The sequence below is a fragment of the Halichoerus grypus genome, chromosome 2 (assembly GCF_964656455.1).
Source record: "Halichoerus grypus chromosome 2, mHalGry1.hap1.1, whole genome shotgun sequence".
NCBI classification, from domain to species: domain Eukaryota; kingdom Metazoa; phylum Chordata; class Mammalia; order Carnivora; family Phocidae; genus Halichoerus; species Halichoerus grypus.
The window spans coordinates 8,546,783-9,700,215 of record NC_135713.1 but is presented as its reverse complement, the minus strand read 5'-3'; the positions used below and the strand labels follow the sequence as shown (position 1 = coordinate 9,700,215).

The 1,153,433-nt window shown below is 39.6% G+C and overlaps 1 protein-coding gene across 5 annotated transcripts; it reads left to right on the top strand.

The window, feature by feature from the left end:
• The first annotated feature begins 234,777 nt into the window (after positions 1-234,777).
• Positions 234,778-1,127,502, top strand: CTNND2 (catenin delta 2). 5 transcript variants are annotated; one of them, XM_078066561.1, is made up of 23 exons: positions 234,778-235,077; positions 382,940-383,076; positions 565,416-565,528; positions 721,576-721,610; positions 722,002-722,118; positions 737,895-738,067; positions 751,587-752,151; positions 775,023-775,217; positions 786,869-787,124; positions 883,241-883,373; positions 914,891-915,104; positions 958,618-958,801; positions 993,599-993,716; positions 998,712-998,897; positions 1,012,963-1,013,136; positions 1,025,763-1,025,837; positions 1,026,921-1,027,071; positions 1,079,533-1,079,743; positions 1,085,741-1,085,825; positions 1,110,165-1,110,291; positions 1,113,326-1,113,457; positions 1,119,706-1,119,779; positions 1,126,262-1,127,502. In XM_078066561.1, exons 1-23 carry the CDS (start codon positions 235,041-235,043, stop codon positions 1,126,520-1,126,522), a joined length of 3,753 nt encoding a protein of 1,250 aa, XP_077922687.1. In that variant the 5' UTR covers positions 234,778-235,040; the 3' UTR covers positions 1,126,523-1,127,502. The 5 variants fall into 5 exon arrangements, with proteins under 5 accessions (XP_077922687.1, XP_077922690.1, XP_077922688.1 ...); XM_078066562.1 differs by lacking the exon at positions 234,778-235,077 and adding an exon at positions 235,155-235,287; XM_078066563.1 differs by lacking the exon at positions 234,778-235,077 and adding an exon at positions 235,460-235,727.
• The last annotated feature ends 25,931 nt before the right edge of the window (positions 1,127,503-1,153,433 follow it).

The window sequence follows — 1,153,433 nt, the reverse complement described above, 5'->3', positions numbered from 1 at the left end:
ATGTGCACTTGAGAAGAATGTGCATCTTAATATTGTTGTTATGTAAATGTCAATTAGGTTGAGATGTCTGAGAGTGCTGTTCAGGTCTTCTACTCCCTTAAGCATTATCTATCTACTTGTTTTATGATTAGCTAAGAATGGAGTGTTGGAGGCTCCGAATACAAATTGTAGGTTTGATTATTTACCTTTTCAGTTCAGATTTATGTATTTTGAGGCTATTTTGTTAGGTGCATACATATTATGATTGTATGCCTTCCTGGTAAATTGGCCTGATTGATATTATGGAATGTCCCTACTATTTCTAACAACATTCCTCGCTCTGAAGTCTACTTTGTCAGATATATTCTCCACTTTCTTTTGACTAGTGTTTGCATATTATTGTACTTACCTATTTCTTTTTATTTAAAATAGGCTTTTTCACAATTAGTTTGTGATTTTCTTTATCTAATCTGACAACTCCTACCTTTTAATTAAAATTTTTAAACCTTTTAATATAATGTGACTATTGATAGGGTTGGATTTCATCTATGATCTTACTAGTTGCTTTCTATTTATCATATCTCACCTTGGTGCTGCCCTTTTTCTGCATTCTTTTGGGTTTGTAATTTTTAGTATTTAATTTTATCTCTACTTTTAGCTTATTATTTATACCTCCTTTTATTTTTAATGATGCTCTCTTCTTTATAGTATGTAACTTAGTAAAATCTATTTTCTAAAAATACTGAAACATTTTACATAGAGTATAAGAATCTTAAAATAGTATACTTCCAATCCCTTCCTCTTATTCTTCTGCTATTGTCATGCATTTACTTTTATGTTATAAATTTCACAATGCATCGTTACTATTTTTTTGTTCTAAATAGTCATTTTTAAAGCAGTTAAATTTTTTTAAATATCTACTTTAAATTTTGTTCTTTCAAAATCTCTTTATTTCTTTCTGTAGATCCAACTATTCCTCATACCTTCTGCTTGAAAAATTTCTTTTAAAATTTCCTGTAGTGCAGGTCTGCTGGCAATGAATGTCTCAGTTTTTATTTGCCAGAAAACATTTTTAATTTGCCTTCAGTTTTGAAATATATTGAAAAGGAAAAAGAATAAAGAAAGATAAAGAAATTGAAATCTATATTAACAGCTTTTGTTTTTATCACCTAGCACCTTATGTCACTCTATTAACTCAAGGTTTTTAGAATTTCTGACAACAATTCTGCTGTCATTATTGTCTCATTCTTCTATACAAAATGTCTTTTTTTCCTCTGACTACCTTTAAAATTTTATTTTTCTTCTTGTTTTCAACAGTTTTACAATGTCATATTTAGGTTTTATTTGTTGCTTCTTCTTAAGCTTTTTATGTCTTTCATTTAATGTCTTTCATTACATTTGGAAAATCCTCAATGATTTCTTCAAATATTTATCCCATCCTATTCTCTCTCTCTCTCTTATCCTTCTGTGACTCCAAATGTGTGTATATTCCCCCACTTTACATTGTCCAACCACTCTTGGATATCCTACTTTCTTATTATATTTTTAATTGATTATATTTTAATTATTTGTCTCTTTGTATTTTAATTTGACATTTCAATTGATATATCTTCAAGATCACAGATTCTTTACTCAACTGCATAACTATGTAGAGTTTTCAGATGAGCCCATCAAAGGAATTTCTCATAGATGATACTGTTTCTAACATTTTGTCACTTCCCTTTGTCAGTTTCTTATCACTTCCATTTCTGTGCTAAAATTCCCCATCTGTTCATGTCTATTGTTTACCTTTTCTACTAGATATTTAGCATATGAATCATAGATATTTTAATTCCTGATTGACAGTTCCAACATCTGAGTCTGGTTCTGATGGCTATATCTCTTGAAAATGCTTTTCTTTTTCCTTTGCTTTTTTCTGCCTTGTAATTTTTGATGGATTGCTTTTTCCCCAATAATTGAACTTTTGTTTCAGTTGTGTTTGCCAATTAAAGTACTCTTGACAACATAATTCTGAAGCAGCTAGCTCCCTTTCAGCTCATTCCTGGCTAAGGCTGGCACACGTGTTGTTTTAGACAAGCCATGGCCAACTGAACACATTAAGTGAGGTATTTTATTAATACCCAGAACAAGTTTCCTGCTATTGGCCTAAGACCTCACATGTCCTGCCTTTCATTTTCTTAACAGTCTGCATATATGTGCGGACACTGTAAAAACAGCCCCTCAGCTATATAAAAACATCTTATTATTTTGTACCATAATATCACAATCTTCTTTAACTCAGTAAGTCACTTGCTTAGATATTCTGCATAAAATCTAAATATACAAATGGAAACTACAACAAAACAGGAGTGAACATTGTACAATATGACATAAAACACAAATATTTTTGCATATTTACCTATCAAAGTATGTTTCTTAGCCCAAACAATAATTTCATTTAAAGTATCTTGTCATTCTAATAATTACAGGATAATATAATAAGAGACATACTTTTAGGTAAGTTTTTCTAAATAATTTTACCTTATGGATCCATTTTCAAAAGGCTTTACTTTGTGTGAATTTTCAAAACAAGAAAAGAATGAACTAGTTTTCATCAAATCAAATTATGTAATTTGTTATTAAAGTTCCTTAAGCTTTGAAAAAGTGATTAAGACATACTTCTCATGATAATGTTGATCCATAGTGGTGATAGCACAGAATAAAATAAATTATGACTACTATATAGGAATTTTCATTCACAGAAGTTATATTTTTAAGTGACACTTATTCAATTGTTCATATGGTTGGTTTCTTATTCATTAAGCTATTATTTCAAAATAGGCAAAGTACTTCTTATTACTTGAAGGTATGCACAGGCAGATAGACAAATGCAGATAGTCAAATGTAGGCAATAAAATGCATACATACACACATGCATACCTGTGCATGCACACACACACAGGCACAGACACACAAATTTTCATTTAAATAATCCAAGATATAACATGATCATGGTTGTGACCATAAACACTTGATTTAGTTTGAGTCCTGCCTTTACTGCAATTGTCTTTAACCCATAGGTTCCTCAATAAAAGAAAGGTGATAATATCACATGGTTCATAGGTTATGATGATTGTTAGATGGTATAATCCATTTAAATTGTTTGGCAATTTGTAAATCTTTGTGCAGTCCCTGAAACCATCATTAATACTAGTTTTTCTAAACGTCATTACAACTATCCATTGGAAATCACATATGTAGCAGCCTCTATGTTAGCCTCTGGATGCAAATTTGAATATCATTTCCAACCTTCAGGTCGACCACAGTCTACTAAATGAAGTGACTATGTCTTGCCAACAATAGAGAGGAAGTGGGTATTTCTTTCTTCTCTGGGGAGCAAGATAGTGGAGCCCTGGGAAGATAGCAAGGAAATTGTAGCTTAGAAATCTACCTGGATTGAGTAGATAACATTGACCGTGAGCATTTTGACAATTCAGGGAAGGAAATTTCCTTTGGAGCTAATATTTATAATAGTTAAGATTTTATCCCACCAGCCAAACAGTTGTTTTGAAGAGTTTTGAGCAGGTTATCTAAATAATCATATTTGAACTTCAGGAAAATAGTTTTGACAGCAGTATGCTTCAAAGATGTGAGGCATTTGATTAGTCAGAAAAGACCATGCCTAGTCAGAAGTTTGAATGGAAAGGCAGGATCAGGGAAGTGGCAATGGAAATGGTGAAGAGGAACTTGAACCAAGAGTTTAGGACAAAAATACCTATGTTTTGTAAACAACTAGGAATCAATGTAAGAAAATTAGATGTCTGGATTGACTCTAAGTTTTCTCCATAGAATAATTAAGTGGATGGTGGTTTTACCCACTAAATAAATGTTATAGTATGTTGGAGAGGAAAATTAAAAGTTTGGTTTACAAATGCTGAATTTGGGGAAGCTATGTCACGTCCTCATAGAAATGCTCAGTAAGCAAGAGAAAGTACAAGATTTGAGACTCAGATCCATGCAGTTATCAGCAATTTTTTTAGATCAACAATAAGATCTGTAAATACAATAGGCATAATCCCAAAGAAATATGAAAATATAGGTAAAAATATAATTATTCATGGCAGATATTTTGGTTGCCTCCAAAATATCCGTTGCTCATCAGGTGATCAGTCCAAGCCAGACCGAGTTTCCTAGTTCCTCTTGACAGTGTAGATCAGAAATGAGCATGTGACTGATTCCGATGCTGAGGTGTGAGGGGGAATGTGATGGTGGGATTCATGGGGAAGCATGTCTTAATGCTAAGAACAAGACATAGTAAGAAACAGTCTTTCTCTTCTGTCTCTGGGATATGAGCCTCAAAATGCTATAGCTATCTTGCTATAAGGTCGAGAATAGTCAGCATGAAAAATATCAGATTTGAAAAAGAGAAAGAATCTGTTTCCACCAACATAGGGGTCATTTTGGATTTCTTCTGATGGGGGGTAACAAGTATCTTTACTGTGCAAGTCATTTTGATTTGGAGCTTCTGTCACTTGAAGTTGAAATCTTAATTACTGATTGTGATGGTTAATTTTATGTGTTAACTTGACTAGACTGATGACAAGATGTTTTTTCAAACACTTGTCTAGATGTTTCTGTAAAGATTTTTTTTAATGTGATTAACATTTACAATTAGTTTAAACAAAGCAGATTATCCTCCATAATGCCTGTGTGCCTCACCCCATCAGCAAAGGCCTCAGAGCAAAGACTTAAGATTTCCCGAAGAAGGAATTCTGCCTTCAACTATAACAAAGAAATTCTGCCACAGTTTCCAGCCTCCAGACTCAAGACTGCAACACCACCTATTATATAAATCTCCAACCTGACAGTAAACCTACAGATTTTGGTCTTGCCTGTCAACACAATCTTATGAGCCAGATCCTTAAAATAAATCTCTTAATATATATGGGTTCTACTAGTTCTGTTATTTTGGACAAATCTGACAAACACACTGATGCAGTAGTTCTATTTTATAATTGGCAAGATTATTTACAAATAATAGAGAATAATGATAATTAATAGATAATCAAAATAATCACATAAAATCTATTATCTGGTTCTTTCTTCTACGAAATAACCTATGTTAGGCATGGTCCAGAGAACAAACAGATTTAAATAATCTTAATCCTAGATTTATTTTATTAAATACCTATATACTTATTCATTTGAAACATTCATTTAGCATTTTCAAAAGTACTCAGTGAATATTTATGTGACTATTTTTATTTTTTTATTTTTTAAAGATTTTATTTATTTATTTGAGAGAGAGAGAGAAACCACATGAGAGAGGGGAGGGTCAGAGGGTGAAGCAGACTCCCTGCCAAGCAGGGAGCCCGATGCGGGACTCGATCCAGGGACTCCAGGATCATGACCTAAGCCGAAGGTAGTCGCTTAACCAACTGAGCCACCCAGGCGCCTATGACTATTTTTAACTTAAATTGAATAAGGTCTATTTTGCTTAACCTCATTTATTTTGAGTTCTCTGGATCTGGGTAAATTTAACATTTGTTCTTTTATAATGGCAGAATTATCTTACCTACTTTTGTTTAGTACAAAAGAGTTTTCTCACAGTAGAATTAAAACAATGAGAATATGTATCAAATTATGAGATAATATAATCTTAAACTCACAAATAAATTTTTATTATCTCTTGTTGTCAAGGAAACCACTTTGTATGCCCTTGGGTTGAATTACTAAAAAAGTAAGTTTTTTTAATGCAAATGCTTATTCCTATTTCACTTTGTATGCTGCATTAAATTAATCTTTATAATTTATATTTGATGAAGCTATTTTAAAGTGTTTGCCAATAAAACACATGAAAAATAGAACACAAATCAAACAACTATGGCCATGATACAGGCATTATTATGAGAAAAAAAATCTATTACTCATCAATTGAAAGATGTGTGACAATAATTATATATGCCTGGTAAGAAAAATACTATCTATCTTCCATTTGTCTGACTGATCTCAGTCTGAAAGAGCATTATGTATATATTGAAAGGTATTAGTAACCAAAATCCTCAAAAAAGAGATGACTACACTGCAGGCATTCTCAACATCCTTCAATAATGTTTCATGGCAAAGTTAAATAAAAATATATTGAACAAATTTTACTTTTTAAATGAAAGTATATGGACGTAATGGAAGCACATGTTTAAATGCTGCTGTGGAAAGCCGCAACATTTTGATTGCCTTCATCTTAAATTTCAACATTTTAAAATTTTGGAAGTGTATTTATTCATTAAATGTATGTTTGTAGTCTAATCTATGCTGAGAATGATGCTAAATGGTAGAGCAATGTAGAAACATACAAGTGTCAGCCTTCTGATCTGATCGGTGGGGAGCCTGACAAAGAGCACTGGGAACCTGGGATTGAATGAGGAGCACGCAGACATATGCAAACACTGCCACTTCTTAATAAAACCACCAAACAAAATGAAAATTGGACTATTGTCCTGGCAATGTAGGGCAAGAAACTGGGTGGCAAGAAACACTGTGGATAATGTGTCACTGGTGAGAAATAATGGTGAAGTCACCGAGTCCGTATGGACCCACATCCGCAAATGCACACCCTCACACCCAGAGAGGCACCCTCAAACATACACATTGAGATTTCCGGGCATCAAGCAGCCATTTGGGTTTTTAATATTCACCTCAATTAATTTTGTCCTGTGGTGCATATGAAGTGCTCTAAACCAGAGACAGTTTATAATTATTTATTTAAAAAGTGACCACATGATTCCCCATCCCCCAATTCTTATCCTGGGTCAGCATATTAAAAAGCCCATCTAATGTCCCATGCATATAAAACTTGATGTCTGTGTCATAAACAAGGAATGAAGAAAAAAGTGAATTTTCTCGGCTTACAGAGGGGAGGGAGGCAACAGCTCCTCCTGAAGATGGCTCCTTGGAAATTAACAGGCCTGGGTTCTTACTCCAACTCTTTAGTTATTTATAAATGAACCTCCCCGCCAGCCAGATAAATTATGTGTCTCGAGGCACAGATGTCTCCAGTGCCCCTGTCATCATTCCTTCTTGAAAGATGGAGTTGTGCAAATTTCTCTGTATAGTTCTCACAATCTACAGAGTTGTAAATTAATTTTAATTTGCTTACTCCTTCGCCCAGGATGCCAAGTTTCATCAAAATTAGTTCAGAAGCGCTGTGAATTGTGTAAGACTGTTGAATCACAGACCTGTACCTCTGAAACAAATAATACATTATATGTTTTTTAAAAAAAAGAAGATAGTAGGAAGGGAAAAATGAGGGGGGTGGAATCGGAGGGGGAGACAAACCATGAGAGACTAAGGACTCTGAGAAACAAACTGAGGGTTCTAGAGGGGAGGGGGGTGGGAGGATGGGTTAGCCTGGTGATGGGTATTAAAGAGGGCACATATTGGGGTGCCTAGGTGGCTCAGTCGTTGAGCGTCTGCCTTCAGCTCAGGTCATGATCCCAGGGTCCTGGGATCGAGCCCCGCAGCAGGCTCCCTGCTCTGCGGGAAGCCTGCTTCTCCCTCTCCCACTCCCCCTGCTTGTGTTCCCTCTCTTGCTGTGTCTCTCTCTGTCGAATAAATAAGGAAAATCTTTTAAAAAAAACAAAAAATAAATAAAGAGGGCACATATTGAATGGAGCACTGGGTATTATACGCAAACAATGAATCATGGAACACTACATCAAAAACTAATGATGTAATGTATGGTGAGTAACATAACAATAAAATAAAATTTTAAAATATTAGTTCAGAAAACCCTATCAAAACATAAAGATTTTTTTCTCTATTATCCCACAACAATGAAACAGCATAATTACACACTGTAATATAAACTGTAGAGAACAGTATTGCAGTGCTAGGATAGAAATTAAATGGGTAGCGTACTTCTAAATGGTCAAAAGAAGCATGTCTGAGGAGGTAAATTTTAAACTAATACACGAAAGTGAAAGGGAGCAGACGGTGGGCCATTAAGCAGAATTAATAGCAAATGAGAGAATTCCTGAGGAAGGAGAGGGTTTGGTATATATAAAATTTAAAATAATGGTATTAGTAATAATTAAAATCATTGTAAATGAGATGAGGGGAAATAGCTAAGTTTCATTCTGCAAGGTTTTCAGACAATGATAAGATGTATTTTATTTTATGTATAGTATACAGATATTTAATATTTATTGGTTTCAGAAATGGCCATAATATCACCCTTCATGTCAGGCATCACCTTGCTTTGTACATGGTGTTGTTCACTTAACAAAAATTCATAATTTTGATGTTGCCAAATCATTCAATGATTATCATTGTATTTAATGCTTGAATGACTTGACTAAAAAATTCTTCCCTATTTGAAGTAATATAGATTGTCTCTCACATTATTTTTCTTATGTTTATATTGCATACCTTTCACATTTAAATCATTAATATTTTGAGGTATGTTTGTATAGGTGGTGTGAGATAGGGACATAATTTTCTCCATGCAATTAGCTGAATATCCTAATAACACCACTTATTACTAGATTCATGAAGCACTTCAAGAATTTGTGAACTCCTTAAATCAATCTCTCTTCTTTATTTTTTAATTCTCATATCAGTACCATATTACCGTCATTACCATGACTTGGTAATATGTGCTAATATCTGGTAAGGTAAACTTTGTCCTTTGGGAATATTAACATCTTTATGATATTATATGTCTATAATTACTCAGATACTATTTTATGCCCTTGTACTAAGGATTTCTAGTTGGCTCACTCCACCTCCTTCATAACATAACAACTTTTTTGTCTGGGCATATTGCTTCTCAAATAAAAGCCTATATTTTCTAACTTTCCTAGCAAGTAGGAGAATTTCTGAACACAATGATGTTAATAAAATGCTGTGTTCGTGTCCTTCTATTTTCTTCCCTTCTGACTGAAATATGACTGTGATATCTAGAGCTCCAACAGTCACCTTGTTGAAATAGTACTGAAATTCAATATGCTGCAAAATTTATGAGAAATAGATTTTTGACAACTCTCCTGGTTTCTGTTCTAGTGATTTCCTTAATTTTTCTATCTCTTCTTATGTAAACTTTATTTATGTTTATCTATTTAATTTGTGGTATCAAATTTATTTGTAGGTTCGAGCCAATTGTTTCTGATAATTGTTTCAATTTGTTCTGTATTTATAACTCCTTTATAAAGAAATTTTATTGCATAACTTCTGTATATAATAAACATAAAGAAAAAGTTTTTTAATGAAAATTTTATGACATTTTTCCAAAGTTTTGAATTGTTTGAAGAAAAATTATTACAAAACTATCTAAGGCAAAAATAATATTTGACTTTCAGAACACACTATAATCCCTTTCATGATATTCTGTATTTATTGATTTTGTCACTCTTTTATTTTTTTTGAGTATAGTTGACACACAATGTTACTTTGATTATTCTCCTTTATCATAATTCTATACTTCTTCTTTATTAATTCCTCAGAACATCTAAATGTCTATCTCTTCCATTCATTTTCCTTAAGAACCATTATTTCCTTATGAATAAAAATTCTTCTGCTACTTTAGAATTAATTTATGCTTTAGTATTTATTAACTCCTGTAACTATTTTTCCTATATTTATCTTTTTATTTTACTATATTTTTAAATAAAAGGCATTATTTATTTACTTTCTTTTTTTCATGTTAATAAAAGTAAGACTAACAATTTCCTCTGAGTACCACTTTCATTGCATTTTTCAGGCTTAAGTATAAAGTACTCTACTTGTCTTCTACATTTTAAAAATTTATAAATGAAATATAAAAGATTTTATATGGTGATAACTTCTATGAAGAAAAACAAGCCATAAAGAGGACATAGAAAATAGTTAGGAATCAAAACTTTAGTTGGAATTATCGGTAAAGCCCATTAAGATGTGGCATTTCAGCAAGAACTTAAAGGAGATAAGGGAGCAAGGCATATGGATATTTTAGTAAAGAACATCACTGGCAAAAGAGACAGCTAGTGCAAAGACCCTGAGGTAGGAACATTCCTGGACAGTTTGAGAAACACAGTACAGGTCATTGCTTTGTCAATATTGACTATTAACAGGAACCCTTTGTTTTTTACTTTGATAGAGATGAGAAACTATTTCTGACACACTGTGATAAACATTTTTAAAAGGAAAACTCTAGACTCTAGCTATTGTGTTGAGAATCCACTGGGTCAGCATTGGGAGTAGGACCATGAAGAGATTGATGAGAATGTCTTGGATTAGGCTGGTAGTGGTAAATGCAGTGAGAAGTGGCCTGAATTAGATACATTTTGAAGTATGAGTAAAATGGGATATAAAAGAGCAGAAGAGAGACACAGTTAAAATTTGGGAGAATCAACAGCCCATAGTCCCCCTGGTGGTGAAAAATTTGTGAGAGGGTTGGAAAGAAAGAGTGAAGATTGGAACAGATGCTTGAAATTAAGAAAATGAAAGGTTCGTTGTTATAGATGATGACAAAATGTGGTCTATGCCCTGAGAATGAGTTGCTGGGTGTGGAGGGTACAATCATTCAAGAAACTGGGAGTACAGGGTTTCGGGAGGTTCATCTACCCATAAACTGAAATTACCAAACAATTAAGTCTAAAGTTTCGCAGGAGAGAGGAGATGATTGGGTGATAAAATCCTCACCAAATAGGGGCGCCTGGGTGGCTCAGTGGGTTAAGCATCTGCCTTCAGCTCAGGTCATGATCCCAGAGTCCTGGGATTGAGCCCTGCATCCAGCTCTCTGCTCAACGAGGAGCCTTCTCCCTCTCCCTCTGCCTGCCCCTCTGCCTGCCCCTCTGCCTGCCGCTCTGCCTGCTTGTTTTCTCTCTCTCTTTGTCAAATAAATGAATAAGATCTTTTAAAAAATCCTCATCAAATAAAGATGATTTAACTAAGTATTAGGAGGAGACTGTAACAGGTGGGTAATTCAGTGATACACCCGATGACATGAGACTCAAAGCTGGGAATGGAGTTCAGAAGGAAGGAAGTGAGAGACATTAGGAAGAGGCCAGGATATCCACCTACCTCCAGGTCAATTAGTCGGACGTATGGAAGAGAAAACAGCCCTCACTGGAGGGGACTGAAGAGAAAGCAACGGCTCTGGCAAAGAGCCCACTTCTAGTTAAAACAAAAAGTCAAAGAGAAGCAGTTGAGAACAGAGTGTGTGTTGCTGATGAACAGTCAGTTCCAGAGGATGCCTGAGAAGGTCTCAGGAGCCAGGAAAAGATAAACTAAGGAAAATGAGGAAGGGAAGTGTTGAGGCATAGGGAAGTTGGAATGCAGGAAATGAAAGCTGACCTAGGGCCCTGGGCTTATCACGGTGACACCCATGTGACTAATCTTCAAGGTCTTGCTATGGCAGAGGAGATGGCAGTGGTGACCTTTGAAGGAGAGAGTGCAGTGGGGACTTGTCAGGAGCACCCCGAGCTCCAAAGCCTCCTTTTCCTTCCTGCCAAAAATGTAAAGCTGGAAAAGAGCTTATTTAGAGCAAGTAGATCTAGAGTTCCCTCCCAAGGGCTCGTCCCTGCCCCTACAGCATGGGCAGCAACACCCGGAAACAAGTTAGAAATGTAAATCCTTAAGTTCCAAACCAGACTTACTAAATCGAAAGCCCTGGTGTGCAACACAGTCATCTGTGTTTTGATAAGTACTACAGATGACCCAGAAGTTCTGGGCTTTCCCCTACTTGATTTATCCGCATGGTGATCTGGAGGCCAGTGTTCATGGCAGATGAACCTGATTCTAGGAGCTGTGCTCTAACCAATGCACAGTATTTCCTCATAATAGCTTAGTTTGTTATATAATATTTTAAAGAATTTCAGTGATATTGCCATAGAAGGAATAATTTATAGATATAATCGAAACTCATCCAGAAGATTAAAAACTAAAACTATTAAGACTATTAATTCTGTTGAATTTAATTTCCTAAATAAAATGAAAATACATTTGTTGAAACAATTATATGTATATCCTCCCAAAATAAAAGTGATATCTCTTCAGATATATGGAGACTTGAAATTGAAAATTAAACCATATTTCTAGAATAATGAAAATATCAATATATAGCATCTTATAAGGAAAAGTCAAAGAGAACTGCAGGTTACTGAAGCTGAATAGGAATCTTTTCACAAAATTCAACAAAATTTGATAGAAACATTTGTTAATAACCCAAAAGTTTTTTCTTTGTTTTTTTTTTTTTTACTGTGGATGTATCTTTTTATTTATTTTATCTTATTTTATTTTTTATTATGTTATGTTAATCACCATACATTACATCATTAGTTTTTGATGTAGTGTTCCATGATTCGTTGTTTGCGCATAACACCCAGTGCTCCATGCAGAACGTGCTCTCCCCAATACCCACCACCAGGCTAACCCATCCCCCCACCCCCCTCCCCTCTAGAACCCTCAGTTTGTTTCTCAATGTTGCATTCAATTTAAATAGCATATACAGTTTACACTGCATATTTGATACAATGAAGTGGTTAAATACAGATGTTTAACCCATCTGTTATAACAGAAAAAAAATCCTTTTAAAATTGTGATTGAAAAGATAATTAATAAATGGATAAAATGGAAATGGAGTCATTACTATTAATTTATGTTTGACTCCACATGAAAAATTGGCAGACTTCAGATCTCATTAGTATTATTGAGACTGTTAAAACAGAAAAAATCAGTTTTTCATAAAATATTAGCAGACAAGCTCACTTAATAAAGAAGCAGGCTAGATTAATCAATTCATTTATTCAACAAATTCATTCAGCTACCCAGTCTGCTGTATTAGCGCTGGGCTTATACAAAGCTGGTGTTTCTGCACTTCAGACACTCACACCCCAAACACAGTGGCTCTGTGAGACATTCCTCTCCATTCATCCATCCACAAGAAAAGTTCCACCTTCCTTAGTGTGACGTCTTGATAATTAGGATTTATGTCTTTGGGCTTTCAATATTTTCAGTCCCATTATGATTTGCCTATTTTGTACTATGATATTGTGATTTATAAGAAATATATATTTAATCTTCCTCCCCGTTCCTGACAGAACTCCTAAAACACTTGGAATTTCCTAAGTGATTTCTTAAGTGATGAGAGCCATAAAGGCATCTTTTTCTATGTTAATGAGATGACTGTTGGAAAGCCCCTTGGTAGCCTTAGGATGAGAGCTGGTTGTTACGGAGAACCAGCCATGTGATTAGAAGGTTGGAACTTTCAATCCCACCCTCTGATCTCCAGGGAGTGGGGAGGGACTGCTGGTTGAATCAGTTGCCAATGGTCAATGATTTAATCAGTTATGTCTGTGTAATGAAACCTCCATAAAAACCCAAAAGGATAAGGTTCAGAAAGCATCCAGAATGGTGAACACGTGGAGATTGGGAAGAGTGGCCTGCCCCGAGAAGGCATGAAAGCTGCACGCCCTTTCCCCATACCTTGCCCCATGCATTTCTTCCATCTGGCTATTCCTGAGGTATAGCCTTTGATAATAGACTGGTAATCTACTAAGCAAAATATTTCTTTGAGTTCTGCAAGCTGCTCTTGCAAATTAATCCAACCTGGGGAGAGGATCTTAAGAACCCTTGATTTAGCCAGTCAGAAGCACAGATCATAACCCAGGTTTGCAATTGGTGTCTGAATGGGGGGGAGGGGCAGTCTTATAGGACTGAACCCTTAACCTGTAAGATCTAATGCTATCTCCCCATAGAGTGTCAGGACTCAGTTGAATTATAAGACACCCAGCTGGTTTGTTGCAGAGCATTGCTTATTGATGGTATGGGAAGACTCCCCCCACCCCACCCCCACACACAGAGAGACATTGAAATTCTATCCAGGAACCCAATTATGAACATATTTCTGAAAGAAGGCATACCTTAACTCTTTGTTGGTAATTAACACCTGATAGTTTAGCAAAGGATCAACAAGAACCTGTAAAGTGAGGCATTTCTAGAATACTGTAGCAGGTATTATGCTCCCACAAAGACTAATGTAAAGGGGAAATACATATGTGAAGTAATCGTTTCTGTGACCTACATTTGGATAAAGCCCACCCTGTTGGAATATATGGCAGAAAACTTAACCCAAAGAAATGTGGCCTTTAAAATTTAAAGACCCAACAGCCTACTTCTCATCTTCAATGTAGCCAAGATTATATCTAAAGCTAAGTCCAGTTTTCATCTACAATAAGTATAATGTTGGCTGAAATGAATGGGTTTTAGCAGGAGAATTAAAATGTCTTTGTTACTGTAAAACTCATAAGAACACATTATATGAAAATAGTTAAAGCATTTGATGAATAATACCAACAATTTCAATGGCTGGATATATAATAAAAGAGATTCCATTTAGGCAAAACACTCTTATAAATACTTCATGGAACTAATATATTCTTACAAAGGTAAAGCTAAGAAATTTGTAAGAAAAAGGTGTAACGAAAGTTCCAATCAGGGGCTCCTGGGTGGCTCAGTCAGTTAAGCATCTGCCTTTGGCTCAGGTCATGATCTCAGGGTCCTGGGTAGGGATCCCTGCTCAGCAGAGAGTCTGCTTCTCCCTCTGTCTCCTCTTCCCTGCCACTCCCCTCCAGTTGTGCACGTGCACACATGTACATGCCCTCTCTCTAATAAATAAAATCTAAAAAAAAGAAAGAAAAAGATATCAAATCAGATTATAAAAATAAGCCAAAATAAATAGAAGTCTTTCTAATACGACTGAAGAAGTATGTGGGGCTAGAAGAAGACCATACTGAAAAATTCAGAAATATCTAAAAAAAAAGTGATTAAACCCATAATAGACAACAAATGGTCGGATTGATGAATTTGTTGATTGCTTCAAACTAACTGGAGGTTTTCACTTATATTTGCTTAAATTGGAGCCATAATCAAAATGCTTAACTTCTCCATGCCTGACATGAGTTTGGCTCCAGGTGTAACTCAGCGGTAGATCACGATAATCCCTTAAACAATAAACCCTGAATTACTGACTTCCACTCATGCTTCCTAGGGCAACTCTCTTAAGCTTATTGATCCACAAGTTCTTAATTTTTTTAAAGTAATATTAATAAAAATACGTTTTCTTATGGGTATTGAAGAAAATAATGAGTTTTAAATGTTTTTATATTACATAAAACAATAAACATATATAATGATTATAAATAAGGTGTTAAGAAAATACTCCACTCCCCAAATCAAACAGCCTAAATCCAAATCTCTCTTCTCAAACTCCAAAAAAAAGCACACAGAGGGAAAAAAAAAATTCCCATCTAGCAAAACAAATCAAAACAAAATCTCTAATCAAGACCAATAGCATAAGCAGGAGACAGAGAATATTCCAAACTTCAAATAATGTGTAAATAGGAAATAAACACCAAAATTCAGCAAGTCCATTCAGAAGCAACAGAGTCAAGGAGGTACTTTGTGGAAAACACAGCAAGAGACCTACAGGTGATAAAACACATCAAGTCACCTCAAGAAATAGAAAAGTCCCATGTGAGGTGTAGAAAATCCGCAAACAGTCATGAGACCTGGTGGACCAGAGTGAGTAATGCCAGTGGATGACAGCAAGACTACACCAAGACCCTCCGAGCCTCCTTCTGACGGCATTCCTACGGCTCTTATCTTTATTACACTCCATCCGATAGCCAACATCCGTACTGCTCCTTCAGAGGCCTTTCATCAGGCCTATGGAGCCCTCTGCAACGGCAGACAGAGAGCTGGAGGTGGCCCTTAACTGAGGATTACAGGGTGTGGAGCGTGAAAGCCCAGCTTCACTGCTGGTGATCAAGACAATTCTAAGGGTCTATGCAACTCTGCCAGATAGCACAAGCTCACTCGGTTCCTTCTCTTTTTCATTTTGCTTTTTAACTTCCTTGCCAGTTTCCTTTGGGAGCATTTTGATTTTTTTTTCCCCCTGGGGAATCCAAGCCAAAAAAACTAGCCTCTGGGAAACTGAAAGAAGGAGACCTGAAATTGCATGAATTCACAGGAGAAAGTAGAGCTTCTGAGGACAGATGGGAATAGCCTGAAATAAGAGGTGTTCTTTGGAGCCTTGATGCTGAAGACAAAGAAAGACTAAGGAATAAGTCAGGGTCTTATAGAAACAATAAAGAATGATGACCCATAGACATACTAACATGTCTGCCTTCCTCAATGACCACAATCAATTTAACAAAACTATCCTTGACTCTATCAATGCTATTAACAGATTCAGGTGTCAGCCTGTTCAGGATGACCCAAGCTGCAGAAAGCTACCCCATCAAAGGTAATGTTCCTTCTCAAGATGGCTCACATCCAAGACTTTTTGGAGCCAGAGTATGAAGACCTGGCCATCTGCCCTAAATGGATAATTTTGAAAGGCCACTGTAGCTCCAGATCATCCCACAGGGACAGCCAAAGCTGTACCCCTGCTCTATTTCTCCCTCTCCCCTCCCCCACTACTGCCTTCTTCCATTACCTGCCACAGGTGTTGATCCTAAGGGCACCCCTTATTAAGGGTCAAATTCTATTTCAGTCTGTTGCTAAGGCACCTAACCTGCGACATAAACCAATCCAAATCTTCAGCATCCACTGCACACCACTGCAATTTGTGATACAAGAGGAAAAAATCACTTACACAAATCTACTGTAAGAAGAAAACAGAATAAGACAGGTTCTAGCTCATGAAAATTCTCTCCTACAAAACATTCATGAGGCAGAAGAAAATTGTAACCAAAAAAAAATCCTTGAACAATTATTTGCATATGTTATAATCCCTGTGTCAGAACAACAAAAACAGAGGACAGAGGAAGAAAAGGGAACATGCAAATTAAGAATTGTGTATAATGAAAGAAGAAATTTGAAATAACTCAAAATAATCTTAGAAAGAAAAATTACAAGGGTCAGCGAAAAAAGCCATGACAGTAGTCAAGATACAGAGAATGAAATAAGGGGATATAAAGAACAAGAAAATAAAGTAAGAAGTAAAAAGAAGCACTGCTTGATCTGAAGGTAAAAGCAGAGCTATATTTTATGCATAGAATTCATAAAGAAAAAAAATCCAAAACAAGAAGCAAATATATATTTTAAAATTATCTAGGGGTGCCTGGATGGCTCAGTTAAGCGTCTGCCTTTGGCTCGGGTCATGATCCCAGTGTCCTGGGATCGAGCCCCACTTAGGGCTCCCTGCTCAGCAGAGAGCCTGCTTCTCCCTCTCCCTCTGCTTGCCTCTCTGCCTACTTATGATTCTCTCTCTCTCTCTCTCTCTCTGTCAGAATAAATAAATAAAATCTTTAAAAAAATTATCTAAGAAAATTTTCTAGAAATAAAGATTTGGATTTCATGCAGGAAGAGTCCATGGTATATCTGGGGAAATTAACCTGGAATGGTCATTTCAGTGATATATCTTACTGTAGTAAAATGATCAGACTTTAATAAAGAAACAAGCAAGCAAAAAAAAAAAAATCCCAAGAATTCCAGGAAAATAATAGTAAGGCATTTACAAAAGAAAAAAAAAAAAAGAATTCAAGAAGAAGGAAGAGGAAGAGAAAACAAAAATCAACTTGGCATCAGATGTTTTGAGAGCAATATAGAACACAGGAATGAAAAGCAGATTTATAGGAAACAGAAAAATGAATAGTGTGAGCCAAGGACTTAATATTCAACAAAGCTGTCCGAGTATCCAGACCTTAGAAGAAGAGTTTAAATATGCAGTAACTCAGGGATTACTGTATTCTTGAACCTCTCTTTTTAAAACTGTCTAGAAAACAAGCTTCGCCACCCAAGGTTGGTGGGAAAATCTCTGGCAAAAGGACTGACAGGAAAGCAATGCGTTTATCAAATGGTAGATCTAGGACTAATACAAGGTGGGGACAGAGTGGAAAAATAATAATTAAATACTCTGTGGTCCAACTAAAAATTATGAAAAATGAGTATAAAGTTTAGGGAAAATGGAAAGTGGGGTAATCCCATTGACTGTATCAGAGCTAACAATCTGAGTAGAAAAATATCAGGTAAAACTGAAAAATAAAGTGTACGAAACAAATTAAGACTGGACCTTGCATTACATAAGGTCTTAGTATAATGGTAACACTAGCAGGCACCTGGGTGGCACAGTCAGTTAAGCTGCGGACTCTTCGTTTCATCTCAGGTTGTGATAGCAAGGTCGTAAGATCAAGCCCCATGTCCGGCTCCACTCTGGGCGCGGGAGTCTGCTTAGGTCTCTCTCTCCCTCTCCCTCTGCTCCTACCCCCTACCCCTGTACTCACTCTCTCTCTCTCTCTCTCAAAATAAATAAATAAATAAATCTTTAAGGTAACACTAGAATAACATGAAATCTTTCTGAATTAAAAAAAATGGAAAAAGAAATAAGAAGAGAACAATATGGGGAAATAGATGCAGAACATGTGCATATATAAAATAGAAAATAATATGACTGGTTTTAGACTAAAGACATCAGTTATGTCATCAATGTAAGTTGGCTTTACTCACCTATTAGAAGAAACTAGCATGTTGTTATTAACAGTGAATAGAAAGACCAATTGAGAAAATTCCATATGAATATGTATATGAATAGTGGCATCTCAAATCAATAAAAGAAGATGAATTTCTCAATAAATCGTACATGGGCAACTGGACAGCCAACAGAGAAAGATAAATTTGAATCCATACTTCATGTCATAATAAAGAAGTCACCCAAAATAGATTAATAATCTAATTGTAAAATGAAGTGCAACACTTTTGAGCATACCTTTTTAGTATGGCTTCAATTTTGAATGATGTTGTTTTACATATTCATAAAACAAAATCAAATTAGAGCAAAGAGGGGATATGATGTAATATAACCATTAACAGAAAAACTTAATTGTATATAAAATTGAAAAACAAAGAAAAAAATTAACCTTTTTAACCCAATGATCTGATTACACAACATCAGTTGGATATTTTCTAATTACAAAAGGAACTCCAAAGGAAACTTGTAATATACTTAAAATGCATTATTGTTAGTAATAATGGTTTCATAATTCCTAAATCTATTTTTATGCATTGAATGCATTATAATATAGAAAAAAATTGGTAAACACATTGATATTTGTGGTAACCATGTGATTGTTGTGTGAAAAATATGATATAAATGTGGATGGAGGAGAGAAATATCCATGGATTATTGAACTGGCTGCAAAGTTATTAGAACAAAGTTTAAAAATTCTTTGTATAATTTTTCTAGTTCATGTCTATTGAAATGACCTAGAAGCAATGACAAGCCAGGAGCAATTAGCATACCTGGTGCCCAGCTACTGGGCTATGATAGCATTCGCCAATAAAAGCACAAAAGGTTCTTTAGAGAAATCACCTGTTCCAGGTATAGGGAAAAAAACATGCAAAGTGTGCTTGAAATAACTTGTTATGCTGGAAAATAAGGAAGTGCACAAAAACTGATACAGGCATTTCAAAAGGGCACAAGAACCAGCTTTATGGGGCTCCCACTGACAAATATGGGAAATTTTGAGGATCTGAAAGAATAATGATAGTAATAGTTATAACACATTTTTTAAAAAACTTTTTTTTAAAAAAGTGCCTAATTATCATAAAAATTAAAAAGAGAAAAGAAAATAAACTTTTTTTTTTTCCGGAAAGATACCACATTATAAATGCAGAACATCCAAGTAATAATTGGTTGAAGCAAGGAATCAGGAATAAATACTAAATCATCCAATAAACTGTGGTTGGGAAGCAGAATAAGGAGACGGACTCAAAGTATCATCCCGTAGATGATTTATTACAAAGAGAAAATGATACTTTAACAATGAAGAAAGTCCGGCTGCCTGGGTGGCTCAGTGGTTAAGCGTCTGCCTTCCGCTCGGGTCACGATCCCAGAGTCCTGGGATCAAGCCCCGCATTGGGCTCCCTGCTCGGCCGGAGGCCTGCTTCTCCCTCTCCCACTCCCCCTGCTTGTGTTCCTGCTCTCGCTGTGTCTCTCTCTGTCAAATTAATAAATAAAATCTTAAAAAAAAAAAAAGAAGAAGAGAGTCAACTGATCCAACTTAACATCGCCAATGATGGTACAAACTCCCATTGTGTGAACGGGATCATGAGGAAACAGGCAAATCCGATTGCCCAACTACTGACCTCAGTTCTCCAATTTACCAATACTATGAAAGAAAAAGAATTATCCTAGATTAAAGGTAGTTAAAGAAATATGAAAACATATACAGTGTATGACCTTTAATTGGATTCTGTATTAAAAATGCTATAAATCTTTTTTTGGGGAAATTGAGCAAACATGAATATGTTATCAACACTAAATTCCTTGAATGTGATCATTGTACTGTGATTATAACAGAGAATATCCTTGCTCTTAAAAAATTCGTAGTAAAGTATTTAGGGGTAGAGTATCATTATGTCTCCAACAAATGGTTCACCAGACAAAAATATGATTATTTTCTAGAAAGATTTTTAAACATGGCAAAATGTAAGTAATTGTGGTAACAAAGTTTTCATGGATGTTCATTAAATTATTCATTTAACTGTTTACATTTGAAATCTTCAACATAAGCTGTAGGGGAAAGAAGCATACTTGAATTTTTACCAGGGCTGAAAAAATATCTCAGGACAATGTTCCTAGGCTGCTTAATAAAACCAACTGGAAACTAGAATATATACATATACATGTGTATATATATATATATACACATATATGTTATATTATATATATATATACACATATCAAAATTTTCAAAATAATAGCTGTAAGATTCTTGATTGGTTATAAAGAAAAAATTAAGAGAAATAATTTGGAAACTCATTAAAATGATGGCCTTTAAATGTAGGGAATTTATTTTTGAGTTTGCACTTAAGAAATCACAACATATAAGAGGACAAGCATAGGGGTGCTTGGGTGGCTCAGTCGGTTAAAGGCCTTTTGCTCAGGTCATGATCCTGGGGTCCTAAGATTGAGTCATTGGTCAGGCTCCCTGCTTTTTCCTCTCCTTCTGCCCCTCCCGTGTTCTTTATCTCTGTCTCCCTCTCCTCTGCTCTCTCTCTCTCCCTCTCTCTCTCAAATAAATAAATAAAACCTTAAAAAAAAAGACAAGCATAGAGGTAAATATTACTATATTTTTTAAATTTTATTTTATTATGTTATGTTAATCACCATACATATTTTAAAGTTAACTGAAAACACAGGTTTCTGTCAAAAAAGAAATATGCCCAGCAAAGAAAACTACCTTGTATAATACTGAAAGCAAAGCTCCTCAAATCATGGCTTCACTGAAATGTTGATGGGATGTGGCAGTGACTCTCCTGGGGACCCAACTTTCCTCTCTTGCCAGCACCATCACCATGACAACCTCGATTACATGGACTTGTCAGCTAATTGATACTCCACTGGGCTTTAACATTTTCTTCCATGTTCTCCTCCCAGAACATCACAAACTACTTTTGCTCTTTAAAGAGCACTCCACTAGAAGGCCTGGACTCCACTGGAACTCAGGCTAAGCGTCCTATACACCAACAACTTTGGGTCCACTTCCCCAGTCTCAACGGCTTAGCCATTGACCTGTGGATCTATCTTTTATCAGTGTTTGAATAAAGAATACATTGGATACTGCCAGAAAAAGGGCTCACAATTTCTATAACTTTATTATATATTATTATATATTATTATATATAATAAAGTTATAGAAATTGTAAAAATATATATATATTACTTCTCTTAATTTTTTTCTTTATAACCAATCAAGAATCTTACAGCTATTATTTTGAAAATTTTGATATGTGTATATATATAATATAATATATAATATATATGTATATATATATACACATGTATATGTATATATTCTAGTTTCCAGTTGGTTTTATATATAATAAAATTTCTATAACTTTATTTATAACTTATTAACTTTACTGTGCATGAACACCTTCCCTGCTTCAAACTTCATTAGAAAAAAATTACAAAATTCGTTACTGGAATGATATTCCCTTTTTGCTGTTGATCATGTTTTCATGCAATTTTTACAAGAACATTTTCTAAACTGCTTCCAGTTTCTAATACCACTTTTTAATGTGCACTATCCAAAAAATATATATTAGTTTACATTTGTTGAAATATTAGTAAGTACTTAAATGTTTTGTACCTGCCATTTCCTATAGATTATTTTTTTTGTCCTACATCACCTTACTGGGATTTATTATAAGTCCTACTAGACTATAAAGTCCAGGAGGTCAGGGGCCTTATCTTTCTTAGTCACCACTGAAAGCCTAGCAAGTAGTTGCGCAACAATTCAGGGTTGCCAGATGTGATGGGCTGAATCATAACCCCTCCAAAAATGTCCATGTCCTTAATTCCCAGAACCAGTGAATATGTTACCTTACATGGCAAAGGAAATTTACAGACCAGATTAAGGATCTGGGGGTGGGGAGACAATCCTGGATTATCCCATTGGGTGCTACATAACCACAAGTGCTCTCATAAAGAAGAATTGGGAAGGCCAGACACAGAGATCCGGACATGCCATGCTGCTCTCTTTGGAGGAAGAAGCCAAGAAGGCAGGTGGCCTCTTGAAGCCGGAAAAGATAGGAAATGGATTTTCCCCAAGAAACTCTAGAAAAATCAGTCCTACTGACACCTTAACTGTAGTACAGTGAGACTGATTTTAAATTTCTGACTTCAAGGGCGCCTGGGTGGCTCAGTTGGTTAAGCGACTGCCTTCGGCTCAGGTCATGATCCTGGAGTCCCAGGATCGAGTCCCACATCGGGCTCCCTGCTCGGCAGGGAGTCTGCTTCTCCCTCTGACCCTCCCCCCTCTCATGTGCTCTCTCTCTCTCTCTCATTCTCTCTGTCTCAAATAAATAAATAAAATCTTAAAAAAAAAATAAAAATAAATAAATAAATAAATAAATAAATAAATTTCTGACTTCAAGAACTTTAAGAGAATAAATTTGTATTGTTTTCAGCCACTAAAATTGTGGTAGCAATAACGAATACATCAGTCAATAATTTTTGGATTTTACTGTTGTAAACTCAAGTTTTATACTTTGAGGTAATTCTTCTTAGATCATATATAAGTACAATCAGGATACAAAATGAAAATTTTCTGACAATAAGCCCTATGCTATTTTTATGAATAAATAAAAATATTTTTTTTTTGCTAAATGATGACAGGCACTCCCACAAGAAGTTGTATGAATACTGTCCTATATGTTTGGAACTAAAATATTTTTTCTGCATTATTTTATTCATTTTAAGTAAAATAGAGGCCAGCAAATAAATGAATTTTAGGACGTTTCAATGATTAATATGCATTTCTGGGGTGAGTGTGGTAAATCAAAATATTACCTATGTAACGTACTGGTACCACTTTCCAGTTTACTTGCTAATTCATGCAGAATGTTTTCAGAAAAACATCATTAAAATGATGGAATGAATGTTAAAACTGTATTCATATATTAAATAGCCATTTTGAAATAAGTTTTAGATCATCCTATTTATAATCATTTAGCATAAATTCAACTTTCTCAATAATTTCCATAATGTAATGCATCAATTTTTGTGTTTAATGTTAAAATTAAATTGTATATTATTTCAGCATCCACATCCTAAAAATGCAAAGATTCTTTTAAATCAGGTTTACTAAAGTATAATTTATATACAACAAATCACACCTTTTAAAACTGCGCTGTTTGCTGAGTTTTGACACATGTACACTGTCGGGGATTTATGACCACAATGAAAATACAGAACATTTACACCTCCCCAAAAGGTTCTTTTATGCTGCTTTTCAATGAAAGCTGTCCCACCCCCCACCCCTAACAACACTGATCTGATTATTGTCACCCAAGTTTTGATTTTCATAGAATTTTATATAAATTATATATAGATTTCAAAAAGTTTTATATAAATTTATATATATTATACAGTATGTAGTCTTTTTGTGTCTGGCTTTTTTCACTTAAAACAGTTTTGAGATTCATCCATGCTTTTGTGTTTCAGTAGCACATTCTTTTTATTTCACTGTTGAATTTGATGGTATGAATATACCAGGATTTGTTTATCCATTCACTAGTTAATGGACACGGGTACTCTGGAGTTTGGGGCCACTATAGATAAAACTTCTATGAACATTCACATACCTCTCTGTGTGAACATACATTTTCATTTCTCTTGGATAAATACCTTAGGGTGGAATTGATAAGTTATATGTTAAGTATATGTTTAAATTTATAAGAAACTTTCAAACTGCTTTCCAAATTGAAACATTTTGCACTTCTATCTGGAATATAGGAGAGTTAGTTTCTCCCTATCTTGGCAACACTTGGAATTGTCAGGGGTTTTAATATTAGCCATTCTTGTGAGTGTCTCCATTTTCTTAATGAAAAACACTTCCTAATTTTTAAAAAGTTTTTAAGTCTAATTTTCCTGTCCCTTCCTGAGTATATTATCATGGCACTCAAAATCCTGATTTCCTAACTAAAACTTCTGGGCCATCTTGAGATGGACTTCATTTAATCATATTTTCAGTCAAGAATGCTACCAATTTCCTGGTCCTTTTTATGTTAGAAACTTTTGGATCTGTGTTTTGAACAAAACATTGTATTTCAGCGGAAAATTAAGCATTGTTTAGAAGACACTCCCCAGGCTATCTGATTTCAGTTTTACATGATTGAGCTATTCTATAACTCTGTTAAGTTGTGGCTAATTCTATCCTAACTGGTGAAAGTTCAATTGACTTCCCTCCTCACCATAGGAAAAAAAAAAAAAAAAAAAACAGCTTTGCCTCCGTTTGAACACTAATTTCAATATTCCTGAACTGAATACTCAATATTCCTGAATATTCTTTAAACAGGGTAGGACATCTATCTGGTCACTTTCTAGATAAGTGAATAGAATAAAATCTTACACAAGTGTTCATTTTATATATATATACGTGCGTGTGTGTGTGTGTGTGTGTGTGTATGAGGCTTATAATTTCCCTTTTTATTTTTGAAATTTATCTTCGATAGTGTCCTAGATATTTTGAATTTTTAGATGTAGAAACTCTGAAATCTATTATTCTCTATAAGTAATGCCTTTTTTGTTTTAGCAGCCAATTAACTTGGTTGATGACAAAATGAAAATTGTTTTGGGAGGCGGTAGTTCTATTCTTGGTTCAGATCTCTTGTCCCTGAGTTTCTCTGAGTCTGCTCCTCTCAGGCATGCTTTAGGGATCAGCCAAAGAAGTCTGAGACCCCTTCTCCGGCCCTTTCAGAACAAATACAAGATGTTATAAGGATCTTGACCTATATACAATGTGGCTGAATTACCAACTCCTAAATGTGGTTCTTGAGGCCAGAAAGACTGTGGTCTTTTCACCACCCCACACTCCCCAGCTGCATGTGAGCTCATTGCTCCTGGAGTAGGAACAATGGAGAACTAATACCATACAACTCCTCTCCAAATCAGTATTCCACACCTGCCTGCTCTTCATTCCCCAGTGCCTTCAGGCAGCTGCTTATTATATTATGTCCAGATTTTATCATTGCTCTCTGTGGCAACAGCAGTCCACTTGGACCTGACTCAGTCACTACGGGAAGTGTAATTCTGAATATACGAAGGTTTTGAACAAACGGTGGATTTGTTACACAAATGAACACTGTTCTTAATAATGTATCAACATGGTGGGGTCCCATATGCTTCATAATATTGGATACATGCACATATGAATGAAACATATATATTTAACAGGTGATCTATTTTCCCCACATTTTAGATATAGCCTAATATTTGGATAAGAGTGTAATCTCTATAATATATAAAATTAAATGTTTTCTATATTTCTTGGAATTGACAGTAGTATAAAGTACAGTGTCTTAAGAAATAAAGTAGACAAAAATTTGAACTTTCTTTTTTAAGTTGCACTCTATTCTGTCTTATTAAAAGAAGTAAGAGAGAGAGTAAACTTATCATGATGAGCACTGAATAATGTATGGGAAGTGTTGAATCACTATACCGTACACCTGAAACAAATATAACAATGTATGTTAACTATACTGGAATTAAGATAAAAAACCTAATAAATTTTTTTAAAAAGAGAGAGAAGAAGGAAAGAAGGAAGGGAGGAAGGAAGGAAGGAAGGAAGGGAGGGAGAGATGAAGGGAGGAAGGGAGGGAGGAGGGAAAGAGGGAAGGAGAGAGGGAAAGAAAGGAAATGAGCCAGTGATAACAGTGATTAAGAATAGTTGCAAATGAAAACCCCAATATAAAAGTAGAATCGAATTTTCATGAGCTGCTCCTCTATCTTCATGTGCTTTTGTTATTACCCTTTCCAAAATGCTCATCTTTACCTGTGAGTACATCTTCTATTACCCTTTCTTATAATGGCTTTGCATTTGTCCCCTCAGTGGGATGCTGCTCTCATAACTCTCAACTCCTCATTTCCATGATGTAACAAAACAATCTGTTGCTATGGCAATGATCAGCATCTTGCAGCATGAGCCACTGTGATTACAGGTCTCTAGTGCTAGACTCTTCTTCTTTCAATCAATTTGTAAAGACCGCTTTTGTTCTTCCACACACTCCAAATTCAGCTCTTAATGTGCTTTGATTAATGTTTCAAAGTTTAACCAGTGTAGTGATGTGTTAAGTGGCAGTGCTTTATCTGCATTTTCATATAACTGCATTGTTCAGCCCATGTGAATATTTCACTGAATCACAGTAAACTAGGTATAACTGACATTTAAAAAATACACAAATCAGCATTGAAATAGCAAATACATATATTTTAGAATTTGTTTACATGAGACCTAGGAAGTAGGACTCAAATCTTTAACATATATTGAATTGTAAGGGAAAACTTTTTATTTCAATGTCTTGATTATTAAATATGGATTATGACTCTAAATTATTGTATGTTAGAGGACAGGGAGACTGTTTCTACCATATAGAGTAAGTCATCTTAAGCATGATACTACCAAAGTATTACCTTGTGTTTTTCAGATAAATTTTAACTATCTAGCTTGCAAGGTTAAATATGTATATAAAATTAAAGGCATAAATTCTGCTCAAATTTTACCTTCATTGCTAAGTATGTCCATAAGTAAAAAACCCCTTCTCTTGAGTGTGTGTGTATATATATATATTTTTTAATGTAAAGATCTGTGTGCATTTTTTTCATTCCAGTTAGATCAAACTGAAAGTCCAAATAACAATGAATTTTTATTTCATAAAAATAATAAAAATGCATGGCAAATTATATTGAAAGTAAATTATCATATAATAAACATACTATGAATTTTCTAATTAGTCAAATTTTATTTTTTAATTTCATATAATATTTAAATCAGTATTTTTGCAACAAGGCAAATAACTTAGGAAATGCATATTTGTTAACCTCTACCAGATACACAAGAGGTCTTACTTTCCAAGTTTGAAGAATAAATTAATAGCCACTGATGTGAAACATCGCCCAAGTGCCCATAACTGTCCTACCTCTGATTCAGTCTTGGATCCAATTAAATATCTCCTGGTAATTTGGGTTGCCATTAAAAGCCTACACTTTGGGGCCCCTGGGTGGCTCAGTTGCTAAGCTTCTGCCTTCGGCTCAGGTCATGATTCCAGGTCCTGGGATCGAGCCCCACATTGGGCTCCCCGCTCAGCGGGAAGCCTACTTCTCCCTCTCCCACTCCCCCTGCTTGTGTTCCCTCTCTCGCTGTGTCTCTCTCTGTCAAATAAATAAATAAAATCTTTAAAAAAAAAAAAAAGCCTACACTTTATTATGCTGAATCAAATTCTTTCTTTTCCCAGAACAAAGATATTCAAGCTTAAATGCTATTTAAAATTCACTAGATAAGAAAACCAATTTTGTGGACTGTCACCCAGTACTATACAGCTATATTTACTTTTATAATTAATAACATATAAACATATAAGTTATACAGTTTCAAAAATCATAAGCATTATAAATTAATCTATACCAATTTATCAACCCCCAAATTTATTCATTATCAAGTAAATCTAAACTAAACTGTAAACTATATTCAGACTAAGCTTTATTCGGAAAGGAAGACTATAAATTTCAGTGAGTGAAAATGTACTCATAGATGACACGATACTACCAAGTAATGTGATTTTTAAGTAACAAAGCATTGATTATCACAACTTTATAAGTTTACATTAAAAATATATACTTGGCATGCTTATCTCCTCCTTTTCATACCTGTTCTTACACCTTAGTCATATCTAGTACTATACCCCGTACACCCAGTGCAATTCACTCTCTCAAGTTGCCCTGTTTTCAAAACTCACTCTCTGAAAAGAATTTGTCAAACTAATTTAACCCCGAGAGTGAACTATTAATAATCTTAATCATTATCAGATATTTCTCTAGGAAAAGCTGATCTTACTTGACAGTAAAGAGTTTCTGAGTCTGCCCATAACCGGAGCCAGCAGGTAAAATGGGTCAATTTCCTGGCAGCCATGTTCACACCTTTGAATAAATCTCTGCCTCTGGTAAGACACATGCCAGAATCAGCGTCCTATGTGGCAGGAGTGTAACAGTAATTGTTGTGTATAATGATGTTATATTAAAAGATCTTATAGGACCTGAATGAATCAAACAAAGATGACATTATGTTCCTTCTGGTTCTAGCAGTTTACTTACAAGTACCTATGGAAATATATTTCAGAACAAGGCAGCGTATATTTCAGTGCCAAAACACTGAAAATGATTTTGAGTAGAGCAAGAACTTTAAACAATAGAGCTAAAACCTAAAGGAAAACATACAACTTCAGTTGGAATTTTAAAAGGAGGTAGTTTGAGATTAATACAAATGCTTTCATATGGAGAATGAAAGCACAGGAGTCAAAGACCTCTACCATGAGGCATAACTTGAAGTTAGTGATGATGAGGAAAGGTAAGCCAACTAACTCAATGTGCCAACCAACTGTATTCAATTGTGCAAATATAATTTAAAATATCTATTTTGGGGGAGGCTGGGTGGCTCAGTCGGTTAAACATCTGCCTTCAGCTCAGGTCATGACCCCAGAGTGCTGGAATGGAGTCTCACATCAAGTTCTTTGCTCAACAGGGAGCCTGCTTCTCCCTCTGCCCCTCCCCCCACTCCTGCTTTTTCTCTCTCTCTCTCTTTCTGACAAATAAATAAATAAAAGAAAAGAAAATAATAGTTTAAAATGTATTGACAATTTAAATAAAAATTGTATCTTATCTATATTATATTTCTATTTTTCAAACTTGAAATGTTATTAAGCAAAATTTCTAAAGTAAATGTTTAGCTTTCTTACAACTGGCTTCTATCTGTTTCCTAAGTGACTGAATTTAAGTAAATACTAAACATTATAGCACACTTACTAGAAACACACAAGCCAATAAATTCTAGTCACTTTATTTAAATTCTGAAGTTGCATATAAAAGATTAAATGTTTCCCATGGTTGTTTTCTAATTATTATTCTTAAAAAAACTGAATAAAGACAGGTTTAGAATAGTATGAGTTGATTTTGCTTTGTTCTCTATTACCTTGAGTGAAAATTATTAAATTACTCATTTTTATTTTTAATATATCTGAGCCAATATTTTATACCATTGATCTGTACCATTATCACACCCCTCCTATGTAGATTCCTAAAACTGGGTATGAAAAACACTGCAGTAGGGTAAGGAAAGAAAAAATTAGAACATCTGTTTATGATTATCTCATCCTCTAGAAATTTCTCATCTTGTATTTTATATAGAAGTGTGAATGTGTGTTATTTAAATCACATATGACTGTAATAGTACACGTAAAGAAGTTATAAATAGATAAGTTATACTTCTTACTATGGGTAAAAAAAAAACTGCAATTGATAGACGGGTACTTTCAAAGAGTCAGAGAGTCCAAAGACTTCATGCATAAGCATGTTCGAAGGCAGAATTAAGAATTGAAATACTGGTCTTGGGATACCTGGGTGGCTCAGTCGTTTAGACAGCTGCCTTCAGCTCAAGTCACGATCCCAGCATCCTGGGATCGAGTCCCGCATCGGGCTCTCTGCTCAGCAGGGAGTCTGCTTCTCCCTCTCCCTCTGCCTCTCCCCCACTTGTGCGCTCCAGTACTCTCTCTCTCTCACTCTCTCTCTGACAAATAAATAAATAAAATCTTTTTTAAAAAAATGAAATACTGGTCCTGTATTGTATCATGTTAGCTTTTCAATGTTTGGCAATTTTTCCTTTAAATAGATTTAACACTGGATACAACAATAAACCTGGACAGAAAGCTAGGAAAACTTCACATGTAAATCACCTATTTACCTTTAAAATGGACCCTAAATGAGCCTCGACAGTATAAACTTGAGAACACAATACATTGTATAAATTCAGCTCATGTCAAATAAAGGAATCAAACAAGGATATGAAGTACAGTGTTAGAAGTCCAGTTCACAGGAGGAAATGCTTCTTTGGAAGTCCTTCCAAAAGCAAATATCACTTGGTTGGCAGAACGTATTATTTAAGAGGAAATTCTATGAATATGAAAATTTGTGACTTGTACAGTATGTAATCTAATAACACCTAAAATAAGATTACAACTTGCTTTCTTTGGGGTAAATACCTAGTAGTGCAATTGCTGAGTCATAGGGTAGCTCTATTTTTAACATCTTGAGGAACCTCCATACTGTACCAACTTGCATTCCCACCAACAGTGTAAGAGGGTTCCCCTCTCTCTGCATCCTCGCCAACATTTATTGTTTCCTGTCTTGTTAATTTTAGCCACTCTGACCAGTGTGAAGTGCTATCTCATTGTGATTTTTATTTACATATATATATATATATACACATAGACACACGCACAATGGAATATTACTCAGCCATCAGAAAAGATGAATACTTAACATTTACATGGACATGGTTGGAACTGGAGGGTGTTATGCTGAGCGAAATAAGTCAATCAGAGAAAGACAATTATCATATGGTTTCACTCATATGTGGAATATAAGAAACAGCACAGAGGATCATAGGGGAAGGGAGGAAAAACTGAGTGGGAAGTCATTAGAGAGGGAGAAAAACCATGAGAGACTTGTAACTATAGGAAACAAACTGAGGGTTGCTGGAGGGAAGGTGGGTGGGGGATGGGGTAACTGGGTGAGGGCACATGATGTGATGAGCACTGGGTGTTATACGCAACTGATGAATTACTGAACTCTGCATCTGAAACTAATGATGTTCTATATGTTGGCTAATTGAATTTAAATTTTTTTAAAAAAGGCCTTTTACACCCATATTTTCAAAAGATTCTCCAAATTTAGAGAGTGATCAAAAAGGTTATTTGATTATATTTACAGCTATCAATTCAAAGAGGAAACAGTGGACCAAAATATCTCCTAGGCCATCCTACAAATGATTGGGAAAAGGCCAATGTTCAGGGGTAAATAGAAGACAAGGTTAAATTGAATACTCAGAAAAAAGGCTTTTGTTAATGTACATTACATTAATAAATAACATAAATTATGATTTAAAAAAGAAATAATATCACACTGATTTTTTTAATCATAGGGTAAATGTTCAAGAAATTCCATTTTATTTGGAAATAGAAATATCCAAAGATACATTGTTCCCTTTCTCAAAAGAAAAATTGTTATCAACTGTTGGAACCTGATAGAAAATAGAAAAAGGAAAGCAAAAAACAAAAACAAAAACAAAAACTCTCTCCTTTGATTCGAGCAAGTAGCAAGTCAAAATGCATCTAAAAGAAAAAAGAATCTTTTTTTGCTGTTTAAAATAAAAACTGAAAGTGAAGTAGGCAAGTGAAGACGTTTTTATGAGGAATAAATATGCATCTGATAGCTCAAAAAGGTGAAAATGAAAATGCAATCAGTTCTCTAATGAATTAATAGGTACAGCTGGGACTCTCATGTTACTTTATATGAAATAGCTAATGAGCAGAAGAGAAGTTGCCAAAAACAGGGCAGTCAGCACATTCCAGAAACTCACTTGCTTTTTAAAAGGCATTATAAATAGCACATGGCTGTTTCTTCAAAATCAACATATTTTCCTTTTCCTTCTACATTTAGAAGAAATTGTTAGGGTTTTATTTTTTTTTCTATCTAGAGAAATAATGGTAACACAGAAAGCTTAAAACTACACATTTTATACATCATATTTGCACATGTTTTTACTTTTCTTAATTTGTATTGCTTTTAAAGAGCTCTTTTGTCCATCCCAGGAGAATGACACTTCTAAGACCCACTTCATTAACAAATGTGGGAGTCACACTCAGATGTTGGCAGGATCTGATAAGTAATTTAAGAGAGCAGAGTTCATTCTCTGGCATACAGGGAGTAGGTTCCCCATTGAAGAGTAACTCTTCTTGGCTTCAGTTGTTTGCAGACATGTGGGAATAAAGACATGATATTGCTTGATTATTGAGTTTTCAAAGTGTTATCCAACTGTTTACTTAGCACCTTCTGACTTTTAAATGTTGACCCCTAAGTCAAACAATTTCAAATATTAGGAAGCCTTAGTAAAATATGTGTTGTGGCAGATGACTTGAATTAGTTATAAGGCTAGTACTATAGTACTTCCTTAGTGGCAAATCCTGAGCTAATCCCTGGTTCCTTAGCTGAGTGACTCCTAAGTGATAGACTCATGACCATAACTAGACCAAACACACTCTCTGCTATGAATTTGAAATATAATAAAACTTACTCTTTTGGGGGTGGGGGTGTGTAACAAATCATCTTATAAGGCAGCAACAAAAATATTAAGGTTCAATAACTCTAGGGGAGCATTGATTTCTAACCCTCTTCAAACTTTTTAGGTGACTCCAGTAGTTCTTCTCATAAATATAGTTTCATTATTTTCCCCCTTGGATAGCCAGAGTTGAGTTTGTTGCTTGAATGGAAAACAAAACAAAACACAACAGATCAACAAGAAAACCTTAATTAAGATGAAAATCAATCTTTTTCTTTTCATCCAACTCCTTCCCTCTACTCAAATGGTTTTCAACTGGGTTTCTAGGGGTGTTTAGATGGAAGGATCAATATTTTTGGTTGTCAATGTAATTAGGGGAGGCAGGTGCCATTGATATTCAGTGTTTTAGGGGGTGGGGTTTGCAGAGAAATCCCAAGAATGATAGATATCCTGAAACAAGAGGCCCAGTTCTATACATAAAGATTTGTATCTTTCAAACACCAAAAGAAATACTGCTTCAATTTTTTCTAGAAGATTCCAAGAGGTGTGCCATGATGCGCCTAAACTCAATCATGTTATTTGAATCCAAGATGTCAACTTGAAGCTTTTCATTTGTCTTCACAAACTTGCCCTTGTTTTCAAGTGTTTACAATATGCAAGAAGTTAATATTAAGTACCCTGGAATACTTTCCTTAGAAGGAAAAATAAAACATAGATAGTCTCAAGAATCTTATACCCAGAGTTTATGCTGTCTCCCTTATTGCCTGCCAGCTCATACAGAACGAAATCCTCTATATCACCTCTTTCTCTCTTATGTCATCACTTAAGAGAACCATGAAACTTTTCTCACTGTTCACTACCATTTATTTCTGAAGTCCCCACTAAAAGAAAATCGAAATTTCCCCCCAAATGGCCTCCACCTGCGATTTAAGTAGGTAGTTAATAATTTTTACTGCTAAAAGAGCATAAAAACCATCTCCATTAGAGAAAGTATTTAATACATGTACATATAGAAATTTATATATATGTATATATATTTATACACACACACACACATTTTGGTTCAGAGCTTGTTGGAAGCCTTGAAGAGTGTGCAGAATTTGTGAGAAGTGTCTTATAAATGTTTAGTAGTTTGCATTGTGTGAACTCATTGATAAAGCTAAGTAAACCAAGAATCATTTGCTCTTCTTTCTTATTCAAATTAAGCTGCTTTCTTCAAATCTACCAATCCCATCTTCTGTAGCAGGCCTGGTGAACACGTTTATTGAACATCTGCCATATGCCTGAAAACACCTTTGAATTACAGGAGCTATTGGTCATCAATAGAACCATAGCGCTATGATAGTCACAAATGCACTGATGATGGAATATTTTTAGCACGGTTTTAAGAGGTGGGGAGAATATTTTAGGAGAGCAGACCTTGATGTTATCAAATATTTTGTAATTTTGGGGGGCACCTGGGTGGCTCAGTCGGTTAAGCATCTGCCTTCAGCTCAGGTCATGATCCCAGGGTCCTAGGATCTAGACCCGTGTTGGGCTCCCTGCTCAGCAGGGAGTCTGCTTCTTTTCCCTCTGCCTCTTCCTCTCCCCTCCCCCACTTATGCTCTCTCTCTAGCCCTCTCAAATAAATAGAGTCTTTAAAATATATATATTTTTTAATATTTCTATTCTTTATTACCATTGTACCGTGAATACTTGTTTATTTAGAAAATTGCAACTTTCCTAGATTGTGAGCTGCGCAGGGCAATCAGCTTATACCTCCGTGTCTAGGCAACTTGCTTAGCACATAGTAAGTACTTAATAAATGCTTATGAATGAACATATGGAAAATAATCCTAAATTATTATTTTAATCAACTTTCTTTATAATTCAATGACTTCCCAGGTTTTCATTTTTTTCTTTCTAATTTTTATTTAAATTCTATTTAGTTAACATACAGTGCAATATTGATTTCAGGAGTAAAATTCAGTGATTCATCACTTATATACAACACTCAATGCCCATCATATCAAGTGCTCTCCTTAATACCCATCACCCATCTAGCCCATCCCCCACCTACCTGCATCACCCGTTGGTTTATTCTCTGTCTTTAAGAGTCTCTTAATGGTTTGTTTCCCTCTCTCTTTTTTATTTCCCCCTCCTGTATGTTCATCTGTTTTGTTTCTTAAATTCCACATATGAGTGAAATCATATGGTATTTGTCTTTGTCTGATTCACTTATTTCACTTAGCATAATATTCTCTAGCTCCATCCAAGATTTCATTCTTTTGATGGCTGAGTAATATTTCATTGTATATATATACCACATCTTTATCCGTTCAGCAGTCAATGAACGTTTGGGCTCTCTTCATAGTTTGGCTATTGTTGATAATGCTGCTATAAACATCAGGGTGCATGTACCCCTTCAAATCTGTATTTTTGTATCCTTTGGATAAATACCTAGTAGTGCAATTGCTGGATTGTAGGGTAATTCTATTTTTAACCTTTTGCAGAACCTCCATACTGTTTTCCAGAGTGGCTGCACCAGTTTGCAATCCCACCAACAATGCAAGAGGATTCCCCTTTCTCTGCATCCTTGCCTGCATCTGTTACTTCTTCTTTTTTTTTTTTTAATCTTAGCTATTCTGAAAGATGTGAGGTGGTATCTCATTGTGATTTTGATTTGTATTTCTCTGATGATGCGTGATGTTGAGCATTTTTCATGTGTCTGTTAGCCATTTGGATGTCTTCTTTGGAAAAGTGTGTATTCATGTCTGCTGCCCGTGTCTTAACCAGATTATTTGCTTTTTGGATGTTAAGTTTGATAAGTTCTTTATAAATTTTGGATACTAACCCTTTAATAGATACATCATTTGCAAATATCTTCTCCCATTCTATTGGTATTTAGTTTTGTTGATTGTTTTATCTTGATGATGACTTCCCAAGATTTTCTACTATACTTGGAGCACTGGGTAGATGACTATGTCTGGCAACTGTATCTTTCACAGAAAGAAAAGAACACAGGAGAGAAAGGAAGAGAAGAGAAGAGAAGAGAAGAGAAGAGAAGAGAAGAGAAGAGAAGAGAGAAGAGAAAGAGGGCAGAGAGAAACCTGACTTCCCATTCTTTAATTAGTTAATTTAATTAATTGAAGTAGTTCTGTAAGACTGTGCCTAGGGCACTCATGACATCTCATTCCTTAGCTTAGCAAAATTGACAGCCAGAACTAGGCTGTGATGAATGCATGGAGGGAAATTCATTTCTTAAAGACAGGATGATTTGTTGCACTTGATGTAAAATTCTTTAAAAAATTCTAAAATTTCTAAGCGAAAACCTGAGGTAAGCCCAGAATTATGGGAACACAGTTTACAGGAGATTCCTACACTTTTAACCAGAATCCAAAACATGATGTGCCCACTTGGAATATGGGTTACCATTTGTTACCAAAGATTATCTGTAGTACAAGGCACTGCTAAGCAGTGGGAAGCAGCAGGTAGTTTGGAGACAGATAAAATTAGACTGCTTCCTGACTTTGTCACTTACAATGTACAGAAAATCTTCTTAATGTTGCAGAGCTTAGTTTACACATTTTTAAATATACTAATGATTATAACATCTATCTCAAGTGATTTCTATACGGAAAGACTGAAAAGCGCTTTGCCAGGTGGCTGACATACAACAGGTGTTCAAATACATTAATTCTCTTCCCCCATTGAAGTCAGGACAGAATCTGCGTATCCACTTGCTGTACGTTTTTTTAATTCAACAAAACTCTTGAGGACCACTCTGACAGGTATTATGGGAGATAAAGGGATGAAACAGATAATGGCTGTGGCCTTCAAGAACCTTAACAATTTGGGATGAGAACCAATTGCAGCATCTATAACTTAGAGAGAAGGTGAGCCATAATGAGTTCAATGCTAAGGTTCAGGAGGCTGATGGAGAGTGAGATTAATCTAAGCTAGTTGAGTCTCCAAAGGTTTCTCTGAGAATATGTAGGGCATATGTAGCCTAAAGCTTTGCATCTTATATTAAGGTTTCCCTGGCAAGTGCAATCACTAGGGAAATTTCCCCTTTTTACTTTATTGTTTCATGTGTGGTAGACTTAACTCACTTATTGGACCAAAAAAAAAAAAAAAAAAATCCTGAAGTTACTGACTTCATCACAGTGGCAAGGCTAGTATTGATTTCCACCATGGTGTCATAAGTGGGGAGAAAAACAAGCAAATAGGTTTGGAATAAAAGACCAGAGATATGTAATCTTGTTCATCGTCAGGATGTTTTTTAATCTATATCATGTGCTCATCTCACCAATTCCAACAGTTGGTAGGACGAGTGAACAGGGTAGTATCTATAGGATAGCATCCTAACTGTCAACTGTCAAACACCATAAAAATGAAAGTTATTTTTATTATGAGTAGAGCTCTACTAGTAACTGTTGATGGATTAAAACTTGTAATTACACTGCTTAGAAAAGGATTTTCCATTCTCTAAGTGAATCACTGAGATGTTTCATCGAGGGCATCTGAATGAATTTTTAACTCCCTGTTTAAAATCAGTCAACCATACAACTCATATATCCAAACAATTCCTAGAGTTTATTGGACATAATAATATTCTCATATTAGTGTTGATAATATCTCAACGTTTGCTGTAGTAAAATGATGCAAAACTTTGGTAGAATAATAATGGCAATCATATCTTAAACTCTGTAGGAAACTAAGCTGAAAATTTTGAGAATACAGGTTTTCACACTATCACAGTTAACTATTTCAGATTTTAGGACAATGGTCTTGCAAATAAACAAAATTACAATTTTTTTCCTATCATCCCCTTATTTCCCTTAAGAAGTACTGTACCTGCTAGTTCCTTTGGTTAGAAAATTAAGAATGTCTACATTTAAAAAATAATCTAATTTACTAATTGAATTTTCTTTGATTTCACATTTTTACTTTACTTAGAAAGACAAAGTCTACTTGAACAAGTGTACTTGGAATCCAGGTTTATCACTGCTAGACTATATTCTCTGGGAAATTTATACAATTACTCTGATTTCAGCTGCTTTATCTTAAAAATGAAGCTTAGCCATTTTTGTAGGAAATTTTCAAGGGTCAATGATACTGTATATTTTAAACCATATTTTAAGTGTTCATTCAAAGGTATTATTTATATTTGGGACACCAAATTTTCAAGCTCCTTAAAAATCTGTGTTCACATACAATTTCATATTAATACTGGTAGAGAAAAATTACTTATGCCTGTATTTCAATTTGCAAATTATGAAATATTTCTTCATTAAAACAAGACCTACCACAAAAGCCATATTTATAAACAGTAAAATTAGGTTTCTAAGTATATTTTTGAATTCCCAACTCTGTGCCAAAATGAGCCTCTGCTAACTCATGACTATTAATTTAAAAATAATTCATATTTGCACTATTTCAGACTACTTTCACAGGTATGTTCAACTTCTAAAATCTCAGAGGAAGTACCAAGGCTAAATAAGCTAAATGGATGGCTAAATAAGAAAGAAGTAAAAGCCTCCTTTAGGAATGCAGAGACCCTGGCTATCTTCTCAATTCTATCCTCCGCTCTGACTCAGTCAACTGAAAACTTCAAGGTGACAGCCACCCACCCTCTCCCAGAAAGCTCCTTTACTTTATAAACGTGAGCTGGATGAACTAGATGATCTCTACATTTTGACAGAGCTCAAAAACTTATTTCTTTAATTAACCAAGAAGGAACGACAATAAGGAAATGAGCCTTTATATATAATTCAGTAGTAACAATTCCCAAACATTCAAAATAAATTAATATAAAAATAATCAGTGAATTTTTGGAGCCCAATATTACACAGATAATTTTAAAAATCTGAATCAATAATATTCACTTGAAAATACTATCAATCATTTTAATTTAAAATAATTTTAATTTAAAATAAATCAATCTTCCTTTTTTTTTTTTGGAACCCTTCCACAGGATATGAAGTAAAGGATTGGAATTCACTTAATCTGTGCCTAGCCAAAATTTTTACATCTTTCAAAGCTGCTTCACTTCTATATAACCAATGGTTTCCCACGTAAAATTCTATGTAGATCATCATTTAACAATTCATAGCATACTTCCTTGTATTTATCTCTAACAGCCTTCTTTAAATATTGTGATGATAAGAAAAACCACTGAGATGAGAAAGTTGAAGCTGAAATTACGTACATTGCTCATAATCAAAGAAAAATATGAGAATTTATTAGTAGAGAGTGACAAGTGTTAACTCTTGTAAGGATGGCTTTAAAATGTAAATATATGAAGCTGCATCTGTGATTCCTTTCTTTCATGTCATTAAATACAGGATGTAGAAAATAACACTGTATAGACGCTAGAGAAAAATCATGTCACAGAGTCTGTGCCCTTGAAAAGTTTTTCTCACATGCTATAAATTTTGTTTTTGGCATTGTCTAAGTGCAATAAGCTTTGTTTGTTAAATGAGTTTATTTCCTGTTATTTCTGCACCTATTTAAATTATACAAATAAAAAATCAAAACAGTCTAAATATTTTTTTAAAAGCAAGAAAACAGGGGTCCCTGTGTGGCTCAGTCAGTTAAGCGTCTGACTCTTGATTTCAGCTCAGGTCATGATCTCAGGGTCCTGGGATCAAGCCCCCCCCCCCCCCCACCGTCAGACTCAGCAGGGAGTCCGCTTGAGGATTTCCTCTGTCCCTCTCCCCCTCCCCCTGCTCTCGCTCTCCCTCTCTCAAAAAAATAAATCTTTAAAAGAAAAAATAAGAAAACAATATGCACAAAGAAGGAAACCACATCTTATATCCTAATAACAGAAAAGATGTAAGTCATGAAGTAAACTCCCTATTACTTAATATTCTATTAATCTGTACTTATAAAATAATTTCTGTAACCAACAACATTGATCCCAAGTTATTGTGAGATCTTCAAAGATTTTTAAATAAAATCAGACCAGTAGGTTTTATTTGGGTTATTTTGTATGTTTGTGAATTAAGTATTTATTAAGGTCCTACTCCGTGCTCAGGAATTCTACCCACACGCCGCTGTCCACAGATCCCTACTCTCCAGATCCACATTACTGTACCAGCCTCCCTGCCTCCTTGCCTACGGATTCCGTTAGAACACAGCGATCTTCACAAAATCCAAAACTGATCATTCAGATTTTCTGATACCAAGATAAAATAAAATATTCTCAACATTTCATGCAAACCCTTTTCCCCAGACTACTTAACTGACTTCATTTCTTCACATGCACACCCGAAGCTCCAGTATTAGCTACATATTATTTCCTTAGCTAGCTACATACACTAGCTATGTATTATTTCCTTAAGACAAAATTCATTCTCACCCTTTGGCCTCTATACCTATACTTTGTAGTAAGGAAGTAACTATGATTTTCTCTATTATTAAGATGTGTTGTTTTTTGGCTTTTGTTTTAATCATGAAGTCTGTTGGATTCTGCCTCATGTCTTTTCTGCATCAGTGGAGGTGATCCTGTATTTTCCTCCTTAGGCTCTATCAACACAGTAGATTATACTTTTAGATTTCCTAATATTGAAACCACCCTTGTATCCTTGGAGTAAATTCCTCCTGGTCCCAATGTTTTCTATTTTAAATGAACTGTTTGCTTGTGTTTTTACACAAGATTTCTGCATTAATATTTATAATTAAGATCAGCTTGTAGCTTTTCTGTTCAGTGTAAATTTAGCTGGGATTAAGGATCCAAGTTACTCTAGTTTCATAATATCAAATTTAGATATTTTCCTTCTTAGTTCTTTACTCTGGGACAATTTACATTGCATTATAATTATTTGCTCTTTGCTAGATTTGCTTCATGAATTCGTTTGGACCTGGAACGTTTTTTTTTTTCCTGAGCCTGGAACTTTTTATGGGGGAACTCTGTAACTACTTCCTCTCTATTATGCATTAACTTCTTTCTTTATTTCTCCCACAAAAGTAGTTGATTTCTTTCTGGGATTTGAATTTTAAATTTTCTTAACTGTTATTTTGTCTATTTTGTTGATTTTCTTCAAACAACTAGTTTATGGATTTATTAGCTCCACTGTTTTTTCTATTTTCCAATTTGTTAAATGACGGAAATTTGCTAGGATAGTAGAACTTAAATGTTCTAAAAAATGTGAGGTGACAGATATGTTAATTAGCTCTCCAGACAGGGAGGTGGGGGGGGAGTTTTTCACAATAATTAGGTATACACTAAATACTTTACAGTTTTGTCATTTATTTCATTGAAGCTGAAAGAAATTGTTTTACTTTTATCAATTCCTTTAATCTGATTTATTTTTTATTTACTTCAGTACTCATTTCCTGACCCTTTGATCTGAGTGTGTTATTCAATAATTTTCATGCTTAAAATTTTATTAACATAAGCATCTGTTGCTATACCTTTTCTTGAGAAAGTGTTTTAACTGTGTTTCATGGATTTGGGGGGGGGGTGTCATTCCACTATTTATTTTTATTTAAAATCCTTAGTTTTGTACTTTGTATCCTCTTCAACCCAAACTTGATTATATATTGTTTTTTTTTTTAAGACTTTATGTGTGTGTTGGGTGTGTGTGTGCTTGCACATGTGGTTTCTATAGCAGATTATTATAAATGTTCCATATGTCATTTAAAAAAGTATATTTATATTATTGGGGTTCAAATTATATGTAACTATATATATAATATATAAATACATATTATAATATTATATACTATGTATATTCTTCCTACATCCTATGCTACCACCATGATTCATGCCACATTAGTCACCACCTGGATTTCTGTAATTATATCTTAAGAGTTCTCCCTCCTCTTCCTTTACCTACCTATCGTATTTTCTTAACACAACAGCAGAATGCTCCCTTTAAGATACCAGTGAAATGGGACCCTCCTTCCTCTCAGAGTAAAAGTCTGCTTTGTAAGGGTGTCTCTGACCTCCCTCTTAGCAAGCTGCCTCCATCCACTGGTGACCTGGATGTTCACTGAAAACTACTATTGTATTCCTAATTTAGGGCTAGTTCCCTTGCCTAAAATATTCTGCACCCAGGTACTCACGTGGTTAAAGTCCTCTGCTCCTTCAAATTTTTGTTCGAATATGACTTTCTCAATGAGGCATACTCAAATCACCAGATTCAAGTGCCATGTTCACCTTCCTGTGCCCACTGCACTCACATCCCACCTGCGTTCTTCCACCTTCCCTTTCTCAATCTTTTCACTGAATAACACACCCAACTGTTTACATATTTATTTATTACAAAATTATTATTTATTATAATACTTATTAGATATATTATAATATTGCATACTATCAATTATAATTATACTATCACTTATGTATTATAATTATTGTTCTTTGCTTGTTGATTCTATTCACTCCAAGCTGCTAAAATTCAAGCTCTTTAAGAGTGGGGGTTTGTGTTTGGCTCACTGATATATCATGATCTACAGGATCATGCTGGGCACATAATTGACACTTAGGAAAACTTTGCTGAATAAACAAAATGCAATGAATTTCATAGGCAAGTACATTGTTAAATAAATATCCATTTAAAAGTAAATCAGTGCTATCTGTTATCAGATATGAATATAAAGATATCAATTCACCTTCTTGAATGAAAAGGAAATGTAGTGTTTCCTTTGAATCTCCTACTTGATAAAACAGGATTTTCTTCCTCTACTTTCTTCATTGAAGAACAGATTATTGGAATATAATCCGTGTCCAATTTACCTCTACCAAGTGAATTTAAGCCTCTAGTAGGCATAAAGTAAGGTTGTAAGTGATAATCCTTACATAGGCAAAGGATTTTTGCAGGTTTGAAAATTTTTTTTAAATCTGAAAATTTTCTGATCTGTTTCGGTATTTGTCAATTGCTACTATTTGGCATGCGATAGAATATTTCATATTTTTAGAGAAAAAAATTTGTAAACAACTTGTGAGCACTGAGTGAAAGTTTTCTAATAATAGAAAAACATACACAAGGGAGTCCGACTTTCAAGACAACTGGCTCTCAAAGAGGTAAAGCAGTTTTTATAGCTCAAACTATTGTATAGTCAACAACTTCAGTCAATTTAAATGTAAGATGCTTTTGTCTTAAAAGGCCAATCTCAAAATTCAGGGCTTTGGGAATGCTCTAATTTTTCTGGCCTTCAAGAAGTTCTTATAGTGATTGTTTATATCAGATTTTGAGGAATGTAAGCTCTTTTTGACCTACTTTTTATTCTCCTCCCATCAAAATGTGTGATAAGGCTAAGGGCAAGAGAGTAGATTTACAATCCCAGCACCTTGTGGCCATCCACGAAAGCATGGAATTGATAAAATAATGATTTTTCTTTTTCAGAAACATCAGTTTGATAACCTTTTCTATTTTGCCTATATTATTCATAGAGGGAAAACTGATGGTGTTGATTAATATATAATGCTATCCTGCAGTAGGGTTTAAAGCTAGAAAATACTAAATAAGGAGGCTTTTTAAAGCACTTCAAGTTATTTACTCACCATATTTCTCATGGGAAGCATAACTTCATTTCCTTTTCTTGTCATTCACTCCAAGCCTGGAAACCAGAATTACCTGCAAGGCTGGATTTTGTAAGCCCCAGAGTAGCAACAGACCTGTTGAAGAGGAAGAGTTTGGAGACATCATCTCTGTGTACAAAACATAGCCTTTACTTTTTAATTTTGGAATGTTGCATCTAAACAAATGGCATTCTCCTTGAATTATTATTACTTCTCTGGCATGGCCATGATTGAAAATTTGGTTTCTGTTTACATTATCCTACTAATTTTTTGGCATAAAATTATAGAACTCAAAAATCACTTAGATCAATTGTTTTTCAAACAAGAATTATCATGTCATATTTTCAAAAGAATCACCTTCTTTAGTTATTCTTTTTTACTTATTTATAATACATCCATGATTTCCCATAAAGGTTTTTTTTTTTTTCATGAATTCTGAGAGATCTATTAGAAGCCACCCCTCAAAAGTTGTATCATTCCAATTTTCTCAAATAAGTCCTCTTAAATTGATAGCTAGACTAAAAAGAAAGGTTTTCTCACAGTCCCACCAGAACAAAGAACATTAAACAATATCACCAACATTTCAAAGCAAATCAATATAGTTAAACTTTCCTTCGGTTCCATCCAGACCTACATAACTGATTCTTGTTCTTCTGATCTTGAGTCAGCCGCTCACCTCCTGAAATCATCTACGTCAGCAATAAACCTGGAAATCCTGACTCAGTCCCCATATGTGAGGTGTCTGCTCCAGAGGTGGTGTGCCATCTGGTGCTGGGAGCCTGAGCCTCTGGCCCGATTTCCTATTCCCTGTATCACCTGTCCAGAGCGCTTGCTACAACCTTTTTTGCCAACATTCTGAGAAACTGGTCTTATTTGTTGTTTCTCCCAGGAGATTAAGCTTTTGCTTTGCAACTTGTAGCAGGAGCTTTTAAGCAATAACAAGAGAATAATGCTGACAACGTACTGAGAGATACGACACGATCAGAATGGAGGAAGATAAAATTCCCTAGTGGGGCATGAAATACAACTATATCACATGGACTCAGTTAATGGTTACTCTCAGGGTCAAGAAGACATCATGACCAGTGAGGGCATTTGCAAATCTCCTGGACTTTCCAACCTATCCTATGAAACATGTGTTAAGATTTTCAACATTGACAATTACATTTTACTCCTAGAAACAGAATTTCCTTAAAAATCAGTTTGTTAACAAATAACTGTGCTAGAGTTTCCACATGATCTGTGATTAGAATATATTTATATCAATTGCAAACATAATATATATGACATGTTTGTATTAAAATTACGGTCTTGATAAAAATATTTTTCATTGCCTTATTGGGCTATTTAAAAATATAGAGTGGCTCAGTCAGTTAGGTGTCTGACTTGGGCTCAGGTCATGATCTCAGGGTCCTGGGATCCACCCCAGCTTTGGGTTCCCCATTCACTCTGCTTCTCCCTCTCCCTCTGCCCCTCCCCTTACTCGTGCTCTCTGTCTCTCTCTCAAATACATAAATAAAATCTTTTTAAAAAATAAAATAAAATATAAGATACAAATGTTTTTCTCACCTACTTATTTTACTATTCCTTACATTACATGTTAATGCCTCACATTACAAATTACTAGAGTGAGCCTTTGGTGCTCCCCACAGCTACTTTTAATTTGGGGCCTGATTTTAGAAGACAATACCAAAAAATAATTATCAGAGAAGACTTATTATTACATCAGTAAATGAGTATAAGCCATAGGTACCTCAGGACAAGAAACAGTTGCCATCTCATTTATACAATTAATCTGTTAGACAATATTCTTTAAATGAAGAAAACCAACCATTACAAATTTTATTTTTCGTAGAAGTCAGAACTTTTGTTAAAAGCAATTCAAGAACATGATAAAATTAACATCAAAAGCACCATAAGTTAACAGGTTCTCAGGAAATGAGAGTTTTCTGCTGAGAACATCTGTTTTCTGGGCGGGACACACTCATATTTGCTGTGCTGTTTAAGAACAATTTTCTTCCAAGTTAGTGTTTGATTCCTCTCCCTTATTTATAAGGTACTTTGATTAATAATGACAATATACATATGCACGTTCTTAAAATACATAAATACGCATGTAATAAAATATAGCATTAGCGGGGGCGCCTGGCTGGCTCAATCACCTAAGCGTCTGCCTTCAGCTTGGGTCATGATCTCAGAGTCCTAGGATCCAGCGCCCATAGGGTTCCTGCTCAGCAGGGAGCCTGCTTCTCCCTCTCCTTCTGCCCCTCCCCCCATTTGTGCTCTCTCTCGATCGCTCTTTCAAATAAATAAAATCTTAAAAAAAAAAAAACATACCATTAGCTTTAGTATAGTAATTTTAAGCGTATTATAAGTAACTCATATACCACAATGAATTTACCATCTTATTCATAATTTACTGTTTTTATATAGACAAGAAAAAATAAGCAAAACACTGCTTTGGGACTAATTACTTTGGTTTTCTCTACCGATTTCAACCTCCCTTAGAAAGTACCAAATAATTAGAGTTTAACAATTTAAAACAATCCAAAATGTTGGAAACTACATTATCTTGCGTTATCTCGGAGTAACACAATCACCGTTGATAAAAGGGTTGTCAGAGAGATAACACTTACCAGTCTCGCCTGGTGACTGAATTCCTCCCAAGGCCGCTGCCCAGATGAAGACGGAAGGTCAAGCGTCTTATTCGGGAGGTGGAGGAAAGGGGAGCAGAGGGAGAAGGAGGGATACATGTTGGAGGAGGTCATCGAGAGGCCGTGACCACCGGCTGACCCACGTGGGTCTGGACAGTCGGGGGCTCCTCGCCCGCTCGCCGTCCTGGGAATGTACCCCTGCGCACCGCTCCCACAGTGGGAGCCGTTTTCAAGGATGCAGCCTTGAGAGAGCAGCGCGGGGTTGAGACCGTCTGGTCGGGTGTGGATTCAAAACTCTCTTCTGAGCTTTCCGGGAGAAATCTTCCGTGGGCTGGGGGAGGAGAGACCAGAGGAAAGAGGCAGGCCACTCCAAGGTGGAAGGGGGCAGTTTTAATAAGCAAAGGAAACTTACAAATGAGCTTGCCTTGGGGGGTGGAGCAGCGAGACAACCAGATCCACACACCTGCCCGCCAAATCTTAAAAGTTGAAGGGTTTACTGGGTGCCACACGTATACCAAGCGGGTGTTCTCCACACCACAGCACTCCCCTCAAGGCTGTGTTCTCCGAGCAGTCAGAGCAGGAAAGGCGAGCAGAACCCACGTTCCAGAGATGGGGGTGGGGAGAGGAGCCTCCAGGGCCGGGTCCAGCTCACAGCTTGCTCTGTGGTCACGTCTGTCCCCCGACATGCTGCATGTGACTGAACTCTGGTCCAGCTTCTGTATAAATTTTTAAGATTCTGGCTGGTGGCTGCAGAGATCGACTTGTCTTACCGCGAACGGACACAAGCCTCGTAAGTAAATTCCCTTGCCTGTTCAACCTGCCACCTACTAGTCCGGGGTGGCCTCCCTCTGTCTTCCCTGTCTCCCTGCCCTCTGGGTACTGGGCGGTTTCAGATTTCTCCTGGGAACTCCCAAGACTGTGAGCCAACAAAAGAGGGAAGGGAAGGCAATTAATAAACTGCTTGATCAAGCCAGGTATCACTCTGGATCAATGGAGCTTAAATTCTGCGTACTAATTTCTGCGGTCAGTGGAGAGCAGGTACCTCTGTGTTATTACCCCCAAAGAGTATTTAGTCATATCTAGTAAGTGAATTCCATGTGGCTGATCTTGGTGGGACCTCCAAGTTTCCTGTAAGAAGAAGAAGAAAAAAAAAAAGAATTTAATAACAATATGTTAAATTTCTACTTGCAATAATAAGGGATAAGAGTGAGTCCAATTTAAAGAACAGCTAGCTTCCAGAATAGAAAAGGAAGGCATTATCTATAATACAGATTGTTGTATGGCAATTGAAATTTTTGACTGGATAATGCTGGTGTCATTAAAAACCAAACCGTTTTATCGTGGTATATTTCAAAATGCACAGCTTTTAAGATGCTCCCCTTACTCAGACTTTCAGAAAACTCTCTTGTTACTTGTGACTTACTATATCAGAATGCAAAGCTTTTAGAAATGTGTCTTCTGAGTTACAAGATATGCTAATAGTGTCCAAATGGCTAGGGCAAAGGAAAATATATTAATTTTGTTTTATTATTTTCTTAATGATGACAATATTTTCAAATAAGAAAATATAATAATTGACATGTAATAAAAATACATGCTCTAATCCTCTGTCACAACATATTTTTTTTAATTTAAATATATGAGAGATCAACATTTGGGTCAATATTTAATGCTGAAGTGGCAATATCCATGAAAATAACTTATTTGGGTGATTACAGATGAAGAAATAACATTTTATAAAAGATCTACTTTGCTTGTTACTAAATTAGGTCATGCATGAACACTGAGAAATATTGGTAAATAACTGTTCTTTTGTCCCCTAGATAATAAATGTATTTTGCAATTACAATAGTAAACTGGATTTAAGATAAATTAAAATGCTAACAAAACAGAAAAATAAAGCAAAACTGTACTCAGGAAAAATCTAGAAAACATGCATCCTAAGCCACAAAAGAATATTTAAATTCTGGGTTTCACACACAGTGATTCCCAAGGTTCCATATTATTTGCCAAGTCCTCAGATGGTCTCAACAATTTTACTACACATAGATTTCCTAACTGTAAGCAGTAAAAAAGAGATTAACTCCGATGTCAGGCCTGCTCTTGTTTTGGTAAATTAATATTTATTGGAACGCATCCATACCCATTCACTAATGTTTGCTTATGACTTCTTTTGTGCTAAAATGGCAATTTTGAGTAGTTGTGATAAAGACTGGATGCCCAAAAACCTAAAATATTTCCCATGTGGCCCATTACAGAAAAAGCTTTCTGATTCCTGTTCTATGTTAATGATAACAATTTTAAAGCTGGTATAAACCATAGTAGGGCTGATAGAGAATGTCTGAGAAATACTCATCCTCAGCTATGTATTTAGTTATCTATTTATTTATTTACTTTTCTTCTCTGAAGGCCCAACAATATTACTTTATTTATATGCTGAGAGTTATTTTGTATATAAGCCAAACTCTTAATTTTAATACCAGCTGTTGTTCCAATGAGCTATCTTGGTTATATATGAAAGGACTTCTAAATTTTAATATAAATGTATTAACTAGCTATTGCTGTGTAATAAACCCCCTGAAAACTCAGTGGTATTCAGCCATAAGCATAATCATTACTCACGAGTCTGAACGTCAGCTGGCCGTTGTAGATTGGGCTAAATCTGTGGATGTTTGGTGGGCTTTTCCACGTGTTTGCAGGTCAGCTGGGGGATGTAAGCAAGGACGACCCCACCTTCTCCTGAGTCTGGGCTCTCTTCCTCCAGCTTCTCGTTTGGCAGAGATCCCAGAGGCAGCAGAAACATGAAAAGCCTCTTGATACCTTAGTTCAGAAGTGAGGGTGAATTAGAGAATCGGAAAACTTTTGCAATCAGTCTACCATATGTTATACATGTTAAAAATTAAAACTAAAAGAGTTTTTGTAACACTTTTTTGGGGGTGCAAAAAAAGTGTACAAAGTACAAGGATGCAAAGAGTGTTAGGGAAGCTGGGCCATTTTTGTAATCAATCTATTTCCAATCTCATAAATTACAACTGAATAATTTTTTTACATCACCTTTTTTCTGGAGTAAGTGAATGCTTCACTTTTCTTCATGACCCTTTTTACTTTGAAATACTATGGTATTTTTGCAACAATGTGGATGGAACTAGAGTGTATTACACTAGGTGAAATAAGTCAGGCAGAGAAAGACAAACACCACATGTGATTTCACTCTTACGTGGAATTTAAGAAACAAAACAGATGAACATAGGGGATAGGAAAGAAAAATGAAATAAGATAAAAACAGAGAGGGAAGCAAACCAGACTCTTAGCTATAGAGAACAAACTGAGGGTCCCTGGAGGGACGTGGGTGGGGAATGGGCTAGATGGGGGATGGGCATTGAAGAGGGCCCTTGTGATGAGCACTGGGTGTTGTATGTAACTCATGAATCACTACATTCTACTCCTGAAACCAACAGTACACTATATGTGAACTAAGTTGAATTTAAATAAAATCTTGGAAGAAAAATAAATAAATAAAATGAAATACTATGGTATTCTTGGAAAATTTAAAACAAATGTTTAGGTTATTTGTTAATGGTTCTAATTCATGGATTTTTTTTCCTTCTGTGATTTGATAGGCAAGGTTTTATGCCACAGGTGAAACCCTTTTTAGAATTTAAGATGCAGATAAAATTTGTCAAGAGCATAGCTTTCTGTACCTTCAACCAAAATCTATCTCTTTAGCATGGTTAGGAAGCGGGGTATTTCTAAAACATGCAGGTTATTGGGTTCTAGTCCTAGAGTTTTGATTTATTAGGTCTGAAATGGAATCCTGCTTTTGCTTAGGAATTATGACTATAGAAGTCTGATATGTTTGGGTACCTCACCTAGTTAAGAATAAAACTATATTCAGGAAACATAACACATATTAGAGCACTTGCTGGTTATACTCTGCTTCATATAAGCTATTTAAAATCAGGGTCAGTGGAGTCAACCAAAAAATTTCAACCACAGAAATCATGGAGGTATCTATAGAAACCACAGCAATTTATTTTGGAACACTGCCTCTTTAATTAATACAGCGTTGATATTAAGCAATCAGACTAATCACTAGGTGGCAGTGCAGAAGGTAGTATTTTCATCCAGAGAAAGCTAGTGCAAAGGGCCAGAGCTCAGTGGGCAATGGATAAACAGAAAGGGAATTTTCCCTAAATAATAGGACAATGGAATATGACAGCATTAGCAACTAAAATTTGAATATCATTTTATATTTTGTAAAAAAAATTATCTCCTCATTTGATCCTCAAAACAACAGAAATGAAACAGTGGACATTGTATTTTTACATTATAGACGAGGACTCTAAGATCATAGTGGTGCTAGAAATGCTTGCCTAAGGTTACACAGGAGTAAAAATATGCTCAAGACATGCTCATCTTCAGACTCTGGCTGAATTATATTATGCCTGTAGTAAAAACCATAAATGAACACCTAACCAAAGTCATATTTATGTATTTAGGTACAGCAAAGGTGAACACAATCCAGAGCAACTTTGGGGCATCTCAGTAAGAGGGACTTGGAACGGCATTCATAGGAAATTTGGGCCTATGCTGGATAATTCTAAGCAGAGTGGTTTAAGGAAGCAGGGGCCAGTCCTGGACTAGAGCTGTCAAAAATGAGAAACAGTGTTACAGTAATAATAACACAAATGTTAATGCAATCAATTATGTGTTATAGAATTAATTATATTAATACATATAAACAAATTATAAATACAACTATATAATATAAATAAATGTATGATTATATAAATAAAATTATGTTTATTATTATATATTTTAATGCATATTATATTCTATATATAATGTACACTATATAAAAATGTGTTACTAGTATATAATATATATTATATGTATTATATAATATAAAATTAGTATCATGTGATTAATTATTACTATATTATTAATGTATAAATTTTAATAATATTTATCTAGGATGCTGAAGGAATAAAGTGGGTCCAGCAAGGTCATTGGTAACAAAGCAAACATCATTCACATCAGACAAAAGAAGGAGATATTTGGGCATCTCTGTGGTTATGTAATGACCTTATTTTTATCTTGTTCCATATACTCACAGAGTCATCTCTGTCTGCCTTGTTGATACTCTGTGTCTGTGCTAGCTTGGGGAATATAAAGATTTAGTTGCCATTTAATGTAAGCTGAGTAGTTCTTCCAGATTCTTGATGGGTAAAGTACTTAAAGACTTTATTATTTCCAATAATAAAGGAATGCAAGAATATAACCATTTTTACATGATAACAAAATACATTGGTTAGCAGGACTTGATCAGATAATTATTTTGAGGAAGAAAAATTCTGTGTACTACCTTTTTTTTTATTATTCAAGTATAATTAACATACAGTGTTACATTAGTTTCAGGTGTACAATATAGTGAGTGATTCAGCAGTTCTATACATTACTTGGTGCTCATCACAGTAAGTGTACTCTTTAATCCCCATCACCTATTTCACCCTTCCCCCACCCACCGCCCCTCTGGCAACCGTGAGTTTGTTCTCTATATATAAGCGTCTGTATTTTGTTTGTCTCTTTTTCCTCTTTGTTTCTTAAATTCCACATATGAGTGAATCATACAGTATTTATCTTTCTCTGACTTATTTCACTTAGCATTATACCTTTTGGATCCATCCATGTTGTTTGCCAATGGTAAGATTTCATTCTTTTTTATGACTGAGTAATATTCCATTTCCATATATCACATCTTCTTTACCCATTCTTCTATGGATGCACAGTTGGGTAGCTTCCATAGCTTCGCTGTTGTAAATAATGCTGCAATAAACACGGGGGTCCATGTTTCTATTGAACTGTGTCTATTTTTGTGCCATATACTATCTATCTTTAATTAAAGAATAATATTTCATATAGTCAGACCAAAATTTAACTTACTTTAATTATAACAAGGCAGGATTTGGGGGGTTTTTCTGTTTTGTTTTTTATTGAAGCACATAATCAAAGGAGAAGCAAAGATGTCAAGGCCTGGATACTAGAAATAAGTAAATAAATCATTCATTCACTAAATTAGCCCAAGGCTCTGCAGGGACATCAAAAATTCACATAAATTGTGAAATGGAGAGTTTTTAAAAGGATGTTGCTAATGTTTATTTAATCATCAAATACATAGCAATGTGACAGATAAAATTCAGAAAATCAGGAGCTTAAAATTAATGAACTAATCTAAGGCAAACAACATATGACAATATATTTCTTAAGTTTAAAATTAACCAGATATGTTTCTTAACATAAGTCTTCATGTGTAGAGAAAATTTTCTCACACTGAACATGATCAAAAACAATTATTATTTATAAGGACAAATAAGAAAGTTGGCAAACATACAAGAGAACTTCAGCTTACAAAGAAGAAATTAAAAGATCACCCACAAACAATCCTCATTCTTTATACAATTCAATATAATATTAGAAAGTTTGGAAAATTCTAATGTAATATTCAGATGTAAGATATTTTACTATCTCACATCTCTGAAAGCTATGTTTTACTTTTTGATATCCTTTGTCTCACTCAGAGTTTCACACATGCTTTTTGACTTCTCTAAATAAAAACATTATAATGCATCAAATTAATCAAATAAAATAATTGAATCACTCAGAGCTCTAATTACTTTGATTAGACCCTTAAATTACAAGGTAGCTTTTCATTATCTAACCAATTAATGTCACCTGTGTACAAAAACAAATAAATATGAAAGGACATTTTAGTAAGTTCATTTCACTAAATGTATTATTATATATTTATTAAATGATAATTAGAAATTTTCCTAAGAAAACAACATTATATTTAAAGACTAAAATTTTTGTGGAAAATAACTTTCTGGGGCACCTGTGTGACTCAGTCGGTTAAGCGTCTGTCTTTGGCTCAGGTCATGATCTCAGGGTCCTGGGATCGAGCCCCGTATCTGGCTCCCTGCTAATTGAGAGGCCTGCTTCTCCCTCTCCCTCTGCCTGACACTTCCCCTGCTTGTGCTCTCTCTCTCGCAAATAAATAAATAAAATCTTTAAAAAAAATAATAACTTTCTTACTCTCTTTGGCCCTGTTACATATTTGCTGACATTTGAAGAATCCACATTTTAAAATAGTAACACCTAAGATACAAACAAATTCTTAGAAGGCCAACATTTATTTATTTTAAGGAAAATAATATTGAAACATACCGAAACAAATGTTGATGGTTTACATTACAGGATATTTGGACTTATATACAGGAATAAAATTTATAAGATGTGTCCTATAGAAAATAGAGTGGCCTGATCTTATATATCATCATAATATGAAATGCTTTTCAATTAAAAAATATCAGTCTCTACACTTTTACCAAAGAAAATATGAAAGTTGCAACTAATAAAGAGCGGCTTACAGCCCTCGCTTCATATAAGATCCACCTGTATTAAGACTAACCCCCCTTCCCACAAAAAAAAAAAAAAAAAATTGTTCCCCGGTGAATTCTCTCTCTTCCCAATTAATTCTGAAGAATGGTAATGTATGTTATTTCTGATTTCCTGGAATTGACAATGATGGATTAGCAACTCAGTTCTACGGCATCACTTAGTCCATATTCTAAGTTCAAAGGATCAGCTGATGTGGTATTTGGCAAGCTGTCTAGGGGCTTGTGATACCTGTCATTTCAAGCAGGACCAGTGATAAAAATCCCACTTCACCCTCCTCACCTCTCCAACCTCTGCTTCAATTGAGTGTGGTTCAACCTTACTCTTTTCTCCTCTACTTTTTGGGGTGTTACATGCTATATTTTTTTTTACTTACTCCACCTATTTAATACACATATTTTTAAAATTTAACTTAAATCAAATTATGGCTTTATCCACCACTTGTTTTTATTCAGTCAATATTAGCTGGGTTTTAGTCTCATTTTTACAAATGTTTTTGTTTACCCTTCCTCCTTTTTGTTGGAAACCATCCATTTTCCCTCCTGTCTGTGGAGGGTAGTTAGTGGTAAATTCTGTTCTGTTATTTAAAAGTATCTTTATCAGCCTTCTTTCCTAAAAGATCTTTTGTCAGGACTAGACTTCTAGATTAACAGATATTTTTCTCTAATTCAATAGAGATGTAATTCTATTATGTTCTACCTTCCCTGTTGCAATTAAGAGGCTATTAGTCTTTCCTTACTCTGAAAATGACCACCACTCCAAACTTATCCACCACTTTAAAATTTTCTCCTTTGCTTTGCTTTGCTGTTCTACAACTTCTCTGGGAAGTGTCTAGGCTGATATATATATATATATAATTTGTGTTGTTCTGAAGGCTTAGCTTTTTCATTCTCTAGATTATCTAAATCATTCTGGATCTACAGGAATCAAGATCACCCTGCTGAATTCTTATTCACCTTATCAGCTCCACCACATTAAGCAAACTTTAAATGCTATCACTGTCATATATAGTGCAATTGACCATAAAGTCAGAATTCAAAGTTTCTAGAGTGTGGCAGAAACCCTCTGAGTGAAAGTTAGATCTGGCCCTTCCTTTCTTCCCAGAGATTCTACTTTCACTGTGTTTTGGATCTGAAAATTTCTCATTTTCATCTCCATTCATCAATACACTCTTCTTCCTTAGGTGTATCTTATCTTACATATTGTTTTAATTTGCAAGGTCACTGAAAATATCCAATACAACAATGCATAGAAAATTGAGAAATAGGAGACCCAACTTTTTTATAAAGAGGGTTATGAAGGAGGAGGAAGATAAGGACTACCTTATTTGAGAAGGTAGAGTTTGCAATGTCTTTTAGCCTCCCTTCCCCTTTTCTCTTATTCCCTTCCATGCACGGGGGGGGGGGGGCGGGCAGGGCAGGATGCTGTGTTACACTTTTTCTCTTTCATTCAAGGTCCTGACTTAAGATTTCTTATGTAGGATAACAACGATTCAGAACAAAACCAACAAGAAGGAATATTCAATTCACATCATAAGTAGAGTGCCTTGTTTTCAATTCCCCCTTCCCAAAATACAACCCTAGGAGAAGTCTAGGGAAAGGAATCCTGTGTGTGAGACACATGAATCCACATTCCCACATTTACTGCAGTATCAACTCAAATAGTGACATTACAATCTCTCCAAACCATTAGCCACAGAGGCACCTTTGAATTAAAAATGAGATTGAATAGAAATGTATTAAAATTGAATCAGAAGTGAACTGGAATCTCCTAATAATTAAAATAACTAAAACTGTGGGATGAACTGAGCTGTTGCTTCCTATCATTTGCTTTCTCAAAGTTCATTTCACATTCCTGTGTTAAATCTTTGGTTTGACTTGGATTAGGTGCCTATCCCATGGTCAAGGTGCAGTGAGCATTGACACTGATTCTCCTAGCAGGAATACATGATGTGGGGAAGGGGTATTTCAGTAACCGGATCACAAAAGACAAAAGGGAAAGAGATCATGGGCAGACAGGAGCACTCCCTGACCATGACAGATCACATTGAATTTAAGATGTTACTGGAACAGAGAAAAGGATAGTAAACTTTGTCTGATAGATAGATAGATAGATAGATAGATAGATAGATAGATAGATGATAGATAGATAGATAGATAGATAGATAGATAGATATAGATAGATAGATGATAGATAGATAAATAGATGATAGATAATAGATATAGATAGATCGATAATAGATAGATGATAGATGACAGAGAGAGATGATAGATGGATAGATGATAGATAGATAGATAGATAGATAGATAATCTAGGTATACCTAGATATATATACACAGCATGGGGGAAAAATGTAGCTGTACCCAAAAGGGAATCCAAGATATTAGGGATTAATATTTAAATATGAAAGTAACTTGGACAAAATTGTGAATAGACTAGTTTGAAAAAAAATCAAAGGTCTAGACTTTACATGAGGTGTTAAATTTGTGATGAGTGCGTTAAACAAAAGAAACAACTGCATTTTTGTGGATAAAAAATGCAAAAATTAATAACATCTTAGCCATGGGTTGTCTTCTTACTTTCTTTAAAATCACATAAGCAATGCCAAATCTGAATAACTATATTATACACAGGCATATATACAGATGTGTGTTTTTGCGTTCTTAAGTTAGATTTACACATTTCCTATAATAAAATATAACTTTCTCAAAAGCAAAGAAATTATTTATCCTGAATAAATATCTCAATGCTATGTCTATTAATAAATAAATAAATTGGTTGATTAATTAACAGATTAAATTGTGTAGGGCTCTGATTTGACCTTTTTAAGCAGGTATGATCAGTGTTCCAGAAAACCAGTCACTGGCGAATAATAGAAAATGGAATGGAGTATTTTGTGGCCCATTGTATTTTGTTTATTTTATTTGTTGTCTCTTTGCCATTCTTCTAAGGCGGAATTGCAAAGCTCTCTCCTAATGTCAGCCAACATCAGGCATTTTGCCAGACAGGCAAAGAAGTGGAGGTAATATCATAAAGGGTAATGACTAAATTTATTTTAGAGCCTCTGCTTCTATAGCTTTGGAAAGAAAGTGATTCATAGCTGAGAAATCAGAATAATGCAATCAAAAATCCCTGTGGTACCATTCTTGACCTTTAAAGCCAACACACATCTGCAGAATGGAAAACTGAACAGGAAGCATGCTTTCAAACACTTGCCTAGTGGTGCTTGGTGGTTCACCGGTTAGACAATGTTCCTTATCAATATTTCAGTCTGATGGAGCACGTGCCCTTTGTAACCAAAGGTCATATCAAGAACTGGAAAATAGAGTGGCTTGAAGAAAGTCAACCCCAGTAGTACTAATCCTAGCTACCAAAGAATATTAAAAAAAAAAAACAAATATTTTTGAGAAATAGTTCAGAAAACATATTTCTCATGGTGGACTTAAAACTCAGAAGCTTCAAAAGCTATCATGTATCCGTTGTTTAATTGCAAGAACAGAAAGACATTCATGCTGATACATGTACGGAAGTTTATTTCGTTAACACATATAGATGATCTTACAAATATTTGTGAAACTAGAAAACATGCTCATCCGAGGTACATGCATCTGGAATTGGAAAGTTAGAGACCAAAGCCATGCTTTCATTTCTACTTCTCACTGGATTATCTAATGTACTCTCCTAATTCTCTCCAAATACAAACTTCATAATGAGTTTTGCCTTTGCTTATCCCCAGTGGCTCCAGCAAGCCGTCTCGTCCACTCTGGCTTTCTATCTAAATGACCCCTCAACACTTAGCAATATCTAATTAGCCTATACTCTTAAGGTTTCTAGTCCAAATCCTTACAAAATCAGAAAGATTCACTATATGCCATATAGATTAGGTTCCTTGGGTCAAAACTCCACTCCTGTTATGCTATTAAAGGAGTTACACACTACCAAAAAAAAAAAAAAGAGGCAAGAAAAGATGGTTGCATCTTCAGTTGGCCGCAGAGTATCTACAAAGGGATTAAAGATAGGGAAGCAAGCTTCTTTACTAAAATTAGTAACGTATATTTAATATATTAGGTTTACCAGCCTAAACCAATTGAGCTAATTTATTTTTCAGATAATGAGGGGTTATATTGTGATCTACAAGGTAAATAATCTGAAAATATGTATGCATGAAGTATACTCCCTGGCTTTTTTGGTTTTTTAAGGGTTATGAAAAAGAAAAGGGAAAAAGTGGAAAATGGCCCAATCACTTTCCTAGAGTTCCTAGTCAAATTAGCAAATCCTTGGGAGAAAAGAAAAGCATGGTGGATGTATGGTGGGATAGGAAAAGACATGCTTTCTGGATGTAGATATGAATCTGTGAATCCACAAGACGTTCAAAAGCAGCGTTTGAATGTCTCACAGATTAACAGATTTTAACAATTCTCCCAAATTAAGTCCATATCTCTCTACCATCTGCCCCCCACAAACTTTCTAACTTCTACCTCAGCGTGACTGCTGGCTACACTGATGTATTTACTGGTCACTGTATGTAGCATGCCCTTCATGCCAACCTGGCTTGGAACATTCTGCCCTTCCCCTTCTATGTGATGAACTACTGCTCATCTCTTCAACTGGAGATCAAGCTTTGCTGTCTATTGGAAACACTCCCTGACTCCCACAGAAGGCCTAGATGTTTCTTCACCCATGATTGCTACACTGCATTTTACAAAGCACTTAGAAAACAATGATATACTCTTTTTTCTTCTGTCTTTATGTCTCCCTATAAAATATTTAAAAGTCATTGGATAATTTGCAACTGGCTACAAGAACCAAAAATAATGAAAATATTAAAATAATGGTTTAGGTCTTCATCATTACCAAAGGTTACTCTCTTTCTAAAAATCCCTCCTCAGTTCCTGAACAATTTATAACCAATTAAATAAATAGAGCATACAATATGTGCCAGATTGATACCAAGAAAATGGCCCCCATTCTTTTTTCTTAAGTCTTTATTTAAATTCTAGTTAACATATAATATAATATTGGAAAATGGCCCCAATTCTTCAACCTTACCCATGCCTTCTCACTCTTTGCAACCTAACTTTGGAATTTGTCCCTTTGAAACTGGACTGACTTGTGACTTGCCTTAGCCCTTAGGTGCTCACTCTACCGTGTCTGGAAGCTCTGCCCAGAAGGAGAAACGAGCTCAGGCTAAACTTCTGGAGCATAAAGAGCCATGTGTTACTGCACAAAGTGCAGTAGGCCCAGATTGGGTCTTCCCGGGCCTGTCAGCTCCCACAAATCCAGCCATGGATGCATGACCAACCCAACCCAATCATAAAACCATCAAATGAAAGTAGGCACGTGGGATATACTGTTTATTGTTGGGGGCCACTAAATTTGGGGGTGATTTATTACTCAGCAACAGTTAACTGACACAAAACCATACAGAATTTTAAAACGAAAAGAAAAATATCCCCTTACCTTAGAATAGGGAACAAATGCAGCAAAGATCAAAATTGTAAATATTTAAATATTTTATATAGAATAACAGATAAAAGAATCAATATAAACCGGTATCTAAACTAGGTTAAAAATCATATATTCTTTTTTATGGGGATATTTTTGTCATATTATTTTGTGAAAAACAGTTATCACTACATCAGGGTTTTGTAGTCACATAAAAATAATTAAATGTCATAATAAAAGTACTTTATTCGTAAGAACATGAACACTTATATCAATATCCCATTTTTTTATATTGCTATCCAGAATCCAATTTTCTTGTAAAGTTATATTTAGACTCACAAAAATGATTGAAAATGTATTTTCCTCATTTGATTGCCATTACTAAAAGTGAGAACTAAAACATTAGCATCATTCTGCTACTTCATTCTATCTTTTCTTTTTAATCTCTTGAATGAATGGCTTATTCAGATCAATATCCATGATTTATAAAGCTATTTCATTATCTGTAGTATTATTTGAAGATTAATAATCCTTCTATTAAAATACTAGTATCTAGAAATAAAGGTGTGGAAAAATCAGTTTGTCTTAGACATAAATGTCACCACACATAGCTAAAAACAGTTCCATTTGGATCATGTTTTCTATCTCACAGACTATAAAAGTCAAATTTACTTTTACTGCATGGGGACCTCAATATTAATTTGATTAATTCCCTGCATAAGTCTTTTGTTTTTTAAATATATCATAATGTGTCTTTTCTTCTTTTTCCTAAAGAGAAGGCAGAGATTCAAGGGCCTTGGCAAAGTTTTTTAAGATTGGAAAATTTTAAAAGTATAAGGATTTCAAACTAGGTATTTCTGTTTAATAATATATATGTCGTAGATAGAATTTGGAAAACTCAAAACCATGTATGAAAGAAAAAGATGTGTAACTATAGAAAATTTTACACTGCATTTAAGTTATTCTTTTTTTTATTTTTTTAAATTTTTTGTTATGTTGTTAGCCACCATTTAGTACCTCATTAGTTTTTGATGTAGCATTCAATGATTCATTAGTTGCGTAAAACACCCAGTGCTTATCACCACTTGTGCCCTCCTTAATACCCATCACCCAGTTACCCCATCCCCCCACCCCCTCCCTTCTGTAACCCTCAGTTTGGTTCCCAGAGTCCAGAGTTTCTCATGGTTTGTCTCGCTCTCTAATTTCTTCCCATTCAGTTTTCCCTCCCTTCCCCTGTGGTCCTCCACACTATTCCTTATGTTCCACATATGAGTGAAACCATATGATAATTGTTTTTCTCTGCTTGACTTAATTCACTTAGCATAATCCCCTCCAGTCCCACCCATGTTGATGTAAAAGTGGGGTATTTATCCTTTCTGATGGCTGAGTAATATTCCACTGTATATATGAACCACATCTTCTTTATCCATTCATCTGTTGAAGGGCATCTCAGCTCCTTCCGCAGTTTGGCTATTGTGGACATTGCTGCTATGAACATTGGGGTGCAGGTACCCCTTCTTTTCACTACATCTGTATCTTTGGGGTAAATACCTAGTAGTACAATTGCTGGGTCATAGGGTAGCTCTATTTTTAACATCTTGAGGAACCTCCATATGGTTTTCCAAAGTGGCTGTACCATCTTGCATTCCCACCAACAGTGTAAGAGGGTTGTCCTTTCTCCACAACCTCTCCAACATTTGTTGTCTCTTGCCTTCTGAATTTTTGCCATTCTAACTGGTGTAAGGTGGTATCTCAATGTGGTTTTGATTTGTATTTCCCTGATGGCTAATGATGGTGAACATTTTTTCATGTGTCTGTTAGCCATTTGTATGTCTTCTTTTGAGAAGTGTCTGCTCATGTTTTCTGCCCATTTATTGACTGGATTATTTGTTTTTTGGGTGTTGAGTTTGAGAAGTTCTTTATAGATCTTGGATACCAGCCCTTTATCTGTAATGTCATTTGCAAATAATCTTCTCCCATTCCGTGGATTGCCTCTTAGCTTTGTTGACTCTTTCCGTTGCTGTGCAGAAGTTTTTTATCTTGATGAAGTCCCTATAGTTCATTTTGCTTTTGTTTCCCTTGCCTTTGGAGACATGTCTTGAAAGAAGTCGTTGTAGCCAATCTTGAAGAGGTTACTGCCTAAGTTATTTTTTTTTAAGATTTTATTCATTTATTTGAGAGAGGGAGTGAGTGGGAGCAGGGGCAGGGGCACGGGGGAGGGAGAAGGAGAGGGAGAGAATCTCGAGTGGACTCAGAGCTCGATGAGGGGCTCGATCTCATGACCCTGAGATCATGACCTGAGCTGAAGCCAAGAGTCGGATGCTTAACCAACTGAGCCACCCATGTGCCCCCTCATTTAAGTTATTCTTAAGGCTTCAATCACAGACTGCAATGATATCACTTATCTGTGCGATCTAAAAAAGCTGAACTCATAGAAACAGAGTGGAATGGTGGTTACCAGGGGCTGGGGGGAGGAGGAAGTGGGGAGATGTTGTTTAAGAATACAAACTTGCAACTAGTAGATAAATAAGTTCTGGAGATCTAATGCACAGCTTGGTGATTATAATCAATAATACTGTATTATAAATTTCGAAGTCACTAAGAGACCAGATCTTAATGGTTTTCACCAGAAAAAAAGAAATGATAATTATGTGATGTGATGGAGATGTTTGTTAATGCTAAGGTAGTAATCATATTGCAATACATAAATATATCATATCAACACCTTGTACACCTTAAACTTACACAGTGTTTTATGTCAATTATATCTCAATTTTAAAAATTGTCAGTCCAGCTCTGATCTCTTTACAGAGCTTTAAACCCAAGTATCTAATTATCCACCAGACATGTCAATTTGAATACACTACAGATCAAACAAACCAAACCTTCCTCTTCTCCACAAGCCTTATTCTGTGACCAACATCATGATTCTTTGTTCAAACCACAAACCTGGGCAGTAGCCTTGATTCTTGTTTTCATCAGAGTCTACCTTCTCTGTTTGAAGTCCTGCTATGTCTATTTCTTAAATACTTCTCAAACTTGTTTGATTCACAATTTCATTAATCCAATTTAGGCTAAAATCATATCAACCAAAACTCAAGCCACAATTCTCCAAATGGCCACTGGACTTTTATTATTGATAAATCTGAATCCCATCATTTGCTGATCAGGGGATTAAGTGTCTTAACAAAATCCACAAAGTCCTGCATGTTCCGGGTCCTGATAAACTCTTAACTCTCTGGGCACAGTGTACTGAGCTGCTTGCAAGTTCCATAATTCTCTCTCCCCTTGGAGATCTTGAAAATTCAATTTCTTCCTCGTGGAACACTCTCACATAGCCCTCCTTTCCTTGCATAAATCCACCTTGTTTCCAGACACCTTGCCCTCCAGGAAGATTGGAGATGGACCCTCACGTTGTCCCCAGAGCCTCCTGTTTTTCTCCCATCACATCCCCACTCTATTGCTTCCTTACCTGTGTCTCCAGTTAGGTCCAAGAGACTACAACTTCTTCTCATCCAGCCTGGTAATATCTCTAATGCTCAGCATTAAAGCCAGCTCCTGGCTCAGAATGAAAGAAAAAAAAAACCAAATTGAATAAATCAAATAATGAATTAAAAACTTATAATAATTTAAGTGGATAACCCTGATTTGTTCACCACTTATCCCATTTCCAAGGTGGATTTGTGAAATTGAGTATTTTTCTTAAAAACCTTACAAGATTAAGTACTGAATCAACTGAGAAGGGAGATTGCTATAGTAAGTAGAAAGAATGCTGAATTAAGTCAGGATAGAGGAGACCCAGTTTTGAAATATATTTACACCTGTGAAACCATAACTGCAATCAAGGTGGTGAACATGCCCAAAACTTGCCAAATTGTACACTTAAAGTAGTGTAGTTCAGTGTATGTCATTTACACTTCAGTAAGCTTTTTTTTTTTTTTTAATGAGTAGCATTAAATTGGTCAAGGGAAAACAGTGACAATATAGGAGCTTTAAACATAACGCCTTAACATGTAACATGTGCATTCATTCACAGATGGTAGCTTTTGCTGTAGGGCAAAGGAGAGATAATCATATGATAGCAGCCTAACAGGAGAGTTGAATTATTAAAAATACCACTCACCTGGATTGGTTACATGGTATGCTTCTTTCCACCATAGACTCTTCCATCCATCTTCTCCTGTAAAACATCATATAAACACAGAGAGAAGACACTTCACATTTTCTTTGCTACCAGTGAATAAGTTGTAAGCCACTCCATGTGGTCATTTTTGCATTCTGTTAAAATTGATTAAAAATAAGGAAATAGTAAAATTCACATTAGACTTTTGGAACTGGAGAGTACCTTACAGAATTTGGTTCATATTCCTAATATTGCAGATGAGCAATCTGAGATCCAGAAAATTGTCTGAGCTCTAAAAGGCCACATAGTGGGCACTTGGAAATAGCATTCATATCACCCATTTAAAAATCCCCCAGTAGAGGGGCACCTGGCTGGCTCAGTCAGTAGCGAATGCCACTCTTGACCTTGGGGTTTTACGTTTGAGCCCCATGTTGGGTATAGAGATTACTTAAAGAAATAAAATCTTTCAAAAAAACAAATTCCCCAGTAGAACACATTGCCAGAGGTCTTTTTTTTTTTCTGAGTAGTTTTTTGATACAATTTATTATTTAATCAAATTCTGTATCAGTCATCTTCTCCAAAAAAGAATACAAATAATATATCACCTGAGGAACTTCATTCCATCCACTTAGGCAAAAATTAAGGCTACTCCTCACTGCGTACATCCATTTTCACCACTGCCTTACAGTTTCTTTCAGGCCCACCAAAAGAATTATCCTGCTGAACTTTTCTTCTTCTCTAAATGTCTAAATTATTATATTTACATGGTAGGTGATTGGCCAAAATAAATCTACGTAATGAAATTTTGGATTCAGAGAAGTCTATCTGAGAAATCTACATTTTTACTGAAACATTTAGAGAAAAGCAGCCACAGAGGACCATCTCAGTATTATATTTCCTGTCAGCACTCTGAAAGATTACTTATTACCAACTACTTATTTTAGGCCTGAGCACTGAGATTATGGTTCGTTTAAAGATAAAACGTTTACAGTGGCTCACCATAAAGTTGCAATATATAAGCTTTCCATCGCTAGGCAATATTCTTCTATGGTAGTAGAATATCTGCCCGCAAAAAAAGTTTTTGCATTAATCATTGCCTTGACTCTTTCATTTTTACGAGCACTAAGCTACGTTTTGTAGGACTGAAAGGCATCTCAAAGAATGAAAATGCAGTTGACTGCTTTGCTGACTGATCTTGTTTCCTTGTTTATAAAATCATAAAAATAAGTCATTTTTTTTTCTTTCCTTTTTTTTGGGGGGAGGGGTGGTGGTTATTGTTGTAGTGATTATTGCTTTGGCCAGGTAGGGAGAAAAGATGGACAAAGAGAAAACATGAAAGATTGTTTTTCTTTTTCCAGTTACCCGGAGAGATGCATAAGGCATTCCATAAAGTATTTATGCTATGATTCTAATGAAATTACAGCCCTAGATAAAGTGACTAATTGTCAGAGTTGTCTTTTACACAAAGCAGCTATTGTATTAATAGCTTTTAATTATATTATTATGGCTACTATCTTTCAATTAAGTTATGCAAAAAATACAACAATGGGAGTTTAGCAATATTTAGAAGGATACAATGTGGTTTCTGTTACCCACTAGAAATGACCACTCATAGTACCCTTCCACATCTGAGCATCCCACTCAAAACGTGAAGATTTGATTCAGCTCAGACAATGATTCATGAATTCACACAATCTGCTTGTTTCCATTAAGCCCAAAACTGGTCTGTTTTAGTTCTGATAGGGCTTAAAACGGTAACTCGCATATAGCCAAATTACATAGCATGCCCTTACCAAACACACACTTCCCATTAATCAGGATTCTACTTGAACACCATAAACAAAACTAGCTAGACTGCTCATGGGACATTTGTGTATATATTACCTGAGTGTAGCTCAGCAAATTTTCACAAAGCAAACACACCCATGAATCCAGCACCCAGATCCCAGACCGAGAACAGACATCACAATTCCAGATACATACCTCCCCTTTTGGGCATGACTCGCACCCACCGGGCAACCACTAGCCTGACTTCTAAGACTCTTGTAAGCATTGTGTGATCTTGACTTATTCGTGAATGGAATCGTTCCATTTTTGGAATGTTCACTATTCAATGGAATGTTCACTTTTGTGTTTAGCTCCTTTTGCTCAACATTAGGTTGATGATATTTATTTATCTTGGTGTGGGTAGTTGCAGTACATTCTCATTGCTAATTAGTATTTTAATTGGGCAGGCTTTCTAAGAGTTGAAAATCAATGTAGTTTTTATATAATCAATATATTTTGTTCTATATGAGTATATTATGTGACAATGCAGATGTATCTGCCAATTGGCAAGTTTTTAAAATAAAAATAAAAATTTATTATGTTTTCCCCTAGGTACCACTCTTTTCTTACAATGTTTTTCCTTTGTCTTTTGATTAGCTAGAGAGAATTATAGACGAAAATGTAGCTTGAGAGAAAAAATAGGAAATATCTGTTAATCATCCTCCACAGTAAATGTTAAAATTGCTATATACAAAATAATTACTTTTCAAGTTTATAACATTCCCTGGTTTGCATTATGTCTACTCTCTTCAATGTAAGGAGGTTTTACATCTTATATTTGCATCATGCTTGAGAATAAAGCATTTTTATATATTTTTTTCATTTATATTCCACAGAACTCTGTTAGAAAGGGCAGTTATCTCTTAAGTACCTCTTATGTCTTGTACAACACTAACTATGGTGTGATATTTTTTAAAAGAAAACATCAACAACCACAGAATAATATTATCATGGTTATTGTGCTTCAAGAAAATAGTTTGGGAGCTGAATATGACCAAGGCTCCTGGAAGTGCAGGGTAAGAGGAGAAAGCACTCACATTGGGAGAAAGCAACAGTTCTGTTTTCATAATACCTTTAATTCCCTTTCTCCATTTTGAAAGTGTCATTTTCACCTACCAGCTTTTCTTATCCCCTCTCTTCTCACCAAAGTAGGACTTTGAGGTTGAATTTGAACTTGATGTGAGTAGAAGAGGACCTATCAAGTTAGAAAGCTGTAGAGGGCACCTGGGTGGCTCAGTTGGTTAAGCGACTGCCTTCGGCTCAGGTCATGATTTGGAGTCCCTGGATCGAGTCCCGCATCAGGCTCCCTGCTTGTCAGGGAGTCTGCTTCTCCCCCTGACCCTCCCCCCTCTCATGTGCTTTCTCTCTCTCTCATTCTCTCTCTCTCAAATAAATAAATAAAATCTTTAAAATAAATAAATAAATAAAATAAAATAAAATAAAATAAAAAGAAAGCTGTAGAAAACACCCAGAGATAAATTTTTCAAAGGTAAATATCTCTTAGCTGGTAGCGAAGAGCCACATCCTCATCTGGGAGGGCTAGTCCTGGCCCCATACAGATCCACAGAGGCAGGAAGTCCTTAGAAGAGTGAGCTCTCAAAGCAGTTGGTTGGGTTGTCGACATGTAAGAGTCTGAAGACAAGTAGTATGTTTTAGCCATGACAAATGGGAATCATGAATCCTTCTATAGGCTGTTCGAAGTTTGTGAGAAGAGAGGACCAAGAGGGAGAACGTCAGGACCAACATCCTAAAGGACATCATGCAGGGAAACATGGATATGATGTATATAACAGGCAAATGTCACCCAGTCACTGACTATTACAATGAACAAAGCAGGGACACAACCACAAGGTAAAATCAGCTGCAGGTGGATGGATATTCAGAATTTCAGCATTAGAAATTCTGATTTTAACCTGAATTATTTAGCTCTTATTCTAGGATTCCTTGTACTTCTGCCGGCTGGGGATATAGTTGGCCTTGGGTCTGCATACCACTGATGCAAGGCTTACAGCATTTGACAGTCAGTGTTGGAGAGTACGAGCTTAGCATAACATCACTCAACTGTTCTTTCCCTACCTTCCTCTTCATAAAACTGAAAGGTTGAGTAAGAATATCTCTAAGGTATTTTGGTCGGCAATTCTCAATTTTTTCATCTTTTTATCATTTTCTCACATAATCTTTTTAGAGGTTAGCACTTCTTAAGGTCATCTCCACCATATGATTCTGAAAAGTCAGACTCATTGAAATAGCAGAATTAATCTGGCCATAAAAATAGACAGAGGTCACCATAGTATCTAAGGCCAAAAGGAAAAAGCAGGGGAGCCTGTGATGAGAAAATTCTGCTCGACCTCACCTTTCTATTTCCTTTGGCTTTGGCTTTTATTGGATGCTATATTTCTGGAGGAACCATTCCCATTTGCTGCAGGTAAATGGTTGTGTTCTGAATTTATTGAGACAGGCAGCAGAAGGTCAAGGTATAGGCCAAGGGTAACTAAAACAGGGAAAGAGAACATTTGAGAATGATGTAGACAAATGCAAACTTCATGGATTAGTCATGTGTTGGCTGGAAAGTGGTAAGCATTTGCAGAAAAATATAACAGGCCTGATTTTAAACAGAACAAAGGAAAACGCTGAGCCCATTTATTTTTTTCATTTCCTCCATTCCCGAAATTGTCCTGGGTCGCGACAAATAATTCTGACAAATGAAAGTCCTTAAAATTATAAAGCATTGCCTATGGAATTTTTGTATTAGTCATATACTTAACTAGTTTTTAAGAGGAAAAAAGCCTGTAATTTTTACATAATACAAATTCAGTCTCTGGATTTTTAGGAAACATGTAGGTAGCTGTTCCAACCAGATGATACCTTTTTTTTTTCCCCTAATGTAAATGGTCAAAGATATCTTACATTCAAAAAAAAAGAAGAAGAAGACAGCAGGAAGGGAAGAATGAAGGGGGGGAAATCAGAGGGGGAGACGAACCATGAGAGACTATGGACTCTGAGAAACAAACTGAGGCTTCTGGAGGGGAGCGGGGTGGGGGGATGGGTTAGCCTGGTGATGGGTATTAAAGAGGGCACGTTCTGCATGGAGCACTGGGTGTTATATGCAAACAATGAATCATGGAACACTACATCAAAAACTAATGATGTAATGTATGGTGATTAACATAACAAAATAATTTTAAAAAAGAAAGAAAAAATAAAAATAAAAACCATCTGAATGGGTTTAACTGAGCACAGATGTTCTTATGAAAAATAAATAAAAAGGAAATGAGAAGCTGTAAACCAACCATATCTTATACTGTTTCCTTTACAACAAATAGATTCTGTTATCACAGATTAAATAGTTTAGGAATGTTTTCCTTCTTAATAAATATTAAAAGCACTAATTTAGAATCCTCTTTTAATATAGCCCTATCTAGGACTTGTAACTATTTCTCCTAGGTTCCAAGTTGGTCAAAACAAGAAGTCTAATAAATAGCTTTTAGTTAATAGCCAAATAAACTTCCGAATATGAGTTCAGAATTTAAGTGAGATGCTCTTACAAATGTATATATAAGTATTTAACCTGGTCATTACCTGCTAAAAGAATGCAGTTCATATGTGTGTGTAAAGCAAGGGGATACTGTTGAAGAAAAGCAAAGTTTTCTTTAATTAAACTTTTTTATTTTGAGATAACTATGATTCACATGCAATGGTAAATACTAATACAGAGACATCTCATGTACCCTTTACCAGCTTCTTCCAATAGTAACATCTGGCGAAACTAAAATATAATTATCACAACCATTATGCTGACATTGATGCAATCCACAGATCTTGTTCAAATTTTCATTGTATTTGTGTTTGTGTGTATTTAGTTCTGGTCAGTTTTATCACACATGTAGGTTTGTGTATCTATCACCACAGTCAAGATACAGAATACTTCCATCATCATATGGATCCCTCATGTTGCTCTTTTATAACTGCAAATCATTTTTCATCCCCCAAATGACAGGAGTCAAAATGAAAATGAAAGAAAAAGATTTTAAGGAAATTGAAAAAGATAAGAAAATATGAATGGGATTAATAAGACACAAAAGAAGATAACAAGAAAGAAACACAGATAATGAATGCCTTGGCCTGGTTTTCGCCCAGAGAGCAGAGCCTGGAACAAAAACTCATATATAAGGCATTCATTTTGGGAATTGATACCAAGGAATCAAATAAGATATTGGGAAGACTAAGACATAGAAGGTGGAAAAGTTAATTTAGTTGTCTGTCTTTGGAGCTGATCACCACTGAGTCTGGTGGAGTTTGATCCTGCTGGGACACATTGAGGAATGATGTAGAATGCACCCTAGAATTCACTAACAATGGAACAGAAAGGTGAGCCCTCCACTGGCCAAAGTCTGGTTCATAGGGCATTACCTCCTTCATACTTCAAGATACTCACATGGGTCAGAGCCAAGCTGGATCCTATGGAGAGCCCACGCTGCAGCATCTCAGAAGGTCCAGGACAGACCCTTATTGACACATGGTACAGCTGATGAAGATGCAGTAGAGTTATCTTTGTGAAGCCGGTTGATAGAGTGAAGGATGCAGTATATGGTGGACTGAGCAGAAGTGGGGTAGCACACAAGAAGTGTCTGACATCCTGAGTTTCATGGATGAAACAAGAGAACCACTGCTTAGTTATAAGCAAACTCCTCTCAGATGAGGTGCCTGATCAAACTTTTATTGCTTACCATCAAGGGCCTCGGGAAGGCTCCAATAAATTCCTTTGAACTGTCTTCCTTAAGCAATTGTTCCAGTGGACTTTACTATAGATTCTCCTTTCTGGAAAGACATCAAAATGAAATGATTAGAAGTGAATAAGTATGAAGCTCTGTTTTGTTCAGTAGTTTGTAAAATGCTTTTAAAAAGACCAATAGATTTTTAACGGAGGACAAAGAAGATAGAATTGATTTCAAAATCTTCTTGAAGTCAGACTAAATTATTGGTCTCCTCTGTCACTGAATAATTTAAATTATTTAGCTTTATGTCTTTGCCTAACAAACAACTATAATGAGACCCCAAATATACAATTATTATTAAACTAAATGAAATCAAATTTAAGATTATCAAGTGGCTGGTTGGTTGGGCATGAATTTTAAGGCCCCGTAGGACAAATATCCCACAGTGTAAACTAAAACTATGCTGAATTAATTACTTTGGCGGTGGTTGGGATGTAGAGGGGTTGTTTGTGCTAAGGTCAGACAGGGTAACTGACTGAGGGTTTAGCTTGATATATTCAATCAGTTAGTTCTGGCCCTTGAAGTCAGTTAAAGTATCAGACTATTTTTGAACATAATATAATTTCAAAGCCTTCAGAGTGAAAATACTACCAGACTGAAGTTTCTCTGTACTATTTTCATGCTCTGATCATAAGTTCTTCCTTATTTCCAAGTAGTATGAATAGACCGATAAGTAGGTGACCATATAACTTTTCATTGCCCTGGATCCTTTAGAGGGTAAAAAGGGAACCATATCTAGTTTTTCTAAGTAAACAACTGTTAATTGGGACTATTTTGGGTACACTAAATGTGTGGTCATCCTATTTACAAAGGCTCTGTGAGAATCTTTAAAAGCAGCTCTCTTGTTTGTTTTTTCTAAGCCATAAGAGAAGCAATAATCATAATAGTGACCATTATCAACAATGGTATTAATGGTTGAAAACTAGGAGATGCTGAGTTAGATGTTGAGTTGACAGAGGCTGGTAACAAATAATTAAAAATAAAAGTAAAATGAACATGATTTACCTGGGTAATATTGAATATTCATAAGGTTCTTGGGAACCTCAAAGAAACTGCAAGACTGCCTCACTGGAACCTTCTCTCATTCAAACCAAAGTAACCTGAGTGTCAAGTACTCAGACAAAGCAAGGACCTAAGAGCCAATGAGTCAAAAAAATTGAGAGACCTTGGGATTCCTGAAGAAGTGAAAAGCTATAGCATTATGCTTTCTGACCCGGGATCCTTCTGATCACCAGAACCTTAGACAGCAGGGTTCAGAGACCAAAGAACTCACAGTTCAGGATCAAATAACTAGGGTGCTGAACTAGAGCACTGCTCAAGGAACACAGTCTTGCTCCAGGCTAAGACATGTGAGTTTCCTGAACAGCCCACTAATTTGGTGCTTTTTTATTATTACTATGGGGCGGGGGGGGGGGGGGGGGGAACAAAAGCAAAACAAAAAAACACATAACATGAGATTTACTCTCTTAACAAAATTTTAAGTGTCCAGTACAGTATTGTTAACTATAAGCACAATGTTATATATCATATCTCTAGAACTTTCTTACCTTGCATGACTGAAACTCCATTACCACTGAATAGCACCTCCCCATTATTCTTCCTCACAACCCCCAAGAACCACTATTTTTATTTTGTTTCATTTTATTTTCTGTTACTTTAGATACCCTATTTATAGACTGTTTCAAAAATATTGTTCAATGGTTGTTTAGAATGAAAACTGAATGAATAATTGAAGAAGGACAAAGAAAGAGGAACCTCTTGTTCTCTGCCTGTCTCGCTGTGGTAGACTGAATAACCAACCCCCAAGTGTCTTAAACCCACAACCTGTGAATATGTTCTTTTACATGGCAAAAGGCACTTAGCAGCCCTCTCTCTAAGTGAAAGATTTTAAGATTATCCTGAATTATTCAGACCGGCTCAGTGTAATCACAATAGAATTAGATTATAAGAGAGAAGCAAGAGTGGCAGGCAGAGAACATGATGTAACAATGGGAGGGAAGATGTGGTAACAGAACAAAGGTTGGAATGAGTCCATTGCTGGCCTCTAGAAATTGGAAAAGGCAAGGAAGTAGATTGTCCTCCAGACATAATGCAGCCCTGCCAACCAATTTTAAACGTCTGATGTCCAGAACAAGATACCAAATCTGTGGGACGCCTGGGTGGCCCAGTCGTTAAGTGGCTGCCTTCGGCTCAGGTCATGATCCCAGGGTCCTGGGATCGAGTCCTGCATCAGGCTCCCCACTCAGCAGGAGCCTGCTTCTCCCTCTGCCTGTTGCTGCCCTGCTTGTGCTCTCTCTCTCTTTCTATCTCTCTCTCTCTAACAAATAAATAAATAAAATCTTAAAAAAAAAAAGAGATACCAAATCTGTGTTATTTGAAGTCATCCAGTGTGTGGTCATTTGTTACAGCAACATGAACGGCAGCAAACTAATATAGAGACTGGCCCCAAGTTTGAAAACCTCACTCAACAAAACTAAGCATCTGCAGTTACGAGGATTCACCTCTTGAAAAGGTGCTATAGCATCTTCACCTCACCTGAGCCCTCTGGTCTTACCAGGTGAGATCCGGTGAGACTACTGACCTCTCTACATTATCAAGGTCGACACCATTAAATGTACAGACTTCTCATGAAAAGAGTGATGTCAAACACATTTTGTATTTCTCCCAACATTTCCAGTGATATTTTAGAGCCCAGTTATGCTTTCATGTCCCCAGAAAACAGCCAATGCCAGGTTGATCTGACCCTTAATCTTCCAGGGTTGGAAAATTGTAGGGTAGCCTACACTGCCAGCCAGAGTATTTTTTTTCTCTTTTTTCTAGTTTATGACATATGATCCGAAGCAGAAGCAGATTTCTCAAAAGTCAAGGATAGAGGTTCTTTATTATCATCACCCTCCTCCTCTCCTAAATAGGGTAATCATTGCAGAGGTCACTAGACAGGGTCAAAACAGAACCAGAGGGGAACTCAAACGCCATCTCAATGAGGCTTCTGCCAATAATCTTATTTCTAAATTTCAACTCCTGCATCCCTTGCCTTGTTTTACTTTTTCTGTTTCCCTTAGCACATATTACCTTCCAACTCACTATGTATTTTTTTCATTTATTGTGTTTATTGTGTATTTTCCATCTTCTCATGCTAGAATGCAATGCACTGGGTCAAGATGTTTATCAAGGATCATTGACATACCCAAAAGACCTATACAGTAGTCTTTATAATGACTGTTCTGTTTCATCTCTGGGTATAACACCTGAAGGTAACTTGGGATTGTTAACCATTTTGGGTGAGGGTAACCATTTTGGAATGCGAGAGGTTTCTTTTCTTTTTTTTTTTTTTTAAAGATTTTATTTATTTGACAGAGAGAGCACAAGCAGAGGGAGACAGAGGGAGAAGCAGGCTCCCTGCTGAGCAAGGAGCCCCATGTGGGACTCGATCCCAGGACTCTGGGATCATGACCCGGGCCGAAGGCAGCCGCTTAACGGACTGAGCCACCCAGGTGTCCCTGCGAGAGGTTTCTATTGCCAGTGAAAATTATTGTCATAGCATGCAAATGTAAGAACGTTACATAGTTACATTATTATTCATGACCTTGGTTTGTTTATTTATTTATTTATTTATTTATTTATTTATTTCACTGGCAATAGAAACCTCTCGCATTCCAAAGTTTGAGAAATACTTAGAATAACTGAAATGAAATATTAGCAGTGTACACTGGCATTTGCAAAGCACTCCTTGGCATTTTGCTGCATCCAAATTTTATAGGAGAAATTGACTGGGAACTTTAAGTGAACCAATTTTAAAGTGATAAATCATTTTTTTCCCCGAAGTGAAGTATGTACATGGGAGTATGAGATCAGTATCCCAGTGCTCACTGCAGTAGTAACTTTAGAGTAACTAAACTGTTACAGTAATTTCTGAAGCTAAAGAGACTTACCTTTCTCCTTGCAATACTTGATATACTCTTACTTGATATACCAGCATCAAATGCTGTCTTGATTCTACTCCAGAGGTGGCTGTATTTCAATCTGTGAACTGTTTAGCAGTCTTTGGTTGACTACATATATGATCTGGAGGATTGTTTATTGCATACATTCATTTTTTAGTAGTCTCCACTACGATTGGCTGTTCAAGTAATACTTCTATTGGAGTCAATGATTTCATATCTTCTCTTTCTTGGTCCTTTTTGTAACATGGCTACAGCATGACTTAGTATTCCAAGAAAACATTTCGTTTCCCAAGGGATTTCCTGTTTCCTCCTACTTACGTGGCAACCATATTCAAAACAAACATTTCATCAAGACTCTGACACCTTGCCAATTTAGGTCAGGACAGGCATTCATGTTTTAATCAACAAAATTTAAAAGAGAAAGAAAAAGAAAGAAAGAAAGAAAGAAAGAAAGAAAGAAAGAAAGAAAGAAAGAAAGAAAGAAAGAGAAAGAAAGAAAATGAAAGAAAGAGGCTTAACCTGCCCCAGAGATTTGTTGTATATCTACTTTTTTAAAACACAACTTCTTAAAGAGTTTATTTATTTGTTTATTTGAGAGAGAGACAGAGAGAGCACGAGCAGAGGGTGGGGCAAAGGGAGTGGGAAAGAGACAAGCAGACTCCCTGCTGAGCATGGAGCCTGATGCAGGGCTCAATCCCAGGGCCCTGAGATCATGACCTGAGCCAAAGGCAGACACTTAACTTACTGAGCCACCCAGGCACCCTTAAAACACAACTTTCAGTTACTCCAGAATTACAGGTTATAGGAGAAATATATTAGTCTAATAACTACCATAATGATATTTTTTTCAATGGAGTTGCAATTTGTACAGTGTTTTCAGTGCTAATATCGATGAAAGAAATTAATTTTCTGTTCATGACCATGAAATATGACAATTCAGAAGGTGTATTGATGGCATAATTGTTTCTCTAAAATTAAAAAGTTATCTACCTCATTAAATCTAATGAATCAGTATAAATGAATATTTCCACATATAATTATAATAGAAAGGACAAAGAAAGAGAGTAAAAAAAATAAAGAAATGATGGTATTTTACCTACCTCCACATCTACCTTCCTTTTCTTACCCTACATTCTTTTATTGTTTTGTATTATTTCTTTTTTTTATGGTGTTTACCATAATACTGGATTTGCTTCATTAAAGTTTTTTGTGATTCTCTGTCTCTTCTGTGTGTGTTCTTCTGGTGAGTGTTAAGGAGACAGAGAGACAAGAGGGATTTGACCTAGATATGGAATGCTCAGTTTCAAAGAACAGGGCCAGTAGGAGGGAATACTCCCATGTCTCATGATTTGAGAGCAGATTTGAAAGTGACAGGAGTGCAAGGAAGTTTTATGGTACTCAAAAATAACCATTTTTGCTTATTGTGTGAAATTTTCTTGTTCTTTTTTTTTTTTTTATGTTATGTTACTCGCCATACAATACATCATTAGTTTTTGATGTAGTGATCCACGATCCATTGTTTTCGTATAACACCCAGTGCTCCATGCAGTACATGCTCTCCTTAATACCCATCACCAGGCTAACCCATCCCCCCTCCCCCCTCCCCTCTAAAACCCTGTTTGTTTCTCAGAGTCCATAGTCTCTCATGATTCATCTCTCCCTCCAATTCCCCTCCCCTCATTTTTCCCTCCCTTCTCCTAGTGTCCTCCATGCTATTCCTTATGTTCCACAAATAAGTGAAACCATATGATAATTGACTTTCTCTGCTTGGCTTATTTCACTTAGCATAATCTCCTCCAGTCCCATCCATGTTGATGTAAAAGTTGGGTATTCATCCTTTCTGATGGCTGAGTAATATTCCATTGTATATATGGACCACATCTTCTTTATCCATTCATCTGTTGAAGGGCATCTCGGCTCTTTCCACAGTTTGGCTATTGCGGACACTGCTGCTATGAACACTGGGGTGCATATGGCCCTTCTTTTCACTACATCTGTGTCTTTAGGATAAATACCCAGGAGTGCAATTGCTGGGTCATAGGGTAGCTCTATTTTTAAATTTTTGGGGAACCTCCACACTGTTTTCCAAAGTGGCTGTACCAACTTGCATTCCCACCAACAGTTCTTGTTCTATTTGATAGTGTGATTGAACCTACTTCAACGACCTAAAATGTACATCAGATGCATTGGTACAGATCCTGTCAGGCTCTCCAAAACATCATCTGGTGAGAGTGTCAAAGGAGCAAAATAACTGTGTTCCCAAGAACAACTAAATATTGTCCCTGAGCGGGGAAGGTGATGTAATTTCTGCAATGTGAGTGAGGGGAATGTAGCAATGCCGGTATGCCTCAGAGTCGCCTTGGGCACTGACATAAACTGAGGAGAATATTAATTTGATGTTGGCCTTGTCCAGTTTATTTGCATTTTGCTAAACCACCAAGTAGGAATATCAGATAAACTAGTATATGCATGGGAATGGGTATCAGATGAAAGCTTCTGCTGGGAATACACCTATTCATGGTCTTCAAAGTAATAAAAGTGCATGATTTAATAGAGGTATTCCTTTCCACGTATCTTGTGTTGAAGCTTGTAATTCATCTTAGTACATCAACACATTTTTCTAAGACTCAACTTTTTTCATTTTGACATCTTTGAAATTATATGATTTGTACATACACACACACACACACATATATGCAGTACATCTTCTTTTCCATGTCATAGTAAAATCAAGGAAATATAGTCGTATCTTTTATATTTCAAGTTGATACAGCTTTAAATCCCCATTTTAAAAAAATTAGCTCCCCAAACTAAATATTTGAGGATAAGTTTTTTAGGTGACAAAGACCTTCCCATTGTCCATACTTTATGGCATGTAGAATTCAAAAATTGCAAGCAAAAGGTAGAAATGTTGCCTAGGCAAGAAACAGACTGAGTCACTGAAATAGATTCCACCCCTCTCTCTCTCTCTTTTTCAGAGGCTCAAAGCTATTGTGACACCTCTCTAACTGAAATAGTTCCAAGCAAGGTCAAAAGGCTGGGAATTCATTTACAAGTGGTTTTGAGAGAGTGAGGAGGCTGGAGGACAAAGGAAATGTTTTTTACTACACTCAAGTTTCTAGCTTTAGTCACTGGGTGAATGATGCCATTAAATGATATAGAGAATGACAGAGGAGCCAAATGAGAAATTGAGAATGGAGGGTAATTCAACCTGAAAATTTCAAATTCAAATGAAAGATGAAAGTTGATATTTATGATAAACTGCTGTAGAGTTAGATCTAGAAAGTAGCAGATAATTTTTGACCCTCTATCCTTTTGAAGAAGCATGCAGTTAAGAGTTCACAAGTGCTTTTAGAACAAATTTTAGAAATATGTACATATCCTTTAGTTATACACTATGATTACATTTTTTAAAGATTTATTTGAGAGAGAGAGGGCGAGCATGAGTGGTGGGGGGTGGGCAGAGGGAGAGGGAGAGAATCTCAAGCAGACTCCCTGCTGAGCACAGAGCCCCATGGGGGGCTTGATCTCACCACCCTGAGATCATGACCTGAACCAAAATCAAGAGTCAGACACCCAATAGACTGAGCCACCCAGGTGCCCTGACTATGATTACATTTTTAAATTTTTTGTATTTTAAAAAAATTTTTAAGCAGGTTCCATGTCCAATGTGAGGCTCAAATTCACAACCCTGAGATCAAGAGTCACATGCTCTACCAACTGAGCCAGCCAGGCGCCCCTACAATTATATTTTTATCAATAAAATCATGTCTTAAGGGCTAGATCTGTACTACCCAGTATTTTGAAATTTCTTAATCTTTACATTTTAGATGTGTGCTTCAAATCTGATAAGGCTGTCCTTCAGTTAAGAGAATCTGTTCCATTTGCATTTAACTAAATTCTTATTTGGCCATGAATTCACCTTTCTTCCTCCTCATTTTGCCTTTCTCTTCTGTTCTCTGTTTTTTCTTTGACTTCTCTTGTTTTGATCATTTTTCATTATTCTCTTTTACTCTCCTGTTAGCCTGGTAGATTTACAAACTTTGAAAGATTGCAAGATTCTTTTATTATGCTTTTTAATGATTACCCAGAAATTATAACATACATCCTTGACTTACCAAAGTTTAATTTATGACTTCCAGAGCAGGGAGTGACCTTTAACCTCTTTTATTTTTTTAAAGATTTATTTATTTGAGAGCGAGAGAACATATGCACAAGGAGGGGGAGGGGCTAAGGGAGAAGGAGAGAGAATTTCAAGCAGACTCTGCGCTGAGCATGGAGCCCAAAGCGAGGCTCAGTATCATGACCCTGAGACCATGACCTGAGCTGAAACCAAGAGTCAGATGCCTAATCAACTGAGCCACCCAGGTGCCCCAGTGATTTTTAACCTCCTTAATTCCATTTGTCCTTGTCCTGATTTATAGTCTATCTTTGTTGTGTGGTTGAATCCTCTTTATTTTTATCCCCACAAGTCATTGTCAACTAGTTTTTAATAGACAATATTCATTTATATTTACTGATGTATTTGTCATTCCAACGCTCTTCTTTAAAACTTTCATCTTCAACCTTTTGTTGGTTATTATTTTTCTTCCCTCTTAAAAAAAATGTAGTTCTTTAATGTAGTTGTGCTTAATGACAAATCCTATTCAATTTTGTTTTCCTGAAAACGTCCCTTTTTTAATTTTCACTTTTCAAATGATATTTTGATAGGTTTAGAATTCTCAACTGGCAGATATCTGCTTTCCATCCTTTGAAGATGTCATTCTGTTGTCTTCTAACTTCCCCTGCTTCTGGAAGGAAGTCCGTGTGGTCTTCCTGTTGTGCCTTTGAAGTTACTGTGCCTTTTTTCTCTAGCTTCTTTTAAGAGTTCTTAAAGCAGACATATTTTACACATCTTGAGTACATGCTTTCTGGTTAATAATTAATTTGGGGGAGAGTAAAACAAAGCCTTTTAGTTGATTCTTAGCAATAATCTTTCCTGTTTCAGTAAATGAGAGAGATCAACCTACGGTCATGATATACCCTTGACATACCAGGCTGGTTTCTAACAGCACTGTTCACTGTTTTCCCTGGTCACCAGACCATATGTATTTTCTATTCTTTTTTTAATCTTATTTACAAAAGGAATTTATGCAGAATTGTTATATAATTATTCATATCAACATTATTTCATTATATCATTATTTATATCATCAATTATTATAACTATTCAAGGCTTCTCTTCAAATGAGATGTACTGAACATTTTCTCAAATAATACTGGTCAAATAAATCAAAATGTGTGCTTTTTTTCACTGTGTTTATTACAAATTCTGGTCATTTTTATAATTAAATTATTTTTAATTAAATATGAACCATCCACATGTGCCTTCTAGGTAATTATAACCAAAGTCTCTGATTATAAAACAATTCACATATGAAATATCCAACTTGCTGCAGGGCATTCATTACCAACTATTTGAGAAGAAAAGAACAGGATTTTGAGTGTGTACATGATCTGGCTTTCCTCTGTATCCTCTGTGTGCTTTATTATATAGGTGAGCACTTACTTGTATGTGGTATTTACTAGTTTCTCATAAACATTTAAAAGGTTTTCTGAGAATTCTGCCATGAACTTTAGCTTTCCTAATGTAAAGGACATGTAGGAGCCAGGTTAAACTGTCAGTATATAGTATAGTCACTTCAACATGTATTTGACTTAAATATAGAGAGAAGATGTTTATTAAAGATTATTTATTAATACATTTATGTAATGTATATATGTTGGTCAAATATAAAGAAAATAATCAGATGTATAGAAGCACAGGCCTACAGGGTTGACTCAAATGTAAATTATAAAGACCCACCTTTTACTACATCTATATTCAATGCTAGACCTTCCTCTATAATGAATAAGGCCCAATAAGCAAGTATTAAATTGATGTATAACAATAACAATATCATCTTATACTTAATACCTGCATCTAAAAATTTTTTCTTCTAAATCCTTAGCTCCTAATGTCTGGAAGTCTCTGACTATTGCCAGCTTTATGACATCTTCCAGAATTTCCCTAAGAGCAACTACTTTCTAACCATTGATTTCACTTCAATAACTAGAATTATCATATTTGGCACATCAGTCCCCAGCTGAGAGCTGTCCACACTGATTTTTCTTGTAGCTTTCCTTTTTAAATAGCTTTCTCTCTTACCAGCTCTATCACTGGAGGGCCATATTCTAAACTGATATAACCTAAATGGTTCTTCCATCTATTCTTAGTTTACCACTTATACTGTAGCTTTTTTTTATAGATTATCAACTTTTCATTTGGGTAAGACAAAGTTCTACCACAATACAGGTGCATAATGCTTGACAGAATAGGTATTTAGGGCTCAGAGAATGGAAGGACTCTTTCCAGATCTAAAGACCATGTACCCTATGCCCTAAATATTAGTTTTAGGTGAGCATAAAAAAATCTCCAAAATTGTTTCCCTGACCAGGGGAATTCTTCATCCATATAGTAACTGCAAACTTTTAGAGTACGGATTATTCATTATTTTAAAATAACCTAATTTTTTCCCCGTCCTTGCTCAGTTTTTAGATATGGCATGCCTGGTTTAATTAAATAATTAAATTATATTAATCTCAATAACATTTTTGGGTTTGGACATCAGTTTAGAAGCATGAACTATCCAGTGTTTTTTAGTTTAGTTGCTAAGAATTTCTAGCAATATTATAGGAAGGCAAAGGAAATCACTGACATGCACATTTCTCAAAGAACAGAGCCTTATTGTTCGTTAACATTTAACTCAGCAAAATGCTGGTACTTCAATTATGTAAAAAATCATTGATCAAGAAATGATGAATTGGAGTCAAAAACGTAAGTGTGTGCAGTCGCTATTAAGCAGTTACTGAGTATCTTATCTAAATGTTAAGGGCTTTTTTTGTATAATCATTACAAATTTAGAAAGTTTACTGGTGGACCTGAAGAACAGTTCCATTAAAAGAAATAAAGACTTCACAGAATCCATTGGATGTATCTGACCGGAATTTTGTTAAAGAAACAGTATCATCTTCAGCCTCTCCCCACTAGACGCCAGTAGTGTCTCTTCCCCAAGTTGTGACAAACAAAATGTCTCCAGACATTTGCAAATGTCTCCTGGAAGGCAACACCATCCCGGACTGGGAAGCACTGCTTTTAGATAAAAGTCAAGAAAAGTTTCCTAACTTCCTAGCCTGTGATTATCTAATATGAAGATATTTGATATAGTGTAGGTTCAACTAACGCCTATGTCTGCATTTTAAAAGAGGAAATTTACCATAAGGAGTGTCCTTCCTGCCTGGACCAGTTCCTACTCCAACAATTATCACCTACCAGGAGCACCAATTGATCTTTCTCCAGTGGTCATCAGCCCTCTGCTCTACATCACATCCAGGTGTTACTTATTCTGCACACTTCAAAAGACATCTCCCTTAAAGCTCATTCATCTCCCTGAACACTTCTTATTCCATATGCCACCTTCAGATATTTCTGCAATATTCAGAGTGTTTTCTCCCTTATTCCTGAGTTTATACCTGTCAGGCAAGATTCAGCAAAACTGTGAACAAATGTGTTATCATCTTAGCTGGACTGTAATTTATTTGAAGACAGTGACCATTTAGCATTCAGTAATATGTCTTTCAGTGCATAGCACATCTATTAGGAAATTGTTTCTCTAATAAACAAATTAAAGAGAAGCATTTCAGAGAGTGTAATAAAACCCTGCAATGACTTCGTGCATTCCCAGTACTCCATAAGTTACAGTCCTAAACTTACCTCCTGTTGTAATTCAAGACCAATCCCTGGCGATGAGTAGGCTTAAACTCCCCTCAGGGCTGCTCTTGCAATTTCACCAGGATATCCCTTCTCCCAGGTTGATGCAGTCTGGAGCTGGGCTCCCTGGCTTAGTCTGCAGGAGTTCAGCTACCACCAACCACATGGACTTGCCAGATGCCTTTATGAAGGATAGAAACTGAACAACCATGGTCTGAGACTTTCTACACTCTATATAGTGGCCAAGGAGAACCATATCATGTCATATTTATCTTCGTCATCCCTTTTCAAAAATTGTGCTACTTGATTGAAACTATATACCATTCACATTCTTCTAAATATTCCACTTTGATGGGAAAAAAGTCCCACTTAGAAGCATTACATAGTCATAATGACTTAAAAGAGATTTTAATTTTGCATTATTTATTAAATAATATTTTCTCATGTCATAATACATCAAAATTCACTTTATTTTTAGGTTACAAAACCATGTTAGCTCAAGATCTGATCTGCAAATTGATTCAAAACAATATCAAACTCAGGGCACCTTGGTGGATCAGTTGATTAAGCATCTGACTTTGGCTTGGGTCATGATCCCAGGATCCCGGGATTGAGCCCCACATCAGGTTCCCTGCTCAACGAAGAACCTGCTTCTCCCTCTCCCTCTGCTGCTCCCCGCTCTTGTGCTCTTTCTCTCTCTGTCAAATAAATAAATAAAACTTTTAAAAAACAATATCAAACTCATCTTTTACCTTTGATTACTTGTTTTGGTATAAGCCAAAAGATGTCATAATCTTCTGGAATTCCATGAGATTAGAAAGAATAAAATGCATAATATATATCCTGTATAATATCCATGAAGCCTTAAAATCTGGGTTTTAAAACATATTTGAAAATTAAAATGACATCGGTTTGAATAAATATGAACTCACTTTCTGTTTCAAAAGTTCCAGTTAGTAATTTAATTGACTGCAGCTGAATTTTATGACACAGCACACAACAATCTTAAGGGTGTTAAAGGTGTTCCTGTTTTGATCTACTTTGACAATCGAAAGTGTCAGCTCTAAGAATAATCACCATTTCAATTGTGAAAAGCAATGCTCCAAAGGATCATCCATTGTGACTTCATATTCACTTTACATGTAGATTTGTATTTATTTTGACTATGTAATAGTTCGGAAATCTGGTACTTTCAAATGGCTCTTCTGAAAATATGCAAGTCTTGACAAGTATCTGCAAAAGCCTATACTGTGTGACTCTTGTAATAGCCCTTTAATGTTCCTCTTAGCAGAAATGTTCCTCTTAGTATAAAAAATATTTGGATCAGTTGGTAATTTGAGAACTTATAATTTCCTACACTTAAATAATTTAATAATTTGAAAGTTCACTCCTAATTACCATAACTTGTCCAATAACTGGCACTTTTCATGAAATGAGCTAAAGGCTCAGTGCCATTCCTGAGTCACCAGCTATGATGACGAATTCTTAGTGAGGCTCTTGGGTCCTGAAGGATATTGGTAAATGCAACTGGGAAGGGAGAATTTGATTAGAAGGCAACTGAGTCACCTCTTTCAATCAGCAAGCCTGGATCACATATGAACACCACATGACTTCTCACCTTTGTAATTTAAGAGCTGAGTAGGCTAGGCCATCTGGCTGTGCCTCCTTTTTTGGAAGACTGCTCCACCCATGTACCTTTATGTGGTTAGAGCTTCCTAAGAATAGGAAATCCCTACCAGGCCCTACCTTTCTCTATTACCAAGGAAAGACACAGAACAGCAAAGAAGAGAGTTACTATGGACATCAATGCCCTTCTCCAATTGGGTTTATATAAACCCCACACTCCTCTCAAAAAAAAAAAAAAAAGTCCTGAGCAGAGACGTGCCCCCATGCCCCAACTTGGAGGTGAGGACTGGGAGCACTGCTGAGGGGCGCACCACCCAGGACACTGCAGTTTTGGCAGCATAGATAGAAATGGAGATAGTGTGGCCTGGAGAGCTCATTGAAGAACAGACTGCGATCTCTCTGTTCTGAGGCAGAGGGTTGGAAACAGTCTCTTCTGCTCTGACTCTCGGAAGATACATGGAAAGCCACCAGGGAAAGCCACCAGAGAACAAAAGTCCCAAAAAACTGGTTTTCACTGAGCCCATCCCCCCCGCGGGGGGGGTGGGGGGGCGCACAGGGCAACTCGCCCAAACATAGTTGCCTGAGTAACAGCACAGCAGGCCCCTTCCCCAGAAGACAGGCTGGGAGAACAAGAGGACAACAACCCTAAGGTCCCTACAAAACAGATGCATCTTGCTTGGGTTGTGGTCAATAATTTGGACTCTGTACATTTCCTCAACCACCCCTCAACAGAATGACTAGGAGGAGGAACCCCCAAAATAGGAAAGACTCAGGAGACTGTGACTACTGCCACAGATTTACAAATGGATACAGATATAACCAAGATGTCGGAAATGGAATTCAGGGTAGCAGTTGTGAAGACGATAGGTAGAATGGAGAAATCGATTAATGGCAACATAGAGTCTCTAAGGGCAGAAATGAACGCTGAACTGGTAAACTTAAAAATGCTATCAATGAGATCCAATCTAATCTAGATAATCTAACAGCTAGGGTAAGTGAGGCAGAAGAACGAATTAGTGATCTAGAATACCAATTGATAGAAAAGAAGGATAAAGAGGAATCCAGGGAGAAACAACTCAAAATCCATGAAAACAGAATCAGAGAAATAAGTGACACCATGAAACAGTTGCAATGTCAGAATTATTGGGATCCCTGAGAGGGTGGAGAGAGAGAGAGAGGACTAGAAGATATATTTGAGGAAATCCTAGATGAGAACTTCCTTAATCTGGTGAATGAAACAAACATTCGTGCCCTAAAAGCAGAGAGGACCCTTCCCAAGATCAAGGAAAGCAGGTGATAGGTATTAAGGAGGGCACATACTGCATGGAGCACCGGGTGTTATACTAAAACAATGAATCATGGATCACTACATCAAAAACTAATGATGTATTGTATAGTGACTAACATAGCATAATAAAATAAAATAAAATTTAAAAAAAATAAATAAAGGTATATCTCATTTAAGGATGCATGCTTTAATCCATTCTGATAATTGTTTTCTTTTTATTTAGATTACTTGGTTATTTGCATTTATTAGAATTATTAATTTTATTTTAAATTAAATTTGTTAAATCATATAAGAGTTATTTGTGAAAGTAACAATCTATCTAGAAATCGGTTTCAGGTAAATAACATCAAAACAGAAAAAAAGAGGAGGGTGTGGAGACTATAAGAATATATCTCATATTAAGTTTCTGATCTCATTCAGTGGATAGCTATTTTGAGTAAATCCAAGACAGTTTAAAAATGTGATGTGCCTATGTGTCTTAATATGTTGTGTATTCATATGTAACAAATAATGGAGGGATTATTTACTAAATAGTATTTAAACAACAAGCCTTCTATCTTGAAAAATCTATTATAAAGGAATACCTCAAAACTCCCCAAAATTATTTTCAGGTGGATTAAAGATTTCTATGTATAAATGGATGTTCCAAAAAATATTAGGTGAAATTATAGAATGATAAGATTGTGATTATTTGTTGTGGGAGGTTTTTATAAACATGGAAATCAACAACACATTTATATTTGAATTAAAGCTGATCTCTAAAATACCAAAAAAATTAAAAGATAGACTAAAACAAAGAGTAATGTATGCTACAGAAAAAATAATGAATGCTACAAAAATTAACATGTAAGATTTGAATAATCATATGATTATGTGTTATGTAATTATTATATATTAATATAAAATAAAAATAATAAGTTAGCATGTCTTAATATTGTCAAATATTAAAATTCTAAGAATGTCAAGTATCTGTAAGGATGTTTGGAAATATTTTTAGACATTGCAAAAGCACCAGAACGTAAGGAAAAATAACTATTTTTGAGGCCAATTTAACAGTGCAAAATTAAAAATCACATGATTTGTAACCCAGCAAAATTGATTTCCAGATATTTACCCCAGTAAAAATGTGTACACATACATGAGAAGACACATACTAAGATTCTTACAACAGATTTATATATAAGTGGAAGCCACTCACATAGTCATGAATAAGAGACTTCTAAATACACTGTTAATTCCATATTGTGAACTATTTTGACAGGATTTTAAAAGAGCATACAATCATGAAATATTTTCAAGACCTGGTGTGGTAGGAATGGGAAGAGGTGGGTAAATACAAATTGCAAAGAGTATGGTCCCATTTCAATAACAAAAGAATTACTACTTTCATTAAGCCACAAAGATACAGAATAGATAGATGAATGAGAGCACAAGCCAACAGCAATCCCAAATTGGACAGGCATGTATGGCATTGGTTAAGGGGTACAGACAGTGGAACTAAATTGTTCTAAGTTTCTTTTTATTTCTTTTTAAGTTTTTATTTAAATTCCAGTTAATTTAACATACAGTGTAATATTACTTTCTGGTGTGCAATTTAGTGATTCAACACTTCCATTCAATACCCGGTGCTTATTACAAGTGCCTCCCTTAATCCCCATCACCTATTTAACCCCCTGCCTACCTCCCCCTGGTAACCATCAGTTTGTTCTCTAGAGTTAAGAGTCTGTTTCTTGGTTTACCCCTCTCTCTTTTTCTTTCCCCCTTTGTTCATTTGTTTTGTTTCTCAAATTCTACATATGAGTGAAATCATATGGTATTTGTCTTTATCTGACTCTGTGTGTGTGTATATATATATATGTACATCTTTTTTATTCATTCATCAGTCAATAGACAATTGGGCTGCTTCCATAATTTGGCTATTGTAGATAAGGCTGCTATAAATAGGGTGCATGTATCCCTTTGAATTAGTATTTTTGTATTCTTTGGGTAAATAGTAGTAAAATTGCTGGATCATAGGGTAGTTCTATTTTTAACTTTTGAGGAAACTTCATACTGTTTTCAACAGTGGCTGCACCAGTTTGCATTCCTACCAACAGTGTAAGAGGGTTTCCCTTTCTCTGCATCTTCACCAACATCTGTTGGTTCCAAATTTCCTTTTAAATATAATTAGTTATGTTTTATTTGTCTAAAAGGTAATAATTACTTCATATATTGAATGGGGATTCGGATATTTTAATAATAAGCAGAACAGAACGTTTTTATTAAGAAATTACTATTTGGCAGGCTCTTTCTACGTACTTTAGATGATTCGCCTTACTTCAGAACAACCTTACTGAGTAGCTGCTTTGAGTGTCCTTACTGTGCAGTTAAAGAAAAGGAAGGAGACAGATGATAAACCAATTTCCCAGGGTCATGTTGCTGGTCAGTGACAGAGCCTGGACTCCGAATTAGGCAGCCAGTATCCAGAATTCTGTTCTTACCCTCTAGAGTCTACCATGTAGCACATTAAGACTGTGATATGGGTAACCATTAAGTTTAGCTCATCTTCACAAATTAAGGGCCATAATAGCAACAAATTATTAAGGAATAATGATTAGCTGACCACTGAATGAGAGTAATTTTTTAGGTACATTTTCCTGAGTTGATGAATATGATGGAGCAATTTCACTTGCAAACTGTGCAGAACATAATTTTTCAGTTAAATTGAGCAAGCATTTTCACACATTATGTACTGATAGTTTTCAAAAATAAACAATTTATTTCTACTCTTCATGAAACTTGCATTATGATAGACTTTCCATATGCATATACTCAGCAATTAATAATCAATATTTAATATTTTTAGTTGACTGTTATGGTTGACTGGAGCCCCTAAAAAGATAGGTTGAAATTCTATCCCCTAGTACCCCAGAATGTGAACTTGCTTGGGAAAAGAGTCCTTGCAGATATAATTAACTAAGTTACGATGAGTTCACACTGGAGTAGAGTGAGCCCTTAATCCAGTGTGACTGGTGTCCTTATAAGAGGGAAATTCGAAAACACATACATAGAGAGAAAGAGAGCTAGAGAACTACACTATGTGAAGACACACACAGAAAAGATCATGTGAAGACAGAAGCAGGATTGAAGTCATATTGCCACAAACCAAGGAATACCTGAGACTACAGAAGCTAGAAGATTCGAGGTAAGAGCCTTCCCTAGAGACTATGGAGGGAGGGTGGCCCAGCCAACACCTTGAGTTTGGACTTCCAGCTTCCAGAACTGTGAAAGAATAAATTTTTTTTTAATTTTAAACCACTCAGTGAGTGATACTTTATGAGAGCCCCAGGAACGTAATATACCACTCCAAATAATTCATTACTGACCTAATAGTTAAAATATTCCTTCTTTAAAAATCAGATTTCCAGAATAATATTGGAAAATGTAATTTCTTGACTGAATCAACAAATTGTAACTTGTTAAAGGAATTCCTTTGTAGGATAGAATCAACACATAAAATACAATCTTTAGCTCTTAATTGTAGAGAAATTATGTCAGGCAAATTATAGTCTGATGCATGACCACTTGCAAGTCAGTCCAAAAAGACTGTACTAAGTGGTCAAAGATGGTATGCATTGCGTTTCCCCCTCAGGAGTAGTAATGGCTGACCACATACTAGTCCTTCTGGTTCCTACAGGGATTAGGGCCATTTTTTAGGCTTCCTGTGAACCTACAAGGACATAAATGATTGAAAATGGATAGTAGAAAACCAACAGCTCCTCATCTCCACTTCATACTGTAACTAATTCTATGTACTTTGAAGTATTGAGGAACATTAGTGTACATTGTAGCAGCCCAAATGTACACTAAATTTTTAGTGTAATTTTAGGAAAAATTTAGTGTACATTTGGGCTGCTACAATGATGATATTTATGAGAAAAATTTCTTTTTGTTCAATTAATGCACTTAAAAACATCAGAAACTTCAATATCTTCTCCCTTGGAAATGTACAGTAGAGATAGTAACTTAAGTTTTTCTAAGGACAGAGTCACATGAAAAATTCAAAGGTTCCTATATAGAGATCATTCCTAAGGCTAAACCAAAATATTTCACTTAGATCTCAAACTAGTGGTTTTGGCATTCCCAATCCACAGCAGCACCTAAATAATACACTGATATAAAGCTTTTCAACAGCTGGGCCAATATCTTTAAATAGTTCCACAATTTGTTGTACATACTACATACCAAAGTTGTATATTATTATCTTATTGTCTGTACAAAAGTATTATTGATTTGCAATATATTAACTTGGACATACGAATGGCATTCTAGCCTTTTTTAAAAGATTAAAAACTGTTTTAAATATACACCAAAAGAAATAAATTGTCTAAAATTATAACCTTTGTAAAAGGAACTGACCAAAATTAACTGAAATGCACTATGTAGCCTTGCATTTCCACGAGAATGCACTTAATGGGCTCATGATCAGGGATTTATAAGTAGGAAAATACTATCTGACTGAAAATTTTACTTAATACAATCATGTGAAAAGATGAATAGTACATTGTAATTTTAGATAATGATGATTTGAGGAAAAAAATACCAAGACAAATGGAATTTTTTAAATGGATGATCATTATATCATTTTATAACATTCAACTGTAGGAATGTGTTTGGTGTTTACATTCCTAGTTAGATATTCTTAGACTTTAATTTATTGAAAGTCAAATAGCTGGTGGATAATAAGTAAGGACTAGAAGTAATATCTTCAGAGTTTTAAGTGATTGTGTTTAATTTTGTAGATGAGAATCTCACTTTAGATAAAGAAATATTATATCAAAAATACCAAGCCTTATGTTAATGATTTATTGATGTATAGAAATTCTGCTAGATTTTGAACAAGATAATTAACTAAACTGAGACTTAGAAAACAAAACTATTTCTTTAGTTTTGTTGGCAGATAATCTGTGTGTGTGTGTGTGAGAGAGAGAGAGAGAGAGACAGAGGCAGGAACAGAAACAGACAAAGAGAGAATTATATATTGCCTGCTCTTTTTAACTACTCAACTAAAAAATTAATGTAGGTTTATAATTTCCTTGAAAAGCGATTAGCCAAGTTGATGTGTGAATGGATAATGCAATGTACAAAGACAATACTGTGTTCTGGGAGACCACCTGGGAGTTCGGTATAGTTCCATACAGACTAAAGATGGTGACTTGAACCAAGATGCTGATGGAGATGTCAATAAGTGAGAAGTAGTGAAACACATTTGGGAGGAAGAGTCAAAAGACACTGGTAATCAATGGAAGAGATAAAAGGATCAAGAATGACTTCTCATTTCTGGCAGGTGCAACCAGAAGGACAGTGATGTCATCCACTGAAATGAAGAACACAGAAAACTTGAATCGCCAATTATTACATGTATAGTTCTTGACATTCCCTTATAATAAAAAAATGCAAATGAACAGGAAAATGAGTTATCCATCACTACCAACATGCAACATCAAACCTCTTGGTGGTGGTGGTGAGGGGAAGGGGACAGCAATATACAGATGGTGAAAATATTCATTGATAAAACCTCCTCAGGGAGCAATTTGACAACACTTATAAAGCTGAAGATACCAACACCCGCGGGACTAAGCAATCTAGCAGTGTGTCCTAAAGAAACATTCACACATTTGCCAAGGAGACACATCCAAGCATCTTCACTGCAGCACTGTTTATTGTAACAATGCAGGGAAACTGCATCATCCTTCTCAGGAATTATAGTCACTATAATTTTTTTTCAAACAATGGAATATTTCTATAGCAGCAAAAAGAAACTGGACCAAGATGTATTAACATGGATAAATAACTAAAATGTGAGGTTAAGTTTAAAAGTTGCAAAAGGATATATATATATATTATAGAACTGCTTCTGTAAGTTTTAAAAACATGAAACAATACTATATATTGTTTTTATGGTGGTACAAATTACAAAAGGATATCTAGGAGTTATTAGCACCATTTTATGATAGTAATTACCACTAGGGAAGAAAGGTATGGGGAGCTTTATACATGCAATACAAAACATATCAAGGAATTCAAAATAATAACTTCTGGTGGGTGGAATCATGAGTGTATTTTATTTCCTTCATTACCCTTTCTGTAGTTTTTGTATTTTAATGATAATTTTAATAATTAATAAAAGTATTCACTAAAAATTAATTGAAACTATTTTTATTAGATCATAAGTATCACCATCCTTTATACTCAAGTCATTGAATATGGTGTTTTCAAAAATGCAGCATATATTGTTTCAATAGGCATACATACTTTGGCACCGTTATATGCAAGGGCAAGTAATTATTAGCTTATCAATATTAACAAGTTATTCACTCAAACATAATCTGAAAGCCAGAGAAAATCAGCCATATTGCAGGCAAAGCAGGTGGTCTGCAGTTAGACTGGAGTCTTCACTCACCTTCCATAGGGGGTCTTCAAATAAAAACAAAGTTTTTGTGCAATGATTATTTATTTAGTACCATGCAATCTCTTACTTTTATGTCATTTCCTCCCCATTTGGGTTTTCTCACCACCCCCCACCATGCCCCCATAAATGTTGCTTTGGAGATGTGGCTGGTGGAGGAAATACACTTAGGAAAGAAAAGACTCTTATTAACTGCAAATTGTTTTGCCCTAGAAACCTAGAATCCTAAAACGGGCTCTGAGTCACACCTGCAAATAAGAAAGTCAAAGTGTATGTATGCATAAGTACTGAGGTGTGAGTATTGAAGGTAGATCAAGAACACTTGACCTGCCACTCTGCTGAATAGCAAATACTACGGGAAATCCCAGACTAAGTTGGAAATATTTTTTAATGACTGAATGCTATGTTAAGGTTTTCTTTGTAGAAATATATGCCTATAACACTTGTAAAATTACAGACCTTCCAAAATCATCATAGCTCATGTCACGTGTGTAATTCGAGAACCTTTTTACTTTGTGTTTTGCCTCCAAAAATCTTTGAATTTTTGAAAATGAGATCAATATAAGTGCCTATGAAATAAATCTTCATAATTTATGCTTTTTTGGATAATTTCTAAGCAAATAAATTCTGCTCTAGGGTAGACATAGTGATAAATTTCATTGTCCCAGAGAATATTGGTAATTTAAGTTCTCTGCACTCTGAAGTTCTTTATTGATTTTACTTAACTCTGAAGATCCAATTTAAAATGAAATCTTCTTTGCTTCCAACAGAGATACAGAAAGAATTTTGGAGTAAAGGAATCATGGTAGTACATACCCAAATATTATTTCATTTTCATTTGTCATTTATTTTTTTTAAAGATTTTATTTATTTATTTGAGAGAGAGAATGAGAGAGAGAGAGCATGAGAGGGGGAGGGTCAGAGGGAGAAACAGTCAGGAGCCCGATGTGGGACTCGATCCGAGGACTCCAGGATCATGACCTGAGCCGAAGGCAGTTGCTTAACCAACTGAGCTACCCAGGCGCCCGTCATTTATTTATTAATTCTCTTATCTATTCTTTTTTTTTAAATTTTATTATGTTATGTTAGTAACCATACAATACATCATTAGTTTTTGATGTGGTGATCCACGATCCATTGTTTTCGTATAACACCCAGTGCTCCATGAAGTATGTGCCCTCCTTAATACCCATCACCGGGTTAACCAATCCCCCCTCCCCTCCCCTCTAAAACCCTGTTTGTTTCTCAGAGTCCATAGTCTCTCATGGTTCATCTCTCCCTCCGATTCCCACCCCCCCTTTATTTTTCCCTTCCTTCTCTTATCTATTCTTTGTTTTGTTTTGGGCAGGAACCGAGCCCAGGTGCCATTTTAAGGATTTTGGAAGAATTAGAACTAACCTGGGGGAACCCATTCTGTCCCTGAGTTTCAATCCTGATTTCTCTGAGCTTCAGTAACTCTCGAGAAGACGGAAGATCTAAGAAAAGTGAGTACATTTGAGGTGCTTTTGGGACTAAAGTTATTTCTAAGTGAGAAGGAAGGTCCTTATTGATTCCTCTTTATACTGAAATTTATCCTTTGAATTTGGAACCACACTTTTCCCCCACAATGCATCTTATTTGGTTATTTAACAGAGACCATACAGGCCCTGTTCTAAGTGCCTTACATAGAAAAACAAATTTGGTTATCACTTTGGTGAGATAGGTACCAAAAACGTGAAGAGCAGAAAGATGGGTAATCACCCCCCAGGTTATACAGCAAGTTAAAATGAAGTCCAAGCAGTTGACCCTTAGAACTCATGTCCATGCTGCTTGTGTTGCTAAAAGAGAGGTAGGATCTGCCTTGAGCCTTTGGTGCACAGCATTGTCTACCCTATTGGAATTATTGGAACGACCTAAAAATTAAAGTACCCTCCACATTTTACAAATTTTTAAATTTTACTTAATTTCATCTCATTTATAAAAAGGACTTTTTCTTATTTGTTAAGAATATGGTAATCTTCCTCCCTGTCTTTCTGGGCTAATAACACTATCAGCTTTGCCTGCCTTCCTCCTATCCTTCTTCATGATCGGAGCATGGGAAATAATGATGCCTGTCTCTCTACAAGGTGTTCAGAATTACTCACTTTACATCTATTCCTGCTATGCAGTATTAGTTCTATTCATTTTATTTCTCTGCTAGTCAAGTCTCCCTGCATCTATCATGGCTCACTCTTGTTTAAAGAATTTTAAATACTAATGCTTGTTTCCTTCTCACTTCAGAAAAATGATTGATTTTTTTGGCAAAAGCCTATAACACATCTAGCCTCACCTTCTGTTGCTATTCTTAGTGCTGATCCTGGTGAAGACAATAACTGTATGAAAAACGCTTTTCTTTGAGAACCCTTCTCCCTGACCCAAACCCTGCTCCACCGAAAATGCAATAATCTGAACATGGTCTTTTTTTTTTTCTCACCATCCCAACTTACTCATCTGTTGTCTGACCCTTCCAGACCACTCACTTTTTAACATGCTCTCAAACTAATCCAAGAAACCAATCTCATGAATATGTATAAACAGTCATAAAACTTACACCCCTTCTAACCTAAATAGGCCCTCCCTCTGACTTTTCTTGTTTCTCATAATGATGTCATAACATCCAAAGTTAAAGAATTCTGAGCCACTTTGAGGCATTGTTCCTTTCTCTTGATGTATATTTAATTGCTACTTCACAAAGTATGCACTTAAAATCTATCTCTATCCTATTTCCAGATTTTATTGTGTCTCTACTGTATTATTATAATGGTTTTTAACGAACTTATTCGACAACCTCCTATCCTTATCCGATCATTTAATATTTTAACAAAGATTTTCAACACCAGCTCCATGCTTACAGCCAAACAAAATTCTGGTAAGACAAAGTCATATAATACATTGTTCCTCTCCTTTATGAAGTGTGATAGCTTTACTTTGTGTATGTGTGTGTTCATTTTTCAATCCCTCTCATCATAACCATGTTCATATTCCTAAAACAGATTTGATTATTATATCTCCCTACTTAAAATGCTAACTCACACATATACCATCAATTGATCTTTGACAACAGTGCCAAGAATACACAATGGGGAAAGGATAATGTCTTCAATAGTGTTGGAAATAAAATTGGACCCCATCTTATACCATACAAAAATCAACTCAAAATGTATTAAAGACTTCAGTGTAAGACATTAAAGCATAAAACTCCTAGAAGAAAACATGGGAGAAAAATACCTTGACATTGGACTTGGCAATTATTTTTTGGACTTGACAACAAAAGCACAAAAAAGCAAAAATAGACAAGAAAGACTATATCAAACTAAAAAGTATCTGCACAGTACGGGGAATAATCAATAGAGTGAAAAGCAAACTATGGAATTAGAAAAGATATTCACAAACCATATGTCCAATTAAGAGTTAATGTCCAAAATATATAAGAAACTCATAAAACTCAATAGACACACACACACAAAAACTGATCTAAAAATGAGCAAAAGAGGGGCACCTGGGTGGCTCAGTCAGTTAAGTGACCGACTTGATTTCAACTCAAGTCATGATGTCAGGGTCCTGGAATCGAGCCCATGACGTGCTGAGCACTCAGCAAGGAGTCTGCTTGAGAGTCTCTCTCTCCCTCTCCCTCAGCTACTCCCCCCCAACTCTCTCTCTAAAATAAATAAATAATTTTTTAAATGAGCAAAAGATATGAATAGTTTTACAAAAGCTATAAAGTGGTCAACAGGTATATGAAAAGGTGCTCAACATCACTCATCATCAAGGAAATGCAAATCAAAATCATAATGAGATATCATCTCACCTGATGAAATGACTATTATCAAAAAGTCAAAAGATAACAAGTGTTGGCAAGGATGTGGAAAGAAGGGAACTCTTACATACTGTTGGTAGGAATGTAAACGGGCACAGTCATCATCAAAAACAGAATGGAGTTTTCTCAAAAAATTAAAAATGGAACTGCCATATGATCCAGCAATCCCACTTCTGGGTATATATTCAAAGGAAATGAAACCATTATCTCAAAAAGAGCTACACTCCCATGTCCACTGCAGCATTATTCACAGTAGCCAAGACATAGAACAACCTAAGTGTCCATCAAAGGATGAATGGATAAAGAAAATGTGGTATATATAATATAGCATTACTATGTACGTACAAATATGTATATGATAATATTATTCTGCCATTTGCAACAACGTGGATGAACCTGGAGGATATTGTGCTAAGTAGAATAAGCCAGACACTGAAAGAAAAAAAAAAACAAAACTGCATGATCTCACTTATATGTAGAATCTAAAAAAAAAAAGGTTGAGCTCATTGTAACAGAAAGTAGATAGAATGGTAGTTACCAGGAGTTGGAGATGGTAGAATTTTGGAGATGTTGCTCAAAGGGTACAAACTTTTAGTTGTAAGATGAATAAGTTCTGGAGACCTAATGCTGAGCATGGTGACAATAGCTAATAATACTGTACAGTATCCTTGAAATTTGCTAAAAGAATAAATCTCAAGTGTTCTCATCACACACACACAAAAGATAACTATGTGAGGTGATGGGTATGTTAATTAGCTTGATTGTAGTAATCACTTCACAATGTATATGTATATCAAAACACACTATGCAACCTAAATATATGCAATTTTTTTAATCACAAATTTTTGTTATAGTTTTTGCAGGGTTATGGGGTGGAGGCAGAAGAGTAGAGAGGAGATGAACCAGGCCCCTTCCCAGTGCTGGGGTCCACACTCAAGTGGCTAGGGCTGGCAAAAATATACCAAAAGGTAGAACCAAGTTTATGATTGTTAACATCTTGGAATGAATATTCTAATTATGACATGTATTTGCAATTAAAGTGACTACTGGACTTTTAATTACCAAAGAAGGAACAGGCAAGAGAGAGTGCCTACATGAGTTTTTCATTCTTTGGAAGGAGAAGATTTTGCTCCCAAATAAAAAATAATAAAGGTTCACTTTGATTGCCTGTCTTATCAGGATTGTTCAATATGCTACTTATATTCATCTCGTGGGCCTCCGTGGGCCTACCAGCCACATGGTTTAGTCATCTTCCGACAGGTCACACCCAAACAGTCCCACGTAAGGAGCCCCACGCTCAGATAATAGGTGCCAGAAGAGGTGAACTGTGTGAAATCTTCTAGACTGCAGCTTTGTCTTTCTTATCTACCCCCACGTGCTGAATGCAAAATCCAAGGTTTTGAAGTGGTGCCATGTACTACTTTCCTCTCCTTTCTCTCAGTAAAAAGCTTTTATTTTGGAACAACTCAAAGAGGAAAAAAATAAAACAGACCCACAATCTAAAGATACAGTTTTAAGAGTCCTATTGTAAATGACACCAGACACAGTTGCTTTGTGCTCTGTGCGTGAGGGAAGAAACGTTCAGTTTAGAGAAGAAGAAAATAGAGGAAGGAGACCTGTTTAGCTTTTCAGAGACCTGATTCCATCAGGAACAAGGAACACACAGGGGCAGAATTGCTCGCCGCCTCGGTGAAGGACCCACCTTGAATTGCCCCCTCGTTAATGTTTCCATGTGACACCATGTGGAAAAGTTACCAGTGCTTATCTTTTATGGTCTCCTTTATCATTGACATGCAATTCCCTCTAAAGGCTCATCTCTCTTTCCTTTCAGGCTCTCTGGCCCTCTGCCCAACATGCCTCTTAAAATTCTGTGAATGTAGATTTGCATTATGTGTATAAAATACCAAGAAAAAAAATTATGCTTGACTTGAAATGCTCATGTAATCAGAAATAAAATCTAATACATAATTCTAAGAGGAAATGTATGTCAGAGTTTCTGGCATGTTTTTGTGGATATGATGCCAGTTTCTCATATATACTTTTATAGACAACCATCCCCACCTCTATCTCCCACCCCCTGCATGCATGCACAAGCACACACACACATGCACAAATGTACACACGTGTACACACAAAACTTGCTTGGATTTTACCTAGGGACTAAAAGCCCTAAGGATTACACAGCATATACCAGGTAACTTACTATGGATCTTCCATTTCTGGATTGTGTGTGGGATAAATCCAAGGCTCTCCATAACCCCATGGAGGACACTCATGGGTCATTCAGAAGTTACATACATGTTTTTTTATGATCATAATTGTAAGTCATTTATATAGACACACCCATTTTTAAAAATTTCCTCCTATTTCCTGTGTAATTTTTTTAAAGATTTTATTTATTTATTTGACAGAGAGAGAGAGAGATCGCGAAAGCAGGAACACAAGCAGGGGGAGTGGGAGAGGGAGAAGCAGGCTTCCCGCGGAGCAGGGAGCCCAACGTGGGGCTCGATCCCAGGACCCTGGGATCATGACCTGAACCGAAGGCAGACGCTTAACGACTGAGCCACCCAGGCGCCCCTCCTGTGTAATTTTTTAAAAAATATTTACCACCTCTTTGAGAATAGCCAACTGGCTGAATAATTTAAAAGAAAGACACTATTAACCATGTTTCTGAGAATAACAGGCCAGCTGAATTTTTTTTTTCTTGGTTGCAGAACCAAATGAGCAATTTCTTGCTGATTCAAACCATCCTTACATAGCAAGCATCAGGGACTGGAGGTAACAGCTTTTTAAATTAATTTGACCATAAAATCCACAGAATCTCTACAACTGAGAAGCTTCATACAGCCCAATCTTTTGGGGGGAAAACTGAAGTTCAGAGCCTGTAAATTATCAGTTCAAATGGAATTGAATCTAGCATATCTGACCCTCTTTTCCAAAACTAGTTAACAATGTTCCTAAAACAAGATTAGGTACACATTGAGATTGATTCACACACATTGCTATGCTCTGCATAATTATTAAATTGTTTTTACAAAGATGTTTTTGATGTATATACACACTTTGAGCCAGTGAATCTAGGAACTAAAGTGTTGAAACAATAGTTTTCTACAAGTGAAATCAGAGATTTCCTGTGCCATCTGCTAGGGTAGCTTGGGGTTTACAAGGATTGTACCTTTTTTCAACTTACTGAAATTTACCCAGTTGAATATGGAGAGTGAAATGTCAAGCAGACTTTTAAAAAGGAGACATCTTTTCTCTGAAGTTTTAAATTTTCTATCTTCAAAACAATGTTATAATGCCAAATGTCTTAATTATATAAATGTTACTAAAATAATTTTATCTGTATGAAGTCACTTAGAAAATAAACTGTTTAAAAGCCTGGTGAATTGTTTACATTAGAGGTAGATAGAAAAATATTAGTTATTGCTTTGTGATAATTACAAAGGAAATGAATGCAAGTTAAAAAAAATTAAGCACACTAAAAAGAAGCACTAAGCCAAAAATAAATCATCAATATAGATAAAATGTAGATACATGGATAGAGACAAGTGCTCCATACATGTTTGATCAATTATGTCCTGGCTTAGAGAGACATGTAAACTTCTAATGGGGAAGGGGTTTAAAAGGATATTGTGCTAGAATCCTGTAGATTTTGTAACAGATTACCACAAACTCGGTGGCTTAAAACAAAACAAATTTATTCTCTTACAATTCTCCAGGCCAGGAGTCTGAAATCCATCTCACTGGAGTAAAGTCAGGGTCTCAATAAGCCTGGTTTTGTCTAGAGGTTCTAGAGGTGATTCTGTTCCTTGCCTCTTCCATTTCCAGAGGTTGCCCACGTTCCTTGGCTCCTGGCTGCATGACAATCTCCGTTGTAATTGTCCCACTGCCTTCTCCTCCGCTGTGGCCAAGCAGGTCTCCCTCTGTCTCTCTCTTTTAAGAGCACTTGAGGGTTGCCTTTAGGGTCTGCTTACACAAGTCAGGATAACCATCCCATCTCAAGATACTTAATCTCATCTACAAAATCGCTTTTGTCACATAAAGTAACGTTTATAGGTTCCAAGGGTTAGGATGTGGATATCTTTGGGGTTATTATTTAGTCTACCATGGAAATGCTTGGGTTATTCCTGATGAACGGTTTAGAAAATGCAGTTAGAATTCCCTAAAATCTCTAAGCTAGTAGGGAGCTGAAGCCTCTCTGTCCCCAGCAGTCCTCAATAGCATTGGTAATGTTGGAAAATGTTTCCTCAAGTTTATGTCAATAATTTATTGAACCTGTACCATCGCTAGAAACAACTTTTGTCTAGAAAATAGTGGGTTTTTTTAACTGTGAATCTTTTCCTAGACAAGCCCTTGGGAGGGACTTTTAAACTACATTAAGAGGATGCTAACATTGATCTTTGAAGCTATTCATTAGTGAACTCATTATTGGCATATAACTATCCCCTTATTGAAACAATAAACCCTAAATGCTGGGCAAAAGTAGCCGTATGTTATATAACAAGGACTGAGAGATTAACTAAGCTTTTGGATAAATAGATCAATGGCAGAAGACTGATTACTCAAGTTTGTTTTTTTTTTAATTAAAGCATCAACTTATTATAATACTTGGTTGTATGGATGGGTGAAAGATAAAGACGCTTATATACTTTAAAGTAAAATATTTGAATAGCTAGTAAATTATGTATCAAATTAAGATTTTGATAACTGTAAATGATTACTCCAGGAGAACGACTTTCATTTCAGTAGTAGTTATTTTGCCTAAATTTGCAATACTTCTTTCTCACATAGGCTTCAACGAGACACACTGGGCTTTTCCCCAGGGAGACAAGAGGTTCATTCATATACAGATATAGACCCTGCATTAAGTACTTTTCAAAGCTCTCCGTGCAGGGTCTCATCATACACCTGCAAAACAGCTGTGTGTGGTCAGACTGGAGGCTGCTCAACTAAGCACTCATCTTTGATGACTCTAGTAGCCAAAACCCCAGAGAAGAATACCTTTTACCATGAGGTAAAACCCTCTATTGATTAAGCAGAGTGGCATTATTTCTCATGTTATCCTTACGCCATGTTAATTTGGAGGTGAATCCCTCCAAAGTGTTCAAGTCAATCATTTCTGTGCCTTTGCAGTGTGAAACATGTGGTTCTATCAACACTAATAAAATAAAAATAGCCTTCAATTATATAATCAAAGATAAACTCTCAGATCACTTAAAAGTAAAAAAAAAAAAAATATTAAGGATAATAAACACAGTTTTTACAATTAACAAGTCCTCCAAGCACACTACTTTATCAAATCTTGCAGATGAGACATTAATTTGGAGACAAACTCTGGTAAGTCATTTTCTTGTCTGCATCTGTATTATTAAACATTTAGTTTTAATTAATTGCAAATAACCAGAATATTCCAAATTACAACAGAATAATGTGAAATTCATATCATAGCAAAGGTACTACTATGGTCTTAGTGCTCAAAACAACCATTACCAAAAAAACAGTAATATGACAAGCTGTGCTTTAAAAGATCCCATTGTCCCAGTTTAACAAATGAAATATTGAATAATCTTGAAATAAAATGTATACATCAGAAATAATTATAAACTACTACAGTGTTGTAAGTAGGTTTATACCATACTTATGGCTTTCCCTCGGTGAATCACCACAAAGAACAATTAAATTCCACACTTTATTAAAGTTTGATTTGTTGCACCTTAATTTAGGAAAAGGAAACTAGGGCATTTTTTTTTCTCAAAATCAACAACTTCAAAATTAAGCCGAATTTAAGCTTCTATTTCCTACTAATGTTGATGAACATTGCAAATGTATGTCAAGACCTATCCTGATCTAATTTCTGTCCCGAAGAGCCTAGTATAACCTTCCTTTTATCCTACAGAAATTAGGGTTCCCATGGTTCTTGAGAGCATTAAATTAATTGTTGGTAAAGTACTTAGAAGATAAAAAGCCCATAAGTGCTAACTATTAATTCGTATTTCTATTATAGGTATGACCTTGAAAGAAGAAAATTGTAACTCACACAATTAAATATTAGCTATACTTAGCAGCTATAAATACATCTCAGTGAAGTATCAGATTTTAGATTGAACAAAGATAAAATATGTTATCTAAGTATATTCCATCTTTAGCTTGAGAAGAAGCAAACTATCCTATATGTATGATACACATATATCGTATGTGTATATACATACACATAATTTCAGCCATGATAATTAATATTCTCTTGATTATTTAAAGACAGAACTATACCTAACCAACTTGTAATAACAATGGGGAAAAGATATAATTTGCTTCAAATATAAACATTCACGAAGTGATCTCTGTAGAGATATTATTTCATAGTTTTTTAATAATGGACCTCAAATTCTATTGGATCCCTATCTGAGAGGATGGAGGAGACATAATTTTAGTCAATTAATAGTCTTCCCATCTGATCAAAGTTCTGGAATAGCTAACAACGGTGAGGCAGGCTGTGTGTGATACATTTTCCCTTTTCTAGCCCATCTCCATTGACACCGTTTGTTATCATTTGATCTCTGGGTGCTTCTTTTGAGCATGCTTGTGGCCACTGCATGTTTCTTATTCTCAACAACAGGACACAGAGCTTCCCTGCTCTAGGAATCACCAAAACCTCTTTTATCCATCTACTGTTTCTAACAATCACATGAGATTGCTGTTCTGAGAAAATGAAGAAACGTTAAGAAACACAGCAAAAAAATAGCAAAAAATCCTAAATACCAGCAATCCCAAATTTATATTTGTTCAAATTTTATTATATCATCTTTTCTTTTTTTTAATATTTTATTTATTTATTTGAGAGAGAGAGAGAGCACAAGCAGGGGGAGCAGCAGAGCGAGGGGGAGAAGCAGGCTTCCCGCTGAGCAGGGAGCCCAATGCAGGGCTCAATCCCAGGACCCTGAGATCATTACCTGAGCCGAAGGCAGACTCTTAACCGAGTGAGCCACCCAGGCGCCCCATCATCTTTTCTAATGAAGAAAATCTCTTTAAATTTTTTTTTATAGAAAACATTACAGTAAAAGTTGAAATCACTTTATCCCCAATTGCCAGTTTGATTTTGCTTCCCGCTTTGCAGATGCAAAATCCCTAAGTCCAGGTTTATATGCTTACACACAGAGAATTATAAAAATAAAAAATATATTTATTTTTTTTTTACATTATATCAATGCTATCCTGCTATTTGCATCATTCTGCAACTTACCTGTTTTTAAGAAAGATATGTCCTGGATTATAAACATTCATCCATGTTAACGACTATGCAATCTTTCCTCATATTAATATAACACTATTTACATATCTGTATCTTTTTCCATATTAACAACCATTTAGCCTATTATCATCTTTGTTGTTATTACAAACAATTTTATAATTAATGCCAACACAGAAGTGCTATTTGGTTTAATTCAAATATATCAAACTTTTCCTTTAAAGTTTATGTTTTATATGCTGTGTTTAGGAAATTTTTTCAAGCCTAAGATAAAAAAATTATTCTTCTGTAGTTTCTTTGAGATATTTAAAATGTTAGATATCTTTTCAGTTGGGACTTTTTTGTGTGTAAATGGGTAAGGTAGAAATTTTGTTTACTTTTTTCCATGTACACAGCAAATTTTTCTAGTACTTACTGCTGGACAGGTGATCCTTTCCCACTGATTAGTAGAACTGCCTGTGTCATATGTGAAGTTCACGTACAAACATGGATTTTTTTCTATAGTTTATTTTAGTTGATTCATTTCTTTTCTTTTCCTTTTTTTTTTTCTTTTGGTGCAAAAAGGTGGTTTTATTAAAACAAGGGGACAGGACCCGGGGCAGAAAGAGAAAGAGCTGCTGACTGGTTGATTCATTTCTATATCTTTTCTGACTCTACTCTATTTCAGCCTTTCCAGATTTTCAATATGCCTTGAAATCTGAACTGACAAGCTCCACGCCTCTCCACATGCCTATATTCCGGAAGATTTCCAACAAATCTTAGAATTAATTTTTGAAGTCCCACCAAATGTTCCATTGTGATTTGCCTAAAAACTGCATCTATTTATAGACTCATCCATAAAAAATTTACATCCTTAAAATGGTGCCTCTTTCCACCTTCTTTAAAAACCTTGAATAATGATGTATTTTCAGCATAATGCACACGCACATATGTTTTACACATATTTCGAGAGACCATGTAGTTTTTGTTGCTTCTGAGAATAGGCTTGAAAAGAAAAACATTATTGCATTTTCTAAGTGGTTACTTCTGGGATAAAAATATTAACGATTTTTGTTTGCTCTCCTGTTTCCACATACTTATTGAAGTTTCTTATTGTTAGTATTTTGTACATTTTCTTGATTTTTATGATTTTTTTATTTTATATCACTTATAATTCCATTTTAATCTTTTAATGACTTTATTGTATTGTCTAATATCTTGTATCTTCTTCTGACTTTATTATATTGCTTAATATTTCCAATAATAAGGTTACATAATGGCTTAAAGTATAATAATGTTACATTAAAATATTATTATTAAGTAATAACAATATACTGTTATTGACCTGTCCCTGACCTTAATGGAAATGTTTGTGTTTTTCTGTAGAGTTATTAACAACTCTTTTACGAAAATGAATTAATTTATGCCCACATAGTCTTATCCTATAGGACACTTTCACCTTGAGATTACTGTGCCAATATTTTTTGAAAATTATTAGAATTATTTACATCTCTTTTCCTGTTTATTTTATATATACATATGCCTGTAGTTAGTGGTTCACATTATACATCTTAGGTAATAAACTGCTAATCCAAAACTCTAAGTACTTTACATTTTTGCATTCATTTTATAGATATCTAAAATTAAGTGTTAATCCTACTCAAAATGCATATCAATATCCCTTAATACATTTCACTTATTTAGTTCATTTGTACCTTTTCCCAGAAGTGTTGTGCTTTTAGACTTTTTTTCCAGATCATGTGAGACTTAATGAGCAAACAAATATCCTGCCTGTCTAATATTCTGTGCTAAAATCAGATGTTTTTTCAGATGACCTAGTTATAGAACTACAGTGATAATAAATAGATAAAAGGAGCTTTTTGAGTCTTAAAAACTTAGTCTATCAAGCCTCTCAATTCAATGCTTCAAGAATGGAAATGTGACACCTTTTGAATTTTATTTATTCTTTCCATAAATACATAAGCAATTTATTAAAATATATTCATGTGGAATTGCATTTTAAAAACACAATGTATAGGAGTTCATAAAAGTGACACACATTTCAATGTTGAACAATGAATAACTAGCCAAGATGTATTTTATTTTGTGTTGTAAAACATCAGTGTCTTAAATATTTAAATTGCTTTTGAGATGCTTCAGTGGTCTTGAGAATATCATCTACCATTCTAAACCAATAGATCTCTAGGGAATAAAATTTTATTCATAATTTTCCTTTGGATATAAACATGATGATAGTGACCAAAATAAGATTTCTATATAAGTAAATTTAGATTGTAATTCACTTCCAAGATTTTTAAATAATGACGTTAAAATGGAAATGAATACTATGCTAAAAAGGGTTTTCTGCTCCTACTTATAAAGCAATGGTTAAATTAGTGGTCAAGATAAGTTATGCAGTTATCTGAATTTATAATATGTAGCAAAAAAATCTGTATTATTTAATTATTGCCTAAATAATAAAGTTCAAATTCCATTGGTCTGTCCAAATCTGTTTTTCCATCTTTATTTGCTTTTCCCTTTTATAGATTTAGCAAACCTACAATCAATTATAATATTAATCATCCTAAGACAATTCCTTAGAACTTCCTGCTTGTGTTTATTTAATCCCAGTCTTTCCTCCACCAAAAATACTTTTCTCCTTCCCAATATTTGCCAGACAGACTTTACCCAAATGTCCTACGACCTCTGAAAATCCATAGCATTTGTGAATACTTACAAACCACCTTTATTAGAGTTACTTCCTTGTTCACTACTTGAGGTCAGATTTTAGTAAATAGCAGATATATTTTTCTGTTTTCAAGAAAATAGTAATGTCACTTAAGAGCTGTCCCCCAACCCCAAGATATTCATGCTCCTTTCACTTCCATCATTAGAGCCCATCCACTCTGTGCCACCTCCCTGGATTCTCATGGACTCCCTGGACATTGTCCATCTCCACACCCTCCCTGGCATTTCCTGAGGGCCCCCAGATCCATACGTTGGCCTGGTTGTTGCAGAGTTCTCCCCTAATGTTCCCCAGAGGGAAACAAACATAACCACCCTACCTGCGAGTGTACCACCCTTCTCCCATATAATTACCTCTGCCAGTGGTACCACTGTTTTTAGTAGCCAAAGCCCAAAACTTGGAAGTCATTCTGAAGTCTTCACCTTCCTAACCTTTTTATTCGCTTAACCAACAAAACCTCTGGATTTGCTTTCTTATCTAATTATGTCACATCTCTATATGTGTATTCTTTCTTCATCACTATTGCCACTGCTGAGCTCAGGACCACAGTGTGGTTCTTAGGTGATCATGGGAGGAGTGCTTGGGTGACGCAGTTGGTTGAGCCTTTGACTCTTGGTTTCGGCTCAGGTTGTGATCTCAGTTTGTGCTGAGATTGAGCCCTGGGTCAGGCTCCAGGCTTAGCACAGAGTCTGTTTAAGACTCTTTCACCCTCTCCCCCTTCCCCTGTATTCTCTCTCTCTCTCTCTCCCCTAAATAAATAAATCTTTAGATGACCATGGGAGGATCTTCCCTTCATTTAAATCTCCACTTCCCTCCACTCCAATCCATCTTGCAAACTTCTTTCACTTCAATTTCCAAGACGCCAACCTGTCACTTAAGAGACATGCTTCAAACTACCTGTCATCTCTCTACTGACCTCAGAAAATGCTTAACCTCTATTACGAATATCTCTTTGTAAGCTGACTTCTTGGTTTTGCTAAGTACTTTCTCAAACACACTCATGAGTAAACTGTAATTTTCTCAACATCTTTTAAAAATATGCTTCAGTAGATTTTAGAGTCTAAGTAAAAAGTCATGGTTCCCTTTGAAGAGTATGGAGTAAAGATCACCAGTGTTGCTAATTAAGGACAATTCTTCATATATTATATGTCACAAAGAAGTATAGTTAATAAGGTTGGAATTATTTCACCAATAATTAACAACTCTAATCATGACTTTCAGATAAGTAGATGATCCCCTCCTACTTCCTCAAGTCGGGAGACAGAGGGATGACCTTTCTGGGTCCGTACAAACTGAAAAAATGACTAAAGTTTTTACAGTTCCACACCTGACATGACTACTGTGAGCATTGGGGCCTGGAAAACTTTCAAGCAACTGTGACTTGTCAAGAGATCTGATGCTAGGAAAATCTCATTAATGATTTCATTTAAGTTCTGATTTTGTTCACTGTACTTCTAAGAGTAAGTCACCAGTATAATTTACTGGACAACTATACAAATGTGCTTAGACCAGACATAAAATAAGAATATGGGGCAACTTTCACAATTCCGTTAGTGTGGGGTTAGTTGATTTCATTTCATTCTTGCTGAAAATCTTTCAGTAAAGTCATTTATTTATTGAGGTCATTCCTCTTTTATCAGCATATACAATAGCATTTATCTTTCTACTCCCTGGAAAACTGGGATGTACAACCACATGATTTAAGCCATTTTCAAAATGATAAAGTTACATGCCAAAAAGTATGTAGAAGAGAGAGAAGAGATATTATAATCCTAAGATAATAATGAAAATATATTTATTTATCCTTCTCCCGTCTGCAGTGAAAACTATAAGGGAATGAAAAAGAGGGAAACTTGTAACCAAAACTACAATATCCATGTAGAAAATCTGCCAAAGTCACTGAAAATATGGGCAAGAGACGGAGGACAAAGGAAGGGTCCCTGGTCTAGAGAATCCAATAGATTCTCAGAGAAAAAGGCTCTCTGGTAGCTGGCCCAATCTGAAGGACAAAAGCAAAGATCTTTTGTTTGAAACAGGATGTGGATACAGAGAATGCTGTGGTTGCTACCCAGTTGAATAGCCTGGCATGTTTAGGGACAGCAAGAGCACAGAAATCTCTGGGCAAGACAACTTTGCAAGACACAGGGCAAGGAGGCCCCCAAGTGGTGGTGCACAGCACTGCACTTCTAATCTTGGTTTGCTGGGATTTATCAAAGATAAAACACCCTGCATTTGTCCACTCAGTACATAATTTATTTGAATGTGTGTCATGTGCCAAGCGTTAGCCTTCTGGGGGACATGAATGAACACAACAGACAAATATCTCTGTCTCTCTGATCTCCCCTCCTCCCCCTCCCCTACACACACACACACACACACACACACGTTCTTATTTTACTGGGTTTTAGTGAAAGGCATGGAATCTTCCTACAAACATTTCTGTACACTATTGCTCTTTAAATATCTGTTCCAATAAGAACTCCTCTCATTCAAATACAAATAAGGAAACAAGAAAGAGAAGAGTTGCTCTATAAATATGCTGTAAAGGGGAAAAAATGATAATGAACAGGAAAACAAAACCAAGACACATTTTAGGGGGAAAACATACACTTTTCTCATGGGGTCAAAAAGAGTGATTAATCAATTCCTCATGGAGTCAAAAAATATAGTAAAGATGATCTCTGTAAACAGAGCTCAAAACAAAGGCTCAAAAATACAGTCTTAAAGTTGCTTATTTAATTATTTAGGGATTTTCTGTGGCTCAGCAATGCTCTTGCACCACCTCTTCCTCCTGTTTGCAACTTAGACATTTCATACTTTCTCGGTTCCTCTAGGATAGAGGCACTTGGTGAGGTGGGGACACTTTTCTGCCTGCTAGCAGCTTTAGTTCAAGGTTAGGAGGTAGAGACATTTAATATACTGACCAAAATGTGACTAGGGAATAACTTGTGAATTTCAATTCATTCTACTCTCATATCTCATTATCTTGGATGATTAGAGTTAGCTGTGTTTTTGTGATCAGGGAGAGATTTTCACGGTGTTGTTGGTAAAGTTATGATAAAGCAGAAGATAGACACTAATAGAATATGAAATTTAGTACATACTACAACATTATGTTGTCCTTTACATATATTTTTAAATATGCCAATAGTGTTTAACTCTCTGTATTAAAATATTATTTCCGGGCGCCTGGGTGGCTCAGTTGGTTGAGCAACTGCCTTCGGCTCAGGTCATGATCCTGGAGACCCATGATCCTGGAGACCCATCGGGCTCCCTGCTCAGCGGGGAGTCTGCTTCTCCCTCTGACCCTCCCCCCTCTCATGTGCTCTCTCTCAAATAAATAAATAAAATCTTTAAAAAAAAAATATTATTTCCAAAAAATGAAGAGTTGGGAATAACAAATTATTCATTGAAAGATACAGAAAAGTGACCTACTATTTATTCAACATCCATTAAACAAATTTTGCTTAGGTCCTCCTAGATGCCAATTACTCTTCTTCTTTTTTTTTTTTTTTTTTTTTAGATTTTATTTATTTGACAGAGAGAGACACAGCGAGAGAGGGAACACAAGCAGGGGGAGTGGGAGAGGGAGAGGCAGGCTTCCCGCTGAGCAGGGAGCCCAACATGGGGCTCGATCCCAGGACCCTGGGATCATGACCCGAGCTGAAGGCAGACGCCCAACGACTGAGCCACCCAGGCGCCCTGCCAATTACTCTTCTAAGAATGGATATAGCCATCAATAAAAGACAAAGTCTCTTCATAGAGTTGGCGTTCTGATGGAGACGAGATATATACCATACATAGTGTGTGTGTATATATAGTGAGTCCTCTCCCAGAAGTTGGCATTTGAATGAAGAGCAGAAATTCTGAGTAAGATGAGGAAAAGACAGAGTTAATGTTATCTGCATCATGACCACAATTTAAGTAGTTTTTAAAAAATTTAGAGAATCCTAAAATATTAATCAATATTAAGAGAACATGAGGTGGTGGTAAATAATCAAATATTTAATAAAATATATTGTACAGAATTAGCTCTTTGCACAACGAAATGGGTTTCCTATAGTTTCCTATAGCTATATAAAAATATGCAAAGCCAGAAAATACCTGTTTATGAGATATTTTCTTTTATAAAGTATTAATTGGGGAAAAAATGAAGAAGTGGTCAAATTACACAGGTTATATTCCATTTCCATGGGGAGAATTAGGAGAACTTAAAGACTTAAAAAGACAAATGAACATATCAAATCTGGATGTAGCACACACTCATAATGCCTGTTAGAATAAAACCCAAGACAAGTAACCATTGCTTGTAGGTGAACTATGATTTCTACTTAGAGAAACACAGCTGACAGTCATGGAATGCTTAATATGTCCTAGGTAATACGCATGTTACAGGTACCATCTCCTCAACCTTCTCAAACCTTAAATTTGGGTAATTATCTTATCCACAATTTTACATGATAAAATTGAGGATTAATTAGGATTTGTAACTTGCTCATGGGAAAATAGCTATTAAGTAGAGGAATAGAGATATTGGTCCCAGAAAGTCTGACCCAAGACCCACTTACCCTTCCTAAAATATTGCCTAGAGGTAATGTGGTTTTATATCCCAGTAAACATCAGCCACCCCAACATTATTAATAGTGCCCTGCTTCACTCTCAAAATTGTGACCAATTTGGACAATATATAATATGTTTTCCATAACTAGAGGTCTTTTTCCAGATGCATAGATTAATAAAGAACATGTGCCCCATGGGCGCTGGGACTTTGTCTTAATCATTGAGAAATACAACATGCCTAGAACCATGCCTTCTGTACAATAACAGCAACAACCAAAAACTGGTTCAATTAACAAGTAATGTCCTTAAAATTATCCTCAAATTAGAGTTAATGATAAAGTAAATTAAAATTTAGCATAAACTCATGGTTTTACGCTCAACCATAATTCAGTCAGAACAATTTTGGGTGTATGTACTTGCGTGTGTGGGTACATATGTGTTTGTTCCTATATTTGTGTGTGTGTTTGTGTTTCTTTTTGTGGAACAGAAGGCATTCAATAAGAACTTGGTGTAATACTCTTTCTTAGTATGGTTGATACAGGATTATGTTTTAAATCATCTGGAGTATTAGATCTATTTTAGTCCAGTCGTTGTAATTATATTTTCTATCAGCTGAAATTTTGGTTAATACTGTTTGGCAATGACTTTGAGAATCAAGAGTACTGCCCTTTTGTGTGACCAACTGTGTTTAAATTTCTTAACATGGAATTAATCATGAATAACAATGGAATAATAAGTTCTAAAAGCTCTTCAAAGAATTGTTTCAGGGGGTGCCTGGGTGGCGGAGTGGCCAACTCTCAGTTTCAACTCTGGTCATGATCTCAAGGTCCTGAGAGGGAGCCCACGTAGGGCTCTATGCTCAGCAGGAGTTTGCTTAAAAGATTCAGTCTCCCTCTGACCCTCCTCCCTCAAATAAATAAATATTTTTTTAATTGTTTTAGACAAGAAAGGAATTATTTTCTTTATATCTAGAATCAATACTTTGTGTTCTATTACAATGCTTTATAAAACTAAAAGATTTTTTAGTTCTTTGTTCATTTTGTACATCATAATAATGAAAACATTCATAAGAGCTGGAGGCACTAAGAAAAGTAGCAGAAATTGTTAAATGTGAAAAAGATGAATAAAATTTCAGAATCAAACCAAATTTTAAGAATTATGCTTCTTAAAACTGGTGGTATTGCTTATACTCAACAAATCTGTTTTCGACCACATAAGATAGTCTGAAATTTTTACACTCAGAAATATTACTCTCAGGGCAACTAGCTTTTAATTAAATGCAACAAAATGACTTTAGCCACATCTTCCCCTCTGAGAATTGACATCTACAGTGGTGTCAACTACCTTAAGGAAGCCCATTTAAAGTTTATGGGTTTTTTTCCTCTCAAAAGAAATAATCAATCAATCAACCAACCAACAAACAAACAGCTTTTCCCTTTCTGAGTGACATAATTTTTTTTCCTGTATGGATTTAGAGAGAGAACCAAGTGTAGGTCGAGCCCAGAAATTGGCCTGACTTGTTCAAAAACACCTAGAGACTCAGGCAGGAGACCTTTCTTCTATACAATTTGACTTTATTCTATATTCAAAAGGTAGTGTCAACATCTTCTTCCAGCTCCCACCAACCAACCTGGTGCATATAATGTGGAGTGACGGATGGCAAACAAACTAAGTAGGCAGACAGAACCCAGAGTGAAAGAGCTCCCCGCGGCACACAGGGTAACCCTCAGAACATGCAGGTGACAGGTGTACCTCCAGCAGCACGTGCCAGCATGAGAACATAGCCAGAATGGGTGGCATGGATTAGACCATCAAGCCAGGCAGAAAGACACTCGGTGAGAGAATCCAGAGTGCTGGGTCCAAGATGAGGAAGCCAGTAAAAGATCAAGTTTAGCCTAAGAAAAATAGGTGAATGGCTTTAATCCATACTTGGGAATGACTGAGAGCAGGGACAATATCTTAGTCATTCCTGTCTCATCCACATTTCCTGCTATAAATTTGTAAGACCAACTAAACAGAGGTTAGGAAAGTTATGAACACTGGTTCCAGGCTAGGGAAAATGTATTACCTTCCTTAGTCTTGTACATTTTTCCTAGCGTGCAAGAGTGAGAGTCAGAGATTCAACCTACTACCAGTAAGGCAATTGATAATTGAAACTTTACAGTTTTTTGGTTTGTTTATAGTATGTTTCTCCCCCAGTCCTCCTATGGATGGAAAACCTACATTCAGTGACATGCAAAAATCTCAATTGTTTATTCATTGCATTTTGATAAACCTGTGTAACTGAACTATATACCAGGATATAGAGTATTAGCAACACATCCCCCTTCCAAATTAATCCCAGCCCTCACCCACCTCCAGAGGCCACCACTGTTCTAGTTTCTTTTTTACATCATAGCTTAGTTTTTGCCTGTTCTAGAACTGCAACATGAATGCAGTGTGATATAATATATCCTTTTGTTTCTTTTTCTCACCAAAATATTATATAGATCCATCCAAGTTGTAGCATGTATTAGAAATCCATTCTTTAAAAAAAAAAAATCCATTCTTTTTTATGTCTGAGTAGCATTCCATTGTATGAATATACCAGTTTCTTTATCCATTCTCCTATGGATGGATAACTGAGATGTTTCTAGTTTTTGTTTATTATGAAAAATGTTACCATAGACTTTATTATACAAAATCTTTTGGGAATTTGTTTTAATTTCTCTTCTGTAAAAATCAAAGAAGATGGGTACATCTTTTTTATTTGTAAGAAACTGCCAGATATTTTCCAAAGAGATTGTGCCATTTTCATCCCAACCAATAATGTATGAGATTTCCAGTTATACCTCAATCTAGACAACATTTGGTTTTGTCAGTCTTTTGAATTTAAGTAAATCTGGTGCATATCAAATCTTAGTTTTAATTTTTAGTTCCCTGATGACTAATGATTTAGAGCATGTTTTCATGTGTATTTTTTCCCCATTCATAGATTGTCTTTTATAACACATTTGTGAAAATATATTGCCTATTTTACTGATTTTTTTTACTCATTTTTGTTGGGTTGTAGAGTTCTTTATAAATCTGGATATCAGTCACCTGTCACAAATATGATTTTCATTGTTCTCTGTGGCTTGCCTATTTCTTTCCCTAACAGTGTCTTTTGCTAAGCAGATAATATTTATGAAGTCTAGTTTATTATTTTAAAACTTCCTGGTTTTAGCTTGTATGTTTAGGTTTATGAACAATCCTGTATGGTTATTATTTTTGTATTATAAATTTGTGTGTTTTTGTGTATTGTGTAAGGCAGGATGTGATGTTCATTTTCTCTGTATAGATAGAGATCCAGCAAAATTTGATTAATAGATTTCTCATCACCCCCCCTCTCCATTGAATTGTTTTGGCATTTTTATATTTTTTTAAATGGTCTTAAAAATTTGGGTTTATTTCTGAGTTCTGTTTTCTGATTCACTTATTTGTCAGTTGTTATACCAGTAAAACAGTCTTTATTAATTTAACTTTGAAGTAAGTATGAGGTCAGATAGTGAAAATCTTTCAAAACTACTCTTTTTTTTCTCCAAAGATTGTTTTGGATATTTAGGTCCTTGCATTCTTATATTAACTTGATAATTACCTTGTCTATATCTTTAAAAAAGAAAAAAGGCAGCATCCTGATGCTAGTGTAATGATTCAGATCACATTGAATCCATCAAATTGTGAACAACTGGTAATTTAACAATACTAATTCTTCCAATCTCTGAGCATAGTTTATCTTTTTTTTTTTTTTTTTTTTTGGTCTTCTTAAAATCCTTAGTAATGTTATATTGCTTTAATTGCAGAGGTCTTGCACTTATTGTCAAATTTATTCCTTAAATATTTTATGGTTTTGATACTGTTATATTTGAATTTATTTAATTTTATTCTCTAATTTTTTTGCTGCTAGTTTATAAAAGTTTTTTTTTGTATACTAGTCTTCTATGCTGCAGCCTTATTAAGTTAACTTACTAGTTCTAATAATTATTCTGCATATTTCTTAGAAATGTTTATATAAACAATTGTGTCATATGCAGATGAACACAGTTTTACTTCTTCTTTTCCATCATTCTAACTTTTATGTCTCTTATTTGACTTATCGCAATGGCGAAGAGCCCAGTACAATATTGAACACAAGGGGTGAGAAGGAGCATTTGCTTTGTGCCTAATCCTAAGGGCATGTGGTAAATATTAATGATATTAGATGTTGGAATTTTTGTTGATGCTCTTTATTAGATTCAGGAAGTTTTCTCCTATTCCTAGAATTCTTATCATTTTATCATGGACAGGTACAAATTTTTTTTCTTTTTTTTTCTTTTTTTTTTTTAAAGATTTTATTTATTTATTTAACAGAGAGAGACACAGTGAGAGAGGGAACACAAGCAGGGGGAGTGGGAGAGGGAGAAGCAAGCTTCCTGCAGAGCAGGAAGCCCGATGCGGGGCTCGATCCCAGCACCCTGGGATCATGACCTGAGCCGAAGGCAGACACTTAACGACTGAGCCACCCAGGCGCCCCTACAAATTTTCTTTCAAATGCTTTTGTACATTTATGGAAATGATATTATGGTTTCTCTTTTTTGTTCTCTTACCAAGTAAGTTGCATTGATCAAATTTCAAATATTAAGTCAATCTTACATTCCTGTGATAAACCATACTTGCTTGGTCATGATGTGTTAACTTCTTTTACATATTGCTGAGTTCAATTGGCTAATATTATGCTAAGTAATTTTCAATCTATCATCTATTTCCTCCTTTAATCCATTCAATTTTAGCACACATTTTTTGCAAGCTCTTTTATTAAGCACTTATATTATACATCCATGATTGCTATTGAGAATTGATTCTTTTATCACTATCCATCCATCTTTTCATTTTGTTCATTTACATTAAATGGACACCTTCTATGTATCAGGCACTGTGTTGGTGGCTGAAACAAAAATAAAAAGTAAAAGTCAGTCTTTCTCTCAAATAGTCCACAGTGTAGTTGTGGAGGAAAACAGCCAACTAACAATCAAAATTTGGTGCAACGAGTCCTATATTTTAAATTATACATCATCTAATATGAGATCACAAAGAAAAATGGAGCTTTACAGAGGAATTGGCACTTGAATGATCTGTAAGTTTCATCTTGGTATGTGCATGCACAATAACACTTTTGTAGACATTTCACTGTGTCACTCTGCCTGATGAGGGTAGTTACATAAATTTTGAGTAAAGATATTTTATCACTGGAATAATCCAATTTACTGATATTAAAAAGATTACTGTATTGCCTTAAATTCTTTTATGGACACAAACATATTTATCTGATTACACCATTCTTAAAAAAAATATATCCACCTATAACCACCATAGTGTAGCTAATTAACAGAGAAAGCAATTACAAATGTAGCTGCCCCTCCTTTAGATTGGGACCTTCTAACTAAATTGATACCCACCATAGATACCCCTCTTGCAGAACAGAGCTCTGATTCAGTTGGGAGTTGTAATCTTGTGAGTTTGCCAGTTGCAGCGCCCCCTGCAGGACTCGCACTTGCAGAGGTGGTACAGATGTTTTCACCAGGTAGCAGAAGTGCTACCCTCGGCCCATAGATATCACTGTAACTTATCAAGTAAATGAAATATTATATGAAAGAGTCTCTCCCACCATCAATAAAAGAGAACGCAAACTTGATTTCCATATCAGGAACCCAAGAGAGATGGTGTCTACCTTTTCATGTGGGTTTCAATTTATGTCTAACCGACTACAGAAGTAAAGTTTCATTGCTGGAAAAAGAAACTGATGATTATCATGTTGAGAATTCGTGCCTGTCTACAAGCAGTTATAAATGAGGCAGTAATATAATGAGTCTGTCACCTAAAATCATCCATCACCTGTCTCATCGTTAAGATAGCTTAATTTCCATAATCGCTAAATTGCATAACCACTTCTCAATGCATAATTATTAAATAGAGTTAAGCACTGTGTAGGCAAAGTGTCTGGATCATCAGTTCCAGGCACTGCGAAGCCTTAAAAGATGAAGCCAATGGCTGTGTCACTCAGGCAGCAGCGTGTTTCTAGAAGGAATTAGTAAACTGAATGGCAAGAATGATATCCATGTTTTATAGGTTGTATGGTCTTCTGTAAGCTCCAAATTGGTACATTTTGGTTGTTTTACACATCACTTCCTCCTTCTGTAACCATTAAAACCCACTGAACTAATCATTCAGCAAATCCCTGGGAATCCACAGCTCTTGCCTGGATGAAAATTTATGTAAACTTTTCTTTCAGAAGTTAAATAAATAAGAAACCAACACATCTTTGAAATTTTAGGGAGTATATGAATATGATTATTAAAATAGATTTGTGATATTACTACGCTCAAAATATATACTGCATCGTAAAATAAGCAATTTACTTAAAAGTAATGTGGTCCATTTCCTTTTATCATGGGATCACAAAAGTTCCTAAGACTTTAAAAATATGTTGTTAAGACATGACAGTTTATAACCGTTACTTCGCAGGACACCTCTAGGTTCTTACATTTCTAATCAAGACTCATTTCTCACCAACTTTTGATGATTTAGAAGGAAGAAAAAATTATTTTTCCTCTTGATTTATTCTGCCTGTCTAATATACAATCCTAACTCTGAATTTTTATGGGGCTTTTTCCAAACATCCATTGGTACAGTGGATGGTGAACTCGTTTTTGGACTAATAAATTTTTCCTGTGAGTTTATACAAAATTATTGGGTTCTAGAGATTTCCATTTCATAAAATACTGAAACACAATGTTCTGTATAACAATTGGAGGGGAAGTATTATGGGAGGTGGTTTAAATTAAATACATCAGCTAAGGAATGTCATAAAATTCATGTTCTTCCTCAGTGTTGTGTGAAACTTCTTACATAGCGGTAGATAACATCTGGATGTACCAACGCTAATTAAGCAAACACAGCAGGAAAGTATCTCCTTATTGCTAATCCACCTGACACCTGCAAATTCCTCGTTAAACCATACATACCAATGAGAAGAATTAGCAAAGCCTACCACTACCCTTCATGGCCAAACATAACAAATCTAATAATGTGTTTAAATCTAGACTCTCAACTACCTTGCTTTACTTTTTTTTTCTATTTTCTAAATTTTTAATGTACAAAAATACACACACACAGTTTGCGTACTACTTTTATCATGTAACTGTTAAATTTAGTATGTAACTTTTGATTCGAATGTACACTATTTTAGGCTTTGATTTTTAATAAAGTCAGAAATAAGGCCAATTATTTTTCCCTTTAGGGATGTGTTACTTCTTTCCCAAGAAAAATAGTCCAGAAAGGGACCCACATATCTCTTATACTTGAGAAATATTTCTTGGTGAAAAAAAAGGTGTTTTATCAACAAATAAAGCTTGGTACATTTCATTCTTTTATCTAACTTGAATAGTTACATAGTAACAGATTAATTTCCCTGAGAATTGCTGCAGTAAAGACTCTTGTCTTCTTTGATGATGACCCTTTTTTCCTACTGAAATACCTATTAGAAGAATTAACTCTTGTGCAACATATCCTAGAATATTCACTGGTTTCAATTTCATTTAGTATTTGCAAAAAAGAATCTCAGGTAGGGGCACCTAGGTGGCACAGTCGATTAAGTGGTTTCCAGTTGGGTTGTGATCTTGTGGTCCTGAGATCTAGCCTGGGGTCAGGCTCCATGCTCAGTGGGGAGTCTGCTTGAGATTTTCTCTCCTTCTCCCTCTGCCCCTCCCCCAGTTGTGTGCATTCTCTCTCTCTCTCAAATAAATAAATAAATCTTAGAAGAAGAAGAAGAAAAAAAGAAGAAGAATCATCTCGGATAGTAAAGCTAAATAGCCCCGCATGATACCAAGGTCCTGTCCATTTGAAGGGCTGGCATGCCTAGCACAAAATGCTGAGAACTCATGAAATGCCCACCATCTGGCAACTGCAAAACTGGTATGACAGGTATGAATCCAAACAGGCCATATCTTTCAACCCCTAAAACCTCCTTAAAAAAAAAAATGCAAATTCCCTTTATGCAAATGTAATGCTAAGTGAGTGTCTTTCTTCTTTTTTCTTCCAAGTTTGTATTTAAATTCCAGTTAATTAACATACAGTGTAATATTAATTTCATGTGTAGGATTGAGTGATTCATCACTTACATACAACACCCAGTGCTCATCACAAGTGCCCTTCTTAATATGCATAACCATACAGTCAAGTAGAAGAGCAAATCTATCAGGACTACTAGAATGTTATAATTTCCCTGGCTTTGATAGGTTGTAAAACTAAAGAGGTGTCCTTCCAGGCTATGTACTTTATTCTACAGATGACAGAATAATCTGTCTTTATCACTCTTAAAAGTTGCACCATCCTTTGTGTCATGCAATGTCAGCACTTCCTTTGATGAAGCATGCAACCAAAGATTAACATCTAACTTAATTTTATTTTTTAAATTTTTAATTGATCATTTCCACATGATAGTTGTACTGGGTATAATATACCCAGTATACCATTCAATCCATTTTGACACATTAATAAACTCATAAAAATCCTACTCCTATAAAGAGTTCTTTTATGCTGTCCCCAAGACCACCCCCCAGGTTTAGTTTCTTGCTAGGAGGATCCCAGGACTCAGTATGTTGTACTCATAGCAGTGATTTATTACAGTAAAAAGATACAAAGCAAAAATCAGCAAAGAGAAAAGGCTCCTGACTAGAGGAAACCAGGCACAAGTTTTCGAGAATCCTCGACCAGTGGAGTCACACAGGCCAAGTTTCATTACCTGGGTAGAGAATTGTGACAGCACATGTGGAATGCTGTCTCACAAGGAAACCCAGTGGAGATTCAGTGCCCATAGTTTTTCCTGGGGTTGATCATGTAGACACAATCTGCCTAGGATGTATGAAAATTTCAGCCTCTAAAAAAGCAGTCATTCAGCATAAACCAATTATGGTTTGCACAAATAGCTTAGGCCAGTGAACCATTCCTAACAGAGAACGATGGGAACCATCCTGAAATGCAAATTCCTGGATGCCAGTCAAGGGCCAACCTTGCAGGCAGGCATTGCAAAAGATCAGAGTTTCAGGCCTGCTATGATAACTCTCCCCTGCATGTGTGTCCATTGCTAGTCAGTCCTTTAAGAAACCACAGATCTACTTTCCACCAAAACAAATTAGTTTTGCTTATTCTATAAATTCATATAAATGAGATCACATAGAATAACAAAATGTCATTTAACATTTAATTTTTATGCGTAATTCATAGCTCTAAAAATTTTGGGGTTTGATTTCATCTGCATTTTATATTGCAACATTTAAATCTCAGGAACCACGGCCATCAGCAGCTCCAGGCTCACCTTCACACAGCCTGGATTCCAGAAAGAAAGTCTTCCAGTCAGGTGCCCATTTGAAAATCTCAGGCCTCTTAGTTCATTTGACCTGCTATAACAAAACATTGCAGGTTGTGTGGCTGATAACAGAAATTTATTTCTTACAGTTCTGGAGGCTAGAAGTCTAAGATGAAGATGCCAGTATGGTTATATTCTGGTGAAAGACCCTCTTCTGGGTTGCAGACTGAAAGCTGTAGACCTCTCATTATGTACTCACATGATGGAAGTGGCTGGAGACTCTTTTGGCGTCTCTTCTTTAGAGGCACTTAATCCCATTTATGACAGCTCCACCCTCTTGACCTAAATCATGTCCCGAAGGCCCCACCTCCTAATAACATCATCTTGGGGTATACAAATTTCAACATATGAATTTGAGAGGGACACAAACATTGAGATAATAGCACCAATGAAGAATCTTGACTGGCCTAGACTGAATGATGGCTCACTTCTGACCAAGGCCTGGAGCGAAGAAGGCTGGTTCGGCTTGCATTCAGAGCTATAGTAGAGGTTATCAAGGAAGAGTGGCTTTCAGGAAGGGCAGGATCCAGCCCTTGGGAGAGGGATGACATTGAGGTAGAAAACATGGTAATTTGGTGGTAATATGTTTCCAATGTGGTAATATGTTTAGTATTTTTAGATGGCTATAAATTTTAAATTCCAAACCAAAGATATTTTGATTTACTTAACAACATTATCACTCTACTAGGGACCTGGGACACTACCAAAATGAACAGGAGGAAAATTCTGTTCTCACATCGTCTGTTGTCTAGACTGGCAGTTACAGCCAGCCCTGTGACAGTTCAGCAGATTATCTAAAGTGGACAAAAGGCATTCTGCTGAAAACAATTACATATTTCATTTTAAAATCAAAAATGTTTTCCCCATTATATTTTCATTTTCCTTAACTTCTTGATAAGGAAATTTATCTGACAATTATTTAGTCAGAAAGCTAAATGCCAGGGTTCAAACCTCAATCCACCATTACTAGTCTGCCTATCCAGGCAGGTAAGAGATTGAATAGAGGGTACTTGGTAGCCAAAACAGAAAATAGACTTCATAACTCATTTATCAATTACAATTTTTAAATTCTGATCCTAATAGTGTTATTCTAATTGAATTGTATTCATGGATTAGAAGATGCAGTATTGTTAAGATATTAATATTTTCCCAAGCTGACCTATATATTTGTTTTAATTCCTATCAGAATTCCCACAACATAGATGATAGATAGATAGATAGATAGATAGATAATAGATAGATGATAGATAGATAGATAGATAGATAGATAGATAGATAATAGATAGATGATAGATAGATAGATAGATAGATAGATAGATAGATAGATAGATAGATGATAGATAGATGACAGATAGATGATAGATAGATAGAGGTGATATAGATATAGATATGGATATAGGTATAGAGATTTAGATATTTTACAAACTAGCTTTAAATTTTATTTTGAAAGGCAAGTGAACTAAAATAGCCTAAATAAATTTTGAAAAAAGAATAAAATTGTCCTGATTTCAAAACTTACTAAAACAGTAAAGCAATAAGGTATACTAATGAGGGAAAAATATACATATTGATCAATATAACTAAATAGAATATCCAAAAATAGACCCACACATTGATTTTTGGCCGAGATCAAGACCAATTCAATGGAGAAAGAATAGTGTTCTCAACATGGTGCTGACACAAGTATCCATATGACAAAAGAATGAACATTGATTCTTACCTCATATATTATACAAAAATTAACAAAATTATTTGGTAGACCTAATGTAAAACCTTAAACTATAATGCTTTTAAAACAAAACACAGAAGAACATCTATCATGGGTAGGCAAATATTTCTTAGATATACAAAAACCACAATTGATAATAATAAAATTGATACATTTATTAAAAAATGATGACACTAAAAGAAAGTGTACAGAGAAGCCATGATTGGAGAAAATATTAGCAACCCAAAAAGAACTTGTACTAAGAATATATAAAGAACCCTCAAAAGTCAATAATCAAAAAATAAGCTATCCAATAAGAAATGGGTGAAAGCACATGAAAACATGTTCAACAGCATTAGTTACTAGGGAAGTGCAAATTAAAACCACAATGAAAAAAAAAAACACAATGCAATACCAAAATACATCAGTAGAATGGCTTAAAAGAACACTAGAAAAAATTTTGATTTGATGGAAATATTTTATATCTTGATTATGGTGTGGCTCCATGACTGTCAAAATTCTGTTAAAACAAAAAAAATTAAACCAAAAAGGCTAAATTGTACTGAATCTCAATAATACCTTCGTTAAAAAAAAAATTATGACTGAAAAACAATAGTCATTCACAGATGAAATTGAAAACTAAACATTTTATTTGGCTTTTTGAAGTATGTTCTCCAATTTGATGCCCCAAATTGTAAATGTTTAGAAAATTGAATAAATATGGTATAATTATCACATGTGAGTAAGAATTATCTTATGTAAGCCTATGGATGGATAGATGATTATTGATAGATAAGATATGGTTATGGGGATACATATTCATCTTCAACATGTTTTTTTCTCATAAACTTTTTAAAATAGTGATGGTTAAGCCAAAGTAATCACTAACAAGTTATAGTCATCTGAACTAAGCTAAGTAATAAAAACTCTAATAAAAGACATAACTCTAATTTAAAACAAAACAAAATGAATATAATCTAATGCTGTTACCCTGAGCCATTTAAGGAAGTGAATGACTTCTCAATATTTTAGTAACTACAAGAGTATTGGATTTAAATAAAGTGCTTTGGCATATCATGAAAAGTACATGTATTAAAACACAACATTTCCTATAGGTTACTAATAATCTGGCCTCTATTTTTTTTTTGCAAAAGTTTTTATGTGCATTTCAGGTTATGTATGGTTTTTTCTTGCTTCTAATTTTAAGAACAAACCTATATTTTTGCTTTACATTTGATCTTTACGTTTTACAGAAAAGCACAATGAAACACAGAAAGTTTTACCAAGATTGACAATTTTCAGTAATGGGGCAAGGATTTGGAACTGGCAGTCTGAATCTACAGTCCTCCCTCTTAAAGACTGTAGAATGCCATGAAGAGAAATTCACTGTGAATTTTGTGGTAGATATATTTATTTATCCATCTGTGAAATGCTGTTTGATATTTGACCTTCTGGGACTAGAGCTCAAGGCCATACATATCAAATCACACCCATTAAGGATACACTGGGGATAGTTAATGAGAAAACATCTCAAGGAGTTATTTTACCAAGTGGTCGAGAAGGTGAAGGAGACAATTCAAGAATGAAATGCATCTCCAAGAACCTGGCATATGAGGAAGCAATCAGTCTTGGAGTCCGACTGGAAACACAGAAACCTTGCTGTGGAAGTCAAGCAAAACTCATGCAAAGCAAGAAGTCCGACTATGCCAGGTCTCCTTGGGCTTCCCTATGTCTAGTTAGTAAGACGATGCACTGTAAGATATACATATCTTACATATACTTATATATACTAGAAGAATCATTTTTATCACAACTACTCTTATAAAATATTTTACATTGAGCAAAATAATGCAGATCTTCTTACCTCTATTTAATGGTGAAGAAATGGAAACTCACTTGCTGGCCAAGTATATAAATTCCAGAAGCAGTTCAATGTTTGAACTTTCCATGAAGTGTTCTTTCCCCTTTACCAGATTGCTTCTTGTTTGAAAAATTCTAGAAACACGGATAGCTAATCCTTAATGTGGAATTAATTTCTTGTTAAGGTATCTGTGCTGCCACATTTAATTAACTTCGTGTATGACAAGCAAGGAGTGGTAAAATCTTGGAGTGCTGATACTTGTACTTTTTAACTTAGCTGAAGCTTTTTAGGGCCTTAGATTGATGGCCTGCAGGATGCGGTTGGTATCCCTGGAGTCAAGGGCTAACATTGAGATTGTGATGATACCAAAGCAGCTTAAATAACCCAGAGTCTAAATTATAAATTCTTTTTTTAAGATACCTGCTTTGATTTTTCATTTACCAGGAAATTTCATAGAACATCAGTGGTTTATCTCCCAATTACACGTATGTATGTATTTATAGTTAATCAAATGTATTCAATGAAATATATAGGTTTTATAGGTGATTGTATGTATACCGTGATACATGCAATGTTCCCACTTCTCACCAAACCTGCTCCACTCAGCCTTCAGTATCTTGTTTAATGGAACTTGTTGGGAATTTTTCCAATAGCTTGGTTTGTTAACTCCAATTTCCCACACCCCAAACATCAGCATGATCTGCCTTCAAAATATGTCCTCCTCTGATCACTTGTCACACCTTGCCAGGCAAGTCCACCCTGGGCCGAGGTCCTTTGTCTCTCACAAGGCCTACCCTAGCAGCCTCCCTCCTTCTTCCCTTTTATCCCCGTTTGGCTCACTGTAGTCCAATCTCCATGCAACCACCAAAGGGACATTCTAAATTGTACATTATATATATTTTTTTAAAGATTTTATTTATTTATTTGAGAGAGAGAGAGAGCACATGAGAGGGGGGAGGGTCAGAGGGAGAAGCAGACCCCCCGCTGAGCAGGGAGCCCGATGCGGGACTCGATCCCGGGACTCCAGGATCATGACCTGAGCCGAAGGCAGTCGCCTAACCAGCTGAGCCACCCAGGCGCCCCTAAATTGTACATTATATTTTGTATGTGCAATCTTCCCACTTGTAACTCTTGAAAGGCTTTCCATTACATGCAACATTATATTTGAAATAAAATCCAACTACATACCCATGGCCAACAAAGTCCCACAACATCTATCCCTGCTAGCCCTTCAATTCTATCTTCTATGCCTCTTGACCTTTCTCAAGATAAATCAACAGGGCATCCCCATCCCCACCTCAAGGCATTTACAGTTGCTGCAATTTCTGTAACATACCCTTCCCCCCACATCTCCCCAGAGCTGAAATATTTCTTACCCTTCAAGTCTGATCAGAAGTTCCCTGTACAGATAGCTTGTCCATAACCAACTAATGAAAAAACATACTCTTCCAACTTCCATGTGATCACATCCTGTTACCCTTCTTCATTTTCCTTATGGCAATTATTATTGCCTGAAATGACATTATTTATTTTCACATTTATTTACTGTCTTTCCACTAGATAGGAGGTTCCAAGATGGCAGTGACTCATTTGCCCTGTTCCTTAGGAAATACTCAAGGCTTTGAACAATACTTGGATTCTCCAAGGGGCTTACAGTGGACGCCAGTAGTGGTCTGCCCATCCTCTCCTCTGGCAAGTGCATCCATCCCCCGGCTGAAGTGAGTGTTGGCCGAGAGTAGTTGTTTTCTCTGAGGCATTCCCTCACTCTCACCTGAGGGCTACAAATGCCCTACCACGTGTAGATCTTGGCCAGTGATCACTGACAGAGTACCAAAGTCCGTCCACCTTGCACCAACCAAAGTAGGATGATGAATACTTTATAGTCAATTTGTGCTTAGCAGCTTCTCCCTAGGATTCAAGCCAGTCCCCAGCTGAGACCCCCTTCTTCCCTAGCTCCCCTGTTGAGGGCACTCCCTCAATAAACCACTCAAAGCAGAATCAGTATCTCAAGCCCTGCTTCTAGGGAAGCTTAACTGAAGCAGCGTTCAGTAAATATCTTGTGATTGAATGGCTATGGACATATTGCCAAGCAAGCCAAGTTAATGAGGGCAGTAGATTTGGAGGCTCCTGTGGACCTGAAAAAAGTCTTGAACATGAAATGTTTTTATATTGGTTTGACTCAACTTTTCTAAAAGCCTCAAAAAGCAACATCTATTTTTTAAAAAGAAGAAAAGAAAGAACAAAAGAAAAAAACAACTTTCCTAGTCACATATTCTTGAGAAACACTTCATGCTCCCACAAAATGCCTAGGGATTGGTATTAGCATATTAAAGGACCTAAAAAAAAACTTTAAGCCCCTATAAAATATTCCATACACTAATTCCTGGAAACTGTGAATATGCTATTATTAGATGGGGAGGAGGATTGGAGTTGCAGATGGAATTAAGATTGCTAATCAGCCGATCATAACATAAAGGGATTATCCTGGATTATCCAGGGGCACCCAATGTAATTACAAAAGTTCTTTAAAGTCAAAGAGGAAAGCAGAAGAGCTCAAGGTCAGTCAAGATGTCTGCTATTCTGCTGGCTTCGAAGACGGGGGGAGGTGCCAAGAACAGTGTAGGTGGCCTCTGGAAGCTTGAAATTGCGGAGAGTGGATTCTCCCTGGGGCCTCCAGAAAGAAGACAGTCCAGCTGATACCTTGATTTTTAGCCAGTGAGACCCACTCTGGAATTGTGACCTCCAGAAATGTAAGATAATAACTTCGCATTATTTTAAACCACTTCTGCAATAATCTGTTACAACAGCAACATAGAATTGATATATGCAGCAAATAAGCTAGTTAACTTTTTTTGAATTCAATGTTATGTTCATCAAATATATCGGAGGAAGAACCATATTTTCCTTAAATACCTGCTAATATTTCTTGATTTCTTATTAAATGTACATTTTAAAAATATAAATGTTACTATTATTATATCTAAATTAAACTCAATTTTCTGAAATGCAGAAAAGTCATTTTACAAGATAAGTCAGTCTTGTAAACTGTTCACAAATTATATCATACAGAGAGAAAAATCATAATTAAATATTAAAAGGTACATGGCACCAACCTTGGTTTGTTGCAAATAATGAAAATATATTTTCTGTTATTTTTTTCTATAATGGTTGTGTCATTTTGTAGATCTGGAGTCACTCCTTTAGAATAAATATTTATTTTTAAATGATAGAAAATAATCTCATTCACCATGTAAAATACAGTGAGGACCTTTAAACAAGTAGTATCAGTGTATTAGCTTCTAAAGCCTTTGGAATGAAGGGGAAGTCTAAGTAGCCATCTCCCAAAACATCCAATACTTTGTCACAAAAAATTTTTTCAACAGTTGATGAATAAAGTCAGTTATATCTTCTGTGTCCTAGAATGTTTACCATTTCAGAGATTCTTTATTCTCATCTTTTGGCCTTGAAAATATACCCAAAAAAAGGAAGGAGAAGAAGGAAAGGAGGAAGGAGAAGAATGAAAGAAGGAAGGAAGGAAGGAAGGAAGGAAGGAAGGAAGGAAGGAAGGAAGGAAGGAAGGGAGGGAGGGAGGGAGGGAGGAAAGGAGGAAGGGAGGAAGGGAAGAAAGAAGAAAAGAAAGAAAGAAAGAAAGAAAGAAAGAAAGAAAGAAAGAAAGAAAGAAAGAAAGAAAGAAAGAAAGAAAGAAAGAAAGAAAGAAAGAAAAGAAAGAAAGAAAGAAAGAAAGAAAGAAAGAAAGAAGAAAGAAAGAAAGAAGAAAGAAAGAAAGAAAGAGAAAGAAAGAAAGAAAGAAAGAAGAAAGAAAAAGAAAGAAAGAAAGAAAGAAGAAAGAAAAAGAAAGAAAGAAAGAAAATGTCCTTGATCTTCAAACTACCCTCTTTCTCCACCACCACTGACATTCTTGAAAAGGTGTCTTATGTTCACTAACCACCTTCCATCCATTGTGATCTGGCATTTACTCGCCCTCCTCTTCTGACTCCCCTCCTGCCACTACCACCAGCGATTCAGATTCCAAGTTAGGGGATGTCCACGTAGCATTTGACACGGATCAGCAGGGCTCCGGGCAGACGTGGGAGATGTGTTTTGGGTATAACCCCTTGTGTGGACAGAGAGGTCCTGAGTGGCACGAAGCAGTGTGAAAGCTAACATGTTTAAGAGTGTAGATCTGCTGTGGCAAAGTTTTGGTGGAAATGGAAACCATTTTAATAGACTAGATCTATAGTCTCAGTGAATGTTTGTAGACAGATTACTAAACTTTGTATGTTTTCAGGCAAACAGTTATACATAGGGAATTACGTCTCTTACATAATTAAATCTTAAAAAATTACTCTAATTTTTCTAAGTTAAGGACTTCTATAGCAAGTAATTCTTTTGAAGCTGAGCTTATTGTTTGTGACTCTCAGTTCAGGCTCAAAAATTGTATAGTAAGATGTGTAATAAACTTCCAAATTCTTTACAGAACTCAAAGCACATGTTATTGTATAAGTTCTTCCTTAAAACTGAATCAGGTACTAAGGTACCCATAGAGATGTTCAATTTATGAAATAATACATTAGGTAGAAAGGGGTGTTAATTCAAAAACAAAATTACTATGATTTGATAAAATTCATTGATCTCTGGGCTTTATAATTGTATGCCCTCTAAATAAATGAGAATGTGCAGAATATCCTAATTAAAGCACATGTACACTTGCACAATTATAAAAAATTTAAAGGAAACTGTGGCTTTATTCCATTTATTACTCTTTCAATCAATTTTTCTTCGTGAATTAGCCAAATACTAACTACTAACTAATAAAGTTAGAAAATTTATATATACTTCCAATTTCAAAAGAAAAGCTAAATGCTCAAAGGTGTCAAAATTATTGATGTTATAGAACAAATGATCTTCTAAGAGACTAAGGCACAGCCGGTCATGTAATTTGTCACATCCTTGCTCAAAATTAAAAGCCACATCTTTGACACGTTGTACCTTTGCCCAATTGACATTTTCAAAACAAGCTGCGCAGTTAAAATGTCCAAGCAATCACTCTATATCACTAAATGCTTTATTATTTTCTTAATCTGAGGTTTTTATTCTTCAGAGAAGGAAATCTGGTTAGTGTAAAATAGTTAACATTCTTGATAAAAAAAAAATTACTGAATACCTGCATTTTATTACCGGGAAAAATAAAGCAGGTTCTATTTTAGCATATAAAAGTTTTAACTTTTAGGACATTTTAATTTTATAAATGGACACACAAAAATAACTATTTCAAACATACTGAAATATAGTTCCTTCTTTATTTGTGTGAAAATGTGATAAACTGGAATGATTCCATTTTCTATGGTTTGAATGACAAAGTACATTTGTGGAAGTAGCCGAATGAAAATGAGACATCTAAATGGTTAACAGATTTAATAATAATGAAGTTGTAAATATCAGTATTCCAAGTTTACATCTGTGTTTTCTTATTCTTTTATAAGTAGCTGCTACTTGATTAAACATCCTTTAAACAGGCAATGTCATTTATAAAAATCTAACTTCTGCTCCCCCCCAAAAAAAAGCATTTTAGAAAAGAGATGGTAAAGCAGAAGAAATATTTAAACCATACCAAAGGAAAATGAGATTCCAACCATAAATTGGAAAGTATAAAAGTTTATAATCTAAGGACTCATAAAGAAAATGTGAAAGTGTTTTTGTTCTGCAAGTTACTGAACTTTGCAATTGTATTCCTGCTGAGCAGAAGGTAAATTGACCTAAATTTTATAGACTCTCCAATTCTGTGTAGTAGAGATTGGCTTGGAAAAAATAGAGTTGGAGAATTATCGTTCAATTGCTTGGGGAACACAGCTTCAATTGGTATATTTGATTTATTAATATTGATTTTTGTATCAACTTCACAAATCCACATGTTTATTTTCCACTTTGAAATAAATTATCCCTTCTTTTGAGGGGGGATAGATTTTTACTTGAAGTTTTGCTGATGAACTGGTATCAAGAAAATATTGAGCTAATATTTTATGAAATCTACAATGCAAAGCCTTAGAGAGAAGAAAACGAAAGAAAAGAGTAATTTCCTATCAGGAAGGATGAGCTCTGGGCAGGTAGAGAGGGACTTCTCGGGAGAACTGAGTGCCAGGAAACTTAGTGGGGCAGCAGAGAGGACAGCTTTCAATTCTGCTGAGTGCTGGGATCAGAAGTGACTGATGGCAAAGCAAGAGAAGCATAGACCATTGTGCAGGTGATGAGAGAAAGATGTATAAATTAAGACCCTGTGGCAGAAGAGTAGGAAATAGTACAGATACCACTGTCCAGAGTGAACCTGCTGGACTTTCCAAGTAGATACAATACTGCTGTAGGAGGAGTGTCAGAAAACCATACACCCCTGCACCCAGCCCTATATCTACTCTGGCTTCTCACAGGTTCCTTGGTCTCCAGGTCCCCCATACTCAACCTACTTTCCTCCCAAAGTCCCATCTGTGGGGTCTAGAACCCGAGTCAGCAGTGATATCTATCCTTCGGAACAATGTACACAGTTAAGTCACTTGAAGATAAAAGGAGGACAATAAAAAACTTATGTCTTTTCCTATTCCTCCATCCTGCTTTGACAATAGCAAAGGAATCCTCTTTCCAAGAGACCACCTTTCTGGTTTCAAGTTGCAGTCAGGCTGAAAATGCCATCAAGATGACTCATTACATCCTGTGAGTAAATATCACCACAAAAGCCTTGCAGCCATAAGTCCGGTTCCCAGGCCTCCGCTGGCCAAGAAGAAATCATCTATGGATTACATAATCAACCAGCAAAATGTCCAAAGTTTCAACACGACATGACCAAGAGGATAACTGTGCAATTTACCAAGAAACAAGAAGCAAAAAGAAGGAATGGGAACAGAAGAGAAGGGAAGGACATGACCACTGCGTCCTTGGTGCAGACTCCTGGTGCAGAAAGGTAGGGCGTCGTAGCCAGGTTCTGTGCAAATGAGCCTCAGGGTGAAAGCTTCTCTTTCACCCAAAGCAGCTTAAATATGCCTTGTATCAGGAGGAAGATAGCCGTATGTTAGTGTGTGACAAAGAAGTCTTATTCTTTAGATTTCCCAGGACATAAAATGAAATCTTAGGTTCTTGGTTCTTAGAAATCTTTTATTTTTGGTGGGAGTGGGGGGGATTGATGTGAGGTCTGAATTTGAAATAAATAAGGCTAATAATTTTTTTAAAGATTTTATTTATTTCTTTGAGAGAGAGACACAGAGAAAGCGTGAGCAGTGGAGTGGGGGAGGAGCAGAGGGAGAGGGAGAAGCAGACTCCCCACTGAGCGGGGAGCCTAACATGGGGCTCGATCCCAATCTGGGACTCTAGGATCATGACCTGAGCCAAAGGCAGAAGCTTAACTGACTGAGCCACCTAGGCGCCCCAAGGATAATAATTTTTAAAAAGAAAATTAAATTGATTACCATATTACTATTCGAATAAATATAATTTATTATTATTCTATATGAGGTCTTTATAGTCGACCTTAAAATTCATGTTTTCCAGTATCTGTTCAATTCCATATTTAACATTACTTCAACTTAATTGTACTTCATAAGTTTACAAAAAAGTTCTTTTTTTAAGTATTAATAGTGAACAAGAGGTTGGTATTTCCAGATTCTCTATTTGGCATTGTACAATTTCAATCATAGTGAGAGTCAGGGACTCATCAGTACTGGGAATTCAAAACTCCTGAGATATACGGAATAGAATCTTGACACGGGAGGAGAGTATCAATAAAAATTCAGGTGTTTGGTATGACTAGCCAAAGTTACAAAACAAGTTTTATTAATTAGAACCTTAAGTGATGTTGTAAAGAAAACTTGGGGAAGCATTCTTCATCACTTATATTTAGTTAATAATGCAATAAGCTGTTCCTGACACCAGAGATATCTGCCACAAACAAGGGCCTAGTAAGCCAATTAATGCTAAATTCTCACCAATGGTAAGGCCGCGTGCTGTACCACTATTGAAGATGATGTCACTACAGCCAATCTATATAGCGTATATCATTTGCTAGTTGCTGGTCTAAGCACTTAACATGAATTCACAATGATATCATGAAGTAGGGCATAATCACATCCCCTTTTATCACATGAGAAACAGAAGTTTGGGAAATTTAATTTGCTTGCCAGGAGTCACATAGTTACTACGTTTGCAGGACTGGATTCCAGACTGTCTGGCTTCTGAGTCCAAGCTACTGCACGAGGCTCTAGCTGGTAAGACCCTAACACATCATGTCTTATTGTGCCTACACTATTTTTTTTTCCAAAATATGAAAAGAATTCTATCTTTTATTCATATAACAAATTAAAATACAAATTAAAATTTTGGAGGAGATTATTTTAATGGTATCGCTCAATAATGATATTTTTCTTCTGAGAATTGATATGATTAATTTTAAGAGTTTTAGATGATAATTCACATAAATAGAATTTAAACTTACAGTTAAATCTTACAGATTACAAGTTTATTCATAAGACTTCTTGTTAGTACTGAAACAATATTCCTTTTCTCCTCTAAATCAGCACATTATAATGGCAGTTGTAGAGATTCATTTATTTAAGAATATTACTGAATATTCCTTATGTACTAAGATAATTTCTAGGAATATTCAGCCAGATATGAACAATGAATATTTAAATACACAGATGGAGAAGAAAGAATTTACTGAGAACTTGGGGAAAAAATAAATATATCAATACATTGCAATTCATATACCGCTTGCTAAAAAAATTACACAAATATATTTGAGCTTGGGTTCACTCTCATTTGTCAATGACAACAGAAAGCCATGCAAAGAGAATTCAAAATGCAGGAGTTTAAAGCAGCATCTCTTTGCCCTCCACTGAGTGATACTTTCCACGACAATGTAACTCTGTTTAAAAAGATGTTCCTCCGACTAATTATGTGTAATGAGTGCCTTGTAAAATTCATGAATTCTTTCAAAAAAAAAATGAAAAATGAATATTTTCATCAAATAGTAACTGGAAAGAATATCAATCTCTAACACAGAATTACTACACGTCTATAAAGCCCCTTATGGCATGTTCTTTTCTTGTTGGTTAGTTGGTTGTTTTTCTTACTACTACTGTGGTTCATTCCACCAAGAGTTTGAACTAAACAGTGACAATAAAGACAAAGAGTTACATCCAAAGCATTTGCTGCAGTGAATGCTGCCATTTAAAAGTAAATAAATAAGATTAAAAAAAAAAACAAGTTTCTGGGCCTCTGATTTTTCATCCTATGCCCCAACTATGAAAGAATAAGGCAGCAAAGAGCATGGGAACTGTTCTTGAATGGGAACAAAATAACTTTTGTCCTGGTTACACTTCTAAATCACTTTCACTTGAATAATTTACTTCTAAATTAAACATCACAAAATCAATGTTTCTTCATCATTTCTCTGGAGTGTACTGGATCCCAAAGCTATTACAAGTATTTTTGAAACAAAAACAGAAGAGAAAGGAAAAAAGAACCACCGGGGAAAACTACAAAACATCAGTGATTGGATGGTGTTGACAACCCACAAGGCAAATCTCTCAATGAGACTTTTCATATTCATGAACTTATTTCACAGGGTGTCAGGAAAAGTAGAAAAACAATCACCCACGTGAATAAAAAATTACATGTTATAAGTACCAAGAAAGAACAATGTATAAATGTTCATAAAAGGGGGGCCTGCCTGTGTTCAGGAAGGATTCCCTCTGAAAGGGGGGTCAGATGGGAGAGGGGAAGGATGAGGGTGTTGCTTTGTGCTCTACCCAATGACCAACAGCGATGCCAGGCACGTGGACACATTTCCCCAGATGTACCACAGCATTGCCGCGGGTAATGCGCCTCAGGGTGCTAGGGGTGTGACTTCAGCTTTTAAGGCTGTGAACATTTTCACACTTACTAGATTTTTGCCACATTATTTTCCAAAGCGCATATTCTCATTTACATTTACATTTCCACAATCATTTCTATGGTCTCCATCCTCACTGATACTTGAAATTATTCAATTTTTAATTTATTGCCAATCCGATAAGCATAAAATGGTATTTTTTGATGGTTTTTGCATCTCCCTGACTACCTGTGCATTTGAGAATCTCTCATGTGTTCATTGGCCATTCTCATAGTCTCTCCTTTAAATTTCCTGTTCATTTATTTCTCCTGGTTTTCTATCAAGCTACTTGAATATGTTTATTTATATTTAGATCATTCTACTTTATGAATATTGTTTATTGCATTGATGTTTTGCAAATATAGTTTCTAATCATGGCTTTGCTTCTTATATTTCAGTTTTGAATTACCTGAAATGAGTTTGGCGAATATAGCAAAAACATCCAGTTTCATTTTTTTACATATGGATTACTAATTGCCCTAGCACTCTTTACTTAATAATCCGTTCTTTCCCACCTGATCTGTGTGGGAAATCCAAACCTTGTCCTGTATCAAATTCTTTATGTGTGTGCCCTTTTAGCATCTTTATTATATTTCTCTGTTCAGTTTGCCCAGTACCGAACTGTCTTAATTATGAAATTTTATGTCTTTATACCTAGATGACTTCCTTCAATGTCTTCCTCTTTCCTTCCTTCCTTCTTTTTTCCTTGGAGGAGTTTAAAAAGAATTGTAGTTTTAAAATATCACTATGACTGCCTAGGGAGGGCCAAGAGTAAATCTGAGGAAACCATTAAGAAAACCAGTCAGGTGAGGGGGGAAGGTGTCTGGCACGAAGGAGGTGGTAATGGAGACCAGGGGAGATGAATGGATGTAATAGATACTTAGGAGGTAAGATGAAGGTGATGGTTGATTGGCTATGTTTGATGAGGGAAAGAAATGGATGATGGATGACCTCAATACTCTTGCTTGAAGAAATACACGAATGAGAGTGCCATGCCTGGAGACAGAGAATACCAAAAAATGGTAAAGAAGATCTGTTACTTATTCAGGAACTAGCAAATCTGTGACTCAGCCAGCATTAGGCTAGGGTTTAACCCACCAGAAAAGAACCATAGTTGTTAGCTAAGATTCACTTATGTTTCCTAATTGTCCCTGCACTTGATATACTTGCTGTTAAAAAAGATAGAATTGTTAGCAGATGGGTAGTCCTTGAATACAAGAGGTTGACAGATAAACTGTCATGGTGTATATTCTGGTACTATCTCTTAATTATTAAAATGGTTTTTATTTTGAAAAAAATGTATTCTCTCCACAAGATACGAATTTCAGATTCGTCCTAGCTAGATTTTATCTTCTAGGGACACTTTCCACCCTATTATTCTATTTATTGACATTCGAGGAAATCAAGAATTATGCCATGTTAGAACAGGAAGGAATTTAAAGATAGTTATCTCCTCCACCTCCAGCATGGCAAGGGAAGCAGTTGGGACTTAGACATTAAGAGTTTAGGCTCTGGGCGCCTGGGTGGCTCAGTTGGTTAAGCGTCTGCCTTTGGCTCAGGTCATGATCCCAGGGGCCTGGGATCGAGCCCCACATAGGACTCCCTGCTCAGTGCAGAGCCTGCTTCTCCCTTTCCCTCTGCCATTCCCTGCGCTTGTGCCCTCTGGCTCTATGTCCCTGTCAAATAAATAAATAAAATCTTAAAAAAAAGAGAGAGAGAGTTTAAGCTCTAAGCTAGACTGCCCAGGTTCAATCCTCTCCTAAGGCTTATATGATTTGGCAAGTTATTTAACGCTCTTTGTCTCAGGTTTCTCAAATTGTAGTGGTAATTTATCATTTCCTAATATAATCGTGATTGTGATAAAACGTGTTTACATATGTGACCGTCTGAATTGCGCCTGGCACATAGTAAGTGGTCAATAATATTGGCTGCTTTCTCATTAAGCTTACTTCCATACAAGAGATACATGGAATCTCAAATAACTGCCAATGGCCCGGTATCCCACAGCCAGCCAACCCTTCAGACACAGTGTTACAACCTAACAAAGTGGCATGTGTTTTTTTGCTATCTTGAATGTTCTGAAATATAATGCTCACCATATCTCTTCCCAGTTTGATCCAAATCACTTTTTTAATTACCTGATGTAACTAATCATATTTTGCAATTGTTATTTAATATTGCTTAGAGTTTATGAGCGCACTGATATTGGTATTTTGGACTGAAGCAATTAACAAAATCTGGGACAGTGTTAATTTCTAAAACCCCTGCCCTACACTGTAATGGAATAAGGAGAAAAAGAGAAGAAATACGATTCACAGACACTCATCAATATCTTACAGAAAGTATACCTGAAAGCAAACAACAGTCTATCACCATCTAAATATAAGCTGATCACAGATATAACTAAAATATGAAGAAAATAAAGTTATAAATAAATTACTTCCTACCTGCCTCCCAAGCACCAGCTCAAATAAAAAATCCTTGAAATAAGTGCCAAACTGACTTTAATTTCATTATCACTTAACTAGTTTATAACACAATATACGAGTTGTCTCTCATATGCTTAAGATCCAAAAGGATCTAAGGTCAAATCTGGGACTTCTCACATTCAAATCAAAGAACACATTTATTTAAATCAAGAAAGAACATGAAGTTAAAATGCCTATAGGAAAAAATCAGAGATTCTCCTACTCTATGATAATATTCTTCAACTCCTTCAGCTTAAAAAAAAAAGTATCAGGGTATGAAATTTGTATTCTTTTCACATATTCTCTACAAAGCTGCTCTTAAGTAATTAGAAATCCATTAATAACATCAGATATTTCTTTACCCAGTAGAGGGCAGTGCTACATATGGAACACAATGTATTACTAGGTTCTTCCAAAGTTTGTGAATGAATGACCCCTTTGACTCCTGTGCCTGGAATAACTTTATTTTGCTTCTTAAACCGTAAAATCAAATCCAAAGGAAATAAGTGGCAATACAGATATGGAGAAGTAAAGTGCACATAGCTAAGCAATAACTACAGAGCTTTAGCAACACCGTTAACACTACCTTATTGTTTATATGAGTTATAGAGTGGGTCAAATAATGGGTGAAATAGAAATGTACATGACAGCCAGAAACTAGACAGATTTTCAGAATTAATATTCAATAGCATTAGAAAACATATAAATTATCTTTTATTTTCCTCCAGCTGTCTAATTAGGATAAGTATGACATCATAATTTTGTATGATGTAAATTATACCTATTGAAGTTTTTGCGCCAGTTGAATCCTCACAGTGAATAAGTCAATCTTTTGAATCAAAAAATTCCCAATTCGTAATCTAGTTTTACTTCAATATATCTTATGATGACAACAATATCCTAGAATCAAAAACTGAAATAATAGCTCCTAATAAAACCTCCTTCTCAAAGATACTGAAATAATAAAAAAAAAATCTTCTTCAGCAGTTAAGCACCTTATGAGGAGCTGTAATATACATGTAGGATCCTTAGGGAAAAACAGCATCTACTCTTTTCTACTACATATAATTTCATCTGTTTCTACTCCATGTGCTTACCAAACCAGCTCCTAAAAATTGTTATGCAGATTTGTCAATTATACAACTTGGACACATCATCTTGAATAGACTGTCCACTTTCAAACATTTCCACGATACTTCTTAATTGAATCATTCCTTTAAAATCTGTTTGATTTTTTTATTTGTAAATATAATTATTGAAAAGACTCAATTCTGGATGTTCAATCTTTAGACTACCCTCTTTTCAGACTTTAGATTGAGGGAAAAGGAATTATGTCTTCTTTATCTTGTAAAGTACTTAGAAATAAATATTTGGTGATGATGATGATGTTGAAGCTTTCACGGGATTTCTTCTCTAGTCCATTATTTAAATCTTGACTAAGAGGATTTAAAAATACCTGAATATGAGTTAAACCCTTCCAGCTAGGTTACATTGCAATACCTACCCCACTGAAGTGCTTGGTAGGAAGCAGAAATTGATAATTTGACAGAAAATTACTATTCAGAATAGTTACTCTAAAAAAAAAAAAAAAAAAAAAACTGTCTACAGAAATCTCCTGGAACCAACTCTAAATTATTTTATATTTAATCATTTGACCTGAAAAATGTGAAACCAAATTATTCCAGTATCATAAAAAATGTATTGGTATAAACTATTCAGTGAGGAAAATGAAGTTAATGCGAATAAGGGCAAACTATTTTATGATTCACTGTGAAATGATCTTAGTTGATTTCTAGGCTCTACCACACGCTCAGCCGGGTTAACCTCGGCCTTCATATCAGTTAATTGGTAGCAACGGTACCTTCCTTAGAAGGTTGCTGCTAGCACCTCAGGCAAATGTATGGAAGGCATCTATCTTAATGACCAAGCTGTGTTTGTTACCTAGTAAATGCTAATGACTCTTATTAGCTCTGCAAATCACTTTGTATTTGATATTGGGCAAATTATTGACTTCTTTGAATCTCTTCTTCATCCCTCAAATTGGAATTATAATACCCACCTATCCTACCAGGGAGTGTTGTTAATTTGAAATGAGATAATAAATGTGTAAGTGTGAAAACACTTTGCAAGTGATAAAGTGCTATATAAATATTAGGATATATAATTAATTGGGAATATACACGAGAATTAAAACTGGCATAAGGAAAGCTCTTTTGCACACTCCTATCAACTGGGGAAATTGTTTAGAAAGATCATTGTGAATGAAAAGTTTTCATTAAATTGTAGAGAGCAGATCATTTACAGCACCATTATAATTTTTGTTTTGTGGAAATCATGTTTATATGTTTCAGAGTTCTGCCTAAATACTGATGGATTGATTTAGTGGGTCAGAACAAACATGGTTGACTATATGCTTAAAGTACAAAACTCCCAAGATACACTTACATTTACCTTTTTAAGGTAAATTTTAGTTTCTAAAAAAGTGAGATCTCACTCAAGGAAAATTTTGTTACTGCCTATTTAATGATAAGAAAACTCTGCCGGGGCACCTGGGTGGCTCAGTCAGTTAAGCGTCCGACTCTTGATCTTGGCTCAGGTCTTGATCTCACAGTCATGAGTTCGAGCCCCACGTTGGGCTCCACACTGAACATGAAGCCTACTAAAAAAAAGAAACCTCTGGCCAATATTACAAGAACTTATATTCAGAATTACTTTATATATCTGTTACTTGGGAGTTCCTTAAGGAATTAAGGATACGGATGCCTTAAACCTATAATCTCTGAAAAAAAGCAATACAAATGTTGAAAAGCCAATCTTATATCCCTCTGGAGGGTCATTAAACAACAAGCATCATCAAGAGCTAAGTCCTTCCTGAGGGCACCCTAAGAAAAAAAAATGTTGAATAGCCTTTAAACCCATTTCAGAATCTCTTTCCCCAGAGAACCATGGCTTCCCTGTGTCCTCCAAATGCCCATTCAGGTCTGTCTTCCTCAGAGGAGAGGAAAATACTATTTTTATGCTTAAACAAAAAATATTAGTAGTTGTGAGGATATTGGTAATACCTAATTCATCTATCTACTGATTTTTCTATTTATTTATTAAATCTAGGATCCCCCAACCTCCTAAACACACACACACACACACACACACACACACACACACACACACACACACACATACTGACCACACTGACATTTAGGTAGATGACAGATAGATGGATGGATGGATGGATAGATAGATAGATATTTGAAACTTGTGGAATTGCCAAGCCTATGGCTATAGCTATCTTCTAAGAGGTAGTGAGTTGTCCCTCTAATGGTCCATATTTATAAGAACAAACAAGGTATGAGACAGATATATTGTCTAATCTGATGAGCAGATGCCCCAACCAAGGGTAACTATAGTGACCTGTTTGAATTGTTCTTTCAGTAGATATATGAGTGGACACCAGCTCCCACAATAAGTCCAACTGCCTAATAAATCGCTCAGAGCATCATAACTTAATACACACATATCTTATAGTTTTCTCTCTTTTATACCTATAAATTACTTCTCCCTCCACTTCCTAAAACACACCATGCTACTTGTTACCACAGGCTTTTTGCGTATTCTTCTTGCTCAGTCTGAGATGGAATATCCCTGCATCCAGGTCAGACTCTTTTTGAATGAACTGTCATTGAACTAAGACCTTTCCCTTAAGAGTACTTATCTGTAAATGTGTATCATATACCTATTATGTCTATCAATGTGTCTTTCCCACTAGACTGGAAGCCAAATATTACAAAGGCTTATTAAGCATTCACAGTATATTTTTAGCATATTTTAAAGGAATGTGAACTAAGAAGCCCTTGTTACTCAAAAAGTGCTTCTACTAATCAAATCATAATTAAAACCTTATAATTCTACTTAATTTTGATGATATGCCTTTATTCTTCAGAAACAGTGTTTCTATAGTTATGCTTACATTTTTCATTTGGTAGGTATCCAAATACAGCTCATTGCAAGTTATATATCATATAAGCTAAAAATAATATCTGGGTATTTGTTTCAGAATAGACGGAATTCTAAACTAATGTGATAAATGGCGTTGCCCCAACTGCACCCATAACAATTCCATTTTGATTAAAGAGTCAGCTCCAAGACTAGACAGAGTCTAAAATGTCTATCTTAATGCACTTTAAATTTGTGATATTCATAATTTCAGGAATGGGAGTATCTTTGACTCTGTGTACTTTAATCAACAGATATAATGGTGAATTCTAAAACATTTTTTTCCATTTTATTTATTTGAGCAGCATTTGAATGGTGCAAAGTTAAAATAGGAGCCATGGGGGAAAGAAAAATTATTTAGGACACAGCCCTCATGTCCAGTGGTCTTCTAGTCCAGTGAGGGAGAATGCCATGGTGTACATTCTTTTCCTTTTTGAAAATTCATTTATACCCCCTTGAAACCCGCATAGATATTGTTGCTATGCCAAATAAGAGTAGAAAATCGTTATTACTTAGCTAAGAATTCAATAACATTGCAATTACATTATTAATGGTCAGGATTAAATTATTTTTTTTCAATATGTTCCTTTCTAGTACAACCATGTCTTCAGTTAGAACCATAGAAAATAATTTCTCAATGGTGAGGATTAGATTCTAAAGAATATCAAAAAGAGCAATAAAAAGTGTCCAAAAATTTCATTCATTGACCTATCCTATTAAACATTGTTTTTCAAGTAAATCTTCCCAGCCAGCCACAACTAGTTCCTCGTCTGCAAGAGGAACAAATATCATGGCACCCTGAAACACACCATCAAATAGGTCAAAACTAGGACCAAGATATGGTTACTCATTTTTACCAATTCCTTGGGGTGACAGTGGGAAAAGGTGGGAATGGTGTTAAGTAATCACAGGCAAAGATGACGAGCTCTACCACAGTTTGCTGATTGTGACAATCTGTCTAAAAGGGAGAATATTTTACTTTTGGTTAGAGATGGGTTGGCAAGAACTCAACTCTGAACTTGCAGCTCCATGGATACTCATTAATTTTAATTGAATGAATCGGATGTCCAGTCTAGATACAATTTTTTAAACCCAATTAATAAGGTACTTAAGGTGTTGGCAAAAGTCACTGCAAGGCTTCCAGCTATAATTTTAAGAATTTGAAAGATGGGCAAGATGCCTAGAAATTATAAAGTAGTCAATGCAGGAATTCTAGTCAAAAAGGGGGTGGGGGAAGGTGACACCCTATGCCTTAGAAAGCTCAACTTATTTATATACTTGTGCACAAGAAATTTGAATTAAAAAATGTCAATTTTAAAACACCTGGATGAGAGCAGAGTACTAGGGAACAAACAACACTGCCTAAGAAAGAAAAACATATGTCAGATTCATCTTATTTCTCACCCTGGATAGGAGCCAAAATTAACCTCTTATTCTAGGATCTTTTCAAGTATTATCTGACTTGTCAAGAATATCCTTATCTTTTCTTCCTTTGGCAAAATTTTAATATTTTGTCATCTACACCAACCCATTATTTATGTTTAATCATGCCTCTCCAGGATAAATTTTATTGAAAGTTTGATGTTATATACTGCAGCATGTCTGTTTATAACTTACATTACACTATATGGTAATGCTACATGTTACACTATCTAAAATCAATAGGAGCGTTTGGGTGGCTCAGTCGGTTAAGCGTCCAACTCTTGATTTCGGCTCAGGTCATGGTCTCAGGGTGGTGAGAGTGAGCCCCCCCCAACCATGGACTCCCCCCTCGAGATTCTCTCTCCCTCTGCCTCTCCCTGCTGTTCGCATGTGTGCATGCACGCATGTTCTCTCTTGCTCTCTCTCTCTAAAAAAATAAAATAAAATAAATATAATTCACATCCATTTATTATTCAGTTTGATCTGTGCAACATTGTTGGTTACAGAGCAACGTTGGTTTTGCTAAAGTCTATTTTAAGGAAGAGCCATTTCTCTGGCTGCAATGGTGGGGCTAAGATGAAGCTAGCTAGCAGAAGGTCGGGGAAGGAGGAGGAGCAGGGATTGCAGCTTGGTTCAAAAGGATTCAGAGCTAAGTCGTGCTCTGCCAGGTACTGATCCAGGGCAGGCAATGAAGGTATGACTGGGGAGAAGCCTGAAAGAAGAGGGCATCAATGTGGGCTGAGGAAGTTGACGCGCTATATCAAGTCCAATAGGGCACCAAGAGGCAGCGAGGGCAGAATGAGTCCAGCCACGGAGACTGGCAGTAGGTTAGGGTGTGAGGCACGAAAGAGGTCAGAGCGGACATGAGGGACAAAGGCTGTGAATAACAGGAGGGTGTAAAAGGACTATTTTGCCTTCCCGGCTTTAGGGACAGTATGAGTGCTTTCTGAGACTCTCAGAGGATAGACAGAAACTGAGACCAACAAAATGAAAATGTTCATTCTTAACTTATGGAGTATACATATATTATATCAATATGTATTATGTTATTACAATAGGTTTCATATGTTCTAAATATAAATATTGATCTATACATAGAAATATAGACAGAACCTGCTACACACATAGTAATGTGCTAGATTCTGATAATCTTCAAATAAAAGCCCCATTTCAAGTGTATATGTCTGAAATTGAATCTAATTAGAATCCGTTTGAGAATCAAAGCAAGGCAGTGGGTAATGAGCTCAGCCCTCCCCCAGAGCCAGCCTAACCAGAAGAAGAGAGCATATTAAGTGGAGACACAGGAGTCTCCAAGACCCAGGAGCAGGGAGACAGCTCCACCTCTGGAAGAGATGCTTTCTGCTTTTCCTCCCCTCAACTCAGCTCATCTCAGCTCCATTTATTTTATCTCCTTCATCAGGCTTGCTTCCCCCCCCTCCACCGCCCCCGCCATATGGAAGAGAGAAACAAATGTTCTCTATGCTGTCAAACTTGCAGATGTAGACAAACTACATGCCAAAGGAAAATGCTCTGTTCTGAGGGGTTCAGTCCAGTCAACTCTGCAAAGGGGTGGGTTCGGGGCATGAAGCCTCTGCCTGTGGCCTTTGGTATATTGGAGGAGGAGAGACTTTAATAAAAACTAGAAGTGTCAAGTTTTTTAAGTGATGTTTTTTATATAGGCTTCACATGGGATAAATTTTGCTCAGACGTCTGATGTGTCTGGATTATGAAGTCACATATATACATGAAGGGGTCAAATGCTGCTTAGAAACATGTGGTAACTGGGTGGGCTTCGTCAAATGCCAGAGTAGCAAGGAGACAACTGCAGACTTGTAGTATCACTAGAACTATGGATGTCTCTCCCTGGTGGGGTTTGTTGTTGTTGTTGTTGTTTCCTGAAGGGTAGGCACCTGGTCACTGGTGTTTATGAAAGGATGGGGCTGGAGGACCGGTGGGCTCTCCTCTTCACCCCAATTCCTTCCTCCTCCAGGCACAGTGTTCTTCCTGACCCCTGTACCTTGCAGTCGCCAGTCCTGAGCTTTGTGGGGTTCCAGAGGGATTAGCACTGGTGTTGACCCTTTCCCACCCCCCAACCAGCTATCTCCACTCTGCTTTCTAAGTGCCCATTTATCCGCACACTTTCCTGCTGCCAAAAGGAGCATCACATGGCTCCTTCACCGCTGTTCCATTCCCATCCCTCCTTTTGGCATCGTGAGATTATACCCAGTTTCTCCCTCCCTGTCATTGTAACAGCACGCAGGTAGTAACCAAGGGTCTCTAGGGTCAACCTCCCATTGGGTGACTCACTAGAAGAACTAGGACGGTCACAGGACACTTGCCCTATGTACTCACAGTGTGCTTTAGTGCTGTAAAAAAAGAATTCTTCAGCAAAGGAAAAGGAGTAGGAGGGAGGAAGCCATCAAGAGGATGTGACCACCAGTTGACCTATAGTTGACCTCCCTGGAATGCACGTTCTGTCCACGTTTCCCAGAGCTGGAGCCATTTCAAGGAAGCAGTTTTGAGAGACTAAGGTGTTGTTGAGACCATCCGAACAAAATCCATGACTGAACCTAGTTAAAGGGTTTATGTAAATGGTTAAGTTTCTGGCAGGCAGGTGTGGAGATCTACTTATCTTGCAGCCACCCAAGACAAGCCTCATGTGTTAAGTTCCTTTGCTTCTTAAAACTGCGACCTACCCATCTGTAGTGGTCCACCTCTTTCTTCAGTCTCTCCTTGTCCTCCATGGACAGGGACTAATTTCTGCTTTCACCCAGGGAGCTCCCGAGGTTTGTGAACCAACAGAAATGCCAAAGAGTTTAGAGAAATCCATACACAGGATCCCCATGCTCTCTCCCTTCCAGCCTGAATGGGGTCACGCTAAGCCTGTTTTCTCCAGCAGTGAAAATGCAACAACACATATGCATTGTTTCTGCCTAAGAGAGCCAGTTTAAGAATCAGAATGCAGAGACTTTTCCTGGGTGCTGGTGGTATAGGCACCCTCTGCCCATGAGTTCACCATAAATCGCATTGTTGATACAAACAAACCAGACACAGCAAAACGGACTTATAGTTAGGGACAGAGAGACCAATCTGAGAGCCAAGTTCCCAGGTGCCAACCAAAGGTCAGTCCTACAAGCAGGACCTCTTAAAGTTCAATCCTACTATGTTAACACTTTCCTGCAAAGGTGATAAAGGAGATAAACCTATGTAAGGAAATATTATTAACAAAACTAAAGGCCCTTTTGATCTAGAAAGCCACTCAAAAGGGAGGTTTATACTACACTGAGCTCATACTAAAACCCATGTTGTAGTTAATAAATAATGTTGAAAATCAGAGAAGTCAGTAATTATTTTTTCTGTGGTCAACTGGGTTAAATCTCAGGTTTTTATTTGGATTTTAAAGCATGGGTGGAGGATAAATGAATTTAAGTAAGCATAAAACGGCATAAACTAGCATGTGATGTTCTGCATAAATGTACATTATAAGGCAAAAAATAAAATCATCCATTACTCTAGAAATGGAATCACATTTGGAAGCATATGGAGGTAAGAATTTATGGGTACAATAGGGGACAATGTTGAACAATAAATTTTGGCATTCTGCTCTAAGAGAGTTATGAAGACTTTTTTTTTTTTTTCAGGAGAGAGACATAATGGAATTGATACAGTGTAGAGAAATGGATCTCTCTAGGATCCTATTATGGTTCTGTTTGGTGACTCTGGCCTTGTTATGAACATGGGCAGCCATCTGAGCTGAGGCTGTGAGAATTAAAGTATTATTCTGACTACAAGGCTAGAATTAAAGTATGCATTAAGATAGCAGACTGATGTTGGGAGGAAAGGAAAAGGTTAAAGGTCAAAAAGAGAGTTTTAAAGGATGAAAGTCAGAAACAGATCCAGATTTTCGTTTCCTGACTGCACAATGAAAGAGAGCTGCTGATGGTTATTTGGAGCAGCAAAACTTATATACCTGAGATAGATAGATAGATGATAGATAGATAGATAGATAGATAGATAGATAGATAGATAGATGATAGATTAGATAGACAGATATACATACCTACACATATATACACTGAGTATTATCTGTAATAGAACATTCTCACAATGAATGGGTCTCACACAGACATAGCGAGGGGAATAATGTGCTTCCCACAGACCATTCAGTAAGATCTATATAGTACCATTTCCTGCAGCGGCACTTCATGAGGATCAATGGAAAACTGCCCCAGTGCATCTGCAATTTTCCAAATGGCTCCTGGATGCAATACTCAGGGATCTAACTTAATTAAAAATGAAATCTTGAGGGAGAGAGTCAGCGTGGTCATCCACAGTCATTCATAATTACCACTTCTTTGAAATCATCCTTTGAGAAGGCTAAACAGAGATATTTCTGGGTTGTGTTCTTTGGTGAAGAATTAGAATGTAAGTGAAGCAATGTGACCACTGATAGTTAACTCTATTTTATTTATTTTACATAATGTTATTTTTTTATTTTATTATGTTGTGTTAATCATCATACATTACATCATTAGTTTTTGATGTAGTGTTCCATGATTCAGTGTTTGCATATAACACCCAGCACCCCATTCAATACGTGCCCTCTTTAATACCCATCACCAGGCTAACCCGTCCCCCCACCCCCCTCCCCTGTAGAACCCTCAGTTTGTTTTCAGAGTCCATAGTCTCTCATGGTTCATCTCCCCCTCCAATTTCCCCCCCTTCACTCTTCCCCTCCTGCTATCTTCTTCTTCTTCTTCTTTTTTTAACATATAATGTATTATTTGTTTCAGAGGTACAGGTCTATGATTCAACAGTCTTGCACAATTCACAGCGCTCACCATAGCACATACCCTCCCCAATGTCTATCACCCAGCCACCCCATCCCTCCCACCCCTACATAATTTTAAATGATTTTTATATTATAATATTTTTAAAAATTTATCCAAGACAACATGATTACTTCCCTTGAAAGTGGGATCCATATTTTTCTCTACCAGTGTTACAAATCATTCCTTCCTTATCGTTCTCTTCTGGGTGTATCCGTATGCAGATGTGGCTTGTGGTCAAAACCATACGAGCCACAGGCAATTGGGCGGGGAGTGGGCTCCTGGCAAGAAAGTACTGTCCACGAATGGTAATGTGACCCGTTTGACACAGTTAAGCTAAGATCATGTTATTCTCTATCTTGAGAATGTGAACCCAAGAGGAAGAAAATTTGGTGGGAAGGACTTCAGCAAATAGGTCATGGGTCTTTGAAAATGGGGCAGACTTCATGGAGCAATGGGCACAGGAAAGTGGGGACCAGGTAAAAATCCGGACATAACTAGTCAGGAGACACAGACAAAAAGAAGCAGATGCACAGAGAAAGGGAGAAGTCATAAGTAAAAGAGATGGAGTTAAAAATTACTAATCTATGAGCTGCCTGGAGTCCTGCCTCTGCGAGCACATCTTCGTAGGACTTACCCCAGAGTCAGAGAGGTGTTTGTGCATTGTTGGAGCGCCAGAGAAGAACCATTGTTTGAGATCGTCTGGGCATAAGGGAAGAAAATAGAGCAGACATGCAAAGAAAGACAAACAGAAGCAAAACTGAAACAAACCATCGGTGCCTTACTGATGAGAGAAAGCATCCAAGAGTCCACAGGTCCCAGGTCTCAGAGCCAGCGATGCTCTCCTTACTCTCTTTATGGCTATGACTTCAATTCCTATGGAATCCTTGCAATAATCCCCCTCCTCATTTTTCTTGAGCTAGCTCAAGAGGATCGCTCCTCTTGTGGGGGAAAAAAAGACAACATTCATTAGCATTGTTTTACTCAAGATAAATAAAAATAGAACTGTGTATTATATTTCCTTGTGAAAATATATTATGTAAATAATCCTAGCTGTTACTTACCCTGCTTCTCTATCAAATGCTATCTCACTTAAACTTTAAAAAAAACCCTTTTCACAAAGACAAAAGTGAGACCTTAGTTGTTATTATTACTATAATCAAAATTCACCTAAAACAAACGCTCTTGAGGAGATCAAAGAGATGGCATATAGTTGAAGGTAAAATAACTAAAGGAATAAAGTAGGAAATTATAATTTAGTCCCAAATATGAGTTAAATTAATTTAAACCAAACCTTAATAAATTGTGATACATAAAAGAATTGCCCTAGCTTGGCTTTGTTTTGTGAAATTTAAATATAGAAAGCAAAATCAAAACATATTTCATGTTATGATGGGCTTATATATACTAATACACAATTTTCAGAATTCAAAGCACAAATCTTTTATTCCAGCTACTGACTGTTTAGCTGGTTAAGTCTTTGGTTGTAACATATTTGTGTATGAATGTACTTGGAGATGCATTAAACAAATTCCGGGAACAAATAAATCACTTAAGCATCTTAACACATAGTAAACATATTAGTTTTAATCTTAAAAAAATACTCACTGATTACCTGTTATGTATCAGGCCTTTGTGCAATGCAATATAATAGCTTTTATGAGTCCATTTTACTTGTTTGCCTGAGTTACAATAAGAGCAACAAAAATGAACAGATAAAGGAGAATTTGTGAACATATGAAGATGAGGGAATTTGCAAACCCATTTGCAAAGTCCCTACAGGGCATATATTTTTGAAATCCAAATTGTTCTGCTCCATGGGTTATTTTCATGTAGACAGCAAAGTGGGGAAAACATAAAATGTCTGTGGGTAGAGAGAGACTCAGTCTTGCACTGGCTCACAGGCTTGGCCAATATCCCTGCTCTTTCTCCAGACTTTTCAGCATCTTTCTATTTGATCACAAAAGGGTTTGATGGCATTCTCAGCTGTTAATCCAAAGAGAAGTTGTTCAGGCTGATGTCCAAATGTTTAATATGTTAACTAGATCTAGAAGATCTAAGGGAACTTTGGCAGCCAGAATAATTTTTTCCCCCACTGAAAATTCAGACCTTTAATAACAAATTGGAGACAATAAAAACACAAACATCATTATTGAGGTCTCATTTAAGCCACTATTTTCAACTTCTTTCACCTTGAAATTGAGGCCAGCTCTAAAATTGAGCAGTAAAATTAGTGGTTTGACCTCCCTGTTCTTTCTTTCCACTTGGCACTACATGGTATAATACTGGAGATTATTGAAAGGACACAGTTTGTGGGCAAGGGAGGAAAGTGAAGGAGAACAGCAGTTCTTTTATATTCTTTAAACTTGATAATTAGGCCAAAAATATAGGGACCATACTCAAGCAATATTTCATTACAGGGTAAATTGGGAAATTAAATGTATCATTCCAACATGATTTTCAGTTATGAATTTTTAAAAATTCATGTGTATTACACTAAACTGGTCACTAGGAACATACTAAATTAGAGTTTGATATTATTAAGATATGTCAAAAATTAAAGCAAAAATAAGATATATCCCATCTCTTTTCATCTAGAGTGATATTTGAATGTTGGTCAAATCAACTAGTCTGCTACTTTAAAGGAATTGGGGCGATTTCTACCAAGTGGAAGTGGATAAAAAAGACGGTAAAAAAATAAAAATAAAATACAATAAAAAGATGTAAGGTTTTCTGAGTGTCTAATGCAAACCAGGAATCTCAAGAGGGGTTTTTCCAAATGAGGTCTAATGATTTGTATACATATTTTATTGGGAATAATTATCCTCATTTAAAGATGAGTGAAGTGAAGCACAGAAAAACTAAGACTTGCTCTAGAGCACACAAGAAGAAAGAGGCTAGGCCTTTCTGAAATTGATATTCAGGCACATCTAGGCCAACAAACCAGTTATTTTAAAGCTGCCAACTTTAAGGCAAAGAGCAGCTGTGTTTTAACTCATCGTTACCAGAGAAACAACTTTGACATTCGAGGATCTTTGAAATTGACTTCTGTTACTAAAATATTGATTGGGAAAGTGGAAATCGGGAGCTACAGGATCTCACCTACAACTTTGATAAAAAGCTAAGATATTTCTTGAAACACAAATGCATTAAATATGTTTAAATCCATGAGTTCATTATGGTAGGCGAAATATGCATTGGATATCTTTAAAGTATATTAAGAAACTAACTAATTAATGCCAGAATTGATAGATAAAGGAAAGGAGTTAATTTATTTTTCTATATTTTTTCCTTTCCTATATGAATTGTACCTAAGATAACCAAATAGTTGATATGAGGAATTTTCTTATTATGGAAGTATAATAAGATAATAAGTATTGATAGAATTAGGATATCACTGGGACGCCTAGGCGGTTCAGTCAGTTAAGCGTCTGCCTTTGCCTCAGGTCATGATCCCAGGGTCCTGGGATCGAGTCCCACATCAGGCTCCCTGCTCCTGCTCGTGCTCTCTCTCTCTCTCTCGCTCTCCCCCCTTCTTTCAAATAAATGAATAAAATCTTTGAAAAAAAAATTAGGATATCACCATTCAGTAACCCAGAATTAATTAAAAGATTATATCAGTTATCTATTATGATGTAATACATCTTCCCACAACACAGTAATTTAAAAGAACGGTCAAGTGTTAGTTCACAATTCTTTGAATATAAGTACACAACCAGGCAGATCTGCTGTTTTCTCCTGGATCACATGTATGGAATCAGTCAAATAGACTGGTATAGAGGGCCTCACTCACACATCTATCAGTCAATACTGGTTAAGCTATCATCTCAGTCTCTCTCTCTACTCATCATCTCTCATACTTAGAGAGGTTACCCTGAACTTCTTCAGCCAGTGGTTATAAGGCACAAAAGGGCAAGAATGGAAGGCTTCTCTTGAGTCCTAGGCTTCGAACTCCCAAATTCATGTCCACTGAATTATGTCAGTCAAAGCAAGTCACAACACCAGAGTTATGAGCAGGGGAGTGAATGCCATCTTTTAATGGGAGGAGTGGAAAAGTCCATTGCAAAGAGAGCAGGGCTCATGGGGATAATTTGTGACCATTTTTTGAAATCTACCAAATAGTTCAAGACAATGATCACTACATACAACTAACATCTCAAAAAATGAAACAAATGAACATTATGAACCTCCTAATCAGTACCCCTCCCAAAAAAAAAAAAAAGAAATCAAAATCTGATCAAGCCTCTAAATCTAACTACTAATCTTGAACAGGAAATTCAGGGTACAGAATAACAAGCTACACAAAATCACAGGCAAATCCAGATTGTGGTAAAGTTTATAGCACAATCTGGTTTCTTCCAACCAATAAAGTATGGGTAAAATAAAAATAAAATTAAAAAGGCAAAGATTGGAAAAGGAAAAACAAAAGTGTTTTATTTGCAGATAAAATGACTCCCTACATAGAAAATTCAAGAGAATCTATCTACAGAGTATAATGAATCATGGTGACTGGGTAGACTATCAAGGGAAAAATAGTTTTTCTCTACAAAATAACAAATAGAGAGACTAATTAAGATTGCCCTTTTACTATACCAACAAAAATAGAGTGTTCTTAAGAAGAAATCAAATGGAAGTTGACCAAGGATTCTGTATACTAACTTTAGAAAAGCCAAATAAGAGGAGCTCTTTATGTAGATTGAGATTATTTTTTAAAGATTTATTTATTTATTTATTTGAGAGAGAGAGAGAGCAAAGGGGAGTGGCAAAGAGAGAGAATCTTCAAGCAGACTCCCCACTGAGCATGGAGCCTGATGATGTGGGGCTCCATCTCACAACCCATGAGATCATGACCTGAGCCAAAACCAAGACTGGGACACTTCATTCTTTTTCATGTGGATATCCAGTTGCCCCAATAACATTTGTTGAAAAACTGACTGAGCTATCCAGGTGCACCTAGATTGATTTTTTAAAAACAAGACTCAAATAGGTTAACCATTCTGATTGGTGGATTGAAAGCAATTTCAACTCAAGTCTGAACTTTGAGTCTTGTTTTTAAAAAATCAATCTAGGTGCACCTGGGTAGCTCAGTCAGTTTTTCAACAAATATTATTGGGGCAACTGGATATCCACATGAAAAAGAATGAAGCTGGACCCCTTTCTCACACCATTCTCACAAATTAACACAAAATGGGTCATCAGTCTATAAGAGCTAAAATGATAAAAAAATTTTAAAAGAAATCATAACAATCAATCTTTGTGACCCTGGCTTAGGCAAGGCTTCTTAGATATGCCACAAAAATTTAAATTATACTTCTTCAAAATTAAAAATATTTTGTGTACCAATGCATATCATCATGAAAGTGAAAAAATAACCATATAATAGGAAAATATATTTGCAAATCATATATCATTAACCTTAAACACATATTCAGAATATATAAAGAACTTCTACAACTCAACAATAAAAAATAAATAACCGAGTTGTTGGGTTTTTTTTTTTAAATGGCTGAAAGAGTTGAATAGACTTTTCTCCAAAAAGAATCTACAAATCCTAATGAGCACAGAAAAAATATGCTCAGCCTCTTTCATCACTAAAGAAATGTAAATTAAAACACCCTTGAGAGTGGCTAAAATCAAAAGACAGACAATAATAAATGGTAATAAGACAAGGAGAAATTAGAATGCTTATCATTGCTGATGGCGGTATAAAAGGGGTGTAAAGTTGCCTTGGGAACTAATTTGGTAATTTCTCAATATGTTAAGCATAGAGTTATCATATGATCCAGCAATCCCACTCCCAGGTATATACCCGAGAACTTAACATATGTATCCATGCAAAAACATGCATACAACTGTTCATAACAGCATTACTGGTAATAGACAGAAAGTGGGAAAACCCAAATGTCCCTTAACTGATGAATGGATAAATAAAATGTGGTATATCCACACACTTGGGTATTATTTGACAATAAAAAGAATGAGTACCACTACATGGACAACATGTGCGAACCTTGAAAACACTAGGCTATATGAAAGAAGCCAGGCACAAAAGACTACATGTTATATGATTCCTTTTATATGACATGTCCTGAGAAGGCAAATCTGTATTTTTTTTAAGTTTTTTGTTTTGGTTTTGGTTTTTAGTAATCTCTATACCCAACATGGGGCTCAAACTCACGACTCCAGATCAAGGGTCCCATGCTCTACTGACTGAGCCAGCCAAATGCCCCAAGGCAAATCTTGAGAGACAGAATATAGATTAGGAGTTTTGAGGAACTAGGGGTAGTGGAGATGAACAGTGACTGCTAGTGAATAGGAAATTTCTTTTGGGGTGTTGAAAATGTTCTGAAATCAGAGAGTGCTGATGATTACCCAAGTCTGTGAATATAGAAAAAAAAAAAAACCAACCCATCAAATTGTACATTTTTAAAAACTGAATTTTATGGTATGTGTAGCATATTCCCACAAAGCTATTATTAAAAAAAAAAAACTAAAATCTGCCTGCGACATCAAGGTTACTTTCAATTTAATATCGTTTTGAAGAGTAAATAAAAAATGCTTAAAGCTATATAAATTTTTCAAAGGCAACTTGAAGATATGCTAATTTCTTAGAAAGTAGAATAAATAACATATTATCATTGCAGAATTTTTAGACCCTGAGTGGGCTTCCTTATCTTTTCATTTACTGAATTGTCCACTTTAGAATTAGCACTCATTGAACTGAGATAAATTGTCTATTTTTGCAGATGAATGAACCAAAGTCAAGTGAAAGAAATTGGAACTTTTAAATGATGTCCAAACTTTAAATTATAAAATGATATTACCCATTTTAAAGAAATATCATTTCATTTTCTTCTCATCTTGGTCCACATTCAGACTACTGAAAAGCCTAACAAATCAAGGAAATATACTAATGATATACATTTCAACAGACAGAAAAGGGAGAAAATTCTCCGTGCTGATTATAAAATGCTAATTGTAACATTCATCCTTTATAATTATACAAACTTCTAGTTTTTGTTTATTAAACTTGGACAGATTCTTCTCACTTTGATTTATTAGAATGTTTTATGCAAGGATGCACTTATTGCAATTTTTTTAACTAGAATAATGGAGAAGTTTAAAATAGATTTCCACTTTGTCTTTTTAAGTTGTAAATAAAACTCAAAGAACAAGTTGTAAATAAAACTCAACACAGGATAACAGGATTGCTGGAACTAAATGAGCAAAGGATTAAGTGGATTGGGGTTGTCTTTGGGATGATTTATCAGTTTACTTAGAAATAACTGGGCTATTTTACATGTGAGTGCACTATATAAAAATCATGAATTATAAAGCTATATAAACTGAAATGACTGTTAAGGTTAACTTCATTTAAATTCACTTCTGAAATCATCATTTTCATAGTTGTTTAATTTGTGTCTATATTTAAACAAAGGTAGTGATGCTCCCACCATGTTTTGTTGACTGGATATTTTTTAAAATAATTCTTAATTGGTGAATGTTACAATGAATAGAATTTCTTTCTTTTTCTTTTTCTTTCTTTCTTTCTTTTTTGTTTTTTATTCCTATTTATTTGTCGTGTCAAGCCTCAAGGGTCCATTGATAGTCTGAATTTTTTATTTAAAGCACCTACCTAGTGCATACATTACATTTGACTAACGTCTTGCCTTGGATCAAAATAAAAATTTCCATCTTTATTTTGTTTTGGTTGGATAAAATATTTTAGGTTCACACTTTCTTCCCCTCAGAATTTTAAACATTATTATTTTTTTCACACCAGAAATTGCTGAGTGGAAACCCTTTTATGATGAAAAACAAAACACAAGGAAAACAAAAATATCTTCTTGAAATGAGAAACTTCCCTGCTGATTAAAAAAAGACTTCAGTATATATTATACTAATACTAGCAAAGGAACAGCAGGGTAAGGATAAATTTAATAAAAGATATGCAAGAACTCTATGGAGAAGATATCAAAACTTTATATAATGACATTAAAGAAAGCCCAAGTAAACAGAAAGTGAATTTCTCAAATCGCTCCATCCTTGCATAAAACAAAAAGTGGTTTGGAATTCCGAATGCTCTGGCTGATTCTTCTTCTACTGACATTTTGCTCAGCTGATCATGACAAGTTGTTTACTCCAGGATGAAGGAGATTAAACACATGGAGTCTGATAGAAGGTACAGACTCGGTCAAGCCTGCACACAGTAGGACTTTCTTAAATTAACTGTAAAATGAGTTCCGAAAGCTCAAGCCGTCCCATACTCTGGATTATTTAAAGAGCCGGTGCATCTGCTACGTGCCCCCTTCTCCAGCAGGCTGCCTTAGGGCCCTGGCATGTCATAGACCTATCATATATGCAGTTGTGATCTCTGAGTCCTGTCCAGCAGAGGGTCCACTGAGGGCAAGAACCCTTTTACCAATCAGTCTTTTTTTAATGTGACTAGCAAAGAATGGGCGCTCAATACATAGATGTACAAAAATGTATTGGATTTGAGCCTTGACTTCACAACTACATTTGAGAGTTCATTACCAAATATGCAAAATCAAAATTTTCTCATTTATGAAATAGGGTCCATGATCCTGCTCTCCCTAGTCTCCAGCGCGGTTTAGGGAATCCAATGAGACCACGTGTGAAGGTGAACTAGACTACAAATCACTCCGCACGGCAGAGGCAGGGCAGTACCATAATCTTTGTACTTTATATACTTCGTTTTACAATGGTATCAGTATTGATTTTATTAACATCATATACTCCAGCAATTAAAACTTACATAAACATATGACTAGTTTCGTATAAATGATTCTTTTAAACACAAATTACTTCTAAACTTTTTTAAATGTCGTGTATGTTCTGATTCCCTTATATTGGGATTTCCCAAGGGTGACACTGACATTTAGAAAATTATATAGTCAGAGGCACCTGGGAGGAGCAGTCATTCAAACTTCCGACTCTTGGTTTCGGCTCAGGTCATGATCTCCGGGTGGTGATCTCTGGTCATGAGATTAAGCCCTGCATCAGGGGTCGAGCTCTGCACTCAGCATGGAGTCGGCTTGGGATTCTTTCTCCCTCTGCCTCTGCTGCTCGTGTTCGCTCTCTCTCAATCTCTCTCTCTCTCAAATATATAAATAAACCTTTTTAAAAAAATTATATAGTCATATGTTCAATAAATATTCACAAAAATAAATTATTAAAAGATAGAATAGCAGGAGTGAAGGGCCATTGATGAAATAGGTTGAGTTTTGCCTTCTGTATTTTGTAATTCATAAGTTATTATATAAAGAGAACCAGATGTTTGTGTTGGTTGCAAGTCACGAAATTTCACTGCTTCAAAGGAATTTGAAACACTAGCTTAGGAGAAATTAATATCTTTATTTCCATTAGCCACTAACTAAAATATGTAATTTTCTTCAATGATTAATAAGAGCACCAAACCACAGTGGTAAGAGTAATACTTATGAGGGCTGCAAATAGAAATCACAGGTATTGTCATTTCCTACTATGGACTTCAGACATCTCAAAATGGCAATACTTTGAAATTATAGCAGTTATTAAACCTCATGTTAGGCCTTGATATTTGATGTGTTACAATGGAGCACATGTATTAGTACACAGCAGACTGTTATGATAGTTTGAGCCTGGTATTTATAATTGCTCAGTTTGTAATTTTATGAATTTTATATACATTATTTTGAGAAAGGTCCATAGGTTCATAAACTTGTCAAAGGAGCCTATTACACATATTATTTTAAAGATGATTAAGAACCCCTGCCTTTGAGGGTATCTAATCATACTTCCCATCCTCTGTGACCTTCCCCTTGAAAGGGGCGACCAGCAGCATCCACATGGGCTGGGAACTTAAAAATGCAGATACTCCAGGCCTACTCCAAAAATCTTTAATCAGAATCTGCATTTCAACAATATCCTTTGGCTATCTGGACATTTTTCCGTGTATTATTCCATAATATTAACAAGACTCCTTTGGGACTTACATACTTTTGGCACCTATATACTTTTCATGACATTATCTAAACAGCCAAACATCTCAAGAGAGATAGAAAGAGGGGGGAGAGAGACCCATTCTATTACCCATAACCAATACATTTTCTAAGTTTAATTAGACAGAGACACTACTTTTCTAAAGTAATTATTCATTATATTAAATCCATGGATGAACTCATCTATCTAGGTTCCAAGAGGCTTTTATGACTCTGGAATTGCCAAAAAAATAAATACATCTTCTTCTTTTTAGTCCCATTTTGGAAGTTTAAAATCCTTGAAAATATGTTTATCCTGGAGGAAGGGAAGAAGGAAGAAGAAGCAAGTCACTAGGGAACATTGATGCATTTGATTAGCAATAGCGTCTATATTTAAAACTTGTGAAATGAGAAATAAGACAGAAAAGAGATTGCTAAGGAAAAACTGAAATTGGTGAATTATTTACCATCCAGTTCTGAAATTTCAGCAGGTATTTTAATATAAAAAATTATTTTAAAGTGTTCTTAGAAGTAGTAGAAGTATTTGCATGATTTTTCAACGAAATCCAAAATGATACTGAACTTTTGGAATGCAAAGTTCATAAAGTAAATGATGCAATATCTTTCTTTGAAAATTTTGACTCAGTAATTTCCTGCCAAAAACCTTTTTTAGCAGTACTGCCTTCCAAGAATATAAATAAAATGATTAAGCACAGAATACCTTTAAAATATGAGATAAGGCAACATGCTTATGTAATGATACTTTTGGAAATAAAATTAAACGTGAATTTTTATTATTCTTTTGCTGCAATAGGTATTGACTATGACTTCAAAATTCTGAGTAGCTCATGAAGAAATGAGTCGGTAAGCAAACATTGACGCAGCAACTTTCAGTTTTTTAGATTCCATGGATTAAAGTTATTCAGTCAATTACTTTTTTAAAAAAGCAAAGCACAGGTGCCCCTGGGGTGGCTCAGTCGGATATATCTGCTTTCGGCTCAGGTCATGATCTCAGGGTCCTGGGATCAAGCCCCACATCAGGCTTCCTGCTCGGCAGGGAGTCTGCTTCTCCCTGTCTCTCTGCCCCTCCACCTGCTTGTGCTCTGTCTCTCTCTCTCTCTCGTATAAATATATGAAATCTTAAAAAAAAAAAAAAAGCAAAACACACACACATGCACACACACAAGCACCCACTATTTAATCAGTAGATGTAAGTAAAGACTTTTTTTCCAACTGCAAATGCACCATTAGAAAAGAGCATAGTTTTATTATTTTTTTTAATAATGACTAACATGTATTAAGTGTTTCCTGGGAGCCAGACACGGTTTTGTGAATGTCATTTAGTCCTAATAATAACTCTGTGACATGGGCACTAGTATTTCAGCCATTTTACAGATGAAGAAGGCAGAGGTCGAAGAGGTTCTAACCCACAGAGTCAGAGAGCGACAGAGTATGAACCCGGGGGCTGTTATTTGAGAGCCTGAGACTTACCCCACATGCTTCTTTGTTCCCATGGGAAGAAGTCCTGTGTGTCCAGATGCTTGCCTGGCACCCAGGGCCATCAATCACACCATCACACCATCACACCATCATCAGCCCTCTGGATCCTGGGCCTCCCTTGTGCCTGCCTTGAGCTTCCCAGGAGTCAGAGTTGTGGGAAATTTCCTCTCTGCATTCTCACTGGTGTGCTAGTCCTCCAGAGACTGAGTCTGCTACTCACCTGAAAGAAAGAATTCTGTCACCATGCAACCTAGAGAGAGGGAAAAAGAAGGAAATTGAACACCACGGGGTACTGGCTGGCTATTAAGGCATGTCGTAAGAATCCTTTGGAACAATTCTTAATTGGTTTTTTACTGAAGTGGAGAATGAAGTTCTATGAATTCTACTCCTGAAACCAATATTGCACTGTATGGTAACTAACTAGAATGTAAATGAAAATTTGAAAAGAAAGAAAAACAATGAATTTAAATACCTGCTGATTTTTAAAAATCCTTAAAATCCACAAACCACTTTTGGGCCGGCAAAGACCTTTGGTTCTGACTTGAGGGGTCAAGTCATTCTTTTCTCTTTCAGGAAATCCCTTAATGACTTGGCACCACCATCTGTGAAATGGGGAAATAATCTGATTCTGTCCTCCCCCCAAGGGAAACCCCTGGAGAAAAACCCTGGAGAATTTCACATCCTTATCTTCAAGTATAATGGCCTGGGGCACTTCACAGAACTTCATTCTCCACTCCTGAGAGCATAGCTTTAAAAGAAAATTTTTCCTGAGAGAGCAATAATTTACCAGATCAGAAACTAAGAGTAACTTTTCCATCATAAGAAAAACTGAAAAATACAGGTAAAAATGATGAAAGATACTCATTTGGACATAGAAATATGTATGCATTGCCAATTTCAATTACCATCAGAACAGCTGAATAAGTGGACATAAACAATGAGTGAATTTAACTGCAGTTCTTCCCGGGGACAGAACTCAAAATTCAGAGTCATAGGAAGTCAGCTCATCTTGAACCAGAAACACTTGGACACTGGACAAGGATACAAAAATCACTAATCTTTGAGAAGCAAGAGTTTGCCCAACTATTAAGAGTAACTGCAATGACGGCTTCTTTCCTATCTCACAGCAGGAGTTCCCCACATGCCCGTGGGTAGGGAAAGTTTCCACTGTAGTCTGCCATCTTGGATTTCTCTCTGGATCCCTGCCCCTATCTTCTGAGCAAATGAATTTATATCTGTTGATAATCAATTATGTTGCAATAATCTTTGAATGTTTTCTATGTTTTCAAGATTTTGAAACTTACCAGGACACATGACAAGTAACATTTGTGCTTATGCTAGGACATATGCCATTCAAACTTTCCATCAAGGAAGAACTTCTTTCCATTGATGCTGTTTTGTCAAAGCTGACAGCCACTTCAAGGATGGCCTCAGCTGCAGAATCACCTAGTCCAAGATTTTGACTTTTGTGGGCTGGTCCCTGTCTGAAGACTTATGAGACAGGGCTATATAGGCTGGACTATTTCATCCAACGTGGAAGAACTCCCCAGGCCATTGTAGCCTCAGAGACACCTGTAAGACTGACCAAGATTTTACCAGTCTCCACAGCACCTTTACCTCTCCCTCTGTCCAACCCTGCTTCCTTCCCTTGTTGTAGGTGATGTTGAACGTAGAGGAACTCCCTAATAAGCATCTTGCCCCCTTGCCAACTTCTTGGTTTAAGAACCCTCTGGGAACCCTACCTGAGACACTGCTGCTTAGAAAACCTAAGCAGGCAAGGATGGTGTTTTGGTCTTTTGGTCTTTTTTGTTGTTGTTGTTGTTGCTTTGAGTTTTTGGTTTGTGTTTTGTTTTGTTTTGTTTTCATTTATTTCCTTCCTCCTAGTAAATCCCCTCTAACAGTCTATTTTAAAAATATTCCAGTTAGTTGTCAATTTAGTTGATGGTTAAGCATTTCCCAGGAGTGCACTTTAATGAGGAGATTTTTGAGATGATATTGCCTTGACAACCCAAAGGAATGAAGCAAAAATAATAGAAAAAAAAAAGAGGTAGGGGCTAATATTTTGATCCAGGCAACTTCTTCATATCAACTTTATTGTGTCATTAAGGAACATATAAACACCAGGAATACCAATGCTCAGGAGGTCTCTGACCTCAAAATTAATTTATGGAACCAACCAAGAGGAACATAATAGAATGCACAGGAATACACCAAATGAATCTCTACATTCAAGGATCTACTTATCTTATTCCCTAAATATTTGGAAGGAATTACACCTAAAACCAGTCATTCACTAAAAACTTTACCACCCTAACCTCTTTCTAAAACATGCTCATGAGGATATTCCATTGTTTGTTTGGAAATTTGACTGGATCACGGATGAGAGAATGCTTGCTGACTTCTATCATTCTCATCAACAGCCTTCCCAGAACTGTCATCAGTAATGACAGAAATTCCACCAAGGGGGGAGTTACATGATTCCATAATCTGGCCTGTACCAAATGCCACTTTTATACTTTACAAAAATCATATAAAAGTTACTTGAAGTGAAAATGATTTTGTATTTTTTTAAGAGCTTTGTAAATATTTCCAATATGTCTAAATTTTCTTTAAATTCAAATATCTTAAATTCTCCTTAACATCCTAACAGATCTTTTCAAATCCAATCCTGGGTAATCATGGATCAAGCATAAAAAGCAAACAAACCCAAAACTACTGTTTTGTTTTGATTATTAATTTATGAATTCAAGGCTATAGAGTGGAGGGAAATTCAATTTATTTCTGGCACTGTTTGTTCTTCTTCTGAACAAGAACCCCCTCCTCTTAAACCATTTCTTTCATCTTTTTATTTTTCCTTCTGTTTTCTCCTCCTTGTCCTTTTTGCTTCTTTCTTACCAGGCCACCGGTACCGGGGAGTTTGTGGTGTAGCAGAGCAGTTAAAATTTTTTTTTTCATAACCCAGTATTTTCTTACACAGGTTGTGAACAAAAACACGTGCCTGCCTTTCTTTCCATGCCCCAATTAACTACATATATTGTAAGTTCCTAATTCAATTAATCAGTGCACAAGTGGATCCTAAGTATGGGAAGAATCCCCAAAGATTTGCCTAACACTAGCTTCACAAACAAGGCCTATTACATATTTCTTTGAAAAGGCCACTGGAAAACATAAAGAACCATAACTGGTAAATATATTTGAAGTTATTTGTTATCATGGTAGCATGAAAGAAAAAAAAAAAATCACCCTTTGGGAGGCCTGGGTGGCTCAGTCGGTTAAGCGTCTGCCTTTGGCTCAGGTCATGATCCCAGGGTCCTGGGATCCAGCCCCGCTTTGGACTCCTTGCTCAGCGGGGAGCTTGCTTCTCCCTCTGCCTGCCACTCCCCCTGCTTATGTTGTGCTCTCTCTCTCTGACAAATGAATAAATATAATCTTCTTTAAAAAAAATCACCCTTTACTGAGGCTAACTTACAGTTCACAGGGTTGTATTTGCAGCCTTTCTATAACCTATGATAAAATTCAAATATAGCAAATTCAGAGAAACTTTTCAACCATCTGACACCAGAAACATGTATATTATATTTCCAGGAATATAATTAGTTTTATATGGTATTTTATTTATTTATTGAGAATTCATGGACAATATTTAGTAATGAATTTAAATAACTTTGGGGATGTTAATAAAGTATGCAAAAGTAGCCGTGGAATATTTCATCATACATTCGTGTGTGTACTTATGTATACTTTAGGTTTGTATCTTTAAGTAACATAGTTTAAACACCAGAAGTATTTAGGACTTGATCTGTTATTTCAAACTGATATCTACCTAATTATTTTTACTAACAGCAAATCATTTACTTTAGCATAGAGTCAGCCCCAATGTGTTATAAACTATCATAGAAATATGCTTCCTTTTTTAATATTTATTTTAAGTAATATCTCTACCCAACATGGGGCAAAATATGCTTTCTTTTATTTAAGATTTTATTTATTTATTTATTTATTTATTTATTTATTTATCTATCTATCTATCTATTTAGACGGGGGAGGAGCAGAGGGGGAGGGAAAGAGAGAATCTCAAGCAGACTCGGCACAGAACTCAAAGCTCAACATGGGGCTCAATCCCATGACCCAAGATCATGGCCTGAGTCAATATCAAGAGCGGGTCACTCAATTGACTGAGCCACCCAGGCACCCCAAACTATGCATCCTTTTTAGATAAAAATTACTCTTGAGAACAATTAATATGTCAGACACTCCTGAATAGCATAATGAAAAAAGGCCAAGGTTAGAAAGCCAAGGATTTTATATGTAAACTCTCAACCTTAAAAATGTCTCTTCCTTTTAACCCTTTTTTTTTCCTACAGGCTCAAATATCCTCATCAGTACAATTTAAAATTTTTAAATGCATTAAATGAGCACTAAGTTCCCTTGGTTGCTTCCAAAAATGTCATTATTCCAGTGCATCATTTTAACCTATTTTAGGATATTCTAAATATCTTTGTTTTGCAGATCTATAAATAAAATATGTAAAGTAGACAGTTGGTATTCAGTGTGTTACATGATATCCATGCTCTTCCATGAAACACACCCTGACTATCTGGAATAAAATGTTTTTTCTTATTATAAAAAATAGCGATGTTTCTTTTATTTTTATATTGAAAAGAATGTGTGATCAAGCAATAAAAATTTATTACATTTAACCACTTAATTTTTCATGCAATAACTGTTAAAACACTGAGCTTCTTATACTGGTTAACACGTGAGTCAAAAGATTTTTTTGTAAAGTTCTTTGGTATTCTTGAAAAAAAATAAGTGACGTATATATATAACTGAAGCCACTTAACTTTCAAAAATATGTCTAACAGATGTTTTCAAAGAACGCATGCTATAAGCATTTTTCAATGTAAAAAAACTGAAATATTTGCTTTCATGTGGCAAAAAAGAAGAAATTCATTAAATTATTCCACATAATAACATTTTTACTTGAAATGTCAAAATTCCAAAGAGCAAGACAGATTTTATTTCCCCTATGGTTATTTTATTTGCAGCTGATAGACTAAAAATAATAAGTTGGACATACGTAGCATCAGGAAAGCATGTTATATATCATTAATATAGTATTCTTAGTGAATTTAGAGATGGAATTATATTAATTTCACTTGGTTCTTAAAGTTGGTTCTACTAATAGAATATTTGTTGTTGAAGAAGTGAGTCTTATCTACTCCCAAGGTAAAAAAAAAAAAGTGTGTGGAAAAATTAATCCAAAAAGTATTGAAGACATTTTTGAGGTTTTATTTTGGAAACAGAAACAATATCAAGCTGATTTGTATACAAACCCAATAAAATCCAATGATAAATAACCAGCAGGTTGAACAAGCAAAATGACTGATATAATCATGAAACACGTTTTTTTATTGTTTTGTTTACTTTATGTCTTCCGCTGCCCATTTACAATGTATATATTGCATGTAGTTTCCCTCTGCTCAAGGATAAAAACGTGGCTGGGCCCCATGGCTATTATGTTCATAGTTTGAAGAAGAGTTCATTCTATGCTCACTTTCAGTCATTAATATAGTCTATTCGGTAACTAGAAGGATCATTCCAACATATTAATAAGCACAGTGATAAAGGAAGGGTTTAGTCCTCTCCCACCCACCTCAGAAATCAGCCAGCTTCAGGCTGAAAATCTTGGGCAAGGGAAGGAAGTGGTCCATACTTGAAATCCTCCCCTTTTTCCTCTCCTCCTTCTTACACCCTCCCTCAGCTTTGTTCACCCTCAGCTTGGTCCTCAGTGGTCTAGTCAGACCCCTGAAGATCTCTCGACTTGGATGGTTACACCTTTAACCAAGTGACCATATCTCTATTCCAGGGGCTGTCTAGAATATTCCACATGCTCTATAGTTTTATATAATCCTGTAAAATCCTCTACAAAGCCTTCAACCTGAGTGGGTGGCCAGAGTTCTCTGTCCACTATCCTTTCAGGAAACTATTTTACAAAATCTTAGACATCACTATATAGCTTATATTACTTCAGTTAGTCCCATAAAAAGCTACCCCAATGGGTTTGAGGAGAGGGAAATACAAGAAACAGGAGAGTAGAACTCATGGCATGGCTTCCTCTGAAGATCTCCTTATAAAATCCCCACTGTCCACCATTTAAAATTATATACACATACAGAGAGAGAGAAAGAGACATGGATATATTATTATGTACTAAGTTTATTATTATGTAACTATTATTATACACTAAATTTAAGTTGTATATATATATATACACACACACTAAGTACAGGTGTTCAAGTGTCCTGGGACACTTTTTTTTTTTTTTTTTTAAGATTTTATTTATTTATTTGAGAGAGAGAGCACAAGAGGGGAGAGCGGGAGAGGGAGAAGCAGACTCCCTGCTGAGCAGGGAGCCCGATGCGGGACTCGATCCCGGGACTCCAGGATCATGACCTGAGCCGAAGGCAGTCGCTTAACCAACTGAGCCACCCAGGCGCCCTAGGACACTTTTTTATATAAAATCCCCCCCATGGTGATTTGTATCTCATACACTTTGGAGTCTAATATATTTCTCATTTATTTATTTTTTTTATTATGTTATCTTAATCACCATACATTACATCATCAGTTTTTGATGTAGGGTTCCATGATTCATTGTTTGCGTATAACACCCAGTTCTCCATTCAATACGTGCCCTCTTTAATACCCATCACCAGGCTAATCCATCCCCCCACCCCCCTCCCCTCTAGAACCCTCAGTTTGTTTCTCAGAGTCCATAGTCTCTCATGGTTCATCTCCCCCTCCGATTTCCCCCCTTCATTTTTCCCTTCCTGCTATCTTCTTCTTTTTTTTTTTTTTTTTAACATTTAACCCTAGCCAAAACTAAAGGAAGGAGACCACTTCTAACACACTGTATCAGTCACCTATTACTATAGTAAAGCTGCATTAAAAACCACCAGAAAACTCTACAGCTTAATATAATCATGTTCCCATTTGTGTGTACAGGCTGTCTGGGGTTGGGCTGATTTTTGGCCTGGGCTCCTCAGGGCTTGGCTGTAAACTCCAGGTAGACGCCCAGTCTGTTCCATGTGCCTCTCTCATCCTCTTGGGACCAGCAGACCAGCTGGGGCCTGTTCTTGGTATGACAACAGCAAAAGTTCAGGAAAGCCAGCCCAAATACTCAAAGCACATTCCAAGTCCTTGCTCATGCAATGTTTTCTAGCATTAAATTGGCCAAAAGAAGTCTGCAACAGAGAAATATCTCCACCTCTAATAGGAGGGACATCAAAGTCACATGGAAAAAAGACACAGGGAAGAATGAAGTATTGTGGACGACAATTCAACCTATCAGGAGTCTCTGAAAGTTGTGATTGAGTCTGAATTGTCAACTAGGTGTTCTATGTCATTTCAGCAATATTCACGGCTGCTGTCTTCAGAGAAGAAGATCAGCTGTAGAAATTGAGGTACTCTATTACTATCTTCAGTTTCCCATGATGCCGTCATTAGAGCAAACGAAAACGTTCTGCTCTAGAAATTACTCTGCTTTGTTTTCATCTTGAATTCTATTTCCTTCCTTTCTCTTAAATGTTACTCTTTACATGATGCACTGAAGGTAGCATGTCCCTGAGAACTTGTGTTCAAATTTAATAAATTCCTCTGTTAAAGTAATGTTCTACCTTGCAATGCAAGAATATAGCATCTCTCAAATTCCAAATTTAATTAAAATTACTGTTGCTTGCATATAATTATTTTTTAGCCTCTAACCACTCATTACGATCCATTCAGGATACTATATGTGTTTCCTACAAACCTTTTGTTTTTCTTGTACCTCTTACCCATATTTAACTATGTACTATTTTAAGTCCTAGACTCAATCATTATGTTACCTCATGGCAATAATTTGGACCATCCTTTTTTTCAATTCAATTTTTAGGTGGAAATTAAAAATTCATAAAGTGTGGAGAAACTACACACTTCATCCTAGTTCCATAGGTATTTTGCAAATGTTTACTTATATAACTGTTTAATTTGAAATAATTGTAGACTTACAAAATTTGCAAAAATAGTACAGAGATTTCCTACATACCCTTTATTCAGATTCTTCTCATGCAACGGCTTACATTCATAGTAGAGTTTTTAAAAGAAGCAAACATTGATGCATTATTTTTTTTAATATTTATTTATTTATTTCAGAGAGAGCACATGCACAGGGGGATCATGTGGTAAAGATAGCGTCTCCCAGTTCCACAGTAAAATTAATATTTTTTCCTTTCCGTCTCCATTCACTGGAAATGGGTCACTAATCCAGTCCATACTCAAAGGGAGAGTAATTAAGCTCCACCTCCTGGAAGGAGGAATATCAAAATATCTGTGACATGTATTAAAACCATCACAGAGGCTCCTGGGTGGCTCAGTCGGTTAAGCATCCAACTCTTGGTCTCAGCTCAGGTCATGATCTCAGGGTCATGAGATCAAGCCCCACACTGGGTTACATGCTCAGCTGGGAATCTGCCTGAGGATTCTCTCTTTCCCACTCCCTCTGCCTGTCCTCCCCTCCCCACTCTCAAATAAATAAAGTCTTTTTAAAAAATCACAGTAAACAATAAAGATTTGGGGGAAGATACTCTGAGACTATACAAATATTCTATTTCTCCTTAAAAGTTAGCTTAAAGATTTTAGCATTCATCAGTAGATCTTGCCTGCTGCAACTGCTATTGTAATGTTCTCATGATGATTTTTATTTCCCCTATTCCTTCTACATTCATTGAATAGAAGTCTTTTGTAAGGAAGACTTGTTACTTCTCTCTTGTTTATTTCTTTATTCACTCAATCATTAATTTATGTCAGTACCAACTCATGAATATTTATTTCATTTTTGGGGTTAAAATCCAAATACTATCATTATGTAATTTGTCACTTACCTTGTTCCACATTTAGTCATTGACAGCTTTTTCAGGTTTCTTCTTATGTCCTTTGGACGTGCCCATTCTATTTTCTCTTTCCTTACTTTTTTTTCTTTTTTAAAAAAAACACTTTCTTACTTTCTGGTACCACAAGACACTCCAGGCTCATTTTGTATTTTCCCTGACTCAACCCCATTTCTCCCAGAAGCTCTTCTCTCTTGAATCTAAGAATGGTCTTTAGAAACCAAAATCAGTGGACTCATTGTTAAGCATGCTTAATTTTATATAGAATAATCATTTTCACAGAATCATGACATTTCATTAATTTTATAGCCTGCCCATTTTTCTTTTCCGTTTCTTTCTCTTTGTCTCTGTGTTACTCATTCTTCAATATTCTTCTTTGATGTGTGATACCAGAGCACACTAATACATCTTGTTAAAATAAAATAAAATGGAGACCAGGCTTGAAAATCTTCCAAGCAGGCAAAACCATTTAAGCTATGTAAGCAAAACTATAATTTATTTCATGAACATAAACAAAACTTAGGTCATTTCTTATAAATGCCTATGGTAAACATAAAAGAAACTTGAGTCATTTTCCTAAGAAGATACACGATAATCAATTTTAACCAATGTCCTGCCATCTGGACACACCTATTGTAATAAAATCATTGTAAAGGCTCAATAACTTCCTCATTTTCACTTTATGAGATATCCTGTAATGTCATACCTTTGAGTGTCAACTCAATTTTGGATTTGATGACCCCCAGTTTGTGAACTGTTCTTTTATGTGCAATAAACCTTAGAAAATACAATGTTACTGATCTGGTTTTAATTTGTATTGTTTCTAGATCTTTGACAACCTTACTTTTGGATTTACTTTTATTTCTTCTGTCTAAAAATTCTGTACATTCTGAAGGACTCGTCCCTATATACGTGTCTGCTTTTTTCTCCTTAGTACCTATCTTAGAAAGCTTAGCATAATCCACCTCCAATGTTGATCTCCTCCTATTCCCAAATTGCCTATCAACTGATTCCTCTTTTCATGCCTAAGTTGGTTCAAATGTAACTTTTCCATATCCATCCTCATATGTCTTCAATAATACTCCATTTTATTATCACTAGGATTGCCATGGTGATACAAAGGAGGGCTATCAGACAGTTTGAAAGAGGGATTTGCAAAGGATTTTTCTTTCCCCTCCCCTTCCTTTATATTCTTGGATGATGTCAGCTATCAATAAGAGAATAATAAATCTGCCTACAGCTGGATGAAAGTCTTTTCTCTATAACCTGAGCCTTCAAGAAAGCCATAAATATTAGAAAGAGACAAAATCCTGGAATTGTTTCACATATAAATGTCACATTAGTTAAGATATAGGTTCAAATACCACTTTAACAAAAAACCCAAGTTAACAATGGCTTAAACTAGATAGAAATTTATCCGTCTCTCACGTAAATTTGAGATCCAGGAGACAGAAGTTCTTCTTCATCAGGTCATCAAACAACCCTGGTTCCATTCAACCTAGGGATGCTCGGCTATCTTTAGGGTCGTCCACATGATTTTAGGTTGCTCAGCACTCCAGAGGGCAAAGGAGAGGGCAGTCTTTCCCTTCAAAAAGCACAACCATGTCTCTTCTTCCTCACCTAGAATCTTCCAGAAATACCAAAACCTCTATTTTGTCTGTGACATGTCTCCTCTCTTCCATACTCACTCGGGTTCCCCTCTCCCTAACTCTCAAAACCTCATTCATGAGTAATTTTAATATGCTATAAATCACACTCCCTGCATGTAGGAATTTCCTAGCATATTCACTAGTGAGTTCTAATCTTCTGCAGGACAAATTGATATGTAATATTAACCTGCACTACATATTTCAAAGGATGTGAATCTTGTGAAATTATAGAAAAACTATAACTCCGCATATGTTTTGCTCTCTCAATAAATTTTACCAAAACTTAGGAATTGTCTTGATTCCACCAAATCATTAAAATATTACTATAGAATGTGATTGTTTCATATATTATTAATAACAAATTCCTTGTGATGTGTCTTCGGGTCATCATCATGTTGAAAGTCCCCCTGTGTTCACAATGAAACATTACTGTTGACTTTATCTCTCTATACAAAACGGATCAATTGTTTCTCATTGTCTGGGCCTTGGAACTAAACTCTCATCTGGTTTTCATACTTTTGGGTTTAGAACTTGGTTACTAGCTAAAAATTCTATATGGATATTCACTCAACCACTTCTTCCAGCCTATAACAGTTATTTTCTAAGTCTGAACTTTTCTTTGGACTGCATTGTTTGCTCACTGGCAGAGGGGTATGCAAAATTGGACCCATGGAATGTCATACTTGTTTTTTTTAGCAGCCATCCTACTTCTAATTTCCCATGTCAGTCCACCAACAAAAAAAATGCATGCTTCCCTACTGAACCAAGAACACATAGCCCTTTAATAAGTCCCAGGTTTTTTTTTCCATTGATCCTAGAAATTTTTGTTTACTTGCTTTCCTAATTTTGTTTTTCCTGTATTCTGAATTGCCAATGGCCTTACCTTCCTCTCCAAAATATGTCTTCCTGCTTAAGGTAGCATATGAAATAGGAAGATAATGGTAATGTTTTTCCACCTATCCATTGGCTATTGCCATCTTCATATTAATAGTCAGAAAGATTTTCCCCTAAAAATGCTTTCTATTTTTCTATATTTTGATGTACATTATGAGTCAAGGTATCATACAACAGGAATTAGATTTATGTAAAGATAATCCAGTGGAAAACATGGCTTACTTCTTACTTATTATCCATTGTGGAATTTTGAGCATTCAGCATTATCCAGTCCCCAGTTGGATTAAACTAGAAATCACATTCATCGTCAATTTATTTCAAAACAAAAACATTTATTTATATCTTTATCTTAGCATTTTCTTTTTAAGTTTTACTTTCAATATTATTTTTTCATAAGCATTACTATGTCCTTAAACACCTGCATACATATCAATTTGATTTTATTTCCCCAAATAAGTAACAGAAGGTTTGAACCAGAAGGTCCATATATACATACATTCACACTCTCTGCCTGTCACCTCTTGCTACTTCCCAAAGCTTAGCTGGAGCTGCTCCACTGTGGTTGCACTACCAAGCTTGTCATGTGTCATTTTTCAGTTGCCTTTCATAATATGGCACCATTTTCTGTATTAACACTTAACTGTCAAGGTATAATGCAATATAATCAGACTCCTCCAACGTAAAACTCTCACTTCCACATCCAGTTTACATCAGCAGTGTCAGATGTGGGGCCTGATGCTTGGTCTGGAGAAGAAGAAGGAAAGAGGGAAATAAACATGAAAATTAGACATCCTGTGTCCAGCCATAGAATTAATGTACTTGTATTCTGAAGCACATTTGGAAAAATACAATTATCTGTTAACTCTTTCCAGGATCCCTCTGTCCATAGTCACAGTCCAGGGGAGTTATCTGCAAAATGGAGGACTTAGATCAATCATCTGATGGTAATTTAAAGATGTTATTTTTCTCATTGGAGTCTGCAAAGCTTATATAATTGGTGCATATAATTACATAAGTCTACAATCACCATCAATTTACCCTCCTTTCAAAGCCATAAACACCCTTATATTATCATGCTTGGGTGGGAGATGCAACATCATTTGGAAGAGCATTATAAGAAAGGTAGAATAAATCAGCTTGCCTCTGTAATATCTGCTTGTTGTCTTGGAAATTTCTCCCTAACTTCATGCGATCTCCTAGCATTTAATGACCTTCACTACAAGCATCAAGGTCTTTCCAGGAATGTGGCACCAAATTTTTTAATCATCCCCATATCTAAAATTATCAGACCTAATCAATATTAAGGCTGCATAGATCCTACACAAAATCATGGGGAGAGTACAAACACTATGAGAAAATAAGAATATAGGAAAAGCCACTATCACACATATTAGATAAAGAAATACAAATGATGTTCCATTCTAATGGTTTAAAATCCTAGGAATCTTATAAGTTTAAACTTCTAAGGCTAAGAAAGGGCTTTCAGAAAAATGCCACAATCCAATTAAACCATTGAATACTGACTATTCTCAGAAATAGTATAAGCCAATAATCTCACCAGGAGGAAATGATACAGAGGTGAAAACCAATGGATGGTTTTCAGAGATTAGTAAAGTCAACTGGCAACACTTTAGCATATATATTAAAGTTTCATCTTACTCTTGATTGAGAGAAAGAACAGATTTGGGGTTTTGTGGGACTTTTTTTTCCAAAATAAAAACTCAGTGTTAGACATAGGAAAGAGAAAAAGTAGCCTCTGGAGAAGAGAAGTATAAAAATATAAAAAGGGGAGGGTTTGGTGGAAGCTTGTAAAAATGAATAGAGCAATGAAGCTAAGCAATAACACAGAAAGATGGTAAATTTTGATATATCATATTTTGGCCAGCAATGGAAGTTGGCTTACTGGGGAAGAGACAAAGATGGCCCTGGGGAGTAATAGAAGCAAAGAAGCGGAGAAAGAAAATATGCTGTGTATAGTCTCATAGTTTGGAATCTGAGTTTAATTTTTAAAAAGTCAGGTTTCCTAAGACAGAGATGTACAGAAGCAAATAAAATTTTCCAACATACCATTGAGTATATCTGAAACTCTGCTACTTTTGTTTTTTTATTAAATCTGATCTTGAGTTAGATATTTAATTCTAGATTTCACTACACAATACAAATTTTTAAATCAAAAACACTCCCCTCAGCATTTTCTGGAAGAATTAGAAAATGTATATAAAGGCACTGTGTGGCTATTCTTATTAATTGAATGTGAATGAATCTGAAGAGAAATTCATGACTGTGCTATTCAATCACTCTGGTTCAGCATTGTCAAGAAATAAAATTTGTGGACTTTCTTAATACAGAATAACCATTCTTGATGTTCAGATTGCCAGTTGTCAATAGCTACACACAGTTCAGATTGCCAATTGTCAATAGCTACACACAGTAAGTGTACCTACCACTGCTTTTGCAATTCCTACATTCCTCACTTTTTTTCAGCTGCAAGCCCCACCTCCACCCTAAATATATTTTTTTATCTTTTCTTCTCTGCTGACAACTACAATTGCACCCAGTTGCATGTCCTATTTCAGGCTTGAACATCCAGCCCTTGCTTGATATTTTGCGCTGACAATAAAGGCCAGCCACTGTGTAGGGGAGCATGTGATAAATATTTAGTCCAATTTAGATAGTAGGACAAAGACTAGCATTCCTATACCACCTGCCACCATATAAACAGAATTTCCTTTACAGAATGATGTTTTTTAAATGTTCATTGTCCATGTGAACTTCAAATCATCATACAAATTATTAGTTGGGGTTTCATAATATTGAAAGTCAAATGTCATAATCTACATTTATATCTAGCTATACACCGTGAGTATTATTCCATTGTGTAGTAACTTTATTTCTGTATCACTTGTGTTCATTATCTATTGTTACATAGCAAATTACCATAAAATTCAGCAGCCTAAATCAACACGTATTTCTTATATCACAGTTCTTGTGAGTCAGGAATCTGGACACAGGTTTTCTGGGTGCCACTGACTCCATTTTTCATTAACCTGCAGTTCAGGGGTCAGCCAAGGCTGCAGTCTCATCTGAAGACTCAACTGGAGGAGGATCCACTTCGGATCTCAGTCACATTGTTGTGGGCAACATTCATTATCTTTTGGGTTTTGGACTAAATGTCTTCGTTTGTCACAGGCTATTGGCTGGAGGTCTCCCTTGTGGTCTGTGGAGTACTACATAGGGAAGCTAACAACTGGCAATTGCCTTCCATCAGAGTGAGCAAACATGAAAGAGAGGATGTTCAAAATGTCTCTTTATAACTTAACCTCAGAAGTAACACTCTTTTTTTCCCCCATATTCTAATTGTTACTAGTGAGTCACTAGGTCTAACTCACACTTGAGGGAAGGAGATTACACAAACACATGATGATCAAGAAATGGAGATCTCTGGGGGCCATCTTAGGGGTTGCCTACCACATCACAGTTAAGCACTGATTCCCGACTCCATGTGATAGACAAAAACTGAAATGACCCCAATGACTCTGGCCCGTGTGACCTCCTCCCCTTTGAGTATGGATACGATATGATGAGGTACCAATCCTGTGACTACATTCCATGAGAGATTTGAATATAAAGAGGGAGATTATTGGCATGGACCTCTCAATCACATGAGCCCTTTTATTTATTTATTTTTAAAGATTTTATTTATTTATTTGACAGAGAGAGACACAGCGAGAGAGGGAATACAAGCAGGGAGAATGGGAGAGGGAGAAGCAGGCTTCCCGCGGAGCAGGGAGCCCCATGCGGGGCTCGATCCCAGGACCCTGGGATCATGACCTGAGCCGAAGGCAGATGCTTAACAACTGAGCCACCCAGGCGCCCCTCACATGAGCCCTTTTAAAGCAGAGTTTTCTCCATTGGGTGGGAGAAGAGGAAGTGAGAGAGAGTAGAAGTTTGGGAGAGACTCAAAGCAGAGGGGAATTACTTATTGTTGACTTTGAAGATGAAGGGGTCACATAGAAAGGGGGAGAGAGTAGCTTCTAAGAACTGCAAGGAGCCCCAGGCTCACAGCCAGCAAGAAAGCAAGGATCTCAATCTTCTTGCCACAAAGAAATGCATTCCTCCAACAACCAGAATGAACTTTAAAGCAGATATTCTCCAGAGCCTCCCAATGAGAACTTAACTCTGCCAACATTTTGATTTTAACCTTGAGATAGCCACAGAGCAGAGAACCAACTCACATTGTGCCAGACTTCTGACTTGCAGACAATGAGATGATAAATGGGTGTTGCTTTAAGCCATCTCGTTTGTGGTGATTTGTTATGCAGCGACAGAAATTAATCTATCCACATAACGAACCTTACCTCCTATGGCAAGTTCTCCCTGAAGATTCTTGGGTGTTAAAATAATCTTATACAAATATAAGCATCTGTGTAGTAATGTTGTCCTTTTGGATGTTTTAACAGTAAGTATAACTGTTATACACACACACACATATATATACATACACATGAATATATATGTGTGTACCCATATATGACAATATACTACAAATTATACAAATATATATATATATAATTTTTTAAATTTATCTCTGAGGATTGCTTGTTCATTTATCGCAGCTTGGCCATTCCCCCAAGTTCACAGCTAATAATCTAAATTAGTATTTCTCTAACTTCTGTGGGCGATTGACACAAAATCAAAAATGTTTTCATAATGATACAAAGACTTTACTTGCTTTCATCACTCTCATTCTCTCACAAGTGGAGTTTTCCCAAAGCTACATAAGGTGTGATGTCACAACAGACTGAATGTAGAGACAGCCTTCACCATTCAGGTGTCTTCTATTACGTCAGGCATTAAAGAGATTTCCAAAATGGAAACAAACAAACAAACAACAAAAAAAAACCAAAATGAAAATAATGCCACTCTTCTTGCTGTTATTTTTCATTTTGAAAAATATAGTTCTTTTCTATAAAAATATTGTTTATCTTAACAATATTTACTATCATTATTTTTGTAACAGGTTACTACTATTTTTAAACAATTTACTATTATTATTTAACTTTTTTAATTAAAAAAATTTTTTCTAATTTTTTATTTATTTATTTGAGAGACAGAGAACACGAGTGGTGGGAGAGGGGCAGAGAGATAGGAAGAGAGATAGGAAGAGGGAGAAGCAGATTCTCCACTGAGCAGGAATTCCCAAAGTGGGGCTTGATCTCAGGTCCTTGGGATCATGAGCAGAGCCAAAGGCAGACACTTAGACAGAGCCACTCAGGTGCCCCCCGTAATTTAAATTTTTAAATGAATTAATACATACTGATTTTGATGTTTCCTCAATATTAATTCTTTATATGGTAAATATTGATAGCTATAACCCATTTAAATGAAAGCTCTTTGGGCTTTCCACAATTTTTAAAAGGGTAAAGAAATGCTGATACAAAACATTTGAAAACTCCTAATCTACACCTTTCCTTTTCGTGGGTGATTTAACAGTTCACTGAGTGGATGAGCCACATTTTATATCATGAAATGTTTAAGTTGCATTTGTGCAGCATGTCCCCAATGAGGCAGAGGGGATATAGCTCCATACGGACCAAGAAAAAAATAAAAACTATTCAAAGTATTAAACAATGTATTTATAAATGTATGAGGTCAATTGGGCAAAAAAAGAAACTAATGCACTTATAATTTTTAGACAATACTCAAATATACCACATTAGTATTTTGATAAATCTAGGTTATTTTATGTAGGAAGGATTGGCAAGAAATTCTAGAAAAGTATTTGAGGATTTTTGAAAGACAATTTAAGGTGGAAGTCTACATTATTGTCAATTGCTTATTCTCTTATTTCATCAACCTAAATATCTTTTCTATCTCTTTGCATATTATTCTGCAAAATGTACCCATACTTGTCTTTATATCAGTTATATTTTAAGAGAAATATATTTTAGACAGAAGGTTTTGGATGATGTTCAAAAAATAACATTTTTGCAAAGTTGCTTTGACAAATAATTAAATTTGAAATGTGTATTTAAGTTTCAGATGGGCAACTGCTGCCTAGCAGGTTTTTTTAAGCCAATAAAACACAAGTAAATTGTACAGATGACAGATCTGAAAGTTCATAACTTTTTTCATCTAGCAGTCTATTGCAGATACAAGGAAAAATGGTTGACATTTCTTTGAACAGTGGTAAGTTTTTCAGAACATGAGATTTTCAATTATTTTTTCAAACTAAAATTCCACTTTTAAAGTTGAAAAAAGGTATCAACAAGGTGTTTCCTGAAAGTTTGAGTATATGAATTAGCTGCTCAAATCTAAGTTATCCATGAGCCAAACTTACATAACCCCCAAATAATGCTAGATTCCCAAATCGACTTTTATATCAAATTACCCTTATCAAGGAAGATTATCCCCTTCTCCATTGCTGAGGAAATGTGGAGATGTTGTTCAAGGAATATAAAGTTTATGTTACGGAAGATGAGTAACTTCTAAATGCCTGCTGTACAACATTGTGCTTTTGGTAACAACACAGAACTTCACACTTAAAAATTTGTTGAGGGTAGATCTCATGTTTATCTTATGCCATTAAAATATATATATATTTTTTTTAAATCAAGGCTACAGAAAAACTTTTCTTTTTTTCTGTAAAGCAACCAAAGCATTTCTTTAAGAGTGTTAGGGATTGCAATCCAAATGACACAAAATTGACCAAAATCGAAATTGAGCTCTGAATTGTGAGTAGGGAGTACAGGCTTATAAGGGCAAAATCCACAGGTTACATAAGTTGTTTTGAAAGAATTATGTTTGGTGCTGGCAGAGTTTAAACTGATTATCTAATACACCATTGGCTACAGAGAAACTATTTTAAACATACAAGAATATACAGAATTCAGGGCGCCTGGGTGGCTCAGTCAGTTAAGCGACTGCCTTCGGCTCAGGTCATGATCCCAGGGTCCTGGGATCGAGCCCCGCATCGGACTCCCTGCTCTGCGGGGAGCCTGCTTCTCCCTCTCCCACTACCCCCTGCTTGTGTTCCCTCTCTCGCTGTGTCTCTCTCTGTCAAATAAATAAATAAAATCTTTAAAAAAAAAAAAAAGAATATACAGAATTCTACACCCATGAGTCCCTCTTGAGGAATCCACTAGATAATGAGCTTCATCCAACCGTGATATAACAAAGAAACTTCAGCAAAAGGCCTAATAGTGAGCAACTTAATTTATATGTATATAAGATTAAAACAATGTGGTATAATGGTGGGAAACTAGCATACCGTAGTAGCACGTTCTGACAAAGTAATAATAACAGAACCAAAAATGAGAGCAGAAACAAGAAAGAAAGAGGCAATAAAAAATATGGTAATTGATTGTTGTACAAGAAATAGTGTTAAAGAATGTCATTAGGGGCACCTGGGTGGCTCAGTCGTTAAGCGTCTGCCTTCGGCTCAGGTCATGATCCCAGCGTCCTGGGATCGGGCCTTGCATCGGGCTCCCTGCTCGGCGGGAAGCCTGCTTCTCCCTCTCCCACTCCCCCTGCTTGTGTTCCCTCTCTCGCTGTGTCTCTCTCTGTCAAATAAATAAATAAAATCTTTAATAAAAAAAAAAAAGAATGTCATTAAATGCTATTAACCCAAGTAGTAAAACAGTAAAAAGCAAATAATTCACATCTCATAGAGACAGAAACACAGCAAATATAACATAAGACCCATCTACTGACACTACGTTCTTCAGGATTCCTGGACCCAATGCCAGTGCAGGGGGAAGGACTTGTCCCACACAGCACCAAGCAATTCTTAGACACCTGTAGAGTGTCTGAGAATTAAACCCTTCTGATGCTATCTGTTCAGAGAATTCTGATGCTCTCTGTTCAGAGACAGCCTCAGATCCCACAGGTTAAGGGCTCAGTCCTACCAGACTGTGCTCTTCTCCCACCAGACCCCAGCTTCAGACACCAGTCACACACCCCTGGTTGTTACCCGTGCTTCTGACCTACTGGCTACAGACTGGAAGTTGGAGTTTCCGAAGGCCTCTTCCTTAGGTTCTTTTAATTTGCCAGCACAGCTCACTCAGGGAAACATTTACTAACATTTACCAGTTTATTAAGAAATATGGTAAAGGATATGAATCAAGAGCCAGATGAAGAGATACATAGGGAGAGGTATGGGGAAAGGGCAAGGAGCTTTCATGCCCTCACCAGGGTGCCACTCTATCCAGGCTTCTCAGGTTCACCAACCTGAGGCTCTCCAAACCCAGTCCTTTGGGGTTTTTATGAAGGCTTCAGTTCTTAGGCATGATTGACTAAATCCTTGACCATTGGCTGATTCAATCCCCAGTTCCTCTTCCCTTCCCAAAGGTCATGGGTTGGGGCTGAAAGTCCCAAGCCTCTAATCACATGGTTGGTCCTCCTGGCAACCAGTCTCTACCCTTGGGAGGGGGGGGTCCAACAGTCAGCTTCATCAGTAACAAGACACCCATAAAACTTTTATGGCTCTGAAGCCATTTCAGAAACTATGAATGAAGACAAAGTATATATGAGAAATATGTTTTGGTCATAAGGATGACCAAATATATATTTCTTATAAATCATTATATCATAACATATAATTATAAAACATAATGACACAGCTGATATCATATATACACATCATATAAAGAAATATAAAGGGGATTAATTCATCTATAAAATAAAAAAATTTCAACTTTGCTTACAAAGGAAGACCTAACTATACGTGCTGTAAACACGTATAAAACAAAATCGTTCAGAAGGGAGTACAAAAGGTCATTATCTTACTCAATGGGGAAACAGTAAAGGTATTTCCACTAAGATCAAGAACAAGGCAAGAGTGCCTGTTATCACTACTACTACCCAACATTTTGCGAAGATATTAACCATCACAGACAAGAGAAATCCATTAGAAGCATAAGAATCAACAATGAGAAATAGAAGCTTCTATTCACTGTTTTAGAGTTAAAACTCAAGAGCAGACAACTCTAGAGAAGAAAAGATACAACTAAAAGAAAAAAATTTAATAAGGTAGCAGTTTATAAAAATTAACATATAGAAAATCGCTAGAAATTTTACATATAAACAATAGCCAGTTAGGAGATGCAAAGGTAGAGTTAACCCCACTGACAAAACCAAAAGGGAAAATCAAAGTTAAGAAGAAATGTACAAAGCATATATAAGGAAAACTTTGACACATATGAACAAGGATAAAAGCTGACTTTAGAAGACTGTGGGTAGTTCTTGGATTGGATGTTTCAACATAATAAGGACATTAGTACTTTCTAAATTTCACACAATTCTGATAAAAATACTGCCATTTGACAAATGCTGAAGTAATATTTGTTGCGGACAACAACAATGGATGCTAACATTAGTTGAGTTAAAGTATTATGAGAGTGGGGATATTTACATAGTCTCAAAGTATTGCCCCACAGATCTTTACTAATCAGAAAGAAAAAAAACAATTTTGTCAGAGTGGTTAAACTTGACAGACACCACCAAGCAATGAAAGGTAATCAGTAATAAGATAGTGACGTTGTGTTCCCCCTGATATCATGCCATGAGAAGGGTACATACCACTTTGTGGCATTCGTGCCAAAAATGCCTCATCTGAATTTAATTATAAGAAAATATCAGACAAGGGCACCTGGGTGGCTCAGTTGGTTAAGCGACTGCCTTCGGCTCAGGTCATGATCCTGGAGTCCCGGGATCGAGTCCCACATCGGGCTCCCTGCTCAACAGGGAGTCTGCTTCTCTCTCTGACCCTCCCCCCTCTCATGCTCTCTCTCTCTATCTCATTCTCTCTCTCAAATAAATAAATAAAATCTTTAAAAAAAAAAAAAGAAAATATCAGACAAATAGGAATGGAGAGACATCCCACAATTAACCAATACTCTACAAATGTGTCAAGATCACGAAAAACAAAGAAAGTGAAGAATAGTTGACATTGAGAGACACTAAGGAGACAGGACAAGTAAATGCAAGACAGGATCCTTGATAAGAATCTGGACCAGTGAATGGATATAAGTGAATCAATGGTGGAAACTTAAATAAATCTATAGAGGAGTTAGAAACACTACATCAAGGTTAACTTCCTAGTGTTATTAATTGTACTACGGTCAGGTAAGGTTTTTAACATTTGGGAAAACTGGGCGAAGGGTATAAGGAAAGTCTTTGTAACTTTTTAGTAAGCGTGAAATTATTTCAAAATAAGGAAGTTTGCAAATGACCTTATTTTGAAAAAAATGTATGATAAGGCTACAACAAATACATGTGGAACTAGGTAAGAGAAGAACAATGAAATGGAAACAAACTCAAACACAAATGGAAATTGAGAATATGAGGAAAATGCTATTCAAATCAGTGGGGAAAGATTATTTCGTGGTGTTTGGAAAATGCACACTTGCTGTTTAGAAAGGACAAAAACAGATCAGTGACTACAGGATTTAGACTTATAAAATTAACCGTAATTATAAAAAGTATTTATAAACGTGAGGTGGAGAAAGTCTTTCAGAGCAGGACAGAAAATTAAAAATAAAAACAGAAAATATGGAAAACAATCAACAAGAAATGAAAGACTACAAGAAAAAGAATTAGCAGCCAGATAGAAGACAAATACGAGTACAGGCTATGAACAGGTAGATCACGGAAGAATTAAGCGGCAAATCAATTTATGAAACGATGCATGGCTAAATAAATGCAAATCAAACTAACAGTGAAACGCTGGTTTTAAGAATCAACCTGGCCAAGGTTAAAAGAGATCATAAATCACAGCGTGCTTGAGGTGTTGGGAAACAGGTACTCCCTTATAGAGCTGATTAATTTGTCAACAGGGGTGACCATTTTGGAGGACAATTTAACATTAGCTAGCAGAATTATAACAGCACATACTCGTTCTTTCAAGAGTTTCCCTGCTAGAAACTTTTTGTCTATTCTCAACAGTACCCTAAGGATGTTTATTTCCCAAGAGCAGAAATTCCGTGAGCAGAGGGATTCTGTTTTTCCCCTGCCAAGGTCCTAGAAGAGCCTGGCACATACTTTTTTGTTGAATCAATGAATCAATCAATCGTAGCATTGCTTGTATAGCAAAAGCTAAAAACAAGCGTTGAATAAATCATCTATGATACTTCATGTAACATCATACAAAGGTTTTGCTTTGTTCTTTAATGAGAAAGATCTGTATGACTGATCTCCTAGATCTTCAAGTTAAAGGCAGAGCAGTATATTAACTATTTATTGAAAAAGCTTTATGCAATAGTGCGCCATCAATTACATTTCTTTTTATTGTTTCTGCAACCTCTAATGCGGGCTGTCTTCCCCCGTCTTGGATTAAAAACTCAAACAGGTCTTCATAGCTTCTCCAGCCACTCACAGATGATGAAAAGGCCTCAGGTCCTTTGCGGACAAGCCACACTGTTGTTTCTGAATTAAAACCCCACTCCAAAGTCAAACTGAGCTCATTCCACAGTTTTTCCATTTGCAACTCCCTCCCTCTTCTGTCTGGAAGGCTTGGGAGTCCATGCAGCAGAGGAGGAAGGGCAAGTACCCTTCCCCCTCGCCAAAGCCCCCAAGCCTGCTCGTTCCCCTTTCCTCTCCACCTCCCTTAGGGCGCCTGTGCCTTCCTCCTTGCTGGAGCCGCCAGGAGGGAAGCAGGAGGGGCGAGGGGCAGGCGCAGGTGCAAGCCCAGGCTATGCCTGAACTTGGCAGACGCCTGGCTGCTCTCCTCTCTTGTCTTCTTGGAGCTTCCCTCGTGCTTGCCTGCACATGCGCAGGACCAGCTACCGCGCAGAGGCCCCCCCCCCACCCACCCTTGGGTACTCCTTCCCCTGGCAGGGACTCCTACCTCTGGAAAAGCGCTTCTCCTGAAACATCTCCTCCCGCTCCTCACCTCCACCTGGGGGTCCAAAAGGGTCCATTACTTACTCCTGTTTGTCAAAGAGACTAATGAGACGCCTCATTGAATTAAATTTCCATATGCTGATAAAGTGCAAGAATGAAGAAGTTTATTTGGGGCGTTTCAAACCATCTGACATTAAAAGTGGTGTAATGGGACTTGCTGTGTACTGCTGAAATACAGGAAGTCTCACTTAGATAAGTTCCTTTGAAGCCATTTTCAGGTTCAGTCAGGTTAGAACAATTGTTAAATATAACGTGTTTAGACAGTGCTGGCATTTGGGGCGAAAATCCATTTAATAATAAAAAAACTGGAGAAATGCTGTACTTCAGCTATCCATTTATATTCTAAAACACAGGTTTTGCTTTTTAAATTAATAATAAGCACCATGCTTTATATAGCTTTATATTTTTATACATGGTATTTTGATAAGGGTTTTATAAAAATAAACACAAGCACATTTTATAATGCCAAACATTGAAATTTGGCATCCTGTCTGGTGGATATAGCTACAGACAGGAGTGTAGGATGGTATATGTTAAAAAAAAAAAAAACTATTTTCAGCAGCACTGCAATAACAAACAAACAAAAAAAATGTCTGCATCTCTTCCTTCTGGACAATCCCAGCCTAGACTTAACTCTGATAGACTGTGTCTGCTCACCTGGTGACAGGTATGTAAGACTAAGTAGAGATTTAAAATTTACTTACACTTAAAATTGTCTTTCATTTATAGAACATTCTTAACAACTAAGGGACAGATTCAATTAATTAATAAAAGGACTGAATTTAGCAGCCTAAAACCACATAGACCTAAAGTCTTTAGCTAAAGAGTCAAAATATTAAACAAAGTTAAGTAATTTACAGATATTTTTTAAATTTTATACTATTTTACTATAAATTTCAAAATTTATGCAATGAATAACTATTTCTTTATTCTAAGGATAACATTTTCAAAGATTTATTTGATAGCTAATGTATAAGGAATAATGAAGTGGGCATAAGACTAACACTCATGCACCTTGAAGAAAAATATTACTAGGTAAAAACAGTAAAACCATTGCAAAGTATTTTCCTCATATTATGTTCTTATTGATATAATACTAACTTTCAAAAATTTTTTAAAGTAATCTCTACACCCAATGTGGGACTTGAACTTACAACCCCGAGATCAAGAGTTGCATGTTCTATGGACTGAGCCAGCCAGGAGCCCCTAAAACCAACTTTTAATTTTAATCAGCTCTAGTGTTTTAATGTAAAATATTCTTCCTACATAAATGTAATATGGAACTCCTATTTCTAGCAATGTGTCTGTCAGGTGACATATCCACAAAATCCTTTCCAGAAAAACCCTGTCCTGAAATGCAGGATGCTATGTTCAAACATGATTTTAACTGCAGAGCTAAGGAAGTAGAAGAAACTATCATGTACAAAAAATGTGTAGGAATTAGAAACAAGAAGTGAGAAACTGAGGGTGCTATTACTATAGTCATTCTGTGACTTTATAATTAAAAGGCTGGAACTCAGGTGCCTCCTAATGTAGGTGACATATCTTTGGGCATGCAAAATGAGGGCTTGGAATTGGAACCCCACAAAGGTTGTTGTCTTAAGGAACCGTACCCTCAGTGAAAGGATGGGTTATAGGAAGAAAAAGAAGTCAACCTTCCAGAAAAGGAGATAAGACTTTTTTTTTTTTTTTACCTCTAGGTAGAAAAATGAAATAGAATCTTTGAGATTTCCTTGCCATACGCAAGCTCTCGCATCCGTCTCAACACTCGATGCAGGTTGCAATGCCCTTTGTGCTTGGAAAGCCAAAGAGTCCTCTTGGAGGAACACATTCTAGTGTGGCCATATGGGGTTCCCATAGATGAAACTCCAGTGCAAGTAAGATCACAATTAAAAAAAAAAAAAATTAAATGCAAAATGAAATAAGCCGTTACAGAGGATGAATAGAAACAATAAAGAACAGAATTAGATATCTCCCCACCAAAACTTCTGATGAAGTTTTCAGATATTAAATATAGAGTAAATTTGGAAAATGTTTTCAAAAATAAAAGTGGAAAATGTTTTTTAAAAATACTATCTTACTGGAGTTGTGAAAAATTGAGCAAATGTTTCCTATGACCCATAAGTCATTCCAGCACCAACTCTAAGGTTGAAAGTCCAAATTCTCATCTGAATATCATCAAAATCAGGGACACCTGGCTGGCTCAGTCAGTAGAGTTTGCAACTCTTGATCTCAGGGTCGTGAGTTCAAGCCCCACCTTGGGCATGGAGCTTGCTTAAAAATAAATATCTAAATCAGATATGGGTGAGACCCCAGGTGTTATTCATCTCGAGGCAAAATTACTCTCCATTTGTGAACCTATAAAAACAGACAAGTTAGGTGCTTCCGAACACAGAGGTGGGATTGACCTTCCCATTCCAAAAGGGAGAAATATGAAAGAAGGAAGGGACTGTGGGTTCTAAGCAAGTCCAAAATCTAGCAAAGCAAACTCCATTAGATCTTAAGGCTCAAGAATAAACCTGTTTGGTTCAGTGCCTGTCTTATAGGCCCTCTGAGGTGGCAGCAACCCCCCATGGCTCTATGTAGCCACCCAGACCCTTCACCTTAACAATGTGCCTCGCTGTGTCTCTCTGTGAGGGCCTTGCCCCTGAGGCACTGGGTGGAGACCTGCTGGCTCCCTGTATCCCAAAACCAGAGAGGCAGTCCCACCCTTTCAAACCAAAAAGGCACCAGCCCTCCCCACAGGGCCTGTGCTGGGAATAGCCTGATAATCCGTGAACCCACTTAGGCATTGTTCTTCCATTTTCCCAAAGAATAGTGCATTTCACAACTAAGTAGATTTGGTCCTGTCTTATAGAATCCAAGAAGCCCAACAGCCTGCCTTCATTTTGTCCCAACTGCTCTGTGCCTTTAAATCAAAGGGACAGTGTCTCTGCGGGTATAATCCCATCTCTATTTCTGGCTTCTGCTGAGAACAACATAAAAATAAGGAGGGATAAAAGTTCAGAAGAAATACATTTAAAACTTGGAAGTACCCATTAACACCACTTCTATTCAGGACTGTTCTTAAGATGCAAAGAAATGGAATTAGAGGGGAAAATGGAATGAAATAAAAGTGAGAAAAATGAAACTGGAGCAACAAATTACCATTATTTGCAGGTGCTTGACTGTAAAACTGTCTACACAGAAAATGCAAGAGTTTCTAAAAATAATAAGATAGCTGAGCAAGGTTGTTGGTTAAAAGTTAATATACTAAAAGTAATAGCAGATTCATAACCTGCAAGAAAAATTAGGAAAGTATAATTTAATTTTTTAGAACAAATATAGAGATAATTTTTGAAGATTTATTTTGAAAGAGAGGGAGAAAGAGGGTGCAAGTGGGGGGAGGAGGAAAGGGAGAGGGAGAGAAAGAATCCTAAGCAGAGTCCCTGCTGAGCATGGAGCCCGATTCGGGGGTTCAATCTCATGACCCTGAGATAATGGCTTGAGCTAAAATCAAGAGTTGGACACTTAACCAACATAGCCACCCAGGTGCCCCTAAAAATAATTTTTAAATGCCACTTACAACAGCAATAAAACATAAATTAACTATGTGTAAACATAACAAAAGATTTGCATACATTTTATGGAGATAAATGACACATTTTAAAAGTATTAACTTGAGGGGCACCTGGGTGGCTCAGTCAACTGAGCTTCTCATTCTTGGTTTCCACTCAGGTCATGATCTCAGGGTCCTGGAATTGAGCCCTGCATCAGGCTCTGCCCTCAGTGAGGAGTCGGCTTGAGGATTCTCTCTCTCACTCTCCCTCTGCCCTTATCCCCCCCAACTCCTGTGCAAGCATGCTCTCTCTCTCATGAATAAATAAATCTTTCAAAAAATAAAAGTACTAACTTTAAAGTTTGCCATATGCAGATTGGAATACTAATATCTGTTAAGATATCAACCAAGTACAAATCAATTCATAATTATAAACAACCTTCTGAAATAATTAGGATATGGATAATATTTTTATGGCCTTTACATAGGAAATGTTTTTTTTTAAAGAAGACACAGGCAAAATATGAATAATAACAATAAAATTAAAAACATCTTTGCCTAAAAAGATGTCTTTAAAAATGTAAAAATATAGTCTGCTTGTAAGAGTGCCTGACTCCGGGCTCCCAAACAGACAAGGTTTGGCCATCCTCTGCCGACATAATCCAAAGGCAGAGAAATGAGCGGTGGTGAAACAAGAAAGGAATTTATCTCAGTAAGGCCAACACTAACAAACAACATCAGGAAGATGGCCCGAGTGTGGAAAATAATTGCAGGTTTATATAAGGAAAATGTGGAGCAAAAGTGGGTGGGTCGGTGCAGGTAGGCAGAGAAGGTTAAATGGATCATTGTCTTGGAGTCAATCACAGATGGAGTCTTGCTGGCTCTGGGCAATCCTTGTTGCTTGAGGGATAGTTTTGGTTGTCATCAGGGGATGCTTTGCCCTCAGGGTCTTCTACCTGAGCTGAGGCACCAGCTAGAAAGGACAACCCAACTAGAAAGTTCCAGGTCAAAATGGAGGCCGCCAAAGTCCTCTTTCAAAAAGGGAACTTTCAGACTAAGATATTTTTAATGTGTACTTCAACAAATAATTTATTTCTCAAAATAATAAAGAACTCCTAAAAAGAGAACAATAAACAATCCAATAGAAAAAAAATAGACAAAATAGAATAGTCGATTCACAGGGAGGAAATCCAAATGACTGATAAATATTTGAAAAGTTATTCCACCCCTCAGTAACCAAAGACAAGTCCAAACTAGAGAAACATAATAATTTAATGCTAAATAGATCGCCAAAGATTCCATGTGTTAGTGAGGATATAAGCAATCAGATCTCTATGTCAACTGCTGGGAGTATTAATTGGTACATGATCTTTGAGGGCCAATTTGACAATATCCAGAAATTTTAAAATGCTCATACACAATAACCTCAGAAATTCTGGACATTGGTATGTCCTAAAGAATCTCTCAGTCATGTGAACCAGTGACACATATACAAATGCTCATAACAGTTTCGCTTGTCTTTGGAAAATATCAGAAACAATATTAGTGCTCATCAGCAGGCGAATAGGTAATAAAATGTGACATATTCTTGCAAAATAGTAACATATGCTGAAAGTTAATATATTACAGCCACATGCACTCACATTAATAAATATAATGTGAGAGGATGAACGGTAGTATACAGAAAAAATTTATAAAGCTTTAATATATGCAAAAAATAAATGTATATATGAAAAACTAACACCAAATGTAGGATCTGGTTATCTGCAAGGAGAGAGAAGAGCTTCAACTGTCCCTTAATGTTTAATTCTCAAGTTGGGCCTGAAGTATTTCAAATTATAACTCAACATGAGTAAAGATAATACAACCTACACAAAATTAAAATTTAATTGACGATTACACTTCTTTTTTTTTTTTAAAGATTTTATTCATTTATTTGACAGAGACATAGCGAGAGAGGGAACACAAACGGGGAGTGGGAGAGGGAGAAGCAGGCTCCCCGCCGAGCAGGGAGCCGATGCTGGGCTCGATCCCAGGACCCCGGGATCATGACCTGAGCCAAAGGCAGACGTTTAATGACTGAGCCACTCAGGGGCCCCAGATGATTGCACTTCTTTCTAAATATATAGAATACATGCAAGAATTTAAAGTTATTTGAAAGAGATAATCTTAAGTTGTAACTTTATCTTCAGATGTAAAAATGTTGTAGAAGTCACCAAAATTTTAATCATTATTATTGTTTTCTTCCAACAGAAGTCATGATCTCTCATCTCTTTTCCACGGATATTCAGGTATCAAAACAGCAAAATGACTTCACTGTGAACAGTATTGAACATGACTGAAATCAGGCTCTACTCTCGCTTCCTGGAAAGTAAATAAAATGCCCCATGATTTTGATAATTGCAAAATGAGAATTATACTTTCCTGGAAACCAATAAATGATTACAAATTAGAGCCATTTTTGTATGCAAAATAATATAATTGGGTATAATTTTTATAAATTTAAATTAACATCTATGAATTATGTAAATACGGATTATTTACACACTGGTTAAATTTGAAGTTTAAAGTAATATGTGAGAGAAAAACCTTTAAGGTATTAAATAAAATGACATAATATTCACCTGAAAGTCCATTTATGGCTTTTCAGCCAAACATGGTAAATAGAAAGCTGTTGCTTTAAAATCAATAAAACAGGGCACCTGTGTGGCTCAGTCGGTGAAGCATCTGCCTTCCGCTCAGGTCATGATCCCAGGGTCCTGGGATCGAGTTCCCTGCCAGGCTCCCTGCTCAGCAGGGGTCTGCTTCTCCCTCCCCCTTTCTCTCTGCCCCTCCCCCCAGCTAATGCTCTCTCATGCTCTCTCCCCTCTTCCTCTTCTTGTGCGCGTTCTCTCTCTAAAACAAAAAGTTAGAAACAGAACTCAACTAAACCTGAGAAAAATGTAAGGAGTGAATTAGTAAAGATTAAAGCAGAAAGTGGTAGAAAAATAAAAATTTTTTAATAAGAACAATACAAAATTCCAATGGTTATTTCTTTGAAATCAAACAATAAAAGAGAACAGATGATAACCCATCAAAAATTTTTCCAGAAGAAGAACAAACATAAATTCACATATTATAGTCAGATTCATGTATAAACATGAATTCAGGAAACATAAATTAAAATCAGGAAGTTCTATTTATATTTTATTTTTAAAAAATTATATAAACAAGTTAAAGTTTATTCCAGGAAGGCAGAGGTAGCTAAACATTTAGCAATCTATTAATGCAATTCATCATAGCACATTAAATAGAAAAAACTCATGAAAATAATCATAGTAAATCCCCCATAAGAGGTGGGGAAATTACTTGGAAAGACTCAACACACATTTATGAGAAGCTGCAAACTAAGAAACTTCCTTATGACAATGAGTATATTCATCAGAATCTATAGCCAACACCGTATTTAATGGGAAAATGTTGGAAACATCTATTCTGAAGTCAGGAACAAAACAATGGTGACCACTCTGGCCAATAGTATAAACGTGAGAAGACAATAAAGGCTATCCTGTACAATAACATTTTAAAATTGATAAAATATTGAAGACTGGAAAGAAACAAATAAAACCATCATTAAGAGAAAATATGTTTATTTAGGAGAGTATTAGAGGCAAACTGAATCAATCCTATGTGTCAACAGTGCTGCTGGTTACAAGATCGATGTGTAACAATAGGTAACGTTTGATGAGTCAACTGTAACGATTACAAAATTTATTTAATAAAATAAAAATCTCATCCCTAGAGCCACATAAAATAGAAGGTACTTAAGTGTACATCTTAATAAATGATGAATAAAACTCCGATGGAAGAAATTATGAAGTCCATATACAAATACAGTTGAATTTGACATCAAAATTTGTACTATTCTGTGATCTTAGAAAATGTCTATTTTTAAAAATCACACTGCACCTCCTTGAGCAAGTTTGTAATGTAGCTTTTTGCTGCTGGTATCAAAACATTTCAATTGTGTTTGCTCTTAGAAAATCAAGTATGTGCTAAGATTGAAAAAAGTAGTACTCCAAACGTAACAGGTTAGATTTTGTCTAATTATAGTTAATATACAAATTTAAATACGAAGTATGTTATTTAATTTATAAATGGCATGGCTAAAGGACCTTAAGAGCAGCTCAGAGGCACCTGGGTGGCTCAGTTGGTTAAGTGTTTGACTTCTGCTCGGGTCATGATCTTGGGGTCCTGGGATCAACCCCCAAGTCATGGGGCTCCCTGCTCAGCTGCGACTCTGCTTCTCTCTCTCCTTCAGCCCTTCTCCCACCCCTGCTCGTGCTCTCTCACACTCTCTCTCTCTCAAATAAATGAATAAAATCTTAAAAAAAAAAAAAAGCAGCCCGAAGACTGCAAAATGTTTTCTGCTGACAAGTAAGCCCACAGGCACTAATTTCATTTGTCTTTCAGACTCTGTTCCAGCATATTCCATGATCAGACTGACATCTTTCATGATGTTGGGTTTATCTCCAGCGTACAAGTAGTGTGTCCATAATTCTTTACTCCTTGTTTTAATGTTTTTTCTTTGTTTGTTCTTTTTTATTTTTTAACGAAACTCCAGAACCATAGATTTTCCCAGGTTATGCCTGCTGTGGGCTTGGCTACTGCTCTGCAGGGCTTCACAAACTTCTCTCTAAAAAAACAAAACAAAACAACAACAACAATAACAACATCAAAAAAAAAAAAAAACAACTCTCTCCAAACTGAATTCCACACGTAATGAGCAAAACTTCACCCATCCTAAAAGTACTTAGGCTTTAGATACGATTTTCGCAGAAAATATATACAGTGGTTTTATACACTGGTTTAAAAGCACAGCGTCCAGGGCGCCTGGGTAGCTCAGTCGTTAAGCGTCTGCCTTCGGCTCAGGTCATGATCCCAGGGTCCTGGGATCGAGCCCCACATCGGGCTCCCTGCTTGGCGGGAAGTCTGCTTCTCCCTCTCCCATTCTCCCTGCTTGTGTTCCCTCTCTCGCTGTTAAAAAATAAAAAAAATAAAAAAATAAAAAAAAAAAGCACAGGGTCCAAAGGTAGCCAGTTTGGAGGGGACAAGACTTCAGATGGGTCATTTCACTCCAGGTCAACAAATTTTTGTGGAGTGCTTCCTGAAGGAAAAAAGAAATTCTTCACCTCTGCTGAGTGTCATTTTAAAATACATTACCTTAGAGTTACCACTGATTTTTGTTCATTTAATTATTTGTTTAAATATTGATATGTTCACATTTCATTGAAACCAAGGTGTGCTTATTTGTAAAAGGAGATTTTGCTACAGAAAGAACTTGTGCGTACAGACCTGTGACTTTTTTTTAAGTAAGCTTTATGCCCAACATGGGGCTTGAATTTATGACCCAGAGATCAAGAGTCACATGCTCTACCAACTGAGCCAGCCAGGTGCCCCTGAACTGTGATATTCTTAAGTCAGAAGTCAACCTGGACTAAAATCATGCATTATGGAATTAAAATATCTAAAGTCAAGTCAATTCCAGTATTACCATTCATATTTTCCCCGCTCTGGATAATTAAGATATTTAGAGCACTGAGTTCAGCTACCGGAAGCTTTGGAGAGGATGAAGGACAGGTAAAATCCCATGAGGCTCCTTCACAAATGGGACTTGCTGAGGTCTGCAAACCATTCCCCTAGGAGATCCTTCCTGAGAAAACTGCTCCTCAGTTCGCTCTTCCTGCTATCCCTTGCAAAATTTTTCATCCAAATAAAGAGAAATAAATGCTCTAGTTGACCGGCTAATCCTAAACAATAAGGAACAATAGAAACTGAAATAAATGAACTATAAAGACAAAAACAACAGTAATATGTATGTGGTTTCAGACCACTGACATCTCCAGTTTTCAACAGTCCATTAAATGTTTTAATGAAAATAAGGAACCTTGGGCGCCTGGGTGGCTCAGTTGGTTAAGCAACTGCCTTCGGCTCAGGTCATGATCCTGGAGTCCCGGGATCGAGTCCCGCATCGGGCTCCCTGCTCAGCGGGGAGTCTGCTTCTCCCTCTGACCCTCCTCCCTCTCATGCTCTCTGTCTCTCATTCTCTCTCTCTCAAATAAATAAATAAAATCTTTAAAAAAAAAAAAAAGAAAAGAAGGAACCTTTTCATTGGAAATGGGGTTTCTACAGTTTTATATACTTGCAGTTCTGTCAAAAACAAAATTCATGATTTTAGACTAAAATCTAATATAAATTAGAGAACAAAGTTTGTATGGATATACATTTATTTACATATATGAATACTAATGCAGCTCTTTACGCCAAGGGATCATGAACATTTAATGTGTGGTAAGCCAGGGATTTTCAAATTATTTAAAACCAATTTTGAACATCTTTGAATAGTCTTTGTAGTTAGAGTGTTTTTCTTATTGTTTGTAGAAGAGAACAAATTCACTCTTCACCATTATGGCATCTAAATTTTTTAACAAAGAGGTCTCTCAAACACTAACTCTTTTAAAAAATGTTCAGAATGGTGAATACTCAAAATACTCCAAAAAAAATTGGGATAATTGACTTATATTTACATAAATGACTTTTTAAGATTCCTTTGACATCTTCCCCTGATAATGCCTTAATGTGCTTCCACCCTAAATAATATATTGATGTCGACTTGTATAAGAGTTCCTTAGTTTCAAATGTTCTTGCTTAAAATTTACAAATGATATAATGGCTTTACTAATTCTTTTTATGTTCAGTTTTCCTAATCATGTAAATATTATTTTTTTAATTGAAGTATAATTGACATATAACATTGTATTAGTTTTAGGTGTACAACATGATTCATTATTTGTATATATTGTGGAATGATCACCATAAGTCTAGTTAACACCAATACCATACATAGTTACAAAATTTTTTTTCTTGTGATGACAACTTTTAAGATTTGCTCTCTTAGCAACTTTCAAATATGCGATACGGTATTAACTATAGTTATCATTGTGTACATTAGCTTCCCATGACTTATTTATTTTATAACTGGAAGTTTGTACCTTTTGACCCCCTTGACCCTTTTCACCCATCACCCACTCCCACCTCTGGCAACCTCTAATTTGTTCTCTGTATCTATGAGCTTGGTTTTTTGTTTGTTTATTTGGGGGGTTTTGTTCTTGTTGTATAGATTCCACATATAAGTGAGATCATACGGTATTTGTCTTTCTCTGTCTGACTTATTTCTCTTAGCATAGTGCCCTTAAGGTCCATCCATGTCATCGCAAATGGCAAGACTTCATTCTTTTTTATGCCTGGAAAGTATCCCATTGTATATCTATCACATCTTTATTCATTCATCCATCAATGGACAGTTAGGTTGCTTCCGTATTTTGGCTATTATTATAAATAATGCTGTAATGAACATAAGGGAGCATATATCTTTTTGAACTGGTGTTTTTGTTTTCTTTGGATAATACCCAGCAGTGGAATTGCTGGATCATAAGGTAGTTCTATTTTTAATTTTTTTTTTAAGATTTTATGTATTTATTTATGTATTTATTTATTTAGAGACTGTGAGCAGGGAGAGGGGCAAAGGCAGAGGGATTGGGAGAGAGAGAATCTCAAGCCAACTCATGCTGAGCACAGAGACCAATGTGAGGCTCGATCTCACAACTCTGAGATCAGGACCTGAGCGGCAACCAAGAGTCAGATGCTTAACTGACTGAGCCACCCAGGCACCCCCTATTTTTAATTTTTTGAGAAACCATACAGTTTTCCATAGTGGCCGCACCAATTTCCCACCAACAGTTCACACGTATTTCCTTTGCTACACATCCCCGCCAACACTTACTTCTTATCTTTTTGATGATAGCAATTCTGATAGGTGTGAGGTAATATCTCACTGCAATTTTGATTTGCCTTCCCTGATGATCACTGATATTGAGCATCTTTTCAGGTTATCTGTTGGCCAGCTATAGGTCTGCTTTGGAAAAGTGTCTACTCAGATCCTGAATATTATTTTTGAAGCTGTGAAAAATAAAACTTCTTAAATAATGTATTATCTTTTCACAGATAACCTGTAATAAGTGCACATAAAATGTGCATGCTTAACACATAGATTTGGCTGACTTATATTTACTCTATTGGTTTTATAGTCCTCTGATTTGATTTTTAATTTAGAGATAATTTTGGTTTTCTCAAAAAAAGAAAGAAATGAACAATATTCTCTTGAGATCATCTGATACCTATGATCTATTGTATTTTATTTGGTATGTGTGACCTTTTTATTACAGCAGCAGGAAAATACTGTATAGCATTTTCATGAATCATAAATCTAAAAAATCAGAACAGTCATATGCCAGAAATAGTGACACTGCCCTCCAATGTAGCACAAGCCAATGGAGTTGGCTGTGGTGTGGAAACATCACAATGGTATGGAACTCATTCAAAAGGACGCTTATAGGTATCTGGAATATTAATTTAAAACTATTACAATCAGATTGAAGATATATTAAAAAGCAATGGAATACTATATCTCTTGGTGATTCTGAAGCAGATGAATCTTGTGAAAATTCGGGGAAGAATTTTCACAGAATCTTCACATGAAGAATGTGAAAAAAAAGTTTCATTCACATTATCTTAAAAAATGGTGCTTTATCTCAGTAATCTGTTATTTTACGGACCATTTATGAATCCTTTCATGTCTGTGCAGAATTATAGTAATATAAACCTGGGATTTTTAAAAGCTAGACTACTAAAGCCATAACGTCAGCAAAGACATTAACAATTCTAATTTTAAAAGATAATATTCTGTAACTTGGTCAAATTAAAATGGTGTAATAAAACCTAAGGACAGGTATTCTTATTTAAATGAGAGTGGTTTTTTGCATAACAACAGTATAGAGTCCAGTATATATTCCTGTACCCTTAGGAGTAAACATATATGATTCTGATGGATAAGCTGAGATGGAAATTGAGAAATATAAAATAAATAGAATATAAGCTCTGTGAAGAGAGGGTTATTCATATCTCTTAAAATGTGGAGTAATGGCATGTTTTGATGATATTCAGGACAAGATACTTTTAATAAGTAGACATCTCTATTAAAAAATGGCAAAAATGTGTTAACAGAATATCTATCAAACATTCTAAAATGATAACAACTATTTTACTTTGGTTAGCAACCTGGAACAAAGTGACATGTTCCACCATATCCTAACAGGATACTGGTGGTCAGATTCCAAAGAACACACTTCGGATTCATATCTGTACTGCCCAATTGTTTGGGGTACACAGTCTTTATGTGACTGGCCAGCAACTATGAAAATCAATTCAAAAACAAAAATCAATTTTTTGAAATACAGAAAGGAGCGCCTTCCAAAACATATGCTGCTTCAGTGATTGTGAGTTAATTGATCTTTTTTTTTTCACTGTGAAAAACCAACCTAAATCCATGCTTTTCTCTAAGAATGCTATAATGAGAAGTGTTCTTCTCTCTTCGTAAGTACATATTTTAAGCCAATCTCTGGGGGAAAAAAAAAATTTAAGTGTAAAACCTCCATCAGTTCAAGTATATAGTTAATTTTCTCGATGATTTCATTCAAATCTAAACCTTAGAAATATTCTTCTCACAAGGTATTTTTTACGGCGAAGTTTCAGAGAAAAAATTGGGGGAGAAAAAAACTATCCACAAGAGCATAAAACTTAGATTTTCAGTGTTTTCCCTCATGCTTCTTTTGTGGAAAGGAATGAAATAGAGGTGGTAGAGTGTTGTTTTTCTATTGAGAGCTTGGGTGTGAGATTTATATATTTGTTTCCTTTCTTTGAGCAGTAGCAATAGAAGGAAAGCTATCAGAAAAACTCTTTGTGCAGGGTTTCTTGGGAGAGAATTTAATCTGAGTACCAGATAACGTCAGGCTTGCAAATGTCTGACATCACTGCCCCAGGCTCCTTTTAAGTAATCTCCTCTTCCCATTTCAATGAAATTTGGCACACAGCCCTACACGCCCCTTATTATGAAAAGGGGGGAGGGGGTAAGCAAAAAGCATTTTCCCACCTAATTAGATGCCAAAGGTGAAATCACCAAAATAAAGCAAATCCGGACTCCCATGCAGAAAAAAGTGACATATTTTACAGGTAAATGTTGTGATATTTAGACTCCCATTCTTAATAAAATTAACACGGGACTCGCAAATCATGGATTGGGATTGGGATTGTTTACTTTTCTGTGAATTATCTAAATTCTGTGAATTTTCCCTTATAAAAATGTGTGACCATTAGCAGTATTGGAATTTTATCTTTAATAATATTTGCAGGAAAAAAATATTTAAATACCCTGATCTCTTAAGAAGGAGGAAATAACACAATGGAAATGGATCCAGAGCCATATATAAATATACATGAATGACTTTCAGAAATGACTCTAACTAAATGTTTCTGACGTTTTAAATAGGGCCCTTAAACAGAAAATGTTCTTTACCTGCAAAGACAAGAATTTCTCTGATATTTGTTGTAAAACATTTTTTAATGGTTTATTTCAACAGCGGGTTGAAGTTTCCTACGAAACACCCTTTCAGCTAATGATGTAACCTAGTTAATTATTTGCTACCAGCTTTGATTGTTTATTAAGACACATATTAAAAGGGTTTCTGGACCCAATTTCAACACGTCTCCCCACACCAATAAGCGGTTCATGGACACCAGCTGGGTGTCCTACAATTTAAGTCAGTTCTGACACTCTCTACCCAGAGATGGCATCAAACCCCACAGGTGAAGAAGGGCTCATTCCTGCCAACTGCCCCCTCCTGGGCCACTTGGGATTCCCAAACTCTGCTTCTGACAGAATGGCTACGGATTGGAGGTTCCCAAGACACCCTCTCCGAGGTCAACTTATTTGCTAGAGCTGCTCACAGAACTCAAAGAAACATTTTACTTACTAGATTACTGGTTTATTATAAAAGGCTAGAATTCAAGAACAGTCAGCTGGAAGAGATGCACAGGGCAAGGTCTGGGGAAAGGGCATGCAGCTCCCATGACCTTTCTGAACACCCACTCCCCTCTGAGCTCCACGTGTTCACCAACCTGGAAGCTCTCCAAACTCGTTCTTTTTTATGGAGATTTCATTACATAGATATGACTGTTTAAATTGATTGATTAACTGGAGGTGATTGATTCAACTTCCAGCCCCTCTCCCCTCCCCAGATGTCAGGGGGTTGGGACTGGTGACCACTTGGTTGGTTCTCCAGGCAACCAGTCCCCCATCCTTAGGGGCAGAAGTCACCTCATTAACATATCAAAAGACACACTTAACTGCTCTCAACCCTTAGGAGATTCTAAGGGTTTTGGGAGATCTCCTCTTCCAAGGAGATGCCGCAGTTTTGGGAACTGTGAGCCAGGGACTCTGGACAAAGACCAAATATATATTTCTGATAAATCACAATATCCCATGTATATATATTCACACATAAACACCACAGATGTTGCCCTTAAAATAATCTAAAACCATCATTTTATTGATAGGAAAACTGAAGCATAAGAGACACTAAGTTATTTGAACTTGCATCCAGATAACTACTAACAGAGACTGAAATACAATAAAGTTCTAGTACAACGTTTACTTTATCTTTCCATGTTAAAATGTGGTCTACCAGTGCAATACTTGCTATTTTGGTAAGTGTCAATTGATAAGCATCAGTGAGAATAATCAAAATAATTTGTTTTATGCTGTTTACCTTTTGTAAGGTAAACTATATCACAAACATCCTTGAAATGACAATGTAGATTGTCTAATGTCAGAGATGGAAAAAATAAGACAGGGAAAAATTGCAGGAAAAGGAAAGCAAATAACTAAGGATTCAAGTAAGAATTACAACTTAAATCTCCTGAAAAGAAATTTAATTCTGAGCTTTCTATAAAATAGTGTCACTGTCTATAAAATTATTTTTTTAATATTGCCACTGTGCAAGAAACTCATTTGCCAGATTTGCTTTCCATGGATCATACCATTGTTTTATTAAGGCTTCATACAATAATAGATGCAAGGACCATTAAAAAAAACATTGCTTCTGTCTCATTAATTTGTTTGATAACTCCTTTTATGCATACCAGACTACGTGACCTTTCTTTAAAATGAAATTTTAAGTGCACGAACCATACTGACCCCTTTCACAAATACTGGCATGACATTAATGGAATTAATGGGATTGTTCCGTGGTATTATTATCATGGTTCCAGAGTATTCATACAGCAGCACATTAAGACAAGAGGTTACAGAGATCTAAAAATAATAGTCAGCAATCAGTACAAAACCATATCTAGATTCCCAGGTATAACACTGCAATATCTTCTGAATCCAATTCCTGAAGGGATAGGACACATTTACAGCAATTAAACCACACTCTCTTTTATCTCATGAAAGGGTGAAAATCTATTTTCGCAATCAGCTGCAATTATTGGTCCATTATCCTATTTTCCCTCTGAGGATTGTTCATGATCTTGGACCTTTAAACACATGAGCTCCCAACACTTCAGCCTTAGGGGAATAGCCATCCCAGGGTAAAGACAGCTCAGTAATGGCCAGTCGTGAAATAAAGATAGAGCTCTCAAGATGGGTTGCCTCGGAATATTCAAGCAAATATGTAAAATTAATAAAACCATTCTGAAAATGCACACCATAAAATATGAGCAAACATGGACTAAGTATATCAATAGAAGCGGTATTCCGGAAAGTCATGAGAGAAACAGTAAGAATTAAGATTTGATAATCCAAGCACAGAAAATACAAGGAGTGCCTACTATGTGCAAAGCACTATTGTGTACAGGTGCTTCAGTAGCCTCAAAGTTAAAAGCAGGACTCTGCCCGCCAAGAGATTTAGTGAGGAGGTCCGACAGGTAATGACTTCAAGGTGAGATGTGATTAACGTCCTGTAAGTGGGGCAAACCATGCTGGACGGTTACAGCCACTTAAATCACTCCTGGCTGGAGTGACCAGGGAACATTTAATAAAAAAAGGAACATTTCATCTGACTTTTATCTTTTCTGGGGGAATCTCAAAGATATCTGGACGAGTAAAATTTATGCCAATGCATTTTCTGATCCAGGGCAGGGTGGAAAGGCATCCCTAAGACTTGTACACCTCTCTGTTCCAGGCTATTATGAAAAAGTATTGAAACATTAATCTTAAGAAGGTTTCATAGCTACAATTCTCAAGCCAGTAGGTGTATGGTGGTAAATAACATGGTATCCTTTGGTGGACAGAGGCCAAAAGATTGTTCTGTCCTCCTGATAGGCTATATTACTTGACCCACCTTGGGACAAAGGTGAGAATGATTGCTTAGAACCATTTCTTACCTCTAGGAAGAGTAACTACATTTTCATAAAATAAATTGAGCCATCTGGGTAAATGCTGTCTGGGTTCATGTGAGTCATTGCTATTTCCACATTTCCTGAAATGTAATCCCACTGGTTAAAAATTCCCAAGATGGAAAAACAATCCCAGATATCACAGCTATACATTTTGTTTTTACCCAAGAGCTTCCTCTCCAGATATTGATCCAACTGGCTTCTCAGGTCTCCCTTGAGCCAATAACGTTCAAAATCATTAGAGGGCACAGTAACAATGGTTTACAGCACACACGAGAAAGCAAGCATTGTTAGGAAGGCTAAAACTTCTCTTATTTTCATGGTAATACCAAGCTTGCCCATTTGTTTTACCAAGGAATATTCTGGTTAATCAAAGGTTTAGTTAAAGAACACTTTGCAACATTAACTTCTTACTAAAATAAAGAAAAAAGAAGATGGGGCCAATCTTGCTTATGTATTTTGTTTATACCAAAGTAAAACACAGATCTCATCAGAAAGACTCTAACGTGATAACTTAAAAGCTCTTTCTTACAATACTCTCCACAATAAATAAGTTTTTACTCCATTCCTGAACTTAGGTCAGGAATAAACATGTTTCAGATTCTGCTTTAGTCTCTTTCCATCACTGCAGAGTTAGTTATTTTTATAACTTTAGTTACTAATGTTTATCACATGTAGTGCAAAATATTTTGATTTAAATCACATGTTCAAATTATTGCACCACTTAATTTATACTTTATTCTCCACAGTTTATTACGGGGTTTTTTTTTTTCTATACTCATTTCAGTACTTTAGAGGGAAACAATGCAAGGGGGAAGAAATAAGGGATTTATTCAATGATAATCAAGATTTTCTATTACCTTACTAGAGTAACATGCTCATTATGACTGAACATCAAAAATTTTCCTAAAGTTTCTTCCTCTCACTATCATTATGTTTTTCCTTTTTTCCTGTGTAGAGATTCCTATCATTCATTCAGGATTCATCTCAAATTCAAACTCTGTTCAGTATCTTTATAGAAATTAACTACTCTGAAAAAAAAGAAATTAACTACTATGATACCAGAACATATAATTTTGCCACAATCATAACATGTATCAAAGTTTAATTTGCCACTATAACTGCATTTTTAATTATTTCTACATATCTACTAATGTTTATTGACTCAATTATTCATTTTGTATTGTTTAACAAATACCACTCATTATTCCAAATTCTATAAAGAAGAAAAGATGAGTCAGAAATGGATATGGTACTATAAATCTTTCTGTTCAACAAGAAAGATTGGACATGTGCATAGGTATCTTTCATGTGGAGCTGAGCATTTAGATTAACAAGGGAGGCCCAGGTTAAGAGTTATAGGAGCTAATAAACAGGAGAAGGAAGTATGAATAGTACAGCATACCACAGAGCTAGGAAGTTTGAGTTTTACTCTGAAAAATAAAAGGAATAAGTGAAGGTTTTCAACAAAAGAGTTAAATGATCAGATCTAGTGTTAAGGAAAGTTTACCTGCTGGCAACGGTCACATTGAATCAGATTGAGAACCACTGGGATGTGGGAGAATGCTTTCCTACCTGAAATTGAGTGAGAACTTAAATTAGGGAAGTGTCATGTCAGAGAAAGTAAAGAAGAAGAAACAGATTTAAGATAATTTTAAACATAGGCTTAGTTGCACCCAGGCACTGACTGATGGTGGGTATGGGAGGTAGGGGTAGGAATCCATGGTGCCCCCATGTTTTGGGAACTGAATAACTAAAAGATTTGGAAAAGGAATCAGACATACAACAAAAGAAACTTGGAAAAGATGGCAATTTCAGATGGAACACTGAAGAATGAAGGTCAGTAAGACATGCATTCAAATTTTAGGATACATGAACACATTTCCATCACAATGGATAAGCAAGAATTTAAAATTTATGTAGAGAGATATGAAACTATGCTATAAGGAGACTTTGAATGAGATATATAGAAAAAAAGACAAAGTAGACCAAAGATACCCTTCCTGTTAAGGGGAATTATTACAAGGGAGTTTTTTTTTTTTTAATGTATTTATTTATTTGAGAGAGAGAGCATGAGAGGGGGGAGAGTCAGAGGGAGAAGCTGACTCCCTGCTGGGGATTGATGCTGGGACTCGATCCTGGGACTCCAGGATCATGACCTGAGCTGAAAGCAGTCACTTAACCAACTGAGCCACCCAGGCGCCCCCTACAAGGGAATTTATAGCAAGTTATGATTATCCCTGGGCTGAACTCCTGGATATCAAGGATGCATAGTATTGACTTTTGAGAGGTCTTTATAGGCCAGACTTTCCAAACATATTTATGATATGTGATTATTCCTCAATCTGTGCCAAGAATTTTATGTATGTTGTTACAGGGCAAATTAAGAGAAGTCGATACATGCTTCAGAAGTTTCTACTCCAATATTTCCTTATTTCTTGGCAACAAAGCTTCTTTCTTTGCAACGTAATATCTTTGTGATAACTTTACTCATAATGATGATTGAGAGGCTAATTATACAAATGAACATGGCCCGACCATGTATGACAATAGAACTCTGAGTCACAAACTCAGCAGAAATCAGCTCAGAAAGCCAAACACCAACTCCTGCAGCATTAGACCCAGAAAGAGCAGACCTTGGTCACTGACTATCAGCTTTCTTATTCTTGTGCTTGCTTCCAGCTTGGGACCAACTAGAGAAAGCCAGATGTGTTCCCCAGCCAATCATAAGAGATGCCCCACTTCTGGTCAACCTGCCTCCAGCTTCCGCATACCAACCATCTTCCATTAGAGCATACCATTTTTCATTATAAATCTTTCCCACTCCCCTGCCTGCCCTTGAGTTTCTGCCAAATCCAAGTGATGGTGGCTGATTCTCTTTGCTCCAGCAAGCTCTGAATAAATAGCTTCTGTTTTTTGTTTTTTATTTTTTTCATTTGGGTGGACTTCATTTATTTCTGGGGTTTTCCTGGAGAAATGATCTGAACTGCCTATCCTTGGCCCCCAGCCTTCAAACAGGTGTAGGACCCATAGAATCCCTTTGTGTCTTGCTGTTCATGGCTTATCAAGTCTGCACCAACATGGTAAGCCAGCACCAGGTCTGAAATCTGCTCTCTTTGTGTTGAGCTCTTCAACTATTCTCAGCATACTTGCATATATTATAACAGAAGGAATACTAGAATAAAGATTGTCCTACCAGTAGAAAAAAAAGAAAGAAAAAAAGAAAAGAGAGAAGATATTGATTTGTTCAATCAGGGGCATCAACAATATTGTTATCCCACACTTTCTAGTGGTATCTAACCTAAATATCATCAATTTCTTTTGAGCCACTTATTTCGTTGTAGTGGATTGAGCCTTTTTCAATGTGCCTATGTATCAGTACCGTGAAGACCTTTTTGGCTTCACCGGGCAAGGATAACAATATGCCTGGATAATTATGTTCCATGGATTCACTAAAGGCCCCTCTTATTTTTCCCAGGTCCACAATCAAGACATAAGAGATTTAAATTTCCTTTGTGATTCAGTTCTGGTACAGTATGTAGACGGTCTCCCACTATGTTGGAAGAAAAAAAGAAGCCTATAAAAAGGATGCCATTTACTTGGTCTCAGCCTTAAATGAAAAAGGAAATAAAGTTGCAAAAGATAAATCACAATTTCACCAATTTTACAGTCCATTATTCAGGTGATGACCTATCTATGGAGAAAAAAAAAACCCATTCAGTTTTGATAGAATAAAGACTAGTCACACTTCTTCAACTCTTACATAAGGACAAGTGGGAGGATTTTTAGGCTGATCTGGATATTGCAGACGACGGGAGCCAATGGTTTTCTGCGGCTGCAATACCTCTGTATGAATTGACTAAGTCCTCAGTAAGAGAACCTCTGCTTTGGGACCCAAATATGAACAGGTCTTCTAGAACCCGAAGAAGTTTCTTCAAAGATTTCCTAACTACAAAACACTTTTTTTGTCTATCTGTGCGTGACTGATTTGGACAAGCTTTTTTGCCCTTTGGTGGCTTATGGGAACCATCAAAAACTCATCACTTACTATAGCTTTACCTTTAACTCAGTTGTGAAGGCTTATCCTTCTCGTCTTAGGGGAATAGCTGCCAATGAAAAATGTGCTCATAATTCTTTTGAACTAGTTCTAGGTTCCATACTTCATCCCATGGTTGTCAGACAACTGACTGAGAACACACAACACTTTTCAGCTTGCTGATTAGCTCTATAAGATTGTGTTACTTTCTACTTCTCACATGGCTATTCACCCAGATGATACCGTGAATCCTGCCCCTGCTTAAAGAAGATGAACCTGAGGATTATTTTATATCAGTTAGGGAACTTTTTTTCCTCAATCAGGTGTGTTAGAGATTCCCATTGGGAACCCTGACCTAATATTATTTGTTGATGGATCATACCTCAAAATTGAAACTGAAGGTAATCAAGCAGGATACGCTATCTCTAACTTAAGCTGTCCTTTAGAATACAGACCTCTACCTGAGGTAGAAGCAGCCCAGATGGCAGAACTTACTACACTCGCTAGAGCTTCTCAACTAGCCAAAGTCTGGAGAGTCCACATACATACTGATAGCAAGTATGCTTTTGGAAACAAAAGGCTTTCTCCTTTTTTTCCTAGTTTTGTCATATGGTCATAATACTGATCTGTTGCATTCTATCCAGAAGCTTAAGTTCTTCTGTGTGGTTGCTCTCTCAACAGGTGATCACCATGATGATATAACAACAAAAAGGTCAAGCAAATCTCAAAATACAGTTGACTAATCAGACAACTGCACAGCCCACAAGCAGGAAAGATCTAGATCTTTAGCCTACCCTGAACTGTCCAACTGCTTGCAAGCTGAAGAAAGTAACCTAAAGGGGAGGGCTGAGATTTGAATATACAAATAAATATTTGATTATACCAACAGACAGTAACTGTTCCCTATATAACACTAGCACTCAGACCCACAACCTCTGTAGCTACCAGCCCAGGAAGCAGAACCATTCCCTCTGAAGCACTTAGCCCAGAATAGTCAGGATGTGTTCAATACCTGCCAGCTTCCTTACTGTTTCCCCCCATTTCTAACTCAGAGTCAATCACTTCTAGTTAGCTGCCCTCCAGCTTCACCATGCCCACACCTCTAATCAGAACACTCCTGAAGCCTCCCCCTATTTCTCTACAGCTTTCCCACGTCCATCCCCAACTCTGAGTCTCCACCAAAGGCAGCATATGTATCATGGGCCAGGTACCATTTTATGCACTGAATTAGTCTAGACCCTCTGAGAAGCAGGTGACAGAATGGGATTATACATGTAGGAGATTTAGTAGGAAAAACACCTATGCAGGAATATAGCAAGAGAGCTGGAGCAGGCTGGGAGAGTTCTCAGACAATGTCAGCAGCCTGGCCCCTGTGAAGGAAGGCAAGAAGCCAGAAAGGCAGGAAGGAAGGATGCAAAGGAAGGAGGATGGGAGGGAGGAAATGAGGGACAGAGGACTTAGAATATGCCAAGCCTGTAGTTCTAGGAAACTCAGTCTTGAAACAGTGGCCTTCCCTATTCCTGCCAGGAGGAACCCCCCTGTGGGAAGTGTAGCCTCAGAGTGAATGCATTTTGGATTTCAGAGTGCAGCTGCTTGGGCCTGTGGCCAATAATGCTCCACAAGTCAGGAAATCCAAGTGGTTTGTTATGGGCTGAATCGTGTCCTGACAAAATTCATGTTGAATTTCCAATTCCCAGAACTTTAAATGTAACCATGTTTGGAGACAGCACCTTTAAAAAGGTAATTAAATTGGGATGAGGCCAATAGGATGAGGCCCTAATCCCTGGTGTCCTTATACTGGTGTCCTTATAAGAAAAAGAAGAGACACTTGGGGATGTGCATGCAGAGGAACAATAATGTTGGGACACAGGGAGAAGGCAAACATCTGCAAACAAGGAGAGCCACAGGAGAAACGCAGCTTGTTGACACCTTGGTCTTAGACTTCCAGTCTCCAAAACTGTGAGAAATAAATTTCTGTAGTCTGCTGTGGGACACAGAACGCCACAACGACCACTGGCACATGTTCACTCAGACTCCGAGATCTCTGAGGTCGACAGTCTAAGCCCCTCAGACTGTGCTATTTTGTTATGGCATCCCTAGAAAACTAGCACCAGGTGCATTTTCAGGATCACCATAAAATGTGGGTGTGTGTCAAGAAACAACAAGTGTTGGCGAGGAGGTGGAGAACAGGAGCCCTCATGCACTGTTGGTGGGAATGCAAACTGGAGCAGCCACTGTGGGAAACAATATGGAGGCTCCTCAAAAAGTTAAAAATAGAACTACCCTACAATCCAGTAATCGAACTACTAGGTATTTACCCTCAAAATACAAAAACACTAATTCAAGGGTGACACATGCACCCATATGTTTATTGCAGAATTATTTACAATAGCCAAATTATGGAAGCATGTCCATTGATAGATGAATCAAGATTTGGTATATATATATATATAAAATGGAATATTGGAATGGAATATTATTCAGCCATAAAAAAGAATGAAATCCTGCCATTTGCAACTACATGGATGGAGCTAGAGAAAAGCAAAACAAGTCAGAGAAAGACAAATACCATATGATTTCACTCATATGTGGAATTTAAGAAACAAAACAAATGAGCAAAAGAAAAAGAGAGAGAGAGAGAAAGAAACCAAGAAACAGACCCTTAACCCTAGAGAACACACTGATGGTCACCAGAGGGGAGGTGGGTGGGGGGTGGGGGAATAGGTGATGGGGATGAAGGAGTGCACTTTCCGTGATGAGCACCGGGGGACGTATGGGAGTGTGGAATCACTATATTGTACCCCTGAAGCTAATATAACACTGTATGTTAACTATACTGGAATTAAAATAAAAAACTTAATTAAGGAAAAGAAAGGGAAAAAATGTGTGTGTGGATGTGTGCGAGTCTGTGGATGTGTGAATGTATGTGTGTGTAGATATTCATTTCATCCTCACAAGCCCCTATGGATAGTTACTATTATTATCCTCCTTTTCTGAGGCGAAGATAGCTTAAATTTGTCCCACTTCATGCTGCTCATAACTGGTGAGAAGATTTGCACCCAAACAGTCTGGCTCCAGAGTCCTCTCAAGCATATGGTACTGCGCTTAATGTCACAGCGCTAGATCTCCAAATCCCAGCATTCCTCCTCCATATATTTTATGCTCTGTATAACCAACTGTAGGTATTCTTATTTTTCCGCAATTAATTGTTTTGGAAAAATTTAGGATATAAATAACAAATAGACGATTCTTTTTTAAAACTATTTTCAACTTTTTAATTATGTGAAAAACAGGTAATATTAAAACTAAATTATTTGATTTAGCAATCCAATTTGGTTCAAGTTCATGCTAATCTGCGTACACATGAAGGTCTTGATTTATTGCATCACCAGTGTATATCGGTTCTATGCATCTTTTTGCATGTTATTCAAAAAGTCTATATTCTGTTCAGATCCCTCACATTTAATAATATACAAATAATATAAAATTTATAATGGTATGTATTTATATATATTTATTTTAATACCTTGTAAAATGCATTAAAATAAATTTGTATAATTTATGTATAACACACAATATAAAATTAGATATAATTTATCATATACAGGTAATATAAAAATTAATGTCGCATTAATTTCCTTTGCTTCAATCATGTTTCTCTTACTAGGAGCTAAAGCAGCTAGTGGTTTGACCTCTTTGTACTTCTCCAGCATTTATTCTAATCGTAGATCTTAGGCTTTTATAAGATGCTGTAGCAAAAAGACACTACACTGGAGCGCAGGACCCCAAAGTTTCTCACTAACTACCTTCTTTTTCAAAAAAAATTTTAAAAGATTTTATTTATTTATTTGAGAGAGAGAGCACGAGCAGGGCAAGGGGTGGGGGCAGAGGGAGAAGCAGATTCCCCGCTGAGCTGGATCCCAGAATCTCAGGATCATGACCTGAGCAGACACTTAACTGACTGAGCCCCTCAGGCGCCCCTAAGTACCTTCTTGTCTCTGGGAAAATTCCATCCTTCTCTAGGCCTCTATTTTTTTTTCATCTGTAAAATGAAGAACTGGGCATAAAGGGCCCTTAAGACAACACAAATAATGGGCCTAAACCAAAACAACACCTTCCCAACGATGCTACCCGCACATTTTTCTACGAGCTTTCTATCACTTGGCAACCTGTAATTCTCGCTGCTGACCCATTCATAAGGCTTTTGTAACCTACACAACCATCTTGGTTTAAACGGGAAAAGATGAGCTCTTTACCAAGGATTTCAAAAGAGCAGGGGCTTCAATCAGCACAGGAAGCTGGAACAAAGGAAAAATAACTCTCAGGTGAATATTTCCTAATTAGGTATGAAAAATAAGGGGGAGTCAGACAATTTCTGCCAAAAAAAAAAAACCTAGCATAATGATATTTGAAAATTATTGTCTCTATAGTAATAAACTAACTTTAAATATGGATTTATAACATAATTATCATGTTGATATTCAAATTTTATTTATCAAAATAAACTTGTGCCTTGCTAGTGACCCAGTGGGCATTATTAATGGTGTAAATTTTTACCATTCATTTTTCACTGGTATTAAAGATTGCAGAAACCTCTTCTGAAAGGTACTGTGTCACTTAGTGCTCATTTTTAGTTATTGTGACTACTTTACCAATGTATATTGGAACCATAAAACTGCATAAAACCTAAAAATAAATTTCATGTGAAAAAAAATCCATTTAAAAACTGTCATAGTTTCATAAACCTTGGTTTTGAGTATCCATGTTAGTAATAAAAGTCTGTGTCAAATATTTCCTTTGCTTTTAGTAATCACATTTGCAATAGAATTAAGAGCAAGAGTACAATACTAACTCATTTACGATTTGTTCCAAGTGTTCCTGTTGATTGCGTTTCTTTCCGTGGTAATTTATACTATACCGTGGTAAAATAAAAAGATACTAAAATTCAGCAGCTTTTCTTTTCCTGGTTGGATTATTTTTCAACTAACCCAAAGCATAATTAAATCCATTTAAAAAATATTTCTTTACACAAAAATTTTAAATCATTAAATGTGATCTAATTTTCATTTTATATCAAGTTCAAATATATGAATGCAAAGCAAAGTATGATCTTCCAGATTTTCACCAAGTTTTGATCATCTGGAAGTCCTTATTCCTAAGCTAATTTATATATGGATGGGATATAAAAGGTGATAAACACATTAGGATCTGGTAAATATTTCCTTGAGAATGACACAATAATGTTATTGATAATTTTTGTACAACTTAACGTGCACTTAATATAAAGCACCGTTTAAAGCATTCCGGTCATGGAATCCCCCTAGCATGATGTGATGAGGTAAGACTATTGCTATTCTCTAAAAAATGAGGACACTAACGTCCAGTAAGAATTTTTTTAGTAAGTTGCCTGTGGTCATGTAGCTGGTCTACATAGCTGAGCCCAGATTTCGGCCTGGGTAATAGTAGAATTAAAGGTAAACTTGATGTCTCTATTATGAAGCATATTTATCTGTATAATTTAATTTGAGTCTCACAAAAACATGTAAGTTAGATGAGGTATTACAAAAATCAGGAATGTTAGGTGCAGTTTGAATAAGTTTGTTACCCACAGGTATTAAAAGGCTCATTGACAATTGGAACATCTGTCATCTCTTAGATTAGTTCATTCTAGTTTATTTTAGGTTTAAAAGGAAAGATCCTGATGAAATGGGATTAGGAAAACTGGCATATGTACTCGTTTCAACATTTGCTTAATGATTCCAGTGACCTTGAGGCTTTCAGGTCTCCGAAACTCATTTAATTTCTACAGGGCGCCTGGGTGGCTCAGTTGGTTGAATGTCTGCCTTAGGCCCAGGGCATGATCCCGAGATTCTGGGATCCAGCTCAGCGGGGAGTCTGCTTCTCCTTCTGCCCCTTCCTCGGCTCGTATTCTCTCCCTCTCTCAAATAAATGAATAAAAGTCTTTATAAAAAAATAAATAACACACATGGATGTTTTCTTTTTATTTTTTATTGTTATGTTAATCACCATACATTACATTGTTAGTCTTTGATGTAGTGTTCCATGATTCATTTTTTGCGTATAACACCCAGTGCTCCATTCAATAGGTGCCCTCTTTAATACCCATCACCAGGCTGTTTTCTAAAGTTACTTTCCAGTTGCAAACACTTTTTATTTGTATTAAAATTGTAAGCTATCTTTATAAATAGTAACAAAGTCACAAGATATTTTCTGATTACGCCAATGAAGCAAGTAATTTAATTTTTCTTTGAATTATTGAATATTAACGCATGTTGTTTGCTTTAAATAGCACCTGTTACAGAAGAAACACAAAATATAATTTAATTGCAATATTAAATTCCTACAAGTGTGCTCTGACGCTTTCGATTTCAACATAAACACCTCCTGACATGGGAACAGAATCTTTCTTTTAATTATAAGTTGCCCATTTGCTCTCCCCTCAGTTCTGGAGAATCATTAACCATAGTGTAATCGTAGCTTATAGAAATAATTTTGAAATTTTAGTTTGTAATTCCATCATTATAATTGTTGATATAAAGCCACAATCGTTTCCAATTTTTGTAACACAGCTTCTTTCTATGCCACTTTTCATTCTGTTTCTCAGAGACCTATGTTAGAAATTCCTAACTGCCTCTCGCTAGGGAGAGGGTGTTGTCCATGGGGAAACAGCTGGAGCAGAGATCAAGGCTGCACTTGGGGGGATCTGGATCTCTATCTTAAGAATGTTCAAGAAGGGGCACCTGGGTGGCTCAGTTGTTAAGCGTCTGCCTTCGGCTCAGGTCATGATCCCAGGGTCCTGGGATCCAGCCCCACTTCGGGTTCCCTGCTCCGCGGGAAGCCTGCTTCTCCCTCTCCCGCTCTCCCTGCTTGTGTTCCCTCTCTCACTGTCTCTCTGTCGAATAAATAAATAAAATCTTTAAAAAAAAAAAAGAATGTTCAAGAAGATGCTCTTTGGGAAATTCAGACATAGTAAGGAAGGGGTAATTTAGGGGAATAGATACCAATCCTTAAGACCTTAATACATATCTTTTTAAGATTTATTTATTTATTTTAGAGAGAAGGGGGGTAGAGAGGGGCAGAGGGAAAGAATCCCTAGCAGACTGCCCGCGGAGCCCAGAGCCTGATGTGGGGCTCAATCCTGTGACCCTGAGGTCATGAGCTGAGCCAAAATCAGGAGTTGGAAGCTTAACGGACTGACCCACCCAGGTGCCCCATACTATCTTTGTTAACAGCTTTATTGAGATAGAATTGACAAACTATAAAATATATCCGTTAAAGTATACAATTCAAAGGTTTTCAATATATAACAGAAATGTAATCACCTCAAAAAGAAACCTGGTAGCAGTCACTTTGCATTGCCCTTCCCTACACCCAAGTTCCCACTTTAGGCAGCCGCTACGTTCTTTCTTTCTGGATTTGCCTATTTTTTCCATTTTAAATAAATGGAATCATACAACATGTGGTCTTTCATGTCTGGCTTGTTTCACCTAACATGTTTTTGTGATTCATCCATGTTGTAACATGTACCAGCACTTCATTCCCTTTTATTGCTGAATAATATTCTGTTGTATGTATAGACTATATTTTGTTTGTCAGTTGATGGGCATTGGGTATTTCCACTTTTTAATTATTATGAGAAATGCTACTATGAGTATTTCTACACAGGTTTTTGTGGTGACACATATTTTCATTTCTCTTGGATACCCAAGACTTGGTCTCCTTTCCGAGAGTCCTAGGCCTCTGGATTGAGTTGGTAGATCATATGGTAACTCTGTTATTACATATTGCATGCAAGAAATGTGTGAGTGTGTATGTCTCTGTATGAGTGTATACACCATGTATGGGGGAGTGGTACCTGTGGGTGTAATGGGTTGTTTTATGAGATAACAGGAATAGAAGAGAAATCAATGGAAATTAAATATAAATAGAGTATAAATATATGTTAACAACAAATGTGTTTATCTGATGTTTCTTCACACCCAAAATAGACTTACAGGCATGGCATTGATAGTTTGTGATATTTTTTTAAAAATATTAAGTTAAAAGCACAATTCCTAAACTTTAGTCACCTAAACAATATCTCAACTTTCCACTTACTCTTCATTTTAATGAAAATAACAACTTTGTGATTTTGAAGTCTTTCTTATTTTTTTATGCTATATGTGTGTTTGGTATTAATCAACAATTACACCATTGTTTTCTTCAGCCAGCTCACAGTCCATTCCTGCTCACGTGCTTCGGTGGTTGAGGAAGACCAGCCTGCCAACTGGCTGTGGAAGCTGAACTGGAATAATATCGGAGTCCATTAGCTCCAGAGAAGGCCTGGCATAGCAAAGCTTGAGGGAAGGAGGACACACCTCACCTCAGAGCTTGCCTGTCAGTGGTTGCCAAGCCTCACTTAGAGAATATTGTCTGCTGAGGACAAGGAATACTTGGAGACTGGAAAGTGGTTAGATTGTGGATGAGGAGTTAGTTAAGTTGCATTAATATGTTAATAAGTTCACCACATCAGACAGCAGGTCAATAAATAAATTATATAACAATCCCATTCAATTTAAATTTTCAGCAACGATAGGCAGGTTTTTAAATGATATGTTACTTTAAATCCTTTCACTTACCTATTAGGTGAAAATGCAAATCCAAGTCACTGATGCTTTTAACTTAGCTTCCTCTCTCTTGCTGTGTTCTGCAAAACTCCATTTCTGTTCACCACCCACTTTGACTCTATTTTCCTACTTCAACCCCCAATTCATATTTTCCTGGTTATTGTTACATAATATAGGAACGGAATTCATGAATTCTAAGTATGAGAAAATTTGACTTGAAAAACAGGGACTGATATTTGCCCCATAAGTGAGAGATTATTGGTCCAATTGCTCAGTTATTCTGATTAGTCTGAAAGAAACCTGTATTAGTCTGCTCTGGGCTGCCATAACAAAATCCCATAGGTTGGGTGCTTAAACAACAGGAACATATTTTCTTAAATTCTGGAGGCTGGGAGTCCCAGATCATGGTCCAGAGATGTTGGTTTCTGGTGAAAGCTCTTTTCCTGGCTTATAGACAGCTGCCTTCTTGCTGTGTTCTCTCCTGGCCTTTCTACTAGTCAGCTATGCGTATGCACCTATGAGAGAGAGAGGGAGAGAGAGAGAGATATTGGCGAGAACTCTCTAGTGTCTCCTCCACTTATAAGGACATGGATCAGTTCAAGATCCTCACCCATGACCTCATCTAATCTTAGTTACCTCCCTAAGACCCTATCTCTAACTACCATCACATGGGGTTAGGGCCTCAACATATGTACGAAGGGGGCACAGTTCAGTCCATAACAAAACCCAAGAAGTTTGGGGTCATTATATGTAAACCAAAGTCGTGAATTTTCACTTTTATTGATCACATAACATCAGGACTATATATAGTAGCCGTCTACACATTCTAACTGTGCTGATTATCTAATTAATGAGATTTTCACACATGTTGATACAGTAGTATTCATAAACCCACATCAGCATTTACTGGTAATCTAATTTTTAAAACCAAGATTTTGGGGCGCCTGGGTGGCTCAGTTGTTAAGCGTCTGCCTTCGGCTCAGGTCATGATCACAGGGTCCTGGGATCGAGCCCCACATCGGGCTCCCTGCTTGGCGGGAAGCCTGCTTCTCCCTCTCCCACTCCCCCGCTTGTGTTCCCTCTCTCACTGTGTCTCTCTCTGTCAAATAAATAAATAAAAATCTTTTTTGAGTCATCTCTACACCCACTGTGGGGCTCGAACTCACGACCCTGAGGTCAAGAGTCACATTCTCTACCAACTGAACCAGCCAGGCGCCCCATAAATAAATAAAAATCTTAAAGATAAAATAAAATAATATAAAGCCAAGATTTTATGCATAGCTCAATGACAATAAACTGATTTCTAACAGATCATACGATAGAATTGAAAAAAATCTCCTTTTGCATATTTTGGATTCCACATCACATATGCTTGAGTAGGTTTAAGAGGGAGAGTATTGGGACTACATCAAACTAAAAAGCTTCTTAACAGCAAAAGAAACAATCAACAAAATGAAAAAGCAACCTACAGAATGGGAGAAAGTATTTGTAAGCCATCTATCTGACAATATTCAAAATACATTAAGGAATTCATACAACTCAATAGTAAAAACAAATAACTCAATTGAAAAATGAACAAAAGACCTGAATAGACATTTTTCCAAAGAAGATGTATAAAAGGTATGTGAGAAGGTACTTAATGTCACTAATTATCAAGCAAATGCAAATCAAAACCACCCTGAGATATTACCTCACACCTGTTAGAATGGCTAGTGTCAAAAAGACAAGTAATAACAAGTGTTGGTGAAGCTGTGGAGAAAAGGGAACCCTGTGCACTGTTAGTGGGAATGTAATTTGGTGCAGCTGCTGTGGAAAACAGTATGGAGGCTCCTCAAAAAATTAAAAATGGAAATACCATATGACCCAGCAATCCCACTCTAGGTATACATGCAAAAGAAAGAATATCAGGATCTCAAAGAGATATCTGCACTCTCATGTTCATTGCAGTATTATGCACCAAGATATGGAATAGCCAAGATATGGAAACAACCTGTGTCCAAGGATGGGCAAATGGATAAAGAAAATGTATATACATACAGTGGAATACTATTCAGCCATAAAAAGAAGGAAATCCTGCCATTTGTGACCATATGGATGAACCTGGAGAACATTATGCTGAGTGAAATCAGCCAGACACAGAAAGGCAAATATTGCATTATGTCACTTATATGTGGACTCCAGAAGAGTCAAACTCATAGAACCAGAGAATAGAATGGTGGTTGGCAGGGGCTAAGGGGTAAGGAAATGGGGAGATATTGGTCAAAGGGCATAAACTTTCAGTGATAAGATAAATAAGTTCTGGGGATCTAATGTGGAGCACATTATGTATAGTTAATATTGTATATTTGAAATTTCCTAAGAGAGTAGATCTTAAGTGTTCTCACCAAACACACAAAGAAAAGTAACTATGTGAGTTGGTAGATGAATTGATTAACTTGATCATAATAATCAGCTCATAATGTATACATACTAAATCATCATGCTGTTCACCTTAAATACATACAATTTTTATTTGTCAATATCTCAAGAAAGCTGGAATAAATAAATAAGACAAAGATGGTATTTCCATGAGTATCAGTAATTTTGAATTTTTTAAAATAATGTTAGTCCTGTAAGGTTGCTATTGATGAAGTTATCAATAATGTCCACTGTTATTCCATATTTTTATGTATGAAGTATATACATTTTTAGTTGTTTTGTACATTGCTTATTGTTCAGAATTGTAATCAATGTGTTCTTATCTTGCTTTTTAAATGATGAGCAATGATGGGGCACCTGGGTGGCTCAGTGGATTAAGTGTCTGTCTTCAGCTCAGGTCATGATCTCAGGGTCCTGAGATCCAGCGTCGGGCTCCCTGCTCAGAGGGGAGCCTGCTTCTCCCTCTCCCTCTGCCCCTCCCTCTGTGCTCTCTCTCTCACAAATGAATAAATAAAGTCTTTAAAAAAATAAATGATGGGCAATGAAAATGACCGTTCGAAGTTTTTGTGTCTTGTGGAAAACATAGTATTTGCAAAGATAAATCATATCTGGTATGGAGAAAATGTCTACTCAATTGCTGCTTGATAATCAAGACAAACTGGCTTTCATGAAGCTGTCACCAATATTCAGAAATATCTGTTTACGCATGCATTTTCTTTTTTTTCAGCAAATTTAGACCACTTACTATTTACAGAACTTCTGGTGATATTTTGGTTTCTGAATATGATGTGGATGCATGAAATTTTAGGCTGAAATTTGTACTATTAACAGCAAATCATTATTATTTTTCATAATAACCTTCTACTGTTATGACCACATTTTAAATTTTTGCATAATCTTTTTGACTGATGGCAGCTTTTATTCAACAAGTGACCTCTCTCACTCAATAGTGGATCTATGTCAATAATGGGATATATGTCAGTATTGGTGTGGTATTCTTAAAGCATACTTGCGTTTACCTAATTTTTTAAAATAAAAATAAATTATAATCAAAGCATAACCTTGGGTCTGAGGTTTCTTCCTAACTTTTGACCTTGGACAAATAACTTGTCTTCTTTAGGTTTCAGATGCAAAATAATGGAGTTTACCCAAATGATTTATAATATCCTTTTTAGGTAAGACATTCTAGGATCATCATGTGAAATTAAAAACTAATTTTCTTCAGGCAACAAACATTTTAATCAGATTGATAAAAAAAAAAACTCTGTTTAATGGTATTCCTGACAAAAAAGTGATTTTTAATTCAACCCCTCTTCCCTTTCAAAAAAATTCATGAACACAATCACTTAACCACACATACATATATTGAATTTAATAAAAATGCCAGTCTAAAACAAAAAAAGAGTAAGTTGTGATCCGAAACGCCCTTGCAATATCTGTCTTGTCTCCTATGGTGTGAACAGGAATTGGGGAGGGGTAAAGTTCCAAGGGCTCCCCTGTTAGCAGCCTTAGGTAAGAGGCTTGGAGTGCCTTTGGATAGTTTTCTTGTCTGGCAACTTCAGGTATTTTTATGTGAGTATATCTTTACATGGGATTTTGCCTAAATGCAGTGGCAAAATGGATGGTAGTATTTCTCTCATGGAGCTGTTGCCAGGATCCCACGAGAAACGTGCTTAAAACAGTACAGGGTCAGGCACACAGCAAATGCACACTGAAGTGGGCTCTTTCGTCGCTACTTTCCAAAATGGCCACAAAAATAATTGATTCTATCCCACAGCTCTTGTTAGGGTGGGACAGGCACTCCTCCCACAGGCAAGGGCCAAGAGTGGTCTGTTTCCTCTCGCTAAAATTTCTTCCGACTCCCCAGACCTTCGGAAGACACGGGAAGTGACGCCACTTCCCTTTTGAGATAAGGTCATTCCAGAGCACAGCCCCTCCCCGCCCTCACGCATGCGCATGCGCACCCTCTCACCCTTCCAGGCTCACCCTCAGAGAACCGGCCGCCATCTTGTGAGGAAACCCAAACCACACAGAGGGACCCGGTGGAGATGTCCCAGCTGTCCGCGCCGCCCACAGCCAGTGTCAAACCTGAGTGAATAAGCCTCAGATCCTCCCGGCCACGCCTATACTTCTTCCGTCAGAGACTTCACGCCTGGAGGGCAGATGAGCCTTCTCCTGAGTCCCCTTCACCTCCTCACCTGCAGAAACTGTAACAGGTCAGTAAAGGATTACTGTGGTTTTAAGCCACAAAATATTGTGACAAGTAGTTATACAGAAAAAGAGAAGTGATACAACCTATTTTATTTTCTAAAGTGATAAAACTTTTAAGTGGACGATTCCTTAGCCCCCCAACACCGCTGCTGCTTGATGAATGTCGACTGATTTGAATTAGAACGTTTTCATTCCCCAAGCGGGGATCAGAGCGTCCTCCATGCACCGTGACCCGATAGACCTCTGGCTCTAATGGTGGGGCCCCAAAGGGGGCGTGAACACCGGCACCGTACAGTAAGACAGCTAAAGTGGAAATATAAACCTCTTATAGTTTTTGTCAAAGGTCAGTGGAAACACATTTTATAAAAATCATATTATTATTTCTATGTGAATTGTAATTGGTGCAAAAAATACTCTAGTATATTTGGTTCATTTCTTCTATTTTTTTGGGGGGGGGGCATCCTCACTGAGCCTGAGCCATTACCACTGTAACCACCTGCGATCACACGTGACATAGTGGGATCCACTTTGTAGCAAAGGAGGTGCACGAATAGGGCCATTTTCATGGGATTGGCCAGACTTACCGCACCCCTCACCCCAGAGCTGACTGGTCGGATGACGGATGGAGCGGGACGGAGGGGGTGCGTCCCAAGGATGGATGCTATTCTCCCGGGACATGGTCTAGGCTTGAGTCAGAGGCTTTTATATGCTGCTGCGTCCCTGGGAAGAAGAAGACATGGGTCGGGAATCAAGGGTAAAAACAGGGTAGGCTCGCTTACGAATTGCACTCTCTGTCCCCGTGATGCTGGGCTCTTCAGGCGTAGAAAGCCTGGTCCCCAGAGGGAACACTTCCACCAAGAGCCACAGCCAGCTGTCACTGTCTCCAGGCTCTTTGGGGACGAAGGGAAATGTATTCATTTCCTCACTTTGCCATGGCAAATTACCGAATACCTGGTGGCTTTAACACCACAGAAAAATAACTCTCGTAATTCTGGAATCTAGAAGTGTGATCAAGGTGTCTGCAGGGCCGAGCTTCCCCTGAAGGCTCTAGGGAACGGTCTTCCTGGCCTCCTCCAGCTTCTGAGGGCTCCACGCAATGCTCAGCTTGCAGCTGCCTCTCGCAGACTCTCTCCTCCCGCGGCCTTCTCCCTTGTGCGTGTCTGGGTGTCCTTTCCTCTTAAAAGGGCAACAGCCATTGGATTTAGGACCCACCCTAACCCGGTCTGACCTCACCTTAAGTTCATTGCTTACAATTGCAAAGACTCTATGTCCAAATAAAGTCTCATTCTGAACTTCCAGATGATGTGAATGCTTGGGGGGGACACTGTTCACCCACTGCAAGGAGTCACTATTGTGGCAGGGACCACTGACTTTGATGGCTAGGAGAGTTAGCAGATGTGTTGCACACTGAAACTAGGAGTAACATAATAAATATTAGAAAATACCGAAGTATGTAAGCTCTAGTGTTATTACTATGTTGTGAATATTGATATTTTTTCGAATATATTTAACTCCTATTTTTTTCTAATAAGATATAATTTACACTCAGTAAAATTAATTTGGGGGGTACAGATCTATGAGTTTGCACACAGTCATTTGGGAAAATTTGTTAGGTCAAAGAAAAATCTAACTTCCAGGATTATATAGGAGCACAACTCTGTCCTAAATCATCTTGGTAACCCATATGGTGTTTACTCTGGCGGCACATAATATTTCAAGGCAGGAGGCTCATATTTCATATCGGTGAAGACTGCAAAAGCCATTTTCCAAATTACAGAGAATCGGTGTTAAAAACTGCATCCTCACATGGGGTCAGGCTTCCAGATAATACTGTCTCCAAGATAAGGGATACCGTTGCAATTCCCCTCCTGCATTAGCAGAACGATGAGTTTGGATGTCATAAATACACTCCCCTTTGCTCACAAACGGGAACTTTGTCAACAAGTTGCCTGACCCCAATATCTTCAAAATAATGTGTTTACGCTCTGGTACTTGTCCTGTTAGCGATGTGCCCACAGTCTTCAATGTAGGCTGGAAACAAAACCCCTTCCAAAGCAAAGCACTAGAACCAACTCACCTATGAGTTAGTCTTAGAGGCAGTTAGTCTTATAAGCAGCCACTCTGCTTAGCCAAGGTCTAAGCAGTATTTCTTTGCTCTATGATTATTTATAGGGGCCAGATATGAGTAAGGTTTAAAGAGTGAAGTTTCAGGATGCCTGGGTGGCTCAGTCGGTTAAGCATCTGCCTTTGGCTCAGGTCATGATCCTGCGGTCCTGGGATGAGTCCCACATCGGGCTCCTTGCTCAGCAGGGAGCCTGCTTCTCCCTCTGCCCCTCACCCTGCTCGTGCTCTCTCTCTCTTTCTCTCTCTCTCTGACAAATAAATAAATAAAATCTTTAAAAAAAAATTAAAGAGTGAAGTTTCTTTAAAACAATTTTGTAGAAAAAAGTGTGAGGAGAGTGTTACTAGAGAATGCATAGGCTTTTTTTTTCCTCTTTCAACTCTGAAAACCCAGAGTTTTATTTTTCAAGCCCAGAAGAGAAAGGAAACAAGACAATACAAAAGAACAAGGTCATGTTTCAAAGTCCTGCTCGCCATGAAGTAGAAAATCTACCACTCACGTGCCTAATTACCCTGAGTATTGTACCCTTCCTCCCAACAACGTCATAAGGCATTAATGCAACACAGTACACAAATTCCTCATTACCCTCACTCAGCAAGTATAGGTAGACAGTGTATTATTGCATTCAGGGACTTTTCTGATTTCCAGGAACACAAACATAAGTACATGGACATATTACTAAGAATATTAAATGTATATATTTAAAAATTAGTTAACATTTTTAATTTTTAAAATTAACAAAGTAAACAGGATTTTCCTGAAGAAAGCAAGAAGCATTTTGCCAAGAAAAAAAGAAATAGAACTTAGTTCTGGATCCTAAGGAAATGGGAGTATTGGCCCGGACAACCAAATTGGGGGGCAGATGGAGTTAAGGAAGGGTATTCTATACAAAGAGAAATGATGACAAAGGACAGCAGAAATTGTGACCCTGTAATGCAAAATCTTTTTTTTTTTTTTAAGGTTTCATTTATTTATTTGACAGAGAGAGAGTACAAGCAAAGGGAGCAGAGGCAGAGGTAGAAGCAGGCTCCCCACTGATCAGGGAGCCCGATGCAGGACTCGATCCCAGGACCCTGAGATCATGACCCGAGCCGAAGGCAGACGCTTAACCAACTGAGCCACCCAGGTGCCCCTGTGATGCAAAATCTGATAGAAAAATCTTATACAGAGCATCATACTTTATGGCAAAAAATTAGAAGTATTGAAATTCAGTGCAGAGAGATTCAAAAAGATGTATACGCATTCAAAAGGGAAGACACCAAACTGTGATTATTTGTTAACAATACAATTGACTACTTAGAAAGTCCAAAGGAGAGATCCACAAGCAACTATTAGAACTAATTAGAGAATTTAGGCAGGCTGCTCTTTCATGCTGTTACTGTGTGATCTGTGGTTGTTGGTAACGTTCTCTTTTCTAATTTGGATCGTCCTTTAGTTCAGTATCTTCCCTCAGCACTTTACCTGATCGCTAAAAGCTCAATTTTCCCCTATAGAGTTCTATCTATTTGGATATCACCATTACTCTAATTTTCTGTACATCATGTAACCATTTGTGGGATTTATGAATCCATTTTTCTCTTACATAAAAGTGAAATCACGATGCTCCAAATTATAAAGATATGTGCGTCATTACTTGACTTTCCCAACAGTTTCTACTTTGTCTCTTGTGCCAAATAGCATTTGTTAATGGGGTTCTCACTAGGAACCATTGCTCCGCAAATTCTGCATTTCACAGCAGATGGAGAAGGAAACACACTGAGTCAAGATTCAGCTTGACAGAACTGAAGCAGGTATCCACTTCCCATTGGGCAGTGCTGTCCCACTCCCAACAGAATCTATTCTAAATCCCATGGGTTTACCAGAATGTTTCAATTGGGTGAATGAAGGATGGGCTTCAAAATAATCCGTATGGGGAACATTCTTCCATAAAAAAGTCACATCCAGTTCATCATCCAGAGATGCCTTGCCTTGTTTCAGGGGTCCCAAACTGTGCTGTGCATGATGTTCAGAATCCTTTGTTCTTTCTTTAGGGTTTAGTGACCAATGACAGAGAGAACATAATTAGATCTCTGTACAGTATATTCTGATATACTGTATTAGTTTCCTAGGGCTGCCATCACTAACTACTACAGACTGGGTGACGTAACAGCAGATATGTATTTTCTCATAGTTCTGGAGGCTGGAAGTCTGAGATCAAGATGTCAGCAAGGTTGTATTCTTCTGAGACCTCTCTCCCTGGCTTGTAGATGGTCTTCTTCTCCCTGTGTCTTCACATGGTGTCTTCCCTTTGTGTATGTCTGTGTTCTAATCTCCTCCTCTTATAAGGACACCAGTCATATTGGATTGGGGCCCACCTTAATGACCTCAGTTTAACTTTAATTACCTCTTTAAAGATCCTATGTCCAAATGTAGCCACATTCTGAAGGGCTGGGTTTAGGACTTCAACATATGAATTTGTAAGGTTGGGGGGTGCAGCACAATTCAGTCCATACCATACACCAAACAAGCATCTCCCAAAAGTCTTGTATTGTACATGTACTTGTCATAGACTGTCATCATGTTGACTGATTGCTACACATTCTGTACACTTCATTTTCCAATCTTCTGGATGTTTCCAGGTATGTTTTGCTCACGATCTCTGGAAGAGAATGAACAGTGACTACTTATTAGACTAATCCCAACCTATTCCCAAGGTATAATGAATATATCATAAGTATTTTGCATTGAAGATGGTCCTCAATGACCACTCATCACTGTCCATCCAGATTAGCTAAACTGAATTTGTCTTCAAGTTTCAAAGTTTGGTGTTTTGGAGGCATTTTAATTCAGATGAATCACCACGTGAATTTGTTATGTTTTTATACTTACATTTATTTATCCTGACCAGAAATGAAAGGAATGAAATGAACACGGTCTTAGTGCTGGTTTCCCATGACTGCAGGCGAAGCAGGATTGGCTGATATCACCTGCACACGCAGCAACTTCAAAGTTATGAAACTCGGAACATACATCGGCAGGTATCCTACCACATCTCTCCAGAAAGAGAGAGAGAGAGAGAATCCGGCTTTAGAGTGTAAGTAGTCTCTAGGGAGAAGAGGAGAAATTCTCTAACTTGGAATGTAAGCAAATGGCTGTGGGACAATACAAAATCTCTAACTTCCAAATCATGTTTTCCATTCAACCATCCTTTACACCAGGTTGCCAGTAACTTTTGTTCAGAAGGCCTTGATTATGCAGAAATATGTAGATTATTGGAGAATTGTTTCCCAGTGGTAATGCTTCCCCATGTTACCATCAGCCACAGAGAATGATTGGAAATACCATAAGGTCCCAAAGGAGCATCACCTTACTGAACCCACAGCAGGATTCCAGCACTTTTGCTGCCTCTTCTACTTTTGACCACAATTTAGTCAGTTTAGTTTATGTTGTTTTCCCACAGAAGGAAGAGTTTTAAGCTCTAATCTATTGCTACAATACAAGGAATAGATGAAACATGGCCACTGTCTCAGTCAGCTTGGGCTATGGTAACAAATTACTGTAGTTTCGAGAGCTTAAAAATAAGCATTTATTTTCACATTTCTTTAGGCTGGAAGTCCAGGAACAGGGTGCCAGCATGTTCATGTTCCTGGTGAGTGTCCTTCACACTGTGTCCTCACATGGCAGAAAGAGAGCTAGCTAGCTCCCTGGATGCTTCTTATGAGGACACTGAACCCATTCAGAAGGGTAAAATCTGAAACTTGCCCCCATACACAGAAGGCAGGGAAAAACCAAAGGAAAAGGCAGACCACTCCAGAAGGTGGGTGACAGGTTTAACAAGCAAAGGAACTTCCATATGATGCCTTTCTCAGGGGCCGCAAGACAAAGTAGATCTCCACACTTGCCCACCAGAATCTTAAAAGTTTATGTAGAGGCCTCAGCTGTGTTTGGTTATGTATTCAGTACATATGGTCATAACAACATGGCTCTCTCCAGGATGCATCTTTGAAACAGCTCTTAGTGTGGGAACGATGGGCAGAGCTTATATTCCAAGACAGGGGAGAAGATGAGGAGCCTCTAATTGCTCAGTCCAGCTCATGGGTCAACCATTGGCCACGTCCTCTCAATGACCTCCCCCTTTCCATGACCTAAATAGCATTCCTTATTTCACCCCTGGCTGCCACAGTGGCTTTCTTGCCACTTTTTTTTTTTTTTTAAAGATTTTATTTATTTATTTGAGAGAGCGAGAGAGAGCGTGCAGAGAGCACTCTGGTAGCAGGAGAGGGAGTAGCAGGAGAGGGAGGAGGTAGCAGGAGAGGGAGAAGTGGACTCCCTGCTGAGCAGGGAGCCCAACACAGGGCTCAATCCCACAACCCTGTGTTCATGACCTGAGCCAAAGGCAGATACTTAACTGACTGAGCCACCCAGGCGCCCCTTGCCATTCTTTACATTTGCTATGAGCCCTCTTCCTTAAGGCTTTACTGTTGCTGTGCTCTCTGCTTCGAGGCAGATACACGTATCCTGATACAAAGCTTTTTCTCTGACTGTATTTAAATCTGAATTCAAATGTCACCTACTAAGAGAAGTGTCTCCTGAATTCTCCTTCAAAAGCAGGACTCTTTTCATCTTTAGCACCATTTCCTTCTCTATTTTTCCTCAGAGACCTTAGCACTTACAAACTGGTGATACCGTATGGAAAAACGAATTTTCTGTGTTAACTGTCTTTCTCTCTCGCCAAAATATCCGTTCTATGAGGGAACTAATATTAGTTTCTCAGTTTCTAGAACATGGCCTGTCACTGAATTGGCGTTTAGTAACTGTCTGACGAGCTGATGAATGAATGAGTGAATTAATGATCCAAGGAAGTGAAATTGGAGAGTAATGGCTGAGAGACAACTAAGCCCCCTGAATGTCACTGCAAGCAATCAGTGGGTGGTAGCCAACTTGAACAAACCCAGAATTAGTAAAAGAGGGCCTTATTTAGAATCACAGAGGCAAACACACTAAAAATAGATGAAGGAACTATACCGTTTGGTATATTAGGCACACCAAATCAAAATTTAAAATCTAGGCTCAAAAACTTTTTAATGAATTAAGGAAATTAAAATTCCGACAAAATTTTATGCAGAAATACAAAGTTTCTAAGGAAAAGGCATATTAATGATCTCTTGTTAAATTTTGCTGAAGGCTTTAAAAGATTTTAGCTTTAAATAAAGTGGGCTGAATTATGGGGCGCCTGGGTGGCTCAGTCAGTTGGGCATCTGAGTTTTGATTTAGGCTCAGGTCATGACCTCAGAATCTTGGGATTGAGCCCTGCGTTGGGCGCCGTGCTCAGCGCAGAATCTGCTTGGGATTCTCTCTCCCTCTGCCCTGCCCCCCACTTGTGCTCTCTCTAAATAAATAAATACATAGATAAATAAAATCTTAAAAAAATAAAAAAGTAGCCTGAATTAAGTAAGCACAAGCACAATTTGTTGAATATTCCTGTTTTAGAACAATAGCTACCATTGATTTATTTATTAAAGTTGATAAAACTTAAGTTTTTTCCAAGAATTTAGTATACTGATAGTTAAGCAATGCTGATAAACAAAAGTAATTTATGCTTAATGAAGAAGAATCAAATCAGTTGAAAGAGTGAGAATTACAAAACTTAGTGTATACATGTCAACCTGAAAAGTCTCTTAAAAATTGGTATAAATTAATGACTTTTAATAATAATATTAAAACTAATTTAAAAATAATGAAATAGGGTTTAATTGTGTTAAGCTGGAAATTTCAGAGGAGTACACAGAATTATGAGAGGGTGACAATTAATGAGAAGCAAAGTCACCAACGAGCTTGGATTTTAGGTGGCAGCCAGGGATGGCAGTGCCAGGAGTCACCACCAAGATGACCCTACATAGGGTTCCGGGTGGTGTCAGAGGTCTGATGGGCACAGCAGGCTGTAACTGGTGCTTAATTTTTATATCCAGTGATATGAGGATGAAGTTAGCTTTCCAGGAAGGTGGGGCATTAGATTAGCTGGAGTCACTGACATTCCTCTCTGAAGAGACTAGCGACAGCTTCCAATAGTTAGGAAATCTGACCTTCTCTTCATGGCACTGGAAGGAAATTTCACTATACAGATCGAATGGGGTAGGAAGCAACTGGTTCCACGAACACCTATACTCTAAGAATAGGGGCAGTGAGTGTAGCCCTCGTGCAGGGGATCACTGTGCATGATCTGTGGCCTTCCAAGCAAGAACTTGTTCTTGCTATTGTTTTAACTTAAGGAAAGGACTTCACATTTGTCTTCACTGAATTTCACTTTGTTAATTTTAGAACACCGTGTTCATGATCCGAAATAGGTTTTGAGAGTCTCAGCTTTACCTCCTAGTTCTTTGACTTTCTTTCCTTGCACAGCCAACCTGATATTATGCTTTCTATGCCTTCATTTAAATTTGTCAGCTTCAAGTATCAAGCAAGGCAAGGCCACTTACAAGTCACTAAGAAGCCTCTTTTCAGGTTGACATCTATACACTAAACAACCCTACAAATCCATTCCACGGCAAAATCAAACTGCTCAGCATCTTGCATACTTTTTTTGTCTGGAAGTGGTTTGCAAAACATTTTATTCTATGTCCTGTAAAAAGAAAGGTAGAAAAAGTCCTAAGGAAGCTTCCTGATCTCTACTAGTGCAAGGATTCTGTTACAAAAGGAGATAAGGATCTTGATTTTGCGTGTGTGCGCGTGCGCGTCTGCACGTGCACGCACGGGCACGGAGCATGAAAATGAAGGCACTCAGGCCAATAGAGAGAAGCTCTTGCTTGGAGATGGCTAAAAGGTCAGAGGTCAGGGTCATTCAGTACGGGCAGGGGGCACCGCCTCCTGAGATACCCGATACTATCATGGCATCTTAATGCATTAACATTTATATTATCACTGAGTTCTCAAAGAAAGGTTTAACTGTGTTTCCCATGCTCTGCTTAATAAAAAGAAAATAGGTCTTTCAAACATTTTGCATAACATAGGTGAAGTTTGGAATGTTTTTCAGAATCTTGACATATATTGCAAACTAACCACTAAGTATGTTATAAAATGCGGTTCATTCACATTTCTCCATTCTAAACTGCACTGAATAGTAAGTGAAGAAGACTTAGCAAACTTGATAGGGGAATATTGGCCTTGCAAAGCCGTTTTAATAGTTTTGTATATCGTTATAAAATTCATTTTTATGATTAAATTTTTCATATTTTATGTATTTACATATTTATATTTATATATAGGTATTATAAAGATTGCATAACCACACACATAATCAATGATTTTAAGATTAGATCAATATATAACTTATTCATAAGTTAAGAAGAATAAAGTAATAAATATGTATCTACCCACCAACCAGCGTAGAGACTGTGACCTGAGAAAAGGCCCCAGGAGCTCCTTGGGTAAACCAGTAGGCACCACCAGGATCCTCTTATTCCTGGTGGTACACACTGACTTTCTTAGGGCACCCTGTAATCAATTTCCATGTATGCTTTTTTCCCTAAAATTTATATCCCCCATAACATGACTATGATACAAGAAGAGATTTTCCTTCTCTATGCCCTTTCCAAATTTCCCCCTTCACCAACCTTACAACAAAAGGCATATCACTCATTCAATTCTTTTTATCATCATGAAATGTCCCCCTTTATCTCAGCAAATTCTCTTTCTTTTAAAGTTTTCTTTTAATCTGATATTAATATAGACACTCCAGCATTCTTTTATTTACCTTTGGCATGATAGATCTCTTTCCATCCTTTAATTTTGATCTATTTGTGTCTTTGTATTTAGTCTCCAGTAGGCTAAATACCTAATGTGGTTTTTTAAAATTATATTCTGAAAATTTTAGATAATATTTTACGGAGACACTGAGTTACATTATTTTTCCTCAAAAAGAATTGAGCTTTATGTTGGCAGACAGTAAAGCACCGAAGGAATACACTGATCTGTGAGGCCTTGTTTTAGGCTTTCTTTAAAGAAAGCTTTTACAGTCCCCCCCCCCTCCCCCCCCAGTATTTCTAGGTTGTAGCAGTCAACCCTAAAGTGTGGCTAGCTTTTTGTATTAGTTTGCTAGGGCTGCCGCAGAGAATCCCACAGACTGGGTGGCTTAAACAACAGAAAATTTTTTTCCTCACTGTTCTGGAGGCTGGAAGTCCAAGATCAAGGTGTCAGAAGGGTAGGTTTCTCTGACGTCTCTCTCCTGGTTTGCAGGTGGCCACCTTTTCACATGTCCTCACATCACCTTTTCTCTGTGTGCACATGTGCCCGGTGACTCTTTCTCTTCTCGTAAGGACACCAGTCCTATTGGATTAGGGCTCCATCCCTATGACCTCATTTAACCTTAAGGATTCCTTTAAAGTTTCTATCTTTAAATACAGTCACACTGAGGGTTAGAATTTCAACATACGAATTTTGGTGGAACACAATTCAGTCTACACAATCTGGCCAGATGGCCTTTTTGAGATCTCCACTCAATCTTTGACTTGTTCATAAAGATTCTCCACCCTGGCTGGGCCTGACTGCCAAACTCTCCATAGCACTGAGGACATGCCAAGATTGCTCAGCTACCTGCCTCCCAGTAGTCATTCTCTGCCTTGTTTCTGGGTGTCGTGGTGGAGACCCAAGGGGGATCTCTATATAAACTTCTGGATTTCCCTCTCTGTGGCTCCTTCTTCTCCAGTACCTTCTTTCCTAAATCCCAGTCACCGTAGTAACCCCAAACTCTACTCTTTTCCTTCTCTGTCTAGTAAAACTACTGTTCTTTCTTGCATTCTACATAAATGCACCATATCCCAGAAAATGTTCCCAGGGAGAAAGCCTACATAAAATTAAGCATCCTTTGTGTGCCCGCTCTCTCTCCAAGGATAGTAGCCTTACATTGGATGCTGTCCAATGGCTGCAACTTGTGTTTCCTTTATTTTGTACATGGCATAATAGATTTATAGATATTTTAAAAATTGTTTTAGTTGTTTGTCACAGGTTTTGATATATATGTTGTTTATCATTTATGTGAAAATAATTCAACTTTCTTAAGTAGATTTATTTTGAAATATAGTATAGATTAAGCTCCTAACAAGATGAATTTTCTATTTTCTATTTCTTTTAGTTATTAATTATTGTTATTATTATTTTTTAGAGATGGAGAGAGGGAGAGGATGGGGGAGGGGCAAAGGGAGAAAAGAGAATCTTAAGCAGGCTCCATGCCCAGGGTGGAGTCCACTGAGGGGCTCAATACCACAACCCTGAGATCATTACCTGAGCCGAAACCAAAAGTCAGACATTTAACCGACTGAGCCACCCAGGCGCCCCGAGTTTTTCATTTCTGATTTAATTCCACTGTTGTCTGAGAATTTACTCTGAATGACTCCAATCATTTCAAACTCGCTATGGCTTGCTTTATAATCCAGCATATGGTTGGCTATGTCAAATGTTACCTGGACACTCAATATTTTGTTAAGTATATGCTAATTCCAATATCTGGATTACCTGTGGGTTTATTTCTATTACATATTTGTTGGTTAGCTATTGGTCATTTGTTCCTATCTCTGCATAACAAATTTTATGTTGGACCCTGCACATTAAAAAATTGTGGAAGTTTGCCCGAAAGGGTTCACTTTTTCCTGTTAGGTACATAGATGACCTGGTCATCTCTAATCCAATCAAGGACTTAGCTGAATTGAATTGAGGCCATAGAACTGACAAATATCCATCCACCTCTGTTTTCCCAGGCTCTTAGGGAACAAGCTTCTAGGGATTTTAACTGAGAACCTGATGGGTTTCCCAAGGCCTCTACTCGGGAAGGTCTTGAATACAAATGCTTTTCTTCTCTGTACAGCAAGACTGTTACAATTATATTCTGATTTTTGGAGGCTTTTTGCTTAGCTTTTTAGCCCTGTGCAGCTTCAGAAATTAGCAAAAGGTTGAAAGGAAAACCATCCATGTGTCAGACTCAGTTCTCTGCTCCTCCCTTCTCACTGGGGTATTGCTCAAGTTTCAATTTGAAGCCCTGTGAGACCAACCAAACCTCCACTGGCATCTGTGTCTCAAACAGTGGGCCTCTGCCCAGGAAAAGAATCAAAACTCAGCCTCCTTCACTGCATCCCAAATTGGCAAAGGTTCCCAGGGAAAGAAGAGATACACATCAGTGCAAGGTCCACATCCTCTTCTGTCTGGAATCTTGGCTCCTTTAGTCCTTTTTGCTTCAGCAGGTTTCTGATACTTTAGAGAAATATTTCTGTTTTTTGTTCAAGAATTCTAATTAGTTTTAGCAGAAGCTTTGGGCTGCCACAAGCTATTCCATTCTACCCAGAAGTAGGAGTCTGGTCTATTTTTCAATTGAGATGTTTGTAATGTCAAACAATTTGAGAAAACAATCTTCATTAAGCCTTTATTTATCATGGGAGAAATTATATAATAACAGCCAAAATGTATAAAATGGAAAATTGGCTATATAAAGAATGATCTAACCTTAGAAAAGGACGTGTAGTCAAGAAAAATAGAATGGGAAAAATCACAGAAATACAATTTTTAACTGAATAAGGGGATGTACATTTGTGGATTATAATTAAACCAAACTGGGTTCTGGGTGATGAGATCATATTTTTTTCATCATTTTCTGTGTTTTCTAATTTATTTATGATTGAGAATTTGTTACTTTTACAATATGCAAAACTAAATGTTCATCCAAATATTTACACAAACATAATGTTCAATTATTTGGAAGATTCCTTTCTTTTTTTTTTAAGATTTTTAAATTTATTTATTTGATAGAGAGAGAGACAGCAAGAGAGGAAATACAAGCAGGGGGAGTGGGAGAGGGAGAAGCAGGCTTCCTGCTGAGCAGGGAGCCGGCTGCGGATGTGGGGCTTGCAGGGCTCCAATGGGGGCTCCATGTGGGCTCCATGCGGGGCTCCATGCGGGGCTCCATGAGGGGCTCCATGAGAGGCTCCATGAGGGACTCCATGAAGAGCTCGATACCAGGACCCTGGCATCATGACCTGAGTCGAAGGCAGACGCTTAATGACTGGGCCACCCAGGTACCCCTATTTGGGAGATTCCTTAAGAAGTCTTCATTCTTGACACTATTGAAAAGATGAAAATGAAATGAATGTGATTGCAAGAAACACAAAATATAGCTGGTCACGTACATGGAAAAAAACCAGAGGTTATAGGAGTTATTTGGTAACATTATTATCAACAGATAAATGAAACGGATAAATTGTAGGAACAGCCATACAAGGTAAACAGCATACTTTATGAAACAGTACGCTCTACAAAGCATGTGAAGAAATATACCATCATGAAATACAACAGATAGGAAAGGCATTTGACATGGTGTGGATGCTATGCATCTGTGAATTCCCAAAAACTCAGTGAGAACAGTAATCACAACAGTGTGATTTTGTACACACAAGTGTACAAAATGAAGATCAGTGTAAACTCTCGTCATTAGTCTGTAAGATATAATTATTTGCATATGAAAGTAATTTGTTGATGCTTCTTAGGAATAAATGAATATGAAAAGTATTCATCGGCAATGTGGTATTGCTTCCGAGTCTTGATGACTGAATAAGATATGTGCAATCAGATAATACGAGTGCTTTGGTATAGCAAGAGAGCTAAGACAGCAGAAGTAAGAGGTCATTTTAATGTCATCACTAATATTAACCATAAGTTGTGAATTGCTCACTATGTGCCAGGCATGGTGCCATTCTTTTTTTTTTTTTAACCATAGATTGATTCACGATTTCTCACAACAGTCTGAGAGGAAAGATTTTGCTTATTTTATAGGTAAGAAAATGGGAAATTTAAGAATTTTATTTATTTTTTAAAATATTTTATTTATTTGAGGTTGAGAGAGTGAGAGAGAGAGAGCATGAGTGGGCAGAGAGGGGGAGAGGGAGAAGCAGGCTCCCCGCTGAGCAGGGAGCCCAATGTGGGACTATCCCAGGACCCTGGGATCATGACTTGAGCCAAAGGCAGACCCTCAACTGACTGAGCCACCCGGGCACGTTGGAAATTTAAGAATTTTAATAAACAAATTGATTTCAGAATGTGCACTCTATACAACCTTGAGAGGAACATTAGACTGAGGGGAAATGAGTTATTCACTTTTGGAGATAGTATAAAAGTCAGTCAGTTATGTAGGGAGGACTCAAAGCTCTGAAATGACTTCATTTATCAGTCAGAGATGATACAAGTCTCATATCATTCATTGATTTATCTTCCAGTATAGGTGGTTTTAGAGCATAATCCTGTACTCATTTCAATAAAAAATTTAATTTTCATAAAATATATGTTGTGAGGGAAATAAAGTAACACAGCTATAGTAAGCAGAGGGGAGCGATTACAGACAACTTAAGAATAAGAGATTGTGTTCGGCTGCATGTAATAGAAGCCAGCTACTAAGGCTTGACCAAATACAGGTTAATTTTTATCTCATAATAAGCTGTTGGTGCAGCGGTTCCAGGAAACTCTCAGTATCGTGGGCTCCTTCTAAGGTTCAGCCGCCTTTGATCTGTGGCCCTTATTCTCATGGACAATTCCTATTTGCCATGTGGCAGGTTCAAGTCCAGCCTGCAGTGTGCATTTCAGAGTATAGGAAGAAGGAAGGAGCAAGCAAGAGTGGGGAGCACCCCTTTCACAAAAGCAAACCATTCTCTGAAGCCTTCGTCAGACCCTCAGGTTTGACAGATTGCACATAGCAGCAAGAGAGGCTGGGAAGTGAGTGTTTTATCGCTGGTCACGTGCTGCTTTGGACAAAATTTGGATCTGGTACAAAAGGAAGATAGGGAGGATAGACATTGTAATGGCAATCAGCAGTGATTTGGGCTTTAATCAAAAACATTTCAGCTTAATCAGAAGAGTGAATTGAGAAAGTAATGGATAAATGAATCTGAAAAGCCAAATCAAAGTTCTAAAGCAAAACAACACAATAAGCTGGTGATGTGGACAAATATTTAGAATTAAGGGAAGAAGCTCAATCTGAGTTTGTAAGAGTGAGGAAAAAATCAGCATTAATTTGTAGATTCATCCTATGTGTGCAGACAGATTTTGAGACCTGTCTATGTGATTAATTATTATTTTTTACAGGCTGATTCTAAAGACTCGGTGATGGGATCCACACTTTTGTTAATAAACCCAGTTTTTCTTCTTGGAGCTACAGTATGAGTGATCATAATATATGCTAGTGATTTTCTTAAGTGAATCATTTAGGAACTTCATTCTTTTTTTTTTTTTAAAGATTTATTTATTTATTTATTTGACAGAGAGAGGGAGACAGTGAGAGAGGGAACACAAGCAGGGGGAGTGGGAGAGGGAGAAGCAGACTTCCCGCTGAACAGGGAGCCTGATGCGGGGCTCGATCCCAGGACCCTGGGACCATGACCTGAGCCGAAGGCAGATGTTTAACGACTGAGCCACCCAGGCGACCCTAGGTACTTCATTCTTAAACCTACTGAAACCCAATGCCCCAATTTTATAACAACTATGTACTGTCTACTTTGGTATCCTCAGAAGAGGTTTAACTGGTTTTAAGGAACTATACTACACCCAACCTAAATATAAGGAAGAAATAAGAGGAAATTTATTTACAATAGAAGATTATGTTTTTCTTCTTGGCCACAACTAGGCTAGGAAAGCTAACCTTGCCCCTGTAGGTATCATCACTGTGATGGTAATGGCTATAGCAGTAGACTGATACAGGAGTGTTCTTTAGGTGAGTTGTTGCTCTGAATTTTGTGAGCAAGCCTTGGTCAATTTCTGATCAAAACAATGTTAAATCTTTCTGTAATTTATATCTTCTTGGCATTCCCATGCAAAAATGCTTCTTGTAAACATGTAAAATGGAGTAATGTTGCAGGCTTACATACTTCTGAATAGGTTCTTAACACCTGTGGATGACTGTGGCGCCTTCGGTCATCATGAAGGATACAGGCAATTCTTCCTCCTGGAGGATTGTCTCATATTGCATAATGTTTAGAATGCATGGCTCGTGGCCACAAAATGTTAATGGCAATAAAAAAAATACCTTTTCACGCATTTCTAAAATATTTCCTAAGGAGGCAGTAATGATTCCCTTAAGAGTCATCAACCTAGATGTTTGGTGTAAAAACTGAAATTTTGTTGATGAATTTAATACTAAATCAGCTCTGCCTTAAAATTTATCTAGAAAGACTGGATGCATTTGATAAGAACGCCCCTGTTCCATTCTTTGGAATCTCATTTTATGCAGTTGCTTCTTCCTATTCCTGTCTATAGGCCTCGAGCCAGTCAATCTGGGGAGTCAGTTTCTTCATTCACTAGAAGAAACTCACTAAGCCTATAAACATTGCTGATAAGTTAAATCACAGCATAAAGTTTATTTCTCCTTGCTGCTAATATTTGTTATCAAGATTCTGTTCCCTGCTCCATCATTTGATGTCTTCTTTCTGTACATGCAATTTGTCAATGCCTGTTGGCTTAGACTTCTGACCCACTGTCCAGTTCTGATCAATAATGTTTGACCTTCTCTATGCCTGACCGATCTACATTGAATTTAGATGTTTTGGTACCAGCTTATGATTTTTGATACGGGTAGGGGCCTTCGCTGGACACCTCACTGGTCCCCAACTCCTTCTTTCGGTCTGACTCCTGCTTCCATTGTATCTCCAAGAACTCCAGCTCTCACCAAACACACACTCTCTGTCCCTCTCCTTGCTCTGCTTCTGAATTTAGGGCCTATCCCCTCACCACGCTACCTCTGTTCTGGCATAAAAAACAAAATCCCTTGAAGAGGCAAAAAACAATGAGAAAATATTGAGGAGAAGGAATTGAACAGAAGACTCATCAATGCCCGAAAGCAAATAGACAGTCAGGAAGAAATAACAATATTTGGGTGTGGTTACCTCCTCAGTGTGCTAACTCTTCTCTTGTCCCATGACCCCAAATTATAAACTCTCCGAGGACAGGGATCTGTCATTTTGTCTATTCTGCTATTGAGTCTCCAAATTTTGCCCCGTGTCTGAACCACAGTAGACATTCAAACATCTGCTGGTGAATGAATAAATGAGTAATATCATCATGAGTGGCAGCAGTAGTAAAAAGCAGTTCGTGTGCAAGTGGGAAGTTGCCAATCAAGTCGTGAAATGACCCACACGTTGATCTTAACTAAGATGGTTAAATCAAATCAGTTAACTACTTCGAAAGCTTTTAAAAACAGAGTACCGTTGTCCAGTAACAAATGCATATCTTTCATGATCAGCAACAAGCAGTGTTTACTAGCCCCCGAAATATGTATATATAATGTATACAATGACATTACTTCTTTAAAAAATTTTTTTTTTATTTTTAAAGATTTTATTTATTTATTTGTCAGAGAGAGAGATAGCAGGAGCAGGGTGAGAGGCAGGCAGAGGGAGAAGCAGGCTTCCCACTGAGCAAGGAGCCCTTGCAAGACTCGATCCCAAGACCCTAGAATCATGACCTGAGCCGAAGGCAGACGCTCAACCAACTGAGCCACTAAGGCACCCCACAATGACATTACTTCTAAAGAAATTCTAAAGAATTTGATTTAAAATTTAAATTGTACATTTTAAAAGAGTGTCATTACTTTCCCTATTTAAATGCTGGACAGCAACAACAATCACTCACATAGTTTAATTTCCCAACTTAAGAAATTTCCATTTGTTTATCAATGGGTAATTCACTTAAAAAAATACAGGAATATTATCTTTCTATTTGAACCTCAGCAACAAAATATAGTGCTATATTTAAATTGCTTTGAATCAAACATTTCACTCTCCTAAAATTGGCATATTTTGAACTATAAAATATAATATGTGCATTTATAAAAATATTTTGAATTATGTGGTTTCATGCTCAAAAATTAAGCAAAAGTTCCATATAAAAACATATTTGTATCGGGGCGCCTGGGTGGCTCAGTTGGTTAAGCGACTGCCTTCAGCTCAGGTCATGATCCTGGAGTCCCGGGATGGAGTCCCACATCAGGCTCCCTGCTTGGCGGGGAGTCTGCTTCTCCCTCTGACCCTCCCCTCCTCATGCTCTCTCTCTCTCATTCTCTCTCTCTCAAATAAATAAATAAAATCTTTAAAAAAAAAAAAAAAAAAAAAACATATTTGTATCAAATTTTGATAAGTGGTTCGAAAAATCAAGAGATACGGCACTTAGTATTTAGTTATGATTTCTGTATCCTATAACTCTGAAAAAACACAATAGAGATTTCTCATTTAGTGTTGAGTGCTATAATTTGAAAATAATCTAATAATTTTCTGGTTTCCTAGTGAATTAGGGAATTCAGAATGTTCCTTTGTATGGGAACTTTCAGAAGCAGGAGGCAAAAGATGGCAGCAGTGAGTCGTTCCAAGATCTAACACTACACATGATCATTTTACTTTGTATTTCAGTATCATCTAATTGTGCATTTAATAATATCTTAAGTTACGAATTATTTTAGACGAATAGAAATCATAAATGTTCCAATGAAATTGAGCCCAGAGCAAATCAAAGTAGTTCGGGGCATCACTGCCCTTCTTACACACCCACCTCACCCACGCTCTACAGAAGTTTATCGGGACTGCCTGTGGGTCATTTCCAAGGATAACAGCTAGTGAAAAGGGTTTGCCATTCCTCATTACAAAAATAACTCTAAGAAGGGGCACCTGGGTGGCTCAGTCGTTAAGCGTCTGCCTTCGGCTCAAGTCATGATCCCAGGGTCCTGGGATCGAGCCCCGCATCGAGCCCCGCATTGGGCTCCCTGCTCAGCGGGAAGCCTGCTTCTCCCTCTCCCACTCCCCCTGCTTGTGTTCCCTCTCTAGCTGTCTCTCTCTCTGTCAAATAAACAAAAATAACTCTAAGAAACTTCAGAAAATTATTTTCTTAGATCTATATAGGCATAAGAGGCACATATATTTCCCATGGATAATAACAATGCACGTACTTTAAATTTAATCCAAAGTGTAACTAACCTCCCCTTAACACCTCCCCCCCACCTTGACTTCCTGAATTAAAAGATGTGAAGAGGAAGAAAAGGACAGGTGAAAAAAAACCAAAAACTGAAAAAACAACAACCCTTCCCCCTCCGAAAATCTGACCAAGGCTAAGGTGAGACCAGAGCATCCTTTAAAATATAATGTGGCCTAATGGATACAGGGCTGCTAATTTGTCTTGCACCAAGTACTCCACAGGAATTGAACTGCCTTTCTGAGGACTAAAATAAAAAAAATATAGTTTAGCACGCACTGAAAAATGGCCCTGCAGCGTCTTCTCTCACAGGGATCAGGAGTATTTAATATGGAGCTGGCTTCAGAACTTGAAGCCAGGCTGGAGCACTACTTTTGGAGGTGACACCAAGCCGTATATGCACCTCCAGCCCTGTGGTAGGAGGATTAATTTGCACTGTTGTCAGAAGTCCTTGTCTTAATACACTGCTCCTTGCGTTTATTTCTACCTATTTAACCTGTCTAAAACTTTTTTTCCTTTGCTTTTACTTCAAATGATAGTTTAACATACTCCAAAGTATAACAGAATAGTCCCGGATAAATATCCCAGTCATTTGACTTTCTTGGATAATCACTTCCGACACAAAAGAGAAGCACTTTGTCAGGGAGAATCATAAGCCCCCAAATCCCTCTGATTAAAATTTCCTGTATTCTTTCATGTTTATCTGTGTCTCAGGAACCAGTTCTGGGGAGGGGTGGATTGGAGATCGAAGCCTCAGACAGTCTGGGATCTGCAGGGTCAGGGATAGTGAGCTGGGGCATGATCAGGAGGAGCATTTGCCCCTGGCCCCGGGCAGGCTGCACTCCCCCTGCCCATGTCTTCTGAATGCAGAAGGGGAGAGCCTCCTCACGATTTCTGAAACAGAGGGACACGGGTGAAGGCCCAGAGGACTTCCTTGGCACAGGACATGGGCCTTGTTTTCTAATAATTCTTTCACCGTTCACTACGTGATTCTACTTGCTTTATTTCACAGCAAGAGAGGCATAGAGAAGTCTCAATGGAGTCAATGAGCTGTCAACCATGAGGTGATGCAGAAAACCAATCTGAAAGTAGAGACAGCAATGCAGGATCTAGAGGAAGACTGTGCGGAAGGAGCAGGTGGAGGTTTCCATTTTAGCCTGGGAAAGGCGGAGGAGGAGGAAGAGAAGGTGCAGAAGTGCGCAAGTAGGAAGACAGGAGATGGGGCGCAAGAGGAGTTGAACTTGTCATGGAAATCTAGTCAAGTTCCAGAGTGGACAGAGGTCCTTCTCGCAGGAAGTTTACATACATTCCAGATTCAAAACCAGAGGGATTTTAAGAAAAAAGTCTCTCCATCTGCTGAAAACCTGTTTAATCCAAGTACTGGAGGTGACCAAAACTGGACTGGCGCTGTGGGGAAGATCGCAGATGGGTGTCCTGCCTTCCCTGCTCTAGAACAACAGGATTTCAGAACATGCACTTCCACCCAGTAGCATGCACATTCAGCCTGCCCCCTGCCCCCAACTCACACCCAAGCTATTCTAGAACCCCCTCCACCCCGGCCCCTTTGTTTGCAGGCTGACATCTGTACCCCCCCCCCCCCCCCCAGTAAACTGTCAGCTTCTTGCACGTGAACGAAGGAACCGGCCCAACCCCGGGTTCCAGGCCTTCCCCGTGTCCCTTCCAGCTTTCGCCTGGTTGCGAGCATCCACCCATCTCGAGGCCAGGCGGTGCGTTCGCCAGGATGCTCGGCCCTCTCCCAACCCGCCGCCTCCTCCCCTCTCCCCTGCTGCTGCTGCTGCCGCGAAAACCAGGAGAAGTGGAATGCGCACGGCGAAGCGCCGCGCGGTCGCGGCGGCACTGGGCATGCTCGGCACCCAGGGCAGGTTTGGGCGGCGGGGCGGACGCTTCCTCACTAGCCGGGCGCCCGAGCCGGCCGCTGAGGCATAGGTGGAGGCTGAGGCTGCCGCGCGCCGCGGGAGGAGCCTCGCCCTCGGCGGCGGCGGCGGCGGCGGCGGCGGCCGCGGCGGCACAGGTGGCGCGGGCCGCGCGCTGGGCGCAGCACGGGAGCGCTCGGCGCCGGGCGCCGCGGCGGCCCCAGGCTCGCGCCCGCGGCGGCAGCCGGCCGAGCGGAGCGGCGGGCGCAGCGGCGGCGGCGGCGGCGGCGGCGCCCGGAGCCCCGAGGAGCCTGGAGGAGCCCGGAGCCCGCGGAGCCCGCGGAGCCGGGCAGGGGGCGCTGCGCTCGCCGCGCTCGGAGGGGCCGCCGGGCCGGGCGCCGCGCACTCGCGTCGGGAGCCGCCTTTCCCCCGCGGCGCTCGCCAGTGCTCCCCGCCAGCATCGCCTGTCCCGCGGCCGCGCTCAGACAACAAAAGCGGAAGATGCCGCAGTTGGGCAAGGTCAGGACCTTGCCCTGAAGCCGGGCGGCGGCGCGCACGCCTTTTCCCGGACTGAGGAGCTGTCGCTGGTGGCGGGTGCATGTTTTCCAGGAAGCAGTCGGGCGCCGCGCCGTTGGGTGAGTTGCTTTCGCTGGGCTGCTGGGGCCAGGCGCATCCTCCTACTCGGCGCCGTCCTCCTCCTCGCCCTCCTCCTCTCGCCGCCGGTGGGGGTTGGTCCTCGCTCCCCGCCGGCTGACGGCTGCTGCGCGGTCCTGCCGGCCGGGGGAGGACCGCGATCGCGTCCGGTCCCGTCTCGGAAGACAGCTCCGCTTGGAATGGGGACCGGGGTTAGTGCCTTTCTTGGAGCGGTTAGCAAGTGGCTTCTTGGCGTGCTCCCCCTCCCTGCCACCCCTCTCCCCCGGAGGAGGCGTATATAGGGCAACACCAACAATACTGCTCCCCGCCACCTTCAAGAACATACCCGTTGCCTTCATGACGTCCCTAATATACGGAGAAGACGGGGTGGGGGTGGGGAGGACTTCCCTCTAGTCTTTTGCCCTTATGTTCAATGTCATTACGATGTTTGGCTAGAACAAAATGGAAATACTTAGTCATATGCGTCCATGGCCGTTTCTTCGGTCTCCCGCTGCTTGCCAGACCCAGAGCCCCTTTGGTCTATATTTAGCGGTTTCACAGGAAGCCTTTCCAGCTCGATTCACAGGTTTCGGGGGCTTCTGCGTCCTGACAATAGAGAGCGAGGCTCTGGAAAGCGCCGCCTGAAACCCAGGTTTGGAACGGTGTGCATGTGTGTGGGAGATTGCGATGCGATATTTGGGTGATCGGTAATTAATGGCTGAAAGCAAAGCTGCTTTTCTTTTTCGCCTACCTTCCTCATATTCTGGTGTGTAATGTGTTTTCATCGATTGCTGCTCAGCTGGTTTGAGCCACTACGTTCAGAATTAAGTCACTGAAGAGGTGGTGCAGCCTCCCTGGTCGTGTGGTAGGAAAACAGTCTTAGGGATTTTTGGGGGGTGTGTATGTGTGTGTGTGTATGTGTGTGTATGTTTCCAACAAAGAACAGCTACTTCCAAAATGCCTAAAGTTGTGTTGAGATGTAAATGGAGGGGAAGGGAAGGGTGTGGAAATACAGAAAAAGAGGGGCAGCTTGTGGTTCCAAGATGTTTTGTTCCTCTTGTGTGCTTTGGTTGAACTGATCTGATTTGCTTTGGCCCTGAAAGGTGTTGTTAACATGCATGCCTAATGTTATCAAGCAAATACGTTGGTGTAGAAAAGGGATATGTTATAGGTATACTCTCAGGCCTGACATACATAGATTTTCACTTTTCGGAACTATGTGACCAGTATTTAAGATGCTTGCAATTTTCTGCAACGACTTCCATGAAAATAGGGAGGTGGTCAAACTACCCAAGAGTTCTCTCATTGTGCATCTTTCCATCAGTAGCTCAGCGTCCGGTGGTAGTCCAGTTCATCTTTTTGCAGTTAGTAATTCACTTACCGGATTAAAAGGCTTTCAAGCTGCACCGCTTCTAAAATCCCATGGAGAAGTGTTTGATATGACTCATGTAGAATTACAGGGATGAACCTGTGCATGATTTGGGGGCCTCATTCTGGGAGAATGAGCAGGCATCCTCAAATAGGGACTGGATGCTTTAAACTGCCCTAAATTCTTTGCCACCTGCAGAATCCATTTTTAGTGTTTCGGGGGAAATGTTAAGTGGCATCCTTACTGCTCTGTGGGTCACAGGATCTCAGGACTTGAATGAAGATGCTTGCATTTGGAGTTAGATGGTGAAATTTGGGAGACCTGTAATTATACAACTAACAAGTTTCAGCGTTGCAGGAAGACTAGCAAGCTCCATAGGGCTTGAGGTAACTGAACAGTGTGATTAGCTCTACCTATATTGTGTTAGTTTCACCTTATTCATATTTAGAAAACTTTCCAAGAGCGCTTTGAACACACTGTTGTGCTCACTGCATTGTTTTAATATAAAATTTCTTCAAAAAGAAGCACTAAGTGAGGTAGACCTTTCTTTCTCTTTTTTCCTTTTGAGTCTACTGTTCAGTTTTAAACATGACACTTAAAGGACTAGTAGATATTGTTCCGTGCTTATGTATGTGCGCAGAGAGCAGCCGAAGAGCATGAACAAAACTACATGTGTTGTATATGGGAGTTTTATGTTATATTGTGGATTGAAAATGATAGTACCTGATTGAATGGCAATTGTAGTAAGTACAGGAGGTTTGTGCTCTAATAAAATTGTCATAATCTTGCGGAAAGGAGTTATTTAATTTGGTGAATGTTTGTGTAGTTGTACAACCTAATCATTATAGATGTCACTAATGTTTTCATTGTTTGTAATAAAAGTCATGCACTGTCAAATTACAATATTTCCATCAACTTCACATTTTCCATAGTAGAGCACAAGCCAATCTTTCTCCCAGTGAAATGGCTCATCAGGGAGAAAATGAAATTCAAATGAAATTAGTTGGAAAATGCAATTTATAGTTTTGTTAAATAATTTCTAAGGATAATGTCACTTTCATAATGACCTTTAAAATTAAAAATGAAGTTATCATATTCTCAAATATAGAATTACTTTTGACATATAGTTGAAAATGCAGTGCTCTCCTGAAAATATTATAGAACTTGTTACTTCCCATGGTGCTTTATCGAAGTTCTCTTTTATATGGTATGCATTTATGTGAGATTTGGTGAGTTTTGTAGAGTAATTCCATCAGGTTGTCCTTATGTAAGAAAACAGTAAAACTACATTTAAAATCATTTATTGTAATTTGTCCATAAAGTCAGCTATACTTTGTGTGGACCAGTGTATCTGGTTGTAACAAGCCAGTTGGACTAAAGTGGGAACTGTTGCATTGTGAACTGCCAAAAATGTTTGTTTTTTTTCCTTTTTCTTTTCCTCATGACTATCCACAGAAGATTTGAACACCCATTTATGATTGTCTCTGTGGGAACATTATTTTTACTTCTGTGGTGGGGAGTCAGTGATGCTAGTATAGTCTTCATGAAAGATTTTTTTTAAATAGAGATTTTTATTTTTAGAAGATGCCACGTAGTTGAGAGTATTTCAACTGGACCACTGGATTCAGAGAATGAATTACCTCTGAATGACCATTCAGAGCATGAATACCAAGAGAACTCAGGCAGATATTTTTAAATACAGTATTGCCACGGAAAGTGTGGCACGAGGGGTCTTTGCTGGCCGACTCAGAGGTCAGAAATACATTTTTAAGCCAAATTCTTCAGTTGGCTTCCATGATGGTTTTCATCATCCGTATTCCAGAGGTGTTCTCAGGACTTTGATGGCTTTGTGCTAAGTGTTATGTGGATGTGGGTGAAAAGTTAATTTGAGTTAACTTGTTGCTGGCTTCAAGTTTATCTGATTATATGCCAAAACCACAGCTTTTTGTATTAATATAAAATATTAAATGTGTCATAGATAAATAGTTTCTATCACATTGTCTGCCAGTCTTACCCACTGATTAATACACTGCCTGGTTGGGTTTCATGAATCTAGTTGTGTTCACAAACAGTGTGTACTCTCTAACACAGGAAGCTCACAGAAAGATTTTATCATACTGTGCTTTTAGTCCATTAACAATGTTAAGACTCATAGCAAAAATGTGTAGTGATGACACTTCAGTTGTTTATCTTTTGATCACATAGCTGTTAAGTATGATCTCAAGCTCCATATCACGGTTAATTGATTTGTAGGAAATGTCTTAGCTATATTAGGATATTGAAGTTATACTCTATATCAGTTTTTGACAAATTGCAAACAGTACTTCCTAGAAGCTTTTCATCTTAGACACATATTCACGTGTATCTCTTGGTGAGGTTCCTGAAAAGTTATCTGTAAAATGAATTACATCTATTGAAACTTACTATTCCATTAATTGTCATTTCATGTCAGAAATATATTTCTAGAGGAAAAAGTTGGGCTCCGACCTACAATGAATATATATAATATATATAATATACATATATGTGTGAGTGTGTATAATACATATCCTATATATTATATATAAAATACATATCTAAAATAATGAAATATGTTTATATTATAGTGTAATGCTGTTTGGGATTCTGCTTTGCATAGGTGCAGACAGAGATGTGGAGAGAGTGCTGGCTTTGTGTGGATCCCAGCTTTGTCTCTTTTTATCTGTGTCCTTGGCCATTTATGTGATACTTAGACTTCAGCTCAATTATTTTTTTTCGGCTGTAAAATGGGTACAAAAGGAAAGGACAGAATATCTGAAGAGATTGATTTCAGGATAAAGTAAATAAGAGCATAAGTAGCTTGTAAATTATAAGCATTTGCACAAACACAGGAGATATGTATCTGCATATTAGGAGGGATACTTATGCTTCATTTATGTATTATTCAATGTTATATAGGCCTCTATCCTCTCTAACAAAAGCTATTAAATGGATATATTCTCTCCCTATTTCTATTGTAATATTACTTTATTATGTGGATTTGCATATAAAGTATGTCAAGTTTTCTAGTCTACAACATACCAGTCCTTTACATATTAAAATATAAATTAGTTAAGCAAAAAGGGAAGTAAATTATATCTCCCAGCACCATTATTTAAAAAAAAGATTCTAGGGGCGCCTGGGTGGCTCAGTCGGTTGAGTGTCTGCCTTCGGCTCAGGTCATGATCCCACGGTCCTGGGATGGAGCCCCACATTGGGCTCCCTACTCAGCATGGAGTCTTCTTCTCCCTCCCCCTCTGCCTCTCCCCTGGCTTGTTCTCTCCCTCTCTCTCTTGCTCACTCTCTCCCAAATAAATAAATAAAATCTTAAAAAAAATAAAAAAAGATTCCAATCACAGTCAGAAATTATAAAACTTTGATATTCTCAATTAGTGTTATATTTTTCACCCAATTAATATCAAATTTTCTACAAGATTCATACAAGAAATATTATAGACAGTTGAAGAAACATGACCTCCCTTTCTATGAGGTCACATTTTAAACATATGCTCTGTTGGGAACCACAGGGCATGAATCCCATCATAATATCATTGTAACAAAAAAGAAAGAAACCTTAAAATAAGGCTAAATTTATTATGTAAAGAGAAGACCCACTCCCCCCATTAAAATCAGCTTTTTGAAATAAAAGTGTGTACACTGGTACCTTTTTGACAATAAATGGTAATTTTCACTTGTTACCTCACTCTGAGTACCTTCAGTAAAGTGCCCAGGTCCTCTGGGTTTGATCATGCCCAGCTCTTATGAAGGATAACCATGATCTTTAGCAACATAATTTTTACAAAAATAATGTTTGGATATATCTTAGAATTTGTTACAGAATATGACCTGTGTAACAAGAGACTAATTTATCTTAAGTCAGAAAAACATTTTGACAATAAATACGGTTATTTGTATTCAAATTTATGTGTTGTTATGGGAACTGCCAATTATAAGTTACCAGAGTAAAATACGTGTTATAATAAAAGACCTTTCTGTTTTTTTGGCTCAGAGTAAGTGGTGAGCCAATTATGTTTGGTTAAATAAATACAGATGTCAGAATTTCTGCAAATTTTACATGATAATATATTACTAAATGGGATGCTTAATTTGTAGCATTAGATGATGAAGAATAGATAAAATTTAATTTTATCATTGAAATTCGCTAATACATTTATCCTGCATAGGTAAGGGCTGGAGTTTTCTCATTAATAACATTTTTTTTTTTTTTTTGCTTAATAGATGTGATTATCACTGTCTTTAGAAAGTTGATACAGTAGGTATATATTAAGAAAATGCATTTTGTATACATGTTTTATGTAGATTATTCTTTTGGTTCTTACAATGCTTATTGTAATCTTCTTTCCTTTAAATATGCAACAACATAAATCACAAAAAAGGCATACATTTATGTTAAATTATAAAATGTGCTGAAATGTGGATTTTTGGTGTCCTTAGGAAACCCAATAAATATCATCCCAGAACCCTTACAGTTTCCGAAAAAAGTTGGTATTTTGAAAGAAAAAGAAGTAAAGGAGTAGCCACCATGGGTGAAATAATCAGTTTTGGTTAGACGTACCTTGATGTGATGCCAGATGACATCCTAGGACCTTGGCCTTCTCCCTTCCTCTCTCCCCGCAGGGACAGAGCTGTCTCTGAGCCCTAGAGCCTAGTCTTGCCTCTCTGCAGGCAGGAAGATCTCTAGAGGAAGAAGGAAGGAACTAGCCAAGATGCTTCCTTCATTTTTCAGAAACAGAGAAAGTGAAGGGTTGGAGAGAGACCAGAGTGTCACATGAATTAAGTTCCCTTTACCTGGAAAAATATCAGAAGTAGGCAAGAAGTGTTCCTCATTGACGTGGTTTATAAAGAATTCAGGTTGTAGAATTCTGGATATAATAGTTTCCACAATATTTTGCTTAGAAGTTGAGCTTTTTAAATATTTTATGGTATTTTGACACTATATCAGGAATTATCAGGGGAGTGTCTAATGCCCTGGCTGATCTATAGAGAGTATGGTCCATGAAATTCAGCTGATTTATGTATTGCCAACTTTAAAATACCTCATTCTTCGTGTGCCCTCCCTACTCTCCACGTTAGACTTTGACATCCAATAATTGGATGGCCTTGTAAGTGGTGAGGATTGGGCATAAAAGGGACAGTGTCAAAATCTGATTTCCCAAACCATATATAAATAATAATCCATGTGAGCTCTTATCTACAGCACTTTCTACCCCAGTGTAGATAATTAGAGTTTGGTTGGCATTTAATGTTTTAACTTTTAATAGGAGCAAAAATGGACACCATCAAGAAAGAAGAATAAAGTGAATTTCTAAGTAAATGTGATGTTTTATTTGACTCCGAGCATGACTACTCAACCTTAAAAAAGCTCACTTCTTAAAATAAATTTTATTCTTCTCTCTCAAATATTTTGTTTGGACTCTCAAACATTAGAGTAACCTAGCAGTCATTACCTTCAGAAATGCAATAATTTAATTTCCAGGAAGAGCAACTTCTTTGGCAGCAAACCAAGTCTCCCAAATACAAAAAAGCCAAAATTCAGTCTCCTATCTCTAATGCAGTCCTTGCTGGTACTGACTCTGTTTTTGTGTGTGTGTGTGTGTGTGTGTGTGTGTGTGTGTTTTGAGTCACTGGATAAGGAGGTAGAAAAGAGCTTCAGAAAAGCAGAAAGGTGAAATGGGCATCATCTGAAAAGTCTCAGAGACAGTAGAAATCATGTCATGTCTACCCAGGTCATGGAAGGTGGTGCAGGAATCATGGGGCTTGTAGTGTGTGGATCAGACTGTTTGGTTAGAGTTGGGTTGCAAAAGAGTAATAAATATATTTAGGTGCATAAATATATTACGACACCTCTATCCAAAGGAACATTATACAGTTAGGAGTTATCTCTTCCAAAAAAGTGGGAAGTGTTCATGATACTGGAGGTTAAGAAGGTTAAGCAGAAAACTATATTGAATATGATACCCTGCGCACATACCCATACACACACACATACAAACATAAGAACATAGTGTTAATGACAAGGTTTCAAGTGTTTTGCTCTTTGTATATTATCTGCTCACCAAATACATAATTGTTTGGTATGTGTTACATCATTACACAGAAAAAAAGCATGCCTTTAAATTTTGAAAAGAATATTATATTTTTGCTTTGGGATAAATTTCATTAATTAGCTGAATGCCTGACTGCAATTAACATACATCCTTTGACTGTATATTACATATATCCTGTTCAGTGCTACAACTAGGGTTTCTCTGTTTTTAACTTTAAGAGATGTGTATTTTTTTAAAAGATTTTATTTATTTATTTGACAGAGAGAGACACACCGAGAGAGGGAACACAAGCAGGGTGAGTGGGAGAGGGAGAAGCAAGCTTTCCACGGAGCTGAGAGCCCGATGTGGGGCTCGATCCCAGGACCCTGGGACCATGACCTGAGCCAAAGGCAGATGCTTAATGACTGAGCCACCCAGGTGCCCCTAAATTTAAGAGATGTATTGAGTCGGTTTAGCAAGTTGGTATCTTCTTGAGAACTGTGCAGTGTATTAGTGAAATATTTTCTATTTTTTTGAAAAATGTTTTATTCTTTTTTTTGTTTTCAAAAGTAATGCATGATCATTAAAAATTTGAAAATACAGGAATGATGAAAGGACGCTAAAGTTCATGCATGATCTCAAGTCACAGAAGTGACTATGTTTAGTAGAAATGCTAATCCATATACATTTTTAAATTTAGAAGATTCCTCATATTCTGTTTTGTTACTGTTTAAAATGTAAAGTGGCTTTTTTCATATAATTTGTATTCATTTTTAGTGTCTGTTTTCCATACCTTTATGTAACATCATTTACTTAAATAACTTCCTATTTTGGGAGATTGATGGCATTTTCATTTTTTGGTGGGATATATGATGCTGTGATTAAAGCTAAATAGTTTTCATCAGCTATTTTCTGTAGATTACTTCATAGAACTGGATGTTTTCAAGGCTGTTGATATATGTTGTCAATTTGTCCTGCAGAAAGGTTATATAATTTACATTTCCTTCGGCGATAGAGGAGTGTGCCAATTTCTCCATGATTTCAACAACTGGGTATTATAATTAAAAAAAAAAAAAAAGACAAAACCCAAGCAACACATTCCAATTAGGGGGAAAATTGTGTTTTCCTGTGATTTAATTTTCTTCTCTGTGAATATGGCTGAGGTTAAATATTACATAAGTTTATGATGCACTCGTAATTCTTTTGTAAATTATCTTTTTGTATCTTCTGCATATTTCTCAACTGGTTTATGCCTCATTTCTTATTGATTTATATTATTTGTCTAAGGTAGTTGTATTACCCTTTGCCATGTTTTATCAGTTTATTCCTCATTTTATTCTTATTTTAAAAACATAATTCTAAAGCTTATAGTTAAACGTATTCCTTTTTCCTGGGGGGAGGGGGTCCTCTTTAAGGGCACATTCTCTTGTTTCCTGATTTTTGTGTCTCAGTAGTAAATATGGCAATGGAACAGATGGTGGAGGGAGTATGTAATAGTCGTATCCTGACTTGATTGAGTTCATACCTCAACTTTTCCATTTTTTTTTTTCTTTTAGCAAGTGGATAAGTTACTATTGAGTGTCAATATTGATAATGGAGAGATAATTCCTGTGTTTTCAGGTTGTTTTGAAGGCAGATAAAGAGACTGTGGATCTCGGGTGCCTGGGTGGCTCAGTCAGTTAAGCCTCCAGCTCTTGGTTTCGGCCCAGGTCGTGATCTCAGGGTTGTGAGATCGAGCCCCACGTCGGGCTCCGTGCTTAGCATGGAGTCTGCTTGAGATTCTTTCCCTCTCCCTCCACCTCTGCCCCTTCCCCCACTTGCACACGCGCACGCTCTTTCTCTCTAAAATAAATAAATAAAATCTTAAAAAAAAAAGAGACTATGGACCGCACCTACACGGCAGAGAACTTAGTATTGTGAACCTCAAACACCTTAGCTATTTCTACTGTTAAATAATAAATATGACATATCTTTTTCTCTGATTCTGGCATTTGCTTTCTCCTCATGAAGCATAATTACACACCTGCACAGGCTCAGGGACCTACGTGTGACAGGCCAGGTGTTTGCTCTGTGTATGGTGGAAGCTCTGTGTATGTGCTATAGTCATTCTCCATGTGGCCTTGCTGAAGTATGTTTCAACTTGTTTGGGAAGAGTAAGTTAGGATGTCATTCTTAGGCAAATATATGATTTTCTATTTCACAGATCCAATATAGATACATATATATATTTCTTTTTTAAAAAGATTATGTAGTTTAGAACGAGAGGGACAGGAGATAGAGAGAGGGTGGGGGGACAGAGGGAGAAGAGAGAATTCTCAAGCAGACTCCCCACTGAGCGTAGAGCTCCATGCGGGGCTCGATCCCAGGACACTGAGATCATGACCTGAGTCAGATGTTTAACCGACTGAGCCACCCAGGCGCCCCCATACATATATTTCTATATCATATCCTATGTGTACCCCCTAGGTACATCATGTACCTTTCTCTCTGGTCACATAGGACCATGCATCTTTCCACCCCCACTCCATATTGGTCCTCTGTCTCTTTATCATTGATCCTCAAATCCTAGGACAATAATTGGTACCTAGTAAATACTCCATTAATCATTATGGGCCATACGTACATTCTTGTTTTCATTGTCAAAACTGGTTCATGAGCTAGGGTTTGTTTGGTTGCTTTTGGTACATTTTGGGTACTGGGTACTGTGGCATTCTGGAGGGAACGCTGAATTAGGATTCTGAATCCTGGGATCCAGATCATGAAATCATTTGCTTTCTCTTGTGACCTTGCACCTGGACCTATTTTGTCATTTGCTCGTTAGGATCAATCAACATTTACAATATTTTTGTGAATGTGATATGATAATAAAAGTAAAAATGCTTTGGGAATCATTATCATAACAAGCATTTAAGTGTAAAATAGATTCCCTGAAATTTGTGGTGTGCCTTAAAAGCAGGGTATTTTTTTTTTGGATAAGCTGGAGTCAAAAAGATTTTCTTGTCTATAAAACTAAATCTCTGACCCATTATTAATATGGTTATGAAATGCTCAATCCTCTAATGGTTGTAAAGATACTGCTACATTCCATGCCATCGGGTATCACTTAGAGGAGGATTTCTCTTTTATCCATCACTGGAAGTAATTCCTATTATTTCCTTATACCACTTCAAAAATTGTGTCATACCAAATTGGCTCAAAAAAAGTTCTACTTCTTTCTTTTTGCACAGACATGTGCTGCTTAAAAGAGTAGTAAAAATGAAGCCCTATTGTTCCCCAGGGATTGAAGTCTGTAGAAATGTCCCCGGAATATTATTTTTTCTCCTGGTGGGCTGCCGAGTCTGGCGCCTGGAAGGCTTTATCAGAACAGTTTTAGAAGTGTGAACTGTAGCTGGCTTCCATTTTTTGAGCATATTTCCTTAAATACTTTGAACAAAATTTCAGAGAATTCTTATCACTCTAACTGTAGGCTGCCAATAGGAAGAAATCATGTGTAAAGTTATGAAAAAAGCTTTAATTTGTTCCCTATTCTCCAAACTTTTGAAGGAAGTGCAGAAGGGAACTTCGTATCCCCTCAATGAATGTGTTACTTGGTGAGGAGTAAAGTTTTAGGGACTCAAGCAGAGATGCTAATCATGGTTTTGCTTGTACTTACAGCAACTTCAGAGACAGTTGTATTTTTTTTTTTAATTTAGCTTAGGGCAGGTTGTGTGATGAATTGTACAGTGATTCTATGTTTCTAACTGTAGCAGTTGAGAAGTTCATGGGCTGCTCGTAGCTAGTACATATGAACCCCCTGAACGAAACAGAGTGTAAGAGGATTTTGGGGCAAGAGGAAACTGACTTAGGTGACATCCGTCCTTCATGCACACATATGGACGGTGGAGACAGAAGACTGTTCTGGTGACTTCTCATAGAGGGGTAAGGGCTAAGTAACGCCTGAGAGGAAGTGTAGAAATTTTAAGAAGTGAGAGGGAGCAGGAAGCTTAAACGAGTTTTGGCAACAGGAGTTTTTGACGCATTGGCCAACTGGTCATTGATGAATCCACTCAGTCAACACACTGGGCTGAGTATGAATTTTGAAGAAGCAATATGTTTTAAAGAGTCACAAGATCAGGCTGCTCCAGGGCTGGATGGTCTGTCCCCCTCTGAGTGGTTGAGCCATTTTCTCCAGTTGAGGGGTACCTACATCTATCCTCTTCAAACTTGGATTTCAAGCTCAGGTTGCCACGCCCCTTGTTTCCTGTCACTTCTCTGAAATCCTTCCCTCATGTCCTGTGTGCCAACTCGGTAAAATGCATTCTGTAATTGCAACGAAGACTCAAGATCTTTCACTACCGAACATAAATACCTTACATTTACACGGTGTAATAATACGAGTCTATGTTGCTTCCTGGTGGCTTGTCAGAATGTGCATTTTCTACCAGTGTTTATACCTCTAGAACGGCAGGTGAGAGAGCTGCAGGTGGAGAGAGCAGGGTGACAGCCTGATGAAGTGCTATCTTGAGTTGAACAGGGTGTGGGAGGAAGTATAAGCAAAGCTATTCCTTTGAGCTTTATAGCATGTTAGTCATTACAAGGGCTTCCCCGTATTTTATCTTTTTAAAGCGCGGCTGAGAATTTTGAAAACAATGTAACAGATTTTAGAACCAATAGTAGATTTTGTCATTTTTGCTTATTCTCAGAAGCTCCTTAGGTGATATCCATCTGAGTTTCAATATACATGCTGTTCCTTGCTGTTATTCATTATGGGAGCTGGTTGAGATTTGGCGGATTCAGGATTTGGTGGCTAGAGGAATTTTTTTTCTTTTTTTTTAGCTTTGACCCGAAGAAGATGCTTTTGAACTCCGTTATTTTCAGTTTCTCTCACTGTCCTTTATGCTTACACAGCTGTGTTTGGTGCCCTTGCTTTTTTTCTTCTTACTTTTTACAACGAATCGCTTTGTGGACTATGAGGGATCATTTTGTTTCCTATTTGGTGTACCTGATTAGTTTTCAATATGCATGCCCATGATTTACATTAAAAAGCTGCCTGTATACCATTTCTGCTTCCTAGTTTTCCTGTAAGCAGAGCATTGTTACCCATGTGTTTACCGCTCACGAATCTTTGAAGATCGGTGTCATGAGGCGTTTGGGAAGAGGTTGGATTGCTTGCCTCTACATCCATTACGAGGTAGAACAGTGCAGGTAGGGGGGTCGTCTATATGCAGATGGTGTCCAGAACTTTGCAGTGATTCTCACAGCACCTGGAAAACGTGGCCATCATCATGGTAAGAAGCTAAGCTGCACGTGCATATGAAGCTAAAAAATACAGATGCAGTGTGAGATTTCAGGTGTTGTGGTATGGTATTATAGAGAATATTGTGATGTCAGAATTTGTGAAGCTGCTTGTGGTTCCTCAGGAGAAAATGGTAGAACATTTTGGTGACGGGTCTATAGGCGGCTCTGTAGCACTGAGTAGGTGATGGGGTGCCATACGCAGTGGCCACAAATATTACCTAAATCAAATGTAAGGACATGCCATGTTCCCCTCCGTCATAGAAGTTAGGGAAGACGTCCAATGGCTTGTCTGTTGTGATGGTGGAAGAACTTCACTAAATGAAAACACTACACGGGGCGGTCTTCGCTCGGGTTGCCATAACAAAATACCATGAGCTGGGGGGCTTAAATGACAGACATTTATTTCTCACAGTTCTGGAGGCTGGGAGTCCAAGATCCAGATGCCCGCTGCTTCGGTTCCTGTGAGAGCCCTCTTCCTAGCTTGTAGACAGCTGCAGTCTTTCCGTGTCTTCAGATGGCATTTCCTTGTGCGTGTATCTCTCTCTCTTCCTCTTCCCAGAAGATCTCCAGTCCCTTCAGGAGGACCTCCTCTCATGACCTAATCTAAGCCTAATTACCTCCAAAGCCCCAGCTCCAAATATCATCACATTAAAAGAGTAGGGCTTCCACATATGCATTTTGTGGGGACCCAAACTTTCCATCCATAACAGAGACCACAGGGTAAAACCAGCAAGATCCCAATGCCCAGAAAGGCCCACCTCTGGTGGCAGATTTGGGGTGTTTGATATTGAAGTAGTCCCTAAATGAATGGGAATCACTGATAATCTGGGTCATTATTTAAGGTGTTTTAAATGATTTTTTTAGTTCACTTTAAGTGTTTTTCTTTGATTTATAAATTATAGAATGTGACACACAGAACAGTATGCTAGACAGAATACCTGGGTACAAATTTCCATATTTATTAACATATGGTATTCCAAAAGTCTTTTGTATAATATTTTAAAAAATTACATGGATGGTCCTCACCTTGGTTGAACCTTTCACTTCTTATCAATTCACTCTTAAAAATGCTGATCCCAGCCCCCATCACCTCTCACCAAGATTTCTGTAGCAGGCTTCTGGCTGGGCACCCTGCCTATCCTGTGCTTCTCAGTTCATCACCATGGGCACCCGGGTGGCTCATTCAGTTGGGCGTCTGCCTTTGGCTCAGGTCATGATCCGGGGATTGAGCCCTGCGTCAGGCTCCCTGCTCAGCGGGAAGCCTGCTTCTCCCTTTTCCTACCCCCTCTTCTGCTCTCTCTCACTCTCAAATAAATAAATAAAATCTTTCAGAAAAATAAATGAAGTTCGTCCCCACAGCAGCTGGAGAGCTCCCTCTGTATCTACTCATATCTTGCCTTTGCTTAGAACCCTGGCAATGACACACAGAAAAAAATTCAACTCCTTCCTGTCTTATCTCACCGACATCCTCTCCCACTGGTTTATTTGACAGCAGCCACTTTGGCTATCTCTCTGTCTCTCGTACACATCTCGCTAAAGTTGATCCTTTCTCAAGTTTCTCACCTAATACTGACCCTGTTTTATTTTCTTCCCAGCATGTAAGAGAACTGGAAATCTTCTCATTTATTTATCGGTTTGCAAGTGTATTTTCCTGTCTTCCCCCATTAGAATGCAGCCTCTTTGAAGGTTGGTCATTAAAAAGACTTAAAAATTCATCCTATACCGATGTACTAAAAGTACGAACTCACCAGGATTAATGCCTACCTGGCTTCAAGTAGATATCTTATGTAGGATAATGTTTAATATGCAATAATCATTGAATCATATTATAGATATATGTTGAAACGGGAAGACAAGATAGAAGACAGATCATCTATCACTGAATGAATGTCAGAGACCAGTATGATGATTAGTTAGGAAGAGCTGATGCGTTTCCATGTGTGGATCTAATATAATGCTTTCACCTACCAGGTCAGCTGTCATGTGATTTCCTGGCATTCTCAAGTATAGCAGGCTGTTTTTCAAAGGCAGATTATCTCCTAGTAAATGGAACATAAATATGCCAGGAATTTTGTGGCACGAGAACATTAAACTTACTTTTAGAACAAAAAAATAGAACTGTACAAAGTTTACTTTTTCACGGAACAATATTCATCATCTTAAATCAAGCAGAGAATATGAAACATGGGGCAATGTTGATTTAGAGGAGAACTTTCAGGATATTTGTTTGTTAAAGATATTATCTTAAGAGAAAATATTGATGAACGTAGGCAAAAATAGGAAAAATGATCATATATGATTATCAGAAGTAGATTTATTTTCTCAAGGGGAATTTATATTACATTCCCCATTATATTTAAATTGAAGATACCATCTATGATTTGGAATATTGTCAACCGAAAGAAAAGTAAATTATTTTAAATTATGACAACATTATCTAAATGTTACTCTTGGCATAAGCCTTGAATGATATATGTTGGAAATTTTGTGACTTGTTTAATAAAGGATATATGTTAGTGTGTCAGGGATATGAATTTTTTAAGCTGCTACATATTAAAATATCAGAAGCCAATTTATGTGATTTCAAGAGTGATATTTTCATAATTGCATATTTACTTTTATTTCATCTCATACAGGAAATGTCTGTAACTTAGAGTTAATATTAACAGAAATATCAGTTTTTGCTTTTATAAACTTTCATATCTCACATTTGGACTCTGCTATCACAAAATCCCCTTTTAATTTAATTTAGCTCTGCCTTTAGTCAAATTATGTCTTTGAAAAATACAAATCCTCCACATAGAAAATTAGCTTAAAGTTATTAAACTAGTGTCATTAGATTGAGGAGTTTCCTCTTAACTAACAGGAGTATTTTAAAGTTTTTTTTTTTTTTATGTTTAAATTGTTGCTACCTACTTAAGCAAAAATATGGATTAAATTGTTTCTTACTGTATTGGCTACATACGTCTGCACCTTTTGAATCTGTAGCTTTTGAATCTGTATGTAAATCATGTCTGAAAGTAATTGACACAGTTTTGTCTTGGAGAGCAGTTTGGGGGTTTGTAACCAAAAAGGTGTCATCTGAGTGCGTGCCCAGATGGTGGTCTCATCAGGAGCTCAGTGGAAGCGGCATTCTGGCTCCTTCTCACATGTTTACCTGTTGACATTCAGCATGCTAATAATTTCAGCTTTTGGTTTTGAGTCTTATTCAAGGAGAGAAATGGTACCTTCATCTGACTGTTTACCAAGGGTAGTACATGCCTTGAGAAGGTTTTTATTTATGAATCATTCTGGGAAATCCAGGCCTACATTGCTATATCCTTGGGAGTATTAGGTAGAACCATGTGAAATTGCTGACATGCAACTTTCTTTGACCTACAAAAATGGCAATTTTTTAAACCTAATCATTAATCTCATTAAGTGAGGAGCTAATTAATAATTGCTAAATAACATGTATACTTTTTTCCTCTGCCATCCACCATTTAGTAGGTTAATAACAAATAAGAGATTCAAATTCTCTTGTGTTTTCAAGTACTAAGGGAGATGTGCCAACTCTTGGGTCATGGGGGAAACCACTGATTGGATTAAAGTTGGCAGGGCTGGAAAGAATTAACTTAAATCCCTGAGAAACTTACAGAACTGTCAGCTGGTGTGTTTGGCCCTGGGGAGTGGGATGCAGGCTGTCACTTTCTGCCATAGACAGTTAACTGTTATCTTCATCAGTGATTCTATCTCTTCTGGGTTTTTTTTCTTGTTCTTGTTGTTTTTACTTCTGTTGTTGTTGGGGTTTAGCCTAGCTCTAAGCTTGTAATTTTGGTTTTTAAGCTATATAGGATTTATTTATTTATTTAAAGGACAACATAGATTAATGTTCTAATATTTTCATGAGACTCTTTTCTAAGTTTCAGTGATTTTTTGTTCTTGAACTTTAAAATGTCATGTGATCATTCTAAATTATGTTAGAATTCATATAAAAATGCCATTGATTTATATAATTGAAGCTCCTGAATCTTGTCCAAATGTTTACTTCAAACTGGATATGCTGGTAATACTAAAGTGAGGGTATTAAAATATAATTTAGTTTCCAAGAATATAAGTAAGCAATTTATAAAAATTGTCAATTAAAAAAATCCATCTTATACCCTTGATATGATGGCTTGAAAATGGTGCTTGACTTTTGTGACTTCTTCCCCAAAACCTGTAGTCCCAGTCTAATCATGTGAAAAAACATCAGGCAAGTCCCAAATGAAGGACATTGTACAAAATATCTAGTTCAGTATTCCTTAGAACTTTCAAAGTCATCAAAAACAGAGAAAATCTGAGACATGGTCAGAGCCTAGAGGAGCCCAAGGAGACATTAAGACTAAGTTCGGTATGGTGTCCTGGATGGGATCCTGGAATAGTAAAAGGACATTAGGGAAAAATTTAGTAAATCTGAATAAAGTATGGGCTTTTGTTAATAATAATGTATCAATACTGGCTCATTAGTTGTAACAAATATACTAATGTAAGATGTTCATAATAGGGGAAATCAGGTGTGGATGTATTCTCTCTACCATCTTCACAATTTTTATGTAAACCTAAAATGATCCTAAAACATAATGGTTGTTTTTCAGATCTAATTTTTAACACTGTAAGTTTTTAAAATACCTGCTCAAAGATTTCAGTAAAGGAAAGGATGATTTGTTTGATTTTAATAGGCTTGGATGGTGTCCTAATATCTTGAAATTGTTATTCAAATTGATTTATTAACTATTAAATAGTAAATCAGCATAAAATATTTTTATCATCTATGTTGTGGATTTATGGTTAAGGTGAGGGAAGAGAGGGAGTTTATCAAAATTACAGAAAAAATAAAAAAGAAGACTTTATTTGATGATGGCTTACAGTCATAAGATATGGGTAACACAAAATTGGCAAAATGTCTCAATATATTTTGTTTAGTTTATGGCTTTTATAGAAGCTAAGGGCACTGACATCATTTGTTTTGAAAATATTTTAACAAATATTTGAAGATATTTTAACAAATATTTTAACAGGGAATCTTTGCTTCCTTCCACTTAGAAAACCAGAAACAAATGTAATTAGTATTCATTTTATGAATTGTCTTACTGTTAACTTTAATGCCTTGTTCCTGGTCCTCTTATACAACCTACACAATCCCCAGGATGTTCCTATGTACCTAGAGTTAGAGTTGCCAGATTTACCAAGTGAAAATACAGGATGCCTAGTAAAATACAAATTGCAGATAATTGGTAGTTTTGTTTTGTTTTGTTTTCAGTGTAAGTATGTCCTAAATATTGCATGGGACACACTTACACTAAAAAAAAAAAATGTTGTTTTTCTGCAATTCGGATTCAACTGGACCTACCCAGGCAGAATCTGTTGGGCATGATAAGACCTGCAATTCTCTTGATTTAATAATATTAACAATAATAATTATTATAGTTCTTGAGCCTTTAATAGATGTTTCAGACTCCCAACACTTTCCTTGTGATAGAAGACCTTCTTTCGGGTTTACTAATTCTTCAACGTTGCTATCTGTTTTTTTTTTTTTTTTTTTTTTTGAGAGAGCGAGCAAGAGAGATTGCATACGTGAGTTGGGGGGAGGGGCAGAGAGAGAGGGAGAAAAAGAATCCTAAGCAGGCTCCATGCTCAGCGCAGAGCCTGACATGGGGCTGGATATCATGAACCTGAGATCATGACCTGAGCTGAAGTCAAGAGTTGGATGCTTAACTGACTGAGCCACCCAGGCATCCCTCAATGTTACTATCTTAAATCCACTTTCTTGTGCTAAGCCTTTTAGTCCTAAGCTCAACCCAAAGTGAACTCTTACAGAACTTTTGTTTTTCATTCATTATGGAATATTTCATATTTTGTCTTTTATAGTAATCACCTGCTAACTTGTCAGACCATGACCTTGAAGAGAGAATCTGTCATAATTCCCTGGGCACCTCATACAAATGGGCATAATGTATTAAAATTTTTATGATTGAATAAGGAGATTGTGTATTCATTAGGATAAACTCAGTTATGCTGCTTTAACAGACCGCACCCAAATTTCAGCAGCTTAAAAAGAGTAAAAGTTGGTACATCTTCAGCATGGGTTGGTGAAAGGTGAGAATGGAGGCTTGGATAATCCTAGGCACTCTGGGACCCAGGCCAATGGATCAGCATCTTAGTGAATTCTTCCATGACCATAGAGGTAAGGAAAGGGTAGTAGAAAATTGAGTCAGCTGTCACTCAGTCCTATATAATCAGGCAGAGTGAATTATGTGGACATGCTCAAGTTTCAGTGCTGAGGGAAGCCAGTCCTACCATATGCCCTGAGGACAGGGAGAATTGGGATACTGGTGAACAGCCCTAAATACAGCATAGAAAAAAAATTTTGGCAGAGTCTTTGAAGGAGAGTTGGACAGCTTAGAAATACTTTAATTTTAGGAGTTATCCATGAGCCTACAGCTTTTTATTGGTAAATTTTGCTTCAGAATTCTTGTACATAAAATAAAAACAGGAATTTGTATAAAAGTAAGAAAAAAATAAATGTCAAAGTCTCATTAATGGCACAGAATAGGGCGTGAGTCATGATTGGGAATAAATATTATGATAATGTGCTCAAATGAAATGGTAGCACACTCCAAAGTGGCCTTGCAGTTTTTCAATATTTCCGTGAAAATTAACTTTTCTGGAAATGCTGTTCCCAGATGTTTAGAGAAGCCAGATCAAACTTTTCCTGTATATACATACATATGCACATGCACACATATATATGTATGTATATGCAAATGTATGTATATATAGTTTTTTAAAAATAAACTTGCAGACCTGATTTTTACATTTCATTTTGGTGGGAACATCAGAGACACTTGCCAGTTTTAAATGTCTCTCTGTCTCATCTGCGTTTGTTTTCTGTTGTGTACTGCCGCCCTGTCATTTCCCGGGGCGCCCCTGTCCTTGCTGGCACGTCTGTCTGTCCCGAGGACCCCTGCAGTGGGCGGTGGGGCGGTCAGGTTCCGCCTGCTCCACTCGGCTCGCGTCTGGCACTCCCCTCCGTGCAGCAGCGTCTCCATGGAAACCGCAGGCTGCGGGGCGCGCAGCTCGGCGGTGCGGGGCGGGCTGGAGCTGGCAGAGGCAATCAAAGAGCAGGGAGGCCTTGAAGAGCCCTGGAAAAAGCTTCCAGTGTAATTGCAGAGACAGGACCGAAAAATGTTATTAATTTGAGACATCCAGGCTCGTGGCGAAACTCCCAGGGGGCCCCGTCTCTGCTCACACCTTGCAGAAGTGTGCGCCGCGTGCACTGGCTTCGGGCCCCTTGGGCAGGTGTTCTCTGTTGGGTTCTGAGGAAATTTGAGGAGGGCCGAGGGAGGCTCAGTGCTGGGCAGCGGCTCACATGGAGCAGACTGCCATGGCTTTTAAGAACTAATAATTTGGGAAAGATGTAGACACCGAATGTCCTGGTCAGTGGTTTTCAGGCTACAGACTTCAGCTCAGGGTTCTGCAAATAAGTTCTAGCCACTTTTGCAGGTTTACAAGCGTGGGAGGTTTCTGGTGGAATTGTACTATTTGAGATCTGGGTGGTAGAACACTGACAAACATTTGCTTCTTCTGTCTTCTCGAAGCATCGCTCTACCCTGAAGATGGGAGGTAAACAGAAGTACAAATTCCTTCTGTTTCTTGGGTTGCAATGAATCCTGCCCTACTTGGACCTGACCTTTTCTCCAGGGAGCTCATCCCCAGGACAAATGAGCAACCTTTTACAAGAAATACACATAGTGGTGTGGAGAGAGAACACAGAAGACAGGAAATTCTTAAGGGAAGAGAACTGAGGAAAATATGTAATATTTATAATAGTTTTTTATAACTCTTATACCAAGTTTATTAATATGCATTGATGTAGTTTTTCAAGTATAAAATGAAAAGCAATTCAGAAAAAATAAAATGGCATTTTTGAGTGTCTCTTATTACTTCCAAAATGTCTGTTCCTTTGTGTGTGCCTCTGTGTGTGTGTGTAATATTGTTAAGCTCTTCTGTAAGGCGCTTTTAAAAGAAGAAAGCTTGGATAGAAGATAATTTTTTTCAGTACTTCTTTTCTTTTTCTTTTTTTTTTAAAGATTTTATTTATTTCTTTGTCAGAGAGAGAGAGAGTGGCAGGCAGAGGGAGAAGCAGGCTCCCCATTGAGCAAGGAGCCTGAGGCAGGACTCAATCCTAGGACCCTGGGATCATGACCCCAGCTGAAAGCAGATGCTTAACCAACTGATCCACCCAGGCGTCCCCAGTATTTCTTTTCTTATATGCAAGATTCATTTATGTGATTCCACCATATGGAAAGACTCAGAAGTTTACATGCGGCTCTTTGGTGCTTACATATTTTTAGTTATTAGGTGGATTTATATGTCGTTTTATTCTAATTTGATGTTTGTAATTTGAAATTGTATTTTTCTTGCCTTTTCCTATAGCACCTTTTCCCAAATGCAAGAAAGCATTAGTCCTTCTCATTTGCTTCTCTAATGTCTTTGTCTTAAAGACCAGTGATGCTCTCAAGAGAATATGATGGTAATAATGAGGAAGAAGATCATCATTATTATTATTGAAAGTGAGGATTTTTTCCCCAAACCTTTTATTTTCCAGCTGTGGATTGGGCAGTAATATGAAATAAAAGCTTCTTAATAATAGATACTTTAAACATTGGAAATTATTTACAAACATATTCAAATATTGGTGATACAGTTTAAAAACTATCTTTTGAAATCTTTTACAAATTAAATATGGTTTATTTCTTAGATGCGTGATTTATAATGATAATTCAAAATTATTTTCAAACTTTAACTTTGAGACATCATAATACATTTTGGAAAATGTAACTGAATGCCAATTAAAACAGCAAATAGCAAAATTCAAACAGTGTAGCTAGTGTAGGACATGCATTTAATGCATATATTAGAAAAGAAGAATAATTGATAATTAATGAGCTAAGCATTCATCTTAAGAAATTAGGAAAGAAAAGGCAACGAATAAAATGAAAGAAAGCAGATACAAGCCAGCTATTATAAAAATGCATACTACAGTCATTTCCTCAGTATGCTTTAGTGTTAGGAATCTGTTTTATCAGTCACACACCGCTTACCTATTTACAACAGAGGCGATTTAATATAGGAGAATGGTTACATAGTTGAGAGAAAAGCCAAGAAGTCAAAGGAGGCAGGGAAGTAACTCAGAGACTTAGCCTCAAGGAGCATGACTCCCATTAGCACAACCAGGGACTGTGCGGTCCCTCTCCCCTACCAGGAGACACTTAGCAATCTTTGGAGACATTCTGATTATCAATCCCTGGGTGGGAGGTGCTAGTGGCATCTAGTATATAAAGGCCAGGGATGCTGCTAAACATTCTGTGATGCACAAGACAGCCCATGTAACAAAGAACTGCCTGGCCCCAGATGGCCAGTAGTCCTGAGATTGAGAAACAGTGGCCTTGAGAGATAGGAGAAGGCAGTGCCAGCAGGATCCAAGGCCTGGATTTCCCAGAGGGAGAGGACCATCCAGCAGGACGTAGAGCCATGGAGGGGATGTAGCTGCTGTCAGAGAGGCTGCTGGAGGCAAGAGGAAGGAAGAGTGATACTCTGTTTCTTGCCTCCTTCCTTCCATCCAGCCTCTTGGCAGGGCCTCCCAGTGGCTGAACTCAGCCAAAAGCCTGCTGTTCCAGGTGCACAGAACACTGCCTGCAGGGCAAGCCCATGATGCTGGGCAGAATCAGGAAGGTGGAGCGGTGATTCCGAGGGCACAGGGGAGGTGCCAGCCAGCAATTCCTGTAATTCCCAGTATTGACAGATGGAGGAGAGACCAGTGATCATTTCAATCAGTGTTTAAAAAATACCACATTTCCAAAATAGGCCGTAATTAATGCTTTGTAGTAAACTAAGAATTAGGGAATTTCTTAACCTAAATAATACTGAAATATCCTAGGTCTGTAGTATCATTTTCATCACAAAAACTAAAGAATATTTGCTCTCACCACTTCTGAGACCTCAGCTATCACAATAAGACAAGAAAAGACAAAAGAAGCAAGAGATTAGAAAAGAAGAGGAAACATTTAAAAGTTATTTGCAGATAATATGAATGTTTACATGCAAATTCCAAAGGATTCTGAGGATTAACTATCAAAACTACAAAGATATTTCAGCAAGTTTTCTGGGTGAAATATCAGCATGTTAAGTATAGCTTATTTCTTTCATGCTTGATTTATAGCGATAATTCAGATTACTTTTAAAAGTTAACTTTGAGACACCATAGTAAACTTAAGACAGTGTTTGTAACTCAGTACCAATTAAAATGGAAAAAGTGTGAAATAAAACAATGCTAGCTTTGAACGCTTGTTCAATCCATAGCATTATTGAATGCTCATGAATGTATGGTCTGTTTTTCAGATCACTTTTTATCCAAATCAGGCTTTTGGACTATTTCTCTCAGCTTTACTTCCCATGCAAAGTTATCTTTCTATTTTGTTTAAATCTTTATATGCATTTTAACATGTATATGTATGTATGTATTTACACACACACATGCACACATAGTTTGTTGAAGGAATATAATTATATTGATTTTAGCCCTTTGATTAAGTATTAACCTTTTAGACTTTTAAATGGATTCTTCCCTATGAAATGCATTTGTAATCCAAGCTACCTTGTTGAAAGATTATGTATGCAATCTATAAATTCATAAATCCATATATTTATAAATATATCATTATACATGTGACATAGTCTTTCTATTCTTTCAGGGGAATAGAAATAACAAACTCTTGCCTATCTTGTCTTCTATTTCTTTATGTGAATAGCACCAAGTTAAGTATTTTATGTAACGTTATTCATGATATGGCTGTTATAAAATTGGAGAATTTATATACTTTAAGATTTGGTCTGTTTAATTTTTTATCAAGTATGATCCCTTAAGACCATTGTGGAAGCGAAAACATACCTGACGGAGAGCCAGCATTTGGCTTTGATGATCTTGATTACTTTCTTGCTAATGTTCATGGATTGGAAACTCAATGTGCTAGTGATTCTAGTAAAACCCAGAGTCTGTTCAATTTGCTAATCCCAAGTGCTGAGGCGCTATGGCAGCATTTTTTCTCTGCGAAGCCTTGAGGATTTTTGATTGAGTTATGTATTCTTAGAGCAAGTGCCCTTGCACAAGCTCAATAGTGAATTTAGGGGGTTAGGAAGTGAAAATTGAGGCTTCAGGGTAAAGGGTATATTTGTGAAGTTGGAGCACTGGATACGACAGGAGGCTAAAAGCTGGTGTCTATCGAGTGCCTATCAGTAGAACATAGGTTTCTATCAGAATGATTTCACAATGTGGAAATCTTTGTTCCTAAATGGGTAAAGACTTAGCAGCTCTATAGGAAAGTTATTTCCAAATTACCAAAATGAAAGATAAAGCCATGAATAGTGTAAGAGGTTAAAAATATTTTGTTTTCCACTTATGCAAACCCCTTTGGGATTTGATAATTTATAATTTTTTCAAACTTGTTTGGAAGTATCTACTTAATCACCACTACATACATACTTTTTCATATCTAACTTAAAAGGTGTCTGGGTTATACTTTACTTTGCAAATTAATGATGGGATTTACCTTTGATTTAGTACAGGTTATCTGGGTGAGAGATTGTAGTGCTAATTTCCTAAAGTAAATGTTATTACACTTCACTGGCTCAGTGACATTTGATATTAATACCATGTTTTCATGCATTATGGAGGTTATGATAAGTTTCTCACAAAGAGGTCATAAGAATGAGAGAATTTTATCATTAAAGGTTGCTGTTTTAACTTAGAAATAGGATAGGGCTTTAGTGTATGGTTAATTAATTCCAAAATTTGCTCCCCTCCCCTTTCCTCTTAAAGCAAGTCTATAAAAGTGCTTAACATTCTATTCAGCACTGACTAGCAGAGCTTGAAAATCTGTGTCAGTCATGATATGACTGTCATGAAAATGGAGAATTTATACATTTGTACACAAAAGGACAATTTAACCAAACTTGTGATCCTTTTCCCACAAGTAGGGAAAAAATAACTGAAGTTGTTCTCTTTGGGACCCTGATTTCGTCAGCAAAAATGAAAATGCAAGAAATCTGCTTTTTATATTTAGAAGAAAATAGCACTGTCAAATGAAATGAGAAATGTGGGATCTTTTATGTAGTTCTTACACCTTGGCTATGAAAGTGTTTCCCTGCAAAGAGAAGAGTCTTGTGTCATCACAAAATGCTGGGGAGTGCAGAGGGAAGGTAGGATGTAAGATAACCAACCTGGGTTAACAGTATGCACCTTGAATGTTAGCAAACACGAAGCTGATAGCTTGTAAAAAAACACACGAGATAGAGAAAAGAAAATAATTTTCATATACATCAGAATTTAGTCTGCTTCTCCCTCTCCCTCTGCCTGCTGCCCCCCCCCCCGCTTGTGCTCTCTCTGTGTGAAATAAATAAAATCTTAAAAAAAAAAAAAGAATTTAAAACAATTAATGCATTAAATTCTTGTTTAAGAACTTAGTCTGAATAACAAATATAAGACTAGTTATCAAATTTAAGACTAGCCATCAAGTTTAAGACTAGTTACTATTACCTGAATATTAAATTTAACCTGAATATAAAATTTAAGACCAGTTACTGTTACCATAGGTTTTTCCCCACATATAACACACACACTCAAAAATAATAAAACACCTTCATGTTCTTCAATCTAATTAGTGAAGTATTTCTCTAGAAATCTGCAAATAAGTAGCTTTAAAATAGGAAGAATATCTTAAGGCGGTGTTAGTTTTCCCATCTCTTCTGTTCCCCTGGAGGGGGTAATAGTACATGTTCTCCGGGCGCCTGGGTGGCTCAGTCGTTAAGCGTCTGCCTTCGGCTCAGGTCATGATCCCAGGGTCCTGGGATCGAGCCCCGCATCGGGCTCCCTGCTCAGCGGGAGGCCTGCTTCTCTCTCTCCCACTTACCCTGCTGTGTTCTCTCTCTGGCTGTCTCTCTCTGTCAAATAAATAAATAAAATCTTTAAAAAAAAAAAAAAAAAAGTACATGTTCTCCTATGGGCGCTCTATTGCCTGTAGTTCTTCCTTTCCACCAGTGGAGGCGTCTCACCTGCTGGTTCTTCTAGGGGTGGAACAAGTTTTGTTGAAGGTAAATACTCCACACGAGGCTGCTGTCAAACTGCTCAGGTTCTCCTTCTCCTCACTTTCCTCTTGGGCAGGTGTCACGGGGGTAGCCTCTGTTCCCGATCCTTGCCCAATTGCTGGAAGTTGTGGAGGGGCTGGCTGTGGCCTCCGGTCTAAGGTGACCGTTCAGCTCTGGCAGCAGTAAAGCAGGGGGCTATATTTTTAATTCTATCCAGTCTTTCTTAATTGGTTCAGAATGGGGAGTTGACTTATATGCAACATGTTTATATTGATTTTAACTTTGTGATAAATTAGTAAGTTCATATATAGTGAGTAAAATCTCCGGTGACCCAATTTGCCTTGAAAGATAAATATATAGGGGTTAGTGAGAGGAAGCCTCAGCCCCCACCAGGATGCATCTCTGTCCATGCTTGGCAGTGGGAGCAGACACACTACAGCTCACCTCCTGCTAGCTGCTGGTTTGTTTGGTTTGGAAAAGATGGCCACTTTTTAGAGTAACTGTTTCCATCTTAAAGTGTCAATTTAGGGCATTTCAGGCAGTATCATGAGATTGATTAGCTTTTAATAGTTGTGCATGAGTGTCCTCAGCTTTAAACACTGTAAACATCTTGGAACTACCTTTTGCTTTTTTGGTTATTGCCTAGGAGTTTTGGACAGATATGTGAGACTGTTGAATAACTATTTCGGAATGAATAGGTTTCGGCAGAAATACCCAGAAATTATCAAATCAGACTGTGCTACTATTACTTTATCCACCCTCCCCCAAAATGTTTAATCATTTCTCCTTCCCAATAATAGAATGGGAATTTTCAAGTGAAAACTCTTACTTAGCTTAATTGTCTTTTATTTTTAGCTAATCTTACTGCTCAAAATGAATTGTGAAGAGTTGCTTCATTTTAAATTACTAAGATGTTAACAGCATCACAAGGAGGGACCACATAGTCTGTGGAGATCATGTAGACACACAAGTAAAGCCTCTAGAGGGTGCCAGAAAGTCTGTCTTTGGTACAGTTTATAAGATAAACTGTCAAATTAAGTTTCTAAGGATTTCACCATCTTTTTCTTTCTTGTAAAGAAATACAGTTAGTTGTAAATCTGATAGTCCTGAAAGAAACGAAACAGTAAACTGAAAGAAGGGAATCCATGAAATGAGACCATATTGAATTCATTTTGTGTAGGTTTGCTTCAAAGTGATAAAGGGAATGAGCTATTTGGAGGTTTTGAATGTAAATGTCACAGTCATGAAACCAACACTACAATCAAATGACTAACTTAGTCTAGTCCTACTACCTTATAGTGTCACATCCACTTTACTCACGGGTTTGAGAATAAAGGCTATTATTCGGCCATAAAACTTTAAGAGGTATTTGTTTGACATTGACACGCTTAGTTAATTGTTTCAAATTCCTGTGGTCTTAACTCTGCTTGTTTATTACATGCAATATTAATATTTGTGATACAAAGTGAAGAACATGGTTAATGTTAAAATATTTCTTTCCCCCAAGTTTTCAAATATTCTTTTCTTTCTTGGCAAGAACACTGTGAGTGTGGCATTGAATGTTCCGTTTCTGGCTACCCAACATTTTCATTTTAATATTGGCTACAAATAATCCGTGGGAACTTAGGCATCACATTCAACTTTTGGGGGGCCTCACATTCCTTTTCTCTAAAATGGTGCTGTTGACTGCCTCTAACATTAAGTGCTATTTACAATCTTTATTTTATTATTAGAAATGTAGGACTTTTGATGTGCCAGGCATTATTTGTAGTCATTTACATAACTAATTCCTTGAATCCCCCTAACAACCTCTGAGGTAGACACTTTTTTATCCATCATACAGTTGGAGAACCTGGGACACAAGCTATAGAAACACGAGAGGTGGTGTTTTAGTTTGAGCTACTATAACAAACTACCACAGACTGTGTGGCTTAAGCAACAGACATTTATTTATCACAGTTCTGGAGGCTGGGAAGTTTAAGATCAAGGTGCCAGTAGATCCAGTGCCTGATGAGAGCCAGTTTCCTGGTTCATAGATGGTTGTCTTTTTGTTGTGTCCTCACATGGCAGAAGGGCTGAGGGAGCTCTCTGGGGTTTCTTTATAAGCCCCCTCTATGAGGCCTCCACCTGCATGGCCTGATCACCTCCCAAAGGTCCTACCTCCACATACCATTGTACTGAGGGTTAGGATTTCAGCAGATGCATTTTGGGGCGGGGGGATGCAAACTTACAGTGCATTGTCAGTGACTTAGATGGAAACCGAATTCTTGAGTTCATTTCCCACTAATTGATGTTAGGGAGCTCTGCCTTGACCAGTCAATAGTAAATTTTACCTCTGTACCTGACTCGGAATTTGTGGGTTTTCCCTCTTGGCACCAGCTTCCATTTTCCCGCCAATTCTTGCACGAGCATGTCCTGGGGCCAGCTCTGCAGGACTGGATTGAGTCAGCACAGGGGGAGGTAGCAACAAGGCAGGGAAAAACATCCTCTGCTCCTCACAGAGATGTGGAGGTGACAGATTTTTCTTGCTCTGCCTTGAAAAAGCAAGCTTAGCACACTTCATGCATTTTTAGCACTTCCTTTTTACAGGGAATTGAGCTCCTGGAACTTTTTGTTTATCATCAAGTTTATTGAAGTCAGGGACCTTTGCAAAAACATCTTCTTGGTCGGCAGCTCTGGGTCTCCAGTATTTCTGCCTGCACAGGGAGGTCATGAGTACTGCTGTCTTTCCATCTTCACAGAGAGAAATGAGCACCGAGGAGGGTTGGCTTTCACATGGAGCAGGGGTCTCCATTTCAGCACTGTTGTTACCATTGTGCGGGCTGTCTTGGGCGCTATAGGATGCTGGGCAGCGGCTCTGGCCTCCACCCACTAGATGCCACTAGTACCCTACCCTGCCATTGTGACGAGCAGTAATATCTTTAGAGCTTGCTACATGTCTCCTGGGGTGGAGGCAACACCCACGGAAGAGAACCAAGATGTAGATTAATGGGGCTTCCAGTGGACAAACCCCCCTTGGCCCTCCCAATGAGGCTATTACAGGGGTGCAGCAGATTCTACCATGGCCACCTTCCTAGTACAGTCACCCCGTGTGTATTTGCCAGGTGGTGATTGTGGCCCATCAGGGTCTCCCCAGTGTTCTCACAGTGCAGGCATCTTGAGGTTTTCATCCCCAAAAGGATTAGCTGCTCTGCCAGAGAATTAAACCAATTTCCTGCTTCCTTTTTTTCTCATTTTGTTCCTCAAACGTCAGTGCCCCTCTTCAGGCACTAGAAAAAGGGAATATGCTTGTATTTGGCCCAAATTGCTTCATCTCTTTGCCCTCTGGTGCACCTCTTGGGCAAGATACTTTTTAAAAATACTCTTCTGTTGTAAAATACATATAATATAAAATCTACCTTTTTGAGTATTTTCTTTTTTTAGTATTTTTAAATGTATAGTTAAGTGGCATCATGTATATTCACAGTGTTGTAGGACTATCATAACTATCCGTTTCCAGAACTTTTCATCCTTCTAAGTACAAGTTATGGACCCATGAAACAGTAACTCCCTCTGCCCTCCCCCTCCCTCTCTCTCCCTGCCAGCCGAGGGCACTCATCATTCAACTTTCTATCTCTGTGAATTTGGCTATTCTGGAACCATACAGTGCTTGTCCTATTGGGTCTGACTTATTTCATTTCACATGATGCATTCCAGGTTCATCCATGCTGTGGCATGCATCAGAAATCCATCCCTTTTTGTAGGTGAATAATAATAGTCCGTTGCATATATAGACCATATTTTGTTTGTACATTCATCTGTTGATGGACACTTGGATTGTTTGCACCTGTTGGCTGTTGGGAATAGTGCTGCTATGAACATGGGTGTATCTTCTTGAGTCCTTGCTTTTAGTCACTTTGGGTATTGCCAGGAGTGGAGTTGATGGATCATAGAGCAATTTTAACTTTCTGAGGAACTGCTGTGCTGTTTGACATAGTAGCTGTACCATTTTACAGTCCCATCAGCATCAGATGAGAGTTACAATCCTCACCAACACTTACTGCCCATTTTTTAAAATTATAGCAATCCTAATGGATATGATGTGTTACCTCATTGTGGTTTTGATTTGCATCTCCCTAAACAACAGCATGGTAAGCCTTGACATGAGTCATACTTTCCATTTTATGGTGAAAACTGAACTAAAATAGGGGTCATCCTAAGCATTTCTCATGAATGTGAGGGTGGCGGGATTTTCAAATGGAGGAACCCCATAAAGCTGGAAATCCTGTGAGAATGGAGGCAGCCCTTATGATATCGATGAGAAGAAAAGGGTAATAATGGTGAAGTGACTCACGAGAGGTCACATGTGATCTTGAGTCTCAGAGCCAGTCCCCACCTCGGGACTGTGTCCATGCTGCTCCTCCTTCTGCAGAGCTGGTGTTTCTGGGTCGATTGAAGATGGCACCGAGGCCCCGCTTATGGCGCCCATTCCACGATGGTTGAAAGGGGTAGATCATGAAACAAGAAATTTTAGATGTCCAGCACTGCATAGATTCAACCATTGTTTTTAATATATTTTTATAGTTTATACAGAGTAGCTTATCTTCTGTAGCCACAATATAGGTTGGCATTTTAATAGGTATATTGACTGATTTGTGAAAGTTCGTGTCTTAGGATCATAGCTCTGCTTCTGATTTGCTGGGTGATTCGGGGGTCTGTGTCTGAATCTTTGAGACCTGCACAGGCACTGTGGTTGAATGAATGCATACATGAGGAGTCTTTCTGTCTGTCACTAAGGGCAAAAGTGATTGGTTTTTCAAGTTATTCTCAGCTTTTATACAAAGTAATTATCAGTGTGAAAATTGTGCATCTAGATGGTAACCTTTGGTAACCTTCATATTTCTGCCAGTGTGACGGAGCATCCTGTTAATGCAACAGAATTGGCATCTCCCTGGAGGAGAGAGAGAAAATCTTTTTTTTTTAAAGATTTGTTTATTTATTTGAGAGAGAGAGTGAGAGCATGGGGGGGGGGCGAGGGAGAGGGAGAGAGAGAATCTCAGGCAGACTCCCCACTGAGTGTGGAGCTCAATGCAGGGATTGATCTCATGACCCTGAGATCATGACCTGAGCCAAAATAAAGAGTCACTCAATTGATTGAGCCACCAGGCATCCCTGAGAGAGAGAAAATCTTAAACAACTCATTAAAGTTCTGATTGGCTGATTATAATAATCTGAGATGTTCTTCTTCATCTGTAATGTTTTCTGTGATTTTTTATTTTCTTTCCCCAAATAAAAACAAAAACAGCAATTATTTCTTGCCTCAAATAATTATTGGACTTTTTCCTGAAATCAGTACAAAGTCTGAGCAAAGGGCAATTTTCCTGGCTAGAATCAACATGATATAAAATTAGCACTGCAGTCTCTAGCAAGTTCATTCTCCTCCAGAATAACTCAACTTGTTGAAACTACCCCTGCCTTCACCATATATTTTTGCATGAGCCAACCAGCTGGATATTCTAGGCAAGGTCATTATGCCTTGGCAGTCCAGAAGGCATTAAAAAGAGAGCTTGAATCAGAATCATGTGGTATTACATACAGACTTGTGATATTAAAATGAAGCTGGGTAGAGAAAATATAATGCCATATCATCCATTTGTCACGATGATAGATGCACTTGCAGATATACAGAAAAATTGTTACAGCTTATCTACTGCTCCTGATAAGGTGTCAGGGAGGCAGAGACTCGGAGTGAGTTCATGATGACTGGAATCATGTATTGATCGGGACCACACAGAATAGCACGCAGTTATTGATCATTCTAAAGATTCTAAGAGAGGCCTAATGGCACATGATTTCTCTCTCTCCCTGTGCATTTTTCATGAGTGGTAGTATAACTTGCTATTAGGCCAGCACAGGAAATATTATTCCATTGTGGCAAAAGCTTTTCTGTTTGTCCACAGGGAAAATGCGTAGAATGTCCATGATAAATACGTACTTAGCACTTAGGATGTGCCAAGCACTGTGCTGGACACTTATATATAAAATCTCCTTAAATTCTCCCAGTGGGTCTCTGAGATGCTTTTGCTTTTTAATTTCCTGTGTCATAGAGGTCAGCTAGGGCCTCCTCGCTTTCATATATGATTAACTTTGGCCCGTATCCCCATTTGTGTGGCCATCGAGACACAGGCATCTTCTACGGTACAGTCTCTACTATTCTGGGTTGGTCACCGGCTCAGGTCTCGCTGTAAGCCAAGCCCTGTGTCTCGTGTGCTGAATCAGTTATAGCCGACTGTTAGTTTTCTGTTGCTCTTGTAGCAAATTACCATAACTTCAGTGGCTTAAAGCAACACAAAGTCGTTCTCTTACAGTTCCGGAGGTTAGAAGTCCAACGTGGGTCTCCCTGGGCTAAAACGAAGGTGTCAGCAGGGCTTTGTTTCTTTCTGGAGGCTCTAGGGGAGAATCTATTTCTTGCTTCTTCTGGCTTTTCGAGGCCGCCCACATTCCTTGGCTCGTGGCCTCTTGTTCCAGCTTCAGAGCCAGCGACAGCAGGCCAAGTCCTCACATCACTGACCTTCGACTTCCCTTCCTGCTTCTTTGTTCCTTTTTCAGGACCCTGGTGATCACTTTGAAATGATCCAGGATAATCTCCCTATTTCAGGGTCAGCTGATTAACAATCTTAAATCTGTCTTCAACTTTAAGTCTTTTTTTTTTTATGTGACATAAAATATTCACAGGTTCCAGGGATTAGGATGTAGACATCTCTAAGGGATATTGTACTGTCCCCCACAGTGATTTAACCTGAAAGTGAAACTCTTAAGTCCTTTGCTGGCCTCTATTAATAAGCCATTTATCTTAATTATAATTATCAGGAGTTTATTTAGTTTGTTGAGGGCTAAAGAAGTTGATGATTGTACTCCCTCTCTTCCTCTTTCTCTCTTTTCCCTTTCTGGTTTTATTGATAAATTACCCTCCTTTTTCAAACCAGGTAGTTCTTCCCATCTCAGCTCCTGGAAATCTCCTTAGCCTAGTAGCAGATGACCTACAAAAGAAAAGAAAGAAAAGAAAAGAAAGTATAAACTAAAATAAAATAAAGTATAAAATAAAATAAAATAAAAATAAAGGAAGTTCAGAACACTAGAGAATCTGTCCTGACAGAAACATTATGAATATGCTTTTTCCCATCTCCTATTCATCCGTTTTTCAGATTAACAACAACAACTGGGACTGGACAGATTAGTGATGCACCATAGACCAATGGTTTTGAACTGGGGATGATTTTGCCCACAGGGCATACTCAGTACTGACTGGAGACATTTTGCTTGTCACTACTAGGAGGGGGGGTGGTGGTGTTACCGGCATCTGGTTTGTAGAGTCTAGGGATGCTACTTGATCCTTCCACCCACAGGAGAGCCGCTACAACAAAGAGTTACCTGATCCATACAGTTAGCGGCCCTGTGGTTGAGGAACTCTGCTGGAGACTGTTATGGCTACACGGGGGATCTGGGGAGGACCCCTGAGTGCCTGTCCCCACTCTGCCAGGCAGCCATGGTTCCAGAGAAGAAAGGTGACACTTTGTAGAAACTTCTAACTTTTCTTAGTTGCAAGATTATTGCATCTGTTTGAAATGAATCATGTTTGGGGGATTTGGAAATATCCAGAATGCAATGTTTTGTCTATGTTTGGTGTGGCTTCCAGATTTCTTGGTAGTATGATGATGATTTCTATGAAATAGCTGCAATAGACATTTCTTAGAAGAGCAGCATCAATTTTCTGCCTTTAAAGTTAAATGACTATTTGTCTCTCTGAATTAAGCCATCTTTCCTTGAATTAGAGGTCAGTGAAGGCCCTTGCTGGTGGTTGCCCTGGGTCAGCTCTTGGAGCCATACCTCTCATGTGGGAGGAGTGTCTTTCTGTGAATGATGAAGACAAATGAAGTCAAGAAATAATTAGGAAGCAGAAATGCTGACCTGAGCATTGCAATAAAAAAGAGCCAATATTCACGATCCATTTATAGTGAACCTAAAGAGAAGGCCCAAAGCAAGGAAAGAACTGAAAAATGTTTTAGGTGGACCTTAAAGTAAACCTTAGGTAAGTGGATTTTAGCCTTAGGTATACTTCTGCAGATCTCAAATGTCTTTCATACCTATTTCGAAGTGAATGTTGAAGGGAAGTCTGAAATTTAGAGTGTAAAACCATCTCTTAGTCTCAGAAAAGCATAAATCTATCTTTCATTGTGTATTATCTTTTATATGATATGCTGCCTTCAAAAATGTGATTTTGATATTCTCACATTCAGTTTGGACAGAAGTGGTGCTTGGATAGAAGAAGCAACGTATGGACAGAGATGACAATTGTATGCTGATTATGTACTTACAGCACATTAGTATTTACCTCGCGATTGTTAGGTTGAACTTCCAGTGCTCAGATCTTGTTATTTTTGTAAAAATCGGCACTAAAATGAAAGATCCTCTCTCCCCTCCTGCTTTCTCCATGTAACACATGCACAAGCACCTATTGTCCTAATAATTGAATTTACTGCTGGAAGTTATTAATAATTTCATTGTCCTAGTAGCATCCTTCCATGTCATGTTCTTACCAATCAAAAATAATTGGTGTGGAAGCTAGGGAAGCTATTGTGTGTGGGGTCCCGTTGAGATATAACTGGCCCCCTAATTTGATTTATGCCCTTTGAGTAAAATCCTTTGAGATCTATAACCCTCAAGTTGTGAAAGAGAATATTTTTCAAGATATATCATTTATGCTAGGAAACAGCAATTGTTTGGCAATCAAGAGTTTTATTGAATATCTCTTTGCATAACAGTGTGCTGGGTACTTTGGAGAATGTGTGTGAACATCAATATATGATTTATTCTCTTTAAGAGAAAGCTTTCAGCTCTATTAGGAAGACATGATTTAAACATGAACATTTTCATATAAGTTCAAGGGTTAAATGAAATATGAGAAAATAGATGTGATCAGGTCGCATTGCTGAAATGGGGAGTCTGAGCTGTCTCATGGACTCTCAAAGTCTCACTAATCTTTATGCTTTATCTTAGCCCTAATCTTTCTATCAAATGGATACAGAAGACCTTTTATTCTTACCTTATGCATATTCACTCTGTGTCATTGATATTTCATTTTGATATTTAATACTGCCCTTGCTTGTATCACCTTATATTTATTCAAAAATGGGTTAACAGTAAGAAGAAAGGAGTTTGAGAATCATCAGGAAGCAAAAAAATGGAAGAGTTGGTTACATGTCAAAGGAAATAGGTTAAAGTATAAACAAGATACAGCGTTCTAATGATCATGATAAAACGAAAACTCCTTTCTGAGGGAAGGGTGGGGAGTAAGAAAGAAGAGGAGGAGGCAGTAAAATGATTATTTTTTTAGTGACTCTTCAAAATGTCAACTAATTAGGATTTTAAGGTAACATGCTAAAACTTCTCTTTTGTAGTGGGGGGAAATCAGAGGGGGAGACGAACCATTAGAGACTATGGACTCTGAGAAACAAACAGGGTTCTAGAGGGGAGGGGGTGGGAGGATGGGTTAGCCTGGTGATGGGTATTAAAGAGGGCACGTATTGAATGGAGCACTGGGTGTTATACGCAAACAATGAATCATGGAACACTACATCAAAAACTAATGATGTAATGTATGGTGATTAACATAACATAATAAAAAAATTATGTAAAAAAATGGGTTGCAAAACAAAAAAATTTTTTTTTAAAGATTTATTTATTTGAGAGAGAGAGAAGGAGAGAGATAGAGAGTGCACAAGTGGGGAGAGGAGCAGAGGGAGAGGGTCAAGCAGACTCCCCACTGAGCAGGGAGGCCAATGGGGCCCATCCCAGGATCCTGAGATCATGACCTGAGCTGAAGTCAGATGCTTAACCGACTGAGCCACCCAGGCAGCCCTCTTTTGTACTAATGTTAAGAAATTTCTTCAGTTTCCTAATGCCCTACTTTACCAATGTGCTATCGGGGTGAGCTCTTTGAAGAGATGGAATATAAGTTTATTTCAAAACCACAGTGCCTTCAAAGTAGGAAAAGGTCACGTTAGTGAATACTTGGACAAATTCCATTATTTGAAAGGAAACCTCTCCAAAATGTAACCAACGGTCCTTAAAATACCATGGCAAACATGAATTACCTTAGCAAATATGAAGTACCTTCATATTTACTGGTTTATATTGACTAAAATAGAACAGGCTTTGAGAAAAGTTTTGTAATGATTAGTCCATAGTTCTGTGATATAAATGTGGATATTTGGTTATATCAGTGGTTGGGAGAAATCTTAATTTTTATTTTCTGTTTAATCCCATTTCACCTAATTGTAGAAAGTGATAAATGTTATGAAAAAACATAGAACAAGGTCAAAGGTTTTTGGGTATTAAAAGATAGGGTGCATTATATGAAATTCTAAATAAGGTAGTCAAAGTAGGCTGCATTGTGAAGGTATCATTTGACCTGAAGTTTCAGGAAGGTGGGGAGATGGCCTTGTGGATATCAGGGTGAATGAAAATCAGGAGACAGTTGATGAGGTCCCTAGGCGCGAGAATGCCTAATGTACTCAAAGAATAACAAGGAGGCCAATTGTGGCTACAGACCAGAAAGACAAATCGTAGTAAGTGTAGTCATGACATCAGACTGGCAATGGGAGAACCCATCCAGCAATTTTATAGACCACCATGAGTGCACTTTGGCTTCCACTGTGCCGAGTTTTGAGAAGAGAAGTGACATGATTCAATTCACATTTTGAAAAGATTCTCTGATTGCCCTGCAAAATTGTGGAAGCAGGGAGCTCAGGTAGGAGGCTCTTGTGGGATCCAGACAAGAGATATTGGTGTGGACAATGGTGTAGAGATGGGGAGAGAAGTGATCATATTTGGGATATGTTCTGAAGGTCAAAGTACTTGCTGGTCCATTGGACAGGGGTGTAAGAAACAGAGGGATTAAAGATGACACAGCAACTGGAAGGATAGATGGAGTTGCCATGCAGTGAGAGGGGAGAGAGTGAAATTGGCAGGGAGAAGGTCAGTAGATCACTTTTGTTATGTTACTATGTTGTGTAATGACATGTTATGTGGTAGCAGTTTATCAGACATAGAGGTGGAGGTGTCCAGTAGGGAGTAGATTATAGAAGTCTGGACTGGAGCATGGAGGTCTAAGGGGGAACATAAAATGAAGCATGAGAGCATATAGTTGGTAATCATATTTTGTAGATATGGAAGTGGACTGCATGTGTGTTGTAAGTGTGTGTATGTGTGAGTGTGGTTTTCCATTCAAGTAGTTTTCTATGGTTTACAGCTTAGACGGCAGTAACAGTAAGAATGTTCCAGTACCTTTTAGAATACTGTTCTTAAACAATGCTAGTTAGGTTGTGCTTTGCAATAGAGAGGTTTCTGAAGAATCTTTATTCTTTAGCAACAAAAAGAAACCTCACATTTTGTGGAGAGAAAAATTCTACTGTGGTAGTAAAATATAAATGACAATTTAGGCAGACTCGTTGCCATGTCCTGTGCTTAAATACTTACAGAGATGTCATGTTTTGTGTGAGATCTTGGATTAGTGGGGATTTGCCAATCTTCTTCAAGAACCATACATTTAAATGTCACATCATAGTAGCTGAGGTCACTGCTTGAACTAAAATAAATTAAAAGTTCTAATTGGTTTCTAAACTACTTGGTTTAGTTTTTTATACATGTGTTATAAAATAAATTATAGCACTTGTTACAAAAATAAATAACCAAGCAACGTCTGGTTTCCATAAGATGTAATTGTTACAAGCAGTGAAGTTATGGGTATGTTTTTTGCTTTTCCCTATTTTGTAACTAGATCACATCTTATGTGCATTATGGAATTTTAGATGCAATTACCAAAAATCCAGTAAGATGCTAGAACAGTAAAATTTACAGATGAGCTTAAAAGTACTTAGCTCTAATAGGGAATTAGTTATAAACCTCTCTGTTTAACATTACTGATCATGTATCTTTTGAAATGTTACCAAGTATGATATTAAAACCATAGCATTCACAGTTGAGCTCTAAAATGTACTAAAAAGGGAGTTATCCAACAAATGTGATTACAGAATTGACTAGCGGTGAAAATATTAGTAAATCTGTAAAAAGTAGTTTCATAGCAGGAAGTGGGAGTGCTCTTTTGCTTAGATTATGTAACACTTCTTACCAGAAGAATTGAACATGAGATTAAAATAGTTGTATAGCCAGTAAGTCTTGGTTACAAACCATTCTTATTTTAAAAAAATCTTTGTGTGTTATTACAGATACACCGTCTATACATTCATATTCACTAAGGATTCAAAAGCATCACCATGCTCTATGATACTTAATGAAATCGCCTGCTAGTTAATTCCACTGTGAGTGAGCAAGTATAATAGAGTAAGAACACTGCTTTTAAAAAAAATAAGCTTTAGAGCCAGAATTGGTTGCAAGAGGTAGCAATTTTTTTTTATTCTCAGTACTTCTGCAATTTCTATTTTCATGGGAAATTGAAGTGGAAATGCTGAGATGCTGATAGAATCGTTGTTGCATTCAGGCATTTCCTGGCAGATTAGAAACCCAGGACATACAAAGCAGAGTCCAGGTTTTGAACTTCAAATTTACTGTCCAGTAAAATTGTTGAGTTTTTATGTCTTTTACTGTAGCAGAATCTGATTGAACCATAAATATTTTTAGAGACTTACCCTGGTTGATTGTGATTTTATGATGAACCAAATGTAAGGTTGACATTTGTGTAAACATAGAGCAACAGTTCAAGCTAGATTGGTTTTTTTTCCCTTATTGTGATAGTTCCTTGTATATATGACGAATAAAGGACTTGGGGAAAATCCATTTGTCTATTTCTGGTAGTCTCTACACTGTGCTTACACTGTGGTAAGAGTAGGTACTGAAGACAGAGTGCTTAATACAAAACACATATGCCACCTGCCCTTGTGGTGCTTGGTAGGGGGAGGCAGATGGTTGATGAGAAAAAGGCTGAGTGGGGAAAGAAGCAGGATGCACATAATCATCAAGGGATGGAAAGTTCTGGAGAGAGCGTGTACAAAGACTCTAAGAGAAAACTTGGACCCTTCGCTCGAATGGAAGAAGGCCGGCCAGTGAGAAGCAGGAAGGTGACCGACAGAGCCCTCCAGGGCCGTGTAGAGATTCAGGGGGCCCGGGTTGTGCCAGACCCTGTTTTCTCCTAAGAACTGGGAATTTACCCTTCCTGCAGTATCTTCATGATTGCTGGGTCTGGTGATGGAAGGAAGGATGTCTTAATTACTATGGGCATTGTTGTTGTTTAGTATATCTTGTTCTGTTTTTTCCAGACCTCTCGCCATCTGGAGGTCTGCACATGGATCTTAGCTGGTGTGGAGTTGGTGTGAGTTGCAGGACCGGGCATGATGTGTGAAGTGTGACACCTGTGACCCCGAAATGAACTGTGTCATATCATTGCAGGACAGAGAAGTCAGCGGTTAAAGGAGAAGGAAGATTCCTTACAGGGAAGGAGTTCGGGCCGTGTCTCCACAGACAGTCCTGAAGGAGACGCTATTGCGGTGGATCTGAGTCTGAGTCTAGGGTCAGGTTGGATTCCCAGCCTGTTAGCTTTGCAACCTTGGGGACACCCTTCACTGTGGAACATCACAGAGCCTACTTCATTAGGTCTTTCTAATAAATGAGATAATATGTGTAAAGCACTTAACCCTGCGGTGGCATACCTAAGCTGATTGAAATTATTAGCTCTTTTTGTTGCTCCTACTACTTTTATTAGTTGATTAAGTTGGTAACAAGAAGGGTGGAGAGAATAATTAATGCCTTGGAGCTAAGAATCTGCATCCATGAAAAATAGATCAGTAAGCAGGATTCACGATTCATGTAGAGCAATATGAGTCGATAAGATTAGAAAAATAGGACAAATATTGATATTTTATTGCTTATAACCTAGCACTTGCAGACAGCAATTCTGGGTTTATTCACTCAACAAACACTTCATGTTCTCAGTGTCACCCAACCCTCCACCCCCTTACCCCCCTCCAGAAAAATAGGACAAAAATTGATATTTTATTGCTTTATAACCTTACACTTGCAGACAGCAATTCTGGGTTTATTCACTCAACAAACACTTCATGTTCTCAGTGTCACCCAACCCTCAGCCCCCTTACCCCCCTCCTATCAATTGGACATTTAACTGTCTGTAAAACTGTGGGGATTTCCTTATGTATATCTATAATGACATCCTTATAAGGAGGTATTCAATAGAACCAACCATGCCACCTGTTTATATATTGTTATTAGAGTTGAGAGTTGTTTTCATAAATGTCTAACAAGGCCTTTGAGGGATGCATTGGTAGCTAAGAAGGTCAAATTAAACATGAAGGCAAGTGTGAGAAACAAGCATGGGCAAATCTAGTATAAAGCTGAGTTTGAGCCACGTTGTCTGTGATTTCGTTCCATCACAGTCATTTGGAGGGAATCAGTCCAGCCACCAAGTACATGCTGTAAGGAGTCCCAGACTTGCTGTGGGCCCCTAATAAAGGTGTTCCCAAAGAACCTGCAATGTGCAAATTTCCAGCAGGAGAGCTCTCTCTCCTTTTCACCACTGTGCTGACCACCTTGTCAGCCTTTTGTGGATCCTGGTTGGAAGGTTTGTGTTGAAATCATAATATGTTACATTGTGTGTTCCTCCTTTTCCTATATGCTCATGTAGTATCTCAAAACACCTAAGAGGGCAGACAGGCATAATTTCTCTTACATGGAGATGGTATTTTTTTCATTAATAGCACAGGTAGTGATTAAATACACACATTTGTAGCTTAGCTCAAATTTATTGAATATGACACTAAGTAGGTTAACCCATACTTAATGTATATTAGCTCTTCTGCTCATTGACCCCAAAGATCAAAGATACCCTTATGAGTCAAGAGCTTTTTACATTATTCTGGGTCCAGATCACAAGATTTGCATTATTCATTAGAACATAAGTATAAAACTTGTTGGCAGAGGGTAGTCAGATCATATTATTCTCCCTGGCAATTCTGTGTACTAGGAAGAGCATCTTCACCATGGCCGGCAAGGACACGGCCCCTTTGACAGCTGGGCTCCAGCCACACTCGGCATTTCCTTGTTTCTCACACAGACCAGGTGTACCTCAGTGCTTTTGAATGTGTCACACATTCCCCCACAAACAGCTTTGACCAAATCGTATACCTGGATATGGTTGGCCCGTCCTTATCATCTTGGACTTTATGCCATTGGAAGGCTCATTTCTGTATCTGTTTTCTTGTATGAAATTTCATCATATGAGAGTAGAGAACATTGACATGAAAACCGATGCTTTTTATATTTAGAATGAGCTTTAACATTTGGGAATTTAGCCCTGATGTCCGTAGTATGGGAGTGTTTTTTTAAGTATAACTCTCAAATGAAGAATGTGGAATTTTAAAAATGCACATTCTCACATCAGTGAATTGGACATCGATGCATCTTTACTCACTGACTGATCTCAAGTCTATAAGCAGATTGTTTGGGAATTTGATAAATTTGAGAATAAATAGTCTCACATAATATGAAAGGGATTTCCATCATCATGTTTCCATTTTGGTTTGACCTTCTAAAGTACTGTGAATTCAGGTTTGTTCCTTGTGCCAGTAACTTACTTTATAAAGCTCAGATGTCCTGCAGTCCAGACATACCTTCTGGATATGTTACATGTAGCTCAGCTTCAGCCACATTATCAGTAAATGCATCACGTCCCATGCCACATACGAGTTAAAGGAAGATATATTTTGGGGTGTGCTTCTTTGAGCCTGGGACTCTATTTGACTCATGCAGTAATTCATTCTGCAGATCTAGTCACTGCTGCTCTTTTATGCTCTCTCCTAACTGTGCTTTGCAATTTTTACTCCCATCTCATGCTCCTCCCCTCTCTTCTCCGTACGGGTTGCCTGCTCTTCCGGTCTCTCTTTGGCCTCTTTCCTCTCTGAGACTCAAATTGCTGCTAACTATCATCCAGAGCCAGGTTTGGTGGATGTAGAGAAACCCAGCCTTTCTCAAAACCCCAATGACTGTCCAGAGAAGGTAATAAAGACCAATTCCTCCTGGCGACACTCAAGTCCCCATTACGTGTCCAGCCTCCTCCCCACCAACATCCCTTGTTACCTCCTTTTCTGCCACCATACCTGACCAGCTGCGGCTATCATCATTCCGTGTGCACTTATCTTCCAGAACGGGGCTCACTTTTTCCTGATTTGTCACGGCAGGAGCTACCTTCGGCTTTGCATTTTTCTTAGCCTTCCCGGGTCTGAATACCTCATGATATTACAAACTCCCAGGGGTCAAGGTCAGTCCATGTGTTAACCTTTCTATCTCTCCTGGTTTACAGCATGGTGGCTGACACATAGTTATTGCTGGGTAGATCCTTGTGAGTTGAAGATCTCGTGTGCTGCGAAGCCAAATACTATTTCTCAGTGAACACCGTGTTCACTCAGGGTTTTCTAAAGATATTTTCTTGCAACCAAACACTATCAATTCATCACTTAACTAAAGCATTGAAGAGTCAAGTTCGATTCTCCATCAATATCTTTTCTCTCTTGGGAGTTGGTGGCTAAAGGCAGGGGTTCTCCAACTTTGGCTCATGCCTCCAGCATCTGGGGGCTTGTAATTCAGATTGCTGGGTCCCAGACCCACAGTTTCTGATTCAGTTGGTCGGGGCTGGGGCCCAAGAATGTGTATATCTGACACATTACCAGGTGGTGGGTATTTCCGTGCTGAAGCAACTGAGTCAGAGAATGCTCGCTCAATGGAAAACCTCAATGTTTGAGTGAAACATTGGCATTGAGTTGTTTACATTTCATAGACCCCTTTGCCTTTAGGTTTTATCTTTCCACCTAACAAGAGAAGGTGCTTCCCCACTGCCTCTCCACTGGCCTTCGTGTAATTGGCAAGGAAAATGCTTTAATCTACTGGATGCATATATTGAACTGAGTTTTGTTTGTTTGCCTCTGCTTGGTTGCCCAAAAGAAGTGCTGGTGAGCACAGGTTGTCTTAGTGCCCCACAGGTAGTGGCTCATTTAATTCTCACAGTAAACCTAGAGATTGTCTTCATTTTTCTGATGCGAGGCGGTTAGGCAGGTGGTGTGAGGCCATATACACAGTGAAGGTGGGCGGACCAGGGGTTGAACCCAGGAGGTCTGGCTCCATGGCCCGGGCACTTCACCACTGTCCTCTGGTCTCTCTCTAGGTAAAAAAAAAAATGCTGCTCTTGTCCTGGTTTCAACATGGGACTTGATGCCTTCTCCACAAATCCCTTTGGCATCTCCAGTTAGTCCCTGGTTTAAGATTGCCTTCTGGGCATCAGAGGATTTTTACACTCGAATGGGAAAACCTTAGTAACCATCACTCTTTAAGGACCTGTGTCTTAATCAGATTTATTTTGGTCTGTGAGTACAGCTGCACATTACAATCACAGTATATTTTTATCATTTGCTTTATAAAAAAAGTGACAGCACACAGCCAATAGCCCAGTTCAGAAGGGAATAGTGGGTCCTCTTATCATATGATGTTGCACTTCTGATTTTATAGTCTTACATGCATCATCATATTTGGTGTTAAGCGTAAAAGCAACAACAAGAAGTCATGAGACATTATCCTGATTTTACAGAGAAGGAACTGAGTCTCAGGGAGGTTGAAGAAATTCAACACCAAATTGCAAGACTGGGATCCAGGCTCAGCTCTGGGCTTTTAATTCTCAGTTTAGTATTGATTTCACTACATATTAAGAATTTATATTAAATTGAATTTATGTTAAATTTTGCAAATTTTAGGTGAGGTTTTGCAAGTATTGAGTATAATATTTAGGTTAGATTTTTGAGTATTCACTTATTCAACAAGTGTTTACTGAGCTTGTTTGAGCTAGGCATTCTTCTAGGTGCATAGAATATATTAGCAAACAAAACACAGAGACAGCTGTTACTGTGGTGTTTATACCATGTTGGTAGGAGACAGTAATAAGCAGTGAACATAAATGAGTAAATTTATTGTATTTTAGAAGCTGACAAGTGCTATAGAAAATAAAAGTAAAGCAAGGCAGGGAAGAAAAGAGAGCAGGAAGAGGTTGTCATTGAAATTTTACATTGGGTAGTTAGGCAGAGGAGCAGTTAAGCAAGAAGAAGAGGAGGTGAGGGCCCATGGACCTGGCTGGGAGAAGACTGGTCCAGGTGCAGAGAGCCATAGGCGGGACAAGGGGCCACGTATGGGAGTGGGCTTCAGGAATGGCAGGAAGGACGATATGGCCATGGGGAGAATAACAGCGAGATACTTTTGAGAACTGATGCTCACACAGATTTTCTAGGGCCCCATATGCCATTGAAGATGTTGAGCTAAGGATGGGCATGATGTGACGTAGACCTAGTCTGGTTCTCTATTAAAAATAGACTGTAGGGATATACAGTGGAGACCGTATCAAGCCAAGTGAGTGATGATGTGCACTCAGGCTGAGGAACGAGACCAGTAGAGGTGTGAGAGGGGATAAGCTGGATATACCTGGGAGATTGAGACAAGTGAATTACCTGATGGACTGTGTGTGAGGTGGGAGAGAAAAAGCTCAGTCAAGAGTGATTCCCAAGACTTTTGACCTGAACAATTGTGGAGGATGGAGTTGGCACCGAATGAGAAACAGAAGAATGTGGGTGGAGCAGGCTTGAGAGGTAGTTAAGCTTAAGAGATCAGTCTTGAGTTCCCTTTGGATGCCTCTTGGCATCCAAATGTCAGTGTTGCAAAGACAGGGGGTGGGGGGATATGTGTGGGGTCCTGGCTGAGTATGTTGACTTGAGATTCTTCAGCATCTGTTGCTATTTAAAGCCCCCAGGATGAGATCTCCAAGGAAGTGAGTGTAATAGAGAAGAGGATGTAGGACCACCGAGCCCTGATACAGGTGTTATTAGGGGGTCAGGGAGAAGAGGTAATTAATGCCAATGAAGTAGGAGGAAAACCAGCAGAGTATGATGTCCATGAAGCCAGACAAGAAGATTAGTCAAGACTTTGGTGGTAAAGAAACCTGAAAATGCTGTAAAGGCAGTACTGAGTATTGCCATGAGTTTAGCAAAGGGATGGTCACGGGAGGAAGAACTGCATGGGGTATCTCCCGTAAAATGGGAAAATCTGGGAGACGTTGGGGAACAAGTGGATACTTCAAGAAGTTGACTCAGTTCTCAATTTTGAGATGCTTTAAGTTTCCTAGGTTGGAAATTGATTTGATGATGTTCAATAGGAAAACAAGTTCAAAAAGAAAAAGGTTCAAAAAGAAAAAAAGAAAGACATTGCAAGAAAGATGTAGAGAAACAGATGAGACAAAGGGAAAAGAAAGGAGAGACATGGCAGGGACTCTCAGAGAGATCACGGGGACCGTCATCCGTGAGAGACAGACACATGATCAAATCAGTTTCCTGTTCATTTCCAGCTGTCTCTTTTCTTTCTGATGAGTAATTAATTGGGTCTTCTGTGAACAAATAATCACAATACGTGTTTTGTAGCCCTCCATTACATTTCTTAGCTGCCTGTGTTTCAGAGGTATCCCATGAGCTGTTTCCAGAGAGGGTCAGTGCAATTCCAAGATCTAGGAAAGAAAGTTTTCAAACTCCATTTAAGCAAAAATTTTGAAGGTTTTAATTTAAATATATAGTATCTTTTCACTAACTGTACATTTTGAACTCGATCATGTTTGTGTCACCCCAGGGTATGTGGAGTTTCTCCCGTAGCTTCTCTGAGCTGAGATACTGTCAGAGGCTCCTTCAGGACAGGGAGCTCTCAGCCCTTTTCTCTGCACGATGCTGCATACCTGGAAATGCCCCATGTTTACTCAAAGAAGTTTCTCACGTGGGCTTCTCAGTTCTCTATTGATTCTTGTTATTGTTCTTTATTGCATTAGACCATCACTTAGTGTCAAGGGAGGAAAATAGTGGTTCAGAATTGTACGGATCAAGTGTTGTCTGTCCTGTTCAACAAGGATTCCATTATGGTTTTTTTTCCTAACTTGAAGAATACACTTTTCTTTTGAATGCCTTTTGGACTTTTATAATTATAATCACCTTTGATTATAATGAGTGGCTTTACAGGGAGCATATTGAGGTTAGTTGCTGGGTGACATTCTTGGGCTGAGCCTGGGAGTCATTGCCCTTGGTGGGCACTGCAAAATATGTAGTTAATGACGGAAAGCTAATGAGTCAAAGAGGTAAAGGAAAGGGGGACTAACAACAACGAATAACATTGGATACAGTTAAGGAGAGAGCAGGGTCAAGGTATGCAAGCTAATTCGTAATGTGGAGAGGGAGAACACCAGAGATGGGGAGGGAAAGAAAGCTGATGGCTAACTTGAGGTGGGAGAAGACATGCTATGACGGTCTGACTAGGAATCATACTCACTCAAAATATTTACTTGTCCTTTCTCGAAATCATGGAATGTGTTCAGCTGCCCTCTGTCCTAAGCAATTACATACCACTGATTAAAATATAAATAGCTTGTTCTGGTTAGGCTTTTGGGTATGAAGACTTAGATTTTTGAGATTACTTTTATGATCAGCACTCTATGAAACATACTGTGTTTACCAAAATCACAAATGGAGTTGTCCACTGCCAAAATGAAGACTTGGCAGCAACATGTAGGCCAAGCAAACTCCCAGAAATATAAACACTATTGCTGGTTGATTCAGTACTACAAGCAGAATACAGCCCTTCTGTGAGAAGGTCCTGGTTAGACTATGTTGAATGACTTTAAAAGTGGGATCACCACATAGGCTCCGTGTTGATTAACAAGGCAGCAGAAAGTGAACTGCTCCTGTTGACTGTGGATGGATGAAGCCAGTTACCATCAGGCTCCAGAGGACAGTTAGGAAATTCCTTTAAGAAATAACTAGAGCTGAGGAAACAGAGCACCATTTCTTTCAATCATGTAAAGACTTTTCTTCTCCTGAAAGGTAGAGTTTAAGCCAGGATCTTTCTGGTGGCATTTAAATATTGTAATAAATCTGCTCCATGATGAACCACGTGTACAGATATTTGTTATATTTTATCCTTAAAGGTGTACATTGTCATTGGTAAATGTATTAGGGTTCTCCTGAGAAACAACACACACACACACACACACACACACACACAGAATTGACCCTTGAACATCATGGGGGTTGGGGCACCAACCTGCTTGCAGTCAAAAATTCTCATAGTATGAAGATGTAGGTGGTAATTTATTTTCCTAAACAGCATCATCAAACACACTGTACTGATGCTGTGAATTTGAATTATATTTATTGTGGTTTATTTTATAATTTTAAAATTTATATCTGTAATTGCTGTAAATTTAGGAACAGTTAGACTAGTTGTATATTGTCTGTGTTTAGGGAAGTTTACAGTACATGTATTTAAAATTGGAGGTCCTTTTTTCTTTTTCTTTTTTAAAGACATACCATTTTAGACGATGTCATGTTTTTTTCTCACATTGAACCTAACAGAGTTTGAACACAAGGGAGAAGTTTGGTGAATATTTTACCATTCATTTTTGACCAAAAGAAATTAAAGGTAGAAAGGACAGAGGCAAAATTTTGCCTTGTACAGGATGAAATCTGTGAAAATTATGTGTAGAAGTATAGAAAAGTTCTTATCACTAGAAGAATCTTAAATTCTCTTTGGTATCTTAAAATATATTAAAGATAAGCATTAAATAACAGAATTCTTCACAATGGCCCAATTTTAATATAATTAATATTGTTATTGAAAGTTGTTTTTTAATATATCACTTGTAATGTAGAAGTAATTCATTGAGGCAGGTATCTATGGATATGTTGGCATAGTTATGCTTTTCATTTAAAACCTTCAGTAACTGTTTCCACATTGTTGATTTCTGATTACCCTTTAAAGACACAGCAACTTTGCCTTCTGCACAGCATGAGGCAGAAATTTGATAAATCCTTCTTTGAAATGTTAAAAAATTTTTTGTCATTGTACTTGTATTTTTTCTCAAGCTGACAACATATGGCGTATTTCTAATTTTTCTACTAGGATTTCTTTTTTAGTGACTGACATACTTGATTTAAAAAAAAATCACAAAATTCTTCCAGTAAAAATGGTAAAAGAAATAGTTGCTTTTTATATAAACCTATTTCCAGTTCAGTTCTTAGCATTTTATTAAGCATGTTCACCTATCTGCCACTGTATTTTTAATTATACTTCTCTGTATTAGCCATTCATTCATTCATTAAAGAAATCATTATGGTTTATGGCCATAATGTTGCTAGGCTGTTTTTTAGGTACTGGGGAATGTGTCAGTGTACAAAATGAAGTTTCTTTTTTCAGAAGGCTTTATGTTCTAGATGTTCTCATTTAATTTAGTTGATCATCTGTTTATGCTTATCTAAATACAGACTAGATGCAATACTTAGGGATCTAAACATTAAATATAGAGATAAACACCCCTTAAATTTTTCTTGCCTTTCATATTCTATTGAATTTATTCATATTTAGATTTTTCCATATTTAAAGTGTCAAGTCATAGGTTGTGTTGGTTACTGTATTAGTTTGTGTTAGTATTATAGGGTTGCTGTAACAATTATACAGACTGGGTGCTTAAATAACAAATTTATTATCTCACACTTCTGGAGGCTAGAAGTCTGAGGTCCCGGTGTCCTTCTGAGGGCTGTGAGAGAGAATCTGTTCCACACCTCTTCTAACTGCTGTGGTTGCTGGCAATCTTTGGCTTTCCTTTGCTTCTACTACATCACCCCCATAGCTGCCTTCACTGTCACGTGACGTTCTCTGCGTATGCATGCCTTTTCTAATGGTGTTCCTTTTTGAAGGACACCAGTCACATTGCATTAGAGGCTCACCCTACTCCAGTGTGACCTCGTCTTAACTAATTACATCTGCAGTGACCCTATTTCCATATAAGGTCACATTCTGAGGTACTGAAGGTTAAGATATCAACATGGGAATTTGCAGGGGGAGGGGACGCAATTTGGTCCCTAACAGTCACCATGGAGTGGATGAGAACTTTTTATTTATCGAACTGATATTTATTATGTACCTACTAAATTGTAGCATTGTGCCAAAGATAAGCGATGGCAGCAGTTATCTTTTTTTAAAGACATGTTAAGGCCCTGATTTTATAAAGCAGACTGGCAGGTCTTAATTACAGTGGTAGGAAGACCAGTTGTCGACGACCCTGGTTATTTCACGTACTAAAAGTTGGGACAGAAAGCTGGTTTCCATCTCGGAACTGCTCTCCCAACACAGCACTGACTCCTTTGCAAATCCTTAGCCATCAAACCATTGGAGAGTCAGGTCTTTGCCATGCCCCATTAGGTGACCCAGTTCTGGGCACATTCCAGCTCTGGTTTGCCAAGGCAGTAGCTCCCTGGGCACTCAGGTATAGGATAGCTCATCTCACCTGCCTGTCTGCAATGCAAATTGTGACATGCAAGTTGGACACTTGCCATGCAGCTTGAGTGAGACACTAGTAAGACTTACCATACATGAGGTTTAGTGGTGAAAAAGTAGCTTCCTACGTGAATATAATGATTAATAAGAAAACGGACTTAGCTCTTGGGATTTTTTTTTTTTTTTTTTTTTTAAAGAACCATCAATGCATCAAAAGGCTGGCAACAAGATAAACATGGGATCTCTGAAATCGCTGGGATTAAAGTAAACAACAGGTGCTCCATGAATCCATCAGTTCTATAATTAAAAACAAAGTGATACAGACATTCTGGGTTACGCTGCTTTATGCTAAAACAGATTTCCCAATTTTCAGAATGAGTGAAATAATTGTAGCTGGGAGATTGCTTTCATTTTAATGGGAATCTGCAAATGCAAATCCTAATTTGCTTCAGGAGTTGCGTTATTAGACTTTAAAATCTGGCAAGGAATGTTGTGCACGTGTGTGTGTGTGTGTGTGTGTGTGTGTGTGTCTGTGTATGTGTGTGTTTCAATCTATCCATTCCTTAGGAGGATTCATAATGCTTTCAAGAGAGATGGCTTTATAAATTTTAAAAAGTCTTTGGGGAACTGTTACACATCCTTCTTAGAAATATGTATTAAAAATATTTTTACAGGGATGTTCTTAAATATCACCCAGGTTTTATTTGGATAAATGTGGGTTTTCTCTGGTTAAATAGGTAGTCTTATTTTTTCCCTCTCCATTTACATAGAAATATGGAAAGTTAGAGCCAGGAGGAGAATGCAGTACAACATCAATGCCCTGTTTAGGCTCTGAGCCAATGGAAATCTCAATAATTTGACCATGATGAGAGCTAGGACTCAGATGGAGTTCTCTAGATTCTAAATTGAAATGAGACAGCAGTGTGTGAACCTCTTTGGGTTATAGGTATTTCATAATTTGAAGATAGATCAAACTACTCTTCAGATTCTGTGTCAGATCAAATAATATATTCTTTTTTTTTTTGCCTTCAAAAACCTGGTTCTATTAAAATCAACCAAACGACCCTTGAAAAAATTTACTTTTTGAGATTTCATTGATCCACATAGGGTCAGAGTTCATCTCTTAGGACTACAAATAATCATTTAGCATTTGTAATGGGTATCCAGAAGATGAACTACTTAGAACTAGTGAAATGTGAACCCAAATTTCATCACTTTACATTGGAATCAAGATCAGGTAGTTATTTTCTTTGCTATTATCCGCAATATCATAATGGTGAGATAGATATTTTTTGCTAAACTCTGTTGTCAGTCTTGATTATATGTTGTTGGGATCAGTACTATGGACACAGAGAAGCTTCACTTATTTATTTTTTCCTTCTGCCATACTGATGCAGCCTGGCTGGATACATTGACAGTCTCAACATGGCAATATTTGTTCTAATAGATGATGTGTAATTTGTCCATGAGGACATTTAGCAAGGGTAAGTGGCATCTTCAGGAAAGTGTTCATCTGCAATCAAGGATGTCAGTTCTTCTGCTCATGTTATTGCCTGGACTTCCACCCCACCAATCATTCTCTAAAGACAAAATAAAATGAACTGCTGTATTCTCTGGAGAAAAAGAGAGTGTATTGGGAACTGCTCATGAGACAATGTTTTTTGATAGGTAGTTAGGTGTTCTTGTTTCTTTTTCATCACCGTATTTTCAGATTATTTTGTAAGACAAGAAATACAACCTTTTCATGACTCTCAGATTCAGTGATGAATGCATGGGAGTGATAGCATTCCCTACTGGGCATTTCGGAAAACGCGGAGAAGATTCTTTGCCTGCCCTTGATCATGTAACAACATTAAGGCCTGGTTGTAATCCTTGGTTTCAGACTGAGCCAAGTTAGTATTTCTCTCATACAGTGGGGCTCCACATTTTTATAAGGACTACCTGCCTACTCTGGTTGTCTCTAAAGAAGTACTGTCCAGTAGAAATAAAATGGGAGCCACACGGGCAATTTAAAATTTTTCTAGTAGCCATGTTAAAAAATGCAAATAGAAACAGGAGAAATTAATTTTGGATTTGAATTAAACCAACACATCCAACGTATTATTTCAATATATTAAATATAAACAACTATTAAAGAGATACTTCACAATCTTAAGCTGAGTGAGATAAGTCAGACAGAGAAAAACAAATACTGTATGATCTCACTTATATGTGGGATCTGGGGAAAAAAAAAACAACAACAAACCAAACCACCCAAAACCAAGCTTGTGGATACAGAGAACAGATTGATGGCTGCTAGAATGGGGGATCAGAGGTGGGTAAAATGAGTGAAGGGAGTCAAAAGGTATAAGCTTCCAGTTATAAGTAGGTCATGGGATATAAAAAAAAGAAGAAATATTGTGTCTATTGCATAAGAGTATTTACTATTTGAACACCCTTCTTAGATTAAAAAGAAGAGAGCAGACCTTGCTTTTAGAGGGGAAAGATTCATAAGGGAATGCAGCATGGTGATAGACTGATATCTCGGTTCCACTGGAATCAGAGAGTCTTTGGATTGGCCAGTGGCGTAAACTTTTCACTGTAAGGCTTACTTCTGAATAAAAGGTCTCCGAGTCATAGAACCGCAGTGTTCGAAGGTCCATTCAATGCCATTCTAGGCCAATCCCTAATTTTACAGATCAGGAAACTTGGACATGAAGAAGGTATATGATTTGTCCAGGGAAAGCAGGCCAGTTTTAAGTCAAGCTGTAATGTGTAATGTCACCTCTGCTGAAATGTCACCAATCCAACGAGGCCTCTCCTGCCAGGGTCTCTACTCAACTTGTCTTCCTTCATTTCCTTTTTTAACCACTGTGACTTGACTTTGCTATTTGTTCCATCTACCTCAACCTCTAGCATGGAAGCTCCAAGAGGACAGGCACTTGTCGTTTTATTTCTTTTGTCCTGGAGCCTGCCACACGGTGTCTGGTCAGAAAATATTTTTACTGATTTAATCAATTCAAGGCTGAAATCCAGTGATCCATATTCCAGGTTTAATTGGCGTCTTCACTACAGTACCTTCTGGGGCTGGTGGGTGGGGGTGTGCAGTGTCTCATTAGTTTCTTCTTATTTTGTCTGGGATGAATTAATACTAATCTGGGTGTCAGATGTCCTATAAGGCTGATGGTCATGCTGAAACTTGGTAAGGAAGTGGCACAAGAAGAAAGGGGTTTCTAAAATGAACTGTCAAGAAATGAGAGGGTGAAGGTTGCGTGTTGGAAGGTTGTTGCTCCTTTTCTTTCATTGTTGATTGTTGTAGGAGCTGAAATGATTCTGTGAGCATTTGTAGAAAATTGGGTGATGTCTGGAGTAGATTTCTGAGATCTGAAGTTGAGAGGCTGTCGTTGGCCTTATGGGCTTGTAGTGAGAATTCAATGAAATCATGTATTTCAGGCACTCAGGATGGTGCTTAAAATAAGGTTGGTTATATTAATACCATTAACATGAAAATATCTTAAATATTTCCCTAGGACAGTGAACACATTTTTAAAGTTTGTCAGTGGCTGCCTGTTGGGATAGGTATGCACATTTAAAAAGCAAAGTTTCTAAATCATTTTAATCTGTAACACATGGACAAACAGACAGTTTTTGGGTGTTTCTTGTTTTAAAGTTGAATATATTTTTTACTGACATTACTTCCTGTTAAACCTATCATTTCCCTTGTGCCCACCTTTTACTGAAAATTAACCTCAGGATACTACCTCTGAAGACTCTTTACCCAAAACAGCATGGCTTTCTATGCACAGGCACCATGACTCTTAAATAAGACGAAGTGACACAGAATTGTTTTTTTTTTTTTTTTTAAGATTTTATTTATTTATTTGACAGAGAGAGAGAGAGACAGTGAGAGAGGGAGCACAAGCAGGGGGAGTGGGAGAGGGAGAAGCAGGCTTCCCGCTGAGCAGAGAGCCCGATGTGGGGCTCGATCCCAGGACCCTGGGATCATGACCTGAGCCGAAGGCAGACGCTCAACGACTGAGCCACCCAGGTGCCCCGACACAGAATTGTTTTGATGGGTCCAGTTTGCAATATTTGAATCCAAATGTTCAAGTCTTTAAAACTGAGTCCAAATTAGAGAATCATCTGCCCACTTAATGTTTGTTTCATTGAAAAATATCAAGCATATAGAGCATATTTATTGTTTTGATTATTCAAGTCAGTAGGCCTCACATTTCTCTAGATGCAGTCCATAGATAAGAAAACCATCCAGTAACCTGAGATAATTAATTTCGAGGGACACCTATCCTTTCACAATGCATTTTAAAAATGATCTTGAACACATGGTAGTAAACAATGAATACTTCATAAAGAAATATTATTTATGATTTTTAAGCAATTTTGTTGAGAGGTTTTTGTATTCATCCAGTTGGTGTTTAGGAAAGACATGCATTGTGTATCTCTGAGTTGTTGGTTTTTTTGTCTGTTTTTTTTAGGTTGTTTAGAGTTCTGTTTGTCTCAGCAGATAACTTACATGTAGTTATTTTTTTCCTACTAATCAAAAATATTACAGTAACTTTTATAACTTTTTTAAGAATAAAGATAAGAGATTTTTCAGTGATTAATTTTCCCAGTAGAGATTATTTAAAGTGGAAGACTTGACCTTAGTGTTCAGAGAATGATAACTTATATTTAAAATTCCTCTTTCCCAAATGTCCATCGACTGATGAATGGGTAAAGATGTGGTATATATACAGAGTGGAATATTACTCAACCATCAAAAAAGAATGAAATCTTGCCATTTGCAATGACATGGATGGAGCTAGAGTGTATTATGCTAAGTGAAACAAGTCAGTCAGAGAAAGACAAATACCATATGATTTCACTCATATGTGGAATTTAAGAAACAAATGAACAGATGAATACAGGGGAAGGGGGAAAAAAGAGAGGAAGGCAAACCATAAGAGACTCTTCACTATAGAGAATAAACTGAGGGTTGCTGGAGGGTAGATGGGTGGGGCATGGGCTTAGATGGGTGATGGACGTTAAGGAGGGCATTTGTGATGAGCACTGGGTGTTACGTAAGTGTTAAGTCACTAAATTCTACTCCTGAAACCAATATTACACTGTATGTTAACGTACCAGAATTTAACTAAAAACTTGAAATAAACAAACATAAATAAATAAGATTCCTCTCTTTGTGGCAGTTTTAAAACATATCCACAAATTTAGTTATTTTTTTCTTGAATAGAGACTGGCTTTAGTGACTCAATTCTAACAAATATGTTGTAGCAGAATCATCACTACCTAGGCTAGATCATAAAGAGTTTTCCATAGGCTCTCTGTGTTTCTTTGTCTCTCTTTCTTTCTCTTTCTGTCCCTGGAGACACCCACCTTTGGAGCCTTGAGCCTGCATGTTAGAAATCTGACTAGCCTGAAGACACCATCTTGGAGAGACCTCATGAACAGGCCACATATATCAAGAGAGGTGCCCCAGGAGTCCAGATGTTCCAGCTCCCAGCTGTCTGTGTCTTCCCATCCTAGGCATCAGATTTGTAAGAGGCTTCTAGACACAGTCACTCAGGATCTGACTGCAACCCCCTCTAAGAACCTGAATGAACTCCACCTAGTTGAGCCCAAGTAACCCTTGGAGCCATGATAGATAGTAATAATTTAAAGAATCATCATTGATTTATATCACTTAGTCTGAAGTAGTTTGTGACACAGAAATAGACAACTCTGGAACACTGTTTCCTGAAAGGTTCTCATGAGGAACCTGAGTTTGGTGACTACAAGTCAAGAAATCCAAAACTGGAATGTGGTCTATGCCCCACCCTTCCATGCTCTTAACAGACCACATTGACTTTTGGAAGGAAAGACTTCACTTCTCCGGGTGATTAGGTACTAGATCACCATGATATTTCTTCTTCTTTTATACTTTTATATGTTAATATTCTGGACTGAGTTAAATCAGATCTTTTAATATTGTATCATACTAATACCTTATTTCTATAATATTAATTGAATTGTAACTTTCAACTTTGAGTTAGAGTAGGATTTTCTTATTTTTAAATGTTTAATTTTAAGATGCCCTATTCAGTGCTAATATGACAGAAAAGATGCCAGCAAACATTTTTAAAATACAGATTTTAAAGCACAATCCCATATCAAAGACATTAAAGGGTGAAAAAGTATACTTCAGAAATGGATGCAATATAATATTTAATATTGATACTCTCTTTCTAGCAAAGAATATTAAAAATAAACAAAATTTCAAGATAGGCTCAGGAAGTGGGGCATGAGTTGGGTCAGTCTGTTCCAGGGCCTGATTTTTATTCTACAACATAGGACTTAAGTAGTCATTTACTCTGAACTTTCTGAGGTAGCTGAGTCATAGTACCCCAGATCCATCGCAGGCTCTTTCAAATGTCCCCATGTATCAGAATCTTAGCTGGAAGAGCTGATAAATCATAAAAAAAGGCAGATGTTCATGTAAAGGGCCTGGGTCTCTGCATTTTCACCGAATCCCCCTGCTGACTCTGATACACACCTGTTTGAGAACCAGTATTCTCGGACAGGTTTTCCTTCACACCTGGCAGAGAAAATGTTAAATAAATGTGCCTGCTGTTGTCAAAATCCTGCAAGGACAGCTAGGGGAATCTAAAAATGTGGAGCTGGCAGAAAAGGAATCCCAAGAAGCATGAGTGAATCCCAGGAATTATGATGTTGGTGGAAGCAAAGGCCTGAGTTGCGGAGAAGCTCGAGGCTCCTCCGTGGGGAGAGGAGGATGTAGGAGATCTGAGGCTCCATCTGGGGTGGTGGGAAGTGCAGGTTCACTGCGAAGGGAACATGAGGATACAAGGGTGCGGAAGCACAAGGAACATGAGTGGTGGTCTCAGGGCAGAAGCTGTGTGTAAAACCGATGGTCCCTCTGTGAGGGACCCGGGTCAGGAAGAGAAGGGGGTGCCTGGAGGTAGCCCTGGGGGCTGAAGGCGGTGAGAGCCGGTCACAGACGGGGGCCATTGTAATGCACAAGAGCGGAGGGCCTGGAATTATGACTAAGAGCAAAAGTCTATACATCTGACGGTTTTCAGAATTGATTTCTTCTCGGAATATGACCCGAAATGCCAGTAACCAACTGGACTCTGAGGATATTCGTGACCAGAAATTGTGTACATTATTTTCTCACACTAGAACTTGTTCTTGAGTCTTTGAGCTGAAAAAACAGATTCAAGGAAAAATGAAAATTCTTTGAGAAAAGTGGAAAAGCTTCCTACTTCTTGTCCAAAGGATCTGATTGGTGCCCCAAAGATCCTTGTACTCAAAAAAAAGCTGAGGAAACAGGGCAGATCCAGTCACATAAAACCCAGCAGGGAGGTCGGCGGCGTAACTGTTGGGCTCTGCATTGAGATTCCAGATTGCCCCCTCTTCTAGTGACCAGTCTTCCCTCCCTTCTCATCTGCTGGTTAACACAAAACATAAATAACCTAGTTTGCTAAAAATTCCATACAAGCGCTAATGTCATGAGGTGTTATCAGTTTCGTTCCTCAAATATTGATCACTGGAAAAAATGTCCCTGCTGCATATTTACAATTTAAAAAGCATTTTGGAAAGAAGCCGGTCTTAAAAGGTTACCCATTGTTTGGCTCCATTTCTGTGGTATTTATGAGAGGCTAAAACTGTGACAGAAAACCGGTCAGCGGGCACCAGTGGTTACAGGTGAGAGAGAAGGGGGTTCGACAAAGGGACGAGGGCATTTATTGGGTGGTGAGTATGTTCTTTGTCTTTATTGTGGGTGGTGGTGGCTACACAAACTTATACATGTGTTAGAATTTGTAGAACTGTACATAAAAAGTTAATTTTTACTGTTAATTTAAAAAAATGTGAAACCTAAAAGGGAGACGGTAGACTAATGGCAAAAGTTACACAAAAACTTATGCTACAGAGGGGATCAGGGTTCCTCGGGGGAAACCCACAACAGTGAATTTCCAGACTTCTCTGGACTTACAAAAACAGTGTATCATATGTGTGTGTGTGTGTGTGTGTGTAGAATATTTACGTATGTATATGCATGTATGTATGTACACATATGTGTATATGTATTTATAGTTGAATTACAGTTGATAAAAAGGTATGTGACTTCTGAAAGTGAAAATTGTACAATCAGTATCATCTAAAGAAACATCTCATTTAACACTTCTGACAGGATCACCTGCTCTACTAATAGATACAGTTCATATGTTGTTTTCTAAGAATGAATCTGTGGCGTGAAATGCGCTGTATTCCATGGTCAACAAGGAGTAAGTGCCTCAGATATTCTAGCAACTGGTTTTGATTTTACTTCTACGTAAGTCCATAAGCTATTCTTCACTGGTGTCTATCTTAAATATTAGATTAACTTAATTTAATTTAAATGAGCCCCTATTAGATATTCTGTCAAAACAATTGGCTGCAAATGAATTCTTTTAAACAGGTAAATTGATTTATCTTCCAGGGGTGGTGTTGTCTTTTTATTATTATCAATTACTGATATTAAATTGCCATTTATTATGTTTAGTGTGCACTGTGTATTGAGCAGATTCTGTGAGTGGGACAGCCTCGCTGGAGGGCAAGGAAGTTCGGTGGTGGGGGCGTGAAGGATGAGTGGGACACTGTGCATAGGGTAGGGTAAGCCCAGAGCCCAGCCCAGAGAAGGCGCTCAGTACATTCTTGTTCTTCTTCCTCTCCTCATCCATCTATGCTAAAATGCCCGTTAGCTCTGTTTCCTACGAGGGAGCTCACCTGAAAAGGGGGCAAGTTGAAAGACCTGTGAAATGAGGAGATTTGGGAGGTCCTGCCACCTGTATTTGTAGTTCTGGTTCCCAGGGTGGGAGTCAGAATTTCTTTCTCTGTGATGTAATGAGAGGTCCCTCACAGTGGTATCCAACCCAAGGCTGTGGGGTACAGGGGTTCATGTATTCCAGTTTGACTTAGGCCTTTCCAGTCACTGGTTGTCTTATATTCAGAAATCAACACTGGACAGTTACTTATTTGGGCTTCTCATGGTATCCAGGGGAGAAAAATGAGAAGGCACAGGAAAAATCAGTAGATACTGGGGCTCGCAGGTGTTGTAGGTAAAAGTAAACATGGGTGACATGGGAGGGAGAGAAGCGGAGGGAGAAATCATGGTGTTATTTTGTAAAGCATTTATTTTCAAATGCATAGGTTTACTAAGGGGGCTGTCTTAATATTTTTGCAAGCATTTTGGTGGTGCAAATATTAAGATTGTTAGTTTTTTGTCACTGTGCCTTATTTTATTCCCCAAAGTCGCTCTTTTTCTTAGATTTTACCTCAGGCTACTCCCTGGCTGCTCCAAGAGCAAACTATGCCCTTCCCTCCTCCAGGCGTCTCTGTCTCTCCCACAGATATTTAGTTTGTGCTGCCGAAGTCCTTTTGATCTGTCATGTAATTAATATTTTTTAAAACTCAAGTGTGTTTCAGGATACATTGAGGATGTGGTGTATAACCTACATACAATAAAACTCTTATTTTCAGGTTTAAATCCAGTGAGGTTTGACAAATGTGTACAGCCTCTACCCAAAGTTGGATATGAAACAGTTATTCCACAAAGCTCTGTCTTGCCCCATTGGAGTCATCCCCCCTTTCCATCCCCAACCCCTGGCGACCTCATCTGATTTCTGTTCCTGTAATTTTGCCTTTTTCAAAGTGTCAGGGAAGAGATTCATACTATGTACATATAACCTTTCATGTCAGGCTTCTTTCACTCAGCTTAGTGTATTTGAGTTCTGTTGTGTTGTATCTTGCACCAAGCAAGTTCTTTTGTGTTGTATCTTGCAATACAAAATTGCTGCATAGAATTCTTTATGGATGTCGTCAATAGTTTGTCTACTCACTCACTAGTTAATGGACTTGCACATTGTTTCCAGTTATTAACTATAATGAATACATTTGCTATAAACTTTTGCATGCAGATATCAGACATATGGTTTCGTTTCTTGAGTAGATAGATGCCAAGGAGTGGGATTTTTGGGTCACATGCTTGAGTGTGTTTTAATTTTTTTTAAAAAAATCACCAAACTCTTCCAGAATTGCTGTGCACTTTTCCATTCCCACCACCAGTGTATGAGGATTCCCATTTCTTCTCGTCCTCGTCAGCACTCTGTAGTTTCAATTTATTTCTATTTTATGCATTTTAGTAGGTAGGTAGTGGGATTTCACTCTCGGTTTACTTTGCATTTCCCTAATAGCTACTGATGTTGCCCTCAGCATTGATTGCTTCTTTGGTCAAATGTCCATTCACATCTTTTTGCCAGCTTTTTAGTTGTATTGTTCTGCTTTCCAGCAGTAAGAGCTTCTAACTCCTGGATACAAGTCTCTTATCAGTTATGTATTTTGGAAATATCTTCTTGTTCTTCATGTTCTTAACAGTATATCTCAGAATGGGACATTTATATTTTAATGAAGTTCTGTTTTTTTACTTTTTCTCTTTGCTCACTCATAACTTTTGTGTCGTTTGTTTGAAATCTTTGCCTAGCTCAGGGCTCTAAAGGCTTTCTCTTATATTTTCTTCTAGGATTTTCACACATTAAGTTTAAGTTTGTGATCCTTTTAAGTCGATGTTTTATGTATGGTGTGAGATTCTTTTCATGCTTGTGTTTAACAGTCTGTCCGGTTTCAGTATCAGGTGTCAAGAAGACACCCTGTCTCCAGTGCGTTATGTTGGCACATTTGTCAAAAAGCAATTGACCCACATATGCGAGTGGTCATATTTCTGAATTCTCTTCTACTCATTCATTCTCTGTTTCTGTTATTATGTCAAAAAGACATGGCCCTGATTATTCTAGCCTCACCTGAGTTCTTGAATGAGATAGTGTAAGTCCTCCACCTTTACTCTTCTTTTTCAACTTTTTTTTAAAATTAATCTTGGTCCTTCTGTTTACCATGCAAAATTTAGTGTCAGCCTTTCAGTTTCTACAGCCGTGATTGCAGACATTTTGATTAGGATTGCATTGAATTTAAAGATTAATTTGAGACATATAATATTGTGTCTTCCAATCCATGAAAAAAATACACCTTTTAAAAAATTTCCCACATCATTGCTTTATAATTTTCACTGCATAAATCTTGAAATTATTTTGACATTTATCCCTACATATTTCATATACTTTGATATTATAAATGGGATTTTTAATTTCAATTTCCAATTGTTCATTGTAAATATATATATATATATATATTTTTTTTTTTTCTATATTAAGCAGAGTCCTGCTGTTTTCACTTACTAGTTCTAGTAAGCTTTACGTAGTTTCTTTGGGAATAGGTACATAACCAGTGATGTTGTCTGTGAATAATTACTGTTTCAATTTCTGTCTTTTGAAACAATGTATCCTTTATTTATTTTTCTTCTTTATTTTACTGGCTAGACTCTCCAGGACAATGTTAAATAAAAGTGGTGAGAGGGTACATTCTTACTGTACATTCACTCTCAGGGGAAATCATCAAGTCTTTATTTTTTTTTTAAGATTTATTTATTTATTTATTTGACAGAGAGAGATAGCGAGAGCAGGAACACAAGCAGGGGGAGTGGGAGAGGGTGAAGCAAGTTTCCCGCCAAGCAGGGAGCCTGATGGGCTCGATCCTAGGGCCCTGGGATCATGACCTGAGCTGAAGGCAGATGCTTAATGACTGAGCCACCCAGGTGCCCCATCAAGTCTTTAATTATTAAGAGTGATTTTAGCTATAAGCTTTTTTCTAGATCTTTGTCAGATTGAGATTGTTCCCCTCTATTCTTAGTCTGCAAAAATTTTATTATGATGTTGAATTTGGTCAAGTGCTTTTTTATCATCGGCTTCCTGCTGATGGTAGGATGGAGGGTTACATTGTCTATGACCAACTTCCAACTCCCAATTCACCAGATGAATCAGAAAGGGAAGAATGTGTGAGAATTTAGGAAATTTTGTGTGCTGACACGTTTGTCACGAAGGACATTCCAGATTTATGAGGCATTTGAGACACTAAATGGTCTGGGTCAATACTGCCTTAATGAGAACACTTGTGCATTCTCACAATTGTTTCCTTTCCCTCTCCATTTTGGTGACCAGTAATACTACTGTAAATTTGTGTGTTTTTTGGCAGTTCACAGGGTATTAATATGTTGGAATACTATGTAAATTTAAAGAAGTCATAAACAGCATTTATTACGTTGGTATATCATACTGGTCTCATTGCTGTTCCTTCACAGTTACGCGGTTTTCTGTCTCCCTTCTCACCTCCCACAGTCTGGCATCCTCTAACCATTACCTCACAGCAGCACTATGCTTCGTCCCCATCTCTTAAAAAAAAAAAAAGAAACACTTTTTGTTTCTAGGACTGCCACCCACCACCCCTCCATCCAACCTGGAGTGAAAGCATTTGCTGACCTTCCTGCAATGCTTTTGCTTCCTGTGTGAAAAGTCTGGGGATGAGGGATGTGTTGAATGCATATCGATTGAATTTTTAACTGTGGTACTAAGGACATTTATGGAGTGATTTCCCATTGGTAGAACAGTACTTATGGATAACTCATTTCCGTTCAAGTCTGGATGGATCCTGAGAGACCTGGTGACAAGAGCGTCTGTCTAATAATATTTTTTATTTAAAAAATTATCATTTATGAATATGTTTTCTGAAATTCCAAATATAAATGTATTCTAAAATTCTCTGTCTATATATAATTGTGACATTATACAAAATATGTAAGACTGTTAAAACTTACAAGGAGATGTATTTATCACCTGAGCATTCCTTTTTCCCTGTGTCTAAGGGCAGTGTAACTTCTTCCTTGAAGTTACACAGCTTCTTTCCCTTCCTTATCTGTTCCGAACTCTCCACCAAGCTAACCTGACATATTTTATATTTCTCTGATGCAGCAGCTTTAAACACCTTTCATGTACTTCTCTATCAACAAAACCAGTGTTTTAAAAATTTATCATTTTAAGCATTATTTAAACCATTTAGTCCTACTTGCTGTACTTCGAGATAATAATTATAACTCACCAATTAATTGTCTATAACAGGCAGATAGTCAAGCAATACAAACAAAAAACTCACTAGTGCCTTTCTGTCAGTGTGTCAAGTAGAGGGACTCTACATTTAGCTTGTTTTGCTGAGTATCCAGGTTGGAATAGGAATGCTTGATGGCTTAGTAATTTTCTTTTTGATGATACCAAAATTTATTTAAATTGCCAGTACTGTTTTTATTATTTTGCTATTGATGTTATTGTGAAAGTGCTTAAGAGTGCAAAACTGTCCTTATTCCACTTTGTTTAACTTTATTCTCATGCGTGTATCCATACTAATGAAGAGATCTGTGATGAGGATGCTGGTGACAGATCATAGCTATGTAATCTTTGGAATTTAGTATTTAGAAGTGCCTCACACAGTGCCTTACACTTTTCACGTAAGCATTTCCCTGGACGTCATTCATAATTTCTACCAAAGATTTAATTTTTGAAGTGCCATCGTATAATATGGCACTAAACTAGTACCAAATAGCCTAGAAGCCCTTTATATTTTATTATGAATTATGCCTTCATCCAAATTTATCACTGGTATGAGAATACTATTCTACCTTATGAAATTAAATATATAACTTTAATTTGGTTAATGAAAATGAGCCATATAACAGCTAAAAAAATTCAGTGGTTTTATAATGACTGGTATTTATACTTCCATTTTTATTCTCTTCAGATATGAAAATATCCTCAGTGATTAATAATTTGGGTAGGCTACTAGTGTGTTTCAGTAACCATGGCTGAAATGCTTTAGAAGTAAGCTAAAAAATAAATAATGAGATATGTTCTTTGAAAATATTTGAGAACCAAATTGAGTCAGTAAAATTCCTGACTGACTGTAATAATCCTCCTAATGTAACTCAGCCCAAACTCAAAAACACAGTAATTGGGGAAAATTGCATGCTTCATTAGTGGTTTTCCTTAATTTGATCTTTTCATCTTCCTTTTGCAGGGCACTAAGCATCAAAGTTTGAAATCGTCACCATGTGTAGCTCTTTAATCCTTCTCGTATTAATTAATGTTTTACTTTTGAACATAATCCCCATTAATTTAGTTCAATATATATTTGAATTGTTGATAAAAGTATTAAAATTATGCTTAGGATATGGATTCAGGGAAATTAGAATTAAATATAATTATCAGTAGTTAGAATAATTGACTTGTTTTAACAGCAGTATTGCATGTATCATTATCTATTGTTTTATAACAAAAAATGCAAAACTTAGCAGCTTACAGCAATATACATTCATCATCTTATGGTTTCCGTGGGTAAGGAACTGGGCATGGCTTAGATGGGCCCTCTGTTTCATAGTCTTTCACAAGACCTGAATCATGATCTGCAGTTTCATCTGAAGGGTTTATTGGGGAAGGATGCACATCCATTCTCAATCATTAGTTCTTCGTAGCATTGAGATCCTTGCAAGTGTCAGATTGAGGTCTTCATATCCTTGTTGGCTTTTGGCTAGTGACTTCCCTCAGTCCCTTAACATGTTGGCCTCTCCAGAATGGCAGCTTGCTTCATCACCGTGTGCAAGCAAAGAAGCAGTAGAGAGTCTACGAGCAATATAAATTCACAATCTTTAGCCTATTCATGGAAATGATATCCAATCCATGTTGTCTGTTGTTGGTTAGAGGAAAGTTACTCATAGGGCAGGAATTACACAAGACCATGAATACCAAGGCGTGGCGCCCACCTACTATATTGAAATTAATCATTTGTTACACAAACCAGGTATTATTTGAATCTTTTGTTAGACTGAAATTCTTTATCCTAGAATTAAGTTGATTTGAAGAATTTGAAAATCAAACACTGTTCATCATTTTTTTTATCATGTCACCAGAATTTGTTCTCAAATTTCTTCTCAATTCAAATTGTACCATAATTTATGACATCCTTCCAAAACATAGTGTTAGAAATACAGATCTAGACAGTTATTAGGAACTTAATGGAAGAGGTATAACATAGAGGTCAAGGTATGACTTTATTCATATTCTCTTTCTGCCAGTTACCACACATCTCTGAGACTCATTTCTTCTCTTTCAAATGGAGTTAACAGTGCCATCCTATTTACTAGTTTTTAAAGTTTACATAAAATAATAAATATAAAGCACTTAATGTAGTACTGGTTCACATTAGGTGCTACATGAATGGGCTTTATCAGTAATATGTATATCATTACTTAAAGAATGAGGAATCCTTCCTATTGAGGAAAACTATTAGCTCACCCTTAGTAAACTCAATTTGTTGTTTTCTTATTTTGGGTCACATGGTTTATTTAAAGTTGTATTTGAGTGAAATAGAATTTAAATGACTATTAGCTACTGAACTGTGGTCTACAAAGGAGCCATATTTTATGGAGAAGCTTCCATAGATCAATCACTGTGGTCATATATTTAAATTTAATATTGTTAAGATGTCCACACTATCCAAAGTGATCTACAGTTTCAGTGCAATCCCTATAAGTATCCCAGTTGCATTTTTTGCAAACACAGAAAAAAATCCTGAAATTTCTGTGGGATCACAAAAGACTCTGAACAGCCAGAGGAATCTTGAGAAGTAAGGCAAAAGAGGGAGGCATCCCATTACCTGATTTCAAACTATATTACAAAACTATAGTAAGTAGAACAGTATGGTGCTGGCATAGAAAAGATGAATAGACCAATGGGACAAAACAGACAGCCCAGAAATAAACTCACACTTAAAAAGTCAACTAATCTTTGACAAAAGTATCAAGAACACCCAATGGGGAAAGGAAGTCTCTTCAATAAAAGGTGTTGGGAAAACTGGATATCTGCATGCAAAAGAATGAATTGGACCTCGTCTGACACCCTATGCAAAGATCAACTCAAATGGATTAAAGACTTGAATTTAAGACCTGAAACCGTAAAACTCTTAGAAGAAAACATAGGGAGGAAGCTTTTTGACATTGACTTGACAATGACTTTTTGTATGTGACACAGAATCACATGCAACACAAGCAAAAATAAACAAGTGGGACTATATCACTCTAAAAAATTTTGTACATCAAAGGAAACCATTAACAAAATGAAAGGGCAACCATATATCTAATAGGGGGCTAATAGCCAAAATATATAAGGAGCTCATCAACTCGATAGCAAAATAAACAAACAAACAAAAAACCCACAAAAAACCAAACCTGATTAAAAAATGGTGAAGCCCCTGAATATACATTTTTGCCACAGGTCCATGAAAAGATGCTTGAAATCACTAATTATCAGAGGAATGCAAATCAAAACCACAATGTATCCCATCTGTTAAGATTACACCTCTTATTATCAAAAAGTCAAAAGGAAATGGGTGTTGGTGAGGATGCGGAGAAGGGAAACCTCTGTTCACAGTTGCTGGGATTGTGATTTGGCACAGCCACTATGGGAAGCAGTATGAGGGGGTTCTCAAAAAACTAAAAATAAAACTACCATATGATCTAGCTCTTCCATTTCTGGTTACATAGGCAAAGGAAATGAAATCAGTACCTTGAAGAGATATCTTCACTAGCGTGTTCATTGCAACATTATTCACAATAACTAAGTTATGGAAACAGCAAGTGTCCATCAACAGATGAATAAAGAAGATGTGGAAAAAAATGTATATACGCACATGATTGAATATTATTAAGTCTTAAAAAATACGGAAGTCTTGCCATTTGTAGGAACATGGATGAACCTAGAGGACATTATACTAAGTGAAAGAATCCAGGCACAGAAAATAAAATACTGTATGATCTCACTTATACGTGGAATCTAAAAAAGTTGAACTCAAAGAAACTGAGAATAGAACTGTGGTTACCCAAGGCTGGCTGGCAGGAGGGAGAGATGCAGAGATGCTGGTCAGAGGCTATCAACCTTCAGTTACAAGAGGAATAAGTTCTGGAGATGTATGTATATAGTATGGTGACTATAGTTAATAAAAATATATACTTGAAATTTGCAAGTAGATCTTATGTGTTTTCACCACACACACAAAAAGAGGCATATATAGAAAAAGAGACGGTTTAATTCAGACATAATCTTTGTCTGAATTTCTTACTGTTAATGGAGACAAAGTGAAATAATAAAGTAACTTACAATAAAGAAAAAGTAAGTTGTGGATGTTAAGTACACTTATTCACTATATATTTAAATACTTGTCAACTAGTGTTTAATGCTAGTTGCATACCATCAAGTAGAACTTAGTATTTCTTTATGGTTCTTTCTTAGGTAAAAGTTACATAAAATGACATGAATAAACAAGTGTCCCATTCAGTAAGTTCTCTCTCTCTCTCTCTCTTTTTTTTTTTTTTAAGATTTTTACGTAATCTCTACACCCAACTGGGGCTTGAACCCACAACCCCGAGATCAAGAGTCTCAAATGCTCCACTGATTGAGCCAGCCAGGTGCCCCCAACTCAATAAGTTCCTACAAATGAATTTTAGGCCTTTAGTTTGTATGTTACATATATTTTTTTAAATCAGTATGAAAATAATAGGGAACAGTATTTTGACAACTGACCAAAATTCACAAAAAATCTCATATGACTTAAAGGTATAGATAGAGATTTTATTTTTATAATATGTGGAAAACATTGTGAGAGAATATCACAGACATTAGTATTTTGCCCAATAAATGGTGGTTTATTTGTGAATTGTAAATCCCTCTGAAAGCTTAATTTACCATGGAGGATAATTTCTGTTACTGTGGTAATCCTGGGGCTGTCAGACTATTGCCAAATAGCTCATGAATGAACTGAACCTGGCATTTAGTGCGAGTTCAGAGAGTGAGCATCTTTTAAAACCCACCTCATACAATGCCTTGAAGTTTTGAGTAATTTCCTCAGCTTATTTAATAAAAATACGGCAACTATCTTAGTGAATGCCCCATTCACAGAAGACTTTATATCAAAGTAGCACATTGATTTAGAGGCCATGTAAAAAAAATCCAAGTGGGAGTAATTCTGTAAATTGAGAAGGTAAATCCTGTGGGTAGGTTAGATGGTCAAGAGAATTTCATTTGAATATCTGAAAGCCTTTATGAGCACATCTTAGTTGGGACTGTTGTCCTTTTATATTAATTTACCATGGCGTTTTGTAAATACAGGCTATGCTATTAATTTTGGGACAGAACAAATGTCATTTGGGTAATATTTTACAAGTATAAAAGTAATGCATTTTAATTTCTTTAAATTTTTTTATTGGGGGGAAGGGCAGAGGGAGAGAGAGAATGTTAAGCATGCAGGGCTCAGTCTCACTACCCATGAGATCACAACATGAGGTGAAATCAAAAGTCAAACGCTTAACTGACTGAGCCACCCAGACTCCCCAGTGCATTTTAATTTCTACCTGCAGACTTGCTCCATTCCACTATTCTCCTTCTGTTTGGGCATTAAGATTTATAGTTCTAGGGAAAGAGATATTAGATATTACCCAGAATGGAGAGTCAGTTTTGGCTTTCAAGTTGACTTCCTTGATCTTTTAGCATGACAGAGTCATGAATGTCATGGGATGCATAGACATAAAAGAATTTTCCGTGTCTTTAATCCCCTGTGACATATCAATAACCAGGACAGGCAGGTTAGACTGTAGGGTTTCATGTCTGAGTCTGGATCAGATGAGAAACGGGAGCTCACATTTTCTGCCTTGGTGGGTGTAGGAAAGAGGCGAGGCAAAAGTAGGGGGAGCAGGCCACCAGACATGTGGTCCTGTGTCCCCTCTTCCAACCAGAAGTTCTGAAGGAAGGAGACATATTAGATAAATGTAGGACATTTAGCAATAAGAGAAGCACTAGCTTTTCATGTTACCAAGTAAGAACAGTCTCATCAAAGTAAATTGTGAGGCTCTTTTCAGAGTGCAGGCTTGTTTATAGCTCTCCCATGTCACCGTGAGATCCCCATAGCAGGGCATAAGTCAGAAGCTGCCATGACAGGGCCCAGGAGCCTGTTGAGACTTTTGCTAGACAGTTTGCCAAAGGTGTTGCCAAGACCAGGCAAAGGGGCCAGGTGATCGAGGAGCCAACAAAGATTGCTTTGGTCTGGATTCATCCAAACCTCAAGAGGATTGAGAACACCTGTTGATTTACCTGAGTCTGTAGGGAAGGGAATTGACCCTTCCTAACCGGAGACTGAGAAGAGACTGTGAAGTTTCCCCAGTCTCCAGCTTCTGTAGCAAAACCTGACAGAATGCCGAAGGAGAGCACCAGCAACCCTCCAGCTCTTCATCTGGTGAATAGCCCAGAGCAGGAACCATCAGAGCATTTGGAGAGTCCGTATCCCTGTCCTTGCACCCAGGTCACATACCAATCGGGCACCATCTTGGGAAGGAACAGGGGAAGACCAGACCCCGATATACTGAGTATTGATTATAAGCATACAGGTAAAGACTGCATTCGAGTATTTAAATTATTTAATCTGGCTAGAGTCACCTCATTATAGTAAAATTTAATTTCCCACCAACTGATGGCTTCAGCTCAGGAAAATAAAAATAGTTATGGAGAAATAGGAGATATACATGTTTTTAGGCTGGCATATGTGAGTACATCTGAGACCTCACTCTAGTATTTTTCTTTGTCATTTTGGTAGTTAAATTATTCAAAGTATATTTATTGTAATGTGATAAAAACTGTAGCCAGTAGGTTACATGGATATACCAAAAGTCTGTAAGAAACAAGGAAAATCCTTTTGAATTCTTTTTTTTAAAGGATTTATTTATTTTAGAGAGAGAGCATGAGCGGGGGGAGGGATGGGGGGGAGAGAGAGAGAAGCAGACTCCCCACTGGGCACGGAGCCCAGTGCAGGGCTTGATGTCAGGATCCTGAGGTCATGACCTGAGCTGAAATCAGGAGTCGGGCGCTTAACTGACTGAGCCCCCCGGCGCCCCTCCTTTTGAATTCTTTGCTTCACTTCTCCCCACTCCTCGGTAAGTCTTCAGAAAGACTCTGATGGGGAAGAAAGTAGTAAAAACTTGCTAATTGCTGCCTCGGAGCTACAGAACCCTGAACGCTCTGGATCCCCTAGAACTCAGGTAATTCCCCAAAAGTACCAGCAAAGAAAATTACTTGAGGTTCTGCAGTTCTTTTTCTTCCGTTAAGAAAATGAAGACAGGTTTTGGTTTCTTTAAAATTCTGTATTCCCTTTTTTTCTCTCATATTCACAAAGCCTGGTTTAACACTATTAGATAAATATTTATTGAACTCCTGCCGTACAGACATTGTTTGAAGTAGGATCTCGGAGTAATGCCCAGCCCTAGCCCACAAGCAACCAACTGTCTAGGAGGCAAGAAAAAACTTAAGCTCCTTTATAAGCCTCTGCACAGGTTCTAAAAAGAAAAATAGGTCTTGGAAACAAATTGTATCTCCTTCCCTCTGCTAATCACCTCCTCATCTACAGTTACCTGCTGAGGAGAGAAAACACGCTGTACCAAATCTCTGGCATCTTCATTTATGTGTTGACTCTGTGTGTACTCACAGTTAAGGCTTTGTTTTAGCTGGCATATGAGCTTTCCCTTTCTGATGTGCATGACACACATACACAGACCCCCCCCCCCCGCACACACATGCATACACACACACACACACACTCTTGGTACACTCTTATTTTGTTAAACTTCCTTATTCTGGTACGTTCTTGCCACTTCAACCCAACAGGACTTTGAGGTTAAGAATGCAGACGCTGCAGCCAGCTGGCTTGGTTCGCATGAGATCCCCCCACTTTCTAGCTGTGGGAACCAAACACTGGCTCGTGGGACTCAGACACAGTTGAAGGAATTAATAAATTTAGTTTGTGAATTAATGAATTCATAGGCATCCCTGTATTAATGCTAAAGCCCTTGCAATCATGTCTAGACACATCATAATCAATACATTTCCTTATTTCCGTCTATCCATCTTTCCCTCCTTTTCATGATTGTTAATTGATTTCCATGTTGTTTAATTAGTCAGCATGTGTTTAAGAACCATGATCACCTATGAAATTCATGATGCTCCTATCCTCTGAAAGGAAACATCATGTACGGTTTTGATACTGGATGGAGGAGAAGTGGAAAAAAGAAAGTCCCATAATATTTATCTTTCTTTAATCAAATTTTGCAACTTTCCTGAGATTTTTTTGAATGAAGTTATAGTATAGCTTCTTCCCAAGCATTAATTTTCTTATTTTATAGTAGTGTTTTTAAGTGTAAAGGATGTGTTTCCACTGTTATGCTACACTTAAGACCCTAGCCCTGTTCGAGAGGAATCGTGGTACCCAATGTAGGGAATGGCCCATATCCGCATGGTTAGAGCAGGTGCCCCTCTGAAGCCTCTGTCCTCCAGCACGTCCTGTGGAATCCCCTGACCTCTCTGTGGAGACATAGCATGGACATTCCCAGTCCCGTTCAGATAGAGAAGCTGTCAGATTTTATTTTTTTATTTAAAAAATGTTTTTAAAGATTTTATTTATTTATTTGACAGAGAAAGCAAGAGAGCACAAGCAGGGGGAGCGGCAGAGGGAGAGGGAGAAGCAGGCTCCCCACTGAGCAGGGAAACTGATGTGGGGCTCAATCCCAGGATCCCAGGCTCCATCCCATGACCTGAGCCGAAGGCAGGTGCTTAACTGACTGAGCCACGCAGGCGCCCCAGAAGCTGTCTGATTCTAATAACCGCACACAATTTTCATGTTTTAAGTCCAGCTTGATTCTGAATATCTGTCATAGCTACAGGTCAGATCTCCCCGCTGCCCTGACCAATGGGATGGGGTTGGCTGTCCGCTGTCTCCTTCTCACTCTCTGTGCTCTTGGCTTCTGCAGTGCTGGGCCCCTGGGAGAAGGCCTTAGGGGCAGAGTAGTTGTATTAATACTGGCCAGCTCCAGCCCTCTGGTATGGCAGGCATCCCAAAGGCTAGTTCTGCATGAACCCCTGGCCCCTGTAGTTTTCACGGGTGACACACTCATGAGCTCCTGGGATTCTCTCCTCTCACTATGCTGCGTCTGTGCACAAAAGACCCCTGGGCACATCTTATTTCTGTAGTCTCCTTGCCTCTGCACTCAGCCTGTGGGGCAAGATGCCACCAAAAGGCTCAGGCTCAGTTAACTTTTGTTTTCTTCAGGAAGCTCATGGGAACTTCACACTTACTTTTCTCACCAAAGAAAGGATGAACAGACTTAATCTATTCTTGCCCTCTCTCCTTACCCTGCCCATGATGGGTGTTCCACGCTGTATATGTTTTCAGATTTCTGCAGACACAAGGCATATGCCAGCCCCCAGGTGCATGTGTGGCCCCCAGGCCCAGGGACACCTGCCAGGCCCACAGAGCATCTGTACGCGAGTCCTAGGGTGGACTGCTGGGCTCATGCAGCTTAGTGGCCAGCAGTGGGCAAGGCGAAGCGTGGAGACCCCATCAGTGGTATGAGGAGTAGGAGGGGAGACTTCCTCTCTGCTCTCCCAAAGTTAGAACACCCTGTCCCTTAGCTAGTCTTGGAGGAGGCTGATGGCAGCTCTTTTCAGCTACTCTCCTTAGAAAAGCTGCTCTGGGCTTTTGCTGAAATGCCCAGAGAGTATTAACAAATTGCTGGCACAAGCCCCGTTACCTGAATGGCATACTTGATTTGGTTTTAATTAACATTTCATGTTAATTTTAATTCATTGGTACAGAAACTTCACATTTTTTCTATGGTTTTGAATTAATTTAAATTTCATTTTCATTTTCATTTCATTCATGGCAATGTTCATGTCATTTCTACATCTGGCTGTATATCACTCCTTAGTGATATCTGTCCTCTCTTAATGAACTTCATTTTGTAGGGATTTGGGTTTTTATATATAACTCACAGGCATAATTCCTTTAGCAAGTAGGATCCTGGCATCCACAAAATTCTCATTAATGACAATCCTACAAAATGAGAGAAGAGCTTAAAAATAAGTTCTCAAATAATGTTTACTTTTTATAATATAAATCTGCCCTGGTCAATTATAGCTTAGCTCCAGTTGATCATAATAGTAGAAGCACCAACTTACTCATCTTGTTAGAAATCTTAAGTATAAATCTACATTGTAATCTCACAACCAGATTATAGTAATATTGCTGCTATACTTCTGTTTGGTATTTTACTTTATTTTGATCAAGTGGAGAACATTCTCTTTATATTTGGGCTGCATTGCAGAGTCCTTTTTAGAATGAGACCTCGGGATTTCTAGCAAGATCCTTGAGACCTCGGGATTTCTAGCAAGATCCTTGACATTTGTCCATTAAAACTACAGCTTGGATATGATTCAAAGTAGCTTAGCCTCAACCAGCAGTAGCTCATCATCTGCTGTGTAGCTTCCTCTTTTCACCTGGCTGAGTGCCATGTCCTTTGCTTTTCCACACGTACTATGCAGTTCTCCATCCCATGAACCTACGGTACTGTCACCGTAAGATAAATTTTAGACAGTTCTGCCTTCCTGTCATAGAACTGTTTAAATTAGCCATCCATTATAGTGTTAATACATCCATCAGTGATATCCCACCCACGTGGACTTGAACTACCATCATCTCCCACATCTTTTAATTAAATGCGTGTCCACTGGGAACTCAGTGTTCTGCAAGATGTCTTCCCTCTTATATATGAGATTTCTGGTTGCTCTCTGCAGGTACACAATAATGCATTCTGTTTCAAAGTATAGACGCATTTTATACACATTTTAAAATTGTCATTGGCATGATTTTAAGTGTTTTAGGTAGCACCTAACTGAACTTTGAAATAGTTGACTTTCATCTGTGTTAAAATGACATAAGCCGGAATCATAGATATACAAAATAAATAAAATACATAGATGATGAAAAAAATTTGGGTACATAGCAAGCATAAATAAAAAAAAATCCAAAAATTGTAACAGTAGCATAATTCTATTAGCAATTTTATGGTAGCTGTAATAGATTATACTTCTCAAATAATTATTCAAATTATTATGGGATTTACCTGGAGCAATGAATAAGTGTGCCCATCAGTGACTTGTGGGAAAGCATGCAAATTAGAACTTCATTTTAAAGCCTTGTTAACATTTTGACTTAAATGTTTGTTCTAAAACAGATGTGGACTATTCTAAAGAGTGGATGCTGACATAAAATGAGGTATATGTATCACCAAAAATATCAGTTGCTAGGGAAGTATTTGGATATGCATGTCAGTTCATACAAGACCCAGTTAACAGCAGAAATAGTTGAATATACTTCTGTAACAAGTGGTGGGGGATGAGAATTATTCAGACTATTAAAATGATAAAGAGGATACTTCAGATTGTGAAGACATTCCAGGGTTAGGGTGGCTAAGGCAGAGCTATGCTATTTCATTTTATTCTAGAAGAATGTAGTACAAATGAGATTCTAAAAAAAGCCCAATTATAAGGCTTTATCAAGATGTACATCTGAGTGTGTGTGTACCTTTTTTTTTTTTTTTTTTTTTTGTAGTGGGGAGATGGCAGTTCAGGTTGCTTTGGCCCTATAAAGCAGGAAAAACTCCACTCAGAATTAAGTAATCCTAGGAATTTATTGTTTGACATATCTGAAAAGTCTACTGGTGTAGGTTTCAAGCGTGGTTTGATCAGGGCTCCATAAACGTGTCTATGTGATTGCCTTCACTTTTCCTCTTATAAGAGGGAGCTTGATTCCAGGCACCTCCCATTATCATAAAACAAAGGCTACCACAGTTCTGAATGTCACATTTCCAAATCTGTCTACTGGAGAAAGGAACCTTCTTTTTCTTGATCACCAAACAAAAGTACCCTGCTTTGCTTTTATTTTTCGATCTTAAGTTTTGCCCACATGCGAGTTGTTCACTGAGGTCAGTGAAATGACCTGCTTGGGTTAGCTTAGACCTGGGTTACTGACCAGTTAATTACCCCAGTTTTGTCACAGTGTGGTGATCAAGTCAATTCAACACAAAAGCCATGGCCACTGAAAAATGGACTAGGAAAGGAATAAATGCTGGAGAGAACCCTACAGTGTCTGCTCTTGGGGAGAACGTGAAATAGGAAACTGGAAAGATAAATGCGGGTCATGTCAGCCTCAGGATAGGTTCCAGGCTTGCAGTTATGGAAGGAAAGAAGGGATTTGGTCTGTTTCCAAATTGACCTCTAAACTAAAGAATATGTTTTTCACAGAATTAAGAAATGTTCTGATAGAACCTAAGAATAGAAATTGGGCTGGAATTGCAAGGATTGCAAATACAGAGTAATGATAATGACGTGCAGTTCTAATTAATGTAATTAATTTGATTCCTGCCCCTCAGGTGCCTTCTCATCTTTATTCAGATGCTGGTGATCTCAGGGAGGACATCTTGCTCCACTCCATTTAAGAGAGCAGCGTCTCACTCAGCAATTCCAATTCACTTTCTCTGCTTGGTTTCTCCTATACAGCTGGACAGCTCTCCTGTACTAGTTTATTTCAGTGTTTAGTGTTCCTTTCTCTCTTGTAGAAGATATGCTCCACAGAGGATAGGGATATTGGACTGTTTTGAACATTTGATTGTAATAGTGCTTCCATTTAGTAGGTGTCTAATAAATACATCAAGTATAGATATATGACCACGTAGTGTTTTATTATGTTGCAGTAGCACTTCAAGTTTATGAGGATGACCATTTTGCTGAAGAGTTTTAAAGAAGATAATGGAAAGGAAAGCACCCACATATCTTTCTGAGGATGCCATGTCTGATGCTGTTCCTCATCTAAGACACTACCAACTTCTTCTGTTCATCCAAGGACAGGATGTTAGTTGACTCTGGCAGCTATAACAAAATACCATAGACTGGGGGGCTTAAACCAGAGAAATTTATTTTGTCCAAGTTCTGGAGGCTGGAAGTCCAAGATCAAGGTTCTGGTCAACTCAGTTCCTGGTGAGGACTCTCTTCCTGACTTGCCCATGGCCACCTTCTTGCTGTGTCCTCACATAGCCTTTCCTCCATGCATGGGAGCAGAGAGAGAGAGAGAAGGGGGAGAGAGAGAGAGTGCAAGTGAGCACATGTGAGCTGGCTGTCTGGTATGTCTTCCATTAAGGACACTGATCCTATCAGACCAGGGCTCCATTCTTTGGACCTCATTTAATCTTAATTATTTCTTTCTTTCCTCCGAATACAGCCACCCTGGGTTAGGGATCAACATACAAATTTGGGATGGAGAGTTGGGAGGCACAAACAGTCCATAACAGACAGCTTACCTGTAGATCCAGTGTCTAGAAAGAAACTGGGCTATCAAGCCTTAAATTATATGTGATTTTACTAATCAAACCCTCTCATTATTCAAATGGGAGAATTCACGAATACTTATTCCCCTTTATCTTTAAATGCCAAAATGAAAATAGATCAGAAGCTTAATTGACTTTTTAGCACTTAAGCAATGCATAATATAAAACTAGGACTCACTTGGACCCTGTCCCACAAATTGAAATTGGGTGGATCTAGTGTTTAAAAGCACAAAATGGAAGCATTTGCCACCTTACATTCTTGACTTAGCAAAGAGAACTTCTGATAGCCTATTACATTTATTTGTGTTAATATATCATCTTATTTCATGACAGTCTTTTTTTAAAAAAAAAAAATCTAGTGTAGGATCAGTCAGTTCTGCTACATATGTGCAATCAGGATGGCAATGAAATAGCCAAATCCTATCAGCAATTATACCGACCCATTAAACCTAGCATTGGAGATAGCATTGTAAGTTCTCCAAGTAGTATTTAACTACCTTCTCTGTAGTTAACACTATCTACTCAGTTGTCAGTTAAGCAGCCTTGTTGTGCGGTGGAGTGAGCAATGCATGTGGAGGTGGAAGGCCAAGGTCAGATTTTAGCTCAGCTGTCAACTGTGTACGGAAGTTCATACATGTGGTTCAGTTTCCTCCATTTCTCAGACCCCAAGGGTGCCTGGTTCCTAGGAAATCCAGCAAGTATTTGTTGGCTGACTGTAAAATCCTCATATATTTCTAGTAATGTTTTTTAAATGCAAACTCTTCACTTTTAAGATGATTTCTTATGGCTTTTAAGGTATAATGAGTACATCTAACTCAACATAAACTGTGGTAAAGCTCAGATGATCCATACAAAATAGAGTGCTATTTGGATACAGATCTAAGAGCCATTTTTACCACTGCATGTCACAAAGTATGTCTTTCTTTAAAAATAGGTCCTGAAGTATGGACTCCAGGTGTTGGCTAATTTTACCCTAGGATTTTAGGCTCACATTTAAAGTGGAATGACAAAACTTAATTAGCTGATTTAAGAGGTTTATGGCTTTTCATTTTAATCAATAGCATACCTGTATACACACATACACCCACATGCACACACCAGTAATTTGGTTGCTCTCCAAATTACAATCATGCCTTATAACAAGCATTAGGAACAAAGCTGTTTTTCACATTAATGATTTTTCTGACACAACACAATTGATATAATTGCAAATTATATTTTAGAGTAAATGAAAAAATGCTCATTTTTAATTTAGAAATCAACATTTGTTAAAAGTAGCAATCCACATTTAAAAATTTAATGCCATGCACATTTAATTTTCAAAACATCGCTTCAGGCAGTGGCTGGACATTTCTCACAATTTATCAGATTGCTTTTCAAAATTAAGCTAAAAATTAATTTACTATAGTAAATCCTTGAAAAAATTATGAATATCATCCCAAACTCCACAACCATCCTTAATGAGGTCCTTTCTTATTTTTCATCATCAGTGTCATACTTATTCTTAATTGCTTTTTAAGCTTATGTCATAATCTTAGCAATTTAGCTAAATTAACATGATAGCTCAGATGGCAGCCTTAGCAGATGCTCAGGAAATGTACACAATACCATTTAAAACTAGTGTGCTGGATACTAGATATGGATTTTCTGTATAAAGCATAGTATATTATATGCAAATATTTCACGTAGTAAAGAATATGAAGTTCCACTTGGGTACATATGGTGTTACATTCAGTTCTTATATTTAGGATGCTAAGTTTCTCTGGACACATGATTTTCTCAATACTTAAAAAGTAGGGTACTGTCAGGTTCCATGCTTTTGCTTCAGAGACTGATACTTTCTTTGATTGATTTCCTGCATCATTAATGCCAGCGTTTATGGCTGATACTGTTTAAGTTCTACCCTTCCATTGAGAACTAGTCAAGTTCTTCCCCCGCTGATGACAGTGATTTCCCTCATACCCTGCACTCTTCAACCATTATTGATTGCACCATGCATACATTTGACAAAAGATGCCATTAATTGTTTACAGTTGTTTTTAGTTGTCCCCAACTAAATTGTGAGCCTTCTTCAACGAGATGTGACCCGTTCCTGTATGTTGGTATAGAAGAGAGTCTCCTTTACCCTTGTGTACACCTGGTGATAAGTCAATATTTGGTGATGACGACAAAATGTCACTCTAAGTTGGAGACCTGAGTCTACCCTGCCTCAGTTACTTGTGCCTCCTTTCTTTGGAATAAGATATGCATTTCTATCATGGCTTGCTCTTTGTCATTTGTTAGATTTATGCTGTAGCGGTATCCAAAGGAGTTGAGTCAATTCAGAGTTAGGTAATGAAATTAGGAGCATGTTCCTTGATTTTTTGAAATAATCTTCTCAGTATAAAGTCTTAAGAAAAGATGACTAAATTTTTTTTTTTATGTTATGTTAGTCACCATACAGTACATCATTAGTTTTTGATGTAGTGTTCCATGATTCATTGTTTGCGTATAACACCCAGTGCTCCATGCAGTACGTGCCCTCCTTAATACCTATCACCAGGCTAACCCATCCCCCCACCCCCCTCCCCTCTAAAACCCTCAGTTAGTTTCTCGGAGTCCATAGTCTGTCATGGTTTGTCTCCCCCTCTGATTTTCCCCCATTAATTTTTCCCTTCCTTCTCCTAATGTCCTCCATGCTATTCCTTATGTTCCACAAACAAATGAAACCATATGATAATTGACTATCTCTGCTTGACTTATTTCACTTAGCATAATCCCCTCCAGTTCCATCCATGTCGATGTAAATGGTGTGTATTCATCCTTTCTGATGGCTGAGTAATATTCCATTGTATATATGGACCACATCTTCTTTATCCATTTGCACAATAGCCAAACTGTGGAAAGAGCCGAGATGCCCTTCAAAAGATGGCTAAGTTTGAATCCTGCCAGTTTACTGTGTGATACACATATACTTCTAGAATTCAGACTGTCCTGAAAATTCATCTTTTATGTTTGATTGTGTTACATATGGGTTTCCATCACTTTGAAAGTGATGTGATTCCGTGGGATGTTAGAATAAGGAGATAGCCCATTTAGAATTCAGTTGTGGTAAAAGGCTTAAAATAAGGTTGCCATAGTTAAAAACCTGATCATGGAAACATCCAGATTTCCCGTCTTACCACCGAAAGTTTGTGCTTTCACAGTTTGCATAAACATTTAGAAATTAGCTCAGTTCTCAACCTGTATCATTCCCAGGGAGTTAAATTCTGGGAATCCTCCTTCCGTGAAAACCACCGATTGAAGTGTTCCCAAGCAGTCTCTGTGGTGATAATGCCGACAACCTTCCCTTCTTATTGGACTTGGGCCATTAGTGGCTCAAGTTAATTCCCTTTGAATCTTTTTGGATGTTTTATTGGTGATAGTTATCAATGCTCTCCTTCCCACTTTCAACGTCTTTTGTAATAATACATATGATGCAATTTGTAGCCACTGAGCTTCTGGTCACGTAAGTGTGACGAAAATACGCTTTGTATTTCAGTACGAATCAGTTCTGCTGAAATGTTTGTAAACCGTGGTCCAATGGATCCATGTTCTGAAGGGTTGGAATAAATAACTGAGGAAGGGTGAAATCATTTAGAGAAATCTCAGGATCAGAGTTGGCATGTGTAGGTGATCATTCAAGGACCAACTGGTCTGATGAGTGCAAGTTCTCAGTACCTTCCCTGTGATCTGGAGACGCACCAGGCTCTGAAAACCAAAGGTTCTTTCATGGGCTCATGGAAAAGTCATCAGGGACAACATCTCATGTGGACTGATGCACAGTTAAATATAGCCATTGTTTATCCCACTTAAGTGAATGCTCACATTTTGGCTCAGAAATATCAACAGGTTTGGTTATGAGTACTACTCCAGACCTTGCTGGGAGTGGTAGATAAAAATGGTAGATGCATGTTTCTAAAGGCAAAAGCAAATAACATGGTAACACATCCAATTCTAAGGATACAGATAACCAGCAAGGGAGCCTGTAAAAGATGGAGGTTAATAATTGGTTCTCCTAAGAAAACGATGGGGTCATGATCAGGTGTACAAAATGTCACTGTGGTTAGGGAAATGCAGAGATGTTCGTTCCTGTTGCTAACTGCAGGAAATGGCTGTGATTTAGATTTTCCTTAGTGTTAATGCCTTTAATAGAGGGATGAAAGAAACCAGTGCAGGGTGGTGGACAGACCAGCGAGGAGGGGAAAATATTAAGGAAGAACATGCCTAATTATAAAAGAAATCAACTTCTTGTAGCTCTGGAAAGCGCCACACAACAGTTGGCACGAAACTGTTTGAAGGCCCAGAGCTGCAGAAAAGTCCTGAGAGGATCCCGATTCTAAATTAAAGAATTCCCAGTGAAAGTTAGGGTTAGTTTAAGCAGTGATTGATCTTAGTACTTATTGCTCAGCATTGTTATTGCCTGTTTATAACTCTGTGCCCCGCTGGACCGTAAACTCTGAGCGTAGCAGTTTCCATCTCTGTTGTTGAGGGAGGGGTTCTCAGCTCCTGGCACATGGCCTGCCAGGTGGTGGGTGTTCAGGAAATGCTTGGAAATAAGTGAATGAAATATGTTAAGTTATGCTCTGGTAACTGTAAGTCTGCACATTATGTTTTAAATCTATGATGTTTAATGCGGTGCAGTAGAGAGGAGAAGGGAGAAAAGTGGCCACGTGTTTCTAGAATCCCTTTGGACAGAGAGGTGGGATTTATTTTCAGACTGCAGTGCTTATGCTGTCCCATCTAAATTCTAATATGGCATGGTACCCCACATCTGATGCGAATTTCTGCTGTAAGGAGCCACTATTACTAATGGAATATTTCCTATTTTTCTTTTGTACCAAAGTGAAACATAAGGGTTAGAACCACTGTAGAAAGCAGCATATAACCTACTCAGACACAGCCATGAATAATACAAGTTAATTTATAGGCTTAGCAGTTCTAATAATAATGGCTGTGTTAATATGTATTTGATAGGAAAAACATGGCATGGATTCCCTTTTGGTTAAGTAAGCCCATGGGAATATGCAGACAATACCAGTATGCCTTTGTTCCTGGGTCTTGATGCATGCCAGTTGCAGACTGAGTCCCAAGGGGATACATAAAATGTTGTACATTTGGCTTTGCACACGCAGATCTATAATGATCACATGGTTGACAATTCTAAAGCTGTATTAGAGATTAAGTCTGCGCTTTCCTGGGTTTCCAATCAATTCTCCATGTAGATTATAACTCTGAACCGTATGCTGTATGTCCTCATTCGTCTGGACTTGGTAACCTCAGTACCGTATTTGTTGAAGTAATACTGGGCAACACTGATGGCAGTCAATTTTTTTGGAGCACTTCTTTATTTTCTGGCACTACAAGATGCTCCAGCCTCATCTTCTCCTGTCCCTCCTGCAGTCCTTAGAATCAGCCATGTCACCAGAGAACTCCCCCTACCCCGTTCCTTTCATTGGAGAATGGTGTGTGCTCAGTGCTCCTGGGGTACCCTTGTTTTAGGCCCTTTCTGCTGACTGGACAAGGAAGTATATGTGTGTATACTGAGTATATATACCTATCTGTAAGTGCTTCCATGTGTAACAGTCTGTATCTGTATGAAACTATACATTAGCTCCCTCTTTGTCTACAACTCTACTCCCTAAACACACGGATAATTCTACTTCCCTTGCTTATGTGTAACTTCCCACTCCAAATATGAGAAATCCTCCAAACCATCTGCCATCCATTTACTTAATTGTTCAATTACAGTTTACATTTACAGCAGGAGCAGAATTGTTAGCCCGTAGCCCTGTGGAAAACAACAGCTAGATTACAGCGCTTCCGGACAGTTGATTTTCCCGTTAGTCCTGCAGTCTCCACTCACTTCCAGCGTTACTCAGGTCACCATGTCTTTACCCTGCTGCCTTCAGTGGGACTACTCCACATCTGTAATAGCGGTCGATTGCTTTGTCATGTTCTGCATTCCACTCTTAGATTCCCCGATCTCCTCAGTGAGTTTTAAACTTTGCAGATGCTAAGCATCCCTCTTGTGCTGTAAAGTTCTGTGGGTTTTTAGAAATGAATATGATCACATCTCTGCCATCACAGTTTCCTAGAGAAAGTGCTTTAAAATATCCCCTCTGTTGCACTGTGTAGCCCTGTTTTCCTTCCTCAGCATCCTTGGCAACCACTGATTTCTTTACCATCCCTATAGTTTTCCTTTTACGAATATCATATACAGATCTTCCTCAACTTATGATGGGGTCACATCCTGATAAACCCATCATAAGTTCAAAATATCCTCAGCTGAAAATACATTTAACATGCCTAACCTACTGAACACCACAGCTTAGCCTGTTCTACCTTAAACGTGCTCGGAATACTTCCATTACCCTACAGTTGGGCAAGAGCATTGAACTCAAAGCCTGTATTATAACAAAATTTTGACTAGCCATGTAATTTACTGAATATTCTACTGAAAGTGAAAAGGCGAATGTTTGGTTGGGTGCAGATGGTTGTCAGTATATCAGTTGTTGGCCCTCATGATCACTTGAGTGGCTCACCGCCACTGCCCAGCATCGTGTTAGCTTGGGAAACGATCAAAATTCCAAATTCAAAGTTTGGTTCCTCCTGAATCCGTATTGCTTTTGCACCATAGTAAAGTGTAAAAATTGTTAAGTCAAACCATCATAAGTTGGGACCGTCAGTGTTTAGAATCAAAGTACGAAACCTTTTCAGACTGGCTTTTTTCCTGTAACAATAGGCATTTAAGATTCATCCATCTTGGGTGCCTGGGTGGCTCAGTCGTTAAGCGTCTGCCTTTGGCTCAGATCATGATCCCAGGGTCCTGGGATCGAGCCCCGCATCGGGCTCCCTGCTCCGTGGGAAGCCTGCTTCTCCCTCCCCCACTCCCCCTGCTTGTGTTCCCTCTCTCGCTGTGTCTCTCTCTGTCAAATAAATAAATAAAATCTTAAAAAAAAAAAAAAAAAGATTCATCCATTTCTTTTCATGGCATTGTAGCTCATTTCTTTTTATTGCTGAATAATAGTTCATTCTGTGGATACTCCAGTTTGTTTATTCATTCACCTACTGAAGGAAACTTCGGTTGCTTCCAGTTTTGGTAACAATGAATGAGGCTGCTATAAACATTCACATGCAGCTTTACTGAGATACGCTGACATGTAACCGCTTATAAATTTAGTGTATACAATGTGATGATTGGACGTGTTCTGAACATTCACATGCAGGTTTCCCCCCAGCTCTACTGAGATACAGTTGACATGTAACATCGTATGAATTTAATGTATACAGTGTGATGATTGGATGTGTTTTCAGATCCTTTGGGTAGGTGACTAGGAGCGTAATTGCTGGGTAGTATAGGAAGACTGTGTGTAGCTGCCAAATTATCTTCCAAAGTGGCTGAATTTTTTACATTCCCATCAGCAATGAACAAGAGTTAGGTTGTTCTAGATCTCTAAAAGCAATTGCTTTTATTAATTTTTAGGCCATTCTAATAGAAGTATAGTCACATCTCATTTTTGTTTTAATTTGTAATGTATTTTTTAAAAGGAGCTATGGCTTTTACTTGAAATAGCATCTATCCCTGAATCAGAGTCTTGGTCAGTCTTACCCCGGAAAGTATGAAGACTTTGAAAAAGTGGAGAGCTCATGAGAATCTTCAGCATAAAAATTAGCGGTAAAAATTTGATAAGATTTTTTTTTATGGGCTGGATTGGAGCAGAAAAAAAAATGTGTAAGAAAAATATAGCAGGATCAAATATGAGGAAGGGTGGACACTGGCCATAAAATGTTGAATTCTAGGAGAACTGGTATAAGATTGTATGAGCCCTGGGATCTCTGTAACAGGAACAGGATGGGAATGGGAAATAAACTCATCTCGTATTGGAAGGACACTGGACAATGACAGCCAGCGACAAGCTGTGGGAGTCACATGCAACAGAAAAGGGTTATTTCCATAATGTTTCACTAGCCTTCATGTGGGTGTCTCTTTCTCTCACCCTTCAGCCACTGAGTCACCAAGAAGTCCTGCTGAGCCCACCTCTGAAATATCATTTAGCACCCAGTCAGTAACTGGATGATGGCAACAGCCTGTTTACTCAGTCTTGTACTTTTTAGGTCCTTTCCCCCATTGGAACCAAAATAACCTTTCAAAAACACAAAATCATGTTGCTCAGTGGCTCTTCAATCTGTGAATGTTGAGATGTCTTAATTTGACTAAAAGCCTTGTGTGAACTCATAGCCTTCTATTATAAACCTTTTGTATATTAGAATTCCATCTTCCTTCTCTTTATGTTCTAAGTATCTTGAACTGTGTCAAGGTACCTTGTATTTGGTGCTTCAGAGCAAATCAGGGCCACTATACTATAAGTTTTTGAGAGCAAAGAATGCATTTAATATGTAATTGCCCATGCTAAGGACTCAAACAAAGATTGCTAGTTGAATGAATACATATTTGATAAAGTGATATTCATTATAATACAATTAATAATAAAAAGCAAAATCATCCAAATAACCAATCATAGGAAGTTGTTAAATAAGTTAGGATAGAGCCATATAGTGGACTACTGTGTACTGTTAAAATCACGTTGGGGTTGTACCCAACCTGGTAAAGTGTATCACTTTAACAAACAATAAATAAAGCTATTTATATGGTATTCCGGTATCAGACACATATGGATGTAGAGATGAGTTTGGAAAAAAAGTGTTAAAACATCAACACATTCACATCTCATGAGGATCAGGATTATTTTCCTTTTTGTGCTTTTTCTGTATTTTCCAAATATTCTATAATCAATCATGGAATTGTTTATTTTTTCAAAATTTGTTATAAAATATATTTTTATTATTTAGAACACTAGGTTCAGCTCAGAATAACTGATTATTGTTTGGTGATTTGATATCATAAGATTGCTTTTAACTTTGACAATAGGAGAGTGCTAGTTTAGAATAAAAGTTTCACTTCTAAATATACAATACAGTTAAGGGTATATAAGCAGATGTGAAAACCAAAAAAGCCAAAAAAAATTGCTGCCTATGGAGATAACCCAATTATATACTTGGAATGTGTCAGCCATTCTCATTTCAAATGCTTTTAGATACAATGTCCCCCCAGAAGCCTTGCAAAAATGGAAACTATAATTGCTGAATTATCGTAGGTACAGCTAGCACTGAATTTAGACATCCCTGTACCTGCTCAAATTAGGTTTTTCACAAGTGAGCAAAAGCCCGGGTTTTGTTATTAAACACAGAGCCAAAAACAGATGTGAGATTTAAAAGAGATCCAAAAGCAACTGTATCATCAATTCAATGCTTTGTACTTAGTAAATGCAGTTATCGCTGTTCTTCACCCTACGTGAGCAAGAGTTTGCTCATTATTACATTTGTTCTGTATTGGCTCAGAAAATAAAACCACTGTGCACACTTACACAAAAGCTCCATGCTTAACTGGTACCTATCAGCTACCAAGACATTTTGCCAGTGTGCTGTTTAACTCAGGGAACAACAACAATGAAAGAATGTGTTCACTTTGGGAGATAAAATAGTAAAAGATAATTATGGAAGAACACCCTTGAAAGTGTCTAAACCATATATTATTCCTGTAGGAAATTAGCTTCTTAAGTACCTTCTTTCTTTTTAGCACTGGTAGATACAAAGAACACTCTCATGAAAAACAGTCACAAAACACTGTTCTTTCTCATTAGGTAATTAGTGTATTACTACTACTCGTCAACAACTGTATTTTCTGAGAGTCAGGAAAGTACAAGAAGGGAATTCCAAAATGTGTTTTATGATTTATAAATACTATACAGCGGATACTGCTTTATCTTTGAGCTATAAATATAATACTCAATTTTAAATAAGAACGATCAGGCTTCCTATTAGCTGAAGGTATTATGACAATGCTATTCCTGCTGTTTCTGCCTGATTATCTCAGTGTATTCCATTTTTTATCAATCATTTCATATATCGAAGAAGAGTCATGTGAAAATACTGTTATAAAAGCTTCTTTAGGTGACTGAAGGATATGCCATTTTCTCCACTGTAACCCAGAAACACAGCACAGTGTCTGGAACACAGTAGGACCATAGCAAAAATGTCTGATGCGTGGATGAATAAACTGAGGAAATTATGCTGGTCAGTTTTTTCTTATTGTATTAATTAGATCATCAGGCTCAATAACATCCTTAATGTATACTATGTGATTCTGTGATTACAATACTTACTGTGTCCTATCTAGATTGAATTTTGAAGTGTATGTCTCCAGGTGTTTTATGTCATTAAGATTTTGAACCACACAGATAGTATCCAATATTAGGAGCCCAGATATCTTTATGTCATACCACACTGATTCATCTTTGCCTTCAGCTCTGCTCAAGAATTCCATATTTGCTATTAGGTGGCTACATAGGGAGAGCCCAAACTGATACTCTGTAATGTGAGTCATTATTTGAAGATTTAAATTCCATTCAACATTCACTTAGCATCTATTATGTATCAGGCATTTCTCACCTACTTTATATCATTAAGTCATCTCAATAGCCAATAAGGCTGATATTATTACTCAAATTTTGGGGAACATATTACTGAGGATAAGAGAAATGAATTCAGTTGACTTACTAAGTAGCTGAGTGTACAGCCACTCCGAGATTCTTTAATATTAAACTCTACCACCCTGGTCTATCCCTCTTGGAAATAATTTAAGATGGAGTTTAGGGTAGTAAAATATGTATGTAGTGTTTTTTTTTTTTTTTAAGATTTTATTTATTCATTTGAGACACAGAGATACAGAGGAGAGAGAGAGCATGAGCAGTGGGAGAGGCAGAGGGAGAGGAAGAAGCAGACTCCCCGCTGAGTCAGGAGCCCGATGTGGGACTCGATCCCAGGACCCTGGGATCATGACCTGAGCCGAAGGCAGATGCTTAACCATCTGAGCCACCCAGGCGCCCTGTATGTAGTGTTTTGATATGAGTCTGAATCCCTGCTTTGCTGTTCATTCTATGACTGTGAGTGAATTACATAAACTTTCTCAGCCTCATTTTCTTCATCTGCAAACCATACCTTGACTGGCACAATTTAAGTGTCACATAAGTAGTGTTTGTTACTATCTATACTGTTAGGACATTGTTTCATGATAAAGTATCACTAGCACATAAACAACATCATCAGTGTTGTTTATTATCATGTCATAAACATAAACAACATGATCCTGGGGTCCTGGGATCGAGCCCCGTGTGGGGCTCCCCGCTCAGTGGGGAGCCTGCTTCTCCCTCTCCCTCTGTGCTCCCCCTGCTGTGCTCGCTCACTCTTTCTCTCTCTCTCTCTCTGTCAAATAAATAAAATCTTAAAAAAAAAAAGAAATTAAAGATAGAAACACAGAATGGGAAGCAAAATCAGTGAAGTAGAAGATAAAGTCATGATACCCCTGGAAAATATGGGGAAACATTAAAAAGATAGAACAAGTATGTGACAGATAGTGTAGGATCTGAAGGAAAAAGCACAGAAGTCTAAACTGGATATACTGGTTTCCGAAGTGACAGACATATGTCACATACTACATTGCTAAATATTTTCAAGGTGAAAAGAGGAATTGAGTTTTCAATTGGAGGGACATTATAGAGTCCTAAGGAAAAAAAATAAAAACACAAACCAGTACAAAGAGAATTTTTCAAACATTTTTCAAACATTTAAATTTACAAACATTAGGAGAACATTAGTATATGGTATGAATTGAAAAGTGTGCAGTGTGCATAAATCAGCTATTTTGATTGTTTTCCTAAGTAACTGAAAGGTGTGATATACATATTATTAATATATATGTATTATGTATTTCCCTAAGTGATGCATACATATATAAGTATTAGTATATATAAATATGTATACATAAATACATATTTACATATATATACATTCCAATATTATTTTACTGATGTTATAAAAATGAAAAATTTACCTAAATGTTTCTCCAGAGATTCAGGACCACTCTTATTCTTGAGTGGAAGGCGGTGATGTTGCTGTGGAAATAGAGGAATGATGACAATTAGTGATCTAGGCTGCTTTTACAAAGACACCATTCATTATATAAGCATCTGGGGGAATAAGTGAAATACTTAACAATGAAACAAACCCATAATTTAGCAGTATCTTAAATGTTAATGCTCAATAGTAAGTCCGTCTCATCATAAGAAAAAAAAAGGTGAATATTCAGCGTGCTACGGATTGAATGTTTGTGTCCTCCCCGAATGCCTGTGTTGGAACCCTGTTTCCCCAGGGTGATGGTATTTGGAGGTGGGGCGTGGGGCCTTTGGGTGGGGGTTGGCATTAGATGGAGTCTTGGGACGGAGCCCTCATGAAAGGGATTGGTGCCTTTGTAAGAGTCGTGAGAGATCTTGCAGCTCTTTGCTCTCCACCATGTGAGGAAACAGCAAAACACAGAAGCCAGGAAGCAGGCTTTCTCCGGACATTGGATCTGCTGGCACCTGGTTCTGGGACTTGAAGCCTCCAGAACCGTGAGATGTAAATGTTCGTTTAAGCCACTGTGTGGCATTTCATTACAGCTGCGGGCACGGACCAGGACAGTCACTAGAAGGGATTCGATAGTGGCATAAAACAAGCACACGACTTCTTCTGCGTGATCCACTATAGAGTCATGTGCTGACTTAGTAGAGGTGTTATCTGTGAAGGAAGGAAAGACAGCTCGTTCACAGTGACTCAGATGTGAAGTAATTGGTAATAAGCTTTAATCCAGTGGGACATGTGATTTACTTTAAGAAAACTAAGACATTCTATTTGAAAATACGTGTATTCTTTTTTTTGTTTTGTTTTTCTGGTGATCATACTATTTGTACTTGTACACAGGTATACTGTACTCTTATTATGTGTCTTGGAGAAAAGCTACAACGTTGTGCTTTAGGAAATATTTCCTGACTGCATGAATGATGGCTCTGAAGCAAGATCCATCTCTCCTGTGGATGACATTTCTGTTCCAAACTGCATGGGTTCATTCATCTCTGAATTCCTTGGAACACATTTACTTGTAGCATGCATTTAGCTAATTCAAGAAACTAGTTGTTATAGTTACTATTAAAGTATCCTCCTTAATAATAATGATAAAATTATAAGTACCTCTGTTTAGGAAAGTGAAACATAATGGAGATCTCACATATTTAAATCTTAAAATATGAATTGTGTTGAAACCTAGACTTGCTTTTTAGGGAAGAATTGCATCTTTACTGTGAATGTGATCACCTTGAAATGTGCAATAATAGTTTCAATGTGAATAGTTCTAAGTTCCTTAGGGAACAGTGATAAAAGTAAAATGCATGAGGGGAAGCTAACAAACTCAGATTTGAGTGCTGCTATTAATATTTTAGGAGAAAGTTTGTTTTCAGTGGTTTAATAGTATATCAGTTTTAAAAAACTTTTTTGAAGATAAGCTTATTTTTCTGTCAATGCATTTCGAAAATGTAAGCAAGTTTGAAAATGTGTTGTCTAACATTTCAGAAATATCTGCCATAAATTGAAGACTACTTGTGTTGGATTTTATTTAAGAAAAGTATGTTTTTATTTATGTTTTCTTTTTTTAAGATTTTTAAAATTTTAATTCCAGTCTAGTTAACATATAGTGTTATACTACTTTTAGGTGTACAATATAGTGATTCCGCGGTTTCATATATTACTTAGTGCTCATCATGATAAGTGTACTTTTTTTTAAAGATGTTTTTATTATTTTAGAGAGAGAGTGGGTGCGTGAGAGGGAGGGGCAGAGGGAGAGAGAGAAACCTGAAGCAGACTCCCCAGTGAGCCTGGAGCCTGATGGGGGGGCTCCATCCCAGGGCCCTGAGATCATGACCTGAGCTGAAACCAAGAGTCAGACACTTAACCGACTGCACCACCCAGGTGCCCTGTGATAAGTGTACTCTTAACCCCCTTCACCTATTTCACCCATCCCCCCACCCACCTCCCTTCTGGTAACTATCTGATTGTTCTCTGTATTTAAGAGTCTATTTTTTGGTTTGTCTCTCTCTTTTTTTCTTTTGTTCGTTTTCTTTCTTAAATTCCACATATGAGTAAGATCAAATGGTATTTGTCTTTCTCTGACTGGCTTATTTCACTTAGCATTATACTCTCTAGATCCATCTATGTTGTTGGAAACAGCAAGTTTCATTCTTTTTTATGGCTGAATAATGTTCCTTTGGGTGTGTGTGTATATATACACACAGACACACACACACACACACACAAATTTACCACATCTTAATCCATTAATCTATGGATGGACACTTGGACTGCTTCCATTGTTTGGCTATTGTTGATAATCCTTCAGTAAACCAAGGGGTGCATCTATCTCTTCTAATTAGTGCTTTCTATTTCTTTGGGTAAATACCCAGTAGTGCAATTACTGGATCATACGGTAGTTCTATTTTTAATTTTTTGAGGAACCTCCATGTTGTCTTCCACAGTGGCTGCACCAGTTTGCATTCCCACCAGTAATGTAAGAGGGTTCCTTTTTCTCCACATCCTCGCCATCACTTGTTGTTTCTTGAGTGTTTGATTCTAGTCATTCTGACAGGTGTGATGTGATATTTCATTGTGGTTTTGATTTGTATTTCCCTGATGATGAGTGATGTTGAACATCTTTTCACGTGTCTGTTGTCCATCTGGATGTCTTCTTTGGAGACATATCTGTTCATGTCTTTTGCCCATTTTTCATTGGATTATATATTTTTTAGGTGTTGAGTTGTATAACTTCTTTATATATTTTAGATACTAACCCCTTATAGGATATGTCATTTGTAAATATCTTCTCCCATTCAGGAGGTTGTCTTTTAGCTTTGCTGGTTGTTTCCTTTGCTGTGCAGAAGCTTTTTATTTTGATGTAGTCTCAATAGTGTATTTTATTTTATTTTTTAAAGACTTTATTTATTTGAGAGAGAGAGATAGAGAGAGAAGGTGTGAGCAGAGGGAGGGGAAGAGGTGGAGGGAGGGAGAATCCCAAACTGATTCCACACTGAGTGCAGAGCCTGATGTGGGCATGACCCTGAGATCAGGACCTGAGCTGAAACCAAGAGTCAGACGCTTAACCAACTGAGCCACCCAGGCACCCCACCCAATAGTTTATTTTTGCTTTTGTTTCCCTTGCCTCAGGAATCATATCTAGAAAGATGTTGCTACTGCCAACGTCAGAGAAATTACTGCCTGTTTTCTCTTCTAGGATTTTTATGGTTTTAGGTCTCACATTTAGGACTTTAATCCATTTTGAGTTTATTTTTGCATATGTGCCAGAAAGGAGTCCAGTTTCATTCTTTTGCATGTAGCTGTCCGGTTTTCCCAGCACCATTTGTTGAAGAAACTGTCTTTTTCCCATTGCAACTTTTTGCCTCCTATGTCAAAGATTAATTGACCATATAACTGTGAGTTTATTTCTGGGCATTCTCTTCTGTTCCATTGATCTACGTGTCTGTTTATGTGCTAGTACCATACTGTTTTGATGACGACAGTTTTGTAATATAACTTGAAGTCTGGAATTGTGATACCTCCAGCTTTGCTTTTCTTTTTCAAGGTTTCTTTGACTATTCAGGCAGGGTCTTTTGTGATTCTGTACAAATAATTTTAAATTGTTTGTTCTAGTTCTGTGAAAACTGCTATTGGTCTTTTGATAGGGATCGCATTAAATCTGTAGATTGCTTTGGATAGTATAGACATTTTAACAATATTTGTTCTCCCAATCCATGAGCATGGAATGTCATATATATTTTTAATTTGATCTCTTCCTCTGAGCTATTCTCTAGAATCCTATACTTTAAAATAAATAGCTTATCCACATTCTTCTGGGTAAGTAATTTATATGCTAGCCTGCTCATTTGCCATTTGAATCTCCATTCAAATTTCTTTTTCCCATATTTGTCAGTGATATTCTAATTAGTGCCCATATTTAAGATGAATTGTTTCATGAAAATATTGAATCATAAGCATAATTTCTTATTTAATATTTTAGGATAATATATTTCATAGTTTATATTAGCTAGTAATGCTCCCTTGTAATGGTTTTACATTATTATTCAAATTTACAAATAAATGGGAGTACATTAAAGATTTTACAAATGAGTAAATTGAGGTTTATAGAGGTTAACTTACTCAACACTCAGCAAGGAAAAAATATTGGAAATGCAAGAACCAACCAGGTATTTCTGATTTTTGAGACAGCATTCTTGTCTATGAATGAAACTGCCTGTTACCGCCTTTAAATTCTGCAGATTAAAATAGCAATTATTTATACTGTCAGAGGTATGAATATATTCTGTGATTTATACTATATTTTATATGCTGCAATGAATGTATTCAGTATGTTTTTTTTTTAATATTTTATTTATTTATTTGACAGAGACACAGCGAGAGAGGGAACACAAGCTAGGGGGAGTGGGAGAGGGAGAAGCAGGCTTCCCGCCGAGCAGGGAGCCCGATGCGGGGCTCGATCCCAGGACCCTGGGATCATGACCTGAGCCAAAGGCAGACGCTTAACGACTGAGCCACCCAGGCGCCCCTGTATTCAGTATGTTTTAATGCAAAACCTTTCAAAGCAAAACTTTTCTGCTGTATACTTATTGCAGAAAGATGTTTGCAACCATACAAACCCTCTGTATTTGTAGAAAATGTAATTAAAACAGGTGGTTGCTGGAGTGGGGGAGGTGGGAGGGATGGGGTGGCTGGGTGGTAGACATTGGGGAGGGTATGTGCTATGGTGAGCGCTGCGAATTGTGCAAGACTGTTGAATCACAGATCTGTACCTCTGAAACAAATAATGCAACATATGTTAAGAAAAAAAAAGGGGCGCCTGGGTGGCTCAGTCGTTAAGCGTCTGCCTTCGGCTCAAGTCATGATCCCAGGGTCCTGGGATCCAGCCCTGCATCGGGCTCCCTGCTCAGTGGGAAGCCTGCTTCTCCCTCTCCCACTCTCCCTGCTTGTTTCCTCTCTCGCTGTGTCTCTCTCTGTCAAATAAATAAAATCTTAAAAAAAAAAAAAAAAAGAAGATAGCAGGAGGGGAAGAATGAAGGGGGGGGAAATTGGAGGGGGAGATGAACCATGAGAGATGATGGACTCTGAAAAACAAACTGAGGGTTCTAGAGGGGAGGGGGGGTGGGAGGATGGGTTAGCCCAGTGATGGTTATTAAAGAGGGCACGTTCTGCATGGAGCACTGGGTGTTATGCACAAACAATGAATCATGGAACACTACATCAAAAACTAATGGTGTAACGTATGGTGATTAACACAACAATAAAAAATTAAAAAAAAGAATTAAAAAAACAGGTGGTGTGAGTTTACACACACACACACACACACACACACACACACACCAGAGACAAGTGGTTTTCACAGGAACAGAAGGATTCTAACATACAAGAAAATAAAGAAAATAGTTCCCAGTAAAAGAAAATAGCATTTAAAATATTTAAAAGAAATAAGTTAATATCTGCATTATTTTCTGGAAGCTCTACTGGAGAATGTGGTTCCCTGCCTTTTCTAGCTCCTAGATGCTGCCCACATTTTCAATGGCTTCTCATTGCTCTTGGATAAAATTGCATCCACTTCAAGCATGGTAAATCTTACTTCCAGACTTTCATTCTTTCCCTGTGGTTTGTGTCCTCACCTGTTAGTTTGGTGACTGTTGTTCTGTTCAGCGTTCGGCTTAAATGTCACTTCCTCCAGAGACCTTCTTTGACTCTCTAAATAAAGATGGCCTTCGCATTCATTACTTCTGTCTAATTTCCCAGAATGGTGGGCATTAGGTTTATGTGGGCACTCCTGGATCACAGCCCGTAGGACATTGTCTAGCACAGTAGGATCACTCTGTCTTTGCTTCAAAATTGAATGAGTTATTGAAATAATAAGTGAACATTTAGTCTCCTTGAAGGGTATTTGTTTTTTTTTTTTTTCACCCAGTTGAATGAGTTTGTCAAAAGGGAGAAGTCAAAAGATACGTGAGCAAATATGAGACTGCTGAAATATATGAAATATCATGTGTGGAAAGAGAATAATAGTGAATTTGTTTTCTCTGGGGCTAAAGACATGAGTTTTCCTGCATTGAGCCTACTAATAATGAATACAGATGTTTAAGCCATTACACATGCAAAAGGGCACCCAAGTAGATATTCTTTACCCAGAAAGACTTAGGGGCCACGTAGATGGGGGAAACCCACCTGCTTGGGTCCTAACATTTATTTCCTTTCCTGTCAATCATGCATACACTGGAGAAAGATGGGATAAAATCTAATTTTGTAAAGGACTGGTGTTTATAATTCTTGCTCTCCCTACTGGTTTTCAATTTATCATCTTCAATCCTGTTGAAAAATCAGCATCCCTTGTGGACAAAGATGTTTAAGTACTTGCTTCCATACTGTAATTAATTCTAAATACTTTTAAGCTATTCTGAATAGAGATGAGTCTACAGATGACAAAGCAAACCAAAGAGAGAAATACATCCTCACACAGCAAGACTCGAGTCCTCTGGCATACTGTCATTGATCTAGGCTCCTCTGATCTGTTTTAGCATGTAACATCTCTGTGCACAGTTTAGTACCTAATTACTCCGTGCCTTGTACCCATAGCTGTTGTATTTCTGGTTCACAACCTTTTTTTTTTTTTTCCTGTTTAGCTCAGTTACTCAAATCTCAACAGACTGATTAAAAAATATATAAATCCAATGGATGTATTAAAATACAGTGAGAAGTGATAGTGCTTAATAACTTTGAGGACTTTATTTGGCTTGTTTGCTCATTCCTATTTGAGAAGGAAAACTCTTTGGGAAACAGAATTAATATTGAAAATTTGGCTCTGAATACAGACGAGTAGGGTCTCAGGTGGACTCGTGAAAGCACAGTCTCCCAAAGATGGGATTGCCTGGGGTGTTGACCTGCAGTGGGAGAATAGGCTTCCCTGTGGTCCGCCAGTGACAGTGGAGGATCTAAAACAATAAGCTTCACACCTTTTTATCATATTTCTGATCTGTCAATTTAGAGTAAGTATTGGAGTTAAGGTGAAACTAATACTATTTCAATGAAAACTTCCTCATGGGAAGTAAAATCTAGGAATAACCCTAGTACTTGAAAAAAAAGATTTGCAAGTAATTTTATAGGAATGTGGAGCCAATGGGATTAGCTGATGGATTGAACACTCTTGGTTTGCTAGGCCACTGGAACAAAGTACCACATACTAGGTGACTTCAAACAACAGACATTTCTTTTCCTTTCTTTTTTTTTATATATTTTATTTATTTGACAGAGAGAGAGCACAAATAGGCAGAGTTGCAGACAGAGGGAGAGGGAGAAGCAGGCCCCTCGCAGAGCAGGGAGCCCGACATGGGGCTGAATCCCAGGACGCTGGGATCATGACTGAGCCAAAGGCAGACGCTTAACCAACTGAGCCACCCAGGTGCCCCAACAGACATTTATTTTCTCACAGTTTTGGAAGCTAGACATCTAAAATCAAGGTGTAACCAGGGCTGTGCTCCCTCTGAAGTATCTGGGAAGGATCTGTTCCAGGCTTCTCTCCCAGCTTCTGGTAGTTCCTTGGCTGATGGCAGAATTATTCCAGTGTTCACATGGCATTGTTCCTGTGTGAGTGTGTGTGTGTGTGAGTGTGTGTCTGTGTCTGTGTCCACTTTCCCCTTTTTGTAAGGACCCCAGTTACATTGGATTGGAGGCTCACGCTACTCCAGTATGACCTCATCTTAACTAATTACATCTACACTTGACCCTGTGTCCAGATAAGGCTGCATTTTGAGATATTGGGGGTGAGAAACTCAACATCTGAATTTTGGAGAGGGATACGATTTAACCCATAACCAGTTAACAGTGTGTGAAATAAGAGTCAAGAGTGAGTCTGGGCTTTTCGGACTAGGCAACTAGAAGAATGGAATTTGCCATTCATGTGAAAGGAGAGACGGAGAAGAGCAGGTGGATGGGCAAAATCAGATGTGGGGCCTCGTAAAGATAGATTTTGATGAGTCCTTGTGAAGAGTGTATGTTCAGAGTGAGGATCAAGGGTCCCCTACCCCAATGAACAAGAAATCACAAAATTGTTGTCTCATTCTCTATCTCTGGAAATTTGTATCAGTAAATCACTGTGTGGAAAAAAATATATTGATTGCATAAAATAATTTTTAACTATCCAAAGCATTTATAATTTTTCTTAAAATGCATCATGCGTTAATCATGATATGTGTTAAAGAGTTCTGAAAATGCGGACTTTTTTCCCCCCTAAGTAAATGTAGCTTGTGCATTTTACCCCTGAGTTAGTTTATCATTTCAAGTCTTGGTTGGCAAGAGTGAATGGGATCTGGCCAGGAAGCTTTCCTTAGGGAATGAGGAAATGGAAGCACAAAAGGAGCATTGTGCACTGCTAGAATATTCTTCTCTTAAGAGGACATTGCTGTTTTATTGGTGGAAGTAACCATGGAATTTGATAATTAAAAGAAAGAATAAGCAAAATTCCAGGCGACAAGAAGTGAGAATTTTATAAAAAGCCATGTCAAGCATGAATAATATCTTGAATACTCAATTCATTGGCCTTGATATGCTTCCTCTTAGACCCCTGCTATAATTATATTTAAATTTCTGAAAGCTTTCACGCTTGTACAAAAATATACAGGGAAGAAGTGTCGCAGGACTTTTTCTCTCAGAGTCGCATACCATGTGATAATAAAATATTCATGTTTTCATTGAGTTAACTGCTATTTTTGAATTATTTGAAAATGGAAAGCAAAATACATGTCAGAACTAATTTGATAGTGCCAGGTTTCTGCTAATAATCATTAATAATGGATTTTTTAATAGATACACATTTAGACAATTAAAAAATCTGTGCATATATGTTTTAAAGAAAATTGAATGTTGGTTTAAATCGATCGGCATTGTCCTACAATTTTTGAGGGTAGAACAGTGCAATAATTATTATCTGTTCTTCCTAACTATGCAATTAGAGCATTGAGTTTGGCAGGAGTTCTCTTACTTAAATTGATTATCATTGGAGAATAAAAACTTTGAGACTGCATGGTCCGGAGAAAACTGATGGTGAGAAATTCTGGTTTCATTCCCAGATTTAGAATTGCTCCATCATATGACTCGGAGAGCAAGTCAATTAATTCTATTTGTAGAACGTTAAATGCAGTCACCCACTTTCTTGGCATGCTGTGTACATCTTTGATCCCGTTTGACCAGAGTGAAACCAGCATGACTGCATTTTGCTTCTCTAGAGTGATCAGATATACTAATGATCAGTTTAGTTTTCATCATCGATTATAAAATAGGGAGTGATGAGGAAGATGAAATTCTGAAGGTTGAGATTGGCACTATCCAAGAAATTCCAGATCGGAAACTTTGGCAGTAATGAATTGATAGGACAAATGAGAATTTGGGAGTCTCAGTGCCCACGAGATGCTTTTTCATGTACCATGTTTGTGGCAAAGTTATATTGGAGATTATGATCTGTTTAAGGTTACTGTGCCCCGGGAAGTTGTGTTTCTTTGGCAATGTTTGTTAAACACATCATCAAATATATTCTACCCGTTAAAATTGTTCCTGTTACCCAGTGAATTAATAAGCATCTGATATAATTTTAGTTACTCTGGACTACAGTTCGCCATTATGGCATAAATGGTTGTATTCTCTGCCCCCTTCTAGCCATTTCCCCTTTTGTTCTGTTTGATGCACCGTTCAGATCATGTTCCTATTTTTGCCCTAGCTCAGCTCACATTTGACTTAAAATCAACATTTTCTTGCTGTTGGTGCTGTGCGATCTTCTTCTTGGTTTATTCCATTGACAGACTGAATCTCCAGGTCATTCCCTGATTCTGATCCACAAGACACCCCTGGGGTACCATTACAAAGTAACTGCAGCTATGTGGCTTTAAACAACGGAAGTTTATTATCTTAAAGTTCTGCAGCCTGGAAGTCTATAAATAGGTTTTGGCAAAGGCTCCCTCGGAAGTTCTAAAGAAGGATCCTTTCTTGTCTCTTGCAGCTTCTGGTAGCCCCAAGTCTTCCTTGGCCATAGACGCATCACTCTATTCTCCGCCTCTGTCATCACCTGGTGTTCTCTCTGTGTGCTGTGGTGTTCACATCACCTTTTCTCTTTTTATAAAGACACCAGTCATATTGGATTAAGAGCCCCCCTTACTCCATTGTGTCCTCATCTTAGCTAATTATATCTGCAAATAACCTATTTCTAAATAAGGCCACATTCACAAGTACTGGAAGGGACAAGTTCGCAACATATGCTTTGCGGGGTGTACAGTTCAACCCAGAACAGTTGCTTACTTTGGCTGTGGGTTCTACCACATGGTTTTCATTCCCTCCACTGCCCTAGGATCTGAATCTGTTTTCTGGCACCACTTTATTCTCATAAGACTACCAGGAAGCTTTCTTTGATGAGTGATATTTGTGCATTTCCTGTGTCAACCCTATGCATCACTCGACATGCAAAGATCAAGACTGACATATTCAAAGAAAAATGTCTGTTTATGTCTACATTCATCAAAAAACCAAGATCGACATTATTTATAGAAAACCTTGTATATATCAGATACTCTGTGAGCATTAACTATTCAGCCCTTATAGCATCATGCAGAATAAGTATAGCCATCCACTTTACGGAGAATATGGATCTCAATTCACATAGTAATAGACCACATCAGATCTGACTCAAAAAATGATGCTCATTCTGCAACTTTGACATTGCCATTCAAACCAGAGGGCTTCAGGACTGCCTATTAAAATGTTCTTTGAACAGGCAGTGATAAGCATATGGTGGGCACTAAGTGGGTGAAACATAATCTGGGTGGGGGAGAATGAGAAGGCCGGCAAGCCAGTGACAATGTAACTTGAGTTGGTTAACCAAAGAAAGATTATTTTTAAAAAAATTAATTTTATATAAGCAATATGGGACCCCGATACCCACACCAGAAATGGAAAACAGTAATTATAGCTCAGCTTCACTTTTAAGCATTGGAGCAAAAATCCTAAATAAAATTCAATCATACAAGTATAAAATAATCATACAAAAGTGAGTTTTATTTCAGATATGCAAGGATGGCTTAACATTAAAAAACTAAAGAAACCTAGTATATTAATATTAATCATAAGAAAATCTTATGGCCGCCTCCCCAGATGCCTAAAATATACTTGAAAAAGTTACCCAATCATAATTAAAAGACAATTCTCTTACAGCTTTCAGTTATGGAATGAACAAGTTACAGGAATAAAAGGCACAGCATAGTTAATATAGTCAATGATACTGTACAAGCATTGTATGACGACAGATGGTAGCTATACTTGGGGTGGGTATAGCATACCATACAGAGATGTCAAATCACTATGTTATACACCTGAAACCAGTGTAACATTGTGTGTCATCTATGCTTAAATAAAAAAAATTACAAATGAATACAAATTCCTAAAACAAAAATCTCTTAGCAGAACATAAGAGGGACAGACATTCTTTAATTTCTCAAGGAGTTACCGGTAAGAAATATCATATTTAGGAGTGTAATATTAAAAACACTTCCAGTAAAATCAGAAATTTTATACCTTATTTCACCTGTAATATTCAAAATTATACTTGAGATATTAGGCAATCCTAAACATAGGGGACAAAAGAGGGGGAGAAACAAGAGATATGCCAGTATTTGTAGACTTCACAATTATACACCCAAAATACACAAGGGAATAACTGACAAGCTGTTATAACTCATAGAACGAGTCCATTAAGATATCCAGATCCAATCTCAAAACACAAAAATCCATAGCTTTCCTGTATACCAGCCATAAATGACTAGAAAATATGAAAAGAAATGCAGTCCCATCTATAAAAGCAATAAAATGATAAAGATACATTGAGTAAAATTCTCACACAAAAATATGCAAAATATTTTGGGAGAAAAATACTAAATTTTATACAAGCTCAAAATGACCAGAGGGAAAAGAGACATGTATTGAGCTCATGAATGCGAAGGCTCACTATTGAAGCCTTGTGTATGAAGGAAAGAATGCCTCCCAATATATACATTTAATGCTCTTCCATTCAAAAACTTCAATAAGATTTTTCAGGAGTGGCAAAAAATTGATTCAGAAAATCACATGTAAATATGAATAGACAAAACAATGCAAGACAATTACCAAGATCATTATAATAATGATAAGACAGCATGCACAAGCACTATGCTGTTTTTTTAACATAAATTACCTTAAAATAATAATATAAGGACTAGAAATAGACTCATATATGTATAAGAATTTCATATTTGCGAGGGATAGACAAGAGATTTTTCAGTTAGTGCTATTGTGTGAGTGTTATATCATTGGCTGTCTATATGGAAAAATGAAGTAAAATTACATTTCTGTCTGCACACCATAAACAAATTCTGAGTTGAATAAAGGTCTAGATGTTTTAAGAGTCTAAAAATTAAGTAAAGTTATGGAAATGTTTATTAATTTTGTATATTTAATGTCTTTATGGACAACAAAATAAAGTTTGAGAAATTTGATCATATTAGTCCTTGAATCTTCTGGAGAAAAAAGTCTTCATAGCTAAGGTTAAAAATCAAGGAATGGGGCGTGTGGGTGGTTCAGTTGATTAAACATCCAACTCTTGATTTTGGCTCAGGTCATGATCTCAGGGTTGTGGGATCAAGCCCCACATCAGGCTCCACGCTCAAGGGGGGAGTCTGTTGGAGATTCTCTTTCTCTCCTTCTGCCCCTCTCCCTGCTCGTGTGCACTCGTGTACTCTCTCTCTCTTTCTCTCTCTCTAAAATAAATAAACCTTGAAAAAAAGTCAAGGGATATGCAAATTAAAGCAACAGTTAAGATACCACTTTACATGTGTTAGAATGGCCAAAATTCAAAATATTGTAACCCCAAGTTGTGATGAAGATGTAGAACAGGAACTCTCTTTTATTGCTGATGGGAATACAAAATGGTACAGCCACTTTGGAAGAAAGTTTGGTGGTTTCTTACCAAACGTAATATGCTCTACCCATACTATCCAACAACTGTGCTCCTTGATGTTTACACAAAGGAGTTGAAAATTTATATCCACACAAAAACCTGCACACAGTTGTTTGTAGCAGTTTCATTCATAATTGCCAAAACTTGGAAACAACCAAGATGTCATTCAGTAGGTGAATGGATAAACTGTGGTCCATCCAGACAATGGATCATTATTCAGCACTAAAAAGAAATAGCTATTGAGCCATGAAAAGACATGGGATAAGTGTAAATGCATATCGCTAAGTGAAAGAAGCCAATCTGAAAAGGCAACATGCTGTATGATTCCAACTTATGATGTTATGGAAAAGGCAAACTATGGGGACAGTAAAAAGATCAGTGATTGCCACTGATAAGTGGAGCATTGAGGACTCAGAGGGCAGTGAAAATACTCTGTATGATATCATAATAATGGGTACATATAATTACAGATTGGTCCAAACCCAGTGAACGTATAGCACCAAGAGTGAACTGTAAGGTCAACTGTGGAGTTTGGGTGATTATGATGTGTCAATCTAAATTCAGCCATTGTAACCAATGTACTACTTTGGTGGGGGATGTTGATAATGGGGGATATGCTTGTATAGGCAGGGAGTATATGAGATATCTATACCTTTCTCTTCACTTTTTACTATGAACCTAAAACTACTCTTAAGAAAGTAAAATTTTGGTAGAAAAAAAGCTAATGGAAATACACACTTATAAAAGCAACAAATAAATACCATGAATATGTAAAAAACTCCCATGCATGAATTTTCAAAAGTACTAATAAAACATCATAAAATGTGAAGAGGAAAGGAAAAGAAAACACAAATGGACAGTATACACAAGAAGAGATGTTCAACCTTGCTTATATTCATAAAGTACAAATTAGAAGGATATACAGTTTTCCAGGCATCGAATTGGCCTTATGATATAAAGATTAGCTGTAAGTGTGGGAACTCTGGGACTCAAAGTGCAGAATAGCCATTTGGGAGGGTACTTTCGCAATATTATTTTAAATTTGACATTCGCGGGAGTGCCTGGGTGGTGCAGTCGGTTGAGCGTGGGACTCTTGATTTCAGCTCAGGTCTTGATCTCAGGGTAGTGAGATTGAGCCCTGGGTTGGGCTTCACACTAAGTGTGGAGTCTGCTTATGACTCCCTCTCCCTCTCCTTCTCCCCCTCCCCTCCCCACTCTCTCTTTCTCTCTTTCTAAAATAAATAAATAAATCTTTAAGAAAAATAAATTTGACATTTGCTTTGCTCATCCTCCAGCAATTTCCTAGATCAAGGATTCTAAAAATGTATCTCCACTCTGATAGCATCATTTTCACCTGGGACTATGTTAGAAATGCAGTGTTTCTGGCTTTTAGTGGGTCTTCCAGGTGATCCAAATGCCAAAATTTGACAACTGTTATGACCATCATTGGGAAATAAGGGATGACAGAACCATGTGATGTAACACTATGCTACAATTAAGAAAATATGAGATAGATCTATATGCCTTGACACACCAAGATATATTGTTGTCAACAAAGCAAGCTACAGAGCAGGACATGGAGGTCAGCCATTTATGTAAGTGGTTCAGATAAGACTTGAGTCTTACCTGAAATGATTCCATTTGTTACAAAGGAAAAAGTATTACATATGATATATGCACATTAAAATGAACAACTACAAAGGCCTTACTGAGAATGACCAGCCAGTGTAGACCAAAGAGAACCATCATTGCCAAGAGGGCCATGTCTGGCATGATTTCCAAATTGGGGTATGCCCATGCCATAAAGTACATGTTGGGCTTTTGGAGGTTATATTAGCTATACTGCTTAAATGTGCAGTTTGGCACCCCAAAACCAGAAAAAAATAGAACTTTATTAGTTTTAATTATGGATTGACACAGGGGCCTTTGCTTGTTCTATATATCAGATGGCCTATGAAATTGGTAGTGCACATATAAAGGGAAGGAGTTGGAATTTTATAATGCAGCAATGTGCCTCAGTGATTGTTCATTGCCTTTGATTTATTCAGTTTAAATGGTGTCATAGAGCATGTTCTTTTAATATTATTGAAACTTGATGATACTTTGTAATGGCTACTGAGGTTAAAAAAATTATTTCAGACAAATGTGAACAGGTTAAACTATCACTAATGGAAAAAGTTGCAAACTTCAAATTTATGGAATAAAAAGGTTTCAAATTTTCCTCAATTTTCCTGTGATGACAGGTGGCTCTCCACAGTATGCTACGTGTTTGAAAACATATTTGAAAAGAAAACACATTTTAAAAAGTAGATAAAATTTGCCTTTAAAAGTGAAGAGCAAGTTAACTGCCTTTATAAATGAATTATGCTCTAGAAAGAGCATTTTGAATGTTTGAAAGAGCTTCGAATGTGTGATTAATCATTACGTGATTTTGTTGCTAAAATCATGTAAGCCGTTGTATACTTTTTTCCATATTTACTTACTTAAATCCTGAAAAATCAGCGTTCTAAACATTTTTGATTACTCAAACAATTTTATTGGAATTTGGACCCATTTGCTTCAAAATATTAGCATGAAACAACTGGACAACTGGATGATGACAGGAGTGGAAATAAAAATTCCTACCTCAAATTCAGCAAAATATTCCTTAATAATAATTAACTTTGGTCAATTACAAATGCTTTATCAAACATGTGCAAAAGGGAGCATCCCATCTCTTACTGCTGCATGGTTTCCTCCTTTGCTGTTCAGCTCTTTATCTGTTACCCTCTTTGAAGGCTAAGCCCTATAATTCTGTATTTAGTCATCCAAAAGCTGCCTTTTCCTCTCCTTGCCTATCCTACTCATGCATCTATCATTTTGGATGACTTTATGGAAGTTGTAGAAAGGGCATCGCTGTCCTGTGCGTAAGTCTAGTTCAAGGAGCTGACTCACAACAACCATGGTCACCTCTTAGGACTCTAGAACATCTTGTATCCTGTGCATTTGCTATAGGATGCAATAATCATTTTTCATGAAGCTTATTATTTCATTCAAATTTTCAACATACACAAATACCTAAGATGAACAAAATATAATTCCCTCAAAAACTGGTGAACTAGGGAGAAAACAGTTAACACAAAAGAGTAAACAAGTGATGGGGAGAGCCTGGGACCATATGGCTTACCTGACCAGCCAGGAGGAGAAAGGAATTAAGGAACGTTTTCAGCAGAAGTAGTATTGGCCAGGAGGAAAGAGAGGACATTCTAGGAATAAGCAAAGGCAGGAAAATGTAAAACAGTACAGTTTTGAGGGAAAATTACTACAGTTTGCTTTGCTATGTTAGAAAGCCTATAAGCAGCTGATGAAGCCTCTTGTTTTTAGGAAACTTTTTTATTACTGAATTATAAATTTATAGTTCTCAGCCCTGGCTATGCATCAAAATTATCTGGGACCCAACCCCAAGACTACTGAATCAGTACTTCAGGTTGGGAGCTCAGGCACTAGATTTTTTTTTTTTTTTTTTTTTTTTTACAAGATCAGTTACTTCTGAGGGGTTGAGAAATTTGTGTATAAAGTGTCTGTATTTAATGTTTTGATGTTGCAAGGCCTTCCTACAGTGATGTTTATCTATTTCAGTAGGTACCTGCTGCACTGAAGGCAGTACTCTTGTAGATTTGAGCAGAGTACTAAGGGTTCTTAGCACTGTCTTGAGCATAAAGTTATAGGCTAATTTAATGTGGAGGAATAACATTAATAACAAGATTGTGGAAATTCTGAATACCATGCTAAGCTATTTAAACTTTAAATTGGTTAAAAAGGTGGCTGATGGTTGAGCAAAACCAACTACAGCTAAAAATTAGATGTGGCCCATGGAACATTCTCCATGATAGATCACATGGTAGGTCAGAAAACACGTCTCAATAAACTCAAAAATGTTGAAATCATATCAAACATCTTTTCTAACCACAATGTTATGAAACTAAAAATCAATTACATGAAGAAAACTGGAAAAACCACAAATGCATGGATATTAAACAACATGCTACTGAACAACAACTGGGTTATTGAAGAAATCAAAAGAGAAATTAACAACAACAAAAAAATACCCAGAGATAAGTGAAAACAGAAATCCAACATAGTGGAATCTATGGGATGCAGCAAAAGCGGTTCTAAGAGCAATATAGGCCTACCTCCAGAATTAATAAAAATCTCAAAAAGTCTAACTTTACACTTAAAGGAACTAAAAAAAGAAGAAAAAAAATGAAGCTTAAAGTTACTAGAAGGAAGGAAATAATAAAGATCAGAGTGGAAATAAATGAAATCAGGACTAAAAAGACAATAGAAAAAGATCAGCAAGACCAAGAGCTCATTTTTTGAAAAGATAAACAAAATTGACAAACTTTTAGCTAGATTCACCAAAGAAAAGAGAGAAGGTTCAAGTTAATAAAATCAGAAAAGAAAGAAAAGTTACAACTGACACCACAGAAATACAAAGGATTTTAAAACGCTAATAGGAAAAATTATATGTCAACAATTGGACAATCTAGAAGAAATGGATAAATTGTACAAATGTACAATCTGTACAAGACTGAATCATGAAGAAATAGAAAGTCTGAATAGACTGATTACTACTAAGGAGATTGAATCAGCAATCAAAAACCTCCCAACAAACAAAAGTCCAGGACCAGATGGCTTCATTGGTGAATTCTACCAAACATACAAAGAAGATTTAACACCTGTACTCAAACTATTCCAAAAAATGGAAGAAGAGGGAATGCTTCTAAACTCATCTCATGAGTCCAGTTTTAACCTTTATACCAAAACCAGACAAAAACACTACACAAAAAGAAAGAAAATTATAGGCCAATATCCTTGATTAGCATAGATGTAAAAATCCTCAACAAAGTATTAGCAAACCGAATTCACCAATACATTAAAAGGATTGTATACACTGTGATCAAGTGGGATTTATATCAGGGATAGAAGGATGGTTTATTTCTGCATATCAATCATTGTAATACACCACATTAACAAAATGAAAGATAAAAATCATATGATCATCTCAATAGATGCAGAAAAAGCATTTGACAAAATTCAAAATCCATTTATGATAAAAATGCTCAACAAAATAGGTATAAAGAGAAGGTACCCTCAACATAATGAAAGCCATATATGACAAACCCACAGCTAATATCATACTCAAGGGTGAAAAGCTGAAAGTTTTCCTCTAAGATCAGGAATAAGACAAGGATGCCCACTCTCTTCACTTTTTTTTTTTCTGTTGGAAGTCTTAGGCACAACAATTAGGCAAGAAAAAGAAATAAAAGACATTCACATTGGAAAGGAGGAGGTAAACTGTCACTATTTACAGATGACATGTTACTATGTATAGAAAACCCTGAAGACCACCACAAACACTGTTAGAACTAATAAATGAATTCAGTAAAGTTGCAGGATACAAAATTAATATACAAAAGTCTGTTGTGTTCCTATACACTAGTAACAAAATATTTAGAGAAATCAAGGAAACAATACCATATTCAGTTGCATCAAAAAGAATAAAATATCTAGGATAAATTTAACCAAGAAGGTGAAAGACTTGTACACTGAAAACTGAGACATTGATGAAAGTAATTGAAGAAGACACAAATAAATGGAAAGATATTCCTTGCTCATGGATAGGAAAATTAATACTGTTAAGATGTCTATGCTACCCAAAGAAATCTACAGATTCAGAGGAATCCCTATCAAACTTCCAAGGGCATTTTTCACAGAATAGAACAAATGAATCTAAAATTTGCATGAAACCACAAAGATCCCAAATAGACAAAGCTATCTTGAGAAAGAACAAAGTTAGAGGAACCATGCTCTCAGATTTCAAACTATGCTACAAAGCTGTAGTAATCAAAACAGTATGGTATTGGCATAAATACAGACACATTGATCAATGGAACAGAATAGAAAGGCTAGAAATAAACCCACATGTAGGTGCTCGATTAGTTGTGATAAAGAAGCCAAGAATACACAATGGGGAGAAAAAGTCTCTTCAATAAATGGTGCTGAAAAAATTGGGCAGCTACAAGGAAAAGAATGAAACTGGACCACTATCTTACACCACCTACAAAAATTAACTTAAAATTGATTAAAGACTTGAGTGTAAGACCTGAAATGATAAAACTCCTAGAAGAAAGCTTAGGCTGTAAACTTGTTTTGTTTTGCATCTGACTCCAAAGGCAAGGGCAACAAAAGCAAAAATAAACAAATGGAAGTACATCAAACTAAAAAGCTTCTCATAGTGAAAGAAATCAACAAAATGAAAAGGCAACGTACAGTGGTGGGTTCCTTTCTGGGTTTTCTATCCTGTTCCATTGATCTATGTGTCTATTTTTGTGCCAGTGCCATACTGTTTTGATCACTAGAGCTCTCTAATAAATCTTGAAGTCCAGAATTGTGATGCCTCCAGCTTCGCTTTTCTTTTTCAAGGTTGCTTTGGCTATTCTTTTGTAGTTCCATACAAATTTTAGGATTATTTGTTCTAGCTCTAGCTGAAAAATGTTCTTGGTATTTTGGTAGGGATTGCCTTAACTGTGCAGATTGCTTTGAGTAGTATAGACATTTTGATAATACTTGTTCTTCCAATCCATGAGGATGGAATATTTTTCCAGTTCTTTGTGTTATCTTCAGTTTTTTTCATCAGTGTTTTATAGTCAATCTTCAATAAAACAGGAAAGAATAACCAATGGGAAAAAGACAGTATCTTCAACAAATGGTGTTGGGAAAACTGGACAGCAACATGCAAAAGAATGAAACTGGACCACGTTCTTATACCAAACACAAAAATAAATTCAAAAAGGATTAACGACCTAAATTTGAGACAAAATCATAAAAATCTTAGAGGAGAACACAGACAAGGATAGTAACCTCTTTAACATCTCTGTAGCAACTTCTTTCTAGATAGGTCTCCTGAGGCAAAGGAAACAACAACAAAAACAAACTATTGGGATTTCATCAAAATAAAAAGCTTCTACACAGCAAAGAAAGCAATCAACAAAACTAAAAGGCATCCTAGGGAATGGGAGAAGATATTTGCAAATGACATATGTGATAAAGGGTTAATATCCAAAATATATAAAGAATTTATAAAATTCAACACTCAAAAAATGAATAATCCAGTTAAAAATGGGCAGAAGACATGAACAGACATTTCTCCAAAGAAGACATCCAGATGGCCAACAGACATGTGAAAAGATATCCAACATCACTCATTATCAGGGAAATACAGCTCAAATCTACAGTGAGATATCACCTCACACCTATCAGAATGGCTAAAGTCAACAACACAAGAAACAACAGGTGTTGGTGAGGATGTGGAAAAAGAAACCCTCTTGCACTGTTAGTGGGAATACAAACTGGGGCAGCCGCTCTGGAAAACAGTATGGAGGTTCCTCAAAAAGTTAAAAATAGATCTACGCTATGACCTAGCAATTCACTACTAGGTATTTACCCAAAGAATACAAAAATACTAATTCAGAGGGATGAATGCACCCCAATGTATATAGCCATATTATTTACAATAGCCAAATTATGGAACTAGCCCAAGTGCCTATCAACTGATGAATGGATAAGGAATATGCAGTATATATACATAATGGAATATTACTCAGCCACAAAAAAAGAATGAAATCTTGCCATTTGCAATGACATGGATGGAGCTAGAGTAAGCAAAATAAGGCAGTCAGAGAAAGACAAACACCATATGATTTCACTCGTATGTGGAATTTAAGAAACAAAGGTATAAAAGAACAGAGTGGAGGCAAACCAAGGAACAGACTCTTAACTATAGCGAGCAAACTGATGGTTACTAAAGGGGAGGTGGATAAAGGGATGGGTAAAATAAGTGATTAAGTATTGCATTTGCTGTGATAAGCATCAGGTATTGTATGGAAGTATTGAATCACTATGTTGTACACCTGAAACTACTATTACACTGTATGTTAAGTAACTTCTATTTAAATAAAAACTTAAAATAAGAAAGAAAAGGCAACTAACTGAATAGAAGAAGACATTTGTAAGTTATATGTCCATAGGGGGTTAATATTCAAAATATATAAGGAATACTTACCACTCAAGGAAAAGACAAACAATTTGATTAAACAATGAGTGGAGGATCTGAATAGACATTTTTCCAGTGAACTAATACAGATAGCCAATAGGCACATGAAAAGGTGCTCAACATCCCTAATCATCAGGAAAATGTAAATCAGAACCACAAAGGGATCACCTAATACCTGTCAGAGGGGCTATTATCAAAAAGATAAGTTATAACAAGTGTTGGTGAGGATGTGGAGAAAAGGGAATCCTTGTGTACTGTTGGTAAAAATGTAAGTTGGTGTAGCCACTATGGAAAACAGTATGGAGGCTCCTCGTTCACTTAATTCTACTCCCGAAAGTAATTTACACTGTATGTTAACTAACTGGAATTTAAATAAAACTTTAAAGAAAAACAAAAAAAATCCCACCTAAAAATAGAACTATTGTATGATCCAGTAATTCCACTTGTGGGTATCTATTTAGAAAAACAAAAATGGTAATTCAAAAAGACTTATGCACCCCTATGGTCATTGCAATATTATTTATATTAGCTGAGATATAGAAACAAAGTGTTCATGGATGGATGAATGGATAAAGAAGAGGTGGTATATATACAGTGGAATATTACTCAGCCATCAAAAAGAATGAAATCTTTTTGCAATAACATGGTTGGATCTAGAGGGTATTATGCTAAGTGAAATAAGTCAGAGAAAGACAAATATCACATGATTTCACTTGTATTTGGAATATAAAAAACAAAACAAAGAAAACCCAGACTCAGAGATAAAGAGAGCCGATTATTGACAGCCAGAGCAGAGGTGAACAGGGAAGTGGGGGGGATGGGTACAGCAAGAAGTACAAACTTCTAGTTATAAAATAAATAATCCAAGGGGATGTAATGTATAGCATGGGAAATATAATCAATAATATTGTATTAACTTTATGTGGTGACAGATGGTAACTAGACTTACTGAGTTGATCATTTCACAATGTATACAAAGGTCAAGTACACCTGGAACTAATGTCATATTGTATGTCAACTATACTTCAATTAAAAAAAAGTTAGATGTGGCGATCAGGTAATGACTGCAGCTTTGAAATCTTCTGAAAAATACTTTTAAATATGGTTTGAACAAGAGAAGTATCACTGCATTTTCAGCATATCTTCTTCAAAAGCAGTGAACTTGAAGTTGTACATGTGAGTATCTGCTGTGTATTTCTTGGGAAATCAGAGCCCTGTCAATACATATTAATTCTTTACAGTTCAATGTAAAGGTACATTGAAGATTGAACACATTCTCAGTAGGAATGGGAAGTGGAAATATTCCCCCAACAAAATACAACTGCATTTTAGGATTCGCTTTCACCTTTTTTACTGAAACTCAAAAGATCACTGCAAAAAATAATCTTCCTCGAAATAATATTTCCTAACTCATCTTAAAACTAGAGGCCCTGTTGTTCAGGCATGCATACACATGGTTGCACACACACATGCACACACACACTGATGAGAACCCTTTATTAAGTGATTGGAATTTGTACTAAATCCAGTGATTTCTAATATAAACAGTCAAAAATTTTAAACGGAGTTTCAATAATCCTTTCTCTTAATTAAAAATCTTAAAATGCTCCAAATCCAGGCTACTAAGAAATAAAAAGTAAACGTCACAAATGCTCTGCATAATTAGACCGATTATAGATGAGATTAGAAATATCATAATTGGGGAACCTATTTCTTAGTGTGGCTCTGGTGGCTAAATGGTGGCATATAAATGAGTCCTTAGAAAAGTGGCTGAAATAAATGAGTAAATAGTGTTTAATAAATCATGAATTGTGGTTATTAGTATTGTTGCACTTATTTTACTTATGATTTGTGTTCATCCTCAGATCTTTTTCTGAGTTGGTATTATAGATGGAAACATTTAGCATGTCTTCATTATGGACAGACTTTTTAATCTAGGTATGCATATGCATAACAGTTATGCTTAGTTCTGTTTAACCAGATCAGTATGCAAAGATACTGTTTTCTAAGTTAAGAAAAAAAAATTAGTATTAATAAAGCCTTACAGTTTTAAAAAATTTCAAGGTCTTTAATAACTTGCCTATTGTTCCATAGTCCAAAAGTCCTATATCTGGCCCATGGGATCATTCCATCCATAACATTCCACAAACTGATACCTGATTTCAGCTCTGGAGGACATCTACATTGTTGCTCTGATGGGACTTTATTGTCTAAGCTATTTTGCATCTTTGTGGCAGCCAACTACGAGGAGGGTGAAGATTTTCTTCCTCTGGCATTTTCATGATCTGACTTCTGGCTCCTGATTTTATTCTAATACTTAGAAAAAGTATTAGAGACAATGACACTCTTGTGCAATAATAAACTAAATATGTGGGTAAACCCTAAAAATATCCCTGAGAATCGCAAGCTCAGCATATTAGTTAGCACACTGTGAGAACTTTGGACAAATGAAGATAAATGTTTATGCACAAAAGTTATTAAGGAAAATATGTCTGACTTAGAAGGAGAGAGATTTTGAGGAGGAGTTCTTCATTTTTTACTTTAGTCCAAAATAAACTAACTTTCCGTAATGGTACTAGGATAGTATTATTTTCATTTATTAAGCACTTAAAATTCAAGTTATTTTTACATGATTTTTTAATGTTACATGCTTTCCATGTCTGTTATTTTTCCATTGTCTCTGACTTCCATGAACATTTGTTTGATGTCCTGTATGTTTCTGAGGGGGTCAGTTCTTTTTTTAAAGTGTTTCTTTTATTTTCAGTTAGTTAATATACAGTATTATATTTGTTTCAGGGTACAATATAGTGATTCAACACTTAATGCATCACCTGGTGTTCATTATATGACAAGTGTGCTCCTTAATCCTGATCACCCATTTCACCCATCCCCACCCACCTCCTCTTTGGTAACCATCAGTTTGTTTGCTATAGTTTAGAGTCTGTTCCTTGGTTTGCCTCCATTCTGTTCTTTTAACCCTTTGTTTCTTAAATTCCACATATGAGTGAAATCATATGGTGTTTGTCTTTCTCTGACTGCCTTATTTTGCTTACTCTAGCTCCATCCATGTCATTGCACATGGCAAGATTTCATTCTTTTTTTTGTGGCTGAGTAATACTCCATTGGGTGTATGTGTGTGTGTGTGTGTGTGTGTACACACACACACACACACATATATATATATATATATATATATATATATATATATATATACACACACACACACATACACCGCATCTTCCTTTATCCATTTATCAGTTGATGGGCACTTGGGCTATTTCCATAATTTGGCTATTGTAGATAATGTGGCTATATACATCGGAGTGCATGCATCCCTTTGAATTAGTATTTTTGTATTCTTTGGATAAATACCTAGTAGTGCAATTGCTGGGTTGTAGGGTAGCTCTATTTTTAACTTTTTGAGGAACTTCCATACTGTTTTCCAGAGCGGCTGCCCCAGTTTGTATTCCCACTAACAGTGCAAGAGGGTTTCTGTTTCTCCACATCCTTGCCAACAGCTGTTGTTTCTTGTGTTGTTGACTTTAGCCATTCTGACAGGTGTGAGGTGATACCTCATTGTAGTTTTGAGTTATATTTCCCTGATGATGAGTCGTTGGATATCTTTTCACATGTCTGTTGGCCATCTGGATGTCTTCTTTGGAGAAATGTCTGTTCATGTCTTCTGCCCATTGTCAGCTCTTGTCATCATTTTGCCATAGGTTATGCCATTTTCAACAAGGCAATAATAAATATTACAGTATCAACTCCATATTTGTCCACTGATCCCCAGAGAAAGTCTGCCTGTTCCCCAGTGATTTCTGTAATTCTGACACAACTGACGTTTGAGAACTAGAATAAAAATGTTGGATGCAGGATCCTTTTGCTGTAGAGGATGACTGTTGTTTTTTCTTACCATGCATCGAGTTCTGTGTTTCAGGCAGAGTCCCTTATACATGTGAGAGAAGCCTGTCCTTCCTCAGATTTTGTGGTTACTCCTGTGTCAGATTCAGCAGTGAAGCTTTGACCCAACCCTGGCCAATGAACCAACTCCATTCCTGGTCTCAGAACTTGATCCAGGGCTGGAAACATGAACCAAGTTAATCTCATTAACTGAAGAGAAGCAAATGAATGGGAAATACAAATATAAACATTGCATCTCACAGATTCAGTGTTTTGAACATTGATGTGTGAAATGCCAAGGTAAACTTGACTCAAGAAGTGTTTTGTGATCAATAGTCAATGAACTGATTATCTAGTTATGGGCAAAATGCCATCTTTGGATTAATGATAGATGGCTATTGTTAAAGTAATTGTGTACAAAGGCCCTGTTTATTGAAGAGAAAGGTGATTCATGTGTAGCTGAGAGGCAAATTCACATGCCAAGAGATGTTTCTTGACATTTTGCTCATGTGAAGGTCAATTATGGTAATTTATTTAAATAATTCATTGAGTATATTAAAACGAAGTAATTGAAAGTGAAGATGTGCTTATACAGTTAAGTTTTTGAAACAAAATTATAGCAAACCTATATATGTCGTGAGTGTTACATATTTATTGAGACTTACTTAATGAAGAGGAATGCTTTTTAACAAATAATCATCCCTGGATTATCCTTTTTGACATTGTAGATTTTATATACTGTTTTTATTGGGAGCACCAATAGCTAGTAATATAACTTACCTAATTTTTTATTATGGAATGCCTTCTAGTTCTCAGTTACTCAGTTATTTTGATCATTATCATTAAGAACTTATAACTACAGAATGTTAAAAAATAAAAAATTTCTATCATCTGGTATTCAAGATTATGCCCCCCACTTTTTAAAGGAACATGCAATTTTTATTTTATTTATTTATTTATTTATTTATTTATTTATTTATTTGTTTGTTTGTTTATTTTTTTGCTACATGATTACTTTGGGAGCATCTCCCTGGGATAAAGCATCATGTCATAGCTATAATCAGGTATATTTTGTGAGGAAATCCCAGATTAGTCACTCATCAGCTGTTAGTGAGGTTGAGTATATTAACTAATCTTTCTAAGTCACTGTTTTCCCATCTATGAAATGATTGGGATTTTTGATATTACATTTCTGATTCTGTGGATAAAAATAATACATGAATAAGCCTATCACATAGTGTATGTTCAAATTATGCTAGCTGTTTTAGAGTCTCATAGACTGCATCTGTTACTTTTCCCCAACTCTGTTTCTGCAGAAACATCTGCATGCTCAGCAGAGGCTTATGATTGGAATTAAATGAACAGGAAATATTCTCTAAAATACATTGTCGGTAGAATAGAAGGTGACAATTTGGAGTCTCAGTGTTTTCAACCGCCTTTTTCTTTCTAACTGGCTGACGAGGGGGACGTTTTCCCTCTGTGCTCTGCTCTGCATCTTCATGACCACAGCAAAAACCAAGATTTGGGTGCCCTTCCCACTGCCCAGGTATATTTGCTTCCTAAGGTGGCTCTAACAAATTACCACAAACTCAGTGGCTTAAAGCAATAGAAATGTATTGTCTCTCAGTTCTGTAGGCTAGAAGTCCTAAATGAACATGTCAGAAGGGCCAGGCATTCTCTCTTCAAAGGCTCTGGGGGAGACTCTTTCCTTGACCCTTCCTGCTTCAGTTGCTTGCCAGTCATCCTTGGCTTCTGGCGGAATACTGCAGTCTCTGCCTCCATCATCGCATGACTTTCTTCTCTCTATGTGGGTCTGTTTCCGAACTTTCCTCTAATTAAGGACACCAGTCATTGGATTAGCTCACACCCCAATCCAATATGACTTCATCTAAACTTGATTATATATGCAAAGACCTGGGGCACCTGGGTGGTTCAGTCGGTTAAGTGTCCGATTCTTGATTTTGGCTCAGGTCGTGATCTCAGGGTCATGAGATCGAGCCCAACATAGGGGTCCGTGCTCAGTGGGGAGTCTGCTTGAGATTCTCTCCCTCTCTCTCTGCCCCTCCCCTGCATTCTCTCTCTCTCAAAATAAATAAATGGATCTTTAAAAGGATATATGCAAAGCCCCTATTTACAGATGTCATATTCATAGGTTCTAGGTTGATATAACTTTTGGGGGCTACTGCTCAAGACAGTACACCAAGGCTTCAGACACATGCTCCATCCCTAGTCCCTTCTGGAAACGAGGGATTCTCACATGAGAACAACACATAGCCTTCTTGACATTCTGTAGGAACAGAAAAGGCCAAGCTCTACTTGTGATATTATCCATATCAACTTATTAGGTAAAATATCACAAGCTGTAAATCTTCCATGGGGCAATATTCTCCACGAGAGAGTGATATCAAATAGGAAGAGAACTGGGGAGAATGCAATGCAGGGACACTCATAACAGGTATCGAGTGCTCACTGGTATTATGACCTAAACCCTCCTGTGTAATCTATCTCATCTCATCTCAGGATAGTACTTGGTGTTCTGTCAATTTTACAGATGAGGAGACGGATGTTTAAGTTACATGACTTCTCCAAAGTCCTATAGCTAATACATGGCACAGGAAAATTTTATGTTCAATTTTCTCCAAAGCAAATGTCCAAGTTCCTTCCTGTTTGCCAAAGATTTAGGATATATATTTTTTTCCTCTTTTAATTGTCCACTGAATTTCTATCATCTTTTCTTATGTGAAGTCAAAATGGTGGAATAATTTCTGAAAAGACAATGTGGTGAAAATGACATTTTTCTCCACCCTTTAAAGTGGTATTTGGTACTCAAACGTGTCCTCTCCATCCTCTTTCTTTTGCTGTCTTTGATATAAGCCCTTTCTGACTACTGCCCATCAGTCAGACAAGCTGTGCATTTTAAAGGACAGAAGGCAAGCTAGAATGGATTTGGATGTAAGAAGTGAGGTGCTGGGCGGGGCGCCTGGGTGGCTCAGTCGGTTGAGCGTCTGCCTTCGGCTCAGGTCATGATCTCAGGGTCCTGGGATCCAGCCCCGCATCGGGCCCCCTGCTCCGTGGGGAGCCTGCTTCTCCTTCTCCCTCTGCTGCTCCCCCTGCTCATGCTCTCTCTCTCTCTTGCTCACTCTTTCAAATAAATAAATGAAATCTTAAAAAAAAAGTTAAAAAAAAAAAGTGAGGTGCTGATGATTGTGTTTCCAGATAAACACTGTTGTAGTCAGAAAAGCACCAGCATTTGAAGTTCGTTGTCAGGGACTGTCTCTTCTGTATTCAGAAAAAGAGTGAAAGGTAGCACAAAATGGACTAGTATTCTACAGCTGAAAAAATACATTCCTTCAATCAAGACAGATACATATGATTTCCATTTTGCAAGTGACAATACAAGTGATTACTCATCAATATGGCCAGCGTATAAACCAGTGATTCAGGCAAAAGCCAGCATTGTTTTGTTCTCTATCTACAAAGGAGCAAATTGATTTAGACTTAAAATATATTCCAATGAACCGTTCTGTGTATTTATTGAATAATAAATGACCCAGTATCATTAAGGTTTATTCAGTTGTTTGCTTTGTTTTAAACTAATACTTAAATTTCCTTCTGCTCAATAGTTTTGATAACCAGTTTCAATCCTGCAGATTAATGTACTGTCTCTTCTTACTTGACAACATATTCGGTATTTTATCTCCTTTAACAAATTGTTTGGAACAGCAAAAGCAAAACTGAAAAGATAATGCCTATGGATGAACCCTATTGTTCATTCTCATAGTATTAAAAAAAGAATTTAGGGGCACCTAGGTGGCTCAGTTGGTTAAGCGGCTGCCTTCGGCTCAGGTCGTGATCCGAGGACCCTGAGATCGAGCCCCGTGTCAGGCTCCCTGCTAGGCGGGAAGCCCACTTCTCCCTCTCCCACTCCCCCCTCTCCCACTCCCCCTGCTTGTGTTCCCTTTCTCACTGTCTCACTCTCTGTCAAATAAATAAATAAAATCTTAAAAAAAAAAAAGAATTTAATGGCTTCTACATAATGATTTCCTTTTAAAATTGATTGGGTATAAATTTGCATGTTTTTCTTCTGGTCCTCATATGTGAAAACTAGCTGTAAAGCAAAACAAAATTGTCAGAGCTCTGTCCTTAAACAGCATCTGGGGCTAAGGCTAAGCTTGGTGTAACTAATTCTGCATTGCAATAGTTTTTAAATCACATGGCTATGTTATTCCTTAGATAACAATTAACTGTTTTGAGTAATACTGTAGTGCACAAAATAGGAAACCAAAAAAGAACTGAATTTTACTGATTGAAAAAAATCATTATATTTGTGTGGACTTACAGACATATTTTTTTTTTTTTTTTTATTTGACAGAGAGAGACACAGCGAGAGAGGGAACACAAGCAGGGGGAGTGGGAGAGGGAGGAAGCAGGCTTCCCACAGAGCAGGGAGCCCGATGCGGGGCTCGATCCCAGGACCCTGGGATCATGACCTGAGCCGAAGGCAGACGCTTAACGACTGAGCCACTCAGGCGCCCCAACTTACAGACATATTTAAATGTACATGTGGATGCATTGTTTTTCCTGTTACATTCTACAGTGAGTGCGTGAACTCTAGCAGATTATTGAGAGAAAGGGGGTGGTGTTCAGTGGCCGATTTCATGGTGGGCAGTCACTGTTCACAGAAGCTCCCTCTGGGATACTCTGAATCCAACTTGGCACTCACGCCAGAGAGTCCCATAGAGCATGAGGACTTGGGTCATCTTATAATAAGCTCGTTGAAGCAAGGATGCATCTTCCTTAACTGGCCCACTACCTAATTTATTTCAGATTCTGTAACCGTGGCAAATTTGAGTTATGATAAATCATTCTGAGAATGTCTATTGAAAGAGGTAGAAGATGAATTCATGACACCTATTTTGCCCCCTTGAACCATATCCTAATAAAATATTTTAAAATTCTGCTGCAGATTTCTAGGTGCTCCGATTCCTGATTTAACAGAACTTTGCTGTTATCTCTTGGGTTTGTGTGACATTTTCATTTAACCAAAGGGTTCAGTGGCCAAAAGATCAGACAACTATATCTGCTCTTCTGAAATTAAAAGGAATTTACCATCGTTTAAAAGAAAAGGACGGCTTGTGTGTTTAATCTGTATTTTACTCTTTAAGGCAAATATCTTTACCATGTAGTTTATATATCTCTTTGAGAATTTTACATAAGTTTGAGACTTCTTAGTAAAATTTACAAGCGCATAGGTATTATTATATTATTATAATATTATTATTATTATTAATTCTACCACCAGAAAACCAAGACAAAAAGCCCTACCACTTGACTTTATATTCTTTATCAAAATGAATTCAATAGAGATATAATTTAAAAATAAAACTTTAGAAATAGTTAAGAGAATATTGGAAAATCAAAGGGAGAAATCACAAAAAGAGTCAAAGGTTGAATAAAGATTAAAAAATTAAAAAAAATATTTTATTTGTTTTATTTCAAATTTCTGGGGCAACCCTCTTTGGTCCCCTTCCTCCTCCAGAGCTTTGTACTATCACTTTGCTATTGCTCAATAAACCTTGCTTTGCTGCCCACCCCCCCCCCAAAAAAAACACAACCAGTCGAACAAACTTCAAATTTCTTTTTTTAATTTTTTATTGTTATGTTAATCACCATACATTACATCATTAGTTTTTGATGTAGTGTTCCATGATTCATTGTTTGTGCATAACACCCAGTGCTCCATGCAGAACGTGCCCTCTTTAATACCCATCACCAGGCTAACCCATCCTCCCACCCCCCTCCCCTCTAGAACCCTCAGTTTGTTTTTCAGAGTCCATCATCTCTCATGGTTCATCTCCCCCTCTGATTTCCCCCCCTTCATTCTTCCCCTCCTGCTATCTTCTTTTTGTTCTTATATTGCATTATTTGTTTCAGAGGTACAGATCTGTGATTCAACAGTCTTGCACAATTCACAGTGCTCACCATAGCACGTACCCTCCCCAATGTCTATCACCCAGCCACCCCGTCCCTCCCACCCCACCCCCCACTCCAGCAACCCTCAGTTTGTTTCCTGAGATTAAGAATTCCTCATATCAGTGAGGTCATATGATACATGTCTTTCTCTGATTGACTTATTTCGCTCAGCATAACACCCTCCAGTTCCATCCACATCATTGCAAATGGCAAGATCTCATTCCTTTTGATGGCTGCATAATATTCCATTGTATATATATACCACCTCTTCTTTCTCCATTCATCTGTCGATAGACATCTTGGCTCTTTCCACCGTTTGGCTATTGTGGACATTGCTGCTATAAACATCAGGGTGCACGTACCCCTTTGGATCCCTACAGTTGTATCTCTGGGGTAAATACCTAGTAGTGCAATTGCTGGATCGTATGGTAGCTCTATTTTCAACTTTTTGAGGAACCTCCATACTGTTTTCCAGAGTGGTTGCACCAGCTCGCATTCCCACCAACACTGTAGGAGGGTTCCCCTTTCTCCGCATCCCTGCCAACATCTGTTTTTTCCTGACTTGTTAATTTTAGCCATTCTGACTGGTGTAAGGTGGTATCTCATTGAGGTTTTGATTTGGATTTCCCTGATGCTGAGCAATGTTGAGCACTTTTTCATATGTCTGTTGGCCATTTGGATGTCTTCTTTGGAAAAATGTCTGTTCATGTCTTCTGCCCATTTTTTGATTGGATTATTTGTTCTTTGGGTGTTGAGTTTGATAAGGTCTTTATAGATTTTGGATACTAGCCCTTTATCTGATATGTCATTTGCAAATATCTTCTCCCATTCTGTTGGTTGTCTTTTGGTTTTGTTGACTGTTTCTTTTGCTGTGCAAAAGCTTTTTATTTTGATGAAGTCCCAATAGTTCATTTTTGCCCTTGCTTCCCTTGTCTTTGGCGATGTTTCTAGGAAGAAGTTGCTGCAGCTGAGGTCGAAGAGGTTGCTGCCTGTGTTCTCCTTTAGGATTTTGATGGACTCCTGTCTCACATTGAGGTCTTTCAACCATTTGGAGTCTATTTTTGTGTGTGGTGTAAGGAAATGGTCCAGTTTCATTCTTCTGCATGTGACTGTCCAATTTTCCCAACACCATTTGTTGAAGAGACTGTCTTTTTTCCATTGGACATTCTTTCCTGCTTTGTCAAAGATTAGTTGACTATAGAGTTGAGGGTCCATTTCTGGGCTCTCTCTTCTATTCTGTTGATCTGTGTGTCTGGTTTTGTGCCAGTACCATACTGTCTTGATGATGACAGCTTTGTAATAGAGCTGGAAGTCCGGAATTGTGATGTCGCCAGCTCTGCTTTTCTTTTTCAACATTCCTCTGGCTATTCGGGGTCTTTTCTGGTTCCATACAAATTTTAGGATTATTTGTTCCATTTCTTTGAAAAAAGTGGGTGGTATTTTGATGGGGATTGCATTGAATGTGTAGATTGCTCTAGGTAGCATTGACATCTTCACAATATTTGTTCTTCCAATCCATGAGCATGGAACGTTTTTCCATTTTTTTGTGTCTTCCTCAATTTCTTTCATGAGTATTTTATAGTTTTCTGAGTACAGATCCTTTGCCTCTTTGGTTAGATTTATTCCTAGGTATCTTATTGTTTTGGGTGCAATCGTAAATGGGATCGACTCCTTAATTTCTCTTTCTTCTGTCTTGTTGTTGGTGTATAGGAATGCCACTGATTTCTGTGCATTGATTTTATATCCTGCCACTTTACTGAATTCCTGTATGAGTTCTAGCAGTTTTGGGGTGGAGTCTTTTGGGTTTTCCACATAAAGTATCATATCATCTGCAAAGAGTGAGAGTTTGACTTCTTCTTTGCCGATTTGGATGCCTTTTATTTCTTTTTGTTGTCTGATTGCTGTGGCTAGGACTTCTAATACTATGTTGAATAGCAGTGGTGATAGTGGACATCCCTGCCGTGTTCCTAACCTTAAGGGGAAAGCTCTCAGTTTTTCCCCATTGAGAATGATATTCACTGTAGGTTTTTCATAGATGGCTTTTATGATATTGAGGTATGTACCCTCTATCCCTATACTCTGAAGAGTTTTGATCAAGAAAGGATGCTGTACTTTGTCAAATGCTTTTTCTGCATCTATTGAGAGGATCATATGATTCTTGTTCTTTCTTTTGTTAATGTATTGTATCACATTGATTGATTTGCGGATGTTGAACCAACCTTGGAGCCCAGGGATAAATCCCACTTGGTCGTGGTGAATAATCCTTTTAATGTACTGTTGGATCCTATTGGCTAGTGTTTTGGTGAGAATTTTTGCATCCATGTTCATCAAGGATATTGGTCTGTAATTCTCCTTTTTGATGGGGTCTTTGGTTTTGGGATCAAGGTAATGGTGGCCTCATAAAACGAGTTTGGAAGTTTTCCTTCCATTTCTATTTTGTGGAACAGTTTCAGAAGAATAGGTATTAATTCTTCTTTAAATGTTTGGTAGAATTCCCCTGGGAAGCCATCTGGCCCTGGGCTTTTGTTTGTTGGGAGATTTTTGATGACTGCTTCAATTTCCTTAGTGGTTATAGGTCTGTTCAGGTTTTCTGTTTCTTCCTGGTTCAGTTTTGGTAGTTTATACATCTCTAGGAATGCATCCATTTCTTCCAGGTTGTCCGATTTGCTGGCATATAGTTGCTCATAATATGTTCTTATAATTGTTTATATTTCTTTGGTGTTGGTTGTGATCTCTCCTCTTTCATTCATGGTGTTGTTGATCTGGGTCATTTCTCTTTTCTTTTTGGTAAGTCTGGCTGGGGACTTATCAATCTTGTTAATTCTTTCAAAGAACCAGCTCTTAGTTTCGTTGATCTGTTCTACTGTTCTTTTGGTTTCTCTTCCATTGATTTCTGCTCTGATCTTTATTATTTCTCTTCTCCTGCTGGGTTTAGGCTTTATTTGCTGTTCTATCTCCAGCTCCTTTAGGTGTAGGGTTAGGTTGTGTACTTGAGCCCTTTCTTGTTTCTTGAGAAAGGCTTGTATTGCTATATACTTTCCTCTTAGGACTGCCTTTGCTGCATCCCAAAGATTTTGAATAGTTGTGTTTTCATTTTCATTGGTTTCCATGAATTTTTTAAATTTCCTGGTTGACGCATTCATTCTTTAGTAGGATGCTCTTTAGCCTCCATGTATTTGAGTTCTTTCCGACTTTCCTCTTGTGATTGAGTTCTAGTTTCAAAGCATTGTGGTCTTAAAATAGGCAGGGAATGATCCCAATCTTGGTACTGGTTGAGACCTGATTTGTGACCTAGGATGTGATCTATTCTGGAGAATGTTCCATGAGCACTAGAGAAGAATGTGTATTCCGTTGCTTTGGGATGGAATGTTCTGAATATGTCTGTGAAGTCCATTTGGTCCAGTGTGTCATTTAAAGTCTTTATTTCCTTGTTGATCTTTTGCTTAGATGATCTGTCCATTTCAGTGAGGGGGGTGTTTAAGTCCCCCACTATTATTGTATTGTTGTCAATGTGTTTCTTTGCTTTTGTTATTAATTGCCTTATATAATTGGCTGCTCCCATGTTAGGGGCATAGATATTTACAATTGTTAGATCTTCTTGTTGGATAGACCCTTTAAGTAGGATATAGTGTCCTTCCTCATCTCTTATTACAGTCTTTGGTTTAAAATCTAATTTGTCTGATATAAGGATTGCCACCCCAGCTTTCTTTTGGTGTCCATTAGCATGGTAAATGGTTTTCCACCCCCTCACTTTCAATCTGGGGGTGTCTTTGCATCTAAAATGAGTCTCTTCTAGACAGCATATCAATGGGTCTTGTTTTTTAATCCAATCTGATAGCCTGTGTCTTTTGATTGGGGCATTTAGCCCATTTATATTCAGGGTAACTATTGAAAGATAGGAATTTAATGCCATTGTATTGCCTGTAAGGTGACTGTTACTGTATATTATCTGTGTTCCTTTCTGGTCTATGTTGCTTTTAGGCTCTCTCTTTGCTTAGAGGACCCCTTTTAATATTTCTTGTAGGGCTGGTTTTGTTTTTGCAAATTCCTTTAGTGTTTGTTTGTCCTGGAAGCTTTTTATCTCTTCTTCTGTTTTCAATGACAGCCTGGCTGGATATAGTATTCTTGGCTGCATATTTTTCTCATTTAGTCCTCTGAATATATCATGCCAGTCCTTTCTGGCCTGCCAGGTCTCTGTGGATAGGTCTGTTGCCATTCTAATGTTTCTACCATTGTAGGTTACAAATCCCTTCTCCCGACCTGCTTTCAGGATTTTCTCTTTGTCTCTGAGACTTGTAAGTTTTACTATTAGATGTCAGGGTGTTGACCTATTTTTATTGATTTTGAGAGGAATTCTCTGTGCCTCCTGGATTTCGATGCCTTGGCTTCCTTCCCCAAATTAGGGAAGTTCTCTGCTATAATTTGCTCCAATATACCTTCTGCCCCTCTCTCTCTTTCTTCTTCTTCTGGGATCCCAATTATTCTAATGTTGTTTCGTCTTATGGTATCGTTTATCTCTCGAATTCTGCCCTCGTGATCCAGTAGTTGTTTATCTCTCTTTTTCTCAGCTTCTTTATTTTCCATCATTTGGTCTTCTATATCATTGATTCTCTCTTCTGCCTCATTTATCTTAGCAGTTAGCGCCCCATTTTTGATTGCACCTCATTAATAGCCTTTTTGATTTCGACTTGGTTAGATTTTAGTTCTTTTATTTCTCCAGAAACGGTTTCTCTAATAACATCCATGCTTTTTTCAAGCCCAGCTAGTATCTTCAAGGTCATGATTCTGAACTCTAGATCCGACATCATACTAATTTCCATATCGAGTAGGTCCCTGGCAGTCGGTACTACGTCTTGTTCTTTTTGTTGAGGTGATTTTTTCCGTTTTGTCATTTTGTCCAGAGGAGAATAGATGAATGAGAGAACAAAATGCTAAGAGGGTAACAACGTCCCCAGAAAATATACTCTAAACAAATCAGAAAAGACCTGAAGCTGGGGGAAAAAGAAAGGGAAAGAAAGAAAAAAGAAAAAGAAAAAAAAAGAAAAAGATAAAAACAAACAAAAGCAGAACAAAACAAAAAAACAGAATATGATCAAATATGATCAGGCTGGTGCATAGATCAGTGCCACACACTAGATTTTGGGTGTATTTTGGTCTGTTAGAAGAAAGTGCCTCCCAAAATTTTAAAGAGAGAAAAACTTATAAATGTACAAAAATAAGGGTTGATATGATGAAGGGATGGAATATGACTGTAAAGTTGAAAATTATAAAAAATTTTATAAAAGGACTTGATAAGAAGTTGTTTCAAAAGAGAAAGAAGAGGATTTAAAAAAAAAAAGGAAGAGAATGTGATCAGGCAGGAGAGTAGAACAAAGCCATACACTAGAGATTTAGGGTATATTTTGATCTGTTAGAAGAAACTATATCTCAAAATTTTAAAGAGAGAACAACTTATATATATATGCCAAAAATAAGTGTAACTAATATGAAGGGATAGAATATGACTCTAAAAATAAAAAATAAAAATGTTTTTTAAAAAAGGGATTGATAAGATGTTGGTTGAAAAAGGGAAAAAGAAAAATTCAAAAAAAAAAACAGTTAAAAAAAACTAACTTTGAAAGACTAAAGAATCATGGTAAAAAAGCCATGGATTCTATTTGCAGTATTCCCCCATAGCTGGAGTTCTGCTGTTCTCATTGATCGGTAAACTTGGTCTTGGCTGGCTGTTCTCGCTGACCTTCTGGGGGAGGGGCCTTTTGCCGTGGTTCCCAAATGTCTTTGCCGGAGGCGGAATTGCCCCGCCCTTGCCAGTCCGGGCTAAGTAATCTGCTCGGGTTTGCTCTCGGGAGCTTTTGTTCCCTGCAAGCTTTCAGTACAGCTTTGGAGGAGGAGGATGAAAATGGCGCCTCCCAATCTCCGCCCGGGAGGAGCCGAGAACTCGGGGCCCCACTCCTCAGTGCGCCCCCAGAGAAAAGCCGTCAGTCACTCTCGTCTCCCTGGTCTCCATCCGCACTCCATGCTAACCCAGCCTGTGACCGAGCATTTCTATCTCTGGCACCCGACCCCGTGTGGAGTCTCCAAACCCAGCAGATCCCTGCAGTGCGCTCCCGCGCCGCTCCTCCCGTGGGAGGAAGGGGTTTCTCCCAGGATCTGCCACGTGTTGGGTCCCTGCTGGAGGAGCAGTGGCCCGACTGTGCCGCGGATCACGGTTTATGGCAACCCCGAGCTGAGAGCCCGCGCCTGGGCTCCGTCTCTGCAGCCGGCTTCCCCGCTCCGATCCCTGGGAGCTCTGCCGCACTCAGGCACCCCCGGTCTTTCTGTGACCCCGAGGGTCCTGAGACCACACTGTCCCACGAGGGTTCCAACCCCCGCTTAGCCACTGGAGCGACGTCCCTCAGCGGAGCCGACTTCTAGAAGTTCCAATTTTGTGCCCCGCGGCTCTATCACTTGCCAGAAGCGGCCAACGGAGGCCCCTCCCCCACCATCTATCCTCCCAAATATCGCCTCGGATTCACTTCTCCGCACGTCCTCCCTTCCAGAAAGTGGTCGCTTTTCTGTTCAGAGAGTTGTTGCTATTCTTTTCTTCGATCTCCTGTTGAGTTTGTAGGTGTTCAGAATGGTTTGATCCCTATCCAGCTGAATTCCTGAGAGGAGACGAAATCCAGGTCTCCTACTCCTCCGCCATCTTGCTCCGCCCCCCAAACTTCAAATTTCTAAATAGCAAAATCATTGTGGAATGTACTGTCTATGACAGATAAGAAAAAAATAACTTGATACATAACTAGGCTAGTTAGAAAGTTCATCTTTCTCCAATATAAGGAACAATGTATAAAAAAATGACTGTCATGGTGGTAGAAAAATGTGAAAGATCATGAATGTGCACATTATAAAATAAGAAATAAAAATGTTCAAAAAAATGTTCATTTGGCCTAATAATTAAAGCATAATATTACCATTTGTTCTCCAGATCAGCAGACTTCACCAAAAAACCCTGGGACCCAGCATGGCATTCTGATAGGCCTCCGGAGCCCATAAATCGAACAACCTGCCTAGAGTGAAATTTTGCAATATGTTTCAAAAGCCCTGAAATGGCACATAGCTTGAGGCAGTAATCTGATCTCAAAGAATTTATTTAAGAAAGTGGACGAGAAAGCAAAGGTTTTTGTAGCACCCTCTTTTAATAGTGGAAAATTGGAGACAACTTAAATATTCAATAAAGCAGATGGAGTAGGTAATTATAATACGTCAGCCAATTAGATATATGATTGAGTCATTGCAATGGCACTGCTTCAAATGATTACTAATATAGAAGGTGGTCAGGAAGAGATACTAATTGAAGACTGCATGTTACAATGTAACTATAGAATTTTGTGTGTAGTTGTAAACAATATCAGATATATATATCTACATATTAATATTGGTTTTCTTTAAATGGTTTTAAATATTTTAACTCTACTCTTTTTTAAATTACATTGCTGATTTTTATTTTCTGTTTTCTGTTGTCCTGCGCTAATGAGATTGTTTTTAAAATTTAATTTTAAATTTAATTCAAATTCTAAAAAATAATGCTAAAGATGTGGATGTGTGAAAATGTAGTTATTTCCAAGATGAAAAGAAGTTGAAGACCCCTTTCCTTTTTATATTGTAAAGCTTTTAATTACATATATATGTGATTTCATATATATATATATGAAATATAAAAAATATGTATATAATGTATATATAGTGATTTTATGAGCATATTAGTAGGGCTATTTGATTAGAATCCAGCTTATACATGTTTAAGAAAAGAACAAGTTCTTGTTTTGTTTTATGAGGAGACAGCTGGGTCTCCCATTATCCAAGAGGAGGAATGTGACTTTCTCAGGAAACAAACTTGTCACCTCTCTGCTCCTTTGTGGGCACTTGCCGTGTTCTCTCTCTGTCTCTTTCTTATTCTTTCTCTCTCTCTCTCTCTCTGTCTCTGTCTCTCCTCATCTTTCTCTCCATCTCTCTGCCTGTCTGGTCTACATGATGGGAAATTCAAGCACTCAGGACTCTCAGGCTCCACAGTCTACAGTTTCCAATGGCTACGGCCGTTGGAGAAGATCGGGTAACCCCCCGGGCACCAAATCCACAGTGCCAGGTCAGGCTGTGTGTGCGGCAGCATGGGTCAGGTGTCCATGGCCAGACAGTTGGCTCTGGGGAGGGGATGCAGCATGGTCCAAGAAGAACATGTCAATTCCCTCCCACTCCCTGTGGATCACCGTGCACACACGAGTAGTTCCTTGATTACTGGGAAATATTCAACCACATTAAAAATGTGCATCCACTGTATCCAGCAGTCTTTTTGGTATTTATTTGTTTTTTGCAGAACACCTGACAAACTAAATCTGAATCTTCACTAGGATTTCAAGATCCTTAATATTCTAATTATGTTTTATTTCGTGTAGTATTAGTTCAGTACCGAGCATTTAAATTAAGATTAGAGTAGTAAGTTGCACTCAAATTCCACAAATACTAGTTCTGTGTTTTGAAAAATATGGAGACCAGGACTCAGTGCATCCATGTCTCCCTAAGTCTGGATGCTGGTGAAGGACCCTGTAGCACCGGGCAGGCTCTGTTTCTTTTTGCCTAACACGGGACTGTGGCTTCTGCTCTCCAAAGACTTCGCCAACTCAGAAAGGGTAGGGTGTTCTGAACAATTTAACCTGTGGTGGTAGTTTACTTGAACAGTTCTTGCAGGCTGATTACATTCTTTAAAGTTTTTAGCTATTTAGAATTTCATGATTTTCCCCTGAGTTCTAGCAGAATATAGTCCTAAAAATATACAGAAAGTTATTAAACCTGGAATTAGACTGCCAACATATTTTCAAATCTAATGTTTAATTTCATAATTGGGAAATGATACATCTGCCTGGAGAAAATCAGTGGGGCTGGAAAACAAATTATGTGTCGACAGTGTTGGTACAGAGAAATTATACATATTTATGAACGGCCAAATCATCTTATTACTGGAATTTGAAAATATAATTATCAATCATTTATGAGGTAATGATTTCAACTGAATGCCTTATCCTGGGGCATGTATTTACTTGTGTGTGAATTGACACATATATACTATTTGTGTGCAGTATCTCTAGGTACCATCTCATTTAATATTTAAATTTTTATTAATAGAATTCAGATTCTAGGGAATTACATATCTACTTCAGTGCTACAGCAAATAGATACTATGTGATATGATTAGTAAAATAAATTTCCACTTTAAGTTTCAGAAGAATGCTATGCTTCACAGTATTTTAATATTTATGTGTAATGTACACTTTAAGTACACTGTGTGATTTGTTCAGAGACCATATTAAACTGAGATCCTTTAAGGATTTAGTTTTGCCGTCATAAATGTGAAAGGACCATCTTCTGTTGATATGTTGTTATTGTAGTTCATTATAAATATAAGTGTGTTATCCATGTCATTTTATTTTCACACTATTGGGATCGGATGACATCAGCCTTCAGAAAGATACTCTGTAGGCACCACCACTGCCCCCCCACAAAGTTGCCGTGGAGACAGCCTCACTGCAGTTTGTGTGTCTGGGTTTTTGAAGCAAGGTGCAAGGTAGGTGGTTCCTTCAGGGACCCAGGCCTGGATCCCTGAGGAAACTCCAGAATTTATAAATCTGATTTTCTGGTGTGTTGCCTAGAATTCTACATTTTTACCAAGGTCCCCTGTGATTCTGCTGCATATGGACCTTTGTGACGCACTGACTTTATTCAGAGGGGAAATGCATCCATTGTGTAATGTATGAATGTGTAATGTATGAAAGTGAAAGCACCAAAAATGCTCATTCTTCCCCTTTAAGAGAAATTGACTTTATTATATTAGCTGAGAGAGCGCTTTCCTGCAGAAACATAAATCTGGGCAGAATAACTCCCTGCAACATTCTATCACTGAATTCTCTGAATTTTGGAAAGACAGAGAAAGGACGCAGGCAGGATCCCAAAGATCTCCATCAACTGGAGATAGTGTGTGTTTGCAAGATGCAGGGTGGTGCGTGCTGCTGCGAACTCTAAATGCTTAGTCAGGCAGTCAGGATTTTGGGTCTAGCTTAGTCACGCATTGGTTATATGAACTTTGGAAATTCTTAAGACCCCAGATCCCTGGCTCTTTACTAACATTCTGGTTGAGAAGGGGGGTTCTGGGTTGGCCCTTACTGCCCATGATTTAGTAGAGTACACGCATAATATGGTACAGTTGTTGTTAGAAAGGCAATAGACTAAGAGACCACAGAAAACCTAGTTTGTTTAGTTTTGTGGAGCTTCGTGCAAGAGTTTTTTCATGCTTCATATTGTAATTAGAAAAAAAATTGGTATGACAAGTCATGTCAACCTCCATTTTGGGTTATTGGTAGAAACGAAGGAATCTGTAATTTCAACCTAGAATTTTTGTAATTTAGTTAAGAATTTAGTGAAACATTATTGGAATCTTCTTCTAATTGACCAATAAAACTATGGGTTGTTATGCATAATATCTGTATCTGTTGTATGTTTTTCTCTTTTCTTAATTAGACAAATATTATCCAGAGAACGTACAATGAAGTAGGTGGGGGCACGGCAACAACGATTGTGTCAACAGAACACACAGTGTGGTTGTCAGATGTCTGCCAAGTAAGCTTGCTTCACTCTGCCTTCGGCACCTACCAAAGTGATCGTCAGTGCCTGGGCACTGGGAAACTAGTGCAGACTCAGGGAGAGTTGTACTTCATGGCAAGCTGCCTTGATTTGCATCCTCTAGGAATCCATTTTCAGTATTACATAAAGAGAGGCTAAAAACATCTTGGAGGTTTACCAAAAGACAGTAAGATAAAAACGGGCATTCATCTGACTCACTCTGCAGTGGGGATATAATTCTTATTTGTGGCTCACTTCTAAATCGTCCCTTGAGTGTAGCATATACTCAGTAGTCTTTTGTCTTAGAGGCAGAGGTGCTCAGGCACAAGCTCTGCATTTCTGGAAGCAGAATTGGAGAAATTCATTGGGTATCTATGAACAGAAAGAGACACAGCACACACACACTCTCACACCTGCAGTCTTATGGCATCTTAGGAATTAACGGACATTGTGTAGCCAGTGGTTTTCCTGCCATCAAAGTAGTTTTGAAATAGTGGTGGTATTGGGGCTGCCATATACAGCTGCACAGGATGCACACTGTACAACTCTAGGGGATGCTATTCATCTACATCTGTGCTTCTCAGATACGCTTCTGGTCTTGTTACAATGCTGATATCATTTGGTTTCACATGATAGCTGGTGCTGCAGGAGTACTGACTACATGTGTAGTGAGCACCCAGATAACAATGTGGGTGATAACCGCCAGAATTGTATGGCAGGGCAGCCCTAGGGCTGAGCTAGTCTTGTAGTGAGACACCACACTCCTGGCCACAACTGCATGCTAGAGAGATGGGTCAGTTGCTTGGTCTTCTCACTACTGGTACATACTACTATGAACATTTCTGACTAACAAATGTTGCCCTAAAATACAGGGTAGGTTTGAGATTTTATGTTACCATACTTTAAAAAGCGAGGAGAGAAGAAGTAGAACTTATAGCACGTCAGTCCATGGGTGACAGGACTAAAGAGCTTTCCTCCATGACTTGTAGGGGGCTCCCAACAGCATCCTGGTCTGAACTGAGGGTCAATTAAATGGCCCCCAGGCTTCCCACTCTGAACATCAAGGAGCTCTGAGCCACTACTACTACTACCGTTTTAACTTGCATTATTATCCCTAGGTAATGCTTTCCAGTCTTTCTCCCTATGGGATGTGCATTCCTTAGCCAGCCAGTCACATACTGAATACAGAAATACCTGTAAATAATTTATTTAAGTGTAATGGAAAAATAAAAATCATGTATAAGTTGAGTTCTCATGACAGGAGTGAAATAGTCAAAATGCCTGGTATATATGCTGTGGGATCTCCCACAACTGAATCTTCTAGTGCTAGCTTCATGGTGCATCTTTCTGAAGATCCAAGCCTTTGTTTCTGTCTTCTATGATGACTCTAGTTATCAAGGAATCGTGTAAGATCCACCATGTATAGTGGATCTATTCTGATATAGTGAATAGATAACACTTTACTATTTGAGTAATTGTTTTTAATTGAAATATTTTAATTTTATTAAATTGTTTATATTATTATTTAAATCACTATCTGACCCTAAGTGGTTTCAACTCATTTTGAAAGAACCCATGTCCATCAAATGGGCTTCTTGGTGTTGATTCCTGCAATCTCCCATCTTTCGTCTTCTCTCCATCTCTCCATCTCTTTCAAACCCCTTGTACACACAGAAGACTCCAACAGTCTCATAACTGGGCTCTGCCACAGTCTTACACCTTTTGTCAGTATAATCTTTAGGCTGCCTTTAGCATACAGTTTTCAGAATATTAGAATCTGACCTCGAAGGTCATTACCCCATGTATATAAGATCCTCTAAGTCATCGCCAGGTTCTTTACGATATCTACAGAGTGCAAGCTCAAAATTGTGGACCCTAGACCCTCTATGGCCTGGACTCTCCTTTCTTTCCAGTCATATCTTCTAAGATTCTTCTCTTTGGGCCTTCACTCTTCTGACTGCTTTGGCAGCTTGGAAACTTGCTGTATGTATGACTGCCCCACACCAGCATGCATGCTCCCCATGACTGGAGCTCCCTCCTCCCACCCTCCCGCAGCCTGACTTCTGCCTGTCCTGCAGGACTCAGCGTCATGTTCCCCAGGTTTGCTCTTGACCTTGCCATCCTGCCTAGCCCAGTCAGAATATTTGTCTCACTGCAGCCCCTGTCTCTTTATTCAGCTGCCACCACTTAGGACCATAGAACTCCAAGATCTTTTGATTTTGCTTCTCTGCCTGCTAGTCCCTGTGCTCCGTGCATAAAATATGGACTTCATGAACACTGGCTGCATGAGTAAATTAAAGGAAGGAAAGAAGGAAGAAAGAGAATGAAATAAGGAAGGAAAGTAGGAAGGGAGGAAAGAAGGAAGAGAGGGAGGAAGGAGGGCCTTACCTGAAGAGAGATTTAGTGACTCACTTCTCGGGATGAATCTTACAATATTCACAGTGACCAAAAGAATCTTGACAAGCTTACAGTCTTGGTTTGTGCCAGTTAGATGATATTCCTTGCTTTTTATCAGGACATATTTTTCCTTAGTATGAATATAACTTCTATTTATGTGAATTGGATCTGCAATGTTGGCTACTAGATTGTAAGCACTTTGTTACAAACTGCTTTTCTAGCTGACTTCTTGACCCTCAGTGCCTAGCACAGTGTCTGGCCCTTGGAAAATAAATTCGCGGTAGCACGGTCAACCGGTGGTATTGCTACAAGCAGGTTAGGTAACTGACTGAATGAAATGTATCAGCTAAGATCATTGATTGCAAGTCAAAGAACCACTGATTTACTTTAAGGAGGAAGATGCATTTGTTGGAACTCTATGAGATGCTCCTAAAAGAAAAGGAAACATCCAAAAACCAGGGTTTAAGAAGGTCAGGATCCAGGGGAACTCAGGAATATAAACACCAGGGACTAGTACACAGTGACTTTGGAGTGACCTCAGTGACAGCATAAAATTCAACTGCTTTCTATCCTTGGTTCTACCCCGACAGGAGCCCATTAGATTAGAGACATTCCCACAATTGGCCAGAAAATCATGTGGTATGTTAGTTTCCTATGGTTGCTGTAACAAATTACCACAAATTTCATGGCTGAAACCAACACAAATTTAATATTGTTATTCTGGAGGTCAGGAGTCTAAAATGGAGGTGTTGATAGAGCTCCATTGTTTCTGGAGGCTCGTAGAGGAGAATCCATTTCCTTGCCTTTTCTACTTCTAGAAGCTACCCATATCCCATGCCTTGTGACCCCCTTCCATCCTCAAAGCCAGCAATCACATCATTCCATCTTTTTCTATTGTCACATCTCTTCTTTGACTCTCACTTTCCTGCCTCCTTCTTCCATTAATAAGGATCCTTGTGATTATATTGGGCTCACCAAGGTAATGCAGGAGAATCTGCCCAATCAAGGGCAGTTAAGTGGCAACCTGACATCCATCTGCACGGATCCCCTTTGCCATGTAATGTAGCATACTCACAAGTTCAGGGGAATTGGAACGTGGACCACTTTGTGGGCCATTATTTCGCTTACCATGGGTGGGAACCCTTGATTGTGAACCCAGGAAATTTCATGCAATCTAAGATGGATAATTCCCTCCAGGAAAATCAAAGTTCAGTTAACAAAAGCAGAGAGAAGGGCTGAAGAGACAAAGACAACAGATTTTCATTGCACAAGTTGAAGATCATAGGGTTTATTTTTAGCACCAAAAGTAACATTCTAAAGATGTTTCTTCTTGCAGTGAGGATGTTTGAAGTTAGGTGAGTAAATTTGCCATTATGAAATGTTTGAAATAGCATTCAAGTAAGTCATTGCCCTCTTCTTTATTACTCACTTTGGAAGCTTTTGTAATGCCAATTTGGCCAAGTTTGGCAGGCAATTAAAGCTAAGTCAGCATTTCTTCTGTTTCTTCTACAAAAAAGTTACCCTAGTCATTTGACCCATAGATCGTTGGGACATTAATAAGCCAAATAACTGGTACAGAACGGCCACCATCCAACAATGAAATGGTCTAAAGAATTTTTAATCAGTTTACTTGTTTTCATAGGATTGCCTTGGCTTGAGTAATTGGGCAGAACATAATAGCTGTAGAAAGTGTGTTTCTCTCATTTCTGTTGCCTTTTATGAACTTTTACTAACAGCCAGTAGAAAGGGCTTCTGTACCCTAGGTTAAGAACAGTTGTCCAGGCATAATTCAGTTGATGAATTCTCTTCCTTTTGCAAATTCAGATGTGTGATTTCAGATTCCCAGATAAGCAGGAGAAAACATGACATGGCAAGGTTTGGAGTTCGCTGGCCCTGCAGAAGATGTACTTCCTCAGTGGAGTTGCTCCTGGTCATTCCAAGACTGATGAACTCGTCATTTCTGATACCCTACATTAAACTCACAAGGTCATTGCAAAGTACAGGAATAAAAGCAAGCAAAGGAGAAATATGTTTGAACACTGTCATTTATCTTAAAGCAAGCTGTCATTTGGAAATAGTAATGCACCTTTATTTCATCTTCCATTTACTTTTTGAAATAATTCTTTTTTGGGTCATTTCATGTCTTGGATAAGCAAGTGTTTCATATTATGCTTATGAGGGTTGTATCATGCCGGGTGCTTCCTTTTGGTTCATTGTGCAAGAGTGGAAGATTGGGAGCTTGCTCTGGACATTACAGTATGTATCTAATAGCCAAAACTTATGGTTTCATTCTCTGCTCTATTAAAGTCTCAGGGTCTGACCTTGAAAATGTTACTTAATTCCTATATGCCTCATTACTCTCCCATTTATAAAATGTCTCTGCACAGAGTCCTTGCTCTGCCTTGGGCTGCTTCCTTAAGGGCTGCCCCATGCCTCCGTACTTTTTGCTGCATGCCAAGAGGAACATGTAGAATGGATGTCCTTACTCCAGAGGGCTCTAAAATTGAGGAAGTGAAATTGAGATTTCACTGAGCTATCCCAATAAAGACATGTATACCTTTTTTCATTTTTAAAGGTGCAGTTTATCTTCCACGTAACAACAAAAAAAATTAAACATAGGAGAAGTCACATATGCAAGCAGATAACACCGTTTTTCCTGTTATTGGGTTCACCAGTACCACGTAACTCTCTTTTTGATTCAGTCCCTCGATTTTTCATTTCCCACATTTTTCTAATCATGATAGAGTCCAGTTTTCCAAATTTGCCTATGATGTCAAGTCATGTAGTCAATTTAAATTTTAAATTGGAGGGTTTCTTGGTGACCAGTATCAGCTACATCTTTTTTGGGGGGGTGGGGTGTATAAAACTGTGTCTTTTGGAGACCTTGGTTTTAGATTCTGTGCATGTTTAAATGGCAGCTTGATGAGGTAAAGCAGCGTCTTGTATTCAGAAGAGGCTCATCATCTATTCTGAGGTTGTTTGTTCCTAAATCATTGTATCATGACTCTAATAACTTGACTTTATGTATCTGTATGGTATGATACAAATTCAAATATATAAAATTAAAATTCCATACTTTATTTTCAGTTTTCTCTAGTTACCTATATAGTGATTAAAGCATGACTTGGTATTGTATAATCTTAAAAATAAAATCTACAAATTAATTTTTTTAAAGATTTTATTTATTTATTTGTCAGAAAGAGAGAGTGAGCACAAGCAGGGGGAGTGGCAGGCGGAAGGAGAGGGAGATGCAGGGTCCCCGCTGAGCAGGGAGTCCGATGCAGGGCTCGATCCCAGGACCCTGGGATCATGACCTGAGTCGAAGGCAGACGCCCAACCGACTGAGCCACCCAGGCATCCCTACAAATTAATTTTTGATTGTTCTTCACCTTGTTTTGTTCAATTCATTCAATATATCAATGGATCTTCAATCCTGTGTTCAAAGTTCAGAGAGTTTTTTTTAAACAGTTAATTGAGAGACATTTTTTCTCAATTGTGCAAATTATATGTGTGGTACACAGAAATTAGATAATGATTTTCCAATAAGATGATGTGTAGATTTGTTATTCTAAATTGAAATTCAGTCACTTGTATAATTTAAATTTAGCATCGTGCTTAGAGTACTTACTGTTTCATAAAAGCAGTCTATCAGTCTGCATTGCCTCATGCGGATGCCATGAACAGACATAAAGTCACAAGGGAACAGAGGCGGAACCCATGCGAAACAAAAGGTTCTTTCAACCCGACATCGTTTTCTTTGGTGGAATTCCTGACATCAACAAGTCTCAGTAGCCACTTGTTTCTTAATTAAGTTAATAAATGACTAATTGATCCAGTAAGTAAATGATTCCAGGCAAAGCAAATGCTCATACAATGTAAAGACCAACTAAGTAATCACATAACAGACAGGATGGGTTAAGAATGATCAATTTACTTACTACTCACTCATTCATTCATTCATCCATTCATTTACTCATTCAACAAATAAGTACTGAGACACTGCTTGGTAAAAACTCTTTTAATCAACAGATTGAAAACAGTCAGTAAAGAGAATTCATTTAAAATAGGGAATCATTTTAAAAAAACTATTTAAAACTGTATTCATTTGGTTTCAATTTAATTGTACCAGTGTTCATTAGCCTTATAGAACCTGGGTCATTGATTTAAATATGGGTCTGCTCATCAGAGTGCCAAGAAAACATTCTTTTAGAGCCCTTCCCAACCCTAGTCTCTCCTCCTTGCATCCTCTATGATTTCCTCTTTCCATTTCTTTAAAGTGAGTAAGGAATCTAAGACATCTGTGAAGCATTTTGAAGAAATAAATCTTCTATGTGTTTATAATTTTTCCCTAGCCCTTTATAATCATCTCATCCATAATTAATTCCATAGCTTTTTAAAATGGGTTACCATGGGGCGCCTGGGTGGCTCAGTCAGTTAAGCGTCTGCCTTCGGCTCAGGTCATGATCTTGGGGTCCTGGGATCGAGCCCCACATCAGGTTCTGCTTGTCCTTTTCCCTCTGCCTCTCCCCGCTGCTCATGTACATGCTCTCTCTTTCTCTCTCTCAAATAAATAAATCTTTTTAAAAAAAATGCATTACCATAAAGGAGTTTCACTGAAGTGTTAAAGAAACAAAAATTTATTCTTGATGCAATTATATCTCCTTGGTTTACATATGTTTAACTCAAGAATAAATCATGTTAAACTGGAATGAATGGATTTGGAGACAACAAAACTAGCTTCTGGTGAGGGCAGGAGGGCCCCAGTCACAAGGAGGGCCTTATGGAGTGGACAGGTGACCATAGGTGCAGTGGGAGCCAGTCAGGTAGGGTTACAAAATGGAGCCACTTAAAATAGCTTCTAGGATGCATGCTGGTCATTGTGATAGGCACTGGGACACCAACATAGCCTTCTGAAGACATTCTTACTTAAGAACTTCCCTCTTTACAACAAAGATCCACATTTTATTAGTGTCTTTATTTTTTTATTGAGGTATAATTAACATTCAGTGTTACATTAGTTTCAGGTATACAACATAATGGTTCAACGATTCTATCCATTACTCTGTGCTTACCCCCATAAAAATAGTCGTATCTGTTACCAAACAAGGTTATTACAATCTTCTTGATTGTATTCTCTATGCTGTACCTTTCATTTCTGTGACTTATTTATGTTGTAACTGGAAGTTTGTACCTCTTAATTCCTTTATCTGTTTCACCCATCCCCCCACCCACCGCCCCTCTGGCAACCACCAGTTTGTTCTCCGTATTTGAGTGGTTTTTTTTTTTTTTTTTGTCTCTTTTTTCTTTGTTCATTTGTTTCTTAAATTTTACATATGAGTGAAATCATATGGCATTTATGTTTCTCTGAATGACTTATTTCACTTAGCATTATACCCTCTAGGTCCATCCATGTTGTTGCAAATGGCAAGATTTCACTCTTTTTTATGGCTGAATAATATTCCATTGTGTATATTTACCACATAAAGATCGACATTTTAGATCCAACTTCTATATTCATTATTTTCCCCATGACTCCTCTTCCTATTTATCTTTTGCATCCAATACTCAATGCCTAGTACTGAGGCTGGCCCACACTTTGGTCAGTGATTTTTATTTATTTATTTATTTATTTATTTATTTATTAGATAGCGAGCGAGAGAGAAACAGCATGAGAGAGGAGAGGGTCAGAGGGAGAAGCAGGCTGCCCGCTGAGCCGGGAGCCCGATGTGGGACTCGATCCCAGGACCCTGGGATCATGACCTGAGCCGAAGGCAGTCGCTTAACCAACTGAGCCACCCAGGCGCCCACTTTGGTCAGTGATTTATTTTTAAATTAATGAATTATTTTGCAAAATAGTATTGGTATTAAAAGATATTCTATAGATTAGCAGCACATAATGATTGAGAACCATAGGCTGTGTGGCTTTAAACAATAGTTCTTCCCTTGTTACTTAGGGGAGGTTCACCTCTCTGGACCTCAGTTTCATTATCTGCAAAATGGGGATAATAATAGAAGTGCAGCACAAAGTTGTTGTATTGTGTTAGTAATGGTGAAGAGCTTAGAAGATTACATAGTCAGTACACAATTAATATTATTATATTGTCTTGTAAAAAATATTTGTTCAATTGTAACTTAAATTTATAAATATACCACCATAGCTAATACCTAATTTGTTACAACCATATATTCATAGATAGTACTCTTTTCTATACCGGTGAGGACTGGTATGACACCGCTCTTCATTTTTTATTGTTTTTTCATCTAAGAAATACTTGATTGTAGGAAAGGTAAATATAAGAGAACATTTAAGGTTTTTCTAACCGAAATTTATATACTTAAACAGTGTTTAGATAATTGGGATTTTTATCAAATATCATGTTGTATTATTTTCTTAAGAGCCTTGAACATTTGTATAAAAAGGATTCAATCTCAAGTGATTTTTACTGTGCTTTTAATAATCCCTATAGGTTGCTAAGGTTTTTTTGGTTGGTTGGTTGGTTGGGTTTTTTTTGTTTAATTTTGTTCTTAAATACTTTATTTATTTATTTATTTATTTATTTATTTATTTATTTATTTAGGGAGCAAGCAGGGGGAGGGGCAGAAGGAGGGAGAAAGACAGAATCTCAAGCAGACTCTGCACTGAGCATGGAGCCCAACAGGGGGCTCGATCTCAGGACCCTGTGATCATGACTTGAGCTGAAACCAAGAGTTGGTGGCTTAACTGACTGAGCCACCCAGGCGCCTCACTAAGGTTTTTACATTAGATAGATCTTTAAACCTTTTTTTCCCCTTTAAAAAAATAATATCCTTAATTGAAATTTCATCTTTTAGAAATTACAAAAGTTTGTCAACAAAATAGAGACATAAAAAAGTAGATATAATCCAGTTTACTTTTGGACCTCTCTCTCCAGAAAGATCAATAACAACAGCAAAATGTTGACGCATAAAAAGTACAAGCTTCCTACCTAATTGGCAGAAATTTCATTTTTTTGTCTGGACACAAAGCCACAATTTCTTTTTATAGGAGTTATGCTTATTTTCTTTAAATTTATTTATATATTTGAACTCTTATAATTGGCTCATTTTATAACTAAATATTAAAATATTTGACCTCTCATTAAGGAACAACTTGTGTATTAGAGAGTAGTACCTGCCGATTGTGGGAGATGTAAATATTTAGAAAAAGGAGAAAGAAGAAAGTGGGAGGTGGGAAGCCCAATGCTGGAAAGAGACTTTTTCTCAAACATAGAATAATTTAATTATTTAATTGTGAAAGAAATTATTTTAAAAAATAAAGTAGAAACATGATAGAAATGGACTTGAAAATGATAAATATTATTGTTTCTAGATCAGGAATATGATATCATTATAAATAGACCTATTTACTCATCTGAGATTTAAAATATGATATGATTGTATAGAATAACTGGAAACATAGAGAAGTTTCTTTTCAGACAGCTTTGCTGAAAATTGCCTTTGGAGATCAGAATAAGCTTGATCTCCTAGAGGATGATGGACTTCATAACATAGGAAAAAGATGTTGGCATCATGATGACTTAGAAAAATGGCGCTCTCTCGTTAAGATCTCAAAAGTAATTAGTATCTTAGTGACAAAGCCTAAGGATTTACGTAAAATTACCAAAAAAAAAAAAAATCTTTCCTGAAACTCATGAGTGTTGTTTTGTAATCAGATTTGCAATGTAAAAGAACTATTACATTCAAACACTGAGAATCCTGAGGTCTAATCAAAATAATGTATGATAAAATGTCAGATATTTGGGTGAAAATCCTTGACCACTGTTGACTTCTGTCTTCTGAGACTGGATTTGCTATTTTTATTTTTTCCAAGTCTCATTGTTGTCCACTTGTTAAAATGAAGTTATTAATAATTACTTTTTCTATTTGATGGATCAGAAGATTTTTATTTACAATTGCAGTAAAATGAATAAAGTGCTATAAGGGAAGCATAACACCCACTTGGCAAGTCATAGAGTGAAAAATGACTTGTGTTTCTCTGTGGTTGGAATCAATTTCTTGTCTGATGGATTCTTTCTTTTTTTTGAAGATTTTATTTATTTATTTGAGAGAGAGAGCAAGCGAGAGACAGCATGAGCAGGGGGGAGAGGCAGAGGGAGAGGGAGAAGCAGGATCTCCACTGAGCAGAGAGCCAGATGTGGGGCTCAAGGACCATGACCTGAGCCGAAAGCAGATGCTTAACCGACTGAGCCACCCAGGCGCCCCTGTCTGATGGATTCCATGGTTTAAAGTGTCATTTGATGGACAGAGGAACTGAGTGCACATTTTTCCAAAGAAGACATACAGATGGCCAACAGGTGCATGAAAAGGTGCCAGCATCACTAGTCATCAGGGAAATGCAAATCAAAACCTCACGTTATTAGAACGGCCATCATCAAAGAGACAAGAGATAACAAGTGTCGGCAAAGATGTGAAGAAAAGTGGACCTTTATGCGCTGTTGGTGGGAATGTAAATTGGTGCAGCCACTATGGAAAGCATTATGGAAGTTTTTCAAAAGATTAAAAACAGAACTATCATATGACCCAGCAATTCCACTTCTGAGTATATATTGAAAGAAAATGAAAGTAGGATCTTGAAGAGATATCACTCCCACATTCACTGCAGCATAACTCACAGTAGCCAAGGTCTGGAAACAACATAAGTGTCCATCAACAGACACTTGGATGAGTGCATAGAGAAAATGTGTGTGTGTGTGTGTGTGTGTGTATAAAATATTATTCAGCCATGAGATAGAAGGGAATCCTGCCATTTATGACAACATGGATAAACCTTATGTTAAGTGAAATAGGTCAGACAGAGAAAGACATATACGATATGATATCACCTATATGGGGAATCGAAAAATTCTTAACTCACAGAAACTAGTAAACAGAAAACAGATTGGCAAAAAACAGAGCTAGGGATTGATAGTCACATTTGCATAATATCTAGTCATTCATCTATTTAAAATTATTTATTGATCACATACCAACATATTTGAACTCCCAATGTGTATTTAATAAATATATATTCCAAAAAATAAGAGAGGTCCTTTGCTATGTAACCTCCTTCACAAGTACAGTGAAAGCTCTTTACACATACGATTTAGATATATTCTGTAAGCAAAGCTTTACTTTTTTCTTGAAGTGTGTGTTGTAGTAAGCTAATTATATCACTTTAAACTTCAAAATTTCTTATGTGTGCATAGAAATGTCAACATATCCTGATAACTATCAAAAATTTTTATGGCTCTATTCAGTTTTTGTTTTATGTATTTTTTCCTATAAAGCTAGTAGAGAGATTTATTTAAAAGATTTCTAAGTCTGTGCTAGCAACTGAAGTTGTGTAGGAGTAGCTGAAACTCTGTTCTAGAATTAAATTTAAAACACTGATGGACAGGTTCCCTGCTTCGATGGATTAAACATGTTTTCTAAGGAGTGCAGATGCTTACAGTGTAAGATTTTGTCCTTGACTGCCCATTGATAGTAATTCTGGGGAAAAAAATGTGTGGTTGAGGTCTATCTTGAGAAATTGTCAAGTGGCAGATACATATTTGGAATCAATATGAAGGGCAAATTGCCATAATTTGAATGGACACTTTCAAGTACGAGGAAGTGAGAACATGTTACAGGCCAGTGTGCGGCTAGCATTTGGGGAATTTCTGTTTAATAGATTGTGACAATCAGCGTTGGTCGTTCACAATTGTGGCCTAGCTTTAGAGCGTGATTTTTTTGGGGGGGTACCAGATTTTTATCATGTCACTCTGTGATTAAGTAGAAGAACGTAAAATGGAAACCTGCATATTTGTTTCAAGTATTGTTAGGGGGAATGTTTGCGGAGGCATGCTTTTTCACTTGCAGGCTTAGAGGCTGTTATTCAGCATCTTGCAAAGACACAAGGTCGGAGATGGTTACGAGGCTTTCGAAGCTGTGAGAAGGGGGGACTCCAGTGCCTGGGCATTTGGCAGTGACAGCGTGTTCTGGGCAGTCACTGTGTGTGACCAGCACTGCATTGGGAGCGGTGCTAAGCATGCTTCTTTGAAGTCTCAGCCAAAAGAATAGTCAGTCTACTGCTGAGCCTCTTTATTATTGAATGTTTTAGAACTTTTCCTCCTATTCGGGGAGAGCCAACATTTAAGGTATTGTGCCTGTTTCAGTTTCTCTTCAGCTTACTGTTAACTGTGATGGGTCTGTAATTATAGAATCTCGGACTTTATTTCTCTGGCATAAGGAGAAATATCCCTCCAGCTTAGCAGAGCCATGAAATCGGCTGCTGAAAACAGCCCTTGTCGTGTCTGGGGAGCTAGGATGGTTATTGATTTCAGAAGTGGGTCACTGTTTTTTAGTGATGATGAGCCCGAAACTTTATATTGTTTTTGTCATCGTTTTGTCATTAATTTCATCCAGATATGTTCCTGTTGTAAAAGTAGACAGAGGTAGGATGAATAGAAATATGTATGGGTTGGCTACTTTAATATTATATGTTACCCACAAGTCATTAATTTGAATATTTCTATTTTCATCGTCCCACACCTGCATTTCTTCTTCTCCGCAGTCTCTTTAAACAATTCGACAATATCAAACCCTTCCCGCTCCCCGTTACCTTTGTAACGTGAACCTTCCTCAGGCGGTGCATTTATCACGATGAGCTGTAATGATCATACGTCTTCCGGGATTGTAAAAATCTTCCAATGTTTTTGAAATTGGGATGCTTCTTAATGTGACTGTTGCTCCCCCATTTTCTTTAAGCCATTTGGGATGGATTTTCTGTCACTTGCAGATGAAAGCGTGATTAAGTCCCAACAGCAGAGCGGCTACCCCCAATGCCCTCCCTCTGGTGTTTCCAGGCTCGCCCCTGATGTTCCCTGAATACCAGCCCCAGTGCTGCCTTTCCTGCCCTTCTCACCTTACTTTATAGATTTATTCTGATTCTTTTCTCCCTGCCAGTGACCCTCTGCCTTTCCAAAGTCGACCGGTCGAGCCGCTGTCTTCTCTCAGCTTTTCTCTTCACTCAGGTTTGGGCACCCTGATGGCGGTTGAGGAATCTGTGAGATCCCACCCTTAGCATCTTACCCATCAGGATCGGACCTTAGCTCTAGGTGGCCAAGTACTCTACCTTGTTTCACCTCCAGGTTGTAAGCGTGGCTGGGGCGGGGCAGGGGGGGCATCTACTCCCCGTCCTCTGCTGGCTCCTTTTCCAAAAGTACCAGCCTTTCTCTGGTTTCTCTTCAGATCACATAAATCTTTCGCCTTTCAGTACTTCTTAAAGATCAATACATGGTTGACATAATGTCACATATAACATCATAATGGCATCAGTGAAAGTGCCTGAGATCATGCTTTAGGAGACAGGACTGTGAGACACCAAGAGAAGACCCTCTCCTGTCCTCACTGACCTCATTTTGTTGTAACTCGGCTGCTCATACGTCTGTCCCGAGCATGAGCTGCCGCTGTACCCTCTTGCTCTGTAGTCTCTACAGAAGCTTCCTCTGGACTTTCAGACACAATTTGTGTCACTACGAATAATATTCAGGTGGGCCTTAAGTCTGTGGTGATGTTTAGGTTGGTCCCATCCTCCTCGATGATTAAGGGCTCACGCAATAGCATGAAGTGGATTTCCTGACTCGCCAAGTTACGTTCAACTTTCTACAGTTCCCACTTCTCTGAACACACAGGTAGAACAATCATCCCCTTGTGTTCGACATGTGGCTCTAACACTCAGATCCCACGTCTCTCTACCCACTCATCATATCTTCCTCCACAGCCACAAGTGACCTCGTGTCTCTGACTCTGCAAATAGCATCCCATTGGCCTCACCGCCAAACTACCGGATAAAATTGGACACGTGGCTACCTCCTGGCTTTGCCTTGCAGTTGCAGATGCTGGATATGGCTCAATACTTCTTCCTTGCATGGTGCTTTCCATAAATACTGCCAGATTCTGTTCGTAAGTTGTGAGTTGCAAGCGTCAAGTCCCAGAAGTTTCAGATCCTGCCTGATTGATGCCTCTACCCAAGAAGCCAGCAACCCAAGGGTCTACCTTCCCCGGCATTCGACCATGGCCAAGCCATACAGTAGTCCTCATAAGGTTTCAAAAAAGCAGCTTTCTTGAGTTGAAATTAAAAGGTGTCATAACAAATACGATTCAGAGAAATGCTCCTAATGCAAAGCCCATTTTACTTAATGTTACATGCTCTACTAAGCGACCATTATTGATTTTACACTAACAGTTCATACATTACTTCAACAAGTATTTATTAACTGGCTGCCTATATATTAGATAGTGAGCTAGATGTGGGGAATTGAACATAGACCGAGACAGATTGAGTTTTAGCTCTAACTATATTGAGTTTTGACAGCTATTAATTATTATATTCTGTATATTATTAGGACAAGCTGTAATTTTAAATTTCTCTTTAAAAGGAAGAAACAAGGATGGATATACTTTTATATGTGAAGAGTGCATCTGGGAGACAACAATGCTGTGCCTATTTCTCTGCCTATTATGTTGGGTTTTGATATTCATGACATCTTAGTTGCAAATACAGAATTGCAGTTTTGGTGCAGAGTGATTATACAAATGACGTGTTCACTATTGTTTTTCGTGTCACTAATTTATACGAATCTACACATTCTCTGCAACCTAATATTAATAATATTCTTATGCTCCATTTTACATGATCCTAATCTTACACATATCACCTGTGGAATGAGTGGAGGGTTATAAAAATTCCATATGTTCAATTATATTCAATGTTAAAACATCAAATTGGATACATAAATGTGTGTGTATGTGTGTATCTATATCTATATATATATATGTATATACATATGTATATATAGGAGTATTCTAATGGCCAGTTTCTTTACTCACTTGGGTGCAACCATAATGGAAAATTATGAAAGTGATGCCTAATGATGAGGTAAAGCTAAAAGTCAGTCTATTGCACTAATATGTTTGTATTTTAGGACATAAGATCAAGAACAGGGAGGGGCACTGTCTTGAAAAGGGTGGATACATGAGGGAAGGAAACAACTTTAAATGCGGCCACACACACGTGGGGTTTCTTAGTTTGGTGTGAGAGTCAAGGAAGTTAATGTCTGAGAGACTTAAGTTGAAGCCATTGGCTAAAGCTAAAGGAAGATGAGAAGAGTTCTAGAAGTTTCTAGCAACTCTAAAGTAAAAGATAAGAAGGGACCTGCCTAAAGAAAAGGAAAAAAGGGAATAAAGATGTGATAAGCAGTGTTTAGAAGTCATCAATCTTTACATTGCCTAATTCATATCAGAGTGTAGTTTCTGACTTGAGCTGATCTCAGCTGCCGAGATATTAACAGCAAAGAAGAGTCACAGATAGATGTGTTTTGTTGTAAGTTTGCATGTCAAGTCATCTTCCATTACCTGAAATATGTTTTACCTACAGTGTCAACATTTTGGCTAATGGCTAGTCACTTAACCTGAACCCTGGAATAATCTAGACTCTTCCTCTCTTTGCCTCACTACCACATGCAACCTATCAGTAATCCTGACAGTTCTCCCTTCAAAATATGTTTATAATCTGATCCCTTCTCACAACCTACTGCCAAGGAATAAAGCTACAGATGAAAGATCACATCAAGGAATAGACTGTTGGGTATAGATCAATGGAACTTTCTGCAATGATGAAAATTTTCTACATTTTTTACGATACAGTACAGTAGCCACTGGCCACATGTGGGCATTGAGCAAATTGAAATGTGAATAGTGCAACTAATAAACTGACTTTTTAATGTTATTGAGATGTAAATAGCCATATGTTGCTAGAAGCTACCATATTAGACAGTGCAAGTCTAGCTAATGAAATATTTATTGAGTCCCACAGTATGCAGGGGATTTGGAGATCCTGGAATTGGAAGTAGGTGGGACCTGCTAACCTGGGAGAAGAAAGGAACAGGTCTCTGTGACAACACAGTGTGAAGGCCTGGACGTGACGGAATGAGAAGACAGTTGAAAGGATAAGAGGGTTACAGATTGAGGGTGGGAAGTTCTAGAGGAGCAAATACCTCATCACAGCCAAAGAAGCTTATCACTGAATCAGAGAGGAGGAAATCAAAGTAATGGTGGCATGAGAATGCTAGGTGGGTCATTGAATTGGATGATTGTGTGACACCAGAGTCCATCAGTTAATTTTTTGAAGATGGCCATCTCTGCTGTCAAAGTCTGTTGGTTTGCACACTGGCCTCCATACTCAGAGGGCAGGGAGAGACTGAAGAAAGAAGCAGACCACTCTAGATTGGTAGGTGGCAGGTTGAATAAGCAAGTGAACTTATTTACAAGACTCATCTTGGGTGGTTACAGGTCAAGTAGATTTCCGCAGCCACTGGCCAGAATCTTAAAAGTTTATATAGGCCTGGGCGCCTGGGTGGCTCAGCCGTTAAGCGTCTGCCTTTGGCTCAGGTCGTGATCCCAGGGTCCTGGGATCGAGTCCCACATCAGGCTCCCTGCTCAGCGGGAAGCCTGCTTCTCTCTCTCCCACTCCCCCTGCTTGTGTTCCCCCTCTTGCGATCTCTCTCTCTCTCTCAAATAAATAAATAAAATCTTTAAAAAAATTACACAGGAAATAGAAGGAAATTTTTAAAAATGGGTGTGTCTATATAAATGACTTGCAATTATGATCATAAAAAAACATGTATGTAACTTCTGAATGACCCATGTCCTTGTGTAGAGTCCCCTTTGGAAGCCACCGATATAGATACAGGTGGAGATGCAGGGTCGGGGAGGGGGTGACTTTGCACCCAAGACTGCCATTTCCTTTCTTCTTGCTTTCTGCCCTTGTCCTCTCCCCTGCCCCATCTCTCAAACCTTTCCTAATTGCAAGGGCTTGGCTTTCAGGCTCTGTTACCTGGGCACAACATTTGTTAATCTGTTGATCTAAATCCTTACAATTATGAGGCTCGATCAAATACTGCATATGAAAGCAAGTGGAATACGAAACTGTACTTTATTCTTGTCTTCCCAACCCCACCACCGTAATTATTTAAATCACTTTCTTTCATCCTGTTGATATCCATCACCTAAAATACCTTCTGTTTTTTAGCCACGGTTGCATTTTGCTGTACTATGTTTAATTTGATCTTTACTCTTTGCTCATATCCTGCTTTCTAATATTATTTTCCCCAACCCTCCTATAAATTCTGTTTGTAACAGATTTATCTTTCCAATGCTATTCTCATCCTCATTGGTAATATTATTAAAAAATATTTAAAAAATGAAGACAAATCAAAACTAAGTTGGAATGTCCAGTGAGAAAATTAGATGACCAATCTTTTCATATACTTTAAGGACAATTCTATAATAGAACGCTTTTCAGTTAGCATAGCCCTAAATTATTAACTATTAACAAATGTATCACAGTGCTGGGGTTCCTATGGAAATTATGTTGCTTACTGTAAAACCCAGACTGCCCAGTTACAGTATAATAGGAAATACTTTTTAACATTCACATAACACTGGTTCCTGGAAGGACATGTAATATGATAGCTTTAGGCAAGAAAACAACCTTTATTTACTCCCAAACTTTTATTTGAATAACGATTTTGTAGGGCCCTGGTAAAAATTGTCCTCAGTTAATTACTATTTCCTCTGCTGATAAGCATCGCTAGGTAATATATGGAAAAAGTACTTTGATCTTACTGGTCTTACTTGTTTGAGAAAGATAATAGGAAGAAGTAACTTTCAGGATGCTGTTTTTAAGCTGTACCTGTCTGTCCATTTATGAATTGGGCTGAGGTAAAATGGTAGTTCAACTGGCTTCTTTTTTTTTTTTTTTAAGATTTTATTTATTTGACAGAGAGAGACACAGCGAGAGAAGGAACACAAGCAGGGGGAGTGGGAGAGGGAGAAGCAGGCTTCCCACAGAGCAGGGAGCCCGATGCGGGGCTCGATCCCAGGACCCTGGGATCATGACCTGAGCCGAAGGCAACGCTTAACGACTGAGCCACCCAGGCACCACCTCAACTGGCTTTTTTTTTTAGACTCAGTACTTCTTCATTTCTTTACTCTTTCTTATTATCTTACTTGCCTTTTACTTCTTATTATCTCTTATTCCACTTACCTCAAATACAAAACACAGAGTTGTGAGTATATCCTGGAATTTGGTTGGGCTGATAGAGGAGAAACCATTCCATTTACTTGTATTGTTTCCTGTTCTATAATGACGTCGTGTGCTTTCTCTGTAGTTCATAATTTTCATTTTTTCGAAAGGGTACTGCTTAAAGTTGCCTGATAGTTATGTCTGGGTGCAGTGGCCACATCCTATCGCATTAAGCATGTCCTTTTGCATTGCAGGAGCTATGCCTGTCCCAGACCAGCCTTCGTCAACCTCAGAGAAGACCAGCTCCCTGAGCCCTGGCCTGACCACCTCCAATGGGGATGGCTCCGAAACGGAAACCACCTCCGCCATCCTTGCCTCGGTCAAAGAACAGGTAGAAACATTTCCACTTTTGTGACCTACTTATGGGAACATATTAGAAATTGTTCTTTCAGATGAGCAAGGATGACTCAGTGATGTTGGAAGAAAATCATGATTTTCTAGCAGAATGTTGGTATTTATTATAAAAATATTAAAATGGGATTGTAATTGCTTTTGACTTTATGTTTTTGTTCATGATTTAGACAGTTTTCCTTGAAAAAATATTCCATCCCGGGGGGAAAAAGCACTTTATAGTCAAAATTCCCTACTGGTGAAGTTTTGGTAGATTTGGTGATGGACCTGACATTTAATACTGTTATATGCATGAGGCCAAATAATTGGTCTTTAGGAAATATAAAGTCTAAAAACAAAAGAAAAAAAGAAAATATAAAGTCTAATCAACAATCAAAATAAATCCACAGGTATAAAAAATTAGTATGGTGACAGCAGATGAATACTGTGTTGGGTCAAGTGAAATTGGTCTTTCTAGTGTTTCTGAGATGGATCTGGAAGAATGCATTTTAGAATTTTCCCTATAAAATGAATTAAAATGTGAATGATTCTTCCTCCAACATTACTTTGCCTTATAAATGGCTAAGTAAGTAAAATCTGAAGTCTTAGATTAAAAAAAAATTATTAAAAGTCATGTTTCTTATTAATAAAAGGTGGTAAATAATCAAAGAAAGCTGGAAAATCAAGATTTTTTCCACTTTTAGCATGTGCCAGAATATTAATCATAATTTTTAAAAAAATGAGAAAGCGTCCTGTGTGTGGGTTATATGACTCGGGGGATGCTGAATAAGCAATAGCAGTGGTCAAGCTATCAATAGAGTCGCTGAGGAAAGATCCATTGACAGAAGGGATCAATGATGCTATCAGTCAAACGTGTGTCACCACGGCAGGAAGTGTGGTGCTAAGTAGGTACACAAAGGAAAGTTGAATAGATTAATTGGATAATCTGGTTTGTGAAAATGGTCAGTAAGCAGGGAACAGGCTATATTGCTGGATTAGTTTGCTTTCAAAAGCCCACTCCTGAGAGTTTGCTGATTATTTTTGAGGGGAAATAGAAGGAGCAAAGATTCGTGCCATACTCAGGCTACTGCTTTGTTAAAGTTGGTTTATGTCATGGTTTCTTATTCATGTATCTAGAAGTCTTGCTGGGCCACTAACTTTAGAGTATGGACAAAATATAAAACAGAGGAATAAATTTAACAAGAAAATGACAAGACCTGTCTGACGAAAACTATAACATTTTTTCACAAGACATAAAGTAATTAAGAATAAATGACAAGGGGTACTATGATCCTGTATAGAAAAGCTTGGTTATCACAATAATATTACTCTTTCCCAAATTAAGATATAAACTTTAGGCTGTTGTAATAAGATCTTGTAGCTGATTATTTCTTTGGCAAACTGGGTCAAACTATTTTAAAGATCATATGGGAAGCATAAATACATGAGTTACAAGGAAATTTTAATAGAGAGATTTTATCTTACCAAACATTCTCATCACTGTAGTGTCCAATTGGTCCAAAATGGAAAGAATGCTCTCTCTGTAGGACATAACTGAGAGTTCAGAATCATAAGGACATATTCAACATAAAATAGTAGAAAAAATAGGCCAAGAGAAAATATGTGCCAAAATATGACAAAGTGTTGATATAATTAATATATTAATGCTTCCTAATGTTGATGAGAAAAAAAGAAAAATGAAATAACAGAATAGAAAACTAGGCAAAAATGTAAACAGTAGTTCACAGAAGAAAAATGCAAAAAACCAATGACTATATGGAAATGTTTTCCACTCTACTGTACTAATCAGGGTTATAAAATTCAAGATGAAAATATGATTTTCTTTAATCTACCAAATAGACAAACATTAAAAAATTATATATATTATAGTCTAGCTAAGGTTAAGGTTTGAGGAAATGCACATTCTTTGTCACTCCATATGAGAATGTGCAATGCTGTAATCTTTGTTTAAAATGATATGTTGCTATGAATTGGCATTTACAGTGTTTAGAACCCTTTGATTAGTCATGCTTAGACATATGTAGTATATAAATGGGTGATCTAGACCATAAGATTTTATGTATATGGGTGTTTATTGCAAAATTATCTGGGATAATAAAAAAGTGGAACAATATTGATTGATGAAGAATTGAAAAAAGATACATCTTTCATATAAAACTATATCCTTCTTATGTAGTTATTAATAAAAATGAGTTAGAACTATATATTACACCTTTGAAAAATACATGAGGATTTTAAAAATTAAATGTCATAGCATTGCATTATCCTGTTTTTAAAAGACAATAATAAATATTTTGTGTTGTTTACAATGTTTATGAACATCTAGAAAATGTAGGAGGAAATAAATCAAACTATTAACATTGGGTACTGTACATGTGTACAATTAGATGGAGGTAGGAGTAGGCAGAGAATATAGAGGATAAGGAAGACAACCCAAAATGGGAGAAAGAACTGGGAGACTGGAATAGATACCAGTTGGATTTGGATAATAGGAAATACCACTTGAGCTGAGATAGTGATGTCTGTAGTTGAGAGAGTGGATAAGCTGCTTATAGCAAAAAATACATTACTGTAAATAAAATGGCCTCCCCAAATCCTTGATGAGAATTTAAAAAAACTTACTGTGAAGAGTTTTTTCTAATAATCAAAATAAGTCCATTGTCCATTTTTGGATGGCAAAGGTGAGATTGTTTGTGGCCGGTAACTAATGTGAGCAGGCATGAAAGTCTGTCCTGGAAGGCGACTAGAGCAGCTTGAAGCCCCTGCATTAGAGGCTCAGGCATCAGGTCCTGTGGCATCTGCCCATGTGAAGGCAGAATCAGCAAGCAGCAAGGTCCCTGGACTTGCTTGGGGTAGCCTGCTGCAGACAAGCAATTTTTTCCTTCCCTGGGGATTTTTGTCCTAAACTATTCTTAAGGTTTCCATCATCTCTTTTCCTGAGGTCTAGACTATTATCTATGGAGCTAAAGCTAAGTTAAATATATTTGAAAAAAAAAAATTAGCTGAGATGAAAGAAAGGCAACTTTAAAAGTTAATTTTTTATGATTTTTAATAATTATGTACATAATATATTTATAAATTTTTTCACTTGAATATTGCTTGCCTGGTCCTCTTTAGGTGCTAATGAGAAGTAGCTTTTTTTTTTTTTTGACTAAAAATTCTATTTATTAAGTTAGAGAAATTTAAGAAAGAAATTTTATGGCATCACTCTTATGTGCTACCTTAATCCTGTCTCCTTGGACACCAGTTCTGTGGGAGAGAAGTCATTCTTTATCAGAGGAGGCATATATTCTGAGCTAACTGCCAAGTAATAGGTTGCATAATTTATTTACTCATTCATTAAATGTATTCAGCACTTCATATACGCAACGTATAATAAAGGGTAATAAAGGAAGTACATGTATAAAGAAAAGTCAGCTTGACAGTTTATTGAAATAAATTGTTATGACTAAGAACATAAGTTTTTAAGCAGGCAGCTAACATTGCATAGAAATCAATTCTGGTGTATAACCATAGAATGAACTTAAGTCGTGACAAGCCCTAAGTCGTGAAACATGTCTGCATGACATGTATGGCGTGACTGAGATATTTGTAAACTGAGTCATAGAGTCCTTAAACCCAGCAGCCATGGATTGCTCAATGAAAAGGTGTTCATTGATTTTTTTTTCTGCTAATTTCCCATCTTGATTGCTTTTTAACTTGTGAATTTTACACTTTTATATCAACAGAAATAGAACCATGATTTATGTTATACTCTATTGGTAATTTTCTGTATTTCAGACATATCTGTCTTATTTCCAAGTTACCAAGTTTTTCTATGGGGCGTTAAGAGAGAAGAACCTAATTCCTTTTTCCTCTCCTGTGAGTGTCCTTCACCAGAAGAGGAGGGGAGGATGGAGGTCGGGTGTGTGATGACTCTGGTCACATGACTTGGATAAATAACTAAGAGGGGTGATTGATAACTATTCATTACAAACAGCAGCCCATAAGGTGGGTTAGGTGGTAAGAACTTAAAGGGGTAAGAACGGTGAAGGGATTCTATTTTAAGGATGGGAGATACCCCTATGATGATGGCAATGACCCATAGAAAGAGAAGTTAATGATGTTCTAGAGAGGGGGAATAATTTCAGGGAGAAAAGTCACTGGGTAGATGAGAGTGAATGGGATCCTATCAGTGGAGAGAGTGGCTTTTGGAAAAAAGACAGTTCATCCATGAGAATGGGAGAGAGGCAAAGTACATGGTCTCAGGTCCACTGATGGCTTGGTGTTGGAAACTCTTCCCCTCTCATGAGATGGGCACCAATTTGAATTGGACCTGTTAGGAGTCTATGGTGAGCTGGGCTGAGCAGAGGTGGAGGGGGGAGGCACTGAAGGTGAGGGATGCAAGACAGTCGTTATAATGATGGATCTTGGAATCGAAATTGAGTGGAAGTGGGTGAAAGAAAAATTGGTGGGGACAGTGCATTCTCAGTGATTGTGTATTGATAGTGATGGCTTGGAAGCTTTGTGCTTAAAATACAGAATTTAAAAGTAATTATTGTTAATGTTGAGACCTAGGTTATGACTCTGGGAGATGAGATCAAAATGTGAAAAGAGAGAGAAACCTTGTTGACTCTGTGAAAGGTGGTGGCGAGTGATGGTGATGCCAGAACAGTGGTGATGAGCAGTGACAGCACTCCAGTTGCCCTAGGTGGGGAGGGGACCCGATGTTGCCACATGCCTGTGAGAAGCACGCTGATGTTGGCTTGTGGGTGTATGAGAGTAGTCCTCCTGATCTTCACCTGTGTGTTTTCATTGTTTTTAATTGTTACAATGTTGGTCTATACTTTTAGACAGGAATTTACATTCTCTCACATTATGTAACCTTTGTCTTTGTATTTTTGTCTTAAACCAACATAGTGCTACTTTGCTCTTAAGAACACCATGACTTTCCTAAAAATATATTTGTTTCACAATAATATTTCTTTCCCTTAAGTTGACCATTGTTTGATTTGATCATCATATATTTCCAAAGTTGGCATCTAAACAATCTTCTTATATAAGCTAGAAAAATTACAGGGCATTTAAAAAAACCTTCAGAGCTCATATAGTTTACTGATGTTTATAAATTATTGTGGCCCAGATAAATGTGTTTTTTTGGTAATAATTCTACCAGCAAAGTACATTTATTTATTTTTATTTAAATTCAATTAGCCAACATATAGGACATCATTAGTTTCAGATGTAGAAGTCAATAATTCATCAGTTGCATACAACACCCAATGATCATCACATCACATGCTCTTCTAAAGCTCATCACCCAATAACCCCATCCCCCCACCCACCTCCCCTCCAGCAATCCTCAGTTTGTTTCCTATAGTTAAGAGTCTCTCATGGTTTGTCTCCCTCTGTGATTACTTCCCATTCCGTTTTCCCTCTCTTCCTCTATGGTCCTCTGTGCTGTTTCTTATATTCCACATATGAGTGAAACCATATGAAATTTGTCTTTTTCTGATTGACTTATTTTGCTCAGCATAATACTCTCCATCCACATCGATATAAATGGTAAGTATTCATCCTTTCTGATGGCTGAGTAATATTCCATTGTGTGTTTGTGTATATATTATATATATATATATATATATATATACCACATTTTCTTTATTCATTCATCTGTCGATGGACATCTTGGCTCTTTCCATAGTTTGGCTGTTGTGGACATTGCTGTTATAAACACTGGGGTGCACATGTCCCTTTGGATCATTACATTTGTATCTTTGGGGTAAATACCTAGTAGTGCAATTGCTGAGTTGTAGGGTAGCTCTGTTTTTAACTTCTTGAGGAACCTCCATACTGTTTTCCAGAGTGACTGTACCAGCTTGCATTCCCATCAACAGTGTAGGAGGGTTCCCCTTTCTCCACATCTTTGTCAACATTTGTTGTTTCCTGACTTGTTAATTTTAGCCATTCTGACTGGTGTGAGGTGGTATCTTATTGTAGTTTTGATTTGTATTTCCCTGATGTTGAGTGTTTTTTTATGTGTCTGTTGGCCATTTGAAGTCTTCTTTGGAGAAATGTCTGTTCATATCTTCTGCCCATTTCTCGACTGGATTATTTGTTTTTGGGTGTTGAGTTTTTTATAGATCTTGGATACTAACCCTTTATCTGATATGTCATTTGCAAATATCGTCTCCCATTCCGTAGGTTGCCTTTTAGTTTTGTTGGCTGTTTCCTTTGCTGTGCAGAAGCTTTTTATCTTGATGGAGTCCCTATAGTTCATTTTTGCTTTTGTCTCCCTTGCCTTTGGAGATGTGTGTAGCAAGAGATTGCTGAGGCTGAGGTCAAAGAGGTTGCCGCCTACGTTCTCCTCTAGGATTTTGATGGATTCCTGTCTCACATTTAGGTCTTTCATCAATTTTGAGTTTATCTTTGTGTATGGCATAAGGAAATGGTCCAGTTTCATTCTTCTGCATGTGGCTGTCCAATTTTCCCAGCACCACTTGTTGAAGAGGCTGTCCTTTTTCTATTGGATATTCTTTCCTGCTTTGTCAAAGATTAGTTGACCAGAGAGCTTAGGGTCCATTTCCAGGTTTCTCTATTCTGTTCCATTGATGTATTTTGTCTGTTTTTGTGCCAGTACCATGCTGTCTTGATGATCACAGCTTTGTAATATAGCTTGAAGTCCGGCATTGTGATGCCACCATCTTTGGTTTTCTTTTTCAATATTCCTCTGGCTATTCGGGTCTTTTCTGGTTCCATACAAATTTTAGGATTGTTTGTTCCAGCTCTGTGAAAAATGTCGATGGTATTTTGATAGGGATTGCTTTGAACGTGTAGATTGCTCTGGGCAGCATAGACATTTTAACAATGTTTATTCTTCCAATCCACGAGCGTGCAATGTTTTTCCATCTCTTTGTGTCTTCCTCAATTTCTTTCCTAAGTGTTTTGTAGTTTTTAGAGTACAGATCCTTTACCTCATTGGTTAAGTTTATTCCTAGGTATCTTATGGGTTTTGGTGTAATTGTAAATAGGATCGAGTCCTTAATTTCTCTTTTCTTCTGTCTCATTATTAGTGTATAGAAATGCCACTGATTTCTGTGTGTTGATTTTATATCCTGCCACGTTGCTGAACTGCTGTATGAGTTCTAGCAATTTGGGGGTGGAGTCTTGGAATTTCCACATAAAGTATCATGTCATCTGCGAAGAGAGAGAGTTTGACTTCTTCTTTGCCAATTTGAATGCCTTTTATTTCTTTTTGTTGTCTGATTGCTGAGGCTAGGACTTCTAGTACTATGTTGAACAACAGTGGTGAGAGTGGGCATCCCTGCCGTGTTCCTGATCTTAGGGGAAAAGCTTTCAGTTTTTCCCCATTGAGAATGATATTTGCTGTGGGCTTTTCATAGATGGCTTTCATGATATTGAAGTATGTTCCCTCTCTCCCTACACTATGAAGAGTTTTAATCAAGAAAGGATGCTGTATTTTGTCAAATGCTTTTTCTGCATCAATTGAGAGAATCATATGGTTCTTGTCCTTTCTTTTATTAGAGTGATATATCACATTGATTGATTTGTGGATGTTGAACCACCCTTGCAGCCCAGGAATAAATCCCACTTGGTTGTGGTGAATAATCCTTTTAATGTACTGTTGGATCCTATTTGCTAGTATCTTGGTGAGAATTTTTGCATCCATGTTCATCAGCGATATTGGTCTGTAATTCTCCTTTTTAGTGAGGTCTTTGTCTGGTTTTGGGATCAAAGTAATGCTGTCCTCGTAGAATAAGTTGGGAAGTTTTCCTTCCATTTCTGTTTTTTGAAACAGCTTCCAAAGAATAGATATTAGTTCTTCTTTAAATGTTTGGTAAAATTCCCCTGGGAAGTCATCCGGCCCTGGACTCTTGTTGGGAGATTTTTGATTACTGCTTCAATTTCCTTGCTGGTTATGGGTCTGTTCAGGTTTTCTGTTTCTTCCTGTTTCATTTTGGGTAGTTTATAAATTTCTAGGAATGCATCCATTTCTTCCAGATTGCCTAATTTGTTGGCATATAGTTGCTCATAATATGTTCTTAAAATTGTTTGTATTTCCTTGGTATTGGTCATGATCTCTCCTCTTTCATCATGATTTTTTAATTTGTGTCCACAAAGTACATTTAATAGTGAGTACATTAAATAGAAATTTCTAAGTATATAACAGTATATGCAAATGTGTCATTTCATTGTATTTATTCAGTAGTGTTTATCAAATGCCAACTATGTGCATAGAACTGTGTTTCCCTGTATGATAGATACACAGATTTGAAGTTTGCCTTCGACTATTTAGCAATGAATTTAAAAATATAAAACAAACTTATATAAAAAGGTATAAAATATTTTAAAAAATGTAGACAAATTTTTAAGAAAACTCTTTAGTCAATTTGCTTAAAAACTCAAAGTGCTATATATTGATAAAAACATTTCTTAAGTTGACAGTATTTATAGCCCTAGACACTCTATTGTTACACTAACTTCTCTTGTTCTCTACGTTCCACAAGGATTGCAGTCAGGTTCTTGATTTTAGAGGAATTTTTTAGTACCATTATTTAAACTATCAATGATTTCTCGGTAGTAAAATAGAAGTTTTCTTGCTTTTAATCACTTTTGTTATTATCCTTAATGGAGGAAAATGGAGTAAAGGCATTTCTGAGCTCCCACTCTGGGTAAAACTACTGCACAGAGTACTTTACATATGTTATATCATATGAAAGCATTAAGAAAGCATTTTAAAAAATTCATCTTACATAAAATCTAAAGAAATCTTGATAGTTTACATCAACTCATGGTAAAGATAGCATACCTTTATTTTTATGTAGCTTCTACATTTATAATTTTTAAATTGCATTAGCTCTGTATAAAAAAATATGATTGGGAAGGAGCACATTATAAAATGCTCCTTTAATTAGTCTTCTTCCAGTGTCACATGTCATTGCCACGTCTTTCAACATTATTAGTGTCACTGTAATGTGCAACAGTAGTTTCTGATAACACAATGTGGATAATGACCTATAACTATTAATCACTTTCCAAACTGTGTCTTGGAAAAGGATTTCATGAAAGTAATGACAAAATTATCAGCCATAAAAAAGAGGAAATTAAAACACCTTTAGGAAAGGTCAAGAAGATAGGGAAGGATTATCTGCAAAGACTAGTGAACTTTATATTCATTTAGCCAGAGAAAAAAGAATTATATTTATCATAGTGCCACAGCTGAACTCTTTCCATATATTAAAATTAAAATGAGAATTGCTTGATGATTTTTGAATTTATTTCTTGAAATAAATTCTTGAATTTCTTTTTTTTTTTCATGAAAAAAAGCATGTATTTTTTTCCCTAGTTTTCATTGTTAGAACATGAACTATGGTAGGAACTGTGGCGGCCTTTTTCAAGAGGTGGACTGAGATACGAAGATGCACGCTAGGAGTCTGTAGACCTGGGTCCTGGTAGAAGGTGTGGTTTGTGGTTTGGAACAAGGAAGGGCAGATCTCGGAGTCAACAAGGATCAGAAAGTCTTGTGGATATCCCATACACAGACAGGGTGCAGATAGACTGACCAAAATGGGTGTTTAGACTTGCAGCAAGGCAAAGAAAGAAACCAAGTGGTGTGTGTAGAACGGTGGAACTCCAACTAGGAAGGGAAGGGAGTGGTCAGTAGGCAGCAGACTGATGGAACCTGCTGGGTTTGAAGCTGGCCTGTTTCTTTGTGGATTCTGGATCTTTTGCACCATAAAAGTGGTGGTTGAAGCTAGAGATAGAGGAGCAACAAGGGTCCTAAACCACTTGTGGAAGATCTTGGAATTAGTGCTAGGAGTTCTAGTGATAAGTGAAGAATTCTGGAAGTGTGGATGGATTCTATCCCTCCCTTCCTCCCCTCACCCTCTGTGCTCCTTTATGTGTATTCTGTTCTTGCCTATAAGTTATTTTGAATTTTTTCCTAAAACTTAATGTTTTTCCTAAAATTTGACTTTGTAACTCTTCCCAAGACACATGTATACTTATCCACATTTTTAATCACCCCAAACTCTATTCCAAGAATTAATTCACTTGGATGCTGTCTGCACTCTTCCCTTTGAAGCTATTAGGAGTTGGATTTTCTAGGCACTGGAGCAAGGCTATGATGGGAAAAATAAAAATGGACTTACCTTTTATATACTGAATTAGAAGATAAGCTTTTAATATGTGGGGTTTTGTAACATGACATTAGAGTACATTTCTAATGCCTCTTTTATATTTAGCATTAGAATTCATTGCTAAATATTCATATATGGGGGTGCCTGGGTGGCTCAGTGGTTAAGTATCTGCCTTCGGCTCAGGTCATGATCCCAGGGTCCTGGGATCCAGCCCAGCGGTGGGCTCCCTGCTCAGGAGGAAGCCTGCTTCTCCCTCTCCCACTCCCCCTGCTTGTGTTCCCTCTCTCGCTTTGTCTTTCTCTGTCAAATAAATAAATAAAATCTTTAAAAAATATATTCATATATGAAATCACATTTCTTTTAAATATGATATTAAATATTATATTTATATTATATATTATATTATTATACATAATATTAAATATGTTATTAAAGTATTTTTTAAAATATATTTTAAAAATTTTTATGAATTTTCCATTTAAAATAATTCATGCACATTGTGAAAAAGTTTAAAAACTCAGTAAGGAATGAAGATAAAAATTTTATTTGAAAATAATACGGCAGCTAAAGGTTGTTGCATATATTTGGAAAGAGTTCTTTCTAATATTTTTATATGAATATATAATTATTTGTACAAAATCTTTCTTTTCCTTTATAAGTATTTTATACTGCTTTGTACACTTAATATTATATCAAGAGTATTTTTTCATATGACTATTATATTAAAACCTTTTTTTAATGGCTATATATGTAGATACACTGTGAGTCATTTTGTATTCTAATTTTATTGAACTTTTCCATCTTTGTTGATCTTTTAGGTTGATTCAGTTTTCTCAGAATGAAACAAAAATGACATGTCATACTTCCTTGTACATAAATCATTGGGTCTACTTTGACAGAAGTTGCCTGGAGCAAAGTTTTCAGAAAGAGTTTAAAGACCCTCACAAACTCACTGGGAAAATATGTCATAATTAGTTACTGATAAGAGCCACGGGCAGGACATACAAAGCAGGAGCTCCAGGGGTATAATAGCGCCATTGCCCAGGGTTTGCACAGAGTAGGAAATTAACAAGTAGAATATTCTAGAGGGAATAAATGGGGGACACATGTTCAGTATTCAAAACAACTGAACCAAATATGGTAGAGATAATGAAGATTAACATATGAAATATGATAGGACAAAGGAAGCATTATTAAATAGTATCTCAAAATAACAAAAATGGTTTTAAAAAGGTTAGATATTAAATTTCCTTAAAATGTACATATTTTTATAAAATATACATGACCTATTTCTATAAACTATTTAAAACTTATTTCATCAGATACACAATTAAATAATGACTTTTTCTCTAGTAATTATTTTGTTCAACATCTTCTGTTTATGACCAAAGAAACTCAAACTTTAAAAAAACAGTTTACTTACCTAAAGCCATATAAGAAATTGCCATGGAAGTGAAATGAGAAAATTAACTTGTTTTATTCTGAATCCAGTGCTCTTTTCACTAAACTACACTCTCCCATAATTTAGGTATAATAGGTTTCAATATATTGTCTAATATTTTTCCCAAGAGAAACGTTTCTCTATGAACAAGGTTTGCTGAGGCCAAGTCAAATGATGCGCCGCCTGTGTAGCTCCTCTTTAACTATAGGAAAAGAGAGACAGATGAGTTCATATCAATTTGATCTGCAATTTAATTTTGAATCTGACGGAATCATTAATGAGACTCTAAACAAAAAGAATTCCAGGAACTTGCACACTTCATTGTTCGTTAATGTCTGTAAAGGAAATGTGGTAGGAAAGGGGCACTGTGAGCTGACTGCCACAATATTGTTTTCATGGGATGTTCTGTTTCTGAGAGTCAGTGGTGTGGCTGGAAGTGGTCTCCAGCATGCATCAGTGACCCAGGCAAACACGCCCTCGGCAGCCCATCAATCCTGTTCAAGCTGCCGTCACTCATGGCTGTCATTAAAAGAATGTTCAAGCTCATGGCCTGGGCTCTAATGAGTTGACTGTATGGCCTGCTGCTGTAAAAAAAAGTAAAGATCAGCATCTTCCTCTTTGACTAATGTCAAGTTCTGACTTTCCATTCTGCTCAGGGTCTCCAGAAGTAGCTGGCCCAACTTGCCTAATTACTAGGAGACAGAAGGACTCAATGTTAACAAGACCAAAACAAACAAACAAAAGTCCCTTTGGACAGGTCATCCTTAGCATTTAGTAGCCAATACTAAGTAGCTGCATTGACCATCTCAGTAGATTGAGTTGTCTGGGGGTGCATTTTGCAGCTTACACATCCTGGAAGGTCTGCTAGATGAAGAAGTTTTATGTTCAAAACTGAAACTTAGAATTATGTAAAATTCAATCCAAGATTCTTTCATAATTGTAGGCAAGTCTGTTCTATTTTGGGAAGTAGAACTCTGAGGTGTCAAACAAGGGTGTTTAACTCTTTGAGTTGACTCAAAGCTTTTAGGGTACACTTGGAACCCTGTAGGTCAACACTCATACCCACCACCTCTACCCGGACAAAAGATCAGCTTTGTACTGAGCCCACCCATTAGCTAATAGAGACACTTTAAATAAATGATACCACATACTCTAAATACTTGTCAGAGACCTGCAATTACCTGCTGTAGACCTCCTGTCAAAAGCTAGAGGCAATTTATTCTTAAAATTAATAATCTAGAGTGTAAATTCTTTCTATTTTGGGATCTCTGCCCATATCAGGAACAGCATGTCAGCGCTCCCTGAGAACGCCTTCCAAAACATTTGGCTTTAATAATACTGCAGTAATATGATGACTCTGCCTTTATGGAGACCCAAGATAAGAAATTACCATCCTGGGAGCTTTTCTGGATTGTGTGGAAACCTGATACTGGAAACCCTTCTCACACTGTTGTCACTTGATTTAATGGAAATGAAATATTTTAGTCTACATGCATACTCCTACTGTAATAATAATGATGATAATAATAACATTAATAATTACTAAAATTTGCAGTTCTTTTTTCTGAAAAACACCTAATTAATTAATTTATGGAATAGGTTTGTGGCTGGGTCTCTCCTCCTTACTGTTGCCTTGCTGGCCCTCAGAACAGTGCCAGACATAGAGGATGAGTCCAAAGTATTTGTGTTGAGGGTATGAGTTCACTGATGAACTTACTGTGTTTTTCTGTTCCATTTCAGCTGAAAAGTGAATGCTTTGCTTTATCATCATGAGGGCTTTAGTTGTATGGTACGAAGGTCTCATCTCCATTGTTGCATTGATCATATTCTTTTACCTTTCTTTTCATGGTCATGTTGGATCTGTGTCTCCCCCTTCGAACTACCATTTCAGAATTAGCCATATACTTAGATGAATCTCAGGTTCCCAAACTGCAATTTCCTCTATGAACAACCCAAATTGAAACTCATTTAATCAAGTGGGATGACATATATTCAATTTAAGATGAGGGATATTCACTTAAACATATCCTTCATTAATAAAATATATAAGCAGGTGTCTTTTTGTCTTTAACTGGAGTGTGTGCCTTATTTTAGCCAAAAACAAAACAAAACACTCCCTATTAGTGCATGAATCTGCAACTTCACATATAAAAAACACATAAATATCCAATTCCTTTTGTTTATATGCAGCTATCCCAAATTTATCATTTTAAAAAAATATTTCTTCCAATGATTTTTTTTCTTTTTCTTTCAATGATTTTTAATTGCTCTTTGAAAACATACTTTTCCCCAGAGTTTAGAGCAGTTCAACTCTGTGCTTATTATTATTCGCTTATCTTGTTTTCCTTTGTGTTTGGGAGATTTTTCACATATTTGTACTTGGTGAAACTTTTAATATTGTAATATTAAAAATCTAATTATTACGGATTTTGAAGTTTTTCTGTAGTTGCTGTTCATTTGTATGTTTGTTTAATGGTGGTATGCCATATGTGTTTTATATTTGTGGGCTTGTTTTTGCTGTTGTTGGCTTTTTTTACATATTAGCATAAGATATATCTTGAGCATACTTATGTGGAAGTTTCTGGACACATAGAGAGCTTACTTCTCCATAACTGTATAAAAGAATAATTCCAGCCTTATCTACAGGTTACAGGAAATAGAGTCTTCATATAAAAATGTTGTGAGGATTTCTGTTGAATCATTATAAGTGCTATTGTAGCAAATCCTGTATTATGTCCCAAGCTCATTTGAGGGTTTATTTAGCAACATTTTCTTAGGAGAAAGCTCTACAAAGTGAAGATGGTGTCTTAAAACAGCCAGTTAATGAAAGTTATTCCACTAAAACATAAAATCTAAGTATACTTTCATGTCAACACAGGAAGTGAACAGGTGGTTTTTTTATGCTTTTTAAAAAATATTTTTTTAATTTATTTATTTTAGAGAAAGAGTGCATGTGAGCAGGGGGAGGAGCGGGGCGGGGGCGGGGGAATCTCAAGCAGACTCTGCACTGAGTGCAGAGCCCCACGCAGGGCTTGATCCCAGGACATCAAGATCCAGACCTGAGCTGAAATTAAGCATCCGTCACTCACACGACTGAGCCACCCAGGCACCCTTGAACAAGTTATTTTTGTTAGCCATATGGACCCAAAATAAATGTTGCTGCATGGTGGATTGAAACAGCTGAATTTTGGCAATATGTTTACCCAAATATTCACTGTGGCAGGTTGTTTTTTTAAAAAGATTTATTTATTTGAGAGAGAGAGAGAATGGGACAGAGGGGCAGAGAGAGGGGGAGAGAATCCTCAAGCAGACTCCTCTCTGAGCATGGAGCCAGACATGGGGCTTGATCCCAGGACCCTGAGATCATGACCTGAGCCAAAACAAGTATCAGATGCTTATCCCACTGAGCCACCCAGGCACCCCTGTGGCAGATTGGTTTGTGGGGAAAAGTGGCTACAATGTTATTTCCCATCTCATGACCTTCTTTGTTCTGATGTGAGTGTGACACCTCCCTGTTAATAGGTGGGTTCTGTGATTCCTTCTCCCTCACTTTAAGTGGGCCTGTGCCTGTGAGGGAAGTGACACCATGTGACTTTTGAGAGTTGGGCATGACAGGCAGTGTATTTTCTCTCTGGTTCTCTTGCCATACTCATTCTTAGAAACCAGCCACATGAAGTAAACCTTTAGGTGGTTACATGGAGAGACGCTCAGTCCATGGGCACATCTGAACTCCCCGCTGACACCAGTATCCACTTGCCAGTTGAGCCATTGGCAGTCCCCAGTCAGGTGGCCCCAAATGATGCCATATCGGGCGAAGACAGTCGGTTCTCACCGATGTTTAGAGATTAATGACCAAGATAATGATTGTTGTTTCCAGGTGGTTTGCTATACAACAGTGGGTAACTGACTCATGCTCATAAAAGCTCAGTTGTCTGAGACCATCCCCATACCTTAATCTACTTCGAAGTCTTGTGATTCTAGACATCCTGAAGTTACTCTTAAAAAATCAGCTTATTGAAATATAATTCATGTGCTGTACACTTCACCCATTTCAGTGGCTTTCAGTATATTCAGAGTTGCACAGCCATGTCCACAACCTAATTTTGATACACTTTTGTCCCCTCAGAAATAAATCCTGTGCCCTTTAACAGTCATTCCCCATTTCCCCCAAACCTCACAGCCCTGGTAGACAACTAATCTACTTTCTGTCTCTATAGGTTTTTCTATTTCTGATCATTTCACATAAACAAAATCATAAATCTATGGTCTTTTGTGAATGACTTCTTTCACTTATCAAGTTTCAGGTTTCATCCATGTTGCAGTATACATCATCATTTCATTACTTTTTATTTCCAAATGATATCCCATTGTATGGATGTATCTCATTTCATTTAACCATTCATCTGTTGGTGGCCTTTGAGGTTGTTTCTGCTTTTTGGTTATTGAGAATAATGTTGCTATGACTAGTTGTATCTATTTTTGCATGTTTTTTATTTCTCCTGGGTGAATACCTAGGAATGGAAATGCTAGGTCATATGATAACTCTAGGCTCAGCATTCTAAGGAACTGCCAAACTATTTTGTAAAGAGGCTGCACCTGTTAGGGTTTCAGTATTTTCACATCCTTGTTCTTGTCTTTTTTATTCCAGTTATCCTTGTGGGCTGAGGTAACTTTTTGAAATGAACTGCTAGGCCAGAGCCTAATGACACATGCCAAACCATTCTATAGCAGATTGAGAATAAATTTAAAAATATTTAAATATTATATTTAAAAATATTTAGCAGTGTGTTTATGCAATAGACAAAGTAAGCTCCTAAACACAAGTTGTTGTAAGCCCCAGCATTCCTGGGGCAGCATACCAAGGCCTGTGAAGGGCCTAGAAGCCAAGTTGTGTGAGTGCCAGGTGGAAGAGCCATTGCTGTTTGGTTTGCGGACTGTAGTGGTAGGGGAGGGTGGGAAGGAGGATGGGAAGAGTGGCCTTGAGTTTTAGAGAAGGAGAAAACTTCTATTTGATAGGTATTATTCAACTGAGAAGAGAATAGTATAAAGGATCAAAATTTGGGGGTGGCAGGTTTCAGTTTTGTGTCAGAGATGATTCTTAGTTGCAAACTTAGGCAATGTTAAGCTGAACAGGAATAACTCAATGACTTAAGTAACTCTTGAAATATTTGAATGCTCCAAAGCATCAGGCTTGGGGTTCATATTGCTAAGGCTAATGACCAATTTTGTTGTAAGTCTACCTTGGGGATGGGTTCAAAAGTTGGACATTTTCAAACATGGAAGAAATGTTCTCAATGATGCTGGCAAATGACAAATTTTGGAAAGTACCAAAAAGTACAACTAATTACTTCTTTGGTCTCTTCAGGAAATTCAGGAACAATGATCATTGGCAGACCTTTTGACCAGTGGGTGGCAGCACAGAAATGTACATGGCTGCCCGTAAATGGACTGGTATCTGATGCCTGCAGCCTTGGATGGGCCTGGGGGGGCTTTTGCTGCCAGCTTCATTCATTGCCTTTCCATAGGATGCCCTAAATATATTATTCTTTTTCTGACTACGATATGAAACTAAGATATGGCAGTCCTGGGATACTAGGATATGAAAAAGTTGGAAAGGCTATGTACTGTTAACATTACCTTACAACAATAAAAAAATAAATAAAAATCAGAGCTGCCCAAAAATTCAAAGAAAGAAATAGTGAATCTTTAGTCATTAGAATTAAGGATAATCTGAATGACTGTCAGGGACTCACATTGGATAAAAAGTTTAACTAAATGAACTCAAGTCTCCTCCAAATGTTAAATATCTTTGAAGTTTGACGTTCAACTTGTTAGTAAATAAATTCTATTATTAATATTCCATCACTAAAGATAAATATTGCAAATTATTTTTTAATATTGGCATAGTTTAAATATATGCGTATTTTTTATACCTGCTAAGAGTCCTTTCTCAGTTGTCTGAGATGTTAATAGTTTCTAAATATTTGGTGTCTTTCAACATACTATTATTATGTAGCATTAGAAACTATTGCCTTCATAATGAGTCCAGTTAAAGACTTGAGCTAAGATATTTGATGAACCTTTGATAATTTTGGGAAAAGGCAGTAGGCGTTACTAGACTGAAAATGTTTCTTCCAGTTTCAAGGACAAGTTAAATTTTCAGAGCTTCTGCCATGGCACAGAGTAAACTAGTAGTGGCTTCTGAAGGTAAAGTGTGTCATCTTGTTTTAAGGATTTATTCATAAGTGGATATGGGATTTGGGCCAATATTTGGTATGCTGGGAAAAGTGATATGTTTGGCATCAGTAGATTTGATTCAGATTCCTCTAGCATTTTCTTATTGAATACCCTTGGTTAGGTATGTAATGTCTCTCCAAAACTAAGTTTGATTATCTACTAAAATGAAGATAATTATATATCAAAGTTATGATGGAATGTATACAAATTATAACATAAATTATATAAATATGTTAGTTGATAAATTTATTATCCCATGGAAATCTATGCTACTTTATTAGTTTATATCAGCCTGATGAATTGATCTTCACCAGTCTTTCTTTGACAATTAAACATATATACAATCTCGAACTTTGGATGAAAATACGTGAAACCCAAAGGTAAAGCTGGGGTTTTCTGTGGTTACTTATGAACTTGTCATAGAAGAGAATACTTGGCTGAGGAAAAACAATAACAAGCCTTTAGAGTTTTACTTATTGCCAGATTATTACATGTGTTGTTGTATAAATGTAATGCTGAAGAGAGTGTGAGAGGTGTTTTGAAGCTCCTGATTACACTTAATTATATTAAATTTCAGCTTTTAGGAGAACATTTTTCACTGTCACTTTTCTTTATAATTAAACTCTTTATAAAGTAATAAAAAAGCAAATGGGTCTAGAACCCTTGATAATCAAGTCATTTGTATTGCTGTGTTTTAAAATCTTCTGAAACCACAGGCATGTAGGCATGCCCCAGCACAGGTCAATGTCTGATATCAAGGACTCTGGGTAAAATCAAAGAAAGCAAGTTGTGTTTCTCATTTTGGTCTGCTCCTGAGTCAATTTTTGTAATTGAGAGAATAGAGAGGTCTTTCCTATAGAAGTAGGTGCTTAGAGCCAAAGATGACTAGAAGAACATTAGGCCCCAGGGTTTGCATAAATCTTGGGCCAGGTGGGATTCTCACAAAATGAAATAGGATACTCCAGGTAGTCCTAATTAAAATTGAAGGACATTAGCCTCTATTTGAATTATGTTATGGAAAGTGCTTCTGTGTCCCTTTGATGTATCCTCCTTTTGTATACTATAGGAAGGGCCTTCCATAATGCCTGGAATATGGAAGCTACTTTTTGTGCAGTGGTTATAATTTTAAAAATGAAATTATTTTGTCAATTAATCATATGACTAACAATAGTAATAAATTTCATTCTTAACCACCAAAGTTGATTTGATTGTGTAAAATCCATTCCAGGAGTTCTGATGTTTTATTGCTCTTAGACTATTTTATGTAAGTGAAATGAGCCCACCCATTTTATTCAAATTTTTGGAATATTTAAGAAAGTGTTCATAGTTTAATGAAACTTACTTGCCTTTTCCAAAAATCTCTATTTGATAACAAAATTCCTACTGTCAAGACTCCAGTACTTTCCAATTTCATAACTGGTGGTGATTCAACTTTAGGTGGAATGAATGAATGACTGGATAGTTTAATAGCAATGGTTTAGAATTATATGTAGAGAGAAAATAATAAGATGGAATTTAATATATTTAGATAGAGTCAAAAATTGCAACCTCATGATGTGAATATTTCAGTAGCAATAATCCCTCACATTTAATTGTAAAATACTTTAACCCAAGTAAATTATCTTCTTTATTCATACTAATGTGATATGTCTGGGTATTTGCTTGAATTTTACCTTTTTATACTGTGTACATAAAGGAATGAGTGAGAAATTGCATTTTCACCTTGTTAACTTCCCTCGTTTATGATTTCATTATTTAAACTAATTAGCTATGTACATGACTAAATTGCTATTCTTTTTGTTCCTTAGGATTTACATTTTTTTAAGTATTATGACTTTATAATGATGCAGTGTCACTTCAGGCCTTGTATAAAGGAATCTAGAAGTATACTACAGGAGATAAGACACCGTGGGGGTCCTGCCAGGCTCACCCTAAGCGCCCACTCTGCGTACAGTCCCAGATACCCAATGTTTATGCTGTCATGGAGGATTGATGGCCTTGGAGTGGTGACTTGAATAGATGTGGACACATCAGCACCTTTCCCCGGGTCTTTTTGTCCCAGCAATACATATTGAGTAGAGTCTGATGGTCTAGTCGAGGAAATTTGGGTAATTGGTGGCCTTGTTTTCTGACCTGTGAAGAAAGCCAGAATGCTTGATTGAATTTCTTGAAAAATTCAGTGAGGAATTTCAGGATCATTCCAATAAATCACTTTTTTTTTTTTTTTTTTTTTGGTCATTGTTTTTTGCATAAACTCATTCAGCTTGAGTTTCTGTCACTTACAACCAAATGAATCCTGGCTAAATCATGTATTCAGGAATGTATTTGGGAATTGATGGGTAAACTTTTTAAAAGCAGGTTTAGTTTTTTTTTTCTCCCTATTATGCCATATATAACATGGTTTTAAAAGACTATTTATGAGTTGAAACATTCCAGAATGTTGACTTCTGGCAACACCTCTAAGAACTGAATTCCTAGTAAAGAGCAGAATGGAGAAATCTGCTGTCCACATGCAGCTGTGATTTGGACAACCCTCTATAGTTGGTTAAAGGACCTTTTCCTTAGGTGAAAAGACACGATCAGGAGAGTTCTTGAATTAGCTATTTAAGTCAGCTACTTGTGAATAGTTGTAAAAAAGTCATCACAAGGAGCCAGTCAAGGTTTACTCACAGGAAACTGTTACAGTATGTCTTGTTTTTTGTTTATTTTTCTTTTTTAAAAAAAGTAGATTGCCATACAGAGGAGAGCAGTGACAGTCTGAAGATGTATTGCTTCATGATGTCAATAAAGCCTTTGGCAGTCTCTTGTGATATTCTTATGTAAAATGAGGAAAGGAGGAGTCTGTGCATAGTAATAAACTGTTGCCCAGAGAGTATTGGACATTAAACTGGGCCCTTTCTTTTTGTTTAAAAAAAAAAAAAATCAGTCTGCCTGGACTTAGAGCAGTGGAGGGAAATTCAATCTAAGACAGAAATTTTGTCTCCCAAAAGCTTAAGATATTTTATTTTTACATAGCTACCATTGTTGCTCCTAATCGTGATAGTGGTAATAGTAATAGCTAAGACTTACATGCCATGATTAATACTAGTGAGTTTTTATTCTTTGTCTTCCTGAATCCTTACAATTTACATGTGAGGAAGATTATATTATCCACATGTTAAGAGGAAGATGAGACCATGAGTGATTTCGCAACTTGCTCAGGGTCTATTATATTTCAGAGAGGGATTCAAACTAAATTGCCTTGCCGTTGAAGCAGGTTCATTTCCATACTGCCCTATAAATGTGCATAAATGAAGTCAGCAATCAAGGCAACAAATGTTATGCTTTGTCACTTGCCTGAGTAAGATATTAGAGATTCTGAGAGAGAGAAATTTAGGCAAGGATCTTTGGAAAAATTCAGAGGTTTTCATTAAAAAACGTCATTATTCCTAAGATAAAAAACATTTAAAGACTTGTTGACGCATTTGTTTCTTTGTCTGGCAGATTGATTCCAGTCCATTTTTGCTGGGGTTTCCCTTTCTCAAATTCTATCAATTTTTGCTCCACAAAGAACACTCCTCCAGTCAAATCCATTCACTTTGTTTTCGGATGCAGTCACAAGAGAAATCTTTCAAGTTCTCCTTAAAAATAAATTAAGCCATCACTCACAGCAAACATGACCTCCCCACATGAGGAAATTAAATATAGAGGGTAATTTGCAATTAAGCTAATATTTAACTTGCTGTCAGAGCTACAGCCTTGTTTCAGACTAAAGTATTTGAGTGGGTGTAACTCAGAATCCCCACGGTGCCCCTGGGTCTCCTCTGCCCTACCTCCAGGAGAGCAGGTCGAGATGGCAAGGTTCAGTGTTAATGATTGAGTTCATTAAACCATTTATTTCAGTCATAAAATCCATCTAAATTTTCTTGTAATTTGTACTTTAAGAAAGATGCGGAATCGTACCTCTATGTTAAATTGCATTTCTCCCCATGGAAATGGAGCTGATTTTTAAATACTCCAATGATACTGAGGTTGTTGGTATAGAAGTTTCATCTTCCTAATGGAAGTGCCAGGAGATGAACTGCTTCGTGTATGTGCACATTTGCATTTCTTACACATTGAGATGTGAAATATCTCCCCAAAGAATAAATAATTTGAAAGCCAACTTTTTTAGTAAACAGTAGTAATAATAATAATAACAACAACAACTGGTGTTAGTGAAATTGCTCATTCTAGTTCATTTCTCTCATCATAAAATAAGAAAATAAAATACTAACTATGTTTACTCTTTCTGTCTGGTCATAGCCAGTATTATTTTTCATAGATATAAATATCTGAAGTTCTCATTTGTCTCCTCTGTCCAGTTAGCAACACTATGCACACACCATTTTTGTAACAAATGGGATAATCACTTTATTTATCTTCAGTATGATTCTTAAGCTCATATAGAATAATTTATTATCCAGAAATAACCCTACTTTCATACGCTGCTGTTTACTACCATTTCCCCAGTTTTCCCAGATAATTAATAAAAAAATTGATCTTATACAAACTTTCCTTCTCAAAGTAGTATTTTTGGTTTTTTTTAAGCCCGTTTTAAGCCATCAAGTATGATATTGTGGAAAGTTCCTAAATTCCAATTTCCAGAATGAATGACTGTTTAGTGTTATTTTATTCTGTTTGCTGTATGCAAAAGCAATCCTTATATCCCAAATTTATAAAAATATTATTTAAATTATACCCATTTACTCAGCATCATTGGAAAATGAGTTTCATATAAATAAGAGAATACATTTATTTAGAGTTTGACCTTTATTCATACTATAATATTTTTATTTAAATTATCTTTATAAAGTTTTATTTTTTTTTAAGATAGGGCTTGGTGGGGCAGAGGGAGAAGGAGAGAGAGAATCCCAAGCAGGCTCCATTCTCAGTGCGGACCCCAACATGGGGCTCGATCTCATGACCCTCAGATCATGACCTGAGCTGACATCAAGAGTCAGACGCTTTAACTGACTGAGCCACCCAGGCGCCCCTATGAAGTTATTTTTTTCTTAACATTGCTCTGTCCTTTAGCAAATTAAGAACAAACACTAAAAACGTTTCAATGTTTTCTTGATGTCTTGGTGTTGTTATTGGGAGTGCTAAATTTATTGAGTTTCATCCATAATTATAGAAACAGGGCTATGAAACTTTGGAGAGATGGGCCTGTATCTCAGGAAAATCTCTGAGTGTTGCTTTGTTGAAAAATTCCTGAACACTTTTTTTTTTTTAATTATCTACCATTTTGCCATATATAAAACATTTAGCCATGTGAGCTCCAGGTCCCTGAAACTTTCTGAAGTGGTAATTGCAGAATAAAAGGTCAAAGCAATTTCTTCCCAGGTGATGTAATAAAATTGATAGTTTGTATGCATGTAGTTCTTTACAGTTTACTGATGACTTCTGCAAACATTGATTTGATCTTGCACTACATGATATGGTTGGCAGGGGATATTTAGCTCATCTCACTCTACAGGTAAAGAAACTGGAGAAGCACAGGGCTTAAGCGTCTTCTCCAACAGTGCAGCAAATATAAGCTCTAGATCCAAGACGAGAAGTCAGTGTTTGAATTCCTAGTAATAATAATATTCACTAAAAATCATGGAGGGCTTACCCTGAGTCAGGTACCTGTGCCACACACATTGTCTTAGTCCTCTCCACAAGGAAGCATCTACAATCATAATGCCCACCTGACACAGGAATAAACTGAGGTTTAATGAGATAACTGGCCTAATGCCTTGTGGCTAGTATGTGGCAAAGCATGAATGCTTAAGATGTAAAGGTTATCCTTCATTCTTCCCCTCGGGGAAATCGGAGTGGGAGACGAACCATGAGAGACGATGGACTCTGAAAAACAAACTGAGGGTTCTAGAGGGGAGGAGGGTGGGAGGATGGGTTAGCCTGGTGATGGGTATTAAAGAGGGCACGTTCTGCATGGAGCACTGGGTGTTACGCACAAACAATGAATCATGGAACACTACATCTAAAACTAATGATGTAATGTATGCTGATTAACATAACAATAAAAAATTAAAAAAAAAAGATGTAAAGATTATCTATAACTGAAAGTGTAAAATATATTTTGTTACATTATTTAACTTCTCTATGCTTCAGTTTCCTTATCTGTTAGAGTTAATAATACTGCCCACCCCTTAGGGTTGTGAGAATTTTGAAGTTAATATATGAAAAGAGCTTAAAGTAGTACATGATATATAATAAACACAAAATAAATATTAGCTTTTTTTTAAAGAGTTTATTTATGTATTTATTTGAGAGAGAGAGAGAGAGAAAGCATGAGGGAAGGGGAAAGGCAGAGGAAAAGGGAGAAGCAGGCTCCCCACTGAGCAGGGAGTCTGATGTGGGGCTTGATCCCAGGACCCTGGGATCATGACCTCAGCCAAAGGCAGATGCTGAACCAACTGAGCCACCCAGGTGCCCCAATATTAGCTATTATTTTTATGTGCTATTAGCCGATATAGCTGATTAGCAGATATAAGAATATCTGCTTATTTTTTTTATTTAAAAGGCAATAGTGAAGCCTGAACATTTATGTAATATTGCTTGGTATGAAACCAACTGAAACTGAAAGATACACTTCCAAATGTAAGTTTCATGTAATGAAAGTATCCTACAAGTTAAAATTAGGACTTTGCCAATGAAACTAAAGCCAGTGTCATCAAAATAGGACTAGTCACTGGTAAGAAGAATGTGAATCTCAATGATACCCTTTCAGAACTAAGTCAGTAAGAAAGACTTTGGAAGATAAAGAGTACTATCTGTACAGATAATGTGGAATAGCAGGTGAGTAAAGCTTGTTTTCCTTCACAGGTTTGTTTAAAGTTAAGAGACAAGGAATGAGATTGCACTGTGTTTTGTTTTTCCATGACAAAGAATAAGAGTAATTTAGCACAACTTTAATGCAAATACTTGGCTCAACCCTGACCTTCTCTTATCCCACTGATGGAGCTACTCTGGTAGTCCGTGCTGAATTTCACCGGTAGTTGCTGAAGGAGGGAGCAGGGTGAGGCATCTAGTGAAAAAACTAGATGCATAGAGTTAAAGTTTATGATTGATCTTCATCAGTTCCTCTTTCCCAGATCTGCTCTCAAAGAATTCTATTTATAAGTCAACGAAGGAGAAAGTGTAAACACCTTTCATGTTGTTTTTTGCTATATGTGAGATCACTTCGTAGGAAAACTCTTCTAGGCTCTTTCACAAATATTTAACCATCAACTCCATTTTTAAAATAACGTCCAAGAAGTATTTAGCTTTTCTCATGGACATAGTCCTGGCTTCATATCTCAGAGCTGGAGAATAAATTCCTTAGAATGGTTGAAGACGCTACCCAGTTAATATTAGACTTAACCTCTATAATCTCTGCAGATTTATTGGGCTAGGATTTTGAGAACATCAACTGAGGAGCTTTGTAAGAAACATGCTAAATGAGATCATTTATATCACGTAGGAAAAAGGATAGCAAGTTAAGCCTCCAGTAGGGTCTTGAGAAAATTTATTTTTTTAATTCAACCATATATAGATTCACCCAATCAACAAACATGTATTGAACTATTATATGCCCAAACTGGAAAGATGAATGAATAATTGTGCCTCTTTAGAGAAGTTTAAATAGTAGAGCAGCAAAGAATGTAATGACTGACAACACCGTGGGATGAAAAACTCTGAGAAATGGGTTCTATGACAGTATAGAAAGGGGATTGTGAGACCTAGTCTGGGTGGGTGGGGACGAGAGAGTGCCGCCATGGAATCTGGGTCTTGAAGATACAGTAGAAGCAGAAAGTAAATGTAGATGAGGAACAAAGCAGCCCACATACCTCCCTAAATTGTTTCCCCTCTAGTCACCATACAGATCATAAAGATTGGGGTTTCTTTTCTATGGGTTTGCTAAAATCAAAGAAATAATCCTAACAATAGTATTTGAGAGAAGGTTTATTACTTTTACCTGTAAGTGAACCTGTTAGAAACGTAAAGCCATACGTGTCCCCGAAGGATAATGTCCCCTTAAAGTAGCCTCGGTCGACAATGAAAGTTTCCTCAAATAACCCTCTCTTCTTGTCATTGTCTAGTCATTAGGGTTGCAGTGTCTGGCCTCCAAAAGAGAGGCAGTGAAGTGAGCTCACAGACCGGCGATCTAAGGATAAAATCTGTAGCCCCCGGAGAGCAAGCAGTCCCTCTGAAGTTGCCAGCAGGAAGGGTGGGGAGTTTGCTCTTAGCATCAGGGAAATTCTGGGACAGGCGATGCCCCCATGGGCCTGCATGGTGTCCCAGTGGGCATGGGTACCAGGGAGATATACTTACCCAGGGGTGGACGGCTTGGGGTCATCACTCATCCATTTTTGTATCTTAGTTTTCTGGGCCATCCTCTCTGTCACTCCAACTAGAAAATTGGGCCACTTCCCTAGTAATAGAGAAAGAAAGTGAGTTCAAACAGAAGGAATTTTTATGTTGTTTTGTAGACAGTGAAAACTCATGTTTAGAAGTGGTGATGGTGGTGATGGTGGCAGTCATTGGTTTTAAAGCAGGAGATGCTATAATCAGATTATCCTTTAGGAAAACAAGGACCCCAGCAGCTTTGTTGAGAATCATATCAAGAGGTTAAGAGCTTTCATGAAGCTCCAGGAGAGAGAAAATGAGAGCCTAACCCAAGAAGGTGGCCCAGGGAATGGAGAGGGATATGGGAGAGCTGAAGGCATCAGGATTTCGTCACTGGTTGGATGTGGACAGTCACAGATAGGAGTTAGGGCATCCTTCTAGATTAAACCTTCATGTGACTTAGGAAATGGAGACAAAGCAAAGCAGTTCGAGACCCAAATTAATTGTTCCTGGATCTGTAAAATCTCCCCAAGGAATAATCATCTCTCCTTTGCCTACACCTCTCTTGGGACCCTTAGCACTTTCTAACTGGTATTATAATTATCTGTGTATCTTTTCCTCCTAACTAAAGTGAAAGATCCTTATGGGTTTAGCTTGATCCCTAAAATGAAAATGTTTTTATATTCCATATATCATATATAGCACAGAATACATAGCACTCATGGATTTTGAGTGAAACACTACAGGCATTTTCGTAAATAACCTCTTGGTAATAACCTACCAATATGTTTTTTTGGTATCTCCACTTATTTTTATTGAAATGAGCATTTTTTTTTTTATTTTTAAAATATATTTAGATGACAGTTTCATTATAGGATGTTTTAACTAACAAAACATGAGTTTAAATATTAAAATATTACTCTTTACATAATCTTTCTATATTGAAAAGAGCCCATCTTACCCTTACATTATTTGCATTTGTTTTACATAACCTGAATACTTTGTCTGCCATTTCAAACATGATGGAAGCAACTCTCTCTATGCTGTGTTTTTGCTTTCTGCATAACTTTTAACTTTGTACATTGTTTCTGCAGTGCACCACCGTATGTTCTTAATAAGCAGGAAAAAAATAAATTAGAATCACTCAGAAAGTGCTTGGCATTATTGTGTACAATTTTAGAAGACCGTATTAGTTCATCATCTTATTTTATCTGACGTTTTTACAAGTGTCTTAGATCAGAGGGAAGAGAGGCTTTTACATGATTAAATTATACTAAGAAACACACACAGTATGTCACAGTGTAGTTGAGAATTTTCCCAGAATCAGTAATCATTGACTAAGAGATAATTCACATCTCTATATAACTGGGCCCTGGAGTTATCTCTAACTGCTAATGTCCTTAAAGAGTAATGACTATAAAAGCACTTTGAACTTGTAAAGTCTCTGCCAGACACTGCAGATGGGCTAAGTGCAACCACCTTCTCCCTTCCCCGCTTCTGCTATAAAAACAGGAAAGCTGAATTTTATCTTCCAGGCTCTTCTGTAGCCAGGTGTGCCCTGAGGCACAGATCTGACAAAGAAAAGCAGAAACCTACTAAGTTTTTTGAGACAGTTCTTGCTTTCCTGAAAATGGCTGATGCCCTGCCCTTCCCCATCATCCCCACCTCAAATGTGGACCAGTGCCTTGAACTACGATAGCAGCTCCTGGTCCTTAGCTGGCCAGCAACAGGCACAGGATGGGGAAGCCTTGAGAAAGGTGGAGCCTGGGTCTTGAGCATCCTTGAACCACACCACAGAAGTCCTGGACCATATTCCTCCAGACTCATCATGCAAGAAAAATAAACCTCTAGCTTTTAGACATCGTTACTCAGATTGTATGGATGGACACATCCTAGCAAATACAACAGTATGTGAATAAGAGTCATGTGAATGTGGTAGTTATTAGAAATACTCAAATCTCTGTAATGTGTGGAGAGAGCCACAATTAAACCCTTGCAGCAGGATGTGATCTTTTCCTAAAGCCTTTCACTGTGGGAGACTTTTCTGCCTCCTTTGGTAATGTTTAATGGCTTTCTTTCCTTAATAAGTGGAGGCACATTTTATATTATTCTAAAAATGAAATACAGCTGATTATGTTCCACTTGCTGTTTTCACATTTTACAACTGATAAATCTACGCAGTTATTCCTTAGGTTAAACAAAAAAATCATCTTTTAAAATGTATTTTTAATCATGTTAATTTATTTCCTCTGGACGTATAGGAGTTATTATTTAGTGTCATAATTAATGTCCTACTAGCAAAATACAGAAGTTTAGAGTTTGAAAGTTCTTAGAAATATTTATTTCTGTCTTTTTACTCTTCCCCCCCCTCCTTAACAGTTTATTTACTTCAAAGTACCTATGATTGTCTACTTCTCTTTTCTTAGGGCGTCAAGGCCAAAGTGATCATAGGTGAATCATTTAATCACGTGATGACTCATTTTCAATAAGAAATTAATTCATATTATAGAGATGTTGAGGATCCAGGAATTCTAGCTCTGAATTTAGAAATATTATATTATATTAAAACTCTAACTCCCTTTTATTCATGTAGATCTGTTAATATAAAATATAAACAATAAATTGTGATGTTGTAGGAAAGGGGAAAAATTATTTTCTTTAATTATTTTGTACCAACATTTACAACTTCCATGCTTAGCAAAAGCAGTAGGTAAGTTTTGTAATAAGCTTCGCAGTTTACAAAGTTCTTTCCCATAAATTGACTCCTTATGTCCTCACATTAGCCTTATATCCATTTTCCAAATTAAAAACTGACTCAGGGGTGCCTGGGTGGCTCAGTCGATTAAGTGTCTGCCTTCAGCTCAGGTCATGATCCCAGGGTCCTGGGATCGAGCCCTGCCTCGGGGTCCCTGCTCAGCGGGGAGTCTCCTTCTCCCTCTCCCCCTCCCTCTCCTCATGCTCTCTCTCTCTCGCTTGCTCGCTCACTCTCAAAAAATAAATAAATAAATAAAATCTTTAAAATAAAATAAAATAAAAACTGTGACTCAAATATGTTAAATGATTTGCCCAAAAACAAATCACAGAACTCATAACTGAGAGACTGAAATTCAGATTCCAATATCTGTACCTTTTTTTAACAGTGTTACTGACTATGCTCACTGTGTTTTACGCTAGATCTTAGGCATTATATATCTTATACCTGAAAATTTGTGTTCTTTTACCAACCTCTCTTTCCCCCACCTCCAAGCCTCTGGTAACTTTTCCACTCTCTGTTTCTATGAGTTAGAAGGTTTTTTTGTTTTTGTTTTTGTTTTTTTAATTCCACATATAAGTGTTACCATGCAGTATTTGTCTTTCTCTATCTGGCTTATTTCATGTAACATAATGCCCTGAAGGTCCATGGTGTTGCAAATGGCAGGATTTCCTTATTTCTCATGACTGAATGACATTCCATTGTGTGCGTGTCCATGGATGGACACTGTCAACCCCGTAGTTCCACCCTTTAGCATATGCCTTCAACAGAGATGAGCTTCAAGTTGTTTTTCCACGATGGAGATGAACTTGCTGATCTGGCCAGTTTTCTTGCCAAAGCTCCCCGGTAACAACAGCTTATATCAGAGCTTGGGAGCTACCACAGGGCTGAGGCTCTGGGGCTCTCCTGCAGGTGCACAGAGAAATGTCGGGAGCATCTGCTGCCTGTGATATAGGTCCACTGGCACCTGCTAACACTTGCAGAGCGTCTAGGGCAACACCTGGAGCACCAGGCCACCTGCAATCAGGCCTTACAAGTTTGGCTAAAGGCTGGTGGTATATTCATTTCCTAATTCCTGTCCTGCACAGGCCCAGGACTTTGTCAGTCCAGCCAGCTCACAGGGTTGGCTTCAGCGCCAACAAGAGTACAACACTTGCCCTCCAACGAGGTCCCGGGGTGCAGATGCCATGGCCCAGGCCCCTCGCTGCGTAGAGACAGACTTGCGTAGAGCACAAGAAAGCCATGAGCTCCTTACTTTTAAGATGTAGAAATAGAGGCTCCAGGAGATTAATGAGAGTCAAACAGTGAGAGTTGTCTACAATGATGGCATTTGAAGACCTTTGTGGCTTTTAGGAAGCTTTTCTTCTATTTCTTTTCTTCCTCCTTCTTCTTCTTCTGATTCATTTTTTGTTTGTTTGTTTTGTTTTGTTTTTGGTTAGGGAGGTCCCTTTTCAATTCATAGACTTTGTAATCCTAAATTGTTGCTAATCTAAAATATTGGCTTATAAAATGAGATTCCATCATAGAATGAGTGGGAAGAGAACATTAACACTTCTATTTATATTTAGGTTTAATCTTAAAAATAATTGAACTTCTACCATTTAGTACATACAGTGGCAGTCACTTGTCCTTGGTTCCTGGTTTGGGGCAGTGACCCACATTTGAGGTGGACATAAAGAAAGGAGAAAGGGATATCCTGCTGGACTACAGAGACTGGAAAGGTAAAAATACATTTTCTAGATTATTTTTCATTTAAACTTTGAATTTGTTTGAGATTTTTACCAGTTGTATTGCTTACTTGAGATTAAGAAGGCAGAAATGAGATGGGGGCTATCCTTCTGCCTCTGTGTGGGGATGGGGAGATTTTCTGCAGGACATCATTAGGTTTATGTACATCAAGAGGAGGAAGAGTCTAGCAGGCTTGATCTGTTTCTGAAGTTATGAGTTGTCACTGGTGACAGTGATGGGATGCCTACTTTTCACCTTCTTATTATAGCAGCATATCCCTGGTGAGCAAGTTCAGAAATAAAAAGAAACTAGTTATCAATCCATGCAACAACTGGATGAATCTCAAAAGCATTATGGTACATGAAAGAAGACAGACATACGAGGCTACATAATATATAATTCCACTTATAAGGCATTCACAGAAAGAGAAAACTATGGACAAAAATCATATTATCGGATATTTAGCGGTCAGGGAAGGGGACAGATGACAAAAGGGCAGGAAGGTACTCTTCAGAGGAATAAAAGTATTCTATATCTTGATTGTGGTGGTACTTTAAAACTCTAGACACTTGTTGAAAATTTTTAAATTTTATACCTAAGAAGGGTGAATTTTGTCAAAAATTTTTCAGTTTTCTACTAAGAAGGGTGAATTTTACTGAATGTAAATTTTACCTCAGTAAACATGAGTTTTAAAAAATGTTTGGAGAACACAGGTCTTGAGAAATCCTTCTCATCCCTATTCCCTACCTGTCCATGTTTCATCACCATGAATCAAGTCACACTAATGGACATGGTTTTAAGGTTTCATTTTTATTTTGTTTTTGATCACACACATGATTTCAAGTTTATGTGGGTCAGAATTCCAGACATTGCTTAGCTGGGTCCTCTGCTCAGGATTCCATATGGCTGCAATCAGAGTATGGGCTGAGTTGGGCTCCCATCTGAAGGCTCAACTGAGGAAGAACCTGCTTTTATGTTCAGTCACGTTATTAGCGGAATTAATTTCCTTGCACCTCTGAGTCTGAGGGCCCAGGCTACTTATTCCTTGCACCTCTGAGTCTGAGGGCCCAGGCTGCTTACTGGTTAGAGGCTGGAGGCTGCTTTCAGCTCTTAGAGCCCACCTATGGTTCCTTGAGATTTCACACAGTCCCTAGCCATGTGGGCTGTCCCACTGCAGCTGCTTATCTCATCAAGCCAGCCAGGAGTCTCTCAAGTGAATCTGTTAGCAAGATAGACTCTTAAATAATATAGTATAAACACAGTGGGACATGCCTTTACTTTGCCGTATTCTGTTGGCCAGAAACAAGTCACAGGTCCTGCCCATGCTCAACAGGGAGGATTACACAAAAGTGTGGACACCAGGAGACAGACATCATGGTGGGTACCCTAAAGTCTGTTCATTACAGTCAGGGGGAGAATAGAGAGGAGTTCACTGGTTACCCTAGTGGATCAGTTCTGGGCATGGTGGAAGTGGTTGGGAAATGGGGGAAGTTGGGAGTGGGAGCTGGGTCAGGAGCAGGGAAGGGCTGAGCACATGAGGATGAGGGTTTAGCAGGGGATGGATAGGGTCAAGGTTCAAGTTTGACATCACATTTCAGTATTTTCCTGGAGAGATGTCTACTCTCTCTTCTCAAGACAACCTCAACTCAGATTTTTTTTTTTTTAAATGGTATTTTAAGAGAATCAAGATGCACCTAGATAAATAAAAAAGTAAAGAGTAGAAGTTTCACATTTCTTCTTCTAGCTCACAACTCAGATATGTACTGGTTAGATTTTCAGATGTCTCATCCCAAATATTACTGTATTTATATGCCTACATATGCATATATTTTTTCACAAATGGGATCTGGTTGCATATGGTTTTGCAGCTTATTGAATTATTTCTCTCCTCTGCCTTTTGGTTTTTCCATTTTGTATTGCCTCATTTTTTCTTCTTCTAATAATTCTTCTTCTTCACATAAGGTCTGGCCCATGATTAGCTCACGAATGGCACTGGGTGGTGGAGGTAGTGTTGGCTAGTACACCGCTCAGATACATGCTCCATATACAGTCTGTGGCATTCTTGAATGGAAGGCTAAGGAATCGTCCATCCTGGCAGAGGGGCAGTGTGGTATTTGCTTCTTGTAGGCATTGATTGGCTATTTGGGGACGATTTATTCCTATATCATTGACAAATGCCAGCTCTTCAAATGCTTGCAGCTATTTTCTCTCTTCTCTCCTCTGGCTTCATCTCCAGACAATTTCTCTAGTTTACTTGCAGAAAATGGATCATTCAGTGATACACTGAGGATTCTCTCACTTAATTCCAGAGAGATCTGCCTTTTGCTGAGCTCTGGAGAGAAACACGTTGGCTTTGTGTATCCTCTGTTGAGGTTCATTAGGTTTGCATTTTTATGAAATTTTCCCTTTTTGTTATATGTGGTTATATTAATTGTTTCCCTTCATTTTCAGCAGGTTTCACAGAAAAGGGGCCAAGTAAATAAATATACTTTTCTTAGGCAGCTTTCCCCCTTTTCCTAACTCTGAGCCTCAACTTAAACCACAACAGCAATATCATAATCAGGCTGGACAGAAGGTCGCTAAAGGAAGAAGCTGAATGTATATTCATTTCAGTGTGAGCCTAGGTGCATTTGGGTTAAAGGTTAGGATGCATCCATGAGAGCTGATATAAGTGGACTCCTCTAGGAGCAGCACATTCAGTTATAAACCTAAGTGACCTCCACTAATGTTTGCTGTCATCTGGGAACCAGAATTTGAGGTGTGTCCCTGATGCTCGGGGCCTGGGTCCGGGATCCCTCTGTGTGACTGAGGTGCCTTCAACTCCCTACCGTGTGAGAACGCAGAGGCACTCACTCATATTTCCCTCAGGCCCATGTTAAAGTTAACCATCCGCTACTCTTTGTGATCTGTCTCTTGACCTAAGTGAAAAATGGTATGTTCAGTTCTCATTAGGTAGGCATCTGTACTCTGAGAAGACTTCTTAATTAATCTTCATGAAGTGAATGTCAGCCAAGGCCATGTATGGAATTGTTCTGAAGTGTGAGCTGTCTTCACACCTTTGTAGGTGGTCCTTTGAGGTCAAGTCCGAACAAGATTGATAAGGAGAGTGCTGTTGAGGCTTCTGAGATAATTAATTTCAAAGGAGTTTGACTACATCTAGTCTTCTAGTCTTTGCTATTAAAACAGCATGTTCAAATTTCTGATTCAATAGTCATTTCCTTTCTTCTTTTATATCTTCCCCATGAAAGATGCAAAATTGTAGGATTGTGGTCTAGGGATGCCTTGAGATGAAGAGTCCAGTACATGTACTAAGACACTATATTGTCTTTTAAGATTCCATGACAGCCCCTCAGACAAGATATGATTCTTTTAATTTTCTCCCTTGAGAATAATATTCCTTTGCTGCTTCTTAACTATTCCAGTTACTAATTGGTTCTGAACAAAGACACTTGGTTCTGATGATCATCATATATTTTGTATATTTATTCAAAATTTTGATTCTTTGGCAAATATACAAGATATCCAGATAAATAATTGAGTCCAATCTTTTAAAAAATTACCTGTATCAGACCTGAAAGACTGAACATCATATTGATTGATTGATTCACTACTCCTATGAAATTATCTGTCTGCTCCCTGAGGGTAGAGATGAAGTTTTATTCCACTCTAAATCCTTGAGACAACTAGAGCAATACATCGAGTATAGCATTTGCTCAATAAACATTAGAATGAGAGCTAATCTATTATTTCAAGATACACTTGATACACTTGATGTTGGTAGGAGATGTCACTCTACAGTTAGTGCCTCTGGGTTACACTCTCACTCCACAAAACCCATTTAAGGGCAAGATGGGAGTGTGTTGCTCTCAGGAAAAAGCATGGTTCAGGTACCTTGTGGATTTCCTGATTGTAAAGACACTGTTTTCCTGATGGAAAAATGCACCAAATAAATCAAACTTCTATGGTTGCCATCTCCTGATTCAAAGTTACCAAAACTGTAGCCTGTATCTATCTATCTATCTATCTATCTATCTATCTATCTATCTATCTATCTATAGATATAGATATACTTTGTTTGGACCATGTTAAGATTTAAAAAAAAATCAGTTGCCAACTACCTATTTTGTATTTCTTTTGAAAATACAAAAAGGTTTGAAAATATGAAAAAAGGTTCACACTACATTCTTCTTGGAAAGGATTGACTAGAGTTTTGTAGCTCTTACCACTTTGGATAGAGCTTGCAGATTTTATGTAATTCCAGTTCCAGCCCAGCCCACTGTGCTGGCGTGCATTACCTAACCGAACCTGTAGGAATTTGCCGTTTTGGTTCCTGAATGCTTTATCCTAGAATTTCCCTGTGCAGGTTTCTCCTATTGCCATGTTTTGGGGGTAACATTGAAGCATCTGTGTGTCAGGGAAACTGGTTACTAAAGTCGACATGATCATGTACCCAGGCTCTTCTCCAAGTTAAGTAGGGAACTTGGTTCTCTGGCCCAGTGTGGGGTCCTGAAATCAGCACTGGTTTGCATTTGCAGAGATTAGATCAAGGAGATACGGAAGAAACATCCCAGGAAAAGGGGGACTTGGTACCTCTGAGCAGAGAGAGAAACTGAGTTAACAACCTCATTGTTTTGGAAGAGTGCTGAACGGAAGGTCCCCCATATAAAGGGATTGTATTCACATCTAGGCAAAAAAGCCAGACAAGGCCTTCCACTCAGATTTCCATCCCCAAGAGCCAATGTAAACAGTCCCTGACCTTTGGAAACTGGTTGAAGGATGATGACATCCTATCGTTATCTTTGCAATTGTGTGTGGAAGGAGGAAGAGAAGAAGGGCAATATGGATGGGTCAGTAGCACTAAATGATGTGGAAGAAGAGCAGAAGTGGGTCAAGGAGAATGACTGGTCTTAACATGTGGCATTTTGTTGGCAGGAAACACAATAAAACAAGCACTAAGTACTTCCGTCATGTGTTCCATGTAACATTGGGGCTGTGGATTGGGGGAAGCTGGCATCTATATGTAGGCTTGATACTGATTTTAAACAGTGTCCACCAAAACAGGGAAATCAACTAGGAACTACAGTCAGATATCAGGGGATTGAGAGCTATATTAGTTATCCCTTACCACAGTAACCCTGTGTAACAATGACCACAAAACCTCAGTGATATACAAGAAGCATTTATTGTCTATAGCACTGAGGTAGTTAGCTCAGTTCTACTGACTGGGATGGTACTCAGGCACATGTCTGGGTGCAGCTGGATGTCACCCAGGGCACCTGGGCACCCAGGTTCTACTCACTGTGTTTTATTATTCCACAGGCTAGTCCTTGTTTATACTCATAGCAGCATTGAGGCTCGAGAGAGGACAAACCCAACCATGGAAGTGCTTCTCAAGCCTTGGCTTGTGTCATGTTTGCCGTTACTAGTTATGTGGCCAAGCCCAGAGACCCAGTGGGAGGGCACTGTAAAATTAATTCGCATTAAACTCTTGTGGAGTTAAGCCATTAAAATTTTTAAGGTATTTTTACTGCAGCATAACCCAGATAAAATCATTAAATATTTTCTCAGCATTATTTTTGTATCACGGATGAAAAATTATACAGATGACAAATACTTATGGTCATATATGTACACAATTACATTTAAACTTATCAATAATAATTCTGTATTTCCTAGTATAGTTTCAACAGTTGAACTCAAAGTTAAATAAACATAAATATCCAATACATAGAAATTCTTTGAGATGTTTATATAATCACTTTGTGCAAGATGTCTATTGACTGATTTTGATATTATCATTAGGCTGTCAATAAAGTTCAGTTTGGATTTATCTGTACTTCATAAACTTTTATCTTGTGCATTCAGCTATCAGTTCCCTGCATCTATCCAGCAGACTGGTTGAAATGCAGTCTTTGTCGCTGATATCCATTGATGATAGAATTCTTTACATGGAAGGTTCCTAGATGTTGGCTTCATCCTGAGGGCTCCTCTTAGGAGATTTCCTCACGGGATCTTAGGTCCTGTTAAAAGAATGGAAACTCAGAAAGTCTGCTATACCTTCACATAAAGAGAAGAAATCTTTACCTGTGGCCCATGATTTTTTTAAAAGCCCCCTTTCAGACTTTTGACAATTCAGTTAGACACCACAGAAGATTATCCGATGCAGAATGGTCTCAGGTCCTCACAGAATATTTAACCAAAATGAACATTTGTTTAATAAAACAACTGCCATTTGGTAATGTATATCAGTGAAACAAAGATCTTTTTAGAGTAATGCTGAATTTGCAGATTCTATTTTCACCAACTTCTTAAGTATTCTCTAGGGAGAATACGTTTACAACGCAGTCCTGATCCTCTCATTTCAAGTAGATCACTTGTTTTAAAAAGACCTTTCTCTCTCTTTAGCTCAGTTGTTCAACTGGACTCTCATTTCGGGTCTTCTTTTCTTCATCTTTCTGGCACTGTTGCATTTTCTAGAAATTCCTGAGATCTGAGAATAATCTTCAACTCAGCTAATACCTCTGTTGACCTTTGGCCCCAGTGAGTGGATAGGTAACAGAAAAAAGAATGCCAGTCCAAGAGGATGCCACAAAATACAACTGTAGAGTGCATACTGAAAGCTCACAAATGTGCATCACTGTGTGGTGGATTTTCACCATGGGTTGTCTTCCAGTTACACTTAATAAACCAAAAAGAAGTTTGGCTCTTTATGTCATTCATCCCATAGCAGTAATCCCCTAAAGGTCAGGAGACATACTTTTAATAAGTAAATCTTTGAATCAAAACAACTTTCAGTACATATTTTTTTTTAAAGATTTTATTTATTTATTTGAGAGAGGGAGAGTGAGAGAGAACACGAGAGGGGAGAGGGTCAGAGGGAGAAGCAGACTCCCCACTGAGCGGGGAGCCCGATGTGGGACTCGATCCTGGGACTCCAGGATCATGACCTGAGCTGAAGGCAGTTGCTTAACCAACTGAGCCACCCAGGCGCCCAACTTTCAGTACATATTGATAAGATGTTACACACACACACACACACACACACACACACACACACACACACACACATTTTAAAACCCAACACATAAGTGATTTGGATTTGGACAAAGCCTCCAGGATCAGTAAAAATGGAGTTTCTACAAAGCACTCAACTCTCTCTGCTATAAAAGAATGAGGCTGTACCAAAACGGGAAACCACTCTGTAGAATTTGATTAAATTTACAGTCTGGTGTATTGTACTCATTTCATGCTCACCCTTACATTTTCTAACTTTGGGAAGAACTAATTAAAATTTTGCTTAAGCAAATATTTTCATTTTGGAAAGAAGCTCATGGACTATACATATGTCCGTGTGGCAAGAATTTAAAGAGATAGCAATAAGAGGAAGAGGAAGTGTCCAAAGTATTTTTTGGAGACTCCTCTTTCTCTTTTTGTCCTTTAAATATTCCTTTCATCTTGGCCCTTTTCTGTCCCTCTCATTGTATCTTTGAGGAGTGATAACCCTTCCCCATTTTCACTTACATTGCTGAAAATTTGCAAAAGTTTGGCCCTATACTCTCTTCAATGACTTAGACTTTTTCACTCAACTGCTCATGTCCCAAGAACATCCTAAACTTAGCACACCTGCAACTAATTTCATTTCTCCCTTGCCCCCAACCTCCTCTTGTCGTCCTCACTGTAAGTCCTTAGATGACTCAGACATCCTCCCGATTCTCAAGCAGAAGGCCCAGGGCCATGGCGCCCTTGTTCCTGGCACACAGCCAGTTAGTTACTGATTCTTCTTCTTACTTCTTTAACATCTGCTCCCCTCCATCCCTACCTCCACTTAGTTCATACTTCTGTGACTCCTTACTCTCCACTTTGTTTTTCAGTGGCCTCTTGGCCTCTACTGTCATTTGTTCTAACCTATCCATAGAATGACAATGATATTTCTGAAATATAAACCTGACCCTGTTGTCTCAGTGCTTAATATTATGACTGAGTGGAACAATCTGTTCCACAGATACTCATTTAACAAATACATTAATTAGTGGCAACTTTAAAAAGGTTGCTCTCTTTTTAAAAGAATAATTATATACCTCTAAATTATGAGTGGGTCAAAGAAGAAAGCTCAAGAGAAATTTTAAAATATTTTTAAAATTTTATTTTATTTTTTAAATGAAAATGAAGACAATGTACTGTACTTTATGGGATGCAGTGAAAGCAGTGCTTAGAGGGAAATTTATAGCATTGTCTGCATCTATTATGCATATATGTATATTATGCATGTAATGATCTAATATCAGTAATCTAAGTTTTTAAATTAGGAAGATATAAAAAGAAGAGCAAAATAAATCAAAGTAGAAGTAAAATAAAAATAAGATCAGAACAGAAATCAATGAAATTAAAAACAGGAAATCAATAGAGAAAATCAGTGAACCAAAAACTAGTTCTTTGAAAGACCAATACAATTGATAAGCCTCTAGTCAGGCTAAGATAAAAAGTGAGAGGACATGAATTACTAATAACAGAAAGGAAAGAAGGGACATCACTATAGATCCCATGGAAATTGAAAGGATTATAAAGAAATACTATGAACAACTTGATGCCTGCAAATTTGATAACCTGGTTGAAATGACACACAATCTGCTAAAACTCACACAAGAAGAGAAAGGTGATCTGAATAGGCATATATCTATTAAAGAATTCAATCAATAACTAAGAACATTCCAAAACAGAAAGTGCCAGGCCTGTAAGGTTCACCAGTGAATTCCACCAAACACTTAAGGAAGAATTTATAGTAATTCTCTATAATCTCTTCCAGAGGATAGAACCAGATGGAATACTTTGTAAATCATTCTGTTAGGCCAGCATTACATAAATGCCATAACCAGACAAAGACATTCCAAGAAAACTACAGACCAGTATCTCTCATGAGCATAGGTGCAAAAATCCTCAACAAATATTAGCAAATTGCATCCCAAAAGTGTATAAAGAATTATACACCATGACCAAGTATGCAAAGTCGGTTCAATATTTAAAAATTAATTAATATAATTCATCATGTCAACAGGCTAAAAAAGAAGTTGCATGATAATATCAATATATGCAAGAAAGTGACAAAATCCAAAATCCATCCATGGTAAGAACTATGAGTAAATTAGGAATAGAAGAGAACTTTCTCAAATTGATAAAGACTGTCTACAAAAAAATATCTGCAGCTCACATTATACTTAATGGTAAGAAATTTGAAGTTTCCCAAGGTAACTTGAAGCTTCCTTGTTCCTCATGGAAGGATGTCCTGGTCACCACGCAGTTTCACTATCATGTTGGAAGTTCTTGCTAATGCAATAAGTCAAGAAAAGGAAATACAAGGAATACAGATTGGGAAGGAAAAGACAGAGCTGTCTTTATTCAGGGATGACATGATTATATGGAAAATCCAAAGGAGTCTACAAAAACGTTCTGAAACTAATAAGTGATTACAGCAACGTTGCAGTGTTCAAAATTTGCTATATAAAAAGTTAGTTGCTTTCCTATACACTGACAATAAGCATGTGGACTTTGATATTGAAAACACAATACCATTTACATTAGTGTCTGGGAAAAATAAAATACTTGGGTATAAATCTAAGAAAATATGTACACGATCTCTATGAGGAAAAATACAAACTGATGAACAAAATCAGAGAATAACTAAATAAATGGAGAGATATTACATGTTTATGGATAGCAAAACTCAGTATCATTAAGATGTCAATTCTTCCCAAATTGATGTGTAGATTCAGTGCATTCCCCATCAAAATCCCAGAAGTTATTTTGTGGATATCAGTGACCTGATTCTAAAGTTTGTATGGAGAGGCAAAAGATAAGAATGGCCAACACACTTAGACTACCACTCCTTGACTTCAAGACATACTGTAAAACAATCAAGAGGGTGTGGTATTGGTGAAAAAATAGACAAATAGACAAATAGACAGATCAATGGAACAGAATAGAGAGTCCAGAAATACACCCTCATAAATATAGTCAATTGATCCTTGGCAAAGGAGTAAAGGCATCACCGTGGAGCAAAGACAAATGGCGCTGGAACAATTGGACATGCAAAAAGATGAATCTAGACACAAACCTTACACCCTTCAAAAGAGTAGCTTAAAACGGATTATAGACCTAAATATAAAATGCAAAACTGTAAAACTCCTAGAAGATAACATAGGAGAGCCTAGATGACCTTGGATATACAATGGCTTTCTAGATACAAAACCAAAGACATGATCCATGAAAGAAATAATTGATCAGGTGGACTTCATTAAAACTTAAAACTTCTGCTCTGCAAAGGACAGTATCAAAAGAATTTGAAGACAAACCACGACTGGGAGAAAATATTTGTAGAAGACACATCCAATAAAGGACTGTTATCTAAAATAAATAAAGAACTCTTAAAACTCAACAGTAAGAGAACAAATAATCCACTTAAAAATGCACCAAAGACCTTAACAGACACCTGTTTTTCATACAAAGAAAATATGTAAATGGCAAGTAAGCATATGAAAAGATGCTGCACATCATATATCATCAGGGAAATGCAAATTAAATTAATGAGATACCACTACCCCCCAGTTAGAATGCCCCAGTTCTGGAACTCTGACAAAGCTGACAAGGATATGAAACAACAGGAGCTCTCAGATATTGTCAGTGGGAATGCAAAATGGTACTGCCACTGGTATTTATCCAAAGGAGTTGAAAACTTAAGTCCTTACAAAAACTGCTCATGGATGTTTCTAGCAGCTTTAGTCATAATTGCCAAACTTGGAAGCAACCAAGCTGTCCTTTGGTAGGTGAATGGACAAATGGACCGTGATTCATCCAGACGATGGAATCTCATTTAGCACTGAAAAAGAACTGACTTATCAAGACTTGCAAAGACATGGAGGAAACTTTAATATTGCTAAGTGAAAGAAGCCAATCTGAAAGGCTACATAAAGTATGACTGAACTATGTAACATTCTGGAAAAAGTAAAACTAGGTGGACAATAAAAAGATCAGTGGTTTTCTGGGGGCACAGGTCAAGGAGAGTTAACTAGTCAGAGCACAGAGGCTGTTCAGGGTAATGAAAAATACTCTGTATGATAACATTATAATGGATACTGTTTTCCCAAAACCTATAGAATGTACAATCCCAAGGGTGAACTATATAGTGTAAACTATGGAGTTTGAGTGATTATGATGTGTCAATATAGGTCCACTTCTGGCAGAAAAAAATGTTCCATTTTGGTGAGTGATGTTGATAATGAAGGAGGCTATGCATGTATGGGGGCAAGGGGGTTATGGTAAATCTATGGACCTCTCTACTTTGTTGTAAGTCTAAAACTACTCTCAAAAAATAAAGTCTTAAAAAATAAAAAGAATAATTAGCTAGCTAGCAAGATACAGTTATGTGCATGCATATTATATATATATACACACACAGACATATATATTAGTTAACTAAACCATAAATTGTAATTGATATAAATTATGCTTGAATAATTATAACATTTATAGTTTAGAATAAATGATAGACTATATTTATAAATTCTCTAAAACTTGTTTTCCAAAAAAAATTTGCATAATAGATTATATTTGACAGTTCTTATTTTAAGCTTTATTGTGATATAGCTCCATTGTTTTTGTGATGTTTTAAATGAACTTATGTCTGGCTCAGTAGGATAAGAAAGAGAAATTTGTTCATATTAAAATCCTGTTCCTTATTCATTTCCCGAGCTCCGTGGAGGGAGAGAGGTGTAACCTCAAGACAAAAAGGAAGTGTGTAATTTAGTTTAGAATAATGCATTACTTTTATATGAGAAATACAATTATTTATCCTCAGCATCAAGTAGATTTCATGGAGGGTTAGGTTGTGGAGCATTGCTTGGGAGGTTTTAAACTGTTTCTTAAATATGCTCTGGTGCTTTCTTTCTTTCCAACCTCAGCATTTACCCTGGTTTAAACTCTTGTTTCTGATCTTCAGCAACCCCTGGCTCACCTCACCTTTTACATTCTCATCCCCAACCCTCATTATCAATTTCAATGTAGCAACCAGAGGCATTTTAAAAATAAAATCTGACCTGTATGTCTCTTGCTTTCAACCCTGCGGTGACTTTCTATTGTCTTAGAATAAAAGGCGAGCTCCTAACCGTGGCTTTCCATGTTTCAGGCATATCAGCTTCCTTTCTGTTCCAGGAAAAGAGAAGTGTCCTTCCAGACTCAGGCTGTCAGAAGATCTCTGTTTGGAATGCTTGCCTTTTTGTCATGGATGATTGCCTCCCATCCCTCGGGCTTCAGTTTAAATTACGCCTGCTGGGGGGCGCCTGGGTGGCTCAGTCAGTTGGGTGTCTGCCGTTGACTTGGGTCAGGATCCCAGGGTTCTGGGATCGAGCCCCAAGTCAGGCTCCCTGCTTGGTGGGGAGCCTGCTTCTCCCTCTCCCTCTGCCTGCAGCTACCCCCTGCTTGAGCTCTTTCTCTCTCTCTGGATCTGAAATAAATAAAATCTTTGGGAAATAAATAAATTAATTAATTAATTAACCCTGCTGGGACAGGCCTTCCCTGGCAGCCCAGCCAGTCACCCCCACTCCCCACCCCAAAATTACTCCACTACACTTGGAAAGTGCGGAAATGAAGAGCACAGACTCTGGCTTCAAATTACCTGTGTTAAAACCCAAACTACCACTTTAAGGTTGTATTACATCAAGAGATTCTGTAATCTCTCTGTCCTTCAGTTTCCTCACTTGAAAGGAGGGGATCATATCAGAGATAACTCATCTGATAAGGCTGAGGTTTTGAACGGGTTGAGATATGTCATGTACCGAGGGCAGTTCCTGGCACATAGACATCCTTGTTAGTGATTATTACAGTACATTGTCACTATCTTATAAAATAGGAAAGAATTCTTAATGCATTTTTAATTGCTTACTTTTTATTCCCTCTTCTCTAAGAATAAGGCAGGGACCATATCTGCCTTTTTTCCACTACTGCGTTCCCAGCTATTCCTGGCACGTAGGAGAACATCAGCAAGTATTTATCGAAGAACTGCGAATTGGGATCAGACTTTTGCAAATTAAATTAAACCATATTGCTGAGGCTCAATCTTTTTTTTTTTTTTTTTTTTGTAATGGTAGGCGGTGGAATGGCAGCCACTAATGGTTAGAACTGGGTGAGAGCGCTTTCCTGACAACCTCTATATTAAAGTGAGAGCAGTTCTCAGAACAAATTCTCCCATGCCTGCAGACGTTCATAAGGAAAACACTGATCCTCAAGCAAGTACAAGTATAGACAGTATCCAACTGTCTATGAGATCAGATAGAATCTCTTCAGGCAGGGCTGATCTTTAGCTAAAATGCACTGATACAACCATACTGATTGTTAAATACTAGTCCTTCCTGCTGGTTGGTGTATAATTCCTGTCCAGAGTCCCAGAGTGCCTCTGACCTCCTTTAGGATCTGCAGGAGCTCCAACTGAATGCCCCCCCCAAAAGGTTAAAAGCTGGCTCTGAATACCACTAATTTATCCATGAAAACTCATTCGCATTCAAATTATTGAAAATAGCTCCTGTTAATCAGATATAAGGATATAAGGATAGCTCAAATTCCGGAGGGAGGGGCTTCTCACTGGAAAGGGAGTTGACCAGTCCTGGAGCCTGAGATCCTCATTAAGGCATTTGACTAAATTTGCATGAATCTGCAAACCATAGCCCATGGGCCAGGCCTAGCTACTGCCTGTTTTCTTTCCTATGGCCTGTGGGTGAAGAATGCTTTTTTACATTTTTAAGTGGTGGGGGGAAAAAAAACAACCAATATTCTGTGACATGAAAATTTTATAAAATTCAAATTTTAGCATCTGTCAAAGTTTTGTTGGAACACAGAACGTTCATGTTTGTGCACTATGTATCTCACCTTTGTCATTGCCATGGTGGAGGTGAGTCGTTGGGATGGAGACATTGTGATCCAGGAATCCAAAAATACCTACTGTTGTCCCTTTACAGAGTTTGTTGATCCTGGCTTAACCTAACAAATGGGCTATCCATGCTCAATAATTTAATATAAACTATAGATATCTATAAGAAGTATAAAAATACTAGGGGCGCCTGGGTAGGTCAGTCAGTTAAGTGTCTGACTCTTGATTTCAGCTCAGGTCATGATCTCAGGGTCCTGGGATCAAGCCCCGTATTGCGCACCGCCCCCCATCAGCCCAGCGGGGAGTCTGCTTGTCTCCCTCTCCCCCTGCTCCAGAGGCTCTCTCTCTCTCTCTCTCTCTCTCAAATAAATAAATAAATCTTAAAACAAGTATAAAAATACTTGTAATGTTGCAAAAGTTTAAATGATTCAGCCATTTTTGGTAATATGAACTGTTTTAGAAGACTGTTCAGTGACACTGGACAGTATTCACGTATTAAATGTTTAAAAACAATGCAAAACTATATAATGTGATCACAGTTTTAATATTTTTAATATTTGATACATGTACATAAGTTTATTATGAGAAAGAAATGGAGCAGATTAAGGGCTTATAGAAAACGGTATTACTTCTCTGTATTTATTGCCTAAATACACCTATATTTATTCTAAATAAGCTTGCATCAGTTTTAAAATAACAAGACTGCATAATAATATAGAACATCAGACTGATTTCAAAGCTAAGCAAAAGGAAGTTTGCATGGTCTTCTTCATTAGTGAAGTAAACATGAATGTGCCATAGTTAGGGAATGAAAATATTCCAGTTATTCTCAAGAGATGGGAAAGCATTGTTATATAAATAGGACAATGTCTCTTAATCGCTTGTTACTTATCCCTTCCATCATAAAAGAAGAAAAGAGAAGTGGTGGGTAGTCTGTCCCTAGTTCTTACTCTTGAGTGCCTAAGGAATGAGAAGTCCTAAACCAATACACATGACACAGTGCTATCAAGACAAAGAAATCTCTTCCCCTAGTTGCTTGCCACTGAACAATAGCTTGGGTAGATTATGAAAGGGTATTAATTTCCTCTAAGGCCAGTTGCTAGACAGTTCTCTTGAACAATAAGCAATGTGACAGGATTTGACAGAATTGGCATCTTTAATAACATACTACTTAAGCCAACTGTGTGCAATCTCTTCTTTTGGGCTGCCTCTTCCTGATCTGACCTTTTTATGATTATAACCTCCTATAGTCCCTGATTGGAGCTAGTGATTTTCTATCAACTTTCTATTTACTCAACCTCATCTAATATATTTCAGTTTCTTCTAACTGTTCCTCAACCCAGTAATGTTCATTTAAGGCCAGGCCTTTGTAGAGGCCTTTGTAGCATCTTTCAAAATGACGTGCTGTGTACAGTATCTTTTGGATGACTGCTCCACCAAATATATTTAAGGTGGTAAGAAAAGTTGTGAGGTTCTTAGTCCTGTTGTGTATTTAGTTTCCACTGGACTGAAAATCCCCAAAAATGTGCTCATTTTCCTATTCGGCAAGCAGTGATTTGGAAAAACAGTATTCAGGATCCTGTTGAACAAAGGGAGGGGAGAAAGGGGGCAGAGATACAAAATTAGAAATTGTAATCCTTACAGGAGTATCTTACACTTCCTGTTAGATATATGGTCAGTCCTCATTACTTGCAGATTCCGTATTTGTGAATTTGTCTGCGTGCGAAAGTTTATTTGCAACTCCCAAATCAGTATTCACGTGTCTTTTGCAGTCATTCATGGGACTTGCTGCAAAGTGGCAGATGATTTTAGCTTCCTGACATGCGCATTCCCAGCTGAGGTCAAACAAGGCAACCCACTATTTTCTTGTCCCAGCTTTCCTACTGTAAACAAGGGTCCTTTTTGCACTCTATTTAGTGCACTTTTTTTCACTTTTGTGCTTTCTTGTGTGTGATTTTGCTGCTTCAGATGGTCCCGAGGCATAGTGTTGAAGTGCTGTCTAGTGTTCCTAGGTACGAGAAGGCTCTCCTGTGCCTCATGGAGAAAATACGTGTGTTAGAAAAGTTTCAGTCAGGCCTGACTTACGGTGCTACTGGCCGTGAATTCAATGTTAATGAATTGACCAGACATATTAAATAAGGTGTCTTTAAACAGAAACACACATAAAGTTATATATATTGATAGGTTGATGAAAATGTGTGGCCCGAGGCTCACAGGTACCGCACCCTTTCCTTCTCTAGGAGTAATGCTTCATGTTTCCCTAATTTAGCCTTCGTGTTGACTTTGTAGAACATAGCTAGTAGTAAGCATCTACTGTGTTTTGTTTAGGCTGGCACTTAAGTTTAGAGAAAATTCTTAGAGTAATTATTGATAATAATAGTCATTCATTCAACAGATATTTACTGAGAACTTTTCTGTGCTAAATGTTTAGCACTGGGGCGCCTGGGTGGCTCAGTCATTAAGCGTCTGCCTTCGGCTCAGGTCATGATCCCGGGGTCCTGGGATTGAGCCCCGCATCGGGCTCCCTGCTCAGCAGGAAGCCTGCTTCTCCCTCTCCCTTTCCCCCTGCTTGTGATCCCTCTCTCGCTGTGTCTCTCTCTGTCAAATAAATAAATAAAATCTTTAAATGTTCAGAACTGATCAAAAGACACAAATATTCCTGCCCTCAGGGAACTTGCATTACAGTTCACGTTTATTGATTTCTAAAGGCCTGTGCAATTCATGTGAATCATGTAATCCCTTTAGCAATACTATAAAGTGGGTATTTTAAGCTCCATCTTAAAGAAATGGAGCTGTAATTCAAATAATTTTAAATAAGTTGCCCAAGATAAAAGAGCGTATCTCCTCAAACAGGGTTTTAAACCCAAGCTGACTTGATCTGCAGTCTCCATTCTTAAATACTATGCTACTGTCATCATTTATTTTTAAATTAACACGGTATGCTGAGAATATAGTTATAGAAAACCCACATGACTACTGAAAATTTACGTTTCACGCATTAAATTCTACAGAATAGCACTTTTTCAGATTCAGTAATTCAGGTGAATATTACATCATGATACTAATTTTGTTTTGCCTTTGGTAGATTCTTTGTCAGCTTGTTCTTCTTTGGAAATTGGAAGTAACTTTTAAAAATGTTCTTGGTTTCTGGCCTCTTGTTGAGTTTGCATGTAGCAGTAGGTGAAAATGGGCAAGCCAGACATTTTTAGGATTAAACTTTAAAGAGGGAGAGAGATTTTTTACTAAAGTTTTAGGGCAGTATGAAGAAAGGATTTTATCAAGTATCTCACAGTTACATTCTGAAAATCTTGTTTAAACATCTGCCTAGTTTTCCAGATTTCACTAATAGCATTTGTCATCTCAGCTTCATTTTCTTTGGTCCCCAACATCTCCCAGCCCCCTCTGGAACCATTCCATATCCTTGGGACCCTCCTCAGTCCTTATGGCCTCTTTCCAACATTTCGTTTGTTGGCTCCCTGGTATGACAGTTTAGACAGAGAGATTTCAGCAGAGCTGATGTGTGTGGCAGTAATCTCATCGTGCCTCTGGCTGGTTTCATTTTAAACCACTATCCTTTACCAGTATTCTTCCAGTTCGGGTTTTACACTTTTAAGATTTTGTTTGTTTATTTGGGAGAGAGAGAGAGCGAGAGAGAGCGCGTGAGTTGGGGGAGGAACAGAGGAAGAGGGAGAGAGAATCTCAAGCAGACTCCCCACTGAGTGTGGAGCCCAGTGTGGGGCTCAATCCCATGACCCTGAGATTGTGACCTGAGCTGAAACCAAGAGTTGGACGCTTAACCAACTGAGCCAACCAGGTGCCCTTCAGGTTTTATACTCTTAAGATGGCTTAGGAATTGCATTTCCTTATTTTAAAAATAATTAAAACTTTGGTGGAAATTTTAGAAAAAAAGGTAAAGTAAGAGGGGGGAAGTTAAAATCTCCAGTAATTACATGTTCAATATTAGACAAAATTAAAATTCAAAAATATATTGCAGTCATGTTTCCAAATCATTAAATATTCATCTGCTAAAACATGGTGAAGCGGAAAAATATACTTATACAGTATTTTTTTGAGATATTAGGTAGAGTGAACATTTTTTTAGCCAAAGTTTCACCATACACTTTTTTTTAAAATTATTATTAGCTACATAAACTTTAGATTGTGGAGAACCACCTTAAAGTAAATGTTAACAAAGAGTGTGGAAAAGGGCACTGAGAACATTTAAAAAATGCAGTTGCATGATTGGGAACCAAAATATTTCTTACCTTTTTCATTATATGCTTCAAGTTTCCTTCAAAAACAATACAACTTGTATCTGAACTGCCTATCTTTAAGATGAAAGCCACTTTTCAAAATATTGATGCTTCTGTTGAGGGTTTGTGTGTCTGGGGAAACTATAATACTTTTCAAAACTCACACTAAAGACCACATTCTGTGATGTGTTAGCTAAACATATCATTTCTTTGCTGATATTTACTTTATGCACATTCCTTTGTTCTTATCTTGTGGAGACTCCATATCCCATGGATTATAAAAATATATATATAACAAAACAATGCAGCTGTTGTCATGGTCAGAATCCTTCAGGTTAGTAAGCTGCGATTGTTCTATGTGGAGTTATTAATTTCATATTAACCCATAGTGCCTAGAACAGTGTTTTATGTACAATTATAATCAAGTGTAGTGTTTTGGAAAGGGAGTATAGAATTGAAGACACAGGTTTCTTAAGGCAGAGCCCCTGTTGCTGGAGTGAGTGAGTTATTTGTGCTTTTATACTTGGTTCCACTGCTCTATGTTACTGTAAAAATGAAGCAGCATGGAGGACCATGGAATTTCCCATAAATGTGCTTCCTTATTCATTTGTAACCTTGTTTGACAGATTCTTTTTTGAACATTGAGTTGTACTTTTAAGCTGCTGTGTCGCTGTGTAAATATTTGTCAACAGTTACACAATTTGGAGCTGCCACATTGGATTCTGTTCTCTTCCAGCTCACTCCTGACACGGGTTTTTATTTCCCCACCAAAGTACAATTTTCCTTGACTTTGTCATTTTCATTTAAGTCATTCTACAATGGCAGCAATTTGAAAATTGCCCAGCTTGGAACGATAATCTTTTAAAACTTATACTCAGGTTACGAGTTTCCCCCCTGAGGTGTGAGTGGTGCTAAATATTTTCACAATTTTGTGTAGGAAGGAAGTAAAATGGAGATTCGTTCATGTTGTTCATTTGCTATCCTAGACTTAAGCCAGGGATTGTAACGCTGCTGTGACAAAGGAACTTCGCTATATTACAGTATACACTGTTGGAAAGAGACGATAGGGTCACTCATCCTCATAGCAAGTTGGAGGAAATACATTTCCTTTCTTTAGCTTTCCAGATAATTTGATGTAACTGTTCCCTTATTTCTTTATGATCACAAACTCTTACAGCTTCTCCTCATCAAATGTTACAATATCACCATAATAAAAATGTAGGAATAGTATTGCTGAATAATATACTTGTTAGACTATGTTGGTAATACAGTTATTATTAGCTACATGCAATTGTGGCACATTATATGCAGGGAAAAAAGTAAGTCTCACTGTTTTCTACAATGACATTCACAAACTGATGTATTTACTCAAAGGTAACATTAAGATATGAGTGAAGAATGGAGTATATTTCTGGTTTTAGGTGTTGATAGTTATTTAGATGGTAGAAAAAATCTTTAATATATATTTTATAATAAACTAAAAACAGTAAAATATCACATAATTTTTAAAAAAGATTTTTTTAATTTATTTAAGGGGAGAGAGGTGGAGGGGGAGGGAGAGGGACAAGCAGACTCCCTGCTGAGCACGGAGCCCACTAGGGGCTCTGATCCCAGGACCCCAAGATCAGGACCTGAACTGAAATCAAGAGTCAGATATTTAACTGACTGAGCCACCCAGGTGCCCCAAATATCACATAATTTTAAGACAACACCATCCACAAATATACAGGGAGAGAGATTTTTTATTAACTCTTACCTTCATAGAACACTTCATTGTTTTTAAGATTCTACCCTATAATTCATCCTGTAACAAATCTTTAGCATAGACGTTGTCATCCCCACTTTACAGATAAATAGGCATGTTCCAGGATCTCATAGGTGGTAGATACAGAGTCTCTCCCGGATCTGAGCACAATGTTCATTAGCCTTTGATGGGTGCAACAGCTGCTTCGCATTATATACCACAGATGGTCCTGCTATGGATGCATCACAAGTTGATGAAAATACAATATAATAAAACAGGGTTTGGAGAATAGACACCACTGGTAAGAACTTTGGTGTAAATACTGTTCTTTCGAGTTGTCTTGGCAGCTCCTAGCAGCACCTCTTGTTTTGTGGTCCTCACTGTCTCCTTCAAAAAAGGAGTGCCTCCATCTGTGATTAGTGAGTGCAGGATGGACTTCCTTCCTGGTGATGGTCACACACCCCCGCCCCCACCCCCAGGACAAGTCTTGCTTCATCAGCTCAGTCTGTTGTCAGGGTTTTTGTGCCTCACCTCAGCTCGGTTCTGCTGTGATGCTCTGCCATGCTCTCCGTGGCAGAGCTCTCCGGGAATAGCTGTGCTGTTCCATATGAGCAGCAGGGCCCCTTCACAGGTCAGGGCTTCCTGAATTACAGGACTGAGCCTGCCATTGGCTGCATGTTTTGGGGAGGGCCTCAATTTTATTATGTGGAAAACGGAGATACTTAAATCAGAAAAGCACGGGGTTATTTTTGAAACAGATTTAAATAATACGTGCAAGAATTTTGAAAATTATAAAACGAAATAATTTTAGCAAAGTAGTCTTGTGTCTCTGAACCTCATTGCTGATGGAGCTGAAAATTCAAACATGATGACGGAAGACAAACGGGAGACATATGCTTATTTTCCATCTCCGTCTTTGGAATCTTATGTAGTATAACCACCTCACTATGGCATCGACACTTTTCATGGGTCTTCTGAAAGTGTGTTGCTTATGTTTCATTTCTTTCTTGAAAGTTAATTCATTCTTTGTTGAGCTCTCCCTACATGCTTGTGCACACCCCACAAATCACTGGGGATACTGAGATGAGTAAGTGGGCCTTGTGCAGCTGCGGGGGTGGGAGGGCTACTGTAGTAAGTGCCAAGGTGGAGGTACCAGGTGCCCCATGAGAGCAGAGACAGCGGGCTTCCCTCCCAGCCTGGAAGATGGGGCTAAAATTTCCCAGAATGATTAAGCGATAATATCTGGCAGTGGAGTAAAAATGGCATCCATAACATGGCCCTCAGACCACAGCCTCTCTCTCTGAGTTCATTCTGACACCCAGGCACGCTGGGCTTCAGCCTCACTGGTGTGCCTGCTACCCCCCAAACTTGCCAGCCACATTCCACCTTTGCTTTGCTCTCTTCTCTGCCTGAATGCTCTTCCCCAGACGTCCATGTGGCTTACCTTCTTGTCTCCTTCATGTCTCTGATCAAAGGCCACTTTCTCCATAAGGTCTTCCCTGCCTGCTCTGCTTAAAATAACACTCCTGGCTAGCCCTACTTTAGTTTTCTTCATGGGAGTTTTTACTTCCAGACTATCTGGAAGTAAAATATCTATCTTTACTAGAATATGTGCTTTGTGGGCCCCCCCAACCCTGTTAACAGAGTTCACAGAATGAAGTATAATATATTCTTAGCTCTTCAGAATAGGGACCTGCAATATTACCGGTGCATGAGCCGAGCATGGTGTGGACAGCTTTATGTGCATTCTCTCATTTGATCCTTAGAGCTGAGCTGTGAGCTAGGTCTAATTACCTCTTTCATGTTGCAGCAGAAAGCACGGCTCTCAGAGGCACAGTAGCTTGCCCACGCCTCAGCTGGTGAGTGGTAGAAGTAGGTTTTGAAGCTTAGTAGACTGCTGCTAAAGCCCGTATGCTGAATCTTTACCCTTGAATCTAGAAAGGAAAGAGAATATGGCATATTTGGGGCGCTGCTGCAGCTCCCTGTGATCGGGGTGGTGAGTGGGTAGGTGGTGCCAGGAATTGAGACTGGTGAAGCGGCAGGAGGCCCTTTGTTGGCTGCGTGATGCAGTCTGGTTTTTACATGTGACAGTTATTGAAGGATGCTAAGCAGAGGGTGATGTGATCAGACTTGTGTTTTAGGAAGATCACTCCGGCTGGCTACAGAATGGAGAATAAATCAGTGTTACATTTGGGAAGCCAATTGCGAGGTTATCAGAGTAGCCTAGGCAAAAAAAAAAAAAAAATGACAAAAAAACTTAAGCAGGTGAATGGCAGTGGAAATGGAGTGAGAGGTTGGAAGGCAAAATGGACTGCAGTGTGTAAAGTTAAGTATGGAGGGCAGGTGGGAGAGAGTCTTGGATGGCACATTTCCAGGACAGATAGGAGATGAGGGGAGCCACTTTCTTACCCTCTGGACTAAGTTTTCTGCTTTCTTTATATTAAAAAATAATGTATATTACTAGATTATATATAGTTATGTATGTTATTACGTAATATTAAATATTGTGTATATATATGTATGTGTGTGTATATCTATATATCTGTATCATCTATATCTATATATTTTTATCTATATATATATTACTTCCAATAATAAACCATGTTGTGAAGTCTATGAGTGTGCTAACATTTTGGAATGTATCACCCTCACACAATTCACTAGCTACAGCTGCCTCTTGAGGAGGAGCCAGAGATACGAGCTCTGCGAATCCTGTCTGGAGCTCGCAAATGCTCCTGGGAGAGCCCTTTGAATATGGCACACATAAAAATAAATATAGTTTATTCATTAGTGATGATATCATCATTATTATTATATATTTAATAGCACACCCCCCTCCTCTGCCACCTGTCTGTGAACGGCTCACCCCTCCCAAAGACTGTTTTCCTAATTCTGCCTGGAAAAGAAAAATCTCTGAATGTAAAGGCACACTGTTGACAATAACCAATGCAGTGGTCTGCTGTTGGTAGGTTCTTTTGCCTTGCCTGGCAAAGTTACCCATGGTCTCTTATTACATACTTTATATTTTACAGAAGAATTTTCCAAAGTGCAATCCTTCACGTAATTAAAAAAAAAATTAAGCTTGTTTCCACAAGGGATGTAAAAGTTAAGGGAACTTCTTTTTAGGGAGGGGGGCGATTTAATGATAAACACTTCTGATCTTCAGTGCTTCATCTCATCTTCAAACTAGGGAAAATAACCCCAGTGAAGGTTTGATGTGTGGGAATTACATGAGATAATGTTTATAGAGTTTCTCGGAACAGAGATCAATAATCTTGCAAGTGTTCTTCAAATAGCAGTTAGTAGTAATAGGATTGATATCATCATTAAAATGATTATTGTATTATTTACTGATGTAATTTAACCTAGAAAAACCTTTCAGGGTCTACATGCAAAGCTTGCTGTCTTCAGAGTTTCTATATTAGGAAGTAAAAGTTTGAGTTTAAGAATATGATCTTTATTCTGTTTTAGACCCACAGAATGGCACTTCTATTAGGTTCCATCACTAATAAGATGACGGCAATAAGTTACACACATTAGTCTAATGATGGTTTCATGAGAGTGATCAGCCGGTCATCAGTTAATAGGGAAGAGGGAGTGGGGGGGAGTGGATCATTTTCTGTTCCTCCTTGTTGAACTGTAGATAGTAGCAAGCATTTTAAGAAAGGAAATTCAAGGGGTTTCAGAAATGGGGAACATCTTCCTGTCTGTAAGGCAGTTCAATAAGCAGATGATTCACATAAAAATCTTGAAAAGCCCAGGTAAGGTGCCTTACCAGAGTGATGCTCCGAGCACACAGTAATGAGAGGGACAACCAATGGATCATGTTAAGAGTACTACAGTAAAAAAGTACTATGGTACTGTCATTCTCTGCAACATCACCTTTTTATAGCACACCTTGATTGTATTTTATCTGGACATTTATGATAAGCCTAACACATTGTTCCTTCTTTTTTGTCTTTATGTAGTTTGTTGGGTTGCCTACTGGAGTAGGCAACTTCTCTAGTCTTCATTTGTCCTTTGGTTCCCTCATCCCATTTAGCAAAATCAAAACTGTGAATGTATAAAAAAGTTGTTAGGCACTCCTCCTGATATGCTTGGTCGGTATAGTAATCATTAACTGTGGTTTTGAAAGCCATCTTGACCTTTTCGGGGGGAAGATCCTTCTACCTGTCTAAGCATTCAAGTTCTGTTGACATCATGCACAGACTCTAAGATAACAACTTCTCTCCGAAAGTGTGGTTGCCATGAAAAGTGCTTCTCTCCCTGGGATGTATTCCTTAGTGTGCTGAACACAGGTAGATGTGAAACAATCAAAGAAACAAACACAAAAACAAAGGCAATATTCCTTTGCCTGTTCTTTTTCCCAGAGGTGGCACAGCTGCAGAGACCCTTTAAACAGCCTGTCTTTCTCTTCCCTGGAATCATGCAGTCCTGGCCCTTTGACTGTCACAACATGTGAGACCCCCTGAGAGCGCAGAGTTTATTTCCCCCAAACCCTTCATGTTACACTTGAGGAAACGGAAGCAGATGCAGCAAGTAGTGATTGGGGCTTTGACCGAGAGTCACTCCGAGTCTGTCGCTCAGGCACCATGACGGAAATACGCTGTCATGCTGCCAGGAGCTCTGTACATTGTTTCTCCGTGGGGTCTCACCAGAGATTTCTGGTTTACCCTCGGTGATTGCAAGCTTTTTGAAGGAGAGAGATGGGAAGCTCACTGCAGCTCGTTAGGGAGATCTGTCTTTTGCACACTTCCACTTCCTGGCACATACTTACCCTCAGTGAAAAATACATGCTCATTCTCCCTTTGAGCACTCTATAAAGAATAGCCTTGTAGAAAAGAAAAGAAGAATACTAATTATTGGCACAGTATCATGCAAATGCAAAGTGCTCTTCAATAATTTGAGGACCGCTAACTTAGGTTGTGCTGTGAACCATTAAAAAGAGAAACATGGGTTTTGGAAAAAAAATATCATTTTCTTTATACTGGATTTTAAATATTCTATTGATTTTATGATGGATTATAAATCAAGGTTTAAATCGGTGACCAAGGAGAAAGTAAATCTCTGGAGTACATGAAGCCAGTTCATGTTCTACTGTTTGATAAATGGTTCGTACAGTGCTCATAATATTTAAAATTGTTTCAGTATATTTTTTATCATCTCTTTAGAGTTCACATTTTTTGAAGATTTTATTTAATAGAGAGAAAGAGCAGGGGGAAGGACAGAGGGTGAGGGAGAAGCAGGGAGTCCAATGGGGGGCTCGATCCCAGGACCCTGAGATCATGACCTGAGCCAAAGGCAGACACTTAACGGACTGAGCCATCCAGGCGCCCTAGAGTTCACATTTTGACATGAAAACTTGATATTCTGTTTAATACATCGCATTTAAAAGAATTTTTAAGTATCTTGAATCTCCGTTATTTATCTGTGGATTTCTAAGTGATACACAGTAAAGGTTAAGTAAGGTATGTTAGAATCTAGTTAGATGACCCATAAGCACATGACAAGTTAGCATTGCGAACTGAACCGTAAGACATTATAGGGTGACATTATAAATTAAAGCATGATTGACAAATAAATGATGTGGGAATGTGTTTTAAATTGTGTTGTGGGGCTGTGTATTCTGGTTTGAGAAATTTATTAGTACTCCTTACTTAATCATTACGTTTTCCACACATTTTCTTTTCTTTTTTTTTTTTTAAGATTTTATTTATTTATTTGATAGAGAGACAGCAAGAGAGGGAACACAAGCAGGGAGAGTGGGAGAGGGAGAAGCAGGCTTCCCACTAAGCAGGGAGCCCAATGCAGTGTTTGATCCCAGGACCCCAGGATCATGACCTGAGCTGAAAGGCAGACGCTTAACGACTGAGCCACCCAGGTGCCCCCACACATTTTCTTTGTAAATTTTAATTCCCCCTCCCTTTCTTTTCTTTCTCATTTATAGGTGTTTATTTCTGTGATATTTCAAGTTGGGGGAGTTATGCTAGTGGTTATTTTTTTTTTTTTTAAAGATTTTATTTATTTATTTGAGAGAGAGAGAATGAGAGAGAGCACATGAGAGGGGGGAGGGTCAGAGGGAGAAGCAGACTCCCTGCCAAGCAGGGAGCCCGATGTGGGACTCGATCCAGGGACTCCAGGATCATGACCTGAGCCGAAGGCAGTTGCTTAACCAACTGAGCCACCCAGGCGCCCTGCTAGTGGTTATTTTTAAATCACGTTCTGAACATCGGACTATCTGTCGACATACTGAGTTTCATAGTCTGGGTATTTGTTGCATTTCTATCCAAGAACAAGGACCCTTTGTCTTATCTGCACTTCCCACAGTTGTGGTGCATTTTAGCTGTTCAGTAAATTTAGTGATGCCACTGAGTACAGGAACTGTCTCCTTATACTGTTCGCCTTCTGTTTATTGTGAAATGTGTTAGGATTTACATAACACCAAATTTGTTGACCTTAATAAATATAGCAAAAGGATTATTGAGAAAGAAATTGAAGGAGGACGCTTATTTTTTCTGTGACTCTTACACACACATGAAAATCCTTCCACTATACATCCCGTGGGACCTTTTTACTTTGAAGATGTCCACCATCCAGAGTAGACATCCCCACATTTTTATGGGTATATCCAGATGTCATTGTTATCATATGCAAATGGTTCTGAGTCAGTTGTGTTTGGATCATCCATAGAATATTGCATGTCGGGGTGCAAGGGCAGCCTTAACACCTGGGCTTGTCTCTGTCGTCTTTCCCCCATCTGTTGGTTCTAATAAATATTGTCCCCAGCCTGGTAGAAGAACTCAGGGCTTCAGGTGCGGAGAATAACTTTCATAGGAAGATCTGACTGTCTAGGAAGAGAATACAAAACTGCCATACACTAAGCCAGAGTGCAGCCTCTGTGTTTCTTCTCCACGGAAAGCAGAGATAATTCAGATGCGACACGACTTTGTGCTATGACTCAATGGCAGGAAGTCACAGCGAGGCCCATGTGCTATTCCCAGGTACCTGGGGGAGAACAGGCAGAGTACTTACCTGTACAGAAGGATAGCAAGCTGTTTCAGTTTCAGTCATTTCAGATGTAGACAGCTTGTCTGTTTCCTACTAAATTGTGATAATTACTTCAAACGGTGGCCATGGGAATGCTGCTGAGAGAAACTAACCCCTTCCTGATAGGTCAGTAGATTTTCATAACAGGTAATTAGTACCCTTGCAGGTAGCTGGCAAGATTGGCCTTTCTGATGAGCGTAAGCTGACTTGTTTTAAGAAATTATGCATCGAATTATAACATGTATCTACGTGGAATGGTCAATGGTAATTACCTTGTGATAAATGACTCTATAATTATGATTACTGTGTAGTAATGAAAAAATGTTGGCTCTACAAATAAATTAGTCTTATGCTTTCTGTTGCATTTATTCTTCCTTCATTAACTCTCCCTGTTGGAAATGGAAAGAGAATGTTTTGTTTCCTGAAGAGCCAGGGTGGCTTAGGGAGTTCTTTAGCAGGTGCCAGGTAGAAGCACCTTGGAACAGGTGGCAAGATCAGGTTTGTTTAAGAAACCGAAGCGGTACTGTATGATCTGACTTCTGTGTGGAATCTTAGAAAGCCAAACTCACAGAAACAGAGGCTACGGTGGTGGTTGCCAGGGGCTGTGGGGTGGGGGGAAAGGGGAGCTGTTGATCCAAAGGCACAAACGTCCAACTTTAAGATGAATAAGTTCTGGGGATCTACAGCATAGTAATTATAGTTAATAATACTGTACTATGTATTTGAAAGGTGCTAAGAGAGTGGATCTTAAATGTTCTCATCACAAAAAAGAAATGGTAATTAGGTGATGGGATGCAGATGTGAGCTTAAGCTATGAAGGTAATCATTTTGCAATACATACATGTATCCGGTCAACACATTGTACACCTTAAAGTTGCACCATGTCATAAGTCAATTATTTCTCAGAAAAGTTAGGGGGAGAGGGAAAGTAGCCAAGCCAAGAAAGAAAAAGGCCACCCAAAAAGCAGGACTCCTATCTCAGTGCTTTTGATGCAAGATTTTGACTTAAAAAAATTAAAAAGTAAAGTTTTAATTAAGGTCTGAAGTCTGCAATGACTTAGATTCATTCATTTGAATACTTTTTGAGTGTCAGCCGTGGACTTGGTTCCATTCTCATCTTACTTCATCTGCAGACTCTCTTCTATGCTATCGAACACTCCATCCTTCTTGAAATACTTTTCCTTGTTGAGTACAAGTAATTCTTTTTCTCTGAGTTTCCTCTTACCCCTCTGGCTCTTCTCTCTGTTTCCTTGGCCAGCTTATTCTTCCCTACCCAACTTCTAGATGTGGAATGAATGCACAAGGCTCAGCTGGAGCCTTTGCTTGCACCTCATCCTGCCCTTCCAAGATGAGCGCATTCATATCTGTCGCTGACATCTCTCAATTGCATCAACAGCCCAGCCTTCCCTACTTCCTTTAAATCGTTACTGATTTCACAGGCACCTTGAACTCAACATGTCCAAAACTGAACATGTGGTTTTCTCTCCAAAACCTGGTCCTCCTTGAGCATTGGCCTTGTTAGTGAACGGTCTCTCTACCTCCCCACTTGCAAAAGCTAAAACGATGGGAGTCATTCTTGGAACCTTCTCTTTCCTTGCTCCGCATGGCCAATGGTAAGCGAGTCTGTTGGTTTTTGCTTATGGCATCTCTTGAATATGCTCACACTTACCACCTCCATAGCCACCACGCTCATCTGTGCCACCATTTTGTCCTGTCCTCCTGGAGTTTGACTTCCCTCCCTGTTGGACATCCCCACATCCACTCCTGCTCTCTTCTTCATTTTCCTCATAGGAGTTCTAGTACTTTGGTTGTTTGAAGTGCACGTTGTACCTGTTTTAAGACAGGGTCTCTTAACCTCAGCACTATTGACATTCAAGCCAGACAACTCTGCTGTGCTGTCCTATACAATGTAGGGTGTTCACATCATCCCTGGTCTCTACCCACGAGAATGGGGCCAATGGCACACCATGCCTACAGTTGTGACGATCCAAAATGTCTCCATTCCACCAAATGCCCTAGGGCTGGGAGGAACAGTGTAGGAGGAATTGTAAAATCACCGTAGTTGAAAACCACTGCTCCTAGGGATAAAGAGCAAAAAACCTAAGCACAACCTTAGGTTCTTACATAATGTAATCACTGCTTTGGCGCCTCAAACTTACTTCCTGCTACCCCCTCACTTTTCCCGCTCTGGCCTCCTCACTGTTGCATGGCACACCATGGTGTTTACATCTTGGAATGTTTTCCTAGGCTGTTTCCTTTGTCTGGACCCTTCTCCCTCCCTCTCCCACCCCCATTCTCTTTGCCCTAGTAATTCCCATGTTTCCTTCGTATCACTTCAAACACTGCTTCCCCCCTCCAAAATAAACTTTCTCTAACCTCCAGAATAAGTCCTGTACCCTTCATTGCACTTCACAGGGAATTGTGTTTTCTACAAATTGAAGATTCGTGGAAGGCAGCCCTGTGTCTAGCAAGTCTGCTGATGCCATCTTTCTAACAGCATTTGCTCACTTCATGTCTCTGCATCACATTTTGGTAATCCTTGTGATTTTTCACACCTTTTTATTATTACTGTATTTGTTATGGTGATCTGTGATCAGCAGTTAGAATGCACTGGAAGCTCAAATGATGGTTAGCAGTTTTTAGCAATAAAGGATTTTTTATTTAAGGTACATTTTGGGGGGATACCTGAGTGGCTCAGTCAGTTAAGCATCTGCCTTCAGTTCAGGTCATGATCCCGGGGTCCTGGGATTGAGTCCCACATCGGGCTCCCTGCTCAGTGGGGAGCCTGCTTCTCCCTCTGCTTGCCACTCTCCCTGCTTGTGCTCACTCTCTCTCTGACAAAAAAATAAATAAAATCTTTTTTTAAAAAGACGTAATGGTATTGCACAGTTAATAGACTAGAGTATAGTATAAACATAACTTTTAACCAAAAAATTCATTTGTCTCGCTTTATTGCAATATTTGCTTTATTGTGGTGGTCTGGAACCAAACCCATGATATCTCCAAGGTATGCATATACTTGGATTATACTCTTTTATGAACCCTGTAATTGTACTTAAGAACATTCATCACACTGTAATTAAATTGTTAATATATAGTTGTTAAATTTCTACCTCCCTCACTGGAATGCAAGATCTATGAGGGCAGGGCCTGGTCTTTCCTGTTTCACCAGTGCCCAGAACACCATGTGTTAGAAATATTATGGAGTAGAATTCAACATTCAACGTTACCAAGCGTGGTAGGCTGAATAACCCCCCTCCCCCCCCAGGGTATTCTCATCCTCAGAACCGTGAATATTACTTTATATGGTCAAAGAACCTTTACAGATGTGATTAAGGATCTTGAGATAGGCGATTATCCTAGATTATCTGGATTATCAGAGAATGTGTTTATAAGGGGGAGGCAGGGGAGATCTGAAAGAAGGCGGCAGTGTGCTGACCGAAGTAACGCACTACACTGCTGGACAGAGAGAGAGAGGAAGGGCCATGAGCCAAGGAATGCAGGTGACCTTTAGCAACAAGAAAGGCAAGGAGATAGAGCCTCCTCTAGAGCCTTGAGGACGCAGCCCTGCTGGTACTTTGACATTAGCTCATTGAAACTGATTTTGGGCTAACAACCTCCAGCAGTTTGAGTATGTTAAGCCACTATGGTAATTTATGACAGCGGCAATAGCAGATAATGCATCAAGCAAGGCAAAATTTCTAGCCGTGATGTGATCTATAGAGAGAAGACAGTTTTTGGCATCAAAGACCTCATAATCTAAAAGTAAAAAATATGCATAATTATAGGACAAGATAAATGGGTCATAATTGAGGCACAAAGAATGTGCTGTTCTGGTGCAAAGGAAGGAATAGTGATATCCTGTTACATCAAAAAAGGCTTATTAGAATGTTTGCCATTTAAAGGGGGCATAGAAGGACGCATGGTGTTTGGATGCAGAGATGATTTGAGCTAAATTCAGGCAACAGAAAGAGCTCGCACGGGGGGGGGGAAGGATGACAGAAAATATGAAATGCATTTGGGAAAAGGCCTAGTTTACCCTGAGTGTTGAATGCACTGGAATTAATTGAAATTAACCCAGTGATCTGAGTTTGGTAAGGTAGGCTGGGACAGATGACTGACAGCTAGGTAGTTATTCACATTGTTCGGTAGCCCATGAAAAATCACCCAGGTTTTTGACCAGGGAATGAGATTCTAGAGCTTTGCTTTGAAAGCAGACTTCGATGCATTGTATATTTGCACTTGTTTAGAGAGAGGTTGGAGGCAGAAAACCAGTGTAGGTATTTTATCTATCTCTAGGTTAGAGATAACTAGACCACGAAGAAGGGTGGTAGCAGAGGGAATAAAAACCAAAGGAACATCTTAGAGATATTTTGGAAGTAAGAGCCATAACAGTGTAATGAAAGGTTGGGAGTCCAAGGAGATAGTATGTCAGGGTCTTGAACAGATCTGGGTGCAGAAAGTAGAGAGGCTGATGAGTGTGGGAAAAAAAGGGATCATCAGATTAGCCCCTTTGATTGCAGCCGATAACACAATTATTTTAGAGTCTAGACCTACAACTTTTGGTTGTTGTTAAAGTTATTAGCACCCGAGAGAGGGAGATCTCACCTGGATGAGAAGTCCCTGACTTCACTGCAGACTTTTTACAGAGATCCCTGCTAATAATACAATCCAGCGTAATGGACCTAACGATGGTATGAAAATGAGACTGCAATTCATTACAGTCCTTTAATTGTGACAAGAATGGGAAGCGACATCAGTTTTAATTCCTGTGTTTCTGGCTTCATAAGGCTTAGCACCAGGCCTGGCCCATACTAGGTACTGAATAAATACTGTCTAAGTTGACTGAAAAAATAATTTGTCTGTTGTAGAAATAAAGTGTCCATGCAGCCTTTTTGTATGGTTCTGTTGGGATGGTTGATTCCAGTCTTCAGGGGTGCAGCGGTGACTCATGAGTAGCCAGTTCAGGATCTCATCTCCCTGACCACAGGGTTTAGTTCCTGGATGGGCATCATCCTGGGAAAGGCCAGTCAGACCCCTCCATGGAGTGTGATATAAGGATGCTGAAGAACCAGCATCCCTCTGCCATAGATGAGATGTTTGTATACTCTGCAAAATTCGTATGTTGAAACCTCATCCTCAGTGTGACAGTATTTGGATGGGGAGCCTTTGGGAGGTGCGTGGGCCATGAGATGGAGCCCTCATGAATGGGATTAGTGACCCTAGAAGAGTCTCCACAGGGATCCCTCGCCCCTTCCTTCATGTGAGGACCCAGTGAGAAGGTGCCCGCCATGAAACAGGAAGAAGGCTCTCACCAGAGCTTGACCGTGCCCACATCTTGATCTTGGACATACTGGACTCCAGAACTATGAGAAATGAATTTGGGTTGTTTATAAACCACCCAGTCTCTTCCTCTGGGATCTCAAACTTTCAGAATGATGTAATCCCAGAAGCATCAGTGAACGTCTTGCCACTGTGTGGAGTATATATGGAATAGATGTATCTGTCAGTGTGACCAAGCACAGGCCAGTCAAGAGAAGAAATAGTAGGCAGGGATTGTGGGGAAGGAGGATCACACCCACATTTCTTCTTTGCTCCTGGAGCCAGCCGTGCCAGTAACTTCCCATTTACATGAGCCAGTAAATTTTACTTTATTCTTGGGACACCTGGGTGGTTCAGTCGGTTAAGCTTCTGCCTTTGGCTCACTCAGGTCATGATCCCGGGGTCCTGGGATCGAGTCCCATATGGGGCTCCTTGCTCAGTGGGGAGCCTCCTTCTCCCTCTACCTCTTTCCCCTCCTTGTACTCTGGCAAATAAATAAATAAAATCTCTCTCTGGCAAATAAATAAATAAAATCTTAAATTTTTTTTACTTTCTTCTTTAAATTGAGCTATAACTTGCCACAGTCTTTGAAATAGTGTTACTTTTTACCAAAGAAGAGCCTTCACTATTTTCATGATCTGCATGGTTTGCATTATTTTAGCCGGGTTAATTTGTGGGGCAGTTGCTAAGGACACGAAAGCTCATGTTAAACGTAATCCTCGGGGCGCCTGGGTGGCTCAGTCATTAAGCATCTGCCTTCGGCTCAGGTCATGGTCCCAGGGTCTTGGGTTCGAGCCCCACATCGGGCTCCTTGCTCAGCAGGGAGCCTGCTTCTCCCTCTCCCACTCCCCCTGCTTGTGTTCCCTCTCTCTCTCTCTGTCAAATAAATAAAATCTTTAAAAATAAATAAATAAATAAACATAATCCACTTGCTCATATCAGTGGTCAGTAGTGCCAGAGGGCTTTGCCTTAATAATATTTAATTTCCTAACCAGGGCTGATGATTGTTACAGCATTAACAAATCTTCCTTATTTCATTTGAAGTCTTTCAAAGCCTCCACCATATGCATTGTGGACTCCTGAGCTGTCCAGATGAAGGATTGCTGGTTGGGGAGTTTTATTTTAACTCAGCTCAGCAGAGTTCCATAAGCTCTTGCCAATTCTATTATTATAAAATACAGTTGTGAGGTTCTGAAGTCACCACTCAGAAAACCCAGTCTCCTCTTGATAGATAATGGATTTGTTAAGCTGCAGCTATTTGATTAGTAAGTGAATGCACATTCCTGCCAGAGTAGGAGGGAACTCCAAGCTGGCCTACAGAGGATTGATCTGATACATTGATTTTCTAAAATATCTATCCAGATTATTTTCCTGATAGTGAAGGGAATTCTGACATTACAGATTTGCTCAAGTAATGTGTGTTTATTGTCAAAGTTCTGATGTGATATTTGTTATTCTCCAAGGGTCTGTGGTACAGTGGATGTTTTTCCTGCTCTGATGAAGAAATCTTTCCTCTCTTTTTAGCTTAATACTTATTTCTGGGATGTTGGACCAGAGTAATATTTTGAAAGGGTAGAAAATAAGGACAGAAATCCATTTTGAAAATCAGTAAGACCCCTGCAGTGTCCTGCTCAAAGCTTCCTGGTTCAGATTAACTTGACCTTTGCCCCAGATCTGGACTTCTTGTTAGAAAGGTCAGTAATGTCATTGGACGAGCACCTGTGAAATTTACATGTTTTGTGAGGAAACTACACCTGTGATCCAAATAGAATTTACTTGTATGTTCTCTTTCACGTTCGTGAACAGCAACAGAAGGAAAAAGAAAAAGGAAAAAAAAACCCACAACCAAGCTTGAATACATGGGTTTGCATAAGACCAAATGTACATTTTTTAATTGCCCACATTTCTTAAATACATTATTATACATATCAGAGTTCTAAACATTTCTACTCAAAACCATTTCCTTTTCTGCCTCTTGACGTGTCTTTGTATTAACCTCTGCTTCTTGGGAGTGCAATCGGTATATCGTCTGTGGGATGTTTCTCTACTGGAAAACCACTGCAAGCCAAAAAGTAAGCACAGAATCAGTTAGACAAGGTGGTAGAGAAACAAAGATCGGTTTGCAGTGGAAGCAACTAATTGAGCACCAAGTTTTGAATAATCTTTTAGAGCGGAAGAGATAATTTTGAGAAAGTGAAATGTCTGGTAAACTTAGTATCATTTGCTGGTTATATATTAATTTACACAAAAGGGAACCAGATTCAGTATTAATCAGAGTAGTACATTTCATAAGAAACGTTTTGGGATTAAGAATCAGAAGGCAAGAAGAGCAGAATAGTAGAAAATCAGTAGAAAACTATTGATAGACAATCTTGAGAACATAAAATACAATGTATCTGTACCAAAGAAGAATGGCTCAAGAGCCTTCTAATGCTAAGATGAAAGTTCTATGAAGGAATGATAAAATACGGCACAGATTCATTTGGGACTAAATGATTTTTCAGGTACTAAAAAATCACAGCTAGCTCGGAGAGACTTGAAAGATGTGGATCTTGTTTTTTTTTCACTTTTGTGAGCGGTGCAGGACTATTTGGACAGTTTAGTATTCTAATTGCTGTCCTAAAACTTCAGAGATTTACATCACTCATAAATACTCATCCATTTCCAGTCTGTGGCTCCTCACTGTTGATCTAATCACAGCATTTCTTCCTGTTCTCCTCCTGAACTCCTGTCCCCCATAAATTAGGCTCTAAAACCTCAGGATTGATGTTGCTGAGGATGGGCAAAGCGTTTATTTCACTGCCGTATTTTATGACTCTCTAAGGATTCCCCACCTCTTTTCTCAGTAACTGCGATGCACTTGAGAGCAACACAGCCATGGTGACAATATTAAGCCATGATGTACACTTCCTTGCCACATCTAATAAAGCCTGTCTCTTTAGAAAGCAAGATGCTATATAAAGCTGTCTTTATACCTGAAAGGTGATAAAGAAAAAAAGGGAAAATTATATGGAAGCACTTGAAAAATGTTATGTATATGTAAGACTTCCATTCTTTTAAAAAAAATTCATATTTAGTGGATTTACGAGTATTTCATTCACAGGGAGAAGTTTGGGTTGTTGCTGCTTCAACAAGCTCTTAAAAATCCATCTCATTAAAAATCTTTTCAGGGTCACCTATGATTTGGACTGACATGCAAAATGCAAGGGAGGAAGGAAGAAAAAGAATACAAAGATACACAAATTGGAGGGGGTATGATTACCCAGAGGGGAGAGAGAAAGATGGGGCTCTGGAGGACCAAGGACTGGTATCTCCACTTGGGCTCCGACCGCTGGTTTCCCTCCCTTCTGTCTGTCCCACTCCCTTGGATTCCAAATGTCTGTACTTGCCTGGCGAACACAGGCTCTGTTTAGATCCGTCTCTCTTGGGCATGCCAGTGGATGCTTCCAAAATGGAATAACAAAATTAAAACAGGGGCCGGGGTGGGTACTGTGAAAAGTTTCTATCCTGCTACACTTCATTTTACCTGATTGGTTTATTTCCTATTTCAAGTAGGAGTATGGCAGATCGAGTGCTCCTCCTCCTCCTCCTTTTTTTAGTAAATGCTATATTTCCTTCAGTTCTCTGTCATACAGAATAGTTCCATCTGCAATCTGACTCTGAATATTTGAATCAACTCAAAAATTCTGCTTTCCTTACAAAGAACTTAATGAGACTTGACCCATGTTGTATCAAATAGACCCTTTTTAAAAAACTCACTGTAATTTTGAAAGCTAATGGATTGTTTCATTAAGAAAGACAAGCTCTAGATATTATTTCACCTTAAAATCTACTGGTGTACCTTATATTTGGTATTCAAAGGACACTCAAAGAGTCAACACCCAGACTAACCAAATTGTATAGTTGTTTGGGACTTAAAGAGTTACTTACTCGTTTTAATTTACAGATGACTTTTTCTGGTAATTGGATGCTCTTCTCTGTTTCCCAAACCTCTGAAGTAAATATGGATTCATTTTTTTTAATGGGAATGAATATGCTCAGGTCTGGTCAGTATGGTTTAAATTGAATTGTTCTTCCCCAGATCTTGAACTTATTCAATCATAATTATGGCCTGGGGGAGATACATGAATCTAAAACCTCACCCCTGAGCCAACACCCAGGACACTTCACTTTCTCTTTCTGTGGTTCTGATTTAGGATTTGTGTTGATCAATGATAGAGCCTCCAACTAACATCAAATTTTACATACACACACACACATACATATATATGTTTATACATACACATATATGTATACATACACATATACACATATATTTTTTTTTCGTTTTGTATCCCATTATCTCTTTATCTGAAGTTATGAATAATGTCCTGCCTAAAGTATCACTTCACTTTTAATGTAAACATCAGCTAAATTCCTAATATTGAATAAGTAAATCAGCATGATAATATCAACTTGAATTCTTGATGCTTCTGGCTGGAGGCTATTACAAAACTTCCAGAACAATAAAACACAGCCCTTCAGAATCAGATTTTAAAGTATGAGAAAAGAAAGATTAGACTCAATTCCCAAATGTAAAGCAACAGCATCCCAAGTTAATTTTAACTCATAAAAATGAAAGCATCTGCATAATTATTTACTGTAATTTGAAATAAGTCTTTGCTCAACGTTTGAAGCAGCTTTAAAAAAAAAAAAGACTGCAAAGCCACAAACATGCATTTGTAATAGAGAGGCATTTATATCTGTATCTCTATATATAGTGAGAACTATATCTATAAACAGAGAGATAAATATATATCAAGAGCGATAACTGCAGACAGTAAAGATCAGCAGCAAGTAGCTTATACTCTCCTGCGGCTTCCTACTTCAGTGGGAAAATCAGATTGGTCCTACCTATGGACTGCCTAAGTTCAGACTTTCTGGAAAATTTGGAAGGGGTGAAGTGTTCTCAAAACAGAAGTCCCACACTTCCTGATTGTAGATTGTATAACCTGTGATATAATCAACTGAAACGTTAGAAGAGATTCAGCTTCCTTTGCATCTCAGATTCGTGGACTTCATATCAGTTTCATAGAAATCCAATTCTCTCAGTTTGAAGGGAAGAAGAATTCATTTACTTTACATTACAAAAGAGTAGTTAGGACTCTTCAGTGCTTTCCTTCTTTTGTAAGGCAGGAGCAGGCCTTGCAACAGTCTGTCTCTGCTGCTCAGATGCAAAAGAGGACAATTTCAATAATGAGGCACAATTAGCTCCATTTTATGATTGCGTTACAGTGCACTTTTATTTTTACCCAAACATATTCCTCCAACTTAATCTGGGAAAAACTCTGTTTATTTTGTAATCTCTGACTATTGAAATAATTCCACTTAGGAAAATTCTTTATAAAACTTCCTCTCCAGAGGGTAGAAGGGTATGGTGATCTTTCTAGGCAAAAGCAGTTCCTAGTCTTTTGTCTTTTTCTTAAAGTACTTGTTCCATTCTTGGCCTTTTAAGGTTTGTCTTTCCCTCTGGGCTGATAAAAGCCCACTGATTCAGGATGTTCCTTCTAGAAAGACATAGCCCTAGACCAGGGTGCATAGTTTATTTAGCCAATGTAGTGAGGGTCAGATTTCAGTCTCTCATTACCTCTTCTTCCATTTGCTTTTTTGGCAGTGCACGAACTGTGCAGCTGGACCTGGAGGCTATAATTTTATCTCAGGTTACAATTTGTGTACATGCCTTTATCTCCCTAAACCTTAGGTTTGAGACTTACCTCTCATCTTTCATCTCCATCCTTCTATAGTACAAATTCAGTGTTTGAAGTAAATTTAATAATCATATGGTCACTGTAGGGGCACCTGGGTGGCTCAGTCAGTTAGGCGGCTGCCTTCGGCTCAGGTCATGGTCCCAGGGTCCTGGGATCGAGCCCCGCATCGGGCTCCCTGCTCGGCAGGAACCCTGCTTCTCCCTCTCCCACTCCCCCTGCTTGTGTTCCCTCTCTTGCTGTGTCTCTCTCTGTCAGATAAATAAATAAAATATTTAAAAAAAAAAATCATATGGTCACTGCATACAGGTTTGGTGAAGAGCTCAGATCTTTGGAAACTGTTTATATTTCTTTGCTGATAATACGTGAGATTTCTAAGTGGTGATTAAGAAAATATGCTGCATTTTCTTTTTTTTTGGTTTTATTTATTTATTTATTTATTTATTTATTTATTTATTTTCTTCTGATGTATTTCAGCTGTTAAATCTTCAGCATGACATTGTATTTGTGAAGCAGGGGGGTTACTGGTCCATTTGGAAGGAGAAAGCAAAGGGATTCAGCCAAGGTTAGACAGTGAGGTTGAGGGGATTGACCTCCAGGAGTCCTCTTGTCACTTAGCTGGTCTCCAAATACACTTTTTACTCAGTTCTCAATTTTGCATCAGTATTAAGATAGAGAAAAGAAGTTGATACTTTTCATTTAACATAGGTGCAGTTACGTTAATCTTTCATTATGGAATGTTAAAAGTATCCCGGTAATAGCCATGTAATAACACATATAGCATTAAAATATAAAACCAAATTACAACTCCTGAAAAGGAAGAAAGCCCTTAAATCACGTAGTCTACTTTCCCCTCAAGCAAAATACCTAAAGACAGCAAAATGGTGTTTGTTGAAGTATAATAAGAATTACACACAGGTCTCAGGAGTTCTGTGTTTATTAATTGACTGGCTGTATGCTATGCAGAGCAATCTGCAACCTGTATCATAATTCTTTAATATAGCTGTCATTAATCCCAATTCCAGCAATGAAGCAACTCGGAATGGCTTGCTCACCATCTCATAGCTGCTATGGGGTGAAGCTGAGATTCACCGGCTAAGATCCCAGCCAGTTCATGTCCTCATTATCATCTCTTTGAGCCACATAATTTCACTCTTGAGCCCTGGACTAAGAGACAGTATGCACAGTCAGAAATACAAACTCAGTGATGACGTTAGTTATTCGGAGGAAATCTGGTTGGGGTCCTTACTTTCCAGTTCACCCTCACACTCATCATCTAAAGAGGGCCGGTACCTTGCGTATTAGAAAACCAGGTGACATCAAATATAAACATCTCAGTGATTTCTCAACCATGGGAACCATTCCTTTAACTGGGGTTTTTCCTTTAAAGCAATGATTTCACAATGCAGTTAATTTGCTTTCAGTCCACAGTTACATATTTAATCCTACAGTGAAGAGCGACTTCATAATTCATTCCCTGAACAAGATCTTTTGGAGCAGTTCATTCTGTCGAGAATGGGAAACTAAGTTGTCAATTCCAGTTTTGCCCAATAAGTATCCATGGAGGGAAATAGCAAGTCAAATGAATTAGAGCTGATTATTTGGTTGAAAATTATCTCAGCCATCTGAGACCCAGGAAATGAGCAAATGTTTTTCAGTGATAATTTTTGTTAATTCATTCATGAGTTTATGTTAGGAAATTTAAGGCAAGATATCTATTTTTATTTTTTAAACATTTCCTTAACACAATCAGTCATGAGAGTTCTTTTTTAATTTTTCTCAAAGTATGACAAAGAAGTGATCTTTTTTTCAAACACTGTTTTGATAATGATACGTACATAAGTATTTGATAGACATATGACATTTTGAGCAAGGATATTAATGTTAAGCAACCGATTTCTATTATTAAGGAAGAACATTTTCATTGGCAACTTCAACTGAGGCCAGATCTCAATGAATTTCAAGACTAAACCTTTTTAATTAACTACTCTGTCACTTTGAGATATGTTGGCAGCTAATGGAATTTGAAGAAGGAATGGCATCTGGTCTTGAGATGGTTTCTACCATCTTGGCTCACTAAGAAATGCTTCTTTGGAATGCTGCCAATCAGATCCTTTCTACCATCATTAAAATTAATTCCACAAACTAATATAATTCAAGGACATAATAACTTATTTAATGTTATTAGCCATGAATATACTGGTAAATAAAGAGTATTTTTAAATATTATTATGCTACATATCTAATATCTTATAATTATTTTCTTATTCTTCCTTGGTTAAATTCTGACTCCTTTTCTGGATTATTTTATTAGAAATAAACTTTGATTTATACAGAGTCTTTGAATTGAATATACATATTTTAAGACGTGCAAGTTTAAAACTTGGCTTTATTAGCCTCCCATTTCTAAATATGGCACTAGAATGTAATATTTTAGGATGGTAATTAAGAAGAATTTTTATCCTGTGTTAATTGAAAATACATTTATACATACACACATGTACTATTAATTCATGGTATTAGGAGCATATCTTATTTCAATAGTTTTTCTGACTGTCATTGTAAAGAAAAAGACCATTTTATTTTCAAGGAATAGATATCTTTTCTTCTAGTAATATCTTCACCCTACCTGTTAAGCAACTCACTTGTTAATTTGATTCTATTTTCCATTGCATACATTGACAGGTTGTATATATTAAAATATCAGTTGCAAATGGGAATGGAAATGCAATTTCAAGTTTGATGTTTTCTCCTTACTGGGAAAATGTGATTCTCTTTTCATTATAGATTAATCTACAGACAGAGAACATTAGGGTAGTTGAGAACATTAGGATAATCTAATTTTTTTTAAAGTTTATATTTCAAATCAATTATGTAGACACATTTTCTATAATGTCATGATCATTCTATTTCCAGAAAGTCCAAATGCATGGAAGGCCATCTGCAATGACTTGAGGGGTGCTGTGTTTGAGTCTTGCCTTAATTAAGAACCAAATTTGAGGGATTTTTTTTTTTTAATGAAAATCTTAAAAATAGCTAAGTACCATTTGGTGCCATCCTCACTCCTATAACTCCCTTTAACACATGCCTTAATAAAATCTTGACGTAATGTTCCAGTGTTTTCCTTCTCAAGTGAGTCTAGACTGGAAATATTTTGGCTAATTTATTTGTTTGGTGATGGCTTTTATCTAAGCAATTGTCTAGTAATCATGTTTAGGCCTGTAGGATGAATTAAAATAAAAGCCTTAATTTGCTTTTCTTATTATCTACATCAGTTAGAAGGACTTATATTTCACTCTGAACTTATTTCTGTCTCCAGAAGGTAATAAGAAAAGAACAAGTGTTTTTTTGTTTTGTTTTGGGTTTTTTTGCATCTCTGAACTAGAAATCTAAAATTCTTTCTTATTTGGTCTTTCTAATCAGAAGGAAGTAATTGCTGTCTAAAGTGAGGGGAAACAGCTTTCTTTCCATTTTTAGTATCCATAATCACTGACTTTCTTAATGGCCTGGCAAAGAAAAGTTTGCTGGCAAATTTAGATATGTACTTTTATAAAACTCTCCTGTTTGCATATTTTTCACAAACATAAAAATAATTTTGAAGTGGGAGGTGGTCCAAGATGGTCACACAGGAAGACCCTGAACTCCCTCCCCTCCACCCATGGACACACCAAATTTACAGCTACATATGGAATAGTTCCCACTGAAAAATAACTTAAAACTAGCTGAACAGCTTCCACAACAAGGGATAAAAAAGCCCACATGGAGACAGGTAGGAGAGACAGGGATGTGGTCTTGCTAAAAACCCCACCCCCATGCAGTGACACACAATAGGGAGGGATGTCATGAATCCTGAACTTCTCCTTAAGGAATGAAGGGTTTATGCCCCACACTAGGCACCCCATCACTTGAGATCTGCATGGGAGAGATGAGGCCCCCCCAAAACATCTGGCTTTGGAAACCAATGGGGGGCTCACACCAGGAATTCTCAGGGGCTGTGGGGATCTGAAGTATTCCTTTTTAGGGGTGTTCATATGGACTCATTTATCTCAGGACCCAGCACAAAGGCAGCAGTTTGAGAGATGACTGGATTATATGTGAAGGAGAATCATTTGCTGATCTGAAAGCATCTATGTGAGGGGCAGGGAGCCTCTGGGACTTGCTTCGGAGACAGAGATGTTGATGAGTGCCATTTTTGCACTCTCCCTTTACCTTTCTAGCACAGGTGGTTGGGCATAGACAGAAACTTGCTAAAGCAATGGGCATGCCCCTCCCCCAACACTCTTCTACATGGCCAAAGCTGAGGGAGTACCCCACCTCTAATGTGCATCATGAGCTTTGCTAGGACAGGATTCAGGTTTACCACACATCCAGATGCTACAGAGGCAATTTAATGAACCATAGGCAGGGAAGTGCCATCTTGTGCTCTACCTTGGCCTCACCACAGCTCACTGGTAATTTCCAGAAAGAAGTTTATACACTTGTCCAAAGCCCTGATTCTTGCTGCTGTCTCCCATCTCTCAGGCAACGCATTCAGATCTGGTTTGGAGGTCTGCAGGGTCTACAATTGTGGTTCTACAGGACTGTATATAATTACATACATTAAAAGCTGTCGCCGAAGGATCTGGCTTCCAATCAGCCTGAAACTAGGTGCTGACTGAGGTCACTCCCTTCAGAACACTGACAGGTCCTGGCACACCCTCAGCAATTGGGGCCTATCAGGCATAAATCAGTCTACCTAGGAGAATCCCAAAGGTTTGAGAGACAATCAAGAACTAGAGCAAGGTTGAACAATAAGGTTCATCTCCTACACAAGGCCATTTCTTCAGGACTGGGAAAGGTAGCCGTTTCACCTAATACATAGAAGCAAACACAGAGAGTCAGGCAAAATGAGGAAGCAAAGGAATATGTTCCAAATGAAAGAATAAGACAAAACTTCATAAAAAGACCTAATGAAACAGAGATAAGTAATTTACTTGACAAAGAGTTCAAGATAATGGCCAAAAGGTACTCAGTGAACTCAAGAGAAGAATGGATGAAAATAGGGATAACTGCAGCAAAGACATAAAAACTGCAAGAAGGTACCAAACAGAAGTCACAGAGGTGAGGAGTACAATAGCTACACTGAAAAATACACTAGTGAGGTTTAACAGCTGACTAGATAAAGCAGAATAGATCAATGATCTGGAAGACAAGGCAGTGGAACTCACCCAAACAAAACAGCAAAAAGAAAAAAGTAATTGTAAAAAGTGAAGATAGCTTAAGATACCTAGGAGAACAGACCAGCAGAATAACATTCTCATTATAGATGTCCCAGAAGGAGAAGAGAAGAAGGTGACAGGTAACTTATTTGAAGAAATAATGGTTGAAAACATTCTCAACCTGGAGAAGGAAACAGACATCCAGGTCCAGGAAGCACAAAAGAGTTCTAAATAAAATGAACCCAAAGAGATCCACATTAAGATACATTATGATTAAAATGTCAAAATTTAAATATGAAGATAGAATCTTGAAAAAAGCAGGAAGAGAAAAACAATTTGTTATGTATAAAGGGAAACCCCTTAAGATTATCAGTTGACTTTTCAGCAGAAACTTTGCAGACCAAAAAGGAGTAGCATGATACAGTCAAAGTTCTAAAAGGAAAAAAAGGAAAAACAAACAAACAAAAAACTTCCAAACAAGATACTCGACCTGGCAAAGCTGTTATTCAGAATTGAATGAGAGTTAAAGACAATTATCATATGGTTTCACTCATATGTGGAATATAAGAAGCAGTGCAGAGGACCATAAGGGAAAGGAGGGAAAACTGAATGGGAAGAAATCAGAGAGGGAGACAAACCATGAGAGACTCTTAACTATAGGAAACACACTGAGGGTTGCTGGAGGGGAGGTGGGTGGGGGGGATGGGGTAATTGGGTGATGAGCATTAAGGAGGGCACGTGATGTGATGAGCACTAGGTGTTATATGCAACTGATAATTTATTGAACACTACATCTGAAACTAATGATGTACTATCAGCTGACTAATTGAATTTAAATTAAAAAAAAAAAAAGAATTTTCCAGATAAGCAAAATCAAAAGGAGTTCATCACCACTAAACTGGCCTTACAGGAAATGTTAAAGGGACTTCTTTAAGCAGAAAAGAAAAGGTACTAACTAATAACAAGGAAACATGTAAAAGTAATATCTTACTGGTAAAGGTGAATGTATAGTAGAGGTGGTAGATGAACCACTTCTAAAAACTAGTATAAAGGTTAAAAGGCAAAAGTAGTAAAATTAGCTACAATATTAGTTAAGTGATACACAAAATAAGAAGTTGTGAAATATGACATTAAAAAACACACGGGGGAAGGGAGTAAAAAAAGTGGAGTTTTTAGAATTTATTCAAATTTAAGGTATTATCAGCTTAAACTCTTCTATTTTATATATGTATATAGGCTGTTAACATCTAAACCTCATGGTAACCACAAAGCAGAAACTTATAGGAGATACACAAAAGATAATGGGAAATGGAACTAAGCATAACATTAATAAAGAAAGTCATCAATCCACAAGGGAAGAGAACAAGAGAAAAAGAAAAGAGCAGAGAGGAATTACAAAAACAATCAGGAAATAATGAACAAAATGGCAATAAGTACAAACCTATCAATAACTACTTTAAATATAAGTGGACTATATCCTCCAATAAAAAGAGAGTGACTAAATGGATAAAAAACAAGATCCATCTATATGTTGCCTACAAGTGACACAGTTCAGATCTAAGGACACGCACAGACTGTAGGTGAAGGGATAGAAAAAGTTATTCCATGCAAATGGAAACAAGGAAAACTGGTATAGCTATACTTATGTCAAATAAAATAGACTTTTAAAGGCTGCAATAAAAGACAAAGAAGCACATAATGATAAGTGGGTCAATCCAACAAGAGGATATGACATTTGTAAATATTTATGCACACAACATAGGAGTACCTATGTTGACATATTTCAAGTCATTGAATTTTTGTATCGTACTTTAAAAGCAAAGGCAACAGAAGCAAAAATAAACAATTGGGACTACATCAAACTATAATAGCTTCTGCCCAGCAAAGTAAATCATCATCAAAATGATAAGGCAGTCTTCTGAATGGGAGAAAATATTTGCAAATCATATATCTGATAAGGGATTGATATCTAATATGTATCAAGAACTCTTAACAACTCAATAGCAAACAAACAAACAAAAATTCCCCCAAAGCCCAATTTAAAAATAGAGGGTCTAAATAGGTATTTTCCAAAGAAGACATACATATGGCCAACAGGCACAGAAGATGCTTAACATCATAATCAAAAGCAAGTCAAAACCACAATGAGATATCACCTCACACCTCTAGAATGGCTTTTATCAAGTGTTGGAGATGATGTGGAGAAAAGGGAACTCTCGTACACTGTTGGTGGAAATATAAATTGGTGCAGCCATTATGGAAAACAATATGGAGATTTCTTGAAAAATTAAAAATAGGTCTACCATATGATCCACTTCTGGATATTTACCTGAAAATAACAACAATTACCAGAAACACTAATTGAAATGATATATGCACCCCTATGTCCTTTGTAGCATTGTTTACAATAGGTAACATATGGAAACAACCTAAGTGCCCGTCAGTGGATGAATGGATAAAGATAAGGTACATTCAGAGTGGGATACTACCCAGCCATAAAACAGATGAAATCTCTCCATTTGCAACAACATGGATGGACCTTGAGGGAATAATGCTAAATGAAATATGGAAATCAAATGCCATATGATTTCACTTATATGTGGAATCTAAAAAACAAATGAACAAATGAAATAAAACTCATAGATACAGAGAATAGTTTGTGGCTATATGGTGACGGATGGTAACTAGACTTGTTATGGTGTTCACTTTGCAGTTTATACAAATATTAAATTGTGTTTTGTACCTGAAACTAATAAAATGTTGTATACCAATTTTGCCTCAAAGAAAATAATTTTGAGATGATTTAATCATGTTTTAAGAAAAGAAATTTTGAGTAATACAAACTTTTGAAGAGATCACGTTAAAGTCACAACATTCAAAAAAGTTGACATTTCAAGAAATACCCAGTCCATGGACTCCCCCAAAGAACTGGTGCCTTCATTTAACAAATCAGGAACTAAATCTCTGAGGGGTCCTAGCGGTTCTACTTGTGCTATTTTCTTTAGTACACACTTTGGCAAAATCTTACCTCTTTTTGAACTTCAGAGCTTCAACTCTCAAATGAGTGATCTCTAAGATGTCTTCCAAGTAATACTTAGGATTTATGTGGCAAAATAGAGGGTTTCCTTGCCTTCATCTAGTACTCTTTTTAAATCTAGAAGCTCCTGCCCATTTTTTACTCTTTGCTATAATTATAATCAATTTTTAAAAACATGAATGATTTCCTAATAGCTTCTTAAATAACTGCTTTCTTTTGATTTGGGGGGGAAAATCCCAAGTTCATAGACTTGTATTTCGATCCCTAAGAGTTTATATTTCAGGTAAGATAGACTGATTTCTTTCTATGTTTTCCTCTTAAATTTTATATATTCTATGGTAAAAGTTATCATTGTTAGCAAATAAAATTTATTGAAATAATTCCTTAATCCAGGGGTTGATTATACATGTACTTCTGCTTCTGGCCATGAAGAAGTAATTGATATGAAAGGGACACTTATGGCATAAGCACCTGTAACACTGAACAAGTATATGAGGCGGTAGTTTTCAGGCTTTGCACAGCAGGTTGTGCAGGACTTGATTCCTGAGAAGGAAGAAGCATATGAGGTGAGACTCCTGTTTGTCCCAGCTTTCTGCCTAGGAGTGGTTTTTCCAAAACTGCCAGAAGGGGAGAATGTGGACATCTCTGTGAGTTAAGAAGCAGATGTCAGAGTTTATGCTGCTGGAATTTGAACAGCCGGGTATCAGGGAAGAGGAAAATCTAAAATTTGCATGTGATGGCCCCTTATGCAGAGGATGAGACTCCAAAAGGCTCTAAATAGAACAGCTGCTGTGACATTCAGAGCTGAATGGAGATATCTGAGGTCATGTGGTACTGAGTGATGCTGGAGTCCTGGTCCATCCAGAAGGAAACAGCTGTGCTGAGCACCTGGGGCATTCCATCGAGACCTCACAAAAGCCACATTTGGAAGTAAGAATCACAGCCGAGAGTCAATCTGATGACCTAGTCTTAAGGAGAGAAACAGAATGTATTGACACTATTAAATCATAAAATCAGGCCTGACCCTGGGTGTTTTCCAACCCCAACTACCAATTCTCTGACTCTCTGGATACCAGTTGGGTGTTCGATAATTCAGTTGTGACACTAACAACCCAGAGTTAACATAGACCCCACAAATTAAAGACTCAGTCCAACAAGTCTGCTCTTTACTTCAGATGCCAGTCACAAGCCCTAGGAGCCACCTGTACTGCTGGCCAACCAGCTATAAATTCGGGGTTCCCACAACCCCCTTCTCAGGTCTCATAATTTGCTAGAATGATGCACAAAAATCAGGAAAGTGCTTTATTTACTGTTACTGGTTTATTACAAAGACTACAACTCAGAAACAGCAAAATGGAAGAGATGTGTAGGGCAAGGTATGAGAGGAGGTGTGAAGGGCTTTCATGCCCTCTCGGCCTGCATCACCTTCCCAGCACCTCAATGTGTTCACCACCCCAGAAGCTTTCTGAACCCCATCATTTAGGGCTTCACAGGGTTTTGTTGACGTTTCATTGCATAGGCATCATTGACTAAATCATTGGCTACTGTTGATTAACTCAATCTTCGGCACCTCTCCCCTGCTCCATTCCCCCCACCCCCACAGAGGGGACTGGGGATACGATTCCAAGCTCCTAATCAAGGTTTAGTCTTTCTGGTAACCAGGCAGCCTCCTGAAGGTATCTAGGAGCTGTCCATGGGTTGCTTCCTTAGAACAGTAGACACTTCTATCACCCTTATCACTCAAGAAGTTCTAAGGGTTTTAGGAGCTCTGTGCCAGGAACCACCTGGAGAGAATCAAGATGTTCTGATTGTAATTCAACTATCTGTTGGTGGACACAACATATTTATTGGGACACAACATAACTCACACTTCCTACAATGAATCATCACAAAAGAGAAAAATATAGAAATATGGAAAATTAAATCCAACCTTTTTAAGAATTATATTAAGTGTAAATGGACTATATATTCCATTTTAAGGGTAGAAATTGTCATATTGGGTAAAAACAAGTCTAACTTGCATGCTGTCTACAAGAGCTGTGCTTGAACTATAATGTCAGAGACATTTTGAAAAAAAAAAAACTGAAAAAGATATAATGCAAACAGTAAGCATAAAAAAGCTGGTGTCAGATCAGTAATTTAAATAATTGACTAATTGTTGACAAAGTAGATTTTGAAGAAATAAGAATTAATAGAGATAAAGGATGTCTTTACATAGATGCAGAAAGATTTAACAATCTTAATGTGTATACACACAATAACAGAACTTCAAAATACATGAAACAAAAACTGATAGAACTAAAAGGAGAAATACAAAATATAGTTGCAGATTTCAATACCCCTTTCTTAGTAACTAATACAAGTAAATGAGAACTCAGTATGCATCTTGAAGGTTTGAATAATGCATGTGGTTTTGTTGTAAAGGCAGTATATCAACGGAACACAATGAAGTTGAGAAATCCACTCTACCTTCATAGTCAATTGATTTTCAAAAAAGACACCAAGGTATTTTGATGATGACAGGAAAATCTGTGATAGATGGAGGAGGAAAAATCAGGTATTTGTATAGGAAAAAAATTGACTTGACCATACCTTACACAACACACAAAAATTAACTCAAGATGAATAATAGAATGAAATGAAAAAGCTAATAGTATAAGGTTTCTGTAGCTTTTCTATGATTTTCCTAACAGTGTCTTTTAATATGCATATTTAAAAACATTAATACAATCTAAGGGTGTCTGGATGGCTCAGTCAGTTAAGTACCCGGCTGGTGATTTTGGCTCAGGTCATGATCTCAGGCTCATGAAATCAGCCTGGTGTAGGGCTCTGCACTGGGCATGGACCCTGGGTGTAGAGCATGCTTAATATTCTCTCTCCCCCTCTCCCTCTGCTGTTCCCCCCAACTCACACTCTCTCGCACTCTCTCTCAAAAAAAAAAATAATCTAAATTGGCTTTTTAAGAATTTATATCTTAGAGCTCTTCTGTTCTCTGTAAGAAATCCTTTCCTATGATAAGATTGTTCTCTTATGATAAGGATAATACAGCAACTGGATTTTCAAAGATTACAAGTTAGAGTCTAAATGGTATAACCATTTTGAAGAAATTTTGGTAGTTTGTAATAAACGTAACCTTACATCTACCATATGGCCCAGCGATTCTACTCCTAGATATTTACCCAAGAGAAATAGAGACATAGGACTAAAAAGATAGTGGCACCAGCATGTCGTAGTAACTTTATAATAATAACCCCTGGCTGAAAATAATGAAAATACCTGTGATAGATAAGCACATTTTGGTAGAGCCATAGAATGGAGTATTGCCCATCAATTAAAAATACACACTTCTGAAACATACAACAACATGAATGTATCTCAAAAAAATCATTCTACTGAGCAAAAGATCCTGGACACAATTTATTTATGATTCCATTGTATAAAGTTTGAAAGCAAACACAACTATATTATAGTGACAGAAATTAGATAGTGTTTGAGGGTTGTATGCAAAGGGGCATGAGGATACTTCTAGAGATGATAGAAATGTTCTTTATTTTGATTCAAGTGAATTACCTGGTTGTATGTATTTAACAACTGATCAAATTGTATACTTAAGATATGTGCATTTCACTTTAGGGAAATTTTATCTCAGATTTTCAAAAAGAAATCTACTTTAATAAATTCAGTTTGACCTGGAAAAAACAAAGAAATGAGAAAAAGTACCTTTTAACTCCCCTTCTCTGCATTTTTGTCCTGTTCTTTTTAATTTATTTTCTCCCATTTAAATTTGACCAGTCTTCCAAGCCCACCTCAGCTGGCCTCTCTGGGAATTACCCTAGATCTAGATGTGTGCGTTCATATAACTATCAGAAATTATTGTGCCTTACAGCTATTTGTGTAAGTGATATATTTGCAGATGTAAATGTACACTACTTAAGGCACATAATATACCTGTTCATTCAAGAGAAAATAATTAAACCAGGCATTGCACTCAGAGTTGTAGACTTTGAGAAGTAAAGATACGGTCTTAGTCTTTAAGGCTGTTTTCATTCTGAATGATTCTGTTCAGTGAATGAATCTATTATTAGAATTTAGTCCTCAACATTCATTTGACAAATATAGAAATATTACCTACTTATACTCAATAAAGTGTTCCTAGGCATTAAGAATAACAAAGAACTTTTACAACTCAACACCAAAAAACCCAAACAATTTGATTAAAAAATGGGCAGAAGAGCTGAATAGACGTTTTTCCAAAGAAGACATACAGATGGCCAACATGCACATGAAAAGATGTTCAACATCACTAATCATCAGGGAAATGCAAATTAAAACCACAATGAGTTATCACCTTACACCTGTCAGAATGGTTAAAATCAAAAAGACAAGAAACAACAAGTGTTGGCAAGGATGTGGAGAAAAAGGTACCCTCGTGCAATGTTTGTGAAAATGTAGATTGGTGCAGCCACTGTGAAAAACAGTATGGAGGTTCCTCAAAGAATTAAAAATAGAAATATCATGTGATCGAATAATTCCACTACTGGGTAATTACCAAAAGAAAATGAAAACATTAATTCAAAAAGATATATGCATCTCTGTGTTTATTGCAGCATTATTTACAATAGCTATCATATGGAAGCCATCCAAGTGTCCATCAATAGATAAATATATATCACATCTTTATCCATTCATCTATTGATGAATTATAATGGAATTATAATGGAGGGTTATGCAGCCAAAAAAGGGTTGAGATCTTGTTATTTGTGATAACATGGGGGGGCCTAGAGGGTATTATGCTAAGTGAAATAAGTCAGATAGTGAAAGACAAATACAATATGATTTCACTTGTACGTGGAATCTAAAAAACAAAACGGATAAGGAAACAAAAAGCAGAATCAGACCTATAAATACAGAGAACAAATTGATGGTTGCTGGAGGGGAAGGAGGTTGGGGATGGGTAAAATGGATGACAGAGATACAGGCTTTCACTTACGGAATAAAAGGTACATTATAGAGAGTATAGTCAATGATATAGTCACAGTGCTGTATGGTGACAGATAGCAGCTACACTTGTGGTGAGCATAGTATAGAGATGTTGAATCACTATGCTGTACACCTGACTCGTGTAACATAGTGCATCAACTATACTCAAAAAATTTCAAAAAAAGAGTAACAATGATGTCTAATAAAATATAGCTCATGACTTTAAGGCACTCACAATTAATCTTCAAGTCAAACAACTGAATAAGCAACTTACAAAAATACAGACAAGTATCAAATGCTCATAAGATTAAAAGAAGCAGAATGGAAAAATGTCCTGCTTGGGGGTGGATGGGTGGGGGGGGGGCTTTAAGCTGAGACCTTATACCCTTAATGGCCTTAAAATATTGCTGAGATTCCATTGTTTTTGACATGTAGAAATGACAGTTGCATATGGTTCAAGCTAATACCTGTGAGGGAAAGTCTTTTTGGCAAGATTATATATGGAAAGACCCCAAGGAAAACAAAAGTGTGATGCATTCAAGAAATGGAAAATTTAGTTCAGTTCCAGTAAGGCTAAACCATGGGGTGAGAGCAGAAACTGGAATAAAATACAGAGTCAAAACCAATGAGGAGAAACAAATGTTAGAGAAGGAAAGAGATAGAAAAGCCCTGAAACTTCAAGCCCCAACATAAGATCTGATGGCCATAACCAAAGCTTCATTTGGCCTTCACATGTCTTAAGCTTGATATTTTGGAGACACGACTACACCCATTTGGGGAGAATCCCCTGAACAGGCATCACAAGTCCTTGTTCCCATGTTCCCTAATCTAGTTCACGTTCCAGTCCTGGAGGTATTACTGGCTGGTGCTCTTGCAGTAATATACATGCTAACACTTAAAAGCTACAATGCACTAGCAAATATGAGAATTGTGCCTGGATATCTATAGTCCACACCTAGCTTCTTCTGCGGGAATTAAGGATCCATTCTAATACCTTGTACTATATTAAGAATATTTGAAAAAAAAAAATAGCCTACCATTTGTGCACTATCTACTGAAGTGAATTTTTAATACTTTTTAATAAAATGTTAAATGATTCCTAAATGCTCATCATTTTATAATATCTAATTTATGATAGATCTCTAAGTTCTTTTTGCTTATCCTTTATAAACTAAATAAAAATGTGATTTGTTTTTATTACATAAAACCTCAGTTTATAAAATTTCAATTTCTATACTTGTTTTTTGAAACACTTACCATCCAATAATGCCAAATGTCAGGAAATGTTTTCATATGGTGCAGTGTAAATTTTTAATTCACTAATTTGTCACTTCCTCCCATCAGCAATCTGCCGTCATTTATGGAGAGTTTTACAAGCTAAGTGCATGGAGCCAGAGGGCTTAAGTGACTTCAAGACATTGACTGTAATGTTTTTAGGACCTTGACAAAGATGAAGGATGTCAGGATTTTTCAGTTTAGTCAGTTTCCCACCGAATACAGCAATACAGGATAGAATAGGGAGACAGGAAATAAGGGCTCTCCAATAATGGATTCTGGGTTTTTGCTGGTTGTCAGCAAGTTGACTTGACTCCTTCTGATGCAGCCTAGAATGGCAGATAAACTCAGAATGCACCATCATCATCAAGCTACCGTAATATCCGTGATGTTCAGACAAGCTTTTCTTAATGCATATTTATTTGTTTCTTCTTTTTGCTATTTGTCTTGACCTTCACTTCCAGTCATTATATTCTTTGTCATCCGTGGAAGGTTAGTTGGACCAATTTCATGTAGTGAAGACATGTGTCAATGTGAACACCTGAACCTATACATACAAGATATTTTAAGTAAATATGTGTTATTTTCACTTGATGAAAAGATATAAGTTCCACGATCTTTATAAAACTTGAAGAGGAAGTTTACTATAATTTGTGGTTATAGACCAGAAAATAAATGTTGCATAATGAATAGATAAAAGATGGATAATAATTTTTTGAAGAAATAAAAATTTTAGGGGCACCTGGGTGGCTCAGATGGTTAATCATCTGCCTTTGGCTCAGGTCATGATCCTGGGGTCCTGGGATTGAGCCCTACATCGGGTTCCTGGCTCAGCAGGGAGCCTGCTTCTTCCTTTCCCTCTGCCTCTCCCCCTGCTCATGCTCTCTCTCTCTCTCTGTATCTCTGTGTCTCAAATGAATAAATAAAATCTTAAAATAAAAGTTTAAAAAAAATAAAAATTTTATTTTAGTAATAAAATTAAACATTCTCCTGGATGACGATGATTTTCACCTACTTCAAAGATAATTATAAACATCTATATGACAAAAACCATAGAGTTACTAAGAAACAACCCAGGTTTTTATGTCACTTAAAATACAAAGCATTAAATTTGAGTATTTGAATTTTATGTGCAAGAGGCTTATCAAAACGACTTCTAAAATATTTTGATTAGTATGGCAATGAAAATAAAGGCATTTAAAATGTGCTTGTGAAAAATATACTAATCTGAAAAATGGCTTTTTGTATTGTCAGTCTCTGGACTAATTATCACTGTGTGTGACTAAATGTCAGAATCACAAACCCTATTTAAACTATTGCCAAAATCTGAGATATTTTAAAATTAAGACACACCATTATTTTCTGTACCACTAAGAGAGACAGGATGAAAAGAAGAAAGAAGGAAGGAAGAAGAAAAGAAAAGGAAGGAAAGAAGGGAAATAGGGAAGTTGGATAGGAGGGAGATGGAGAGGGAGGAAAGGAGAGAGAAAGAGAAAAAGAGAAAGAAGAAAAAAAGAAAAAGAAAGAAAGAAAGGGAAAGAAAGAAAAAATTGAAAGAAAGAAAAGAGGAAGGGAGGGAGGGAGGAAGGAAGACTAAGACACAAAGATTTTTTGTTACTTAATTTTTTTTCACTTTGTATCTATTGGAAAAGCTGTTTTAGAGTCATCTAGATGTACATTTTTCATTATCATGTTGTGCACTCTTAAAAAATGGAAGGTATTATTGCACATTCTTAAAAAATGAAAGTCCAAGTTCAGTAAGTTGGTTAAGTATTCCCAAAACTTTTTCCCAGTCTTTCTCTTCTGACTCACTTTTCATGGTGTGTCATCAGCATCTGTTTTCCATGCACTACCATCCTCAGTGACACAGAAGTGGTGAGGGCTCAGAATCTTTTTAAGAAGTGTTTCACAGTTGCCCTGTGATTGTCTTTTGAGCTGTTGTGACACATTCTGCAAGTTTTATTTTCTTGATCTCACCAGACTATGTCACTGGAAGGTTTTCAGACAACAGCCAGAACTGCTATTCCTTCCTCAAAGTACTTCAAGAGCACTTTGAGTGAAACAGAGGGGCCACTTTCCCACATGTGCTGGACTTGAGAATAGTACCATGACCACCATCTGCCTAAAAGGGATTGTAAGAAGCTGCTGGCTCTAAGATTCATTCTGATTTCAGAGATGTTAAAATGTGAAAAAGTGTGTATCTCAGAATCATTGGAATGAACTACTTTCTCGTTCTTCTTTTTGTCACTATGATTATATATTTAAATTCAGAGATGATGGTAGTTTATCTTAGGAGGCTCTGCTTTCAAGTTCATCTGGGTAGGAGAGAGATGGAAGGCTTTTCCATGTGTAGGTTTCCACAGTTCATGGGTCAGTAGGAGTAAAAATTACCCTTTGAAATGGGGAGCTGGTGGCTTTGCTGGCCATGATAGCATGATGTAGGTTTAGAAAAACCTCTGTGGTGACTGAGATGGGGAATCCAGAAAACAAAACACCTTTAACAAATACTCTGAAGACCAAAACTGGGGTTGTGTAGTGGCTCTCCTCCATATTAGTATGCAATATTTCTCTGGCAGTGCTCAGCATAGAGTATGGAAGCAGAGATGCTGTAGGGTTGACTAATCAAAGGTTTTCACCAGCAAGTGTAGAAGGAAAGTCTAAAGTCCCACACTCCTCTTACTTTCTTGAATGTTTTATAATGTTATTGTAAAGGGTAATATTGCAAACAGAATTATGGAAAGAGCAGAGACATAAAGCTACTTATTGATTATTTTTCTGTATAACATATGTATGATTAAAACTGAACAAGCATACATAAATGTGGATTACAAAGATCCGGATTCATCATGCTTGAGATGTTGGTCTTCTGACTGCAGTACTCTCCTGCCAATTTGTAGGTGTTTGTCTTTTCTGTAATTGTACCTAAATTCTACAATCCTGAGAATATTTGGAATGGAATGATTCAGAGCTACTTTAAAAAGCTAAAATGATTTTTAAAAATCTAAATCAAAGAGCAACGTCCTGCAGGTACAACCTTTACAATGCTGCTACAAAAACAAGTCAAAGATCATTGATTCAGTACCTCCCATATTAAAAACCAAATGAGTGTGTGTCATCATTGAAAGAAAAAAACAAAACCCAGAAACTTAGAAGCCTTGGAGCCACATTAGCAGCCATTTCAATTACTGAAACCACAAGTGTGTGTAATGTTTACGTCCTGGGTAACCATACGTGAAATGTATGAAAGCGACTTAGGGTTGCTTCTAGTGCATTCGGATTGATCTCATTTGATTCCTACACCCTGAATGAAAATAATCAAAGGATATAGCAGAGCTTTCTGCCATTTGAATTGTGATTTATTTCAATAAAAAATATGTGACCTTGAGCTGAACAATGCATGTCTTTCTTAAAAAATACTGATTAGTATAATTTATTATGGAATGCTTTTAAGTGAACTTGGGAGGATTAATCATGACAGAGATAAGAGGCATAAACCCTTCCTCCCACTTCTCCTTTTATTCACAAATACAAGTTGTGCATCCATAGTGTGGCCAACAGAGCCCTACTGGGTGATAATATAGCTGTCTTCTGAATTGAATGGGTTAGAGCCCTATTTTGCAGGATGTGTGTGTGTGGGGGGGGGCTGTCGTACTCTTTCAAAATAAAAGGTCCAGGGAATGATAATGAGTAACTGAATGAATGTAAGACTCTCAGTACCTAGTGTTTCCTTAACAGGTTAGACAGGACCCACCTGAAAAAAAAATAGCAGAAGTTCTCTTACTAGAGGCATCCCCACTGAAGTGGAACGTAAGACAGGTATAGGTATGTCTAAGGCAGAATCTAGTTAAAATTGTTCAGGAAGTGCCAGCCAAAACATTTTTTAAAAAAGAACATAAAATGATAAATTTTGGATATTGAGAAACAGAATCTAGATTTATTTTGATGAGCTTCCTAAATAACCTAGGATAATTAACTGATTTATCACTTTTCAACAGGATAGCAAAGTAATATACAAAAACCAATGAATGCTTTCCTGTACACTAGCAATAACAAAATACAAATGGAATGAGAAAAGTTCCCAGTCACAAATGTCAATGGTATATGAAGAGGTAAAATATACTTTATCTGTGATTTGAGTAATAGTTGAGAGCTTAGTGATCAAAAGTCATGGTTTCTGGAGCCAAGAAAGTATAGTAAAAATATCAGCTTTGCCACTCATCAGCTATATGATATGAAGTCACTTAATTTAAAAAGACATTGCTGTGCCTTTATTCCCTCTCTGTGAAATGAAAATGGTAATAATAAAGCTAATGCCATAGGGTCATGGTGACAATTAAATTCACTAATATTTGTAAAGCATTCAAATAGGTGCCTACAATGTGGTAAGTACTCTATAAATATTAGTTATATTAACTGTATAAAACTTTAAGGAAGAACATAAATAATTGAACAAAGAATAATCATAGTACCGAATAGGAAGACTTAGTATTCAACACTGTCAGTTCTCCCCAAATAAATATGTCAGTTTAATCTAAACCTGAGCCCAATTTCTACAAGAAAGGAAGTGATGCACTGTAGTCATACAGGGTACATATTTTAGAATCAGGTGACCTGGGTTCCTTATTTAATGGTTCCACTTTTCATTCTTCTAATCTATAAAGCAAATGTAATAATAAAGTATACCTCATATGATTAAATTTGATTATCTGTGTCAATAAAGCCTTTATACGGTGCCTGACTCATAAAAAGCAAGCCATAAGTAATAGTGAGCTGTTGTTACCAGTATGTTTGGGAAATACAGATTTTACTAAAAAAATAATTGCACAAGAGTAGCAAAGTAGTTTTTTTTTTTTTAATAAGAGGAAGTGGGGAGAGGGGAGATTATTTTCCTAGATATGAAAATGTGTTAGCCTTCCACAGTAATTAGAACTGTATGGCACAGGTTAAATAATGAAAAGGTGAATGGGACTGAAGATAAAAACAGAAGACAGTGATTAATACACAGAGTGTTACTTTATATCAGTACTCCTGTAAGCATTTACATGTAAATTAACCCCAAAAGTAGTGACTATTGTTACCCCTGAGTTAGAGGCACAGGAAGTTAAGTGACGTGTCCAAGGTGTATTGAGTATCAGAGTGGGATTAGACCTGGGAATCTGGTTCTGGAATCCACACTCCTCTCTGAGGCATTAGGAGATTTTACTATTTAGTTGAGTTGAAATTTTTAATCGTTGGAGAATATTTGAAGAGTTCAATAATTAGTGCTAGGATAACTGACCAATTGGGATATATATATATATATCCCAATATATGATAATTGTATAAGAAAGTATGTGTATGTGTGTATATATATATACATATATATGTATGTATATATACATACATATATATGTAACTATATATGTGTTGGATATAACTATATATATAAAATGTAGCTATATATAGAGAGAATTAACTGTATATATACAATTTGACTGTATATAGAATGTAGCTATATGTAGAATGTAACTATATATAGTTGTATATAGTTTTATATATATAGTTAGATTCTAGGAGCATAAATTCCAGATCAATAAATGATTTCAAAATGCTTAAATACATCTAAATAAACTTGGGGGGTGATAATCATGGGGAAGACTTTTCAAAGTGTGGCAAGGTATTAAACGGAACCAAGATGGATCTGCAGATTCCTTTTCTCTGAAAAATGGATGGGTCAGTGGCTTCATTGGCATCAATTAGCAAGAGTTGATAACCTTGGAGAAAGTGACTTTTGAGGAAGATGTTTGAGCAACCATCCCTAAAAAGTGACAGCTGAGACATGGAGATTAACAGGGCAGCTCAAAACAACCCAGCTTTGGTGGCCTATATTTAGAGAGAGAACCCAGGCAGAATTTAATTCCATTCTGTTCAGTTCATCTCAGTGATACACACACCTGTGTGCACTGTGCAGTGTTGTAAATACAGAGGTGGAAAAAATTAGTGTTTTCTTTGTCCTCATGGGGCCAGTTTACAGTCAACTGAGAAAGATGGAAAATTGTATAAAAAAGTATAATACAGTGTGCTAAGTGTTAGAAGTCCAGGGTGCTGTAGGATAAGAAGGCACTTAATCTAGATTTTGCACTTGTAGAAGGCTTCCCGTAGAAAACAGTATCTAGGATAAGATCTTAAAGTTAAGTAAGAGGGGCACCTGGGTGGCTCAGTTGGTTAAGCATCTGACTCTTGGTTTCAGCTCAGGTCCTGATCTCAGGGTCCTGAAATCAAGCTCCGTGTCAGGCTCTGAACTCAGCATGGAGTCTGCCTGAGAGTCTCTCTCCCACTCCCTTCGTTCCTCCTGCTTATGCTCTCTCTCTCTCTAAAATAAATCTTAAAAAAAAAAAAGTTAAGATATAGCCAAGAACTGTGTCTCTTTGTGAGCAGAACTCTATTTTATCCAAGTGCTGAAGATAGAGACCTGGATTTCTAAGGAAATAGGAAAATAAACAATTAGATATATGGGCTGAGAATCAGGAGCAAGATCTTGGCTGGATGTGTGAAACTGAAGTATCATCAAGTAAGCAAACAGTGATGGAAAACATGAAAAAAGATTGTCAAGGGACAGAGTGTAGAGTTAGCACAGGTCCTACTGCAGCATCCTGGGGATTACCAACAGTTATGGGTGTTAAAACATAAAATTCAACTGAGAAAATTTTAAAGATCTTATTGGCTTTATTCAACAATTCATGAATTGGGCAGCATCCTACCTAAAAGATAGGAAGGAGCTCTGATGAGCTGTACAAAATGGAAGACTTTTATAGGCAGTAGGAAGGGGGACAAGGAAGTTACTAGCACAGAGTGGATTGTTTCAGGCAAGGTCACCTTGCTTTGGGCAAGCACAGGGATCTGTCAGGTGGATTACCTTACTGGTGCTAACCAGAACATTCCAGACTGACTGATTAAGCTTACATTTCTGGGACAGACTGAAACTTCAGTTAAGTTAGATGTTAAGTCTTGGTTTGGTGAGGTGGGCTTAGCACAAGTAACTCCATTTTAGGTCTGCTGTTTCTTTTTTAATATGGAACAGAGAGACCCAGACAGTGATGTGAGAAAAGGGGAAAATCATACTAGGAGAATACTGGGAGAGTGGGTGTCATGGAAACCAGTGGAAGAGGATCTCACTTGTACAGGGCAGGTGACATGTGATCATCACTGACAAACAGATGGCTGGTGTGAAGGCCCTGTCAGCAGAGTGGTTTACAAGAGAGCCAGACCACAGCGGCCAGAGCAGTTGGTGGGCTGGGTGACGAGGGACGTAGAAGGACGGTAGGAGGAGTTGGGGTTGGTGCAGCATGCCTTCTCAGAATAGTAATCCGTGCAGTTGGGCTATTTTTCCAGCAGAAATCATGTTGTTGGAACTCATATGTGAAGTAGGCAGATAGCCTAATTGGATTTTTTTGCCAGACTAGTAATAAAAGGAAAATTGACAAAGGAGTTGGGGGTACTTGAGAAAAGCCAGCTGAGTTTTTTTAATACAGCCTGGGGTCCAGCTAAGGAAGGACAAGTGTGAAAAGCACTAGAGTTTGCTGGATGAGCAGAAAAGGGGACGGGACAGGGACTGCAGTCATGGATCAAATGCACCATAAGTACAAGAAAAATTTTATTAGACAGAATGTACTGGTGGTCCTGGATGAGTAGAAGGTGAAAGGGAACAGAACACAGAAGAGGGGAAGGTTTTTTGTGAGAATTCTCTTGAGAGCTGGTGGCCTGCGCACACTCTGCGGCTTCATTGTCCTGGAAATATTATGAGGCGTATTGGGAGAGAAGAGGAGGAGCCTGCCCCACGTACTTGAGGACTGAAGATTCCCCAAGTGTCAGCAGTTTCGTGAGCGCTGAGGGCCAGCCCCCTGGAGCAGTTTGCACTTTTAGCAGTTGGGGGTTGTGACTGCAGTAGGAGGCCAGGCAGCTTTGGGAGACTCACTGTCCTCATACGTCCTCAAGATGGCTGCATAAGAAGGCTCGGGCCTCTCACATGCCCAGGAAGCAGGAGATAGGGAAGAGGCTTCTTCCTTAGCAGAATAGGAACAAAAAGACAAATTGAACAAAAATATTGTAAAATATTGAATAAACAATATTGGGTCCTAAGAAGTGGAAAACTAGGAATTTCCATGCATTTTTTGTAGAATGTTAATTGAAGAGAATTTGAAAGTATGAATCAGAATTTTTTTTTTTAAATAATATTTTATTTATTTATTTGAAAGAGAGACAGCAAGAGCGAGAGACGGAACACAAGCAGGGGGAGCAGGAGAGGGAGAAGCAGGCTTCCCTCCGAGCAGGGAGCCTGATGTGGGGCTTGATCCCAGGACCCTGGGATCATGACCTGAGCCGAAGGCAGCCACTTAATGACTGAGCCACCCAGGCGCCCCATGAATCAGAATTTTTTAATAAATGTTATGAGTAGAGCCATCGATGGGAACTTAGTCTAAGGAAATGCTCAGGCAAGAGGACAATGTCACCTACTGAAGAAGGTGTGTTTCAGCGTCTATCACAGTGAGATGGTGAAAGGCTCTAGCTCTAGAAACTGAGCCTTCTGAATTTGGATCTCAGCTTTGCTATTATTCTTTTTTTTTTTTTTTTTCAGCTTTGCTATTATTTTTGATGACTTTGGGCAATTTCTTCAAATCTCATTTTGATGATCTGTAAAATGGGTGGACTGATAATGATTACTTAGAAAGTTCTGAGGGGGGTTGTGATGATACAGGTAAAGCTGAACACAGAAGCTGGATATAACATGGTAAGTGCTCCGTACACTGTATTCATGCTAAAAAGGTAAGAGGGAGAGGATAGGAAAGTAGAAAAACAAACATAAGGTCAAGGATGGGAGGAGAGTAAGATTAATCACAGCCAACTGGTGAAATAAAATAGAGTATATCTCTACAATGGAATACTGTGCAGCCATTAAGAGTTTCATTCTGTATTTATGCACATTGACAAGAACAACTGTGGAAGATAGACTCTCTCCCCCATAATTTCAGTTTTTTTATCATATAAACACTGCTTTTATTTTGAAAATGCAGTCCAACAGTACTAATTTTTTTCTTTGTATTTGTTTGTTTCTTTATCCTTTTAAATCAATTTACTGATGTATAGTTTACACACAGTAAAACGACATATTTTTTATGTTATTTCTTTACTTTTTTTAAAATTGAGTTATAATTGACACACAGCATTATGTTAGTTTCAGGTGTGCAATGTAATGATTTGATGTTTGTATATATTGCAAAATGATCACCACAATAAGCCTAGTTAACATCCATCACCACACATAGTTATAATTTTTTTTTCTTGTGATGAGAACTTTTAAGATCTACTTTCTTTGCAACTTTCAAATATGCAATAGAGTATTATTAACTATGGTCACCATGCTGTACATGACATTCCCAGGACTTATTTATTTTATAACTGGAAATTTGTACCTTCGCATGCATATGAGCAGGGGAGAGGGGTGGGTAGGGGTGGAGGGAGAGGGAGAAGCAGACTCCCAGCTGAGCAGGGACTCAGACTCAGTGCTCCATCCCAGGACCCTGAGATCATGACCTGAGCTGAAGGCAGATGCTTAACCGACTGAGCCATCCAGGCGCCCCTGGAAATTTGTACCTTTTGACTCCCATTTTGCCCACCGCCCCCACACCCCTGCCTCTGACAAGAACCAGTCTGTCCTCTGTATCTATGAGCTTGTTTTTTTTAGATACCACGTATAAGGAGATCATACTATTATTGTCTTTCTCTGTCTGACTTATTTCACCTAGCATAATGCCCTCAAGTTCCACTCCTGTTGTTGGCAAATAGCAAGATTTCATTCTTTTTCATAGTTGAATTATATTTCATTGTGTATATGTGTGTTTTGGAATATATATTTCAATATTATATAGAATATCATTTACATATTCCATTATACATATATTCATGTTATATATGTATACCTGTATGATATGTGATATATATGATATGACACGTATATGATGTTATGTGTATATACACACACATTCACATACATATACACACACATATCACATTTTCTTTATCCATTCATCCACCAATGGACATTTAGGTTGTTTCCATGTCTTGACTATTGTAAATAATGAATGAAATGAAATGGGGGGGTGCTTTATCTTTTCTACTTAGTGTTTTCATTTTCTTTGGATAAATATCTAGAAGTAGGTTTGCTGGATCATATGATAGTTCTACTTTTAATTTTTTGAGCAGTGTCCATACTGTTTTCCATCATAGTTGCACCAATTTATATTCCAACCAATAGTGTGAGAGGGTTCCCTTTTCTCTACATCCTTGCCAATGCTTATCTCTTGTGATACTAGCCATCCAAACAGGTGATAGCTCATTGTGGTTTTGACTTATATTTGACTTACATTTCCCTGATGATTAATGAACATCTTTTTCATTAGTTGAACATCTTTTCATGTGTCTGTTCTTTGAATGTATCTTCTTTGGAAATGTCTGTTCAGATCTTCTTCCCATTTTTAAATCAGATTGTTTTTTGCTATTGAATTATATGAGTCCCTTATATATTTTAGGTATTAATCTCTTGTTAGACTTACGGTTTGCAAATATTTTCTCTCATTCAGGAGGATGCTTTTTCAGTTTGTTGATTTCCTCCTTTGCTGTGCAGAAGATTCTTAGTTTGATGATGTAGTCCCCCTTGTTTGTTTTTGCTTTTGGTATAAAATTAAAAAAAAAAATCATCACCAAGATTGATGTTAGGAGCTCACCTTTTTACAAAAAAAAAATTATTTTATAAAACAAGTCTTACAAAAGCAGATAATAAAACTAAATAAATAGTATGATACCATTTTTTTTAAGTTTTTATTTAAATTCTAGTTTGTTAACATACAGTGTAATATTAGTTTCAGGTGTACAATATAGTGAGTCAACACTTCCATACAACACCTGGTGCTGATCTCAAGTGCCCTCCTTAATCCCCATCACCTATTTCCCCCATCTCCCCTGCCCAACTCCCCCTGTAACTATCAGTTTGTTTTCTATAGTTAAGAGTCTGTTTCTTGCTTTATTTCTCTCTCTTTTTCTCTTATTTTTTCCCCTTTGCTTGTTTGTTTTGTTTCTTAAATTCCACATATGAGTGAAATCATATGGTAGTTGTCTTTTTCTGACTGACATACCATTTTTAATTTGAAAATTATTAATTTTTATGAGATATTAAATATAAATACAAATGAAGTCCACTGTGTTTTCTCAGGTGATATAATGGTTATTTTCCTTTTAATATTGTTTATTTTTCTGAATATTTTACACTAAGAAGGTAATACTTAGATGATCAGTAAGCTCAAGAAGTTTTTATTTTCCTTTTTTTAAAGGAAAGAACTAAAAGTGCACAAATAATACAGAAAATGTGTCTGAAAGTGTTATTAACTCTTAATTATTGCACCAAAAGAGAGTTCCATTTTGCTTAAAGGCTATAATGATTATTGACATGTTCAAATATCTAAGTAAATGGTTAATGTATGGATTAATTTATCATAAATAACTACAGAAAATGATTTTAATGTCTTTTAAAAAGTGCTTTGACAGTGAACAAAATTTCTGGTATAATAGTTTTGTGTTATATAGCCTGTTTTGTATTCCGTTGGGTCGTAATATGATAAATATGTGGAAGAAATCATTATAACTTAAAGTTTCTATATCAGAAAAAATAGTTTGCTACTTGATGGTTCAAAAACACATCTACTAGGTTTCTGCCATCAAACAAATTACTTCTCTCATGTCTGTGTTCAAAAAAGTATCCATTCAAATGTGTTTAATACTTATTCTCAGTTTGATTATAGGCGACGAGCATCAATTGTCTAATTTTAGGCATGAAAGGGCAAAGTCATCGATCGTATGATGGACAATCATGATGGCTTTCCTCTGTCATTATGCTTTTGTAAAACCAGAATTAAAAAAAAAATACATTGCTGGGTATCATTCACACGATTTGATTGTTACTGTAGTTAGAAATAACAATTACAGTTGTTTGCCTAAAACCGTTCTAGCTACTGAATGCAAGGAAACAGATCCGTTTATTGCCATAAATACAGATCAGGTGACAGTGTGGTCCCAGTGTCCTGCGTCTGGCACGAGGACTCCTATCAGGCTCCCAGTGTCTGTTATCTGTGCTGTTTCCACTTTTTTTTTATTGATCCATTTATTGATTCAGCTATTAATGAAACTTTCCCACTGTGGCCAAAAGTAATGAAGTCGACCTCCAGACTAAAGTGATTTTATTGTACTTCGTGCGCTGAATATTTGGGAAAGGAAATCAAGGGCTTGCTCCCAGTCATTGGCCTACCTGGTGTATTTGACAACTGGAATGGGTCATTTTTTTAACATTCCCTTCTCTTTGCAAAAAGTTATCTTCAATAATAATTATGAAATCAAATGGATATAATGACCTAAGAAGAAGAAATGGAAATGAAATTTTCTTTGTACTTTGTATGTAGTTCAGGCTTATAGAAACAAATATTACAGTAGAAAAAGGAAGTAAACAATAGCGCAATATTTCTTAGTACATTAGAACAATTTTGGGAAAAAATTAGAGGGGCATCTCGGTGGCTCCCTTGGTTAAGCATCCAACTCTTGATCTCAGCTCAGGTCTTAATCTCAGGGTCGTGAGTTCAAGCCCCAGTTTAAGACCACGCAGCATGTGGAACCTACTTAAAAAATAATAATAATAATAATATAAAATAAAAAGGTGCTCCATCAAAAATAAAATACTTTTTGGTATATCACAGTAATAAGCAATATTACAGTTTAATAAGAAGTTACAATATGTAAGAATAACAATTTAAGGGGCACCTGGGTGGCACAGTCGGTTAAGCGGCTGACTCCTGGTTTCTGCTCGGGTCGTGATCTCAAGATCCTGAGATCGAGCTCAGCGCGGAGTCTGCCTGAGATTCTCTCTCCCTCTCCCTCTCCCCCTCCCACTTACGCTCCCTCTCTCTCTCTCACCCTCTCTTACACCTTGTGGTTTGCAATCTGCTTTGCTCTTTTAAATTTGAATTACAAATAAAATAACAAAGTGTCTCCAAATGTAACTCAAGCTTGGTTTCTTTGCCATTACCGTAACTGTACCGTTCTGACAGGAGCTGAAGTCAGGACTCTCTGGTTCCGTAAGGTATTGGACATATAGCCTTCACCCAACGCAAGTTCTGACCGTCTGGACCCTTACAAAATTCCTCTTGAAGTGAAAGCATGTGGCTGAGTCCGCAGGTTTCAAGGGTTGACCGTATGGCAGGAAGTACATAGATTATATATGGTGAAAATTTTACAATTATTTAGAACTTAGACCAACAGAAAATTTAGGGGTTGTGTTCAATCTGTGATGTTACGTAGAGTTGCTGGCACATGGTGTAAAAGAAAAGCAGACTGAATTATTCCAGTTATCTTATCATTAATTTCCCCACGGACAAAGCACACCCTTATTGCCTGTGCCCAAGTGCTCTGCCCCAAGTGCCCCAATCAAGGGCACCCTGCTTCCTCCCTCCTTTAAGACCTGGCCGTGGCAACTGGCCTCCTGTCACCTCTTGGCCTTCACCTCCCAGCCCCTCCTCCTCACTCACTGTAGCACCTGCCCTGTACACGCAAGCGCAGACCAGTTTTGTTCTAATTCAGGGCCTCTGCACTGCTCCTTGCTCTTCCTGGAAAGCACATCCCTCAGAAACCCAGAGAGCTGGCTCCCTCACCTCTTCCAACTCTTTGCTCTGCGTCACCTTCCCAAGGACACCTACTTGGACCATCCTGCTTATATGTGCAACCTCACCGTCTCTCACGCTCTACTATTCTTGTTTAAAATGCATGATTGGCAGCTTCCAAGAGAATATATCATTTGCTGATTTATTACAGTAATCATTACTTATTTTCTGTCTCCTGCTACTAGACTCTAAGTTCCGTGAGGGCAGGGAGTTTTGTATGTTTTCTTCGCTGATATAGTCCAAACATCTGGGCAGGATTGACACATAGTGCTCAATCAGTATTTTTTTTTAAAGATTTTATTTATTCATTTGAGAGAGAGAGACAAACAGAGAGCGCACAAGCAGGGGGAGGGGCAGAGGGAGGAGAAACAGACCCCCTGCTGAGCTGGGAGCCTGACTCAGGGCTCCATCCCAGGACCTGGGGATCATGACCTGAGCCGAAAGCAGACACTTAACTGACTGAGCCACCCAGGCGTCGCTTAATAAGTATTTGTTGAATGGCTGCACCTAAATGTTTTACTCTGTGGCACTGGGCTACAATGTTGCTTCCACAACTTTGTGTCTTTTTTCACTGTTAAGAAACCATTTCTCTGATTTTACGCGTCAAGCCCGACAGGTACAATTTAATATTCACTGAGAGCAGCAAACAACAGTTATTGCCTGAAGCCTTATGGGAGAAAGATGTGATCATGTTATACAGCATCAGGAAGAGGCTTTGGGGAATGTCATGGAATCAATGAACAGCATTATCATTTTTAAACACATAAATTGTTTCATATTACCTAAATGAATTCTTCCGATAGTCTTGTGAGCAAGGCAAAAATAAAGATTTCCTTTTACTCTAGTTCTGACAAGGAGACAGATGCTGAAAGAGATTAAGTGCCTTTCTGATGGGAGGGACATGGGCTCTGACAGAAGAACGGACAATGTAGTGCTCTTTTCCTTGTTTCTAGATCAGTGAAGTTTTCCAGTGTATGCATTTAACTCTCGTATTACAAACATTAGAGCAAAATGTCGGAGAGAACTAAAATGCACCTATCTGATGATTCTGTGCTGTTAGGGAAACAAAACTATAATTTCACATGGGATCACGAGAGGTGATCACCTTTGCCAAAACTCTGTACTCGGGGTGGCCTTGAGAACATGCGTGGCAACCTTTGGGAAAGCCTCTCCCCAACACCTTGAACTCACCATTATGAGTTCATAGTGAACCCTTGATTTTTTTTTAACTTTTGTTTTTGTTTTTTGTTGTTGTTCTTGAATGGACACTACACTCAGTAAAATGTGGCTCTGGCGTTTATGCCTCCACTGATCAGCAGAGTTGATTGGTTTACCCCTCCATTGATCAGCAGAATTGATTCTTTAATCATACCATTGATTGGCAGAGGTGATTGGGCTCATTATTCCTTCAGAAGCTCTGTCCAAGAGAGTGTCTTTGATAAACTGAAATGACTGTTTTTTACCCAATGATCTCTGAATAGCTAGACAGCCTTAAAAAGATAAATATTGGGGCACCTGGGTGGCTCCATTGGTTAAGTGCCTGCCTTTGGCTCAGGTCATAATCCTGGGACCCTGGGATCGAGCCCCGCATCGGGCTCCCTGCTCAGCGGGGAGCCTGCTTCTCCCTCTGCCCTTCTTCCTCTCTTCCCCTCATTCGCACTCTCTCAAATAAATTAATAAAATCTTTAAAAAAATGTACATATTAAATATAACAATAGTAACTGCTGGCAGAATGGTGCCGTATTATGAACAAAACCCTGTGCTCTGTTTTTCACGTGTCACATGCCTGGTGTCACCTTCTTCACAAGTGTTTGAAGAGGAAGGCACAGCTCTTTCCAGCATGGTCATGGGGGTGGGAGGCCTGGGGAATTTGCAGGCCTTACTAAGGAAGGGAGGCTGAACCCAGATATGCATGACTCCAAATCCTGTCTCTTCACTGTTAATCACACTTAGAAAACTGCATCTCTTTCCTTGATAATGTAACACTGTATCTATCTCTAGGTATCTACACTTAAGGATTGTCTAAGTGTTATGTAATCTGTGCTTCTCAAATTTGACGGTCTACTGAATCACCTGGCCACCTTGGTATAGATTGATGGGGCTCAGGTTTCTAACAAGCTCCTGGAGGAGGCCAAAGCTGCCAGAGACAACAGTCTGAATAGCAAGAATTTAGATGAAGGTTCTGCCCTATTGATATTTTAGACAGAATAATTCTTTGTTGTGCTTGGTGTGGTGTGCATTATAGGATGTCCAGAAGCATTATTGGCTTCTGACCATTTGATGACCTTATGGCTAGAGAGCGCCTCCTCACTCCAGTCTCGGCAACCAAAAATGTCCCTAGACATTGCATATGTCTCCAGGAGGCAGAATCGCCTTTCTTGAAAACCAGTGATTAAAATGGTTTATATTGAGACGTTCTGTCTCTTTGGTTTTGCACGTATCCCCTTCTCACTTCTGGCCAAAACCAGGATATTTAAATTGTCATAGGTCAGGGAAATTTTTCCTTTTTCTTATAAAGCAAGGGGAAACTAGCCTTTTCCAAAGTTGGAGTAGTGGGAGCCCATGCTTCTGTTCAGTTAGAAGGGAGAGTTGGTGCGCCCTTGTCGACTTTTTCCAGGGAGCATATTTATGATTCAAAGGGACTTTCAAGAACCAGAGAACATAATGAGCACCAGATAATTTAAGGGCTTGTGTAGAGCTAAGGAGGAGAATTAAGACACCCAGTCTATTACTGGAGTAGCAGTGATTTCTTAGACTAATGCTTAGTGCTTCTGGCTAATTTTTTTAAGTGAAAGTAAAATTAAGGCATAAGAGAAGATGAGCAAACATAAAAGAAAATTCCTAAAGTAAGTTTTGCTAGCTTTCTGAAGAGCTGAGTTTTCTAGTGAAAGAGCCCTGGGCAGAATGTTTGGGAACAGATCACTCAGTCTGGGGGACATGTGCATTATAGCTCCGCAGAGAAGAACCTGCTCCAGCCAGACCTGGACGTGAGCCAGTAATCTCCCGGATGGGCAGCTAGCAACAGGGAACCTGCACCCCCTCATCTGGCTCAACTAATCTAAAGTTCTAAGAAGGTTTTAACAAAACAAATAAATCTGCAAGTAATTCATCTGAAAAAAAAAGAGGCCATTATCTTTTCTCATTAAATTCAAAGACTTTGGAGACCAGTTCTTTACATTAGATTTTACATTTGACTTGTTATAAGGTATTACTTTTCTTGAGCAGATTAAACCTGTATCCAAGTTACGTTACTTCTCTGAGTCCCAATGGTCTTACCTATAAAGTCAGGCTATAGATGGGATGATCTGTAGGTGTCCCCCAGTTTTAAGATAACGGGTTTCAGCAATTCTTTAATAGGTTTTGAATGGAGGAAGGAGAAACCCAGGCGGGTGTGAAAACTAAATCATAAATAACAATTTTTAAAAATATATGTGTGTAGATATTACAAGCAGTTATTATTTGGTGACTAGATTGACCGGCTGGTTTTTAAGGTATATCATTTTTTTATGTTGTTAAAATATAAAAGTCATGATAATTTTCAAAATAAGGATTGAGACTCAGTGAGTTAGAAATTGGTACTGCTGAATACTTTGTGTATGCCCGTGTCCTTCTCAGTAACATTGTTCTGAGGCGAACGAGGTGGAATTGTATACCAAGATATTTTGATAAATAAGAAGCAATTCAAATAGGAGCAACTTGTCGTATAAAATTTTGCAGGAAAAGTCATTGGGAGAGTATTAAGTGTGAGGTATTGGTTTGCATATTCTCAAGATGAAGATATTTCTCGAGTTTGAGCAGAAGCCAACCTCTCCACTACTTTGGGCATTTGTAGTCATTTTTCCCAAGAGGCTGTTACCAAGATGGTCTTTTAGTACAGCTCTTTACTCATGAGTTACATGTTCTGTTAAAATGGTTCACTGACAAGAACTCTGTTTAATATACTTTATATTAGTTATTTAAATAAAACTCAGTGGGCATTTAGAAATAGATTTAGGTGCGCCTGGGTGGCTTAGTCGGTTGAGTGTCCAACTCTTGATTTCGGCTCAGGTCATGATCTCAGGGTCCTGGGATTGAGCCCACCTCCGGCTCCATGCTCAGTGGGGACTCTGCTTCTCTCTTTCTCTCTCTTGCTCTCTCTCCCTCTCTCAAATAAATAAATCTTTAATAAAAACAAAAAAGAAGGGATGCCTGGATGGCTCCATTAAGTGTTTGCCTTCAGCTCAGGTCATGATCCCAGGGTGCTGGGATCGAGTCCCACATCGGGCTCCCTGCTCAGCGGGGAGTCTGCTTCTCCCTCTCCCTCTGCCTGCTCTCCCTGCTTGTGCTTCTCTCTTTCTCTGACAAGTAAATAAATAAAATCTTAAAAAAAAATAAAAAATATATAAAAATAAAAAAAAGAAATAGGCAAAATTAACTAAATATTTTCGAAGGTCATGATTGCATTTTGAAGGTGTTATTTCTTTTTTAAAGCTTTACAGCCACTAAATGAAATGGCTATCTTACTGTTCTGAAATTGTTACTTATTTGAGGTAATAATTCCTTTTTTGTGCTGGTCACCCTCTTTCCCCCATGGTTTTCTGGATCATGATATTATTTATTCCTACAACAATCCACCTGTACCTTGGAACCCAGAGAAATAAATTCTAAATGCAGAAAAGCCCACGTGAAGAATTGCCTCCAACTTCCAAATGGAAGGTCATTGCTTGATATTTATGTGGTCTCTGGTGCTCTTTCTTCATGCTCCATTCAACACCAGCACACACGTCTTAAGCTTACTCTCTGCGCATATTGAGAAATAGATCTGCTCCAAATGGTTGCACTCCAGCTGGTTGCCAAGATGACACACTTTATAATGTTTCAGAAGTGTCTTCCAGACTCGAACATTGGACCTGATTTTCTTTGATTAACAGTGTTCCACTTTTTCAGGCAGTAGAGGTAGCTTGCCAAGTTGTACCCGAAGACGGAAAATAATCAAGAGGGAGTAGAAATACTCAACTGAAAGTTGCCCGCACTGTCTTAAAGGCCTGCTATTGGTGCATATTTGTGATTGGTACAACTTCTCCCACCTCAAGACTATATTCGTTTTTTTAGTAAAAGCTTATTTCTGTAATTACCGAGGACTTCAAGTCTCTGCTATAAACCAGGATCTGGATGGATGTAGCAAAGCACTGTCCTCCTTCCCAAAATTTATCCCAGAATAGGATGAAGGGGGAGACAAAGCTTATGTTTTCTGTAGAAGGATCCTGGGGCAAGAATAGATTTGATATTGACAGCAGTTACAGCTATAAAATATTCTTTTTTTTTTTCAAGTATGCCCCACACCCAATGTGGGGCTTGAACTCACGACCTTGAGATGAAGAGTCATGTGCTCTACCAACTGAATCAGCCAGGCGCCCCAGCTATAAAATATTCCATAGCCACCTTATAAAAAGGTTGATTTTGTGGGTGTCTGTGTGTCTCTGTGTGTGTGTATGTGGTATTTAATTTCTACTGGACGTATAATATACATGCTAAGTAAGTTATTTTGAAAGAATTATCTGTAGTATTCATTTAAGAGGCAGATTTTTCTCATTCTTCTTTCATCCCCTCGAAAACTCCACCAAAGTGACAGCAGTGTCACGAATGAGTGGGGATTCAGCTCCTAATGCTGAAAGAGCTTCAGCACATGAGGATTTGAACCCATTCCTAGAAGACTACAAACTAATGGGAGAGCTTTGATTTATGATATCACCTAGAGGGAAGAGAAAGTCATATCCCATGCTGAACGAAGCTGGCATGGAGGGGCAGCGTGGGGTGAGGCCTAATCGGTTGGCAGGACCCAGAGAGGCTTCAGTCCCAGGTGGTGTGTCTACAAGGCCAGACCAACAGTTGGCCTAAAATCATGTGGTTAAAAAAAAAAAACAGCCAATCTACATTGTGAGAAAAAGAGTACCCTCTTTCCTGTGAGGGATGCAAGGGCCCAATTTCCTATAGCACAGTCGTAAAAACAAAACAATCAACGGTAGAAGCAACAGGTGCATATGGAGTTTGGAGCTGTGGCTGGGCAGTTGTGGCAATTCTGAAAAGGAATCCGGAGCAATTTGGAAAGCCATGGAAGTTAATCATAGAAATGTCTTATCTCCAACATGCCTTCAGAAATTATGAATTCCTCTCTTTTCTGATCACAACTGATCTCCTAAAGCTGCCATGAAATTATTTCAGAAAATAATAAACACAATTCCTGGTGAGCTTTACTTCTCTCCTCCATATCCTAACTCCCTCAAGCTTCCTACTCCCTAGATCCCCTCAGCTGAGGAGAAGACCCTACAACTCCAGCTTCTTACTTTTCGGTCTAGTCATCACCCTCTTAGTGACGGTGCCATCTTCTCTCTAAAGATAACATTTAACCACACTACCCCCCCACACACACACACACTCCTTTTTGTTACATATTCTTTTGAATCTTGCTTCATAACCTATTTTCCTTCTCAAAGTTTTAATAACTGTCTACCCCCTTCCATATTTTTTGCCTAAAAGCATGCCCAAATCATTCCATCCATTTTAAATGTACAAGGGAAAAAAAATCTTTGCTTATTTTTTTTTCCTTTTTCAAACTGTCCCTTCCTTGCTGTCACCACCACATGTCTTGAAAGGATGCTGGGTATTCTTCGCCTCTAATTCCTCATATCCTCTTGATCTTTTAACCTGTTGGCTCTGTCTTCTGCCCACAATACGACATTAAAATTACTCAAAAGGCTCATGATCTCCAGACTGCCAAAATAATAGCCTCTTTTTGTTTCTTGACTATTGACCGGTTGAAAGCATCTGATACTGTGGGCTGCACACTTAGGAAAGTTCTTTTCACCCTGGGTTTCCTAGCATCATTGCTTTTATCCTCCCTTTCCCAAGATTCCTCTTACTTCCATCATTGGCCCATTTTCTTCCAGTTTTCCCTTAAATATTAAATACCCTGTAATTCCACCCTGAACCTTCTTGTCACTTGTCACATACTTATGGGGCCATTTCATCTTATCCTGTGTTCAACTACCACCTACTTAAAACAGTAAAATATTCAACTTTACTGATCTTTCAAACTTCGGTATGGGATTGCATAGAAACAGCAACCTATTGAGAACTCAGATTCTCTTGTGAGGGATCCCTGGTTGGTCATCTCTCCTCCTTCCAGAGAAAGAGTTAAGAGTAGAAGCGCACAGATAGTGCACAGGATTGGGACTGAGAAGAAACGTAGGAACCTGTGCATGCCCTTCACATCTCCATGGAGCCAAAGGGAAAGATGCTTCTCTGGTTTCTGCTCCCCAATGTCCTGAAATGTGAATTCACAAGACAATCAATTGTGAAGTTTCTGAGTGCTTTCAAGAAGGGGGGGCAGCCCACCTGCTCTGTGGCCGTGGGTGTGTGAGCCCGTGGTCCTTCTCTAGTTCCACTGAGGCTAAAAGAGCACATTGGAAAAATATGCACCCAGATTTTTTTAGAAAAGGTAAAATTGTCTCCTTCTGGCAAATGTATGGCTTCTTGAAGGTAGAGAAGCTTGATCCTTTTGATCCCAAAAGTTAGGAAGGGAAGCATGGAAGCTGTGTGGGACAGAAGCACGAGCCTGATTCTATCAGCTGGATATTGGACTAAGAACATAGCTGATTTCACAAGGCACTCCCAGTGCCCGGCACCATGTCCCTTATGAGCTCTCAGCATCCACCAACTTGCACGAGAAGACGTTTCTCAAGTTACTGGCTGTGCCATGATGACCAGCACAAACGGGATAGCCATCTTTCCACTATCATGGTGAAATTGTTCACGTGCTTTACAAATAATTACCCACTTTCAATGACAGCCTCATAAAGAAACATCTTTCTCTTGCCCTATGCCTGTTTAAGAAGATGGACTACAGGGGCACCTGGGTGACTCAGTCAGTTAGGCGTCCAACTCTTGATTTCCGCTCAGGTCATGATCTCAGGATCCTGAGATTGAGCCCCGCATCCAGCTCCGCACTGGGCATGGAGCCTGCTTAAGATTCTCTCTCTTCCTCTCCCTCGGCCCCTTCCCCCACTCACACTTGCTCGTGAGCCCGCTCTCTCTCTCAAATAAATAAATAAATAAATAAATCTTAAAAAAAAAATTGACTACAGCTCTGTCTACTGAAAGTCACAGAGCCTCAAAGCTAGCCCTCATTAAATGAAGGAAATTATTTGATTCCCAATGAAGATTTTTAAAAAACGGACAGAACATTAATGGAGAGAACTTAAGCTGAAAAACACTGTTTTTAATAAGCTAACATAATTAGACAGTTATGCAATCAGACTAAAATTCTTTAAGAAAGTCTCTAGCTAACAGAAGTGTGTTTTATAAGGAATTCCAGTGCTAACCATAAATGTGCAGGTTTGTTTCTGGACTTACTGCTCTATATTTCTATCAAGTTAGTCTATCTACTACTGTAGGTGGGATAATGAAGTCTTCAACTAATATTGCTGACTTTTCTGTCTACCTTCAATTCTGTGTTTTTCCTTTGTGTCTTTTGGGGGCTCTTCTGTTAGCTACATGTATTTTTGGAAATTTTATTATCTTCCAGATGGATTGACCCTTTCTCATTAAAAATGTCCCACTTTATCTCTAGTAACCTTTATTGTGGAAAGCCTGTTTTGTCTGATAATAGAATAGCCTCTCCAGGTTCTCTTTTTTCCCTGTTTGCACAGTATACCTTTTTCCTGTCCCGTTGCTTTCAATCTCTTTCTATCTTTCAATCAAAAGGGTGTCCCTCTCGGCAGCATATAGTTGGATCTTGTTTTTATTTTCTCCAGTATGACCATCTTTGCCTTTTGATTGGATTTTACTTCATATATATTCAGTTTGTTGTAGTTGAATTGATGTCTGCTGTGTTTTTTGTTTTGGTTTGTTTTGTTATCATGTCTTTTTTCATCCTCCTGTTCATCTTTCCCACTTCCTCATGCATTAAATGAATATTTCCTAGTGTAATATTTTAATTCCTGTAGTGATTTTCTTACTACTTATTTATGTATTTATTTTTAAAGATTTTATTTATTTATTTGAGAAAGAGCCAGAGAGAAAGAGCACAGGAGCAGGGATGTGGGGGAGAGAGAGAAGCAGACTCCCCACTGAGCAGAGAGCCTGGCCTGGGGCTCCGTCCCAGGACCCCTGGGATCACGACCTGAGCTGAAGGCAGACGCTTAACCGACTGAGCAACCCAGGCGTCCCTTTACTATTTTTTTTTAAGTTATTTTCTTAGTGATTGCTATGGAGTCCAAATGTACATATTAACGTATGAGATTTATACTGACTTAATTCCAGTGAGTTGTAGAAAAGCTATTCTTATATAGCTCATTTCCCTCTTCCTATTTTTTGTGCTGATATTGTTAATATGTTATATCTATCTACATTCTACCACCAAACCAACAGTATGTTATACATATACTTTATACAATTTATGTCTTTAGAAGAAAAGAGAGAATGAATAAGCTTACAGAATTTGTCATATTAATCTTCTTTTAACAATTTCTGGTTCTCTTTATTTGTTTCTGAGTATTCAGTATACCATCTAGTGTCATTTCTTACTATAATAATGCTTTCCTCCATCTTCTTCCTTTGTGCTGTTTTTGTCAAATAGACTATATATGCTGTATTAGCAATATTGCAATGATATACATACTGTTTTATGCAGTTGCTTTTAAAGCCAATTAAAAGAAGAAAGGGGAAGAAATAAGCATTTACACTTTTATAAGTACATAATTACCTTGACTGGTGCTCTTTATTTTTTTCATTTTGATTTGAATTAATGTCCAGTGTCACCTACTTTCATCCTGAAGAATTTTCCTTAGTGTTTCTTGCAAGGTGGGTGTGCTGACAACCACTATCTCAGTGTTTGTTTATCTGAGCATGTATTTATTTCACTTTCAACTTTGAAAGATGGTTTTGCTGAATATAAGGTACTTGGCTGTGAGTTCATTTTTCTTTCCATACTTGGAATATTTCATCTCACTGCTTTCTTGCCTCCATTGTTTCAGGTGAGAACTCAACTGTTAATTTTGTTGGTGTTGCCTTATAAATAGGGAGTTATTTTTCTCTTGCTGTTTTCAAGACTTCTCACTGTCTTTCTCTTTTAACATTACAGCTATGATGTGTCTGGGTGTGAATCTCTTTGGGTTTACCCTACTTGTTTATTGAGCTTCTTGGATTTGTAGATTTAATGTTTTCCATTGAATTTGAAAAAGTTTAAAATGATTATTTGTTTGATATTTTTTTCTATTTCAAATTTTATCTCTCCTGTCCTTCTGTTACTCCCTTTACATGTATGATGGAAAACACAATGGTGTTCCCCATTTCTCTGAGTCTCTGTTCATGTTTCTCCATTCCTTCTTCTCCCAAATCTTGGGTTGTGTCATTTTTATTGGTCTGTCTTCAAGTTTACTGTATCTTGCTTCTGCCAGCTCCGCTCTACCATGGATCCCCTCTAGTGAATCTTTGATCTCAGTGACTCTACTTTTCAACTCATGAATTTACATTTGGTCCTTTTTGATCATTTCCATCTTTTGATATTCTGTGTTTGATTAGTCATTAGTCATACATTCCTTTTATTCTTTAAGCACGGTTTCCTTTAGTTCTTTGAACACATTTGTACCAGCTGCTTTGAAGTCTTCGCAAAATCTACCATCTGGACTCCTTCAGCTGCAGTTTTCCAATGGTCCTTTGTATGGGTCCCTGTTTCTTTGTATGTCTCATAACTTTTCTGTTGAAAACTTGACATTTTAAGTAATATATTTCAGTTGTTCTGGACACTGCTCCCTCCCCCCTCCACGCCACCCCCACACACCTAGATTTGTTGTTTCTTTTGTTTCCTTGTTTATTTCTTTCTACAGAAAATTTCTTTCCTTCTAAAGAAACTTGGCTGGATTATTTCGGTGAAGTTTGTTTTCCCTATTTAGCATCTGATGTTGTTCTTCAGAGGCTGCATCCTTAGGATGTGCACATTTCACCCTCACATTGTGGTCGACTTTCTTTGATCTCCCTAGACTTTGAGATTTGCTCCAACCCCAGGAAGTGTCTTCAGAGCTGTCTCTTTCCTGAATTCTCTCTGGCAAACTTCAAGCTAGTCTACCACTTCATTTATTGCTGTCCTGGAACTGCCAGCCTTCTCTTAATTGCTCACCACCAGGATCTTCATTGTTTTCAGTAAACCTTTAGGCTTGAACTTCCCCATGCTCTGTTTCAAATATAGTCATTCCCTTTAGGAAGAACACTGGAGTTCTCTTGTTCTTACACATGTCTCTCCCTTTGTGCAGAACATTTGCACCAAAGCTCTGGAGGTGGGGGCCAGGAGAGTGGACCCCTTCTGGAGTGATACTGCTACTCTATGACAGGGGCACTAAGCTGGGATGGTAATTCTTGGTCCTCTCAGTCTGCCTCTCCCAGTATGGAACCTCCTCCTCTACAAGTGAGCTGGGTCAAGGCCAGTGAGAGCCAAACATTGGCAGTTTGCTCCAGCTGGGATGGAGCTTCCACCCTACAAACTGAACTGGGTGAAGGAAGACTGCCCCAGACACCTTGGTCACAGTTGCCTGAGATAGAGCTTCTGCAAGATACAGGTGCAGGATGACTAACGCTGATATTTCGCTCTTCCTAAGAAGAAACTATAGCCTTGGACTTGGAGGTGATGAGAGAGGGAGCCTGTCTTTTTGCCCCAGGCATTTGGAGTAGAGCTTCCATCACACTTATCTGCAAGGAAGGGACTGTGCTATGGTTCAGATGCTGCAGATTCTCTTTTTACCAAGATTTAGTCAATGATCTTGAGTAAATGTTTCTCCATTTGTGATATGCCCTTAAGACAATTTCCAGAGACTTTAAATGATTATTGATTTTTAAAAATCATTCTCACTAGTTATGTTTGTTTCACTGGGGAAGGGGCTCCTGGAGTTCTTCATTTCTCCATTCTTGGAAGTACTTATCTACCACAGTCCAGTTTTAGAATCTCCGTTACCCTAAAAAGTTCCCTCATGCCCTTTTCCAGTTAACTCCTCTTCCCAACCTCAGTTTTAGGGAATCACCAATCTGCTTTCTGACTCTATAACTTTGCCTTTCCTAAACAGTTCATAAAAATGGCTTCATACCATATGTAATCTTTTGCCTCTGGCTTCTATCATTTGTCATAATCCTTTTGAAAGTCATCCAAGTTTGAGCATGTATCAGTAGTTCATTCCTTTTAATTGCTGACTAGTATTCCATTGTAAGGTATTCCACATTTTGTTTACCCATTTGCCCGTTAATGAACATTTATATTATTTCCAGTTTTTGTTTATTATGAATAATGCTTCTGTGAACATTTGCATGCACATCTTTGTGTAGACATAAATTTTCATTTTTCATAGATATGTTCGTAGAAATGTAATTTCTGGGTATGGTGAGTTTGTGTTTAATTTTTAAGAAACTGCCAAACTGTTTTCCAAAATGACTGTATCATTCTGCATTCCCACAAGCAATGTATGAATGTTATAGTTTTTCCACATCCCAGACAACATTTGTTATTATCTGTCTTTATCGCAGCCATTCTGGGGTGTATGTAATGTTGCCTCATTTTAAAATTGTGATAATGAAATGGTTACTTTAATGCCCCAAAGTAAAATCTTTTACATTTTTGAAAATTACAATAGGTATCTTCTACAGTATACGAAGAAACTAAATTTGGTCTAACAGGGAAATTGGCATAATTATAAGTTACCACTATGATCTTAAGTGATATTACATATAGTATCATCTAAATAACAATATGTACTAAAAATGATGTAACATTCTCTTCAAGATCACATAAAGAGATATCTCAATTAAATTTTCTATAATGTTTAGATATAGGAGAGTATCTTTTTACCCTTACATAAAATTGATTCTTAAGAACATATTTGGGCAATACCATGTTAGAAATACCATTTTTGCTTGATGAAGTATGTCTACTCCTTTAACTCATATTTTATTAAATGGCTCATCCTCAGTCTTAAAGCATGTAATATTAGTAGGTATTAATTTAACTTAAAATTTTGTTGTCCTGTATTGGTTTTCCTTTTAATTTTTAGGTAACCTACTTGGGAATGAAAGTTGTTTTTCTGTAACTTCAGTTGGTCTACATACGATCTTTTGTTTGAGACAGGCATGAAGGTGAATGCGTGAGGAAAGCCTGCCTTCTAAGAAATTTGTCTAGAAAAAGAGACAGAGAAATTACCCTTTTTTTCACTAAAATTTCTATTTGGGTGATTTTTATAGGTTCATAAAAATTTTAAAGCTTAAATAGACCTTCAACATCGTCTTGTCCATTCCTTTTTTTTTTAGAGATGAGAAAACTGTGACTTGGCATCAGATTTTAGTTGTAAGAAACCTTGAACCTTATAAAACTTGCTCTTATATTAAAAATAAATGTTTATGCTTTAGTGTAAACGTGGTGAACAGAGTCTTTATCCATGGTAATATGTGGATGTCTTTGTGGTAACCTAATAATGTGTTCCTTCATCTAGTTAAAATATCATCAAGAATTTAATGTTTCCATTTGATGTTGTAAAATATAGACTGGAATGTTTTAAAATTAAGTATCTTATCTTCAATATATAATTAAAATAGTAAGGCCTCTCTTTACCATATAATAAGATCAATTTCATAGTAATAAATCCATGTCTACTTGTTCAGAAAAATACCAACAGATCTCTGCTGCAGAGGATTCCAGAAAGATCTCCATGAATATATGTGACTTTGATATGTGATCAAAGTAGAATAACTGCAAGGAAACTTGGCTTACTATGAGTAGAACATATAAAGTAGTATAACTTGCAAGGAAATTTGGCTTACTATGAGTAGAATATATAAAACTTCTGATGTTTTAAAGACTAATTGTGAGAGAAAATCCTATAAAATTATAGAAGAAAATGATGTCAGGATAGGAAATTATTTCCTGAACAACTTTTTTTTAAAAAAAGCAAAAATTGTTAGAGAAACAGTAGACATTATAAGACTGCATCAGAATTAATATTTATTTTTTTAAGACTGATTTATTTATTTTTAGAGAGAGAGCATGCAAGTAGGGGGAAGGAATCTATCAAGCAGACTCCCTGCTGAACTAGGAGCCCCTTGTGGAGCCCGATGTGGGGCACGATCCCACAGCCCATGAGATCATGACCTGAGCCAAAACCAAGAGTCAGATGCTTAACCAACTGAGCCACCCGGGCACCCACAGAATTAGTATTTCTATTCAGTGAAGGACATTGTGGAAAGGTTAAGAGATGTATGAGATAGGTGACTGGGAGAACACATTATTAATTACCAGAAGAGAATTAATATATAGAATATATATAAGGAGGGGCGCCTGGGTGGCTCAGTCGTTAAGCATCTGCCTTCGGCTCAGGTCATGATCCCGGGGTCCTGGGATCGAGCCCCACATCGGGCTCCCTGCTCAGCTGGAAGCCTGCTTCTTCCTCTCCCACTCCCCCTGCTTGTGTTCCCTCTCATGCTGTCTCTCTCTCTCTCTCTCTCTCTCCCTGTCAATTAAATAAATAAATAAAATCTTTAAAACAAAAAAAGAATATATATAAGGAAATGATATAAATAAAATTTTATTTATTTTTAAAGATTTTATTGATTTATTTGAGAGAGATCAGGAGACAGGGCAGAGAGCATAAGCGGGGAGGGGGTAGAGAGGGGCAGAGGGAGAGAGAGAGGCAGACACCCCACTGAGCAAGGAATCTGATGCGGGGCTTGATCCCAGGACCTGAGGATCCTGACCTGAGCCAAAGGCAGACGCTTAACCAACTGAGCCACCCAGGTGCCCCTGAATAAAATTTTAGGTGGAAGGGTTCTATTCTAGTAGAAAAATGGACAAAGCGAGTCACAGACAAGTTGCAGAAGTAGAAACTGGAAATCCTTGTTAGTAATTTGTGCATGTAATTTAAGAAAAAGATTACCAGTCAATTTTGCAAAAGTCAGATGCTACCAAGTGCCATCAGGAGTTTGGGAAACAGATTCTCACCTGTAGTCCTGGCCGTTGGGTGTGCTGGTCAGTCCCGCCCAGAAGCCAGAGGTATGAACCAGATGCCATGCAGTCTGCATGTCACCAATGTCCTGCACCCCACCCTCAAGTACATTACCAGGGACATTCTCCTGGCTCACAAGGAGACATGCAACAGGCACCCATACAGCAGAGTTTGGAGAGATCCCTGGGAAAGGATTAGGCAAGGGTGATACATGGAGAGCTCTGCATGAGCCCAGAGTCATGAATTAAATCTCTGTACAAGCACAGGGACTCAGAAGCATACTGTTGGGTGACAAAAGGGAAACAATTAGAATTAAAAGACACAATATATCTTTTTTAAAGTTACACATATAAGTAGATAACCACATGGAGAATGGATTAGGAGAACTATATTAAATATCCTTCTGTGAGTTACTGTGAGGGAACAAGGATCGAACTGAGATGAAGGGGAGGATAACCAGAGCAGACACACACACAAACAAAAGCAAACATACAAAAAAGAGCAACCTTCCATAGACCAACAGGAAGAGTGTAACTGGGGGGAAATCACACAGATGCAGTTCCATTTTTTCTTCTATAAAAAAATGAGGTTAACTCTCGATTAATTTTAAGTAGCTTTTTTCAACAGTTCTATTAAGGCATTGCATATCATAGCCTGCTTGATTTGGGGACCAACCGTATATTAAAACGTATATTAGAAAGTATATATTACAAGCTGAGTGTGTGTTCAGATATAAACAATGTGTGCCTACAAATACACCATAAAATGGATAACGCCGTAAATGAGTAAAAACAACCAGTAATTCCTTGGTGCTTGGTCACAATGTTATGATCTCTCCTAATTGCTGCTAGTTTTTACTCGATAAGTTCAAACTGTTCTGTTTTAGAGGTAGAAATACTTATATAATTTCTAAACAAATACCATTATCACTGTTAGTGATGTGAGCACCCTCGAGAATTTTAACAAGATGCAGGAGGTTTCTGAACCACCTGTGGAGAACAGCTGTTAGATTGTGCACCCAACAGATCTGGCCCATCTTCTTCTGTGTCTTTATTGGCTTCAGGCTTATTGACTCTCCTTGAATTTTTCGCTTTTCCAGGTTAGGCAGTGGATGTATAATGTTCAGTAATCCAAACAAATGATACGCATTTTTCAAAAATATTGACATTGAGTTTTCAAATCATAGTTTCAGCATTTTCATTTATTCTGCTAACTAGGTGGTTGATGGCTACAGAATTGTGGATACTTAGAGTGGGAAAGGAACTTTGGGCTCACCTGGTCAAATTGCCAGCCTGGTCCAGCCCCTGAACTCGCATCATCCACCCTCCAAATGAATATTCTCATGTGTAGAGGAATTTCCCATCTGTCTGTTTCTGGACACTTGCAATTGCTAAATAGTTTTTCCCACCAGCTCTTATTTCATCTTCTGGAGCCATGCAAAAAAGTAAAAGCCCAATTTGCAAATGACAGGTTTCTGAACATTTCAAGATGGTGGTTGTGTCCTCTCAAGTCTTCTTGAAAGTTGTAATCACTCTTTCTTTTTGGGCTCTTTACCACCCTAAAGATGTAATTTGAACAATCATAATTTTATAAGAAGTAGAAAAAGTGGGGCAACTGGATGGCTCAGGTGTTTAAGCGTCTGACTCTTGATTTAGGCTCAGGTCAGGATCTCAGGGTTGTAAAATCAAGCCCCACATTGGAGCATCAAGCCCAGCAGGGAGTCTGCTTGGGATTCTCTCTCTATCTCTCCCTGTGCCCCTCTCCCCTCTCTAAAGTACAAAAAGTGATAAAGAATAACCAACCTCCTTAACCTGGATATAGCACATCTATTAATGCAGCATCAAGTCTTACTAATATTTTGGGGGGCCTAGCCACACCTAGCCCTCTTTGAGAACCAATACAGCATTTTGGTCAAGTGCATGGGCTCTATGCCCAGAGAGCCAAGGGGCTCACACTATGTCATTTTACATATTATTTGTGTTACCTTGGGCAGGTTACTTAAGCCCTCCCAGTTCCCAGTGCCACATCTTTTAATTGCAGATTCTGATATTGCTACATTATGCTCTGTTGTGAGATTTGAGCTAAGTGATACTGGTAAATTGCTTAGCCCTACAGCTGATGCAGATCAACTGCTCAATGAATTAATTAATTGTGGTCTTCTCTTCATGTTATGATATTAAGCTTCAGTGTCTTGATCCTGGGCTGTAAAATATTTTTATCTAAAACTATGCTTTTCTATTTATCCTGATTAAATTTCATCTTTTAGGATTCAACTCATTGTTACAACATGGTGAAAACTCATTGATTTCTTCTGTCATCCAAGTAATACCCACCCCTATTGAAATCAGAAACTAAATAAGGAAGTCAGTTGGATGCTGTAAGCTAACTCCCTGTCATTTGAAATTGTAAATATTTCCATGTTCTCATTAAGTATCTACCTATATGTACTGTTACCCAGAGTAAGCTTTCTTCATTTTTGTCTTCAGGACTTCATCTACAGCTCTCTTCAAGTATTTATTGATACTTTAATGCAGGCCAAACATTATGTCATCTTATGGCATAGTAGAGGAGGCTGGTGTTCAAACAAATTGTTAAAAGCCCCGTGATTCACACATAAGAGAAGGGCACAGTGGAGAACATCTGTTCCATGGAACCACAGAACAGCTGCAGGTGGCTCTACCTGTATTAACTGGGGTCTGCTTTGCAGCGTTGGCGGCATCTGGATAGGTCTTGAAGAATGATTAGAAGTGATGAGAGTTAGAAAGGCATTCCAGGATGCTACGAATAGTCTTCACAGATGCTTGACTAATGTCCAGAAGCATTGTTTTCACACAGTTCCCTAGTTCTTCCAGAGCTAATAAATCTATCAAAAAGACAAAAGATCTGCCTTATGGGACTTGCTCTTCATGCCCCAGTTTTGGAGCCTAGCAATCGCCAGTAATTTTTCAAATGCTTTCCAAACACCTCTGCAAATTAACCCAAATTTTATTCACTGTCTCTCCTCTACCTGGCAGCTAAAAATAGATGAAACAGGTTCCTAGCTTAGCAGAAATAGTGAAAGAGCCTGCAACACACCAAATAAGGAGAAAGAACAATTGGGCACAGTTTTTTAAAACTTAGAGTAAAGCACCAATGGATTCTTCAGTGGTGTGTATGTGTGTGTAAATTTCGTACTTCTCCTTTCCTATTTGCGTGAAAAGCTTCCTGTGGAATCCAGAGCAAATGAGAAGCGTGCACCAGTGTGTTTCTGTGGGTGGGTACATGATGTCATAGCCTCGCGTATCTGAGGTGGTGTTAATCTTGCTGCCTTTGCCACTCTGAGGAGAGAACATTAATTACACAGTGGCAGCCGCCAGAGACAAAGTCAGAGAGTCTAACAAAACTGAAAACATTCCGAGACCCAACCACTTAACAACTTGTTAAGTGACTTAAACACCCTGACTCTTCAATTTGTGTTGGCTGATGGAATATAATTTTGTAATTAGCAATGTGTACGTTCCTAATATGATGGTGTTTTATATCATCTCAATGAATTATGTAAATGACTTACCTGTAAGCTTACATTTTAGTTATTACCTCATTACTAAATATCACACATGCTATAGTGTTCACTTTTAAGACAATGCAATTAAAAACTTTAAATGAGGTGATCAGGAGGCCACAGCAAGCAATCAGCCTGAAATATGCAATCAAGTGGAGTAAGAGGTAAACACTGCTGAGTGTTTGGGGGAGGGTAGACAAGTTCGTATTGCCGTATAACAAAGGACGTGGGTGGAAGAACTATCCCTTTGCTGTGCTTGTAATGGGAAGCTCCATAACCATTCTTGGATTTTAACTGGGTTGCATTTCCATGATGGACTCAAGGTCTATTTCGTATTAGGCATCTGATATACTAGTACTTTGTACTCAGTCTTTTAAAGAGACTGATAATATTCTATACTGGTTAGCAGAATATTTAAAAAATTAGATCCTTTGGCTTCACACATTGTTCTGTATTACTAGATTTTGGTTTTGCACTCATATTTTTTTCTGACTTCTGACATCTGTGACTTGCATTGGGGGTGAGTCTAGCTGATTCCTAGCTGGTCAGCATAGTCACATTCATCTCTTTCCATGCTATACCAAGATTATAAATCTGGGGCTAATTGCTTCAAGGAGACTGGTTCCTAGTCTGCTAGTACTTTTATTCTTTCCTTGTATTCTCTATTGCTGAAAGAAGCTGCTTTGACTTTTCATATTGCTCTCCTTTCTTTGGCAGTAGCAGAATTTTAATGATCATGTCAGTGTTCACACAAATGACAGTGTTTTACTCAGAATGTATTTAGCTACATTCCTTGTACTCCTCTGGAATGTATATTTGGAGTGAAAAGAATATGTTTGTAATTTTAATTAAGGTTTAAAAATTAATTTATAGTCTGTATCTAAACTGTTAGCAAACACTCGATTAAAATTTTTTGTTGGCTTTATGGAGGTATAATTTATGCATCATAAAACTGCCCAATTTTAAGAATATAATTCCACGAGTTTTTAACTCAAGTATTCAGTCCTGTAACCACCACCCCAAGCTGGATAGGAAACCTTGCCATCACTCTTAAAAGTTTCCTTGTGCCCCTTGGTGGCAGAAGTCCCCTCTGCCTTCACCCTCTCACCCCTGGCAACCATTGATCTGTTTTCTGTCACTCTGCTTGTGTCTTTCCTGGAATTCCATATACATGGATTCATAGAGTATTTGGTCTTTTGTTTCTGATTTCTTTTAGCATAATACATCTATGTTACTGAAGTGTATCAGTGTTGTATTCTTTTTCTTTTTTGGGCTGGGGGTAGTATTTTATTTTATTTGTTTATCCAATCACCAGGTATGTCCATTTTTTGTGAATTATGAATAATGAAGCTGTTAATTAACATTTAAGTACAAGTTTTCATCCCCTTGGGTAGATACCCAGAAGTAGAGTGGCTGAGCCATATGCTAGGTGTATTTTTTTTTTTTTTTAATCCACCAAACTGACTTCTAAAGTGACTCTCCCTTCTTGCTTTCCTCTAGCACTCTGGGAGCTTCCGTTGCTCCAAGTCCTCACCAACACTGGGTCTTATCAGACTTTTCCATTTTTAGCAATTCTAGAGATTTGTTATGGTATCTCACTGTGGTTTTAATTGTATTTTTTGAGTGACTAAATATGTTGTGAATCTTTTAATATTCATATTTATTATCTGTATATTTTATTTTTCAAAGTATTCATTCAAATCATTTGCCCATCTTTTTAATCAAGTTGTTTTAATATTATTATTGAGTCTTAAGAGTTCTTTATATATTTTGGAGACAAGTCCTATATTAGATGTGTGTTCCAGTCTGTGGCTCCCCTCTTCAATTTTGTAAATGTTTTTTGAAGAGCAAAAGTTTGTAATTTTGATGAATTTCAATATATGCTTACTTTTATTGTATATTTTATGTATATATGTCATTTTAATTTTTTAAGATTTTTATTTATTTATGAGAGAGAAAGAGAGAGAGAGAGAGCAGAAGAGCAGGAGAGGGACAAGCGGACTCCACACTGAGCACAGAGCCTAATGTGGGGCTTGATCTCAGGACCCTGAGATCATGACCTGAGCCAAAACCAAGAGTCAGACATTTAACAGACTGACCCACCCAGGCGCCCCTGTATATGTCATTTTAAAGAAATCTTTGTCTAACCCATAGTCACAAAGATTTTCTCATATTTTCCTGTAGATGCTTTATAGTTTTTGGTTTTACATTAACTCTATGATTCATTTCAAATTAACTTTTAAATGGTGTGAAATAAGGTAGAGATTTATTATTTTCCTTTTTTTAATTTTTGAATATGGTTACTTAGTTGTTCCAGCACCATTTGTTAGAAACAGTATCCTTTCCCCATTGAACGAGATTGACCTCTTTGTTGAGAATCAATTGACTGTGTGTATGTGGTCTTTTAAGTTTTACGCTAACATGTTTTCCCCCAATCATTTTTTTTTTAATTTTTTAGTTTTATTTATTTATTTATTTTAATTTAAACTCAATTAGCCAATATATAGTATATCATTAGTTTTTGATGTAGAGTTCAGTGATTCATCAGTTGCGTATAACACCCAGTGCTCATCACATCACGTGCCCTCCTTAATGCCCATCCCCCAGTTACCCCATCCCCCCACCCATCTCCCTTTCCCCAACCCTCAGTTCGTTTCCCCAGAGTCAAGAGTCTCTCATGATTTGTCTTCCCCAATCATTCTAACAAAGTTGGTAGAATGAATTTTTGAGACCAAAGTCCCTTCCCTATGAAGACTAAAAGCAACATACAAAGGATAAACTGATTCATAGCTGTTTTGTAAAATGTCACTGATTAAATATTTTTATCTCCTTTTATGTTCTAACAGTTTCAGCCATGTGTCCATTTCTCTGCATGCCACATACAATCCATTTTTGCTGAAGTTTACTGTAATTTTGGTTTTTCATTGTTGCTGTTGGTATTGCTGGATTTTTTTGTTTTTGTTTTATAGTTGGATGCGTCTAAAATATAAACCGTAAGTTGTAGTAGTTTGTGCAGCTTCAAGTATAGCACCTGGCATATAGTAGACTCTAGATAAATATCTGTTGAATGAGTGCACAGTTGATAGGTACAATTTTAGTTACATCCCCACATTTCACTTTGGAACTTTTTTGGTAAAAATTTGGGACACCCAAACAAAATTCGGGGGAGGCAGAAGAGCTGTCATGAAATTCTCATCATTAATTTTCCTTAACTGGAAAAGAATCATTATGCTTTATTTTCTTTTTCTAACATTATAAACCAAAATCACAAAAAAACACTTTTTAAAAAATATTCTTCATAAATAATTTTTTTCTAGATATTGCTGTTCCATTCAAGTCTCCTTTTAGTTTTGTATTTGAAATTAAATCTGTTTAAGAAAATCACATCTGAAAATAAACCTCTTTAACAAAATACAACCTACACAGTATATTTTGACTAATTATTGTCAATGAATAAAATGACACCATTGTCACCAGCTGTTAAAAGGAATTCCATGTTGTCTTATGGGAATGAAAACAGCAGGATTATTCAATATTTTTACTCTTCCCTAGAGAAACATTTTACATTTGTGCCTTTTCCTTCTCAATAAGCCAGTTGATGTGAGCTATTTCTTTAGAATAAACTAGATAACCAGGAGCTCCCATATTGCTGAATGTTCAGTCTTGGTAAAGACATAACCTTTTCCTTATCTTAAGAATTGTTAACAATGTATTCTTCCATGCCATTCCTACCTAATTGATCACAACATTATATTCCAAGTACATATGCTTTTTGTTATTCCTTATTATATTTTCTTTCAGTCTCCTGAGCTCCAGGGTGGTTTTTTTTTTTAATTCATTCTTAATTTCAATTCTGATTTGAAATCTCATCCATATTATCCCTGTGCACATGGTACACACATGCATGCACACACGCACGCGCACACGCACACACACACACAAGTATACACGATTTTGTAGCACAAGAACTAACTCATCCAGTTCTCAACTGGTGGAAGTAGGCAATATATTCTCCCTTTCTTGTCTTTATTTATTTTTTTTTTTTTAAAGAAATGAAATCTTTTTTTTGTTTTTTTAAGTTTTTTTTTTTTTTTTTAAAGATTTTATTTATTTATTTGACAGAGAGAGACACATCGAGAAAGGGAACACAAGCAGGGGTCCCTTTCTTGTCTTTAAATGCTAACTCCTCCAAATACTTTCTAGAATAAATCATCTTCTTATTCTGGTTCACAGTGACTTAATGACTTTCTCCCTAAAGTTATTCAAATGTGTAATTTTAAAACTGTATTTCATTGTTAATCTGTTTCTCCCAATAAAATGTAAGCTTCCTGAAGATAGGGACCATTTGTCTTTCCTGCTTTGTTATCCCCATGATACAGAATTTTTCCAAACACATATAGAGGTTTAATAAGCATTAATAATAGAATTAAAAACAAAGACGTGTAAACTTTCCGAATGTTAGCATCTTTGTCTGCAAAAAGAAAAGAATGATAGAGCCATTCTGAGGATCCAAGGGGATCTTACCTATAGCCCTCAGCACCGTATCTAACACATAGCAAATACTCAATGCATGTAAGGTCACATGTCTTTTTCACTTCTTTACTTCTATAATGAAATAAAAATAATCCAGTGCAAATTCATGAATGTATGCTTCCCCTAATTTGATTATTTCCCCTATAACATTAAAGAGCAGTCTGCCCGGAGGTCAAAAGTCTCATTCACTGTATGGAGGAAGGAATATTTCCACTGGAAAATTTTCAGAGACCAACAGGGCAATTTAAATTTTCTTATTCTCATTCAGTGGGAGCAATTTGCCAGTAAATATTCTCCTTATGATGCCGAAAAATAAACCTGTCATTTTGTTAATGTTACTTCGAAGGACATAATTGCAGTAGACTAAAAGTATCAACAATGAGGAAAAAAAGGTTTTAAGAAAGTGGAAATCTTACAGGTTTTGCAGTAGAATGTCTGTTTTAATCATTCTGAAGCTAATGTGAAAGGTATCAATGTTATTTACTAGTTCGTTTTTATCCCTTTAGAGTTTTTTTTTTCTCCCTTGATAATAACTGTCTCAACTCTGTTTTGAACGATAGGGTATAAATAAATGCTTAAGAAGATACTGTTGTATGAAGGTGGGAAAGCTTTCAGAGCCATCCTTTTGTGGAAACACTTTTGCCTCTGTCAAGGCTATGTTTTTCTAGAAAGCACTGGAAAGAGCCATAGCAATATTCTCATTTTAGCCATTTTAACTGCAGGGTCAATTCAATCAATTGTGCCATTTAGAACGATTAGAATAAAACCATATCAACAGAAACTGTTCAGTTTATGAGCTGTCATGAATACAACTGACATCTCTATTTTAGACAAGGACTCTTTTCAAGAAAACAGGCAAGTCTATCTTATCATTGTGTTAACTACAAAATTTGTTAGATGTATTTGCTTTCTGTTGATGTTTTATATTAAGCTGGCTAGTCTTTTATCCCCAATCAATGATATAGTCATCATGTTTTATGTTGGTAAATCTGTAAGAAGACACAGGTGTTCTTTTCTCTTTTCACTAAGTGAGCATGATGATGTAAACCCAGTATTTGAGACCACGTTACTCCTGTTTAAAGACTATTGGATTTTAAAGTATCCCTTTGAAAATTTGAATTTAGTTTTATTTTAAAATGATGTTGAATATTTCATTTTAAAAAGAGTATATTTTGTTTGTAGATTATATGTGCAAGCCACAAAGGCGGTGGGATAAGGGATGGGAAGGTGCGTAAAGGTGGTTATGGAACAAGCCAGCTGTGGCAGGCAGAACTTCAGATACATATAATCAACTTGAAATTTTTATGTAAGAGATTTTTTCCACTGCCAAAATAGGATTACCAGTAGCTATCCACCAATGTGTGTGTGTATGCATCCGTGTGTCTATATATATATGTGTGTGTGTGTGTGTGTCTCTCTATATGTATATCACAAAATTATTTTCTAAGAAGTACAAATATGGTAGTCTGAAATCTGATATTTATTTTACATAATCTCTTTACTATCAATTTGACATGTTTGCATATAGTAGATTAGCTTAGAAAGTTACCTGACCGTATGTGTGTATGCATGTGTGTATGTACGCATACATGCAGACACACATGCACAGGGACTGGAATAAATGACAGTTAACCTGGACCTAGAGCTGGCCTTGACCCCTGGTATGTGGTAGTATCAGGTGGACCAAATATTGGCTAACAGTCATGTTTTCAGTAGCCATAAACAGCTACATTGGGGCCATAATGGGATTAATATGGCTGGAGCCCCAAATGCAGGCTTTTGGTATCAGGAAATATGAGCAGGTGGGTATCAGAGCCACCAGGCTGTATATCATCTGATATTAGGAAAAGCAACTTCAGGATCCAGATTCAGAGGGTCCGGGATGTTGCAGGTTACAAACAAGGGACTTATCAGCAAGATACTAAGACATGGGCCCAGTGACCTATTGTTTTAAAGTGTAGGTTTTATTATTATTCAGGTATGATGAGTTCAACAGATCAGGAGTTGCTTGTCATTGAAAAGATACTTACTGACACTTTGGATAGTTTTGTGGAGTAGGGCGTGTTCCATACCATGAAGGGCCTTGCAGGTAAAGGCCAGGATCTGTCAGGAGGCAGATGGAGCAGCAGATAAATGTGGGCAAAAGCCTTTGTTGTGGTTTCTGTGGTAAGGACCAGGGAGTCAGTGTATGCAGGTTTAGGATTGGCTAGCTCCTAGAATAATGTCAGTGGGCTTTGGGGTTCAGGGGCTGTCCCAAATTGTCTGGTTTTCGGCTCTGGGGTAATTAAGTCAAAGGACTTTGGGACATGAGTGAGAGAACCTAATAGAGGAGATGGTGGGGTGTGTGGACTCAGGACTAGTTAATTTTCATATGAAAGGCACATTCCAGGGAGAGTCATTGACTATCTCTAGGAATTGGCTAGCCCTGGGAGAGGCATCTCTCCAAGGTCTGAAAGGCGCCAAGATGTCAAAGCATCAGAATTACAGAAAATAAAAAGACCCGATTAATCCACTTGTGATACATAATGCTCTCGGGAAGAATAACAATAATAACATAGAAGATACTATTTTCAAAGATTTTATTTGAGATTTATGAGATTAAAAAAATCTAGAAATGCAAAATACCATGATTAAACTTCTTGTTGTTTTTGACATTAAGATGCATTTGATACATTATTTTAAACATTTCTTGAAAACGTATTTAGAAACAAATATAAAGCTCCATGTTTGGCCTCAAATTCAAATTAATATAAACCAAAAATGAATTATGCCACCAAATAGAGTGCACCAACAAGAAATGAGTCATGCCTTGTAAGACAGTACAGAAATGTAAGACATTGGGAAGGGTAGAATGATGATAACTTCAAAATTCAAATATAAGATGAGTCATGTGATTTCTCTTCTGTGAAATACCCAAATCACCACCTATTTGGATGCCCATTCCTTGAGTACCAACAGATGGCACCAGTAGTTAATGGAGAAGGATTCTGATTCTCACTAAGGGAAAGAATTAGAAGTTCCCAGCTATTTGTGCAGCATTAACAAATGTGGATATTCTGAACAGTGTCCTTTTTTATATACCTGCTTAAGCCAAAATGCTTACACCCTCTGTTTGGAATGTTTCCCTAAACTTCTCTGCCATCATGGAAACAAGTTCAGAAATTTAAAATATATTAATTATGACCCACATTGAGAGTGCAGACAGGTTCTGATCAGAGACTCTTGTGCATGAGATTAAAAAAGGCTAAATAATGAAGTTCCCACCAGGACCACAAATCAGCTATAGTTTCGGACCACACACAGGGCAGGCAAAGGCAGGAAAATACACTGAGAATATATTTTGAATTGTTTTCGTTTTTCAGATTAAGTTTGTAGTGCTTATCAATACAAGCCATACCCAAGAAAACCCCTGAAAGAAAATACTGGCTTTTTAAAAATGCTTGTCTATTAATTTTGCCAAATTCTTACTTGGATTTAAACATCTCCTGAAGTTACATAATTTACAAAGAAGTTGGAAGGAAGCGTAATTTCCAGTTAATCAATAATATGTTTCCTAGAACTGATTTTATTTTTAGCGGAAAAAAATAGCATTTGATTAGTAAAATAATGTACTGATAAAAGGAGGGTGCAAATGATGCCAAATATGTGTGGAGGCTCATCCAGTTCCTGAAAGGATGTTTGGATGATAGTTGTAATGCTCCTTTTAGCTAGAATAGGCTAGAATAATTTGATTATTAAGAAAACTACCTGTTGTAAATTGTGCCACTGATCAAAATTTTTTTCTTGTTAACATCTCAGATGGTCAGAATATGGGAAAAGTGAGAGGTTTAAGTAGTATTTCTACCAAATTACATGTATTATTACTTAAGGCCAAAATCTATGAGGGTTGTGTGTGAATGTAGATATATGGTGAATGCTGCATTGTGAACATATTGCCCAGAAACAATTAGCAGTATACTGTTAACGAGGTATTAAGGAGAGAAGTGACTAAAAGCTTCCTATTTTGAATCTAAACATAACCTAAACTAACATGAGGCTATGTATCATGTTATTAATAATGGTAAATGTGAGTGAGTGCACATATCTTTGTGGAAACTTTAATGTGTTGATTCTGGGTTCTTCTCCTTGACCCCATTGTATATGTATAGTAGTATCTTTATATTCAACAATTCTTAATTCAGAAACACATCTAGGTCCCAAGGTTTTGTATAAGGGATTGTTGAGCTGTAATTGGTGGAGAGCATGCTTTACCATTTTTCAAATGATATGAAATGAACATCATAACTTAAGTACCTGGTGTGGTCAGATATGAATGAGACAAAGAAAACCTGATAGGCTTAATTAGAGAGGGGCAGGAAAGAAGATGGAGATATAGAGTAAGTTGTAAAAGTCCTAAATATGTGCAAAACAAAGGAGAAAAACCTTTAGCAGACTTAGAAGGAGATATATTAGCCATCATTTTACAGTCTGTTACTATTATATAAGTTCCACTAACATCAGTTTTCCCATCCATAAAATGGGGACAGTCACATCTACTGTACCAGTGTGAGTTGTTTCTAGGTGCCAAGGGATAGAAACCTTTGTCTGGGGGCGCCTGGGTGGCTCAGTTGGTTAAGCGACTGCCTTCAGCTCAGGTCACGATCCTGGAGTCCCGGGATCGAGTCCCACATCAGGCTCCCTGCTCGGCGGGAAGTCTGCTTCTCCCTCTGACCCTCCCCCCTCATGCTCTCTCTCTCAAATAAATAAATAAAATCTTTAAAAAAAAAAAAAAAAGAAACCTTTGTCTGGGATAATAAGTTAATGGTTCTATACCTCACCTCCCTTTCTAGGAAATTTACAGTGTCCATCAGCATATTCATGATTTTGAGAATCATATAATGAAAACCTTTGTTTAACTTTGGGCCAATATGTACCAGAATTATTTCCCCATACTACTTGTGGAAATACTATTCCCTAGCAGACAGTTTGGGAAATGGCTCACATTCCTCAGCCAGCACACAGAACTAAGGTCAAGAGTCATATTTTATTCTTATTCATATATTAATGTGCTCCTGGTCTAAAAAAAGAAAACAACAACAACAACAAAAACAGCTGAGCATAACATAGCTGCACCATAAATATTTGTTGAGTGATCACATGAAAAATATTCTTATCAAAGTATACATTTCAGTATCCATACCCCATAAATGATGAATGAATGATGGATAAGCTAAGAAATGGAAGCATAGACAGCAAAAGATGAATCAAGTTTAGGGCCTGTGATATAAAGCATCTTGTGGGTGTTAGATGAGATGAGAATGAATCCAGCTAGTGAGAAATGCCCAGGAATGTCTCTGCAGGGGTGAGAAATAATGAAGATGGTGTCACTAGAGGTAAATGAAGGGTCATATTTGACAGACCCTCTTGAGCTTGGAAATAAATGTAGGAGGCAAATGATCGAGAAGAGTCAAAGCTAACATCACGGTTTTTAGCCTGGGTGACAAGAAGAATGTAATGTTATGAACCAAGATTGTGAAGCTAAAAATAGGAGCATTTGTGTAAGGAAGAAACACGTTGTTATGAACATGATTTTTAGTAACCCCTTGGTTATCCATGGAGGTGTAGTAGATGATTGGAAATATATTCCTGGGATTTTATAGAAAATTGGGGACAAGAAATGATCAGAAGCCTGATACACATAGATATGATTTATGATGCTTTGGGAACAGAAAAAATAATGGAAAAAAATGTGTGAAGAAGAATCAGTTTTTGTAGGCAGCACCCAGAAGAATGCCTGTGTTTAAAGGGATGTTAGAAGGTGTAAGAAGATTGGCAAAAAGAAATAGCGTAGAGGTAGAAATTAGGATAGTATTAACATCAAGGCCAAGGTGTATAAAGTGTGTCTAGAAGGATGAGTCATCAACAGTCAGGTACTGCAGACATGAAATTAAGTGTCTAAGAAGACAGCCACACTTGGGAATTAGGTAACCATTGGTCACGTTCGACAAAGGGTTTCTCTAGAGTAGAAACTTTTGGCAGTGGACTAAGATAAGGATGGATGAGAGGAATAGAAGGAAATATTTTGAGATGCTTGGCAAAAGTTGTAGTGGAAAGTGTTTTGACCAAAAAACAAAACAAAACAAAACAAAAAAACCCCACCACATTAAAGGTAACTGTAATAAGTGAGCGTTTTTGTAGGGAGAGAAGGGTCCAATGGTGAGAATGTGATTAGAAAAGAAAGAAAAGATAGGGTTAACTCAGTAAGCCAGGCCCTAGAGGAGGCCAGCAGAGATGTGAGCACAATCCAGAGAGAGGGAGGAAAAAGTTTGGGCTGTAAGAGGAAAGGAAGGAAGCTGTCCGAAGACCCCAATGGATTTAGAAATGCAGGGAAGTAAGAAATTGTTGCTGAGTTGATCATCTGTTGAAAGTAGAGGTGAGTTTGGAGAGGATAGGGGTTGGGGAGGCAGTTAGACCTCTAAGAGACTGGAGGTGTTCCTCAAACCCTTCAGAAAGAGTCCCACCTCAGGGTCTTTGCTAGGCTGGACTAGGTACCTAAGAAGCTCCTCCCGGAGATATCCGCAAGGTTGTCTCTCCTCCAGGACGTTGATACCTCTGCCCATCAACTGCATGGCTCTCCATCATAGGACAGGAGGTCAGTGATCTCATGATTGGCTTGTACAGCTATTGTAGTACCAGATGTATTTATTTAAAATGAGCTTATATGACCTACTAAAAAGAAAACCAACTAGCAGTCAGAACATACGTTTTCCAGTTACTGCCCTGTCCCCGACTCATGTGATTTTTTTGTATTTGTTAATTTCTCTGGGTCTCAGTTTTCCTCATTTACTCCAGTTTGGAATTTTCAAAATATATTTCTGAGAATTATCTTTGTCATTTCTAATTTCAGTATTTAATTTAAAAATTTATGGTCATGGAGCATCTGGGTGGCTCGGTCAGTTAAGTGTCTGCCTTTAGCTCAGGTCGTGATCCCAGGGTCTTGGGATAGAGCCCTGCATTGGGCTCCCTGCTCAGTGGGGAGTCTGCTTCTCCCTCTGCCTCTCCCCCTGCACGTGCTCTCTTTCTCTCTCTCAAATAAATAAATAAAATCTTAAAAAAAATTTATAGTCATGCTAAAGTGCCTGTTTGATGAATGACCTTACATTATTTTTAAGAATAGAGAGTATTTTAAATATTAATCCAATTAGGACTAGAAAATGCTTTCCATTGAGTGTGTACTTGTTTCTTTTTAAGTGACTTAAGACACATAATGATAAATATTGTCCTTCAGTGTTTACTAGCTGCTATTATTGTTCCAGTTAAATAAATATATATCCAAACTATTTAGTATTTAAATATAACAAATATAGTTATGCTGTAAGAAATAGATTTGATCTCTTCTACATGTGTTTAATGAACATGAACATTAAATCTATTTGAATTCTTGTTCAGATCCTACTGTATTGTAGTAAATGATGTAAGTACTGAGAGAAGTACATACACGTGGCATTGCCCATTCCAATTGCTTGTATATAGTTATACTCATAACGTTCTCACAAGGACCCTATGAGCCAGGTATCATTATCCTCCCTCTAGAGATGAGGAAATGGAGGACAGAGAGGTTACAGAATTTTCCAAGGTCACACTGATATTAGTGCCAGACATGTTCTGGCTCCTTCATCTGAACTTTCAACCCCATGTTACCGCCACCCCACAAAATAATGAAACACAGATTTAGATACCTGTGTGCTGTGTCCTGCTGTACTTCATTGAATTCACTTCCCTTAGAATAGTCCATGATGTAACAGTACCACAAATCCCTCCAGTTTCTCTTGATGAGCATTTGGGTTGTTTCTGGGTTTTTGCTATTATGAACAGTACTACCAAGAAGAGTCTTGTATATGTCTCTGGCTTTACATTTTTCCAAGAATTTTTCTTCATTATATGTGAGAGTCAGAGTTCATCTTAAGAAGTTAATGCCTAATTGTTTTCCAGAGTGGCTGTGTAAATCGTATTCCCATCAGCAACAGAAGAGCTTCTGTTGATTCAATGTTCTGCATCACTTGGGTTTCTTAATCTTGATAGACTGAAGTGGAAATCATTCGTTGGGAAAAAAGGGAAATGGTATTTGGTACAGAGGAAAAATAGAGCTTTAGCATCAACAGAATTTTCTGTTTGAAATCTTGGTCCTTCAGACTCACCGGAAGTCATAGCTCCTGCACAATTTTTAACCTTTCCGAACATCATTATGTACTTTTGTAAATTAAAGATATTTTATTTAATCTGTTAAACATAGTCACTGCATAATAGGCAATCAGTATAAATTCACTAAAAATGTGAGTGGCATGCAAACAATCAGAAGGATAATTGTACACACAGTATGAAGGAATTTACCTTCAAAGTAATTACCATGTCCTCTACAACAAACATATGGGAAAAAGGTACATCATCAAGCAAGAAATGATCTAAACTTTTTATCGATGTAGTCAAACTTTTTCAGCTGGCACACATTTTGTTTTTGTCTCCATAAATTCATGTGTATTTAAAGTACAGCCTGGTGAGCCACTGTAGATGCAAAGATGAACAAGACTTGAAGGAATTGATAAATCTAGTAAAGTGGAAATGGGGATCCTGTTGGTGAGTCAGAGAAAGAGATGGGGCAGCAAAATTGTTGATACCCTGGGTAGTTGATATAAAGACAGATGGCATTGATTGTTGTGGAAACACAGATTAAGGTCTAACCTAATCCCCTCACCCTCCCCAGGCTGTGGAGGATAGGGGATGCTGGTGGGAAAGAGGTGACATGAACTAAGACTTCAGAGCTTGGTTCCTTGGGCTATGAACATATGGTTATCTCTGGGAAATGTGTGCATGCTAGTATCGAATTCAGTTCTGAAGCAATACACTTCCTGAAGCAGAAAGATCAAATTAATACATAAAAATTAAGTTAAGAACATGTCAGTTATGGGATTTTTGAATGCCCAGATTGGATCTCAGGTTCATCTAGCTACTTAGCTTCTAGCAGTCTTTTCTCTTCTGGATTCTGGATACCATGGTGGTCTTCATGATATTTTCTTATCATTTTGAAGGAAGCATCAGGGTTTGCTTACATTTTTCATAGATGTCATTAAGAAATTTTAATAAGAAGGACTTTAAAAAGATTAATTTAAGCTCCAAAAAATGACATAGACATACACACACATGTGAATGTCTACACAATTGTGGGAAAGAAGCAAGTCGATCCATAATTTCATCCCTTGTATGAGCTACTTTACACAGGATAATTGCTTTGTGAATGCCATGTTGACATTTAAATAAAAACAACTCCAAAGCAAAATGGATTTTGATTAAGAAAACTTGACATTGGTAAAAATTTATTAGCAAATGTAACAAAAAGCAGGTTGGTACCACACTCCACATGTATCTCATTGACACCATCATGGAGTTCAGAGGGGAAAAGATGTGCTTCGGAAACTGATGCCAAACCCAGGACAGAAATTCTGTGACTGTGTTAAATATGGGACTTAATGCAAGTTTTTGTTAATTGACCCTTAGAGAATGCTGGAAGTTTTTTATATTTGTTTTTGTTTTTAGAAATAGGAAGAACCTTAGTCTTATTAAGCATTATAACTTCTTTAAAGCCATGCTTTCTATGAACAGTTGCCCTTTACATTCAAATTTACTATATAACATGTACCTTGAAGAAATAGAAATGTGCGTAGCTGGGATTCAGCATATCTTGGCATAAATCTGCTTGTTTAGGTCATTATTAGTTTAAATATATTTTAGGGGTACTGAATTGTTCAATATAATTTTTTAGATGATTAACTATTCCTTCTGGAAATTTTTGGTTTCTGTAATGACAAAACTTCCAATTCAGAAGGATTGAGTAATAATATACTGAAAGATAAGATTTATATTCAAACAAAAAGTTTTACTTTCAAGTGTCCATTTTATAAAATCACATCTCTTAATGCCCAAGGTCAACACTATTCAAGTGATAGAACAGAGTGCCCACTCTCTGGGATTCGGGATTTCCTACCATGAGTGTTCTTATGTACACATTGTTAGAGGTAAGCTCTGTATCTCCACCTTTTGTGAATTTCCCTTATAGTCTAGGCTGAAAGAATGCCTCGTATTGGGACCTATGTCAATAGAAATAAAAAGGATGTTTTTCTTTTCTTTTTTTTTTTTTAAAGATTTATTTATTTATTTGACAGAGAGAGATAGTGAGAGCAGGAGCACAAGCAGGGGGAGTGGGAGAGGGAGAAGCAGGCTTCCCGCCAAGCAGGGAGCCTGATGCGGGGCTCCATCCCAGGACGCTGGGATCATGACCTGAGCCGAAGACAGACGCTTAACCAACTGAGCCACCCAGGTGCCCCAAGGATGTTTTTCTTTTAATGTCAGATATTCCTTGATCACTTATTTGTATTAAGAACACAACTAGGAGTAAGATACAATCCTTGCCCTCAAAGAGCTCCAAGTCTGGAGGGGACTGGGAGTTAGAGACAAATGTTTATCATACAATGGAGTGAGAATTGCGATGGAACATCTGCCGTGTGAGCATGAGGTGATCCCTTTCCTTGGGAGGACCAAGGAAGTCTCCTTATGGCAGCTCACCCTTGGACTAGACAAGAGCTAACGTTTGCCAAACTGTCAAGGGGAGTGGCTTAAGGGGTTCTAGTTGAAGAAACTGACCCTGTGGAGGATTGCAAGGCAGGACTGGGTGTTCTTGTGAGTGATGTGTCATCATGGAGACACGCTAGGTACTCAGGGTCTGGGCACAGGACAGGGCAAAGGAAGAGAAGAGCTGGTTGAGATGTCCACCTCATCTGTTCTGGGTTTGAGAACACTTTTATCTTTGTATCCTGATACACACTGTATAGAGTGGAGGTGCTGTGGGATCGTTGGGTGTAACAGTCAAGAAGGAATTCTTGAGATGTTTTACGGTGCAGCTTAGTTAAGTTTAAGTGGCACAAGGACAAGACCCACAGTCAGAGCTGCACTTGTGCTGTATGAAGCTGGTGGTTCTGTACTCAGCGCTCAAGCAGGAGGTAATGGGTGGGGAGTATTCGATCATAAATGTTTTTTTTTCAAATTTCTACTCACAAAACTACTTTCACAAGATTTCTCTGGTGTTTATCATTCAGCTTGATACTAACTATGGGTGAGATGTACAAGCCCTTTAAGAATGTGGCCATCAGCACATATTTGATCCTCTTGGAAATTATGCAGGCTAAGGTCAGCCTTCTGGGCTGAAGGTGAACATTTTTCTGCTTCTGTCCCTCATCAGAAATACATAGACCCCATGATGAAGTGCAGGCTAACAATGTTAGTCCTAAATCTTGCTTAAAATGAAACTTTGAAGGTAGTAGAATTGACCGATTTGGTTGTTAGAGAGGATTTTTCTACCAGCTTAGACCCTAGATTTGTATCCTAACTCTCAGGTTCAAATTCTAGTCTGCCTCTAATCTATTTGCCTTAAATGTCTTGTTTTAGCAGACAGGAGCTTCCTTTGATAGCGTGCAATAGCGTTTTCCCTAAACATGTGTGCAGCTAAAGCTCAACAGGGCAACAGTATAGCCAGATCTATACTGTGTCATTCATATTAACAATGTGAATGTATCATACTTCTTTTACATATATAGAACTCTGGGTGATCAACATATTTTTGGTCTGATTGATTCAGGCAGCATTTAGGATAGTAATATTCTATTGCTCAAAAGTTACGGACCATTAGCTGGAACCTGAAGGGTTTGCCTTAATAAGCAGAGGAAGGAAAGTGTCTTATTGGGGGATAGGTGCCCTGGGCTGAGAGTAAAAAATCAAGATAGCCCCCTGGCATTAAGATTTAGTGGTTTATAAACCCAGGAAACTCAACTTCTTTAGGCGTGTTTCTCTTCTCTGAAATGGAGAGGCTATTGAAATCCCAAGCACTTCATGGGGTTATCACACCCAATGATCACCAGCTTATCTTTTAAAGTAGTTTGGAATGTTCAGCTATTCTTGTAAGTAAAATTTTCAACTCATCTTTTCAACTAAACAGTTTGAAATCTTTAGTATTTTAACATATACTATACAAAACAAGATGAAGTTTTTGCATGTCATTTCCTTAAAATGTTTGTTCTTCCCAACCTAAACAGGGCATTGGGTTTTTGCTTAGGATCCACCTATGAAGGCCATTACTTTCCACGGGCTGGTTGGGCATTACTCAGCTCCCCTCCAGTGGAATGGACTAGCAACTTTGGTGCGTGCGTTTAGAGGGAACTCAGTGTATGGCGAGCTAACATAGGACTTTGTGTCCAGAACTAGCCATAAAACTCTTTTTCCATCAGCACTTCTATTGTTATCATAAATCAACATAACAAATACTAGGACTAAAACCAAATTGCTGTCAAATAAATCAGTTCTAAATTTCTCCTCATGTTTAAAGGAGGTCATTGTGTAGGTTATAAGATTCTCAAAGTGATTTTGTTAGGAAGAAATTATAATTGATAAAAGGTTAGTAAGAGTCTGGCCAAATGTAGGAAGTTTATTATGACTGGGTTGTGAGGTCAAGATCCTAACCCTACGGGTAAGGGTGGGGGTCTTTCAGTTCAACCCTCCCCTTGGGAGTTGACTTCAAATTTAAGGACACCTGGGTCCAGGCCAGGTTTTGTCTAGACACATCTTCCCAGGATTCAAACACAGTGAGACCCACAGACAAGGCATTTTTTCCTCTCATTTCACTGGTCATTGTGGGGCATTATCTCTCTCTACTGGATCAAAAAATAAGTTTTGAAATCTTGTCCATTATTGGTATTATAAAATAGACTGTCATTCTCCCAGAAGTTTGAGAGATGTCATTCTCCCATTAGGATGTCAGTGAGGGATTCATAATTCTCACTCAGGTAAAACTGTCATAGTGACAGAGGGTCAACTGAGATCCACTGATTTGGAAAGAAATTCATCTCTTAAAGAGCACACACAAGAAAACAAAAATAGCTGTAACCTTAGGCCATCTGTTCAAAATATCCAGAATATTCATCAAAAAGGAAAACCCCTTCATATTTTGTGGAAAGTGAATGAAACTAAACTATAATGACTTATGGGGGGAAACAGACAATAAACATGCAGGCAAAAACAACCACCAAAGATAAAAAATAAGTAATACATATGATTTCAGGTCATGGTCTGTGGTATGAAGAAAATCAAACACATGGGGCAATGAAATGAAGAGTGAGCAGGGAACAGCTAGTCAAGATTAGCTGAGGAGAGCCTTCTCTGGATAAGCAACATCTGTGCTAAGGCTCAGAGGAAGAGCAGAGAGCAACCAGGTGAGGGCCTGGGGAAAGAATGGTCCAGGCTAATGGTTTGGCTTCAGGGGTCTGAGGAAGAACAAGGCCACATGTTTGGAGCTTAGTAAAAAGGGGGAAGAGTGGAAGCAGATTAAGTCAGGAAAGTAGACAGGGATCAAATCCAGGTTCTCTATGAATGAGATGATGATGATGATGATGATTTCATGGGAAGACCATTTGAAAATTTTAAGCAAAGGATTGAAATGATATGATTAAAAATTGGAAAAACTCTGGCTGCTCTGGAAAATAAGATTCTGGAGTCAGTGGGGGAGGGGCAAGAAGGGAAAGAGGGAAACCAAGAGAGATGCTGTTGCAGAAATGCAGACTACAGATGATGGACTGGGTGGCATCAGTAGGGAGGTTGTGAAGTGGAGGGGTTCAGGATATAGATTACAGGAAAAGACAACCAACAAAAACTCACAGGCGTATTTTTGTGGAGTATAGGGAAAAGAGACTGTTCTGGAATCTCTTCTATGTTTTTCTCCCCAGGGATTGGATTGATGACGGTCCCATTTACAGAGATGAGGAAAGGTTGGGAGTGATGGGATGGGAATAATGGGAGAAATAAAAAAGTTCTCTTTTGGGCGTGTGAACTTAGAGAAGTCTGGTGAATGAATACCCAGTGGAAATGGGAAGTAGGCGGTTGACTAGATGTGTCTAGAGCTCAGTGGGGAGGGCAGAGCTGGAGATGAAAGCATTGGGAATCATCAGCATATAGATGATGTTTAATGCCTTGGGCCTGGGTGCGATAACACTGTATTAATTTGCTCTTTCCAGTCATGTTGTTTTCTGGGTTTTTATGAATCATAGTTTTTCAGAATTTACCCGGGACTCTTCATAGCTTCCATTGCTCTGGGTAGGTTCACGTTTTATTTAGCATAATGCATTAAGCTGGCAGCTTCTATTTCTAGGTTTGTTGCAAATTGTTGATAAAATTCACAGTGCTATATTTTCTGAGTATTTTCCCCTGGGTTCTTTTTTTATGGTTGTTAATGAGCTTGAGAATTTCTTATAATGCATAGTGTCAACTTTAAGCGCATTCCTTGCATGGGACCTCATTATGTATAAATTTCTGCTTATAACAGAAGGCATGCTCCTTTTAAAGTTGGAGGAGGTTTGGTACCTGCTATGTTCATAGACATTCAGCCCAAGTTTTGAGTTTCTTCCACTTGGGACGTTGACAGTTTGACATTTTTAACAGGTCTAAGTTAAATAAAACAGTATTTGAATAAAGACAAAAAATATCATGGAGAAGTGGGTTCATAACTAAGACTTTTGAGCACCTTTCTTCCCATAATTTTTCACGGAGGATTAATATTCAAATACTCGTAATTTGTGGCAATTGAATCGCGATCAATTTTGATATCTAATAAAAGAAACTAACTTCTAAGTGAATTTCTGTGTGTTTGTTGGTTTTTAAAAAATGGAATAATTAAAATTATATGATTGCTGTTGCAATTATTATACTAGGTCATTTCTCCTTGACATATTTTCATCTATTTTATTTAAAAAAAAAGGGTGGTAAAATATTATATATGTCAAATATGGAAACCATACTGCTCAAAATATATCTGTACGGTTGGCTGGGATCAACTTCACAATATTATGTGTGTGAATTAGTTAGGGCTGCTATAACAAAGGACCACAAACTGGGTAGCTTAAACAATAGAAATTTATTGTTGCTCTGTTCTGGAGGCTAAAAGTTGGCAATCAAGGTATTGGTTCCTTCTGAGGCTGTGAGAGAGAACATATTCTGTGCTCTCCCCTGGCTCCTGGTGTTTTGCCAGAAGTCTTTGGTGTTCCCTGGCTTGTGCAAGCATCATCCTGATCTCTGCCTTGGATCTTCAGTGATGTTCTCCTGCTGTGCATGTCTCTGTCCAAATTTCCCCTTTTTATAAGGACCACAGTCATTTTGGATTAGGGACCACCATACTGGCTTCATTTTAACTCATTCATATCTGTAAAGATCCTATCTCCAATTACGGTCACATCCATATGTTTGGGATTAGGATGCCAGTGTATCTTTTTGCGGGGGGGGGGGGATAAAATTCCACCTGTAAAATATGTAACCTTCTTTCCTTCCTAACTTTCCTAATTTTCCTTAGACATTGTTAATGAACAAATCCTGAAGATGTTCTGACTCTCTCTATGTATATCCCTAGGGCGCACGTGTAGCCCCATTTATAGGTTTATGATACATTTATGAAGCCAGTTTATATCTCTGACCCTGACCACTTCTCTGAGCTCCAAATTTGTATTTCTACCTGCTTTCTTGTCACCTCCAACTGGATGAATGATAGATACCTCAAGCTTAAGATGTTCAAAACAAAATTTTTGTTTTCTATCCCCTTCCTCAATTGCTCTTACGTCATTCTTTTCCAACTCAGTAAATGATCCCTGCATTCCCCTTCTCTGTCCGAAGAGCTGAGTCATCCTTACATGTCCCTTTTCTTTATTCCCATCTAATATCTGTTCCATTGCTATATTCGTTTCATAATGCTGCTGTGACAAATTACCACAACTTACTAGCTTAAAACAATGCAAATTTATTTATGTCACTGTCTCAGAAGTCCGACATAGGTCTCATTGGGCTAAAATCAAGGTGTCAACAGGGCTGCATTCTGGAGGTCCTGGGGGAGAATCTGCTTCCCAGTTTATTTGTGTTGTTGGATAAATTAAGTTCCACATAGTAGGTAGGGTTGAGGTTTCCATTTCTTTGCTGGCTGGTGGCTGCCCGTCATTCTCAGCATCTGGGGCCCACTAGTATTCCTTGGCTCAGGCTCTCTTCCTCCATCCTCAAAGTCAGCAACGGTGCCTTTGAAACTCCCTGACTTCCTTTTGTGCTGCCTCTCTTGCTTCTTCTGCCTTATCTCTCAGACTCAATCCAGAGAAAATTCTGGGCTTTTAAGGGCTCAACGTGATTAAGTTGAGCCAAGCTGGATAATCCAGAATAGTCTGTGTATTTTTAGGTCAACTCCTGCATAACCTTAAGTCCCTCTTCAGAGTTCCTCCAAAATAGAATTTAGCTAAAGGTTGGATTGAATAATCAGGGCACAGGAATTGGAGGCCGGGGCGGTGGGGGGGAGGGTATCTACCATCTGTCACTACCATGTCACTACCTGTCACCACCACATGTCCTGTTAGCTCTACTTCAGGACATTTTTGCTTTTCTTCCTCCACCGCTGCCACCATATTCCCAGCTACCATGACTGTTCCTGGATTGTTACCACATTGTCCTCACTCCATACCCACATGATTTATATGGATCATGGTTTATCAGATCCAAACAGGATTATTTCTTTATAGCTTGTGGTGTTCAAGATAGTTTCACCTTAAATTTAGCATAATATATTAGTGTAATATATTAAATCTTTTTAGCATATTGTATTAAATCTTTTTAAAGAAATACCTATCAGATGAGGTCACTTACATCCCTCCAATGGCTTTCTTTGGAATCAAATGCAAACCTTAAAATAGTCTTACAAGTCCCTGTTTATTCATATGAAGGCCTGATCACTTCGTCGGACAATTTCATTTTCTTCATAGCACTTATCATCGCAAGAAGCCATCTTTTTCATTTATTGTGGATGTTAATAGTCTGTGACTCTTCATTAGAATGTAAGACCCAGTCTGTTTTCTTTAGCATTGAATCTTCAGCTCCTAGAATACATTGACATTGTGATCATTCTAAATGTTTCTGTTCCTGTACAATTTAAATTGCTTTCTTATGTATACATATATTCCATAGCATGTGCCTGTCCGTTCTGAAGGTGTCACTATGCTTGGTACCCTCTTCTGTGAACAGCGAAAAGAACTCCTCCTGATGAGATCTTCCTCTGGACACCATGAGTAATATATTAGACAAGCCCTCAACCCCCCAAAACTTGTAGCTTTAATCTCATTGTATTTCTATAACCTTTGAACTACAGTGAACAAATCTTATTCTAGTTTTATAAATAAAGGAATGTCATTTAAGACAAATTGAGTAACCTGAGGAAACCTCGTGCTTAACTAGAACTCTGAACCATTGATCCAGATTCCTTTCTGAATCATGCCAGCATTGGGATTTATCCCAGCTTCCTTGAAGCGCAGATAAATAATTTATTCAACAGTTTTTTCCAAAAGTGAATATATATCATTTTCGTGTTCCTGTTTAATGTTTCTCTTTGTCACTTTTATGGCCATCAGACATTAAATTATACAACTGATAATGTGAGGCCATGTGACAGAAAACTTTTCCAGGGCAATAAGGAAGGGAGGTTGGAAAGAGGAAATGATGTGCTAAAGGGTTCGGAGTCGGCATTTAAGGCTCCTCATTCTTTTCTCTACTTCACCAGAATCCTAAGAGGAAACAGGGATTCATTCCTTTCTCCTTGGGACCCAAACCCAACTGTAGCTCCTACACTTTCCATTATACATTTCCTAATCCCTGGAGGAACGAATGTAGGACTCCAAGCTAAAAAGCTGACAAAAATGCTCATGAAAATCTCCCTGTCATTCTTCTGCGGGTATACATGGGATTATAAATGCCTCACTTCATTTCCTGCTTGATGTGATAATACTAAGTGACTATTTTAATCAGGTACTTTCTTGGATTTGGGACATGAATGTTTAATTGGGGTACAGGGAATATTAAAGCATTGTACCCATCTGGAGAAGGTTAGCCCCAGGTTTTCTAGGGGAGAGAGGAGGAACTAAGATTTTGGAAAGCCAGAGAACATCAGAGCAAGGGACAGGAGAATAAATACTGTGTGCCAAAGAGGGGAAGAAGCTTGCAAAACTGGGGCTAACAAGATGCAAGGGAAGACTCAAAGCTTGAGAGCAGACTTGTGCTCAGGCCCGTGCTCCACCATATCCCAGCCAGATCACTCCCATTCCCGAACCTCTCTCATCTTGAGGAGAGGAAAATAGCATTTAGTTGCAGTGGTGAAAGTAGTTGTTGATACAGGTAAAGAATTTTTCAGGGTCTCTAGGTCATGGTTACCGTCCAACTCATGGTAACAACGGGACAGTTTGTAGTTTTTCCAGGCTGACGGGATGGCCGTGAAGACCTGGGACACAAGTCGCTGCAGCTGAATATGCTCCATACATGAAGTACTGCCTTCCTTTCAAAACCCGACCCAGCATAGATCACATTTTAGCAGCTGACTTCAGTGGTAAAAGGAGAACCAGCCTATGAGTGTGAATGCTCGCCAGACAAGCGATAGTGAATTTCTGTGTTCTCATTTCTACCCTCTATGTGAAATAGTAAGTTAGCAAATAACTTTAAAGTTTCAGGATATGATTTAATACTGTACATTTATCAGTTACAAAGGAAAATGCTAATCGGTCTGTCAGGCCATGACTAAGTGCTTACTCTGTGCACATCACTCTAGTAATAAGTAAATTGATTTGTTTAAAAGAAATAAAATTGTACTTCTGGAAGAAGCAGGAAGAGATACCAGATAGATACTGAGTGTTTCCACAGTAATGGCAGACTGTAAGCTAGGTGAGGGTGGGGGTATGTCTGTCTATTTTAAGACCTCTCAGAATCAAGTGCTCAGAACAAAATAGCCATTTAATAACTGTTCATTAAATGAATGAATGAAGAATGAATGAATGGTAAAATAAGATGGCTCAAATTAATTGTTGGACTATGTAATAGACTTCTCTGCAGTATTTATCTGTCATATGTTCAACCTCTGTCCGTCTACGTTGCCTTTTACTTTTAGGGAACATCATCTTCCTGGGTTTTACATTTTACGTTACAATCACATGATAATCAAGACAAATGCAGCACCTCTGTAATTAGCCATTTACTTTGGACTCCTCTGGGGCCTGCAGTCCTTCCCAGCAGGTATGTGGCGGGATAATCTTGGTTACTTAAGTCCACAGCTGGGTTTTTCAGGAGTCCTAGTGCTGCACGTGAAGTCCTGACAGTAACACCAAGAAGGGAGAGTAAAAACTGAAACCTACCAGCTACTGTAACCATAATATTTCAAATTGTATGCGGGTGAACAAATCATGTTTGTTTCCTGGCTTGTTCTTTTTAAATGTATATACTTTGACTCTATTTTGGAAACTAGATTTGACAACTTTCATGTTGCAAAAGTAGGCAGCCACCTTATTAATATGTTAAATGCAGGTGAAAATATGTTCAATACGTTTATGACACTATGGCATTTATGCATATTTATATGCTGATGGTGAGTTCGTGTTAGGTTTTGGAGATAAAGGCATATAGGGTCAACAGTTTGTTCGGTAGTTATTAAGATGGCTGTTGTGAAGTATGTACCTCTTTGAAATGCTTCTTTACTCGGAAATAAGGTAGAGAATGACCCAAGAAGCATCTTTACTTTTAAATTAACAAATGAGTGATTTGTATTTATCAAAATATTTTTGTATTTATCAAAATACTTTTTGTATTTATAATTTGTATTTATCAAAATATTTTAAAAAGTCATCTCACTGTGTTGTGATGTACTGGGTGTGTCCCCTCATTGATTTTAGGCTGCCGCTGGCACAGGAGAATTCTAGAAGGATTGCTTCAATCTACCAGTATACATTAATTTTATTAGCTTGAAAAATGAAAAGCTGTATGCTAGATTGTTGATTTTGTTGTTGTTGTTGTTGGTATTTAAAGAGAAAGTGAAACCGTCTCTTGGTTTCTGTCTTTTTCAAACCTGAATATTGTAAGGTTACTCCATTAGTGCCCCCGCCGGCTCAGCACGTCCATCTGGACAGACACTGGATGAGGCGCTCTGGTCTCCATGGCCAGAGGGCAATGCCCTCGTTTCTTGCTGTGACTGCCAAGGAGGTGTTTGAATCGTGCTATCTAATGTCATCGTGTTTATTATGCATACTGACACAGTCCACGGGGAACTTGCCTGAAAAGAAATCCTCATTCGTGTTGCTTTGGATTCTCAAATCTTCCCAAATGACAGGAATCATAGAGTTACTCTTGGTGCCAACAATGACAAACAAACAAACAAACAAACAAAAAAACTCTAATATATCTCTACCTACACTTTCCTAATTATGATAATATTAATATTGAAGTGGTGATGTAAGGTATTGTTATGAGCCATTTGCATTGTTAAAATTAAATTATAATGGCATATTTTATAATAATAAAATAAATCAAAAAAGAAATTCTATCATTAATTTCCAGAGGAAGAGAAATTGAATCTCATGGTACTTTATATCCCTTTATTATTAAGGGAACTTAATTATTACACCCTTAGAGGAAAGTTCCTGCCTGCCTAAGCCTTAGGAACAAAGGATAGTTTGGAAGAGGTGGGTCACTGTTTGCCATTGGCAAAATCTTCTAGAGAGTCGGGGGTAGGGGAGAAGGGAGGTGAAGGGGTTCAGGAGAATGTTTTGAAACATAGCACTATCTAAGTGCTTTCTTTACCTAAGTATATTTTAATATGTGCCTGAGCACCTTTTTGTAATTAGCTTGGTAATTTAACTTCCCAAATAAGAACTTTGATATAAATTAGCTTTCTGTTATTAAATTCACAATATCTTTCTGGTTTTAGATATTAATATCTAATTGAAAGATTATTAAGATCAAAAGTGATAATCTATATAAAACCATTTTGTAGAATATAAGGCAATAGATGTTTATGTGGTTATCATTATGATATATTTTCTCATTTAGGAAAGTATGAGTTATTAAAATCTTAATGAGTTGTGAGAAGTGAACAAACAAATATTAACAATTAAATCTAATAAAATAATTTCAATAACCTTACAATGACTAAGGGTTTTCAAACAGATCAAATTAGAATTTGGAGATCTACATTTTATTTTTTAATGAGCTGAATTAAGTTTGTTCCAATTATTTATGGCTTATTATGATGCCTCTTCCTTTCAGAGACATTTTCTGCAGGAGAAAATAAAATTTGTCTCTAGCAATATACTATTTTCCATAGTAGCGTAAGAAAGATTCTGTGCAAAAAGTTGAGGAGTGGAATCTGATAATGACAATTAGGTCACAAAAAAAAAAAAAAAGGAGAAAATTATCGCTATGGAAAAAAGAAGCAAAATATTTGCAATACTAGGGTTTCCTATAGTTCTCAAGTAGTGTGTTGCTCAACATTACCTGCATATGAAATGTATGTGTACATGTTCTTGTTCACCCATCTATCCATATAGATACATAGTTACATCTTCCTCATTCTTTCACGTCAGAGATGAGATAACCTACAATATCTCTACATACTGTATTACTAGAAATGTCCTCACTGCTTTACACAAGTTGAATTGTAGTATTTGTTGGATTTAGAATTCTTTACGTTCTTTTCATTTACTTCAGCTGTTTGCAAGCTCTCGGTCTCACCAGGAGACAGACGTTCGTGATGCCTTCACAATGTTTTCCGAGTGCGTTTTCATCACGGATGCTCTCATTACCTTCGACTTCTGTGCTATTACTGCTGAGTTAATTGCTGACATTTCCTTCCAGATCAAACCTTTCATTACCAACATCATTGTCTGGAAATGTTCTGCCCAATAATTTTGAAATACAATTTCCTGTTCTCATCTTCATTTTAAAAGATATGCACATGTATTGCTTCAATTGTCGACGTATTTTTTCAAGTTAGAAAAATAAAACACACAGTGTACTTAATGTATCTGTAGAAAATATTCAGTACTATTATACATGCTTAGATTTTTTTTATACTTTCAGGGTGCCTCAAACATTGCTTAAAATTTAGGTGGCGGCAAATGCTTTTCACATACTGATTTAAATCTCACACACGCGTGTGCGTGCACACACACACACACACACAATAGTGTGCCCGCATGCTGATATTTTAATGTAGATAGTAATCCTCTAAAGAGATAAATACTCAGTGATTGTCTTGGACATCCAGCAATGCCAGTGAGGAAAATAGAGATGGGAGATAGAAAACTGGAAGTTTGAGTCACATATTTCAATCACAAGTCTTTTTTTCCAGATTCATATTTACATCTGTGCTTCAGAATTGGATAACAAAAATTTATGGTCCCAGTATTTGAGATTTCCTGAAAGTAGGTTACAGTAATGCATTTTTGAGCTACCTCTTAACTTTAGAATTCGGTAGCATGTACTTCAAGTATCAATTGATGGTAATAGAATGTCATCAGAATATCAGAAGAAATTTGTACCTCTGAGGTTCCCCCGGTATACAGTGAGTTTCAATAAATTGGATAGCCATCCCCAGGTGTCATTTCTCATCACCAAAATAATAAACCCTGTGCCCTATGAACCCTAATGGAAAGTCTAAATTATATTTCTTTGTTTTAAAAAAATATTTTATTTATTTATTTGAGAGAGAGGAGAGGGAGCACAAGTGGGGGGTGGGGAGGCAGAGGGAAAGGGAGAAGCAGACTCCCCGCTGAGCAGGGAGCCCAAAGCAGGAACCCTGAGATCATGACTTGAGCCAAAGGCAGAGGCTTAACCAACTGAGCCACCCAGGCGCCCCTAAACTATATTTCATTAATCCCTTTTCCATTGCCCAGATTCATCACTGAATTGCACTCCCAGGCATAAATCTCACCTTTGGTACACATTGTCCTCATAGATAAGTAGAATTTCCAACCATTTTGGATTTTAGGAACTAGTGGAAATGAAACAAAAAGCAAAAAAAAAAAAAAAAAAAAATCCTTTGCCAGGCATGCATATCACATTTGGGGAAAAAAGGCTGTATTTTGTAATAACTACTTTTGGCAAGTTCAAGATTTCATGTATCAGGGATAATGAAAAATCCAAAAATGTCATTAAATTTGTATATTTAAACATGTTGACACCTACAGAAAAGTTCTAGAAGAAGCAAAATTCCCCAAGATCTATTAGAAATAAAATGTCTGCTTGAGGAAGACCTTGTTATGAAAGTTAACTTTTCTTTTTTATTTTTTTTTTAAAGATTTTATTTATTTATTTGACAGAGAGAGAGAGACAGCGAGAGAGGGAACACAAGCAGGGGGAGTGGGAGAGGGAGAAGCAGGCTTCCTGCTGAGCAGGGAGCCTGATGCGGGGCTCAATCCCAGGACCCTGAGATCATGACCTGAGCCGAAGGCAGACGCTTAACCAACTGAGCCACCCAGGCGCCCCTAACTTTTCTTTCTTAATGTTTATTGCTATCAGTTTTCTAGTAAATATCACTGTGTCCTCATGATCTACTAAAGCAGATTGTTCCATACATTTTTGTTGTTGTTATAGGCGCATACTTACTTTTGATGTTTATGAGCCAGTCCTTAATGAGTATTAACTTGCACTTATTAGTAAAATGTTTTGGGTGAGTCCTGTACTTTTCATAAATTATCATGGTGACTGAAGATAGTTTCTTTAGCTCTTGGTCTTCAATTCATATGTTAAAAGTCTGTAAGCAATAGAAGATTCCTCTCTCCTCTCAACGTGTAAACCTTCCTATAGGAGTCTTATTGAAGGGGGAAATGATATGTGTTTCCTTTTATTTAAGGAAGTACAATTAATTCATTCAAATGTAAGCAGATAAAGAATTTTTTTAAAAAGATTTATTTATTTATTTTTAGAGAGAGAGAGAGAGAGTTGGGAGGAGGGGCAGAGGGAGAGAGAGAATCCCAAGCAGACCCCAGGCTGAGCACAGAGCCCGATGCGGGGCTTGATCTCACAACTCTGAGATCATCACCTGAGCTGAAATCAAGGGTCAGATGCTTAACCGGCTGAACCACCCAGGCGCCCCAAGCAGATAAAGGATTTTTAAATGTCTGTTTATAATATCAACCTTAATGACCTTTAAAATGATAGGCAAAACCATAGTTGGTGAAGGATTACTTAGTAGGTAGACTAGACTGGGGGCAGCTCTGGGGTGCTGGCTCCCCTAGGAACCTGGCTGAATTTTAGGAAACTGGTGTTCCTCATCAGAACTTCCTTCCTTGGTAGGGAGTAGGGGGGTGGATGATCTGATTCTTCATTGCTATGCAAATCCCATAAAAACATGATGGTGCTATGGCTTTTACACGTGACTCCAGAAGACAAACTTAAAACCTTGTAAAGGATTTTAGGGATCTCTAGTGGTTAAGAACAGAAGTTCTTTTTTTTTTTTTTTTAGCTTTATTTATTCATTTGAGAGAGAGAGAGAGAGAGTGTGTGAGCAGGGAGAGAGGCAGAGGGAGAGAGAGACCGAGAAGCAGACTTCCCACAGAGCATGGAGCCCCACGCAAGGCTAGATCCCAGGACCCTGAGATCATGACCTGAGCCGAAATCAAGAGTCAGACACTTAACCGACTGAGCCACCCAGGTGCCCTAAGAAGTTCTGAAGTTAAACTGCTTACGTGCAAATTGCAGGTTCTATTACTTAAAAGCTGTGTGATTTGGGGCACATTACTTAGTCTCTCTGAATCTCTCTCGTCTTTAAAATCAGATAGTAACCTGCTCCATTTGGCTGCGTGCAGTAACAATGGCAAAATTCCACTCTATGCTTAAGCTGATGTTTATCCAGCTCTTCCTTTACCACATGAGCGTATGGGCAAAGGCAGTTTCGGGGGTGTTGAAGGTGAGTTCTTGTCATCCAGTGGCGAGTTACCTACCCAGTAAGCTGGCAGCTCTTCTTGTCCTCCTCATTAATATTTTTTAAGATTCCACAGTCCAGCTGTGGATTGATAGAAGAATATTTTTGGAGGCCAAATTTTGAACTTAGACCAAGAACGAGAGAACATAACGTAAGTCGACAGAGCGAGGTGAGCCTCAATTTGTCATCCAGTCCACTGGATGACATAAGAAGTTTTTGAAAATGCCGGGGAATCATTTCATGCTAGATGGGCTACCGTTATGAAGAGAGCAGCCTCGGAATTTAGGAACTTTAAAGAACCATAAGCAAAACTTAACAGGCATCCTAACAAACACTTATTTCAAAAAAATGCCGTATCCATTCTAGAACCAGCTGAAGTTGTAGAATACGGTCAAGGCCTCCATTTTTTGGATCCCAGTATTTGGGCAACACTCAGAAGTAGAGACGGATTCAAAACATCTCGTAGAAAAGTCTTCAAAATTCTCAAAAGGCAGTGTATTATTTCAACAAATGATAAGGCACTGATCCTATTGTGATTTGCATGTTTAATAATACAATGTTACAATATCTGCAAGCAAAGTCCTTTCAGCAAAGATCAGTCTGGACTTGTGTAGGCCAGCTTCCTACCCTGCTCCACACACCTCCAACGCCACCATAGGACAAACAGCGAATTTAGAGGTTGTTCTTAGGTAATCATGAAGAAATGGAACATAAAATATACTATAATTCATGAAAGATTGCTGACCAAATATTTTAAATGCTGCTCTCAGTTAAAACAAAACAAAACAAAACAACAACAACAAAAAATGCTGAGAAGCAAACGAAAAGCACAACGAGGACACTATCATCCTAGAATTATAGGAATACTCATCATGTTGAGCCTGTTTGTCCATGTGTAATCACTGTCTCCATGACAGGGCACCACTCACTCACCTTTGTATCTTAACTTTCCAAGATACAAGTTAAATCTTAAGTTAGAGAACCCAGAATGTTCCAGGCTACATGTAAGAAAGTGTGCTAATACCCAAGGAGAATATGTCCTACAGGGAATAATTATACCAAAATATTTACATAATTCTGATTTGATATATTGAAATGTATAGTTTCCAAGAATTTACTCATTTGTTTTAAATGTACCTCTCCAATTTCTTTGAACCTTAGTATTTTTTTTTTTTGGCAAAGAAATACTTTTAAAGTATTCTCTTTGGGTAATGTCTTAGCCAAACACATTGTGGGAAGAACTTAAAATGCTTAGTCATGTGCGTTTTCTTGTTGGTATTCCTTAGGCACCTCAGCCTAGGGCAATGACGTAATACCCAAGTCGGCCCAAGAAACAGGGCCCACTCTGTTTTGACAGAGTATTATTCATGATCACCACTTTACATAAATGTTAGAGAATATCGAATAAAGACAGAAGCTAATTATGCAAAAAATCGTAACAAATGCTACTCTTAATACTGGGAGATTAAGATACAATACTCTTAGTAGTCAGATAAATTGAGTTATTTCTTAGAAGAGGATGTCTTAAATATGTGCTTGAGATATGGTAAAGAGTAAAACATGATAGACGTCCATTCTGCCATAAAGAAACTCTTCTTTGTAATTTAAAATGTTGCATTCTGCCAAAGTGTGTGTGTGTGTGTGTCAGAGAAAGCGAGAGACCCCTTTAAAAATGGGAACTCTGCATTTAAAAATGAGAATTCTGTGTTTGTTATTATTAATATTACTTGGAAAGTGCATATATTCATAGTAAAACTGGTACATTGTGGCATTTTAGGAGTATTCTATAGAACAGATGTGTTTCTCCCTCTAATTAATTAATGTATTAAAAAATTGTGTTCTAAATTCATTCTCTTGGAGTCATTGCAATTGTGCATTCGGTAGCTGGGGATTCCTGTCTCCAAGCTTTGTTTATGCCAAAAATGTAAATTCACATGAATTTAATGGATTGATAGTTGGACAGCATTAGGAATGCCAAGGGGCTTGCTGAACTTTACCGGATGGTCAACTGCGCATCCTATTTGAGAAACCAAGAGTGCTTTGAATATAGTGAAATTAATTTCATGCCAGGGTAGAGCGCTGCCCCTGAAAATCCTCTGGTCTTCTTAATCCCTCATTGCATGAGCTCTAACTTAAGGCAGAGAGTGAAGGAAGGCATGTGATTTGCCCAATGTAAAAGGTCCCAAATAAGAGGGTTATATGCCAGTAGGGCAAATAATCACTACAATATATTTTATTAAGCAGATTTAGTATATATAGCCCACGTTCCTAGTTACAGAGTTCAAATTTACACTGATTCTTGATCATGAGCTAGTGTATGATGTCATCCATTTCCAGCCTCCAGTACCCAGTGTCCTACTTCGGAGTGTGTCCGACACTAGGTAGCCAGAAGCAGCAGGCTGCATGGGGTTTCAATTTTATCCAAGTAGCCGTCACTACCAGGGCCCTGGGCAAAAGTCCAGCATTGTTTGTTTGACTTACTTCCTCTGTCTTTTCTCTTCTTTCCCCTAACGCGTCCTGCAATCCATTCTGGCCATGGGCAGCAGAGATAACTGCGGACTACAAATGAAAAAAAGCTGAGCTGGCCCTAAAAATATTACTCCTTGCAACTATTTAATTGCAGAAGAATCTTTGTGCTAAAGCCTCACCATGCCCCTTGAAAGGCAGACTCAGTAATTTGGCTGTCAATCATTTGTAATTTTACACCTTAAGTGTCTGGAGGGATAATAAATAGAATTACAGAGTTTTGTACTGGAATGCTGATTCTGAGAAAATAAAAAGCCGAAATTTCAGGAAATAATCCAGTCTTTTTAAAAAAAAACTCTCCTAAAGATAGTTTTATTAAAAGTATAAAACTATTCATATTACACTTACTTGAAAATCACTACAAAATCTGTCACTTGTTTATAATGTTAAAGCTTTCCTATATTAGTTAGTGCTACTTATTCTTTTATCTTGCTGTCAGTGTTAGTAGGCAAAAGTGGCCAGAACATTAAAATTCTTGGAGTATTTTAATGCAGTTTCTTTCTTTTTGGCCCAAGAAATTAGATCGTTTGTGTAGAAGGGCACAACATAGTGAATTATTTTAAAACTGATGATGCCGCATCAGTGATTCCTTCTTCATTCTTTAGTTCTACTTTTATTTTGTAAGACTTAAAAACTTTTTATTTTCATTTAAAAGAAATTGGTAAGAATATTGCTGGAAACCTCTGGGGTCGAAATGGTATTTTTTTTTTTTTTGTAGAAACTCAAGAACATTAGTAGGTAAATAATGTTCCTGTTTTCATTCATGCCTGATATCTAGGATTGAAAATAATTTAGGACTTTATTTTTTAAGAATAATATACATTCAGAAAAGTACATGCATCATGAAGTACAACTTGCTCAAGATCATGTCTGTAAGACTCAGCTGTACACTGTGTTTGGTTATTGGTTTGTTTATTTTTTTTGCTGAGTAGTATCTCATTGTGCACAGATACCATACTACATTTATTCTTGTTCTGGGGCATGTCAGTAGTGTCCATTTGGGGCTGATATGAATATTGCTGGTACGAGCATCATAGCAGATGTCTCTGGTGTAGTTATGTGCACCTTTCTGTTGAGTGTATACCTAGGAGTAGAATTTCTGAGACATAGAGGATGCACATGAAGAGCGGTAGAAGAGATTGAAAAACATCAAATTAGTTTTACCGTCTTACAGTTCCACTCACAGTCTGTGAAAGTTCTGATAATACCTGATATTTGTCAGTATTTGGCATTTTGTCTCCTCTCTTTTTTACTTTAACCATTCTAATGAGTGTGTATTGGCATTCCATGGAGATCTCAGATTTGCATATCCCTTATGAGTAATAAAGCCGATCATCTTTTCATTTGTTTATTGCCTGTGTGGATAGCCTCTTCTGTGAAGTGCTTGTTTACATATTTTGACCTTGTTAATATTGGGTTGCCTATCATATGCTGCGTTTTGGATTTTTGTTGATGATATAGATATATAGATGTAGATATATACACAGACACACATAAAGAATGAGAATATTTTTTCCTACTAGTGCCCCTTCCCTTTCTCGATGGCGTCTTGATAAGCAGGGTTTCCCAATTTTACGATGGCCCAATTTATGCCTTTTTAATTCCTCTTATGGTTAGCACTTTTTCATCCTGCTTAAGAAAGCCTTGGTTCCTTTAAGACCATGCATGTGTTCCATATTTTACTGTCAAAGCTTTACTGTTTAGTCTTTCACATCTAGACTGATGCTGCATATGGCATTGATTTTTGTATATTTTTTGAGATGGAGTCAAGGTGCATTTTTTACCAGATATATACTCTGGTGAAAGCACCATCTTCCCACTGTGTGGCAGTTCCACGGTTCTCATAAATTAGATATAAGTGTGATTTGGTGTCATAATTCTCTCCTGATCTACGTTCTACTGGATTCTTCTTATATGGATGCCCTATGGTCTTAACTACTACTGCTCTGTAATGTGCCCTCTTATCTGTAGGTTCAGTCTCTAGCTTTGTTTCTTTCCTTCAAAACCACTTGCTCTTCTTGGCCCTTTGCATTTTCATGTAAACTTTAGAATCCACTATCCATTATCTCAGCCCCTCCCAGCCCAGAAAAAACCAGCATGCCCAGGTTTGGATTAGAATACTATTAAACCTATTGATTAATCCAAGGAGGTTGAAATCTTTACAATATTAAATCTGCCAACCATAGCATGGTGTATTTCTGTAATACCATCATTTGGGTCTGCTTTAATTTCAATAGTGTCATGTAGTGTTTAGTGAGGAGGTCTTATATCACCTTCACATGGATTTATTCCTAGGTATTGGATGTTTTTCTATGTTATTTGTAAATGTTATTGTTGTTTTAATTTCTTTATTGCTGATACCAGAAAGAAAATTGATGTTTTTGTACATTGGCTTTTTGTTTTTACTTTATTGCTGAAGACCTCCAGTGCAATGGTAAATAAAAGTGATGATAGTAGTGAATAACATCTCTAAGAAGTTTTCAATATTTAACTCTGATTGTAATTTTTAGGTAGGTTTTTTTTTTTTCATTATCAAATTGAAGGAATTCCTCTCGATGCCTAGTTTGCAAAGATTGCTTTTTAAATTATGAATACTGTTGAATTTTGTGAAAGACACATATTTAGGCCTTCTTAGGATTTAGTTTAAACTATTTATTATGGATATTCCACAATGTTCAGTTTATTCTATTTCTTTTCTGGAAACAGTAAAATCAACCAAAAATGCAATAAATTAGTAATATAGTTCCAATTACAATAATAATAGGAACAGAATTGGCCACAAACTCATATCTATCACTTTTCAGGTATCATACATTGTATAAATTTCATTTAAAAAAAAAGCTCAGTTAGTTAAGCATCTGCCTTCGGCTCAGGTCATGATCCCAGGGTCCCGGGATCCTTGCTCAGTGGAGAGCCTGTTTCTCCCTCTGCCTGCTGCTACCTCCCTGCTTGTGCTCTCTCTCTCTCTCTCTCTCTCTGAAAAATAAATAAAATCTTTAAAAATAAATAAAATTTAAAAAAGAAGAAGGAAAGATGGAAATATGGAAGAGTGGGAGGGAAGAAGAGGAGGGAAGAAGCGACGGCCATGACTCAGACCTTCCCTGGAACACTGAGCTCTGAAGACATGAGGGGACACAGAGACACAGGAAGCCCTGTGGAGGACAAACTCCCAACAAGAGAGAATCATGTTGAAATGGGAGATGTTACAAGCACGGCATCTTTAACCTTCGCTTCACTCATACTCCACACCCCGCTCCTCCTCAATCTGTAATTAAGCAAAAGCCAAGCCAAGGAGCCGTTGCCGGAATTCCCAAGGAAATAATAAACTGAAGGGTTTAAATATAAGACAGTGGATTGACACTATCGCAAAAAAGTAGAAAACAAAGAAATCAGAAAGAGAAGAAAGTAACATAACAGTAATATACAAAACGCAGAGAAAATGTAACTTCAGGAAAATTAAATTACCCCCAAGTAATATAAGAGAACATTAGCCATAATATTGTTTATAGCCTGAATAAAGTTAGAATCATGAAAAAAAAATGAAATCAAAGAAATGATAAGACAAAGAAGTCAAGAAAGGAATAATAAGAGTAGACAACACTGATGGAAAAATAGGAAGAAGTAAAGCCATTGCTTAAATGAAACCACATTAAAGCCATGAAGAAGCATCAATATTGCAGAAATAAACAGGACTGGTATGAGGAAATAAAACAGAAGAGAGGGGGAAAAAAAGACAACAAAAGCAACAAAAAAAGAAGGTGATGGATATGGAAGAGAGAAAACTGGGAACTAACGTGTGGGTGGTTGTTGTTCTTGCCCGGAGAACTCTTTTCTTAAAAGAGAGTAATGTTAACCTGCTTTTTAATTCTCTTCTTCAGTTTTCAGTGTCAGAAGGTATCTGAATGATATATTCACAAAAATTGTATAACTGTCCACGTAGAGCCATGAGTTGTGCTAGTCAGGGTGCGTCCTTATGGAAAATGAAGGTCAACGGTGCTTCTGGAGGCACCAGGAACACCCAGTTTTGGGAGAGCAATGCCCCCAGGAGGCATGGATATTTGCCTATGCTGCAGGTAACAGAAAATCTTATCAAATATGCACTGACAGAAAATACGGGCATCCATGAGCCATTCTTGCAAACTGTGTTAAAGACAACATTGAGTCAATCAGGACTTAGATCAAGGTGCATGATTTAGGTCTAGACATACAACTATATTAAATGAGATTGGTGTGGGGAGGGTATGGGATAAGAACTACCCCTTATAAAAGTAGGTACTGTTTGAACTTTTAATAAGAAGTTTATCCTGTTTTAAAAATAATCAAAACCTAGGTTTTAAAAGTCACCTTGTTTAGTTCTTATTTGAGCTAACACCAAGGACAATCCTTTTCAAACGAGGACTCCCAGTGTTTCCTTTCAGCATCATCAAGTATTATCCTAACAATTATAGTTGTATATTGTTTTAGAATTGAAGAAAGTACTTCAGTAGGATAACCTCTTGTTAATACAGTACCTCATTACATCGGGGTGCTATCTCTGTTTTAAATAACTTGCCCTAGATCATCTAATTATAAAATGTGGACCTAGGGTCCATTGGACACACAGCTGATAAAAATGGCTTTAAAATACATGGAAATTGTGGCTAAAGTAGAATCAAGGGAAAGACTCAAAAGAGTTTTTTGAGGTAGTGTAATGGCTGGGAATGGGTAGGGGTGGATGTTAGCATATAAAATTTAGCTTTAAAGTCAGCATCTGGACAAGTTCTCTTTTCTGTAAGCCTTTGGGTTTGCTAGAGTTTGCCATATTTTGTATTTCTTATGAATTGCAATCTCCTTTCAAAAATAAAATAATTTGAATAAGCTTATGTTTTCCAAACTGTCCCTTTTGAAATAAAAACTAGACCAGCTTTGAGTCTGAACTCTAAGCAATCTCGAATCTATGTCTTGCCTTTGAATTCACCAAGGAAACAAAGTCTAGATTCAGTCTGAGACTAATTTTATGATTCTGTGGGTTTTTCTTTATTTTTTCTTTAATGTTGAGGTACGCAGATAGCTAAGGATCCAGATACAGATTTAGGGCAAAGGAATGGAAGATCAGAAAACTAGAATTTGCTAGGCAGGCTAGTGGGAGGGTCCTTTTGTGATGAAATGTTGCATAAATAATGCCGATGGGGGTCTAAATTCACCGTTGCCATGGAGACCTTTGTGCCTGGCTGAACTCAATTCTTTTCTCTTTTAAGACGGCTACAACTAGGCTTGTGGTGTCTCTGATGCGTCTTGCTTGGCTTTCTCTTCAACAGTTTGTGAGTGAAAGAAGAAATTAAACTATGATAATTCGGCATCCTGACTTTTTCGAGACCAGTCTTCTACTCCCTTCGTGATTTTTGAGCTCCTCTGGGGTTCCTTTTAGCCCTGGTTCTGGGAGGGAGGAGCAGGTGGGGGAGCGCCTGGAACCCCAGCACGGCTTCCCAGGAAGGAGGGAAAAGTAACCCCTCATCTTTGTGACTAGTCCACTTGTTGGCCTGGACTACAGTTTTGAAGTATTTGAGGACCATTTGTTTCCCAAGGTAAAAGAGAAAAAAAAAGTGAAAACGGAACGTGTTTTTTTTTTAAATGCTTTCATTCTTGATGTTGTTTGTGTGATGATTTTTAGCTAGCGTTTTAAAACTGCAGGTTGAGAGTTATGTGTGGAAAACACGGGTGGAATTTATCTCTGGCCTCACGGTTGCCAGTCAGTTTATTCAGTGTATTAATGTTGAAATCGTAAAAGCCAAATTATCTAATTCAACAGAATGCAGTTGTAAGGATCCATGTGCTGTTTTTCTATCAGCTAACCATTATAACTGCTTAATAATTGTTTTTAGTAAAACCTGGTGTGTCATAGATACATCCTTTAGATTTCATGAAAGTACCTGTTTATAATTGAGAATTAAGTAATTAAAAGTTGACTTGGAAATTGTGGGCCTCTTTATTTTTCCCCCTTTGGCACACAATTAAATGGAGAACCTCACTCAGAAATAAATTAGTCATTGAGAGTAAAGGAGTAAAAATCACCCAGCCAGTGTTACTATGTAAAGTAACTAAAAATTCAGTGTATTGGATAGTCTAACTTGTTGCATTGCATTCCCTGTCTTAACAGAGTATTTGATTCTCAGTGATGAGCTTTATATTATAAGAACTGGAATACAATAATTGCATGTTTTGATCATTCTAAATGGTGTAAATGGGATGCACAAATCCCGTAATTATAGAAAACCTTTACCATACAAGTATTTCCAGATTGCTTTTATTCACACAACTCACTGAGAGAATTATTGACCAAAATTTACAATGACTTCGTAGATTTCACTCTTCTGCCGCTAGAATTTGTGTACTCAACAGGTGAAAGAAACAAATGGATTTCAGAAAGCTGGGGGATTTAACAGGTGACAGTCTGTGGGAATTGTACGTTAGATTGCTATATATTTATGAGATATGCATACACTGTAGAATTGTGAGTAAAGTAAAATGGAATGAGGACTCAGAAAGTCTTTAGGTTTTTATCTTTAGTGTTTTCAAATGGATGGTAAGAGTAACAGAATGATTTCCAACTTAATTGTGACAATCACAAGATAGAATTTCTACTTGATTAATACTATTTGAAATTTGAATTAATTTGTAACTCAGATGCTGAGGGCAAATAATGACCAAGTTGACATAAAGAATTATTTTTATCAGGAGCATGTTATGACATGTGTTTTAATATTTTAATTGACTCGCATGGGTATGATTTATTTTAAAGAAGCTAACAAAGACTTGAATATACTCTGGGGGTGCCTCTTAGTAAATATTTCAATTAATTAAAGTTAAAAGTGTATTTTGATCATATTAAAGCTAAGAAATCTTTTCATTTTTAAGTGATGGATGCAAACCTCAAAGATACCCATTGAGAATAGCTACTAAAGAAAATTTTGACCTTTGAAAGTGTTTTCCATGCCTTGATCATTATTTAGTAACACTGCCTAAATGTAAAGGTAATTGACCTTGAAGCTTCACTTGGGCAATACAGTACCTAGGCACTCACACTTTGTGGAACATCGATGTCATGGATTCAAGAGACATTAAGTCTTCAAACTATAGGGCACAGTATATGCATGTGACCCAAATAGTTTTTAAACAAATAACAAGTTAACTAACTCCATGGTGTGATTGCCCATTATCTCACATTGCTGAATATAAATGAATATAAATATTTCATTTCATATAAATGAGTATAAATATTTCATATCAGAAGAAAATTTAAACTATTTTTAAATTTGTTTTTTAATCCAAGTATTTATATGATGTGAATCCATCTGACAACATACTAAATTGGGTCCTTCAGAGGCCATCCTAAAGCATATAAGCAGAGATCAAACGAAATGTGATTTAAAAGAAATATGCATTTTGAGGATATTCAAAGGCCAAGTTGCAAAAACTTTCCTGGACTATTTTATTCATAAGTTTTATGCACATGATTAAGAAAAGAATAGTTTTAATTGTGAAAAAATTTATATATATACACATTCCCGGACAATTCCAGGATGGGCCCAACTCAGGATTATATTGATAGGTTACAAAATTACAGCTAATACATTTGACCAAAATTTCCAGTTCAAATGGTTTAGGAACAAGGCTTTGTGTTTGTGTTTCTACAAGAAGCTTATTAACATGTGAATTCTGATTTAGAGCTCTTTTGTAATTCTTCTATCTTGCTGTACCTTATATTCAGCAAATCCTTGTTGAGACCCTCCTTTGTACTAAATATTTTATGCCATGTACCAGAATGGAAAGAGGTATTCCCTGGAGTCTCCATGAACTAAAAAATCTAGTGGGGATGCAGATGTGAGAACTCCTAACTGTAACGCAGTAAAATACCTGCTTTAATGGAGTCATGGTCAAGGAGAGCATGCCACAGCACTGTACTTTATACAGTGCCTTAAAATATGGTAATTCATCCTCCCAGCCTGAGATGAAGAAAGGTTAAGTGACTTGCATGATGTAACTGTTAAAGAATGACTGTAAGGATAATTTCTAAATAGTAGCCAGAGAATTCCTTTGAAAACAGAAATGCCATCATGTCACTACTCTATGTAGAGTCAAAGTCAAAGGCCATGCAGTTGCTGAAGCCCCTTGGTGAAGTGCCCCCTACCAGTCCTGTCTCTCCCACATTTCCTAAGTCTTCCCTCTTGCTCACTTTGCTCCAGCATAGAAGATGCTTTGCTTTTTGTAGAAAATGCTCCCAGCACGTGGCCTTTGCATTTGGCATTTTTCTCTGCTGAAAGCAGTGCAGCAGTCCCCCAGCCCAAATCCAGCCCAGATACACACACACTACCTCCCCCTTGTGTCCCTCTGGCAGAGGTCACCTTGTCAATGAGTCCAGTCTTGATAACCATACTTAAATGGCCTCCCCATCTTCTTTTCCTGCATTATTTTTCTCCAATGCCTTTACCACAGGTGATGCTCTAAGTAATCCACTGGTCCATCTTGTTCAATGTCCATTTTCTCCATTGGAATGTAAACTCTATGAGGCAGGGATTTTTGTCTATTTTATTTTTATTGATGCATTCCCAGCCCCTAGACCCATGCTTGCCTTACTTATTGAATGAAAAAATGAAAAACTAAATATAGTTTCCCTGGTGCCAAATATACAGTGTTCTACTTTGTTGTTGTTTTTGCTGATTGTAAAAATAAAGTAGAAAATATTCGAATTTATCACTGGCAACCCATTATTCTAGTATAAGTGTGAAAGAAAGAGGTCAAATACAGATGGTGGGTTCATAATTGCTTATGTACTAACACTCAGCCAAGTATCACAGAATAGGGGTTGAGAATTTCCCTTCTAATGCATGGTCAGTGGCATCAGGTGGATTCGTAGTGAGAAAGCCCAGGGTGTTCTCCCATCTTCCCGCCCTCTAGCTGTGGAAACTTGACCAGGGCCTTCAGCTCCAGTAGCCATTTGTTGCTTCCACTATAAACATTGTGGCTACTACTATAGTACTCCAGCTGTCTCTAAGGTTCTGTGATTTATCTGCATATTCTCCAAAGTATTTTTATAAGGAACACACGAAGAATTATACACAATCTCTAAAATATTATATCGTATATTTCTTTGTGTTTGTAATGTTCATCAACATGAGAAAAAAGATCCAGTGGCCTGGATTATTTATGTGATCATATTCAGTCAGCAGTTCTGTTAAATAAAGTTTTACTCAAAAACAGAATACATTTTCAGGATCCTAAGAATTACCAGTCGATATTAGTCCATGGTGGTATCTCGTATGGTGGCCATAACTAACGGTGGCTCATCTGGACAGCATCACAACTAGTGAGTATAGGTTTGCCGTTTTTGCGTCCAATCATTTGCCTCTGTCCCATCAAGTTGTTCCTACATTTGACAAGTTTAATTAAACTTAGCACTTGTGGTTTTAAAAATAAACTTTGCGAGCTCTAAGAATTTAATAAACGCTACAGTGCGGCTAATTACATAGTAACCTTCAAATATTTTTTAAAAATGTGAGAGTTACTTCCTCGAGGAATAAAAGTGTTGAGTTAGTCTGTGGCTTCCAATAGTACTGGCTCATTTTTAAAGAAGAAAAGCTAATTACAAGCATTGGTCAACTGTCTCCTTGTTTCTGTAGGAGGCAAATAGATCGTTAGAACCTTTCTGTTTCCTTAGGCCTCAGCTGCTGGTTGCATGTAGGATGTAACATTTGGCTCCATCGTCCTCCAATGAGAGTAATTCCAAATAGGATTATTTGTTGCATGGCTTGGACATTATTCACACATCCCTTCTTTGTGAATTTCAGCTGCTTCAGTTGTTTAATGCCCTCATGCTCTTCTGAATCAGTTTCTGGTAACTTCCATCAGCATTAGTGAAGTTTCTGTGAGACATACCATATTCAGCGTTGAAATGGAAGGGCAGTCAGATGTGGGTGTTAGGGTTGGGGCCTGACTGCACCCACATTATCAGGCAGCACTTCTGCCAGAAAATAGAAACCATCAATATGGAGGTGAGATAACGAAGATTTATAGACGGACACTTTGAGTGAGCTGTGGGGCTGTGTCTACATATGTAGGCCCATAGGTTGTTGGGCCATTTGGTTGTTGGCCCTCATGCTGCTGTGAACTGGACATTAGTTTGTGGACTCTGGCATATTCTGGCATATATTTGGCAAATGTAATGCACAAATATTGGCCAAATGTCATACATTTCCCTTTTAGGGACTTACCTAATCTCTAGGTATAGGATATATTTTTTTTTTCTAGGTATAGGATATTAAATAGGAACATTGAATTCTTTCATTTAAAAATGTATAAACCTGGGGCACCTGGATAGCTCAGTCAGTTAAACATCCGACTCTTGATTTCAGCTTAGGTCGTGATCTCAGGGTCGTGGGATTGAGCCCTACACGGGGCTCCATGCTCAGCAGGGAGTCTGTTTGAGATTCTCTCTCCCTCTCTCTCTTCCCCTCCCCCTGCTCACGAGCTCTCTCTCTCAATAAATAAATAAATATTTTTAAAAATGAGAATAAAAATTTATAAACCTAGGGTACCTGGGGGCCTCAGTTGGTTGAGGGTCTGACTCTTAGTTTTGGTTCAGGTCATGATCTCAGAGTCCTGAGATCAAGCCTACGTCGGGCTCTGCACTCAGTGGAAAGTCTGCTTGAGGATTCTCTCCCTCTTCCTCTGCCCCTCCCCTCACTCATGCTCTCTCTCTCGCTCTCTCTCTCTCAAATAAATAAATAAATCTTTAAAAAATAAAAAAATTAAAATTTTTAACCTGGACCTTTTATTTGTTACTGTTCTGAAATAATCACTGATGTACTTATTGAGCACAGCTAGTACTTCCTTACAACATCTCATTAAATCCTCACAAAGGCCCTATATGTTAGATATTGTCCCTGGACTATAGGTGAGAAACATTAAGTGGAGTAATTATTTCATTATGTGGTATGTCTGAGATCACAGAAAAAAACTGTGCAGATTTTGAACCCATATCTGCTTAACACTGCAGCTTCCTCCCCTTTAGCCTTAGTCCAATGGCAGTGTTCAGTTTAACCATCTCACTTAGATTCTGGAGAACCTGTGTAGATTTTTGCCTGTTTGTATTGCATATCCTTGTTTTTCTTTACTATTCACCTCTAGCCAGGGTGCTCCAAACTGTTCTCCCTTTTACTGTAAACAGATGGACCTGCTAATCAGCAGTTCCTATTTAGAATCCTGCAGGACCCAGAGCTCAGGGATTAGTAATGGAGTGCTAGGAGTACCTCTATCAGAATCAGCATGAGCACGTGTTATAAATGCAGCTTCCTGACTCACAGTCTCAGAGGCTGGGTTGCACATCTGCAATTCTAAGAGGGCCCCTAGAAGACTGCTGGACCCAGGGGCATTTGAGAACCCCCTGTCTGATCTTACAGATGCAGAAACTGATTGTGAGTGAGGGGGGTGCGAAGACAAGTTCAAGGTAGAGCCGAGCATTCTCTGCCCAGAATTGGGGGCAGGGCAGGATAGAGATTGGGGGAGTCCCATCTGCCACAGTGGAAACTCATGTGGGTTCAAAGTGATAAGAGATTGGAGGGGTCAGTGGTATCTGATTGGTCTCAATCTTGTATTTTTCCAGGCCTACTCTCTGCCATGCTGTATTTGTGCATGCACACGAGGGGGGTGGGCAAATGGAGGGGAAAGGACTGTTAGCCTGATCTGGTGATGTTCTCCCCATGCCTTAGTCCCCTTCTTCCTTCTCCCCTCACGGCTCTCATTTGCAGCCATTATGTGGCTCAGTTGATTGTGCAGCCTTGTGGCTCCATGCAGTAAGTCTGTGGATGCTGATATTTCCAGAGCATCTCCTAAGGATATTTTAAATTAAATGGCATAACATAGTTATTAATACAGCACTATTGCCTGAGCTTCCCCTACTTGCCAGTCCCTGTCCTCAAGTCTAGGAGTAAGGAGCTGCAAATCCACTGCCTTCATGGGGCTGCCATTCTAGTCGGGGCCAGAGGATAAATCAATGACTGTTATTACTCTCACTCCTCCTCCTTTCAAAAGAGCTACAGTGTAGGAGTAGAGTCCCTTATGGTGACCTAGAGGCTCAGCCATCCCATGAGACCCGACAAGTTTATCCTGGGCAGTGCTCTGTGAGACCTTTCTCTTTACTCTCATTTTTAAAAGGAAGCCAAGCCAACAACTTTCTTACCATCTTTCTCTACAGGGGGTGTTGATGTTTTGGGGAGACTTTGAGAATATGTGCTTTCAAAGTGGAGACAGAATTCTTAGTGTATTTAACCGGGTGTGAAACAGGCTTCTTAGCTGTGGGGCAGTGGGAAAAAATATGGGCCTGGCTGAGTTTTATATGCTGGCCCCAGTGCACTCCAGTTGTAGGATTCTAAGAAAACGTGGGCATAATTTGTGCATAACGTTCTCTCCATCAGAAGAGTGACCCTCATCACCGTGGCACAGGTGTGATGGGATGTCATTTGAGAAGCATAACTTTGTGTGGTAACTCCCTCTTCCATCTGTGGAACACCATTTCTCTGGCTCGAGATGATGAGTGGGTATTCCTGGGCTGTAAGTGTTTAGTTATTTTTGGTAATGCGTTATTCATCTTAGAACAATGTGGAAGTTCCCGGCTTTTGAAGGCAAAATCCTAAAGGGGTTTCGAGTGAGGAGGTGACTGTGTCACCCTGAGCCATGCAGCCAACGGTCAGAAAGTCCAAGCCCAGGGCTGCTGCGCGGTGCGTGGGGGGGTCACCGAAAGCCTGCCAGCCTGAGTGCACTGCCAGAGGTGGTGGGTGACTGCCACCCCCAACTCTTTCTTTTTCTTTTCTTTTTCTGTTGTTGCTTTTGGCTTTTGGCTTGTTTACTTCTTTATTGGCATATATTTTGAGAAAGAGCAATGGAGTGGAATCAGCTCCAACTCTGGTATTAATTTTATTTCATTTTCTTTCCTTTCCCTGGTGGGTCCCTGAAGGGCTGTAAAGCTGCTACCTCTACTTATTAATCCCTCTGCACCTGAGTTTCCTACCTGCAAAATTAAAGGCTTCAACTCTGTGATCCCTTCCAAAGGAATAGGATTTTATTATCTCTCCAATAGGGGCTTCCTAGTGCCAACGTAGGAGTACAGCTTTTAGCTGGGGAGCAGAGATTATCTCATCCGGGTCCCTGTCCTAGCCTGTGTGTGTCTCTCACCCAGGGGTCTCCAGCCTTTGCTAATTTCACTCCTCTAATCAGTTAGACTTTTGAGCAAGAACATCCACTATGTGTCCATTTATTTGTACGTAATATAAATGTACATCTGTACCAAAATTCATCTGTTAGAAAATATGATAAAAATCTCATAGAGGTGAGAGAGGTGAGAACAGTAATTTAAAATATAAGTTCACACCTGTACTAGGGTTCCCCTACCCCGGGGAATTGCCTTGTGCACCCCACTTCAGAGAAGTGTTGCCACGGCTGAGCTGCACAGCTCAGCAGTGTCAGGAAGTTAACTAAATCATTCAAATTCAAAAGCTGAGATATGAGAAATAGGAACATTTGTTCCTAGCTCAGCCGTCTGTCCTTGTAGGACCCCCCCCCCATCTTGATTATAACCAGATTTGAGGTCATTGATAAAGACGATCATGCCGTCACGAATGATTGTTCCCAATTTGTAAATGAGCACATAATTACCTCCAGGCATTCTTGCAGATAGGGGGCCAATAAGACAATGTTGACATCACAGTGCACTGCATCCAGGTGCTAGAAGACAATCCCAGGCTTATGTTGATCTTTGTATGCCAATGACATGTCCCAGACATGTGCTTATATATCCCTTTGGATTCACTGTTTAGTGGATGGTTATCAACAGGAGACTGGTGGAAAAGCACTGAGCTATGTACTTTCTTTTCAAAACTATAATCAAAGAATTGGGCTGGGCTAATGTCTTCAGAGCAAGCTTATAGAATTTTCAGGTTTTCGAGGCTAATAAAGTATGCATACATTTGGTACAGAATTAGATTTCAAAAAATGTCTAAAATCCTGAAAAAATATGAGATAAAACAAAAAGTTGAAAATTTGGGAGACATGTCTACCCTTGTCTGTGGGCTCAAAGGTATCAAACACAGAGATCTATCATGTATGGAAGTCAGGTTTTGCCGCAGTTTAGGACAAAAGCACTAAAGGTTTAGCTGAATTTAAATTTCAAATATGGAAATTGTTTGACAAAGTTACGAAAGCTAATGTAATCTTAGGTTATATTAATGGAAATTCAATGTAATTTGTAAATAAGTACATAATTAAGACCGAACAAGAATAGAGAAGTTAGATTATTCATTTAGGTATGTATTTATCCTGTACATAAAACTCAGTGGACATTACCTAACTATATTTTGAATGTCTGTTCCCTTAACTTAGCAACCAGCTAACTACAGGCAATCTATTCTTTTTCCTCATCTGTAGAACAGAAATAATAGTCATTACAATAGTGATATTATTAATATTATTAGGAGTAGTATTTCCTAGATCCCTAAAGGGTATTCACTCTACTGTGGGAAGAGAAGGAGGATGTTGCTTTTCCAGGAAAACAATGGCCTAAGTTTCTCAAAATGGGAAGGTTCTCCATGCTGCCTTTAGTAAGATAGAGTTCATTTTTCTTAACTAAATACAAGTTCTACAGTATTTATTAAATACACATCTTGTTGACTATTTAATTTCTGACTGGACTGTTGCTTTTCCCACTTGAATAGCAAGGGAAGAGTGGGAGAAAATTGGCCTAATATGTACGAAACAGCTGCTGGAATCATAGCAGCTTGCTGCCTGGCTCTGCAGCCAGGGAGGCCGGTATTCATTAGCTCTGCCCTCTCTATCAGGTAAAAACTGCAGCTGATGGAAATTACAGTCCCCAGTTTCAGGGGACACAAGGATAATTTGGCTGTTCCTAAAAAGGCATAAACAAAATATTGGCTAAGCACAGACAGATGTTAAGGTTATACTCTGTACATGAATTCATGTACTTGAATTCACTTTAATGGAGTTGAGCTTATGGTATAAGATCTTGCAGCTCATTATAACTAAGTTGTTATGGGCTGCTAATTTGCTAGAAGCTGCTGTATCATGAGCTAGCCCAACTGCCTTGATGGGTCTCCTGGTAGTTAATATGGATTAAATGTGAATCTTTTATTTTTTCCCCTGTGGTCTCACATAATGATATTAGCTTGTCTACAGTGTGACAAATTCAGTGTACCAGGAGCATCTGGTACACTATTCTTTATGACTGAAAATAAGCCTGCAAACTTGATAATGCACATCCATTAAGACACTTCCCCATATTGGGGAGATGTGGAAGGATGATGACCATGGAAGGGATTTACTGGTCACAGTTCATTTTGCTCCAGTGTATATAAACTATCTCAACATTGGTACATTCATCAATGCTATGTTCCTACAAGTTCTTGCTTGATTATCAGGATGCAAATATGGATAGATTCCATGTTCGACTGAACTTAATTTATTCCCAGCAGAGGAATTTCAAAAAGGAAAGAAAAAATAAAAGAAAAAGAAACTAAATTTTCACAGCTTGAAGATAGGTTTAAATTCAGTCTTTTGAAGTTGATCTGGGAATGGACCTCACTGAAATGTTTAAGTCATGAAACCACTTTAGTAAAGAGGGTATCTTTTTAATTGAATGCATAGTATTGTAAGAAATGAGGAGTAGAATCAGATCCTGTTGTGTGCCATTTGGATTGCAACAAGTTAATATAAGAATGTTCATATTTTGAGTCTGTCACTACCTAAGCAGTGAAGAAATGTGAAACAAAGGAGTTGACATACAGATGCATATTATGTAACTTACCAAGGATAGGGAAGACCACTGGGCTAGTTGTCACTGTGTTATTATGTCTGTTTTAGCACTAGCCGAGTAATCTTGAATTATTCACTTAACCTCTCTGATTGCTAGTTCCCTCCTCTTTACACAAAAGGATTATATTTCATATCCTATATTCTTCACTGGGCCATTTGAAGATAAAATAGAGTAACAATAGAGCTGTTACTATACAAAGAGTAAAACTGTTATACTATTATATTGTAGTACAATTATAATAATAACTCTCTCTTACCTGATGTCAGCCCTCTGGTAACCTCAAGCCCCTCAATCAGTGGTAGATGTGGCATTAGCAATTAAAAACCACTCTGGAGGCAATGAGGAACAGGAGCTCTGAAAGGTACACAAAAAAATCACCAGAAAGAAATGTCAACAATATAAATGAAGGAGAAGAGAAATGAGACTATTTCTTTGGTTGTAGGAGCCAATAGCTGTGTGTGTCCACAGTGCCAGAGGACTTTACTATGTCCACCTAATTATGAAAAAGCTCTGCAATAGTCAGGGACATTTAGGGACAGGCAAACTAACATTCTACCAGGGCAATATCCTTGTAATGTCATATAGGATCCATGTTAACACTAAAGACCTTCAGATGTCAAGAACAGTTAAATAGTATTAATTATTTTCTTATCAAATGAGTTCAATAACATTTCAAAAGGTTTCGTATGGAAAGAGATGAAGTGGTGTATCGCATTTAATGAATGAGGAAAATCAGGATCATTGTTGAATATTAACCTGTTACTGAAGTCAAAACTTCCAATGTAATTTGCCTGGTATTCTATCTGGTCCTACATTCCAGTCAAACTGCACTCTAATTACTCCCTGAAACACTTACACACATGGTCAATATTTGTCTAATTCTGTGCTTTAAATCATGCTATTTCTTCCATTTGTAATGCTTTTCCTCTGCCTTTTCACATGGTCAAATAGTGATGTCTCATTGTCCCTCTCAGTTGCCACCTTATGCATGTACCATTACCCTTGAATTCCTTCTCCCCACCCTCTCCCATCTTCCCTAACCGGATGTTGCCCATTCATATCCATCTCATCACAATTTAGCATTTTACTTTGTATTCTGTATGCACAGATTTCAACTCTTTTGTTAGACTTAAAGCTATCAACAAGATCTCTATAGGTTCTCCAGAGAAACAGAAGCAATAGGATATATAGAACTATATAGAAAGAGATTTATTATGAGGTCAGAATGCAGTGATTGTAGGAGCTCAGAAGTCCTACAATCTGCCATCTGCAAAGTTGGAGGTCCACGAAAGCCGATGGTGTTCCAAACTCAAAGACCTGAGAATGAGGGGAGTCCATGGTGTAAAGTTCTGGTCCAAGTCCAAAGGGCTAGACAACCAGGAGTGCCAGTGTCTGAGGGCAAGAGAAGATGGGTGTCCCAGCTCCTACAAAGAGAAAACATTTGCCCTTCCTCCACCTTTTTTCTATTAAAGCTCTCAACTGATTGGATGATGCCCACAGCATTGGTAAGCGTGATCTTCTTAGTCTCCTAAGATTCAAATGCCAAACTCCTCCAGAAACACCTTTATAGACATCCTAAGAAATAATATTTACCAGTGATCTGGGCATCCCTTAGTCCAGTCAGGTTGACACATAAAGTTAACCATCACAGGATCCATACCTGAACTAATTTTGTACCCATGTCTTTCCTGTCTTTGTCATCCAGCACCTTGCAGAATGCTTTGCCCATAAATATCAGCTGTCCTACTGTTACTTTTTTCATTCATTCCTTAAATACTTATTTGGCACCTACTCTGCGGGAGGTATTAGAGATTTGGATGAAAAAGGCAGCACTGTTTTTGCCTTAGAATTTAACATCATAAAAATAGTAACTCCAAAATAATTGAGACTTGTGGTTTACTGGCAGGCAAATAGTATTGATGGCTCAATCCCCATCTATGGTTGCTGTTAGTGAGAAGCCAGTATGCCTTTTGCATTTCATTTATGTACCACAGAAATCTGATATCATAGTACTGAAGAGATATTAAGCAGCAGTGTCATCAGACTATTTGGGACTATTTCTAGGGATAAAATGAGAGAACTCCCTGGAATGTTGGGGCCACTGAAGAGACTTAGACATCTCCTAGTCCTGAAATACTGATAGGCTCTCAGCTCAAAGAGCTACCAGTAAAATTCACTAGAGAATTTTATGTTAGGAAGATGGTAAATCATGGGAAAATTGATTATTCTACCATGCAAATGTTATAACAGTATATGAAAATGCCAATTTTATAATTGAGGGTTTTTTCATGTAAATTTTATAGTTTGGCAAGAAAACTTTGGGGGCTAAGCCAATAGAAAGCAAGTACCTCCTGAAGCTTTTCTCAAAATCAGAGAGTGTTCTTTCTTGCTCGGTAAAGTACTACAGTCTTTTCTTGGTGGCCAAGCAAAAGGAATAATGTCTTTGAACATGTAAGTAAGTAGGTGGTAATTAGCATACAAATTGTTTAATTGTAATTAAACACTAGTAAAGTTTGGAAGAAAATGTGGTGAGAGGATTCAGTTTTTGTTAATTAATTTAGGTTATGTCTGTAATTTCAAATTAATAATATTGTATTAACTTGCAAAAGTCTGCATTTGTGTAAACAAAAAAAATATGAATAGAGACCACCAATCAGATTATCTCAACACATTCAATTCCTCATATTAATATCAAGATTTAATGGAGATACCATGATGCTCATGGCAATAAATGTTTCCTTTAGTGTTATAGAATGTTGAGCCATTGAAAGGTTAAATGTTAAGAACTATTAATTTTTATTCTTAGGAAATAAGGAGTCACTGAAAGATTCTTAAGTACATGAATAACAGAATCACATGTATTAATTTTTTTAAGGATGATTTTTGGCCTATATTATGGAGAACAAATTGAAAGCAGGTATGAACAGGGGCAGACACTCTAATTAGGAAAATGAGTTCAGGTCTCCAGACAAGAGATATTGGTAGTTAGAATTGGAGTAGTGACAGTGGAGATAATGGACGGATTGGAGAGGTAGAATTGGTTGTTACAACTCTACTCTCAATTCCAATGTGGGTTTTCCTCCCACACCAAGCAATTATCTGATACCACCTGGGTGTCCTACAATCCTGACACTCTCTACCGGAGATAGCATCAAATCCCACAAGTTAAGGACTCAGTCCTCCAAGATTGCCCCCCTCCCCCAGCCACACACACCTCAGATGCCAGTGGCAAGTCTGAGTTGTCACCTGTGCTTCTAACCAACTGACCAGCTATAGATTGGGTTCAACTATTTTACTAGAGCTGCTCACAGAACGCAGAGAAGCATTTTACTTACTAGATTACTGCTTGATTATAAAAAGATATAACTAATGACCACCACAGGGCAAGGTATGGGGAAAGGGCTCAGCTTCCGTGTTCTCTTTGAGTGCATCACTCTCCCCAAATTTCCACATGTTCATCAACCTGGAAGCTCTTTGAACCCCATCATTTGTGGTTTTTATGGAGACTTCATTACCTAGGCACAGTTGATCAAGTCATGGACCATTGATGATTAAACTCAATCTCCAGCCCCTCTTCCCTTTCTGGAGGCCCCACAGTATGGGACTGAAAGTTCCAACCCTCCAATTACATTGTTGATACTCCTGGCAACCAATTCTCATCTTTTGGCGTGGTTCAAAAGTCGAAATTTCATTAACATAACAAAAGACACCATGTCATTCTTACCACTTAGGTAATGTCAAGGGTTTTAGGAGCTCTGTGACAGAAATGGGGTTGGAAAACAAATATATATTTCTTATTATAAATTACAGTATCACAGTGGTATTTAATGACTTATTGTGTATGTCTGGAGAGGACAAAGTGCAGAATTATGAACACATTTGGGAATTAGGTAACTTGGGTAAATGATAGTACTATTTTTTTTTTTTTACACAGACTACCATTTTATTGCCCATCAGAGCAATGATGTTATCATATGATGAATAGTCTTTAAAAAATTCCACTAAACATTCATGAGAGAATGAGAATTAAAAAGACATATGGTGTCTAAATGATAGTACTATTGACTGAGATAGGAAAACAACAGAGTGAGAACAGGTTTACAGGTTGTCTATGATGTTGGTTTTGGACATGAACCTCTGGGTTTTCCAGAGTGGATGTCAGTGGCCATTTGTATGTACACCATTACTGGTTATTGAAGCTGTGGGGATTGATGAGATTATTTAGAGAAAGTCTAAGAAAGTAGAAATCTTTAAAAATCCCAATGAGAATGTAGCTTAAGAGAGTAGGAGACATCCATAGAGAATAAGGGCAGCCAGAGAGGTGGGAAGGAAGGCAGGAGAGGGGTGTATTGAAACCATAAGACGAATTTGTTTCAGGAAGAAAGGATAAGCCAATGAAGTAAAATACTAACAATAGGTCAGTTAAAATACTGATGGTGTATGGTGATGGGCTCATATAGAATTATTCCACTGGTATGAATATTTTTTTTAAAGATTTTATTTATTTATTTGAGAGAGAGGGAATGAGAGACAGAGAGCATGAGAGGGAAGAGGGTCAGAGAGTCAGAGGGAGAAGCAGACCCCCAGCTGAGCAGGGAGCCCGATGTGGGACCCGATCCCGGGACTCCAGGATCATAACCTGAGCTGAAGGCAGTTGCCCAACCAACTGAGCCACCCAGGCACCCTCCACTGGTATGAATATTTAGCTATTTAAATTTCCACAAAAGCATTGAGTGAGAAAGGATAAATATTGGCCCAAACATTTCTATTCTAAATAGAATTATTACTATAAATCTTATTCTATAATTCAAGTTAGTTATACAAAAGACATATAATATGAGAGAGCACAAGCACAACTCATGGAAAACTACCATAGAAATTTTGCATTGGAAGTACCACACAAGTCACTTAACCTCATCTTTTACCTTTTGTCAGATGCCTGAGTGAGTTGGCTCTATGTCTATACACTTTCTCATATTGACCCAAGCTGTATTTTTTGAGGCCATACATTAAGTTATCCATCCATCTGTCCAGTCATCATTTATTGAACGTACTACATATTAGGTGAGAGGAAGGTGATAATGTAAAGGCATTGCCCCTGCCATCAAGACATGTATGTTCTAAGAGAGAAGACAAACATGTAATTAGGTGAATTCAATAAAGCATGGTTGTGCTATGAGAGTGGTGGTCATTTCTTGTTGTGTGTCGGGAGTGAGCTTGCGGCCAGCAATGTACTCATACAGAACAGATGGTAATTAAATAAATCAATGTTGAGATCCAACACCATGAAACAAAAGCATTTTTCCTAAACTTAAGAACAGGGGAAGAGTGGGGAGGAGGAAATGGATATTTGGAGCAATGGGCACAGAGCAAGCACATGCAACGTCCATTTGAGGGAATGCAAGTCATTGATCTTGGCAGAGCCTAGAGTTTTGGTACTTCCTCTTTCACCCTTAAATACTGGAAGGCTGCTTTCTTCACTGTGGTGTAAACATAGGCAAGGACATTAGAACATAACTTTTCACCATCCTCATTGCCCTCACTGTATATATCTGAGTTTCACAGTGGCTCTCTTAAAGTTAAGGAACATTATTAGAAGGAAATATTTCAGTTGTAATATGAACTTGAACAGTACAATGAGTATAATTCTTCCAGTGGTTGGACATCATAATTCCAATATTTTATTTTTAGGAAGGCAAGGAAAACTAAAAAGAGAGAACATAAAATGGTAAGCTGTAGTCATTCCTCATTAAGGAAGTTTGTGTCATTCCTGACTCTATAGCCTCCATTAAAACAGTGAAAACAAAGAATCCTAGATTTTTGAGGCAATGGAGTTCTGAACAGTTATAGCTAGCCTTTGAGTTCTACTCCCATCTAATCTTCGGGGAAGCTACTTAATGTCTTTAAGGTTCAGATGTCTCAGACAATAAAATGCTTTATTGGATCGGTGTGAGGAATGAAAAATTAATGCATGTAAAGCACTTAATAGAGTATGATACATGGTAAGTAAATACTTAAAATATTGAGTGCTGTTTTTATGTACTACTATCATAAAATGGTCATTCCCAAGCAGATATGGGCATAAAAATCATTAGTAGAAACTTTTCAAAATGTACATGTCAGGGCCCCATTACCTATAAATTCTATTCTGTAGCTCTGGGTTATGTACCAGGCATTAAAAAAGTTCTAGGGGTCCCTGGTGGCTCACTTGCTTGGTTAAGCATCTGACTTGATTTCGGCTCAGGTCATGATCTCAGGGTCATGCTGAGTGTGGAGCCTGCTTAAGATTCTCTCCCTCTTCCCTTTCCCCCCTCCCCCCCCCCCCGCTCATGGGTACATGCTCTCTCTCTCTCTCTCTCTCTCTCTCAAAAAAAAAAAAAGTTCTAGAGATTATCATAATATAGTTAAGAGTCACCAATATAATAGTATCACTAATTTTTTTATGAAACCCAATGGATTTGTACATCATTTTAAACTACCAAGAACTATGGCCTTCTTTATTCCATGGAGCCCTCTCATGTAGATGAATTAAGTAAACTGTGGTAAACATGCTTTATTTGGATAACAAAGCATTTGGTAAAATAAAATGTCAGAACAAAGCCTATAGACTTCTAGAGATTGAAGGAGTTGGTCAGAAAGAGGTGTTTCTTTATATTTTTATTTTATTGAAACCATTCTGGAAAGGTGCCTATGACCCTGCTTCAGGGTGCTGATTCCTGTCATCTGCTGTCTTGCTAGGTGACCCAGAATGACACTTCGGTTGTTTAAAACATTAATCTGTCAGTTCTGTAAACTTTCACGGACAGCTCTTTGCCATAGTTTTTGACTCATCAGTGCGGTCTACACAGCCTTACAGTTGACATTGATTTGTTCCATTCCATCCTGACATCATGGCTTTGTTCTTTCCAGATTTGTTGGACACTTTGCTGTAGGCTTCCTCTCATTACCCTGTCACTTGTGCCACCTTCCCTTCGATTTGGCTTCACAACGTGTCTCAGTGGGAAGAAATTAACATTGCCAGGAGTTTGTGGCTATGAAATCAACTCATTCATGTGAAATGGGAATTAAAGGTGATGTGGGAAGAAAGGTCACCTAGGATTATCTGACGGCACAAATTCTTGGTGAAGGCAGAGATGGGGGACGCTAGAAAGCGAAAACTCATCTCCACAGTGGAAAACTAGTCTTTCATCCTTCTTGAAAAAGGACTCCAGGCAGAGGACAGAGAAATACAGTCCTGGAAATTATTGCATCCTAGAGCCTGAAGAGAGATAACAGTGATCTTCCCTTCTCTCATTTTATATAGAACTAGAATGATTGTGTTGGCATTGGTGCTTCTGAGAACCAGGTTTTAACACCTGGTGTGGGATATGACTACGCTTGTGGGATATGATTATGCTTGGTACAACTTACGATACTCTTGCTCAGGGCCTTCAGCAGATGGTAGGTACAAAGGCCAGGGGCATTTTAGGTTCACTCTTACTCTGGTTTGTACTCCTTTGCTCTGAGGTTTCTAATTTCTTTTAGAAAAATGAACTGATGTCCAAGTAAAGAAGGTAAATTGAACTCTTGCGTTAATATCTGGGCAGATATTGCCAAAATGGCAATGAGACTTTTTAAAGGGATAACTCCATCAACTTAGAGAGTGGGTAAATAAAGAACTGTATTTCACCATGTCTGAGTGGCCATCAACTCAGAATTACTTCATGTACCATTGAAGAAAGCAACAGTGCCTTCTAATTAAACTACAGTGTACTATCAAATGTAAGTCATCCCAATTTAAGAGAGAGTAAACGCAGAGGCATTAAAGTGTGAAAAATCTTAGAACTGAGCAGTCTTAGAACTGATAAAATATGGTACATAGACAAAGTGCTAAATAACTTACCATATCTAAGAAAATAAGTTCTAATCAGTAGGGGAAGAAAAAAGTATAGGCTAATTTATGAGGAAAGTCTTGCAGAGGTTTGTAGGAGTGGGGATATGGGCATGAAGTATACTTATACAAACAGGAGATTGTTTGCAAATCTGTTTAAATAACAGTCGACCCCCAAATCCCTGACCTTACCATATACAGCTAGACAGACTGCTTCTCCCAACACTGGCAAAGACTAGAGGTGTATTATCCGGAGGTGATAAAATGAGGGTCTCTTAACTCAGGAGCACAAGGAAGAGCGTTAAAGTGGGTATTGAAAGTTGGCAGGGGGAGTAAGTGAAATTTTACTTACCAAATTTTGAGCCTCTCCCCTTCCCCTGCCCCCAGCGTCTACCCCTACAGTTTTCAGAACAGGGGCAAGCATATGTTCAAACTCAAAGCTGGAGCTTGAGAGAGCCTTCTTTGGGAGTTCTGCATGGACACACCCAGTGATTCTCCTAGAAGAGTACGGCTAACCAGCTCTACTCACCAAGAGTCTGATCAGTAATCTGAACTTCCACTCAAATAGAAGAAGCTTGCTGGGGAACTTGATATGTTCAAAAGCCTATAACATGAAAGACAGACTCTAAAACAAACTGAAAATCATAAAATAGGAACTATGCAAAGAGAAGAAAACATAACATTAACATCATGGAGAGAGGGAAAAAAAGATGAGTTCACATAAAATAAATACTGGATGATAATTGAAAGGAATATTCAGAGAACAAAAAAGTAGGTCTTAGAAATTTAAAATATAATAACATGAATGGACCAACCACTTGTTAGAGACCTATATGATTAAATTGAGGAATCTTTCCAGAAAGTAAAAGCAAAACATAAAGACATGAGAAACTGGAAGAGAAATAGATTTAAATAAGAAACCTAGGCAGCCGATGTAGATCTTAACATCTGAAAGGTTTAAAAAAAAAAAAACCCGCAACAAGAAAAATTTTTTAAAGAACGAGAAAAGCATGAAAAATTTTTCAATAGAATTGCCTAGAACTGAACAATGTAAGTTTCTGGATTAAAAGGTCCCACTAAAGGTTCTGAAAATGTCTAAAAATAGATGTATATCAAGAATATCACAATAGAATTTTAGAACACTAGGGACCAAGAAAAGAGACACTTTTTCTGGGAAGAAGTGAAGGCAGGTTTCACACACAAGAAAAAATAAAAATTCAGAATGTTTCACACTTTTCAACAGCAACACCTGGAAGGCAGGAGATAATGAAGCACCAGCTCAAAACTCTAAGGGAAAATTATTTCCAACCTAGAATTCTCTACTTCTATAGCCAGCCTTCAAGCTAAGTTTGAGAGTAGAATAAAAACATATCAGATATGCGAGGTCTCAATAAACTGCCTCCCCCTCTCTCTTTCTCTCTCGAAAGACATTTTCTACCAGAGAAGGAAATAAAGTAGGAAAATGAAGAGAGTAGCAGGTCTAGAAAGAGAGAACCCACGTAAAGAAAGACAAAGAAATCCCCAGCATCGAGAAGAAGGGAGGGTGCAGGATGATAACTGTGTAAATGGGCCAGGCTAGAGCAGGATGGAAGAGATTTCTTCACTGGATGAAATTGATATATTATTTCCTGTGTTTGATTTATTGAGAGAAGTTTGTATCAATCAAGGGAAGTTTTCGGTTGGATTCATTTTAAGTACATAGGCAGCTGAACAAATAAACAATAGTGACAAAAAAGACAAGCCATTCATTTAGAGAAAACAAAATGTATATTGAGGTTAAAAAAAAGTCATGGTGTGAAGCATGTATGTTGTGATATTGTTCTACTGAACATTGAAGTTTAGCTGTATGGGGAACACGGGGGAAGATGGGAGAAGTGTCTATGCACGATGGCAGATGGGGAAATGGAACGAAATCCTCATCTTCCACTATGGGAAATCAGTTGATACCTGTAACTGAAAACTTAAGAAATAATAATATTAGAAAGTTAATGGAGATATGGATATATAAATCAGAAAAAGGAGTAAAAGTGCTTGCCTCTGAAGAAGAGAAAATTTGAAAAACAGTGCTGTTTTTCAAATAAACTTGACAAATATTTTTACAGATTGATTTAAAAACAATGACAATTGTTTTCCCTTATACAACTAGAAATACAGATGGCCATTAGATTCTCTTTCTATATATAATTTTTATATTTATATATTTTATATATCTATGTATTATGTAATACATAAATATATATTATATGTATAATTATGTACAAAACATATAATTATATAATACATAAATAAATATATATTTTATATGTATGTATAAAATCAGAGAGGTGCTGATTAGAAGGAAAAAAAGCAAAACAAAGAAAATTTAAACAAAAGAAACATAACCTAGATAAACCTTTAACAGCTTTCAAGTAAGGATTCCACATTTTTATTACAGTTGATGAGCCTCCTGAATTCTAAGAATAACACTATGATGGAGACATTTCATAGAACTGCTGATTTTTTTTTTTTTGAAGTCCTCTGGAAGTTTTCTCACATTCACTAGAAACCATGAAATACCTTCTTTGAGAGAAATTATTCTGTGACCAACAGTTTGGCCATTTCATTCGAGGAAGCTTGATACCAGGATCTTGGGTCATTTATTCATCAACATTTACCTAGTTCCAATTGTATATCAGACATTTTGCTCACAGATAAAATGATGACTGAGGACCTAGTCCCTTCCTTCAGAAATTCACAGCCTAGGAGGAACACAGACCCTTGAAGAGATATCATAATAGAATACATAAAGTACAAGAACAAAAGTATAAGCTGATTATCATTGGATCCCAAGTAATAGCATTATACACTCTTGAGAAGTAGAGATTAGAGCAGCTGGCCATTAAAGGAAGGTAGACCTATTGCTTCTTTACAGGTTTTCTCTTCTCATATAGGTTGACCTAACAGGCCTTCGTTGAGGTCTCATCTAGGAGAACCCTGGAGCCTTCAATACCATGGTCAAACCCTTCAAATTCCATTGCGTTTCTGCTCCTTACCCTCATGCCTACCACCATTCTGTTGCATACATGAGAATGCACAGGACCACCATTTTGTGTCTGGGTAGATGCTGGTCTTCTCTAGTTTTTACCTCTACAGGAGAGGAGGTTGACAAAGAAGTTTCAATGCCTGAGCCTGTGTAGTCTACAGTAGTCCTGAGTCCATGTTCCCATTTCATGTGGCTGGTATGGTCAGTTTGAATCTTAAGTCATTGGATTCTAGCAATCAGATCTACTCTGTAGAAAATGTCTTCCATTGCCTAGAAGCTCATCCATCTCCATTCTCCACATCTGTCCAATCTCTTTTGCATCTTCTCATATTAGTAAAATTATGGCAAATCCATATTTACTGAATTCACTATTCATTCTAAACGTTTCCACTTCCTCAAATCTAGCTTGTATAATCCCAACTAATGCTATGGCACAATGTTAAGTAAATTATTTATTGACAGAATTAATAAAACTGTATGTGTTTTCTGATTTCAGTTTTCACACTGTTAGCTAAGCCCCCTCAAGAGTCTTTATATGCTTTTATCCTTTTAAATCATTTAATAAACTACATTTAATTAAGCTGAATTAATTATTAATTTAGGCTCTTTAGGAAAAAGTTATAAAACTATATGATAATTTTTCTTATAATCCTAATGTGTTATGTGACTCAACAATGTGCTGTTCTAGGAGTGAATATCCTTTAGATCTGGTTCTTAGTAAATTTTAATGAACTTTGGTATCATGTATCTGCTACTTTTATAAAACTTTACCTCTAAAACAAGATAATTTCCACATAGTGGGGAGATTTAGGTTCTCTATCACTATTTTGTTTTGTCTTCAAACTTCCCTTACCAAAAGATGTCTTCTTTAATCCACACCCTATTGTTAATTCCCATGAAATCCCAATTTCTCTGGACAGTTTCTGAATCACATTTTGGGTACAATTTTATTTAAGCATAATTGATATAAAAAACTGCCTATTTTTAATAAACACAATTTGATGAGTTTGAACATATGCATATACCCACGACATCATCACCAAAATAAAGGTAATAAACATATCCATCACCTCCAAAACTTTGGGTCCCTTTTATTTATTTATTCATTTTTTGGTGATAAGAACACCTAATATGAGATATAACATCTTAACAAATTTTTAAGTGCACAACACTCTGTTGTTAACTACAGGCACCATGTTGTATCACTAGAACTTGTTCATACTGTGTAACTGAAACTTTATACCTGTTGAACAACTCCCCCCACTCCCTAGCCTCTGGCAACCACCATTCTGTTTTCTGCTTGACTCTTTCACATACCTTATATAAATGGAGTCTTGTGCTTTTTCTCCTCTGTACCTGACCTCTTTGACTTAGTAGAATGTCTTCCAGGTCTATCCATCTTGTCGCAAATGTTGCAAATTCCTTCTTTTCCAATGGTAAATATTATTCCATTTTAAGAATCTACCATATTTTCCTTATCCAGCTGTCTGTTGTACATTTAAGTAGTTTGCATGTGTTTGCTATTGTGAATAGTGCTGCAAAAGGAGTGCGTGGGTGGCTCAGTCAGTTAAGTGTCTGACTCTTGATTTTGGCTCAGTTCATAATCTCAGGCTTGTGACATCAAGTCCCACGTTGGGCACTGCACTGGGCGTGACACCTGCTTGGAGTTCTCTCTTTCCCTCTCCCTCTGCCTCACCCCCTCCCCTGCCTGTCCCTCCTAAAAAAAAAAAAAAAAATAGTGCTGCAATGAAAATGAGTGCAGATATCTCTCCTAGATCCTGATTTTAGTTCTTGTGGATATTTACCCAGGAGTGGGATTCCTAGATCATATGGTAATTCTATTTTTAATATTTTAAGGAATCTCCATACTGGTTTACAAAGGGGCTGAACCAATTTACATCCATACCAATAGCATATAGGCATTTGATTTCTCTACATCCTTGCCAATACTTGTTATCTTTTGTTTTCTTTGAGAATAGCCATTCTAACAGGGGTGCGGTGATATCTCATTATGGTTTTGATTTATATTTCCTTGATTAGTGATATTGAGCACCTTTTTATATACCTGTTGGCCATTCCTATGTCTTATTTAGAGAAATGTCAATGCAAGTACTTTGTCCCCCCCACTTTTTTTTTTACTGAATTGTATGAGCTCCTTATGTATTTTGGAAATTAACACCTTTAAATATTTTCTCCCATTCTGTAGGTTGCCTTTTCAGTCTGTTGGCTATTTCCTCTGCCAGAAGGAAAGGAAGCTTTTTAGTTTGATGTAATCCTGCTTGTCTGTTTTTGCTTTTGTTTCCTGTACTTTTGGTTTCATCACTTTTTAGAGCCTGGTTTACATCACCACTTCTACACTGAAACTGCCCAGGAGAAGACCGTGCTAGTGGTCTTTGTCCCACCATTATTCTCCTGTTTATTTATTTACTTTGGCTTCTTTTGTTCCATCTACACTCCAAAACCAAAACCTTCAAAGATCTTTCCTCACTCTTCTTTTTTCTTTTTTTCTTTTTTTTTTTAGGATTTATTTATTTATTTGAAAGAGAACACACGTGCAGTGGGGGAGGAGCAGAGGGAGAGGGAGGTAGAATCTCAAGCAGACTGCACACTGAGCACAGAGCTGGCGCGGAGCTCGATCTCATGACCCTGAGATCATGACTTGAGCTGAAACCAAGAGTCAGACGCCCAACCGACTGCGCCACCCAGGCACCCCTTTCTTCACTCATCTTTCCTTAAAGTCTCTCCTTCACTGAATTAATTTAATAACACATATTCACTTTCAACCAGTATTACAAATTTCACTAAATATATCCACATACTTTTATTTTTCCGGTTGATTTCTTGGGTACTCACTTGGCCTTATTAGCAACATTTCTCTCATGAATGCTCTTCTACCTCAAAGTCTCTAAGAAACCCAGGGAGTTATTCAATCCTGAGAGGTCTGTCATCCCTCCAAACGTCAAACTGAGTTAGAACTGGAGAATGTCGTCTTTCCACCTACACCACAGTTTAAGTAGCCCCAGTGGAGTGGAAGCTCATTCATTGTTGTGATGATGCCCTAGATGATTCTGTGGATGCTGTTAGGCCATACATGTCTCTTGAGTTTAAGAACAGTTGCAGCTCTTCTAGTTACCAATTCTGAGGTCAGTTTCCAATTCCAGGCATAAAAACCACACTTAGACCCAGCTTAGGTCCTGAGAGTTCCCAACCCCAGTGATATGCTATGGCGAGATCAGCCCTCCCCATGAGCTTTTAGGCCCTTGAGTTGGGGTAAAGTAGGAAATGACTGTAATGTGAGAAAAAACAGAAGGCATTTCAGAACCTGGTCTCTAGAGTTCAAAGAAATAAAAGTTATTTAAATAATGAGTCTTAATATGAGTATGAATGAAATTCATAGTTTATATTGGCATCACAGGCGCTCTATGTTAATGGACTTCGGGGGCCTCTAAAACAAAAGAATTGAAAATACAGGGAAGATTTAGTCCATCCAATATTCATTAGCTTCTTTAAAGTTACCCCTTCTCTATGCCCAGATCTCTTAAACAACATCCTTTATCTCATTCTCTTTGCTGCTTTTGAAGGAAGAATTTCTTTTTTGGCCGAGGCTAAGACTTAAATCTTAATTAACATTTTTGTAAAGTAGGGAAAAATAACCCAACAGAACCTAGGAAACAGCAGTGTTATGACACAAGGCAATGCATGTAAAGCACTTAGCTCCGTGCAGACACATATGTTTAACAGATATTTATTGAGCACCTACTATGTGCCAGGACTGCTCTAGACACTAGCTACATTGGCAACACAGCAGGAAAAATTTCTGCCTTATATATGGTCCTAGAAGTTAAGCACTCAGTAGTAAGTACTCAATAAAAAATTGTTTCCAATTTTATTTTTATGTTTTGTGTTGTTATAGTAATAAAACACAGGATTTTAGATGAAGAGAAACTTCCTTGCTCTTTGAGGACCTTGACATTTACTATGTATTCCATAGCAAAGCACAGGGGAAAATTCACTTAATTACTTTCTTGGTTCATATACACAATGACAAAGTAAACATTTATTGAATGGACATTTTAAAAAGGCAACATATTGATAACCATTTCCTTAATAGAGAAAATGTCAGTTCAGTTAAAAAGTCATCATGTAAATAAAACAAACAAGTCACCCAAAGGTAGTCGTTTGTTTTTAATCCTATAATAGTGAACAACATTGAAGATAACATGTAAAAACCTATGTATTTGCCTGGTTAGTAGTTCATTTAATATGAGTTTTTAAATATGGCAGAAAATATGCTTTTACACATCAAACACAGAGGAAAATTGTGAATTCTTAAAAATCTTCCAGATTTCAGCTAAGATAGAGTAACAGAGCCTGACGATACCCTCCCATCTGAAACAACAACACCTACAGACAATATGAAACACAGCTTTCAAGACTCTGAACTTTAAGCAGTGAAGAAAGGTAGTTCCTAAGAGATACAAAGCAAATAAGGTGGGCCTACAATTTCCCCAGCTACAACAGTGTGGAAAAGGGGACCCGCAGAGTCCAAGGGACTCGCTGCACTGGGGAGACAGCACTGACAGTCCAGGGAGGTAAGAGGGACTAGAATTTGTGGGGCAAAATAGAAGAAGGGTGATCACTGCTCAGAAGGAGAACCCTCGAGATCTACAGAGGATCCACTTGTGCTATTCAGTTGAGACCTGAGCAGCCTGTGTCTGTAAGGAAACCACCAGGGGGCAGGGAAAGAACCATTTGAAAGGATGGGAGGAAATAGTACCAACCTGGGGCCAGAAATATGTGCCCGCACCTACCAGCCAAACTGGGAAACCCCATAGTCCACTGGACATTGAGTACTTACAAAGGATCCACCTGGGTAATGTAGAATAATTAGCCCTGGACTAAATGCTGCTCTGCCTCCCCAAACAAATCTGAAATGCAAGACTCAAGCATATCAAATTGCATCCAAGCAACTGTGCCCCAGAACAGAGCTTAAAATATCTATAGGAATATGAAGATACCCAGAGGACAAATAAGGTAAAATTCAAAATGTTTTATGTTCAACCAAAGATCACCATACATGAGGAGGAGCAGAAACAGGGCCCGTACTGAGGGGAAAAATCAATCAGTTGAAACTGACCCAGATGCTAATAACATTAGCTAATCAGAACATTAAAACAGTTTTTATATGTGTATTCCCCATGTTCATAAAGTTGGAGACATGGAAGATATAAAAGAGACCCAGGTGAAACTTCTAGAGATGTTTGATTCATCAGTGTCTGAGATAAAAATATACTCAACAGGATTAATTAGGTGGATTAGACATTGCAGAGAAGATTGATTAACTCGACACCAATGGACATTATTCAGAATGAAACACAGAGTGAGAAAAAAAGGACCTTAAAAATGGGAAAAGAATCCATGAGCTGTGGGGCTATTCCAAGTGGCCTAATAATATATGTAATTGTAGTCACTGAAGGAGGGGAGTTAGTGGGGAAAGGGGAAACAATTTGAGCAATTAATGACTAAAAGCTTTCCAGATTTGTAGGAAACTAAATCCACAGATCCAGGAAACCCAGTGAACCCCAAGCGTAAGAAACATGAGGAAAACTATAGCAAGGAACGTTATAATCAAGTTGTTCAGCACCAGTGATAAAGAGAAAATCTTAAAAGGAGGCAGAGAAAAAAGACACTGTAGAGACAAATACATGAATACCATAGTTTTTTGTCAGAAACAGTGCAAACGAGAAGACAAAATGTCTTTCAAAAATGAGGGCAAAAGAGTGTTATTAGGCATGTAAAGCTGACAGAATTCATCACCAAAAGAAACATTAGGAAGTCTCTCAGGCAGAAGAATGATGCCAGATGGAAATACAGATCTACACAAAGTGATGAGGAGCACTGGAAATTGTGACTCTGTGTTTGGAAGACAGCTTGCATGAGAAAGTGTCTCCTGTCACCTCCCTCCATAACTCTGATGTGGAGGAAACACACAGTGTGGCCACAGCCTTATTCGGGCACCCCCAAGGGCAGAAGCTTACGGTTTGTGAATCATGACCCAGACTGTGCACTGTCTCACCGTATTGGACTACTTACAACAGGCGCATATATGTGACTAATTAAAATACTTTTAGGTACTACACATAATGAATTTCCATCTACCATGAGGAATGCTATATGATCTTTAAATATTATGTTTTTAAGGTGATACCAATCCAAAAGTATAGCTTGGTTTTCTGTTATGACAGATTCGAGATAAAATATATTATAAAGCCTGGAAATGAAAATCTTCTAGAACTTGCATATTTTTTGTGGAAAGGAACTGCCCCCAAAAAAGCAGAACTTGCTGGGAGAAGGAACAGAGGTTAGGTGCACAACATGCATTCTGGTAGAGGTCTTGGTATTTGTTCCTTACAAATAATCTTTGCTGTCCTTCAGAATATGTAAGAATAAAGATGTGAGCTCCCACAACAACATGCTTCCTTAGTTTTATTTTTTATTTTTATTTTTTTTAAGATTTTATTTATTTGCCAGAGAGAGAGAGAAAGTGCACAAGCAGGGGGAGCAGCAGGCAGAGGGAGAAGCAGGCTCCCCGCTGAGCAAGGAGCCCGATGCTGGACTCGATCCTAGGACCTGGGATCATGACCTGAGCCAAAGGCAGACGCTTAACCGACTGAGCCACCCAGGCACCCCTCCTTAGTTTTAGAACTTTACAGGAAAAAGTTGAGCTCTCATTTGTAACATGTTTCTTTTTTTAAATATTTTATTTTGTGAGAGAGAGAGAGTGAGCAAGACAGAGAGAGAGCACAAGTGGGGGGAGGAGCAGAGGGAGAAGGAGAAGCTAACTCCTGGATGAGCAGAGAGCTTGAAGCTGGACTCCATCCTGGGTCTCCAGGATCATGACCTGAGCTAAAGGCAGGTGCTTAACTGACTGATCCACCCTGGCTCCCCTTGTAAAGTGTTTCTTACTTAGTTCCTCAAAATAATGTGAACAGAAAAGAAGTCTGCTCTTGTGGAAGAGAACAAGGGAAATTTTAATATATGTGGAGGACACACCAGGTCCTACTTTTGAAAGGTATCACCCGAGAGTGTCCCAGGGTAGCAAATAAACTCATCTTTCCTGAGAAGACAAATCTCTGCAATGTTGGGAGTTTTCATTCAGTACACTGACCTGTACTTTCAGTATTTTCCAGCATTTTTGTTTTCCCATACCCCAAACATAACTGTACAGATCATTTTTTTTAAAGAAATCAAATGTAATTTGATTACATTGTAAAAACTTCTTCTGACATTTTTAGTTAAAATACAGGCTTTGCTATAATTACGTTTATTAAAAAACTTAAGTGCATGGGAAAATAAAACAGAAAGATTAAAATGTGGTACAAAAGTCCTATAATTGGAACAGCTAAGATACTTGACATACTGATTGAATTATTTTTCATTAAAGTTGATTCTTTAACAGTGGATTTCAGGCAGATTTGTAGATTGAATTATTTTTCATTAAAGTTGATTCTTTAACAGTGGATTTCAGGCAGATTTGTAGAAGCATTCTTCATTGGTTTAATTGGTTTGGTTTTTTTTTTAAGGCGATACAGCAAATATCTCAAAGGATATTCACTTAGTAATTAGGCTGTAAAGGATCAGTATCATTCCCGTTCTGCTGGAATTTAAAGCCTACAGAAGTATAAGTTTAAGCGTTATTTCTTGTCAGTCTACAATATGTAATAAGTAATGTTAGGCTCGAATTAGTAGAGAGAGGCAGCTAGAAGGCCGATAGGGAATAAACACAGTACTCCACATGATAAAAAAACTGTTTCTTATAACGTTTTACTGAATGGTACAATTTTAATGGCAGGAGAATTTAATATCCGTTGGGTGCTGGCCATCTGCCAAACAATAGCCAAGGCTAATTTTTCATGGTCAGTGTCCCATTGAGTCCTCACCCCGACTTTAGGAAATAAGTATTGTCAACCCATTTTACATATGATGAAGTTGATATTTAGAAAGATTAAATAACTTACACAGGCCCTGCATCCAGCAGGCCCCAGGACTATGGTACATACTCAGGTCTGTCTGAACTGCAAATCCTTCTTTGATTTCACGACATCCCCTGCTTTTCAAATTTGACATCTTGGCACATCGCATTTTTTTCCCGTTGACCATCGCGTGTCATTTTGATGTAAATTCCACTTTGCAAATAGATGATAGAATTAATCTTTTTGGTGGCTTTCTCTCAGGAATTACAGTTTGAGAGACTGACCCGAGAGCTGGAGGCAGAACGCCAGATCGTCGCCAGCCAACTGGAGCGATGCAAGCTTGGATCAGAGACGGGCAGCATGAGCAGCATCAGGTACCGGGCACACTGCCTCCTTACACTTCTGTGCTTGGAGCTGCCAGGGAAAGTAAATCGTGGTGTTTATCTTCTCCTTACAAACCTGGCAGTGCATTTGGAACATTCATTGAGACGTTGGAAGGGAATTGTAACCAATCTGATTTAAGATGTTCAAAAGGTATCCGAAATGGCCTGGTTTGTACTTGAAACTCTTTTTAACAAAATTAACACCTGCCCCGAATGCAAATTATGCATAATTTTACACAAAGGAAGGCTTTGCATTGAGTCAACTCACGGAAATCAGGAGATGCCATATCAAAGCTGCTTCTCTGCTTTGGTTCTTTATTTCTAAATGAGCCAGAGTTGCAGGTTCCTGAAATGAAAGAGAGAACATTTCGATGTCACCTGTCTTGTTTGCTAACATACGATGCTGAGTTGCAAAATGGCACTGCAGATACCCACCACGCATGCAATCCTCCTGTGTAAAAATATTTCGAATTCAGAGAGAGAGTAATTATTCAATTAGGGGTTGGTTTGAGGTTCTGAAATGTTTAAAAACAAAACACAATCACTTGACCGCAAAATAAATTATCGACCTAGGACCATGTTTTCATGTTTAAAAATGTGTGTGTGTGTGTGTGTGTGTGTGTGTGTATGTGTGTGTGTGAATATGAGTATGTGATGTGTGTGTGTGAAAGAAACAAAGTTACACAAGACAACTTCCATTTCTCAGTAATGCATTGTATCTCCCTGTTATCTTGTTCTACAATGTGTTTCTGAGATTCTACTTCTTTAGGGAGGTGTCTTAGTTAAAGAAACAGTTGCTGTGTCAAGTCAACTCCAGCATTACAGTGACTTAATACAATAGCTGTTTGTGTCTCATTCATTCAACAGATAGAGGCAGTGGATGGTCGTCAGGGGGCGGCTTCTCTGCTTTCCCTCCTACGGTTATTAATAGGACCCAGCTTCTCTCTTAAGAGCTGTGCCATCCCCGATGACCTCATTGTCAATTGCGTTGTCAATTGCACAGTCTGTTGGTGAAAACCAGTCACATGGCCTCTTGTAGATGGAAGTCAGGCGGGGATTCCTCCTCCTGGAGTCTACAGCCACCTGCTGTGACAAAAGAATTAAAACGTCCTTGTACCTATTGCTCTAAAATCCTTTATCATTGTAAGAGTACATCTGTAGTCAGAATGTTTCCTATTCCAGTCACTTGCCATCGGTCTTTTAACATTGTTCTTTTTTTTTTTCTTTAACAATGGTAAATCTACATGGATATCATTGTACTCTTGTTAGGCTAGCTTACTTGGATGGAATATCACTTTCTATTGCAAAACATTATTTTGGACCTGTGGAAGCATATCCACCTCTGCATCCAAATACCTAGGTTATAAGTAGCTGCAAATAGGTACATTGTGATTCCTCAAACAGACTTGCCAAACGCCCAAATTAACCAAAGCAGAAAGGACAAAAAAAAAAAAAAGTGAATTGTGTTTACATGAAATTGTTTTCAGAAGGTTGACTAGTTGAAGATGGTGAGACTAAGAAGATGGTGAGACTAAGGCAAGGAGAAAAATAAGGTTTAGAAATGTGTATTTGATTCAGTACATGTGGTTGTACATATTTGAAGAGCTTTTTTTTCCTTCACATTTTTATTTAAATTCTAGTCAGTTAACATATACTGGTTTCAGGAGTAGAATTAGTGATTCATCACTTACATATAACACCTAGTGCTCATCACAAGTGCCCTCCTTTATTATATGTTGGCTAATTGAACATAATTGTTTTTTGAAGAAAAAGTATTAAGAATTTATAATAACAAAATTACAACCACATTTTGGAAGAAAAATAGTATGCAAATTGGGTCTTGAATTCTTCTGTACTCCAAGGCACAGATTATACATTTTTTTTTCCCCCATCTGATTCTTTTTTTTATTTGAAGAACTTTTGGTTAAAGGTGGGTTTTTTTTGCTATTTCCCGAGAAGCTAAGACTGTCAGCTTCCTAGGTCCATACACACCACTGAATTGACATCTGTTTTGCCTTGAAACCCACTGATTCACTGTTTATCAGATTACCTTTTCAATTCATATTTCTACTTTGCTGTGTGATATTTTTGCGTACTATACAACTTTTATTTCATTTCATCCCCTCCCCAGCCCCTCGTAGGCACAGGTCTAGGGGACCATGTTGTATCCTGTGCCTCAATTCCCAACTTCTGAGTGGATCAGAAACAGATAATCTGATTCACCCAGTGACCGACCTGTAAGAAACTGGTCTTACTCTTGCGAACGTGAAGAAAGTGTCCTAAGATCGGTGACATCTGATGGTAGGCGGGGCGTGGGGGCTGTGTGGCTTATGTGCCAGCGGAGGGATCTGTGGTGACAGAAAGTAGTCCGGCAGAGAGGCCATGTTGTCCCCGAAGGGCAGACAAGCCTGCTCACTTACCGTGAGGCCCGGCTGCATTTCAGAGGTTGTTATCTATGAGACTGCCTTCTCAATTCTTAAAAACTTTCCTCCTCCCTCATTTGATTTGATTGAATTGATTTCTTTTCTTAGGTCCAAAGTATCTTCAATGGAACACATGTTGAACTACTGAAGTAGACAGAAAAATTATCGCCTGACAACTTCTGATTCTTTATACTGTATCCTGTGTCCCTGGCTCTCAGCCCGTGATACACAATCAATAATCCTGTGTAAAAAAATGTACTAAATGCTAGTGTTAAGTGCAGATGACACTACCTAATTATTTCTCTTTGCTATACAGCTATATAATGTCAGTTTTCATTAAGCCTGATTATTTTGTATATTGGAAATCTCTAATGTATGAATCTGCACTTGAGTAATACGAGCAATTTACTGATAATTCACTGGAGGAAAGTCTAATACATAGCTTCCACTGTTCCTTTTTTTATCATAACCTAGTTGTTTTCTCAGCTTCAGAAATGTTCCTTTGGAAATTCAAGTCTTTATTAAGCACGGTAGACTAACCTAGTTAGCACATCAAAAAGAATATTTTTAAAAATTTTAAAAATAGAATATAAACAATTTTTTGAAAAAGGAGAACAGGTAAAGAAGTCTTTGATAATGTAGATGTTGTTTCCTACTTAGGGATACGAGGGAGGGGTAAGAGAGCTTCTTAGAGGAAATAAAACAAAATCAAGTATCTTTCAGACTTTTTATGTAAGTGGTAAAAATGACTAGTAAATAGAGTTTGGTGTTTCCCTGCCTTTTATTGATGATAGGGAATTCTCCATCTGATTCCTAAGACCTTCTTCCTGGTCATCACATTGACAGTTGAAACTCTTTGAAAAACTATTCGTATGCATTTGTAATAGTCAACATTATAATAGTCAAAGGACACACGTGAGGACACTGAGAAGCTGGAGAAGGGGTGGCTGGAGCTATCTGTTGTTGTAGCTCGTCAGCTCCTGCATCCTTTCAGCCATGGCATAAGTAGCTGCAAATGGGAACGTGGTGATCTCTCCAGCTCTTCACAGACTTTGCTAAACATCCACATGGGTACTGAAGCTTCCAGAATTCAGATCAATGAGCTGTTAAGTGTTATTATTCTTCTACAGAGGAATTATTGGTGCTTTTTACTGCAACTCTAGATCCACCATGTACCTTATATCCTTCCTATCTTGGTTTTCCTCACTGTTTCCAGCCCAGTCCTTTCCAAGCTGTTGGAACCTGCTCCCTTCCCACTAGAAAGTTTGGTTCCATCCTTTCTCCCTGATTCCTCAGACCAGCCAGACCTGAGTCAGGTACATTACTTATACAGATGACCTTTATTTAGGGTCATGATCAGATTCCCCTTGCTAGTAGCTCACTCTCTCCCCCTGGCCAGCTGTGATTACTTGGCTCATGCCCGTCCCTCAGTTCTCGGCCCGTCCATGAACGTGGTCTGGCAGCCCCATGAGCCATCCATTCCCTATGAAGCTGGGGGCCATGCATTGCTCTTCTCAGTCCCATGGTCTGAGGACTTGCATATGCCTATGCCCTTGCCATATTCTCCACAGACTCTAGTAACAACATTCTGGCTCATCCTTCTGCCTGCATTCTGCCCAAATCTGTTCCCCATGTGGGGTGTGATTGAGCTGCATAATACATAGACCAGAACCATGTCCTTGAAGGACTCTTTCCCACTTCCATAAACACACCACTGTTTCCCATCTCAGGGCTCTGACCATGTGATCTCTTCTATCTAGAATGTCTACCTTCTTTCACTTGGTCACCTCCTCCTATGGATGCAGTTACCCGGCCAGGGCTCCCATCCTTCTGAATGTCTTCTTGATCAGTCCAAATTGGACCAGGTGTCCCCTGCTTGTGGGTCATTAGAACTTAAAAAAGCATTGGGGATGAGACTCTATTGACACTTCTAGGAGTTTCCCTGCCACGGAATGTTTAACCTTCACTCAAAGAATGTGTGGGGATTTTCTTGAGTGTTACTGAAAATTTAAGGACATCAAAATAGATGACTAATCATATTGCTGATTCCGATGGGGAGCAGGGACCCAATGGGAGAGATCTTGAGCTCAAATCACAATTGGACCTATCTTACGGATTCTTCTTAAAAGAAACCTGACTCTTGGAAACCATGATGATGATGATAATGACGATGATGATGATGATTTATAACAATGGTCTAGAGCTCAGAAACAAAGGAAGTCAAAAATCCAAAGCTAGAGAGATTTGACATGTAAGAAATTCTCCATTACGGGTTTTAAAGATGGAGGAGCTAAGTGACTAGCAATGCACATGGCTTCTAGCTGCTAAGAATGATACCTGACTGACAGTCAGCAAGAAGAAGAGGATCTCAGTGCTATAACCAAAAGGAGTCGAATTCAGCTCATAGCCTGAGAACTTGAAGCAGATTATTCCCTAGAACCTCAACAAAGGAAAGTAGCCAACAGAAACTCAGATGATAACCTTATATGACCCTGAACAGAGAACCCAACCATGCCACACACCTGAATTTTACAAAACTTACAAAACTGTTAGTTAAAAAAAAAGGACATTGTTTTAAACTGCTCAGTTGGGGATAATCGGTTATGCAGTAATAGAAAAATGTATACAATGCTTTTCAATTGGTTGTGCTAGATATATATTACAATAAGCTGAACTATGAATGTTTTTAGAAAAAATGAATCTTATTTTGTTAACATCAATATTTCATTCAAAAGTTTAATGTGTATAGCCCATTTTATTTTGTATGCATGTATGTATGCATTTGGATTCACATGTCAAAATAATCTGGGCTTTGATTCTAAGAAGTAGAGGTGTTTGAATGTGGAGTAGGGTCATTATTTACTGTGGAATAGGACTACCAAATAAAGGAATCATCTTTAGCCTCACCATTTTTATAATATAGATACCCAAGACTCTGATTAGAGTTATATATATTTAAGACAAACATAATATATATAAAAATTGCTTGCTGCATATAAGAAGATGCTCTCTCTTCCCCGCAGATGAACTTTTGAATTTCTTGCAAACAAGTTTTCACGAAAGCCTGCCATTTTTTGGAGAGTAGATGCAAAAGGAATTAATGTTGTACATGTTACCAAAGGTCATTCTCTTTATTAACTAAATTCTGTGAGCTGAAATGCCAACAATTCTATAAATGGAGTCTAAAAATCTTGTCCACACTTACAAAGAAGTCAGGCTTATTTTAGAGAAAATGCTGATTTCTGATTAAATTAGTTAGAGGTGAAGAAACATCAGTCAAGTAGTCACATACTTTTTGTCAGAATGAAATATATTTATTTAAAAGCATGATCACTAAACTTTCTTAAGGAAATAAATCACATACGAATATAATTATGAGTAAAACGTGCATTTTTTCACTATCGTGCAGGATATGATATTTAAACAAGTAGTTACATTTATTGTTTTAAGATAAAGAAGGAATAAATTTGCCAAAGTATTTCATTTTGGAAATCACATAGCTTAAATAATTAAATAATTACTTTAAAATGTTTTACAAATGAATTCTTTTATTATGTAGATATTTCTACACATACACACATTCCCAAATGAAGTCATTTAGCCCAAGGTAAAAATCACTCAAAGCCATAGAATTCTAGATTCTTACTGCTAGTGAATACATGTTTGCTTGGGGGGGGGGGAGGTGGATAATAATATTGAATCAGTTTTAATTGTTTATTTTTAGAATTTTATTTTTTCATTAAATACCATTATTATTAGTTTCCAGACTAGGAAATAAGCATTTCTCACATGGCTGAAGTACAACTCCTCCAGTAAAGCCTAGCGATTTATTTGAACATGGCATTTAATTTATTGAGTTGGTAATCAGAATTAATATTGCAGTGATATTTTCTAATTTTTTTAGAATGTCTTCTTCATATAAAAACAGAAAAAAAAAAACAAATTCAGGGACTATAGACATATTTTTGAGGTTTTTCTTTTTCATTGCTAATTTCTTAAAAAAAATAAAAGTGTTTCTCTGTTTCCTTCCAAACTAAATTCCAGAGCAGAAATCTACCTCGAAAATGCTCCCAATTTTCTCAAGTCCCTTTGTGAACTCTTGTTCTTTTCTTAATCCCTGTACTACCATCTTTCCTCTTACCTATTTTTTCCCCATTTTCCTAGCCTTTCCTTTTAATGCTAACATTATTCCTTTAGGATTTCCTATTATAGTCTCTTTTTTTCCTACATAAATTAAGAAGAATATTCTAGACTACTTTCTGGGCCCTCAAGAATCACCTCCATGCAGTACCATCACATTTCTGCTCACGTCTCTACTCCAGAAAGAGTGGGAACACTTATAGTTGTTGCTGGTTTAAAGAGGCAGCTCTCTGAGCCTTTCCCATCTTGCCTAGAGTCCAAGTCCACTGTGCTGAGCCACCTCTAGATAGTACTCTAGTGTCCTGTGAATTCCTGATCCTTTAAGACAATTTACAACGTGGATTAAAGCTGCTACCTCCTCCTCGCCTTCTCAGCCACTAGAAGTAGAAGTAGGTGCTGTACTAGCCTCTAAGTAATTCCTGAAGGGCAGGGACTAGGAGGATATGCCAAAGTCTTGGCCAGCATGTGATAACTGGTCAGTCAGTACTGAATGTAGAAATGAATGAGTGGATATGTCGTATTTCTCTTACTGTTCTTATTTTCATTGCTCTTGTTTTGGAAAAAGCACCAGTCTTATTAATCTATTATAAGGATTTCTATTTCTATATATTCCAGAATATATACATATATATCACACATCAAATGGTTTATATTATCCTGACCTTACCAGATCAGAATATCATAGAATATCACATTTCAATATTCATTCTAGTTAGTTTTCACATTAAAACAGTACTCCGTATTCTAGAGCCCCGTTGGTTTGATGTACGCTAGGCATGGTGTTAGGGTTGACTTAGTCTCATCCTTTTACTCTGATCTCAGGAAGATGATGGTAACAGTGATAACTTTATTAATATTAATGGTAGTATTTGTTGAGCAATTTATATAGACCAGGCATGGAAATGATTTATGTAGATCATGCTATTTACTTTGAGTTAACCGTATGAGGTAAGTCTTTATTATGTCATTTTGTAGATAACAACACTGAGATTCAGAGAGGGAAATTCGCTTTCCCAACATCCAACAGTTAGGACCAGGCACTGACTTTTAAACCCAGGTATCTTTATTCCCCAAGTACACATGTTAATACACCTTGCTGTTATTCAGTCTTAAATTACATTGTAAATTACATATGTTATAAATAGCTATCTAAATGTCTCCAGTCCATTTTCATGCTAGTGATACAAACGTTTCGGATGGATTTTGTGCTCATTTTTTCTCTATCCCCACCCCCACCCCAGTGATTACAGCTATTTTGAATTCCTTCATTTGAAATATATTTGAGATTCATTCTTACAGAAATGAGGTGTAAAGAGTGTTCATCGCATATGTTATTATTGCTTTTAATTATATCCAGACTGTTCAGCATTCTCTTGCAAATTACCAGTGGACAAATTATACTAATATTTATGTTTATAAAATGCCAGTTATATAGTCTTAGTCTTTCAGGCTACGCTAGCAGAATACCATAGATTGAGTAGCTTACAAACAACATAAATTTATTTCTCATGCTTCTGGAGCTGGGAAATCCAAGGTCAAGGGCACTAGCAAATTTGGTATCTGAATAGGACTTGCCTCTTGGTTCACAGGCAGCTTTCTTTGTGCTGTGTCCTTATTTGGCGTAAGGGGTGGGGGAGCTCTCTGAGGCCTCCTTTATAAAGGCAGGAATTCCATTCATGAAAGCTCCACCCTCATAACCTAATCACATCCCAGAGGCCCCACCTCCAAATACCATCACGGAGAGGATTAGATTTCAACATAAAACATGAAATTGGGAGGGACACAAACATTCAGTCTATAGCACATATTAAACACGGTTTTCTAGATTTCTGTAGAATAGCAAATAGCTATCCTGAGGATTTGACGTAGGTCCTAAAAACGGTTCAGTACATAATATTTGTAATTATTTACTATATTTCTTACAGCAACTACCATATTTAACACTTTCTAATCAGTTTTGAAGCCTGACTTCTTTCCAAAATGACGTACTGAAAAACTAATATTAACTTTACACCTAAAAACAATATACCAGGAGCGCCTGGGTGGCTCAGTTGGTTAAGCATCTGGCTTTGGATTAGGTCATGATCCTGGGGTCCTGGGGTCCTGGGGTTGGGCTCCCTGCTCAGTGGGGACTCTGCTTCTGCCTCTCCCTCTGCCCTTCCCCCCACCCATGCTCTCTCTCTCCCTCTCAAATAAATAAAATCTTTTAAAAAAATAAAACAAAAACAATATACCAAATTGTATTTAGAGGCTTTGCACTGTAAAAGATGTTTTGGGAAAACTAACTAATTTTAAAATTTAAAATTCTGATTGGGGGGCGCCTGGGTGGCTCAGTCGTTAAGCGTCTGCCTTCGGCTCAGGTCATGATCCCAGTGTCCTGGGATCGAGTCCCGCATCGGGCTCCCTGCTCAGCGGGAAGCCTGCTTCTCTCTCTCCCGCTCCCCCTGCTTGTGTTCCCTCTCTCACTGTGTCTCTCTCTGTCAAATAAATAAATAAAATCTTTAAAAAAAAAAAAAATTAAAAAAAAAAAATTCTGATTGGTATAGAACTGAAAATCTTTATAAATTTAGTCTAGAATATTCTTTGTATTTTCTGTCATCCTTAGCATTTTTTTAACTCATGGATCTGAAAGGTGCAATTGGTAGTTTCATAGGTGAGAGCTATATTTCATCATTGTGTTTTTAGATATTGCCTGGGTTTGCTAATTTCCCTGAATTTCACTTTTTAAAAAATCTGTAGTAGTGGGGCTAATGCTTTTCTGTAATTTTGGGAAGGTTAAATGAGACATGTAAGTAAAGCACACATCACCTCGCACATCGTCACTAGCAAATCCTATATATTTTTCCCTCTTGATGAATAAACACATAATCTTTTTGTTGAGTCTCTTTCCGAATTTTTCTACCAAAGCTAATAGAATGGTTCCTCTCAGGATGGGCTAAAGCGACGTGTCAGGGTAGCACCACATTTGTCTCCTTCATTTTATAGACTAGACAGCCACACAGAGGTTGACATGATGGAGTGGAAGACACGTTTCACATGGCACACCTTACTATGTCTCTCTTTGGATATTGTGTGGTTGTAAAATGAAGAGCACTAATGCAGTGGTAACACGTGTGGCAGGAAATGTTCAATAAGTTAAGACCTAGAAGCCAGTGGCTCTTTGAATGGATAATTTTCAGACCAGGAGCAGCAAGAGATGAATGCATTGACCAAAATATGCAAGCTCATTACTTTCTCTGGTTGTGTAAATACAATGAGAAGTAGAAGTGCCCATTGACGAAGGCATTGCTGGGTCCTTCTGCCTTTGCTCAGATGCTGAGTGTTCAAGAGCTTTTACCAACTTTTTTTTGTTTATATTTGTTCATGCTCTTTTCAGAGGATTGGCAACCAGGGATATTTCAGGGGGCAAAATAACAATGAGCGTTCGATTCACTTAAGAAGAAAGAAGTTCCGTGGTCATCACTGGGATGGCAGCAGCTCACTGCACACCATGAACATTGTATGTCCAAATTATTAGGATGGAAAGGCAGTGAGGAGATAGCAGGAAAAACGTTGTAGTGTGTGTTTGAGGAGATCAATGGTCTTGGCACCAACACACTCAAGAGTTGCCTTGGGGCAAGTCGTTTGGGCTTTCTGGACCTCTGTTTCCTCACCTGTAAAATAGAAACATTGAGTTTTTCCCTCCTCTTCGCTCCTTTGCTCTTCATCCCATGGGCACCTTTCACTGTGGGCAGTGAGTCACATCGGACTATTTTAAGATGGTAACATTATGTGAACTTGAATAACTGATCGTGTTAAGAAATGAGGATAGCAAGATGTTGCCAGATAGATTTGGTGATTCAGAGGAAGGCAGATAGATGTCTGTATATTCATGTAAATAGTTTTTTCATTATAAGACGCTCCAGTTAGGCCAAAGCATGGATTTTATATTTGGCAAATCACAGTCTAAAAGAAATTTGTACGTTCATAATGTATAAACTGCCTCAGATGCTCTCAATGTTTTCTAGTTTGGCTAAAATCTAGGGTGAAGCTAGGGAACTAGAACAGAGTGTCTCACACTGAGAGGTCATGAGGAGTGGGCCTTTTAAGAAATAATCATTGGTTCCATAAAAAAAAAAAAAAAAAAAAGCTTATGGGGTAATTCTAAGGGCCTAACAGGTTAGTAGGCGCTCCTTGTGCTTCAAATATGAATATGACAAAGCTCCTGGCTTCCAGGGGTTTACTCTCAAATACAGAGAGCGGCATAAAAGCAGGTGAAACATGATAAGATATGTTGGTGCTATGAAGAGAACAGGAGGTGGCAGTGGGGATAATTTTACAGTGTAGGAAGGATGGGAAACATTGGCTGGAAATAAGATGGGATAAAGGCACTGCTCAGAGATAAAGTACAAAGTCAGGAGGACAAGGGTGTGAACTTGGAATCCGTGTGGTTGGAATAGGGAACCCATGGCGTAGACGGGTGTTGGATGAGGGTGCAGAGTGACATGACCATTCTCTGCGTGGTCATATAGGTCAGGATAGCGACTTTGGGTTTGTTGAGTTGTCACTAGAACATGAAAGACAGCTTTGTCCAAGGAAGTGATGGCATACTCTCTGGTTCTACCAGCTGCGTGGAGAATGGGTTGAAGCCTGTGGAGGCTGGGACAGCAGCACGAGTTAGAGATGACGTGTCCAGGAGGGAAGTCACAAAACGTAGTCCAAGGTCACGAGCATGTATAGCGATGTCAGAGTTGGGAGGCTCTGCAGACTCATTTGTGTCAAAGGAGACAGAATAGAATTGTGAAATTACTATTATTTTTTTTTAAGTGTAAACATTTGGTAGGCTAAACCAACGCTGAGCTTAGCTTCTATTGCAAGCATTGCCCATTTTCAACAAGGAATCTTTGATTTTTTTATTTCATGGAATGTGAATGTATTCTAATTCCCCTTTATCCAGGAGACACTATCATAGAATTTTAAATTTAAGGGATTGCTGTGTTAGCAGCGGGCAGCAAAGATGTTGCCTATTTGTTGACAGGAAAGCTGCATTCATAAGCTCGTCTTCTCAAACATCTGTGTAGTTAGTACCTCAAGAGCTGAGGAAGTTTAAAAATTGTCACACATTGTTGCTTGGTCTTATGCCCTTATTTGAGAATGTAACTCTCAGCAAGATTTTATTGAAAAGATCTGTCTAAGGAATTGACTGCCATCTTTACTCAAAATTTAGCAATTAACCTTTTCTCTCTAATGTGTGAATGATGGGATCCACCTGTTGAGACCCTGTCGTTTTGACACTCTTCATTTAAGGTAAAGAGTTTCATTCTGTCTTTTGAAACTCATGTGTTCCTGTCATTTAATAAATGCCCAACAAACATTGAAGCTCTAATTTAAGCGTGGCATAGGGTGGTGGTTCACGCCATGGAGTTTGGAACCAGTAAGTGTTGGATTTGGATCTCAGCTCTGCATATTGCGACCCATGTGACATTGGGAAATGTCCTCTAGATGCTCCATTTATCTATATGTAAATTGGGGAGAATAATACTTAGAATCTTGTATTTCAAGATAGTGGCGTATATGGGTATAATGAAATATATGATATATACAGTTGGAGAATATGTGGTATTTTTATGTGCATGACTTAAAGAATGCCACAATTTCTCTCATAGAAATTGACCAATAGTTGATGGAGACTCTTCTTGTCTCTTCCTTTATTACCTCTCTCACTATCTCAGAGAGAAGCACTTGACTGAATTTTGTGTTTATTCATTCCCTTGGATTTCTTTATATTTTCCCATGTGTATGCATCCAAATATGCAAAATATTATTTAGCTTGCTTGTTTTTGATTCTTCCATAAGTATATTATGTGTTTTTTGCAACTTGCCTTTTTTTACTCAACTGTTGTTCAGATTTATCCATGTTGATATGGGTGCTTGTGATTTATACACTGTTTTCACTGATACCTCCTAATTCATCATATGATTGTGCCATAATTCATTTATCCTTTCTCTTGAGGAGAACATTTGTAGAGTTTGCGGGTTTTGCTTTTAGAAACATATGGCTTGGTACATAATTATATGGACTCCTAGTGTGAGGATGCAAGTGTTTCTCCTGGGCATGCTCAGAGAGCTGTGGGTGACTTGTAGGATTTGAACATCTTCAGATTCCTCTGTAGTGCCCGAGAGCTTTGAGAAGCTGTGCCAAAGTACATTCCCATCAGCAACAAATGCTCCATTGCTCTATTTACTCAGCAAAACTTGCTATTTCCATGTTTTTCTTTGTCCTGTTGTTGCAGATCTGGTGGGTTTGAAGTTTGCATCTTCCTGACTTCTGCACTGATAGAACTTTTTACACATTTATTAGCTTTCATGTTTATTCTCCCATTAAATGTATATCCATGTCTTTTGCACATTATTCTAATGGTGGTTTTCCTTTTTCTTAGTTATTTTAATTCTCAATATATTGAGAAATTAATCTTGTGTTACTTGAATGTGTTACAACCAAGTTCTCCCGCATTGTGTTTTTTCACTTCCTTCTGGTGTCCTCTGGTGAACAGAAGGGCTTTTACTTAGTGTTGTTAGGTTGATCACTGTGTTTTAGGACTCATGCTTTTTGGAATCTTGTTTAAGGAATCTTACCTGCTAAAACAACATTAAAATAATTTCCTGTGTTTTAATAATTATAAAATTATACCTTTTCACATTAAAGCCTTTAATTCCTTTGTAGCTGATTCTTTTTGACATAACAGAAGGTAGAAATTTGATTTTCTTTTTTTCCATGTAAATAACTGATTGTCTCAATACCAGCTATTGAATAGAATGTCATTTGCCCCATAACTTACTGTGTCATCTCTATCATGTGCCAAATCTTCACATATATATGGTCTACTTCTGGGAAGTTGGGGGAGAATTACAGCTTTATTATTTTGAGTCTTCCTGTCCGTGAACTTGATGTCAGTCCGTTTTATTTACCACGTTTCGATGATGTTCATGCATGTCTTCTTAAAGGCCTCGCACTCTTCTTTATTTCATTCATTCTTAGGCTCTTTAGAGTTCTTGTCACTCTTGGAAACATTATCTTTTTTTATAGGGTGCATCTGCTAAGAGTTTCTTTTTTATATGGATGTGCAATTGATTTTTATATACTGATCGAATACTGAGAAAACTCAAAAAAGTCTTTTAACTACTAATGTAATTTGTTTGTAGATTCCTTGAGGGTTTTTATATGAGTAATCTTTGACGATTACTATATTCTGTCTTCTTTTAAAATCTTCTTTCACTTTGTTTTGTTTTCTTTTTGTACTGGTAAGAAGTGGGGGAGAGTAGGCAGCCTTTTTCATTTAATGGGATTCCTTTAATCTCTATCACAATAAGAACTGCTGCAGGGCTTTTTAAAATAACAACTTTATTGAGATATAATCCATATACCACTCAATTCACTCATTTGAAGTGTAAGATTTCATGGCTTTAGGATATTTATAGTCTTGCAACCATTGCCACAATCAGTTTTTGAATGTTTTCATCAGCCCCCAAAGCTCCCCAGCTTTACGTATTTACCTTTTCTGGACATGCCATATAAATAGAATCATGCAATATGAAATCTTTTATGATTGGTGCTTTTAGTTAGCATAATACTGTCAAAGTTCACCCATGCTGTACCATGTATCAGTACTTCTTTTTTTTATTGCCCAAGAAGAGTCAATTGTATGGGTATAGCACACTTTATTTATTCATTAATCAGTTGTTGGACATTTAGATCACTTCCTATTTGGTGGGAATATTATGAATGGTGCTGCTATGAACATTCATGTTCAAGTTTTTAGGTGCACATAGGTTTTTTTAAATTTCTCTTGGGTATATAGCTATGAATGAAATTGCTGTGTTCTTCTGTGTTTAATGTAGTTTTTCTTAATAGACTCATTTTATCTATCAAAGGTCATTCCTTTTAATTCCTAATTTACTAAGTGTTTCATTGTAAAGAACTATTAAATTTTAACTGTTATGGTTACCAATACTGCTTTCCTTTTTGTTGCTGAGTATTATCCCTTTGTATGAATATGTCACCATTGTGTATTCATTCACCTGTTGCTGGACATTTGGATTGTTTACAGTTTTTGCTATTTACAAATGAAGCTGCTATGAACAATTCTTATATACAAGTCTTTGTATGACATATACTTTCTTTTCATTTGGGTAAATACATGTGGAACGGTTGGGTCCTAGAGCAGTTGTATATTTTACTTTTCAAGAGAATGCCAAACTATTTCCAAAGTAGTTGTACCATTTCTGATCCTATCAACATATGAGAGTTCTAGTAGTCTATTCTAATATGCTAATTTAAGCTATATGATCACTTCTATAAGTTCAGTTTGTTCTTACTCAAATTTGTCTTGGACTATTAGATGATCTCTTCTAAGGTTTAATTTCAAAGTCCCCTTTATATCTTTAAATGTATTAAACATGCCTGTTTAATTATATTCTGAATCTGACAATTCCATTATCTTCGTTCTTTGTGAATTGTATTCTGCTTAGTGTTTCCAATGAATCTGGCTGATGGGGACTTATTTTCTCTTGAGTCTGAGACTTCTGATTGTGGATTTATGTTCCTGGCAGCTCTAGAGTGGGACTTATTTAAAGTCAGAGGTTAAAGTGTGGTCTTCTGAGGAAGGTGTGTCATTTCCTCTGCCAAGTGTGGGAACCCCTATTGACTTAAGACCACCTCAAACCAAATTATCGCCCAAGTTTGGAGAGAGCAGCATGCATAATAAAAACATGGCATTAAACACTCATGAGTAAGGATGCTTCTGTTTTGTAATGCTCACAGTTCTCCTTTATGTTTAGATTGAACTGATCAAGCATGTGTGCCATACTTGTTTTGATTGCTTCATTCCAACCTGTGGCTTCAAATGGAATTTGTTGACATCATCCATCATTTTATCAGCGAATGAGTAAAACACAACAAAATAAAACAAAGCAAGATGGGACAATAACAAATCCTCAAACTCTTTAGTTATTACAAACATGAATTGTACAAGTAACAGAGAGCTGGATTTTAGTTATAAGTATTCCGTTAAAAGAAATACCTTCTGCCGTAAACCCCACTGGACCGCTCTGTCTTCTTTACATCAGAGAATGCTTATATATGTGGAGAGCACTTACCTTGAGAAGAAAGCACATCTCATCACCTTTCTCATCAACTCCTTTATATTTCAACATAAAGAAGCATTTTTACAAGACTGGAATGTGTACAGACTTAATCTACATAGAAAATGAAAAGAGGACCCTGCCCATTTGGTGCTGTCCCTGAATAGTTTTCAAAGTCATCAAAAGTTGATTCCACTTACTCGCAGTACCTGCTTGTAGCCCCAGAGCACAGAGGAGGTATATGCATTTCCTGCCCCTTATTTCTAGCTCTTTCTAGAAAAGTGTAAACATGTTTGTAATTCTCTAAGGCTAGAAGCTTAGCTACACTTTTTCCCTGGCCCCTAAACTCTAGTCATGAAGTTTCATTCGCTAAGTTTAATTTGGCAAATGTGTCCTATTCCTTGATGTCCTTTCATGGTGGTGGCCAAGATTTGAGGGAATAAAAGAAACAGGAATTGTGATACTTTCCTGATTAGGCGTGACAACCTTGGGAAAGAACTTCTACTTTGAATAACTTTTATTTATGGTTATTTACCATTAGCCCAGATGACTGCAAATTATAGTTAAGTGTGGCCCAGGAGTATTTTATGTTAGCGGTTCTCAGGCCTGGCTGTGCTATTAGAATCACCTGGGAAGCTTTTAAAAACACTGATGCCGGGGCCCCAACCTCAGGGAGTCTGACTTCATTGGTCTGGGAAGGAGCCTAGGGATCCATAGATTTGGGGGTGCCCCAGCTGAATCCACGTGCAGCCGGCGACATGGGCCCCTGCTCTTGTTCTAAAGCAGCCTCACCCTTTCGTTGATGACATCACTGCTGTGCGCATTGGCTTCAGATCAGACCAGCAGCTTCTTGTTTTGTGATAGAGCTCTCGGTATCCCCATAAAAGGGCTAGACCCTGGGTCTGCAAGAAACTCTTTGCAGCATTTGTCATTTTGAAATAATAGCAATAATAATAATAATAGTAACTTGTATCCATTCAACCCTTGCCTGTTCTGAGCACGTACTGTTAACTTATTTCATTCTCATACCAAACTGTGAGGCAAGTATTAGGTATTATTATTTCCATTTGCAGGTAGGGGTAAACCAGTAGGAAAGAATTACATTGGGATTTGAACATGGGCATTATGACTGCAGGTCTGGGTCATAATCGTTTTCTTCTCTTCTGAGATTCTCAGTGACTCTTGCAAATAATTATAAAGCACTTACTTACAAGGAGCAAGGGGATCTGTAAGGTACAAAGCTGAAGGGGAAGGGGTGCAGCCCTAAGGAGGACCTACACTCTACAGCCTGATGGTGAGGTATGAGTCCTAAAGAGCTATGCTGGCGAAAAAGGTCCTGAAAAGGGACTTTGGCCGAGGGAGAAATTTCTTGTAGCTAAAGTGAGTGGCAGCACTGCAGACATGGAAAGCAGTTCATTGTAAAGTGGAGCCATGTTATATAGGGAGAAGATTTGGAGCAATATTAGGTCGAACATATGAAATTGCTATTAACCAGCCACTTGACCTGCAGCCATAACAATTTCACACAGTTCGGTCTATGAGAGAATGATCTCGGTTGAGAGACTAGCAAGTTCCAGTGTCGGGAATGTCCCTGCAGACATTGATGCGATAGGATTGGCTGGAGAAGGGCTGTGAATTCCACCGGCCATTGGCATCATCCATGGCTTGCTGATTTTTTCAGCATTACAGGGAGGCCATTCTTGCAACTGAATGCCTTGTTTGTCTAGACCGTGAGTCTATACTGATGGTCCCCCAAACAGCAACAGCACAGAGTGACTCACATATCACCAAGATACTTGTAAAGGACAAGTTAAAAGAGGTGGTCAGAAGAGGATGGAGACAGTGCTTCCTTAGGGCTGCTTGCCTGCCGCTGCCAGGAGTGTGGGAAGGACTTACAGAACTGGACCAGTTAAGGCAGAACACGGGCTCGGCCTCTTTCCCAAGGCAGCGGTGACCAGGAAGGGGTAAGGACTCAAGCGTGGGTGCACTCTGCAGTCAGCCAGAGTAACGTCCACGTCAAAGAACAGCCTTCACAGGTCCACAATGTTTGACGAATCTCGCATCTCACGTCTGCCCTGGTGCGCACCTGGAGAGCAGGAACCCTAACATTCCCGTCTTGGAATCCCCCCACAACCTGAGCAGAGGACACCAAGGGGCACTGGACTCTTGGGAGTTGAACTGACCTGAAGTATACATCTGCACTGAAGTCTGCATCCAGGAAGCAACAATTAATGTTAATAACAATAATTTTAATTAATCTTTTTTAAAAGATTTTATTTATTTATTTGACACAGAGAGACACAGCGAGAGAGGGAACACAAGCAGGGGGAGAGGGAGAGGGAGAAGCAGGCTTCCCGCCGAGCAGGGAGCCCGACGCGGGACTCGATCCCAGGACCCTGGGATCATGACCTGAGCCGAAGGCAGATGCTTAATGACTGAGCCACCCACGCGCCCCCTTTTTTTAAGATTTAATTTTAAATCTTAATAATAACTTTGGCGCTTAAAAAAACGATGTGTACATGCTACACATCATTCCTATAAGAATTATTTCTGACTTTTGGATTCCATTTAGCTGACATTATAGACAGCCAGGTAAAAACCCGATTAGCCTCCTGGAAAACTATTGAGGATTATTTCTGAGAGCTTTGTCATTAAAGATAACATCCTGTGAATTTTTGGAGAGCTCTACAAAACAGAATGCGCAGGCCTAAGTGTTCCCAGCCACACTGATTAGGAAAGACTTTTCACAAAATGTAACTAACAAGACACCAAGAAATAGATTACTTACATTTCTCTTCATTAAGTGTCTATATCTCAAGTAGAATGGCACAGAGTAAAGATAGAATATATAGAATAATGTTGCTCAACTGCCACATGACTGGTTTTCTTCACATCCAGAAAGTGTTAGGAAAATAGCAGAAGCAGCACCATTAATAGCAGTGATTAATCTTTGAAATTAAGATCAGGGAAAAAATTATTGTAATAAATCTCTTTGCCCTGTTTATACAGCATTCCTTCCTTTGATATGCGAAGAATACTAATAAGGCTAGTGGCCTTTGGTTAAATGAGCCAACTATTAAGTTGATAAAAGTGTTGGAAGGAGTTTAAGTTGGATGAGCATTGCTTGTCCATGGCAAATTATTACACAATAGGCATAATTTATATGCTTTGCTGAGTGCCCTGCAAAGATCCAGGGCATTTTTATTCCTTTCCCTGTTAGATTAAAATCCTGACTTCTAAGGGATTCTAATATAATTGGAGACAATTCTACTGCTTGTTGAGCTCAACAAGCAGTAGAATTAGTGGTCAGTCGGCTAATCCCAGGGAAGGAATGGGTTTCTGGACCCGCTGCTAATTTGCTACTTGGAATAAACCAGAACAAGAATGGGTAATCTACTCCGAAATGGTTCTCATGCAGGAAGAGTTTCTTTGGATTCAGTCCAAATGGTAGGTGGGCTCTTGAGTTGCTTTAGAACATTCTAGGAATATAATGGATGAATATAGAGAATCTTAAGTTGGCGATTAATGAGCTCAATAGTAGCACTTCTTATCTGACACTCTATAATATTATTTTCCAGGAGAATGTAATGAAGAAATATGTTTTAAAGCTTATGAATATGTATTTTAAAGTTTGCTTTTTCTTTATTTTTATGTAGGATGTTTTATGTTGGAAGATACGCTTTCCATAATCCTGTTTACTAAAGCTAATACTATGCTTTAAGTATATATCCCACCCTTGTTCTTGCTCTTGGGAAGAGTACCTCCTTCTGAATCCCCCCCTTGTAAGGGAGTGTCCATTCCCCTAACCTAAGTGTAAATATTATCACTTGGTCATTACTTTCCTTCTTCCATGTCATAACAGAATAGAAAGGAAATAACATTTTTAGGGTAGCTATTTACTCTGTAGGATGCTAATGCCCAACTCAAAAGAATCATATAATATCTGAGAACCAATAGATTTTCAACACTATGAGTTGTACAATGTATATAAGTTCTATTCAACCCATAATGTTTTCTGATTAAAATAAAATTTTTAGTGCCAATATTTGCTCTTAATTTTATATAGAGTTACACCAAAAAGGATAATTTCAGCATTATTTTTTAGATACTTAATCTAAGGACAAATTTTGTTTTATAATGCCTAAGTATCATAAAGATCATGAACTAACATTACAGATAATTGGGTCATCCCAAAGTAGTGCTTTATAGCTTTTAACCAGCCTTTCCTTCACCACCTCAAATATTATAATTAATGCCTAAAACAAAGCCAGAAAACCATTGGAAATTCGTATCATTTAAAAGGGCCAATGATTTCTTTTGCCTTTATCCGAGTGGTTTGCAATCTTGAGACTGCAGCAGAATGACCTGGAGAGCTGATTAAAGACTGATAGCCCCTCCCACCCTTCTGTTTCTGATTCAGTGGATCTCAGATCAAGTCCAAGAATCCATATTTCTAAGTTCCCAGATGATGCCAATACTGTGGGTCTGGGAGCCAGTTTGAGAACCACTCCTTTTTTTTTTTTTCCCCAAGATGTTATTTATTTGACAGAGAGCGAGAGCAGGAACACAAGCAGGGGGAGTGGGAGAGGGAGAAGCAGGCTTCCCGCGGAGCAGGGAGCCCTTGTGGAGCTCCATCCCAGGACCCTGGGATCATGACCTGAGCTGAAGGCAGACGCTTAACAACTGAGCCAGCCAGGCGCCCCGAGAACCACTCCTTTAAATTATTAAATATGTTTTGAAATAATAAGGGCTGATATTTATTATAAGAGTGCGTACTATGTATCAAGGGCTCTTGAAGAATTTTACATACAGGATTGCATTTCATTCTTACAGCAAGACCATCCGGAAGGTTCTGTGTTAGCCCCATTTTACATAACGATGGAGAAATGGAAGGTCACAGAGTGCAGGATGCTTTCCTAAGTTACCTAACCAGTAAGTAGCAGACCTGGCATTTGGACCCAGGAATGGAGGTCCAGAGCTCATTGCTTATAATACCTGGAGAAAAATGTATTTGTAAGTCAACCCTTTTATATATTTTACTAATTGTGTAATTTTCCCACTCCACATTTTTCATATGTCACCAATTACATTTTTCTGAGATGTGTCAAGCATGGAAATATCATTTTTATAGTAGTCTCTGAGATTACAGACACAGTAATGCTTTTCGTTTTCTTTCAATCTATGAATACTCAAGGAATAAACAAGGAAAAAAGCTGCTTCTCACAAAATTACACATGTAGAAAACGCTCATGTTATAATGGAGAATAAAGAAAGCAGGGCAAAAAATTTCACACTCAGCATGATGCTACCTATAGGGAAAAATATGTATAGGAAACAAACAAATTTGAGAAGAAAACATACCATAATGCAGACATACACACTCGAGGGTGTTATACAATATTTGGGGCACTTGGAAGCACATTTTATACCATATTGTGGGCCGGTTCTTGGACAAGACAGTATAGTTTAGTGAATCATTTATTAGAATTCCTTTTGCATTTTAAATTAGTGCAAATTAATTAATGTTCTCTAAGAAGTAAATGTAGTTGTTAATAATAATAATAATAATTATTATTATTATTTGATTCAATAACAAAAGAACAGAGAGAACCGGTTGTCACAGAAGTCTTTGAGGAAAAGCTAGCTTATGAGTTTCTTATAATATTTAGCTCACAAGCAGGTCCCCATACTTCAATTCATTTTATTCTGATAATGACCTTCTAAAGAGGGAGGTATCACTCCCATTTTTGCACAAGGAGCCTGAGACTCAGATTTTAAATCGATGTTGTTAGAACCCGTGGCAGAGAACCAGCCCTGGGATCTCTGCCTCCTATCCTATGAGATACACTGTTACCCAAATCTCTAAGCGAATGGGACTCAAGTACCTACCAAAAACTGGGGAAACTGTGGATGTCCACAGTTATATGCAAAAATCTTGGGATTTTCAATTTTTCCAAAGATGTTCCATACTCATCGAATTAGTTAAGGAAGATGAAATCGTTTGCAAACTGGAAACAATGGGAAAGTGGATGGAAAGAAAGGCTGTTTTTGCATTCCTGCCATTTGAGAAAAAAGGGTGGCTGTTGATTTGGAGCACGGTGCTAAGGGAGAGGATCCTGTAAAATTCTCTGCTGTGCTGAAACCAGCATGCTGTGGATGCATTTATTCTTGCTAATGGTATGAATCCTGGGGTTCTCCATAAGGATGTGCAAACCTCCCCGCCCTACAGTCCAGATTGCTAAACGCTTACTTCTCAAATGGAGGTGCCAGGCCCAGGAATATCATTCCTTGGAAGCTTGTTAGATCCATAGAGTTTCAAATCTGGGGCAATTTGAACACACAGCAGAGTTTGAGAGAAGCTGCCATTGATAATACTAATGTCTCCATGAAGCCAATGTAGTAGAGCTACCTTGGTGAGGGTGTTGATGTTGGAAGGTGAGGCCTTTGCTCAGTAGAGTTCATGGCCACCAGGGAGAGGGGAGTTGTGCTGGGTGTCAGGGTTTAATTGGGACTGTGCTTCTCTGCCTCCTGGCTCCAGCTGGACTTCTGTGGTGTGATCAAGGCCGAAGAGTGCTCACCACCTTAGGTTCCACTGGCTTTTGCACACGATTCCCGATGGATCTGCTGGGAAAACGTGTTTTCCCTGGGGCAGCTTTGGACTACGGAGTCCTACCCCAGGCGGAAGGAGTCATCAAGGCCAAGTCCCACTGGGACCTACCCTGAGTGTGATTTATTTTATAAGGCCATTAACTGATGACTCAGAAATAAGAGCACACCCTATCATGTGTTTCCTATTAAAGATGCTTATCCATGTAGGCATTAAAAGTCTTACATTTGATGCAAAAATTAATGTAAATTCAGTATTTTTAGAAAAGATACTTGGTGACCTCTTATGCATGTGAACATGAGCTCTTCTTGACTCCTCTTAGCTCCAAGTGTCTTTGTGAACTTGGATTTCCGCCTTTCCTCTTCTCAGCCCCCTGGGGCTGCCACTTCTTGTAAACACTAGTGGCTGGTGTTAAAAGTTTCTACTAATTGCCTTATCATTTCATAAAGAGGCATTAATTGCTAGCATAATTTCCTCTTTTCTTCCGAATTGCATACTCCTTTCATGCAAAATGACTACTTCAAATGCTTTTCCATCCCCCTTCCATTTTTTTCTTATCAGTGGAGAAAAAAGCAAACCTTGGGTGGTTGGAGGAAATCTTTTGCTTCAGCATCAGACTCTTTCATGATAACCTAAAAATTTATATTGTGAAATATTGCTTGAAGTTTATTTCTTGAGCTAGATATCCATTTTCCTCAAGCCCCTTCTTGATTTTTTTTGCTATTGTGAGACTCTAGAAATTATTTGAAATGATAGAATGAAATATTTTTATACACGTTTACTTTTCTTCCCTTTAATTTAACCAATTTCATAACATTTTTAAAATTGTTCTGTTCTCTGTGGACTACTCACCTCAACTCATATATGCACATAGAACACACATGACGTGCCACATACCACACACACAAACACACACACACACACACACCACCACCACCACCACACCACACCACACCAGTAATCTCCATAGACTCTACAGACCAAGGACTATGTCTGTGTTATTCATGTATTTTCAGTACCTGGCAAGGTGGATTCTCTAGTAGTTGCTTAGTAGCTTAATGAAAGTTTGGTTTATAGTTCAAAGGTCTTTAAATTCTTTTGGTTAAAAGAGTCTTTTAGGGCGCCTGGGTGGCTCAGTTGGTTAAGCGACTGCCTTCGGCTCAGGTCATGATCCTGGAGTCCCGGGATCGAGTCCCGCATCGGGCTCCCTGCTCAGCAGGGAGTCTGTTTCTCCCTCTGACCCTTCCCCCTCTCATGCTCTCTCTATCTCATTCTCTCTCTCAAATAAATAAATAAAATCTTAAAAAAATAAATAAATAAAAATAAAAGAGTTTTAAAATTTTGAAATTGGAATTGTCTTGAATGCTATCTCAAAAACAGTTGGAGATTAAAAATCTTGTTTTTCTAATAAATGCTAATCTTTCAGGTTGGGCTCCCTGGGAGGCTGCCTCCAGTATGAAGAGTAACATGCAAGAGGCATACTGGCGGGTGCTGTTGGGCTCAGCACTGCAGAAGGGAAGGGAAGGAAAGGGAAAGGAGGGAAAAAGGACTGGGCAGAGGGAGAAGTGAGCTGTGAAACAGTCACAACAAAGGCCCCCATCAGCTAGAGAGGAGCTGTAAGGCTTACTTGGGGAAAGAGGGCTGAGCACTGTATCCCCATGTTCAACCAGTCAGGGGATGCTGACTGCTCCAGGAAAGGGGCTGGTCTACAACTGAGCCACTCCACTGGGGGGCCAACGGCAGAGGGCTGTCTGGCAGCTGCATTCCCAGTGGTTGGGGGAATAGAATAGGTCCTTCCTGAGGGGCATCTGGGCAGAGCATCACAGCACCCACTACAGTTAGTTATGTTTTACAGTAATGTCACTGGACTTTATTTAGTAGACGAGCCAAATCAGTGACCAAAATCACCCTTAAATGATATTAATTGTAGTCTTTGGTGAAAACAGCAGAATATAAATTTCGATGTGCAGTATGTCAAATGTGTAAAATAGCTGTAGAAGAAAAGACTGGAAAAGCATGTCTCAAAATGATAAATGTTGGGGTGCCTGGCTGGCTCAGTCGGTAGGGCATGCAACTCTTGATCTCAAAGTCATGAGTTTGAGCCCCATGTTGGGTGTAGAGATTACTTTAAAAAAATTGTTAAACATAATGATGACTGTTGTCTTTGCTTGGTTTTTATTTTATTCCTTATTAGCCTGATCCCACTGGATTATACACTTTTTGTAAATGTAGAATGTACCATTCCAACAAGGCACCAACGTTTTCCATCCTTTCTCCTCCCACTGCTGGAGTTAGCCAGTAATGATGGTTATGTCTGCAGGATGTTATTTTCATTGTTTGCAGGAGAGAAAGCCATGCGTTTTATTGTCTGTAGACTAATTTATTTTAAAAGTACTTCAGTATAAGCAGGGTGCTGATTGTGTGTGTTTGCAAGTTAACTTAATTTTTCACCCTAGGTTTGGGAAATTAGCAGTTGAGAACCCCAATCAGTAGTGCCTAATCTAGGAACGGTCACTGGGCCCTCTGAATATGGGTACCAAGGCCTGTACTAATGGGTTTTGCCAGTGGAAAAGGGGGTGCTGGAGACATGTAGTCATGGATGAGATGAGCAAGGTCAGGATACACCCACTACCCTTTTGTGACTGGGATGCCAGATTCTGGAAAATCGTTCACTGTAGAACTTGGAATGCAATGTCTCAAGGCTTGAGGTCTGAAGCCCTGTGGGTCCCACACCTCCCCAGCTCCTGACGATTCGGTCTCTTGGGCTCATTTGGACAATGGCCATTCCTGCCACAGGGGTGCGGCTGTGTCTGTCTTGCGATGAATCTCTCTCTCCTGGGAAGTGCTGGCCCCTGGGCCTGAAAGCAAAAAAGGGGCACTCCCCCAAGCCACAAACACAGGCTATGTGTGACTTTTGTGTCTGCTGGGCAATTGATGCTTGAATATGAGGCCAAATTGGGTCTCAAACTGGATTACGTTAAACCACATGATGTGTGTATGGACAGGATTATTGATCTCCTACCCATTTCTAAACATCTGAGGAGACTGATATTTATCAAAAGAATCTTTCAGTCTTTCAATCGGTATATTCGGTATGTATTTAGATATTATGAGCCATTTTGGAATTCCTATTTCACATTTCCTTCCAAGCTAGAATTGTATCCACTGCTTTGATAAAGAAAACTTTGTGGTGGGCACTTAGGAAGTTAAAACTAAAAGAACTATTGTATTTTAGGAGCATCTAGGATGCCCATTTAGTAGAAACATTTTGGTACCTGAAACTAAGCTCACTACAGGGTGCAGTGTAGCTTAAAGTATAACTTTAAAAAGGAGAATTATAGCAGATAGTATGTAATTTTCAAGATAAATTACTATTTCTAAATAATATAGGAATGATGGCATTATCAGAACAAAAGGATTTTAATAATTATGTTCTAGATACCTAAGTGCATATTGTTCTGAGTAATTTTAAAGACAAGATCTTTCAAATCCGCAATTTTAGATTGTCTGAAAATACCATTAATCTCTTTACAACCCTTTTTTATGAAAATATTTCTAAATCTATTTGAAATTTTCTCTGAATAAAGCTTAAGCTATCTGCATAATCTTGGGTTAACTCAGAAGTCCCCATTCATATTCATGGTTTTGCTAAAGATCTAGTAAATCCATTGCATGGTTAGTATTTAGGAGACTACAAAACCAGCTTCCAAACTAAGCTTTATTTGATTATGCTCCCATGAGGATATTGCTTTTTATTGAATCATTTTTTCTCTGTAAGTTTCTCTTGAGCACCAAGGCAGAGTTAAAAATAGATCAGAGTTGGCTGGAATTATGTAGAACCATAGTGTGTATTTCTTATTTATGAACTATAGAAGAATTTCTCTTCTTTTTTTGTCTCCTTTTTTTGAATATCTACAAATGAAATGCACTTCATTGAAAGAAGGCTTTGGCTTTTACGGAGCATTTGATTTTTTAACAGAAATTAGATAGTCAGTTTACTAGCACTCTCAAACATAACAATATCTCCTTTAAAAAAAAACCTGTTTTTACACCCCTGATAGAACATTCAGGCTGAGCATCATTCCCTCATTTGGCGGTGTGTACGTAATTAACATTCCCACTTTCACTTGGAAAGGCCTAAGAATGGAAATGAATGGAAACAAGTCAAGCCTCGATTTCCATCTGCTTTGGGACAGGGCGAGGCAACCCTTCCTTCTCCAGATCTCACACAGCCAGGGCCTGCACAAATGGCCAGGCATCCTTATTTTCTGCATTGCCATTTACTGCAAGCACCCCTCTGCCCAGATTAGCCCAGTGCGAGCCCGGGGTTTCTCTTCTCAAATATTTTCATCCCTCTTCTGATTCAGCATAGATCTGCTGCCTCCCTCCTGTCCGAGGATCAGAAACCCAGTCGTGTCCCCGGAAGCCAAAGACATAAACTGCCAAACCAAGACAGCCCTGTTTGGTTCTAGTGATGTCGTTTTCGAATGTAGGTGAGGTTTGGTGGGGTAAGGTTCGGAGCCAACGGGCCAAGAAAGAATTCTTGAGATGTCTTTGGTGCAAAATGGTGGTTTATTAAAGCACAGGGACAGGACCTGTGGGCAGAAAGAGCTGCTGCCCCAGGGTTGTGAGGAGCAATTGATTATATATGGGGTTGGAGGAGGTTAGGGAAAAAAGGAGAGGTGTCCAAAAGGACTTTCATAAGGAAGACCCTCAGAATCCTAGAGGCCTTGCTATTATCAAGCTAAGGTTGTTTTTCCCTCTAGCAAAACACTGACATTAAGACAGTTGGAGGGGCGCCTGGGTGGCTCAGTCGTTAGGCATCTGCCTTCGGCTCAGGTCATGATCCCAGGGTCCTGGGATCGAGCCCCGCATCAGGCTCCCTGCTCGGCGGGAAACCTGCCTCTTCCTCTCCTCCTGCTTGTGTTCCCTCTCTCGCTGTGTCTCTCTGTGTCAAATAAATAAATAAAATCTTAAAAAAAAAAAAAAAGACAGTTGGAAGTTTCCTGGAGGAATGTCACACATGTCCCACCCAGGAGTTGGGGGGGATAGGGAGGTTGCAAGGTGCCAGCCTTCTGCTCCCTCAACACTAGCAGCCTCCGAGGCCACCTCACTGCTGATGGTAAGAAGCATCCTCATGTCCCCACCAATCTCAGGGCAGATCCGGATTAATACAGAGCAATGCCTGCCACACCTGTGTGTCATCTCCTATTGGGCAGGTATGTCCACGCTCACTTCCTGTGTGGTCCTGGTTGAGACCGTACCCCAGATTGCAGGTGGAAATGGCCATGTTGCCTGATGCAGGCTCAGGATGAGTTGGCAGGGTTTGGCATCAGTGTATCACTGGACATTTGGGACAGAGGTCTGTGGGGACCCTGGCCCTTCTCAGAAGTCCCTAGCACCAGCCATAGACCCTTCACCTCCTTTTTTGGTGGTTTCTGAGGACCCATGATCCCCACTCTAGTCTGACTGTCCCACTCCCTCCAATATATTTCAATTACTTTGACTTTCTAAAATCTCCAAACATGGAGGACTAACTCCTGAATATATTTAATCAGAAACTGCATTTTTTAAATGAACTATTGCGAATAACAACCCTGCATTTCATGGTTTGCTGTGTTTCACTTGATGAACCTGAAGTAAGTATACAGATGAAAAGCTGGCAAATCACTCTTTGAGACGTGGAGAATAATCCGCATGTTCCAGAAAGCCTCTGTGCATACAGCCCAAGGCAGGCTTAGCTTGAATTTACTGTGATGCCTCCTTGATGGATGGTGTTGTCATTTGACACCGAGTACAATTGCAGGAGTAACAATACCTTCATTCTTTCTGAGCCCTGGATGAGATGCCTGGGCTTAGAGACCAATTGTGACAATGATAGTAATTGATAAGTCCCCTGGGAGCTATTACATGTGCCTTTCTTTATATGTATGCCCATACTGAGTGGTTTTTTTTTTTAACTGAATCTGTTAATATTACTGCATTATGATATTATTCTAGTTTATTTACTTTTTAGAGAAATCTGTTTACATCTATTTAGAAAAATGCATCTTGGTTTCCAAGTCATAAATGGTTGCAGCTATCTACATGACACTGTAGGGCACCTGTTAGGAAGACATTCATAATGCAAATGTTGATTGTGCATTTCTGTGTCCACTGTTCCCCTAAGTGCCTAGGGAAATACAAAGCATAAGATCACCCTCTCTTCTTTAAGAGAATGCAGTGAAATTTAGAAGACAAGCTTTTATGAAATGTGAAATATAGTGACATGATAACCTAGAAGAGTGTCATCTGGTGACAAAGTTCTTGGCAAGAAACTATAATGAATGGAACAAATTAATATGTCCCACAGATGCATACTGGAATGTTGTAGAAGGACATGTTGGTGGAATGGCCCCTGAGTCCATCTGTGCTTCTATTGACCTTAAGTGAAACATGCAAGAAGTAAGAAAGGTGATCTTTAGAACCTGGAGATTTAGGGAATTCGCTGCAGTAAGACAAGTTCAGAGAGACTTGGAGGTCAGTAGGAAGGATGGTAAGAGCCAAGGGCAGGAGCCAAGGACATACTTGCAGGCATCCTTTCCAAGTTCTGGTCGAGGCTGGGCAGGTGCACCAGTGTGAGTGGTAGTTGGCCACCTGGGCCTTGTGTGAGTCTCTCGGTCCCTCCCACAGCCGGCACTGATGACAGACCTGGGGCAGCTGGGTGAGTCCTGCACATTCGTGGCTAAGAACGTGGCCTCTGGCACCAGATTGCCTGAGCTCCAGGCCAAGCTCTGCCCTCTACAAACTCAATGACTGGAGCATAACATTTCTACATCTTGGCACCTTAGTTTTCTTCTTTCTTTTATTTTACTGTGGAAAAATATACATAACATAAAACTTGCCATCTTAAACATGCTAATGAAACAATTCAGCTTCATTAAGTACATTCATGGTGTTGTGCAACCGTCACCCTTGTCCATTTCTAGAATATTCTCATCTTATAAAACTGAATCTCTGTGACCATTAGATAATTCCTCATTCCCCTCTCCCCCAGCCCTTAGTAATCTCTATTCTACCTTCAATCTCTATGAATTTGACTCTTCTAGGTACCTCATGTAAATGGAATCATATAATACCTGTCCTTCTGTGACTGACTTATTTCACTTAGCATGATATCTTCAAGGTTCATCCATGGTTGTAGCATATATCAGAATATCATTCCTTTTTCAGGCTGAATAATATTGCATTCCATGGAGAGACCATATTTTGTTCCTCTGTCCACCTGTTGATGGATGTTTAGGTTGTTTACACCTTTTGGCTATTGTGAATAATGTCACTGTGAACAAGGGTGTACAAGTATCAGTTTGAGTCTCTGCTTTCCTATTTGTTTTTTTTTTTTGAGTATACCTACAAGTGAAAATTGCTAGTTCAAATGGTATTTCTTTTTTTTTAAAGATTTATTTATTTGAGAGAGAGAGAGCGAGCATGGGGAGGGGCAGAGAGAGAGAGAGAAAGAAACTCCAGCAGACTCCACGTGGAGCGCGGAGCCCCACGCGAGGCAGAATCTCACGACCCAGAGATCACGACCTGAACCAAAACCAAGGGTCGGTCGCCCAACTGTCTGTGCCTCCCAAGGGCCCCTCAAATGGTATTTCTATGTTTAACTTTGTACCTTAGTTTTCTTATGTATGAAACAGGGATGATCATAGTTACTGAGGAGCAGAGCTGTTTTTGAGGATTGAATGCTGACGTATGTGAAGTGTTGAACTCTGTTCAGAGAGTACGGAATGAGGCAAGCTAGAGCTAAGTGTTGGCTGGTTGATTTTACCCCCAGGCACAGCCTTGTGCAGTCTGCATGGTGAGCGCCTGAAGGGGAGGTCTGAACATCAGCACTTTCTCCACCAAAGCCGCATGCAGCTGCTGGTAGTTTTGGACAAATATTTGGAGACACATGCAGCTCATGACAGTACTGCTCTCCCTTTAGCTTTTGATCTTTCTGGTCCCTCACAGTGAGGTGATGGAATTTTGGATAACCTTTTCTACACAGGCAAGGATCTTAAATCAAAATTTTTAAATTGAAACTCTTCCTAAATTCTTTGGGAAAATCAAATATGATTCTGTGTTTTTAATTTGAAAATGTTATCATAGTACAAAAAGACAGTGTCTCCGTTTGTGCTGTCTGGAGATTTAAGTCTGAAATACCACGTGTGTTGGCAAGAGCCGCCTCGTGAAGGGGGAGATCTGGAGAGTTTCCTGTTGGTAATTCAGCAGCTACTGAGAACTGATAAGCCAGTAACCAATTCAAACTGGTAACTGTGCGCTAAGTGCTACAACTTGGGCTGAGTTTGAAAAATTTCCTTTGATACAAAATTCTATCATGGATGTCTGACTAGAACTAAAAAGCTCTAACACCCTCACTAATGTATCTCTCACAAGGAAGTTAGGACCATCGATGTGTTCCTCAGTCTCACTGGGAAAAGGTCATCTTATAATAAACACAAAAACCACTTTTAGCTTCGTGAGACATCCTGCTTTTTTCTCAATTACAATCAATTACACATCCTGTTTAAATCCCTGTGTCAAATAATATCATTCTGAGAATTCTGAGCATTGTAAGCCAAGGATCCACGAATATAGCATAGAAAAAAGACATGGTAGCGTCTTGTTCGTTTGTCTGTTCCCTTCACATGACGGGAAACAAAGATAGGTTTACAAAATGAATTGATTATGTGCACCTAATTTGACATATGATACAAGTTCTAGCATGTATCACCATCAGAGAACGTCTATGCTACGTTTATTATGTTATGATGAGTAATTTTGCTGAAGTGTATTGGTGCTTTTTTGAGAAAAGAAAAAAAGGTATTTTTTTTCTTTTTAGGTAGAGAGACTTGTTGAGAAACAGACAGAAGCTATTATCCCCTGCTCCCCCCCCCCCCCCCCCCCCGCCGCCTTCATCTCTAGCACCCATCTGCAAATGGCCTAAAATCCTCTGGAGAGGGCTTTGTGGGAGAAAGACACTTGTGCCCGGCATTCTCCGTGCCTGCCCTGTCACCATTGGTGCCCTCCCACTAAAGCAGCAAGGACTGGAGGGTCCCTTCACTGGTCCTTCTAGTCCCAGAACAACAATAAAAATCCTGTTTGCCGATGCTTGAAATTCGGTGAGCCAGAGAACAAAAGCTCTGCATTCCACAACTCACAACAAGAATACTTTTGGTTTCATGCGTTAGGATGATTGTGTGGCAGTCAGGGAGGGATAAGTCAAGAAAACCATTAAAATGACTTGGTTTTGTTAGGAGGTGAAAGGGCAGGCGTTGTGACTGAGTGCCTGAACTAGAGGGGCGTCAGGCAGGGGGAGCGTGGGAAGGTGTAGACTAAGAGTGGGGTTCGTGTGGGGTGGGATGCCAGGGCAGGGAAGGGATTAAAGATTCCGGCACGGGGCTTTTCAGCTTCTCCTGTCTGTCATCTTACCTTTTTCTAAGACACTTCCCGAAGGGGCTGGCCCTTCAAGGATTTGAAGCGTCTGCCCATCATGATTGATGAGGATCACTTTTTAAACATGGTTGAACTTGTCTAACCAGGGGATTAATTTGCTGGAGAATCACTGTGACAATAACATAGATCAAGTCCCCGGACTCAGGGGCGTGTGCCCAGATGGTGAGCCTGGTGAAAAGGGAAACGCGCAGGCAATCTGTGCCCTCCATTCACAACCAGGAGAAGAAATGTGTGCTGACCTTGTCCAAGGAGAGCCGATCGAGGGCTGTGTTGGTGGACCTAGCCTCAAGAAGGGTGGACAGGATTTGGATCTGTGAAGAGGAAGCCATTATCTCTAGCCAGATATTGGAGAGAGAGAGGCAAAGGAAGGAGGAAAGAGACCAACAGACAGAAGGAGAAAGAAAGAAGGAGAGAGGGGAAAAAGAGTCAGACAGGGAGATGGAGAGCAGGTGGGGCATGGGGGTGGAGGTAGAGAGAGTGCACTGACACACAGATGCAGGAAGCCTTCCATGCACTGGATCTTTTCAGACACCAGTGAATGGACCAGTCCATTCTTCTCGTTATAGCCACTTGGTAGATGACCTGGGGATTGTCACTGGTTCCTCTCACATCTCTTGAGAACCAGCCTATGGTTCTCTGCACCTGAACCATGAAATCTGTGAATAGCTGAGAAATGACCTTGTGTAGGTTTGGAATTACCTTGAAATAGAGTGTTAAAATATAAATAGGGGATTGAAGTGTCCTGTGTTGGGTACTAAGGTTTAGGATCATTAATTGTTGAGGGATTGATGGTTATGCAATTATATCCCCATGCATATGCTCTACACATTTACATCTGCTGGGAAATTGTTTTTCAAAGGCATAGAAACAACTCCAAAATAGAAACCATAAATAAGCCCCTTAAAAAATAATCTTATGTGATTTGAAAGTAACACCATTCAGATATCGTAGAATGATTTGCTTTAGAGCTGGAACAAGTCTTGGAGAAAACGTAGTGTTATCCTTCATAATTGTGTTGTATATTTAGTTTTGAACAGAACCAATATTTGTGGATTAAGTGTGAAATTAGTAACAGTTGTGGGATTTTTTTAATCTACATATTCATAGCAAGTGACATGGGGAAGCCAGGTCACTGCATATCATCATGCCAAATAGCTAAATAGCTCCACTGTAACTTTTTCGTATCAGAAAGATTGGACAGTATACACTGAAAATGTCCTAGGTTTCCCACAGAAACTTGATTTTAAAAGTAATTAAAATGTACGTGTGTTTCTCTACAAAAATATATGTGTGTGAGTAGCTTACAGAGATAGTATTTTTCTGCACCTTTATCATCCAAGAATGGTACCTGTGTCGGTGGAGTAACAGGATTTAATTAGTCCTGAATAATGCAGTCTGATACCTGCTCTGAGTAGGTGATGCCATCTTGTCATGAGTAGGTGATGATGGGAACGGTTGAGAAGTACTGGTTCATGGTATCTTTGGATTGCAGGAGAGTCTCATTCACATGGAGAAGGAGTTGGCTGGCTGCAGCGAATCCTCGTTGTGAGTGCTGATTGGATACTGTCTCCCTGCAGATAGAGCCTGGATAGAACGTTGAATTCTAAAATGGAAAAGAGAGTTGATTGTAGTCTGTGGCGATGCTTCCAGAGGGTGATACTAGCAAAACGCCCATTTATAATGATGGGGTTATTATTGGAAACTGGGAGTTTTATAACTGGAAGGGTACTGACAGGTTTCAGTAGAAAACTAATTCCTGGATATGAGGTGACTTGTCCAAAATTATGAGGTCAAGACTCTACAGCTGGATTCCTAGAACTTCCTATCCAAAGCCCTTTCTCTCCAACCACATAGTTTGGAGATTGAGTAATAAATTATACCTCCCTTAGTCTGTCATGCAAATTTTATAATCTTTATTCCAATACACACAGGATCAAAACTCTGTTTGAGTGACAATAATGAAGAGACGACTCTTTCTTTAACATTTACCTAACCATTTAATATTTAATATATTTTTTTAAATTTTCACAGTCTTGATGCCAGAATTACGAGCTAGCAGTCATACACCCTTTAACATTCCCATGTAAGTTCATCTCATACAACTGGAAAGACTACAGGTTACAGCAGCATCCTTTATACATGTAATCAGTTATCAGTAAAGGGCAAGAAAGGAGACTTTATAAATTATTCTCAATGGGAGTGGATCCAGTGTCACTTGTCATTGTAATGGAATATGTAGCTTTCCGTATCATTCCCTAATGGATGTTTCACATTGGCTATGCACCGTTCATTCAGTGAGATCCATTGTGTTTGCTGTCCCCAACACTATGCCCGGCATCAGAAGGGATGCAACATGATCTTTGCCTCAGTGGAACTACAAAAGGGGATGAATCATGACCAACACTCAGTATACATTTACTGTAAACCTAATTTCTTCCGTATACTGTCTCAACCAGAATACTAATAATGTATGGCAGACTATTTTGAAAAATGCTAAAGAAGTTGATAGTAAATGTTGATTAAGTATGTGTTGAATGGTGGGATGCCTGGGTGGTGCAATCGGTCAAGCATCTGACTTGGTTTCAGCTCGGATTGTGATTTCAGGGTTGTGAGATCTAGCCCCGCATTTGGCTCCGTGCTCAGGGGGGAGTCTGCTTAAGATTCTCTCTTCCGCGAACCATGAGAGACTATGGACTCTGAGAAACAAACTGAGGGTTCTAGAGGGGAGGGGGGTGGGGGGGATGGGTTAGCCTGGTGATGGGTATTAAAGAGGCCACATACTGCATGGAGCACTGGGTGTTACATGCAAACAATGAATCATAGAACACTGCGTCAAAAACTAATGATGTAATGTATGGTGATTAAGATATTATAATAATTTTAAAAAAATTCTCTCTCCCTCTCCCTCTGCACCTCCTGCTCATGCTCTCTCTCACTCTCTAAAATAAGTAAATAAATCACCAATCTGTTGAATGGTGATGGCAGAGAGGATGATGATGGCCATGCATTGAGCATTTACTATGAGTCTTTAAGCACTGTGCTAAATATCTTACCTGGATTATTTCATTCATCTTCAGAAAAACGCTTATTCCTTTGTAAGAATGACAAGGAAGAAATAGAGGCTTAGGTAGATTAAATAATTTGCTTAAGCATAATCAAGGAAGGCTCAGTTAGAAGAGTCTCCTGGTAGGCACCTTGATGTTAAGATAGGATATATTTGACATTGTGATTGCTGGAGGGCAGGGTAAAATTAAAGGTGCTGTTAAAAGGTAAATAACACTAAAAAATGTATGGCCATTTTAATTTTGAAAAAAAGCCTTTGTGTCATTTTTCTGGAATGTCCAATTTTCCTTTGATATAAATATTTATTATATTTCAAATTGGCAGTAAGCACATCATCTGCTTGAACATTCAAAGAAGCATACTTCTACTTCTCCATGAATTGAAATAGAAAATACAGAAAATAGGAAAACAATGAAAATTACATTAAACTATAAACCAAATAGCACAACATTATAATTCCTTTTCCTTTATTTCTTTGGGTTGATATAATCACACTGTTCCATGGTGAAATGTACATCGTTATCATCATTAGCATTTCTCCTAAACAGTAATCCTGACTACATTAAGTCTGTTTATCGCAAACTGCTAGGTGCTGAGCTCTGGCATATGGTAGATGAAATAGCACAGCTTCTCCACCAAAGCACTGAGGATCAGCTGGAGATCAGGCTGCCCATCTGACTAGGGAAAGCGGGAGGCACGATGGTTGATGAGTTGGCACTGGATGAAGCCAGTCAAAACTAGAAGGGCTAGCTACAATTTTAGATCAGTCTACATGGCATCAGCCAGGATGCAAAGGAAATTAAATAAGGCCTCAGAGAGTCCTCTGGGTGACAAGTTGCTGTGACTGAAATCAAGGCCCGATGCTAAACTGTAAATTTCTCAGAAACACCTGTAAAAGGGATCCTGCTACTGTGAGCTTGATCACTTTCAGCTCACTCTGCCTCTGTGAATTTTGGCATCCCTGCTTGATGAGAGAGTGGTCAAATCCAGCATGATTTAGTAGTCCTGTGGAGGATTTATACTCATAGCAAGCATCATCTGGTCCTTCTCTTTAGGTTAATCCTAGGATTCAGTAGGGGCAGGGCCATGATAATACTTGAAGTCAACAATTCTGTTGTAGATTGGCCTCCAAAGTGGAATGCAAAGTGAGGACAGCCACCTAAGCTTTCTCAGAAAAGGTCCTCGGTCCATGGCCACTCCTTACGCTGTCAGGTCACAGTTTTCCCAGGAAGAGGGGATTAAAGTTCATGCCTATACCACACTCTCTTCCTTCCTTTCTTCTTTCCTGCCTTCCTTGTATCCATTCATCCACCCATCCTTCCATCCAGAAAACACTCACTACATCCTTTCCGTGTGATTCATCCTTTCCTTATGTACTGGTGTGGGGAGACAATAAACCAGTAAGCAAGGAAATAAAATCCAGATATTTTCAAACAGTGTCTTGTGTCTACCTCCGAAAGGACAGATGCAGAAACCAAGGTGCCAATGGTCTAGGACTGTAGCACTCTAATACTTAGCAGTGGAGCAGAAGGAAGGAGCCCACAAAAGAGAATGAAAAGTAAACCATAAGAGCCTTTAAGTCCAACTGTGAAGAAGAGAAGATTTCAAGGAGGCAGCTGTCAGGCATGTTCAATACTACTTTGAAGACGTATAGGATAAATCAAGACTAGTAACTATTGGATATGCTAACATGGAAGTCATTAGGACCTGGTCAAGATCAATTTCAGTGAGATGGGGAGCATGAGAAAGTCCAAGAATGGCACACCCAAAGCAGTGGAGCCTTTTTGAAAAGTTTTGCTGTAGAAAGAAGTAGGAAATGGTTGCCATTAAGAATGGACTAATCAAGTGTGTGGTCTATAAAATTATGCTGAGCTGAATTCTGGCTCCATTGTTTGTGAGCCTTGTTGCAATGGCCTGGTTGCCTAGCCTGACCCAGCCTCAGTTACTTCATCCACACAACGATTTTAATAAGGCCTATTAAGGAGGGATGCATGGAGCTAAATATTTTCTTTTTTTCTTTTAATTACATTTGCATGTGTGTTTGGAGGTAGAGAAACGGGTACAGAAAAAAAAAACAAGAAGAAAAACCAGTAGATGTTTTGGGGGTGACATTATATTATCCTAAAGTTACTTAAGTAACATAGAATTAACGTTACCCTATCTTAGAGAGAAGACTTTTTAGACATATTGAGAATTACCTTAACTTGATTTTATGTGCATGTAATTTCCCTCCGTAAGGATGATGTCAAGGCTTCACTTATTTATATTTCTATTTAGATTTATTAGTTAAGTATATATCTTAGAGTAGTTAAACTAGATGTAAAATTATGGAAGATCAAATTAAGCCAGTGATTTATGGACTAAGAGAATAATCTCATGATTTGAGCATATTTTGTGCTGGGAATTTGGCAGTGTGCACTTGCCACGTCTCGTATGGAACTTACACATGGTGTACGTATTGCATATTCAGAAACTAGAACTTCCTGATATTTGGAATGTTGAAATTCCTTTTGATATTGGAAAGTAATTATGGTAATGTACTTGCCCAAGAAATGTATATTTCATATAAAAGTTTCACTTTAGGTGGTAGTAACGATGTACACGTGGCCCACTGCAATAGTTCTTACCATTAACAACAGTAGTTACTGTGTTTATGTAAGGGGGCAATGCCACTAAGTCGATCATGTTTTAAATTCGTAACATCTTTCTGAGGTAGGAATGGTAAAAGAAAATCCCCACTTTTCACACGGCCAGGTTAAGTTCCTTGGTGTGATCGTTTGGTGATAAGACATATGATTAAAAGCAAGGCCCTCTGACAATCAGCGTGGTACTTCTGTCTCTAGTAAGGCATCTGCATAATTAGATTGATACTGTGCAAGCAAGAAAATGTCAAACACGGCTCACAACATTGTGCAAGTAGTTAGTCTTCATTCTAAATGCTTCCTAATGGCAGCCAAAACATCGCTGGCTCAATTTACAGTTTTTCAGTGAGCAGAAAATGAGTATTGTAGCTCTAGCCATTCCTCCACGCCAAAGAGGAAATGGTTCTGTGGCTGTAAAGATGATTTTTTTAATAAGAGCTTTGTTGAGATTAAGGTCACATGCCATAAAATCTGTCCTTAAAAATGTACGTTTCAGTGAGTTTTAGCATATTCCCACAGCTGTGTAATTATCACCATGAATATTAGAACATCTTCATTAACCCCGCAAAGAACATCTTCATTAACCCCCAAAGAATATTAGAACATTTTCATTAACCCCCCAAAGACCTATTACCTAGCACTCCTCCTTCTCTTTTCCTCCCACGGTTGGCACCCAGAGCTACTTTGGGTCTCTATGTATTTGCCTCTTCTGAACCTTTCATGTAAATGGAATCATACAATGTGTGATCTTTTGTAACCAGCTTCTTTAACTTAGCATAACATTTTCAAAGTTCATTTATTCTGTACACATATGGGTACCCTTCCTGTTTATGGCTGAATAATACTCCATTGGGTGGCTAGACCACATCTTGTTACCTGTTCATCAACTGATGGACATTTGGTTGGTTTCCGCTTTTTGGCTACTCTGAGTAATGCTACAGGAACATTCCTCCAAGTTGTATGTGGGTGTGTGCTTTCATATATCATGGAACAGCCTGAGGAGTGGAATTGTTGGATCATATGCTAGCTGTATATTGAATAATTTGAGGACCTGCCAGTTTTCCAAAGTGAAAGCACGATTTTGTATTCCAAGAAGCAATGGAGGGTTCAAATGTCTCAACATTCTTGCCAACACTTGTTAGTATCTGTCTTTTTATTTTATTTCAGCCATTTTAGTAGGTATGAAGTGTTATCTCATGGAGGTTTTGACTTGCATTTCCTGAATGACAAACAGTGTTGAGGAACTCTTCATTGCCTTATTGGCCATTTGCATATCCTTTCTGTAGAAATGTCTACTTAGATCCTATGTCCAGTTTTCAGTTGGGTGGTCTTCATACTGTTGAGTTGCAAACGTTTTCTTCCACTTTATGATTTGTTATTTTGCATTCTTAATGGAGTCCTTTAAGCCACAAATATTTTTAATTTTGGTGAGGTCCAATTATCTAGTTTAATTTTTGTTGCTTATATGTTGGATGTCATATCTAAGAAACCATTTCCTAACCCAAAGTCATGAAGATTTATTCCTGCATTTTCTTCTAAAAGTTACATAGTTTTAGCTGTTATGTGTAGGTCTGTGATCTACTGTGCATTAATTTTTCCTCAGAAGTCCAACTTCTTTCTTTTACATGTGGCTATCTGGTTGTCCAGAGACCTAAATTTCTATTTATTTACACATCCACCCTTATATCAGTATGTCATTGTTATGATTACTGCAGTCTTTTTAGAAATTGAGAAGTTGGGAAGTATGAATTCTCCACATTTGTTCTTTTTCATGACTGTTTGATTATTCTGTATCCTTGCTTTTTCATTGTGAATTTTAGGATCAGCTTATGAATTTCTGCAAAAAAGAAAAAAACAGCTGAGATTGTGTTGTATCTGATGATTAATTTGGGGAGTATTGCCATCTTAACAATTTTTAAATTTCCGTTCTGTAAACATTGAGTGTCTTTGCGTTTATTTTTATCTTTGATTTCCTTAAACAGTTTTTTTTTCTCATTTTCAATTTTGCCTTCCTTTTGCTATATTTATTCCTATTTTTTGATGCTGTTATAAGTGAGATTTTGTTCTTAATATCATTTTCAAATCATCCATTGTTACTGTGTAGAAATGCAAATGATTTTTGTATATTGATTGTGTGTTCTGCAACCTTGTTGGACTTGATTATCAGTTCTAGAAGTTGTTTTGTAGATTCCTAGGATTTTCTTAATGCAAGATCATATCATCTGTGAACAGCAGTAGTCATTTCTTTCTTTCTAATCTAGATGTCTTTTATTTCTTTCTCTTGCCTAATTTCCCTGGCCATGACCTTCATTACCATGTTGAGTAGAAGCAGTAATAGCGGACATTCTTGTCTTGTTCCTGATCTAGGGACAATTTAAGATGTGATTACTTATAATGATATATATTGGTGGAAACTCTGAAAATGCAGTTACTCTTGCTCACTTTATAATGAAATTATTGTACTTCATAAGTTAAGTAAATATTTTTGACTTGAGTCAAACTAATAACAAGTTTTCTATAAACTATACTAACATTTCATTATAGATTCTATAAGTATTTTACAGCCTTTTAATGAAAAATTTTACCTTTGAATATTTAGATTCCCCATGTAATTAACACATGCACTTCTGCTGAAATTCACACATGAGTGTTATTTTAAAGCCCAATGTGGTGCCATGTTCATAAAAAGACATTCTGTAGTGCTGTAAAAATTATGTAATTGCATATTTGTGTTTTGCTTTTATGTCCAGGATTACAAGACAAAAGAAAATCCAAGGTATGTTAGGGTAAAGAATATAGTAAACTCAACCTCATTTGTCCCTTGATAATAAACATCTTGAAACTTCGTAACCAATCCACTAAATAACTCCATACACTTCTGTGTGCTACCTAGTGAAGTGGAGGGCTTGCTGGTTAAGATGCATCATATACTGAATTTCCATCCGAGACTCTATTCCTCTCTTTCCTGATTTTTCACATTGCATTACTGTGGTCTCGTCAGCAGAAAGAGGATAGTAGCTTCATTTTGTCTGCAGGGTTTCACATCATTAACCTTCCAGTGTCACTTTTATTATACGAGGAAAATAAATGGACTAATATTTGAGGAGAAGCACCATAGTATTCCCCATGCTGAGAAAACACACTTTCAGAGTGTGATAACCGTGATGCTTCTGTGCTGGAAAGCAGCCCCCTTTCATGAGGGAATTGGTTTTGTTGGTGTGAATTAGTGAAATGCACGATTTTGTTTGTTTGTGTGCCCTGCTTTTAAGGAAACTTGATTGATTTCTGTTCATATGATATGACGCAAACATTAGAACACATTGTCTTCATTGCTGCAATGCAAAAAGTATTTGAATGAATTCCATAGAAATATCATTGCATATGATTTTTTTGAGGAGCGTGAGTGTGCATTTGCAACTCATGCGGAAGGAAGGTCAGTGCCTAAGCAAATGGGTACTTTAGAGGTTTGTTTTAATATTTCCCGTGCATATGCCTAAAATGCCAACTTCTGGGCATAACTGTCACTGTACATTCATGCAGCATTGCTTTTTGAGGTCACACTGTGACATTTAAAGATGAGGAAATTTTTATATTGTAGACAGTTGAAAGGACATAGTACAATAAGCTTGACAGCGGATCATCCTTAATATGTGTTATGCAATTATATAGACAGAAAACGATTTTTAAATATTTGTATTGTGTTCATAGTCTTAAACATGTTGGTAACTCAAAATCCATCATATGAATACAGCCAGCAGTCAGGGAAAGAACATAACTAACTTCTTGCCAGAACAAGACATATGGATACAACATCATTTTTAAAGTCTGAATTGTCTTGCATGGATAGTCATGTAGTAGGTGTTATCTCAAATCTTTTCAAATGTATCAATCAAAACTATTATAACCAAATCAGTATTTCATTTCTTAAGTTATTTCTTTGTTAATGCATGCAAATGGAATCGCTGGGTCAACGGCATGTTTGTCTTTAGTGCATTTGATACCTATACATACTTCCTATATTCTTACAATTTATTTGTTAATATATCTCTCTCCCTTTTTTAGATTATTGAGTCACGTGTCTCTGGACCAAGCAAAATAGATGGTGTGGACTTAATAAATGTTCAGTGAATGGTTCCACTTATAGTTAGACACATTTGGAAATTAAGATATACCTCATGAGATTGAAAAAACTATAGAACTGGGGTGCCTGGATGCCTCAGTCGGTTAAGCAGCTGATTCTTGGTTTCAGCTCAGGTCGTGATCTCAGGGTCGTGGGATCAAGCCCACATCAGGCTCCTGCCCCATGTCTGGCTCTGCGCTCAGCGGGGAGTCTGCTTATGGATTCTCTCTCTCCCTCTGCCCCTCCCTCTGCTCATGCGCACTCTCTCTCTTAAGTAAATAAATCTTTAAGAAAAAGAAACTATAGAACTGAATTGCTAGAAAATCAAATCCAAAAAGATGTTTCAAACATTGATACCTATTTGGTGATCTTCAATTACGCATTTTTACTCACCTTCTGTCTTTTCTCTAATAGAGATGGTTTCTAGTTTAATTGTGAAAATTATAACTTTTAAGTGAAATGGTGAGATGCAGAAAAATTGAGTGCAGTTAAGTATCTAAGATAGGAACCCAAGAATATAAGTAAGTGATAATCCTTTCTGCATCTCACTGACCAAACATTTTGCAGGCTATTTTCTGAAATAGATGTGAAAAGATTCAGAAATAACGGACATGTTGAAATAGCCCATGTTGTCAAGGATCTCACTGTTTGTTATTAGTTTGGGGCCAGTTTGTAGAACAAGCATGGTATCAGGTCACGAATTCAGGTGCACATGTTTGGGCCCCTGGATCCTCACAGAGAGAAAGGGAAAAGAAGGAGAGGGCATTTTTGTGGACTGTTCAGACCTGTAGCCACAGAAGAGATGAAGTGAGGCATGCACACAGCTGGAGTATAACCCTGTCGGCTAGATTCTCTAGACACGGGTATGCACGTGTCCTGTGTGCCCCTCCTGGATGGCTGGCAATCTGGGTTCCTGTGCAGACCAGCAGCTCAGTGAAGAAAAGCAGCCATGAAAATGAAGTAGACCATGATCAGAAGTGGATGAGTTAGCACAACCTTCAGGGTGTTCTGGAAAGGAGGACGCACGAGTTTTGCATTGCAAAGAAGGAATAAAGTCAAGCAGGGAAGGACTTGGGATTTATATGAAAAGACTAGCTTTCTGCACTTGAGAGAACATGGGTTTGGTTTTTTTCTCCCACTGCCTTGGGTGAAAGCCAACAACGTCACTAATGAACTGAATGCCCATGTTGTCTCACACGTTCTTGTCATCATGCTGCCAGAAGAAACCAAGGACTGGAAGAGAGCTGTACTCCATCCCCATGGAGCTCTCTGTAAATCAGCTGGTAATCACTTCCCATGCCAATACCTTGACCTGGGGGCAGGGTGTGGGGCCACCTGGAGAGATGATGAAAGGCAAAGGAGAGCCATGCATCACGTTAGTAAAATTAAATCATGAAGAATGAGTAAAGTGTGTTAAATACAGAACGGAGGAAGTGACTTCAGGTCCATGTGATAGTGACACAAACGCATGAAAGTCAGCATGGGTGGAGGTAAAGAGGCACGGCGGTTTATGCTGGTGAACTCATGGCAGTGAAGGTCCAAAGACACTTATTTTACCTTTACTCTTTGGGAAAATTGATAGCAGAATTTTAGCCTTTAAAAAAAATAATAATGGAGGTACTAACTGCCTAGATTTGATTTAGGGCAATAATTCTAGTGCAAAGGTATAGAGGCAGATCATAGGGAAGCGGGACTAAGAACAGACTTTATAGGATTGGGGGATAGATTGCCATATAACTCACAGGGCCCAATGCAAAATGAAAATGTGGTGTGTGTGGTTAAAAAATTATTAGGACTTTTAAGATGACAACAGCAGAGCATTAAACCAAGCATAGGATTCTATGCACCTGCACGGGGTCATGTGTCCTTGAAGCCAGCCCTGGTTGGGGGATAAGTGAGAGGTAAGATAAATCCAGGATACTTCTGGCTTATGTTTGAATGTAAGGCGTCATCGTCCCATAAAAGAGAACTGAGTTCAGAAAGAAAATCTCCTTAAAGAGGATGTAAAATATATTTGCCTTGATGATTTTGCTGACTTCAAAAACATTCCTTGGTAATCTCCAGGGGCGTTCAGAAGTATGAATCTAGAGCTCAGAAGTGAGGTGAAATTTTAAAATAAAGAGCTGAGTGTTAGTAACATAGAAGCGATATATGATGCCCTCATGAAAACCATATGGAATGAGAATAAACGTGACCAAGAGCAGGAGCTTATGGGACACCAGAGTTCTAAATGGGGGAGGATTTCTTAAGATGTCTTTTTTTTTTTTTTTTTTTTCAGTATTCCAGCCTCAAGCTCAGTTCTTAGTATATAAAGGGGAAATTAATGGACATGAGAAAAATGGAAGATGAAATAATTATTTGGGACAAGATTCAGGTGTCCACTGCATTTCTAGAAATTAGATGATCCATCCATTAACTGTCCACAAATGGGCTTGTTCATCAACCCCTGAATTTGGAGGAAATTTAATTAAATGGGAAATCCTTGAAGCCAGGGATTTTATCTTGGCTCTCCACTCACATCCATCCTTGGGTCCATCACTCACCTTTGCCAGCCTACACTTCCTCCTTAGGACAACTTTGGCAGTGGCGTAGGATTCCTGCCATCTTGAATCTTCTCACCAGACATGGCTCTGGCTCAATTATTCTAATTTCCTAACACATCCTGGGTTAAAACTTTGGTTTTGATCTTTGCCTACTACAGATAGAAACCAAATAGAATGATATGTCTGTGACTCATTAAATGTTAGATATTTTTTTCTTAAGAAAGTGAAATAACCTTTAACATTTTCTGAGAAAACATGACAGAAAGGCTGCAAGTAATGACTCCTTTAAAGAATAACTCCAATCAGCTCTCAGCAAGACAACGTGAAATGCCACAGGGTTTTCACTGAGCAAGGCCTTATTATCATAAAGTTCAGATTCTTGGACAGAGCACCACATTATCAAAGTTTCCTGTGTTGTCATGTAGAGACTCAGCTACGTGTTCCTCTTTCATGATAAGATGATGAAAGCTGGAGACAGAATTTCTAGTCAAATGCATTTTAACGTAAGGCTATTTACTTTTTCCTTTGAGTTCTGTTTCTTATATAGCTTTTAATGCCCGTCACAAGTACTATGTACAATAAAGAGAGTCCTAGTAATAATTAATGAAAGAAAAGTACAAATGAAGGTTATCCAATTACATAAACATAACCACAAGTAAAGTTGTCATAACCGATACCTAAACAAACAAAATTCATCTCTTAGAACAGTTATTTGGACAAGTGCTTCATAAACTCAGGATCATAGGAACCAAGGATATTTCTAGATGCAAATTCGGAGTGACTGGTTTGGGGATGGAACCTGAGATTCAGCATTTTAAACCAGCTCTTTGGTGATTCCCATCTTCTCATCAAAGATTGCACTAAAGTAGCCAAGATTATAGTCTTAGGACAAAATGCAGGATTTTTTTTTTTAATTCTCTTTTTTGTGACTTGTGAAGCTTTGATTCTGTTCCTAAAAATTACAATAAGCATTTCCAGTTTGGTAGGAAGGGAAACCCTCTCTAGAGAAGGTGAAAAATTTAAACACACTCCCCAGTAATGCCTGTTTGGAATGATAGCTGTATCTATGCTAAAATTTAAATGTGTTTTTGCCTAAATAAGTGTAAAGGGATTATTAGATCTACTTTGATGATTTTTCCTACTTCAGAGATTCTATATGTGTTGTACATTAAAAAAAAAACAGAACACTAATTTCTAATATTAAAGGATAAACCAAGGCATATAAAGAAATTTAAAAGTTTATTTGAGAGAAAATCCATTCCAATAAGGCAATGCCAAGCCAGAAGTGGTTAGTAACACTCCACTGACGTCAACCAATGGGAAGGAAAAAAGAAAGGAAATTATCACTTGGCTATAGCTTAAAGCTTTGTTGACTGTTTGTGATTGGTTGTCCTTAGCATTTTGATTTCAGAACCTTGAGGCATTTACAGGCTTAGGTTTTGGTTGACTTACGTAAGCCCCCATGGCATTCAAGATTAGTCAAATGGCAGCTCAGTCTAATGGCCTCCTTGTTTAATTAATTTAACACCTATTTATTTACTTTATATTTTATTTGGATATCTTTGTGGCCCCTTTTCCCTCCTGCTCAATTTCTCCACCCTGTAATTATAAATATTCTCTACCCTGTAATTATAAATATTCTCCTGCTTCCAAGCTCTTCTTATAGGGTCTGGTCTTTAAGCCTCAAACTCTCATTACTTTTTTCCCATTATTTACTTTCATTTCTTTCTTTTCCCCAAAGTCTACTCTTAGATGGGAGGAATGGGATAAAAATAAAGCTGTTTTGAGCTAGATAAATGTTATAAAATATCCCATGGGATGGCTTTTTAAATAGTTTTGTGTGTTGTTGTTGTTTTTTTTTTATAGTTCCAGAATGTGTGTAATTTCTGGCATCCTCTGCCTGTTTTATAAGCATGTTTTATAAGTCTAAATACTTGTATTTACAGAGAATCGTTCCCTTTAGCCAATAAAACTCAAATCTGTTCCCCATTGCGGTGCCTTAGGGAAACCAACAGAATACCGGCCTTTTGGATTACTGGAAATGTGGACTTTCTTATTAACACTTAGTTACTGGATCTTCATGGTGCCCTTTTGTATTTTGAAGCGGCCAATTGATTTTTCTCCTTAAAGAAAGTCAAATATATAAAAATGTTACCTATGTCAAAAGCCAATCATATTAATGCCACATTAAAGTCACCCCCAAAAATGATATTTCTAGGGATTGTCTTCAGTTCTAATAATATTACCTGTTCTGTAGTTTTAAGGACAACTTGGAAACTGTGCTGCATCCTGGAGAAATTTTTTATGTACATTTATTTTTCTCTTATAACTCAAAGTGGTTTTTTTTTCATTTCTGTATGAATATTAAAACTTTTTTAGAGTGCAACATAAAAGAGATTTTTTCGCTTGATAATGTGTTGATATATGGTGTTTGGGACCATGTTAAGAAAACCAGTTTTCTCCTTCGCATTATCATAGTGGAAGCAGGAGGGAAACAGTTTCCTCTCTAGCTCTCTATCTGTTGTTTCAACCTGAAGTCCCAGGACCCTGGTGATTGTTTGCTTACCAGACCATCAACATAAGTGCAAAGAGAAAAGTCAGGTCCCACATTAGCCTAAAGCTTTATACTTAAATGTGTATGTAGAAGAGAGAACCTTAGGTACAAAACAGACATGTAGGTTATCCCTTAGAGAAGGAAATATTTATAAGCATAGTTTTTCTGACCAGAGAAACCAGCCATTTCCAGTAGCTGAATTATTTCCCTAGAATAACTCCTCAGAGACAGTAAATATTATTTCACATACTTAAGATAATTCTAAGTCCTAACAGCCATGATATAAAATTGAGGACCTCAAGACAGATATACAGTACATAATGTCACCTTTCTCCATAGCTAATGCTGACAAAATAGAATTACACTGTGTTATATGTCCAAAGTATCCTGCCATTTAAGACTTACCATATCCTTACTTCCTGGAGGTCAGCTGGCTCAGGTACTTTAAGTCCTCCTGAGCATTGCACCTGGAACCTCCCTGCCTGGACTGTGGAACATGTCCTCTAGTGCTGGCCCTTGGACTCCCCTTGTCCCCAGGCCTCTGTTGCTTCTGATAATGCCCAGAAATGTGTCATCTGGGCAACTCCAGCTTGTGGGCAGAACCCCCACTATCAAGTTCCCACAGCACTGATTGTTACAAAGTGTTGGAAAATCCCATGAGGAAAGGGCATACACCCACTCTCAGAATCAAGCTTCTGGCTGGCTGGGAGCCCATGCCAGGCTTTTCAGCAGCCTTGTAGGGTTGGGGAGGGGGAATGTACCATGTGCCTTTTTGCCACTCTGGTGGATGGAGGTAGGACACTCACTTCTCTGACTGAATCCTCTGCCCACTCTACAAGGTACCTTCTGGACGCTGTAGCCTAGATGGGAGTGTCTCAGTCCATTTGGGCCACTGGAACAAGGCACCACAGGCCGTGTGACTTATGAAAAACAGAAATTCATTTCCCACAGTTCTGAAGGCTCCAAGTCCAAGATCAGAGAGCTGTCATGGTTGGGTTCCGATGAGAGACCTCCTCCTGGTTCATAGATGGCCAACTTCTTGTTTTATCCTCATGGCAGAGAGAGGGGGAGTGAGCACCCTGGGGTCTCCTTATAAGGGCACTAATCCCTTTCAGGAGGGCTCCACTCTCATGGTCTAATTCATCTCTCAAAGACCACCCTCAAAGACTGTCACATTGGGGGTTAGGATTTCAACATATGAATCTGGGAGAGACATAAACATTCAGTCCATTGCAAAGACCATCACAATACACAGAGGGATTTCCCATTTGGCCTATCTTTGTCTAAACCTCATGGGACTCCAACTATCTAATATAGGTTATGTGGGCCAAACTCAAATTCTAGTCACAGATTTTTGTTTAATGAGTGTTCAGGAGAGGACCAGGCCACCCCTGGTACCCACTCACCCTATATCCCCAACCCAGATTTTTTGAGATCTGTTTGGACCAATTATGGACATCTATCAAACACAAGCATAGAGCACTTTCAACCTCTGCATAGGTATCATCCAACTAAAAATACACCCATTCCATATTACTAACCAGCACTTAAAGTCCTAGGCTGAAGCACCTGCAGGATTCATACCTGCCTACCATCTGTATGAACGAAAGGGCTCCCAAAAGTGATGTCACACTCAAAGAGGGAAGCCCACCACAAAGTCAAATTTCATTTGTCAGTCAGTATAAAATGCAGGACCTGCCATACTTAAAACAGCACCATTCCAGGTTGGAATATTTTGAGACCCTTTCCCCAACAGAACCCCCATCATGATTAGCTCAGGATATTAGTCATAGCAGGAAAAGGACTGCATCTTCCACAGGTGTCCATCATGTTCCCCAAATATGAATCAGCCATTTGGGGGTTCTGGAACAATTGTCAGGATACAGAATAAGCAGTTATTTTCCAACTTGAAGTGCAGTCATTTTTCAGGTACTCGTTCCACAGACATTTCAGTGCTGATGAGTCTGTGGTGGGGATTTTAATAACAGCAGAAGTAAACATAGTTAAAATACAAATAGTTTTCATCCTGCATGCACTCAAGTGTCCTGGGGGTGGAGAGTCAGATGATTAATGCATAATGAGGTGATGAATCTAAAATATAGGTGTGTAATAAAGCATGGTGAGAGGAGCCCGAAAGTAGGTTGGAGATGGCTTTAGAAGACTCTTGTGTGAAGTGAGTGTTGAAAGGTCGTAGTTCTCTGGCAGCACCATGTGGACTTCATAGTTGCTGGTATAGATGAAGAGAATGGCTAGAAATGGAGAATCTACCCATCATAAATACATATACGTGTATCCATATGCTCTAATCATGTATTGAATATTTTCTGAACCATGGACACAGATGAAAGACCATTCTTTTGCAGGGATCTCTTTGTAATGAGATTTTTGACACCTCTTGTCTGCATGGCTTTTAGTAAGCAAATAATCTAAGCACTGCTTACTTTTTTCTTCTCAGAGTGGCTTTCTCATCCAGTTGTTTTATTTTGTATATGGAAGGGAGACTGTTCTCAAACACCAGGCTATTGATATTCTCACCAGAGACTTACGTTAACAGATTCCAGGTATCTGTTAAGAATATCAAGTTCTGGGAGAGAATTTGGTTTCTGGAAATTTGGGTTGACACAGTTTGTCGTACGAGTGCAGTATGTGGAGGTAAGGGGCTACATCTAAAGGAAAAGTCAAATAAAACTGCCAGGTGGGCCATCTCTAGACTAAGTACCTGAAGGGCTTATACAGAGAGAAAGAAACTATCACAAACCCAGTAGGACTAAAAGTCATAAGACAGTGGATGCTCCAGGTGGAGAGATGGAGGGACATGGGATAATTCTCTAATAGGCACTGCTTCATGACTTTTGCCCATAACAGGAATATGTGAGTAATCTAGTACAAAGTGAGCCTAAGTCAAACTCATTGGAAGTCTGATCTTGATAATTCAACAAAAGGTTTATTTAAATTATTTAAATTATATTAAGTGTATAATACATAATAAATGAGCCAGTGTTGGCTCACAACTTTTGGGGGTATTTCCTGCCACGCATTTTACAACACATTTCAAAATACCATTACTCATAATTACATTTATATATAGTGGAATACATTCATCCATTTATTCATTTACTTTCATCCATCACTGTTAAGTAAATCAAGATAAGTAAAATCTGCAATGAGAATGCAGTTTATTAGAAGAGATAGATAAGTCTATATAGCTATGTATCTCTTTATATAGATATTTTAAAAGATTAATTTATTAAGGAGAGAGAGAGCATGCACATGCAGAAGGAGGGGCAGAGGGAGAGGGAGAGGGAGAGACAGTCTCAAGCAGAGTCTGCACTGAGCTGGCAGCCTGACTCCACAGGGCTCGATCCCACCACCTGAGATCATAACCTGCGCTGAAATCACCAGTTGGAGGCTTAACCAACTGTTAACCAACTGAACCACCCAGGCACCCCTCCTCAGATTTCTACTTATAAAACTACTTATAAAACTAAAAAAATTGAAAAATATCTATGGTGCTTACCATTCAGTTTGATATTAACTCATAACAGATATTTTTATATATGAATAAAAATACAATTATTATTAAACATGGAAGAATACATATTTTATGATAATTGTGAGGAAATATCATGGAAAGATGGAGAATGAAGCTCTTAATTCCAAAAAAGTTTATTAGGGAGAACATCAGGAAAGTGACACATCTTGAAATATAATTAGAACTTTCATGGTCAGAAATGGAAGCAAAGTCTATTCTACACCAAGGGAATGCAATGACTGGAGTACTGGAGATGTGGGAAGGAGCCACATGCAGGGCCTCACAGTGTCTGCCTGCAATGGGGTCAGGTCAGATCTTCCAGTGCTTAGAGCCTGAATTTGTTCCTCAGTGAGTAAAGAGCCACCAAAAGTTTCTGAGCCATTAAAAGACATTATTGTGTAGGAACATAATTGGCAACCATGTAAGGGTATTTTAGAAGCAAAGGGGAACTACGATGGGCCAGTACTCTACAAGGCAGTCTATGTACAATATCCCAGTGAGGGGCCAGCTGCAGGGGTACAGATGAAAGATGATGAGGGGCCAAAGTAGGTCATGGTGATATGTGAAAATAAGGAACACAGCTTAGCCTTAAGATTTAATTTTTAGGTATTGTGGGTGAGGTTGGGAAGGATTTGGCAACTGATTGGATGTGAGGATTGTTTAGGAAGTAGAAAATGACTCAGAAATTGATTGCTGGCCTCAGTAACTAAAGGTGTGGTCATTTTGTTATTGAAGTAGGGCCCAGAGGAAGAGAAACACTTTTTGAATTTAAGGTAATGGATTAAGTTTTGGCCAAATTAAAGGTGACATCAGTGAGGTGGTATCTAACGAGCAGTTAAACAGAGCTACCACTTTCTTCGAGCTGGGCACTTTCCTAAGCCCTTGACATGTATTATTTATAGCATAATGTTTATCATTTTGTATCATCTCTGATATTTTATTCACTTCTGGGTCCTAGATAATGGAAGAGAGTCTTAGCTGAGTAACTTTCCCTGAGCCACACAACTTGCTAGCATTGGAGCCAAAGTTTGACCTTGTGGCCCACCCCATTGACCACTGCCCTATGCTAGCCCACAGTATGTACATTTGGAGCCTGGAGAGAAGTCAGGACTAACACTGTAGAATTGAAAGTTAGCCATTTATTCACAGCCTTTTTTGGGCCCCTGCCAGTGAACATGTTTGGTGCTCTGAGCTGGGGGCGCCCAGACACCACTGGTACCACTCTAAAAGTGTGAGTTGAAGTAAGAGGTGTGAATCAAAGACTTGTGAGCTAAAGGAAGAGAAGAAGATAAAGCAAAGCATCTTGGCAAGTTAGGTCAATAAAGGCATCACTGAAGAAGAGGGATAACAAATAGGAAAACAAGAGGAATACCCGATCCAGAAAGCACAGGAAACAAGGGGAAATGGTGGGCGTCTGTCAGTACTCCAGAAAATAACTTGATGAAAGAAGATTGTGAGAAGCCATTGAGTTTTAATTTGGTGGTATTTACCCTCAGCACCCCAGCCTGTAGTAACTTTTGAGGAGACATAATAGACTAATAAAGACATAATAGACTAACATACTTAAGAATTCCAGGCATGAACAACAAAAAAACAGATATAGGAGGATGACTTAAGGGAGAAGTCAAATTGAGAAGAGCATTTTGTTTTGTTTTCTGCCTCAGATTTTTGTTTTATTTTGTTTCACTTTTGTTTTCCTTTTGTTTTCTGACTGTACAACCTGAGGAAAGGGGACAGTATGACAATGGACGTGCTCTATTCTTACAAAGTCAGCAATGGGAGGTAGATGATCAGGCAACCGCAAAAGCTGGTTCAAACAGAAAATCGTAAATAGGACACATGCAAACATTAAACATTTTATTTTAACATGAACTGTGTAAATGTTGATTTCATTGCTAACTTTTTGCTGAGGAGCCAGACCTTCACTTCACATGTGGGCCTGCTTTTTGCATTTCCTCACCACGCATCCTTAGAAACTGCACCCCTAATACAGCATCTGCCCCTCCAGTTCTGCTTTCTTTAAAGAGAAGGGGACTTAGAGTTACTTGAATATAGAGACTTTCTGGATTGTTTTTTTTAATTTTTTTCCATCTTCTGCTATTTTCTTTCTCACAAGTAATTCAACAGTTTTTAATAATGCTCTTCCAGAGCATTAGACCTAGTTTTCATTAAAACATCAACTCTCCTAAAGTGTTCTTTCAAACTATTCCAAAAAAAAAAAAATAGAAGAAACAGGAAAACTTCCAAATTCATTCTATGAGGCCAGCATTACCCTGATACCAAAGCCAGATGAAGACACCACAAAAAAGGAGAACTATAGGCCAGTATCTCTGATAAACATAGATGTAAAAATCCTCAACAAAATACCAGCAAAGTGAATCCAAAAAATCATTCACCAGTCAACTGGGATTTATTCCTGTGATGCAAGCATGGTTCAGTATTCCCAAATCAGTCAATATGATACATCACATCACTAAGAGAAAGATAAAAACCATATGATCATTTCAATAAATGCAGAAAAAGCCCTTGACAAAGTACAATATCAATTCATGATAAAAATGTCAACAAAATAGGTTTAGAGGGAACATACCTCAACATAATATAGGTCATCTATGAAAAACCCACAATGTACATCATACTTAATGGTGAAAAACTGAGAGCTTTTCTCCTAAGGTCAGGAAAAAGAAAAGGATGGTCCACTCTTACCACTTCCATTCAAAATAGTACTGGAAGTCCTAGCCACAGCAATCAGACAAGAGAAAAGAAATAAAAGGCATCCAAATTGGTAAAGAAGAAGTAAAACTTTTATTATTGGCAGATGACATGATAATATATATGGAAAACCTGACAGACTCCACCAAAAACCTAGTAGAACTGATAAATGAATTCAGTAAAGTTGCAGGATACAAAAGCAATATACAGAAATCTGTTGTATTTCTATACACTAATTATGAGGCAGCAGAAAGAAGAATTAAGGAAACAATCCCATTTATGATTGCACAAAAAATTGAGTACCTAGGAATAAACTTAACCAAAGAGGTGAAAGACCTATACTCTGAAAACTATAAAACACTGATGAAAAATTGAAGATGACACAAAGAAATGCAAAGACATTTTATGTTCATGGATTAGAAGAACCAATATTATTAAAATGTTTATACTACCCAAAGCAATCTACACATTTAATGCAACCCCTATCAAATTACCAACAGCATTTTCACAGAACTGGGACAAACAATTCTAAATTTTGTATGGAACCACAAAAGACCTGGAATAGCCAAAGCAGTCTTGAAAACACACACACACACACACACACACACACACACACACACACACACACACCTGGAGGCATCACCATTCCAGACTTCAAGTTATGTTACAAAACTGTAGTAATCCAAACACTATTGTACTGGCACAAAAATAGACACCTAGATCAGTAGAACAGAATAGTAAACCTAGAAATAAACCCACAATTATATGGTCAGTTAATCTTCAACAAAGGAGGCAAGAATATCCAATGGGAAAAAGATAGTCTCTTCAACAAATGGTATGTGAAAAACTGGACAGCTACATGAAAAAGAATGAAACTGGACCACTTTCTTATGCCATGCACAAATATAAATTCAAAATGAATTAAAGACCTAAATGTGAGGCCTGAAACCATAAAAATGCTAGCAGAGAGCAAAGGCAGTGATGTCTCTGACATGGGATATAGCAACATTTTGTAGATGTATCTCCTGAGGCAAGAGAAACAAAAGCAAAAATGATCTATTGGGACTACATCAAAATGAAAAGCTTCTCCACAGCAAAGGAAACAATCAACAAAACTAAAAGGCAGCCTATGAAATGGGAGAAGATATTTGCAAATGACATATTTGATAAAGGGTTGGTATCCAATACATATACATTTAAAGAACTGTTAACAACTCAACACCCAAAAACCACATAATCCAAATTAAAAAAGGGCATAAGACTTGAACATTTTTCCAGAGAAGACATCCAGATGGCCAACAGACATATCAAAAGATGTCCAACATCACTCATCATCAGGGAAATGCAAATAAAAACTACAATGAGATATCACCTCACACTGTTTAGAATGGCTAAAATAAAATACACAAGAAACAATAAGTGTTGGGGAAGTTCTAGAGTGATAGGAACACTCACACACTGTTGGTGGGAATGCCAACTGGTGCAGCCACTATGAAAAATGATATGTAGATTCCTCAAAAAGTTAAAAAGAGAACTACCCTATGATCCAGTAATCATGTTACTGGGTATTCCCCCCCCCAAAAAAAACCACACTAATTCAAAGGGATACATGCATTCTTTTTTTTATTGCAGAATTATTTACAATAACAAAATTATGATAGCAACCCAAATATCCATCAATAGATGACTGGATAAAGAGGGAGTGGTATATGCATATATGTGTGTGTGTGTGTGCGCGTACGCACGCACACGCAATGGAATACTACTCAGCCATAAAAAAGAATGAAATCTTGCTATTTGCAACGACTTGGATGGAGCTAGAGAGCATAATACTTATAGCAAAATAAGTCAGTCAGAGAAAGACAAATACCATATGGTTTCACTCATGTGGAATTTAAGAACAAAACAAATGAGTAAAAGGAAAAAAAAAAAAACAGAGAGGAAGGAAGACCAAGAAACAGACTCTTAACTATAGAGAACAAACTGATGGATGCCAGAGGGGAGGAATGGGGGGATAAGTAAAATAGGTGAAGGGGATTAAGAGTACACTCATGATAAGCACTGAGTAATGTACAGAATTGGTGAATTATTGTATTGTACACCTAAACTAATAGAACACTGCATGTTAACTATCCTGGAATTAAAATTTAAAAATTAATAAAAAATAAAGAAAATAAAAAGAAATGACTATATTGGCTCTGTTATGTGGACAATGAGATAGCCCACAGGATAGAAATAGCAATCTGGCATTGGAAAGGAATCCAGAGCTGCTGTCTGGAGACTTCTGAGAAATTACCCTCTTGCAGGTAAGTGGAAGATGAACAGTGTAGTGGAGGAGGGTCAGCAGCAGCAATGAAGACAACAGAGGAAGCCCAGTGCTTCACAGTGAAGTTGCAAGGCCAGAACCTTGACCAGAGCAAGGGCAATTAGAAGAAAATAGCACCAGCTGATTTCAGCAGAAGAGGAACTGTCAGGTCACCAGTACATAAAAACGAAGATGGGCAGATTGATGGGCAAGATGAAAATGACAGAGAGGATGAGGAAATGGGCCAGGAGGGTGATGATTTGCGTTGATCTCCTAGGGAGTCTCGGAAGGACCAATCCGCAAGTAGCAACAAAGTCGCCTGGACTTTCCAGTCACCATCTTTGGCCCCATTAGACCCAACAATACTAAAAGAGAGCTCATTAGTCAGAAACAGTTGATAAATGACAAATTCAGGAAAATCTATTATGAATTATACTTCCTAGTGATTTTCAAAGTTCGACCCAAACTGTGATGAAGATATTTAGAATAGCATCATTGCATAAGGTCCCCTCTTCTATCAAAAACAGTTTAACGTGGACACAGGTTGGGGTTGGGGTAGGAAATTTAAAGTTTTTTTTTTTTTTTTTTAAGTTATCTGAATAATTCAGAGTAATCAGATCAATCCTGGAGGACACTGGTAGTTTTCTCCCTTCTTCCTTGTTGATAAATCCAGATTTTCTTCAGATGTTTACCTACCATGTGCTACTGGAAACGAGTAAACCACAGTGGGTTTATGGGTTTAGTACAATTATGGTAACTCTATTCCCCCTCAACATGTGAATGAATCTTGGTCTCTGGGGTGGGAAGGAGTTTTAGAAAGAGTTTTCCTTGCTAATACAAAGATCACTAGAGGACAATCCCTTCATTGTCCAGACATTGTGTATCTACATGAGATGCCTGGAACTGAGGCAGCCATCTGGTAAACAAGAGAATAGAGGCCTAAAAACCAAGTTAATATGCTCAACATAACATGCTAAGATTCCATCTTTTCGAGCCTGGATCCTGAATGGTTTTTGTGAGATGGAGAATCATTCTGGAACGGTTTCTGTTTTAATAATAGGAATCGTATTTTATTGGCTTTGTTATCATTACAACCATCTCAGTTAATGCAAGATGAAAACACTGAAAAAAACAAACACAACTCTCTTTACTAAGAAATATTTCACCATAATAAAATAAAATAAAATTTAAAAAAAAGAAATATTTCACCAGTTATAGGAGGACTTAAAACTATCCCAGCCGCCAGTCAGGAAACAGACTATGTGGCTCATGGTAGCAGAATGGAGGGAGATTGGAGAGAAAGGGCTCTTCGGACTGCAGACTACAAGGTGAAAAGAAGGCCAGGTGTGGCCCCTGAGGGTGGGAGCTGGGGTCTATTTTGAAAAGAAGCCCGCTCAAGAGACCTGTCGGGAGTAAGAGACCTCAGCCAAGAAGGCTGCAGGGGCACTGTCAGATGCTAAGGCTGGGCTTGGGGGTGGATCTTAGTGGGGGAACAGCGGGGAGATGTTGCCCAAGCCCCTAATCCAGACAGTGGCCATCCGATTTTCTCTGGGGAACATCTCTCCCACAGGGGAAAGAATCAGCTGCCAAGAGCCGTCCCTCATGGGAGAGCATCAAGGCAGGGCCCCCATATTGCTCCTCAAGTCAAACTCTCCCCACCGCAGCGCTCACCCCCCTCCCATCCTCACGGACCCTGAAGGGGTGGGAAGCTCCAGCCCATAAGTTTGGGGTGTGAAGGGAAAGAGATGCAAGGCAAGGAAATCAAAGAGGTGTTAAACACAGCTGACTTTACTACAGGAGTCTCCCCAGCTGAGGCAGGTCCTCACTTGGGAAGGGACTTGATGAAATTTTTTTTATATATTTAGGAATTTAGACTCTTTAAAGAGACTGGACATTTTAATTGGTGAAATTATCTTGCTTTTATGATAATGATGACCAAAGGACTTCTAAAATTATGAACTGAGTAATCAACATAATAATAACAAGAATAGGAAGAGGAAGAAGACAGAGGAGGACGAGGAGGACGAGGAGGAGGAGATGGAGGAGGAAGAGGAGGAGGGTAGAGGCCACCTGCCAATGATTTTATCCAAGAAATAGATAAGAGTGTGCGGGTCGATGAAAGAGTCAAATGCTCCATTTGCACTCTTTGTAGTTCTCCGATTCACATGCACAAGTTACAAATAGTACCCAAAATTTTGGTTCAGCTTCCAGAGAATGTCCATTATAAACATAATGGTTCTCTCTTCATTCTCATTCATATCTTTTATGCTTTGATAATTATCTTTTAGGATGAGGTAATAGTAAACTCATTTAAATGGAAATACTGATTTAATTCAGGCAAAATCTCTTCTCTGTGAGTGATTTCCATGTTGCACTACTCCCAATGATAACCACTCCCAAGATCAGAGACTGGAAAAGGAGCTAAAGGAAAAAATACTTAGGTTTAGATATTTTTTTCTACCTCCTATTCATTATAACATCCTTATTTGTTCCAAAAATGTCATCAAAAAGCAAGTACAAGGCATTGTGGAGGGTGTAAGCATGGATAAGCCAGTTTACAGAAAGAAAAATCTTGCCCAATCCAACTGCAAAAATATGTTGAGATGGTCAACTCTCTCTGGCTTGCCTAGAGTTTGGGTGAATGCTTTTTGTATTTTCACCCTTCTGACTAAAGCTGTCTTTGTGTGAGTTTATTCAACTTGCACAGACCTGTTGCTTTTGAATACAAACAATATCATAAGTCGTAGGTGTCTCCTTATGCCATGTGAATCCTTAATAAAGATGCATTTTTATTTGCTTATTTTTGAAAGCATATTGCCACATGGTTGACAGCTTATGAAACTCACCCAAAATAAAAAAGCAAAAGTTTAAAGTAATAATACAAAAACCTCAAAGAAGTCACCTGTGACATTTGGGGCCACCTAGGCAATTGATCTTTCAGTTGAGGCAGTATGCCCGGGCTAAGCGTAATAGCAAGAAGAAATAAAGAGCTTATAGTAGTAGTTTTTGTTGGAGTAGTATATACCAAGGAACTAAAACTTGCAAGTCTTGTTAAACATGAAAATATTTCTTACCTTGTTCAGACACTTGGTAGTACAGGAGTTATAATAAGCTGTACTCTCCCTGCATGGCATATGCATTTGCAGGCTCTCTTTGTGTGATTGCTGGAGGGACAGATGGCCATCCGAAGATGCTGAGGGGACAGATGCAGTCTGACCCCTATAGAGTCATTAATACTCCCTGGCTGCAATTTTTAGCCTTATTTCTATTGCCATGTACAGTTTCATTCATTGATACTGTTTTTAATGTGAATGTAATAATCTAGATGACAATGAAATATTCATATGCTAACAATGGACATCATGAAAACTTTCATTAGCGCTCAGATTTGATGTCAAAGTCCAAATTGTACACCAAAACAGGCCTTTGCATCTCCAGTACTCCATTCATTTTATTTCTGTGCTGTGAAATACTCTTGGCATCAATTTCTGACCGTAAAATTTCTACCTGTATTTCAAGATTCTCTCTTTGATGTTTTCTTTATCACACTTTTTTGGGGGGGATTGGGAGCTTCCTTCTTCATCTTTCCATGAATATATGGTGGAGGAGAACACAGTGGAAGAGATTCAGGTATTGGCAAGGGTGGAAGATGGATTTAGTCAAGACTCTGCCAAGCCCCATGAGGATGATGATCTATTCGCTGATGGGGGGTCCAGAGTTTCTGGGCTTTTTGTGCTGATTGATGTGAACAGGGGTGGAAGTACACAGAGGTTACCCCTGAGGGTTTTCAAGATAGATAATGGTAGTGAGGCAGACAGTGCTGGTGTGAAGGGTGTGGAAAGCAAGGATGGAAGTTCATGTGTGTGTGTGTGTGTGTGTGTGTGTGTGTGTGTGTGTGTGTGTGTGTGTGTGTCTTACTGTGGACACACATATTTTATTTATGTATCATATACTTCTTATTTAGAAGTAATCCGCAGACATGAATGGTCTTCAGCACTCACCATGGTGGCTAAGTAATTAGCCCACCCATTGCTTACATTCCACAACCAGCACAGCTGATGTTAAATCCCTACACCTGTCTTCCATCTCCCAACTCAAAGCAACCATGATGAGCTGGAGCTAAACATGCATTGTGGGTTTTATAGGATTCCGTTCCCCCGACTAGACTGAGTTTAGTTTCTTTGAAGAAACGTATCAGTTGGTTCAGCACACAAAAAAATAATGGCAAGCACCTAAAAAAAAAAAAAAAAAAAAATGCGTGGCACATAGTGGCTGCACAATAAGTTGTTGAATTGGATTGAACCTGTGAGTGTAATAGTGACTTTCAAATTATGCTATAAGGCCCTCTTAGTGTAAGAGGCAGGGCTTTAGTAACTTCTGCTTTGGTGGTCCTTGGTCAGGTCGGAGACGTGGCAGTCACTCTCCATTGGCCAGGGGTGGGAGCTCTTGCCAGGAGCACAAAGAGCCCCAAGGTGCCATTCTCTTCTGGGGCAGTACGGGTTCTATCTGGAGAGAATCAATCTTGGAAGCTCCCACCTTGTCCTTGGAGCACATAAAGCTCTGGGGCTTCCCCTTAGCTCTCAGGAATGGGTTGAAGAAGGATTCGAAGGAGCAAGTCTGTTGGGAACAAGAGCTGTGCCTTTTCCTGCTTTTCTCTAGTGTTAGCTGAGCTTGTAACCATAGTGATTTCACAAGTTGTTTAGTGGAAGATAGCTCCTGTCTTCCTGAAGTGATTGCTAGAGTAGTCTCTCCTTTCTAGGAGTATCAAAATATGCTTGAGAGGCACAAAAAGTTAAAAAAAAAAACAAGAAAATTCAACAGAACAGATGTTACAAGGCAGTTGTTGATTAATTGCAAATTAAGAGGCGCTGACTGCTGACATGCCTATGTTCTGCCTAATGCGACTCTCACATCAGAGTTCATTAGGGTTTGTCTATGTAAGTAATAATAATAATAATAATAAATAATAATCTTTTGTTTTCTCCCAATAGCAAATTTTGACTCTGCCTGAAAGAGTACCAAAAAAAATTAATTCTATTTATGATCTTCTGATAAAATCATCATCTACTCCGAGATACATAACATTGCATATTTCACAGTCTGATGTTCAATACATATTTTAGAATATGTAGCTACTGGAATAATAAACTCTGGTCAATATGTGCAGTGATCAGAGTGGTGATAATTACATGGAATATTCATTTTCCTGCAACCATGAGATGTGAAATTGACTGAGATATTTATTTCATCTTGCTAAGCTGTTATATTTTGAGTCTTCGGCTTTTTGACTGGTTATTTTTGTTATTGTTGTTTGTTTGTTTTTTATTATCAGTTTTTAGGTAACAGATAAGAACAAAATTCTCTAGAAGCTGAAATTGTCTGTGACAATGAACAGGAGAGAGAATTCTTATTCCTTTGCCAATACAGAGTATATCTTGGTTTCTGTTGTGATGGGTTGTGGAGGATTTGTTTACCTTAATCCAGAAATTGATTATATATTTAATGACTGATATTTTGAGTGATAAATATTTCAGTTCAGCTTCAACCAATATTTAGGACCTTGCCATTTGTTAGGGTTTGTGCTAGATGCTTCCATGCATATTGTCTAGGTGCAGGATTTAGAATATGCTTTATTGCAGCCTACCTGCTATTTAGAAAAGGAACAGATGCTGGAAAAGGAGAGTCTCTTTATCGAAACAGCCTTGTTCCTTAGAAGAGAAATAAATCAGTGAAATAATGAAACAGCTCATATTATAGAACAGATGAGGGAAGGTCAGATTGAAAGATAAAAATATGTCTTCCATTGATCCTGCTCTCCATGGAATGAGGGGATTCTCACAGACTCTTGCTCTCTTTTTACATTAAACGTAATAGAACAAAAAAGAGAGATCACCTATCTTGAATTCTCCAATTTTAGGGCAGCATAAGATGGAGGAACAAATTCATTGATATATATAAGGGAATTATTGTGCAAACCCAGAATGTGGAAGATTTTTTTTCTTCAAGAAAAAAAAATTAAAGAAAAAAAACTCCTTTTAGACACAAATCAATAAAGGAAGGGACTATTAAATGGAAGAGACTTTAGAGATATAAAAAGCAAATTAAGTATGCATACTTTTTGGATCCTGATTTGAACAAACCAACTGTAAAAAAAAAAAAATCTTCAAGGTAAGAAATTTTAATATGAATTTGGTAGATGAAGGATTTTTACTAATTGACATGGGAATATCTGCTAATTAAGATAATGGCATATCCTTATCATGTAGGGATGTGCATTGCAGTTTTCATGGATGGAATAGTAGGACACCTTGGATTTATTTTAAAATACTTCAGCCAAAATGTGAGGGAGAGGGAATAGATGAAACAGGGTAGCCAAAATATTGACAATGATTGAGAACAGCATGATGGATATACTGAAGCCCTGGAAACTTCTCTTTAAATGTGTATGAAAATTTGAAACAAACCAGAAGCAAGCTGATACACAGGAATTCAGTAGTAACCCAGCCTCTCACCGTGCTTTTGGCCACCACTGAGCCTGCAAGGCAGTGGGCAATTAGATGCATAAGACAGGGATAGTGATTCTCATCCGGAATGAGGACAAGATTAGAACTGTTGTTCTGGAGACCATAGCTGGGTTTCAGAATGATCTGCACTCCCTGTATGTATATACCAGATTTTGATTTGAAATTTTTTTCTGGAGAGATATTTCATAGATTTCACTAGATCCTCAAAGGTATTCATGACCCACAAAATTCGAGATACACTAGATTATAGGAGTTCTGAAGCCTGTGTCAGCTCTAAATCTTATAAACCCGTCTATCTAAGAACAAGATATTTAATTGTGCTATTTTAAGAACTTCCTGCACAGTGGAAAGGACTCTAGATTGCATGAAGTCTGCATTTTAATGTATTTAAATTTTTAGGCCATGAGAATGTTTAAGAGCCATCAGATGCATTAAAGAAAAAAATCACATCGAGGTCTTACACTGGCTGAACCATTAACACAGTGGCCAAATCTATCAATGCAATTTTCTCTCTTTCAGATACCTTTCAGTGTCATCCTAGAGTCTATGTAGTAAAACCTCACTGTTAAAAGATCTACTTAAAAAAAAAATCCTTAAGAAGTGGGAAGCATTATAGCAACATAAAAATGCCCCATCTATACACAAGGGAGCAATGTAATCGTTTTAAGTGCCAGCATCTTACTGGCTGTAAAGAAAGAAACATGCTAGGTAAAGTCCCTAAGCTGGAAACTGAGATCATGCATGTGCTAGCTTCTCAGTGCATTTCTTTAATGCCATTGCATGTTATTGCTTTTTTACCTTTTTTTAAAATAAAATAATTTTGCAGTAAAATAATGGGTTTATTGTGAAGCCTAGAGCAGTGCGGTCCGTAGCAGCAGCTTGGTTTAATTCGATTACGAAGTCATGGCCCAAACAGCCATCATCCAGTGTCGTTAGCATTAACACTGTGGTTCATGTGCTGTGTAGTCTCCTAGCCGTTACATTATTTGCCTGTTTCTTCTTGCTATTGTCGAGCCTGGTGATGAGCCAGAGCAGAACAAACCTGAGTGTGCCTTGTGCGTGTGTGTGTGTGTGTGTGTTTGCAAGTGCATAAGTGCATGTTTGTTGGGGGAGGCAGTAAAGAGAGCAATTTTCAGTGTTAAAACTTTGTATCAGCTAGTGCTGCAACAAAATTGCATAATAAACCACCCCCCAAATCAGTAGCCTATCACACCAAGCATTTATTTACACACTCAGAGTTGTGCACATCACTCATGAATGAGGGTTTGTCAGTTCCTGGCTGGGTGGTCCTGATTCGTGCAGTTTGCCGGCTGGGCTTCCCTCCAGGCTACAGACAGGGCTCAGATCAGTTTGCTCTGCTGCCATTCTGGGCACAGGAAGAAGGGGCATGGACCTCTCCTGGTGGACAGCCAGAACCTCCGATGCTCACGTCACTTACACTCCCTTCCTCCTGGCTGCATCAGGTTGCCTGGCCTGGCCCCAGGTCTGCAGGGCACAGAAGCCTATTCCAGCACAGTGGGGAGGGGAGGAGTACAGATTAGCTGAAAGATAATCCAATGTATCACAAAGCCATTCCCTTACAATATTATACAAGTGTGTTGTTAATTTTCTTGCTCAATTTATGGGTTATTTCTGACTTAGAAACACTAGATTTATGGGTGAGTCATGCATACAAATCAGTATCCAATAAATAAAGCCCCTGGATCCAATGTGGGTCACCTATCTTTTATTTCCTAATATAAAATTCTTCTTCCCTTTCACAGTACTCCTTATCTCAGCCCTGCTTCTTTTGTTTTTGTTTTTGTTTTTTTTTAGAGAGAGCAGGGGTGGGGGTGGGGAAAGGGGTTGGAGGTCAGAGGGAAAGAGAGATTATTAAGCACGCTCCACGCCCAGTGTGGAGCCGACACAGGCCTCAATCTCACGTCCCTGAGATCATGACCTGAGCTGAAATCAAGAGTCGGACGCTTAACCGACTGCACCACCCAGGCGCCCCTCAGCCCTGCTTCTTTTTGCAAACTCTCCCCCTATTACTCTTCCTTCGCTCTCCACCTCCCAGTGGGTCTTTCAGTTCTCCAAAATGCACCAAGCTTTTTGGTGCTTCAGGGCCTTTGCTCATACTGTCCTCACCACTCTACCCATGATTCTTTGCCACATAGAAGTCTTATCTCAGCTTAAGCATTACTCCCAAAGGGGTCTTCACCCACCACCTAATCTAATATGGCCCCATTATGCTCAGAATACTCTGCCCCTTCCTTTGAAGCCCGTAATCATTTCTGCTTACATAGCTCTTTTGTGATCACACCCACCTTTCCCATTAGATCTAAAGCGTCACTGATGCAGAAGTGACATCTTTGTTTCCTATTGCGTTTGAAGCACCCAGCCTGGAATTCAGGAAGAGAGCTGTCAAATGAATGATTGAGAACAGGATCCTGGAGTGGGGGATTCCTCTTTTCAAATGTACTGAGTTTATATGTTTGGAGACACACAGATAGACCAGCATGAGTGTGAACCTCAGCTGCAGTGGTTACCTAGACCTCTGTCCTTCCCCACACGACCTGAGTTCTTTGTGCCCCTGAGCACTACACAGCACTCCCTCACTCTGACCTCGGGTTTGAGGAGTGGCCGTGTGGTGCAGGCAAAGCTCCTGGCCCAATGGGAGAGGCAGTCAAATCCGGGAGCCCAGAAGGGGGCGCTGTCTTTCTCTTCCCTTGAGTGTGGAGTCTGGGCCTCGCTCATTCCCTGTGACCAGCATTGTAGACCCCCTGTCACACCTCCTGCATCCCGTAATCAAACAGTGAGTGCATGGAGGGGCCAGAGGAAAGCAATATTATGAATGGAGTGTAGAACTAGGGGTCGTGTATAACACCGTTTCTATGGGAAAATGAATTCGGGATTCAAAACCACTGCCTGAGTAAAGGGCCTTTGGAATGTAGTGCATAAACAGAGGCTTCTACTCATGGTGCGTTCCCTTGACTGATAATAAGGCGGGAATCCTCCTTGGTGATATAGTCCTCTCCCAAGTTCATCAGGTAGGTATGCAGTATTTCAGCCAAGTTCCCGACTTGGGGACCAGGATGGGGGGACCTCTGAAAACCCTGACTGCATTTTCTCATGGAATGCTGCAGAACCTGCAGCTGCTTGCCCTGGGACAGCCCTGCTGTCTGCACCATGAGCCCAAAGAACAGCTCTGATTGTCCCAGCCCCGGGAAGAAATCTTACAATAAAACATGGACCTGAATCAGTCCTAGGATAAAAACCAATGTGTTCTCAGTGTGACGTTTCTTACCATGAGTGGTTTGATGACAGGGGTGGGGGTTGAGGTTGGGGTTGGGTTTGGGGGGTGCACAGTATGTATCTGATACAGAAGACAGCGACGTCTGGCCTGCTTGTTCTGCGGTCTATTCATTCCCGATAGTCCTGAGGTTAACACATGGACTTGCATGGTCCCCACTATTTTTTTCCTTCCTTACAGCAACAATAGATAAATAAATTTTTAAAATAGCCTTGGCAGAATATCCGTGGTGCTTCTAGCCAGGTAAGGAGGTGTCAATGGGGAGACATTCTGGGGATTATTTCATGTAGCACTCTCAATGCAGAATAATCATGGTACAGCATTCCGGGGAAGTAAATTAATGAGGAAGAGCCTATGAGGCAGGATATGGGTAAGGAGAGGAGTTATAATAGCATCATAGGAAATGGCTTAAGACACTACTGGCCTTGTGGTGCCCTTTGGGGGAAAGCATCTTTGGGACCCCTTGGCCGTGGGAGCCATGGAGAAGGTGTGGGGAGTCGGGGAGCAAAGAAGGAGCTGGGAAACATACTCTGTGTGTCCCCTCAGTCACCTGTAAGGGAGAGTGGAGTCAGAACTTGGGTGAGTTCCTGTTGCAAAACTCACTTAAATCTCTGTCTCCTTGAGTCCTTTGGAAGTAGTCTGTTGCTCACAAGGCTGGGCCCACTTCCTTTAAACTGCAGGTGTATTTTGGAAACTCTTTAATTTAAATCTATGGCATGGGAAATGATTGACTTGAATAATTAGTTTAAAGGGATGGAAGAAATACTGTAAATATCAGTGACGCTATTGACTATCCCTTAAGACAACTGTCCAGTTTTTTTTTTTAAGTGAAATAATTGGCATTTAGTATACCATGAATAATATTTCAATTTGTTAAAATATTTTGATAAAGTAAAAGATAATCATTTGACCCAAAAAAAGATTTCCAATTTTCAGGCAGAGTCAGTGAAGTGAAGTTGTTATAAATGCATGGGGCCTACACTTATTAGTTATTGATCAGACAACAACTGCAGTTACTGCAGTGGGTAAATTATTTTCTTAAGCATGTCTGTTCCTTCAACCCAAAGGCAAATTAATTTGGGGGGAATGAAAGAAATTATAAAGATCTGTAAGAAAAGCAGAGAAGAGAAACTTGGCCACTACTGTATTTAGAGAGTGAAATTAGTAAAAAAAATACTCACAAATATGATAAATAATCAATGATGAGATGGGGCGTGAGTCTAAATATAGTACTGAGAACAGAAAGAGTAAGAAGACATCTTTTCTGCTCAATATGATAAAAATTACTTTTTATTGCTTCAGTCGCTATCATAGGCATAGTATTAATTTGTCTGAACCTCAATAAAACATGGAATATTTTTCCCTTTCTGAAATGGATCTTTTCTACTGCTATGTTAATGTTTGGAAAAATTATTTCGTATCAGTGAATCTTCCTGAAACCTACCCAGGATAGTGGGAGCCATCCAAATAAGAAGTACTGACATAATGGAGTTGCTTCTGATGCTAGTATGTTCCCGGTCTTTCATGAAGCATTTCTCACGACTTCGAGCTTTCAGGAATGAGTGTGTGCTTCTTGGAAGAGCAACCAAAAGGTGGCAGCACCTCTTTGAAAATTATTTATGTTTTTATTTCATATCAACATTTTTTGTCAAATACCACTCATACATAGTTGAGCCGAGTTATAATAGGCATTTATAGATCAGAAAACCCCCTTCCTTTGCAAAAAAAAAAAAAGATAAATGCAGTAATAGCTATTATAAAATGGAGCTTCAAAAAAATGTTTGTTTCCAATGAAGACTGGTCCTTCTCTTCAATCAAATGGTCCATCATTTGTGAATTATGTAGCAACACACCCATTCCTTCTTCAGAGTCAGAAAATCTTCATGGGGTGACCTAATCAGTAGTAATGACTGTGTTAATTATACACTGGAAGGTTTAGAATCTTTCTTATCAGGATATTATGAAAGCTAATATATTCTTAAGAATCACAAATAGGGGGCACCTGGGTGGCTCATTCAGTTAAGTTTCTGCCTTTGGCTCAGGTCATGATCCAGCGTCTGGGGTCCTGGGATCAGATTGAGTCCTGGGTCTGGCTCCCTGCTTAGCAGGGAGCCTGCTTCTCCCTTTTCCCCCACTCCCCCTCCCTCCCCCTGCACACTGCTTGTGCTCTCTCAGTCTCTCAAATAAATAAATAAAATCTTAAAAAAAAAGAATCACAAATAGGTCTTTTATTCCTGAGGGAGGAACACCGAATTAACAATTCTTTATTTTCCCTTAAGCACAAATTCTACCAGACTTTTTCATAAAAAAGTTTTTAATCACTGCGATATTGACACTCCCTCATCTCAAGCTTAAAATTGTTTTTCAAAATAATTCAGACATTCATAATTCTAAATTAACCCAGCTACAAATCTATGTTTATCCTAGATTAACCTTTTTCAGATCCTTAGCCTTTCTCATATGCTGAAAACTTAAAGAGAAAATTAGCAAAGCCAAATCCAGAATTTTTCTTAAAACAGTAGTTTGCTTCTCTGTAATAAGACATTATGTAAAACCTCATTGATTCACATAAAATAAAGTCTGAGGATTAGCATTCTGTTTAATGGAATTTTATTACTCTCGAATGCTTATAGTTAACCTAAATTAAGCTAAGCAAGGCAACAACCTCTGTCAAAGTCTTGCTTTGATATATAAGTTATAGATAGATGTAAATGACTTTTAGACAATTCAATTGTCAGCTCCATTAAAGCAGCAATACTGTACTTTTCTGTGTTTTGCACAAATGTATAGAGAGTGAAGATGACATTCTCTGTAAGATCACAATAAATTCTAACATCAGGGTGTCACTTTAAGGAATTAAATGAAAAAATGTATAGCTCCAAGAGGCCTTGAAGATCAGAGGTTTTCACTTCTGTTTAAAGATTAGAGATTTTCACATATGTTTCCATCTCAAATTTCTAGTGAAACCTTCTTCAGAAGTCCAGTCTAAAACTAAGCCCATAGAGGTGAAGTTCTAGTTGCTTGCTGGGTGGGGAACCTATTGTCTCAGCCCCTCCCTCTGTAACCAGGTCACCCTGAGACAGGAAACCAGGGGCTCTGCAGACCTCAGGCTCAAAGGCACTAACTAGTCCATTCCTTTGTTTTCCAAATGGCACATCAGGATGCAAATGGTTCAAAGCCATGGAAGTCATTAATTAAAACCCAGTAATTGTATGTGAATGAAATGTATGTGTGAAATGAATGAAGTGTATGTGAATGTGAATGAAAGCATATCTTTCATGTCATTGTACTATATTTTATGTTAATCCATTACTTTTTTTTTTAACCAAAAAAAAAGGTCAGGTAGGAGAAAGTCTAGATATAGATACCTGAGAAGCAGTCCACAGAAGGCATATATATAAGCATATCTACATATGTGTGTATATATTTTCTGATATTTACACAGACTTACAAATATGTGTAAAGCACACCTCCACCATTAGATGAAACTTTCCTAGCACTGAGATAGTAAGAAATGAAGAATGGACAGCATTCTCCAAAGGGAAGAATACTAGTCTAGAAGCTATTTGGAGGTAAATAGCCAACTGGTATACCCAGTTTCCATTTCACACATAAAGATACTCAACAGCTTATTTCATGATTCCTCACATTGCAAAGGTTATGATCATTTTTGACAGCTGTCCTTGTTCTTTTTGAAAATATTTTTGCTAAGCAAGTTCTCATGCATGAAATAGAAGTGTTTTGGTGACAGCAGAGTGTCTAGAGAGAACCAAATGTTCAATGGTAATTAGAAAGAGTGCATCACAAGTTGTTGCTGAGCTCCTGGATTCTGTCTCAAATATGTTATTTAAAACACTGACTGGCTAGCTGCTTGGAAATCAGACTTGTCACTTGAGCATCTTTCCATTTGGACATCAGCAACTGCTTCAAGGGTCCTCCACTCTGTCAGGGAACCAGAGTGCTTGCGAAGAGGAGGGTGTTAATGTGATGAAGTTTCAAGGGGGCCTTCCGTCTTTCCAGAGCACCCACTGTAGGAGCAGCATCTGTTCATTCTAGGTGGATGTTCTGCCTTTCTGTCTTCCTAGGAGGCAGGGCAGGGTGAAGATTGTGGACTGTGCAGCCACACTGTGTTTGTTGGAATGCCACCTCTGTTCCCTCCTACTTCCGTGTGCCTGGATAAGCTGTTAGACCTCGGTATGCCTTAGCTTGCCCATCCATACATTGAGGCTGGTCTTAGTAATGGTGCCTACCTCCTAGCGTGTTGGAGAGGATTGAATGGCACAATATATGGAAAGCACTTGGAATAGTGTTGGATGCACACTCTGTGCTATTTAACCACTTGCACTTCTTATAATAACTGGTCCATCCCATTGCACATTCCAAATCCTGCCATTTACGTAAAAATGGAGTCCTCATAGTATCAGAGGAGGTGGGTCCTAGGTAGAAATCATTGTCATAATTTTGTATACTGTGGAATTTTAAAAGTTTTAGGCTTTTAAAATAATTCACTTTTTCTACCTTTTCAAAAATCAAATAATCAAGTCACATTCGTCTTACTTTTTGATGATTTCTTAATGGTTACAGTTTCCATCATAAGCAGTGTCTCTTTTTTATGTGTTCTTTTGCATATTTTATTTCAAGGAAGGAATTTACTAGAAATTATTCAAGACTTGTGTCATGTCTCCTGGTATGTTTATTAACATTTAAGAATGTGAGGTTGCAGATTATCTAAGCAATGAAAAGAATTTTTTAACTCTCTCTCTCTGTCCATACATGTATATGTTCTATTTTGTTTTGATTCTAAAGCTACCATTTGCTGTCAAGCACAAGAATTGGAATAGAAAATTCAAAATGAAAAGGCTTAAGATACTTACATATTCTTCATTAAATTTGTCTGGAATTTCATGGATCTTTTAGATCTTTTGGTTAGTACCTTGTCCATACTTGCCCAAGAGTAAATGTGTGATAAATGTGCATTTAATTTGAAAAGCTAGGAAAGAAATGAAAGTGATGGAAGCTAAATCTGTATTTTGTTTTAATGTTTATGGTTTATAAAGAGCACATAAAGGATAAAACAACATATTTCTCAAAGTGTATTATCATTTTTAATAGGTGAAGCGCAATTGTGCATGGTTTTCCCATTCTTTGTGAATGTCTGACCTCAAAAATGCATGTGCATCATTATCTTTTTCATATGGGAATTTTGAAATCCTCATAGACTAGAGGTTTTAAAAATGCTGTCGCCAGCTTTGTGTAGCACAAAGTCAAATATTAACACAATAAAGACAGGAAGGGAGACTCTAACCAGAGGTATAGGTTTTGCTTTATATCTTGAGCTTCCCTGAACCACCACCAGCATGAATTCACATCGGGGATTTTATGCACCTTCAGTGTGTGCTGGGGTTGATTCTGGGCTGGCTGGGGGGCACTTTCTAGAAAACGAATCTGAGCCATTACTAGAGCATATGGAGCCGGGAGGCGTTGGCATCCATACAATAAACCTAGAGCAGGATTTGCAGAGACTGCCTTCTGTGTGTTCACTACGTTGTCATCTCATACACAGCTGGGCCTGCAGATGATAAAAACGCTTTCCTAATAAGAAATCTGGTATAAAAAACTATAAATAAAATGAATAACAATGGAATGTGTGTTAGGACACCTCAGTGAGCAAGCACAGAGAATAAATGTATGTGAATGTAGAAGTCGTGTGGGCAGCTGGGTGCCAATCACTTCATTATTGCTCATTAACTTTGTTCTTCTCTGCATATTTGGTTACATTATCCGGATCGCATCTCCCAACCCATTCTGTTTTCATTTCACTCAAAGGAAGTAGAACTGTGTGTTGAAAAGCTCCTCTAGTCACATGTTTATCCCTAGTCAATGATTTTCAGAGCACATTTATTGAATTTATAAAAGGAAGATGAGTTGACAGCATAAGAAATTCAAATGGATTGCCCAGTCCGGCCATATTTTTATAGCCTATACATTTTATCTAGAGAAATGACAAAGACGAAGTATCTCTAGAGTTTAAAGTAAAAAGGTACAGGGAGGACTCGAGTAGACACTTTCCCCAAAAGGATGGAAGGATGGCAAGTAAGCCCAAGGGGGAACATCCAACATCATTAACCACTGGGGGAGATGCAGTTGAAAACCATAATGAGATACCACTGCACATTTACCAGAACAGCTAAAGTGTAATAACATTTTTTTAAAAAACTCTGGCAGTACTAGGTTCTGCTGAGAATGCAGAGGTTCCAGAAAGGAATACAAAATGGTACAGACTCTGGGAAACAGTTTGTCAGTTTCTTATAAAGTTAAACATATATTTTCCATAAGACCCATGATCAAATTTCTGGGCATTTACCCTAGAGAATTGAAAATGTGTGTTTATATCAAAACTGTATATGAGTATTCTTTCCCACTTTATTTGTGATAGTCAAAAGCTGGAAACAACCCAAGTGTCTTTAAGCAGGTAAATACTTAAATTTCAAGGGTGAGTCCACACCACAAAATACCCCTCAGCAGTAAAAAAAGAACCATTGATACATGTAGCAACTTCAGTGAATCCAAAGACATGGCCAAGTGAGAAAAAGCCAGTTGGAAAAGATTACAGGTGTATAACTATTTGCATAACATTCTCCAAAGACAAAGTCCTAAAGATGGAGAACAGATCAGTGATGACCAGGTGTTGTGGGTAGGGGGAAGGAGTGTGTAAAGAGATTTCATGAGGAAGATTTTTAGGATGATAGAGCTGTTCTGTATCCAGATTACATGAATCTATATATCTGCTCAAATTCACAAAACTATATAACACAAGAAAAAAAAAAATCCTAATTTTATGGTATGGTAATTAAAAAAAAATTTTAAGTAAGCCCTACCCCTGACATGGGGCTCGAACTCATGACCTCGAGAACAAGAGTCTCATGTTCTACTGACTGAGCCAGCCAGGCACCCCTTTAAAAATATTTTTAAAAATCATGGTTAGCATATTTCTATCTCAGCTCCTTAAAAGCTAAAGTCACATATGGAAAAGGTCAAATCAAGTGCAGTTTCAGAAACTTTAAAATACATAATGAAATTATATTTTTGGTTAACATGTTCTTTATCGTCTTTGTAAAAGAGAAATAGCTGCATCTCAGGGCTTTTTAAGTGGTGGGGGTGGGGTGGTGCCATATGGGATGGTTGCAGGTGGCTCATGGATGAGCATTTTTATTTTAACAGTTATATATTTATTTCCATAGGTAAAGACATAAGTAACATGTCAGATCCATAATTTCATGGGTAGTGTGGCTTAAGAGTCACTAAATGTAAAAATAACGGAATAATTTAAGCCCCTGTGTGTGTGTGTGTGTGTGTGTGTGTGTGTGTGTGTGTGTGTATTCAAAGACAGCCAAGAAAATTGACTGAAATCTAAGAGATACTGAACAGGTCATTATTTTTTGGTAACTAGCTTTTCAGATCATATGTAGTAGAAAAGAAAATATTAAAAGGAAGTGACCAGTCAGATTTTAAAGTTACAGTAAAATAGTACTTTGTTTCTGAAAAAAGAAGAAAATGTTATCCTGAGCATTTCTGTTGTTTAAAAGTAATTCTGTCTGTGTCAGAGTGTGTTTCAAAGGCAAACTCTAAAGTGCAAAACAGGCAAGAGAAACCTACTTTCACATTTTACAAAATAAAAACTAATAGCATAGGTAAGAAGGAATTTGAATAAATATTTTGCCTCGGTTTTATCTATCTTAAATTCTTTCTGACATGACCATTTATATCCTCTGTTCCATGTTCAGTCATGGATATTTCAATAAGGAAAATAAACTCTTATTAACATACAAGTGAATAAAAATGTTTAACTGCTTTCGTATTTTCACTGAACCAAATAAAGAATTACTTTTATGGGAACGTAAGTATGGACATTAAAATAATTGAGCAAGTTTACATGTTATCCAGAGCTTCAGGTTATTACTATGTGTTTCAATTGCTTCCAAATAAACTATGAGTATTATAAACTATATTTAGAATTACTGATAAGCAACAAGTAGGAAAAAACTGGCTAACAAATAGTTGATTATTTATATTCAATTTTAAATTATTTGGTACATAGCTTTGGTAAGACTTTCTCAAATTAGAGATGACAAAAAGATAGTTTCAGGGTACCTGGGCGGTGCAGTGGGTTAAGCCTCAGACTTGTGATTTCAGCCCAGGTCGTGATCTCAGGGTCTTGGGATCGAGCCTCAGGCTGGGCTCCACATTCAGTGGGAGTCTGCTTGGCATTCTCTCTCTCTCAAAAATAAATAAATCTTTAAAGGGTAGTTTCACGTGGCAATAATATTAAGAGACTAAGTTTGGTATCACTGGGGAAGAATTGATGATGGTTGTTGAATTGTTCTTTTCTTGATCATTCTCTCCTTTATCACCTCCCATCCTCTTTTTTCTCCTTGCTGCCTCAGGTTCTTCTTCATTTTCTCTCCCTTCCCTTCTTCCAACCTTCCCTCTTTCCTTCTCTTTTACTCTTCTTTTATTTCTTTCCTCCTTCTCCCTACCTTCTTTCTTGGCTTCCTAGATGAGGAATTTTTGGATCAGAAAGTATACACACTTTTTTTTTCTCTTCAGTGCTTACTGACACATTGATTTCCCAAAAGGTTCTGCCAGTTTATCCCAATATTGTGTGAGTGCCTGCCCTCCGCCATGCAGGTGAACGCTGGATGTTATCAATTAAAGATACCTCATTCTTCGATAAACTTGCATTTCCCTGATCACTACCCAGACTGAGTATGTTTCCTTCTGTCTGTAAGGAGTTTCTAATTCTTCTTTAGTGAGTTGCCTGCTTATATGTTTTGACCATCATTCTACTTGGCACTTGTCTTTTGTTTCTTGATTGGGCTTTTTTCTGCACTATTATTATTAACTATCAATTATATACTTTGCAAAAAAATTTTAGTCTTTTGTATTTTAAGTTGTTTGTGGTATCCTTGGACTTAGCAAAATCTTAATTTACTCTGGTTTATAACTTCTGCCTTTTGCATCTTGCTTATTAGGAAGACCTTGCTCAATATAAGATTATAAAATAAAAATAATGGGCTCATATTTCCTCAGCTGCTTTCATAGTTATTTATTTTCTTGTTTGGGGTTATTTTCAATATCATATGAGACAGGGATCCATGTTTCATTTTGTTTTGTTTTCCCAAAATGAGTATATAACATTCCTAACATTTTATTTACTAAATAATACTATTTACTAAATGCTCACATGCTATGGGTTCTTTTGTTTACATGGTTGTGTCCCCATTAATGTGTATGTCTACATCTGTACTAGTAACAAGAAGCTACCTTAGCTATTGTCATTTGGGAGTATATCTTGATAACTGATAGGGCTTTTTTTTTCTCCAAAACGTTTTCTGAGGTTTGCAGGTATTTTCTTTCAGGTGAATTTAGACTTGACTTTTCAAATAAAGAAAGGGTCCAAGTAGAGTTTTAGGAGATTGCATTGAATATATATATTCTAGTAAGAAGTGGCATTTAAAAAATATTATCTCTCCATTTAAGAATATAAATTTGTTTTCTAATTGCATGAAATGTTTCCTTCTTGTTTTTTTCTCCTTCATTGAAATTTTAGAGTTTATCTATTTCTTACTTATACCTTTCTGTTACATCTATTTCTAGACATTTTATAATGTGATACTATGGTAAACCTACGCCCCCCAGACCCAGTAATGTGCATTAAGTTGTGTTTTTGCCAACATACAGAAAATCTATTGATTTGGTGTATATATCATATAACCTATCATTAAGCTGGCTTTTTTTTTCTTTTTGGAGAGATAGTTATTAAAGTTTTTTTCAGTTGATACTTTTAACTCTCCTAGGTATATGATAAACTCAAGTGTAAATAGTGAGAGTTTTGTATTTTTTTAATTCTAATTCCAATATAGTTAACATACAGTGTTATATTTGTACTTTCATATTACACCTCTTTTAGAAAGTGTTGGTAGACCCTCTAAGAGAAGGTTAGATACCCCTGGTAAAGGTCAAGGTTGCTGACTTTGTGTGCACACTTTTAGTTTACATTGTGCTTTTCATGTGATAAACTGATCCATTCAATTTGCTACTATTTGAACTAGAATCTTTGTTCTTCATAAATTTTTATTTATCTGGTTTTTATGAGTTCTTGCTTGCTCCATGTAATACATATGGATACTCTCTATCATTCTCTATGCTCTGGAATGTTAAAACAACAGGATATAATATGTAGAATTACTATGGATAAATAAAGTATCTGAGATAGGAAATTTCTCAGTAAACTGGAAGGTAATGGTTAGGAGCAAGTGTATAGCCTGGAGGCAAATCAGGGTTTAAATTTCGAGTCTGCCATTGACTCCAATTTGACCTAGTACAGTTTACCTACTTCCTCTCTAAGTGTAGGTCTCTGAAGTGCAGATCACAATAATATATAATTTCTTGAACTGCTCTCATGTATCTCTTTGGTAACACATCCCCTAACACAGGAATAGGCTGACCTGCTATTCCACATCCATCAATTTTAATGTTCTGAATTAGATTATAAGAATCTTGATCATTTTATATTTATTTTGAATCCCCTGAAACTTATAACCTACAGAGGAGGAAGGCAGTACATTGTCTGATTAATTTAATTTCAGAACTGTCTTACTCTTTTTTTTCCTCACTATTTCTCAGGTTATGATTCTTTTTTTTTTTTTTTTTAAAGATTTTATTTATTTATTTGAGAGAGAGAGAATGAGAGAGAGCACATGAGAGGGGGGAGGGTCAGAGGGAGAAGCAGACTCCCCGCCGAGCAGGGAGCCCGACGTGGGACTCGATCCAGGGACTCCAGGATCATGACCTGAGCCGAAGGCAGTCGCTTAACCAACTGAGCCACCCAGGCGCCCTCTCAGGTTATGATTCTTAATTTTGCTGGCACAGTACATTTTATTCATTTGCCAAACATCAGTAGATGCTGGGGAACTCTCCTATACAAACCAAAACCAGGAAGCTAATTTTTAAACTGTAGCTCAAATGCCTTAAAGTTTGCCTTCTACAAATGGAGAGTATTATATTTGTCATCAAATTATTTATCCTCCATCGAAGGTGATCATTTTACAGTGTCATGTAAGAAAAGTTAAATTAATGATCAAAAAATTGCTTTGTAAAGATGAAGTTCAAAAACAAAGCCAAATCAAACATGAGGACAGGACATATTTGGTCTTAGGTGGCATCATCTTGGCATGTTAGGGGTCCATGGACTACTCTCCCCAGGGTATAGATTCTGGCTTTCACAGTGAGTAACTGTTGGTTCCCTTTGGAGACAGCATTTTCCTATGAAAGACTGACCCTTTCTTATTTGTCAGCTTTCTGTTTCTAGATTCTGTCTTACATTAAATGCAACACACATTCACTAGCTCCTACAGAGGCTTTGTACTCCTGCCTCGGGTCTATGTGAGCCAAATGACCAATCTAGACCCAATGTCAACTCTGCACAACACCATGTGACAGGTTCTGAAGTTTGTAAGGAGTGGCGATGGGGCATGTTGCCGCAGAGACACAACTCCTGGTGGGAGTTTCAAATACGGAGTGAGAGTTCACAGGCTGAGCAGTAGAGAAAGTGAATGGAGAAGAGCAGAGTCAAAGCTGAGGAGATGCACAAGAACTTGGTGTGTCTGTGGAACATGGAGTGGGCCTTGGTTTAGCTACTAGAACATGGAGAGTATGGGTGAGATGCAACCGGAAATCTGTCTGGAGAGAGCCAGTGGGGGATGCCACCATGTTGACCCAGACTGATTCTGGTCTTTTGTTCTATGCCCATATGCAACTACCATTCTCAATTTCTTTGCCTTGAGTTACTGGTATTAACAATCCAGTTTTCCTTCTCCTGGGTCAGCCTACCAATGAAAGGTCCATTCTGGTACACTTCTTTCTCCTGAGACTGTTTCCTGCCTATCTTTCTGGTCTTCCTGTGCACTCCTAGGAGCTGATTTTCCTTTAACCTTTGTTGAGTACTTCCAGTTTTCTGCGTGAGAAATCATTCATTTGCCAGACATTCACTGAGAATTAACTCCATGCCAAGAACATGCATTGCTGAGCCCTAAGAGCAAGACCTTACTCTTGAGGAGCTTAAGGTGAACCACTGGCATCATGCCTGAGTGAAGTAGGACACATAGAAAGCAAAAGAATGCTGTCGAGCATGGAAAATCAGGGGTTACATGATCCATCTAACGGCACACAAATTCTCTTTTTAAAACACCAAACAGCACAATGAGCCACGTCTTCCAGTTGGGTCCACTCCAACTTTAAATGCCATCTGCTCTCTGCCAAGTGCCAAATATCTATCTCCAGCTCAGATTCTCCCTTGAACTCCAAAGAGCCCAGAGTTTCCTTTTGAACTCCACATTCCCTGGACTTCAAGCTGTGAACTCTCAGGGCTGCTTGGATGTCTTCTGGGCCTCTCATTCCCAAAAGTGAACGTTGCATCTCACCCATCGCAAACCTGTTCCTTCCGCACCATCTTCTCCCAGCTAGAAAAATAGCAATTCCACGCTTGCAGCTGCTCAGAGATGCAAACTCAGGTGTTACCTTTGATTCTCGCTTTTTATCGCATCGAGTGTTTAGTTTATTAAACCCATTGGCTCTAGCTTCAAAAATTATCCAGAATTCAGATCGTTCTTCCTGCTTATCTGCCGCCATCTTTGGGCCGGCCACCACTGTCCTCCATCTGTTTCCACCTTTGTCCCTGAGCAAACTCATTACACACCCACAGCCAGAGGAGCCTGGGAACATAAGTCAAACTATTTCACTCCTCTGACCAACACCTCTCTGTGGTTTCTCATCTCAGAGAAAAGTCCATGACCTTACAATGGCGTAAAGGATCTTCATACACAATTCTGCTTTCTCCCTCTGCCCGTTACCATCTGACCTTCTCCGTCTCTCCTCCCTGGGCCTGCCTCCGTCCCTCTCCCCGCCCATCCACCCCACCTGACTTTGTTTCAGCACCTGGGTCTTCTGCAGATAATCCATCTTCCAGCCAGGTTCCAGCATCAGGACTTTGCATTTACTAGAACTTTCTCTCCAACCTCCTACTTTTACACTCACTCTCTCATCTTTTTCAAGCCCTTCTTCAAATGTCACCTTCTCAGTGAGACTTTTTTTTTTATAACCTACCAACCCGCATCCCTCTTTCATTTTCCTCTCTAGCCCTTCTCTGTCTGACTCAGTATCTGCTCTAGTGATAGATTTATTGACAGTCTTTTCCCACTGCACTGTTAGCACCTTGAGAGCAGGGATTTTGATCCTTTTATTCATTGCTTAGTTCACAGTACCTAGATTAGTGTCTGACACATAAAAGGCACTCAGTTATTCTATGTTTAATGAATGAGTAAATGAATGCATATGGGAAACTTGGTCTTCACTCAATCTTAAATATTCTTGGGGTGGGTGCCCAAAATACTTTATCATCCAAATGTTGTGTGTAGGGGGGTGCATTTCACAAAGGGGCCTTCTTGCTCCCTATACTCCTATCCATAGAGACATAATGTATTGGGGGTAGAAACCCCAGACTGAGAAGCTGCCATAGAGATAGGACCTACAGCTGTATGCAGAGGAAGGGCCCTGGGAAACCACGTGATGCTGATTCCTGCTGTTTTGAGGACCGTGCCATAAAGGCCAGAGTGGAACCAAGTTCACGAATGAGTCTAGGCTTCAAGGATGGGAGAGAGTTCGACGTCATAATACCTTTTGAACTGGCACAAAGCCATTTTCCTCAGACCCAGGGAACTAAAGGCAGGGGGTCAGGCACTCCCCCGACCCCTGAGGCTGTGTGCTATTCTTTACTCCTTACAGTCAAAAGACTATGCAAAGGAATTCACAAAGAAATGACATAATTAAGATCTTTCCAGACAGTGCATTCTGCAGCACACACAGGCTGCTTTATGTCAGTGATTCCAATGTCTGATTTTGGTCTTCCTCAGCCAGTGACTTCACAGAAAGTAATACATTTTATAACCCAACCCTGTCCACACAAATGTGGCTGTTAAAGCATAGAGAAGAGTCAGGCTTCCCATGTTTGAAGCACCCAGATAATTCCTATTTTGCTCCTTTTATTTTATCATTTATTATTATTATTATTATTTTCTTAATTCTGGCTGACAACTAGGATTAAGGTAAGGTACGTGAGCAACTACCCAAAGGCATGAAACTTAAGGGGTAGGGGGCAAAAGCCACAGTTAATCAAGACAAATACTATTTTAAGGCAATATTTGTAAAAATCCAAATTCAGTTGGGGGGCCTGGGTGGCTCAGTTAGTTAAGCATTCGACTCTTGATCCCAGCTCAGGTCTTGATCTCAGGGTTGTGAGTTCAAGCACTGCATTGGGCTCCACGCTGGGTGTGGAGCCTGCTTTAAAAAAAAAATCCAAATGAAGGCAAATAAGCCATGATCAATAACATATGGAGATTTTAAATAAAAACAGGAAGTTGCATGTTTGACAGCCCTGCATTAGAGTGCACCTTTACGTTACTGTGTCCTTGATAGTCACACATGTCACTGCTGGTAGGTTTATGAGGGTTGGCAACGGCATGCAAATTAGGAAGCATGGGGCTTTATAGTCATGCTTTTTCACTGTAGAACTTTTTTAAAAATATATTTTATTTATTTATTTGGGAGAGAGAGAGCAATAGAGCACAAGTAGAGGGAGAGAGAGAAGCAGGCTCCCTGTCGAGCAGGGAGCCCAACACAGGGCTCGATCCGAGGACCCTGAGCCACCCAGGCGCCCCCACTTTAGAACTTTTATTAACTTTTAGCATTTGGTTCAAAATATGAGAGTGTATCCTGATGAGTAGATCCAGGGGCATATTTCTCCTTTTGCCTCAGACTGCAGTATGACTCAGCATAACAGTGCTGGTTGTCTTATCTCTCCCTTTATTTCCCTTTCTGTTAGCTGGAAAAAATAACAGCTCTAGTCCGTCACCTGCCTTCATTGGGTGTGTGGCTTCTGCCAGTGTGGAGAGTTCACCTGACATCAACCGCTTCCTCTCCTACCAGTCTTCTAGACGGCCTACTCCACACACGTGCATGGGGCTCTGTGTAACTCCGCTTCCAAGTTGTTTTTTATATGATTAATCTCTCTAGCTACACACACACACACACACACACACACACACACACACATACTTTTGAATCATAGAGAAGGCATATTTTATTTTAGGTTTAGCTAACAGAACCACGTCTAAGTAGTTCCATCAGAATGAAGAGCTATTATTGTATCAGCATTAGACATAATACACTGGGAGTCTGAAGGGAGTTATCTGAGCACCTAACTTACATCAGGGGAGTAGCATGTGGGAGAAGAAAGCTCGATAATAAATTCCTTGAAATGAAAGCACAGGAGATACAAACTTAAGATGGTCTTTAACTTTGCTGGTGGAAATCTTAAACCATGCAGAGATGACTGCCCTACCCAAGGTTGCTCAGAGCCGCAATGGTGAATTAAAATTCCACGTTTGTTTCCTGCTCTGGTATTTGGTGTAATAGAATATCCTCCAGTGTTTTTAAAATGCTGTCACTGCTAAGTTTGTGAGGACAGCGGCGAGATTCGAAGTGAGGTAGACACGGAGCATAGGGTTTCTTCCATCCAGCATCTCCTAGCTGTGGATCTAACCATGCGTGCCTTTCTTGATGTTCAGATTTTGGCTTAGCAGATCCACTGTGTGAAGCAATTCCAAGTTCACAGAGAATTGCAGTAGTGATAACTGCCGTTGCTTTCAGGGAGCCAGAGTACTCAAAGTCCAGTGCGAAATTCACAGGACCGGGGAGTAAAATGCATAATTACCATAGGCCAATGGGAAGTTCAGGGGGACGTTCAAGGGGAACAGTGGCGTAGACCTTTGGGGAATAATCAGGAAGCCGCAATGTGCCTGATTTAAGAAGATCTTAAAAGAAAAGCTGTTTTCACTGGTTCAAATAAATGAACAGATGTAGCTGGCATGATGTGTTTTGAAAAAGTGCTCCAAAGACACGGTGCTGAAAAGGCTGTAGAGCCACCGCTCCAGCAATTTCCATCTCCTCAGTGCCACGCTGCCAGATTTTTCACAGCTCTCACCCTGGGGAAGGACAGCAGTTCATGAAAGTGAAGGGGACATGGACACGTCCAGAGCTGTGGGTAAAATGCAGGATTTTACATTCAATCAGCTGTGTCCTGGTAACCGCTTTGGTAAAATAGAGATCAAATTGAGAGGTCCCCATGCACAGCAAGGGCAGGGGCCCATGATAAAATGGGTACAGATGGATAAAATAGAGTGGGAGAAATTGAGAAGAAACCACAGTCTTTTGTGAAGTAGAGGAAAACAGAATATGCACACCCACATTCATATATCCCTAGTGAGTGAGTGTCTTGGATGGGCAGGAAATGAAAAATAATTCTATTAGACTTATTAAGAACAAACAAGTTAATTTTTACCGAAGTCATATTTTTTGTTGTTGTTGACTGAGTTAATCTGAGTTAATTCTACTACCCCAAACTGGATGATTTAATATAATGCCTCACGATTTGACAAGAATCATATTTATTTGCCTGATTTAAATCCCCCAAAATCAGACAGATAGCACAAGAGTACAGGGTGCCAATTGCCAGTGGTTCTTTATCTTACCAATGTTTTCTTTTTTGTTCTCACCCAGATTTTCTAAGGAAAAGTGAAAGGCATAACCTAATGAGAAGAAATTCCTCATAGACCATTGTAACCATAGTGGAAACATAAACTCAGTATTGTCAAGATAGGTAATGTGGATTCAAACCATCAACATTTTTCCTTGGGTTGAGTCTGCCTTCCGAATAGGTGTCTGTCTACTCCATCTAAGATTACCCTCTTATACCTGTCAAATTGTTACACTAACAGCAACAGCAACACTTGCCTTTCAAAGAACAGGTCCTGCAGAGCTGAGAGTGAAAAATGGTTCACAGGAGTTAATTATCCTCATAATTGTGGTATAAATCATGACCTGCTAATAAAACAATGAGATATAAAAGATCTGCTTGTAAAGCCGTGAGACCGAATCCACACAAAACTCATTCAACACAGTCTCATTCTTTTTGACATTTAACTTACTCCAGCCAAGTCAGAAAAAAATATCACTGAAGGCCAATTATTTCCTGAGTCAACTATTCTTCAATGTGACTCTCCCAATGTTCTTTGTTAAGATACCCCTACATAAAAAGAGGCAAGTTTCATTTCAGGCCATTCAGAGTTAATTAAGACCCATTCCATTCCTGTACAATGTTATAATTTAGTTGGCAGGACAAGGCAAGCACAGAAATAACTCTAACAATACAAGTATTACTTCAACAGTACACAACTCTCTACGGTTATCTTTTTTTTTTTTTTAATATAAAGAGTGTTAAAACCTTACATTTATATAGCACTTTACATTTCTGAAGTAAATTGGGCTATCCATTCATTTAATTCCAACAATGACCATGTGAGTTTAGTATCTATCTCTTGCTGTACCCAGAAACAACATCCTCCGGGCATATCCCTATACTGGACAGGAGGTGCATGTTATTATTCACAGAGAAAGAAATTTGGGAGAAGCTGTGACTAGAAAGCTCACTGGTTATGTGGAAGTGTGGGGTTTTGAATGTGTGAAGACGGTACAGAATCAGCCGGCTTTGTGTTTGCTTTTTCCTCCACCTGACTGTGGGATCGCTGGAGACTTTCCTTACCCATCTGAACCCTCCCCTGGCTCACCTGAAAAACATGAATAATAATACCTGGCTTGCATTATTATTGAAAAGTTTGAGTGCAGTCGTGTGTGGAACTCACACATCATGTTGCCTGGCACTCAGTAAATGGTCCAAGCAGTAACTCTTATTGGTAATTATAGCTGAGCATGGAATGGTCAAGTGGGAATTTAAAGATACCCTGAAACTCTGGAAAGTCATTAATAATGTAAGACTATTGATAGAGTTACAAGTCCTTAAGTGAATTTTCCAAGTTAATTAGTTTCTTGAATCATCTGGTTTGAGTCCATCCAGGTTGAGCCACATAAAGTCATCTCTTTCTTTCCTTTATATGAATATAGGACATAAGATGCCCAAAGCCATTCTGTGTTTAAATATAGAAAGTGGGAGAATATAAAGGTTTCATTGTGCCAGTCTCTGCTATCGTGTATCCATTGACTCTCTGCACCATATTACAAATTCCACTGCTCAGATTTCTGTGTCTCAGGTTCTCAGTTTGCCTCACTGGCATTGGGAAATCTTAACACATCAAAGTTTGGATGTTCCTTCTGTCTTGATTGGGGTTCACTCTTTATAGTGTGCTTCCCCTAAATTCCTGAAAGCAAGAGTCTAACCAAACATTCTGCACACCCAAATGAGGCACATAAGAAATACCACTGAACCCAAACTAGACATTTTTATGCCCTCAGTTGTTCACTTTTAGGCTCTAGGACAGATAGAAGGCAGTAAGCATTAGGCATGCAGTTCCTTGAGTATCTGGAATTTAATTTCTGGCAATTAAATTTTCTCAAGCAAGCTTTGACAAGTCATTTAGCCACTCGGTCTTATGGGACCAAAAAACGAAAAACAATCTTGTCAATTCTAAGTTCTCAATTTCTGCCAATATCTAGGCTACCTATGTGAGACAAAGCTTCTTTGCGGTGTGAAGGGAGGATGGTGGTAGTATCTGAAACTTGGCAGAATGTATAACCTCTACCTTAAAGACTTTCCATAGATGTCTGATTGGTGGTTCCGAAAATTCTCTTCATGGAGACAGCATAGCTTTGCTGATTGCACCTCAGCTTTGCTGGGCAAATGCAAAAATGGGTGGCAGCTAGTTGGTACAGAAGCGTGGCTCTGGCGTGTGGAGCTGATGAGAGGACACTTCAAGGGCACTCTGGAAGGTAATTTGTAATAATGAGGACAGGACCTGGGAAATAGCCAATAGGCAACTTGTTGAACTGGCAGGACTCAATCTCAGGGTCTCAGTTTGAACACATATAATGACTTCAAGACCGAGAAATTGCCGTTAATCATGGTCTTCAAAGATCTGTCATAAGAAAAAAATACTTTTCCATCCAATATTCACAGCGATGCTTCCAACCAACCCATGATTTTTTTAGCAGACATATGCCAGGGCGCCTTCTATGTTGGTGTCCTCTCTCTGATTTGCCCTCTAGGAATACCTCTAGTCCCCCCCTCTCTTTTGAAAGCTGTCCAGGTTCCCAGACCAAGGTCAACTCCTACCTCCTCCAAGGTGCTTTTTTGATTCTCACCTCTTCACCAATTTCTGTCTTCTTCTGTTTGGGCTGCTATAACAAAGCACCATAGAGTGGGTGGCTTATAAACAACAGAAATTTATTTCTCACAGTTCTGGAGGCTCCAAGTCTGAGATCAGGGTATCAGGATGGTCTGATTCTGGTGACAGCCGTCTTTGACGTTGCAGGGAGGGGGTTCAATATATGAATCTGGGGATGGACACAAGCATTCAGTCCATAACATCCAAACAACTATTACCTTCTCTTCCTTCTGGGCTCTCATAGTATCATTTTTGAAACTTGATTCTTAGTGTTAAAAAATATTTTTTGAATGATAGTATTTAAGTGCTTTTATGTTCCTCCTAATTGATTGGAACATCTTTGGTAAATCTTGCTCGTTTGGGCGAGATGGGAGAGGAAGACACAATACCTTGCCCAGTGCATGGAGTAGGAGCCAATAATTAATTGAATTATTAAATAAATGATAATTATCTAAACAAATAACCAATTGAAGTCTTAACCATACAAACCATGCTGGATTGTTGTTGTTTTTCTAATTTCACAGAATGTAAAACCCTACAGTTGCAAAGCTTCAGTTTTTCTATAGGCAAATGTCAGTGTAAGCCAAATGATCACATATGGCTTACACATATCTTGTTTGTCTTCCCTCTACTCCAAGCAGCATGGACATGCTCTTGTTCGTTACTTACCAAGGAAGAAAGCACTTCTTGATTGCAGTCAGACTTAGTCACATGTGCGTGCAGGAGCTTAAGAATCTATGAGGGATCAAGGCTATGTCCCAATCTGTGACTGCACTAGGACCAGCACAATACTTTGCACCAGCACGCTCATTGGAACATCAGAGACTCTTACGAAATACTTTGACCTCAGACCTTGTCCTCTTATTCACAATTGTCCTTGCTAACTTTCTCTTCACTTCTTAATTCAGTCATTGGTCTTCTCACGGTATATTGACTATGCAGTTACCTGCTGTGTCCTCTCCATTGTGCTCTAGGACAGGTTTTTAACTGTCCCGTGACATGAATGTCTTCCCTGGGGGTGCTAATGAAGCCATGCGCAGCCCCTCCACCCTTCACCTCCCAACGACCCCCACCACCTATAGCTGAGTGTACCAGTGAATTCTTCTCAAGGCAGTGAGAACAAACTTGCTTGGACTCCCTCCTTTGCTCTGGAAGCCCCCTGCAATGCCACTCCATCCAAAACTCAGTATCCCCTTCCCAAATGATAGGATGCCCTTGGGATGCCAGGTGTTTCTTCTATCGTTATGACTTGGTCTAGAGAAAGCTTATTACTTACAATAAACCATGTGGACATTCAATGCCAGAGTGACCTAGAAGATGCTACAAATCACATTTGCTTCTTATCGATTTTGCATTTGCTCTCTTCCCCCTCCCCTGCCATTGGCTTGCTTCTGTTGGATGCCATAAAATCTTTGAGAATGTAATTGTCATCCCTTCCTCTTAAGTCCTCTACTCAAAAGATCTGGCTATAATATGAATCCCATTACTTTATTTCTTGAGTTCTGGCAACGTTTTGTATTTCCTGCTGAAGATTTTGACTTGCCACTAAATTTTGAGTATAGGCGACAGTGCTAAAACTTAATCAGTAAAGGTCTCTTGTCTTCACTGAGACTAGGAAACATTTTGGTTTTATCGGTTTCACTCTCTGTACTGAACTTGATGTCACATAACTGCTGGTCAGTCTAACACTTTCACACTGTACATGTTTCCAAATTAGAAAATAGACTATAATATAAAAATCAATAGCAGCCCTAACTATCTGTAAGAACCCGTTAGAAAATTTAACAGTATAAGATCTCAAATTCAGTAGCAGCGAAACTGTAACATTCTTGGAAGTTATTTTAACCAAAAATTCTTGGAATCTAAATGCAGAAATTTACAAAAGCAATACACATGAACACTGAAAAGATGTAAGTTCTCTCAGAATACACTTATGGATTAATACAATTCCAGTTAAAGAAATAATTCATTAGGGATGAATCAAGAATATAGGAAGGCAAGATTAATCTAAGGTTTATCTAGAAAAATGAATGGGTTTTAACTGAAAAAATTTACAAAATGCGTAATGAGAGGTAAAATTTCCCTTGATTGTAATAGCAAAAAGCTAAAATAATTAGAACTGTGTGGTAGCAGTGCCAAGAATATTATACAAAGCAGTGGAAAAGCATGAGATAATTCTACTGAAAGATACTGCTGGTTATCCCATCTATTGTAAAATAAGAATTAGCATGTTAGTAAGGGTTCTGTTAAGTTCACTATTTTCCAACAATCATAAGGATTAAATGAGAATCTACCCTAAAAAAAAAACCAAGGATGAATAAATCCTTATTAAAAGAGAGCCTCACACAGTGACACTTTTTGCCTTGTCTGCACTTAATTTTAAAAACAAGAAATTAAACCGGTTTTAGGGATATCTTTGGCTATTACAATGTTTGCTCTGAAAATAAATTAAAGGCTGAATTGTTTTATATATGGTAACAGGAAGGACAACTGCTTTTGTGAGCCTGTATTATGGACAAAATGGAACCAGACATATAGACTTATTTACCTTAACAATTTTAATATTAAAATAGTACCAAATTCCAAAATCTTGTGGCTTTACTTTCGAACTAATTCTATATTCGACTGAATTCCTATTCTTCTTGACAGTGATATTTATTATCTTTGGTATTGGTAACTCCTACTTGGAAATTAAGTCTTTACAATGACAGGAAGTTCCCATATCAACTTTTCTCAGAATGATTTTGGCACGATATTTAATGGACCAGTTTTTGGCCTTTATAGAATGAACTGTCTGAGCTTTTAAAAAGTCATAGTCAATATTTGTCTGTCAGAGAGGAACACGCTAATTAGTAGCATGTGCTCTCGATTTGTTTAGCATTTACTGTTGGTAAATACCTTTATCAAAAGCAATATTCTCTTCCTAGAATGTGTTATTTACAGACGTTGATAACATCTCTGTGTTTTAAAGACTGTAAGAAGGGACAGCGGTCTGAGTATAATCAGTTTCTCCTTAAGAAAAAAAAGGAAGAAACCTTTAATGCGGTAGAGAAACATTCCAATGTGTTTAATTTCATTTCTTCGACTAGAAAAATATGTATTAAAATGTTATTAAAAGAAAATAGAAAACTAAATTTAAAACTTAGAAATGCATTAAAATTATCAATCTAGTATCAAGTAGTAGTTAAAACAGAAGGATCTGGAGACTGAGAAATCTGGGTCCAAGCTTGGTTCTGCCCTCCTAGTCATGTAATTGGGGGGATTTTTTTGGACCCAGCCCAATCTCAGTTATTAGGGAAATCAATATCTGCCACATCCAGATGATATGAGCAGTAAGTGAACTAAAGCATCCAAGTGCTTAGGATGGGGCTTTGCAAAAACTTTCAGCCCTCACTACCAGGGGACTATTATTGTTTTCATGCTTTCGTTCAGATAAAGACAGTGAATTTCTTATTCCCCCTGTGGAGTGTTCCATTGATGCTAACTGTCACAAAGCCACCAGGACCAGCTGAGGCTATGAGATACATTGTTCTCTAGTCCCTAATTCAGAAGTTGGACAAATAATAATTCCTGGTCATTGAAGTAGACACCGCATAGGTGTAGCTTGCTTCTCCCTATAGTCCTAACAAGGGAATACAGGATAATAGTAGAAGTACAGGCTTCATCTTTAGATATCCTGGGATCAAAGCCCTACCCTCCCACTTATTTATTAGCTGTGCACATTTGGACAAGCTTCCAGTTTTTGTCTATAAAATGAAGGTAATAATCTTGGCTACTGCCTAATGCTACATGGAAGATGTGCAATAAATTTTAGGTAATTCTGTTGTTTTATTGTGCTCCATAAGATGAGGAAACCATAGCTCTGATGGGTGAGGTAACCTGCTGGTGGTCTTGAAACTAGTCAGTGGTAAAGATTTAACCCAGATGTCTGAGGTCAGAATCCTTGCCCTTTCCTCTCTGCTTCTCAAACTTTCCTGGGTTCAGTGTTGAAGAGGGGTCAGGGTGCTTGAACTCGAAGTGAGTTAAACAATTAAATTAAAAGGCATATTGGGACATAAGCCCCCATTTAACTATAACTTATGTAAGTATGTTTTTTTTAATTAGGACCTGCATTGACTATGATGAATATTCATGACTGATTAGACAGATAACCCAGCAAACAAACTAGAATTCAGTATCAGACCTGGATTCTTTTTTTTATTTATTTAATTTTATTTTATTATGTTATGTTAGTCACCATACAATTCATCATTAGTTTTTGATGTAGTGATCCATGATTCATTGTTTTTGTATAACACCCAGTGCTCCATGCAGTACGTGCCCTCCTTAATACCCATCACTGGGCTAACCCCTTCCACTCTAAAACCCTCAGTTTGTTTCTCGGAGTCCATAGTCTCTCATGGTTCATCTCCCCCTCCAATTTCCCCTCCTTCATTTTTCCCTTCTCTTAATGTCCTCCATGCTATTCCTTATGTTCCACAAATAAGTGAAACCATATGCTAATTGACTTTCTCTGCTTGACTTATTTCCTTAGCATCATCTCCTCCAGTCCCAACCATGTTGATGTAGAATTTGGGTATTCATCTTTTCTGATGGCTGAGTAATATTCCATTGTAAAAATGGGCCACATCTTCTTTATCCATTCATCTATTGAAGGACATCTCGGCTCTTTCCACAGTTTGGCTATTGTGGACATTGCTGCTATGAACATTGGGGTGCATATGGCCCTTCTTTTCACTACATCGATGTCTTTGGGGTAAATACCCAGTAGTGCAATTGCTGGGTCATAGGGTAGCTCTATTTTTAATTCTTTGAGGAACCTCCACACTGTTTTCCAAAGTGGCTGTACCAACTTGCATTCCCATCACCAGTGTAAGAGGATTCCCCTTTCTCCACAACCTCTCCAACATTTGTTGTTTCTTGCCTTGTCCATTTTTGCCATTCTAACTGGTGTAAGGTGGTGTCTCAATGTGGTTTTGATTTGAATTTCCCTGATGGCTAATGATGATGAACATTTTTTCATGTGTCTGTTAGCCATTTGTGTGTCTGCTTGGGAGAAGTGTCTGTTCATGTCTTCTGCCCATTTTTTGATTTGATTATTTGTTTTTTGGGTGTTGAGCTTGAGAAGTTCTTTATAGATCTTGGAAATCAGTGCTTTGTCTGTAGTGTCATTTGCAAATATCTTCTCCCATTCTGTGGGTTGCCTCTTTGTTTTGTTGACTAGTTCCTTTGCTGTAAAAAAGCTTTTTATCTTGATGAAGTCCTAAAAGTTCATTTTTGCTTTTGTTTCACTAGCCTTTGGAGATGTATCTTGAAAGAAGTTGCTATGGCTGACGTCAAAGAGGTTACTGCCTATGTTCTCCTCTAGGATTTTGATGGACTCCTGTCTCACATTGAGGTCTTTCATCCATTTTGAGTTTATCTTTGTGTATGGTGTTAGAGAATGGTCGAGCTTCATTCTTCTGTATATAGCTGTCCAGTTTTCCCAGCACCGTTTATTGAAGAGACTGTCGTTTTTCCATTGCATATTTTTTCCTGCTTTGTCGAAGATTATTTGACCATAGAGTTGAGGGTCCATATCTGGGTTCTCTATTCTGTTCCATTGGTCTATATGTCTGTTTTTATGCCAGTACCATACTGTCTTGGTGATCACAGCTTTGTAATATAGCTTGAAATTGGACAACGTGATGCTCCCAGCTTTTTTTTTCTTTTTCAACATTTCCTTGGCAATTCGGGTCTTTTCTGATTCCATACAAATTTTAGGATTATTTGTTCCAGCACTTTGAAAAATGCCATTGGAATTTTGATCGGGATGGCGTTGAAGGTATAGATTGCTCTAGGTAGCATAGACATTTTAACAATGTTTATTCTTCCGATCCATGAGCATGGAATGTTTTTCCATCTTTTTGTGTCTTCTTCAATTTCTTTCATGAGGGTTCTGTATTTCCTAGAGTATAGATCCTTTACCTCTTTGGTTAGGTTTATTCCAAGGTATCTTATGGTTTTTGGTGCTATTGTAAATGGAATCATTTCTCTAATTTCTCTTTCTATAGTTGCATTGTTAGTGTATGAGAAAGCAACTGATTTCTGTGCATTGATTTTGTATCCTGCCACATTACTGAATTGCTATATGAGTTCTAGTAATTCGGGGGTGGAGTCTTTTGGATTTTCCACATAAAGTATCATGTCATCTGCTGAGAGAGAGTTTGACTTCTTCTTTGCCAATTTAAATACGTTTTATTTCTTTTTGTTGTCTGATTGCTGTTGCTAGGACTTCTAGTACTATGTTGAACAATAGTGGTGAGAGTGGGCATCCTTGACATGTTCCTGATCTTAAGGGAAAGGCTCTCAGCTTTTCCCCATTCAGGATGATATTCACTGTGGGTTTTTCATAGATGGATTTTATGAACTTGAGGAATGTTCCCTCTGTCTCTATGCTCTGAGGAGTTTTAATCAGGGAAGGATGCTGTATTTTGTCAAATGCTTTTTCTACATCAATTGAGAGGATGATATGGTTCTTTTCTCTCCTCTTATTAATGTATTCTATCACACTGTTTGATTTGCGAATGTTGAACCACACTTGCATCCCAGGGATAAATCCCACTTGGTTGTGGTGGATGTTCCTTTTAATGTATTGTTGGATCCTATTAGCAAGGATTTTGTTGAGAATTTTGGAATCCATATTCATCAGGGGTATCAGTATGAAATTCTCCTTTTTGATGGGGTGTTTGCCTAATGTGGGGATTAAGGTAATGCTGACCTCATAGAATGAGTCTGGAAGCTTTCCTTCTGTTTCTATTTTTTGAAACAGCTTCAGGAGAATAGGTATTATTTCTTCTTTGAATGTTTGGTAGAATTCCCCAGGGAATCCATCAGGCCCTGGACTCTTGTTTTTTGGGAGGTTTTTGATCACTGCTTCAATCTCATTACTGGTTATTGGCCTATTAAGTTTGTCAATTTCTTCCTGTTTCAGTCTTGGCAGTTTATAGGTTTCCAGGAAAGCATCCATTTCTTCCAGCTTGCTTAATTTATTAGCATATAGTTGTTGATAATAATTTCTAATAATTGTTTCTCTTTCCTTCGTGTTAGTCGTGATCTCTTCCCTTTCATTCATAATTTTATTAATTTGGGTCCTTTCTCTTTTCTTTTGGATAAGTCTGGCCAGTGGTTTATCGATCTTATTAATTCTTTCAACGAACCAGCTTCTGGTTTCGTTGATCTGATCTACTATGTTTCTGGTTTCTAATTCATTGATCTCTGCTCTTATCTTAATTATTTCTCTTCTAATGCATGGCTTAGGCATCGTTTGTTGCTTTTTCTCTAGTTCTTTAAGGTGTAGAGTTAGTTGGTGAATTCGAGATTTTTCTATTTTTTTGAGTGAGGCTTGGATGGCCATGCAGTAGCCTTTGCAGTATCCCATAGGTTTTGGACCAATGTGTTTTCATTCTCATTGGTTTCCATGAATTGTTTAAGTTCTTCTTTGATTTCCTGGTTGACCCAAACATTCTTGAGCAGAGTGGTCTTTAGCTTCCAAGTGTTTGAATTTCTTCCAAATTTTTTCTTGTGATTGAGTTCCAGTTTTAAAGCATTATGGTCTGAGAATATGTAGGGAATAATCTCATTCTTTTGGTATCGGTTGAGACATGATTTGTGACCCAGTATGTAGTCTATTCTGGAGCAAGTTCCATGTGCGCTCGAGAAGAATGAGTATTCTGTTGTTTTAGGGTGGAATGTTCTGTATATATCTATGAGGTCCATCTGGTCCAGTGTGTCATTCAAAGCTCTTGTTTCTTTGTTGATTTTCTGCTTCAATAATCTGTCTGTTGCTGAGAGTGGAGTATTGAGGTCTCCTACAATTAACATATTGTTATCAATATGACTCTTTATTTTGGTTAACAGTTGGCTTATGTAGATCGCTTCTCCCATTTTTGGGGCATAGATATTTACAATTGTTAGATCTTCTTGTTGGACAGACTCTTTAAGAATGATATAGAGTCCTTCTGTGTCTCTAACTACAGTCTTTAGCTTAAAATCTACTTTGTATGATGTAAGAATTGCTACCCCAGCTTTCTTTTGAGGTCCGCTGGCATGGAAGATGGATCTCCATCCCTTCACTTTCAGTCTGGATGTATCTTTAGGTTCAAAATGAGTCTCTTGTAGACAGCATATGGATGGGTCCTGTCTTTTTATCCAATCTGCAACACTGTGCCATTTTATGGGAGCATTTAGGCCGTTCATGTTGAGAGTGTTCATTGAAAAATGAATTTATTGTCATCATGTTGCATGTGAAGACCTTGTTTCTATAGATTGTCTCTGTAAATTTCTGTTCTATATCACTCTGGGGGTCTTTCTCCTTTTATAGAACCGCCCCCCCCCCCTTAATATTTCTTGCAGGGCCGGCTTAGTGGTCACATATTCTTTCAGTTTCTGCCAGTCTTGGAAGCTCTGCATCTCTCCATCCATTCTAAATGACAGCCTTGCTGGATAAAATATTCTTGGCTGCATGTTCTTCTTGTTTAGTACCCTGAATATGTCGTGCCAGCCCTTTCTGGCTTGCCAGGTCTCTGTGGATAGGTCTGATGTTATTCTGATGTTCCTCCCTCTGTATGTAAGTAATCTCTTCCCCCTAACTGCCCTTAAGATGGTTTCCTTAGTTCTAAGATTTGTGAGTTTTACTATTACATGCCAGGGTGTTGGCCTGCTTTCCTCGATCCTGGGAGGGGCCCTCTCTGCCTCTAGGACACAAATGTTTGTTTCATTCCCCAGATTAGGGAAGTTCTCAGCTACAATTTGCTCAAATATATCTTCTAGTCCTCTCTCTCTCTGTCCCACCCCCTCAGGGATCCCAATAATTCTGACATTGGAATGTTTCATGGTGTCACTTCTTTTTCTGATTCTATATTCATGGATTTTGAGTTGTTTTTCCCTGGCCTCCTCTTTTTCCTTCTTGTCTATTAATTGGTCTTCTAGATCACTAATTCGTTCTCCTGCCTCACTTACCCTAGCTGTTAGAGTATCTAGATTAGATCGGATCTCATTGATAGCATTTTTAAGTTCTGCCAGTTCAGTTTTCATTTCTGCCCTTAGAGACTCTATGTTGCCATTAATCGATTTCTCCATTCTAGCTATTGTCTTCACAATTGCTACCCTGAAATCCATCTCCAACATCTTCGTTATATCTGTATCCATTTGTAAATCTGGGACAGAAGTCACAGTCTCCTGAGTCTTTCCTATTTTGGGGGCTCCTCCTCCTAGTCATTCTGTTGAGGGGTGGTTGAGGGAATGTACAGAGTCCAAATTATTGACCACAACCCAAGCAAGATGCACCTGTTTTATAGGGACCTTAGGGTTGCCGGCCTCCTGTTTTCCCAGCCTGTCTTCTTGGGGGAGGGGCCTGCCATGCTGTTACTCAGGCAACCCTGTTTGGGCAGAGTTGCTCTGCCCCCTGTGGCAGGAGATGGGCTCAGTGAAAATCGGTTTTTGGTGGCTTTTGTTCTCTGGTGGCTTTCCCTGGTGGCTTTCTGCTCTCTTCCAAGAGTCATAGCAGAAGAGACTGTTTCCAACCCTCTGCCTCAGAGCAGAGAGATCGCAATCTGTTCTTCAGTGAGCTCTCCAGGCCACACTATCTCTGTTTCTGTCTATGCTGCTATAACCTGCAGCATCCTGGGTTGTGCGCCCCTCAACAGCGCTCCCAGTCCTTGCCTCTGGGTCGGGGCACGGGGGCATGTCTCTGCCCTTTGTGTTTCTAAAACTGCCAGCTGCCCCCAGTTTACATGCGCAAACCCACTGCTCCAGGTTTCAGTGTGGGGGGCTACCCTAAAGTCCTTTCCCTGTCGCTACTGGTCTGTGAGTCTCTGCCTCGTCCCCAACGCAGGAGGCTTTTGCACTCCTATTATTTCACCTTCCTGGTGCCAGCGCTTATGGCAGCTCCCTCCCCCTTCCGTTTATCCTCCGATATCTGCTCGCAGAATCACGGCTCCCCGCTTCATACCTCGAAACCAACCACCTGCGATATTCTGTTTGTAGAGATCCAGATCTATCTTCTTACATCTCAGGCTGATTTTGTGGGTGTTCAGAGTGGTCTGGTAGATATCCAGCTCAATTCTGGGGACTGTTTGGAATAGGGTCCCCTACTCCTCCACCATCTTTTCCTCCTATATCCAGACCTGGATTCTTAAGGGAACGATGTATTTGGTGGTTTTGGCATCATGAGTCACAGGCTAGAAAATGAATAGCATAGTGCATAATGTTGAAAATCGGCTCGCTACATAGGGAAGAATTAGTTTCATCTCAATATCAAGTCCTATAATTTCATAATCTGGATAGTATATTGGTAACCATGAAGAAGATAAGTATTTCTCAAACAAGATACCTGAAAGTCAAAGCCTGAGTAGAGAATTTAATGTATTGGACTACATCAAAATAAAAGATTACTAGTTTAGGTAAGGACATCATACACAAAGGTGACAGCGGGGTCAAGGTAAATTGCAACACATAAAACTGATGGAAAGATTCACATCCGCAGCACACAGAGAAGTTCCTTACAGCCACTAGAAGGGCAAAAGACACACATACACACACACACACAAAAACAAAATAAAAATGGACAAAGGCTATGATGAGACTGTTCACAATAAAAGGAAGATACATGCCAAGACCTGTAAAAGAAGTTAGGTCTTACTAATTGTCATGGTTGATTTTATGTGTCAGCTTGACTGGCCTTGGGGTATGGGAACCCTGATACACCAAGAATCAGAAATACAAAATAAAAGAAGAAGGATAGTCCACTTTATAATATCAACATGGGGAACGTTTAAAAGTCAAATCATATAAAATCCTGGCAAGGAGATGGGCAAAGGGGTGGTCAGAGCCCATGGAAACAGGTGCAGCCACTCTGGAGCCAGATTAGAGATTGCCCCAGCATCCAGCGTATCCAGCTGTGGGTATGTACAAGGAAGAAATTCCCCCTACGGAACCATTAAGAGACTCATGCCAGGCGTTAACTCCAACATTTGGTGTGAACTCAGTAGCTGGAAGCATTTGAATCGTGGATGGAAGAAAATGTAGTTGGTGCGCCCAAAAGACTGTTAAGCAGAGACCAGAAATAATGTTCTCAAAACATAATGTTATTTTTAAAAAGGTTTTTAAAGGGTATTATAGCATGCATGTGTTTTCAAAATTGTATGTGCAAAAATACCACCTTTTATCTAATAAACAGAGAGATTAATAGGATGGTTATATGTTTAATATATTAGAGTGTATGGGGTTAGGTGTGGCAGGGATGTATGTGGGGATAGAGGAGAAGGGGGGAAAATAATAAAATGGAAAAGAAGAGAGAGCTTGCCAAAAGCCCCCTTCAGGGTATGCCATGAACCACCGTGTGAGCTGTACAGGTCGGCGTACCCAGAGTCCTGAAAGGGGAAAATAACAAGCAACATTACCTCGGCCAGGTAGTCAAGGTCAACATCAACAGTGCTCCGTCATGCTGATACCCTTGTTATGATGTGATGAACTTGCCACTTTACATCTGTGATCTTCCTCCCCAAACCCATAATCCCAGTCTTACCATGAGAAAAAGTAAGTCACATCCTAATAATGGGATATTCTATAAAATGTCTGACTACCGCTCAGGAAAACTGTCAAAAGTCGTCAAAGACCAAAAAAAAAAAAAAAAAAGTCTGTGAAACTGTCCAAGAGGAGCTTAAGGAGATGTGACAACTAACTGAGTCCTGGTGGATAGGTTCCTGGGGCAGAAAAAGGACATTAGATAAAAACTAAAGAAATCCTGATAAATTCCTGTTAAATTATGGCCCTTAGTTAGTGGTAGTGTACCAATATTGGTTTAATAATTGTGATAAATATGCCATACTAATATAAAATATTTATAAAAGGGAAAAACTGAATGTGGGGTATATGGGAACTCTCTATACTATTTTCCTAGTTTTTCTGTAAAGCTAAAATTATTCTAAAATAAACAGTCTAATGAATTAATGGGGGCAAGACTGGAGTAGGATAACATGGAATTATTATATGCTATACTAAGCAAGTTGGAACATATTTTGATTGTCCTTGGGAACCTCAGAAGGGTTGAGTCATAAAATATGAATTCTAGAAGCCCTCTGAAGGCTCATGTGCAGAAGGAGCAGTAGATCAAGTAGGTGACTTTAGAAAGCTAGGCGAGATAAGGCTGAGTGCCTGGACCGAGGCAACAACAGCTAGAATGAGTAAGAGGCATGAGGCAAGACAATAAAGCACTGGAATCAATAGCACTTAATCCCTGATTAAATGGGGTGGGTTGGTGGAAGGAGGGAAAAGTCTACCCTGGTGGTTTTCAAGTTGAAAATGAAATGTTGGGAAATGTTTACAAAAGAAAAGAAAATGGTCTAAGGATGTATTTACAGCACTAACAAAAAATATCTGGTGAGGAAGTCATGCTTGAACTCTGCAAAGGCAGAGAACGTCTCATGGAACTGGACTGTGGGTTTTCTGGTCTTAACCAGACGGTACTTAGAAGCTGCCTTTTGTCAGCTGCTGTGATGTGATCATTTCTGTTTGTAACGAGCAGTGTCAGTTGATTGACTGACTTCTCTGAAAATGCATCCAGGTTTCCGTCCCCTGTTGCTCCCATAAATGCAGTGGCTTTACACCTTTCTGTGCTGAAAGTGAATTAAGAGGATCCTGGGTTTAGTGTGCTTGCTTCAATATCGATTTATCCAACTTCAACAACATGGCTGACTGAGCTGATGTCGACTGGCCTTCTTTCTGCATACTAGAAACACTTAGAAATCATCAATAAAATATGACCCAAAAATTAATACATAGCTTATCTCCAAGGAAAGAAAGGGATATCCCCAGGCCCCAGAAATGGAGAAATCAAAGCCAGTGGAACTTCCAGTCAAGGCTGTGAGTTTAAGATGCAGATACAAACCGAGAGGGAAGAGGACCCGATGCTGCAGGCTGAATGTGGTGTCCCCCGCTCCACAGTCATATGTTGAAACCTAATCCCCAATGTAACAGTACTTGGAGGTGGGCGTCTTTGGGAGGTGATTAGGTCATGAGTGTGGAGCCTTATGAATGGGATTAGTGCCCTTGTGAAAGAGACCCCAGAGAGCTCCCTCACCCCTTCTGCCAGGTGAGGCTACAACGAGGAGGGGGCAGTCTTGCAAGCCAAGAACAGAGTTCTCACCACAATCCAGCCATGCTGACACCCTGATCTCAGACTTTCCAGCCTTCAGAACTGTGAGAACTAATTTTTCTGTTGTTTATAAGCCACCCGGTCTATCACGCTTTGTTAGAGAAGTCCAGAGAGAGTGCCTGGGTGACTCAGTTGGTTGGGTGACTGCCTTCGGCTCAGGTCGTGATCCTGGGGTCCTGGGATCAAGTCCCACATCAGGCTCCCCCTGCTCTATGGGGAGCCTGCTTCTCCCTCTCCCTCTGTCTGCCACTCCCTCTGCTTGTGCGCTCTCTCTCTCTCTGTCAAACAAATAAATAAAATCTTAAAAAAAAGAGAGAGAGAAAAAGAAGTCCAGAAAGACTGAGATACCCACCCAGAAAGAAGGATGCCATTTTAGCCTGGATGAGGAGAGAGCTGGAACATCTCGGAACAGTGCCTGGAGACTCAAAGTCTCAAAGTCCAGCCCCATCTGTGGAAAGAGCTAGAAACTCTCTGGTCACTGGTTTGGAATCAACTGAGCGGCCTGCCCACCCAGGGGACTTGGGTGGGGAAAACACTCTCCCTTGAGAGACCCAAACTCTAGACCTGTTGGAGGGTAGCGTCTGAATTTACACCCTATGTGTCTTGCAGAAACCCAAGCTGAAAAGATTAAACCAAAGAGCTTGTCCAGAGCCCTTAGGTCCCAGCATAGGCAGTGTAAATCTTCTCTAGAGGGCCCTTCCACAAAGCAGATCATGCAAGACTCTCACAGGAAAAAAAGAGAAAGCACTGTTGAACATGAGCTCAGAGTTAAAAATATCAAGTGACAAGACAAATGAGTCACCTTGAAGGAATCAGGTATTGCCACAAACAGAATGATTAGCAATCCAGGAACTTGAGTTACTAGAGCAAACTTAAAGAAACAATAAAATAAATAAAATAAAACAAAAAAAAAACTGAAAAAGGACCACATAGAATTTCTAGAAATGAGCAAGCATAGTCACTAAAATTAAAGCCTCATGGAATGTTTGAGTAACCCCAGTATTGTCAATACACCCATTGGACATTTCAGAATAGTGGTCAAGGGCGTGACAAACATCTTAGAGACTGCGTCTAGACACTTATTTGAAAATTTGCTGGGTTTTGACGGATTGCTGCTGTGGTTTATACCATGGAGCTGTAGAGATGGTTTTATTCCACAGAGTTTTACTCCGGGTTTGTATTGATTGAAAAGCTCATAATCTCCTCATTCATTTATTTTTATTTAATAAATTTGGCATATAACATTGTATAAGTTTAAAGTGTACTGAGGGTTACTTTGGTACATGAATATATTGTAACATGATTGCCCATGTAGAGATATTTATCACATGACACAATTACTGTACAGTATTATTGGGTATATTCATTATACTGTGCATTAGATCTCCATGGCTTATTTACTACTTTTTACAAATTTGTACCCTTAAACACCGTACTCTTAACCCCAACACCCTATTCCCTGGTAAAATCACCATTTTACTCTCTGTTTTTTACAGGTTTGCCTTTGATAGCTTCCATGTGTAAATGATATAATACAGTACAGCCTTTCTCTGTCTTCCTTTTCTTGCTTAGCATAATGTGCTCAAGGTCCATCCCTGTTGTCACAAATGGAAGGATATCCTCCTTTCTCATACCTGGCTAATACTCTGTGCTGTATATGTACCACATCTTTTTTATCCATTCATCCATTGATGGGCATTTGGGTTGTTTCCGTATCTTGGCTAATGTGAAATAATGTGATAAACATAGGAATGCAGATACCTCATTGGAATCCTGTTTTCATTTCCTCCGGGTACTTATCCAAGAGTGGGGTTGCTGGATTGTATGGTAGATCTATTTTTAATGTTGTGAGAAGCCTCCATACTGTTTTCCATAGTTGGTTGGACCAACTTACATTCCCACCAACAATAGATAACGGTTCACCACGTGCTTGCCAGCACCTGTGGAATCCCCCCTTTTTAAACCCAAAGTGTCGTAAGTGAACTTACTGTTCATCTTAGTGAATTTCCATTTTATGATTACACAGTGAAAAATCACTTTTCTTTTCTCACCTTTTTCTCCATTGGCTAGAAGACCTGACTGATATTTAGGAACTCTGATTCTAAAGGATCCCATAACCTCTCAGGTTGCCATAATTACCTCTCTTATGGACTGGGGACCACCTTGTTGGCACCCTGGAAATATCACCGGACTAGTTTTCTTTTATCATTACCTGTGCCGTGAGTCTTATTCTCCCCACTGCTTTTGCCATTTCTTGGTGTAGATTAGAATAATGATCCCAGCTTGGCATTTTACACTGAAACATTTTTAACTCTCTAATATGAATTAATAAAAGAAGAAGAAACTAACAAATACATTAGTTAAAAGAGAAGAATAGCATAGTATCCCTAAAAGCTAACAAACACTTTTTTTAAGATTTTATTTATTTGAGAGAGAGAGAGCACATGAGCAGGGGCAGAGGGAGAGGGAGAAGCAGACTTCCCGCTGAGCAGGGAGCCTGATGTAGGACTCAATCGCAGGACCCTGGGATCATGACCTGAGCCGAAGACAGATGCTTCACCGACTGAGCCACACAGGCGCCCCTAACACACACTGTTTATCCTATTCTTTTTATAAACTAAATTTAAAGGCAGATGGTAGTTATTCACCTTTTTGCCCCATTAAAGTAGAATGCATATGTTAGATGTTTAAAGACACTTATTAAACGTTTTAAATACTTCTGCATATCTAAAAAAATGGAATGTTAGTTGCCCAATACAGCTAATTGGTCAGAATCCATTTTAAGGGTTTCTGCCCTTACTACTAAGATTAAATCCCCAATAATCACTGCTCAATAACATTAAAATTTCTTTACATATAATGATATGACCAGGAGCCCAAACACATTTTTTTAAAATCTAGTAAAAAATACTTGTTCATTTATTCTACTTACTTATTTTTATACATACATAACACAGAGAAAACAAAATTATATTTCAAAATCCCGAACATGTTAAAAATGTTTAATGCTCAGGAATATTCTGGGCAGGGTCAGGCCTGACACAATAGCCACTCATCCTGGAGACATCACAAATGCCCAGACCTTGGACATGTACTAGCACCAATATGGAAGAAAGAGAGAGGGGCATCTCAGGGCCAACTCATTCCAAATCAAGCCAAGCCAAGCAGAAACCACCCCAAAAGAAGGAGGTGGGGGATGAAGTGGTCACACGGTAGATCTGGCCTGTTGTGTCCACAGTAGGGGCAGGCAAGCCTGGGAGAGTCTAGCTCTCCTCACTCTCTGGACGGAGTCTGCAGCCTGTGCCGGCTGCATGGACACTTGCTGCTCATCTGGGCAGTGGTGTGGGCACCAGCCTCCTGGAGCAGCCTCCATGCTCTTTGCGTGGCATCAGTGAGTCTCCTCGTGGGCAGTACCGCTCTTGGTCCTGGGCAGCAGGACCCTGTCCTGGGTTCTGTACCCCTGCTGTGTCCAGCATCTGTTTCTAGACCACACTCAGGATACCTGGTACCCTGAAAAGATCGACATGGCACCGTTCTCTTTCATTGTTAATTCTACCTGTACAACTTTCTGCTCCTGTACACGCAGGTGCAGAAACCTGACCACATGGAACATCATTTCCCCCAAAATGAGCTTGTCACAAAGAATCAGTTGGGTGGGAGGGGGGAGGGCAAGTGTGTGAGAAGGCACCAGTAACTTTCATACCGAATACCTCACAGAACGGCTGCTAACAGGGGCCTTGGACATGCTGTCATCTGCTCAGTATCTCAAGAGTCTGGGGATAGGTATTCTCTTCAGCAAGTAATTCTTTATTGTTACTTTTAGAGGCATTTTTTTTAAGTACTTCAAGTTAGGATGGAAGGGGGTAGCTGACAATATTTAAAGCTTCGGGAAAGGAGAGCGAAGATTAAATTATTTATTGTTCTTAGTATTTTTTTACACTGGAGTCTGTAGACTTTCCTCTAAATGTGATGTGTCATAACCTAATGTTGATTTGATTGTAGAATTTGGAAGACACTAGCTAGTAGGTTTTGCCATATTTTCTTCAGTTTTTTTCCAAGGACAATAGATCCGAAGGAACTCAGTAAACCGACAGATGAGTTTCAAGATACTGATAGAAGGTCTGGAACTCAGTGGTAATCAGTAACTCTTCTGAATGAGTACCTTCCAGATGAATGGCTGCAGGAAAGAGCAGTCTGTTTTTAAACATTCTTTTATCTTTTAAAATTAGAAAATAAAAGTTCCATAAAATCCATTTTTAGTTGTACTCCTCATCTGTTTCCATGAAGTCAGCCATTGGGGAAGCTTTTCCAAAAATGGCCATCTGCACCCGGATTGAAGTTGACTCCTGTCTCCAACTGCTTTCTGCATGAGTAACCCACCCTGGGCTGTGGCAGCTCACACACTTTCATAATGAAATTCCAAGGAATAAAAACAAACTCCAGATGGATGTGGTCATCTTCTCGCCAGTATTTTTGGAGAGGCTAAACTGGACCAGCCTGCTAAATTTATTTAATCACCTTAATTGGTTTTAATATTTTTAGGGCCCGAACCATTTTGGAAGGGGAAACAGATGTTGCATGATGGCTGTGAGGTCTTCAGGAGTTGCTGCAGAAATAATTATGCATCAGGAACCGCACAGTCAAACGTGATCTTCCTTCGAGTCAGTGTGGCAAAAATAAAGGTGACAGGAAAGCTGTCTCACTTCCGTCCGCTTAGTCCTTTCATTTCAAAATTGGGACACAGATCACATGAGAATGCCCAGGTGCACAGTTGCTGCATTTATCATATTTCCGATTTTTACCATTTGCTAAAACATGCATATTCATCTACAGTCATTGAGAGCAACCTATTAACTGTGAAAGTAACAACATGGACAGGAAGAGAGTGAAAAAACAAACAAAAAAAAAACAGTCCATGGGGCGCCTGGGTGGCTCAGTCGGTTAAGCTGCTACCTTCAACTCGGGTCATGATCCCAGGGTCCTGGGATTGAGCCCTACATCAGGCTCCTTGCTCAATGGGGAGCCTGCTTCTCCCTCTCTCTCTCTGCCTCTCTCTCTCTGTGTCAAATAAAGAAATATAATCTTTAAAAAAAAAACAGTCCAGTTTTGGATATTTTGTATTATTTCAAGAAAAACTCTGAAGGAGTATACATAGTGAAAGACTGAAAATTTTTGGAAAATATCGTCATACACTTAATGGGAAAAGTGAGGCATATTAACAATGTGAACAGTAATTTTGTGAGAATATAAAATGTTTTCAGTCCCTTTTAACGTAATTATTTAAGAAAAATGTGTCTTCCAAAAGACAAAAAACAGGCATGATGATCATGAAGTCTGAAGGGGAAGAAGAGAGAAATATCCTTCCAATTTGGGGAAACAAGACACACAGGGAGAAGTCCTTTGGGGATTTCTACCTGTGTCCAAGGTAACTAGAGAAGGTGTTTCCTCTTTCATGTTGTTCGGTGTTTGTAGTAAAGATGGCCACAATGACTGAATGCCTGTATCAGAACCATGATTGAATATTTGTAGCATTTTAGTTAACAAAGTATGTGAGCTAATCTCAGCTCTTTTTATCTCTTAACCCCCATATTCTACCCAGCAGCCAATCCTGTCCCCTTACCTTCATCATCTCGCGGGATCATCCACTTCTCATCACCTCCTTACCTAACTGGCCCACTTCCCTATCACACCTGAATAGTTACCTTTGCGCCGTGAGTGGCCTCCCAGCTTTAGCTCCTCAACTGTCCATTCACAGCACAAGAGCCAGAGTGATCCTTAAAAGCTTACATCAGCTTGTTTGACTTCCTCGGTCAAGTACTTCTTGCTTCTCAGGATACTCAGAATAAACGTCAAAGTCCCTGTTATGACTGAGCTTACCTTCTGATGCTCGGCAGTTCCCCGGACTGGTGGCACACTGACATTGAAGATGCTCTTTCCTCTGCCAGGGACTCTCTTTCCATATCTCATCACCTGCTCCCTCTTAACACCTGCTTGGTGAAGACCTCCCAATACTTTATTTAGAACTGAACCCTTACCCTACATATCCCTGCTTCCTCTTTCTCACCTTCCAACATACTATATATATTTTTCTTATTTATTTATTCCATCTAAGGTCCTCTTTGAACTACAGAAGTAGGAATTTTTATCTGTTTAACTACTGAATTTCCCTATACATACCTAGAGGCCTAGGCACTTGAGGGGAATCAATAAATAGCTGGTGAATGAAACATCCAGCATATTTACAATGTAGTTTTTTAATCATACTATTTAGATGTAATCTCAAAAATGAATTTTAGGTCTCAGTCACCCCTAGCTAACAAAAGTTAAGTCAACATAACTGATTAAAATTGCTTCTAAATGAACACATTTTGCCAGTCTCTATAGAGCTTGCCTCACTGATCAGTTGAGAATGGAAAAGAAAGCCAGAAATCTGTCATTTACAGATAAAATCACTTTCCCAGCTGCCAAAGCTTAGCTGGACCTATAGTTCATAAACACTTGCCTCCCCTGCTTTCTAATTCATTAATAATAATAATAATAATAATAATAATAGAAATTGAGTCAGTGTTTGCTTTTTGCATGACAAAAAAAGGTCCTTAAAAAATATATTTTATGTTGAAATCACATCCATTTATGCTTTTTTCGGGTATCTGGTACAACTATGGCAGGGGGTTTGTGCTCTCACTGAATCCTGGCAAATAGTCAGTCAAAAGTTGAGAAAAGTGGAAAGTGATGCCAGGAAGTGCTTTCTTCTCTTACCCTGCTAGGACTGAGTCACCCCAAGTGATTCCTCAAAACACATAACTAGGACCCAAGTTCCCATGATGCACATGTTCATAAGCCTGAAGTCTCTGGTGTAAATTTTTTATTAAAAACACAAGTGAAAGATAGAAAAATGGTTGTACAAAAAGCCAAAACACCCAAAGAATACTTAGTCCTTCTTATGGATTTATGGTTATTTACTGCACAATTTAAGAGATGGATAGAGGGATGAATGGATGGATGGATAGATAGATAGATAGATAGATAGATAGATAGATAGATAGATAGATAGTCTTACCTCAGTACACACTTATAAGTACATTTTCAAGTTCTGTGCATAATTAACATGAGAAATAGCCCTAACAGTGTACAGTATACCAAAAATAGAATTATTATTTGAATACATTTTCTAACTTGACCAGAAGCAATATAATATAATTACAGTACACTTGAAATGAAATGTTGAAGCGGGAGCACTTAAATTGGCAAAGCTATTATGTTGGACTTGTGCGATTAATCTCTGAGAGGAATGGCAAACAGATTTTTAATGAGTTTTAAATGTAGGACTAAGATTGATGGGTAGTCCACACTTGGTATCAAGGCTGAGGAGTATGCACATGCAGGGAAGGAGGGCGTCCATGCGAAGTCCACATGGGACAGAGGCAGTTTCTGGGTGCTTAGTTGTCTTGTCCTTTTGCTCATTTCTTTACCCTATGGCCATTTATTTGCTGTAGATCAAAGTTAAGAAACATATAGATTTGAATTGTAGCAGCTCGTATCTTTGTTGACATCTTTAATTATTTAAACAAAACACTGTACAATGTAAAAGTTACTTTCCAAGGCCCAATAATAGTGTTTATTTCCCATTTATATTTGTAACTTTACTTCTTAATTTTTTTAAGCATTTTATTTATTGGAGAGAGAGAGAGAGCATGAGCAGGGTGGGGGGAGGAGCAAAGAGAGAGGGAGAAGCAGACTCCCCGCTGAGCAAGGAGCCCGATGCGGGACTCCATCCCAGGACCTTGGAATTGTCATGACCTGAGCCGACTGAGCCACCCAGGCGCCCCTATTTCTTAATTTTTTTAGTTCAGTTTTTGTGTTGATATTTTTCTCATTGTACCTATTTCAATCCAGCTTATTATTCTGAAGAAAAAAGTCAGTAGAATATTTCTTCCATAAGTGCACCTATAATATCCTAAAACTGAAGTCTAAGGTCACAAATGGTGAACAAGTGTCCACTCTCACGGCAGATGTGCAATGAAGAGCAGGGACGCCAGGAGAGACCAAGGCCAGGACTCAAGTTGAGGAGCAATGTCTGGCAGTTATGAGTGCTTTTCAATAGATCAAATCCAAAGCCAATGCCAAGAAGCCAGGCCATGCCTGAAAGATCACCGGAGTCCTCTGCCTGCGGGGTCATTGAAAGTGAGGTATAAATAACCTTGACTTTAAAATCCAAGTGTGATCTCTCTAATCCTTAGCTCTTTGCTCTGGGCCAGGAATTATGCTCTCGAGTTTGAGTGGGCACACGCAATTTGCAAGAGTGAGTTTAGATAGATCATTGGATTATAGTGAAAAAGATGGGCGTTTGTTCATCAGCAAGGCCAAATCCCAGTGATCTTCCCTGGAGATCTCGAAACCCCCTGCTACGATCTGAGTGTTTGTGTCCCTTCTCCCCCAAATTCATATTGAGATTTTAACTCCCAATGTGATGGTATGAGGAGGTCAGGCCTTTGGGAGGTGATTAGTTCATGAAGGTGGAGCCTTTGTGATGGGATTAGTGCTCTTATAAGAGACCCACAGAGGTCCTTCACCGTCTCTGCCATGTGATACAATGAGACGTCTGTGACCAGGAAGAGGTTCCTCACCCAACTCTGCCAGCACCCTGATCACAGACTTCCAGCCTCCAGGACTGGGAGAAATAAATGTTTTTTATAAGCCATCCAGTCTGTGGTGTTTTGTTATAGCAGCCCAAATGGGACTAAGACACCCCCAGAGCCAGATCACCCCCTGGCATGTCTGTCCCCCCTACCGTTATTTTTCTCTGTCACTTTTTGTTAGTTCAGTTCAGACCACAGGGCTCCATGTAACCTGGGTATCAAATAACAATGAAACAGTGCTACTAATATCACTTTTTAATGATAAAAAATTGTATTGTTAAATTCTTAAGCTTTACCCAGAATTTACATGGATGCTACACAGTATCTCTTAGAAGCAATGTGTTGGTCCTTATTTCTTTCGGATCTAAAATTATTTCTTGAAAAATAATTTTCCCAAACCTTGAGTACAAACATTTGAATTTTTTAAAATGTCACTCTATTATTTCCTTGTTTATGAGGAGCATTGGCTCAGTGATCCATTCCAGCTTTGAAATTCAGTGGTTTTATAATGCTTGCTCATTAGAGCGACAACATGGTCAAGATGAGTTAGGTCAATCATATCAAGGGGACAGGGGTCACTGATTCCCCAGTGACCTTGTCCTGTTGTCTCTGGGCTTAATTCACACCAAGGAAAAGTCAATCACAGAGTTCTTGAAGCTAGACCAGCTAGAGATACACCTCGTTCTAGTAGCTGGGAGGTTGATGAGCAATCTCTCACTCTGGGTCTTATTGGACCTCCTCCCCACCTGGCCTGTTTCTCATTCCTTGGGTCTATTTTCAGGTTTAGTCTCCATTTCCTATAGAATGGCTGGGTTGGGGCTGAAGTTGGGACTGTTGTACCTTGTGCGTTCTCTGTACATATCCAAGTGCATGTGCAGATGAGATCTGAAAATACTTCACTTATTTATCCATGTTCATCCGCTCAACACATATTTATTTAGTGACACTTTTGTTCCACATACTTCCGGGGGCATGAGATTCAGCAGTAAACAAAACAAGCAAAATCTCTGCCTTGATGAAGTTCACACCTAGTGAGGGGAGAAAGAAAATGGGGAACCATAAAAACAAAACAGAACAAGGGGGGAAAGAGTGAAGGGATGGATGCCATTTTATATATAAAATAGTCAGCTGAGGTAAAATGATATTTGTACAGAGCCATCAGGAAGAAGGAATGAGCCGTGTCTGAGGACAAAGTACTAAGGGTAGCAAGTGCAAAGACCCTGAGGCACTTGAAGGAGAGCAGCCTGCAGGAATGGCCTGAAGAAGGGGGCAGATCCAGGAATAGGTAGAAAAATGCAGAGGAGACACCTTTGGGGGTAGAATGGTAATCAATGGGAACAGCATAGTGGAAAACGACAGAAGGTGCAGATTTGGGGTTCTTATACACAACCAAACATGTCAGTATTAAAATATGAGTGAAATCTCATATGTCAACATTCAAGTTATTCCAATATAAATCAAATTCAGAAATTGGCTGGACAATTAAGGAAACAGATAACAAATATTAGACATAAACTCAAAGCTTTGTTCTCTGCATATTTTCCACTGAATTTCTTCATTAGGTCGTCTATTTTCTATTCCTTCCTGGGGTTATCGTTTCCTGGGGTAGCCCTGTGCTCTCAGTGAGGTGGGAGACCTTTAGCACACTGCATGAGGAATGCCATGGTCTCACCTATGTTGGAGGCTTTCTCTGACTGCATTTACAGAAAGGACTGTTGGCGGCAGAATGTACCAGAAGCAAGACCATTAAATCTGTTGTCAAAGGGGCCCAAGAGCTCTGTCCATTCCAGTTGGGTGATCTTGTCAAAATGATGGGTAAACATTGTTTGAGAACAGTTCAGCTTCATCAAAATTCTAAGCATGAATTTTGCAATCTAAGAATAGTCACTTTATCAGATTGCTGGAGGTATTGACCATTGGACCTTTTATTACTACACAGACCCCAGGGTCTGTGCGAGGCGAAGAAAGAATGCAGGTTCTGAATTCATTTGCAGGTACTTGCAACATGATACTGGCCTAAATGTGTATGTGAAATCATATAATATTGAACTGAGATACGGCATTGACTAAATACCCTCTGGCAAGTGTATGCATAATGTCTACCAGGTAGGCTAGAAATTACGTTCAAAAGGTTTTTTTGTCATTCGTTTTGAAGTTTTAAATGAGCTATCTTGTTATATCTTTCTCCCAAGTTTGGGAATTCACGATCTGTGGAGAAGAGGCGCTTTTTGTGTCTGATAGAGAACTAAAAGAACTATCTGGAAACATTTTCCTTTCTGAGAGCTGAGATAGTTAGCAGTGTTATGCTGACGAAGCACATGGAAGTCGGGCAGTGTTAAGTCTATCACCTTACTCGTTTTGCTCTTCTTGGCTTTTAAGAAGTGCAAGAAGGATGAATTATCTTTATCTTTAATATATTGTAATTGGTAAGGTGAAGCAGTACTTTTCCCTCGACTGCCGCCAAGTAGAATTTACCATGCTGTGGTGTTAGCACTTAAGGGACAACTTCTTTCTACATGAAGGGGAAGATTTGAGACTGCCACGCTGTTTATAGAGATAAGATTTAAATGGCAATCTAGGACCCTGCTTGTCCTATTTTGAAGACAGAGTTCTTTTTACCCCCAGCAGACCTGTTTTACTCAAGAGTTTAAACTTTGTAACTCTGCAACCTAGGTAGTAAAACAACAATAATGGAAACAGAACTTGAAATATTCCGGTGATTGGTGTCAAGCCCTCTGCTAAGCAGGGTCCATGTAGTTTCCTTTCATTCCCACCTTATTTATTTCTTCCTTATAACAAATCTGTGAGTGAGACTAGCACTATCATCTACACTTTACAGATGAATAAAGTGAGATGGAGTGGTTGAGGGGGTTCGTCTGCCAGTCATTTGGGTGAAGAGCTAGTTTTAGGAATTGAGGAACCCAGGGTTTTTGCATTACACATATGAATCACTCATTCCAAATGATCTCTCTGCAAAATTGAAGTTTCTAGAATTGCAGACTCTGGTAAACACTTTAACATGGTCTTCCATCTCATCGTTTTACTTTATCTTCTCCACAGTGACAATCTCAAGTCCGATCTCAGAGATTTGGGGGGAGGTAAGATGAAAATAAGATAAATAAAAATTAGGAACAGGAGTATCAGCATTAAACAGCTAAGCCCACTGCTTTGCAGCAGGACTTCTAAGAAATTTCAATATGTTAATGTGCTTTCTGAATCGCCAAGAGGAAAGTTGAACCTCTGGTGTTTTCCAAATGCACGTGGCCACATCAGGGAACGCCTATGAATGTACTACAGTGCACTGGTTTTCCCCCTGGTCCCAGTCAGAGAAATGATGAACTAGAGAGGCAGGATGTGCTCGCTCTCTCTCTCTGGTTCCTTCCCAGTCTGTTCACTTATTTCTGCTCGGAGACTGGACATTTTCATTAAGGGGATTTCACAGTCACAGATCTGCCTGGAAGTCCCACACCAGGATGCTTGCGTGGAGATGCACTTTAGGACAACTCACCCCTGCTCATATTTTCAAGGATCATGGTGTTCCCAGTTTTCTTCTATCAGTCAGAGTCCAACAGCTATTTGGGACTTTGCTCCCACCCCTGTACATATAAACTCAATCTGTGCCTCCCTCCAGGCATCCATGTTGGGTTATGGAATAGCTCTGAAAGGAGTTACCCAAAAGGTTTCCACAGAGATGCTCTGCCATTCTCTCAAAAGTCCACAGTCACAATTTTGAGCTTTGAAGTAAGCAAATTCTCAGGGATTTTTTTCAAGTTAAACACATTAGTGAAGACTGGAGAGAATGAAGGTCAAAAGTTGAAGGACTTAATAAGTTGCTATTTATTAAGCTCTAAATGAATGTCACACTGTTTGGCTTTTTACATGTATTAACTCATTTAATCTGAACAGCTCTTTGGGGACCATTCTCTTGCCATGATGTGAAAACTTTCCCCGCTCGTAAATTACAAAACTGGAACTGGGCCGATGTCCAGGGGCCAGATTCTAGAGCCCACGTGAGTAACACTGTGCTGTTTTGTCTCTCATCAGTTAATATGATTGTTGAGTTTCTAAAGGAGTTGGGAACATAAGGGGTCACAGTCAGAGAGATAACAGTGGACTCCAGTGGGCGGCTGAAATGGAATGGAAGCAGGCATCCCAGCATTGGAGATAGACAAGGAGCCATGTTTTTGGGTCTTGGAGTCACCTAGAATGATGACAATGATCTGGTAGGGATACTATGAAACCGTATCCTGTGCACGAATAGAAAGGCAGCCAAAAATGCCTGCATTTGGGGACTAGTCAAGCACCATCCTTAGGAGGTAAAGATACATTACCTCTCCTTTACCAATGAGGAATCATTAAGCATTCCCTTTCTTAAGAAGACCGTGTGGAAAGAATGCCAACTGTGGAGCCAAGAGTCCTGGCACCACCACTCTTTCTGTGACCTTGAACAAATGTTGTCATCTCTTTTGATCTCAAACATGTGGATGATCCTACAGACGGTGTCATGAATTAATGTGATGACATGTCAGTTGTCATGCAAATATAATGTGGTGAATTAATATTGTTTCCCCATTGTGCAGCTGATACATATAGCAATTCTGTTTCCAGAAAACCTTGTTTTGAGATAATCTGTACAAAATTGTTCCTAGACCTTTAACTCTGGTTAATTTTTTGGAAAAGATGAATTGCAATAACATTTTTAAATAACAGAACATATTTGAAGCTGCCTTCCCAGGTAGTGGGGTTGAAATGCGCAAGTGTACAACTAAGTGAGAAACATTTTCTCTACTCACATGGGATCTAGCTCTCTGCTGGTCACAGCACCTGTGTCTCGCCACTGGTGTAAGATTGTAATCTGGGCAGAACTCCCTGTTGCTATGAATAGAATACTCATAAAAACTTGAGGGTTTCGCTAAAACGAGTTTCTATTAAATACCCACCACACCCTGTCTTGCACAGCAAGCATGCAGAGCAAGCATACTTTTGCGTATGTGTAAAACCAACACTGTCTCCTTGATGCAGGGAGGAAAACCAAACAGAATCCCTCCCTTGGGGCACATCAAGAAGTTGCAGAACCCATTAAAATCTATTGCCCAGATGATTGAATTAGATTCTAGATGAGTGATGGTAATCAGTGTGCATTTGCCCAAGTGGGTAAAGACTGAAATGTGATTTGCAGTTTTGTAGATGCTATGCTGGGCAAAGACTCATTCATAAGAGGAGATAAGAGTTCCATTGCCTTTAATTGTATTAATTTAGTAGTATTCATTCTCTTGTAATATGAAAGATTCCATTTTTAATAAACAAACAAACAAACAAACTTCTCATCGCCAGTGGGGAAGTTTTATACCGACACAATGTAAGAGCATTGTGTTGTTTCTCAGAGGTGCCTAAACAAGCAGTCTTGGTTTTGATGGAAAGCAAAATGTTAAATTCCTATTACATGTGATCACTTTAATTCTGAGAACAAACCTTCCTTGATAAGCATTAGTTACCATTAACTTAAAGTAAGAAGTCATCCTTTTCCATGCCCTTCTTTTCTCTCCTGCTAGAAATGTATGATCACTTCTTGAATGACAAAATGATTGATTTTTAAACCAACACATCAAAAGCTGAAAGGCAAAAAGGAGGAAGGAGGAGGGAATGAGTCCCACAGAACTTTCTAAGCTGTCTCAGAAAAAGACTTTAAAGGTCACCTCCTGCCATTTAATTTGAAATTCCCAAGGGATGCTTAGAAATCTAAATCAAGATCAAGCTCATTGTGCGAGAGTAGGGGAATGCCAGCTCTGTGTGAGACATTGTGAGTCATATGGGGTTTAGGTAAACTGTTTTCACTAACAACGGGAGGACCCTGGTTATAACATGTGTATCCCGCGATAAGGTGAACTAGAAAAAATTAGAAGGGGGTCCAGAAAACTGTTTTTATTACTATGTCTGGCAGAACAAACAAGGTTCTTTGCATGATGTTTCACCTTGGAAGCAAACAGAAAATAATACTGATTTTATCTTCCTTCTCTTCTTCCTCTCAGTAAAGCAGCTTTTATGATCCACTTCAATTCCGTATTTTAGTCCTGCACTTGACCTTTTTTACTACCCATGTTTGAATCGTTCCTATCTACCTTGTTTAGCTTAGACCTGGAACAAGTTCAGTACTTCCAACTTCAATGTCATGAGGCAAAATGGGAATTAAATTATTTGCCAACGTTCAGTTTCCTAATACAGATGGTCCCCAACTTAATGATGGTTCAATTTACATTTTTTTGATGGTGCGAAAGCAATACACATTCAGTAGAAACCATACTTTGAATTTTGATTTTGGATCTTTTCTCAGGCGCACGATATGCAGTCTGATCCTCTCTTGTGATGCAGCCCCCCGTCAGCCACGCAATCAGAGATCAACAATATATACACTGTCCCCACACAACCATCCCGTTTTTTCACTTTCAACAAACTGCATGAAATAGTCAACACTTTGTTATAAAATAGGCTTCCTGTTCTATGATTTTGCCCAACAGTAGACTAATGTAATTGTTCTGAGCACATTTAAGGTAGGATAGGCTAAGCTACAGCATTCAGTAGGTTAAGTGTATTAAAACACATTTTCCTCTTCTATTTTCAACTTACGATGGGTTTCTCAGGATGTAACCCCATCGTAAATTGAGCAAGATCTGTACTCAGAAATTTTCCATTTGTAAGAAAGAATCCGAAAGCCTACTCTTCTCAAAAAAAAGAAAAAATCAGACACACACAAACATAAAACCCATAAAACTTTCTTTGATTTTATTTTATTTTATTATATTAATCACCATACATTACATCATTAGTTTTTTTTTTTTAAGATTTTTTTTATTTATTCATTTGAGACACAGAGATACAGAGAGAGAGAGAGAGAGGGAGAGAGCATGAGCAGGGAGAGAGGCAGAGGTAGAGGGAGAAGCAGGCTCCCCGCTGAGCAGGAAGCCTGATGCGGGGCTCGATCCCAGGATGCTGGGATCATGACCTGAGCCGAAGGCAGACGCTTAACCATCTGAGCGACCCAGGCGCCCCACATCATTAGTTTTTGATGTAGTGTTCCATGATTCATTGTTTGCATATAACACCCATAAAACTTTGTGTTCTAGATATTCTGCCACATTGTATTTTAAGAGTACATAGTATGGAGAAATCAGAAGATTTTTGTTAACCAAGATCACATCTGATTTGAACATAAAGAAAACTGATTTAGAACATATAAAAACAAAACAAAAATGCTAGTCATATTTTATTAGGTTTTTATAAGTTGAATCCTAATGTTACCTAGGAAGTGTTACAGAGAATATGGCATAACCTGTATGGGGAGGAAAAAAGTAAATAATTTGCTACTTAGCAAATTGGGGGGCACCTGGGTGGCTCAGTCGGTTAAGCATCCAGCTCTTGATTTCGGCTCAGGTCATGATCTCAGGACCATGAGATCGAGCCCCAATGTCGGGATCTGCACTGGGCATGGAGCCCGCTTAAGATTCTCTCTCTCTCTCCCTCTGCCTCTCTCCCCCACCTGACTTGTGTGTGTTCTCTCTCTCTAAAAATAATTAATTAATTAATTAATTAATTAAAAAATAAATAAATGAATAAACAGTTAATTTGGCCTCTGGCTCCTTTTCAACATGTTAAAGCCTATAAAGTGTTAATGTTGATAAGGGAAATTTCTATTTATAACAGCGCTCCAGAAGCCACAAAACAATCCTATTTCTATTTATTAAAGAAAGGTGTCATCCTATAGAAAATGACTTTCAAGCAGAGTAATATAAACCTAGCAGAAACCAATACAGTGGTCTTCAGAAGGAAGAGTACAAGTGTGCAGGGAGGGAAAAAAAGGGAATTGTGTTATATCTTTACCTAATGTAAAACAAAATGCTTAAATTACACAAATGCAATTTTGAAATTATTTAAAGATTTTATTTATTTATTTATTTGACAGAGGGAGAGAGAGAGTGTGAGAGAGAGAGGGAGAAAGAGAGAGAGTGGGAGTTGGGGGAGGGGCAGAGGGTGAGGGACAAGCAGACTCCCCGGTGAGCAGGGAGCCCAACACCAACCTCCATCCAAGGAACCTGAGATCATGACCTGAGCCAAAGTCAGATGTTTAACCAGCTGAACCACCCAGGTGCACCTTGAATTTGTTTTTAAGGAGGTGTTCCTATTTGAGAGGAGGAGTAAGTATACTATGGCTGGAAATACTGGGTTATATATTCTTTCAGGGTTGTCCTGGAACCAGAATAGAGCCTTGCCTGGATGGAAAACTCTTCCATTTGTCATAAATAAGTCTTGTGCTCCCTGATATTCTGAGTCTAATCTTTGTGGTTCAAACTCCATATAATTTACAATAAGCAATGACAAATTAGCCAGTAATGAAAGCCTTGCAGGTCGATGGGAAAGAAACTGCTGCAGGTCTCGGTAAACCTAGAAATGACATAGTTTCACCTTCTTCCAGCGTCCTTTCTCCAAAGAGAGCTCAAATGTTTGGCAAAACAATTGGGGCAGTTTATAGCGCTGTGGATGCTGTTGTCAATCTTGAGAAGACAGTTTTTAGTGTTGGAAATCAGCCTTTGATATTAGCTATCACAGACACCGGGACATTAACTCATGACGGTGCTGAAGGCTTATTAGTCGAGTAGTTGTGTCTGTTGGAAGTAAGAAGTGGCTTTTTTAGGAGAGAGGTACAGTGGGGAGGGCACTAGTTTTGATGTCACTGGCATCTTGTTTTAAACTACAGCTTCCTTTGTCACTTTCTAGCTCCATAGCCTTTGGCAAGTTCCCTTCAGTTCCCTAGCCTACAAAGTAGAGATGATGTCACCTGCTTTTCAGGGTAGTTGACTGAGTTCCAGTTGCATATGTAAGAGCACCTGAAACAGGCAGGAACTCATCACTGCTGGGTGCTGATGAGTAGGATACACTCATGCAAATTTTTCTCCAGAAATTTCTTTCTTCAACGCAAAGTTGATCAATGTAATATACATATATTATGATGGAATTCAAACATGTGCAGCTCAAACAAATATATGCACATAGCCTGTGGGATTTAAACCACAAAATTCTTCAGATTTTCAGTTAAATGAGCTATTTCAAAAGAAGTTTAGGTTTCTCCTTTGAGCTTTCTTTTTTTTTCTTCCTGATATTGTATACATTACTGGATACAGGTCAACATGCTTGTTGGCGTAACAGGCTACAGAAAATGAAAAGATAGGGGCGCCTGGGTGGCTCAGTCGGTTGAGCGGCTGCCTTCGGCTCAGGTCGTGATCCCGGAGTCCTGGGATTGAGCCCCACGTCGGGCTCCCTGCTCAGTGGAGAGCCTGCTTCTCCCTCTCCCTCTGCCTGCCTCTCTGCCTACTTGTGCTCTCTCTCTCTCTCTGTGTCAAATAAATAAATAAAATCTTTAAAAAAAAAAAAGAAAATGAAAAGATAGAACAAATAGGACTTTGAATAATCTCATATCATCATGAACATCTAGATACATGTTGCTTTAAAAAAAAAAAGATATTGTTAGATCATGGTGTTTGTTACTGGAACCCAAAACAAAGCCTTGAAGTTTCCTTAGAGTTGAGCTGTAGAAACTGAATTTCCTGGGGGAAGGAGCAACTTTACAACAATTTCCCAGCTCCTCCCTAATTATCAGTGTTTCCAGTCACATATATATATTTTTTGGAATTCTGGAGTAAAATTATTAAAATTACATAACCTAAAATAATTGCATTTCTGAAAAACTTGAGACTCCCTGGTATTTTTAAAAGGTTAAATTCCGGGGCGCCTGGGTGGCTCAGTTGGTTAGGCGACTGCCTTCGGCTCAGGTCATGATCCTGGAGTCCTGGGATCAAGTCCCGCATCGGGCTCCCTGCTCAGCAGGGAGTCTGCTTCTCCCTCTGACCCTCCTCCCTCTCATGCTCTCTGTCTCTCATTCTCTCTCTCTCAAATAAATAAATAAAATCTTTAAAATAAATAAATAAAAGGTTAAATCCCATTAGTTTTTCTTTAGTGGGTTTTTTTTTAAGAAAAATCATAACTTAAAAAAAAAGAAAAAGAAAAATCGTAACTTTAAAAAAAAATTGGGGGGTATATTTTTCCAAAGCAACTCAATTTCCCTTTGTAGAGCATGAAATGCATTTCTATTTACCAATATATTCTCTTCATTAATTCAGAGACTTGAAATAAAACTGTATCAGCCGTAATAGTTGAAAGACTAGGATAAAAAAAAAGAGCAAATATTGAATTCCATTTCCTCTTTTTATTGATGTTCTACAGGCCGGCCTTTCATCCTGTCTATGCCAGCATTGGGTGCTTAGCCCAGAGGCACGCAATAGCTCTTATCATGCAAACATGTAACATCACTAAAATAAGCTAATCCATTATTTTTAAAGTTCCTTCCTGAAGCATGCTTAGCTTTAGAACTTACAATTATGCCTGAAATTATCCTTGTAATCACCATGGAAAGTATCACTATTGGGACAAACAACAGAGGAAAGCAATCTTTGGAATACTATGGTTGCCAGTTGTATTTATTTGTGCATAAATAACTAAAGGATAATGCTAAGTGGAAGGATATGCCATTAGACTTATTTTTTTAATGAAAGAATGTGTTATTCACGTGTATTATTTAATCTGAATAAGTCTTAATCAATTTTCTGTTTCAAATTTAAAATAGGCATATTATGGGATTTAGGCAAACATATTAGATATCTAATGTGAGCACTATATAAAAATGCGTTGAAAATGTCTTTCATAAGAAATAATACACCATTAGAATTTAGTAACTTAGTCTGATGCTATTGTAATATTACCATCCCTAAGATAATTGTGATGGAAATTTTTGAAAGAATACAAGGCCTGTATGTGTGTTTGGCGTGCACAGTGGGGGGAGGAGAATTACACTGTACTGGGATGTTTCTAAAGCCCTTGATTCTAGCTATAGCTCTGCAACAAAGGAGGGTGATGTTGGGAAGATATAACGCCTCTGGCCTTCAACTCTTACATTAAACGTGGCTTTTGTATTAGATGAACGACACTGCCTTTTTTTTGGGGGGGGGCGGGAATCAGGTTAAAAGCTTAGATACATTAAAGCTCTGACTATTACACTTAAGGTAGGATTTCTAATCCAGAAATGCAGCAGTATCCTACACACAAACCTAATCTGTATCATAAGAGAGACTCTGTTCCTGAAGTTAATATTTTTGTCCTTTTTTTTAAGCTTCTATAAACCCCAGAATTGTTGCAGCAATAAAGTATTCTTTGTATTAAAGACCACTCTTATATTTTTCTTCTTATGTCTATCCTATATGACAATTTGTAGCAATGAGAATAGTCTATTAAGAGAGATGTTAGGCATTTGAAAAAAGAATAATGGATTATTAGTATGTTTAATAAAGGAAGAGTACTTACAAATAATTGCAGAAAAATACAAAAATCCTAATGGAAAATTGTGCAAAGGACATGAACATGTAATCACCATGGAAAGAGTAAATATTTACAAGAGAAATAAAAATGGGTTCAAATTCTTAAAAATCAAAGGAACCAAAATTAAAAGAAATGTTACAGACCAAATGTTTGTGTCCCTCAAAACTTACAGATTGAAATCCTGACTCTAGTGGGATGGTACTGGGAGGTGGAGCCTTTGGGAGGTGATTAGGTCATGAAGGGGGAGCCTGCATGGATGGAATCAGTGCCCTTAAGAAAGGGACCTCAGAGCTCTTGCTTTCTCTCTACCAACTAAGGCCAACAGAGGTCCCTGTACAACCAGAACTAGATCATGCTGGCACCCCAGTTTTTGATTTCCAGCCTCCAGAACTGTGAAAAATAAATTTCTATTGTTCATCCACCATCCAGCCCTTCTATTCTGTTTTAGCAGTCCAGATCGAGACGAGAAGATATACCAGTCTTACCTACAAAATTGAGAAATACATACTTTGAAATACTCAGTGCTAGCTTGGGTGCAGTGACCCCCCATAACATTCATAAACTACAGGCAAGGAGAGAAAATTGTCTCAATTTTTCTTCTAAAAAAGTGGCGATATGTACAGCACCCTTAAAAATGGTTACAACCACTGACCATTTAATTCAGTTTACAGAAATCAATTTGAAATTGATTTATATTTTAAAAATGTATAAAGCCATCCCTCCAATAAAAGGTGAGTAGTTAAAAAATTACAATGCATCCATTGATTAGAGCATTATGCAACCATTAATTTTTAATGTGATGATACCGGAAAAAGTGTTGACAATAATGTTAAGGGACAGTACCACATGCCAATTATAATACACTCATGAAAAACAGGATATCTCCACTTAGGTTGTATATTAATATAATTTTATATTTATATCTTTTAGCTCTGAAACATGGTTAATTGTTATCTTATCTATAACCTTATTATTCCTAAAATTTCAACAATAACATGCATTGATTTGATAATCTGAAGAAAGGGCAAAGCCTGAACAGAATTCCCTCTCTAATATCGATAAATGTTTGAAGACATTTTTTTGCCCCCCAAATATGAAAGAACTTGTCCATAAAATGGCTGCTTTGGAACATATTTTTAAGTTTGAATCAGTCTCTTTCCAGAAAGACATGTTTTGTCTTGAAGATTTGATAATACAAGGCCCTGTGAACAAGCCCGCTGTGCACTGGGTGTTAGTGGAGCAAACCGGACGGTCTGCTGGCTTCCCTTCCCTGTACTAGCATACTGGATGAATAGATGTGATCATTGACAGTACGCCTCTCTCCAGGCGTGTCAGTGGTTCTGAAGAGCTCTAAATGTTGCCCATTGACACCATCACTGGAAGCATGACTGTTGCAGACATGACAGTGCAGTCGAACACTTTAGTCCTAGAATATTGTAGGGTCATAAGCAGAAGAACGTCTTCTGTACATTTTATGATAGGACTTGCCAGTAGCACCTTTGACTGGTCCAGATGACAGGTATAGTGACCCAAGGAAAGCATCCTGCCGGTGAGATTTATAAGACACGTCACAGGAATGTAAGAAGCAACGCGTTTTATAGAAATGGTATTTAAGTTGAGAGAGGTGCTAAAGCCAAGAGCTGCAGAAGGCAAGGGATGTGAGCACGATGGGATGTACCATTCAGTGTAGACAGACCAGCCCTTTGTTAAGTCTGAGAAGGCATTTTCTATCACTCAGTTTTTGCTACTTCCATGAAAGGAAGTGCTCTTTCCAAATCTCTTGGAGTAAAATTTTATGTCATACTATCTAGCAACTGTAAAGATAATGAGTTCCTTGGAATGACATTATATTCAGTGGATCCAACAGAAGCTATCTTATGTTCAGTCAACATTTACTGAGTGTCAGTGTGTCAGATGGGGTGGTAGATATTGGGGATATAGCAGTGAACAGCACAGATATTATCTTTACTCAGTTCATCGAAATAAAAAGCTTCTGCACAGCAAAGGAAACAGTCAACAAAACTAAAAGGCAACCTAGGGAATGGGAGAAGATATTTGCAAATGATGTATCTGATAAAGGATCCAAAATATATAAAGAACCTATAAAACTCAACACCCAAAAAATGAATAATCCAATTAAAAAATGGGCAGACAACCTGAATATTTTTCCAAAACAGCTGACCAACAGACACATGAAAAGATGCTCAACATCACTGATCATCAGGGAAATACAAATCAGAACTACAATTGGACATCACCTCACACCTGTCAGAATGGCTAAAATCAACAACACAGCAAACAATAGGTGTTGATGAGGATGCGGAGAAAGGAGAATCCTCTTGCACTATTGATGGGAATGCAAACTGGTGCAGCCACTCTGGAAAACAGCGTGGAGTTTCCTCAGAGAGTTAAAAATAAAACTATTGTACAATAGCCAAAGCATGGAAGCAGCCCCAAGTGTCCATCGACTGATGAATGGATATAGAAGAAGTGGTATATAAATACAATGGAAAATTACTCAGCCATAAAAAAGAATGGAATCTTGCCATTTGCAACAACATGGATGGAGCTAGAGAGTTTTATGCTAAGTGAAATAAGTCAGTCAGAGAAAGACAAATATGGCCTGATTTCACTCATATGTAGAATTTGAGAAACAAAACAAAGGAGCAAAGGGAAAAAAAGAGAGAGAGAGGCAAACCAAGAAACACTCTTAACTACAGAGAACAAACTGATGGTTACCGGGGGGGAGGTGGGGGGGTGATGAGTGAAATAGATGATGGGATTAAGGACTGTACTTGTGGTGATGAGCACTGGGTGTTGTATGGAAGCTTTGAATCACTATATTGTACACCTGAAACTAATATTACACTGTATGTTAACTAACTGGAATTTAAATAAAAACTTAAAAAAGAAACTGTCTTTACTCTTGAGGAAAGTGTATTCTAGTAAGAATTACAGTTAATAGTTACCCCAGCAATAAATAATATAATTTATTAAACATAATGTTATTAATGAAATAATATAATTTCATATAGAACCACGGAACATCTAAAAAAAGAATAATAACAATAGCACATCAGTTAGGATGCTTTCAGCTGCAAGTAACAGGGAAACCAACACAACAAATTAATATCTCACTTTCTTGAAGTGACCGTCATGGTTGGTTGTGACTCAGTGGAGTCATTGGGGACCAGGTGATTTCAGAGTCTGCTTTTGTGTTCCCTGCTGTCTTTATCCTCTCAACACACACCCCCCACTTCCACCCCAGAAACTCAGATGGCTTCTGGCTTCTACAAGGTTGCCTGCTATTTACACACATTAGATGAGAGCTAAGAAGAGCTTCCTGATGAGGGCTGATCCAAATCTTGTTGGCATCACAATGGCCAATAACAATGTGGTTTTTGGCTGGCATGCTACAGCCACATGAGTTCATTGACAAAGCCTAAAGGTGCTGAATTCTTCTGTGAATTCACTCTTTATTTGAAACAGTTGATCAATTAATTTGCTTTCAAATACAGGGACAATGAAATGCTCATGAGACAAAAGCTTAGGTTTCTCTCATAAGTAATCATATTATATGTGTAAGTAACCTTAAAATAAACAAATGTATTTTTATAACAGCATCAAAAACATTTATTTGACTTCACCATAAGCAGTAACAACGAATCGTTTGTGTTTTGATTAGAATTAACTTTCAATGAAAAGTTTAGATACCTAGACAATTATGTCTTTCTTTTTCATTCTTTGGGATTTATTAGCATCAGAACCCAAGTTCTAGGATTAAAAATTATGTTTTAGGCAAGATAAAGGTGTTTTCTACCTTTCAATGATGTGTTAGTATATGAAGTAAGAACTTAAAAATATTAAATTAGATTCTTTTACTTGCATTTTTATAGTACTACTTGTATCACTACCTAATTCTTTTACTTAACAAAAACAAAAACAAAGCAAAATTAAACACACTAATAAAATGCTAACAAACCAGTCAAACCTAACCTCTCTGAAGAGATTGAAATATCATAATATGGTCTTACTTTTTTTTTTCTTGGCTCATGGTTGAGGATGGATGTAGCCCATCTGTTGCCTACTGATTTTTAAAAAATATTATTAACTAAATTTTAATATAATTTTAACTTACAATTTAATAAACTTCACACATAAATCCATAAACTGAGTCTTCAAACTGATGGTGTTCTAGATCCCATGTCAATCATTATTAGAGTTCTGCATTATTGTTAGTCATTATAAATCGTTTGGTATAAACAATTTATCAGTAGTAACAACTGAACAGCATGGCTTATCTTTGAACGTGCACAGTTAGGATAAGTTTACTATTTTGTGATTCCACACAGGTACTAATCCATCACCTTTTTTAAAGATTTATTTTTATTTATTTGAGAGAGAGAAAGAACGAGCAAGCGAGTGCACACAGTAGGGGAAGGGGCAAAGAGAGAGGGAAAGAAAATCTCAAGCAGACTCCCCGCTGAGCACAGAACCCAAAGTGGGGCTGGATCTCACCACCCTGGGATCATGACCTGAGCTGAAATCAAGAGTTGGAAGCTTAACCAACTGAGCCGCCCAGGCACCCCTCCGTCACCTTTCATACCACCATTAAGAAGATTCTGCCTCCTTCCCTGGCTTCGTCGTCAGGAAAATGGAATATGATACAATTGTGTATATTGGACCCTCTCTAAGCGGCTTACTTAGTTAATATAAATAACTAATGCATCAGACAGTCCAGATTCCTGGAATGCTGTCACAAGCAATTTTATTTTGTTCTCACTGTCCCTTTAAAATGTATTCAGTGGGAGAACTCTTTCCTTGGCCCCAGTTTTTCCGACAACCCTTGTCAGCCAAGTGGCTGGTGAAAATATCAGTGCACTTCTGTTTGGGTTGATAGCACCACCAGCCAGTGACAGGCCCCCCGCACCTCCCCTGTAACCTACCCTTCTTCCCGGCGCAGCAGTGAGAGGGCACCACACAGAGCCCCAGGGCCCTGCTCCGACATTGACAGGCTTGTTCCCAGTGACTGGTGCCCACGCCTTACTGGTGGTTAACTTTTTCAAATATTTGGGTAATAAACGTTTTTAAAGTTACTTTAATTTTTAAAACATAGTCTCATTTGATACTTGTAATATCGACTCTCATAGTAGTCAGAACTTCATTGACAATTATAGCTGTTTGCTCTCCTTCTAGGCAAGGTGTCCTGTAGGAAGGTTTTCTCCTGGCCGCCTGGGACAGGAGTTATGGAGCCCTGCAGATGTGCGTGTGTGTGTGTGCGTGTGCGTGTGTGCGCGTGCGGGCGTGCAGCTAGGTAGGGGAACAGGGAGGGAGGGACACCGAGGAGCTGAGAAATGCCGGGAGGTCTCACACGCCTGGTTCCCGGCATCAGCAGCCCGCACCGCCGCTGCGCTTGCAGTTGCCTTGGGGCAGGGGGTGCTCTCCTGCAACCTTCCTCCTCTCTCTGCGGAGGGCTGCCTGTCAACATGCCTCTCCTCCCTGACTCACTCTCTTACAACCCACATCAGGCCCAAGGAATCCACATCCTTTCCCAACCAGCCCTGAAGTACAGCTCAACTCCTATGCAGTCACCTCTCCTTCAGACCATCAGTCAGCAGACAGGCAGCCTACCTCTTGCCTTGCTTACCCTCGAATAGTCTCCGCAGGCTTGAGGCATGCAGAAGGACTTCCAGAAGGACTCTGAGCATGGCAAATCATATACTGGCTCATAAAGCCTCTTCCCGTGGCAAACAACACCCCCACCCCATGCCATTGGCCAAACAATGTTACATGACTGATCTTAACCCTGCTGGGTATGAAATCCCAATCCTCCCATGTGCCTGAGAGAAGGACTGGAATACTTGTTAGCGTTGTAATGATTGCAAGTCACAGAACTGGGTCCGTTCAAAATTTGCATCAAAGTTTGTTCCCCACTTTGGTATGTGATCCCTGCCATCTTATGTCTGTGCCCAAATGTCCATGTAAATACTGTTACATTTACATTTAATTGTTGAAGACTGCATTTCAAACTGACATTTCATTTCAGAAAATTGGTTTTCTAGTTTTTATTTATACAATTTACTGCCTAATAAATAATCTAGGTGTGTTGTAGAATACTCACTTTCTGGTTTTCAGTTCTGTCTTCCAGCACTTCTGCCTTACCAACCCTGTTTGATTACTTTGCCAAAATCCTCTCCCCTGACCTCAAGGGCCCCATAAGTGGGCCTTTACTAATATTGTGGGGGTTTTTTTCTGTTGCTTCACCGGGGTTCGTTCCTATTATTTGGTTATCTTCAGCATAGCGATGTTAGGAATGGGTGAAGAAAAGCAAACAGAGCCTGTGTGGCAAAGCCAGGCTCTCTGTCCCAGCTAAGTCACCTAGACTAAGAAGCCTCTTTGGGACCCCAGTACTCTCACAGATGGAAGGAGAATCAACCTGCCATTTAGTTTCTGTTATGGGTTCAGTCATGTCCCCCCCAAAAGATATGTTGAAGTCCTAACCCCCAGAAACTGTGTGTCACCTTATTTGGAAATAGGATCCTTGCAGATGTAATCAAGTTAGGATGAGGTCATACTCCAAGAGGGCAGGCCATAATCCAACATGCCTGATGTGTTTATGCGAAGAGGGACATTTGGACACACAGACATGCAGAAGAAAGTGCTGTGTGGTGATGGGAAGCAGAGATTGGAGTGATGCCTCACTAAACCAAAGAGTGCCAAGGATCGCCAGCAACCACTAGAAACTAGAGGAGAAAAGATAGGATCCCCCTCTAGAGTCTTAAGAGAGAAGCTGGTCCTTCTGATACCCTGACTTCAGACTTCTAACCTCCAGAACTCTAAGAAAACACATTTCTATTGCTATAAGCCACCCAATTTGTGATACTTTGTTACATCAGCCCAAGGAAACAGTTCCCTCTTAGCTTTATGGGGCAAACAGACCCTCACACTCACTCAAGAGTTGAAGGTGCTTCTTGACCCTGAGCACATCCCTGCTGGGCAGTTCTTCACACTGTTCACACACACACACCCCCATCCCTGCCCCTGAGTACCAGCACTGTCCACCGGACCTCAGGGCAGATCAAGGCTTTGCCCATGCTTTGCTCTCCCCAAGTCCCAGAGGATAAGAGCAAGGGCCCTACAAGCTATCACATTCCCAGAGCTGGTCAATTACTTGTAACTACTACTCCAGAAACATGGACTGGCCCCATCTTACACTTCCTTATTTCCTCATTGCTCTCGGCACAGACACTGGTGCTTTGGTGCAGCTGAATTTAGTATGTGCTGAGCATTTCATTGAGCAGTGGTTTAGAGAATTGCTTTGTCTATATGAGGATCCACAATTCTCTCCTGTTTGTTTGCTTGAGTCATTTAAGGCAATTGTGGGGAAAATCATATTTTTCGTGAACATTTTTCAGTGTATATAGTTCTGAAGGAGAGAAAAATGCTTTGTGTATTCTCCACATCAATCCCAAAAGTTATCAGGTGATACTGGTTCTCCTATGGCCCAGTGATTTATTTAGGACCCGTATCACTTCCACAGTGCATTAGACCGGTTGTTGAGTTGTCTGTTACCTACTTGGAAGTATCTTAATTCTCTTGAAGTCTGGCATTAAGTCAATGTCAGGGTAGACCAGTTAGCTTTTTCTAGTTACTATTTCCGAGCTGAGTTAAACAAAGCCAATATTCTGCACAGCAGTGATGAAGAGTAATTAATCACTTTATTTATCTATATGTGTAAATGAAATCATGCCATTGTCAAGCATGCCAATAAACAGTTGGTGTCAGTGTGGAATAAATGAATTAAGTAGAAGGAAACTAATGTTTATCCAATGCATACTTTTTATTATAAAAACTTATTATTTTATAATAAGTTTGATATTTATAATTCTGTCTCAGAAAATGAGACTCAGAAATCTGAAACTCACAGGGTGTTTAAAAATCGTACTCAAGTTATTTCTTACACTGTTGAGGTATGACAGATTGAATGTGAGCCTGATTTTACGTGATTTCAAATGAAAAATGCTTCCTCTGGAGTAAAGTTTTCTCATTGTTTAGAGTGTTGGTAAATGTCACATTTGGTTTAGTTTGTCTTAGAGTTAACAGTATATAACTTAGGTGAATGTAAAGGCAAGTAACAAACTACAAATCAAAATGAGAAGAAAATAAAGATAGAAGTTTGGAAGAGAATTTTTAACTAGAAAATCTTAATTAATCGGTATCTCCCTACACATGCTTGTATAAGGACACATATACATATATTTGGAGACTGAAGTCAAAGTCTGGACTTGTTTTTTAAAACATAAGTGGCCAGCATTGTACACCAATGCCCTCGTACCAGTGCATTTTCCTTGGGTCACATCAATGGCTTTTCCTCAAGTGTACATGTGGTAAAATGTAGCTATAAGCCAATTTACTCTTTGGATAAATATTTCAGGTGTATATGTGATTGCAGTCCCATGAGATGGAATGTATTACCCCCCTCGATCATGCTGATTCTTCTCTTAAACTTCAGCAATGATTTAATTTCAAAGCCAGAAGACAACACATCTGAATTTACCCTATATTTGCCTCTCGGGCACCAAAAAAGCCTTCAGCAAAGAAAAACACATTTCCCAAAACTGCATGGGGTACTCACCATAAGGAAATCTTTCAGTTTCTTCAAACTCACTCTTCCTTCTTCTACAGAGAGTAAATGAATAATTTTTTAGCCATCATGTCATATGTTTCCAATCAGTATTGACACAGTTGATTTTCTGTGCTTATTTGTTCAGTGTTAATGTTAGTTATGTTTTCATAATATTGAGCCACTAAGCCAAATTTCCAGCAAACTAATTAGATAACACTTTTGTGTATGCACAAGGAATTCTAATTTATCAATCTATCTGATATATACCCATATCTGTATCTATATACTTTTTTTTACAAAAAAATGAATTAGAGAAAAAATATCAATGCCCAACTTTTTAATAACATACACACGTTCTGTTTCTCCATTGTAAGGAACAGAAATACAGGTACATGTATAAAATGTATCTGTTTGGTAGATATGTAATATGTCTTTCATGGTTTTTTTCTTGGACGATATAGTGGAGTGTTGCACGGATATCTTTTCATTAAAATGAAAAATTGGGGCACCTGGGTGGTCAGTTGGTTAAGCATCTGCCTTTGGCTCAGGTCATGATCTTGGGGTCCTGGGATCAAACCCAGTGTTGGGCTCCCTGCTCAGCGCGAGCCTGCTTCTCTCAGTCTGCCCCCCTCACTCGTGCTCACTCTCTCTAGCTCCCTCTTTCTCTCAAATGAATAAATAAAAAATCTTAAAAATTAAGTAAATGAAAAGAAAAGAAAAGAAAGAAAAATCAAGCTATTGTTAAATAAAAGATGAGATTGATGGAGTTTTTACATTCCCATAAAATCTAGATTCAGGTTTGAGATACTTGTATATATTGTAAAACCATAAAAGATTGAACACTTAATGGTTCGATGGCAAATACTCACCTCTAAGCATTATTATAAAGAAGGGAACAATAAGTCACTGAAAAATCTAGTTATTCTCTCTTGGTAAATTCAGCTGAATTTGATCAGAACAAACAAAATAAGCCAATTATATGTAAACATGCAGAGTTTTAATTTTTGGGAGAATTGCTTTTATAATTCTCTTGAGGAAAATAGGGGTAACAAAAAGTAGATTTATTTGTGATTTATAAAGGGCAGAGTACTTTTTCAACATTCTAATCTGTTTGAACTTAATCTATATATAATTTATTCTCATATAGTCATATATTTATGAAATTAGAAAGTTCATTTATTGAGAATTTCCAGTTTGTATTCAACCATATAATTAAATATTAATATTAAATTCAGATTTGTTTAAAAAGCTCTATATGACTAATACTTGAACTTTTGCCAAACTAGTTATAAACACTGTTTTTGAAAGGAATTTATAAAATTAATCAAGAACACTAAAATAGTTTTATTGTTTGTCTCTACAATGCCACTTCTAGAAATCTGTTCAAAGACATCAAAATTTTATAAAGATATTTATTACAGTAATATATATATATATTCATATATATATAATGATATATCTATATAACATTTATTAAAATAAATATATAACCAAAATAAATTGGGAATAAACTAAATGATCAAAAGTAAGGTAAATTTTAAATGTTATAGTATATCCATATGGCTTGATATGTAGCCATTATAAATTATTTCTTCAGGGAATAAAGACTGGGAGAAATGCTGACGAAAGTGGCAAGTAAGAAAAAAGTAGTATGATTTTAATTTTGAAAAATATAAAATGAAAAATAAATATATATGGAAAATATAAAATAAAAAATAAATATAAAATAAAAATAAATATATTTTATATTTATTATATATATTTATATATATTTCATATATTTATATGAAAGCATCTGCCTTCAGCTCAGGTCATGATCCCAGGATCCTGGGATCAAGTCCCACATCGGGCTCCCTGCTCCACGAGGAGTCTGCTTCTCCCTCTCCCTCTGCCTGCCACTCCCCCACCCACTTGTACTCTCTGTCAAATAAATAAAATCTTAAAAATAAATAAATAAATATATAAAAATATAAATCAATAAAAAATTATATAAAGTATAAAATAAAAAAGTATAAAATAAATTATATAAAGTATAAAAGTAAAAAATATATGCAATGAAACATTCACGATTGTCCCTGACTTACAAGACTAAAAGTGATTTTATTTTTTTTACCCTTACTGAACTTCTAAATTTTTACCATACATATGTAGTACTTTTATTTCTTTAAAAAAAAAATCTTAAGAAGTAATCAAAAGAACCCAGATTAGAAGGTATATAAACGAATGTCATCCCTGACAAGTTTGGGAAAAAACCAGATTAGAAAACCGCATGGGCCTATTTGCTACTGCAATTTTTATGTCAGATATTTAAAGATGAAAAAAAGCATAAGGTAATTAGGGCCCAGAATTATGCTAATGAAGCACATATTGGAGAAAATATCTTGTTAATAGTCACATTAACTGATGATTAAGGGAGAAGACAGTTTGACTGATAGACTTTCCTCCAGACATGATAATGGAACTACGCTATTGCCCAGCAACATCCCTGAGTTCAGTTCAAGATGACTCCCGTCCCTCGGTAGAGATTTGAACAATTTTCCTTGTTTTAATTGTAAATATAATGAACTCAGTAATAAAATGGCTTGCCGAGTAGTTTTTACAGTTGTACCAACTCTGTTTTATGCAACTGAAATTATACATTGCAAGATTATACATGGTTGAAAGAAAAATTTGAAAATGTCCCTAGTTTGTTCATTATTAATGCTATGACAGATTTCAGTAACAAAATTAATTACCAGACATGATCCTGGTGTGGTATTTTTTAAACTTTGCCTCAAAGCAAAACTATCATCCTTAAAAAAAGAGTCAATATAATTATAATACAATATATTTTCAGCTCTTGAGATGAACAAACACATTCTTCTGAATCCAAAACTCTGTGTTTCTAACAACTATGGATATTTTCTATAAAGTTTATCTTTTCATGAAAAACAATCATGGACTAATATATATTCTCCCTTTACATGATTCTATATACGTTGTATTTGCATATGAATGTGCTCAGCATATAAAAGCTAGAGTATAGTTTGACAAGGTTGTAGATAATAGAGCTTCAAGAATAACTTTATCCATACTATCTGGAAGTTAAATTTTAATTTTTGGAGGGAATATATCTGTGTATATTTTCCTAAGGTGTACTTTATCATAAACATGTAAAAATATACTCTACTATTGTTCTAACATTGAATATGGGTACCTATATTTTTTGATGTTGGTATTGTGAGCATTTCCAAATGCTGTTGCAAATCAAAATATACTTTAGTGTTCTCACTTTCTGATCACAAGGCTAGATTATTTCTCAGTAGTTCTCATTTGGGCATGTCAACATGTTCTCATCCAATAATAGTACATAAGAATTTGGACAAACATCTTATTTGCTCAGAGCTTTTCATAAGAGTTCCAATATTCCCAAGGTAAATTGCTCGTCTTATTAAATAGTTTTTTAAACCTGTGCACTAGGATCGTAACATATCACAGTTAAAGCAAACCTGTGCACTAGGATCGTAACATATCACCGTTAAAGCTCTGTGCTGCCAGGTGACTAAGAAAGTAGAAATTGAGCTTAAGGAGAATAAAATCTACACGATTTATTGTTAAGTTTGAGATAAGATGCAACATCGATTGCAGAGAATTTTGATGCAGTGAACAGCCCTTCTCCACCTACTAGAATACTTGTCAAGTCACTATTTAGGATGCATTACAATTAATGACAGAATATGTAGAAATGAAGGGGAATATGTTACATTGAGCAAATAATCCTCCAAATACTATTTTTACTTAAATAATAACAGTGGAATCTTTGAAATTCTGGTTTGCTGAGAACAGTATGGTTTATGGCAGTCGTCCTGGCCTAACGGTTGATAGACGCCCCCCCTAATCTTTCTCTCTCCAAAAATGTCCCAGTTTGGACCATACATTAAATATTCGTGGGAAATTATTCACTCTTCATTTATCCCATCTTCTTCCGTGGAGCCTATGAACCAGATCTTAAATAAAAGGGAAAGAGTGTTTGACTTCTCCTTTTTGGCTAACGAGAGTGCCACAGAGCTTCTAGCTAACTCATGGACAGAACTCATGGCCCCTCTCTGCAACTATTACAGTCTGTGGGGATTCCCTACCCCCGCCGTCCCCAAGGAGTCCTCTGTGCCATTTGCAACAGTCCCCAAGAAATGATTTGGTGCCAACTGAAGTATACTGAATGGTGACTGGAATAAACATCATATGGCCTCGCTTTGAGGTTCAACAGTCTGAAAATATGGGGCTGGTCATAGAGACCCGAGAAACCCGTGCCTTGTACCTCGGGCTTGCCTAGCACAGGAATGGAGACCTCATATGGGGCTGGTTGCTTTTTCTACTAGGTCAATTCCATATGTGGAAAAAGCCTGTCTGCTGCTAGTTGTAGGTACACAACAATCATGGTGGTGCGATTTACATCTCAAAATCAATGCTGGATATTTCGTTAGAAACTATTTTAAGTCCTTGAACATGTGTAACTTTTAGGTGCAATCGCTTTTTAGCAGCCATGTTCATTTCCTCTGGGGAAAGGAATCAACAATAAAGAGGAGAATTACGTGTAGATTAGACTTTCATAAAAGAGGCATATCACTTAAGCAGAGCCATGTGCTGTATCTCTTATAAAGTTAAAATTGAAGCATGTCTTTTGGAAAGAACTAAATCATGTTTTACTAGACACTGATTAAATCATCCAATCTTATCTGGGCTGTGGAGTAAGGACGTTGGTGATAATGCAAAGAAATCGTTCATCTTGTATGTGAGACTATCCAAACATTCTCCCTTTCTAAACTATAGATCACTAAGACTAACTGTTGTGTTCAATTTTGGTAGTTTGCTTCTTCTTGCTTTCTTTAAACCGTATAACTCATCATCCTTTCTCCAGGGTGATTGTGAAATTAGGTACACATTTTTAACATAGGACCATATGTTTTTCTCAACACCATGTGTAGTTCATATATGAGAACTTAGAAACTCCCTAACTGCTCCTGGAACCTTTCCCAGACAGCGTACCCTACCCATCCATGTCGATTCTGTATTCACAATGGCGCCTCCTTGTATGTTCACCCCCTGAATTCCCAGTCTCCAAAAGAGTACCTGGTACATTGTGGACACTCATACATATTTGTTGATTGAATGAATGAACGAATGAAATGAAAAAAAATAATTGAAAGTACTTTTGTAGTTGTATATTCTTGATGAGATTGCCTTTCCCATACAGAGAGCCCTTTGAGGATGAAGACTCCATTCTCCCGGTTTTGCACATCCAGTCCAACCATAGGCAGCTGGCCATTTTGGGGTACCTTTGAGATACTCTGAATGTTCCTCTCCAGACAAAACTCCTTAGCATCAGTTCTGGCTGGCCTGTGGGGACTTCCTGTGTTGTCACACGCACTGCACACACCCTGAGGTGGCGGAGCTGAGACACTGCCTCACAGCTAGTACTGAACGTACAGGGAGCCGCACAGGCGCTGTGTTTGAGATCCGCTACCTCCAAGAGGCTACGCTTGAGATACTTGCGTGAAGGTGCTTGTGGGACATTCTTCCCACCATCTTCTTTAATCGGGCCATTCTATTTCTCAGAAACCTCCAAAGGCACCCAAGTTTCTCCAGAATAAATGCCAAATATTGGCACTTGGGGTCACTCACAAATGGGCTCCAGCTTATCATCTGGGACCATCTCCTACTACACCCCTTCTTTTCCTTCTGGAAGGTACCTCCTTTGCTCCAGTCTTACCAGGATATGGTCTTTGCTACCCTTGGGTTCACACTCATGTCTTTAGTTACCCCCAAACTCTCTTTCCCACTGCACCCAACCCACCCAACCCCAAATCACACTCCCACTATTTGTTTCTCAAAATCCTCCTCAGCTTATGCAGTCTGGCTCCCACACCGTGTCTCCTTTGGGCATTTCCGTGGTCTCCTCCTTCACACGCATTCCTTCCCAACACTGTGCTTCTGATGCCCCGTGTCTTAGACTTGGCGCCCACCACAAGCGTGTCCTCACCACTGAATCCAGTGCACCTCGAGGACAGGACTGCTGGTTGTCGTCTCCTCTCTCCTGTGCCTGGCACAGGGGGATGCGTAGATGAAGCACATGGAGGTGGGTCTGCATGATCATGAATCTCTTAAGTCCACTTGATTTCTTACGTAAAATGTTGAGAATTGCTGTCATGAATACATAGGGCTCCGGAAACCCAGACTTCAATAAAACAAACATAAGCAGCTTATGGCTCAGTCTTCAAAGGGCTAAAATATATAATAATTCAGCCAGTTTTGCTCTTGCGTACATTGACAAGTGCAGTGTTGGGTTTTTATGGTGCTTCAGTATTTCCAGTTGGCTTTCCAGAACATTTCTTTTTTTTTTTTTTAATTTTTTTTTATTGTTATGTTAATCCCCATACATTACATCATTAGTTTTAGATATAGTGTTCCATGATTCATTGTTTGTGCATAACACCCAGTGCTCCATGCAGAACGTGCCCTCCTCAATACCCATCACCAGGCTAACCCATCCTCCCAACCCCCTCCCCTCTAGAACCCTCAGTTTGTTTTTCAGAGTCCATTGTCTCTCATGGTTCTTCTCCCCCTCCGATTTCCCCCCCTTCATTCTTCCCCTCCTGCTACATTCTTCTTCTTCTTTTTTTCTTTCTTAACATATATTGCATTATTTGTTTCAGAGGTACAGATCTGAGATTCAACAGTCTTGCACAATTCACAGCGCTTACCAGAACACATACTCTCCCCAGTGTCCATCACCCAGTCACCCCATCCCTCCCACCCCACCCCCCACTCCAGCAACCCTCAGTTTGTTTCCTGAGATTAAGAATTCCTCATATCAATGAGGTCATATGATACATGTCTTTCTCTGTTTGACTTATTTCGCTCAGCATAATACCCTCCAGTTCCATCCACGTCGTTGCAAATGGCAAGATCTTATTCCTTTTGATGGCTGCATAATATTCCATTGTATATATATACCACATCTTCTTTATCCATTTATCTGTTGATGGACATCTTGGCTCTTTCCACAGTTTGGCTATTGTGGACATTGCTGCTATAAACATCGGGGTGCACATAGCCTTTCGGGTCCCTACTTTTGTATCTTTGGGGTAAATACCCAGGAGTGCAATTGCTGGATCATATGGTAGCTCTATTTTCAACTTTTTGAGGAACCTCCATACTGTTTTCCAGAGTGGCTGCACCAGCTTGCATTCCCACCAACAGTGTAGGAGGGTTCCCCTTTCTCCGCATCCCCGCCAACAGCTGTCATTTCCTGACTTGTTAATTTTAGCCATTCTGACTGGTGTGAGGTGGTATCTCATTGAGGTTTTGATTTGGATTTCCCTGATGCCGAGCGATATTGAACACTTTTTCATGTGTCTGTTGGCCATTTGGATGTCTTCTTTGGAAAAATGTCTGTTCATGTCTTCTGCCCATTTCTTGATTGGATTCTTTGTTCTTTTGGTGTTGAGTTTGATGAGTTCTTTATAGATTTTGGATACTAGCCCTTTATCTGATATGTCATTTGCAAATATCTTCTCCCATTCTGTCAGTTGTCTTTTGGTTTTGTTGACTGTTTCCTTTGCTTTGCAAAAGCTTTTTATCTTGATGAAGTCCCAATAGTTCATTTTTGCCCTTGCTTCCCTTGCCTTTGGCGATGTTTCTAGGAAGAAGTTGCTGCGGCTGAGGTCGAAGAGGTTGCTGCCTGTGTTCTCCTTTAGGATTTTGATGGACTCCTGTCTCACATTGAGGTCTTTCAACCATTTGGAGTCTATTTTTGTGTGTGGTGTAAGGAAATGGTCCAGTTTCATTCTTCTGCATGTGGCTGTCCAATTTTCCCAACACCATTTGTTGAAGAGACTGTCTTTTTTCCATTGGACATTCTTTCCTGCTTTGTCAAAGATTAGTTGACCATAGAGTTGAGGGTCCATTTCTGGGCTCTCTATTCTGTTCCATTGATCTATGTGTCTGTTTTTGTGCCAGTACCATACTGTCTTGATGATGACAGCTTTGTAGTAGAGCTGGAAGTCTGGAATTGTGATGCCACCAGCTTTGCTTTTCTTTTTCAACATTCCTCTGGCTATGCGGGGTCTTTTCTGGTTCCATACAAATTTTAGGATTATTTGTTCCATTTCTTTGAAGAAAGTGGATGGTATTTTGATGGGGATTGCATTGAATGTGTAGATTGCTCTAGGTAGGATTGACATCTTCACAATATTTGTTCTTCCAATCCATGAGCATGGAACGTTTTTCCATTTCTTTGTGTCTTCCTCAATTTCTTTCATGAGTATTTTATAGTTTTCTGAGTACAGATCCTTTGCCTCTTTGGTTAGATTTATTCCTAGGTATCTTATGGTTTTGGGTGCAATTGTAAATGGGATCGACTCCTTAATTTCTCTTTCTTCTGACTTGTTGTTGGTGTATAGGAATGCCACTGACTTCTGTGCATTGATTTTATATCCTGCCACTTTACTGAATTCCTGTATGAGTTCTAGCAGTTTTGGGGTGGAGTCTTTGGGATTTTCCACATAAAGTATCATATCATCTCCAGAACATTTCTTACAAAGCGGTGGGTTTGTTTTAAAATATTAGGAAAATATATGGCTTCAAACGTGCATAGGTTCAGTGTAGTAGGCTAACCCGTATTTCTAGATATCCATCATTCCCATTTATAATTTAACATTTGAAGGCATGACTAATGAGCTAAAATAAAATACAATGTCAATTAATTGAGGTGCTGTATTTAGTTTGTATTACTTTTATCTTTCAATTTATAAGGGAGTGGATACCAGGAAACTAGAAGACCTTAAAAGCAATCTATGTCATTTTGAAAGTGTCCACAAAAAACAATGGGTGAGAGTTTATCAAATTCCATTTTCTAAATAAAATAGCTTATATTGTAATCTTTGATCTGAGATAAAGGGACAGATGGTTTACAAATGTTTCATTCTTTTTTATGAAATCATCAAACCTAAGGAAAATTTAATGAACACTTTTGGAGAGGGACTGACCATTGCAGTCTGCTGAATTCTAGGAAAAGAAAAAAGTAGGTATAGGTAAAAAATATTTTAGGGGCACCTGGGTGGTTCAGTTGATTAAGCGGCTGCCTTCGGCTCAGGTCATGATCCTGGGGTCCTGGGATCGAGCCCCACGTCCGGCTCCCTGCTCAATGGGAGGCCTGCTTCTCCCTCTCCCACTCCCCCTGCTTGTGTTCCCTCTCTCGCTGTGTCTCTCTCTATCAAATAAATAAATAAAATCTTTTAAAAATATATTTTAAAATAGTGTGCACAATGAGTCGCAAGGCCCTGTTAGTAAATATAATCTGTATAATCTGAGATTTTCTCTCTCCCAATACAAATTGCATTTGTCAGTTTTGACATTTTACATCAGATTCTGGATTTAGTCCTTCTCACTGAGGCATTGCTCTAATAAGCATGCCTGGCTGGAGATTATTTGCTTTTTCTTGATTACTTCCAGGAATGGTGAGCTTCCTCTCTCTCTGGGAATAAAATTCAACTCAGATGGCTCAAATTATAGAAGGGTCTTTATACGAGTGAATTTTTCTCCCATTCACCTGCTGCCTATTGGTCCTGTACCTACACGTCACCAGCAACGTGAGGCGGGAACTGTGTCTTGGAAGTGTTTGGTTCTCCCACCTCACCAGCACCCACGAGGAGCTCGAGAAAGAGAGCGAGTCTTCTCTCACCCGCACAGACCCGCCCTTCACGTATTTGAAGGCACTGAGCTCTATCCTGCAGACTTCCTTGTCCTGCCCCCGTTCTCTCAACACTCCTCCCATGATACACTCATAACTCAGTTCATCCTCGTCTTTATGCAGGGATACTGAAGTCCCCTTTAGTAAGCACTCAAGGAGCCAGGAAATGGGAACATTTCACCCCCAGTGAATTTGAAAGCAAGACCCTCTCTCCAAAGCAAGCCCGGGCCAGAAATAAAGTTCTGTGAGAAATTCTTCTATCCCTAAAGTTATTTGAATTACAAGACTTGAAAAAAATAAGGTTGATTGACCTAGTAGCTGAATGTATGATCTGAAGCCATTATTCACACTATGAATACTATGAAATCGGTGATGTGGGGTTGCACAGTAATTCAATTATGAGTATTCTTCCAAGAGAGCAGGAGTTGGCAAATTACAGGCTGAGGGCCAAATCTGGCCTGCTGGCTGTTTTTGTAAATAAAGGTTTATGGGAAGCCAGCCGGGCCTGTTGGTTTGGGGCTTGTCTACAACAACCCCTGCACTTGTACCACAGGGGAGTAACGACAATAGAGACCTGATTGCCACAAAGTCTAACGCAGCTGCCCTTTACAGAAAAGGTTTGCCAGCCCCTAAATAGAAGACCAACCAAAATAGACTTTCTTGTAACACCGAGTAGCTCAGGTATTTCTGTAGTAAAATAAATATTTCATTTTTGGATGAGTATTGGTAAAAGGCGACCTCAAGCATGTTGTCAGGCGTCGATTGCGTATGTTACACCTGAACGTGCTACATTTTCTCTGCAGTTATCCAGTTAGAGCACGTTCTATACGCTCCTTACTTGGGGAATTTGCTTTTTCCATTCACACGTACAGACAACATTTTTGAGCCAAGAGTATGAAATGCATTCTTTTCCCAATTGCTAACTAATGCTCTAGGTAGTTGTTTTCCACCATTTAATTATGAAAAACATTAAACACACGGGGCACCTGGGTGGCTCAGTCAGTTAAGTGTCTGACTCTTGATTTCTGCTCAGGTCATGATCTCAGGGTCGTGAGCTCGAGCCCCATGTTGGAGAGCCTGCTTGAGATTCTCCCTCTAAAACAAAACAAAACAAAAAATGGAAGGAAGAAAAAGAAAAAAAATTAAACAGAAAAGTTGAAAGAATTTAACAGTGAACATCCATATGCCCACCACCTACCTCCTACCACTAAGTTTGAAATACTTGATTAATCACATATGTATTCATCAATGTGCCACTTAGTGTATGCTAGTTGTTATATAACAAATACTAGTTGTTATATAACAAATGTTATTTGTTGATGCATTTCAAAAAAATCACAGACATCAGTACACTGCCCTCCCAGATACTTCAGCATGCGTATCAATAACTAGAGTTTATTATTTATTTCCAGTTCCTATTTTTTCCCTTTGAAGTACAACTTTCATACAAGGAAATGCACAAATCTCAAATGCACCATTCAACAAGTTTTAATAAAGGGAAAAAATGGGTAACCCAAACCTCCATCAAGATACAGACATTGCACATCACCCCAGGAAGCTGATCCGTGCCCCTTCCCTGCAAACCTCACCCCTACTCTGTTGTTTTGGGTTTTTTCTACCATAAACTAGTTTTGCCTACATGAGAATTCCATATTGAAGGGTACAAAGAGTATGTGTCATTTGCTGTCTTTTTTTCATTGAACATGAAGCTTTTGGATTCATCATGCTTTTGAATATATGAATAGTGCTCTTTGTTCACCATTTAGCAGCATTCCTTGTATAAATACAACACAAATTACTTAGTCATTCTTCTATTGGTGAGCATTTGGGTTCTTTCCAGTTTGGGGCTATTATAAATAAAGCTGCCAAGAACATTCTCGTACAAGTCTTTTTGTATATGTATGTTTTGTGTTTCTGGGGAAGATACCTAGGATTGATATCACTGGATCGGATCACTGAGTAGGTGTGTGTGTAGTTTTCTAAGACGCCGTCTGAGTTGCAGGAGCCACACGCTCTTCCATCTAAGCCAGTCAGGCGCCCCCCAAATACCACCTTTTAGTTTAAATTGCACTCCCCCTCCCCATCCCTGCATCTCACCACCACCCCAGCAAGGGAAGAAGTATTTCTCTGGCTGAATTACATTCTGCAGAGCTTGGCTATAGTGTTGTTTAGAAATGTTTAACTGACTTAAATAAGTTATTGATTTTTATTTTTCTTCATCTTTAGTTCCTGTTAGAAATCTGCCATGTCAACATTCCCATGGGATTCTCCTCCATTCTCCTATTCAATTCTTTCCCATCATTTCTTGCAAGATCAGGCTCAAATCACGTTTCTACCCAGATAATCTGTCTTGGTGAAATTCACTTCATTTTTTTACAAAGTCTTTGCCATCATATGCCCAGTTTATGCCAGCTTCTGACACCGTCTGCATTACCTACTACTGATTTATAGTTTTATACATCATTTCTATGGCAAACTGTATTTTTTCTCATGGTAATAAGCCCTAAACATTTTACTTCTTTTTAAATCTCAACTCCAGAAACTCATGGTTTGGAGCATAGCTAGTGTGTATTCACTTTAATTCATTGAAAAATGAAATAAAATAGAAGATTAATTTACTCAGGATACAAAAAAGCAGGCAGTTAAATGTTTCACCCTGTGTTTCTTTTTTCAATATTTATTTATTTTAGAGAGAGCACAAGTGAGCTGGGAGGGGGGCAGAGGAAGAGAGAGAGAATCCTGAAGTGGACTCCCCGTTGAGCCCGGAGCCAGACGCAGGGCTCAATCCCAGGATCCCCGAGATCATAACCTGAGCTGAAAGTTACAAAGCATCATTTTAATGATGCTGCTGCATTTTCATGGCCTAAGCAGGTCATGAAATCAAAGGAAGGGGGAGAAAGAGACCCTCCCCCCTTCCCAGTGAATGAAGTGGCAGAATTTGTGGTTAACTGTGATCCATCACATGCATTCCTGACGTAAGTATATCTAGTTTAACTTGCTAGACTTGTTTAACGAGGATTAGCGGCTACATTGGCACTGCGGGGGATTAGTCCAAGAGCTAAGGGCTTGCCCTTTCTGTGGACTTAGGATACTTTTTTTAGCTGAATTCTCCTCAAGAGCTCTTTGTCATTTTTACCTCGGCCTGCAGAGCACAGGCCTGGGGGGGGGGGGGGCGGTGAGCAATATAACACCTTCCACCAAAAGAGGGCTCAGGAAGAGTTCTGTAAAAATCCTCTCCAAAATGCCATAACGTCGGTAAAGAAGATCTGCCTAATACTATTTTATGTTATATAAAGCTGTTTCTACTGACCAATTCGCAATAGGCAGTATATATTTATTATTTTATTCAAGTAATGAGGATATATTTCAAGGACCCAGCCACATTAAACTGCTCGATCTCAATGAGATACACAGCCTGAATTTATGGCATGACAGGGCAGAGTTCTTGACTGAATCTCTGGAAAAGAGAAGAAAAGTATGACCCCTGTATTTACTTTATTTTATTTTTCTAATTTTTTAAGTTTTTATTTAAATTGCAGCTAGTTTTCATAAAGTGAAGTATTAGTTTCAGGTGTACAGTATAGAGATCCAACACTTCATACAGCACCCGGTGCTCATCACGACAAATGCACCCCTTCATCCCCACCACCTGTTTACCCCACCCCCTCCCCTCGGTAACCAGCAGTTTGTTCTCTGGAGTTAAGAGTCCATTTCTTGCTTTGTTTCTCTTTATCTTTTCCCCTTTGCTTGTTTGTTTTGTTTTTTTTAATTCCACATATGAGTGAAAGCATATGGTATTTGTCTTTCTCTGACTGACTTATTTCGCTTAGTTCACTACTCTCTAGCTCCATCCATGCTGTTACAAATGGCGAGATTTCATTCTAAAATTTACATTTTCCTATGTTATCCCTAAGGTAAAATACTGGCATTTCTGTTCTCTATTCTGACACAACTTCCAAATTAGGACAGAAAGAAGGTTGTTGCTGTCGGTGGTCACAGTGGTGTGGGGTGTGTTTGCAAATGTGTTTGTGTGTGGGTGCACGTGCACACGTATGTATACCTACGTTAACGGGAAAGGTAAGTGATAGCAAAATAAAGAAACATATTTTCGTCAGTTTTCTAAATGGACATTCTGAGTCTAGCTTGTCCAGTCACCATGGGGAAAAGCAAGTCATTTCCCAGGATAGTGCATTAATTACATATAATTCTAAGTTTGGGAGAATTTGATTTTTTGGTATTTTCTTATATTTTGAATGTCAAAAAAGAGGAAAAGAAGTACGATTTTTATTCTTGTTTCAACTTTCAGCCTGTATGAAAAAAAAATCAAACTGCTCTTACTTAACCTATTATTTTTTTAACTACTTATACGGTAAAGCAAGAGAAGGGAGCACCTGGGTGGCTCAGTCAGTTAAGCGTCCAACTCTTGATTTCAGCTCATGTTATGATCAGAGGGTTGTGAGATCGAGTCTCCCCCCCACCCCCCAGTCAGACTCCACACTGGGCATGGGGCCTGCTTAAGATTCTCTCTATCCTCTGCCGTGCCCTCCCCTCTTGCTCTGAGCATGCACACTCTCCCTCTCTCTCTCTCTCTCAAAAAAAAAATAAAAATAAAAATAAACAAGAAAAGTATGTCTTCCCTGACTCTGGAGGAATTGGTTTATTATATTTTATCCTCCATTCCAATATTTTACTTCTTTTTGTATTTTTTATATTAACTCATAACAGTAAAAAAAAAAATAGTCACTTTACTTTCCAGTAGTGAATATGCAGATAAACACCACCAGTTACAAATATAAAAAAATTACATTTGTTTTTCTGGTTCTTTCTTTCTGAATAGGAAAAAAAAAATGAAGAAAATCAACTCTGATTGGGGTGTAATTTTCCTCTGCATTTATAATGACCTGTGCAAGGGGGTGATAACCCACTTTCTGGACTCTCATCATTTCACTTTTTTTAAAAGATTTTATTTATTTATTCATTCATGCATTCATTTGAGAGAGGGAGAGAGGGAGAGAGAGAGTGCACACATGAGCAAGGGGAGGGAGAGGAAGAGGGAAAGAATCCCAAACAGACTCCACGCTGAGCACAGGGCTCGATCTCACAATCCCAAGATCATAACTGGAGCCGAAACCAAGAGTTGGACGCTTAACTGACTGAGCCACCAGATGCCCCACATCATTTCACTTTTTTAAGGCTTTTAGAAAAATCTATACAAAATGCCTACATCTAGTTTCTATGTTGCATTTTCTGCAAGAAGGGCTCATAAAAGTAATTTATCAGGGGCTCATATGACTTAGAAATTGGTCTAACAGGAGCTAAACCAACACCACCAACTCATTTCCTTTAGACCATTAAGCACATTACGTGATGCAGATTTTGTCAGTTCCTCTCTAGCCAGATTAAACCAACAAATTAGAGATGAAGGATGTCCTCACTGCCTATGAATTTCCTGAGCTTCTCCATCAAGGATCCCTCTGGAGTCCTGATTTGCCCTATTGCCTTAAACCAACATGTAGGCCTCAGAAGTAGAACAGGGACATGCTAATAACTGCCACTGATGGGTTCTGATTTATCTGTATGTAATTGTCCCCAATTAGAAACCACTAGGAACACATCATAGAACGTTTACAAGTGAAAACAGTGTTTCATTTAACAGGAAGCTTGAGTGAATGAAATATGATCATAGGCTTAATTAAAAAGAGGAAAATTAGTTTGTTCAAGTCCATAGGATGAACAGAATTTAACAATTAAAAAAAGAGATTATTATATAGTGGTGTAAGATGTAGTACTACTTGAAAATGATAGATTTTCCCTACCCCCACAGAGAAATAGTTTTGCCCACTGTGGCCTTCTCTTGAATCCAAATGTATACTGAACTTAGGAAAAAAAATGGTAATCTGTAAATTTAGGTATATAAAAATATAATTAAAGCTTCATTGCTTTTATAAAAAGATTTGTCATGGTGCACCATTAAATAATATGTGCTTTGATAATTTCATATATAGGGTAACTGATAGCTTAGCAGCTGATAAGTGATTGTTTTTATTCTAATCGAGGTTGTACAAATCAAAACACTCACTTGGTAGATTATTCCACTGATGTTTTATGATAGAAGTATAATAAAAGAGTTTTAGTCCCTCTTTGTCACAGTGCAATTCTAAAGAAGAGAAAATTCAGTGAAACAAATAAAAGGACACTTTGAATATGAGTCAAAGTCTTAGCTTGCACTAACTGTGCTGATCTTCATATATGAATGAATGTTTGATGAATGCTAGGCAATGAGCTTTATACTGTGGAATACAGAGATGGATACTGTCTGGTTTCTTATCCTCAAGGAGCTCACAGTCTAACAAAGTATTAAAAACAAGTCATTGGGGGAGCCTGGGTGGCTCAGTCGGTTAAGCATCTGCCTTCAGCTCAGGCCCTGATCCCGGAGGTCCTGGGATCGAGTCCCACATGGGGCTCCCTGCTCAGTGGGGAGTCTGCTTCTCCCTCTGCCCCTCCCCCCAATTCTCTCTCTCTCTTTCTCTCAAATAAATAAATAAAATCTTTATTAAAAAATAAACACATCATTATAGTGTGTTTTGACGAGTGATAAGGCTGCTCTGGGGTCTCAGACGATGCACAGCCTCAGTCAGCCTGGACGTCTAAAGCAGGTGGCTGAGGCGGGGTCCTCAGAGTGGGTCAGGGGAGTCCTCACAGACCAAGCAGGTTCTGCAAAGGAGCCTGGATTTGATCTCCCCGGCAATGGGAAACCACTGAAGGCTTTTAAACTAGGGCTTCCCGTGATCAGCTTTCTGCTTTAGGATGTTGATGTCAGTGACATGGTGGATAATTTTGTTTGTTTGTTTGTTTGTTTGTTTCTTGGTGTCTATTTATTTATTTTATTTTATTTTATTTTATTATTATTATGTTATGTTAATCACCATACATTACATCATTAGTTTTTGATGTAGTGTTCCATGATTCATTGTTTGCATATAACACCCAGTGCTCCATACAGAACGTGCCCTCTTTAATACCCATCACCAGGCTAACCGTCCTCCCAGCCCCCTCCCCTCTAGAACCCTCAGTTTGTTTCTCAGAGTCCATAGTCTCTCATGGTTTGTCTCCCCCTCCGATTTCCCCCCCTTCATTCTTCCCCTCCTACTATTTTCTTCTTCTTCTTTTTTTTTTTTTTAACATATGATGTATTATTTGTTTCAGAGGTACAGGTCTGCGCTTCATCAGTCTTGCACAATACATGGTGGATAATTGATAGGAGCAAGAAAAGACTACAGGCATAGAATAGGAGAGAAGTGGTTGGGTGGAGTGAATTGGAGGAGAGAGGGAGAAGGACTGGTTGATACTCTGTTTGTGCCTAGGACCTTCATGTATATTCTCATTTAATCCCCACAACAGCAGTCTGCGGTAGCTCATGTTTAGAGCCAGTTATATAATCGGCAACAATCAGTGCAGAATGAGACCTCGGGGTGTGGAATGCCATTAAAGTACTAAAAAGATACTAAAGCTTTTTCCCTTCTCCCATGCGCTCCCACGCTCGCTCGCTCGCTCTCTCTCTCCTTGTCATGATGTGTTTAATTTACTATGTAATGTCATTCTAAGTAAAGAAAAATTAAAATTTTAAACTGTTGGCACAAATTTTACCTTTTATCTTTGTATTGCGCAATGCCAGATTTAAATGCAAATACAGGAGCGCTGAATTTGTATGCAGAATCACTGAAATGATACAATTCATATTTCATAGCCCACACGTGCATACGTACTTCGTTCTTAGCAGACCAGTGGAAACAGTGCCCAAATTTACCTGGTTTTTTTTTTCCACTTTTCAATATGCACAATTCTACCAACATTGTCTTACTGAAGAGTAAGGAAGGACTGAAAGGAAATAGAACTGTGGGTTGCCATATCTTTTCCTTTCCTTCTAGGTCATCATTTTTAGCAGAAATAGTTGGCAGACATAGGAGAGTAACATGAGTAAGAAAGGATGTGATAGGGTTCAATGACTGTTCATGGTTCTTAGAACATCATCGCCTTCTTTCTTCAAAGCAAGTTCTGGTTCGAAGGGTGAGCATGGCCCTTGGGGGCAGTCAGCACTCCTGCTTACTCAGTCAGAAACATCCATGCTTACCTGGACTCGCCTTGAGTCTTACTTAGCTCCCACAACACATCATGCATCCGATAGGGCCTTGCAAGCGTTCTGTGAATGAGACAGCCCAGAATAGAACGACACACACATTATGCATGTCCACTCCACTCATGCGCATGTTCCAGTGTTCCCCCTGCAAAACACAAGTTCAAAGACAGGGGGCTCTCTGAGTGTGGAACAGTTGTAATTTGGGACAACCGCAAGGTCTTACTCCCATGAGCCCACCCTGATAACGTTATCTCAGCACCTAGGAGGAGACACAGGTTACGGAGGGATGTGACTGTGCATGCTCCCCTCGGGCTGTGGGGAGTCTGTGGCGGTAATGAAGAAGTTACTCAGTGATATTTGTGAAAGAACAATATGGCAGACTTTATTCAAGGCACGGTGAGGGGGGATGCTATAGTGGGGTTTGCAGTAGGGGAGAAAGATAGCACCTGACTCCAAATACTACAAGGAAAAATAGAAATTTAAAGCCAAGGAGCAGGGTGGGGGTCAGTGGATGGAAAGTTACTCGGAGGAACCATCAGGAGCAGGTTGGGGGCGGGAGGGATTCTGCCTAACTGCCCAACTGACTTAACAAGATTCATGCTGAAGGCAAGCAAGCCAGGTGAGCGGACATCACCTGGGGGATGGTAGAGGGTAGAGAACCAATCAGATGTGGAGGGTGGTCAGACATCAAGCGTGGGGGATTCTGGTTAATCTGACTCGGCAGGATTCTTGCTAGAACTAGACTCTGCAAGGAAGGTAGTGAGTGCCCATGACTGGAGGTAGGCAAAAAGAGAGTTCACAGGAGCCTAACTGAAGTCTGATCAAGGAGAGAATCCTTGTCGATGGGAAGCTACATCTGCCCTTAGGCAGAGAGCTCTTTATAGCACCAGCAAAGAGAACACAAAAAGCTCCAACTATAGCAACCATAAAGGGAGTGGGTTTCGAGGCACATTTATGGTGGGGAAGGGATAGGTAGATGCTAAGGATCTCAAAAATGATTTGGGGGAAGATATGCTTTACATATCTTAAGAACGTTAATAGATCTTTCAATTCATGGATTTTTAAATGGTTTTATCCGTTTAGCAGGCAGTACAATTGTTTGGCGAGCTCTCACATTCAAATGCTCATTCTTTCTTAAAAGGAAGACTCAGGACAAATAAAGGGGCCCTGTGACCAGAAGATAGGGAGAGAAGGTGGGGCGGCTGATCCAGCTTTTCAGTTTCAAGCATCAGGTAGTAAGTGCTGGAAAGAAGGTAACTCTTAATATATGATTTTTTCCCCTACCACCATAAATATGGAAAGCAACAGACAGAAGTAACCAAGGAAACCAATTTTCAGTAGTGGGTAGGGGGTTGCAGAAGCAGACTGGCACTGGGGCGTCCCCCTCCCCCGTGAATTAGCAGGAGAAGCAGAAGCGTGTCTGCCAGGTGCAAGCCTAACTTTAATGAATATGCTTCCGGAGAGCCAATGAATTGTATCATGTGAGGCCTCTTGGACTCACATAGAATGCATTCAGACTTGTATTTTGCTCTAGTTCTGTAAGCCAAAATACCATTTTTAATTTTCCCCAAAAAACATATGGCAATGGAAGCGAATACAGGGTCCTGATGAGTAGGGAGCTTAGATATAATGGATGAATTTTCATTCAGAAGCAGCACGATCCCTTGCATCTGATTGGCAGTGGGCAGTATGATTGGTATATTATGCTCCAAGGATAATACCTTCATTCACAGAACAAAGCAGAAAAGAGCCCAGGACAGAGTCGCTTGAGTTCTGCCTACCGAGAATGAAGAACAAAAAGGATAATCAGAAGTTCACAATGGTTTCTTTTTTTTTTTTCTTATTTCTTCCTTCTGTCTTTGTTCCTTCCTTCTGTTCCCTTTACTCCACTCTTCCCAATGTTCTTTGAATCCTAGTTTAATTATTATATGGGAATAAATGAATGGCATGCTGCATGTAGAGAAAACAGTTCAGGGAAAAGAAAAGAAAGTAGACCAAACCCTACCCCACTATTTTTTTAACCTTTTGATTTTGAAATGATTATAGATTCGTGGGCAGTCACAAAATAAAACACACAGAGACATACCCTGTAACTTCTCCCAGTTCCCATCAATGGCAACATCAGTGGGGTAACTATGTAGCACAATGTCACAACCAGGAAGCTGACATTGGTACAATCTGGGATTTCCCCCGTTTTAAGTAGCTGCATTCCTGCACGCGCGCGTGTGTATGTGTTTAGTTCAATGCAGTCTTATCACATAGGAGCTTTGTGTAACCACCACCACAGTAAGATGCAGGATGATTCCAGCACCATAAGACTTCGTCCTCTTACTCCTTTGTGGTCACACCCACACTCATCCTCCATCCCGGAGCCCTGGCAGCCACTGATCTATTCTCTAGTTCTATAATTTTGTTATTTCAAGAATGTTATTTATCAGGGCACAGGTGGCTCAGTTGGTTAAGTGACTGCCTTCGGCTCAGGTCATGATCCTGGAGTCCCAGGATCAAGTCCTGAATCGGGCTCCCTGCTCAGCAGGGAGTCTGCTTCTTCCTCTGACACTCCCCCCTTCTCATGCTCACTCTCAAATAAATAAATAAAATCTTTTTAAAAAAAGAATGTTATTTATCTTTTTCACTCAGTGTAATTCCCTTGAGATTCTTCCAAACTGCTGTTTAATACATCTATCAATAATCCATTTCTTTTTATCGCTGCATTCTTCTCCTTGGTATGGATGTATTTGCTTGTTTAACCATTCACCTGTTGCAGAACATTTGGTGTTTCTAGTTTGGGGCATTTATGAATAAACTATCAACATTTGTGTACCCATTGAACATTTGAATTGAACCTTCAAATGGTTTTAAAAACCACTGCTGCTCATAAGGAAGTAAAGGTCTATAATACTGTAAGAGTTATTCACGAACATTACATGATTTCTGCTCCATAAGGACACAGAAATTGAAACTTATTTTTACAAATCATCTGTTGCTACTCGAAGACAGAAAACAAAAGATTCAGACTTCTCTTTTCTGTGAAACAGGCAATGGTTATTTGCATAAATTTCCATTAAATACCTAAGAGGTGTTAGCTCCACTTATATTAATAAAATCATATCACTTTCAGTCAAACTCAATACTCAGGGTTTGACATATCTGTAATAGACAACACACTTATGAAGCAAGAACAGGTGAAAGAAAAGCTGGAGCAAATCAGTGCATTTTATTTTTTTATTTTTTCAAAGATTTTATTTATTTGACAGGGGGCGGAGCACAAAGAGTGGTAGCGGCAGGCAGAAGGAGAGAGAGAAACAGGCTCCCCGCTGAGCAGGGAACCCAACGTGGGGCTCGATCCCAGGACCCCAGGATCATGACCTGGGCTGAAGGCAGATGCTTAACCGACTGAACCACCTAGGTGCCCCAAATCAGTGCATTTTAAAGGAACAAAGGAGTGAGGGACACCCCCACACACAGAATCTCACACATGATCCCAAGAAGCTAGGAAAACATAAACTTGACCCCTCCTTTTGTCCAGAGATGTCCCCAACGCTAAGGAGCTCCCTTCACTGAGAGGACCCTAACAACAGAGATGATTCTGGGAGACTGTATGCAAAAGACTAAAATTTGGAACATCTGAGAACATTCATATACATACCACCTCTGTCAGCAAACAAACCCATTATTCTTCTCCTCTTCTCCTGCCTAAGAAATCAGTTATTAATGATCGAACTGCAAAATGCACTTAAGCTCTCTATTCACTCTCAAGATCCGTGAGTGAAGCCTTCGGATTCACCAAAGATCGAGCCATGAGTTGTGAGGAACACTAAGGAGACTACTAATATAACAATGTATAATGCAGTAGTAGACACTTAGCATATAAACTGTGTAAACGATTCAGTTTCCGGTAGTTTGGAAGACATTTCCAAATATTACAAGGTCTCAGAGTTATTTAATTAATAGTGTTCCTGGTCATCCGCAGTTGCAACTTACTACATTCCGGTTTATGGAATGCTCACAGACAAAAATATTACAATAACTTTATTGTCTAACGGGGCTGGCATTCCGGAATTTTGCTTCCACTCCTGTAAAATTCTGATGTGCTAGTATAAGCATTTAAAAAACTACCTAGCTCATGCATGAGAAATCTCCCAGAAAACTACAGAGGGGAAACATATAACATGAGAATTTTCTAGTTTATAATTTACCCATTGTTCCTTCTTCTGATATAGAATTTCATACACAATCTGTCTCTTGTAATATAACTACAGTTTACTCCAAAGTAGAAAAGCGTTCAAAGAAGAGAAACTTGAAATTATGTCTTTCCCATGGTAAGAGCTTGACTTTGTGTAGATAGCGCGTTTAGGGTGTTGAGCCGAGGGCTAATTCTTTGTGGTTGCTAGAAACTGGAGTATGTATTTTTGAGGGAATTAAAACAAAACAGAAATCACGTTAGTTCCCCATTGTTAGTCCCATTAGTTCCCCACTGGCCAGCGCACAAGCCTGGCATTGTCGCAGGGCCCTGTGATAAACATTGCGACCGTGTGTATCCAGGCTACAGCATGGGAACCGCTCCTAGTTGTTCAGAGAATTTGTCAGTCACCAACCCCAGCAAAATTAACTTAGGAATATGAATTTCCCCTGCCTCAAACCAGAAAGAAATTAATAATAGCAATTTGGGTCTGACTTATTTTCTTCTAGGGTTTTGAAAATAACAAATAGACTTTAAGGTTTTGTTTTGTTTTGTTTTGTTTTGTTTACTACGGCGAGAACAGTAGCAGGTGCCCGCAGAGAGAGGCATTCTGTGCAGGACTGATGGGCAAACTTACGGTTTAAAAGTGAATCATCTTTCTGTGGAAATCACAGACTGCCTCTTTTTCTTTACAATGTTAGTGTAGAGAAAAGAAAAGGTGGACAATTTAAATTGTGCAAAGCTTGTCACATTCCTGGTGTAATGGTATTTATTGGTCCCCAGCATGGACAAGTTGAATTTCATATGGTAGACCTATCGAACTTTCAATTCCGACCTGGCTATACTCTCTGAGCCTTCTGCTCTACATGTGATAATGAGAGCTTACTTTTTTTTTTTTTTTAATGCCTTCTATACTCCCACACTATTCTGTGGGTTTTACATACATGAGTTTTCATAAGATCTCTATGGGAAATTCTAATAAATCGCCATTTTATAAATGGGGAAACTGAGGCTTAAAGAGATTAAGTTCCATGCTCCAAGTCCTACGCACCTGTGCGCAGTATTGTCTCGAGCACACTTTTTCACGCGATGGTTCTCCCAGCTTTGAGTGCTGGTTTCCCACATCCCTACCGGACTAGAGTCCCAAGGAGCTGATGCTGCATTCTCTGTTCCGTATACCCAGAGCCACCGTGAGCACTCGCCAAGAGTGTGTGGTGACTTTGTGTCCATTTGCTCCAGGACTGGCTGTGACCAACAGCCTCGGCACAGACACCACCATGCCTGGGTATTTTCTTAGTGTCCTCTGTTCTCATTTCTCCATGTCTGTCCCCCATCCTAACCCTCCCACGACAGGACTGCAGTGGCTCCAAAGGATAAAATAGAGTAAGTCATAACCTACAAGCCATAAAAACCATTCTAGCAATATGTAAAATTCCATATTTGCTCAAGACCTGCCAGGCCCTGATCACCTGATAAATAAATCACTTGATACAAACTAATGTATTGAACTCTCCTGGTTTGGGAGCTCTGTGGTCCTCTGGCTATCCGTTGTAGCCCTATAGACATTTTTATAATAGCTGTAAAATTATATTTCTAATGAGAATAGGTAAAATAGAGGATGTAGGATCTAAGAAAGAAATAAACATGCCAGTGGCATGGCGGAGAGAATAGGACATTCATTTGGGAATATACCACGGATACATCTAGAGACCACAAGGCAGTAGACTGAAGGGAAATCAGTTGCTCAGGAAGTTCTGGGGGAAGCAGAGTTACTCACCAATCCTAACAAATTCGGTCTGGGTACAGTGCACTGAGCTAAGAGGGCAGCCCAGCAGCACGGGCAATCCCTTCTCAGCATTCTTACCAAATATGTTACATTTCCACAGTAATCGGGACTTTTGACCAATCAAATATTAGTTCTGACGCCACTTACTTCACGCTAGTTTCTCTGGCTTCTGTATTAGGTACATTGCTTAACTTGAAAGCAAACTAACAACACCAAAAAATCCTTCGTAGTTCCTTACCTTTATTTCATTTTGAATCATATTGTGAAGAATAATACACCACATGCTACAGGGTAGGGACTGATGCTCTGGGCATCAGAAAGCTGAAAAGGAAAATGAGAAAAGATATTTGTGCTGGTTCATGACAGACAGAGTTGCTCTGGTAATGCGTGGCTTTGTGTCTTTTCCTGACGTTAAGCAAACTCCCCGAACTTTCATATATTTATTTATTAGAAGTAGGCTGGAGGAGGATAAGGAGACTATCATGCTGGAAATAATAAGGGTGAAAATCACTTCTCAAGGATCTCAGAGGTTATTCTTCGGTATAAACTAGTTTTTCCCCAGCATCATGCCCGCAGAACTTGGAAGTTATTGGTGGCTCACTTGAAATGTTTAAGCTTATATCAAAGCAGCAAAAGTGATCGTGTCACTTTTATCGCCGAGAAAATGGAGACAAAAGCAATTATAGCTCTAAATCCATTATTTCCCTCTCTTATTTGGACTTACATATTTCAGATTTTTTTTGCATTATTTGAATTCCAACTATGAGTGATTCTAACAGTGGTGGGGGTTTATGTGGAACTGAGTTACAAGGATTTACCTAAGCATTTAACTAAACATGTTTCTAAATGTAAGAATCATGATTTTTTAAATTCCAAGTACCTAAGGCATTCCTAAATTAATGTTAACATTTTCCTTCATTTTTCATGAAGTAAAACATTAAGGATAAAAGAGAAATTCCCTTTTTACCCCTTCTCAGGCATTTCTCTCTTTCTTCCTCAGAGGCTACCACCATCATGAATTTTGGTGTAACTTTTAATCTATGTTTATATGATTTCCCTTGATAGGTAGGTAGGTAGGTAGGTAGGTAGATAGATAGATGTAAAACTAGTTTAAACTAAAAAGTAACCTTTGTGTGTATATACATGTGTGAATACATATGTGTACATATACATAATATTGTTTAGTCAGTGTTTTTAAAATTCACATAATTGGGATCAGGCAATACATATGTGAAATTTGCATTTTCCACTCTATATTTTGCTTTTGAGAACAACCTATGTTGATACATTATGTATTTGGCTAATTTATTTTAACTGCTGAATAGTGTTGATCCCATACATATGTACGCAATCACATTATTATATTTGTCCATTCCCTATTACTGATCTCGTAGGTTGTTGCCACGGTCTTGCTACTGCTAACGTGTGGGCATGAACAGTCTGGTCCAGGTGTCCTGAGCGTAGGTGTGCAGGTTTCCCTAGAAGCTCTGCCTACAAGCAAAATTACTGAGTGACTGGGCATCTGCATATAAAACATTACCAAATTTTGCCTCATCGCTCACCCAAGTCTCTGCTTTACTCTTTCATGTACAATGTATGAGAGTTTCTTATTTCCCCACCTCCTCTCCAACACAAAATACTGTCAGACTTCCTAGTTGTTTGACAGCCTGTGGAATATAAAGAACTGCCTTGTGTTTAGTTTATATTCTTTCAATGGCTAATAGATTTGAGTATCTTTTAATATGTTCAGTGACCATCCATTCTTGATTTTTTTTTCTTCTGTGCATCAGCAATATATATATTCATTGACCTCTTTTCTATTTGACCTTTTAATCTTTATCTTAAAATGATTTGTAGGAGTTATTTTAATGTTCCGGAAGCTAACCCTTTTAAGTTATATGCATTGCAAATATCTTCTCCCAGGACATGGCTTGTTTTTTCAACTTGGTTTATGGTTTTATGTTTATGTTTTTGTTTTTATCACGTAGGAGTTTAATTTTTATGTCACCACATGTGTGGAATGCAGCCTCTAGAACAGGATACCCAGGGTCATAATCCTGCCTCCACTGTTTGCTGGAGGTGGGGCCTCCAGCAAGTTCTTGAACATTTTACCTCAGTTTCATTATCTGTAAAATGGGAAAACAGTACCTATCTCAAAGCTGTTGTCATGAAAGTTAACTATAAATCAGTTAGAATATTGTCTAGTTTAAAGTGAGAACTATCAAAGTGTTACCTATTGGGATTTGTGCTTTTAAAAAATCAATATTTTATTTATTTACTGAGAGAGAGAGCAAGTGAGAGAGCACGAGTGGGGGAGAGAGGCAAAGGGAGAGGGAGAAGCAGACTCCCTGTTGAGCGGGGAGCCCGAAGTGGGGCTCAGTCTCCATACCCCAGGATTATGACCTGAGCTGAAGACAGATGTTTAACCAACTGAGCCATCCAGGTGCCCCAGGATTTGTGCTTTTAATATATTGTTTTAAAAACTGTTTCCTAGCACTACTGATTTATATACATATTTATCTATATGTTTAAAAGTTAAATGTTAGGTAGTCTTTATTTTGCTCATAATAATTGGGCTCTGGAACTTGTACATAGTTATGTTTAAATACATACTGACTACTCTAAATTACATCTCTATTTTATTAAATTTAATTCTTTACAGATTACTTGTATTTCAAGAAACAGCATTTTGGTGGTAAAGCAAACTTTATTTTCTAAAATTTAACATGCATGGGAGTTACGACTGCTTCAGAAATAACTTTTATATTATACTAAATTGAACGATATAATTGGGAGAAAGTTCACCATGAGTAATTCCTAAACAGCTGAAATAAGAATGTGTGGCATATAGGCATAATCTGTGTTTATTGGATGAATAAATAGTTTGTTTGCTTTTTTTAAAAAAGCATCCACCCAAAAGCAATTTTAAAAGAAGGAATCAAGTGTATAAGATATACAATTGCATAAAATCCCCTAACAGAGCGAGTAAAGTGTGTACTTAATAGAAATAAAATCCAAACCAAGTTTCTCTTGGGACTTCTATTTTCTGTGATCAGTCATACTTTTAATGCATTTTAACTGTGCTAAAGGAATCAGGAAACCTTTTAAATGATTAATGCTCTGTATCTGTCCAAAAGGAAGGTTCCTCTGCTTTGAGAGGATTGTTCATCATATTCACTGAGAATGGTATTCTTTCAACTGCAATACAAAATGTCTCTTCTTGTTTCTGTTGCATCATAAAATCGAAACACTTTTGAAAGAGATGAGCAAAAAGTAAATATTATATAAAACTGGGAGGCGTAGCCATACACATAAAATCGCCCATTATTGTAGATGAGCAGATACATCTCACGGGATGAGTAAAAGCTGCCACACCACCTTATTTGTGTGAGAGTGACCCCAGACGTTTCCTCCCCATGCAACGCTGTGGAAATGGAAGGCAGAGAAGCAAGAAACACCTTACAGCCTCAAATACTGACACATTTCTGTATTCCTCAGTGTGACATTTATTCTACAGAAACAAACCCCCCTCCAGCTCCAGAGTTTTCACACAGCAGGGCTTTATTTCTCACTCATGCTGTGTCTTCTCGGGGCTGGCAGAAATCTTCCTCCCTCCTACTCAGGGACCCATCGCAGAGGGATTAGGACAGAGAGCATGAGGATCGCATGCCTGCCCTTCCGTGCCTGGGGCAGGAAGTGGCACTTGTCACTTCCTGTCATAGGCTTTACATGGTCCCATCTGTGTGCACGGGGGGGTGAAGTGTGCTCTACAGTGTGCCTGAGGAGAGGAGTAGCGAGGGCCTCCATCGACTTCCTCTTACTGCTTCAGGTGGGAAGTCACTTGAGGGTGTTGCCCTCCATGACTTTTTATTGTGAGCGAGGATAGGAGCTGTGGAGTGGGACAGGTTAGTTTAAGTCGTTGTTGAGCTCCTTAGGATCCGTGTGGTCAAGGTATTTAACACCTATAACCCTTTATTCGCCATCTATCTAAGGAGCATTGTGGTTGACAGGAATTAGCGGAGCCAAGGTATACAGTAAGTACTTAGAGAAGGGCTATACTGGCCAAAGGGATGTAGCAGCCGGGAGATAGTCATAAATCCTGGAGGGTGTACGGAGAGCATTTGTATTGTATCGGAAAAATACTGTTATCAGTTTCCTGGGGCTGCCATAACAAATTACCACAGCTGAGTGGCTTAAAACAAAACAAGAAGTGTAGTCTCTCACAGTGTTGGAGGCCGGAAGTTCAAAGTCAAGGTGTCAGCAGGGCTGTGTTCCCTATGAAGATTCGGGGGGAAGGGAGGGATCATTTCTTATCTCTTCCAGGTTCTGATGGCTCTAGAAATTCTTTGATGGCTCCAGGCATTTCTTGGCTTATACATGCAGGACTCCCAATTTCTGTTTCCACTTTCCTATAACCTTCTCTTCTCTGTCTTTCTCCATTTCTATTTCTTAGAAGGACGGTTCAGATGATCTCATCTGAAGACCTTTAACTTAATTACATCTACAAAAATGTTTTTTCCAATAAGTAGCTGCACACAGTTTCTAGAGATTTAATGTGATCATATCTTTTGGGGGTGAGGGGCACCATTCAACCTACTATAAATATGAAAGCATTTTTTATTCCCATTTAAAATGCCACTTACTAACTGACCATGCATGCAATTCTTAAAATATTGACTTTAGGATTACATTTCTGTTTTAAGTGTGAAACTTTGTAGTTCTCTATTACCACTATATAGCACATACCTTTTTGATACAAGAAAATTTGCATTGGATTGAATTTGTAAAGTTACCATTTCACGTATCAATTCTGTCTATAGTTTTCACCATTGTGAAACCATTTCCCAGTTTGCTAAAGTGGATGGGTTGAGGAGCAAGACACCCTGTAAAAGTCACATGTCCCTTAAAGGACTATCCTTGTGTTCGTGTATATCAATCATAGCTTTTTTGAACACTGATTTATACCAGAATTCCCTTTTCCTTGTTCCTCTGTAAATGTATTCAGAAGCCATCTCTGAAGTACAGATTAAAGGTCTAAAATCCACTTGCTGTTGTGCAACTGATGAGCTATTCATAGAAGCTCCTTGATCAGAGTAGAGGCTTTAGTGAAATAAGTGTAGAAAATCATTCTCAAAATGATACCTGTCAGTAATTGGCATCTAGATGTCTTACCAATTATTGACACATAAAAAGGGGGCATGTAGAAAGTATTTGCATATATAATGAAAGAGTTATGCATGTTTAGAAATTTTAAATTTATTTATCTATTTAATAAATCGTTCAAAAGTTACCTATGTTGCCTCCATAGATGAAATCTGTGCAGTGTCTTTGGCATATCCTGTACAGGGACTGCCCTTCCTACCTAGGTCGTCTTACAAAATGTCTTTGTAAAGGGAGAATTGGGGAACTGTATATCCAATTGGTGGTAAAGTGTTACAAGTTTTAAATTATTTAATTTAAACTAGTAATCAGCTGACAGGAGCTGCTCATGTGATAATGTCTGGAAGAAGGTATAGATTTAGTGTATCTTCTTTATAATGAAAAAGGAGGTTATATCTTTCCCAGACTACCTGACAAAGTCTACATGAAACTAGTCAGCCTCATATTTTAAAATAACTAAAACTGGGTACACCTCCATCCATGTAGAAGCTGTTGTAAGGGATGAGTATAACAGGTTGGGCTTTGTAAAAAAAAAAAAAAACTATTCTCTGAAAATTACAGAAGAGTGTCCATTTATAACACACGAGTACCTGTGATTCAAAAGAGATATACATCAAATGGATTAAAGTTAAGATTGCATCAGAACAGAATCTCTTTTCTCAGTAAAAATAAATAAATTAAATAAATAAATAAATAAAAATAAGACACAACATGGAGCCCATAGTGCGTTACTACTCTAACGCACTATGTGTCTTATAGTCTAGGGTCCTTGGTTTCAGTCAGTGCATTACACCTGTGTATTCTCTTTTTTATAGTTCAGCAGAAGAGCAGTTTCACTGGCAATCACAAGGTAAGGTACAACTTCTTGATGAAACTTACACTTATTTCTACACTGTGTCTTTATTGATTAATTTCTTTGTGAACTTTAAAAAAAAACCGATAAAAATGGACACGATAAGACCACAACACTAAAATTAAATGATGCTGTGATAGCTCATGATTTCCTGAGAGTTAAGTTCTCTCAATTCCCTAGAAACTTTTATGATTTTCATGGATACATGGAATTGGCTGGCCTTGGCTTCTGCTACTGGTTGACCAAGAATTACAATATGAAATCTAATGAGAACTTCATGGACGTAATGTCTTTGTTTAGGATACTTTTCATTATTAAAGAGTAGCCTAAAGCTTTAATAATAACAATATCATGCGTTTATTCATCACTTGAAAATATTGTATTTCAGATGGTCAAAAAGACATCGAAGACGAACTTACAACAGGTCTTGAGCTGGTGGACTCCTGTATTAGATCACTGCAGGAATCAGGAATACTTGACCCACAGGATTATTCAACAGGTGAAAGTAAGTCAAATGACAATTATGCTTGAAGACAATTAAAATATAAGAGTATTCTTTATTCTCATATAATTAACACAGTGAGTCATATCTAATAGGACCTCAGCCTGTGTTTATACTTGTTTTATCCATTTCACTCCACTCTCTTCTAGTTCCTTCCCACATTACCCCACCCCAACTCACGTGAGGTTAGATTACAAGCTCTCTTAAATCAGTAATTGGCATCTAGATTTCTTAACCAGTTACTGACATAGTGGTGATTCTCACCAATTCTCTGATATCCTTTTTGGCATCTATCTAGACTATCACATTGAATGAACTCACCATATATTTTTTTAATCAATACAGTGTCTGCTTTAAAATTAACTGTGAATGCATTACTTATACAGATCATTTTTGGTAGAGATCTTAAAACAGTATGACAATTATATAACAAAATAGAAAAACTCAATATAATATATGCAGTACTAAATACTTAGTATTATGCTATAGTACTATGCAATAACCCCTTATATTTCTATATGTGGCCATCTTGCATTGCATATTAACCTCAGCAGAATATTTAAAAATTTCTTCATCTCCTCCTAATTACATATTTTTCAACCATAGTGGTTGAGGCTTAGGAATAAAAGTGCTATGAATTGAAATGAGCTCCACTTTAATAAATCATAAAATTCTCTTGACTTAGTTTAATAAGATACCACAAAAAGCCAAAAACTAAATCATTAAAACATATATCACCCTGGCAATTTCTGCATCGGAAATCACTGGAGCATTTTATTTCTTCATTTAAAAATATAAAATTTCCTTGAATACCCACCAAGGTTTGTTATTTAAAAGAAAGATACAAGAATAAGATAACATTTCGGTCTTGAAACCATTAAATTTACACATTAGTTCACTTTCTCTACAATTTTTATAGTACCACTACTCTTAGGAAAGCATCATCACAAATATCTAGATGTGTTTAAACCCATAGGCGTCCCCTCAATAAAACTCCTAAAATAAGATGCATGATTTGTAGCATCCTTGTCCTCTGTATTTTATATTTAAAAATGTAGAATTATTATTTCTCTCTCAGAGTCAATAAATGTATCTCCCTTATAGGGGTGGTTGCAGTTAGAATTATATTTAATTAATATTTGAGACACATGTACTTACTTTGTTCAAGTAAGGAAAGCAGAGATAAAATAGTGTGTCTTGAGAGAGGAGGTGATATTAGATATCACATTTTTCATATAATAATAGAGAAACATATTCTATTGTGAGTTTAGGAGAGAGGATAACCTTCAATACCCAGAAGGTGCAGAAAAAAGAAGGAAAATGTAAAATAAGAGGCAAACCAGTTAATATAGAAGGGATGAATCAGGTATATCAACTTAACACACTATAGTTGAGCACACTGAATTCTTTGAAAAGAATAAAAATTCAAGTTTGTAATAAGCAAAGATAAAATAATTATGTGATGTTTATACGGGACACACTTATATTAATGAAATAAATGTTGAAGTTAAAGGAGCAAAGTAGCAACAGCAAATACAACAAACACAAACTGGGATCGGGAAGAATTTGTGAGATGAAGTGGAGTTTAATGCAGAAGCCCTAAGCAGGGTCAAAGAGGAGTTATCTAAGTGAAAATGTCTTGGCTCATAAAGATGTAATACACTCATACTAACAAAGTAAACATGATGCACCAAACAAAATAGTGTCTGGATATTAAAACAAAAATTATTAAGAATGAAAGGAGAAATTGATAAAAAATACTATTGCGAACATGCCAGTAATGCACATGTCTCAGAATCAGACAGATTACTGGAAGAAAAAGATGCATAAGTTGAAATAAATAATTAACAAACCAATGTAATAAATGTATCTAGAAAGTTAAATCCACTGAATTATAATATATATTTGTTATATATGTCCAGGGAATATTTATAAACCTTGATCAGCTGTGGGGCAGTAAAGAGAACCCCCAAAATTGAAAAGTGTAGAAAGGTCACATTCTTTAATAATAATCCAGTAAAATTAAAGGTAAATAAAATGATAAAATATATTCACATTAAAATTAGGAAACACGCATTTAGATCTACTGAATCAAAATAGCAATAAAACAGAAAATTACATACTATTTAAAAAGCAAATAATGTAGCAATATTTTATAATGAAAACATAGGGGTATGGGGAAAAAACTACATTCAGAATAAATCTTAACTTTATTATTAAAAACAAAGACAAGGTAAAGGAATGTTGTACTCATTTTGGGGAAACCTTAAAAAGGGCTAAATTAAACCAAAAGAAACTAGGAAGATGGGACTAATAAAAGTAATGTGAAGATAAAATAATATAAAACAAAAGAGTAGAAGAGATAAATAAAGTGATAGAAGGAATAAATCTTATGAACTTTTAAATAACTTTAAATCAACTAATAATCCTCAGCTTTCCTAATTGAGACACTGTGCTACACGTGAGAGAAATGGAATGAATTTTTAGTGTTCACTTTTGTTTTCCTGTAATACATGTTCAAAAATTACCTACAAAAGACGTAGCTTTGTTACAGGAACGTTAAATACTCCAGTAGGGGTTTTTTTGGAATGTATTTGGCAACTGCTGAATTTTTGTCTTTCAGAAAGATTAGTTACTTCATGTTTTTATGTACTGGATTATCTTTTTGAAGACTCATAGGATTTTAGTTGATTGTTTTTCCTGCATGTCCCTGCCTCCTTGTTTGAGATAGGAAAAGTAACAAAGCAAAACAAACAGGTGATAAAATCACCACCCACACGTTTTATGCCAAAGGATCTAAACCACAGTGAAATGCGGAACACTGTTATTCTTACATTTATTCTTTTTTTTTTAATTTTTTTATTGTTATGTTAATCCCCATACATTACATCATTAGTTTTAGATATAGTGTTCCATGATTCATTGTTTGTGCATAACACCCAGTGCTCTTACATTTATTCTTAACATTTTCAGAGTCACTTTGAGACTGAACTAATTAAGTAAATTTTAGGAAATTAATTTAAAAATACTGAGTAGGTAACTATCACTTTAGGGATCAATGATGAGTAATTTTAATTGTTTAGAAGGTCATAAAATAGAAGTCTCAATTGCTTTTGTATTTGTATCAGGGTCCAGCTGGGAAATAGATTCTACTCAATAGAGTTAAACTGAAGAGAAGTTAATTCTGGGACTATTTACAAAGGAGAGGGCAAGATTAAGGGAATACAATGTCTGGGGAGGTACTTGGGTAGCAGCAACAGAGGGAAGCCCTTACCACCATTGGTCCTGAAGGAAAAGTCCAAGGAATAGTACCGGCAGAGTCAAGAGGCATGGCAGGAGCAGAAGAATAAACATCCTAACCTCTCTCCTCCCGCCTTCTGATGTCCTCGTGCCTCCTATTGACCAAATCCGATCATAAGCCAAAGAGCAAGGGACAGTCTACTTGGAGAAAAGGGCAGAGAACGACTATGCAGAGCAAAGCAAATAAGCAGCAAGACATCCCATTAAGTAGTAGAACAGCATACCATGTTTATGTTCTTGTTGGATAAACTTAACACATAGATAGGTAGTGACTTTTTTGACACATCTCATATAATGAGTGCAAGCCCATCAGATTCGGAGTCCCTTGTTTTGGTGATTACTTGATTGGGTTCCTTACTGGAACCGACATGAAATAGCTAAAGTTAAATTGGACCTGACACACTGCCCTTGAGAGCCAGTCTCTTAGTCCTCACTCAAAACAACACTAAATACAATCTAAAACCAGCTTGAAAACTTAGGAGCTTAATATATTCTGAACGTATTAGAATGACAACCAGTCTCAACCCCCAAGCACACAGTGTTTAATTTGCTGTGTTTAAAAGCTTTTGTTATTTTTCTTTCCACGGTCTGATTAAAATAAATTTGAATCTTAGTAAATCCATCCTCTTGACCCTAAGGCAAGCAGTAACTGCTCTGCTATAAACTATAGTGTCATGTACTTATCAGTATTTTCCAACACTTTGCATTTTTTAAGAAGTGCTATCCTAAACAGTATGTAAATCACGTGTACGACCTTTGCCATCCTGCCACCATTTCGTGACTGCCGGCTGTGTAATTCCAATTCTAACAAATATGTGTCACAGAGTCACTGGGAGAATTGTTATTGCTTTGCTGGGGAAAAAAACAAGTTACTGATAGAAGCTTGGGGCCATTATGTTCTCACATGATGTACAGCTTGACCTGAACTGCCATGGACTAAGTACCTTATTTAATCCGTGCATCTTCGGAGACAGAAACTCAGAGATAAGGGTGATTATGTCTTACCCAAAAACTAACAAAAATATATGCCAGTCGAAATCAGAAATCGAATAGAGAACTTGGGAGAAAATGACTTACATGTTAATAGACAATGTTAATTTGCTTAAATATTGTATTTTGAAATAGTAATTATTTCTATCTGTAGCATATTGATAAATTGAAATTCCACCATGTTCTAGAAAATCCCAGCATTCAGGAGGAAAAGAAAACTTAGGAGCTTAATATATTCTGAATGTTATGATACAGAAAAGAATGTTATTCTGAGTTTTCAAATCAGAACATATTCAAAAAATCAAGAATCAATCTTGTAGGTTACTATTCTGAGCAGATAGAATCCAAATAGAATAATCATATGTAGTTGGACAGAGGTGAATATATTATTTACTGTTGTTTTACAATCTGTCATTTTTATTTAATTGCTGTGCTTATACTTAATTGTTATGTAGTGAGAAAATCGTTGAGGGATGAAGTTATTAAGATATTGTAAAATATAACTCCCTATATTTTTATGCAGTAATAATAGTAAAGGTGAGAGACATCCTTATGAAGTGAATACTTTCATAATTCCTAGTAAGCATGGCACCAAAGGATGCCAAAGTGATTTGGGAGTATAAGGACTTTATAATAATTAAAATAAACAAAATGATAAGTATATTGATCATGTGGCTCGCAATATTGATATGCTCAGGGAAAGAGAACTGGTTTGTCTTATTTTCTGTTATGGTGGAAACCAGTCCTTAGTTAGACCCAACATAGACCCTCTGGGTAGGGGTACAAGGTAGCCCATCCCGCCCTTGGAGTCAGAAGACCTGGATTTAAGTCCTGATGCTCACCCCATTCTACCAGTGGTTAAGGACTGTCACCTAGACTCTGGAGACCCCAAGTCTTTTCCTGGAAATGCACTTATTCAAGTTAGTTGAGTTCATCCTTGGATTGCTCATTTCCTATGAAATCACTTCATCATATGCCTTTGGATTTTGAAATGCAAATGAGACAATCTCCTTTCCAGAAGTTTGTCATGGTTCCAAGTCTAAAGTTGTCTTTAGATACTATATGCATCCATTTGTTTCCTTTCAAAATTCACTCACACTCACTTCCTCCACTGCCTTTGGTGTTGTAGGGCCAATAGGGAGTTAAGAGTAGCAGAAATGGAAGATACGAGCAAAAGTCAAGGGAAAACACCCAGGTGGCACACAGGACATAGTAATATCCTCCTAGAAGCTATAATTGAATTTCCCTTCCAGATGCTACCTCTACCTGGTTTTCAACTAATGTTCAATTTCTTTTTCTTTGATTTCCTTCTATCACATAGATGTTTAAAAGGCATATCTTTTCCAAAGAAGCAAATATAGGAAGTGAAGGGATTGACAAAGGCATAAAGTACCAAGTGTTCCTTCTCCATCCCTGAAGCAAGAGAGAACATAATGCGAATTTCTCATTAAAAACATCATTCTCAGGGCGCCTGGGTGGCTGTCGGTTAAATGTCCAACTCTTGATTTCAGTTCAAGTGTTGATCTCAGGGCTGTGAGTTCAAGCTCTGCTTTGGGCTCTGTGCTGTGCACGGAGCCTACTTAAAATAAAATTAAAAAAAAAAAAAATCATCTCCACCTGTGTTAGTAGGGTGTCCTGGGATCAAGCACAAAGTTTAAAGCCTGATGGAATTTTTAATAAAAAAAAACAATTGAGTTTTGAAATTGTCAAGGCACCACAGGTACCCAGAACACAAATATGAGGATCAAACAAAAGCTGTTGAAAGTGAAGAAAGTATCAGAACGCACATGAGTGTGAGAAAAAGTAGAGAGTCTGAAAGCTCCCATGAGAAAGTCCGAGCAAGCACGATTTTCCTCAGGGGACAGTGGAAGAAAGGGTATCCTGGTGATACCTTGTGGAGACATCTTGTGGGATTCCCCCAGAACTTAAAACATTAAGACTGCCCAGGATCAAACAAGTCACTTCAACAGCAACTGATATAGTCTATTCTTCGTTTGCTGGGTTTTTACTGAAGCCCTACAGGCAGAGGTGGGTGTTATAGTCATTCATTTTTAAATGTATATATTAAATACTTATTAAAAGCAGCACAGAGAGTCTCTGCCCTTGTGGCATTTCCACACTAGTCAGAGAAGGCTGAAACCAAGCAATCTGAATACTACAAGGTCAAGTACATAATTGCTATAAGCAATGACAAAGTCAGCAAGAGGTGGAATTAGAATAGGGTTCTCAATATGTACTTGGGAATCCTGGGGGATCCTGAGGCCCTTCCGGGGGACCTGAAAAGGCATGAATTTTCACAATGATCCTACAAAGTTACTAGCCTTTCAATGCTCCTTCTCACACCTGAGGGTGAGAGAGTCTCAGGAGCGGAGTTAGCAGAGCTTTCCAGAAGCTGCATGTTGCGCGATGGCATCATTGCCATTTGGTTTTTTTTTTTTTTTTTTTAGCAATTTTTTGTTGTTGTTGTTGTTGTTTTATTTTTTTGTTTTATTTATTTATTTTTTTTTAAGATTTTTATTTATTTATTTGACAGAGAGACACAGTGAGAGAGGGAACACAAGCAGGGGAAGTGGGAGAGGGAGAAGCAGGCTTCCCGCGGAGCAGGGAGCCCGATGTGGGGCTCGATCCCAGGACCCTGGGATCATGACCTGAGCCGAAGGCAGACGCTTAACCAACTGAGCCACCCAGGCGCCCCGCCATTTGGTTTTAAACATTTTTTTCATTTTTAAAGCAGTAAATAAGCATTCTATAGCACCCATATAAATAAAAGCTCTTTGTGGTCCTCAGTGATTTTAAGAGCATGAAAGTGCTATGAGAACTCTAGTTTTGAGATAATAATCAAAGGGTCCAGGAAGACCTCTGTTTGAGAAGATAATTGGATCAGGGACCTGAACAAAATGCGCAGGCAAGCCACGCAGATTTCTAAGGAAAAGTCCGTGATTTGTGGCAAATGAAATGCTGGTTCTTTAAGTGAGTATATTCCACAAATCAATTACAGTGTTTTCAGGGTTTAGCTTTTAAATTTTGTTTTCTTCTGAACTGATTTTTTTATTTCTTTTCACAATTATTGATAATAAGAAATATGAATCTATTATCTTTAGACAATTTATGAAGAAATATGAATAATGCCTTTCCTCTCTGTGCTACATTAATTTTTTAAATGGTAAATAATCTGAAAATAAAACTTCACAAGGAAATAGTTGGAAATTGTAATGAGCTATAAAAAATACTGTTCTGTGATTATAACATCATGTAAAATCCCATGCATAATAATATTCTTGAGCTAAAGTCATACATATGGGCGCCTGGGTGGCTCAGATGGTTAAGCTTCTGCCTTTGGCTCAGGTCATGATCCCAGGGTTCTGGGATCGAGTACCGCATGGGGCTCCCAGCTGAGCCTGCTTCTCCCTCTGCCTCTCTCTCTCTCTCTGTCTCTCATGAATAAATAAATAAAATCTTTTAAAAAATGGTTAAAATAAAGTTATACATTTGAAGTTCATTTCATGATAAATGTCATTTTGTTCATTTCCCTCTATTGTATACAGCTGTAAAGAAACTAAGTGAGTTATTGCATAGTGTGAGTGCGGTAACGACCTTCTATTTATCCATATACAATAGTCAGACTTGAAAAAACCTACTAATTAAGCCAATAGCATTAGTTGAATCTAAATCAGCTTAAAAACTAAGTGAGTACTTATCTAATCCTGGGACCACTAGAGTTTTAATTTTCACATAAGGCATTACACATTGAAAGCAGGTGACCAGACAAAATTGATATTCTGCAGACAGACTTAGAAATGAAGTATAGAAACACACCTGCCCATATAATAGCCACATCACTCAGAGCTGCCTCGCATAACAAGCCTCGCGAGCTTTTTCCCTTGGTTAATTTTAGGAATGGTGGTTGGACTTAACCACTATTTTCAGTGAAATTCCTCAGTGAAACTCCTACTTATGAGCTGTTAAAGTTACTAATGAAGACAATAGCCAGTTTAACACCACTAGCCACTTCTTATTCCAAGTAAGTTTAAACTGATGAATTTATCCAGAAGCCGTAAAGAAGAAATGGCCACTATAAATGAAAGCGATTAGTAGTTCAATTTAAACAAAAGTCAAGGGGCGCTGGGTGGCTCAGTCACTTAAGTGACTGACTCTTGGTTTTGGCTCAGGTCCTGATCTCATGGGTTGTGAGATGGAGCCCCATGTTGGGCTCCACGCGCAGCGGGAAGTCCGCCTGAAGATTCTGTCCCTCTGCCCGTCCCCCCACTTGCTCTCTCTCTCTCTCAAATAAATGAATAAATATTTTTTAAAATAAATAAACAAAAGTCAATATTTTTACTTGCAGTTAGATATGACTAAAGTGCTCTGAGCTTATTAAAGTCAATTCGGTAATCTGACAGCTTTTCTCACTGACAACTATTCTCATTGATTTTGTGATCTTTAACAGGCCACTTGTATATGTAATTTCCACCAACTACTTCTTTTATTCTAATGCAATATTTTCTATAAAAAAAAGATTTTCTCTTTCTGTTTATTTGATGTTGCTCTAAAAATTTACTCTCATTTAAAGCACAATAATGCTTAACCTTCAAATCTTTTTTTTTTTTTTTTCTTTTTGGGATAGAGCGAGCACATAATGGTGGGTGGGGAGAGGCAGAAGGGGAGGGAGAGAATCCCACGTGGGCTCCCTTCCCAGTGTGGAGCCTGACACAGGGCTGGATCTCATGACCCTGAGATTATGACCTGAGCTGAAATCAAGAGTCAGATGCTTAACTGACTGAGCCACCCAGGCACCCCAACCTTCAAATCATTCTTTAAAAAAAAAATGATTTTATTTATCTATTTGTCAGAGAGAGCACAAGCAGGGGGAGCAGCAGAGGGAGAGGGAGAAGCAGGCTCCCCACTGAGCAGGGACCCCAACGTGGGGCTCGATCCCAGGACCCTGGGATCATGACCTGAGCCGAAGGCAGCCGCTTAACCAACTGAGCCAACCAGGCGTCCCAACCTTCAAATTATTCTTAACCTTCCACAGAGACTGGTTAGCAAGAGCATGGAAATGAATGCAGATTCTGTCAGTTATAAATGTATGTGAATCTTGCTGGCATTATTTTTCGTGGTCTGCATAAAGATAAGTTTCTATATCATTTTGACAGAATCAATTTAACCTAAGAGTAAGTGTTTCTAAATTTCCTGACAAATGTACATCTAAACAAAGCTGCCAGTCCAGGGTCCAGTCCTGAAAATGTCCCTCAGTTGGTGTGTTTATTATTCCTTTGACAATCCTGAATTAACAGCCTCAACAAACTGTTCATGGGGTCCCTGTTTGAGGCATTGCCTAATTCTAATAGTTTATCTTAGTGCCTTCTTGTTAGTAGCACTTTTTTCTTTAATGGTAAAAATGATCCTTTGGAATTAAATCGATAACTTAATTACCCCTTAGAATCCCTGTCTTATTCTTGCTGTTTCAGCTCCCACTATTGGTGACCCTGGCAGCTACATCTCTGTCCTAAAATTTCACTTACATACAATCAAACTTTGATCTCGGAAATTACATAAGACCTAGGAAGATTAAGTTCGTCAGGTGATGTTTGAGCCAGTATTAAAATCAAGCCCTTTCTAACTACATAAATCCCCACCATCTCCTCCAACTCTGTAATGTAAAAAGGAAGCCCATCTTTCCTCAAAACATCAAGGCTGCAACACACACCAACTTTTCTTCTTCGGGATGCCACATCATTGGGAGTTTCTGTTTTCCCACGCTCATCTGTGAATATTTGTTGGCTTCTAGGACAGGTGCTCGACTGAAGCGGACCAGAGTTCGCAAGTCCCAGTAAATCACCTTAACCCTTGTAGAAAGAGAAGGCATGTGCCTGATGATGACAACGGGGTCCTGTGTGTGGGGTTTTCTGGAGGAACCTCCCAAGCTCCCGCTGCAGTGCTCCCAATCAGCCGAACTACGGAGTCATTTGGACCCTCTTTCACTCCTGCCCACTTAGTCACTAAGTCCCCGTGAGCTTTTCTTTTAAAATGTCTCTTAACTGTGCACCTTTCCGCCCCTTCCTAAAGTAGCCACCAGTTAATATTTCCTCAATTACCGTGGGTTTCCTTTCTCTGCACTGCAGGAAATCCCTGGTCCTAGTCTCTCCAGTATCTGAATAGAGCCCTGCTGCCTTCATTGTAAATGTTCAGAATTCTGCTTCCATCCTATTATCCTGTGTAATACTGTACAGATCTCTGTTAAGTCATTCAGATTCCTCAGAGTCTGGTCTGTTCAGAGGGTTAAAGCAGCATGGTGGGGGTAAGGTGAATTTTCTTTGAGCTATCAGGCATCAGGGCAGGCTGCACGGAGGAGGTGACATTTAAACGGCTCTTTAAGACTAAGTTTTGAGGTTGACAGAGAAAGGAATTTCAGGCTGAAGGGACAGAGAGAACTTTTGCTTTCTCATCTCTTGGCTCTGACAGCTAGGTTTTGTTCGGTTTTGTTTTTAATTTTAAGCAGGCCATTTTAATGATCTATGCCTCAAATGTCTCATTTGTAAAATGAAAGCTCACGAGGTGTTGAGGGAAAACGTTAAGTGATATATGGCACAGTACTGTAATAAGGTTTTCAGGACAAACAAATCCCAATCAAGGGTTTATTATGATTAGACCATGAGGCTACGTAATTAGATAATTAGTTACTAATACTAAAAACTGACATTTGTAAAGCAGTTTATATTTTTCCAAGCAGTTTCACATCCATTATCTCATTAGGTGCTCAAATTTGCCCAGATTAAAATTTGTAGAGGCAGAATGATGGAGTGTGGTTAAGAACACATGTTCTGAAGCCAGAGGCCTCACTTGCATGCAGCCCACTGTGTGGTGCTACCCTCAGTCCCGTTGACATAAAGGGGGATGGTCGCACCTTCTTCACTGGGTCCTTGTGAAGATGCAGTGAGCTAATGGATATTAGCTGCTCTGGATGGTCCCTGGAACTTAGCAAGTACTCAGTAAAGGTCAGCTGGTATTACCGGCCCTTTGCCGTCCTCATCATGTCCCTTTCATAAACATGGAAGTCTACTAAGTGTTCTGGTCCTGGATTCTTTTCCCCCCAGCCATTGGCATGCTTCTGGCCTACATAATGACTTAGCAATGCCACATGGTAGGCTTCTGGCCTTTCTGCATTACTGCAAAGTATGTAGTTGAATGAAGGTTCACTGTTTTCTGGGACCAATATTTAGCTAAAGCAGGCAAGAATTAGCAACTCCAGAAGAAGTCTCTTTAAACCTGTGCAAACAGAATAAGAGTGTATCATCATGAAAGCTCTAGAATTTCTAGCTCAGTTAAGAAGAAACAGACGATATATTATAGTGTATACGTTAATACGATCTGTGAGTCTGAATTTTTATGTAGAAAATTAGCCTTTCAAGCTTTCTACCTGCTGAGGCTGATCTCTGTCCCACTGATGGCAGACAGCAGGCTTCCCCGGCCAAAACCCGGAGCCTGTAAGGAGAGGTTCACCGGAGAAGAACCCCAGTCCGAGACATAAAGATTTCTCCTACAAACAAGTTGTCTTCTCTTTAGGGGAGACTTTTTCAACCTTAAAATACCGGTCTGTGTATAGGACTTAATGCTGCTTGGATGGCAAACGGCAGCTACTCCTGGGCTTGGGGATAGAAGATGAGGATCTGAGTCTCATCTTCACTTTTTCCAAGTGTATGACTGGCTGACCGACCACTCAGCCTCTCCACACTTCTGTTTGCATTTCTGAGAAATCATGAAAAAGACTCCAGGATAATTTTTTTCACAGGTTGCTGTGTGGTCTCTAGTCAATTGATGAATTAGCAGACACACTGAGATATTATTGAGATACTGACATTACACTCAAAATACATGGCTTCAGTATCTTTCTAGGATCCATGGCAGGTTTTATGCCCCTCAGCAATGCTGTTCCCTTAGACTTTCTCCCCTCTGTGGAGCTGGGACTATTGCGTCTTGATCAGATCAAGGAATCCTATTGAGCAGACCCCTGGGCTCAGCTTTGAGGACCGTCCCATGATGGGGAAGGTCCATAATGGACCAGAATGGACAGAGAGATCAGTCAGCATAGAGATCTGGAAGCATACACACACCAGAGGGTAACTGTTGCTTTCTGTGACCTAATAGGAGCTGGTGATCCACTGTTGCTCATAGTTCAGGTTTCCTCTGGAACAATTAATTACACTAAAGGCAACATTCCGTTTCCCTGGGTGGAATTTTAAAGCCCAGTCTCTTCTCTCCGCAACTTAAGAAACCCTCTTCCACCATCCTCATCCCCTAGCAGATATGCTTCATATCCTCACGACTGTGGTCTAATATTACCTCTAGCCCAAGCCTCTAGCCAAGACTTGATGGAAAGTCAAAAGTTCTGGAGGAAAAAAATCATAATTTAAAGCCCAAGACTGTAAATGCTTTCGAAACCTCTGGAAAATTTCTATTTTCTACCTCAATGCACAATAATGTTAATAAAGGTAATGAAGAGTTAGTTATATGTAAATTTTACTTCCATTATAAAGTAATTAAGGATTATCCTATAATTTTAACCTTTTCATATTCTCATATAGCTTTGTTCTCTAAAATTGGAATGAATAAATGCTATTCATTTGAAACCTAGTGAGCAATGGAAATCATTCTAAAAGGCATGCAGTGTTTTGGCTATTATCCTGACTGTTTTGCCCTTGCCAGGTGATATGTCAGTGCTGTAATATTATGATACATTGCTCATTGTTGCAATTACCTTTGTCAGACTGCATCTAGGTTTCATGCTTGAGATGTGTGAACAAAATAATGGGATAGAGAATCTTGGTTTGTTTTTGTTGAGTATTGATCAGATACATGACTGATTCTATAAAAGATGAGCAGATCTGATTATTTCATGATGTATATTTCAGGAGCACATAAATCACATTTTTAATTGAAATCCCTTTGAAAAAGGACTTTAAATTGCTACCATAAGACCCTGCATGGAAAGCATTTGTAGGTTTCTGGTGATAATTCTATGAATCTATTCGGAATTTGCAAAATTGTAGGACTTGCTAACTACAGAGGCATGTAAGTTCCTCAGAGCAGAGTGATGCAGTCTTCTTAAAAGGCAAATAACCAGGACACATAGTTCTCTTGCTTTATAGATTATGTCCAACTCTTGGGGTGCCGGGGTGGCTCAGTTTGTTAAGTGTCTGCCTTCAGCTCAGGTCATGATGCCAGGGTCTTGGGATGGAGTCCTGCATCAGGCTCCCTGCTCAGCGGGGAGTCTGCTTTTCCCTCTCCCTTTGCCCCTCCCCCCCGCTCGTGCTCTCTTGCTCTCTCTCTCTTGCTCTCTCTCTCAAAAAAGATGTCCAACTATTTACAAGAAATTGAAGATTTTACTTTACTTTATTTCATTTTACTGACATTTCCAAAAGTCTGTGCACTGTTGTATCTGTTTCAACTTTCACTACCCTGGAGATGTGCTATCATGGGGGAGGGGGCATGGCCAAGGAAAGCCACACCTCAGGGTAGAAAGAAAGAGCCAAAAGAAGTCTCAGGGGGAAGCTGCCCATTGTCAGGTAGAGTGGGGACCACTGACTTTAAAAGGCCTTTGCTCTTTCAGCAGAGCTCACTCTCCTCCACTGAGCTGTGATCTTCAGTAGGGTAGTGTTCCAGGGGAAAGCCTTTGGCCACAGTTTGTGACTGGTCCCCCAGTACCTCCCTCTTCTTCCTCCTCCTTGCAGTTAGTCACTGTCTGCCCCTGCCCCCATCACCCCAGCTCCTCTTCCTCCCACAGGCTCTCCTATATCTCAGCCTGCCCCTCGCCTAGGCATCGTGACTCTGTCTCTGTGCCTCGAAGTTTCCCCAGCAGCAGTGGGGACAATATGTTTCTGGCATCCACAATGAAACTTTGACTGCACTCCCCATAGAGACATCGTATTTCTGGTGATTAGGCCTATAATACCATCAGTATGGATTAAACGATTTTTTGCAGGCTATTGCAAACTTCACCATCTGGTATATACTGTTTGCTTGGGACTCTATTTTCTAAATTACAAGAAAAAGGATTACAATTGTACTTTTGTTATGCCCTTCATGATGAAATTGGGACTGGATGGGAACATTTTTATATCCTTGCTTGACTTTTTTCCAGATTTCAAAATACCCAGTCTTACCTGTATTAGTTAATTGGCTTATTATTCAACATCCAGTGGTGAGAATGTATGTTTGCATTGTTCAGAAGCCTCACCGGGGAATTAGAGGGAAGGTGGGGGAAGTTCTTAAATGACAAAAGTTATAGGAACTGATGCTTTTTTAAGGAAGACACGTTATTTTTATACAAAAAAGAAAAGGCCTATTGCATGTTGAATCTGTGGTCTCATTTGAAAGAAAGCCATGTTATAGTCCTGAAAAGAAAGAAGTAAGGAACTTGAAATTTGCCCACATTTATTAGAAATGATACTGTGGTCTAAAACAGCCAACGAGGGAGATTAAGGACCGGGTAATGATTATACCATAGTCTGTGTGTATATAATTTTGCTCTTTCAAAAAAAGAAGTGACTTTGCACTACGGTTAAGAGAGCATGAGAAAGCTTTGGTTGCCAAGTCCTTCCCACCCAACTCCCTCTGCTCACCCTAGACCCCTCTCAAGCCACACAATGGGAAATAACAAGTGCATGCACTCTTCCTACTTCTCTGAACTCCCAAAGTGAGTAGGAAATGTGATTAAAGAAATTTGCTTAAATAGACAACAGGCAGACTCTTGCGAGGATCCCATCTAAACAGAATGGAAGAAAATAAAGCACAGTCTCTTATACAAAATATAATTAAATAATAAGGCCCGGCACTGATTCTCATTTCTCCATCACTTGTAATATCAGTCACATTAGCAGCACCAATTTTAACACTGTATCCTCTCATTGTTCTCCTACTGTGATGGCAGAGATAACCAGCAGTCGGATATCAAGTGAGATCAGGGTGAATTCTACATTGTTTGAAGACCTATTAATATTTTAAACATTGTCTACTCTTCAGGCATTGAGGTATTACATCACTATACGATACAATTTGCCACTGATGGGAAGGTTTCGAGTGTTTTAGCATCTTGATAATTAAGTAGGCGATATAATTATATGAACACAATTAACATGAACCAAAAGATAGACTTTTAAATTATTTCAAATGTTTCTGATATTGTGTAATCCAAAAATAACTGCTGGATTAACTAATTTGTCTCAAAAGAAATGTCTCTATGTAGGTCAGGATGAGATCATTTGAAAAAAACTACTCTTTTTGAGAACTTTTAAACCACCAAAAAAAAAAAAAAAAAATCTCATTTAAGAGCCGGAGTCAAATTATATGGTCATTTTAGTTCTCAGAATTCAAAGCATAGATGGCTGGAATCGTGTGCGTGTGATAATTCTAGGCTACTCTCAATAAATAATACATGTCATTTCTGCTTCAGTGAGGCTGTCACTTACTGCTCTAAATGACTTTCAATGCAGGGCCCAGCCTGCTCTCCCAGAGTGCACTTCAGCTCAATTCCAAACCTGAAGGGTCCTTCCAGTATCCGGCCAGCTACCATAGCAACCAGACCCTGGCCCTGAGTGAGACAGCCCCTTCGCAGCTCCCCACCCGAGGCACGCAAGCCCGAGGTGCGGGCCAGACCTTCAGCCAGGTACGTGTGGGGATGGGCGCCTCTGCTGTGTTGGTCCCTGGGCTCCGAGGGAACAGGTGGGGAGCAGGGCTGTGAGCCGGCTGTGGTGTTCCCTCCTGCCTTTCTTAGGCATGCCCCATAACTTAGGAGAGATGCCTTCAGGGCTGTGAGGGAAGGACATGAATAATAAAATATGATTATCGAGTAACACTGAATTGTAGATCTTTTCTTGAGGAGTGTCTGTGAATCACTCGGGCTGTATCCGCTTTGTACGTGCTGATCTCCGTGAATGTGTGTCTAGTTACTATTTCTGTGTCTCTATGTGACATAAATACGACATGCGTTCTGAGTTTGTGAGGGCACCTGGAACAAATTTTTTTCTCCTAAAAAAAAAAATAAAAAGCATGAAGTTATTCCTTGGGCTTCATCGTATCAAGGAACGTAGTATTAATGCATAATCGAGTACACAGAACTCTTCCGAAGATAACTGAGTTTAGAAGTAGTTACACTTTGTCAAGTGTGATTTTGAAATGTGCCTGTAATTCTTTAAAGCGTGCGCTTAGCCCTGTGGTTTCAGACACAGATTTATCAGGTGCCGTTAAGATCAGCTCTTGGTAAATGAAGTAGCTACTAACCTGAATTCTTTCTTTCAAGAAAGATGTAAATGTGGTTTACGTGCTAATTTGGGGGTGCAGGTTATATTGGATGGACCCACCAGAATTAATATGTTGATTGGAGGGCTATCTTGTTTTTTTAAGCTGGTTTAAATTTATTTTAATCTCTGTGTTTTTACTCCTGGAATGAAGAACCCACAACCCTGAAAGTATCCCTATCAGCTGATGGGCTTAACTTCATACTTCCTGCATTAATGCATAGTACCTCTGCCAGGAAGCCTTCCCCAGCCACTCTACCCATCCTGGGCTCCTTTAACAATCAGACCTGTCCATCGCTATCGCCAGTTTATTGTTACTATGCATCCAAGAATCTTTCCAACGAAATTAAAATCTGTTTGAGGGCAGGACTGTTTTTAGCCTTTATCAGCAGCCCCTAGCCATCCCCACGGCCCCCAAGAAATGTCTGCAGACAGGAGGCAAGGTGAGCTGGAATGGCATAGCACAGTCACCATGAGATGCTTATTTTAGGTGACATGGACACAAGTGAAGCATAAACTGAAAGGTATCAGTGCATTTCAATTATTAAATTATTGCCTCAGCAATGTACTAAAAATATGAGTACCTTCTTCAAGCAACACTCTTGTCCATCCGTGGCGTTGTGACTTTTATCTTCTTGTGATGCCAAGCTATAGGATATGTGAATAAGAGGGAGTGGTAAATAAAACATTCCACGGAGAACAATGGCTTGTTCCCCTGTTGTGGTCCAGTGTGGACCCTGGTTCAGTGCATCTGTTTGGATGGAGAATGGAGGTGTGTGGGGCTTGAGAGGGATGGTCCCTGAAGTCACTGAGGGCAGGTCACATACACAGAGGCGACCCCTGGAACTCAGTACTGTTTCCCAGATCCAGGATCACAGTTCTATGAAAGCACTGGTCTGTCTTACCTCCCTTAAAGAAATGTGAAGGGATATGTGAGGGAATATCTAAAACTGGTTTTTAATTTATTAGAAAAAAAATTGTATGTACAAATATACATGCATTTATCATAAACACAAAATAGTCTTTATTGCTTCATGACAGAAGAACATTATATGATGTTTGAAATATTGGGTGTTATTAGCATAGGAAATATCGTTAGATTTCTTTTTAATCTCATTTTATTTTATTAAAAGATGAAATGGAAGTGATATGATTTTATTCTGTAGGTTTAGATTTTTTTTCTCTCTCAAAAGCATCCTATTCTTGAAAGGAAATATTTTTCTTCTTCTCATCTATACTGACTCTCTTTGACCATGATACACTGATTGTGGTAGAATATACATGATTGTGAATTCTTTGGAAGCACACAAGTGGATTAGAGCCCTTCTTTTATCCTTTTATCTGGCTATACATCTAGATCCAAGAGGCCACATTCAGAAATAAGGAATATTTTATATTCAAATTAACCTATGAAAGCTATGATTTTAGCTTTTACCAATTTCCTAGAACTTCTAAGACATATAGGTAGTAAAACAATAAAGTTCTACCTTTTTTTTTTTTAAATCTTGAACTCACTTATTACTCATGTTTGGCTTTTTTTTTTTTTTATAATATAAATATCTAAGGCTCCTGTAATTTGAGTTGAAAACATTGAATCAAATTTTTTTAAAAATCTGTATTCCCATAGCTGAGCGTCATGGAAAATAGAAATGTCAATATAAAATGAAAAATCAGTTAACTTATCAACTCATCTGTGAGCATCTTGTAAGCTTAATTCACATGTAGCTATGTAACGACTAGCTGTTAAATGTTAAAGCAAAGCTTTCTTATAAAATTAATAGCTACCATTTATTGAGCATGTGGAAGTAATCTGTTTTACATGCATCCTCTTACTTAATCCCCACAACAGGGCTATATTAGCATTGACACTTTAAAGATGGGGAGACTCAAGCTCATTGCATTTAGAGACGTTGCCACACACCATTTTAAGGCAGCAGTAGTGAAAATGGACACAAAGTCTTGACTGAATTGAAGTCTAGTGATTCCAGCAGTGTTTCATAGGTTTCCTTTTATTATTGACCAATTCAATTAAATTCATCAGCAGCTTGAACCTATTAACAGGTCTATAAATGTGGACAAGCAATATGGCGGTTTATCTACTTCCATGTTGTAGGAGTTCTTCTTGGAGCTAATTCTGTCATCTGCTAATTAGCATGGGAGTAAAATAGTAGAAGCTCAGAATGACAGGATGGGGCCTCACAGTAAAAGTCCATTTTAAAGTTTAATCAGAAAGTGTAACAAAGTTGTAAAGATATCAAAGCTATGTATTTGAAGTCATCAGAGTTAATAGTTTGAAGACATCTATAAATGTTCTATTTCATGTTCAAGGTGATAACGTAAGTTCGAGGCGAAAGTGACTGGCATGCTCATTTACCCTGGCAGGTGACTGGATGGAGAAGTCTGAACATTCAAAACAGGGGGTTGTTCTAATCCACTCGATGAACAGGATTGAGGCCATTGGCGAATATCTAAATCTTATTTATTTTACTAAGTGGTGGATCTTTTAGCTTACTTTTAGCTTTCACGTGCTGCAGTATGAAAGGCATGTTTTCTTGAACACCCCATAGGACCTGTGACTTCCAAATAATGTCAGAGAAGGGTTGAACAAGTAAACCAGTAGGTTTATTCTGCATTTAGCATTATACCTTGAAATTAGGGAGGCCACATCCCATTCCGATAACATCTCCCTTGTTCAGATCATCTTGGGATGATCCCTCTGTTCTAGTGGTTTTGCTGAGCCCCATGACACATTCTTTTCAACATTCCGAGTGGTATAAAAAGGTCATTTCTTCGAGGCTGGATTAATTTTTAGAATACCTTGTAGTTAGAAAGTGCCAAAAGGGCTAACGAAGTTCAAATTATTGCCAGCAGATGCCAGACCAAGTTAATAAGGTCAATAACCAATCAACACGAAGTATTTCTTTTTTTTTAGTCTAAAAAATATGTGTAATTCTAAAGTAAAGCAAATGGTTTTCTGTCTGGCTCATAAATCATGTCAGAATGCAATTTCAAAGGAGTATCATGCATGTTCAAAGAATCTAATTTCAATTAAAATTTTTAAAAAACTCTAGTTTATTCAACATAATACATATTTGTGGAGAGATCATCACCAGCATCACCAGGCTCCACACCAGGCCTCAGCAATACATGCAAAACCTACAATTGCCCCATCATATCAGTCCGCAGGTAAAGCTATAAGGCGCAAAACGTGCAACAAAATATTAATTCTCTGGTGTTACCCAAACTAGAATCCTTGAAACTTCAAGGATTCAACCTAGTCTCCTCAGACTCTAGGTTGAGTTCATAGGGCTGGAAGACACAGAAGGTAAGACCCTTCCCATCAGACCCCAAGGCCTTTCTGGGAAGTAACAATGAGCCAATTTATGGTTATTCATTCCCCCCACCCTGCAAGCTCTGTGCCCCAGCCTCAAACAGGCTGTGTAGGTCACCCCTCCATCTCCCCCTCCATTCCCCGCTTCTCCCTCCAAGTTAACCTTGGCCTTTGTGTGACTCTCGTGAGGTCCCCCCGTTAAAATAGAGCTGCTTTTCCAGGTATATCTGTGTATCTATGGGTTATTCTTTAATGCATCCAAGACGCTTTGTGTGCCTATTGCATGCCATGAGCTGTCATGCGTTCAGGATGAAGAAATAAAGAAAAGAAACGCAGTCCCCATCCTCAAGGAACCTAAATTCTAGCAGCAGCCATGAGAACTCAGAAAACCGACACCGGAAATAAGTAAATTACATAGTTTGTTAGAAAGTGATGATTTCCGTGAGGAGGATGTGATGCCAACCAGGGTAAGCAGGATCCAAAGTGCGGGGCGGGGTGTGACCGGTGGGGCCTTGTGCAGAAGGTAACAGCTGGGAAAGACCTGAAGGCAGAGAGAGAGGCAGCTAGTTGTATGGCGGTCCTGGGGACAGCAAATTCAGTGGCTCCCGGATGAGGCGGCCTGGCATGTTGACAGAACATTCTGCAAGGAGGCCAAGGTGGCTAAAGCCCCGGGTGCAGGAGTTTTCGAAGGGTTGGGAAACCCAGTGGATTATTGTGAGGATCTTGTCTTTTACTCGAGGAGGCGCAGCATGGCCTGACTTATGGGTTGAAAGCATCATTCTGTCATATCACAGAAAACACCCGATAGTTAGTTGCAGATGAGTTTCTTCCCATCAGATGGCCTTGCTGCAGGAGCAGAAACCAGACACAGCTGATCTCCGTATCGCAAGTAACTGGCCCAGGGTTCACCAAGCATTCCTCAGGCTCCTCCCACCCCAGCCTTATTCTGGATAATCCTTCTGCAGAGGTTGTGGGTAGAGAGCAGATCGAGCAGCTGGCTCTCCTCCAGGCTTTGTCTACTTCTGCTCACATAATGTTTCCTATGGATTGTATGAAATGCTGAATATAAGACTTCCGGCATAGAGGAACCACTCTAGATGCGTTGGTCTCTCCCCTGTCCACACATAAAGTAGTCTCACCAAGCACTTCTTCCCTCAAAAAAACAAAAATAAGCAAAAGATACGAAAGGATGCACCTGTGTACAGAGTACTGGCAGGAGCCTAAAGATTTCAAAACCACTCTCATGTCATTCAGCAGAACAGAAGTAAGTGTGTGCACATTTATAATCCTAGAAAAATGCCTGCTTGCTAAGGGAAATGAAGAATTGTATGATAGTTTTGCAAAATAAAACTGGACAACAGTGGGTAGCCTAGAAAAGCAGTAAGCTTGTTCAGAAACAACATTGCCCTTTCTTTGTGATCTGGCCTACTTATTTAATGTGGCGCTGACTTTTGTGTCTTAAAAGTGCTCATTTAGACTATATCATAATTATAAATATACCATCTGCTCATTGGTGCCCATGGCCGGGTGTTCTTTGAATTTGGAGCATCACTTAAATGGTGTAGTTTCACGTCAGATCAGTGTGAAAGTCAAGGGGATGGAGAGCTCTGTGGATGGTGGCTCGGTGCACAGAAAGACACATGGTGCAAAGAGAAGCAAATCCCCAGTAAACACCTATGTATTGGCCGTTGAATGGGAAGGGTCATGCGGATAGCTGGGGTGACATCACTCCGGTTTGCTTCATTATGAGCAAAGTTGTTGTTTGGCAATACTTAGGAAGAGAAAAGTCACCAATGAACTTGGAAAACACAAAATCACAAGGATGTATTTAGTCTAGAATATAGACAGTATGTAACATTTAGAGGAGAAATTGCGCCATTTTCTATACTTTCCTTGACATGTTTGTGGGGAATGGGCAGCTTATTTGTTTTTAAGATAGTTTTCAGATGACCACCTTTTGGAAATCCTTTCTCATTACTCTGCTTTAAAATCTTCCCCCTCCCATTTTCTGTTTCCAGTATAAATATATATAATCTGGCTTCAGTAATTGAAACATCTCTCGTTGCAGGGAGGATATGTGTGTGCTGTACTAGAGTAGTTCCTCCTCTAAGCAAGTATTTGGCTTCTTAAAGTAAATACTGAATGAACCTCTTGCTGGAATAAAAGTTTCTTGTAGTTTATTTTTGCCAAGGCTTATTGAGTTTTTTAGGAAAAGTTGCCACCCAGAAATCCCTCCTTATATATTCTATAAGATAAATTTATATAAGACATGTCATTGTTTTCTTTTTCTGTTTTTTTTTCCATTGGTAGAGGCTTTTTAAAAAGAATTTATTTATTTGGGGGGGGCGTGTGAGCAGGGGTGGGGGCGGGGGAGGAGCAGAGGGAGAGGAAGAGAGGGAATTTCAGGCAGACTCCCCACTGAGCAGGGAGCCCAATGCAAGGCTCAATCTCACAACCCTGAGGTCATGACCTGAGCCAAAATCAAGAGTCGGACACTTAACTCAGCCACCCAGGCACCCCTCCATTGGTAGAGCTTTTTAATGGCCATATGAAATACTCTTCTGAATATTTATTGATAATGACCCTAATCATACCTTTATTTAAAGGGAGGGCAGAGGGTAGGAAAAACCATCACCCAGGATGCAAAAATCCATCCCACCCGGTTTGTACTAGTGACTGGAAAACCCTGGGAAAATAGATCCACTAGCACCTCCTTCTCACTGCAGTGACAGGGCTGATAGGTTTGCAAGAGCACCCACTCCCTCGCACACTCTCTCTCTAATTGTGGGATACTCATGCAAAAAGAAAGCAGTGAGGGTGGTCTCCATTTTTGTCTCAAAGATTATAGCTCTTATGGCCCTTTTAATTGAGTTGTTCTCTTCTGGGGAAGGAATTCCTTCCAAACTCCTTGGTTTTTCAATTAAGTTTACTTTGCTCTGGGCACTACCTTTCACTGTAGCACAAGGTCACCGCCAGGTAAACCCTGCCCTTCTGTCCCCATCCAGCAGCGATGACTCCAGGGACAGTGTGAACTGTGAACGGAAGCTGTCTCTTTATGTTTCATGTTAGCTTTTACCAAAACCAGTGCTCCTCAGGGGAATTGCTAGACAAGGCTCTTGATGATTTTATTTGGCTATTTCCAAAATCAGACCTTTCTCACAGCACGAGGGTTTTCTACCTTGGGACTTATCTTAAAGAATGGCATTCCTTCTAAAGTCAATTTCAAAAGAGAAGATACCAAATTGGGGGAGCAATGATTGTAGCGTTTAAGCAAGTGCATTTCATCCCAGGGAGTAAGTTCAAGGGCACAAAACTTATTTGGGAACGTAGATTCATTTTAATTGGGTTGTGCTATAGGAACATTTCAGACAATAACTAAATGAGACTGTTTTGCATTCGGAGGCATGATTTCTTCTCATTTCCAAGTTGTGAGGGTAAAGGACTTCGTCCACCTGAGTGTGCAGACTGATTCTAGGAAAGTTCTACATGCTCTCAGATGTTTTAATCAACAGCATGTAGCCAATATTTCTAAATCATGTTATCAGCTTGTTCTGGTTTAGAAACGGATTTCTTCAAAGATGTCATCTTAAAGCCATGTCCTGTTTTTTTAGTATTTAAAAGCTATTCAAGCTTCTTAACTCATCAAACAAATAGTCTTCAGTCATTGCTTTTATTTTCTTAGTTGCATTCTCTCAAACGGCCTCCCACCCCCTTGCTCATCCAATCAATGTCATCTCCCGGAGTTACTGCTCTTCCACGCCTGGACTGGCTCACCCTGTTGCCTCTGTCTTCCTTTGAAACACGCTCTCCAGCTTTGCCTCTCGTGACACTGTTTTTGCCCAGGACCTCCTCAGCCACCACAACCAGGAATATCTGCGCCATGAATTATTAGCTTCACCAGTCTGATGGTAATCCCAGGAAAATGAAAGCGATGGAGACAGCTGGTGGGGGAACAGACAGCTGACCCCCCAGTCATCAGGCTCCCTCGGGGAGGCCATGGAACAGGGAGTCCAGTTGCCCATTCCTGACAGCGTTGGCCCAGCTGCCCAGCATTCTGGGCAAATATTCCTCCTGACCCAGAGTTAGGGGCCTCACTGACAATTCCAGGAAACTTGGCAGGTCTAAATACATCTTCACGAGGACTGCCCATGAATCACAGACCTGCTTTATAAAATGTGGTGTTTACTGCAGTGACATGGCTTACTCATGATTTGAAGTCAAGGTTCATTAGACAGCCCGGGCTGTCAAGTCTTTTGTTAACTGGCTGCAGCATAGTGGGGTTTTGTGTGATTTTTGTTGTTTTTTTTTTTGGTTTGGGGTTTTTTTTCTTTTTGTTCTTTTGTTTTGTTTTGTTTGTTTTGTTTTGTTTTTTGGTACTGCCCAGCCTCCCAAGAATGAGGATTAAATAAGTTTCTGAGTTTGGAGAATTATTTCCCCATGTCACTCCATGCCCCATCCCTACTCCCTAGACAGAAGGTAAAATGTGAAGGGATGAGGAAGCAGCTCTGCTCTTTGTTGAGGCCAATGCCACATTCTGGTCCAAGAGTGCCATATTTTCAGGGCCTCAGACTTCCAGAGAAGAACAATGTCATAATTGTAGGCCTGGTATTATTCTGTAAAAATTACGATAGATCTCCAAAATAATGTCAAGGTAAAATATTTCACCTAAAGAGGATTGCAGAGAGGCCTTCAAGAACGGACTCCTCATTTGTACATGGAATATAGGAGGTGCCAGTTAATGGTTTATTGAGTGAGGGAATGCATTAATGCATGGATCTTGAATACTGTTGGTTAATGGGTATTGGGAATAATGTATATATTGCCTAAATGCTCATTTTAACTTTCTTTGTACTACACTTTGAAAATACATTCTCCCCTTAAACACTTTCATGAAATAGGTATAAATAGCACTCCACAATTACACAAGAGGCCTCAGTGTACACACACACACACACACACACACACATATATATGTGTATATATATGTACACAAACACGCAAACATACAACATACAAATCACAACTATAGCATATTCTAAATCTGCCCCATCTGAAACTTATATGTAAACTATTATGCAGATGAAATATCTAGTTTATAAGAGCTTTGATAAGTTACGTGTATTGTTCATGTCTCATTTTTAAAAAATCCCTACATTTATTTTTTACTTGAGATATAATATACATAAAGTATCCATTGGAACTGGAAGTAATGTTCCATTTTTCTCTTGATGAATTTCTGTAATGGGAAGCAAGGAAGGAAAGACATTTAGTGAACCCCAGACTCAGCCTATTGGAAACTATTTAATCAGAGTGTCTATTTACAATGTTCTACTTCCTTGTTAATTTCACAGAGGCGGGTCTCCTATTTTGGAGGGTTTAGGAAAAACAAAGTAGCCCTTTGGGTTGGTCTGTTCCAAAGAGCTAAGAATGAAGACACTGACAGAGATTGTCCTTCTCAAAGGACAAGACAATATTGGGGCACAATCTGCTCCAAGTATGTAGAAATTTTTATATTATTTTAAGGATCTTATCATCAATAAAAAGATTATTTCAGTTCTTACTGCATTTCCAAATATCCTTAGGGAAGAAGGTATAATAGTCATTAGTTTTTTATTGATGTTGTTGTTTGGGGTTTTTTTAAGGGAAGTTTTGGAACTCTACCTTTAAAATTGGATTTACAGTTTTATAGTGTTAACATACTTTTAAGGTAGAATTGAGCTTCTGTGACAGCGAAGTGGGTGACATTCTATGCATGTTAAAATCTGCTTATATTATTTTTAACCCAGTGACCTAGGTAGTAATAAACCTAGGTCTGAGGCATGGATTTTGTATCCTTAACTGGCTAAGAGTTGCTAAATAAAATCACATAGTGGAACAAAACATAACCACAAGAGTGGAAACAAGCTCCCAAAAGACTACTGCTTTTGTCCAATTGATGCTGTAAAAACAGAATTCTCTGTGTAACCAAAGACTCGTTCTTAGGCCCTTATGATTCCATAGCCATCCGAAGGGAGGCTAACACCCCTGGATTATTTATTATAAACTGCAAAGTGGCTTATAGCATAGTCCAGTAAGGTGGGCCACCAGCCACATTTGCCTATTTAAGTTCAAATTAATTAAAATTAAATATGTGTTAAAATCCAATGCCAATTTTAAGTACCCAATAGGCTCCTGTGTCTAGTGGTTACCATATTGGGCAGTGCAGATACAAAACATTTCTGACATGAACAATACCAATCTTAAAGGGCATGTAAATTTTTATTTATGTTTTAATTTTTTTCGTGTAAAAAATGGCAAAATTTCACCAAGATCCTACAATATTTAAAAGATTGTTGAACTGGCTGCTAGAGCTTGTCAAAATACCTGGAGCTGATATGGCAGTTCTCAAAACTTCCACAGAGTTGGGGGCCATTTAAGGAATCTTTCGAGACAATAATATTTAGCATTTAGTGCTCCTGAAACTAGACATTCCAACAGATTGAAAGGGAAATTAAACGTGTGCTGAGTGTGTTCAGGGTTTTCCTAGGACCCACATCATTCTAATGTTTAAATCCTAGAGTTCTACATAGCATTACTTTAGTTTATATCGGTATACTTTAGTATTTGTTTTATTAAAAATTATGCAACTTGGCAGTGATATCATTAATGTCACATAGGGCTATTATTAATGGTATATATGCAAGACATAACACAAAGTATTCGTTCTGTTATGAGCAGGGGACTCTCCTTAGAGCCTCTGGGGTTCTCTCTCCTCCTTCTGCTCCTGTGGGAAAGGTTTAGAGAAAATTCCTGTCGTAGGCTTTTCCGCCACTTGTCAGCTGGGTTCTGCGCAGCTGAATGAAGCTCAGGCCCCAGGAGAGCGTCAGAAGAAAAGTGAAGGAAGAAGGTCCCTGTCTGCTATAGTGGTGGTTCTCGTATCAGCCGGCATCCGCCTCCCCCGGGCAGCTGTTAGAAATGCAGGCTCTCAGGCTCACTCCAGACCCCGGACTCAGAATCTCTTCTAGATCGGGGGCTTGTCAACTAGCAAGCACCATAATCACCTTTAGAACTTGTTAAAACAGCTCCCTGGGCCCCTGTGTCAGAATCTCCAATTCAGTAAGGGTGGGCTGATGCTGATTGCAGGCAGGGACCACACTCAGAAAACTAGTGCTCTAGGGAGAACTTGTTCTCCTATATGGTTGCACATTGGAATCACCTGGAGAGCTTCCTAAAAGCCTGCTGCTCGAGTCCCATCTCCAGAAACCCTGAATGGCTAGGGTATAGCCTGGATACTGAGATTTTTTAAAAAAGCTCCTCCGCTGATAATGCCCAGTCAGGTTCGAGAAGCCCAGCCTATACATTTCATGCTCAGAACTTCTACTGGGATGGAAGCAGCATTGGAAGTAAGCAGGTGCCTTCTGACTCCGGATGATGCCGGAATATATCTCGGGGCTCAGGATGAGCTCACCGGTTCTATCGAGCTTCTCTACCATCCTCCACACATAACCCCACCCCCACCCCATCCCAAAGACTTGGGATCGGCTTTATTAACTATTCCTTTATTCCACAAATATCCATGGTATCTCTACTATGAATCAGGCCTTGCTCTAGTGTCTGGAGACACCTTATTGAACAAAGTTATGGCGTTTACATTTTACTTTCACTCCTACTGTTAAATTCAAAATAATTGCTCAGTGGTGTTAAAAGAAAACTAGAGCTGGACGGTAAAGTGGTGAATACAGATTTTATTCAGAGGGGAAAAAAAAACTACTATAGTAGAGGAAAAGAGACCTCGGTAATGAACTAGGCTCAGTCCTTACTTCAACAAGGAAAAGTGGGATTTCTGGCCAAGGAGCAGGGTGCAGTCAGTGGCAGAAAATTGCTAAGAGGAAACATCAGGGGTAGGGGGCTCTGACTAAACCTACCTCACAGGATTCTTGCTGAAGGCAAGCCCCCTGCTGAGAAGGCACCTGATGGGCAGTGGGGCAGGCGGAACCAGGTGGGACCTGCAGGGTGATCCACCATGGAGTGTGGGAGCTTCTGGCTAAACTGACTCAGCAGGATTCTTGCTTATACCAGACAATGCGGAGATGAACTACAGAAGCTCCCCGAACCAGGGGCTCATTGAGAAGAGAGTTCAGAGGAGCCTGACTAGAGTTTGGTCCAGGAGAAAATCTTTGTCAGTGGACTGATATAAAATATACACAAATAGGTAAAATACATACATCACATATACATGCACACACACACACACACACTTTATCTCCTTTCATCCCACTGCCCTTAATAAAGGATTTTGATTTGACTCAAATTAACTCCCTCGGATCTTCCCATGAACCTGACATCCAGATAACATTTGGAACACTATGTGTGTGCGAATGGAGGTGCCCCCGCTGTTATCTGCCAATTGCCATTCCAAAATGGGTGGAGAGGCAGCATTGAAACTTTTAATGGATGGCGTCTGTTGAGTCTCTCTCCCCCTTCCCTCCATCTTACCCACTTCCTCCTTCCCACTCAGTTCCCACCCGTAATTTCAAAACCTTCCTTCCCAGTTTCTCTCTCTCTCTCTGCGCACAATCCCAACCCCTTTTCACACCAGCCTGCTCTCAAAAACCTTTCTGCTCCCGGGAAAGCCTGGAAGATCCCAGACCTCCTGCCCAGAAGTGGTTGACAATGTAGTGTTTTCATTCGAATGCAAATTTGTCTCTGGACAAGATTCAAGGAAAGTGCTTTCCCCTCCAACGGTCTCTCCAGCTCCACCCCAGCCCTTGTTGTCTTTTGTGTTCTTGTAAATAAATGAGAGGCAACTGGCTTTCAATTTGAAGACACAGCTGCAGGGGGCTCTTAAAAGCCAGCTAGAGAGAGAGAGAGAGAGAGAGATGCTGAAAGATTTGTTGCCCAGCGTTAAAATCTAGAAAAGGGAGGCTTTTTTAGTCTTTCATTTGCAATTGCTCTGATTCCTCTAGAAATGCTTTATTTATTTATTTTTAATACTGAAAGACCAAGGGTATTTATTTTGACTTAATAGTTTTTCCCTCCTTTTAACTTTTCTGGTCCAAAACGAAGACTCACCACGCCAATAGCAACAGAATAAACTCTGAGAAGTATGTTTATTCTTGATGTTCTCCAGATAAGTATAAAACTTAGCCGATTTTGGAGGTAGAAACTGTATCCAGTGAAATGACCGTGGGGGAGGGGGACTTAGTGCCTTGATTTCTCATCAGAAGGAACGGATCCTGATGGCCCTGTTGGGTGGCCTTTTAAAATCTTGAGGTGCCTAATGCGATGCCTCTGCTATTGCCGAAACATCTTAGATATGTAAGCAGAACATTGTCCCACTCCCGGACGCGATTCCCCCCCCCCCACCCACTGTCGGCCGTTCCCTCCCGGCGGAAAAGACCCTGCCGGAGAAGATCGAGGGGCGTCTGCGTCCCGATCCCACGCGCAGTGCCGCCGCCGAGCGCGCCCGAGTTTCCCTCCCTCGCCGGGGGGCCGGGCCGCGCGGGGAAGGCGGGGGTGGGGGGGCCCTTTGCTTCCAGCTGGCTAAGCGCGCGTGTTCTCTCCTCTCCCGCGCACAGGGCACCACGAGCCGCGCGGCGCACCTGGCGGGGCCCGAGCCCGCGCCGCCGCCGCCGCCGCCGCCGCGGGAGCCGTTCGCGCCCAGCCTGGGCAGCGCCTTCCACCTGCCCGACGCGCCGCCCGCCGCCGCCGCCGCCGCGCTCTACTACTCCAGCTCCACGCTGCCCGCGCCACCGCGCGGGGGCTCCCCGCTGGCCGCGCCGCAGGGCGGCTCGCCCACCAAGCTGCAGCGCGGCGGCTCGGCCCCCGAGGGCGCCGCCTACGCCGCGCCGCGCGGCTCCTCGCCCAAGCAGTCGCCCAGCCGCCTGGCCAAGTCCTACAGCACCAGCTCGCCCATCAACATCGTCGTGTCCTCGGCCGGCCTGTCCCCGATCCGCGTGACCTCGCCCCCCACCGTGCAGTCCACCATCTCCTCCTCGCCCATCCACCAGCTGAGCTCCACCATCGGCACGTACGCCACCCTGTCGCCCACCAAGCGCCTGGTCCACGCGTCCGAGCAGTACAGCAAGCACTCGCAGGAGCTGTATGCCACGGCCACCCTCCAGAGGCCGGGCAGCCTGGCAGGTAACCGGCTCGCTGACCACTTTCCGCGGCTCCGCCCCGGGTGGGGGACAACCTGGGCGCTTTGTAGGGGAGCGTGCAGGACGGAGCAGAGCGCTGGCCTTGAGCGGAACTCAAGCTGGGCGTGTCTGCGGGCCAGTGTGAGGCGTCCGCAGGATGCAGAGAAAGCCGGGCGGTCCCTGGGCTACGTCAGTGGCTAAACTGAAATATGCCAGTTACTTCTTCGGGAAGTCATGCAGTCTCTCAAACTAACGTCTCTCAGTCTCTCTCTCTCAGTCTCTCAATTTCTCTCTCCCTCCTTCTCTCTCCCCAGTCCGAAGACTAAGACATCCATAAAATGAAGTCAAATTTAATAAAGAACCACGCAGACCTGTTGATGATATCCAGAAAAAGAGCAAAGCAAATAAAAATTGCAGAAGCTCTATGATCACCTATAGTTACCTCCATTTCGTTGTAGAAAAATGGGAGATTTTCCCAAAGCAGCCATTCAGTTTACATAGATTTCCAGAGTAGTGAGAAAGTAACCAACGATTAATTGCCTTGAATTGTTACTACTTTGTTATGGCTCTAACTTATTCAAATTTTTTAAATATTATGTCTAAATTTAGTTACTGGGAAAAGTAAAAGACTCCCCCATACCCATTGCATTTACATAGTTTCCCACAGTGGGGGAAAAATAACCAGTAATGAAGTCCCTTGAATTTATTCCCTGCTTATTATAGGGACAGAGGGGTTGGGCTGGACTGGGTTTGTGATAAGAAACCTGCTTTTTCTCTGCCAATTCAGAGGAGGTGACATTTCTGTGGTCGTTATGCCCATCAAAGACCAGGCTGAGCTGGTGCTTCTCTGCTGGTAGCGCCATCTGCTCAGCTTAAACAAGACACTGTGATTGAAAGACTAATGTTTTGTCTCCTAAAGCACCTGACAATGAACCCAGATTTATTGTTGATTTTTTTTTCCTCTTATGAAAGTATTTGGTAATTGTGCCACTCTAGTAACAGATGCTGTGCTCGTATGTTTCCTTTCTTGACATAAATAGATGACTGTGAAGATAAATAGGATTTAAAAAAAGGGGGGAGAACTTGTTGCATACAAGAGGCAGGTGTCCAGGGTCTGCTTTAATGCAGCACGGTAACTGCCAGTGTGGACCGGCCTGGTATAGCAGGATGCGGGCTGGAATTCCGGTGCCCCCAGATTATGCTAGCTGTGTTTACTGAAATGAAGATACTCTCTCTCACGCTCCTTAAGAGAATTTTGGAGGTAGACGATCGTTAATGCCCACCCAGCGGCTGTGCCAAAGTAAGGACTCAGGATTAGCAGTCTGGACAGCAGAGGTGGCTAGGAGACACACATGGAAACTTTTGTGTACAGAAGTTTGGAAACTTCGTTTTATACATTTGTAAAATAAGTTGCTAGATCAGTCAAGGAGTGGGGAGCCAGCTGCAGAGCCCGTAGGTGACCGCCCTCCTTGCCCTTCTCAGTGGCCACAGGGGGAGGAGCCTGAGCCCCAGAGAGCCCCGTGGCTTGCCAACAGCCACTGCATTTCCTGTGCAAACCTGGGGAAAGAAACCAAGAGCTTAGCTCCCAACTCCTTCTCCTGCTGATTATATGGCCTAAACGTGTGCTTGCTCCACTCAGTCATCTTAGTGAAAATAGGGAGTATGGGTCTGTTGGAGAGTGTAGGGAGCGTGAATGGGGCAGAAGGAAAGCCTCGCTGTTCTTTATGTCACTGAATTTAGGAGGAGGTTTTAAAAGTAAATATGAGGTGAAAATCACTTACTCTCTGTAAAACCTTGAACGACTGTTACTGAGGGTTTGATGTGTGTGTGTGTGTGTGTGTGTGTTTGGGGATAGGGAGGTGTTGGCCAGGAAGAGGCGCACTTCCCGTGAGTGAGAGCCACACAATCCATGCGCCGTCTCTTGCCTCTGCCTTTCCAGCCGTCCCTCAGATTCAATGCCCATATTTCATCATGCTCCCTGGTAGGAAAAAAAACAATCAATGTGCCATTGACGATTCTTAATTTTAGAGCTACCATGAACACTTTAATGTTTGCATTATTTGTTCAAAACGCATGCTTTTAAATATTCATTTAAAGATTTTTCTCATGCAAATTGCTGCTGGTGGTTTTTGAGTTTAAAATTACTCTATAGCTCTGCATAAATACTTGGGTGGCAGAAGATTAGATTCCCCATTTAGAAATTAGAAAACTATGGCCCAGGAAAGGTATGGGGACAGACTCTAACATTTGCAAGAGATCCGGAATAATGGAGCTTGGGGACCCCACACCGAATCTGTGTGTTTGATACCATTCCAGACATCATAGAGTTTGAAGCCCCTGGCTTGCTAATTGAAAGCACTGTGGAAGTCAAGACTGAAAAATAGCTTTTGGTTGCTCAGGGTTGTGATTTTGGAGATTTGTCAGTGATAACTACGAAGTACAAATATGGGATAGGGAGTGACTTTCACTATTGAATGAGTTAATTCATTCAGTAATTATTAAGCACCTTTTATGTTCCAGCACTGATTTAGACCCTGGGGATATCAACCCAAATCCCTGGCCTCCTTTCAAATGGAGACGACAGAAAATCAGCATGATAAATAGTTTTGGTAGAGTGGCCAGGGAAAGCTCTAATTAGAAGGTGACTTTTGAGTCGGTCATGAAGGAAGTGAGGGAGCTGACCATATTAATATGTGGGGAACCGCATGCTGAACAGAAGGAGTGGCAGGTCCCAAGGCTGGTAAAGGGGGTTATGTCTGATATGTTTGCAGACCAGCAAGGAGTCCAGCGGGGGTGGATCAGCGAGAAGGAGGGCAAAGAAATGACATGAGGTCAGCAAAGTGAACAGCCGGGTCGGGGTGAAAGGGAAAGCCTCGTACGTCTTGATGAGGATTTGAGGTGGCTAGCTGTGCCAAATCCATGGGAGCCATTGAGGATTTGGGCCAAGGAGTGACACAAGCTGACTTCATTTATAACAGGGGCCGTCAGGCTGCTGTGTAGAGAATATATCGTAGGGGATCAAGAGCAGAAGCCAGAATACCAGTAGGGGGGTTATTGTAGTAATCTAAGCAAGAGAGCATTATGGCTTGGGTCAGGATGGTAGCAATGGAATTTATAAAAAGTAGTGTAATTCTGGACGCATATATATGGTGGAGCTGACCGGATTGTCTCACAGACCCAACACCCAGAAGAACAGAGTCCCTATGGGCTGAGGTGGGGCGCGCTGCAGAGGAGTCTAGTTGGACTGGAGGCAGCGCTAGTAAATATAAGATCTTGGTTTTAAACATGCGCTATCTGTCCACCAGACCCAAAATACATGTGAACTTAGTTGGATTCACAGGTCAGAGTTCAGGGGAGAAGGCCAGGCTAGAGATCAAAATGAGGGAGTCATAAGCAGGTGGGCAGTATTTAAGACCATGAAGCTAGAAGAGACGACTTAGGGAGTAAGTGTAGAGAGAAGAGGTCCAAGGATCGAGTGCTGATCCCCCCCCCCCCCCACAGATCTAAAGGTCTGGGAGTTGAGAAGAAGGCAACAAAAGAAAGAGATAACCAGAAGTGTAGGTCAGTGTCATTTATGAGAAGCCAAGAGAAGAGCGTACCTCAAGTAGAAGATACTATGTCAAGTGCAATTAAGAAGTCAAGGCAAAGGAAGACTGTTCGATGACATTGTTGAACAGTTTCAGTGAAGGATGGTGGGGAAATCCTACTGAAGGCAGGGGGTGGTCCACAAAACAAGGGGAGAAGGAAAACTGGAGACTAAAAATGTGCAGAATGTTTCCAAGCAGTTTTTATTGCTTAGCTACAATTATCTCTAGAGATTCAAAGTTCTGTCTGAGGATTTCAAGCCATCAGTTGTAGGGGGCGCTTGGTAAAGAACATTCTTTGACATTTTCCACTAGATCTTCCCAGTGGCCAAACTTTTATAAAGTGTGGCCAGAAATCTGGGAGTTCCAGCTCTCTGGGAAAACACCAAATTCAGATTAAACCTAGAAAAGTTTGATTTCTCAAGTGTTAGGTCATCAGGATCTGAAGACCTCTTAGAATGTTTTCTTTCTACCTTCTCCTCCTCCTTCTTGGTCTCTCTTTTCATCATATAACGGTGCCTGAGTGGAAACCCAGTTCCACCTTGCCCAAGGTGTGCATTACACACCTTCTTGAAATTGTTCTCTCATCTGGGGGATCAAAGTAGTATCTCTTTGTCTGATTTAGACATAAATAAGAGAACATATATAAAGTACTAGCACATTTTCCGGCTCAGTAAAAGTTAATTCATTTTATTTAATAATACCACCATACTAACTTGGCTGTGTACGGAAGAAGTCATTCATTTTTGCTTCAGACACAAAGGAGATCTTTTGAGTCTGAAAACGTATCAGTGTCTGTGTTGGACAGACAGAGATGAGTGAGAGATCATCTTTGCCCTCAAGAGACCCAGTTTCAGAACAGATACATGAATGGACAGTCTTAAGCCCCGTGCTGGGATCCGGTAGATGTGGGTTCTTTGGGAACATCCTGCAGGGACATCTTACCATCGTTTTGGATGTGGGCCACGGATGCTTCCTTGATGTGGTAGCCCCAGAGCTAAGTGGTGTAGACAGAACTAGTGAGGAATGGTAGCTGGAACCAAGTCCAAGAGTAAAGAAGGTGGGGAGTGAGGGGTAGGGAGTGTGATAGGTAGAGAGTGTCAGTAGATCAGGGTTTCCTGAGCCAGAAATGGATGGTAGAGGTGGTGGGGGGGAGGGGGAGAGTAGAAGAGATGAGTAGTAAGGGGCATGTAATTTCGTCCCTCCCTTAGACAGCTGACATGAACCTATTTGCACGTTAAAAACTCCATTGCGGGGACTGAGTGGAGGATAGATTTACAAGAAGGAACAGGCAGGGAAACGCTTGGGAAAGCACTGGAATAGCCCATCCCTGCTCCCAGGCCTAGTTGTCGAAACTCCCCCTGCCCCCCACCTCCCCACACACACTTGTTTTGGAATGTGACAATCATGACTTATACCTGGTAGAGGAAGAAAGCTAAATAAACGGCATAACTAGTTCTTACATTTTCTCTTGACAAATAGGTTGCTTATTTTTTTTCTTTTTGATAGTTTAAAAGTTAAATTTATTCATTTTGTGCATGATGAATAAAATTATGTTTTAAAGAACCCCATACTGCAGGATAAAGCATTTGCTACATGCCAGGCATTGTGCCAGGCACTTTGCAAACTGTGTCTCATGTAGTTTCCAACAACTTAAGGAGGTAGGTGTGATTTTTGCCGCATCCTACAGATTTGGAAACTGAGGCTTCTCGGTGAGAAGTTACTTGCCCAGAGTTACTTGGCAAAGTGACGGGGATGTGATTTGAACCTAGATCACTTTGAGTCCAGCTTCTCTATCCTCTTAAACATACATGGTATTGAGATAGAGGCAGTATATTTTTTGTTAATGAAGAAAAACACCAAGAATATAGAAATACAGTCCCAGTTTTTAATTTATTTAAGTAACTAGTGATTTTGAAGAAGCAAAAATATCTCAAAAATGTGTCAGTAATCCTATTGAATACGACTTTACCAGTACCTATTTTTTATTCACTTTTGTAAAGGAAACAGCATGATCCTTTCATTTTCTGCTTTAGAGCAAAATTAATCCTATTAAAAGGAGAAATCTGAGTTGTAAATAGGTATTAAAGTTAAGTCAAACATCAGAAGCTTATTTTGAGGCAAAAATGAAATGAATTCAAGGCAGATTCTTAACCAATGATTACAGCCAAAATTGGCTTCCTAGGGACAAGAATTTGGTCAAGGCATGTCCCTCTTTAACCTCTGCCAAGTGCTCTTAAACTCAATATTTAGAGTGTATCACATACTAGAAATCCCCAATTCCACATATTTGGTGATTTCAACTCCATTCTTTGACTTGTTAATGATTCCAGGTGCACCTGTTATAAGAAAGAAAGAAGCCCCACCTAATGCCATATAAAAGCTTTGCAGGCTCCACTGTCAGGTTCTCAAAGGAAACATGAACTCTACTCAAATAACGAGTGAGTTTGTTTAACACACAACACTGGGGATCTGGGCCGAATGCAACATGCTATCTGGCTGCCGCTGTTCCTTTCAGTCGCCTTTCCCGAAGGTGATCTTTCCTTGCCAGTGGACAAACACTCAGTTTTTGTGAACCTTCTGCTCACCCTTAAGTAAAACAAAAATTTCTAGTTTAGATTCACTAATTTGAATGTGATCAGCCTGTGATATCAATCAACACTTTAATCTTCTTTCAAAGGCAGCGAAGGCTGATTTTTCAACCAACATTTCCGGGGAGGGTTTTGGAGCTGGACCTCCCTGGGGTCTCCTCCCCAGCCTCTGAAGTTCCATGTCATTCCCTGCTGGCCATGCCCCTCAGGTCCAGCCTCTTCCTCAGAAGCTCTTGCTCTCAGCACTCAGTCCCAGTCCAGGGTATGTTCTAGATCAGCATATAATATAGTCTCTCTCCTGCATGCTGCATTCTGGCATCCTGCACCCAATGTCCCTCCCCTACTTCCACCAACAAAGTGATTGTTCTGTCAGCCATTTGGCCTCTAGAATTCTGGACCCTCATTTTACAAGCAGGACACTCAAATCCAAGTGGTCCCATGGAAGCCCACTGTCTCCAGGCATTCCCTCCAAGAGCACAGAGACTAAAATGTCTTCAGCAAAATTCCTCTGTCCTTGGTGACCTCTGCCTCCATCTTCCCAGAGCCCAAGATGCACAGAAATGGTGATCAGACATCCTTTGTCTATGTCCATGCCAAACTCGCATCCAGGAGACTGTCATTGTAACATCCCATTACAGTAAGTTAGTGGCTGGGTCTGGAACTAAATGTTTGGAATGCTGGGTGGCCAAAAGGCCTACCTGATGTCTTTTGTGTTGATCCACAGAAACTAATACCTGCCCTTCCCTTCCTACCACACGGCAGCCTTGCTAGTTAAAATGGGGCAAACAGGTCTTTTTTGTACCTTTGTAGGAAAGTGAAAACTTTGTGTAGAATTCTGTCAAAGCCTTTCCAGTATCACTGACACTTATATGATTTCAATCATGCTTTAATTTAACTAGGAAAATATAAATTAAAAATATGAGAATGTGTCTTGGACAATGGTTCAAGATGGCATACTCTGTCCATGCATTTGCCTCCCCTCTGTCCAGATCCTCAGAAAAATAAAGTACAGAATTACAACGGGTGAGCCATGAAAGAGACAAGAACACAGAGGCCAGCAGATGGGTCTCATCAAAAACAAGCCATAAATTTTCTAGAAAGCAAAATAGATAGGAGTGATGAGCAATTAAAACATAGAATTTCCTCCCAAGAATCTGCTCTGTCAGCATGGCGGAGGTGGACTGGCAGTCTTCGGTGAATTCTTGGACAGGCTCAGTTGTCAGGGTTGAGCTGGGGTCTGGGGAGAGCGTGGGGCTAAAGACAGAGGGATTCATTGGAACTCAGTGCTTGACACAACTTCAAGTCAGCTTCTTCCTCCCACTCACATACCCTCTTGGCTACCAAGATGGCAACCCTGTGGCCCGTGCTTACTCCAAGGTGAAGAGCAGGAGTGGTCTCCTGAAGAAACTGGACAAGCCGAGAAAGTTAGACTCCGGTTTGGCTGCCAGTGGCCTGGACAAAATTTGTACCACACAGGCTGTGGGTGGTATGCTGGAACAGGGCTGGGCTGCCCTTCACCCTCTCATCCTCAAGGAAGAAGGCCAGCCCATATGCCCCACCCTCCCCGTCATAAATTCTAACTCAGGGTTATTTAGTGGGAAATACTTCCATTTATGTTGCAGTGGGAGAAACGAATGCCAGGTTTTTCTTTCTCAAATATGATAAATTAGTAGGGATTACTGAGGAATTGGGGAGAATTAGTGGCATGAAAAAAAAATAGAAAAATGAACTGTCTCTCAGAAGAAACACATAATTTACAGAATAAAAGAGATTAAAGGAAACAAGGAAAAACTTTAGAATCAGTACTGAGAAGGATTTAAGAAGATCTTGTGTTTATTAAATAAGAACTGCGTGATACATGAGAGGATCAAAGAACAAGAAAATCTTTATAGGCTGTAAAACTATCACTACCCAAATAAAAAATTTGATAGAACGAGTGGGAAGTAGTCAAGGAAATTGAGTACTCAGATGGTAGCCATATAGGGAAGGAGAGAGAAACTCTGAGAGTAATGCAATAATAATGCATACAAGATACATCCAAGAGATCTAACACATTTTCGGAGTCCAACAAAGAGAATGGAGGGAAGCAAGCTACCAAAGAAGTAATATGGCTACAATTCCTCAGAGCTGAGGGACTTGTACCTTTATAGGAAATGCCCCATGCTCGGAATAGGAGATTTCCCCATTCCGCACCATGAAATTTCAAAGCACCAACATAAAGACCCTCAGGCCACTGGAGATAAATAAAACAGATGCCTCCTGATTTGCAGTAGCAATACTGGGGGTGGGGGGTGGGGGGAGAACAATCAGGTGATGTGCTCAAAGTTCTGGGGGAAAGTTATTTTTTTTTTTAAGATTTATTTATTTGACAGAGAGAGACAGCCAGAGAGGGAACACAAGCAGGGGGGAGTGGGAGAGGGAGTAGCAGGCTTCCCACGGAGCAAGGAGCCTGATGCAGGGCTCGATCCCAGGACCCTGAGGTCATGACCTGAGCCGAAGGCAGACGCTTAACGACTGAGCCACCCAGGTGCCCCGGGAAAGTTATTTTTAACCTAAAATCTATATCTAGCCAAATTATTCATATAAAGGCAGAATCAAATATTTTCAGTCTTGCTAGTTCTGATAAAATGGAATTCCTACGCCCCCTTTCCTAGGTTACAGCACTCGATGGGTGTGTCCCAGGTGAATAAGGGCATAAAACAGGAAAACATGGTACCCAGGAAACAGTGTATACTGACCAGCAGGATGGTGCAGAGAAGTCTCAGGGGGAAAAAAGATACCTGGACAGTAAGCTAGCAAACAAAGAAAGGTGGGACCCACCACATAAATGGTGACAGACGTGAATGTTGGCCTAAGTCCCAAAGAGTCTGGGTAATTTTAATATCTAAGGGCTGAAGAAGTAAAAGAATGAGTTAAGAATAATGAGTTTAATTGTAGTTGAGGAAAAAAGAATTGTTCTTGCATTGCTTTGGGTTCCACAAATACAGAAGGCAATGTTTAAGAACATGGTTGAGGCCAGACAGATGAGGGTACATCTGTTATTGGTTGGTTCCATCAGTTACTTGCTCAGTTACCTTAGACGGGTGAGTTCTACTCAACAAGTCTTCACTGAGCACCTGTTCTGTGCTGGGTGTTCTTTTAGGTGGTGGACACATACCTGTAAACAATAGAGGCCAAAGCCCCTGTCCTCTTGGAGGTATGGTCTAATACGGGTAGGATATTCTATAATAAGAAGAGCCGTGGGGAGGAAGAGTAGGGATGTCAGAGGGTGGGGCAGCCAGGAGACTCTCCTATTTCCATAGATAGGGTGTTTACTGAGCAAACACTTGAAGCAAGGAAGTAGGAAGCCATGTGCCTATCTGGGGAAGAATGACCCAGGCAGAGGGACCAGCCAGTGCAAAGACCCTGAGGTGAAATCATGCTTGGCCTGTGTGGGGAACAAAATGGGCCTTCTCTGAGATTGTGTATCCTGTAGTGGGGATAACAATACTGTGACAATTATACAAGACATTACAAAGATCATATAAGATGGAGATCCTTCCTATCCATTGTCTATTAGCATGCCCACCTTAAACGGGCTCAGTGAATTAGAACTATTGTTACCATGGAGAATCATGGCATCAACCAAGCTCTACTGGAATGCCAGATGTAAATAAGATGGAAGTGATAACTCCAGGGGTCTTGTTGGACTGGAAGGAGGATGGGAGTGACATTAGTTCCCAAGTGGCTTATAATACTATGTAGTTGTGATATGAGCTATGAGAGAGGCCCAAGGGCTGGATCATCCCAAAAGGGAAGGCACATCCAGATGGGAAGATCAAGAGTTTTTGGTGGAGGCAGCGTTTGAGGTTGGGTTTAACAAAATGCTCTGGTGACAGGTGCAAACAGGAGAAGAGGCATATAGCTTGGGAGGGTCGGGTTCCATATGAGTTATGAATTAGCCACCAAAGGGGTGCCATGAGTCCTAGTGGCTTTAAGGTCAAGCTAGGGGCACTGACGGTATGCTGATTGCACATTGTCCAGGGTCTGTTCTCCTGAATGCACTCTGAGCAGGTATGACCACATTGGGGAGGCACTGGGGAGCTAGTAACAGCTTTGCTGAGAAGGATTTCTTTATCCCACTTTTTAAAATAAAATTTTATTATTATTTTCAAAACTTTATTTATTTTTAAATTTTATTTATGTTATGTTAGTCACCATACAATACATCATTAGATTTTGGTGTTCCACGATTTATTGTTTTCGTATAACACCCAGTGCTCCATGCAGAACGTGCCCTCCTTAATACCCATCACCGGGCTAACCCATCCCCCGACCCCGCTCCCTCCAGAAGCCTCAGTTTGTTTCTCAGAGTCCACAGTCTCTCATGGTTCATCTCCCCATCCGATTCCCCCCCCCCCAGTGTCCTCCATGCTATTCCTTATTTTCCACAAATAAGTGAAACCATATGATAATTGACTTTCTCTGCTTGACTTACTTAGCATAATCTCCTCCAGTCCCATCCATGTTGATGTAAAAGTTGGGTATTCATCCTTTCTGATGGCTGAGTGATATTCCATTGTATATATGGACCTCATCTTCTTTATCCATTCATCTGTTGAAGGGCATCTCAGCTCTTTCCACAGAAAAAACTTTATTTATTTATTTGAGAGAGAGAGAACCCGAGCAGAGGGAGGGCCAGAGGGAGAAGCAGGCTCCCTGCTCCATCCCAGGACCCTGAGATCATGACCTGAGCCAAAGGCAGACGCTTCACTGATTGAGTGAGGGCGTCCCTCACTTTTTTTTTTAAATAAGAGGTCATGAGACATTTTTTCAAAGCATAAATTCTTTGGAAGGCCCTGTAAGCTTCCTTTCGCTTGGGGTCAAGGATCCCAGAAGCCTGCACGTGAATATTTGAGACATTGCTTGGAGGTAGGGTGAGGGTGTGCGAGCAGTTTGAAAAGAAGTGGATTAAAATGGGACCAGTTCTGCTCCCCCCTCCGCCCCCTAAATGAACCTCACGGGCAATTCCCTTTCCCCTCTTTGAGAACCAGGGGTCATGTGCAGCCAGATGTTTTGCTGGTCCTGAACCCTGAGAATCCGTCTTGGTTCCTCAGTGCTGCAGATCGGAAAGGTGGCAAGTAGAAACAGGTGTTTACCGGGAAACTGCTTTTAGCTATAATATGTCATCAGGGAAGGAAATGACAGAATGCGAGGAAAGACGTGGAGATGCACACACACGGGAATTGGGTCTAGAAGCCAGACTACAGATGTACCATTCACTCTTGCGCTTCTGGGCTATTGGCCATGCCGACCGTGTTTTCCTGGCTGGGTCCCCAGCACTCAGCAGTGGGGAAAGCCTGGCTGATGTGCGACCCGGGGTGTGGGTTTCTCCTGCTCCTCAGGCAGGGCATTGGAGGTAAAATATTCCTGGGTTGGTTTTCATTGATTACTCCTTTTAGGTCACAGGTGTTGGTTAATTTGAGCAAATGGACATCTGTGCTCGCCACTCACTTTACATGTGAGCATCAACTCAGTGGTGATTGTTCACTGATAGCTTCATAAATATGATGCTTTTAAATATTTATTTTTGGGCACCTGGGTGGCTCAGTTGGTTAAGCGACTGCCTTCGGCTCAGGTCATGATCCTGGAGTTCCAGGATCGAGTCCCACATCGGGCTCCCTGTTCAGCAGGGAGTCTGCTTCTCCCTCTGACCCTCCTCCCCTCGTGCTCTCTCTCTCATTCTCTCTCTCTCTCTAATAAATAAATAAAAATCTTTAATAAAAAAATAAATAAATATATTTTTTTTAATCTAAGCAACAGGGATTATGTGGAGACCAACTATTTTAGTAGATGTACAAATAACCTTAAATAATTAATAACTTAAAATCTCTCAAAATGCAGTCAATTTGCAACCAAGGCTGCATCAGTATCCCTCCTGCCACTGTATTTAACCAAGGTGCGTTTGTAGTTTTAAAAAATTTGCTATATATTTACTTCATATATATATGTTATAATACATACAATTTTTGATTATTGTGTTTTACATATTATAAATATGACAAAAATTACTATACATACACTTGTATATGTATGTATATATGTAATATGTATGTATGTATTTTATATATATATATAAAATTTTGCATTTCTTGTGGCATAACTAACATGAAATATCTGAAACCTCTAACGGCTAATCCCAAGTGGGTCTATATGTATTTATTGTGGTGCTGTGTATTGCCAAAGAACTGATTTTGATGCAAAGCAGAAAATATCTTGAATTATCTTGCAATCCAGGCAGAGCACTTGAATAGCAGGCCTATGGGCTCCCTGAAGGAACCTAATGAGACCCCTGCATATTTCAGAACTCCTCACCAAGCCTCTTCTAGTAGGTATTCGACAACTACATTTTTCAAGATTTTAGTTTTAAGTAATCTCTACACCCAACATGGGGCTCGAACTTACAACCCCAAGGTCAAGAGCCGCATGCTCTACTGATAGAGCCAGCCAGGAACCCTTCAACAGATATTTCCCACTGACCTCTGTAGAGCTAGTTACGGGTGCAAGTGTTACATCCCATTGATAACCGGAAGTCATCCTTAGCATAGAGAGAGAAACACAGAGAGATAGCAGGTTCTCCTCGGAATGAGTGAACCATTAAAAACTTACAAATAGCTGCCAGAAAGACTCGGTTCAATGCATATTGAACATCTGTAAGATAAAGTGTCTGCTTCCTCACCTCTGAGTTTCCCAGTTCTTTAGAAAGTGGCTTCCTGTATTTTTTTAGGTTGTGCTTGCAGCATTCACAGAGGCAGGGACAGCAGTCGTGGAATGTCACAGGCTTACCTACAGAGCTAGCAGTTCTTTGTGTGTAGTTCTAGAGAAGAGATCATAAAAAACAGATGATGCCTATTCTGTGGGGTCTGTATACTGAGGATCTGCCCAGGATCCTGCAGGTAGAGACGTGGCAGCAAAGGGAACCCAAAGAAAACCATTAATGATTTTGACTGAGTGGACTTTAGCGGTCCCTCAAATTTCGGCTTGCTATGTAAATATCTTCAAATAGATCTGATAGCATTGATTTCTCCTGTTGGGCTTCCTAGATGGCGCCTGGGCACACAGGGGCTATGCTGTCCAGAGGCCCCATGCTCCCACTGAACCTCAAACGATGTCTGCATTTCCTGACTTCAGCCTTTGAGCTCCCCTAGAATGGACTGACAATGCAGTAAAGTCAAAATCTCCCTTACAAGATAAGCTTCCCTTTAATAATTGATGCAGAAAAGGGAAGTCTGTATACATTTCTCTTTAGAATGAAGAAAAGACACACACACACACACACACACACACACACACACACATACACACACACACACGGGTACTCACTCAGGTCTTACGCTTGGCTGCTTGGAAGCATAGAATACTACAGTCCCCTCCATGGCTGAGCCAATTAGTTGGTCATTGTTGACATGACCACAAACAGCCCCCGTCACCTTGACAGCCTTCTAGCAAATATGTAGTATTTGTTTTGCCCTGCACGAGTCAACACAGATCGATTTCTGTACTGGAAAAGCATCACCTACATCACTACCGAGCCATACGATTTGGTGGTTTAGTAGTAACTTCTTTGGATACAGAGAATGGATGAAAAATGGGGTGGGGGAGTTATAAGTATGCATAGGTCTCATCAGAGGTGCTTTATATGAGGGGATTAATGTTTTAATAAATGTAACTGGTATTCCAGTGATAATTATGCAGATATAATGTAGTTACTAGTTGGATTCTAAAACACACAAATACACTTATTAAAGCCTTTAACCAGAAAAGAATCAAGGAAAAATTTTAATCCTCCTCAAAACTGTTTATTACACAACATAATGTCTCTTCTCAGACTCTTTTTTTACATGCCAAATATTAGGTCGAGTAAAATGATGAAAATTTAATAAAGTGTTGATAGAAGGAATTTATAAAATGTAAATGTAGAGCATGAGTAATCTGTGAAGCAGTTTACTTGCATTCCCCCCCCACCATAAATTATGTTGAAAATCAATGGTATCTTCTTCTGGAATTATCAATAGAGCCTCTCTGGGGGGTGTTAGTAAGATATATAAAGGAGTAGGAGAATGGTACAGGGAGAATACATTTTAACTTTGCATTATAAAAGCTAAATAATTTCTGGAAAGGACTTTGTACAGCCTATCTATGGTATAGCTAATACAATCTGATTAAAAAAAAAAAAGGCCTGTGTTTGAGATGCGGAGATGCAAAACATCTTAGTTCATGTATATTGCAAAATATTTTTTTTTTTTTTTTTTTTTTTTTAAAGATTTTATTTATTATTTGACAGAGAGAGACACAGCGAGAGAGGGAACACAAGCAGGGGGAGTGGGAGAGGGAGAAGCAGGCTTCCCGCCGAGCAGGGAGCCCGATGTGGGACTCGATCCCAGGACCCTGGGATCATGACCTGAGCCGAAGGCAGACGCTTAACGACTGAGCCACCCAGGCGCCCCTATATTGCAAAATATTTAAACCACTTAGTGAAGAAAACTACTTAAGCCCGCTTTTGTCCGATAAAGCCTTTCTCCTTGTCTGTACATTGAGAATTCTGCCTGTGCCCTTCGATGGACACATACAGCAAAAAGTGAAAACTCAGCTTCAGTCCTGAAGACTTTTGGTCTTTTGAAGCCAAAGTTTGTCTGTCCTGCTTTGCATCTCAACAAAAAAAGATGGGCCAGGAGCACCTTGTTCTGGCTTCCTTCCATGGAAATATCCATAATTATCCATAGTAATTAGGTCCTGAAGCCAGACCACAGATGTACTATTCGTGTATTGCACTGATGGGGTATTGAGAAGCAGCTGTCGAGAAATAAAATGACACTCACTGAATTTTATCCGCCTTGTTGATAGAGAAGAGTATCTATGTGAATATGAGACTGGCCATTAAAAACTCTGGTAAGTGACTAATTAATAAAGCACCGAATCGTAGATTGCTCTGCATCACTAGTTAATTAGGACAATAGATAGTGGTGAGCCTGGCTCCTGGTCCACCCAGAACACGGCTGCCAAAACCTGCTCTCAGGGCAGAGATGGGCTCAGACGCGAATTTTAAACAGGAGACCCCTCCTGGGTAAAATTAACATTCACAGATTAAACTTGTTTACAAGTTAATGTCAGAAGACTTTAATTACAAGTCTGAAGTCAAATTATGTCGCCCTTCTGTACAAAGATATTACAATTCACAGTTCACCCCTGCTAATTTTTTATCTGCTCTGTGTCAGCTGAGAAGGACGTGAGGTGTCCGGGTCGAGTGTTTCTGGGAGTCATTTTATCAGCTTCTTCGGGACTGTCTCTTATTTGGACGGTTGTGGTTACAGTGAAGTTATTTTCAGAAAGATTCCTAAGTGTTCACGGGATATGTGATTGTCACTGCAAGGACCCCAGCCTCACCTGATAGAAAGGCAACCTCCAGCCCCAGTGTCCCTTCCCAGAAATCACAGTGCATCCAACCCAAAGACATTTTCCGGAGACCGACAGCAGCGAGAGGAATGGGAGAGGCAGGAAATGCCCTGCAGTCTGTGCGTGTCCACAGTCTGTGAACTTGGAGGGGGGTATTTCCCAACAGGAGGTTAATTGCAGCGCAGTCCCACCTGCAACACCAACTGTCTTGTACTCCTTCTAGTCTCAAAGGTACTGCTGCCTTCCTGCAAAGGTCAGAAACTGCACCTTCCTCCAAAAGGAATTACTCCCTCCCACCACATTCAAGAATGGATATTTCTATGAATGTTTTAAATCTCCAGCCTTAGGTGTTCTGCTGAGAACCAGACCTTGACATGCACTCCTCAAGACCCCTAATCTGGCCCCAGATCTACCAGCCAGAGCTAGATCCCTTGTTAGAGACACCCGGGGAGTGTTTGAGCTCTTCTGTCCCCTGGGCCCATCCACTCAGGTCCTAATTCAGTAGTCTGGAGTGGATCCCCAGCCTCAGTACTGTTAAAAAGGCTTCCAGGTGAGCGCCACATATGTCCTCCCAGAGTTGAGAAGCCCCGAACTGAACCGTTGCATAGGAGTGCACTGTGGCAGTGCAGGGACCCTAGACCCCCGCTTCCGCAGAACCCGTCAGGAAGCCTAACAATAGCAGCAAACACATTCCAGTCCACCCAGATCCAAAACGTCTGCCTTCTACAGGAAAGATGGGTTTTTTCCCCTGGAAGCTAGCCTGCTCACAAAGGCTTTTACAGGTCCCTTAGTATCTGGGCCTTGGCCACCTAGAGCTTAGATCAGTCACTCTGCGGCAGTGCACGTGGGGAAGCCTGACCCCGAGGCCAAGGCAGCCTGGGGCAGCCAGTACGATGCCCACATGTGGTGGGCAGCACAGCCACACTCGGAAGCCAGGTTCCGGGGTGCCCGCTGAGGCCCCATCAGCATCTGACTACACCTTCAGCCTGCACCTTTGCTAAGGCACTCGTGCTTGCTTCATAAGGCAGGGAGAATATAAGGAATCCATGTGTCTGTCTCCAGAAGGATGCCGAAGTTGAAGTCCTCTAGCCACCAAGATACGTGTCTGTAGCTAAACCAGTATGCCCTGGCTTCTCAAAGGATGGTCTGTGGACCAGCAACCCCAACATTGCCAGAGAACTTGTTAAAAATGCAGAACCTCAGGCCCTCCCCCACACCTGCTGAGTCAGAACTGAAATTTTAATCAGGGGACTCATGCCGATGGTGTAAGCCCTGAAATACATGGCTAGTTCATTTGGAGCTACTCTTTATCTACCCTGAAATAAATCAAAAGCCGATAACAAGGACAGGTGCCAAACCACCCTGTTTAGCTCGTGTGTTTCACTAGTACCGGTCCCATCTTAGACAAGATGTGTTTCCGCAGGCTCTTCTTTAACTTGGAGTTGGGTGTGAGTTTTGCCTTAGTACACCATCCTCTTCACGGCAGACGCAGAAGCCGCAACTGCAAATAAACAGAGAAACGGGCCATCCTAAGAATGCGAAGATATCAGACATTACTCATTACACCCCGTGACCACTGTCTCGCTACTCTCCATACACCTGCCTGTCACAAAAGGAATTGGACAAAAGAAGCCTGTTTTTCTCACATCTTGGGAAGAAATGCTCGTGGTTGGAGAGAAAATCCAAGAATGAGGGACACCTGCTATTATAGGGGACCAGATCCCATGGGCACATGTATTGCTGCTTCCTGGCCAAGTGATTTTCACTTTTAAGTTATTCTCCGTGTAAAGTATTGGAGTCTCAGTAGATTACAGTATTTGGTAAAAGTTGTGGTGAGGTTTCATAATTACATTAAGTTGTATTGGAAAGCTCATCATAGAGTGACAGGAACAAGTCCTGTGTTTTGTACCTTGTCAGAGACTGCATGAGTGTTTAACTTATTTGTGATAGCAGCAAAGTTTCCATAATATATGAAAATCTAGGATTTATGAAGCCGATGAAGCAGGAGGGCATTTTCCAAAGCTTTCCAAAACAGACTTTTCACAGAATCAACTTATATCATCAGATGGCCCTCTTACATTGAAATTATTAAGCTCCAATGCAGATTTTATCATTCATTTGTACAAATTAATACTCTCCCTTCCAAACGTCTGTCTGAAACATGGCTCATAGCCTATATAGGAAATGTGTTCATATATTTTAACATTTACAACAACTTAAGATGTCAAACTAATTCAGCGAATTAATGATCATTTGCAAATGAAATTTAGCACATGGACTTAACTCAAGATCCATAGGAAGTCCTTTGCGGGTCCTTTAAATACTTAAATTAACTTATGAATTAGCATAGAAGTAGGGAGTAAGTTTTGGAATTTTGATTTGAGTCAAAAGCAAAAACCAAGAATTAAACAAGTAAGTCTTTATTATGGCAAGGTATTCCTTAGATCAAAGGAATCTTTCAGCAGTTTACTTAGCACACACTTATGATACGGTACTGTTAACCAAAATTGCTTTTTATTTCTAAAAGTGCTTATTTGTTGGTATCATTTTTCCCTCTTGAGTTTCATAATGAGAAATATCAAGCCAGAATTTTTAAGAGGTTCAAAATCCACAGAATAACTCTTCCAAGGCCATAAACTCAGGGAGCACAGTGTTTCTACCTGCATGGGCCAAGCCCCCTGGTCACGTTGCTCAGGGATGTCAGTGTATCAGCAGGGATCAGACTCCCAAAATCAGTATTTGGTGAAGGAAAAGGTACAATGGGAATTTGCGAGGGGAAAATCTGTTCCCATTCCAGAAACCACTGTTCTCTTTGGAAGTTCTATTCTGCCCTTCCGAGATGTAGTTTCACTAAGAAACATTGATGTATGAACTAGAGTCACAATTTTTAAGAAATCTGAATGCCAGAGATTTTACTTTGGACTTTTCTTCATAGCACGGGAAGTTCATAGCTCTTCTTCTGAACACAGTCCTTTATGTCAGAAATGAAAACACTTGTCTCGGCCTCCTGTTCACATGCACATTGAGTCAGCTTTCTCCGGCCAACTGACCTTTGCGTCATTTAGGTCTTCATTTTCTCCTTCCACTTCTTTGCCGGTGAGCATCTGAAGCTGGCTCCCGGATTTGAAGAGAACAGATCGATGGCAGTATGTCCTTAAGAACCTAGTATTAATATAGCCAAATGAAAACACACAGATATTTATTTCTTTGCAAAAGCAAGTGAATTCACATTAAAGGGGCATAAATTAGATAGTATAGAAATAAAAGAACACAAATGGATCCCAATGAAAACCAGAATGAACTTCTTCCATTCTGTCTGCTAAAGTAATCAGCATAATGTGGTAGTAAATTATATTATTTGAAGAAAGCAAGAAATGACAAATTGAATGTTGCAACACATTAGCTATTTATCTCTTTCTTTTAAACATGCCTATCTCCTGTCTCCCTATTTTATCTCAAACAGGGGTCTCTCAGTGTGATCTCTGCAGTTAGAATCACAAGGTGAGATGTTGCCTGTTAAACACACATTGCTTCTCCCTGCTCAGATGGATCAAGTCTGAATCTTTTGGGGTTGTGTCCAGGAATCAGCCTTTCAAAGAGTTTTCCCCAGATTCTTGGGAAAACAAATGAAGATTTGAGAATAATCGTGTTCTAAGGAATGAAAATTCAAAGGCTGTGTGTGTGTGTGTGTGTGTGTGTGTGTGTGTGTGTGTTTAAAATTTGGGCTGAATCTTCGGTTTGCAGCTCTCATGAGCTTCTTAGGTGTGATCTTCCATTGAATATTCTAACTCCCATTGATAAAAATGTTGTTGCTGGGATTGTGAAATTTTGAGTTAAAAAGAAAATCTGTTCAGTTCTTACAACCAGTTGTCATCCAAACTCATAAAGGGTCCATACACTAACTGTGTTTCTTTTTAAAGACAATATGGATTAAGTAGGTACTAATAAAATCACTTCTATAAATATCATGAAATGAATCTCCTACAGAGGGCCTTTGCTCGTACTGCTGGTTCCCTCTGAGAAACACGTGGATCTTCCTCCAGTATGGCTCTTTCTCTGGCCTTGTGAAGTTTTCTGCCGAAATGCCAGATAAGCAAAAAGAACTTCCTTCATCACCTTTTCAAAACAGTATTCCCCCACCGGCACTTTGTCTGCTCTCCCCTTACCCTACTTCACTTTTCTTCAGTACCTTTATCTCTGTACTTACTTGAATGGGATGACTTATTTTCAAGGCCAGGGAACTCATTTGTTTTAAGCACCCTGGTGTCCTCAACTTCTTGAAGTTGCCCACACACCCAGCAAATATGTGTTGAATGGATGAATCTGTTGATTAGTAAGGACTAACTGGTGCATAGAAACAACACATATAAAATTCAGCATGTAGAAATTTATTTGCACATAAGTCTAGAAGTGATAAATGTTTCATATTGCTGGTCAGAATGAAAACAGTGCCTGCCGGACTCTGACCCAAGGAAGGTGTGGTGTGGAGGAATGAGACAAGCCCTTTCAGCTTCATGATCATCCCCCGTGTCAAGGCTCCCTGCAGATCTGTTGCTGGCTTCCTCCTGGATTAGCAAATGTTTGTTAGCTTTAATTTGCAGGTTTAATTTATGCTATATCCCTTTCTAAAAAGGATCGCACCTCTTCTTGGACATTTCAATCTTTCTTTCCCTTTTGGACTTCATTCCTGCAATCTTTGCAATCATCCATTAAAGAGCAACACTAAGGTAGACTTTAAGATTCTTGCTCCTTGCCTAGGACCCTTGGTCATTAATGTCTGGTTCATAGTGCTAGTACAGATTCCTCATGTACAGTTAATGCTTGTAATAGAAGATTTTCACACGGCCTTCAGATCATGTCACCCTTCAGAAGATCATCGGGTCCTCTTGTTGCTTGTTTTGGGTGTTTTTAGAGACTTAGGGTCGAGGAATGGTGATAAAGTTACAACTCTAAATCTACCAGGGATGGATAACTCTCATTTAACTCTATAAGATTTGGATATAATGACTGTCTCCTTGCTTTTACACTTGTAAGTCTTTGGCAATATTATCAAAGCCTCCAGAAGAAGGAAGAATTGACAGCAGGAACTCAAGGCATACCGTACTTAAATATATTCCTGGAAAATATGAACATGAGATAATATTCAGTGTGATGTTGGCATTTGATAAATCAGATGCAATGAACCTAATTATGCAAAACAGTTATTTTGAATCTATCATTCATCTGAATGCTGTATAAATCAGAACTTATTTAATTACTAGGAAAGGGAAGTAAGGAACTTGCTTGCTCTATTCCTTCCCTTTCCTCAAAACATTCAGTAATTTTTATTAACACTGAATTCATAGAATTCCCAATGACTGTCTCAGTTATTCAGAGATGCTCTGTTTATTTAAATTGAAAACAACCTGTGAGAAATATATCGGTAAAATGGATTTATCTGCCAGCAATTTCAGAACTTTCGAATGGGTTTTTCCTCAGAGATTCTAGGTGAGAGTGTTAAAATCCTTGGGGTCACATGATCCTGAAGAAGCAGGGCAGTCACTGAGCATTGAAGAATTTAGCTCTAGCACGACCACCAGAGAAAGCCTTGAACCAGCAGACAGAGAGAGAGCTACCCGCAAACACCACCAAAATCAAGTTATTCCAAAGGCTTGTTGCTTTAGACTGGAATGGAGAGCTCCAAATTCGGGCCATTCAGAGACAGCTGACAGTTAAATCCCAGCATGCCCTGTGAGTCTCAGCTTTGAAGCTTAGCTGAAGGGTCTCTCCTAGCATCAGCTGTTCGCAGCATTGGGTTCTTGTGTGTGTTCTCCACTCACCATCGTTAGAAAACCATCTCTCCTTGCTGGTCCCTCGGTGTCCTCCACCCCAGCTGCCTTGGTGCAGGTGATTCTCCTGGCACTTCGGCTCCTGTGATTCTAACCGTACCTCATGTGAAATACTGCTTCTCAATCAACGTCGTCTTGTCTGTGTATCAGGCCAGCCTCTTAGCCCTCACAGAATGCTCTTTGCTCATGTCGGCAGAGGCTTCCTGGTCCACAGCATTGCTTCGAAGCAACACCTCTCCCCATACAATGCAACGAAATGACACAAATAAGGATTCACAAATACTACCAGGCGGGGGATGCGTAGCCTCAGCTTACAAATTAAACCAGCTAGTGACGGCCATTTGTACCTTTTTCAGAGGAGGGTAAACTGAGTGCCCGTGCTTCAATTTGGAGGAGGGTAAGAGTAAAAGAAAATGTGACTTGAACTTCTGTTTAAAATCTGTGTATCTCGGGGATTTAGGCCATTGGAAGTCCAAACATTTCAGTTCATTCATTGTCCAGGAAGAAACTGCTGACAAGAAGGAATTCTGCTTGGGCGCCTGGGTGGCTCAGTTGGTTAAGCGACTGCCTTCGGCTCAGGTCATGATCCTGGAGTCCCTGGATCGAGTCCCGCATCAGGCTCCCTGCTCAGCAAGGAACCTGCTTCTCCCTCTGACCCTCCCCCCTCTCATGTGCTCTCTCTCTCTCATTCTCTCTGTCTCAAATAAATAAATAAAATCTTTAAAAAAAAAAAAAAAAAAAGAAGGAATTCTGCTTCACTTTTCAGGAACAACATCAAGATGGCTTGCCATCATGGTTTATTCATTTGCTCATCATTTTATTTTTATTTTTTTTTAAAGATTTTATTTATTTATTTGAGAGAGAGAATGAGAGACAGCACAAGAGGGAAGAGGGTCAGAGGGAGAAGCAGACCCCCCGCTGAGCAGGGAGCCCGATGCGGGACTCGATCCCGGGACTCCAGGATCATGACCTGAGCCGAAGGCAGTCGCTTAACCAACTGAGCCACCCAGGCGCCCATTTGCTCATCATTTTAAATAATCATTTCTGTTGCAAACTTTAAGGTGCAAGGACTCTGGGATAATAAGAGGTTTTTAGGTCTGACTTGTCTGCCCAATTCCTTTAGTGAGGAAGCCAGCCACGTTTGTTAGGCCGAGAAAAACGATGTCTCACTGGCCCTGTGCTGGGTGGATTTATCTCAGAATCATTATCATCCTTATAGGGAGATCAGGTCTGGGAGCCGAGCAAGGCAGCTGGGTGATGCCGATAAGCCGATTAGCTCGACATATTGCTGCCATTTCATGTTATTCATTTGATTTTCTGCAGATTTCAACATTTCTGGGCAAAAAAAAAACAAAAAAACAAATTCAAATATGGCTTTGATAAAGCAAGTTCTGTGTGGATGTCGATGGGGGCTCAATGTCGCCTGTTAATTTCTTTCAGCTGGGTCCCGGGCCTCGTACAGCAGCCAGCACGGCCACCTGGGCCCGGAGCTGCGGGCTCTGCAGTCCCCAGAGCACCACATCGACCCCATCTATGAGGACCGTGTCTATCAGAAGCCCCCTATGAGGAGTCTCAGCCAGAGCCAGGGGGACCCTCTGCCGCCAGCACACACGGGCACTTACCGCACGAGCACAGGTGTGTATTCAGGACGCCCCTCGGTGGCCTGTCCATGGTGGGGGGGTGTGCTCGGGGCCCCGTGAAAGGTCTGTGTGTGTGTCCGTCCGTGTCCGTGTCATCTCTGCTCACGAGCATTATGACCTGCTTCTATCATTAACGTCTGTGATGGTAATGAGAGAGACCAAGTACGACTCGTTTAGCTACCTGAGGATATTTTAAATGGAAGAAGTTTAATGGGGGTTGTAAGCTTATGTTGTCTAACAGGCAAACTGAAAGAAGGAGTGCTAATTTTTTGTATGTCATCATTCACATATTTAATGAATATAAGTACTCCCAACAAAGCACTGTTATTATACAGGACATAAAAGGCATGTGCCTAATGCAGGTAAGTGTTCTTTAATGATAGCCTACCTATTTGGCAAGCTTGGGGAAAATGAAGCATATCTTGTAGGGCAAACTGAGAATTTACTTCATAGACACTATCAGGCTGAATCAGATGAAATTATTATTTAAAGGTCGAATATCGACAGTTGCATACGATTCAATCAACCGCAGGACTCACCTGGGTTAAATATATATTTTTAATTGAACACAGCCACAGGCTGCACGAAGAAGGCAAGTGTTTTCCAGAATATGTAGCCATTTGCAAAATAACTGGTCAAATGTCATGATTAAATGTGCTAGAGAGCATTCATCTAACTACAAAATTGATATAATTAAGATGTTGAGAACTACACTTATTATAAAGCCTCCCATTGCTAAGTAAACTTAGAAAATATGATGCTGCTGGTTTGCACACAGCAAAGCTCTGTCCCTCACTTCAAATGACCCATGTTACCCTCGAACAGAGCCTCAGGCGTGGGAAAACTGAATCTCTAGTCCAGAGCTTGGCACACGCCTCCCTGCATCTTCAGACCATGGTAACTTCCAGTTACCACGAAGTAGAGCATAGCAATTTTGTTAACTGCATTATGATACTAAATTACACGTTTTGAAATCCAGGCCAGCAAAGTTGCTTTTATGGTTGATTATTGATATGTACATTTCAGTATTTTACTGCATCATGAGAAGAAAGGCACAAAATGCTTTCTTTTATTTTTGACATCATAAATGCCATCCAATGTTAATAATACGTATCTTGGTTCAGACGCAAAAGAATACCCATTTATTCTTCTGCCAGAATTCTCTCATCACCGGCCTGCTAGAAACCACTCCTGTCTGAGGTTGGGCTATTTTAACGTCGAGTTGGCCACGTACTCCTAACTAAGATAGTTTTATTTCCACACACCCCTTATAAGAGACAAAGATAACCTCAGTGATGTTCAGTATGTAATTTGCATAAAAACTGACAACAAAAAGGGTTATATTGATTCTCTGTCCTGTATTCGTAGCCTCTTAGAACTGTCTTTTGTTAATAAGCTTCTGGGGGGGTTGTAAAAATTTATCTACACTAAGAAAAAAATACTTCATTCTTCTATGTCAGGTTAAAGACAGGGGAAGATGTTCACACTTTAAAAACCAATTAAAACAAAAACAAAACAAAACTGGTGTTTTCTCTAAGCCCGGGGTCTGCAAACTCTAGCTATGGGCCAAATCCAGCTCGCCACCTATTTGAATACTGCTCATGAGCTAAAAATAATTATTACATTTTTAAATGGTTTATAGATAAAAGATGGAGAATATTTTATATGTAGAAGTTATGTGAAATGCAAATTTTGGGGTCTGTAAATAAAGTTCCTGGAATCCAGGCACACCCATTCGTCCCCGTATCATTTCTAGCTGCGTCGGGGCTATAGCAGCTGAAGAGTAGTTGTAGCAGAGACCGTATGGTTGGTAAAGCTGACAGTGTTTACTTTCTGGCCCTTTCTGGAAAAGTTTGCCGACCCCTGCCCTAAGCCATCAGCGGACCGCCATGCCGAATGAAAGAACACGGGGTTCGTCCTTCCTATGAGGGAAGGCAGCAGCGTTCTCTAAGTGCATCAGAGAAGAAGAACTCTTTGCCTGGGTTTTCTCAGTAACAGTACTCTCTGCCCTGGCAGAGAGCTGCTGAGGTTGCGACATCCGGATGTCCAAGACCCCATCCCAGCCTGCCCTTTTGAACTTGAGGCACTTTTGAGGAAATCTGCTGATTTATGCAATAATATGGAAATTTCCAGATGTGCATGGATGGTCTCATGGGATGACAGGTGGGGAGAAACCACCTCTCTCCAACCCCTAAGTATGAAGCCACAGGTTCTCTCTCCCCTGTACCTGCTCAGGTTACTCCCTGTTTCTATGCTTAATTTATTTTATTTCAAATCCTGACACTTCCTTAGCTAACCCTGCAATCCCAGGAACTGTCTCTGTCTGAACCCACATGTTCGAGAAAATGCCTTTAAAATGGGTATATATCCTTTCCTTATAAATTATGTATGTATTAGACAATATTATTAAATTATATTTAGTAAAAGTCAGAATTAGAAATTAATAACAAGGAACATTCTAAGATTGCTTTCCCATATTCGGGAGGTCCTTTTCCGCATCCCGTGTTGTGGGCTTCCAGGGCCAGAGCCAACACCTCAGTTTCTTGGGAGGAAAGGACAGGTTCTATAGGGCCTGTTAGACTTGAAGTATTAAGGGCCACTGACTTCCGGCTCCTATCCGTGGCTGAGGTGGTTTGAGCAACCAGTCTCATGTCTCAGCCCTTGGGTAACAGGACACTGGCTGGAGTTCCTTCAGTTTGACCCCTCAGGCACTTCCAGATGATACTTCAAGGAGAGTAAGCCAAGGGGATTGAAGGCCAGTTGCTCTTGTTCAAGGAGTCAACACTCAGGAATGAAAACAAAAGGACTTGCCTAAAAAATTAGGGAATTACAAGATGGTGCCATAGTATCGAGCAGGTGAGATAGGAAGACGAAAGCATGTAGCATGGCTTTTGTTCCAAATTCTTTGAATGCATTTACAGATTGTCAGAACCCCACCTTAAAGGCGGTACTGATAGGATGCTCACTTTCCAGAATACTGAGGCACAAAGATGTTGAGTCATCTTTGCAAGGTCACACAAGTTGTGCGGAGCCAATCTTCAAACCTTCACACACAGGCAGTCCTGCCCTGGATCCTGGGCTCTTAACAGACATCTTGGTTGAAACTATTTGTTAAAGTCATCATTTGAAAAGAAAATAAATACCCATCCATGTTCATCGTGGATTTTGTATCCTGTCAATCAAATAGTATCTGTTGAAGACTCACCATGTGCTAGATGCACTGGCAGATCCAAAGATCCTTCTATCTACTCCTTGTCCTCAAACACATTCAGTCTCCTTTCATAATAGGACATGAACATATGGAAAATTAACTGGCAATGGAAGGTAACATCTTAAGGGTTAGAACATTCCAGATAAAGCTGAAGACAAAGTATGAATAAAAACACTAAACAACACATAGTATCTTTTCATTCCCAGATAACCTGTAACCCCTGATTGTGCCATACGTAATCCCCCCACCCCCCACCCTGGCCCAAGGCCACCTTCCTCTGTTATTCGGCAAGAAGTAGAGGCTTGGCAGGTGCGTGTTCTTCATCCACATCCGCTCTTGGTCACTCAGTGCTGGAGCTATGCTCCCTGCCTGCTCTGGTTTCTGGGCACTGCTCTCAGCTCTATGGCCACTCTCCTCTCCCTGCCCTGCTTGGACCTCTGCTGACCCTTTCCCTGCGTCTCCCTTACCCCAAACACCACGAAGGCTGTCCTGAGTAATAGACTGTTCTAGAGCTGAAGGATACACAGGGAGATGACTGCATGGAGACGATCAGGACCCAGCTGTAGACACTGAGGCTGAGACCTGTTAAAGCTTCCTAAACTTCCCCGCCAAAGGGGGTCGGGGGATGCCTTCATTGACTTTTCCCCTCAGACTTCAGCTTACCACCATCCTCATCCATTCTCCTCTCTGCCTGCCTTCTCTGTGTCTCCTTGGCTGCCACAGTAGCCACTCACCCCTGTTACTTACTAGAAAGACTGATTTAAATCTCAGACATCAACTCAGATGAGGACCACGATCCTTTCGGCATGCAAAAGGTCCTCTAGGCTTTCTCAAACCAAAAAGCTACCTAACCATACTTATACACACGTATTTATGTACATGTTAGGGAATCAGGGTGCTAAAATCCTACTTCTCCCCTCTCTCCTGCTCCAGGCTGTGGAAGGTGAGACATACAAACAAGGTCACTACTCAGCACTGGAAATCAGTAGGATTTCATTCCGCTGAGCAGGCACTCTGTCGCCCAGGGCTGGGCCAGGGACCATGGTCTGAAGAGGGTCTTCTGCCCCCTTCCCACACACTGACATTTCATGTTCCTGCACCCCAGCCTTTGTCAGACAAGAACCACAGACCTTTTCCCCCCCACCCAGTTCCAACAGAAGGGAGCAGGCTCTGAGGATGGCCCATTGGCCTTCCTGGGTCCAGATATGCTCTTAGTAGGAAGGCAGAGGGCAAATAGAACACCGCATGCCCGAGGACAGGATTGAGAGAGAAGCCAGCACTGTGGCCCTGGAGACCTAGCAGCCTCAGAGGAGGTAAAAGGGTCACTTCCTGAATCAGCAGTGGTGTCTGCTCCCCAGGGCTCCCCGGAGAGTATCCCCTTGCCAGACACGACCGCCACTCATTTCTTGTGCAGCCAGAAAATGAGGGAGGGGGGCCACCATCAGTGTTCCTCCGTGTGCAGGGAGGCGGCATTGTGTGAACTCCAGCAGAAAAGGCAGGCCAGTGAGTCCGATGGTGGCACGACTATCCCCACCTGCTTTTACGGGACATCCACCCAACGTCTGAAGCTTTACTTTCTTGCGTGATGAAAATTTAAAGAGGCACACTTTTAACTTGGATGTCTGTTTAAATAAAACATACCTTTCATCTGGGATAAGGCTTGTCAAAACCAGAGCTTATATAATAAGAGGAACAGCCAGACAAGGAATATGGGATCTTCATGGGTTTGCTGATGGTGAAGTCTATTAAGCAGAAACTAAGTAACACGAATTTTTATTTCAAACTCAAACATACCGATAACTGTCAACTTAGGAGTCACGTGATCAACACAAATGCTTGACTCTGACACTTCCCCCCACCCCCAAAAAAACATCTTTCTAACCTAATAGAAATGGCCAGTGTCTGCTATACTGATAGTCACATGAATTCACTTTGGGATAAATGGGTTTTTAAGTGAGTGGAGAACACAAGCTTTCTGTGATGAACGTGTCAGCTTGTAAGAAAGAATGAATTATCAAAGGTAGGTTGCAAGGAGAAAATCTGCTAAATATCTTTGAGGTTGACAAATACTGCAACAGAAAAAGGAAAAAAAGTGATGAAAATATTTGCCCATGTGGAGAAAGTATTTTTAAAAAACTGAATTCTCTGCAGTACTAGCCAGTGCTTAATAAGGTTATAGAGGCATTTCATAGAACCTTCATATTCATAAAATTTTACTACTATTATTCAATAACATATAAATAACATTTTCAATTAAAATCATCATTTGAGTCCACAAAAACGTGGAATATTAGCATTTATTACTTCTTAAATGCTGTTACTTCAAACTGTAAAAATGATTGCTTCCCATTAGAGCAAGTCAAATTAGATCTTCCATAACCTCTTGTTTTGTTTTGTTTTTTAACTTTTTTAAGTCTAGAAAGTCAGGGGCACATTATTACCCAGTTGGAAATTTTTAATGAACCCAATGATAAGTATCATCTTAAAACTGAGAAGAGCTTCCAGATGCTTCCTTGTGTCAAGTCACCTAAAGCGGTGTAAATAAAAAGTGTAATTGAACTGAGCTGAGGGAGGACAGCAGGTCTGCCAGTAGGAACCGTTCATCGGCAAAATCCAGAAACATCAACATCCGAACCAATAATAATGATTCTGTTACTACTAAAAATCCTGCAGTTCCTCTCCCCACAAAGGTAATAATAGATGAAGTTAAATGATTATGTTAATAATGAGCTCTGAGTAACATATAGAAGTGTTGAATCACTATACTGTACACCTGAAACCCATGTAACACTGTATGTGAACTATACTGGAATTAAAATGAAAACAAAAAGATTACGTTAAATTTACCCTGGCATATTTTCCCACTGAGTTTAGCATGGATCAGCCTGTGCAGAGTGCAGAAAATTGGAAGATCTTTGCAATTCAATTCTAGATAATAATACTGCTGGGAATATAGTGGATTGAGTGCCAAAGGTGCCTCATTCCTAAAATAACAGAGTCCAACTCTCTTTAAGAGAGTTCATGGCCAAGTTCTTGGACTTGTTGTCACCTAAGCCATCTTTACTTTCTGAGCTTGCAGAGGAAGTATTACTTAATTAGCTTATTGTGTGCTTATTTTGTATTTATATAACAGGTATAAATGTAATTTATGTTTTCATATTTCTGTATATACAAATATACAGAAAAGCAAAGATAAGTAATACAAAAACAAAAATAAGTGTTTTTTCTTTTTGGTTGAACCCTATCTTATACCCCCCCTCAAGTTTCTTCATGTGCCAGATTCTTATATTTTATTCTCTTCTCTTTTTTTGATTGTCAATAAAGAATGGATGTAACCATCCATCGTCATCAAAGTAGAATGCCTGATTTATTAAAAAGGATCCCTCTTCCCCTCTTTCAAGCAAATACAACACATAAAACATCTCCCCCGCCCTTTGTACAGTAGACCTTTATTTGTGTAGCTCTAAAGAAAACAGATAATTTCGTGAACAGCATAGATGTCAGGTGAAGTATCAAGTCAGCTGCTGAAGAGGCTGCTTTTAGAATCTCCCCAAAGAGACCAGCAGCACGGTTCGTTGAGCTCTAAGAGCTTATTGAGTGGAGAAGGGGCTGTTTGCGGAGCAGCTGAGGAGAGATGGGGGGGTGTTTAAGGAGCTGAGGAAGCACCTTCCACCTCAGTTTTCCATGGGAAGATTCCGTGGAATAGAGCCATCCTGTAACATGGGTGATGTGGTCAGCTGAGCTCTAAGAGAAAATGTGTAACCAGATAGAAGTTCAGGAGACATCCTGTTAAAGGGAAGTCTTTAATAATGTGGCCAGTATCCGCTTATCCATACTGATGGGCAGCCATGGTTTGCATGAGCCACATGGAGGGCACAATGGGAGAATTTAATGTATAATGTTAAGTCATTTTCCTGTGCCACACTTAAAAAATATAAGGCATTGCCTTGTTATTTTACTGATGGCTAGTCTGAGATCTGTTTAGATTCTCACACGTTTTCTCTTTTGTTGTTGTTTACAAAGGAATATTTTATCATATTTCTGTAAATCATAGATATCTTGAGAGAAAAAGTTTTCTTAAATCTGGAAGAGCAAACATTAGAGAACCAGCAATGTTTTAAACAAGAGTCATAAAAACTATAATCATCTTTCTGAATTTATTTGGTCCCATGTTACTAATTTTTGTTCTGTTTGAATGCAGTTTTCCCATTAGTTCCAGAAATCCTTATCCAGTTTAGTTTCATGATCTTAAGGATATCAGAAACCTTTATTTGTCAAAAGTTCTTTCCATGACTTTCCTTGAAGCTGAAACACATTCCTCAAGAGCATCAGAGCAGTAACTGTAAATGACAAGACTCAAAATTGGGCATAGTTAATATCTGATAATAGTTCATTATAATGCAGTTGACAAGGAAATTGGGTTATTTTTTATGACACACAACATTTTAATATTTTAATAATTAGAATTTTTTGTGGTGACATACTAGGACATATTAAATCTTTAGGAATTTTATATAATTTTATTTATTTTTTAACAAGATTTTAAAACCTTATTTATTTATTTATTATGTTCAGTTAGACACTGTATAGTACGTAATTAGTCTTTGATGCACAGTTACTCATTAGTTAAGTATAACACCCAGGGCATTTTCAAGACGATCCCATGACCTGCACTTGAATATAGGGTAATTTTCTCCCCATTTGTATTGCTGTTTTACGTTTTCATTCACTGATCAGTCTTGTTCCTTTTTTTTTTTTTTCTCAATTTGACAGGACCAATTTGAATTCTAATTTTATATTTTGAAATTCTCCTCAGGTATCCTACTTAGAATGACTTAAAAGTTTAAGCGCTGGATTCAGGAATGATACTTCTGAAAGGCCATTTATCAAGTGCCATAAATGCGATTATGATTTTCTAATAAGATCTTTTTGGAAGTTGTTCATCCATCTTAGATTTCATCGTCCACCCTCTTTTTTGTTAATATAGTGATATCAGTGATTAAACTAAAATTCAAAACACTTTAAAATTAGGATAACTATAGGTATCCGTGTTCTTTGATTTTTCTAGAAATGAACAAAGTTAGATTTTTCTGTGTAAAGAATTTTTCTCAATATTTTTCTGCATATCCCAGTAAATTCAATTTAATGAGAAATGGTATAAATTAACACCAATTTTTAACAATTTTTTCAATATAATATTCATGTTAATTCCTGTTATAAACCCACATATCTTCTGTGTCTTTAGTAGACATTTCCCTTAATTTTAAGCCTCTCCTAAATATTCTTACCATGTAAGTAGTTCATTAATATGCATTTTGAAGTTTTAAATCTTGGTTCAGTTTACAGTGGTGGTTTTTTGGGTTTTTTTTTAAGATTTTATTTATTTATTTGACAGAGAGAGACACAGTGAGAGAGGGAACACAAGTGGGGGAGTGGGAGAGGGAGAAGCAGACTTGCCGCGGAGCAGGGAACCCGATGCGGGGCTCGATCCTAGGACTCTGGGATCATGACCTGAGCCGAAGGCAGACGCTTAATGACTGAGCCACCCAGGCGCCCCACAGTGGTGGTTTTTTTAAAAGTATACACTCTGGAAGCAGGGTACAAGGGCTTGAATCCCTTCTCTAATTACATACCAGGCAAACTCAGGCAAGTTACATAATCTTTCCCTGCCTCAGTTTCCCCCCTCACTGTGAGGTGCGAATGACATGTTCACTCTCATACAGGGCTGTGGAGGAAAAAAAGCCCTTGCAGGAGCTCTAAACTCTGATACCCAGGGGCAGGGGTCTTCACCCCAGTACAGCGTGGACAGTCTCTTTTTCTAATGTTAGTTGATTTCAGCATTGTTAATGGTAAAAATAGCAATAGCTCCTTTGTTCAGCAGTTTCTCCGTATGAGATGTTTAATGCTTCTCATGTCTTTAAAGCAAATAGTGATCCCATGAGGCCATTTTGTTCTCTTCGTGCCCCAGTCAGGAAGCTGGAGCTTACAAAGCTCAGTAATTCACTCATCTGATCCCAAGAATTGCCCAGAGACCTGGATGTGAACCCAGTACTCCAACTGCAGAAGCCAAGCCCTGAATGCATTCCATGACCTTGACCCCAAACGGGCCAAAGGGAAGCACACAGAGGAGCCTACCTCTATTCATAAACTCACCTCCGCCTTTTCTTTCTCCTCCTGTACTGAGATGTTGCCTTCCTGTTTCTGCTTGAGAAACTGTGTTGCACACCCTGCTTTCCCCTTTGAATCCAGTGTCCTTAGAGTCTTCGCGGCTGGGAGTGTCTTTGTTCAACAACTCTCATGATATTCTCTTTCCACTTAAGGTCTCTTGAGAGTTTTTCGCCATGGCTACTCAGGTTGTTCACCTTCCCTATACTATTTGTTTAACAAGTATTTTTTTCCCTAAGATTTTGATATTATTTCCTGATCTCTGCTACGTTGTCCTCTTTTCCTGTTAATCACGGTACTTACTGTATTCATGATCAACACTTTCGTGTAGAAAAGGATTTCTTTTCTGATATTAGGAACCATTTTCAGCAAGCTTAAACGTAGATACTACTTTCCCGAAGGAAAAAAATGCCTTTATGTGGAAAATGTCAGGTGTATTTAGTTTTCCCCTTTTGCCCTGGATTTGCTGCCTAGCTTGTCACAACTCTTCTAGAAAATGAAATTTTGTTTGCCTCTGTGCATTTGTTCTTCCAAAAGCAAGGTTATGCCTGGCCTAAATTTTCAACCCCTGTCACCGTAATATAAAGTACGTCGTCCATACATTTTTAAGACGTGAGTTTTAATTACACGTGTTTGTAATATTTTGGAGAAAATATAACTCTTCTAGAAATTGCAAAATGATGTAAGACACATTTTCTCTTTCCAAACTTAATGTTCTTAGTCTAATCAGATCATTTTGAAATCTAATCCATCAGGACAACCCTCATCATTTCAAAGACTGCTCCTCAGCATATACGTACAATTTTTGCTTAGGAAGTTTTTCTTGAATATTCTTCTACTCTTCACCTTGCGACAGTAGCTCTTCTCCTAATTTGGATTATTGTAAGGTTAAGTATTACAGTTCATTGGAAATGAGAAGCCTTGAACCCTTATTTAAAACTCAGTTCTCAGCCTGAGAATGTTTTCCTCAGTTCACTTTACAACCTTATTGTCATTTGACAAAATTTCCTTAATTTCTTTTAAAAATTGTTTGCTCAAAGTGACATAATTTTTTGTGTGTTTGATTTGGCATATGTCCCCTAATGTGAGAGAGGACAATATAAGCTCTCCTGTCATCCACTAATAGTAAGCATTCAGGAAGTCGAAGTTGAGGGGTTTGATTTATAATTGAAACCTTATTCCATAACAGAACTCCCATGGTGTAAATGGCCGCATCCAGACACGGGCTGTATTTCGGATCTATTCTGATCTGCATGCAATGCCAGAAAGTCATCGTACTGTCTAGGGTTGGTCATGGCTCACAATTATTGCAGCAATTAATAACTGGTCACATTCTGTTAACATGAAAAATGCTCTTTCCATTGTATATGTTCATTAAACCTTAGATGTCAAATATTTTTGAGAACCAGATAAAAAGAATGCCATGTGAAAAGAATCCATGCAGCAAACAGAATTGAAATTCAGTTTGGAACTAGTCAAACTGACTTTAGTAACTGGTACACAAAATCTTCTCAAAACAATGTAGACATTTTGAAAAGATTCAGATACTTCCGGAAAAGGCAAGTCGCCTCATTAGCTTGTCTGTGTTGCAGTTGGACTGGTCTTCACCTTCTCCCACATGCCTACCCTTCACCGAATGTGTTACTCTGACAGCTTTGGTTGAAGAAGAGGCCTATGAAAATCTTTGGGGAGTTGCTTTCCAGCAGCGCAAGCAATCCTGTGTTTAATGCCCCAGGACTAACTGTGGAAATAGGAGCCCCGCCTCTCTCTCTCTCCCCCTCCACCCCCACGCGTGTGGTTTTGTTCCTTTCGTTCGGGAGAATTAACCACGTTACTAAGTTTGTTTTACACTCTTAATGAAATTAATATCACATCACCTGAATGAACACTGCCTGAATTTTCTCCCCATGAACAATAAAGAACCAACTCTCCATGATCCCTCATAAAAGATTCCCTAGGGATCCTCTGGGTTTGGGTTTTACATGGAGTTTACACGTGAGACTAACAAAATGGTAAACAGCACGCAACACACAACAGATGCGTTTCCCCTGTGGCTGAAAGGCTTCTTTCTGAACTAGTGTGCTAATTCTCATGATACTGGATAACATTGAATGTATTGGTTCAAATATGACAGATGATTTTTTTATTCTTACAACCCCCCCCCCTTTTTTTTTCTTATGTGTGTAATTCTCCCCCCTGCCTAGACCTGGTTAACCGTTTCTGTGAGCAGGTCCTCAATTTTTTATTTTGTCCCTACTTTCCTGTCGTAGCCCCATCTTCCCCCGGTGTCGACTCCATCCCCTTGCAGCGCACCGGGAGCCAGCATGGTCCGCAGAACGCTGCCGCCGCCACCTTCCAGAGGGCCAGCTATGCCGCTGGCCCAGCCTCCAGTTACGCCGACCCCTACCGACAGCTGCAGTATTGTCCCTCCGTCGAGTCTCCGTACAGCAAATCCGGCCCTGCCCTCCCGCCCGAAGGCACCTTGGCCAGATCCCCGTCCATCGATAGCATTCAGAAAGATCCCAGGTGGGTACAAAACCTTTTCTTTTCCCGACCTCGATGCCTAAAGAGCTTTTCCAGCCAGGCACTGTTACAGCGTTTTTTTCCATTGATGTCACATTGTTGAATCCGTGTCACTGCCGAGCATTAAAGGGCTGACTTCACATTGGGTTTTATAATCTTTGGTTTGGTTTGGAGTATGGGCACTGATCATGGCCCTCCAGTATCTTCTGTGGTTCGGCAGGTGCCTGAGAAGTCAGCTCTTTGCTAGGATCGGGTGCAGCTCTCTTTTGGACGATGGAAATGGAGGATTTGGGGATTACGTCACTTGACTTCAGATGTCACGGTCTAGGTGCTTTCTTGTCTCAGTAGGACTGTGCTCTGTCACCGTGCATGCTTGTTTCTCCGTATCAGAGTGTAAAGTGGTACGTCTTCCAGGTTATACCACAAGTTGAAAATTTAGAAAATCCAATTACCTTTATTTTTCTGTGTCTGAAAGTAAACATTAGGTTGAAGTAGTTTGGGTGTTGATAAAAACTTGGGCATATGTGTCAAAGAAATTCTTCTCACCGAGCTGTGTTTCTCTTTGTTTTCTTTTTTCCAGCAGTGGTGAGAAATTTAGTGGCGCTCTGCTTCTGAAGTTAGAATTGGTTAAATGATGTTTTATTCATAGCCATTTGATTTATGCTGATAGAGTCCCATAGATATATATCTGCATCTGTGAATATTATAGATATGTCAGATTTTTGGTATTTCTTTATAGCAGCACATGTCACTTGGCTCTGGTAGTATGCTTAAAATTTGGCTCAAGGAGTTTTCTCTGATAGAACACACAAGTGCCTATGTACTGTATTGAGGGGCTTCATAGATTCTTTTGTGAGGAGAAATCACTCTTACCAACATAAAAGGCCGAATGGGACCATTTTATGGTATTTTTTGAGATAGCTACTTTAGCACTATTCAAAATGGCTTGGAGGGTCCATGTTAAATATTATATTTGGTGGAACCTCCATTATTTTAAAAATAAATTGTAACAAATGCTCACTGTTAACACCTAGAAATAAGAAGTATACCTACATTTACATCGTGCAGTGTCTGCTATCCAGGTTTTCAGTTTCAAAGGGCCTGAAATCTGCCCCAAATCCCTGAGTACTTTCAGCTTATGTGGATAGAATGTTCTTCAGATAACACCTCAGCACTCTATTTTTAAGTAATTTTTCTCGACGTGCTCCTGAAAACATAGAAATAGTGGAATGGTAAACTCAGGAAACGCTAAATAGAGAAATACATGATGGAATTAGCATTGCTTTATTTAACATTGTATATTTAAATGAGGATAAACGTTTTATCTCTGATGGAAAGGTTTTACATTTTCATATTAGGGGAATTTGGCTTAGTAAGAAGCCAAATTTATTTGTTTTTCAAGCCACAGCTTAGCCTCTTTATTTTGTACTGTATATTAAATGCATTTTATTTTATTAAATGGCATAGCCTTTCCATTTCATATTACTGTCATTTTTATAGCCTTTTTTCTTCTTTTAGTGAGTTGTCATAGCTCTCTTACCTTTTTAAGTTATGGATTATATCACTTATATTTACTGCATGCCCACTATCAAACAAAACAGGGTAACGCTAGTAAGAAATGTTATCATAAATAAGAGAACATTGGCTACTAATATTTTGTATGTGTGAAATGTATATGCAAGTCATTGCACTATATGAATTACAAATTCACTGTTAATTTCAGGAATGCTACTCATTAGCCTTAAATATGTGTTAAATCTGAAAAAAAATCATACCACCATCCTAAGCCCAGAAATACCAAAAATATGGAACCGTATCTAGAAGTAGAACTGTATTGTTGTGACTTAATTAACACAAAAGGAACTAATGATCTAGCATCATGCAGAATGGATGGAGTTTAAAATACAATAATGCCCTAAGAGTTCTCTTAAAATAAAGGAATATGCCAGCGTGTTCAGGTTGAATGGACAGACATTTCAAATCTAAAATTCAAGTCCAAAATCTAATGCTTCTTTTATGACAAGATTTTTGCGTCTTCCTTTGAATAATGAATTTTGATTGCTAGCAGGTGACTATTACCAGAACTAATGGGTTTAACCTGTGGGGTTCAAACTTGTTTATTTTGGTATTATGGCTTATGATTTACACTTTTTCAGTCTTTACACTTCTTTCAAGCTTCAGTTTTTAAAGAGAATTTGTTGAAGTTTTATTTATCATTAAATACCAGACCATCTAAGCCTCTACTGTTCCCAACATATGTTTATAGCACATTATAATTCTCAAAGCACTTTTACTAAATCTTTGATGTAATTCTCCTTTGAGGAGGGAAACTGATGGGTTTAGTGCCTTAAATAGATGGGGAATTAGAGTGATCAATGGCATTGAAGATCACGTTGCTGGCAGGTGGCTACATGGGCTAGAATCCATACTCTTAGGACACAGCAGCATGTATTGGCATGAACATTTTTTTTTTAATAAAAAACAAAAAGGAAAACGAAGGAATAGAATCCCATCTTCTATGATATTTTTTCAGAAGGTGAGTGAATGATAGTTATGGGTGTTTGTGTGTAGGAGTTTGGAATGATGAAGGAAATGATACAAATTGCCTAAATCGGTCTCCTCGCTCTGCTAATTGCTTATGGGATATGTGGTCTTTGTCTTACTTTTTATTTCTTTGGCTTTCTTTGCTAACACCTGCCTTATGCATCTTACTGCAGACCAGTGTGTTTTCTCTATGGGAGAGTTTTGGTATTACTCCATGAGAAGTTTTCCAGAAAGTAGTGTATTTTAACAGAAGAATTTGAGAGATCAGGATAGCCTCAATTCAGTCATTAGACTTGAAACCAGAGACTTCAAGTTCCTCTAAGCCACAAGGTGCAAAAAATTGGCTGCAAAGGCTTGGATTTTTCTGGCTTGCTTGACTCAGTCATATACGGTGGCAAAACTGGTCTTTTTGCTTTTAGGCTGCCCCCATGATGTCCTCTAAGAAAGAATGCACAGAAACCTTTTTATACAGAGAGATGATAAAATCTAATTTCCTTTTTAAAGTCAGCAACCATTGAGGCAATTTACATACATATACATATATATATAAATTTTGCACATTTGCCAAGAAGTTTTTATTTTTTAATTGCATGTTATCTTCCATAAAATGTGAACCTCTTAAGGATTGTTGACACAGCTAATATATTTTCAGTGCTACACCAAATACTGCGTTTTATATACTATTGTTTTTAGACATCTAGGTTAAATATAAATCTTAACATCAAATTATATGAAAGGTTTCAGTGATGTTGGGAGTGATAAGTCTTAGCATCCTTATTTTGAACCTGACTGATGAAATAACTAGAAAAATATAAAGCAAGACCTGTATACCTGGGTGTATGAAAAGTACTCTAAGGGGCACCTGGGTGGCTCAGTCAGTTGAGCATCTGACTCTTGATTTCGGCTCAGGTCATGATCTCGGGGCCTGGGATCGAGCCCTGCATCGAGTTCTGCGTTCAGCGCAGAATCTATTTGGGATTCTCTCTCTCTCGCTGTCTCCCTCTGCCCCTCCTCCTCCTTGCACACACGCTCTAAGTAAATAAATAAATACATAAAATCTTCAAAAAAATAAAAATGAAAGTACTATAAATGTTCTTGTCTGTGAAAGGAAAGTTATGGCTTAGACATTTACCAACAGAACTTAATGTAGGTTGTAGATTGCAACAGGAATAGTGTCTTTTCGTCATGTTTGATTAATACCTTTTCAAGATATTGTAATTCCTGATGTACACTGTCTCCAGCAATTTTGCCAACACGCTAAAAGAATCCAACTTATTATAAACATGGTTTAAGTTTAAACTCTGTCTTCTTTTTGCTATTCAACACAACAGAAATAAATATAGCGGCACATCTTTAATGCTGAGTTGGGGCCCAGATTTCAACTGCCATTCCTTTGGTTCCATCAGATTTGTAGTCCATAGAGTTGTTTTGTTTCAAGTCACAATATTTGAAAAGTTATATAAAAATATGCATTTTCTAAGGAATTACCTGGTTGCATTTCTCCTGTATTTTATCTGCTATTTTAAGATATTACTAAAGTTATTTTACTACTGGATGTTGTATTAGTAAATATAATTAAGTAATGCTGCTTACAAATATCTTACCAGTGGGTGAACCTAGGTTAAGAATGTTTTCCAAATACTGTCTCTTTTTTGCCCACTATAAAACCAAACATACGGCATACAGTGAACGAATACTCAGGAAACAAAATATACCACAACAATGCTTTATAAAAGGTGAAGATTTGAAAAATATTTTTAAAATCTTTATTAAAGTTCAAAGCATTATTATGTAACTTAAGTAACATGGCTGACGTGTTTATAGTAAAAGAGTTACATGGTATTTTTCATTGTCCAGTTCTCTTGAATGGTGGAATCTCTGGGGAGCTTGGTTTCCACTCCACATGCTCAATAATCATTTATTTAACTGGGGGAAAATAGAGCATTCACAATTTAAAGACCATCAGAGTGTAAAGAGCACTTGGAAGCCATTTATTCAGTGAGGCTAAAGGCAAGCCCAACGATTGGCTTGAATGCCTCTAGCCACAGGCCACTCACCATCTCTTGAAAGCATCTTATTAATTCTTTGAGTAATTCAAGCCTTGTAAATTAATTTATATTGTTATAAAATCTGCACCTCTTCTAAGCTCATGCCCTGATCTTGTTCCTGACCTTTGAAATCACATGACAGTATGCCCCCCCCTTTCCCAAGGACACCCCTTAAGGCCAGTTCCAGGCCCTCCGCAGTGCCCAGGCCCACCGTCCCTGTGCTAGCTGCATCCCTTCCCTGCACAGTCATTTCCGGGGCCTCCTCTGGGAGCCGTGCAGTGGCTAGTCGTCTCCGGCATCCCCAGAAGTGCAGGAAGAGAGCGAGTGTTCCCTTGGGGCAGCCTAGGCTCCTAGTACGTTTTCTTGTGAGATGAGAATGATGTTGGTGACAGTGACGATGGTAACGATATTAAAAATAATTAAGTCATATATGTTATACACAGCATTAAACATTTTTTGAATATTTTATTTTATTGAAGTTTTTATTTGAATTCCAGTTAGTTAACAGGCAGTGTACTATTGGTTTCAGGTGTACAGTACAGTGATTCAGCCCTTCCATACGTCACCCCGTGCTCATCACGGCAGGTGCCCTCCTTCATCCCCATCACCTGTTTCCTTATCCCCCCACCCACCTCCCTTCTGGTCACCGTCTGTTTGTTCTGTGTAGTTAAGAATCTGTTTCTTGGTTTGCCTCTTTCTCTTTCTTTTTTCCCTTTGCTCATTTCTTTTGTTTCTTGAGTTACACATATGAGTGAAATGTGCTATTTGTCTTTCTCTGACTGATTTTTTTTTATTTTTTTTTAAGATTTTATTTATTTATTTGACAGAGAGAGACACAGCGAGGGAGGGAACACAAGCAGGGGGAGTGGGAGAGGGAGAAGCAGGCTTCCTGCAGAGCAGGGAACCCGATGCGGGGCTCGATCCCAGGACCCCGGGATCATGACCTGAGCCGAAGGCAGACGCTTAACGACTGAGCCACCCAGGCGCCCCTCTGACTGATTTTTTTTGCTTAGCATAATACTGTCTAGCTCCGTCCATGTTCTTGCAAATGGCAGGATTTCATCTTTTCTGCCTGAGTAATATTCGTGTGTGTGTGTGTGTGTGTGTACGTACATATATATGTATCACATCTTTTTTATCCATTCATCAATCGATGGACACTTGGGCTGCTTCCATAATTTTGCTATTGTAGATAATGCTGCTATAAACATCAGGGTGCATGTATCCTTTTTTGAGTCAGTATTTTTGTTTTCTTTGAGTAAATACTTAGTAGTGCAATTACTGGATCGTTGGGTAGCTCTATTTTTAACTTTTTGAGGAACTTCCATACTGTTTTCTAGAGTGGCTGCACCAGTTTGCATTCCCACCAACAGTGTAGGAGGGTTCCCCTTTCTCCACATCCTCATCAACACCTATTATTTCTTGTGTTGTTGATTTTAGCCATTCTGACTGGTGAGAAGTGATATCTCATTGTAGTTTTGATTTGCACTTCCTTGATGGTCAGTGATGTTTAGCATCTTTTCATGTGTCTGTTGACCATATGAATATCTTCTTTGAAGAAATGTCTGTTCATGTCTTCTGCCCATTTTAAAATTGGAGTGTTTGTTTTTTGGGGTTTGAGTTTTATAAGTTCTTTACATATTTTGGATACTAACCCTTTATCGGATATGTCACTTGCAAATATCTTCTCCCATTCTGTAGGTTTTGTTGCTCATTTTCCTTTGCTGTGCAAAAGCTTTTTATTTTGATGTAGTTCCAATAGTTTACTTTTGCTTTTGTTTCTCTTGTCTCAGGAGACATAGCTAGAAAGAAGTTGCTATGGCCAATGCCAAAGAAGTTCCTGCCTGTGTTCTCTTCTAGGATATTTATGGTTTTAGGTCTCACATCTAGGTCTTTAATCTTTTTTGAATTTATTTTTGTGTATGGTGAAAGAAAGTGGTCCAGTTTCATTCTTCTGCATGTTGCTGTCCAGTTTTCCTAACACCATTTGTTGAAGAGACTGTCTTTTTCCCATTGCATATTCTTTCCTGCTTTATTGAAGATTAATTAACCATAAAACAGCATTAAACTTTTTAAATACTCAATATTTAATTTAATTCTCCCTAAATCCCTATGACATGAATCTTTATAGTGCCCATTTTACATATGGGGGAACTAAGGCTCAGAGAGCTAGAAATTGAATCCATATCTGTCCAAATTGGAATCCTGTGTTTATAACTACTATGAATATTGATACCAGTATTAACTTTACAATGAAATAAAATGCAGTCTTTTTACATGTGAGTTTTCTGCAAAGCTATGAATTAATTATCCTTACCTTGACTTTTTAATTTTCTTTTTAACTTAAGTGAGGGGCTTTACTTTCACTTCTTATTGGGCGATTCCTTTATTCGATACTTCAGAAATCTCTGGGTCCCAATTTTGTTACCCAGTGTAATTACTGTGTAACACACCACTCCATGGCCCTTGGAAATATGGAAGACATACATGTATGTCCTCAGCAAATTTTTATCTAGACGTGGCTAAAGCTGGCCCAAGGGCAGAACCTTGTAGCCCTCATTCCTTGGACTCCTCCCTCCGGGTCCATCTGAAAGCACCTGTGTTCTAGGCGACTTTCCAGTGGAATATTCTAGGATAAGCTCTGTAGGTGTGGTGACGGCATGAAAACAGCTTCATTTTTTAAGGAGCTTTCAAAGTTACATGAGAGAGAAAGGTGTACCCAGAAATGACTGCAATGCCCTAGGTAAATAAGACAGACACAATTAAAGAAGCATGTTGGAGAAACTGAGTGTTTGGCACAAACCTTGGGCAAGAGGTGAAATTTACATAAATGTGGCAGGAAGTTTTGAGACAGAGAAAACAGTTGGAAAGGAAAGGGGGCTGGTGATGGAGGGGCAGGGCCCATTTGAAGCTCTCAAGCCTGATGGGTTGGGGTTTGGGGTCTCCAGCGGGAAGCTGTCTCTGAGATTCCCATCCACCCACCCAATCAGAATAGAATATTAGCTTGTACCCCATAGGTGGATTTGTTCCTTATAAAGTGTAAATATGGTGTATGAATTTCCTGTGGCTGCCTTAACAAATTATCACAAACTGAGTGGCTTGCACCAACAAAATCCATTCTCTCACGGTTCTGGAGGCCAGAAGTCCAAAACCAAGGTTGTTGGCATGGGCCTCCAGGCCCCATGGGACAGTCCAGCATCTTGTGGCCCTGGCTGTCCCATGGATTGTGGCAGCAGCCCTCCAGTCTCCACCCCAGTCCTCACACAAGGTCTTCTCTCTCTCCCAGCCTCCTCTCTGTTTCCTATAAGGACACCAGTCATTGTATTTAGGGTCCACACCTATCCAGTGTGGCCTCATCTTAATTATATCTGCCAAAAACCCCATTCTCAGATGAAGTCCCATTCTGAGCCTCCGAATAGACATGGATTCTGGGGGGACACTCTTCAGCCAACTACACATGCTTTAGTATACATTTATACTATTTACAACAAAAGAGTTGTACACTAAAGATAGAACTTAAGATAGGCTATGTTAAAACAAAAGTTTTTAGGTTGGTTTATAGTTTTAATCACAAAGACATTTTCTTCAGGAAGAGCGATATGGTTGGATGTGTAAGGTCTAAGCATATTATCTCTGTTGTTATGGGCTCAGATGGTGGCTGGTGTTCACCACTCCAGGTATAGATGGATGGGTGAGCTTAGCTATTTTCTTGACTTTGGGCATGCTTGAATTATTAGTGCTACCACTTGTTCATGTTGTGAGAGTTAGTTAGTTTCAAGCCAGATAATATAATCCAAAACTTCACATGGGCCAACACACCCCAACAGCAGCAAGGGGCCCTGGGTAAGGTGTTGGAATAAGCAGGGGTGTCACCGTCAGCCCTGACACGGTGTAGCTTCCAACAAAACACACACCATCATCTGAACTGTAGATCCAGTGAGAGGACCAATCTCTAGAGTAAATATGATAGCTCTTCATTTTATTTTGTTTGGTTAAATAAATGAGTAGAAATTCATGAGAGATTCTTAACTCTAGGAAAGAAACTGAGGGTTGCTGGAGGGGAGGGGGGTGGGGGGGATGGGATAACTGGGTGATGGACATTAAGAGGGGCACGGGATGTGATGAGCATGGGGTGTTATACGCAACTGATGAATTATTGAACTCTACCCCTGAAACTAATGATGTACTCTATGTTGGCTAATTGAATATAAATTTTAAAAAAACAGAAATTCAAATGTTCTCCCCTCTTAGCCCTATGGATGATCTTGTGCAGCCTTGCAGTGTGGACTCTCACCCCAAACAGGATAGTGGAGGAGGTCTGGGTGAAGGGCAGCCCACACAGGGAAAGGGGTTCGCGACAAATGGCGATTCTGGGAGTGATGCTTGTCTGCTCTGCCCTCAGCATCCGTGTACGTAAAACAGAAATAATAAAAGTACCTTCCTCGTAAAGTTGTAAGATGAAATGTGTTAAGACTCTAACGTCGTTGGAATATTTCCTCATGTGGGGAAGGGCCCTTTGTCATCTGCCTCAGAAAGGCTGCCTCCTTGCTGAAGCCCCCAGCCCACCCCCCGGACCTCTGCCCCCCACCCCTGTCATCGGGACCCCCAAGGATGGAGTCAGAGCTGTGGGAAACATGGTTGGCCAGGGCTGTCTGGTTGGAAGGACGGGGAGGCCCAGGAGCTGGGAGGTCAGTGTGGGAAGGGGTCTGGGGAGCCCAGAGCAAGGAGGAGGGGTAATTGAGAGCCCGGCCCTCATGGCAGGAAACAGAATTGGAAGATGGAAGGGAAGATTTCACTGCAAAAGGATTTTTTGTTTGTTTTACAAAAGCCTCCTTTTTGAGATTCCCTTTATCAGTTTAAAGGAAAGCAATGTTCTCACACAATGCTTGCCTGTGCCAGTATTGATTTTCCCACAGCCCAGAATACTCCTTTTACCTCCTGTCTTAAAAATCACTTGTAGGGGGGCACCGGGGTGGCTCAGATGGTTAAGCGTCTGCCTTCGGCTCAGGTCATGATCCCAGGGTCCTGGGATCGAGCCCCACATCGGGCTCCCTGCTCAGCGGGGAGCCTGCTTCTCCCTCTCTCTCTGCCACTCCCCCTGCTTGTGCTCTCTCACTCTCTCTGGCGAATAAATGAATAAAATCTTTTTTTAAAAAAAAGCACTTGTGGGGTAAACAGCTGCATTTTTTTTTTAAAGATTTTATTTATTTGAGAGAGAGAGACTGAGAGAGCACATGAGAGGGGGGAGGGTCGGGAGGGTCAGAGGGAGAAGCAGGGAGTCCGATGCGGGACTCGATCCAGGGACTCCAGGATCATGACCTGAGCCGAAGGCAGTCGCTTAACCAACTGAGCCACCCAGGCGCCCCAACAGCTGCATTTTTAAAATAGCAACTCATTTCTAATACTACACCCCTACCTCATTTACAATGAAGCACATTCCGGCCAGGGACCTCCAGGACATTCCATGGTAAAGAGGGATGAAACCTGGTCAGTCATGACTGATGAGCACCTGTGCCCAGAGCACTAACGAGTTCATCGTTAGCAGATACCCCATCAGTTGTGGCGGTGGAGATCTCTGTTTTGTGCTTCTCTGGTGTACACGCTTGACTCTCGAGAACCAGCTCTTCTTTCCCCTCCCTCCATGTGCTTTTGGTGAAACAGACTCTGCCCCAGGTTCAAAGATGAGCAGGCAGCCCACAGCCTGCTGTGAGAGCTGATGGCTTATAGGGCCCCCACCCACTAGCCAGGCCTCCGGGTGTGTGGACGAACCTGAGGAACCCATCTCTCTAAGGTGGCCTACGTGCATTCTGGACTTTCCTACCTCATTTGGGTCAAAAAGCCAAATCCAAGCTAGCTAGAGCCAACAGACAGGAGCAAAAGCTATTATATACGTTCTTCTTCTCTGTAAAGCTCCCTCCCTGCCCCCTGCCCAGTCTCTCTGGAGGTGGCTGTGAATGTAGGGGCCCTGGCCAGAGAAAAGAAGCCAAGAGAATTCAGAGTGATGGAATTAGCCAAGTTGGTCAATCATTTCTCAAGGACTGTCATCTTCCAGGGGGAATCTTGATACACTCCCGGTTATGCTACAAGGATTATGTGTCTGGGTATACATAGATTCTGTGTATGTCTATAGATACAAGTAGATATAATTTACGTGTATATATATACACACACACATAGTACATGTGTATATACACAAATTATCTGTTTATTGGCTCTGCACACATTTATCCAGAGATAAGACCTACAAAATTTGCATAAGCACTCACCACTATTAATGTGACAAAAGACACACAATAACAAGGTACTGATTTTCCTGCTTATGTATCTGTGGGTCTGTTCTCACAGCCCCGTGCTTTGCTTTTATTTTGTTTTACCATTTTTTTTAAGTCATTCTAAAAATATTCCATTCTTCAAATCAATGCTGATAGAGTGTTAAAAATGAAAAATATAAATTCACAAAACCAGAGAAACTCAAGATTTGTTTCCCTTGCAGAAATATGGATCCATCAGAGTAGCTACAAGAACCTTGAAAAACACATTCTGGTTGTTTGTTTATGTATTTAATAGGCATGCACATGGCTATGCTCAACCTTTTGGAATTATGCGCCGTTTAAAGAGCTCTATGTTTCTCAGAGAACTCGACTGTTCCTAATTAAAAGATCTCCCCCCTTTTTTTTTATCTTCAATTTTTACTGCTGTAACTATTCAAAGCCTATATCACTTTTAGCATATCTCAATTAATCCATCCTCAAAGCCTTCCTTGTTGATTCCACTGTAAGCAAAATCTGAAATCCCCTTTGGTCATTTCATGTACAAACCAGTTTTAATATTTTTCTTGATGTCGTAAGTCACCTTTCTTCACCATCTGAGTAAACATTTAATTGAGAACAGAAAGGGAGCATTCAAAACTTTTATTGTCTTACAAGGCAGGTGGTAGTTGTCTGTCTTTTTGTAACTAATGGGAATTAATTTTCATTGCTTCTTGAGATATTTTGCAGCTAATAGCGCTCATTAATTTGGAGCTGCTGACATCGACAGAGATAAAATTAGCATTTTATAGTAAGAAAGATACATTTTAAGCTGAAATTTCCGTTGCTCATGATACATTCCAGCTTGACAAATCTAGTAACCTAAATTCTTTTGACTGATGATCACATTCACCTGTCTTAACTGGGTTGCTGAACCAAGTATGTTCTACAGTCGAGGTAATTCCAATAAGGAGAGTAGAAGGGTAAGGAGGAGGAAGAACAGGAAGAGAAGGAGGAGAAGAAAGAAACCGAGTGGGAAATTCAGAAGGAAATACTCGTGCAATACAGAATACTTTATGTACTAAAGTGCATCTCATTGAGTGAGATGAAACTTGTACCCTCACTTAAAATTTCATACTAAAACATGGCCCCTGGGCCACCAGTTTTGGGGTCCTCTTTAGAGATGAACCCGCTATACCAAGAAAACTCTGACTGTGTTTGATAGCTGGGCCATTTGCAGAGTAGCCCCTAACGCGAGGGCCTCAGTCTACCCTCAGCTGCTGTATACGGAAGGATGCCACAGTGAGACCCCAGGATGTTTCCTATTGACTTTGAAACCTGGCACAGTGATCCCCAGCATTTTTGGAATTCGTACTCTAGTTCCATTTCAAAAGACATGTGGGGTACCACCATAAGGTGGCCAGCCTTCTATTTTGTGAATAGTCTCCTCCAACCACTGCTTAATACATAGGAAAAGCCTACACAGAATAACCTTAGAATACAGGACAGTGTTTTCAATCAAATTAAAAGGATCTTATAAAAAAAAGTTGGCTTGTAAATAGATGTTTGAAAATCAGTGGCATAGAAGCCACAGTGAAAAAGAAATCACTTTTCTGAACGTGTGAGCAGTATAAAATTAGCTCAAGATACTTACATACTTCCCAGTGAATGTAGAACAGAAATCCTGGCTCTTTGTACCATACTTGGCCTATATGTACAATTCTGAGTATATTTGCTGAAAAAAATGAATGACTAGAATTAAGGTATTTCTTGTGGTTATTTTCAAATATTTCAAAGCAGCAATTGTATTCTAAAATCTTCATCATTTCTGAAAAATCTCCATATAACTAGCACCATCTCTGGGATGAACAGAAATAAGATTTGTGGTAACCAGCGTCCAATCACCCGCGTCTTCTGGTTGTTCACACCTTTGTGTGGTCCCCTCCCACGCTGAATCCGAGCTGGCCTGGGTGACAAGCAGAATTCCGCAGGAGTGACAGTTTGTGACTTCTGTGGGTAAGGAAGCCAGTTCAATATCCTGAGGCATTTAAGCAGCCCTGTGGAGAGACCCCCATGGGGTGGACCAAGCTGCCTGCCATGTGGGTGATCCACCTTCCAAACAGATCCTCTGGTGCCTGTCATGCCTTTGGGTCTTCCAGCTTAGATCCCAGACATTGTGGAGCAGCGACCCATCACGACTCCTGTTCCCTGTCTAGAATTCCTGACAAAGAAACTGTGAGATGATAAGTGATTCTCGTTTTCAGCCACTGAAATGTGGGATGATTCGTTATGCCTAATGGGAAAGTTAGCTTTCCTCCCAGTATCTCCTGCGAAACTCCCTTTCCCCCTTTCTTGTTTAAGAGAAACAAGCCAGGGGTGCCTGGGTGGCCCAGTCGGTTAAGCATCTGCCTTAGCTCAGGTCATGATCTCCGGGTCCTGGGATCGAGCCCTGAGTCGGGCTCCCTGCTCAGCGGGGAGTCTGCTTCTCCCTCTGCCCCTCCCCCCACTCATGCTCTCGCTCTGTCTCGCTCTCTCTCAAATAAATAAAATCTTTAAAAGAAAAAGAAAAGAGCCAAAAAGTAGAAACAACCCAAACATCCATCAACAGATGAATGGATAAACAAAATGTCATATATACACATGCAGCAGAATATTATTCAACCTTAAAAAAGAGAAATCCTGCCCCACCCTACAACATGGATGAACCTTGAACACATCGTGCTAAGTAAGCCCGTCACAAACGGACAAATACTGTATAATTCCACTTATAGGAGGTACTCAGAGTACTCAGAATAGCAGAGAGAAATTAGAATAATAGTTACCAGGGGCTTGGAAGAAGGGGAAATGGGGAGTTAATGTTTAATGAGTACAGAGTTTTGGTTTGGAATGATAAAAAAACATTCTGGAGGTGGATGATTGCACAGCAGTGTGAATGGACCTAATGCCACTAACCTCTATACTTAAAATGGTTGAAATGGTAAATTATATGTGTACCTTACCACAATAAAAAGAACATAAAGGAGAGGAAAAAAGGAAAGAGCCAGCTAAAGGCTGTGCAGGCACCACTTCTGATATCCAGAAACTGAGGCCACGTGGAGTTGCCACAGATGGGGGCCACAGGGAGGAAGACCAAGCAGGAGTGGCCCCGTGGATCTTGAGCATGACAGTTTTCAAAACAGTGCCTTCCAGGGCGCCTGGGTGGCTCAGTCGGTTAAGCGTCCAACTCTTGATTTCAGGTCAGGTCATGATCTCGGGGTCCTGGGATCGATCGAGCCCCGTGACCAGGCTCTGCACTCAGCAGGGAGTCTGCTTGAGATTCTCTCTCCCTCTGCCCATCCTCCTGCTCACACACACTTTCTCTCTCTCTCTCAAATAAATAAGTAAATAAATAAATAAATAATCTTTAAAACAAAACAAAATACCCCTAATGCTCTCCACTACTTTATGGGCTCTCAAGCCCATTTTTTAGATTTATTTTTTATTTTTTAATTTAAATTCAATTAACCAACACATAGTACATCATCAGTTTCAGATGTAGTGTTCAACAGTTCATCAGTTGCGTCTAACACCTGGTGCTCATCACATCACATGCCCTCCTTAATGCCCATCGCCCAGTTACCTCATCCCCCCACCAACCTCCCCTCCAGCAACCCTCAGTTTCTTTCCTATACCTCAGAGTCTCTCATGGTTTGTCTCCCTCTCTGATTTCTTGCCCTTCAGTTTTCCCTCCCTTCCCTTACGGTCCTTTGCACTGTTTCTTATATTCAACGAAGGAGTGAAACCATATGATAACGGTCTTTCTCTGATTAACTTATTTCGCTTAACATAATCCCTTCCAGTTCCATCCATGTCGATGTAAATGGTAGGTATTCATCCTTTCTGATGGCTGAGTAATATTCCATTGTATATATAGACCATGTCTTCTTTATCCATTCTCTCAAGTCCATTTTTAAGTGAAACACACACAGCATCCTTCCCCACTTATTATTTGCCAAATACATTACCTACATAAGGTATTTAATCTCTTGTCCACATTTTCTTATGATGAAATAAAATAAACATTACCTAATATATTAGCTATAAGACTTGGTTAAAGTAATGAATATGAAGTAGCTTTGTCAGTTAGCTGACACAATATTATTCCATAGAATAAAAATAACTGTTAATATTATTTGAGGAATAGTGCCTTATGGTGATCAGTTTTAAATATTTTCATTCATTTGTTCTTCCATTCAACAGATAATCTATTGAATACCAACAGCCAGCCAGGCAGCATTCCGGACACTAGAAACTTTTGGATAGGAGATGAGATGGCAATATTAACTAGGAAATAAGTAGGAGATTATCTCCTTTAAAATCATATAAACTGAAAACTAAATGAAATTTAAATGAAAACTGTCTGCCACGTTTTGTTAAAAATTGCCCTCAGTAACTGATTATACAAGCTACCACATAATTCTATTGTAATAACCTTAGGCACGCCTGCTGTCTTTTTTGGCTTGCAGAGCCCAAGTTCTATTTCATGACTTCTACTGGGGTTAACTTCCCCTCAAACTGAAAATGAAGTCAGTAAGTCAGACCTCAAAGGCCTTAAATCAGGAAGCTTTCAACCAACATAAAGAAAGCAGACAGGGAAAAAGCATCCTGCTTCTCCCAAGAACCAATAGTATTCTTGTCCCTATCTCTCTTTGACAAAGAAGTCTGCTATATTTCAAGCCAGGCTATTTTATATTAGAAAAGAACTCATTAAGATAAGTGGCAATTAACATCTATGCTGCAATAAAAGGGTTTCTGACATTAAAGAAGAAAATATAAAACATGGGCTCTTTTAGATAAACTGAAATGTTTCTGCAGGGGGCCTTACAATGTATTTGCTGTGCTTTGTTTTGAAGATTACTAGAACATTAACAGATTTAAATTTACTATAAATCAGCTTGAAAGTAACAGGCAATATTGGTAATATTGTAGAAGTAGCCATCAGGAGGAACACACAAACACTGGGCGTGTCTGCTCAGCAGTGCACAGAGCATGAACATGCACGTGCGCACGCGCGCACACACACACACACACACACACACACACATACACACACCCGTTGGACCTGCTCTATTTAAGTAACTGCCAACCCTTAATGACTATAAATTTCCACTGTTACCCGTTAGACAGGAGAGGAGTTCCTGTTCGATGATCCCACACTGTTGCTTTAATAAAAATGAAGGCAAAGCATGCAACGTAGAACAGGATGCTTATGTAGATCAGCATGGAATGTGCCTATCGTTCAAGCCATCTACTGAAGCGCTTGTAGGTAACATGCAACATTAGCTCATTCACTGCAGTCAGAACCTAAAATTGCAAGGAATAAAAATGCACTCTGGTTATCTCAGTCAATAGGAGCTTGTTGTAAGTTTCCAGGGTGTTATGGAAGAGACAGGAAGCTGTTTCAACAGCCTCAGCCAGGCAGGTCTCATTGAAAAACAGATCACGGTGATGGATACAAAAGCAGCTTTGGGGCCATAGCAGGAACTCTGAGCAGGGCGCCGAGAAGTGTTTGCTGGGCCCTCGCACAGAGCTTTTCTTCCCTGGTCTCCGCTTTCCCCGACCTCTTTTCTCCTCTCCTTCGTGTCTCTCAGCACTGACTGCCAGGGCTGCTCATGGCCCTGCTTCTGCCCATCTGCCTGTCTTCTCTCGGCATCTCTCTCCAATTGTGTGTCACCCCGCAGTGCCTTGAATTCAGACTTGCTCAGGAGAGTTGTTTTAGGCTGAGGTAGGTGTCCCCCCCCCATTCAAATGTTGAAGTCCCAACCCCCCAGTACCTCAGAATGTAGCCATATTGGAGAGCAGTTCATTGAAGAGATGATTACATTAAAAGGGGGGCCATCAGGATGGGGTCCCAATCCAGTATGACTGGTGTCCTTCTAAGAGAAAGGACCATGTGAAGACAGAGTGAGGAGGTAGCCATTTGCAGCCCAAGGAGAGGGAAGCCTTGGGAGAGACCAAACCCACCAGCACCTCGGTCTTGGATTTCTAGTTTCCAGAACTGTGAGGAAAGAAATGTTCAGGCTGTGGTATTTAGTTATGGCAGCCCAAGCAGACTAATGCAAGAGACTGTGTTTGGAGCTACGAGTGGGTGTCCAGGATAGAACATGCTGGACAGAGCTCACATGACGGGTGGCAGATGAAGCTGCCCCTCGAGGCAGAGCTGCCTTTGGGTCGGGGGAATCCCACTGGCGTTCATCTGTGCTGCGACTCTACAGTAATCTACACGTGTGTGTCCTCAAAGGAGGGCCTCAGGGGGTGTGATGGTGGCTATCAGCCCAGAGTTTGGCTGGACAGTCATTTTGCCCATGTAGGCATGTGTACCTTTTCTGAAAGTGAGTTTTGTAGTGTGTTTAAAATATAGCTTGCAAGTCAACCATTGTGTATTTATTTTCTCTTAAGTTTGAAAGGGTTTGTGTAGGTTACAGAAAATGAGATTTCAAAAGAAAAGAGTAGTTTTACTAGTTTTACATATAAATCATTAAACATATGAATAAATCAACATGATATAATAAATGACTAGTGCTTTGATAAATTGGACATACCCACTTGTGGAAATGGAGTCATTTCTACAAATTGAGAATCGCTGTCTTTTCTATTCCATTTCTTTAGTTTTCAGATCATTGAAATAAAGTATTCAGTCTACCACACTTTGAATTTTATATTAAAATATATTCATATTTTAAAAATTGCAAACAGTAGAATAACCAGAACTTAAACTTTCTAGCACCTTTTGTAGAGCTTTGCCATCTAAAGTGTGGTCCAGGACCTCGGTGCTGGTTAGAATACACATACTGCAGAGGAATCTGCATTTAAATAAGACACCAAGATGATTTCTGTGCACATTAAGATCTGCATCACTAATCTGCAGTGAGAAACTTCTCACAAATACCACATCTAGTTTATTGCAGAAGTTAGAAATCAAGCTATGACATTAAGGTGCTAATCATATTTGACCTTGCGAATGTGCTTTTTATTATATTGTAATATTGGTGGCATAATAGGATCATTTGACTTTTGCAGACTTAGAGTTTTCTTGTATTTGATCAAAAGTCTGAATTTAGGAACACAGGTGGTCAATACAGTTGATAATGTGATCAGCAAAATGTAAACTCACTTTTCACAATGTCGCAGTATAGATTTATGAAAATATCACCTACTTCTTAAAGTTCCCCACTAGGATCGATTCCCCTTACTTTTTATTTTTACAATAATTGTATTACATCTTTATTATTCTGCAACTTTCTTTTATTCAAATAATATGTCTTAATGGTCCTTTCTGTCAGAATGACTTTATTCACTTAGCCACCCTGTCCAAAGTGTGAGATGTAACACAACTTACATCATCATTGTCTCGTGGATTGTTTTCACGGGCTCTTTTCAGGGAGCTGTTTTCCTTGGTCATTTATTATCCAAGTACTGGAATTTATGAGATGTTACTGCTCCCTTTAAAAGGTCAAAATTTTCAGTTTGTTGTTCAAAAATAATCAACATTTCTGTCCCTTCCCAACCATAGCAAGATCCCCGTAATGTCTCTTTTTCTCCTACTGAAACTCTCTCAGCTAGCAGAGGTCCTCAGAACAGACCGTGCCACAATTGCTCAGATTTGCTCAGGACCTTATTCTTTCCTCTCTCTCTGCCCTTGACCTCCATCAGATCTAACGCAATATTCAGCCATATCTGGTCCCTGACTCACTTTAGTCGATGCATCTCCTTGCAGCCTGTGACCCCCTGACATCGTCGTAGGCCCTTCGGGCTCTGTCGTGAGCCAGGAAGAGCTTTGATGGTGTCTTTGTGAGTGCTCCATACAAACCAGGTGGGTGCGCCTCGGCACACTCAGCCTTGCACAATTCTCTGGCATGGAGACTGATGCAAGGTCATCCTCCGTGGCCAAAGTGCATCCCAGAGGATGCCTCAGCATCGCGTTGCAGCGTGGAGCTTTTAGAAATGCACAATCCCAGACCTGCTGACCAGAACCTTCACTTTAACAAGCTACCTCAGGGATGCATGTCACATTAAAGTTTCAGGACCCCCGATCAAAGGTCAGTGTCGTCCAACCACTTTCTTTCTGCCTCATTAAGAAAAGGCCTTAATATTTCTTACACATGGTTGCAGAGGTTGCATCCCCCCAGTGAAGAATCTGGGGTTTAGCTGTTAGGGAGCATGGGGCACTGGACAGTGGGGCCACACAGCTAATCGGAGCCCTTGGGAGGGAAGAGAGAGAAAGGAAGACTCACCTGGAAGGAGGCAGTAGTTTCTTTCCTCTTACCATGATGCTTTCTGAGCTTTGGAATAGCAGTCGTATCCCTCAATTCTGGGCCACTGGCTATTCATGCTGAGGTGGCCTGTCCCTGGGGTGAGTTCACTGAGCATTCCAAGGCAGCCAATTTCAAGACACTCACTTTTCGCCACCATCTATCTGCTCTTCACCCATTCTCCCTTGCACTCTCCCTCTCATGGTTTCTCATCACCTTCTTTACAAATAAAGGCCAACCTTCCCCTCATTTGGAGTCTCACAGCTCATTTCTTTTTTTAAAAAAAGATTTTATTTATTCATTTGGCAGAGAGACACAGCAAGAGAGGGAACACAAGCAGGGGGAGTGGGAGAGAGAGAAGCAGGCTTCCCTCGGAGCAGGGAGCCGATGCGGGGTTCAATCCCAAGACCCTGGGATCATGACCTGAGCCAAAGGCAGACGCTTAACTGAGCCACCCAGGCACCCCATGGCTCATTTCTGTGAACAAAGTTTCTCCATCCTTGCATCTATAAAAGCCAACAATAGAAAGATTGGTACTGACCTGTCTCATTCTAGCAAAAAAAAAAAAAAAAAAAATACTCATTTGTGAATTCATAAACTAATTTTTTAAGCCCCACATCCATCTCATGAAGGGATGCATTTCCAAAAAATGTTTCGTGTCTAATAACAACCTATCAAATTTTGTATACATTAATAATCCTCTGTTTTGATCAGTTGTGTACTAACAATACCCATGATGACTCAAAGCAAAAGAAGAAATTCATAGTTAGATCTTCATGGTCATAGGAAATAAAGGATAGAAAGATATCTGGGAAGCATGGATGTGTTTATGTGTTGCTTCAATGAAATATCAAGGTGCTTTTAATCTCCGATAGATGGTTATTTTAAAGGGGAAGACCATGGAGGTTCCTTCAGCAGTGGAGAGTGCTTCATAATCTGAATTTTATTGGGTCAAGCTCTGAGCCTTTCATTAAGCCTGCAAAGGAAAATAAAACTTCTGAAGACTTCCATTAAGCTTGACCTCTGAACCAGTTTCTCAGAAGAAAGAAAATGCCTAGTGTGGGCTTTTGTTAAACACCAGTTCAGGCAAAGAGGGTGAGTTGTTGTGCTTCAGACTTTGATTTCCATTTAAGGCTTTCACTCTTTAGAAAAAAAGATAATGTGTTAGGTTGAAAGCTGGAAAAATTAAACTTGGCCCCGAGTTTTCTGAGAAATCAGCACCCATTTCGTAGCAAATTTCAGAAGCAAACTATTTTAGCCACAAAACAAATGGTTTCTTTCAATTAATACACAGCAAATGAGGACGTCTGGAGTTCTTTTTAAACAATGGGCCAACTATACTTCCCCCATCCTGTTACCCTCTCGTCCCCGGGCACAGCAGTGACAGGCTGCCCTCAGGCTGAGACGCGTGGGGCATTGCATCTTTTCAAGAAAGCCAGAATTCTCCCCTGCCAGTAACCTGATGTGCCCCCAGCCCTGTTAGGATAGCCACCATTTGAGTGTTCTCCTCATTATGAGAAAAAAGAGAAGCCCAGAGAAATATTCTCAAATCCTTCCTAGACAGTTAATGCCAGTAGAGAGAATGTTTTCTTTACATGATCATTGCAATTGATAGGAAAAGTCTCTTCAGTAAGCTGCAACAACAAAAAAAGAGCATGTGATTACTTTTTAATATTTGCCCTGTAAGGCTTTCCATACTCCGTTTCACGTGGCAGAGAACGACTTGGAAAAAGTTCGACCCCGTGCCAGGAGTGAGTGTTGCATGTTGGTATTACCCTGTAGGATTTCAACCCAATGGGGAAGATTACCTGTAAAATGGTTCCGGCATTAGTCTTTATTATTCTTCTGGATCGTTTTCATTTTATATAAATATCAGCATAAGAAAAGGGTCCCCTGGGCTCATCCAGAGTCTCTCCTGCCCCTACCAGGAGGTTTAGCCTTCTCCAGACCCTGTGTCGGTCTAATCCAAAGTCGGGAAATATCTCAGACAGTGCTGCTTATATTCCAAGGACCCGGCACCATGCGGGTCCACCTGGCACCTAGGAGCTGGCCTTTTCTGCATTGCCAATTTCCATCTTATCCCCTACTTCCAACAACCAGATGATGGCATGCTTCCCTGGGCTTGAGCCGCACCTTGAAAACGCAACATCACATCTCAGCCCCCCTAAAGCGTGGTGCTTACGCTGCTCGGGTGTCATTCCTTCCTGGGGGCTGAAATCCCATCCTTGGCCAGGACCTTGATCCCTGCTGGTCAGGATTCTGTGCTGCCACGACCACCTGCCAGCTTCTGTCCCCAGTGCCAGACCCCTGTCCTGAGTGCTGTGGTTGCACTTACTGGATAATTGTTCCAGGCACCTCGAAAGCATCATAATTCATCTCTAAAGACCCAAAATCTGTTCTGCTTCCTTGAGTCTGCGCCCTATGTAGCCTTCTACTTCCTAAGCTAAAAACCTCAGTGTAGTCTTCAAATCCCCCTCCTCTACCTCTTCCTCCTCACAAATGACAACACTGGCCATGGACTTTATATCTGAAATATCTCTAGACTTCCTGGTCTACCCCCAGATGCCCTCCCCTTAATGAAGACCCTTGTCCTCCCCTGGAAAGATCCGAAGCCTCTTACCTGGTCCCACTAACCCCTTCTCACTCAGTTCGAGGCATCCTTCCCCCTTCCATCAGAAACACCATCTTCAAAACTAACTTGATCATGGCATTCCCCTTCTTGGGAGCATGCACTTGTGTTTTGTCACCTACAGAGTTAATCCACACTCTGAAATAAAACTATGTCCCACCCAAGCGTCTAACCCTGTCCCCCACCCTGCTTCTCTGTCCTGTCCACCATGCAGTCCAGCACACTGCCATTACCTGGGGTGATGTGCCCTTACAGCATGGCTTCTTCACATGCTGGTCTCTCAACCATAATGCTCCTTCCCTTTTTTTTTTCTTTTTTTTTAACTTCTGGAAGATTTAAATCAGCCTTCCAATTTCAAATATAATCTCTTTTGACTCTCTCTGTGCTCCCCCTGGAGGGTCTGCCGAAATCTGCAGATGTGTCTGAGGGAAGGGAGAAAGGAGAAAGAAAGAGAAAAACCCAGAGCCTTATAGGATTTGAGAGATCTTGAAGCGCAAAAAGATGTTCCAGAGGAACAGAGACTCGGCAAGTGCCCAGTTTGTACACAAACACACACAAAGTTTGATTCTGGAGACAAGAGACCAATATGCTTGAGATTTCTCTTTTAGGGAAAAAAATGCAGGAAAATATTAAGAATGTTGGTCAGAAGGGGCGCCTGGGTGGCTCATTCAGTTAAGCGTCTGCCTTTGGCTCAAGTCATGATCTCGAGGTCCTGGGATCAAGCCCCATGTCAGGCTCCCTGCTCAGCTGGGAGCCTACTTCTCCCTCTGCTCCACCCCCTGCTCATGTGCTCACTTTCTCTCTCAGATAAATAAATAAAATCTTAAAAAAAAAAAAAGAATGTTGGTCAGCACATTGAAAAGATGGACCATTAAACACCATCATATTTTTACTGAGATTGCATGATGACAAGCCAATATAATTTAGGTTTTTAATGAAGTAATTTGATTCAAACATTGGGAGATGTTCATAGGTTTGCCATGTGTTTATTTCGAAAAAGCCCTTGAAAGGTTTCTTATGTGTAAGAAAAAGTGTAGAGGAGGCATAAACTAGGGGTTACTGAGTGCAATCATTCAGGAGTCTACCTTATATTTAACTACTGTGGTCTCCTCTAAGAATTTATTTCTTGCCACTGTCTGGGTCCATTCACTAACGGTACAGACAACTTCATAGCTTCTTTTGTATATCACTTTCATCAACCTTTTATTTCACAAATAAATTCATAATTTTTAACAATAGAACAGTATAGAGAAATTGTGATTCTCTTCTCTAAGTTCACCATGGTTTGCCAGGCAAGGGAAGTTTGAAAGGACATTCAAGAACCACATCCTCAAAGTCCAAGCTGACAAGAGAGACCTTTGTGAAAGTTATTTGTAATACAGAAGAAAAACCGAGTGGTCATTTTAAAATATTTGAATCTAAAGAGAACTTTCTTTATTATCTCACATCTTTTAAAACTCTCTTAAAGGTAAGGACAAAGTAAACACAAAGCACCAAGTATTTGGAAAGGGAAGGATAAGCACAGTTACCTGTTGCCTGCTTCTTTCTGATGGCAGAGTGATGAGTTACCTGGCTCACCTAGTTTGCCTTCATGGATTATGTGACTCATTGACTTTTGAGATGCTTTGAATTTTAGAGTCAGTGTAGAAATCAGAAATAAATCACCTGTGCTAAAATGGTGTCTCACATATCCATGAAATAAACTACACCAAGGACACAAATTGTTGACTTAGGATCGCCCCTGCCCACAAAACTAAAGACTGTGTTACTTTTTGCCCTCTAATTTCTAACCGTACAAGTATCTCTTTTAGCAGAATACTCTGTAGCCTTCTTAGGGCAGAAGAGTAGGTACATACAGGGCGTGGGTTCACAGAGGAGCTTGTTGAAAGTATTTAATTCACTTTAAAAAATATGTACATGTGCTTTGTTACCAGCCAAAGGAGAGTACTCATACTTTGATAGAAACTTATTTTGACTTTGAATATAAATTTTGTTTTCTACCATGCACATTTTTAAGTCTCTTGCTTGTAGTAAAATACCTTTTTATCTTATACCTGTCAAAATGAAAAGAGCTTACATAGTAAATGCATTCAAGAGGCCACTCAAAATACATATCATTGAGCAATTCCATAAAATATTGAAAACATAATCACCCCAATGTAACTTTGCTGCTTTTATATATACACAAATGACACTTCAATGAAACTCTCATGTGGGATAATGCATTTATATCTGTCGCCAATCTTTTTGGAAGCAATTCACAAGTGCTTATTATATAATATTATTATGCAACTCTGCCTTCATTATGTCAAGAGAGTCTCTGCAGCAAATACTGTGATAACATTAAAATTACAGAGATGAGTAAGATGTATCCACATCTTCAAGAAACTTTGGGATGTCTGTGGGAAATGACAGATCTACAGTTTCAGTCCTGTAATACATGCTGTGAAAATGCTAAGCATGGATGGAGCAGGAGCGTTAATGAGCATGGGAGGTGGGGGAGACATTCTGGAGCTAAATGCATGAGGAAGGACGATTCCTAAGTCAGGCTCATGATGAGTTTTACTCAAAAAGTACGATGCACGGAGGGAGCAGAAGTTATCCAGTATGGGAGATGCAGATGTGTGGAGGAGAGGGGCAGGACAGGACACCAGGGGGTGCAGTGTGTGAGGCTATGCGTGGCTCAGAAGGGCTTGGAGCTGGGGGTGGCATGATTAGATTTCTTGTGTCTCCAATCAAGGCCGCGGCAGGGTGGGGGAATGGGGTTGGAATCAGGAAGCTGGCCTCTGCTTTAGGATCAGACATGGGAGGACAGTGCCGTGAGCCAACCTTCCATGTTTAGAATCTCTTGACCAATGACCACATCCTGACCGAGCTCTTGTGTATGTGTGTGTGTGGTGGGGGTCTGTATTTCTGCACCATCTTTGAAGCAAGGCAATCTGTGACCTCATGCTTCCCATCATTTCTCTTTCAACTGTATTCCTCTCCAGGTTTTACGAACTTCTCACAATCCCAGCTTCCTATTTTTATTACATCATTATCAAAATGTCTTGTGTCGATGAGGCCATAATTTTGGATGTCTTTTGCAGTGATCACAGGGCTTTCTTAAATGGCAGTACGTACAGGCATGATGGAAAATGTTGTAATGTTAGCAGTAAATCGCAGCTGCTTGTCTCTGGCTTGATGATTGTTGCTTAAGCCTTTAAAGATGTGTCCAGAAGTCCCTGTCCCCTGGGCAAAGCAGGGAGGTGGACTGGACGACGGGCAGGCCAGCCTCCATGGTGCGAGCTCAGTGGGCCTTTTGTAGAATGCAATGCTGATTTGACATAATAGTCTTTATTATCATACATGACATCTGCGAGTGACAAAAATGGAAGAGTAAATACCTTTTTAATGCAGCAACTTACATTGTAGAAAATCACAATTTTAAAAATATTATCCATTTTTACGTCAATTTTTCTGATAGCTCAAACTGTCTTAATTCTCTTTTGCTTGGTGGTGGACCCATTACCATCTTAGTTGTATGTTACATGTATTAGAAAGATAACGAAACTGATTTTTAGGATGCATTGTTCATCCTTGCATTTATTTGAGAAAAAAAAAAAGGATAATCGATGTGAATTTTCACATGGGAGATAGAATTTACTGCGTGAGACTTAGAAGGCATCTTCATTTCATCAAGCTAAAAGATAGATTGCATAAAACTATGTTAAATTCTGTTTCTTTCATCTTCAGAACCGATGCCACTTTTCAGAATTTTTGAAGATCAAAGAGTGTCTTTTTTTAGTTTCACCTTGAGATACTTTTCCATTTCATTTCTTGGGCTGATTAAACGTTCAGCGTTGTGTACTGTTTTTTCCACCCACGGAGGTTTTTTAAAGTCATAACTCAGTCACTAGTTTATGTGAGGGCAAGGATATGTAGATAAACAAAAAACCTAGCAAAAAAAAAAAACAAACAAAAACTGAAGCGACCTCTCTCATAGGAGCAGAAGTGAAACATACTAATATTCCCCCCAAAACTCTTTTCCTGCCCAAACCTGTCAACTGAATTTACAAAACCAAAGAAAAAAAGAGTTGCATAAAATGTTGTATTTGAACATGAATGTAGCTTCCTTTTGAAATTTGCTTCTCTTGTAAGTGGACTGTGCCACTCTTGTAAGTGGACTGTGATTTAGCAAGGCCTGTGACTGAGGGGCTTGAATATCAACTCCGTGCAGAACAGTGCTAGGCATTTCAAAAGCGATTAGTGCTCTGAAGGATCAGGGAGGGCAGCGCGCGCGCGCGTGTGTGTGCATACGTGTGTGTGTGTGTGTGTGTGCGCACGCAGCTTCTGTTTCTGGGGCTGCAGACCTGACAGCTTTGTGGAAATAGGACACACACTACCCATGTCAGAGTAAAATATGAGACACTAAAATATTCTGATCATCAATTGAAGAAAACCCAAATAATGAGAAATTAAATATAACTGTAGGCTTACTCTGTGATTTGTCACACAAAAATAATTTGCAAATGGCCTGGCAGGATTACTTTTAAATAGCATGTCCATTGAAAATACATTTTAATTTATAAAGATTTATTTTGCATACTCTTAAAAATGTGGTTTATCACACGGAATCACAGTGTAAGTACTTAACTGTCTTTATTTGACAGATACTTATCAAGCATCAGCCACGGACCTGGCATTGTTCCAGGTATTGGAAAATAAACACAGTTTCTGTTCTGCTAGAGTTTACATAGTAGTCTGGGGAAAGGGACATTAAACAAAGAAATACAAGTAGAGAGAATGTTCTGAAGGAAATAAACTGAGATCGGGAGATTGAGAACGAAGAGGTTTGCTACTTCACACAAGGTGGTGGGGGAAAGCCTTTCTGTGGAAGTGACATTTGAATAGAGGCCGAAATAAGAGGTGGTGTCATCCAGCAGGTATCTGGGAGAAGAAAGAGTCTTTGAGCTGGAGGGACAGGGAGTGCAAGAGTCCCGAGGCACAAACCTGGCTGATGGATATGAACTATAGTTTATTGAAGGTGGAATCTGTAGGATTTGCTGATGAATTTGGGGTTTTAGAAAAGGGAGAAGGCAAGGACGACTGGAGTGGTTTTTGTCCTGAGTGGCTGAGAAGAACAGGGTTCTACTTGCTGAGCTGGGAAATTCCAGGAGATCTGTAGGGTGGGAGGCAGGGGCAACAGATAGGTGGAAGCAGTTTAGGTTATGTCCATTTTGAGATACTACTTTATGGCCAAATGGAGATGTGAAGTTGGAGCTCAGGAAATAGGTTGGATGGGGAGAGAAAACTTGGGGAGTCATCAGCATGTAAATCCCAAGAGACTAGAGACTCTCCTGGCAAGCCAGAGATGTGCAGGGGCCATCTCTCAGCTTGTAAAAGTTTTGAGGAGAGAATCCAACCAGGAAAACCCTGAGGAGTTGCCCAGAGTGAAGAAGGAGACCCAGGAGAGTGCTGTGTTGTGGAAGGCAAGAGAAGAAAGTAGCTAAGGGAAGAGGAAGTAATCCCGAGTGCCATGTGCTGCTGGCAAGACCAGTATGATGAGGACCAAGAACCAACCATTTGATTTGTTGTTGTTGTTGTTGTTTGTTTGTTTTTCTTTATTTTTTTATTATGATAAAAAAATCAACCATTTGGTTCTGCAGCATGGGGTGTGGGGGGGAGGGCGCACAGGGTGCTGATTTCTTGGATTCTCATTTCTTGGATTCACCAAAATATAGAGGAGGAACACAGACATCAAGTAAAGATGAAATTGAGAGAGATGGTCGAGTGTGCAGTTGAGAGCATATGAGCTACCTTGGTGCAGTCCTCAGCCTGTCTGGGTCCTGGCTGGCATGGCCTTGAACTGGCATTTCATTTCCTTGTGATTCTGTTTGGTCAAATATAAAATGAGGATAATAACAGTCCTTACTTCATTATGATCACTTATAGGATTTCTGCGTTGGATAATTAAGTTAATATATTCAAAATACTTAAAACAGTGCCTGGCATTATGTAGGTGTTTGCTATAATTATTGATATTATTATCATTATGGGCATTTCTAGGAATTCTGTTCTAAAGGAGGGCAAAGAAAAGAAAATGGGACAATACCTATAGGGAGGCATGGGGTCAAGAGTGTTTGTGTGTGTGTGTGTGTATGTGTGTGTGTGTGTGTGTGTGTGTTCTTGCTGTGTTTTATTTCAAATAAGAGATTTTACAGCATGTTTTAATGCTGGTGGGAATGCCCCCAGAAGAAGGATTAAAAATCTCTGTGCAGGAGACAGAGAGGATAATTGTAGGTATGATCCAGGCAATGTTTTGGACATATCTTATACTAGGAATCGATCCATTGTTTATCTGAAATTCACATTTAACTGGGTGTCCTGTCCTGCATTTTATCTAGCAGCCCTGCCAGGCACACACTGGTTGCCTCTTTCCCCATGACGACCAAGACATTTGTTTCTTCGGGGAGGAGGTGGGGGGGCCCGGAACAAGGAGCTCATTGCTCGGCTTTAAGTATCAAACTGACATTTAAAAATAGTTAGTAGATTTGGGTATGCCAGCAGGATTCTTTGCTTTTAAAAAGCCAGGCTGTGATGTAGGTAGGCAAAGAACACTCGTGGGGTCCCCAAACCACAGCTTGGAGATGGACCAGAGAGCAGGCAGGAATCTGGAGAGAACCCAAGAGCAGATTTCCTGAATTTTCAAAAGAAGCGTAAAGATGGAGCAGGAATCAGAAAGTTGAGAGATTCAGAGGGGTGAGTCTGGGGTTTGCTTGCTGTCTGCTCCCCACCATGAAAGTGCCCAGGAGGCTCCATCCCCCAAGATTCAGCCAGAGCAGGTAGGAGTTGAGACATGAAAACCCCAGGAAGGGGTTGGTGGCTGCTCCCATGTGGAATTCGGTGGGGGGGGGGGACCCAAGCTGCTGAGCAGGAAAGCTGCACGGCAGCAAGGGGCCTCCACGTCCCCTCAGCTTACAGGACTTCCAGATATTTCCACAGCATTCCTGCAGAAGGGCAAGTGTATCAGACGCTTGGAAGAGGGTCTCAGGACCAGGACGGCTGAGAGGGGTGTGGACCTTATTGCTTGGACTGCCCTTGACCTGAGCACTGTGAAGCTCAGGGAGCCTGCCGAGGCCAGCGAGACACAAGCCCTGCTTCCTGCTGATGACCCAGGTTCTGCTCAGGGAGAGGATGCTCTGAACATGAGGACTTTCCTCCTGGGGACAGAGTTGACTCTAACAGGAAAAGCACTAGACTCTGAAAAAGGTGGAAGAAAGTTTCAGGCCCAGCAAATACAAGCTCTGGGACAAATGGGAGCTTGTTTAGAGGAAAAAGGGAGTCATGTTTGTGCACCAAGGATCAACAGTGTGTAGATTCCAGCCTGCCGCAGTCCGTGAGAAGGACAGTGGAGCTGTAAACCACGGGCGCTAATAGGGCGCAGTCACTCTCCACGAGGAGGTGGGGTGAAGTTGATTGTACTGGTGCTTTGAAATGGAGATGAAATTCATTTATCAAATGCTCCAAGCCTGTGAAAAAGGCAAGTCGTCCAGGGTAGTGTGGGAGGATTTGTGTGTGTGTGTGTGTGTGTGTGTGTGTGTTTCTGTGTGTGTGTCAGAGGGTAGGAGGGGCATGAGAGGGACCCTGCTAGGAACAGTCACAGGGGAAAGTCAGAGAGAGAGAGAGGACAGGGAAGTCTGGGCCCTGTGCATGCTTTCCACATCGAAGAGCAGAGGGCTTTGCTTGTGAAAGTAAAGACTAACTCCGCAGGTGTTCTGAGCGAGGACTGACAGAATCAGAACTGAGTTGTAGGAAGATTACAGTGATTATAACGTGTAGGACGGAGTGGAGGCATGGATCCATGAGCTGTCACAAAAGATGACTTTGGGGTTTTAAACCTGAGAAAACAATGTTATAAATAGAAGCAATGAAGGCAGAAGGAGAAATTAAGTTTGAGGGGAAGATAAGGATTCACTTTAGAGGTGTCGAATATGATGTAGTGATTCAGTCAATCAACAAAGATGTTTTGAACACGTACTAGGCACCGGGCCTGGCTCAGTGCTGGGGTTATAGTGAGCAAGGCAATGAGAGCGTTCGGAGCCCCAGTAGGAGTGAGTTTGATTTATTTTGGTCCAGCCACACCCCAGCACAGGTCCTAGCCCATTGGAAGGGCTCGAATATTTGTTAATAGAGATACGAACAGACTGGTACATCCAAATGGAAAGGTCTAAGCAATTACAAATGTTGCCTGGATTGGCATCAATACTAATTACTTCTGATTACTTTTGCCTTGAATGAATCTACATTTATTTTTCCAAAATAAAAGTGAGACCGACACATATTTTTAAAAGTAACATAGACTTCACATGTAGTTCATCACTAATTTTAAGTTTGTAATTAAAGGATCCTGGGGACAAGAGAGCCTACATTCCCTAAATCAGGACTAGCAAACTACAAACTCCAGGTCAGGTCCAGCCCACAGCCTGTTTTTTAAATAAAGTTTTATTGTAACACAGCCATGCTCATTTGTGTATGTATTGCCCATAGCTACTCGCACCACAACAGAGGAAGGAGTAATTGTGAGAGACTGTCTTGCAGAGCCTAAGATGTTTACTGTCTGGCACTTTAAATAAAGTTTGCTGACCCCTGCTTCTAAACCAATATGTGATAAGTTATGAGTAGGTTTGTAAACGCAGTAGACTGACAACTTTCTTAAAAAAAGAAAATGTGATTGTAATCTAAGCAGAGGGTACTGTTGCTTAGGTACACAATTTAAAACGCTAATTACACATCTGTACAGTAATTAAAACAAGGCTTTTAATAGGCAGCACTCTGAATCCAGTGTAATGAATATACTTAAAAGGAATACATCTTCTTTATTCTGAAAAATCTTCTATAATTCACATCTTTTTTATATAAGCAAACCAAACTACTGATGTCTTCTATGGAATCACGATTTTTTTTCCCTAGAAAATTGTTTGGTGAACACTAGTTAAAATGAGCATAAAACGATCCCCTTAAACAATGAATTAATATAATGCAAATTGTTGTCAGTAAGAACATATTTAAAAATACAGACAGTATCCAACTAGTTGAGCTTCCCTCAGCCCCTTGGCCCCTCTTTTTTTTTTTGATGGCATGTCTGTTCCAGAAGTGGGTCTCACATGGTCTGTCTCATGCTGGGAATAAGAGGGCTTCCCTTCCAGCAGGTTGCCCCCACCAGTTGGCCACTCTCCTTTGTGTTCCGTACCCGTGAACGCACACATGCACACCCGTGCACGCACACGGGCACACATACACACGGCCCTTTGCAGTTTGGGTGTGATCGGGGGTGTAGGCCTCTGATCTCTCACATCATTACTGACTCCAAAGCAGAGAAAAAAAAAAGGACATAAAAACACTCGGAATGTAGGATGTGGAAAGAATTACCCTAGCGGTGAAGACTCATTTGATCCAGGGCCCTGGTATAGGATTCTGGAAGGCAGTTCAGAAAAGGAGCTTCGAGATCTCACTTTGAGCAAAGTAGCCTCATTTAACTAGCATGTGACCTTCTCAGGGACAGCAGTCACATCCGTGTGTGTCTCCCAGTCCATTGTTCAAAGCCTGCTTCCAGGCTTCAGAGGTGAGCCCACCCTGAGACTATGAGCCCTCTCCTGGAGTGACATCCAAAAGGGAAATGGGTCCCCAGTGAACGTGGCAGTCTTCAGTTTCAAGGCAGAATGTGGGAGTTGTCACCAAGGATGGAAGACTGGACAGTATGAATTGAAGATCAGACTTGGTTCTCCGGGCCTTTCATTTGGCACAATGCAAGCCAAAAGCTTTGAGGTATTTCGGCATTTTGACTCAGCAACATGGTAAAAGGTCAAAGCATCATGCAATCCTGTGCATGCATGTGGATATAAAAGCACACTCATCCATTTTAAAGATAGCTGGAACTTGCCTTCCGGGGCCCAAGTGAACCTGCGCATTCCGAAAAGATAGCAGATCAAGAAAGCTAAATTCTTTCAGTTTCCAAGGCAACTGAATGACAAATAACTTGGGTCTTAATCCAATAGATGAGATGATGATTCTGGTACATTTTCAATTAGAAAATGACTATAGGACAACAGACATCCCTGAATCCGCCCCATGCTGGCCCAAGGAGCCTATTTTCCTAATAGCCTTCCTAAAAGATGACCTAACAACATTGGTGGAACATCGATTCAGCCTCTGATCTGGTGCAGAAAATGAGGGCAGGAAAAATAGAGAGAGAATATGATAACTGTATGCGTTGCGTTCTCACACTCGTGTTATGGGACTGGTTGCAAGGTCCCCGTGCCTTACCTCATCAGTGTATATACTCTTGAGAAAATATGCTGCTGGAGAAAAGAGGAAAGTGGGGGATCAGAATGGCTCCAGATCAGATATTGCCACCCAGCCTTGAAGGGTGAGTACACTTGGATGGGAAAGAGGAGGGACAGTGGTCCCAGCAGACACCGAGTGAGAGAGATGGTCGGCGGTGGCAGCAAAGGGCTGCTTCAAGGAGGGCTGTGTGACTAACTGTGGTGTGGCCGGGACAGGGAAGGACCGGGGAGCTGGAAGGCATTGCCGAGGTTTGAGAGATTATCACTCTAGGAACTGTGGGTGTTATCTTGCAGGCAGGGTGATATCAGTCGCATTGTAGAAGTAGAAATCCAGCAGCTTGGATAAAAGAAAGAGGAGATGAGGCAAAGAGGCCATTCTTTAATTCACATGCGCCTGCTGATCGAGAACATTCATTTGTTCAGCTCTCCCCTCCAGCTGTCTCTTGGGTCCATTACATCCATGGTCAAGTGCACCTCCAACTCAACTAGTGCCCCCCCCACCACTGTGACAGCCTCTTAGCCACACTTCTGGGTTCATCCCCTTCTCCCCCATTCTTCAATTTATGAAATTGAAAGATGATACAAAAATCTAGGACAGTTGAGTTTCCAAAACGGAATCCTTGCTTTTTCCCTAGGGTACAAGGGGGAGGGCAGAAAAGGGTAAGGCTTCCAATGGACATGGATGTGATTTTAGTATTAAAAATGTACACTTTAGGATTAAAACAAAAGTGTTTTAACCCACTCCCTGTTCTTCTGCAAACTGTCCTTTATTATAGTGCTGAGCAAAGAGTGTTTAGAAGTATCATGATTTCTTCTGTCGGGGAAAAAAAAGTGCTTTATATTTTTTGAGGTATTGAAAAAGAGCAAAAAGAGGGAAAGATCATAAAGTTTGAGGAATTCCTTTAAAAACAAGGCACTTCTGGTTGTTTGTGTTAAATTTTTAAAATGATACAAACCCTTTGCGGTCCATAGTCCCCGCATAATCTTGGAACCACACGCTGAGGAATCTGTTGTGTTTTTCTCCCAGTTCTTTTTGGCCACTCCAGTGGAGAGGACCAAAGCAGTTTCTGTTTGCTGGACCCTCTCTGAAGGAACGGGTGTGGGAGGTCCGTATACTAAGATGTGAGTTCCTGTTGAGTTGTTCTCTTCTGCGCCACCAGCATCTTTTGCTTTCTCTGATCTCATGGGGAGACTGTGCTGCTGACCCCCTGTCTGAGGACAGTGTCCCTTCCTGCTCTCCATCTCCAGGCCTGCCTCCTTGTGGGGATGGGAGAGGTGTTGGGCGTCTGAGAAGAGGAGCTGCCCAGCAGAGAGTGGGGCGGCGCTAGGGCTGCCAGATAAAATTCTGGATGTCCAGTTAAATTTGAATTCCAGGTGAACAAGGGACACAACATGCTTCTTTGGCTTGTGTGGAATTGGGAGTAAAAAAAAAAAAAAAACTCACGTTCTGTCTCCATTCTGCTGCTTGAAGCTTTGTGACTTCACCTTGCTAAGCCTCTTCTTCAACTGCAAAATGGGGGTGATGGTATCGAGGTCCTAGCTTGTCAAGACCAAATATATGAGAAGAGCTTGGAATATGCTTGCAAATGATAAATACACAAACGGTAGCAAAGCTTTCCTAAGTTGAATAATGAAATGGTACATTTAGACAAAACAGTGCAGGAAAGTCCAAACCCTAGGAATTGGTGGGTAAACAAAATATAGTTGGCCCTTGAACAACATGGGTTTGAGCTGTGCGGGTCCACTTCTAGGCAGATTTTTTTTCGATAAACACAGTACGGGACTGTAAATGTATTTTCCTTGTGATTTTCTCAATAACATTTCCTCTAGCTTCCTTTATTGTGAGAATACAGTATATGATGCATATAACATTCAAAATATGCGTTGATCGATTGTTTATGTGATGGGTAAGGCTTCTAGTCAGCAGGAGGCTATTAGTTAAGTTTCCAGTTAAGTCAAAACTTAGGCATGGATTTTCAATGGTGGAGGGTGGCACCCCTAGCCCCAACATTGTTCAAGGTTCAACTCTAGATAATGAGTTAAGAAAAGAGACAAGTAGAAAGACAATTAAAGAGTTGACTGGGAGCTGGCTTACACGTGTTGCTATCATTTTGTTCACTATTAGAACAATTTACTGAAAAGACTCTCCTCAACTCACATCTAGGGCGAGCATATATACATTTGTACCACAAGAGCTTCTATGCACTGGTGATAGGAAGACGACCCGAGTAAATACATTTACCAAGTGGATTCTAGTAACCCAGGCACTGTTCTAAAGTGTTAACCAGATACAACTCACTGTAATTCTCACAAAACACTGTGAAGTCTATCGTTAACTCCATTTCACAGCTAAGAAAACTGAGGCCCAGTTGTATGTGTAACCTGCTGAGCATCACCCGGACTGTGTGGTGAGGCTTGGGTTCAAGGTTATAGTCCATGCCCTGAAGCACATCTTCCATACTGACTGTGCCCATCGTGCGTAAGCAATGGGAAAGTTCCTTTTAAGGAGCACATTTGTAGATACAATTGCCAGAAACCAGGATCATAGAATTAATAGGACTAGCTCAATGAGAGACATAACTAAATGAGCGATAATCCAATTATTTAGACATTTTTTTTAAAGCAAAGCATGAAGGGTTTAGGAGAAAAAGAATTTTACTTTCCAGACGTACACATTAATTTCCAAGCTTCAGCGTCTAATTGTGAAACAAAAGACAGCCATCCATTTCCCGAGGATTTCATTATAATTTAAAAATCGTCACACTTGTGGCAAGGCATGAAGTTTTGATGACTGGATGCAGTTACAGTTAAGCCTAGTTCCTTATGTAAAATTTGCTGGCTTTGAAATGTGGTGTCATTTGGAGAAAGTGAAGACCGGGAGCACTATAGGGCTGTGCCCACTGCCGATGTAGTTTATTAGCTAACTTGTCCAGCAGGTAAGGTGCTAATTGGTATCATCACATGAGGACAATGGAGTTTTCATTTACTCTCAATTATCACTGTGAATTTTGAGATGAGAATAACTAAAAATATGATCCTTGGGACACTTGTTAGATGATGGCAGATGGAATACATTTCTGCATCTGGGGGTAAAATCCAGACTCATGCCTACTTAGGCCTATCATTTCCTCGTCCCCGCCCCTCCCACTCGAATCCCCTGGGACAGGGGTTCTCAACTTCGTTGGTGTCCCACCCTCTCCTCACATGCTTAGTAGTCATAGAAGATCGCAGAGTTACTGTCTATATGAGTTACATCTATCCATAGTTACTGTACCGATGTTACAATTGGAAAGTGCTTAAACATTTAATTTAATATATTCATGAAGAATTACTTTTAAAGTCATAATAACAAACCCATTATCTATTGATAAAAATATTTCATTTAAAATAACTATTTTGATGGTAGCTACACTTGTGAGTTTAGCGTAAGTATCAGCTTATCCAATCCCTATGTTGTATACCTAAAACTAATGAAACTGTGTGTCAAATAGACTTCAATTAAAACAATAAAAATAAAATAACCATTGTTCCACATACAGGATTCTTTTATAACTTTGCAAACCTCTCATGTCTAGCTTAATGGAGGACAACTGCGTTCTCATACCTGCTTCTTTGTTCAGCCTGTTGTAAAATATTTTGTTTGAAGTATATGAAGAAAATCTGGCCTCATACACATATGTCGTTGGAAAAAGAAGGAGTATTTTCATAGCTTTTTGGATAATTGTGGATATTCTTTTATATGACACAAAACTCTGTAAGTTGTAGTTTCTTAAAGCTTAGTTGAAATAAAAATATAGCAGTGAGCTTCCTGAGGTGTGTTGCTTAAAATCTGTTGCTCTGTCTTGAATAGATTTTGAATGCTTTGAATAGATCTTTCACCCTCATGTGATGTTAGCGTATATTGTGCTCAGTTATGCAGATATTCTACATGTTGGTATATTTCATTATATGATATATTTTTATATTCACTCTATAAAGTCAGATTTGTCAGTGTTACCAACAACCTCATCAGAAAGTCTTCAAGTACCAGGAGATTTTTAGATATAAGTTTTCCCATCTTCTCATGTTTTTCATGAAAGTTGAAACTTGATCACTGGCAACAAATATTGTCATTTTCCTTAAAGAAAGAAGCTCACTTTGCCCACCGTTGTCCTTAAGAAAATGCCTGCAAATACCCAAGCCTAAATGACCATAGTTTCTCAGTCTTTTTTTTCTTAAAGATTTTATTTATTTATTTGAGAGTGAGAGAAAGAGAGAGAGCACAAGCCTGGGGGAGAGGCAGAGGCAGAGGGAGAAGCTGGCTCCCCATTGAGCAAGGAGCCCAATGCAGGACTTGATCCCAGGACCCCGGGATCATGACCTGAGCCAAAGGTAGACGCTTAACTGACTGAGCTGCTCAGGCGCCCCTGTCTGTCAGTCTTTCAAGTAAAATTAGTGCCCCATGAAAAGGCAGGTAGTTCATTTCACAACTCAACACACAGGCAAGTACTCTTCCAGGAGAACCTTGGAAGACATAAGTGCTTTATGTGTGTTTTCATTTTATCACCCAGAATACTAAAAAGATGTGCAATCAAGGGCCAAGCTTTAATAAAATTAATAATTTTTACTGCTAAGTCAAGGATATTCTTAATTGGAACTGGCCTTTTTTTTTTTTCTTTTTTTGAAGGGTGAGTATGTGACAGTGAAGAATATACTGCCTGGGAGATCAGTTTTTTCTCACTGTCTTGATTCCTTCCAAGACCAGCAGTTTTAACCACCACTGCTTCCGCAACTTCAGTGCCCGTGTCAACAGAATTGAAAGCGCAAATAACATCTTAGTATCGTTATGAAAATCATAGACGTCTGGAAGGAGTCCGGGGGTTCCTGGACCAAACTTTAAGAACAAACCCCCGGTCTGTGCTGTTCCATGACTGCTTTGGGTATAAGGAGAATTTTAAAGAACTCACAACGCTGCCCTAGGAAAAAAAAATTTTTTTTTTACAAACACCACCCATTTCTTTGAGTGTGGTGTTTACCTTTGCTTAATGCTTAAAGAAAATGGCAGTTATGTTCTGCGTTTAGTTTACATAATTCCTCTTTGAATAGCAAGATGTTTGAGCCGTTGGTTGCTTTTTCACTCAGTTGCATGCTACATATTAAGAATAAATACAAACTTAGAAATGTTTTCAGAATTTAATTTTTATTTGTGCACGGCGTGATCTACAATTTTAATTTCTTCGAGCAATAGTAATACTTTGCTTGTGTTATGAAATAAATAGTACCAAACGTGCAGCCAAGCATGTTAGATTTGTTTATGAGTCATTTTATTTTAAATAACACATTGGATAAATTAGATAAAAATAAGGTCCTTTGGGACTTTTTGTAAACATGGTCTCACCTAAAATAAAAATAATTATTTTATTCAAGTTTCTCTTTCCATAGAGTGTGCCTTAACGAATATCTTGAACTCTGCAGTGAAGCACACCCAGGAACTGGGTGAGAGCCAACTGTGTGACCACGTCCCAGCCTGGAAAGGGGTCAGGACAGGCCCTTCAGAGGAAATGAGTAGAGTGGTTATGAACTTGGGTTTTAGGATCACAGACACTTTGGTTTGTGCTGCTGTTTATTATCTGGGTGATGTTGGACTTAAATACTTAGTTTCTTTAAGGCTTTGTTTTCACAGCTTTAACATAGGGTCATACCTGTATGAACCCCTAACTCTAGATGACTCCATAGCTACTCTGAGCATTCAGTGACTAAAGGTCTGATAAGGGTGTTAGCCCCTTAGCCAGTACTTAGCTTATGAGTTTGCTTGGGCTGCCAAAGCCAAGGACCACAAACTGAGTGGCTTGTCCAATAGAAATACACTGTCTCACAGTTCTGGAGGCTAGAAGTCTGTAGTCAAGGTGTTGGCAAGGACATGCTCCTCCTAAAGGTAGTCAGCGAGGATCTGCTGCAGGTGTCTCAAGGAGTTCTGGTAGTTCCTTGGCTTGTGACAGCAAACCCCAAATTGCACGTGACATTCTCCCCGTTATGCATACACATGTGCAACTACCCCATTATTAGAAGGACCGCAGTCATATTGGGTGAGGGGCCCACCCGGCTCCAGGATGACCTCGTCTTAACTAATTACGTTTGCAATGCCTCTGTTTGCCATAGGGCACCTTCTGAAGAACTAGGGGTCAGGACTTCCACATCTGCATCAACCCATAACATTTAGCAAACCCTCAATAAATGTGAGATTTTTTCTTTTGTTGTTTTGTTGTTCTGTTGCAATGCAGACAACTCTTAAATGGCGAGTAGGAGAAGTTGGAACTAATTCTCAGGCTTCTGGTTTGGACAGCTGGTTAGATAGGCCATGCGGCCATGAACCAAGATAGGAACTGGAAAGCAGGAGCAGGGTCTGTGGTGGGTGCGGGGAAGAGGAGTCAGGGTGTGCATTTTTTTTTAATTTAGGGAAAGTTTGTATATCTGGTTGGTCTATCAAGTAAAAACTGTAACCTCAAACCGGGGGAGAAACATGGGATTAAGATACGGTTTTGCCAACCATCAGAAAACAGACGTTTTATCTGTGTATTACATAACACATGCTTTCGTTCATCCCACAGACATTTATCAACTGCCTGTTTTGTACCAGGTGTTCCGGTAATTTTGTCCCGAGTTATCAGGTATTTAGGAGGTTTGGGAAGCTGACAAGTCATAAAACTAGAGATGTTTTTGGGGAAAAAAAAATGAGTAGACTCGCCTGACAGCAGCCACAAGGGAATTCAAGAGATTCATCTGGAGAGGCAGGTTGGAACCGGGTAGAGGAGGACCAGGTTTTTTTAAGTTTAATATTTGTTTTCCTTAAAGGCAGTGGGAAACTATTGAGGGCTTTGAGCAGAAAACTGGCATGTGCTAGGCGATGTTTGAGGAAGACTACTCTGGAAATAACTGTGTAATGGACTGGAAGTAGCAGGCATAGGCACGGGGAGCTCAGAAGATGATGAGCTACACCCACGCGAAGGATGCAACTTGCGGCCAATGGATAGGAGAAAATCCGTGGAGGAAATCATGATGCTTTGTGGGGACAACATAACAGGGAGAAGACAGTCACCATTTACTACGATATTTGTAGCCCAGGACAATGGGAAAATGTGGTATGACTGAAAAAATAATAATAAAGGGAAATTGAGAGGGGAAAGGGTTTGTGGGAAGAAGTGGCTCTCAGGATTAGACGGCTAGTCTCAGCTGACGGCAGGTGCCAGTGGAGGACTCTCAAGACGGTGCTGGACCCGGGTCAGGAGCCGTGGCAGAGTGTCGGCAGAGCACGTGACCCCAGCCAGGAAACATTGCCGTTCCCTGGAGACGGTTAATCCCCGCTTACTTTATCTTAGCTGCTCTGCAGGTATCCTGCTTCTCTCTTCCCAGTAACTTAATCTGTCAAGACTCTCATGCAGGTGAAATGTTAATTCTCTAGGACTCTGCTAAAATCAACAGTTTAATTAAACTTCACAAAACCAGCTGCCGCCGCATGTCCCTTCTTAGGGGCCCCGTGTATCCCGCTTTGCTCTATTAAGTTAAAGAAACAACTAAGGTTGCTTTCTGTTAAAACCATAAGGATCTTTTTTAAAAAAAAGACCCAGATTCTGATTCATCTTTTAATGTAAAAGAGGGATCTGAGCATGAGACTCAGACCAAAGCACCAGGACTTCAGAGATCATGCAGAAGGCCTGATAATGGAGAAAACAGATGTTCTCAGTGACACATATACTTTTATATAATCCTTTTATAGTTTTTTAAAGGTCCTATCTGAAGTTAATGACAGTTGCATTCAGGATTGTTTATTCATCTGCACCGTGAAATTAGAGGTATTTATTCATAGGAGGTCATTCGCCTATGGATAAAACATTCTCAGCATAAAAGTGATGGTTATTGAAAGGAATAAAAACATGGTGGAAGTAGAAATGGTGAAAGGCAAGCAGTAATTTTTCTTGTTGAGCTGGAAGGCGAGTGCAGAATGCACTGCTCTGTGAGCAGGTCGCAGATGCTGAGAAGACACCATCATGGGTGTGTTCAGTGTAGCTCTTCTTGCAGGATGAGCTCCCTGCTCACAGCTCACACCTAGTTCTCAATAAAATTAAAAACCTACTTGGTTCTCCGATAGCTTAAAATGTAGTTTAAGAGACAGGGGGTGCCCAGCCAGCTCAGTGGGTAAAGCACGCAACTCTTGATCTCAGGATTGTGAGTTCAAGTGCCATGTTGGGTGTAGAGCTTACTTAAAACACACACACACACACAAAACACACACACACACACACACACATAATTTAAGAGACAGGATGCAAATTTAAGTTACTTAAAGAGACTTATTTTACAACAGTGAATCATTGCTCTGAGTGGGGGAAAATTGCTACAAATGAATATCATGGATGTAAAAATGAAGGTATTCTCTAGGAGCATGCAGTGGACATACCTGAGTTCATGTGTCCAAAGTAGTAGCTCCTTTCCTTCTGAAAAGTCATGTTTCTCCATACTCTTTCCATGTGGTTTTAATGGGAGCAGCCATTTTCTGAGGCCATATGGTCACGGTGATTTTCCAAAGGTGACCCATCGTAGTATCCCACGCTCTGGAGACAGTGACCGCACGAGGATGCAGCACCTCACCCAGGCAGAGCCCCTGAGAGCCCTTCCCTGGCCCTTTTGGGCTTGGAACCAAAGAGGATGGTCTACATTTATCTCTGGTGGTGAAGGATGAGGAGCCAAGCCAAGAGTGCCCTTGGCAGAGATGAGAGAAGCAGAGACAGGAGCAGGAAAGAGGAGACCTTGGGCTCCTTCTGAGCCTGCTCTCCGTAGGTTATGGACATCCCTGGGCTCCAGTGGAGCTGCTGTTGTTGTTTGCTTGTTGCTTTTTCTTCACATATTGTTGTCACTTGCATCTAAAGGGTTTTGACTGATACAAAAGAACGCCTCAGGAATTTGATCTGTGGGAGAATCCATCTTTACTCGTGAGGCAGAGCACGGTTTCGATGGCGAGGAATTGCTCCATTGTCAGTAGACTATGGATTACGTCCCCAGTCTTCCACTGTTATTCTTTTAGCCAAATTTAATTTGGTAATATGCAGTCTAATTACAAAATACAGAACGTTTTCATCTGGGCTACTAAATAGTTGCTCTTTCATGGAGAAATAGCATCAGAGCCTGAGGTCAGGGTATGGGCACCTATGACCATCTGAGGGAAAATATAAAAGACAATATATTTTGTACTGTGGACATTTGATGATCCTTTGCAGGATGGGGTCAGGTACTGTGTTAGGTGCTCTGGATACTAAGCGGAATAAAACAGGTTCCATCTTGAGGCCCCCCAGAGCAGTGGAAACAAATGGCAGCCAAGGGGGAATAGACTGGAGCTGAGACTGGTGGATTGTCTGCAGCTACACAAGGGGACCATTAAGTACAAAGGCATGTGGTTACTTGTGGGGCCGTAGAGCAAGAAGAATGTGGTGGAAGAAGCAGAACTGACACGGAAGGGGAAAAAAGCCTCAAGTCTATAAGGGATAAAGAAATTGAATTAAAGCTATAGCTCTGCAACTATTTTGACTTTTATATTCTAATTCTGAATGTGAAAGTATAATATTACTAAGAGGTTATACAACATCTTAGTAAACATTTTCTGGAAAAAAAAAAAAAAACCAGGACACACAATCTTTTACTTAAATTGTGTCTTCTGTTAACTCCTCACAGTAATGGTATATGGAGCATAGGATCTGACATTTTATCATGAACTTGACAATGAATCATAAAAGTCTCTGAGAGACAGTGAGGACTTACACCGTCATTCATCTCCACTTCATATTTTACCACGGAAGATAGGGAGACGCAGAGAGGAGGTATGGGATCTCCAAGTTCCCATGAAGGTGAGTCTAGACTAGTGATTTCTAAACTGTGCAGATTTCAACCTAGTAAGTAAGGGTCGTGAAATCAGTTTTGTGAAACATAGTGAGTGTTGAGGGAGAGAGAATATGGCAGAATGGGAATGCCAAATTGTATCCCATGTAGGAAAAATAAAGTTTTATGACCCTTTTGTTCATTTAGATATCCCATAACTATCTAGTAAATATAGATAAACATATGTATAGGCATGCACATGCATGTGTCTCTGGCTGCCAAGTAAAAAGTGTTTTTTACCATAGGTTGCAAGAAAAAAGCGGTGGGAAAAAAAATGGCGGCCAGGTGCTGTGGCCAGAGCCCCAGCGGAACTGTGGTCAGCTGACCACTCAGCTGCTTGGCAGACATCAGGACTCTCAGGAGTCCAAGCTGATGTTCAGCCCGTGGTGAACCCTCACCCCCTTCAGGCTGGCATCTCCTTACCTCTCAGGCCCTGATTCACCTCCAGCCTTCTGGCACCATGCTTCCTTGGTGGGGCCTGTCCTTTCTTCTCCTCTGTGACCACCGTCCTTTCACCATGCAACCTGCGGATTCCTTGATGGTCTCTCCTCTCTAGCTATGTCCTAAATCTGGACCCCTAATAGCAGAACCTGAGACAAGGACTTGGATGCAGGTCGCATCTTTAGGAGGTGATCCCAGAAAGCAGGCAGAGTGAGACAAGGAAGGAGGGACGACTAGCTAAGGGTCCACCATCAAGGTCACTGCCAAAAGGCATCGAGTAAGGGCTTGATCTGCTGGTCCTTCTCAGCAGCAGGAGCAGTGCCTGCCCTAGTGGTGGCTGAGGGGGAGGGGCGGGGGAGGAGCGCTATCTGTTAACCACCAGCCTCCAGGGGCTGCAGGTTGCCTGGGGAGCATTAACTTCCTGCACTTCTGGGCTGTGCATGCTTGTAGCGAGGTGGCTGGCGTGGTTTTGCTGAAGGTCCTCTGCAGAAAGCTGCAAGGTCATGGTGGCTGCTCACATGTTCCTCTGAGCTCACCAGGAAATGTCCCCTGCAGCAGAGGCTGAAATCTGAGGTGGCCATGAGGCACCAAAAAGCTTCTGCCATTCCCCCTAGGGCCCCCAGAATGTCTGTCACACAATGGGGATTTGGGTGCTTTCGACCCTAGTGAAATAAGAATGGCCAGAGGGTGATCAGGAGGATCCTGAGTCCTAACACAGCCTGTTCCTTTCGCTGCCCCCCCTCCTGCCACCACCACAAATTCTACTTTACACATTTTTTGGCATATTCTTCTTTTGTTAGACTAATTTATCTGCTGTTCCCTTGAGTGCCCTTGTTTCGTAGTATAGAAAACTGTATTTACAAGTGGAAATTGTTTTCTATCCCAAAAAGCCATTCTTTCTATCTCATTTGAATTATTTATTTTTCTTTGAAGAATGCTGAACATAAAGGTTCATTTACATCCCCAGCTTCTCGTAACTGATCACTTCAGGAATCCAGGAGTAAAGGCAGCCTGGAGATTCTGTGTGCTACTGACAGGCAGGATAAAGCACCGGGAGCCCCAATCCCTCCTACAGAAGAAACCTATGTTCAGATGGGCTTTCTCAGAGCACTCATCTATCAGGCTTGTCTCCTGAAATGAGGACTCGAACACAAGTGTTTTCATAAATGTAGGGAGATTTAGTGCCTTAGATTCTGCCTCTGCTCTTGATTAGGTTTTAACGTTTTCTTCTTCCCTGGGTGGAGTTTAGAGGTACAAAATCCTAATTATAGACTTTTCAGATTTATAAGCAAATACGTGACGTGCAGAGTTGTCCAAAGCTCACCTTTTTTAGGCACAGATTGGTTTACTACTTGTATGCGGATAATGGGGAAGCAGGGGAGTTTTGTTACCCCTATTAACCTTCATGCTTCCTGGGACTCATGACAAGCTGATGTCTTACACTGATTTCTGCCATGGATGTAAAATTAAGCATTTGGCCGTCCACTTGGATCCCCGATCATCAAAATAAGGGTTCTCTTTTGGAGGAGCCAGCCGCTCTTCTCATTCCCTTTTCCTCCTGCACCATGAGGATGACAACTTGGGGGGCTGAAACCAGGTGTTACTTCTCTAGACCCAGGGGCTAGCTATCCCTACCTTACTGTCCCCGCCAGGAAGCATCCTGCTGGAAGGCAGGGTCTGTGTCTTATTTAGCGGTGTCCCAAGAACGTAGCACAGGGCCAGGCAAGTGACAGGGATATTTCCACTTTCAGCAGCAGGTGAAGTTTGGCACCCTTGACATTCCCAACCAACCCTTCTACCTTACAGCATAGACACTGCTATAGTTTTATATTTGCTTTCATTGTGTGATCGCATATAATCAACCTGAAATATGATAGTGTTCAAATTGCCCTATCCACTGCTCCATAGCCCTTTAAAAAGCTAGTTCTTAATCCTCAGTCCCTTCCTGCCTTCCGGGCTGTTTCGTTTCCGTAATGAACATCAATTAACTTATCTCTATGGTACCTTAAACACTAGGCTACCTCCATTAATTTGTCCAAGTCCAAGTGGGCTTGGTGGTGTACGGATCTTTTGACATACCTAGTTCTGCCTGCTTATGGCACTATAAAGCATCATATTACCACCAAGCCCACTGCATAGGTTCATGATAAAGTTAATAAGTATCTGCTGGCTGCCAGCCTATATAATAATTAACACACGTATACTCACACAATACACAAAGAAAGACTGATTTACATCACAAGGATTTTAATTAGAGTTTTATTAACATAATTGACATGGTGTTAAAATTAATTAGCAATTGTTTTTCCCAAGTCGTCTTTAAAGAAATTACTTGAAGGCACACTAGAAAATATTTTATGAGCTGTTTCTGTACAAAAAGAAGAACAGGAATGTAGATGATTTTCAATATATCAGTGTCATTTAGTGTTTGTGTTTCTTTTGGAATCCTGATCTCACAGGACCTTAAATATAGAGCAGGTGGTCCCCATGCCACATCAACTTAAAATATTGGTATAATATTTTATGCAAAAAGAGAAATAACCTGCAGCCATGGATCTGCCGACAGTAGCCTAATAACTTAGAATGCATTGAATTATTTGTCATACCTGAATGATGTCTGACATGGTCCAAAAATCAGTACAGCATATTTTTCTCTAATTCATAATGAAATAAACACATTGTAAATTTTAACACACATCAGAATATAAATTATTTTCTGTTGCAAAATAAAAATAAAAAACAGCAGCCCGGGAAAATGGGTAATTTGCATTTATTGTATCAGCTGACTGATACGGACTTTTTATTCTGATATAACACTTGAGTATAGTCTTGAGAATGGTCCAGTGATTCAAACTATAAGTGAGGAAAATCGACTCATCTTCTTATGCTAGGAAATGAAGCATACTCACGTTCTGAAAAAATGAAACTCACTTTAAATGTAACTCTCAGAATTGTCTGTCACTTTTTTCATGTACATACGACTTTTTAAAACCATCCCTGACAGTGCTGTCCTTATGCACACCGCCAGTTCAGCAGGACACCATCGTACACAGATCTAGGCGTGTCATTCACACCTGTGTGTACCCATTTACCGCTTTGTGCATTTTAAACATGTGCATCCCCAGCATCTCTCTGTGTCAGGCTTCTTCAAAGAAACAGAAGCAACAGGACGTATGGAGACAGAGAGAAGGACTTTTTATTTTAGGAACTGGTTCATGCATTTGTGAAGTGTTGGCAAGACCCAAATCTGCAGGATCAGCCTGGAGATTCTGTAGGTTGGAGACCCAGGAAAGAGTTGCAGCTTGAGTCCAGAGGCCCTGCTGGTTTACGTCCCTCTTCCTCCCAAAAATCACACCTTCAACTGATCAGATGAGCCCCAGCCACATTATGAAGAACAGTCTGCTTTACTCCGTGTCTACTGCCTTAAATATTAATCTCACCTGAAAAAAATACTTTCACCAAAACATCTGGAATAATGTTTGACCAAATATTTGAATATCATGGCTTAGCCAAGTTGATATATAAAATTAACTATACAGCATCATATTACATCAATGTGGATGTAGTTGTAGATACAGATCCACTTGAAACTTCCTTTTTTGATTCAACACTGTTATTGAGATTTATCCACATGGCTGTGTGTATGCATATTTCATGCATTTTCTCTGCTTTGTAGTATTCCACTGCACTCGTAGACCACAATGCATTTATCTGTTCTTTGATAGATATTTAGATGGTTTCCATGAGCTTCTTGGTGGATATTTAGCAAGTAATGACTGTCCTTGCATGTCTGTCCTTGGATAAATGTGGGGCATTAAAATTGCTGGGCCAGAGGGATGTGCATCTTCAAATTTAAGAGTTTTCTTTTATTTCTTGTCCAAAATGGTTGTGCCAATTTTCACTCCTGCTATCAATTTACAGCAGTTCTTTTTTCATCCCATATGTGCCAACTCTTGCTATTGTCAGGCTTTTAAATCTTTGCCCCTTAATGGGTCTGTTTCAATTTACATTTCCCCAGTTATCCTCAAAGTCTAGCATGTGTTCAGAATTGTCAGTTTATACCTGTGAATTGTCTATTTACAGCCTTTCCCATTTTACTATTGGATTACTTGTGAGGATGCTGGAATCAGGCCACCTGGATGAGGATCCCAAATCTACTAATCATGTGAAACTGTTCAAATTTAATCTTTATTATCTGTTGTTTCATTGAATCTTTAAAATAAGACTAATACAGTTATCTACTTTGTTAGAATTGTTGTAAATTCTTAATAAATTAATATATATAAAGTACTTAAATTGGGTTGGTTCAATAAATGAAAGCCATGATTAATATAGAGAGGAGAATTTTTTTTTAAGATTTTATTTATTTATTCATGAGAGACAGAGAGAGAGAGGCAGAGGGAGAAGCAGTCTCCCCAAGGAGCAAGGAGCCTGATGCAGGATTCGACCCCAGGACCCTGGGATCATGACCTGAGCCGAAGGCAGACGCTTAACCATCTGAGCCACCCAGGCATCCCTATAGAGGATTTTTATACATTCTTGATGTTCTCTAGATTCTGATATATTCTCCCAATCTGTGACATGTCTTTTTATGGTTTTTTATACTTTTAAATTTTAAGGTATTCAGATTTTGTTCTTTATAAATTCTTTCTAAGAAATCATACCCTTTGCTAAATTCATGGTATAATCCTCCTTTATTTTCTTATTAGAATATTTAAGATTTAACCCTTCAGATTTGTTCTCTAATGTATCTCGAACTTATTGTTGGGTATGGTGTGAGGTAGAGATCTAACTTTTCTTCTTTCATATGAATATCACTTGCTAGGAAAACATTTTTTCAGCACCTTCCCTCTTTAATTTATAATATTACTTTTGCCTTTATGATGTGCCATCATTATTTATCTACATCCACCTATGCTATCTTATACACACTTACATTAAGGTGTGCATCCTTAATCATTTTTAAAAATCACCTTGGGTTTAAGGTCCAGCCACCCCATTCCCAGAAATACACCCCTCCCTGCTTTCTATTCTTCACTCCTGTGGGGAGCAGGAAAGGCCCCAGGGCTCATAGAAGCTGAGGAGGACTCAGGTTGTAAGGGGAGGAGGGAGATGGAGGAAGGAGAGGGGGTCCTCTTTTATTTAGTTCTGCTGACATGCCCGCTTGTTGCAGAGTGGCCACCTGCCTGCTCTCTGAAGGGAAGGGGGGACAACTCCCTGCTTTTTGGGTCCCTAAACTTAAGGGGGGCAGAAAATACAGACTAGCACCTCACACTAGCATCCATATACTCCTGCTATTCTCCTCCAGCTTTTTCCAGAGCTCTTCTCCCTGGGCCAGAGGGAGTTCTGGTCTCCTCCCTCCCACCTTGAAGGCAGCCTGCATTCCTCACACTCCTGCGGCTCTTGGGAGCTTCTCTAAACCAGGCTGTGTTTGATTTGCAAAGCCAAGTTTTTCTTTAAAATTCTAAATTTAAGAGTTGGGCCTTTTTTTTTTTTTTTCCTGTCAGAGCTCTTCTTCCAAGAAATACACTACACTTTGGCTGTCAGAGTAGTGTTTTCACTTCAAAAACTCTTCTTTGAAACCCAAAGCAGGTTGTGAGCATACATTGCACAAAGGATGTGAAGTGTGCTCCTCCTTAACGCTCTAAGGACCTACCGTCCAGTATTTCCTAACAGTCAGGGATGGCCAATGCAAATTACCCTAAAATTAAATAATAATGACACTTATGATAATACATTGCAAGGGAGGAAAAAAGGCATGCTAGAGGAGTATTAAAAACAATACTGATTTCATTTAATAAAGGAATCAGACTAAAAAAATTATCACACATTATGTGGCTTTCCAATTCTAATTCTTACAAGCTAATTCTCAGATCTTCTGATTTAATCCACGCATACCAGCAGCTACTTTACACCTCGGTAGTTGTGTTTAGGCCCAATTTAATTTTTCCTTCCAGCCACATGCGTTAACAATAAAAGGAAATAACAGCGTGAATAATAATTCCTTTTTCAAAGTCATATTGTGAAGTTCAGAGGAGAGAGATGGGTGAAGTCCGGAACTGCAAAACCACTTCGCAGATAGAAGGCGTTCCTCCCTCCTTGGGCAGGCGGGACTCAGGAGGTTGTACATGTGCGAGTGTTGAATAAGTATATGGCGCCCGTGAGCTTTGGCCTTTCTGTGCTCTTGTTCAGGAAGACTTTTAGACTGGGATCTGTCCAAGAGAACCAGAGCTGGACTGTAGTTAAAACAGTAAAAGCAGCTTTTATCCAGAAAGGTTTGCAATAGGGGAAGAGAGGCCCGAGTGTAGAACCCGGCTCCATTCTGAGTACAGTCGAGATGAGGGGGGGTTACAGCCAAGGAGGGGGGCTGAGGTCAGGGGACAGAAGGTCACTAAGAGCAGGAACCTAGGGTAGGGGGCTTCCTGCCAAACTGACGTGGCAGGATTCTTGCGGAGGGCAGCCAGGGTGCTCAAATCTCACCTGGGAGGGTGCGGAGAGGAGGAATTTGATCGGATATCAAGGGTGGGTGTTCTCTGCAAACTGACAGCAGGCTTCTTGCCAAAACTGGACTCGGCCAGGACAAGGGCCAAGGTCAAGGCCTGCCTGAGAAAAGACTCAGAGACTCATGGACTTGAGTTCCGTCAAGGAGAGTCTGTCAGTCCTCAGACGCTTGTGACACAAAGGCAGCCCAGTCCTAGTTTCTGCTGTGAGCCCGCCTCAGCGAGCCAGTGAGAGAGGAGGCAGTGTTCCCGCCGAGGGCACACGTGTGTGTCTGCTGGAGCCTGAGCCTGAGACCTGCCCTGTGCGACCTCGACGTCGACTCACCCAGGCACGGCCCGCTCACCGCCTCAGCCCACCCACCCCCGCCCCCGTGGCTCGAATCACCCCCTCTGGCCCGTACCCCTGCGGCCTGCACCAGCCCCCTTGACCCCCCCGCCCCATCCCACCCCCCACCTTGTGGCCCACACCATCCCCCCAGCCTGCACCACCCCTTCTGGCCCGCACCAGACCCCCTGGCCTTACCCCACCCCCCTTGGCATGCGTGCCCTCAGCCAGCACTGGTGGAGAAAGGTCTGCACTGCCTCTTCCTACCATCAGACAGTACGAAGGGCAAGCCATGTACCACGTGCTCTCCATGAGGCCTGAGAATTCTCACACCACCTGACTGTCGGACTTGATCCGACAAGCATTACCCACAGTGGGGGAGGAGGAGGCCCAGGCCTGGCTTCTGCGCTCTGCTCTGCGGTGGGAGCCTGTGGGCTTTTCTGGGCAGAGTGACCACCTCCGTGTTAGAGGAACAGTTTTATGGTGAAGCGTCCTAATAGCCTACATTCCTAAAACTTGATTAGAAACCAATTGGACAAGGAACAGAATTCCATACTAATCAGAGGAGGTGAACAGGTGCATGAGGCCAATATTGCGTACCTGCCAGGTTAGTCTGAGGCATTCATCTTTCTTAGTTTGGTAGAAATCAACTCAGTACTGAATTTTTTTATATGTGATTTAATTATTTTCTTCTTCTTCTTCTTCTTCTTCTTCTTCTTCTTCTTCTTCTTCTTCTTCCTTAGAAATTACTAAATACCTCATGTATCTCTTTAAATTGGCTTCTTTATTTTGAGTCCCAAATATATTGGTAGCCTTCTCCCTTTTTTCCTCCTGTGTTTACAGTGGCAGGAAGCAGGTACTCCTCTTTGGTTTACTAACACTCTTTATACAAAAGGCAATACCTTATCTGTACGCTAATCACGGACAAGCTATTATAGTTCCAGCGCAGGAGGGGAACAAAATCCACACTGTATCTTTACTAAAAACACAGGATTTTTCTAAAAGTTAACTAATGGATTAAGCAGTCTGGTTAAAAAAATTGCTCAGAATTTCTCAAGTAAACATGGTTAAGAATAAGGACTGTCATAAGAGCAAATAACAGTTGTAAAGGTAGCAGCATTTGGGGAAGATTTTAAGGCTAGCTTTTGAGGACTCCATTAGGTGAGCTTGCTGGGTTATCTCTAGGGCCTTAAGTGATCACTCTTTGATCTTAAAAAGCTCTGAGGAAAAGGGAGGTCTAGATGGGGGCAAGATGTAACATGCTTTTCTGAGTTTCGAGTAACGGTTCCCTGCAAAGATGTATTATATGTGGATGGCACAGTAGTGGAGACATGAATTGTTGTTGGTTAAGGTTGTGAGTAAACCTGTATAACAAAGATGAAACAGTAATAATTTGTAAGTATTAAATTTACTCATGGTTCATTGTTGTATAAATATTAAATGCAGGACTTAACGTTTACTTATGGAAGTCTAGTTTTTATCCCAATTAATTGATTTGAAAAAGAGATGAAAATCATATCCCCCTGGGTGACCTAAGTAAATGTTAATTCCTAGCGCCAGGGAAATAGACAACAGGTCTACCTTAACCGCATGCGTGTCTGAGCGCTCACCACCGGCGGCTGCATCACGTCTCCATAAACAGAGGCCACAGCAATCATCGGGGGGGCTGGGAGCCTATCAGAACCACTTTGTATAAGCTGCTTTTAAAAAAGGGTGCTTTGTGAAGGGACACTTGATTCTCTGGACCAGACCAACCGTAAGATCAGATATTTCTTCCCAGTGGGAGAAGGTATCAGTGCTCAACCCCTTGGAGTCTCCCTGTTAAGTATACCTTCTTTGGTCCTTTAAAAACCAGTATTTTTAGGGCAGTGAAATTAGTTTGTATAATACTGTTCTGGTAGATACATGTGATTATACATTTGCCCAAACCCACGACTGTACATAACCAAGAGTGTGAACCCTTTTTTTTTTAAGATTCTATTTATTTATTTGTGTGTGTGAGAGAGAAAGAGCGCGCGCACAAGCCGGAAGAGCAGGAGAGGGAAAAGCAGTCTCCCCACTGAGCAGGGAGCCCGACGCAGGGCTTGATCCCGGGACCCCAGGACCATGACCCAAGCCAAAGACAGATACCTAACCAACTGAGCTACCCAGGTGCCCCAACCAAAAGTGAACCCTAATGTAAACTATGGACTTTGGGTGATTATGGTGTCCCAGTGTAGGTTCATCATTTGTAACAAATGTACCACTCTGGTGAGGGTGTTCATAATGTCCATGCCTGTGGGGGGGCAGGGAGTATATAGGAAATTTCTGTATCTTCTACTCAGTTTTTCTACAAACCTAAAACTGCTCTAAAAAATTAAGTCTCTTTAGAAAATCAGTATTTGTTTTGCATCTGCTTCATTCCAGTCCCTCCTCTGGATGCTGGGGTAGAAAGGTTAGAATCATCAGGCAAGAGGCTTGGATTGCTGCCTTTTGTGCTCACAAGAATGTGGACTGATGATGCTGTTAGGCACTAAGATCCCTAGCCCATAGCCCTCCCACACACATCGAGTGCCCAGCTGACAACCAACCACACCAACTTACCAGCCATGACAGTGAACCAACTTGAGAGAGGATTCTCCAACCCAGCTAAGTCTCCCCACATTATACAGCCTGGAGCAGAGGGGAGCTGTCCCTGCTGAGCCCTGCCCATTTAGGATTTGTGAGCAAAATAAATGAATGTTGTTTTAAGCTACTAAGTTTCGGAGCAGTTTGTTGGACTGAATGTGTACCCACAATATTCATACTTTGAAGCCTTAACTCCCAGTCCCTCAGAATGTGACTGTATTTGGACATAGGGTCTTTAAAAGGGTGATTAAGTTTAAATGTGGTCATTAGGTGGGTCCTAATCCAATATGGCTGGTGTCCTTATCAGAGGATATTTGAACACGAGAGAGGCACCAGGGATGTGCATGCACAGAAGCATGGCCATGTGAGGACACAGCAGGAGGTCGACCATCTGCAAGCCAAGGAGAGGGGCCTCAGAGGAAACCAACCTTGCTGACACCTTGATCTTGGGCTTTCAGCCTCCAGAACCATGAGAAAACTGTTGTGTAAGCCATCCAGTCTGTAGTATTTTGTTATGACAACCCTTCTAAACTAACACACATGATTGGAAAACAGATCCAGTCTCCAAGCATTGATTTTATTCTTAGAATCCTTCAAGTTTTTGTTATTGACCATTCATTTCCTGTCGCTTCATAGAATACATCATCCTAGGATCGTCTGGTTTCAGTAGCACATCTTTCATGGGGATAACAGTGTCAGTCAGTTAAAAGAACATTTTATAAAAGCTGATGGATGTCATGAACTTCTCCTAACACTTGGCTTACCCAAGCCTCTTTCAGTCTGCAGTGTAAACATACATGACCTTTTCTTTTACTCTCTAGTTATCTCCTCTGGAATTTACTGGGCTTGTGTAATTATTTCTGAAAGGTGAAGAAAACATTTCCCCCAAGGAGCAAAGAGCCACCATTATAAGGCCAAAAAGATAAAATGTTTGATACGGTTGGGGTTTTGGCGGGGGGGAAGCGTTGCAGTTGACTAGCTACAAGTCCACTAATTCTGATTTATCTTGATGATTTTTGTGTGTGGTGAACATGTTACCTACTATTTCAAGGAAGATAAATCCTCATCTTTTTGTTGTTTTTGCTTTTTTCTTCTTTTGCCATCACTTTTTGGACAATGCCAAGCTTTTGCACCTGCTCCTACCTGGGTCAGGAGTGAGTCTTTCTCCATCCACTGCTATCCTCATCCCTTCCCTGGTTGCTCATTGTTGTATCCAGGGAACCGAAGACACACCATTGAAGAGGTTGAGGGGTGGGAGGAAGAGACTGGGCTGGTTAATTTCACAGAGTGAAATTTTCAGGGAAAAACTGAAAGCATGTGGTGATTGCAATGGACGGTGTAAGAGATATGGGCAAGTAGACACTTCATTGCTATAGACTGAATTGTGCCTCCCCAAAATTCATGTGTTGAAGCCCTAAACTCCTCCAAGTGACTGTATTTGGAGATCGAGCCTTTAAACCAGGGATTAGGTTAAATGAGGTCAATAGGGTGAAGCCCTGATCTGATAGACCAGGTGTTCTTTAAAAGGGGAAGAGAGGGCGCCTGGGTGGCTCAGTCGGTAAAGCGTCTGCCTTTGCTCAGGTCCTGATCCCAGGGTCTTGGGATCGAGTCCTGCATCAGGCTCCCTGCTTAATAGGGAATCTGCTCCTCCCTCTACTCCCCACCCTTGCTTGTGATCTCTCTGTCTGCCATGTGAGGTCACAGCAGGAAGGCAGCTGTCTGCAAGTCAGGAAAAGAGCTCTCCCCAAAACCCAATCATGCTGGTGCCTGATCTTGGACTTGAGGCCTCCAGAACTGTGACAGATGATGTCTGTTGTTTAAGTCACTGAGTCCAGGGTACTTTGTTATGGCAGCAGGAATACACTAATGGATATCTGGCCTACTTTGGGTAACCCTTGTTATTAATCCTTGCTAGCCTATGTTCCTTTTTATTTGCAATAAGAGATGGCTAGATTGTAAGTATTCTGAAATTCACAGTGAATGCTGCTTGTACGGATGAGAAAGAAAAAGGCAGAAATAAATTACATCATCGAGGGCATCAGACTTCACATTGAGTGTGGCTGAAGCATGGACTTCGACTCTTCCTCCAAGTGAGATGAGAAAGCATCAGGAGGTTGAGCCCAGGAGCGGCAGAGTCTTACTTAACTCTGAGGTGGATCACTCTGGCTGCTTTCTTGAAAGTGGACTCAGGGGGCAAGATTCAAAGCAGGGAGATGAATAGGAAGGCTGTTGCAGTAATCTGGACAGAGAGGATGGTGGCTTGGGCCAGTGTGGTACAGGGGTGGAAGTAATGAGCAGTCAGATTCTAGATATATTTTGCAGGCGGAGGTGGCAGACTTCACGGACAAGTCCATGTAGGCTCTCAGCCCATGGTACTGCATGATGGAGTAGTCATTAATTAAGATACCGAAGATGGTAAGAGAAATAGTTCCAGAGGTGATGTCACAGCTGCAGTTTGGTCATGTTAAGTTTGAAACATCATAGACATCTGAGCAGAGAACCACAGGGGCTCTGGTAGCCAATTCGGGAAGACGGTGCAGTACAAAACCAGTAGGCATTTGTACGTAGAATCAAGCAACCTTACGTTCTCATATGCCCAAGACAGTCCAATGCTGCCTTTTTCCCCAGTGTAATCATCGACATCCCCGCACTCCAGTCTCAGAAGTATCCCAGTTTTGAACCCAAATTATATCATAACCTTAGTCTGCACCCTAGTGTGGCTGAAGTCATGGGATGGGTTAGGAGCCCGTGGGAGTGGGTGAAGGTGGGGAAGAGAAAGACCAGGATGAGCCTGGGGCTGCCGTTATTTAGAAGATGAGCAATGAGAGAGAACCGGCCCAGGAAATAGCAGGGCCTGTGAGCAGGACAGCAACAGAGGGCGGGCCCCCAGAAACCACATAGAGAGACCTCTGGAGAAGGTGGATTGGTGTAGGACGCCCCTGGTACAGCCGTTGGCCTCTTTATCCATCTTCACTCATTTCCCTGGTGCTCTCACTCGGACTCAAGGCTTTAATCACCATCTGCATTACAGTGACTGGCATGTGTTTATCCCGGGCTTCCTCACTGGCCTCCCTACTTCAGCCAGTCTCCTGTCCCTGTCCCCTCTCAGGACAGCAGCCATAACCTTTCTCCTCCATCCCCTCGTCGTCAGAGTCCCTCTGGACACCAGCACACCTTTCCCCATCTCCTCTCCCTGCTCATTCCCTTGAGCACTCAGGACAACAGAGCATTCTTTTATCCTTCCTGTTGCTTGGTCAGTCACAGAATGCATGCTCTGTGGAGGAAGGACTTCTTTTCTTTGTCCCATGCCTGGCACATCTAGGTGCTCCATGACTATTCGTTGAATGGATGAATGACAGAAAAAGAAATAGGCTCGTTGAGCACTCAGAGGCAGGAGGGAGCTGAAGACAGTTTGGAGATGGACACTCGAGAGGGGAGGCTCGTCAGTGTTGCCAAGAGTGTGAGTTGAATGACCACTGAGAAGCAGCAGTGGCTTCGCATGTCACCCGTGACCACCGGTGGACGTGTCCAGGGCTGGTGGCACAGAGACCTCTGAGCTCACAGGAAACTTGGTGTGGGATGCGGGGCCTTCTTGAGAAGATGCTGGAGCAGAACAGAGGCGTTGGAGTGGAGGTGAACTTGGTAAGAAAAGAGGTGGACAGAGAAGGAAGGACAGCGGCTTTGCAGCACAAAGGAGGATGTGAGAGTTTGCTGAGAGGGAGAAGAGTTTTGGCAGCATTGGGAGTCTCAGAAAGAGGGCGTGCCTGGGAGCCAGTGTCCCCCAAGTCAGAGGCAAGGAAGCAGAGGGGACCAGGACAGCCTCCCTGCTCCTAAAGCAGCATCTGGAAGCTGCCCCGTGTAGTTTCTGGGACCAAAGATGTTCTGCAGTTCTTTCGTTTTTTTTCATTAACAAATGTGAAGAGAATGTTTTCTCTTCCAAGTCAATTACTTACTCTTCTTTAAAGAAGGACATTATAAAATCAGAAAAAAACAGTAATTTCTGTTCTTAATAAAATTGATAGTTTTAAAGGCGTCCATTTTCTTAAATAACGCTAGAGAACCAGAATTTCTTTTGAGCTGTGCTTAGATTGTGCTTTTAGGATTATTTTTTTAAATCTTTGCTCTCATTGGTCTAGAAAGGAAAACAAAAGGCAAGGGGGCACTTTCAAGTTGTTCTTACATTAAAGAGGATTTTCATCCCTGCTCTTCTCTTCCTTGTCAAAAACATAGTGTGTTAATATCCTAGGGCTGCCGTGACAAATTGCCACAAAATCTGTGGCTTAAGATAGCACATTTTTTCTGCACATTGTGGAGGCCAGAGATCTGAAACCAAGGTGTCAGAGGGGCCTCCCTCCCTCCGAGGGCTCTAGGAGAGGATCCTTTCTGCCTCTTCCAGCTCCTGGTGGCCCTAGGCATTCCTTGGCTTGTGGCCACATCACTCCCAGCTCTGCCCCCGTCTTCACGTGCCTTCTCCCCTGTGTATCTTTGTGTCCAAATTCCCCTTCCTTCCTCCTATAAGGACACCAGTCCTTGGATTGAGAGCCCAAGATCATCCAAGATGATTTCATCTTGAGACCCTGAGTTTAATTACATCTGCAAAGACCCTATTTCAGATAACATCACATTCACAGGTACTGGAGGTTAAGACTTGGAAATATATGTTAGGGGGCCACTTTGCAACCCACTGCATGTAGTTTTGTAATTTGGGATGGGATTTATTTTGGGGGTCTATCATTATTTTGTGTTCTGGAAAGTCACTTCACTTAAAATATTATATATAAATTTAAAAAGTTGAGTTTCAAAGAAACAGTAGAGACCATTTTTTATTGTGTTTTTTAGATCATGCACAAGTAATGGATGACTTGGGAATTAAAATCAGATATTCCGCAATCTACAAATTGTATGTTTCTCTTGCTGACATTAAATCGACTAGAAAACACAATTAGTAAAATGTCTTTTGAAGAAATACATTTTGTTCAGTGCATTCCCTCATGGATCGGCACAAAATAGAATCCTGATTAATTTGAAGTCATGTCAAACTTTAATTCTAGTCATTTCAAATGATTGTTTCCCTTGAATATAGAGCTGTAGGAGTTTATGAATAAGCGTGGAACAGAGAAGAGTTTAAGTTATGGTGTGTAAGACACGGAAATGATGTTCGTGAAGCATCTAACTCGATTAAAACCCTGGAATCTCATTGGAATCAAGGGAATTCATTCATTAGTAGAACAACCTAGAGGGATGGATTAGATATTACCTGTCTTGTAGTTGAAGGCACTGAGCAGCAGGACACATACATAAAAGAAGCCCAGCACACAGCTAAGAATCAATGGAGGCAGGATTTGAACCCGGTGCCTTTGCCCTATCTCTGTCTCAGTTCGTTCTTCTCACGGGCTTGCAACGTGCAAATAGAGCAAGAGTCAGGCACCTGGGCTCTGTGCTGACTTCACCACTAAACCCCTATTGATCCAGGGCACTGGTCAAGAGCTGGTGCTCCATTAAGAGCCAGGGTTTCGGGACACCTGGCTCAATTAGTGAAGCATGAGCCTCTTGATCTCGGGGTCGTGAGTTTGAGCCCCATATTGGGCATAGAGATTACTTAAAAATAAAAAATAAGAGCCAGGGTTTGAATCTTCCCTTTGCTGCTTGCTAGCTGCGTGACCTAGGGTCATTTACTTGTGCCTTTGTTCCTCAGTTTCCCCATCTGTAAAGTGGGGATAATATTAGTATTGTGTGAGGATTAAATGGAGGGATTTATAAGTAAAGCACTTGCAGGGGTGCTTATGAAGCCCAGCGGAAGAGACCTGCTCCTACCCTTGTCTCACCCTATGTAAGACATTTATTTATGTAGCTGGACTTCTCTACTCTCCCCCAGCCCTATGCCATAATGAGATTGCTAATGGTGCTGAAATGCCCCAAGAGGGCCACTTAAGCCCAAAATGTACTTTTTTTTTTTTCCCATAGAAAGATTTGTGATTAGCCCTGTGCATTAGCTATATGGGCAAAGAAATTTTATCTTTTTAGATTTTCTTGTACATCTGTGGTTCTAGCTTTGCCTCACACTTTGTCCTTGAAATGAAACTCTTTGTTAAACAGAAATAATCTTTGCTTGGAAAAAAAAGAACATTATTTCCATCAGAGGCCTAAGAGCAACAGTGAGCTATAACATTTATTCAAGGAGAAAATAATCGTTATTAGACTTGATTATATGAGTTTATAATCTATTTCTAGATAGATCATATATTATTTAACCTATGTGGCAAGAGCGTGTTAAATAAACCTTGTTCCAGGGAAATTCTTAACATGCTTTATTACTGTCTTTTTTTTAATCAGCCAGCTTTTTGTGGAAATTGTTTTATTTCTTTATGCATATTTTTTTTCTAATTACTCCCCAAAATATGTTTACAATTTGATACTGAACATTTTTTTTTCTACCTTGGGCTTGTCTAACATTTTTACTGATGAATGCTGTTTATTTCACTGCATGTTCACCTGAAATGGGGATTTAATAAGCTGGTAGTTTCACAAAAAAAAAAGTTATTATTTATAGCTGGAGCAGACATACTGTAAACAAAAATTATATATATATATATACATACATATACATATATATATATATATATGTATGTATTTTAAGTAGGCTCCACGCCCAGTGTGGAGCCCAATACAGGGCTTAACCTCACGACCCTGAGATCATGACTTGAGCTGAAATCAAGAGCCAGATGCTTAATGGAGTGAGCCACCCAGGCGCCCCAACAAAAATTTTAAAAGGGGCCATAGCAGTCATACACATTGCCCCACATTAACCCTAAGGCTTTAAGAACAAGGCTTTGATTAATATATGTCCTGTGAAAATTAAGTAAGATTTCCAAAAATTTGTAAAATTTTGTCTAGGGAATAAATAAAACCGTCAGTGATTATACCAGGAAGGTAACCTTGGCTCATACCCTGGTGAACATGAGAACTAGTGATAAAAACTGATGGAGATTATTGTTTCCCAAGCATGCTCTAGAGAGAGGTATTATGGCAGTGGGAAAGGAGGGAGGTAAAACATGCTAAAAATTAAAAGCAGAAAGCGTCAGTATTCCCCCAGAAAAATCTATGTATTCATTCAAATTATGTGTTTCTCATGCTAAATTTGAAAGTCTCAATACCCAAAAGGACAAAACCGCTTTTTTAGGGAAACTGACTGTGTATCAGAATGGAGTAAAACTCATTTTCCTAGTGGAAAATGTACACAGAGAGCTAAACCATGCTGCGTTGTGTCAACCTAAAAACAAATGAGGACTTCTTAAATGTAATAGATTCAAGGTTGTGCAATAATACTGTTTATCTGTGCCCAAAAGGGGCCGTTACTCAGAACTCAGTGGCTGTTGCAAGGAAGACAGGAGCTACTCATTTTCCTGAGAGATGCTCATTAAGTCCGATGTCTCTCACTACAGCTCTGCGCACCTTCCCATCACACCACCGGAATTAGGTGAAAAGCAATTTCATTGAATGAAAAGCCCAATTTTCCACTGAGCTTATGGCTCTTAATAAAATAAAAAGCAAAGTTATTTTTAACAAAGGCATCTGAGCTTCCTTGGCTAAAGACAGGGACTCGTCTTCAGAGGAACAACTCTCCCTGGAATCAGGGGTGCAGTTTTTCACCAGGAGCAAAGCAGGCAGACTCCTGTAGGTAACTGTCAATCACACACCTGCCGTGTATATCACCTGCGTGCTCACCTGGTCACCAGAGTGTGGTTAGGGTCACAGCCAGATCACCACCTGAGCTGACAGGTGTCCATATTCATAATTATAGCAATTTTAAAGTGATGCTTTAATGAATGCATGGATTGGCAAACCTTCTAAAAGGGTTATATGGTAAATGTTTTAGGCTTTGTGGGCAAAAGGTAGTTAGTGAATATTATGTAGCTACTACAGAATTATTATTAATTAAGTCTAAAATACAATAATCAGGTGTTAATAATGTTTATAATACGGGCTTTTCAGAAATAATGGGGTTATTTAGGAGAGACAACATTTTGCCTAATTTGGGTTCAAAGTTAGTGTTTCCTATCATCAAATCTATTGTAAATGTTCATTTGTAAAAACTATTTTTACCTTATAAGCCATACAAAAGCAGAAGGTGGTTGAGATTTGGCCCAGGGGCTGACTCTGCTCTAATATATTATTGATTTTATGTGTTCATATGTATAATTCTAGTATTCTTCCCTGAAATACAAAGGTAGATTCTTTGTATGTTTTAGTAAGGTGGCCCTTTGAGTCAGTGATTAAAATGAATTTCTATGCTATTTTTATGAGACGCATTCTGTCTCATAGATAGAATTCAGGAGTCCGTGGCCTGACTGGATTAGCACAGTTTTGTTTTCCAGCTGGGGACCACCCATGAGTGGGTAGTAAAATCAATTGAAAGCATTTTGACCAGCATTTAAAAGAATGAGTAGGATAGAACAAAATAGAATAATGACAATTCCTATGGTAAGGAAAGTTTGGTCTGCTGTTTTGGAAAAGGAGTGCTAGGTTTGTGTTTGTGTGGACGTGTGCCTAAGATACATTTTTATAATATATTTTTAATATATGCAAAGCACTGACAAGTATTTACCTTTTCCAAATAACATATTAAAAAAATAAAAAATAAAAACTAGATGCTCACAGAGGAACATTATCAAACACCTCCAGCTATTGGATGCTAATAAATTACATCATAATTGATGGGTATAAAATATTTTGAGTGTCTGTGGAGTAGTGTTTTCTACTGTAGATGGTGAATGATCAGATGAAGAAATAACATATTTCTGTCAGGAAAATAATCTCACATTGCTGTAAGTATTTTCTGAATTAATGCACAAATTTTAGTGCAAAAATAATCTAAACTTTTCCTCTGTTTGTCAGGAGTTGATATTTAAAAAATTATAACCACTTATCTTTATTAGTAAATGGAAATTATAGCTGTAAGGAAAATTAGTTTTGTAATATTTTAGCTTGCATTCTGAAAACAGCTTAGGCATTGGTTGTATTTACACAATTTATCTCCTTCCCTAAGTCAAAGTTGTTTTCTTTCTTATGTTGAGTGGCATGGTCCATATCTCAGAATGAAGTCTTTTTTTTCTCTGTCTCTCTGTTTCAACCTCTCATTTGCTTCTCAATTCAGCCAGTCCTTGGTAAGGACACACCTGGTAATGGGACCCAAAGTTGCAGATGACATCAGATGCCCAAGGAGACAACATGATCCTTCCCCAGGGATAATCTAAGCCAACCGTTCCCTCTTCATTTGAATATAAAATATTTCAGAAGTGCAGTGGACCCACCTGAGAACCAAGATGAGTGTCCGGATATTATCAGTATCACTGTTATCCTCATCATCTTCACGTGTCTCTGAAAAGTTGATCATATGTATAGAGAAAAGGAAAGGGGGAAAGCAGGAGTTTAAATAAAACGATTTGAAAAAAAAGCTTTTTCCCCCCAGCCTAATTTTAGCCTTTAAAGCTAATCTTAGGCAAATTATCAATCAATTCATATTTGATATGCAATATGTGATAAGTGAGTATGCATGATTATCTAGCTCTCTCATATTAATATATACACATATATACATACACTTGCATATACATATGTGTGTATAAGTATATACATACATATATAATTGTGTGTACATATGTGTATAAACACGTAAATTTTGTTATATACATATAAAATTTTTTAAACTGCAGGTTGTGGCCCTTAGTGGATAGTAAAATACTTTTGTTGGTCAAGAACTGTGTTTTGAAAATAATTTAATGGAATAGAACAGAGTAGAATAGAACAGAACAGAAAAGAACATCTATCAAAAGGCATCCACCTTAGTAAGGACACCTTTCTTTCCCTCTTAATTAAACATAACATTTATGTGTGTGCTTGGGCCTGTATGAACTGAATTACAGTAGAAATATTTCATTTTGTGGCTCATTGCTAAAAATTTTTGAAAAATGGTGCTGAGGTCATAGTGACAGCAATGATTCACATGTTCCTTTTGTTCTTGTAGATACTTTATCTTTTATTGCCAAGTGCCAGAGCATTATAATTAGTACGTTACTTCCTGGAAATGCATCATACAAGTTAATTGAGATAAATATTTTTATATTTGGTTCCACATGGCATTCACACAAACTATTACTTGGTTAGGTTTTTCTATCTGCTGGTTATTATAGGTTTTTTATCTGCTATTTTAAGCTTTCTTGCAGTAACAAGGCTGAGAATTGGATTGCCATCATCCAATAATGCCAACCAAGGAAAGTCTAGAAGTATAATATTAGACACTGATTTAGGGAGAAAATAACTTGATCCCTATCTCATGTGGTTTTGAATGGTACCATATGTTAAAGCAGAGATCCTGTATTTTTTATGAACATTACATACGTAATCTATTGTCTCCCTGTTGAATAAAAATCCAGCCAGCCAGAAATCTGACACTGCAAAAATATGAGAATTCTCAGTTCAAGTGTCACAGTGGCTGGATTTTTTTTTTTTTTTTTTTACCATATCGTTTTCCTTTGAATGTATACAAAGGGAGGGCTTATAGAAGCAGTAATATACCTGACAAGTTGCAAAGTTGTTATGTGTGGTATTTCACCAGTTGTTATTAGGTGGTGTATATTAACTACATGGAAATGCATTACTTACTGTGTGGGTCTCTGGGTATATAAATTAGTAGTTGCTTGCTAGAACTTTAGAAATAACATAGTGGCGAAAATCCTACCATACTTGCACTTTTTTTCTTTTTGTAAGCAAAATTAAAAAGAGCCTCATATTAGGGAAGTTTTGCTAGTGGGAACAAATTCTAGTACATTCCAGCATTCATGGGAGGCAAACTCAAAATTGAGGGTTTAGATACAAATTTTATTCAAGTTCATTGCGAAGAATTTGTGACTTGGAATTCAGAAGAGGAGAAATACAATGTTTGTGAATGTGCATTTTCCAAACATGGCACCTTTTGAAAAATAATTGTTATGGGATTAACATTCCCAAGATTAACATAATCTTGCAATTCAAGGCTCCGTGGTCTGTAATTTACAATTGCTAGTATAACTTTTGTATTCCGTAGTTCGTAAGTAGACCTCTGACTTTTTGAACATTTCTGCCTTTTGGTTTTTGTTCTGTGAATGTAAATATTGATGATGTCTTGTGTATTCTGAGGGGGAGGGCTTACTCCTGTAAAAATCATTCTGCAGGGTTCCAAAGTGCAAGTCTAGAGAGGAACTCTGGCAGCAATTTCAAAAAGAGGCACCTTTTTTGTAAGTATTTACATTTATGCCAAACGTATATTGTGAACTTCATGTGCATATAGTCATTGTTGAGATCAGAGCTCCAGTTTCTTTGTATTAAACATACAAATCCATGTCCGTTCCTTTGACCCTCTTACAATACTATGAGCTAAATATGTGCTGTGGTTCGGTTAAATATGAGGTATGAACACAAAGTATATTTAGGTTGAAATTCTTAAGTGAAGAAACAGTGTGCCCTTTTCAAATGGAAGACTGTCTATTTTGGTCAAGATCAATAAATCGGAGAAAACACTTTTCCGACATTCCCCTTATAGCATAGAATAGATTTCAAATTTTTCAGATTTAAGGACCCCAAAATGTTGTAAAATTGTTTTCTTATGTCTGTCAAGGCTTGGAAACAAGGAAAGGTGAGTGAATCAGCATCGCTTGCTAGGATGGGCGTCGTTCTAAGCCCTTTCCCTGCCATACCTCCTTCACTCCTTCACTCCTCTGCATTCCTGTAGGCTAGATGCTGGCATGTCCCCACTTTGCAGGTGAGCAAACTAAGTCCCTGTACTTTGCTCATGGTCTCACAGCCATTAAGTAGAGGACCTGAGCTCAACCCAAGGCAGGTTGCCTTCAGAGGCCACACTCTTAGCTATGATGTATTTTTTCTTTAATGAAACAGTTTGATAAAAGAAAGAAAAGGCACAGAGTGATCATTAATGCCATGCTCAAAATGAAGACAGGTCAGTTCTGTTAACTGACATCCCATACCTCTTCAGGCACCTATGAGAATACTATTGGAAAAGCTTTGCCCCAATAGGAAGGTGGAAAAGGGTCAATATGCACCTTACTCACTGTTATGAAAATCCTATTTCAAAAAAAGAAACTAACCTATAATTTTAAAGAAATAGTTACCTCTAAGTAACTATTCACACAAGACACATGAGCTCTAAATGGTTGAAAACGGACACTGTGGAAAAAGCCTATCGTGACAATAATGAGCCTTCATTATATAATTTTTATTCCGTTTAGTGTAAATAATGTGATAATGCTTTACATGCCTTCATCGTTAGTTTCAAGTTATACCTTTGGTGACGGAGAGAATTGATTAGGGACTTGACTGAAATGACTCTAAGTTCACTCAGAATTTTTTTACTTTAAGTTTCTGATAATAAATAAAATCTTTATAAAAAAAAGTTTCTCATATACATCTAGAAAAGGAAATACGGAAATATTTGAGATAGGAGACACATACCCTGTGTTTCACGGAATACCTGAACTTTCCAGAAAGACACCGACGTCAGGCATGTCTAAAAGCCCCCACTACATGCAGCGTCCCTGAATCCCACCTCCTGCCATTGGTGGGAGCACATCACGAGCAGTGATTTCTTGGTTTTTGCTGCCATCGGTTTGATCCATCTGCTTCCCTCCTTTCTGGTTATCTTATTTTACATTTTTCTGCCCAACAGCGACCATTTCTCACTCCCCTCAAGGCTCATCTTCTTATCCCTTGTATGATGCTGTCACTTCCGTTTCCAGGTTGCAAACTCAGGGCAAGCAAATGCCTCGTTCTTTCCTCCACGTAACAAACAGAACCAGTGAAGGGCTTGCTTGCTTAAAATGTTAAACCAGAAACATGGGCAGACCTTTTTTTGTGAGGTCATCGTAATGGTTAAATGTTTATGCAAAATATAAGGAGATACTATAACTGTAGATTTTCCTTTAAATCAGATAATTTTTGTTATTATTAGGACAGATTTGCAATACTTGCAAAATGTGTTTGGTCCCATTAAATCATACTGTTAAGTATTTGCCATTTCAGTGCCAGACCAGCAGGATGGCTCTCTCTCACTGTTAATTGGTCTCCAACAAGGGAGCTTTGGAGGAGGGTCCTAGTTGCTTAAGATCTTTCAAGTTAGTAAAAATCTCTAAAAGGTTTCATTTATCGGTGTCCCAGTTTATAACTAATGACATCTAGTGGTGGCACGATTTGAGGCACTCAAATGGCCATCTCCTGGGGCTACAGATCCTATATAAACTGTAGAGATGTTTTCACACCTCAGGCTAGACATTTATGGACTAATGAGGTCAACCCTCAGCGCCACATGGCACAATTGACCCATCACCCGGCCCTCAGTAATTATGGAGGGTGAGCCCCCTGCTGTTCATGCCCTCAGTGGACAGTGGGGGTGTGGGAGCTTCGTCGTTTCCTTAGGAGGCATGCCCTTTCCAACAGTCTCATTCATCGAAAGTAGACTTCAGATCGTCTGCGTGCATTTGTGGCAATTCATGAGTATGAGGCATTTGTCTCTCCTTGTGATGTTCCCTGGAAGAGTTTCGACATGGGAAGCCAACCCATAATGGCAGCTTCTTTATTAAAATATGTGCAGTGAAAATTATGCTATTTAAGCTGGAGTGTAATTATAGACTAGAAAGATTCTTTGCAGGCTGAATTGAATTGTTGTAGATAAATGTGCATTAACTTAATAGTGTGCAGCTAATTATGAAAAGTAAAGGAGAGGAAGAGAGGTGATCAGTTACGCGATGTTTTAGAAATGCTGCTGTCCTAGGCGAACTCTCCTGTTAAAGCACAGGTAACCCGGTGATGAGAATTCTTCTACCATTTGTCTCGGATATTCAATACCACAATTAAAATAGCCACCAGTAACTAATTAACCCATTTAACTCTATTTGTCTGTGGCATTTATTACAGCAGAGAGTTAAATGCAGTGACACTCTGCACCTTTATGTCCTATTCCAAGCATATTCGTGGAATTAATTCTTTATTCTTTATTTATGCTTTTGTGTGCATTTATGATAGAGGCAAGGATCAATCATCCCAGTGTGATTTTCCATGCTCAACTAAAGCTGCATTCTGGGAAATAAATTCTTTTTACTTAGAATTAAAATAAGTTCAAGTGGTAGTCATGTGTCTTTTGTTCCAAAGCTATCAACTCAAACAGTCTGAGAGAGATGGCCATGATGCTGTGGTTACATGAGAAAAAGTTGGTCATTTAATCCTCTCAGCTACAAATTTCTGAAGTCTATCAGTAAGGCGGGTTTCTTCTGTCCATTCCTCAGTGCTACCTGCACCAGCTAAATGAGAGGTACATCTTATAAGCACAGAGAATCCATACAGTGCCGCTGAGTGATTTTTCAATGAATTTCAGAAAATTTGGTGTACCCATGTCTTCTGAGCAGAATGGCTTGATATACCCACTTGAACCACGGAGTTTGGAAAAACAAAGACCCAGCAAAGCCCTAAGAATTAAGAGGTCCTTTACAAAGGGGATGACTGTCCAATAAAAGGAGGGGGCTCATGTTCTGGGATATCACACCTCACTGTTTCTTCTGTGTTTCCAAGAAACTTTTAAAAAATCCCTTGAATTCCTTTATTTTTTTTTTAGCTAGAAAACCAGTGAAAATGTAGAGGTAGGCATCAAGCTTTTTCTGATTCCTTATATTTCTATTTTCTCCCTTTTCTCATGTACATTATGTGGTAGTCTTACACATGGATTGTTTGAGACACTAACAATCAATAACCCTGAATTTTAATTGGAACTTCCTAAATCTTTTCTGACATATCTGTCCTTTAGAACATTTATAGGTGTTTCTTTTGGGATTTAAAAAAATTCTTTCTTCTAATATATTGCTACATTTCTTTTGCCAGGGAGGTATTAGTATCAGAAAGTTTCTTAAAGCTCATTATTTAATTGATACTCTTTTTTTTTTTTTAAAGATTTTATTTATTTATTTGACAGAGAGAGACAGCAAGAACAGGAACACAAGCAGGGGGAGTGGGAGAGGGAGAAGCAGGCTTCCCGCTGAGCAGGGAGCCCGATGTGGGACTCGATCCCAGGACCCTGGGATCATGACCTGAGCCGAAGGCAGACGCTTAACGACTGAGCCACCCAGGCGCCCCTAATTGATACTCTTTTGAGGAAAGCATGGAGTTTTTCTTGCCTGTGAGAAGAGACGTTGTTGCCAAATGATTAGAACCTGGTTTCTGCAGATTCGGTCCCAGCTTGGAACTCCAGAACTATCTGGTATTAACTGTGAGACTTTGCACCAGATGTTTAACTTTCAGCCTCAGTTCCCTCAGCTGTGCACTGAGTGAAAACCTCATTATCTTCCTCGAAGGAATACAGCAGCGGTCAGCAAACTATAGCCCCCATGGGCCAAATCCGGCCCACCAACTGCTTTTGTAAATAAAGTTTTATTGGAACATAGCCACACCCATTTTTTACATTTGTTCTAGGGCTGCTTTTGGGCTACAGTGGCAGAATTGAGTAGTTCCAACAGACACTTATGTAGCCAGAAAAGCCAAAAATATTTATTTTCTGTCGCTTAACAGAAAAGGTTTGCTGATCCCTAGATTAGAATGTTAAATTTGTGTGTTTGTGTATAAAACACACATGTATATGATACAGGACCTGTCTGCGTGTGTGCATATACCTGTGTAGCATGTATATAAAGGTTTTAGCATCATGCTGACACATTGCAAGCATCTAATATCTATTGACAATGTTAAATATTACGATTTTGTTAAATCCAGTTTTACTTCATTGTTAGAAAATTAGTTGTGGAGAAGATATTAGATGAGATAGTGTTAAGCCTTCAAATTAATCACAACTAAGATATTTTTCTTTAAAATATTTTCTAAAGTAAAGACTTTGTTTATAATTTTAAGCAGATGGTGAGTATAAGAATATATATATGGCACTTTTTTAAATGTATTAGTTTCTTAGAGCTGCCATAAAAAAAATTATCATCAATTTAGTGGCTTAAAACAAATTTATTTTCTCACAGTTCTTGAGGCTAGCAGGCCAAGAGCAAGGTGGCAGCAGAGCTAGGCTTTCTCCAAAGGCTCTAGGGAAGGATCCTTCCTTGCTGCTTCTTACCTTCTGGTGGTTGCAATCCTTGGCATTTCTTGGCTTGAAGACACATCACTCTATTTCCTGCCTCTGTGGTCAAGAGTGTCTCCCTCTGTCCATCTTCACATGGTCTTCTCTCTCTGTCACTGTCTCTGTGTCCAAATTTCTCTTGTTATGAGACACCAGTCATTGGATTAGAGCTCACCCTCATCCAGTACGACCTCATCATTGTACAACATCTGCAAAGACCTTATTTCCAAATAAGGTCACATTCACAGGTTCTGGGGGTGAAGACATCAGTGTATCTTACCAACATGTCTTGTCAAAAAATATGTTTTGGGAGACCCTAAATATTATAATATCAAATATTATCAACCCATAATATCAAGTAGCTATCCTTTGAAAAAAAGATACTTCTCCTTCTATTTTAGAATACATTTTAGATCAAAACAAATGACTGAAATAAGTATTTCAGTCAGTCAGTCATTTTAGTGACTGGAACTAAGAGTAAAAAGACTGCCCAAAATGCTATGAGCAGCACATTTTTTAAAGGAACACATATGTGTGTTGTTTCAAAGTAAACAGGAGGTTTCAGGTGACAGGCCACCAGAGGGAACGTGATTTCAGGCAGATGGCTAGACAGACCCCGTCCAGGGCAATGGAGACCTTACCCACTACACCGGAGCTGGTCCCGCCACACCTGGGACGCTGTGTCTAGCAGTTGGCGGTCCCTGTAAGAGGCATGTGCACAAACTGGTGTGTTCAGAAGATGAGGCAAAATACAATCCAGCCAGGTGAGGAATCCCTGGTGTTTGATGCAAGTAGATATGAAGAGTGTGGGCTGGGTGCAAGGACAGAGGCACACAATAATTACAAAGGTCTGAATCCAAGGCTCGTACTGGAAAATACAAAGAAATATTTTAAAAGCAACTCATGATGCCACCATTGATAATAAAGTTGACGTGTTCATTTATTTTCCCAGGCTTTTAAGAGTCTCTCAGTTTTCCTGTCCATTCTTTCTCTTTGTTGTCTCTCATTGTGCCCACCCTCCTTTACACACAATGCACTTACACTCACATTGTGATCCTATTTCCTGTAGAGATTTGTATCTTTTTTTTTCCACTGAATCTCACTTTATGAATGTCTTTCCATGTTGTTATTCTGTTGTTTAAACCTAAGTTTTAGTGGCTTTAACTATTCTGCTCTCTAGAACTAGCATTCTGTAACCATTCATTTTGATGGCTCAATTTTAAAGACAAAGTGAGAAATCATAGAGACTTTCGATATCTTGTAAGGTTTCAGAAGTCAGGGACAGAGCTAGATGGGTTGAGATGCAGATGTGGAGTCAATGTAAAAAGGAACAGGAGACTCATCCTCAAACAGAAGGGGGCCTGCTGGAAAACACACTCGCCATTCATGCCCACATATTTAAAATTCTGCAGTCTGGGTTCACATATCTGGTGAAGGTTGTACTGCTTGGCCATCAAGGTTTCTTTCTGAAATGTTTGGTTTCTGTAGGAACCACCAGAAATTCCTTCTGGAGCATGGCAGGCCGTGTGCAAATACATTAAGTGACTCTCACAGGAAAGTCTTTTTTCAGGGAACAGGTTTCCTAAAACCTATGTTGTTGGAAGGAGTAGAGAAGGAATCCCAAAAAGCAGCCTGTGAAGGTCAGGTGCACCTGTGAAACTGGGTGGCTTTCGTAGATGCACTTGATTTAAGTAGCTTACACATGGGATACCTTCTGACACACCCGATTTCTTGGTTAACTTAGGCCTTTGACATAAGACTTCTTATGCTAAATAGTTGTCTACCATTGCTGGTCTGGGGAGTCACTGAGTTGTTTTACGGTCTGTCATCCTGGTATTTCAACTTCAAGTTGACTTTCAGGAGGGAAAATTGTGAGCCCATTCACTTGCAGATAAAGCTACAAAATCCAGTGGATTCCATACTGCTTTCCCTTTCTTTCCTTTTTACCAATACTAGTTGTGGGCTGGAAAGACCAAAGCCCGCAGGAGGCTCCCAGGTTTCTACATCAGCCTCAGGGCCTCAGGAGCCCAGAGGATTCCTTGGTTTGTTCAGCGGGATCCTGAGAAGCTGCTGTAATATCTGAGATGGAAGCCAAATAAAAATGCTAATTGATTCTGTCCTTGGGAGAGTTCACTGCCTTTTCAGCCAGTGGATTTTATAACTAGGTATTTGTCAGTCTCCATTGCAAATCACCCGGGAGGACACTGGGTAGCTTGCCAGATCCTCAGCACAGTGTCAGCATGAAACAAGTAACAAAGTATTCTGTCAGCAGGTTTTGGTGGAGGGAACTCCCAGAGTATAAAGAAGCTCACGCCCACCCCCTTTTCCTACTTTGGGGCAAAACCAAGAGACCTGGCCTGGATACATAAAAGGCCAGGAGAGAATGCACACCCATGACCCTGTTTCTTTCTTCCTTTTTTTTAAAATTTATTTGAGAGAGAGAGAGAAAACACACGCACGTGCATGTGCACGCACACACGCACACACACGCACACACACACACAAATGGGGGAGGGGCAGAGGGAGAGGGAGAAGTAGACTCCCCCTTGAGCAGGGGGCTTGGGGGAAGGGCTAGATCCCAGGATCCCGCGGCCATGACCTTAGCCAACTAAGCCACCCAAGCAACCCCCCCCATTACCCTGTGTAATGGGTCACTTTGCCTCTATATTTAGAGCCTTCATTTTAAGTAATTTTTAAATTTTTGGTCAGAGAGAAGGAAAGCACCTTGAATCCCTTCTGGGCCAAGGTGAAGTGTAAGTACATGCATGCACATGCATGACTGTGGCTGTGTGTCATACTGAAAATGTCCACACCTACCTGCGTCAGTTTGCATACAGAGCAAGACCCACCTTTCCAAGATGTGTGAGCCAGTGACAGTTCAAATATTTAGAGTCCTGGTCTTGGGCTAGTTGTGATTAGAGAAATGTCAGAATTGATTTAATAACCTTTGCAGAGATTAATTCTTTGCCTACTAACTCATCCGTTACACTTTTTGGTAACACCAAATTTAATGTTACTTCCTTAATGGTCACCAGTAACATAATAATCTTTATTTCTCACCTTTCCTTTTTTCAGATTATTGACTGCCCTCTTTTTACATAAAAATCTAAATTACATGATGTTTGAAAATATTTTTATATTTCAAAAAAATTATTGTATTGATTCTCACAGGGTTTTCACTTGAGATCTTGTGTTTTTTTTTTTAACATTATACATTATAATGTATAATCATTTTATACATTATGGTGGGATCTTGTTATTTAATAGCATCTTATGGACCAGACCTTGCAAAGAGGTCTAACTACCAGGAAGTATCATTTTGTAACTTTTAACCTCTGCTTGAGTGAGTCTGTTTAAAACACATTTGTATTCTTGCTCTGTTTTCTTCTCATTCTGATCTTTGTTTTCTACTCTTTGCTCCTAACTATGGCACTTCAAACGGTAAATATTAGACATGAACACATCTCCTAAGGAAGGGCCATCTCATCTTGCAATGAAACGGCCCAATGTAGCAAAGGGCCAGAGAGCAGCACAGATAAGGAAGGTAATATTTGCAGTATCTCTCTTTTAGGGCAATTTCCAAGTGGTTTAAAAGAGTGTTTTGTATTCTTTTATGAGATATTTAGTCAGACATGGCCACAAGAGGACACAGAGGAGAGGCTCAGAAAAACAAAGTTTATTATACTCACGGGTCCTGGGGACAGGAGGCCTAGCATACCATACGGGGGGGGGGGGGGCCATGTGGGAGAAACCAGAGTGGTCAGAAGGCAGAAGATGGTTGGGGGGGAGCATAGCACTTAGGCCATGGCCTTTGTTAGAAAATGAAATTCAACCAAATAATTCAAAGATTAAATTGGATTTATTAAACAATTCATGAATTGGGTGGCATCCCCCCTAGCAAATAGAAAGGAGCTCCCGGGAGCTGTACAAAATGGAAGGATTGTATAGGCAGAAACAGGGTGCAACAATTGGAAAAAGAAAAGAAAGGATTGTGTCAGGTGAGGTCAGCTTCCCTATAGGGAAGTTCGGGGGTCTCATTAGGTGGATTGCCTCATAGTCCCTTGGAGGAGAGAGAGCACAGATTACCTCATTGGTGCTGACCAGAAATTCCTCTCACCTGTTAAGACTGAATTTCTGGGAGAAGTCAAAACTAGTTTGGTTAGATACTAAGCCCCAGGTTGGTGGCTCCATTTTGGAGCTGTGGGGTTTTTGTAACACCTTTATTGAGGTTTCTGGGAGAAAGTTAAGCAGGACAGGGTGAACAGTTTATAGGATTGGCTGGTTTGAACAATTCCAGTGGGTTCTAAGCCTCTGGCTGCCTGGCACCTGGCCCTGGGATGATGAGGTAGAGGAATGCTGCCTTAAAATTAATATCCTGCAGTAGACAGCCCAGGTAGAGGAGGTATGGCCCTGGATTGGTTGGTTTGCATATCAAAGCCATGCTCCAGTCTCCACCATTTGCTTTCTCTAAGAATGAGCTAGCCCTCCCAGGAAAGAGCAGTCTCTCTCCAACCAGAAAGGTTGTTTGAGATATCAGAGCATCATAATAAACAGAAAAATTTTAAAATATGCTGTACAAGGTGTTTATCCCTTTTAAAATATTAGTGAAAAAGCATCAGAGGTGAGCTCCCTGCTCGGCCCAGAGTCTTAATGCAGATGAGCTAGAACCATTCAGCACTGTCTGGGGGTGCTTGACAACAGTATGTCTCAGAATGGTTCTTCAGAGACCTTTTGTTCCTGTCTGGTGGTAAAGAATTTAACAGTCACTACATCATTTGGACACAGTGCATTCTCGATAGTTTCAAAATTCTTGTTGCATGGGTGTTATTAATTAGTGTGAATAGTGTCGTTGGTTGAAACAAATGCAAAGGCCTTAAGAACAATGTAAGAAAGCTATTCCTAGAGGCCGTAGTCATCTCTTCCCCTACAACCATCACCTCAAAATGTGCTGGCTTCAAACAACAATGTATCATAACATCTCGGTTCTCTGGGTGCGCAGGGCTTGGCTGGGGCATCCTCACTTGGGTGTCCTCACAAGATGTGTAAGAGGTTGGCAGTCATGTAAGGGCCTTATGGAACTGGACATTGTAGGGGAGAAACAATAATGTACCCCCTACCCTTCTGAGTTATTGGCTGACACACCCATCCCACCCCATAATAAAAGATAGATTAACAAGAGAAAAACAAGTTTATTAACAGGTATACTCATGGGAGATACCCGGGAAAACTAACTCCCCAAGGTGACCCAAGCCCCAGTCTCACCTATCATCTCCAGCTGAGGACAAGGAGAGATGAGGGGTGGGGGGAGAAGAGCCTGGGAAGCTGTGTGAGGGTACCAGGAGAAGCATGCTAAGCAAGGGGGGAAGGTTTGTGATGCGGATTTAAGTCCCTGTCTCCTCTGTTGGCAAATGTCTTGTAATTTAGAATCATCCTCTCTTCCCGGTACAGAGAGGGAGACTTATAAAGAGAAACTTCCCTTCTAAATGTAAATTTCCTTCACAAAAGGTTAACTTCTACTCTGTTTTCAGAGCTTCTCCTGCGTCTGTGTTTCCTCAAAAATAATCAGCTCCAATAATCCTTACGCCAAGGAGGCCAGTTCTGGGGCGGCGCGTTCAGCTGCCCCTGGGCCTCTGAGATGGTACCCCCTCACGCAGGCTGTTGGTGCTGGTTGCCAGCTGGAAGCTCCACTGGGGCAGCTGACCGGGACGCCTACTCCATGTGGCTGAGGCCCAACGGGAACAATCGCAGAGCGAACGTCCCATGAGACTGAGGGAGAAGCTGCAAGGCTTCTGTTAGTTCAGGCAAATCACTTAGGCCGCCAGATTCATGGGGAGGGACTCTGCCTCTTGATGTGAGGAATAGGTGTGAGGACTGGGCAGGGAAGGAGCTAGCAACTTTTTCGACTTCCTGCTCTACTGAATAGAGCCACCATTCAAGAGCTTAGATAGAGAAGGTTCTTAGTTTCTCTTCTTCCTTTCTTTTCTATTATATATATGGATACAGTATGTATGTACATATATATATATGTAAGTTTGTGTATAGGTGTACAAATACGTATATATGTGTATGTATATGTACCTAGATAGACACACACTGAGATTCTCAGAAATTGTCTCCCACGATCGTGGGGTTAACAAGTCTTCAATCTGTAGGACAGGCTAGTGGGCTGGAATCTTAGGCAGGAGCTGATGCTGTAGTCTGAGACAGAACTTCTTTTGGAAAGCTCGCATTTACTCTCATGGGCTTTCAGCTGCTGGGATGAGGCCCATTTACGGTTGGAAGGTAATCTCCTTTCCTTAAAGTCAACTGGATTGTCAGTGTTAACCAGTTAACCACATCTACACAACACCTTCAAGGCAACACCTAGCTTAGTGTTTGATTCAGTAACTGGGTCCTGTCGCCTCACCAAGCTGACATGTAAAACTAACCGTCACAACGTCTATAGAAAGGGCACACTGGTTCATATAGCGGCGATACACGAGGAGTGGGAGAGAGACCCAAGAGTCTTCCCATTGGCCTGTCTTTTGTATGCAGAGGGAGATCAGAAGCAGAAAAATAATAAATGAAAAAATTATAGAGAATGTACAGAATGTTTCTGTTTAAATACACCTCGGTCAAAACTTTACAAAATACCAAAACAGGAATGCTTTTAAATATGATCTAAAATTCTTGGGGTTGTTTTATTATGTTTTTAATTTCCCAAACTTTAGAAGTATGACTGCCCTTTCTCCTGATCATGGTGAAGATGATCGTCCCTCTTCTACCGTCTGTGTATCTCAGATGCGGTGACTTGCTCCAAAGCCGAAAAAACAACTTAATGGTTTTTGTAAACTCTTCAATTTAAAAGAAGTGTGTGTGTGTGTGTGTGTGTGTGTGTGTGCGCACGTACGTGCGTGCACACAAACATGAAAGTGAAAAGAGCAGACAAAGTGAAACTTACCATGACTGGGTCATTTTATTCCCATAAGGAATTAGTGATTACCAGATTCTCTTGCCTTGGATGAGGAATGGCAATATGCAAGCCTTTTTTCAGCCTCTTTAAGGTTTTCCTGTGTGACCTTGAATAATTTGCCTCCCCATCTGGTGCCTGAGCATACGCTTGTTGTGCAGTGTTGACAAGTTAATGTTTTAGAGGGGTTTGGGGTGACCAGATGGAAGCCACTGTGTTTCTGGGGAGAACGGAGAGGAGAGCAGGGTGTGAGTCAGCCCCTCCAAATGCCTCACTCTGCCAGCTCTCCAGCCCCTCCATGCCGCACGTCTGTCGCCTGCCTAGCCTGTGGACCTCGTTACGATGCAGCATATGCCGGGTTCCCTGATGTGAGGGTTTTGCGCTGCTCTGATGTCTGGGGTTTATTAGAGAAAAATCTATTAAGCCTGAGGTATGAGGCTGGCTTCCTGCTGTCATGGTGCTCGTGGAAGCAGCTCTGAAAGGATCTGACTTCCAGTGAAATCTAAGTTTGATTGAGACACCAGATCAGTGGAAGAGCATTATTCACCCCAGGAATATAAGGACTGAAAATGCTACACCAGCTCTATTCCGTGATAGAAAAGCATCTGGCAGGGTAATAGGAGAATGACGAAGATGTTAAAATACATGAGAAGAGTTATTTAGTACAGGGATTCCCAGATACCTCTTCTTGCAAATATGTGCTCAGACTGCAGAGCGACATGCAAGGAGCCAGCATAAAATAGTCATCCATTCTCCCAACAGTTTTATCGAGCATGAGAAAGGCATGACTTGCTGTAGAAGGCTTGTCAGCCGGCAGGCTGCCCTAGGGTGGCTAAGGAATGTCTGGAACATTCCGCTCCGCCCACCACCAGGTCGCATGTTGTCCTCTATGCCTCATGCCGGGCTGACAGCTCTCAGTCACTTAGGTGCCTGACGCGCGGGTAACAAGAGGAAACCACTCTACACCCTCGCCACTCTTTCCTTCATGCTCACAATTCTGGACCAGAACTCCCTGGAGTCCTATCAAGGAAACCTACTCTGCCTTTTGGCAGCATTATCAGCAGGAAAGGAGTCGCCAGAGGCCCATGTAATACGACCAGAGAAGATTTGTTTTCCTGTGATCTTTCTGTGGCACCATCAGAAATAGTCCCCCCACCAGTAGTTCGCAACGGGGGGGGGGGGTGATTTTGGCCCCTACCACCTGGGGATATTGAGCCATATCTGGAGACATTTTTGTCATCACAACTGGAAGGGGGATGCTATTGGTGTCTCGTTGTTAGAGGCCAGAGGTGTTGCTAAACATCTCAACAATTTGGGGAAAACACCCCTTTTTTCCAACCAAGAATTATCCAAAATGTCCCTAACCCCAAGGTTGAGAGACCCTGCCTTACTTGTGTGTCTTTTCCCTCTTAACTCCACCCTCAGCCTCCCAGATGGAAGCTTCTAGGGCCGTTATCCCCTATGGGAATAATGCTTCAATGACACTCAGTAAATACTCAGTGAACAAATGAGTGAAGGAATGGGGTCAGGGAGGGATGGTAGCAAGGGAGCAAATAACTATTAAGTTAGCACTTACATGATATTTGCATAAACAGTATGTGCTTTCTATCATTGTTATTATCTTTGAGATGTTTTGTTGTTTTTTTTTTTTTAAAGATTTTATTTATTTATTTGACAGAGAGAATGAGAGAGCACAAGCAGGGGGAGCAGTAGAGGGAGAGAGAGAAGCAGGCTTCCCGCGGAGCAGGGAGCCCGATGCGGGGCTCGATCCCAGGACCCTGAGATCATGACCTGAGCCGAAGGCAGACGCTTAACCATCTGAGCCACCCAGGCGCCCCATCTTTGAGATGTTTTGATCCTGGAATAGTTTCATTTGGTCACTGAGTACCTGACAGTAAATAAGCCAGTGGTGCTAGCCACCAGGAGCATTAAGATGAGTTGAACATGGCATGAGTCCTGCCCCCAGGAGTTTACTTCCCTAGTGGGGAAAACCATCATCAGCCAATTAAACAGATATGTGTAAAATTTCAGTGGGTGTAGTGCTACACATTCTGCTTGCTTGCCACAAAAGAAGCCTGGGAAATTTCCATCGTGCCAAGGACTAGACAGCGTTTTCTCCAGAGTGCTGTGCCCCACAGATGATATCTTCAGTATCCGTGTTAATGTACCAAGAGCACCTATGGATATTATCAACTACTTTGTCATCGGGAAAGAGCTCACACAGGGCCTAACTCTCAAGCAGGAGAACATTTCCCAGCAGACGGGAAATGAGCATTAGCAATGGACGAAGTGACAGATCCGTGTAGGGACCTACACACAGTGCAGAGGGAGGAGGGAAGAGGCAGGGTCCAGTATGGGGGGGGCATCCTGGAGCACAGTTCCGTGAGGAACAGAGTGCAAGTGGAGAGTTTCTAGAAGGTCAGTGAGACGTTCTAGTTTGCTTTAGAAGCATCGCAGCAGTGGTGGTGTGTAAGATAAACAGGGGGTGGTGGTTTCTCCAGCCTGGAGTGAGAGAGCCCGTTAGGAAACATCACAGTTTTCAAAGCAGAGCTAATGAGTCTGTGGAGCATGGCTCCAGCCGTGGGACCGCCTTGGAAACTGAGTTTACAGTTCCCGTGTCTGATTGTGCGTGGCACGGTGAGGAGAGAGGGAGGAACTTAAATACCACTCTTTTATTTGCAGTGTTATTTTTTTCCCAACAGCTACTGAAGAAGTGGTCCCTTATAAATATTTGTGTTCTCCCCAGATAACAGTGCCTGTCCTTCCTTCCATCACCATCCTTCCAGATTGCGTCACCTTTATGATCACGACAACTTTATGGATTTTGCATTTCAGAGAAAATGAGACAAGATTGAATATTTCTTTATGTTATAATGTGGTGATTTTCGTTCCAAGAGTCTTTTCCCAAAAATACGTGATACTGCCATAGCCGCGCAACAAACACAAAAAAATGCCAGGATCCAAAGATGCTGCCTTGTCTCACACTTCCCTGCCTGTAGTTCTGGTGGGGTTGTGTGTGAAACCAGCAAATACAAATTCTCCTTTCTGGGAATGATGTTCTGCAGTAGCAGGAGGCCCACGGGTAGCAGAAAGGAGCCTGGGAGTCCTTGCTCAAGCAGTTGGGACGAGGGCACATTCCCTGGAAAGTAAGGCTGCGTTTCAGCCCCTCCCCTCATTGCTAATTCAGGCCTCTTCCCCTCTTCCACTTAACCATCAAGGAAATACTAAATCACACAATAGGCAATAAACTTAAAGTCTCAGATATTGCAGAGACTCAGCACAGAAATAGGTCAAGGCATATTTAGGAGAACTCACAGATGACACATACATAAGAGAGGATGAAGGAGAGGTGTTTAAAACGTATCTGTAAGCCTCTAGCTCTGGCGTCATCCAGAATAAGGAATTTATCAAACTCAACAACCAAAAAACAAATAATCCGGTCAAGAAACGGACGGAATACAAATTTTAAAGGACAACAGCAACCCAAGCAACTTGACACGAGTCTGTGAAATGAAGATACTCAGCTGCGTCGGCGTGTTTCTCACCTCAAGTAATGCCTTCTGCAGTTTCTATCTGCACTACCAAAATGTGCGTAGTATTTTAACCATCATAATTATTTTCAAACCTGCAAAGGGGGATGATACCTGCTTTTCCTAACTCAGGAAATATTTTATAGATCTTACAGACTTCTTGAAGTTAAGAAAAAAAAATCTAGACCAAATCTTCTGCTTTCTTATTTTTGTATCCACCTGCATAGAATGAATCTGAATGATCTCATAGCTTGAAGAAATACGCACTTCCCAGGACCTCAGTGGAAGAAAGCCTTCCTTGAGATCTTGCCTCTGAGCACAGTCTACACCTCTGATACTTACTCAGAAGTCAAATACTCCCTGACGAGCACCAGAAAGTTCAAGTGTGCTCAATTCTGTTATGGCAAAGAGGACAGCGTTCTGTGCACTACGTATGATTAAATTCCTCCTTTGTGCCCACACAGATTCTACCTTCCTTAACCATCCCTGAGAACCATAGCCATGGATGGGATGGGCTCTGCTTCGTGCAGCTAGCCCAGGGTATGGACTCAATGAAACCCAAGGTGACCCTCAGGCTTCCTTCCAACAAACTGGGCAAGTCTCTCAAGCTCTCTGAACCTCAGTCTCCTCACCTATAGAGATAATCATGGGCCCTGCCTCACAGAGTCATGGGGAAGAAACCTTAACTGACCACCGCCGTTTATTGAGCAATGACTAAGGCTTATCACTCTGTATATTAAAGTTGGGTGATGTGTGTAAATTTTAAAAATCCAGTCAAGATTTTAGCTTAGTAGAGTTATACAGGCATTATTTCCCGAATCCATTCAATGGAAGGCATTTTGCTGGTCATCAAGGGGATCTTGATAGGAAATACTAAGTAGTTTCGGGACAAGGTAATCTATTACACCAATAAATACAAATGAATATAATATGAATACACTGAGGATAGGGAAAGGTAAGTGTTTTATATCAGACCTTGTTTAAAGAAAATACCTGTTTTTAATTCCAACCAGCAGATTTTGATTGGCATAGCAAATCCCTAAGGAAAACACTAAAGTTGGTAGAATAATACAAATTAGGAAAATGTTTTCTCTCTAGAAGATAGAAAGATTTCTTGCACTTCGCGCAGCATAAATCTTTACAGACATAAACCTCCAGACGTCCGATTGCATCTGACATCACAGTCATTAACTGAATGAATCCCATGTGACTTGCAAAAGCCAGAGAATTGCAGAACATAACAAGTTTGGAAGGAATTGAGAGGAATGGGCCCCATGTGGGACCAAGTAAAATTTAGAGACCAGGTCATGAAACAAAAGAAAAGGATTGTGTTTAAGCACTGATCTTTCTCCAGGTAAGACCTTGCCTTTTCTGTTCCACCACCTGACTCTGGGTCCTGGAATCCTTGGAACGAGGTTGTGTGAAGCTATAAATGGACAAAGCATAAGAGAGATGTTCGCTTAAACATAATGTCATTGCTTTACAAAAGTCAGTGGCATAAAATGTCTCTGTGTCTTACTGATAATTTTCAAATGATATGAGTCTTGATTGGAAGAAAGAAAGCCATTGCCATTGGAACATACATAATCGACATGGGGTTGGTCCTAAATTAAATGAACTTTACCTTCTTCTAATGAAATTTCCGAGGGATAGAGGTGCATTCTAACTTCTAGTTGTTTATAAAAATAATAATGAAAAATGTCTGGTCAGACAGTGCAGCATCTTGGTTAGGAGGGTGGGTTTCAAAGTGAGTCTGCCTAAATTTTAATTCTGGCTCTATCACTTGATTGTCTCTGGGATCTCGGGCAAGCTGCTAAAGCTTTCTGTGCCACAGCTGCTGCATCTATAAAGTAGGGGATCTAATGGTACCACCCCGATGGGAACGGGGTGGGTATGAAGTGGGTAAGGCGCCCAGAGCAGTGGGGGGCACACAGGACTTGCTCAATAAATGGGAGCTCTTGCCATATTGACTTATACTTGTACAAACAAAAGTCATGTCAGTGCTTATTGTAAAGTCATGTAAGGAGATATTCTCCCTGATTATTAAATCTGTAATTGTCTCTAGAGGTGGTGGATAAAGTATTATCTCTGTACAATCTCTGATTCCCGCAGGGCAGGTAAATCTCGAGTGCCTGTTACGTTCATCTGAGAACGGTCTTCACGTCACTGAACTCGTTGGCTTTCTGTGGCCCTCGTGTTTCTCACATGACCTCTTTCTCTGCAATCTAAGTCCGTGGAGCCCAACAAACCCTGGAGAAAAGGCTAGAAGTGGGCATGAAGGAGGTCCCTTAAAATCAAGTTCAAGAAGGAAACCTTAACAGTCATTTCAGACAGTGAAGGGCATGCCGAACATAATAAGCGTTTTCAGTAATTGTCCTTGCCACCAAAGCGGTATTTTTGTCGTGAGCACCACATCCCATTGTACTTTACTCTTGCTAAGGTAAAAGAGAGAGAGAGAGAGAGAGAAGGCAAGTTTAATGTTGGTGTCTTCCCCAAATTCTGTTGTAAGCAGTTTTTAAATAGGCAAGGAACCATTAAAGAATGCCGTAATTTAGGTCCTTAAAGGTCCTAAAACAATACATTTCAAAACATTTATAAAAGGAAAAACTGTTACAAAGGAGGAAGAACATTTTCCCAAATGACAAGTGTTTATGTTCACTGAACTTAACTACTGTGTCGCTTCACTGAAATTCTGAATTGAAATCTTACAAGATAAAACTTTCGACCATAGCATTGGGAAGGACCATTCATTAACCGCTGTTCCCAAAGCACATTCCAAGGTGGCCCAGGACGACACGGCAAACTCAGAGGGGCTCCTCCAGATAGTTTCAGTTTTCAAGAGAAATAAACTATCTGTCGGATAGTTCTCACCAAGAGAAGCATGAGCTTGAGTTGGTTCAGTTTCAAAATTGAATTGTGTCACCTTGCTTTTGATGATGTCATAACCGTGCAGACCTGGATTTTCAGAGCTTTCTCTCATAAAAAGCAGGTACCGTGTGAAAATCAGCTTTGAGAGGAACTGAAGGCCCCAGTGTCTGATTCCGAGGTTGGGGAAGCTGAGCCGTGCCCCAAAGGCGCTAGCTGGTTAGGACATGGACAGTTCCAAAGTTGTTCGGATTTGGCTACTTAACAAATGGAACTGTTAGGCATTTCTTTTGGCCCGGGGGCACCATGAACAACTTATAGAGGACCCCATGAGCCAGTAAGGTTTGGGAACCTCTGCAGTTACAGAAAGTCAGGCTCTGCCCAGTTTCTGTATTCCATCCCTTCCCGCAAAGAAAACATAAATGTGCTCAACAATTAGATATTAAATTAGCATTCTTTAAGATCCAAGTGATTTGTTTCCTTGTGGCTTCAGTTCACAGCTGTGGATAGAACTTAAAACGTTGTGCTAGTGAATAAAGAAATGCTTAATGAAGAACTCATAATTCTTAATTAGTGAAAAAGATAAAAGAAATGTGTACTTTTATTATTTGCATAAATAAAACTAGACTTATCTGCCACTTGCTGTTTTTTCCAGTAATCACACGTATTCCATCAGCCTTGTCGGCCATCCTGCCCATTTTAAATTATGAAAGTCTATGGCAGCAATAGCAGAAAATACCTTTAAACTTGTTGCAAACTTTTCAATTAATTTTCAAATTAATCACAGCTGTTCTACTGAGAGGTAGGTAGACACAGGGGTAATAAAAGCTGAGTCTGAGACTTTATCAATGGATAGAAATTAAAGGTAATGAGACACTGTTATCTGGAAATAAATACTGTCTTTTTTTTTATGGTGGCACTTTAAAAAGAAGCTTGCTAATGCATTCAGCTGCACAGATATGGAATCTTCTAGGATAATGGTGTACAGCGGTCTTGTCCATACCCTTTTACCCGTGATCTGCAGGGACTACCAGTAAATATCCGTTGTTGGTTATCTTATTCAAAATGAAGGGTATATAGGTATATATATCCTCTACATTTTATATTTAGAAAATTCCAGGCATGGGGCGCCTGCATGGCTCAGTCGGTTAAGCGTCTGCCTTTGGCTCAGGTCATGATCCCAGGGTCCTAACACCGAGCCCTGAGTCAGGTTCCCTGCTCAGTGGGGAGTCTGCTTTTTTCTCTCCCTCTGCTGCTTCCCCTGCTTATATGCGCACTCTCTCTCTCTCTGTCAAATAAATAAAATCTTAAAAAAAAAAAAGAAAGAAAAATCCAGTCACAAAAGTAATGTGAAGTATGGTAAAAGAAAATGCCTGCACATGGAATCCCTTTGCATTTAATGTCTAGTGATGAGAAGTACTTATGAATGGCCACCTGGACACTGCACTTCTCTTTTTCTAGTATTAAGACTGTGCCCAAGAGTTCATAGCTTCTTTTTATACTTCCTTTAAGGGCAAATTGAAACAAACCGACCTAGGTGTGTTTGGGTTGTTTTTTGACATAAGCATTAGGGATTAACTGTTTAGAGTTGTCTGCCTTGTTTTTTCCTTCTCTGGCAGCTAAACAGAGACTATACCCAAAAGCTTTCCTCCCATTCCTGATGCATTTCAGTGGCAACAACAACAGAAAAATGCTAAGAGATGTAACCCACAGTCATTCATCAGTACTTACATCCTAGTGTCAGAGTTGCTGTCTCTGAGATTTTAAAATAACCAGCCAATTATACAAAAGGAAGGAAGGAAGGAAGAAAGAAAGACTTCGTGGGGACAAAACAACTGGCTCCTTCTCTTCTCTCCTCACCTGTGGTTCTGGTATCGCCTTGACGGAGTTTAACACCACTCTAACCCCAGAATGCCACTTCTCCAGAGGCAGAAAGGAACGTTGATCTCTGACGCCTTCACTTCCCTTTCTGACACCCCCTGGGTCTCCTGACTGGGCAGCCCCTGGCAGCCAGGAGCTGGGCGGGCACCCACTCTTGGCCTGGGTGTTCTTTTGAGCAGAAACAATTTCACAGAACATCAGCATCCCACAAGACCGCTCTGACGATGATGGGTCAAGACAAAATCAAGACCCCTCCACAGTCACATCTGAGCACAGACAAAGCATGAATGCTGTCCACATCACAAAACTGATGGAAACAGCCACCTGTCCGGGCTGATTGGGAGGACTGCTCCTTCCTCACCAATCACAGTTTGAGCCTTGCTTTAGTCTTCCCTCCTAGATCTTTAAGAATCTTGAAGATACTGAGTCACATCCCGGCAGCAGCCAATCGAGAACCAGGCCCTGCCCCCAAAGTGCCTAACACAAGCCCGGATTCCATAAGTCTGCTCTAACACCATCTTATTAAATACCCCATGGTTCCATGGTGGGGGTTCTTTCTTGTTGTTAAGAGCAATAAGACCCAATTTTGTTCAACCCCAGGTGTGATCCTGATGGTCTTGGTTGGATTGCACTGACATGGCTAACGACATGCTTTTTAAAGGTTACCCTTCCTGGGGCACCTGGCTGGCTCAGTCGGTAGAGGATGTGACTCTTGATCTTGGGATTGAGAGTTTGAGCCCCACATTGGGTGTAGAGAGTACATAAAACCAATCAATCAATCAATAATAAATAAATATTAAAAATTAAAATAAAGCTTACCTTTCTTGAATACCATCCCCTTATACCAACATGACACTGTGCTTATCAGGAAATTAATCTATAAGACCATTAGAATAAGTGTTTTCTTCCTTCTTAAATAACATGCGTTCTGTTAGGTAATTCTGCCCCCACACTATTGCCCACTACAATCCAGAGGCAAAAATCAAGATTTGAAACTAGAATCTGTGTGCATTGCAGAGCAGACTGATGGAGGAGGTATCTTGGCTAAATGTAACTTTGAATAAGCTTCAAACCTGGATGACTGACCATCAGGTTCCATGCACTAATCTACTTGTGACCTTGGTCAAGTCACCAAATAGTCTGACCTGAGTTTCTGAGTCTACACAATAAGCATGGGAAATGCCAGCTAAAGTCCCCTCCAGCGGTGCCTGGGCGGCTCCGTCAGTTAAGCATCTGCCTTCGGCTCAGGTCATGATCCGGGGTCCTGGGATAGAGCCCCACGACGGCAGGGGGTCTGCTTCTCCCTCTGCCTGCCACTCCCCCGGCTTGTGCTCTCTCTCTCTCTGTCAAATAAGTAAATAAAATCTTAAAAAAATAAAATAAAAATAAAGTTCCCTCCAGTTCTAAAATGTAAAGAAAAGCAAATAAAAATGCATATGTAAAAATTCTAAAAATTAGGGGCGCCTGGGTGGCTCAGTTGGTTAAGCAACTGCCTTCAGCTCAGGTCATGATCCTGGAGTCCCGGGATCCAGTCCCGCATCGGGCTCCCTGCTCAGCAGGGAGTCTGCTTCTCCCTCTGACCCTCCCCCCTCTCATGTGCTCTCTCTCTCTCTCTCTCTCATTCTCGTTCTTTCAAATAAAATCTTTAAAAAGAAAGTTTAAAAAAATTCTAAAAATTATAAGTCATTATTATGATTTTTCATGATAGTATAATTATTTAATAAAGTTAGTAATAATTATTTCTGCCATCCTTTGGACTGATTTGAATCCAGAACTATCCAAAAGGAAAGAAGCCAACTAGATGGGCTTTAAATGCAGCTCTGGCTTTTTTTTTTTTTTTTCCTAGGGAGAGGGAGAGGGAGAATCTTAGGCAAGCTCCACACCTGATATCATGACTTGAGCCAAAATCAAGAATTGGATGCTTAACTGACTGAGCCACCCAGCACCCCAGTTCTGGCATTTTTTGAATAGTATCTTTTATTTGGTATACGATTATTGCTTACTTAGAATCTGTCTTCTCTGCTAAAGTATAAGCAGTTTGAGGTCAGGACTCAATATTCATATCCCCAGGACCTAGAACTTTTCTGGATTCATAAAAAGCCTTCTCAAATACTACTGGAAGGAGAAAATGCATGGGTGCTATTTTCAGATGATTTGTTACTTCATTTTAAAGAATATCTTCAAACATCTTTCTCACTTGGTCCCTCTTCTGGACCAATTTTTTTAGATTCTATTGAGATTTTCTTTAAAGGAAGTATCTCTGTTCAGTGTTATCTGGAATAAATTGAATTGTCATTCTTTGGAGGACCAAAATAAGGTGACAAAGATGAAATTGTATGTGTGAAACATGCTACCAACGTTTGCAGGACAAAAACCAGCGGTGGGTATCACTAGATACCAACCTAGCAATCAGCCCTCCCGTATATACGCGCAGCTTACGTTCTAAAGCCTCCGCAGCAGGTGCCGTGGGGCAGTTTCTCTCTTCCGGAAACATGGAACCTAGCATGCAGTCTTTGGAGATGATGTTCTTGCTTTTAGAATGTGTTTACCTGTGCAATTACGGCTTTTATCAGAAGTTCAGAAGTTTTCATAAAAAGAATCATTAAAAGCCCTTTAAAAGGATTTTTTTTCACAGAGAACTGTCAGGTGATATCATTACCTCATATTTATAAGAAAGCGCGCTCCATTCTATAATTTATACACAGTATATTTCTAGGCCATTTTTTATTTTATTTAATATTTAAGTTTCCTTTAATACACAGATATATTAAAACTTTTTGAGGGTATTAAGGCCTTTGTGACTTTTTCTCAAATTCCTAATCTAATCGTGAGGCAAAACCCTGATCTCTGCCGATATTGACAAAGTTAACACTGTTGCTCTAGAATCCTAGAATCATGCGCTCCTCACCTGGATCGTGGGCATCAGATCCCTCCCTCTGTTGCCACTGGAGGTTCACAGGTCCAGGTGATTTTTCTAAGAAGCATCACGGACTATTAATTTAAAATGGGTACATAGACATAGAATATAAACATTTTCCATAAAGTCGTTATGGCTTACAAGGAAAAGTTTATGGGTACTAATTTGTCCTTCGTTCCCTTGGGCTATTACCACCAAACACAGCCTGTTAGAATTTCCAGGGCAACTAAATGCTTATATGTAGGAAGTTGATTTTTCATTGTGGAACATATTTTATTGAAAAAGTCTAGTTGTATTAATAGATAAAAATGGTATTTTGAATTTTATTGATACTGAATAGGTATTACAATGTAATTGATAATATTGTTTGCAATCTAACGGACTTTTAGAATATGGAGGCCCTCAATAGAAGCAGAAATTCACTGGTTCTTAAAATACATGAGATTTAAAATGATAAATAATAGCATAAATTTTTGCCAATCATTTTTCATTGTTTTTCCCCCTTGGTCCTAATCAGCTGAACTCTGAGAAAAAGCCCGTTGCTTGGCTAAGATTTATTTAAGGAACACAGGACCTATAATAGCTGGGAAATGAGCAAGTTACTCATGATTTTATTGTTTCTGTGTCTCCACTGCAGTGGCCAGCAGAAAACTTGCAGGTTGAAATTGCTCCTCCTTATTCTGAAATAATACTTGCCAGCGCCCCAACGTGGGTCCTAGCCTGCCCAGTCCACCCTGTTGTCCCCAGGCAGGGCGTGATGGATGAGGCGACAGGAGTCTCCAGTGAACGTGAGCACTGGCGGGAGGAGGGCTGGTCATGGCGATCCACGGGGCGTCTCTTGCCCTCCCACTGTGTACACCACCCATCAGGACCCGCTGCTGGCTTTGTCTCCAGCATGCATCCAGACTCCCTCCACTGCTCAGCACCATCCCCCTCAACCAGGGTCCCTGCAGGGGCCACCGAACTGTTTGCGGCTCCATCCTGCCCCCTGGAGTCTGTTCTCAACCCTGCAGCCAGAGGCACCTCGTAAACTCCGCAGCATCAAGTTCTAATTTATGTACAAGAAACACATCGTTTTAGGCCTGCACTTTCTGAGTGTTGACAGATGTATAGATCCATGTAACCACTGTCAAAGTGATCCTCTAAAAATGTGAATCAGATCACCACGTTCCGATGATTCCCATGTCTTCAGTGGGGCAGCCGAAGGCCTGCCATGACTGATAAACCCTGTGTAATCCAGGCCTCTACTGCCTCTTTCAGCATTGCCCCAGGACCCCCTCCACGTCACGCACTGGCCTTCCCGCCTCTTGTCTGACACACCACGCACATTCCTGCCTCAGGGTCTTGTCACTGTTCTCCCGTTCTGGAACATTCCTTCCACCTCGCACCACCTCCAGGTCTATGTTCCAGGGTCACCTTCTCAGGGAGCTGTTCCACAGCCACAGTATTTACGTAACAACCTCCCGTAGCCTGTGGGTTGTAGCTTGGGCACAAGTGCACGTATACGGGTAATTGCCTGTGTCTGCTTTATTTCCCCCTTACGCTTGTGTTAGTGTCCTGTGGTTGCTGTAACGAAACACAACCGACAAGGTGGCTTAAAACAGCAGAAGTTAATTCTCTAACAGTTGAGGAAATTGACCAAGTCCAGGTGTCAGCAGAGTTGGCTCCTTCCAGAGGCTCTGAAGGAGAAAACGTCCGTGCCTCCTTGCTTCCCGAGGCTGCAGGCAACCCTTGGCACCCCCTGGCTTGTAGCCACATCACTCCAGTCCTTGCCTCTGTCAGCACATTGCTTTCTTCTCCCTGTGTCTTTCTGTGTCCTCTAATGTGTTGTATAAGGACCCTGTCTTTGGATTTAGAGCCCATCCTCATCCAGTAAGATCTCATCGTGATATGTAACTATATCCGTAAAGACCATATTTCAAATAACGTTACATTCTGAAGTCCCAAGTGGACATGAATTGTTGAGGGGACACTATTCAACCCAACACATGCTTAACACTATCTGACAAATAATGTATTTTGCACTTAGTAAATTGCCAATCACCATTAGAAAGTCGTTCCCCAAGGACAGGAACTTTCGCTGTGTTTAGTACTGAATCTCCAACGGCTAGGTGCACGGTGGCCGGTCAGAGAACATTGGCTGGAGGAGTGAGTGGTTTATAGCTGAATCCTTGGACAAAGCAGGAATCCAGTGAGAAGTGAAGGCTGCTCAGCCTTCCAGAAATAAGCCGCGGGTCAGAGAGATGGCAGATTCAAATAGATAACCAAGAGATGGTGGTTGGTAAGTCAGAGTAAATCATAGATGAGTTGACCTGATCATCAGCGATCACAGGGAGGACTTCCAGAGGCAGGAGTTGGAGGTGGTGCCTCTTGGGATAATCTGAGCAGCTCCCTCCACCTCCCTGGAGTCTCTCCAGTGGAGTAGTCTCTTGTCAGCTTACAAAGGCCATATCTGCATCTGTTTCCTGCGGCTTCTATCACAAATTAACATAAAGTTAATGATTTACAATAACACACATTGATCTTCTTCCTGTCCTGAAGGCCAGAAGTCTGAAATCAGGTTCCCGGGGCTATAATCAGCCGGTCAGTAAGGCCACGCTGCCTCCAGAGGTTCTAGGGAAAATCCTTGTCCTTGCCTTTTCCTCCTGGAACTGCACTTCCTACATTTCTTGGCTTGTGACCCCTTCCTTCGTCTTCAGAGACAGCAACATAGCATCTTATTTCAGTGGTATGTTGCCTTCTTAGTCTATGCGAAGTCCATATTGCCAAATAAGGTAACATTCACAGGTTGCAGGGATTAGAACCTGGATACCTTTGGGGCCTTTATTCAGCCTACCACAGTACCCTAACCTGAGACCAGCCACAGATATGGGGACAAGTATAGGGAGTCCCAGATTCTTCCTTCCTGATTTCCCAGTGCAGGAAGTGGTGGGATTTTGCACTTTCACTTAACTAACAGGAATGGCCCCTTCTCTCCCCTATTAATTTCTCTGCTGATGGCAGGGCGACTTGTAAGGCAAGAGTCAAATTTGAAACAAGCAATTATGCTGAACTTATGCTCGTAACAATTGACTTCTCCCTCTTTTTTGTACTTGATTTTTCATCTGTGTTATGGTATCATCATAGATGATCTGTGTGAGTTGCCTCCATAATTTGTGAGAAGAGAGGTTGTAATTAGTCATGCAGATTTTAGATCAAAAGAGGATCGTCCCCAGGAGGGAGGACCTGGCTGGGTGGTCCCTGAGGGCATCTGGTCCCTGTGAGCTGACCACGTCTGCAAGCTGTACTGTGGCTGCTCCATCCCGAGAAAAGTCGAGAAATCATGGCTGAGTGAATTAATGCTTATGATGCAGTTTGGGGAATTACACGTTCCCAGAATGTGAAGCTTGGAGAGAACCATTTGTTCCTAAAAACTAAAACAATTGAGCTTGTTTTTCAGACAGTCCTAATTCCAATGCTGCTGTTCATATAAAAGCAAAGAGGTGTTGTTTAAATATGATAGACCACATAGGGCAGCTTTTGGTTTGGGCTACAAAATATCCAGGAACAAGGATGAAGACTTCGACGCTTCCATGTGTTTCTCACTGGATAAGATCTTGTTCATCAACAAGAATTAAAATATGTCCGTTTTGTCGTACAAATTTCCACCTATCTAATGTTCTTAGGACCACCGGCTCTGCTCCCCCAACCTTATCAACAAGACCAAATCGAGAAAACAAAACAGCTCGCCTCATGGCTCTGGATACAAAAGTTAAAGCCAGTAGGGTCTTTAAAACTTTTGGTTAGAGTTCAGAAGTTTATAAATGGTGGAGATTTTCGTACCTTTAAGTAACGACCAGATGGAAATTAGTGGGACTGCAGTGAAAGTGAGCGATGTCCCCCCCAACACAAAGAATCAAGGTGAGCAGTGTTTCTCTGACATGAAGCTTTGCTAAAAATCAAATCTTGAATTCCCAAAGACTCTGGTTGTCCTGGGGCTCTTTTCAGTGTGGAAGTAAATTTGATAAAATGTTGTGACAGCGCTTCAACCCTCCAGTTTCTGTGCCAGCTTAACGTAGTAACGGATTTCAAACTGGTTGCTGTTTAGCTCTGAATGGAGCGCTTGTAATTTTAACAACTCAGATAGTCCATATACGAGTGAGGATTTTGTCACAATATTGTTGGTCTATGTGACAAGTTTTAATGGAGGAAAGGTTACATTTGCATATTCTCCAGTTCCATTAACATTTCTAAAGTGAAGCCCAGTCACGAACGAGAGAGTTACGCCTTCGCTCGGGTAGAAAATGGGAGAAGGTTCTTATTTCTTGTTCTTCTCTCCTTCGTCTAGTTATGTGTAATGCTGGACATTTCTCAAGGGTCCACACTGCATGCCCAACATTGCTCTAAGGGGTTCATATATATTATTTCTGATCATCCTACTAACACTCTAAGGTTGGAATTATTATCACATTATGAGAGATGGACTCAATGAACATTTACTCCAAAGAAAGGACATGCCAGCCAGTGTAGATTCAGCAGCAAACCAGACACAGAGGGGAGGAGCCCAAGGCTGTAGAGAGAGTTCATGGTGGAGCAGGATTGCAACCAACTGACTGCATCCATAGAACTTTTGCCCACCAGGGTACTCTGCCTTTGGAGGGGGATAGGCAGCAAAAAAAGAAAAAAAAATCATTTCAAAATGGCACGTTTTTATTAACAATTTTTACTATAGGCTAAAGCAGTGTCTCTCTTTACACTTACGTTCCTTCAAGTAAGTATCATGTCCAATATCAATAAACACATCAGTAAAATGTTATTTTAAAAAAAAATTAAATGGCATTGTATCAATTTTCAAAATACAGACATATTTCCTTTAGAGCAGTCTTAGGGCAACCATCTCTAGTATATATCCAGCTCTTAATACCTTACCAACCACTTTCATATTTATTATTTCATGTGTCATTTAAGAACATATTCCATGAAATAAATGGTATTATTTGCTATATTCGATCCATGGAAACCAAGACCAGCAAACACTGGGGGGACTATCCTGTATTTATTTATGGGCTAGAAGGGAGAAAGCCAGATGTTCAAGTTCTAAATGCTTTCCCAATTAATTTTGACACCACATCCTGTGTCCATTCTACTAAAGTAATCAAGGAATGAGAGACTTATAACACGCTTACTCAACACAAGTGATCGGATCCAGTTCGTGTTCAGACCAGAGTTTCTCAACCCTGGCTCTGATGGCAGTCTGGGGACGGATAATTCTTTGTTGGAGAGGGCCGTCCTGTGCATCGGAGGATGCTGGGCGCATTCCTGGCTTCCCCCCGCTGGATGCCAGGAGCACCTTCCAGTTGTGACAACCAAAAATGTTTCCAGGAGTCGCCGCATGTCCCCTGCGGACACTGTTTTTTAAACATATTTATTTTTGAGACGTTGCCTAAAAAAAAAATCCCCCGTTTAGACATTATTTCAAGGCAATGACTACGGCAGGCAGCGTAGTTAGTGGGTTAAATGTATCTATTTGAGAGCAGACAGCCAGAGGCTTATTTTGGCTCTACCACTTAAGTTCATACCATCTGTAAGTCAAATTCCCTCCTCTGTAAAATGAAAATAAACCACATAAGGCTACTTAAGGATTAAAGAGTTAAAGTGTGTGAACAGGGAACCATGGCAACTGGCGTTTAGTGCTCTCACATTATTATTTAAGGTGATTTTTCTTGCTGTTCCGTAAGCCGAAACAAATCGAAATTTTCTTAGATTTCTTTTTCACAAGACCGACTACAGACCAGAACCAGAATGTTTGTATTTGAACAAAAGGCCCTTCGTGATCTCATCCCAGACTTGCTTTCCAGCCCTGCCTCCACCATCCCCCCTCCCAGGCACCCCCCCCCCCCCCCCCGCAGCCTGTTTCTTAGCTAAACCCCAGCCAGACTGAGCACGTACCTTTCCCAAATCTGCCAACTCCTCCATGACCCCACGTCTCCACCCGTGCTGTTCCTTCATTGGTATTTGTCTTTTCCAGAACTTCTTTGTCTGTGAGCCATTCCTTCTCCTTAAGGATTAAGACCTTATGTGAAGAAGACATATCATATACCAAATTCTGGCCCAAATGAGATGGACATTCTATTTCTTTGGGACCTCTAGTTCTTTCTCTAGAGTCTCTCTCCATGGGCAACAAAAAATCCAAACAATCTCATCTAAGTGAAACAAAACCGTTCTGGAAAAAGAGACTTCGATATGAATCATTCCCCAAACTTTAGCTGGGGGGGGGGGGGGTTGCTCCTTTAGCATCTCTCTTGTGAAATTGAGGAGAGCATTTGAAAACATTAGTGTCCTCTTTGATGGTACCCGCTGCTGTGGCTGAGGCTGGGGAATGCCAGTTAGAAGAAACCAGAAGCAAACGGCCTGGATGCACCATCCACTCCAGCCCGATTCCTGGAAAGCTGGTTTGGGCTGGGAGACATCACGTCATTTTAAACACTAACATACTGTTGTCTTCGGTCTTACCTGGCTTTGTGACTTCTCTTACCCCCTTTCACTCGGTCTCAGAGTACTACCCGGGACCCCACTTTCACATGATCAGGACACGGCGGCTCCAGGAATTCCTTCACACTGTGGGAAAAATCATTGTCCCCATGGAGCTTACAACAGAGAGAGTATGGGGGGAGGGGATGGAGAAATAAATATAGTCATAAAGGTAATGGAAGAGAATTTCAGACAGTCCTAAGTATTGTGGATAAAATAGGGCAGTAGGTAAGATGACTTGAGGGGCCAGACTTGTTTGGCTGGAAGTTTCCAGGAGCTGCCCTCCAAGACATACCAACTGAGACCTAATAGAGATAAGAGAACACCATGCAAAGCCCTGGGAGAGAATCCTCCCCCAAAGTACCAGGATCTTGAGATGGGGACAGAAGTACCGTTTTCAATAGGAAGGAAGCAGTTCAGGGAGATTGGGCGGGCAACTCAGAAACAGGGAAGAACCCTCTGTGTGGGCCTCCCAAGCCCAGTGGAGGAATTGGCTGTTTTCCTAGGTGCTATGGAAAGCTACTGGAGGGTTTAAGACACAGAGATACAATATTGATGCATAGAAAAGATTGTTCAGATTGGCAGCATGGAGAATGACTCTGTGTGTGTGCGTGTGTGTGTGTGCGTGTGTGTGTCTAGGTGGAGGTGTGTCAGAAGAAGGGAGAACATTCCAGAATGACCAATTGGCCAAAGAAACGACCTCGGTAGAACAGAGGAAACACTCTCCCTGCCAAGATGCTTTCTTCACTCATTCCTTCATGCCTTCATTCTTTCAAAGCACATTTATGTAATGTTCATTCTGTACTAGGGCTATTGTATGTGCTACTTAGAAAACATGACCAGAAAGTTGTGGCCCTGGCCTCCCAGAACTTACCACAGTTGGAGAGGGAGGTGGTGATTGGTCACAGTCCAGAACACAAGTGGAGGTGCTCCCACTAGGACCACGTGGATGGGACTCACAGAGGGCTTTGCTGAAGAAATCACAAGGAACCGGAGGCTCGGCATTCAAGTGAGAGGCCCGCGGGCCAGGACCATTCCAGGCGGCAGGAGCAGAGGTGAGAGAGAGAACTGCCCAGCTGTCGGCCAGTGTGGCAGGGAGCCCAAGGAGGCCATGGGACACGAGGCTGGCAAGGTGGGAGATGGCAGATCCAGCAACGCCCTGTAAGCCATGGGAACATCCTGGTCTTTATGCCAAGGACAGCAGAAACCAGTGAAGGGTTTTAATCAGGGAAGTGGAACAATTAGGTTTGTGTTTGTGCCTATTTAGATGTCTTAGGGAGGAAGAAGGGTGGGTGGGAGATGACTGGCTTGGTCAGCTGGCTGAAAGGTGAGGAATAGGTCTGGGAAGAGAGTGGTGGGGTAGAGGGGATGTCTGGGATTCCAGAGGTTTCAAGGGGAGGCTGACAACAGCCTTGCTTTTGACCAAGAGTGAAGAGCTTAGATCCCTCCTGGACTCATGATTCCTTAGAAAGTGTGTCTGTTCTGAGTTTGGGCTCTGTGTGCGCATACGTGCAGACGTGTATATGCATGCCTTCACACAGACGAACCCATGTGTGTGCATCTGGGCCGAGTCCCTAAGACTGTTCCCCTAGAACTCTTGTTCAAAAGACATTATTGATATGTGCCATATAAGCCTAAGAGAGCAGTTACCATCTGGTTAATAAAATAGGCTGAAATGAATTCGTTATTAATCACTTTCTAATAGCACAGGCTCACCTAAATTCATCTTAGCCATCGAGGGTCTATATGACACTGCTAATCTTAATGTATAGGTATTCTGTAGATTTTTATTTTACTCGAACAAAGAATAGAATTTTAGTTGGCTGCTATTACAAGCAGAGGGACTGTGCTCTCTTGTTGTTGCAGAGATGGTTTAGAATCATGCAAGTGAAGGAAATTAAACTAAAAAGAAAAAGAGGCTTCCTGTGTTTCGATCCATAACTGTTTTTCACTTTGATCACATAGCCAAAAAAATTCGGTAGTTTGCCTACCATCAGCAATCACGTATGGGTATTTTGTAGCAGAGATATTACTGTACTATATGTCCTTTTGGAGGATATGTGTGGCTGTCTAAAATGTTATGTAAATTTATTAAATACTTAATGCACATTCCATCGAATGCTTTCTCTTTCCAATAAAAACTGAGCCAATTCAAAAGGAGTCCTATTGTATATTGTCTTCAGAGCCCGTAAAGGGAGTGCTAACACGTTTCAAGGTTTGCTTGACGACCTCTACTAGTTGTGATCAAGGGAAGATAAAGAGAACAGGTTAGAATCTACGAGGACACTTTTAACCTTTGTCTGTTCCTTCTCTGTCCCATTTGTCATGACTCCTCTTCTCAGATGACAGCAGTGACCTGGTATCTACAGGATATATGCTTTTTGAGTTGTTTCTCCAGGAGTAGAGTGGTTATTATAAAGCCATCTCATTTCTCTTCCACCCTTTACGTTGGATAAATAGTACCCTTTTGTGACATGTGGGGTCAAGTTTTTATCTGCGGTTTCAAAGGTTGCTTTTTTATTTCTCCGTTAAAAATTGGTTCCTTGCTACTGGAATGAAATCCATACAGGTGGAAGTGTTAGCTCCATGTTCTAGCTGGTTGAGCTGATTGATTTCATAAAACAGTATTCAATTGCATAATGGTACAATCAGTCTTGTGTTTTAGGATGGACTTAAATGTCTCAGAGCATATTTGTTAAAATTAAATAACCAGCTTCTTGGAGTAGCTCAGATGTGAAAAGGGGAATACAGGAGAAGGCTGTGTAATGCAAAAAGCTGATTATTAACATTGTATGAATAAACCTAACTCTTTAATTTCCTTTTATAACATCTTCTTGTTGCTCTCCTTTTATCCTGAGAGAATCGGTTCGGGAATCTGTTTATTTTTCAAGAAGAGATTATGATAAGAGTAGCAACAGTAGTAATCATAAAAATAATAAAGATGATGCCAAGTGCTATCACAACGTTTTGGATTGGACCCATCCAGTTATATTTTCTCTGGTCTGATAATTTAGCTAAACGCTGTACCTGAATCAGACCATTGAAACAACATATTAGAAAACCAATGTGACCTTATAAATTCTCCATTTAAGCCCAAATCAAAAAAATATATATATATTAATAAAATCAGGTGACACTTTAAGTCATTTTTTGGTAATCTTCGTAAACATGTAAGTTCAGTTGATACATTTAAGATTATATATATATATATATATATGTATATGTTCTACATATGAAATGCATGTGTATACATAGATATACTTCCAAGCCATCTACTTTCTTAAGTCCTTTCCAATGTTTTTCAGTGGATATGTGTGTAAGAAGACCAGAACCATCATTTGTGAAATAGTTTCTCATAAACTCTTAAGTGCATTTTGTAAATGGGTTAACGGTGTGTTAACACTGTGGGAGGATTTCTCTCTCATGTTCTCCTGCCTTCCTCTTGTTCAGAGAATTTGGATGGAGAGACCCAGAACTGCCGGAAGTGATTCAGATGCTCCAACACCAGTTTCCTTCAGTCCAGTCTAATGCTGCAGCCTACTTACAACACCTCTGTTTTGGAGACAATAAAATTAAAGCTGAGGTAAGCACTCCTTGGATTCTGAAATACCTGGTGGCAGATTCATCGTCCCTGAGGTCTATGGAGTAGTGTTGAAAGGGGAAAGAAGTAGGAAAACTCAAGCTGTGTTTCCAAAGTTTCGATCCATGTTTAAGACTGAAACGGCACTTTCTCTCTAATTAATTGGCATGCGTATGCATACATTCTTCTTTTTTAATATTTAAATACTGAGGAGTAGGTGACCAAAGATTCCCTGCTAGCATTAACCCTAGACTTTTCATGCGATTTGCCTTCCTCCTCCCAATTCCATCTCTGGAGTTATCTCTGCCTCGAAATCTTCAAGAAATACAAAGCATCTTACTTTACAAGATTACTACAATCAACCTATGGTATCTGTCCTTCCTGGAAAACTCACTTAGAGGATGAGAACTTTAGGCAATAAATAAACTTTGTGCTATAATCAAGAATTTTGGGCCATTTACAAAATTACTAGTGAGTGTAATATGGACATATGTGGTCCATGAAAGAGCATATTGTCTGTGTCCATTATGTAAACAATTGTTAGTGTGCTTTGGTTCTTGGAATGTTTTGTATATACATTTTCCTGCATGATATTTCTGGAAAAGCACAGTGGTCAGCATAGCTAACTCTGATTTTTTTAGACAAGGGACAAGTGTTTGCATATAAGCTGCTGAGTAATCAAATTTTTAAAAAAGATTTGATAAGCTATAAAGAGTCATCTCCATAGCATGGAAGCAATTTTGAGGATGAGTTGAAATTAGTTTAAGAGTGGAAAGAAGAATTTTGGAGATATAATTGCAATTTATTATAGATGTTGCTTGCTTGCATTGGGATGGATAGAGCCTAGCTGCTTTTCATCGTTTTTCTGTCTCCCACTTACCACAAAAGTCACATGCCTTTGTGGATTGAATATAGGGCAGTGGTTCTCAGCCAGGTGTGATTTTGCCTCCCAAGAGACAGCTGACAACATCTGGAAATATTTGCGGTTGTCACAGTTGGAGAGGGTGTGGTGGTGCCATCAGCATGTTGTGGGCAGGGTTAGGGCTGCTGAGAACACCCTAAAATTCACATGTACAGGGCAGCACCCACAGCAAAGAATCATCCAGCCCCAAGGTCAGTGGTGGCAACATTGACATAAAGATAAATATTATTCATCTAAGATACATTTCAAAGGTCAGAAAATACTATTACAATTATATAAAATGATCTAAAGATAAAGTTATGTGGCTTCTTTCCCAAATGGAAATTATCTCAGTCCTTCTGTGCCTTTACTAGAAATCAAAACAGCCACTCAAAATACAGGACAGATTTCTGATTAGGGGATTACATACCATCATTTTTGCAAGGTTACAACTTCAAAGGCTTCTTTGAAGGCCAAGGAAGCATTTGATTCCATTGTTAGCATCGGGTTGGATCAGGAGTGTTGTGATACCCCCACAAAAGCGGAAACGTGGTTCTGAAGTCAAGATTGATGACACCATGCATACACCCAGAAAGTATGAAAAATTGGATTACTCACATAACGAAGCTTGTTGGAATGGTCAGGGTGGCTCCTAAGCAGGACTGAAAATGGCTTGAGAGTAGGAAAGGAAGTCCGCTTGGGTTTTTATGGTGTTTATGGTGATCATGGGGTGGAGCCAGGGTGAGGGTTCTCACGTGTGGATAGGGGCTGGCGTGATTGGAACCTCCTGCCGATGCCAAAGGAGGAAGCCTCAAGCTTTCTTATCACCTTGCTCAGATGTGGGCACAGGGGCAGGGGGAGGCTTAAAAGTTGTCAGTAGCCAAACATCTAAACACAGAGCTTGAATCTTTATTATAGAGTCATGTAGTTGGTTAGACAGTGTAGATGTCATGATCCTGGGGCAGTGGGAAGTCACTGGTCCAACCGGCTCTGTCTGCATGATCCTGGGGCAGTGGGAAGTCACTGGTCTGACCGGCTCTGTCTGCATGATCCTGGGGCAGTGGGAAGTCACTGGTCCAACTGGCTCTGTCTGCATGATCCTGGGGCAGTGGGAAGTCACTGGTCCGACCGGCTCTGTCTGCATGATCCTGGGGCAGTGGGAAGTCACTGGTCCGACCGGCTCTGTCTGCATGATCCTGGGGCAGTGGGAAGTCACTGGTCCGACCGGCTCTGTCTGCATGGTCCTGGGGCAGTGGGAAGTCACTGGTCCGACCGGCTCTGTCTGCATGGTCCTGGGGCAGTGGGAAGTCACTGGTCCACCCGGCTCTGTCTGCATGATCCTGGGGCAGTGGGAAGTCACTGGTCCGACCGGCTCTGTCTGCATGATCCTGGGGCAGTGGGAAGTCACTGGTCCAGCCGGCTCTGTCTGCATGGTCCTGGGGCAGTGGGAAGTCACTGGTCCGACCGGCTCTGTCTGCATGGTCCTGGGGCAGTGGGAAGTCACTGGTCCAGCCGGCTCTGTCTGCATGATCCTGGGGCAGTGGGAAGTCACTGGTCCGACCGGCTCTGTCTGCATGATCCTGGGACTGGCCTTGAAGCCTGTCAATGGCAGTGACACCAGCGGCTGGGTGTGGCCACATCAGATGCACCCCGAGCCCCCAGACAGACAAGAGGAGGTGAAGTGGGGGGGCGGTGACGGGCAGGAGTCCTTCCCACACAGAGGAGTCCCCCGGAGCTGCTTCCCTGCTCACCAGCTGCGCCTCTCCCAACAAGCTGACTGTCCTCTCAGTCTGTAAAACAGACGCTGGTACCTCTATTGTGGAGTCTGTGGGGACTACACAACTTAATGTTTGCAAACCGCTTAGTGCTCACATACTCATTCCCTCATTCATGTTCTTTTTTCGTCAGGAACACAGAACATTCCAGTTACTTTATATCTTTTTTATGTTCATCTTAAATTCCTTGCTTTTACTTTATTTAAAATACCAGTTACTGTATCGTATGTCTTCGTGTGCACAGGTGCTTATTTCTCTGGTCTCCTTCTCCGTGGGTGTCCTCGAGGCTGCTGTCACATTACCTCATGGTGTTGTCCTGGTGCCTGGGAGGCTGCGATGAGAGAGACGGGAAGAGTGGTGTAGGACTGAGGGCCCCTCCTGATACCACATGGATCAAATGAGACCAAAGTTGGCAAAGATAAGCTGAAGGGACAGGGACGGTGCACACACCTAAATAAAGATTATTGATTGATTGATTGATTTTGGGGGGAGAGAGAGAGAGAAGGAAAGCACGAGCGGGATGGGGGGCAGGGGAAAGAGGGAGAAGCAGACTCCCCACTGAGCAGGGAGCCCGATGCGGGGCTCAATCCCAGGACCCTGGGATCATGACCTGAGCCGAAGGCGGACGCTTAACGACTGAGCCACCCAGGTGCCCCACACATGCCTAAATAAAACACCAAGTGAGCCTTCTGGAGTTTCCCTTTCTCACTCCTTCAGTCACATGGGGAGCACACATGCATGCGCACACGCACACACACACACACACGCTTATACACACATAACCTCTGATAGGGACTTGGCACAATTGTGTCTTGAGTTCTCATCCTAACTCAGGGCCCAAACCATTAGTAATGGTTCTCCCTTCGTGACGGATGGCTGCCTGTCATGTTTTCATACACAGGTATTGATTTTTGTAATTACCTGTTGTTCAAATACTAATCCTGCAGGCACTCGCCTTTCCAATGTACTCCAGCTCCTGGCCTTTCGATTGCATTTTATTGAATTGATTTAGCTCTTCAGTCTACATTTCATTATTGGTATTGACTTTGCTCACACGATGTATAGACCATTGAACAAAAGGCAGAATTAAATCTCCTCTATGGGGAGGGTCATAAATCATGCCTTTCTACATTCCTTATTACAGTGCTTTGTACGGTTTTCATGTAATGAAGCTAAGAAATTCAGTTCTGTTCCAAATGATGCCTGATCCATAGGTACGAAGTTGAGACTTCAGTTCCATAAATCAGCAGATGAAAGCCCCGTCCCTAACTTTTCCTCCTGGTCTGGTGAACGCTGATTGGCGGCAGCCTCCCAGGAACAGGTGGAGCCGAGGGGAGAGATCTGGGGTGGGCAGTTGGCAACCACAGTGACTGGGGTGTCTGTAGACGTGGGGTGCCCTGACCCAGGCCAGAACATTCAGTTACAAATGAGACAGGAGGGTATTCCACAAAGAGCTCAGAGCCAGACTGAGATGTGATCAGAACACAAGCAGTTGAGGAACCACTAAAGAGGCCTGGCGAGGGAGAAGGGTAAGGATAGGGTCTGGGCTGTTGCTGCCAGCACGCTGTTTGTGCAGCTCCTTGTCACAGACCCGATGAGCATCTGATACTTCGGTCTCAGCGGCACCGACGGGTGTCGGTAATATTTCAACTATGCTACTACTCTGTCCCCTAGATTGTTGGGAACGTCACGGTAAATTGAGCTTTGCATAATCTACAGATTTGTTAGACATGAAAAATTTTGGAGGAAAAAAAAAAAACCCAAAACACTCAAAAACAAAACGAAACAAAACTTGCTCACGTATATGTCCCGCCAGCATCATTTAGGAAGTGCCTCCATGATGATAATCTTTTAGTATTTTTCATAAATTCTTTCTTCTTTCTTTCTGGGAATTCCTCAGTTGAGAATATTAAGAATATCCATTGACTCGGGGATAATTCCAGGAGCCTCTCATGGGTTGTAATGATTTGAGTTTATTTACATTCTCCCTCCTGCTTTCTCCCCCGTTTCTGCCCATGCTCGCATTAGGATAGGCACACAGGTGGGCACCCCATACTCACACATGAACAATCATGCACAAAAAGGAGCATGATATATATGCTATATGGCAGCATTCAAGATCATATATCTCCTAGAAATTTTTTAAAAAAAGTATTTTCACAATTTCAAGTGAGAAGAAGGATTCTTCTTAAAATTCAAAAATTTTAGCTATTTTAATTTACTTTATAATAAGCTAACAGGGATACCTGGGTGGCTCAGTTGGTTAAGTGTCTGCCTTCAGCTCAGGTCATGATCCCAGGGTCCTGGGATCGAGCCCTGCATCGGGCTCCCTGCTCGGTGGGGAGTCTGCTTCTCCCTCTCCTCCCTGTTGCTCCCCCTACTTGTGCTCGCTCTCTCTCTCAAATAAATAAATAAAATCATGGAACACTATATCTAAAACTAATGATGTAATGTATGGGGATTAACATAACAATAAAAAAATTTAAAAAAAAACATTAAAAAATAAGAAATGACGTTTAATGGAAGTCTAAAATTAATAAAAATTTAAATTTTAAAATAATTTTTAAATGTATTTTCTTTTAAACATAGGACCATTCCTTTAGACAACATGCCTTTTCAACAAAAATGGAACTGTATTGTAGGGCTTTGTTATTAACTGACTGGGTCCACTTGTCTGTGATGGAAGTGGCCGCTGACCCCTGCTGACGAAGATTTTTAGGGTTTTGACCTGAGCACTTCTTCTTACAGGAGAAGTTTATTAAATTAGCTTCTGCTATCAAATTTGCAGCCAAAGTGTTTGAAAAATCTTACCTAGTAAACATATGCACTGTGGTAATAAGCACGACTGCTCAAGGAAGCCGCTACTGGTTTTACTTTCCTGACTCCCAGCAAACCTCTGGGGAGCTGCCTTAGCATCCTGATGCCAATGAAGCATTTTTGTTGTTGTTTTTAAAGAAATGGCATGTTCAGTTCAAGTGGGAAAAAGGAGTTTACCAAATCCCGTTTTGAGTTAGTAGAGGAACTGAATACAAATAATATATAGATCCTATTTTTTAAAAGTTTATTTTATTTTATTATGTTATGTTAATCACCATACATTGCATCATTAGTTTTGGATATAGTGTTCCATGATTCATTGTTTGTGCATAACACCCAGTGCTCCATGCAGTACGTGCCCTCCCCAATACCCATCACCAGGCTAACCCATCCTCCCACCCCCCTCCCCTCTGAAACCCTCAGTTTGTTTCTCAGAGTCCATAGTCTCTCATGGTTCGTCTCCCCCTCCAATTTCCCCCCCTTCATTTTACCCTTCCTGCTATCTTCTTCTTTTTTTTTAACATACAATGTATTATTTGTTTCAGATATAGGTCGGTGATTCAACAGTCTTATTTATTTATTAGAGAGAGAGAGCATGGGGGGAATGGTGCAGAGGGAGAGGGAGAAGCAGGCTCCCCACTGAGCAAGGAGCCTAATGCTGATGCAGGACTCCATCCCAGGACCCTGAGATCATGACCTGAGCCAAAGGCAGATGCTTAACCCCAACTGGGCCACCCAGGGGCACCCAGATCCTATTTTTAAGGAATCTACAACCTATGGGACAGACAGCATAAACAAGGTAATATGGCACCATGTGTTAAGCACAATGAAAACATCCCCAGCCTCTGAGCGTGTTAACAAAATGCTGTGGAGTCAGAGAAAGCTCCCTCCTTCCTACAGTGATTACACTGAATTTTAAATTAGAAGCTACCAGAAAAATATAGGCTAAGCCATATCCACTTAGAATTAATGGAAGAGGGCTTGGATTTAAGGATATCAGTCCTTCGGAGTCTGTGTGTGTATGTGTTCGTGCGCATGTCCATATAGTCTCAACGTCTTTGTACCATTTACACTAATCTGTTTTTCCAAATTGGCACTATCTTTCTTGAGTTATGATAACAGAGATTGGTTTCTTTTATTTTCTTCTTCTTCTTCTTTGTTTTTTTTAGAGAGAGTGAGGGGTCGGGGTTGGAGCAGGGGAAAGGGAGAGAGAGTTCCAGGCAGACTCCATGCTGAGTGCGGTGCTCAATCCCACAACCCTGAGATCACAATCTGAACCGAAACCAAGAGTCGGATGCCCAACTTACTGTGCCACCCAGGCGCCCCAGAATTTGTTTCTGTATATGTGCATACGATCCCCCTCGCCCATAATTTTTATTTTATTCAGAGTGATTTAGAACATTCCATATGTTAAGAAAAATTGACTTGTTCCTGTCTACTGCACTTAAAGAACTTCATAATTTCTATTTTATCTTGGTTCTTTCTACCTCATATAGTTCGAGAGAAGGTGCTATCCATCTTTTCAGTTGATTACCTTTGAGCCATTTCTTCTCTTTTCTTCATCATAAATTGTTCTGCGTTGTTTAAGATAGAGCCTCGATTAGTTGCTACATGTGAGTAGACAGTATACCACTGAGTACAACATGGGCTGGAGCCAGGCTGCCTGCCCTTGAACCCTGGCTCTTCTGCTTTCTAGCTCTGGGATCTTGGGCAAGTTTCCTCACCTCTGTGAGCCTCAGACTCCCAGACTATCAAATGACATGGAGAACCCACATCACTGCAGAGAGAAAGCACAGAGGCTGCCAACCAGAATAAGTGCTTAAGGAATGTGGGTTATTATTAGTATATGTTGAAAATATAAATTAAGGAAATCTCTTCCAAAACATTAAATGTAAAACCAGTCTAATAGTGTTAGAGACAGAATGGTTTATGTATTCTGCTTTACTTGTATTTTTACTCTTGTCAACTAAAGACATTGAATGCACATGCTGTGTGTGGGTCTCTGCTGAGCCACTATTTAAACAAGTAGATTCAACCACAGGCCTTTAGGAAATTAGAATCAAAAAAACATTTTTGTATGCCAACAGAGCAGAACACAGAAACGGTCCAAATGCTTAATATACTGATATTTTATGAGGGGGGAATTTATGAGTATATCCATTCAACAGATATTCACGAATCAGCTATAAAGTTCCAGGCTCTGTCCTTGGCCCTGACATTATAGCAGTGAACATGATAGACTTAGGTGAGCAGTGGGGAGGCAAGAGTAAACAGAAACAGAGATCTGTGATATGTCAGATGATGTCATGAAGAAAACACAGCACAAGAATGAGGGTAGAGGGTGATGGGCGGTATGTGGAGGTAGAGTTCATTGCTATCTTACATAAGGTGGTTGGGAAGGTCATCACTGAGAAACAGCATTGGAGCAGTGCCTGAAGACTAAGAGAGAGAGAGAGAGAAAGACAACCGTGGACTTAGTTCTCTGAGCAGGAGTGATCCATGCACAAAGCAAACACGCCCAAGGCAGAAGTGTGCTTGCTTGTGCAGCGAGAGTGCATTCGTTTCTTGTGGCTGCTATAACAAAGAACCACAAACAGGGTGACTTAAAACAACACAAATTCATTCTCCCATAATTCTGGAGGCCAGAAGTCAAGATCAAGGTATGGGCAGGGCCAGGCTCCCTCTAAGATTCTGGGTAGAATGAATACTCCCTTGCATCTTCCAGCTTCCGGCGATGGCCCTTGGCTTCTAGCTGCATCCCTCCAGTCTCTGCTTCTGACATGACAGGGCCCTCTCCTCTGTGTGCAAATCTGTCTGTGTCTCTATTTCCAGATAAGTCCCATTCATAGATATGGGGAGTTAGGATTAACCTATCTCTTTGGTGGCACAATCCAATCTATAACAAAGAGCAACCAGGAGTGTGGTTGGAACCTAGAGCTCTGTCTAGGGGTAGGAGATGAGATCAGAGAGGTCAGTGTCCAGGGTTGGATCATGTAAGCCTTGCAAGCCAAAGGCCTTATCATCAATGCGGAGAAATCTGGACCTGCTTTTTGGCCAAGTGGTTGAGAAAGTAGCACATTGCAAGAAAGAATGCTTAGAGATTTTGGAATCCATTAAATGGTCATCAGAGAGGGTAGCTAGTGATATGAACGATCAGGAGAAGGTGAGTGGATAAATGAGGTGGGTAGGATTGCCTGGGTGCTTCTAAGGAGCAGTCAGAAAAGATCACCTCCTTGTAGTGATCTCACATGATTAAGAGAGTGTGATAAAAACCAAGTGGCTTATTAGATCTGAAGGAAATCTGGGTAGTTTCTGAGAGGACATGGAAGAATTTGGAATGACGCTGGTGTAAAGGAGAAAGACTGGGAGAGAAGTAGTGTCCTGTGCCCGCAGCCAGCAGAAAACTTCTGGGTGACAGGTGACAGGTCTGCATAAAGAGAAGGAAGGAGGCGGTGGCTCTAACACATGGAGCTGTAAGACTTGTTTCTAAAATGCTTCGGGATCTTACTATGTTTAAATACCATCATGGCAGAAGGAGGAAGAATGCAGAGTGGTAAGGGCCAGGCGTACTGGTCGGAGGGGGGAGATTGGCTCTGGGTCCCGGGGAGCAGTTGGCCATGGGGAAGTGAAGGCTTCTCAGGGATTTCAGCTCTTGTGAACACAGCAGAGGCGGGATGTGATCCTAGCCAAGCATCACCGTGGCTGGAAGTGAGATCTGAAGGGATGAAGACAGCCCAATATATATGTTTTTCATTTTCATGAAGGCTTGGTCTTTTACACATGAAAAGTGATAGAAGAGATGGAATCAGGAGTTATTGGGCCAGTGCTTCTAGCAGAAAGGGCCATGAGTCATCCTCAGTGGAGGATCATAAGTAGGCAGTATTGCTAATGGGCCAGGACAGAATTACAGCTAGGGAGGGCAGATAGGATTACGCGGAGGTATACATCAACCTGGTGTCTAGGGCCCCATGCTGTGGGAGCTAAGTCAGAATCACGGTGTTTTTAGAATATGTGGGGAGAAGCAGAGACAAAGGCACCCAGAGACACCAAATGGTGGGAAAGTAGTGGCCTTCTTTACTTCAAGGGAAATGGGACCTGATGACACACTAAAGATGTCTGGGGCTTGATGGCCCTCTGTCACTCCCCACCATGTACCTCTCTTTCTTCTATGTTTCATGCTTCTATCTCTCTGCCCTGCCAGCTCCATCTCTTGCCCCTTTTAGCTTTTCTCCCTCCTCCTAAACCTGTGCCTATCATGGCATCTGTCAACTGTCCAGAGGTTTGGCCTTGGTGACTTTCTCCAAGTGTTGAGGAGACTGAGGGCTTCCTCTGACAAAGGTCTCTCCTCCCCATTGTCAGGGGCATCAGACATCATGACAGCTTTGTGTGACACACCAGATAAGTGCCTTCTCCTGGCCCCAGAGATCACTCAGTAGGCACATCAGCAAGTATAGCTCCCCATGGGGAAATAAGTTGATCATTACCAGAATCCAGTTGAAAGAGAGCCCAGTTCTTGACAGGAAACACCAGCAATAGAGACCTCACTGCTTTAATGGCCACTTCCACTGAGAATTTTCACAAGAGACCTGGGAGAGAGAAGGGAAACATGTTGGGAAAAGACTGGACGTAGGGCAGGAACAGCCCATAGTTTGTAGGTGGCAGCAAAAAGGAAGACTCACATCTCATTCCCAGGCTGGCTACCCACTCAGCTTCCGAGCTGGTGATTGACCCGGTGCCATCAGACCACAGGGGAGAGAGAGCTCAGAAGTTCTGTCAGATCTAATGAGCAAGAGCCCTATTTCCTCATGTCCAAGGTCCCTTTGTGGAAGACCGACTGTGGTAGGAGAGAAGAGAGCATCCGAGCCACCTGCTCTGAAAGGGGGCTAGAGCCAATTGCTGCACCAGTTCTATAGGTATGGGCCACACAGGCAGAGACAGACATTCAGAGACCAGCCTTGGGGCCTGCCTTTGTGTGAAGAAACCTCTCTTCTTCCTCCCCCCACCCACAACAACAAAAGAGAAAGAACAAAGAGGCAGGAGGAAGGTGGGAAGTGAGCCAGGAAGCTGGAACTGGGTCCAGCCCTCAGGGAGAGTGGGATGTTGGGGGGGGGGGGAGGGGGGGAGATGGAGGTTATAAGATGGACAGGCTTCATTCTTTGTAACTGGAATGAGACTATTTTCATAAACAAAAGTGGATGAAAGTTGAGAAATCAGACCAATGTGTTGAAATGTAACCAGCCTACAGTGAGAGTCCTGATTAAAACCACCAGGTACAGAATGTTCTCTTTGCAAGACAGTGATGAGTCAGAGAGCAGGCTCCGAAACTGGGTCATGACTTGGGAGCAGTGATGCAGCGGGTGTTTTTTCTAATCTCTGAAGGTTCCTAAAATTCACTTTGGGTTATTTTAACTTTATTTCTTCTGTGGCCCATGCTCTCCTGCTATTTTAGTGGGTTATCTTCTCATCAACCCACCCCCCTGAAATGGTTCATATTCTTGCCAGTAATTAACAAAAGAAACAAATGACCCATCTAAATGTTAGTCCGTTCCTGTATGGATTACAGGTAGGGGACCGGGGTCTAACCTGGAGCTGCTCACCATGCCTTTTTTTCTTGGCACATTTCTGAATGGGATCCCCTGTATCATATTTTAGAGAAGAAGACCTGTAGCTGAAGAACCAATCCTTCCTTCAGGGGCATAGTCCAGGATAACCTCAACCTCAACTGACCTTTACGTTTCCCACAACTTCCTTTCCTTCACTCATAGGAGAGGTTGCAGAAAAACCCGACCTCTGTCCTGCTGAAGAGGCTCCTCAGGGCTGCCAATTTGCCACCATTAGCCTTGTTTCCGAGTGAGAAATCTCTCAATTGTTGAACCAAGGAGGAGGCATCTTGTTGATCTGTTGTCCTCTGATTCTTCCCTTCCAGTCTCCAGGTTTTCCTGGCACACGGACTAGAGAGAACATTTTGTCAGAATACTGATAGGAACAACACAAGAACAACCCTCCACATCATGTCTGTGCACATATGGATTTATAATGCACACACTTCTCCCTCTCCAAATTTCATGGCAGCTCTCTGCTTTCCTGTATGTCCACAACCTCTGTGGCATTGATCCACTGTGAGTAAATGATCTTGTACTCGCCCTTTGTGAGCCTCTGACCACTTTTCCAACTTCACCAAGGCTATTTTTCCATTTGAGTCTAAATCCAAAGTTTCGGATCTCCCCACACTGGTGGCACTTGCAAAAGTGTTAATGACATGCTCTCTGCACACTTGCGTGCACCATCTTGGAAATGTTTAACACCGCGGGAGCCAGATACCATGGAGGACAAGAACCCCCTGACTTGAATTAGAGCCTCAGTTGACTTAAGTGTAGGCAAATTTCTAATCACCCACATTTCAGTCATTCAAAATCAGATTCTTACTGGAAGAAATGTGTCTTTACACCCAAACTATCCCATAGATGTTTTGCCATATCTCTTCCCTATTAGGTACACTTCATCATTACAAATGTTTTTTTAAATGTTTCAAGAAAAGCTGTAGGTGATCATTATATGATGACTGTTCCTTTTTGGTAGCTCCAGTGCACTTTTTAACCAAACCTCTAATGTAAGTGAAAGAAAAAACAGCTATTTTGTTAAGAGCCCTTCAAAATTCAAATTGCTCTCCTGCATTTACAATCCTTTTTAATTAATTTGCCTTTTGAATAAAAAGTAAAACACTGAGTAGGCATTAAGTCTTTTGTTACTCATATTTAATTTTATGTATGGAAAGATTTCTGCATTTCCTTTGTATCTATGCAGGCTGTCTTCAATTTCCAAAGATTTCTTGAAAGAAACAATCCTACAATTGACAATGTATTTTCCCTGGAAACAGTGGTATATGAGAAGACCAGGCTCCCCAGGACAGCTCACAAAAGCCTCATTAACCCAAAATGTCCCTGGACTATAGCAGGGGGTGAATAATACTATAATATCCAGTCTCTTTGTATTCATGGGGGGAAACAAAAATGTTCCAGTCAGAATGCTGGGAACTCGTCTCTAGTGTTTTCCTGCTTAGAAGCCAGTGTTCCCCACACAGTCCCCATGGGTTCTGGGGTTAGAATGGAGACCATCCTTGCTACAAACCACAGGTGATGGAATCTGCGGTCTGGGGCAGGGGCCCAAGGAGGACAGAGGCAGATAAGAGGGAGCAGGGAGACAATGACAGAGCCATTTTTGGAAAGCGTGGGTAAGCTTTTAGAGACTCCATTGTATGGACTGAATGAAGGGGGACAGGGGATGAAGGCCAGAAAGTGGAGACTGGAAAATAAAACTATGTGAAGTGTGGAAGCTCCTAAATACATCACCCACAAATCCCACTGGCCCTCCCCAGACCTCACAGATGCCTTGCCACTCCCTTCATTTAATTCCACTTTCCCTACTATCCTTTCTATTGCCACTGCCTATACATTTTGAGCCAGTTTCTCTTTTTTCTGGTCCACTAGGGTAGAAGAGGGTTATCTTCCCAGCTGTCCTCTATTCTTTTATATATAATGCAAATACACTCGATTTTGATGTTTTACAGAGGTTTTTTTACTGCTTCCACAGGTGATAATAGTCATACCAGGAATAAAATATTTCCCGCATAAATGTCACCCTTCTATTTTTCATTTACATCTTGAAGACACAAATAATGTCACATTGGTAAATGGTAAAATAGTGGCCTGTACATTTGAGCAGAAAGCTTCCCTCAGATTGTATCATAGAGTTCTCCCTTCAAGGTGGAGCTGTCCAGGGACTCCGGGGGAGAAGCAAGATGGCGCCAGGGAGGAGGGGTGAGAACTGGGTCCCCTATTCACAGGCTAGAATAACCCCCATCCTATTCTAATAGATATTGAAATCAGATCACAGGAGAAAGAAATTCCATCAAAGTTCTTTTAGTAAAGGGTGAATCTGAATTCATGTTTACTGGCTATTTCTTCTTTCTGCGGATAAAGATATTCCAGAGTCACCCTTGGCCCCACCGCATATGCAGAGTTCTTTCCAGTGGTCTGCTAGACGGCATCTCCATTCAGAAACACACCTATCAGCTCTGGCATGCGAGGCACTATTCCTTTCTTCTCTTGCTGCTGATGAGCACTGCACAGTGAAGGGGCCTCATACCCATGGAGGCAATGATGGTGCCCACAAGCGAGCCACAGCTTTTCCAGCTGCTACCTCCTGGCTCAGCCTGCCAAGCACACCTGACACTCTCTATCACTGGATTTCACCAAACTCTACCACCCTTCCCAGGCACCGTTGCCCTTTCTAATAGGTCCCCTTGCATCAACGTATCACTCGTGTGGCACATGTGATCTTTCAAAGCCTAAGAATATCCAAAGTGCTGAGAATGTCTCTGTACCACTCCTGATTCAGTGTTTGTGTTTTTTTCATATGGATCAAAAAAAAAAAAAACACAACAACAAAATAAAGCAGAGACCATTTATTTTACTTATAACCTCCACATTTTGTATGGTCCAGGTAAGACTCCAAGGGAGACTGATCCAAGAGTTAAAAACCATGCTCTGCCTAGAATGATCCCTCTTCCTAACCAGTAAGGCTTTGCTGCTGGATCCAGCTGCCTGGCTCTCCCTTCTCTCAGTTCTTCCTACAAACACATTTCTGGAAGCTTGTTTGGCATGCCCAAAAAGGTCTCAGGAACAGCAGTTGCACCCCATTTAGGCTCAAATCCCTTGCCATGTACTTTGATTTACAGAGAAACTTAGCTATCCAAAGCAGACGAACTTGTCTCATCACCAGTAGGTAGTGATTGTTGCTAATAAGCTCCCCAGCCTCCCAGTTTCTTATGGGGGAACACACAGCACTATTAATATCAACCATGCAGATAAGTGTCAAAGTGGGATTGATACACAGACTCCAGACTCTGTTAAGATGGTTTTGGGCAAACATGGAAACTGGAAGGGAAGGAGATGATTCTATAATGCCATGTTGGTGGCCAGATGATTCTTAGTATGAGACCATACAACCTTGTATCTATAAAGGAAAAGAACTATTTCAGTGGAATATGTCCATTATCCCCTGATTGTGAGTGGTTTGCAACATTATGTTGTATAGAAATTATAATCCAAAGAGAAAAGGTTGCTTCCACTGGCTCTTACCAAATAGGCAGGAATATCTGACACTTGTTTAACGAGGAAATAAAATCTGACATATAAAAAAATATGAAAACTCAACTTGGCATGCTAATATCTACATTGCAGACAGGTGGGTCAGAGATGTGATGGGTGAACTTGCCTCTAGGTACGATGTTCTCTTTAAACAGTAATCTGTCTTCCTTTACTCTCACCTGTCATTATTAGTCATGACCAGAGGGCCATGGATGTGGGACTCTAGAGTTTGAGGGCAAAAGAACTGGGTAATTTTTCCAATGAATATAGGCAAGGATTCAGGTAAAAATTGCCAGGGATATTGAGACAGAGTGAGTCAAAGACTAGTAGCCTCCAATGAAGATTAGTGATATCAGAGTTTGAATGGAGTAAGAATTAGTCACAGGTGGTAGCTATGCAGCTGCATGCCTTTGCATCCAGTCCAAGGCCCTGTCCCTCTGGTCTGGGGAAAAACTGTGGTATGTGCAACTTAACCCCAACAGGTAGAATTATCTATATTATCTCCAGCCCCATCATTGCTCCTAAAGAATGGCCATATCGAGAACTGAAGCCAACTTGATTGATCTGTGACCATGCCCCAAATCAAATGGGAGTAAACATTTTTTGACTCAGACAATGGATGGTAGGGTGATTTGGGGAGACCTTTCCAGTGGTCCCCTAGAAGGCATCTCTATTCAGAAACAAGCTATCAGCTCTGGCATGCGAGGCACTATTCCTTTCTTCTCTTGCTGCTGATGAGCACTGCACAGTGAAGGGGCCTCATACCCATGGAGGCAATGATGGTGCCCACAAGCGAGCCACAGCTTTTCCAGCTGCTACCTCCTGGCTCAACCTGCCAAGCACACCTGACACTCTCTATCACTGGATCTCTAAGCAGACCCTCATATTTCTTAATTTTATAACTAGTTGAAGATATCCAAGAGAAAGTTAAGGCACTCTAGCCTGAATTAACCATAAAGAGGGGGCGTGTGGATCCTGTGGTTAAACTGGAGTAAGCAGCCATGAGAAAATGAGGAATCACAAGCTATGGAAAAGATGGGCAAAAATGAGGCAAGGCAACCTAGGACAGATTGGATTAGGGAGCTGTTTATATGGTCATTAAAGAAAGAAATGGAAAAACAGTTGGTCAGAGGACACTGAATATGGGTTATATTAGTTTCTTCTTTCCACTGTAACACATTACTACAGACTTAGTGGTTTACTACAACAGAACTTTATGATCTTACACTTCAGGAGGTCAGAAATCTGAAATCCGTTTCACCGGGCTGAAATCAAGTTGTGAGCGGGGCTGTGCTATAGAGTCCTATATGGAGAACCAGTTTCCTTGCTCTTCCAACTTCTAGAGGCCACCCATATTCCTTGGCTCTGTGGCTTCTTCCTCCACCTTTTCAAGGTCATTCCAACCTCTGCTTCCATAATCATATGTCCTTTCTTTGACTCTGACCCTCCTACCTCCCTCTTATAAGGACTGTTGGGATTACATTGGGCCCACACAGATAATCCAGAATAATCTTCCATCTCAAATTCCTTAATTTAATTGCAGCAGCTAAGGCCCTTCTGGTCTTTGGGGGCTTTATATGTAATATATTCACAGGTTTCAGGGATTTTCACATCTTTGTGTGAGGGAAATTTTTTAGCCTACCACATAAGTCCTTGTCCACTGATAAGATAAACTTAAATGTCTTGGAAGAAAAAAAAATCAGAATAGGTCTTCTTTCCTCTCTTACAACATTCTAGAAAATTTCAGGTATTTATGCTTAACTTCATTGTTCTGAAAAAGAACCTGATGGAGGCTAAGGAAGAGATGAGACACAGTAATCTTGGAAAAAGACTTGGATTCAACTCTTGCAGTGACAGAAAAGAGCAAGTGTGAGTGGAACGTATCATAGTGTGAGAAGGGGTGAGGACCTGGTGACCAGGTGACCCCACTGCAGGGAGGGGAGGTTACTCTTGTCACATTCCCAGCAGAAGAGTTGAGGCCACATGCTGAGCCCTGTTTGATTGGCGAGAGGCTGGGAAACCATATTTTCTGAGCTTCACCAAGACAATTTTACCTGGCCATTAAACTAAAGAATTGGAGATTGTTTGAAGAGAAAATGGAAAGGTAGCTGTTCAAAAACAAAAGGTAACTTTTCATACCAGTGGCTCAGACATACCACATGTGCAGACACAGTGAGTTTATGCTTCCATAACATATGAGGGGAACAGCTGTGGTAGAAATGGTGCCATTAAGCCAGTTGTGATTGTGTAAAGTAATGAGAGCCCCTCAGCCAGCCAAGAGCTAACATTCTCAAAACTAAACCAAGAAAGATTTCTTGGTAAGGTTCTGGCAATTTCTGCATTAACAATGGAGGCAATAGAGACTGGTACCCTGGCTCACAACACCTCCTTATATGAAAGACTTATTTGGCCAAAGCAGTCAACTTTTCTAGGTTGGCTTTATAGATTGTCAGGGTCTAAACAGAATGGCTCTCCCACTGGCATTGACAGTATCCAATATAATAGTTCAAACTAATAAGGAAGCTCGATAGGCACTAGAGATTGCGGTGCTGTCAATGATCTGGAATTTTTTTTTCCAATCCCAATTTCTGAGAAAAAGCCAATCTCTATTTGTCTTTACCTGAAAGACCATGTAATCTATTTTAACAGTTCTCAGACAAGGATATGTTAATGCCCTTACCTGTGACCAGAATTCGTATGAAGGGACTCAAACTTACTGATATAAAAGATATTCTAATCTACAGCTTTGACGATTAATGATTACTAGGCTTACAAAAGAATGGGCTGACAGAATTGGACCTGGCGTGACTCATGACAAAGTGAGACTGGCTTGTAAAGTCTGCAGAATTATAAGGGATAACCCAATAGGGAAAATTTGAAGAATCAGGGATCTTTCCCAAATGATGAAAAATATCCCATGCCCTCCTGAAATGAATAAGAAATAATAATACTTGGTAGAACTCCTTGGGTCCTGGAGAAGTCATATCTTATATTTGGGATATTATTAAGTCCCACTAGAAAAAAAATAAAGAAAAGAAGGGAATTGAAAAGAAAAAAAAGATAGAAAAATAAAGTCACTTTTGAAGATGATCCCAAAGAGCTAAAAGCTTCTGTAGGTCTTCATTGGATACGAGTATTGAGTATAACCTTGAATACCTAAGATCCACAGCTGCTTTACCCAAACATTGACAAATGCTCAAAGAGGTTGGAGTTCAAGGCAAAAGCCAGTAGGCGCAACAGAAAAACAGCCTTAAGGCTGAACATAATGACTGAGTTTCCACCATTGGGTATTTACTTTTTGAAAGGCAACCAATGGCTTGCTAATAGAGATTGCTTGCATCTCTGACAGACATTTGAGGCCTAAGATCCCTGTTAGGCCTTGGAGAATGTCAGAAAACATGGACCTAAGAAAGAGTCTATCCCCAAACTCTGATTAAATGCAGGGTTTTGCTTAAGAACGCTCTAAAGTTTGGTTATACCAGAGGTGTCCACTAGATACATGAAGAGGATCCCTCAGAACTGAGATTCTCCTGCTTTATATCTTGTGGGGCTTCATCCTCCATGGAAGAAATCCCAACCTAGGATTCCTTATCAGAGCAAGTCCAGCAGTAACAGGACTTGTAGACAAGAGCACAAAACAATGGAGAAGGAACACCTTTGGAAGGCTGCTTCCTTCCAACCTTGTTTATAGAAGAGTGCATATTAACAGAAAAGAAATCAAAACCACGGCACCAGAGCATGTCTTCCTAGTTGACCAGGTTGTATTTTTTCGAACGATCATTTGAAAAGGTGCTAGTGATAGTGAGTCATTCATGGCTCATATAGACAGGGTTGATCATCCAGTGTGCAACCTGCCACATTAGGATGACTTTTTCCCTTGACTAGTTGGTTGGCTTTTATCACATGGGTCCATTTCATCCTCATGACCACTTGGCCTTGAAAGCAAGTGCGCTGATCCTATGTTGGGAAAGTGCCAACTCATGAAACTCTCCTTTCAAAATTTTCAAAGTAAATCATAATTTCCTCATTCAAATTGCCATTTCCCCACGCCTGCAAGCATGGATATCTTTATTAATAAATACCACACAGTTTTTCCTCTTATCTTTAAAAGTTTCCAAAGCTAATGTTTTCCCACCTTTTTGCAAGTCCCCAGGATCTAGATTTAATTTTTCTGCAGTAAGAAATGAATCAATAGGGGCACCTGGGTGGCTCAGTCGTTAAGCATCTGCCTTCAGCTCAGGTCATGATCCTACGGTCCTGGGATCGAGCACCACATCGGGCTCCCTGCTCGGCGGGAAGCCTGCTTCTCCCTCTCCCACTCCTCCTGTTTGCATTCCCTCTCTCGCTGTGTCTCTCTCTGTCAAATAAATAAATAAAATCTTTAAAAAAAAAAGAAATGAATCAATAGATGATAATTTGTTTTGCAATTTAGATTTTTTTCATTTTAGTGTCCTAAACCCTGAAGAGTGACATCAGAATGTGAAGATTTTGAATTATGAATAATCTTCCTCATTGTTCTGACTTTTATCTGCCTCTCTACCACTGAGCCCAAGTTCATCTAATGGAAATTGGATATTCAACCATGGGCCTGAGTACTACATTATTTCACGTGATTTTATATCTTTTTTGCATTAAGGAAAACAAGCCATCTGCATATCTATAATTAGCTAATATATTCAGCATTGGTTCCTATAAACAAGATGCAGGTGTAAGGAGTGCTGAAGCATTTTGTTCGTAGTGTTGGCTTTTACTTGTGGGAAAAATTACTCTCACTTCATGAAATAAAAAGATAAAGTTATGAGAAAAACATTTTTAAATGTGTGTAATATTTGCTGAACTGGTGTCCTATTTATAGCTGTGTAATATTCTAAGGCTCTCAGATCTCTTCTCTGGCACCAGAAATCTTTGTTCTGAAGTACTAATTTGCTTGGCACATGACATTTTTCCTGAAGGGTAGACTGTGAAAATTGGCTTTATTTCAAAATTTTGAAGTTTACGGTCAAAACTGCGTTCTGTCAAAAAATACTCGTCTTGGCCCTGGACATTCAGCAGTGAGCAAATTAGGCAAGATCTGTGCTCTCACCATGCATATATCCCTCTAGGTGGGAGTGGGGAAGAAATCAACAGATAAGTATGTGAAATATATCATGGGGTAAATGGGAGCAAAGGAGGAATACCAAGAAAGGGAGGTAGACCAACAGCAGAGGGGACGGGGTGCAGGGTAGATGTGCTATTTTTGATGGCTAATAGGTTGAGTGGACACTGGAATGATGGAAAGGAAGTCATTCTTTGGAGTCTGGGAGAACACATCTGGCCACTCAAGAACTTCCAGAAGCCCAGAGGAACCGAAACCAAAAGTGGATAAGAGAGATTGATGAGCAGTGGAAGCAGAAAGAAGACAGGGACTGGTCACATAGGACCAAAGGCCAAGGTTAATGATCTTCTTAATGTGATGGGATCATTAGGAGATTTTTCTCTAAGATTTTATTTATTCATTTGAATGACAGAGAGCGCACAAGCAGGGGGAGAGGCAGAGGGAGAGGGAGAAGCAGACTCCTCGCTGAGCAAGGAGCCTGATGCGGGGCTCGATCCCAGGACCTGGAGATCATGACCTGAGCCAAAGGCAGACGCTTCACCGACTGAGCCACCCAGACGTCCCTCATTAGGAGATTTTGAGCAGGAGTGACATGGTGTTTTAAAACATGTATGTTTAAAAAAAATAAATAAATAAATAAATGATTCTGCCTACTGTGTGTGTTTTTAAAACAAAACAAATTCTTCCCGGGCGCCTGGGTGGCTCAGTTGGTTAAGCGACTGCCTTCGGCTCAGGTCATGATCCTGGAGTCCCTGGATCGAGTCCCGCATCGGGCTCCCTGCTCAGCAGGGAGTCTGCTTCTCCCTCTGACCCTCCCCCCTCTCATGTGCTCTCTCTCTCTCTCTCATTCTCTGTGTCTCAAATAAATAAATAAAATCTTTAAAAAAAAAAAAAAAAAAAAAAAAAAACAAATTCTTCCCTAAGTCCCCTGCCTCTACCAGCCTATTAAAAACTGAAAGTATAATCATCACCTTCCTTTTAATCTGGAAAAAAATTTTATGCAAAAATACACATAATTCATTTGAAAATTATTAAGTAATTAAAAATGCAAACCAGAGCATATATGTATTCGGTACTTTTTAAATGCATAATTAGAAAATGGTAAATAAGAAAATATGGAAACTTGAATTTTTTAAGTCAGGGATTTCATATGTTGAAGGTGTTTTTTTAAGGTTTATTTATTTATTTTAGAGAGGGTAGGGAGGGGCAGAGGGAGAGGGAGAGAAATCCTCAAGCAGACTCCCTCCTGAGTGGGGAACCTGATGCAGGGCTCAATCCCAGGGCCCTGAGATCATGACCTGAGCCAAAACCAAGAGGCAGATGCTTAACCGGCCATGCCACCCAGGCTCTCCATGTTGGAGATTTTTTTAAAGAATTGAAGTGAGAGACTCTGCTGAGAACTAATGTCTGAAAATAGAGTAAAATCAGAGTATTTTATTATTTGTAATTGGGATTCCAGCCATCTAATCTGGTATACTCCAGGACTGAAGATATTTGAACTGAAATTATTAATGTAAGGAAATAACAATCTTTTCAATCTCTGTGGCTATTTATTAGAAGGTAGAATATCAACAGGGTAGGTCCTTTGAACCCACAAGTCTTGGTGAGTTATAAGAAAAAGAAAATTATTATACACAATTTAAATTGGAATAAAATAATTGAAAGAAGTGAATGAATCACATTTTTATGGGAGAAGGAAGAGGAGACATTTGGAATTACTTTCTCTTTTGAATATATACATATACAGTACACTTATTTATACACACATATTATTTTATACATATATTTATTTATGCATACATTTATTATTTATTGTTACATATGTGTCACGTTATAATATGTGTGCATGTAAATTTTTAGACATGTGTGATTTAGTACCACTCACTTACTAAAATCACCAGGAGAGAATTTCTGAGATAAATGCCCATGTGATACCTAGAATATCTACGTCTCCTTCTCCATTAAGGATGACACAAAGGCTTAGGATACATTGCACTGCACTTGATGGGATTTCTTAGAACATAATTTTTTAAAATTCAAAGGTCACAGATGCACCAAAAACAAGTGTATTTTCTTATTATGCCAAGTCCAAGTGTCATATAAATGTTCTGCTTGGGCTGATGGACAAAATGAAGAGTGAATAACATTTAATCAGCTGAAAAGTATCACCAAATAACTCATATTTCAAGATGCCGTGTTGCAGACAGATTTCCCTGGTAACAGCTTTCTTTGTGTTCCGTAGAAACATGTGAGAAAATAAGGTTGACATGTTCCAGTTTGTGGATTCTCAAAAGAGCTGGTCTCAGTGGTTGCATCTGACAGACAACTGTGGGGAGCTCCAGGGAGCTCTGAGTGGGGGAACCTATGGTTTTCCCGTTTGCTCAGCTTCCAAGATCCCCTGCAGCCGCCACCCACTGATTCTGTGGAGAGAGCTAACTGGAGAATCACAAGATGGACTTCACCAGTCACCTTGCCAGGGCTCAGAGCACAGAGCTGTTGGAATAAGAAAAGCAAAGTAAATTTAAACAAATGACTGAGAGTTGTAGAAAACCTCCTAGTCCCGTCAAACTATTTATGAATTCCCCAATGCCAGGAAAATGGTCAAGAATGTTTCATACATAGGATACATTTACTACTCAAATGTCTTCTTTTTTACTGTCTCTCAGATTAATTCTCTTGCCTCATTGCCACAACTTCCCTTCTCATTCTTCTGCTCAGAAACTGTGAGTGGATTCTCATGTCCTGCCACCTCAACTATTTCCTTGTTTCATGGAGTTCAGTGCCAGCCCCAGGCTGGTCTCTTCCTGGCGTCCCACAGCACTCCCTGCATCCTGCCCCTGGGAGATGCTCTCTGCAGGGAGATGCCATTCTCTGCATGCCTCTTGTCTTCTCCAGCCTCCCATGCTGATCCATCTTCAGAGCCCTCATCCATGTGGCCTGCAGGCATTCTAGACTGTTGGCCAAACAAGCTTTCTGCAAACATTCTCTTAAATTCTGTGTTTTTTCTTTAAAATCCTATAAATCTTGAGCTGCCTGGGTGGCTCAGTCAGTCAACCTTCTGACTCTTGATTTCTGCTCAGGTGATGATCTCAGGGTCATGTGATCGAGCCCCACGTGGGGCTCTGTGCTCAGTGGGGGAATCTGCTTGAGATTCTCTCTCTTCCTCTTCCCCTCCCATACCCCCCCCCCGCTTACACACACACGTGCACATGTACACTCTCTCTAAATAAATAAATAAAACCTTTAAATGAATAAATGAATGAATCAATAAAATCCCATAAATCTTATATTCTATTCCATAAATTATCTAAATCTGATTATGAAAATGATAATAATGCCTCCACCCACATACCACTAGTCTTGGGTAAATTTAAGGGCAAAGATGTCCCACCATCTAATGCACTGATGCCTACTCTTTTCCCCCCAACCCTATCATACATGTACCCTACTTTAAGAAGTATGGACCCATTGCATCTCAAACATTTTCGAGTTTAATCATGTTCTAATTGTATGGTCCACCAGTTTTCAAACTTCTTAAAATCAGTTTAGTTGTTATCTCTTCCAGAACTAATTAATTAACTCAGTCCACTTCCCAAGGAGGCTGGTTTCGTGGCCTTCCTGTGGGCTTCATAGGAAGCCTTATTTTTTATATTTCACCTTATTTATTCCTGTGAGTTTCTCCCTTGTTAGTCCATGAGATCCTCAAGGAACACAGCACAATGCTTATTACTAAATATCAGTTGAGCTGAACAGGACTGAAATTCTTTCCTCAACCAGTGTTTAGTCCAGTAAATATTGGCTATTACTACCACAGAAGAGTGTATGAGCAGATACATCTTCAGAACATATAGGTGACTTCATAACCTAGAATAAAAAAGACATTTGCATGACAAGAAAGCACTTAAGCAAATTTTATATTCTGTACAATTTATAGGTATAAGGAAAGTCTTACTTGATACAGTTTAAAGTTTCAAAAATGTAGATCTTTAAAAATAAAATAAATGCACAGGAAAGTTTTCTCTATCCATCATAACTCCTTTTGGAGAAATATATTTATTTTAATACTCATTATTGTTATAACCATAGGCTAAGATACAAAATAATTTTTCTATTATTTCTATGTCTATATTTAGCATAATTTTATATTTTAGAAAGGTGTTATTTTCCACTTTGCCATAACAAAAGAATAGCAATTTTTTAAATGTGTGCTTTTATAATGCCGATGAAATAGAAATTTAAATGAGGGGCTGTGCCTTTCATAAATGCTTTGCCATCTGTCAGTCAAATAAAAACTACAATGTGATGATTATCAACACACTTGTTTATTGAAATTAAAGGCCAGCAGTCTTAGTCAATCATGATGCTTTCAGCTATATTTTCCTCCCTACCTGCAAAACAGAGCTAGAATTTGACCATTTCTTAGCACTCAGAATCCCATCACTCCCATCCAAAACTACCATATTTCTTTTGCCCCTGGACCATCTCAGTGGCCCCTACCTGATGTCCCTGCTTCTGCCTTCGGGCCCTGACAATCTGCTCTCCACATGGCACATACAGGTGTCTTTAAACAAGTGTGTTCGGTCACCCCTCTTGGTCTCATCTTCCTCAGGGTCAACCCAGTGCCCTTACAGTGGCTAAAAGCCCCTGCCGGACCCAGCCCCACTCTGCCTGGCAAGCCCTCTCATCGCCTCTCTCTCCTTCACTGTACTCTAGCCACCTTGTTCTCCTTCCACTTCCTTGGGACTTGCTATAATTCCCTCATGGCCCTCGGTCTCTGCCTGAATGTCCCCTAACCATGGTACCCTGACCCACCGCCTTCACACCGTCCCACACACTACATCCTTTTCTCCTGCTATCTCTTCTTTATGGTTCTTATTCCTGGGGAGGATCCCAGTTTTTGAGGAGCTTAAACCTTATACATTGTGGTGGATCATCTTTAAGGATCTAAATTATAACTAGAAAATTGTTAGGTCCTTCTCCAGATAAAGCTACCTCTGTTCTTCACTACTGAAATGGTCCCATTGGCTGGTTTCCTTATTTAACTTCTGATTCCTCTCCAGGTATGTGGGCTCCTTTGAGGAAGGGGCTTCGTTCGTCTTATCCACCTCTGGGCCCAGCTCCTGACAGACTAAGCACTCCATAAACATTATCCACTGAGGGACTGTCTCATCAGTACAACAATGAAAGTTTTGGGGGTAATATACGTGGGCTTCTTACGTGCACATTCTAAGATACTTTAATAATTTCCAAATAGCAAAGTCATGTATCTGCCTTACAGGGTTTGCATTTTCAGAATTGATGTGTTTATCTAAAATTCTCTTTGAGATGCTGAGCAATATATGAATTTAGCTTTGTCATTCACAAATATGTTGATTGAGTTCAACCTGGAACATAGTAAGGGAGACTCTTATTGCAGGCGTTCTCTGTGATTGCCGCTACTTTGTGATGTTGTATTCCGTATCTACAAGGACAGCACAAACATTATGCCAGATAATAGAAACCATTAGACTTCTTTGGAACACGGTGAGTGTGTCTGAGTGGGGTCTTCAGAAAAGGAATGTGTAGAATCGCTTGAAATTCTTTCTTGTTAAAAAAAGCAAAAGTGGGGGCCTTACCTGGGTGCTCTTGAAAAGGAGTGTTGAAGCTTACCTTTGGCACCCAGCAGTTCTGAGAACCGAGTTGAGATGCAAGGTGTCGGCCTCGGCCTCTGGATGGAAGGTTCTGAGGCTCTTTGGCCTCTATGCCGGCTTCATCGGTGGGCAGCAAGATTGTCAATGTTCATCCATGTCGACTGACTGTGGTTCATTCTGAGACAGGGAGATGTCTAGAAGAGTTCACTGTTCGTGATCAGTTAGCAAAAGAGGGGATAGAAAGGGCCAAGGACTGTGGGAAATGTAATGTTTGTGGTGTTTCAGGTAACTTGTTTTTTTTTAAAGTGTCCCATAAAAGGCATCACTGTGTGGAATCATGATTCACATTCAGACTAAAATAAAGGTCTTTCCCCCCTCTTTCCTTTATTTCTTTAAAGAATGGGATCATGAGGGTGATGAGAAGTGGAAATGTCGAATTGCTATAAAATAGATCATTTCGGAGATTTTCATAAGAAATTGTTTTCTTTAACCAGGGTTATGGCCAGGAACCCAATCCATAACCTAATACAATATCAGCTACTTCTCTAAAATTGAGGATAGTAAAAAAAGAAAAATGTCCAGAATCACCCTTCAAGATGTTCATGTTGTTATAGGTATAGGCAGATGCCTTGGTGATGGTCCTGGGTGCCGCCTGAGGACGTGTTGAACGGGGCGGGAGCTGGGTTTGGAAATATGTACAAGGTGACAAAGATCTCGAATGTGGGGGTCTTTTACACTGGGAAGAAAAGGGAAATCAAACAACAGTAATAATGTATTCGCAGACTTGTTCATCTTTTCCGTATGTTCAAAAACCAAGTAGCTTCCTGCTAGACACAGATGGACATGAAGCCGGAACTCCTACATCAGGGCACAGGACTAGCACCTGGGAAATCTGCGTGAGACTAGAACCTTTGCAGTCGTTCAGTTTATTACCGGTTAGATCTTTTGTTACTGGTTGCATCATTTGCTACAAGTTGCATTTTTAAATCTGTTCATTAGAAGCTAATTTGTTAAATCAAAACATGGTCTTTCTCTCTTTTTGCTTAATAATTCTATATTTCAGAAAAGGATTTTCTTTTTTTTTCTAGTTAGTATCACCTCAAAACTATTTTTCAGTGCCTTTTTTGATCAATTAATTTACCGTAACAAGAAAAACCACTGCACTTCCATTCTTTTTAAAAATACAGATTAATTAATTCCTGTACTTCCTTGGAAATATATCTAGCAAAATATGTCATGGGTACAATATTGATGCAGCACCCTTTGATATTTTTTAAATGACTACAGTTCATTCTAGAATAAATATATTCCTTATTTAATCTCATTAGTTATACACTAGATGAGATTAATGATCTATTAGATAATAAACAGTCTACACACTAAACAAAATTTATGAAGCTATAACTCTGAATTGTATACCTTTCACTGACTCTATCATATGTTATATATCATGCTCTTACTAAGTTAATTCATATATTGACCAGGCAATAAGTCAACTAAGAATATCCTTTAACAAGTTAATACAGTGGTATTTCCTTGACAGATAATATTTGCTGAGCTCTTTGTTAAATAATTCACATTTGAAGTTTCATTGACTCCTGAAAACAACCCCGTGAGACAGGTTCACATTTTCTTAGTGTTTTATAGACATTTAAGTAACTTGCCTCAGGGGACACAGGTTTAAGAGAGGGAGAATGATTTGGACCTTGTTGCTCCAGCCTCATAGCTAGGACCCCCTCCGAACACTGCAATACCCTTGCTCTCTAACACATAATTTAAAAAGAAACATAATCCATCTTGGTTCACCTATGGAATGGAGAAAGTAGATCGTTTTGGACAACTATAGAGAGAAATTTTCTCTCAAAATTCTCAAAAATAATTTCTACCTTAAGACTAAAAAAGACTTTAGCCTTTATCAGTTGTGCTTCTGGGTTGCTCAGAGGCAGCTACAGGTACCCACATCCGTTCGAACTGTCTGGAAGCACTGACTGCTTCACTGGCTTTACCCTAAGGGTCAGGGATGGAACTCAGTGAGGTAAAATACGTATTTTACAAACTGCGATAACTTTGTAGTTTCTGCATTAAAATGGAAAAGTGAGTTTCAGTTACCCCTGGTTCAGCCTCTGGCTTCACATCCACAAACTTTGTATCTTCCAGTAGCTTCTTAAGCAGAGAAAATTACGTAATTTTTAAACACCAGTAGGGAATAGAAAACAACTATATCTATTTTTTATTGTTTAAACTAATACCATTGAAAAATAACAGTTAATTAAGAACTTACTAAAATCATTGAGTCCAAGCTTTTAGTCAGCTTTCTGTGAACCATTTTGCAGACATTGTGAGTTGATTGCTTACAAATATGTAAAGTGAGAGGAGGGGTGCTGTATATTATTAATCCTGCAGCCCATTGTTAAAATTTACAGATCCAGCTTAGTTTCTCTTAGCACGAACCAGAAGCCCAAAGACATATCCACTTTGCTTAAAACCAAGTAGATCCTTGAGAGGTATGGAAATGTTTACCCAGGTCCTTAGCTATTTAAGGATCTTATTTAATCACCAATAGGTTAAAAAGAAGGCTACTCCAGCCTCTTCCTTCTTCCCCCGCTCAGTTCCAAATTCCTACTCATTTCAGATGCACAGTAGCTGAGCAATCTTTTATTGCCAAGAACACCCGTAGCCCTTGCCCTCAGCATCTCACTATCCTTAAAGCAACTTTTCCTAGCATTTCTCTAAATGAAAATAGGTACCCCCAAGAGGAATTCTATTCCCTGGTAAAGTGCTCTGTAACCCACTATCCATCATCATCATCATTATCATTTTATGAAGACTGCCATGAGCTCGCGAACACTGCTGTAATTGGATATGTTCTAAATTATTCATTGATGTTGATATCAATTTCATGATAATAGCTAATTCATTGGTAAATATATTTTATTCTTAATGCAGATAATGTTAAGAGTAATAAGTTCACTAAGTGGCAAGGCCCCCCCCTTTTTTTTTGCAACAGGTGATATTGCATTACCTGCATTTTTTCTTGTGCTTAATTTAATTGCCTATCCATTTGTTTCCGGATTTAAAAGGCTTATATGTATTCTGCCTTGTAATGAAACGACAAAGAAGAAAACCATTGTATCTTACTCTTGAATGATTTTTAGATACTTTTACTTCCAGAGTTTAAATTGTGAAAACAGTAGGTTACTGTATGGCAAAGGCGTGGAGGCAATTTTCACTCTCCCCTGATAACAAACTGGGTGAGTTTCACTGATTCTGTGCACATGCATCCCAGCCTTCATCCCCAAAAGACTGTCGGTGTCAAGTTGAAGAATGCCCTCTCTCTAAACGACCTGAAAGCACAGGCAGAAGGGCATCGTTTTGCTTTGTTTGATTGGTTGATCTTTTTATTTCTCCTGCTGTGGGGTTCATCAGCCTCCATCTTCCTTACTTCTTGGGGACTACTCTCTCAATCTAGATACCTGAAGTTTACAGCAAAACATACAAATAAATGTGAGCTATTGACATAGGAACAGCTGACTAAAGTGGACCGTCTATCAAAGAATCATTTAGTTAGTGAATTTATGGTTGTCTACTCAAGTTATGTATGAAAAGACATTTCCAGTCATTCCTTGAGTCTGTCAAGTTCAGGCAAGTAGCAGATCGGAAATTTGTTCATTCCAGATCTAATTCAAGCTATTGTTTTCCCTATCTGTATTTCAACATCGATGGCTTTTATTCAGTCATTGGTATTAATGTAAGTAAATCTGAATCACAAGTCAGTTTTAAAAGGGAAGGCAACACAATGAAATACCACTATAAACTATTAGAATGGCCAAAATAAAATAAAAAAAAACAGTAACAACAGTAAATGCTGGCAATGATATGTAGCAACAAGAACTCTCATCCATTTCTGATAGGAATGCAAAATGGTACAACCTCTGTGGAAGACTATTTGGCAGTTTCTTACAGAACTAAACATACTCTTACTATACAATCCAGTAATTGTGCTCCTTGGTATTGACCCAAAGGATTTGAAAACTTATGTCTATACAAAAACATACAAATGATTATGGATAGCAGCTTTATTCATAATTGCCAAAACTTGGAAGCAGCCATGCTGTCCTTTAGTAGATGAGTGGATATGTAAAGTGTACTACATCCACACAGTGGAATATTATTCAGCGCTAAAAAGAAGTGAGCTATCACACCATGAAAAGACATGAGGAATCTTAAATGCATATTACCAGGTGAAAGAAGCCAATCTGTAAAGACTAGATACTATGTGATTCTAACTCTGTGATATACTGGAAAAGGCAAACCATGGAGAAAAGAAAAAGATCAGTGGTTTCCAGAGGTTAGGGGAAGGAGGGGATGAATAGGAGGGCACAGAGCATTTTAGGGAAGTGGAATTATTCTGTAGGATACTAGATACTATAATCGTGGATACGTGTCATTATACATTTCCAAGACCCAAAGAATGCACAACACGGAGAGTGAACTATACTGTAGACTGTGGACTTGGGGTGATTATGACATGTCATTGGAGGTTCATCATTTGTAACCAAAGTACCACTCAGTACATGTGATAATGGGGGAGGCTGTGTACGTGTGGGGGCAAGTGGAACCTGGGAACTCTCTGTACTTTTTGCACAATTTTGCTGTGAATGTAAAACTGCTCTAAAAATAATGTCTTTTGAAGTAGTAAAAATAATAGGGAGAAGGGAAAAGGAAACTAACATGACAACCAACCACACTATTCTTCCATTCGTCTGATATTTACTAACTTATTACCATAGGGCAGATGTTCTTCTTGTGCGTTTTATTTTATTCTATTTTACATATATTTAGATCTGATATTATATGACATTTGATTAGCACTGTTTTAATAAATACTAAACATAGACTTTTGAAGAACTCTGCATGAAGATGATGAAGGGAGAAAGGGGAGAGGGTGAACTGGCCTGGAATGATAGCATGTGAGCTAGAATACGGGCCCCACCTGCTGGGCATGGAGTGCCCAATGGGGAGCATAAATGGAAAAGAGATTGTTGGTGGCTTAGTGGGAGAGGCAATAAAGGGGTCATTTCAAAGAAAAGAGTTTCCCCTGATCATTTTTCAAAAAGAAGTTGTACTTTATTAATGTTTAACATAGGTTTGTTTGGAGTCTTATAGGAGTTTAGGGTTGGATATAAGAAGAAACAAGAAGAACTGGGTGCAGGGAGAAGTTAATGGGAGGCAGGATCCAGGAGAAAAGCAAAGCAGGGAGGGGAGTGCGGAGGACAGCACCCGGACCCGTCCGCAGCAACCCACAGTGCCCGGAAGTCCTGCCACGGATAGAGACCCCGCGAGGGAACTGAGAGTCCACCTCTCACCTTCCCTCCTGGTCCTTTTGGGGTGACGGGGTTAGCAGGAGGAGGCAGAACCAACGGCCATCACATTTCACGTCTATGAACTCAATTCTCACTAATGTTTGGCTTTAGGATTCCCAAATTCTTAGATCAAATTCAACCCAAGAAGACAAAAGTTTTTTTTTTATATATGATCCAATGATGCCCCCAAAATAAGAGTAAAAGAAAAGGTTTATCAGCTTAGTTGTGTTTTTCTAAATAGATTCAAATAAACTTGAGATTTCATTATAAATTTAGATATATGGCATTAATTAGGGTCACACTGCAAACACTGTGTTCACATTGTACTATTAAGAATTGATACTGCATTTGTTCTGAATTCATTTTTCTTTAATGCTTTGAAATAATATTTTAATAGCTTATGCATTAAGTTGTATGAATGGGAAAAGAAGTTATAAATTAGGAATACTAATTGTAATCTACAATATAGCTAAATATATAGGTACAGATAAGATGGATAGATTAGATAGATTGGAGAAGTATCCAAGACCTCCCTTATGAGTAAAAATCAGCTTTCCAAAATCTCCAACTTGAAAGGAGGTATGTTAGAAATGTTATCAGTAGGATATGAAAGCAAGTAAAGGCAATCAAATCTAAGGAGAACACTGGTTTGTTTTCTTTTTTCCTTTGTGTGCTCTAAGTCAGTTCAGTCACATTAATTTTAGCAATTGCTCCATAAGAAAAACCCGTTTTGGTCTACATAGTGAAAGCTTACTCTCTAAGGCAAAAGTTGTGCCCTGTGTTCTTGCAGATAAGGAGACAAGGAGGCATCCAGCTCCTGGTGGACCTGCTGGATCATCGGATGACGGAAGTCCACCGTAGTGCCTGTGGAGCCTTGAGAAACCTGGTGTATGGGAAGGCCAACGATGATAACAAAATTGCCCTGAAAAACTGCGGTGGCATCCCAGCGCTGGTGAGGTTACTCCGCAAGACCACCGACCTGGAGATCCGGGAGCTGGTCACAGGTTAGAATCCTTATTAACAGCACACCTGCCTCCCAAGATAAAGTCTCCATGAGCCAGCATGGTAGCAAACATGCTAACCAAGGATGGTGGGTACGGGGCGTCTCAGGGGGCTGATAACATGGACAGTCCCGATACGCATGAGCTGAACAAGCGAATTAAAGGGTATCTAATTTAACACCTGTGGATTGACCAAATGAGATCATTAGAATCCAGCAAACATAACCCTTCTAAAATTCTGTGACCCAATTTCAGTTTTGTCACTTGATTTAGAAGTAGCTCAGCATCTTACAACACCCACAGGTGATCATTAAAATGGCATTAAATAAGTATTCGTAAAAGGACAAGACATATGAATTGTTATTAATAAGGTATATATTTTGGTTTATAATGTGATGAAGAACAGAGATCTCATCGTACTTCACAGTTAATTTCTTGAAAAAAAATATTTATGCCTATTAAAAGTCCCTAGGTTGTAGGATTACACATTAGGGGATTTCTCTTACATATATTTATGTATTTATATATTGTATATTAACATATATATTATGTGCATATATTATATATTTACATATATGTTTATATTATATTTTTACATATTTACATATAGGGAATTTCTCAAATGTGAACATGAGAGCAAGCCTTTCTGTGAACACAGAACTTTTGAGTTTTGTAAAGTAGGGGTCACTAGCGTCGCCCCTCATAGCGCCATGAGGATTTGATGAATGAGAACATCTAAGCATTTAGCAGTACCTTCCTCGGCGTACGTGTGAACATTGGAATAACGTGTAAACATTAGCTCTCACTCTTGCCTCTCATCTTCTAAATGTGCAGTTTTACTTGCTGGAGTGCTAACAATGTAAGTGGCCTCAGGATGGGCTCTCAGAGTACTCTTCTTGATTATCCACATTGTTGTTTTAGGTGATATTTGGTTTTTCATTCATCAAAGTTCCCCTGTAAATGTTTGGCAAATGGACTGCAATGGATTCTCAAAAAAGGATCTCTTAATTCTCTGTGATGCCACTGATCTTCTGTCTTGATTCCGTAACTTCCTTGAAGCTACACTCATGAGATATATGTGAACTTGGTTTTTTTTTTAAGAAAATACATTACTCAAGCTGAGAGTCATAAATATTTGTCCAGGCTAAGGTTAAGCCTCCCAGCTTCAGCCTGTTTTCTTAAATGTACACCCTTTAAGGTTATTGTCACATCTCTTTTCCACTCGCAGCTAAATTAGAACTAGACCCCAGTTACTTTTCTTTTTTGCTTTCTTTTTTGCATTTCTTTAAGTGGAGAATTGTCTTTGTAGAAAAAAAAATTAGTTGTTAAGGTTACAGTGCTATTAAAGTGATGTTTTACACCAAACTAATATGGGTCAGTTAAGGTAAAACTATTGTTATGCACATATTATGATGTGTAGGATAGTTTGGGGGGTGAACTAAATAATTGAAAGTATACCCTACCATTATGGTTGGGAAACCCCATCCCTACTTTGAGATTGAGAGAAAGGATTCCATATGTATGATGGAAAACAAACATCGTGGTGCTTCTGTGCATCAGGGCCTTGCCATTGGATGCATAAGGCCAACAGAACACCTTCTGCTGTGCACGTTATGCATCCATTTCATGATTTTAAAAGATCTGGATTTTGCTAAAATTTGGATTTGCCCGGACACAAAACCCTCTGGGGCGGCTTATCTCATTGCCAAGGAAACTCGGCCACATGCAAAAGGCTGAGGTGATTGATGGCTTAAACCAGAAGGAAATAGCAGCAGTAGCTCTGTCCCCTGACCTCATCCACTGCAGCATGCCCATGCCTCTTCTGATATTCAAAGCTACTAGGCAGCCCTGCTTCTGACAGATGCTGGATGTCTCCCATTTAATGTACCTGGGCAGCATCAAACATTTCTATGCGAGCCTCATTTGGAAACATCAAAGGCAGGTGAGAGAACGTGGAGAAGTGAACGGGGTTAGCAGGAGGAGGCAGAACCAACGGCCATCACATTTCACGTCTATGAACTCAATTCTCACTAATGTTTGGCTTTAGGATTCCCAAATTCTTAGATCAAATTCAACCCAAGAAGACAAAAGTTTTTTATATATGATCCAATGATGCCCCCAAAATAAGAGCAAAAGAAAAGGTTTATCAGCTTAGTTGTGTTTTTGGCAACACATAAGCATGCATGCTTAAAAAAATCTGCCTGTTTGCACTGCAATATCTATTCACAGCAGAATATATTTTGCTTCTGCCTGTTAGGCCTTGCAATAAATAATTTTCTTCCTGTGCAATAATTACTATGAAATGATGATCAGAATTTTATTTAAATCCAGTTGAAGCTATTATATGCTAGCCATTACTTGAAATATCCTAAGCAAATAAACTTCTGTTACAAATGTTGCACAACTGGCGAAGCTTTGGCTACGGGAAAGATGGAGTACTTGATATACAGACAGAGACACATGCCTCTTCTGCTGCTGCTTTGGGGACGAACAAAAGTTTGTACCCATTGTCACATCATGGCCCAGTGTTTCTGCACCAGCACGTGCTTGTGGCCAAGACTCATTCCACGTCCCTTCCTGGAAGAAATGCTCACTTCTGTCCTGACTCCATCCAAGCCACTGGGGCTGAATGGTTCCAGAATGACAGTGGTTGCTGCTTCAGTAGATGTTTCCTGCTGTTCCAGAGTCACGGTCTTATTGTGCGTGGCTGCACTCCAGGCATGAATTTTAAGTTTTTCAAAGAAACACATGTTGTTAAAACATTTCGATGGGTTGAAGCTCATGGTTTCTGGAGTTGCCATGGTGGATACTGTTGAAACACGATCAGCACCTTAGCCAAGCTACCGCCCTAGAAGGGGAAACCAGAAGCAAGCACGTGCTAGAACATTCCAGCGTGGAAGGAGTTGCTGCTGCGGGCCATTCTGTAGCAATGAAGCCTAAACTCCCGCGCTGGCAGAAATCTGAGGGTGCCTGGAAACTGGCACGGTTCTGCTAACTCCTATGTGAACATAGCCCGAAAGATCCAGATCGAGCCAGCGCTGACTACCTGCCTGAGCAAAAGTAAAGTGAGGCAAATGAATTCACCTCAGAGAGCCTTAGAGGGTCATGTTCGTCTTCAGCACCAGCCCAGCCCTCCTCTGCCGGAGTGAGCTATGAAAGCTTAGATTCTGTTGGCTCCTGGGGAGCTCCGGGATTCCAGTATTTTAGTACAGCTAACTGATTTAACCTCAAGGACATCAAATCCCCCATTTGTCTTATCTGTCATTCTCTTTCCGCTCCTCCTCTGAGACTCTTGTCTCCCCCCAAGCCTGGTAAACTCTTTGCTACGCTAAGCTCACACTCTCCATTCATCCTTCATCGTTCATTTTTCAAGTGCTTTGGAATTTCTGCCGGTGTCAGGTGTGCGCTCATCCTTGGACATCTGCACGTGCAGGGTTGACGTTCAGCGGACCCACATGATGCTTCCACCAGAGCCCACTGGGATGCTCAGCGGCTCTGTTTGGAATTGTCCCACCCATGCCTTGCTGTCTGCTAAATATGAAAAAGGGTGTTGCTGACAAATGTGTCTACGTTTTAGAAACTTAATTAGATGAGCACCAAGGCTCATGATGGCTCTGGAGGATGGAGCGGAAAGGGTAAAAAGCCTCTCTTCACTGCTATAGTCACATTGTCACAAGGACCCTCCTCAAAGCTTTTTCGGAATTAGGTTAGATATGCAGGCATGAATTAATAAAACAGTGATTTAAATGAAACAACTATGCCCTTTACTTCTGTTGTAACTCTGCAGCAGACCTAATAGAAAGTCCAGCAAGGACTAAGGACTCGGTATGTGACAGAGCCCCGTCAGTACAAGGGAGCTTTCTCTCCTGTATTCTCCTCCCTGAATATTAGCAAATGCATGAAAACCAATGTGTGTTAAAAATCTATATGTATAGGGGAAGGGAAGGTGAAGTACCCTTTGAATTCCTCTTTTAGATATTTACAAATTAAGATGTCTTGTAAACAGATATCGAAAAGAACAATGTCAGTGATTTTTAAAAAATAATAAAGCATGTTTCTAAACAAGGTTTTAGATTAGACCTAGGCTATATAACCAGAAGGATGTAGAGCACCAAATTATAACAATAAAAGCCTAAAAGAAAGAAATGTTCTTGCAGAGCTTTAAATTATTTACTGAGTATTCCTTGGCAAACTGTTTGAACAATAATAAAATGTTAAAATTGAGCTATTTACATGCATTTACATTCAACACATAAGCATGCATGCTTAAAAAAATCTGCCTGTTTGCACTGCAATATCTATTCACAGCAGAATATATTTTGCTTCTGCCTGTTAGGCCTTGCAATAAATAATTTTCTTCCTATGCAATAATTACTATGAAATGATGATCAGAATTTTATTTAAATCCAGTTGAAGCTATTATATGCTAGCCATTACTTGAAATATCCTAAGCAAATAAACTTCTGTTACAAATGTTGCATGTCCTTTGGGCTTGACTAATATAATTTTTCTCTCTCTAAATATGGAAATAATCAACCTAAATTTTGAAATCCCAACTAAAGATTTCAGAATGCTTTACAAATCATAATAAACCAGTTTTTATTAAACCATAAAACTTAATAAGTAACTTTTATTTCTGTTGAAAGCAAGTGTCCTTAAGAGTTCCTATTCTCCAAGAGCAGGGTATAGTCTTGCATCTTGTGCTTCAAATACCCAGATAGTCTTTCCTTTTAATTAAAGAGACAGGCCTCAGTTTAACTATTTTACTTACTAGCACTATGTCTTGATTTAATGCCCAGTCTGTTATATGTTGAATTACATGCCCCCCAAATTCATATGTTGAAGCCCTAACCCATAGCCCCTCAAAACGTGACTCAAATGTAATTAGTTAAGTTAGGATATTAGAGTACAGTGGGCTGTTAATCTGATATAGCTGGTGTCCTTACAAAAAGAAGAAATTTAGACACAGATACACACAGGGAGAAGGCCATGTGAACATGAAGGCAGAGATGGGGTAATGCTTCCTCGAGGCAAAGAATGCCACAGTTTGCCCGAAAACACCAGAAGCCAGGAAAGAGGCTGGGAGCAGGTTCTCTTCACAGCCTTGGAAGGAACCAACCCTGGTGACATCTTGATCTTTGACTTCCAGCCTCCAGAACCATGATAGTAAGTTTCTGTTGTTTTGGCCACTTAATTGGTGGTACTTTATTATGGCAGCCCTAGGAAACTAATACATACCCAGATCCAGGAGGTCCTTCATCTTTTCCCAGATGTGCGCAAACACATTTGTTTGTCAAGGAAATAAAGCAATGCAGATAAATGTAGAACCATGAGGACTTAATAGTGTTGCTTAATCAGTTGGCCTGATTTCTTAATGCATCTTTTTAAAGCATTTACTTGTGAAGGATTGGAAGTGGCAAAGATGATAATTAAATGCATTTTAATATTTTCAATCGAAGTAATGGCTATAAACGGTCAAAAATGAAATTGTATAAAGATGCTCATAATGAAAACAACAGTCCCCTGCCTCATCTGTCCTCTGGTATTAGATACTCCAGTCCCTCAGAGGCTTTCAGTCTCAGCTTTTGCTTTGTTTTTTTTGTTTTGTTTTGTTTTGTTTTCTCGTTGTTATTCCATGTCTTTAAATAATATGCTTATTTCACTCTATGTAATCAGTTATCATAGGCTTTTCATATTGACTTTCTACTACGAGGGAGAAGGATTTTTCACATTTTCACAACTCATGCCTTCTCTTTTCCAAAATGATGGGATCTTTATCCTTGGCTCCTCAGCAAATGCATCGGTAACTTCAAAGTTAAGCTTCTGTCTTTTCCATCTAATAAAAACATTATCTCATCACCCATTTTATAAGATAAGAATATTAGTGCTCTATGTCTTCACCCTTCTTCACAACCTCTGTCATCATACTTGACTTTTACATTGTGAAGGTTGAATATATTTGCAATCTATTCTGTAACCAGAGTCGGTCTTCCAAGGTTTTCTATAGCTCAATTCAAAAGTTGAAAGCCAGAGAGTAGCCTTTGCATTATGATAGAAGAGCAGACCCATGTGGTCACCCAGCCATTTCTTTCCCAGTGGGTCCAAAGAGATGATCCTTGTCAAAGAAGTCATTTCTAGGATCATATCTAACAGATCCTTCATCATCTACAATGCCCACCAATTCAATTTTGTCTGTGATTTTGATCATCAGTTCCCTGGTTTTCCAGAAATCTCATGAGCAGAATCCTCTATTTTGGGGGCAGAATTTGATGATTTCTCTCTAGAACTTCTGCATTGTTCTCCAGGGTTGGGACATCTGTCTCCTAGATCCCAGGCTGTCCTCTCTCTTGGTTTATTCTCTTATAAGTTTCAAATATTAAGTAATTAACTAAGGTGTTTAGGAGATGAAATTCTGAATATGTCAGTATTAAATCCTCATACATGATTGATATTTATTAGGTATGGTTGGATAGACATTATTTTTCTTGGGAATATTTTCTATAACTTAATTTTATCCCTGATACATAAAAGTCTGTGATGAGATACCTAGGTTTGCGCTTTTTAAAAATTCATTGGAATTAGACATTTCCATCTTAAAGAGTCATGACCTTCAGTGCCAGAAAACTCGTGTGTTTTTTTTTTTTTAATTCGTTCATTTTCTCTATCCTCTCTTTTTAGAATTGTTGGTGGTCAGATTTTGAACCACTTGGACTTTACCTCTCTCTTATATTTTCATGTATTATTTGGAGCCCTTTGTCTTTTTATCATGAGAGATTTCTCCAGTATCCAAAATTTCTCTCAACCTATTGATGAGGATTTTTGTTTTTTGCAGGGATCTAGGGAGATATTATTATTAATATTAATAGTATCATTATTTTAATTCTAAGAACTCTCTTTTGTGTTATTTTTTATAATTTCTATTCTTATTTTATGAATATAAACTTTTCTTGCATTTCTCTAAGGATATTATTTAGAACTAAGGTTTGTTTTCTGTTTATCAATTATCTCACCTTTCTCTGGTGTCATTTCTTTCTATTTGTTTTTATGGGAGTCTTTCTCATTAATTTTGTAGGCTTACTTTAAATGTGGAGAGACCCTCAGTTCTCTGTTCTTTTTTTTTTTTTATGAAAGAAGATGTTACTTTAATGAAGGTTTATACACAGTATAGTTTCAAGCAGTTGAGCACATGGCTATTCCCATATGCTTCTACACATAAGTTTACAAAACTGTATATTTTAAGGAACAATACTACTTGAATGACGGTATATACACAATGAACTTTCAAATTATAGAAACAGCCCAAGTGCCCATTGACTAAAGAATGGATAAAGAAGATGTGGCATATATATACAATGGAATATTATTCAGTGATTAAAAAAAGGATGAAATCTCTGCTCATTTTTAAGACAGAAAGAGTAGAGAGTTTGAGCGCTGTGCATATCAGTGAAGCTTATTAACTGAGCTTGGCTTCAGGTGAGCAGGTAGGCATGAGCTGTTGTGATGGGGAGCCCTTCAGGTATCTTGATGAGGAGGAGGACTTTTCTCTAAGACTCAGATATCCACATTAGTGTTTCCGTTCTCCCCTAGTGCCATCAATCTCTTTGGAGAACAGTCTTCTGAGTTGTTTATGTGTCTGACCTATGGGGAGGGGCCAGTAATTTTCTGGCTGCCAGGTGTTCTTTCCACCTGGGTAGGAGTGGAGAATGAGAGGGTGGGCAACTGCTACCTTTCAATCAATCACCCTTTGGTAGCCCCCCTTCTCATTTCTACATGAGATGCCTGCCTTGTCTGAGCCTATGCCTGCCTTCTCTGCCTCTCTGCCTATGCCTGCCTTCTCTGAGCATGAATCTTCCCTAGGTTCCACTAAGACACTCAGCCACCTCCTTGGATCATTGGGATGGAGTCCCCTCTGTATTTATCCTGGGCTGTCCTGGCTTCCACTACAACTTCTCCAGCCAACTCACCTCCATCTGTTTTGCATAGTACAGAAATAAAATAAAATGTCTCATCCGCTGGATTGCTCCTTCCATTCTCTTCTTTTTTCCATTATGTTCCCATTAATAATCTCTTGCCTGCATGAATTCTGAACAGTTTCACAGATACCACAAAGTGTAAATATTATTAAGTATGGCCTCTGTTACTGATAGAAGCCAAGTTGGAGGCATTCCTTCAGGTCTGTCAGCCAAGCGAGTTTACTGTTTCAAAAGAAGTCTAGGGTGTAACATTAACTAAACACCCTTCATGGAAAGAGACACTGGAACAGAGGGGAAGCGTTTTCCCTACTGGTATCTTCCACTCTGTTTTCTCTTACCCTTTTGCTGTGATCACCTAGAAGCATGTCTCATCTCTCCAAAGCAGGAGCTAAGCATTTTGTCAAGGTAGCCTCTCCTCTATCTTCCTGAGCTTTTTGGTGATCACCTGGGACTCCTGGTGAGTGTTTCATATATTATATTAAGAGGTGCTGAAATGGGTCAGGATAGCACACCATTTAAATCAAATTCAGAGTTTAATTCAAATTAAAAATCAAAGTTTCAACCCACTTTTATGTTGAAGTCCAAAGACTTTAATGTCAAAGGAATTAAAGCCTAAAAATCAGTATCTCTTGCCCTTGTGTGTTAAAGTTCGAAGTTCACAATTCTTAAGTTAACTAAAGTAGGAAAATCATCCTCCCAAGCTTTTCTCTTCTGCATGGCCTCTGCCAGAAGGTTCTCTGTCCCTCTGTCTCTCTTTAGGTAGCCCAGGGCTACCTCATGCTGGAATTGTTGACATACTTTCAGGGTCTCAACAATATATTGTTTCAGTGTCAACTGCTACCCATCTCACTGTCCAGGGGTGTGAACCCTGGCCCATGCCCATCACCTGTAGAAAAGAAGCCATCCTAAGCCCTAAGAGCAGTTATCCCAGACACAGGTATGTACCCCAAGGCCAGCCCCAGCCAAGGCCATGGCAGCCACTCAGTGAAGTCTATAGTGGTTACGTATTTCTGCTACAATATATTTCCAAAAATCTAGCCACGTAAAACAATGCAAGTTTATTACCTTCCAGTTCTGGAGGTTAGAAGTCCAACCTAAGTCTCACTAGGCTAAAATCAGGATGTCAACAGGGCTATGTTCCTTTCCAGAGACTCTAAGGTACAGTCCTTGCCTTTTCCGGCTTCTAGAGCTGCCCACATTCCTTGACTGGAGACCCACTTCCATTGTCTTCTAAGGTGGCAGCATTGCATCTCTTAAAATCTTCCATAGGCACATTTCCCTCTGACTGCCGTCAGGAATGGTTCTCTGCTTTTAAGGACCTATGTGATTAGTTGGGCCCACCTGGATAATCCAGAAGAATCTCTAGGATAATCTGCCCATCTTAAATTAATCACATCTTCAGTAAAAGGTCACATAGTCACAGGTTCTGGGGATTAGGATATAGACACTTTTAGAGGACCATTATTCTGCCAACCACTGTATTTGAGGAAAGATGAGTAATTGGAGATCTTTTTGGATTTAATCAGTTAGGAGAGGCCAGTCCAGTGGTGCCTGGCTTCCAGAGTCCACCATCGGTGAATTTAAAATGAATCAGGGGACAAAATCCCAACAAAGGTTAATTTTGGTATTATGCATTTACCAGTTGAAGGGAAGATGAATCCACCCATGGAATTGGAAATGTTGCTGCCATCTTGCAACATTTAGATCCTGGCAGTGGAAGCCACCCGATTAGGCTTCTCAGCTGGGCTTTGACCAGAAAAGCATGAGCAGTATACGTGATAGGGTCAAAGGGACTTATTATCAAGCTGAGACCTACTACCACAGTAGTAGCTAGTGAAGAAGTCCAAGGAAGCCTTCACCTGTGTCTGGTGCTGAGTGGGAAGTTGACATAGGTCAGGAGGCAGAGATCACGAAGACAAGCTGGATATGAAGCAGGGGAGAGCAAGGACCAGCAGGCACCCATGAGGATAGACAGGTACCCTCTTCTGCCTCTCATTGGCTGTATATTGACCGTGTGAGAGAAACACAAAAGCTGGCTCCCTTGGCCACAGCATTCCACACGCACCTGGCCCAGGACATGCAGAAGCTGGATAAGAAGTGGTGGGAGCCGGCAGCTCTGTGGCCACCATTGCCCCACCCCGAGAAGGTGAGGCAGCCAACCGACCCATGAGAATGCCCGCAGCCTGCAGCAGGGCCTGGTGCCCTAGGCCTACAGCTGTCAGAGCCCAGCACCTGCTTCTTCCCTAGCACCTGCCACATGGCCTGCAGATTTCTCCTGTGGACATACTTACCCTGGAAACCAGGAAGGAAGAGAATTCGGGAAGGCATAGTTCCGGCTCAGCTAGGGCAACACACTACAAACCCCCACACCAGCTCTTACTGAGGTGACTTCTTCCCCTCAACAAAGCCTGCAGAGTCCCCCTCAACAGCAGCTCAGGCATCCATGAGCACCTCTGCTCTGTACCACTCAGGTCTCCCTGCTTGTCCACGTTCCAGGCCCCAGGATCCAGAGATTCCGTCAGCTCTTTCTGCCGCTCTGACTGGAGGTGCTTCTGTGGTTCATTTCCCTCTGCTACTCTGCTACAAGTTTTGGGAAGGCTCAGTTGAGCTTCCGTCTGCCGACCCTGCTCCTGCATTTGGACTCTGCTTTTTTTGTCTTCAGGAGAGCAGTGTTTGATGGCATTGAATCCTGCCTTCCTTTACTTTTCCTTTGCTTCCAAACCTGAAAGCATTTCTCTGGCAGTAACATGCCTTCCCAACATTCCTCTAGATTCCAGAATAGGAGTTGGCAAACTTTTCCTGTGAAAGGCCAGACGATAACTGTTTTAGCTTGTAAGCCATAGGGTCTCTGTTACAACTACTTAATTCTCCCTATATTGCGTGAAAACAGCTGTAGACAGTACATAAAAAATTGGTCATAGCTAGGTCTTGATAAAACTTTATGTATAAAAGCAAATGGCTGGCCCTCAGGCCATAGTTTATAGAACCCTCTCCTGCGCCCTCTCTTCCACACCAAGTTCTGAGCAAAAATGAAGAGGGAAGCCACATTATCAACTCATTACTCTTAGCAGTCAGGTTGGAGGCCAGACTCTAGGCCTGTTTGCCAAGTGGGTTGGCTAATACCGAAGCCCAGGATTAGGTAGACGTGTCCACAGGCAGCAGCTGGGTCAGGGAAGGCTTCCTCTTCCTCCACCAGCCCCGCAGGACACATTCCCATGGAGATCATGGGAACCAGAGTTTCCTCTGGCCACTCATTCCCAAGAGGAGGAGGACAGACAGAACTGAGCCAAAGCTGTGCATGCCTGCTGATTATTTGGATAAGTCCCTCCTTCTTGCAGGGAAGGAATGAGTGAGGGTCTGTGCTCCATGAGTTGTGCTCCACCCACAGGAAAGAAACAGCAGGCCTGAGGAAGAATCATTCCGCGGCACCCCACTGAAGGGGAGAAGAGACGGGTGTCTGAGGTTGGTCTGCCTCTTAACCCCAACTCATTTCCTAACCAGCTACGTATCACACATTCTTTACAGAGATGTCTGCTCTTATCTCCTCTAAAGGGTCATTTTAACCATTTTAGGGTTTTCTGTCTATAGCAGGTAGCCCACTTATATCCAAAAGCAGACGGCAAGACTTAGAACCCTACACAGAGCACCAGTTCTGGTTGCTCATTTCCTCCCCAGTCAGGCCAATTCTAACCAAATTAGAAAATTCACACCATTGACTTCCTGCTCACCCCATTCTTAATTCTAGAGTTTAAAACCACTCTGTACGCTACAAGTCTAATTTACTCATTCGTTAAACAAATGATTGTTGAGCATCTACTGTGTGGCAGTGAAGTTAGGTGCTTGGGCTACAGGTGCTTGGTGAATACCCAGGTATCTTCTAGCCATAGACCCTCCCTGGGTATGGCACTCTTCCTAATGGCCAGGATGCAGGTGCCTGCGTTCCAGGGAGTCAGGTGGAGGAAGGGAGAAAGAAAGGGCATGGTTGGGGGCGCCTGGGTGGCTCAGATGGTTGAGCGTCTGCCTTCGGCTCAGGTCATGATCCCAGGGTCCTGGGATCGAGTCCCGCATCGGGCTCCCTACTCCTTGGGAGCCTGTTTCTCCCTCTGCTTCTCTCTCTCTCTCTCTCTCTGTCTCTCATGAATAAATAAATAAAATCTTTAAAAAAAAAAAAAAAGAAAGGGCATGGTTGGGAGGGTCCTGGATTCCAGTTCATTTACATGGAAAGAAGTGGACTGTATCAAAATTTGGAGTGTAATCCATTAACAGAACCATTGTGGAATGTTAGGGCTTTGTGTTACTTTGTGTTATGGTTGTGGTGGTGTGTAATGTTTTGGTGGACAACACAGACAATAGACCTATAATTTCAGGGAGTGGCGAGTGCTATGATGAAAAATGGGAGCAGGCTATGGAGATGAAAAAGTGATGGGAATTTATTACTTAGAATGAACCTCAGGGGTGCCTGGGTGGCTCAGTCTGTTGAGTGTCCAACTCTTGATTTCGGCTCGGGTTATGATCTCAGAGCTGTGGGATCAAGCTCTGCATTGGGCTCTGTGCTCATCCCGGAGTCTGCTTATCCCTCTCCCTCTGTTCCCCCTCTCTGTGTCTGTCTCTGTCTGTGTCTCTCTCTCAAGTAAATAAATAAATAAATAAATAAAATCTTTTAAAAACAAAAAGAATGAAGCACAGCTTAAAGAAGTGAAAAGCCCCAAATAATGGTGTGCATCAACTTAGAAGGAAGTTTCTTTCTCTCTCCCATAAATGAAGTCTGGAGGTTAAGTGCTCCAGGGTGAAAGCCCAGCTCTGTCCAGTCTTCAGAAACCCAGCCTCCCTCCAATCATAGATTGTCCTCCCCTAGGTTGTAGATCTTTTATTAATGACCAAGATGGTGGCACCTGCATTCCAGTGAACAAGACATTTTGATATCAGGTGTTTTTAAAGGAGTTCTACTTCATGTTATGGTAAGATATAGATTTGTTGGCTGTATAAATCAGTGTTATAACCCTTCTTTATTACATATGCCATGGAGTAAGATACCACTGGATATTTGTGGAGCTGATACGTTACATTATTTCCTCTTTTTACATTCTCGTTGCTCCCCAGTGTGCCTAAGCTGAAAATCAGGGTATTCTCTGCATTCCCATATTTCAAGAAGGGATAAACATGCATGAATACCCATCACTTACCAGTCATTGTGCTGGGTGCCCTGGATCACCCCAGAGGACCCCTGAGGCCGGATTTAATTTGCTCAGTGTCACAGCTGAAATGCAGTACCTTCCCTAGTCCTCTGTTCCCAAAGCCTGTTCGCTTTATACCAATGATTTCCCAATTCCCCCAATCAAATAAAGATTTCTGGGCCCCAAATCTCTAAGATAATAGCCCGGGAATCCATATTTTTAACAAGCCCCTCTGGCCATGGTCATGATCATGCATGTTGGAGGAACATCACTTTCTTCTCTCTCCAGGCCAACAGTTAACCACAGTGAGCGGCAGAGTGGTGGGGGATGACGAAGCGCAGATATGTTTTGAGAGATGCCAAAATCATTTGTTGCTAATGGTAGCCAAATTACCCCAAAAAAATATCTGGCTCATTTGTCATTTTTGCAAAGTAGAATGAATTTGCAGTTACCTCTTACTTCAGTGTGCTTGCTTGCTCATGGGAGAGAGAGAAAGTGAAGTGACTTCAAACATACCTGTGCTTCCCTCCAATTAAGTTTCAGAGCATGCCCAAACATTGCAAAGGTTCAAAGGCAAGTGTGGCCAGGGGCGTTGTGTTGTGTTGTGTGTATTTGCCTGGATGGAAATGTACAGCGCATTTTACTGGTTAGGTCTGACAATGCATAACTGATTTGTGGCTCCACTTGTGACTCACGAGCTACAAGTTAATTAGAAACACTTTTCCCTAATTATATTTGAGAGTTTGCTCTATTTGCTCTACAATTATCACAAAAATTACATTAACTAGTGTTAATGAACACAACATGGAAATCCCCACTGGATCCTGGAGGAAAGGGGAGAATTAAAGAATGTGCGCATCCCCTGCCCAACACCTGGCTTCCTTTTCAACAGATGTTTTTATTTGTTATTCCCAGTGAAATGTTCAAAATAAACTTCCTTCCTGGTTGTCCCTTAGAGGATGAGATCCGGCCTGCCAGGGGAGAAGCTGCAGTTTTGTTCTGCGTGTGCTAACCTAAGTTCTCTTAGTGACTCACTCTCCAGGTGAGCTGCCCATCGTGACCGATGGCCTGTTGGCCTTCCAGAAAGCTGTGTGCCGTCATGACCGTGCCCTCCCAAGGGAGTGCTCAGAAGAAGAATCTCTGTGACATGATTTCCTAACTCGGGCCTGTACCACGGAGACCGACACCAGGGAAATAAGGAGGTTGTCCTTCGGAGCTGGCCTTCCTGCCATCTCCTTTCTTTCCTGTGTTTGCCAGTACATGTCTGAGCGACGCTATATGGAGGGTGGAGTGGATGCTACAAAACAGAAAAATGATGTCGACCTGAGCCCTGTCCCCAAGGAGCTGTCAGTCACATGTGAGAGAGAGTACACATGGATAACTGTTCACAAAGTAAGCACTGAGAGAGGGCCGGGAAAGCTTAAAGGAGGAAAGGGAATTCTCAATCAAGGAGATCAAGAAAGGCTTAGTGAAGAAATTAATGTTTGTAGTGGGTTTCAAAGATGGACATGAGTTTGGCTTTCAGATAATGATAGCAAGAGAGTAAAACCTATTACTCACAGAACTGCTCCCGTTTCATAAGAATGGATTCAGGTGTGTCACTCCTGTGCGTGTGTGGGTAAGCGTGTGCAGTCTTGCACACACACTCCCGCACAAAGTAGGCGCCTTCTGCATATCTGCTGTGCTAACCTTCCTTGAATGCTGCCGGCTTCAGACAGTTCTGGTCTTCTCTCTCCATCCGTATTTGTCTTTTAATCTAATACCCTGAGAGAAGCCGAGCGCCTTTTTAAGGGAAGCAGTCGTGGGGATGGTGCTTTATAATTCTCTGCACAACTTGATTTGCCTCACACAAATATTACTAGAGGTACTCCCAGGATCACATGCTATTAATTCACCATAGTGAGCAAGAATTAACTTATTGTATAAATGACAGTCGTCTGACTTAAAAGTTTGGAAATTTTCTCAACTAATTTTAAAAACATAGAAACTCAGGCAGAAAGTATTCAGCACTCCACATACAGCAGATCTGTAACGAACACATTTAGTACTTAAAATAATGATACACGTCAGCTCAAAGAGCCACTTGCCCTGCACTCCATTTGGTTTCCATGCATGTTGGATCTTTTTTGGTGTGTGTGTGAGAAAATGGATTTTAATTCATAAGCTCAATTCCATTTTCAAGTGGCATACCTGCTGTGTTCACAAATATATTCTGAAGCCTATCTTTGCAGTTATTTAATTTAAAAAATGAACATGGACTCTAATCTGGTGTCCAGATATATTTAATAGTTAACCACATTCGACATTCATTTAGTATCAGCAGTAAAGAGGCTACTTCTGTTCCTCACATTTTATGTTGAGATTTTCTTTTTTTAAATTAAAAGACATTGTCTTCTGTATTTTATTTTTCCCTCAAAATTCTTTCCCTCAGAAGTTAGTGAGAGGCAGTAATATGCTCAGAAATCTAAGGCTGGGAAATACTGATTGCAAAGCAGTCAGAAAACACTTCTATTAATAAAAAGAAGTCTTCAATATTAACTGTAGTGGTTTTGTTTTGCTTTAGTTTTGTTTGTTTTTTTTTTTAAAGTGATCTTATAGGCTGGATGGAGGAGATGCTTAATTTTTTTTCAGTTTTGTTATTTTTATTGAAGTATATATTAACATACCGTGTTATATTAGTTTCAAGTGTATAATACATGATCAACATTTCTATGCTTTACTCAATGCTCATCAGAATAAGTGTGCTCTTGATCCCCATCACCTGTTTCACCCATCCCCCACCCACCTCCCCTCTGGCAACCACCAGTTTGTTCTCTGTATTTAAGAATCTGTATTTTGTCTCTTTTTTTTCTTTGTTTTGTTTGTTAAATTCCACATATGAGTGAAATCATATTGTATTTGGCTTTCTCTATATGACCTGTTTCACTTAGTGTTATACCTTCTACATCCATCCATGTTGTTACAAATGGCAAGATTTCGTTCTTTTTTATGGCTGAGTAATATTCCTGGGTGTGTGTGTGTGTATCACATCTTCTTTATCCATCCATCCATGGTTGGACACTTGGGTTGCTTCCCTATCTTGGCTATTGTAAATAATGATGCAGTAAACCTAGGGGTGCATATATCTTTTTGAATTAGGGTTTTCGTGTTCGTTGGGTAAATAGCCAGTAGTAGAATTACTGGATTGCATGGTAATTCTATTTTTAATTTTTAAGGAACCTCCATACTGTTTCCCATAGTGGCTGTACCAGTTTGCATTCCCACCAACAGTGTGAAAGGGTTCCCCTTTCTCTGCACCCTTGCCAACACTTGTTATTTCTTGTCTTTCGATTCTAGCCATTCTAACATGTGTGAGGTAATATCTCATTATGGTGTTGATTTGCATCTCCCTAATGATTAATGTTGAGCATCTTTTTATTTGTCTGTTGGCCATGTGTATGCCGCCTTCAGAAAAATATCTATTCAGGTCTTTGGCACATTTTTAAATCATTATTTATTTTTGGGGTGTTGATTTTTATAAGCTCTTTACATATATTGGATATTAACCCCTCATCAGATATATCATCTGCAAATATCTTCTCCCATTCAATAGGTTTCCTTGTTTTGTTGATGGCTTCCTCTGCTGCAGAAAAGCTTTTATTTGGTGTACTCCCAATAGTTTATTTTTGCTTTTGTTTCCCTTGCCTGAGGAGGCCTATCTAGAAAAATGTTCCTATGGCCAATGTCAGAGAAACTACTGCCTATGTTTTCTTCTAGGAGTTTGATTTTATTTTTGTGTATAGTTTAAGAAAGTGGTTCAATTTCATTCTTTTACATGTAGCTGTCCAGTTTTCCCAGCACAATTTGTTGAAGAGACTGTCTTTTCCCCACTATTGTATCTTGCCTCCTTTGTCATAAATTAATTGACCACATAAGCATGGCTTTATTTGTGGGTTCTCTATTCTGTCCCATTGATCTGTCTGTTTTTGTTCCAGTATCATACTGTTGTAATTACTACAGCTTTGTAGGGTATCTTGAACTCTGCTATTGGGATACCTTCAACTTTGTTTTTCTTTCTCAAGATTGCCTTGGTTTTTCGGGATCTTTTGTGGTTTCATACAAATTTTAGGATTATTTGTTCTGGTCCTGTGAAAAATGCTATTGGTCCTTTCACAGGGATTCATTAAATCTGTAGATTGCTTGGGGTAGTGTAGACATTTTAACGATATTGGTTCTTCCAACCCATGAGCATGGAATATCTTTCCACTTGTTTGTGTCACCTTCAGTTGCTTTCATTAGTGTTTTATAGCTTTTGGAGTACAGGTCTTTTACCTCTTTGGTTAAGTTTATTCCTAGGTATTTTATTCTTTTTGGTGCAACTGTACATGGAATTGTTTTCTTAATTTCTCTTTCTGTTACTTCATTATTAGTGTATAGAAATGCAACAGATTTCTATATATTAATTTTGTATTCTGTGACTTCACTGAATTCATTTATCAGTTCTAGTAGTTTTTTGATGGAGTCTTTAGGGTTTTCTATATATGGTATCCTGTCATCTACAAATAGTGAAAGTTTTACTTCTTCTTTACCAGTCCAGATGCCTTTTTCCTCTTTTTCTTATTTGATTGCTATGGTTAGGACTTCAGTACTATGTTGAATAAAAGTGGTGAGAGTGGACATCCTTGTTTTGTTCCTGATCTTAGAGGAAAAGCTCTCGGTTTTTCACCATTGAATATGATGTTAGGTGTGGGGTTTTCATATACGGCCTTTACTGTGTTGAGGTATGTTCTCTGTAAACCTCCTTTGTTGAGAGTTTTTTCATGAATGGATGTTGTACTTTGTCAGATGCTTTTTCTGCATCTATTGAGATGATACACAGTTTTTGTCCTTTCTCTTGTTGATGTGATGTATCATGCTGATTGATTTGTGATTACTGAACCACCCTTGCATCCCTGGAATAAATCCACTTGATCATGATGAATGATTTTTTTAACATTCAGTTTGCTAATATTTTGTTGAGGATTTTGGGATCTATCTTTTTAAAAAAAGTGATTTTATAGTCTGGATGGAGCAGATGTTTAATTTTGTATGAGTTCCAAGCTTGCTCACAGCAGTGAAAGAAAAGAGACTTAAAGGAGAGAGAGAGAAGAAAACTAAATGCATTTGCTTTTCTTTGGCAGTAGAGTCTCAACTTTGGGGTACCCTTCTCAGACAGGGTGTGTGTAGAAGCTTTCCTCTTTGCTTCTGACCCTGGAGGCATTTTCTGATGCACGTAATGACGTTTAACACCTTATCACATGTACCTTTCATTAAGAACATTCATAGGCAGGACAGTGTTAATTTGCTTTACCTTCCGTGCCACTTTCAGTAGACTTCCTAATGTTTTACTGAATTAACAAGAAGTAGAAATTTGTATTTAACACACAGTTGTGGTTATGAGATGAACATGGATCATTTAGGATTTTCAAGCAGTTTATCAATTTAATAATTTTCTGCAAAACTGCCCTTGCTATTAACTTAGCTATTGGAGTGTGCAAACACAGATGTGAAATTTTATTGTCATGTATCAACTTCAGATTGAGCACAACTATTTATAACTTGAACCCAATGAAAATGGGATTGCAAGGGAAGAAATGATCACATGACCCCAGGATGGGAACTCTCCCACAAGCAAGCCAGTGTGATTAAGTAAGCCACACAGTCAGTGAAAGGAAAGGAATTGCTCTCTACAGTTCGCTGATGAACCTCCAAACACCAGGGTCTTATTAAAAGTCCTTTTACCTCCAGGGAGTCCTCTTACCATCTCTGGGTAGCTTTGCTAAATGTAACACTATCTGAGTTGCTATGGAAACAGCTATATCTATGCAAATTACTTTTTAAAAAATCATTAGGCCACCGAAAGTCTGCCTGCCATATGAAATTTGCAAGGACTCCAGCCCACAGCTACACCTGGCATTGTTACCGCCTCTCTAACTATCCCGTTTCTTTCACTGGGCTTGTTTCCTACAAATACTACTGAATCCTTGAGAGAGATCAGCAGCACTAAGAGTTGAAGGTGGTAAGTGGAGGGCTATCCCTTGCAGTCAGAGTTTTGAGGGTTGTGGGTCGTGGAAGAATCAAGTTACTTGGACATGGATGGGGGAAGAAAGAGGCTGCAGGTAAATCTATTTAAATGCCCACGCCTCCCCTCCATCTCTCTCCGCCAGTAAGTAAAAGGCACCGGCGCACCCATGCCGGCCCTCCTGTGGAACGCAGGTGTGCACACGCATTCACACACACGCACGCGGGTAGCCCCTGGATCCGGCACGCGGGTACATCCCTCACACAGCCTTGTCCTGCCGGGCACGGTGCTGCGTTAGCAGGACTGCTGTCCCCAGCTTCCTCTTGTGCATCTGTTTGATCCACTGAGCTTGGCAGGAACCTGCATCATGCTCCGACTGGGCTTTGCAGCTTTCCCCTGCTGGTCGCCCACCGCTGCTCCCCTGAGCATGGCGTGTCCTGCTCGGCTGGTTGTCACCATGTCACCTGCTGCTCCCTGGGCAGAGTGCCTCCGCAGGTATCTGCCCTGAGCCCCCAGGAGGCTAGAGCTAGGAGGTAGTGTGTGACCCAGACAAGAAGCGCGGCCCGCTGCCCTTCACATATGGGTTGTTCTGGGATCCCACAGCAGAGTTTCTTATGCCCCGTGCATTACAAAAATAGCCTTTTCCTCTTTACCTCTGTGCCTTTCTGGTCTCTGGGCTGGGGACAGGTTCAAGTAAGGGCTCCCATTCTGGTCCTGAGTCCACACTTCCCATCACTGCCTTGTGCTCACGGTACCTGGTTTTCACTCAAACCGGCTCTCTCCTAGAGGGCTTCCCCACCCCGCCTGTCAGTCACTGCCTAGCTCTCCTGGCCTGCCCAGATACGTCCCGATCCCCACAGTGCGCAGGGCTCAAGTTCTTCCCCAGAACCCCCTGGGTCCCCATCCTGCCAGACTCTGCCAGCCCCAGGCCTCCAGGCCGCCGGGAATGCTCAGTCCTGTCTGAACTCAGCCGTGGACAAGAGGGATCAGCTCAGATTCCAGCCAGCAGTCCTGCCGCTCATGAGTCCTTTATGGCGGTTGCCACTTTCATCATTACAAGGCTGCATATTTCAGTTTGGTTCTCGGAGGAACCAACTGTCATTTCCATGTTCGCTGTGGAGTCGTGGGACCAGGAAAGTCTTGCCCAACTGAGCTCTTGGGGTAAGATGGAGAAGGGCCTGGAGCCTCCAGAATCAGCCCACCTCCCTGTGGGCACCGTGATGCAGACTACAATATGGGAGGCATGCGAGCATCATTTATGCTTCAGGATGTAAAATTTATAAGTGAGTTCTCAACCAGTCACACCTTTTTTTTCTTTTAATGCCTTAACAATTAACCTATAATTCTACCTACAAACTAACTGTGTTACATGTTAAGCCCATATTTTCCTACTGCCTTTGCTAGTTACAAAATTAGTGCCCTAGGTTCAGCCTTCCTTCCATCAAGGTCAGTGTTCTAAATTTTTTCTTCAAAGAGCAGAACCCTTAGTAGTTCGTTATTCCCAGGAAGTGAAAAGTGCGTCGTGTTCTTTACCCCCACGTGGGGATGAGAAGGAAACAGTCAAAGGCTAACATCATCTGTCCTAAACCAAAAGTTCTTCCTTGTTCCTGGTTTAAACAGAATCCATTTAGAATACAAATACTTGCTTTCTCCAAGTGTGTGTGTGTGTGTGTATAAAGTCAGAGGTCATCCAGGCTTACTTATTCAAGGAATACTTTAAGCTTTTAATGAAAGGGTATAAATTAGATGAAATGTCCCCAGACCTCAAATTTACTTTTAGGAGTAAAGGTCAGAGTGTGATTTTTAAAAAAACCACATCTCCTATAATAAAAAATCCCTTTGTGAAAAGAATTGAAGGAATCATAGATTGTCAGTGTTATATATGGAAATACATATATTTAAAGGTATAATCCATATTTTAAATGATAGCCTTATCTTAGGAAATACAGTATACTGCTCTGCTTTTATCTCTAAAAAGAAATATTTATGTGATTTATCTTGAAACGTTTATGTGCAGGAAAATGTGGTCATCTGAAACTGAGAAAGTTTAATCAAGCCATGAAAAATTGCTTATTACCAAATATACCAACTCCATAATTAATAAATAATTATTAAATATATGTTATCTCTATGAAAAGAAATTTTAAGTAAGAATTTTTGAGCTATGAACTATTGTAGTTGTGTAGTGTCAGAGAGATCAATAAGGCATAGGTCTTTCTTTTTTAAGAGCTATATCTTTCTAGCAGATAAATTTATATATAAAATCTACAAAATATTGTATTTATCTTCTTTGTACACCAAATTTATAAATATTATATTCTTTTGCAGGTTGAAATGATTAAATATGATTCCTCTAGATCTAATTAATTTTAATGATAAAATTTTATATACTATAAATTTCTAATTTTACATACACTTATAAAAATAGTAAAATTCTACTAGGCTCTACTGACTTGTCTCCTCTCAAATATTCTAGGCTTCTTCATTAGCTCTCCCCTTCGTTTTGTTGGTACATCTTTCATCATGAGGCTTATTAATCATACTCCCCCCCTCCAGTATTGATATGACAGATTTTCCATTCACATTATATAATAGATATTTGATATCAACTCCCTCTATCATGAATATTAACCCATAAGGTCCTTAAGGGCAGGGACAATGTCATAGTCCTCTTTGTCTCGGTGATGCTCAACCCAGTACATAGATGGAGGTCGGTAAATTTCTCCTGGATTCAGCTGTTAGAAACTCTATTCCAGTTTCCCTCTTACTTACTGAGCTGCCTATCAATATCCAGGCCTCACACATACTCAGATACACAGCCAGCAACCACTGTTGTGTTCCCCTTTCTGCTTACTGAGAGAGAGGATGACAAGTGGCAGACTTGCCTATTCACTGACTGTTCATCCATCTCTGATTTAAGTGAGAGCTTGTGTGAGTTGTCCTGGGTGGCAGGGTGTGAACACTGCTGTGGAGAATGCCAGAACATGATTGCAAGGCTCAGAATGGGCAAGGAGAAATCACTTTTCCTTCTCAGTTTGAACCCATCTTGAATTCAAGGCCAATTTTTTTTTTCTTTTTCAACTCTTCCTTTTCTACTTTATTACCTTCACCTCCACAAACACCACCATTACCACCTCCACCACCATTTCCATCTCCATCTCCACCTCCATCACTACCGCCACCTCCACCATTTCTACCACCACCATCATCAGCACCATCACCACCTCCACCACCATCCTTATCACCACCACCAACACCATCACCACCATCACCACCTCCACTACTATCCCTATCACCACCACCATCACCATCTCCACCACCATCCTTATCACCACCACCATCACCACCTCCACCACTATCCCTGTCACCACCACCATCACCACCTCCACCACTATCCCTGTCACCACCACCGTCACCACCTCCACCACTATCCCTATCACCACCACCATCACCACCATCACCGCCATCACCACCTCCACCACCATCAACACTACTTCACTACCACCATACCAGTAGCTGCCAGGAATTGATGTGTTACCTTATATACATTTATCTGATACAAACAACTTAACATAGTTTTTTAATGAATTGATACATGTTTTCCTATACTAGAGTTGAGGATACTTTTCATCTAATGTATGCTTTCATCACAAATCATAATTCGACTGAAGAAATCATTGACAGTGCTAATTATTGCCATAAAGAACAGCTCAATATCAAAGATCACAAAGATTGTTTTTGCAAGATATTTTTCATAATTTTAATGGGTGATATACGCATTTCTACCTAATAATTAATCATATGTCACTTAATGAGGGCATATGGTAGATCTAATAGCTCTAAGCAAGACTAAAAGAAATGATGTCCCTCAAACTCTTACTTCCCCTAAATATTTTTTTCTACTCTCTAGGAGTTGATAGATAAAAGCTGTTGTAATCCCTTATAGTGCATTTATTTTGTACATGCATGTGTATATATGTTTTGATTAATTTTTCTATTAAAAAACTCTGGAGTCTCAAATAAATAGTGCCTTCGATTCTTGAGTAGACCAAGAATTTCTTGCTGTTTTTTTAAACTAACAATGTGAGTCCTGACTACAGTTTGTTGGATATCACCATGTTGTAGATATAGAATTGGTAGGAAACTAAAAATCAAATACCTTAAATTTTTAATGGAATATCAGTCTTCCTATCTAGACACTTAGGAACAAAAGCACAAAGATTTCCCTTGAATGTAAGGCACAGAGTATCTACAACCCACTTTCCACTTGGAACCCTAACTTCAACTTATATAGTCCTCACTGAAAATCAAAGTGTTTTGGGATTTGTTGAGGTTGGCTAAGGGATATAATACTGATCCATCTTTACAGGTGTTACAAACTCCATCTGTTTATAACATTCAGTCACAGGAATGGGTACCCGGACCTCATTAGCTCAGACCGAGAAGGGAAGTTATACTTTAATGTTATTATCCTTACTCTTAGTAAGAGTTTATATAACAAACTTATTTGAAAAACATATCAGCAAATCCTACCACCTTGGTCTTTGATTATGTCATTTGCTCTTGATGGTGTCATTTGTTCTTAAATCCGTTGGTTATGGGGAGAAACAGATGGTATTTGAGTAGGACATGAATCCCTACTGTGGGGTGGGAACGTTAATCTGACAGCAATGACATCATGGATTGGAATAAATAGCCTGGTTTGAGATAAACAAAGGTGGTGAGAACAGTTAGGTTATTGTGGTATTTCAAGCTAGAAATAATGCTTCAGAATCATGACAACAGAGTCCAATTAGGATGTTATGAATCCAGAGTTCCCATTATTGCAAGCTAAGGAAGCAGGGCTTTCACAGTAGTGTGGTTGGAGAGAGGGGTGAAAATTACCAAATAGCTAAGTAGGAACTCATTCCTTGAGTGAGTTTATCCTACTCTTCAACCCTATCCATGTTGCTACCCTCAGCCAACAAACACAATGTGACGGATGTACTTACTGAAGTGGATGGATAGAGCTTTATGCTCTCAGACACGGGCAGCAGAGGACAGAGTTGGCCTTTGAAACGGTGTAAGTGTTAGTATCCATTGTCAACAACGTACATGTCTGGTAGCTACAGGTTTCCAAAGCCTTTATATACAATCTGTTTATAATTGTTTAAGTTTGCTCCACTGAGAGACAAAGTAAAGGTGGGAAATAGCAAAGACAAATGTCACTTGGATTTTAAAAGGCAAGATTAGTCCTAGGAAACAAATTAATTAAAAGACATCATTAAAAGCGAAATGTAGGTGTCAGTAGACAGAGTCACAAAAAATGACAATTAGAAATAAGAAAAAGAGGTAATGCTTGTAGGCATCAATACTGGTTCTGATAACTTCTGAATTCTTCAGGGTCTTCCTAACTGCAACTTTTAGTAGCTTTATTTATGTGTTTATTCCCCTGCATGATCCAACTGGGAAATAAAATAACAAAAAAAAATATGAACTGGCATTTCAGAAAACAACATGCAAGCAGCTAATATGCTCATAAAAGGAAGTTTAATTAAAAGGAATGCCAGTGGGAAGGAGGCACCATGTTTGGCATTAAATCTCCAGAGACGAAAATGTTTCCTGGTGTGCAGCGTTGGCTAGTGACCACAGAGCCGTCCTGTTGGTGAAAATGTCATCGGTTCTTCCTGGAGAACATTTTGGCAATGTGCCTCAATATTAAAATATGCAGGGGAGGGGGGTGCGGGGATGGGTTAGCCTGGTGATGGGTATTAAAGAGGGCACGTTCTACATGGAGCACTGGGTGTTATACGCAAACAATGAATCATGGAACACTACATCAAAAACTAATGATGTAATGTATGGTGATTAACATAACATCATAAAAAAATTAAAATATGCAGACTCTTTACGCAGCAATTCAAGTTTTAGGAACTTATACCAAGGCACTATTTTTAAAAAGACCTCCAGAGCAAATGAATTAATATATGGAAAGTGTTTAAAACATTTTCAGGCACCCAGTAAGAGCTGATGTTGGCAAAACAAATTAGATACAACCTAAATGTCTGTCACTCCAAGACTGGATAAAAGAGTCCATCAAATAGAACACGACCGCACATTAAAAATTAAGATGTGGTTAGTTATTTGTTGATATCAAAATATCAACAAAATGGCATCTGTTGAATGCAAAAAGTAAATAGCAAGTATGCTGCGGGTCTATTTCTGTAAAATGACACACGTCAGCGTATGATGAGCATAGAGAGATGTACAAAAGCATGTTCTTCGAGTGAATTTCTTTTTTCCTTTTTTTAAAACTCTTTTGTCCCTTTTAAAGAGACTGAAGATTTTAAGGTCATCATGTGTTAATTTTATAATCAGAAAAAAATAATGCTATTAGCATCTCAGAGAATTTTCAAATATATACCAGAACAGGCACTTGGGGGGAACTTAAAATTTGATAAAAATTAACTGTATAATGTAAAAGGAAGTTTATCTTATACTCTATACCCACAGAGAAATTGTTAATGTCAAAAAACATCAGATGCATTGCAAAATTTGGTTTGAAGTAAAACATAGAAATTCCCAACTTTTGGCATAATGACTAAGTAAAAGTTGCCTTCAATTTTCAGGAAACAATGTAGTTTTTATACTAACCTGAGGGTTAGTCAACAGATAAATGCATTACATGTGTTCTGCATATTCAACAATATCTCTAAGTCATTTTATCAATTTTGTAATTTTACCTGAAGGAGCAATGCCGAATGTCACATAGCATTTAAATAAGCAAGATTGTCACTTTTCCTAAATTGTTTTCTGAAAATCCTATTACACTTTACATTGCAGTCATAATAGAGGCTTTGCCATTATGCATGCTTTGCCACGCTCTGGTTATGTTGCTGCGGCTTTGATTCGGGAAATACCTAAAATCAGTGATTTTATCCCCTCATGTCATTCGTTCTGCTTATAGGCACTAAATATGGGCTGTAATGATCAACTGGATGGCTCCTTTTCATTGTCCTCAATCAACCCATTGATGGGCCTAAAACAGATGCTTTTAAATGAGAACTGCAGTGAGGCATTTCATGAATGTGCATAAGAAAAGGAGAAGTTAACCTTTCTGATTACCTGTGATACAAAAAAAATTAAAAAGTAAAAAATAAATAAACTTCAACTAACAGGAAGGTGTCATCTCAGTCTCAAGAGGAGCCATGTTTCTCAAGGTTAACTGCTTGTGCAGCTAAAATTTTTATAGCGCTTTTCTTCTTTATGCCAACCCGCCTTCAGCACCAGACCCTTAAAGGACCAGCCCTGGGCTTTTGGTTCTTTATTGGAATTCTGTTTCTGTGACTACCTCCCATTCCGCAGTTCTGAAGACCATCTAAATGCAGAGGGCTCTAAATTTCTCTCTGCTGGGCCCCAGACTCGAGCATCCAGCTGCCTCTCCACATCGCCATTGGCTGGCTAATTGGCATCTCAAAGTCAACACATCCCCAACTGCAATCCCCGATTTCTCCCCCACCCCTCCATCCAGTCCATCCAGTCCATCTAGCCCGGCCAGACCTTCTGTGTCACACTTGACCACTTCCCTCTCTGTAGACCTGATTGTCTCTCCCCCCACCACCCCCACCCCCCCGACCCCGACCCGGAATTCTGAAGTGATCAGCTCACTTCTTCCCTCATTTCAGCCTGTTCTCTGCCAAAAGCCTCCAAAATGGTATCTTTAAAAACCAATCACCCTTTTTGGAGTGATAGAAAATATTTTGGAACTAGATAGAGGAGATGGTTGCACATTTTAGCGAATGTACTAATGGCCACTGATTTGTACGTTTTTTTAAAATGGCTTATTGTATGTTATGTAAATTTCTTCTTAATTTAGAAAAAGGCTTTTTTTTTTTTTAAAGCTACCCTTGTACCTGGGTGACTAGTTGGAAATGTATCTTGTACTTTGTTTTCTAGTGCTGTGGATGCACCAGGAAGGAATGAAACATAATAAAACATGTTGTGACAATTACCTGCTTAATGTTACCCCACTGCACTTATGGATAAAAGAGAAACTTCTGACCCAGGCATCTGAGGCCCTTCTTAGGATGTGTCCCCTGCTCAGCCACTTTAATCAGGGTTCCGGCAGGACATGTAAGGCACACTCGGCTGGGATTCTGGAGAGAATTTAATGAAGGTCCTTTTTTCCAAGATGTGGGCAGAGCCAAGAGACCACTTGGTCAGGCAGCTAGTGACTGTCACCAGTGGAAACAGTGAAAAGGAAGCAGTATTTCCAGAAGTCAGGAGCCATGGAGATGAGGTGCTGTAGCCACAAAGGATCTCAGCCCTATGGGCATAACTGAGGACGGGGAGCATGGGGAGCAGAAACATCCCACACTCTCTCCTTGCGCTCTACTACCAGTTCCGCCATTGGCTGAACCCAGCTGCAAGCCAGAGGGCTTGGGTGCCTGGGAGACTCAGCACAAGGGCACAGTTGGGCTTTGGGGGTTTTGTTTTTTAAGCGCAATGGGAGGGGCGCCTGGGTGGCTCAGTGGGTTAAACGTCTGCCTTCGGCTCAGGTCATGATCCCGGGATCCTGGGATCAAGCCCCGCATCGGGCTCCCTGCTCAGCGGGGAGCCTGCTTCTCCCTCTCCCTCTGCCGCTCCCCCAGCTTGTGCTCTCTCTCTCTCCATCAAATCAATAAAATCTTAAAAAAAAAAAAAAGAGCAATGGGAGTTGGTAGGAAACTGGAAAAATCAAATGCCTTGAATTCATAATTGAACATCAGTTTTCCTAAGACACCTAGAAACAAAAGCACAAGGGGTTCCCTTGAGGCTAAAGCAGAGAGTGTCTATGACCTACTCTTGAAGTCTTAACTTCAACCTTACTGCAAATCCAGCTAAGCACAGAGGAAGCGAGTGAAGTGTCCGTTCCACCACCCCACACACTGTCTGGCCATGCAGACCTTCCTTTTACTTCCTAAGTAGGCTGTTCTCTCTGTCCTGGTCTCAGCAGCCCCACAAAAGTTCCTTTGAGACCTGAGATCCCTGCCCCTTTTCCCACTATCTCCCCAGCTGTCCAGAGGAGCTTTAGCAAAATCACCAGATGTTGGTGGAATTGAATTCTTGGGTGGCTTACTCTAAGTCTTTAAACTGTTCTGCTAGACAAAGAATATTCTCTTTACTGAATGAATAATCAAATCAATGAACAACTACAGGATTGAGTGAGGTAGTTGGGTCATGATGACATCAAAGAACATGAGCTCAGATCAGGAGATCACTAATCACTTTCCTTCTGTCAAAACAGGTAGTTTTTTGTTTTTTTGTTTTTTGCATTTTTTTAATTTTATTATGTTATGTTAATCACCATACATTACATCATTAGTTTTTGATGTACTGTTCCATGATTCATTGTTTGCATATAACACCCAGTGCACCATTCAATGCGTGCCCTCTTTTTTTTAAATTTTTTATTGTTATGTTAATCACCATACATTACATCATTAGTTTTTGATGTAGTGTTCCATGATTCATTGTTTGTGCATAACACCCAGTGCTCCATGCAGAATGTGCCCTCTTTAATACCCATCACCAGGCTAACCCATCCTCCCACTCCCCTCCCCTCTAGAACTCTGTTTGTTTTTCAGAGTGCATCGTCTCTCTTGGTTCGTCTCCCCCTCCGATTCCCCCACTTCATTCTTCCCCTCCTGCTATCTTCTTCTTTTTTTTTTTTCTTAATATATATTGCATTATTTGTTTCAGAGGTACAGGTCTGTGATTCAACAGTCTTGCACAATTCACAGCACTCACCATAGCACATACCCTCCCCAATGTCTATCACCCAGCCACCCCATCCCTCCCACCCCACTCCCCACTCCAGCAACCCTCAGTTTGTTTCCTGAGATTAAGAATTCCTCATATCAGTGAGGTCATATGATACATGTCTTTCTCTGATTGACTTATTTCACTCAGCATAACACCCTCCAGTTCCATCCACGTCGTTGCAAATGGCAAGAACTCATTCCTTTTGATGACTGCATAATATTCCATAAAACAGGTAGTTTTTCCGTATTCTTCAGCAAGAAGTCACAGTTCAAGAAGGTAACATTGATGAACTCAGTTAAGTTCTCCATAGCTGAGATATGATAACTTCCACTGGTTCTTCACCTTGCTAGTCTTACAAAAAAAAAAAAAGAAAGAAAAAATGCTGGTGGCAGGGCCCACTTAGACCACTTAGACCAGAATCCCCAGAGATGGGGCCTGCGCATATGTATATTTCTTAATTTTCTCATGGTGGATAGGAAAACTACCATTCTGGCATAAGACTGTGATTGCCCAAATGATATTTCCTTCTGACTGTTGAAAAATGCATTTTTTTTTACTCAATTAACTTTTTAGTGGGCATCTACTATACAACTGATCCCATGGACGTTAAGACTATCTTCATATCTGCAAGTCTTCTCTCTCTCTCTCTCTTTCTGGATACCTGGATGCCTCGCTCCCATTCCATGTCTAATTATTCTCATCCTTCAAGGGCCAACCAAAGACCCTCCCCTCTTCCAGGTAGACTTATGTGATCCCTTCCCTGGGTGATCTTTTGTTACCTGAATTCTCATGGCACATCATTTCTGAGGGTTGGTGGATTTTATCATATACAACCTGATAGTGTAAGTTTCACTTTTCACTGGGCAAGTGCCTGCTTTCTCTCCCCAGGTAGACACTGCTTTATTCACAGTATGTTACCCAGAGTGCATAGCAGTCCTTTGTTTTCAGAGGCATTCACAAAATATTTGCTGAAAAATTAAAACCAAAGAAATGGCACAAGGAAATGGAAGTTTCCCCAAATCTCTAATTTGGGTAGTAGATTAGCTTGGGGAATATGAAGGGGAGGGAAATATGCTTAGAGGAAAATATGCAGTAACAAATGTTCAAATGTGGAGTTATAGAAATGAAACTCAGAAATACAAATTTGAGAATGGCCAGCAGAGATAATAGTTGAGTCTTAATGTTCTTATCCACTGTCGTCATATTTTCCATGAAAAATAACCTCTGAATAGAGTGTCTCTAAAAGTCAAGATAATTTGGACTATGAGAGCCTATATTTATATCCCAGCTCTTTCTCTCTTATTTGTTACCTGTCCTTGGGAGATTTTTGTAACCTCTTAAATCTTTAGTTATGAATCTGTAAAATGAAATCAATAGCAATACCTCTCTCCCAGGGTTGGGGTAAAGAATTAATAAAATAATGCATGTGACATGGTAATGGTTCAATAAATGAGGACTTGTGATTACCATTGGTATTGTTATGATGGAACAGCAATATGAAACAGTTTTTATTTAATGGAAAATAAGACCTTGTTTTAAAATTAGTGCGGTGGATAGGGAAAGGATTTGTTTTAAAATTGCCCTTCATCTCAATCTGGTTTTTGTTCAGTATTTTCTCCATGGAAGATTATAGCTGCAAATTTTTAGTACAGGTCAACAGAATTAAGGTTTGCAAGAAAAAATTACTTGCAAAAGTTGTTTCAAAGTGGAATATTCTTCATTCTATGAACTCAAATGACTCCTTAAAATATCTCAAGCTACATGACCCGAGGCTAAAAAGAAACTGGCAAAAGATGAAAAGCAGAACATTCTCTTGTGTTCATGTGTGTTGTACTTCAAAGGACTGCAAACCACATCACCTCTCTCCAATTTCAAGTAGCAGATTTACGTGCCTAATGTCTGTCTGATTGTTCCTATGCATCATGGCCAGACTACTGACCTTCACTTTCACCTACACGTGTAATACCCTTAGATGAGTGACTCAACTGCTCTGTGTCTCAGTTTCTTCATCTGTAAAATGGAAATTGTTGAAGGTTTACATGAGTTAATACATGCAAGATGATAGCAAAAATCCTCATGTATCACAAGAACTCAAAAATGTTAGGTATATTTGGCTATTTTTCTTCTCGTTTTCTTTTTTTTTCAGTGTGCTCTTATTTTGGACGCCCAGCTCAGTCACACTCTGAAAATCTGAGATCCCTGTATGTGAACATCATCATGACTCGATAATGTCATTCATTCCATATTCTTTCATTCAGTAGGAACTATGGATAGCCCACTGGGAGCTAAGCTCTTTTTAATCCTGATGATGTGAGAGCTGAATTAAACTTCCAGCCTGATTCCCAACTCCTGCTCTTCTCACTCTGCCACCAGTCTTCATCAAGGCAGCTTCTTGGTGAGAACCGTAGGAACCAAGGTTGCACTTTAAAATGGCCCCAACATAGAAGAGTGTCCCCAGGTATCTTCTTTGCAGGGATTCTTAGCTAAGGATGCTCCCACAAATTCAGTTTGAGTCTTTATGTTGATTCCTGGCAGGAGGAGTGAGGAGGATGTGCTTGCTACCTGTAGTATAATAAAGAAAACCTCAAGGAGATAGCCATCCTTATCTTTGTGCAAGGTTCTATAATTCCATATTTGCCTACTCACTCTAAGCCCAGAGAGTTTGGAATGGCAGCCTGGGGCCCAACCAAGAAGCGTGTGGGGCTTTGCAACTTCTGGGTTATGGTACTTAATACAGGTGCAAACAGTGTAACACCCATGGTTATCCACATGAAGTCATGGCTTTATGGTCAGTGGATGCCCTGCAGTTTCAGGAATGTGCCAGGCTCTGTGTTGAAGACGAAATTAGCTTATCTACTCATTTTCAGTAATATATGTCATTTGCCAACTGTCAACTCCTCCAAAGACCACCAGAAAATCCTATAGATCAGCAAAGCTAAGTTTATTGGATTTACTATAGTAATGGAGAATACCACCTGGTAGGAGTCAAAAGGGAAACTGGGCAGTGTATTTATAAGGCTGTAGGTCCTTGGCTGGGTGTTTTTAAGGTGGGTGTTCCAAGGCGGGAAACACCTGGGTTTGGACAGAGTTATAACATAATAGCTCTGGACTGGTGGCACGGGGAGGCAGGGGTCATGAATAATAGTTTGATAAGCAAACTATTATTTTTGATAAGCAAGCTGATTAGTTCACAGTCTGAACTTCCAGATGTAGGTATTTTCTAGAACAAGCAGTTGGATTAGTCTGTCCCCATATCATTTAACCCAGGGCCAGAAATTATGGCGCTTTCACCTCCCATTTTCTAAAAATCATTATATCATGGAGCTGATTGTCTCTGAATCTCTCTCTTCCTCTCCCTTCTTCCCTCAGTCTCTTCCTCTCCCTCTCTCATCCCCCTTTTTTTCTCCCTTCCATCCTCCCTCCCTTCCTCAATCATTTTTGAATAAGTTACTTTATTTAATACATGTGATTGGGACTATACAAACCTACACAACCAAAGTATAAGAAATCATCTTTATTACTACAAAGAAGAATATGACAGTTGTCAGATAAAAGGACATAATCTTTAACTGCAGTCACTTTTAGAAAAAGAGGCCCAGGGCCAGGTTCCAGAGATTATAAAACTCAGCTTGGGTACTTTGGTGACATTGTTTTCAAGGTCTGGCTTACCCAAGGTCATTGAGGAAGGCTCTAGTTTCACGCAAGCCCAATTTTATATTCCTAACTCTTGATCTCTTGGGAATTGAAAAATAAAGAATTCTATGGTTCATTTACAAAATGTTGTGTTCAAACATGAACCCATGACTTTCACAGATGGTGACTATCAGACATTGACATCTTGTACGGGAGGAAAATATATCTTTTTTTTCCTGTACCCCTCTTAGGTTCTCCAGCTGGGGTCCTGTAATTTAGACAAGCAAAAGACAGATTAATGAGAGAAAAACAAGTTTCTTAACATGCATATGGCACATACATGTGGGAGCACACAGTGATGCGTAGCTCAAAGAGGTGGTTAGAATTTGTGCTTATATAGCATCTTCAGCTAAACAAAAGAAAAGGGGCTTGGGGCTTCAGAGAGGGGGAGACAAGTTATGGGAAAGTGACTAAGAAAAGTATGGTCAAACAAGGTTGTTTGCTAATGTTTGATTACAGATTTAAGTTGGTGCTTTCTTCATTGGTAAGAGTCCTTAGGAGTCCTCCTCTTCCTGGTACAAAAGAGGGAGACATCTTGACAAATGGAAATTTCCTTTCTAAATGTAAATTTCCTTTACAAAAGGACAAGTTGTGCTGACTGGAGAGTTTTTTCTACCTGGTGGTTGGTGCTCAGTGGCCTTTCACTCAAAATTATCCATATGCCAAGGAGCTGTATTTGGGGGTGGCATATTTTGGTACCCTTCACCTCCAAATTATTTTCAACTACAATTTACTTAAAAATAAAATACCATGAGAAGAGCTTCTTCCTTCTTAGATAGGAGCTGCACTGCCTGGTCCCAGCTGAAGATAAGCCTCATTTCTGATGACTCGAATCTGGCTTGTTATTCCTTTATTATAAACACTTACTATAATTCAAAAGAGCTTAGATCTACAGAATCCAACTTGAGATGGAGAGAGATATCATAGACACATCTAAATTTTGATGCTTTCTTCAAAAAAAGTCACCATCTTTTGTCTATAAAACTACCTCGTTTTCATCAAAATTAGTTCCAGCTCTGAAACCAGTGAAGATCATTTCTTAAATTATTAATAAAAATTGTAAGTGAATATGGGCCTCTTGCCTATACTAATCTATACTAGCATGTTCAACACTTTTAATGTGCACTGGCAGTGCTAAAATTTGAACATCAGAGTGTTGCTGGGATCAGTTTTGGCTTTGGAACAAGAGAGCACCTCAACATCCATGGCTGCGTCAATAACCAAGTTGTTTTAGAACTTCAGGAATTAAAACCTCTCATGTCAAACCAACACCTTATGCACCTTAAACTTGGCCCAGGTAGATGTAATCAGCTCAAACCAGAAGCAAAGATCTGATTTACTTGCTAATGTGAAGAACAGCTCACTCTTCATCCATTCTGGAGTTAACCAAATGCTGTACCTATTTTGAAAATAAGCAAGGATAATTCTGCTTGATTCTCTGCATTTAATGCGTATGCGATGCTTTTAGAAAGAATTCTGTATTGGGGCTAGAAGCCAGCAGTGGTAATAGTGGGGTGACAGGTTATGGTTATTGAGTCTGACAATCTAGTTCTTCTGCCTGCTCACCCCACACATTTATCAGCCCCTGCAGCCCTCTCTCATCTCCTCACTACCTCTGTGAGACTCTCAACTCAGAATGATTGGGTGAGTTGAATTCTAAAAGGATTAACCTTCACCTAAGCCCCATGGTCACTGCACTTTCTTCTCCTGGAATATTAAAGAGGAGAACGCAGAGGTCATTCGTTCTGGTCAGCCAGCTCCTGGAACTCTGGAAAGAAAACCTGAGGAGTTTTGGCCTAACGAATTAGCCATTTTCTTTTAATTTTTAAAATTATTTTTAATGGTCCTAAATTTAGGTTCTTTATAAATTGGGTGGTGGGAATCACTTAGCATCAAAAAATGGATTGCTCTTGGGGGAAGGTTTACAGAAGTAAGACAAAGCTTCCAATCTTAACAAAGAATTTTTTTTCTCACATATATCCCAGAAATACTGATATTCAATTGATAAAATCCCCTCAGGCTTTGTCACACTATCCAGTATCCAATCCTAATTTCCTAAAACAATAATATATACAATTACTTATAAGATTTCCTGTGATGCATGACACTAAGTGCTTAAATTAAATTCTTCTCTATAGCTCTGTTAACAACCATCTTTATTATGTGTGTTTTAAAACACTCTTCCACACGCATAACGGAATGACTATCACATCCATTTCCTCAGATTACTGTTCTCAAAGTATCATTCGCATAGCACATTTTTAAAAAATAATTTTTACTGTTTTTGAGATAAAATTGACATAATGCATTGTGTAAGTTTAAGGTGCATAAGGTGTTGGTTTGACACATTTGTGTATTGTAACAGGATTACTACCTAGTGTTATCTAACACATCTGTCATGTCGCATAACTATCACTTCTCTTTTGTGGTGGGAACAGTTAAGATCTAGTCTCTTAGCAACTTTAAAGCTTATAATACAGTATTGTTGTGTATGATCACCACGCTGTGCATCAGATCCCCAGAACTTACTTACCTACTCATTGCGTTTTTATACCCCTAAATATCTTAATTCTCCCACCTCCCAGCCCCTGATGATTACCATTCTACTCTCTGTTTTTATAAGTGTGGTTTTTTAGATCCCACATGTAAGTGATATCACAGTGTATTTGTCTTTCTGTGGCGTATCTCACTTAACATAATGTCCTCAGAGTCCATCCATGTCGTCATAACTGGCAGGATTTCCTTCTTTCTTGTGGCCATGTGTAATATTCCATATATATGTATCCCATCTTCTTTATCCGTTCATCCACTGATAGAGGGTGAGGTTGTTTCTGTATCTTGCCTGTTGTGAATAACAGTGCAATAGACAGAGAAGTGCACATATCTTTTCTATATCCTATTTTCATTTCTTTAGGTATGTACCCGGAAATGGGATTGCTGGATTGCTGGATACTAGGGTATTTCTATTTTTAACTTTTTGAGGATCCTCCATACTGTCTTCCATGATGACCCCACTAATTTACATTCACCCCTGTAGTGCATAAGGGTTCCCTCTTCTCCACATCTTCACCAATACTTATCTCTTGTCTTTTTGATACTAGCCATTCTAACAGGTGTGAGGTGAGATCTCACTGTGGTTTTGATTTGATGAGTGATGTCAAATATCTTTTCATGTACCTGCTGGCCATTTGGGTGTCTTCTTTAGAAAAATACCTATTCTGTTCCTCTGCCCATATTTATTCAAATGTTTATGTTTTGTTACTGAGTTGTAGGAGTTCCTTACGGACTTTGGACATAACCCCTGGTTCGATATATGGTTTGCAAATATTTTGCCCCATTCTAGATGGACTTTTTTTTTTTCTTTTCATTTTTTACTGTGCAGAAGCTTTGTAGTGTGATGTAGTCCCATTAGTTGCTTTTTACTTTGAACTGCCCATTATTGTAGCAACATTTTGGTAAAGTTTATCATTGACTTAAGGTCAATGGTTTTATTTTTAAAAGCATTAAATGAGGGTGGTGTGCCAATCTTGTTGAGGCTCTCCCATATACCATCTGGGAGAACTTTCAAGACTGCTAATTCACAACCACACCTTGAGGGTCATGACTTCTCAGGGATAGTTGGAAGTGTTTCTCTGATACACCCAAATACTCAGATGCACATACCTAGATACCTGCATGCAACATGCACGTGCACACACTTGTGCACACACATGCACACACTCATGCACAAGCACACACACTCATGCACACACGTAGAATGAGTGTAGCGTGTCATGGGCCTCCAGATTTTGATCAGCCACCTTCCACCCACCCAGGACTTCAAGCATGAACAGGTGGGGATAGAGGAGGCAGGTAACTCATTTGCCCCCATTCTTCTCTCTTCTCTCCCTTCCCCAGGTGCATAAATTTTCACTCTCAGAATAAAATGAATGATAGATTCATTTAAAAATAAATCTTCGTAAATACATCAAGTTAATTTTTAATTAGCTGATGAATTAAAAATAAATATTTAAAGCATTTATTTAAAATGAATTCAATACAACTTGTCTTTGGTTTGAGCCTTACCCATGTTCAGGGATTGTGTTTTAGGTCTAAAGATTAAAAGCAAATGAGGGGTCATAGGAAAGACTTGCATAGCCATAGGCAATGTTTGATTTTATCATGATTTAAGACTTAAAATTATTAAAATACATTTTCTGTCAAACTGAGTTTTTTAAAGATATCCTTTACCTCTTTTAGGGAGGAAAAAAACCCCACAATTACCCTCTATTAAAATAAAGTAAAGTATCCAATGAAAGTAATTAAGATTTTATTAAAGAAATTTTAATAAACCAGTTACTGCTCATGAATATGGATAATCTCAAGGAAAGGAGCCACACTGTGCCTGAAATAAAAATAAACTATATTTTAAATATATTTAGTATACATAATTAGTTATTTAAATGTCTTCTCAACTAACCCTACCGTCAAAATTATATTTGGAACAGTAATAATTTTATACTGTAAGGGAAAGCTATTGAATACACATAATTAAAGGAAAGATGCCATAAAACAATTTTATTGGAGATTTTAATCTCAAAGAAATTAACATATTTTCATTGGGTAAATTGAAATTTGCTAGTGACCATCAACCAAAATACTAAAACATCTTTATGTTACTTTCAGATAAGAATAAATGAAGTAGCTTGCATGGACACTAAATACCACTGTGAATTCAGTTTATTCCACCGTTTTTTCACAAATGGAAATTTTAGTACTACCTTGGCTAATTTAGAATTATCAGGGAGTTAATAAAAGATAATTGCCCAAATGAAGCATTAGAGATAAGCCTTCTAATGCTAAATTGACTAATGTTTTTTAGTGATACAAATTTTTCTCTACTAGCTAAAAGTAGAATTTCTATAGAGTCAAGGGTTATAATCTCATTGAAGTAACATTTTGTATTCTCATTTGGATTTATTATTTGTAACCTCTGCTATTTTATTTCTTTAAATCATGACTTCATTTTGCCACACTGTAATATTTAAGGAGTGTACAATGCTTGGAGCACCTGTCATCTTATAAGGGTCTATCATCTAGTTATTAATTCTTTTATTTATTTAGCACCTGTTTGGTAAGCACCTAATATGTGTCAGAGCATAGTCTATGTGCTGTGTGTGTTCTGTATGCTATGAACACTCAGACAGACCCCTTGTTTTCATGTCATGGCCGGGACCTTGTTGTGGGGAAGAATAGTGAGCAAAGGGCAGAAGATCAAATAATAAAAAAGCATGGAAAATAGGAAAATTAAAATAGGAGATCTGATAGCAAGTGTCGGGGAAGTAGTTTAGAATGATCCAGAAATGTTTCTCTGAGTTTTTGCACATTTAAGGTACATGTGAGCAGAAAGAAAGATCAGCCTTGGAAAGGTCTGGAGAAGAATGTTCCAGGCTAAGAGAGCAGTAAATCTAAGAGATCTGAGCTACAAATGAGCTTGTGTGTGTTCAAGGAGAAGAAATATGGCCATGTTGGCTACAGTAGAATGACTGTTACAACCATGGAAGGACCCTGAGTGTAGGGACATTTTGTTTTATTCAGTAATGTAACCTCAGCACCAAATAGAACCTGGCACCTAGGTCCTTAATGTGCGTGGAGTGAATAAATGAATGAGTGATTCAGGACGAATTTAAAGATGTAGTGGAACTCCTGACCATGAAGCTGTAAGAAGAGGTTTAATTTTATTTGAAGCATAGCAGTATTTTAACGGGTTGTGTGGTATTGAATGTTGGCTCCCCAAAGGTGTCCATGTCTTAATTCTCAGGGCCTGTGAATGTTATCTTAGATAGTAAAAGGGGCTTTGCAGATGGGATTAAGTTAAGGATCTTGAGATGGGAAGGTTATCCCCAATTACCCAGGTGGCTCAGTGAGATCACAACAATCCTTATAACAGGGAGGCGGGGGTATCAAAGTCCGAGAAGGGAATATGATAATGGATGCTGAGGTCAGAGTGAGAAGGGCCTCAAGCCAAGGAGCACAGGCAAACCTTTAGAAGTCAGAAAAGACAGGGGCATCTGGGTGGCTCAGTTAGTTAAGCATCTGCCTTCAGCTTAGGTCATGATCTCAGGATTCTGGGATCAAGCCCTGCATCCCTCCCCCCCGCCCACTCCTGCTCTCGTAATCTCTCTCTCTCAAATCAATAAATAAAATCTTCTTTAAAAAAAAGAAGTTAAAAAAGACGAGGAAGTTCTCTTAGAGCCTCCAGAAGGAGCACCACCCTGCTGATCTGTTTTAGACTTAAGACCTACAGAATTGTAAGATAATAAATATGTGTTGTTTTAAGCACTATGTCTGTGGTAACTTGTTACAGCAGCAATGGAAAAATGAAACAGGATTATTCCACATTCAAGAAAGTGGACATTTAATAAATTGCAAACATGAAGATGGATACATTTTTAAAAGTTAATCACTCAGAGTGCTCCCTTCAGCAGCACGCGTACTAAAAAAGAAAAAAAAAAAGTTCATCATTTATAATCTAAATCAAAATGCATTTTTAATTTAGTTGCAGTGTTTAGCCGGATCCTCCTTCCTAGATCTTCTGTTCTCTCACAATACACTTTATGAAGAGAATAAGAGAACAAGTGGATCTAAGTTATAATGACAGGGGTAGCTAAGAAAAAAGTGTTGGGGGGGGCGGGAATGAGTCCAGAGACAAAGAGAAAGGAGAGGAAGGAGAAGGGACCCCATACAGTGTCTGAGTGTCAAGAGTCCAGGAGTGACAAACCTGGGTGGTTCTGGCTCAGCATCCCTCAGCATCCCTGCATCATCGGAAGGCTTAGCTGGGGCTGGAGGTCCCATCCCAAGGCGGTCTTTCCATGGCCGTTGGCTGGAGGCCCCGTTCTTTGCCACATGGGCCTCTTCAGGGCATCACTTGAAGGTCCCCCCAGTATGAGAGCAGGCTTCCCCTCAACAAGCAATCCAAGATAGGGCTTGGAGGAAGCCACAGTGCCTTTTCTGTGACCCAGCCTCAGAAGCCACCCACCGTCACCTCCACCATATTATGCGGATCAGAGCAAGTCTCTAAGTCCAGTGCTCATGCACAGGGAGGAGGATTGGGCTCCACCGTTAGAAAGGGATGTCAAAAGAGAGAAGAACAAAAGTGTTAAACCAGCACAGAAGAACATAATAAAGAGGAAGGAGTGAAGAGAAATGTGAGCAGAACAACCATTTCTTCATTTCTTCATAGAGAATGCCCAGATTTGGTCGTTTTTCTCACTAATCTCTCTCCCGTCTGCCAGGACTAATGGATGTGTGTCTGTCTGTCTGTCTGTCTGTCTGTAGCAAGACAGCTGTAGAGTTCTTGGCTGTTACCCACTTTTGACTTCTGCCAGGCATGTCAGCGTTTATCTCCAACGGCCCCAGAAACTTGTGGTTCTACACTCAAGCTTGTCTCTGTGTCCAGATAATCTAACCAAACTCAAAGTTTTGAGGGCTCCCTGCAACCGGTTGACGGAATTCCCCCCAAAAGAAATTCTGCCACATTACATCCACTTGACCAAGTCGTCACCCAAGCAGAGGTGATAAAAGCAGCCTCTGATCAGAGGTCCACCGTAGCTCTCATGGGTCAGGAAGCACTTGGGGGTTGCAGATGTGAAGTAATATAGAAAGTTCAGAGATGGGGCAAGCGCTGTGATAAGCTCTCTGGAATGTGAAACACGGATGGAGCCAGCCTGGAAAGATGCAGCGAGTGGGAACTAGGAGACTCCTGTCCGCGCTCGGTTCTGAATGAGCTTATCCTAGTTAATTAATGAGGGAAGTAACGGAGAGAAGAGCCCAATAAAGAGTTATCTTGGACCATCTCCTTTCCATCTGTTCACTTCTATCAGATATTAGATTAGACCTTTATATTTCCTTTGATTTTCCCCTCTTCTGACCTTTTTTTCTGATTTTTAGAAACCAGTAAGGGCGCCTGGGTGGCCCAGTCAGTTAAGGGTCTGACTCTTGATTTTGGTGCAGCGTGATCTCAGGATTGTGAGATTGAGCCCCGCATCTGGCTCCGCGCTCAGTGGGAACTGTGCTGGAGATTGTCTCTCTCCCTCTGTCCTCACCACCCCCAACACCATGCTCACTCACTCTCTCTCTAATTAAAAAAAAAAAGAAAACAGTAAAAACTGCTTTATTATCCTAGAATGCCTTTAGATTCTTTTAAATTCATTGCATGTAAAAATGCAAAAATTTCTCTTTTGCTATTTAGCTTTTAGAGGAAATGTATTTTACAGCAAAACACGCCACCCATATTTTAGAACATTTACATGCCCTAATTTTCTTTTTTTTTGAAGATTTATTTATTTATTTGGGAGAGAGAGATCATGAGCAGAAGGAGAAGCAGACTCCCCACTAAGGAAGGAGCCCAATGTGGGACTCGATCCCAGGACCCTGGGATCTTGACCTGAGCCGAAGGCAGACGCTTAACCAACTGAGCCACCCAGGTGCACCTACATACTTCAGTTTTCATGGATTGATATTTTCAAATCAGGATTTCAGAATGAAAAAATCTAAATTTTCTGTCTGTATGTGTGCATAGTATACGTAGAAGAATAGACATAAACCCTTGAATGTGGTACTTTGTAAAATTACTTTCAAATACTGGGATAGATATTAATTTCATTTTAATGTGCTTTTTAAGTTTGCAAATCTATTTTATTAGAAAAAAGAATTTTCGCTAAGATTGGAAATGAATGTATTTTGATTATCTAAAATTTAATAAAATATTTCTTAATTGAATGAATACACAGCTTTATATATTATTTAAAACAAGATAAATGTACATGATAATATTGTTAGCATTTCAAATCCATCTGAATCAGAATATATTTTGGGGCACTTTCTGTGTACTACTGAGCATTTTTTGTGTACCCAACTTACAATACCAACGGCAATGCAAACCTGCACACAGAAATTTATAGAAAATGGTCTATATGCTAAAGCAGGGTGGGGAAAAATCTTTCTGTAAAGGGCCAGATAGTAAATTTTTTAGGCTTTATGGGCCATATAGTCAAACTATATTCAACTCTTCCCTTGTGGGCCATAGACAGTATGTAAATAAACAGGCAGAGCTATGTTCCAATAAAACTTTATTTACAAAAACAAGCAGGCAGGATTTGCCCTCAAGCCAACCCCCTGTACTAAAGGATTGATTTATACATAATGGGCACCAAAAATATTTTATTTCCTTTGCATTTACCTCAGTAAAATTCCCAGCAAATGTTATTTTGAAAGACAGTTGAAAAGAGTTTGTCTTGGGGCGCCTGGGTGGCTCAGTCCGTGAAGCGTCTGCCTTCGGCTCAGGTCATGATCTCAGGGTTCTGGGCTTGAGCCCCATGTCGGGCTCCTTGCTCAGCAGGGAGCCAGCTTCTCTGTCTGTTTGCTACTTCCTCTACTTGTGCTCTCTCTCTCTCTCTCTCTCTCTCTCTCTGACAAATAAATAAAATCTTCAAAAAAAAAAAGAAAAAGAGTTTGTCTCTACAGTCACATTTTTACAGAACCAATGTAAAACTCTCCCTACGGTTATGAACAATCCAACATTATCAACTTTCAGATTAATATTATTCATGCCCTTGATAAGTTCAACATATACCATGAAGGTACTAATAAATTTCAGGAATACCTGTGTTCTGTTTGTTCTATTCCTAACACAATAGACGAAACACAATCTCGTCTTAAAATTTACTGAAAGCTTATTAAACAAGTAAGATGGAAGTTGTGTTTCTAAAGATAACCATGATATTTTATTCTCAGTATCTGCAGTGATAATGTCTACTTAGATTAGTCTTGAGAGAAAGTACAATTTTTCTTTCATAAAAAAGTAGACTATAATTCTGTTTCTTTTACCTTTATGTGTTCTGTTTTGAACAATAACAAAAAATACCTTAAAAGGGGGAGGATATGTACTATGGTGAGCGCTGTGAATTGTGTAACACTGATGAATCACAGACCTGTACTCCTGAAACAAATAATACATTATATGTTAATTAAAAAAACTGTTTTAAAAAGAAAAAAATAAAAACATTTTCAAATATTATAACTTCTATGCAATACTGATGAGTTTTTCTAAACTTGATCCCATTTTAAGGTTTTGTTTAAAAATATTTAAAAGCCTAAAAAATTCCACCTGACCTAAGACCTTTGCTTTTGCTCTGCCTACATTAATGATGGTTATAGTCTGTCCACTGCAGACATGCTCTCCACTTTCTGCTGCTCTCTGTCCTAGTTACATAAGGAAGACCAATCTCTGGGTCCTCCACGAGCATTGCTTTCTGAGAAAAACTGACAAAGCTGTCACAAGTGACAGTAAATTTAAATTCCTTGTTGATCCTGTTGTCATCAGACCTGGTTCTGGATTTTCATAAGGTCCCGCGTAATGGTGGCTGGTTCTAAATGGGGGCCAAGTCAATCCGACAGTCCATATGTGCATATTGAGATCTGGGATAAAACCAAGATGTCCTACTAGTTTGTAGCTCAGATAACTTTCACAGCTCTTCCATCTTGGTTGGATTTTGGATACTTGGTCCCATTGTATTAATAGTAAACAGAAGTCTGGTTGGTATTCTCCATTCAGATCAGATCTCCAACTTGTTACTCATCATGATGGCACAAAGACAATCATAACACAAGTCCTCTGCCCACTTGTCAGATTTTTACAGCGCCCCTTCAGTGGGTTCTCACAGGTGTTAAGGAATTAAAGATGTGCTCTAGGACATGTGCTCATCCTCTCTTTGTCCGTCCTGCCCATGCTGTTAACTTGATGAGGGAAAACGCTTTGGAAATGAGAAAAAAAGAGTGGCCATCCCAAAGCTCTGTGTATGTGTGTCTTGCAGGAGTCCTTTGGAACCTCTCATCTTGCGACGCACTCAAAATGCCAATCATCCAGGACACTCTTGCAGTGTTGACCAATGCCGTGATTATCCCCCATTCAGGCTGGGAAAATTCACCTCTTCAGGATGATCGGAAAATACAGCTACATTCCTCACAGGTGCTGCGAAATGCAACTGGATGCCTAAGGTGAGTCCCATCCTGGTGGCCCTCCTCCTGCTGTCATTCACTTTGTTTCTCTAACTTCAACCGCTGTTTCACTGAGGATCACAGTGTCCCAGAAAGATGGTAAAGGAGGATAAGAAGCTAGCAAAAACCATTTCTAATGAGGTACTAAGGAGGGGTAGACATCTTCCACTATTAGTTTTTTACTTACTTAACATGTTTTCTTGGGTCTTGGGCAAAAAAATAAACATTTTCATTCCCACCAAAAATAATTAGTTTTTTAAAAGACAATAGTTCACAGTAATTTCCTGTGTTATAATATATTATGCATATAGAACAGCCAGGCAGGCCAATTGGTTGGGGGAGGGCCTATGGCATACACATAGGGATCTAGTTAACTGCCATCGCTAGTTAGTTTCATTTTTTATTTTTAAAAAATTTTCTCTGTGACTGCCAGAACTATAATTGCTTAGAGATAACTTCTTAATAAAGTCTGTTGTATGAAATGTTTTTTTAAATAATGAAAGTAGCAAGTACGTTCTAATTCTCTCTCAATGCATTTTTGCAAAAATCATCCCCCAGAAACCTCTTGAGAAGCCTTAGAATCATCTTTACTTTTGTTTAAGTTTTGCTCTTAGAAAAGAATGTAATAATCAAGATACAGTTTTTCCCATCTCTGGAAACTGTGCTCCCAAGGATACTGTATTTTGTACCAAAGTTGGAAATCTCTGCTGGATAAACTTAATGATGAGATGAGGGCAAAAGGGTGACTCAGAAGAACACCCAGTCAAATAATCTATATTTCAAACATAAAATGTACAGAATTGTTTTAGCTGGGCTGCCTCAAAGCTGTCATTTCTCCTACAGTTGATTGGTTTCTAGGTGCAAAAACTAGTCTCTCCTGAGGAGGAACAAAATCACTTTGGTGACATTAATAATAATTATCTCATGAATATTTATAACAATGCTCCCAACTTCCAGTCTTGAGAAGAGTGGCGTGTTTGTGTAAATGTGCGTGCATAGAGGGAGATAAAGTGAGTCTGCCTCCATAAATATCGACATGTATTCACAGACAGGAATAGGAAATCCTCTAATGATTTTGCTTTTCCTCAAGGTCACAAAATAATGATCTTTGGACATGATTTCTCTGGCAAAGCTTTACCATAAGCCAAATTTACAGTTCTCCAAAACTCCCTGTTGAGACATTTATTTTATAACCTCGTACATTCTGTTATCCTTCAGAAACCTCCTGCCCTACCAGAAGAAATATAACTCCTTCCAGAGGCTAAAACTGTAGACACTTCTCACTTTTTATACCTGATTTTCTTAGTTCAGTTATTTGCAACTATTATAGGTAGTTTTTTTTTTTCCCTCCTGAGCATCTTTGACTTATAGAGTTAGAAAGAAAGAAAGAAAGAAAGAAAGAAAGAAAGAAAGAAAGAAAGAAAGAAAGAAAGAAAGAAAGAAAGAAAAAAAGAAAAGAAAGGAAGGAAGGGAGGGAGGGAAAGAGGAAGGGAGGAAGGAAGGAAGGAAAGAAGGAAGGAAAGGAAAGAAAAGGAAATGGTCTGTTGTTCCTGATCATGGGAAAAGTGCCTCAGAATCAATTGTAGAAGTATGGTCAGTAAAGACCTGGTTAACTCTGTCAGTTAAAATTCTCTTTGAATGATACAGTAACATAATTACGCATTCAAGGTGTTTGATTAATGGAGGTAGCCCACTGCCCTTAGCGTACATTCAGCACCATTTGATGAAAAGTCAGATGAAGAAGCTAGACCGCGTAGGTTCGTGAATCCCCCTGGTAGGTCATCTGGCTGAGTTTAGCATCTGGGCTGTGACCTAGAGAGAAGGTTGGTTTGTTCCCACACACAGAGGCTTGGCTTCAGCTGTTGAATGTGGCAAGGAGCAACCACAACATAGGAAGCAAAAAACTCATTTAGAAAGAGTTTCATGTAGCCAAATTGGGTTTTCTTAGTTAAGATGCAACCAGGTTTAGGGGTTTATCTCTTAGTTCTGAGTTACCTTGTGATTGGCAAAGCAAAACCCTTCAATATATGGTGAATACTTAACTTCCCTCTTAATTCATTGACCCTCTGCCCTTCTACAGAAAGAAATAATAATCTCTCCCCTTATTTGAATGTGTTCATGAATCATTCCACAGTGATGAGCAGTTTGAACTAAGAGAGGAAGAAAATAGCCTTGGGGAGGGGCTAAAATGCATTTATTGAATACTCAGTGGGTACAAAGTTTCCAGAAATTTCTACTAATACTTGGCACTTAACTTACAACCAGTGTTGGCAACACACCAGAACAGTCACAAATGTTTTTATCATGATGGAAGATTCTAGATTTTAATTTTTGAGGTTATATACATTCTTGATTTTTCTGAGAAAGCCTAGCTTTTTATTTACGTTAAAGAAATTACTTCTTGTGCTGTTCCTGCCTTTCAACAGTGTTGTCCATGAGCATTTGCTGAGAGTCTGCTGTGTGCTCGGGAGGGACCCGGAAGGTGGAAATAAACAAGGCCCAGCAAAAGTCCTCCCAGAACTGCAGAAATGATTTGAATATACTCCTTAAAATGGAAATTAACAACCAGATTGTCTCAGTTTATAAACCAGATCTGGGCTGGTACCTTTGCAAGGAACATTTTCTTCTATCAAAATATTTAGAAAGAATTTGGTGCTTTGGTGCTTCTTAAAGAAAAAAAAAAAAATCACAGCAGTTGTCCTTGTCTTTTTCATGTACTAAATATATATTGTATATAAAGTGATACAGTGAATTCCTACCCAAAAGGATATAGTAAGCTTGTATAACGTTTGCATACTTTGATCTGGCCTATTAATTTATAGCTTTGATTTTGAAAGTTGCCTAAATTGTGTAAAATGCTAAATTTGCATGTTATAATTCTTTTCCAATGCGTCGTGACCACCACTATCATATTCCATGAAATCTGGCTAGAACGTTAAGTATAGGATTCAGGACCTTGTTTAGCTGGTAACCGAGAACCAGCTGCATTTGGCCTACAAAATGTATCTGCCCGCTCACAGGTGTGTAAGGAATTCAACAGATGACTCTGGAAGGAATGGTGACTGAATTGGTATAAACCACCTTGAGTGTCACAGCACGCAAACAATTCAGTTCATTTCATGTAATTTCTGGATATTTCACTGTGAAGGCAAAGAAAATTAGTAACCTTCAAAAAATAACGTAAGATATGCACACAATATTTCTTATTCTCTTCCTTTTTTAGATCTTATTAAAGAAGCATTTTCAAAACTAAGGCATTATTGTTGAGGACCATCCGGTTGTATTAAAATTCTTTTCAAGTATTTACTTTTATGTATTTCAACTTCTAGGAATCCTCCGTAGCCTTTAAGGATCCGGAGTTACATATAATTCAATCCTTGTCATAATTATACATTTTATGAATTTATTTTGAGAGTGTGATTTTCTCATTACCATTCATTACCAAATAACACTTGGAATTTAAAAAATTACAAGTAGCAACGTACATGAGTCACTATTTAAATATTTTTGATAGGTGAGATGTCAGTTAAATTTAATTCAGCTAGCTGTCCTCGGGTGATATTTTCTCTAATACTGAGTTTGAATGGAAACCATCCTTTCTCATGAATTCTAGAGAAATCGAAGAATGGAGCTGTGTGTATGTTATACGTGTGCACATGTGTGTGTTTGTTCATTCCAAGGTTTGACCCGGCAACATACTTATTAACTAATTTTATGCATTGTCAATAGAGACAAGATTTTCAAATAAAATTAAATGAGTATTTTGATGTGTAAAATCCCTGTCTTCCAAGGACCAGAAATTTCTGCTTCAAATACATCGCTTGTTCTTGTATTTATTGTATGTTCAATAGCTCATGGTTAGTAGGTTGGGAAGCCAATACTTGAACTCACATCCTGACTCCTGGTCCAGACCATCCCACTATTTCCACACGGAGAGGAAATACAGTGTCCTGTGAGGTGACAGGAACAGATCTGTGCTCAGAGCGACACAACCAACTGAGCACCCAACTGGCGATGGACTTACTCCCCTTTGTGTTGGCTCCTTTACTTTGCTTCTCGACAGCTCCTGAGTGGCATCCTCTCAGCCAACATCCATCCGTTTTGCCTATAGTTGCCAACTGTCTTCCTCCTCCTCCTCCTTTCTTACTTCCCATTCTTTTCTCCTAAGGCCTCAAGTATGGAGTGGGAGGCACCTGGAGAGTTAGTCATGGAGCCCCACATCAGCCCCTTCTCTCCACCTCCACCTTAAATCTTAATTTAGGCAATTAGTCAGAGCAATGGATGCCTTTTTTTTTTTAAGATGAGACTATATTTTAAGACATACCCTAGATAATAAAGTTGATGTTATTTTTCCAATACTCAGACTCCTCCATTCTCTTACTGGTCACTTAATTCTCTTTGACTGATGGCTCCACTCTTTTCCCCCGGTAGTATTTCCTACCCCAGGTGGCTTGCAGCTCCAGTAAGAGCTTCTGGTAGGTAAAAGTAAATTTCTCTGATCACTAATGGAGAGCATTATTCTAAATTTTTGTTCCTGGCAGGATTCAAACTTGTTTGTGTCATTTCAGGGTGGGAAGCCAAGGTTAGGAATTTCAGCAATTACTATTCTAAAAGAGATCACCTTTTCATCTTTCAGAAAGAAAAAAAATATTATAAATGCAAATTGTACCACTCGTAAATGTTCAAAAGCTTATCAGAGGGAAATTTAAGTTAGAAAAAAAGCCTAAGCCTTCCTAAGCTAAAATCTGGAACGCTAACGCTGTCCAACCTTTAGATAATTCCATACAGTCCTAATAAACTCTGTCCAGTTTCTCAAACCTTCTCTTTGACAATATTTTGTACCAATATCGATGGTGGTACCAACCCCACCCCGCCAGCTTCGATCCCGGGACACACTCACGGGGAGTGTTCCAAAGAGAAGAGACTTTTTGCCCTTGCCTTCTCTAAAAAAGCACAGTAAATCTTCATGGAAAGATATCATATCATGTTGACATAGCAAAAATGTAAGCACATATGAAATATAAAATGAAAAGTTAATGCCCTTAGTCCTTTTCCATTTAAAATTCATTTTGGGGTAGGAAATGGAATTTTTCAAAAGCGAATCTCTATTTGTTCCTGAAGTATCTATCTGTCACTGAAGAAAGAGGATAGAAATGGAAAAAAAAAAATCTCTTAAATTTTGTTGAAGGAGCGAGTTGATAAGAGTGGTGGTGACTGGATGGTGGGGCTCCAGGCGGCAGGGGCAGGTGGGGTCAGCGGACATGACAGCTGCTGGTGATTAGCCCGGGTCAGGCTCCATCTCCGAAAGCTTCCTTCTGCCAGTGTCCACCCTGGACACACACTTACCCTCCCCTTCTTCCTCATCTTTTCCTCTTTGCTGATGTTTGTCTTTTGCTCCTAATGCTGCACAATTTAAGCTTTAATTTTAAATAAAAGCCATTTTAAAATATGGCCTAAAATAAATGTGATAAAATGTTAGATAAGGCTTAAGCCGTAAGGATGCATGAAGTTACTGGGTTAGTTCTTTTTCTTTCACCTTATGATTAAGGAGTCCTCCAGGAAACCACTCTCCTTTGGCCTAAATCAGGCAAGTCAGACCTTGAAAGAGATTCAGTTCTGTACTCACCATTGTTTCACTGTACAGTGTATGATCAAATACTTTTCCTAACTTCTGGCCAAAATAATCACCTTCAACCGATATGCGTATTGACCAACCACAACCTGATTGCTGAACAGTGAAGGTCAGACTGGCTCAGCCTGTGGACACGCTCATTTTGGCTGAGATCATTGTAATAGGTTAAATAAGTGCCCTCCCCACCAAAAAAATTTACGTCCACCAGGAGCCTCAGACTGTGACCTATTTAGAAATAGGCTCTTCGCAGATAAAATTATTTAAAATTTAAGATGAGGTCATAATGAATTAGGGTGGGCCCAAATCCAATGGAGGATGTCCTTATAAGAAGAAAACATACACGCTCAGGAGAAGGCCATGTGAAGACAGAAGCAGAGATTGGAGTGGGGCAGGGATAAGCCAGGGAATGCGCGGGCATTGCCGAAGGCCACTACAAGCGAGGAAAACTCGAAGAAGGATTCTTCTCCAGAGCCTTCAGAGGGGGCATGGCCCTGCTGACACCTTGATTTTGGACTTCTAATCTCTCAAACTGTCAGAGAATAAGTTTCTGTTGCTTTAAGCCCCCCTTCTCCCCCCCATTTGTAGTACCTTATTCCAGCAGCCCTAGGAACCTCCTACAGTCACCCTAGGAAATAGTCCAGGGGGGGCCTCCAAAGCTGCAAATAACTCAGAGAAGCTGCCCATCCCCAAACAGTCTTCACGCACAGGAACAAACCACCCAGATAGGGAGCTGTTGTTTTTTCTCTAGGCCATCATCCCCTCAGGTACAAGGCCAAACATCCCTTGCACGGGATTGGGTTCTGCAAGCCTAGGTGTGGCTGCCTCAGCCAAAGGAGGTTCACCTGAAGCCTCTGGACTACATAGTTGTAAATAAGCATCTCCCCATACGTCGCTCTGGTTTCTGTGTTTTCTGCTTCTATTTATGAACCCACATCCCATTTCCTCCAGTCTTTAAACTACCTTCTGAAAGTTCTGCAGATCTGTTCGATGCTCTAAACAGCCAGAAGTCATTCTGGGTTCTCAAGCAGGGCACGTGACATGAAAGAAGGATCATCTAAGGAAGTCAGCTCCTGCAGCTGAGTGCAGAATGAATGCTTTCTAGATTTCGCATGAAATACGACTGTGTTTCCCATTTAAAATATCACAAATCAATATCCTAAAGATCCCTATCGTGGCCATTGTCATAATTGCAGACTGAACTATAGGTGAAGCCTTGCTGAGTATCCTTTTTTTTACCATTGAATCTGCCAGCTCAGTAAGACAACTCCAATCTATTACTGTATGGCTGAGTTCCATTTAGTCATGCATGCTTAGGACTCTATCTCCAGCCAAAGTATTTGCATAAGGCTGGCTTTGCTAACTTCCACAGCTCATTTCCTAGAGCCGCTGAGTCATTTATTTATTTTATTATTCTATTCCCACTTCAACATCTTGTCCTGAAGGACAACAATATACAACCCTAATTTTTCCATCTATCTTGTGTACACGAGACTGTTATTAAGCCCATCAAAGGAGCTGCACTGCGCCTTTGCTTATGAGTATAATTAAACTCAGACCCTCAATTAGTCATTTTAACCCATATAATGGATGAGCACTTGATCCCATGGAGAGCCACTAATTCTGGAATGACCTTGAGAAAACCCGTTCACAAAGTAATACTAGTGATAATCACACTCCGGCTGGGAAGCTCCAAGGACATTTATTTTATCTGGTTTACCTCTTGCATTAGCCACAGGTGAGAGGAGGAATTATTATCACTTTTATGTTAAGTTCAGTTGGTTGCCAATATTATCCGACCATTAAAATAATCTGTTTTGCTGCTGCAACTTACTCATTCCATAACTGAAAGCCTCTGCCTCCCACTCTCCTTCACCCAATTTGCCCATCTCCCACACCCTGCCCTCTAGCAACCATCAGTTTGTTCTCTGTATTTATGGGCTAGTGGTTTCTGCTGTTTTTGTTTGCTTGTTTGTTTAGATTCCACTCGTAAGTGCACTTATATGGTAGTTGTCTTTCACTGTCTGACTTACTTCATCATAGGGCATATAGTCAAGAAAAAAAAATCTGTTTTAAAAATTTTTCTTTTTAGCTCTTGTATAAAGAGTTCTGGATTTATCCCAGTCTTGTGTTGCAGCTGAACTGAGGGCTCTTTATTCAGGGACTTAAAATGGAAATGACCATGTCTATGTGGATGCTGTAAACAGAGGAGAAACACTCACCCACTCACACTTGGTTTTCCCACACCTGGCCCTAAAGCAGATGATATTCCTCACCTGAGCAGCTCTCTACTTCCGATCACTGCACCTATTATGGATGCAGAGTGAATGGTTTTCTTGAGTCAGGACACAGCAGTGAAGGTCCTCTTTGGAGGAAGGGAACAGAGTTGGGGGGGAGCGACAGAAGGAGTAGGGGGTCTTGGGACCCCATCAGAGGGGAGAGTTGGGCTGCCCATCTCAGCACCTCCCTAGGTGACAAGGACTTCAGTCCCCCATGGAGCACCCCAAGCTTCTAGCTCACTCCGTGCCACGCAGTCGGCATGGTTTATACTCTAGTAGTTTATAATAATAGGTCTATTTTCTATTAATAGATTACAAGAATTTTATTCTGTATTAGTTTGCCACGGCTATCATTAACAAAGTACCTCAGACTGGGTAGCTTAAACAGCAGAAATGTATCTCCTCACAATTCTGGAAGTTAGAAGTCTAAGATAAAGATGTCAGCAGGACTAGTTCTCAGAGGCCTCTCTCCTTGGTTTGCAGATGGTCATCTTCTCGCCATGTCCTCACATGATCTTCCCTCTGTGCCTCTGTGTCCTGATCTCCTCTTCTTATAAATCTCCATGTTGGGATCTCCAAATGAGGCATCCGCAAGTGGGGCACTACCTTTGAATACCACAGGCTCTAGGGCCTGGCTTTTGGCCTTGCCTGGTCAGAAACTGGACCTTAAAGCTGCAATAGCATCAGGAGGAAATTAGCTTTGGTTTAGCATCTGTGAAAAGCCCATTATAATGCTATGCCTCTTTAATATGCATGCTGTTTGATACAATTGTCCCTATAATCTAGTGAGGTAGGATTCCCTATCCCATTTTACAGATCAAGAAGCTCATGCTCATAAGGATAAGAGTAGCTTGACCCAAGTCATACAGCTAGTAAGCAAAGGAAAGGTGATAGAAACCCTGGGTTATATGAGCTGGGTTCCTCCCACCTCACCATGTTTCATTAGGCAGAGACAAGGGAACAGCCCAAGAACACCTATGTTTCTTTACACTGAGACTAGGATGCTGGCTCAGTACAGATCCTAAGAGAAGCAGACACGAAGACAGAATTAGCAGTCCGTGCAAGGTATTTAATTAGGAGCAACACTGGAGAAGACAATGGGAGGAAACCAGAGAGCCTGGAAGAGCCTTCAAACCATGATGCAGCAGGTCTGCCCCCAAGTGAAGGGAAGCAGAAAAGAAGGAAGGAATGTTGGTTGGTTGGGTGAAATTGTTTTAGGCTCTCCAGGAGTTCGACAAGACCACTGGAGAGTTCTTAAGCCCAAATCATTCTTCCAAGGAGTCCCGCATCTCCCAGAACCAGGTTTGCCCTGTACTGCTGCTGAGCTGGGTCACTGGCTGGGGGCACCATGGTGAGTAAAGCTGGAGCATGAAGGCAAACATAGCGACGAATCTTAGGGCACAGAAGCTGGACCATCATCAGTCAGTGATGCTCCTGCAGTGAGAGATTTGAGTGGGTGCATTTTTATGGACATTACATAAGCCTAATCCTTTACCAGTGCTTTCTTTCTCTAGAGGCTAGGCACTAAGAAGTCACCATACAATCAGAAAGTTGCTTGGTGATACAGAATCCAAACAAGAGGAGTTCGTTACATTGACTGAAAGTTTCATTCTCTCAACATCTATTCTTCTGAGTCCTTACTATGTGCTTGGCTCTATGGTAGGCGTGGGGGCTGTAAAGAAGAGCAGATAGACACAGTCTATGGAGTTTGCTCTTGAAAGCAATGCATAATGTCATTTAGACAACCTGATTGCATCTAAGTCTCATTAGGCTGCCCCAGAACTGGAAAGATTGGAGTGTGTCTCTCCTAAATCATGCCTCAGAAGGCCATATTCTTTTTTTCTTTTTCAGTATTTGCATGGCTAACCTAACTCTCTCTTACCAATACATTCTTTCTTTACATATAAAAAGCTGTTTACTGTTAATTGATTTACTCTTACATCTTGTAGTCTTAAAGCTTTCTCTCTCTTAGGATTTTGCATTCTTGTTTCTTTTCTATTAGGAAAAGTCTGGAAAAACTTCATTTTTTAATTCTTTCAGAAGACAGATTTATGCCCCAGAGGACTAACTATAATTTTGCAAAGTTCTTTCTGGCATTTATGTTCCATGAAATAGTAATAGGGATCATTTCTCCCCAAACATTGTTTTGTTTCCCTAAACTAGAAGTGAGACTATAATGATTTCACCTTAAATATAAATTTTTAATGTAAGATACCCTATCATGCTATTTCTTCCTCAAGTTTCCACAACTTATTTCTGCAAAATTTGATCTACTTAATTATGAAAATTTGCAGAATCTAACTAAAACTTGTTTTGAATTATTTATCCTATAATTTGATTGCAAATGTGGGCTTCTTTTAAAAGGACAAGCAAATGTTAAATTTTACTTTTTCAGTATGAGTAGTCATTCTTCCTATTAGAATATGAATATTCAAACCTTTCCATTAGTATGAACAAATTACTTCCTTTAAAAAAAGATTAAATAAAAAAGCTTAGTTAATCCCCAATTGGTAGACAATGGTGTTTAATATTTATCCCTATAAAACATTGGGTTGTAGGGTGTTAACTCCCTGATAAATAAAAAGCAAATTGCAAGAGCTGGATCATTCTTCAAATCCTTCATAACTTCCTGATATTAAAAATATGATTTTTCCTCCTGCTGCCCTCCCAAATTATACTACATTGCATCAGAAGTAGCTTCCCTGGAGGAGAAGCAAAGAAACAAGTCTATTATCCATAAATTGAAGAAGAAAGAGCTCACCAAACAGTTTCACTTACAGACTAATCCTCTCCAGTATTTCAACACATCTATTTTCATACCATTTCTCCTTTCCCTTTGCAAAGTGGCACTTACTTTAAAATAAATAAAGCCAGCGTTTGCCAGAGTTGTGACAAAATAACCAGAGATGAGGACAACTCATAGGAGAAGAAGCAGAGCATGTGTGGAGGTTAGCCCACACCCGGTGGTGATAATGAAGATCTCCTGCTTGCAGGAGATAACCAGTGAGAGCCATGCATAGCGTTCTCCAAAGTACCAGTGCAGAGATCAGGCCTCCCACCCCCCATCCTGGGAATTCCAGTTGCACAACTCTGTTCTCCACAACCAACTTTGAAACCCTTTCGCTCCCCTCATTCTCTTTTCCTTGAGTCTAGGTGATCCTTAATTGACCAAGAATATTTGAAGTAAGTTTCACGTGTCCTTTAGTTGACCAAGGGACCCTGAAAGAAAAGAGTAGGAAGTGTTTGAATCACCATCTTATTCTCCCTTGGCCCCCTTTCCTGGGTTAATGACTTCCTCCTGTCACAGGGCCAGCATTTGGAGCTGTCCATGACCATTTGCTTCAGGACATTTGACAGGCAGCTGTGGGTCAAGGCTGAGCAGGATGGCCCATTCCCTGGGTTCCTCTCCATCGCCCTTCCCTTCGGAGCTATGACAGGGAGGGCTGACAAGCGGGGTCTCTGATTCAGAGAGCTGTGGCAGTGTGGGGGGATTACAGGAAGCAGAGGTACAGGTAGGGTGAATAGAAGCACCCCTTGGTCCCCTGCACTACATCATGGAGCTCTTGGTTGCCCTTCTGTGGCAGGACCTTCACCATCTCCTAGCAAGTTGTTTGTTCTAGAAAGAGAGAAACTGGGGAAGCTACTAAATATAAAAACCATCATTTCTTCATTCTTATTGGAAAGTCCTTGTTCTGAGCTGGCAGAAGATTCTGGAAGTACTAACTCACATGTTTTCCTGAGGCAGAGAAGAGCCAAAGGGAGGGCAGCCCTACCTAGATTTCGTGCTTGGTCTATATTTTCTTGCCTCTGCAAGATTTAAGCAAGAGAAGCAGTTGTTAGTAACTGCTTCCACGCTGTAATGGACTGACAGCTTTCAACGCTTGATTTTTAGGATACATAAATTCTTTTTTCAGTTTTTCAGTCTGCTAAGGAAAAGGACAGACGTGTCAAGACTTCAGATTAACCCTATGTCCTTCACCATTGTCCCGTGGAGGTACAAATACATCATTGTTCCCCATTAACAAGCACTCAACCGGCAAGGAAGATGCTGTGCCGAGAATGCACTGACTGGAGCTAATGAATCCCAACAACCAATTACCTTTCTCTTAAGGTAACTTATTACCAGAAAGTAGCTGTGTTAGCACCAAGATTTGATGTGAGACTGGCCGTCCTTAGGAAGAGACCAGCTGATTAGTCATCCCCCATCGTTCTCCGTAATAGTCCTGTCTGGACTTTTGTGTCCAGACCGTTGTTCTTCCCAGGGTTACATTTGCCCTGACCTGATTTTGGGCCAACAATGTAATTGGTAATTGCAGGCTAATTTATATAAACAAACGAGGGTCCTGCTCAATGAAAGCATTGTCATCATGATTGGTACTTACTGCTCTAAGAGCTCTCTATTTGGTACAAGTTTGGGTCAAGTGGTTGGAGCCAATGGAGCTTAGTGCAAAAAAAAAAAAAAAAGATTATTTCAAGTATGAAAAAACCATCCTGTCCTTTTAAGTCCTGCCAGGAAGCATGGTTGATGGTGTCTTGCATGGAATGAGTGCTCACATGTTTTAGAGAAAACTGGTTTTGTCCTTTGCTTAGAATCTTGACAGGACCTGAAGGTCCTTCTCCTTAGCATCTAAGAAAGCAGCACTGGTAAGTCTCTTCCTAGAACAGAAAGGAACCTTACTTCTTTCTCCTCTGCAGGCAGCACTGTCATCCTGACTAGCAAACATGATTAAATGTCATTTGTCCTTGACCCCTGTCACTCCGAAGCAGCCGAAATGGATTAAGAGGCCAGTGCCCCCCAAATCAGATGGAGCCCAGGGTCCTCAGCGCAGACGGGCGGTAATAGCTCACAAAGGAGCTGGTGCTGGGGCTTATTACCATTTTTCAGGGCTCGCTCTTATTTGAGGGGAGATAACTGAAACAGTTATCCTATTGTTTCCTTTCAAGCACCCAGCCAAGATCCCCGGCAGGCTTAGACAAACACCTTCAGAAGGGGGGTGAGGGGGGCGGGACACAATACCTCAGAAAGGCAAAGCTGTGGGTCTGAGGTAAAGACAAAAACCCCCTTGGAGAAAGGGAATCCCTTACCTCTCACCTCTCAGGGCCTATAAGCTTCCTCTTTTCTTTAGAAACTTTTTACACTCTGAAGGCTTTAATTCAAGTGAAGCCAAAGGCCAAGACACACAATGAACCATGAAGATTCGATTACCCTGACCCACGGTCACTCTGCCTGACAGCAAAAACATGTCCCTCTACCCAAGGAGCCCCTTCTGTCTGGCACTCAAGGGAGCCCCCATCTCCCCAGCATTTTCTCCCCTATTCTTTTTTTTTCTTTCATTTAAAAAATTTCAGGCACAATGCACATAACATAAAATCCACCATTTAGAAATGAACAATTCAGTGGAGTTTAGTACATTCACGACATAGTGCCACCACTTCTATCTAGTTCCAGAATTTTTTCATTTCCCCAAGAGGAAATTCTGTATTTCTTAAGCAGTCACTCCCCATGCTCCCTCCTTCGGGCCCTGAATTTCAATCCAGTTAGGTAACATACAGTGTGGCACTGGTTTCAGGAGCAGAATCCAGTGATTCGTCACCCACATCCAACACCCAGTGCTCTTCACACCGAGGGCCCTCCTGAATGCCCATCACCCAGTTACCCCATCCTTCCGCCCACCTCCCCTCCAGCAACCCTGTCTGTTCTCTATAGTTCAAGGTCTCTTATGGTTTGTCTCCCTCTCTATTTTTATCTCATTTTATTTTTCCTTCCCTTCCCATATGTTCATCTGTTTTGTTTCTTACATCCCACATATGAGTGGGGCGCCTGGGTGGCTTAGTCGGTTAAGCATCTGCCTTCAGCTCAGGTCACGATCCCAGAATCCTGGGCCTGGTTCTCCCTCTCCCTCTGCCCCTCCCCCCACTCATGCTCTCTCTCAAATAAATAAATTAAATTAAATTTTTTTAAAAAGCATCCAACTCTTGGTTTCAGCTCAGGTCATGATCTCAGGGTCATAAAATCGAGCCCCACGTCAGGCTCCATGCTCAGCATGGAATCTGCTTGAGATTCTCTGCCTCGCCCTCTGCCCCTCCCCTCAATTCTCTCTCTCTCAAATAAATAAAGTCTTCAAAATACAGTTATAAAAAATATTCCACATGAGTGAAATCATACGATATTTGTCTTTGACTTATTTCACGTAGCAGAGTACTCTCTAGATCCATCCATGTCATTGCAAATGGTAAGATTTCATTCTTTTTTATGACTAATATTCCAATATATATATATATATATATATATATATATATATATATACCACATCTTCTTTATCCATTCATCAGCTGATGGACATTTGGGCTCTTTCCATAATTTAGCTATTATAGGTTACTCTGCTATAAACATCAGGGTGCATGTGCCCCTTTGAATCAACATTTTACTATCCTTTGGGTAAATACCTAGTAGTGCAATTGCTGGATCATAGGGCAGTTCTATTTTTAACTTTCTGAGGAACCGCCATACTGTTTTCCAGTGGGGCTGCACCAGTTTGCATTCCCACCAACAGTGTAAGAGGGGTCCCCTTTCTCTGCGTTCTCTCCAACATTTGTTGTTTCCTGTCTTGTTAATTTTTGCCATTCTGACAGGTGTGAGGTGATATCTCATTGTGATTTTGATTCGTATTTCCCTGATGATGAGTCATGTTGAGCATCTTTTCATGTGTCTGTTAGCCATCTGGATGTCTTCTTTGGAGAAGTGTCTATTCATATCTTCTGCCTATTTCTTAACTGGATTATTTGTTTTTTTCGGTGTTGGGTTTGATGAGTTCTTTATAGATTTTGGATACTAACCCTTTATCTGATATGTCATTTGCATATATTTTCTCCCATTTCATAGGCTGTCTTTTAGTTTTGTAGATTGTTTCTTTTGCTGTGCAAAAGCTTTTTATCTTGATAAGGACCCAATAGTTTATTTTTGCTTTTGTTTCCCTCATGGCCTAGATTATTTTCTTTTTCTCGGATTATTTGCCTTTTCTTTTGTCTTTTTATTTCACAAACAAGTTTTCTCTTCAGCTGCTAGATTATTAAGGCCATTTGTCTTTATATCACTCTGCATAAGTCCTGGGATAAAGGTACTGCATGAATGTTATGGTTTTGCTTTAAAATTCTGAGGATTGATGTCCACTCATTGCAGCTTGTGGTCAAAGTTGGCCAGATCCTCAGAGTCTCCAGCCCTGTGTTGGGCCCCTCTGCCCTTACCGTGTTTGCAATACTGGCCTTCTTTCCATTGCTCTATCCACTGGGATCTTTGCTACCTCAGGACCTTCACCTTGACTTCCGGCACCTGGAGGACTCTGTCCTCTCCCCTTTACCTTTAGATCTCAGCTTAAAACTGTCCTATCCAGAGAGACTTTCTGCAACACCCTCTCCTCCCATATAAATTAGGCCTTCCCCGATGCCTTTACAAAGCATTCTGAGCTTTTCATCCGATCTTCTGACGATCTAGAGTGATGTCCTTGCCTATGTGCTTTGGTCTTTAAGGTCAGAGAGCTATATTCTCATGAGATTAGCTCTTAAGCAGCTTGGCTTACTCAGTGCTAAAACAACAGTTGGCACCTGGTGGCCCCCTGAGAACTAGCTCTCAAATGAGTGAGTGAATGAGAATCAGGGAGCAGCCCTTCCCTGGCTGCTCTTCCGAGTGCCCCATAACTGTCCTGTGCTAATTTCCACCAAAGCAAGGAACCTTTTCATCCTCCCGGTTATGAATAAGATCTTCCCAGTCGCACAGATAACGTTACTGTGCGTGATCTCCAGTGTCCACATGAGACCAGTCTCCTGGTTACAGCCCCATACCTGCTTGTTTTCTGGTGCGTGTGTTTGTGATATTTCTGCTAAATACAACCACTGCCCCCATGTGTGTTACCATCAACAGCAGAATCTCTTTTTTCTTGGACAGTCATCAGTGACCCGTGTACAAGTTTCTGTCCTTGTACTTTGCTTGTATTGCCCTTGGTTCTCATACCGAATTCGTCATCCACCTCATTTGAAGGAAGCTGTTGGACTCTTGATTTATCAGCACAGTTAAATAATAAATGTGGACAAAAGCTCTTTAATACTGCCAATCAGCACTTGATTCTCATGACGGCTTTATAAATAAGAGGTTATTATGGGTTTTTCCCCCCAATTTTAAGTAAGAAGAACCTGAAACTGGGAGAGGTTGAGCAATTTGTCCCCAAGCCCATGGTGGGAAGTCGTGAACCCAGACGCAAGCCTGGGCTCTCAGAATCCAGATGGAATGCTGCCCAATGGCATCATGTGCCTCGGAGTCGGCCTATTAGCACTAAACACTGCAGCCAGTCTGCCCCGTTGTAAATAATGAGAACAGCCGAAACCATTGCGTCATTTCCTCCTTGGTCCAGTGCTAAATCAACACCTTGGTAAAATGGACAGTGTCTCTTATTCCACACAAAAATACAGTGAATTTCTGTTATGTGCCCAGGACTCTGCTAGGTACCTGAGAAGCAAACAAGAATAAGACATGATACTTAAGCCTAAAAGAATAGAAGGAAATCTCAAAGAAAACTGATGGATGGAAGCCAAACAGGCTCTTTACCTCTGAGAAGGCTGAGTGGAGATCCTGCTTTCTTATCTGCAGCCGAGAGGCAGGCTAGGGATCTACTGATGGCACTGTGTAGATTGCCAGTGTAGACTGGGGGACTGACCCCGTGGAAAAGTCGAGATCTGAAGAGCTGACAAACGCAGTCAACATCACTGCCTCCTAGTCCCCGGGTGGTCTGTTGGTGGATAAACTCCACCAAGTGAGAAATCTCAACCAAGGGATGGCAGAGCTTTGTCACCTGCCAGTCAGACAATTCACTCTCTCTGCTGGGGGCTGTTATGGGTTAAATTTTGTGATTAGAGATCATATATTGATCTCTAATTCCCCAAATTCATATATTGAAGTCCTAACTCCCAGTACTTCAGAATGTGACCTTATTTGGGAATAGGTCGTTGTATATCAGATGGACATTAGATGAAGTCATTAGGGTGGGCTCTCATCCAAGATGACTGGTGTCCCTATTAAAAGGGGAAATTTAGGGGCACTTGGGTGGCTCAGTCGGTTACACATCTGCCTTCGGCTCAGGTCATGATCCCAGGGTCCTGGGATCGAGTCCAGCATCAGGCTCCCTGCTTGGCAGGGAGCCTGCTTCTCCCTCTCCTCCCCGTTCATGCTGTCTCTCTCTCTGTCAAATGAATAAATAAAATCTTTAAAAAAAAATAAAAGGGGAAATTTAGACACAGAGACACACACAGCAGGATGCCATGTGTAGGTGAGGGCAGAGATGAGAGTGGTGCTTCTCCAAGTGGAAGAACATCAAAGATGGTTGGCAAACTCCAAGAAACTGAGGGGAGCGGGGAACAGATTCTCACAGCCTCAGAAGAAACCAACCCTGCTGACACCTTGATCTTGGATTTTTGCTTCTTCTGAACTATGAGAGAATAAATTTCTGTTGCTCAAGCCACTCAGTTTGTGGTACTTTATTACCAAAGCAGCCTGAGCAGACTAATACACGGGAGACAGCATATGGAAATGAGGAAATGCTGGGGAGCATGGAAAAATGAAGCCAGGAAAAGAGGCTCCTCTTTTCAAAAAACTAATATAATAGTCCTCCTGTGCACCACACTAGAATCTTCCTGTGCTTTGTTCTTATTTTCTCTTTGTTAAAATAGAAAGATAAAAGATACCTGTCCTTTGCTTCAGGTATCTGTGCCTAAAGTGAGCAGATGTCCGGGAGAAAAGGTGGTGGGTAACTGTAGGTCTGCTCCTACGTACTGCACAGACTTGGCCTTATCTGATCCTTCCAAAACATTAGCCCACTTTACAGATGGAGAAACTGAGGGTTAGAAACGCTAATATGCTACCCCAGGCCAGGCTGATAATAACAGAGTTGAAATCAGACACCATAGCTTTTCTACTCCCCTAGAAGGTCATTTGGAGTATAAGATACTTCCATTCTTTACAAGTGAATGCCAGGATTCATAAACATTATGTTACACAAATCAGGACCTGGTAAGGTAGGGGTGTGGCTGTATCTCTGGAATGTTCTTCTCACTGTTCCTATCCTTCTCCCCAGGCTCCTCAAGAATCCCCATTGCTTCCAACTGCAGAGTCTCTTGCTTGAAATTGCTTTAACATGCTGGAGACAAGAATGTCATCTGTCTGTCTGTAAACTGTCTGTGGAGTAGGGCGGGAGAAGGAGCAGACAGTGGGAAGCTGTTCTGTTGCTGGCTTCGAATTGTATTTCCTTCCATGGCAAGAATCCGTTAGCATTGGTGTCCCTTAGTCCTTCTGTCTCCTTACATTCTAGCAAGTTATCATCTATCTGACAAGCAAAGAAATCAGTCACAGGCAGCCGTGCATATTGATTTGGTCACAGACCAGGATTGGCCCTGAATGAAAATGTGGGACCATCGAGGGCTGCCTGCTGCCAGCCTGGACTCCCGAGTGCAGACTGCTGGCCTTGGGCATCTGTCTGGTTCCTCCTCCCCCTAATTTGAGTTTGCCCTCACTTTGTCCGTTTGCTTGGCTGTCCATCCACCCCACGGCTTGCCTTCTTGCCGGCCAGCTGCCCGTGCTCTACCTCCTCCCCCAAGCAGAATGATGCTCTGTGACCTGAGCGCAGAATGCCGGTAGACAGTAAGCAAGTGATATGGGTGGGTGAGAACATGCTGGTGAACATTGACTGAGCACAAGACGCAGTAACCTGCTGAGGAGGACATGGAAAAAGACATGGAAAGATGAGTAGACGTTGGCCAAGTGAACAAGAGGAAGCATGTCCCGGGCATATAATGTGCTCAGGATTTGGAGTCTGAGTGAAATGGAAAGTCTTGGGGTGGAGGACTGGTGCTCCGATGTACATTTTAGAAGAATCACAGGAGCTTTCCTGGGAGGTGGGGGATGAGGGCAGAAGCACAGGGACCCAATGAAGAAACAAGACGTGGTGGTAACGGACCTGTCGGTAGCCATGCAGGATGATTCTGGAGATGCTTCGTGGTCAGAGCTGCCTGTGTGTGCCAACTGCGTAGACGCAGGTGTGCGAGAAAGACCGAGTCCAGGGTGAGTGACACCGTATTTGTCCAGCAAATCAATCAAAGTGTCTCAGCGCACAACAAAATAGCCCTTTTAAAGGAAACTCCCAAAGCAGGTTCCAGTTAGCACTACTTTTCTTTTCCCCCATTTCACTCTTACCTCTTTTTTGCCTTTTAAATCTCCTTCTTATTTGCTTCTCTTGATCCCTATGACCACAACTATACTTTGTGAAGGTCCCCTGTCCCCCTCATCATCATTCCCATTCTGGTCATCCCCAGGAGAATTCAAGGACTCCATGATGAGAGGAATCCAGCATTGAAACCAAACCAAAAAGCTAACCAACACTCATGTAGAGGCTGGCTAGCTGTAACTCCTCGGCCGGCAGCCCACGGCGTCTCACCACACGGCGAGTGGCGGGCGCTGCCAGGAGAGCACCAGGCACCAGCACGTGTCCCACAGGTGTGACCGTGTGGCGAAAGCGGAAACCATGGTCTAAGACCGCCGCAGTCCAGAGTTTCTTTGGCATTGGAGTAAACAAACACTGTATGTTTGATTTTCAGCACATTCTGTAACAAACCCTCCATGGTGAGTATTTGTGATTAAAACTGAAATAGTACATTGCATTCCTGGGGGGGAGTTTTAGGGAAATAATGGATTATTGGAAATACTGGATTTGATCAGTGGAACCACTGGCCTAACAGCAGTTTGCATACTACATAAGCGTCCCCTTTCTGCTTCTATTTTGGACAAAAATTGAATCATTCCACTCCATCTTTTCCAAAACTATGTTTTCTTTACTGATGAGCAGGCCTCGAACCTTTCCATATTAGCACGTGATAATAAGAGTAATTGTATTAAGATGAGCTTCAGAAAAGCCTGGCATTTCTAGACTATATATTCCAGATAATTTTCATGGTGCATTGGTGCCTTGACATTTCCCCCAAGAAGTCATTTTATATGGTCTGCTCCGGAGGAACTGTTATCATTTGAGCCGTGAAGCCAGCAGGACACATGCACCCTGGGCCGACGGTGGAGACACAAGCCTCCCCTTTTGTCTTCTACTTATTCTCGATGTGTCCACCGAGCTGGTTAAGTGCACAGTTTTTGAACTCAATCTTAACACTTGCTCAACATCAAAGAGAGTAACCCCAGTCCCATAGCAGGTGAGAATGCTTTTATCCCAGCACTTATTTAGTGTGACAAGGATAAACAATGAGGCTAAACTCTTGTGGCCAACTTGTGACCTGGTTTTAATGATGCCACGAGGCTCCTCGAAGTGTCCTTTTTAGGTGACCTTCCTATGCAGCATTAGGATTCTTAGATGTTTGAAACCTTACTCCCTCCACAGCTAAAGCAGTAAAAGGACATTGTGCACCCAGTGGTGCCATTATGCTACACTCGTTTTAAGCGCCAGCCATCTGGTCGTAGTAAAGCAAGAACAGTCACTCTTAGGTTACCTGGAGTTGGGGAGAAGCCCATTGCGCTCAGCATTCCTGCAACGAGAGGCAGCTGAAAGTCCTAATGACCACGTTTTATCTTGTTTCTCAGAGCATCTAAAAACACCTTCATTTGAAGATGCAGAAAGTGCATCTGAAAGTTTTGAAATACGTTAGCAGAAATACTAAAAATGAGCTTTGATGGGAAACTATTGCAGTGAGGCTTTCTGGTCTTCTATGGATGCACAAATGGAGTTCTTCCGTTGCCCCCATCACAGGCTGGAACAGTGCAGGGGGCGTGGCTGGTCTCACAAATTGAACGTCAGGGTCTCTGCCAGCAGGCTTTTCTCAGGAAGCTCTGGGAAGAATCTGCTTCCTGGCTCCTTCAGGAGGTTGGCCAAATTCGGTTTCTTACGGTTGTAGACTGAGGACCACGTTTCTTTGTTGGCTGTTGGCTGGGGGTTGTTCTTAGCGACTGGCGGCCACCACATTCCCTGGCTTGCGGCTCCTTCCATTGTCCAGGAGAGCCGGGAATATCAGGGTATCAGGCCCTCTCCCTCACCTTCCCTCATCTCTCTGCTCCCTCTTCAGCCACATGTCTTGGACTGACTCTTCTGCTTTTAAGGACTCATGCTATGACACCGGGACCCTGAATAATCCAGGATCATTTCCCTCTCCTTAAGGGCAGTGATGGGTACCTGTTGCCATCCGCAGAGCCCCTTCACAGCAGTGCCGAGATGAGTGCTTGGCTGAACAACCCCAGAGCAGGGATCTTGAAGGGACATCTTTCAAATTCTCCCTTCCGCAACAGAGAAGGAAAGGTCCACTCATGGCCACATTGGAGGCAGACAATTAAACAATAGATTCCTAGGTGCTAAGCAGCCTCGGTTTTAAAACGCAAAGACTCTTCGGACAGCTTTGACTTTTCCAATTATTCCTAAATTGCGATTCAGACCAATGCCTATGCTGCTTCTTCTTATGAAAGCTGGCACCCACTTTCAGTAAGTCTTCCAGAAATTTCCTCCAATATGTAAAAATATATTTCAATAATTAGGAATAAATATATACTCTTCTCCCTTTCAAAAAATAAAGAGGCTGAGTAATCTTAGTTTTACAGAGTTCTCTGTGTATTTTTTTTCTTGTAGAAGTTTATATGGATTTTTACAGTTTCTCCATCTGGTCACCCAGTGCCCCTACCCTAGATACTTTCCTTTCAAAACAAGGAGAGAACAGAGTTGTCCACAGACACCCTCTGCAGCTTTAATTCATCTTTGGCCAAACAAAGTTTGGCTTTGTTTATTTCACCTAGCTAGAACTACACAGTAATCTCTGGCCAAAGTCATTGGAGTCTGAATTTTTTTTTTTTTTTATCATTTATCCTGCTCTTTGGGCCATGTAAAAAACTACTAAAGGAGGGCGCCTGGGTGGCTCAGTCATTAAGCATCTGCCTTCGGCTCAGGTCATGATCCCGGGGTCCTGGGATCAAGCCCCACATCGGGCTCCCTGCTCCACGGGAAGCCTGCTTCTCCCTCTCCCACTCCCCCTGCTTGTGTTCCCTCTCTCGCTGTCTCTCTCTCTGTCAAACAAATAAAATAAAAATCTTAAAAAAAAAAAAAAAAACTACTAAGTGAGCCGTCAAAACTTCTATGTTCCCGGGACAGCAGTTAGGAGAGATGGGAGCATTTTTAAGAGATTCAAAGAAAGGTGGTTTTCATTTTTAATCCTTTCCCTCCCTTTTGCTTACGAGGCTTCAGCTGTTTTGATCCAGGGACTATTTTTACTAGCATTCTGGCCACAAATTTCAGGAAACTTTTTCCAAAGAAGAAATTTAAGAAAACTAAACAAAACAAAAAAAGCATAGAGGGATGGTTAGTAGAATGACAGGATTTTCCTCTTCTCCCTTCCTTACCCTGTGGCTGCTTGTTCTGTTCACTCATCCTACAGTGCTGGGCAAGGACCTTGAGCAGTCAGCTTAGAGAAATGCTGCTGGGTTCAGCCCAACAGTGAACACCCCGAATAAAAGGCTATGTGGGAGGGGCTAGGGAATTGCACGGAGCAGGACTGGGGTAGACACGGGGAGGGGATGAGACACAAGAGTAAATGTAGATCTTTCCTCTGAAGATACTTTCAGATTGGGGGTGGTTACTCTTGGTACCCAATAAGGTATCAGCGAGTGATCAAAGCAAGCATGAACACAAGAAATACACCTTGAGGACCACTCATCATCTAGATAAGTGAACTTTTAGAAATCACATTGATTCCCAGCTTTAATAAGTCTTTGAAGTATGATTTGTTAAAATTTCCTGCAAGTAAATAAATTGAAAGATTACATGAGTACATACAGGGAATCAGGTGATGAATTGAAATGAAGGTTTGAAGGGTTACTCTAATAATAGCTATTAATAATCCAGAACATAAGGTCAAATCTTGAAAGTCTTCAAACCCACAATCTGACATTTAAAAGGCAAGTAGCCAATTACCTATAATCCCTTGTTAGTCAGGTTTGTTCTCCTACTTCTTAGAAGACAGAGGTCTGAAAATACAAGGAATTGGATGGCCTCAGGATTGCTCATTATTTATGTAGCCACAATGCTCATTTTCTTGGAAGCCACCCATTCATAGGTGAAATGAATGTTGCCTTTCTAGTTTGCAGTGTTCCCTAGCATATTAATTTATTGCATGTATTTTTATTTTTTTAAAGATTTTATTTTTTTATTTGTCAGAGAGAGAGAGCGCAAGCAGGGGGGAGCGGCAGACAGAGGGAGAAGCAGGGCTCCCTGCTGAGCAAGGAGCCTGATACAGGACTCGATCCCAGGACTCTGGGATCATGACCTGAGCCGAAGGCAGACTGTTAACTGACTGAGCCACCCGGGCATCCCCATTGCATGTATTTTTAAAGCTCAAGTTTTATGACTTATATTCAATTGTGTCTGGGTTGATAAGGAATAATTTGGTCTAGCAGAAAAGGGAAGAAAACACTGTGTTATTATTCCTTTTTTAACTTCATTTGCATTTTGACCATGACATTTTCTTTCTGCTGTTGCATTTGTAATCGGGCCATGGCTGGCCAATGATTATGTTCTGGGGGATGCCTGTTGCAGGGGTGGTACATACACCTGATGGAAAGCCCCCTCGATGGCAAGCAGAGGTACCAGGACTGAGGTTGGATGTGGGGCTCGCAACGTGAGATGCTCCCTGGTTCTGAGTCAGCACAAAGGGCCTTTCACAAACGTGCCGGAGCGAACTGTCTGGGGCATCCATGGAATGTGGGGTAGGTGAGCTCAGCTCAGAAGCTTGGGTGCATGGCAGTCTCCAAGCTCGACGTGTGGTCTTGATAACTCCACACTCAAGGCACGGTGTGCACAGCTCACGCCCGAGTCCTACAAGTTAGGAAATAACAGTGGATGTTCGTGGAGCACAGAGGACCACAGGCACAATTAGGTTCACAGTTAACGGCGTTAGCCACTCAGCACTCACTTTTTTTCCCTGTGATTTCCTTATAATGTAGCCCGATGGGAAACTCGCAGCAGACATTTCATAGAGCAGTTAACTCCTCAGCGTCCATCAATTTTAATTGGAATCATGAAGCTAAAACCCTAGGTAGTACTTGCCAGCCATAGGGCGTCTTTTAACTCAGGTATTTCTGGCTCCACTCTGGGCTGCTTTGGAACAATGTGCCCTGATGCGTGGCTAGCTCCAGAAGGCATGGCTCTAGGCATTCTTAAAAGGGGCCGTATTGAATAGCCAATGAAAGAGGAGCTCATCCATCTCTCTCTGCTGGTTTACATTTACGAGGGTGGGTGGGGTGTCTACGCGTAGGGGCCACCGCTCTGAGGACAGCTCAGGAGCCAAGTTCACTGCCAGCCCAGTAGGTAGTTGGTCTTTAGGCCACTGAAGCGCTCTGTCCCTGCAGCTCAACAAAGCAATTACCAAGCCATCACTGTCCTGATTTATAAAGAAATTGCCTTCCTTGAGAGAAGACAGGAAGGTGCATAGCAGGAATCCGAAAGCAACACTGCTAATCTTTTTTTTTTTTTTTTTTTAAAGGAAAAGGAAAAGAAAAAGGGAAATTTATTTCTCTGGAAATTGTTCTGACTTGGCCGTGATAAAGTGCCAGCTTAAGAAACCCATATGTGTAAAGAGAAGGCGAGAAATTTTCAAGTAAATTCAGCCTTCTGTTATTTGTACCCAATAAAAATGTATGGAGGTGTGGCTCATCTTAACACAGGTGTCCCTCGGTTTTCGAAAGTTTGCATTAGGCCACTTAACTTTAAAAAAAAAAAAAAAACCAACATGAGGAGCTGTTTTCACAAACAGAAAAGAATCCAAAGAGGATTTTTGCTGTTACGGAAAAAAGGTGAAAAGCAAAGAGCGTCGAGCGTTGGTTTTGCCGAGAGCTGGGACAGAGGCAGGGCACCCGGGCAGCAAGGAGGGTCCCGCGCAGCCCCTTCCCTGTGCCATGCCCAGCGTCTCAGCATCCAGCCCCCAGAGCTTTGAACTGGGCCAAGAGCATCTGGGCTTTATGTGCTTTGCGCACCCACTAGCAGTGTGCCCTCAGGCATCAGGAGAGCCTAAGAGAGGAGATCTGGGGGTCTGGGATGGCTCAAAAATGTCTCCATATAAATTAATGGCAATTGCTTCTTTCCTTTACACACGTCAGGTCATGGAAGGTTTCCTAGGAGCCCTCTACCCTTGCATAGCAGAGGAAACCTGGACTATTCATACCATTTGGTACTTATGGTGGGCATTTCAGATAATGCTCCAGGAATTCACTTACAATAATGAGTCTCCACTAGAGGCTTCACTCAGGCAGAGCTAGGACATCGCCCATTTCTCTCCCTTATAATCCAGCATGCTCATTATCCCCCTGCCCTCTCTGTTCACCGGAAGCTGTGAAGACTGAGGTTTTCGGGAGCCCCTTCTATAGTATGAGGACTGGCAGAAGTAAAAGGTATCGACAAGCAGGAGAGCAATCTGGTCCAAGCTGTTGCCCACATATCTGGTAGCTCTCTGTGCCTAATCAGATGATGGAGAGGGCAAAGCAAATTAAAGCAACGTAGTTGTGCCTCAAAAAGTGCATCATCACGTCGCACCAGTGTTTCTTATGCAAAGCGCTGTAGTCCGCTCGGAAGTAGATGGGGCATCGCCTGTCCCTGCGCAGTTGAAGGCAGATGCTGTACATGCCACCACCTCGGCCCGTCCCCTGCACACGTGCCCCAAGGAAGAACTGTGATTCTCTTATATAGGTGGCATTTTGGTCTTGATCAAAACAGTACAATTATTTGATCATCTAGAAATACCCTCTAGAAACTTGCGTGAGTCCCCTGCAGATAAGCAGTTTTCCGGGGAAAGGCTGGGGTGTGAAATGTGTACACGTGTGTGGAGAAGATTTTCATTTACCCTTGAGTAAGACAAGCGAAAGGCTCTGTACTGGTTTCCTACTGGTGCTGTGACAAATGACCACAAACTTAGTGACTTAGGACGACACAGATTTATTACCCTACAGTTTCTGGAGTTAGAAGTCTGACACGGTTCTTACCAAGGTGTCGGCAAGGTTGCGTTCCTCACTAATGGCTCTTGGGAGAAAATTTGTCCAGGCTTCTTCAGGTTATGGCTGGAACCAAATTCCTTATGGCTGTGGGACCAAGGTCCCTGTTTCCTTGCTGGCTGTCCGCTGAGAGCTAGCAGCCTCTCTCTCAACGTTGCATGTGACCCCTCCGTGTCAGAACCAGCTGTGGGGAGTTGAATCCTCATGCCCAAGATCTCTCTGACTTCCCCTTCTACTGCATCTCCCTGACTCCACCTAGACAATGCGCCCTGCTTTTAATGTTCATTGGGTCCACGGGGATCATCGAAGACAATAACACTATTGTAAAGTCCATAACCTTCATTCCCTCCGCAGTCTCTTTTTCCTTGTAAAGTAACCTATTCACGGGTTCCAGGCATTAGGACATAAACATCTTGGGGGGCCATTAATACCAAAGAAACAGCTTATCTGCTCCCGACCAACACTGGTGGGACAGGCATAGGATGATAATTATAGACACGCCAGTTCTAGAAGGGGAGAAATGGAAAATAAAATAGAGGACTGGTTCCAAGCAGCTTGGAAATCTGGCCCAGGACACCCCATGAGGTTTCAAGGCCAGGGACTTATCTTCTGTAATCCTTGACTCTGCATTCTGGGTAAGATGCCAGAAAAAGGCAACACTGGAAAACCCTCTTGAATGACTTGAACTCACCAGGCAGGTGAGGGGAACCTTGCTGTGGTTCCGCATGGTAGCTGGAGGTCAAAAGGGACTTAGCACAGGTCATGTGGTTTGGTGAAAGAGCATCAGCAAGATTTACCCTGGTGAACCAGGAGCCTGCCGTGGTTTTACTCAACACAAGGGGCTGGCTTACTATGCCAGGCTTAGTAAAAATGGAGGTGAACTAGCATTTGCCACAGACTGCCACCTCTCCCTACACATCCTGTCCTCTGCTCATGGCCAGGAGTGGCCTGGAGCCCCCACCGCTGCATGGTTGTGCTTGGTCGGTATTGACAATGGCTGTTCACAAGGAACCACTTCCAAGCCCGGATGTGTAGTTTACACCTTGCCCTTCAAATCCGAAGGTCCATTCCACTAAATATGCATCAAATGTTTTCTTGCTAAGAACACACTTATTGTACTCTGTGTTCTTAAGTCCAACCCATGGCTTGCTGCTACAGATATTAAGGAAAACAATTTGATACCCAAATTTACAGGATTTCAACCTCAGCAAAGATTTTAATTACGAGTAGTAAGACTTCCATCCATCTCAGCCGAGGTTTATTTTCTAGGCATACCCAGGCATGGCTTCCGAGGGAGATTGGTTCCCACATTCTTCATACTGCTAGTTCCATGCAAATGAGATCAGATCGTGGCACACCAGATATGTGTTTGCTTCCCTTGCTAGACTGTGAGCTCCGAAGGTCAAGGGCCAGGTGTTCTTTTCTTTCTATCCCAAGACTTGGCCTTGGGTGTAGAGCAGAGTCGGTACCCAGTCCAGTTGGGTTACTTTGTTGCTTTGAACTGATTGACCCGTTACCCTTTCTTCTGGTTCCATAGGGTCCATCTCACAAAACATGTAACTCCTCCAAATTTCCGCTCAATGTTACTTATTACAGCAAAAAATTAAAAACAACTTGGATGTCCTTTAATAGGGTAATCATTTCTTAAATTATAAATTGTGATATATTCATACATGGAATACCCAAAGTCATTCATTGAATAGGGTAAATAGGTAGGCACTGTCATGAAAAGAGGCAATGAGAGGCTTTTAAAGGATAAAAGCAGGGGTGCCTGGGTGGCTCAGTCGGTTAAGCATCCGACTCTTGGTTTCAGCTCAGGGTCGTGAGACTGAGCCCTGAGTCAGGCTCCACACTGAGCATGGAGCCTGCTTGAGATTCTCCCTCTCCCTCTGCCCTACTCCACACCTGCCTTGCACTTTCTCTTTCTTAAAAAAATAAAAAAGATAAAATCAAGCAAGGTGCCTGACGAACCACTATGGTGAAAAGCAAAAACATACCTACACAGTTTATTTGTAGGAGTAGAAAATCATCCTGAATGATAAACTTCACATAGACACAGTGATTTCCTTGGACAGAGGGGAAGAAAAGAGTGAGGATGCTCACTTTTACTCATATATTTTCCCCACTGTTTGAATACTTTTACAGTAGTTTCAGATTTTTTTTAAATTAGTGATGAGCATGTAAACAATGAGGTTGTCACTATCACCGTGAAACCTTCCCATCTTTCCTGTGCTCGCCCCTTATCCTTGCCGCCTGCCTGCCGTCCACATTCCAGGTGGGGCCGCAGCTCCCCACCTGCTGTCTCTCTCCCTCTTGCATGGGAGTCTCTGGGTGAGAAGCAGCAGGGGCGGTTCACATTTACTGTGAAGAGTTGGCGCCAGGCCCTGAGCACTGGGCTATGTCACCGCACAAGCTGGTGATTCAGACATCCCCATCTGCACATTACAGATGAGTAGACCCAGGCAAGGCACGTGCCTTCACACCTAGGGAGCCCCGGCTACAAGACCGTGGCAGGTGCACGAGAGAATCCATCTTTGTTGAAGTTGTTGAATGATAAGAAGGAAACAAGCTCTCCCTTTGTGCAGAGAAGCTACAGATTTAAGAGGATGAGCCCTAGTGGTTTCTGTGGTGGCGGCCCCTCCTCTGTGGTGGCTCCTCTGAGACTTGGCAGGGCTCACACTGTCCCCATAGACCCTATAACCACTGACCTGGAGTGAGGGGATCCGGCTGCACAGCTGTTGCGGTGTTGACCCAGTGAGCTGGGCAGAAGACCCCTTCCTCCCCAACCCTGCACACTTGGCTTTCCCACATGGAGGAAGAGATTGGGGTTCCTTGGTCAGTGATTTTGGAACCCACACACAAGCTCTCTCAAGGCCTTTTGTAGGAGAGAAGAAGACATAGTTGCTATTTACCCATGGAGATAAATGCATCTGAATCCTGAAGCCCAGGCTCTAGAATTAGGAGAGCAATGTTCTGCTCAGACCAAGGGCACTGCTGATTTTGATTGGAGGTTCTTGGACTTTTTTGGGTCCTGGCTTCAGAATACACTGTAAGTCCTATTCCTTTATCGCAGAAAAAAATACACACATAGCATACATATAAAACTATATGAAATTTTGAGGAAAATACCAGGGATTCAGAGACTCCTCCTAAATCCTATAACCGGGCTTCCGATGAGAATCTAGGTCAGGGCTTGGCAAATTAGGGCCCATGGGCCAGATCCCACCCATGACCTGTTTTTGTATGGCTGCAGATAAGAGTGGGTTTTACATTTTTAAAAGGTTGTTAAAAGAAGGAGGAGAAGTTACAGAGACCCTGTGTAGTTCCCAAACCTGAAATATTCACTCCCCGGCTCCTTATAGAAAAAGTTCTCTACTCCTGATTTAGATGCGTGGATAGAAGGATCTCTTTAAAATGGAATGTTTTTAGGGCGCCTGGGTGGCTCAGTTGGTTAAGCCACTGCCTTCGGCTCAGGTCATGATCCTGGAGTCCCTGGATCGAGTCCCACATCGGGCTCCCTGCTCAGTGGGGAGTCTGCTTCTCCCTCTGACCCTCCCCCTTCTCATGCTCTCTCTCTCTCATTCTCTCTGTCTCAAATAAATAAATAAATAAAATCTTTAAAAAAAAAATGGAATGTTTTTAACTAAAGCAAAAGCAAGCCTACTTCATGGGAGAATGGCTTGAGCATGATTGCTATCATTTCCCTTTCCCATGCTTAACTCAGACCAGGTAATTTATGAGAAGCTACAAATTTCATTGGTAATCACGTGGTCAGGAAGTTGAGATGATGCACATTTGTGCTTTGCTTAGATTTCCCCTCACAAACTTGGTGTTAGTTCCAAGATTTTCACAGTGTGCCAGTTGGAAGCCTGTGGCAGTCAGTCTAGATGCATCGTTGCTGGAGGGGAGGTGGGGGGGGATGGGGTAACTGGGGGATGGGCATTAAGGAGGGCACGTGATGTGATGAGCACTGGGTGTTGGACGCAACTGATGAATCACTAAACTCTACCTCTGAAACTAATAATACACTCTATGTTAATTCATTGATTTTAAATTAAAATAAAATGAATGCGTCGTCGTTGGATGTAAGGCCGTGATGCCCCCCTCAACCCATTAGGAAGAGGAAACCGAGTATCTTTAAGAGTTTATGTATTATGTAGCTCACAGTGGACAATTACATGGTCATTTAATAAATATTTCAATTTCCTGCTGTTGGATTCCCTGCTAAGAGAGTGGTTCTCAGACAGCAAAGTAAGATGACGCTGCCCACCCCTCCTCACATCACGGAGGGACCAGCCTCAAACATCAGGTGTTACAGGTGCCCTAAAATCTTGCACCTGGAACAACAAAGAGGGGCTGAAGGGGCCGAGGCAGAGGTCTGACCAAGCCTAGGCAGCGTGACTGCTCAAAGCAGTGGCCTAGACGCAGAAGGAAAAGCATTGCAGGTGGCGGCAGGGAGGGGTCAGCACAGCCTCCGATCCCCAGACAGACTCTCTTTATCTGTGGTTGAGGGTACAGAGGCTCGAGCCCCTGGGAGTCCCTGGTATCCCCAGACCCAGGTCTGGTCCTCCTGGTCCACTCTGTGCTGTCATCTGTGGTGGACTCTACCTCTCCCCCTGCCTGCCCTGCTCTGTTGGCCCCAAGGACTTACTGAGTGTGTGGCTTTGTATTTCAGCTTTGCCTTGGGACCACCTGTATTTCTTGAAACGGTCTAAGCTCTGCTCTCTGAAGATCCTGGCAACCCCACCCCACTCCTCACACTGTTGTGTAGCCTCAGAAGCTCAGCCCAGGGTCCCAGAGACCCAACATCTAGGTTCTGCTGGTGAGATGAGCCAAAGAAGCCCAGGGAGCCCCAGCCCAGAGATGTGCAGGAAGGACCCAGGGCTCAAGGTGATGGGGATGGACCTGGTGTGAGATGACCGCAGGGGAGGGCAGATGATAAAGGCCAAGGAACAGGGGGTGCGGAGAGGAGAGGAGGTAACAGAGAGCAGAGGACGAGAACCTGAGACAGAAATCTCTTCCTGCAAGCCTGGGGTGAAGATCGCTATAGCTCGGTAATACCTGATTGGCTCCAAACGACAAAATCGTGTCATTCTCTCCCGCACTCTGTGTGATCAATATCGTCAACAGAAGAAAGCTGATAGCTCAGACTTGCTTAGTTTGAGATATGATACAAGCTTTAGATACCACACACTATGTTCAGTTGGTTTTTTTTTTCTTTCTTCCCAAATTGAGGCTGACCTGAATAGTCCAGGATGGGGGCAAGCCTGCATTCTTGATATAACAGACATCTGATATCATCCAGTGAGTATGGAGGGCAGAGGCAAATCAGTCACCCAAATTCCAGTCCACCTGAATGCACGTGTAATAACCAACTTGCACCGAGCACCTAGGTGGTGTAGGGCACTCAGCTGCATGCTGGGTATACCAACAACAATGACATGCCCTCTGCCCTCCAGAAGGTTCCCAAGCAGCAAGAAGGTCACAGCCTAAATAATTCTAATCCAAAGTCAATGGTGACCAGTAAGATTCAAAGAGCACAGGCAGTGCGGAGAAGAGAGAGGCTAATTTCAAGTTGAGTAATTGCTAAAATCCTCATCCATGGGTTTTCTCTGCGGTTTCACTGTCCATATCCTGGCCATCCGAAGTAGGGACACATAAAATGAGGTCTTCCGTGTGACATGCTGCATTCATTCCTTTGAATGTAGGGTACAAGGACCACTTGGGATCCTACAAGAGCTGCGTATATTGAATTTGTTCTTAATAAGCTCAGTGAGTGATGGAGGCTCAGAGAAACGGGATGTCAAACAGCACTGAAGATAGGGAAAATAAAGCAGTTTAACAAGTTACATTAGAACAAAAGAGATCATAAGAGATTCTGTATCTTTTAATTGTAAGAAATAAAAATAAATTCTCATTTTTTATCAATTAGATAAAAAGATCGTAGAAACTACTGTAGGCAGAAATTTCCAAATAACATGTAAACTGACAATTCAATCAAGATTATGAAGATTATTTCTAAGGAAAAGCTATTGTACCATCTTTGTGCTTTTTATAAATAATCTGTCAAGTATTTGTTGTAACGTTGTGTTTACGTGTAGAATTTTGCGGCACCAGTTTCTCATCCAACAAGAAAATCACCTCTGTCAAATGCAACTGGAGGGAGGATCTTTGTAGGTCGAACACTGGCTCATTGTCACTTGCTTAGGACCGTAATTACAATTAATTGTTACAGTGACCAACACACAAAGTTATTGGTTTTTTTATTTTTAACCAGTGAAGCATGCATAATATAGTAGATCTTATTTTGTGGGGGGGAAGGAGAAAGAGGAAACTCTCCTCTCCTACAGTGTAAAAAACCAGGGGTACTCTTCTGATACGTTTCCTAATTCAGGAGTAGTTGCTTAAAAGTGAACCCAACCCCAAAGGGTTTGTAGGACACCATTGATTAAGAGACATGTGCACACTTCATTCTGTTTAAAAATACATATTGAACATCTTCATACCTGCAGACACTGTGGTAACTCCGTCCTCCCCTCTGTATCATAGGGGTATGTGTGTGTGTGTTTACTTGTGTATGTTTGTGTGTGTATGTGCGTGTGTGTCACTCATTTCTCCTTCTCTACTGGGACTAGAATCAAACAGACAGAATAAAGAAAACTGCTTAGGTTAATATTCACAACTTGTAATGTTGACGAAGTTGGGAATTCCTGATATTTCTCATGGTTGCCCTGCCCATTCATTGATTACCAGTGAGCATAGGCTGATCACTTCGAAGTGGATTTGTGAATCAGGCTGCAATCCGTCCTCATCATCGTAAAGCTACTCAAGAGAAAGACTGAGTGCTCAACAGCCAGGGAGGAGGGTGGAGGATTTTAGACTAGGGTGTACAGAGCTTACCCCTAAGGCACTTTCAAGACTAAATTCCATCATTCTCTCTTTGGAAACACGACCTCTTCAAAGCACAGAGGCACGATTTAAACACATGGGCCCGCACTGCCATCCACCATTCTTCTGGCCAAAGAGGTCTGATGGGAATTTTTGACAAGCCTGTTACTCTCACAGCCACAAAGCTCGACCTGGCGAAAATCATTTCAAGGAGGGATGGTCTAAAAATGCTCTCTCACAAAGGCCATCCTTCCAGTTTAGAATAATAGAGGTTTAGAATAAAACTCTCACAGCTTCTTCCTGCAGAAAGTTGGTTCTTCCTCCCTCCCCAGATCCTGTCAGAAATGTGGGCTAGCCACCCCAGGGGGAGTCCGAACACTTCACATAAAAATACCATCAATATTTGCCCAGTTCTACTATCTAAGGAACTGAGAAATTTTGTTTATATTTTAAGATCTGCAAATGCCAAAAATACGAATTTGAATTGAATAACCTTTCCCAATCTTACATTCAAATGCGGAAAGATCTTATTTAAACACATCCTACAGAACCTTCTAGATAATCAAAGCAAAAATTTCTGTTCAGTAGCATTCTAGCGTTAGGCCTATTTTCCTTTAATTCCTTAAAAAAGTGGTGCATCCATGTGGCCTGTCAAGCCTGGAGGCCTCGCCTTCCTCTCCTTCAGACCCGGTTCTGTTCTAGCCGCTCCACTTACTGCCTCTGTGCCCTCTGTGCCTCAGTGTTCTTATCTGTAAAATAGAATGAAATGTAACCTTGAAGGACATTTTGAAAATGAAATGGGAAACACTTGTGTCATTACGGTGTGGCCATGAGACTCATTCTGTGCAGTGTCTCCTGCAGGCCCTGCCCGGGGCCGCAGATTCTTGAGTTCAGACACGTGGCAGCACCCACAGTCAGCAAAGAGCCCCGCCCTCCCCGACCGAGAGCCAGAGTCGGAGTGGTAGTTCTCAACCTCAACATCACCAAATAGGAAGTTACCCAACTCCCGAAGTGGGGCCAGGCAGTCTCCTCCAGGTGATTCTGCTATTAGCCAAGCTCGAGAGCCATTGTCCAACCAGAATCTTTCTCAAGAGATCACTCTTCCCCACCATCTCTAAATTCCTTCAGCCCCTTTACACCTTCTCTTAACTCACCTCCAGCATCCCTCCAACAGGCTGTGTTTTCTGAGTTGCTGCAGAAGTTCTCTACCTGAACCAAATCCTAACCCTGGGTAGGAGAGGGAAAACGTGCTCTCAGGTGGCAGGTCACTAAAAGCACCCCAGCCCTTGACAAGGCTTGTCTCATGTGTTTTGTAGGGGTGGAATATCTCTCTACTTCCCCGCTGCATCTTCCCTGATTGTCCCCCCTTCTGTTGGCTTAGGCTCAGCGTGCGCCGGTACGGGAAGGAGATTGGGCCACTCCTGCCCATCAAAGGCGCCGTGGGCATCCCAATGACTAAATTTTCACAGAAACCCCCCCCTATGTTCTTAGAATAAATTTCTAGAAGTTTACTGCTGGCAGGATCAAGGTAGGTATATTTTGGAGGCGGGTGAAATTAGATCACTAAAATACTTCAGTAAGTTGGAAGCTCTGTCTCTAAAAAACATTCTTTTCACATTTCTCAAAGAAAAAGCCTTTGATTCAAAGAGCTTCTGGTTTCCCTCTTCCACTGTCAATGAAGTAAACCTTGAAGACTTTTCAAGAGTCTCCATTCTCAGTGGTCACGGGGCCTTCATAGATGACACATTCAGAAATCTCTATCTCCATTTTGCAAGTTGTATGGCGGATCCCTGTAACTCAGCCGGTTCTGGGATGCATTTGTGCAAGCCATCCCTCCTCGTTCAAACTGTGTTCTTGGTAAATATTCAGGAGGTGGGCACAGAAGAAGGTTCTTTTGGGGACCCCCGTGGAGGTAGCTGATGCACCCTTTTGCTTTGCAGGAATGTTAGTTCAGCTGGAGAGGAGGCTCGCAGGAGGATGCGGGAATGTGATGGGCTCACAGATGCACTGCTCTACGTGATCCAGTCCGCGCTGGGGAGCAGCGAGATCGACAGCAAGGTTTGTTGTGTTTGCATAGATTAAACATCTTAGTGAATAAAGATGCCCAAGGGACTAAGCAGTGGCCAACAACAGCAGAGAGCTAATGCTGTGCGTAATACCTTCACTCTGCAATCTCTCTTGGGTCTCCCCGTAGGAATCCAACATTTTCTAGATGGCTTCTAATCCTAGCCTAGAACTAGACACCCAATCCTCGATTAATAACGAATAAACATGTGGATTGTTTTGAGTTACTCAAACCAGATGAGTATATAAATGTTTACACACATTACCCACAAGCTTCCAGTTTTAGTTTATAAAGTCTGCTTTCAAAAGAAAGAGGAATATTAAAACTACCTGAGCTTTGAATAATTCTGTATTCTTACAAGTTAGCTTTTTACAAATGTTAATTGTATCAAATGCCATTTTAAAAATGCCTTATGAAGACTGAAGAACCTTGGCCAAAATCTAAGTAAATGGGACTGTCCACATGTTCATCCTCAGAATTTAGTCAGTGTTTCAGTTCATAAGCCAGAATAGAATTAGGTGGGCTTTTCCAGTGTGGGAGGCATTTTGTTTTGCCTTAATTTGCCTTTTGATTGGTTTTGATTCAATCTAAGTGTAAAATTGTCAAGTAAAAATATCTTGATTTAACACAGACTTTACGGATGCTTTTAAAGTCACCATGTGATAAATGCAAGACCTTAATGAGAATTTCTCCATAGCCACACTATTGACATTTTGGGCCCAGTTATTCTGTGTTGTGGGGCCGTTCTGTACATCGTAGGATGTTGAGCTGCATCCCCGGGCTTTCCCCACTGGATGCCAATAGCTTCTCCCTTCCTGGTGGTGACAAACAGAAGTGTCTCCATACATTGCCCAGTGTCCCCCAGGGGAGCAGAACTGGTCCTGGTGTGAACCACAGCCATGTGCCTAGACCCCATCCCAGCCCTCTGACTCGGAAGGTCCACCTCTGGTCTCAGACTTGTGTTCCTTTAAAAGTTCATCTGGTGATTTGATGTGCATCCTCAACTGAGCTAATCTTCAGTAGATTAGCTACAGCTTTGAAATGGACTCTGATCAGGAATATGATCACATGTTATTTAGTTATAAAGTCAGGTAAAGAACAGGTAGGGGTGGTTTTATCCCCTTAGTTACCAACAGGCATGGGGAGTGACTTAGCAGTTTTCCACCTTGCCTGCACCGTGGAGTGGGCTGAGAAATTGAGACAATTGCTGATAGCTGAGCCCTACTCCCCACAGTCCTGGGTGCGCATACCTTCTGGAACTCCAACATTTTGAGTACTAGTCTGCTGCAGTTATGAACACGGTTTGTCATCTGATCACCATCACTGAGTTAGGTGGGCATCCATTAGTTACTCTGTAAGTGTTATCAATTTCAAAGACGGAATATGAGATGCTAAAGATTTAATCAACCCCTCTCGTAAACACCCTTAATAACCATTTTAGAACTTTTAATATCATTGATAGGAAAATGAAGTCCCTAAAAAAAATGACCAGTCAAGATGTCTTGAGTATTTATAGATGCCTGTTAATATAATAGACCAGCGATTTTTAAACGAGCTGCCGGAGGTAATTCACAAAGTCTGCTGTGCCCAAGATCTCCACATTCAGAGCAGTAAAGACTACAGCATCGGGACACGAAGCCTCCCACCATAACGGATACAAAAAAGAGCTTTAAGACTGTCTGGGCCTTTCGGTTGAAATTAAAAGCAGAGTCCACAGCCTCTTGCCTTGGCCAGGTGCCCATGCCAACACTGGTGGGAAGGTAGCCTTTAGCAGGATGGTCCCAAAGCAAAGTGCTATGAGCCCCCACACCTCTTTCCTGACATGGCAGATGGCTAGATCCCTGGAGCCCCTGGGAGATCCCCTCTTTTAATGTCCACGTTGTATTCAAAAGAGGAACCTGGAACCATGAGGAGTGTTGAGGGCGGCAATGAGAAGACACGGCTATTTCTGCTGAAGCCTCAAGAGCACCAAGCCTGCATAGATGCGCCCCCTCCAGCTCCCGCTCACTAGAGGACTGTCCCTGAGTACCCCCGACTTCACGACGAGGAGGCTCGTCGTAGCTTCTGAACGGATCAGATGCCACAAGGGACTTAGCAGTGCCTGGCCGTCCAGAACGTGCCACGGAGCTTTACCGTGTTGTGGTCCCGCAGCGTCCCACTTGGCCCTCTGCCTGGTCCCCTCTGAGCTTTCACAGGGACAAGGTAGAGAGGGAAGGAGTTAATGAATAAAAGGGCCTGGAATCCGTGCAAGCTCTCAGCTTGGCGCCTGCAATTGGGACAGTTTGTTGAATGGGTACCCTATGGTAGCACAATCCACAGACAACTTCCACATTAGCCCTTTCTAATAGAAAATAAGGAGTCAAAATGACCCTTGTGGCCAAGAGGAGTGGCTAAAAGCACTGGTGGACAGCAGTGGATGTCAAAAGCAGAGCCACCAGCTGCCACGTGCCTTCTGCTGGTAACCCAGAGAAGGGCAGTAGCTGCCTTTTTTTTTCTATCCTCTTTCCCCAGTCCCTTAGAGAGAAGAGCTTGAATGGGTGACCCATCCACACCAAGCCTGGCTAGAGAGACCAGGTCAGTCCCGGTGACTCCCTTGCCCCGTCCCACCCTCTCCTCTGCACCCTCTCCTTCTGCCAACCCTGCTTTCTCTCCCCTCCAGAATTGTCCCACATCATCCCCCAGCCACAGGTAGATTAGAAAGCATTTCTGGAAACTGCCGGGGATGTGTTCCCCAGTAGTCATTTGTTAAACAGAGGCACGGAGATGCCCCTGGGGAAGATGAACAGCAGGATGAGAAAGAAGTTGATTCTCCCAAGTCTTTGATGTAAGAAAAATCAGTTTGAGCTGATTTAAAAATCGTTCTGACTTATGCCATAACATTTTCCTTTCAGGGAGAGACTTTTCTCTCTTTCATGCATCATCCTGTGTTTACCTGCTTTCATGCAGGTTCCTTTTTTGATGCTGAGAGGATGCTTGAAATAGATAATCAGGTTGACTCAAAGCCTGTGGGATTAGCAGCCATGAAACCTTGAAAAGCTGACAAGGTCTGGAATGGCAAAGGCTCCAGAGACAGATCCTGAAAACGGGTTTTCCTGGTTGATTGTCATGCCCCCTGTAGTTGAGTCAAAGACACACCCACAGCCTTTGCCCAGATTCCTGTCCTGGGAGGGGGGAGCAGTGTGGCCCCCACCCGATCCAAGACTAGAGAGAAGTGGCCCTATCTGCTGGGGAGGTAGATCTCCTTCATCTGTGAAATGGAACCATGGTCCCTGTCTCAAACGCTGGTGCACACGCAGGTGCCTGAGAAGCCATAGCCAAGTTGGCACGCTTTTAAAAATAAAACCTAACTCCATTCAATTTTTCTCCCCCATCATGATTTTGTTTTATTTAAAAAAAAAAAAATTGGGTGTATTTTTTCTCTTCCCACCGTTCATCAAATGCAGGGCAAAGGTTAAAAGGTTGATCCGAAGTTCATGGGTGAAACCTAGGCTCCAATATGGTGATATTTCAGAGGAAGGGTCTTTGGGAGGAAATGGAAGCACAGAGAGATTAAGCACTTGGCCCAAGGTCACACAGCCCCTGAAATGGCAGAGCCAGGACTCAAACCTAGGCTCGCTGGTTCTAGGTCCATGCTCTGGACTTGCCAGCGGTGCTGCACCACTGTTCCCAGTCTGAACGCTCGGAGAGCGTTTACTCGGGGCCAGGCACTCTTCTCAGCACGCGCATACTGGATTGGTTTCCCATTGCTGCTCTAGCAAATTACCACAAACATGGTGGCTTAAAACAACAGACATTGATTATCTTACTGTTTTACAGGTCAGGAGGCCCAAATGGGTCTTGTTGGGCTAAAATCAGTATGTCGCCAGGGCTGCGTTCCTTCTGGAAGCTCAGGGGAGAACCAGTTTTCTTGTCTTTCCCAGCTTCTAGAGGTGCCCACAGTTCCTTGGCTTGTGGCCCTTTCTTCCATCTTCAGATCCAGCAATGAGAGGTCACACCTTCTCACACCACTTCACTTCACCACTTCTGCCACCCCCTCTCACTTATAGGACCCTCCTGGTTACATGGGCCCACCGGGATAATCCAGGACAATCTCCCCAACTAAAGGTCAGCTGATGAGGTCTATCTGCAACCTCCATTCCCCCTGGCCAGATAACCCAACCTTTTCACAGCTTACAGAGATTAATGTGGACATCCTGGGGGCAGGGGACCACCTGCTCATCCATACTTGACTATCCAGATACACACAGGATACATAGTAGTATGTATGTATCTACTATGACCATCTTACAGAGGAAGTTACTGAGTCAGAGAGAGGTTGGGTATATTGTCCAAATCACACAGCCAGCAGACAGAGATCAAGGGCCTTTCAGGTGTCTAGCCACACAATGTGTGTCCTCAAGCACTGGTTAACCCCGACGCTAAGAAAACAGGAACACCAGCTATCTCCAAACAAATCAGTAGCATAGAAACATCTATGCCCCCAGGTGATCCCAGCACTCGGTTTGCCTGGGACCCCCCAGCTTTATATCTCTTACCTCATTTTACTCCCAGAAAATGCCCTGATAGGTGGGAAATACTGGGGTCTCCCTCCTGGAGCTGATGGGAATGTGGGTATCCACACTCTCGATGATTCTGAGCCCCAGTCCCCAGGTGGGAGCGGTGCATGCGTGGGCCATATCTGGGACCTCTCCCAGGTTGTGGATTCTTTCCCTCTCCCCAGTGAACTTCAGTCAACAATGACAGTTGTTTATAAAAGTAACTAGCGTGGATAAGAAGAGGTGTTAAGACCTTCTCGGGCTTCTCTCAATTCTTTCCACTGTGGCTGTCAAGGGAGCCTTTAAGGAGCCAGCAGCTAAATGTGTCCGGAAAGAATCGGGGATGTGGAAATGACTGCTTTCTCGGGTGGAGAAGGAGTGCTGGTTAGTTTTTATTCATTCCTCCTTGGTTTCCTTTCCTTTTTTTTTTTTTTTTTTTTGGGTTCTCTCCAGACCGTTGAAAACTGTGTGTGCATTTTAAGGAACCTGTCGTACCGGCTGGCAGCAGAAACTTCTCAGGGACAGCACATGGGCACGGATGAGCTGGACGGGCTGCTCTGTGGGGAGGCCAACGGCAAAGACGCGGAGAGTTCCGGGTGCTGGGGCAAGAAGAAGAAGAAAAAGAAATCCCAAGATCAGGTAATGCCGGCGACTCGCAGCTGCATGCAGTGATCCCCTTCCCTGATGGCAGCATTAGTGTTTCTTCCGCACAGATCGGTACGGGGCTCTGTACATTCCGTGCCTGGTAAAATCACTCACGCATCTGCAGTTTCTCCGTGGGGCTTTCACGGCTCAGACGGGCGAGCATCACACGACTTCCCCCACGTCCTGCAGCCCAGCCCAGATAGGGTCTTTGAAAAAGAGAGTCTCGTGGGTCCCGGGCAGGCTCTAAGGTCCCAGCTTGTAGAGTCGGCCCCGGGTGCTGATTCTTCTGCGTGTCGATGTGCACGTTGACGGAGGTCCTCGCCGGGGACAGGCGGGGCGCCTTGCAGGTGGTACAGATGTGCACGTTGACGGAGGTCCTCGCCGGGGACAGGCGGGGCGCCTTGCAGGTGGTACAGATGTGCACGTTGACGGAGGTCCTCGCCGGGGACAGGCGGGGCGCCTTGCAGGTGGTACAGATGTGCACGTTGACGGAGGTCCTCGCCGGGGACAGGCGGGGCGCCTTGCAGGTGGTACAGATGTGCACAGTGGGTGCGGCGTCAGAAGGGAAGCTGAGCACAAACGCACAAAAACCCAACACATAGTTCACTGCATGTTTTGAAACATTTCGATGTGTAATCTTGCACTTATTGTTAGAAATGGTGGAGGGGCGCTCAGACTCACAGTTCTCCAGCAGAATGACATTAGGAGCTTGGCCTTGGGGGACAATTCTGATAAATTCAGAAAGCTGTCCAGCTGGAGAGGTCTCTTCAAAACGGATGGACTTTACCTCGAGCCGCTGTAAGTAGGCTGCCTGCAGTGAAGTAAAGGCCAGTAGGCAGCCACTCTTGGCCTTGGTGGAATCAAGACAGCCTCCAGCCCTGTCCCCGGGAGCCCCTGGGAGGCAGAATCCTTCCCCATTGGGCCCCCCAGGGAAGGGAGTGGTGTGTGGTACCTGCCGGCCCCCGAAACTCCTGCTACGGAGGTTGTCCCATCTTACTGTGGTCTGGACAGTGTGATCATGCGTCCAGACTCCCCCTGGACACCATGGTCATATCCGAGCGGCTAAGGGTCATACAGACCCAAGATCTGGCTGTCCTCAGAAGTGAACAACTAGGAAAGCAGGACAGAACTCACAACACTCTCTCCTAGCAGGTTTTAACTCAAAATAAATATGCAGAAGTATCTGGTCAGATCACAGCACATCATTTTTCAAAGTATTTTCAGAATCATGCTTTGAGGAAGGATTAGAAGCTATTTTGTTTGGAGTAAGGATTCATGGGAATGCATTCTTAAATGTACTTCCCAAATTTAACGTGAATGCGCCAGTGTTTGCATTTTTTAGGCTCTAGTTCTCTTGCTGTTTGTGGCCCCTGAGGGCTGCTCCAGGAATATCTACAACTTCTAGATCTGTATGTTCCAGCATAAACACACCTATAATTTAAAAAATACATACTGCTTGCCTTTTTGATGGTAATCATCCACTCTGAGAGGTTCCCAACCCTGCTTTCTCTCCTGTCATGGATCAGTGCTCTGTGTCCACTGTCTCCCCAGGCCTTTTAAGAGCATTGAGCCATAGGTCTTAATGCAGCCACCTAAAAACCTCCCACCAGGTGAATGCAATGGTTAACTAGCAGGTATGTCTTGAATGCCTACTATGTATCAGGCATGGTACCAAATAATGTCAGATACCTCAGTTTTCCTTCCCGGTACTACCCAGACCATGATGGCTTCTGAACTTTTTTAGTATCAAATAAGTGATAAATGGCCTAACAAAGGTATAACGAATGGGTCCTTCCCATGGTTTCCTGCTGCATTACCGTATCCCAGAGGGCCCTGTCCCTTCACTGCTTCATCCCGGAAATTGAATGAGCGTAATAAAGTTTGAAAACAGCATATGGGCAGGAATGTGGTGCTTCCCAATCTGTCCAGTGATCATAAGCCCCCCGGGGTCTCACCCACCACCTGCAGACTCAGAACCTCCGGGATGGGCCCCAGGCAACTTTGGAGTGCAGGTTTGGGAAATTGTATTAACACATTAGCCTTGGTTTAAAAAAGCAAAAGCAAACCTTTGAACTGAGCTTGAATTCACTCTGACTTCAAGGTTTTCTCTCTAGTCTGTTGCTTGAACTCTGTGATGACCTCCACACCTGTCACTGGTGTCCCATCAGTAGGAGTCGGCCCCAAACCCTCAACCCTTTTTCCGACTCTGGCAAGGTGCGCTCACGTGGCTAGAAGCCCTGCAAGTGACAGGTGAGATTAGGTGTTGATTGGGTCCGGAGAAGCCAGGAGTCAGAAGAGAGTCTTCATGGACTCCCCCCAAAAGGCAGCCCTCCTTTCAAGCTGGTTAGCTGCTTCCGTAGAACCTTATGATGAACAACTTCCCACCTTAGAATGTTGTATTTTTGAACCATATTTTATGACATCGATGAGCTATTTTCTAAGTTGAGTAAGATGAAGAGATTAATACAGTTTTATCATTTTTGCCAAAAGTCTAAGTGAAGATTTATGAGGGTCATTTGTCCCATGTTTTTCTGAGGATATTCCTTAAGGAAACAAAAAGGATTTCTTGAAGAAAGTTTTGCTGAAACAACCATATTAAAATACAGTAGAACATTGTTGTTTATAAAGAAACTTCAAAGTTATGGTTTCAGTCAAGTGATAGTTTCGTAAAAGACTTTTAACTGTGCTCTAATATAATACAAACATATTTTATGAAAGATTTTAATGTAAACAGATAGCAGTTATGCTTGTTTGCAAGTCATTTCGTATGTCTGTCAAGGTCAGTATATCTAAAAAGTCAAGAGTAAAAACCATCTTGCACTTAAAACCGGTGGAAGGGAGGCACAGCTGAAAGGTCTGGAGATGGGGAGGAGAGCATGAGACAAGAAGGAGCAGGATAGGATAAGGTGGGCGCATCCGCCTGGCAGCCCTCCCAGCCTGGCGACTGGTCCCCTGGAGAGAACGGAATCTAGATGGCGCCACCTGCTGGGAAGGATGGGCATTTGCGCCAGCCTGGGGTCTCCACAGAGAGCTCCGGCTTCACCCCGAGGGATGTGGTTTGCACTTCCTGGAATGCAGGCGGCCATTCCGAATAGTCTAAAGGAATTAAAGGCCAGCTGTCTCAAGTGAGAGGAGGAACCAAGGCCCTAATTCATCACTGTTAATGGGTTGCAACAAGGTGAGAAATGGAAATGTCCCCAGGCCTAAGACAAAGCATCCCCATCTTTGCCTTCAGAGCCTGCAGACTGACTTAACTCACCTAGAAGCTTCCGGAAAGTTCTAGGTTTACAGCTTCAAAGATGGTCAGATATCCATTCTCTGGAATCTCTGTTGCTCATAAAGTCAGGTTTTCAAAGAATGTATAGTGATTAGAGAGAATATATAATACAAAGTGAAGTGAAGAAAAATAATAGAAAAACAAGGGTGTATATAGAGAGTTATAGATATGACATAGATAAAACCTGGCTGATTTCGCAAAATGTGTGTCACATGCAAATATAAAATATGTATATTTTTATCTATGTGTATCTGTATATTTACATATGTGTCTCTAGAGAAAGTGCAGTAACATCAAAGACAGAGGATAGTGATTCTTTGTACTTGGCATATTTACAAATTTTCTAATAGGCATTACATTTGTAATCTTTTCAAATACCATTTAGAAAATAATATTTTAGAAAGCATGAACTGATTAAGTCAATGTTTGCTTATAGGAATGTATTCGTTTTCTTCTCTTTAAGATGCCCAGAGAAGGGTATACGAGAAGGTTGTCTAATCCACAACACATACTTCCTAGGACAGAGGAGCCAGAGATTTTACCAGGAAGTCAAAGTGATAAAAATCGTAATTGGTTTAATGATTGCCTCTGCAGCTTGCTGTATCCCAGAAATGTATGTTGACTCCCGCCCTCGGCGTTGTTACTCCATACCTGGGGAAAATGCTATGATACTGCAAAGGACAGATTTAGTTACAGTAAAAATCTCAGAGGCTTTATCCTTTAGATTCTTAATTGGAATAAAGCAAGAAAATACCTGATACAAAGATATGCTTCATTCATGCTCTTATTTCAAGAAACGGTTGCTATTAGGGCGCCTGGGTGGCTCAGTCAGTTAAGCGTCTGGCTCTTGATTTCAGCTCAGGTCATGATCTCAGGGTCACGAGATCGAGCCCAGCATGGGGCTCCATGCTCGGTGAGGAATCTGCTTGTCCCTCTCCCTCCCCCCACCTTGCATGCATGTGCGAGCTCTCTCTCTCTCAAATAAATAAATAACATCTTTAAAAAAAAAAAAGAAGAAGAAAGAAAGAAAGAAATTGTTGCTATTGAACCATACTGGAACCATCAGACTATGAGCCCTGGAGTGTAGAAGTATTTAACATTTCTGGGCATCATATTCTGATCCAAAATGGCTTTGCAAATTTATTAATTTCTGACTCCGCGTTCTGTGCCTGTTGCCAAATTATAAGAAATTGCTGGTCTCTCTAGCCCTTTTCAGGCAGAACCCTACCCCCGCCCCACCAAACAGTCTACACGGCATGTGCCAAGAGGCGCATCTCACCTGTCAGGGGCTCCGCCGCCTTCTAGCAGGCTCTGTGCCAGTCGCTGGGCACAGTGGGGACAGGGACAGCAACCAGAAGATTGGGGTCCAGGGAAATGCAAGTAGACAAAATTGCTGTATTTACTTTTCCACCTTTTGTAGAAACAAGCATCTTGTGTTTTGCAATTTGGGATATGGCCAAGGTTCCTGGGATGATATCCTGGGATTGGTGGTACTCAGAAGTGGATTTGAGGTAAAGAATACTGGCTGCTGGCCAGAGCTGACCTGAGCCTTCCAGACCCTTCAGTGTGAACTTGACAGTGCAGAGAAACTGCCGAGAAAAAAAGAAAGAACAAAGCAAGACAAGTGAGATGCCCTAGAACTCAGAACTTCTCTTTTCTGCTTGAATATCGCTTGTGAATTTTTTAGTTCACGTGGATATATATGTGTCCACATGGGTGAGGACGTTTAACCTACCAGAATTCAAAGATGATTCTGATCTGATATTTTCATATGATAGACTTTCTCTCTCCCGATCATCTTCGTTTCACAGTTTAGTGAGTTGTGGTCAATTTAAGAGTGGGCATTATTGCTCTTTTCCACCTCTTGCTTACGTTGTAGATGCCAAATGCATGGAACGGCAGGAAGTTTCATTTATGATATCACCATGATATTTTAGACACAAGAGCAATAGTAATGGGATTCTGCATAACATGATTTAATGCCCTCTTATTTTTACCTGATAATAGACATGTCTTGGCAGAACTTCCAGGGGTGTCCACCTGCACGCTTTCCTGGCCCATCCTTTGTCCCACGGACCAGCCTCTGAGATTTTGTTCTTGCTCTTCCTCTGTCCATCCTTCTCCTCCCCTTCTGCTACTTAGAAGATTATCCTCTAAGACCAAATAAAACATCACCTCCATCCTTTCAAGACTTCTTCCAAGTAAAGAATTACGCATCCTCTAATCTACTCTCACCTGGTTTTATTGAACTTCCCCTCTAGTGCTGATCTACTGTAGCAGCTGACTCCCACAGAGAGGGAATCTGCTGAGGGGAAGCACTGGGTGAATCTGGTTTCTGTCATTGACTTCTAGCCCAACACCCAGAACCAGCTATGCTGAGTGACACTCAGCTTTGGGTCCATGGCAGCCTCTACCACTAGCTGGGGAGGTATTTCGAGTAGATGTTCACAGCTGTGACTTGTCCCAGCTTTGTCCATTTCCTTCTTGATGACACTTTGCCTCCAGGAGCCGCTGTGAGCCAAGAGTATTCTGTAGACCTTCTCTTTTCCATTTTTGGTTCAAACTGCTATCCAGCTTCTCCTGACAGTGCTGCATTTTATTATGTTAGTCAATATTCTGCATCTGCAAGGACCAGCAAACCTAACAAACATTCTGTATCATGATAATCATCTGAGAACTTGGGTTTCACGTCAACAAGTGCATACAGGTGTGTCTCAAAGTTCCCCTGGAGAAGCGATACTTTTGATCATGCCCTGACGGTGTTAACACATGACACAGAAATGGTATTAGATGTCACGAAATCCCGTGGCCTGAAAGGTGTCCTGGGATTTTCAGGACTTTCTATCTGGTATCACTTCTTCGTGAGCATCACACATTGCCCACTGCATCATATGGATGCTGTTGGCCCAGAAACGAGACTCGGACACTCAATAGTGATCAATATCCCAAAGTGCACAAATGAATTTTCTTGCTAGTTTAAATCACCCTGGAGATTGGAATTTTAAAGAAGTTTCTCCTTATTTTGGACAAAATGGATGTTAATTATAAGCAAATATAAATATGCATGTACATACATGTGTGTATAACATGTAAATTATATATGAGTAAAATAGGAATAAGCTACGAGACCTCCACCACCCCCCTCCTAGACAGCGCCACTATTGCAGTTCATACCAGGCAGATACCCTTTCAGATCTTCTCTCTCCATTTTTATGCACAGCTTTGTTTAACCCTTCAAAATACAGGTTGACTACATTGATGTGAGTATGAGTTAGGGAGCATGTCAGACAGCCAAACTCTTAGAGTTTGTGAGGGTCCTGAGAGTAGATAAGTGTCCTTCCCGCTGATGTGAAGGTCGACGCTGCTGGCAGCCCGTATCTGTAGTCTGCAGAGGCTCTGAGATCTATCGTGTTCTCCTCTTTGGGAGAATTCCTCGTTCTCATGGTCCATGATGGCTCTTCATGTCCATCGTCCAGGAGCAGAAAAGGCACAAAGAAGACAGGGGAGGGAGGGAGTGGCCTTCTCCCCCCCAACCCCCGTGGTCTGTATCGGGTCATGTTAAAACCCAAAGTGCAAGGGGGGCAGGAAGTGTAGCATATCTGTGGGCCAACCATGACCCCAGGGCATTTTAACTAAGGGAAAGGGGGCACAGTGGTATATCTCGGGGGTGCAGCAAGGGCTTTCTGTCCCTGTGAGGGGGAATCTTTTATTCCTGAAATTGTTGAGAGTTGTCTGCACACAGTGATGAAAAGTTTGCTTTTATTTATTTCACTGTTGGCAAATTCTCTGCCAACAGTGCAGCCCCCGATTACCTGCCCTCGGTGACCGCCCCCACCACCCACCTTGGCACAGCACGGATGGGAAGACAGATGTGGGCGTGACACCCACTCGTCTCACTCTGCGTGTTGTTGTACAATAGTTAATCCCGTGACTCAGCATGACCTTTTCCCTTGCCAGCAAATTGTCGCCAGCAGAACGAAGAGAGGGCTGCCAGGAATCTCACCGTAGGGGTGTACTGTGATGTGTGAACCAGTCCCTGATGATCAGAAAATGTGGTTGCTTCCAAATCTTAACTAATGTAAACTGTAATAAACTTGCGTAGCTAAATCTCACCCACGCCCTTAATCACTCTTCAAAGAGAAATTCTTAAAAGTGAACTCTTGAGACCAAATGAATCTGGGTACGTAAGCCAGGTTTTGTCTTAATCACGCTGGGTGGCAGTGACAGCTGATTTCAGTTTATCATCACGGATGGATCTGCCCTTCGTGGCATTCTTGGTGCTTTTTAAGTTCTCATTTCTTAATATCACAGGTTGCCTTTCTTCCAGCTTCCATTTTATTAGTAAACATGCTTTTTCTTTCGCTGCTTAATACCATTTCTTTACCAACCATCTGCTTATTTGAGCTGCTGCTCATTCCTTATGGCTGGCCTCATTGTGCCTTCACCTCACCATATGCCAGGAGCTTGGTGACTCAAGACATGATATTTCATGTCCTCAAAGCAACAAGTCACACAAGCCTGCAAGATCATGGTCGTCCTTGTTTGTGCAGCGACTCTCCTTGGTCACTGCCTATGAATGAATGAGATTCTCCTCGTACTGCTGCACCTCTCCTATAAATATATCCCATCACCTAAAAATGCTGTTCTTTTACTTTCAGTGGCTTTACAGACTTAAAACTCCGATGTAGGCTTCCCATTTACTTTCCTTACTGACATTTTACCATGCAGTGCTTCATGCCATCAATAAATACTCTGTGCCTGGTCGGCTCTGTTGGTTAGGCCTCCAGCTCTTGATTTCGGCTCAGGTCATGGTCCCAGGGTCATGGGATTGAGCCCGACGCGGGGCTCTGCATTCAGTGGGGAATCTGCTTGGGATTCTCTCTCTCCCTCTCCCTCTGCCTCACCTCCTCCTCTCTTTCTCTTTCTAAAATAAATAAATCAAAAAAAATATTCTGTGTTTTATACTACTAGATCAGGGTTTCTCAGCCTTGCCACTCTTGACATTTTGAGCCGGATAATTCTCTGTTGTGGGGGCTGTCCTGTGCATTGTAGGATTCTATCAGCATTCCTGCCTTCTACCCAGTAGATGCCAATAGTACCCCCTCCCCCAGTTGTGACAGTCAACAATGTCTCCAACATTGCTGGTTGTCACCTTGGATGATAAAATCCCTTTAGTAGAGATTCACTGTATTAGCCTGGCTTCGAAGGATGTATCATCAAAGATATAAACAAACAAGACTATGGGATTAGCTGAGGGGGGTTGGCACGTCAAGGACAGAGCCCTTTAAAAGGTAGGTAATGGAAAAAATAAGTAAAAGGTAGGTAATGGAGAGATTCCTGGACCAAGTTTCCCGAGATGTGGATGAGAAGTTAGGAACAGAGAGAGTTCTAGAGGGGTGTTAGTGGTGTTCTGGTTGGTTCCATTGCAATGACTAGGAGAAAGGGCAGGCAAGCCTGGTGGTATGGACCAGCCTTGGTTACACTAGTCTGTGGGGCACAGCACAGTGGCCTCATTGTGCCAGTCCCTAGAGTAGGCAGCATCACTGGCCTCCCTCCCACCTCTTCCTGAGGGATGTGTGCCCCTTGGCTCCACACCCACAGAGATGAATCAGCAAGGCTTTCCCTGAATCTCTTTTATTCTGATCCTTGATTCAGAAAATATATCCTGCCTCTTTAACACAGGTTTACAATCTCTCAAATGCAAAACCCTTCATATCTTCTTCAAGGAGAGCCTAGAGACAATGTGTGCCACATAAATACAGCTCGTTGGCCACCACCTCTGTCCCCTCTTTGCAAGGGCTCAGCCCCCTTGTTGTTGACGTCTTCTAAATAGCACCTAGGGGACTTACACACCTGAGCTACCCTCTTCTTCAAAATTCCCAAGAGTCAACACAAGAATCATCTCACTCCTGGCTTTTTATAGCTGCTCAGAGGGTCTTCATCACTTTTATTCCCAGCCTCCCTTTCCCTCATCCTCAAAAAAGCTGGAAGTGATAATGAAACTCTGTAAAAGGAAAATCTATTGGTAACTCCGCTGTTCAAACCAAGCCAAGCCAAGATGGCAGACAGGATGGACTTGTGTGTATGTTGTTGCTTTTTAAAGGATGTAGTACGGGCTGCACCCTGATTAAACCAAGCCCTGTGTGAGAGAACATTCTTGACTATTCCCATCTTCAAACCATCTTCTCTTCTGACATGGTGCGAGATGCAACTTCAGCTGGGAGGGAAGAGTGGGATTTTAAAGGTGAATGTGTCCCTGATCCCAGATCCACACCCTTTATCTTTCAGTTTCCTTGGTCTGTTGTTTATTTCACCAAAACCCCTTAAAAACGAACAGCCTGCACATGGGATAATGACAGTGATGTCCCCTCACTGGTAGAGAAATATGGGCAACAGAGTTGCATTGCGCTAATGAAGAAGCCTTTTCTGAGTGTGTTCTGAAGACACAGCTGAGCCAGAGAAGCTCTTCTTACATGGCTTGCGTGGCTGCGACTTCAGTGAGAGAAGCCTGGATCGCTCAGCACCTCTGGGCTGTAGATCCTTCCCCTGGATTTGGGGAACACTCCTTCTCTGCATCTCCATGGTACCCAGCCCAGGGACGGAGGTGTAAGCCCAGTGCAGGGGAAGAGCTGAGAGTCTCTTGTTAATTCTTCTCACTAGTAGGGGCTTTTATGAGTGCAATAATTCAAGCACTCCGTGAGCCACCATCCCCAAAAGAAGCCCATGTTTACCAAGTCTCTGGGTGTATGGGCATCTTTACTTTCTGGTTTGGGAACTTTCTGATTTTTGTCCCTAACTTACATCTTTCTCTTCATATAAGGAGAAAAATGGCTTCTACTCTTCCATCCTCAAGCCAACTAAGAAATCTTTTACATAGAATTTAACCTGTGTGGGGAAGCAAAAGAAATAAAAACAAGTCCAAAGAAAGACTTTTTTCTAGTTGGGTTTTTTTTTTTCTTTTTTAGCCACACATTAAACACAGTCCCACACATGTGTAACTTTCCTCCCAAGCAGACATTTCTTACCCGTGGCCAGCATCTCTCTCCCCCCGACTCTGACCAAAGCAGAAAGCGTCATGTCCAGAATTTGGCAGCTCCTAGGCTTCCAGCATGGAGGCTTGTATCCTCTTCCTTTCCGAAAAGCTTTGAGCATTTCCCTCTTGAACAGAGAATATACCTATTTTCAATTCAATACAGTTTTAGAAAGTGAATGATACAAACTGTTGACTGATTTGTTTTATTGGTGTTAGTCATACAGTTATACATTTAAGACCAGGAAAGAAAAGTGCTAATAGTATGTTATTGAGTGTGGCACTATTTGGGGTGACAAAATCAATTGATTTGCTCTATGATTGACTGTCAACATAATCTTCCCAGACTCTCTCCTTGCTTTGCTGACAGCCTGCCCCGAGAGAGAGCTCCATGGCAGAAAGGTCGTAGAGTAGCTCGAGGACCCTACTATACTGAATTTACTTGGTGCTTACTGTGATTACTGCTTCGTCTGCTCAGGCTACCATAACAAAGCACGACAGACTGGGAGGTTTAAACAACAGACATTTATTTCTCCCAGTTCTGGAGGCTGGAAGTCCAAGATCAAGGTGCCAACAGATTCAGTGTCTGTTGAGAGCTCTCTTCCTGTTTCACAGATGACCTCTTCTTGCTGAGCCCTTACAAGATGGAAATGAGAAAGCTCTGGTCCCTTCATTTCAAATTTTAGGATACATGTGTCTCATATTTACATTTATAAATAGCGTATGTCCACTTTGCTGAAAAAGTTGCATATCCCGTGACTTCTCATGGATCCTTACTCTAGAAGAAGCTTAGCACTAAAAGTTTGCATGTGCAGAATTTTCACCACCTAAGTCAGATCCTGATGTCACCTTCACCCTGTGGTCCTATTGATGTTGATTTTCCAGGCAACATAATGTTGAGCATGCTAACACTCTCTTCAAGAAGACTTCTGGTCTTTTTATAGGTGGTGAAAATCTATTTTTCATGGACAATTGATAATTCTTACCCTACTAACTCAATAAAAGTTTGAAATAATGTACCCAGATAAAGGCCAGATACATTGACTGGCTTTGAAATAACTCTTTTTCTCCAATATTGACATACCAAGGTGCCATCAATGTTCTGAAATAGCAGAGAATCCCCTTTGAACTCCATTTCTAGTTGCCATCAAAGATTATCTGTATTCACATCAGTTTTCCTTTTATTTCCTTCAGATTCTCTCTGTAGCCATTAAGAAAGGATTGTAATAAAAGGTATTTAAGAGCTACATAGATCACATGTCAGAGCAGAAGAAAATTGTGTACTGATATAGCCATTTATCCTATTTTATTGGGTAGAAGTTAGGAAAGGAGAACAAGATGAAACCCAGCAAATGATACACAGCTGCTTCTTGCTGCTCTTCGAGTTTGGCTGGCCCTCACATTTTGTAATGAGCATGTAAATACTGCTTCTGTGAGCCTCTTGCTGTTGTGGTAGCTCGCCCTGCAGGAGACGGAAACGCCATCCCTCTTGAGTTCTAAGTTGCATAGTCTGATTTTTCTGAATATTATCACATCTTTAAATGAAAGCAATAGCTTAAAAGTTTAAAGGAGATGACAAGATAAACAATGGAAAAAAAACACATGAAATAATTTCCCATTTCCAGGGCGCCTGGGTGGCTCAGTCGGTTAAGCATCTGCCTTTGGCTCAGGTCATGATCCCGGGGTCCTGGGATCGAGTACCGCATGGGGCTCCCTGCTCAGTGGGGAGTCTGCTTCTCCCTCTGCCCCTCCCCCTGCTCATGCTCGTGCTCTCTCTCTCTCAAATAAATAAATAAATAAATTATAAAATCTTAAAAAAAAAAAGACTTTCCCATTTCCTGTTGTGCCAACAGAAAGATTCAGCACCCCAAGCTGGTTTCCCTGGACAAGCCAGTATTAGCCCTGCTTTATCCAGTGTAACGAGCCCATCTCAAAGCATGAGCAGGGAGCAATGTGACAAGACTATTCACTTACCATTTTGTTATTTTTTGTATTTAAAAGAGATGTGCTGGTTTCACGCTTGCACATGTGCAAAGTCATTTCGGAACGGTTTAGAAGTGGCTTTGGTTCAAAGAACAAGCAGGTCCCCACCCCCCGCAAGTGTCCTTGTTACAGAGTTAAAATTGAGTGACACTGTCATAGAAAATGATCTTTCGTGGGATGTCCAACATCCATCCATGAGATACTCATCTCTGAGCTTTGGCCTTCACTTAAACTAAGCTGTATCATAAATGAGAAAAATAAGACATGAGTTTTTGATTTTTCTCTTGGAAAATAATGAAATTCTTGAAATGACTTGTGATACTTAAGTAACTTTACATTTTCACCATCAACATTTCCATTTTTATGTTACAAAGATATGAAGTAAGCCTATTTTGCAGTAAAATTTTCGGAACTAAGAAACAGATTTTGAAATATAGCTGTGATTTTTGTATTTATACATATATGTGTGGGTATATATGTATACACAATATACACATATATACATATATACACACACACATGCACGTATATGTATGAACATGAATATCTGCAGTAAAGTTTAGTACATGTCATTTAGACTATATTTTAAGTAACCATTAACAGACACAAATAAGCAGTTAAGTAACTTGATGCTCTCACCCTGAAATTATACAGGATTATTTTGTGCTACTATGATTTCTCTCAGAAGTGAATATTGGAGTATTTTTTTCTAAACACATAAGTTTGCTTCATTTCTACCCTCATTACATTTGTTGGTTTCATTTTTCCCAAAAGACAAAGGCTGTGTGTGATCAAAGATCAGAATCAACTATTATAATTTTTAACATTTTTAAAAATATAAGAGTAACAGAAAATTTGAAATGTAGAAAAAATGAAAGACATAAACATTTTGTTAAGAAGATTTTATGATCATACATGTTTTCCTCATGCATTTTACATGGTATAAAGCACAAACCCCTTACTACTTTGCATCCTGCTTTGTTCATTTCACTTTTTATCATAATCATTTGTCCACATTGCTACACGGTCTTCATAACTATCATTTTTAATGGTCTGCTGATAACTCTCTTGCACAATAAGCGATAGTTTTAAAATTATTTGCATTAATTTTTAATTACACATTCTCCTATTATTCATTAGATCCAATTCAAAGCAAACTGAACTATCCGAATCGCTGTAAGACCTAATTTGCCTTTAGCTAGGTCAATGCATCTAATAAACCATAGCAATTTTCTCTTCTGTGTCCATACTGACAACTGTTTGATGCCTATAACACAGTGATAGAATTCAAAAGCAAACAAATATGTATTTTATAAGTTATATAAGGATGTATCCGTTGGCACTTAGGCTTAAGAAGTGCGCGTGTTTTATTATTAATCTGTCCTGTGTTATGCTAGTAGTATGCTAACTGTAAGACATGCTGCCTTGATCTTTAACCCTCTTCCATTCTGCCCATCAAAATTAATATATTTTTTCTTCCTTTTTATAGCAATGTGCTGGCACCATTCTTAGAGAGCTTATGCATTCTCCTGTCAATTACTTTCACTCATGTACACGCTCAGTCACCCTCCACTTTCCATCATAAGCTCTGCGTGGGCAGGAGTGGCTATCCTGTTTTTGGCCTAGTAAGGCATTTCTCTATATGCAATAGATGTTCACCAAATGTTATGACCCCCTGCTTTTTTTTTTGTCTACAACATTTGCAGAAGGCAAAGCTGGGAAGTGTAATGATGTTAAAGATGTTTACTCTCTTATTTTTCTTCCACCAGTGGGATGGAGTAGGACCTCTTCCAGACTGTGCAGAACCACCAAAAGGGATCCAGATGCTGTGGCACCCATCAATAGTCAAACCCTACCTCACACTGCTCTCTGAGTGCTCAAACGCAGACACGCTGGAAGGGGCGGCAGGCGCCCTGCAGAACTTGGCTGCAGGGAGCTGGAAGGTACGACTAGTTCATTACCATAAAGAAGAGATCTGGAATTATGAGCACGTCCTTAGGAAGGAATAGAAGTCTAGTTTTGAGATAGGCAATTCCGATACAGGTTTTGAGAATGTTAGGGAAAGACCAGTTAACGTTGGACTTTTGGACATAGAAGGTATTCCTTTTAAAAATTCTCAAGGGCTCAGGGGTCCTTGAAAATCACTACAAAATACAGATGAATAGATGTAAGTATAGTCATTGAAAATGTTGTGATATGCTTTCCATTCTATGTGTGTAGCTGAGCTATTTTGTTTTCAGGGGAGATCGTGACATGTTGACGCTTTTCAAAGCTCTGTTGTTGACTGTTAGGGGAGCTAATACCCAAGCAGCTTGTATCAAAACCCATGTGAATCCCTCTAATGTTGTAGTTGGTCCTGTCCCCGAAGGAAAAGAACTTCTTTCATTTTTAACCTATGGGCTTACAGAGAAGAATAGTATTCCTGGGTCTCTTTGACCAGAATGTTAAAGTAAAGCAAAAGTACAATGGGGAAGGAGATTAGGAGGGCCTTTTCCTCTGAGTTCTTATAAGCACACACTATCCCTGATTGGTTTTCACAGAAAATTTCCATGACCCTCATTTTGGGTAGAAAAGGATTCACCATAGCAAAGAATTCTTGAATTTGGTCACTCACCATTACATGAGCTAACTTGTCTTATTGCATAAAAAAGTGTAACCACCTAGAATGAGGGCATATGGAGAAAATATCAAGAGAGGAAGTTTGGGCCTCTGCCATCCATTTTTCACTCATTTAATTCAAAGCCTGGGGTTTGGGATACACCTAAATCACTATCTAGCATTCACTTTCTTCAAAACAATGTTAATAAGACACGTGGCTGCAGAGAATTCTCAGTTCAGTACCATAGGCACCGCACATACTGTCCTCAGCATTGTCATACAATTATCCTCCCTTCTTGTTAGAGCCTCCAACATCTGCCTTCATGTCACCTCTCAGTTGTCATTCTGTTTCCACTGCTACGGTCCCAGCTACAACACTGCCTTCTTTCTCAGCTGGGACATCCCAGCTCTTGGGGCCCGGCCCTTAACAATCCTTCCCAGGAGCTGACTGCTATGTATGCGTAGGCCCATCCCTTCTTTTGAGAGTCTTAGGAATGAACATCATTGTCCCTTTCCTTTCTGTCCATAGGTGTCCCTAATGTTGTACTGAAAGAATTCAGGTTGGGTTAGGCTTGAAATGAAGGTTATCTCTTGCTTTCAACCAGAGAAAAGCTTCAAAAACAGAATCACATCAGGCAGAATTCCAGAATAGGGCCTTGCAAGGAAAGGAAAGAGATAATAATGGAAATCACTTCCTTGAACTAACCCTTAGATCTTATCTCCCTCTAAATTTAAGAGGCTTTGATTCAAATCTCAATTCAAACCTAGTCTCTACCTTTCCCGAGCTCTGTGACCCTGAGCAAATTATAGCACCTCATTGTCTCAGATGTGTCATCTTTAGACAGAAAAGACTGTGGCTGCTTCATGTCACAGCTTTCAGATCAATCATGGCACTAGATGCAAAGATGGAAGCAGGATGCCATAGGCCAATGGGTTGTCATTACGTAGGGCCAAGAGTTTTGTCAACCTTACTTTATAAGAAACATTCACCATCCTAATTAACTCTAGAAAAGTGAGATAGTCTTCAGGCAAGGCAAGGGGCTTTATGCTAAAGAATATTTGTGTGTAGGTATAAATATATAAATATAAATATACTTACATAAGGGTTTTCTGATCAAAATACAAATGCACAAGCATGCATAATAGTCAATCACATTATCATCATTTATTGTATACTTTATTAACATGCCATATTAAGTGGTAAGGAAATACATGAAAAGGGAAAATAGACAATCCATAGGGATGATTTAAGAAGGTTATCATTAAGCCAAACACTGATAAATTGTTATAATTTTTTTAAAGATTGAAAATAACTTGTACAAAAACCAAACAGAAATCTTTCTTTAAAAAAAAAACAGATTTTATTTAAGAAAAAAATCTTGAATGATTGAGAGATTGATTTAAGACACATAAAAGCATCAAATTTCATGTGGACAGTGCTATCATTTGAAATCTAGAGTACTAAGAATGTATTTTTATAGCAACTGTTGAAATTTAGTGGCATTTTCTTTAGTGTCCTTAACTTTTTATGACCCAAACAAAAGCACAAATCTGAAGGTAAAACACCAGAATTTTACATGGAGGCAGCTTTTTATAGACCTCATCATCTGAAACAATAACTTCTCTTTATAGGAAGATCATGCACACTCTTCTTGCAACAAATTGACTAGTAAACTAGATCTTCATAATGGTCTTAAATACTTTTTAAACTTTAAGAGACTCATTACTTGGTTTATGAGCATCAGAAAAACATAATGGTATTATGGCAGAAGCAAAGTAATGAATTTTTTTCATGGCCAACATGGACTTCAGTTACTTTTTTTTCTCATTTACAGTACAATTATTTTGTTTGTCACAGAATATTAAAACAATTGGATATAGTAGTTTGAAGATTTCCAAAATGTGAATGAATGCTCTTTCAACTCCCATTTATGGGTTATTTCTATTGTAGTTGAATTTTGTGAAAACCTAGGGATTGAACTATAGAAATAAATACGTACTTATTATTAAGTCAGATATTTTAAATATCTTTGTACAGTCCATTTGCCCCTAAAAATGTAACCAATTTCAAAGAATCTATTCTTTGCCCATTTACTTTGAAAATAAGATAGAATAAAAGGACATTTGGATATTAAGCAGTTGATATTTAATGAGGTAACATGATAGCAACATAGATGTAATGAAGAAGGAAACAATCTCTGGCCATGTGGCCAATATGAATAAAAAATAAGAGAACTGGGAAATTTGAGACTAGAGTCAGGGCAACAGCCTTGAGAAGGACAATGAATTTAACGTAGCATAGCAGTTGGAGTATCATGTAGAAGCAAACCAGGGCATCAGTGGAATGCAACAAATAAAAGTAGAAATCATGGTTTGACAGTTGTCTTTGTTCTAGCTAATGGTGTGATGTAAAACATAAGGTTTAAATAAAAAGAAACAAAGTTTTGAAAGAGTATGGTAAAAATGAGCCCTGAAGCATGATCCCTAGTGGGTTCGGAATTGGGTCAGAATAAACACAGAGGTTATCTTAGGACCCCACCCAATCAGCAGGCTCCTAGAGACAACAGACCCAGTTGGACATGATGACCAGCCTGAGGCAGGACAAGGATGGGCCCAACCTAAGAAGGAAGAAATGGAGAGGATCCAGGTCTTAACCAAGTCATTGGCCCCAGTCACACATGACTTAGTGATTTCTTCCCCACGAGACCCCAGTAAGTAGTCCTGATAGCGAGGACTGCACCTATACTGTAAATGCCGTATGCATCCAAATCGACTATAGGATAAACCTGGTTTGGGTTAGTTTGGCTTTACTTTCATCATTGTCATCGAATAATCTGATTTCCAAAGCTCTGAGTTCTTGAACTCTATTCTGAAGCTGTAGAAACAGCTAAACCTGAGGGACTCCTACTTCAAGCCAAGATGCCAAGATGGAGTAACAAGGTCCAGATTTACCTCCCTTTAAGGCAGAATAATAACAACAATAAAATAACCTAGAGAAATATAAGAAGCAGTGGTTTTTAAGACACCAAGCATTAGTCAGTAAGGACAGTGATCTCTGAGAGACAGGAAACAAGCAAGATGGGTTCTCTGATTGCCTCAGCTCACTGCCTTGAGTGAGTTTGCCCACCATGGCACCAGGACTGGAAACCCCAGATGAGCTCAGCAGACTCTGAGCTAAGGAGATGGGGCTGGGAATCTGGGGAGACAAAGGTGACTGGAGTTCATAGGACAGAATAGCAGCGAGGAGAAAACCACACAGAGAGAGAACCCTAGAGATCTGCAGAGGATCCTCCTCAAATATTCTGCAGGGACCTATCGGAGTGCATGCATGTGAGGGAAATGCCCATGTCTGAGGAAAGCACCTCCTGCAATTAGAGAAAATGAAACTTGGCACTCATGTAAGGATGGGTATAGTGTGCCTTCCCGAGAACCAGACAGGTAAACCTCATAATTCATGGGCCACTGGGAAGAGTGCTCAGGAGGGTCTTGCCTCCCAGTACTAAGCATATAATTAGCCCTGGACCAAATATGATCCAGTCTTTCCTATCAAATCTTAGAAGTAAGATCCAAAAATAGCGATCGTTTCCAAGTAAATTAACTGAATTCTAGAACAAAGCTTAAAAATATCTAAAGGAATACAAAAACTACGCAGCACCCAACAGATTAAAATTAAGAATGTCTGACATCTACTTGAAAAGAACTGACACAGATGTTAACATTAGCAGACAAGTAGTTGCTATAACTGTATTTCTTGTGTTCAAAAGTTAATTAGAACATGGAAAATTAAGTAAGACTCAAATAAAACTTCTAGAGTTATAAATACAATGTCTGAAATGAAAAACACATGGGATGAGATTAGTAGCAGGTTAGACATTGCAGAAGAAAAGATTAATGAACTGGATAGAAACTACCCAAAATGAAACACAGAGAAAAAAGAAGAAACCACAAATTATCAGTGAACCTCAAGTGGCCTGATATACGTGTAATTTGAATCCCCAAAAGAAAGGAGAGAGAAAGGAGAAAGAGAAGAGAAAAAAAAAAATATTTGGAGTCTTAATAGTTGAAAATTTCCCAAATGTAATGAAAACCATAAACTCACAAACCCAAGCAGCTCAAGGAAACCCAAGCAGAAGAAGCATGAAGAAGCTGCACTAAGGTACATCATAGTCACAGTGCTCAGTATCGGTAGTAAAGAGAACACCTTAAAATCAGCCAGAGAGTAACATTGTATGTCAACTGTACTAAAAAATATTGTATATATTATGTACATATACATATATATACATATGTATTAAAGCAGCTGGAGAAAAAAAGACTTCTACATACAAAGGGAAGAGTGACAGCTGATTTCTCACCAGCAATTCTGCCAGAGATAGGACAGTGAGGCAACATACTGAATCTGCTGGGCCCCATTACATATAAAGTTGATTCTGGTTTGGTGTCTAGCAGGCACAGTCTGTTCTTAAAGGAACCCCTGTGGCACATATTATACCTATAACAGTTGTAAAACAATCAGTAAAAAAAAAAAAAATCCCCATTTGAGCTAGGTTAAGACATGGGCTAATCTGGGAACTGGCATTATTAATTACCTGAGCAGTTGGGGCAGAGGGGATTCGAACATAAAAACTTCAGGTTAACTGTCCCAGCACGATCAGAGCTATGGGGCTCAGAACATGCCACTCAGTATTCTTTTCTTCCAGTCCTGGGGACAAGCAAGTATTTGTAGGCTCTGCATTGGGTTTCAACCCCACACACGGGGACCACACACAGATTAAAGGACTAGTTTGGCTTTAGGAGAGACTAGTCAAAGAGCATGTGATCACTCCTGAGCCCTAACAGCATTTTTGTAGGAGTGGTTAGAACTGCTTTCCCTATAAAAAATCTCAGTGGCTTTGATCCTTTTTATATAGTTCATTTCAGTTGGAGAATGCTGTTCTTAAATAATAAGCATGGATTCTAGAAATCAACCTGATCTTATCTTTCATCAGCTAAACATGTTTTCATCTCCAACTGTGAGCTGTAAGCTGGAAGACAATTGCCATAAGAAGCTGAGTGTGACTTGGTACCTTCCCCCTGGTACCCTCCAATACAAAAACATGAAAACAAAAAGTTCAAAAACCATTGTAGAAGCTATGATAGGAATATATACACAAGGGTGTATATATAATGCTAGTGACTGTAGCAAAGAGACCCCAAATATGCAAGGACTAAAACAAGATGGAAGACAGAAGTTATTTTCTCTGATGTAACAGATAAGGGCAGGTGTGTGAGGAGGGAAGCTCCCCTCCATGAATTAATTCACCAACGCTCACAGCTGTTCTGCCATCTTCAACATTGATTTCCAAGGCTACTCTTGTGGTCATCATCTACCAGCAGGAAGCAGAAAAAGAACACAAATCCACAACCAGAAATATTATCTTTTGAGAGTCAAGGTCACACCTCTCACATAATCTGGGCTCAGCTCTTAGCTTCCAGCAGACAAATGCTTTCCATACACTCATACACCACTGACAATGAACAACAATTCTCAGGCATTATGTAGTCTGAATCCAGATTCAAGAAAAGCAATATTCTTCATTGTCAAGGGACAGAGGTTTGCTAATATATTCAATTTATGTTACAAAATAAAACACTTAATATCGTAGTAAAAACCAATGGCACTCCCGTTACCTTACTACCCAGGGCTTCAACAAAAGCTATGCCTTTTATTTGCAAGACTGAAAGGGTTTATATCAGCATGGTCCCTCCAGGCTGTGTGTAATATCCCCGGAATGACATGTTTTCTGGCTCCAAAGGAAAAATATGAGATGTAACTCCCTCTCCCCACGAGGCACCATATTTTTAAAGAAGAAAAAAAGGGAGGGATATATTAAAGGAAAGGCTGTCTGATTTGGGATCTAATAAGTGAGGATGAAAAACAATTAAACTACTTTTATTTTCTGACATTGAATAAAGAATCACTGAGCCCGCCCTGCCTGCACTTCTCAGTCAATCATCATCATTGTTGAAAAAACAGGGGTATAGGCAGTTTCATTTGAACCCCCATTCTTGTGCATCTCCCCTCCTCCGTGGGATGTTTACACAGCCCTGTCACTAGAGAACGTGCAGGAGTCTCAGAATAAGGTCTGTGGCATCCTTCCTCTCAGACATGTCATGCTTGTGATCTAACAGAGTCACATTCTGTTGCCCAGAAGGCATTTCTAAATGCCATTTGCACACAGTGAAGACATATTTGATAACATTCACCCAAAAAAAAAAAAAAAACCACACACACACACACACACAAAAACACCCTTCTGTGTTCAAAAGGGTTCATTCTTAAAGGTCTGTTTTTTCATTGAGAATTACTGATCTTGAGATGGTTTGAGAGTTAGGCGGACAGGTATACATGTTGCTGTTGGTTGAATGAATGCTTCCCCTACATCACTTTTACGTGAGCTTGACCTTCTTTATTTGTTCCTACAACAAAAGTATATCTAAATGCTTTTCCCCTGGGAACTTCTCTTGCTTGGCCATTAATATTTTCAGCATTGTATAAACACTTGCAATAAAATTCAGTCTTTGCACTAACCTGACTTATATTTTCAAAACACAAACACTTTAGATATGCAATAGCTGCCATTACGTTCATTAAAAATTTTATTTACTAAACTGATTTACTGGTGCAACGACACAAGGGAGTTCTTCTCTAGTCCTCCTCATTACAGATACAACTTTTTAAAATGGATTTTGAAAACAAAAATATATAATCCTGCAACAAGATCTGAATTTAAACAGCGGACCCTGAAGTCCTATGTCCACCGCAACAGAACCGAGCACGTGAAGGGCCTTGTGGTAAAGTTGCCCAGTTGCTTCATGAATACTGTTGTAGTCACCAACCATAGTCCTGGATGAACGTGGTAGTTCAGATAAAGTTCCACACTAGAGAGAATAATGTGAGGTGTGCAGCAAAAGCCACACCGTTTCTGAATATTTTGAACATTCTTATTATAGTAAACTGTCAGTTAAAATGAGACTGAGTTAGCAAAAATTTTGGGTACTTTCTGCCCTCTTACCATGAGAATGAGACACTGTAGTAAATAACATGGTATCATAAACGAATTCAGAAACATATTTTAAAATCTTGAGTAATCTGTGTGAAATTCCTTGCAACGTATTAGTCATTTTACAGCTGTAGGATTTTAGCACATTGTGGTCCTGTGACACTACAGGATGCTAAAATGCTTCTGAAAGGTGAAATTACATTTGGAAGAGTTTGGTTTGAAAATGTGACTTTTCTTTACCAATCAAAAGAAAACGAGGGGAATTTGATAAGGGAATTCAATGGGAAAACAGTCATGAAACAGAAAACCACTTAATTGCAGACTGTACTTCTAAAGCAGGAGAACTTGTAATATAATAATAAAAAATATTAATATTTAATATGAATAAAGATGTTAATCAACAAATTCAGAAGTTTAGCACTATCATGGGTTCAGACTCTTAATAGAATATTTAGTACTGAAAAGAGAACACTATCCCTGGTTATTTAGCAAATTATTGGGATTTCATAAGAGGGAGAAGCTAGTTACATTACCGTATTGATCTCCTTTTAGGAACATAAATCAGCCTTAATTGAATCAGCTTAACCAGGGCAGAAATTTTTTTCCTCTTTATGGCTGGGCTGGAAATTTAAAAAACAAAGTTCCAGGGATGCCTGGGTAGCTTATTTGATTAAGAGTCCGAGTCTTGGTTTCAGCTCAGGTCATGATCTCAGGGTTGTGAAATCAAGCCCCACACTGGGCTCCATGCTCAGCAGGGAGTCTGCTTGAAATTCTCTCTCAGTCCCCCTCTGCCCCTCCCCCCATGTGCGTGTGCACACGCACACACTCTCTCGCTCTCTCTCAAATAAATAAATAAATAAAATCTTTAAAAATGAAGCTCCTGAGATCCACATTAGATTGATGTAGTCTGAGTTGAAAGCATTAGAAGGTGTTGACTTCACTTTATTACCAAGCTCTCCATATGGACAACAAGGAACATTATTGGACAAAAACTCGTGTAACTTTCTTTGTGTAATTCAGTTTGGGTTCGTCTCTGACCTCTCATTTTGTCCAATACAAAAAGGGGAAAAAAAGAAAACAAACCATCTAGACATTTCTAGGTAAACTCAATAGTATGCAGCTATTTCTCAGTCTCTTCAGGCTTAACACTTGGCCATATTGATGTTTGTCAGCCTTCATCCTCTCCTGCCCCCTTCAGTTGATGCTAAACTTGGGGGGGGGGCATGTCTTGCAGGCATATCCCTGCAGGGGACAGGGATTGGGTATTCATTTCTCAGTGTAGAGTCATCTCTTGTCCTAAGCCACCTCTCATCCAGGACAAACTTCCTTGTCCTGTTGGGGTCTCAGATGGGATATGACAATTGGTGATGGACTGTCTCTGGTCCAAGGGTCTCTCCTGGCCCACACCTACCCCTCCAACTATTAAGCTCCCCCAAGATGCAGCCACATCCACTCCTTAACCCTGTCAGGCACTGTCCACACTGTTCACAATGGGGCACCTGGGTGGTTCAGTTGGTTGAGCGCCCGACTCTTGATGTCCGCTCAGGTGATGATCTCAGGGTGGTGAGATCAAGCCCTGTGTCAGGCTCTGTGCTCAGCATGGAGTCTGCTTGAGATTGCCTCTCTCACTTTCCCTCTGCCCTTCCGCCTGCTCACGCTCTCTCAATCAATCAATCAATCAATCAAATCTTAAAAAAAAATCCAACAAAACTCAGCATTCACTGCTTTGTGCTCTGTCCCGTCCTGACAATAGCAGTTGTCATTGGGCCAAATAATGATGGAGCCTTTCTCCAGGAAGAGCTATGAGCAAGGAGGAGGAGAAACAGCTTTTAGTAGCTTGAATTGCTGTCCCATCACATGTGTAGAAGCGATCCTTTCCTGACACAAACAAGGCGTTTCTCTTTGTAATTCCAATTATAGACAACTTCTTGTATCAGGTCTGCTAAATCGGGGCAAGCTGCTTCTCAAGACTAAGTTGAAATGTCCAGTAGCTCCACTGACAGCACTCAAAGACTCCTTAACTCAAGAGTTTCAAGGTGTGCCAAATAGGTTATTGCAAGTCCAAAGTAATAACATCAGTTATTAAGCCAAGATTAATTGGTGCATTTGTAAGGATTATATCAACTATGAGTGCAGATGTGTATAACTTACACTGCCTTTTTGAGAGGCAGATGAGAATGATGGTCAAGTACCCCAACCCTGGGACAGTGCTCTCTAGGTTCAAGACCTGGCCGAGCATCTGCAGGCTGTGAAGCTTTGCTGTGGCTCCCTTTCCTCATCTGTAAAGGATGGAAGTAACTGAAGTGCCTACCACATAGGGTTGAGATGGGGATTAAGTGAGTTAATACATATAAAGTCATTAGAGGAGTACCTGACAATTGGATTAATTGTTAAGTTTGTTTTTGCTGAAATATTTTGAGGGCTCATAACTCTCCTGAGATCATCATTGGGAAAGCATGTCACCAGGAACAATTTGAAACATGTCTGTGCTCTTTTCTCCTGGACCAGATCCTCCTCCTTTTCTTCTTCCTTGTCCTCCATCTTCCTTCGTCATTCTCCTCCTCCCCTTCCTTCTCTTCCTCCTTCCCCTCTTCCTTCTCTTTTTGAATCGTGAAACATCCTCTCTTCAGCTCATGAACCATTTTTCTTAAAGGCATCCTGGTCCACGCCCTTCCCTCTAGAGTGGCATGCTCAGTGCATAATGCTCTCATTCCACTTACAGAAAGTTAAGGTCCCATCCAGAGATCTCCACCTCAACCACAATGAGTTATGATACATTTTTCTCTCTTGTTCAGCTATTCTTATGCCAGTGATACTCCTACTTTTGTTTCTATTACAAAACTCTTAGCAACCCATACACCTTTCCACCACCACGGAGGCTGCCATGCTTTCCAAGGCAACTCACTTCCCTTCTGGAAAACCTGTGTATGAGCTTTGTGTTTCTGTATTGAGGGCACCTATGAAACAGTCCCCATTTCCTGAATACTTCTCTCTCTTTCAGCCACTGACCCTTTTACTCCTTCTTGCTGGATTTCATGTAGGTTACACACATGGGTTACACGTGATCTACTCCAAGACTACTTAGAAACCATCACTGTCACATTAGCTTTGCATGTCAAGAAAACTTGTGGAAACTTGCAACATGTCTTGAGTGAAATGTAAATAATTTATTCTGAGTTGTCTCATATTGAGCCAATATTGGGAATTTTCCATATACGGTTGACTCTTGAGCAATATGAGTATGAACTGTGCAGGCCCACTTAGTCATGGATTTTTTCCAATAAATACAGCAGTACTATCAATGTGTTTCTCTTCCTTATGATTTCCTGAATAACATTCTCTTTTCTTTAGTTTACTTTATAATAAGAATATAGTATAAATACATAAAACATACAAAATATGTGTTAATCTATTGTTTACATTATTGGTAAGGTTTCAGGTCAACAGCAGCTATTGATAGTGAAATTTGGGGGGAGTAAAAAGTTTTACACAGATTTTTGACCACATAGGGGGTCAGTGTCCCTAATCCCTGTGTTGTTCAAGAGTCAACTCTACCTACAAACCCACAGAACTAAATGTTTCACAATAAGAGTTACTGTCTGTGTATCACTAATGTAAGATCACATCCATTATCTGATTATCTCTTTCCCCTTAGGGAGAACATACCACTGTTCACCATTTCCTCATTCCAAAAAGGCATATCTGTACTTCATATACATTTTCAGCCATACACAGGCATTTTTTATTACTCTAAAATCACTTCCCAGAAAGCTAAAGCGTTGTCACTGTTTTCCAAACACCAAGTCATCTTTCCATCCAACATGGGAGGGATGTAATAGCTGAACTTCTAAGAAGATAAAACAAAGTCAGAGCCTTCCTTTCTTGGCTCATTTCAGATATGGCCAGGTTCCCCTCTGTCTACGTTGGGAAGGATGGAGGGGAGGGCAAGGCAGCATCTGGGAGACTGAGCACAGAGGATGAGGTGAGAGAGAGGTGACGGCAAAGGAGGGAGTATCCTCAGCATCATAAAGAGAAGCAGATGTGGAGTAACAGGCCCAGGCACAGGTGACCCCTGTGGGCAGATTATTTAACATGTTTGTGTCTAGATTTCTTCATCTGTAGAATAAGACTAACTAATGCCAACCTCCCTGGGCCCTGGGGAACTAGATGAGATCACTGATGTACAATCTAGCATCCCGGGCCTGGAGTGAAGTGCTACTGCAAAAGAGGTCCTCTTAGGGCTTATGCTTCCTGCTCAAGTTACCAAGAACGTTCCCTGTGGTCTCTTAAAAGGTCCCGAATATCTCCCCAGCATTAAAGTTTATGTTTGATGTTCATCTTACTATATGTAGACGTTGACCCTACATTTGATTTCCCTTCTCTTCTTTTTTCTAGCTTCCCTTCTTAGTTTTAGGGAAGAAAGCCAACCATGAGTGGGCTGCGTAAGCTCAGGTTTCTAGTTTTTTCCAGGCACTGGAGACAAGAAGGTTCACAGGTAGTGGAGGAAGTGGATGAAAATCGTATCTCAGCATGTCAAATTGCAAGTGAAATTTCCAGTGACACTAAAGGAGGTTTTGTGCTGTCTTCATGAAGGTCCTTCCCACGGAGGGGATATCTCATCCAGACACCCAAATTCCAATAAGCAGCTCCCAAACCTCGAGGTTTTTCCATGTCTAAGACTTTCTGACTATAGATTTCTTTGCTCCCTGAGAGTGGGGCTGTGAAATAGTTCATTGCAAGTAAGAGGTGCTTTAGTGAGTTCTCTCTGCTTCCCCACCCCCTCAGGCTTCCTAGAGCTTGAGGCACAGAGTGGGTGCAGGAGAAAAACAGACAGTATGAGTTGATGGTGATAAGAAACTATGTGAATATGACTTCTGACGTAGGACAGGATGAAGTTGTGTGTTTTTTTAATCTCATATTTCATGCAGGGCTGGGCTGAGGATGTGGCAGGCATGGCGTATGCCCTACGTTCACTGCCAGAGGGGGCTCCCTGCCTGCCACAGGTGAGAGCCAGCTCTGGGGTGCCTGCCCCAATGGGGAAGGGGGATGGAGGGGCCTGGTGGGGGAGGGGTGGGGACTTTCTTCTACCTTTGGTGGTCTGCTGGAGGACTCTGCCGCAGAAGAATCCAGAACTTCATGTCGTGAATGTCATTTTCTCAGCTTGGGAATGAAATTGCAACAGACTAAAAACCCTTATATTGCTTGATTTTTATAGTGCACACTCTTCTCTGGAACACCATACAATAGTATAAAGTATATATACAAATGTCCAGAAAGTCTGGGCCTACCTGCATTCCGTTAAATGAATCTGAATGCTTTGTCATGCTGCTGTTGCAAGTACATTTCAGTAGTAAGATTAGCTGTGTTACATTAAAGCCAACCACCACCAATCCAAAACAAATCGTCTTACTGTAAACAAACTGTCTTACTTTATAAATTGGACATTGAATGATGGCCCTAGACATAATACATTTTGATCTAAATGTTTTCTTGAAATTCTCTTACAATTTTTACTCTTGGTTTTAAAATTTTAAATGTCATATTTACCTCTCATCACCCCTACCTTTTTCTGACCCCTTTCCTTATTATTATTCAGCCAAGACCATATTGGCAGTATGGTTGCCAACTCACCTCCATGCCCCACCTCCAAATACAAGTCTCTTTAAAAAAAAAAAAGTTATCTACTTTCGACCTTTTATCATTCTCTACTTTTTCTGGGGTCCTTTTTTATTCCTCTTCCCGCCGAAAACCAGCCCTTCCTGTCCTCCACCTCCGTATCTGAAAGCATCAAGCACGCACGTCACGCAAAGGGTTTGCCAAGTCAAGGACAGCAAACACTGGCAGCAGAGAGATGAAGCGCGGTTACCTGATTAACCCAGAAACCTCTATCATACACAGAAGGCAGAAGATAAAGCTAAGACATTTCAGTACGTGCCTACCACATTGAACCCATCCTACCACTAGGTCTTGATAATTCAACCTTCTTGGCTCCTATAAACAGCAGTCTGAAAACCCACACGCGCTATTTGCTGATAGGGTTTCCCCCCCCTCGGCTTCTAAGGTCTTTGCCTTCCCTCTTGTTGCAGTGGTCAGTCTATATCCGGGCTGCTGTCCGAAAAGAGAAAGGCCTGCCCATCCTCGTGGAGCTGCTTCGAATAGATAACGACCGTGTGGTGTGTGCGGTGGCCACGGCACTCCGGAACATGGCCTTGGACGTCAGAAACAAGGAGCTCATTGGTACGTTCTCTCCCAATTCACAGCAACTCAGATTTTAAGTAGAAAATATTTCCTGGCGGGGTGCACGTGGTCAAAGCCATAGGCAGGACATCTGCACCTGCAGAAATAGTGCGTTTATTAGAGGCCGTGTTTTCCCAGCTGTCCCTTCTGCTTTAAATCCAATGCGCTGATTTATCCTTTAGAATTCAGAGGAAAATGCAATGTTTGTTGACATTCCTAATCCTTGCAAATTAAAAAGGACCACAATGCTCAGCACTGGATACCACTGTCCTGAGCCTCTAAATCCCTGTCCAGTTGTTTGTTTGCTTTCCACGTGGTGAACTGGAATTCTAATGGATACACGCCACACCTCTTCCCCTGTCTGTTTTAAGATTCATTATGGATTAGACCACACCGGCTCTTGAATCCTATTTTAAAAGATTCATCTCCCTCTAATTCGCTATTCAAGAAATAGGAAGGATGTTTTCTTAATGAAGCATTCAGGAGGTCATATAGTCATCTGTTCAACAAATATTTATCCATGACCTCCTTTGGTCCAGGCCTGTTCTAGGCCCAGAGAGCGTATCTGTGAGCCAGGCAGATAGGAAGCCTTGCCCTCGTGGGGTTTACATTCAGGAGAGGGGAGAGGTACAACGAACAAAATACACACATGAACCCCGTGTGTGTTAGAAAACTTCCACAGGGTAAAGGAAACTATAATTGTGAGGCTGCAGGTGTTTTTCATTGAGATGAAGTTCACCTAACATTACATTCACCACTTTGGAGTGCACCATTGCGATGGTATTTAGCATTTTCACAATGTCACAACTCCAGTTCTAAAACATTTTCCTTGCCCTAAGGAAAACGCTATAGCCATTAAGAAGGCATCGCATTTTCCCTCCTCCAAGCCCCTGGCAGCCACAGTCTCCTTTCTGTCCCTGCAGACATCCCGATTCTGGATCTTTCATGTAAATGGAATCATATAATATGCGAGCCTTCGTGTCTGGCTTCTTTCACTCAGCCTAGGGCTTGTGGTTTTAACTGGGAGGTCAAAGTCAAGATAGGAGTTGTGGAAAGGTGACATTTGAGCAAAGACCTGAAGGAGGTGAGAGTGGGTCGTGTGGATATCTAGGGGGGGGAGTACAAACAAACTGAAGGAGAAGCTTCTGCAAGTAGCCCCTGGTGGGGAAGCTGGGAGCCATGCAGTGGGGTCAACATCTTCAAGGGGTCTTATGTGTCTGGCGCAGAGTGAGTGGTAGGAGCCCAAGTTGGAGAGGCTTCCTGGGTCCTCCCTCTGCAGATGAGAAGATCCCAGGCCAAGGCCATGGATGCGTGGAGAAGTGGTCAACCAAGGGACCCGCCCAGGGAGAGGCACAAGCCTCCCCACAGACATTTGTCCGCCTGGTAGGGCATCTGAAATTAAAGAGATGATACCAGTAGTGTCTGTGGTCGGTGCAGCGTGAAGCCTGGCAAGCCTGCTTACAGGTAACAGGTGTCAGTGGAGTTCAGGAAGCAGGGAGCTGGACCACCCACCACGCCAAAGGTTCACGTTATGCAGCCTTTGGGCCGGGGGAAAGGGAGGAAGCAGGTGAGCATGGGCAAAGGAGCAAGATTCCATTCCTGGGGCAGTTGGAGTACCAAGTGTGGGTCCTAATTTCATCCACAGATGTCACATAAATACGTGGGTCTAGTTCTGCTGTCCTCATTCCTGAGCGCGGCGTGCTAAGCCATTTTGGGATCTGGAAACCAGCCACTTTTTTTCTGCCATTTCGTAATACCCATCATATCCTCCAATAAAAACAAAAGTATCTTCGGACCTTCATCCATTTATTTATTTACAGGGAACCGGACTTCAAATCTGTGTCTAATAAATGCAGTGGTTTTGTTAAGCTCGCAGTCTATGATAAGGCATGAAAGATAAACTCACAATTTGATATGTATACTTAGTTTGAATATGACTTAAAAATTGTTTGTGGATTTTGTATATTTAAACCAGGCCATTAACTCAGAAGGTTACCTTCTCCAAATCCGCTTTTCCTTTCCTTACATAGTCGTTTCAGACGGGACAGATGGGGCTTCCAATAAAATCCTAGTGCTCCTATGTAAAATGGAGGGGAAAAAAATCAATAGCTAATCAGTCTGCTGCCTGTATACTAACTGCTAGGTATTGTGTGTTTGGTGTTTTATTTCTTTTGGTGGATTAAAATATAACAAAATAGGGAACTATTGATTGCTTCTCTAGCTTGCAGGCATCTCTTCTTTCTCAGAAGCCAGTTATCTAGTACTCTCTCTGAGGCAGGAACATTTGGAGCTCCATATTGCCCGTGTTAAATTAAGCCTTTACTATCAAATGTCACCAGACAGGAAAGGGAGCCAGCCGTTTAAAAATAGAAGTGAAAATATCCAAGTCACCGACTTTATGGAATCAATAACTTTTTCCTTGAATGAGAAAAGCAGAACTTAACAAAACAAAAACAACAACACACCTTTCTATTCTATCTAGGAGAAAGGAGATGTGACCTCTGCCAGGCCTTTTACTTGAAATGCTGTATCAACACAGTGATTTTTATAGGAAATGCTATACAGAACTTTGTATATTGAAAAGGAAGCTGCAGTGTCTTTGAACAAAGAACAGCAACAGTGACAAAGAGTTGAACTTGGACTTCTCTTTTCCATCACTTCTCCCCCAAAGCTTTGGTGACCTCCTATGGTTTCAGGGTGTTAAAGATCACCTGTATTCTGATGACTCTCAGGTGGATGTCTCTGGTGTGAATCCCACACCTCAGGGTCCAGTCGTCTGTCCAGGATCTCCACTGGATATCCCTCAGGCACCCCAGATACATCTCCAGACCTGAGCTCCTTAACGTTCCCTCCGACCCCAGTCCCTCCGCAGTCTGCCCCCAACAGCAGACGGCAGTGTGTCTTTGCTCTGGGCCACACTCGGCACCTTGCGGGGCTCTTTGACTCTTCGGTCCCCATACCCACTCTGTCAGCAAGTCTGATCACGCTTCTGCATTCTCCCAGAACCTGCCACTTCTCATCTTCAGTGCTTTTTTTCCCCAAACTCCCATCACTGCTCACCTACCTGGTTATTACCTTGGCCCCTGTCCAGTCTCCCTGCCTCTGCCATCACTCCCTACCGTCCACTCTTTACGCAGTAGCCAGATGGTCCTGTTAAGACCTTAGCCAGAGCATGTCTCATCTCCTGTCCGCCCCAGGGTAAGTGAAATCTCTGCTGCGCAGATATGGCTCTGCCTGATCGAGCTCTCTGGTTCCCGTCCACACTCGCCTTCTCCCCTCTCGCTGTCACGAGCATGCTGCGGTCACTGGTTCACCGAGGTTCCCTTATCACGTGAGCCATGATCCTGCCTCAGGGCCTTTGAACTGGCCGCTCCCTCTGCCTGCAGTCCTCTTTCTCCAAGTGTCCTTGAGCCTCTATTCTCATCCCACTCAGGCTTTACATTCCAGTTTCTGGCCCCCGGTCTTAAATTCCACCCCCTTCTTCATTTTGCTTCTTTCCCCAGCACCAGTCACCTCCTAATATATAACACAACACTTCTTTATCTTGCTTGCTGTCCATCTTCCTGCCACTGGAAAGTATGCCCACCAAGGGCAGGGAGTTCTGTCTTGTTGGTTCACTGGAGTAGTCCATGTACCTAGAAGGGTGCCTGGACCCATAGTAGGGACTTCATACATTTTCACTGAATAAATGACAAAAGTAAATTTTTTCCTGCCTGGCCATCATCTTAAAATGAACCCCAATCAGCAAAACATTAAGTAAGCAAATTAAATTAAACTTTAAAAGAAAGCATTTTATATTAATTAAAGAAAATCATTTTAAAAACTTGTTCATCTTCCTCCTAAAATTTGCTTGGTGTATGCAGACATTCACAATTGCAGAAGAAACCCCATTTTTCCCATCACTGGTTTAGGGTTTCAGTTTAAATCACAACTCTTTGGAGATGGTTCTTTTAGTTAGGATGGGGGAGGAGCTGCTGCTACATTTCGGTTAAGACATGGTTCATCTTCCGGGATTCCATTATTGGGAAACTGTTGAACAACGATCCTCCTACCCCCTCAGCTCTAATGAGGATCATCTAAAAGGAATGTCCTCTTGTCATATGAGCTTCCATGGCTCTGTGTCTGTCTCTGCCATTGGGCAATAAGTATTATCTACTTATCTCTCTCTGTCTATAGATGGACCTTCTTGTTCTTCTCAATGATGTGGCGCAGCTATCCAAATTAGTGAACATGCATACATTTCTTTGCCGCCTCCCAAATATGTTAATTATCCGAGTGAAGTGTTATTTCATCATTCAGAGAGGTTTTTATAAAGAATGGTAATAATTAGCTTCAGTGAAAAGAGCAAACAATATTATATCCCTTTAGCAAGTATAATAAAATGCCATCCATTTTGGCACATTGCCAGTCCTGATAAAGATGGCAGACACTTATTTTAGCCAAATCTCTACCTTCTCTGCCAACAAACAAAGGAAACTCCAAAAAATAAAAACTTCAAACGTGTATAAACACTAGACAAGAGAGAGATTGATCACCTGGCAAACACTGGTCATTAACCCATTGCTATCCATCCATGGAAAATAATCCTCAAGAGAGTAATTTCATTGAATGTGCTGTTTTGTTTTGCTGCATTTGCAGACAGCCCAGAAAATCAAGACTACATCAAAACCATTGCTATGGATAACACAGGCCCTGCCAGGTTTCCCAACAGGCAAGATTATCTAGTCTGTGGATGCCTTGGTGCCACATTCTAGGCCCCACCCATGCCACCCCAAACTGCCTCTTATTTCTAATGGTTTTTCATGAATTCTTCAGCCACGCCAGATTCTGTACCGTCATTCCCACTTACGCACTTAACGACCTCCCACCCGCCATTCCAAACTAAGCTCAGGGTGGCCTTCCCAATGTAGGCTACTCCTTGAACTCAGAGCAGAGGTGGGTAGTACCTAGCTGATAGGAAACATTTTAATTTAAGATTTCCATTGTGTAATTGTAGGTTTGCAATGTCTTTTAGGTTTTTGTGTGTATGTACTTCATCTTCCCCTAATGAGATAAGAGACAGGGATCAGGTACCATATTTATTTTTATGTCCTGCAGGACCTAGCACTTTGCTGTGCCCATAGCAGGCGCTCAGTACATGTTTGCTGAACTAATTCGCTGATGGGCGAGAAACACTGGTATTTTTTCTGAAGAATGATCTGGAGGCGGTTTGGGGAATCCCAGGTAGAGAGAGGAAGGGGTAGGGGAAATGTCTGTTTCAGCCTCTTTCCATGGCTTCCAGGGAATAGATAGAAAGACAGCTTAGACGCTCCCTGAAATCCAGGACTCTTGTCAAGCTCAAACTCATTCTGCTGCCTCTCGGAAAGAGGCTTGAGATTGGGTAGGAAACAGTACCATTTTCTGTGTGTGCCTTGATCACTGCCAGAAGTTCGTGTTGGCAGAGTGACTGCACCCCCTTCGGGTTGTATTGGCAGAGCGATGGAGCACCCTCCCTTCGCTTCCCGGGCCGTGGCTGCTTGCCACACATTCTGGCAGGTGATCTGGAAGCATCCTCCCCGCTCCCCTACATACTTCCCTGGACTGAAGAGAAGGACCTTCCACTGCCTCATGAACCTGGCCCTTCCCTAGTTTACCTCATCCTCTGCTTTGCATGACCCTTTCCCTCGATTATCATTTGGATGGTTGGGTCCCATATCTGGGATGATCTATAAGAATGTTCCTTTGACCCACACATTCGTCTTATAAGACCCATTCTTCTCATGAAACTAACCTTCTCCTCACCCCATTAGCTAGCTGAGCTTCTGTCTAGGCAACACGCTCTCATTCGGTTCCAAGTTCTGAGGGAGCGCCAGACAAAATTTGACCTACTCTGGGGTCAGAAGGGGGCCATTTCCTTACAGGAGTCTGCTGGCTCCAAACACAGGTAACCACCAGGAAAGATGGAGGAGAAAGGAGCCCCATATTTCCGGGTGTACCTAGTGGTACTTTCCCACACTAATGAAATCATGAACAAAATAAGGGTAGTTTCTTGCCTGGGAGTTAATTATTATTTAAGCAGTAACCCATTGCTGTTTCTCTCCCCTTTTGGGGTTTTCAGACTACCCTTTTCATTCATTTAGGGAAGTAGAGGCCAAGGGGCTGGGGACATTCCCTTCCTAGCTTTTTTTTTTTCTTGCCACAATGTTTTAAATATTCAGATGAAAGATTTTATCTGACCACTGTAAAGACGTTTATAGACAGTGGTTGCTGGTTATATTTAAAGGACAATATAAAAACTTCCTTTTAAGTGAAGATAAAAACTGAATAAAGAAAAAGATAGTCAATTCTGTCAATAGAATGACCTCCTCCATGCCAGATTGTTACCTAGGGAGGAGTGTATTTTCTTTTGGAAAACTAGAAGGAAAAAAAGGGGAATATCTTCATTATATCTGTACTGTCCTGAATGTTGCATAGCTTTGTAAATATTTTCTTTTAATTAGTGATCTCACAACTGAATTTCCTGAGATGTCTATCCACAGAATTGTCAACCTGGCAGTACTGATCTTCATCCAAACTTTAGGATACATTTTTACTCAATTCTGTAATCATGAGAGCATGTTTTCAGGGAAATAAAGAGATACCTAAAGCAGGGTCTCCACCTCCAAGAAGAAGCATTCCAAATATTACTCAGGAAGTGGTTCCTCAAAGTTTGTCTTTTTTTTTTTTTAAGATTTTATTTATTTATTTGACAGAGAGAAAGACAGCCAGAGAGGGAACACAAGCAGGGGGATTGGGAGAGGGAGAAGCAGGCTTCCAGCTGAGCAGGGAGCCTGATGCAGGGCTCGATCCCAGGACCCTGGGATCATGACCTGAGCCAAAGGCAGACGCTTAACGACTGAGCCACCCAGGCGCCCCCCTCAAAGTTTGTCTTAATTCTTTTTTAAAAGGTTTTATTTATTTATTTGACAGAAAGAGAGATAGCGAGAACAGGAACACAAGCTGGGGGGTGGGAGAGGGAGAAGCAGGCTTCCTGCTGAGCAGGGAGCCTGATGCAGGGCTCGATCCCAGGACCCTGGGATCATGACCCGAGCCGAAGGCAGACACTTAATGACTGACCCACCCAGGTGCCCCAGTTTGTCATAATTCTTTGGCCCAGGATTGAAACACATCTTGGTCCTCGTCCCCTGTATGCTGAAAATACCACTTTGCACGCACAGTGTCCCCTAGCAGAACTGGGGAACAGAGGGCTCGAACACTGTACGGCCCGCCCGTCAGTTAAAGTTGCAGGGAGGCACCTGGGTGGCTCAGTGGGTTAAGCATCCAGCTTTGATCTCGGCTCACGTCATGATCTCAGGATCGTGGGATCGAGCCCCAAGTCGGGCTCTGCACTGAGCCTGGAGCCTGCTTAAGATTCTGTCTCTCCCTTTCCCTCTGCCTTCTCTCTCTATCTTAAAAAAATGAAGCGTGTGTGTATTTTAGTTTCTCATCTCATGTATAGATGGCTTGCATATGGCAGAACATTCTGGGATATGGGCCTCCCATTCTGGAGGGCAGCCTTCTCATGGGGCACCTTCTTTACCCGTGTTCTTTTTTTTTTTTTTTAAGATTTTATTTATTTATTTGATAGAGAATGAGAGACAGAGAGCATGAGAGGGAGGAGGGTCAGAGGGAGAAGCAGACTCCCCGCCGAGCAGGGAGCCCGATGCGGGACTCGATCCTGGGACTCCAGGATCATGACCTGAGCCGAAGGCAGTTGCTTAACCAACTGAGCCACCCAGGCGCCCTTTACCCGTGTTCTTGACCCTGGGGAGTCCCACCTTTGCCCAGGGAAAGAGCAGAACTCTGGAGACCTCAATGCAACTGAGAGGCCATGCGTTATTTTCATTCCTGGGCGTGTGTAAGGCTTTAGATTTGAGGACATTTTAGAGACATACCTTCTCTACTTTTCAAAATGTGTTTCTTCAGACCCTGGCAGATGTTGTTTTAATTAAAACACATGCAATTTCAATTAGTATTGTAAAAAGAAGCCTGGTTTCCCAGACGAGGTGATTTATCAGAGCACTCTTTGCTGGCTCTCTTTAATAACTTGATTTCACAAGCCAAAATCTAGGCAGCCGGAAAGGTGTGTGCTTTGGCCAAAACTTGGTATCTTCAGATTAGGTGCCTGTTAGAGCCCCCAGACCCAAGAGCCTAATCTCGTGAACGCTGCCTTCCTTTCCGGCTGAGCCATGGGTTCTTCGTTAATTAACTTTGGGCACCTGTTGGGGGAATTTTGGCGGCTGGGTCTGGCAGATAAGAATTGCTTGGAAGGGGAGTTGTAAATAAATTGAAGAGCCAATAATTATTTTATTAAACAAGACTTAATGATTCACCCCTTGGAAATACTCCATGTGGGGAAAAGGCAAAACTGACTGAAATTTACAGCGGATCCAAATTTCAGAACCTCTGCTTAAAGACCTCAAAGAAAAGAGGAAATAAAATCCACCTAACTTTACTCTGACTAGTTAGGTATTCATTTTATGCCTAGCCAAACAGTTTCAGAAGAGAATGTTTTCAAGAAGAGAATACATGAGAAATGAAATGGATCTCCTCGAATACCCCCACATCTTGAGAATCTAAAAGAAGGGAAGAGGATTTTAGCAGGATAATGTTTTCAAATTGTGTTTTTTCTATATGTAGACTACCATCTTTTCCCCTATACCCCCTCCAAAAAAAAAAGTTTTAATCGTGTGGAAAGAAATTGTTATTTTTACTCTCTAACGCTAAAAATGGCGGATTAGAAAATAGTTTAAGAGCTTAAAGATGAATACTCTTATCGCCATTCGGGCATTTGGTTGTATTTATTGCGCTGGATGTTGAAGAATTACAGAGCAGGCAAGGACAGCCGTAATTGGGGGTTCTGCTAAAGAAAAGGCGTGTAGGCTGGCACCGTATGTTGAATGTGCCTGTGGTTCTGCCCTTGAGGGCATGTAAGGCAATAAAAGGAGGAGAAAGCAGACACTGTAGCGAAGGGGCAGCCATCCCAGGAAGAAGAACACAGCAAGCCCCAGGCAAGAAGCTGGGGACCCAAGAGGCAGAGGGAGGATGGAGGTGCAGCGCCTCCTAGCATCTGGGCAGTCTATGAACCAGCATAAGCAGATAGAGCAGAGTTTGCTCCTTGAGAAGCAAGCTTGAGAAGAAAAAGCTCATCTGTTCATCCTGTCAGACTAGAACCAAAGGGATGCTTGGTAAGAGGAGAGGGGAAGCAACGAATCATTCCCAACGGCTCCTCGCCAAAATATCCTGAGTAGTTTCAAGACACTTAGTTGAAATTCAGAGATTTCTTCCCTTACAACCAGGAAAGTTCATGAAAGTTCATTTATTGCCTCTCAGAAAAGACTGGGTTTTTTGGGGTTTTTTTCAAATTTACAACGAAATTTCCCTATTCAGTTTTGTGCGTTCTAGTGTCTGAACAATGTCACATAAAATAAATGGCTTTGGAGAAGAATGATAAAGGACAAGTGGCTTGTCTCCCGAAACAGGTAATATCCTTTGAGGACCAAATTTCACCATCCTTATTCTTGAATGCAGGCAACTGAACTTGACACATTACCAGCCAGGATGGCGCGTGCATTCAGTAATGTGCAATGTGTTGCTTTTAATTAGGAGTCACTAGTATTCTAATATCAATACGAGAGGGTATTTGATGTATAAGATGGATCAAAAGATAAAAAAATCCCCATGGTCTTCACATGGAGACTTGAACAGTTTAATTTGCTTGTTAGAAAGGAAAGTTGTAGCCAAGAAATGGAGAGTGGTGGGGTTCAACTTTTTAACTGAATGTTAATTAACTCCACAGACTGATACCACCCAGTGTCTGCATGAGAGTCAAGTCCATTTCAGGAGTGACCTTGTTATTCTTAAAATGTTAGTGTGGGTGTGAGAAATGACCCACATCACAGGCTTGTCTCGCCAGGAGATGGTTATGGAGGGTCACGGTGTGCCAGGACCACTGGGAATACTGGGGTGAGCAAGGCTTCACTTTGCCACTTTGGACCAGAGTTCCCATATGCACCATGACTGGGTGACAAGTGTGCTGAAATTGTGATACCCTCCGCCCCCAGGAAAGTCTGGGGGGCACCTGAACCTGCCCACCCTCCTGGATCTATGGCCTCCAATGGGGCATAGCTGTTGTCCAACAGAGCTCCTACCCCCAACACATTGCAGGTATTCTATCCTCACTGTGTGCCAGGGCGAGGACACGATCAGGAAGTTCTGCCCAAGACAGGACTCACCTTCACACCCCAGCACGAGACATCCTCACCGTGTCACTCTCTCTGGGGCTCAAAAGGATGGGCCTTCAAGACATCATCAACCCAAACCTAATCTTTTACTTTCCTTCCTGTTCCCAGTGATAGAAATGGATAGAAACTTTGGGGATTGTTTTCTTCTTTTTCTTTATCCCTGTAGATGCATCACAACGCCTTCTTTGTACTTCTTCAGCGAATTTCTTGAATTCTCTGTGTGATTTCTGTGCATCTCGCCTTTGAGTTTCACCCATAGCCTGGCAGGTCCAGTGTACACCGTGGCTTCCTACCTGGGGCACTTTGCCCCCCTCAGCCTTCCTATACTCCCACCCCCACATCCCTGTTCACCTCGAGCTCTGGGCAAACACTCCAGCTAAGGACTATTCAGTGTTTTCATGATGTGAATGACACAAAGTGAACTCTGCTACCTGATTTTTTTCAATAAAGCAGTTTTTATTAAGCCCCCCAGAAGTTTCTATTCCTTCTAGTGTGGGCATGTCTCTCTTCTGATCTTGCTCGACCTTTCCAGCAGCATTGGATGTATTCCTGTGTCATGGTTTCTAGGATAAAACTTTCCTGGTTTTCTTCCTTCTTCTTCTTTTCCCTTTAGCTCCTTTCTCCTCCACTCTCTCTCTAAACTCTGTCGTGGGTCAATCTTCTGTAAAGCCCAGCATATAAATGTTTTATTTCTGTTACTGTATTTTCCAATTCTAGAATTCCCATTTGGCTCTTTCCTATAGTTTCCATTTCTCTGCTGAATTTATCCATTTTTTTCATATATGTTGTCCATGTTTTCCCTAGGTAGCTTAACATATATATCACAGATATAGTCCTTGTCTGCTTATCCTACCATCTGGATTATTTGTAGATTTGTCTTTACTGGCCGTCTTTTCTCTTAATTGTGAATCACGTTTTCCTGCTTCTTTGCACGTCTGTGATTTGTTACTTATGCCAGACATTGTGTGTTAAAGTTTTAGAATTGACTGAGGTAGATTATTATCTACCTCCAAAAAAAGAACACCCCATTTCTTCTATCAGGTTTCTAAGGTGGAGGGCTGAGTTGATCTGATACATATTTTAGCAATATCTGGGCTTTAAATTCAGCTTAGTTGCAGCTTTTAGTTAAATTCCGTTTTCACCACTGAGTTCAAGTGTTTCAGGATGTGATCAGTATTTAACCTATAGGTGGGCTAGGAAGCTGAGCACCTGCAGATTCCAGAGAGTTCTCTCTAGTGTTATGGCCCTGACATCAGTTTTCTGAATCAAAGGATCTCTCTCTTCCCTCCCATGTCTCGTTCCCCCATTCCCCCTTTCTGCTATAAATCTCAGCTGCCAGCTATTTGGATCATTGCATTACCTACATTTTTCAGATCATTTTACTCTCACTTTCTCTATTTCTGTACTTGCTTTTCCTAAGTTCGCACCTTTCCTTCCAGTTGGGCACGCTCCCTACGGTCCCCACTCTTACCTTTCTCTCTCCAACTCCATCCCTTCAGCTGTTCCCCATCCCTGCTCTTTTACTCTTCCACTCCTTACCCATCCTCCAAGACAAATTCAGCTTCCCCTGCCATCCTTCACAAAACTTCCCTGAGAACTCTAGGTTTAATTTTTTTGCCCCACTGGAGCTCTTTCATGGTTATCTGTGCAGCCCCCGAATTTAGCATATAAGGAGTCCGTGTACAAGATCCGTAGTAATGCATAATGTGTCCAGTGAAGTTGGGTTATCTCCTTGGCCAAGCTGATAGCTTTTTAGAAAGAAGAACGTCTTTCTCTATTTTCTCCTTTAATGCTTCTTTTGAAAGGCCAGACAATGCCTAGCATTGTGTTAATGGGATGGCAGTCACAGGTAGGAGTTACATTGTTACTGTTCTTTGACAATAGGAGCTCAAGGGGAGTGTGGACAGTATCTTCCTTGTTTGCTGCTAGCACCTGCAGAACAGGGCTATTTTGGCATCTAGTAGATACTAAGTTTTATTTAAATGAATAATAAGTTGAAGTCATATATTGTGGTTTCATAAACCAAATTCCCATGGTCATGTGTAGACTTTCCTAATTATTCAAAATTGGTTTGTAGTTTTAACCTATACCACAGCATTTTGACAATTGAGACCTACCTACCCTCATCCTTTTTCCTTACCTTGAACATACCAGCACCACCACACCCCTAAAAATAGAGCTACATGCCTTATTTTTATTGTGCAAACCAAAGCAGATGAGAAGCACTTTGTTAGATTGTGGTTCTTAATCTCAGTTGTACGTTGGAATCACCCGAACCCATCCCCAGAGATGCTCAAGTATTAAGACTGATCGTGAGGCTTCCTGGGGCATTATCATAGATAGCCAAGGTTGAGAACCACTCTCTAGAGTCCAGTAAGACCCATCATAAATAAAGCAGCCCACTGACCTCCTACAAAGCTGTCTTCTTTCAATTTTGAAATATTTTATAATGGTGAGTCTAACCCTAAGTGTTTTTCTCCAAGACATCCTATTTCTCTGATTGGAACACAGAATTTTTCTCTAGAAATTATTCTGTTCTGTTCTTTTCCCTACAATACTGTATGTCATGAATAATGGCTTTGAAATAGCCAATTTCCGGTAACATCGTCACTAATGGCATTGGTATCTAGAATCAAACAAATCATAGGAGCATCCAGTGGGTATTATGACTCCCTTGTTTTAGTATGATTTTTCACACCATACCTAGATGAACATATCATGAACTTCTCTGGCTTGGCAAAGTGTTCTAACTTTACCTTTTCGCTTAATAAAGCTTTTTATGTTTAAAGACAGATGTAATCAAGAGGAGGAGTGTAAAGAGCTGTTGAAAATTTCACATGCAAGGGTAACACTGACAACAGAGGTCAGTACTTAGAGGACCACAGGGAGTGTCTCAAATCTTCTGATGCGTGGGGGTGCCTGGGTGGCACAGTGGGCTAAGCCTCCGACTCTTGGCTTCGGCTCAGGTCATGATCTCAGGGTCGTGAGATCGAGCCCCGTGTTGGGCTCCATGCTGAGTGTGGAGCCTGCTTGAGATTCTCTCTCTCCCTCTCCCCATCCCCCCACCATTGCGCGCTCTCTCTTTTTAAAAAATAAAAAATTCTTGTGACGGGGGCAGGGTTTTCCCTTGATGTCACCCTCGCTCACTCAGGGTGTCCAAGCTCCCCACCCTCTGGGCGCCTACATGCTTCTGGCATGGTTAGCTGGGAGGACTGAAGGTGCTGAGCCGCTCCCTAGCACCCCCTGCCCTCAGCTCCAGTCTTAGCTAATCTTTGGAACCTGAAACCCTGATCCTTCAAGCAGCATCCAGATGTTCCCTCTCCTACTTAGGTCTGTGGCCTCTGAGATTGTGTCTGCCTCAGGGTGTAGGTTGAGAAAGAAAAAAAAAATGCCCTCAGGGTAACTGTTAACAAGCAAAGGAGAAGAAAAATAAACAGAAAATACACAAATTCATATTTTGAGATGTAACCCTGCCTCACAACCATCTTTCAAAAATGCTAGGATATTAGTATTGCCTATTTGAGAGTGATTTTTCTTGAACTAATACTACTTATCTCTTCCCAAATATACCGTTCTTGGCTGCTACCTTATACCTTATGAGCCTGAATGATTTTTAAAATATGTTCTCTGTGATATGCAGAGGGGATGCTAGGCAGTGTGTGTTTTCAGTTGCTTTTGAGTGTGTTGTGACAGGATTTCTCAGATGCCCGTCCATCTGGCCTTGCCCACCCCTGACTAGCAGTGCATGTTGTGTGCGGGGTTCTCTGGGGCTTGGTGTGGGGGCTGCATCAGCTATGGCAAGAAGTTATGGATTCCAAACTTTTGACCTTGCTCTTTTGTCGGGATGCTAATCTACACAACTGAGGAGTGCCAGGCAGTGGGGAGACCCAAGGAATAATTCCACTGGCCACACTATACATTCTTCAGTTGACCTGATACTCAACATCCCAGTGTGTCACCTCCCTCTGTGACACCTCACTTACCCAAAGGAGAGGGTACTGGAATTGTATTCCATTGTCACCAACTCTCACTATTGGTCCAGGCTGGGGGACAAGAGGTGGTGGATAAAAAGAGGTAGGGTAGGGGATGACTATTGGCAAGGATATTTGTTGATGATGAAAAAGGGTGTTGTTTCTAAAGCAGCATCATAGGGGGAAATGCAAAATTTTCATGTACCTACTTCCATGAGGCAGAGGACTAGAGCTAGCTGAAAACATTTGAATTACAAAGTAGAGGGCCTCCCTTGGGTCAGTGTTTTACACGGTAAGCCTGTGACCATGCTACCCAATTAGACAGAATCTATGAACAACAAACAATGAATAACAAGCACTCAGTCATTAAGTACAATGTGCAGCAAAGTGCACCTTAAAAGGGTGAGTGAGCTCACATGTGTGAACATGATTGCATCTACAGTCATTGGGCGCCCATGGGAAGGGACAGACTGACAGTCATGCTTTGCCATCTTTCCATCTTGGCTTTAGGTAGCATGTCAGCAACCCTGCTTTCCAGTTTCCCACTGGCTCCAAAGACAACCCCAGCCAAGCCTGCTGGGCTTGAGGCAGAGACAGAAGGAAGGTTTTAGGGGTCTTGGAATGAGAGCCATACCTGGAGAGCAGTGCTGGGGAAAAGAGGAAACCACAGACAAGAGACAATATTACTGACAGCAACAAGCACATGGCCCCCCTCATGGGACTCATGGGACTGACAAAGCCAGGTATACCCAGGCCTGGGGTAGGGATTCGGTCAGCTATGGGCCAGCTGCAGTCCTGTCCCCTGGGAGAGTGGAGTAACGTTCCAGGAATCTCCTACTTAATGTGAGGGGGGTGGAGGAAGTGGGAAAGGAGGAAAAGATGTGTGGAATGGACCCGCCCATCATGGAGACCCATCTTCTGGTGACTTCCATGCTTCCTGTCATGGCTGTTTCTTCTCATCTTTCCATGGTTCTCTGCCCATGGATGGGGGCTGACTCCATGTTGTTAGTAAATCTCCAGGCTCAGGGCCTTTCACAGATTATATTTGTCATCTAGTCTTTGCTCAGTCTTTTTTTTTTTTTTTTAATTCAGATACCTGTGAGATTCTTTATTTGACACACAGAAAAAAGAGAGTTCAAATATGTGCATAAGATTAGCTCCGTAACTGGACTGAAACAAGCCGGTACTTCTACTTGGAGGATGGAAGGGGGATGAAATGGGCCCTGCCTTCCTCTTAGGCTTCCTATAAAAGCCTAGGACTACATTCCTCTTTTCCCTGATGTTCCCTGAAGTTCTCTCTCTCCTTTTTTTCACAAAGAGTATATGGGATTTTCTTTAATTCTTAAATTTGGAAATTTAACAAATTATAAAAATCAACAATTCATCTTCATTCTCTCAAGTATGACTGTCATGGTCCCAAAGAAACCGTGATAAGGCTTTGGGGACAGCCTGACAGTCGTTGGTCCCTTTACGTTAGGAAAGAATGTTGATTTTGTTGTTGAATTGCTTAAGGAAAATTTAAGAATTTTTTTTTTTTTTTTTACAAAAGCCATCCACTGGTATTCATTTATTTATTTACCTTTCTTGAAATACAAAAGATTGTATTTCTTAATTGTGGTTCCCTGAAGTTCTGAAGTCATTTTATTCTGTTTCCTAATGCCACTGGCATTTCCAGGGTCTGGTCTCCCCACACTTCCCACCCAGCCTGGTAGACTCCCTGATGGGAGGTTTGATCACTGGGGCCTGGAAGAGATCGGTTTATTGATAGAATCAATGAGTTAGAAACATTACTAGAATTATTGAGAGTCAGGGGTCTGTTATTTATTTTTGCTTATGAACTTTCTAAAAAGGCTTTTGGACAACTATTTACCTCCCTCACACTTTTAAATTTAAATTGTTGCCAAGGAAGTAGTTTTCTGTGTGACATTTTAAAAATAAAATTTATACATCCTTCTTTTAAATCTAGCTCAGAAATCTGAATACCATAGTGGTTTAATATCCACCATTACCCTTTTTAATAATATATGAGCATGTTCTTCATTAACGTTCTTTTGCTCTTTAAACATGTGACCATTCCACATTCCTCAAGAATTTTACCCTGATTGATGTATTTTATGCTTAAAGTTTCTCATTGATCATTCTTTCTGCAAATAAGATATATATAAAAATTAAAATGTATTTTTAAAAGTATTTTTATGGTATTAGGTTTTAAGTAAAAATTGTCTTATGGATTAAGTTACTATAGTTATTAGCAGGATATAATTGATCAAAATAACATGTATAATAAATCTTGGTTAAAATTTTTAATATAAAAAGTAAAATTGTATTGGAAATATATTCCTTAGATGGATGATCCCTTTTATCTCAATTCATAGAGTCAAAAATGAAGATTACTTATTGCTTGAATGAACAAGATTCAGTACCAATCATTTCTCAATTTTTTTAATAGATTTAAATACTGAGAAACATCACTCACATATATAAGGTGGAGGGGATAGAAGATCTTTCCTTATAGCAATATCACTCGATTCTTTGACCTTTTTACACATTTTAATTTCAAAAATGTCATTGGGATTTATCATCAGAAGTTATCTTTAATCATCTATCAAATGACAACTTGATTAGGTTCTCCTTCAATGTTGAAGGAGGTAAAGAATTGGAAGCTACCTTTTTGGGAAAAAAGACGAACTGCCCATAATTAGAGTTGCTTCCTTCTCAACCCAGACACTCACACTTTGCAAGCACCCTTGATCTGGACTCTGAAAATGTTGGCCACTCTAGAGGAATTTGACTTATTTTTGTTCATGGAGAGAAGGGAGGCTATAAATGTGCACTTGGGTGTGCTTTCAAGCAGATCAGTTTTGTTGTAACAGTGCATAGAGAAGTCAAGGGGCTGCAGATGGGTTCCCTGAAAACTCCAAATCCTGCATCCCCTTGGAAAGCCTTCATGAAACGACAGGGTGCACAGGGCCCAGTTTGGAGACCACTGCCCCAAAGTGGCCTGACCCTGACATAGCTCTAGCACTGACCTTCACGTTGTTTCCATGTGACCGGGGTCGATGGTAGAAGAAGAAAGATGTGCTTCTTGATGGGTTAGCTGTGTTTCCACAAGCAGTTCCTACACGGACCAATTTTGAGCCACAGTTCCCCAGAGGGAGCTTACCGCCTTGAGAAAAGCGGCCAACTGTGTGGTGAGAAACACCAGGCAAGATTTAAGGATTACATTTGAAGCTAATTAAGACTACAGTACGAATTTTATGCTAGACCATAATTTCTTATCTACATATAAAGTATCATTATTGGGACAATGAGTAGCATATTTAAAACTTCCTGGGGACTAATTAATATGAAGAAGTCCAGCTTTCAGACTGGAAGCTTCACGATTCTGTTCTCATACCATAAAAATCTAACGTGATTGTTTCATACAGTTGCCAAGATATCAAAATAAGAAATAGCTGGGGATTTCAAGAGGTTAGCATAATTTGCTCCTCGTGTATTGACTTCCAATTGTAGAATTAATTTATCTCCTTATTCATTCATTTGACCGGTAGTTGCTGGATGCCTACCATGTGCTGATCACAATAGTGCATCCATCTGGGTTTCTGCTTGGTGGGGCTTGTGGTTCTAGGGGCAGAAACAGCTTCAAAAAGAAGCTAGCAATATTTACTTTGTGCTTTGGGTGTGCATAAACAAGTCTAAGGGATTGGAGTGTGAGGAGGAGAGGTGGTCAGGAATGTCTCTACAAGGAGGTCACATCCAAGCAACTCCTGAGTGATGGGCAAAAGCCCAACATTAAGGCATCTGGAAAAAGAGCTTCCTAGGCAAGAGGAACAGCGCCACAGCAAAAAGCCTGAGGGAGCTTGGCTTGCAGCGGAAACAGTGGTGAGGTCAACGTTGTTGCAACCAGCAAATCAGACAGGGAAGGTCACAGAGGATGGTGGCGAGGGAGAGATCCCTTTAAGTCTGGTTAAACAATCTGAAGGTTTGGGCCAGGGAGAGTATGGTGGGATTTACACGGAGACTGTAGATCTTGGGAAAGCCAGTGGGGGCTTGAGTTCCATAGGCTGGAAGGAAGATCATGCTGTACTGCACCAGAGCTGTAGGAGAGGGCTGGGAAGAGCATTTCGAAGGTGGAGCAAATAGGATTGGAGTACAAACTAGGAATACTAATAATAAATAGGAAAAGGACAGAGGAGATCGTCCGGTAGAATCAGGAGTTTGGTTTTGGATTGCAAGTTTGAAATGTCTATTAGACATGAAAGGGAAGATGCCTCGTAGGGAGTTGTAAACATACGTTTGAAGCTCAGGGCTGATAATATTAATTGGTTCATCATCAATGATAAAAAAAAAGATATTTAAAGTCACGGTCCAATTATTTCAATTCTCTAAATACAGAAACAGCTACGGGAAGCCTCATCTTAAAATAAAATGCCTAGCCACAGGTAGACAAGCATTTCTTGGCTCATTAACCAAAGATAGGTTTCTTACATAATTTCATTTTTTTCCCTTTGAATAGAGCAGACAAGATATAATGTTCTTTCTTTGCATGAGTGCGACTGAAAAATATAAACCCACATATGTTCAAATAATTTTAGCAGTATCTGTAGGTCATATTGTGAAGTACTTTTAAGTTTGTCTTCCTTGTTGAAGTGGAGTAAATAGCTCATCCCTATACTATAGGAGAGGTGATGGTGCCTGTTCATCTCCCCCAGGGAAAAATATACGGGTCGGAGTGAGGGTGGGGCGGGGGGTCAGCTGGTTCAGACTGATGAGCACCCTGGGTTTCCATCCGCTGGTCTAGACTCTTTTCTCGGGTATTATTTGTTTTACTTTTCTTTCCTGAGGCTCATTATTCTGCACGGTCATATTTTACTACTGAAATCTTCATCTTTCAAGTCATGTGTGCGTGTGGAGTCATCCCCTCTGATGGTGCTTCTGGGAATTGACAAATCCCTGTGAACAGGACTGTGTACCCATCCTGTCTTGTTCAGTTTTCCACATGGCAGAAATTGTTTCCGGGGCTCCACACGTTATTTATCCCAGAAATATATTCTAAGGGAAATGCTGCTAGTGTATTTATAAATGCGGCAGGGGTAGCTACTTCCCCTTGGCACCACTCGCGCAAATGCTGTGGTCATCAGCTTATCTTCCATTTTTCAGCTGTGCGCAGGTCCTGGCAGGAAACTTTGTCAAACATTTAGAGGTGACAGTAGCCTGCAGTGAGGCGAGTGCTTGCAGGAGATACAAATCTAACTGATAGAGGACCATTCGAGACACCTTATAGTCAAACTCGCCTTATTTGGCAGGAAGAAATATTTTGCTTCCTTCTTTTTCAGTTTTAGGGAAGGCTCCACAAAATCACAACCTCACTTCTGTTGCTCAATGTGGATATAGATAGAGACAAAGGTGTAGATACAGATATTGGATGCAGACAGTTTCGGTGTTACTTTTTCTTATAACTTGAATACTTTTTTTCCATTAACTGGAATTTTGGTTGGCTGTGGGTGAATGATTTTCCTAACCTTATATATACCTGGATCTTTGTGTGCCACCAGAGTTTTTATAAGCAATGTGATTTTTTGGCCCAAGACATTTTTAGAGAGGTATGTGGCTCATGTGCCATGGGAAATCGTGGTGGTTCTGCCTTCATATTCCCAGCAGACTGTTCATGTCTTTTCACTCACGCCTGAAACCCAGCTCTGTGGGATTGATGATCCACACAACCCACCCCAGGAAACAATCGCTATACCCCCTGCAGGCTTCCTGCTTCCTCTCATTTCCTGGCTGCTTTAGGAGTGAAGAGTCTTTCTGGTTCTGATAACCCAGCCTGTCAGCCTTGGGAGAGCTGTCCTACACTTAAGAGGCATAGCTGGAAGAGGGATGTTGGCAAAGGCATGCCGTTTTCTAGAATGCAGATGAAAGGACAGGCGTAATTATATAAATAGACATATGTCACAGCAATATAACACAAGGCAGGGATTCCACACATAGAGATGAAGTGAAAAATGCTCAGCATGAAATCACCTTCAGAAATATTGAGAATGATCCATGTCCTGACCTGACCTCGAGGCCTCTGAGCCTGAGTCTCTGGCATGGAGCCTGAGCGAGCATCCCTCTGTTTTCATGTTTTCAGAGCTCCACAGGCAATTCTGATACATGGTCAAGGTTGAACATCATATATATCATATTGTGCTAATTCTTACTAGGCCAGCCATTTCTCCTTATGAACACATACTGCCCGTTTCACTTCCTGGGCTGCTTCTTTTTTTTTTTTTTTTTTTAAAGATTTTATTTATTCATTTGAGACACAGAGAGAGAGCATGAGCAGGGGAGAGGCAGAGGGAGAGGGAGAAGCAGGCTCCCCGCTGAGCCAGGAGCCCGATGCGGGGCTCGATCCCAGGACCCTGGGATCATGACCTGAGCTGAAGGCAGATGCTTAACCATCTGAGCCACCCAGGTGCCCCCCTGGGCTACTTCTTACTGAGCTCTGAATTACTGTTTACAGAGAGTATTAGCACCTTCAACAGACTCAAGTGCCATGAAGATTGTGCAGTGAAGCCATGAATTTAAATTACACAATGTGGAGGAGAAATGATGTCATTTTGAAATAAGTTATGTGAACCATACCAGGTTGCATTATACACTAAATAGAGGAATACAACTACAATTTTTTTCCTGGATTTATTTAAATTCATTTATTCTCCATCTCATTGGTCAGTATTTCTCTAGGAAGAGTCTAAGTCAGTTCACTCAGTGAGCATGAACTGAGTGATGACCATATTCGAGGCATCGTGCTGGGTGCTGTGATTCAGGGACAGGTGTTTATTTAGATTCCCAAAAGAAGATTCACAGATAGTCCTGAGATGTGAAGGACTTGTTCTCAGAAATGAAATCCATTGTCCACGCATCGAATTTTAATTCAAACATGTACCTAGCAAAGCAGTGGGAGACACCCACACCTCACCTCCATCATCCAGAGTGCCAGCATGAAACTCAGTCCTTCTGAGTGGGTGCATCTCAGATCCCATGCCACCATGTGGGCTGTGACCTCTGCAGCCAGGAAACCTGCTCAAACCCAACAGTACTGCAGGTTGACCTCCTGTGTCTGGCCACGTGGCTTGTGGCACTCCTCACTGGGGTTCCTGTCACACCTCCTTAGCCACAACAATCTCACACGAGGCACAGCTTACCTCGAAAACAACCCAGTGCCAGCTACTTGGAGCCATGCGTGCCCAGCTCCTGGCTTCAGATGGTCAAGAGGAAAACTTTTGTCTGCCCACTTAGGTCGCAGTGATGTAGTGATGGGGGCGCAGGGAGGGTGATGAGTTCACTGACAATAGACCAGTTAACAGGAGAAAAGACTAAAGTTTATTCACGTCCATGTGGGCTATTCAGTCATCTGAGTAATTCACTGAATTGCTAGGAGGAATGGTTTATATACCAGCTTAATAAGGAGATTGGGGGAGGATGGGACTTCTAGAGGACACAAATGGCTTCCATAAAATCTATTTATGCAACTTCTCATCCCAGTGCTAATAGCCAGGCTTCTTCTTGGGGGGAAGCTTCCCAGAAAGACGATTTATGTCATCTTCCATCTCAGAAAGTTCTGCGTTTAGTCAGATAAGGGAAACTCAGAAAAGACTTCTTTCTACATTTGCTGTATTTCACCTGTCTCCAGTTTAAAGTAATCTTTATGTCATTCCATTGGGTACCTTCAAGATCTCGGGAGTTCTTGTTTAGTCTTACTTATGGCTGCAGTTCCAATGTCCTTAACCCCATTTTCTCAGACCTTTTCACTCTTTTCATGCCTCCATCAAGCCTGTGGTGTAAAGGAAATGAGTTAGGTCTTGCCAGACCTTGAGCAAGCATTCACACGACAGGTAGAAAATAGGATCGTTCCCAGTGCTGAGCTTCAGCTGAGTAAAGAGCTGCCACGAAGCCCGTGCATTGTTCTGAGGAAGCACGTCAAGGATCTCGGTCTACTGTTAACCATTAGAGAGGATTCCAGACGTAAGTAGCTAGACATAAACAGGCAATGTTAGAGGATGAAAATGTAACTACTCTTCATATACATATCAACCTAGGGGTGTCTGGGACCACTTAGTGGAAGTCACACAGCTCTTCCTAAGAATAGGATTATGAAACAGAAAAACAGTGATGCCCCCAGCAGAAACCTTGAGTCATCTAGGAAGGGTTGGATTATGTTAACTATCCTGTCTAGCAAGCTTTCAACTCTAACACAGAAAAGGCTCTAAAGCTTCAAGTACAGCAGTGCCAGGCAAAAGGCCAGTGGTTTTTTTTGAGGACAAGCTGGAGGTGATGTGTGGGGCAGAGGCAGAGATTGGGACAGGCTGCAGGGCTGGGGGCTGAGGGGCGATGCAGGTGGGTCTGAATCACGAGGTGGGGTTTGCAGGGAATCAAGGAAGGCAAGAGGAAGTGTGTCTCTTACCCACTTCCTTGTTACTCTGATACTCCTTTTATTTTATTTATTTTTAATTATTATTACTTTTTTTAGTGAGAGGAGAGAGAGAGAGCATGAGCGGGGAGGGGGGGGGTAGAGAGAATCTCAAGCAGGCTCCACACTCAGCGAGGAGCCCATCGCAGGGCTTGATCTCACAACCCCGAGATCATGACCTGAGCTGATATCAAGAGTCGGACACTCAACCACCCAGGAGCCCCACTGATACTCCTTTCAGTGTCTTTTTCCTTTGCTTATCTCTTATTTCTGGCTCAGGGACGGGTGGTGGTGTACATTTTCTAGCTTGAATCCCTTAGGCAGATTATGTGCCTGTGCCTTGGTTTCTTCATGGACATGAGGACTGTGTTGGCCCCGTTGAGGTGTCCTGAGAAATAAGTGAAGACATACGGAGAGCTTAGAACAACACCAGGAACATGGCGGCCCTCACTTTTTGCAGTTCCTCTTCTGCCTCAGGACTACCTCGTTCTAGTTCTAGTAGCACTTTCTTACTTGCTTAGGCTCCTTCATAGATTTCTCTTTGTTTCGTGCAGGCTCAACAAAGGAAAGGTTGTTCAGTGCCTCTGTTCTGTGAGAAAGATGAAGAACTTGCAGCGTGACATTATTGCGTGCTTATTGTGATGAGGCCTTTCTTCCAAAGCACATTTTTCATTTTCGTGTAGCACAAATCTTTGTTTATGCGGATGCTTAATTTTTCCCAATAAGAAATGTACTCCTTTTTCACCAAGATTTTATATCTGGGCATCATCTCTCTATTCTTCCAAGCAGCCCTCTGGTAAATAATGGAACAGTGAGAGGAAGTATTGACAATAATGAGCTCTCTGCAAATGACACAGGGAGCTGGAATCCCAAGTACCTGTAATTATATTCTCCTACACATGTGCAGACTCTGATAAAAAGAGGGAGCCCGTTCTGTTATTCCTTAATTTTAAGAGGAAGAAACTGCCAAGAACTCCAGGCTTTAATTACCAAAACAAGCTCGCTTGAAACAAATCCAGACACGTGAACACAAACTAGAAGATCAAATACATTTTATGACCTGGTACATGGACCCTTGTCAAGGGGTCTGTCCTTCCAGGTAACTGTGTCTGTCTTTGATACACCACGAAGCCGCACCATCTAAATGGTGTGCCAAAAAATACCCATCTCACGGTGCCTGCAGTGAAGCATGAAACACCTCAGGTAAAAAGTACATTTTTAGGCAAATCCTTTGAAACAAAGATCCTAAGGAAGGATTTGAGTGCATGATCCAGTGTGGCTGAATTCCTTCTTTGGTATTAAATATGCTTTGCTTTATACCAAAGAGCTCAGACTCTTCTTACAGACCTTGCAATTCATCTATTTTACTCATGGCACCGTTTTTAAGCTTTTTTTTTTTTTCTCATCTGGAACTTCTCTGATAAGCCTGCCTCCACTTACAAAAACATCAAAGCCTAGAAAGAAATTATTAGAAAAGACCAAAGAAAAGCACCTTTAGTTTAAGCTTCAAATGAGACCAAATTGATTAGTCATCTGAGATCAGGTGGCCGGGGAGTAAGCTTACAGCAAATTATGTTTCTCATCCTCTTCTTATTCTAATTTCTCTTTGAAACTGTGAGTAAACTGCCTACATGCAGTCATCTCGTTAAGAGAGGCTGATTAAGTCTGAAACTAAACTAGCTGTTGCCCTATTTGAGTCTTGTTTATTCTAAATAAGAAGATGAAAATCAACACAAGAGAAAAGGCAGTGTAGGCACAGACCAAAATAATGCCTCCTTAATTAAAGTATACCAACCTGAAGTGTTATACAATAACTTTTATGGCATATCTAATGAAGGGCAAGCACAAAAGTCTTGTTGCCTCAAATGCCCTTACCCACTTGTATTTCTAGAGAGAGAAAAAAATGGTCAGCTCCCCCAGATATCATCGACACAGCCTGTTGCTAAAACAGAGCTGAGTTTTCACTGCACGCCACGGGGAGGGATGACGTCACTCGGGGGAGCTTTGCCAGTGTCTGAGAGGGGCGAGGGGCCTTCAGATTTTGTTGGGAATCTGAAGTTTGATGTAAGGTGGGGCTTCCAATGTCAAGACTTTCTGCCTGGTAGAAACAGGAATTCAAAGAGTGACAGAATACAAGGCCTCTGTTGATGCTTTCAGTTGAAGACTTGATGGGTCTTTCCACAAGTTTCTGTGTGGAGCAGTCAAGTTAGTTGCCTGGGCAAGATTCCTTGGACTGGTAAGTGCTGTTCATGAGGACAGTGAGATAGTAAGGTGATGTCAATGAAGACAGGAGTTTATGCTTGTCTCCTCCTTGTCCAAGCTGTATATAGGTATGGGGAGAGAGTTGGGGGAGGGGGTTTCGGTTCTCCATGGCCAGAAAGGAGACATGCATCTTGAGAATTGCTCTGTTTCATTATGGACAGACAGCCAGGTGGCATGGAGAACTCATAGAGGCACCGATGATGCAAAGCTGTGATGATCCACATTCATTTGCATTTAACTTGAACAGCATTTGGGCTCCAGGGTCCCCACCTCTCTACCCACACTCAATTACTCCCTCCCAAGTTGGTGTGAGCAGTGTGACCTGGGAATCTCTGCTGTCAGGGAGTGGGTCTCTCAGCTGGGGACCCAGCACCAGCCCATTTCAAACCACACCTATATATTCACAGTTCAAATAAGGGCGCACACTTCAAGTGTTGTTGGAGTTCACAGAAAGTAAACAATATGGGGTGACATTGCTTATTAAATTCACAGCTTTAAGTTCTGAAGCCTTAAACTGAAATTGAGTATTTTTAAGTAAAATTTATTTTGAAATTTATTCTCACTTTTGGGGGGACCATAGGTCTCATCATGTTATTCCTTTTTGCCTGTTGAATAAGTCCCAGGGCAACAAAATCTCAGACTATCAATAAAGATCTGTCGAATAAACAAACAGTTGGTATTCATGCTTTAAATTCATTGAGAATAGACATTACAGGATCTATAGCTTTAAAAGATCTATTTCTAAAAAAGCAGGGGGGAAGGTCTCAGTTCTTCCAAAAAGAATCTTTAGCAATTCTGACTTCCCAGTTATTAGAACATTTTCATATATCCTACAAGCTTATTTATTAGTATCAAATGTCTACATTTTTCTGTCTCTCACTTCTTTTCTCCTGGAATTAGGCCTGCCAAAAGAAATTCCAAATGCACGGATTGAATCAGTGGCTCATGATGTGGTTAAAGCTCCTGCCAGTCAGGGTTCTTGTCAGTCCATCTTAACTCGCTACCAACATTGGTGAAATTAACTAGGGAGTCATGTCTCCATTTTTCACATGCTTGTGGCCCTGGCCAGATTGCAGTATGGCTGGTTGCTTGTCCCCCATCCAGAATTCTCTCAAACTTCAATTAGCTTGTATATCTCTCTACATGGATGCCCACTGGTGCTCTTAGCCATTGGGCAGATGTTGTGCTGCATCCTAGAGATGGCAGCATCTCTTAATAAAGAGCCTCCTTGAGACCCATGAGAAGGAAAGCCACCAGCCAGTCTAGACAATTTATTTAAGAATGCACACATTCTCATGATGGTGGTGGCAGTGGGGAGAGGGAGGTATGGAAATAAACAGAGACCAAGCAAATGGAAAAAAGCAAAACCTATCTATTTTATCTGAGCTTCCTATAGCAAGGGAGTCAGCCACCATCTACTTGTATTTGGCAGAGAGCCGAAGGCAGGCAACAGAATGGAAAGCTTCATAGTAGAGAAAAGGGAAGGATTCGGATGTGCCCTGATTGCCTGTTGGCATGGGGAAGTTGGAGGACTAACGAGAAGTGAGTAGTTAGGGGTGCATATTTGGCTTTCTCTACTTGGTCCAAAACTGATCCCTAAATTAAGGAACCTGTCAGTTATTAATCAAGTACTGGCCATTTGGGGCCAATTATTACAAACGTTATTGTTCAGCTTCCTAGATTGTCACTGGAGATAGCTGTCTGGCTCCCTGAAAATGTGATTTATAGCTGGCTGGCTTCCTGGGTTTACTGAAGATAAGGGACTGGTTTCCTGGGCAGGCTGGTGCACGTTGTGGATCAGGTTCTATTTTTGTACACGGGTCTGGCCATTGTGTGTTCATAGATTCCGTCTCTCCATGGTAATATATGGGGAAGTTATAATGTAACAGAGCTCTGATTCTAAAATACTTTATTGTAAATTAGTCTTTAGTTAGATTTGTAATAAAATTAAACATAGCCAGGGTATTTGGAATCAATTATCTACTCTAGGTTTTTCTCCCTCAGATATTAGGTAGATAGGCCAGTCTGTAGCCGTGGGCACTAAGCGTAAAGGAAAGCACTGAAAATATAAGAACCAGGGAGTTAGCGAATGGGAAAGACTAACATAACTCAGTGTCTCCTTGGATCTGTTTTCCATTGGGGCCTGACTTGATGGATACCTCTACATGTGTTTCCTGCTTGGAAGTGTTTGTGAGCTCTTGGTCAAAAGGTCTAGGAACCAGCAGACCTGAATGGAGAAAGAATCTGGCTTCAGAGAAGAAGGAAATATATCAGAGATTGATAGGGAAGGAAAAGGAAAGAGCCCTGAGTTAAAATTTCATGGACTAAATAACACATACAGAATTCCATGGTGTAAACCGTTTAAATAGCAAACTGCTAAGAAAAGATCACTGAAGTGCTGCTTTATTCAACCTGATAGACTCTTTCATTGAACACTTGTTGGGCCCTACTATGAGTCTGGCACTAGAAATATCTCTGTTATTATCTGTGAACAGCTGTTTGTAACCACACGAGGAAAACAGTATGTATCTTCACTAAGACAGTACATTGCTCATGCCTTACAAATTGAGTATTTAATCAGAATGACCAACTCCCAGAAGATATCAATGGTGAGCAATTTCCTCCTTAAGCAAAAAGCACTTTTTATGTTACTTTTACCCAGGTGGTATCGAAACCAGTTATTTATTGAATACATACAAGATGCAAGAGACTGGATTGGTGTTTGGAGGATGGCAAATATTTCCGGACTTGAAAGAATATGGGGAAGCCTCATAAATAAGGAATAGACACATATATCTGCAATGCATTGGTAGATGGTAAATATGGCTCATGAGTGATACAAACTCAAGAGCTCCCCGGGCTCTCCGTGGGGAGGGTGCTATTTCCTTGCCGCTGGTGAGCAAGGGAGTTATCATAACACCTTTGACAACTCTTACATTTTCATTTGTCAGGTTGAAAGCACACCACCCATGCCAATGTATGTTTAGACGTTTTTTTTCCTGCGTGCATGTTCCCACCATTACACTCTGCAAACAAGTGAGAGAGGAAATTTGACAAGCAATTTGTATCATGTCAGTTACACCAAATCACATCCCTTGTCTGCCCCTCTAATCACACAAAAGCCTCACAAAGCCCATGAGGCGTGAAGTTCCAGGGGCTTATGAGGTTATTGAGGCCAAGTAAGAAGTACAGAATAGACATGAGGAGACTTTAGCAAAAAGAATCCTCCTTTCCGCTGCTTACTACAACGGTCCCGTGACTTTCAGAAAGTGACTTACCTCCACCTATTTCTAGCCGTTACCTGGTGTAAATGCTTGTGTCCCCCCCAAAATTCATATGGCGAAGTCCTAACCTCCAGTGTGATAGTATTTGGAGGTGGAGCCTTTGGGAGGTGATTAAGTTTAGAGGAGGTCATGAGGTTGAGACCATTATAATGGGACTAGTGCACTTTTGTAAGAAGAGGACGCTTTTTAACAATGTTTATTCTTCCGATCCATGAGCATGGAATATTTTTCCATCTTTTTGTGTCTTCTTCAATTTCTTTCATGAGTGTTCTGTCGTTCCTAGAGTATAGATCCTTTACCTCTTTGGTTAGGTTTATTCCGAGGTATCTTATGGTTTTTGGTGCTATTGTAAATGGAATCGTTTCTCTAATTTCTCTTTCTACAGTTGCATTGTTAGTGTATAAGAAAGCAACTGATTTCTGTGCATTGATTTTGTATCCTGCCACATTACTGAATTGCTGTATGAGTTCTAGTGATTTGGGGGTGGAGTCTTTTGGGTTTTCCACATAAAGTATCATGTCGTCTACAAAAAGAGAGAGTTTGACTTCTTCTTTGCCAATCTGAATACCTTTTCTTTCTTTTTGTTGTCTGATTGCTGTTGCTAGGACTTCTAGTACTATGTTGAACAATAGTGGCGAGAGTGGGCATCCTTGACGTGTTCCTGATCTTAAGGGAAAGGCTCTCAGCTTTTCCCCATTGAGGATGATATTCGCTGTGGGTTTTTCATAGATGGATTTTATGAGCTTGAGGAATGTTCCCTCTATCCTTATACTCTGGAGAGTTTTAATCAGGAAAGGATGTTGTTTTTTGTCAAATGCTTTTTCTGCATCAATTGAGAGGACCATATGATTCTTCTCCCTCCTCTTATTAATGTGTTCTATCACATTGATTGATTTGCGAATGTTGAACCACCCTTGCATCCCGGGGATAAATCCCACTTAGTCGTGGTGGATGATCCTTTTAATGTATTGTTGGATCCTATTAGCTAGGATTTTGTTGAGGATTTTGGAATCCGTATTCATCAGGGATATCGGTCTGAAATTCTCCTTTTTGATGGGGTCTTTGCCTGGTTTGGGGATTAAGGTAATGCTGGCCTCATAGAATGAGTTTGGAAGTTTTCCTTCTGTTTCTATTTTTTGAAACAGCTTCAGGAGAATAGGTATTGTTTCTTCTTTGAATGTTTGGTAGAATTCCCCAGGGAATCCATCAGGCCCTGGACTCTTGTTTTTTGGGAGGTTTTTGATCACTGCTTCAATCTCGTTACTGGTTATTGGCCTATTCAGGTTGTCAGTTTCTTCCTGTTTCGGTCTTGGCAACTTATAGGTTTCCAGGAAGGCCTCCATTTCATCCAGATTGCTCAGTTTATTGGCATATAGTTGTTGATAATAATTTCTAATAATTGTTTCTATTTCCTTGGTGTTAGTCGTGATCTCTCCCCTTTCATTCATAATTTTATTAATTTGGGTCCTTTCTCTTTTCTTTTGGATAAGTCTGGCCAGTGGTTTATCGATCTTATTAATTCTTTCAAAGAACCAACTTCTAGTTTCATTGATCTAATCTACTGTGTTTCTGGTTAAAATGTCTATGCTACCCAGAGCAATCTATACCTCCAATGCCATCCCGATCAAAATTCCAATGACGTTTTAAAAGTGCTGGAACAAACAATCCTAAAATTTGTATGGAATCAGAAAAGACCCCGAATTGCCAAGGAAATGTTGAAAAAGAAAAACAAAGTTGGGGGCATCACGTTGCCCGATTTCAAGCTATACTACAAAGCTGTGATCACCAAGACAGCATGGTACTGGCACAAAAACAGACATATAGACCAATGGAACAGAATAGAGAACCCAGATATGGACCCTCAACTCTGTGGTCAAATAATCTTTGACAAAGCAGGTAAAAACATGCAATGGAAAAAAGACAGTCTCTTCAATAAATGGTGCTGGGAAAATTGGACAGCCACATGCAGAAGAGTGAAACTCGACCATTCTCTAACACCATTCACAAAGATAAACTCAAAGTGGATGAAAGACCTCAATGTGAGACAGGAATCCATCAAAATCCTAGAGGAGAACATAGGCAGTAACCTCTTTGACATCGCCCACAGCAACTTCTTTCAAGACACATCTCCAAAAGCTAGTGAAACAAAAGCAAAAATGAACTTTTGGGACTTCATCAAGATAAAAAGCTTCTGCACAGCAAAGGAAACAGTCAACAAAACAAAGAGGCAACCTACAGAATGGGAGAAGATATTTGCAAATGACATTACAGATAAGGGGCTGGTATCCAAGATCTATAAAGAACTTCTCAAATGCAACACCCAAAAAACAAATAATCAAGTCAAAAAGTGGGCAGAAGATATGAAAAGACACTTCTCTGAAGAAGACATACAAATGACTAACAGACACATGAAAAAATGTTCATCATCATTAGCCATCAGGGAAATCCAAATCAAAACCACACTGAGATACCACCTTACACCAGTTAGAATGGCAAAAATGGACAGGAAAAGAAACAACAAATGTTGGAGAGGTTGTGGAGAAAGGGGAACCCTCTTACACTGTTGGTGGGAATGCAAGTTGGTACAGCCACTTTGGAAAACAGTGTGGAGGTTCCTCAAAAAATTAAAAATAGAGCTACCCTGTGACCCAGCAATTGCACTCCTGGGTATTTACCCTGAAGACACAGATGTAGTGAAAAGAAGGGCCATATGCACCCCAGTGTTCATAGCAGCAATGTCCGCAATAGCCAAACTGTGGAAAGAGCCGAGATGCCCTTCCTTCAACAGATGAATGGATAAAGAAGATGTGGTCCATATATACAATGGAATATTACTCAGCCATCAGAAAGGATGAATACCCAACTTTGACATCAACATGGATGGGACTGGAGGAGATTATGCTAAGTGAAATAAGTCAAGCAGAGAAAGTCAATTATCATATGGTTTCACTTATTTGTGGAACATAAGGAATAGCATGGAGGACATTAGGAGAAGGAAGGGAAAAATGGGGGGGGGGATTGGAGGGAGAGATAAACCATGAGAGACTGTGGATTCTGAGAAACAAACAGGGTTTTAGAGGGGAGGGGGGAGGGGGGATTGGTTAGCCCGGTGATGGGTATTAAGGAGGGCACATACTGCATGGAGCACTGGGTGTTATATGAAAACAATGGATCGTGGATCACTACATCAAAAACCAATGATGTATTGTATGGTGGCTAACATAACATAATAAAATTTTAAAAAAAAAGAAGAAGAAGAGTACGCGTACGCACTAAGAACCAGCCATGTGAGCGCACCCAGAGAAAAATGCTGTCTATAAGCCTGGAACACCAGGAACTTAGTCTGCTGTATCTTGATCTTGAACTTTCCATCGTCCAGTCTGAGAGAAACAAATGTCTACTGTCTATTGTTTGAGGCACCCAGTCTATGGGGCTTTGTTATAGCAGCCCAAGATGACTAAGACACCTTGCTGTGTATCTCTAGAGCAACGGCTTTCAGTGAGGGACAGTTTTGCCCCCATACCCTGGGGGGATGTTTGGCAATGTCTGGAGAAGGTTTTTTTTTTTTTTTTTTGGTATAGTGGGTTTGCTAGTGGCATCTAGTGAGTAGAAGCCAGGGATGCTGCTAACCACCCCACAGTGTACAGGACAGCCCGACAGCCCCCTTAACAAACCAGGATACAGGCAAAATATCAATGGTGCCAAAGTGGAGGAAGCCCACTCCAGATCCTACACGGCCATCTGCCTAGAAGTCTTGGAAACCCGAATATTCCCATCTCTCCCCAATAACATATTATTTCCTATCTTTCTTTGATAATTCGGAAAAGCACCCCAACTAGGAAACCCATCAAAGCTTGACTCTTGGCAGGCCAGATGACGTTAGCTGGTAAAAGCACAGGTGGACCCTTCCGAATAATCCCCTCGTACATGCTTGAGTCTCCACGCCTTCCTGTCTCTACTGGCTCACCACAGAAACTGCAGGGCGGGGGAGTCCCAGCAGCTCACGAAAGTAAGATGTGCATCCTGGGGCGGATGCTTGCACCGTGAGAGAAGGGTCCAGAAACACTCTGTGGCCAGTTCTCTCCAAACTGTTTCTCTCACTCTGCATAGACCCTTTTGGTTTCCCAGGCAACTAAATGTGTTACTGAAAAATACACACATGCAAGATTTTCATGGTGAAAATAAAAGAAGCAACTACTTTCACTTGGGGAATAGCTTAAGCTTCAGTTTTAAATACTGTTTTGGGATGCCTGGCTGGTGTTTGTGGTGCTTTGGGTTGGGTGGGGCTGGGTGAGGTTCTGGTGTGTTTGTTCATGGCTACTTTCCAGCTGTAGGGATTGGATTATGCATCCTTTAGTGAAGTGTTTGTGGAATGAATGCCTACCTTGATCCAGGGCAGTCCCAGGTGCTAGGAGCTCGTGGGATACACACCTGTATCCCGTGCTTCCAGGAGGTGACTGAGGGGAACAGAACCTCACATTCTGCTAGAGATAGGCCTGCGTTTGGTGTGGGGAGGGGGCAGCTAAAGCAGTTTCAGAAGAAGGGGAAGTTGGAATGCCTTCCTGGATGACATGACCCCTGAGCTGAGCCTAGAGAAGTTGGAGTTAACCAGACAAAAGAGCAAAAACACAGGAAGCAAGAACAAAGGGAGTTAAACCCCAGCACCAAACTCCTGTATGATATTCGCAAAATTACAGGCAGGGCCGCCTGGTGGGAGGAGACAGGTTCCCTCTACCTGCAGAGGCCCCAAAGAGCGTGTGTTTTATCTGGTATGTGAGCAGAGCCACAGATGTGGTCAGCAGGAGAGTGGTACAGCCAGGCCCATGCTCCCAGTTCACTTCGGCTAGGATGGAAACATAATTTAATTGCATATATTAGGGCACATTCAGACCTGTACCACGGTATCACACAATGACATCGATGGATTTTTCTTTTTTTATTGGCCTCCCAATGAACAAAGTCACAGTATTTATGTATGTTTTCCAATTTCTCCACCCACCTAAATCTACATATATTCTGTCCCTCCCTCAGGTAGACAAGAAACCCCTTGATGGATAATTGCTTGCCTTGTTATAAACTCAGAGCCCAGCACCACGGAAAAAAAACAAAAGCATTTTTTTGTCGTTGCTGTTGGTGGTAGACTGTGTGTTACGGGACTTATTTCCTGTGTTCCTTCAGAACCAATGTCCCAGCCCCCTTCCTGTGATGTCATCTTCCTAGACAGGTAGAGCGCAGGTAGGGGTGCATCCTGGTTTCTCTGAAGCATGCAGAGCTCTGTGTGCCAGTAATCTTTGATTTCCAAGATAGAGATCCTACGCAACCACTCACTTCCCTGAGAGAATCACGGCCTTCTCTGCAAAGGTATTAGCAGTGATGACACCTGTCTAATTAACCCTCCTAAAATTCATGAAGAGACTGTTGAAAGGAGTAACTTATTTTGACAGAATTTGAAACTTTATTTTCTGTTCCCAATAACGTTGGAAATTATCCCCATGATGACTCCTGGACTCTAGGCTGCCGTTCAGGACTTTCTAGAGAAATCGGCCTTGAACTTGCCAGCACATCAGCACTGGGTCTATGTGTAGTTGACTCTGGGGAAGGCAAAGTGAGCTGTCTTTTGAACGGGTTAGGATGAAGCAGAATCCAGTGGTATGACAACAATGTTTGCAGCGATGTTATGGGCTGATCCATCATCATTCTTACTTAACTAATGTTTATTTACTTTCATTATTTTGTCTTAAACACTAATCTTGGAGACCCAGGATGTGGGGATGTCACTGAAGCAGATGCCTGGATGTGCTCGATGTGAAATGACAAAGTACATGGAACTGCCTATGACTGATGACGTGCGAATATTTGTAAAATAAAACAAAAGCCAGTTAACTATTATTTGTGCTCTCTTCAAAGTCACTATTCTAAACTTGGACCAAACACAAGTGTTGAGGAGCTTATCAGTTAGCAAGGGCTGCTGTAAAAAAGCCTCACTGACTCGGTGGATTAAACAACGTATATATCTTGTCTCATGGTTCTGGAGGCTAGACGATTTGGGCAGGTTTCTTCTGAGTCTCTGCAGGAGAATCTGTTCTGTGTCTCCCCCAGCTTCTGGTGGTTTTCCTTGACTTGTAGAAGGATCACCTCATCTCTGCCTTCATCTTCACATGGGAATCTCCGTGTGTGTGTGTGTGTGTGTGTCCAATTTGTATAAGGACACCAGTTGTATTGGATTAGAGACCTACTCTGCTTCAGTATGACCTCCCTTAATTAATAACATCTGCAATGACCCCGGTTCCAAATAAGGCCACATTCTGAGACAATAGGGCCTAGGACTTCAACATATGAATGGGGGGAGGGGGCACAATTCCACCTACAAAGAGCAGCATCCCTTATTCACCCACATTCCACACCAAGTAAACCATCAACTGCTCTTCACCACAGAGTAGGATGAGTCACTGAATTTCTCTGGCTAAAACCAGCAAGGATGACAGGCCTGAGTCTTTGGTGCAAGAAAAGAAAGAAAGGAAAGAACACAGAAAAGGGAAAAGAACACTCATTAAGAAAAATGAAGGGTTGGGGAAGGGAAGGAAGGTAGAGTCAGGTGAATGGTGGCCCCGAAACACATGCCTGCATTCAAATCCCTGGGATGTGTGAATGTGACCTTATTTGGAAAAAAGGTCTTTGTAGATGTCATTAAGTTAAGGATTTTGAGCTCCTCCTGGATTACCCAGCTGGACCCTAAATCCAAGGATAAGCGTTCTTTTAAGAGACAGACCTGGAGCTGACAGAGACGCACGGATGGAGGCAGAGACCAGAGTCCTGCAGCCCCAAGTCAGGAAATGCCAGAAGCCACCAGAAGCTTGAGGAGGCAAGAAGGAGTCTCTCCGAGAGCTGTCAGAGGGGGTGCGGACTGACTCCCTGATTTCAGACTTCTGTCCTCAAGAACTGTGGGAAAATTAATGTCTGATTTTTAAAACCACCCCATTTGTGGTGATTTGTTAAAACAATCACAGAAACTAACGGAGAAGGAAAGAAAAAAGGCCCAGGAAGCCCAGGTGTCACTGATGGTGGCCGAGAGGGGCACCGCCCTGAAGTCCCCAAACCCTCTGGAGCTGTGCTCCAGCCTGACTTCCTGGAGGAAGAGCAGATCCACCAGAGGATTCGGTGCCCCCTCCTTGGATATCTCTATTCCAGTCCTCACCCATCACTCAGCCCCTTTACTTGACCTTCACAGTCTGTCCCCGGAAGGAAAGTAGTTGCTGTGGGGACTCTCCGTAGCTTCATGGAATTATATGAGGCCAAACCAACACCACTGATCTTCATGCTTTCGGACAAGCTAACAGCCCATACATGCTTAGAAGCGTCCTCAAAGTTTCTGTCGACTGGAAAAGAAGGTAGAGAGACTGCTCATGGCAGATTACAAAATGTGCATAGAAAGCATTTTTATAATAGGAAGACGCCTCGTTGTTTTTGTTTGACGCTTGGTTTGGATTTGCATGGTTTTGATTGTTTTGGTTTGATTTGGTGATGCTAACCATGATCCTTAATAATAAACTGTTCGTAGACCAGTGTGTAGGCTCCTGTGTGATCCTTTTGGATCAGGCTGAATTAGGCTCAACAGGGTGCCCGGGCAGAGTCTGCAGTGCATGCTTCATGTCTCTGTTTTAGAAGGTGACACTGCCGAGACGTCATCCCTACCAAGGGAATGGTTGCAAACCTCACTGCAGTGAGACCAGGCGGAGGCTGCTGTCCATGGTACAGACTGCGAGAAAATGCAGGGTGGGTGCCTGCGAGCCCGTCGCTCTCAGACAAACGGACACGACGACAGCCTTTCTCCCCGGCCGGGGCTCCATAGTGTGCGAGCCTTTCTCCCCGGCCGGGGCTCCATAGTGTGCGAGACAAATAGGCACTTAGAGTTTCCAAACACTGTGACAGTTTAGACAAGAAAACTCAAACACCAGCCACTTTGCTGGGCTTTAGGGCAACTGACCTGCTGCGGCTCTGGGTGTAATTGTTTCCTGCTTTTTTAAACTTTTGTGCAATCTCTTCCATTTGTCATCTTTCTCCTTTGCTACAAATGAAATCCCATGACAATAAAGAAATTGCCCAAAGACTATCCAGCTCTTTTTTTTTCCTTTCTTAGAATTTTACAGTATTAAATGTTGCTCTAGTTATAAATACGTCATCAGCTGGATTCAGATCTAATATTGAATTATTTTGATTGAGATTCACAGAAACAAAATTTGGTTCATTTTCGGTTTTCTAAGCTCATTTTTGCTTCTGTCTTTATATCTATTTTGTCTTTTTAAATTCTTTGTCTTCATATCTCATTTCTTTTCTGTTTATCACCTTGTGAATAACCCATATAATAGTTACTGGTTTTTTAGTATAGCACAGGCACACTCACTGAAGTTTTTTTTTTTTTTTAACTCATCAAAGTATAAATCCTTTAAGTTTTAGTTTTATACACACAACATAAACCTACAATATGAACACTGGCGTTCTGAATACATAAGAAATGCCAGCAATCCATATGAAATGTTTGCCATGGTTAATTAATAAAGGAAAACAGGCAATATTATATAGCCCAAGATATTTTTACGGTTCATCAGAGAAATGTTTTCACTACCCAGGGAATTTAGAGAAATAGCTAAAACACAAACCAATTTTTATTAAAATAATTTGTCAATATCTTTGGGTTCTGATGTTCTTTCTCTTGAAATTGGAATTCTGTGCACAATAAAAATACAAAAGATGCCACATTTCTTTACTCTGAAAAAAAAAATCCACAGGCAGAAACTAGAAAATAAGCTCTGACCTAGACATCAAATTTTGTAAACTAATACTATTAAAAATCAATCTCAAAGTGAGGACAAATGATGAGAAGTTTTTTTTTTAAAAAAAAAGTATTCTTACTTTTGTTAGTAAGGACTGCTCTGAATCCTCTTGTGTCTAATGAAGGACGTTGTCTCCTAAATATAAGGGAGGCAGGAATTTTATAAGATCTGGAACATGTTCAGTTTTGGGCATATAATTTAGGGCCCATGATGTATGTTAGAAGGATAGATTGATTGATGATCCAGACAGCCGCAGATGCCTCGAGTTACTTGTCATCTGAGGTTTATTTCAGCTATGAAGGTCGATCATCTAAGCCAAGTCAGACCCTAGGGAACCCATTACCCAAAGCCACATAAGATCCATTGGCATCCAAAGCTCAGCTCAGTAATTTAAATCAGAATTAGAATTGCCTAGTGGAAATCAGTACTTGGCTTAGCTGGTCAGTACCAGGAAGAAAAGCAACTTGGGAAACAAAATTAAGTGAATTTCAATCCATGAACCTCCTCTATTTGAAAACCTATACTGGGAATTCCTCCAGCATCTCACTGGTTAATAGAGAAGGTGGATTATAGCCAAAGAACTTCTTCTGTGACATTTATCTCCCCGGTTTATGAAGTCCTCTGAACAAAGTATGGGGGTAGGGGGAGTATGAAATAAGAACAAGATGGTCGAAGTTAAGAATAAGGTGTATTTAGGGCGAGCTGCTCCTATCAGCCAATACTTAAAATACTCTACTGTACATTGTCTCTCTCTGGCCATCTCTTTTATGTAATCAGAGCAATTTTTTAGTTCTGATCTTGTCCACATTAGATCAAGTTATTATGAAACTGGGATTTCTTTGGTGCTGAAATCTGGGGCTACCAGTGATATGTAAGCATAGGAACAGGAGCAGTAACATCACTGCCCTTACTCGGCAGGGCCGCCCCGGGTGAGTCTCCCAGCATCCCAGTACTCTGGGAAGGGAATGGGTGGCATGCGCAAAAAGACTTCCTTCTTCAGATATATTGGGGAAACTCTATGTTAAACCAAGTTCACCAGTGGCTTCATTTTGTCTAACGGCAGGACTGGAACCTTTACTTTGCTAATATACATTGTAAATCTCTAAGTTGAGTGTCAAGCACAGAATTTCCCACACAATGCTACAGAGAAACCCTTTTGTAGAACACAGCATCCCGTAGCATGAGTATTCCCAGGATCTGTCATAGAGGAGGTAATAGGAGCAGGATGGGTGTGAAGCCCATTCTCATCCATCCAAGCACTATTTTTGCATCTTCTTACATTGTAGAGTCAAATGTAAATGGTTTGTTGATGCATCAGTAAACATGTTGTTAGAGATCACTCTGTCCTCGGTTTATGTTATCCCTGGAAAGATCGGTTAACGTGTAAGCTAACTAGACACAACTCCAATGAGTGTCTGTAGAATGACTGACTGAGTAAATGAGTTTCAGGGCAGGTGTCATACAGATGCGAAGATTATACCTGTGATTATACCTGTGTATTCACGTGTGGTGGGTATAGCATAACATGGATGTTGAATCATCATGTTGCATACCTGAAAGTCATGTAATGTTGTGTGTCAACTATATTCAAATTTAAAAACTCTTTTTAAAAGTAAGATTACGGGACACCTGGGTAGCTCGGTCAGTTAAGCAGCTGCCTTCGGCTCAGGTCATGATCCCAGGGTCCTGGGATCCAGTCCCCCATCAGACTCCTTGCTCAGCGGGGAGCCTGCTTCTCCCTTTTGCCTGCTGCTTCCCCTGCATGTGCACATTCTTTCTCTCTCTCTCTGCCAAATAAATAAATAAATAAATCTAAAAAAAAATAAAACAATTTTAAAAGGAAGATTATATCTGTGGAAAGAGCTCAGAGGCGGGAGGGAGGAGGGCGGGTCCGAGAGGGGAGCTTCTAGCCAGGTACCTCTAACCATAGAGAGGTACCAACATCAGAAAACAGTTAGCTCTGCAACCTTACCCACATTGTCTAATCTCTTTAGACTGCCTTTGTCTTCTACACAAATTAGAAATGCACCTGCCTTTGTTATACCCCTAGGGAGATGCAAAGCAGAAATGGAAACAATAGATGTAACTTTTCTTGAAAACGTTAAGCTGCCCTAGGATGTACTCTTGAGCAGTAGCATGTGAAGAAAACCTGTAACTGATGCCCTATCTTTGTGACCTTTATTGAGACTAATTCTTATTTTGGCAGAGGGGTCAATGAATTTGAGAAGGCAACACCAGGGGAATGCAGTGTTGTAATTCGTCATTATCTGCATTAATCAATGTATTACTATTATTCCAATGTGCTAATGTCAGGTAGGAAACTACCTTCAACTTCTGTTCCTGAAAACAAACTTTGCTTACGAAAATGCCAAACTCATCTTGTCTCACACTATTGTCTTCTGAAATTTTCATCCTGGGAGAGTTCTTGGGTCTTTGCTGGATAACAATCTTGACCTAAAAATAAAATGTCCTCCTACGTTTCTCCCCTGAGGCTAGAATCAGTGAGTTTAAGTTTTCACCTTTACCTCCTTTCTGCTAAAATTAGACAATGAATTGAGATAAAATTTATTTTGGCTATCATGCTGAATATTTAATCAAATTACTTAAATCCTGTTATAATGTGTCCCATCAGTTACCGGACTCATTTCAAAATTTCTCAAAAATGAATTTATTTCTAGTTCAAAAGGTGCTTCAGCAAGCTTCCTGTTAATTAACTGCCATTTTTATTTTTAGAGCAATTCTCATACAAATTAAATATGCTTATCTTAGCCACCTCCTTGTCCATATTTCTACTTATTACCTTACTCCTCAACAAGTAGAGAATTTCTCAATATCTAATTCAGTGAAATCTCTGGATAAGATCTCGAGGTGCTAAAAAGTACAATTCCTTTTGTCTTCCAAACAAGTGGAATAGGTTATTTATTTGGAGGTAATAACTCTTGAGAGAACTGCACACCATACACTATAAAAGTGTAAAATTCTGCTTTGTTTAGTATTATTTCCATTCGGAGGGTTGAGTTATCCTTTGAATCATTTTCTCAGACCAATTGCTTGCCAATCCTGGCATGTGAAATTGGTCCTTAAATGTGTTATAAGTCTGTACTTGTTTTTTTAAAATCATAGTTACTAGAAAAAAGCATAAGGATTTTTGTGTTTCTTCCAGAATTTGTCTCAACCTCTGCCTTGGCTCCAGCTGATCCCATTCTACTATGCCTTCTCTCTCTCTCTCTATTTGAATAAATCTTTAATCAATTAAAGAACTGGCAGATCCATAGAACAAGGTTCATTATGGTTCATTTTTTAGAAAATCAATGCATCTCATTAAATATTTATTCTAACCCAGCTGGAGCAAAGGGACAGAGGTGGAAATGAACAGGTCCCATTCTGGGAAAAAGGCACTGACATGATTAGACCAGAGGGCTGGTGTTGCCACAGCTATTTTCCATTCTGTGCAAGGAAAATGTAGAGACAGAAGCATGAAGCGAAAGGAATTTTTTACTTACAAAATGTTGCAAGGCATCCAGACTTAATAAGCACCAGTCTTTCCCATTTAAAATAGAGAAGCACAATTTTACCATGGTTTAAAAGGTTAGGGCTGGTCGTGTCATGCTGGACAAATAGTGGTGTTCTCACAAGTTCATCGTATCATCTGTCGCATGTTGGTATTGCAAATCTCAGAGATAAGGTTGATTCAGAAAGTAAACAACTGCTAGCAAATGACTCAAAGATTCATTATTTGGGACTAGGATTGGAAAGGCCATCCTGTATTTCTTTTTCTTTTTTTGATTTGTTTCCTTGGGTTGATTTTTTTGGTTTTGTTCTGTTCTCCCGATTCTCTGCTGTGACAGGCTCATGGCGAGCGCACGGTCACGGTGGAGGTGGAATGAGGTACTGTGCTCCTTCACGGTGCCTCCTGACGCAGAAGCTCTGCTCCTAAGAGGCAGGTGTTTACTTAGCTGTTCTCTCACTTCTGACCATCAGTTCAATGGTTTACTCTGACCATTTGTACAGACGTAGGTATAGCAAGCAGGGTGGGTTCACTCACCAAGACCTCTTTGCGCAGTTATCAAAACTAGGCCTATATGATAATAAATCTTGAGAGTTCATTTTTGTTTTGTTTGTAGAGCGCCTGGGTTTGTAAGTTTGGTCCCTTTACGTTGCAGCAATATTTTATTCCCTTTCAGCTCAACTACTGGGATCAGTAACCCAGGACCGACGGAGTGACTTCCGCCACTACCTAGAACTCGGATTATTGCATCTCTCTGAGCTGTAACTTTCAGTGCTCTAGTCATGCTCGCTGAGGGTGGGGTCCCTTAAACCATAAGCACAAGCCAAGCCTGGGAGGATGTTGTGGACAATAATTCCACCTACGAAATGCCCTTGTTTTTCTAATGAGCTTGTCATGTCTAATTAAATTATATTTACCTTCAATGTTAACTTTCTATGGCATGGTTAGGGGTACAGATTTGATTTTTTTCAATTACATTCTACTAGAAAGGAGGATAGATTCTAGTTCAGTCCATGAAAACCTAGGGTCAAAGAAAGTAAATGGATTAGTCAAGGCATTTTTTATATTATTTAACTACCATTGCAAGTTGTGTCGATAAAACCAATCAACATATGTTGTTATATTTACAGGATTATTATTAACTTTCCCTGATAATTTATTATCTTACTTATTTTAAGAATTTTTAATGTATGTTTTTCTGAATTCCGAAGGAGTAATTAGAACAAGATTCCATTTAAAGAATGTTCCATCTAGTTTTTATAAGCATAACCTATTAAATCAAGCAATAAAGATAGAGGAAGTAGAAAGAAGGAAGCTTTGGTAATATGCCCAATTCAAAATATTACTCAGCCATCAGAAAGGATGAATACCCACCATTTGCATCAACATAGATGGACCTGGAGGGGATTATGCTAAGTGAAGTAAGTCAAGCAGAGAAAGACAATTATCATATGGTTTCACTTATATGTGGAACATAAGGAATAGGATGGAGGACATTAGGAGAAGGAAGGGAAAAATGAAGTGGGGGGGAATCAGAAGGGGAGATGAACCATTAGAGATTATGCACCCTGTGAAACAAACTGTGGGTTTCAGAGGGGAGAGGGGTGGGGGGATGGGTTAGCCCCGTGATAGGTATTAAGGAGGGCACATAGTGCATGGAGCACTGGGTGTTATACACAAACAAGGAATCATGGAACACTACATCAAAAACTAATGTACTGTATGGTGACTAACATAACATAACAAAACAAAATAAAATACATTCGCCACCATTAAATTTGTTTCATTTCGCCTAAGTAATTAATCCTTGTTCTCTTGACCTTGAGTTAGTTAGCAGCCTTTCAAAGTGAACGAGTTCTGGAAATCCTGACTGAATCTCTTAGCAATCTGAGAGTTGTTCATCTGTGGTGCTGGTGTCACCTCTACGGGGGTACCTGTAGCCAAGAGCCTATTTATTATTGTCTCAAGTGTTAAGAGTACCTGTTGGAGTTCTTTAATCAGGCTATTTTGATGTTTCTTCCAACAGACCCAATTACAGATCTGTGGCTCTAGCAGGGGTCTCCAGGCAAGCATGAAAGAAAATCAGAACCCACCTGTTGATGATAAGGTTGATAAGGTTGAATGGCTTATCAGAACCCACCTGTTGATGATAAGGTTGAATGGCTCTGATTACTCATCACAACCAGTGATAACAAAATGGAGACAAGTTCAGTTTTATAAGGGGTTGGTGACTAGCATGAAAGTGAGTACGCATTATGGACAATGAGGCACTGAAAATCTCCAGGATCTCATTATCTATCCCATAAAGATTACGTTAGGATTACTACCAACTGAAAAGCCTCTTTTAAACCTAGAAATGGAATCTTTCTTTCAAAAACTTTTGAAACAAACATTACTGTGCCATTCTTTAACATGAAAGGGAGCATGCTTTTAACCAAAGTGGAAGGTTCATAAGGGCTGAGGCATTACTTGCCATGATTAAGTGGAGGTGGAGTTCCTCATTTGCCAGGTTTTTTTGGAGTGGAAGCTTGATAAATAGGCCATCTCTCACTCTAGTATTAAACTGAATAAAAACCTGTAGAATGCCATTTCAAAGTACCTTCATTTCATAAGGTGAGGAAGAAAACTCTTTGATATTACCCAGCAACAGTCCGGGAAAGCCCTAAGATGGTTTTAGATTTGTAAAAGACATTTTTTAAAGAGTTACTAGTTTGACTATGGGGTGTAAATTTGGGGAAGGCAGTTTCAATTAAGAGTTCTGAGGGGACACAAGATATAAGTCCTTGATGTATTAAGACAAGAAATAACTGCAGCTTGGTTCAGAACTTTCCCATGTGAACAATTACTCAAATTTTTTCTTTAATAACCAAGCAATACTCTTGAATGTTTCACCTCTTCGTCTGTAAGCCACATAAATCAGTTTTAAAATATAGATTTTTTTGTATGTTTTCTCCTCTTTTATAATAAAGTGTTTATTTTAGATACCCTTATAGTTACACAATGACAGATTCTTATGATACATTAGCTCCAAAAGTTCCCCAAAGAGAAAGAAAAGGTGCTAGCCACATTACAGAAGGAGCTATGGCTATTGACAGAACATTGTAAAAAGACTAATAATCTCCCTTTGGCAAGGGGGCAAAGGCTCTTTTCACATTTACCTACAGACATACAGTCATCTGGAGATCAGCACCTCACTTTTATATCTTCACCCACTGACCAAAAGTAACTTCAGACTGGGGAGAGGATTCTGGTGAAATGGCAGAGTAGGAAGCACAGGTTTCTGGTTCCCCACATTGACAAAATGTGTCTGATGTATTTTGGAACTCTGGAGTCTAATGAAGGCTTGCAACTTTCAAGGGAAAGCTTGGATGGTAAATAGGGATTAATTTCAGTCAATTTCAACTCTTAACATAGTAGCAGCTACCCAACCCTGGATCAACTGGGCTGGCAGCTATGTGTATGTTCCTGAGCAGCTTGCATGCAGCTGTTGGGAACCAGGGTGGGCAGCAAGGACCCTGTCCTCCAAATATCAGGGATCTGCATTCTGATCACTGCTGCTTCTGATCATGGAGGTACAGACACAGAGATAGACAGCCATTTTTGCACACCTCTCATTGTTGCAAGCCCTTTCCCCGCTGGCTGAGGTGACTTCCAGGGGAATTGAAGTGTTGGCACCCTCCCTTCCCCTTTGATTCCTTTTGAGAACCAGACTTAAAAGACTAGGACATTCAAAAGCAAATGGATATGCAAAGGAAAATAACGTCCCCCATGTGCCCAGAGAAAGGCACAAGTTCAGAAAAGACCTGAGAGGACCTTAAGTTTATACCTCAGGCTGATCCTCTGCACAGAGACAGCCTACAACAATCAAAAACAGAACAAAAACCAAAAAAAAAAAAAAAAAAAAAAACCAGCAAACTTGGGGAAGGGGAAGAATCTGATTTCCAGGATTACATTATTAGATTCCAGTGTCTACTTTTACACACACACACACACACACACACACACACACACACAATCATAAGGCATACAAAGAAATGGAAGTATGGCTCATTCAAAGGAAAAAAATAAACCAACAAAACTGTCCCTGGGAAAGACCAGATGGCAGACCTACTAGACAAAGACTTTAAAACAACTATCTTAAAGATGCTCAAAGAACTAAAAGGTGATGTAGAGAAAGTTAAGCTAATGATGTCTGAATAAGATGGAAATATCATTAAAGAGATAGAAAACCTAAAAGGAAATTTAAGAAAAGAAATTCTAGAGCTGAAAATGACAGTCACTGAAATGAAAAATTCACTGGAGGGATTCCAAGGCAGATTTGAGCAGGCAGAAGAATCCATGAACTTGAAGACAGGACAGCTGAAATCATCAAGTCCTAGGGACAGAAAGAAAATAACTGAAGAAAAGTGAACAGAGTCCCAGGTATCTGTGAGTCACCATCAGGCAGACCAACATACACACTATGGAAATTCCAGAAGGAGAGAAAGAGAGAAAGGGTCAGAGAGATTATTTGAAGAAATAGTGCCTGAATACTTCCCAAATTTGATGAAAGATGTGAATATAAACATCCAAGAAGCTCAAGCAGCTCTGAGGAGGATAAACCAAAGGGACCCATACTGAGACACATAATCAAACTGTCCAAAGACAAGGACAGAGAGAATCTTGAGCAAAAGAGAAGTGACTCATTATATTAAAAAAGATCTCAATAAGATTATAAGCAGATTTCTCATCAGATACTTTGGAGGTCAGAAAGCAATGGGCTGTATTTTCAAACTGATGAGAGGAAAAAAAAAACCTGCTGATCAAGAATCCTGTATTGCAAAAGTACAGAAGAAAGAAAGACATTCCCAGGTAAATAAAAGCTGAGGAAGTTCATCACTAGAACTTCCCTGCAAGCAAAGGTAATCCTGCAGTTTGGAATAAACTAATTAGAATCCTATGAAGAAATACAGATCTTGGTAAAGGTAAATACATGGGTAATTACAAAAACAAGTATTACTGTCATGACAGTTTGTAACTCTTGTTTTCCATGTTTTTTACGTGATTGAAGAGACGGATGCATTTAAAAAAAAGTTATTTTTTTAGACCTATGACATTTACAAAGATGGAATTTTGTGACATCCAGAACTGAAAAGGATGGGGATGGAGCTATAAATAGAGTTTTATATGTTATTAAAGTAAGATGGTATAAATTTAAATTAGAATTTTATAACTTTTGGATATGAAATGTAATCCCCATGGTAACCACAATGAAAATAGTTATAGAATATATACAAAAGGAAATGAGAAGGTAATTAAAACATTTTACTACCAAAAAATCAAGTAAACACAAAAGAGACAGGAATGCAGGAGATGAAGGACAAAAAAAGCTACAAGGTATATACAAAACAAATAGGAAACGAACACAAGTAAGCCCCTCCTTATCAGTAACTTTTTTCTTTTATTTTTTTTTAGATTTATTTATTTATTTGAGAGAGAGAGAGCAGGGGAGGGACACAGAAAGAGGGAGAGAGAGTCTCCTAAGCAGACTCCACACTGAGGGGCTCAATCTCATGACCCTGAGCGGAAAACAAGAGTCAGACGCTGAACTGACTGAGTCGCCCAGGCCCCCCAGTAATTATTTCAAATATAAATTGATTAAACTCTCCAGTCAAAAAACAGAATGGCAGAATGGATTAAAAACCATGGTCCAACAATATGCTGTCTACAGGAGACTCACTTTAGATCCAGATGTTATGGGTGAGAGAGAGTCTGTGTCATGTGGATGGAGATCTTGATCCTTGGGTTCCGAAGGAGAAGATTTACACAGGCATTGGTGCTCAAAATAAAAAATAAAGATAGCCAGAAGGAAAGCAGCAAGCACAGAGCAGTTTATTAAAGTGAAAGTACACTCTCAAAGTGGGAGAGCAGGACAGGTTCCATGAGGTGGAAATGGCCCCTAAGTGGTTTTGGGATTGGATATTCTTGGGTCTCTCTGGGCTGGCAGGAGCTGTGACTTACAGTGGGTTGGTCTCTAATGGAGGCTATTTCCAATCATTTGGGAAACTCCTCCCGCAGGTTAGGAGGGGGAGTTTTTTTACCCTACAAGGTTTGTATGGGAACTGTCATGGAAGCCTTCCTCCATCTGTTGAGACTGTTCCCACAATGCAAATGCATTATAATGAGTCTAGGGTTTACCCTGGGGCAGAGGTGGAAGAGGAGAGTGCATACTCCACACCTGTGCCTCTTTGGTTCATCAGCTCCAAGGTCTTGGAAGCCATAAGGTCAGGATGTTGTGCCCCCAGGCTTCCAATGTTTAGCTTATCACCATCCTTGCCTCTAGTTCGGGTCTCTGTCATTCCCCTTCAGAGCCTTGAGACTCTGCCTTGGGGTGTTCCTTCCACCACTCCTGTCTAGCTTCTACTTAACACAAAGACATAAACAGACGGAAAGTGAAAAGATAATTGTACACCCATGTTCACAGCAGCATTATTCACAATAGTTAAAATGAGGGAGCAACTCAAGTTCCCATCAACAAATGAATGGAGAAGCAAAATGGGCTATATGCATCCAATGGAATATTATTCTGCCTTAAAAAGAAAAGAAATTTTGATATATGCTACAATATGGATGAAGCTCGAGGACGTTATATTAAGTGAAATAAATCAGTCACATAAAGATATATACTGTATGAGGGACTTAGGGTCGTCAAGATCGTAAAGAGAGAAAGTGGAATGTTGGCTGTTAGGAGGATGGGGAGGATAGGGAGTTATTGTTTAATGGTATAGAGTTTCAGTTTTGCAAGATGAGAACAGTTCTGGAGATGGATGGTGGTGATATTGCACAATAAAAATTTACTTAATATCACCAAATTGTGTACTTAAAAGTGGATAAGATGGTACATTTTAGAATATGTATATTCTACCACAGTAAAAAAAAAATTGAAAAAGAAAAGAGTAAATTTAGAGCATCTCAGCAAAAACTCACAGGCCAATTTTAGTAGCCCCAGAAACAAAGAAGCCAAAGAGGGGCTAAGATCTCAGAGACAAAGGAGCTGTGATGTTTCTGACCCAGCACTGATCTCCATTCCAACATTTTTATTTAAATTATCTTTTCTCTAAAGTTGGCTTGAGAGATTTAAGTTTACAAAGACATTTGAGTCATCCCAAAGACCAGCTATACAAAGGACTCTATCAGTGATCAAAAGAGATACATAATTGGAAGGGATTCAAGTGACTTCTCTATTGTCTGCCACCTTACAGAGCACAGATGGTTAGACCACAAACCACTACTCAATATCGCTGCCACCAACGGGGAAACTAAGTGGTGGCACACAAATCAATACCAGAAATAGGCTTAGTCCTGAACTAGAAATAGAAAGAGAGTCATAAACAAACAAAAAACACAGAAGCTGAAGAAGTCAACAAGAGCAGAGCCCTGTTGCACCGTCCTGAAATTTCCACCAGCCCTTGCCTGCACGAGAGCTTTGCTAAGAGTGTCCTTCTTGGGCAGCACTGTTGGTTAGATCTCCTGAGGCCATCTGCACCTTCATGGCCTGACACTTTAAACAGAAGACTCCAGAAAGAAACATTATGAAGAGAAAATAATGGTTATTTGTAATTTTCCGGAGGTTCTGAACTTAGAAAACTGGCTCAACAGTCTTACATACAAGTATTTAAAGGACACACACACACACACACACACACACACACACACACGTGCACCCAGAGGCAAGGCTAGCAAAGTTACAAGGTTACAGTTAGTCTGTCATTGATGGAAACACAGTTTATTCACACAATGACAGTATCTCCACTGGTCATCTCATACCAGTTATTGGTCATCTCATACCAGTTACTGCATATCAGAAATAATGTTCTTTTCATCAGAGACTAAGTAACTTAGAAGAAAGGACCCAAGTGTTCATTTCTACCAGGAACTTCAGCAAAACAGAGTGATCTGTTGGTTGGTGGTAGTGTGGAGGCTGCGAAGTTGTTTTGTTTTGTTTCAATCTGAGGGAGCAGCATGCTTTTCTTTTTTTAACATGTGATTCCATGACAGTGGATGATGGAGTGCATATTTCTTGCAAATGGAGGCAGGCCAAGGTATCCATTTTGGTTTCACAAATCTAGGTGTCTTTTGAACCTGATGAAGCAGCGTCTTTCCTTGATGGGACTTCACTGTACTATTCTGCCATATAAGGTTAACTAATTTTGCATGTTTTTTTGTGCATGAATAAATACAATAGAAATCCAACTTGTCCGTGATTATTAAATTGTAAAATGCACTTGGTTTTCACTACCCACCTCATTGCCTCAGCTAGAGACTCCTGAATCTTCTTTCCTCCATCACCCCCAACATTTCACTTGTCAGTTTCATCCTACGATTCTCCATCACGGCTGTTATCCTGTCCCTGGCCCTGAGCCACCTCCGAGGTCACAAGCCCTTGTTTTTGTCCTGATATATTATAGTTGCCTGTTAAATGGCATGAATCATTCTGTGACTTTCAGTCTGTGCCATACCATTCACTTATTATTAAACCAATTAAATCCAGAGAAAGGGGGAGTGGGTCAGTCTCCCTGAAACCAAACCAAACAAAAACAAAAACCAATTTTATTCCCTTCATGGTGTTAGTCTGTGAAAATTGCAGTTTGGCTCACCCCCCTTGCAACTTTTTCTCATCACCCTGTGGCACAAAAAGGGAATTAGTTCCTAAAGAGAGTGAACTCCTTTTACCTCTGAAGAAATCTCAGACCTTAGGGACCCGAAAGTTTGGGGGGCTAGGGGATGCCAAGATTCCTCCTATTGGTAGCAAGAATGTTTTTTTCACTCTTTCTGTTGTTTAGAAATTTAGAGAACAAAGAAAATATGGACATAGAACAATTATGGGCACAAATCACCTTGAGTTGTAATGCTTACAATTTCAATAGAAGTTCAGAGACAGAGTTTTATTGTCAAGAAAAAGACTACCTGTTTCTCCAACCTTCAGTCTTTCTATTCTGAAACCTTCCTTCTTTTTTTTCTTTCTTTTTTTTTTTTTTTTTTGAAAGAGAGAGGGCACATGAGTGGGGGGGGCAGAGGGAGAGGGAGAGAGAATCTTACTTAGGCTGACTCCACGCCTAGCGCGGAGCCCGACGTGGAGCTGGATCTCATGACCCTGAGATCATGACCTGAGCTGAAATCAAGAGTCGGATGCTTAATCGATTGAGCCACCCTGGCGCCCCTGAAACTTTCCTTCTTGAGGCACCAGAATTCTCTTTGTAGAATATCAGGTGGATCTTGGGGCTCCCCTGACCTATAGAGCAAATCCTGTTTACTTCCTATATCAAGCTTTCTGTGACAAGCCCAGAGCAACCTAATGTCTCCCTTCCCTGGACTCCTGTTATTAGTCTGCCACAGAAGGTTGCTTGCAACTATAATTATTCTATGTTTCTGTTTTCTTTTTCTCCCACCCAATTAGCCTCCAAGTTTATGAACACAAGAAAAAAAAAAGCTATTCTTGCTACCCAAATTTCACATGAAGATAGGATTCCATTTCCAGTATGAGAAGACAGCTTTTCTCAGCAGCAGAATTGAAGGCTAAAACGATTGTATGCCCTTAAAAGAATGAACAAACTTTGTCTGGAGGTCTTCTGCTCTATGGAATAATGTTACTTGATTTGTTTCTCCACTTGGATGGTCAAAAATATAAATTAAAATATATCCTTCCAAATAGGCTAATAAAGAGACTAAATGAAAAATCTCCACTTGTCCAGTAAAATGTCAGTGAACTCTATTGGAAATATTAGAAATAAAATCATTCCAGTGGGTTTCCTTGACAGGTTGTGGTTGGTTATATATGGTAGTGACTCGTCATTTTCCACACTGTGGAGTCCATGGAAAACAAGTGTTTGTACAGCACCCCTGGGCAAGTCAGAGAGGCCGCTCTGGGTTGGAAAGCGGCTGCCCATGCCCCCTGAATGTGACGGGGACACCTCGCATTTCATTCACGGCTCATGGATTCGGAAACAATGCAGGATGAATCCACACCTTCAAATTTATCTGGTATAATTTTTTAAATGGCAGTAACAGCAAAAACTGAAAAAGGCTACAACCGAATCTTCTTTCTCCTTTCATTTTTGCTTTCAACCTCAGCAATGTCCAAGGTCACAAACCAGTCCTCTGTACTCGGTCGGGAGTGTGAATGCCCCTGGATGCATAATCATTGAAATAGTTTTCTGTTTCCTTCCTCTCTCACTTCCCTTAGGAAGAAAAAATTTTAAGACCCCATTCATCCACCTTCTCACCTCCATGGAACTCAGGTTTGCCTAAGACGGTCTGTGCCGTTAATGATCTAATGACGTCTCAGCATTTTGAGCTCAACAAAAGTAAACTCTTAGCCAGAGCTGAGTGTGATTTAATGACAAATATACAGCAAGTTGCTCAGAGGATTGCCCAGGCACAAAGGATCTTCTCCAAACTATTTTAAGTATTGTCTTTAGGAAACAAATAGGCTACATTCGGAGGTTTTCAGGCAAACCATTTTTGTCAGATACTTCTCAGCTATCAAATGAACGAAGACACTTTCCTATTTCAGTAATTTAGACATCAGCATTTTTTTGTCCAAGCTAAAATAAGCCACCTAAACATAGGATAAGAGCAGATACCAAAATGACAAGGGTCTGTGTTTTATTTATTAATGCCTGGAATGGAGATATCACTGCCTTGCCCTGAGTCTCCCCTCCTTACCCCCGGGCACCACACACCAGAGGATTAAACAGCCGAAGAGTCTATCCTTTAGAGACATGTATGGAGGCAAAGCATTTCAAATGACTTTCAGGAGCTAGCTAAACATGTCTGATTGGGGGATGGGAGACAAGGAAGGAGTTTAGCTTTGGACACATGCCAGTTCCATCTGAAACATTTAAGAACAGCCAACTTGGCTACAGGCACTCATTTACTTAGTTCCAGAAGTAAATTAATAGGACAGAATTGGAAACTGCAGGTGGGAATGACTTAATGTCTTGTAGGGTTATTGGTAATGCCCAAAATGCTTTGTAAACTAAAAGTACTCCATAAAGATGTCATTATAAGTACCTTTATCATTAGGAGTAGCAAGATTAATAATGATGAAGCAAGTCAAGGAAGCAAAGTTGGATTTTATTTTCTTTGTTTTTCGCACAAAGAAGAATGTGTCAAATTAGTAAAAGTTATACGGTAGAGCCATACAGTAAATCCCATCAGGGAGACCGGCAGATCATTGGGTTATCCTGGTTCAGAGAACACCTAGCTATACATTATTTGTAAAGTCTCTCTCCCTTGCTTTAAATGTTTCTCTTTGCTTGATAAAGGCCAGAGGTCAGGAGTTATGTACGTGATCATGATCTCCACATATTTGTGGTCTGACTCTTATTTGCTAAGTAGCTCAGGCCTCAACATAGTTCCTATGGAGGTAGTTTTGAAGTTATGTCAGAATTACCATATGTTTTCTTGACTTCTGTGACCGAAGAGCAGGAACCCACTGATAGCCAACCCCTACTGAGTCTTGCATCCTCATTAATCCTTGTGGGTGACATGCCGTCCACACATTTACTCATTTAATCTCTGCAACAGCCTCGTGACATAGGTACCATTATTGTTCTTGTTCTACAGGTTTTTAAAAGCTGAGGCTTACAGGGGTGAACTAACTCGCCCAGAAATTCCATCCCACATCCGTCTAGCACCAAAAGTCCACGCACTCACCATGAGGAAAGTCTGTTCTCTGTGTGTGTTCACAGTGACCCGACAGAATATTCAGTGATGGGAAATGGACAATATTGTATTCATGTGGCCTCCTGTGTCCTCTTTTTCTCCCCTACCCCTACCTTCTTCTCTGCCCTCTTCCTCCAGTTTGGCCTCATTTCAACTCTTCCCTTGACTTTTTTTTTCCAAAGGCAAATATGCCATGCGAGACCTCGTCCACAGGCTTCCAGGTGGGAACAATAGCAACAACGCGGCGAGTAAGGCCATGTCGGATGACACGGTGACAGCCGTCTGCTGCACCCTGCACGAGGTGATCACCAAGAACATGGAGAACGCCAAGGCCTTACGGGATGCTGGCGGCATTGAGAAGTTGGTTGGCATCTCCAAAAGCAAAGGAGATAAGTAAGTCAGACAGTGACTTCGTATCTCTGTAGAATTGGTATTGGTAGAATTAGTTCTAAGTGTGTCCAACATCCAGCCAGTTATGGGTAACACTACTGAATGTCACTGGAAAGCATTTGTCTCTAATAATCAAGAGAAGGGAAATAGCACATGGTTTCCAATCTTCCAGCCCCATGATGAGAGCTGATCTTCCTGATAATTTCTATTTGATTACTAACTCATGACTTGGTGACTGCTATGTTTCTGGTAAGATAGACTTGACAATCCAGCATGCACACACTAGTGTGTTCCTCCAACATACACTCGACAAGCAGCTTAACCTGAGAATGTGAAGGTATCTTTTGGTTGCTGTTCCTTTGTGGTTGCAGGTCCAAGTATTGATGACAGTCCACATCATCAAAAGGATGACGAACCATCCTTTTGCCCTTTGTCTCTTCAGCTGTGCATAGCGAGTCATGCAGGGAGGGTGGGGGGAGCAAATGGAGGGGGGCGTCTCAGTGCTGACCCACCATCCTCCCATGTTAACTGTACATTTGGGGCAAATTGTTTAATTTAATGAGGCACTATGCTATACTTCACAGTGTAAAAATGAGGAAGGGGCTGTCATAATATCCTAGAAGTAGTGATAATCACGTCTTAAAGGAAGAATAGAAGTTTTCCAGGCAGAGGGGATGGTGGTGAAGAAGGACTTTTATGCAAGTGGCATAAAGAAAGATAAGGCTCTGTGTCCAAGCAACCGCACCACCGAGAATGGAAATGTCCCCAGTTTGATTTAAGAATCAATGGTATCTTACTGCATGCAACCAAAACATATCTTCAGCAGCCAGAGCGTCCTTATATCAGCAAGCTGTCAATGTTACAGAAACATTCGCAAACCTTAATTAAATTTTGCCTCCTGGAAATCACTCAATGTAACCAATGAGATTAAGAGGGTAAACCCTTTGTTATCAAAGGTCTACTTCTTGACTTTTCATTCCCTACCTCCCTCATTTCTTGACATCTAAATGCTAAATAATTTTTCTTCTGTTGTTAAAGACTGTGAGGGAGGTAAACTTAGACTTTTTGGAAATTCTCTCATTATTTCATTTGATTCAGGATATTACCATTGTGTTAGAAAAGAAGTCTCAGGTTTCTATGTAAGCACCCTGAGACCTCCCAGTAAGTTTAATCAACAATTTAGTATTAGTATTCCAGTACTTTTCTATATCAAGTAAAGGAGCCCCATTGGACTCATGTAATAATGGTGCAAGATAGATGGTTGGCTTGAATTATACCTTATTATATTGGACTTCAAATAAATTGCTGTTCCACACAGACAGGAGACCACACAGTTTTCTTCTTCATGTAGCTTCAGTAGAACCTTGGAATCTCTAATTAAAATGCTTCTCTGTTTTGAGCATTAGGAGCTTAATATGTTAATTTTTTTAAAGAAACACACACACACAATGAGACCATCATCCACAAAAACACTCCGACATATTGGTGCATATTGGTGAGATGTTTAAAGATTCTTTTCTCTGAACTGTAAGACTAGAAAGTTTGAGGGGTGGTCTGGCATATATTAATTTCTTCCACCTGTGTGGGCATCCCTACTACAGTAAACATCCCTCAATGGGCCTTAAAAGAGAAGAGATGCTTTTATCAGTCCTGTGGTCAAAGAAAATTACTTGGTGAAACTAATTTAAAAATCATTTGAAGAAACCATCCATGAAAGAGTGTACATCCACATTGCCAGTCCAGAAAATGGTCCTATTAGGTCTTGTCCAATCTTGATTATTGTTAACGGGATGTTTCTTTCACTATGGATGATCTCATAACTGTCTGCTGATTTGATTGGAAGTTTCTGTATGGAATAGTGACGTGTTTCATCTCATTGTTCCTTGACCTTTTTTTCCAATGTTAATAGTCAAGATTTACACCAAGTTTAATAAGAAGTGTTGAAATGGGTGGAGTTGGGCATCTTCCCATTTCTCCTGCTTATCTCTTTTTTAAGAATTTATTTATTTATTATTTGAGAGAGAGAAAGAGAGAGGGAGAGAAAGCAGGGGGAGGAGCTGAGGAGAGGGAGAGAATCCCAAGCAGACTCCATGCTCCACACAGAGACCGACAGAGGGCTTGATCCCAAGACCCTGAAATCACAACCTGAGCCAAAATCAAGAGTCGGTGCTTAACCGACTGGGCCGCCCAGGCTCCCCTTACCTCTTTTTTATATAATGACTAATTTCAGGATCAAAACAGGGTTTTTATAACTGCATATAGCCTCATCTCCCACCTACACTTCAATTTTGTTACTGCTTCTCAATACCCTTCAAGAAATCCAGAAGAGGGGCGCCTGGGTGGCTCAGTTGTTGGGCATCTGCCTTCGGCTCGGGTCATGATCCCAGGGTCCTGGGATCAAGCCCCGCATCGGGCTCCCTGCTCAGGGGGAAACCTGCTTCTCCCTTTCCCACTCCTGCTTCTGTTCCCGCTCTCGCTGTCTCTCTCTCTCTCTCTGTCAAATAAATAAATGGAATCTTGAGAGAAAAAAAAAAGTTAAAAAAAAAAAAAGAAATCCAGAAGAATTATTCTGAATTTTAACACTAAACTCACCATTTCACTCAATTCTGTTATGACACGAAGCACTGAGATTCCCAAGGCCTTCTGGACACATTTCAACAAAATAGAAATTCTTTATTGAAAAGAGAGTTTTTGAAATTGGGGATTAGTTAATAATTGGAAAGGGGAGGGATAGCAGTTTGCTCTAGTTAATTTACAAAATCCTTGCAAATCTGTCCTCCCTAAAATGTCCTTAAAAAATTATTATCAGAGGGCGCCTGGGTGGCTCAGTTGGTTAAGCGACTGCCTTCGGCTCAGGTCATGATCCTGGAGTCCTGGGATCGAGTCCCACATCGGGCTCCCAGCTCAGCGGCGAGCCTGCTTCTCGCTCTGACCTTCTCCCCTCTCATGCTGTTTCTCTCTCGCTCGCTCTCTAATACATAAATAAATAAAATCTTTAAAAAAAAAAATTATTATCAGAAATAAGTTTAATTCAAACCTGATTTTTAAATTTCAGATAGCAAGATAAAACACAGGTGGAAAAATGTGCTTATCTGTGATTCTCCATTTTTATGCATTTGTATGTTTCATTTCTAAATATACACAAACTTAAACATGCCGTGCTATTAACAAATCAGACTAGTGAGGTATCAATCACAGTCTGTTTGAACTGTAGCTTGCTAATACAACCACCAGGACTGGAGTTCTGGTGTCCTACAGCTTGGAATAGCTGTGCTGAACACGCACAACCAATTGCACCAACTGACATCCTCAGTCACCCCTAATTTCACAACTTTAGTGAGGATCAGACATTGTGTAATCATTAATGACTCTTACAGGAGTCTTATACTTACTATTTTCAAGTCTTGATAACTTAAACTATTCTTTTCACATCATTTTAAACACACATTATGGACATTCTGTCACATCCATCTACTTTGAAAGTACATTTGTGTTTTTTCCTAATTTTAAAAATTATATAGGAAATAGTGCGTTGCATGTGTCACTGTGTTTTGTCATAAGACAGAAAAGCTGTTAACCGTCTCATCTGTTACTTGTCAGTGAGGAACTGTGTATTGTGGCTTAGGCTATAGTCACTTGTCACATTAGAAACACTCAATTGTTCAAGTCCTTCAATCAATAGTTATAGTTGTTCAAGTAGAAGTTGCTATGGTACCAATCTAGTGATGGACTTTTAAAGTCTAAAAAAGCAATGTTTGTTTGACCTTCACATGTTATATATTGTATTATATAATGGCATTTTAATTGCGAAGTTAAAACCCACTATTCATTACACATTCATAGTCTTTTTCTATTTTGTAACTAAGCAAGAAGTAGAAACAAAATATTACACTGTTTCCAAGGAATTTTTGCATACTAAATATGTCTCAACTACCTTACCACTACCTGAATATTCATATATGTTCCTCAAGAGTTGTTTGACTATTGTCATGGACAAATATCTAGCTAACAATGATAAAATACAGCAAAACATAACAGCATTGTTCAGCATTGATTATATAAGATTAACATGTACCTGTGGCCGCATCCATGAAAAGATCTAAAATTCTCTGTCTTTAAATCAAAGGAATTTAATATTACGTCTAGAGCATGACACTAGCATAAATTATACAATCATTTAGCGACCATCCGTTTTAGTAAAGGAAAATACATATGTCACTTATAGTTCATCTTTCATAGAGAAAAAAAATTTTTGAAATTTATAAGGACTCTACATTTTTTTTCCTTTAAAAATACATGACATAGACAACTGATGAATTGTTGAACACTACATCTGAAACTAATGATGTACTATATGTTAGCTAATTGAATTTAAATTTAAAAAAAAGAAAACCAAAAGTAATAAATAAATAAATAAATAAATAAACTAAAAATACATGATATAACTAGTATTTTCAAACACAGCCAAAGTCGAATTCCATCTCAGCAATAAAAATAGCAAGAATGATTGTTAATGCCACCAGTAAGCAAATGGACGAAGGGACCTTAAACTTACTTGGTCTAAATTGCAAACTTGAGGACCCAGGAACGTAGCAGACATGTCATGGACCATGTATTAACATCTCATAATTCCATTACAACATGCACATCCTCACAACAGCCACTTACTCTGGCTCTCGAATCCAACCTCAACCTCAGCCCATCTCACCATCTGCTCACTTTCTATTTCAAAAGCCATTTTATTTCAAAGGCATTTTTGGTGTCAGTTCAGATTTTCTCTTCTGGGAGTCCTTGGGCGGCCGCAGCACTGGTCAGCTTCAGGGTGGACTTCACCTTGGGGTCCTCACGAATGGTTACGTCCTGCCCGACTCCAGGAGTCACCATACACATAGACCAGGGGTCAGCAATCTATGGCCCAGGGGCCAAATCCCACCCACTTCCTGCCTTTGTCAATAACATTTGCTCAAAACACAGCCACTTCCCCTCGCTGATGTATTATTATGACGCCTCTCGTGTACAGTTGCAGAGCTGAGTAGCTGCGATCAAGACCATATGGCCCCACAAAGTGGGGAATATTTATTGTCTGACCCTTTAGGAAAAAAACATGCCAGTCCCTGAGACAGGCCACGGCGTCCCTGGCAACCACTAGCGTTGTGCTACTGGCTGTGGAACGAGCCGTTAGAATAAAGAATTTACAGGTAATGAACAGTTTCCCTCACCACTGGCCAGAATCACTCCCAAGGAGATCAGATTAATTCAACACTGGTTTATGGACCTCGTGTCTGTTTTGAGACACAGATGGGCACTGACCCAAAAGTCGAAATACTGAGCTAGCGTTGTATAGCGATTTTAAAGCCATGACTCGAGGAAATGCTAAGAACAACAGTCAGAAGGTTTATGTGGTTTTGGTTTCTCACTGTGGTCCACAGGATGGAACTTTAATTGTACACGGGGCTTGTGCATTCCTCTATGTAAGTGTGAGAGAGAATGCGCACACCTCTTCTCCCGCTGCCAACCCCCTGGGCAAATGGAGAGCAGCTCCCCTTCATCATGCAGGCCCGGAGAGCCAACGCTCTATACGCCCTCCTGCTTCAGTTGAGAAAATGAATATTTTTCTTCTTCTTACTTCCTACACAGGTGTCACACAGCACTGCCATTAAAACTCCCAACTCTGGCCCTTACTGATCGCGACTTTTCTCTTCTTTCTCTTCCACTACGTCTGCATTCAGACTCAAGGTCCTGCTCTTCCTTTTGCATTTTGAAAATCCTTTGCCAAATTGAATGCATTCCTGCCACTTGCCCTCGTGGCTGTGTTGAGGAGAGTAAGGTTGGAGACTGGTAGACCGTCCCTTGCACTTCCCCCCAGCTGAGAGGCAAAGAGCCGGAGGCCATAAGGACGTGTATTCCTGTAAATGCTGTAAATTCCTGATGAGTCAGCGTCCATCTGAAGCCCAGCTACCCTACTTCACTACCTTACACGTCTTGTCTTTTCTTTATCAGACACTCTCCAAAAGTGGTCAAGGCCGCATCTCAGGTCCTAAACAGCATGTGGCAGTACAGAGATCTGAGGAGTCTCTACAAAAAGGTAAGGTTTGCTTTACCTTCTTGGTTCATGGTTCACACAGGCCCTGACCCCAAAGACCCAATATCAGGTCATAACAAGGTGCATCACAGATATGGAAAGGACTTGTCCAACAGTCTGAGGGATTGAAACGCAAATAAAGCAAGACAATCAATGAAGAAGCAGAAGAGAAGGGTCACTAAGTGTCCCCGGACAGACACTAAGATCCATGAATCTTCTGGATTGGGCAGACCCATGTTCATAAGGTCTTACCCTAGGTTGTCTTACAGAAAAGAAAATAAGCTTGTTTTCCTGAGTGTCCATATTGTACAATAGACTAAAAATTAATGAACTGAGTGATTTTGCCAAGGAAAAAAAAGGCATAGAGAGGTGTTGGCAATAATGTTGGAGAGAAGACGAAAAAATGTATATATATAAAGCAATTCAGGAAGCCGAGAAGTATCACAGCCCAAGAACGAGGAGCAGAAGACCCAACAGCCTCTCCTATATGCCTAGCCCCGACCCTCACTGAGTCACTGCCCACAGAGAGAGGGCTGATGTTCCTGATGACAGCTGCATGTTTGTCCCACACACTCTCAGGAGGCAGGAGGGAGTTTATATTATACATTTCACAGAGGTGTTCAACCCCAAAAAGGTTTAAAAATAAAATCATCAGGGAAAAGTGTCACATCTAGGCACTTTGATTCTATACCTCATTTCCAAGGGATGCTAAATAAAGGGTGTATAACTTTTCCTTTTTGGTTAGAAGGGGAGAATTTTTTAACAGTATATCCCAGAGTTGTTTTTATTGTGACCGGACCAGCCCATGTGGGTAGTTTAAATGATTAATGATCCCACGATAGATTTGAGGGAACAGATAGGCGTAGAGCACATCACTCATCCACAGGGAGCACAGCATAGGCTTGGGTCTCGGTAGGGATTCAGAAAGCCTAAGCGGGACTGGGACAGGGGCCTGGGCTTCCTCAGAGCACCTCCTTGCAGCCCCCTGACCACCTGCGTGGAGGAGGAGAGTGAGCCGAAGTCACTCTGCCTTCAACCCCTGCCTGCCAGGCTCGGGTTGGGCATGCGGGACCGCAGCAAGAGGTTCGCAACACAGAGAGCAGGACCCATCTTGCCAGAGCGAAAACCTGTCTTTTCTAAGCTGGTGGGGAAAAGTAAATCTTTAATCACTGGTTCTACTGAGTTATAGTCTGTTTCTGGACTTCCCCCAGGCCTTTCTATTTCCCTTACGCTCTCATTACTTTGCAGTTTTTTTTTTTTACAAAATTTAGCCTATATATTTCTCCTTCAAGATTTTCCTATTTGCTAAGAGCAAGAATGTTTAAGTTGAAACAGAGATGGCAAAATATAGTGTTCTGGGAGTGTTGTAGGTGGATTATGTTCTTTTCTAAATATTTTGCACGTTAGAATAAGCCCTTCTCTCAAAAGTTTTGGATTACATATTGTTTTGCTTGAAATTCACATCCCAGCTTCCCTACTTAGTTCCTTCGTGGACTCCTCCAGGAGCCGAATGAATTCTCTCCCAGGACAGGATCCTTCGGCTCAACAGGCAGCTGGACACGAAGAACACACTATAAATTAGTAGGGAGCTGGTTGTTCTGAGTCATGGCTCCAGAAGCTTGATGAAATATTACTACCTCAAATAAACTCCACTTTCCTTTGGATCCTGAAGAGTTCTTTGCAGAAATACACCTTCCCCTACTTATGTGCATTGAAGGGAAACTGCTTTTAGAGACTCGACAAGTTATTTGTTGAATGGTAGTATGAGTTTTCCATCTTAGTTTTTTTCTAGGTTGGTACTAGGGTTCAGAAAGTGTAATTGTCTTTTTATTTTCATGAAGGGAAAGAATGTGTTGACAGGAATTTAATAGAGCTAAAAATCAAGAGCTAAAGATGGTTTAAAATGTGTTTCGTGTGAGGACGTTCAAGGAGAGGATGATCTGGAGAAACCGATGCTGATGTTTTCAATTGACCCATGGTGATGTTTTTAGCTGACCCATGATTTAAAAAGGTGGAGAAAGAGCCGTTCTTAATAATTTCCAAATTATGCAGTTGCGAAATGAAATGAGGACCTTTATGCTCAATATCATGATAGCAAAGCTCAAAATTCACAAAAGCTTTTCTTTTTGAAAACTCCTTTGGTGAGAAGACCAAATTCATTCATCCTTATGAATTGTTGTTAATCAGTGGGGAAATAGATTTCCTTTTTGTTCTTCCTTGACAATTTACATATCATTGAAAAAATGTCTGATCCATATCTATTAATTCTCCATGCTTCAAATCTGTTTATTAAATATCTATTATAGGCTTAAAGAAAGAAAGAAGAGTTTCAGGGAAAACATAAGACAAGGGAAGCAGCTAATGTGGGTAAAAATAAAATATGGAATAATTACTGGTAACTTCATTAGTTTCAGAAATATGTACTACAGATTTACTGGATAAATTAGGGGTAGGAAAATTATAGAGCAAAATCTCAAATACATGGAGTTTGCATAAATTAGGAGGCACGGCTTAAGGGCATTATGCATAAGAGGAAAACATGAGTAGGGAGAGAGAAATTGAAATGAAAATGGCATATCTATGAGACAGAATTAAAGGTCCATCTGTCACTGGCTAATTTCCTCCTAGGACTCAGGCACAGAGGCCAGAATCTCATTTCATTAGCTCAATGACTTTATTTTACTTTGAGAGACACATTTAATAAATCAGAATATTCTTCCGACTGGGTGTGTTGACCAGTTAAAAATTTTGTGTGATTCCTGAGACAAAGCGAGCCAAAACATATTTGTGTTATCTGAACCTTCAACTTCAGTGAGGCCTGGACTTCTAACTTTTTTCCCCTAAAGGAAAATAAATAATTGCAGAAGACTGTTATCACATGCATCATGCACCACCTTTTTTTTCTTTTTTTTAACCAGTCCTTAAGTTTGGATAACCACAAATAGAACTTTAAAATTTCTTTATCAGCTGCATCATTCCAGAGACTGTTTTCTAAGGGAAAAGAAGATGACCCTTAGGAGCAGACTTGATATAGGGATGGAGAAGAAGCTGGAGGTCAACAGTTCTTGACTTTTGGGAACCTCTGTACTTTAAGAAAATGAGGTCACTGACATATGGGGTTCTTATGTTTGACCATGCTGAGGACTGTCGGGAGAGCTGGTTTTGGAAAAAAGGAGACAAAATTCGAGGGCAGGGGACATAGAATTATAAGATTACAGAAACCATTGTTTGCGAACCATTATATAATACCTTAATAATCTGTACAGCGTCTCCCAGAACTAGTTACATTGGTTAGGATCCAGGCTATGCTTCTCTAACAGAAAGACTCAAAAATGTAGACGTTCAAACTGAACAAGTATCTCCTTCCCACTCATGGGACTGTACCCAGTTGGGCAGGTGACCCGGATCAGCAGGGGATCCCGGGAGCCATCTTGTTGCTTTGCCTTGTTGTCCTTGCCCTTGTAAGAAAAGCTCCCTAGCTCATCTACCTCTCATTCCAGCCCACAGGAGAAGAGAGAGAGGGGAAGTAAGGGCAAGTGATGTTCTTGTAAGCAAGTGATACAAAAAAGGGCTGAGCTCCTGCTCGTATCTCAGGACCAAGAACTCAGTCGCATGGCCGAACCCAGCTGTAAGGCAGGACGGGAAAAGTAGGCAGCCAGGATTCTTGCTAAACTTTATGGCAGGAGGAAGGTGGTTCTTGTACTGAAAAAAGAAAGGCACTCTCAGCTCCAGTAGTCTTTTCCTTGTGTTCCAATACATTTAATCTCTGTTGTATTCACTGTCTAATGAGGCATATTATTCCATTTCAGAGTGGCTGTGGTTATTCAGAACTTCTTACTTGCATTAAGTAAAAATGTCTTTATCAGCAACTTCTGCCCTCCAGTGCCATTCTGAAAAGTCTAATTTTTCTCATCTGTGATAGCCTTCTGCGTTTGAAGCTAGCCATTCTGTCTCCACGAGGTCATCCCTGCTCAGGCCAGACGTGCTCGGTTCTAATATATCAGCATTTCCACAAAGTTCACCAGACCCTCACTTTTTTCTACACCCATGCAAGTTTGTCAGATCCTTTCTGTAAAGTAGCACTCCAAGATGAGTATATTCCTCCAACTTTAGTTCAAGCAGAAGAAAGAGAGTGACACTATGCTTCCCTGGTGCTGGACACTCAACTGCTAACAAGGCTTGAAAGCAGCTTAGTGCCTGGGAGGCTCATCCCACTATCTGGTCAATTACAAAGAGCATAGGACTTAGAATCAATGGCCAGAGATTCAAGATGCAGAATGACTAGGCAAGCTCCCTGAGACTTCCCTGCCTATCAGGTAGGAACTGACTTTGGGCAGCCCTGTGGTGCCTTCCTGCTGATGGACAGCAGGTAGACCTTTGGTTCCCTGGGTCTCACTGTCAGTGCTCATAGATGTGCTGGAGCATCTGGAATGTCCTCAGAGCCCTATGAATTTGGGAGGTTGGGGCCTCCTTGATGCCTGCCTTCTGCTTTGGGTACTAGTTTGTAACTTTCCTCAGCCCTGGTGTCAAAGACCATCCATTCATGGAGATGGCAGGCATCTCCCCATCGGTCCCATCCCTGTCCCTTGCTTTTCTCAACCGTGAAGTAAATGCCATGACATGGGCCCAGTGGGATTGCTGATTGTGCCCAATGGGACAGGCATCATCCAGGAGCTTTGTAAACTGGAAAGTCACATACCAACAGGAGTTCCTGCTGTTAATTCTGAAACATTGTTCATGCCATTTGGCTGCCAAATGCTCTCTGCCATCCTGTCCACAGGCAGCTGGATGTTTGGATGCAAGGTTTTCATTTTGTCATCATCATCACCATCATCATTATTCACTTCCACATTTTCACAGCTCTCTTCCCCCTTGGTTTCTCCACCCTCCCTCCCCCCAAACCCTAAATGCCTCTCCAGTGCCCCTGCTTGCACTCCAGGGGTATAAGTAAACCAGACTACATAGGCTTTTATAGGAAGGCCATTAACGACAATGCAAGTTGCCACGGTTTTAGAAAAGAACTGAATGCTATTATTCCATGCAGTGCTAATCTGTGTGTGTGCAGGTCAACTGTGCCGAAGACTAGTGTTAGTGAGGATCACGGAGACCTCTAGGACTGCAGTTAACAAACCTGAGTTCCAGCCCTGACTTAGTGAAGAGCATGCCATGTTTCCCTGATAAGAGGCCCTGCTGCGATCCTGTATGTTTCTAGTCTATTAACATGATGTAGTAAAATCGCCTCACTCACAGAAATAATCTTCAGGCGACTTCTATGACATCACCGTCCCCTGAGTCACCTCAAGTTGTCCGATTGCTGCTTCTCCATCCTTCTTGAGCTCATCTTCCTGTTTATTCTCAAATGTTGACGTCCCCCCAGGTTCTGTATCTAGATCTTTCTTATCTCACACACGACCTCTTCCCCTGGCTTCAATTACCACCCACGTCTACAACTCCCAAATCTGTTTCTCTATATATCTGGCCACCTGTCAGTTAACCTACTCACATTCTCACAGCACCTCAAACCAAACCAGATCTCAAACCGGCCTACTGTCCTGGGTTCGAGTCCTCTTCCTGCATCCTCCCTCACCTAAACCCGTACCCAGGAACCATTGTTGGCTATCACCTCTCCTTCACGTGTCTGCATCCAAACCCCCCAGAAAGCCCCACACGTCCGCCTCCATCCACTTCTCTCTATGGTCATGGCCAAGAAAGTGGCTTCTTTCCTCTGGATCATTGCCACAGACCCCTAACTGGGGTCCCCAACTTCGGGCTGCCTCCTCTCCAGGACACTATCCAAATGGCAGCCAGGCGGAACTTTCTAGAAAGCAAATTTGACTAAATGACTTTTCAGAACCATACCTGCCCATGGCTCCCTTTGCCTCAAGACAGAGTCCAGACATCTCAGCACAGCCCGTGAGACCTTCCAGGAGCAGCTCATCCCCAGCTCATCACCAGCCTTCTGCCCGAATTTAGCCACCAGCTGTACTGAACTTCTGTGTCCCCCGTTCAATTTCCTTCCCTCTCCCCCAACCCTCCAAAGCCTCTTCACGGTCTGTGCCCCATCACTACGCCACCCAGCACCCTACTTGCCCACCTAATCTTCTTCATTGTTCCTACATTTTTTTTATATCACCTCCCCTGAAAATCGTCTTCCTGACCTCTTCCCCAGAGCTGCACTAAAGGTCATTCCTTAGTAATCTAAAACAACTGGAGGGTAGAGTCATTTGAATGAATAAAAAAGTTTTAATTCAAACTTGTATAGTTAGAGCTTACAGCTAAAAATATCGCAGCAGAAGGTGATATTTAATATCTAGATAAGATTTATTTATACTTTTATAGAAAACAATTTTCTTCCTTGGTTCAGATATTAATTGTGGGAGGATTTGAATTATGAACTTCTATTACAAGTCATTTCTTAATAGAAATTGCAATGAAACTTGCTTCCAACTCTAGTACAACTAAAATATCAGCTCCTAATGAGCAAAATTCTGAATTCCATGCAAAATGAGCAAACCCTGCCTGAGAAAGACTGCTTTACTATATGCTAGAAAATAGGAATGAAGAAAACGAAATAAATCATATCTATCCCTCTGGCAAAACTAAAGTAGATGGCTTAACTTTTTTAAAAATTGAAGTTCTTAGTTTACTTGAACTCTTCTGATTACTCTGTTCTCCAAACTTCTAATTCCAGCCGTGGCTGCCAGTGTCTGAAGGTTTTGAATGTAACACACAGCTTAATGACATGGAAAATTGGAATTTATCTCATTCCTAGCCAGTAGAGATCATTGTTTTATTAGTCTTCAAGAGGCGTTAGGTCCAAGACCAATTTGGTGGATCTTCCTGAACACAAAATTCAGTAACAGGATTTGGCTTTAAAATATATGTGGCCCGGGGGCGCCTGGGTGGCTCAGTTGTTAAGCGTCTGCCTTCGGCTCAGGTCATGATCCCAGGGTCCTGGGATCGAGCCCCACATCAGGCTCCCTGCTCGGCGGGAAGCCTGCTTCTCCCTCTCTCACTCTCTCGCTGTGCCTCTCTCTGTCAAATAAATAAATAAAATCTTTAAAAAAAAAAAAAAAAAAAAAATATATGTGGCCCGTTTTGCTTTCAAGTGTTATTTACTTAGCCGTCACTTAAAACGTTAGCTTGTTTACCACTGGGACTCAGATTTGAATGAGATTTAGCACATTGTTTTTAGGCTTTGGATCCAAATCTTTCTTCAATTATAGTTAAATAGTACTGTATTAATATTTAATCATTAAAAATGCAAATGAGATCTTCATATTTGTGCTCACATTGGGGCAAAATAACCTCTTCATAAAGATTTCCAGCTAGCAAGCCTGAATATTTCACTGGCTGGCGATGAATTCCCACCTTGGCTGTAGTTGGCCCCTCGGTCAGGTTGCCAGCAAGGTGGTTCCCTGCCACCTGCCATCACATCTGTCTCGTGTGGGACTCGTTCCTAGACCCCAGCTCAGCACAGCAGGTCCTTGTTATTCTCCAGTGTCTGTCTGAACCTTCAGGCCCACGTGCTGGTCTCTGGATCTCAGTGGGGCTCAGCTGGGAAGGCTGCCCCATAAAGACTACCCCAGAGGGTTCTGAGAAAAGCATCAGTAGCAACCTGGAGTCATTCCAGGCCATCGTGTGTGATGCCAGGGGCCCCTCCTCAGGATAATGACTCAGTGAGACAGCATGGATCTCCAGGTACTGTGGACCTGCTCTGTCCTCTGAGGCACAGACGTGTCTGAGATGAAGCAGAGGTAGCAGGAAGGTTCAGGGCACCACAGCGAAATGCCTCTGAATACTGGGTACTAAAAGAAGGGGATCAGGAAGGAGGGGACTTAATGTCTGTCCTTCCATTCCCTTGCTTCTGCCTGGACTTCCTGCTGAGAAAACATGCTGGGCTCTTAAAACAGACCCTGTAGATTTACTGTGGAAAGGGATAGGGCAGTCCCTATTGGCAAGTAGAGGGTCACAGTTTTTCTAGTCAAATCAAAGCTCCAGATTAAATGTCAGAATCAAACTCTTGCTGATAATCACCTGGGTTAGAAACCAGACTAATTCTTCTCCACAAATATTCATTGTCTAGTGTTTGTATAGCTGTGCTCCTGTGGTGGCCCCCACCCAAAACAGCAGCATCTTTCACGGTGAGCTGGTGTCTCAAAGAGTGCCAAGCTGCTTGCGCTTGAGACCAAGTAAGGTCATGTTTCTCTGGATAGAGATATTGTATTCACTCTTGCCATTTGGATGAAAGAAACAAAACATAAAACTAATCTTTAAATGTCCTTCCTTTTGTTGTCAGGAGGATAGACCCTCAGGTTGCACGCGCCATTCAGCCAGTGACTAATGAGCTTGGGTAGGAGAGGAGTCATGCCCTTCACGGCCTGTCTCACACAGGGCTCCCTTCTCTTACTGCTGCTATATTCGTTTCATTGACTCTTGCCACCACCGCACTCACAAAACAAGAAATCAATAAGTAATTATGGATAGGTGAGGGATGCCTGCAGATTTCCTCCAATGTCCAAACCATAGAGGATGAGAGAGAATGGACACAGACCTTGTGTTGTTTTTCACTGCTTTCAGAGGCCACTACACACAGAGGGACCCACAGTCTTGATGCCCACAAACGGAAGTCATGGGCTCATGCTTAACATCCTTTCATCACCCTCATCTGCTGGACACTTAAAAACCAGTACTGGATCCCAGTGAGAACTGGACAGATGGTTTGAAAGATTGTCAAGAAAAAAAACACAACATGGTCAAAATTCACAATTTTGATCTTTAAGCTTTGTGGTGAAAAGGGCTTTTGCATGTTGCCATTTTGAGAATTAATAGATTTTTGCTTTGTGTATATCTAAGATGGCAATGGAGAAGCAGTAAATCCTATATAGACATAAATTAAACCACTGAATATAGAGCTATCATTTTATCAAGGAAATTGCTTGCCAGGAGTTTATTAATCTTCCTACTGTGCCGGAAAATTCTTCACCAAGAGATGACTGGAAGGACATAAAGACTTTCGGCCAGATTCTAAAACAACCCAAGTCCAGTGTCTTCAAGACTTATCATGGTAACTCCTCGGGTTCTTTCTTTTCTAAATCACTTGATGTCAAGTTGGGGTAAAAAAACAAAAAGGCAGAGGTTAAACTCAGCCATGGTACTGTCTCCTCCATAAATCCAGGCATTTGCTTGTTGACGTTTGTATTGACAAATAAGGTCTTCCTTCATGAGGTCCCCTGACCTCTCTGAGACATTTCTCAGACACTCATCATATGATATCTGTCCAAAAACAAAGGCACAAATGGGAGCAGAAGCAAAAATCAATTGTGCAAAAGTGGAAATCGATGCCCATGGCAGTTGCTAAACAAGAAGTGACTAAGTTATAGCTGTTCCTGGGATGGATCTCCACATCAGGCAATCCTGCAGAACAGCACCCAGACTGAACATTTCCTCTGTGCCTCTGCTCTTCCACAAGGCTTTACCCATAACATTTTAAAGCAAAGCCTACGAAAATACCCCGGAGACAAAAGGCAAGGCAAAGGGATTGAATCAGGAGCTAGAAAACTCACAAAGTTTAATTTAAGTCTACAAGCATTCTTGTTTCGAACTTTAAGCAATTAACTGAAATGTATCCCCCCATTTCTCAGTGGAAGGCAGTAGTTGGGATAACGTTATGTCTATGCAAGCCTTCATTGCTTGAGCAGGAAGACTGTGGTCAGTTTCTTCCCTCTCCCTACCTCCCCCTCACCTACACTGTTTCTTGCCGTGTCCCGACGCCACCCACCCACCAGGCTCTGGCAGGGAAGGAGGAAGAGAGGAGAGCAGAGTCAAGCCTGCCCGGTGCATTTGTAGCCTGGCATTGGTCCACGCTGCTTTCAGGAGATGCTCATGTTCTAGTTCCTTCTCTCATGGGAGCCGTGGTGTGGTTTGCTCAGAAGTACTGCCTCCCAGCTGAGAGCCCGTGGCCTGGACCTAGCCTCCTCCAGCTAACCATTCTGATTTCTCCATCAGCCTCAGGCTTCTGATGCTCCACTGCACATAAGCCAGGGTGGATGCAGATTTTGTGTCCCTGTCGCACAGGTAGTTTTGGAAGTCTGGTTGAAGAAGAAGAGTACACTTTGTGAATATACAGTTCTGCACAGACCTTGGAAGGAGTCCAGGGAGTGGGTTGGGTAGGTCTGAAACCGAAGTGTTTGAGCTCATGGTCGGTCCATGGAGTCTGTGTGTCCCCCTGCCAGTGGCGCTGAAGACACCAGTCCCTGCAACCCCCACCCTCCAGAGAGTTCATGGTCACGCTGAATAGGTAGTTCACTCCCCATGCTTCAGGAGCTGGAAGATGAGGAATACCCAGTGTATCGTCCACCTCCAAGGAGGCTCTCCCCACTTGCAAGCTCTTCTACCCTCTAGTGAATTCTCAGCCGGATCTTGTAGAATCCCGAGATGAGACGTGAGCTAATCCCACAGACTCTATTTTGTCTTTTGTCTCACACAAGAGTGTAACAGTCCTGGTCCGACGTCACACCTTCCAGAGCAGGGATTCTAGCTCCTTCTATCAGTATTCACCGTCTCTGTGCATTCTCCGGCGTTGGTCGGCACTCTGTCCACATTCCAAGGAGCTGGAAAGGAAAAGAGCAAAGGAAGGCAGAGCTTAAATATGCCCAAGTCTTCATCACGTGGCCAGATCTCCATGCGGGGGAGCTGAGAATGAGCCTAACTGAAAAACAGAGTTTTTATTGCAAAGTGGAAAAATGAAAGAAAGAGCCACTGAGATGCTTATGCCTACAACGTTCACGTGATGTGGGCACCAACACCAGTGGTCCTTTTGACACTGGTTTTTATAAAAACCACATTCTTGGGCGCCTGGGTGGCTCAGTTGGTTAAGCCACTGCCTTCGGCTCAGGTCATGATCCTGGAGTCCCGGGATCGAGTCCCGCATCGGGCTCCCTGCTCAGCAGGGAGTCTGCTTCTCCCTCTGACCCTCCCCCTCTCATGTGCTCTCTCTCTCATTCTCTCTCTCAAATAAATAAATAAAATCTTTAAAAAAAAAAAAAAAAAAAAAAACCACATTCTTTAGAGATCCCCCAGTGCTTTCATTTAATTGAAAATGTGCCTACAGTAACTTCCAGTTGGCTTCAATTATGAAAACTGTCCCAAGTCCACGAGTGTCCTTAGTCCATGCAGAGAGACCAGTTCAGTGGGGAATGAGGAAGAACTGTAGGTTTTCAGACTCTTTTTGTCGCTTGAGCAGTAGAAGGTACATTAGCGGTGGCCCAGGGAAGAAGTAAGGAGGTCGCAGGATGGGAATGCACCTCTGTGTGTCCTGTGGTTGCTCCTTGATCTGCTGTCTTACAGAACCCCTGATGGGCTGTCCGCAGTCCCCCGTGATGAGGCTAAAACCCGCAGCATCAGAAATCTAACATACACATCGTTTCTTCCTTTGTGACAGTCTGTACTATAACACCCTCATCGTCTCTCCCTCCTTGTATAATAGCATGAGATTCCTCTTGGAGACATTTCTTTTTTTTTAATTTAAATTCAGTTAATTAGCATGGAGTATATTATTAGTTTCAGACGTAGCATTCAGTGATTCATCCTTTGCATAGAACACCCTGTGTTCATTACATCACGTGCCCTCCTTAATGCCCATCACCCGACTACCCCATCCGCCCGCCCACCTCCCCTCCAGCAGCCCTCTGCAATGACGTGGGTTGAACTAGAGGGTATGACGCTAAGCGAAATAAGTCAATCAGAGAAAGACAGTTATCATATGATCTCACTCATATGTGGAATTTAAGAAACAAAGCAGAGTATCGTAGGAGAAGGGAGGGAAAAATAAAATAAGAAGAAATCAGAGAGGGAGACAAGCCATTAAGAGACTCTTAACTATAGGAAACAAACTGGAGCCATCTTCTTAATGACCATTCCTACTTACTTCATTCATGTTTATTGAGTACCTGCTCTACCCTAAGCTCCATTTCAGGTATTAGAAATACAGAAGTAAATATCTACATATCGGATTAACTTTTCCACATACATAATAGCATTTTATGCATTATTTCTTGGTTTTTTTATTTTATGCTTATCTTTCTTGGGTTCTATTCTAAAATATAAAAATATTTTTTTTTTACTTAATATCCAGGTCTCTTGTTAAGTCTTCTTCTTTGCGTGAGAACCTTACTATGTTGATTCTCTTCTTGTTTCTTTTGCCTCCCCCACTGGTCATTCCTCCTCTGTAGGGACATGTTCTCTTTGTACTTCTGTCTGAAAAACGAGAAATATCCTCTCCTGACCATCCGCCTCCATTTCTGCCTTCCCACTTTCTGTCCTCACATTCCCCATGCTTCACAGCCACGTTTCTGGAAAGTTTGGAGTTCTCACTTTCTGTTTTATGCTTCAACCCCTGCAGTCTGACATGATGATGCCTGTCCCCACGCCTCTGTTGAAATCGCTCCTAATTGCAGTGTTCAACTAGCTCCATTGTCTATATTAATCAAGGAAGGCTTCCAGCTGTAACAAGCAAACCTAAACATCCAATGATGCAATGTGATAGAAGTTTATTTTCCCACTCATGCAACTGTTCTGGACAGGTGTTCATGTGGGCAGATCAGCTCTTCTCTTTGCACATTCAGGAGCCCAGAGTCCCCACCGCCTGCTATAAGGCCCGCCACCATACCTGGCGATAGCCAGCCCCATCCCCTCACCCTCCACGGGCTAGACCTCCATCACATGGCCATACAGAGCTGCAAGGGAAGCCGGGACATGGGGTCTAGATGTGTGTCCGGGAACAAAAGGAAATGGATTTGGAAGAGCAGTGAGCGGTCCCGGCCACATCCTCCTCCCTTACATGATCTCCTCCGGGCTTCCCTGCCACCATTCTTTCCTGCCTGGTTTTTCTCCGACCTTGCAAGGCACTCCACCTCCATCTTTTCTGCAGACTCCTGATCGTCCCTGAGGCATCTTTGCTTTCCACCCTCTACCTTCTATTGTAGATGATCTCATCTGCTCCCATGCTCTTAAAACACATTTGAATGCCAATGGCATCCACGTCTATTTCCCTATATGGTCTTCACTCCTGAACTCAAAGCTTATATTGACAACTACCGTGTGATGTCTCCACTTCAGTAGATCACAAGCTCTGACAGTGCACACACCTGACAAGCCTAGCTCTCCAGACCTTCCCCAAATCCATTGTTCTCGCATCGTCGTCCATCTCAGTAAATAGCACCTAGCCCACCTGGTTGATCTTTTCAGAAATCCGGGAGTTATCTAAGTGTACCTCTTCCTCCCTTATCGCCACTATATTTTGCACCAAGCCCTGTGGAGTCTACCTCTCCCATATTTACTTCCATCATCATCTGTCACTAGTCCTGGTCCGATTGCTGCCTGATTGGTTTTGTGGAATCTACTTTACCATCTTCAATCTATTTTTCATTAAGCATTCCAAATACACTTGTATAAAATCCAAATCTAACCTCATCAGTGTCCTGATTAAAACTCTTCAGTAGCTTCCAATATCTCTGTTACCCATCTCTCCAAGCTCATCTCTCTCTACCCTCCCCTTAATCACTTTCAGCCACACTGGACCCCTGGTTCTTCCTGGCAGGCACAGGGCTGTGCCAACCTCAGGGCCTTTGCACTGCCTGGGCACAGGTCCATTCCTTGGTGAAAAATGCATTCCCTCCTCTCCTACAAAGCCTGGCTCTCTCCGTCTCAGTTTGTCACTTGCTCAAAGAAATCTCCCTCTCTCAACCCTCCAAGGCTGGTAAAAAGCCCTTATCATAACTTGTACTTTTTCTTCATGGCTCTTACCGGAAATGTAATGTGATGCGATCATATTTTAAATGTCCATCTCCCCTCCATCTCCCTCTCAGGAGTCCTTCCTACCTCCCTCTGCTCTAGCCCCTCTCCCAGCACAGTGCCAGGTACTTATTCCTGTTTATGATATAAATCCAACAAGGTCACTACCCCAGAGTTGAAGCTGAGCAGAGGACACACGCAGTGACTGCTTCCGTGTCCATGGTCTGCGGCACTTTCAAGTAGGGTGGAATGTAGAGACCTCGAGGTTAGGCCCCGGGGTGAGCTTTGAACTTACTGACCACTGATGAGTACAGCTATAAGAGACTTGGCTTTTCAGATGTCAGAATGGAGCATTTAGAAGTGAGACGTTTGGATTCGTTAAACATAAAGACTGAACTTTCTTCTATTCACCCCAAATTTAACTGCAGCACTAACTAGAACACAGAGAGCATTGTTAGAGATCATCCACCTCAGGTCTTTGTTTTAAGGCCTCAGAGGTGACACCAGGGAAACAAAAGGACTGAACTGGTCTTTATTCCATTTCCTGTGTGTTTTTTCTGCATTCCATTAACTACTGGTAGTTAACAATGGTATGCTTTCTTTGACCAAATTACATACATTTCTTTCCAACTTGTCAGATCTTCTCGGTGATATTGATTCTTTAGAATTAGGCCCATGGCAGTAAATTGAATTCCTGGAATGGAGGTACTTGGTATTTGCTTTTAAAAGATGGTACAGGTTTCCCCCACTATGTGAAAGTAGAGTACTCCTATGAAACCTTTTGTAAGTGAAATCCTGTAAAGTGAAGGAGCAGTTATCATTTCCTAAAAGCCAAAATCCTCGTCAGATTTCTTTCAGTTAGTGAAAACAGGTTACTAAAGGTAGGTCTTTCATTAGAGAAAAGTGGCATAAAGTGACCTTTCGGATAGTGGGGGAAACCTGTTCTACGGAAGACTCCATATTTACTGTACCTTTAAGCATCCAAATCAATTTAATTAAATGCCATTAGAAGCACCAGGGCTGAAACAAACAAATATGACAGCAACTGGTATGTCAGGAGGTATTTATTTCTGTATTAAACTGCAAATACTCCCTCTTGGCCCTTAAGATTTCATTTCAGTATTTAACTCTACTAGCTTTTGCTGTAGAATTGTTGATGGAATTTGTTTTGATGAATCTTTAACAAACACTTTACCTTAAAAAGAGACGGAAGCTTGTTTTATTACAGCAAAGGGAAGCTGAGGTTTCGCTGACATGCAGAATCTGGTTTGGGCTCCAATCACACAGACGGCGGATACCCTACTTCCGTTTTTTTCTATGTAATACCTTTTATTGAAATAAGTGTGTATGCATAAACAACCACTAATTTGGAATCTCTTCTTTCCCTGCTTCGTGTGTGATTACATTAATAGGTTTCGTCCACTTAAAAATGACTAGAAAACCAGCACAAATTGTGAGCAATCAAGTTTTTCGTAAGTGAGCCGTAATATCTTAGCTGGTTACCTTTTTCAGAGGATGACAACACATCTTGTTTTGACTTCCATCTGAAAAATAGGTTCCTGATGAAGAAGTCCCATTAGTGAATGCGAGTAACAAGCTGTAAGTGTTCTAGTTTGAATGAGTGGATGAGCTTGGGTTGCTGAAAGCCTGAAGGATTTCCACCACGCTTTCTTTCTATCTCAAGTCACTCACAGCAAATTAGAATTGACAAGCTTTATGGACTGAGACCTTCAAGGACAGCTAACGCCAAAAACTTGTATTTGTTACTCCAGAATCAAATAGTCTCTGTGTGCCTACTGAGAAATCCTTGTCTAGAGGCCGAGAAAATCTCACCAGATTAAGGGGGTTCCGAAGCTTTCTTCCAATGACCACATATGGACAGGCTAAGGGTGTCCTAGTGTATATTTTGGGTACCAACTGAGATCTGTCTCGGCACAAATCACAACTCTTCTCCATTTTCAAGGTTAATTATTTATTGAAGCTTTTGTCCAAGTCAGATATGTCACTTAGCATTAGAAAAGATTTGTTAACTCTGAATCCTAAGTGTAGAAGATAAAACCTCCAGAATGCACTTTGGAAATGGACCTGTAAATGGGAACATCACATTTAACGTATCATTAAATGGGCATTCACAAACCCCGTCACCCTCTACCCATTGCTGTCTAGTCCCCAAAGGGCGCCCTCTTCCAGAGGTCAGAGACCACAGTGGAACTTAGGTGAAATTCCATTTCCTTTCATCGCATCTCCTGAAGCACATGCCTGAGGATTTAACCCCTTTCTCTCTCTCTAATCACCAGATCCTCTCAACAGCCCCTGAAATATTTACTCTGCCTCTCCACCATCTTTGTAAACCCGAGTATATACATGGAGCAACCTCTCTCCCTCATCCTTTCCCTCCTTCCCCCTCCGCTGGTGTGTTTCTGTCCCTGTGCCTCACTTCTCTGATTCAGCGTGGAGGCCAGGGGGATGGGGGCTCAGCTGGGAGACAGGATGCTCCCTGGCAGCTCGAATTAGGGGGACTTAGGGGAGGCAGTAAATCTGTGAACACTCCCCTGTGGTTCCACATCATTCCATCTTACCAGACTGCTCCCCACACCTCCTGTTGGTGTGCCCTGCATCCCTCTTTCTTTCTGGGGCAGTGACTCTGGGCGCCAGTCTTCCCTGCCCAGCAATGTCCCCACAGGTGACCCATTCAGAAACCAGCCCTTCGGTTCTGGCAGTAGGCGTGGACTTCTGCACCCAACTTTAAAAGAAATTGGAACAAAGCTAATGGAAAACATGATGCGCTCTCCCTTCTCCCCTTTCTTCCTGGCTCTCCGAGGCTCTCTGAAGGATTTGCGTTCGGGGAGGACGGGGCGCCTGGGCTGTGGGGGGGTGCTGGTGTTTTCTGAGCTGCAGGATGCAGGCAGCAGTAGGGATGAGGGAGGGTGCAGTACGTGCCCCGAGTGCTGGCAGGGAATTGGCGCCGATCTGGGCAGGTAGAATGGTGCTGCAAATTATCTACAAGACTGCTTAAAGAAGAGGCAGTTTTATATACCTCACACTGAAATAGCAGCAGCCGAGGAAAACATTACCATTTAAAACGGAGCAGGCAAGCCGTAGGCCATTATTTAAGGACCCTTTTACCTAAATTAACACAGCCTGCAGCCCAGCGGTAAGCATGTCATAAAAGACAGATATCCCCACAGCAGAAGATGATACTGATGAGGTTGCTCTAGGCTAAAATAAAAAAAAAAAAATGTACCGTAAAGTTCTGATAATCTTCATTTGTTACCGGACAACAGAGTATAAGAACCATAGAGGCTAGCTACAAAGCCTATGACATTATCATTTTGTTTTCCAATAATTAATGCAGGCATCTTAAGTCACTGGATCCCATGAGCATTTATCAGGCATCTCTGTGTTGCAGGCACTGTGCCAAGGACCAGGGCTTCAGAAGTAAATACGGCCCAGCCCTGCTTCGCAGACTACAGTGGTCTATAGTGTGGTCTCAAAGCAGTTTGTTCATAGTGGGGGGAAAAAATCCCGAGTAGCAATGCTAAAGATCCCCTAAACCTCGCAGGCGTGATTATTTTAGCAATAGTGATTTAATGAGCATGTGCTGCCCGCTTCCCGTTTACCTAGCGCGAACGTGGGCAGGATAAGTAAGATTCAACAGGAGGCAGCAGGGAAGGGGCTGTGCAGGTCACGGAGCTGCCTGGTCAGAGGTGTAGACGTGTGACATTGAATCACATCGCCAGTGGTTGCTGAGTAATCAGTATGATTGGGGCTCAGTGTGTGTGTATGCGGCCCCTCTCTGCTCTGAGGTTGGGACCTATTTTTGATCCTGTAGAAGTCAACCTTGAGAACACGTCATCTGACATTCCCCAGTGGGATCAGACGGTTCAGGGCCTCGGAGGATTTAACACTTGAAAATGCATTCTGTCTCCTTCTTCGGCGAGGCGCCTGTGCATAGAAACCCCAAGTCAGCCGTTCACCGCCACGCTCCTAAGTCACATCACCCTGGAGGCTTTTGAAAACAGAAACTCAGAACAATCCAGACAGAATCTCAGGGCCCAAGGCCCAGGCATTACTGTTTTTAAAACTCCCCAAGCCGATAGAGTATTTTTGCCCTTGATTTATGGAAAAGAAATCGAGGCAGAGCTCACCGGTAATTGTGATTCTGACACTGACTGGGGGAGAAGGGCTGACTCCTGGCGGCCTTCTCATCTCAGCACTCTGTCCACAGAGAGACCCAAGGTGAAAGCAGTTTTCAGCCTTGACCCACAGCGCTAGCCCATCACTGCACGCAGACTTAACACATTCAGGTGCCGATCTGCGCCCAGTGTCCTGCGCACTTTCCAGAGTAAGAAGCTACGGGGCAAGTGTGTGTCACACTAACTTCATGTGGACCAGCGTGGAAGCCGCTTCGTCCCTACATCTGAAATCTGTTCGTGGAAGCCTCTCCCATAGCACAGTCTTGGAGATGTTTCCAGGATGGGCAAAAACATAAAATGCAGATTGCTGTACATTCAGAGACCTTCCAGTACTTAAGGGGAAGAGGTACGCAGGGACGAAACAGAGTGACCGGCAGGTGGAAATAGGGTGATGACCAAAGGGTTTCGAGCCCGTGAAGAAGAACGTTACCTTGATTCTCACACACTCTGGACCATTGAACTTACCAACGTGGAGGGTAGTAGCTTTGGGGAATAATACAGTTTCACAAAGAAACAGGCTGGGAACTCTTAACACAGAAGCTGAAATGGGTGGAAGCACAGTAAAAGGAGAAGATAAAGAAAATCAGATTATTCCTGGCAGCAATTTAAAGTTCAATGACTTTGAACTCCTCTTCTCTTTTGGATTTCTATCTCTGTCTACTTGGAACAATTTAACAACCTCCAGTTTTAAGTTTAATGTGTTAAAAATAAAAACCAATTTGAGGCACAGATATCATATCACATTTTTGACAGCTTGGCTGGGACTTGAGCTGAAGGGCACCAACTTTCTTGGTCATTCTGCTGGAGGTGAAAGATAGATTATTAAAAGGGTCCCTTATCGTCCATATTAAGGATTAACGGCCCTCTCCCAGGTGCTGTGGCTGTTCTTCATTCTGTTTTTCTTCCCTGAGGTTTCTTATCGGACCCCTAGAAGGCAAAGGGATAAAGTGAAGGGGACAGTGGTTGAGCACCTGATAGAATAAAATTCAGGAAAAAGCTTCTGGTCTACCATGAGTTAAAATTTCAAGAAGAAAAAATAGTGATCAAAGAGGAAAGTGATGTTAAAAAAAAAAAAAATGTGTGCCCAAGTTGTCTTTTTTTTTGGAAACCACTTTCAAGCCTTCCTGAGTGACACTGGGAAGTAAATGAGTAATGAACTGGTTGCAAGCTGGCTAGCTAACAAGTATGTACATGGCTAGTTGGATAAAAGGAATGTTAGCTCAGCAATAACTTCCCAAAGAAAATCCATCTTCATGTCTCTTCTTCTTTGGAAAGCAAAGCAGTATTTTTTTCAGTTGAATACCAAAAAAATTCACACAGGAAAAGATGTGGAGGGGCATGAGACTTATCTTCAAGGTAATTAATTATTCAACATAACTTATTGATTGATCTGTACCTTCCTGTCCAGCATCAGATGCACTGCTTTCCATAACACTGGGGAATTCCTACCACAGAATTAAAACGGTGGGGTCCCTCCTGGGCATTGTTGAGCGTAGTAGCAATGTGGGATTTCCATGTTCGGTCTGCATCAGTGAATGAGAGGGAAGACGGCCATGCGCAGGAACCAGGTCGCCCCTCCTTGCCCCTGCTGGGGCTCAGGAAACTCTTCTCATCAAGAGACTTCATCGGGTTTCCACTTGGCCCTGTTCCCTAAGCTCCCCTTCCCACCTCCATTAAAGTCTCTGGGCCCACATGCATACAATCGAGGGCCATGTGCCGAGGTGTCAGACTGAGGCTGGCATTCTCGATGCCTCTAAACATGCTCTTCATCATCCTCAAGTATGTGCTGATCCCTTTACCCACAGACAGGTTACCTGCAAGTCACCCTCCGCCATGCCTTTGTAGGCCAGGAATTGGGTCTTATGAGGGATTTGAAACCTTTTTTTTGGTGCATCCCTATAAGGATTTCTTCCTTTGTAAGCAGTTTTAGTATTACATCCACTTTCCTGACATTTCCAGAGATGTAAGTACTTACATGGTCCCGATGTAATCTAAGCATCATGGAATCTTAACTGCAAGCAAAACATATCTCCGATCATCTGCATAAGAGATGCTGACTAATCCATTGCTATCTCACCAAGTAAAACTAAACCCAACCTAGAGTCATGCCATGTTGATGCCTAGTGTCTCCTTTGGTCTTAGAACATACGAAATGTTAGCTGATGTCCTTATTGTAAAATACTTTGCCCTTAATGACATATGGAGTATCATGACTTATTCATGACCAAAGAAGCCGAAGTTTTTATTAAAACAGTTCCCTGAGCCATTACTTGGAACCCCAGAGCATATCTTCTAAACTGTGAGACAAACATAACATGATCCACTTCTATTGTTCATGTTTAAGGATTTTTTGCAGTCAGCAAAGCATTACCTTCAAAAGAAAGGAATGCCTGTTCAATTTTTCAAATTGTTCCCAGATATGAATAATGGATGCACATACACTTTTTTAAAAAGATTTTATTTATTTGACAGAGAGAGAGAGAGCGGCAGGCAGAGGGAGAGGGAGAAGCAGACTCCCCCATGAGCTGGGAGCCCGATGTGGGGCTCGATCCCAGGACCCCGGGATCATGACCTGAGCTGAAGGCAGATGCTTAACCATCTGAGCCACCCAGGCACCCCACATATACACTTTTGAAATGGTTCCAATCCTGCAAATGCTTTTGTAAGACTACTCCTTCCCCATCCTTGCCACCACCCTCAGAGGACTGAAGGGAAATGCAAAGAATTCCCGTGGAGACATTTTCTCCTTCTGTCCTGACACCTACCCCTTAGCATGACACTCCCCGACCTTTCCCTGAGGAGAACTTATGCCTTACGCCCCTCATCACCTCAGTCAAGACTCTTGAGTCATCTACGGTTACTGGACTCTTATCATTTAAAGGTTCAGAATATCCAGTAATCTACCCCAATATCCCACTTTTCTTCTACCTGCCTCCCATTCGTCTCTCTCTTTAACCCATGGTCTGCTATCCCTATCCCCGCCTCCCTGCTGCCCTCTCACGTGGTAGCTGTTTCATTTCCCATCCCCTTCCCTAGGAAAAACCCCGGCATCTGTGAAGTACTCTCACCCCAACAGCCTATGATGCTTTTAGGATCTGCAGCCCACCAACTAGTTTTCATTCTCCATCTCTTCCCCAACATCTTCCTTTTCCTCTATCCCTGGCTTGGATTCCATGGGCTTCCATGGCATTCTATTTGCAGTCCCTGTAGCCTTCCAAGCTCCTTCCTGACCACTCCCATCCAATTCCATCTAGTCCATACCTGCCACAGGGCAGCTGAACTTGGCTGGAGAAAAGCAACATGCTGACCTGTTGTCTCTTTTTAAATTCCTTGCCACCTGCCTCAAGTCGCCTCTCAGCACCCTGGCCACTAGACCCCTGGCTATGATCAACTTGCCCCCCAAGAACCGTTTCATACCTTCCTTTCTTCCTCTCTTCTGTCCCCCTCCTCCCTCCTATTCTCTAAGCTCCAACTTTTCCTCACACTCAGCAGATGACCTCACTTCTCACCCCACCTGGAGAACAAGCAAGAAAATACAAGAGAATGTCCTCATCCTCCTGCCACCAAATCTCCCATGTTCTTGCTATGGCTGTGGCTACATAGGCCGGCTGTCCTCACTCTTGTTCCATGGCCCACCAGCCCATTGTTCCTGAATCTTCTCAGCACTCCTCCGTGAAATCCCACCTGCAACTGCTTGCTTCCTCTGTGACATCACCAGCAATTTGCTTCTCTCTGTTGAGTCACTCCCAATGGTGAATGAAACGCTCAGAATCTCCCAGGTGATCTATGAAAACATCTCTTGGTCACTCAACCTCTCCAAGCCCCATTTCTCCACTCTCCATAATAATAAAACTTTGTCAAAGGTGGTCTGTGCTCACTCTTCCCCTTCATCAACTCTCATTATCTTTGGAGCCCACCTGAGTTAGACATATGCCAGCCTAACCAAAGAAAGTACTTTTGTCCCCGTCATCATGGCTTCCATGTTCCCCAGGCTGGTGGTCAGTTCCTGGTCTTGCCTATCATCCAGTTGTCTCCTTCTCCTTTATGCATCTGCTTTACTGGTCTTTTCTGACCTCACATCCTCCTGGCCCTCCTTCCAGCTCTCTCTGTCCCTTCTCAGGCTCCTCTGAATTGTCTTTTCACACCCTCTAAATATTAGAGTGTCCCGGGGCTCACCTTGTGTCTCCTGCTTGCCTTTATTTGCGTTCATGTTCCTATCCATTCTCCTTGTTCTAAATAACATCTCTATGCTGAACTCCAAAATGTTATCTCCAGCCCTGACATTGCTCCTGAAATCCCGATTTGCAGATTCCGCTTTATTCTGTAGCTTCTCTTTCATGTCCAATGGGCATCTCTACCCAACTTGTCCCAAATGGCAGTATTGGTTTCACCACCTCAAGCTACTTCTCTCCCAGTATTCCTTATCTCAGTAAATGGCACCTCCAGTCCCCTGTGGTTCACACCAGAAGCCCTGGGGTAAAGCTTGATTCCTCTTTCCTTCACCCAATAGCCAAGTCATCAACAAATCCTCCAGCACAGACGCCAAATCTGCCCATTGCTCATCATCGGCCCCCATCCAAGCCAGGATTATGTCTCCCTACTCTAGTGGAATAGCTTCTTACCTGGTATCCCTGGTTCTATTCTACTCTCCCCAAACTGTTCTAGACACTCAGAAGGCTTCTTGATTTCCTGGTGCCCCTTGATCACTCCTCAGCCACAGGGACTTCCAGTGGCTCTCCTATGCGCCTAGACCATGTCCACCTGCCTTCACATCTGCTCTTCCCTTGGCTTGGGAACTCCAGGCTGTGTCTTCGGTATCTGGGTCCTTATCATCCTCCGGGTCCCTGCTGCAAAGCTAACTGTTCCCAGAGTGACACACATTCCACTGCCACATCCCATAAACTAACACCACCAGTATTCCCCACCTGAATTCTTCGATCCCCTCACCTTCCAGTACTTACAAGTATGCCACATTTCAGTATCACTATTTCTTTACTTGCTTAGTGTGTGACTTTAGGTGGCCTATTAACTGTCTGAGGCTCAGTAAAATGGGACACAAATAGCATCCAGCCTATGAGATTGTTGAGAAAATATTGTCTTGTACTAAGTTCTCAATTAAGTGCTAGGTAATAGCTTTTAAAATAGCATACTTCCAACCTTGGCTTTATCCTACCAGCCAAACAGAACAGGAATCAGAATTAGAGAAACAAAGACACAAATACTGAAATGAGTATGAATTTTGTTCTTCATTAACTTCCATCTATTTCTGTCTGCAATGATTCTTTAAGAGAACGTGGAGTCCCTTAAAAATCTAAATGTAACCAGAAAAAGAAAAAAGCCAGAAGAGTTGAACTGGTTGCTTCTGTGAAGCAGGAATGGGGAGGCGGGGGTGGGCAGGTGGTCCTTGGGCTGCTGTCACTGCCATTTGACATATGACTTTGATACAAATAAACTTGAATTAAAAAGGAGAAAACACTGGAAGGAGTTACTGTGGTGTGTTAACAGGAGTTCTGGGGCAACCTGGAACTATTGACAGTTTTTTTTTTTCTTCTTTATGTTTTCTAAATTCATGAAATGATCCACAGTGTATTTCTTTGGTTTTTATAATGAAAAACGGTGTATGTGCCTTTTTGCATATTTACTAGATATTAGATGGCTTAATAGAGGGACGCCTGTGTGGCTCAGTCGGTTAAGCCTCTGCCTTCGGCTCAGGTCATGATCCCAGGGTCCTGGGATGGAGCCCCGCATCAAGCTCCCCACTCAGCAGGGGGTCTGCTTCTCCCTCTCCCTCTGACCCTCCCTCCTGCTCGTGCACTCACTCTCTCTCTCTCTCAAATGAATAAATAAAAAAAATCTGTATAAAAAAGAAGGCTTAATGGTGGGTTAATTGGTATGACACATTTCGAATAGACTCTAAAGTGAAAAATACAGTTCCTGGATTAAACTAGAGAACATACCATACCCATCTGGGTGTGAATACACAGTGACGGTCTTGTTGAGAAGAGGTCCAGGCAGAGCTGGAACCAGGTAGGTAAAGAATAGACAGTTTCAGGGTCATCTCACATTCTGAGCATCGTATTTCCATTTAAATAAAGAGACCATTTATTCAACATCTGGAAAGGAAAGCCAGCCCTAAAAGCAGGCCCTCCCCGTGCAGGCTGTCTGGAAAGAGTGAGGTGGGTCTCAGTTCACGCTCCTCTCTGCTACCTTGATGATTGAGCAGGGCTCCGTGATCTCTTTTGACAGACTGTAGAAATGTTTTGCAAAATCAAATGTTGGGAACTGTGAAATGTCAGGGGATGAAGAATCACTCCACCTTCCCCACTTAATAGGAACATGCTGTCTATTTCAGGATGGATGGTCACAGTATCACTTCGTAGCCTCATCGTCAACCATCGAGAGGGATCGGCAAAGGCCCTACTCCTCCTCCCGCACGCCCTCCATCTCCCCTGTGCGAGTGTCTCCCAACAACCGCTCAGGTAAGAGACGCCCAGAGCCAGCCAGGCCTGATTTCCCTCGGCGCAGGGCCCTCCTTCCAGCCCCTTAGCTGACCCACCCCCCAGAAGGAGAGCCATCCCAGTCTGGACATTTGCTAGAAATATCAAATGAGTCCGTTTTCTTTTCTAGCAGTGGTGACATTGTGTTATGTTTACACAGACTCAGAACAAATCCAACAGATTTCTAAAAATCTCAAACAGTTATACACATGAAATGCATGTCATGGACCTGCTTTCAGTGAGCAATGAGAATAAAGATAGCTGTCAGATATTTGCAAATCAGGGTTTTCTGTGGACGTTTTTCCAACTTAAAATAGTTTGAGTTGCATTGTATTGATTATAATTGGAATAATAGAGTAAGGGAGAAAGGGCATGCTGTTTCTTGCTTTAAAATGACATACGTTTGAAATATCTCATTGAGGGTTTCATTACTACTCCACATCTGATTAGCCGGTTATTATTACCTTTAAACCAGCTGATAAATCATTGATAAAGTCTTATCACAACCACCCGGAACTATTAAGTCACTCAGTTTAAATTTTTTTTTCTAATTTTGTCACGTTCCTATTGCTTAAATTTTCAACTAACTACTCTTATTTACTTGTAAAAATACTTCATTTTTATACCCTTTTCATCACATTATATAATGCCTAAGATTAAGGAAAAAATTAAAGGCAAAATATTAGCACATCATTTAATATATAGTGGCATAGTCTTCATTGTTTTTATTCCAAGTGTAAGTTTAAAGACTGTTCTTTTGATTTCTGCATTTCGAGTTTTGTTGTGAGAAGGAAGGATGGATAAATAATTATATAAAAACCTAGATAGATGTGTGTGTGTGCACATGTGTGTGTATGTACGTGCATGCACGTGCGTGCACACACACACACACACCCCTATCTAGGTTTTTATTTAGGAAGAGTTTCTACTTGCTCTTTGCTGCCCTCCATCCGCTGGGCAACTGGGTCTCAGAGGGCTTGGTAGGAGAGTGCTCATCTGCCCTTGAGATCGTTGGCCGTCAAACTTTACACCACACTTTACTGTCAGAATGATAATGAAAATCAGACATGAATGGGGAACATTTGACTGAAATAAATGACTCTCTCCCAACCCCATGAAAGCTTCTATTTCTAGTGTGGTGTAACCGCTTGTAATGTTCGGTCCTCCACTAGAGGAGAATCGGACACCACCGTGGGATGGAGAAATTTCCACCTTTGGAAGCACAGGGGTGACCTTTCACGTGTCTTACCTCCAGACATCTTAACAAGATAAAGAATAGTGAGTCTGGGAAGCACGAGGATGGTGTCTTTTTAAAAGCCCTAATTATTGTGAACACATCAGTGTTAGAAGGATGAACAGACACAGTAGATCAGAAGGTGCCTGGAAGGAGAAGGGGCAGAGTGGGAAGAGCTCCCCAAGCCTGCTCTTTCCTCCTGAGGCACATCAAAGACACCTAGTGAACACTTGTTGGCGTGATTTGATTTTTTCCAGGAGTATAATCTTAGTTTACCAGAGACTCGGACCACTGTGTATGAGGTCTTGAGAGATAATTACACACTTGACATAGTTTACTAAACCCCACCATCTGCGCGCTATTAGATGCTAATTTTGAGAGCTTTGGTCAAGAGGCTCCTTTGTCCCTTCGTGGTTGCCTGGCAGTGACTCGTAAAAGGTTAGCCTTTATGCAGGAGGACCTAGAGGCAAAGGAGCAAGGGCAGGGAAAGGACTCTCCCAGGAGAGGAAGAAAGAGAACAGAAGAGAGGAGCGAGAGCGGTAAAGGGTGGAGGAGGTGAGCGAGAGCCAGCAGCCGATATTCTGAGAACACGCGTGAACTAGACACACATCCCAGTCCAGTTATGTGCAGCAAATGCCATTTTCTTCCCTGTCTTCCCAATAGACTTACACCCAGAGACTCTGATGCAACTGGTTCTGGGTGGGGCTCAAGTATCAGTATTTTTGAAAGTATTCCAAGGATTTAATTCTAATGGGACCTCTCAGGGTTTTGATAGCTGGGCAGCAAGCCTGGGTTTTGTTTGGGTAGGTTTGAGAAATAGGTAGGCTGCCTCTCAGAAAAGGATGGGCAAAGGCTCCCTCTGTTTTTCTCGCCCGCATGTGGCTGCAACGTCTACTGAGCCCTCTGCCCCTGATTCTGTTTATTTGCATGTCCATTTCCTGACCTCCACGAGTTCAGAAAGTGACATGATTCATGTTTCTGTTTCCCAGTGTCTAGCATAGGGATTTGCCCATAGAAGATACTAAACTTAATGACAGGGATCCAAAGAGAAGTTGGGGCTCCCTCCCCAAGTCCGACAGGCAGCAAGCAGCCAGGGAGAGATTGCTGGGGGTGTTCATCAAGGATATCTCATCGGGGAATGAGCTCTCCGCACACCCTGCCCAGCCCACCCCCTGGGCTGATCTTTGCAGGTTGGGTGACTTCAGCCCCACAAAACATCCTGGGTGTTCATCTGGCTTCCTTTAGGACAGTTTCTGGGTCACTCAGAATTTAAGTAAGACTGCATTTATTTTAATCAGGGATTCTCCAAGATCAATAACAGCTCCTCTGAAACACATCTAATTTTTAAAAAGGAACAAAGGAAGAAAAGAAGGAAGGGAGGAGGGGGGAGAGAAAGGGAGGGAGGGGAAGGGAAAGAAAGGAGAAGAGAAGAGAAAGAGAAATAAAGAAAACAAGTCTGATCTCATTCTTAAAACTGTCTTATACACCTTTGGTGGGTCACGTCCCCATCAGGATATCTTTCTAAGAAAGATGGCCCCAGGAAATAGTCTTTAATTACCAACCCCCAAGCTGAGTGCCCCCTTAACTATAAAGCACCAAGTGACAGGGAGTACAGGGAAGGTGTAAAGACGAGAGCTAAAAGAACAAAGAATCAGCAGGTCCATGCACACATACTGGTATAGGTTGAGCCATGTGTCTTCATGACCTTAGCTGTTTGTGTGAAAAGCTATCTGTGCTGTGGAATGAGACACAGAGAGTCTTCCTTTTGATTTCTTTATGTAGCAAGTGCCCCAGCTTCACCTCGGGAAATGATCAGCCTCAAAGAAAGGAAAACAGACTATGAATCCACTGGCAACAATGCCACTTACCACGGAACTAAAGGAGAACACACTTCCAGGAAAGACACCATGACAGGTGAGCGCAGCTATGTGCCTTTTCTCCTCCGAGCTGGTGATGTGATCTGGGACAGGGTCAAGGGCCGGGACATGAGACTCAAAGCCACACTCAGCAGCTCAGCAGGACTTAGCAGCTAGCAAGTCACTTGAGAGCTTGACAGCAAGGAGTCTCAGGAATTGGGGGCAAGGAGATTAAGCCAGAGGAATAAAAACTGAGTGCCTTATACCTGAAATTAACTAAGAGAAAATGTTCTTTATGCACATTTTATTCTTTCACCTCTCACCTCCCCCTTTCCTTCTTGCTTGCCCAGCTCATAATATTCCCTCAAATTAGAGAATGGAGTCACAATAGATTTCTTCTTAGCTGGCATAATCTGGAGTGGAGAGGACTCAAGATGGTGGGTGCGCTGTAGCCAAGCTTTGCCATCATGAACAGAAGGAAGGGGAAATGGATAAGAAAAGAAGGGGAAGAGAGGGGAAGGGAACAAAGAAAGAGGATTTCAGGGAAACCCACGGAACTCCTGCTGAGACATTTTCTCTTCTTGACATGAAACCCATCTTTTATCATGACAGACTCCTAAGGAGATTCACTAGAACCAATAATCACAATTTCTCTATGGATGCATTGATGTTTTATCCCCTCCATCCCTCACTACCCCGATCATACCCCTTGTCTCTCCCTTCTCATCAACTGGGACTCCAGCAAGGTCAAAATTGGTGCCCATCGCCACCCATCCAACATGCGCTGCCCGGCCTTTCTAATAACCAGCCTTGCCCTTAACTCCCTTCTGTTCTCTACAACTCTCCTTGTTCCCATTCATCATCCCTTCCTGGCTCTCCATACACTTTCCCCTGCCCTGGTTTTTCCCTTCCTCCAAGAAGCAGGACTTGGGGGCATTGGTGTAGAAGAGGTTATGCCTTGAAAACTGAGCTGCCAGAGCCAACAGGATCTCCACTAGGGATTCCACCCCCTCTATGCCACGTGGAAGTACAGATGGGTCCCTCATGAAAATAGGCCATGAGGAATAGGGTTTTAACAGAACATAGCCAATCATGAAACTGAGGTGTGAAGGCCATAATCCTAAACAGACACTGAGACCTTCTTATCAAGAGGATCTTAAAAGTGTGAGTTTCTCAGCTATTATTTAGGTGTAGACCTGCAGGGAAGCAGAATAGACAAATTGGATGATTTATTAAGAGGTCTACCAAACCCAGGCCATTTAAGATAAATTTTTCTAAGGTAAATGCATTTACCCCCAAGGCAGTGTTTTCCATAGTAACTCAGCATTGACTGCAAGAGAGAAAAGCACAATAAACCCCCGTGGTCAGCACTCTGCCCTCCACATACACACCTACCAGGGAATGTCTCACGCCTGCACTCATTACACAGGATATACCTTATTATTCTTATTCACTGCTTTCCTGCCTTAAATGTTTCCCCTGTTGTAGACAAGCATGAACAGAGGAAGCTATGAATCCGAATGTCGAGTCCCTAGAGTCAATGCATTCAGCAGAGAATCTAATTTGTACCGGTTACTCTGGAGTAGTGACACCCAATTCCCCTGGCCCATTCATTTTGCAATTATGATTGCCCTAGGTAGCCACATCGCTGGCACTCTGGGGTGACCAGTTGAGATTATAATTACAAGAACAAATCTGAAGTTGACTGCATTGTTATTTAACTTTTCTCTCTTGCCTGGTAGAATCCTTCAAAAGGCTTTTGAATGTGTGTGTGTTTCTGTTGAAATAGTTCCAATGGTACATAATCTTTCCTTGCACACATAATAAAAGAAAAAAATAAAATCTAACATGTTTCTAGATGTTTAATGACAGGGATCTTGATAATTCCAGTACTGAGATATATGTCATTTTTTTAACTGATGTAAGAGGCTTAAACATCTTTGCTCTGACTTACTTTAAAAAGCAATTCAAAAAAAAAAAAAAAAAACTCAAAACTACACTATCAATCATCTAGCAAGCCTGAAAGAACATTGAACGTATACAGGAAGGTTCCCTTTAAGCCAACGAGTACTGTGTAAAAGTTAGTTGTATTATCTACAGTGTTGGTGGTAGAGGTGGTGGTGGAGGTGAAGGTGGTAGTGATGGTAGTGGTGGAGGTGATGTAGTGGAGATAGTGGTGGTGGTGGTGGTGGTAGTGGAGGTAGTGAAGTTTGGAGTGATGGAAGTAGAGGTAGAATGGTGGAGGTGATGGTGGTGATGGTGGAGGTAGAGGTGGTGATGGTGGAGGAAGTGATGGAGGAGGTGGTGATGGAGGAGGTGATGATGGTGGAGTTGGAGGAGGTGATGTGGAAGTAGAAGTGGTGATGGTGGAGGAGGTGATGGTGGAGATGGTGATGGAGCAGATGGTGATGATGATGGAGGAGATGGTGAAGATTCTGATGGTGGAGGTAGAGTTGGTGATGGTGGAGAAGGTGATGGAGGAGGTGGTGATGGTGATGGAAGAGGCAGTGATGGTGAGGAGGGTGATGGAGGACGTGGTGATAGAGGAGGTGGTAATGGAGAAGTTGGAGGTGGTATTGGTGGAGGTGGTGATTATGGAGGTGGTGATGGAGCAGGTGGTGATGGTGGAGGTAGAGGTGGTGATGGAGGAGGTGTCTACTTACCATCTTCCACAGTGGCATGAATAAGTCCCCAGCTAACCTGGGTGGAAGCTGATGTCTCACACAGGCATGGAAAGGATGAATGGCCAACTCAGGCTCTACAGCACTTTTGCACATGCCCATCATTTCAGTGTTGACCTGAAGATCAGATTTCTTGTGACCTCCACATCAAGAGCAGTCCTTGTTCTCATTCACAAATACCCAGGGGACCCTTACAGGATAGTACATTGAAAAATATCTGAAAACTGCCGTCTCCCTTGTTGCTAAGACATCAGAGGATGTCCTACCATCTCCCCCAAAGAAAACACTCCCTCTGCTGTGGGAAAGCCATGGGAAGCTTCAGCCTCAAAACACAACGTGGGACAGCTTAAAGGGAAAGCAGGTCCTTGCCTGGGTTTGAGTCTCCTCTACTGAGCCCTTAGAAATGCAGATCTATCTAGGCTGGTGTGCCAGGCTCCCCCCACCCACCTTTTCTGGATTCATCATCTAGCTGAGACGGAGTCTTTTTTAAACTGTCTTCTCCCTTAGTGTTCTCTTGCCACCGGGGAGCCCTCCAAAAGCCAGAACCAGCTGTTCATGCAGCCGTGCAGGCCAGTGAGAGCGATTTCTTGCGGTCATGATTCCCCGGGAACATTATGTGGTCAGAAGCACACATCAGAGGAGGGCTGTGTGATCTCAGCGGCTACATGGCCTGACTTTAAAATTCACCCAGGGGATTTTGCCCTCCCATCTGAGCTTCCCAGATGCCTTTACATCAAACGGTCAAGCCCGTTTTTGTCAGCCTCTCTTACGCCTTTTTAAAGCCATTCTCATCTTCCATGTGTTGATTCTGTTGGAAATGGGGGCCTATACAAAAAGACGAAAAGGCATTTCCTTATGAGTATCCTCTTAGGTCAGATGTACAAGGGCCGAGCATTCATGAAGACACCTGTTTCATGTGTCTGCGAAAGCCACAAGTTCAATCTCAGCTACACAGCCTCTTTTAAACAGGCGAAGTGGGCCAAAGAGCAGGAGGAAAGAACTTCCAGTAGGTGCATCTTTAGCTCAGAAGCCACCAAAGAGACAGGGAAGAGGAGGAGCATAAGGCTCTAACAGCGCATGTTCCAACGAATAAAAAATGCATTTTGTTCCAAGTAACAGAAAAATGAAAACCACAAATTTCACCCTGCAGTGACATTTTTAATCAGCAAATCGTAACTCTGAGGGCATATATTCTCAGGGTTACTCTTCATTCATTCCCTCAGCAAATAAAGCGCTGACTCTGTGAGCATCCGCCACTGTCCCAGACGCCCACATACGGGCGAAGGTGGCAGGACAGACCGATTTCTGGCCTCATGGCACTTCTGCCGTCGCAGGTGAAGGGAGGTGTCGCGCAAGGTAGACAGTAGAACAGGCTCACCCCCAAGGTAGTACCGCGTGGGGTTGCGTAGGATGGAGAAGATAAACGGGCTCAGGAGACGTGGGGTACCAGGTGGGCGGGGCTGCTTTCAGGTGATCGAGCAAGAGACTGAACACCGACAGGGAGAGGCAGTCAGAGTCCGGGGGAATTGAGTTCCAGGGAGAAGGATCAGCAAGCACAACATCCCAGAAGTAAGACCAGCTGCACGCTCCAGCGAGGAAAGAGGGCCAGCGTAGCTAGGGCTCCCTGGACGAGAGAAGGAGGGAGGGAGACACTGCAGAAAAATCAATCAGGGCCCCAATCCTGCAGCTCGTACCTTGGCAGGGCACAGCAGTAACATAATCCAGGCTGTCTAGCAAGACGGCTCGGCTCCTGGGAACGGCGAGGGTGGAGGAGCAGGGTCGGTAGGGTGGAAGCTGGGCTGTCAAGGAAGATTCTATAGCAGGGGTCCAGGTGAAAATACAGACGGGAGCAACGCACATCCAACCAGAGAAGATGTCAGGGTGGCCTTTAAAATTCAGAATGGGCACTCAGCTCTCACTTCCTAAAGCAGTTTTCCAAGAGGACTTTTCCTGCATAGCTGTTAGGTGCTTTAATTAATAGTCAGTACGTGCACTCTTTAATACCCATCACCAGGCTAACCCATCCCCCCACCCCCCTCCCCTCTAGAACTCTCAGTTTGTTTCTCAGAGTCCATAGTCTCTCGCGGTTTATCTCCCCCTCCAATTTCCCCCCTTTCATTCTTCCCCTCCTGCTATCTTCTTCTTCTTTTTTTTTTTTTTTAACATATAATGTATTATTTGTTTCAGAGGTACAGGTCTGTGATTCAACAGTCTTACACAATTCACAGCGCTTACCATAGCACATGCCCTCCCCAGTGTCTGTCACCCAGCCACCCCATCCCTCCCACCCCCCATGACTCCAGCAACCCTCAGTTTGTTTCCTGAGATTAAGAATTCCTCATATCAGTGAGATCATATGATACATGTCTTTCTCTGATTGACTTATTTCGCTCAGCATAACACCCTCCAGTTCCATCTACGTCATCGCAAAGGGCAAGATTTCATTCCTTTTGATGGCTGCATAATATTCCATTGTATAAATAAACCACATCTTCTTTATCCATTCATCTGTCGATGGACATCTTGGCTCTTTCCACAGTTTGGCTATTGTGGACATTGCTGCTATAAACATCAGGGTGCACGTACCCCTTCGGATCCCTACGTTTGTATCTTTGGGGTAAATACCCAGTAATGTATGGTGATTAACATAACATAATAAAATTTTTAAAAAAATAGTCATGGGTGGAGTGATCGATATTACTGACTTTGGGTCTCGAGTAACTGTATATGTAAGAGAGCAGCTATGGTGTGTCATCTTATTTTATTATTCCGTAGATACTGGAAGCAAAAGATAAGGCTTTCTTTATTTCTAGAGTGTTTTATACCCCCATTGACACTTGACAATTTTTTCTAGAACTTTCTTAAATCATGACCCTTTCACGGCTATGAGCAGAATGGCACCCTGAGCCCTTCCTCTGGGCCTGTGGCATGAGCCCCAAGGGTTCTAGGGGAGGAAGTCGGCAAACCCTGCCCGTGCCTTTGAAAGCTGCCAGCAAGTGGAGGAGATCTCCCTTCCTTTCAGCTAGACTACAGGCCCATCTCAAGAGAGGGGAGGGGCGCGTGTCCCTGTGTGGAGCCGGGTTCCAAAGCTGCAGCCACCCAGATGTGCAGGACAGATGCAGATGGTACTTCCTGCCCGTCCTTCGGGCCTTTGAGAAATGAACTGTCTGCGCGATGATTAAGCACTCTGTGAGCCCAAATTAGAAATTTCATTCTTGTCGTTCTCCAGCTCAAAGCTAAGCTGCTCATACAGATGCCTGCATGCCTCAGTGCAGGAGACCAGCTTTTATTACCCACTGGTTCTCACCAGAGAAGGCAAGAATCCTGGCAAGATGCCCATCTGTTTGCTGCCCTGGCCTGACCCTGCCTACAGTCTGAATGTGACTGCAAGAAACTCCCATGCTGTGGGGATTTGATAGAATACTTAACTGTTCTTTTTTCTTACATCTGCATATAAAATGAAGTGTCCAGAACCAAAGGATTCTTCCATGTGGCATGGCACTTGGAATGCACCTGGAGAAACCAAGTTTTTTTGTTAGGGCAAGAACTTGCCTCGATCACCATTATTCCTCACTTGAAATCTTGCCTTCTTTGCTAATACTTTCTGTTTCCCTCTTGTTTTTAGCTCAAAACACTGGAATTTCAACTTTGTATAGGAATTCCTATGGTGCGCCCGCTGAAGACATCAAACATAACCAGGTAAAGTAGACGCACACATTTGTGTTCATTTTCCCCTTTGACTTGCATGAAATATCCTGGAATTGGAAAAAATGAATTAGCTTCTACATAACATATGTAAAGGACTGAAAAAAAAGAAAATAACATTCTCTGCTGCTCTCCACTCACATTTAACATAGTGTGCGTGGGGTGGTGGCAATCATCAGAATGGCCTCAAATTTGAAAACACTCTTTGATTTCACTACAACCACTCGCTTCATTTGGTGGTAGCAAGTTCTCTACTATGATCCAAAATGAAAAGCCTCAAATACACTACTGGAAGATTCTGGTTACTAGATAATATTGTGTGATTACTAGAGAGGGATTCGGTAGCTCCCATAACCCAACCAGTTCTCATTTGGAAGAAAGCATTCATTATACATGATAGTTACCAATAAAATAGAGACAAGTTCAAGAATGAACAACTAAAAGGGATGTGTTGAGGAGTGCCTTGCTACTCAGTCTAGTTGGGGGACCAGCTTCAGCTGATGCTTCAGCACCCCATGGGAGCTTGTTGGAAGAGATTCTTCTCAGACCCCTACCCCTAATCCATCTGATGCAACAAATGCATCAGAGTTGCATTTCATCAAGACATTTAGGTGATTCATGTACTTGTTCAAGTTTGAGGAATGTTAAGCAGTAACTCCTTCAAGAACTGGGCTAAGTGTGTGTGTGTTTGTCTTCTTTGGCAAACATTCGCTGAAGGTTCGTTTTTTTTTTCTCTGTGGTTTTGTGGGAACTGTAAAAGCAAAAGGCACAGCCTCTGCTCCTTCACTGATTGATAACTTCATACATTTGTCATTCCTCCTAACTGTTGGCTACTAATAACCTTTGCCAGAGCTGGATTCTGCGGATGCTCTAGATTCCTGCCCTAAGTCAGGAAAGTTGGGCTGAGAGATACATCTGAAACCTGTTGGTTTGATCACAATAACCAGATGACAGTAAACATGGGGGAAAATGGGCTGTTTTTGAACATTTCTCAACACCTGATAGGGCAGCATCTTTCTAAAGGAAAGGGACCCACTCCTAGCAGATAGAATATCTTGCGCAAGACCATTTCCAAGAGAAGGAGGAGGACACGGAAAGTATCTCCTTGACCTTAAATTACCTTTTTGTCTAATCACTCATCACCAGGAGAAATGGTAATGGGTAGAGGAGTTATCTCCTTGCTCTGAACATTCCAGGCCATGCACAGCTCCTCTGGAAGATATCTGGTATTGTTGGCAACCCCCTGGTGAATGCCCAGGCCCCATAGCCTGCCTGACACGTTGCTAACATCTACTTTACCTCCCTCAGTTCTGTTCTTTGCTAAAAGCAAAGAGGTCAATGAACAAATAAGTGCATGAGCGCTAGACAAGTGATCACCAGGGGAGGCCACCAGCTATCCACATATCAACATGCCTGCCCAAACACAAAGGAAAATGGAAACAAAATGTATTGGAAATGACAATTTCAGTTATGGAAACCAACCTTTATCTTTCAGCAAATACCAGGTACAATGAGATCTATAGCTCTTAATGATACTGGTCAGGATGTGATAGGACCCTGACTTTGCATCCCAGGGTGTAGGAATAGTCTTCAGTCTCCGTAGGTCAAGAGAAGCTCATCACAAGAATTGGCTTATCTATAGCAGCCTTTCTCTCCCTGGATTCCACTATCATTGGCAGTGAAGAAATGCCCTGGTGTGGCCCAGAGGTCCTTGGCATCTTACAGGGTGGCTGCCATAGTTTCCTTAGGACTGTTTGCAATCTAGATTTACAGGATGGTCCCCAGTGGCTCCGAGGGGCACATTCTGGGATTGTTCATGGTCCTCAGTTTATGTCTCTAATCAACTGGTTGCAGACATCATTTTAAGAGTTAACTACCTAAACTCTCCAAAAATCCTACTAAGCTTCTACTAGTTTATCCCCTACTTATAAAGAAAACGTATTTAACTGTATATATCTAGCAAGAGAATTTTGTGTTCATAAACTAGAGATAGAGGGGTTTGGTGTTTTGATGGCAACCATCAAATTATTACATCAAAACAGCATCTTTAGGTCCTGGTTGGTGTCCTCAGTTTCACCGCCAAGTGGGCAGAGCAGGTAAAATTGTCCCCAGAGATGAGGAAATAAAGATTCAAGGAGGATAAGGGTTTGCTTTTGGTCACCCAGCTCAGAAAAGGCAAAGACTCCAACCTGGCTCATCTGCCTTCTTGTCCCATTTGTCCTCCTCTATACCAGTGGTTCTCAAGTTTGAGCACAAATCAGAATGCCCTGGGTGACTGCTAAACACAGATCACTGGCCCCCAACCCCAGAGTTTCTGACTTGGTAGGTAATTTGCATCTCTAACAAGCTTTCAGGTGATGTTGGTGCTGCTGGTCTCAGGACCAGACTTTGAGAACCATGACTCCTTACCATGTGACCTTTTTCGTTGTATATTAACACCCTGAGTCTTCAGCTTTCGCCCTGTGGTGAAGTTTGCAGATCTGTAATGGGCAGCTATTTTCCTTGTATTAGCAATCAATCCAGTTTGTAGGCAAACCCAGTGAGGACTAAACACAGTTTTCTCTCGTCATGCTAACATTGGGGCGGTTAGAGAAGTGGCACCGTCCTTCATAATTTAAACTAAACATCCTCCTATTGGGGAAAAAGTTCAATAACAATGACTTTATGGGAGTAGGAGCCACAAGACAGAGCGCCAAGAACATGGACCCCAGCCAGTATCCCTACGTTAGCCGGCTGGTTGCACCCCCCACCCCAAAAAGGATGCTGCCTTAAGGCAAAAGCAGGCAACAACCTCAGGCTCTTTGGATGTACCAGGGCTTCTCTGAGCCACAACAGACACACAAATCCAGAATACACCACTGCTATACGTGAGCCTCGTTCTACTTCCTTCATAGGAGTCTGCTTTATGCAAACAGTGCAACATAAAAAAATGCATTTATTTTTAGCTCCTCTTTGGGGAGGGCTTATATTTGAGAGCATTTTATCTGTCTAATTTTGAATACTGTCAGATAATCCCTTAGAGTAAATTATAAAGTACAGTCAACATTCCTCCACTGCGAATGTACATCCGCCGTCGACATCTGCACCACGAGGCCAGTGAGCAAATTTGATCCCTCCAAACACAGCATACCACCCGTCACCCATCCTAGAGAGTCCGTTTACACACACTCTCAGAACTGCAGGACTAAACCTCAGAAGGGGTTGACATGAGACTTTTGACCAATACAGATGAATTGAAAAAGGCAATTCCTCAAGGTAAGAGACTAAAATAAACGTGTACACAACCTAAAGACGTCCACCAACCAGAGAGAACATGGTGGCAGTAAGAAATTTGAAACAGGTCATGCAAAAGCCTGAAAGAAACAGCCACTGTGGAGGAGAGCCATGAGCCTGTGAGTGATTGCCCCCACAGACCTCCCTATCCCCAGCCACTGAGTCCGGCACAAAGAAGTGAGAGCTCTCCTAGGGTTCCTTTGTCCACTGGCCTCCCTTCTTATTATAGAGCCTGGAGTCAACTCAGTGAGGCTGACCCTCTGAGGATTGGCCACTTGGGCTCCACTGAAACTGTGTTCGTGTGGTGGAGAAAATGTGGACTTCAGAGTCAGCCAGACTCGGGTTCAAATCCCAGTCTCACACCACCACTAGCCATGATATCCTGGACAAGTTTCTTAACTTCTCTGAGCTTCAGTGTCTTCATCTATAAAGGGGCAATTGGATGGATGGATGGATGGATGGATGGATGGATGGATAGGAAAATAGAGAAAAGAGGGAGGAAGGGAAGGAGAGATAGATGATTAAAGGTTAAACAAAGAGGAATTTGTTAAATGTTGGATATAGTGCCCACTGACATAGAAACACAGTAAATTCTAGCTCCCTCCCCATGTGATTTTTCTAAACCACCCAGCTCCAACCCTTTGTATGCTCCATGCTTAGGTCGCAGCACAGTGTTGGAGTGCAGAAGTTCAGCATAGCACCCAGCTCTTCAAAGAACAGCACAGGACACCTCAGCCTAGCCAAGTAATTTCGTATACCTGGTCTTGTTTAATTACAGATGCTGAAGATTAATTCCAAATGTCCCTCCCATGGCCAAGCTCTTAAGCTAACAGATCTTTTGCAGGTAGCCCGACACCTCACTCATCAGCCACCACTAACTGGAAGTGTGGGACAGAGTGGATGTCAGCTATGATGAAGTTTACCACTTCTTTGAAGAACAGGTCAATTACTAGTGTAAATCAATTACATGTAAAAGAGGGAGTTTCACTTACTTTAGAGAAGAATTATGTGCAAGTCATTAGACGCATTCGTTTACACACAACGTGCTAATTACAAATCATTATCTATTGCTAGGACCAATTTCTATAGGACGTTTCCATGCCGAGCCTTAGTTAAATTAATAGGGAATTACTGAATCTGCTTGGAGGTGATCAAATCGTGTTTCTTTAAAAGTGTTCCATCATTCACACCAGACGTCTTCCCCAGTTATTGCCATGAGCAGAGTTTCATGCATGATTGTATGCACTAGCTCTGGGGAGGTTCCACTCACTTTAGAGGCACAATGCTTAAAAAGGGACCCCAGAGGCAGTCAAAAGGAAAGGGGATAGTCAGACCCCCACATACAAGTGCTAATTATCAGCCCGTGAACACTCTTAGTCTTACTGTCCTTAAAACAAAGCAAAGGGAACTAATTCTTGACCTTACCTATCTCAGTGGCTCCTGTGACCCCTTTAGCCTTTCAAGGCCCCTGACATCAGACAGTAACATGCAAAGGACAAAAGGACAAACAAGGAGTATAGGGGTGGGCTGAGGGTCACCAGAGAATACTGAAGACTCCTCCCTGCTAACTAAAAGCTTCATAATCCCACAGCATTCTCAAGGTCAATCAATTCTTAATTAAACCAAGTTGGGAAACGTGTCGGTCCTTCTGAGTAGGTTATATTGGAGTGGATTCCCTCTTTCCATTATGTGCTTTTCTGTGTATCTTTTTGAGGCTACGGTCCCTGATCACTTAGGCAGGTGTGACGGAATAGCCCTACCAGTGGGAAGCCTCCGTCCTCCAGAGAGGGATTGATCACAGCCCACTGCGCTGGCAGGAAGATCCCCGAGTGACCATTAGACCTTGTACATCTTCACTGTCTCTTTGTCTGGAATCACAGCACCTAGAGAACAATTTGTAAGAGAACAAATGCAGGAAAGAGGAAAATCAACTACTCATGTTCTGTAGCTTCTAGTCTATACCTCTTTCATTTAAAAAAGGTTATCTACAGCACTGGGTTTTATATGCAACTAATGAGCACTACGTCAAAAACTAATGAAGTACTATATGTTGGCTAATTGAACATAATAAAAAAATTAATTAATTAAATTAAATTTAAAAAAAAATTTTTTTAAGTTATCTAGGGGCGCCTGGGTGGCTCAGTCATTAAGAGTCTGCCTTCAGCTCGGGTTGTGATCCCAGGGTCCTGGGATCAAGCCCCGCATCGGGCTCCCTGCTCGGTGGGGAGGCTGCTTCTCCCTCTCCCACTCCCCCTGCTTATGTTCCCTCTCTCACTGTCTCTCTCTCTCCCTCTCTGTCAAATAAATAAATAAATCTTTTAATAAAATAAAATTAAAAATTAAAAAAATATATTTAAAAAGGTTATCAAATAAAAAGTCCAGCGCTTAGGTCAGTTTGGCAATTCCTTGAAGAGTTAAACATCGAATTAACAAAGGATCCAGCAATGCCACTTCCAGGTACATACCCCAAAACTGAAAGCAGGGACTCAAACAGTACCGGTGCACCCACGTTCATTACAGCATTATTCACAACAGTCAAAAGGAGCAAACAACCCAAGTGGCCACCAACAGGTGAATGGATGAACCAAATGTGGTATACTGATACAATGGAATATTGTTCAGCCTTAAGAAGGAACAAAATCCTGTCCCATGCTACAATATGGATGGCCTTTGGGGACATTATGCAAAGTGAAAGAAGCCAGACACAAAAGGATAAATATTATATGATTCCACTTACGCGAGGTGTCTAGAATAGTGAAATTCAGAGAGAAAGTAGAATGATGGCTTCCATAGGCTGAAGCAAGGAGGAAAATGGTGAGTTATGCTCAATGGGTATCGAGTTTCTGTTTGAGGTGATGACGAAGTTCTGGAATATTCTGGTGATGGCCGCACCATGCCACAAATATACTTAATGCCACCGAATTATACACTTAAAAGCGGTCAAAATGGCAAATTATATGTTATGTCTGTCTTACCATAATCATATTTTTAAATAAAGATTCTGTAGAATGCTAGTGTGTGGACACAGGAAGCAACCTTTAAAAGGAAGGGCCATCAACAGTTGGCGGTATTTGGAGACGCGCCATGCTGGTGGATGCGTGGGTGGCCGCCAAGCCTTCCTGGGAGGCTCCAGCGCCTTGGCCCTGGGCAGGCTGCATCCGGGGAAAGCAAACCAGCCCAGGTGGATCTTCTTTTCTGTGCAGGTTCCAGCACAGCCCGTCCCACAGGAGCCCAGCAGGAAGGATTACGAGACCTACCAGCCGTTTCAGAATTCCACGAGAAACTACGACGAGTCCTTCTTCGAGGACCAGGTTCACCATCGCCCTCCCGCCAGTGAGTACACCATGCACCTGGGACTCAAGTCCACCGGCAACTATGTCGACTTCTACTCAGCTGCCCGTCCCTACAGTGAACTGAACTATGAAACGAGCCACTACCCGGCCTCCCCCGACTCCTGGGTGTGAGGAGTGGGCGGCACGAGGCGCTCCGGGAACAGTGCATGTGCATGCATACCACAAGACATTGCTTTTTTTTTCCCCCTGCAAATTTAGTTTGTTAAAGCCTGTTCCGTAGGAAGGCTGTGATAACCAGTAAGGAACTATTAAGAGCTATTTTAGAAAGCTAAATGCACCGAACGTTAACTTGGAAGTCAATAGGAAGCTGAAGTGATCCTGAATATGACATTGTACAACACCTTTCTAGTTGGAGCTGTAGAGTATAAAAAGTGCTTTATCTTGAACGTGGCGGAAGGCAGCAGAGGAGACAGGCGGGGTGGTGGGGCGTGAAGGTTACCGTTAAGCACAAGGGGCGGTGTAGTTCACACACTTTAGAGGGACGGCTTCTCACGCTTTGTTTACTCTCTTCATCCGTTGTGATTCTAGGCTTCAAGTTGCACTGGGGTTCCTGTGTACAGCAAGATGTTTCTTGCCCTTTGTTAATGCATTGTTGTAAAGTATCTGATGTACATTACAGATTAAAGAAGAGAAGCGCATTGTGTATATTACACCATGCGGCAGTGTTTCCTCATCTATGGTTCTAAATATTGCTTCAATTTCAAACTTTTGAAAGATGTATGGATTTCCAGTTTTTCTTTTCTTTTCTTTCTCCCAGTATGTTTTAACAAAAAAAAAAAATGGGAAAAAAAGGAATATTTAGCAGTATTGTTCGTTCTGATATGTGAATTTGTTTGTGGCAACTAAGCAAGGCATTCAGCAGTTTCTGACAATTAACATACATCATTCCACACTCCTTGTCAACAAAGTGCTTTTTCACTGCCTAAAATTTTAGATGTAGATATTTGAAATAGATTTTTTCATTTATACCAGTTTTCTTTATGATGATACAGTGTTAAAAGAAAATAAATTACAATTGATCTGTCATCCATATTTGCTAAGAATGTCTATTTCCAGGGACCTATCTTACAAAATACACATTCTTGCCTGTGTGTCTGTGCGTGTGAGGGTGTGTGTATGTCCACGTGTGTATAAAAATGACCTGTGTGAGATTTTATTTTGATAGAAGCTATTTCATTTGCTGTTCATCTTGTACAAGCTTTGTTTCTGGTTTTTGGTATAAATGTACATCACTTTGTTCCTCTTGTACTCCATCTATCCTTCCGACCATTTAGTGACTCAGGATATTAGGCCAGTTGAAGTGAAGTTACAAGATTTTCACACATTCACACACTCTTGGATACCACTTCTTTCTACAGGTCCATTTCCTTCCATGTTTTATGCCCTCAGAACACAATAAACCATGGCCAACTCAATAATTTCACTTTAGGGCCAATTACTTGAAGTATCAACAGAAAATGTAAACTGCTCGCCTTATTACCCCCAAACTTTTTGTTCATGTGGCAGGGAGCAGTGGACCATTATGGATTAGATTATTAAAATTGAACTTGAAGCTAATGTTAGAATAGTGGTTAACAGAGCTAAGAAATAAGGCTAACCATTTAAAAGAACACGGGCTGTGGGTAAATTAGCTTTGCTCTTTAGATGCAAGTGACTGAGGCCAATAGGTGCCTAAGTAAATGTTAACTGTTCTTGGAAAAAATAAAAATTAAATAACAAAAGAAATTGGCTGCCATCTTCCTTTAAAACTTGCTCCCCTTCACGCTATGTAGTTTAATTCAGCTCAAAGTCCAAAATCAGTGATTCCTTCTCCAAATTTAACAACAATCAAAAGATTTTTTGTTCATGCATATTTTTGCAAACGAAAAGCTAATTTCCCGAATAGAGCAGGAGACAGAAATTTACATATGAATTGTCCTACAAATTACCTGCAAGCTGGACCTTGTTGCACTGTTTACTCCAGGACTCCACATTTGTGGCTTCCCTCACAGGAATGCTCCAGCCCCTGTGGAGAGGGAGAAATCTACAGCACTGAGAACAATGTATCCACTTCATCTGTGTCATAGAAGGAACTAGTGAAGTCCATCCAGGTAGATAAGACTTATGCATAACCCAGTAGCTGGTTGAACTTGTCCAAAAGTAAACAATGCCACTCCTTCCTGGCTGGATTTGCGCACGAGGGAATTCCTGCATGTGCTAAAAAGTCTTCCTAGCAGGAATTTCATATTTCCTTGATGCTTTTGAGTCCATGCATCGCCTGCATTTGTGACCGGGGAAGACCAAGGATACCTCTACTGCCTGGGATTCTTTGACGGCACGTTGTGTGGGGCAGGGATGACCAGTTCAGCCAGGGGCCTCTGGCTTCAGACGTAGAGGTAGGAAGAAGAAAATTAAAAGTGTTTGTTGTTATTCAAAGCAATCCTTTTCCCCTTTTCATACACACACACACACACACTCATACACACAAGTAAATTAGGAGAGAGTGAGAAGTGATTGATAGATAGAAGATGATAGATGATATAAATACATGAGCGGTATAGATGGGTACTAGACAAGTAGATGAGATTTTACATAAACCATGAAATGACCTAAAGCCCCCGCAGGCTCCCTTGGCAGTAAAGGTTGATCAGCTGGTGATTTGTTATTCATAACAAGGGCTGTATTGGATAAAAGCCCCCAGTGGCAAGAAAGCTTTGTTTTTGCTTTCATTGTACTGAAGTGACCCAAGTCCGACACCCCCACCACAACCCTGGCCCCCCGCAAATAGTTGCCTCTTGGGTCTACAAGGGCCTCCAGATCTTGGATTATCTACTGAGATGGGAATGGTGTTTTTCAGAGCAAAGGAGGGAAGAAAAGAAACTAGAAAATTTTTTTCTCTCAATCCCTGTAGTGGACCATGTACATACACCTAATGCATTTAATAAGTTGTAAAACCTGGACATTATGTATGAAAAACAGACCAATTTTTTTTCACTTGAGAGTTTTGATCACCAGGGACTAATGAAGGGAATACTTAAATTATACCACCTTGAATGATATTAATATTTAAAAATAAGACCTTTTAATACTGATTCAGGTTTCATGCCACACATTAATGCTTTAATCCGAATTCCCAATTATGAGTTAGACAATAAAATATCAAATAGGTTTATAAGAAATAGGGTGACTTAGATGTCACATCCCACTTGGTGCTAACTAGGGGAACGTTAATCACTGATGACCCATTTCACCTTAGCAAGATTCACATGTTACAGAAAACTGCTGTTTAAAAAAAAAAAAAAGCAGTGTTAAATTCAGTAGCAAAATTTCAATTTATTTGGTTTGCTTGTTCCGCTTACTTCAGCTCCTCTTTAGGGCCTGATACTGTCCCCCCATCCTTGAGAACTGTGCCCCTGAGAAGTGAGGTTTGGCTGTCTGAAGACACTGAGTATTTTGTCCAACTTTGAGAACCAATTTTCTTCCCACCTGGTGATTCTGTCCCTTCAAAGGGAAAGTGGCACATTTCAGGTCGGGATCTTCATTAAAGTGCACTGGTCTCCGTTCCTTGGAGAGAGCTCGTTGGAAAACCTCCTCTCGAGGCAAGGCAACATACTCTTTTGTAACCTGTAAACAGGAAGAAGGATCTGGGATGTGGGGACAATCCTTGGCCTTACGAAGTTGAGAGACCAAGACCTCCAGTTACTTACAAACAACAACAACAACACTCCAAAGCAATGAGCCCATGTTCTTCTCCAAACCAGAGAACTAATACAAATAGCCAGTTCAGGTCTAGCAAGGCAAGCACTTAACCTCAGTGTCTCCCGTCAGTTCAGTAACAAACCACCAGGCTACACCTGCTATCTCCTCAGCCACAGAGGAGGAGGTAGCTAAAAATGCAAACAAACAAAGCACACTAGGAAATGGGGAAAGTGGGGTTTTAAGTCAAGAGTTTGATCCTCAGTTAAGACAATGGAATTCTTGACATGAACTCCAACAATGGCCACGTTAGCATCACACATTTAACATTTTTTCACAAGATTTCATTGCTTGGTTCCTCAATAAAATAAAGACAAAACTTTTGATAACATGCCTGGTACTCTACTAGAATGTGCTTACATAAGAGAGACGTCACCTCAGGTGGTGCTGATAACCATCATGAGAGATGATAGAAGACATGCGTCGTGCTCCAGAGCTGTTTCTCCACCAATACACTATTGATGTTTGGGGCTGAATAATTCTTTGTTTGGGGGAAAGGGTGAGATGCAGGGTAGGATACTTATCAGCATTTCCGGCCTCTACCCACTGGAGGCCGATAGCACCACCACCCGCAGTTGGGATGATCAAAACTGTCTCCAGATATTGCCAGATATTGCCAGATCAGCCCCAGTAAGAAGCACTCTCTAGTGCAATGCACAGGGTGCTAGCCGCAACTGAGCACAAGGAAGGACCAAGATGCACTCCCAGCTGGGTGACCAGAGAACACCACACAAAGGAGACGCTGTTTGGCTAGAACCTAAAGAATGGATAGGCTTCTGATAAGCAATAATGGAGGCGTTTCTGGAAAAACAGGAATGAAAAAGATGTGGGAAGTATAGGGAATGGACAGGGCACAACATGCAACAAAATTAATTCTAAAATGAAGAACAGGGAGAGCATGGAGAGAAAAAGAAGTCAGGCTGCAGGCAAAGTTGGGGATCTTGAAAGCCATATTACAGAAACACTAAAGATTTTTCACAGCATCTTTATAGACATTCTGGGGGTGTATGGTGGTTGTAAAGGTAAGGTCTAGATCAGTGGTTCTCACACCATGCATCAGAATCACCCAGAGCACATCGCCTGAACAATGTGTTCAGACATTCAGTTTATGTTTGGATAGGGCTGGGACTGGCCAAGAATTTTCATTTCTAACAAGTTCCCAAGTTTATGTTGATGTTACTTGTCTGGGGACTATACTTTGAGAACCTCTGGTCTAGAAAGAGATCACTTCTGCAATGACTAGAATAATCTAGAACCTTGTTACTCAAGGGATAATCAGGAGACTGGCAGCATCAACACCACCCAGAAGCATATCAGAAATGTCCCACTCCATCCTTCCTCATCAGAATCTGCATTTTCATAAAATCCCTGGGTGATTCTTAAGAACACTGAAGTTTGAGAACAATGACCCAGAAAACATAAGAATCTGAGCTAGGAGAATGGCAGATAAAATGAACAAAACTAAGATGAAATGTTGCAGATGTAAAATCCACAGCACTTGAGGAACCCAGTAATGGAGTGAGGGAGGAACCCAGTGATCCTTCAAAGATGGGAGCTTGGGTGACCAGAAGCCCAGCAATGATAACACACTGGTAAGAAGGAAGAAAGATCTTTCTGCCAAGGAAAATCCACTCCATTTTGGACATGTTACAGAGGTTGATGGTAGATCCAGGGAGAATATTGCTGCAGGAAGTGGAAATTCAACCAGGACTCTGAACTAGAGGTGCAGAATTAGGCATCAACTGTTTGGGGTGGAGAGGTGGAAAGTGGCATGGATAGAGCATCCATAGAAAGGGGGATAGAGAGAGGCAACCATCCTGGGGATGCTGAAGGCTCACGGGCAACCAGCGTGATGCAGAAGGACACAATAGCGTATTGGAGGTGAGGTTTGGGGAGAACAAGACCAGTGCACTGTTGTCAAAATCAGGGAGAATCTCATATGAAGAGAGTGGAAAGTGTCACTAGTAAGCACAGAGAATAATAAGCAGGAAGACAACTGAGAAGAAGCCTTTGAGTATGGTAATTTGGAGACCATGCAGGGCCTCGGTGGGTCATTCCAATAGCAGGTTAGGGAGAGTGAATAGCAGGGGAGGGGGCAGAGGCCTGAGAAGCTTAGCAATGAGCTATTGATTATGATGAACCTCTGGCCTGAGATAGTCACAAATAAAATAAAGGATTATTTTAGGTCAGCACAGGAAACTTGTAAAGCAAGGGCCCGTGCTCAGACAAATGGTTTAAAAACAAACGCTTCTGTGTGTGCCGCATTTTCTTGCTTTCACTGTGTTTTAATGGTCATTCTGCTTGTCCTCCTCACTACCAGGTAGGCTCTTACTATAACCCACCCTGTCTTTGAGATGAGGGGAGTAAGATGCAGTGATACCACGTAGCTAGCAAATTTTACTGTTGGACATAAAATTGAGGCTTTGCAACTGTAGACCATAATACCAGGATACCTCTTTCAGGGAAGGTGATCTTCCAGCAGTGGCTTTGGATAGGATCAGGAGTCCATAAAGCAAAGGGGCCATGGGGAGAGGAAAGCCTGATTCCCCGGGATCCACCCTTCACTCAGCACCAGTCCCACCATGTCTCAGGCGGTGGGCCTCCAAGTTAGGAGGGGAAGGGTGTCTGTCCGCTGTTCTCAGAGTCTGTTTGTTCACCATACATCCTATACAACCAGAGCCTACCATGGCAGTTACTGCCGCCATTGATTTCACTTCTGGATGTTCATCCTTAATACCCCACCCACCTCCATCTGCTCCAGGCTATTTATTCTCATGTCTCATATGCCCAGCCTGCCCTAAGCCTGAACTTCGTGGAGCCAACAAGATGCCTTTTTTTTCAGAAATTCTAGTTTGGGAGCATGTCCACTCCGTGACCACAGCCTCCCTTAGTGACCAGCTCAACAGAGAAACCTGGTGTCCATTCCCAAACGGTCACGTGTCTTCATGTCCTCATACTAAAGAGCAGACAGCTATGAGATGACCACACAGTTAAGTCACAGAGCAGAGGAAAGTGAACTGGCCTTTATGCGAATTAAACCCAAATCACTGGCCATGTGAAAAGCGAATGTGAACTGCATGAGCTGACTTGTCATAAACAGAAAAATTATGATAATACCACTGACTGTATGTATATGTGACTAACTCTTAATTACGAAGGAGGGAGTTGAAAATCACACACATAACAATTGAACAATTGAACTAAACCACTCCAAAATTTAGTGGTTTTTTAAAAAGAGAGAAAGAGAGAAGGATTTATTTTGTTCAAGAATTTGCAGTCTGGCCTGGGTTCCATGAAGACAACTCAGCTCCATTCCACTCAGAACCAGCCATGGAGGCATGAAGGCTGAGCTGGAACCACTTAAAGGCTCAGTCACTTAAGTACCTAGCACTTGTGCTGGGAAGACTTAAGTAGCTGGGGCAGGAAGAACTGCTACTCCTCAGGCATCCTGTGATCTCCACGTGCCTGTCCAGCAGAGATGGTTCACGGGACCAAACTTCTTCTGTATCATCTCAAGTTTCCCAAAGTCTGTCCCAAGAGAAAGAACCAGGCACAAAAGTCAAAATGCATTCCATTAGTCAATACAGTAGCAAAATATTGCTCAGTTCCAGAGGGTGGGGTAAGAAATAAACTATATCTCTTGATAGGGGAAGGGGGCAAGATTCTGGAAGCGCATGCACGGTTGGAAACATTGCTGTTGCCTTTTTGAGACAATCTCCCACAGAACTGATAACATTTTACCTTAATAGGTTCAGCTTCTTTCAAACATTTGTCAGTATTTCTTAATGGCAAAAGCAATGAGTTTTACTGTAAGAAGTTAAAAACTAATACTATAACTCGCAAAAATGGGATAAAACGGCCCTGTAATTTTGTCAGAAGGAAGGGTTTGGATCTTGGGTTTGTGTTTCCTCCAGCTGAATGAGAGCAAGAAAGCATGTGTTGACTCGTTCCTGGCAGCCATCTTGTGACCATGAGGGACCAGGAAAAAACTGAAGTTAAAGCTGAGGAAGGCAGAGGAGATATATAGAAAGAACCTGGCTCTCTTCTCAGAGCACATGAGAACCACCAAATTCCCCAGAATATTCCACAACAGGCAATCATTAAGTACTCATGCCCACATTCTAGAGACTTTCTGCTGCCCTCACCTAGGAAGTAATCAAAGGCTGAACTGACGAAAGCAATCTCATGGCAAAGAGTTAAATATTCACATCATCATTTCCTTAGAATAAAAGCTTACTTTTCCTAAAATTTAGTAAAATAGAATTAATAATAAAAAAACACCCAAGTACCAATTTTGGCAAACATAAAGGCATTCCATAGATATTTTTTCTAGCCATTGTCCTAATAGATCTTATTTTTTAACCACTAGTAAAATATGCTACAGATTCGTAATTGAATGGGTTTGACATTGTGTCATTGACTCAGTCCACTATCAATATCAGATGGTTTGGGGTTTTTAAGCAAGTATGTTCTTCATGTGTTCATTATCTATAACAAAGAGAGCAAATGGAGGATGATTAAAGGCTTGGGGAAGTGAGAAGGACCAGAGATCCAGTGTACCGAGCAGTGACGCAGCTTTCCTCTGGGTTGGGTTGTCTTTGGGAACGCACAGTTTGAGAATGGGAATGTCTCCAAGTTACATGGCACTTTACCACTTCCTCTTCTGCTAGCACCCCCATCCATTATCAATGCAGTGTAATCACCACCTTCCTTTTCCACAATCCCCAGCCCCACACCTTCTGAGATGAGCTCAGTAACACTGGTCCTTGGGACGCTGTGAAGATAAGGAGCATCCGGAGCATTCGCAGCAAATGAAACGTTGATGCAGATGAATGACTTCAACTTCTAATTGCCAGGTGCCTGAGAACAGGTGCTCCCCTGGATCCACCAATAACTATTTCCCTGATCCTGATACATTCAGGGAAGAATTCCAACCAGATTTCCTGTTCACTCAACACCCGAGATTCTGAAGGGCAGCTTTACTTGTTTTCCCAAGAATTTTTAAACTTAAGAAGCAGCAGCTGAGGATAACAGGACCAACGCCAGCGTGTACTAATGGCATTGACTGTGTGCTGGCAGAACCTAGGAGAAAGGGCCAGTAAACTGTTATGAAATGGACATAAGTGGAAGCGAAACTGTGTCCTTAAGTGGTTCTATTTTGTTTTAGACTGTTCCAGAGATGCTGAAAAAGTCAGAAACGAGACTGGCAGTCCCTTTTAGGTGGAAGTTCACTGGGAGTTCAAAGTCACTGGCCCAGTTACTAAGTAATCTGAGCAATTGTATGCCATTAATGTTGACCCTAGTAGAGTTGGAAAGATAGAGCGGAGAGTAAAATAGAGCCAGAGTAAGTAGGAAAGAAGATCAGATTTTGTAAACAGGATTTAATAGGACCATAGCAAGAAATTTTCCCATCTTGTTAATATGTATACATACATAGCATTTAATTAGGGTTCCCAGATTCAGCAAACAAAAATATAGGGCATCCGGTTAAAACTGAATTTCAGGAAAACAGCCAATAATTTTTTAGCATGTCCCATGCAATATTTGGAACATACTTATACTAAACAATTTTTTCATTGTTATCTGAAATGCAAATTTAATTTCAGCCATTATTTTTCTAGGGAGTAATGCTTTATAGAAAAAGTAAAAATAAATTCAAGAATTGATTACTTGATTAATCTCTGCAAAAATACACATATATAATGGTGACTAGATGGGACTAGGACTCAGAAACCTATTTGTGTAAACTAGTTAACTTCTGGGTCATCCTTTCCCTATTAGTACATTGGGGGTGATAATACCTGTTTTGCTTCCATTTTGCCATTTTTGTGAAGATCAGATCAGGCTTATGACCAGTGGCATGCTGGTAAATGTTTAACAATGGAGTCTCAGGGGGTGCCTGGGTGGCTTTGTCATTTAAGCGGCTGACTCTTGATTTCAGCTCAGGTCATGATCTCAGGGTCATGAGATCAAGCCCCACGTGGGGCTCCTCGCTCAGCATGGAGTCTGCTTCAGATTCTCTCCCTCTCCCTCTGCCCCTCCCCCCACTTGTGCGCTCTCCCTCTCTCTCTAAAATAAATAAATAAACTTAAAAAAAAACATGGAGTCAAGAAAGAAAAAAAGGAGGGAAGGAAGGAAGGAGAGAGGGAGAGAGGGAGGGAGGAAGGAAGGAAGACCTCCTTGATCTATATAGCACTTGCCAATTTCTCTGCTATAAGTGCACACACCATGACCAATTTCAAACTGCCAATGTGTTGCTACTCAATGTGAAATCGGAAGTGGTACCCAGTAACAGACCAACACATTATCTCCAGGGTACAGTAAACTGTGTTATGAAATGGACATGAGTGGCAGGAAAACTTCCAAGAGCACAGGTAATAAAATGTAGTAAAAATAATCAGACTGTGTAGGGTACTATTTATTACCTTTATTTCTTACCTTTCTTACCTTTATTTTTCAATATAATTCATTTAACCCTAAGCTTATGTAATGTGATACTCAATAACGGCTGTATTTAGCAACCAGCTTGCACATTCCCGAAAATCTAACCATCTGGTCTTGCGAGCTGTACAACCCTGCACATCACCGCTACGATACCAAAAACGGCTGTCCGAATGTACGTTATTAACATTCACTCATTCAGCCAACCTTTACTGAAGTCGCCATGTGAGGGGCACGATAGCAAACTCCTTGGGAGACGGATGTAACCAGGAAAGCAGCGCTGCGAATAACCACCCGCAGCTCCCTAAGGTGGCAGGCCGGCGCCGAGGAGGAGAGCGCTGCCCGACAGGTGGAGGGCTGTGCAGCCATCACCCAGCTCGTGCGGCGCTCCGTGATGGGACAGATGCTGCCCCGGAGGGAGAAACCGACCTGAGGGTGAAGGCTGGGAGCCCTTGGGGTGGGGGTACAACAGTCAGCTGCAGAGCTGCGGGCTCTGTGGGGGACAGAGGAAGGGAAAGGCTTCAGGCGGCAGGACGGGAGGCTCCGTGTTAAAGAGCGATTGGCAGAGCGGAGGGCAAGGTGACCCCCGGGTACACCTCCCTGCCCAGCTCCCCCCACCCCCACCCCAGGCCAGCAGCAGGTGGAACGAGGACAGGTCCACTGCCTGGGCCCATCCAATAAGCCTCTGATTCTGGAACAGCCCGCAGAAGAGAAAGCAGCCATGAAAATGACATGCCACGTTTCTTATTTTAGAAAAATAAAGAAATAAACCTCCGTTCGCAACCTTGAGTGTGTTGTGGCAATTGTTTGCGTTACCAGCAATGATGTTACATAGTTACTTCTGGCGGCTTTGGGTAAATAAATTACCGCGGTGTATTCATTTCCTATGGCTGCTGTAACAAACTGCCGATGTAAGTTAAAGAGCTTGAGTGGGGAGATTATCAATGTCATCAAAAAGTTCCTTATAAGAGAACAGAGGGAGGTGGGAGACAGAGAGAGAGAGAGAGGAAAGATTTGATTGAAGATGCCACTCTGTGGGCTTTAAAGATGGTGCCGGAGAATACAGGTGGCTTGTAGTTGTTGGAAAGAGCAAGAAAATGGATTCTCCAGTTCGCCCCCTCCCTCCCCCGCCCCACAGGAACACAACTCTGCCAACCCATCTTGGACTTCTGACTTCTAGAACTAATAAGTACCTGTTGTTTTAAAACATTAAAAGCGTGACAAAGTCCGTTTTGCCATGTAAGGTGACATATTCACCAGTTCTGAAGATTAGCATGTGGACATCTCGGGGGAGGGGGGGTGTCTTTATTTGATCTAGCACATCAGGCTTTTGCTATAATATCATCATAGAGTTCATGTAAAGAACAGTCTAAAATGGCTTCTTGCTGTATTGATACCTAGATTTCTAGAATAAGGCCCTAAAATAATCTAGTTCATATTAAATTCTTGGGGAGGGAGATAAACTCATTTATTTCTTATAGTAGTATACTTCCAGAATCCCCGAACAGGCGGCAATTCTCATACAAATTTCTGGTTTAAAAAAAGAAGGATTTCTTTTGCTAAATGTATTTATGTTAATTAATACTCATGCATCTCAAGGTTTGGGTGCAGGATAGATTAAATGCAAATAAAACAAAAGGAACAGGAGGTATAAGGAAAGGGAAGCCCTTGCCTAAGTGTAACAAAAGTTCCAGCATTTGAATTTTTTCTAGTGTTATTGATGTGTAATTGACAAAATTATAAGATATTGAAAGTGTATAATGTCATGATGTGATATATGTATCTTTTGTGAAAGTGTCCCCCCATAGAGTTGACCAACATGGCTTGTGTTAAATTCTGCTCAGAACTGGAATCATAATTATAATGAGGAGTCTTACATTTTTAAGTCTCAGGCAATGAAATCAGCTTATTTGTAATCTTGTCTGCTGACTGCGGAGGTAAATGAAAGTTCCCGGCATGGACAGAAGTCGAGGCATAAATACCCCAAGGGGATCCCTAAAGCCTGGTTCTCTAAGGGAAGATGGCAAGGACCTGGTCTCAGCACCCCGATGTAACCCACCACCCCACCCCACCCCACTGTTCCTGCAGACCCATGTTTTCTGACTTTGCCTCATTACCCTACCATCTCATGTCTAAATGTTTCTTTGAAAGACAACGGCTTTCGGTGAGAGAAACATGTCAGCAAAGAAGGGGCAGGATGCATTCGGGTCACTCAGCACCGCAACATGAAAGAGAGTGCTTTACCCCCAAATCTGCCACCCATTCCTATACTGAAGCCATAAACCCCAGTATCTCAGAATGTATCCTTATTTGGAGATAGGATTGTTAAAACGGTAAGTAAGTTACAGTGAGGTCCTTGAGATGGACGCCAATCCACCTTGTTTCTTATGACTGGTGTCCTTAAAATGAGAGGAAACATGGACATAGACACGCACGGAAGGGGGATGATGTGAGTCCCCCAGGGAGAAGATGGTCATCTGCAAGCCAAGGAGAGAAGCCGCAGAAGAAACCCACCCTGCCGACACCTCCAAATCCCAGCCTCCAGAGCTTGAGAAAACACATTTCTGCTGTTTAAGCCTCTGGTCTGTGCTATTTGGCTACGGCAGCCCGAGCTGACTAATACACGGGTCAAAGGTGGCACCAGTGAAGCCCATCAGCCTATGGAAAAGTCTAAAACGGAACATGCCCTTGAGCAACAAGTCTTAGTCTTGATGGGGTACTCGCCATGAGAGCTGTATTTGAAGACGCTGCTCAAAATTCGTCCTGAGGCCACTCAGCAGGCGACAGAGGAACATGCCAGCTTCCCAGACTGGGCTTCATGACGCTTCCCCAAACATCACAGCAATTCCTGACTCAGCCCCTGTCCCTGCTGAGAAGCTGGGCCAGAAGGGTCCCCGATGCTCTCCACCCCCAGCCCTAGGTGAGTGCTGAGTGGATGGCATCCCCGTCTCTCCCTTGCCCCTTCCACTCCGCTTCTGTGCAAACCCTTCCATTAGCCCCCGGCCCTCTCCAAGGATCATGCCTTTCCTGGGGACCCCTGTGAAGCTTCTCTCCAGTCCCATTTGGGGATGCAGAAACTCAGCAATCTGATAAAATGTGATGAAGAATGTAATTTTTTTTTTAATTTGGTAACAAAGTGCCTTAACTTTGTGTGCTGAGTTGAATAGTGCCCCCCAAATTCATGTTCCCCTGAAAGTTCAGAATGTGACCTTATTTGGAAATAGGGTCTTTGCAGATATAATCAAAGTCAGGATGGAGATGAGGTCATACAGAATTAGGGTGGGCCCCCAAATCCAAAGAGCATGGCCTTTTAAAAGACAAGCACATAGAAGAATGCCATGTGAGGGTGCGGGCAGAGACCGGAAGGACACAAGCCAAGGAATGCCACCAATCGCCGGCAGCCACCAGAAGCTAAGAAAAGACATGGAGTAAATCCTCCCTTGAAGCGTCGGGGAGGAACCACGCTGCCCATACATTGATTTCTGACTTCTAGCCCCCGGAACGGTGAGAGGACACATTTCTATTGTTTGAAGGCACTCGGTTGTGGTCATTCATAACAGCAGTCCCAGGAAACTAACATACTTTGTTTAGGAAAGATTACATCTAATTGTAAGAGAGAGTCTGACCTCATTCTTGACCTTTCACTGCTGACTCCCTTTTCAGTCTTACCCTCCCTTCCAGATCATTAAGAAGACCCTGAGCTCACATGCTCCTTTGGAACAGCAGGAAATTTAAACCTCCTGTACTTGGGAACTTCTCTGCAGTTCTATCCCTTAGCCACTTATTATGAAGGCCCAACCAACCCCACTCCCTCTGCTCTGCCTCAGTCAACCTGGACCTGCTTGTGCCCACCCAGCTCTTCCTGGAAGTCCTTTAAGTGAGTAATAAGCCTCTCAAATTCTCTTGGTGTATGGGAGTCACCGACCTCAATATCCAAGCCAAATTTGGGGTCCAGTCCTTGGTGCTTTTGCAGGAGACTCTACAACACTAACAGAGGGGAGAGGCTTCTCTGGGAAAGACGGGGGCACTGAGTGACTGTCATGTGCTGAAACCGGGAGGATCCCAAAGCTTTTCCTCCAGACCTGTGCCATCAGCCTTCGAGCACAAGTCAACCAGTAGACCTACCTGTCTCCTTGGAGTGCATGAGAAGAATTCCAGAGGTCATTAAATCAAGCCGACACTAGAAAGAGCCAAAAGAGGGACTCTGACAACCTTGCCCACTGATGGCACCACAGACCTGGTGTCATATCAGTTTTGACAAGGTTAACTCAATTAGCAAGCAGATGATAGCAGCAAAGTGACACACAAAAAAAAAAAAGAAGAAGAAGCAGAAGAAGAAGAAGAAACAAAAAGTCCTGTGAATCTACTTTGTGACTGAGCAGATCCCAGCATTTCTGTTTTTGTTCCAAGTTTGGCTTGCCATGAGACCCAGACTTGGCATTCTCCTATTTGGGCCAGATGCTAAATTAAGTTTGAAGACATTTCAAGTATTCATTATTGATCAGGCTTTTTGGCACCTGGAGGAAGAACTAAAGAAGCAGCAGCTGTGGTTTCAAAGGTACCATCTCTAAGCTAAGAGTCACCAAAAATAACAAGGAAATTTTCAGGTCTATGCTTCCTTGGTCCTTGACGTGTCAAAGTCGGCTGCCCTGGGCTCTAAGCAGAGATGATTAAGGAAAGCAAAGTCTCCACGGCTCCAAAGCTCCTTGCATGGAAGAAGGGAATGGCTGCCAGGTTGAGTCTTTACATTAAGCAATAATAATAAATCTATAAAGATGTGAGAATGTCTCTCTCCAGAATGGCACCTGTCACAGATGTCTTGTTACCCACGACTGAAAACCTGACCCAGGCTTCAGTAAGCAAAATGGAATTAATTTACTCATGTAAATGAAAGGTCCAGAAGTCAGCAGACTCCAGGCATGGTTGGATTCGGGGACCAGATAAAGTCATCATGGGCCTGTTTGTCTGGATCTCTCCACTGTCTCCACCTATCCTGGCTGTCATATCCAAGTTCAGATGTAATAAAACCTCCAGGAAGGTTGTCTTCTCAGCTTTAAATCCATTAAGCCAGAAAAACTCTAAGAAGCCAAGGCAAAAGTCTTGGGGCATATCCTTAGTCATTGTGGGGTCACAAGCTCATTCCTGAATGAGTTATTGTAGATGGAAGAATGGAAAGCTCTGGAGACACAAATTGTTTAAAAATTATCATGTCCTCCCCCATTGGCAAAATAAAACTACTGTACTAGACAAACATCTAAGGTCCCTTCCCATGAATTTATTCTGATACCTACAGTTTTGCTTTTCACATAACCAAAATCTCAATAAAGTGTTCGCTTCCTGCTATAATGCCTTGGTTTTGAATTTAGACATGATTTCGAAAACACCCTCAATTTCCTGCAAGCATAAGCAACTGTTAGTTCAGTGTCTCACCTAGCATGTTCACAACCCGTCCATTTATTTGCTTGCTGATTTTTTTTTCATTCTCTCTTGCCCCCTTTCAAAGCTTTGCATAACAAACGTAGCTTCTGGTCTGTCCATAAAAATGTCACTGAGTAATTCCTGGGGATGAGTGAAGTGTACCATTCAGACATTTGAATATACACATGCCTCTGCTCTAAGCAGTTCACACCAGCAACTCTAAGTGCTATGCTTTCGATTGCAGGCCAGAAATAGGTTATTTTCTGTTAAAAAGAGGAAAAAGTCAATGGTACTTTATTAAAACAGCATTTCCTATCTTCCATGACCACATCTTGTCTACTTGACTTCTGGGAGCTCCTTTCCCCACTCACATCCTAGCTCAGAGTTGACACACTCAAAAGTCTGTGAGGATTTCCATCATAAGCCACCCGTATCCACGCTGCCTACAAAGGATGAGCATTTATCCATAAAAATGGCCCTCGTCTCTGCACCATGCCAAGTGTGCTCATTTTTCAAAAGAATGAATTACAAGTGTGGTGGGCACATGTTCTGAATGTAAAGGAATGAGAAGTTATAAAATTAGTGAAACCAGATGCTGTTTCAAATCTCCTATTAGAGGAAGCCATTTGTCAACTGAATTGGTCCCATCCCTTGATTACAAATGTCTATCTATGGAAGTGTTGATGAAACCTGGAAACTTGTTCAGAAAATATATGATTCGCATAGTGCTGACACAGTCATTAAAATACCCCATAACAATCACTGACTACCAAGAGGTTTTATTTCAGAAAAATTCATACAGTTGACAAGAGCACGAGATAAGATGAAGAATAAGTAATGCCTTCTCTTTTTTCTGGTCTTCAGCATTAGTCCATGACATACACAGATGGTATTTAGGTAAGGATTCTGATCTACTTGGAAGGAGCTATTTAAACTTAGCCTTCCCTTATTTGATAAAGCAATGTCCAATTTTTCGTGTACATCTTTGGTGATAATCCACTGTTCAGTCAAATAATAATACAATCAAGAAAATGAGTTTTGCAAATAAGCGAAGCTGACTCTGGCTGTTGGAGGAGAAATAGGAGGTGTTTTCAGGACTGTTGGGAGGGCTAGTGAAACAGAACTGTGGGTAAGACTTGGGATGTGATGCCTAAAACCCAGCCACCGAGCTGCCTGGCAGGAATCCGTGCCTCTGCTGCTAACTCTGGGCACAGAGGACTTGGCAGCGACCACACAGCCCACCCACGCAACTTCTGCACCAAAGGGGGACCTTGCCAGACAGCTGTGCAACCCCCTCCTCTGGGAGGATGGGTTCTGCCTAGGGCCTCCCTCCTTGGGTCATACACTTCCCAACTGAAACATCTCATAGCAGAGGCTGTTGGGTTGAACTCAGGTCACATGTCTACACCACTGCCTCAAAGACTGCTCAGGGTTCTAGTGCTTGGGTTTCTGCCTTAGGAAGGCTTGGACTTAGATTAAGTCCAAGGAAAGCTGTCTTAATAGTGCCACCCTCCAGAAAACATGACAAGTGCCCATACTTACCCATGCGCATTCATCAGTGAACAAGGAGAAGCTCTGAGGAAGACATCCAGTGGTCAGAACTCTATAGCCAACCAGACCCTCCAGCTGTTTCTGTCTATTCCATGTGTCTCCCAAGGCCCAACCTCCCTCCCAGCCAGATGCAGTGGGTCCACTGTAAATATTCAGGGCCAAGGAGTAACAGGGGCTGGATTTACCACCCCCCTTCCAACCTTAAACACCTAGAAGACTGGACCAAATATATGCAAAGAGTTTGGACAAACGCCTGCACAGGGTAATGGTCCACGAGAAGAAGGAAACAAGGTGAGCCCAGTGATTACATCAGCACACAGCCAGGGGGCAGAGAGGAAAATAGGACCTGGCTAAGTTGAAGAGAGCTCAAAGTCTAGGCCTGAATTTGTAGAACAGACACAGGAGAGGAAGCACCTGCACGGAGTTAGATTGGACAGCACCCTTCTCCCATTGATCCTGAAAAGTTCTGGCCCTTGTCGTCCCTTCCTAGACTCCTCCTAGACCAATGCCTTTATTTTCACAGTCTTCAGACATGCTAGGGAACAGCTATTAGGCTAGAGATTTCCTCAATTATCATAGCGTGGTCCAAAAACTGTACACCTTTTGACAGGACATGGGTGTTTCCCAAGCATCTTAAGACATCCTTTTGAAAAAAGAGCATCCCTCGAGTTACTTCTTCAAATGTATTCATTAATTCAGTCTAAAATGGTCTTCTCATCAGCCCTTCTATGCCAAGCATTATGCTAAGTGGAGAGATTGAGATAACATCCTTAACCCTTAAAGAAACCAGCCTAGTAAGGAGCATAGCTCTGACTCACAGTGCATGAGGTAAGTTTTAGGTGGTCATATTTTCAGAGGGGAACCTTCACTCCGTAGCCTGGGAACATCTTCTTTCTCTCGCATTTTCTGGTAAGTGCAGGCATCTTGACTACCTGCAGCACCCACCTGCTAGTCCACTCTGGGAATTCTCAGTAGCCACTTTGTACTCATCTGTTCAATTTAATTGCTTGAAATACATACAGACAAAGAAACATGCCGGCTAATGTTTTCCTTTCCGGTGCAGTAGATATCTGTTGGGTTCTGGCCACCAAGCACCTACTCACTCTGCTTCCGGTAATAATGACACTGTTTTCCTGTGGGGCACCTCCCCCCGCCCCAATGGTGCGCACTGGGTGCAGTTGGCCCTGGCCCAGGCCCCAGGACTCGGATTTGACCAACTAGAGTATGATATCTCCCTGGTAACTGTGATTGGCTCAGAAATGATCACATCATCCAATCAGAAACAATGAAATGCAAGAAAACTTTTCTTGAGTGCTCTTTGGCAATAAGGAAGATACTCCAGACAGTTGCTGGCACGGATCACCATGCAAGAGTCCTGAGGATGAAGCCAAAGTGGCAGAAGTCAGAGCCCAAGATGAAGAGAAACCGCACTCTTCTGGCCATGTTAGAATGCCTTGGCTGGGGCGCCTGGGTGGCTCAGTCGTTAAGCGTCTGCCTTCAGCTCAGGTCATGATCCCAGGGTCCTGGAATTGAGCCGCCTGTTGGGCTCCTTGCTCAGTGGGGAGTCTGCTTCTTCCTCTGCCTGCCACTTCACCTCTTGTGCTCTCTTACTCTCTCTCTCTGTCAAATAAATAAATAAAATCTTACAAAAAAAAAAAAAAAAAGAATGCCTTGGCCAAGCTTCACCTTGAGTTTTTTTTTAATAAATGACCCAATAATACCCATTTTCTGGCTTAACTTTGAGTTGACTTTTTTTAATTTTATTATGTTATGTTAATCACCATACATTACATCATTAGTTTTTGATGTAGTGTTCCATGATTCATCGTTTGCATATAACACCCAGTGCTCCATTCAATACGTGCCCTCCTTAATACCCATCACCAGGCTAACCCATCCCCCCACCCCCCTCCCCTCTAGAACCCTCAGTTTGTTTCTCAGAGTCCATAGTCTCTCATGGTTTGTCTCCCCCTCTGATATCCCCCCCTTCATTTTTCCCTTCCTGCTATCTTCTTTTTTTTTTTAACATATAATGTATTATTTGTTTCAGAGGTACAGGTCTGTGATTCAACAGTCTTACACAATTGAGTTGACTTTTTTATCACTTGTTATTGAAGAGCCAAGTTCCACCTGAAACAGGTCTACTTGTAAGTTTTTCAATACATGAATGTATAATTTCCTTTTTTCTGCCAAAGTTGGAGTTGTGTTTTCCAAACTTGCTATTAAAATCCTCCTAACTGACACACCAGACGAGTAACTTCTCTGCCTCATTTTGTGCTGACTCTCCCCAAAATGCTTCACTGCCTGATCATCACTGAGGAAGACAGCTCATTTTTAAAGATCTTTTCTTTTTAAATGTGGTCTCAGATTGTCCCTGGTTCTTTAAATAATATGATGGGAGGTACTGAATAACATTAGACAAGTTATTTGGGGTATTTTGTTTTCACACGTGCCAATGTACATCATGAATTTCCAAGGATTATTTGGCAACTAAACATGCGACAACTATCATATGCTAGGAAACTGTGTTCTAAAGCATTCTAGTTAGGGGAGCCTGGGTCGCTCAGGTGGTTAAGCCTCAGTCTCTTGATTTTGGCTCAGGTCAAGATCTCACCATCGTGAGATCGAGCCCCGCATCAGGCTCCATGCTCAGCGTGGTGTCTGCCTGGGATTCTCTCGCTCCCTCTCCCTCTGCCCCTCCCACTGCTCATGCTTGCTTGCTCTCTCTGTCTCTCTCTCAAAATAAATATATAAAATCTTTTTGAAAAAGAATCCTATTTAAGGTATTATATTCCCAGCCATTCCAGAAAGAATAACAGAATAAGGTGCATTGACTAGAACATAAAATGTGTGAAAACTGGAAGGAACTTGACAACATTGCTCTCAGGGAAAGATCCTCAAAGCTTGATGGAAGATGTTGGAGGAGAGTCGAGGGGAAGGGAAAGCCCAGGTGAGGCTCTTCGTCAGATGGCTTTGGAGAGTCTGCGAGCTGCATAATAACAATGGACACCTGATGAAGTGGGAATTAGGATAAATAAAGAGTGAGAAAGAGCAGGAAAGGGAAGGTGGGGAAACACTTCACACTCTGCATAGAACAATTGTTGGGAATAACAGACAAATGGAGATTTCCTTGTTCTATAAATATTAATTGGTAAGAGGACCAGCATCTCTCTTTTTGGACTTGAATCCCATTAAGTCCAAGTCCTTGGACTTAAATGACTTTAAAAAAAGAGACATTTATTAACAAAGGTCTTTCTCATCCCACTAGAAACTCAGATAAATAAATTGGCACTCTCAAATAATCAGTGTGGGAAGAAATTTCTCCCTCAACAAGCTTTTGTATGATTTTAAGAGTGATTGCCCTTAAATTGGACCAGAGCACTTAACGCTGTTTACTAAAAAATGGGAGAAACAGGTTGGATAGCGGAGAAGTTACAGATAGCGATACAACGTGCTACTTCTTTTTCAAGATATTGTAGGACTTGTTTTGTCTGTTGGAGTTTCAACTTACGTCAGTTGTATTTGTAACATTAAATATGCTACTTGAACAGATGAGATTTTTAAAACATAAAAATCAATAAATGCATTTGCTCTGGGACTGCAGCGGAGATGTGGTGTCGGCTACTTGTCACGCCTGCTGCCGAGTGCACAATGGGGCATTCATCAGGCTGCCATGATCCCCGTATCCTCTCCTATCTTTTCTCATTACTCATCCAGATTTGAGAGTTCATGCTATCATGGACAGGCTGCATATTCCCTGGAAATATTGAAGGTGTATAATCATTACTCCTGCTTAGGTCCTCTTAAAATGACTGAGGAAGAACAGAAGACATGTGCAGAAGAGGAAGGCAGAAGGGGAGAGAGATGGAGAATATAGTTGGTCTCTAGAAGCCAGAAAAAGGAAGGAAATGGATTCTCACCGAAAGCCTCCAGAAAGAGTGCGATCCTACTGATGCATTTTGTCCCTGTAAGGCTCACTACATGCTTTTGAGCTCCAGAACTGTTAGATCAGGAATTTGTTGTGTTTTCGGCCACTGCGTTTGTAGTAATCTGTTATAGAAGCGATAGGAAACTAATACGGACTCCATCCCAACTGGGCCCACTAGACTTCCTCTCATGCACGCCTATTTTAAAAATTTATTTATTTATTTTAGAGAGAGAGAAAGAGAGAGAGCAGGGAAGGGGCAGAGGGAGAGGAGAGAGAGAATCCACACGCAAACTCCCTGTATGAGTGCGGAGCCTGAGGCAGAGCTCGATCTCAAGACCCTGAGATCAAGACCTGAGCCGAAATCAAGAGTTAGCCGTTTAATCGATTGAGCCACACAGGCACTGCTTGTGCATGCCTGTTTTAACTGATAATTCACCTAGAGGACTTTAAAGCACACTAAGTAACAAGGGGAAATATTTTCCTACCTCTATTTTGAATTTTACTTAATTCACTCGGTTCAGGTTAAATACGTTGGAATGGGAAAAGGACAGAACTATTTTTACAATCACACAGACTCCCAAGTCAGTTAATCCTCTATGTATCCAAAAACAGTGAATTTTAAAGATGAAGTTTTTTCCAGTGAGAGTAAAAACCTTATAACAATTAGTGAAATTTGTCTGAGGCTCCTTTCTTATTGGAAAACGGGTCTTCTCAAGGTGTTCATATAAACCTGTATATCTTAGTGTATAATTTCGTTATTCTTTTCTTGCTGGGGCTAAAAATGAGCTAACTGGCAGAAAAAGAGTTAGAATCTTGGGGAGGCAAACCATTCATTTCCCTGATGAGTTGTCAATCAACTTATTGATCAATGTAGGAATATATATTCATTGACAATTGCCAGTAGAAAAGGTTAAGGAAGTATAAAGAGGTAAAATACCTGTTCTCAAGGAGTTTGCAAACAATGTACTCAGAGCTCCCCTGACAAAGTAAAAATGGGGGTGCCCTCCCTTCATGTAAATCAATAATTCCAGCCATCAGCTGTTGGCTGAGTACTTGTATCTCCATATCTCCAGTCAAGACCCATGCCCTGAGGTCCAGACTCAAGCGTAAGACTGCCTTCATAACTTCTCCCCTGGATTTCCTGCATGTACATGTTGGTTTGCATCCATCCAACCCGCTGCAAATTGCCCCTTCTCTACATTCCCCAGCTCAGAGGATGGCCCTACCACCCAGGCAGCAGTGGGAGTCATTCTAAACCCTTTCTCTTCACCCCTGCCCACATCAGTTACCTATTCGATTGTCTTGATATTTCTCAGTCCTACACTTTCTTGTTCTTTCACTGTCTCTGTTTTATAAAGCCCTTATTCTCCCTTGGATTACTGAAACAGCATCTTCATTGGCTTCCCTTTCTCTAGAATGGTTCTCCTTCCCAACCTATATCCTGTGATTTGGCCAGATCGATCCCTCTGTGACATAAATCCACTCATATCTCTGCCCTGCTTCAATTCCTTTCTGAGAACTTTCAGCATCAATTTTGAATTTCAAGACCCTCCACAATCAGCAGTTGCCTCTATAGCAGTCCTGCAACTTCATACCATACCTGTCCCTCCATCCGTCCCAATTAATGGCCATTACACAAAGTCTTCATGACCTGCTGTCCTTTGCATCTGGAATGCACATTGCCATTCAACTCCCATGCATTCCTCAAGGTTCAGACTAAACACCATCACCTTTAGGAATGATTCTCTGATGCTATGACCTGATGTGGACCCCTCTCCTTACCTCCTATCGCACCTACTGCATGCCTCTAGTATGTCCTCCCCACTCTATATTGTAATCATTGGTTTGCTTTGCTCATCCTCAACTTGAGGTCCAACCTGGGCGCGTTGATGTCTTGAGCTCCTGGCACAATGCCTGGTGCATAAGGGGTACTCAATTCATATGGTGACACAAAAAAGTGCTTTGTAATTCTCAGGCAGGGAAGTTTGAGATAATGGACTGGTTACACAAAAATAATGAGGTGGGTCTTTGCTCAGAAGCTCTCACACCTGGAAAAGACTTGGATTTATCAAAGGAAGCAACCAGCAAAGAATTTTAGTATTGCTTAATTGAAGTGAAGTTTCTAAAATTTGGGTAACAGAAGCATCCCCTGACAGACAAATTGGCCAGGTAACAGTTCATGGTTCTCTAAGATAGGAAAGAGTTTAAGAGAAGTAAGTCTGAAAAAAAAAAGATGATTTAATACTTTGGTTAATTTCTTTTTGCTTACTCTCCATTTTATTCATACCATCTCTCAGAAATCACATGTGGAGGTAACGCCAATAAAAATCACTTCCATTCTATGAACCGGGTTTTTTTTATAAGATTCTATAGAGAAATAAATCTTATGTGAAGTCCTCTCAAATAAGCCCCAGATATGACTGTCTCTATTTGAAGGACACAAACCTCTCTTTTGAAGACACAACATATCTCCTATAAAAAACCATTGAAAAGTTCCATTTCTTTATTGTTTCTTGATTTACAAGGTATTGTCATCCACAAGATCTTTATTTCTCCTGGCATAAGTAAGAATTTACCCCAGAATATCCCAATGTACACAAGTATGAAGAGACCCAAAAAACCCAAATGCACTGTGGATCCTGATACAGGTTTGGTGGTTTAACCGTTTCTCAATTAGCAAAGAAAAACTCGCAAACCTTCCACCCTTCGGGGGCATGTTCCAAACTCCCATAACTACCAGGACATCCAAGCCATTTCTTTCACGCAGTTGGTAACCTCGCACATCAGCACAGAAAAATTCAGACATTAAAACACCATTAAAATCACTTTGGCTGGAAGATTCCCACAGGCTCAGCAAATCGGGGCCAATTACTGCCACCTTAAATGTGAAAGGAGGATATTCTGAAGTTGCTTATAGGAAGGTCTTGCACAATTAAAAAAATGAAAATCAACAGTGAGACAGTGGACAACCTTAACTTAATTAAAAAATAGCTCCTGGTGAGAAAAATAACATATACTCAGAACTGCTGACATAAAAACACAGAACCACCAGAAGTGGCCTGATAATTAGACTGAATCGAGGTTCTTTAGCAACCCCGTCTTCTTCCTCTACCAATGCAGGAGAGTGATACACTTCTCTTAACAAATAAAAAGAGGAACAAAAGAAAGAACATGACCCAATGAAATTGAGTTTTGGATAGGAAGGGTGGCTGGGAAAAGGGCCTATGAGGAGAATGTGTGACCTCTTTCAAGGCAGACCAGAAGAGACCACAACTGAGTTCTTCCTAAGCCCGAAGTCTTCTTTAGTCTCCCTCAATCCCACATAGTCCTGTCTTCTTTCATCCCTTCCTCTTTCTGATCTTTGCTTTTGCATCCACCAATCCCTGCATTCCTTCCTCATTCCCTTCCTTTTTCCATCACTGTTTGTGTTCCAAGTCGCAAGGCTGGGAGCTGGAGTGCAGAGGTAAGTAATGTGGATCTTCCCAGGGGAATGTTGTCTTGAGAGGAATAGCAGAGTTGGGTCAACATTCACATACAAGCCATTTTCTCTTAGTATATTTCAAGTACATTGTGCTTTGAGTTGGAATTAAGTTGGATATAGAAAAACTGTTCAAAGGACATTTGATTAGTGTCAAATCCTCTTGGATCCCCATTTCCTGATAGCTCTGTGTGTCTCTCATTTAGTCAGGTTCAGGGTGCACTTACAGGTTTGGGAGAATAGACAATTCCTGTGCAGCCTAGGCATTGCTAAAGAAGTTGTGATCCTCTCTCTCTAGCCCCTGAGCCTCCTCGAGACCTCCCTGTCTCCTCCCCATGGGGCTCAGAGCTATTGCAAACAGTCATGCAAGAGTCCATGTTGTAACCCAACTAAGGGGCCAACACTTCCTATCCCATTTTCCCTTCTAGAACCTAGAAGGTCGGTGCGATGTAAAAGGCGCATCCCTTCATGGTCCACCAAAATCCCCAAAGCCAGCACACACCAGACCGCTAAGTAGATAGAGATGGATAGATGACTTAGTCCATAAGCGCGGATGTTCAAGAACTGTAACAGTTTTTCTGCATCTAACCTGATTTCAATTCAAAATGCCCCTTGATTCCTCATAGGTGGGGGTGGGGGTGGCCTCAGACTTCAGGCTGCAGAACATCACTGCTCTCCTGTCCATCTTGGGGACAGTAGAATCAGAGGCAGGAGTCAGGATGGGAGTGGAGAAAAGTGCTCCAGATCTAGTCCTGTCTCCCCAGGGGTGAGAAGTGCATGTAGGCTCATGCTTTACAGGATGATCAGTGAAGGAAGCAGAGCCTGCAAAGACAGACTGCGGTCCTTACAAGCATAGCAGTCTGGTCCTGGCCCCACCTTGAGGGACGGTCTCGGGCAGCACTGGCCACAGTTGAAGAAGGATGCCACTAAGGGGAAGGTGGCAACTCAGGTGTAGAGGAAATATGAGCCTTCTTCTGAGGCTCTGCCTGAGAAGTCTTGCAGGGGCCGTGAACTGTGGCTCCTCTGGCCACAGGGACTAATTCATCAAGTCTGCATGTCCACCATGTCTGGCTGGCCAACTCCAGCCTCCCTGGTCAAGAAGAAGGGCCAGCAGTTGGGCCCCTGGGCTGTGGATGGGCTGCCACACCTGTGGCACTGTACGGGTCCGGGCGCTCTAGCCACCACTGACCACCAAAGGTGCTTACAACCTTTGTAACAAAACAGGCTGCTTCACAGAGTGGTTAAGAACAAGGACTTTGGAGACAGAAAGACTGCTCATATCCCGTCTTCCACCCAAGTTACAGTGACATTGGATTCTTTCCTGCCATTACTTTCTGTCTCGAAGCCTCAATTTCTCCATCTACAAAATGGGAATGATAATGGTATCTACCTCTTAGATGCACTATGGAATAATTAATGAAAAGTACCTAGCATCCAACTGGTAGTAAACACATAATATATAAATTACAATTGTTCTTAATAAACAAAAATAGGGGCGCCTGGGTGGCTCAGATGGTTAAGCGCCTGTCTTCGGCTCAGGTCATGATCCCGGGGTCCTGGGATCGAGCCCCACATTGGGCTCCTGGCTCAGTGGGGAGCCTGCTTCTCCCTCTCCTCTGCCTCGCTCCCTGCTCATTCTCTGTGTGTGTGTGTATCTCTGTGTTTCAAATAAATAAATAAAATCTTTATAAATAAATAAATAAATAAATAAATAAATAAATAAATAAATAAAATATTTGAGGTTATAAAAAAGATGGATACTACAACTTTTTTATTCTTTTTAAATTAACTTTGAGGTGTAATTTATATACAGTAAACTTGTACTCATCTAAGGGAACAGTTGAGTACTTTCAACAAATATATTCACTCATGTAATCACCACTCCAATCAAAATATAAAATATCACCCCCCTAAGGACCCATCTTGCTCTTTTGCAATCCAGCCATCTGTCACCAACCCTTAACCCCAGGCAACCACTGATCTGCTTTCTGACACAATGGATCAGTTGGCTAGTCTAGAATTTCAAGAAATGACATTGTACAGTATGTGCTCTCGGGTCTTTTGCTCAGCCTACCATCTCTGACGCACGTTGGTACATGTGTCAGAGGAAGCTTTATTTGATAGGAGTATTTAGTTGCGTGAGAACCAAGGATTGGCAGATAGGGAGACATCCCAAAGGAGAGTGGTAGAGCTATGTCTTCCTGGTTTCAGCTCAGTTTATAAAGCCTGAGTAAGGAAGCGTGTAGCGTTCCGCTGTGACTGGTGACCAGAAGGTGACATTCTTCTGGAAGCAGTAACACTGCACAAGCTTACTTGCTGGCAGCCAATTGGCTGGGAAGCTGCGAGGTCATGCCGACATGAAGAAAGCTGAAGTTCTGTTGAAGGTCAGAGTCAGCATTTTGGGGAAAATGGATAGTTCAAGTTTTGGTGATGTGGCTAGGGGTGGTTGGCTTAGGGGTACCCTCGAGCTG

What these genes read in the sequence shown, in the direction of transcription:
- CTNND2 (XM_078066561.1), top strand. Translation starts at nt 235,041, where the DNA reads ATGTTTTCCAGGAAGCAGTCGGGCGCCGCGCCGTTGG. An exon ending in GTCGGGCGCCGCGCCGTTGG is followed by an intron (nt 235,078 to 382,939) that starts GTGAGTTGCTTT and finishes TTTGCATTGCAG; the next exon opens with GAGCTATGCCTGTCCCAGAC. An exon ending in TGGCTGCAGGGAGCTGGAAG is followed by an intron (nt 1,013,137 to 1,025,762) that starts GTACGACTAGTT and finishes TATTTCATGCAG; the next exon opens with GGCTGGGCTGAGGATGTGGC.